Source organism: Ambystoma mexicanum, chromosome 6p (genome assembly GCF_040938575.1).
Source record: "Ambystoma mexicanum isolate Mex_15411 chromosome 6p, UKY_AmexF1_1, whole genome shotgun sequence".
Taxonomy (NCBI): domain Eukaryota; kingdom Metazoa; phylum Chordata; class Amphibia; order Caudata; family Ambystomatidae; genus Ambystoma; species Ambystoma mexicanum.
In genome coordinates, this window is record NC_090935.1 from 20,778,324 (window position 1) to 21,931,756 (window position 1,153,433).

The window sequence follows — 1,153,433 nt, forward strand, 5'->3', positions numbered from 1 at the left end:
CATCACCTCCTGTTTTATCGATAAGCTGAGTAACGCGGAACCTCAGCAACTCCAATGGGATAAAACAGATCAAGCCTGTTTTAACACTTTAAAGTTAATCCTTCATAGTGTTCCTGTATGGAAAGTCCCCAATGATATCAAAGAATTTGTTCTTCAAACAGACGCTACAACGGTTGGACTAGGAGCCATGTTATCCCAGGAGTACAAGGGAATAAAGCACCCAGTATTATGTATCAGTTGAAAGCTCTTTCCCAGAGAAAAGAATGATGCAACAATTGAGCTGGAGGCTCTAGCTATAAAGTGGGCTAGCTGAGATATTATTTAACTGGTAAAAGGTTTTTGCTACACAACCATTAACCCCTTACATGGTGAGTCTCCATAAACTTTCTACAAACAGGTCTATCCCTCTTTTGTTGTTTTCGGGGGGGTCTGTGGTGAACAAGGATACATTATATCAAACAACCACCACCACCACGCACACTACCGCCTCCTGCTCCCTTTACTGATTTCAAATTACCATCTTGCAAGCAACATCGCAGTCAGTTTCTTTAACCACTGCACACTGAACTTCAACATTGTATGAAAATATACATTTATTTTCTCTCCTTTTTATGAATAAATCGTTTTTAAACTCTTAATAAAATAACTTACAGTACATATAATGTGCATGTGAAAACCCTGCTGTCAAAAGGCGTCATAGAAATAGTCACAGAAAACCGGGTAAACAAGGCTATCTATTCAATGTACTTCCTTGTGCCAAAAGACTTAAATGCGCTTAGTACTAGATTGCGCCGAGCGAACACATGTCAAAACACAAATATGTTGCATGACAAACCTACAGAAGGTAATTCCGCTCTTAAAACAGGGGGATTTCATGGCAACATTGGATATGAAAGATGCATGCTTTCATATTTCAACGTTCCCAGCGCACAGAAAGTATCTGCGCTTCCAGATAGCCGGAAAACACTAATTCAAATGCTCCCCTTCGGAAAAAAACTCAGTACCAAGAGTGTTCATAAAGATACTAGCAGTGTTCGTTTGTTTGTTTATTCATTTATAATGCGCACCAGACCCGAGGGTATCAGGGCGCAACAGTACAGAATATGCAAAGCTTAAGTTACAGGGTTACACAGTAAGATATGACAAGGTGTATAAACATTGCAGTGGTAGGTCAGATAAATAGATACAAATAGGAGAGCATACATGATAAACAGTGGCTGGTGGCTGCATGTGTAATTACAAACAAGGTGCCTCCGGGAGAGTTATGTACGCTTATGTGGAACTAAGTATCTAAAGACTTCAGCCAGTTTATATGATTAGATCTAAATTTGCGGTAGGGCTGCTCTTCTGTTATAAAATGTAGCAAGGAGTTCCAGAGTTGTGCCGCTCTGACTGGGAAGCTGCCGCCCCCAGCCTTAGACAGCTTAAATCTCGGTATGATGAGGCTATTGGTGTTAATTGATCTCGACGGCCTGGAGGAGATTCTCCTCTGGAATTTGTCCGTGTGATAACTAGGGCCTGCATTATTCAAAGTTTTGTGCGTAAGGGATGCTACTTTTAAGTGAATTATGTTTTGGGTAGAGAGACAATTATTTTGGCGCCTTATCAAGGATATGTGGGATCTTTTAGACACGCCGAGAGCAGCTCTCAAGGCATTGTTTTGAAGGTTTGAATCCTATGGATAGTAGATTTGTTAGCACCGATGTATAACCAGGGTATATACCGTGTAACCATGAGCCCATTGGGCACCCGCCTGTAAATCTAGTCTACTTATCATCTGTAACAGCGCCTCGATGCCTTATGGGCTGCAAGCACGCTTGATAAATGCAAATAAATAAATAAATAAGGCATTACAATAGTCAAGCCTGGATAGAATAAGGGTTCTAGAGAAAGGGTTTGCCTGTTCTGATGAGCTTACAGGTGTAGGTTGCCATCAATTACGGATGAGGAGTAGTCTTGGCCTAATTCCTTTAGATTAGTGTGGGCACCTAGGATGATGAGCTCAGTTTTATCATCATTCAGGCATAGACCGTGGGTTGCCATCCGTGCCTGGATGATGAGATACACTCTATTCACCAGAGCCAAATCCTTGTGATAATCCCCTGAAAGTGGGAGGATAATCTGAGTATCATCTGTATAATTAGCGTAGGTGAAACCCAGAAGGTCCAGATCATCAAAAAGGGGCTTAGTAAATATATTGTATAGGGTGGGGCCGACATAAGAACCCTGTGGTACGCCGCAGATAATAGGGATCGGGTCTGCCGCTGCTGATGGGGAGAACCCCCTCATGGTCCTGTCGCTTAACAAAGACTCAATCCATGTTATAGCCTCTTTGGAGAAGTGGGCGGCTGTGTCTAGGTGACTGCATAGGACCTTGTTGTTTACAAGGTCGAATGCAGCCGAGAGGTCAAGCAGTAAGAGGAGGGCTGATTTCCCTTTATCTCGTAGCACATCAATTTGTGCCTTCAGATCAATAAGGGCAGTCTCAGTACCGTGTTAATATCGGAATCCTGATTGTCGCGCACCTAAGAGCTTATGTAGTTCTAAGAATTTTTGAATTTAATTGTAGGCGATCTTGTCCAAAACGTTTAATAGTAATGGCACTGTCATAATAGGACGATAGTTTGTGGGTATGACTGGATCTAGGGTTTGCTTTTTAGCAGAGGCAGCACCAAGGATTGTTTAAGGTTGGTAGGGACATATCCCGATGCAAATGAAGCGTTGATGAGTTTGGAGACAAACGGGAAAGAATTCTTGCATCATTTATGAGCTGGGCTGGGCAGAGATCGCCCTGGCAATTGGATGGCTTGAGTGAGAGGATAACATTCTCTACCTCAAGACTGGAGGTTTTGGTGAACTTGAAGCAGGCTATAGGGTAATGTTCCTTCAAGGGATGGGCGGGAGCATTGTTGTTGGGGCGAAGTATATTGAGTGTTGCTTTTTTTGGGCTATTTTATTTTGCAGGGTATTTACTTTGTTGTAGAGTGCTTGTTGTATGTCTGAACACCATTTTTTATCTTTGGTGCAGGTGTCAGGAATGGGGATAGGGTACAAGAAATCCTTGAGGATAGGAAACAATTCCCTCATGCTGGAATTAGCATTGGATATGCGCTTATTGTATGAGTTGCGCTTGCCCAGGTAGATTTCCTTTTTTGTAGTGAGATGAGATTTCCATTAATTGAGTTCTGCTGTCTTCTGAAGGGTGTAACCTCCACGAAGTTTTGCAACTCCTTTTCAGTAGTGGTAGATCGTTTAATTGTGGGGTGAACCACTTATTTAGGTGGGATTGGGATTTGCTCGGTCTGAGTTTCATTGGGGCAATGTTGTTGAGAGTAGTTAACATAATGTTATTGTACTCCTCAACAAGCGTTTCTGGGTCTAAATGATCGGCCAACTGGTTGAGGTTAGGTAGGATGGCAGGGATCACTTTGACCACTGTGATACTCTTTTTAATCCTAGTTAAGCATGGCAGGGCAGTCATGGGGACTGGGGGTAGTGGTCTGGTGGTGGCAAGTTCAAAGGACAAGAGGAAATGGTCTGTCCATAGTTGTGGGGAAATATTTGTGATGTTGGCGGTACAATTATAGTCAGCCACCCAATCAAGGATTCTCCCTTTGGTATGTGTAGGCATAGTGATTTTTTAAGTGATGCCAAGTTCGGCAAGGGTACTGGCGATGGAAGTGGCATATTTGTCTAGACTCACGCAGGGGTCTGCAACCTGTGGCTCTCCAGATGTTTCGGACTACAACTCCCATGATCTCCTGACATTGACTATGCTGTACAGGCCGGATGGGAATGGTAGTCCAAACACATCTGGGAGCCAAAGGTTGCAGACCCCACTCTAGAGGATCATTAAAACCTAGGTTGAAGTCCCCTAATAGAAGTAGTTGAGAAGTGATTTTAAGATTATTGGAAAGTAAGGTGTTGATATCCTCCTCAAATGTTCCAATAGGGCCAGGAGGTCTGTAGATAAGGTGGATTGTGAGGGTCTGGGAGTTGAGTAGCAGAGGTTTAGCAGTGAGCACTTCACATGAGTCGGTAACTAGGGAAGGTGTAATTCTCATAGCTAGGCTGCATTTTGCGATGATGGCAATGCCACCCCCTCGCTTCTTGTCTCGGTCCTGTCTCAATGTGGTATAGCCATCAGGGATTGCTAATTAGAGTAAGAGTCCTGCTGCTTCATACAGCCAGGACTCTGTAATAGCAAGAAAGATAATAGCACAGCGAGTAGAGCGCTCGCTTTTGTATCCGTGCAGAGCCTGCTGACACAGGTTCGAATCCCGGCAGGGCCAAACCTCAGCCTTTCATTCTTCAGAGGTCGATAAATGAGCACCACATACTGTGGGTAATAATAAGCAGCACTCAGAGACCTGAGGGTTTGTAGCGCTATATAAATGCTAAATTATTATTATTATTTATTATAAAGTCCAAGTTGTCTGCCAATATCAGGTCGGAGATGTCAGTGGCATGAGCAGTCAGGGATCTGACATTTATTAGCGCTCCTTTGAGCGGGAGGGCCGCTACTGTGGCCGGAGTGTCAATACGTTTCATTTTGGTAGTTAATGGTCGAGACTTTATAGTATTGTGGTTAGTGATAATGTCCTTCTGGATATTAGTTTTTTTGTAGGCTGTGGGTAGTGATCCTGTAAGGGGTTTGTAAAGTCTATCTAGTCTTGATCGGAGTCTAGAGTTTCTAGAGGCTATGTTGCAAGGATTACTTTGAGGCAGTCTCGGTAAACTCAGTGCATGGTGATCCATAGTAAATGGATTGTCTAGGCGTCTATTACCCAAGTTTAGTAGGGCGCACTCCTTAGCTGTTAGGTGGCTAGCATGAAGCGATAGGCTGTAGACTATAATGCGCATGATGTAATATAACTTTGGTTGTTCCTTACTCTAAATAAGGGGCACCTTGTGGATTGAGGCAGGTAGACAGAATAGGCTGGTCTTGTTGAATAGTCTAGGTATGGCGTGCGGTGGCCGCTACCGCTGGGGAAATTCTTAAAACGGATGATAGTTCCACTTTTGTCTAGTGTCTAGTGGTAGAGACACGCGCTTTTCGCAGAGAGTCAATCCCAGTGTACCCTTATATAGACTACTGACTGATAACAGGAGAGACTCTTCAAATATGTAATTACAATAGCCGAAGAACAATCAATCTACTGTTCCAATTGGGATTCTCTATCAATGAGAACAAATCAAGTCTTGTCCGCAGTCAAGTAAAAATTCCTGGGAGCGATCATAAAGACTCAAGAGGAGTTAGTTTTCTCTTCAAACGAGAGAGTACAAAACATTTTGGTTCAAGTACCTCACTATCTACTAGCTCAAGCAATACTAACAACCGACGCCTTACTTTCAGGGTGGTGAGCCCATTACCTTCATCACACAGCCTGTGGACACAAACTACAGCCCAAAACCACATAAACCTTCTAGAACTCCTAGCAGTACTCAAGGCTTTGCAGGCTTTACAATAGCATCTAGTAGGTCAAACAGTGCAAGTCCTCACAGACAGCACCACTGCCCTGTTTTATCTAAACAAACAGGGAAGTACACACTCTCCAAGTCTGTTTAGGCTATCCCAAATAATGTTGAAGTGGGCCCTCAAGCGGAAGATGTTCCTAGAGTCTCAACACATTCCAGGGGAACTCAATTTATTTATTTTATTTATTTTGCATTTGTTAAGCGCGCTTGCAGCCCGTAAGGCATCGAGGCGCTGTTACAGAGGATACGCAAATTTAGGATTACAGACAGGTGCCAGGAGGGCTCTTAGTTACAGATTGGTAGGCATATATGCAGTGGACGATACAGGTTCAGGTTAAACAAAGAGTCTGGTTTTGATAGCCTTACGGAAGGCTAGGTGGGATTGAATGAGTCTTAGGTGAGGTGGCAGAGCGTTCCAGTGCGTGGCTGCTAGGGTGGGGAAGCTGGAGCCACCAGCGCGCACTTTCCGAGTAGTAGGCGTGACAATTGTGTTGGCATAAGGGGACCTGAGAGGTCTTGTGGCGGTGTGCCTAGTAATTCTGTTGGTCAAGTAAGGAGGGGCAAGTTCGTGAAGGCATTTGTGTGTGAGAGCAAGAGTTTTAAAAACAATTCTCTCTTTGACAGGGAGCCAGTGTGCTTGCCTTCTGATTTCGGAGATATGGTTTCTTCTAGAGGTACTGGTAGCTGCCCTTAGCGCATTGTTCTGGGCTAGCTGCAATTTGGCCAGGTTTTTGCTGGATGTCCCCACGAGAAGGGCATTACAGTAGTCAAGTCTTGACCCGATAATTGCCCTGGCAATCGTGAGGCAATTTTGACGGGCCAAGAAGGGCCTGGCTGCATTGAGGACTTTGGAGTAGTAGGCTGAGGATGCAGCGATAGCATTGACCTGTTTATCCATGGACAGGTCAGAGTCAAGGTAGACTCCGAGTGTCTTAACATGGTTCGAGACCTTGATTTGAATGTTATCAATGGAGAAGGAGGAGTACTGATCTCCGAGGTTACCCAGAGTGAAGGGTGACCCAATGAGGAGGAGTTTGGTCTTTTCGCTGTTGAGGCACAGCCAATTCTCCGCCATCCAGGATTGGATGGTAGTGTAGATAGAGGTGAGGGTGTTGGAATCTGCTAGGTAGTCGCCCGTGAGTGGGATCAGTACCTGCGTATCGTCAGCATAGTTGGTATAAGAAATACCAAGGGCATCCAAGATGCTAAACAGGGGCCTTGTAAAGGCCCTAGCAGACACTCTGAGCAGAAATCCTCTACTGCTCGAGGAATACGAGTGGCAAATCCACAAAGACATTGTTAACAAAGTCTTATCCCTGTGGGGGCATCCAACAAACAAATGCACGATGCTCAGACTTCGCATCCAGGTTTCCCCAACCAGGATCCAAGGGAACGCCCTGTGGATGAGTTGGTCAGGGAAATTTGCTTACGCTTTTCCACCAACACCGCTCCTCAGCAGGATAGTGCACAAGATGCACAGGAACATCCTAATCGCTCCAATGTGGGAACAACAACCAGGAAATGTGCAAACTGATCAAACTTTCGTGCCCCTTCAACATCCTGTCCCAGCACGAGGGTGCAACACACCATCCACACCGTCAGTCTATGAACTTGGCAGTTTGGCCCCTGAAGGTATGGCGTATGGGCACTTAAACCTTCCTCAAAGGAGTATGGATATCCTCAAGGAAGCACAGAAACCCACTACCAGACACGGTTACTTTAACAAGTGGAAAAGGTTTGTAGTCTGGTGCAGATCACAAAGCTTAAATCCAATTGAATGTTCACCATCCAACATTCTACACTACATGCTTTATCTACTAGACTCTGGTTTAGTATTTCATTCCATCAAAGCTCACCTAGCAGCCCTGTCCATTTACACTACTTCTCAAAACATGGTGTCTTGCCGGAAGGTACCTATTATCAAAGAATTCATGTAGGGAGTAAAGAGACTATACCCTCCCATTCAAAACCCTCCACCAGGTTGGGACCTTAAAGTTGTACTCACAAAGCTCATGGGTCCACCTTTGAGCCTAGGCACAAGGCCAGCCTGAAACATTTCACTTACAAGACTGCCTTTCTAGTATCTATCACCTCTATAAGACGAATCAGTGAACTAAAGGCACTCTCAGTACAAGACCCTTTAATTGCCATCCACAAGAACAAGGTGGTTCTTGGAACACTCCCTAGATTCTCACTTGAATTCCATGTAAACCAGTACATTGAACTACCTACTCTTCTCCAAAGACCATCTAAATCAGCTGAAGGAAGCTCCATACCTTAGATGTAACGAGGTTGGTCTTTTACTAGATAAATATAACTAAACCCCTAAGGAAAACAGCCTAACTCTTTGCTTCCAAAGCACCTGGTAGGGAAGGAGATCACATTTCAAAGCACGCTATCTCCAGATGGATAGTCAAGTACATAAAGCTTTGCTACGCACTAGCAAAGAAGACTCTACTTTTTACACCGAGAGCTCACTCTACCAGAGGTACAGGAGCTACTTCAGCATGTATTGCAAATTTTTCCTTAGATGCAATTTGCAAAGCCGCTACATGGAGCTCTACACATACATTTACTCAGCATTAATGCATTGAGAAACACTCGAAAGCATACTCACAAGTGGGACAAGCCGTGCTAAAACATCTATTTGATGCTGTACCTTCTCACAACCCACCTCCTCCTCCAGGGACTGCTCGCTAATCTATGCAAAGCATTTGATCTAAGCAGATCCACATGCTGCAGAAGGCATACATTACTCAACGTAATCGTATTTCTGATGCTTGTATCTGCTTAGATTCACATGCGCCCACACTACCTCCCCCTCCTGGAGTCGAAGATGCATAGATGATTTTACTGTATCTACTTCTCAGCTTTCTTACCACTGTACTCAAGCAATACTTCATGTAACCACGTGTCAGAAACAGAACAATCTGAGGGATTTTGACACGTGAAGGAACATGGTAACAGTAGACGTCACACTAGGGATAGTATTACTAACACGCCCAGTTGACATCCCTTTTCGAGTTTCGAAAAAACAAATCATTTAATACTCCACTACCACTAGATGTCGGCCTATGAGTAGCATGTGACTCTAAGCAGATAGAAGCATCAGAAATACGATAACAGTGAGTAATGTATGCCACATACTTATAAATTCATACAAGGAACACAAGTCCTTAGTGATTCATATTGATCTGATTCCTGCTGTTGCATCATTTATCAGATTTATACACTCGTGCTCATGACGTGCGTACAGTTTTGGTAGCCTTTGCTTTCCTTTTTCAAACGACTCATGTCACAGCATCACCTACGGAAAAGATTTTTCCTGCATACATGGAGAGTGAGAGCAAGTACATTGAGTGTATTCAAAAAACGGGTCCTAGCTTCCCTGTGCCGTGTGTCCTTCGAGTATAAATTGCTCAACATTTGGAGGTTTTCATTCATAGCCTGGCCATGCCTACATGCTGTTCCATACTTATGTTTTCTTCCAAAATAGAAAATATTTACATTTCAAAAATATTGAGGCATTTTTTCCTCATACAGTGATTTAGTATTTTCCTCAGTGGTCAAGAATTGATAACAAAATCAATTGTCAATTGATAACAGGTTCCAAAATTGACTCAACCATTTTGGAACCTGCAATAGAAGCACTTGAAACACAGTTACTAGAAGATTTGGTAATGCAAGATGTCAAGAACAAGTTAGATAAGATGAATGAGTTTCAACAGTGCAGCCTGGACAAAAAGATTTTGAAATTGAAGAAAGGGGTAGAAACATACAAAACCAGAACCGATCCCTATTTAGGGACAGATTTCTATCAGGAACAAAACAAAAGTTACGGGCAAAGATTTCAACAAAGGAATAATGGGCAAAGGGAAAAAGTATGTCAGATTTTCCGACACCTCCAATACCACAAGCAGTGGTGAGTCAGATACCAACAGAGAAGAGCTTCCCTCAGTGTGAGGCATCCAGAATCCACCAAGCCAACAGTATTTCCGCGGGCGCAGGGGGAGGCGATGCAGGATCAGGAGGAGCGATCCGCAAGGCGAATGTTGAGTCTGCACAAGCCAATAGAGCAACAGACCATTACCGAACTGGTAGCTTATCGGTGCAAGAGGTCAAAGTACTTAAAGGCCTATGTTTTGTACCCAAGGCAACAGCAGCTCATTTCCAAACGGAAATGGATTTGCAATGCTTTTTTAGAGTACTAGAACTGAAGTACTTCTTTAGAGACAAAGGAGATGAGAGAGCTGAAGGCAATGAGGATAACACCAGAAGGCTCAACACCCTCCCCCCCAGTCTACCTTCATATGTCCCATTACTGAGAAGTTAAAACCACACTAGAGACAACCTTACAGCACAGGAGAGGCAAGCAATCAGGACCTTAGACAATCACTGCGAGTTATTGATAAAACCAGCAGCTAAGGGGATAGGTATAGTGTTAGGGGGGGAAGAGAAGAAAACAAGAAGTGATGAAACTACTGGGCAACCGAGATCATTACAAACCTCTAGATGTAGATCCCATCACCATATTCCAGGACGAAATCTCGAGCTTAGCCCAGCATGCTAGTGGAGAACAGTGGATAGAAGAGGACGAGAAAGGGCGTCTCAATAAGACACACCCTACCACAGCAGCCTATTACATTCTGCCAAAAATGCATAAAGACAGCACCCACACTACGGGTAGACCGACTCTATCTGCAATAGGCTCCATAGTGGAACCTTTGTCTAAATATGCAGAGTTTGTTTTGAGGCCTTTTGCAGCCAATATGAAATCCTACATACGGGACACGACAGAGATAATGAACAGCTTGCTGAATGTCTATATAGAACAGCAAGTCATTTTGATAAGCCTGGATGTAGAGGCGCTTTATACAAATATCCCACAACTCGTATTGAAGTGATGAGGTTATACTTTATTTTTATTTATTAATTACATTTGTAGAGTGCACGAAAACCCAAAGGTGGCAAGGCGGTGTGAACTTAGAGGCATGGTAACAGACACGTAAATGTCAGGTATGCACAGGAGTTTCAAATCAGATCAGTTCAGTTAAACATTTTTTTAGTCTTTTTCTGAAGATAGTGTCTTTTTTTGAAGACACCAGAATGTGTCTCACTCGCTAATTCCCGGGGATCTGTCATCCATGTGGCCAGGACAAGGCCATCTCTTTTGGATCCAGTTCCTGGGGGTGGACCAGTGTGGGAAGATCACCTGGGTGAGGGGTCTTCGGGGAGTGGGACACCGGAAGGCAAGACGTGGTATCTGTTACAGTTATTCGTCCTGCTCCCCCCGATACTTGTGCTCATCTAGCTTCCTCACACCGTCTCAGGCATTCCAGGCACTCGGCACTCAGACACAAATAATACGCAAGCCAGAAGTTTGGGTGTAAAAGCACTGTAATGTTAACACACACACACCAGGCTCTGGAGGGCGGCATCGACTATGACCCCTCCCAGGCCTGGCTCATCCTTAAGTACAAATCGCAAGAACAGAGAGAGAGAAACAGATTTCGTAACATCAGATTGTCTCTGCAAGGCAGGCTCTTATCGACCTTGGGACTTCAGCCAGCAGCTTGAGCTTCAGCACTGTGTACTTCTCAGAATGGAGGGCTGTTGATGCCCATCTACGAGGTCGAGCTGGCAGACATTCCACAGCTAGCTCGGCTGGTTATGCTCTGGTGGTTCTCTGCAACATCTGCTTTCATGGCTGTTAGATGTTTAGGCCAGTCTTTATGCCAATCATTACACCAGTCTTCCTGCTTCAGATGTGCTGCATCTCAAACCAAAAGAAAGTGCAGAATCAGAAATGTGCCAGGTAACGGTATCCACTTCCCTGTAGCACCTTTCCCTCATCCTACCAGGTAGGATATTTAGGAACTCAACCACCCCCTTCCCAACACAAACACTTTCTCACAGACAGCTTGCTATGAGAAAAAACTGACTAACACCCGAGCTGTATACCTGACATGTCCCAATACAATGGTCAGACAGGGTCAGGCAATTACTGACCATCACACACACACACACACACACACACACACACACACATGGATAAAAACGAAGGACGAAAGCACACTCGCAAGGCAAAGCATATGAGGAAGCAGCACTTCCAAGATGGCATTTTAACATGAGGAGAAAGATGGCAAAACAGAAGGGGATCGTAAGGAGGGAAGTACCCTTGACCTTTTCGACATGGAACTGTTGCTTTCATGAATCCTCAAGAATAGAAAGCGTAATACCAGGAAACCAGGCTGAAGAATCCTGATTTGTGTGTCGGAGGAACCCGGGGTCCTCCCGTTTCGATATCAAGGGCGGGGAGAATCGCTTGCTGCCATGGTACTGTCTTTGGCTCCTACAACAAAGCAGCACCAGTGAGATCAACACCGCCGGTGAGTTAGGGCGACTGATACCAAATTGGTCTGTGTTGAAGCCAAGGTTGCAAGCAGCAACATTGTATGGTGCGCGCTGAAGCAAACAGTGTATGAAATGCATGTGATAACCAACACGAGTAAAAATTGAACAACAGATGAGTGATTGAACTTTTAAACCATAATACGATACCCTTAACAGAGTTGTCCTGCGTGGCGTGCGTTCTCATTCGAAAGTCTCTGTAAGGTATCCAACTGAGAGTTGAGAAAGGTGAAAGAGTGCCAAAGACTTGGACATTGAAGCGGTTCCTGCGACGGGTCAAGCAAAATCCCGTGCACAATCGAAAGTCTTTGCTGTTGATACTGCCAAACAAGTTAGTCCGAGCCCCAAAGAGGGGGATCAATTCAAAGCTTTTGGAATAAAGCAAGTTTATGTTAAAGTGAATTAAATTGGTCCGAGCCCGGCGGAGGGAAACTGATTGAACATTGTGTTAAAACGGATTTGAGCCCGGCTGAAGGGGATACGGGGTGAATCGTGAATCACCCGTGAAATTGGACCCATATAAATCCTGCAAAGTTGTATTAAAGGGTATCTGTGCCCAGCTGAGAGGGATCATGAATAGTGAATCACCTGAGAAATTCCGAGAGGAAAAGAACTTGTTTGTTTGCCGCATCAGGCCCTCTCTGCAGGAAAAGACTTTGAAAGCCAAAGAGACTTGGGCACAAAAGCCCATGATGCGAATGTTTGAACTGCACTCTCGTGCTAGAGAAGCCAGAGACTTTGCTAAGCTTGAGTGTACCGCCTTATCCCGTGCTGAAAACAGGGGGAATGGAGGCCAATGGCCTGAAAGTCCTGACATATAATTTCTTGAACACTTCTATCTTTTACATTACATCGTTTCCCACACTATCTGTATTTAGAGGTAAGGATTGGCAATATGTTTATTAGTATAAGCCCTTTTATTTTGACAAGACGCCACTAGGAATGTGTTATTTTTTGATGGTCGTAGTAGCTTGCTCCCATCTGTAGACTAACATTTTTTCAAATCCTTTTAACAAACAAACAAATAAACACCCGTCAACTGTGGTCACTTGTGTCTGTTTCACTGTTGAGACCATGCCTTCCTTACAATAGTCAGAGAGTTCTCCATTTGGAGGTGGGGTGGGAGGGTGTTCCAATGTGCAGTGGCTTGGGTGGGGAAGCTAGATCTTCGTGCTCTGGTTCTTCTGAACTTGGGTGTGTGCAGGAGGTTGGCATAGGCAGTTCCGGTGGGTCTGGAGGAGGTTGGTTTGGTGATGCGCTCTGAGAGATATTGGGGAACAGTGTTATTGACGCAATGATGGGTCAAGGTAAGAATTTGGAAGGAGTTTCAGTCCTTCACTGGCAGCCAATGGGCGTCTCTCCTGGCTTGAGAGATGGGGTCTGGTTTTTTTGGGCCCAGGGCAGCGTGGAATGTGCTGTTTGGAACAGTTTGTAGTTTATGCAGGTTACCTTTGGCTGTGCCAGTGAGAATAAGTAATCCAACTTGGAGCTGATGGTGGCTCGGACGATGTTGATGCATTGTCGGTGGAGAGGTATGGGCAGCAGCCGTTGATGAGTTTGGCAGCATATGCTGATGAGGAGGCGATGGAGTTCACATGTTTGGTCAGTGAGAGAGTAGAGTCCAGTTTGACGCCCATGGTTTCGAGCACCGTGGAGAAATTAATGGTGTTATTATCAATGGTGAATTGGGAGTATTCTGGGCTGAATTTGGCGAGGTGGGTTGTTTTTACCCACAAGGGGGAGCTTGTTTTGAAGTCATTCAGATAAAGTCCATGGGTTGCCATGCAGGATTGGACAGATTCATAGATGCAGTTGACTTTGGCAGTGTCTTGGTGGTGGATGACAAAGAAAGGGATAAAAATCTGGGTGTCGTCAGCGTAGTTAGTATATTTGATTTGGTGAGAGTCGAGGAGGTCAAAGAGGGGCTTGGTAAAGACATTGTGGAGGTTGGGGGAGATGCATGAACTTTGGGGGACCCCGCAGGTGATGGCGGTGGAGGAGTGGTTGCTGGCGAAGACATGTGAGGTGTGGTCAGACAAAAAGATAAGATCCACTGGCAGGCTTCGAGGGAGAATAAGGCAGCTGTGGAGAGGTGGTTGCAGAGTATGGTATGGTCAACCAAGTCACAAAGGCCACCGCTGGGTCTAGTAGCATGAGGAGAGACAGGTTTCCAGAGTAGCAGGCATCATATAGTTGATTTTTCAGGTCCAAGAGGGCGGACTCAGTACCGTGACCTGGACAGAAGCGGGATTGGCGGGGACTGAGGAGGTGGTGTTTTTCTAGGTGATCTTGCACCTGGATATAGGCAGCGCAGTCTATTATTTTTAACAGGAATGGGACAGAAGTGACAGGCCTGTAGTTAGCAGGGATGTGAGGCTTCAGGGAGGGTTTCTTCAGGAGGGGGGTGATCCAGGTTTCTTTGATGGAGGATGGGATGGAGCATGAGTCGAATGATGCATTGACAATGGCAGTGATGAGAGGATCAGGGACTCTGAGGGGAGCTGGGCAGATGTCTGCTTTGCATATGCAGGGCTTGAGGCTGTTGAGGAGCAATGGAACCTCTTGGGTGGTGGCGTGGCTGAATTTGAAGGGGGGGGGTGCTGCATAGGTGTATAGGTGGGGGAAGTGGGGTGCTGATGGAGGCGCGTTCCGGTTTGAAGGAGGGAGATTTTGTCAGAGAGAGCATTCTGCATGCTATTGCACCAGGCATCATCTTTGGATATAGAGGAGGGGGGAGGTGCAGGAGACTCCAGCTCTCAGAGGATTCTGAAGAATTCATGAGAGTCCGATTTTTAGCAATTCAGGAGTATCAGGCGGATGCTTTGGCGAGGTGGATGGCATTCTTTTATTTTTTTAAACTATTAATTTTCAACACATAAACAAACATCAACAACAAACATTACACAACAACTGGCACTTCGTGTTGGGATCCGCACTCTATCATCTGTCTCCTGAGCGCGCTGGCTTGGCCCTCTCCTTGTTTGTACATAATGTTCAGGGTTGTATTGTCCCCAGCTCCCGCATCAGACTCCTTGCGGCCTGGACACAGCCCCTACCTGGTTCTCTCATTCTCATTGTCGCTGGGAGTTCAATCTTCTTCCGGCCCCCTAGGGCCCGTCGTGTCTTGCCCATCTGTGCTGTCAAATAGGTCCTGTATGAGGGAGTTCCATGCAAGTAGTTTGGCCCCACTCTCCCCCTCACCCCTCTGCATCGCTCTGGTCCACACTGATATTTCCGCTATTGTCCATTTCTTCAGGTCTGCCCACCACATTTCTACTGATGACCCTGTGCTCAATTTCCATGCCATCGCTATGCAGCGCTTCGCCAGAATACACATTAGGTCTTCCATTTTCGCTATAAGCATTCTTTTTTTGCCGCCCCTCTCGAAGAGCCTCAGGAAATAAGATTCCGGCGACCACGCTTGCATTTGGATCCCTCCTGCTGCCACCCTTGTTTTTACTGTGTACCAAATGTTAAGTATCACTGGGCAGGACAAGAACATATGTATCATATCCACCTTTTCTGTTGCACAGCGTGGGCAGCTTCGGGTTTGTTTGTGTCCCATGTGTGACATTCTCTTGGGTGTGAGGTATGCCCTGTGTATGAGGTACAGCTGCAATTGCTTGAATCTCGCATTTGTGGAGACTTTTTTGGCACACTGAAGTATAAGTGAAGGTCCTGTGGAGTTCCTCTTCCCATTTGGCTCTTGTTTTGCAGCACCCTGTCATTGCTGCTACTCAGGAGCTGTTCATAGAGTCTGGATATCGTCTGTCCTCCCTCCGACACATCGTACCACGCATCCAGTACTCCCTCGCTGTCTCCCTCTCCTGGCAATGTCTTCCACCTCTTCTTGATCAGCTGTACCATACTATTGTACAATTGGAATGGTCTGCTGTGTATGCCCTGTTCATCCGTTAAGGTCTGAAAATCCACCCATTGTCCATCTTTCCATAGGTCTCCTGTTTGTGCCACTCCCTTGTCTTCTCACTGCGTGCAGTAAGTGGTCAATGATGCCGTGTGGCCGTTGACTAGTCCTGCGATGGGGATTTGTCTAGAGAAGGGGTCTTGTATCCCTTGCATATTCCACTCTCTCCTCCACAGAGTCAAGCCCAGTTGAACTGGTTCCATGTGATTTCATCACAGGATGTTTTTTCGCTGGGTTTTTTACTGTGGATTTTTTTACGAAAAAACTCATAGAATTTTCTTTTTTTCATTTGTGGAGGTGTTGCTCCACCCCCAAACCACCCCATTGCCTTTAATTTTTTATTTATTCCTGAATACCAACACCCAATTTATATTTTTTTGTAACCCCCCAATAAAATTCGATTCGTTTTTTCTGCAAAACATTCACGGTGAAAAAACCCATGAAAAAACATCCTGCGATGAAAGGACGTTGTATCGTTGAACTATAGTAGGGAGTGGTTTGGCAGGAGCTTTGTCCATCCATGGAATTTCCCTCAGGTAGAAGTGTCGTATTGCTGGCGGGAAGAGCAGTGGGTCTATGGATGTGTCATCCCCCAGCCATTTTACAACGAATTGGAGCTGTCCTGCCTTTTTCCACACTCACCTAATCTTTAACTCTTTTTATGGGTGTCGTTTTTAAGACTCTCATTAGTGAATTTTTAAAGTTAACATCTTTAACAACTTATTGGCAGTAAGTGCCTGTTGTTGCTGGGTTGCCCTAGGGGCTCCCCATTTAACTTTCTTGTGCTAACCTTGAGTGAACTACAGTTCCCAAGGGTAGAAAAGATCTTTGCATCCCTTTTACATTTTGTTAGATAAAACCAGCACACCCCACATTATGTGGAGTGCTGGGGAGATAGTTTTAATCTCCTTTTACATTAAAACTGTAACAATTCTGTTACAGGGACAAACTTACATTCAATGGCTTGTGGCAGTGATACTGTGTATTAATTTGGAGCACCTTTACCACGGGCTGTGATCACAGCTGCAGAAAAGGCACCTAAGGGTGCATATTTTACCAAAATGGCCCCCGTCTTCTTTTTCCCCCATTTTAGTGTATCTTGTTGTTTATTGTTCCTTCCCCTGACATCCAGGGTGGGAAATTCCTTTGTGTGATTTTTATCTTCGGTGGGAGTCCCCTGGACTCCAGTCTGTCTGTGAGGGCAGGAAGCGAGGGAGGAGTCCAAAACTCCACAGCCCTTTGTCTTACGCCGTGCCTGAATGGGGACAAATCCCAGTGGGGGGGGGGGCTTGCTGTCCTGATTGGACAACCAGACCGCCCTTTCTTGTAAAATGCAGGGAGAGAATGCAGAGGTTGTGCTGTAATTCCTGATATGATTGAGAAAGAAGTTACAATACATAAACAGATGTTCCAGTGTCTCACTCTCAGAAATATTTAAGCAAAATCTACAGCCCTCCCACTTCGCCAAATCCCTATAGCCAGACCAGTTCCTGATCCGGGCGCCCGTGTGGATAAGATCCAAACGGAATCGCATGTAGGACCGTCTTGCAACTTTGTCAGGGAAGCATAGTACATAAGGCAGCCGAGGTGTAACTGCGTGCCTGAATGTGGCATAGGTCGTAAAAGAAGAGTAGCCTCCGGTCTGATCCGAGTTACATGCCCAGGAGGTTTTGAAGAAGCGGCTTTTAACTTTAGTTGGAATATTAATCAAATCCTCCTGCGACATATTCAATGATGTTAAGGTGGCATTTATGAGATCTTTCACTTCAGAAATCGACAAGGGACATTTATGGGCAAGCATTGCCTGAAAGTCCTCATAAAGGGGATTTGGAGGAGGAGAGATCATTTTAGAAAAGGCATTTACCATCCGCCAGAGATATTTGTCAGCTGAAGGATATAAACCTAATTCTTGTAAAATAATGGCATTAGGCAAGTATCCTGGTAGCCCTAGAATTTTCTTCCAAAGTTTGCCTTGTAAAAGGTTTAAGAAAGGCCCCAACTTCAGAAGGCACATGTCCACTGCGTAAAGGAGGATGGGCTCTACTTTCATGTCGTAGTATTGTATGAGAGGCAGGAGGGAATATCTACAGTATTTTTTGAAGATAATTCTCATTTGGGCCAACAGTGGGTTTGCAGGCTTCACTTTCCCTTATGAAAGACAAGATGGCTAGACTGGAAGGCTTTATTTTAGCAGAAGAACAGTCGAGACCCTTCTATCTGGCCCAATTTGAAAAAATGCTGATGAATGCTTCATCTATTCTACCGCAGTCTCCGATTACTAACTTGACCTGCTCACAAGGCTTTCAAACTGACCCTGGGTTTCGCTCTATAGATCCTCCTCAGAGATCTTACTCCCAGGTAGTGCAAGGGGATAAGTGGGTCAATTTGGAGCATGGCAATTCGGAGGCTATTGATCTGGTGGAGGTCCTCAAACTCCAGCACAATCGTCTTCTACAGGTGGAGCACCTCTTATATAAGCTTGCTGTTACCCAGCATCATTTGGATCCGACAGATTGCTCAGGAGAGGGAACTGAAGTTGTTGAGGGGATTGTCGTCCCTTCGGACAGCCCCTTTCCTTTGACTGATATCATTGATGCCCAGTCTAGTCCACCATCGTTGGTTGCTGTTTTGCCCTCGGACCCTGAGGAAGGTCCTGTAGTGCATGAAGGAAGGCACTTTGTCTCTCGTAAAGGAAGGAAGTCCTTCTTAAGAGCTCAAAAACGTCTAAATCAGACAAAGGCTAGCCAGAAGAAAGTCACCTTCAAAGCACCAATAGCTAAATGTGCGCAGTTACCTTCTGAGCCTAACTTAAATCTCATTAGCGGTGCCAGCCATGACGATCTTGGATTGGACTTATGTGACCTCGATGAGGAAAGCAGGAAACACCTACAGATTGCAGCCTTGAAAAGCGGTAACTTCCAGCCTGCCCGCCGTGTCCCTCTAAGGACCCCCACGGTCAAGCTGCAATCTCAGCTCCATTGCTTCTTCCCTAATATCGAATCCAAAAAGTGTGTACTCGGCTGCCAGCCGACGCAACAGTGGCAGCTGTTGTGAGCCCACGAAGCGTTTCATTACCTATGGAAGTGTCTTCTGGTGGTCTGGTAGTAGATTCTGTTCCTCCGGCATCTGTCGTTGGGGTAGCTGAAGACCGGGTGATCCCTGCTTTCCAACCAGAAGTTGCACTGGCTTCCTTGCCCCCGGTGCGGTCTCCCTGTGTGGAGGATGGGCCCTCCCTCCAAACATCCTCTGGAGTGCTCACTCCTGATGCTTTGTCCTTTTCGCAAACGCCCAAGGACATGAAACTAATTCTTGGTTGGACTAGCAATCCGGAGATAAACGGTCCAGTTCGAATAAATAGGTCATTCTTGATGAATTCCTTTTTTCAGATCCCTGCCTTAAGGAATCTTTCATCTAAGGACCTCAACTGGGTCAAACTAGCGGCTCACAACAACCACAGAGTGCTCTGCAGAGTACAATCGCAGATTATATCCAAAAGGCTATTGGAATTAGCTGATGACTTTCACTCTATTGGTCTTATACCCAGCTTGTTTCTGGACATGGAAAGTGCATGGGCCTTTCTTGACTGGGTTCCTCCCCCCCACGCCAGTATGCTCGGTAGGTCCAGCCACGGATTCCTCTGACTCCCATGTTAACCAACTATCTATCCAACTGGCCTCGCTTACGCAAGCACTCAGTGGTCTATCCTGGCTGGAACCCCTGTTAAAAGTGGCCGTCGCCATCAAAGGGCCTACTCCTGGCTCATAATTGGCCAGTCTGACCGTCGCCTCTTGGAACTGCTGTGGCTTAGGCAACCTCGCAGTATGGCATAAACGGGTTGAGCCTGACAAGAAACCAGACATCTTATTCCTTCAGGAAACGATGGCTTTAAGTGATATTACACTAGACGGATATTCCTGCTTTTCTGTTCCGGCTCGTCGTATCCTTGCAGGCCGCCCTTCTGGGGGTATCGCTGTCCTTATTAGTAGTGGCCTAAAAGCAGTGGCTTCAACATTGGACACTTCGGACTCACGCATATTGGTGGAGTTGTCGCATGAACATTCCAAGGTCCCGTCTTTGCTCCTATTGTCCATGTATTGGAATCCTAAGGCAGTTTCCCTGAACTTGATCTTAGAGGACTTGGATCGGATTTTGGGTCATGCTTCCGTTTCTTGTCCTAATCACGAAATTGTGATTGGAGGCGACCTGAATTCATATCTGCAACTTTGCAATGTTTTACGCCCCTCCTCTTTCTCCTCTTTATATGCACAACAAGCCTACCATAGAGGGCAGCAACTGGTAAGCTTCTTTGAAACATGGGGCATCTACCCAATCCAATTGGCGCCTCACTCCATCCATACCTCTTGGTGTCGTGGCACAGCTTCATCCCTTATCGATTACCTACTCGCATCTAGAGTGTGTTCCGGTTTGCTTGACCCAATCTTAATTTTAGATTTGCGTCTGAGCGACCACCACATGCTGTTCTCACGTCTTCATATGGGGTGTGATGCTTATATAGTCTCGGCACCAGCTCGTCTGACTGAATGTGACAGGAATACTATCTCTGTCAAATAGCATCCTTCAGTTTGTAGGAAACTGGTGTTCCGGGTGAATAGGGATCTCCTAGTGTGTCAGGATGATTCTCTCTCGCTGTGTAATGTGGAAAAAATCAACGAAATAAACATTAAAATGATTCACACGCATCTGTTATCCTTAGTGAAGGACTCCCTGGGTAAGGGTAACCCCTTGGATGTCCATCTAAATTTGAACCAGACAGCGATTTTAAAAAAGCAAAAAAATTGCGATCTCCACATCTTAAGAAATAAGTCTACCAGTTTGCTTAAGTACCATCGAGAAAAAAACTATATTGCTGCCCGCTTCAAGCAGCAACTAAAGTCTCTTCGCCAGGCTGCCTATACCTTAGCCAATCAACATATGATCGGCTTGCTGTGTAAAAAAATAACTCACGGTTATGTGCCATTGTAAGAAATCCGTCTGGTAAGGCAGACACTCGTTCGGTGGCTATCATTTTGGGCCCAGAATGGGAGAAGTTTTTTTGTCAAAAATATGCCTTGCCAGCCATCCATTCTAAATCAGAAAGTACCAACATGCAGTTGTCCTTTCCAAGGGTTTGTCCATGGGAATTAAAATACATCATATGGGCAATCTCCCAACTGAAATTTTCAAAAGCAGCCGGTCCTGACGGGTTGCCCCCCTGTGTCTTTATGGACGACCCCCATTTTTGGGCCAGGTACCTTCTTCCACGCTACCAGATGATCTATCAAACTGGCAGTATTCCGAAATCATGGTTAATGGCTATAATAATCCCTATACACAAAAAGGGCGCCCTAAGTAATCTGCTAAACTTTAGGCCAATCGCCCTCATAGACACAGCTGCGAAAATCTTTGCACGACTGATCCTGTCTGAGATGGAAGCTCATATAAGTGCTCTAAATATTCTTTCAAAAGCCCAGGTCGGTTTTCGGAGGGCAAGCTTCGATTCTAGCCCATCTCCTTCGGACTGCACACTCTAAGTTTAATGGCACCATATATATGGCAGCATTGGATCTTTCAGATGCATTTGACAATGTACTTCGCACTCGTCTTTGGCAGAAGATGTTGTCATATGGCATCCCTTCCACCTTGGTAGCTTTAATTGCTGCATTACACCTAAGCACTTCTTACCGGGTCCGTATCAACGCTGAAGGGCTGCTAACAGATAACATCTCCACGTGTATAGGAGTTAAACAGGGCTGCAATTTGGCCGCGGTATTGTTCAACCTTTACCTCGCTGATATCGACAAAATCTGGCAGGGCTCAAATTCTTTTCCGGCTACATTGGGTACCATGCGGCTCCACTGGTTGGCATTTGCGGATGACGTCATCCTATTCCATAGAGTGCCATTTGGACTCCAAAATAAATTAAACTTATTTGATGAATATTTTATGCTGAACAACATGACCATCAATTCAGCCAAATCACACGTAATGGTCTTTACAGCCAAAAAAACTACCCAGATTTAACTTTGCCATTAATGCCCAACCTATTTTGAGGAAAGAAGAGATTATCTACCTGGGCTATCACCTATCGAATGGGACGTCTATTGGCACTTGGCGCACAGTGTTGAATGCGAAGTTTAACCCACTGTTGGCCCAAATGAGAATTATCTTCCTAAAATACTGCAGATATTCCCTCCTGCCTCTCATACAATACTACGACATGAAAGTAGAGCCCATCCTCCTTTACGCAGTGGACATGTGCCTTCTGAAGTTGGGGCCTTTTTTAAACCTTTTACAAGGCAAACTTTGGAAGAAAATTCTAGGGCTACCAGGATACTTGCCTAATGCCATTATTTTACAAGAATTAGGTTTATATCCTTCAGCGGACAAATATCTCTGGCGGATGGTAAATGCCTTTTCTAAAATGATCTCTCCTCCTCCAAATCCCCTTTATGAGGACTTTCAGGCAATGCTTGCCCATAAATGTCCCTTGTCGATTTCTGAAGTGGAAGATCTCATAAATGCCACCTTAACATCATTGAATATGTCGCAGGAGGATTTGATTAATGCTCCAACTAAAGTTAAAAGCCGCTTCTTCAAAACCTCCTGGGCATGTAACTCGGATCAGACCGGAGGCTACTCTTCTTTTACGACCTATGCCACATTCAGGCACGCAGTTACACCTCGGCTGCCTTATGTACTATGCTTCCCTGACAAAGTTGCAAGACGGTCCTACATGCGATTCCGTTTGGATCTTATCCACACGGGCGCCCGGATCAGGAACTGGTCTGGCTATAGGGATTTGGCGAAGTGGGAGGGCTGTAGATTTTGCTTAAATATTTCTGAGGGTGAGACACTGAAACATCTGTTTATGTATTGTAACTTCTTTCTCAATCATAGGCGACGTTGCTTGGATGCATTTTTGACCTCTTATTCTTCGCTTGAATGTCACCTAGTTTGGCTTAGATGCATGCAGGGAAATACCAACTCCATCATTTTAGCAACTGTTAGACTTGTTGTAATGATTGAGGAGCAGTTGCTGCCACTCAACAGGGCCATCTTGAGTGGGCAGTTTTTGGTTTCTTCTCTTTCTAAAGAACTTGTCATGGTGTAACAATGTTATCATTTGTTTGTTTCTGATTGCTCGTCTTTCTGTATTTTGCTTTTCACAGGTTTTCTAGGTTTTTGTGATTTCTTATATGATTTTGTGTTGATTGATTTTATTAGGCATATTTTCTGTACATATTTTTGTGGGACTATAGGAAGTGGTGGAGGGTTGTTCTGTCATATGTTTTTTTGTATGGATCGGTAATATGTTTAAGTGTTTTATTATGTCCTATCTGTCCAAGTAATGTCTAGCTTTGATGAATTTTTATATGAATTTTTATATGATATGTATAATTTGTAAAGGTGTAAATTAATTTTTGCTACCAACACAAATAAAAAATAATTTAAAAAAATAAATAAATAATACTGCGAAGCTGAAGACATGTCGACCACTGGAACCGAAACAAAGAGGATGATGAAGGAAAAGCGGCACAGACGATTTCCAGCACCTGGAGAGCCTGCTGTGTAAGCCAAGCCTGCTGCAGCCCTTCCTTCCAATCGACCTGGGGTCTCCGAAAACGACGACCCCGACCCAGAGCCTGGTGAGACCCACTAGACTCAAGAAGACCTGTATTTAAGCCATCCCACTCGTTGCTGCAACCTTGCGTTGTTGCAATACCCCAATACCCTGGGACCTCGAGCCATTGTGCAGTGCACAGTCTTCCAATTCCGAATCTCGCGGAAACTTCGTGGGCATCCTGGTGGATCTCCAAAGACATGAATCGAGTCCAAAAAGTCCCCTCACCAGAGTGCTGGACCTTTAAAACAACGAGAATTCAACCACGATTTTCGGTCTTCTTCTGTGCTCCTTGAAAAGGTGCCAAATACGCAGAACCGCATTCAGCCGTGAGGGGAACCTTTCCTAGAGCCTTATTCATCGATCCCTGCTGCAAAGTCCCTTCTGAGGTCTTGTTTTCAATCTCCACGACAAGGAATCCATTGACCGGGTATTTGGCTGCAGACCCTGAAGTTCTCCTGCTGTAAAATCTTCTTCAATGCTGAGATACTGTGTTGGCTTGGGTATGTACTTACCTTAAGCCTGTTAGGATTTCTGTGTAGCTGTGGCTTTTTTCTGTGATGGGGAGGCCTCTCATCCAGTGCACCCAGTCCCAATGCTAGAATCCTGCTGGGGTTTCTTCTGTGAAGCCCCTGGACCCTCTCCTAACACTAGAAGTAAAGTAATCACCTGCTTGCCCAGTTTTCCTAAGGAACTCTGACTTTTCTTCTAAAGAACGTATTGTGACACTGCCTGTTGGTCACTAGTCCTGGTGACCCCCCTTCTGCCATTGAGAACACTCATGCTCCAAGAATAAGGGAAAGACTTTCAAGGGATTGGGACTTCTGCCTAGAAAAGAAAATAAGTGTTTAAAAGTGACTTACTTGTAAAGAGTTGGTGGGTAACTGTAATTCTAAGAGTGAACAGTTACAAATGTTCTTACTGATCTTGAATGTGTGATGCACTATTCTTAAAAGTATGGTTAACCTATTTTCTTCCTTAGCAACTGTTTAGTCAGTCTAATAGATGTGAAGGTATTTTACTCTCCTGTGATTAGGTTGTGTCTCTTCCCAAAAGTAAAGTGTTGGTATCACAAGATTAGTCCCTTGAGGATGATTGTATGAGTGTCCCCCAACTGGGTCTTGCTTCCCCCCTGACTTGCTGCTAGCCTGTCCTTAATAAGTCTGTATTAGGTTGTTGCCTACCTAGAATAACTGAGTCATTCAGTAAAGTTTGACATTGGGTTTTAGTTTCCCCTTCCTTGTGAGGTTAACAAAGTATGTGGGTTTTACTTACCTTGTGTTAGCTGTGTGCCATCCAAAATAAGTTGCAAGAGTTACTGCTTACCTCAATCTGGGGTTCCCTGATTTCAAAAGCATCTGTAATTGTATATTACATCCTTAGGTTTTACTCACCTGGTATAACTGTGTGTTATGACAAAAGTAGTTATAGGTTTTTTTAAGTGTTCCACTATATTATCCAGTTGACTGATTAAGTGATTTGGACTGAGAATAATTATACAACTGGAAGGGTCTACTGCCCTTACATTACCAAATGTAATTGTGAAAAAGTAACCATTGGTTTTTACTCCCCAAGAATAGGCTTGACCTATACTGAATGTGTATGAAAATGTTTTGACTCCCCTAGAACTACTGTTAGGTATTTCAAATAAGGTCTATATTTGGGTCTGTGTACTTTCAAGTATAGTTTGTGTTTTAATGCTGTGATTTCATATAATGTTTTAGTGCTTACATACCCTTAGAATTGTCTGGGCATACTTGTATTTAAATAAATCCTTTATTTTTACATACATAGTGTTTCTTTGGATCATTTGTATGACAATTTCACTTGTACTGATTCTACAGCCCCCTCTCCCTCCTAAGATAAGCCTGGCTGCTCTGTCTACGCTCCCATGAACCTAGGTGGTACAGCCTTATACTAAGAGTGGAGTCTTGTACTGCCACAGGTGAATGGTTCCTAACAGCGGGAGCTCCTAGATTCTGCTCACGCTCGCATGACCGCCTAACCACGCCCCGTGGATGGCATTCTTATAAGCTTTGGAGGCAAATCTGGTCTTGTTCTCGATGGAGAGGCATGCAAGCCATGCACGTCCACTGGTCCGCTTTTTGGTGTGGAGCTCAGTGGTGCAGCAAGTGTTGGAAGGAGAGGAGGGTTTGGGGGAGCATTTCTTTAAGGGTGCGAGGGTGTCCACAGCCATGGTGCGGATGGCATTGTATAGGGTGTAAAGTTTTGCGACATTGTTGCTGCTGGTGGTGGTGGGGTGGGGGTTGAGGAGGGGTAGGATGTGGTCACTGGTCAGGTTGCAGGTGCAGCAGGAGTAAGTGGGTGGGCTGGAGAGGAGTGTGCAGGGGGCAGGTTGGCTGGTGGGGATGGAGAAGAGGATGGGTTGGTGGTCTGACCGGGCACATGGGGTTTTAGCGATGAGGGCATGGCAGTTATGGTTGAGCAACCAATCCAGGGTGCGGCCTAGGTGGTCTGTGGGGTCTCGAATCCTTTGAGAGAAGTTGAGGGTGTCCAAAGTGGAGGAGAGGGATGTGGCCTCTGTCAGATGGTCCCCCTGACCCAGGCTGAAGCCCCCTAGGGTATGGTACTTAGTATGGGGTTTAGGGTTGTGCAGGAGGCGGTGGGAGAGGTCATTCTCCAAGGTCGAACTTGGGCCTGGTGGGCGGTAGATCAGATGGATGTTGATAGTGATGGAGGCGGACATGGAGACCTTGACAGGTAATGATTGGCAGTTTGGGAGGGGTGGTGTGGCGGTGTCCCAGATGTGGAGAGTGTCTTTGAAGTTGAGTGCAACTCTGCCACCCTTTTTGGCGACACAGTCATTGTGATGAATGGCAAAGCCAGGGGGGATGGCGATGGAAAGGCAGGGGCCTGCGGCTTCATGGAGCCAGGTTTCTGTGATGGCCAGGAGGTCGCGGTTGTGTGAAATAAGGAGGTCATGGATGTCAATGGCATGTGCGATGGCAGAGCGTGCGTTGATGAGAGCACAGGAGATTGGGTGGTTGTTGGGGGGGTGGAGGGCTGGGTGGGTGGTGAGGAGTGGTGTTGGGGGCTAGTGGGGGGGGTCGTGCACGTGGGTGATCCACAATAATGGCATAGGTGGCAAGGGAATCGTACAAAAATGTCGCTCTCATTTGTGCGCCCCCGCAGTTACTGCGACTTTGGTGGCGCACAAAATGAGGGTGACATTTACTGTGCCCAAGCAGAGCGTGGGTTGCGGGGGTGTCCCCCGCTTACTATTTTGGTAAGCGGGGGACACGAAAGAAAAAGAAAAAAAAGGAAAGCACCGTGTGGCGTCAGCTCTAACCCACGTTAGGGGGAGGAGCTGATGCCGCAGGGATAGCAGGGTGCAGGTGGCACACACAGAAGTGTGCCGCTGTGAAAGGTAAGTTGGGGGTGGGCGGTAGGAAGGGAAAAGCAGGCCAGGGAAACGGGCACAGTGATCTATATGATCACTGCGCCACGCCATAACTGGCATCGACATTTCGGCCGTCGCAGTTATGGGCGGCGCAGTGATCACATAGATCCGTGGCAACGGGGCCAGTGGGGAGTCGTGTATAAAGGCGGGCGATGTTGGTGTAGGTGGCTGGGGGTCAGTAGGGATTTGTACGCATAGGCAGGCGTTACACAATGCTGGTTTAGATTGCTGGGGGCCAGTGGCAAGTCCTGTGCATCAGCGGGCATTGGGTGATGCTGGCATAGGTGGCTGGGGGCCGGAGGGGAGCAATGCACATAGGCCAGCTTTAAAGGGTGCCGGCGTGAATGGGGGCGGGGAACAGTTTGGCAATGGAGTGGGTGCAAGGGGAGTAGAGGGGTGGTAGGAAGAGGGCGGGAGGTGGATGAGGAAGAGTAGCAAGCCAGCACATATGGGGTTGCTTTGGGCGGATAGGCAGGTGCGAGCGCCAGGTCTGACCCAAGGGCCTGCAGTGGTTAGGGTGGATAAGGCAGGCATTGTAGCTGGCTTGAGGGAGGCCGTTGTAGTCGTGAGGATAGGAGTGTGCTGTGCACCTTTGGCGCCAAACATCTGCGGTGCACAACACTGTGCCTTGGGCCTGCGCAGGCTTTGCTGCAGAGGGTTCGGTAGGCTGGGTTTAAAGGCAGGAGGCGTTGAGCATAGGGTGCATGTTGTAGTCGTAGCAGACGTCATTCGTGCAGCGTAACCTGTGGACTGCAGCGCACAACACTGCACTGTTGGCGTGCGTGGGCTTTGCCGCAGAGGGTTTGGTAGGCCAGTTCTAAGGGTAACGGGCATTGAGAGTAGAGTGTGTGTGGCATAGTCGTAGCAGACGTTGATGGGGCAGCGTAACCTGCAGCGCAAAAAAGGGATCCAAAAATTGGATAGCGTAAGGAAGGGCCTAAATACAAGCATTGAATGGGGTCTGCTCTTCTGAGGGAGACAGGCCACACGCAGTGGGTTCTCTGACCATGAGCTAAAAGGGAAGTATCTAACTGTGAAGGCCCGTGTGGAAGACTTGAGGAGTCCTATTGATTACAATAGGGGCCTAGTGCCATCGCCCCCTCCCTTTTTATGCCAGGGAAAAACAGGGAGAGCAAAAGGGCCATAATCGAGGGGATGTTGTAAGCATCATCAGAACATAGATGAATGGATGGCATTAATTAGATCAGTAGCCACAAGAGCCTGGTTGCCTAGTACTGTTGCTAGGCAGCATCTGCAAACAGGAAGCCGCAGCAAGGATGCTGATCGGGAGATGAAGGAAGGCAGCCTCACGGAGGAAGATCCGCACCACAGGTGAGTAACACACAGCTGTGGTACAATTATGGTGTGTAGCATACTGAGAGCGCAATAAACCTTATGCAAGTAAGGCTGAAATTGAGGTTACTACCCAAGATGGATACGCATTAAATAGCTAATACATAGAGATAGACAACGTATTCAGCGTGCATGTAGATTCCAAAATGATTGAGTCTTGTAATCAATTCTTGACCAGTGAGGAAATACGGAATCACTCACTGTATGAGGTCAAAATGCCTCAATATTTTATAAATCAAAGTATTTACCAGTTTGGAAAAAAACTTAAGTATGGAACGGCATGTAGGCATGGTCAGGCTCCAAATATTGAGCAATGTATACTCGAAGGACACACGGCACAGGGAAGCTAGGACTTGTTTTTTGATCACACTCAATGTACTTGCTCTCGCTCTCCATGTATGGAGAAAAAGAAGGACGACATGGAACTTGCATAAAATTCTTTTCCGCAGGTGATGCTGTGACATCAGTGGTTTGAAAAGGAAAGAAAATGCTGCCAAAACTGTACGCATGACATGAGCCCGAAAGGTTGGTGTTGAGTTATGCATGTGATAAATGATGCAACAGTAGGAATCACAGACCAATATAAACCACTAGGGATTTGGGTTCCTTGAATTAATGTTTAGGTATTTATATATATTTTTTCACAGACTGCAAAAGGGAAACAAAACATGGAGCAACAAAGAAAGGGCTGGGCACCCCCCCACATGAAGAAAAATAAGGTTAGTAGAAAGCTTGCGAATAACAATAAGGCCAAAACAAAGAGACTGTAGTTGGATCTCCTTCTGATGTTTTCTCTTTGATCATTGTTTTTATAGATTTGACAAAGCCAGCCAGGGGTTTTGAGGGATTGGATCTCGGAACACACACAATCAACTTTTGTCCTGACGAAGGCCTAGAAATGAATAAACATGGGAATGCTGTGGCTGAGCGCATCTCTGTAAAGAAGGGCCGAAACGCTTTGTTGTTGACATTGTTTTTATTATATCCCCGTTTTGTTATACCAATGGAATGTCTAGAGACATTTAGCAACAATCTCGATGGAAATGATAGAGCTATGAGGTTCTCTCAAAAGGCAGAGACAAGTGAGGAGTGTATTTGAAAATATGGATTGGGCTAGGTAAACAAGTGTATCTCACGGTAGCCACGAAGGTCTGAAAATCATTTTTGAGAGCTATATTGCATTCCCTGTAAGAACATGTGTGAACATGAACTAAATGACTCAGTTGTTCTGTATTCAGCATATAAAGGTACTATAAAACCCTATTTGCACATTTTTACACTTTATAATATTACATGTACTGAAAGTTATTTTCTTAAGAGAGTTTGCATAAATCCCAGAAAAAGAATAACATTTGTATTTTTATATTTTCATAAAAAGTTGGAATTCTGTGTGCGTGCAGTGATTCAAGAAACTGACTGCTATGTTGTTCGCAAGATGGTCATTTGAAATCAGTAAAGGAGGCAGGAGTGGGTAGCGTGTGGTGGTGGTGGATGTTGTTGTTTGAGCCTCCGAAAAGACAAACCCCCGGATTATGTGCTGGTTTCTCGATTTCCAACCATACTGCTTTCATGTAGAACACCGGAAATTTAAAGAGCAGGGCAATGTAGACTTTTTGTCATGTTTTCCACTTGGAGATGAGAAAACCAGCAGCATAAGGGGAAAGGCATGTGATGAATCGGAGGGTGCTGCCCCTTCTTCTCAAGGGGGAGACCTTTCCCATAAGGCCAGGGCGGTGCGTCCAGAGTATCGTAGTCCCCCTGGGGGTGGTGTACCGAGGGAGGCAAGCCCCCTATGGAATTGGAGAGAACAATTCTCAGGGAATGCAGTATTCCCCCGCCCTTAATACATCGCAATTCCTTATCAAGTACCCAATCCTCCTCCGCCCCCTATAGGTATAGGTAATATGCTCTGTTGCAGGTTTAGTCATCTTATAATATACTTGACAAAGTTAAAACACAAATAATACTAAGCATCTTACATCCGAGTTGAAAACGATGTGATGAGTCCTGCAGAATCATCATTAATTCCCCAGTGGTGGTCTACCCTTCCCCAAGGCCAGCGAAAGGCAGCCGCTACCTGATCCTGACCATGAGGGTGATGTAAGAATGGATCATGGAGGAGATGAATACCGGGGTGAGGTGGTGGCTCCAACAGGAAAAACCTGGTATGCTCCCCTTTTGATGAGGAGGAAACCTTAAGTTCACAATCTTTAATGGCATATTGTTGTGAAACATCTGATGTGAACAGTAATTGTAATGTTATTGCAACTGTTCAACGATGTGATGTTAGATTCATTGAAAACTCTTTGGACTCAAAGTCCCAGAAATCCTCGAGTACTGTGACGAGGAAGAAGAACAAGGAGTTCATGTGGAGGAAATGTGATCTTGAGAACACTGTGCAGTCTAGTTGTCAGAAATCTAATCAGATGCGCAGGACTTTTACAATCCCAATTCTCCTGCTGACTGAATGTGGATGGAGAGAGAAGGCAGGTTGTAGAATTTGCGCAACGGGAAGCCTGACCGGTGGCAGAGGAAATCCTACGAAGGACTGTGGGAAGAGAAGCTCACCAGAAGTCAGCTGGCGGCATTCAGGACTGGAGGAGAGGAACTCTGGGCGTGAGAGAACAGAAGGTCTGCAGCAGAGCCGTGTATGGAGCAGCGGTCCTGCAAAGCTGCGCTGGTCTTGGCAGCGAAGACTGGAAGAGCCAACAATGAGACCTAGCAGGACTCCCCAATAAAGGGAGCTATCCACTCCCGAACACTTCTTACCACTGCACGAAGAACCAGTGAGTCAGCCTTATAGAGAAGGGGGACGCGGGACATACAGATATGCTTGAAAGCATAAACGTACTTTTGAATATTGACCTAATAAAACTATATGGAAAAGGTGAATGTGATGTAATTCTCCTGACATGAGATGTCAGTTGGGGGAACCTGGGACCAGCATTGCCTAAGTCAAAAGACATTGCCAAAAGAACAACAGGGACAAATATGGTGCAATCCTCCTGACCTAAGAGGTCAGTTGGAACAAGCTTTGCCAAGAGAGATTGAAAGAGACGTTGAAAACCAAAGCTTGAACAAGTCCTCAGATATTGGATGTCAGTTTGGAGGAAATTGGTACAAGTAACAGTTGAAGTCAACAAAAGCGTGCTAGTGAAGAATCACAGTTGTGTGATACTGAAAGAGAAAGTGAATATGCAGAGAAGCCTGATAAGGATATCAGGAAATGAAAACTTTTTGGACAAAGATACCTGGCACAAGAGTACACCAGGGGATCTAAATGAGCCAAAAGGGGCATATTCCCGGCAGGAGATTAAACCAGGATATCAAGAGTCTTCAGGTGATGAGTTTCCTGGCAGGACAGTGTACCAGAAAACTCACTTTGAATTGGTATGTTGAAAAGAGACTGTGTCATATTACCTTTTTTTGTTTTGTCAACCAGAAATGTTGAAAAGACTTGCCTTTTTCATACTTGTGAAAAAGACTTTTTTTTTACCATCCTGAAAAGTAGTAAAGACTTTCCTTTAACTTATTCAAACCAACACTGTGGAAAAGATACTTTGTTTCGCCATTCTGAACGATTAGGAAGAACTTTCTCTTTTCCAAATCAGTCTCACGGAACTAACATTTCTTTAGTCATCCTGAGGAGAGTATTAGGTAAAAGGGACATCTGTAATGCCCTTAAGACACTGGTTTCGACAAAGAACATTCTGAATAGTTTACCTGAAATAATCCAGAGGAAGGGAGCCAACCTTTGATTATAAGAATTGTAAGTGGATGTTAGTCAGTTTGGTCTGGGGCGGTGCTACTACACAAGTGAATGTTCCTCATACAAGGTTAATGTTAAAGGATATTTGTACCGCACACTATCACCACCAGAGTGGTCCCATGGTGCTCTGGCACCTCTGAAAGAAAAGAAAAAAGAGGGAAGGGGGGAGGTGAGTTAGTGGGGATACGCTGGAGAAGTGCAAGAGAGCAGTGATGTGCTGTTGGCAGTCACAGCCCGATGTGTCCATTGGCTGGGCTTGGGGTGTTTAACAGTCGATAGTTGTTGTGTGCTGTTGTGCGAATCTATGTGTGGATTGTTTTGTTGTTGCAGTGTAATGAATTTTGTGCTGTAGGCTTGTGGTTGTGTTTGGTTAGAGTTTGAGAGGTGTATGCAGAGGGGTGAAATGGTTAGTGGATTGGTTAGTTGGTATTGCTGTTCAGAAGAGAGGCGCTGAATTTCCGTATTCTCTCTGGGTGGGGTGCGGGAGCATATCTGCGCCACCGTCCCGATCCAGGCCGTCCGACACCCACAGGCCCCCCCACACATGGCATACACTCACAACCACAACCATAGCCATAGCCATAGCCAAGTTCGTCTTTGGCCACCCATGTGACAGAGCAGCAGGATTCCGTGCGTCCCTTCAAACCCGCCCCAGAGCGCACTCCCTAACCAGATGGCGCGGGGCACCGACCATCCCAGGCCACTCCATTCATATGTGGCGGGAGGCCGGCTTTCATCATCCTATTAAGCTGTTTATGCACGCTATCGCCTTCAGCCTTGTTGGGCATCATCAGTGAGGTGGAGTTGTGCCTCTCCGACAATAGTGAGCAAGGGGTACACGTCTGGATTCCCCTGGTAACTTAGGGTGAGACCAAAAGTTACTTAATATGCAAAATAAAGGGGGTTCTGGGAGTCTCTCTACCAGCACGAACACAACCCATTGACCTGTTCTTGTGTGGATGGCCCCTGGGAGAGTCTCAACCAAGTCTTTAGCTCACTGTCCCTTTCATAGAGAAGAAATATCCCAGCATATCGTTCTTTGTCCTGCCCAGGGGCAGTCCAGCACCGAAATGCTAGGCAATTCTCCTCTGAACAAGAGTACCAACAGCAGTTGAGTGAACGGCTGAGTGTCTTCGATTTTGTAGATTATTTGAGTGTGGTCTGCGTAGTTGTAGCATGTAATGTTGTATTTTTTGAAGATTCTTATTACTGGAGTCTGGTAGATGTTGAAGTACAGTGGTGACAGTGAGGACCCTTGTGGTACTCCACAGCCATTAGCATGTGGGGTGGATTTGAAGGGTTTTATCCACACGGTTTCTGTTCTGTTTGCTAGGAATGATTTAATCCAGAGAAGTTCCATGTCCATTATGCCTATGTCTTCTAGTCTTTTGGTTAGGGTGTCATGGCTAACTGTGTCAAAGGCTGCAGAGAGGTCAAGCAGAATCAGGGCTGAGGTTGTGTCAGAGTCCGCATTCGGTTTTAGGTCATCCCAGATGGATAGAAGTGCTATTTCTGTTCCTCTTGCCGGTCTGAAACCGACTTGTGCTTGGTCTAGCAGGGGGTGTTTTTTTACCTGTTCTTGGGTTAATTTGTATGCATAGGTTTCGAGGAGTTTTGCTGGGTACGGGAATGTTTGAAATTGGTCTGTAGTTGGAGAGGTCTTCTACGTCGCCACTTGTGTTTTTGGGAAGCAGTTTGATATATGCTGAATTGAAGGCTCTTGGTACAGTTCCTTTTGCTAGTGAGAGATTTAGGAGTGCTATGTAATATTCTGATGGAGTTCCTTGTGCGTGGATTGATTTGTAGATGTCAGGGGGGCAGGGATCCATGGGTTATCCTGCTTTCTTGCTGTGTTTTACCAACAAGACAAATGCCTCTGCTGATATTTCAGGAAAGTTTTGGAGTTTGTGCTGTGGCTCTGTGTTAGGTCCGGATGGTTGAATGTTGTGGTTGGTTGGCCTGTTTTGTATGATTTGTCGATGTCGTTGATTTTGTTCTTGAAGTGGTCTGCCAGGTCGTTGCAAAGTTTCTCTGAGGGGGTTGGGGTGTTGTCGCAGCCTGGCGGGTTTCTCATTTCTTTGCTGATATTGAACATTTCTTTTTGTGTGTTGGTGGCATTGGTGATTCTGTCATCATAATGCCTTCTCTTCGCCTTTTGTATTTCCTTCTTGTATGCGCGGATTTGTTTCAGGAACAGTATTTCTTTCCTGGGTTGTATTCTTTCCTCCATTCCAGCTCCATCTTCTTGTTGTCTTTTTTCATGGTGCCTAGTAGTGGGGTGAAGCATTTTGCCATAGCTTTTTTTTGATGGGGTAAATGGTTCTGCCGGAGCAATCTTGTCAATTGTGCCAGCAATCCATTTGTGTAGTAGCTCCGCTTTCCCGTCTAGGTCAGCCAGCTCTAGTTCTATAGTTGAGGGTTTGGTCATCTCCAGTTGTTCGAATAGGTTGCTTTCTTTGACACTTTTCCAGTTTCTTTTTTGTGATGGTTGTGAGTTTGGGGGCTTGGGTGCAGATTTGAATTGGTAGTCTGATCACGAATGGGATGATGAGATGGTCGCTCCATAGTATTTGTATCGGTGGTGCAGTGGTGGTAGGTTTTTCGTTGCCGAAGATGGCGTAATTTCATGGTTGTGAGTTGTCCAATCAGTGAGTTTTGGGATTTAGAGTGACTTTCTTCAAACCAGATGTTGAAGTCCCCCAGGATGATTAGATGTTCGTGCTTGATGGCTATGTTGGTGATGGCTTCTACGAAGTTATCGACAAAGGTTGCATCGTATGTCGGTGGTCTGTACACCAGGATGAATGTGATGTTGGCTTTTGGGTTTGCTGATAGGTGTATGACCATGGTTTCACAGTTGCTGACGTTGAGAGGTTTGTCTGTTTTTATTTTCAGGTGTCCTTTGAATGCTATTGCGATGCCTCCTCCTCTTTTATTTTTTCTGTTTACTTGAAGGCATTTGAAGTTGGTTGGGAGGCAGCTTTCGAGTGTGGCCATGTCATCTAGCCATGTTTCTGTGGTGAATAGGATTTCAATGCCGTGTCATTGAGTAGGTCAAAGATCTCTGTTGAGTGTTTTGACATGGATCTTGCGTTTATTAGATTGCAGTGGAGTTTGGAGGTCTAGTTTGATTTGGGCCTTATTGTTGGAGTCATCCTCTGAGCGTTGTCGAGGTTTCCTTTCTGGTCGATCTCTAGTTGAGGTGTTGGTACTGGTGCGTCTGTGTCGTCGAAAAGTTCTTCTAGCTTCTGTCTTGGGTTTTTGTTTTCATTAGGTTCTTCTTCCAAGAAGTGTGGGTGTCGAGTGGAGGTTCCTCTTGTTTTGGTAATGTAAGGTGTTATTGCGTCGATTATGTTTTTGTTGTTTCTAGTGTTGTCCGTCCTCCTTCTGCATGGTTGTGTTTGGTTGTCTGCTGTTGCTGATTCTAGCGTTGGGTAGGTTCGTTCTGGTAACCGGTTGTTTGCGAGGTATGGAGTTAAGTAGAGGGATTTGTCTCTTCTCTCAGCGTTGGTTAGGTTTTCGTTCCTGTCTGTGGGAGTGTGTTCTGTGTTTGTGAGTCTTACTTGCTGTTGGGGTGCGTTTGTTCTTTCTTTCCTTTCCCTCGGTAAAGTTCGTTAACGCTGCATTTTTTTTAGTTTGAGATTTGTTTTGGTTTTTATTTAGTTTGTTGATGACGAGTTGATTTTTTTCTTTGGTTTATTTGGTCTGGCTCTCTTGTGGTGTAGTACTTGGTGTAGAGAATTGTCCGCTATAAATTTGGGTTCTGTCTGTAGTTGTTGTCAGCTGGTGTTGCTGACTTGTTCAGTCGCTGTCTTGAGTGAGGTTGGGGAGGTATTTAGGGTTGTATCACTGGGTGTTATCAGTGGCTGTCCTTGATATCCGTCTCCCTTGATGAGGTTCACTACTGTGAGCTAGCTATGTGGCTAGCTTCCCGGTGCCTCAAGTGAGCCTAGCGCTGCAGAGGATAGCTATTAGCTGCAGAGTTTTCCTAATGGGCGTAACTAAGAATCACTTTCATTTTATGAGGTGTGAGCCCCTAATCATAGTATCACTCCACAGTAATCAGCCAGTGATTTCAGTCTCACTCTATAGTAATGCTCTCTAACTAAGGTGTGAGTTGGTAAATCACATATGAGTGTCCTGTAGAGTATGAGAGAGGCCTGCAATCAACAATGCAATTTGAAGTATGGCACCACAAGATTTGAGTGTCCAGTATAGTTGGAGAGAGGCTTATGCCTACAGATCAAATGGGTGCAGTGCTAAACACAGTTAGGTTTGAGACACGGGTGACAAAAGAATTACAATATTAATACACAGAAAGATTTGAGAGTTCTGTATAGTGTGAGAGAGATCTACATCTAACAGGTCAAATGTGTGTTTTACTAAACACAGTTATGTTAGAGGCACAGGTGACCAAAAGATTACAATACTCAACACAGCAAGACTAGAGAGTTCTGTATAGTGGGAGAGGGCCTACTCCTAACCGGTCAAATTGGTTGTTGTACCCAGCACAGCTATGCTTGAGACACGGGTGACCGAAAGAATACAATACACAACACAGCGAGACTAGGGAGTCCTGTATAGTGGAAGAGAGGCCTACGCTTAACAGGTCAAATTGGTTGTTGTACTAAACACAGCTATGCTAGAGACATGGGTGACCAGAAGATTACAGTACTAAACACAGCAGGATTTGAGACAAAGGTGACCAAGAGATTAAAATAAATGAACACAGCAAGATTTGAGAGTCCTGTATAGTGGGAGAGAGGCCTACACCTAACAGATAAAATTGGTTGTTGTACTAAACACAGCTACGTTTGGGACACAGGTGACCAAAAGATTACAGTACTAAACAAAGCACGATTTGAGAGTCCTGTATAGTGGGAGAGAGGCCTACGCATAACAGGTCAAATGGGTGTTGTACTAAACGCGGTTTTGTTTAATAGTGTGGTGTTGAGGATGGCAGTAGAGGTGTTAATTATTATTAAGGTGTTTTGGATAGGTTTGATAATTGTTCTAGGCTTCCGGGGTAGAGTAATTGCTCTACTCCTCACCTAGACCTACCTTACTGGTCCTGGTTGTTGCTGGTTGACGGCTGGTTACTGGCTTCCCCTGCGGACACCTGCTGACACTCTCTAGAGCCGCCTCTGTAGGAGCTGCCCTTTGACTTGGGGCCCATAGCTGCAGGGGCTGCACGGGCAGAGGGCTGCCCTGGAATGGTCACTTATGACCAGGTGGATTGGCCTATCAGGTGAGGTTGGAGCGTTCGGGAGGCGGGGAGAGAAAGCAAAGTAAGCAGAGCACACAGGGCTGCAGGCAAGGCCCGAGGGCTGCCTGGGGGCTCATAAAATGCTAAATCCGTGGCCCAGGAGGGTCCAGATCACGCACAGCTCACCTTCGGGGCTGAGATCTTAAGATGGCACTCAGGGGCTGTTCAGACAACACGGCAGCAGCAGGTGCAACAGTTGGCCTATCAGGGGAGATGGGAGGGCTCAGGAGGTGGGAAGAGGAAGGGGCTGGAAGCGGAGCACACAGGGCTGCAGGCAAAGCATGGGGCCTTAAGGGGGGGCAAAGATTACAAAAACCAAGGCCCAGGAGGATCTCTGCAACACCAAGCTCACCTGAGGCACTGGGAAATCAAGGAAGTACCTGGACACTCCAGGGGGAAAAACTCCCAAATAATGTATTACTCTAATTCTTAATTTCAATTGTAATCTTAGAAGAACACACATTCAAAAAATGATTTATTTGCAAAATGAAAGTTTTATATAATTCACAAATTATTGTTCAAAATAAAATTCCAAAACTCATATGGTACATAACAAGGATTAGTTCTGCTCAATCCTCTGTTCTTTCAGAGTCATGTACAATTCATTTCCTATTTCAAATCAGTTTAAGTACAAATAGTTTCATAAATGACAGAATGAAGTTGTCCACCATTTTCTAGGAGATATTGTGTTGTGAAATGTCATTTCTGTGGTCACTAAACGTTTCGGGAATATGCATCTCCCTTCATCCCGGGAGGATAGCTCAGCGCCAACGTGCTCGCCTTGGAAACAAGACGACACGAAGCAACACAGGTTTGATCCCCGGGTCTGTGCTTAGAAACCTCCGGGTATTAAGAGCATTATAAATAAGCAAGTACGTGAAATATTCCTGTAACAGCGCCTCGATGCTCCCAGGCTGTGTGAGTGCTTTAAAAATGCAAAATAAAAAATCTGGTGGAAAACTCTGTCTTCCTACAATAAAATAATACCATTTCAATTATCTAAATAACTCAGGAGTCTAATATATACTTAAAAGTGTCATATAGTAATCTACTAACCTTTTTGAGGGATCTTGACTTCTTGAGGAACTCTCAACTAATGCTACTTTTAATGAATTTCCACTATGGAGCTAATATTAAAAATTATAATCAATAATGATGCAGGAGCTTACGTAGTTGATACTCAACACCATGTGCGACACCTCTAGATTAAAGACCATAGGTGTTCATTCAGAGAAAGTGGTATACCCACCGTTTCATCTTCACCATACACAAATGGTAGGTATAGGCCTGCCAATATAAATACCGCTGGTGATGTAACTTCAATTGACTACATGTCAGATGAACAATGTGTCAAAACGGACAGTCATGAAATGAAAAATGACTCATTTACTGATATGCCATAACAGTTCTCTCCAATTCTTTTTGTAATAAAGTTTATTTTTTATAATAGGGGTCCTAAATAGAGGCAAAAAAGGTGTGTTATGAACAAGTCACTTTGCACTCAGTGAACCACTTACTAAAAATGCCCAGGAAATTTGTGTGGATCTTACCTTGTTATTTTGATATGAAAGCCAGGAACGGGATGGACAGCAGCTCGCGAGCGGCCTCGCGTCTCGATCCCGGCCCTCATATTGTAAATAAAATCACGTTTGCCTACCAGCGCGCACGTACGCACTCCGTGCTGTGGCCATCACATGATTCAGTCATATTCGTTGTTCTGATATCCATGACAATGTGTCGGACATCTTGGAATATTTAGTAATGTACAATATAGTTTACTGATCCTGTCTCTCTCAGAGTACGCTTATTTGTGTCACGTTATCTAGACTATGTTAACCATTATTGTGTACTGGCGTTTTAAACCATATAAACTGGATGTGTCTTATAATATTTAATATATATTATTGTTCCCCCAAATAATGTTGGTTTTATTTAGTGCATAAAACAATGCGCTCATTATGATTAATAAATGGTCTCACATAACAAATCTATGGAGCGCTATTCCAAGGAATGTAAACAATTTACATATGTAACTAAAGTAACACATTTTTATCTTACCCAAGCGTTTAACGCATGGCTACACTGTATGATTGTATTACCTCATCTGAGTTACTTTCTATAGTGGCAATGCTTCACTACATACCGGATACATGCAGTTTTGGCAAAACAAATGTGATAGGTTCACAGGGAAGGTAGAAGTGTGAACTAACATCAATTCTCCCAATCCCCAGTCTCTCCTGGGAAGTGTTGCACCCCATATACCACTGCACAATGATAGAACTAATAGACGTGCCATTTCTTGTTTCTCAAGCAAGGTGGCAGGCTTCATTTAAACATTTGGTTGTGCATATTATCAACATTTGTGATTTCTACCAGAGAATGTGCAAATCAGCTGTAGTGAGGTAGAAGTTCTTATTCTACATACAAAATAATGCCTTATGGAAGGATTCTCTCATACCAATGACACCAATGGGTAATGTAAAACTATGTGTATCACAGTATTTCTATATAAATTCAATTATACTCATCATAGTTCACATATTACATGATTCAGCAATTTGGCAAGTCAATAATGCATCATGGTACCTCAATGTCAAATTTGTGAATTGCATGAGGGATGTTGACATTAGTATCCACATTTGACATATATAAACACATACAGGATGGAAAATAGAATTTCACATGTGTTTACAACATAGGAAAAATATGCTGCAATAAACCAATTCTATATATTCTCAGGATTCGAATTCACTCTCTAGAAGGATATTGTAAACTACAGATAACAGGTTAAATTAAATTCTGTATTCATGCTCCATAGTGTTAAACATTGAAGGCACTCAATCCACACAATCTCTTTCTGTAGCAGAATTCTAAGCACGCCCACCCCCGACCCCACGTCTTGGTAGTTTGACCTGTTCAAATATTACTACTTGCATTTGTGCAAAGGTATGATGTAACTTGATGAAATGTTGCGCTAATGAAGATATTTCTGATCTTGTTCCAATTTCGGACATGTGTTCTGTCCAACGTACCTTGGACTTACGTGTGGTGATTCCTATGTAGAAAATGCCACAAGGGCATTTTATGCCATAGACAAAGTTGGCAGAATCACAAGTCATGGAATAATTAATAGAAATGTTGTGACTTGTATATGAATGATTGATTGCATTTCCTTTGATAACATTATGGCAGTGTTGACAATTGTTTCATAGAGTCAGCCTTTGTAACCGACTTCCTTGTTCTTCAGGGCGTGAATATCAGCTTGGATCAAAAAGCATCATGTATTGAATGACTTTAATGATATGCAAACGTTGGTAAGGTATAGAACAATCCAGAGGTAGTGGGATCTAATTGTAATAGCTTCCAGTGACATTTCCGGATGATTTTGAAGGTGAATAAGTGGTTACTGTGAGAATCCGGAGGGTGATTTCACGTCTACTGCCTTGGGATCTTCTGCACAGGGGGTAGAGAAGCGATGGAGGCTCACCTGGGTGGAGGGTCTTTGAGGATTGGGAGTGAGATGTACTCAGGCAAGAAGCAGTATTTCCCCTTTCCCTTCCAAGAAGAACTCACTTTTCCAAGGCTGCTAATGGGATATTGCTGTCAATGTCGCATTGATCTAGAAAGGTTTATGAGATACATCAGTCCAGATGTACCAGAAGGAATGCGAAAAAGGGTGAAATATGAAAAGGGTGAAATATGGTACCCCCTATTCCTATTGATGATACACCTAACCCTCCCCCAACCTCTACGGGTTATTAAAAGCCTGTGCCCCTCATTTTCCCACATGTGACATTTCACAGTACTGGGACGAGGGAGACGACTAGGAGTTACACACACCAACATGCAGCTACACCACTTTGGTAATGAGACTAGAAAGAGGGCCTCAGAGGAGTACCATTACAAAGACCAGGCATGTCTTTACTAATAAGCCTAACTATAGTCAGACAATTATAAGGAAGGACTCACACCTGCAACCCTTTTACACAACACAGGTGTATAAAAGAGGTGTGGACAGGAAGGTGAGCAGTGGGAGGCGAGGTGCTAGGCTGAGGCGAGATGCTAGGGGTGCCGTGTTGAGCCGTTCCGCAGCCTGAGAAGGACACAGGGGACTGAAGCAGCTGAGGGTCCAGGCATGTGTGACGTGGGAGCAGGAGCCCTGTGGGGCAGAGGTGAGGCATAGGAAGGAGACCAGATGAGTGGTCGTCCTTCATGCCATCAAAGGGATTGCTCATTCTCCTGTGGCACCGCAAGAGCACAAGAGAGACATTGAAATACAGCCGTACAGGTTAGTGTACCTTCACTCTATGACCTCATGTACTAAACATAAGTGTATTGACAGAATAGAACACGTCACTAAGTAAATTCATATTAATCTTTTATACCGACAGGTGTATACAGTACGTAGAACATAGTTTGAACATTTAGCTTCAACTGCCCTGAAGATGGACACAGAGTCCGAAACGCGGTGGCCATAGTTTACAATTGGAGCTCAATTGGCCATTGTTAATCATATTTAACCTGTACCTAGTGTTTATTTGCTACGAGACACTGCATTTGGTTTTATTGTCAACCTAGAGTTGGAATATCAGTGAATGTAACTGTGATTTTGATATGTGCTAAATTACTGTACATCACCTTATGATTTGTGGAATTATCTTTGTATTTTGGACATTGTAAACTACACTCTTTTTATGTTTTGACCATTAGGTCATATACTTTGATAATTGTTGGTAGATTTAATACCCCAATAACAACATTAAATTCAACTTGTGTGAAGTTCTACCAATTTATCTTCCTACTACTTTTTGCTACTTTTAATATTACATTTATTTAATTCTGGGTGTAGACATGTTTTACATTATAAAAATTCATCACAGGACTAAGGTCCGACAGGAGTGCAATCTGGGTTCCCTGTTGGAAACAACAGGCTTTCTTTTGTTTTATTGTTACCTTGATGATCTCTGATGGCCTAGAGATCATACCCGGCTGCACCAGAAGTTCTACTTATATGAGTTGGTTACATGTAGGGACTTTGTTATGAACAAGGCTTAGTATTAGAACCCCAGTGAAGCATCATACAACACGAGTTGTGCCCCTCCATCATTTCATTTGTTTCTTACACATGGTGGCAGAGCCACATGGCAACTAAGGAGAAGCCAGGGGAGTCTAAGAGCACAACCAAAGCCAGGGGCCAATAAAAGGAATCCAGTAAAGGTGACTTAGTGCACAGGAGCAAGTACCAAGGAACCTGTGTGAGACATTGAAGTCTTGGAGAAGGGAATCCTGAGACTTGGTGGTCTATACGTCTTGTCTTGGGAGAGGAGTCTCAATACCTCCCCTTTGTTTGGATTGTGTTGTTTGAAATTTGGGGAAGGGAACCCCCCGGATTGGTTCTGAACTATATTGCCTTAAACTGGAAAAAGGTCATCTTTAAGACTATTTTTCCAGGAACATTCTTATGCTTTGGGGAAGGCGAGCTGAGAGAAAGCTGTGAGTTGGGAAAAGCTCAGAACTTTGAGTTAAACACTGTTTCTTTTGACTTTGACAAACCTATACATTTGTTTGTTTTAGTTGTGAGGGCAAGAATAGGTTTAGGACACACAAACTAAAAGTTGAACTCTGACTCAGACTTTCATTAGTTTCACTCAGGTAGATAAATCCCACGTTAGCATAGTGCAAGCTAGGCATTCAACCATCCTGAAGTTAATAAATATCTTTTGTTTGAACTTTAAGTCTGTTGTCTGTGTCGTGCTTCATGATGCCTTCACATTACATAAAGCAAGTCTGATTCTGGTTCTTTAACTTTTGGTGTTAAAGTAGATTGTCTTGGTATTCCTACAGCCTTCCTTGTTGCATGTTCGATGGTTTCATGAGAGTAACCCCTCTTCAAGAATATTTGTCTTAGTTCACATGATTTTTGGGTGTATTGTGTTTCGGATATGATCCGTCTGTACCTCAAAAATTGGCTGAACGGAATGCTTTCAATGGTGTTTTTTGGGTGGAAGCTAGAAGATAGTAAGACACTGCTCTTATCTGTCGGTTTGGTATAGGCGGTTGTGTTCAAGGTTCCACCACTGACATAGATCTCAACATCAAGGAATTCTAAGGAAGATTTGCTATGTTTTGTGATGAATTTAATTCTAGGGTTGATGTTAATATATTCCAAGAGACAGAGAAATTGCTCAGATATTCTGGTCCATATCCTGTTGATATCGATGAATAGATAAAAGCATTTCAAATGTGTGGTCCAACGTGTACAATTAAAGATATACTCTTCCTCCAAGTAAGCCATATAGGTTTAGCATAGCTGGGAGCTATTGCGGTTCCCATTGATGTCTGGCTATCTGGATGTAGTAACTATCTTCAAACAGGAAGAAATTATTGCAGAGAACAATTTGAAGTAAACAACGAAAAGATCTGGTCTACTCTGCATTTGGTTGATGACAAAAGTAACCATTCAGTAGCTTAATTTCCTGCTTGATGCATGATGATGGTGTACAAGCTGGTTACATCAAGTATAAAAGGGAGGTCTTTCTCGCTATCAAAATTTTGCGATTCAAAGTTCAACAGGAAGTCGTTGGTATCTGTGAGGTAAGTTCTTGTGGATTGTACCAATGGTTGAATGATTGTGCCTATGTATTTGGCTAAAGGTTCCAGAAGGCCGTTTGTTGCTACAATAATGGGGAACCTGGTGGATTTTCCAAATTTGTAAGTATTTTAGGTAATATGTACATGATGGTCATTGTTGGCTGAGTATTAGTGAGGTATGGTTTAGTAGGACAGGAGATAAACTCACTCATCTCTGCTTCCTCAAGGATAGTTTTGATAATATTCCAGACTTGGTCAGTGGGGTCACTGTAGACTTCCATGTATGTTTCCACACCTGAAAGATGTAGTTTATTCTTCTGACGGTATTTGACAGTGTCCATAATTACAAGCACGCCTCCCTTATCAGCTGGTTTTAATATATCTGGATTTCTCCATAACTTCTTTAGTACTTGCAGCGCTGCCCCTGTCTTTTTTCGGATGACATTTTCTTGAAATAACTTAAAACAGGTTTCTGAAATGCTTCAAGAGTAGGGTTCTGGATTGGAGGCATGAAGCTGCTTTTCGGACGTAGTTCTAAACATTTCGGTTCGTCTTCTTCTTCCGATAAGTCCAATGTTTCAAAAAATAGATTCAACTTTATCTTTCTGACGAATCAAAAAAAATAAAAAATGTCTTTATGAGGTGAACTACTGAAGTGTGGTACAAATAAAATTCCTTTCTGTAAGGTCTTATGTTCAAACTCAGACAGATAGTATGAAGAAATATTTACCACTAGGTCTTCCTTTGTGGGAATGTCCCTTTTCTGGGTTCATTTTTTCATTTTGCTTCTTCTTGTTGGGTAGCGATGTCTAAAAAAAGGAACTCCTGATGTGGTTGACCCTGTTCTTGCTGTCTTGCCAATTGAGGTTACCTCCACGACCACAAACGTGCTCTCAGCAATTGTTGATGGTAATAACCCCTCTTGTTCCGCAAGGGAAACGTCTGAAGATGATGTGCCTGATTGAGGTTTAGGTGGCAGTCTGTTTGTATTCCTTGGAGTGTATCGGTTGTCTCTCTGATGGTAGTATTGTTTGCAAGAGCAGACAATATCAAGTTTATAATCCAATGTGTCTCTGCAAAACATTCAATTTCCCTCTTATAGGTATCAAGTTTAGAGTTAATGTCTTTTAATGTTGATGCAATTTGTTTTTTGGTAAGAAATTATGTTAGTTTGGATTTTGCGAGTTCTATATCCGCTTTGATTACATTAAGGGATTTCGCTAGTTCTTCTATTGATGGGATTAAATCTGGAGAACATTTATTGACGATTTGCCTCCATCTCTTCTCGAACTCTGGATTTTCTCTACATAAAGTTGTTTCTAGATCAACTCTAGGTCTTCTCAGGATGCGTTGTGCTCTTTAGTAAGTTGGTGTAGCTCTTCACTAGTAGTTTTAATTACATTCAAAATTTGCACAGCATCTTCTTCTGAGAATGCTAAGGTTGCTGCTCTATTGGTTATTATAACTATAATTGTTCTTTAATAACACGCTTAACACCAGTGCAAACCAGTTTCTAGGCACGGTTGTTGATAATTCTAGTTAATGAGTAAATGTGTGTGCTGTCTGTGAGAAACCACAAGGTGTCTCACCCGCTATTCCCCAGGGGTCTCTCTCTCAGGTGGCCAGGGCACGGCCATCGCCTTTGATTCCAGACATTGGGAGAGGACTAGTGCAGGAGGATCACCTGGGTGAGGCGTCTTCAGGGAGTGGGACACCGGATGGCTAGACGTGGTATACCTCCCCTTGTAAACTCTTTACCCCCATCCTAACAGGTAAGATATGTGGGAACGTTACCCCCCCTTTCCCTTCACAAACACTTCCACACTGACAGCTCGCTCTGGGAGAAAACAGACTCACACCCGAGCAGTGTACATGTCATGTCCTGCTACTATGATCAGGCGAAGCCAGGCAATTGCTGACAATCACTCACACCTGACTTCCATTAAACTTCCCAAAAGGATAAAAGGCGGAACACGAGAGCACACACTGAGCGAGGCAAAGCCCACGAAGGAACAGCAGTTTCAAGTCGGCAGCTGAACGAGGGGAGAAAGACAGCAAACCGAGAAGGGTTCACAAGGAGGGAATTACCCTTGACCTTTCTGGCAAGAAGTTGTTACTTTCAAGAAACCTTCGAGTCGGAAAGCGTAAGGCCAGGAAACTAGACTGAAGAATCCTCCATTGTATGTAGGAGATACCAGAGGGCCTCCCGTGTAACCGACCAAGGCAGGGAGGAGCAGCAGCCTCTATGGTATAGTCCTTGGCTTCAAGAACAAAGAAGCGCCAGAGAGGATCCACACAGCCGGTGAGTTGGGGAGACTGATGCAATGCCAGTCTGTGTCGAAGTCAAGGTTGCAAGCAGCAACAATGCATAGCGAGCGCTGGAAAGAACATTGTTAAACATATGTGATCAACGGCTGATGAATGTTTGAACTTGAGAAGGAAACATGCAATACCGTTTACAGAGTAGTCCGGCAACGTGAATGTGCTAAATCAAAGGTCTCTTTAAGGTACTCTGCCAAGAAGTGGTAGAAATTAAAGTACAAGATTTATCAGAACATTGTGTAAAGTGAATCGTAGTGGTCCTGCGACGGTTTATGCAAAACCAATTGCACATTCAAAAGTCTTCGATTTTGATATCAAGAGGAAACCGTAGAAAGTGAGATTACATGTTCCGAGCCCGAACGAGGGAGGCCAGATATGAATAATGTGTAAAAGGGATCCGAGCCCGAATGAGGGGGATTCATGATCCAAGCCCAAACAAGGGAGATCCATGGTTGAGCCTGAACGAGGGAGACCAAGTGTAAACATTGTGGTAAAAAGAGGATCCAAGCATGAAGGAGACCCATGAACAATGGAAGTGAGAACTTGTGTAGTGAAGATCCTGATAAGAATGGAACTTTGATATTTATTTGTTTGTTACGACAGGCCCTCTGCAGTAAGAGACTTATTGGAAAAGAGGCTTTGGCAGAAGGTACTGATATCCATGCTTTGAACTGTATCCTCATGGCAGAGAAGCCAGAGTGTGCGCAAAGCTCGACCGTGCTTGCCCCGTGCCGAAAACGCGGGGAAGGGAAGCCAACTGCTCAACCGCCCCGACATACTATTTCTTGAACACTTTTCTTTTTGCATACACAATTTTCCCACACCCTGTTTTATTTAGAAGGATTGGCAATAGGTTTATTAGTATAGGCCCTTTTATTTTGACAGAGACTTGGCTAGGACTGCGTTATTATTATTTGATGGTCGTAGCTTGCGCCCATCCTTAGATTTAGGTTAGATAGGCGTTCAACCAACCCATTGAAGTACAATAAACACCCTTAAAAAGTGATCACTTGTGTCTGTCTTCACTGTTTGATACCATGCCTTCCTTACATGTCCCTTTGTCTAGCCAAAAGCGATAACATTACACTTGTGATGAGGAATGCACTAATTATTGATCAAGTTAAATGTCTCAATTGTATGAATGATAAATTTCAGGTGTTCCAGGTAAATATCCCAGGCTAAAGGGATATGGATAATAACGTGCTAGTGAAAGTTCCTCAAACAAATCAAGGAAATACCTGGGCACTCATGGGAAAAACTTCCAAATAATGTATTACTCAAATTATTAATTTCAATAGTAATCTTAGAACACGCATTCAAAAAATGATAAAGTGAGATAACACAGATGACATGACTGAAGGATTCGAAGAATTAAAAACTGCAGTTTGTACGGCCCGTGTTAGGAATACCAGACTACCATGAAGAGTTTTACTTCTTATTATTATACTAGCCGGTAAGATAGCTCAGCAGGTTGAGCGCTCGCTACTGCGATCTGAGCGTGATCTGCAGGTCGCAGGTTCAAATCCCAGCAAGGCCAACTCAGCCTTTCATCCTTCCGAGGTCGATAAATGAGTACCAATTTCAGTTGGGAGATTTTGTATGTAAATATGTGCTCTGTAAAGCGCTTTGGATTAAGGCGCTATATAAATAACACATCATTATTATTCTCTCATTCAATTGGAGAGGTGATAACAGCAGTACTTACACAAAAGATGCCATTGGGACTTGGACACAAACCATTAGCCTATTATAGCGGGATTTTAAACCCAGCAAGGAAAGGACATTACCCTTGCGAACAAGCTCTATCAGCTGCTGCTTCCGCGATTGAAATAGCTACCAGTATTACAATGGGATGCTCATTATTTGTCGAGCACTCCCTATTTGCCATTTTGTAGAAACCCAAAAGTACATTGAGTACACAAAGAGCGTCTGGATACAAAGTGATTATTTCAAATCCAACAATCAAAATGGTGGAGAATGGTGAATCCAGGGACAATTATAGCAGAACCAGTAGAAAAGGATGGCTATGTACAGCACTGCACAACATATACTAAATTTTATAATATTCCCCATGTTAGACTGGTGAAAAGCATACTGGGACAGCAGTAGTGAAATTAAAAAAGAATGGTGAATTTGAAGCAGTGAGGAGTTCGAGACTGCCTTCACATTGTTCAGCGCAGGCTGCAGAATTAGTGTTGCTCATCGCCGTGCTTCAAAGATTTGAAGATGAGGAAGTGAATGTATTCTGACTCCACCTACGTGACAACTGTACACGCAGGGTTATCGTGTTGGAAAAGGAGGTGCTTCCTCCACGCAGAGAGCACTCAAGTGCAACATGCATCCCTATTGGACAAGCTCATTAAAGTACGAAAGCTCCCATTGGCTATCGCTGTGGAGTGCCTAGCCATTCCAAAGGGGCAGACTTAATTTATCACGGTAACGAAGCCGCAGATGTAGAGGCCAGAAGAGCAGCCTATGTATTTTATATTTCTAATATCGAACTAGAAGATTTTAAGCAAGGAAGCAAGGATCAGAGCGATGCATGCTGATGTTATCCATTGTACATCTAATTGAGTTACAAGGTCGAGCTCCCCAGGAAGAGCAGGAGCTATGAAGGAAAAAGGGGTGTGCTTTATCCCCCACTGAGGCCTTATGGAGACAGGACAGCACTGGAAAGCCAGTTATGCCTCTAGCATTATTGAAGGTGGCGGTGGAGCAGCTTCACTACTCTGCGTACACCACCAGAGAGCCTTGTTCCAATGATTGCAGAAGATTGGTTAACACCAAATTTATTAGAACATGTGGCAACCTTTACTGTACATTGCATTGTGTGCCAGAATTTTACAGCAGGGCACACCTTGCGAACAGTGAGTGGAGCAATCCCTAGACCCAATGACCAGTTTCAGCATCTACATATAGATTACGTGGATATGTTACAAGTATGTAATGGTTATAGTTACATGCTTGTAGTAGTATTTCCCTTTCCTAGATCGATCGAAGCAGGTCCATGCACGCACATGATGCCATATGTGCTACTAAATTCCTGGTATGTGCACGCACCTGATGCCATATGCGCTACTAAATTCCTGGTGTGTGCGAAGTCTTGCGGTCTAATAATGGCCCACAAATTTGTAAATGAGTTGTTTTAACAGATAGTCCTCCTATTAGGCATAGAACCCAAGTTTTCGTCTGTGTATCACACAGATCACCAAAATCACCTGAGAGATGCCACCCGCCAGCATCTGTTCACCAGCGAGAGAACCTTGATGGAAAGCAGCGCCTATAAAAAGCAGCAGGATGGATTGATATGTACCACCAGCAGAAGGTTTACTTACCTCCAGGCAGGACACGAGTATCAAAATAAGAACATTCTTCAAAGCAAAATGATTACGCCTGTAGAGAAGCCATGGAGTGGTTTCATTGTACAGCGCGTGCCCCCATTTACAAAAGCTGGCAGACAAGTTTGGAGAAAAGGGGTGGGGCTTATTGGCCGGGGAACACCAATATAAGAAGGATGGGGAGGATACGACCGGGGTCAGGAAACGGGAAGGTATGGTTTGTTCAGGTGAGATCAAAGGAGGAGGTGGCAGACCAAGAGACCAGAAGGAGGAAGACAGTTGAAAGGAGTGTAGAAGATGGGAGGTATTGGGCAGTGAGGGGAAGTGGCACTGTGTTGTGATTCTGCTTGCAAGGTGTGCACATGAGAGGGATAGTGGGAGAGGAGAGTGAATTTGGAGTTACGAGGGAGCCAAAGGAGGGTGACTGAGGAGAAAAGGGTTGGGTAGTATTGGTGTAGGGAGAGGAGAGTAGTAACAGTGGTGGTGAGTAGCAGTGTGGAGAGTATTAGTATTGTACTATAGATGGGAAGGTTGTAGGAGGGAGTAGAAGGAAGTAACATTGGAGATAGCTTTGAGCGAGAGTTACATCAGAGGGATAGAAGTAATAGGGAGAGAGGGAAGAAGGCAGATGGAGTCAGAGGGAGGAGAGTAGGAAGAGGACAGGAGAGGAACAGAAATACTTAGGGAGAGGAATAGGGGAGACAATAGGGGGTTACCCACAGTAGGAACTAACACCAGGGGATCCAGGGACATTTGAATTAGGGTGGACCTAGATATAAGAGAGAGAATGTGCGACCACTGGAGGGAAGGTTGATAGAGGAAGAAAGAGAGAAGGTGAGGACAAGGGAGAGATTCCTTAAGCAAATTTCTAAGAAATCAATAAAAACCCTTTAACTGTCTTTGGGTGTTAGTGTATTATTGGCTTAGTTCCACCTGTTGTTGGGAGAGGTCCTAATTGCTATGACGGCTAAACTCGATCCACTAGCATGCCCTCTTTGGGCCTATAAGCCCATTTATGGATCCCAGATCTTACACAGGCACTGCCATGCCATGTCTGGCTCTATGGACTTATGCATGGAGTCCAGTCTTTAAACAGGGCACGGCCATGCACAGGTCATTAGAAACCCTTTGCATGAATGGGAAAGGCTCTCTGTTAATCAACCACAGAAATATGCAGCTCAGTTCTCTGAAATGCACAAACTGGAGAGCATCAGAGCTAGACCCACAGGTGGCAGATCTACAAGTGTCAAATGCCTCCCAAGAGTAAACAATCACTGTACGCTGCGGGAACTAGTGGATCAGATGTGGGAGGTGGTGGGGGGGTCTATTCAAACCATTTCCACACAGACATGCCATCTGTGCGTGAATCTGTGCAGGCTCATAATGACCACTTGCATTGCATTTTGACACATGGAATATCCCAGAACTACCTTTCTCTGGCCCTAGGAACTCAAGGATTCTGCTATAAACGCCCACTACTACGTATGATCAACATTGTGGATCATGGCATTCTATTGACCGTCTGGAGCAAGTGGGTGTCACAGGGCCCCTTCTGGCATGGTTTGGGTCATTTCTTGAGGGACGGACTCAGACCATTTCCTTTCAGGCCTGCCAATCCCTGGTTTCCGGTCTAACCTGTGGGGTTCCTCAAGGTTCAGCCTTGTACCCTCTTCTTTTTAATTTGTATGTGCGCCTTATGCCGATTGCTGAGTCAGGACTTTTTTACACCTATGCTGATGACACATAGCTAGTGTTTCGGCTGGACTCCCCACAAACTCAACCCTTTGGCAAACTTTGTGACTTCCCGGATAATATAGGCAAGTGGATGTCTGCCAATTGGTTAAAGCTGAATGGAAATAAAACTGAGGTCCTGGTGTTTGGTCCACAAATGGCTGGCAGTCTCTGGAATTCTCAATTGTGGCCTGACTCGCTTGGGCCCTGCCCAGTAGTTTGTACGTCTGTGAAAAGCCCTGGTGTCAGGCTCCTTCACAATGGTTCGAGAAGCACAAAGTTTGACAGTCTGCAACGCAGGGTTTGGGAAACTTAAAATCTTGAGGAAGATACTCCCCCCTGCTACCTTCAGGCAGCCGTACTATGATGGTCACATCTACTATAATGGGGGGCACTGGACTTCTGCAACGGGATATATTTAGGGCAACCTAAATCTCAGATACAACATATGCAGGTACTCCAGAACTCAGCAGCAAGATTGACGCTTATCGTGCCTGGACTGTCTCCCTCGGCAGCCCTTCTGCATCGCCTTCACAGGCTCCCGGTGGTGGCACAGATTGAGTTTAAGGTACACTGCGTCACTCACAGGGCTTTAAACAATACTGGCCCAGAGTATTTGAAAAGCAAGATTGAGCAGTACTACCCCACTACACAACTGAGTTCGGACTCGCAATTTCTTCTGAAAATACTGAGGCATCAGCGTGCACGGTTGGGAGGTCACTCCTCAGTTATGGCTCCTACATTACGGAACTCGCTTTCACTGTCACTGAAAATCATGGAGGAGTACCATCCCTTCCACAGGGCACTTAGAACTCATCTGTTTGAACTAGGCTACGTGCAAATTAATTTTAAGAGTTTTTTTCTCTGTACTGCCAATACCAGTGCCTAAACCCATTTGGACCTTAGTGTGCACTTTATACGTTTTAAAATAAATAAATATTTGTAAAATGATTACTATTGGAGCTCTATTTTCCATTAAACAAAGACTATACATGGCACACACCATGGAATTGACTACATATTAATCCTGTATTGCCCAACTCACTGATAGGCATTTTATCAGCATCCAAATGAAATAAAAGTGGAGTTCACCCTGCCGATGATCAATCCTGCTTGTTACACACAGTTCCCGGCAGTGGGCGCTGAACCTTATTTTGCTGGTCTCATCAAGAGGCCCAAGGAAATATGGGGACTCAAAAATACATGAACACACACATAATGACAAACTTGCATGGAGCGTTCTCCATACGTAGGCATTACAGGGCATAAAGGCTTACCAGGATATTTACTTTTCATCCAATTAAATGGAAATAAATAAAATGGCACCAACACCTCTTCCTTCAATGGTAGGGTTCTGGCAACAGTCTCTTGAGCAATGAGATCAATTGAAATAAGTATTTTTCTTAACCGTAGCTCAGGTTTTCCTGAAGAATTCTGCCCATCCCCTTTTTAAAAGGTGTTACTTTTGTTAAGACATACGGTAGTGCGGAGATGAGCAGCCACCTTGAAAGTGCATTTTGTGACCAGTTCATGGTCCAAATCTTATAAAAGTATTTGACAGGTTGTGGGTGTTTGTCGCGCCTCACTTTTAGTAGTGCCTTTTGTCTTGTGTACAGTTCGTTGATGGACATGCAGGTTTGATGAGCAGCTGAAACTCTTGTGACATTCAGAACAAGTGTAAGGCCTCTCTCCAGTGTGTGTTCTCACATGTTGAACAAGATTTGAATTAGAAAAGAAGCGTTTGCCACATTCTGTACATTCATATAGTCTCTCCCCAGTGTGTATTCTTTGATGTGTCATCATGCGGGAGGAGTAATTGAAACTCTTCCCACACTCACTACATATATATGGTTTGGAGCCTTTGTGAGTTTGTTGGTGATTGAGGAGGATTGATGACTGTGCAAAACTCATTCCACATTCATGACAGCTGAAGGGTTTCACGCCTGTATGTGTTCGCTGGTGTATTTTCATGCTAGAAGACTGATTGAAGCTCATTTCACATTCCCCACATTTATATGGTTTTTCTCCAGTGTGTATAAGTTGGTGTTTGTATATGGTTGATAAATCAGTAAAACATTTACCACATTCAGCACACGTGTATGGTTTCTCTCCAGTATGCTTCCGCATGTGACGTTTTAAATGTTGTGTGGAATTAAATCTCTTACCACATACACTGCACACAAAAGGTTTTTCACCTGTGTGTGTTCGCTGATGTGAACGCAGATTTGAGGAGCAGGTGAAACATTTGTCACATTCTGTGCATGTGTATGGTTTCTCGCCAGTGTGAGTTCGGTGATGCTTAGTCAGGGTTCCTTGGTCAGCGAATCTCTTTCCACATTCATCACATACATACGGTTTCTCACCTGTGTGTATGCGCTGATGTATTTTCAGGTAGTCTGACTCACGGAAGCTCTTCCCACATTCACTACATATAAATGGTTTGACACCTGTGTGTATGCGCTTATGTTTGATCATGTTGGCCGACTGGTTAAAACTCATTCCACATTCATCACAAACATACACTCTCTCATTGGTGTGTATTACTTTATGCCGGGTAAGAGGTGTCAAGGTTCTGAAGGTTTTCCCACAATCACTACAAGTATGCAGTTTCTTCTTTTGGTTATATGCACTGTCCTTTTCAAAGCTCTTCCCATATTCAGTAAAGTTGTAGGTTTCCTCCTCAGTGTGCATTTTTAGTTGTGTCATGGAGTTGACCGGGTTATTGCTCTCGCTTTCATGTTCAGTGTTTTTTTCTAGGTTTTTGTGTGTGGCAGCCTCCTTTTGTTTGCATTGGGTCTTATTCATCCTTGTGCAGGTTCTTCCTTTCCTTTTACCCTGGGCAATCCTTTTTCTGACCTCCTTTGACGCTGGCTTCGTTGGCTTTAATTGGTCTGTACATTTATTACGTTTCTGTTTCTTGAATTTGTTCACCGATCCACTTCGTAATGGAATAAGAAGATAACTTGATTTTTCTGGTGAAAACATCACTTTGTTCCTGCAAGAAGTAATAAAGCACAATATCAGGCAATATATGGCGGCATACAGTTGCGCAAAGATAAGCAAATAGTAAACACATTTTGTTAGAATGAGATGTGGTCTTGCAAGGCCTGTCTGAAAAACAATCTCTCTTGGCTGGAGATGTACATGAAAGAAAGGGACTTGGATACATGACATCTTTAATTGAGCCCAGGATTCTAAGCGCACAATGACACAACTATTGGTTATTAATGAAGAAATGTCATTCACTAAAACTTGGCTAGCATTGTGGTCCACAAACATTTTTGCAAACCTTAAACTGCCTGGATTCTGTACGTTTGGGATAACAAACTAAAGAGGAACATGTTTTTTACAGCTTACTACTCCAAATTTAGAGTGTCATTTTGTTGTACTTTAAACATTTCTTGAAGCATAAAATGTAGCATTTGAATTGACCAAAAGCAATACATTAGCTTCAAGAAGCATTACATATCTGGACAAATCTGCCTCTAAACAACCCAGATAAATATCACAATTCAAACATGGAGTTGCCACAAAAATCTAAAAGAAAAAATCTCAAAAGGAAACAGGACTGTAAAATAATCACACCCCAAATAAAAACATTTAAAGAAAATACATGCACCTTGTACATTTTTTGTCTTTCGAAGTGCAGCTTTCAATGTGCCAGAAATGGGTTCACCTGCAAGTAACAGCAAGAAATCGTTATTCTTAGGAGGATCTCCTGACACTTGATGCAGCAAGAAGAGGGCCGCATCCTTTGGGCTGCGGCAGCATGGCTGGCAAGAAACAGTACACTTGCACATCGCATCAACAGTTGCCTCAGATTTAGTTTTTATTATCTAAAGTCACAGTCACCACTCCTCCAACCGAGCATTTATGCTTCAATATTTTTAAAGTACACCAAGGGTAGTAGTGGAAGGATTTTGTATTGCTCTTTCAGCTAAAATAAGATTCATTCTTTGTAAGGTGCTTTCTCAAGACTAGCGATTCAGGTATAGAACGATTATTCCATTCCAAAATCACAACGATCTACAAAACTGAAATGAAATTTATCCTGTTCTCCCTGCATGGAAGTTAGTCTGCTACTGACCTGACGGGACTTTGAGAATATTGAGGCGTGAATGCTCATTTGAGGGACTAGGGACTACGCAAGTTCAATGATCTTAAAACCAAACAATGAATCTGTAGTATCACAATGCCCTACAAGATGGGCAAGAGTGCCACTTAACTTTGCACATTTCCAAAACTTGTACAACTGAGCAGGCCAAAATGTTTCAATATGGTGGGGCACGAGTAAATATCCAAAAGACCTGTTTGCTGAATGCAATGGTCTGACTTATTAATATGCGATGTTGGCATGTCAGACAGACAGGGCAAACAGTTTTTGATTTGCGATATCAACCCCAATTCAGTCCTCTGTGCATACTTGGCTGCTAGGACACGCCCTTCTACACGAGACCACAAGCAACCCAGTCATGTTTCAGTCTTATTGGGCATCATCAGTGAGGTGTTCATCTGTTCCCTTTCTCTACACCCTCCTTCTTCTCCCTAACTCTGTTCAGTTTTGCTGACTGGTTGCCTGGTTCACCTCCAGACCTTACAGGTCCAAGGCCTCCCCCCCAGTCTTTTGTACTTGCCTCTGGGCCGCTGCACTATGTTCAGCACTACTGCACTTACAGCGGGCAACCTCTCTGCACTTAACCCAGGGCCCTGCTGGCCTGGAGGCGTTTGTCCCCCCATCTCCTTACCTTGCACCTCTGCATGTGTGCATGCACAACCTAAATGTGCTAGGACTAGTAAGGTTGTCTGCCCTGTCCTCTCCCCTACCTTTTCCTGTCCCCTCTCCCTAGCTGTGTCAAAACTAACACTTCATGCACTTGCACTAGGAGAATTGGCGTTATGCCTAGTATGCTAGTTTATTCTGTTTGACCATTCAATAACTTCAAAGCCTAGGAATGACTACTGTTATGTGATCAGTATTTCTAATGCACACGGTCGCCCAAGGGCCTCATGGCGCGAGGATAGCACAGGGAAGGACTAATGAGTAACAGCAGTCTAAAAGAGACCAGTTTTCAGAAGACAACGAAACTGAAGGTGATTCTCAATGCATCTAAGGGCAACAGGCAATTCATTCCATAATTTAGCTGCTGAAACAGAGAAAGCCTGGCCACCCATCCTAGAAAAGTGGAACTTCGGGACCGTCGCCAGAAGAGCATTACTAGAGAGAAGAATGCAGCCCGGGACATAGGGTAAACAATGTTCACAGAGGTAGTCAGCCCCCTGCCCTTAGACTGCTCTGTGTACCAGACAGAGGGCTTTAAAATCAATCCACTTAATCACAGGGAGCCAATGAAGAGCGCAGAGTACTGGAGTAATATGGGCACGGTAGGGGGTAGATGTAGCCACCCTAGCTGTAAGATTCAGAAGGAGCTGCAGCCTATGAACCAGTTCCATAGTTTGAGCCAGAAACAAGGCCTTACAATAGTCAATACAACCAAGTACAGAAGAAGCTACCACCAGGGGACGCAGGTGGCCAGGGAGAAAAAGGTAAGATCCCTCGAAGTACCCGTAGAGAAAATGCCCTGTTTTGCAAACAGCACTAACTTGAGCCGACATGGACAGTGAAGCAGACGGATATACGCCAAGATCTTTCTTCAAGGACATAGGGGTCAGGGGTCAGGGGTAGGAAGAACACCCAAAACAGTGGGCCATAGAGAGGCAGACCAAAGAGCAGTGTCAGTTGAAGACCCCACCACCAGGACCTCCATCTTGTCCCCGTTGGGCTTCAGGCAGTTTCTGCCCATCCACTCCCCCACGGCGCCAGGCAGTCACACAACCTTCCCGAGACCTCAGAAAGGTCCAGATCTAAACAGACTAAAATCTGGGTGTCGTCAGCATAGGAATAGCACCAGAGACCATGGGAATGGATGACGCCCATCAGTGGCTGGACATAGATGTTAACACCGGGGACAAAGGGGAGCCTTGAGGAACACCACAGAAAAGTGCATGAGAAGAGGAATTAAATGGGAGGAAGTGATACTGTATTCACTTGTTCCCTTCCTGCCATGAAGCGCTTTGAAGCACTCCACTTGTGTAGAAGCGCTGTAAAAATAAACAGTTACAATTACCCTAGGTGAAGAAAGTTCAGCAGCCACAGCTGGGCCTACGCATCCGACTTCGAGTGAATTAGGCAACGCATAAGTGTTATGGATGGCAGGAAGGTTTTCAATCAAGCAATGCTATTGCTCTGGGCAACTGAAAGTCCTACTCCACAATACTAGCAGCAGAGAGGTCCATCAGTGATAGGAAAATAATAGAGTCCCAGATTCCAACCAGCTGTCCCATCGTAACAGCTACCTGTGAATGACTATCAGACCATTGGGGGAGAACAGACAGTGTGGACCAGTAAAGAGGTTTATAGGGGCCCCATAGAATGGGCTTCATTGCCATTCTTTTTTTATTTGTATTTTTGGTTTATTACAACCTTTATTCATACATCATAATACAATCCATCCATTAATACCAAGAAAGAGAAAAGAAGAGGAAAAATATCAGCTTTTTTATACAAAATCTATTTAGTGCTAAGATCGGTCATTTCCATCTAAAAACAACAATGGCGTTACATCAACAGCCAACAATTTAAAAGAAAATAGTGCAAAGTGCTCTTTCTTCATCAACACTTAATCTATGACTTAACTAACAGTTAACCGCTCTTCTGCTAACAGTTCACAGCAGACTTTGATAAAGTGCACTAGTGCCAGAATCACTTTAACATAAGACAACAAAAAACATCAGCATTTACGACTCTGAGCTCACGCATGAAGGGCCTGAAAAAGTGGCTGCTATGACCAAGTTGAAGACCCTCTGCATAGTCCACAAGGCTTTCCGGCAGCTGGGGTCCACACTGTCCACACTGCTCTCTTCCTAAATACTCTCCTTCTAGAGCTCTCTGCTCGGTCGCCAACTCTTTGCGGGTGAACCATTTTTCCAAGCAGATATTTGGGGGTTGATCTTTATCTTCTGCAGGTGCCTCCCTTTGGGACAGCCTCCCTGCCTCTCTCCATCTTCAGCCGGAGCTCCTTAAGTTCTGGAAACTCCACAAGACCTTCCTCCTCTCCTTCTTTCTCTCCCTCTCACCTGCTGACCCCCCTCTCTCTCTTTCTCTCCTGCCTCACTCATCCATCTCTTCCCCAACTCTGTTCAGCTTGCTGTCTGGTGACCTGGCTCACCTGCAGAGCCTCACATGTCCCAGGCTCCCCCGCCCGTCTTTGCACTTTCCGCGGGCCTCTGCACTATGCTCGGCTCTACTGCACTTTCAGCATAAGTTCCACGAGAGGGGCAACCTCTACGCACTTAACCCAGCGCCCTGCTGGACTGGGTGCACACGTTCCCCTCCCTTGCACTTACGTTTGTACCTGAATTTACTAGGCCTAGTAAGTTCCCCCTTTCTCCCCCCCCTCCCTAATCCAGTTGCACTTCATGCACTTCTTGCACTAGGAGAAGTGCCATCATTCTTTTTTTGTTAGATCATTCGGAAACCTCAAGGACTAAGAACGACTACTGTATTCCCTCGCTCCTGTCCCGCTTTGAAGCACTTCACTTGTGTATAAGTGCTGTACCAATAAACAATTACAAAGTGATAACAATTCCTGCACTACATTGCATTCTTTAAAAAAAAAAACAAGATTTTGGTGTTTCTAATTGTCCAGTTTCTTCACATCGTTACACGACCGGAATGCTCTCTTCGCTTTTTCTATTCCCCTCCTAGGATCCCAGACGTCTAAAGTGCACAATTGGTACAGTCTAAACCTCAAAGACTGAACGACCTATGGGGTCAGGGAAACATTCCACATACCTAGGTAGAGTGGTGCAGATCCTAATGGTTTTCACATATACACCTAAGAGACCATATTTGACCACTTTGACGACTTGAATCACCCAATCATATTCTGTTAGTGACTGCTTTATTTTTATGGGGTTCTGCACCAATACCGCCGACTCGGTACCTGTTTCTCCAAGTTACTCCTTACACCTTGTAGAATGTATTTAGCGCTATTGAGGAGCCAGCGGCCCAAACATCTTTCAGCGTCCCCAAATGCTAGATTGAAAGGATTGCAAACCAAATTCTAGTCTTATTGCGAACACGGGGAGACTTTGATGGGTGATTGAAGGTTTTTTTCCATAGGAGGCCTTCGAGCAAGGTTAAGTCCCTCTCTGGCAATTGTTCACATATTTCTAACCTGTAAGTAATGGAGGGAAGGACTTTCTGTACATAAAAGTCACAAAGAGGAACGAAGAGAATCTGCAGAACTTTCCTTGTATTTTTTTCATTTTGAGCCAACAGCGGTGTGCGTTTCAGTTTGAGCACATTCTTTATATATATGGAATTCTTTCCGCAAGAAATATTATAGCCCAAATACATTTCACTACAAATCTACACATTTTGAGGCTGGACAAACCAAGCATGCTTTTCCATTTTCCTAGTGGAATTAAAAGACAAAAAGACAGTTTTCACCACATTTGTTATTGGCAAAGTAATTTTACGCACAGACAAGCTAACTTTGTAAGCCTATCTTTCTGGAGTCCAGTAGGAGAACGTCACCAGCAAAGGCCATGTACTGCATATAGACCTGGCCAATTTACAGAGGGAAAGCAGACACCTTCCTTAGTTCCTCTTCCAAGTCACTCAAGTACAGGTTAAAGACAGAGGGCCAGCACACACCCCTGTCTGAGACATGTAGTTGATTGTCGGGGTGGCCAACGAGGGTCCCCTTTATTGCGAGGGATTCATGTTGCGCACAGCATATTGATGATGGAGGGTATGACAGCAAAACTGGGACAGTGTCCCAAATGCATGTGAATCACGTAGGAAGATCCAATAGTAAATTTGCAAATGCAACACGAACACTAACACTAAGGAGGGTCCCCTTTATCGCATGAGATCATGTTGCGCACACCATATTGATGATGGAGGGGATGACAGTAGCTGCGATGGCTCTGGTGGAGTGGGCTCTCGGATGCCCCAGCAGCGGGCTGCTAGCCAGTCGATGACCGTGCATGATGCAGCCGGAGAGCCACCTGGAGTTGGAAGCCTTCAACAAGGCCTTTCCCGGTCTTACAGGTTCAAAGTTGACGAACAACTGAGAGGTCTTCCGAAAATCCATCTTACGTGCCACGTAGAATTTCAAGGCACGAGTAACGTCCATCGAATGCAAGGACCTCTCCGCCGGCGATGGACTCGGAAAGAAGACCGGTAACACCAAAGGTTCGTTGAGGTGAAATTCCTACTGTACTTTTACATAAAGGTGGGATGTGTACGCAGTACCACCCTTGAAGCGTGGAAAGACAAATAAGGCTGCTTGCAAGATGGGGCCTAATCTCCCTGACCTGCCTGGCCGAGGTCATAGCCACGAGGAAAGGAGTCTTCTACGAGAGAAACTTGAGCGAAGCCTGATGCATAGCTTTGAAGGGCGCTCCCATGAGCTTAGTTAGCACTACATTGAGCTCCCAAGCTGGGGCAGGAGCCTTCACCGGCGGGAAAGTCCTGAAGAGCCCCTTGAGTAACTCCTTGACAAGCCTGTGAGACCACAGTGAAGGTCTGCCCGGGGACCTGGTGTACCTAGATATGGCAGCAAGATGTACCTTGATAGAGGCATGAGCCAGTCCTGCTTTGGCACCACACGGAGAAGCATTTTCATTTATGTCCGTTGTTGACGAGGCTCTGGCCCTGGCCAGGATGTCCTTACATTCTGCGGGTAAAGCATAACCTCCAAACTCTGGGCTGCAGGAGCCATGCCCTCGGGTTCAGAGACTCAGGGTTGTGATGTAGAATTCCCCGAGAAGGTCCGAGAACAGTATCAGTATACTGGATGGGACCACTGACAGACGTAGTATATCTCGATACCAGATTTGCCTCGGCCACAAGTATCATCCTGCAGTGGCATGGAGTGTGCTGAACAGACGCAAGAAGAGTGGAAACGGGGGAAGTGTACAAGAACTGTCCCTCCCACAGGAACAGGAACGCGTTCCCCAAGCTCCTTGGTTGAGGGAACCTGCTGGCGAACCTCTGGCTCTGGGTGTTCATCATCGTTGAGAAGAACAAGTTACTTTCTTACCTGGTAACGTTCTTTCGATGGGATGTTCCGACGACGTATTCCACATCTATGACAGGTAATACCACAGCTGTGCCGCTTCGGAAAAAAAATTTGGCATCTGCGTCCTGAGTCGATGACGTTGATATGCTGTCCTCGAGGGCCTCCGTCGAGCCGACGTCACCGGATGTTATAAGTACGACACACGACACCCGTAGCCTCAGCTGTAGTTTTTCCCAGAACGTGTGGCACCAATCTTCTGCCAAAATTACTACAGAAAGCCTTGCGGAAACGTAAGCTGCAATCGCATAAGAAATTCTGTAGAGGACAAAGCTGGGAGGGTACGATGTGGAATACGTCGTCGGAACATCCCATCGAAAGAATGTTACCAGGTAAGAACGTAACTTGTTCGTCGAGGGGATTTGTTCCTCCGACGTATTCCACATCTATGACAGACTCCCAAAGCAGTACCAACATATGGAGGTGGGAACATAATTTAGAAATTTTGAATGCCCAATCAAATTGCAGAATAGAGGACCGCCTTACCAAAAGCTAAGTCTTGCCCATGGATAGAATCCAGGGAGTAATGTTTTACGAAAGTATGGACAGAGGCCCATGTGGCTGCTTCACAAATATTACAAATGGGAACACCCCTCTGCAGAGCAGTAGAGGCAGCCACACCCCTAGTAGAATGGGCTCTCAAGACTACCGGAGGGTGCTTACCCACCAGACGGTAGCATTCCGAGATGGTCAAGATAATCCATCTGGACAAGGTCTGCTTAGTAACAGCTTGACCCAAACGCCTTCCAGCGTATCCTACAAAGAGCTGATCGTCCACTCTGACCCGGGACATGCGTGAGATGTAGAAGCTTAACGTTCTCCTAGGATCCAACTTATGGAGCCTCTCCTCTTCCTTACCAGGTTGCGGAGGAGGATAGAACGCCGGAAGAATGACCTTCTGGCTTAAATGAAATTCCGACACAAACTTCAGAAGAAAAGAAGGACAAACCCTAAGGACAACCCTCTCCTTATGGAACACCGTGAAGGGCGGCTTGTCGGATAGTGCCTGCAACTCACTCACTCTGTGAGTGGAAGTAACCGCAACTAAAAATACAGTTTTAAAGGTCAACAGTCTCAAAGGACAAGAATGTAAAGGCTCAAACGGAGCTCCCATTACGAATTTTAGAACAGGTTCAAATCCCAACCGGGCACCTGGAAAGCTGACGGTGGGAACACATTAGTGAGCCCTTTCAGAAACTGAGAAATCAAAGGAATCTTAAAATAAGAACACTCCTCAGACGAGCGCTTAAATATGGACAGCGCCGCCAGGTAACCTTAATGTTACCCACTTGCAGGCCCTTGTGGGCTAATGAAAGCAAAAAAGACTACCACAGGAATGGCACATGAAAAAGGATCCACATTCTTAACCCTGCACCAGTAGCAGAACTTTCTCCAACGGCAACGGTACAGGGACTTTGTTGCGGGCCTTCTGGCCAAAAGCAACACCTCCATCACATCTTCAGGAAGGTCCCAATCCTTATACCTCAACCTTTCAGAAGCCAAGCATGAAGGTTGAGGGACTTGACCTCTGGATGGAGAACCTGACACCCCCTCCCGTGCGAGCAGACCGTCTCGGTAGGGAAGACGGCGTGGAGGGCAGATGGACATGTCGAGAAGGTCCGGGTACCACGTTCTCCTGGCCCATGCCAGAGCAATGAGGATCATTCGGGAACCGAAACGCCGTAACCTCCGCAGCACTTGCGGAATGACGGGGACTGGAGGAAACGCGTACAGCACTAGGAAGGACCACTCCACTACGAACGCGTCCCCTAAGGCTCCTCTTGGAGGAAATTCCCACAAGCAGAATCTTTCGCACTTCCGGTTGGCACTGGCGGCCAAGAGATCTACTTGTGGGGTCCCCCAAAGGACAAAGATCTCCAGGAGAATCTCCTGAGCCAGCTCCCACTCGCGAGAGACCGTGCTCTGCCTGCTCAGAGCATCCGCCGCCACCTTTTCATCTCCGGCCAGAAAAAGTGCCGAGATCAAAATTTCCTGCTGGGTGGCCCAGAACCAGAGCTGCAACGCCTCCCTGCACAGAGGGAGACCCTGTTCCCCCCCCCCCCTTTTTATTGCTGTAGTGCATGGCCAATGTATTGTCTGTCAGAATCAGGACATTCTTTCCACGAACAGCCGGCAGAAAAGCCTTCAGGGCTAGCCTGACAGCCCTCAGCTCCAACAGATTGATATGGAGTCTCGACTTCGACTGAGACCAACGACCACGTGCTGTCAACTCGTTGGCATGAGCTCCCCATCTCGTGAGGGATGCGTCCGTCACGATCGTCACCTCCGGCCAGGGTAGCCAAAATGGAGCCCCCTTCATCAAATTGCCTTCGACAGCCCACCACAGACAGATTGCCTTCGACAGCCCACCATAGAAGATCTTGGGTGACCAAGGGCGGCACCTGAACCGGATTTGACATCCTGCCGGAGGCCTGCGACCACTGCATCTTAAGAGCCCACTGCAAAGATCTCATCCACAGCCTGGCCTCTGGCACCAAAAGAATGCAGGATGCCACGAGGCCGAGCAACCTCAAGAACTTGAACGCCGGGAAACTCTGGGCACGTTTAAACTTGTCCATCTGCAGAATGTGATGAGCCCTCACCTGGGGAGGCTAACACTGCCCCAGAGATGTATCCAGCACTGCTCTGATGTACTGGAGCCGCTGGGTAGGTGTCAAGTGGGACTTCTTTACGATGAGGGAGAAGCCCAGCTTGGGAAGGGAGTGACAGGTGACTGACAGATGATCCAGGACTTGCTTGGAAGAGCGCACCCTGATCAACCAATCATCCAGGTAGGGGTAGACGTGAATCCCGCCTTTCCTGAGATACACTGCCACCACCACCATGAGCTTGGTGAAGACCCTAGGGGCAGAGGTCAATGCGAACGGCAGGAACCGAAACTGAAAATGCGAGTCGTCAACCGCGAACCTCAGGTACTTCTTGTGCTTGGGATGAATTGGCACATGAAAGTAAGCATCCTTGAGGTTGAGAGACACCAACCAGTCCTGAAGTTGAAGGGCCTGGAGGACTTGAGAGTAACCATCTTGAACTTGTCCTTCCTGAGGAGCTTGTTCAAACCATGCAAGTCCATGATGGGTCTCAATCCTCCGTCTTTCTTCGAAATCAAAAAATAAGAGGAATACCATCCCTTGTTCCTCTCCGCAACAGGCACCATTTCTATGGTGCCTTTGGGATTTGATTTCCTGCGCAAGGAGCGGATCCGGACACTTCAAAGAGAGATTCTCTGGTGGATTGTCTTGAGGCCTCTGCCGGAAAGGAAGACAGTAGCCGTGGGCTTTGATCTCCAGAACTCACACATCTGAAGTAATGGCACACCATTCTACAAGATGCTGCGCCAGCCTTCCCCCAACCGGCGAACCATGAGACATAGCCTCATGACTGAGCTGAAGCGGCTGCAGCAGTGCCTGAGGGCAAAGAGGCAACTGCCCGAGCGGCCTTGGCACCTCGAGTACCTTGTTTTCCACCTCTGGTACTCCTACGGTGGCCTCTTTTGGCTTGCAGCTCCCCTCGATCCACCAAAGGAAGAGTAGTATCGAAAGGAATCTCCCCTCCATTGCTGTCCCCTAGGACAAAAAGGCAGAGGTTGGCGAACTGCAGCACTCAACGACTTTGCTGCAGCTTTGGAGGTCTGCAACCTCTCAAGACTCTCGTCAGCCTTACTGCCAAAAAGATGTCCACCATCACAGGGCATGTTGAGAAGCCGGGCTTGTATGTCAGGAGCAAACCCCGACGTCCGCAACCACGCAAATCTGTGCATCACAGTGCTCAACGCCATGGACCGGCTGACACAGTCTGCCATGTCCAGACCTGACTGAACGGATTCACACATGGCATCCTTGCCATCCTGAACGAGGGCAAGAAAACCATCCCGTTCCTCCCCTTCGGAATATGTTCATCCACCAAAGACACACAATTCCACAGAGTTGCAAGTGAAACGTGCTAAGGCACACACAGCGTTAGCTGCCTGTAAAGCCATACTCCCTGAAGAAAAAGTTTTCTTCGCCCAGCCATAAAAATGTTTGTCGTCTCTATCAGGAGGGATGGTAGGGTACGACGCCTGCTTTGCTGGGGCCGTAGCCGCCTGCACCACCAAACTCTCTGGAGTGGGGTGCATAGTCAAGTAGCAGGGGTCGCTGCTGGATGGTATTTTTTCGGCAACGACTTGTTCACTGGCGGGAGACTCTCCGGAGCAGTCCAAGCCACCGCCACCCTTCTCTGTAGAGCCATATGAAATGGCAGCACCGGGTCAGTGGGTGGACCTTGGTCAAGGATTTCTGTCAGGTCATCCTGCAGAAAATCCAATGGTGGCGCAGACCACCCCAAATACTCCGTCACCCTCGACATGAGAGGCCGGTATGAAGACTCAGCGGGCATGCCAGGCTCAGGCCTACTGAACTCAACCTCCGGAGAGGTGTCCAAACCATTGGCGTCGTGCAAAGACTGACGCAGGTCTTCCAACTGGCTATGACCAGGCAAGAGTTCGTCGGGAACCTCATCATGAACCAAACCTTCATCAGACCCTTCATCCACCTCAAAGATGTAATCCAGAGGCTGGAATAAATCCCTGGATGAGGGCACAGAAAAAGGATCAAATACAGGCCTCACTGACTTCCTCAGGGCCTTCCTCAGAGTTTCCACCGATGCACGGCATACCTCCGGGAAAGCCTCCACAAAAGGCGTTGAGGACATCGACGGAATGGACGTCGGACAAGGCGCCGACGGCTTCGACACAGGCCTGGTGGCCGGAGCCCCGAGTGTGTCCTTCGACGGCCTTGGCTTCTTTGGAGGCAGAGCCTCAAGAGAGTCCTTCGACAGACATGGCGCCAATGGCGTCAACGTCTTCTTAGACCTCACAGGCTCTGACAGTCTCAATAGCGTCGAGGACCGGGACCTGGAGCGGGCATGGCTGGAGCGATCTACCTTGTCCGATCGGGACCTCGATGGCTCCCGATCGCGGTGACCTCCCGAGCCCGAAGGTGTGCGAGCAGTGGCCCTAGCGCGTTTCTTGCCGGCTTCTCTCGAAGGCGCAGACGGATCGGAGCCCTGCGATTCGACAATCACCATAATTTCCTTACAAAATGCATCCCATTCCGCAGGAGAGGAATGCTTAGTAGGACAAGCTACCCGTCGTCTGGCGGAGTCCTCGGACGAGGACGGGGAAGGCGAATGGTGCCGGCGCTTCCGCAAGTGCATAGAAGAACCAGAGGAATGGCGGGAACCACTCTGGGACCGAGACCCCCCTGGATTTACGCCGACACGGAGAGTCGCCCCTCGAATCGTCGGTCGAAAGCCCAGCGGATTTCGTCTTTCAGGGTTTGGAAACCCTACCTACAGATAGCTTCTTCTTCTGCTCCCGCAAGGCCTTCGACGTCAAAGACTGGCAATCGTCACAGTCATCGGTGGCGTGGTCCTCACCGAGACACCAGAGGCAGAAGTCGTGCGGGTCCGTAAGCGACATCTTGGAACCGCAGTCCCGACACTTCTTGAAACCCGACCGCGGGGTAGAAGAAGACGAAGACATGATATCTTCACAAACAACCAGGTTCGAAGAACCGATAGAAATCAAAAGAACTGAGGCACGCCGAGATCTCCGAAGCAAACACGTTTGCAGAAACGAAGGCCCTCGAGGACAGCGTATCGACGTCATCGACGCAGAATCTTTTTTCAGAAGCAGCACTGCTGTGGTGATTACCTGTCATAGATGTGGAATACGTCGGAGGAACAAATCCCCTCGAAGAGATCGATCTGGGGCTAGCCCCACCTGCTGAATAAAAAATTCACATGGTCCTGCCGAAGTTCCTACTCATGGCAAGAATGCAGCTCCCTGCTGAGCGAGTCTGCAATGGTGCCCTTGACTCCCAGTAAATGAAACGGGACGAGGAACATGCCTTGACGAACGGCCCAGCACCACAGGTCCTTGGCCTTCTTGCAAAGCGTGGTCACTCTTCGGAGATTCCATAATCTGCAAGGTTTCTACTACACACAACAGGGTTTGGGAAACAAAGTAATCTATTGTAGAGGAGCTCATACCCTGCCTCTATTTGCTCTTAGGTGGGATATCCCTTTCAAGTTTCCATTAACATTGTGTAGATTTCAGAACTTCAGAAACCTAGTCCAGGCAAGACCCCTCATGACCCCTTTGTTATTCATATTTTCAGTTCCAAAACTCTCCATCTCTATCCTTTGAGTGTCTGGACATCTACAGTTTAGGTCACCGCAAATAATAATCCAAAGAAAGCAGTGTCGGAGCACCAACTTTAAATTTCGAAGTGGCTGATGCTAAATATGTAAGTGACGGAACACTGTCTTTGACGACAAAGAAGCTGCTATATAATGCCAGTCCTCAATTCTTGAGTCATCTCCCACTGAACCTTTCTTGACCATATTGTCTTGTGGCATTTTACTGCTACATACACCCTACTTAAATTTCATTGCACTCTGTCGACACCACCGCTGCAAGACCTCTCTCTTTCTGAAATGGTAAGGGACTAAGTCCACATCCTCATTATTAGATTGTAAATTATTTTTGAGTTCACATGTATTGCCACCTTGTCTAGGTGTTCATTCCTTATAAATTCCACTGGCCTCACATCACCTCACTTGACTGCCAAACTCATTCCAAACAGTCTAATTAGGTGGATTGATTTAAAATCATCTCACATTGGGCTCGGAAAATGTGTTCTATCACAATGAGTAGATTGTCCAGACATGCTACAGTTTGGGAAAGGAGTTGGAAGGACCCGGACTTTGAATTATGGTTGTTCACCCCCATGGTCAGCTCTCGATGGATGTCACCATGCTCTTCTGTAGAACATCTGTGGCTGTTTTACAGAACATGCTCCAAGCTCACTGACATCCTCTTTGTTGTTTCTTTACCCGACCTATGGACCCTTCTCCTTACTCCTCCTCACCCATTAATGGTGGCACACATTGGGAGGTTCTCTTAGCCTCCTTCCATTCCTACTGAGCCATCATTAATGTCTATCTCAATGGTAGCATCCTGGTACAAGGGCCTCAGTCCAACTTCCTAGCCTCCCTCGCCTCATCAACTTTCTTCCTTCCGCCACCCCGGCTAGCTCTGTGCTGGCCCCTCGGCCTCCGTCTACCACCCTCGCTCCCTTGCCACCCCCATCCCTCTGTTACTCTTGCTCCCTTGCCACCCCCTCCCTCCACTATTCTGGCTCTGTTGCCTTCCCCCTCCTCTACTCTGCCTCCCTTGCCACCAACCTCCTTTGCTCCCTTGCCACGCGCTCCCTCCACTACTCTGGCTCCCTTGCCAGCCTTGTCTCTCTTGGCTCCCTCATCTACCTCATCCTCTACCTCTCTGCCTCCCTCGGCCACCACCTCACTAGCCCCTCTGCCATCCACGTCTTCCTTGGCTCCTCTGCCGCCTCCTCTCTCTACTTCCCAGGCTCCTCTGCCTCTTTGTGTGGGGACCCTTGTCCCCTGTACCCCGGAGGTCTTTCAAAAGTGGGAACCTGCTCCACACTGCTACTGTAAACGGTTGCTCTGCTGTCAAACACTCCTCTGACATCTACCACCTCCTTGAACTGCTGGATCCAGATGTTCTCGCTCTTACCGAGACAGGGTTTAAGGCTAGCGTTGTCACTAGATTTGACACACTTCTCCCTGTGGGCTACAAAATCCTTTCAGAGTCCAAGCTCGGAAGCAGAGTGGCCCTGATATTTCCTGAGTGGATTCAGGTCTCCATCATTCCCACTGAAGCCTAACTCCTCCTTAGAATGTCTGGTCTGCAGGCTCTCTCTTTCTCCTGGCTCCTCTCTGACCCTGGTCACCTTCTACAGACTATCTGGCCAAATCACCCTCTTCCTCTCTGAATGGGCTGACCTCACTTCATCCGTCCTCTCCCCTACCTCCCAGCTTCTCCTCCTATGGTATCTTAACATCCCCCTGGACTCTCAAGACTCCTCAGGGCTTTTCTGCAACCTCTGCGACTCCCTCACCTTTTCAAATGTACCCTCAGGTTCCACTCAGCTGGACACACCCTGGATGCTCTCATCTCCTCTGACATCCCTCCATCTAACCCCCTCACTACTCCTCTCTCTTGGACTAAACACTTTCTTCTCACTTGAAGCTTCCTGTTCCGCTGGCAATGGCCACCCAGCACTGCCACCCTCCTTCACAGTCATCAGACCCATGAACAGAGTGTCAGTGGCAGCCTTTGCCTCCACCTACTCCTGCGGCTGACTCCCATCCTGACACAGCCCTTTCCAACTTTCACCTTTCAATCTCTAACACTCTTGACATCCTTGCCCCTGTCATCCGCCTGAAGCCTGTCAAAGTGCAATTCTTGGTACAACTCTGACCTGGCCACCCTAAAACGCAAGTGCGGAGCAGCAGAATGGAAATGGGGAGCTTCAGGTTCACCCTCTGACAAACTGGCTTGTTGGCTACTTCAAAGGCAATATAGACTCTCCAACCTCTCTTTAAAAAAGAAATAATAGTCTATATTCAAGCCTGCATCTAACAACACGGCCAAAGGTTTTTAAATCTGCAAGGAGCTGACCAATCCTACTGCAATATCTTCCTCTACCACACCCACCAGGCCCTCTGTTCGGCTCGACTTCTCATTTCACCACTAAAACTCAGGACATCCTGTTCTCACTCAACTGCTCCCCCTTCCCTCTACCTCTCTCAGGCCCTCCTTGGCCGCCCTTCTCCCCTTCTCCTTTCCTCCCTCTCTCTCTCCTGCCACATCTGCTGAGGTTTCCAGACGAGTCTGGTCTTTGAAAGTCTCATCCAAACAGGTATCTCCCTATCCCTCCAGAACCCTTAAGGACAACATCGACTCTCTCGCTCCGCCTTGGCTGATCTCTGCAACCGCTCCTTTGCCACTGGAGCTTTCTCCTCTCCTCAAGTACTCCCTTGTGAATTTTCTGCTCAAAAATCCTTCTGCCGACCCCTCCAACCTGACAAAATAGCACCCAATTTCTATTACTCCTTTCCTAGGCAAACTCTTGGAGAAATTGGCTATCTCCCAGCTAGCACTCCACGCTGAATCAGTTGGTTGTCTCCAAGACCGTCAGTCTGGCTTCAGAGCAGCCAGAGGCACGGAAACTGCTCTCCTGAATACCCGTGAAGATTTGCACTCCAACCTTCACTCTAACTCGCCCCTCTGTCCTCATCATCCTTCGACATCTCTTCTGCTTTTGACACAATGAACCACAACATCCTGATCAACCGTCTCCGAGATACCCTGGGCATCACGGATCAGACTATGGCATGGCTATCCTCTTTCCTCTTGGACCAACCTTCCCAGGTTGAACGTGGGTCCTTCCTCTCCTCCATCGCGCTCTCAACACGTGGTGTTCCCCAGGGCTCTATCCTCTGGTCCTGAAATGTTCAATGTCTATCTGGCCTCCTTGGCCTGCCTGATCTCTACCTTTTCCTCTAACTTTTAGTGTTATGTAGATGACACGCAGCTCTCTTTCAGGCTACCCACTGCCTCCTCTTCCTCCTCGTTCATCCCTGACTGTCTTTATGCTATTCAGGCATGGTGCGCCTCTAATGATCTCTGCCTTAATGCCAGTAAGACGCAGATCATTCTCATTGGGACCACTGCTTATGCTTTTCCCCTTTCACTCTGGCCGGCCTCCCTTGGCCCTGTGAAGTCACCCTTGCACTTAACCAAGGGCACTGTTCCAAAGGGAGCACTTCTCCCCCTTCCTCTCCGCTGAACTTCTTGTCTGCGTACTTGCACGATCTAAATGATACTAGGCATAGTAAGATCGTTTATCTTGTTCTCCTGTTTTCCCCTCACTGCCTGGTTGTTCCTTGAAACACTTGTGTATAGGTGCATTACAAATAACCTATCAAAACAATCAACATCTCAATTCTTTCTTCTGTGAACTTCCTAAATTTATTGGAGAGGCATGCAGATTTTGCTCTGCAAGATCAGAGAGGTCGACTTCGCTCTCACGTTGATCCAAGTCACACTGATCCAATGGACATGACTGACTTATTGGGAGATGGTATAAGCGTCACACTGTAATCCCGTATTGGCTACGGCAGGATAGATTCTGTTTGCCTGTTGTTGGCAGACTTCTCCATGGCCTTCATGGGTTTCTTAGCACCTGTTTTTCTTTTTACTCTTTGGTAATTCTTTCACCTTTCTCTTGGTGGACGCCATTGCCTTCCCTGGAATCAACATTTTTTCATTGGCCACAATGGCCACATTTCTAAGAAATGTACGTGAACTTCTGTGAGTTTTGGATTTAAGGCAATTTTTTACTTAGGCTATCCGTCAGCCTCTTTTTGTTCCCTTTCCATTTCCCCCTTACACAAGGAGGCAGTTATACCCCTTCTGAAGCGGATTGTAGTTTTTCCACAAGGATAGAGAGGTCCTCTCTATTTCCGGCACAGGGACTAGTCACCCCTTTCAACTGGATGGAGATCACCCCCCTTATGTGATCCACTCTCCGTTGCAACCATCTTCCTTTCTTCAACTACTAAGGACACAGCAGGAATTCGGCTGATTGGCCAGGATATTTTTTGACGCAGTGAGCCTCAATTTCTCCAAGAAAGATGTTCTGTTTTTTTAAGATCATCTTTTACAGTATCATATAACATAACCAATGATTGTAAAACCAGGAGTAACGCAGCTGTAGAGTTGAGCACAACCGGCGAATATAGAAGACACTAATTTAGCTCATGACTCTGGTTGCAGATTTGTTGAGAGGAATGGAGCAGGGCATCTTCTCCAGCTGACATCGCAATCGGCAGAATTGTATTATTCGTGGAAGAAGCAGAGGTAAAGTGCGGTGCGTTCGACAAGGATCTCTCTTTTCTACCATCTACCGCTGTTTGTAAACTGTTACAGAGGTTAAGGAAGGAATCCTCTATTTTTTATAGGGGTCCCTCGTCCTGTGAACAGTCTGCGTACCCAGACTCTAATCATAGCACTGGATAGCGCGACCGTCGGCTCCTCATTCATTTGTACTGGTGGAAGTACTGCAAAGAAGTGCGTACTTTTCAATTGTTTCAGTAGTACATAGAGGAAGAGGCGCTGTAGAGTCACTGTTTGAAGATTGCACCTCAGGGTATTTCACTCGACTGTGTCATAGTTGTGCATTTTGAGTGACACTTGGCCATCACAGGGCGCAGGGGCATTCTGAGATTGTAACAAGGCTTCATTTAGAGTCGACATTTAAACAACACTGTCGGGCACCAGGTCGAAAAACTGCTGGTTTCACAACCCCCAGCCCCCTCACCCATCTGCAATAAGTGCACTTCACCCGCACTTGCATCCGTGCGGTAGTCCGGTCTATGAGAGGAAGGTGTGTCGCTTCAATCGTCATCCTCCAGGGCACCAAAACATTCTACAGATGTTCCGTGCAACAACTGCATTTCACCTGCACTTACCTCCGCGTGGCACGCTGAGCTATGAAAGGAAGGTTTGCCACTTCGAACGCCATCCTCCAGGGCACTGAAACGCTACACAGAAGTTCTGTGCAACGATTGCCCTTCACCCGCACTTGCCACAGCGCATTGGCCATTCTTGTAGATCTAGCACAGGCCAACTAACACCTCCTTTCCAGGCCTTGGTGTCTGTTGGAATGGTGAAATCATGGATCGTTATCTATGTAGATTGTTTTCATTCCTCCCATGACCCAATTCACAGTCTGATCATTAGTAGGCAGAAACAGGCAGCTGCCCCTTACAGTCAAAACCATTACTGTGGCTCTTTTCAGATGGCAAACACCCTTCGCCACTGTAGTTTGCAGATGTACATAGGGCGGGGGAGGGGGAGTGCAGATGGGAGGGTAGAGGTTTCTCACCATTCCAGAAGTACTATTTAAGCATCGTTTCTGTATTTGCAGGACAACCGACGTGTACTGCAATTTGTGAAGCTTTTCAGAGAATACAGCAATTTTGGTAATTTGTTTGGCTTGATCACACTGATTTTAATACAGTTTAAGGTTCAACTCTTCCCAGCATGCATTGTCCTCTGTGAAATGAGAATGCTTTTGAGGTGCAAGTACCTCATATTTGGCAGAAGGTATTCAGTGTGCGAGTTAGAATTTGCAAACATTTTGTAGACCCTTCCTTGAACAGAGTAATTGAAGCTACACAAGTTCATAAGGTAGGCTTTCACTGAGTTAATATTTAGCATGCAGTCCGTGTCGGTGCGGGCAGACTTGCTAGGGTTCAGAATCAGCAAGAGCATGTCGACAGCATATATCCAAGTGTACCCAAATATAGAAGGGTGTTCTTGAAGCGTCTGCTCCATGATCTATTCTGAAGTGCTCAGAATGCGAGCCATTGATCATGGTCCATGCTGATGACCCTTCATGCTGTGCCCGGCACCAAATCCCTTCATATTGAAGCACCATAAGGTGAACAATGTCCATTCCTGATGAGCATCCAAGCTTCGGAGCACTGTTGGCACTGACCCATGATCAGCTCGCCGAATGACTTCTCAAGTTGTCAATTATAGTCAGAAATGTAGAAACATTTCACCAAACCAGTCTGTTCCTTTTTGCTGGTGACTGATCAGTTTCTTTATCTGAATGATCCATATTTTGGTTAGCAGCTTTGGTGTGACATTTAGCAGTGAGGCACACAAGATCCGTCACAACCTTCAGAATGCGCCCCTTCCTCACGGGTCTGTGTAATGATGAAATGCTTCATCACACCGCCTCATTGTAGGTCAGAGCAGAGTCTTGAATGCCATATAGAATTCAGAAAGCACACCATCATGTCTCGCTGCCTCTTCCCACTGCAGCACTCCAATTGCCATCCTGGGACCCCACTATCCACGGTTTCCACCTTTTCCCTCAACAGCTTTGCAATTGGCAGATTTCTGAGAAAGATACTGATGGAGCCAGGCATACGCACCTTCCCACAGTAAAGTTTACCAAAGAAACTCATGAATTCAGAATGAGGGCTGTGATGAAAACTTGGCCTGGGACCCTTCTCATGTGGCCAGGGAAAGGCAGACACTCCCTGATCCTGTCCCTGGGGGTGTTGTTCTGCAGGAGGATCAGATGGGGCAGTCAGAAGGAATGGGAAAACCCCTTTAATAACTTTCCCCGAGACCCCCCCATCTTAATGGCCTACTGTAAGATTGAAACTATAAGAAAGAGGTTATTTGAACATTGTGGACTTCCGTTCCCACAATGCACAAAGTACAGGGACGAGGGATTTGGAGGCACTAGACTTCAAGGTGCAGTCTAATGATTCTAATGACCCACATCTGAGAGGGTCTGGTGAGTATAAAGCGCCCCCTCAGGTGCAGGCAAAGAGAAGAAGCAGAAGGTGGAGTAATGGTTGAGACTTCAGGTTGCAGCAGCACCAGAAGTTGAAGGAAATCAGAGACGCCGGAGCCACCACTATTTGTGAAGTGGATACCGGCTTCCTGAGGGTCTCTGCCCTTAATGACTATATTCAAAGGCTGCACGGCGGGAAGCGTTGTTCCAGAGAACCTTCGCCTTGGTAACTTGTTATGTAGAGTTTGTGCAGCGGGAAGCATTAATCAAAGAAGCTTGCCCCACCGTAACCTGTACTCTGCTGGCAGAATAAGAAGCGTGAGAACAAGAGTGTGATTGTAATTACAAAGGTCGAAGTAATTGCCTAAACCTAAAGAGGGCAATATTAAAGAAAGGTAACAAGATCTACCGTTGTCAAAGTCAGCAACCAAACAAGCATGGTCTAATACAAAGAAAGGCAAGCGTGAAGAAAAGCCCTTATCAGCAGTTGGTTGATGTAAGACTGGGAAAACAAGAGTGGCAGAAGAGCGGCCCTCCCGACAGGCTGTGTCGCCCGGTTAGTGTTGGGATCTAGGCTGGTAGTGTCTCCTTGTCATAAGCACCGGTTTAGGTGCAGACAGCATCAGCTCACAGCATGCCCTGGCTTGAAAAGTACTGTTAATAGGCGTATTTCTCACCCATGGCAGATTGACCTTGGCTGCGTCACTGCTCGCTGTTGTGGTGGCTGCTGATGGGTAACTTAAACTCTCCTTGGCACGGTTGGGTTATTTTAGTTTCCTCTTTCAGGTCCTGGCCATAGAGGAAGGGAAATATAGAGCATTACTTAAACCTGTGATTGCATTCGCAAATCTCGCAAACTCACAATATTTCCTTCCCTCTGATGTGGATGAAGAGCATGGTTTGTTTACTGTATTATTTGAAGCAAGTCTGTTTGGTGGTGTGAATTTGCCTCAGCACGCACCGCCACCTCCCGTCCCCCTCCACGCATCTAGGCTTTTGATTTACCAGCTACGTGAAAACATGACTAAAAACCTTACAACATACACAAATCATATCAGCCACTGGAGAAGACATGTGCTGCATTAGTGAGGAGGTGGAAAGTGTGTACATAGTTTAGACTAACGATATAATGATATTAATGACCATAAAAGGATGACCTAACATGTGGCGAGAAGAGCGTGCTGATGCAACACAAACAAGCAGTGACAAAGCCAATAGATCTGTAGAGCTGTAGGGGAGTTTGCAGAAGGAGAAGGGCAATGGCACTCCAGAGCTTGGCTGACAGAGGTGGATGGGGAACTGGAAATTGAATAGTTACATTTTGGGTCTATCGCACTTTATCCAACTGGGAGTGATCAAATAAGCACCACTGAGAGGGAGATGCCATGAAATGCAAGTACCTCTTGAAGATCAGTAAAGGGAGGGGGAGGGAAGTCAGTCACAGGTCAGGTGTGCCAGACTCACCGCTTCATGCCACAGAAAGAAAGAAAGAAAGGAGTTCAGCTGGAATGTGAGATATTAAAACCTGAGATTTGATAGCTCACTGGCACATGTAAAGGGTACTAGGACTGATGGAAAGTCAGCTGCAGCCTAGGTGTACCTGGCACCGCCTTTCATCCATGATTGGGTGTGGGTGACCTCAGAAGTGGGTGCCAGGCAGTGTAATACTTCCATTATTGGGATTTACTGCCATTGGCATGGTCTCCAAATGCCAAGGCTACTAGATTCTACCTTCCAGGATTGTAAAGGACATAAAATGAGCGGGTTTGGTAGAAATTTGATAAAATATGGGTTCCTCAGAACATTTCTAAAATACCATTAGGGCTAAAGAGCGTACCCAAATCTTTTTTTTTTTTTATTTGTTTTGGCTTAAGCCTTTACAAAAGAGGATGGTAATATAAAACATTTGCGTTAGGTAAAAAAGAGATAAAAGTTTGTGTTAAGGTTTCTTACTATCCACCAACCCTGCCAAGTTTTTTCTGGTCCTATAAATTACCTACTTAGGTACCTCTATCCTTTGGATCGTTGTGTTAGATTGTCAACCCACTTTTTATTAGCACCTGGATTGCTGCAAACGTAAGTGCAGCATTTTTCCCTGAGATTATTCTGTCCCAGAGGAAGTCTGTGACTATGTCTTCCTCCCTCCGTACCAGATCTCTGAAGAATCTTAATCGCTGAAGCCAGGTGCCTTCGCAATCCATTAGGATATGTTTTAGCGTTTGTTTGGCAGGGTTTACGCAAATTAAGCATAATTTTATTGCCTTGTGCCCTTGGTTACGTCTTGCCAGAACCGCCCCACAGTGGACGAGATTCAGTCTCATTCTGAGGAAGTCTGAGCGCAGTTTTCTGTTTGGAGATTTCAGTAGGTAACATGAGAGTGATCCAAGTTTCTTTTCTCCCTTCAAAAATATATTTTGGGTTGGGTCCTCTCGTATTTTCTCCACTGTTTCAATCCAGTCCCGTTCTTCTAGTCTACATTTAACTTTATGAGGGTTTAGAGCCAAGGTCTCTTCGTTCAGATCCAGTTTTTTTAGTATTTCCAAAGTTTTCCGTTCCAACGAGATGAGGATAGCGGATTTTTTCAATGATGCTTCATGCTTGAGGTCGCCATACAACGTCGAATCCTTGCTAAGTATTATTTCCCTATACAATGAAATGAGCTTCCAATCAGCCATACAATTTAAAGATTTTAGGCCTAGTTCAAATCTTAGGCTTTTTAGAGTGGCGCAATTTGGAAGACCCAAAACTCTTTTCCAGAGGCGGCCTTCATGGTTGTCCCAGTTTATGGACCAGAGATCCGGTTTTGCTTCTAGACCGTATAGGACGACTGGAACCACATTGGCGAAGTAAAACTTTACCAGAGGCAAAATAGAGAACTTGCAGAATTTATAATTTAGCTTGATCATCTGTGATGTAAATTGTGTTATTTTAACTGCCACTTCATTTTCTACTTTATATGTCGCTGGATGTGCATAGATGTTATAACCCAGATATTTTATGGTTTCTACTGTTTTGATCCGTTCTCCTCCCATGGACCAATTTATGCTTTTTACTTTTGACAATGGATGTTTAAAAATCAAGATGTTTGATTTAGATGGGTTTACTGTTAACTTGTTTAATCCTACGTATTCGTTCAGTTTGTCCAAAAGGTGTTGTAACCCAATTGGTGTTCTGTCGAGGAGAACTATGTCATCCGCGTATGCCAACCAGCAGATTTTCCTCCCGTTTAGTATTGGGCTTATCAGAGCAGCTGTTTCTAGAAAATGGCGCATGTCTGCCAGAAACAAGTTGAAAAACAGAGGTGCCCCCAGACACCCTTGTCGTACACCTCTGTTAACTTCCACTAGTCTGGACAGGTGCCCCATTGCGTCGAGCCGTATTCTTAGGTTGGTGTTTTTATGAAGTTCCACCAAAATTGACAGAAGAGATTCTGGAATTCCCCAGTTCCGGAGTTTATCCCACAGTAGGGTTCGTTCCACCTGATCAAAAGCTTTGGACAGATCTATCCAGGCTCCGTACAGCATTTGTTTTTTCCCCCCCTCTCTCTTGCTCATTCAAGATGTTGAGAATCAGGCCGTTAATAGATGTTGAATGGCCTTTGCGAAAACCTGTTTGGAAACGTGATAGAATGTTAAAATCTTCGACCCATTCCGAGACATGAGTTAGTAGTAGTCTCATGAAGACTTTGCTTTCGATGTCCAATAATGCTATCGGTCTATAGTTCGTTGGTTTGCGACGATCCCCGGATTTGAAAAAAGGAATTATGAGGGCCGTTTTCCAAGATACAGGAAAGGTTCGTTGCTTTAATATTTCTTTAAAGAGAGCGGATAATAGCTTTGACCACAATATTGGTTCGCTTTTCAGTGCCTGATAGGTCAGGCCGTTTAAACCCGAGGCTTTTGATGATGAGGAATTGCTATAATTTCCTGTATATCTTCTTCGCAGAAGTTAAGATGCCAAGTGATATCTGATTTGGATCTAAATTCGCGTGTTTCGTCGCTCTTAAATGTCTCTGTCAGGTAGCTCACCCAGCCATCTTCTGACACTAGGTTACATAATGAATGTGCATGCTCCCCTTCAAACTGGTTCATTACTTCCCAGAAGTTCTTGCTGTTTTTTGCTCTAAGTGTTTGGAGTATATGCTCACCATCATTTTGCATGCGAATTGCGTTATGCGAAATCAACCATGATTTGTAATTCTTCTCTCAGTTATCGTCTCCTCCACTGAAAGTCCTGCCTTTTTTATATCTCGTAACGCTTTCCTGTGCTCTCTTTTTCTTCTCTGTGTAGATTCATCAAAGGAGTGCAGATGTTTCTGTTTGACTTCTCCCGCTAGGTATTTAGGTGCTAAAGTTGCCCATAGGAAGTTGGTAAAACGGTGTGGATCGCATTGTGGTTTCCATATGTGATCGGGGATCGTTTTAAGTTTTCCATTTAGGTTAGTCCCCCCATCTTTGTATTTTACAACTCTAAGTTTACCTTTCTTCCCCTCTAGTATCTGTAATTCTCGTTCAGCTTCTGTGGTCATAAAGTTTTCGAGTGACAGCTCCAGTCTGCTGTGATCACTTCCAGACTCCTGTATCGTTTTGAATGTATAGGGCAAAGCGAGCAGAGTTTTTGAAACAAAGATATAGTCTAAGGCTGAGGAAGATTTACCTCTTCTCCAGGTTATGTATGGCTCCTTTACACCCTCCTGTGAGCCCACTATCATGTGAAGGTCCCATTGCTCCATAAAATCCTGCCATTGTTTTCCCAGATTACTTTTCCTCTGGGTTGCTCGATCGCAATTTCCTTTTGGGGGATAAAGGCAGTTCGTGTTGAAATCTCCAGCTACCACAATATTACTAGTGACAAGGGTTGTTTTTAGTAGTTCGAATAGAAATGCTAAATTCTCTAAAAAGCAGTCTAGTTTCGATGTTGCTGGATTCCAGTAAATATTTACAAAGACCCAAGTTGTAATGGCTCCTTGTGTAGATACTTCAGCTCTGCATGCCTGAATACCCTGGGGATTTTTCCATATCTCCTTTACATTTTTAAAGACTTGGTTTTTTAATGCTATTAATAAGCCTCCTGAGGGCCGGCCCAGTGGTTTTTGTGTGGCTGACAGACAATGGACCATGTACCCTTCGATGTATAACGGATTGACCAACCAAGTTTCTTGTAAGAGAATTGCGTCCCCTTGATTGAATAGGTATGACTTTGCTTCTTTGCCTCTAATGACACTAGAGCCTCTTGTGTTCCAGCTAAAGATATTAACATGGTTCTTTCTAAAGTTGTTGTGAACCCAGACCCAGCTTCTTCAGAACTTCTGACAGTATGTCTGGTAAGAGCAAAAGGGTGTTTTCTTTTGTTTTGAGGTCTTTTTCTAAGCTTCCTTGCTCTGTGCTGGTTGTCTCATTTTGATATATTGTTTCTTTGTATGGGCGTGGGGGAATGCAGTGTTTGGCCATGATGTTATTTCTCTTCTTACAGTATGAGACTTCCAGTCCATAGGATTCTAACTCTATTGAGTTTCGCAAGATGTCATTTTTTGCGGTCTCTGAGGTCATGATGAGTTCAACCAAAAATGGATCGCATGACAATGGGAATTTCACGCTTTCAATGTCATTAGATGTTATAGAGTGGAGATCTCCTATTTTTTGTAATAATTTCAAAATCACTCCCCGGTTCAAGGATTTGTAGTGGCCATAGTTTGAACGCAGTCGCAGCCAAATCCTTCCATCTCCATTTCCCATTGCTGTGTGTTCGGATGGTTTGTTGCATGTATCGGAGGGTGGGTGGGTGGGTGCCTTCAGCATTCCCCTCGTAATGCCTCTCAGTATCAAGTTTGACGAATTTCCCTTCACCGTTTTTGGCTTGGTTAGCATTTATTTCAGGTATATTTCCCCCTAGCCTGTTTGCTGAAGCAGTTGCATCTGAAGGGGTTATACTTAAGTCCTTGAAAGCCAACGGCTTCTTTGTTAGAAAGATGGGGGCAATTTTCCTGTTTTCCTGTTGATTTATGGCAGAGCCACTCCCACACGATCTTTTTGCTACCTGCTGCCCTATTTTTTGTGTGAAAATTGGAGCCCATTTGACTGCTTTAGCTATATTTCCTTTTTGAGGTTGAGCAGCAAGTTTTTTTTTACTTGGTGTCTCCTCCGGAGTTACCTCTTTTTCCCGGTCCTTTTCAATCTCTATGCTTTTCTTTTTCGGATGGTTTTTTTTTTTGTCCTGTCAGCTCCTCTGTTTGTAAGCCAATACTTGCTTTTGTTATTGGAACTGTATCGTCCAATTGTTTGTCTTTGATAAGTTTGGTTTTTTTAGGGATGTCGATTTTGGCTTTCTGGTTTCCCTTTCCTGTATTGAGTTTATTTTTTTTTGTGCCAATAGGAGGAGTTTTAGAGTCGCCCACAGTGGTGTCTTGCTCCTCACTAGACATATCGGAATATATTTTTCCCTGGATCTCATCTTTTTCTTTTGCAGTTTTGCTTTGTTTCAGCCCTTTGTGACGTTTACTTTTATTTTTTGACTGTGAGGATTTGGAGCCCTTTCTCTTTGGTGGGCGGTTTCTCCTTTTTCTTCTACCTCTCGAAGTTTGTTCCCCTTGTTCTTGCCATTCCTGAGTTTTTTCTGCCCGTCTGGTTTTTTGATTACCAGAATTGATTTCTTCTGTATTTTTTCCAATATCTGCCTCTTCTTCTAAAACTGTGGCTAGCCTTAAGAACTCTTCCAATATTGAGTCTGATAGTGGGGTATCCTCCAATGAGTAGTCCTGAATTTCTTCCACAATTTCTTCTCTTTGAGCTGGGGGCAGTTGTCTTTTCAATATTGAGGAAATTTCTTTCAAAAGTGTGTTATTTTGGATTTCAGTTTGGTTTTTTTCTTTCAGCGATTGCTGGATGGAGGAGATGTCGAGTCCTTGTTTTGCAATCTCAGTGTTCAATGCCTGAATTGGGGTGCTCAGTTTTGTGTTCATGGCATTTGCTAGGCCCACTAGGGTAGAGTCACATAGAGAAATTTCTTTAGTCATCTCTAGAAGTGTTCCATTTTGCGATTGGACCTCTCCTTTTAGCATCTCAAAGACTGAGACCAATGAGTTAAGAACAAAGTTTAGTGCTTTTAATGTTTCTGGATTTGGATTTGTTGTTGCTCCTTCTTCATCTTTTCTTTCTAGGTCCCTTTGTTCCCGCATTTGCTGTGCAACAGTCGATGAGGATTGTATGGTTTGTAATATTGGGGTGAATGCGCTATCTTCCATAGGTGAGGTGCAGCATTCTTCTTCCGGATGCACTGCCACAGTATGTATTTCTGTGCTAGAAGCTGGGGCTTGAGAGTGTCTTGGTTCTTCCCAAAGAATAAGGGATTCTCCTTCAATGTCACTGTGGCTTTTATGTCGCTTATTGCCGAAATGATTTTCTATTTTACTTTGTATTTTCCTTGTTGAGATAGTGTATTCCAACCCTTTTTTCCAGTTGTTTATTATGGCAATATTTGGATTTTTCTCTATCCGACTTGGTGTTGGGGTACTATGTTGTCCGTCAGCATGTACCAAAACTTGGATTACTTGTTCCTTCGACTGATTGACATTCTCCTGGACCAGTTGGACAGTTGGTATGACCGCTTCGCAGCTTTGGTTTAAATATGAACCGTTCCCTGCCCCTTCCATATCTTTGGTGCTGCGAAGTTTCATCAAGTTGTAGTATAGTTGACACTCTATGAGGTGTTTACTGGTTATTGATAATAAGTGGTAGACGGTATGTCTTACAGCATTTAATATGTCAGGGGTAGATGGTCAGCTTGCGTCACAAATGCTTACTACCAAGGTGGAGAAATAAATAAAAAAATAAAAAACCGAAGATTACAAGACGACTTTTGTCGTACCTTAGTTGGACAGAACAGCGCGATCAAAGGATGTAGATTCCCGCAGTCTCACGCTGTCTGAGCAATTGATGTTTACGATGTAGGCCTTACCTCAGGTTCGCCTCGACTATCATTGGTGACTGTTGTTCTTGTACTGAACTCGTAGAGTTGTTTGCGCCAACTGCGCTCAACAGCCGCACAACAGTCTCTGGGCTTTACTCCAGCCGGGCTTAACGCCACAAGGGTGGTTGCCTTGGTCCTTTGTAGGCGGCCGCGCTCACGTGATCCAGTCACGTGTTGCTCCTGCCTCCTGCCCCGCCTCCTCCAGGAAGCACGCTGGTGCGAGGGACGAGCGGCAACAAAGCGGCAACAAGCAGTGCTGGTTTAAATGCACCACAAAATGCAGCTCTCTTCCCGGGTGGGTTTCGCTGTATAGTCACGAGGTTATCAGTGAGCGGGCGGCTGCCTTGGTCCTTTGTAGGCGGCCGCGCTCACGTGATCCAGTCACGTGTTGCTCCTGCCTCCTGCCCCGCCTCCTCCAGGAAGCACGCTGGTGCGAGGGACGAGCGGCAACAAAGCGGCAACAAGCAGTGCTGGTTTAAATGCACCACAAAATGCAGCTCTCTTCCCGGGTGGGTTTCGCTGTATAGTCACAAGGTTATCAGTGAGCGGGCGGCTGCCTTGGTCCTTTGTAGGCGGCCGCGCTCACGTGATCCAGTCACGTGTTGCTCCTGCCTCCTGCCCCGCCTCCTCCAGGAAGCACGCTGGTGCGAGGGACGAGCGGCAACAAAGCGGCAACAAGCAGTGCTGGTTTAAATGCACCACAAAATGCAGCTCTCTTCCCGGGTGGGTTTCGCTGTATAGTCACAAGGTTATCAGTGAGCGGGCGGCAGCCTTGGTCCTTTGTAGGCGGCCGCGCTCACGTGATCCAGTCACGTGTTGCTCCTGCCTCCTGCCCCGCCTCCTCCAGGAAGCACGCTGGTGCGAGGGACGAGCGGCAACAAAGCGGCAACAAGCAGTGCTGGTTTAAATGCACCACAAAATGCAGCTCTCTTCCCGGGTGGGTTTCGCTGTATAGTCACAAGGTTATCAGCATTTGGTTCTTCTAAGTGTTATAGAATAAACTAGCATAAAGTACCCATAGACAGACCCTTAATAATCCCACTTTCTTTCATTTTGGATTCATTTTCCCAATAGATATTTGCTTTTTGGAGGCATCTGGAAAGAGAAAAGCATATGAATTACACTAAATTAAAATGTGTGTGGTGCTTTACAAATATCTTGGAAATTGTGCATCCTAGGGCCTTGAGATGTGGTTTTTGAGGCCTTTGAGTTGTGTTCCTTGTGTTAAGACACTTAAAACGAACTTTATACAGTTCTTCGACAACCACATTGATGTTTTCGCCAATTTCAGGCACCCGTCTCATCTGTGAAGGGGCTGAAATCTGGGGAAAGCGGTGGGTTGTCCACATGTCATGTAGTCAGTAATGTCCAGAGAGTCCGAACAGGTAACTATGCAAAATGTGGTGCAGATTGGTGGAACGGTGTGGAATTTCATAAGGAACAAACTAACAGATTTTACGTGATGAATCGTACAGATCCCTTACTAAACCCCTGCCTAAAGTCTCCTCCCAGGTGGCCCGTAAAAAGGCAGACGCCTCCTGATTCTGACCTTGGGGGTGGTGAGGAGATCTCATGGGATGAGACATTATTTGTCCTTTGGAAGTGAGACCATTTTAAAAGTTACCCGAAGACGTAATGGCCTCTTGTCATTATGAATCACTTGTGTATAGGCGCGTTATAAATGCCATATCATATGATGCATCTAAACCACATATCAGATTTGTGGCTCTGAATGCAAATACTGTTAAACCTGAACAGGCCTTAATAACAGAAAGACCCTGCACAGTGTTTCAGGATAAAAATCCTCCCTACTCCCAAAGGCATAATGGAAAGGAATGTGGAAAAGGTGCCTTAAATAAACTATCTTCCTCTGTAACAATGAATGCTAATGGTTTATCCTTAAATAATTCTAAGGGAAATAAATCTACCCTTAGAACTAAGAAAGAGCTGATTTTGCTGTTGGGGCCTACAAGTCCCATAATCCCAGATGTACTGGGACGAGGAAGAGGGCTGAAGAGTCAGGATGTTGTAGTAGTCAGGCAATTAAGCCTAATAGCCACCACTTGAGGGAACCTTAGAGGCATAAAAAGCCCCCTCAGGTGTAGGCAATTATAAGGAGCTGGAACTGTGAATGGAGTGCGTGCAGTAGTAGAAGAAGCAGAAGGAAGAAGGCACAGTGTTGGCAATCCAGGCTGAAGTGGGAGAACAAAAGGGACGAAGGATTCTACTGCAGCAGATTTCCCCTGCTTATCCTGTGAGGGTTTTGTTGCCCCAAACTCTGGTGTGCAGTGGCTGCACAGCAGAAGGCGTGCAGAAATTATGCCTTTCCCCATGTGAGCCTAATTGCAGAGATTGCGCAGCAAGAAGCGTGTCAGAGACCGTCGTGAGCAGCTGTTGTGAAGCCCTGTGTCTCAGGAGCGAGAGGGGCTCCTTAGTCGAGTGGCGGACCTGAGACAACTTCAGCGAGGAAGGGTGTGGGTCCCAAGTGAAGCCCGAAGTCGCAGTGAACCCCGAAGTCGCAGAAGTGGTGTAATAAGTGCAGAAAGGAAAACAGAACCCGCTGAGTCAAATCTAGCATTCTGATTCCTTGCGCAAACACTTCCGGAAAGAGTATCCAGCTTAAAATGCAATTGCATAAGATTAGAAAGCGAGGAAAACTTATTTGTTCATTCTATAACAATGGGTCACTTGAAAAGTATCATTGGCGTGTGATCAGCGTGTGATCGAGTAATTCTATTTCACTCGCATGAAGAGCAAACGCTACGGAAAAGCAATTGTTAAATCTTTAAACCTTGTGAAACTATGAAGAGTGGTCGCGTTGCCATAGAGAAATACTTATCTGACCGACCTCGAACTCGCACCTCCTAAAGATCCCCAACTTCAATCACCACTCGGTGGGAGGTAAGAGTTTCCCCAGTTGTGGCCGCTAAACTCTGGAACAACCTCCCTCCCAGTCTAAAAGAAGAACAGGCCTACTGGACTTTCCGCAGAAACCTAAATACCTGGCTGTTCAACTAACTGTTCTCCATCCAAGACTCTTCACACTCCCTTCTTCACAAAATTCTCCAATGTAACTAGTGCCTAGATACCTAAGGGTTTTGTGCGCTGTAATAAATGAAAAAATAAATACAAATTTAAGTTTCTCAAAGGAAGAGTGACCTCTGAATTATTATTCATGCAGAATACAATTGCATCTAAAGAAATGTCAAGTATTTAAAACATTGTATTTGAAGTTGGAGAGTGTAAGCATTGCCCAAGCCAAGAGTATTCCCCTTTTGAGACTGAAAGCAGCCTTTCCCAAAGCCCGAAAGCAGTTTAAATACTGTGAGCCTAATTGAACGTTAACATTGCCCAAGATACAAGTGTGCAAGCATTACCTGAAGCCAAGAGAGTGGCACAGAGGATTCTGGGTAATTATCCTGGCTAGCAGCAAAGGGAGAAAGGCAAGGTTGGGGAAGGGAAACTCGCTACTTATACATATTCTTTGAAGTTAATACAGCTTACATTGCCGGAGATTGTAGATGGAGAAGAGAAGTGTGGTCCAAAGGCAATTATAGGTTGTTGGTTGCAGAAATACAAGAGGGGCAAAGAGGCTAGCCGTTTGAAAAGGCATATTCCCAGGAAAAGTGCCTTGCCTATTTGAAGGTGTTGAAGTCCCTGAAAGTGAATCTTGTCAGAACCAAAACCTGTTTGAAGTTACAAAGTACCGGAGCTGTAGTACGGTCACAAAGTACTGAAGCTGTCTTTGGTTGTCAGTAGATGCAAGACTTCAGAAGCTCAAGTGAAATGGAAAACTATGAGGCAAAGGGACATGTCCTCATAGTGAACTCTTGTAGAGGTTGAAGTTATTGAAGAGGAAATAGAAGTGCTGTGAAGTCATCCAGACAAAGATACCTACTGCGACTCCTAATCTTACCAAGAACTGTATTTCGATAACATGTTCAGAAATGTTATTTCTTTTTAACTATGGCAAGTCTTTTGGATAACTGGAAGTGGTGGAAAAACATTGTGGCTGAGAATAACATTGGTGCTGTTTTAAGGAAGTGGCAAGTCCTTATTTCACCAAGTAGAAAAGATTTGCTATTGTTGGAACTTTGGTTAACAAAAGTTTACCTTAATATTGAAACATCAAGAACTGATCTAAGACTTTACTACCTACATGGATTTCCTCGTTTCTTTTTTTTGAAGATTGTAACTGAAGATACCTTGAATCTTGGGGAAGGGAGTTCACCTAGGTTACTAGGAGGTTATCAATAGACTGAGTATCAGTGTTGATGTTATTTGAATTGCCATACATTTTCTTTGTGTATTTGATGTTTAAGTGTGAGGGCCAGACATCCTGTGTTAGAGAGCTTCCCTTTAGTTTTAGGCAGGGAAATCCTTGTCAGGGTATGGATAATTAGGCAGTTTGATAATAAAATGGCATATTTTGATCAATCATCCAAGAGTTGTCCGCCTCGCATTATTGACTCCTCACAATATACACACAACTGAGGTGGGGCAACAAAAAACGAGACACCACACTTTAGAGGGCACGTAGGTTGATTGTTTCATCGTCTGCTTGTTTTCCGGACAATAGGTTCCTTCTACATTATTTGCACCATTTTTGTTTGCGTTTTCTATGGTTGTCCTCCAGTTTCTGAGCTACGTTCAAGCTCTTTAAAGGGGAAGTGACTTCAGAAGAGAAGAGGAGAGGAAGTGCAGTCTGCACAACGATTATATCAGCAACCGAACTAAGTACTTTACACCCATTACAAGGTACCTGCCTACCATTACTGCCGCAATGAAATGTAGTAATAGTATTACTATCAGCAGTAGTAGCACTTCCACCAGTATTGGTAATACTACTAGTAGCATTTCTTTACCAGTCGTAATCACAGTAATAGTGGTAGTGTTTCTTCTGATGTGGTTATTAGTACTAGCTACTAGCAGTAAATGTAGCAGTGATAGCAGTACTACTACCAATAACACCATGTAATAGTACCAACAGTAGTATTAATATTAATGAGAAAATCAGACGTAGCACTACTACGACCATTAGTACTAGTATACTTTTACTACTACTGGCAGCCGTTTTTAGTAGTGGTACTGCTTGTACCACTACTGGTAGTACACCTTCACTGCAACAGGAGTACTGCTTTGCTATACTGGTAGTAGTAGTAGAGGTAATACAGTCAGTATTGTTAGTTAATTATCATAATAGTATAACTGCTACTGGTAGTTGTGTTACTACTAATACTGTTATTGGTTTCTACTACTGATAGTTATTCTTTAAAGACATACTAATACTGGTATTAACAGTTATATTACTGCTAAGGGTAGTAAAGGTACAAAAGCTGGTAATAGCAGTAGTGTCGTTACTAATGGTAGCACTTGTACTTCAGGTACTGCTACTAATGGTGGGACAAGCTTTGCTGCTTTGTTGCTATACTGGATCTGCAACTTTCACTCCCTCTCCCCTGACGTCACTTTCTCTTAAAGGGCTTGAATGCAGCTCACAAAATGGATGCTAATCACGGCAAGAAAAATGCATATAACGATGTGGAAAAGAAAAAAGAAAAACTTTATTTCTCCAAAAAATATATATAAGATCACACACGAACATTCAGGAACAACAGATTTCATGATATAAACTGCGTGTCCCCGTTAAGAAAGGTCTGGTTGAAGTGTAACTTGCCAGGTGGGCCACCCTCAGCCTTTCATCATTCTGAGAGTGATGCAAGAGGTGCAACTAGGTGGTAACATTGTAATGGGGCAATACAACAGACAAGTACTTTCGAAAGGCTTTCAAGACTTGGGTAATCAGTCATACGGCAGGTGTGCCCGACACAGCCCTTGATCCTTCAGAGAGCATGAAGAGGAGTATTACTGAGGTGGATGGTACGGAAGTTATGTTACGTTACATGGCATGTGTACAGCGCCTACAGCCATTAGTATGGACTTGAAAAGCTGAGTGGGAGATTGCATGATGGTTTGGCACCTCAGAGGTCAGTAGAGCTGGGAAAGAGTCGTTACATATTAGACATGTCTGCATTTATCCTTCCTTACTCAAAGGTGCAATATTGAGTTGCATATGTGAATGTGAAAGGCTATGTCTGCCTGGTCTGATGTGCCTGGCTCCGCCGTTTATCTTTCTCAAAGGCATCATGAAGTACGACACAGACAACTGACTTAAAATTCAAATAAAAGATGTTTATTAACTTAAATGTCAGGATGGTTGAAGGCCTAACTTGCCCTTTGCTGGTGGGATTTCCCTAACTGAACGAAACTAAGGAAAGTCGGAGTCAAAGAGTTCAACTTAAAGGTCTGTCCGTGTCCGATCCTATGCTTGCCCTCACAACTAATGCTAAACAGTGTGTAAGGATGTCAAAGTCAACACAAATAATGTTCAACAAAAAGTTTTTTATTTTTTTTTTTTACACATTTTTATTTATTCAACAGACAGACAAATACAGACACCATGCCATTCCAGTGATACAGGCATATATCAATACAGGCGTTCGCCGGGGGTTGGGGAGGATGGGGTCTACATTCTTCCCCAACCGCCGCTTTCCGGCAGGGCGGCCACCTCCCATAGCATTCCTGCCCACCAGTCAGCATGTTCCCCCCATTGCGTTAGTTCCTCCCAAAACCTGCATCACCCTCCCCCCGGGAACATACAGCCTCTGTCTCATCTTCTCCCGGAATGAACATGCTCTGTACCAAAGTGTTCCAGGCTTCGATTCTCTCATTCCCTTCTGCCGCACTGTATAGCATCCAGCTGACTCCGCTAGTGACCAACGCCTTGGATCCGCCCACCAGGCTTCTAGTTTAGGGCCTTAAGTCGATTTCCACGCCATGGCAATTCTGCATTTAGCTAATACATAAACCAGATCTTTCATTTTGGTCAACTGAGCCTTGTGTCTCCCACCCCTAGGGAACAATCGCAATAGACAGTACTCTGGGGGCCACATCTGCATCTGGATGCCACCCCATGCCACCCTCCCCGCTACATCTCCCCAAAATGTCTGTATTACTGGGCACACCAAAAACATGTGCATCAGGTCTGCTCTCTACTGTGTGCATCTTGGACCGGCCTGGTCACCCCGTTTCACCACGAGAGACACCATGTGTGGAGTCATATACGCTCTGTGAGTGACATAAAACTGAGTGAGTTTGAACCTAGCATTCTGTGATACTCGTTCGTTATAGATCAATGCCCTGTCCCATTCTGCATCTGTAAATACTCTCCCTATGTCCGTCTCCCACTTGCTGCGCACCTTCAGCTCTGATGCTCCCAACCCGTCCAGGAGCAAATTATATAATCTAGAGACCATATGTCCTCCTCCTGACATGTCGTCCATAGTATCTAATTTCTCATTGGTCCCCACTTCACTCCGAAGGCCGAGCCCTCTCGTCCCAATTCTCTTGACCCTGCCTAAGTATAGCATACCATATTCGCTAACCAGGGCCAGGAAAGCTATTCTCTTAATAGGCCCCCAATCGCGGCTATTCCCTTGTCCTCCCAGTGTCTTCTATATTGCACCAGTGCCCCTCGTAGTTCACTAATGATCCCCATCAGGGGGACGTGCACCGAGCACGGATCTGAGTCACCTAAAGGTTTCCAGCTTCTCTGCCATATACCTTTGCCCAGCTGCAACAGCAGGGAGGGTCTCCCTAGAGCAGGGGTGCACAACTGATTATGACAGAGGGCCGTACGTACCTTACATGATGGCTATAGTGGGCCGAAAAGTAAATGTGGGTGGGGCGGTAGGGACAGCGGGGCGTGGCAGGAGGCTTTTTCAACCCCCAATTTTTATTAAACTCATGGACAAAGAATACGTTTTTGAGGTGTAACGATTTTTATTTGTATTTCAAACTTACATTTTGTACTACACATTTTCCATTGTCATCATTTATTTCTATTTAGTTATTGTATATTGTCTGTTTAAATAAATTATATATATTTTATTGACCCTTGATTGGACATTCCGTTATTTTGAACTGCTACAGTTTGCTGTTTGGGTTGCCCAAGAGGAGTATGGCCTTCGTTGAGTCAGGTTTCCTAAAAAAGCAAAGGATGTACATCTCCTAACTGTGCCGGTTTTAGCTTTATTATTGGGTTCACTCTTGGAGTGCAACACTATGCCCCATGGCCCCCACCCCCAACCAAACACTATGCCCCATGGCCCCCATACCCTAACAAAACACTATGCCCCATGGCCCCCACCCCTCAAGCAAACACTATGCCCCATGCCACCAAGCATGCACCATGCATACATACTCATACAGACCCCCACCCCTGCATACAGAACAACAAGCATACACCATGTACCCATACAGCCCCGAACCCCCCGCACCCCAACTCAGCACACAAACTTACAAGCATACACCAATACACCATGCACCCATACAGACCCGAACCCCCACCCCCAAAAGCACGCACAAACTTACAAGCATACACCATGCACCCATACAGATCCGAACCCCCCAACTCAGCACACAAACTCACAAGCACACACCAATACACCATGCACCCATACAGACCCGAACCCCCCAACTGAGCACACAAACTCACAAGCATACACCAATACACCCATACAGACCCGAACCCCCCGCACCCCAACTCAGCACACAAACTTACAAGCATACACCAATACACCATGCACCCATACAGACCCGAACCCCCCAACTGAGCACACAAACTCACAAGCATACACCAATACACCATGCACCCATACACACCCGAACCCCCCACCGCCCAACTGAGCACACAAACTCACAAGCATAGACCATGCACCCATAGACCCGAAACCCCCACCCCCAACTCAGCACACAAACTCACAAGCATTCACTGTTACAGACTCCCACCTCCCCAACTCACCATACAAACTCACAAGCATACACCATGCACCCATACAGACCCGAACCCCCCACCCCCAACTCATCAAACAAACTCACAAGCATGCACCCATACAGACCCAGACCCCCCAACCCCCGCATCTCAACATACATTGCACTTGCACACAAACACATTCAGGCAGACCCGACACCACTCCCCCCCCAGCATCTCACCATACACTGCACTTGCACACAAACATATTCAGGCAGACCCGACACACACACCCCACACCCGCATCTCAACATACAAGCAGGTCAAAGACCCGACACACAAACAAACATCCGCCACGCCCCAAAAAATCTGTACTTACCAGACGTGCAGGAAGGCAGGCTAGCTGGAACGTTGGCGAGGTCTGGTACTACGGCTGAGATGGCAAGGCTGAAAAGCCTTCCGGCATCAATCCTTTTGACCACGCCAGCCGTAGTGCTGGCACTCCATTGGTGCAGCACACGCGCACTACGTGGCTCGTAGGAGCTACATGGTGTGTGTGCCCTGAGCCAATGAGGGCCAGTGTTTTGTACGGCCCGGAAGACAACAAAGACTTTTCCTAATGGAGGGCGGCCGATGCGGCTTGCGGGCCGCCCTCGATTAGGAAAGTCTTTGTTGCTGGCGGGCCCGCGAGTTGTGCACCCATGCCCTAGAGCAACCTCCTTTACCCACAATGCTTCCCCTCAAAAAATATTGCTTCAGCAACGGTTGTAATAGCAAAGTGTCCTGTGAAGATTCATCTCCCAGCCAGCGCACCAAATGTTGCAACTGCCCCGCCAGATAGCACTCGAATTGAGGCACTTTCATCCCGCCCGCAGCATAGTCTCTCTGTAGGGTGCTCAGAGTAATTCTGTCTCTCCCCGTGTTCAGCCTCCGAAAAGAAAATTGCGGGTATGTAATAAGGGACTTTGGTGAAATAATACAGGAGGCGGAGAGTACGATCATCTTCAGGAGTGCCGCTCTTCCCGGTACTCCCAGGGTCAGCCTCTTCAAGAACTTCATGGATCCGACCACGTTATCCATGGCCTTTTGCGTATTATTCTTGTGTGAGGCCACTGGGTCATACCACACGTTAATGCCTAGACAACACAAGTTATTTGGCTCCCACCAAAGTCCCAATCGGGGCAGATGCTGTTTGCAGAGGTCTCTGAGCCCTGCAAGCGGGAACAGGCAGGACGTCTCCCGGTTCACCCTGACCCCGATAGCTCAGCAAACTGGTCAATGACATCCAACAAATGCGGTAAATTGACATCTGGCCTGTTTATGTACAGCAGCATGTCATCTGCGTGCAGGGAAATTAGGTGCACCACTCACCCTCACTTTATCCCGCCTCCTCATACTCCTTCCTGAGGAAGACAGCCAGTAGCTCCAATGCTAGAATATATAGCATCAGCGATAGTGGACAACCCTGCTTGGTGCCCTTCTGCGCCTCCCACACCTCAGAGATCTGTCTGCCCATCTTCACACGGACTTGGGCGTCATATAGATTAGCTTTCCTCATATCAAGAAAACTTTGCCAATTCAAAAGTGCATCAGGGACACAAACATCCAGGCCCAGCAGACCGAGTCAAAGGCCTTGACTGCATCTAATGAGGTCAGATGATCAGGACTGCCAATGACGTGGTATAGTTTCCGCAAAGTCCATGTGGTGTTCCGCCCTGGGACATACCCAGTGTAGCCGGTGTGTACTAGGTCCCCTATTACTCTCCGCAGTCTGTTTGCTAACACAGCTGTCAGGATTTTGCAATCTTCATATACCATTGAAAGGGGCCTGTACGATGCGCAGTACTGCAGTGGTTTACCCGGTTTAAGGATTGGTAGGATAGTGGCTTTCCTCAGGCTGCTGGGAAGTACTCCCAGCTCGTATGCTTCTGTGTAGACATGCAGCAATCTAAGCGCTAGTATTGCTGCATATGTTTTGTAAAACTCCCCTGGGAATCCATCCGGTCCCGGGGTCTTAGAAGTCGGCAGCTCTCTCATCACTACACTTATTTCCTCTAGCGTCAGGGTGGCGTCTAGCACGTCCACCTGGTCTTCTCCAAGCTTCTGTAGGTCTATTTTCCCTAAAACCTTCTCTAAGTCTATCCCTCTCTGCTGTCTCGTTCGTGTATAGGGTCTTGTAGATTTGAGTAAACACTTGATTATCCCTTCATGCGTACTGACTAACTTCCTGTGTGCATCAGTGACAGCGTTAATCCCCTCTCTGGGCTGTTCCCACCTGCATAGCCACGCTAGCAGTCGCCCAGGTTTGTCCCCCTCTTCAGTTTTTCAGTGTATTTCGTAAAATCCAAGCGTGCCAGGCTTTCCCATTGCCCCACACATTTTTGCCTCAATTCCATCACCCACCCCGGCTCATCAGGCGGTCCTCCCTCAGCTTTTTCCGTGCAGGCTACCTCATTCTCAATGTCTCCCAGGGTTTTTAGTATTTCTACCCTTAGGCGTCCCATTTTTCCTATCGCCTTTCCCCTTGTGACCACCTTAAAGGCATCCCATACGTTACTGATCTTTGGTACGCTGTCTGTGTTGATACTGAAGTACTCCTCTATCTGGGCCCTCAGGTAGTCATTGAACAACTCATCTTGCAGAGCTTTCACCCTCAGGCACCAGGTGGGTATCTGGGGTCTCGGGGCCACGCTGTGCCATGGTGCTATCAGTGGGGCATGGTCAGATAGTGTTCTGACCTCATTTTATGTGCACAAAGTCACCTAGCCTTTCCTCTCCTCTTCTGTGAACATATTATCTATCTGCGTGTGCACCACATGAGGAGCCTGTTTCCTATATTTAGTGTCTGATCTGTCTAATACAGAGTTAAGGGTACAATTGAAATCTCCTCCCCACACCCATGTCGCCTCTCTATACATGGTCAACCTTGGGTATAGTGACCTGAAAAATTCTGTGGCATCGTGATTTGGCGCGTAGGTGTTTGCAACACAAATTTCCCTGCTTTCCCACAGTCCATGCACAACCACCATCCTCCCCTCATCGTCCTTTTTGGACTTCAGCGGTTGGAAATGGGCTATCCAAGCAATCCAGATGAGGTCTCCCCTTGCATATACAGAGAAAGGCGAGCTGTATAGCCTGCCCACACACTTCGTAGCCAGCGTGATTATGTTCACTCCCCCTAGGCCCTGCCATAGCTGAGCACATTCGGGCCATTTGATTCCCATCGCCATGACAATCTGCCAAATGGTTCCAGCCTCCCTTGGCAATTCCAATCGCAGTAACCTCTCACTGTTATGTATTCCTCTCTTACCACCCAATGTTGATGGTTCCACTTGTCTGATAACAATCAGAACTTCTTGCGCTCCTGCCCCAGCCCCTTGTATTCCCGTCCCTCCCTTCTAATCACCCGTCCGACCGCCCCTCCCATCCTCCAAAACCCAACAACTGTGAAAATAACCCACTAACTACCCACCAAACAACAGTCTAGTAGTAGATCGCCTATTCGGGCCCTGCCGCCCCCAACCCCCTTCAGGTGACATGCAGCATCTCAACACCTTAAAACTGGCATCTTAAAGTACAACTAGGGTTCGTGACAGTTACTTATGCAGTGGCTTTCTGGGTGCAGGTACTGGTCCGGTGGCCCAGTTCTGCATGCTCCCGTATTCTCTTCCCATATTTTACTAGCCTTTGCAGCAGGACTGTGGGTTGAGCAAAAAGGAAAAACAAAAGGCTGCTCCCCTGCCACCACACTAGGATGCGTTGGTGTCCCTGCTCGGGAGCTGCGGTATCCCTTGCACGTCCATCCAGGAGTGCACTTCCACAGTGTTTTCAAAAAAATGTGACCTTCCGTTATGCAAAACGTTCAATTTGGCAGGGTAAATTAACATGTAGCCCATGTTTGCTCGTGTTAAGCCCTCCTTGGTCGGCCCAAGCATTGCTCTGCGCTGTTGGACTAGCCCCGTGTAGTCTGGAGAGATCACCAGCTTTGAAGATTCCCTGGTTATAGTACCTCCTTCTCTGGAGAAGGCTAACATTCTTTCCCTGTCCTTGTAGTTCATGATCTTAGCTATGATTGGCCTCAGAGGGGCACCCGGTGGAGGGTTCCTCGTAAGAGATCTATGTGCTCTCTCAACAGTGAACCCCTGCGTCAGTGTGCCCGGGCCCACTTCTTGCAGGAGCATGGTCTCAACGTAAGCCGTGAGTCCTAGTATTCTGAGGTTGTTCCTGTGTGCTCTCCCCTCTGCGTCTTCTGCTCAGTGTCCTAGGATATTCACTCGTTCAAGTATGCCCACTACTTGGATTTGAGTGCTGGTGATGTTGGTCGTGTTGTCCTGCACTCTGAGTTCTGCAGTGCCCAAGCAGTCGGCCAGTGCACGCACATCCTGGCGTAGGTTTCATTTTATTTATTTATTGATTTATAGCGCCCCAAAGCCTTCACGCATCAGGGCACGTACAGCCAGACAAAGACAACAAAAAGGAGAATGGGACAGCAGGACCATCTTCTCAGTTAGCTAATCAGTTATCTGAATAATAGTGTTTTAAGTTTCTTTCTAAAAACAAGGTAGTTTGATTCCAATCGTAAGAAGGCAGCTAACCCCTTCCATAGTTGAGCTGCTTTTGCGACAAAGGAGTGTCCAAGCCCGTTTGTTCTTTTGGCACTGATGTGTCCAATCAAGCCTTACGCTTCAGATCTCAGATTCGGCCCGGTTTGTATGGGGTTATTTGATCTTTCAGGTAAGCAGGGGTCTCTCCATACAAGCAGCGGTACACGATAGTCAGCGATTTGAAAGAGACACGCTCCTCAAGGGCTAGTCAATGAAGTGACTTTCGATCTTCTGTGATGTGCTCCCTTTCTTGTTTTCCGTCTGATAATAATAATTTTGCATTTATATAGCGCTACGAACCCTCAGGCATCCGAGCGCTGCTTATTACCCATGGTGTGTGGTGCTCATTTATCCACCTTGGAAGGATCAAAGGCTGAGTTTGGCCCTGCCGGGATTCAAACCTGCGTCAGCAGGCTCTGCACAGATGTCAAAGCGAGCGCCCTACTCGCTGTGCTATCGGATCGGCATGTCTGGATAGTTCTCACTGCGTTGGTTCTGTATGGCCTGGCATTACCTGATGCAGCCCTTATTGGCTCCCACCAGCAAGGCACTGCCATAGTCCAGTCGTGAAAGGATTGTGGCCCTTGTGATGATGGAGCAGTCTTTTCACTCAGGAATGGTCTTATAGACTTGTGTACTCTCTGATAGTATTGGCAATTTTTCTTCAGGTAGGCCATAAGTGCTTCAGCTCCTAGAGACGACTCTAAATATACACCTAGGGATGAGCCAAAGATCATAAGCTCGGTCTTACTTCCATTCAGGCATAGGCAGTTTGTCTTCATCCAGGCCTCAATGATGTTATAGATATGAGCAATCCTGGCATTGTGTGTATGATAGCACCCACTCAATTCTATCACTAATTGGGTGTCGTTGGAAAAATTGGTGAAATACATCCCTAGGTGGGTGAGATGGGTACAGAGCCACCATAAGTATAGATTGAATAATAAAGGGGACAGACTTGCCCCTTGGGGTACTCCGCACTTGGAGAAAGGCACTGATGACTGCCCGCCCCAAAAGATTTTGGAGCTCCGGCTCTTAAGGAAGAAGGTCACCTAATGGATGGCATCATACAAACAGCACCCTGATGATTATAAGGCCTCTTTTAATGATCTAACAAATCAAAGGCTGAAGGTAGGTCCAAGAGTATTACCATGCCGGCTTTTCCACTGTCCATGATGTTAAGCTTTTTGGACTGGAGATCCAGCAAGGCAGTTTCGGTACAGTGTGCTCCTCTAAATCCTGATTGCGGTTTGTGGAGAAGATTGTTTTCATCCACAAAAGCTTGAAGTTGCGTAGTTGCTGCCTTATCGAGAACTTTCAATAAGAAATTGCTATTTGTTATCGGGCGGAGGATGGCCAGATCTTTCTGGTCAAGTCCTTTTTTTTTTTTAAAGCAAACAGGAGTGTGCTGTGCTTCAGTCCCGCCTTGTCGCGTGCTAGAAAATGTGGAGAAGGGAGACCCCAGGTAAACTATCCTGACATCATTTGTGAACACTTTTTTTTTTTTCTGGTGAACATTATCCCACACGATTTTGTAATTTAGCGGTAAGCATTGGCAATCTTTTTATTTAGTATAGGACCTTTTTAGGACTGCCTTATTATTTGTTGGTCGTAGCTTGCTCCCATCTTAGGCGTTTTCCTCACCCATTTGTACTGGTTAATAAACACCTTTGAACTGTGATCATTTAAGTCCGTTTTTACTGTTGCCACCATGAGTTCTTTACAGCAGGAAGTCAGACACTGGAACTTGGGAGTCCAAAGCATGAGGCCATTCGGGACGGTGAAGTCGTGATTGAAGACCAAGAGTGCCGATCCCAGCTGTCAAACTAAGCACCCACTGCACCCAGACCACGGGACTGCAAATCCTACTCGGCATCTACCCTTGCAATACCTTTTCGCTGTGGAACCTAGGTGTATAGGAGCCCTGTATTGGGTTCCTGTGGACACTTGCAATCGGTAGCTGCCTTTATTCTCTGCAGAAAGTCATCAAGCACCATCTTAGGAATTAACAATATCTAACCGTGCTGGTCTACTGCACTGAGCCCCATTACATTTTATTAGAGAACTTTGATACCTCTTCTAAACTACCACTAAGCACCTGAAACTGGCTACTTATCTAAACCCACAATCAACAACAGTTCCTAAAATAATCTTGGGCTGAGTTTGTTCTTCTAAGTGTTGCTGTGACTTTCCATTTAAGAAGGCTGTATTTTCTGACATCTCTTGCCCCACTTTTGACTGTGTAACAGTACTGCTCGATACCTTTTTTTCCTCTCAAGGGTGGTGTGTCCCCCATGCTGTGATGTGTTTATGTTCATTGTTTACCTACTATGTGGCAGCCTTAGCTTACTGCACATGGGTTGTTTCACAGAGGTATATTTTTGACACTTACACATGTGATAATCTATTGTTTGACAATAGCTTGTGTGGGTCAACTGTATTTCACACCAAGCTACTGATCTACTTCGTCAAAGCCTTGCTGCTCGGTCACAATACTAGAACGTTTGGAAATCTCGCGTGGCAGAGACCAATAGAACTCAGCACGAGACGGACGTGCCACTGCTGCTAGATTCAAACAAGTGAAAGAAAAACGGTACTTACACAACAGCAGGAGCCGACGGCTCTATACGGCAGCAGGAGCCGACGGCTCTATACTGCAGCAGGAGCCGACGGCTCTATACGGCAGCAGGAGCCGACGGCTCCATACTGCAGCAGGAGCCGATGGCTCTATACTGCAGCAGGAGCCGACCGATCCATACTGCAGCAGGAGCCGACCGATCCATACTGCAGCAGGAGCCGACAGATATATACTGCAGCAGGAGATGGGGCGCGCAACCACCTCCACGGGTGTTCGCATTGTTCCTGGTAGTCGTGGAGATCCGGGCAGGGCCTGAGGTTTCTGTGAGGTCCCCGCTTTGGGTGTAAAAAAAAAAAAAGCGTTTAATAATACGTACATTTTGACACTCCCACACATTTGCATGCTGGGGGCCGTGGGCAGGTGCAACAATCGGTGGGTCTTGCCGTGCAGGAGGGTGCTTGCACACCTCAGGGCTGCCTGACTGGGTCAGCTGGTCACATGGTAGCCCAGGTGCAAAGAGGGCAGCCATGGTCTGCCCTAATTTAAAATGGTTGCATCTGGTTGTCCTTGCTGCCCTACTTTATAGGGATCTGCTTCAGTTCATTTGGCTTTTGAGTTGTGCTGGTGCTTTGCTCTTGGTGTTCTGCTGCTGGTTTTGTTTGTCTCTGCTTCTGCCTTTGAGGACATTTCTGCTGGTGGTTACTGACTGTTTCTACCTGTTGCGTCTTCCCTGGCTCTTGGAAACAGGCGGTGTAAACTGAAGCACGTGGAGGGTAATACAGCAAGTTCTCGGTCTTCCTCTACAGACTCTAACCAGTGTACCTCCTCCAAGTGTATGAGGGCTCATGTGCTGTCGGATAGGTTGTTCCACATTTGAAGGAAGTCTGAGTGATCCAGGTCTCTGATGCGGTTGTCTGCTTTCTCTTTTGATGGGGAGTCCTCTTCATCTTCCTCTGCGGTGCAGGCTAATGCAGATGATCCTAAGGGGACGTATCTAGATACGGAGGTGCAGGTGGCAGAATAAATGGGGTTTCATCAACCACACTCATGCTTAATGTGTCTTCGGGATGCAGGCCTCCTCCAAGTCAGTTTAACCAATCAGGGCGGGACTGACGCTGCTTCCTGAGATGCTCAAGGACTATCTGGAGCCTGAAAAGGTGGCAATTCCTTGCTTTATGGCCAAGCTTTATCCCTTACAGGGAGAGGAGGGTGCGCTTACGCAGGGGCTTCAGGTGGATACTATTCTGTCCAGCCTGGTAGGTCTCTCATCAGTGAACGGAGGACAGCACAGGGGCAACGTGCTAGTCTCGGAAGCAAGACCACGCAGAGCAGCAGAGGTTTGAATCCCGGAACCGAACTCTGGTATTAAGCGCATTATAGAAATAAAATTAAATATATCAATGGCGGTTGAGGAGGCGGACGTCTGGCATACTGTCGATAAAAGGGTGAATTTGGCCCTGACATACGTCCTTCTGGGCTGCCACATACACCTCTTACACGGCTGAGACTGGTGTGGGTGGTTTTCGTAACTTGGCTCCATTTGTGGTGGAGGGGGAGCGGACAGTGCTCCTCTGTTACAGGCTATGCAGTTGCAGGTGGAGCTGGAGCTCCACCTACTGGATTTGGCATATGATGGGGCGGTGACCGGGGAGCTGCATTCTCGGGCCTCCATCACTTGCAACTCCAGAACTAGCATTCTGTTGGGCATCAAAAGGCGGTGGTCTTGATGATTCCATTTGAGGGCAAGATGTTGTTTGGCGATTCTCTGGTGGACAGGGTGCATGACAGATTCAAAGTGGATAAGAACACTGACAAGCTTCATCGATGCTCTGAGGTGAAGACTAAGGTGGGGGCTTCTGGTCAATGCAAGATGTTTCTGAGTCATTCTGTGTTCAGGGGAGTTTTAGGAAGCCTCCCGGTGGAAGCGGGACAAAAGGGCTGCAGAAGTCAGGCAAACCCTTTGTTCCAGTGACGTCACAGAAGTCCTGATGCCAAATGTGTTGGGGCCTATCTCTGTTGGTTCTGGGCAGCTTGGAAGGCCGTATCTGCTGAGCTGTTGGTGACCAGGACCGTTTGATAGGAATACAAAATTGAATTTATCTCACCTCTGACATGCTCGGGAGCATTGCCAACTCCATTTCCCAGGAGGACAGAAAGCATTCTGCCCATGACCCAGAGTGTCTTGGAACTATTGGAGAAGGACGTGATCCAGGAGGTACCCAGGAGTGAGAGGGCTATGGGGTTTGTGATGAATATATAGTGTTCATCCCTTCTCCCCAGGGAGGAGCCACCCCCCTGTGAGGCTAGGTAGGTGAGCTCCCTCAGCAAGTCACTCCCTAGGAGTCTGGCCAAGTGGGATCTCAATGGGAGTGACTCCACTCTAGGGGACAATGACTCCCATTCCCACAAGGAAATCCCTACACAAGCAAAACTGTCTGCAGAAGGGATTATCTTTAAATACCCAGAACATGGTTTCCCTTCTATTAGCTTCTGGGAATGCTGGACAGAGTACATTTGCAGAAAAGCGCAACATTGCTTGGAACCCAAAACAACCTGTAAAAAGGACGAGCAAATCATGGAGGCGGAGAGAGAAGCATATGCAGGGGAAGCTCTCTGATGCATGCGCACAGGAGAGAGGCGGGGCAGGGTTGAGCCACGGAGCCAGCAACAATCTGAGCGAAGGAGCACGCTAAAGCGAGACACTGGAGGCCCGGAGTGACATACAGCGGAGGAACTATTGTGAGGGGTCCAGGAGACTGTTCCGAAGGTGGCATGACCACAAGAGGATTGTGGTGGGTCAGGAACCCAGCAAAACATAAGAGGTGATGTCTGGAAGGTTGCTCTGGGCAACCCACCAGACCATTGTTCTTCGCCTGCCAAGCCATTACAAAAGGGAAAAGACCATTTACAAATCAGGCTTAGACCCACCACAAAAGGGGCAGTCCAGCCCGAGCAGCTTGATCACATCCCTTCTGCACGAAACCACACGCATCCCCAAACATGTTTTGGCCTTGTTGGGCCTCGTCAGTGAGGAGTAGCTTGGGTTTCTAGGCCCAGTAGGCACAGGACCCATGTCTGGGCATACCCGTCCCACTCATGGTGACTACAGCCAAACAAAAAAGGTGATGGCTGGAAGGTTTAGAATGAATCTTATCCTCTGGCATTGCTCAGGTGCCCACCTAACAACACCGAGACCCTTACCAACTGGTGGAACGAATCCTCCCATCGGCAAAAGTTTGCCAACTGCCGTGAGTTACCAGAACAAGCAGGAAGAGAAATGAAGAGCAGACAAAGCAGATATGTCCCATCACCAAGCTTGTGGAATCAACCCACAGTAACCCAATATCCCAGGGTGATTCTAATAAGGGGATATGCCACGGAGACTACATGAATGTTACCGAAGAGATAGCATTATTGAGGCTGAAAACCTAAGAGAACAGGAAGACCCGTATTGGAAGAAAGTAAGAGAGTTACATAACATAACTTGATGATTACTGACATTCTTGGATGAAAGGCTATGATAAAGACACTGAATGCAGCCCAAACAGCTGTGATAAAAGTCAAAGACAACCAAAATCAGAAGAAAGACCCCTCAGGAGGCGGGTTATTAAACACAGGAAAAGGGTATAAGATACCACAACAGAGAGGAAGAGACAACACCTGAAGTAAAAAGGTTCAGGTTGCTAAGAAAGAAAGAGCCACAGTCTTGAAGAGTACATAAGAAAGTCTCGGGAGCTGTTGGATTAGGCAGCCCATTGCCTTGGCCTATTCTGGGGCGCAGGTCTCTTTGCCAGCTTTTGTTCAGGGTTGCTCTAAAAGAGGCACAGCGGTATCTTGGGCAGAGGGAAGGGGAGTGCCGAATCAGGAGATCTGCAGGGCGGCTACCTGGGCTGACACCAATACGTTTATAAGACGCTATCGTCTCAATTTGCTAATGCAAGGGTCTTCCTCCTTTGGGGAGGGGGTTTTGAGTGCTGGGACTATGATTCAAGGGTGATTTGTTATGGTGTTCAGAAATAAAGTTGGTAATGGGGCGATGCAACTGCACAATGGTTGGTCTATGTTTTTGTGTTCATGGATTAATATTTCACTGCCGTCTTTGAAGTACTTGGACGAGGAATAGGGACATGGAGGTAATGACCCGGTTACTTACCAGTAAACTTCATTACTTCCTCATCACAGTACTTACGATTCTTCTCGCCTGCCTTGGTGCGGCATGAAAAACTAATGTGTTGTGGGGGAGGAAGGAGTATTGTATTCTCTGGAGAGATGAGGCAGGTATGAGAGCGAGTTAAAAGATGGAATGGATTCCTGAGATGGAGGCCGAGAACCTTGCAAGAACTGTGATATGGAAGAGTAGGACTAGGAGTGATGAAGATTATGGATAAGTAACCTGGCGATGAAGAAAAACAATATTCTATTCTGCCATACCCAAAGTGCCTCCCAGCCAAGTTTCCCAGTTCCATGCAACACCACGAGCCAGTCCTGGTTTTTGAGTCAAAAAATTTAATTTTTCTTATTGCAAGGGAAGGCCTAGAAGCCCAAGCATGCAGTGCAGGGAAAAAAAAACAGTCTTGCTCAAAGATTCCACATGGAACAGGGAAACTGGGCGGCTATGAAAGTGAAGGGCCAGTTTTTGGTGTCAAAGTGGAACTGTTTGATGAGTTGCACAAAAGAAACACATTGATATTTGCGAGTGTGGACCACTTTTCCCTGGGTACCTATGCCAGGTTTATGCTCCAGTCCTAACCTGGCTCTTTTATTTCGTGCAGCCAGAGCAGTCCAACCCTTTGCAGCAGGAGTGGTCCCTACAGGACAGCAGAAGCAATGCAGTCATGCCACACTGTAGGCACTCCCCTGTGCAGCAGAAGCTGTGCGTCGTGCCACACTGTAGTGCAACCACTCTCCTGTGCAGCAGAAGCTGTGCAGTCATGCCACACTGTAGTGCAACCACTCCCCTGTGCAGCAGAAGCTGTGCAGTCATGCCAAACTGTAGTGCAACCGCTCCCCTGTGCAGCAGAAGCAGTGCAGTCACGGCATACTGTAGGCACTCCCCTGTGCAGCAGAAGCTGTGCAGTCATGCCACACTGTAGTGCAACCACTCCCCTGTGTAGCAGAAGCTGTGCAGTCATGCCACACTGTAGTGCAACCGCTCCCCTGTGCAGCAGAATCAGTGCAGTCATGCCATACTGTAGTGCAAGCACTCCCCTGTGCAGCAGAAGCAGTCTAGTCATGCCACACTGTGGTGCAAGCACTCCCCTGTGCAGCAGAAGCAGTCTAGTCATGCCACACTGTAGTGCAAGCACTCCCCTGTGCAGCAGGTGCAGTGTCCACCCACCCCTTTGCACCAGGAGTGGTCACTCCTTACCTTTAGTGAAGCAGGCAGGGGCTGTGCTTTCAGTGCAACCTGGTCCAGGCAGTTATCTCACCCGCATGAACAAAATCCGGTTTTCTCACCCGGTCTGGCAACTCAACCGGCTGTTCAATCCTCAAATAATCATTCAGGGCAGAGGAAACGCGGACGCATTGAGAGCAACCATGTCAGTGCGGGACAGGAGCTGAGAGAGAGAACTCCGGCGGCCATGTCAGTGCGGGACAGGAGCTGAGAGAGAGAACTCCGGCGGCCATGTCAGTGCGGGACAGGAGCTGAGAGAGAGAACTCCGGCGGCCATGTCAGTGCGGGACAGGAGCTGAGAGAGCGAGAACTCCGGCGGCCATGTCAGTGCGGGACAGGAGCTGAGAGAGAGAACTCCGGCGGCCATGTCAGTGCGGGACAGGAGCTGAGAGAGAGAACTCCAGCGGCCATGTCAGTGCGGGTCCGGGTGCGACTCCAGCTGCCATGTCAGGGAGGGCAATGGAAGAGTAGAAGCTGGCTTACAGCAGCCATATTGTGAGCTACAGAGATGGCGTGGGGTCAGTGCCCGTACAAGAGGCAGCAGCACAGCGGAGATGGTGCGGTGCAAGGATGGGAGATAGAGTGGATGGCGTGAGTCTCCAGTCAGCCCCACTTCATAGCGTGGGGACATCTTACGGTTGATTACCGTTCCAATATGGCCGCTTAGTTGGATACGGTAGACGCTGGGGACCACCTTTGTAACATGGGCGCATGACGCCATCTTTGTAAGGGAAACACCCTCCAAAAATAAAAGAGCCGACGAGGCTGCCATCTTTGGCTCAAAGCACAGGAAGTGCTGGTCCAGTGGTCCTCGGTCAGTGGCGGCCTCGGGGTTCACAGCGTCTCGAGCCAGGGCACAGGAGGCTCTGGAATATCCGGCGGAAATGCAACAAACCCCGCCCCCATTTCCGGTGGCTGTCACTGGATACTTTGAATACAAAAGCATACTTACATGCATGCCAATATTTTGCTACAGCTGGGAGGGAGATTTTGTGACAGAAATCGGGGGAAGGGAATTTTCCCATTGGATTGATTTGAGGTTACAAATATTTTAGGGGGGAGAAAGTAAAAAATGAGCAACATTTTTGATGAAAAAATCAGGAGTCTCCCTCCTAAATCGGGAGGGTTGGCATGTATGTACTTCACAACAACAAACTGTATAGGAGGTTTTATTAACATTCCAAAATGGTTTCGCTCAACACTTCACAATTAGGGAGACCAGATCATTTAAGGGCGCAGAATTGCACGACTACTGCCCCCAAAATACAGGGTTCAAGATTGCCTGTTATTTATATCAATGTACACATTTTACAATCTGATGATCTAAGCAAATAATGTTATAAATAACAAATCACTCACCACCCCCAACAGAAACACAAAAAAAGACATTTGCTTAATTTTGCAGTGCTGGAGATTAGAACCCCCCCCCCCCCAAGCCCTGCCGATGACCAGCAAGTGTCACATTGCACTTTGCTATTATTGAATAGACAGCTTGCCACAAAGCCCCATTACAGGCAGCGTCCAGGGGGGATAGCTCAGCGGCAAGGTACTCGCCTTGGAAGCAACACAGGCTCGATCCCGGGTCTGCGCTTAGAAACCGCTGGGTATTCAAGCGCGTTATAAATACGCAACTAAGACAAACACTATTGTAACAGAGCCTAGATGCGCCCGGCTGTGTGAGCGCTTTAAAATTGCACCAAAAAAATAATAATTATGTACAAGCTTCAATTGAATGAAACAAAAGAAATCCAGCCCACACAAAATGGCACAGCACTGTCCTATTTGGTAGGCACTGGATTGCTTTCGTTTTCTTCAATAGACTGCTTGCTACATAAAGCCTGTAACAGACTTTCAAGCAATCCATTGAATGAGACAACCAAAGTCCAGCATCTACCAAATAGTACAGTGAATGTGACACTGAATTCTCACAGGCAGAGCTTGAGTTCACATCCCGGCAGTGTAGCGGGAAATACAAAAACACAAATTGCTGGTGGGAGTAGAGGGAGCCCCGGCTCATCAGACGTTTGGGAAACTGCTGGGGCTCAGTCGCGGCTAGTCCCGGCCCACTTAAAGCCTGGGATCACCCTATTTAGAAGAGGTAGAGCACGAGAACCAGCCAGCAGTGAGGCAGTGATGTCAGTCGTGTCCATTTTTCCCCACCCAAAACTTTTTTTGTAACATCAGTGGCAGATGGCATTTTAACTCAAACACTGCTCAAAACTGTAGGACCTTTACGTATGCAGGACACTGACCTGTTAAGAGTGTAAAAAGAGATTCAGACCTCCTAATTTGCATATGTATTCACACCAACAAAAGTGACTTCACATAAAAGGGCACTGCAAGGAGTGTCATCAGTCTTTGCTATTCGAGGGCATCATGGGACAGTAACAAAATGTTCACGCACTCTTCAATCGCAAACTCAGATTATTCTAATCTGCGGCTTAACATTTTCATGCAATATTCATTCCCAAATATATCAAAAATTCTAATTAGCCTTGTCAACTAGTCTAATATTCTTCTATTATCTGAGAAGAAACCCATCAACATCACTTTTCAGATCGCTGGAGCGGGGAATAATAGTTTACCTCTATGTCTTTAATAGAATCTTTCCTAAACATGTGGAAAAGTTGTCTTCTATGGCGCGTTCGGAGGCATGTATTATGCTTGTTCAAAGCCTACTAACAATAAAGCTACTTGGCCATCTGTTCAATCCTCTGCCTTCACAATATCCTGTAATTTGGCACCTGCTGGAAAGACCTTTGAGTCCACTGATCCTCTTGCCGAATGATCTCAGAAAACCCCAGCTTGCTCCATGTGACCCATCTCGCTGAGGTGGCACAGGAGACTGCTTGTAGGCGGTTTGGTAAGATCTATCAATATCTAAGTTTCTTTGTTTGGACTAAGATGTGTTGTCATTTTATAAATTGTGAGAAATCGCACAACAAAGTTTAGTAACTGTTCTGTATGTTTTTCCCCTCTGTAGATAACCAAGTCGCTATCTCTACCACATCTGCAGTAACAGGATTGCTGTCCCTTCCCACCAAATAGCTACACCAGCAGGTCCAAGCTGCTTTATATATAGCTCTCAACTCACACGCTTTTGGCGGTTGTCACCCGCCTTGTAAAGGGCTGACTCACCCGCCAGGCCTCCTGCACGGCCATACATTCCAATGGGCGCCTCAGCCGCCGAAAACAAAATCGGGTGATTTCACCCGTCTTTGCAACACAAATGGTTCAGAGCTATGCTTTACATGACTTTGCTGTGGCTGGAGGTCTTGAGCTATGGGTGAAACTCCTGGCTTCCTCCAAAAGTCCAGGCTTTCTCAAACGATTCCAGAAATCATCTATGTTACTAGTGTGGAGTGGACCCATTCGGTACCAACAGGTGAAAATTCCCTGCTAGGTCCTGGGTATGTGCTGTATCTGTGGGAGAAGTACCTGCAGTCTCGTATCAAACTCTAAGTGACTTGGGAACCAACCTTCAGAATACCAAAAGTGATTTAATATCACCATTCTGGCCCTCTGCTTCCTGTTGTATGTACAGTAGCATATGTATGATTATTTCAAACTGGGGGAAGGCGTATTCCATCTCTAGTCCCTACTGCTGGTAGAATGCATCCATGGCCGACGCCATTGGATCGGCCTGCAGCTGAAACATCTCTACAGCTGATGGTTGAGCCTTGAGGCAAATAGATCTATGCAAAAGGGCCATCTCCCAGGTTCCTAAAATTGCAGTCTGCCACTGTGTTTAAAAGACCTAGCAACTGGCGTCACTGAGATGCTCTTTCCAGACAGTAGTGCCAGAAATCATTTGCCAACTCTGCAAGGAACCAGGATGTCATGCGTCTGAGGTGACCAACATACTTCACTGCTGAGGCATTGTCCATTCGGAGCAGGACACAGCCCTTCGCTACTTGCAGAGTCAATGTTCTCATAGCAAACACACCTGCTATTAGTTCCAGGCAATGCATGCAATACCTGTGCTCCCCTGCCGGCCACCATCGGCCGGCTGTCGGAGTCCTGCAACAGGACACCTGTCAGACTCCGGTTCCACCTCCCCTTGCTCCTCACCTGATTCTTCGGAGGTTTGTTCCTTGAGATAACACTTGGTCTTTGGAAGCTTCTTTTTCTTGATGGAAGTCGTGTCCTTAGGAGTCCGGACCTTCTTCTCGTGTAGATAAGGTCTAGCCCCTCCAGAGGCCACCTTGACAGTGGTGGGAACCTGTCTTGGAGGCTCCCAGGGGGGGGCAGCCTCACATCAAGGGAAAAAGCCAAAAGGCAGAAAAAACTCTGTGGATCTTGATTGAAGGAGATGGTGTGGTCTGTCTTTAGGAACCAAGGGTGAGTGAAGGAAACACCTCTTAACAGCTGAGTTGCCGGAAGATGACACGAAGGTGGCTGATGGGGCTGAATTGTGGTCTTCAAACGGAATACCTGAAGCAGATTCCTCTACATAGGCAAAGGAACAGGGAGTAGCAAGAAAACTCTCTCCCGCAAGTAAATATTAGGATTTGATGAGAAACTACAAAAGAATAGAAGCGACAAGAGGAATACTGCATAGGGTCAAAACAAAATAAGGAGGACTAGTAAACAGAGGAAAAGAATTAAATAGATGGCTGCATCCAGGTGGAAGAGAGGAAAGGCAAGACACCACGGTGCAGACAATCAGACAATAGAGCGGTGAAAGAAAGAGCTGCGCCCTGTCAGAAGACCGCAGGCGGGGAGCCGACAACAGCGGAGGACGCCGAGGCAGATAAGGCGAGAAAGAACAGCCGTGCACAGTCAGAAGGGCTGCAGGCGGAGTGTAAGGAACGGCAAAGAAGCCGAAGCGGTAAGGTACACGGTAGAGCCGCGTACAGACAGAAGGGCTGCAGGCGGGGAGCAGAGACAGCAAGACGCCGAAGCAGGTAAGATAAAATAATAGAGCTGCGTTCAGTCGGGGAACCGCAGGCGGAGAGTTAGGGAGCGGCGGAGAAGCTGAAAAAAGAAGGTAAACCGAGCGGGCCGAAGGGAGACGGAGTCAAATAAGTACGAAAAGGCAAGAACAAGGGAAGCACAGAAAGGAAAGTAGAAGGCAAAACAAACGGCTACAAAGAGCCTGAGGAAAAAAGGCTAGCACTGAGAGTAAACAGAGCGTTAGCGTGACAAAACACAGATACAACGCACCGAACCAGGGGGCGGAGTCAGAACTTATAGAAGACTCTGCTATGCTGGGTGAGGACTAGAGCGTAGCATGCAGCTCGCTAGTACCTCCAGTGACTCCATAACTTCCACCCTCGGTTCCTGACAGTATACCCCCCTCTCCTCGGGGGTCCCTCCGGTTTGCCCAGGTGCAACTGATGAATTCTTTTTACCAGATGGGGGGCATGGATGTGGCCTTTCTGTTCCCAAGATCTCTCTTCAATTGGATAGCCTTTCCAATGAATCAGGTATTGCAATCTGCCCTTGCGGTACCTGGAATCGACTAGACGAGCCACCTCATATTCGTCCGGAACCTCTTCCACTTGAGTAAGCCCTCTACAAACTGGTCTTTGGAATGGATGATCTTCCTTATGCTCCTTGAGTAAGGAGACGTGGAAGACAGGATGTACTCTTTTGAGAGAGCTAGGGAGTTTTAGCTTTTACGCCACTGGGTTGACTTGTTGAACAATGGTAAAGGGCCCAATAAAACGTGGGGAGAACTTCACAGTATGGACCCATTTCTGGAGAAATCTGGTGGACAACCAAACTAGTTGTCCTGTTTTCCAATCTGGGTTGGAACGTCTGCTTCTATCAGCCCATCTCTTTTGCGAATGTTGGCTAGCCAAGAGTGCCTTTTTCGCTAGATCCTGATCTTCGTGCAGGTCTCTTAATGTCCCATCCAATGCAGGAATCTTGGTAGTAGGTGGAGAAAGATGGGGTAGGTGTTGCTGATGAAATCCGTAGGTACAAAGGAAAGGACTCATCTGAATCGAGGTGTGTAGAGCATTGTTATAGGCAAACTCAGCTTGCGGGAGGAATTGATACCACTCTTTCTGCTGGGGACTACAAAAACACCTTAAATATGTTTCCAGGCTGGCGTTAAGTCTTTCTGTCTGGCTGTTACTTTGAGGATGATATCCGGATGAAAGGGCTCTTTGGATACCCGAAATGCAGCAGAGGGTAGCCCAGAGTCTGGAAGTGAATTGGGATCCTCGAACTGAAACAATGGTTCTGGGCAATCCATGCAGGGGGACAATGTCTCTAAGAAAGGCAACTGCGGTATCATAGGCTGACGGAACTTGTTTGAAGGCTGTGAAATGTGCCAGTTTGCTGTATGAATCAATCGTCACCATGATTACTGTCATGCCATAAGACTGAGGCAGATCCACTATAAAATCCATGGATATGTGTTCCCAGGGGCGCACCGGTAAAGAAGGTTGCTGCAGCAGTCCGAAAGGCTTACCAATCTGATACTTGTTAGAGGCACAAACAGAACAAGTAGACACGTACTGGTATACATCGTCTCTGAGGGTTGGCCACCAGAAGCCCCTACTTAGCAGTTCATATGTCTTTCTAATACCTGGATGGCCAGTCAAGGGTGTGTCATGGCACCAGGAAAGAACCTTGCTTTGGAGTTTCTTGGTAGGGATGAATAAAGCCTTCTTGTGGTAGTACAACCCATTGTTTCCTTGGACGATAGTAGAAGGAAGCTCAGTGCAGGTCTGATACTGGGGTATCAACTCCTTGAGAAAGGAGGTAGTGGTAGCCAGAATCTTGAGTCCAGGAAACATCAAGTCTTGTCCTTGAGAGAACCCAGATCCTTCTCCAAGACTTTGTGATAAAAGCATCAGCTTTCTTGTTTTCTGTACCCGGAATGTAAGTAATTACAAAGTCATATTGCAAGAAAAAATAAGCCCATCTGGTGTGTCGCGCGTTAGAGCATTCCATTTGTTGTAACACTCTAAGGTTACGATGATCCGTGCGGATAATAAAGCAGTGTACGGCACCTTGTAAGAGGAGGCGCCATTCTTGGCAAGCCAACTTGATTGCCAACAGCTCTCTTTCTAGTACTGAGTAGTTCCGTTCACTGCAGGTCAATGATTTGGAGAAATAGGCCACTGGATGTTCATAGCCATCGTCAGAACATTGTAGTAGAATTGCCCCTACGGCTCCGACTGAAGCATCGGTTTCTAGGATGAACTGTTTTGACTGATCAGGTTGGGCTAATATGGGTGCTGTGGAGAACCTTTTCTTGAGAAAAAGGAAAGCCTCCCTGGGTTCTTGGTCGAAGGTGAACTTGACACCCTTCTTGAGTAGTGAAAAGTTGGATAATCCGAGGAAGCTCTGTAGTTCCTTGATGTTTGTCGGTTCCCTCCATTCCATAATAGCCTTGACCTTATTGGGATCCATCTTGATACCTTCCTGGGAAAGGATGAATCCTAGATATGACAACTCGAATTGGCATTTTTCTGGTTTGACTAACAGCTGATGGGACTGTAGTCGTTGCAACACTCTCTTTACCTGTTGCCGGTGTTCGGTTAATTCTTTAGAAAATATTAGGATGTCTAGGTAGACCACCACTGACAAGAATAACATGTCTGCAAATACCTTGTCCATGTATCTTTGAAAAATTGCTGGAGCGTTTACAAGGCCAAACGGCATTACTTTATATTCAAACAGCTCAAAGGGGGTCCGAAACGCCGTCTTCCAATCATCTCTGTGTCTTATTCTCAGGAGGTGTTATGCACCTCTCAGGTCGAGTTTGGTGAAGTACTTTGCCCCTTGCACTGCCTCCAGTATGTTTCGTATCAAGGGCATAGGGTATCGATCTCGGATGGTTACCTTGTTGAGACCTCTGTAGTCTATGCATGTGCGTAACTCAGCGGAATCCTTCTTTGGTATAAAGAATAACGAGGCTCCACAAGATGATTTAGACTCTTGTATTAGTCCGTTTTGGAGATTGGCATCAAGTTAGTCTCGGAGGGCACCTCTTTCTGGAAGAGACAAAGGGTACATCCGACCAAAAGGCACCGTAGACTTTGGCAACAGGTCTATACAACAGTCTTCTGCCCGGTGTGGAGGTAGCTGTCTGGGTATGGTATCCAGGAACACCTCTGAATATTCCTGATACTGGGTTGGGACGGAGGACACGATTAAAGGGCTGATGACCTTGGTTCCTTCTTTGGCTGCTTCCTTAGGGGCAGAAGGATTCATGCAATTTGCCTTACAGAACAGTGAGTTAAAGCTAACCCTATTTGCAGTCCAATCTATATGAGGGTTATGCTTCCTTAACCACGGAATTCCTAATACCAAAGGAAAATGAGCTGCTCTGATCTGGTCGAAGACCAGAAATTCTTGTTGGTGGCCCAGTTCCATTCGCAGAGGAATTGTCTCACTCACGATAGGTCCTGAGGACAAGGGTTTCCCATCCATGCCCTCTAATGGAATGGGCCTTGACTTGGGTCTTGTGAGAACAAGGTTCTCCTTGGCCCAGTTGAGGTCCATTAAGTTTCCAGCTGCTCCGCAATCCAACATCGCCAACACTTCAATGGGATCGGGGTCAGACAACCATAGGAAGACTTTAAACACCATTAAACTGTTTTCTTCTGTGTCCTCTATTGTTCGTGCATTGTAGCAAGGGTGATTGATAGATCCCCCGACACTTCCCTTGCCGCAGTTCGGGAGTTGGAGTTTTCCTTCCACCTAGGAGGAACCTCTGGACAATTCCGTAATAGATGTTTCAAAGACCCGCAGTACATGCACAAACCGGCTTCCTTGCAGCGTCTTTTCTCTTCAGGAGTAAAAGGACCACGAGTGGCTCCTATCTGCATGGGCTCATCTGTTAAGGGGAGCGTCTGCTGAGCAGGAGTCTGGGAGGGTAGACCAGTAGCCTGCAGGGTTCCGCAAACCAGCCTTCTTTCCCGATGACGCTCCTGTAACCGAAACTCAATCTGGAGGGCTAGAGTCATCAAACTTTGAAATGAAGTAGGACAAGCCACTCGAGCAAGCTCGTCCTTAATTTCATCTTGAAGCCCTCATCTGAATATCGTCTGCTGTGCCGAGTCCGGCCAATCCGCCTTGGCAGCAAGCCTCAGGAATCGGGAAATATATGTTTGGACATCCATGTTTCCCTGACGAACATCCAAGATTGCTTCCAAGGAAGAGTACAAAACTTCAGGTCTGTCAAACCTATCCTTAAATGCTGCTACAAATTGGTCATAGTTATTCAAGGAGGGATCCTCGCTTGAGACTAACAGTGTAGCCCATGATAAGGCATTCCCTGTGAGATTGGCAATGATGAAACCAACTCTTGATCGATCCGTTCCATAAGCAAGTGGCCGGAAAGCGAAGTAGACTTTGCAGGCGTCCAAAAAATTCTTAAGTCCTCCGGGATGACCATCATATTTGCCAAAAGAGAGTGGCATGGTTGGTAAATCATCATGATCATCTCGGTGTAGTACCACCTGCTGTCGAAGAGCGATGTTTTCCGTTCTCAAGGCTTGGACTTCTGCAATAAGATTCTGCATTGCCACGACTAGTTCTTGGTACTGCTCCAAGGACGCCATGGGTATAGTAGGGCGTTGTATTCTGTCAGACTCCATTTCCACCTCCCCTTGCTCCTCACCTGATTCTTCAGAGGTTTGTTCCTTGAGATAACACTTGGTCTTTGAAAGCTTCTTTTTCTTGATGGAAGTCGTGTCCTTAGGAGTCTGGACCTTCTTCTCGTGTAGATAAGGTCTAGCCCCTCCAGAGGCCACCTTGACAGTGGTGGGAACCTGTCTTGGAGGCTCCCAGGGGGGCCAGCCTCACATCCAGGGAAAAAGCCAAAAGGCAGAAAAAACCCTGTGGATCTTGATTGAAGGAGATGGTGTGGTCTGTCCTTAGGAACCAAGGGTGAGTGAAGGAAACACCTCTTAACAGCGGAGTTGCCGGAAGAGGACACTGAAGGTGGCTGATGGGGCTGAATTGTGGTCTTCAAACGGAATATCTGAAGCAGACTCCTCTACACAGGCAAAGGAACAGGGAGTAGCAAGAAAACTTTCTCTCCCGCAAGTAAATATCAGGATATGATGAGAAACTACAAAAGAATAGAAGCAACAAGAGGAATACTGCATAGGGTCAAAAGAAAATAGGGAGGACTAGTAAACAGAGGAAAAGAATTAAATAGATGGCTGCATCCGGGTGGAAGAGAGGAAAGGCAAGACACTGCGGTGCAGAAAATCAGACAATAGAGCGGTGAAAGAAAGAGCCGCGCCCTGTCGGAAGACTGCAGGCGGGGAGCCGACAACAGCGGAGGACGCTGAGGCAGATAAGGCGAGAAAGAACAGCCGCACACAGTCAGAAGGGCTGCAGGCGGAGTGTAAGGAACAGCAAAGAAGCCAAAGCGTTAAGGTACAGGGAAGAACCGCGTACAGACAGAAGGGCTGCAGGCGGGGAGCAGAGATGGCAAGACGCCGAAGCCGGTAAGATAAAAGAATAGAGCCGCGTACAGTCGGGGAACTGCAGGCGGGGAGTTAGGGAGCGGTGGAGAAGCCAAAAAAAGAAGGTAAACAGAGCGGGCCGAAGGGAGACAGAGTCAAATAAGTACGAAAAGGCAACAACAAGAGCAAGGGAAGCACAGAAAGGAAAGTAGAAGGCAAAACAAACGGCTACAAAGAGCCTGAGGAAAAAAGGCTAGCACAGAGTAAACAGAGCGTTAGCGTGACAAAACACAGATACAACGCACCGAACCAGGGGGCGGAGTCAGAACTTATAGAAGACTCTGCCATGTTGGGTGAGGACTAGAGCGTAGCATGCAGCTCGCTAGTACCTCCAGCGACTCCATAACTTCCACCCTCGGTTCCTGACAACACCTAACACTGTCTGCTTATATTGCTACATTGAAGGATGCCAAAAATCACACTCCCATTCCATGTCTTCGCGTGATCCAAACACCAACGTATGTCTGTCCTGGCATTGCTGGAGATACGAGTGATAGGCATAGGTGTTCACTTTTATTCAGCCTCAGGAGAGCAAGGGATATTGTTTGGATAGAGGAAACTGACAAACCTATCCTGGCTAAGTCCGAGAGATGTATTCGCCGAGATACCCAGCAATTCCACTTGTGGCTTGGCTTTAGTTCCGGCTTTTCCTCCCAAGTTACCAGGAAGCACATGCTTTGCCTGTACTTGCTTGGATAGCAGGTCTTCGTCCTGCAACATGACAAACATGTCATTCCTATTCCCTGTTTGCGGAGCATGTTCACCACTGGCATCAGAAGCTTTGTGAAGCACCAGGGCACAGAGGATACCCGAATGGGAGATTCATGAATTCCCAAGTCTGTGTCGCCCAGATGAACCTCAGAAAGCGTCTATGGCGGGGATGTATGAAGACTGCCAGATAGGCATCCCTGAGACCTAACAGTGCCAGCCAGTCGCCTGGTTTCAGCAAATCCCGGGGGAGGTGAATATCCTCCATTTGAAATGCCTGTACATGAGAAACCTGTTGATGCTTTAAAGTTTATTACCGGCCCCACCTTGTCTTCCCTCCTTACCAGAAATCCACTGCTGAGAAAACAGTCTTGTTGCAAGCAGCCACTATGGCGTTCTTTCTGGCTATCTGGTTGATCCACTTGTTAATCATTCAGGTATCGTTCGCATCAAATCTGATCGGGAAGGCCGTTGAAGCTGTATGAGCGGTGAAAGAAATTCCAGGTGAAAAATGTGAAGTTTGTAAAAACTCGTACCAATAATCAAATCACAAAACAAACCTGCCTCCTACTTTGAACACATCCACTTTGCTCACCTGTGGTGGCCGGCTGTTTCTTTGGTCCTCCACTACATCTGCTTCCTTTGCAGTCTCTTCTGCAGGATAGGTGAAAAGGGTTTTATCAGGGGCCTGCATGACTGCTGAAGATTATGCGCCCTTTGTGGAACCTTTGCTGTGTCACATGGCTGGACAAGATGCCCTTTGCTTACCTTAATACTGGCTCTTGTGCAGCACTGTAGAGGCCCCGAAGAAACTGGCCATTTCCTTTATGTAGGAGTACCCAAAGAACAGGTCCTTCACCTTCTCGCTTGCTTCAGATGTAGCTAGCTTTGGTCCATCTTCAAAAGCACACTCCAGCATCTCTCTGCGGAGCTGGCGCCATTCGCATTTCCCAGCCGACAAATGGATCTTAAGGTCCAACTCATCAATAAATCTGGATCGAGCAGTGTTCAATTTTTGCCGCTTGGCCCAACTCCAGGATACTGACCAGAGGCCCGTTCCTGTCCAGTAACTTGTTCAGACCCCTCCCTCAGGATGGAGCAATGCCCTGGTTTAGGGTGCTTGCCTTACTTCATTAGAAAGTTTATTTCTTATTTTGTTGGATCCAGTATGGGTTTTGCCACTATTTATTTATTCAGATATCGACGGGGGCATTATAATCATAATAGTTTTTTGATAACGTGCTTAATACCAATGAGTGGTATCTAAGCACGGGGCCAGGATTCAAACCTGTGTTGCAATGCGTTGTCTTGCTTCCAAGACATACGCGTCACCCCTTTGATACCCCCCCAACCATTCCACTTACTATTTGTTCCTGCTTTCTTTGTCCAGACGGGTTCCCAGATGTTTCCGAGATGCAGTTTACTCCTACCATGCCAATCTGGGGTGGGCAAGGGCATCAGAGTACCCGCCTACTGCTGTTATTTATGTAGTATAATACAGTCAAAGAAGACTTATTTTTACAGATAATCAAACCAATTAACCAACAAATTGAAAATATAATAATAAGATAGTCTAAAAATAGTTAATCCAATAATTGCTTGATAAAATAGGAACATTTGGTCAGATGATACATCATGCTTATATTATTAATGACTTTCAAAGGTTTGTGATCCGTCCGGATCACAAATTCCACACCCCAGACAACATTTTTAAATCTCTCTACCGCCCAATAACATGCGAGGGCTTCCTTTTCAAGAACTAAATAACGTACTTCTGCACCTTTCAGACCATGTGACGCATGTGCTATTATAACTTCCGATCCATCATCTTGTTTCTGTGCCAGAACAGCTCCCAAGCCGCCCTCACTAGCATCCACCGTAATGATAGTCAATTTTCTTGTATCAAAACATCCCAAAGGTTTAGCCATATCTATTTCCTCTTTGATTCTAGAAAACTCTACATCACATTCACGACTCCATATAAAATCCACACCTTTCCTTAATATTTTCCTCATCTCCAGAACTTTAGTTGCATAGTTCTCTACAAATTTTTGATAAAACTCTGTTATACCTAAAAATGAACGAAGTTCACTTTTGGTCGTGGGGTTCTCAATTTCCTTTATGGAGTTAATAATGCTTTCCTTGGGTTTCACCCCCTCAGATGACACCTCGTGACCCAGGTAGTCCACCTTAGATACAGCAAATTTACACTTCTCTTCCCTTAGAGTAATGCCTCTCTCTTCAAAGATTTTCAACACAGCATTTAAACTCCTGTCATGCTCATCCAACGTCTCTCCACATATTAACAAATCGTCTTGGAAGCAAAACACTCCCTTTACACATCCAAGCAGCCAATCCATAATCTTTTGAAATACCGATGAGGCTGACGCCAAACCGAAAGGCATTCATCTGAATTGAAACACGCCCTCATGAGTTATGAAAGCCGTAACCTTTCTACATTCTTCCGTCAGCTCTACCTGGTGATATGCAGACGCCATATCAAGCTTTGAAAATATCTTCCCTTGGCCCACCATAGTTAACATCTCACCCATGTTTGGCATCACACACTTGTTGAGCTCGCGCATGTCTATGCACAACCTCAGATCACCAGAACCCTTTTTTACTACCACGACTGGTGACACCCACTCGACACCTCCTGCTCTCTCAATCACACCCATTTGTAGTAATTTCTTTAGTTCATTTTTCACACCTTCTCTTAAAGAGAAAGGTAGAGACCTGAGTTTCGCAACAACTGGCAAACTACCCCTTTTTAGAACAATCTGGTGTTGAAATCCTTTCACTTTCCCCAAACTTTTCTCAAAGACTCCATTATGCTCTGTCACATACTTGCTTGAATTAGTGCACGGCAACGACACCTGGAGCACTTGCTCAAGATGATTAGGATCTAATCGGATGGGCAGACTCTTCTGTTCTCTCCACCCCAGCAATGATTGCCCTTTCTTAGTGACATATACTTTACCTTTACACCTCCTTCCTTTGAACTCAAATTCACTTCACACATACCCCAGTGTCAGGATCCGTAAGTCAAGGAGGCAAATGCGCGATCTTTCTTTCCCGACTCGCTTGGTTTCTTCACGTGTGGTTCCTTCACTTTTGTCACGAAGACGTTATTTCAGAACACGGAAGTTTGCTCAGCCACTTCGTTCCGTGTGCTTTAGGAAGCATTGGTCTTTGCCATGGAAACGCTCTCACTCTGCGTACTTGAAGTCACGTGTCTTCACGCATGGTTAGAATATCACGTGACTTTTGGTTTTCGTCTTATGTCCCGCCTTCCCCGATACTCGCTGCTTCTGAAATTGTCATTTCTCTTGCCGCTAAGTTTCTAACCTTGCTTCTGCTGAGTTTAGTGTATTGTGACCCGGACTGCCTACTGGATTCCTGTTGTTTTGTCCCTCTTGTCAGTGCCTCGACCCTCGGAACTGCTTATTGGAACTGTTACGGATTACGGACGTCTGCTCGGATTTGACCCGCTTGGTTTTTGACTATTGGAACTGCTCTTGGAGTTTTCTTCTCATCTACGTCCTTCGTTCTACTGCTACTGGAACTTTTCTACGGACCTCCTTGTTTTCACTGGGAACTGGAAAAGTAACTAGGCGTCCGCGTGCCGTCGGTGGGTAGGTGGATCACTCATTGCTTGCGGACTTCCTACTCTTCATTGAACTCTTCCATTCTGGACTTCCTTGGAAACTATCATCCGGTAAGACTGTTCCTTTAATTCTTCTATCCTGCTTTTGCTCCTTGTGAAGTTCCTGGTTAGTTACGGATTATTTCTTTGTTCTCCTCAGAATTCTGACGTCATATTCCCATTGTAAATTGCCAGTCAGTCAACTAAATCTATTCTCAGGTACTTGCAGTCTGGTTGGTTGGTTGAGCATAGCTATTGTATTTGTCTTGTGTCACTAATGCATTGTTCCTTTGCAGGTTGACTGGTTCCTGTGACGTCCTCTCATCTCAAAACCATCTTTTGGTTAATTGACTGGTCAGAGAGTTTTTTATTCCTCTCTGTTTGGTACATTGACAAAATGAATTCGTCTTCTACACGACGAGTTCAAAATCTTGAAGTCAGGATTCTGGTTACTTGGTCTAGGAAATTCTCCTGACTTAACACCCAGCAATTCAATCCTGTCCTGATTGTACCCTCCAGGATTGATATCTGGCTCTGTTAATCGACTTACCACCCCACTCATCTCCTTCTCAAACACACTTCTGGACACTAACGTAATCTTTGAGCCAGAATCCGCCATCATGGAAACTTTATGACCATTCACATTCACAACCACATATGGTCGCTCACAGTCGTCTCCATTTTCACCATCCATCACAACATTTATGGTATTAACGATGACATTCTGCATTGGAAGTATTGCTTCCTCTTCTGACGATCTTCCATCCTCTTCTTCATTGACGTAAAGGACCTTCCTTTGACTGGACTGTCCAAATTGGTAGTTCTTACAGCAGTTGGCAAAATGACCTTTCCTTTTGCACTTTACACATGTCGCTTTGTGACCTCGACACACGATGGACGAAGCAAAATGCGTGCTACTCGCACATCAAAAACACAGTCTGCCCTCTCTTCTTTCTGTTCTCTGCACTGGTTCCTGGTTTTTCTTCTCTTCCCCGACACCTCTATTCGACTGCTTGGTTTTCCCCCCTTCTTTTGCTTTTGTTATCTGCCACAGTTAATACTTCACTCTTGACTTCCTTTAGATCAGGGGTGCACAACTGATTTTGACAGAGGGCCGAAAGTACCCTACATGATGGCTATAGTGGGCTGAAAAGTAAATGTGGGTGGGGTGGTTGGCGTGGCGTGGCAGGAGGCTTTTTCAACCCCTAATATTTATTAAACACTATGCCCCATGGCTCCCACCCCTCATGCAAACACTATGCCCCAAGGCCCCCACCCCTCAAGCAAACACTATGCCCCATGGCCCCCACTTCCCAACCAAACACTATGCCCCATGGCCCCCACCCCTCATGCAAACACTATGCCCCAAGACACCCCCCCTCAAGCAAACACTTTGCCTCATGACACCCCCCCTCAAGCAAACACTATGCCCAATGACACCCACCCCTCATGCAAACACTATGCCCCATGGCCCCCACTCCCCAACCAAACACTATGCCCCATGGCCCCCACCCCTCATGCAAACATTAGGCCCCAAGACACCCACCCCTCATGCAAACACTATGTCCCATGGCCCCCACTCCCCAGCCAAACACTATGCCCCATGACACCCACCCCTCATGCAAACACTATGCCCCAAGACACCCACCCCTCAAGCAAACACTATACCCCATAGCCCGACTCCCCGACCAAACACTATGCCCCAAGACACCCACCCCTCATGCAAACACTATGCCCCAAGACACCCACCCCTCATGCAAACACTATTCCCCAAGACACCCACCCCTCAAGCAAACACTATGCCCCATAGCCCCACTCCCCGACCAAACAATATGCCCCATGACACCCACCCCTCATGCAAACACTATGCCCCAAGACACCCACCCCTCATGCAAACACAATGCCCCATGACACCCTCATGCAAACACTATGCCCCAAGACACCCACCCCTCATGCAAACACTATGCCCCAAGACACCCACCCCTCAAGCCAACACTATGCCCCATGCCACCAAGCATGCGCCATGCATACATACTCATACAGACCCCAACGCCCCCACCCCTGCATACAAACTAACAAGCATACACCATGCACCCATACAGACCCAAACCCCCCACCCCCAACTCAGCACACAAACCCACAAGCATACACCATGCACCCATACAGACCCGAACCCCCCACCCCCAACTCAGCACACAAACCCACAAGCATGCACCCATACAGACCTGACCCCCCACCCCCAACTCAGCATACAAACTCACAAGCATACACCATGCACCCATACAGACCCCACCCCCAACTCACCATACAAACTCACAAGTATACACCATGCACCCATACAGACCCAAACCCCCCCACCCCCAACTCAGCACACAAACCCACAAGCATACACCATGCACCCATACAGACCCGAACCCCCACTCCCAACTCAGCACACAAACCCACAAGCATACACCATTCACCCATACAGACCCAAACCCCCCACCCCAGTACACAAACTCAAAAGCATACACCATGCACCCATACAGACCCCACCCCTAACTCAGCATACAAACTCACAAGTATACACCATGCACCCATACAGGCCCGAACCCCCCACCCCCAACTCAGCACACAAACCCACAAGCATACACCATGCACCCATACAGACCCGAGCCCCCCCACCACCCCACGCCCAACTCAGCACACAAACTCACAAGCATACTGCATGCACCCATACAGACCCCACCCCAACTCACCATACAAACTCACATGCATACACCATGCATCCATACAGACCTGAACCCCCCACCCCCCAACTCACCAAACAAACTTACAAGCATGCACGCATACAGACCCGGACCCCCGACCCCCACATCTCAACATACACTGAACGTGCACACAACAACAAAAAACATTCAGGCAGACCCGACCCCTCCAACCTCCCCCCCCAGCATCTCAACATACACTTCACTTGCACACAAACACATTCAGGCAGACCCGACACACACCCCACCCCTGCATCTCAACACACACTGCACTTGCACACCAACACATTCAAGCAGACCCGCCACACACCCCACCCCCGCATCTCAACATACACTGAACTTGAACACAAACACATTCAGGCAGACCCGACCCCCACAACCCCCTCCGCATCTCAACACACAATCCACTTGCACACAAACACATTCAGGCAGACCCGACACACACCCCACCCCCGCATCTCAACATACACTGAACTTGCACACAAACACATTCAGGCAGACCCGACCCCCACACCCCCTCCGCATCTCAACACACACTGCACTTGCACACAAACACATTTAAGCAGACCCGACACACACCCCGCCCCCGCATCTCAACATACACTGAACCTGCACACAAACACATTCAGGCAGACCCCTCTCCCCCCTCCGCATCTCAACACACAATCCACTTGCACACAAACACATTCAGGCAGACCCGACACACTCCCCACCCCCGCATCTCAACATACACTGAACTTGCACACAAACACATTCAGGCAGACCTGACCCCCACACCCCCTCCGCATCTCAACACACACTGCACTTGCACACAAACACATTCAAGCAGACCCGACACACACCCCACCCCCACATCTCAACATTCACTGCAGACATACAAATACAAACACACCCATACACACCCAACACACACCCCCACCTCTGCATCTCAACATACATACAAAAACAAAAAACACAGTCAGGACGGACCCGAGACAGACACACACACAAACATACAGCCCCCCCCCCCCCATGTACTTACCCAGACGTGCTGGAACGCTGGCGAGGCTTCTGGCACTACGGCTGGCGTGGCAAGCAAGGCTGAAATGCCTTCCGGCATCAAGCCTTACTGGCCACGCCAGCCGTAGTGCTAGCACTCCATTGGTGCAGCACACACGCACTACGTGGCTCATAGGAGCTGCGTTGTTCGTGTGCACTGAACCAATGAGGGCCAGTGTTTTGTCCGGCCCGAAAGACAACAAAGACTTTCCTAATGGAGGGCGGCCGATGCTGCTTGCGGGCCGCCCTCCATTAGGAAAGTCTTTGTGCCTCGCGGGCCGGACAAAACGGTATGGCGGGCCGCAACTGGCCCGCGGGCCGTATGTTGTGCACCCATGCTTTATATCATTTGTTTCGTTCTTTGACAACTTCGCGACACATGTTAATGAGTGTTCCACGCGTTTTGCAAGATCTAAGACTTCATCTAGATTGGGGTCTTCCCTTAGCCACAATTCTTCACGTATCTTATTTGATCTACAGGGAGTCATGAACTGGTCACGGATATGTTCATCGAATGTTCCTTGAAACTTGCAAGTTCATGCTAAATGTTGCAGCGCCGTTACATATTCTTCAACCGACTCACCCTGAGCTTGCATTCTCATGTGGAAATTATATCGTTCCAATATCGTGCTGGTTTCGGTTGAAATGCTTGTCCAGCTTGATCAGAGCTACATCAAATTCACTTACAGCATCACCATCACTGCCATCTCCCATTGGCTGGGGAAGTGTCTCATATATTCTCTGGCCTTCGTACCCCAGGAAATGTAGTAGCAAAGCCAACTTCCTTTCACCCGAGTATGATGTTGCCCCAGCTGCCTTCATATAATGTAAAAATCCTTTACGCCATTGAGCCCACCGTATTTTGGCTGGACCTGGCACTGGCATGAATATTGGAGGACCTGCTATTCCAGGTAGACCCGCCATGCTCCTGGGTTGGAATACTGCTTTCACAAACAGGATTTGCTACTGCTTTCACAATCCTTGTACAATTGCCGGGTGGAATACCAGGTTTTCACTCCTTTTATTTCCTGTGCTAGACACAGTCTTTGCAAAATTCCTTCCGAAAACAATGCCTCTCTCAAAGCTAGTGTTAGTGGTGGAGTGAGGCTGCCTGCACTGGATGCAAAGTAATGCTCCTTTTTGCCAAACTGGTGGTTTGCAAGTTCACCAATCACTGCCCTTGCATGAAACCTCTTATATGCTTCTTCTCCCCTTTCCCCGCGCTCCCAGTTTAAATATTTTTCTTCAATCCATCCAGGCTTGCCATCTGCAAGAGAATTCCTGGTCATTTGCTTGCTCAGCTTCACACGAACTAGCCGGATGCAATACAGAACGGCTGTAATGCAGTGCGCTTTTGGTTGCACTATGTTACAATGCGCTTCATTTACCGGTAGTACGGTAATCTTCCTCCTTGCTTTGCGCACTGGCTCCTCCTCTTTCCGGAACACCGATAGGCTTTAGGTGCTTGATAGAGGACGAATCGGAAAGCTGGGGTAGCTAATGGCGCAGGTGCCCAAACTAGACTTTCCTTAAGACTTCACACAACAGCGCCATATCATGTGCTCTATTTACAGTCAGACAACCAAACGCGGCAAGCTTTTCCGAGGCTGTGGAGTTCGTGGAGCGTCGCAGCGCACACTTACTTGGCATATGAAACAACCGTCCTTGCAACGCCTGGGGTTGACGGAGCGGCCAATCAATCAATAATCTTTGATGTCCTGGGTGTTAGTCTTAGCAATGCACAGTGGTGGCGCAAGTTATGGTTGCTTAGCTTAGCATAACTGGCAAATTTCAGGGGTTTTTCGGTTTTACTTGGAACCATAACGTCCCTTTAACAAAGTTTTTTTGATGAATTTCATAGGTTTTTAGTAGCTCAATTTAACCATAACGTCCCTTTAACAACATTTATTTTACTGAATTTCATAGGTTTTTAGTAGCACAACTTAACCATAACGTCCCTTTAACAAAGTTATTTTTACTGAATACACATATACATAGTGTGAATTTGATAGATGTTTACTAGGATTCCCTTACTTTATATACATGTAACATAGAACATACTGAATGATTCATATGTCCGCGGACTGTGTGCATGTCCGCAAACAACTTCAACACTACCCAAAAACTCAGGGGGTATCTAAAATTGTTCTATCATGTCATATAAACACTGCACAAGTTAAAAAAAAACAGCACATAAACACATTATATGTAATAATAAATACAACACATCAACCATCCATTTAAATACCATATGTAGTAAAATGGAATATACCAAGACAAAAAAGATATGGCTCCAACATAATTTCCTCACAGAAACTGCACAGCTAGGAGCAACAGTAGACCCACACAACAGTAAGAATACAACTCACCACAAACTAGTAAGTAAACTTCATTTCTCTTATATATTTCTAAACTTTTTGTATTGGGTACACTAAAATTAATATATTTGTGTTTTTTACACAGAAATGTGCAGTACTTTGGAATGGCTTGAGGAACATTTTCCACGTGAGGAAATGTCTGAAGACAGTGATACTAATGGTAGACACTTCTCTATATAAGTAAATTAATAATCATTACTTTATGTATACTTAACATATATATGTATATATTTTTTTTTATTTAATTGTATAACACATTTTTTTAACAGACCATACAAAAATTTAAAATAATCCACCAAAAGAAAATGGACATGCTCATGGAAAATTTCAATCTTTTGAAACATTTTGTGGAGGACCACATAAAAGAAAAAATGTAAATACCATTGTCCCAAATGTACCTGTTCCCCCTCTCCATGTCCCAGTCAACTATCTCCAAACCTCAACACCTAGAAAAACTTTTTGATGAGACTTCCATCCCTTCAACCTCTCCCATCCATCCTCTCCAAACGCCTAATTCCCCTGTATTTGTACCAATCACCAACTTCAACCACGGTTCTTTTACTTGGATGATTTTCATGACATTTTTTCACACATTTGTCCTTGCAAGCATCCATCCTTTCTTGCCGCAACATCCACCACCACATCAGTCTCTCTTACTTTGCCCAGCCAGGCTGGCAACACCAAAGTGTTCGCCCTTTTACCTCTCATAAGTTCAAAAGAGCTCACACCTGTTTCAAGACTCGGGCCATCCGCAATGCATACAACCTTTCTCTCACAGCCATTTTCCTGTCTAAACCACATGCATTCGCTCCTCGTATAGCTTCCATGATACATCGATTAACCCTTTCGACCATACCATTTCCTTGGGGATAATATAAAGGAGTTCTTTTGTGCTAAATTCCACACTTATCAAGGTAATCATGGAACAATTTTCCGGTAAACTGCAGACCATTATCTGTGAGAATACTTCTGGGTAGACCTTCCCTCTCAAACACACATTCCAGAAATTCTATAATACGCTGACATGTCACTTCTCTCATGATCTTGAACTCAGTCCACCTCGAGAAAGTGTCAACCAGGACAAGGATAAACCTTCCTCGACCCGCACCCATGTCAACCCGTTCTAAAACATCCATCGCTAAATTCTGCCACACTCCCTCAGGTGCAATTGACTTTTCCATGGGCTGGGACACCGGCAACAAATTCTTCCCCGATTTCACACGATCGATACATGCACCAACTACTCTTTCAATTTCACAATCGATCCCTGGCCACCAGTAATCTGCCTTTTTCACTTCTTTAGTCTTACACACACCTATATGTCCTTGATGAGCAGATCTTATCAACCTTTCCCTCAAACATCCGTTCTACCCTTTCCACATCACTCTCGGTGCCATTCCCTCATTGGATACAGCTAAGCAGTCACACAGCCATCCACCAATCACATCCAAGACCTCTACATCTAACTCCATCATCAGAGCTCCGCACTTCAAATGTACTGTTGATCACTCGGAGTACAAGTCTCATATCATTGGAAAGCACCTACTACAAAAACTACTCTACAAGTCTGCAAGATTTCTACTTACAGCTGCGTGCATATCCACATGCATGAATACAAACTACAGGTATGCATATTTTATTCAGAGTACATGTACAACTCTTAGGAATCGATATAAACAGAGTAATGCCACTAAACCTGCATAACCTATACATACATGCCAACCCTCCCGATTTAGGTGCGAGACTCCCAATTTTTCATTGAAAAATCGCACTATTTTCTACTGTATCCCGCCTAAATTAATGCTAATCCCAATGCAATCCTATGGGAAAAATAAATGTTCCCAATTGCTGTGGTGAAATCTCCCTCTCAGGCGCTCCTGATTGTTGGCATGTCTACCTATAAAATGAACTTATTTACATTTTTCCCATCTACTATAATCAACTGTCACTTCCAAACCTGTCTGCTATCTACAACACAGCTTCAAAAAACCAAGTGAATTTCATACACTTAAAATTCTACTCATTTGTTGAACTAACATATTGTAAATACAATATAAAGGCTGTACATAGTCAAATGAAATGCATGCATACACTATGTTCAGATATCAAACAAGAATACTACCACAAAAACATAAAAATCAACGTCTAAATTCACATCAGTGCTATAAACACACAAAATTACTCACTTCTTTCTTTTACAATTGCAGTGAAGACCACTATCCTGAAAATAAGCAGCATCTGAACTACAAACAACATATCCGAAGAAACCTGCTCATTCCACAAACAAAGAGTAAGTATAATACTACCTTAATATTCTTACTGTTCCTCAAACACACTGTGTGTTTCATTCATGAAATTTGCGCACCAAATAAAACGCAGATTTCTGAACCATTCTGCCCACAAATCCCCATTTATTAAACAGGGATTAGCAGGCAGAATGGCACACACAACCCTGTTTTTTTGGAACACAAATAACATACCCAACCCCTAGAATGTTAGTATTACAAAACAAATAACTGTTTTAATTGTATACCATTAGGTTTACTATTAATGCTTTTCCTCACCACTAGCTCACTTTCTACTCTCATCTGAACCGCAGTTTAGTAACACACAAATAGAAGAATAGCCTTCCCAACTAATTGTGTAGGTAACTGGAGGGACAGCTCAAGGAAAGGTGGGAGGACTTAAGAGCTAATAGTACTTGAAACGAAAGAGGGGGCGTCCTACCACTTATTTTTGGTTACTTTACATATATATTTCTGTAAAGGCTGAACTATTCAACATGCTTAGTATGACAGAAGCTATTTTATTGAGCTAGCTTTCATACAAAAAGGCGAGCAATCAAGCCCTAGAAGGTTACACTGTAGCTTTTTTATTTAGCCAGTGTTAGTAGGTACAAATAAGTTTTTTCATTAGGTTAACATGCCAAATTTTTGTTTTTTATGTACATGTGAATTAAAGAACATTCATTTTGCTCAGCAAATACATCAAAGAGAAATAGCAAATGCATAGGAAAAATTAACAAAACATATAAAGACATAAACAGGCTTAGTGATTTTCAAACCCATGTGAACGTTGTTGTTTGACCTCAGTGTGCAGTGTGCAATGTGTACAAAAAACATAGTCTAATTAAAGTGCAAGGAGTCAAAACCATGATGACTAGGTCCCTTTGTCTTTGAGTCAACATCAATATACCCAATGTCAGAAAGAAATGTTTTTTTGATTCATGGTTTTGACTCCTTGTTTTCCAGTACAGAAACTTTGCCTCCTCTATCAAAATGTAAAACGAAACAGAAAATGATTAACAAGAATTCGGGCTATCACTACTGCTAAAACTGGTCCTATAAATTTTGATATACTAGCAAGTAACCATACCAAAAAAAGTATTTTGGCAAAAATGTTCCGCCACAGAGTCCTTCAAAATGTTATAAAAACAGGAGACAAATCATGCACAACCCTTCAAACCTACCGTAGAAAATTAATCTTAGAAGCTTTGATAGATAGTGCAATCCTTCTCAAAAGAAAGTTATTCATTTTAGTATTAAACAGAATGAAAGGACTAACAAAACTAACTACTAAATTACAAAATAAACTTCTCAATAAACGGAATGTCAACAAAAATAACTTCTTAAACATCTGTGGAGGTGAATGGAGTCACACAACGAGCACAGAACCATATTTTATTGAAGAAACATACAAACAAAACCAAACAAACACAATTGCCATACATAGCAGTAGACGAGCTTATGAAAAAATGAATAATACCATAATGGAACAAGAAATACTGCTTACAAAAATATCCCCAGAAAACTCAGCATTACCTCTCCATTCGACTGTACCAGAACGTCCAGTATACAAATGGCCATGCACGTCAATGTGTAACATTCCCAAAAAATCTTTCAAATCTTTACGCCACTTCCTCAATCAGTATGTGAAAGGCAAAGACAACATCAAAATGAAAGTGCTGCACAATATGGATACCTGTCCAGTGCGAAATACACAGGACTACAAGGACATTCATTAGCCTGCATTTCAGGACCTATTTGCAAAAGCACCTTCCATCATATCAAAATGATATCAATACATCATTCAACTATAAGAAATCTAGTCTATAAACTGTTCTATGCTAAAAGTCCTGTTTTAGCACTAACCAATTTAAATAACAATCTTCTACATGGTACAACCAAAGAATTACTCGAAGAAATCGACCATATCCAGAGAAAATATTTTGGAAGTGAAAGCCACTTACAAAATGCAATAGCTTTACAACAGACTAGCAACAATTGTACACATGGCAACCATTTACTACACACATACAAAAAAGAAATACTAAGTACATCCGCTGAAGCACCAAACCATGTGTGTGTGTGTTGCCGCAGAATGTTTTATAAAAGTAACACAAAATCTCTAGACGTAACATACAAAATAGAAGACAATGAAGATTCCAAATTGTTTGAATTAGCTCTCTACCTTATAGCGGAAAACAAATACGAAATAACTGATCCCTTAATACTTTGCAGTTACTGCACTGCAAAACTTGACAACAACCAAACTCCTTCACGTGCTATTACAAATAACTTGGAATTATTCCAACTACCAAAACCCCTGCAACAACTTAATTTATATGAGAGCATCATAATTCAAACAGTGCACCCATTTCAAGCAATAATACGCCTTCAACCAAAAACAGCAAAATTACCTACCTCTGAATTGGTGAAAGGCATTTGTGGCAAAGTAGTTTATTTACCATTAGATCTGAAAGAAAATGTGCACACTCTGGGAGTGCAAGGTCCAATAGAGCAATCTTTATTTGTCTTGGTAAATGCTGTACCTACAAAAGACCAAAAGAATTAGCAACAACTCATAGACTTACATAAAGTTAGACAAGGCTTGCAATATCTAAAAGAAAATAATGAATGCTACAAAGAAATAAATATTGAAGAAAACTTAAGGGAAAGAACTGAAATAATTGGACTTGGCGTCGTGTCACCATGGGAACTAAATAAATAGTCCCAAAATGGCGGCCGGCTGCTGTGTACGAAGCCAACGCGAGTGATTCCAGTTCTGCTTAGAAGGTGAGTGGTGTTCGCTGCCCTCGCGCAGCGCTGTCTCGTTTTACTTTGGCCTTTCAGCCCAGTTAATTTCTCGCCGTGAACTTTAGAAATGTCTGATATAAGACCACAACACGAGCGAATATAGAGAGATGGTTTCTAACCAAACAAATCACTATGTTGTCGCACATTTTATTTTTATAACACATTTTATTAGATTTATATCATGCAACCATTGGGCCTTCTGGGGCCAACATTTAAACAACATTAATGATAATAATAGAAATAAAAATAACGTTGGATGGGAAAAACACTCATATGGAACACATGCTATATGCTATTATGTAGCATTCAGTACATAGTGTAATATTGTTTGGTACGAAAGTAGATTTTCCGCAGCATTGTCCACAACCCTTAGTCTATTATGTTATGATATTAGAAGTTCAGTAGTTCATATCGGGTCTTCCCAGCGTTGCCACACTCTATCTGCTTTTTCAGGGCAACCTCTGGCTCTGTACACCCTCCTTTCTATTGCGATGCCGATTTCTACATCTGTAATCCACTGATTCACCTGCGGCGTTTCCGCTGCCCACCATATACATGCTATGTTTCTTTTGATGATCGCTCTTGTGGTCATGAGGCAGGGCTTTTCGTATTTTGAGAGATCTATCCCACTGGCCACTCCCAGTAGCAACAGTTTGGGATCTCTGGGGATCGTCTGGTTGAGGACTCTTGATAACACGTCGCAGCATTGCTGCCAGTAATGATTGATTACCGGGCATTCCCACAGTATATGAAAGAAGGTTCCTTCCTCTTCCCGGCAGCGCAGGCAGTTGGATTCAGCTATTTTGCCCCATTGATACAGGGGTACCCTCGGGTAATAGATCCTGTGCAGTATCTTCAGTTGTACTAGGCGTAGTCTGGCCGATATGGTAACTTCACGGGGGTACATCAGGATTTGGACCCAGTCTTCCGACATAATTTCTCCCACTTCAGCCTCCCATTTCGACTTTAATCGTTCCAGTTCTGTTGTGGCAAAGGAGGTGATAACACTGTACATCACAGTGGTGACCTTGGCTGGAATATGGTCCACCACTATGTTCCGTTCCAGTGGAGTAGTCTCTGCCATGTCGGAGAGAGAAGGGAGGTGCTGTTACAGGGCGTGTCGGAGCTGCGTGTAGTGATATCTCTCGGTTTCCGGGAGGTCAAAGGTCGAAATCAGTTCATCAAAAGGTCTAATAGACCCTTCTGTTATAATGTCTTTCACTTTTTCTATGGCGTGTCTCATCCACACCGGCCATTTCAGCAGTTTGATTACCTCGGGGAGGTTCCTGTTGTTCCACAGTGGTTGTAATGGAGTGATTTTGTCTCCCCAGCCTACAAAGGTGTGTGACTCTGCCCAGATACGTGGCGTGTGCGAGGTGATATCACGTGGAGATGCCCTAGGTGTCGCAGCATATAATTCCATGGGGGGTGACGCTCTCACATGTGGTAGTGTGGGATCGGCGTGTAGAGTGTCATTTATCACCGCCATCTGACTGGCCCAGTAGTATGTCTGTAGCCTCGGTAGACCGATACCTCCTTCCCATATTGACCTTTGTAGAGTTTGAAGCGCTATCCTCGGGTGTCCGCCACCCCACAGGAGTTGCCTAAGTACACGCTCTATCTCTTGGAACGTCTTGGTTGGTATATGCTGCAGGGCATTCTGTAGAACATACAGGTAGTGGGGAAGTGCTAATATTTTGAACAATGCAGCTCGTCCTAAGAGGGTCAGGGGTAGAGACTTCCAATATTGCACATCTCTTGTAAATCTTTCCGTAATGGGTTGCAGGTTGTTGGGTGTATAGTCGTTGAGATTTCTTGTGATCTGGACGCCCAGGTATCGAAATTGTTCATGCGCGATGTCATACGGGCAGGGTTCAGGGGGCTCGTTTCCCAGTTGGTTCAGTGCAAATAGTGTGGTTTTGGATCAGTTCACTTTCAAACCACTAAAGTTGCCGTATTCTTGCAATTGCTGTGTTACCACTGGGCAAGTTGTTTTAGGTTCTTGATGTTGTCGCACATTTGAAGCGTTTGTTAATACATAATAACTTATGCATCTAATATGAGGTTATTCAAATAGATAGCTTCTATTACATTAGAAGATGCTCACTCACAGCATTTGAAGCCTAATCAATGTTCTGCCCCTATAAAATATAATTTTCATAATAAAAATATATGGTGCATGATTTGGAATTAAAAATGCAATTTGTTTTGACAATAGATTATATATAAATGGGATTTGGCCCAACATATTCCTATCGCAAGAGGAGATACTCACCCCCGGTGTAGGTAAATTAGCTTATTCAGAAACATTTGGTCTAATTACAAAATCAAGCCTGAGAAAAACCGTGACTAACTGATTACCCATCTCTTGTCTCTGTATGTGTGTTTGTCTTTCCCCATCCCTTTTTTCTCTCTTTGCCCCATTAACATCATATATGTATGACCCGTTTGCGATTTTTTTTTTGTTGTAAGGATGGCAATTATTTCTCTATTTTTTGTTGATTTTTGATGTTTCTCTTGATTTGTGATGGTGATTTGTTGTTTTTAACTGGATGTTGCAACACATGATACTGTCCAATTGTTTTGTTGGTCTGGCATCACAAATACTTGACTCTTTTATTTAATATTGCGTATTTCCCTTCATAAATGTCTGCCATTACTAGTATGACCGCACTAGCCCTGATTTGAGAAAGGCCACATGGGGCCGAAACACGTGTTATCACCATAAGGGCGAATGTTAAATATTGGATGTTCCTAAATTGGAAAATTAAAATAAAATTCAACACCTTTCACAATCTTAAAGGGTGCATTGTCCTGGATTTTTTCTTATGTCTTTGACATACTTGTATCTGAAATAATTCAAGTCGAGTCACCAGAAACTGGTCAATTTGAACTTCTAGATCCTGCTACAGTATCCAATATTTTAGACCATTATACAATTCATCCATTACACTCTAATGACACCATAGATGATGCACTAGAAACGTACCAAATGCGACAAACCAAAGGATCACCAATCAGCATATGGGATAAAAGTATAGAAGCACATGCTTTTCCTCTACTATTTCCTACTGGCAAAGTAGGAAGGTACGATGATAGACCCACTCAGATAACAGCATCAGAATACCGCTTGTTACGAATGTATTCTGAAGATCCAAATTTTGTCTAAATCTGGGAATACATATTCCACCTACTCTTTGAAAGTGAACTAGCAACTCTATGTTACGGAGTTGCACACATATTAAAATCACGAACCCACTTTCAAAATATGTCAGCTATGCAATTAATACAAAAAGTGCAAGAAAAAGATGAAGTTTTACAATCAAGCATTACAAATCTATTAGGAAACATGAGTGGTACGAAAGAGTACTGGTTCCGACGTCACGGAGATGTACATTGTATGAAAAGAAACCTCGGCCCACCTACTTGGTTTGTTACATTAAGTTGTGCAGAATATGCATGGGAAGATTTACATGATTTCCTACGCATATCAACCCAAAACAAAACAAGCATAGATATACTAACACCTGGACAACTTTGCTCTCTAGATCCTGTTAACGTTTCAAGATATTTCCATCATCGTTTCATTGCTTTGCTACACTTTATTTGTAATAAAACTGTTCCTCCCCTTGGAGAAGTGCAACACTTCTTTTGGAGAAAAGAATACCAAGCCAGAGGAGCACCACATATCCACATGCTTTTATGTATTAAGATGCTCCTACCTAAATTTGGTCATGACAGTGACGCCACTGTTTTACAGTTTATCGAAAAATATGCACTTGTGAAATTCCATTGGAAGCCACAAATAGTGAACTTCATGCACAAATTTTACAATTTCAAAGACACAAATGTGGCAAATATTGTTGTCGCAAATACAAAAACAAAGGGAAATATAACACCAAATGCCGCTTTGGTTTCCCTAGACCAGTTACAGAAACAGGTGAAGTGAACAACCTCATGTCTTCAGTTAGACATAGTGTTAAAGATAAATCACCTAAGAACATGTATTACATAAAAAGAACAGAAGAAGCAAAATAGATCAATGATTACAATGCAATCATTGCCCTCTTATGGAATGCAAACATAGATGTGCAGTACATTGCAGACAATTCCACTGCAGTTGCACGATATGTTACAGCCTACTTAAACACAGAAAAAGCAGAACTTCAAGACCTCTGGAATGACCTATCATCGGACAAAACACTATCTCAGAAATTGTACAGCTTAGGTATAAAAATGCTCTCTCATAGAGAATGTGGCTCCTATGAATGAAGCTGCAGATCGTTTAACCGGTACTGTTTTGTATGGAAAATCTGAAAATATAGTATGGCTAAGTCTTGGTCCTGCTAAATCTAGAAAAAGAGTTCTCAAATCATACGACGACATAGAAACAATAGCCAAAAATGATCCCAACAGCCTAGACATTTTGAAAAAAATTTACTAGACACATACTACCCAAACAAGACTAGCACTTTGGAAACCATGTGTCTATACCACATAGCCCAAAACTTCACATACAAAAATAATATAAAACCTGATGAAAAAAAGGTAGATATAGAGTGACAGATTGTGAAGGCAGCTTAGTTAAACTTACAAAAAGAAGGTTAATTAATCATATCAAATTATCATTAAAATCTCCTCAATATAAAGAACTATATTACATGTCCCTGCTACAACTTTTTAAACCATGGAGAAAAGAAGAAGAGATACTATAAAAATATGATTCCTATGATGACGCTTTCAAAGCAAATTAAAGCACTATCACCAATAGAAACTTTTACGCAGTACAAAACAATGTTGCACAATGAACAGCAACACGAAGAACGACGCCAGGCCCAACTAGATAAGGACACTCCCAACAGTAGTCAACCTTCTGTAACAGGAAGTCAAGAACCACTGGGACAGCTACTAATAGCAAATGAGGCAGAATTAGCTATGACAGAAGTAGAGAACACCATGTGTCACTATGAAGAAGATACAGAAGACTTAACTGTACTACAATCAAAACTGAACAACGAGCAGCGTACCATTTTTCAAGAAGTAACAAAAGAAATTGCACATGGTGTACAACATAAAAATAAAGAATGTGCCTGCCAAAATTCCAAACCTATACTACTACACATCAGTGGTGAAGCTGGTTCAGGCAAAACATTCTTAATCAAAATCATCAGCAAGTTCCTTCAACAATTGACAAACAACAAACTGTCAGCTGTTATAACTGCCCCCACTGGTGTAGCTGCCCACAACACAGGTGGTGTCACTTTACACTGATTACTACTCCTTCCAGTAGAACACCAAAACAAATTAGAATATTACACACTTTCTACAGATGCTGCAATGGAACTACGCAGAGTGTTAAAACAAATTAAAATGATACTAATAGATGAAGTGAGCATGGTCTCCAACCTAATGCTGGCTTTGATTCACCTCAGATTGCAAGAAGTACTTAAAACAAACTACAAAGAGCTCTTTGGAGGAAACCACATTATTGTTTTCGGAGATCTTCTTCAATTGACACCAGTGAAAGGTGAACCTATTTTTAAAACCTTAGGACACAAACTCTGCCGTAAAACTATTGGCAGCATAGGAAATGTCAACCTTTGGCAACCTTTACAATACAGAGAATTAACAGAAAACATGCGCCAATCTGCACACCTCACTTACGCCAACATTTTAAAAAGTATTAGAGTTGGTACTATCTCAAGAAGCACAAGCAATATTAAAAACCCAGCACATCCATGCACTTTATGGGCATAACCCATGTGCTACTGATGTTATGGAACAATTAGCCCACAAAAATGTCAATTGTATGTCCTTACTGCCAACTCTTGCAAGCTGTTCTAAATTCAATGAAACAATGTTGAAAAAAGAAATGCAACCAATAATTTTTGCTCTACAGACAAACTGGATGTACATGGTATGACACTACCCATGTGTCAACAAGCCACAACAAGACTAAATACCTTAGAAAATTCTATCTCCAACACAGCTGGTTTGGAGAAAATATTAGAATTATCCTTAAACTGTAGAGTAATGCTTAAACGTAACCTTGACGTGGAGCAATGACTAGTTAATGGAGCACTGGGTACAGTTGTTGGCTTTCAAACATACCCATGTGACAACAACATTCAGTTTGTCAATATTCTGTTTGACAAACTTACAGAAGTAAAAAGGATAGGGCGCTCAAAAGCTCGATTCCTTCTCTTCAAAGACATGTATGTACGCAGAGAACAATCTTCTCTAACTCTAGCATACGCAGTCACCATTAACAAATCACAAGGTCTTACCCTAGACAAAGCATTGACAGATATTGGGAACACAATCTTTAAAGAAGGCATGAGCTACGTAGCACTATCACGCTTATGTAGACCTGACGGTCTATTTCTAATCAACTTTGATGCAAGTAAAGTAAAAACTGATATTCCTTGCATTTTAGAATACAATAGACTACATTCACTATACACCCCCAATCTAAAAACATATTCTCTTCCACAAAAAGGAAAACGTTGTAAAAGAAAACTAATTCAAACAGAAATGCAACAGAATCTCACTGCAAATCCTCCAAAGAGAGTAAAAGAAGCTAATACCTCATCAATTACCACAACCAAAGAAGAACCTATTACTCAAAGTAACTCAGGTAATTGTTCAAAGAAGCAACACACACTCCGAAAAAATGACTTGGACGCAGAACTATCCGGTCCATTTAAATTTTCAAATATAACTGGTGTAAGTTGCTACGCAAATGTAGCAATGAATATTCTATTTCAATTGCCACCAATTGTTGACAACATTTACTTACACAGTACAGACCAATTGTGTTTGCAAATGTTAGTCCTTCATAGAAACGCAACAAACAATCCTGACAACACATATAGTGTTCATGAAATAAGACAAGAATTGGACTACTGTGCTGAAATGGTGAAATTCACTATAAACTCACAAGAAGATCCTCAAGAATTTCTAATGTACTTACTACAAGTACTGGAAAACAAAAACATACCTATAAATGAAATCTTCCAGATTTCATACATGTGGAAACATACATGCACTCTCTGCAACAATGTGGCACAGGAACAAATCCCTAATGAGCGCTTCGTGTATGTATCCATACCTAATTGTGAATCCGTTCCATTTCAGCAACTTGTACAAAATGCAAACCATGGTAGATTATGTTCTACCTGCAATTCAGATAATCGCTCCACCTTACTAATACAAACACATAGTAAATACGTAATACTAATGCTTCTACATTACAATGCAGATGGTACCAAAAACAACTGCAAGCTGACTGGATTCACACATGGTCAAGTATCACTTGGTAAGAAAACCTTCACAACAATAGATATAATCTACCACGCAGGAGCCACAACCAATGCAGGTCACTTCACTGCATATATAAAAAAGAAATGTGGATGGTTCGAATGTAATGATAGTACCATTACTCTAAAGCAGAGATTACCAGCAAATCTTACAAACGCTTATTTAATCTTCTTAAAACCAAAATGTAATAACTAATCTGTATTTAAACATTAACAAAACTTCAATTAAAAAAAATATAAACTGTTACAATACACCAACAGGTATCTAACTGCTTCAAAAATCTGCAACAAGCCAACAGATAGAACATGAGCCAGAAACAAGTGAACACTGAAAAACAAACAAATCGACTGTAGCATAACAAAAAAAGTTTTTTTTTAATCCGACATGGATTTTTTTCCCCACAGACCCAATGATTTGAAAAACAAACACAGAAACTGAGCAAATTGCACAGTACACTGGTTTGTAAACTACTAAATATGAGGGTCGTAAAAAAGCTGAAATGTCTATTATACAATGTAATAAGTCTTTATAAAATACATACACTAACATGCTCTTTTCTTATATCACAGAAATTGAAAAAGAATATGTGCTCCATTTACCCAACTCATGAAAAAATATATCCAATCTCAAAAAATCAAACAGTAAGTATATTCTAATAGAACGCATAAATACTGCTGCATAACAGAACCATTGAAGCAAACATCTAACCATACACCACAATACAAAATGTTTACTTCCATGGATATGCTATAATGCAGTGCTTGTTACCAAACTCTACAATCTTAATGACAAACTATACCAATCAAACAGTACACAAACTGTAGATTTGTAAATATTTGATAGATATTCGATTATATGGGTGTGATCTATGGGTGCAATATGCTGCGATGGTTGTGGCCAGGGCCTAGAGTCTTGGGTGTATGGCCTACGGCCTGCGGCCATGCACCAAAGACTCTAGGCCCTGGCCACAACCACCGCAGCATATCATACCAATAGAATCAAACATTTTAACTGTGCCAGATGAGCAATTTTTATGTCCGCGGACGCCGCGCGTATCCTTAGAACGGTTCCAACTTGCCTGTGGACAGCACAGATAGGAATACTGTCCTTAGGACACCCCTCATTTTGACTCATTACGGACATCCCAGACAGCACGGGCATGGCGAATACATCAGGAGCACCTGCCACCTAACAAATACAGTATTTGACCCATCTCTTACTCCCCAAACCTCCTCAAGCACTCTTGCACACCAAAACACTTCCCAAAACTGCATTTCGCCTCTGTTCGCCGCCACGCTGTCGGCAGATCCAAGATGGCGGGCGCATCGGAACAATCTGACGCACTTCACGCTCTTCACCATCCAATCAGCGAACACGTCACATGTCCACAGACATGACACGAGCCGATTAGCCAATCGGTGTCCTGTCCGCGGAGCAGACATAGATAACACACATTTTTTGTGACCTACTTTTTCATCGTTTTAAAAAAAAAAAAACTACTGGATGGACTTTCACCAAATTTACAAAAGCAGGCTTTCGGGACCAAGCCGCTGCTCCTGCCACAAATTTGGTGAAAATATGTCCAGCGGTTTGGGCTGTAGGCGTGCTCAAAGTTTTTTTCCCATTCAGTCTATGGGAAAAAAGACATTTTGGGACCCCCCCCCCTTATAACTCTGCCCCCCCGGACCAAACCTCACCAAACATTGTAAAAAAATCCAGAGTGGGCCATATACTTTTTTTGCAAAGTTTGGTGAGGGGAGAGCGAAGTTATAAGCCACCCAAAAAGTGCTCTTCCTATGGGATTAGCAACTTAACCATAACTACACAGCCACTGGCGTGGCTGTGTAATATATATATGATACATTACTCACCGTAACCGTATTTCTGATGCTTGTATCTGCTTAGATTCAAATGCTATGTATAGGCCGACAGGAGAGGCGTGGCAAGCAGCCATGGAGTTAGGCTGCTTGGGAGAGGAACTCCTGCCGGATCTGACGATATCCGATGAAAAAGGCATTGCTGCTGCGTTGCCGTGAGCTGGCACAAGGGGGAATCTGGTTAGAATATTGGGACAACAGTTTGCTGCCCGGCGAATTAACTTAGAGTGGACATTGTTTGAACGGCGCGCTCCAAAGAATGCCATCCCAGGAAACAAAGGCGGCAAGATGGCGTGCACCGTAATGGGGAGACCGGCTGGGGCAGCGGCAGTCATTTGATGAAGAAAACTGTTTTATTAAATCCTGCCAAGCCCCAAACACTCCGTAGAGCAGCGGGTTGCGGCTTAAACACGGCTGCACTGTATATGTTGGCGTCGGCAACGGAGGAATAGCAGGGACCGAGCGCCAGCAGTTAAATGGTCTGGCATTGCACCGGACTTGGAGGAGTGCTGCGGTAGCACAGCAGGATTAGTAGCTTGAGTCCGGAGCATCAACGGCACTGGGGATGACGGCCAGAGTACTAGGACAGCGAAGCAAGCTCAAGAGAGAGATCCTTGCTGAGCATAAGAAGTGTGCTCCCGACGGAAGGACTGGCGGGAGGCACACCACATTGGATGTTGATCCGGCTGGCCAGTAACATACCCCCATAGCCTCGCGGGATACCACGAACCTCGCAGAGTGAGGGAAGTGAAGGGCACACGTCGGCTGGGACGTAGAGACACAGAGGTGTGGGGAGTTACATGAGGCAGGTCTGTCCTCCCCCGCCCTTGGCTGGGAGAGCGGCGATTCTCGTGGAAATATCAGCGGGAGACATATTTCTACAGTGTTGGAGGCCACGAGGCTTTTGATTGCCGGCGGAGCCACAAAAGTGGAAACGGGACACTAATGTTTGCAAGACACAGATCTGGTGACCCTAACATTGAGCTCCAGTCAGGGTCTGAGAGCCTGTGCAGCTGGCTGGCCCGAGGCTCACATGGTGTGCCCCACACAACAGCGGGTTGAGGCACGCACAGTGTAACATGTAATGGCAGGAAGAAGAACAGAGTGACCACAGCCTGTCAGCAGGACACCCTCCATAAAGTAGGCATTGCTACTTGTTGCCACCAGGAAACGTGCCAATAATTTCACGCTGGCCTAGCGCCCTGGCAAAGTGGGTCACAGGTGACCATCTAGAGAGCATTAAAGTAAAGGAAGCAGAAGCAACCGTGTCTGTGCATGACCGGTTTGGACTCCCCCCGGCCCACTTGCACAGCCGCTTCCCCTTGAGCACAGGGGTGAGATCAATATAACTGCCAATTGGAAAACAGAGGGACTATAACGTTGAGCTCCAACAGGCTGGATGACGTCTAAGCCTGCCAAAGAGAATAGCTACCAAAAGATAATGGATAACTACGCGGTACTCCCGCCCCACAAGCCTAAAGACAAGATAGCCACAAAAGACGAAGGTGGAAGGGAAGCGGACAAGCCAGACAACCAGACCCTACTGACGATAGCGGAGCTAAGAACAACTTTAAGCGCTAAGATCAATGAAGTAATTGTAGATGTTGGGCTGCTGAGACAAGATGTGCGTAAACTGTCAGAAAGGACAGAACTGGAATCTCAGCAGAAGGACACCAAGGCGACAGCATAGGAAAACAGCACCCAGGTCCACATACTACCAACAGAAAGTCAGTCTCCAGGAAAGTAGAGCAGAAGAATCGGATGGGAGGGCATGGAGGAACAATGTGCACATGGTTGGCCTTCCAGAAGGGGAAGAGGGCGCTGACCCCACGATCTACAATGAACATTTTATTTTGCATTGGGCCCGGGAACCTCTGTGAAGGATTTGCGACAGAAAGGGCGCACAGGCCACTCATCAGAAAACTGCCACCAGGCGCTCCACCGTGCACGACGATTGCGAAAGTATTAAACTACAGAGTGAAAATCCTATCCTACTCTAGGCAAGGCGGTACATTGCAGAGGGCTTCCGCAAAACTGCCCGTTTTACCCGGATTAAACCTTCCTAGTCCAGAAGAGTAGGGCACAGTTCACCACTACTAAAGCTAGGCTTTGCGATACTGGCCTCAAATTGATATTGCATTACTGCAAGAGACATCTCGCACCTAATTGCTCTGAGTGAGTCTGGGTATGCTTCAATTCAATGTGGATCAATGTAGTACAGCCAGCACGAGTGAATTGCCTTCTCACAAATTTCCCAAAAGTACATACATAAAATAAGGCTCTCAAGTGTGTGTGACCGGGAAGGAGAAATAGGAAAATGCTCCAGCGCCAAAGGACAGCACGGGCAGCGTAGCGGGTCTCTCAAGGAGAAATAGCGTACCGAGAAAGAAAGCACAAGAGGAAGAGAACCGTCAAAGCGGAACAAAAAGGGAGGAGGACGGCGTCTCTGGGGAAAAGAATGCTGGGCAGCAGACAAGAATAACAAGGATACAAAGTAGCAAAAGATGCAGACCGCAAGCGTTTAACCTGAAGGTATGGGTTGCAACTCTCCGACCGGGGGGGTTTGGGAGCCGGCTTGTAGTGGCGGCGGCCATGTTGAATACATAAACCAGACCGCTAGAAGGAGGAGCGGTGCAAAACATAGCGGAACAATCAATGGAGACGCGAACGTCTCCACATGCTCCATTTGCGGTGCATGACAACACAAAGGTGTAAGCCTAGGACCTGCACCCAAAGGCAAAAGGGTCTGGGACCGTGATGAAAGAAAGGTTCTGGGACACTGAAGCAAATGAGAGAGAGTTGTATACTTGGCAGGAGAGTGAACCAAGTGGATATAATGCAACTGCGAGTCGGGCTCTCACCCATATGTGAACCCAAAGTGTAAAGCCAAGAGGGGGTCTGGGACCCTGAAAGAAGAAAATAGACATTGCAAGAGAAAACACTTGCTTGGCAGGGAAGTAAACCAACCTGTGTGAAGTATTGCGAGTCTGGGACCCGCATCCACGGGAGAGAAGGAGAAGTCTAGGGAAAAGGAGCACAACCGTAGCCCTTGGAGTTGTGTATTTACTTGAACATTATTTTGCATCCCTTTATTGCCAGAGAGACTGGGAACATTTCTGGTGTTTGAAAGCACCACAAATACTTTTTACTTTCGGAGAAGAACATCCTTGCACAGTTATCTGAGATTATTAGTGTTAGTACAGAAGCAGGTTTTTGAACACAACAGTGACGTACTCTCTATTTTCAGACATCCTCACAATTTCACTACTTTCCTTTGAGTTTGGGAATCTCCTCTTAGTTTTAGGGATAGAGAGACATTTTCTCAACCTTTTCTTATTTAATAAAACTTTATATTCAGAAACATGCCACTGTTGTGTCTGATCCTTACTTCTGCACCCTTACACATTCAATTAGGGCCTTTGCCAAAACAAAGCTTGGTAATGTCTAAGTTAGAAAGTGGCTACTTACCCCGTTGCACAGTTCAAAGAAATAAAGGCACCAAATGTGTCTTCCACCTTCCCCTTTCAGGTGGCGTAACAGTCTTTGGTTAGTTTCTCTCTCCCTGGGTTACCAGCTACTTTGTCTTAATCTGGGGTCGTCATTCATTCGTGGGAATCCCCTGGTTTGTAGGTCCCCACCAGGTACTCTCTTTGGGCCCCCAAACAGGGAATCTTGGGGTGCTTTCTCTACTTGGCTACCTCCTCGTTTTTTATCCCTCCCTGGGGGTCACCGATCTCTGGTTTCTCTTAGCCTACCTTGGAGGCTAGTTGCTTTAACGCCACCCTGGGGTTGGGTGTTTCTCTCCCGACCTTAGGTTTGGATTCTTGTTACCCCGCCTTGGGGTTTGGTTTCTGTCAACCCGTCCCGAGGTCTGGCTTCTCTTACCCTTCCTTGAGGTCTGGCCATCTCAACCCAAGTTGGGGTTTGGTTTCTGTCAACCCTGCTAGAAGTGTGGTTGCTCTTACCTAGTCTTCGGGTCTGGATTGGCTTTTCTGCCCTTCTCTCGGCTCCCTGGAGCGACCGCATACCTATCTCGGTGCTGTACGCCTTCAGGCAGATGTTCATGTAGGCTAATGTAGTACCTCCCTTCCCACTTGCTCTAGGTGTTTAGTGTATTCTGGACATCCCTTCCCAGCATCTTCCTGCGGGCTTCAGGGTCCGGTCCAGTCCCCATTGTACTGCTCATTCCCCTGTCAGGCATTCTCCAATACTGGAGATTCACATGGGCTGGACTACTCTGGAACTGGTGCCAGCAGGATTGTGGAGCATGTTAGGCAGAAACCTGTGCAGTTCCCTTTGGGACCACTGCAAAAGATTTAGGACTACAGGTGTTAGCAGTAAACCCACTTTGTAGCAGTCTGTACCACCCAGAATTACCTGGTAGCTGTGGCTGAGCAGTCAGACTTCCCTTAAGAAGAGTTAGGCAGTATGCAAAGTATACACAATAGGCACTCAGATACAACACCACAAGCAAAAACTGACCAGAGCTTTGGTATTAAAGTATATAATTATTTATTTAAAAACACACTGTTTGAAACACTCCAGCACTCTTATTGTAAAATATACTAAACACAGTTACTATTGTAATATATACAGCCCTTATTCCTTATCAGATAAGTCACAGTAAAACACCACTTATTTTCATACAGAGGTGAGCGCTTAACTAGATGGCACTCCAATAAGTTTGTGAGAAAGGGAGGGAAAAAGACAGAATAGGGAAAGGTACACCACTCTAAGATTCAGGAACACTGTTAGCAAGGCAGAAGAGCAAAAGTCACTGGTGAGTCAAAGTCCATAGGCTGGGCCCACTCTTAGAGAGAGGAGAGCACAAATGCGCCCAAGATCACACAGTTACACTAGGCTTAGAAAGTCTTGCAGAGAGTTCGAAAAGAGTTTAGAGAGGCTCAGAAAAGTTTAGCCAGGGTGTCCCAGGCTAACCCAGGTTCGAAAGCCGGGGGCTAAATCTACCCCGTACAGTCAGTGGCAAGGGAAGCCAGGCGGGACACGGTACCTTAAGTGGGAAGGATCCTCCAGCAGTGGCAGTTTTTCCTGGCAGCGGGTGCAAGTCTCGTCGTTGTCCGGGGGAAGAGAAGATCTCGACTTGGAGGAAAGATGAAGGTCGTTGCACTACCAGGGAAGAAACCAGACGTGGAGTTTTCCAGTTAAAGGTATTACCCTTTATTTCACGGTCGTGGTAAAACGTGGTATTCCGTTTGCCGGGGTGCTTGGCACAGGCAAGGCGGCCACGAGATGCGTCGGGAAGGCGAAAAGACGGTGAAACTGGTTAGCCCCACCAGTCAAAGGAAGAAGACTCTCCGGCGGGAGATCTCCTCTGTCGTTGGGAAAAGTGGTGAGACGGTCCAGCAGGGCTCCACCGGTGGTGTCGTCATGGCAGGTCGACTCAGCTTCTCCCTCATCGGATTCTTAGGTCCTGTGGCGACTTCTGAAGTTCCAGTCCCCAAAGCCCTGCTTTTATGCAGAAAACCCCCATTCATTCAGCCTAGCTGTCACTCAAACATACTAAGTGGCCGGCTCACCACTTGGGCCAATCAGGACGGAGTGCGACTTGAGTTGCCTAGGCAACTCAGTCCAGGGTGCCTAAATCCCCCTCCACCCCTCCTAAGTACCCCAGACAGAGTGGCACCACTTTGGAGGGCTTCTGTGGAGAAGCCCGCCAAAAAGTGGATCAAAGGGCTCGACTTGGGTTGGAGTCACAGAAGAGAACACAAACGCCATTTTCGAACCGAGTTTTTGCAAAAAATACCAACTGGAGAATTAATAATAATTAAATAAACCGGCGGTATGTTCAAGGCGATCGTAATTAAATAAATAAAGATAGTAGCCTCGAACAATGGGAAAATCCCATAGAGAAATATTCGCGGTTGAATATAAAAAGTAGTATCCACTGCCACCAGCCAAAACTCAATCAGGGGGGGACGGAGACGTGCCCCCTCGACTAACAGACCCCGGGGAAATCGAATTGCCCCAGCCAGTACGTCCACAATATGATGGCTTGTACTGGTTCTGTTCAGAATTCAAGACTAGTAAAGTCAATGGTGACTTTACATGCCCTGGGAGACAGTAGTCAGTCCCAGGGTATGGAGTCTGTACTGGGTGGGTTACTATGGCACCCCTGTGTTACTGCATTGAGGGTGCTGTGTAACACACATCACAAAAACACATGAAGCCCTATGGAGTAAAAGACCCCATGGCCCATTAAACACATCTAGAGTCAAAGAAACACACTCAAATCATGCCCAAGAGTGAGGGTAAAAGAGTCTCACTCTTGGCAGGAGAAAAAAAATAAACCCCAAAAATCCAGCAAAGCTGCTGAGGGACTCACTAGGTTAGGAAATTCAGCCTAAACAGAGAATTCTCCCTAACAGAGCATTCTGCGGGTTTGGCCATGGGTTGATCTCCCATGCATGTGCTTTCTTCCCTTTGCCAAATCTACTAGGAGGAGGTCTGGCCTCTTCTGCAGCTCTGCAAGCTTCTCTTCTCCCCATGTTCAAAGCTGATTGGGTCTTGTTCAGCGTTGAGGAAGGTGCCAGAAACCATACAAGCCATTGATGTAGGAAGTTGCGAGTTATTGTGCAAGTTAACTCCCATACAAGCACAAAACTATTAGATTCCCGAGACAAGGGAGGGTGGCACATTTACCTGTTTAGGGATTGGACTGCCCTGCCCTCTAGGGGGTGTTACGCCTAGTGAGTTCACCTCCCTAGTCCCCAAGGGGTAGCTCCCCCTTGTGGAGACGGGATTCATTCCCTGGATTCGTCACAATGCACAGAACTGCTTTAAGGATGAATACGGATCTGGATTTAACATATGTAGGGTGTTTCGAGGCCTTATACAAAGAATATTTTAGTGCTTCTGTCTAAGTGCATTTATTGTAGTTTTTGTGTGCGACTCATTGCTCCAGGTACACCACCATATCTCCTGAAGTCTTGCCTTACTGTTCTGCTGCACTTTCCTGGTAGAGTCTGGCTAGATGTAAGCATCAATAACCGTGTTCATCAACTAGGGTGGCCTCTAAGAATCTGCCCACAGGACTGGTTCTGAAAATCCACATGAACACCAACCCCTTCTGAGGGAGAATACAGAAGCCACCCAAGGTCTCCGAGACAGCAAGGATCTCGTATGCAAAAGCAGCGGGTGCCCGCAGGGCATCATGGGGTCATGTCACAGAGTCAGGAAAACCTACTATAATCAGAGTGAGAACATCAACAGCACTGAAGGAGGATGGCCATGAACAGGAGCGAGGGCGAGGTGTGACCAGTGAAAGTGCAAGAGAAACACAAGGCTAGTGAATGCTGAGGGGGAGCTCTATGAGGCAGAGCAGCTGCCAAGACCTGGGTCAGAAAGGGGCTCCTTAGCTCGTAACGTGGGACAGGACTGAGGGCCAGGATTAGACCAGAGCAAAGGGCCATCAAAAGGGGCATCAAGTACAAAAAAGCAAGCTGAACCAGATCCGATGCCTGACCCCTCAACCAACCTACGGGTCCTGGGTGGATGGCCGTGGTGGCCACAGATGAGAAACCTGATGATCACTGCCGCCTCCAAGAACGAACGAGAGCCAAAACAAAACCGCGAAGGACACTATAAACCTGACTGTTTTGAACTGCTGAATGGTGAACTTGAAAGCAGGAAAGGAAGAGGTCAAGAACCTTCTAAACAGAGTCGGGGCGGAGGTGGGAGTGTGCAGAACTAGCTTGGGTCCAAGATGGGAGATTTCTTCTTGGGCTCCATATCGTAGCTCCTTTCCATGGTTCCTCGTTTCTGCAGGCACTTCCTTTAAGCTCTCCAAGACGGGGTAACATATGGGTAATCTTTAGAAGGGATGATTTGGCAAGGTGCTCTTGAGATGGATACAGTTAGGTTTAGAAGAGGTTTGTATGTTCCTGTTTGCTGATGCTTTATTGTATGGTGTATTATGTCATTGCATTATGATGCCAGTACATTCTTATTTCCGTATCTTGTTTTTACCTGACTCATGGTCCAGAATTCACAGGGGTTCTGAGAGTCAGTTTGAGTTGGCTTTACTAAAGAAGCAGTGCCTGCTGCTTGTTGTTATTATACTTAATAAAATATAGTCTTCACTTCATTCCTCGCCTCTGCATCAATCTAACCCTGGAGATGAGGATTCTTCTCAGGCGTGCAGCGCACCGAAGGTCCACTATCCCATTTTGCATGCGGCGGCCATCTGAGCAGGAAGAGCGAGCGTACAACAGAAGGAGGAGCAGAGAGAAGAAGGGCCCCAAGCAGCAGGGCCTGCGACCCCGCCCGACGCGCGTCCCAGGTTAGGTGGTGTGCGTGGGAGGACAGCGGGCGGGGTACGCAGGAGCCATTTAGGAGAAAGGCCCGTCCACGCTACAGGTATCACAATGCACTGTGAGGCACGCCTCCTAGAGTGAAGGGGGCATGGCCTCCCTTCGTTCAGCATCGGAGGCTGACATGCCTGGCAACCCTATACACAAGAAAGGCTCCTGTTTACAATGAAAGGAAGCAGTGTATGATATCATAAAGGCAATGCTGCGTTGAAGAAGCTGCAGTATCCATACCCCCTGCTTCCATGATTATTGCCAGGAAACATTACCATTCTACAGATTCAGCCCTGCATCAAAGGGGCTGCTGAACACTCTAAGCCTGTTTTTTTGTGACGCTTCATCTGTTCATAAAAACAAAGTATCAGTGATCAACTGTCAGGTCTGCATGTATGTGAGAAGTAAGATAGGTTGTATGTCTGGGTTAGGTAAAAACATTGATTAATTGTGAGAAGGGAATTCACAATTGGTTGTTGTACTTAACCTCCCTTTTACAGAGTGATAATTCCCCAAGTCGTCATGGAGGAAGTGAAGCTGCTCACTGATTGGTGGAGTGAAGGGCCTCAGGGCAGTACTAACATTCTAAACTGCCTTTCACTGTTCATTCCCTAGCAGGAAGGTCCTGCTTTTGTTAAGTTCCTGGTTTTAGGCCCAACTTGAAGTTTTTATGAGAAGATTTGGCAGAGAGATTCTTGAAATCTGCTTTCCAATTGATCAAGGACTACGTGGAACAGGCAATGCTGTTAATCTGGTGGGAGCGCAGCGTTTGTTTCAAGTGGAAAGAGCATTACCTTTCCATCAAGTTTCTTATCTTCATTAGGTATCTAGTGAGTTAGGTATTTAGGTTGCTGCAGAGAGTTTACTTCTTAAAGACATTGTCAAGTGTTAGTTTGCTGGAAATCAACTCTACTTACTAAGAAAGACATTCTGTAAAATACATGTTGAATGAATACGGAACCTGACAAGTGAGCTGCATGCAAATAATCGTTGCAAGTAGAAGTCATGCTGGCTTAAAGCAGTGTGGAAATGTGTGGTTAAAAAACTGAATGAAAGAAGACATTCTTACCTGCATGTTTTTTTTTTAAAAGAAAGAAAGGCAGTGCAAGAGCAACAGGGTTAATTGATACTTTAATAATTCTGCTGCAATACTTTCAAAGGGAAGTGAAAGACGCTATGTCCAGGGTTGATTCCAGGTGTTGATCTGTTAATTCATGAGTTGAGAACTGGTTTTTAGTGGCTGAGCTTTCACTTACAAGCAAGACAGGAACATGATGGAGTTGGAATGTCATGTAGTCACCTTTTGAGAGGATAAGGTGTTTTTTCTGCAATTTGGAACTTAACTTCCCTTCAAAAGAATCCAAGTCTAATTGCAGGATACACTAAGAACTCATCAGAATAACACAAGTTACTTACAATTGCAAATAACATCCTCCAAGTTGTTAATGGAGGGTTAACAGGTACTGATCCTATGAAGTAGTTTTGGATAAAAGATTTTGAAGGTTATGCTGTTTTCTGATTAACCTTTTTCCTTCCCTTCTGCAGATCCGCAGCCATTCAGAAGTTGGAGTCTGGTTTTTGATTTTCTCCACATCCCCTTTCCCTTGGGAGTGTTAGTTCTTCAGCTGGTAATTTACACAGTTGTTGATCAAACAGTGGGATCTGTGGGGTTCAGCAGCTCCCGCGGACAAGAAAAGTCAGGACCAGCTAGATGAAAGGCCATTTTTGATCCGCCTGAGCTGTTGAACCTCGCAGATATTAAGATGGAGCATTTAGAAGGGCTGATTCATGAGTTGAGGGAAGAACGTAGGATTGCCCATCAGGAAAATTCAAAATTAAGTAAGAAGGTGGAGGAGCTATGGGAGAAGATGTCACAGATGCAGGAGATTCTGGGGCTCAACATTCAGCTGAGACTGGAGATATTGTAAGGGAGATGCAGCCCTCTGTTTTAGCAGGGTCTCTGGGATTACAGCAGTATTCGATAGAGTCAGGAGATACTGCAAGGGAGGATCAACCCCCAGTTTTGATTAGAGAAGAACCGGAGATTAGGAGGGGAGCTACTGGAGGGCAGGTTTTTAATCAGGTCCCTATTCCATTGGCACCTCCCGGACACTTTAGCAGAGAATCTAAGAAATTTCAAGTTTTTCTAACCCAATGCGAACTGCATTTTCTTTGCAGGCCTGAGAGTTTTCAATCAGAAGTAGCCAAAGTGGCTTTTGTATCGTCTTACTTAACGGGGGAAGCAGCTGCCTGGTCCATTTTGTTTGTATCCCAGGAGAATCCCATTTTAAGAAAATGTAATCTATTCAAAGAGGAATTCAGGAAAATGTTTGGAAGGAGACTGATATCCCAGGAGGTGGATGGTGAGTTACTAGAACTCAAGCAAGGAAGAAAGGAGTCGGTGAGTTATGTTACACAGTTCAGAGCTTTGGTTCTAGAAACAGGATGGCCGGAGGAAAAGAGAGCTTCCTTGTTTTATCGAAGGGCTAAAAGATGAACTGAAAGATGCCTGGTCTGCTGTGGTAGACCGACCCACTTCCTGTGATGCCTTAATAGATTTGGTTATGCAGATAAATTATCGGTTGGGGGAAAGAAGGAATGAGCGCAGCAAGGTAGGTGGGGAGGTTAAGAATTGTCAACGTTTTGATAAACCTCACATGAGGGAGTGAGTAAGGAAGAGAGAATTTGGCGGGCAGGCCAGATAGGTAGAGAGCGAGGGCAGTTATCTAAAGAAGAAAAGGACAGGAGAAAAGCTAATAATCTATGTTTATATTGTGGCAGGAGTGGTCATTTCTTGGGGAATTGTCCTTACACGCCCAAAAGAGGTCAACCCGGCAACAATCGTTTTCAACATGTGGCTAACACTCTTCAGGCTGCAGTCTTGCATATTACGATTAATGTATCTTTACACTTGAATGGAGAATTAAAAGGATCAGGACCTGCTATGATTGATTCAGGAGCTACTGGGAATGTTATTGATTGGGGGTTAGCGAAGTCATTGGGAATTCCTTTGGTTGAGAAACAAGTTGTGGAACAGGTGAGGGCAGTTGATGGTTCCCAGTTGAATTCCGGTCCTATCACTCACGAGACAGTCCCTCTATTTATGTCTTTGATAAGGAACCATGGAGCGGTTATTGTTTTTGAACTCATTGATGCTCCTCAATTAAGAATCATTTTAGGAATGCCTTGGTTAATTTATCATAATCCTACAATTGATTGGAGTAGAAGAATTTTGGACTTTCAATCTGACTTCTGTAAAGAACATTGTTTTGGTTTTGTTCAAGAAAACGAAGATGAAAATGATGATGGGGAACGAGTGGTAGCCTTGGCCGTAGGGATTTTGGAAGACATTCCATAGGAGCAATTATGGGTGTATTACCTGAGTGTTATGAGGAGTATGTCAAGGTCTTTGATGAAGTTGAAGCAGGAGAGTTGCCTCCTCATAGGTCTTTTGACTGTAAAATAGATTTGGAGGATGGAACAATTTTACCCAGTAGCAGAATGTATGCCTTGACTGAGAAGGAAAATGAGTACTTGAAGGAGTATATTGATGAAAATCTGAAGAAAGGATTTATCAGGCATTCTCAGTCTCCAGCAGCCTCGCTACTTTTTTTCGTTCCGAAGTAGTAAGGGAAATTGAGGGCTTGTATAGACTATCGTTCTTTGAACAAGATTGCAGTTAAGAATCGTTATCCCCTACCTCTGATTCCAGAAATGTTGGACCGCATCCAAGGGTCTTCCATTTTCACCAAATTAGATTTAAGGGGGGCTTACCATTTAGTCAGGGAAGGGAGGGGGACGAATGGAAAACAGCTTTTAAAACCCGCTTTGGATTATTCGAATATCAGGTAATGCCATTTGGTTTATGCAATGCCCCGGCCGCTTTCCAATTTTTTTTATCAATTACTTACTCAGGGAATTCTTGGACATTTTTGTCATCGTATATATAGATGACATTTTGATCTTCTCTAGTGACCCGGAGCAACATCGGCATCATGTTAGTCAAGTTTTAAAGAAGCTGTTGGACAACAATCTTTTTGCAAGTTTGGAGAAAAGTCAGTTCCATACTGAAGTGGTGGAATTCTTGGAGTTTGTGATTTCCCCTCAGGGATTAGAGTTAGAGATGGACAACAAGAAAGTTCAGGCAGTAAAGGATTGGCCAAGTCCCACTAGAGTTAAAGACATTCAGAGTTTTTTGGGTTTTGCCAATTTCTGTAGGAGATTCATTAAAGACTTTTCCTTGATAATTCCACCAATCACTAAACTTTTAAAGAAAGGAGTGAAGTTTCTCTGGAGCGAGGAAGCTGAAGAAGCCTTTAATACTCTGAAAGAAAGATGCATCTCCGGTCTGATCTTGTTGCATCCTAATCCTGCTCAACCATTGTTTGTTTAAGCCGATGCCTCCAACTTGGCGATGGGAGCCATTTTGTCCCACAGACATGGTGCAATGGGTCAATTGCATCCAGTCACATACTTCTCAAGAAAATGTTCAATTGCTGAGAGTAACTATACTATCATGGACAAAGAATTACTGACCATTAAGGCGGCATTTGAAAAATGGCGGCATTATTTGATGGGTTCTCTGAATACTGTTACTGTGTTGACAGATCATCGGAATCTGCTTTTTCTTACGTCAGCCAGAACTCTGTCCCCCAGGCAATTGCGATGGTCGTTATTCTTTGCAGACTTTGATTTTGTGGTGATCTATAGACCAGGAAAGTTGAACGGGAAAGCTGATGCACTTTCAAGGCAATTTCCAGGAAGTGAGGAGTCAGAAATAAGCCCTGAACCAGTAATTCCAGAGAAGCATTTTATTTCAGCAAACTACTTTGAGGATGAAGATCTCCTAAAGCAAATTAAAAAGAGTTTGTCTTTAAATCAGATGGAGAATTGGGCATGCTTGGATCCTAGTAGATCTGTTTCTAAGGGATTACCATATTTTGGCTCAAAATTGTTTCTTCCAGATAGTAGACTTCAAAAGAAGATTTTGAAGGAGTGTCATGATTCAGCTTTGGCAGGCCATCCTGGGTATAGGAAAACGTTGGAACTGATTCAACGACTTTTTTGGTGGGATAGTATGAAAGATACTTTGGAGTACGTAAATACATGGGAGATCTGTGCCAAAACAAAGAGTACTGCTGGGAAGCCTGTTGGTCTTCTTGAACCTCTACCAATGCCTCCTCGGCCATGTCATACAATTTCACTAGATTTTATTGTTGATCTGCCAAAGGATCAAGGTTGTTCAACAATTATTGTTGTGCTAGACTGTTTTTCTAAAGAGAGTCATTTTATACCCATGAAGGGGGAGGTGACAGCTTCTAATTTGGCTCAAAGCTTTATTCGAGAGATTGTATGATTACAGGGGTTACCCCAGTCAAATGATATCTGACAGAAGGTCACAATTCTAAGTTCTGGAGGGAATTTTGTAAGAGTCTAGGTATGGAAGTTAAATTGACTACAGCTTATCATCTGGAAGCTAATGGGCAGGTGGAAAGAATAAACCAGGAATTGGAAAAATATTTGCGATGCTTTGTGAATGAGGAATCAGATTGGATTACATTATTGTGTACAGCGGAATTTGCATACAATAACTCAAAAAAAGATTGGACCTCTAGGTCTCCATTTCTTTGTGGCAGGGGGTTTCATCCATGGTTCATTGGGCAGATGAAGGATGATGAAGGTACGAGCCTGCTGTGAGTGAAAGACTAGAATCTTTTAAAACGGGGTGGGTCAAGGCTATGGAAATGCTACAGAAGAGTAAGGGAGCTTACAAGAAATCTGCCGACAGAAAAATAAGTGTGTGTCCTAGTTATGTGGAGGGAGATTTGGTGTGGCTTTCTACTAGGAATCTCAGAGTGAAAGAAAGAAATACATTTTGTCCTAAATTTGTTGGGCCTTTCGAGATCAAGAGGGTGATTGGACCAGTTTCAGTTAGACTGAAATTACCCCTAGGTTTGAAGGTACATCCTGTTTTTCACGTTAGTCTTTTGAAACCAGTGGTCAAGGGAACGAGGTTGGGTGTCATTCCCCAGTCTATAATTTTGGAGAACAATTCAGAAGAATTTGAAGTAAGGAGGATCTTGGATTCGAGAAAAGTTAGGGGGAAATTGCAGTATCTCATTGATTGGGAGGGCTATGGACCAGAGGAAAGAACCTGGGAGTTTGAATCTGACATACATGCTAAAAAGCAGTTGGAAAAATTTCACAGAAAGTTTCCTAATAAACCAGGCCCTGAGGTCAGGGCTTGAAGAGGGGGTATTGTCAGGTCTGAATGTATGTGAGAAGTAAGATAGGTTGTATGTCTGGGTTAGGTAAAAACATGAATTCATAATTGGTGGTTGTACTTAACCTCCCTTTTACAGAGTGAGAATTCCCCAAGTCATTGAAGGCAAGCGTCCCCAACCAGCACGATCCTCCCCGCAATGAGAGACAATGAAGGACTCTCCCAAGTCGGGAATAAAGCCAAGACAGAGTGCGGGTGAACTTAAATTGGAGTTTATCAATCAGAATAGGGCATGCAAAGAACTCTGCAAACTCCGAGAGCGCTCTGTCTGACAATAGCAAAGACAGGCGTATATATTTACAAAACACGTCATCAGAACCTACATACTATAAGGGGCACAAGTTCAATGGGATTGGGTGGTGATGACTAGCTTTAGGCGCTGCTGCGATGTGGTTGGCCTTGGCTGGAGGACATCACTGGTCAGCCTCGTGGGTTGGGCTGGGCCTGGCGGGTCGGCTGAGTTCATCCGGGCGGTGTTGTTGTGCCATCGTGGCCAGTGTCAGAGATGAATGTCTTTTCCTGACTTGTTTGCCCTAGGCCATGCACACCGCAGTCATTCAGTCATTACAATATTATCTTCTTTAGTAAATCTTCCAATAGGTTATTCTACAGGTTAATGCAACACAGGAGGAATGCACCTTGTGAGGGGTCTGATGGTCATTCGTCAGGGCATGGTTACCAGTGTCCTGTTGACCAGAGCCATAGGTTGAGGGGCTAAGCTTCAGGGCATGGGACGGGCGGTACATGCCTCCCTGTCTTGTTAGATGTTGTTATGATTGTGCCGCTGTGTGTTGCCACAGTATTGGGTGTCCTGATTGCACAGGGCCATAATTCTAAGATGATCCGGTGGGTTGTGGGGTTTACGGGGGGCGCCTTTGGATTTGTGTGTTCAAGCAGAGGTTTACTGCTGTGCTGTAAATAATGCAGGTGGCGGGCCGTGCCCTTGGGTGCTGCAGAGGGGACTACAAATCTTTGAAGCGGCTCCAGTCTGGTTGGGGGAGGTGGAGCAGCGAGGCGCGGGCCTCTGTTCTCTTGTTTGGCAGTCTTTGCAGGGTGGGAGGGGGAATGGCCTTGCACATATTCACAAAAGGTATCTTCCTCGTGTGTTGCCGACTTTAGGAAAAAACATCACAAACATTTGACCACTCTATAATACTTATTTGAATCACTCGGAAACGTACATTTCAATTTTACTAAATGTGTCTCAAATATAGCCAGTCTGAGCACCTTATTCGTACACTATGTTTTACCAATCACAGCATTTAGTCATATGCATATTCATTTTGCAGTAAGTGAGGTAGTAGCGAGGTTGGTGGAGCACATAGAAAATGGCTCGCCACCGTACGTGGCGGTAGTAGCACATAAGGGGTTTAGACATATACGCATGACAAGTGTATTTGCGCGCGTCCTTCACATGAGCCCTCTGTATGATTACATTCGCCTTCCCTTGTACTATAGCAGCATTAGTTCGGTTGATTGTGCAGGTCCACGGGGTGTAAACTTCTCATAAATGTACATAATGAACAGTCCCCTGGAAGGCTTCTTAATTGTTAGCACCCAACTGCAGTGGTGGGGGTTCTTTATTGCTATCATCAGGTGAGCATGCATTCTACCATGTTTATATATTTTACAGGCATCCTTAATAGAAGAAGCTTTGTGGGGAAATACACACTTTACAAATAGTCCTGGCATTAATATTTTGGAATTTTCTGCTTTCATCCGATGACCATGTTACAGTTCTCACCATCACCCAGGCCTTGCTGACCGGGTCATGCTGGGGGCAATGATGCACTGCGGAAGGTGAGATGTTACAATGTTAATATCATACGCTAGCTCATGTCCGTCTTGTTCGTGGGAACGGACTCACAGCGGATCTGCCAGGGTGCTGCGGCAGCAGGGATAACTGAAACTCTCCGAGGGTGGGGGCCGCGCTACAGTGCGCTAAGCTCACACCATCTTTATTAGACAAAATGGTTTCTGAGGCCTAGCTAAATCCAATACGTGTGGGCAATGTCTTCAGCAGGTGAGCCATCCACCACCTGGGCCCTGGTGGTATGGAGGGGACGCCCGATGAGCCATGGCCCTCACCTGGGGTGGGGATGGAGGCAAGGGGGGGGGTCTTTTGGACCACTCCTCCCCTACATTTCCCCCCTTTCGTTACTTAAGTAACGAATACTTTAAGTCTTCCAGTCTCCTACATTCTGCTTCGTCCATCACTGCCTCATCCCATGCTGGTGTGCCTTTTATGGGCATCCATGCTCTGCACACCCCCCTTAAGCTCTCCCCTCTTCTGGCATACTCATCTGGGGTACAAGTCAGGTATATACATCCGCCATCTCCCGCCAAATCTACCCACACCTCCTGGTACCATTCTAGTACACGGGGCTCTCTAATGGTGGTGTGCCACGCCTTATCTATGATATCCTTGTCGTGATAGATAGGCACTAGCTGATATCGTGGTGTGTCATCTACTCCTGTTTGTACATGCACTTCCTGCATGTTTTGTATGGTACCACGGGTGTTGCCCATTGTCACCATCATCATTGCACCATTTGGCACTGCGTTAGCACAACATCGAAGACCCACCTGGCACAGGCAAAAAATTAGAAGGAGGTATACCACAGCTGGCATCAAAAATTTCACAGTTGTTCCAAGCCATGAGGGGACCCAGGAGAAGATGTTATCGAACCACGTGCTTTCTTCTGCTCCACCTTCCATTTTCATTTTTTCTCCTAGGTTGTGGACTGCTTCGATCACATGGGACAGGGAGCCGTTTTCTGCGTCTTCAGAAGGTACGAAAGTGCAGCAGGCACTTCCAATTTTTCGGCAAACACCTCCATCCATTGCCGTCAACAGGTCCAGGACATACCTGTTTTGCATGGTCATCAGCCGCAAAGCTCTTCGTTCCACTTTGATTACGTTGAACCCTTCTTCAGTGTCATTTGCCAGCTGAATCAGTTCCCAGCGTGTTATCTGGAGCCATTTTGCGTTTGCTTTGGCTTGGACACTTGAGATGAGTGAGGCAAAGAATGTTTCTGCGGAGCTAAATAGTCGATATCTGTCTGGGATCTGAGCCAACAGATCCAATGATGCCTTTGATATGTAGTTTGATGCTCGTCTGTTACGGATCAACACCTTTTCCTTGCTCCCGGAAGACAGGACATACATTTGTGACTCCGCAGTTGGTTGGGCCGCACTCTGTTGTATGCGTTCCTGTGTCCTTTTACTTCCATCGATGTGGCTTTCTGGTATTACCATCAGGGCTGAGTGCAGAGTGGCCATTGAGCAGCTGCCACTCCATGACGGGGGGAGGTGCAGGTATGCCTGGTTACCGCATACCCAGTACGTGTCCATCAGGGCCGCTGTCCCTTTTTTCAGATCTGGGATGGTGAGGGTCTTGCTACAGTTCTTGTTTGTCCCCATGGAGGTTTTCCCCTCTCCTTTAAAACATAGTTCATAGTCTATTTCGTTCTGTAGTTTGAAGGGTTTTTCAATGGCGGTTACCCAAGTTAATTTTGAAATGTGTTCCTTCCATACTGGTGTGCATGTTTCTTCTATCCATTGCAATTTCTCTGGTGCCACACCTCTCAGTGCTTCAGCTTTACACATTACTTCTTCATCCTTCCACTTGTTGTCCGAAAAAAGTGTCCCTTGTATTACAAAAAAGGGTTCCTCCAGACATACCACCCCTGCCGTCCTTGGATAGCAAGTTTTCTCGTCTGTAGCATTCTAAAAGTAACTTTGTGTGCCTGGAAGGTGTTCTTAATCCTGCATAAAGTGAGATGAAGGAGACATTGGGCGTCTATAATTGGCAACTCTTTGGGTAGCAATACTTTGGGTGTACCTGAAGCATGAGGAATGAGGGAGCAGACATAACAGCTTTCATTTGTTGTTTGTTTAGCTGTCGCACTCAAATCCGCATACCATTTATTTGTCTGGTGGGGGTGTCGTGGGTCTTCCATTTTATCCAGTCCTAACCCATAGTACTCATCATACTTCCTCCTCCCTGTTTCCCTTTTTCGTCTGTTATTCTTGTTCCTCATGTACTTCCCAGCCTCCTGGGCGAGGGAAAAAACAGACCCCCCTTTCTCATTCCCGCCCCCCTTGGCCCATGCATCATATAATATTTTGTGTGTTGCTAGCATCTTTTCCTTTTCGTCCTTGACGTTATCTTGCAGGTAGTTTAATATGGGGGCAGGTTGGCTGGTGGGGGCGTTATACAACCACAATATGGCAGACGGGTTTCGGTCATTTAAACTGCGAGCATTGTACTTAGACATCTTTGGCGGGGACACTGTGCTATTTTGCATTCCACCCTGTAGCCCTTTTTTTCCTGATATGACAGCATTGGATGGTGTGGTATGATAACCCCATACAAGTTTAGTTCCGTCCCATACCAAAAAATCACCTTCCCTAGTATTGACACTTGCAGTTGTATTGGTCCCAGTAGTGCTGTTAATCCCAGTGCTGTTAATCCCTCCTTCCTCGTTCATCTCGATAGAGATGAACGCTACAAACCAATATGTAACCAGGCCAAACATTATTATAAAAAACAACATAATGCACACAGATAATCCACATTCGTACGAATATCTGCATCTCTCATTTAATAACTCTCTCACTCTACTACGTCTATCCGTTGCAGGCTGCCCGTTAGATGCCATGGTAGCTCCTGTTTGAGATATAAAAGTGCATTAAGTGCATGCATGTAAACATTTTGTTGGCACTATCAGTGCCAATATATATTTGACAGGGAACGGAAGCGGGTAGGGTTTGTAGGGACCGGGATGCACAGACAAGGGTGTAAACACTTCACAATTTGATCACTTCATTAATTACATATAAGTCCATAAGACAAAAAAGGAAAAAAAAACTTTTTTTTTTTTTTTAGTAACATCTTAAAAATGCAAGTATACTTATCAGCCATTTTCCCATTCAGGTGCGTTACTGCCACACACACACAAGTTCATATTCAGCCATTCTGCTCAGTTGCATTGTTTGCTGTTGTCTGTGCCTTCTCATCTACCTCCTCCTGCACATTACTATATGCTTTTCGTACATCTGTCAAGTGTACCCAATATTTCAGGCCTTTTACTTTTACTGCCGTGGGCGTGCAGAACACTACCTCGTAGGGGCCATGAAACCGTGGTGCATTCCATCGACGCACAAAACTCCTAACATAAATTAATTCGCCCGGCATCAGTTGTAGCTGTTGCTCAGGCTCCGTGACAGACCCTGTTATGTTTCCCTCCTCTCTAGTGAAGGGTGGAGAGAGCTGCTTTGATATTGCGCGCGCTGCCCTTGTTAATTTCTTCAAATAGTCTGTGAACTCTTCTCCCAATATCGCGGCACTTCTGTGCGCATCTGAGTGTTCGCGCAGTGGGGAGTGTGCTGTGTACATTCGTCTCCCAGTCAGGATCTCGTGCGGGGACAAATGGTGGTCCTTTGCTTGGCTGATTTCTCAGCTCAAATAGCGCAAGGGGCAGACAGTAAATCCAGTTCTTTTTCAATGAAAAGCATAGTTTTGATAACCTTCCTTTTAACAGTCTGTTCATCTTTTCCACTACGCCATTACTTTGAGGATGATAAATCGAACACAATTTATGTTTTATTCCCAATAATGTAGTAACTTCATTGAAAAGCTCATTTAGAAAGTGAGTGCCGTTATCCGAGCGAATCACGTCACAAATTCCCCAGCGCGGGAACACTTCCCTCACTTGGAATTTTGCAGCGCTTTTGGCATCAGGTTGTGCACATGGGCCTGCTTCTACCCACCTTGAGAATGGGCATACAACCACGATCATGTAACGTGCCCCATTACACCTTTCTCCCATGTCTGCGTAGTCAATATGTAGCTCTCTGAATGGGCCAATGGGTTTTGGAATTGTTCCCCGGAGTGTACGTAATGTCATTCCTGAATTGTATATCTGACATGTTGTGCATTCCAGCGTCAATCGAGATACGTGCTCCTGGAGACAGGGCACAAACCATTCTTCCTGTATTTCTGCTGCGATGTGCTGTTTGGTATTGTGTGCAGGGAAGTGTAGTTGTTGAAACGCAATTTCCAATAACTTAATTGGCATTACCACTTTCGCTGAGTTGTTTTGTCGCCACAGTAAGTCTGTCGCCGATTTGCTGCACCCTCGTTTTGTCCACATCAATTTTTCGTCTGCACTAGCTTCTTCCTGTAATTCTAGTATTTGTGATATAGGCATCATGTCGTAGCCTTCTGGGTGCTCTTCGTTTGTCCTGTGCTGCAGCATGTACTCGCCTGCTTCATATTTCTGAAAATAGGAAGCTTCCTTGGCGGCAGCGTCCGCTGCTGCATTTCCCAAAGACACAACATCTGTGTTGGATGTATGTGCTTGGCACTTCACTATTGCTACCGCTGTGGGGTCTTGTAGGGCCTCAATTAACTCTTTCAGCAATTCTGCATGCTGTACTGGTGTTCCGTCTGCCTGTCGAAATCCCCTCCGCCCCCATCTTGCTAGACCTCCATGCACTGTCGTCATGTAAGCTGAGTCTGTATATATTGTCACTGCGCAACCCTTTGCTGCATGTAGTGCTTCTATGAGCGCAATCAGTTCTGCTGCTTGTGCGGAGTAATGTGATGGGAGGCGATACTGTACTAGTGTTTCATACTCACCGTCTTCTAGCCTCACCACTGCCATACCAACATGTTTCTCTCCCGTGTCCACGTCAATCGATGCAGACCCATCCACAAAGTACACTTCCCCCTCGGTCAGTGCGTTCTCACACACCACTGTGTCCTCCCCTCTTTCTCCTGTGTAAGTTGCACAATCGTGGTCCTGCATGTCCTCTAGTGTGCACGCTTCTGTAATGAATGTTGCGGGGTTCACTGTCTTGCATCTCACCACATGGATATTGGCGCTAGACAATATGATCTCATAGGCTGTTGCCCGCTGTGTTGTCAGTGTGCTTTTTGACCTCTCAAGTATTGCAAATAATGAATGTTCCACAAACAATGTCACAGGGCATCCCATTACTATTGTGGCACTTTTCTCAATCGCGAACGCGGCTGCAGCGAGTGATTGCTCGCACGTGAAATGGCCTTGCATCACGGCATCTAAAGTACCACTATAGTAAGCCAAAGGCTTGTGTCCTAGGGACGTCTTTTGTGTCAATACAGCTGTCATGAGTGTTCCCTTGCAGTGTGAGAACAGGTAAAACTCGCGTCCATAATCAAGATTTGCTAGTACTGGAGCGCTTGAAATTAACTCTTTTAATGATTTAAATGACGCACTCATTTCTTCTGACCATTCTATTTTTTTATTTTCCTGTTGTGCTTCCTTGAGTGCTTGTAGTAGGGGTCTCGTGTATGCTGCATAATCTAATATCCATGCTCGGCAATAGTTGCACATTCCCAAGAACTTCTGCATGTCTTTCACTGTTGTGGGTTCTCCTACTGATCTTATTGCTTCTACCCTGTCGGGGATTATTCTTTTTCCATCTTTTGATATTAGCTGTCCCAAGTATAAGACCTCTGTCAGGCAGTACTGTAGCTTTTCCTTGTCTACCTTGTACCCCTTATTGGCCAATAGAGTCAGGAGTGTAGTTGAATCCTTTCTGCATGTTTCTTCGTCTTGTGCACACACTAGTAAATCGTCTACGTACTGAATGATCGTACTCTCAACTGATAGGTTTCCCAAGTCTTCATGCAATATGCGGTTGAATATGCTTGGGCTCTCACAGTATCCCTGCGGTAATCTGCAGTGTTCATATCTCTTTCCCCCTAGTGTGAATGCTGTCAGGTATCTACTCTCTTCAGCCAGGGGGATTGAGAAAAACGCATTTTTCAAGTCCACTACTGTGAAATGTGATGCCGTTTTTGGGATACTGCATAATATTGATGCAGGGTTCGGGACCAGAGGGAACTCTTTCTGAATTACATCATTTAGGGGGCGTAAATCCTGTATCATCCTCCAAGACCCTCCCTTTGCTTTTTTGATTGGATAAATACATGTGTTACACGGGGAGTTTGAAGGCACTATTATCCCTTGTGCTAGTAGTGCCTGTATTGTCTCTTTTATCCCTTCTTCAGCTTCACGGGATAATGGATACTGTTTCACTCGGGGTAGAATTGCTCCTTGCTTTAGTTTTATTGTCACAGGTTGTACTCCATGCAACAGCCCTACATCATGGGGGCCTGTCGTCCACAAACTATTTGGTACGAGCCTCATGTCGTCATCGAAGAATGACGGCGGTGCTCCTACCACTGCCATCAGCTGAACTGGGATTTCCCTTGCTTGAATCAGAATATCACAGGGCATCGCTATTTCCATTACAATTTCACCATCCCCCTCTGCATCTGAGAAGAGAGTCTCTTAGGGCGATGTTGGCATTCGTGCACAGTACTGTACGCCACTCACATCCTTCCATATCTATTCCAATCACAGCAATCCTTTTCGCTGATACCTGTACAGCGTGCAAGTCTAATGATACCACTGATCCTGGTGCTGTGTCGGGGCACACTATGGGGCGAAAGAGGAACTCTGCTGGAATCCTCCAGTCCATTTTCCTTAGCTCTGGAATTATGAGGGCCAATGTCTTTAGCCCTTCAACAAACATCTCCTCGTTTTCCGGCAACCCTCGTACTTCTTCTCGTACTTCTTGTGTGGTCGTGTGGGCTTGTACTACCAACATTGCACGCAATGGGCATATTCCGGGTGTTGAACACACTATACCTCTCTCAGTGAATGATATGGTCATGTTGAGTTTACTCAGGAGATCCCTCCCTAATAAATTTATTGGTGAGTGTTCATAATACAGCAAAGGTGTCTTTACTGTTTTACCCCCCACCGTCACGTCCACTGCTTCTGTGTAAGGAACTTCAATTACAGCCCCAGAGAACCCCTGCGTCTCTAACCTCCTGTTAGATAACGGGAACCGGCCCTCCCTAATACATGATTTCTCCGCTCCCGAATCCACCATGAATATGAACTGTCTCCTATCTGCGCCCCTACCAATGGTTCCTCTGCTGCATCGTAGGTGGTAGATAGAACTGGACACGCAAGTGTTCTCTGTGGGCTGTCCTATGCGGGGTGTCTATCGCCCCCCTTGATTGAAGACACTCCCAGAAACCACTGATACGCCGCTATAGGGTGCTGGTGCGGGGGCCCCGTTTGCTGTTGTCGAAAAGGGTTGCCTGGTGTGTACTGCATATTGTCATTGTTTTGTGGGTGGTTCTGTGTTCTATACTGATGTCCCTGTTGTTGCTCATTATTTCCTTGACCTGGGTTTCTCGGTTGTTGTTGTCCCATTGGAAGACCATATGGGCTCCCCGGGTGGGGATGGCCATACTGTTCTACCTCTTGGAACCCGTTGTTGGGTCTGGCTCTGCACTCCCTAGAGTAATGCCCCCATCTTCTGCAGTTCCAGCAACTCCCTTGTGCACCTCTAGGACCCTGCCATCCATTTCCTCCCATTCCCCCGTACCCCGGTCCACCTCTTCGGCCCCTGTACCCACCTCGTCCTCCTCGAGGGGCCCACTCCTGCCACTGCGACCCTCCGCCTGACTCCTGCTCGTTCCACTGCCGCTGTCCTGCTCCGGCCCAACTAGTTGCCATCCTTCCTTGTATTGCTATCAGCCCCTCCTCCTCCTCATCTCCCTCCCTGCTGTGTGGGAGCGCGGCTACAGCCGCTGCGACCTTCACCAACTTTGTCTGCACTAGTTTTGCTTCGTCTGCCAATCTCTTCTGCGCCACCTCCTTCTCCCTTTCTTTTATTCGCTTACAGTGGTGCACTATTATGCTCTGAATCTCAGGCCATCCCTTCGCTTCAATACCTGCTATCTTGTCGAGCGCCTTTTGCACCTCTTTTGGGAGACCTCTTTTTATAATAAAGTAAAATAAAGATGTCGATTGATACCAGGGCGTACCCGCTTCTGCTCTCCACATCTCTTGGACTCGAAAAATGTAATCCATAGCATCTTCCCAGTCATTCATTGTACACTGCATTACTGACTGTAAGTCTGGTGTATCTGGAAAAGTTTCCCGTAAAGCATACCACACCCTTGCGCGTACTGTGTTAAAGGAAGCCCCATCATGGCGGTCGCAGCCTAATGTTACTCCTGGGAAACCAGCCTTGACCCATACCCTGTCGGCCTGATCGCCCACTGCTGATACAAGCAAACTTTTCACATCGCCTATTGCTAGGGGTACCCCAGCGGTGTGTTTCTCAAAGGCGTATATCCACTTACTTGCCCCTCCCGATAACGGGGGCAATAACTTTAACAAATTGGCCTTATCCATCTGAGCCCATGGGATATAATTCGGCCTCCCTCCTCCCCTATGTATCAATGGGAGCTGTAGCCTTCCTTTTGTTGTTCTATCTGCACCCGTTTTGGCTGCTGATGTTCCCAGTGACGCCATTTTCCCCACCCTATTTCTCAATCGTCCCGTCCACTCATCGTCCAGTCTTTCCATTGAACATGCACCATCTAACCTCTCGCTTTCCCCTCCTATTGCCATACTCAACCTGTCACTTTCCTCCAGATCGCCCCTTATTTCACATAGTAGTTCCTCTCTGTCCCCTATAGGCCTTTCCTTCATTATCAATACATCCCTCTTGTGTCCCTACTTCTATTATTCGTGTCGGTTCTTCCTCAATTCTGAACAGTATTTCACCTTTTTTCCACCCATCTTCAAGTGTTCTATTCTCACTTGGTGCTCTAGACGTGCGCCCTGATAATTCTGCATTAAGTGCTGTTCGTTCACATATGTCTTTTATCCTTGAGAGCTCATCTTTCGCTATTGAGAGTCTTGATTCTAAATCATCTGTTAGTTTTTCTATGTCCACCCTCTGTGTACTTGCCTGGGCTCGCTCCCTCGTACTTTCATACGGCGGGGGTGCCGTTGGCCGGTGGGGTGTAGTAGTTGTTGGGGGAGGCACATAAGTGGGGTCGCTGTACCCTTCTGCGGGCACAGGCTTGTTTCGTATCGGGTACAAGCTTATTACCTCTATAGGTGGCTCTACATTTGGTGATTCCTTAACCTCTTTCTGTATCATCAGTGGATTGTCAGTGGTGGATGGTAGGTCAGTATTTAATGCTGGTGCTTTAGGCGGGGGTGTCTCTTTAAACAACCTCCAGAGATCTAATATTTCCCTCCTATTGTGCAACTGTTTCCCCTTGTATTTCAAACAAATGCATGTGGCCACCATATCCAGAACAATTTTGTCAAATGACCCCCCCTCGGGCCATATCTGGGGTAACCCCTCTCCCTTCAGCTCCGTTATCCATTGGTCATGATATTTCTTAATTCGCTCCGCATACCCTGGTAGGTTCTTACAAATATGTGATAAGGGTGTTTCTGCCCCCATCTTTGTACCCTCCTAGTACTTGTGTGTCTCTGTGTGTCCGCAATTATACTGTAGATGTAATACCACTATGATTTTTCGTCTTCTATTTCACATTCAATAATGGGCTCCTTTATGCTCTTCCTTGCCTGCATAATACAAAACTGGCTGTACACAGTCTCTATTCTATTCTCTTTGGGGGGCACATACAAGAGCAAACCATCAGTGATTTCGACAACATTAACCCGGGAATCAAAAAGGTACACACTCACTTCACCTTGTCATTTTTGTCTTTCAGAAGCTTTAACCGGCCACACTTACCATGACCATTCAATTACTATACATTTATAGTCATTTTTACACACCCACGGCACCAAATTATCTTCTGACGCATACGAGGTGCACACAGCTCTCTGTAAGACTCTATTCACAATTCAATCTGCCCTCCCTTTCCTCCCTAGCCGGCTGTCCCTGTCCGTCTTATTCCGATATATATATATATATATATATATATATATATATATTTATTATTCTGATCTTCCCTCTTCTAGTAGGACTCTCTCTCTCTTACTTTCTCCCCAACGTTTGGTGCCGATCTTACTTTTATATATATTTATTATTATTTTTTTTTCTTTTTTCTTCCCCCCAACCCTAAAGAAAAGAATAGAAAGAATAGCAGTCACTAATATATTCTCCGTGTCCCCCTTTGCCAGACACTTTTATCTTATTATCCACTTCTTCATATATTCCCAGTACTAGTCAAGATAGCACTATGCGGCGCCGCCTTCCACCCCCTTTCGGAGCTAGGTTCCCGTCACTTTTATCTCTTATTCACCTCTTACTCCTAATGGCCATATGCAAAGAAAAAGCAAGGAAAGTTTAAGATGACCCTTAGTAGATCTGCGTACCCCCTTCTCTACCCCTCTTCGTTCTCTGTCCTAGATTTCTTCTTCCATTCCCTTTACGATCGCTCGCACTCAATACTCACGTACCCGTCTTGAACCGATAGTCTCCGAAACTGGGTCCGTCCAGGCAGTGCTGCCGTCAGCTCAACAGTCAGCCCCGGCTCCGGCGAGCGGTACTCAAAGGGGATTTTTCAACCGGGATCCCGTACCCTCTCTATTGAGTGCGCACTTCTTAGTGTACCGGTCGCCGTTGGCGGGCAGCCTCCCGGAGCCGGCGCACCGTGCGTATCCCTTTTCGACCGGAGATTCTCGTGCCAAAAGGGGACGGTAATGATAGGTCGGGAAAAAATAATAATAGTAATCACGCTTTCGGGGTCACCACTGAAGGCAAGCGTCCCCAACCAGCACGATCCTCCCCGCAATGAGAGACAATGAAGGACTCTCCCAAGTCGGGAATAAAGCCAAGACAGAGTGCGGGTGAGCTTAAATGGGAGTTTATCAATCAGAATAGGGCATGCAAAGAACTCTGCAAACTCCGAGAGCGCTCTGTCTGACAATAGCAAAGACAGGCGTATATATTTACAAAACACGTCATCAGAACCTACATACTATAAGGGGCACAAGTTCAATGGGATTGGGTGGTGATGACTAGCTATAGGCGCTGCTGCGATGTGGTTGGCCTTGGCTGGAGGACGTCACTGGTCAGCCTCGTGGGTTGGGCTGGGCCTGGCGGGTCGGCTGAGTTCATCCGGGCGGTGTTGTTGTGCCATCGTGGCCAGTGTCAGAGATGAATGTCTTTTCCTGACTTGTTTGCCCTAGGGAAAAAAGTGAAAAACAGATAGACTACCCCTCTCTTTTAGTCTTGTATGGAACTTCCGTGGGAGTTAAAGGCAGCCTAACTATATCATTGGTTAGGCAAACGCCGGCGGAGAGAAATTATACTGATCACTCTAAGTTGTAACAAAAGTTCTATCTCTTTAATAGTTCTAAAACATCTTTAAAAAGCATTTTTAAATTGATGCTCAATCATATCATTCATTCTACATACATTTCATCTTAACAGGGGAGTTCTAGAGTCAATATACATCTTTGTAGGCATAATATTTCAGTTTGAATATGCATTTGTGACATGGGAAAAAAACATTTGATTTTCCTTAAACCGTCGACATATGTTTCGGCCCGTTATGATATACCACGTTTGTCAGCAGTGGGCAACTTTCGCCCCAGATCTGGCCAACCTATACATGGACGACCTGGAACAACACTCCATTTTTGATCTAGCAAATCCTTTTTCAAAATCAATCATAACATGGTTACGATATATAGATGATGTCTACATGATATGGAGAGATACCCCAGACAATTTGGCACTATTTCACCAATGGTTGAACACTCAAAACCCCAACATACAGTTCACAATTCACACAGATTTACACACCATTCCATTTTTGGATCTTCAAATACAAAAAACAAATACAGGAGACATAGCAACTAGTCTCTATAGAAAACCGACAGATAAAAATACTTTGCTTGACTACCACAGCTTCCACCCATTGGCATTGAAAGAAGGCTTACCATACGGGCAATTTCTACGTGTACGCAGGAACTGCACACAAGTAGAGATGTATAAACAACATGGAAAATCATTAAAAAGAAGGCTACAAAACAGAGGTTACCCCAAAAAAACTGTTCAACAGGCATACAAAAGAGCATTACACATAAACAGAACCACATGCCTAGAACCCATTCAACGCAACAAAGAAGACAAAATCACATGCGTAAGTACATACAGTCCTATAAGTAACCATCTCAGGAAAATCATTAAAAGACACTGGAATATGATCAAAACGGAAGATTTCAATCCCTCAATGCCCCGTTTTGCATTCAAAAGGCAACGTAATATAAAAGACTTTATAGTCCACACATACCCGAGACCCCCAAAGGCAATCACCACTCAAACCCAACTGTGGGGCTTACCACCGGTGATAGGTCATCATCGTTGCGGCAATTGTTCAGTATGTGCACAGACTACAACAATGAAAAGCATTCAACTATGTCACATGACCATACTTTTGAAGACCTTTACTAACTGCCTCACTAAATGGGCGGTATATGCCATTAAATGCCCATGTGATCTAGTTTACATAGGCAAAACTAAGCGACAGGTACGCCAAAGAATCTGCGAACACAAATCCTGTATTCGAAATAAAATAGACAACAAACCCTTGGTGGCCCATTATGTTCGCCAACAGCATAAATATACAGAATTACTCTGGTGTGTTATTCAAGTGATCCAACCATCCCCTAGGGGCGGTAACATGGATCTCAACCTGTCCAGATGTGAGCAAAAATGGATCTACAATCTTGACACTGTGAAACATGGCCTTAATATCGCCATAGAATGGAACACACTTCTTTAAAGATGAGCATAGAAATGTTGTTCTCGAGAACTAACGATGACAGAAACAGCACCCTGTACCATTACCGCATCGTATCAACAATGCCGAAGGGTCGATAACTAATAGTAATAGGTCAACAGCACCGTTTGAAAAGCACAATCCATGCTCTCTAACGGTGCCAATATATATAAAAAATAACATCTGACTAATTAGCCCGTGAAGCGGATGACTAATTATAAAACACATACAGTGATAGCCATAAATGGGTTCGCCTAACCCATTCGAGTGTACATATTGAAATCAGGCAAATCCAAGTAAAGCTCGGTTCGCATAACACATAAAAATACATTATAAGAACAAAATTAAAGTCATACTTCGGTTTCACAATATCAGTTCTAACTCCCTTGAGGCTTGGAATAATATACTGGCGACCATGTGTTTAAAGCATATAGATTGAAATCAGGCAAATTCAAGCGAAGCCCATTCCGTATAACAAACAGAAATGCAGCACGAAAATAAATAATTAATCGATTTAGGTCATATTATTGTTTTAAACTACCAGTCCCATCATCCTTCAGGCTTGTGATAAACTGGCGATCACGTGCTGGCAATTCTGAACCATGTGACCTTATTGAAATAAGACTCAGTTTCACTTTAAGCCGTGTTGCCCATGCCTGAGACCAGTCAGCTTTCCAGCGCACGCCTCTTTGTGGACTAAAAAGGTAAAATATGCTCTCGAACTAAGTGACCTCAATATGAAAAAGTTACTAGCTTAATTTCCTGCCTTTTTGCACTTGCACCAAAGAAGACACTCTGCGAGTGTCAACAGTCAAAAGCTAATCACTGGTTTAAAATCACCCGGCAAAAGGGTTTTCTTTTATAGACTGCATTTAACAGCATGGCGGCTAGCGCGACAACGGATTAGTTGTAATGAAACATGATAAGATTGTAAACAGCCCTTGGGTACATTTAACACCAACGGCACAAAAACAGACGGGCCGTGGCTCTGTCACAATGAGTTTTAAAACAACAATAGAGAAACGTGTTAAAATAACGTGCCCCAGAGCTCATTTTGAGCTTAGTTTACAAGCATGTTTTTTTCTAGCTTTTCATACATACAAGTGCTCATTACATTTCGTTTCCATTACCATAGGAAACAATTCCACTCACGGCCTCTCAGTCCATCCTAAATCACCAGAAGGCACCTGGCAACATTCAACTAAGGCATCAACGACCATTTATGTACAAACAGCTGAAGCCAAACTGTAAGTCGTCATTTCTCCTCATATCATCTAAGAGGCTAGCGACCAACTGAGGTAGACTCAAACAGTGGTCAAGTATTAAACATAGGTGCCATTTCTAAACAGTTGTTTTAAAATTAATTATAGGCACCAAGACCGCAGAGCGCAATCCGAGTCACCTGTGCGACAAGTTTTGAGTACAATAAGCTCAGACAGCGAGACAAACCGCAGACTTTCAGTCACACAAATACAAGATGTGGACATGTAAGTGAGTTCAATTTTATTTGGTATTTTTGAAAAATGTGTAAAGAAAAGTTAAATTATAGGGTTTCCCATTAAGTGAAAACCTTAGACTAAGGCAGTTGCACAGTTAGTGGCACCGTTAGTCAGAGTATTCTCAATAGTCTAAATTGCATAATATGGACTTAGTGGGGTGAAGGCAGGTTCAGTATATCACAAAACTAGCCATCGCTCTTAAACTGAATCAAAGTGGAGATATACAATTTGTCTGTCGTTTTTAACAAAAACAAATGTTCTATAGTAGGGTTTAACATAAGATTAATATACGCACACTGAAGTATGAAAAACATTTTTTTGCAGATATATGTATGTACTAAAAGGGGATCGAGATTGATCGACTACAAAGCAATTGGTGTCCTGAAGATGGCCTTATATTTATTCTGGTGACCACTGCTGACAAACGTGGTATATCATAACGGGCCGAAACATATGTCGACGGTTTAAGGAAAATCAAATGTTTTTTTCCCATGTCACAAATGCATATTCAAACTGAAATATTATGCCTACAAAGATGTATATTGACTCTAGAACTCCCCTGTTAAGATGAAATGTATGTAGAATGAATGATATGATTGAGCATCAATTTAAAAATGCTTTTTAAAGATGTTTTAGAACTATTAAAGAGATAGAACTTTTGTTACAACTTAGAGTGATCAGTATAATTTCTCTCCGCCGGCGTTTGCCTAACCAATGATATAGTTAGGCTGCCTTTAACTCCCACGTAAGTTCCATACAAGACTAAAAGAGAGGGGTAGTCTATCTGTTTTTCACTTTTTTCCCTTATAGATTGTCCCTTCCTCCAGATTAGACCCCCCGTTAACAAAAAATAGGGATTACCCATACACTCAAAACCTTGTTTGCCCTAGGCCATGCACACCGCAGTCATTCAGTCATTACAATATTATCTTCTTTAGTAAATCTTCCAATAGGTTATTCTACAGGTTAATGCAACACAGGAGGAATGCACCTTGTGAGGGGTCTGATGGTCATTCGTCAGGGCATGGTTACCAGTGTCCTGTTGACCGGAGCCATAGGTTGAGGGGCTAAGCTTCAGGGCATGGGACGGGCGGTACATGCCTCCCTGTCTTGTTAGATGTTGTTATGATTGTGCCGCTGTGTGTTGCCACAGTATTGGGTGTCCTGATTGCACAGGGCCATAATTCTAAGATGATCCGGTGGGTTGTGGGGTTTACGGGGGGCGCCTTTGGATTTGTGTGTTCAGGCAGAGGTTTACTGCTGTGCTGTAAATAATGCAGGTGGCGGGCCGTGGCCTTGGGTGCTGCAGAGGGGACTACAAATCTTTGAAGCGGCTCCAGTCTGGTTGGGGGAGGTGGAGCAGCGCGGCGCGGGCCTCTGTTCTCTTGTTTGGCAGTCTTTGCAGAGTGGGAGGGGGAATGGCCTTGCACATATTCACAAAAGGTATCTTCCTCGTGTGTTGCCGACTTTAGGAAAAAACATCACAAACATTTGAACACTCTATAATACTTATTTGAATCACTCGGAAACGTACATTTCAATTTTACTAAATGTGTCTCAAATATAGCCAGTCTGAGCACCTTATTCGTACACTATGTTTTACCAATCACAGCATTTAGTTATATGCATATTCATTTTGCAGTAAGTGAGGTAGTAGCGAGGTTGGTGGAGCACATAGAAAATGGCTCGCCACCGTACGTGGCGGTAGTAGCACATAAGGGGTTTAGACATATACGCATGACAAGTGTATTTGCGCGCGTCCTTCACATGAGCCCTCTGTATGATTACATTCGCCTTCCCTTGTACTCTAGCAGCATTAGTTCGGTTGATTGTGCGGGTCCACGGGGTGTAGACTTCACATAAATGTACATAATGAACAGTCCCCTGGAAGGCTTCTTAATTGTTAGCACCCAACTGCAGTGGTGGGGGTTCTTTATTGCTATCATCAGGTGAGCATGCATTCTACCATGTTTATATATTTTACAGGCATCCTTAATAGAAGAAGCTTTGTGGGGAAATACACACTTTACAAATAGTCCTGGCATTAATATTTGGGAATTTTCTGCTTTCATCCGATGACCATGTTACAGTTCTCGCCATCACCCAGGCCTTGCTGACCGGGCCATGCTGGGGGCAATGATGCACTGCGGAAGGTGAGATGTTACAATGTTAATATCATACGCTAGCTCATGTCCGTCTTGTTCGTGGGAACGGACTCACAGCGGATCTGCCAGGGTGCTGCGGCAGCAGGGATAACTGAAACTCTCCGAGGGTGGGGGCCGCGCTACAGTGCGCTAAGCTCACACCATCTTTATTAGACAAAATGGTTTCTGAGGCCTAGCTAAATCCAATACGTGTGGGCAATGTCTTCAGCAGGTGAGCCATCCACCACCTGGGCCCTGGTGGTATGGAGGGGACGCCCGATGAGCCATGGCCCTCACCTGGGGTGGAGATGTAGGCAAGGGGGGGTCTTTTGGACCACTCCTCCCCTACATCATCATGGAGGAAGTGAAGCTGCTCACTGATTGGTGGAGTGAAGGGCCTCAGGGCAGCATTAACATTCTAAACTGCCTTTCATTGTTCATTCCCTAGCAGGAAGGTTCTGCTTTTGTTAAGTTCCTGGATTTAGGCCCAATTTGAAATTTTTGTGAGAAGATTTGGCAGGGAGATCCTTGAAATATGCTTTCCAGTTGATCAAGGACTACGTGGGACAAGCAATGCTGTTAATCTGGTGGGATTGCAGCGTTTGTTTCAAGTGGAAAGAGCATTACCTTTCCATCAAGTTAATTATCTTCATTAGGTATCTAATGAGTTAGGTATTTAGGTTGCTGCAGCAAGTTTACTTCTTAAAGACATTGTCAATTGTTAGTTTGCTGGAAATCAACTCTACTTACTAAGAAAGACATTCTGTAAAATACATGTTGAATGAATACTGAACCCGACATGTGAGCTGCATGCAAAGAATCCTTGCAAGTAGAAGTCATGCTGGTTTACAGCAGTGTGGAAATGTGTGGTTAAAACACTGTGAATGAAAGAAGACATTCTTACCTGCATGTTTTTTTTTAAAAGAAAGACAGACATTGCAAGAGCAACAGGGTTCATTGATACTTTAAGAACTCTGCTGCAATACTTTCAAAGGGAAGTGAAAGACGCTATGTCCAGGGTTGATTCCAGGTGTTGATCTGTTTATTCATGAGTTGAGATCTGGGTTTTGCTGGCTGTGCTTTCACTTACACGCAAGACAGGAACATGATGGAGTTGGAATGTCATGTAGTCACCTTTTGAGAGGATAAGGTGTTTTTCTGCAATTTGGAACTCTGCTGCAATACTTTCAAAGGGAAGTGAAAGATGCTTTATCCATGGTTGATTCCAGGTGTTCAACTGTTTATTCATGAGTTGAGATCTGGATTTTGCTGGCTGTCCTTCTTCAGATTCGCAGCCATTCAGAAGTTGGAGTTTGTTGTTTTTTATTTTCTCCACATCCCCTTTCCCTTGGGAGTGTTAGTTCTTCAGCTGGTAATTTACACAGTTGTTGATCAAAAAGTCTTGAGGAATCTGTGGGGTACAGCAGCTCCCGTGGACAAGAAAAGTCAGGACCGGACATCAACACACCCTGTAGCTAGTGAGACAGAGGTGATGGCTGCAGCCATACTGCCACCTGCGCCTTTCTTGGCAGAGACTGGGCATCCTCCCATTAGATGGGACGATTGGAAGGGCATATTTGAAAACTATGTTGTTGCCATTGGGGGAAAGCCCTATTGCTACACAATCTACGACCAGAAGGGTGCAGTGTATTTGATGGTCTTGCAAGAAGTCATGGAGAGATTGCAGGGGAAGATGATGAGTACACAGTGGCTGTCATGCAGATAGAAAAACATTTTGAGCCAAAGAACAACGTCACATTCGAATGCCACAAGTTTTTCCAACGTGTTCAGGAGGCATCATAGTCAGTTGAGTCATATATTGCATCCCTCAGAACATTGAGCCACACCTCTAACTTTGTGACTTTGACTGATTCCCTGATAAGAGACCAGTTAGTGAGGTGCACCAACAGTTTGAGGGTGCAAGAAGTTATTGGCTAAAGATGTTACACTGGAGCAGGTGATTGAACTCGCTCGCAGCATTGAACAGACCACACAGTACATAAAAGTGATGAAAGTCGACAAACAAGTGTCACGGGGCGTGTGTGCAGTAGGACCAAGGAAGAAGTTGACTGCATCGAGTGCCAGAAAAGAAGGGTGGAACCAAAAATGTACCAAGTGTGGTAACACTAGGCATGGGCCCAACTTTCCCACAAGTCCGGCCAGGTTTGCAGATTGCTTTAAATGCAAACGCAAAGGCCACTTTGCCAATGTGTGTAGGGACTTCTCCATTAATATGTTGTAGCAGAGGGAACAGAGTGGCGATGTGATGAACCGGTCAAGCACAAGTACACTGAATGTGGCACCCATCCAGGAAGCAACACAGAGACATGACTTTCAGATATCTGCTGTGTCAGGAGAACAGAGTCGACCAGTCGATGAGTTCACAGTTGATGGGTGTTTATTTGAAGATGAAGGTCGACTCAGCATTGCCATGGAACATTATTTCTGAAGATACCTTGAACAGTTTGGGCAAGGAAGTGAGTGCACTGAATTCAGCCAAAGTACAGCTGTGTGGTTATGGTGAATCTGCCATTGAATTGGTAGGATAATTCCAAGGTCTAGTATCATACAAAGACAGGAGGTGCACAGCGGACATTCTTGTAGCAAGAAAAGGTGCCTCGCTGCTTGGCTGGGATGAGCAGAGAAAATTGGGAGTGCGGATTCAAGCAAGTGCTTTAGATCCAGTGACCATAACAGAAATGGATGACAGATGGACAAGAGAGTTTGCTGAAGTCTTTACAGATAAACTGGGAAAGTTGAAGGACTTTGATCATGAAATTAAGTTAAAGACTAATTCCCAACCTGTAGTACATAAAGTGAGGCCTGTTCCCCTAAACATGAGGCAGCAGCTTCGTGAAGAATTGAGTGACTTGGTTCAGAAAGGGGTAATTGAAAGCATTGGTGGTACAGAATGGCTTTCTCATTGTTCTTGTGACCAAGAGCAATGGGAAACTGAGACTTTGTGTGGATCTCAGGGGATTGAACAAGAACATTCTTATAGACAGACACCCGCTTCCCATCATAGCAGAGAGATTGGCCACTCTGGGAGAGCCCAAATGGTTTTCTGTGATTGACTTATCTGCTGCGTACCACCAAGTACCTCTGTCAAAGAAATGTCAGCACCTAACAACGTTTATCACACCTGAAGGGACCTTTAATTCCTTTTGGTTTGGCTTAGGCCACTTCGGTTTTTCAAAAAGTGATGGAAGAAGTTCTGAAGGGCACAGAATGTGTGGCAGTGTTTCGGGATGATATTTTGGTATATGCTGACAGTGAGAAAGAACATAACAGAGTGCTGAGATGTGTGTTAGTAAGATTGAGAGAAGTAAGGCTCACAGTACAAAGGAGTAAATGTAAGATTGGAGTCAGAGAAGTTGAGTATGTAGGACATTGGGCCTCATTACGAGTCCGGCGGTAAAACCGCCTGGTTACCGCCGGACTGGTATTACCATTCCGCCTCCGTGATTCCCGGAATTACCGGGGCATTACAACCCCGGTTTCCCGGGAATCACGGAGGCGGAATGGTGTTAATCCCCATTCCCATTGAGTCCTATCAGACTCAATGGGAAGGGGGATCATGGAAACACCGGCAGCATCTCGTAATGCTGCTCGTGTTTCCTCGGCTGCCTCCAGGTGGGCGGTGTTAAATCCGCCAGGTCAAACCTGCTGGGAACATCACCTCCCGCCTGCAGGAGTCGGGATCAGGCGGTCCGGAAAAAACGGTGGCGGCGGGTTTACCGCCACCGTTATTTCCGGACTGCCTGATTTGTAATGAGGCCCAAAATATCCAGTCATGGTGTATCACTCAAAAGCAATTTGGTGGAGAGCATTTGTAAAACCCCAGCACCAGTTGACAAAGATCAATTAAGGTCCTTTATGGGATTAGCAGAATTTTATCACCAATGTGTGAACAAGTTTGCTTCCATTCCAGCTCCATTGAGAAATCTGATTAAGAAAGGGATCAATTTTAAATGCTCTGAGGATTGTCGAATAGCTTTTACAACTATAAAAGAGGACATTGGAAGGGCTCCATCTTTGGATGGGTTTGTATCAGAGAGGAGGACCACACTGTCAGTGGATGCAAGTCTTTTAGGTTTGGATCAATTTGATTCAGGAAAGATGGAGCGCGTCATAGCGTGGGGCAAAAAAAAACCTATTCTGTAACAGAGAGAGACGCGCTAGTGGTGTTTTGTACAATACTCCATTTTAAATTCTTTCTGTGGGGCCAAGAATTTCAAGTAAAAACAGACCATAAACCTCTGGTCCAATTTATGAGTAGTTCAGACTGGGCTAAGGGTTTGCCCAGGATTGCTGGGTGGATGTGGGTTTACTGGGTTACAACTTCAGAATAAGCTATAGTCCTGGTAGGGAAAACTTGGTTCCTGACTGCCTATCTAGACTTCCGGTGGAGGATGAGGGCGTGATTGATCTAACGAGAGAACGGGATATGGTCATAGCTGAGGTTGCATGTGATGCAGTAAACAAAAGTGAGTGGCTGGAGGCAGACAGAGAGTAATTGTAACCAAAGTTAAGGAGTGGACAACTGAGGGGTGGCCCAGCAAAGAAAACCTGGAAAGGAGTTATGATAGATACTATGAGGTGAAACTAGAATTAAGTCTATCTGAGGATGGCTGTAGACTTAGGAGAGGATCAAAGGTTGTACCTCCTTTTGGCATTAGGGCCCGATTGGTCAACCTAGCCCACCAAGGTCATTTGGGTATGGGAGGTACCAAGAGACTTTTAAGACAGTAATTCGGGTGGCCTGGCATGGATAGCGAAGTTGAAAAAAAGAATCCGGTCATGTAAGGAGTGCGAAAAAAGTGATAAAGGGAGAACTGTGAGAGAGGTACCTCTTCCTCCAGTGCAAGTACCCAGTGAACCCTGGGAAAAAGTGGTTGTTGAATTGGTGGGTCCGCTACAAGGGCTTGGGGATGGATATACCAAATGGTTGGAGTGGAGAGCACTAAGGGAGGCCACCACCACTCCACCACTGAAATGATTTCATTTTTTGAAGACATATTTTTCAGGGAAGGATTCCCTACAGAAATAATTACTGACAACGGAGTACAATTTTGCTCTGACAGGATGAAAGAACTTTTAGGGAGGTTTGGTCTTAAACATCTCCGCACGGTACTGTATCTCCCCAGGGCCAATGGATTGGTTGAGAGAGCCAACAGATTCATCAAAGGGGGGGATATAGCTAGCGTTCAGTTCAGGGTTGGAGTGGATGAAGGTTCTCAAGGAAATGCTGTGGAGCTACTGCACAATTCCTCACTCTAGCACAAAAAGTTCTCCCTTTGTGTCGTTAAAGTGTCGACAACCTGCCACAAAACTGTGCCCAGGATGGTTGGAGATGGCAGGCTGTATTGTGGTGGATCGGCAGGAAGTTATGAGGTTGATATTGGAGGCACAAAATGAGTACAAAGGTTTGATGATATCTCATGAGGAAGGTGGAGTATGAGGTGGTGATTTGGTTTTGATAAAAAATCCTTGTGTTGGATCCAAATGTGTGAAGAGTAAATACTTAGGGCCCAAAAGGATTGCAGCAGTGCGTGACAATGTTGTGATATTGGAAGGTGGTGAGTGTTGGTCTAAGGCACGGTTGGTCAAAAGTTCTTCTATTGTCAGTGATGGAGATGTTATGGATAGTGGTGAAGGCAGCAAAGGTGATGAGGTTATGAGAGAAAGTGTGAATGGAAATGATAACGAGACACATTTTAATGAATGGGGGCAAAGCTGGTCATCCCACAGTCATAGGAACGCCTAAAAGGAAAGAGCGAGGAAAATGCCAATCCTATTTAGAGATTTTTGTTGTGAGTGATATACTAAATCAAATGTTAATGGTAAGGAGGGAGATGTGTTAGGTTTGGAAGTGGTTTGTATGTTTCTGTTTGCTGAGCTTTATTGTATGATGTATTAAGTCATCGCATTATGCCGCCAGCACATTCTTATTTGCATATCTTGTTTTTACCTGACTGATGTTGCAGAATTCACAGGGGTTCTGAGAGTCATTTGAAGTTGGCTTTACTAAAGAAGCAGTGCCTGCTGCTTGTTATTATACTTAATAACATATAGTCTTCACTTCATTCCTCACCTCTGCATCAATCTAACAGATACCTGGAGTGTTACCAGCCCCCATTCTTGCACGGCCAACCCTATTGAGTGGAGCTATTGAAACAGTTCTGCTTTGTGAGGTTTGGCAGTGGGAGATCCAGGAAAATCAATGGAGGCTGGGAGGGAACTAGCTCTTCTAGCAAGTACTTTGAAGCATCTTAGCAACGTTGAAGAAACTCAAATGAGCACCGGGGGGCTGGGACACAGTAATTCCGTAAAGCATGCCCGCTTTCCATTCTCTAGTCTCAGAGCAGGCACTGTCCTAGGGTTTGCCTAGTGCCTACCCCAGCTCCACTCCTGTTACCTCTCCTTTTATCCAAGACCAGGTTTGCCACCAATATTCCCACTCTGAGGTTCGGATACTTTCGATTTACAGATAGGCAGCCATCTTGTAGAGGAAAAATTGCTTCAAAAATGGCTGTTAGAAGGAGGAAGCAAAGAAAGGAAGACTTATTTTCTGCCAGAATCGCAATTGCATAAGAAGGAGCCATCAGGTGTTTCTCCTGATTGAGGCAGTGGCAGGGGAAGACCAAATGATGGTGGGCGAGATGGAGAGCCCTTCGGAAATCATTCAGAGCAGAAGTGAAACTAGAAGGGTTCGCTTAAAAGAGAGGGCGGGTGGTGCACTCAGGAGAACCCAGGATGACTGTGATTGGCTACATGAAGCAAGACCTGGGCTTTATAATGGAGTGGGTTCCATCAACCTGGGAGTTAGTTTGACTGAGATGGTTTGGCTTTAGATGCAATGTAACTCAATGTTTGAGCTTGCGTGAGGGTAAAGGGGGTCCGCTATAAAATAAAAGGGACTTTCTAGAATTGTGATCTTTATAGTTGCATTTTCTTAACTAGGCTTCACTGTTGGCTACCTGCTTCCCGTTACCTCCTTTGTGCTTCCCTGAACTTTCAAAACGTTGGGATGGTCATAGAGAGTAGCTTTGGTCTGCTGGCTACTTTTCATGTCTGTGTTGCTTGACTGCTTCAAACTCAGCATCAATCTTTGGCTAGTCAATAAATAACATGTTTTATAAGCACCTTAAAGATTTGGTTTCACTTTGTCTGCTCTCGCAAGTGGAGCTTTAGTCCATCGGGAACCCTGTGTGTGATATGAAGTAAGTTACTGTATAGCTGGAAGGTTGTCTGCTTACCTCTGGACTGTCACCTGAGGTTGTTTAAGGAGGGCCTTTCCTACCAGGACCATCTCCTTTCAATGGCATTATGCCAAAAGCAAACAGAAGCTAAATGGATTACAACAGGCATGTACTTAGGGTTTAAGCCATCAGAATAATATCACTGATCTTTTGCTGGTGTGAGAAGAGAACCAGGTGCGAGAAACACTAAACATGACCAAGCCATACAGACCGCTTGGAGTTTTTCTGTGGTGATCATATCGAAGGCAGCAGCGATGAAAGAGAAATTGCAGGCAGAGGCTGTGGTAATTTGAGACATGGGATACATCCATTTGGGTGGTGTGGTTCCTGGCAAAATTGGACTGAAGACCCTAATGACTGCTGTGCAAGGCAAGAGGGCATTAATGACTTCTATGTAAGGCAAGAGGGCCCTAATGACTGCTAGGCAAGGCAAGAGGGACCTAATGACCGCTATGCAAGGCAAGAGGGCCCTAATGACCGCGGTGCAAGGCAAGAGGGCCCTAATGACCGCGGTGCAAGGCAAGAGGGCCCCAATGACCGTGGTGCAAGGCAAGAGGGCCCCAATGAGTGCTGTGCAAGGCAAGAAGGCCCCAATGAGTGCTGTGCAAGGCAAGAGGGCCCTAATGAACGCTCTGCAAGGCAAGAGGGCCCTAATGACCGTGGTACAAGGCAAAAGGGCCCCAATGACTGCTGTGCAAGGCAAGAGGGCCCTAATGAACGCTATGCAAGGCAAGAGGGCCCTTATGACCGTGGTACAAGGCAAGAGGGCCCTAATGACTGCTGTGCAGGGCAAGAGGGCCCTAATGACCGCTATGCAAGGCAAGAGGGCCCTAATGACTGCTATGCAAGGCAAGAGGACCCTAATGACTTCTATGCAAGGCAAGAGGGACCCAATGACGGCTATGCAAGCATAGTGTTTACGTCTCAATGCATTATCTAAATCCGCCCACAGGTAGGAATTTTTTGGTTTTTGGTTTTGGAAAGTGCTTCCATAGCAACTGTTAATGTAGCTGGCAGGAGCCTCTCAATAGGAAGGGGCTGTACTTGGAACAGTGTCAAGGAGCAAAGGGGCCGATAATATATCTCTGACATTACTAGACATCCCTCTGCATAACACACACATTCACACATCAGGGGCCAGTAGTCAACAACACAAATATTCACCTCTAAGAACTAAACAGACATGTGTGAAAGACATTGGTTTTAATTTATCATTAAATAGAATCAGAGAGATTTCAAAAGATTGATTCTTTCTTGAGATTTCCTATTAAAGAGCATTTTATAAAACACACAATAAATATGTACAATAGTAGGAGCACTACTACACTTTACCTCCCAGGATATTCAAAATAAAAAACTATTCTCATTAAAATCAGACGCCATAACACATGTAAATGCAGTATCTGTGAAAAGTGGGAACATGACTCTCCTATCCGAGCAGCAGAAAGGAGTGAATATCATTGAGAACCAGATGTTGCCTCCACCCCCTTCACTGCCAGTCTCATGCATGTAGCCAGGTCCTTACACGGGGCACTGCCATACACAGGTCATTAGAAGTGGTTGGTGAAACGCACGAGCATAAATGGCACAGACGCTCGGTTAACCAGCCACAGAGGAATACAGCTCAACTCTCTGCAATACACAAACTGAAGAGCCTCAGATTTAGACCCCACACATAGTTGGTAGGCAGATCTACAAATGTCATATGCTTCCCATGAGTAAACACTCAAGCGTACACTGCAGGAACTACTAGAGCAGATGCCTTTTTGGAGGTGGGAGAGTTGTCTTCTTAAACTATTTCCACAGGCATGTCATCTGTGCTTGTTTCTGGCAGATTCATAATGACCACTTTCATTGCATTTTAACATTTGGGGTAGCTCCCAACCAGGTTTCCCTGGCCACTGGAGTTCAAGGGTTTGAGAAGTCTCAAAACTATGTATGATATTGGTAGATTGATTACTATTTTCCATGTAATATGGGCCATTGACATGGCAGACACCACACAACCAACTCGGTCTTGCCATTAAAATATCCGGTATTATCCAATTCACTGGTACTCCTTTTATTAACCTCCAAATGATAAAAGCAAAGGTCACCAGGGTGACATTAAAACCTGCAAGTTTACATGGATCCTGGCAGGGGGCACTTAACCCTATTTGTGCAGATCTAATCTAGATGCCCAATGTAAGTTAGGGACTCAAAAATAAGGAAACACAGAAAGAATGACACACTTGCAAGTTTTCGCAGCAACGAGGCCTAGGGTTTCCCCAATACGCATAGGCATGATCAGGAATACATGCTTACCGGCATATTTACAAGTGTTTTCATCAGAGTAAATGGAAAGAAAGAAAATGGCGTCAACACCTCTTCCTCCAATGGTAGGGTTCCGGAGTTAGTCCCGTGTGCAAAGAGTTCAATTGAATTTAGTACTTTTCTTAACCATTTCTCCAGATTTTCTGAAGAATTCTGCCCATGGTGTATGTTAAACGTGTTATTTCTGTTAAGACATACACCAGTGTGGTAGTGCAGAGATTAGAGATGAGCAGCCACTTATTCAGTGCATCATGTGACCAGCACAAGTTCATGGTCCAATCCTTATAAATTTATTTTAGCTCATAGAGCTCCCTCTCACAAGGTTTCAGGGTGAGGGTGTTGCTCTCTCCTCACTTTCACTACTGCTTTCACTCTTGTGTACTCTTCGTTGATGGGTGTACAGGTTTGAGGAGCAGCTGAAACTCTTGTCACATTCGGAACAAGTGTAAGGCTTCTCCCCGGTGTGTGTTCTCACATGTTTGACAAGACTAGAATCACAACTGAAGCCTTTACCACATTCTGTGCATTCGTATGGTTTCTCCCCAGTGTGTATTCTTTGATGTATCATCATGCGCGAGGAGTAATTGAAACTCTTCCCACACTCACTACATTTGTATGGTTTGGAGCCTTTGTGAGTTTGTTGGTGATTGAGGAGGACAGAAGACTGTGTAAAATGTAACCCACATTCATGACAGCTGAACGGTTTCACGCCTGTGTGTGTTCGCTGGTGAGTTACCAGGTTGGAAGACTGATTGAAGCTCATTCCACATTCCTCACATTTGTATGGTTTTTCTCCAGTGTGTATTCGTTGGTGTTTGTACATGGTTGAGGAGTCAGTGAAACTTTTCCCACATTCAGCACATGTAAATGGTCTCTCTCCGGTATGCTTCCGCATGTGACATTTTAAATGATGCGGGGCATTAAATCTTTTACCACATTCATTACACACATAAGGTTTTTCACCTGTGTGTGTTCGTTGATGTGTGCGCAGATTTGTGGAGATGGTGAAACTTTTTCCACATTCTGTGCATGTATATGGTTTCTCACCAGTGTGAGTTCGCTGGTGTTTAGTCAGGGTTCCTGGGTCAGTGAATCTCTTCCCACATTCATCACATGCATACAGTTTCTCTCCTGTGTGTATGCGCTGATGCATTTTCAGGTAGGACGACTCACGGAAGTTCTTCCCACATTCACTACATGTAAACGGTTTAGCACCTATGTGTATGCGCTTGTGTTTGACCATATTGGCCGACTGGTTAAAACTCATTCCACATTCATCACAAACATACACTTTCTTCCCAGTGTGTACTCCTTTGTGCCGGGTAAGCAGCTGCAATGTGCTAAAGCTTTTCCCACAATCACAACACGTATGCAGTTCCTCCTCTAGGTTACTTGCAGTGTCCTTTCGAAAGCTCTTTCCATATTCAGTAAAGGTATAGGTTGTCTCCCCTGTTTGTATTTTCAGTTGTGCCATGGAGTGGTCGCCTCTTTCATGTTGAGTGGGTTCTTCTAGGCTTTTGTGACTGCCAGCCTCCTTTTGCTTGCCTTGCATCCTATTCTTCCTCATGCAGGTTCTTCCTTGCCCTTTAGCCTTAGCAATCTTCTTTCTGACTTCCCTTGAGACTGGCTTTGTTGGGTGTAATTTGTCAGTACATTCGTACATTTTTAGTTTCTTGAATTTGTTCACAGGTCCACTTCCTATTGGAAAAAGAGCAAGAATATTTGATTTGGCAAAAAACATGATTCAGCTAATTTAATAGGTAATAAACTACAGTATCAGAAATATGCTGTGATAAAGCTGTACATAAAAAAGAGCAAATAGTTAACAAGTTAGAATCTTTAAAGGCCGTCCTGAAATATATTCTCTCTTGGCTGGACATGTGTGTGTGAAAGCAAGGGGCTTGAATAAATGGCTCCTTCTGAATCACAAATGCCCAACTCTTACTCATCAGTTAAGAATGTGATATGTTACATCAATATGGCCAACAAACAATTTCTGAAAAAATAACAGACTAAATTCTGTCGTTTAGGGAAAACTAAATTAACTATTTGGTAACCTGTTCTTTCCTTGTTATTATTTCACGGTTAAGTTTTCATTGAATTGCAATACCCATATAAAAGCCTGGAAATTATGTCCTTATAATACACGGCCACCTACACGGCCGCCTGCAATATCCGTATAAAAACCTTGCAATAATGTCCTTATTACAGTCTATTTGCGACATTGCAACTAAATAGCTCCCCTCATTTTCGAACCTTTGGCTACAGAAAACGTTACAACATATAACAAATCAAACATGGATTATCAAAGAAATCTGAAGAATAAATCTCAAAAAGAAACAGATGAATGGAAAACATTCACGCCCCCTCCAAACATTTGAAGAAATTACATGTCACATATAAAGTTCATTGTAGAAGAACCAAGTCTCTGAACGGGTAAATCAACCTCTCCTTAGTAGTTAAATTGGACATTTCTTTGATCCAATACTCCACTCTCAGTACCACTCATTTCCAGGTGTACTTTTATGGTTCATAGACTGGCATCTTTGGGCAGGTCCTTTTCCAGGGCATTGTAAGAAAGGACCAGCAATATGCTCACGTATAAGTAGCAGCAAGAAATCACAGTTATTCTTTGGAGGATCTTTCACTACCAGAAGTAGTTTGTAAACGAACAAGACCGTGGTATGAATTAGCTCTAAGCGGGCCACTATTGTTTGAATTGTGATGGCATGGTGATCGCTAGAATGCCATGCATCGTGACGGGATGGTGAGTGCTAGAATGCCCTGTGAGGCCAGGGAGATGAAACCGCTCCGCAATACCCTCACTAGAGGTGGAGGTAAGTGGGACCTACCTGGGAGTGACTCCCCCTCAACGGACAGACTCCCATTCCCAGGAGAAACTCCTACCAGCTGGACGTACCATGGCCTACATGGGATGTTTTAAAACACAAGAAAATATTAACTGTCAAGACAGACGAAGAAACGTCTGAGGGATATCAGTATCTTGTGAGAAAAAGTTGTTTCCCTTTAAATCCAGACATCCACCTTATGGGAAGGAGTATGTTAAAATGTGTGCCTCCAAACAGGGAAGAGAGAGAAGCCAGGAAAAAGAGAGAGGATCGGAGATGCAGACTGTGGGAAGTCCTAAGTTGCTCAACATCGGACAAGAACCAAAATCAGGACACCCACAAGTTTTAAATTCGCTTATGGCTGCTACACGGGACGCCAAAGTTACGGCAGTCCTGAGACGCGAGAAGTCGACAGGGTGGAGACTCAAGCCCGAGCAGAGGGGGTGATGAGACCATAGCGATGCATTTGTGTTGGGCCAACAGTCAAAAGAACGTCGCTGAGACCGCCAACAACAGGAGATCATAAGGTATTTGTGAGTGCAGACGAGCAAAGGGACACCGAGAGAAGAAGGGAGAAACTTACGACGGGAATGCTGAGGAGAAAATGGCGTCCACGATACAGATAGCGAATGAGTGACTCAGACCAAAACCCTCCAACAACGTTCCCCTTCAAGAAAGAAGGTAACCGGGAGAATGGGAGGTGCAGGGAGATTTCAGAAGATCAGTATAACGTACAACTAACTCGTCACAGTAGAAGATATGAAACAGAGTTAGCTTTGAAGGCAAACCTATACAAAGATTGTGAATCAAGAGAAAATCATTACAATGCAAAGTTTATTCAAACAAACGAGCACCTTAGTTATTAATATAAGCAGGGACCACCTTGAGTTAAAGGGAAAGACAGGCCTTCTAGCGTTACTTTCATAAACAGGAGTATATCATGTCCTCGCTCATAGGCACAGTACGTGCTTTTTGTCATTACCAAATAAGAGTGGTTCTACGCAATATTCGTACAAAAAATATAATGTTTACATGAAGAAAAGGCAAAGATAAAACAATGCGCTAACAGGCCAATAAAACTCCATACGACAGAGAGAAAAGGGCGCAACAAGTAACACTTTGAAGCAGTTCCGAGAGTTCCATTGTAGATAGGTCCTCATGAGCCAGGCGAGAGGGAGAAGCAGGCCAAGTATGAAGATGAAATGAAGAACATACCCACCAGCAGTGCCGGAGGATCAGGTAAACAATACCCTGGGGTAAAGTAAGCAGTTCTGTAGGATGCGGCTCTTGGTTTCCAGGTGCGACTGCACATTGTTCATCTACCATCGAGGACTCCAATGATGGCGCACCTATGTATATGGGATCCCCAGGACATTGGGAAGAACAGTTATTCAAGATGTGAAGATTCACAGGTCAGGGGTCAGAGTCAGAGGAGAAGACAGGAGAGGTAGCTGTAGTTCGCTTGTTGGTGATACAGGGCTTACAGGTCCTCCTCGAGCACATGGTCCAGCTTCTGAAGATGCGTTTGACTTGGCAAATACACATAGAAGAGCAGATGATGAAGAAAAGCTGGAAACAAGAAACCGGAGAAGGACCAGCCATGGAAGAAGTATCGGGAAGAATAATCTGGCGGTGCCGTCACAGGACTGGAGGTAGCATGGCCTCGGGAGCTTCTCAGGTGAGGGAAGACTGAACCAGAGAACTTGCCCGGGGTTCTATGGTGAAGATTCTTAGGACAGTTCAGCTCAGAGTCTTCAGGGTCCTGGCAGGGATGGGGCACTGGTTTCAGGCCGACTAGAGCCCCCAGGTCCCGGAGGAGACATACTGAGTGGCCAAAGATGGCCACTTCCTCGCATTCAAAGGTCATGGGAAAGTGCTGGGACCTCTCAAGTGTTGTAACGTCCTACCTGCATTTCCAGCTTCCAGGGACATCGTCCAACTGACGCCCAGTGTTTGCGCCAGCCCACCCATGTTGTGCACTCCCTTGATGGCCACTAGAGTGGTGGGGGCTTGGTTTTTTTAATGTCCTCTATTGTGTTCGTTCTCTCTCTCTCTCTCTCTCTCTATATGTATATGTATATGTATATGTATATGGGATACATTACTCACCGTAATCGTATTTCTGATGCTTGTATCTGCTTAGATTCACATGCTGTGCATAGGCCGACATCTAGCGGAAGCTGCGGAGTATTACAGTTTGTTTTTCGAAACTCGAAAATGGGCGTCGACACAGGCGTGCCAGTAATACTATCCCTAGTGTGACGTCCACTGTACCCAACATCCCTCACGCGTCTAGGATCCTCAGATTGTATTTTTTCTGACATGAGGAAGCATGAGGAGTAGCGCGAGTACAGATAATCCAAGCAGATAGACAGAAAGGTAAGACTACAAGCAATCATGCGCCTTCTCTCGGAGGGGAGGAAGGGTGGGTCGCATGTGAATCTAAGCAGATACAAGCATCAGAAATACGATTACGGTGAGTAATGTATCCCTTCTGAGGCTTGTGGAATCTGCTTAGATCACATGCTGTGCATAGATTAGCGAGCAGTACCAGAAGAAGGAGGTGGGATGTGAGAAGGGTCATGAGCAAACAGGTGTCTTAGAACCGCTTGTCCCACTTGTGTATCTGTCTTGGAATGAGTGTCAATGCAGTAATGCTGAGTAAAAGTGTGAATAGAGCTCCAAGTAGCTGCTTTGCAAATGGTGTCGAGGGGAACATTTGCAATGAAAGCCAGAGTGGCCCCAATGCCTCTAGTAGAATGGGCCCTTGGCGTAAAAGGCAGAGTTTTTTCAGAAAGAGAGTAACACAGCTGTATACAGTTGATAATCCACTTCGAGATCGCGCCTTTAGAGACGCGATCCCCCTCTCTGCCTGTAGCTACGGAGACAAACAGTTGATCTGTTTTCCTTAGCGGTCTGGTTTTATTGACATAGTATAGGACCGCCCTACGCACATCAAGGGTGTGTAGTTTCACCTCAGCTGAGCTTTGCGGGTTCTGGAAGAAAGCCGGAAGCTCGATGGACTGGTTTACATGGAACTTAGATATAAATTTAGGTGAGAACCTAGGGTGTGTGCGTAAAACCAGTTTGTCTTTGTGGATAGTAAAGAAAGGATCCTGCACCGACAGAGCCTGAATTTCACTGACCCTTCTTATAGAGGTAATGGCTACTAAGAAGGCCGTTTTATAAGTCAGGTGTTTAAGACTACTTTTATGCATGGGTTCGAAAGGGGGGCCCATGAGCTTAGCTAGCACCACATTGAGGTCCCATCCTGGCGGTGGGTTCGAAATAGGAGGGTGAAGTCTCTTTACTCCTTCCATGAAGGCTTTAACTACTGGTACTTTCCACCACGATACTTTGTTATGGGATGTGGTGTAAGCCGAGAGGGCTGCCAGGTGTACCTTCAGAGAGTTAAATACCAAACCTGCGTCCAGCAGGTGGAGCATGTATGTTACAACGTTGGAAGGAGTGCAATTAACTGGGTTGATTTGTTTATTCTGGCACCAAATAACAAATCTCTTCCACTTGTCAAAGTAACAGTGCCTTGTGTTTGGTTTCCTGGATTCTTTTAGGATGTCCATACACCTCTGTGGTAATTTGAGATGCCCAAACTCTATGACCTCAGGAGCCATGCTGCCAGGTTCATTGAGTTGGGTTCCTGGTGCACTGTTTGACCTTGCTGCTGGGACAGTAGGTTGTACCAGGCTGGGAGTTTGATGGGTTTGCACACTGCCATCCTGCGTAGGTGTGGAAACCATGGTTGTCTCGCCCACATGGGAGCAACTAGGATGAGCGTCATCGATTCCTTGTTCATCTTGTACACCACCTTCCTGATGAGAGGAGTTGGTGGAAAAGCGTACGCAAACATCCCTGACCAGTTCATCCACAGGGCGTTCCCTTGGGAGTCTGGCTGGGGGAACCTGGATGCAAATCTTGGGCATTGTTTGTTTTCGCTTGTGGCGAATAGGTCTATAGTGGGGAAACCCCACTGAGAGAAGAGATCTTCTACGATATCTCTGTGAAGGACCCATTAGTGTTCTTCTGGGAGGGAGTCTCTGCTTAGGGCATCCGCTAGGGAATTGAGCTCCCCTGGAACATGTTGTGATGACAGGAAGATGTTCCGTTTGAGTGCCCATATCCAGATTTTCTGGGCAAGCTTGGACAGATTTGGCGAACGAGTCCCTCCTTGTTTGTTCAGATAGAACATGGCTGTCGTGCTGTCCGTCTGGATCTGCACCGACAAGTTTAGCAGATGGGGCTCGAACGCCCGTAGCGCTCGGAATACTGCCAGAAGCTCTAGCAGGTTGATGTGGTTCTTGGCTACTGAGTGAGACCAGAGACCCTGAGCTGTGTGGTGGAGATGGTGAGCTCCCCACCCAGTCAGGCATGCATCTGTAGTCACCACTGCCTGTACTTCGGGATCGTAAAAGGGTTTTCCCTTTGCGAGATTCTCTCTTGTCCACCAGTGTAAGCTCTGTACGAGTGTTGGCGAAACGACCACTAGATCGTCCCACTGACCACTTGCCTGAGACCACTGTTTCGCCAACCATTCCTGCATGGGACGCATGCGCAGACGCGCGTGGGGGACCAGGTAAATGCATGACGCCATCATGCCCAGTAACCGCATTGCTTTGCGTACCGTTATTTGTTGACCTGACTGATAATGTGGGATTTGCAGTAGTATATTCTGAATTCTCTCTTCCGAAGGGAAGGTCAACCCTTTCTGAGTATCTAGGATTGCTCCTAGGAACTGTTTTGAGGTGCTTGGCACCAGACTTGACTTCTTCTCGTTGATAGAGAAGCCTAATTCGTGGAGGAGGTCGATAGTCCTCTGAATGTTTGACCTGCAAATTCCTGGGGTTTCCCCCGTTATGAGCCAGTCGCCCAGATAAGGGTACACTGGGATTGCCTCCCTGCGTAGGTGTGCAGCTGCCACCGCCAGTACCTTGGTGAATACCCTTGGTGCTGAAGCTATCCCGAAGGGCAGTACCTTGAATTGGTAGTGGCGGCTGTCCACCTTGAAGCGCAAGTATTTTCTGTGCGCTGGGAGCATGGAAATATGAAAATAAGCATCTTTCATATCCAAGGTTGCCATGTAATCCCCCTTTTTTAGGAGGGGGATTACCTCTTGTAGCGTGGTCATACGGAATTTTTGGGGCTTGACATACTTGTTGGCAGGCCGTAAGTCCAATACTGGGCGCATTGTTAAATCTTTTTTTGGCACAAGGAAGTAAGTTGAATAGATACCCTTGTTTACCTGGTGTCCTGGGACGAGTTCTATCGCGTCCTTTTCTAGCAGAATGGCGATCTCCTCGAGAAGGATCTTCTGATGTTCTAAGGAGTGTATTCTTTGTCGTGGAGGGTGGTTCCGGGGACGCTGCAGTAATTCTATACAATATCCTGTGGACACTGTTGACAGCACCCATCTGTCTGAGGTGATCCCTTCCCAAGCCTGGGTGAAGTTGGAAATGCGTCCCCCTACTGGGGTTGCGTGAGAAGGGACCCTGAACTGAGCGTCACTGCTTTGGTGGAGGCGTGCCACCTCCCTTGTTGGGACTGCCTCTGCCTCTTCCACGACCTCTCTTGTTACCCCTGCCGTAACTCTGGGTAGACTGCTGGTTGTTGTTCCATTGTGTACCCTGTCCTTGGGCATAGTTGCCTCTTTGTGAATTTTGGCCGCGTGGGTGACGAAAATTACTGTTCCCCCTCTGGTTAGGGGGTTTGTTGGTAAGCTGGCCAAGGGATTTGAGTCTTGTATTCGTCCTTGGCATTTTTAAGTGCGTCTTCGACCGCTTTCCCAAACAATAGATCGGGTTCCACCGGCTTGTCTATTAATGAAGCCTGGGTTTCTGTTTTGAACCCCGACTGCCGTAACCACGCATGTCTCTTGATAACAGTACCTTCTGCTATCAATCTTCCTGCGTTGTCCGCGGCGTCGAAAGTTGCTTTTAATATGCAACCAGACACGGCTCTCCCTTCTGCCGAGATCCGAGCCAAGTGGCCCTTTAACGGTTCAGGAGCAGAGGCTATGAGCGCCGCGACCTCTTCCCATTGATGGCAGTTGTAACTTGCCAACAGGGTGGTGGAATTTGCAATCCTTGCTTGGTAGGCGGACGTTGAGGCTACCTTCCTGCCAAACCCGTACAGTTTTTTGCTCTCCTTGTCGGGAGGAGCTTCTGACGACGATAAGGGTGTCCCAGCCCTCTTCCGAGTGTTGGTAACCACTAGGGAGTCTGGTTTAAGATGTCCTCTTATATAAAGAGGGTCAGACTGGGCTGCCCTAAAAAGTTTTTCAACTCTGGGGTTGACGGCTCTGGTGAGGTTAGGATTCACCAGGGATGGGTCTATTCTACGTTGGATGGATTTAAGGATAGGGATGGTCTGAGCGACCGGCCTCCTCTCTCCCACCAACTCTTCTGCGAAGTCCCTTTCCTCCTGTACACCGTGGGTGTCGATGTGAAAGTGTTCTGCTGCGCGAGCGAGAACTTCATTAAGGAGGGGCTGGTTATCAACTGGCGAGTCGGTAACTGGGGCTTCGCTCTCTACCGGGGAATCTACTCTGTAAATTTCCTGCTCATCTTCTATCTCCTCCAGGTCCTCATCATCCGCATAGTATTCAGTCCCGGTTTGTTCCTCCATGATTTCAAACTCCTGGTCCCTTTCAGGGAAAGGCTGTCCTTGGTATCTAGGGTGTGGAGTAGAGTATGGAGTAGAATAATGCTGCACCTCTAAGGGTTCAGGTCTTTCGAACCGGGCCTTTTTACTTAGGGGGATAGGATCAGAGGAGCCTGAGGGTGTGGCCCCTTGAGGGTCATACGAAAGGAAATGTTCTGGGTTTTTGTCATAAAAATCAGCTAAGGAAGACATCCTTGACATGACCCTGTCTATGTCTTCACTGGACCATTCTTTGGAACAGGGTATGACTTTAGTAGGCAACTTAGAGGACTTAACAAGGGTACCCTTGCTGGATGTTGATGTCCCAGTAGATTTGTGTTTGTCTGTCTGCCTAGGAGTGGAAGGCTGTGCTTTCCGCTGTTTTCCCCCCTCCCCGTGCGTGGAAAAATGTTTTCCCTGCCCCTTGGAGGCCCCAGAGACTTTCGACGCCTGGCGTCGAGAGAGGTATCTGTGTGTTTCGAGCGTGGGGCCTCGCTGTTGTTAACTGCGGCCTCGGTCTCCTGGAGCGCGGCCTGGGGGTGGAAGTCGTCTTCCGACGATCGAACTTCCGTTAATCTAGGGAGCGAGGCACTCTTGGCAAGAGTGGATGATTGCCTTGCGTCATGAGGCGATCTCGATCGAGAGCGCCCAGAGGACACTGAGTCGGACCGTTCTATCTGTGCCTCTTTCCGAGAAGTCGACGTCGTCGAGGTTCGGTTGGACTTAGTGTGCTTTGTGTGTGTAGGGTGTGTAGAGCTTGCGTCGCCGGGGGTCTTCCCCATAGCCGCCCTGCCGGACAACCTTCCGAGGTCGGGGACCTGCGCTTGGCAGTCTTTCGACGCCGTAATGCCCTCGCCGTCCGAAAGTACGGCGTCGCTGCCATCGCTGAAGGTGCCCTCCGCTGCCATGGCCGCCTGCCTGGCGTGGTGGGCCCAACGCTTTGTCGAACGGTCCTTAAGTGTCTTAGGCTTAAACCTACTACACGCTCTGCAGTTCGCTTCGGGGTGGTCCCTCGGCAAGCAGAGATTGCACGTGGCATGCCTGTCGACCCAAGGGTATTTGCGGTTGCACTTGGGGCAGAATTGGAAAGGGGTACCCTCCATACGCACCTTGAGGCAGCGGGCTGGTAAGTGAAGGAATATATAAGGTGTACCTATATACCAAGAGTGAAGAGTATGTACCACCCCCCACTCTCCCTACTTGCAGGGCCGAGGCCAGCGGCCTACTAGGCCCGGGCTGAGGCCAGCGGCCTTCCGAGGCCCAGATCCGTCGTGCAGCAGCCGACGGTCAATGTCTTCTCCAGCCGTCGTCGAGTGTCGAGGGTCGACGTTGGGGTGGGGAAGGATGTAAATAAATAATTTTAACTTCAATTATTAGCAAAAATATGGCTAAGGCCAAGGGACTCCGCAAGATGCTTCCGACCAGTATGGCGGAAAAAAACAATCTGAGGATCCTAGACGCGTGAGGGATCTTGGGTACAGTGGACGTCACACTAGGGATAGTATTACTGGCACGCCTGTGTCGACGCCCATTTTCGAGTTTCGAAAAACAAACTGTAATACTCCGCAGCTTCCACTAGATGTCGGCCTATGCACAGCATGTGATCTAAGCAGATTCCACAAGCCTCAGAAATATATATATATATATCAGTTGTTCAATCATGCCGTTCAAAGCTGCCAGCCCCACACTCGCTCCAAGACCTCCACCTTTGCATCAGGACTACCTGTACCCTATCTCAGGTAAGAGGCGTTCCAGCTCCTCATTCACTCATTCCAGAACGCCTGGCTGCGTTTCTCTGGTGCCCATTGGTTGCAGTAACTTCCCACACATACTCGCCTCACACCCACCCTGCGTCCCCAATTATGCAGGGCATTCCATGTGCTTGCCATTGTCCTGCGACTCCTCCAACAGCCCACTCCCGCCTTCATCACCTTCCTGCCTGTCCTGCAGTGGAATAGTGCTCTGGCAGTCTTCAGCACACATCCCTCTACAACCTCCTTGAGTCTGGCCTCCGCTAACGGCCCATGTCCGAAAGCTAAACACCTCTTTGTAGGGAAATCACTGTCCGGTCATTGTGTTCGCAGGGCAATGCGGACACGCTCAATGTTTGCAATATGCTTTTGGCCCCACCGATGAAACCACTACCAAGTAAAACCTTTGTCCTAGGCGCTGCAGCGCTGTGCAATGCTCATCAACCTAATGTACATTATATGCCTTTTGCTTCTTCTCATGGAACGAAATCACCTGCATTGAACGATTATGCAATAGGCACTGCAGTACTCAGTAACGCGGATTATAATATATTTCATGTGCCTCTTGCTTCCTCTCGCGGCCCGAAATCACACGCTTGTAATGCCACTGTAATATGCGCTGCAGTGCTCTGCAAGTCTGACCATTCTAATGTATACAATGTGCTCAGTGTTTTCCCTCAGGGCCTGGAACCACGTGTAAGCAATGCTCTCGCAAGAGGCGCTGCGAAGCACAGTGATTATATCCCCATATATTCTGCTCCTCCTGCCTCCTTCAACAGCCCCCTCCAACCGTCATGTCCTTTTTTGCATGCACTAGAATGGATTGGCACCCCTTCACAGTCCGCAGTCCCACATGTGCCAGTCAGCTGCCAGCTAGCCCCCCCTAGATCCTCTCACCCCTGTCCCAAGGTCACACCTGGGCTCTTTGCTCACTGAAGTACGTCGTGGCATACCCTATGCCATACCGCCTACACCAGCAGCTATTCCATCCCTAATGCAATGCCCACTACCTCCGGCTGCATTAGCACCAACCAACCGGGGCGCCACACTACCCAGTGCCACATGCCACCAGGGCACTGCCTACCACATACACTCCATTGCTCGAGTCATACAGTACCCTCAAACCTCCTCTTGCGACTTCACCAGCATTCACACGGTACCATTCCTGGATGTACCCAGACTATACAGACTCTGCGCCAGAATGCTCACCATCACTACCGCCACCCGCCACCCCACCCATGGAACCCCTAGATAAAGGGCCAACCCTCCCCCTCTACTGCTCCCCGGCAAGACTCAGCGCATCGCAGTACCTACTAGTAAGGCAATAACTCAGAAAATGTGCACTAATCAATGTGAGATCTCTAGGCGCATCCTTGAGCTACACCTCAATGTCCTAGCCACCACGGAGTCTTGGCTCCATGATGCTTCCGGCCCCCTGAGTTCCAAAGCCATCCCACCTCACTATGCGATGTACAGATCAGACCAGCAAGATGGGATAGGAGAGGGCATAGCCCTCATAGCCAAATCCTCTTTATAAATCAGGACCAACCCACTACTATCCACCTCAGAGTAGGAAATGCTACTCCTGAAGTTGACCACTGACAATCAAACCACATTTTATTGGCTCTTGATCTACATGCAACGAAATGGGCCCAGCCTCTCTGATCTCAACATCTTGGTCCAGATCACACCAATCATGAAACCACTCACCAAATGCATCATCGTAGGAGACCACAACCTTGGATATGATGATACTACTGACCTCAAAGTAACCGCGCATGCAGCTGCTCTCAGCAGCAGTAGCTTCACCCACCTCTTAACGGCCCCTACCCATTCCAAAGGATATATCCTGGATTGGATACTCAGGGACAACGCAAACATCAACATATCGTCCATTAATCTGCTGTGCTCCGACCACTTCTTCATCCTATTCAATCTATCCCTGTCGAAGCTCCACAAAATCCTTCCTATTCCACTCAGTACAAATCAAGTCTGCGACACACTCAATCTGAAGAATGAAGACCTAAAACCTTCTCTCCTCACCTCACTCAGCACCAATGCCCCATCCCAACAAACACTTCGCTCACGACCTGGCCAATCAGTATCACGTCTGCCTACTCCAGGCACTCGACCGGCATGCTCGATCAAATCTAAAATTCCTAAACCTTACAAAGCCAACAATTCCTGGTTCTCCGAGGAATTGGTCCTCCTACGCAGGTAAAAAAAGAGCTTAAGAACACCAATGCAAAAAAACACCCCTCCCTATGGAACTGCCATACTCTTGCCACTGCGTACTTTAACTATAAAAAAGCGGTCTTCACCTGTAAATCTAATAGTTACAACGATAGAATCGCTAGTGCCGGCTCCAACACTAAGGAATTATTGTAATTCTCAGAGAGCGGGGAAAGTCCCATCCCGCCTATCGCTGGAATGCATACAGATAAAGTCTGGTGTACCACGATACAAGACACCCCAACTAATAAAACTGAGTCACTACTAACTAAAATCAGAGCCAAAACGGCTCTACTCAGCAACAAAGTACCTTTGCTTGACCCACATGCCCCCCCCTCTATTGGGGACCTCACCACCAATACCTCCCTTTTTACTTTTAGCAAAGTCACCCAGGAGGAAGTAGCAGCCTCTATCAGGATGCTCAAACCCTCTAATTGCAAAAGCGACTCTTGCCCAGCCCACAAAGTGAAGTTCTGTACACCTACACTCACTCCCATCATCACTGAGTTTACTAACGCCTCTTTCCCTGCCTGGGTCAGACTGTTAAAAATAAAAACAACTCCCTGGACCCCTTAATCCCCACCAACTACTGCCCCATTACCACAGTCTCGTTCTTATTAAACATTCTGGACCGCCTAGTCTATACTGAAGTCCAGCAGTTCTTGGAGAGTTGCCATCTTTTCGGCAAAAGGCAATCTGGATTTTGACCCCAAGCACAGTACAGAAACAGACTTACTGGACTTAACAATACAAATGCACTCCATCCGCGATTCTGGTAAACTAGCTATGCTCCTCTTGCTTGATCTCGCTGCGGCTTTCGACCTGGTCGATCATAACTTCCTGTGCCAACACCTCAGCCATCAATTACATTTCTCCCCGGAAGCTACCCTGTGGATCAAATCCTTTCTTAGTGGTCGTACCACACATGTGTTCATAGGGGAATCTGCAGCTGATGCTATCCCTGGCCCGCTCGGCGTGCGATCATGTGTCTCGGCCACCATCTACAACACCTACACTAACCCCCTTTTTGATCTCCTCAATGCTAGAGGGATGATTTACACCAACGTTACTGATGATACACTAATTCGTATCCCTCTCACGGGTGATCATAACGCAACACTATCAAAATAAATGCAGTTTACAGTACCATTCAGAACTGGATGGCCATGCATAATTTGTGCCTCAATGATTAAAATAACAAGCTATTTATCATTGCCCCCCCTGCCCGCCACACCGTCTTAGACACCTGGACGCTACCTTCTCCTGTTTTTGTATTGACGGCACGTCCAACCCTGTTCTGAAATAAATTAAAACATTGGGTACAACTGGAAGCTGACCTATCCATATCCAGACACATTAATGCCCAGGCATCATCCACCGTCTCATAAGCCAGACTTATCTCGCTGAGTAGACAGTTCCTCTCACTGAGTAACTGTCTCACTCTCGCACAGGCGCTGATCCTCTCAAAATTCGAGTATTACAACATACTACTCGTGGGTACCTCGTCCGCAACATGTCCAAACTATAACTAATCAAAATAAGGCACTAACTGCTGCCCTCTGCCTCAAACGCTCTGACCACATCTTAGCCCACAGACGTGAATCCCACTAGCGCCCCATCAAAGCCTGAGCGGAATTCAAAGCCTTGTCCATCGCCCACCACTGCATCTACAATGACGCCCCCTGTACCTCAACAATTGCAACACCCACATTTCCCATGTGTGTGCACTTAGATCTAGCTCTAGTATCTCGCTGCGTACCCCGCAGTACAATAGCAAAAGAGCAGGTGGAGTCCACTTCTGCATCACGGCACCCGCACTCGAACTCACTGCCTGCCCTCATCAGAAACAAACAATCATTCCCCACCTTCAAAAAACGAGTTAAGACCTGGTTGTTAGACAAATATGAGTAACTGCTGTCTTCGGTCTTGTACCCAGGCGACCATGATGTACTTTGTTCTTCTTACCTTTGTATTGTACCAACACTGTGAAACCTTAGAGTCTGGGCGTTTCAAAAATGAAAAAAATAAATCAATCCACCAGAGCTGACGGACAGCAGGGAGAGCTGCAGGAGCAGAGCTGTGCTGTGACCTGTGCTGGCACCGGTCAGAACACCAAGAGGAAGCACGCTGTGGGAAGCAGTGTGGAGGCGAATCCAGGCAGCTGAAAGAATCCAGAAGGCAGACAGCCTGCTGCCCCAGAACGCAAGCCAGCAGCAACCAGGCACAATAGAGACAAAGAGAAGTTGCAGCGGCTAACGGGACACATGCTGAGCCAGCAAACTGAAAGGAATTGAAACAGAGAAACCAGAGAGATACTTAAAGTACCCAGTAAGCCCAGGGAAGACGGACGGGTTATTGGGTTGCCTGAAATTGTGTGCAGTTTCATGAAAGCAACACGATAGAAGCAAAGTGAAGCCTGTGAAGAAATTAATACATTTGTGAACCATGCTATAAATGGGTCGCTGAACCCGTACTGCAGGAGAGAAAGCAGAGTGAATGTGGATGGTCTTGGAAAATGGGTGGGGACCCAATATGTACAAGTCCTGGCAGGAGAGTATACCAGGCAAAGCCAAGTGTTTGAAAGAAACCGCAAAGTCAACTGTGTGTAATAATAATAATATTAAAAGTTACATTAAGAGAAGAACCTCAAGAAGGATCTATGCCCTTGAGGGTTTGAATTATTGTAAATGTTGAAAAGAGCCTGGCAGAGCACTATACAACGTGACTTGTGAGCCATTTTGACTAAGTGTTCCCTAGACCTTATCTTATTAACCATCCAGGAATTATCAAAAAATTTGATCGCTCTTAACACAAATCCAGGATATTGAGAAGGAGCTTGTAGGCTCATTGGGGAGAGAGGAGTATGATATTATTCTAACGGACATAAATACGAAACTTGAAGATTACAAGACTGAGTTAGAGCAGAAGAAAGTGAAGAAGTTTAAACGGGATACATACGACTACATCAACGAAGAAGTATACACATGGATGGAGAAATATGGTCCAGTAGCACCTAAAAAACTTTACAAATATCCATCAGTCAACACATCCAGCTCCGACTCAGAAGCACAAAGGGAGCCTGACGTCCCGAGAGAACAAGCATCGAATGATCCTAATCAAACGACCAGCCCTTCTACACAAACACCCACAACCTCGCCTTTTTTAGGAGCTTGTTCAAAAGAACCCGCAGGCGGAGGAGGAAATCCCAGAAACAAGCCACAAACAAGAATACAGTTGAGGAAAACCAAGTCATCAACATATTCCGCAAAGTATTGAGTAAAACAGAAGAGAACACACTACAAAAGGGGTTGAGTTTCGTACCAACACACAGCACGACACTGTTCAACACCAAGATTGAACTATATAAGTTTATAAGAAAACTCAAACTGAAGGTATTCTTTGAGGAGCTAGAACCACACGAGAGGTCTTTGGATGCTCCCAACTTTCAAGAATTTAGAGCTAAGGGTGGTTCTATACCACCAATCTCAGTACCATCGATTGATATTTTCCAAAAACTTGCTACCCGAGATCCTGAGCATATCAGCTACAAAATTCCACCGCATAAGAACATGAAACCCCATGAGATGAAAACCATTAGAGACCTGTATTGTGATAAGGACATAATAGTAGTAATTATGAATACCACTGATTATGACAACGAATGCATTAGACAACTACAAGATCAAACCGTCTATGCACCCTTCGATCATGACCCCACTGTGTCCATCAAACTGAATCTTGAAACATTACTTGACAAGGCCATGGAATTAGACTGGATAAATGAACACACCCGTACATTTTTGAACAATCCTCACCCAAGGATTCCTAATTTCTATACATTACCTAAAATCCATAAAGACCTTGCCAAACCTCCAGGAAGACCTATTGTTGCAGGCATGAATAGCATCAATCAACCACTGGGAGTGTATATTGATTTCTTTCTTCAACCACTCATACAGAAACCTTCTACATACATTAGAGATACCACACATTTTCTACAGAAACTGAACTCCACAACTTTCGAACAGGACCATCTGATGTTTACAATTGACATGAAGAGTTTATATACGTCCATACCTCATGATCTTGGTATAGAATCTGTTGAATGGCTATTACTAAGAGCACCAGAAGTTTGGGCACAAAAAGAATTCATATTGACTCTCCTTCAATTTATTTCAGAAAATTCATATTTCCAATATCGCAATAGGTTCTTTCTACAAATTTCCGGCATATCGATGGGTGCCACCATGGCGCCATCATATGCGAACTGCTTCATGCATAAGTTCAAAATGGATCACATACTCAATAACCGAGAATGGAGCAAAAGTATACACCTGTGGTCACGTTTTATGGATGACATTTTTGGAATATGGATAGGCACTGAAGAAATATTCAATGACTTTTTCATATATCTTAATAACATTGACCAGCGCATTCAGTTCACCAGAGAGATTTCTAGAGACAGGATCACATTCCTTGATGTCCAAATAATGAAAAAGGACAGCAGTTACAGCACTACTCTGTTTCGTAAAACCACTGATCGGAACAATTTACTGCACTGTTTAAGCTTCCACCAACCCAGTTTACTTAGGAATCTACCGTAACTATTGCGAGTCAAAGAAATCGTCAGTGACCCAGAAGACTGCTTAGCACAACAAATTAAAATGAGAGACAAACTTGTAGCACACGGATACAAAATGGAAGAACTTGATTCGGCATTCCAGAGAGTTAATTCCCTCGACCGTGACACTCTGTTGAGGAGCACCACTAAACCTAATGAGAACTCAAAACCACGGTATATGTTTCAAGGTTCTCCATCGAGAGGAACCAGATTAAGAATTCCATCAAAAAACATTGGAATATTTTTAAAAACGACATTAGAGAGCAGAATCTTTTTGATCAACTTCCGGTATTTGCCTACCAAAGAAGCAAAAATCTACGAGATGAACTGGTCCGCACAAGGCCCCCCATGAAGGAACCCATTACTCAACACACTGGGACATAACCCCTGCTTACACTGTCCTAATTGCAATTTGGTAATCAAAGGCAATATGATATACCATCGCAGAACAGGCAACAAGATTATCCTTAAAACTTTTGGTACCTGTGACAGTGTGAACATTATATATGATATTAAATGTCCCTGTGGGAAATATTATGTTGGACAATCCACGAGAGCGGCCAAAGTACATTGGAACGAGCATCGTTCCTGCATTCGTAACTCCAACCCTAATTCAGCTGTGGCTCGTCACTGGAGTGATAAATGCCACAAACTCAAATCAGGTTCCTTATCCTGGAAGCACCGAATAAAACCAATCCCCATGAAGATTTGGGCCAGCGGCTCAATCAAAGGGAAACCTTTTGGATAGACAAACTTGGGAGCCTTTATCCAAATGGCTTAAACGAAGAAATTAACTATCATTGTTACATTTGATCTGGTGCATTCCTTGTTCAATTCAAAGCAATGTTGTAATGCTGTTGATTTTATATTTTGTGCATTCACCCTCAAGTGTCTCTGAGTACTAGTACCGAGATCCTATGGACATTTGATGTACCCTTAAGTGTGGAGTATATTTATGCTGTTCACTATAACTCACGAATATGTGGACACTGAATTAGAGTTTATGAATGTTTATTCATTTGCACCTATGCACCGGTGTCGCTTTTCCCGAACTTTATTCGGGACCCAAGGTAACACCACGTGGTGCTACCACATGCGACTAGTGTGCAATAACATTTTTTGAATACTTACAATAATTTGATGACAAACCGGTTTTGGTTGTGCCCAGTTAATTTTGAGACATATATGGTTTTGTTTTATGTGCATAATAATCCCTTCTCATCCACTGACTTTTTGGATATTTTGTTCTGTGCACTTTATTTTTGTTTTAACTTTTTTCATCCAACATTTCCTTTCTGTCATCCTTTTCATCATTTTGTGCATTGGCTAATTGTGTTTCTCTCAATGGCCTTTTACTTCCACAGTATTTCTTCTATGTCCTATTCTATTGTTCGTTTTTTGTATTTTTATTCTACCCTTTCTATAATTCCTCATTTACACCTACAATTGTCTTATTAGACCTGTTAAGGCCCCATCGTTTCCCCTGCATAGAGTATTCACGGCTGATCCGCATTGCGCCTTTTCCTAAAACGCGTTGCGGTCACGTGTCTTTATCGGTTGTTGTTACCGTGGTAATGCTGGTACCTGGCGAAGCGAGGCGGCATCTTCTTACCGCTGCAGCTTCAGCTTCAGTGCAGTTCCAGTTCTGCATACGCAGGTGAGCTTCTAGCCTCACGTAACTTTTACAGTAAAGGATCACTTTTCTGGTCCTTTAACCTACATGTTGTTGCACCCACAGATTCATCTGCTGATCAGGTCCAGTTCCTGATCCTTTGTCCTTTGCGATCGTGTTGGAAGACAACACAGCTCACATTGCACCATTATTGGCTACGACCGTCCCGTGAGGTAACTTTCCATGTTCCCCCACCTTATTCTGACATTTGACTATCCACTTACACATTATTCATTTCTCCTTTTTTCCCCTTTTTTCCTCTTTTCTACATGACTTGAATTCTTCTACGCACTGGTATGTGACCCTTTTTTGTTGTCGTGATTACGCTTGGTTGTAGAATATTTTGCTTTCAATATATGATGTGTTTTAACATTGCAATATTTACTATTTGATATTATGCCTTACTTACGTTTGACGTTGTTGTTGTGTTCATACTGTGCAACTCAGACTTTCCCTGACGAAGGAGTTTAATGCTCCGAAATGCATTGGCACATTAAGTCTACCATAATTATGGGATATGTTAGCCGCGTCTTCACTAAGACTGTATTAGTGACCACCTTTTGAAATGTTCTTTTTGATAAACAAATATCACTTTGACTTCGACTAGTGATTTATTCAGATTGAAGTGTGATTTATCCTCCCCACGCAGTGAACATTTACTAATTGATATATTTCTTTTGGAATCACACCACCCTTGTTGGGTATATACGGAGAGCGGCTGTGTGACTAGGTTTGTTATCTAGTCTTTTGCACTACCCACACCAAAATTGTAACACAGTGGAAAGAGAATCTCAAGGAGGATACATGCCCTTAGGATGATGAACTGTCTTGAATGTGAAGAGAAACATGGGGAAGGAAGCCATTTACCCAAGAACTGTGAACACACCAGGAGGAAGGAGCTATCCTCTTGGGGTTACAAGAAAATTGGTTATTCTTTGTTTGAACTTTTTGTATTGGTAAAAAGGAATCTCGGGAGTGGAGCCATTCCCTGGAACTGTGAATATTGTCCACTTGGAACCTTTGTATTGGATTTGAACATTTGTGCACTTTGAAAACCAAAGACACTATCCTTTGCAACTTAAGTTAGTTTAAAAGTGTGAAGAGCAGGATAGGATTTCGGCCACAGGATATATTTTTGTTTTGGACATCTTAACAAAGGACAGACCACTTAGCTTTTGGTTGAGGTAGGGAGATACCTTCTAGATTAGGGTTAGCGAGGCATTTTCCAACCCCCTTCTGATTTAATAAAAGTGTGTAACCAAAAACCGCGAGCCCGCTGTGTCCGTGTCTCATTCCTGGCTCCTCACACCATCCGTGTCTTGAAAGACATCCCGTTATTCTCTTCCCCTCTTCTGCCCTTATGTACCGTGCCTGTGTGGGTGTTGTGGCAAGCCAGAAGAACAACGCAGACCAGGGGACATGTTGTTAAAGAGTTTTAACTTAAAAGAAAATGACTTTCTATCCCCATTGCTAACAAACTATACTAAGGTGCCCGTCAATAATGAAAATAAGAAAATAGTCCTCTATCCAAGCCTATCCTCTAAACTGGTTATATGGGTGTAGAAGTATGAGATGGACCAAGAGGTAGCATAGTGTTGGTTATAAACGTTTATTTTGATATACCACAAAGAAACCTATCTATCCGTAACTCTATGAGGGGATTTCCTGCCTCAACCGAAAACTAAGGAAGTGTCAGAATCTCTGACAATATTCACTGTCCTTGTCCAAAACCCTACTTCTATTCCTTGCACTTAAACCCAAGAATACTAAATAAAGTCAAGTCTTCCACCAGGAGAAGGACTCCCATCTCCTGGTATTCAGTGTAGGGAAAAGTCCAGGAGAATGTATAACTTGTAAAGTTATTAACTCCTGCCAGCTCAGCAATTCAGTTGGCCTCTGTTCCCAGGCTCATACAGTGTCACAACTCTTTCTATGAGTTTCAGTGACACCCCTGTGGTCACTGAATTAGAGAAAGATTTCCTTATGCTGTACTGCACTTTTCTTTGGATTCCCGGCCCTTATCCAGCATCCAGTGGTCTTCCTGTGGCCACTGGGTTGAGGGCGTTCACCTCTGTGGCTTCTTTCAACTATTTTAGGGTCCCAGCCTCTTCTCTGGTGGTCAATGTTTTTCTCTCGCCACTAAGACAAGGACGTACTCGTTGGATGCAGTCTCTATTTGGCGTGGGGTCCCCGGCCCTTCTCTGGTGGTCAGTGGTTTCTCTATATCCACTGAAAAGAGGAAATGCTTCTCAATGCACTCTCTATCTGTTATAGGGTCCCCGACCCTTCTCTGGTGGTCAGTGGTTTCTCCATATCCACTGAAAAGAGGAAATACTCCTTGGATGCACTCTATTCATTATAGGGGCTGCAACCCTTCTTGTCCCACTTTCAGGCGCTGCCACGTTGATGGCTGGAAGCTGAGACCCCTAGATTCTTCCCTTGTGCCCACCGGTCCGCCAGTGCCTCCCGTTACCTGCTGGGAGCTGTTGGCATGGTGCCGGTTCTTCCAGGGACCGACGTCAGTCTTTTCCTGGTTTCCTGCCATCTTCAGTGGTTTTGCAGCATTTCCACATCTGTCGGCACCCTTTAGTCTCAGCGTCATCGTGGGACCACATGGTCCACTCCCTGTGGGAGGTCATGCCACTGCCTCGCCTTCATCCACCGGTTCTTGGATTCGCTGCCGTCGGGGCCCCCTGGAGGCTCTCTCTGGTTCCCCCTTGCATCCTCCAGTCTCTGATCTTCTGGACTCCTGCGTTTGGTAGCTTCCTCGCCTCTCGCTATTGTGGAGCTGGCTTGACGCAGCTGGCCTGGACAGTTTGTATAGTCCTTTGTCTCTCTTTATTCTTTGTTGCCAGCTCCTCCCTGGTGGAAATTATTTTTTTCCTTTTCACATTTGCATATTTATGCCTCCTCTGGGTCACCTCATACTAGTACTTGCCCGACTAGTACTTTTCACATCTTCTGTGATCTTCCTCGTCCTAGTCTTTTCTAGGTGGGCTCTACTGAAGGTATTACAATATTACATATGTTTATCCTCAAGAAAAAAGTTTGTGAGGGAAGCAGGGGGTCAGAGAATAGATTGGGGTGTGATGGCAACTGAGGGTGGTCTTACTTATCCCCATGTGGGGAGTTCCTCCCCAGGGGGCCTATTGGGAAGCGGCATCACCTCTCTAGCCTCATGGGAAGAGGCTCTCTCCTGGGGTTAAGTGACGACACCTAGTGAATCGTCACATGGCCCTACCACAGAGTTATTCACCACAATCTCTCTTGGGGCTTCCAGGAAATACCTCCTGGTTCCCGATACAATGGTTAACCGTAGAAACAATTCTCCCTGGTTTAACAGTTGAAAGTCTGTCAAAAGTTCCTCAAGTTAACAAAATAAAGTTTCAAGTTCCTGAAAAGACCAAATGTCCAAGTTGCCTTAGGTGGAGGGATATTTCCCTTATCCCGCTCCACCGCTTGGGTTGGTTTCTCCCTGTTGGTTCAGGTCTTGAGTGCCTTTGTGCTCCCCTCGAATCTGTTCTACACATGATTCATTGGGATCCTCTCGTTGCCTTGGATGTCCTCTGTCCCAATGTCTCACTTACTTCCCCGAAGTATAGGTAACCCCTCTTTGCATATTCCTCTAGGTTCGTGGGAGTTTGTGTGTCGTTTGGCAGATTACAACATTTGGGATTCTTCGGCTCCCGTAACCCTTAATTTTACTTGTTTCCTTCTCCATCTCTGGGCCTTTATGCCCCTGTTATAGGGTTAGGGTAATCCTTCCTTCTCCCCCTTTCACTCTCTGTTCTCCCCCCCTCCACTATGAGCAACCCAGGTACCTTCTATGTCACAGGGTTTGCTCGAGTGAGGGGTCTGTTCAGTAGTGGTGGTGGTGGTGGTGGTGTTATTCTCCACAGCTTGGTGGTCTTCCTGTCTGGACATGATAGAGATTTGTGTTCCGCTCGATTCAGTCTTATCCTGCTCCTCAGCTCTTGCATTGCGAGCAGAGGATTACTTCCTCCCTAGAGTTGTTTTGGTGCATTTTCCCAGGCACATGACCACCACGTCCTCCGTGTGGTGCGCCTCCAGGCAAGCACAGCTTTGCTTTGCCTTTGTGGGCTCAGTGCTGGGTCGGCAGCGTCCCTTGTGCGCTCCGTGTCACAGCCAGCTCCGCTGTGAAAAGCAACTCTGCCCCTCAACGACATGCTTACATTGGAGGCTCGCCTCTGTGCATTGCTTCTTCTCCTCCATTTAAGGGTGACCCCGTCTTTATTCCCGCTCCTTAACCAATAAGGGGATGTGCTGTCAAGCCCCGAGAGTGGCCAGCATCGTCTCAAGTCAAATATCCAAAAGGAACATTCAGTATTATTTTGAGTGCCACAGTAGAATGTAACAACAGTTTTCTGATTTCCCATATCTGCAGATAAGGCCTTCGGTATAGGGAGTTTCCCATGGGAATGGGATTTCTTGTCCCTTTGGGGGAGTCACTCCCAGTGAGGTCCGGCTTTCCTAAGCCCCTCACTTGGGTTTTGCTGAGAGGGCTCACCTCCCTAGACTCAAAGGGGTGTATCCTGCTCCAGGGAAGAAGGGACAAACCCTCCAGATTTGTCACAGTGTGATGACTTGCCATAGAAGAGTTGCGCCATCTTCATCCAGTCTTGTCTTGCAACGACTGGTGGTTTTCCAACTTCAATGAACTGTGGAGTTAGCTTCTCTCAACATTCACAGCAGGGCACAGTTCAATGTTTCTTTCCTTTGCCCACAGTTCTGTCCTTCATTCAAGGCTTTGTGGTAACAAATGCCTTTCTCTTTTTTGCAGGACTCGGGTCGGAGCTTCCCGGATCCCTATAGCCTGAACCCAGGAGTTCAGGTACGCAGGCCTAATTATTGCGCACAATGACCTTTAGCCAAGCAGACTAACACGTCATCTACAGACTCCGCCCCCTCACCTCCTTCATACCGGAAAGATAGGAAGACTATGTATGACACCAGATATCATCCCAATACTGCATAGAATATATGAGAGACGATATGCACTCAGACGATCATTTAGAAAAGTACACCCGTACTGAAATAAAAGAGGGAAATCTGCAGACACCACTGAATATCAAAGAGTTAAAATTTAATCTGACAAGTACAAAGTGATGCCATGAAGAGAAGAGCTGACATCCCGAAACGATGCAAGAAAACTGGAAGAATAAAGACGTAATTGAGGATAAGAAGGAAACATGCATGCAAATACGAAGTGCTATATGTAACACAGATAAGTAACCAGCGATGACGCAAATGTATATACGCAGAACCGCACAGTAGGTGAGCCACATAGAAGCTTGATGCAGTAGCAAACATAACATGAGTAAGGTGGCCATGATGGAAAGATCAATGTTGGTTGTTGTGTAATAGTAAGTGAAAGGCTCAGAGGAGAGAGACTAAGGCTGCAGAATCAAACTGAAGATGGGACGCGAGTTCATGTACAAATAAGAATAACTATTGGCAAATAATCAAGGATGCCACAGCAAGAGGCAACTGCGAAATATAAAGGGAGCTACCCAAGGATAAGCAACGTACGCAGGACAGATTTGTCTTAGATTAAGTAAATGAGTGAATATTTGCAAATGCCAATTTGGACAATTAAAGGTGCGGAAAGCCTGTGCAAGGTGGATTGAGCAAGTCTCCAGAGGCCAAGAGGATTAATGGCACCCAGCACAATTAAATCAAATAGCATTAAATAAGAGGCAAGATGGACAAAATTGTCGTCTCCTCACACGTGGTACAAGACCAGGAGACGGGCCGATTCATAAGCTCCAGATGAAGTTAATGTACCCTAACTTCCCTAAAAGTTCTGGAGAAAATAACGGCTAGCAAGGTCAACTACAAAGAAGTAAGCCTTGAGTTAGGGCCCTACTGATGAGAGATGGAAGGCTAATTGACCAGGTGGCCGGTTGTCTGACGATATTCTCTGCACCTGGGTTTCATTTTGCTTATGTGCCGCTAACAAACCGAACGCCCAAGGTTGGGAAAGGATGCCAACCAATCAGAGGGTCCTTGGAATGGCGATTATACATTGTGTCAAAAAAAAAAAATCCAATCTGTTTCTGTTATTCTATTAGTACCTATATCATACGTCATTAGATGGAAGTTCAAGGTGTGCCTAACTGATGAGGGGAAGCCTATTGTGAGACAGGCATGGTATCAAGAGATGACATAGGCACAAGGAATACAGATCGAAAACCCTTATTAAAAATGTCAGGATGGATGTAACGCCTAACTTGCGCTATAGCTACGGTGGGGATTATCCTACCTAACAAAACTAAGGTAAGTCCAAGTTCAAAAGTCCAAAACAAAATACTGTTTGCGTCAAAACCTATGCTTGCCCTCACATCTAATACAGAAATGTGGTGTAGGGTTATTCTAACTTCAATAGTGTTAAAAATAAAGTCTGGAGGAATCTCTGCCTCCCTTCCCCACATTCAGGATACAGTTCCAACAGTTATAGGTTTCATAAAGTTCCTACAAGACTTGGGTTTCTCTTGCCCATGTTTCAAGCACAGTTAGTTTCAGTAAACACAGTCCAAAAGGAGCTCATGGTTCCCTTCCACAAGCTTCACAATGTTTACTGGGCTTCAGGTTTACTTCCCCAAGCTCAAAGCCCTGTGATTTTCACAGTTTAACAAAGTTCCTTTGGCTTCACAAAATTCAACAGCCTTCTCAGGCTTCCCTTGCCCGAGTTAAAATACCCTTCTGGTTTCACCAAGTTCTGGTTGCCTTCCCCATATTCGATCATACACTTCAATTGGCTACTTTTGGTTTATTGAACTTGTCACACAGTTAATTTATTCAATGTGGTCCTCCCTGGTCGTGGCGCAGTTGTCAGATCGCACTGTCCACCTATTTCAGGTTGCACAACCAGTTACCTTGGGCTTTAGCTGTGACTTCTCCTTAAAGTTCATTAAGCCACCATGAGATTCTTGTTCATCATTCACTCTGTAAATGACAGTTTCATCATTGTTTCTTCACTCAGTCTCTGTGGTCCTGCGGGGTCACTCCCCTGCCTGGAAACCTACCCCAGTATACATGTCTTTAAGGTGGTGGTATCTACGGCCTGCCTGGCTCACTCTCCAGCCTGTTGCCCACCCCAATGCTTGCTGGAATTTGGCTCACTCTTCACTGCTTCTCACAGCTCCCCTTTTCTACAGCGCCACTTTGCTCGCACCTCGCTGCTTCACACAGCTCCCCTTTTACAATATTTATTATCAGCTCTTGCTGCTTTCAGTGTTTGCTAATTGTTCAGAGAAATTTCGAAAATGTGCCAGCCTCCTGCAACCCCTCCAACACAAACAAACAAACAAATATGGCTAGTAACTTCACACGCTCATGCACCGGGTTTCTTGTAATGTGATAAACTCACCAGTCGCTTTAGAAGCAGGGTCCCCAACAGCGTGGATAGTACGGGCTTCCTCTTCTTCCTCCAGGGGGTCTCACTTATGCCCCTCAGACATCCCTGTGTCACTGACCCAACACAGGGAAATGAGCATTTGGAAAGTCCATAAAAGGGATAGACTCTCCCGCTTGGCTCCCTTCTCCGCACTCGATTCCACAAAGTCCCAGCTCCCACACCCCCTCTGCTCCAGTTTTCTGACTGCTGAGGTTGCTCCTCCATCTTCAGGATTCCCTGCTTTCTCATGCTTTTGCATGGTTTTGGGCTCCACCTTTTGTACTCCCTGGGAGTAGTAACAGGTTGCAGGTGAGTATGTCTAACTTCAAATGCCTGACCTTACTAGTGGGACATATCCATTAAGTGTATTGGTGTGCCTCTCTAGTCATCTTCTCCGTCCCAGTAGAGTGGTGTTTTACACGGTTTATCCAATTTGATCGAAAAAAACAGTTTGAATGGGAGATTTGATCGAATATGAACATTACGATCATATCACCCATTCAAAAGCATTACAGTGAACAAAGGGAGCAGGGCTGCGGGGTTGTCCCCCGCACCCTTGTTCACTATAATGTCAACAGGGGTTGCAGGGGTGACCCCCGCACCTGACCTCTTAAAGATTAAAAGAAAAAAAAAAAGGAAAGGACCCTGCAGCGCCAGTGCCCAATCACGGAACTGAAAGGGAACAGGCGTTGCAGGGACACAGCAGGGTCAGCGGTACATAGCACAGTATGCTGCTGCTGCTGGGTAAGTATGGCGGTGGGAGGGGAAACAGGTTATCCAAAATGACCCTGGGAGGGAAAACCGAAATTTGTTTGTGAACAAATAAGTTTTGTTTTCTTCTCCCTCGGTAATTTTGGATTCGAAAAACCAAACAACGGTAATCCATTTTACAGATTGAGTGTATTGCTCCTTGTTACCTCTTCCTCGTCTCAGTACTATAGTGGTGTTTTCTAGGGGAAGTGTGCACTACTCCTTGCATCTTCTTCCTCTTTACAGTACGTTGTGGGATGTCAGGGGAAGAGACAGGAAATGAGTGGAAATACCCCATGAAGGCTGAGGGAGGGAGGACAGGGTAGGTCAGTGTTGGAAAAGGTGGGATACCATCTCTTGCCCTCGGGCACCCCACTTCTATTCTTTAAGAACCTTCCACCCAAGTGTTTCTAGATGTAACCCCGGGGTCGGCATCTGGAAGCCTTGCCTTTCTCTTGGCTACCGGAGAGGGGTCCCAAGATGGCTAAATGTCAGAACGCCCTCAGATTTCTCACACTGCCATGTTACTAACACTTATAGGAGTTATAAGTAGATATGTTCCCTTAACCTATTACCCTATTACCCAGCTCGGTTTTATTTGCCGCATAGGATGATGTCAGAGCTGACGCACATCGAGGTATAAAGCCTTTGTGTTTTCAAACTATAGTTGTGAGTGTGTGAATTACGATAGATTTCCCTACTTTATTGAATACCTAATAAAGTATTTGCCATATTCTTTGAGTCGGTCTGGTTATTTGAGCCTGAGATTTATTATTACACTAATTCCATCGACTTTAAAATAGAACGACGGTAAAAAAATTCAATTAACTTTAGGCCCTAGAAAAGCAAGCGATTGGTGCCAATCATAAAAACAGAATCCAATCAAACATAGGTGGATAGTATTCGAGAAAAATAGGATAAAACCACATTTTTAAAGTATCGATAATAAAAAATAGGAGCATACGAGTTGATAAACGAAGTAATAAAATTGATATTGTTGTATAGATTTGGAAATTGTAACAAATTCGGTTTCCATATATGGGCAGTCGATTGATGGTGTTTGCCAAATTGATTGTTAAAATTTGATTAAGTGATAAACAGATTTGAGCCATTAAGTATTGACAGTAAAATACAACTTGTGATTATGGGGGACACTCCCCTTTTACACGCAGGCCGAACACTACCAGGATATACACCTAAAAATCAGACGGGACCATGCTCAGTGGGTAAAAGGCACGACTAATAAAATGCTTATGCTGTGGCCTCAAGAAGGTTCACTATCAAAAACAGTATTGCGACATATTACAACATATTTGCATGCTACATACACGGGGAAGAAGCTATAGGAAAGGTGAACTATTTTAGAGTTATGGAAAATGTATCAGAGTGAGAAATAAGACCCACCGGAAAAGGAGTGGATGCTTAATCAGCAGTAAGAGGAGGCTGTAACGCCCTCAGATCCTCTTTCTCCTCCTGAAGAATATAGCACAACTGAAGACAAACAGGGAATTTACCCTTTGAAGGAATTAAAAGCAGCAATGGGGTATGTTAATCCTATTGTACAATATTGTACTATTGTAACAGCCTCTTTCTAAATCTACCTGCCTCTACTCTCCACCCTCTGCAACTAATCCAGAACAGGACTGCAAGACTTGTCCTTGGCCTCAAGCCCTGGGTTCGTATCTCTCCAGCTCTGAAATCTCTCCACTGGATCCCAGTGGATGCAAGGTTTACATTCAAAACCCTCTGCATTGTCCACAAGGCTTTCTGGGACCTGGGTCCAAAATACCTTCAGCTATCCATCCGCAAATACCTCCCCTCTCGAGCTCTTCGCTCCACTACCTCCAACTCACTCAGGGTCAGTCGTTTGGCTGAGGGTAGATCTCTGTCTTCGGCTGGGGCCTCCCTCTGGAATAGCCTCCCTGCCACTCTAAATCTTGAGGAGAACCATCTCCGGTTCCGGAAGCACCTCAAGACCTTCCTCTTCTTCTGCCTTCGCACCCCCACACCCCTGCTGATCTGTTCTCTCTTGGCACTGTGCACCTGGCCAACCTCTGTCCTTCGGGCCCAGGTACCTGCTCACCCTGCCACCCTCCCGCACTGCCTCCGGGCCACCCCTTGCACTGGGGTCTGTATCTGTACCCATACAGCCCCCCCTTTTTCTTCCTGCACTTATCAGACTTTCCCTGTCTGCTGCCTTAAACCTAGCACTTGCAAATTGCTGGCTGCATTACCACTGTTTGTTGCCTTTATTATTTATTTATTGTTATTTATCTGTTTCTCCTCTGCTTCGCACTTTCCACTTCTCCCTCCTTCCATGCACTTTTCCCCTCCCCCTCTCCCATGCACTTGCACGTTCTCATAGTCACTGGGCCTAGTAAGATCACTGTTTTGTTCTCCCCTGTTCCCCACCCTTGCCTTGTCGCGCTCTGAAACACTTGTGTACGAGCGCGATAGAAATAAAATATTAATCAATCAATCCAATATATGCACCCCCCGCTTTTGATAGGGAGGACAGAATGAGTAAGAATAAAGACTGTAAATATATGTCCACAAGCGACGAACATAAGGTGCGTGATAGGCATATAGAGGAAGAAGCAAAGAGATAAAGAGGAGAGAAAGATAGAGCAAGTGGGATGATGATAGCACAAAACAAGTAGATGGGAGGACAGATATTCCTTCAAATTAGATGGAAAACGCCTTGACTATGATAAAGAGAGAAAAGAAAAAGGAACAAGAAAGGAAGAAAAATGAGACAAGGCAACAAGGAATAGAAGGAAAAAGAGGAAGCAAAAGGATGAATTAAGAAGGCAGGAGGAGCAGAAGAAAGAATAGAAGAAACATGTAGAAATAAACGCACAAAGATGAAAAGATCATAGGTAGCAAAGAAGGCGAGAGGAAGAAGAGAAAAGGGAGATGAGGAGAAGGGAAGAGGAAATGAGGAGTTTATGACAAAGATGACGAAATACATCAAATTACCAATAGATGTATAATACCTATTGATGCACAAGAACGATGGGAAGAAGAGAGGGGATCACAACAGCCCCACTGAGAGCTGCAAGAGAGAGAGTACAGACATGGGCTGATCAACACAGTGCAGAAGGAATAGGAAAAAGGATTGGGGATTGTATGCACCAAAAACGGACAAGCACAGAACGCAGTCCTTAAGCAGACTAGACATTAACGATGAGGAAGTGGATAACGGCCATACCATTTAGGGTATAATGATGTCAAACTAAGAAAAAGGGATGAAAACGAGAGAGCCCAAAGGGAAGGCATAATAGACACAGAAATAGTGAGAGAGGTGAAGTGGTCAGATCTAGTAGATCCTAAAGAAAAGACACCAGAAACAATAACATATTCTGAATGACTACCAGCATGGTCGCATAGTGTAGGGGATGTTCCCACCTTACATAAGCAGACTAAGATCCCTGCCAAGACGAAGACAAACGGGAGAAACTAGCCCCACCTGGAAGACACAAAGTGTAGGTGGGTATAATTTTGAGTCAGCATTTACACAATTCCCATTATTAGAGGAGGGGGGAGGAAGACCACAATATAAACTGTGACCCAAATGGATAAGGACAATTTGAAATGTGAATTGCCTAGTTTGACTGCAGGTGTGGGTAAATGAATTCATGAGAGAATGACAGTGAGGATGACGCGAGCAGTGGGCAACATAAGATGCCTACTAAATCCTCTCTAATCTGTATCTTTCTATCACTAACACTCTGGGTATCCTTGCCCCTGTCATGAGAAATCTGGCTGAAGCCTACATCCAAGTGCAACTCTTGGAATGACTCTGACCTCGCCGTCTTGAAACGCAAGTGCAGGGTGGCTGAGAGGACGTGGAGGGATTCGGGCACATCTCCTCTCCTCTCCTCTCCTCTCCTCTCCTCTCCATCTCCTCTCCCGGCACCAGTTTGGCCAACTCTCCCTCTCCCTCTCCCCCTCCCCCTCCTTTTTCTCTTTCTCTCTGACAACACTTGACAAGGTTTCTAGACTGGTCCGATCTATGAAAGTGTCGTCCGAGCAGGTGCTCCCCTGCCCCTCCAGAACCATCAAGGACCATATTGACACTCTCGCTCCAGCTTTGGCCGATGTTTGTAATCACTCTTTCCCCACTGGAACTTTCTCCTCTCTCCTCAAGCACTCCCTTGTTCAACCCCTACTCAAGAAGCAGTCTGTCGATCCTACCTGTCTGACAAACTATCGCCGATCTCTATCACCCCTTTCCTGGGCAACCTCCTGGAAATGCTGGCCATCTCCCAACTTACTCTCCTCAGTGAATCTGTTGGTTGTCTCCATGACCATCAGTCTGGCTTCAGAGCTGCCAGAGGGATGGAAACTGCTCTGCTGAACACCCATGAAGATCTGGTCACTAACCTTGATTACAGCATTCCTTCTGTTCGCATCCTCCTTGATCTTTCCTCTGCCTTTGACATGGTCAACCACGCCATCCTGATCAATCGACTCCATGAGAACCTGGTTATCACGGATCAGGCCCTAGAGTGGTCGTCCCCCTTCCTCGTGGACCATCCCTCCCAGGTCCAACTTGGTTCCTTTCTCACCACCACCTCTCTCTCCTCCCGTGGCATTGCCCAGGGCTCTATATTTTCACCCTGGTTTTTCAACCTCTACTTGGCCCCTTTGACCCACCTGATCTCTACCTGCTTTCAGTGTTATGCGGATGACACTCTGCTCTCCTTCAGGCTCCCCTCAGCCTCCTCTCCTCTATCGCTTATTCCGGTCTATCTACGATTCAGTATTGGTGCACATCCAATGATCTCTGACTTAATGCCAATAAAACGGATATCCTTCCAATTGAGACTCCTGATCCTGCTTTCCCAATCTCGCTCTGGGCGCCCTCCTTGGGTCCTCTTCCTGCGCCTTCCTGTGAGGCAAAGAAAGTTGGTGACATCTTTTTCTCTCCTCACATCTCGAACGTCGCCAACAAGTCCCAAGACCATTTGCACATCCTCAAAGGTACTCATCCCTTTCCCACCTTCCCCCCGAGATTCTCACCATCTCCAGAGCCCTGGTTCTCACTATGCTGGACTACAGAAACAGCCTCTTTCTCAATCTGCCTTCCACTACTCTCCACCCTCTGCAGCTAATCCAGAACAGGACTGGAAGACTCATCCTTGGCCTTAAGCCCAGGGACCTTTCCAATCCAGCCCTGAAATCTCTCCACTGGCTCCTAATTGCTGCAAGGATTAAGTTCAAGAACCTTTGATTAGTCCACAAGGCTTTCTGTGCCCGGGGCACACCCTTCATCCAATGCTCTCTTCCTAAATACCTTCCTTCTCGAAGCCTTTGCTCAGCTACCTCCATCTCTCCAAGGGTCAGACGCTTCTCCAGGCAGAGAGTGGGGGGGTAGATCTCTCTCCTCCGCAGGTGCCTCCCTGCCCCTCTCAAACTTGAGCCTGACCAACTGAAGTTCCAGAAGCAGCTCAAAACATTCCTCCTCTTCTCTGCTTTCTCTCTCTCCCTCCCTCTCCTGCTGGCCTACCTGACCTACCTGTCTGCCGAAATGACTGGCTGCTTTGCTACCTTCAGAGTCTCACTGGGTACCAGGCTCTCTTGATCAGTCAACCCTGTAATGCTTCTGGGCCTTCCACGCGATTAGGGTCTGTAACTGTAACCTCCACAGTCCCTTGCCTCCTCGCATTTATACAGGGCTGCACAGCCCTATGCTGCACTTACTCAGAGCATTGCTACCTTGTTTTCCCCAGCCCTCTACCTGGCACTTCTCCTCCACCCCTTTCCCCTTGCGCGTCTTGTTTTCGCACTTGTGACATTCAGATCATGCAAGGCATAGTAAGATAGTTTGTCTTGTCTTCCCTCGATCTTACCTACCTTGTCTTGTTGCACCTAAAAACACTTGTGTACAGGCGCATTATAAATGACTCATATTATACTAGCAGCTATTCTAGGGGATAGAGCGGACATTTGGAGACGCACAGGATATGCAAGTGTAACTGCACAAAACACGACATGACGGAGTGCCATTTAATAATTGTAGAGCCGGCATATGGAGAGCATTAGAGTACAGTATCCCGACACATCAGACATGGGTGTGATTATGATAAGGAAAATGAAAGAGGATGAAGATCCTGTTGCTTTTATTCAAGAGCGTTGGAATCTCGAGACGAGAGAACCGTGGGGTAAAACAATAGCGTTATTTTATCAGATGAAAAAACAGGTAGGAATGGAAGCGAAGCCGTGGCCAGAAATCCAGCTCACTATTGTACATCATTGTCGCTTGTTACAGGAGAAAAATAAGAAGAAAGCAAGAGGAAGCAAAATTAGTTCAGAACATTTTTTCAAAATTTGCCATAGAAGGGGCAGTATCGACCAGTGGTAAAGGCGTGGCCACACTTGAAGCACAGTCAGCACAGCAAAGCAACATAGTTGACCCTATGGATCAGACTGGGTATAACCTTTGGTCATGAGGTAGAGGGTGTGGACCTAGAGGACTAGGAGTATTTCAAAACCCTCAAGGTGATGGAGGATTTAATGGCGGACAGCCACAACAATGCTGGAATTGTGGGAGGAAGGGACATATAGCCTGTAAATGTAGAAGTAGAGAAGGTATACAACAAAACTGGTAAGCTTCAAGGGGGGGCTATTCTTCACAGATACACAATCACAAGAATATTGTTCCCAAGCTCTCACATAGTATCAGACACGTGGCGCCAAAAACACAACAAGCACAACAGACTATTCAGCAGATACACTCACCACAAGGGCAGCCACAGCAAGCACCCATGCAGACAACAGGTATAGGCCACAGCAACCACAGTACATCCAGATGCAACAAGCAACGATGCCAAAATGGAAGACAGACACAGGTGCCACACAAGTGTCCATACCCAGGGTAGGGAGTGTGACAGTAGTGGGAGGGAATTCTTTCAGGGGTACAGGGATTAATTTATACCCACAATAGGAAACCCCACGGAGCGACTTGTTATGTTCAGTACTATCTGTGACACCAGACCCACAGGAGGCAACCAAGGGTCAGGGTAACGATAGGAGGTAAGACATTTTCATTCCTTGTAGACACAGGGGCAACTTGTTCCTGTGTTCGGGAGGCAAAGTACCCAATTTCTGGGATTGCCATGAATGCACAGGTATTCTTTGGGGCCACAAGTTTGGTTATCTTCACTCACAAATTAAGACTTTCTATAGATGACCAGGACGTGCTGATGCCATTATTATATTCTCGGCAGACACTAGTTAACATGCCAGGACATGATTTGATGACAAAGTTGAACATGACAAAGGGATAGTGTGTTCCACTCCAGGGATACACTACATGAGTGTAAGAGAATTCATAGTAGCTTTTACAGGCATGATGAGAAGTCCCTCTAGAACCAGAAATATTTCTATATATAGTGAATATTTTGTTGACGTGGCTTCCTGGACTGACGGGGAACATACTGTGAATACCTGATGAGCTTTTGTTTAGACTGGAGCTACCTATGGATGATGAGGAAGGGCAGGTTATTCCTGTAGAGTTGGAAGCAGCAGCGGTAAATAAAGAAAGAGTGGTTGTTCATGGGACAGATGATGAGGGAACAGCATGGAGTACAGTGATCGCTCTTAAGGAAGGATTCACACTGACAAATCTGACAGACAAAAGACTTGTTTGGAGACGAATATTCAGACGATGAATTAGTATTTCATAAGTCTTACGTATTGGATGAAAATTGAGAATAGAGAAATACTACAGAGAATGACATTGGTGAAGAAGAGACCATCATTTCTTCAGGAAGATTTAGGGAAAGTGCAGAACATTTTATGGACCAGTAGCCATTTGACATAGGCCTATTGGGTGAAGTAGGGACAGTTACAATTAAGCTTAAACCAGGTGCAATTTTGCCACAAGTAAAGCAGTATCCCTTGTCTAGAGAGGCAGATAAAGGCATATTTGAGACCATTTCTGCATTGGTAAGGCAGGGAATATTGGTGCCATCAGAATCTCCATGCAACACGGCTGCGCACCCAGTGAAGAAATCAACAGGGGGGTTGTGGAGATGTATTCAGGATCTTTAGCCCTTAAACAATATTGTTCAAGCAGAGTATCCTCTGGCTCCAAATCTAGCTACAATATTATGCAACATCCCAGCTAAAGCCAAATATTTTACAGTAATAGACTTAAAAAAACATCTTTTAAATTCTCCTTCATGAAGACTCACAGGATCCGACTTCCGTTTCATATAGAAATGAGAAACTAAAACATACTCATTTACCTCAGGAATACTGTAAGCCCCCATCAATCTTTAATAGAGTCCTTCAGATGGACTTGGGTAATGTACAGGTTGAGAGCACAATAATTCAGTATTTAGATGATATATTGGTGCACAGTGAGACCGAGAACAGATGCAGAGAAGATTGAGTCTGATTAATGGCAATATTAGAAGGAAAAGGATAGAAGGTAGATAAGGAGAAACTACAATATGGTCATGAAGAGGTCCTGAACATAGGACAGCTCCTCTCTCAAGAGGGGAGAAAAGTGACACCTGAGCGAACAGAAGCGACCATGAAAACTAACACCTGAGACAGTAATGGAAATGCAACCATTTTTAGGCCTATGGAATTATTGAAGGGCCTGGGTTTTTGATTACAGCACATATATTCAAACACTTTTAAAAGAACCTAAGGAAGCAGAGACAAGTAAAAGCAAGATAGTGTGGATAAATGAAATGACTGAGGGATTCAAATTAAAAAGGGCTATTTTCACAGCCTCTGTGTTAGAAACACCAGATTATAACAGAGTTAACTATTTTCACGTTTAAATGGAGAAGTGATGACGGCAGTACTTTCACAGAAGACATTTGGACATGCACACAAACCATTAGCATATTATAGCTGGATTCTAGACACAGTAATGAAAGGGCATTACCCTTGCGAATAAGCGTCAGCTGCTGCCTCTTTCGTGATTGAGAAAACTACAAGGCAGTGACCCAGGCCAAGGTAAGGAGTCTCCCGACCCCCTCCTCCCCAAACCCTGCAATGCAATATTGCATAGGTGCTTAAAAGCACCATAGCGCACTCAGCGCGTGGTCCCTCTCCCCAGCCCACCCGCTTCCTGGTTCCCCTGTGCCCGCCTCCCAACACGCCCACTCCATCCGGATTGGTCCCCATACCCCACTTCAAGGACATCCATAGGGCAGCCCTCTGCCCGGCAGCCCTGCGGCGAAGTACGGCCCCAAGATGTGTCTGCAGGTGTCCGCAGGGGACGCCAAGGAAGCCAGCAGCAAACAGACACCAACAAAAACTGTGAGTGTGACATGGGTGGGGAGAAGAGCGATCACTCTACTCCAGAAAACCCTTGTCACTCTATCTTACCTCCCTTATTAGCATGTCCACACCTAGATAGAACTGTGAATACTAGCATGTCCACACTTAGATAGAATTGTGAATACTAGCCTGCGTCGCATCTAGATGGAATTGTGAATGTTAGCATGTCCACACCTAGATAGAATTGTGAATACTAGCATGTCCACACTTAGATAGAATTGTGAATGTTAGCATGTCCACACTTAGATAGAATTGTGAATGTTAGCATGTCCCCACCTAGATAGAATTGTGAATACTAGCATGACCACACTTAGATAGAATTGTTAGTATGGATCAATCGGAAGCATGGACACTAGCAGCTGCGCTAGTCATGTGGAGGGGGTGAGGAGCATGCAAGGTTATTAAGGGAGCGGGCGGAGGGGACAGCTAAACCCTCAAACGGCCTCGAATCCAAAAACGGGCACGTACCTCCTGAGGCTCAGGGTGTACAAGCATCCCGTCGTGTAAGATTACAGAAGCCCAACCGGTTCACTCCAGGATAGAGATACAAACTAACCAATACCACTAACAATTTCCTTCTCTGCATACACCTCTCAAACTCCAAACCAAACACAACCACAAACCTCTAGCGCAGCAAACCGCACGAACGTCACTACACTGCAACAACAAAACAAAAAACACACAGACTCGCACATCCGCACACGACGACTACCAGCCGCATACACCCCAGGCCCAGCCGACGGAACCACCGGGCTGAGGCTGCCAACAGCACATCACTGCAATCTTGCACTTTTCCAGCCTCCTCCCTCTTTCAGAGCCGCCAGAGCGCCAGGGGACCACTCCGGTGGTGATAGTGCGCGGCCCAAATTACCTTTAACATTAACATTATAATGGGGTGCTCCATAACGTTATTCGTTGAGCATTCCCTTTTTGATATTTTGGAGAAACCCAACAGGACATTGACTACACAGAGAGAGTCTGGATATGAGGTGATTAGATCGAATCCAGTAAACAAAATTGTTAGATGTGGGATAGTGTATCCAGTGACAATTATAATGACAATGATGTGTTATTTATATAGCGCCTTAATCCAAAGCGCTTTACAGAGCACATATTTACATACAATATCACCCAACTGAAATTGGTACTCATTTATCGACCTCGGAAGGATGAAAGGCTGAGTTGGCCTTGCTGGGATTCGAACCTGCAACCTGCAGATCACACTCAGATCACAGCAGCAAACTCTCAACCCACTGAGCTATCCTACCGGCTTATAGCAGAGCCAGTAGAAAAGGAGGACTATGTGCACGACTGTACAACGTACACTGAATTGTATGATATTACCCATGTTAGAGAAAATGCTGTACGAGGGGGAAATTCTCTTTATTGACCAAACGGCTGGTGAAATGCTTAATGGGTGAAATTAAACAAGAATAGTAAATTCAAAGTAGTGACGATTGCAAGGTTGCCTTCACATTATTCAGCACAGGCTGCAGAATTAGTGGTGCTCATTATTTGAAGATGAGGAAGGGACGGTGTATTCAGATTCTGCCTACGTGACAACCATATACTCAGGGTTGTCACGTTAGAAATGAGGGGTTTTCTGCACACAGTCGGCACTCCAGTGCAACATGGTTCTCTATTGGGCAAGCTCATTAAAGTACTGAGTCTCCCATTGGCTATCGCTGTGGTGAAACGTGCTTCCCATACTAAAGGGGCAGACTTAATTTCTCGCAGAAACAAAGCCACAGACGTAGAAGCCAAAAGAGCAGCTTATTTTCCGAATATTTCTGATTTTGAATAAGAAGATGTTAAACAAATACCAGTACACTGTAAGATAGTGCAGGTGGCAATAGTAAAACGGACATAAGTGACCACAGTTCAACCACAAGGGTATGATAAACGGCTATCTAAACCTAAATCTAAAGATGGGAGCAAGCTACAACCATCAAATAATAAAAGAAGGCAGTCCTAGTGGAGTCTTGCCAATATAAAAGGGCCTATACTAACCTATTGCCAATCCTTACTAAATTACAAATAATGTGGGGTGAAGTTCATGAAAAAGAAAGAAGCGTTCACAAAATGATAAGTCAGGATAATTGGGCCATTGGCCTCCCTTCCCCACGTTTTCAGCACAGGGCAAGGCGGTTCACTTGAGCAAAGCGCGCACTTTGGCTTCTGCGGCACGAGGATACAGTTCCAATGTCCAGATGTCCGGGCCTTCTGTGTCCAGGCCTCTTTACTGCTTGCAAGTCTCTTGACTCAAAGGGGCCTGTTGTACAAAACAAATGTTCTTTTCCTTGCACCTGAATCCAGCAGTAGATGTTCACCCTGGATCTCCCTCTTACGGGATCAGATCCCTTTCACAGCAATATCATAGAATTCTATTACTCAGGTGACTCACGGTTCACCCCGGATCCCCTTCAGCCAGGCTCAGATCCTTTTCTCATCACACGATCAAAGACTTTCAAATGTACACAGGGTTTATCTTGACCCGTTGTATGACCACTTCGATCTCAATCTTCCTTTCTTAACACAAAGCATCAGTTGAATACCCAACAGAGGCTTTCAAATGAGCACCCACGTGGAGCTGGAGCACTCTGCATATGGTATCTTTGCTTGACCTTCCAAAATGTGCGTCGCTTATCGTAAACACCTCTCACACAGTTCTCTGTATACAAAGTTGCTGCTTGCAACCTTGATTCGAAACACAAGCTGGTTTGATATCAGTCTCTCTGACTCACCGGCTGTGCTGTCTTTTCTGACGCCGCTTTGTTGTAGGAGCAAAGGACAATCTCTCCTTCCCGCCTGGGTTATCGACGCGGGAGAGCCCCGGGTACCTCTGACACACTGTACAAATTTGATCAGCCTTCGTTCCTGGTCTTCAGTTTCTTACTTTCCAAGGTTCACGAAAGAAACAGTCTTTAGAATTCAAAGGTACTTTCTCTTCTTGCAACCCCCTCTGGTCTTGCCGCCTTTCTCCTTGTATTAAACTGCCATCTTGGAACTGCTGTCTCCTCATGTGTTTTACCTCGCTCACAGTGTGCTTGCGTGCTCCAGCTTTTATCCGTGTGGGGAAGTGTAATGGAAGTCAGGTCTGTGTAATGATCCGTAATTGCCCCTTGCCTGTCCCTGGTGTTGGGACAGGTCAGGTATACGGCTCTGGTGTTAGTCTGTTGTCCCTCGTGTTGGGCTGTCTGTGAGAAAGGGTTAATGCCAGAAAGGGGTGGGGTGTTGATTTCCTAGGTATCCTAGCTGACAGGATTCGGAAAATATAAGGAAGGGGATACAGCTTAGCTTCTCACCCTTTGGTGTCCCACTTCCACTCCCCGAAGACCCCTCATCCAGGTGATGCCCCCTGCACTGGTCTACCCCCAGGAACTGGATCCAAAAGCGATGACCGTGTCCTGGCCACCTGGATGACAGATCCCCGGGGATTAGCGGGTGAGACACCTTCAGCTTTCTCACACCCCGCTTTGAGGGACCTTATGTACTAGAAAAAGTTACTCCCACTGCTGTGAAGCTCGAAGGAAGAAAGGTCTGGCTGCATTTGAATGATGTGAAGCTCTACAAAGGAGAGACCCTGACCCCTCTGACAACCGCTGACAGTGAAGCAAGAGAAGAAGTTCTGCGTATGCTGACTACCAAGGGCAAGGATAAAGAATCAAGGGACTAAATATACTCTGGAATAATTAGACATTTCATAAAGTTTAATAGGGAATGAATGGACTTTCTGTAATTCCAGTGACGTTTTGAGTTGTACTAAAGAAAAGATTATATTTTAAAAATGAAGATACAAACTTGCACAATAACACTTTATGCCGCCGGAAACGTTGCACACATTTCTGCATGATGTTTTTGTTTACATACTCTGAACATATCCAGCTCTATTTCAACAGAACGTGGATGTTGATACATTTTTTGAGAACCCTAAAAATAGTTCTATTATTCTAAGAGTTATTGTAGCCATCATTATACAGTTCCTGTTAAAAAAAAAATACAAGTTTCAAAAGCAATTGAAAGTGATCAAGTGAATTAAAAAGGGAATTCTCCATTACATAAGACCTACATTGCTAGTAAGAAGAACCGCCACTCCAAAAGAGATATTACGGCACTTGAAGACTATGGTATTACTTATTGTCACTACATATAGTGTAATGTGTTGCCTTTATTTCCTTATGCTCATTGCATTTTGTGAGGTATTGTTTTATAATTCAAATGAAGCATCTGACAATGGGACATTCCTTTTTATCCCTAACAAAAGTGCAAGTGATGGTTTCCCTGAAACTTCTAAACAAATTGGCCGATTTAAACGGGATGCAGGGGAGGACAATCAAGATATAAACACAGATCTTGATAATGCGGCCTTTTAAAGAATAACACACACTATCAGCACATGAAGGAAGTACAGAGGAGAACGTCAGATGAAAGCTGCTATGTGTGTTCTCTTAGCACTTATGCCATGAGCACAGCCAGAACATTTATTGCAAGAGAAATGCCTGCACATGATGCAAAGTGCCTCAGCCATCTAGCACCGTGCACAAACAGAGGACAATTAGAAGGAAGATGGGCAACGTTACGATGGCGATCAAAGGGAACATTTCCATATTAAGGTGCCTATGTGATGGGGCAGATTTTATGGCACGGCACACTCCTGCCAGGGACTTCTTCCACTGACCATATGGCGCACAAGAAAAACACCTTTTTACTTTTTATTATTTGAACACTGGATTCTTTTTTGAAGAGGCACCCAACCCGTCTCACACCCACCTTAACAAATACTCTGTGTCGCAGTGAACCATGCCAGTGTGTAATAGAAATATTTATTTATTTATTTTTAAAATTCTAATGAAAATCAGAGCAAAACAAAATTTTAGGGCAGCAATCACCAGTTTGGTGACAATATAAATGCAAAATCTGATAATACTGTTAATTCAACTTTCTAACATCATCTATATAAACCTAAAATGGAAATGGAAACAAAATCACTTTTTTCACAACCAGAGATGCACTTTATTTATTTCATTTATATGCTAGTATTTTTAAAGCACACATCAGCCCTTACGTTATGCACTCCCCTGGCAACACTTCCCTAAACACCTGCTAACTAAATTCTTTGTGGATGGAAAGTAGTGGCAAGAAGTCAGAAAGAATGGGGAAAAAATTCGACCGACCACTCCAGAAACGGAGGTCAAAGAAGAAAATGAAAACCTTAGAAATGAGCAAAATAGCATACTCTGATTGCATGTGTTACTTGTAGATCAGTTTACACTTGTGGCAGGATAGATAGGACGGAAATGTGCGTGGCTGCACAAAAGAGAGAAGGAAGTTTACAGGCTACAGAGCAGAGTACTAAAGCAACATGAACACAGGTGAGCACATCGATTTTGGGAGGAAAACAATGCAACAAAAATCACACGCGGCAGAATTGCAATTACTTATTTCACACAGGCTTTAAATCGGGGAAACGGCTAAGAAAATAGGCCTAGCAAGCAAAATTGGAAATCAGTTTTTGGGATGGGAAACAAAGACACAGAACAGATAGGATACTAAGAGAAGGGATGACTTATCGGATGTTATGGGAAAAGCAAATCAGATTTTTAAAGGAAAGCAAATACACAATCGGTTTGTTGCACAGAGATCAGTTCTACTGAGTCTATATTTTTAAAAAATGCACTTATCATGAAGAGGTTGAGTTAAAATTACAACCAGCTCACCGTGCATCTCTTTATAGGGAAATCGAGTTATTCCAAATGATACTAGGGGCTTACACAGGTAACTTAAGGAAATAACGATATACTAACAGATATGGACATACACCGATTCTAATAGGGAAGAAGGTGAACAGAAGATACTAGCAATTTGGAAAATGACTAGGGTTTTAATGGGATTTGAATAAGGTTCGAACAGGAGGCAAGGTAAAAGAGCGGGATATGCAATTTTTGAGTAATGGGTGATGTGATACTTACAAAGCCAGTAGGGTCTCTAGATGGTGGGAGAGAAAGGAAATTGCACACCCTATGCTTTGATGAGAAATCTAATTTCATATCGCAATTGAAAGCTCCAATGGCTTGTCACTGTGTTGGATAGTCTTATGGGGTGCTGGGGAGAAAAACAGTAGACCCTGGTATCATAGGTCAGTGAAACTATGAAAAGAATGGTGTTCCCATTAACAATGGGAACTCCCATCCCCTGCACACCTCTGGGTATTGGATAACAAGATCCAAACAAGATATACTTTTTAGTTCACTTATTGTTGATTTTTCATATTGCAAAGTAACAATTAAACCACTCTTTTGTACCAATATTACATATGAAAACTTGTAATGATTTGTTTCAATATACATAAAAGTTTCAAAAAGTCTTTATGAAGGCATGATAGTATTTTAGTACCATACACATGATAATAAAGAATGTTCGAGTTCAATTCACTCAAAAAGAATATACAGTAATTCAAGAAAATTCAAGAAAAAAAGGGGGAAAGCCTTCCTAATTCAAAGCTCTACGCGTTTCGAGAGTGTACCTCTCTTCTTCAGGAGCAATAACTTTTCAATATCAACACGATATTTTCATATCCTGTTATTAATTCACAGTCAACAAATAAATTCAAAGTATGTCCATTTCATTTTTCTTCCATTATTCTCTATGTCTTTAGAACTTCAAGCATCCCTTCTTGTTGTGGAATGGTGAAAACGTCATCTAGTGAAGTAGCAATATGATGTGCTGTAAATAACAATAATATGTGTATTAGCTAGTGATTTAAATGGGGAAATAAATAAATATAAACCCGTGTGGGAAACGGTATTCCTACCTGTATTTCTTGTTCATATCCTGTATGTTTCTCAATTCAAAGATGACCACTGTTAATGACTGGCATCTGTGGCTTCTAATCAGCCTTCATTCTGTCACAAATAATAATTTGATAATTTCTATCAGAATGTAATTTGCACATTACGCTTTCATCTAATTCCTTTGCTTGAGTTCAAAACAAATTACCTCAATGTCCTGTTGGTAGTGTTTGTTGTAGTGCTGAGCCCCTCGTGGTCCCGTCCCCAGCTTTTCAAAGGTAACCTACGCGAAAAAAATTATGTCAATATATGTAACTTTTCCCATGTCACTAATAGATATTGTAACCTCTCTCATTTCTTTAATACCTGATTAGTGATGTTCCTTCACTCCAACCCAAGATCTGCAATCTCTGCCCGAGCCGCGCGTGTTTTCGATTCTCTCTCCCTATTTATTGTCATGTGACTTAAGGTCGTATGTCTGTGTAGATCATGTGATCGTATTAGCATTCTGGGAGTCGTAGTGTTAAATACAAAATAATGCGCAAATGCATGCTGGCCGTATATATTTAGATTTAATAGTCACTACCCTGTGAAATCTATTGCTTATCTATGTGTGTCGTTTTACACTGATTACCAGACTATAATAAGGTAAATCTAGCTATTGGTGTATGGACGAGTTCCCACTAGTAAAGGATGGGAAGAAGGAACGTTATCATACACTGCACACTTATTGAAGGAGTAACATGTGCCTAAAGTCATGTGCCAAGTATTCTAAGATATTGACATGGGGTGACAATGAAGCAGTACCAGTGTCTATAATATCAATAAATAATGTGACAACATGCTTCAGGAACAAAGACCCGATTCTAATTGGAGAAAATAAAAGATGTAAGGAGATAATCGAAGCACCAGGAAAGAATGGAGGAACTGCTGTGCTGATGGATCGATATTGGGCCTGTGGATCCAGAGCTTAAATGCAGATGCCCGAGAATTGTGGAGGAATATGTTCTATTGTGATCATACATATTCCTGCATTAGTGATTCCCCAAAGTGACCTTCATATTGACAAATTTCCAAAAATAAATGAGCACCAGAGAAACAAGAGGGCGTTCAACCTCTGTCGACTGAAGAGGGAGAAATATTTCGCATCAAAATCAATAGAATCCAATAACGATATTCCTGATGAGCATAAATTATTCCGCAAGACGGCAATGATAATGAAATCTATTTTTATGCCAGGACTCCAGACCGCAGTGAATGGCAAGTGGCTGCCGATTACCAGATGGGCACTGTTACACATGATCAACACGACCATAAAAGGATTTAACGCAATCAAAGAAGAACTGAGAGCCATCAGACTTAAAGGTATATCCTGGACAGCAATGGAAGGAGGCGTGTGCGCCAAAGTCAGGCCTTCTTGCTCTACATTCACACCTTCCCATGACGGAGAAAATGGAACCTTGACAGAAGCAATAACTATGCTAACAACCCTGCATACGAAGGAAAAAGTTGAGGAGACGGAAGGAGATAACTGATTTTCGTCTTTGTTCTCATGGATTCTAACCTGGTTAGCGAATGCCTATCAATTCCTTTGCGCAATACTAACGTTAGTGCTGCTGGGATTCTGTATCATACGAATAATAATAGGACAGTGCAAGAAGGCAGCCAAGAAAGCAATTGGGAGGAAGATAATGATTGATGTGAATGCAGCAACTGATGAACACACACAGACCGAAAACACCACCCATCAACACCTGAAAGGAAGTCCACTGGGATCCCCAAGAATAAAGTTCGGATACCCAAGGGAGCATAAAAAGTATGTAGGACATTGGGTATATTCTGCCCACCAACTGAAGCATGGATGACCACAAAGAATGCAGGTAACCTGAGGGGGGTGACCATATGGATGCCAAAGAAGCCATTTTATGGAAGAAAAATGAAGAAAATTGAGGAATTGCGGAAGGTCCACAGATCCCTAAAATAGAATGGGTGGTTACAGCCTTTTCTGGCCTTCCGTCTCGTCATGAACTTGATGAGGTGGAGGGGTGGTTTCTGGACCCAGACTCCCTCTTCTGTCCCCCCCTCTGGTCGACTTGTTGACCACATCCTTATATGTCAAGGTGATTGAGGACTCGACCGCAGGAGGTATGTAGAGAAGCAGATGAACACGTCATCTACAGACGCCGCCCCCTCACCTCCATCATACTGGATGAAAGACTGGAAGACTATGTATGACACCAGGTATCATGCCAATACCGAATAGAATACGAGAGACGATGTGCACTCAGGCAACCATTTCAAATGTACCCCCAAACTGAAATAATAGAGCAAAATCTGCAGACACCATTGAATATCGAAGAGTGTTAGAATGAAATCTGACAAGGACAGGGTGATGTCATGAAGACAAGACACAATGACCTCCTGAAACGATTGAAGATACGAAGTAAACATGCATGTGAATATGAAGAAGCCATATGTAATGAGGATAAGTAACCAGTAACGAAGCAAATGCATATATACAGAAATGCACGGTAGATGAGCCACATAGAAGCTTAATGCAGTAGAAAATATAACATGAGTAAAGCGGCCATGATGGAAATATGGACGTCGGTTTCCATGCAATAGTAAGCGAAAGGCTGCAGACTCATGTGCAAATAAAAACTATTGGCAAAGAATCAAGGGTGCCGCAGCGAGGATAAGCAATGTAACGCAGGACATATTTCTCTTAGATTAAGTAAACGAGTGATGTGAGAAACCAGAGGGTATTCTCCCAAGGAGATCCCGGGAATCCCTTATTCAGGTGACCAGGGATGAACTTGCCCTCTCAGATCACAACCCTAAGGGTAGACGAGCAAGGGAGGATCACCTGGGTAGGGGAACCCGGGATTATGCTCAGGGGAATGCCCAAATGGAGATGAGGTATAATACTGAGGAAGAAGGTGAGGGGGACGAAGTCCCTGTCGTTTTTTATTGGTTATTCCACTTCTACATCCCTTCGACCCAAAGAAGTTCCCTTAATAAAATCTAATCACGCCTATACCTCTGGTAATCCAGGAGCCCAAAACCAGTTACACTTGGAGACTACCTATAGAGGCAGCCCCAAATACAGCCTGCACTCCGGTCGCCCATTTTGAAGTACCAGGAGCATTCGCACCGAGATATGCGACGTATGATGAACAAATAAACCAGCAGAGAGCCGCATTAGGTCTCTGCCCAGTGCCTACCAGAAGAACAATACCTATTGAAGTACCAATAACCAGACAACCATGGACAGTAAGGTATCCATGGAGACAACCCTACCAGCAAATGACACGAAATGAAGATTGCTTAAACACTGTCCCAGACGAAACTCAAAAGGCTTTAATTGAAGATGAATGGTGATGACACAAGGGCCCGGACAGACTCACTGATGAAAGAAACGACAACCAAAAGATGACACACAGAGCCGAAACGCCATGAATAAGGAGATCATGAACTTAGAAGGAGAGACGATGTTGAAATATAAAGAAACTTAAACTTTAAAGCAGGATGAAGATATTCAACCAGCTAACGCCTGTACATATGCTTGTAACCACAAGAAGCTAAGAAAACAGTGCAGCTTGCTATGCTTTGTAGAAGAATAGAGTGGCACTCGCCACCTATATATCTACCTCACCGAAGCACACTATATAAGTGCGACTCCACTTTACACAAAAGCATAATTAACTCAGGTTACTAGGGGTCAAACAGGACAGGATTTGTGTTCCAGCTAAAACAAGAAAAGACGGTGGAATCGAAACTCAGCAAGAGCAGCTTGTGCCTGGGACGTCGAGGTCAAACCAAGAGCATAGTAGCTTCGGAGAATCGAAACTTAAGAACAGAGCAGACTGCCCCGGGAAGGTCGAGATAAGGAGGCCCAGGCAGGTGGCAAGCCGAATAAGGAATTAAATGCACAAATAGAAGGAAAACTAAGCAGATTCACGGTGTGCTAACACGTGACCAGCCAAGCGAGAAGAGGCACCTATGCCTGGCTGTCTCCCAAACAGAAGATACCATAACTTTTCCTGACAAGAAGGTACAGTTTCGAGGCTGACCACAGCCAACTAATTGACATATAGCACTAAAGTACTGATTGATGGAAGGGAGGCTGGGTGAATCTTGGGGCATCCTGCACCTTGTTGACCATTCTGCGTGCTGCTAATTAAAGTGGAGATTTATGCATGGGGTTGAACCCAACCCAATCACAATGGACCAAATAATCTAGTGTCCTATAGATAGTAGAACCAATGGGACGTCGTACTTTTAGTGACGTCTACCGTAGTCATTTTTGCAGGAAGGGCTTGAACGCCCACCTGATAATGTTTATCCAATCCTCACACTCTGTTACCATATACAGATATAGCACCTATATTTAAGTTACCTTTTCCAACCAATACAATTGCATGATAACTTTTGAGTGTTACAAGTCAATGATGACGTATTTTGGGTGTTACTGTTACTGTTTGCATGAAGTCGTTGGGAGTTGAAGCGAGACGGGCTCTCGCATCACTGTTGATTTCCATGTTTCCCCGTTTTTGTACTGGTCATTAAACGGACTCCCCTTTGCCAAACCACTGAGTTGTCCTTATTGAGTGGTGTTGGAGTAAGAAATCCTACACCCCATCCACCTCAAGGTGCAGCTATCTCGTCTTAAAGTTCTACAGAGAAAGCTCTGACTCTATGGGCCGGTCAGGGGTCACTCTCTCTCTAGTACACTTGGTAGCAGAGGATGGTTGGTGACCATCGATTATTGATTAAAATAACACACCTATTGACTGTCGACATAAAGTAACTCTAGGTCTTTGGCAATATCAGGAGTCCTTTGCCATTCGGCTGAGTAGACCGTGAAGCTCCCCATAGACAATGGTAGCATAACCCAAGACTGCAATCGGGGCCTGAAGGGACCCGTTTTGCCAACACATCCCTTCCTGTTTCTACGGGCAGCTGATTGGGTGAAAATCTGCAGGCGGCAGTAACGAAGGCGGTGATCCCGAGGGTCGAGAGACGAACGATGCGAACTGTGAGTGAAGCAAAAATTGAGTGCTTTGGCAAACAGTGTACGCCTTAAGAACAAGTAAAGGGAAAAAGTAATGGAGGGAGGATGAAAAACAAAATAGTCAGAAGTAGAGAAGACTGTATATATATGTAATATAATGACTCAAAAATAATTGAATAAATAGAGGCTACCAGGTCGGACACCTGAGAAGTGAGAGGATTCGCCTTATTCCTGTGCTTTAATATAGCGGCCAGAAGAAACGTGTACCCAGAGTCCCACATAATGGGGAACAATTAGACTACGACCACGTTTAAAGACGTTGTGAAAGGGGTTCATTTAGAATCCATGAAGGGGTAATGATTAGAGGCAGAGATATCTGTGTCCAGCTGGTGTCCGTCTTGTCTGTCAAGTGTCTGTCTTACATGTTGTGTGTGACGTCATATGTGAAATTTTTGTTTAAGAGAACTGATAAAACATTTTGCGCGATTCGAATTCGATAGCCGAGACAGAATCGCACATGAATTGATGTTTTTGAACAAATTGGTAGTATAAAAAATGTTTGTGGAAAATGTGGATTGGAGCTTGCGGTGTTTGGTGCTAGCTCATTGTCACAAGGTGTTTAAACCACACGAAAGCATTAACAAGTGTTATATAAGAGGAAAGAGAACAGATTTAAACATGGAAGACATAACTCCATTAGCACACTTATGCAAGCAGTTGCCAAAACAAGCACCCAAGCTACAGAAGTATAGCACCAAGTGGGTTAAAGGTACTGCCCACAAGATGTTTATGCCATGGCCACAAAATGAGTTTATCTAAAGCCGTCTTGCAACATATGACAACATATTTGCATGCCACATATACAGGCAAGAAGCTAGAAAAACACCTTGAACTTTGGAAGATGTATGAACAAGCAAAGGAGACAGAGCCGCCAGCAGATTGGATACTAAATGTATGCACAGAGGGGGTCAGATGCCTACTGCGCCACCTGCCCCGCCTGAAACGAAAACCGAAGAAAGTAAGGACGAGGGATTATACCCGTTAAAGGACCTTAAAGCAGCTACAGGGTACAGCAACCCCGCATATGAGTCACCTACATATAGTAGTGACGAAAATCAAGGGACGGATAAGGACAAGAATCTTACCTCCGTAGTCCCAAGGGAGAAGGGGAGACACGATGACGAAAGAAAGGATCAGGCACAGACAAGTGCATCTCTCGACAAGGAAAGAGAGGGAAAGAAATGGAAAGGGAGTGAAGACAGAACTGATGAGATAGCATTTGCAAAAGACGAATGGATGGGAGGACAAATCTTATTGAAACTCGATGAGAAAGGCAGTGATGATGAGAGACCAAAGGAGAGGTTAGATGAGGCACAGAGAAAGGAGAAAAAGAAGGAGTTAAGAGATGAAAGGATAAGAAGGAAGAAGGAAAGATAGACTAAGGCGAGAACAGCTATATCGCTTAGAGCAAGAAAAACAGCTCGATCGCAACCCGAGAGTAGCCTATGATCAAGACAGACAGAAACAGCAAAGGTTAGAAGAAGAGGAAAGGGTACGCGAAAAAAGGATAAGGAGAAGAAGAGATGAGGAAATTCGAAGGGCAGATGAACAAAGAAATGAAAAGAGAAGGGAAGAAGATAGGGTCAGAGAAGAGGCAAGGAAGCGCAAAGAATTTGATGATGATATCGAACGTAAGTGAAGACAGAGGGCACGCGATCTCGAATAGCTGGAGAGGGAAGTTAAAAAACTCCATCCAGTTGTAGACTGGGAAGACATTGAAGAATTCTTTCCTGCGTATGATTCAGTACCAGGCACGTCTAGGGCAAATATTGAAGATGACTTCGACACCAGAAGCATCGGGGAAACGATCGATGGAGTATATGATGAAATGGGGCTAGAACAAATACCCCAAGGAGAGGGGGAGGACGAGCGCTTGGAAAGCACTCAGCTGTATGACACTGAGGATGTCACCCGAAGTAGTGGGAATAGGAAACAGTCCCTGGACAGATTAGAAATCAGTAGAAACGGTGAAGACACAAGAAGTTGCGTGAATTGGGAACAAACAATGCCCGACTCCGAAGGGGAGGAGCACGAGGCAAACGAGGAAGGGAGATGGCGCAAAAGATGACTCCCAAGGGAAAGAGGGATACGATGGTCAGACACTAGCGAGTCCGCACCGAGGGCATCAGAGTCAGCCGCGCAGTCTGACCGACATGAAGGAGTACCTCATGGTCAGAGGGGGGTGTCGTCACCGCCCTATGTAGACAAACTAAGGACATTGCCAGGTAGACGGCAATGTGGGAATATTACCCCTGCGAAAGACAGGAGAACTATGAGAGAAGAGAAAGAGGGCTGCACACTCCAATTTCTGCTACTAGAAAAAGGGTAGCAATACCACAATATATTCCATGGCCACACATGGATCGGGAAAACTTGAAAAACAAGCTTCCAATGCTGACATCGGGAGCCGGAAAATGGATACACGAGTTAGAAAAAATGACAGGAGGAAACACGCTAGCTATAGGGGACATTAAAGGTCTCCTGATCGCCATACTTGGTGAGAGAGAAGATGATGTGTGGACACTGGCAGGGTACCCTGGTGTAACCATAATTAACACTGCGCATGTCGGAGCGCCATTTAACAATTGCAGAGCAGAAGTATGGAAAGCGCTACAAGTGCTTTACCCAGACACTTCCGATATGGGAGCTATGACTCGAAAAATGAAGGAATCAGAAGATCTGTTAATTTATATCCAGAATTTCCAAGACGCGTGGGTGCTCGAAACGCATGAATCTTGGACGAAATCAATACCTGCCTTTACCATATATTGTGCCAAGGATTGCCAGAACCAGTGCAGAAACAACTCAAGAAATTGGTATGAGTTAAGGCTAAGCCTTGGGCTGAAATACAGTTTACTATCGCACATTACTGTAGACTGTTGCAAGAAAAGAATCGAAAAAAGGAGGCAACTCGAAAGGGCGAGGAAGCGAAGCTGGTGCAAAAGAAATGATCAAAGTATGCTCTTGAAGGAGCCATGCTAACTAACGCAGCTGAACAAAACATGCAGCAGGTGGCTAATCCATAACAGAATAACCAGGGTAATGTAGGGTGTTACCCACGGGGAAGAGGATTTAGAGGAAGAGGATGGCAGAGCAATCAGGGAGGTTTCCAAAGTAATCAAGGAGGCTTTCAAAATGTGCCAAATGGTAACCCGGATATGTCAAATGGACAAATGACCCGACCACCACAAGTATGTAGGCTGTGTGGAATGACAGGGCATTTGGCGCGCACATGCAGAAGTCAAGGCATGATGCAGAATGGCCAAGGAATGGGAGCAGGCACGGCGAATCCACCTGCAGTTTTACAACAGGGTGTTGCACAGAATCACATGGTGCAGCAACAAGCGCCAGAAGTGCCACAAGGAGCGCAACAAGGGGTGCAACCACAAAACATGGGGAATTTTCCACAAGGACAATCCCAACAGTCACCACTGCAACTACCACAGACCCAGATACCTGGAAGGGGAAGAAACACTGGGAATGGGGAAAATCCACAAGTGCACAGTGGGCCAAACTTATATATTAACTAGGACAGCTCACTGGGAACCATGATGTGCTCTATCCTATCAGTGACACCAGACCCTCATAGGGAACCTAGGGTGGATGTTGTTATAGGGGTGTAAAGAATATTCCTTCCTAGTGGACACGGGTGCAACACACTCATGCATACGTGAAGGCAAGTTTTCTTTGTCCAGCGAGGCCATAGATACGCAGAGTTTTACAGGAGCTCACAGTCGAATTCCCTTTACAGACGCACTCCCAGTCTCCATAGGAGAGTGCGAAATTAATTAAGAACAATCAGACAATCAGACACGGAAGAGACAAGGGTGAAAGTGAGTCATCTTTTGGGTAAAAATGATCAAAAGAGAAGTGCCTCAGAGAATGATGTTGGCGCTGAAGCGTCAATAATATTTTGATGAGGATATAGCTAAAGTGCCTGTCTCAGTGTGGACTACAGGACCCTATGATGTAGACCTCTTGAAGGGGGTGGGAGAAGTGGAAATTAAACTAAAACCAGGAGCAATTTTACCAAGAGTCTGACAATATCCCATGTCCAGAGAGGCAGATGAAGAGATTTTTAAGACAATTTCTGCTATGATGGACCAGGGCATCTTAGTGACGTCAGAGTCACCATGTAATACGGCAGTTTATCCTGTCAAGAAATCAAAGGGGGGGTCTTGGCGTTTAATTCAGGATTTAGGAGCAATAAATGATATTGTTGAAGCCGAGTTCCCTTTAATCCCTAACCCAGCTACAATTCTATGTAATATACCCGTCGAGGCAAAATATGTCACAGTGATTGACTTGAAAAATGCCTTTTTCTCAATCCTGTTGCACCGTGACTCACAAGATCTGACGTCATTCACGTTCAGACAAATGCGTCTGAAAAGCACGAGGCTGCCACAAGGGTACTGTGAGTCTCTGTCTATTTTCAACAGAGTCCTGCAGATGGATTTAAGCAATATTGCATCAGAAAGTATCGTCTTGCAGTATGTGGATGACATCCTAATCTGCAGCACCACAGAAGAGCAATGCAGGCACGATTCTGTACAGCTACTGACTATACTGGCTGAGAAAGGTTATAAGGTTGACAAGGAAAAGTTACAATATTGTCAACAGGAAGTGCTGTACATAGGCCAGCTAATCTCACATGAAGGCAAGAAGGTGACCCCAGAAAGGGCTGAAGCCATATTGAACATGGCTAAGCCACACACGATAAAGCAAATGCAGAGCTTTCTAGGCCTGTGCAACTATGTTAGGGCATGGGTTTTTGATTACAGCTCTTATACTAAGCCTTTACTTCAGGCCCTAAAGAAGGCCCAAGTGACAAAGGAAAAGATTGAATGGTCTGAGACGATGGAGAAAGAGTTTACTGAACTCAAGAGAGTGATTTGTACGGCTGCAGTTCTCGGAATTCCCAACTATGCAGAGGAATTTTACCCGTTTTCGCACACAGATGGCAGCGTTATGACGGCAGTACTCGCTCAAAGAACCTCGCTGGGGTACAAGCCCTTAGCATATTACAGTGGGAATCTGGACCCAGTAATGAAAGGTCACTTCCCAAGCGAACAAAGTTTAGCTGCCGCAGCGTTTGCCATAGAGAAAGCGACAACCATTGTAATGGGATGTTCCATGACGTTATACGTCAGGCAGTCATTATTTGCCATTTTAGAGAAACCAAAGGGCACATTGACATCTCAGAGAGCTTCTGCCTATGAAGTGATCATATGAACCCATCGATTAAAATAGTCCAATGTAAGATAGTGAAACAGCTATGTTTGTAGCAGAGCCAGTCACTGAAGGAGAGCCGATACATGAATGCATGAATTATGAAGAATTCTATGATGAAATCCCCAGGGTAAAAGAAAATGCCTTGGCAGGAGGAGAGATCGTCTTTATTGACGGGTCTTCCAGGATCGACCAAAGTGATGGGCAAAGATACACAGTCATCGCTGTGATGAAACACATAGCAAATGGAGAATATCGAGTACTTGTTAGTGCGCGAATACCATCATTTCTCAGCACAGGCTGCAGAATTTTTGCCGTTGATACTCGCCATTGAGAATCACGCAGACCGGGAAGTAACAGTGTATAGTGACTCTGCCTATGCGCGCTGGAAAAGGAGGGGCTACCTCCGAGAGGACGGCACGCCAGTACAACATGCAGCCTTGTTGGACAGGCTGATAAAGGCACTAGAGTTCTCAGTGGGCATATCGGTCGTAAAATGCACCGCCCAAACGAAAGGGACAGATTTTGTCTCAAGCGGAAATGCCGCAGCAGACACAGAAGCCAAGCGCATGGCATCCAAAAGTGAGACGGTTATGGAAGTAGACGTGGCGTGCACCCATGAAAGAATGATGGTTGCACAAACCACACCTGAGCCTATAACGATCTTGGGCAAACGCAACTTATGGAGCTCCAAGGGGAGGCGCCACAAGAAGAGAAAATTTGTGGAAACGTCCAGGGTGTTCTTTAAACCCCTCTGACCGCTTGTGTGACAAGACAGCACTGGTAAACCAGTAATGCCTGTAGCCCTACTAAAAATATCGTTGGAACAGTTGCATTACCCGACGCACATGACAAAGGAGAATCTAGCAGCAATGCCTGTGGAAGACTGGTTCATACCGAATTTAGCTGAGCATGTTGCATTCTTTATGGTGAACTGCATAATCTACCAGCAATTCACTGCTGGGAACAGATTAAAAGTAATGAGGAGTCATCCCAAGGGGAAATGGGCCTTTTCAGCACTTGCATGTCGATTACGTTGACATGATTCAAGTATGCAACAGGTACAGATAATTGTCGTGGTGTGTCCATTCTCTAGATGGATAGAAGCAGGTCCATGTACACACCCAAACTCTACCTGTGGGGCCACATTTCTAGTGAGGTAAGTGTTCCCTAGGTGGGGGTGTGTGAAGTAATGAGATCAGATAATGGGGCTCATTTTGTAAATACAGTTTTTGAACAGATTAGCTTGCTGCTTGGTATAAAGCACAAGTTCTCATTGGCGTATCATCCAGAAGGTAATGGGATCTGTGAGAGGCTCAACGGCTTGTTAAAGGAAAGGATAGCCAAGTTGAAGCTTACTCTAAAGAGGGGATGGTTGCACTGCCTTCCTCTGGCACTGTATGCTCTTCAGAACCAACCTGGCTCCGACCATCATCTTAGGCCACACGAGATAGCCACAGGAAGAAGAATGAGAACTCCCCCCACACCCTGAGATAGAGCTAGATGTGACGCCCAGTCGACAGGAGAGGTTCTAGGATATAAAATGCAAAATTATCTGAACTGCATGACATCTTGCCTTACTGTAATTTCAGACCAGCTGCAGCGACGACGAACAGAGTGCAGGACAGAACACAGAAAGAGACACTACATCAGACACAGCTCAGGGTCTACATGTTCCACTCGTCTTCCCTGGCGACACCGTCTTGGTGAGGAATCACACAAAGGAAAAGTGGGATGAGCCAAGGTTCAACTGACCATTCACAGTTGAAGATGTTACTCCATCCTCTGTCAAGCTGCAAGGAAGAGGAGCTTGGATCTTCGTGGGTGATGTCAAGCCATACATCGGAAGAACACCCCTGCCTACACCCCACCGCGAAGAGACTACAGACAACGGGGAAGAACCACAGCACGTGCAGACAAGATCCATGACGAGAAAGAAGGACGCATGACCAGACAAAGAACCTTTTGCAAGTTGTGGCTTAACTTGGACACTTCCTCTAAGCAAAAAAGAGAATAAGGACATAAAAACGGACACTCTGTGCATCCTATTTGCAGGGCGAAGAAGAAAATTGCGCTTATAAGCCACAACATGTTTTGTTGATTTGAACTTTTGAACTAAGTCACACTTAAGCCTTGATGAGGAAAAGACTGACAAACTTTGATCGAGGATATTTACATTGGAAACAGAAACAGCATCCCGATTCATCCAAAACCGAGATTTTGTTTGGAAGCACTTATGGTGTCCCACAGTAGAGACATCACAAAGGACGTGGTTACATATTTGCACCTAGTGTTAAGATCATACCTGTCACTGGTAGGGAGGCTCACCAGTGTCACAGACTTTCTTCAAGATCCTGACAACGAAAAAAATAATCAGACAACTGCTTACTGTCATTGCAGAAACATTCATCTTACTCCCGGAGTACAGTGAGAAGGAAACAAATACTTCCACCACAGGCGGAAATAGATGAACTCATCAATACACTCTTCATTCGCATAATCGAAGACTGTTCATCTATTGTCGGGAGAACAACTGATACATTGACATTCCTTCGAGATCCAGCAAACACTGAACATTTGAGCCATCTGTTGATCAGTATTTTGGTCGCACTCCACGCAACCGGACAGTGCAGACATCGTTTATGTCAAGGAAAGAACATATGATACTGAATCTCAACAAAGACTGGACAAATGACCCTATCACCAAAAGACAGTAGATTTGCATACCACATCTTCTTTCACATCATTGAGAACTTTCCAGAGCTGGTGGGAGACCAACCAAAGTTGACTTACTTACATTCCTTGGAGATCCAGTAAAGAATGCTCAGCTAAACATGCTCTTGCATGCCATTGTAGCTCAAATTAAAAAAATTCTAATGTCCATCGACTCCTTAAGAGATCCTGAAGAAACTTTCCGCCGAGAAGCAGATCGAGGGAGCAGAGTCAAGAACCTTATTTGTTATATTTGTTGTCATTTATTTCCATATTTCATCATACTGACCAGTGTCCAACATGTCCTCAGGACTGAAGCAGATTCGAGGAGTGGACTAGGATCTCACACACTTTGAACATGCACAGTAAAGGTGATTCATCGAAGTATTATTTTAATCTATTTTTCCCATAGTTTAGCAAAGGAACTGTATCCTGTATTAAGAGACAATCGCACTCACAAGAGGGGGGACACTTGTGAAGTACCTGACACTTTTGACACAAAACTCGAAGAACGATACTGGGTGGGGAACAATAACATTGACATTTGGCGAATGATCGAGATGGGGGCCCAGAACAGTAATCTGGTCCTCCTACAAGCAGAGAGGCACCCCCGCTTCTCTGGAAGTAAATGCTGTTGCCTTACATATCGAACTATAATGTGTTTATGCATTGTATTATCATTATTTTACTGTCATTAACAATTAGAACTGCATTTTTGATGGTGCATGAGGCGTTCCAATTTCAGTGCACCCACCCGATGATGTACGCATGAAACCCACAAAAGCAGCCAGACCGTGTATAGTCATTCCAGTCCCTAGAAAATCTGATGGTAGGGTAAATGAACTTGAAATGAACGTGATTAATAGTGATATACACACATTTAGGGTAACGAATGAGCAGAAAAGCTGAAGACAGTGTCAGCCCAAAAAGAATGAAGAAAAAGCCCTGACAACTACACGCACACTAAATGCACACGAACCAGGCCAAGCGTCAATGACCACAGAACCTCAAACGAAAGCAGAAGAGAAGATGAGCCTGCCTACTGAAAAACCATTCACAGGAAAGAATGAGAAAAAACGAGAAGAATTAAGAGAAAGGCCAACAAAAGCAGTCGTGTCAGAAGCCCTTAAGAAGAAAGAAGCGGCCTCAGAAAAACTCTCCGCAAGGACACAAATGTTAGTAGACCTTCTATTCCTGCACATAGCCAGAGCGAGAAAACGACAAGAGGAACTGAAGAAAAAAACGACAGAGACTGTATTATCCAGCACGCATATTCCAACACAAGGGACAAGTACCATGCCTAAAATACAGCCATATATCGGACCAGTGCTAAGCTGGTTGGCATGAGCAATTGCACACAGCAGAGAAAAGATGCATGAGGACCAGGAAAGAGCTGCCAGACTCTTGTCCAATGAAATGGTGCAGGTGAAGAAGCCTGCACCATGGGCCAGGATACCCGAGAACCCTCCAGCAAGAAAAAGCCATGCAGAGGCATTCAGAGATGTAGTTATAGCAAACTACAGGAAAACATTAGGAATCAAGAGACGCCTGCATGAAGATAATAATGAACTAAACGATTACCTGGACAGCACAGCACATCTAGGGAACAACATTTGGTACCAGCACATGAAAGAAGATGGAAGACGAAATTCAGAAGGAGAGTGCTTCGTTTGTGCACCTCTACCGTACAGCATGGCGAAATCCAAGATCTTTGTGGCTGTAGAAATTGATGTCCCGACAGCACCTTATCCGTCATATGTAGCAATGTGCAACACCAGTGGCCAGTTCATGGGAAGTGATGCCTCATTGATATGGGCAACTGAAACAGATTATCCCGATGAAGATGATTATGTTCAGGACATTAAGACAAGAAACAGAGCTCATACTAGGAATCACGTGTACAGGTACGAGAAACCTGAAGATAAAGGAGCAGGAATAAGATGGGAAGTAAACCCGAGACTGAACGTCCAAGGGAAAACTCCAGAAGAAGCTCAAATTTGGAAAAACAGAGGCCAAATGCAGATTTGGAGAACAGTGCTTTCACCAAACGAATGGGAAGAAGGAGTAGTGATCTGCCGAGCATGGACGGTCCTTGGAGCCTGCAAAGAAGCAATAGAAAACTCACAGAGATTGTGCAAACCTCTATGGCCGAAACTTACAAAATTACTGACATGGGTCGAACACAGAGGAGGACCCTTGCAGATAGTGCCACTAGAAAACCTGAAATTGTGCTTCAGGAACAATGGCACATGGTAGATGGGAGAGAATCAGAACTGCGGACTAATTTTTGAAGCTCCAGGAATGACTCATGGAACTGCAGTAATTATGGATCATTATTGGGCATGTGGATCCAAAGCATACATCAGACTGCCGAAAAACTGGGGAGGCCTATGCAAAATAGTGAATGTCCAAATTCCAGCACTAGTGATCCCGAAAGGTGACCTGAATATTGACAGTTTCCCCAAAAGCAGATGCTCACATGAGGAAGAGAAGATCTGTGGAACTGACAACTCGAGCAAAAAGAGAACATTATTTTTCTGGAAAATCAGAAAAAGCATTTCATGCAATCCCATATGAACATAGGCTGTTCAGCCTCACCTCATCAGTGTTTGCGACAATCCTCATGCCAGGATTCCAAGTTGGGGCAAATACTAAATGGTTACAGATAACCAGATGGGAGCAACTGCAAACCATCAACTTGAAAATAAAAGGATTCAATGCGATCAAGGAAGAGTTAAGAGCCATTCAACTGATGACTCTCCAGAACAGATATGTACTTGACATGATCACAGCTATGGATGGAGGAGTTTGTACAAAAATTGGAGAATCATGTTGCACATTTATACCTTCTCACGACGGAGAAAACGGAACTTTAACAGAGGCCATAGGTATGCTTACAAACCTACAGAACCAGATGATTAATGAAATCGACTAAGTTGATTATGACAGCTGGTTTGGATCACTGTTTTCATGGGTACCGCAATGGATGGCGGATGCATTCAAGTTCCTAGGAGCCCTGCTAGTAATGATAGTGCGTTTTGTGTTATCAAGATAATAATCTCGCAATGCCAGAAAACTGCGAAGAAAGCCATAGGGATGAAAATCATGACTGATGTCAAACCAGGATCGAAGCCCAGAGACCTAACTGATGATGAAATAAGAGACTTTGTGAAGGACAGTGAGCATGCGGCAGAAGGTACTAAGTTTCTGTATCCCAGAAACGCAGAAATTATGAAGGAAAATGGATCTATTGCAGCCCAAATGGACAATGTCAGCTAATGACATGGAATAAAGACGAACATGTAAGGACAGCAGGAAACCTGAAAGGAGCGATAAAAATATGAACTCCAAAGACACACTCCTTCAAACCATCATGTACCAACCCAGAAGATGAAGAAGAAATGGATACAGAAAAACCAAGTAAGATGAATCCAAAAGAGGAAGCGGAAGTGGTCGATAAACCGACCAGAGGGGGGAGTGTAGAGCATTCACACCGAGATGTGTGACGTATGATGAACAAATAAACCAGCAGAGAGCCGCATTAGGGCTCTGTCCAGTGCCTATCAGAAGAACAATACATATTGAAGTACCAACAACCAGACAACCATGGACAATAAGGTATCCATTGAGACAACCCTACCAGCAAATGACACGAAATGAAGATTGCTTAAACACTGTCCCACAAGAAACTCAACAGGCCTTAATTGAAGACGAATGGTGACGACACAAGGGCCCGGACAGACTCACTGATTAAAGAGACAACCAAAAGATGACACACAGAGACGAAACGCCATGAATAAGGATATCATGAATTTAGAAGGAGAGACAATGTTGAAATATAAAGAAACTTAAACTGTATAGCAGGATGAAGATATTCAACCAGCTAACGCCTGTACATATACTTGTAAACGCAAGAAGCTAAGAAAACAGTGCAGATTGCTATGCTTAGTAGAAGAATAGAGCGGTACTACTCGCCACCTATATATCTACCTCACCGAAGCACACTATATAAGTGCGAGTCCACTTTACACAAAAGCAGATTTAACTCAGGTTACAAACAGGACAGGATTCGTGTTCCAGCTAAAACAAGAAAAGACGGCAGAATCCAAACTCAGCAAGACAAGACACAATGACCTCCTGAAACGATTGAAGATACGAAGTAAACATACATTTGAATACGAAGAAGCCATATATAACGAAAATAAGTAGCCAGCAATGAAGCAAATGCATACATGCAGAAATTCACGGTAGATGAGCCACATAGAAGCTTGATGCAGTAGAAAATATAACATGAATAAGGCGGTCATGATGGAAAGATGGACGTCGGTTTCCATGTAATAGTAAGTGAAACGCTGCAGACTCATGTGCAAATAAGAATAACTAATGACAAAGAATCAAGGGTGCTGCAGCGAGAGGCAACTGCGAAGTACAAAGGGAGTTAACAATGATAAGCAACGTACGCAGGACATATTTCTCTTAGATTAAGTAAACGAGTGATCTGAGAAACCAGAGGGTATTCTCCCAAGTAGATCCCGGGAATCCCTTATTCAGGTGACCAGGGATGAACTTGCCCTCTCAGATCCCAACCCTAATGGTAGACGAGCAAGGGAGGATCACCTGGGTAGGGGAACCCGGGATTATGCTCAGGGGAATGCCCAAAGGGAGATGAGATATAATACTGAGGAAGAAGGTGAGGGGGACGAAGTCCCTGATGTTTATTGGTTATTCCACTTCTACCTCCCTTCCACCCAAAGAAGTTCCCTTAATAAAATCTAATCACGCCTATACCTCTGGTAAACCAGTTACACTTGGAGACTACCTCTCCCAGAATCCCTGTTTTCCTATGTCCTACCCAAATACCCCCAGTCATTCTACTTCCCGCCCCTCTGTTTATTATTTTCCACACTCTCAATCTGCTCAGATACAACACTACCATTCCCACAATTCCCCTTGTTCATTTCACGATAATAATCCCAGTCATTCCTGTTTGCTTCACAAACCCTACCAATCACACCCTTCTAAATTTACCATCCCCACTTTTGACACAAACACTTTCTTATCCCATGAAATATAGCAGACTAGCCAGCCCTAGAGGTGTTTACCTGACAAGTGCCCGACACAAGGGTTAGGCAAAGTCAGGCAACTGACCAGAATCACACACACCTGATGGCCCTTTCCTTTCCCCACAGGGATAAAAGATGGAGCACAAGAGCACAATACGAGCAAGGCAGACCGCACAACGTGAGAGCTAACTCAACACTGCAGTTCAATGGAGAAGAAAAACGGCGCATACCGAGAGGGTGATAAAGAGAGAAGCAACCTTTCCCTTTCCGACAAAGGCCTGTAAAACCTCCGCTGAAGGAATGGTAAAACAGCGAACAATAGCCAGCATCTGTTGCAGCAGATGTCAACAGTACACAAGAACCCCCCTCCTCTGATAACCAAGCCGGAGAGAGACGCTTGTCTCTGTGGTATCAAATTTGACTCCAAAGAGACAGAAAGCTAGAGTCCATAAGAAACCAAACTGTGTTGAATGAAAAGTAGCAAGCGGCTAATTGAACTGTGAAAGCATAAACAGCTATTGATGCTAGAAGGGGGAAAACCAGCAACAGAGGAGTCCGGCACCACGTGGGTGCTCACTCAAGAAACTCTTGGGTGATTACCCGATTGCTGCGACTACCATAATCAGAAGGCCTTGGGAAAGGGGAAAAGGTAGTCATACTGGGGTCTTGTAAAATTCTCTGTACAGTCGAAAGTTTTTGGCCGACAGATGATTGTCAAGAAAAGGTAAATGAACACTGCATCATAAGAGTTGAATGAAAAAGACAAGATTGACAAGAGTGAACCTGAAAGAGGGATGCCGATAAAGGGGGTGAAGTCTAAAGTCCCGAAATACAGTGTGTTGACAAGAGTGAACCCGGTCGACGGATGTCCACAGTGAACCGTTTAAAAAGACAATATGTGTAGCCAATATCACCAAGAAACCTGCATTGAAAGCCACAGTGAACCTGATCGAGGGAGGCAAACAGTCGAGTCTGATCTGAACCCGGAAGAGGGGGATCGAAGGGTGTGAAGCCAACACCCACCGACCAGTGAATGCAACAAAGTAAAGTACAAGATGGAAAGCCTTTGACTACATGCCATGCCAGAGTGAACCAAACAAAGAAAAGCTGATATTCAAGAGGGTCTGAGCCCGGAAGAGGAGGAACCCAGGGGTGGAGAACTATCACCCAGGAAAACCCAGAGATGAGCTCTAGAACTTTTTGTCAAACCTTTGTTCCGATACTTTGAACCTTGTGAGGCCCTTGAAAGCAGGAAAACATATCTATCGGAGGTCCTGGTATATTTAAGGAACTTTCCAGGGATCTACACCGGGAAGTGGGGGGATCCAAGGGTGAAGGGCATCACCCAAGGTGCATACAAAAAGGCATCAGCCGACGTGTGTAACAAAAGGAACTTTTGTTTATTATTTTGAAACTATCAGATCCTCAGAGGCAAGAGACTTTTTTTGTAGAAAAGAGACTTAACCACTGAAGGCCCCGATTGCTGAGAGCGGCACAGTTGGCTCGTTTTGGGAAGGCTCGAGCGTGTGCTCTGCTCCAGAATCCTACCTTATCCTGTGCTTAAAACGTGAGGAAGGGAGACGCATACTACCGCATCCTGACTTATTATTTGTGAACACTTCCTTCTTTTTAATTGCTAGGAAGAATCTTCAGTTTAGTGCTCAACTGCTCCCACCTTAGAGACCCCCAGCTCTTTTGCTGAACTTTGGGACGTTTTACTTTTAATTCTATGTGTTTTCTGTGTTTCTTTTGACTTTGGAGTCTGACAAACTCCATAGGCATCATCTTTGCATTGTGACACAGCACCTTCAGTGTAGTGGCATGGGGAAGTCTCCTAGATGTCCCCAATGCTTTAATACCTTCTCTTGGTGAAACTACTGTTTCCCAGAGCAGTGGAGTGAAACTGACTTTACTTATATTTTGTAACTTTCTAGACCCAGCACACACTATCTTACCATAGGGTGCTGGAGGGGTTACCTAGTATCCCCTTTGTCTAGTTTCTCATGTAACATTTTTATGTTACCCTTTCTAACATGGATGGCTGGTGGCAGTGGTTTACTTTTTACTACCATTGAGTGTTTTTACCGCGGGCTGTGTTCGCAGCTGCAGTAAGGCACCCATGAGTGCCCATTTTGTCAAATTGGCCCCGTCTTCTTTTTTTGCCATTTCTTGTTGGAAAGGTCCTTCTTGAGATTTACTCTGCAGGCCAAACCAGGTTTTGTCCCTTTGTTCATTTTGTCCTTGGCGGGATTCACGAGTGAAGCCTGCCTCTGGCTCCAGTATGTCTGGCAGCGGCAGGAAGTGAGGGAGGTGCCCGAAACTCCCTGTTCTTAATCCAATTGGTTACAGGAATACACCGAAAGGTGATTGGCCGGCTCCTGCTGTGTGATTGACAGCTAGGCTGAAATGAATGGGAGACAAGGCGAGGCTTTTTGGCTTGGAAGGCAGAACTTGTGACACCTACTCCAACTTCTGGACCGTTGGTTTGCTCGGTGAAGCCCTGCTGCTGTGCTGAAGCTCCGAATTCGCCTCGACTAGAGAAGCCCTGCAAGGACGACTTCTCCCTTTGAGTTGGTGGGACCAATCAACTCCAAAGTAAGCCCGTCTGGACATCCTTTCAGAGCTGGCTGTACTGCCACTGTGGTGCTGCTGGAAGCGAAATGCCAGGGAGAGGAACACCAGATTGTGGGCGTTGCTTTTAAGTCAGACCCGAGCACTAGGAAGATCCTCCGGACTTCCCTGATGCAGGGCTGACCAAGCCTGAGCCACCTCAACAGAGTGCAGGACCCCAGAAGCAAGGAAAGTCTGAAGTGGTATCCGAGAACCGCAGGGTTACTATTTGCTGTCAGACGCGAGGAGCTGAAACAACCAAGAACTGCTGAATAGAAGTTTGCCCATTGCTGCTGCTGATCTTCCTATTGCAGGGCAGGAGTCCCCAGACGTCCTCCCTCTTGTCCCCACAACTGAGGCTCAGGAACAACATGACCTGCAGAGCTGTACAGGAACAGAAGCCAGCTGGAACCATTTCTTCTAACCAGAGGTACTGTAAAGTCTAGGAGAACTTACCTCTTGTTGTCTAGCCTTGCTTGCTCTCAGTTGAGACCTGTCTTGGTTACCTTGCAGAGTTGCTAAAGCTTTGCCCCGGTAATGCACCCACCATCTGAGTTTATTGCCATCAGTTTTCTGGCACATTGTCTTGGGATACTAATAGTGTTTGCCATTTCTCAATTTCAGGAAAAACTACAAAACAAGATGTCCTACATGTCGCCCTTCTTCCTTTCCATGGTGGACATTTCAGTAAAGGAGATGTGTCGGCGAAGGAAGGAGGAGCGCAAGGTAACTCGGGAGAGGTTGGGGTGGGATGGAAATTGGGATTGGGGAAAGAGAGGATTGGAGTGCAGGGGCGCACTTAGCTGATTCCAGGCGAGGGAAGATGGTGGACTCCCGCTCCGCAGATGATCAGAGTGGGGGCTTTACTGTGTGGTAAAGCCCCCGTTCAGAGCCTCTAGATTGGCTGGGAGGCTGCCACAGCCCCCTCGCGGGATACTAATTTAAATATAATCCTTTTTAACATGTCACAAAGTTGTCCGATGACTTGTGACCGCGCCATCCTCATATTTCAGAAAGTACATGGAACACTTGCGTCATAACACTGGTTTGTGCACAACATGTTCTTGCAAGACATGTTTCCTTGCATTCCATCCCTCTGCTGCCTGACCTGCTTCCTGTTCTCCTTGAATTCCCTCCCTCTGCTGCCTGACCTGCTTCCTGTTCTCCTTGCAATCCATACTCTGCTGCTGGCCTGCTTCCTGTTCTGCCTGCATTCCATCCCTCTGCTGCCTGACCTGCTTCCTGATCTCCTTGCATTCCATCCCTCTGCTGCCTGACCTGCTTCCTGTTCTGCCTGCATTCCATCCATCTGCTGCCTGACCTGCTTCCTGTTCTCCTTGCATTCCATCCCTCTGCTGCCTGACCTGCTTCCTATTCTTCTTGCATTCCATCCCTCTGCTGCCTGACCTGCTTCCTGTTCTCCTTGCATTCCATCCCTCTGCTGCCTGGCCTGCTTCCTGTTCTGCCTGCATTCCATCCCTCTGCTGCCTGGCCTGCTTCCTGTTCTGCCTGCATTCCATCCCTCTGCTGCCTGACCTGCTTCCTATTCTCCTTGCATTCCATCCCTCTGCTGCCTGACCTGCTTCCTATTCTCCTTGCATTCCATCCCTCTGCTGCCTGACCTGCTTCCTATTCTCCTTGCATTCCATCCCTCTGCTGCCTGACCTGCTTCCTGATCTCCTTGCATTCCATCCCTCTGCTGCCTGACCTGCTTCCCGTTTCCTCTGCTGTGCCTTTTGGCTGACATTTGAGCATTCTTGTCTTGTCCTGCCCGGTAAACCTGGCTCCCTGGGTGAGTTCTCTGCTCCTAGTATGCGTGGCCAATCCGGTGGCCTATTGTACCTCCATACTTACCATCTGCTTATCCCAGACAATCTTTGCCTCCCAAACCAGTGCTTGCACTGTCTCTACATCTAGATAATTCTGGGAGGCTCTCACGTGGTGTGGGGAGCTGGCCCTCGACTCTCCCTGAGCCACTTTAGTCCAGGGACAGAAAGGGCATGGCTTCCTGCAACTGCATTAGACCCCAGGAATAGCCCAGCAACGCAGACTCTACCTCGAAAACAATGATCATGACATCAAACAAGATACGAGGCATGCATCACCAGAGTAACTCACTGCTCGACAGCAGTAGCCTACGCACCTCCCATGTTCAGTCACCAGAAGTCCTGTGGAAGCAAGGACCCTGGATACTTCCAGAATCTGCACACCCATTATGTGAACCCCATTTACCACCATCTGGTTAACATTTGCTCGTCAGACGAAACAGTAGATAATCTGGCCGTGGAGATCAGGACGTCCCCTAACTTTAAGCTACTAACAGCACAGAGCCCAGATCCGCTTTCCTTCACATATGATCACTCTATGCCCTGCATTTACCACCCAGGATCGGCACTTTGAACCTTCATCCCACCAGTGACATGGCTGTTGCAACAAACAACATTTTATAAAAATCCTGCAGACAACATCCCTGAAGGAAACTGTGTGAGGTATTCTACCTGTCGTAGCAGCTGCAGATTGCTGAAGTGCAGAAGAAGCTGTCTTCGGTTGTTGGACTTGCAACAATGCTGGATCTGGAAGAAACAGGTTTTAATTTGCTAAAAGGTTTAGACCTCACAACCTTAATTGAAGACAATAAATAGGCATTCATCATGTGGTGCATGCTGGGAAGAAGCCCCTCTTTATCTCAAAGGCTAGACCCATGTATACCATCATGAGATCAGCAAGGCAGTGGAGCATTCAATCTGCATGGACTATACAACTCCAGAAACCCCCATCAAACATCAGCAACGTCCCACGATTACTGTGGATGCCTTGCAGATAGACCTATGAACACTATGCGAAAACAAAAAACTGTTCTGTGAATACACCTACGCCGGTCACGAGATCTGTGACCTTATCTGGTGTGACATAGGCCCATAGACTTTCACCTTTACGCCAAGAAACCTGGAAACCTATGGAGAATCAACATATGACCTATACAAATATACAGATGCCTAACTATTCAGCCTTTTCTTAACCATTAGAATAGAACTTGTCCTGCCAGAAAATGTGCTTTTGTCCATCTCTAGCGGCAGTCCGAGGTCTTGCACGAGCACTACCAGACCCAATACTAGTAGCATGCACACTTGAGTTCAAAACGTTTTTCTTCTCTCGATGTTTAATTTTCCCATCACTGATCATCGATGGTCCATGCTACTTTAAATGATTTGAAACCTATTGGATCAGCCTTTCGAAGTACTTCCAAGATATATAGTTTACTGGCACATGCCAAACAGAGATTGGCATTCTTAAATGACTTATCCTGTCAAAGTGGGCTGATTACTCTACCACGTAGTCACTGTCTCAATTAAAAGCCTTCACTCCACAGTGATCATTTCTCTCTGCAGAGAGCTAAGCATCAGGACAACATATTTTTTCTAAACAAAGTAAACGACAAAATTCACATAAGCACAGTTGGGCTAGTAATTTGCGGAAAACCTTTATTTTACTAAGTGTGCTTCCAAATCAGGTGACTGATAACATAGTCTGCTTTATGATTAGTTCAAGTCTTTCTAGCAATCTAATGTAATGTGGATGGTTTACTATGGTTAGAAAACGTTTATACGCTTAAAACAAAATCCAAGTGTTCATAACTTTTATTGGCTAGAGCCAATTTAATTGAAGAGCAGATTTTTGCAAAAAAGGGGTCAGGAGTTATTGTTCTAGGGTAATCATCTCTCTCAGTTCTTATAAGGATTTGTTATTAGTCCATAGGGCCACTGTGTTTTTGACACGTTCACCCAGTTCTAAAGGAGATTCTCCCGGGTTTAATCTAATGGCCTGTAATTTCTGCCGATAAAAAGTGCAGGTCTGCCCCACTCTTTTTAACAACCTTTCCATTATGGAGAGAAAGGTGGCTCCCTGTGCAAGGTTAAGTAGCTGGTAGGAGGTTTGAAGTACACCTTTCAACAAAGGACCCAAATATAATCTTTTAAGGTTCTCTTCCCATCCCAGTTGTTCGGCCAGGCGTTATATGTTTAGAAACACATTTCCTAGATCTTCGCCTTCAATATATTGTTGAAGCACGCCACGTGGTAGTAAGGGTCTCGCTTGCAATTCAATTAATCTAGTTACATTTTCTTGGAGTCTATTTACGGCCTGAATCTGATGGGATACTAAGTGAGTGATGACATTGGCAAGGTCGGCCATCTCTTCTGGGGGTGTCAGGGTTCCTTCTGTGGTATACAAATCAGAAAAGAAACAACTGTCGACTCCCTCGGATACGGTTTAAAAATCCTCAGAGACTTCTGATTCCGAGTCTGTCGAAGGAGCGGACTATGGTAAATTAACTTCTAACCCTGCGACAGATGATGACTGGGTACCATGAAAAACAAAGGGCTTGGAGGGAGGGGCTTCAGAGCACTAGGTCTGATAAAAGAAAAGACTGGTCGAACATTTAGAATTATTTGGTCCCATGGTTGTAGGTTGTAAAGGGAGAGAGGAAGGGTGTCTAGCAACACTTGAGTTTTAAAGAACAGATCCCGTTGACCAGGTAGAACAAGTAGTTGAGAGGACAACACCTCTTTCAGTGTGGACACGCGGTCAGAGTCTAGGAGATCAATTATACTATTTTCCCCTTCTGGTGGTACCACACTTATTAGCATGGGTTTTAATTTTGATCAGTTGAATCAAATCTCACTCCGACACCAAATGTAAGGAACTCATGGTAGCAACAGTTAAGACAGACAAGTGATCACAGTTCAAGGGCGTTTATTAAACTGCATAATGGGCGAGATAAACACCTAATCTAAACCTAAATCTAAGATGGGAGCACGCTACGACCATGATATGTTATGTTACTTTGCATTTATATAGCACCTTATGTACCATTGGTATGATCTCAAGGCGCTGGTAGGTTGAACGCCCTCAGGAACCATAGTTCAAGTCAGGAGAGGGAGAGAGAGAGAGAGAGAGAGAGAGAGAGAGAGAGAGAGAGAGAGAGAGAGAGAGAGAGAGAGAGAGAGAGAGAGAGAGAGAGAGAGAGAGAGAGAGAGAGAGAGAGGAGAGGGAGAGAAGGAGCGTGTGAGCACCAGATGTGTGTGCAGCTGGTGTGGCAGTCGTATGATAGCTGCTTCTTAGCGGTAGGTGTGGTGGTTGGAAGATCATGAGTATGTGTTCATTCTGGCAGGGTGAAACCGAGACTGATTCTGGCTGCGTTAGGCCTGAGGAGAACGCCTAGGCTGGCAGGAGTATGTGGCAGGTGTTGGTATGGGAACAGCTATACCGAATGTGTCATAGTATCGCTGTATTCTAGTTGAGTAGTGGTGTTTAGGAGAGGGTAAGCGTGGTGATGAGATATGATGGTTTTCAGTAGGTGCAACCGTTGTGACTACTTCATGCATTCCATGCACTCCAACCGTTCCATGCACAATGTCCATTCCATGCCCTCTATCAGTTCCATGCATTCCATCCGTTGCATGTACTCCCTCAGTTCCATCATTCCTTCTAATCTATGCACTTCGTCTAATCCAGGCATTCATCCGTTACACCTACTTCATCTGTTCCAGCTGCCTCAACCCGTTCCAGCCGCCTCAACCCGTTCCAGCCGCCTCAACCCGTTCCACCCAATTCAAGCGCTCCACCCACGTCATCCGCTCCAACCACATCGTCCGCTCCACCCTCTTCGTACGCTCCACACACGTCAGCCACTCCACGCTCTTCGTCCGCGCCACGCTCTTCGTCCGCGCCACACTCGTCAGCCGCGCCACACTCGTCAGCCGCGCCACACTCGTCAGCCGCGCCACACTCGTCAGCCGCGCCACACTCGTCAGCCGCGCCACACTCGTCAGCCGCGCCACACTCGTCAGCCGCGCCACACTCGTCAGCCGCGCCACACTCGTCAGCCGCGCCACACTCTTCATCCGCGCCACACACTTCGTCCGTTCTATCGACGTTATCCGTCGCACGCACTCCATCCGACCGATGCACTCCATGCGTCCTGTGCACTTCATCCGTCCTGTGCATTCCATCCATCCATCTCATGCACTTGATTCATCTTTTCCATTCGTTTTGTTCATTCCTTGCACTCTGTCATTCCATGCCATCAATCAGTTCCATGCACTCTATCTATTCCGCGCACTCTATCCGTATCATGTACTCCATCATTTCCATCCTCTCGTCCGCCTTATTCCTCTCGTCCACTTTGTTCCTCTCGTCCATTTCATTTATTTCATCCATTTCCTTAATTTCATCCACTTCAATGCTTTCATCCAGTTTATTCCTTTCATCCACTTCACTTCTTTCATCTACTGCACTCGTTCTATTCAGTTTATCCATTTTAATTTACATTAGCGATTTTTAATTTTCGATTTCTTGCTCAGATCATGATGCTGGATTGTTATTTATGATATAGCAGCTTTGGGCTAAGGTCATTGATTGCTATTATCCAGTTTGAGTTAAGAGTCGATTTTAGGGGAAGAGCCATGTTTTCAGTAATTTGCGGAAAGACATGAGGTCCTCTGTGAGTCGGATGTGGCGTAGAAGTGCGTTCCACAGAGTGGGGGCAAGGACTGAGAATGACGATCCACCTAACCTGACTGAGTAGGTTTTTGGTATGACTAGGAGGCTGGCAGAGCTTGATATTAGAGTGCGTGGAGGATGGTAGGGTTTTAGTTTGTCTTGAAGATATTGAGGTCCGGTTTTATGCATTGCTCGGTGAGATATTGCATAAGGTTTTGAAGGTCACTCTTTGGGCAACTGGAACCAGTGCAGAATTTTGAGGGCTGGGGAGATGTAATCTCTTGGCCCAAGTGCTAGAAGCAGTTTGGCTGCGGCATTTTGTGCCCTTTGTAGTTTAGTCAGGTGGTACGCGTGGACTCCGAGAGGGGGTTAGCATAGTCCAGTCTTGACATAACAATTGATTGGACTGCGGAGAGTCTGTTGGGAAAGGAGAGGTATGGAAAAATGCACCTAAGAGTTTTAAGGTGGTAGTGGCAGGACTTAGAGACGTTGTTGACTTGGGAGAGAGGGTTAGGTCTGAGTCTAGGGTGCATCCAAGGTTTTTTACTGAGTTAGAGGGCGTCAGTGAGTTGCCCATGGTAGATGGCCAGGGTAGTGGGTATGGAAGAAGTTCGGAGTTTCCACATACCATGATTTCAGTTTTGGAGGCGTTTAGCAATAGGTGGTTTGTGGTCATCCAGTGATCTATGTCGAGGAGGCAGGAAGCGAGGTCGGGTTGGCAGTTGGGTTTTGAATTCAGGAGTTTTAGGATTACTTGTGTGTCATCAGCATAGTTGTAGCACAGGATAATGTGCGAGCGGATTATTGGTGGGAGGGTGGACATATAGAGGGTAAACAGGAGGGCTGATAGGCATGCTCCTTGTGGATATTATATGATATGATATGGCATTTATAACGCGCCTATACATGTTTCAAGGCGCGAAGAGGCAAGGGAGGGGGAATAAAGGGAAGACAGACAATGATCCTACTAGGCCAAGTGTCAATCAGATCTCGCAAGTGCATGGGAAGGGGGGAAAAAGGGAAAAGTGCGAGGAGGAAGGGAGAGGGGAAAGTGCAGTTCACAGGATAGTAGAATAAATGAGATAAATAAAATCAGCCGGCTAGTGGCAAGTGCAAGGTAAAGTACAGACATAAGTGCTGGTAGGGGGACTGTAGGGATACAGAAAACAGTCTCCAGGTGCAGGGGTTGCCAGGAAGGCAGTGCAGGTGGTCAATTGGCTGGGCCTGGGCCTGAGATCAGAAAGGGTGGCCAGGAACCCGTGCAGTTTCTGTCAGGAATTTAGCAGGGGAGAGAAAGCAGAAGCGACGAGGAAGGTTTTGGAGGTGCTTCCGGAACCGGAGATGGTTCTCCTCAAGTTTCAGGGAGGCAGGAACGCTGTTCCAGAGGGAGGCCCCTGCAGAAGAGAGATCTACCACCAACTCGTTGCTTGGAGAAACGACTGACCCTGAGGGAGTTGGTGGCGGACGAGAGACGAGCTCGAGAAGGAAGATATTTAGGAAGAGAGAGTTGAATATATTGCAGTCCCAGGCCCCAGAAGGCCTTGTGGACCATCAAATAATAATAATAAGGCTGTCCTGGTGGCGTCTTGTCAAATAAAAAGGGCCTATACTAAAAAACCTATTGCCAATCCTTACAACTAATTACAAAGTAGAGAGGGATAATATTCACAAGAAAAAAAGAAAGTGCTCGCCAAATGAAAAGTCAGGATGGTAGGACTAATGTCTCCGTTCCCCACGTTTTTAGCACGGGACAAGGTAAGACCTTCGAGCACAGCATACTCTTGGGCCTCGCCAGCAAGAGGTTACAGTTCCTTTCAACGATACCAGGACCTTCTGGGCCAAGTTTCTTTCCTGCAAAGTCTCTTGCCTTAGCAGGCCTGCTGTACGATAAACAAACATAAAGTAGTAGGCGGCAGAGTAGCAGTCTTGGCAGTCCACGCTGCCTATATCCTGTTTCTTGGCTGACAGTCTGTCTACCCTTTCTACAGTGAGCTTGGGGAGGAGCACGAACAAAAACCCCTTCCAGCCACGGAGCGGCCGCGGAGTAGGCAGCAGAGTAGCAGTCTTGGCAGTCCTGGCCGACATGGACGCCATAGACGCTGCATTGCCGACTCCTCAAACAGAAGGACGCTCGCTCAGAAGCTCAAAATCTAAAACTGACGAAATCACTTCAAGACATATGACCACGGCCCTGACGGGGATCTTCCAACAAGGAGCCAACAAAGTGACTGAAGTCCTGAGACCCCCGAGGGTGGAAAATTTATTTACGTCAAATAATCCTCTGAAGAAAAAGACGCAAGAGCCCTTAACGCTCTCTCAACCTGTTCCTAAGCATGGTGTTTACACCGAATATCCACCTGTTACGGTGGAACAAATCTACCATCATGAAGGAAATGAGCAAAGCTCACAAGCGGACTCTGAATTTGTACAAAAAGAACAACAAGCGGAGGAAGACTATGCAAAATCCAGGCGCCCTACCTCTTCTTTCTCCATGCTTGTCTGGCGAGGCTCTGCCGGCGGGAGTTCTTCCCGCGACCGAGGGTTCCACCCTGTCCGCCGGAGGGCGGCAGGTGTCGAGCGTGGGGAGCGGACCGCGAGCGGACGCGGAGGTGGCGGAGCGGCCACCGTCTCCAGGAGAGGGGCGCCGGAGTCAGGGCGCCCTGCGGGATTTGGGGGGGGTGACCCGCAGTCGGGGGAACTGGGGCCCGTCGGAGGAGGGGCCGAGTCTGCCCGGCTTGACTCCTCCCTCTCCCGGCTTGCTGGTGCTGACGCAACGTCCCTAAGAGTTTTGGCTGGTCGACATGGAGAGGAGAGAGCCGGTGGAGATGGGCGTGCCAGGCCCACGAGTTACCTACAACGCCGTCGCCCAGGTGCACGCCCCCCCCCTGGGATGGGGAGCGGACACCCATACGCTACCAGGATCGCAATTTGTGCAGGAATGACACCGCAGCTCAGAATAATGCCTGGAGGGATTCCGGACGATTAAGCAGTTGTTCTGTGGACTCACTATCTTCAAGCCCGAACCCAACCAAGCCTTTGGGAGAGAAGGGCCCCGGTCTAAAAGCATGGAAAAAAGCGCAGCGCCCCATTAAAAGACGACTTGGGGGTAAACCGAAGAAAGGATGTGTGGAGGGGAAAATACAAAATAAATGTCAAAATAAAGGGAGGCGTCAAAAGAATCTTAATGGCCTCACTCCTCGGAAAACAAAGCTACCCACCAAACCACACAAAGGAGAAATGGTGGAGACAAGGAAATCCAACCCCGCTCACACTCTAAATGACTTCTTTGGCAAACAGCTTAAACGCAAGTTCGACAGAATTAACGAAATCACAGACAGCAAAATGTTAGAGATTGTACATATCGTTGAATCTCCAGACATTCAACAAGCTGTGGACCCAGAGACTATTGCCACGCAATTTCCACTTGCTATATCAACTCCTGATCAGACTGGGCCGACAAGCTCCCAATTACTGCCTCATGTAGACTCACAATATTTGCAAACTCCTCTTACCCAAAATGATTCGCTCAATGAAAACGAGATGCTGGAGACGACGGATTCTACAAACAAAACAAAAGAACAATGTATCACAAAAGACTTAGAAACAGAGCGAGAAATAACATCTGTAAGCGCTGACCCTATTACAGACAGAGTGCTGTCAAAAAAATCTACCACCCAATATTTAGATCAAAATGTCTCGGTTAACGCATGCTCAACAGAGGAGAGAGGCGGTCTTAGAGCCAAACTAACTAAGGCACAAATCGAAGGGCCTATTGACTTAGACACATCTCAAGTAGATCTTCAAACAGTCTTTAACACAAAGACACCAACTTGTCAAAGAGAGCAAACATGCCCCTATACACGATCAGCAAGAAAGGACTCATATGTGCAAATGCAAGCTACGTCAAATTGTTCACCAAGGCTGAGCGAAGCCTTCTCTACAATGACCACAAACTCTCCGAAAAAGAAACCGGACATTTTTACAATCATGTCCTCAGTCACGATAGCACTCGCGCCGTTCATGAAACTCTACGAGTCCATAAACGACACTTTGAAGGACCACAGCACGCTAACAGCTATGATGCACACCAAACTTCTATACTTAGAGGGGTACATCACAGCTTTGGAAGCTAATACAGTATTAAAAACTGACTTGGCATCCTGGGGATCAAACACCCACAGTAAACCACCTACGGACATAACATTCCAATCAGTAGCTTGCCAAACATCAAAGGACTATGAAACAGATCCTAAAACTTCGAATCCAGCACATGTAGGCTTGGTTTTGAACACCACTATAGATAGCCAGTCAAGAGAGCATGCCATAAACACTGTATCCGTCAGCTCTTCGAGCAGCAAAAAGAAGATGGGAACTCAGAATAATCGGCTAATACCAAACAACTGTGTCAATAAAGAGATATTGACGGTGTTAACAACGATTCAGGGTACAAATCCTGTCGTACTTGAGACAGAGACTCCAAAAATCAAAGACTTGACAATTTTTGGGCAGTCAAAGAAAACAGTGAAAGATCAAGCGGTAAGGAAAAAGCAACTGGTTTTCTGCTTGCCTTCATTAGAAAATACTCATCGGAATAAGCCACCGCCGCCAACTACGAAAAGTTCTTCATCCAAAGATACAGAAACACGGAAATCTAATCCTCAAAGTTCTTTGAAGCCCTAAATAAGTCACCCTTTTGTAGATTTAACTACTGTAGAAAATCCCCCTGCATCTCCTAAAACAATAGAGGATTTTCAAGAGGACGAAGCTCTAATGAACCTAAGTCAACATTTTGACGACTCACCTAATGATAAAACGGATACAGCTTTCACCTTCTGTAACAACTCAGGTTTGGGGTCGCCAGCTCTGCAAAAAACAAGCTCGGCGGAAGATGAAAATGACGATAAACCTTTCTATACTTTGGAGGATAGACGAAATAAGATCTTAAACAGCAAAGAACAGAGTCCAACTGGGCAACTGTTCAAATTGCAGGAGAACCATCCAAAAGATTCCGAACGGAATGGTGCATCCAGAACGACTTCATCAAAATTTCATAAGTTGGCCGACAGTACTACTTCGAGAGACAACAAAAGTCCCAACCGCTCACGGAAGGAAAGTGATAACTGGTACAGGGAAGAGTATTTAGCTTGCAGAAGTAGGTGGACCAAAACCAACGAAACCCGAAGCAGAGGTAGAGAGGCAGTCCAAAGTAAGACGCTCCCTACATTTAAGCTGGAGCAACTGAGGGATAGTCGTGAATACGTCATTCTAAACAGAAGAACAGTTTTAAAACTCTTCAAATCTGTATCCATGCTCAACTCAATAAGAACAGAAGATTTAATTCGGGTGGAACCATCACACGAAGGTAAACAAGCAACAACTCTGCTTCATGTGACATCTAGGAGAGTGACACAAAAGCTGCGAGAGGCATCAGAAAAATTACTCAAATTAGGCTACGATTTAACAGATCTTACAACTTCCAAACGGAAACTAAGCCATCGATCTTTTTCACCCCCTGAACAGCATCGCTTTGAAAGGACAAAGAGAGATAGAAAACAAAGAACCTCAGTAAGCCCACCGACCATAGCCCCACACAGCGAGAAATATGATACAGTCTTTCCGACATCAGATCAACTGAAGCGGGATGGATGGCCCAAAGAGCCCTTAACAGACATTAAAAGAACATTAGTCAAGGGCCCAGTTCCATTGTCAACTGTTGAACAAGAACAAACACACCGAAACTCGTTAAAACAACTTTGGTCTTGGATTCCAAAGGCACTGTCAACAAACCGGAAATAGCAACCCCAGATACCACAGATATTTAACCAGGCTCTACCGGCAAAAGGAGAAAGAAAATCCATGAGACTAGCCTCATGGAATACCCAAGGTTTTGCCCACCTGATGGTGCCCGGCGAGGTGAATCTGGCAACTTTTGACATTTTGTGTCTCCAGGAAACATGGCTTATTGAGAAACCAACCTTAGATGGTTATGTAGTCGCTCATGCTGCGGCCGGCAAAGGAATTAGAGGACGTCCTTTTTCTGGCTTAATCACGGCAGTCCAGCTGGGAAATGGTATCATTATGAAAGACATCCTCACAGCATCTCTTTTTCTACTAACGGTGTCTGTTACATGGAACCAGCAAAATATGGACACCAGGCAGATCACAGCAGTACCAGTAATTATTATCAACACTTACTGGAATCCGGAGTCAATTTCAAATGCCAGTTTTCTTAAAATGCTCGAGAACGAAATAGACCGACTATACATCGTGCATCAGGCAGCCCACCTAGTAATATGTGGTGACCTAAATGCAATCTGTTCAAAAAAATATTCCTCTACACGGTCCACCTTGGCAGAAGATAGAGGTCGAGACTGGTTTACCCTGATGGATTCAAGAGAACTGGTAAATCTGGACTGTCTATTCGCAAACACAAGTCGGCTGCCAACTTGGGAAGGAAAAAAAATCAGCAGCAACAATTGATTACATCTTTGCCTCACGTACATTAATCCCGACAATGACTTACTTCGAAGTTGTCCATACCGCAGTAAGTGACCATAATCTTCTGGTGGCAACATGGACCGGACATCGCTCATTTCATCTAACCATAGATTCTGCTCTAGAAACGAATAACAGGAGAAACTGCCGGAAGTTAAGTGCCAGTAATATATCCAACCTTGCAACAATCTACTCCCTTTTGGGAGTTTCCAGCCAGACAAGCAATAAGTTAGACTACTGCCCTTTACTTATTCCATACAAAAAGGCGATGGCACGAACCTGGCCAAGCAAGGAAACTGGGTCTCATAAATATGACAAGATTTTGGTAGCCGAAAGAAGAAAAGTGAGATCAGCAAAAAGAGGGCTGGCCCGGGACAACAATTCATCCACTAGAAAAGCTTTTCTGATAGCATCAAGAATTTACAAATCATGGCTAAAAAAGCATCGACTTACCCTCTATCAAAATGATTCTGAAGAGATGTTAAAGCAGATCTGCGGGAAAAATGCCTGTAAATTCTGGTCACTGATTCGGTCAACTGACCGTCATTTAAACAACGTGCTAACTGTCTCTATAGCAGAAGTAGTATGTATAACCCATTACAAGCACGTATTTCAAGGAGTATCTCACGACCCTGCCTCTCATATCCAAGAAAACGAACATGGAGCCCACAGCAAAGAGATACCATGGGTAGAGCTCCATGATAGGCGGGACATTTTGGAGAAAATTCAAAAACTAAAAAACTCCAGAGCGCCGGGACCAGACGGCCTTTCCAATATGGAACTGAAAAAACATCCGGAGGAATGGTCGTCTTTTATCATTTATCAGTTTGGTACTTGAACGATGCGCCGAAACAAAGAGTCTTCCTGTCTCCTGGACGTCCTCAGTAGTTGTCCCGATATATAAAAAAGGCAACAGGGACAACCCCTCAAATTTGCACCCTATCGGTTTACTGGATGTGATTGGCAAAGTTTACGGCTCTCTATTTTAAGGCGATTTCAAAACTGGGCACGAGAATCAGAATGGGATGACCCCTTCCAGTCGGGTTTTAAGAAGAACATGGGCACCACAATAAACATCTTGACTCTCAGTATCCTAAAGGGAAAGGCGATGGCGCAAGGAAATCGACTTTACATGGCTTTTATAGATCTAAGCCAGGCTTTTGACCAAGTCGATAGACCGACCCTGTGGAAAAAACTGTGTGCTTGGAAATGCCCGAAAGAGATCCTGCAACCAATTATTTCATTACACAAAAATACCACGATGCAAGTACGACTTAACAACCAAGGGCTGCTATCGGCAGCGATACCGACAAATCGGGGAGTAAAACAGGGTTGCCCTTTGGCCCCAGCTCTTTTCCTGTCATATATGGGAGACTACAAAGATTCAGAACACGAAGTACGATCCTTTCCTCCACAACTAGGCAAGAGTAAAATTTCTAGACTGCTTTATGCTGACGATGTCATCCTACTGGATCAGACAGCTGTTGGTCTCCAGAGGCAATTGACCAACTTTGTGAAATACATTACCAATAATCATCTGGAGATTAACAAGTCTAAAACTAAAATATTGATTTTAGGAAAAAACAGAAACCTCGGACAAATTCAAATGGTACGTGGAGAGTGTACAGATTGAATAAGTGACCGAATTCAAATATCTAGGAGTTACGTTAGATAATTCAAAACAGGAAAAGGCGATGCAATCATTCTTACGATCAAAAATAAGAAGTCTGGGCGCCCAGGCACAGGCTGTGGACAGAAAATTTGGCCGCTTCTCTCTCGCACCAGTACTAAATTTCTATAAAGCAAAGGTTGTTACCGCCATCTCCTATGGAGCAGAAGCCATGCTATTTCTACCAAATTCGATATGGACGGAACTGGAAAGCTACTTCTGGCGAAAAGTTCTCAACCTTCCAACTTCTACTCCTATCTCGCTTATAAGACGAGAACTAAGTTTGTTGTCATTGAAGGGAGTAATAGAGCAAAACACCCTAATGCTCTACAGAAAGACTCTCTTAGAAGACCGTCCTAAAGTTCTCAATGCCATGTATGAAGAACAAATTGGTGCTCAATGTTCCCACTTAAACCGTTGGACAAAAGCTCAGGAGGAAAAACTGAAAGAGATCCAAAGCTTGCTAAAAGAACTACTAGAGAATCCTGTAAAAACACAAAAAAGATTAAATGAGCAAGACTGAATCCAAACCCTGGACACGGCAGCAGCATATAAATTGCAGGCTCACTTACCTCCACAGGCGTGGAAGCTTAACGAGACGCAGCCTTTCTTGGCAAAGTATCCAAACAAGAAACTTCGAAATCTATTTTTAAGGGCTCGACTGAACTTGCTTCCCACTAATGAAATCTTACGTATTAGAAGCCAGTCGGAATCCAACATTTGCAGATTTTGCAAAAATCAATCCGCGGTGGAGACCGTCCGACACCTTCTATTACTATGCCCAGCTGTTGATCATATCAGAAGACCTTACTTGGAAAAAATCTTCGCCTTGTCGTACATACAAGACAAAGATCTTTGGTGGTCTCGTTTGATAGGAGGAAAGAAAACATCTTGGGTATCGGCCACAGCAAAAATTTTGGACTTTGAACGCCTCCAAACGACAGAGGGACAATAGAGAAACTTTGCCTCCTTTGTTCTTTTGTCGTTCTCAGTTTCTTTTGTAAAAACCTTTGTAGGTTAAAAAAAAAAAATAAATAAAAAAAAAAAATAAAGTCCTTTTGTAATCCCTCATGTTGGGCGAATGCTCTTCACCACTTGAATCCCCCTCAGTTGGGCTCTGATCCTGCTTGTAAAGATAGCCCCTCCACCGCAAATCGGGTTCACTATGACCTTTCACTTAAAATCATAATTCAAAAAGTTTCAATGTCTTTTTCAACAAATAATCATTGTGGGCATCACTCTGCCTGCGGGTTCACACTTGTCACCACAATGTTCATAGGTGTGGTAACAAAATGCGTAATTCACTTCCCTTGGTTTTCCTGCCCCCATTAGGTTTTCCTCTTAGCCCCCGTCCAGTCTTCACACATTCACATTTCAATCAGTGTTCTCCAAAGTGTCAAAGACTTTCCAGTGTACGAGGAGTTTTGCTCGACCCTCATAGGACCACTTTGATACTTCTGTCCAGCCCCTCTTAAAGCTTCTTGGCTTCCGTAGTTTCAAAAAAACAAAAACACAACCGAAAAAAAAGGCTTCAGTTAGAGTCCTTCGAATGAGTGCCTTGCGACGCCTGACCACTCTGCTTCTGAACAGTTTACTGCGGTTTCTTTAAAGTTCATTTACACAAGTTCTTTGTTCAGTCACCGCCGGCAACCTTTGGCCCAGCAGAGTTCAGTTTTACCATCTGTCTTTCACAGGCTGTGCTGAACTGTCAGTTTTCTTGTATTGGGAGTCAAGGACGGCACCACAGTGGCAAGTGCCTCCTCCCACTTTGGCTATCAGCGCAGGGGAACCATGTGTGCGGCTGGCACCTGTCACACCACACGCCAGCTGGACTTCCTAGTCTTATGATTTCCTTTTCGGAGGCTTCACAGGTCTGAGTTGCCTTTCTCCTCCGTTTGAACTGCCGGTCTGGTGTCACTGTTTCCTTGTGCGTTCGGCCTTGCTCAAAGTGTGCTCTCGTGCACCGCCTTTTATCGCTGTGGGAAAGGGAAAGGGAATGGGCGGTCAGGTGTGCATAGTTATGGTCAATTGCCTGACTCTGCCTAACCCTTGTGTTGGGACATGTCAGGTAAACGGCTCTGGCATTAGTCGGTTGTCTTTCACAGTTTAGGAAAGTTTTTGTGTCAGAAAAGGGGGGGGTAGAGCTTCTAAGTATCCTGCGGGGTAGGATGGGGAAAAGGTGTTATAGGGAAGGGGTTACCACATCTCAACCATTAGTGTCCCACTTCCACTCTTGGAGGACCCCCTCCCCCAATCCAGGTGATCCTCCCGCACTGGTCTACCCCCAGGAACTGGATCCAATAGCGATGCCCATGTCCTGACCACCTGGATGACAGATCCCAGGGAATAAGCAGATTAGACCCCTTCAGGTTTCTCAGTGTGTGTGTGTATGCTTTCTTTCATTACTCATTTTATCATGAGACCACTATCTGAGGAAGTCTCTAGGACATAGACAGCTAATGCATATAGCATTTCAGCCTAATATTTTCAGTTAGTGCAATAAAAGGTATACAAACTGAGATTGTTTCTTTTTAAAACTGGACTAGCACAGCATCAAATATTTGATCAGAACTGACTTTGTGATAATGTAAACATTGGACAATAGCATTTACATATCATCTATAAGATGAAGGGCCTCTTAATTGATCAGAGCCTCTGAGTTGCCCAATAGAAGTGTTGTTTTGGGTGTACTTACCCCCTTCCCCTCCCCCAAACATATTTGTTGTAGTTATGAAAGATGACGCTAGTTGCTGGGCTTCAAAACACTCAAGGATAGCCTTAGCGCCCATATTCTGGTATTGTGATTAGGTTATCTGGTTTTGGCCTGAATGAAATGATTGAGATAAATTGATATTAGAAAGGGAAATTGTTCTTTCAGTCGAGTTGTTGGGGCTTGGCTTAAGTGATCCACTTTCGATGTTACCCAGTGGTCATAATTCCTACTACGAGGAGCTGAGGTAGTAAAGAATATGGAGAAGAGACATTTTCAAATATCGGAGCATGGATCACTGTAAGGAGCAACGTACCGCCATTTGAGACATCCAAATTTACAAGGAGGAAATGGGTGTGTGGTATAGTTACTACGGTCTAAGCCTAATCTGCTCCACAAAAGCTCCTAGGTACTCTACTACACGGCGCCTCATCTGCTCCTCCAGAAAATACATGCTCACCCTCCCTCCCTTTGGGTAGATGTCGATCTACAGTACAATCTTCCCTCTTGCGCTGATCTCTATGTAGTTGTGTAGATGCATGTGTTAAAGTAAGACTGAGGCACCAGTAATGAAACAGGTAGAAAACCGCCCATTCTTAAGGTCTAGATATTTTTCTGTGAGATAATACATTGATGGCACTCCTACGTTAGGTTTTTCAATGTATTCTTCTGCGTTGCTCTTACTCTTTGAATATATAACTTGCATTGCTGAAAACATTGAATCAAATAGATACCTAAAGGCAGACAACAATCCTATCGGGAGATAATGTGTAACATATAGTGTGACAGGTCCCAACAGAGATAACAAGGGGGGGCAACCGAAAAAGTCAGTGGCTACAATAAAGGATATGCTCACCCTGCTGTGTGCCTGTGTGCACCTTACAAAGCCCCATCAGCACTCAGGCAGAAGACACCACTTCTACACTTGGCACTGGAGGCCTATTAAAGCTGAGGGTGCATCGACATGGCAACAGGCTACAGCACGGTTTTCCTCCTTGCGCTTGCGAAGCACTGGTAGACTTTGCATCTCTACTACAAAGCATGATATGATTAGTCATTTATAACGCGCCTGTACACAAGTCTTTCTAGGCGCGACAAGAAAAGGTAGGGAGACATAGGGAGGACGAAACAAACTATCTCACTGGGCCTGTGTCATTAAGATCGTGCAAGTGTAGGGGCGGAGCAGAGAAGTGTCAGCGGGAGAGAGAAGGGAAGTGCGGTCAGGGCAGCAATGCTCCGAGTAAGTGCAGCCAGGGGAGCCAGCTATGTGAAGTGCAAGAAGGGGGTAAGTGGGGGGGAGACTGTAGGGTTGCAGATACAGTCCCTAGTGCACGAAGGGCCGAAAGGCAGTGCAGTGCTTGCAGGCCATGGACAAAGTCTGGTGCCCGATGTGTTCAGAGGGTAGCCAGGTGACCAGCTAGCGTGGCAGACATGACTTAAGTTATTACGTGTATCAAGCCCACGTTAAAGGCCTAATTAACTGCAAGTGCCAGTTCAACTTTACTATTGAGGACAAGCATTCTATGACAAGACAGGAGGCACGCATTATGCTTTTCTTTCTTTATTACTGCCACGACAGCTTTTCAACTATAACTTTTGAAAATACAACATTTATTACTTTTTTCATTTGGAACACAAAAATGTGTAAATTTGAATTTCTAAAGTTCTCTAAAACCAGGAAGGTTCTAGAGTCCTGCTGAAACTAACAAACCCATGATCCTGCGGGTCTATGTAGTCCTGACCTCCCCGCCTGCACTCATCAGCCTGCAGGTCCTCCTATAAGAACCCCTCTCTCCAGGTCCTTTCCTCTTTCTTTTTGCTGCCCATGACGAGATAAGTACTTTGTAGTGTTAAACGCCTATGTCGAGCGTAATTGGTTTTTCGTTTTGTCACATACATTATTAGATTAGTGCGCACCTACATTATAAGATTAGTGCACGTGTAAGACATACTTTGTTCCAGTATGCAGATAGTAAGTAGGAGTGTTACCCATAACAGCGTGTGATTGCCGAGCGCATTTCTTCAACGTAGTCGAGGTGAGGAGACTTCGCATTATTGTGAAGTAGGAGGCGGGGCCGTCGCCGTGAGCGAACGCGCTCGCCTCAGGCAGTCGGCCCCGCTCCTTCTCATATTGCGAGGCCGCGCCGGTGAACCCGGCGGGATTCAAGACCCAGGGGAGCGGGAGAGCTTAAGCTTCTCCCAGCATTCCCTGCGCGTGCAACGCTCGCGCGCACAGATTTGACAGTGCGTCCGCGGAGCAAGTTGATTTTACGGCACCTCTAGTGAATTTGAGAAAAAACAAATATATATATATATATGGATTTGAAGGGGATTTACAATTCGTAGGATTCAAGGACTCCTTGAGGTGGAACATAGCCTGCCAAGCTGACAGAACACAAGACAAGGCAGTAGCTAGTCCAATCCCCTTGGCTGACATTACAGATTTGGCACTGCCAACTTTAGATATAGCTCAATGCAACAGCCCTGGTCAGACTCCGTCCACGAGTGGGAAGAGGGACCTTATCAACAGGAGGAAGACCTCTCCCAAAGTTTTAAGCATGTACTGGGAGACTCGCTCACCAAAGCAGTTTCTCAAGGTGTCCAGCCTATCGCACAAAGATTGGAAGTCTTGGAGGCTATTATGGCGGAACAGCAAGCATGCCTTGCCAGAAAAAGAAGAGCAGATAGCCCCGAGAGGGCACGTCAGCCAGACACCCCGCTGGGGTTGATTATGAGGGGCGTAAGGTAGCTCGGAAGAGCAAGAACTCTTTGACCCCCCCAAGCAACTTGGAAAGGGAGGATACTACTCCCCAGGGAACAAGCGACCCTGTCGCCAGGCTAAAAAGAGCCTTCCTGGAAAAGAAAAAAGAATGCCAGGACAGACCCCCGACCCCAGGGGTGAATAATCCAGGGGACAATGATGAAGGCTACATGCCTGATGATGAGGGAGAAGAGGAGATAGACTCCCGTCAACAGATCGATGAGGAGGCCGACCCTCAAGATGGATATAACACTGCTGACATGTTTGACCATCCGGCACCCAAAATCCTCTGAGTGGGTGCCATCCACCAGAGTAGCGACGTACATGGCACAGCACATACGAAAACCGATAGACCGAGAAGTGCGATCTCGGATGAGAGCAGAATGCCCCAGGCCAGACCTAACGGGGAAGCTAGCAGAGACGCCAGATCTAGACCCTAAGATGGTCACATTTGTAACTAAGACCGCACAAGACATTAGAAAAGGAATTGACTGTGCATGGCAAGGGTGCCAGGACAATCTCCTCGATATCGCAGGTCCCTTAGCCAAAATAATGGATCTGGCGGAGAGGGTGAAAGATACAGGTTCCCCAATGGACGTTCCTGCGCTGGCAAACTGGGCCCAAAGAGCGTTTGTCGCCTCGGGAACGCGAATTGTGCGATGTCATCAGAAAGGAGAAGAGGTGTTTTACTTAAAATTGACAACTAAGCGACCTAGCCTCGTACGAAGCGGGGGAGAACGCCAAAGGCCTAATATTTGGCAAAGCATTCGCTAAGGAAATGTCCCAGTTCGTGGGCACTCATTCAGCGCTGGAAAGAGCCTAAAGTTCTATAAAGAAGATTTTTCCAGGGCAAGTTTTTTACGGGACCGGACGACAGAGGGATCGTGCGTCCGGTCGTTTCAATTGCAACCGCAGACCCCAGGGGCCGCGCGCCCAGTACTGGGAAGGGAAACAAGACACCTTCTTCCCGACCAGATCCAGGTTCCCCAGGGACCATAGAGGAAGAGGATCCTACTGCCAACCTAGTTCATCAGGAGGTGAGTGCAGTGTGCATGAGAGTAGGAGGGAGAACCCTTCATTTTCTGGATGCATGGAAAGCGTTGTCGCATGATGCATGGGTGTTGCAAGCAGTAGCAGGGCTTCGGCTAGAATTTGTGGGAACCCCCTTTCAGACTTCAGAGCCACGTCCCATTCACATGGCAAGCGAAGAGTCAATACTTTTGCACAGCAAACTGCTAAAACTGAAAGACAAAAACGCTATAGAGCGAGAGTCGCAGGGAGAACCAGGGTTCCTCAGCAACATGTTCCTAGTACACAGAGGGGACAAGGTACGGCCAGTAAAAAATTTGAAAAATTTGAACGAGTGGCTAGTATAGAACCACTTCAAGATGGAGGGTATCCATTTGCTCCGGGATCTACTTCGTACAGGAGATTGGTTAGAGCGCCTCAATCTCAAGGACGCCTACCTAGCGATTCCGATAGCTCGGGAATATCGGAAGTATCTCCGATTCCGATGGAACGGCGAAACATGGCGCTTCTCATGTCTACCGTTCGGCCTGGCATCGGCTCCCTGGGCATTCACGAAAGTGATGAAACCCATGGCAGTGGCCATAAGAGAGAGAGGTATGCGTATTATAATTTACCTAGAGGATATTCTCGTCCTAGGTGCGGACAGAATGTCTCTCACCAGGAGCGTCCAGTGGATCTTCTTGCTCCTGTCATCACTAGGATTTGTAGTGAACTTAGACAAATCCCAATTGACACCTGTCCAGATCATAGAATTCCTGGGGTTCAACATAAATACTCGCAACGCAATGCTCGAACTTCCACAGCGCAAAGTAAGAGCTATAAAGAAGGAGCTCAAGCTTGTGATAGCGAAGAAAGTGATTTCGCTCAGGAACCGGCCAGAGTAGTGGGTCTGCTTGCAGCCTCTATTCAGGCGATTTTTCTCGGTCCCCTTCACTTTAAAGCCCTTCAGAGGCTAAAAATAAGGCACCTACAAGGAGGACTGGGTTATCATCAATTGGTGACGCTAGATGCCGAAGCCATTACAGAGCTGCACTGGTGGCTCCAGAATATGGAAGCCTGGAATGGCCGGGCTATTTTTGGAGACTCCCCAGACCTCATCAGAGTCAGATGCGAGCAGATCAGACTGGGGAGCCCAATGCGAGAACATGGAGACAGGAGAGAAATGGTCAGAACAGGAACTGCGCCTCCACATAAATTGTCTCGAGTTGTTAGCAGGTTCCTTCGCGGTCCGCACTTTCACAAAGGACAGAGTAAAGTGATGTGTGCTGCTCAAGATGGACAACATCTCGGCAGTACAGTATATCAACAAATTAGGGGGAACAAAGTCCAAACTCCTCGCAGAGTTGGCGAAGGACTTCTGGCATTATTGCCTCCTGAATCAGATATCAGTCTCAGCCGAATACCTACCAGGCGCTCTCAACGAAGTGGCGGACTGGAACTCATGATATCTTGTGGATTCCAGCGACTGGATGCTACATCCTCAAATATTCAAGGAGCTGCAGGATCTCTGGGGTCCCTTTCATATCGATCTATTTGCGTCCAGACTGAATGCACAGATTCCGATTTACTTCAGCTGGAGAATAGACCCGGGTGCAGCTGGCACGGATGCGTTCCTTCAGCCATGGCACGGAGCAATACACTAGGCCTTCCCTCCGTTTCTCATGATCACAAGGGCATTAGCGAAGATCCGCAGAGAACAGGTGCAAGTAGTGATCATACTCCCCATTTGGAGATCGCAGCCCTGGTTTCCAGTAGCGATGGAACTTCTACGGATTTTCCAAGGACAGTTCCTCATCGACCGGACCTTCTGCTCAACCCAGCCGGACAGAGCCACCCGCTAATAACATAGGGCAAGTTGAGGCAGATGGCCTGCAAGGTTTCAGGAGAAAATGGGACTTGCCAGGCATTTTGCAAATCGCTGCAGATTGCATCAGAGACTCCTGGGCGCCTTCCACTGTCAGGAGCTACAATGCCGCTTGGAATAGTTGGACCCAGTGGTGTTCAGAGCAGAGTCTGGATCCCGTTTCTGCCCCTGTAGTGCAGATACTCAATTTCTTAGCGAAAAAATTTCAGGAAGGTAGCGTCTTTAGAACCATAGGAGTATTCAGATCAGCTATTTCAGCAGGACACAACAGAATAGAGAATGCCGCTGTTGGCGAGCACCCCACAGTACTGCAATTATTGAAAGGAATGAAGCTCAAGAGGCCTCCTGAACCAAAATACGCAGTACTGTAGGACGTCAGGGATGTTTTCTCTCTGTTCCTCCCATTGGCCGGAGAACGAGCACCTTTCTCGATCCCAGTTGTCAGGGAAATTGGCCATGCTGTTATGTCCCACGGCGTGCCGTAGTGTTTCCGATGTCAAAGCACTAGAGATAGATAGGAAAAGATTCTACCCAGAGGAAGTGGCCTTTACTATCGCTAAACGAACAAAAACAGATTCTAAAGTGATATCCTATCCTTATTTTGTGGAGAATAAGAAGCTGTGCGTAGCGCAATGCATTAAGGATTATGAAACCGCGACTGCGCATTTAAGAACTAGGGGAGTTACCCAGTTGCTAATAGCGCGTAGGAAGCCTTTCCATGCAGTAGCAACCGCGACAATTGCCAGATGGGTGCAAGAGGTTATGCATTGGGCAGGAATAGACCTAACCCTCTTTGGCGCACATTCTGCTAGGGGTGCGATGCAAGCTCCTAAGGCCTTTCCAGCAGGAGTGTCCCTTCAACATATCATGAAATCAGCAGATTGGTCCTCCGAGTCCACCTTTAAGACATTTTATTTCAAACCAGGGTCAGACATAACTAATAGAGTGGTGGCGAGCTTTGAACAAGCATAATGCGAGCCTCCTGTCTTGTCATAGAATAAAGATTGCCCACGCTTACAGCTCAGGAAGTCTTCATTCTATTAAAGACAAGGAGGCGAGCATTATATCCCACCCAAAGTATAGACGAAAGTTGAATTTATATGTGATGCTTGACATGTTCATCTTTGTCCCCTACCCTCCCTTATGTATTATTATATGTTCCTCGCAGAAGACAACCGGAAGGCGATCTGATCAGAAGCTAATGATTGAGACGAGTGCATCTGTCAGTAGTTCGAGAGGTTCTGAGACAAGTCTGCCCAGTTACAGTTCTGTTGAAAAGACTTTTGTTGATGGACATTAAGGTTGTTCAAGTTCTTTTCTAAGTTGTATGGAAAAAGAAAGAGGAAAGGACCTGGAGAGAGGGGTTCTTATAGGAGGACCTGCAGGCTGATAGATACAGGCGGGGAGGTCAGGACTACATAGACCCGAAGGATCATGGGTTTGTTAGTTTCAGCAGGACTCTAGAACCTTCCTGGTTTTAGAGAACTTTAAAATTCAAATTTACACATTTTTGTGTTCCAAATGGACAGAAAATTGTTATAAATGTTGCATTTTCAAAAGTTATAGTTGAAAAGCTGTTGTGGCAGTAATAAAGAAAAGCATAATGCTCGCCTCCTCGTCTTTAATAGAATGAAGACTTCCTGAGCTGTAAGCGTGGGCAATCTTTATTGTCATTTCATAGCAACTTTCTGAAATTTCATCAGGATATAACAATTTGCAACACTGTTGCCAGAGTTCTATTCTACTACTGATCGATTGTTTTTAAAGGAAGTGCTATAGGGGATTTAGCCTCAATACCACAATACTTCAGGTCAAATCAGAATTATAACCTTGTTACTTGTTAAGTCAGAATCCCTATTTTCCGGGATTCTGGCTCTGCTTTTAGGCGCCCCCAGTTTTCTGCTTTTTCTCTTGAATTTTGAGGATCACGTGCTATTTTTTCTCCTGAAGCCCCAACCCATTATAACCCATTTTCCCTGACTTACGGTATATGGACTAGTCACCCATTAGGTGCCCAGTCAAAGGGCAAAGGCTAGATAATTTTTCCATAGGGTGCATTAGATCAACCTACATTGGTGTAGAGAGTATCTTGGTGGAAGCAGCACTTTAGTTTTGGCTTCACCAGAGGGACCTTTTGGTAGTGTGGCAAGTCGCAAGAAGGAGTCGGACAAAGGGGAGGAATTCTACACAAAGCTCATATTGAACTACCTTTCCTTATACTACACGGGTTTGCTCTACCTAACAGAACTCTAACTAGGGTGCTTGTAGTCAGGGTGGTTTGTCCAAAGAAAGTCTGTCCTCTGTCCAAATAGCTATCCTACTCTGACCCTACTACTAATAACAAAGTATTCAGCAAACAAGAAGGGGGCCAGGAGACTGTCTCCCTTCTCCTGGCCCGGCTGGCTCAGCCTCAGTGACTGATCTTCCTACAGCCTCTTGTAATAGTTCCGAATGGTCCCTCAAATTCCTCAAGGAGGCTTCTTGTGTCTTTCTCAAGTATCCAATTACTACTGGCACTCAGTGTCCAGAACGGTTCTTTAACTGTTGTTCATACATTCTCTCTTCTGGTTTCTTGATTCTGGTTTAGAAAACTGTTCTTCCCACTACTATGACAGAATACCCTAATAAAAGGGAGGCTATTCCCATAGCACTCTTGGCTTTTCTTATGGCTTTCCCAATTACTGTGATGAGGGAGATTGCTCCCGCAATACTCTTGACTTTTCTTAGGAGTTTCACAACCACTCTTGACGGGGGATATTACTCCCATACCACTCTTGGCTTTTCTTATGGCTTTCCCAATTACTGCGAGGAGGGAGATTACTCCTCTAGTACTCTTGACTTTTCTTAGGGTTTCCTCATTCACTGTGACGAGGGAGATTACTTCTGTAGTTCTCGTGGTTTTCCTTATGGCTTTCACAATTACTGTGGTGAAGGAGATTACTCCCGTAACCCTCTTGAGGTTTCTTAAGGTTTTCACATTTCACCAGACCCTTTCCGGGTTTCCTGTCACTGCCGTTACGTCCGATATGGCTGGTGCGCGTCACCAGTTCTTCCTGGGGTCGCGGGCTGACTTCTCTCCAGTAGACGCCTTTAGAGTTTCTCTTCTCAACTACTCGCCTAGTTCTGTGGCTCCGTGGAGCCCTTAGTTTGGTGGATTCGGCACCATTTATGGACAACACGGTCCACCTCCTTGAGGTCATGGCACCGCCAGGATTATCCCAGTCTTCAAGTGAATCTACCCTTCGCCGGCTCTCGGTCAAGCCTTGCATTCTGGCACAGTTTTCTGGGCCGTTGACAGCTGCTTCCCGCTGTTTACTGCCAAGACCTTCCACTTGGCTGTGGGTAACTGCCACGTTCTTGATGAATAATGGGACACCAAAATGCCACCTCACCTGCTGCTTGGGACGTCCTAGTGGCTATCCAGCTGTTCTTCATATGCGGGTATTGTTTCTGCTGGGCTGCCCACCATTCCTGTACACAGAGTCACCGGTCTCCATCTTTGCTGGCTCCCTCATCTTCCTTGCCAAATTCTTCAGTCCAGTCATGGGGGTCCTCTTTGGCTCAAAATTCAATAGCCTGGGCACAGGATCTTATAAATTGCGCCTAGGAAGTAAGTATGCATTTACCCGGGCTGTTTCGCCATGGTACCATGGAAGGCATGGTATCATCAGTAAGAGACACAAGCGACCACAGTTCAAGGGTGTTTATTGAACTTGCACAAGGGTGTGAAATGCCTAATCTAAACCCAAATCTACAGATGGGAGCAAACTACGACCATCAAATAATAAAGCAGTCCTAGTGGAGTCGTGTCAAAATAAAAGGGCCTATACTTAAAAACCTATGCATCTGTCTTACTGTTGATACCATGCTTTCCTTACAAATGTTCATGAAAAAGAAAGAAGTGTTCACAAAATAATATGTCAGGATGCTCGAGCCGTTGGACTCCCTTTCCCACGTTTTCAGGGGCAAGGCAGGTCACTCGAGTAAAGCACACACTCTGGCTTCTGCGGCATGAGGAAACAGTTCCATTTTCGCAGTTCAGGACCTTCTGTGTCCAAGTCTCTTTACTTCTTGCAAGTCTCTTGAAGCAGAGGGCTGGCTGTACCAAAAGCAACACACAAAACATTCTTTTCCTTTTCACCAGTATTCAATTTATGTCTTCATCCTGAATCCCCCTCTTCCGGGCTTAGACCCTTTTCAAAACAAGGTTCAGAGAATTATTTTTCGGGTGACTCACAGTTAGACCCGGGTCACTCTCTGCCGGGCTCAGATCCCTTTCTTTCGTACAATTGGTCTCCCTCAGCCGGGCTCTGACCAATTATGATGTACATTAAACTATGGAAGACTTTCAAATGTGCACAGGGTTTAGCTTGACCCATTGCATGACCACTTCAATCTCAATATTTCTTTCTCTCACACTCAGCATCAGTTGGATACCTAACAGAGACTTTCGATTGAGCACCCACGTGACGCCAGACCACTCAGTGTACGTTATCTTTTCTTGGCCTCCCAAAGTTCAATTATAAAGTTCAACTACTTCCTTTGGCTTCCAATCATATTCGTGTCACTCATCCCAAACTCCCCACATACTGTTCTCTTTATACAATGTTGCCGCTTGCAACCTTGGTTCAAAACACAAGCTGGTTTGGTATCAGTCTCTTCGACTCACCGGCTGCGCTGTCTTTTTCCATGCCGCTTTGTTGTAGGAGCCAAGGACAGTACCACAGCGGCAATCGCTCATCCCCGCCTTGGTTATCGACGAGAGAGAGCCCCGGGTACCTCCGACACACTGTGCAGGTTTGGTCATCATTAGTTCCAGGTCTTCGGTTTCTTACTTTCCAAGGCCCACGAAAGTAGCGGTCTTTACAGGTCAAGGGTGCTTCCCTCCTTGCAACCCTCTCTGGTCCCGCCGTCTTTCTCCTTTTATTAAACTGCCATCTTTGAACCGCTGTTTCCTCGTGTGTTTTGCCTTGATCATAGTGTGCTCCGCTGTTTATCCATGTGGGGAAGTGTGATAAAGACAGGTGTGCGTAATGATCTGTAATTGACTGCCCTTGCCTGACCATGTTATTGGGACATGTCGGGTATACGGCTCTGGTGTTAGTCCGTTGTCACTCAAAGTAAACTGTCCGTCAGATAGTGTTTGTGTTGGGATAGGGGTGGGGGGAGTTCAGTTCCTATATATCCTTCCTGGTAGGATGGGGATTCAGTGTGCTCTAGATCTGGAACTGGAATTTTAGGACTTACCTGTAATTTTACATTTCTTTTTAAAGTTCTGCTCTTTGTTCCTGTGAATGTACTTTCTCCACTGTTAACTAACTTTGGTAGCAGTGTGGTGAGTTTTCCTGGGAGTGCATTGCAGTGGTAGTTGTTGCTAAAATGTATCCAATTTCTTGGGGGGACTTTGGCTATGTCTAAGAATAGTTAACAGCCTAGGCTAGTTCCCTTCTTTTCCTTGAATTGTTTCATGTTGGGTGGCGATGTGATAGTGGCCACATAAAGGCAATTGGGCTGAGGAGAGTCCTTAAAGGCATTCACTGAATTTCAATATAATGGGGATTTCTTTTACTAGGTAAAATGTGCCTTAAGGACTTTTTTATGAGACCTATATGAGTAACATAATAAATGTTGATATTTTTCAGTATATCGGTGTGGAGTATTGTGTAGTGATAAGTGTGTGGACTACTTGCTACTACCCTTGCCTGAGAGCTCAGTCTCCTAACTCTGCCCATGTTTACCTGCCTTGAAGAGTTTTTCCTCCCCATTTAGGTCAGTGGTTGCAGATTCCTCAGATGGCTGTACCAAAACTGCCTGAAAATCAGTTACTGTGGGTGGAAGGGGCTCTCTGGACTATATAGTGCTTAGTCACGTTTGTGTTTTTGACACCGGACAGTATTTTGTGACTTAGATTGTGGTTGCAATGAATACACTAGGTATTGATTATCAGATGTGTATAAAACTGCAAGTGATTTACATGCTGAAGTTGAGTCTGTATATAATTGAACGCTAAATATTCCTATCGGCAAATGATGAATTACAGAAAGCGATTCCTGATATTTCCTTAGCTGAGGCTGGCAGCTCAGATTCATCTATTCAGTCGAGCAACAGAGAAAGTGCAATAACAAGAATACCCTATCCCCCTGCCAGACCTCCTATCCCCCTGCCAGACCCCCTCATCCCCCTGCCAGACCCCCTCATCCCCCTGCCAGACCCCCTCATCCCCCTGCCAGATTCCCCTATCCCCCTGCCAGACCCCCTCATACCCCTGCCAGACCCCCTATCCCCCTGCCAGATCCCCTATCCCCCTGCCAGATCCCCCATCCCCCTGCCCAGACCTCCTAATCCCCCTGCCCAGACCTCCTAATCCCCCTGCCAGAACTCCTAATCCCCCTGCCAGATTCCCCCAACCCCCCATGGCACCTCCTAATCCCCCTGCCAGACCTCCTATCCCCCTGCCAGACCTCCTATCCCCCTGCCAGACCCCCTCATCCCCCTGCCAGACCCCCTATCCCCCTGCCAGATCCCCTATCCCCCTGCCAGATCCCCTATCCCCCTGCCAGATCTCCTAACCCCCCTGCCCAGACCTCCTAATCCCCCTGCCCAGACCTCCTAATCCCCCTGCCCAGACCTCCTAATCCCCCTGCCAGACCTCCTAATCCCCCTGCCAGAACTCCTAATCCCCCTGCCAGATTCCCCCAACCCCCCATGGCACCTCCTAATCCCCCTGCCAGACCTCCTATCCCCCTGCCAGACCTCCTAATCCCCCTGCCAGAACCCCTATCCCCCTGCCAGATCCCCTATCCCCCTGCCCAGACCTCCTAATCCCCCTGCCCAGACCTCCTAATCCCCCTGCCCAGACCTCCTAATCCCCCTGCCAGAACTCTTAATCCCCCTGCCAGAACTCCTAATCCCCCTGCCAGATCCCCCCATCTCCCTGCCAGATCATTGTATTGGGAACCCTAATAAATACATTTTTTAAACAAGTGGCAGTTGAATTCTAAATGCTGAAATCTTTTACCAAACAATCAAGCCAAGGTCATTGTTCGGGCTGAATCCCAATTTCGGGGTTCTTTTGCCTAACCTTCTGAGTCCTATGGACCGCTATGTCCCGGGAGGACAGCTCAGCGGCAGCGTGCGCGTCTTGGAAGCAAGACTACACGAAGCAACAACAGGTTCGATCCCCGGGTCCGCGCTTAAAAACCTCTGGGTGTTTAAGCGCGTTATAAATACGCAACTAAGACAAAAAAACCAAAAAAAAAAACAAACAAACAATCCCTGTAACAGCGCCTCGATGCCTGCGGGCTGTGTGAGCGCTTTATAAATGTTAAATAAATAAAACTGGCTTTTTTGTATTTTGGATTTACATTTTGAAGGACTACTGAAGTCACAAAGGCACTGCATTTCATACAGGTGTGTTACTTTGCCAGGGGAGGGGTACTATTTAAGCACCCCGTTTTGTGCCAGGATAATTCCATCACTCTGAAAGGTTTTTGGGGAGTAAACTGGTATGGCTTTTCGGGTGTACGTTAGTTTTGACACCAGGTTTGTAGCACATTTTAGTGATGTATTTTTCAAAGCCCTACCCTTTGTAATATTTTTTGTTGCCTTTGTTTGTGTGGACCAAGAGACATAGCCAAAGTGATCGTGTTGCTGACATAAGCTCATCCGGAGGCCACAAAGGGACCCTCAGTTTATGCTTAAAACGGTCTACACTGGTTTAAGATCCTCCAGACTTCCCAGTTCATATTCTGTGCATGGGAGGACCTGTGTGCCTGGAGGTTTTGCCAACTGCCCGATTGGCTTGATGCCAAAACCTGAATGATGCATGCCTGTGCTTTGGTGGCCGTGCTTAATTAGTGTGTGGGTGCTAGTCAGGGCTGATCCCCTGGACTTATTTCTGAGCACCAGCATTGTCCCACACTCAGTGCATTTATAATGTGTTGTTTTGACAACTTTACTTTTTTAATGTCCATCAGTCTTAGTCACACAGCAACCAAGAACGGTGAGCCACACTGCTGCACAGGCATCCAGTTTCATGAATAACAATGTGCCGGGAGGGAACAGCCTTGGGTGCCCATGCTGCCCATGCCAGGACATTACACTAGGCAGCATGACAGTACTGTTGCAGCTGGGTTGGCAGCTTGGGTATGTTTTGTGGGAAGCAACAAGGCAGCCATGGCACCAGGTGCAGCTCACTAGTTTAGGCAGCAGCAGGCTACATTTTCAGTATGACGCTGGCATTACTGCACCTCTGCTGGTGGGGGCACTTGCATGGCCTTATTAAGTGGGGTATGCAGCAGACATGAGGTGCAACAAAACACAGGTGTGCGACAGGCTGCCAACTCATTCCGTTTTAAACACACCAAGGCACATACATGGGATTGAAGATGAACCCCCCCCCCCCTCCAGTGCCATTTGCGGGGATAGGGATACCTGGCACAGAGAGGACAACAGGACTGACCAGACAACAGCACTGGCAAAGGGGCACTGCCTAGGAGAAGTGTCCTTGCAGAGTGATGACCTATCGAAGATCTTGCAGAGGTATTTGACAGTCAAGTTAATTAGTTCAGTAATGATTTTGTCTGCATTTGTCATCACTTTGCTATATGAAAAAGCACCTTTGCTTTATTTTCAGTGGATAGTCAAAGGTTCTGCCACCTATAGAATGAGAGGAAGTCGAGGACACGGATGAAGTGTTTATAAAAGCAGTAACACCTTTGGTGCATCTTTTAAGGGTGCCACCACTAGGTTATTCTATTTTGATTGGTCTGCCATGGATGGCACACCTTGCCCCCTCTACCCCTAATTAGCAGAGGAGAATTGGAGCTGAAACCTTAAATACATTGACCCTGGGAAAGGGCCGCAGTGGGTGGCCGAGACATGATGGGAAATATTTGGCCCTGGTACTAGTCTACGGCCCTTTGGTGAACACGTGCCTCCGTGGGAGGAATCTGAAGACTGCTGAGATGGAATGCTGCACAGCATCCTGGTGTGACCATGCTGATGGAGCCATGGGGGCCTTCTCCTCTGAACCCCCGCCTCGCCTTGCTGGTGGAAGCCCATGCTGGATCTGCCATGGCTTCTCCCAGCTTTCCAGACAGGATTGTCTCGCTGTCCTTGCTGGACCTTTACTTGCGTTAGCTCCTGAGCGATCCAGCTAAATCCTCATCACACTGGAGCCCAAAAGTCCATCTTTGCTGTAAATGGCCTGGAACCCAGGTGGCAGCGTGTTACTGCCCCTGAGCTCCATCATGAGATACCTAGGGCCACCTCCGGCTATCGATTCCATCTGGGGCCCATTTTCCTGCTGCCTGGACTGATCCTTGTAGTCCCCTGGGCCTACCCATGACCTTTGGTGGGTGCTCTGAGACCCGCCCCTCCACTGCTGTTGCTGCTCCTGCATTTTCCACATGGTGGGCTGCCATTTTAGCTGTCACATTCACTGAGACCAGCTTGTCTGGGTCCTTGCTGTGTCGTGCATTGGAGTCACAACAACCACAGTTCCCAAATGTTGCTAGCCAGACCTAATCCAGCCAGCCAAACTCATCTGTAGAGCTGCTATTCCTGGGGGCGGTTTTTGCAACAGCCATAACCACACATGCATTTAGTTGCACCATTCTGGGCGCAAAGCTATTTCTCTGACCCCACAACTGTAACCCAAATGCAAAATCATTACGGAGCCTGCCGCCATAGTCGGCCTCCTGGAAGTGAAACCATGGGCTAGATTTCTGATGTGGACTGGTAGAATGTACCTAACGTTTCTCCAAAGCCACAGCAAGCCTATTGGGGTTGCCCTGCTGTCCCACAAGGGAGAAATACTTGGATACTTTTCAAACTGAAAGAGGAGCTTTACCTGGAATGAGACATTCTTCCCTGATCCAGCTGGGGGGCATGAAGCTTCCTGAGCAATTAGTATTCATTTAGGCCATAGCAGTGATTTTAGATTTATATTTGTATAAGAAACCCCTGCAGTTCACTCTTTACACACTGCCTATAATAGTGTTACTTTAGTAAGTTGAGGTTGTGTGGGGTGAACAGACCCATGTCTTTCCTCCCTCCTTTCTAATCCCGGGCAGGGGGTTTCTGCTCTATGTTGGGTTCATGGAGCGAGTTTGGGTCTCTTTTGCAATGTACTTGTTATGACTTCCTTAAGTACTTATCTGTCAGTGTTAAGCAATATCCAATAAAGGGAATATGTAATTTTACAATAGGTTATGTGTGGCGTAACTGTACATGGATACAAGCCCCACCACTAATGGTAGGAGATGGGACTAGCTTGACTGACTCTGCAGATTCACTAAAGAGGGGTATTTCTATTCCCCCTCCCCCACCGGAGGAGTATAGAAAAGCATCCCTAACTGCCATATCTGCGAATGAAACCCATCTATAAGAATCATTCAGGATTCGTTGATTACAAGGAGTTTAGAAACTCTTCATCGTGAACCTTGGACGCCATGGCACAAACATGCAAACAGAATAAGAGAAGTTTGCTTACCAAGCCGGACTAAGTGCACAGTACAGGTAACATTTAATGCAGAATGAATCTGGTCTCTGCTATCTCTTCTCTCCGGCGACCACTCCAACTCTGCGGCATCTGAGGAACATAAAAGAAGAGGATTGTGCATATGAAGGGCTTAGACCAGTAGCTCTCCCGCATCCCTGGAAGGGAACAGCCACCTATGCTACAGGACCCATCATGGCCCTCCATCAGAAACCTGCAGCTTGCCTAGCTGGAAAATCTACCCTTGACAGGCAATGTTGCAAACACTCCTTCACATACCACACATTGAAGACTCGCCCTCAAACATATTCTGCTTTTCAAGTCCCTCAGGCTATTCAGCTTGGAGAACCTGCTCGGCTGTGCCCTCACCAGTCGCAGATTTGGGTCCCTCGTCCATTGCACTTACCAGAGTGGAAAGGAGGCTGCATGAATTCCAACAGAGTTAAATGTTTGAGAACATAATTCCCATTTCCTGCTGGAGAACCTTCCCACAAACGTTCCATGCTGGCTAACATCATAGAAAGTGTATTGTAGAAACCCCTGTGATGAATCCGAGGTGATCATCCCAAAGACCCTGGCCTGAGACCCTATTCATGTGGCCAGGGAAAGGCAGCCGCTACCCGATCCTGACCCAAAGGGTGGTGTTCTGCGGCAGGATCACATGGGAGGGGACTGAGGTCAGGAGAATTGGGATTACTCTTTTACCAACGTCCGAAATTATCCCACAGCCTTAATGGCCTTTTTCTTTTAAAATTGAAGACTTTGATGTTAAAAAGAATAAGAACATTAGGGACTTCAAGTCCCATAATGCTCTTAGTATTGAGATGGGGAAGAGGGGCTCGGAGTTGCAGAACTGTAGTGTGCATTCTAGGGGTTGTACTTTCAAAAATGTAAAGCCCCTTCAGGTGCAGGCCATTATGAAGAAGCAGTGAGAGTAGCAGAAGCAGAAAGAAGAGGACGCCGGAAACACCGCTGTGTTGTCAGAGGGACGCGGGGCTGAGAGAGTCGCAGGATTCAGAAATCCTGAATGCAGAGAACGCGCAGAGGTAAGCTGTGATGGGACTTGCTGTCCCATAGGAGAGAGAACCTCTCCGAGTTCTGCCTCCTACTCCGGTGGGTGGCGTTCACTGGAGTATGCGAGGAGCAAAGAAGGATCTCTTTCCAGGAGCTGCAAAGCAAGTTATAGCAGCAGTGTGCCCAAAAGAAGTGCAAAGAAAGGCCGGTGAGATGACCTTCGCTAGGTTACCCCGGGGCGCTCCGCAATAGACCACTGGCTCAAAGCAACCTTTTCTAATACAGACCTATTGGACTAAAGCATTTTTGGCGTAACTCATTTTGGGAGAGACCGAGTGAAACAATATTATAACCACCCGTGCCAAAGTAAAGAGGGGTCAGTATTAGAACAAAGTGAATGTAATCTACAAGAAGGGACATTACCTAAAAGGGAAGATAACAACCAGCGTTGCCTAAACCAAAGAAAGGCCATTATAAGTCAAAGGGGAAACAGCTTCCCTAAAGAGGGATACCTGAAAAGAAACATTGCCAGCAGCTTATTGGTAGTTTAGAAGGAACCCAGAGGTGGCAGGAGAAAAGCCCTTCTTGCAGAAATCATGATGGGGGAGAGAAATATAACTTGCATTGCGCATGCAGCAAACAAATTTGTGGGAAAACCAGTGTCAATGTGCACTGTACCCTATGGAAGAAGCTGTGAACCCCAGTGGTGTTGTTGAAAGTCAAAAGACTTTTTCAAGAAGCAGTTTTTTAATTAACCTTCCACAATAATGGTTCTAAGTGTAGACATTTTTACACAAACCTCACCACAGAGTACTTGTAGTTTTATCCTGGCTGGTGAGTCTACCAGGAAAGGGACTTTTAGTGGTTAGTCCTGGCAGGTAAGTGGACAGAAAATAATTGAAGTACTGCAATGTGGTAGAAGGTTGTAGTGGAAAGAAAGTGGCAAGTCTAATAATGTGTTATGATGAACTGTGGTAAAAAGATCCTGACAAAACGTTATGGTTTATGAAGAAGAAGTGTGAAAGGTTATTCTTCAAAGAAGAGAAATTATATTGAATACGGATTGGAAGTGTGAAGACATTCGGGTGGTCTGTTAAAAAACTGCCAGTATTCGTGGATACCAGCACTTAACCGGACCGCCCGAGTATGGGTTTAATGGTGGGGCACGTGGGTTACCCTCCAGCTAGAAGCTGGAGGTTAGCCAGGCGCCAAACCGGCAATAAAAGCCGCCATTACCAACGCCGACACTGCCAGTGGAGGTAATGACAACAGATCCACTCAGGAGTCTCATGGGATTCCATGAATGGGGATGAACACGTCCCACCGGCACTCGTACGCCGGCAGCAATTAGGTAAAGGTAAGTACCAAATGCTGGCATCCTGGCAGCTCTACTACCAGGATATGATATGGCATTTATAAAGCGCCTATACACAACTGTTTCAAGGCGTGACGAGGCAATTGAGCAATGGAAGGGGGCAGAGACAGCGATCTTACTAAGCCAAGTGACATTGAGATAGCGCAAGTGCAGGGGAGTGGAAAAGTGCAAGGGGATAGGAGGGGGGTGCTGAACATAGGATCAAACAATAACAAGAAGTGTGGCCAACGTGTGCCAGGTGCAAGGGTAGGTGCAGACAGCAGGTGTCCAAAGAGCAGGTAGGGTGACTGTAGGGTTACAGATACAGACCCAAGTGCAAGGTTTACCAGGAAGCAGTGCGGATGTACAACTGGGTGAGCAGGGCCCTGGGCCCAAGATCAGAGGGTAGCCAGGTGACCAGTGTAGTTTCAGACTGGAAAATCAGCAAGGGAGAGGCAGAGAGAAGGCAGAAGCAAAGAGGAAGGTCTTGAGGTGCTTCCGGAACCGGAGATGGTTCTCCTCAAGTTTCAGAGAGGCAGGGAGGCTGTTCCAGAGGGAGGCCCAAGCCGAAGAGAGAGATCTACCACCAAACCGTTGCTTGGAGAAGTGACTGACCCCGAGGGAGATGGAGGAGCAAAGAGCTTGAGTAGGAAGGTATTTACGAAGAGAGGGAGTTGGAGGTATTTATGCCCCAGACCCCAGAAGGCCTTATGGACAATGCAGAGGGTCTTGAACTTAATCCTCGCAGCCACAGGGAGCCCATGCAGAGATCTCAGTGTTGGAGAGATACGATCACTGGGCTTGAGGCCAAGGACAAGTCTCGCAGTCCTGTTCTGGATGAGTTGCAGAGGGCGGAGAGTAGAAGGAGGCAGATTTAGAAAGAGGCTGTTGCAGTAGTCCACCCTAGAGAGAACCCGAGCTCTGGAGACAGTGAGCTTCTGGGGGGAAAAAGGGGAAAGGAAGAATACCTCTGAGGAGGTGCAGTTGGAAGTTTGACTTCTTAGAGACATCAGAAATGTGAGGAGAAAAGAAGAAGAGTGTGGAGTTGAAGATGACCCAGAGGTTCTTAGCCTCAGAGGTGGGAGCAGGAAGAAGGCCAAGAAAGGCCGGGCAGAGAGTGACAGGAAAAAAAGGGTGCAGGTGTGCCGATGAGAATCTCTGTCTTACTGGCATTCAGGCAGAGATTGTTGGCGGCACATCACTCCTGGATAGCAGACAATCATAGATGAGAGAAGGAGATGAGGTGGCAGAGGGAGCCTGAAAGGAGTGTTATCCGCATAGCACTGAAAGTTGGAGCAGTGATAGCGGCAATGCGGTGGGCAAGAGGTGCCAGGTATTGGTTGAACAGCCAGGGAGAGAGGTTAGACCCCTGGGGAACACACAGGTAGAGCGCGAGGAAGAGGAAAGGAAAGACCCAAGTTGAACCTGGGAGGGCCTGATCAGTGATACCCAGGTTATCACAGAGAGGATTGAGCAGGCTGGCATGCTTGACGGTGTCAAAATCAGAAGAGAGATTGAGTAAGATGAGAACAGAGTCGAGATTAAAATGAAGATGAGAGAGTAGGTCTTCACAGATCTTCAGGAGAGCAGTTTCTGTGCTTCTGGCTGCACTGAAGCCAGACTGATGGTTATGGAGACAACCAACAGATTCAGTATGAAGGTTAAGCTGGGAGATGGGCAGCTTTTCCAGGAGTTTGCCCAGGAAAGGAGTGATGGAGATTGGGCGATAGTTAGCCGGGCAGTAGGGGTCTGCTGAGGGGTTCTTAAGAAGAGGGTGCGCAAGGGAGTGCTTATGGGGTGAAGGGAAGGCTCCAGTGGCGAAGGAGTGGTTGCAGAAGTCAGCCAGGGCAGGAGTGAGTGTGTCAATGTGGTCCTTGATGGTTTTGTGAGATACAGGGAAGAACATGTTTTGACGAGACTTTCATAGATCAGACTTTTCTAGAAACCTTGTTGGGAGAACAGAGGAAAGGCAGAGAAGGAGGGAGGAGAGGTGGCAACAGGGGGGCCGGAAGTAGGGGAGAGAGTGGAGGGAGGGAGCGGGAGGAGAGGACAAGAGAGTGGACAGGATGTCCTGAGTTTTACAGATGAAATGAAGCCACGACCATGCAGAGGGCCTGGGAGGGGACAGGAGAGGTAGAGACTACAGTAGGACTGGCCAGATCATTTGGAAGAGGTGCAGGCCAGTTTGTCAGAGGATGCGCAAGAAGCTAGACATTTCCTCTCAGCCACTCTGCACTTGCGTTTAAGGATGACGAGGTCAGAGTCTTACCAGAGTTGCACTTGGCTTTGGGCTTCAAGCGGATCCTCATGAAAGGGGCACGCACATCAACAGTATCAGAGATAGAAAAGTAAAGCATGGAAAGGGCTGTGTCAGGATGTGAGTCAGCCAGAGGAGGAGGAGGAGGAGGAGGGGGACACTGGCTCTACAGCGCTCCTCTACCCTGCTTCTACTGGTGTGCAGCCTCCTTCCTGGGCGCTCTGGGCTGCGCTTGGACAACAACACCTACTGCCTTCGACTTGCTTCTCCTTTCAACCATTGGTCGTGCTCTCGCTCCACAGTGCTCCACTCTCCTGCTCCTACTGGTATACAGCCTCCTCCTGAGCAGTCCTGACTGCGTTTTTGGACCTGCAGCACCTACTGTCTTTGACCAACCTACAGCGTTCATCCAACAGCTCTTAGTTCCTGCCCCTATGTGTCCCAGACTACTGTGCCTCAGTGCTTCTAGTGCTTTTTGACTTGGCATCCTATCCTACGCCCCACCTCCAAATTCCTCATCCCGGCACTGCAACCTCATCTACCCACATATCTCCAATACTCTCAATACCTTTGAAGTTGCCCTCTGGAACACCATATCAATCTGTAACAAAGCCACTGCTGTTCTTGACCTATTACACCTCAATCTCCAATTTCTCTGTATCACTGAAACTTGCATCCCTCCCCATAACACCTCTGTTCCTGCTTCCCTTACCTCACCTTCATCTTATTTCGTGCACGTAACTCGCCCCTCTGGCCGGGGAGGTGTCTTAGGCCTTCTCTTTCGCCCACACTTTACCTCTTCTCCCTCTCCTACTTCTCTACCCTCTCTTCCTTCCTTTGAATTTATGTATAAAATCTTTAATTCTCCCCATGCTATATCATTCTTCATCATATATCGCCCTCCTGGCCCGCTTGGCACATTCTATGAGGACTTTGACCATCTTCTCAGCCACATCGCACCCAGCCCCACCGCACTAATCGTTATTGGCGATTTCAATCTCCATCTCTCTACTAATCCTTCCTCCCTCTCCTGTCCATCCTCTCTCCTCTCTCCCCTCTCCCCTCCCACTCACCAATCAGGCTCCATCATTGACCTCATCTTTACCTCCTCCTTCGCTGCATCTCCAATCTCTTCTCTACCTAACTTTCTTTCTGACCACTCCTTGCTCTCCTTCTCCCTCACCCCCCCTCCGCCTCCCCTACTCATCCTTTTTCTACCCCCTTCTTCAGGTGCGACCTATGCAACTTCAACCCTTCTCTCTTCCTTTCTTCCTGCTCCTCTTCCCTCCCCTCTCTCTCCCACTTCTCTTCTCTTCCAGCCACTGAGGCCTCACCCACCTTAACTTCCTGCCTCTCCTCTACTCTCGATCATCTTTACTGTCTCTCCTCATTCTGCCTTCTCGCCGACCTGCTCAACCTTGGCTATCAGCTCATCTTTCTTCCATGCGCCTCCTTCTTAGGCGCCTTGAACGTTCCTGGCTCAAACACCCCACCCCCTCCAACCAATCTGCTTACTTCTACTATCACTCCCTCTATGACTCCTGTCTCAACTCTGCTAAGCGCACTTCTTTCTCCCACCTTCTCCACTCTCCGTCCTCTCACCCTCGCCGTATCTTCCAAACCTTAACTCGACTTCTCTCTCCACCTACCCTCGATCATTTCATTGCCTCTCCTCTCTCTGCCTCTGATCTTGCCACCTTCTTTTCCACCAAAGTTCTCAATCTCCGACAAACTATCCTCTCCTCCCCTTCTTATTCTCCTCCTCCCCCTCCCTTTTCCGTGTCCTCATTCACCCCTATCACTCAATCCGAAGTTGCCCTCCTCCTTTCTAAAACCCATCCCACTGCCTCTCCCCCACTGACCCCATTCCTACCCCCTTAATCCCCAAAATCTACTCCCTCTTCATTCCCTATCTCACCTCCCTTTTCAACACCTCTCTTTCCACTTACACCTTCCCCACCGCTTTTTAGCATGCTACTATCATCCCCATTCTCAAAAAACCCACTGCTAATCCCCATCTCGGTTTTAACTATCGCCCCATCTCTCTACTACCTTTTCTTTCTAAACTCCTAGCATGCATGGTCTACTCTCAACTCTCTACCTTCATCTCTAACCATTCTTTCCTCCCCCCTACCCAATCTGGTTTCCGCCCTCTTCACTCTACTGAAACTGCTCTTATCTCTGTTCTCAACTCTCTCCTCTCTGCTCGCTACTCTAGGCACTCCTCTATCCTGGTCCTACTGGACCTCTCTGATGCCTTTGACACTGTCGACCACCCTCTACTCCTTAGCACACTCTCTTCATTTGGCCTAAAAGACTCAGTTCTTAATTTGTTCTCCTCCTATTTCTCTAACCGCACCTTCTCAGTCTCCTGGGGTGGCCGCACCTCCCCACTCACTCAACCACGGTGCTCCCCAAGGTTCTGTCCTTGGCCCCTTTCTCTTTTCGCTGTATACTTCCCTCCTTTCTCCTATAATCTCCTCCGTTGATGTCTCACATCAATTCTATGCTGATACCCAGCTCTTCCTCGCTTTCTCCTCCTTCTCTCCTAACATCCACCATAAACTTTCTTCTTGCCTCTCTGCTATTAAATCTTGGATGTCCTCTCACTTCCTTACTCTTAATGCAGATAAAACTGAACTCCTTTTCTTCCCTGTCAACACTGTTCTTCCTCCCTCCCCTCCTCCTTTCATTCTCTTTCCTCCTTCCCAACTCCCCTTCTCTCCCCATGCCTGCAACCTTGGTCTCCACATTGACCCAAACCTCTCTCTTTCTCATCACATTTCCCTCACTGCCAGATCTTGCCGTTTCCACCTCTACAACATCTGCAAAATTCGTCCTTTCTTAACCTTCCAAGCTACCAAACTCCTCATCTCCTCCCTCCTCTTCTCCAGACTTTTCTACTGCTCTTCTCTTCGGACTCCCCTCCTCTCACCCCCCCCCCCCTCAAATGTGTCTCACTCTGCCATTCGCTCCCTCTGCCTCCTCTCACCTCACAACTCCATCTCCTCTTAACTCACTAGATTGGCTCCCATTTCACTCCCAGCTTAAATTTAATTTCCTCCATCTAGTCTTCAAAGCCCTTTACGGTCTTGCCCCTCCTTACCTATCCTCCCTTCTCACTTTCTATACTCCTTCTCGTTCTCTCCGTTCCGCGGATCACTTCCTTCTCTCTACTCCCCCTCCACCCCCCCCGGGCCCCTTGCCGTTTCCGCTCCTTCCAACTTCTCGCTCCCTTCCATTGGAACCGCCTTCCTCTCCCCGTTCCCTCCATCACCTCCTACCCCTCATTTCGCACGTCTCTAAAATCCTATCTCTTCCACTCACCCCCCCCCCCTCCCCAGCACCCATTGTTTTCTCTCTCACAACTGGACCCACCTCCACCCACTCCTTCTACCCCCCCTCTCTCTCTCTTCTGTCCCTCTCTATTTGTACTTAACCTCATCATTAATGTAATGTGTTCTTTGTACTGTTTTAGATTCATTGTCATGCATTGCTTGTTGTATTCACTTGTTCCTCTTGTAAAGAGCTTTGGATTAAAGCGCTATATAAATTAAAATAAATACAAAGTGGCAGTGAAAGCCTCAACTGACACACGCTTCATGGGTCGGACGACTGAGAAGGTAGGTGGCAATGCTGGAGTTGGCTTGGCCTGAGGAGAAGAGAGGGAGAGATGGGAGGAAAGAAGAAAGTGATCCAGGAGAGAGGAGTGGTGTGAGGGATAGAGATCTGAGGAGCCCAGAACATACAAAGTGTGCCCTGCAGAGTGAGTCGGGCTAGAGGGAGAATAGAAAGAGAGAGAGAGAGTGTTGCAGAGGTTGCGAAAAAGTCCAGAGGATGGACAGGAAGCATCCAGGTGGATGTTAAGGTCTCCAAGAGCGATGAGTTGCGTGGTCGAGGCCAGGAGGGAGGAGGAGAGGTCTGCCCACTCAGAAAGGAAGGAGTTGATCTGGCCAGGTGACAATAGTAGCCACGGTAAGAGTGGCTACGAGAGAGAGGAAGTCTGCAGACTAGGCATTCGAAAGAGTAGGCCTGCGTAGGAATGACAGAGGCAGGAATCCACTCTGGGAAGATCAAGGCTACACCCCCTCCAGAACAGTTGGATCTGGGCACGGAAGGGATCTTGTAGCCATCTGGGAGGAGAGTGTCAAAGCTTGTGCCAGAGCTGGCCGTGAACCATGTCTCGATGAGACCGAGTTCTTCCAGGAGGTGGCAGAATACCACCAGGGTCAGAATGAGGCCCAAAGCCAATCATTTTGAAGACGAATAAATCCTGTATAGCAATAAGACTATCCAAGTACAAAGTGAAAGACTTATGGAATGAGAAAAACTTTGTGCTGTATTTTGAGCAGAGCTTGGCTATTGTAAAGATCTTTCTTGATTTAAACTTTGGTTTGAAATGTCCTGAATAAATGTCCTGAATAAATCCCGGGGAAGGGGATACGACCCTTGTTACGTGGATACATGTTTGTCATCCTCTTTATACCAGGACAGAATGGAAAGGCTGATGCTTTGTCTCGGTGTTTCCCAGGGAGCATAGAGAATGACTTGTGTACTCCAATGCCATTGTTAGCGGAAATTAATTTCATTGTAGGAAAGGTGCAGATGGTTAAAGATTTTCATGAGCAAATTCAGCAACAGATGTCCATTGAACAGCTTTTGGATTGGGAAGCCGAGGATCTGGTGCGATTGATTGAAGAAGGACTACCTTCTGTTGCTGCAAGATTGTTTTTGCCATCTGAGGATTTATGTGAAGAAGCTTTGAAGGCTTGCCATGATTCACCATTAGCTGGACATCCTGGATTTAGGAAGACTCTAGAGATGTTGCGAAGATAATTTCAGTGGAAGGGAATGCGATAAGACACAAAAAACTACGTCAAGACTTGTGAGATTGTATTCAAGCCAAGTCGGATCATCATAAAGCTGCTGGATTACTTGTGCCCCTGCCAGTTACGCCATGCCCTTGGCACACAGTTTCCATGGACGATATTGTGGATCTACCTCCGGACAAGGGATGTTCAACCATCTTAGTAGTGGTGGATGTTTTCTCCAAGGCAGGACATTTCATTCCTATAAAGGGGGCCGCTACCGCTACATCATTAGCACAAGCCTTTTTGCAGAATGCCGTGAAACTTCATGGCCTACCTAGTCAGGTGATGGAACTCAGTTTGTCTCCAAATTCTGACAAGCTTTCTGCAAGGAATTTGAAAATCAATATCAATTTGACTACCAGTTATCCCGAGGGTAATGGTCAAACTGGAACACAGATAACACTATGTACTTTTCTAGTTCCTGAATTACCCTCTCAATCAATCAAGTTTGGCAGGAATTGTTATGATTAGCAGAATTCTGTTACAATAATACTGCAAAGGATTCCACTTCCATGTCACCATTTTTTGTGAATCAGGGGTCTCATATGAGATTTCTGAGAGGGGTGGTTTAGGAAGAGGTGGAGGTTCCAGATGTTGAGAGTAGGCTTAGAGCAATGGGTCAGGATATAGAGAGGGCAGTTAAAGTTTTAAAGAAAAGTAAGTTAAGCTACAAGAAATGTACCGATCGAAAACGCAGACAGGCTTCAGAAGACCATGTGGGGGATCGGGTATGGTGGTCTATAATGAATATAGCATTGAAAGGGAAGAACACGTTTAGTCCCCGTTACATTGGTCCATTTGAGGTAGAACACATTTGCTCACCAGTTTCAGTTAGACAGAAATTGCCTCCAGGGTTAAAGCTGCACCTTACTTTCCACGTAAACCTGTTAAAGATCTATAGAAAAGACACAAGGATACAGGGGAGGGTTCCGGGTTGAGGGCTTTCTGATGATGAAAATGAATATGAGGTTCAAGCCATATTAGATTCTAGAGTGGTCTGTGGGCAACTACAGTATTTGGTGGACTGGAAGGGTTATGGACCAGAGGAAAGATCTTGGGAGGGAGTGGAGAGTGTGCAAACTCCCAGATTGGTTAGACGGTTCCATCGACTAAGACCAGAAAAACCAGGTCCTGGGATACAGGGGGTGGGGTGCGGGTGGGGAACTGTCAGGGTCCCTCACTAGTCACTTCTAAGAACGTCAACCAGGGTGTCACCAGACAAACGCTACTAGATACGCACACAAATCTCAGGCTCAGGACCTCCCATATGCAGGACAACCCTCACCTTATACCCACTGCTGGAGACACGCCCCTAGACACCCCAGGCTAACACACCCCTCATGCTATACAATATTTACCCGACATTCAAGGCTGGAAATACTCCTACAGACATCTCATGCTTGAGAATCTCTCCCATGCTAGAATACCTTCATGAGGCTTGCCCTCCTTGGGAAGCTCCCCAAGACATGTCAATCTAGAGAAAGAACAGCAGATACACAGTCCCAACAACCCTACACATTTCAGGATCTCTAAATATGCAATTGCAGATCCTGGTGGATCAATTATTGGAGACCCTCACCCCCACATACTTTCCAAGGGCAAGGGGGGGGGTCAACCTGGACGTGCAGTTGAAAGTGGCAGGAGAGTTTTTTAAAGCATCCCCTACGCTTACACTGCTAGAGAGCCTTCCTCGGGCTCAGCAGCTGGAGAGCACAGTAGTTCCCTAGGTCTAGAATGATCCTCACTGGAGAGAACATCCCAAAGGCAAGGCCGTACTTGGTGTGGGTCTCTTGTGTTGGTCCTAGTGGGACAGTTGTCTTTGCCAAAGTAGGACACTTTGCCAAGTTACTTCACTGTGCAACTAGTAGCTTTGAGCAGTGTTACTGAACAAATATTCTTTAAAACACATTTTACCCCAAAACTCAACCCTGGATACTACTCAAACAATCTGTCACAAAATGACCAAATCGCCATTTGCGTTTGTGGGCCATTTTATTCTTGGTGCTCGAACAATTCTATGCCCCATTAAAGCCCTGCCCATGGCACTCTGATGGAGCCGCTGGGTCAAGGGCACTCTGGCCGACTACCTTAGTCTGGCCCCTGCTTAACATAAATCACTGGTTCAAGTGACACTGGGGACTCTACAGCCAGTTGGATTCTGTATCATTGCCTCTGGGTGGTGCAGTCGGTGGACCCACGGGGCATCGTCAGCCATCACCAGAGATGATCCCGAATCATGACCTTTCCTTTCTGATATTTCCAGCCACATAGACTCTTTCTTTCCCATAATGCACCTGCAGGATATCTGGAAAACCCGACAGCCTAATCCCGAAACCTTTCTGGACTCGGAATTGCATGCACACTGGTTTCACAGTGAGTGGGATAAAGACATTTCAACGGACTGCAACACTCCCAACACCATGGCAATTACTCCGATTTTGTTTCTGGTCAAAAACTCCATGGCAGGAATTTCTTAACCGCACCCGTTAGCTGCTTTTGTTCAACCCAGTCACAAAGCTGCACCCTGGCTTTCCTCTCTGCCAGCACTCCTTATAAGCTCCCTGTTCCTGTCTTCAACCCTAACCCCTGTGCAGCTGAAACCCATTTGGAATCTCTCTCTGCTTTGCAGACCATTCTGCCTTGTGCTTTGCCTGAAACTGTTACCTGCTCCTATGCTGCCTTGCGCCTAGCCCTTCCCTACTGGGACAGTCCCCCCCAACCCAGCCTTCTGCCAGTGTATTTTCCCCTTTCCTTTGTGCTGTCTTGTGACCATGCAGCCATTAACCCGGGTTTCTAGTGCCGATTTCCTGCAGCTCCTACCCCCTGCTACCTGTACAGTGTCCCTACAGCTTCCAGCCTCTGTTACTTGTGCGGTTTCCATTCTTCTCTGTCCCCCTGCTCTACGTTATCTTGCTTTTTCAGGTCTATTTAGTCACAGTATTTACCGTGCTATGTCAGACTCTTTCCCGTGCTTCTGTTTGTACCTTTTCCCTTAGTTCAGGCCCTGTGGTGCACAGCCTTACCTAGTACATGTGTTCCTTGCTGGCATATCAGGGTGAGGAAAGAGTGAGTGAGAGAGAGCGAGAGTATATGAAAGAGGAAGAGAGCATGCAGAGTTAATGCAAGTTTTCTATTTATACAAAGGCATCGTTTTACAAAGAGCAACGTTCTGTATAGTATCATGTGAAAAAGTGAAACTATTCAAGAGGCTGGTAGTGGAGGCAACATTCCTTATTGATCTGGTCAATACTGCCATAGTGTTCCCTGCTTGGATGTGATGGGGTCAGGCATGCCAGTATGCATGCATTTTTGGAATTCTAACAGGTTGAGTTTTTGAACCTTTTTTAGCTTGTGACTGTAGCACAGTTCCCTTTGCTAACTTAAGGAGTGCCTACAATTGTTGCTGGCTTTTTGGTTTGCTAGACTTGTCAGGGGAACTTCTACTGAAGACGCTCTGCAGCTGTAACTTACTTCTGGTGGGCTGCTAGTAGCCATTTCGTTCCAGGGTGAGTTTTCTCACTCAGGAATATTTTTATGGAGTGCGCTTTCACATAACAGGTGTATTTGTAGAGTTCACGTTCACCCCAGAGGGGCATCTTGGCGCTATTGACAGATAACAGATGTCTATTATTACGTAACTTAATGGTACTTATTTTATCGACCTCAGAGGGATGAAGGGCCGAGGGGACCTACCGGGATTCGAACCTGTGGCCACTGTAGTGGATGCATTAATCTACTGGGCACAGACTCGGCTATGCCTTGGTGGCTGCTACACCACCCTTGCAGCTTTTTTACAGCATTGGTGAGACACTGTTCTGCAACCCTTTCCAGTTTATTTGCAGCACAAGGATTGGTCACTTTTCCATTATCCCTACGTAGGCCCTTTGCAGAGCCCACAAAGGCACTTTTGAGGGACTGGTATCTTGTTAGGGTAAACTATGGAAACACAGGAAACTATGTGTCCCGTTTATCTTTTACATGTTTGTTACTTTTTAACACTGCATACAGCACCTTAGCGTGCAGTGCAATGGGGATACTTTGTATCACCGTAGCTTTTTACACTATTATTTCTAGTGTCCACATTCAGGTTTACCGCATATGGCTACTAAACTTGGCTAGTGTCCTAAAGTGACCACGGCATGAGATGTTCATGTGTTCATTGGACATATTGTAGTTTGGCTTTCTTCCCGCCTTGCCAGGTCAGGAAATCCCTTATAAGGTCCTGCAGTTGCCCGGGAAAGCTGGTGCTTCCGCTGGCTAGTAATGCCTTTGTATGTGCGTGGCCTAGGAAGCGGGGTGGGATTGTCTGGTCCCATTTTACAGCCATGGAGCCACAGAGTCTAGGTGCCCGGTATGAGTGAATCCAATAGCTGGTCCTGATTGGACCACTACTGGCTGTTTGAATGGTGCAGGTCCGTTCATTGGTGGGCTTGGACTTGCTTCCAGGCTGGATTTTGGATAGGAAGAGGACTCCTGCAGCCAATTCTTCAGATCAGCCGACAGAAGATCCAAAGAAGATGCCTGGCATCCCTTCCTGCATCTGGCCCGGTGCAGCCCTGGTGGACTACCTGATCTCCGAAGACCCTGGGTCGTGCTTCAGCCCTTGGACTAGTGGGACTAAGTACTCTCAATGCTTCTCGAGAATCCAGCCGTCCTGAGCCTTCGGAAGTGTCCCTGAACCACCTGGTGTACTGACCAGCTCTCTTGTGGGCTACCTCGCCAGAAGCGTTGCTGTTCTGCGGCTGCACTCAGAACTTTGGTGGTCGCCAGCTTGTGGTACAAGTCGCCTTCCCCGGGAATCGCAGCCTCAAGGGATCCTGTCCTAGAGAAGCTTCTTTAGCTACGACTGGAAGGACGCCTGTCCTTGTCTGAGCGGTGGCCGTCGCTGGAACTCGCCTTCCCCCAGCCCGTGAAGTGTCCTGAAGAGGCCTGCATCAGGGAGTCTTACATTTCTTCAGCCCCAGGGGTTGCATCTGGACCGGACCAGAAGAATCCTTGCACCTGCAGCTCCTGGGCACTTCTCCCTGGAAGCAACGGCAGGAAATCTAACCTGCAGCGACCCCCATTCGTCCCATCAGGTATTCTGGGACAATCAGAGGCAGGGGGGTAAGTAAAGGCAAAGCGTAATCCCCCCCTGTCCTCCATAGGATAATATTGGGAACCAGTCCCCTTGAATCCTAATATTCCATGCCAATGCTTGGTCATCGAACCTCAGTAGTATTTTCTGGACAACAGTTGCTTTTCCTTGAAAGTTCAATGGGCCTGGGCACAAGCCTATTTTGACAGCGCCCTCTCCCCCTTTCATTTATGTGGGCACAAGGTTCACTCATGCAGGCCTGGACCTGTCATTTGATGATAGAACCAGATTCTGGGCATCCTGTCTAAGGTCCCAATGGACGGTTAGAATAAGTAATTGCCCCTTCCCCACCCAGAAAACCTAACCGACATATACTACAAAATTATCGCACCGACTCTAAGACTAAAGCTGCATCAAGGTCATTGTGTCCTATGGGAGAATTGTGGGGAACATTGCAAACCAACCTAAAAGGAATCCAAACTAGGTGACATACCTTCAACACTGCTGAACCCCCCCTCCCATATCCTCCCAAAGGATAGGATATAAACTCGTTCAGCGTAGTACATGTGTGTTGGTGGGCCTTATACGGCCTACAGAAGTTTGCTTAGTCTATGGTTCCCCTCTTCTTTAACTTGTTGTTACAGTATTACTACTTACACTGTGTACATTCTACAGTCTGGCGTGTGTTCCTCATGGAACAGTGACTGTCATTACTTACTGCAGAGGCTGATAAACAGACTTATTCTGTACCCATCTGTGTGGACATTCTATTGCTTGTCAAGCTCTTGCGGTTGCCAATTGCTCTTTAGATCACTGCCTTCTCCCCAATTTCCCAAGTCTTAGCCTAACTGCTCGTCCTCGTTACAAAGATAGAGTAAAGTTAAGACTTTTGTTTCAAACCTTTTTAGAGGTGTACTGAGGTTGGCTTCTCAGAACCCTACACCAGTAGTTCCCCTGGAAAAACCTTTCTAAAGTTATAAAACATTGTTTGTACCTTCGGTAATTAGCAGGCATTTTATATGTCTTTATGTTCATTGCATGGCTGCAGTTCACTCATTTAAAGCCTTGCACTGATGTGTGCCATATTTTCTGGTTTGTTTCTGTTTGGGAATTTTTCTACACCCTTTGGCTTTTTCCTTCTCTTTCCAGGGCCCTTATGTGTCCTTCTGGGTCCTGGCCTTCCACCTCCAATCGCCTGCAGCCTCTGCCCACTCCCAGCACTTGCCGTTGTGGCCACTGACCTGTGATGTCTCGCAGGCCTGCACGTATTGTACTGGCAGCGGACCATTTTACCAAGTGATCTCGGCTAGGCACTTAAGAGTTGCCTGCAACTTACTCGCTAGCACTACCCTCCGTGGATCTCCTAGCACTTACCCCCTCTCTCGTCCCTACTCACTCTCTGCACTTGCACGTTATGAATGTACACAAGGCCTAGTGAGACCGCCTCTGTCTTTCTCTTCATTGCTATTACATTTGCCGTTTGTCCCATGCTCCCTCCCTGTTGACCTATGGGCGCCTAGAAACACAACTCTCTTATACTTCGGATTATAGATATATCATAGAACAGAACTTTACATGGTAAAGAGTATATTATTGACTGAAAGAGCTGTATGAACCTATCGTCATTGCATGCTAGTCTGTTTAGTTGGGCCTTCTACCAGGAGCCACACTGCTCTGAATGGTTACCATTGTGAGGGGTTGGAAAACGTTCATGGAAAACCCTGTTTACTCACACAGGTTGCTGTTCTTGACCCCCTAACCAGAGATGACAGAAAAAACTCCCTAATAAATGTGCAATCAACTCTGATAAAAAACAGTCAGCTGATCTTAAGTAATGCCCACATGCATCCTAGCCACTGAGGATGCCATATTACCAGCTGATGCTTGGGTATCAAAGGCAGACGAGTAGTTTAAGGGTGGCATGCATGCATGCAAGAGAAAGATGAAGAGTGCAGAAGTGGTGAAGGGGGGGGTCAAGTGGGGTTTCTAAAATACCTTTATGCATGTTTACAGACAAGGCATGTGGTCTAGAGGCATATTAACATATTCTATAACGACAAGGTCACAGGTCTAAGGGCATACTGACATTCAATAGTGAAAGGGCCAATAGGTCTATAAACCACACATTAACATGTGCTATAGGCTGGCTGTCTAGGGGTGGATCTACAACAGTGAAAGGGCCAATAGGTCTATAAACATATTAACATGTGCTATAGGGGCGGTCTAGTGGTAGATTTACAACAGTGAAAGGACCAATAGGTCTATACAAATATCATGTGCTATAGAGGCTGTCTAGGGGTAGATTTACAATAGTGAAAAGACCAATAGGTCTATAAACATATTAACATGTGCTATAGGGGCGGTCTAGGGGTAGATTTACAACAGTGAAAGGACCAATAGGTCTATACACATATTAAAATGTGCTATAGGGGCGGTTTAGGGGTAGATCTACAACAGTGAAAGGGCCAATAGATATATAAACATATTAACATGTGCTATAGGCTGGCTGTCTAGGGGTAAATGTACATCTTTAATATGGACATGGCTAGACATATGGACATACTCAAAATGTTATACAGAAACAAGACATATGTCTATAGAACTATTTACATGTCTGATGGCGACATGCCCAGTGGTCCTGGGATATATTTACATGTTCGATAGACACACGGCTGGAGGTCTATGCACAGATTTGTATGTCCCAAGGTGATAAGGCCAGAATTCTATGCAGCTATTCCATGCCCGATGGGGACAAGGCCAGAAGTCTAGGGCTACGTTTACATATTGTGTGGGGACAAGGCCGAAGTCTAGGGATAGGTTTACATGTCCGATGGCAACAAGGCCAGAAGTCTAGGGATAGGTTTACATGTCCGATGGCGACAAGGCCAGAAGTCTAGGGATAGGTTTACATGTCCGATGGCGACAAGGCCAGAAGTCTAGGGATAGGTTTACATGTTCAGTGTCGACAAGGCCAGAAGTCTAGGGGTAGGTTTACATGTTCAGTGGCGACAAGGCAACAGTAGTCTAGGGATAGGTTTACATGTTCAGTGGCGACAAGGCCAGAAGTCTAGGGATAGGTTTGCATCTTCGATGGTAACAAGGCCAGAAGTCTAGGGATAGGTTTACATGTCCGATGGCGACAAGGCCAGAAGTCTAGGGATAGGTTTACATGTTCGGTGGCGACAAGGCCAGAAGTCCAGGGATAGGTTTGCATGTTCGTTGGTAACGAGGCCAGAAGTCTAGGGATAGGTTTACATGTCCGATGGCGACAAGGCCAGAAGTCTAGGCATAGGTTTACATGTCCGATGGCGACAAGGCCAGAAGTCTAGGGATAGGTTTACATGTTGGATGGCGACAAGGCCAGAAGTCTAGGATAGGTTTACATGTTGGATGGCGACAAGGCCAGAAGTCTAGGGATAGGTTTACATGTTCAATGACGACAAGGCCAGAAGTCTAGGGATAGGTTTACATGTTCGATGGCGACAAGGCCAGAAGTCTAGGGATAGGTTTACATGTTCAGTGGCGACAAGGCCAGAAGTCTAGGGATAGGTTTGCATCTTCAATGGTAACAACGCCAGAAGTCTAGGGATAGGTTTGCATTTTCAATGGTAACAAGGCCAGAAGTCTAGGGATAGGTTTACATGTCGGATGGCGACGAGGCTAGAAGTCTAGGGATAGGTTTACATGTTTGATGGCGACAAGGCCAGAAGTCTAGGGATAGGTTTACATGTTTGATGGTGACAAGGCCAGAAGTCTAGGGATAGGTTTACATGTTCAGTGGCGACAAGGCCAGAAGTTTAGGGATAGGTTTACATGTTCAGTGGCGACAAGGCCAGAAGTCTAGGGATAGGTTTGCATCTTCGATGGTAATAAGGCCAGAAGTCTAGGGATAGGTTTGCACCTTCGATGGTAACAAGGCCAGAAGTCTAGGGATAGGGTTACATGTTGGATGGCGGCAAGGCCAGAAGTCTAGGGATAGGTTTGCGTCTTCGATGGTAACAAGGCCAGAAGTCTAGGGGTAGGTTTGCATCTTCGATGGTAACAAGGCCAGAAGTCTAGGGATAAGTTTGCATCTTCGATGGTAACAAGGCCAGAAGTCTAGGGATATGTTTACATGTTCACTGGCGACAAGGCCAGAAGTCTAGGGATAGGTTTGCATCTTCGATGGTAACAAGGCCAGAAGTCTAGGGATAGGTTTACATGTTGGATGGCGACAAGGCCAGAAGTCTAGGGATAGGTTTACATGTTCAGTGGCGACAAGGCCAGAAGTCTAGGGATAGGTTTACATGTTCTGTGGCGACAAGCCAGAAGTCTAGGGATAGGTTTGCATCTTCGATGGTAACAAGGCCAGAAGTCTAGGGATAGGTTTGCATCTTCGATGGTAACAAGGCCAGAAGTCTAGGGATAGGTTTACATGTTCAGTGGTGACAAGGCCAGAAGACTAGGGATAGGTTTACATGTTCAGTGGTGACAAGGCCAGAAGTCTAGGGATAGTTTTACATGTCCGATGGCGACAAGGCCAGAAGTCTAGGGATAGGTTTGCATCTTCGATGGTGACAAGGCCAGAAGTCTAGGGATAGGTTCACATGGTCGATGGTAACAAGGCCAGAATTCTAGGTATAGGTTTACATGTTCAGTGTCGACAAGGCCAGAAGTCTAGGATAGGTTTACATGTTCGATGGTAACAAGGCCAGAAGTCTAGGGAAAGGTTTACATATTGTGTGGGGACAAGGTCAGAAGTCTAGGTGTAGGTTTACATGTTCGGTGGCGACAAGGCCAGACGTCTATGCACCCATTTACATATTTGAATGTGACAAGAGAACAAGTCAGAGGACATTTTTATATATTATATAGCAATGTGGTCATAAGTATATGGTCAAATGAATATGTTATAACGCAACAAGGACGTCTATTGCCATATTTGGATGTTCTATAGTGACAGGCAGTCTAAGGACATACCCACCGATCCTATAGTGAAAAGGCCATAGGTCTAAGGATATATTAACATTTTCGAGAGCAATAAGCTTAGGTATCTAGGGGAATATTTATATTTTCTATAGACAAGGTCAGAGCTCTATGGACCTATTTGATGGCGAGAAGGCCAAGGGTATAGGAAGACATGTATGCATGATATGATTCTGAGGCCTATGGACGTAGCCACGTGTTCTGTAGTGGAAGGTGTGTGTGTTGTTACACAGTGCCATGGATGGAGGTCTAGAATGAGGTTAGGCGATGCCTGGCACCTACCGTCAGCTGTTTCGCTCGCGTCTGCTGCATCATCTGGAGGGATCTTGGTGCTCAGCTGCTCGCTAGATGGTTGCTGGATCTGCAGGGCGGAGGCTGGCCCATGGCCCTTCAGGCTTAGCTTTGATTGGGGTTTTCCTTTCTTTCGCCTCTTTTTTGATGCAGCACCTGTCTTGTGCAACTGTCCCAGTGCATTGATCCGGTCTGCTATTCCTTGCCAGATGGACTGCTTCATCTCTTCCCCAAGTCTTCGCCCTGTAGCACCAAAAGGTTTTCTTGTTTGGTTGGTACATCACACAAGGCATTTGCAATCAATACACTTATATGAAAAGAAATACCCGGGGGTGTTCTTTGGCTTCCATATGGGATGTGAGGTTACTCCAGGGCAAGGATAATCACACACACCATTTTGGGGTACAGGTGGCTAAAATGTTAAGTGTTCATTAGCCCCCCCCCCTCCCCACCTAAAATGTTCCCGAGAGGTGCCTTTTAAAGCTCATTGGGCCAGTCACATTGGTGAAATATGCTAGCAGCAGAGCAGGTGGTGCCAGTCCTCCAGCAACAGGCATGAAAGGCGCCCAAGAGAGGAACTCAAGTTCAGAAACTCATAGTAATGGGCAGCCGGTACATGATGAAACCCTTTGCAGTGTATGATTGCACAGAACAAAAGATTATTCACAACACTACCCTAGGAAAGAGTGCATTTAACGAGCTGACGGTGGAAGTTAAAGTAACACGTATAACAAAATGTAGAGCAGGAAAATAATTGAGAGGTTGTTCAACTATCAAACCTACAAGAAAGTTTGTGAAAAAAATATGACTTTTTAAAGTGCACTGAACAAAATCAACTGGACACAATCATGATTGTCACATGTCACAGGATTTCTTTTTTCCTCCCAAGAATGGGTTTTCAAGGAGATTTTAAAGTAATGCAGGTTATCACACATTGGGCAGGAAAACAAGATGAACACCTCCCCATCTTTCCTTTGCCATGAACTAGTCTATTTCTGCAGTTAAGACAACCCTCGACGCCATTACATTTTGCATTATACCAGAAAAGGGCACACAGAATACCTGGGAGGTTAGAAGTTGGTAAAGCATCCACGAGCCATCCTATATGCATTCCTTGTGAAAGGGTTAGCAAGGCCCATGTTTAATAAGTAGAACCTTTATAAAGCTTAGAAGTGTTTAGAGCTATGGAGCTTTAGGCTTTCACTGCACATACGTTTAACTATTAATAAGGATATTGCATATTTATAAGGCGCAATGGCAATGAATAAGTTATAAAAACTAAAAGCGGCCGGTCATTCTAGGCTTGCGACATTCGGAAAGTGCAAGTGCATTGAAAAAGAACGAGCGGCGGAGGTGTAAGTGCTAACATAGCGCTTAGAAACAGATTGTATATTGAATGCATTAGGTAAAGACAGATTGGATTTATGATTTAGCCGTCATCATTGTACAGTGAAAAGCCTATGGTCGTATTACATTTGATGTATATTTAGACTACCTTTTACAATATTCCCCAGCTCTCAGTGTAAAGCACGAGATCAGTTAGAATAAAAATGTTCAGCAAGTTGGACAGGACATACATAAGAACACTTATAAAAGAGGTGATTTTGCATTACGTGAGGAAAATTAGGAAAGGTTAATAGGCCGGGACAAAGTAACCGACTGAACACTACTCTATCTTAGCCACCTTTATGCAACTTGCTGGGATATCTTTAATAAAGAGATTACAGAAAGTTGTCCATTGCTGACATAAAGGTCCTACTTGAAATGTATATAAACTGAACTGAAGTCTGATTGAGGGCAGGCTCAGAAAACACACAACACTTTAGACTAATGGAAGGAGGGCAGTGAAAACAAACCTGCCAGAGATGAAAGCAGGTGCCTGAATATCGGCCAGCCAGATGATGGCATGCCAGCCACAAGAAAGCTGTTTAGAAGCACCTAAGTGCTGAGTTTATCATTGACCTTTTTCAAACAGATGTAGAAGAGGCATGCATTTTATTTATTATCGTGTAAACTGAATTAGAGCAGCAAATTAAGATGAGGTTCAGCGGTATTCATGCAGGTGTTATGCTGGCACTTGAATTAGAATTGCTTATGCAATATGGCACAACCTATTCTGCACCCTTAGACAAATTATAGGCAACAAGCAAACATGTCTTTAATTGAATTGAAATAATTAGAAGCACAATTGCAACAGTTATTTGAAATTTCTGAAAGCTAATGCATGATGCATTATTTTATTGTGATGTTTGAAGAAACACATGAAAATGTTGTAATAAACATACAAATATACACCAATTTGTTATTCTTACAAGCTTCCAGAAAAGACCAATGGCTGAAGTACGATAAACAGTCTCTTTCTAAACAATAGATGTGCAAATTAAAAAGTATTCATGAACAAAACGTTTTATAACCACTTCCCATTCACAAAGAAGGAAGTGTCTAGATGCAAGGCATACTTGAGAAAGTAAATAGGTAATCACAGAGTAATCACCGACTCAAATGTTCTATTTTCTGACAACTGAATTAGCAACATTTTCCATGCAATCCTCAATGGACCTTTCTGCAAGCAAAGCTCTCAGATGAGTCAGATAGGATGAATAATGGAATAGTAATAAGTATTATTTGGAATGTTCGCTCTGAAGAAGGCTCTTTTTTCGGGGGCAATAGTTTCTGAAGTCACATGGTTGAAGAGGTGGAAAGTTCGGTGCCACACCCCTTCTCATCTACATTCTCCCTCAAATGTCTGCCTCTCTGTTAGTTTCCTTGCTCAGTGAGATAGGCATGCAGTGCTGAGGTGGGGGTGCACCCTGCAGGTAACCAGATCCTATACCAACATCCAAGTTATATAGTTTAATTCAGGGCTGTGTGCAGGTAGCTTCGGAGTTACGTGCCCGAAGGCACACTTTAATAAAATAGAAAATAAAATAAAAAGGTCTTTCAAAAGGCACTCATTTCTGTTATGAATACATTTCAATGCAACATGGACTCTAATAACAGACACGGTGCGATAGTGCTGACCATGCATGATGTGTATGAATCCTGCCACACATTCCAGTGCTTTTTAGGTCATCCTTTTGGTACCCACCTCAATATATCTGTTGGATCGTTCGTTTTATCCCGACCCATTTGGCAAGTAAGGGGAATTTCCCAACATACTTGCCCATGTAACTCATTTCCTGGGACAAGACATGCTATGCCCCCAGGCTGCTAGCGCATGAGGGCCCTCTCCCACAATGTAGCATTTTATCTTGCGCTACTACAGTCCTTGTGGACTGTGAAGACATCATGAAGCAAGATACAGACAACAGATTCTAAGTTCCAACAAAAAGTACTTTATTAATTCAAATGTTAGGGTGGTGTAAGGCCGAACTTGCCTTATACTAATGTGGGATTTCCCAGCCTAAATAAACTAAGGATAGTCTGAGTCAGTTACTTCAACTTAAAAGTCTGTCTGTGTCCAAAACCTATACTTGCCCTCACACCTAAAAGCTAAACAATGTGTAGGGATGTCAGCATCCAAAGTAATGAGCTTCTTCCAGCTTCAGGCTTACTCTTGGCTCCCTTCCCCAAGTTCAAAAACAGTGCCAACAAAAGGGTCTCTGGGTTCCCTTCACTAAGTTCAACACAGTTCGTTTTTAAGGCTTCAAATTCCCAGTCAAATCCACTTGTGTAGTTTGCATTTTCTTTCCATCACTTGTACAACTTTTAGGCCAACCAGCTTTAGCCTCTTGACTCCTCTTGGGTTACTCTAAGGAAGGGATCCACGTCCTAGGCGCAGTTGTCGGACCTCACACTCCACCCATCACAGGTCACGCAACCGATAACCTTTGGTGCTTTACAACAGTTCATACTTTCTCATCGGACTTCCTTGAGGATACATGTTTCCTTTCTGCACCTGTGTTATAAGTGCACTTAGTCTTCTGATGCACTTTGATGTGCTCTTGCCATTATCGACATGTGACTTTCACACACTTCTTTCGCGATATCTCTTCTGATTACCACTTTGCGTTCAAACTATCCAATATGGTTTTGCTTACGGCCCTTTTTACTTTGTTTGCCAGTGCTGTTTCTTTAACTTCATCTCGTTCACAAAGGCACATCACGTTCTGTGAAATTCATGCAATATTCTTATATCTTTTCTTCAATTCAGCATTCAAACTTATTACATGTCATGCTGATCAGCTCGTTTAGTAACCAATAGTACCTCTTTGGTCTTCCAAATCATTCATTATTATTCAACACGCATTTCCTGCTTGGCAAATTGTTCGGTATTCAATAGTTTACATTCCAGGTCTCCAGAGCCGTTTATTGTATATTACTTCTTGTTTGCCATTAACCGACACCCACACCGTGTCCCTGGAGCTGCCCTGGCCTGAGTGAACCTTACATGTCACTCACTGGTGTGCGGCGGCTCCTCTGAGTGCACTGGGTTCCCTTTGCAAGTTCTCGTTCGCCCCTCTTGCATGCCTGAGGAGCTGCATCAAGCAGCGCTTCCTCTCTCTGGTCTCTCCTGCAGCGGTCGGCTGCTTCTCTGGGTTTCCCGCTCCCAAATGGGAACACAGCAATGGGTTTCCCTCGCTCCAGACCCTCTTGCAACCCACAGTTGTCTTCGCGTCTTCCTGGCTTCCCTTCTCTCTGCGTCCTTTTCATCGACCCATATGTTGCCTGCTCCACCTCGGATGGTCCCGCTCTTCAGCCCAGCTGCTTTCCCTCTCTGCTAATGTCACTCTTTTAATACAACTGAAATCATTTAACAGGTTGCAAGTGTGAAGAATTAGTTTCACTTGCCTGGTCATAGTTATTGGGACTTGCCTGACCCTCACAACCTTCCTCAGGCCTCTTCCTCGTCCCAGTACCAGAGTGATGAAATGGGCTGTTAGTGTTCACTACTTTTAATCGCTTGTTCCTCGTCTCAGTACTATCATGGTATAAATGAGGGGACATGAAGAAAGATGGTTTATAGCAGCCTACAAATGCAGGGGGAGGGTGAAGTTGGTTCTCACGAGAAAAGGGGGGGTACCATGTCTCGCCTGCAGATATTCTCTTTGCAATCCCCAATGACCCTCCATCCAGGTGATCCTCCCTCGCATTTCTACCCCCAGGATCAGGATCCAAAAGGATGGCCTTTGCCTGGCCACCCAAGCAGAAGATGCAAGGGTACTAGGTGTGAGGATACCCTTCGGTTTCTCACAGGACATTTATTTTTATATTAAGCTATTTCTCCCTCTGACAATGTGTTCTTGCCAGGCTATGGCACAGTGAACCATGTTTGTTTTATATATTTTACTGGTGCACTACACAATGAAGCATTTTGGCTATTACAATGACCATAATGGCTACCATACTGTCAAAGTCCTGTTTCTGCTAACTAAGACATTTTGGTGGGCCATCTTCCTCCTGTTCAGGGGTAGGAATGGAAACATGTGATCATTTATCTCTGCAAAACCTGTCCAGATATGGGGCATGGCAGGTGTGTGCTTGGAACTGGTCCGACACCCAAATCCACATCTTTAACTTGATCAAAGTCACAGGTGTCTCTGAGCTGGCTATCTGAATGATCGGTGATCTGGGGTCATCTCCAGCTCAGTATTGTGTACATTTCAGGACGGTTTGTAGGCAGTCACTAGCCGTCCACTGGAACAATTATACGAAGCACCAGGAGGACTTTGATGTACCTGGGGTCTCCTGCTGAAACAGGTGAAGCCCTGCCTCTCCCAATAAGGACAAGTCTACCACAGTGTCTCACTTTCTTTGAATCAGCAAGGGCAACTTGTGCTCTGTAGTCCTTTTTTGGCACGCTCTGTAAAAAGGAAGGGATTGTAGCAGTAAAACATTAACTGGAAGATTTGCATACCCCAATACGCCGCAAGCAAACCATATTTAGAGCCTCACCATGATACTAAGGGCATTTTAAGAAATTGCCATGAGTCTGCATGTACGCAATTATTTTGTAGTGCATTTAAGACTTTGCAACATACCCCACCCTAATATCTTCGGGAAGGATTATACAGGTGTTCCGTGAAAATGTGTATGTGTAGCGGGAGATACCATATAATTTGTTAAGGTCTATTGCACAATAGCACCCTGAAGACCTGGAAAGGAGGCGGCAGATTGTGTGACGAGCATTGTAGCTGTTGAATATCTGGTGCCCTAATAATACCAGGCATAGTCCATACCCATTATCAGTTGCACAGTAAGCAAATGATATTGCAATGCTGCTCTCCACTTATAGAGTAATGTTAGCAATGCTAAAGTATGACATTTACCTACTCAAAATCCTTACTGGGCAAATTAACATTTAATTTTATAATGCTTTGTTTCAAAACGGTGGAACAAGGGTTAAACTCAAGACAATGAAATGGTCCATTTTCTTTGATGGAAATGGAATAGAAATTGGAACTCAATCTAGAGATATTTTTATTTAAAAATGCTATTGTCTCTGTAACTGCTTTAAGTATCATTGTGAGATCTTATTCCTTAGATATGTTTTTGACCAACACAAGACCTTGGTTTTCCCATGAATACACATTGTTTTAGATTTCTTTGCAATATCATCAAGTATCAGGGTTCACACAAAATGAATATTCAAGCGCTACTTACTGTGAGAAAATGGAATAAAAAATAATAAGACAGTCCTTGTAAATGTAACGATTCGAAAGAAATTATAATACGTAATAGTCAAGGGACTACCATAACTAGAATCCTCTACACCCAACGTGGAGGTGTATTTACGTAAGGCAACTTATAAATGAGAAGTCCCCCTTAATACGCAATAGATAATGGGACTACTATAACCAGAATCCTCCACACCCAGTGTGGAGTTTCTCTCACGTGGGGCATCTTTCAAATGAGAGGTCCCCGTCTTTTTATAAAACATCAAAATAACAAAATTGTAAACATAATATCACTGCAATTCAGTAAACCAACTAGTTTATTTCTCCCGGAGCAGTGGGGAGAAACATCATATCACACGGAGTCCTTATGACGAAGTGGGTAATCTAAACCAAGCCTCAGAATTACGGGAATAATATGAAATATACAAACAAATGATAGAGGGATTGTTATGAGTGACTTTGGATAATTAAGTAAAGTAGGGAATGCATGAAGGATTAATCATGGACTCAATGATAACATTAATGAATTGGGACTCGGTACAAAAATATTGGATACTATGCAATGACAAGCACAAACTGACAACATTATACCAATTTTTGTGTTTAGGAGGGATTGAGCCCTAAGACTTCGGTTAATTGATCATTTATGAGAGACTTATCCCAGGCGGGGAATTAAAACCGAAATAGAAAGGGTAAGGGCTGGCTCAGCCAACAAGATTTAATATAAATCCTACTTATCCTCCTTTTTCTCTGTAACAGATACAATCTATTCAAATATTTTCATTTTATCTATTTTGATTAGTACACATATGAATGCACGAGGTGAATGGCAAAGGTGTCATTTTGCTTTAACTTTTTTGGGCAATTGCTATAGAGGGTTTTGCGGCACCAATGAGAGTCACCATTTGTACAATGTTCAAAGGAATTGAAGAAAATGTTACTCAACAAATCACTCAAAAACTGTATTTGGTTGTGTGTTACTTTTTACTTATATAAACAGCCCGGATTTGAAAAAGGCGCGAGATACACGCCGAAACACGTGTCATCCAACAAGGGCTAAACGACAAGTCAAATAAATTAAGAAAAACTTTTTCAAGTGAACTGACTTTTGTGACTTCTTACTACATGTTATAATTGGCGCAAAGAGGTGCAGGCACAAACTGTCTTTTTCTCGTAATGTAAATAGACCTGAATATCAAAACTATAATTTAGCTTCATTAGGAGAGAAAACAAATGTCAGGAATCTGGTGTGGATTGTGCCTTATTCATTCTTCAGAAGTTGGGAATGGTCTGTGTGCGCTGCTAAAACTCTGCTGAGCGGCACCCAGAATGTAGCTGGGCAAGTGCATATGCGCACGGCGTAGAGGGACGATTAGTCCAATCCGATGTGGAAGATGAAAACACTTTCTAAACAGCAAACAATGCAGTTTATTTCTCTTTTTTGGGGGGATTTTAATGTCTTTATTTTTGACATTATAAGTTGCAAAGAAACGTTGGTCGTCTATTGTTTATGCAATATTCTTTTTGATGATTGTAAACATTTAAAATCAAATATATTTGGTGTATGGTTGCAAAACACTGACCTGCTAGGACTTAAAACTGCGTGTAACAGTAAGTGAACGTACTGAATGAGCTACATAAAACAGAATCAGAATGATACCCACCCTTCAATAGCCACCTCACTCCATTCACCCTCACTCCATTCACCCTCACACCTCACCCAAACTAACCCCAACACTCATCACTGCTGCACCCCCTCCCATCCAAGTACATCCTGGCACCACACCCACCATTGCCTCACTGCATGCCACACCACCCAAAAAAAGCCTACCACCTCATGCCACCACTTACACCAAACCCCACCTACCTACACCCCCAACCAATACCTACATCACCCTACCCACTCCAATCACACCTACTCTCAGCCAACACCACCATGTAAATCCACCAATCAAGCTACCCCACCACTTCACATCCACACCTCATCCAACTCACTTTTGCATTAGACACTCCATAAGCACACCCAGGCATCCAACCTTACCCCAGGACCCCACCCCACCTCATCCATGACCGCATAGCACTAACCATCATAAGGTCACCCTGCACCCAATCACCCTCCCTAGCTCACCCGTGCCCCACCCAAGCACCCCACCTGCTCGCACTCCAGCACTTCCCACCTGTCCACACTAGCACATTCACCAGCCCACCACTGCCACCCCTCCAATGTGGTGAGACGGGTAGGTAGTTATAGATGTTGAGGTGAGGAGCTATTGGATAGAAAAAGCTAGAATGGTCCGGGTTTGATGGAGGTGGCGCGGAGTGCACAGGGTTAAGCGGGGCCCTCCCCCCTCAGAGGATGACTGGGTAAAACGTGCAATAGTGGTGTCCGTTACTAAAGCATGTGCCGGCAAACAATACGTTGTGGATGTTTCTTTACTTTTAAATGAATTATTGTGCATTGTGACTATCCTTCAGATAGCATCACTTAAGGAGCCCCTTTCCATGAGGCTACGAAGCCAAGGCCCCTAATCAATAGTCCCCCTAAGGGTGCTAGCATGCGCGAGGATCTCGTGGAGAGGGACTCCAACCCCGCAGGCTCACGTTCATGCCAAAACTTCTACACATTAGCTCACATTCGAAACTGTGTGTAATTGTAAAATATCAAACCACCCTGATGTCATAGGTACAGGGACAAAGAAGAGCTTGAAAACGCTCCAATGAAGTGGGAGGAAGGCAAATCGGCTGCTGTCAATTGGAGTTCCTCGTCTTCTGACCCGTCCGGCAAAGGCCTGTGTGGTTCTGGTATGCTGAGAGCTATTGTATGTCCAGAAGGAGAAACCGCTGATCGCGGTAGCCGCGTTGAAGGTTGCAAGGTCGAGCTTGGGCTTCGGGAGACTACACCGAAGCATGTCTCAAAAGTTAAAGGGATGAACAGCGGGACGTCCGAGAAGCGGCTTGCTAGTCGTTTGGGAACCGGCACATTAAACTTGTAGACGGAAATGTGGTGGTGCGACCTGCGTCCTGTAGTGGGTAGACCAACCGGTTCAACAACGGTGCCTAGACTGCCTACTGTAGCCTACAGCAGAGCTGCATAGGCAAGTGTGCGGACAGTACTGTGGTGGCAGCGTGACCTGTCGTGGGTGGACCTAGCAGTCCGACAACTGTGCTGAGACAGCCAGCAAAAATTGTCCACGTAGCATGAAAGAAGGACTTGAAGCAGAGGGAGAGGACCTGCCAGCCCTGGCGAAACTGGTGAAGAGTTCCCTCGGAGAAAGTAATAGGAACAAGTACAAGTGAGGTAGGGGCCAGAAAGATTTGATACCAAGTTGTGAAGAAGCAGAGAAAGTAGTGAATCACTTTGTACCACAATTCCCTGGGCAGTTCCACAAGAGTGTGGTGCTGGAGAGTCGAGAGGAACTCAGGGAGCATCTTCTTCATCCCAGTGGGGGCAAGCAAAAGGGTATAAAGAAGGAGGAGTGTGTTAAACTCTCATTAAAGGAACTGCAAGTCTTGTTGAAAACTATAACTAACATTGGGGAGCCAGCTAGGAGAAGGGAGGCATTCTTCTAGCCCCATGAGGATCCTGTACAAGTATTGCTGAGGAACATTGGGGAGCCAGCTAGGTGAAGGGACGCATTCTTCTAGCCCCACAAGGATCCTGTACAAGTATTGCTGAGGAACATTCGGGAGCCAGCTAGGCGAAGGGAGGCATTCTTCTAGCCCCACGAGGATCCTGTACAAGTATTGCTGAGGAACATTGGGGAGCCAGCTAGTAGAAGGGAGGCATTCTTCTAGCCCCACGAGGATCCTGTACAAGCATTGCTGAGGAACATTGGGGAGCCAGCTAGGTGAAGGGAGGCATTCTTCTAGCCCCATGAGGATCCTGTACAAGTATTGCTGAGGAACATTGAGGAGCCAGCTAGGCAAAGGGAGGCATTCTTCTAGCCCCATGAGGATCCTGTACAATTATTGCTGAGGAACATTGGGGAGCCAGCTAGGCGAAGGGAGGCATTCTTCTAGCCCCACGAGGATCCTGTACGAGTATTGCTGAGGAACATTGGGAAGCCAGCTAGGGTAAGGAAGGCATTCTTCTAGCCCCATGAGGATCCTGTACAAGTATTGCTGAGGAACATTGGGGAGCCAGCTAGGCGAAGGAAGGCATTCTTCTAGCCCCATTAGGATCCTGTACAAGTATTCCTGAGGAACATTGGGGAGCCAGCTAGGAGACTGGAGGCATTCTTCTAGCCCCACAAGGATCTCATAGAACTATGGGTTTGTTATGAAAAGCTTTGAACGTTTTACTTAGTGAAGACTTTGACTCCCTTCTCCTGGATGTAAAGGACTAAATCTCCTGGGTCACGATCAGAACCTGAACTTTTTTATACATTTTTGTAGTGACATGGATCGCGTAGGATCTTTTTGACTGGGACGGCGCCTTTTGATTTGGACTTTCACGGACTCCCTGACAAGCACCCGAGTTTCTTTAGTTTAGGTAGGGAAACCTCATTAGAGTTAAGGACAGATAGGTTTATTTCTTCTTTGAATAAAAGTCTATAGAAATCTCTATGGCACCACTTGGTCAGGCTCTTCATTCCTTGTCGCAACAGGATGCATGGCCAAGCAAGAAATTCTGCATAGTTTACAGCCCCGTCCATTTAATTTAATGGGATAATCTGAAACCATAAGCTCTACATAAACTGTTGCATACATGTGCAACCCAGTAATCCAAGGTCTTTTTTACTATGACCGTTATACATATACTTCTAAGCATTTTAGTACTCAAGTTATAACATGATCTGCAGGGCCCGTGTATCAACTGCATTCATGCCTCTTCGTGAGCAATGCAATAAGAAACTACAAATGACAAAACACCACCACTCTTTTTTCCTTCTCTCAACCACTGGTTGACCGGAACCAGTATCCAGACCATTCAGGTGGGGGCATAATTCACAACAATAGAATACATGGACCTGGACCCTTTGGAAAGCCACTTGAGAGGGAGCCCATCAGTGGGCAGCTCAGAGAGAGCCTCTGGGGGGGGGAGGGCTGCAAATATCATGGGGTGACTGGGGATTAGACCACTGGACTGATGACTGTGGGTTAAGTTCTGACCCTGCTCGGCATCCCAGATGAGCGACCTGGAGGAGGTATAGAACGCAGAACAAGGTGAGGAGAAGTTTCCTATGTGAAGGTCAACTGGCTCAGAGAGCTTACACCTAAAGGCAGATGTGTCAACGTCTGTCCCATTCCGCCCAGGCCAGTCTGCCTTGAACCTTCCACTAGAGGTCCCTATGCGGCTGGTCTACCGTGCATGCTAGAGGGAGAATCTCGGGTGAAGATTAAAGTACGCTCCGGATTGGACCAGGTGTCCCCCATCCCCTCCTACCAATGTATATATGATCAACAAAAATGAGATATTCCCCAAAGGTCTCAGGTGTACGCATGAATATTGGGCATCATTAGTAACAGGCTTTTTGTTTTCTTTTACTTTCTTACAGAGCGCAACTCGCTCGTAAGCCTCAGTGCACACAAAGAAAAAGTAACAGACTATGCAGGCAGGTCAGGACAGAGGAAGGCAGGAAATAGGAGAGGGGCACCTATTAATCCTTGGAATTGAAAAGATGTGTTTAGACTTCCTTTTCAAAATTAGAGAGACACAGTAATTTGCTAATGCTCTGAGGAATAGAATTCCAAAGTGTAGGGGCAAACACGTTGAAGCTTGTGCCTCCAAAGCTTTAACCTATGTTTAGGAATAGCAAGCTTGTTAGTAACGCATAAGCGTAAGTTTCTTGGTTCAGTTGCCCTGTGTATGTGTTTTTTGAGGTATTCAGAGGCCTTTCCTGAAATACACTTGTGAGCTAGAGTGGGAGTTTTGTGTTTGATGCGGGGACAAACCGGTAACCAGTGCAGGGATCTTTACTGCCCCATTCTGAGCAACTTGAATGTTCAAATATTGCCTTTAGATGCATCGATCAGCAGACTATTGCAATAGTCGATGCAAGTGTTCACAAGGGCAGAGGCTACAGATGCGAGGTTGGAGGTAGTGAGATATGGTTCAATTTAACGCAAACAACGCCTCCACCTGAAGTACGTCTTTCAACATGTTGAGCCCAGAATCCAAGAGAACCTCAAATGCGTTGACTTGAGAACAGATTTGTTTGGTACAGTTGGCGATTCTTAAGAGGCTATATCTCATGTCCATCTTTTTTAGCCGTTTGGCTGAGCCAACAAGCATCACCTCGATTTTTTCATTGTTCAAGGGAGTTCTCAACATTCCAATTTTGGATGAGGTCATAGACTGTTCACCTTTGCAGTGTCAAGATCGTAGTTGCCAGAGAGCTCGAACACAAGCAGAGTATCATCAGCGTAGTTTGTGTATTTCACATTTATTCCGTCAATCATATCAAACAGGGGACGGATGTAGAGGTTGAAAAGAGGTGGTGAGAGGCATGCGCCTTGTACTCTCCAATTAACACCCAGAGTCTTCTCTATTAAGGTGACCATGGAAGGGCCATCGCTCTTGGATCCCAACCCTGGGGGTGGACGAGCCAGGAGGATCACCTGGGTGAGGAATTGAGGTTGCCTTTGTGGGAATACACCAGGCGAGACGCAGTATTTCCACAGGGCGCCAGAAGAGGGGGAGGAAGTCCCGGACACCTTCATGGGATACATTGATTCCCGTCACACTAATCCAGGTCTCCTTTTCCCCAATTGCAACCACGTCATCCATGACCAAAGGAGGAAGTAAAGAGTCAATTGCACAAGGAGGGTAAGCAAGAAAAAGCAACTAAAACAAAGACAGAAGTGCGATATTGATATCCATTCATACCAATCTAGATCACAGGAAATGCCATCAAGAGCCATGTTTGTATAATCAACCATCAGGAAAATGGAAGGGGGCCACCATCCCCTTGAGGGAAAACCAGGCTGGAGGAATTTCCTGTGTCTATTGTCAATTCCCTGATAGATGAGCAGGAAATAGATCTATCCCCCATTTCTCTTCCATTACCCCCTGCCCATTTTCAACCAATACTGGGACGAGGAAGAACAACTGGGAACAGTAAAGATTACCCAGAGAAACAACATGGCAAAAGTAAGGGAAGCCTACTTTAGAAAGAACACAAGTTGTCCCACTAATAGAGTCAGGCAGGGTCAGGCATTCAATGATGACCATTCATACCGGACTCCACTTTACTGCTTTTTTTCCACTAAAAAAGGTATGGTTTTTAATCAAGGTGTAGAGCAAGCTGGGGATCCTGTCCAGATCCGAGAAGCTAAAGAGCAGAGAGCAGCAGGAGTGTAAGCCAGGAGAACGGCCCAGTGTTTGTGAGGGGCTGAAGCGTGACTAGGGAACCGCGTCTTCATAGAGCCGGAGTAAGGCAGCCTGTATCCGCTGGTGGCATTCGGCAGAGTGCTCGTTCCCTTGGGATGTGTGTCAGTCCCAACGGTGACTGAGAGGCAGGTGGTGAGACCCTGACCACAAGCCAGTTTATCCGGAGGGACCACTTGTCAACGCAATGTTGCCCGGCGAGTGAGAGAAACTGGGAGCGTGTGTTTGACTGAAGAAGAGCGGGAGTAAGACAGTTTTAAAGCGGTACGAAGTAAAAGTGCGATAAAGTGTACGAAGGACAGAAAAGATTAGCAGAGTTAGAGAAAGAGAGAGCAGAAAGTTGCGCTAATGGCGAGGAAGAGAAAGAAGGAAGTTGCGCTAGCAGCACGGAAGAAACGTAAGTGAAAGAAAGGCATTTGAACAGTGCAAAGAAGGAAAAGTGGAATAAAGACTTTTAAAGAGTGCAGTGTGTGCACGGTAAAGAGGGGACAGTGTGTCAAGTGTGAAGGAAGTACGAGAAAGAAACAGAAAAGTGCAAGGGTGCACATTAAGGGAAAAGAAAATATGTAAGATGTGCAAGAGGCACAATAAGAAAACAAAGGAAGGTGCAAGAGTGCACGGTGGCAAAGAGGAACTGCAAAGTAACAGCAAAGAGAAGGTGCAAATGTGCACAATGAAGAAGCAAAGGAGAACAAGAAGGTGTGCAGGAAGCACCTGAAGGTGAAAGACTTAAAAGGAGGAGCAAGAAATAAAGAGCGGGATTGCAGATCAGAGTGGCCACGCCATGGAGAAGCAAAGAAACAGGTGGTTTCGAAAGTCTCCGATTGTACCCCACGAGTGAAGTGTGTGTGAAATAACTATCTGAAAGGAGAGGTACATCCTGACAAGTAAAAGGCGCCTAAGCTTGAGGAAGGGAATCCTGAGAGGCCTAACAAAGTGGAAGATCTATTATTTCATGATATTGAAGGAACAGCAAGGTGCATCCTGACAAAGCTGAATTTTGTGTTGGAAACTGAAAGGGGCCTGAGCTTGGGGAAGGGAACCCTGAGAGGCCCAACACAGTTAGAGACTTGTTGTTTTGGAGTGTTGAAAGTATTAACGCTTGGGGAAGGGGACCTCGAGAAGTTTCAAAAGGAACGATTATATTTCTTTTATGGTGTTTGGAACTTGAACAAGTTGAAGCTTGAGGAAGGGAGCCCCAAGGAACTAAAGATGCTGAAAGTATTTGAGAATATTGCAAGGGCTCTGTGGAGAAGGTCTTACGAGCAGCCCTTTCTATTGAACTCATTTTTGTGACATTGACCAAACTACACTTGGTGAGAAGACCACCAAAACCAACCTTGGTTTCCTATTTTCTGTTGGACCACTGTTTTCTTCCTCTTGAAAGACTTCCTATCACATTTCTGTAAAGAGTGAGGGCAAGCATAGGTTTAGACACAGACTGACTTATCTTGGACTATCAGACGTTAACGGCCTTTAGAAACATCAGTTAAGGGAACCATCCCTTTAGGGTTAGGGCCAGTTAAGCATTACACCAACCAAGGAACCTCAGTAAATAAAGGTTTTGAAACTCTGAGTCTGTGGCTCTTTTGATACCATGCCTCTCTCACAAACGCCACATACTAATGTCTCAGGCCGTGATCGAAACCCCCCAGTAGCAACTCTCGCTGATCTTTGACTAAGGAAATATGACATCCAGTCCATGGTCTGCTTGGAATAGTTGGTAAGACTGCCTAACCTCTCCAGGAGCAGCGAGTGATCCACCAGATTGAAAGCTGCTGAAAAGTCAAGCAACATCAATAAGGCGACTTTGCCTCTTTCTGCGGTTTCGAAAAAGTTGCCTCTAAGATTTGACATCTCAGTCTCCATCTCATGCATGGCATGAAAGTCAGATTGCTGTTAACCCAGTAAGTTGTCGTTAATGTGCTTTTGAAATTGAAGATATACAGCCCTATCAAGGACCTTTAGTAAGAAGGGCGGTAATTCCCTATGGCCTCAGGGTCAAGTGTAGTCTTCTTAATAGGAGTGATCCAGACCTCCTTGAGACACTGAGGAACCGCAGTGTGTGACAAAGAGGAATCAATGTTCAAGACTAAAGGGGCAAGGCACTGAATGCAGTCTTTAATTATATTGCCGGGGCAGAAGTCACCAGGAAAGGTTTCAAGACTGATATGATGTCAAGGAGAATAGCGTTCGCAATGGGGCTAAGTGAGAAGGTAGGAACCGAGGCAAGGACCTTGAGCACAATCAGGAGTAGACAGGTTATGATCAATAGAGGAAAGTGCATCATTGTTGGCAAGATCTACACACTGAACATTGATAGTGTCCTGGTGAGATTTGATCTTGGTGGGGAAGACATCCTGGATTCTCCGATATCAGTTATCACTAAATTGCAGTGCAGCGTAAGTAGTTGTTTTTCCCTCTAGTTCTTTCTCATCAGATTTTGCCTCTGATATTCTAGAATTAAAACTATCCTTTTTAGCTCACAAGATGGCCTGTTTATAGTCCAGGGTGACAGCTTTATGTTTGACATAAGTGGAGGGGCAGGGATTTTGTTCACCAAGTCCTCGCCTGCATCCTCTTGCTTTTTCTGAAAGAGTTCATCTTTTGAGCATCAGGATTTGTTCCGGGCATCGGTTTTAACAGTCTTACCTACCACAGGGTAAAGTTTATTAATGGCTGTCGCAGTAATATGCATAAAATTGTGGGTAAGTATGTTTAAATCATTAGTTTGGGTAAGATTGGTTAGCATGGCTGTAATAAGTTGTTCAAAAGCCTCAGGAGTAACTCTACGTAGGTTTCTTGAGCTGATTTTATTGTCTTAAGTTACTATTAACCTTTTCGTAAGGATTAGAAAGTAGTAATTGAAAGGTTATTAGATGGTGATCTGACCAGGGACAAAGATATTTCTGGCGTGGATGTTTCCAAATTGCGAAGCAGTATCCAATCAAGCATATGGCAAAGCCAACAGTATGGTCTTGTGTGTAGGTATGAGATAGGCATTTGCTAGGCACCGATTTAATGGTACTGCATGGCCATAAGATTGCAACTGCTGGAAAATGAAGGACTACCTCAGCATACTTGGCAGTACCAGGATCTCTCATTCATATCCACCTCTCTCTCAGCCACGAATACTACTGTCACACCATTGATATCTGATCACAGAATTATTTCCACCACCATCTCCTTCCCACCCTCTGACCTTTCCTCACCACTTGCTTCCCCTATGACTAAAAGGACATTTAAACCATCTGCCATTCCCCCTTTCTCTCCTACCTACAGTTCTCACTCTCCACACCCGATGCCTCTTCCACCAACACTGCCTTCTCCAGCTTCCAATCCCTATATGGTTCATGCTCCACATTTTCCACTGATTACTTTCACCCCTATGTTAGCATCCTCAGCCATGGCTCACCCCATTCATATGCTCTCTCCGCACAGACATATGTCCACTGCTACGCGAATGGAGGCGTACCCACTCACATGAGGACCTGCAACTCTACCCTGAACTCTCTCAAGTACACTCTTAAATGAGCATTGGGAATTCCCAATGCTCATTGACTCACTCCAACCATCCTCGTCGGATACAGGGCACCCTAAACTCACTCCTTCCAAGCCTATGACAATTAACTCCACTCTAGATGAATATTTCGCTGCAAACATTTCAAAAATTAGAGACTCTCTCCGGGCCTTCCTCACACTCCCTCTCCTACATTTTACACGCTGCCTACGCTAACATCATCCTCTGCCCCGATCTCCAACTTAAGTCACACTAATACTGATGAAGTGACATCTCAAGTGAATAAGGCTAACCGTCTTGTGTCGCATCAGACCCTCTTGCTCCTCAGCTAGTCATGCCTATTGCCCCGTTAATGGCCTCTCACCTCACTGACTCTTCAACCTGTCCTTCGACTCTGCTGGTTTTCCCTCTGTTTTCAAATCAGCCAGTCATCCCTCTCCTAAAAAAAAAAGCAAGGATCTGACCCGAACCTACAGGCTAACCTTCACCCTGTGCCTCTCCTTCCGCACTACACAAAGTGCTCGAAGGGGTTGTGTTCAACAGTCTTACCAATTTCTTAGACATCCACAACCTGTGAGATCCCCTAAAAGCAGGTGTCCACTCCTGTCACTCTACAGAAACTGCTTTCATGAATGTCTCCAACTTCATTGCCTCTGCTAAGCACTCCAACCTATCCTCTATCCTAATTCTTCTTGACCGTTCTGCTGCCTTTAACAATGTTGATCACTCTGATCTACTGAATACTAATTTCTTGGGATTTGCGATCAAGCCCTTGTCAGGATTGAATTCTACCGTGCAACTTGCCAATTCTCAGTCTCCTGGAGAAACAGTACCTCTGAACACACTTTTAACTGTTGGTGTTCCACAAGGCTCTGTCTTCGCTCCGCTCCTCTTTACACTCTACACCTCTGCTCTTGGGGCCCTAATCTACTTTGGGTTATCGTCCCAATTCTTCGCAGACACACAACTCATCTCTTTTCCTATACTCGCCATTAAATGTTGGATGGCTTCGCACTTTCTGATGTTAAACTTCACCAACAGCAAGGTGCTCTTCTCTGACAAAAGCTTGTTCTCATCTCTTCCTCTGCCTATCCAGTTCCCACCTGACACTTTCCCACACTCTTCTCCAGCATTATTGAGGACCCTTCTCACACCTTCATTTTAATTGACAAAACTGAAACAGCAGATCACCTCAACCTCCTAAATATTAGGAAAATCAGACACCTCCTTCCTTTGAACACCAACACGCATCTCTTGTCTTCTCTAAACTGGACTACTGTGCCAGCATCCTCTTTGGTCTCCCCAATTACGCTTTCTGTCCTCTCGTCAAGGTCATGCATTTTGCTACCGGGACTCCCACTACTTTGAACCCCTTCACTTTACTTCCTCGTACCGTCACCAGGCTGGATGGGTAACAATGCAAAACCTGGCCAGATTTAAATGTCTTCTCCTGGTTCACAAATCAATCCACGGTAAGGCACCACTGTATCTATCCTCCTCATTCCAACTCTACAAGCCTTCTCGTAATCTCCGCTCTGCCTCCTCGATTACCCTTGTGGCTCCTCGCCCTCCCTGTGCTGCCTCTCACTTCCGCTCCTTCTCTCTTCTTGCTCCTCTTGCATAGAATTCTTTTCCCCTGGACATCTGAGAAACTGTGCACACTGATTTGTTCAAAACCAAACTACACCCTCGCCTTAGAGTTACCCTCTTAACCTACCGCTCATCTGCCTTCTAGCTAAAAAATTTCCCTTGCCTCCAACGGCCCACACTTTCTGTGCCTCAACTCTAGCACTTCACCCATCATGGTCACATCCTGAGGACAGCTGGCCGTACCATCTACCTGCACTTAAAAATGTCCAATCTCAATTGTCCTTCATCTATGTATGTCCACTTATGTACTGTCCCCAGTGATTGTTACATGTACTCCCTTCCACAACCTAGTCAGAATGTTCCTCAAACTCACCCCATTCTAAGAAGCTTGTCAATTCCCGTCAAATGATTTCTTATTTATTGTACGTTCTTTTGTGATCAAAAGAATTATTCATACTGCATATAAATAACTTGCATCCTCAGTTGACAATGTGCTTTCCATTCTCTCTCAGCTCGCACCTACAGGAATCCAGATGTATTCCTGTAAGAGGGAGCGGTCGGCTATTGGAGCCTATTTGAACTCTGATGAATCCAGTGATTAAGCGTCATTTTGACGGGCTGCTTCACCTGTTCCCGCCTCAAACCAAATGGCACCATAACGTGCTGCTTGACACGTTCTGCCATACACCATTCGGGCCCATGGCTACCATTGACCTTAAACTCCTGTACCGGAAGGTGGCCATTTTGGTTGCAAACAACTCGGCAAGGTGGATTGGCGAGCTACAAGCTCTTTACACCGAAGTTCCTTTTATGCGCTGTGACCAATCCTTGGATGTCATCCCTTCTCCTATACCGGGAGACCCTTCTCTTGGGGCCAGAGCGGTACGGCCACAGTCCAATAATACAAAAGAATCCAAGGGAGGGGAGCTATCCTCTGGAACTAAGAACTGTATCCTCGAAGTGACGTATCCTTCCTTTATGAAGACTTTTCCAAAACAAAATCTATACTGCACTACTAGTGACTTAATAGTCAACTTATAAATAGAGTCAAAATTTCAATTTTTTAAAATAAATTTTGCTGTGAAAGTGTTGCTATTTCAGGTGCCCTGGGTGCAGTCCCAGCTACAGGGCCAGAATTCTTGGATTGAATAACTGCATGTTACCCGTGTTGGGTATAGGTTAGCAGATTCATTAGTTGATCATATGGTACTTTATCTGTTGTCTATGGTCAGGTCTCCAATTGATGTGAATTCTGATAGCACAAAGACATCCAGGTGAGTGCTAAGTACATAGACTTATTATTATCCTTTTGTTCACATTTATATACGTTTTGAGAAATATTTAAGGGCAATACCTTACTTTTGAACTCTTTCTATCCCATTAGATTTGTTGGGAAAGATCACACTCTCACCCGAGGATGAGGCTTGGGAGTCCCGAAACACGTAGTGGATATGTGAGCATGCAAAAGAGAGACCATCCTCATCGATGTCGAATTGTTCCATTCAAGAGTGTTATCTGGGCAGAGTAAAGTGCATTGACTAATCGTGTTCTTATTCTTTTTCTTCTGTATGAAGATATTTGGATGAAATGTTTTTATTTTTTACCACAATGAATGAGATTTGATTTGAAATATTAGGTAGCATTCTGAATAATGTTCTGTACATCTTTTTTAACTGCTGTATCATAAGAATTCACTTATTAAATATATGAGAACGAATATAGTGGCATCTATTTTTTCAATTGGAGTGACTGGGCAAACTCATCAAGTGTTCCACTTTTCCAAACCACTCAAGGTTAAAGACACTTCCCTTCTTTGACCTTAGAGTTAGGTTTGTAGTGCGAGGGCCGCAATAGAAAATTGGACATAGGACAGTTTTGTTTTTGACATCCTGAGACAGACAGAGCCTTCGTTTTTGTTTAGGTAAGGAAAGTCCAATTAGAGCAGGGTAGGAGAGACCTTTTCCCAACCCCTTTTATTTTCAATAAAAGTCTTTAACCAAAAACATGGCAAACTTGTGTCTGACTCATTTCTGGCTCCTATGCAATACCACAAGAAAAAATTGTTTGCTTTGTCTGTGCTCGTTTTTGGCAGGACTTCGGTGCAGGGAGGAGATTTAAATCAAGTGGCTGAAGGTTACACTGTGTCATGAGATTTATTTTACACCAGTAGCCATTCAATCTCAGCAGGCTGCTTAGCAATTAAGCTGCCAGGCAAAAGCTTGATACTCGACACAGCGACCTCAAAGACATCACAAGAGAATATTTTGGGCGGGGAGGGATAGGCAGAGGGATAGGCAGTGGGTGGGACTGGCTATAGAGATTATCATGGTCATGGGCAGTCAGTGGGTGGGTACATAACCTAACACTCACAAGCTGTGGGTCCCTCCTCACAGGTCACCACCCTCAAGCTGGAACTCTAATGCAATAGTATTGGCTCATAGGTGGTGCTTAGGTGCCACCTAATAGCCTGATCTTTCAATAAGTCTGGGGAAATGCAAATACAGGCATTCCCTTGCTATGCAATAAAATACTTAAATCATCGCGTGTGTGTGTTATTTTGTTTGAATTTGTGATCTCCATCTTTACGCTATTAAAAGCCATTTTATCTATTAGAGTCTAAGCAGATTCTATTACAGGAGAGGTTGATGCTGACTGACCATGCGCAATTGTATTAGGCAATTGCTCACCGCAAGCCTTATATTTATTGCCACGGTTCCACATAAATGCAGATTGTGCATAGCGGCAAAAGGGGAGCTTCAGAGAGCAACTGCAGGGTTACTCTATTCATTGCATAGAGCAGTAGCTGCCAGTGCAGAGAATGGTTTCCCTCCAATCCTTCTCTTCCCCAGGCATCGTATAGATCCAGCACAGCGACAGATGGAGAGCTTCGGGGCTAGTAGCGTGAGGCACTGCAATGTAGTCAGTGCTCGCAGGATCACATTTATTCATTTATTAAGCATTTGTAAGACGCTTATACATCAAGTAACGCGCGTTTACTTACATAGACCAAGTAGAATCCAGACTCCAGTTATCATTTGGAAAAAAGTCCATGTCGAAAAGCATCCAGTGTGTAAGGAGCGCATGGGCACAATGCGAAGTATTGCACTTCGGGAAGGAGAATCATGGGGACACCTGCACGCAGGTCCGGTGGAAGAGTCCAAGAATAGTCTCCAGCCTTAACCTTTAATGCCCAAGCAGGGGTGTGGTGTCAAGCAGGAAATGTAAGGCGGGCTAATAGTGACAATGTGGGGCCTCAACATAAAAGGGGTGCATTTGCCACTAGGCATTAAAAGGAATTTTAGGGCATGGCCATAGTGAATAAAATATGTGAGTGATGGCGACGAAAGAATAGTGGGGATTTCACGGTTTGCATGGATCACTGTAAAAGGCAAGAACGGGGAGGAAACCTAGTGGGTTGGGTGGAGGAATGGTGAACCCCACTGGATGCCAGGAAGAAAGCCTGAGAACGCCCCTCTGAGGCAGACTCCAGATTGCCCTTTCCGTTGACATTCAAAGTGGTCTCAGGCTGGAGCAGGCAGGACGAATGCATGGAAGAGTTCCTTCTTTAAGTAAGGTTGCTGGCCATGGCATGTTTGGAAGGCACTGTCAATGCAGTGAACAGCGGTCATCATTTGCTCAATTCCAAGTCTCAGGCTGCAGTAGATTTCAGAAGAGAGATTCACAATGACCATTTCACAAAGGAAACATTTGAAAATGGCACATAGCACCAGAGCATCTTGGCTTGCAGACGGGGCATCAGCGGAGGATGATGGGGCATCAGCAGCGATAAGTCAATCCTATTTGCAAAGCACCGTCTAGAGGATCGAAACACATTCAATGTCCGAGCAGTGGGAGTGGATTATCCAAACAGCCCTTGCCAGCGCCCGCTTCAGTTACCCAGGTGTCAACGCTATGCACCCTGGGAAATGGCGAGGGCCTGGACTTCAACAGGATTTTACCTTCTAATGTGTGGTCTGCCAGATACAAGACAGGGACAAGGGGATTACACCCAGCTAGTTTAAAGAGCTCTCTTCAAGTATGGTATTAGGATCTTTTTAGTCCTCAACCCAGAAATGCAAATCTCCTAATATAAGAATTGAGTAAATCAGTAAGACCTCCACTGAGGTCTTGGCACAAAGTCTAATTTGGAAACTTGGGGTCTATACATCACTGCAAAGTTAGGTTTAATTGAACAAAGTCGGCTTTGATCAGAGGATCTCCCAGTGGCTAATAAATGGAGTGTCTAACTTGGAGACGACATAATATTCTTTGTGTATTAGCTTGCGGGTCCCAAATGGGTGGAGGCACTTAGCATTGGGCCATCATCCTAGGCATATGAGATAAAGGCCATGCCAGGTTGGAAAGGGTAACCACATGGAATGTGAGGGATACACAGGAGGGCTTGAAACTCACCTGTGAGGTAGCTGTCAGGCTATCATTGTACCTCGGATACAGTATTTTCCATTGGCGGCTGCTGGCCCGTGTTTCTCAAGGTTATTTATAAAACGTTCTATATTGGGACGCCCAAGTACAATTCAATCATTTACTCGGACAGTTGCTAAGTAATGACAGAAATCTGGCAGGTCTGGCTCGGTAGCAGAGTGGGGGCACAGAATACAGCGTGTAAGGATGTTGGCGGCTCTTCAGGCCTTCTGGGGTGATCCCATGTAGAGTGGGGGTGTTCGAGAAGTTTTGACACAGTCCTCTGGTGAGTGGTGTAGGAAGACCTCACCCTCGTGCATTAGCAGGGTGACCCTCAGGTTAAACCCACAGTCTGGCATGAATCTAGGAGGGGATGCTCTGGTACCAAAGTACAATTACTCTCACACAAAGACACAATAAAATACACCACGCAATGTACTGTAAAAATATGTGTACCATTTATTAAACATTGCATTTGGATTAAAATGACGATCAAATAAAAACTTGTAAACATATACTCAAGTATATATGGGAAAAAAGCAGTTGATGGGTTTAGTTTCTCGCACTCCCTCTATACACACATTATGGAAGACAAATCTCACAGGTAAAGTCTATGCATAAACAGTGAAATGTTAGGAGGGAGAAAAAAAGGTTAAACAGAGGAAAACAGGACTCAGAGGTCCAATCAAATTCAGGTGAAGTGAATCACGTAATAGCCTTGAATACGTCCCAGTTCACCCCCAGAAAGAGACAAACACTATCCACAAGTGGTTATTATAATCAGCATAACTTCTAATCGGAATCAGTGAGCTATGGTGGCAACCCCATGTTCCTACCCCAACCTCTCCACCACCCAGTAGAAGTCACCGGCCAAAGAACCAATTCTAGAAATCCTTCTCCCTCAGCCGGTTCCACTCCTCATTCATTGGATCTTTGCAATTCTCTGGCATTTTTCTTTCCCTCGTACATTTCTGCACTTCAATCAGCCATCAAGAGATACAAAGCGACCGTCGTTCCTCCCTTTCCAGAAACAAATCTAGTGACGTCCTGTTTTCACTTCAATAACTGGCTATTCTCAGACTTTTCCTTTGAGATCCTCTGAGTCCTAAGTGATTCCTTTGACTTGTAGCATTCCCTCAGCTCTTCACACCGTCAGCTTCATGAGTCGATCTTTATCTGTCAGAATTTGGTGCACTCATTTAGGTTACACAAAGATTACCGTCCGTTAAGAGAATGGCAATAATTGTGTACATGTTCGAACTTTAAATCATGCCTTTGGGCAGTTGTGGATGGATCTAAAGTATTCAAAACAATAGTGAAACTGAGATACTATTGGTAAATTGTTCGATGACCCAGTAGTCTGAACAGTTCTGACCTTACTGCTTGGGTCCATTCCGCAGGATGACACATGTGGTCAAGAAACGTGGCCAAAAAAAGAAATATATTAATACTGCTCTTTCTTTGAATTCACAAATCTCCTCTGCGTCCAAGCTACATCAGTTAAGATTGTTGGAAGGGGTGTTTCAATATTTCTACATGAACACGTGGATTATTATGGTTAACGGGTTAATATTGCAACGCTGTTCATCTCTGCATCACTGGCTTGCTGTGATTTCTAGAATATACTTCAAAACTCCTTATCTGGCACAATATACCATCTATGGCTCTAAAACAAACGTTTGTTAAGCCGACAAGCTCCCCGGAACTATTCCTGCTCACAGAATTCGCACCTCTACTGAAATTGCTAAAAAAACACCTACTTCCCGACTTGTGACTGTGGTCATATTTTCTTGCCAAGTTTCTACACTGTGGAATTCTTTACTGTTGTCTCGCAAGACAACTCAAAACCTTATAAAGTTTTGCAAGCCGATAAACATTGGCTCGATTCAACTGAATGCCACTTAATTCCATTTCTACTCTATATCGTCAAAATGCTGCAGGGCAAACATTGCACTCAACGAATATGAAACAAACAGAAATTGACTTGAAGTCCACATGTACTGTAATGCACGGTGGTGGGAGCCTGCAAATCCCTGATGCTGTTACACCTGAAGAACAGCTCCAGCTACAGTTTCTGTGCACTGGACTTGTGGGCAAGTACTCGCTGTGGCAGCAGCTGTTTGAATCTCCGGATGGAGGGACTCAAACTAACCTAAACCTGGGAAGAAGATCTATAGTGATGAGGATACAGGATAGGCTATGCACAGGAGGGACGACATCCTCCAGCAAAACCAGAAGCAGAGAGAGTACACTAGAGAACCCATCCCAGTTACAGGTCAGCCCAGGAGTGTACATCGTGTCCACAAGTACAGTCCCACGACAGAGGCAACTAACTGCAGGGGGTGACCAGGTGCCACTGCACAGAGCAGAGACAGAGGAGAAGCAAGTTACTCTAGGTCCCTGAATGATTTACTACCATGGAATAATAAGTACAGCCAAAGGAAGTGGTCCAACAAAGGGACCGCAAGTCCAGCCAACAGGACAACTGCAGGAAGCAAAGAACAGCCTAGGATAGGGTTGCACCAGCAAAGGAGCCAGGGTCCCCCAGCATAGCTGGATGAAGATCACTAGCAGCAGCCCATCTTCCAGGGGTTTAGGTAAGAGTCTGAGCAATAGCCACGGACATCCTCGTTCATCCAGCGGCTGGCCAAAAGCAAACCACCAATCACAAACCAGGCAGCACACAAATGCTTTTGCAGATAGTCAATCAGGTTGCCCCTAAAAACTGGCAGGCACTCCCAAACAGGATGTAGATTTGGACGTCTGATGGACGCCCACAAACAATGTCCATAAAGGATACCATATGGGTGCATTGGGCTCCTAATGCAGTCAAAGGATTTGCAGATGGTGGCGGCGGCATTCTAAATCACAGCTGCCACCAGCCTATCCCATAGCACACTTCCAAGATGACAGTAATCCTGGGGGGAAAAAAAGCTGCGCTTGAAAAGCGCCTCTCCCCATTAGCCATATGGGCAATTAGTGGTTCACATCCAAAAAGGGTTGCAGCGGCAGAGGGATTTCCGTAACAGTAAAACATCCCTGTAAGCCAGAAAAAGGTTTAGGGGACCACAAGCAAGCCAAAAGAACCCCACTAATATAATTATGCCCCAATGGGAGAAAAACACTATTCTAAAGAACCTTTGCCAAGTGTGACATGCATCATTCTTCTGTGGGTCATTTCATGGATGTAATAACAGCCTAGAGTATACTGGTCATGCTAGTGGCACACAACTGATCAGCTGCTGAAAAAAAGGTTCTTCAGAGCGCCACCTATGGTCCAGGTCCTGGGACAGCAGGGTCAGCGGGTTCCTAGGGGATCACAGATCTGCAACAGTGGCCGCAGGCAAGGCAGAGAACGGCAGTGGGAGTCTTATTGGAGCCACGTAGCACCACGAATACTGATGCCCGTTAGGCCTCCAAAGTAAGATAACGTTAGCAGTGAGCTATGCTCGGTGGATGGGTGATATGAAGGCTATTCATCGATTCTGTGGCTACAATGTCCATCTCTAAAGTTTCAAACATCTTTGTAGTGTCCTCATGTGAAAGTCCTAGTCACAGGTAAAGTCTACCATGTCATGTTAGGTCTCGGCATATGGAGGACCCTGCCTCTGTCTGGGTTCGCGTGCAGTTGCTCCTGTGACTAGGACTTTCACATGTGGACACTACAAAGAACACAACACCCATCCACCGAACATAGCTCACTGCTAACGTCATCTTACTTTGGAGGTCTAACAGGCAGCATCATTTGTGGTGGCATAGAGCACCCAGTTTGCCAAACATGAATACAGTTCAACAATAGGTTTCAGAGTAGGACTGAGGAGGTTCATCTTGTAATGTTGCCTTGATAAAGATGGCAACGGTCGAAACACGTGTTAGCAAAATCCTGCAGAAGGAATACTGTTCTAACATTCTCTGTCAACACACACTCATGATTTGCATTATATGGCACCAATACTGTAGAGGCAACATTGTCTCGTTAATATCAATAAATGTAATAGATGTCATAACACAGATACCAATATTTATTAGCAGAGTCATATTTTTCACAAGTGCACAGATACTGGCACACAATGCTAGTATCCTGTAAATATTCTAGGCAGGGGTTAGTCTAGCAGTGCCACCATCTGCAGAGGTTTCTATTACTTACCAGTTAGGCCATATATTAATTCACAACCCCAGCGCCCATACCCACCTGGTATACCCTGTGACACTTGTTCTAACCATTATATCACCCTACATTGGTTTGAATGGGTAGGCTGGTGGCAGATGGCTTTTAGTTTTGGCTTCTTAAAGAGTGCAAGACATGTTGGCTCACGTGGGTTCTTTGGGCCCAGTGAGGCAGCCTCCATATTGGATTTTATCGGGTTTCACCAGTCTATGTCCCTGGGCTGGGCAGATCACATTGTGGGTGGTCTGGGTAAAGTGGCAGATAGTGGGGCTAACCAAATGGTTTGGCCTTCTGAATATTTTTCCCTTGCCCCTATTGTGATTGTTGAGCTGGCTTTGACCAGCTCTTGTGAATGGCGCTCTTTAAAGTGGAACCTTTGTACCTAAGCTGAGTTCCATTACTGGAATTTTTGGAAGAGCAGATTTACTGACCTGCTGCAAGATTTCCTTCCATTGCTGTAATTTAAGTCCTTGTTTAGTTGCATCCTGCAAACCACATATTGAAAAGAAGACTAGTACTTCCTGGGTTGTTCAGTCTTCCCGGAATTGACCTCACCCCTGTGTTCTGGTGTAGTGGGTTATCATCACTTACTGGGTTGTTCAGTCGTCCTGGAACGGACCTCTCCTGTGTGTTCAGGAAGCTTGGCCATTTTTGCTTACCAGGTTGTTCAGTCTTTTGGGAACGGACCTTATGCCTGAGTTCTGCGGTGGTGGTTTCTTTTTACTTACCGGTTTGTGCAGTCTTTCTGGAAGTGACGTCACCATCGATTTCTGGGGTGGTGGATTATTGTCCGACATACATGCAGACTGCCCACTGACTGTGTCCCTTGGATTTCTATTGCAGCTGGCCAATCACCTGAAACTCTCCTAAAGTAACTTTAGGTTTACTGACCTGCCCATGGACACATGGGCAGGTCAGTAAACCTGCATCCAGTGTGGATCCAGCAAGTTTATGCCAAGGACTGAAAAGATTTCTAATGTTTAATTTATGCTCCCCACTTCTGCAAACGTGAATGTAGGTTTACATTATAGCTATTTCTGGTGAGAGTTTGCCCTGAAGTGCCAGGTCTTAGAATTTCTTGCTAAAAGGTAACTGGTCTTCTGGTGGCCACTGGCTGCACTTTAGCATTGTTTAAAGTCCTCTGGAAGCATTATTGACTGATGTGCACTTCGTTGGTATTGGGCTCCTGCATGGCCACATTAACTGTGTTTTAATGTTGTGTTTCCTTCTCTCTCATTGGTCATCTTTATATGTAAAGTGCCGACCACCAGGTTGTGGATCTACAGTAGAATATAGTGGTGTTTTGTGCCTTTATAACATCTACTGTTTTAATACTCTATGTATTTTTAGAAGTACTTGTTTGTCTATTTTTCAGTATTCCCCTGTGGCACGTTTTCTATGGATAAATGTCAGCCTGCTACACCTTTCTAGAGTTAGGCTTGACGGCTCTGCCACTCAACCATCTTAAGTGATTTGGCTTTCCCCTTTTCCCCACTTCAAGGTTAGTAGTAGTACAGCCCTCACCAGATGCCTGTCCAAAATTCCCTCTTAACGGCAGGAACTGCACCATCACATAATCTAGAACTGTTAAGGTATGGTACTTTTGGAAAGGAGCCCCTGTAACACCCCCCCTTGTGCAAAATCCCCCATACTGCCCTAAATGAAGTAACTCTGCCGATGGTTCTTTAACGCCTGGACCGACAGAGTGCGAGTTCTCTCTGCGAGACACCATGATTCCAAGGATTACCACGAACACACTTGCTGCCCTCCCCTCCCCGCGCATTGTAGCCAGAGCTGAATTCCCTGGAATAGCTCATCTCAGTCAAAAGGAGGACTAGTGTGGGGTGGCATCTTCTGCCTTGTAGAGAGGCTCCATCTGTTCGTACAGATGTTCTGAAGGTGTCCTGCCCACTTCACAGCATAGCCAGATCTGCAGAAACCCTTCATCATATATGCTCTGCCCAGTTGCAGCAGTATTCTGTCTGCCGGTTGTTTTCAGCTGCAGGCATTGAGAGACTGCACCTTCATTGAGATTATCCTCTTTGAAAAGTGTGCACTGGGGGATATAGAAAAACTGAGGTCAGTCAAACAAAGTCAGGAACAATCTGTCCAACATTGAGAGAGACACAATTGAAGAAGTAATGACGGATCAAACAATAGTCTTCAAATCAGCTGATAGAGTAGGAGGCATAGTGGTTTTCCTCAATGGCCAATATAATCGGATGATGATGGACTTGTTGAATGATAAGGGCAGCTACCAGTCCCTGCCTAGTGACCCATCACCGGTAATAAGAGGAAATAGTTTAACTATGCGATTTGGTGTAGACAGAGGCTGGCGTACAAAAGAGGAATTAGAGTACCTGAACCATTCGGAACAAAGAATTCCCTCCTTTTATGCACTCCCAAAAATACACAAGGACTCTACCACACCACCAGGTAGACCTATTTAGTCTGGGTGCGGTTCCATTTTTGAACCACTCTGTAAATGTGTAAACACCTTCTTACAGCCTATCAGCAAAGCCACAGCCACCTACCTTAAAACCACAATGGAAACAATACAAATCTTTGAAGGCCAGGAATTTGACACAGAACAACCCGTTTGGTACTATGGGTATAAAATCCTTGTACACGACTATACCGCAAGACAAAGCTATTGACAAAATACAAAGGTTTTTTGACCCACAGTACGGTACAACAAAGGGTTCCGGCAGAATTCATCATCGAATCTATGAGCATTGCCCTGAGAAAAATCTTCTTCCAGTATTCCAACCAATTCTACCTGAAAATTTGTGGGACGGCGATGGGTGCAGCTTTTGCACCGAGCTTGGCTACACTATTTATGGCTGCCTTTGAAGAAGAGTTCATCCTTACAGATAACCAATATAGACCACAGATCAGCAGTTGGTACAGGCACATAGACAACATTATTTTTATATGGAAAAGGAACCAAGTATCCCTATGTGACTTCTTGGAATGTATCAATGGTTTCCATCCTACAATACAATTTACCATGGAATTTGACAAACAGTGTATACATTTCCTTGACTTAGCCATCAAGTGGAATTGGGTCATCTGACCTGTACACTATACAAGAAAATTACATTGCATTATTTGGAGCTTCCATCCTAGGTCTTTCCGTCAATTCCTACGGTTGAGACGCAACTGTACCTCAACAACTGATTATCAAAATGCCAAGGCGCTGAGCACCAATCTATGAGCAAGGAAGTACCCAAACATACTCCCATGCACTGAAGAGAGCAAGAATTACACCAAGAGATGCTGTACTAGACCTCAAGGAGAAAAATACCACACAGGATAGACTTACCTGTGTCACAACCTACAATATAAATTTATTTCAGATCAAGAACATGTTGAAGTATTAGCCCATGATTACTACCTGTATGCCTAATATACCACTCCCGGTGTTTGCATTCAAGTGATCAAAAAACTTAAATTATACACTTGTCCACTATAGATCCAAACAGACTAGATCCAACACTATGCAATTGGGACTTACGTGCCCTCAAGGGTCATATCCCATGCGGCAGCTGCAGAGTCTGCAATCATACCTCTAAAATGCTTACATTTCAGTTTGAGAATAAAACATGGGAATTGAGATTCAGGTCAACCTGTAAAACGACTAATGTGATATACTGCACAGAATGCCCATGTGGCTTGAGGTATATGTTAGCCCATGTCAGGATCAACGAGCACAGGTCGAGAATCTGGCGCAGAAACCATACAGCGCCACTAGTCTTCCACTTCTTGGAATATCAACATTCACCCGATGATCTCAAATGGTGGATCACTGATGTAGTGCAAAATGTGCTCAACCCACAAAGGAGTTTACTCAATAAAGAGGCACGTTGGATACATCGCCTCAACACAGTGGAAAGGGGACGCAATGGAGAGGAAACACTCTTTGTGAACTAGCAGGCTAACAACTATGTTGCCTTCTCAACACAGTGTCGCCAGCGTGCGCACAGCATATTTGGTATCACACTATTCCAATGCCATCCTAGTAGTATGATTCATCCTATTCCCACCCAGATGCAGCTCGTACTACCTGGTGCACTTTACACCACCGCAGACACCAGCACACATTAGATGGACACCAGTAATTTGCAGTATTTACCCTACAGACACATTGCTGGATACTAACTTACACCATTGATTTTCCAGACAGTGACATTCTGCATTCGCTGGCACCATTTATATTATCACAGCCACCAGCTTGCACAAGATGGGCACTAGCACTCGTTCGCATTACGTATGCAGAGAAATAGCGTGGACACTATCCTGCACGCTCCTCTGCTATGCCCGTGAACATACACAGTCATTTTCAGATTCCAGTACTCCACTGGAGTGCAGTACTTGTCATTGACTGAACACCCCCCAGAGCCCAGCCAAAAACGAACTTCCCAGGGCTAGCTTTCCTCTATTATCGTGTGATTCCTCTCGTGGGACTCTGTCCTTGGTTGCCATAGCAACCCACTTCATCTGTACACAACAGGATGCGGAATGCCAAAGACATACGCATCAGTCATAATCATCGGGTAAACATTCGCGCAGGTATATGCAGGCGCTTCAACTTGGTAACACAACAGCTTCATGTCCAGCCGACCTGAGAATTATTCGTAGTTCAATTTATCTGCTCTTCCAGAACCCGGCAATTCGGAGCATGTAGGCTGGTGCATGATCACAACCTTTCTGCAAGCATTAGCTACCACAAGCCAAGCTACGCCCGGCACAAGGGACTTCTCACCACCCTCCTACTGCAAAAAGCCCTAAGGTATTTCAATAAGATATAAGCTGGCCTAGTTCCCAACCTTAATCCCCCATGATCCACGGAGCTCCCACTCACTATCCTGCCTACTTCCATTATTTTACAGTGTGTAGCAGCCACCCTGCTTCCAAAGTCAGCCCTGAGCATGCCGCTACTTTAGACACCCTTCTGAAGCCTGAGGCACCCTATTGAGGGTTGCTTCCCCACTGGGTAAGCACAGTATCTGTGCTGGCCTCCCTCTGTACCCCCAGGGAATGCAATGTTACTTTGTATATCTTCTTCTCTTTTCTGCAATGTTCTTATGTTGGACTGAATGGGTGAAGGGAACATAAGATCACTATTTTTAAATGTGCACTTTTTCAAACACATGTAATACCTGGGACTGCTGTCTTCCCTATGTGGGTAATACATAAGATACAGGTTCTATTGTAGCCTGAGCCCCTCTTGTGTTTTCCCTTTTTTCTCCTCAGGGGTCACCAATAAAGTTCAGTTTTGGTCCTGAGGAAGGCGGACATATCCATACAAGACTGCTGAAAAATACAACCCCACGTGTTTTTTTTAATTCACGCATCATTTGGGCTGTGCTACTGTCAGATTGACATTAGCGCTCTACGTAGACCCCTGAACTGTTTGATCAAATCTATGTGACAACGTGAGAAGCAAGACTTATTAGTTGTTAAGGTAGAGAGGCAAAACAAACTGTATTGTCTACAGCAATTTTATGCTGTATTAACTGCCTACCCATTTTGGGGGGAATTACATTTACTCACAGGTTTTCCTTCTTTCTGGTTTTCTTTTACTTGTTGTTTCATTAAAATACCAATAGTACCTCTTCCAGGCCTCGCCTGGTACCAATATGAGAAAACTGTGTTTCTTCATTGTACATAAATTGAATAAATGTATGGAAAGTCACATATCTAAAGATAAAGTATGGCGTTTTCTGTTTAAATATATCCAGAATAGTCAAAAGTGCTTCCTGAAAAATGTAGACGAGATACTTGTGAATGAACTTTGTTGACTGCTTGCATTGCGTTCTAAATTTAGTGATACATTTTGCTAAAGTAATACTTTCTGGTTTTCCTGTCAGGACATCTTTGTTGCATTGCCTTCATTGAGATCAGCCTGTAGTGCTTTGTAGGATTACTAGAATTCTAAGCTAAAGTAATACTTTCTGGTTCTCCTGTCAGGACATTTGTTGTATTGCCTTCATTGAGATCAGCCTGTAGTGCTTTGTAGGATTACTAGAATTCTAAGCTAAAGTAATACTTTCTGGTTCTCCTGTCAGGACATTTGTTGTATTGCCTTCATTGAGATCAGCCTGTAGTGCTTTGTAGGATTACTAGAACTCTAAGGCACCTTTCACCCTACATCTTTGGCTAGAACTCATTATTTCCATGTTGGCTCGAGCACTCGGCCTAGAAGAAGGTCAGTGATCTGGTGGATCCAAAGTTGCAGGGTTGTAGATGGTGGAAACCCCCCCTCACCTTCCGTAGTCGCTGGTGGTCATTGCTAGTTGCAGTTGTGAACTGTGCAATGTTAAAGCTCAAGGAGGTGGATACACAGGGCAGAAGGCTAGGATCCTAGCACACAAAAGGGAAAGATACATGGACCTCTACTAACAATGTATGGCAGGGGAGTAAGCCAAGCTCACAGGAAAGACTCGCACACAAATCAAGAGAACTGCAAATTGTTCAATTCATACAGTACTTGGCATATTAGTGAAACAAGTCTGTATGACCCACTACAGCCCGAGAGGCACAACCAGGCTATTCTTTGTGCAGTACCTGGTGAGAGAGAACCAGATGTGCATACCAGGGTCAGGGACCCACTACATCTTGGAAAGTGCATCAAGACTGTTCTTGTTCAATGCAGCATACAAGAGGAAGCCAAAGCTCCCAACGAGGGTCTGGGACCCCAAGGAACTGTATTGTAAGCCTGAGAAAGACTGGGGAAAACGAGACACTTCGCCAACAGCGAAAGAGTGGCAGAAACCACATTGGGAAAGTCTTACCAAGACAAGAACTGCCTTTAGTCGAGGGGACGGAAGTCACTCCTCTGGACCAAGAAGACATGTCATTTGATTTAGTTAGATTAGTGTGCAAGGATCAGACTTAGGATTTTCACACTGGAGATTGGCACCTTTACTTTGGACATTCTGACACTAGTTATTTCCGTTGAGACAGGGAAACTTCTCTTAGAGTTAGGGCGAGATAGGTTGTACTTTTCCTTTTAAGCATTGAATAATCAGTCTTACTTCTGCACACTTACAGCAATCAATCTTTCCACCCGAGTTGCCTTTGAGACTTATTCCATGTATTCAAAGGTCAGAGATCTTTTACAGCTGCTGGCTTCAGGACAACTCCAAGTCAGGACCGTACATGCAATAACATATATATTGCTGCAAGCTGTTGAGGACGTTCCTTTTCTACTTTGCAAACTTTTTGTTAACTGCATTATTAATGCTGTATCATCCCGGTCTATTGACATTTTTGCTTGAACGACATTTTCTACAAGTGCCTACGCGGTCATGTTAGTAGGTCATGTCTTACAACAAGTGGTTGCGTGTTTTGCGAACTTAGACTTCTTTATGAAACCTGTCTGGACTCATCTTCATGTTTTACATTCCATTTCTGAATTGTGCACCCAAGCACCGCATCCACTATCCCTCCCGAGAAACCAGAGATTTCTCTGCTCCATCACCCTCCCATGGCCAGACCTTACACACTCCCTGGAGAAATGAGGAGGGTCTATGCAATTACCAGAACTGTGGATGGCCACTGGAAGTGTCAGAGCTGCTCCTTAGATTGCGGTCTGAGTGTGCCCTAACTGGCCTGTGTTATTCCTAATCTGTAGGCCTGCTCGTTTCCGGATGTTTCGGCAACACTATCCAGAGGGGATCATCCCCTCGAGATGCAGGGACACGCAGTCATCCTGGGCAGCAGATAGACCTGTAGACAGTGGCCTATGAGAAGCATCTCTCCTCCAGTGGATCACCCCCTCAAGAGGCAGGGACACGCAGTCATCCTGGGCAGCAGATAGACCTGTAGACAGTGGCCTATGAGAAGCATCTCTCCTCCAGTGGATCACCCCCTCAAGAGGCAGGGACACAGTCATCCTGGGCAGCAGATGTGGCCTATGAGAAGCATCTCTCCTCCAGTGGTTGCTAGCTCAGTATAGAGTGGATCACCCCCTTCATCCTGGGCAGCAGATAGACCTGTAGACAGTGGCCTATGAGAAGCATCTCTCCTCCAGTGGATCACCCCCTCAAGAGGCAGGGACACACAGTCATCCTGGGCAGCAGATGTAGCCTATGAGAAGCATCTCTCCTCCAGTGGTTGCTAGCTCAGTATAGAGTGGATCACCCCCTTCATCCTGGGCAGCAGATAGACCTGTAGACAATGGCCTATGAGAAGCATCTCTCCTCCAGTGGATCACGCCCTCCAGAGGCAGGGACACGCAGTCATCCTGGGCAGCAGATAGACCTGTAGACAGTGGCCTATGAGAAGCATCTCTCCTCCAGTGGATCACGCCCTCGAGATGCAGGGACACGCAGTCATCCTGGGCAGCAGATAGACCTGTAGACAGTGGTCTATGAGAAGCATCTCTCCTCCCTGTTTTGGCAATTAATCTCACCCTCCCTTCACATCTAGAATCGAGGAGTTAGTAAGTTCCTCGACAACATCCAACAATTAGCTCTACAAGATTGCCAGGCTTGCACCTCCACACTTACACCCTCTGGAATCCTCACACCACAGGCTTGCCATTTCTTCTGAAGCCTTTTTCCTTGAATTGCATGACCCTCCCCACACCCTCAGTAATCTCCCATGTTGTCCCTGGGAAATATGTAGTATTATGCAGCTGTTCGAAGCTCCAATAAGGCAATTCTAGGTGGCAGTCTGGGGTGCCACGAGTAGAGGGCATTATAAAGGGGAGGCGTACAATTGTACTTTTCCTGGAGAAGCAGGCACGCGCTCTTATATTCAGTTCCAGATTTCAGGCACCTCTTCAGCCACTGCATTCCCCATCCTCACCAGGTCATGTGCAGTGACTGCTTATTACCTGCGCAGGTGCAGCCCCTACGAATAGAGGCACCAACCACCAGACATTGTTCTACAGGTACCCCCTAATGGAAAGGTTGGTGCACAACATGATCGCGGGAATTGAAGGTACGGCAAAAACAAAGAACTGGAAGGACCATGAAAAGGTTTCCTTTCTCGGCCTACGTAGCTCGCTGCGGTGGACCACATAGCTCCCTGCATAGTCGCTGAAAGACCCCTGGTGATGACGTTCCAGTCTCTAGACTGTGCACGAGACATCAGGGGCAGTGGAATTTCTCCCTATTTGTAGGTTGAGGTGGAAATAATCTACCTAGGTAGGCTTGCCTCAGCGGCTTCCTTGCTGGGGGCAAGAACTCCATGAGCAACTAAAAGATGCCCATGTGCTTAAGTTCTCAAGATAAAATAATGCCATCAAGACATTCAGCTACGGAATAAGGAGATTCAGGCTCAAATAAATAACATGTGTTTAATGTCGCATTTAATAGCAAACATACAGCAATGCATCAAAACAGGGTAAGGAAGAAAGCATGTAAAAAAAAGATGAATGAAGGAGATATCATATACATTGATTGCTTGCAGTATTCAAACAGCTGGCCCCAAATCCAAGCCATCTCAGGAGTCCATGCCAAAGCCTACTGGGGGCACCACCATTATAGGGACAGTGTGTGGCCAGGTGGAAGCAGATCACTGGATAACAGTCCAGAGACCGATCATCTCTCCAACCTCCTCGATCCAGTCACATCCAATCCTACGTCCTTATGTTCTTATGTGCCTCACTGAATCCAACATTGTAGAGGCAGCTCTTCAAGCCTCCCCACTGCCACAAATGCATCTCAAACCTCTGAAGTGTGAATTGCAGCTACGACACAGGCTAATAAGCTTCAAGGTCAGGAGCCGCTTGAGCACATTGGTCAATATTCTGACCCCCCTTTAAACCAACTGAGGCAACAAATGACTGAATTCCTTGAAGACATCTGGAATGCCCAGTCGTGTCTGCAGCATCAGCATCATATTGAGGGCCTATCAGCCAATCATCAGCAGCGTCATTATCCAGAACTCAAATGAATTCCTCAGATTCTCCAGAACCTTAGTGATGCTGTGTTTAAAGGATCAGCCAGTCTGAGGGGCATACAGTTAATCAAGTAATTAAATGCCCCCAGTAACTGAGAAGCCCTGTGTTCCCGCCACTCTTTAATCTCCACCCCTCCAACCCAACATAAATGATTTCCTGGATTGATTTTGAAACCTGAACAAAGGCCATATCCATTCCTCACCTCCAAAAAGTCTGCAATAATTTATGGCCTGGGGATCGGCAACTAGAGTGACCACGAGTGGAGATGGTGGACTAACTTGCCTTGGGCTGCTTTTAACCATCCAACCTTTTAAAAATGACATTTGCAGTCTTAATAGTAGCGTAAGGCTCTGGCTACAGAACTCTAATCTGATTTATAAACTCTGGGCGAAAACTCAAACTGCAGGATAAAAAACAAACTCTCAAACAACGGAGTCAAATGCGTTTTCGGCATCCAATGGGGCCATAGTATATTCATCAGACTCAGTCCATTTCCCTTATCCCATACAGACCCCTCCTCAAATTAAAGGTTCTGCTACGCGCAGGAACAAAAGGCAGTCCTGGCCACAAGCAGCGGCTTTGCGATTAGGAGATGCAGCATTAGTCAGGCCTACTGCAAAGGCCGACGAATCAAAAGACTAGACAGTAAAAGGTCAATTTGCTAAAAAGGTTGACATGCCTTTTTAAATTGAAAAATGTAATACATTTCAACAGTATTTGTCGGGTTAAAAGACAAACAGGTTTTCACCCCACCCCTCTACTTGCCCCTCCCACCTTTTCCCCCCAATACAATCCTAGATAAATTGCCCGCCAATGCTGAAATACAGACTTGTGCTCAATTCTTCTTGTCTATTCAGATTGCTTTGTTTTTATTAGTTGGGAGAGTGGGGAGGGCGGAGAGGGATTACCCCCACACCCTAATTTCAAGCTCATTCACACCCAACCCACGTCACATCACACTCGGCCGCTTATATAGAGGTCTATATTTTGACTCTTCTATTGTAGGTCTACCTTTTCACTGCATGCTGAATAGCCCTCTTGATTGGCCCTGCTCCCCTCCACTGCCTGGCACACTCAGGCTCATCTCCTGTTTCAGCTTGGAATCGGATCATAAAGACCATCCGACCCAGTGTATCGAAGGGCCTCAGATCTGCCAGTGAAGGCGCCTGAGGGCCCTGGGAGACATCACCTTCTCTCTAGAAGCCATTTTGATTGTGAGCTGTCGTTTCATCATACAGCCCTGTGGTCCTATTCCTGCAGGGCTGTGACTAAACTCGGATCGCGCCTCTGCATTCCTCACACGGCTTGAACACGGGACTCCAATAGCCACCATGGACATTCTAGGCTCATTTCCAAACTCTGGGCTTTGTTCATTTCAGGTGCCTCCGAGACTTGGGGGTCAATGTTCTAAATTCTGGTGCCTGGCAGAGGACATCTACTTTCCGATCCTTTGGTTACATCATTATTAATCCGGTGAAAGTGTGTCTACGTTCATATAAATGGGTAATATTGAATTCAGTGGTTGGACTTCAATACTCTGTTTTGCATTACATATCCACTGCCCGCTGTAGACCAACCTCAAGATTCGTCCTCCCAGGCCTAGACCTCACAGCGTCTCCTAGAGAATTCCACCAACACCCAAACAGGATGCTTATTGGTGACTGAGCTCTGTCTGTAGCTTCAATCAATCAATCAATTTGCACTTGCAGTTCGTGGTGGGAAATATCTTGGTTGCGGTTGGTGTGGCTGGCGGCATGAGGTGCACAGCCTGCCTGCCGAGTGCATATGCTGCGACAATGCTCTATTCCTCCAAATTAACCGCCAGACGCATTCATGGATGAAGTAACCAATCCCAAATCTATGTCGCCAAGTAAGAGACGTGAAAGGGCAGGATGCCCTTTGGATGAAGGCATGGACAACTTTGGTCTGTCCTGCTAGAAATATTGCTTTCACAGTTATTTAATGTGAGGACGACGGACTAGGTGACCCGGAAGGCCACAACAATGAGCTCCCCATCGGAATTCTGAAGACAAAAATCGGATAACGGCGAGAATAAAATGTGGCCCTGAAACGCTGAAGACTGGACACATTACCTTTTATTTTTCTCTCATAAGTTTGGGCTATTAGGTGGCGCTGAAGCGCCATGTACAAGCCAAGAATATTGCATTAGAGTACAGCAAAGGAGAAATTGCATGTGAGGAAAGAAACAAAGCTTGTAGCTGTTTGGTTATTTGCCCACCCACTGACTGCCCATGGCAATGCTAATCCCTATGGCCATTCCCACCCAGGTCCTGCCCACCCAAAACACCCCCTCATGAGAACACTTGAGCTTGCTTTAATCAAACCTTACCATCAACCTATGCACTCTAAGTGCCTGCCAGGGTTTTTTTAAAGTGGTGTTCTAAGAGTTAATGACTTAATTGGCGTTGTAAACGTGCTACTAGTGTAATACAGTCTTGCCTGGTCTGCCTTCAGCCACTCGATTGATGAGCACTATGTATGTCCTTCACTGAAGCCATGTTAAAAATACGCATTGGCAAAGCCAACAGTTTTGGCCAGTGTATAAGTATTAGGCCTTTGCCAGGCACTGCAGTTACATTTTCCTTTTTGCACCTGTTCAAGTGGCATTGATGATGTGGTGATAATTTCATCATGGTCAGAAACTGCCTGCGTGTGGAGAACTGGCAATCTAAGGCTGTTCTCTGCCACCACTGTCCATCCATGTGCCCCCGGAAGATGGACAATAAGGAGGAAGACTTGGGCCCATTCACTTATGCAGTAGCTACCCTAAACCCTCAATCTCAAATGCTCTTGTAGCGGATGCCGCTTGGAGCTAAAATATCAAGCCGTAGCAAGCGTCAGTGCAAGCACTGTGGTGAAAGCACCCTATTGCAGCCCATAACACAGAAGCTTCTGTAGTCTAATGTCCATATTATTCATCACGTGAGCGGGTCTGCAACGCAGCGGGCGATACCAAAGAGGAGACTCCCTAATAGAGCAGAAGATGGAAGCTGGTAAAGAGCGGTCGTAAGAAGGGAAAACAACCCTACCAGTGTGGAAGCCTGAGGCCAATGCATGCCAAAAGGCGAGGCGAGATGTTTGTACACAACTACGACTTTGATGACCATTGCTCTCATCACAGCCATGGTCAGGCCCGCTACAGAGTGTGGCCCTTGCCAGCGCTAGAATTATGTTTGTTAAAACTCGCTATCCAAAAAAGTATGGCCTTTAAATTGATTGACATTTTCACTCTTGTATGGGAGTTATCCTAGAAGCCCCTTCCAAATCCCCGACCCTTCACAAAGGGAATGATTGGAATGGTTTGGTTTAAGGTTGCCATGAATTGTCATGCGCATAGTTAATGTTTGCACTGCCCCCCACAGTTGGTTGGGGGTGGCAGGTCGACTGTCACTTCAGAGTGTGGACTGGACCCTGTGTATCTGTGCACCGCTGACTTCACTGCAGCATCCTCATGTTTAGACTAGAAGCTACATTTGATTGCTTGCACTGCAGTTTGTGAGTTTTAAACCCTCAGGTTTTTCAGTCAAGGCTTTGCAAGCAGGTTAATGGGTATTAATGGGGTATATTTAAGAAACATGTTCATTACAGGCATAATTGTGCTTATGTCGCACATTGGCCTGCTTGACAAATGAGTGCAAGAAGCTGAACATTTAAAATATTTCCCTCGATGTATAGCATGTAGTGAAGGGAGATGGCATGTAGCCAAATGAAAACCAAAACTGAAAAACCTCCACCAGGTTTCTCCAAAAAAAAGAGTTCACCAAACATGATCAGGAAAACAAATGGGAGGCAACAGCAGAAACACTTTCATGGCCAGCCTCTCGTCAAAAAATAAATCTAACACGCTCTGGTAGTTGGTGACCTGCCTGCGAGTGATGGCAATTCCCAACCATACTGGGAAGATGTGGAGCAGACAGAGAAACGGCAACTGATCAGTAGAACAAATTACTTACCCCTGGTAATCCTATTTATACTGGATGTTCCTCCAATCCTGTAGCAGTTTTTCACGTGAAAGGATCAACATTCTTTTCTCTGCATAAGCTGCAAAATGTGCTCCAACGGCAGCAGTACAGAGATTTCGCTGCTAGCCTTCTGGCCGAAAGCAACACCTCCATTACATCTTAGGGAAGGTCCCAATCTTTATATCTTATCCTCTCAGAAACCAGGCATCAAGGTTCAGAGTACTGATTTCTGGATGAAGGAGACCCCCTCCAACCCTTCTTGCGAGCGTAAGTACTCTCTACGGGGAAGACGAATTAGAGAGCAGATGGCCATCTCTAGAGGTTCCGTGTAGCACATCCTCCTGGCCCAATCCGGAGCAATCAGGATCATGGACTTTCCGAATGTCCCCAATCTCCTGATGACCTGAGGAATAACGAGGACTGGTGGAAACACATACAGAAGTGGAAATTCCCAATCCACCACAAACGTGTCCCCTAGAGCTCCTCTCTGAGGGAATTCCCTGGAGCAAAACGGGTTGCACTTTCTGTTGATACCGGTTGCAAAAAGATCCCCCTAAGTGGGTCCCCTACGTGCAAAAATGTCCAGAAAGACTTCCTGAGCTTGTTCCCACTCATGAGAGATAGTGCTCCGCCACCTCAGAGCGCCCGCTGCTATGTTTTCTTCTCTGGGTAGAGGAAATGTCAGCAGAGAGATGCCATCTTTTAATGCCCAAAACCAGAGCTGCATTGCCACTCTGCACAGAGGCAGGGACCCCTACACCCCACCCCCTCTCTTGTTGGCCACTATGTTGTGTCATTATCAGGACATTCTTCCCTCTCACAGATGGCAGGAAAGCCTTCAGCGCTAGTCTGATTGCCCTCAGCTCCAAAAGGTTGATGTGAAGTCTGGACTCCGACGGAGACCAATGATCGCTGATTGACAGGTCGTTCATGTGGGCTCCCCACCCTCTGAGGGAGGCATCTGTCACAATGGTCATCTCTGGCCACGGCTGCACACAAAAGTTCTCCTTTCATCACGTCCTCTCGACAGGCCTACCACAGGAGATCCTGAGCAACCTTGTTCGGGACCTCAAGAAGGTCCGTCATGCTGCTGCAGAACAGAGACCACTGGGATCCGAGTGCTCTTTGGGGGGACCTATTCTCACATAGGCTTCTGGCACCAGGAAAACTCAAACTTTTGGACCATCTGCGAAAGATGTTGAGCCTTCAGCTAGGGGGTGGGGAGTGAGGCTTTTCCAGAGGACGAGTCCAGGACCGCTCCAATAAACTAAAGCTTCTGTGATGGTGTCAAGTGGGACTTCTTGAAATTCAAGGAGAAGTCCAGCCTGTGGACGAAGTGGCAAGTCCAACTGAGTGACTGAGCCTGTTCTGGAGAACAAGCTCTGATCAGACAATCGTCATGGTAGGTGTAGATGTGAATCCCTTCCCTCCTCAGACTCGCTGTCACCACTGCAATGAGCTTGGTGAAAACCCTCGGGCAGACGTGAGCCTGAATGGCAGGACCCGAAACTGATAGTGAGAACCGCCAACTGCGTACCTCAGGTACTTTCTGTGTTTGGGATGTATGGGCACATGAAAGTAAGCATCCTGAAGGTCCGATGACACCAACCAATCCCAGAGCCGAAGGGTCTGAAGGATCTGAGAAAGATTGTGAACTTGTCCTTCCTAAGGAACTTGTTTAAGTGTCTCCAATCCAAGATGGGTCGCAATCCTCCATCCTTCTTGGGGATTAGAAAATAGGGAGAGTAACAATCCAGATTCCTCTCCACCGCAGATACAAACTATTGCACTTTTCTCCTGTAAGAGGACCGGATTCGGATCCCTCCAGGATTGACCTCCCGGAGGACAATCTGGATGTCTTCTAAAAAAGGTGAGGCAGTGCCCAAGCATCAGAGGTTATGCCCGCCAACTCTCCAGATGCTGAGTCGGCCTGCCCCCACCAGTCCTGTGAATAAAGGACTCCGAGGTGTTTTGGAGTTGCTGCTGAAGCTGAGGGCAAAGAAGCAGAGGCTGACAGAGAAGCTTTCCCTCCTCGACCTCTGGAACCAAGGGGTGCTCTTCTTTGACCCTTCTGCACAAACTGGCCTCTTCCCATTGCAATGGAGGAGTAAAAACAAAAGGGGGCGACCCCTCCATCCATGGGAAGACCCCCGGGACTGATTAGGTTGGCAAATCACTGCTCCATCCGACTTCGCTGCAGCCTTGGATGATTGCATTTGAGCCGAAAAGCTGGCAGCCATCAAATTCGTGATTGAACGTTGGGTGTAAACCCTGGCCTCCCGAGGCAAGCAAACCTCCTGGCGACAGTACTCCTGCCATAGCCATGCTAACATAGTCTGCTGAATCCAGGCCAGATTGGAGAGACTGGCACATGGCATCTTTGCCATGTTAAGAAAACCCCACCTCTCCTCCCCCTCAGGGATATGGTCCACAGCCGAAGCTATAACATCCCACAAAGTGTGAGTGTACTTGGCCAGGGCTCAAGTTGCATTCATGGATTAGAGGGCCACGTGCTGCCTGAAGAAAATACCCTTTTTCCTAAGGCATCAAACTTTTTGTTGTCTCTATCCGTGGGGATAGTTGGATAGGCTGCAGCCTTCGAAGTTGATGTTGCTGCCTGTACCACCAGACTCTCAGGAATGGGGTGTCTAGACAAGAAATCAGGGTCTATAAAGGCAACCCTGTATTTTCTAGTCTAATTATTGTTAGACCACTGGTGTAGTATCTGGTTTTAACCAGTTCTCCAGTTCTCTAACACCCTAGTCCTTAACCTTTTAACTGCCATGGGTCCCCCCCCAGTGCCAAGGCCTCTTTTGGTGATTTCGGTATTTCGCCATTCAATGCCTTCTAACGTTTTCTCCTTCATTAACCCCTTAAGTGCCAAGGAAGAGGTATCTCGTCCTTGGCAACAGGGAAGTAATCCCAAGGACGAGCTAACTCGTCCTTGGCACTTAAGGGGTTAAAGCAGCGTTGAATGGTAATACTGGCTCTTTTGGAGGTCCGCTGCCAAGGATGTCAGATAAATGATCCCTTTCCAGCATTGCTACTGGCTTTTCCCATCTCAGATATGCAGTGACCTTTCCCACCACTGCTCTGTATGAGGGGTCAGAATTACCTGAAACATCAGGAGTGGCAAAGTCCGTCTTTGAAGGAGGCTAGTGCCTTGGACACCTCGCCAGAGTGTTTGCATTCTAGATTCCTCTGAAACCAACTCTTCAGGCAAATTTGGAGTACCATATTCATAACCAAAAGGGTAAATTCTGCTCTTCCTCCTCTTCAAAAATGGACTCCATGGTCCTAAAAAATCAAATTAAAAAATAAATTACAAAAAATCACCCTTAGGAAAAGGTTTGGAAGACTTTGATACCTCAACCAAAGGTTTTGAAATCCCGGAACGCGTCAAAGGCGATAAAGGCGTCAAAGGTGTTGACTGCTCAAAAGGCTTCGACAGATATACTGGCTTTGAATGGACATGTACCTGTTCATTTACAGGAGTCGAGGAGGAAGGCTTTGACTTTTGCCTGTGTCGAGACAAAGACTCCAACAAATGTCGAGGAGACTTACTGCCTGGGCTCTTTGGCACACAAGTAGTGGTCTCAGTAGATACCCTGCCGGTCTTACCAGACACAGTGGGTTCTGAAGCTTCCTTGGGGTCTTTCGGAGGGGCATTCTGAGCCATCTTCTGAAAAATCTCCAGCATTTGAAGACATCATTTTTCCCAGTGAACAGAAGATACCGACTTTCTTGGGAAATTAACTTGTCTGTCAAGAGATGAGCCAGACGAAGACGAGCGTAATCTATGGCGTCGTTTATTCACCTTTTTGTGAGAGGAGGAAGGATGACGAGTGACAAGATCTGGTTCTCGAGGGCATTGAGTGTTTGAGCACATTCTTTCCAGGGAAACTTCCCTGGAATTGTCAGACAACCTCCTTTTTGACAGGGTAGTAGAAAGGGATATTTGATTTTGTTTAAACTTTATTTTCATCACAGTTACAACCATAGTACAATTCGTATGACATTTACCTCGTAGTTTGGTGCACAGATACATAGAAACCTACAAATTAATAATTACAATGTTTATAGCATAGGATCTCCTGTGTCCGACTGGGCAGTTCCTTGTATTTCAGCTAAGTATAAGCGGAAGGGGGCCCATATCTCTTTGGGTCGGTTTTCAGGCGATACTAGCGTAACAAATCCTTCTTCACTCATTGATATAGGTCAAGTCTCTTAGCCATGCCCGAGTGGTTGGGGCAGTCCTAACTTTCCAATTTCTTAGTATATTATGCTATGTCACTACACCGGCTAAATTAAATTGTCTTTGCACCTTGATCGGTACCAGCAGAAGGGGATTTCGAAAGCGTCCTACCTGCCATGAGTTTCCCCTTCCTCTCCGTCAAGGCCTTCACTGTCATCTACTGATCGGAACCGCAGTAGTCTACTCTGTGGTCCACACCCAGACACCACAAACGGATCAGATGTGGGTCTGTAATTGAAGTCAGTCTTCGGTGTAGACATATTCGACTCTGAAGAAAATACGCACAAAGAATTTGCTGAGGCAAAGAACCGTCTGAAGAGTGTTGAGCATGCGGAAAAACAGAACTGAGGCAACAGTCACAGCGCAAGCTAGTTATACCAGTGTTGACATCACAGCCGAAGACAGGACGGAGGCCGTTGAGGACCACAACTCCATGATGCACAACATTTTCTGAAGCTGCAAGCAGACTTACGAATATATCAAAGATGAGGAATACGTGGGAGGACACAATCCATTAGAATGCGTCATTCTGCACATAGAGAACTCAAGATGTCCCCACACAACCTCTTGGGTAGACTTGCAGATGCTTGGAGCTCATCAGGTCTTCAAAAACTACTGGTATGTGTCAGAGGTTTGCTAGGAGCAGACTTAACAGGACTGCAATTGGGCAAGTGCCATGACCATTGCACCAACTCATGATACTCTAGAGAAATGAAGCTCTCCCAGTACTCTACCTCCAACATTCCTACATCTGTATCTCCCTTTCATGTCATTCACTTGACTTCCCAGATTATATCTAGATTATCTCCTTGCCTATCCTCCCAGCTTCTTAGCTCTTCTCCCAATTGGATGTTTACACTCTTTGCTACTTTGCAGGTTTTCTGCTCTCCCCCTTCCCATTTCCATGCCTTAGTTCACCAATCGTCCAGTTTCTCTGCTTGACCCACTCCCAATTTCCCTGTCATCCTCTACACCCTTGCTTGCCTTCGCTTGCACCCATTGCTTTAAGCCCCATTTCTGCTGCAATGATGCTCCTTTTCTTTGCCCACCTTCCTATCGCTCCAGGGGGCCAACGGCCAGAGCTACATGGATACAGGGGACTAGGAAGGGGTGTGTGACCCTGTAGTGCGAGTTTCGCATTTGCTTCCCATTTGTTTTTTACTCTCAACATCGTCATCATGTGCTCAGTGAAGACTGGTTTACCAAGAAGCCCAGCTACCTCCCTCCAAGCACCTCTCAGGTGAGAGCAAAAGGGCCAATGCAGTGCCCTACATGACTCAGACTCAGTTCCTCCTGCTTGGATGATTCGAGGAAGGACTTAAAGTGCCATAGATGTGAGTCATTGGCTCCCCTGTCCAAAAGAAGCCTTCAACAAATAGACCCTTCAAAATATTTAGATTTTTTTTGTAGGGTTTGTTTCTAAGGGCTATAAAAAGTGTTGCACAGACTGGAGTCTGCCGATGTTAGGACCAAAACTATACCTTTATTATTTTTGTTCAGCGGCGGCTCCACCCAGGGGGTCTTGGGGTGCCTTACAATGTTCAAAGGTTGGAAAGGTGGCAGGTGAAACATAAGTTATAAAATGTTTTCTGGATAGGCTAGAAAGATTAGGATAAACAAGTGGCAGCAGCGAAGATGGAGGGGTGCGGTTACGTGTGGGGAAACAAGTATGTTTAGAGGCTCTTTCTGAAAGTGGTGATGGAGGGTGCAGTGCAGATGTGAATAGATATGGTGTTACATGCCATGGGTGCCCAGTGGGTAAATGCTTGTTTTTCTGTGCATGTTAGTTTGCAGAATGTGTAGGAGATGCTGGCTTGCTTGTCTGGTGTTTGTATGGGTGATGGGCTTCAGCTTGTCGTGAAGGTAAGATGGGGCTTTGTGGTGAATGGCTTTGAAAACAACACAGAAGAATTTGAAGACTATTCTTTGGGGTATAGGGAGTTAGTGGAGCTGGGTGAGATCTGTGGTGATGCGCGAATGTTTGGGTAGGTGGAGGATGAGTCTGGCTGCTGCACTTTGTATGGCTTGCAGGGGAGCAAGGGAGCTGCTGGGGAGTCCATTGAAGACAGCATCATCGTTGTCCAGCTTGGTGAGAACAAACACTTGGACTGTAGTGTAGTGCTGGGCAGACGTCATAAGGAGGAAGGATGTCTATTTCGAAGGAGGTGTAGTTGTAAAATTGTTTTTTAATGACAGTACCTATTTGGTGTGTGAAGGACAGGTGGTGCGGGGTTGGTGGGGGTGCAGGTCGATGGTGAAGCCAAGGGATTTGACAGGTGTGGAGAGGATGTGTGTGGGTTTTCCGTAGCGAGTTCTTTGATCCAATAGGCGAGTTTGTCGGATCAATGAGGTGGTATTCTATTTTGGATGAGTTAAGCTTGAGGAAGGGGATGGCCAGCTAGGTGGTAATGGTGGAGAGACAGCTTTTGAGGAAGTGGAGTTGGGTGGGGTATGAGACTTAGAAGTGCATGTATGTGTCATCTGGGTATTGGTGGAAATGAATGTTGTCTTTGCCAAGTGAATGGCGAAGGGATTCAACATATAGGTTGAAGAGTGGAGACAGGGAGAAGCCTTGTGGGACCCCGTACTTGACCGTGGTTGGGATAGATCGAAAGGCGGGCATAGAAACAAAGTGTCCCCTCTCAGTAAGGAAGGCAGTGAACCAGTCGAGGACAGTGCCTGCTGGTTTAATCCTGAGCGCTAGGTTGTCGAGAAGTATGGTGTGGTCAAGGGTGTGAAAGGCTGCAGAGAGGTCAAGGAGGAGGAGTAGTGCCGTGTGCCCCATGTCTGCAGTGTGTGGAGGTCCTCGAGCATGAGACGTGTAGCGTTCTCAGTGCTCTGCCCAGGTGGAAAGCCAGGTTGAAAGGGGTTGAGTAGGTAGTTTGTGGTGATATGGTGTCCCACCTGGAGAGTGACATGATTCTGCCATGGTATGGTAGAATAGTAACAGAGTGGTAATTTTCAGTTTCAGGGAGTGGGGGTTGAGAGATTTCTTTTTTTAGGAGGGGCGAGATTTGTCCAATTTTGAGTGCAGAGGAAATAGTACCATGTGAGAGACAGGTGTTGATTATGTTGAGCCAGTGAGGAGCGAGGGTAGTGATGCAATTGGATGTGGCTTGAGGTGGTCATGCATCATCCAAAAGAGTGCAGGCTTGTTTTGGCAGTGAGGGCGATGAAGGTGTCTCTGTCAATGGGGTGGAAGGCGGTCCATGAGTGGAATGTTTGGGAGTGGGGCGTAAGAGCAAAGAGGAGGGCTTGCTTGATGTGTATTTTAGAGTTGAAGTATTGCATGAGGTATTTGTAAATTTGGAATGGACGAGTATATGGGAGGTGTGGATTTTGGTTTGCAGAGGGATTGGACAATAATTTCTGTTTGGCTGTTTGGTATTTTTAGCAGCAACGTTTGAGTGGTATTCTGGTGGCAGGGCATGGGTTATTTTGCCAGGCCCTCAGTGGGCAAGTAGCAGCGAGGAGGGGCTGTATGGAAACAAAGAATGAAAAAATAAAAGAGAATAGAAAGAACTCTTAGCTCCCCCAACCGTTTGCTCTGGATGGGAGGGCGCCCTAAGGAAATCGCTTACATTCCCAAAGTAACCTGAAAGGACTTCAGCAGGGAAGAGACGAACAGGAAGCCTGTCCTCTTGACAGTGAACGCAGCAGCTGCAGGATCACAGGATGCTGGAAAGGAGATGGATGAGCTTTAAGGGGAGCTTCAGGCTGCAGAAATGGCACCCATAAGGGGGGGGTGACGAATCCACCCTACCTTCTGCCCTTAAGTGGGCACCCCGGGGCTGGATGCTCCCAAGTGAGTTTCTCGATAAAGCTGGTCCCAGATCACGTGATCAGATTGTAGATCGATCCTCGTTGGTTCTTGTAGAATCCTACCCTCTGCTGGCAGCTAGAATTAGTGCTTCTGGTGGTGCTGTACACAGTGTTCCTCACCCCTTCGGAGGATGGAAAGACCCTTCAAAGATTTACCAGGTTACTCAACGTAGTGACCACCTTACTCCTAGTCCATAGTCCCCTTACCTCCATACTTATGGGACATCTCTCTGTCCTGTGGGACGGGACCAGAGCACTTTTGTAAAAAGCATCCACATTTTTTTCAAAAATGTGTCCCTCCTCTCTTTCTGCGCGCCATCGCCCATCAGTCCTTTTCTATCGCAGGGTCCAAGACCCATTAGCAATAACAGAGGAACCTTATTAGGATGGGACGGCAGGCGGGCGTATGGAGGAAAGAGGACTATGGACTAGGAGTAAGGTGGTCACTACGGTGAGTAACCTGGTAATACTCCTACGTCCCGTCCCCTTTCCTCCATACTTATGGGAGATTCCCAAGCACTCCTTTCAGGAACTATGGGTGGATGGAAATACCCCTTACTGAAACAGGTTCTTCAGCACAGCCTGGCCGAACTGAGCGTCAGCCCTAGAGCTCATATCAAGGCAGTAATGCTTACAGAAAGCAGATGGGGAGGCCCAGGTAGCCGCTCTAGCGATGTACTCCCAGGGAACATACTTCTGAAAAGCAACCGCAGCTGCCTTGCCTCGCCCCTGATGTGCATGGATACCCTTAGGAGGTTTCAGCTTTTGGACGGTGAAAGATTCCGTGATACAGGCAGCAATCCATCTGGAAATGGATGCCTTAGGCACCGGCCTGCCCTGGGGTTTACCGAAGGTCACAAACAGTTGGTAAGAGCTCCGAAGCTCGGCAGTCCTGTCCAGGTAGAACTTAAGAGCTCTTCGGATATCCAGGCAGTGTAGAACCCTTTCCGCCTCCGAGGCAGGGTTCGGAAAAAAGACCGGGAGGGAAATCGACTGATTCAGATGGAATTCGGTCACTACCTTTGGTAGGAAAGCTGGGTTCGTCCGAAGGACTACCGTGTCCTTGTGAAAAACCAAGAAAGGATGCTCCACCGACAATGCCTGGAGCTCACTCACTCTCCTCGCTGACATAACGGCGACCAGAAAGGACACTTTCCAGGACACGTACTTGAGGTCAACCGTAGCCTTTGGCTCGAAAGGTTTATGGCACAGCGCCGTCAGGACTACGTTTAAGTCCCAGGGCGGGTGCAGACTACAAACCGGAGGGTAGATGCGTGTCAAACCAGCAAAATGTCTCTTCACCACCGGGTTAGTTAACAAATAAGAACACTGGTCTGTAGAGAGGTAGGCGGAAATCGCCGAGAGATAAGTCCTGCAGGACAAGACATGAACCCCTGACTCTGCTAGGGAGGAGACAAAAGACAGCACCGTGTCAATCGTCGCCACCCTCGGTCCACTTCTTTCTTCAAACACCAATGACAGAACCTGAGCCATTTACTCTTGTATTGGGATCTGGTCGAGGGTTTCCTGGCTGCCTGGATAATGTGCATGTTATCTGCAGACAAACCCAAAGGCTCTAGAGCCGTGAACTCAGGCACCATGCCGCCAAGTTGAGCGATTGTGGGGAGGGGTGCCACATCTGCTGTTCCCCTTGGTGAAGAAGATCGGGAGTTACTGGTAACCTGATCGGCGGACACACCGACAGGTGCTGAAGTTCTGAGAACCAAAACATGGCAGGCCACCACAGAGCTATCAGTAGAAGAGAACAGTTGACAGAACTCTTCAACTTCCAAATTGCTCGATGAACCAGAGGAAGAGGCGGGAAGGCGTAAGCTCTCATTTTGTGCCATGGGATCTCAAGTGCGTCACCCAGAGAGGAGGCTCCCAGCCCCCCTCTGGAGGCGTACTGAGGAAGCTTCTTGTTTACCACCGTGGCGAAGAGGTCCACCTCCGGTGTGCCCCAACGCAAGAAAATCCATGATAGGCTCTCCGCCTTCAACTCCCACTCGTAGCTGACCACTGTCCGCCGGCTGAGGGCATCCGCGGCGACATTCAGCTGGACCGGGATGTGCACTGCAAGCAGCCAGACCCCATGAAGCACGGCCCACACCCAAATCTGGATGGACAGATCCACGAGAGTGGGAGAATTCGTTCCCCCTTGCTTGTTTATGTAGTACATTGACACCGCATTGTCCGTTCTTATGCGAACCACCTTGTTGACAATGAGAGGTCTGAACGCCTTGAGCGCCAGAAAAATCGCCAGAAAAATCGCCAGAAGCTCCAATTGATTTATGTGCAGGAGCTTGTCCTGAGGTGACCAGAGGTCCGAGACCTGAAGAAGATCTAACGTCGCACCCCACCCGAAAAGGGAGGAGTCTGTCGTGATCGTCACCATGGGGCTTGGGTCCTGGAACCTGACACCCACTGACAGGTTGCTGAGAGAAGACCACCAGTCCAGGTCCACTCTCATGGAACCCAGAATCATTATCCGTTTGGAATCCGGGTCTACAGCCTGACGCCAGGAACTCCGAAGAGCCATCTGGGTCCGTCTCATTTTGAGACGAGCAAGAGGAAGAGCCAGCACACACAAGGCCATGAGACCCAGAAGCCTCTGGAGCCACCAGGCCGACATGCTCTCTGACTGCGCAAACATCTGATACGTGGTCAACAGATCCGCCATTTTGTCCCGGGTCAGATACACTCGGCAGTCTATCGTGTTCCAACGAAAACCCAGCAAAGTCAGGACCTGTGAGACCGTCATGGAGGATTTCCGCCAGTTCACCGACAGCCCAAGATGGAACAGGAGCTGGAGCAGAGACTGGAGGTTGCCCGCTGCTGCCAACGGGCAAGGGCTGTGAAGGAGCCAGTCGTCCAAATAGGGATACACATGGATACCCTGGAGACGAAGATGGGCCGCGATCACCGACATCTTCGTGAAGACAGGTGGCGCCAAACTGAGGCCAAAAGGAAGCACCCGAAACTGGAAGTGCTCCTCTCCCAGAGAGACACTGAGGTATCTCCTGTGTGGGTTCCAAATCAGGATATGCATGTACACATCCTGAAGATCCACCACGCTGAGCCAATCGCCCGCCTGCAGTGAGGAGCGAATCTGGCCGGGCGTGATCATCTTGAATTTCTCTTGGGGTAGGGAAAGATTGAACTGGGAAAGGTCTAGGATGGTGCGCAGGCCAGCTTGGTTGGGTTTGGGCACAGTAAACAGCCAGGAGTAGAAGCCCTCCCCTCGCTCCCCAAGGGGAACGGGTTCCACAGCTCTGAGGAGCATAAGTTTCTGAACTTCGGCCTTGAGGGAGGGTGAGCCCGACAGCTGAAAAGGAGGGTTGAGGGGTGGAGTAGGGAGTAAAGGAAAGCGGAAACCCGCTCGAGCGACTGACAAGACCCATCTGTCTTCTGTGATGGTCTGCCACGCCTCCCAATGAGACACAAATGCGTCCTCCCACCGGGGTCTCGTGCGAGCGCAGAAAACCCTCATTAGGCAGGTTTATCGGTGGCGGTGCCACCTGAACCTGATGAGGAGGCTGAGGAGCGAGAGAAATACCGCGTATGCTGTTGTCTACGGTGGTTATTCCCCGCAGGAGTATCCACTCTGCGATTTTTGCGGTCGAGGAAGCCCCTAAAACCAGAGGAAGGTCGACCTTGCGACAACGGCCTTTGAGTCTTGAAGGGAGGTTTAACCAGAACAGACAATGATTTGGCCATCTGAGTTCTGTCTTTGGTTTTGGTGAGGTCTACATCAGTAGAAGAGTGAAAAGCTCCTTACCATCAAATGGAAGGTGCAGAACCTTGTCTTGCACCTCCTTCGAGAACTTAGTGGCATGCAGCCATGCTTGCCGCGAGGTATCAAACCCTAACATCAGACCCCGAGCCGAGGTGTCTACGTGATGAGCCGCAGTCTCCAGGAGATCCTGGCCCAAGACTCTGGCATTGGAAAGGCCTTCTCTGAAATCCTCCAGCTTCTCGCCCGGGATGTGCTCCTCAAACTCTGACAGACCTCTCCACATCCGCATGTTAGCTCCCGCCAAAATCAATTCTGCATTGGCCTGCCTGAGCTGCAAGGCCGAATTGGCAAAGATTTTCCTCCCTAGGGAGTCCAGGAGCTTGTCGTCCTTTCCCAAGACCTGAGTCGCCGTTGCGGAGGAGGAAGCTGCAGGTCTGGATTGCAACGTGGCCACAGCCACCACTGTGGAGGAGGGAGGCGGACAAGACGACAAGGCCACTTCTTTCGAGGAATGTAGCCTGAACCTCGCGTCAATCTTTTTATTTACAAAAAGTCCCGAGTGTGGCTTGTCCAAACTCTTCGGACCTCGGCCAGAATGTCCTTCTGCAAGAACAGGCCGGTACGCTCCAAAGGAGACAAGGTGAACGCCCCAGAAAGCACGCCCTCCTGCAGAGCAGGTGCATCGGGCACCGGAACATCTAAGAAGCTCACCATGTCCAGTACCCGGTCATGGAAAGCTCTGGTAGAGCGGGGCAGGTCCTTGTTGTCCTGATCGTCTTGAGGGTCATCTAACAGGTCCGGCTCCTGCTGAGCCGAGTCAGGCACTGCCTTGTCCACAAGGGACAATGGTGGCACAGGCGGAAGCGCAGGGGGAGGCACCACGGCCAAGGGAGGCGCCGGCGGAACCACCGACGGGATGGGTGGAGCCGGAGTCGCGGGTGGACATATCTCCTTGAAAAGCCCCTTGAAATATTCCCTCATGGGGTCGGTGCGCATAAGCGCTTGAAGGCGTCCTCAGGAGATTGTTTCGGAACCTTTGGAGGCCTCTCATGAGGTGGACAAATCCAGGGACGCAACGGGGAAGGGTGCCACACAGGCCCCTCCGCCGACGTATCCACATAAATCAAGGGAGACGCCCCCGCGGGCAACGAAACATTGTGCGGAAGTGGCATCCGGGCGTTCCAATCATAAACCGGCCGGTAAGGATGCACACAAGGGACCTTAGGTTCACCCGAAGGTCCGAACCCTACACCAGGGGCCGATGGCGTAGTTGTAGGGGGTAGTACCTAAAATGGCTGCCGTGGTCGTGGCGGGAATGGGCGCCATTTTGTCCTCATCTGAGGGGAACTGCGGCACGTGAGGAAGTGAGGCAGGGGTCCCCGTCGATGGATCAGGGGTCTTAATTTTAGCCTTAACGTAAGAAACCTCGGCAGAGCCGGTACTACGAGGCCTGGAATGTTTCTGAGACATACCAACCGCCAACTGAGCCTTCGAAGGAAGAGCCTCGGCTCTTGCGGTAAAAGAAGAAACTTTCTTCTTTGCCCCCTCAACAGATCTGGTGTCACCACAAGAGCGGGAACAGTGCGCTGGCACCGACAGGGCCTTGCCTGGCCCCTCAGAACTGTTGGTAGCCTTAGCCTCTGTACGAGGGACCTCGGACCTAGGCCCGGTAGAAGCCTCATCGGCACGGGCCTCGAACATGCGTTCGGTAACCTCAAGCCCAGCCAAGACCTCGGGGCGTACCCGGTTTTGTTTTTGAGGGAAGTCGAAAGAACGGCCTCAGAGCAAGCTCCGGTACCCCACGACTCAGTAGAACTGGGTCTACACACAGCCCCCAAAGGAGGGGCCTCGGAGTGTACTCCGGTGATCACAGGCCCCTTATGGAGACCCTTGGAGAAAACTCTGGTAGAATTATTAGGCCCGACAGGCACCTCAGGGCAAACCCCGGTAACAGAGCGATTAACGCCCCTCCCGGCTCAAGAGGAACCCGGGAAGGTATCCCCCGGCCGGGGTGCTCTGAAAATCAAAGAACTTACCGGGCGTTTTTTCTTCTCGTCAATGAATGCCTGAAAATGCGAAGGAGGAGTCCATCCGAACACCTCCTCCCACCGCTCCAACCAACGTTGAAGAGACCGGACCGAAAGGGAGTCACAGTAAAACAGGAGTCCCAACAGTGTTCCGGACCCAAACACTCTAAACAAAGAGGATGGGGATCCGCCCTCGCGAAGCAACCGTGACACGATGAACAGTCTGGAAAATCTAGTTTAAAAGACATAGACGGACTAGTAAACGAACGCTAGCGAGAGCCAGAGAGGGAAAATGGGAAGTAAATCTTCCGAGGATGCATGTGCGTCCGGCCCCGATCGTGCAGAGAAAAGGACTGATGGGCGATGCGTGGGGCGGAGCCAAGGTGGGCGGGGTTACGGCCGCGTGCTGGGCCCCGCGGAGGAAAGAGGGACACATTTCTGAAAAAAATGTGGATGCTTTTTACAAAAGTGCTCCGGTCCCGTCCCACAGGACGGAGAGATGTCCCATAAGTATGGAGGAAAGGGGACGGGACGTAGGAGTAAGTGGATTTGGGGCCAGAGGTCACATGATCAGCTTGCAGATAGACCCTGGCTGGCTCTTGTAGTTCCCCTATGTTGATCTGCCTTTTTATCTATCTTCCTCTAGCTGACATTTTATGGAGTTTACCTGACAAGCCTTGTTTCTATGTGATCTGCTCGAAAATGTTTCATCACATTTTTTACTGGTAGATTTTGCTACAAATATATGTGGGGGAGACCTCCTACAGATCCCCCTTTAACCTCACTACATTTGTTATTAGCCTAAACCCAACTCCCACATATATTGGGGGCAAATTTGGTTTACAAAACTTTGATGAATTCTACTTCGATGAAATCTCCTGCGGCACAAGCTCCCTATCCCCAAGCCTTTACAGGAATAAAGTAACTTGCATCTGTTCCGTCTACTTGCACAGGCACAGGCCTAAACTGCAGGGGCCTAGAGCACTTTGTAGGTGGCTGCTGGAACCTGGAGGAACCCGATTGAATCTCCATGCAATGTCCCTGGATGTCAATGAATACAAGGCATCATGATGGAAGATTCTAGAACCTCGACTCACACATTCGCCTATCTGACCAGTAAGCTTCATATCCCGTCATGCAGAGACAGGCTGCATTAACAAAGGATGTTTGTAAAATGGACGGGTGAATTGGTGATTGCTAATTATTCAGGCTCCTAGGAAAAGTCCAGAGTAATTTGGTCCTGCTGGCTGTTTTGGTCCCCCACTCCTCTCCTCTTCCTCTCAGAAGCCTACGTGTCTGCTGCTGAACAGGTAAATGGGTGCACTGTTTGCTTCCCATGCAGGGCAATGCAACAGGTCCTATGACTTCCCACTCAGCTATGTGTCTGCATTGATTCCGATATAGCCAGCGAGAAACAGAATTCAGGATGGAGAAGTCACGTCAGCCAGCAAGATAGATCAATGAGTTAAGCACTCGCTTCAGATGTCTGCATTAAACCTGCAGCCCCAGGTTCAAATACCATGGAGGCTGTTTCAGTCATTCAGCCTTCCCAAATCAATAAATGAGGTGGCTAAAAAGAATACACATTATTACAGTGCTTAAAATCGTCCGGAAACCAGCAGGGCGCATTAGATTAAAACAAATGATTATGAAGAAGGGAGAGTCAATCAGCCTTCAGGGCTGAGACTGGCACCTGTGATTCTGTCCAGCGGCTCCAATTCGCTTTTCTTTAATATTCTTGAGGGGGGTACGGTCCAGAGTCTAGTGCACCAGATAACATGATCTTAGGCACTCCTCCCCCCCAAAAGGTCAACTTTACATTGCAATAGGGCTCCCATGATTTTGCCATTGTCAAGCCTCATTTGTAGCGAGGTTTAGTACTATCCCAGGTGAGTGCATTAGCATGGAACGTACCTGGTGTAGAAACCGCTGGTTTCTGGACACTTAGTGATGCAGTCTTGGCTACATGAGACACAACCTTGGTACAGTCTGGTTGTTTCTTTTCTGTTGGCGAGTCAGCGTTACTCAGGTCTGCAGATTTCTTAACAGATTTGGTCCTGTCTGCTTTTTTAAGGGCAGCCGAGGAAGTCTTGTCTACTGGTTTCCTTAGAAGGGAGGCTTCAACTTTCTCTCCGTCCGGTGGTTTCTTGGGAAGTGGGGAGGTAGTCTTGCCTAGGTCTGTCTGTTTCTGAGACGGGAGGAAGCCATCCTTGGCCAGATCTGGTTCCTTCAGAGATGTAGAGGCAGACCTGCCAAGTTCGGGTGGTTTCTTGGGTGGCATTGAGGTAGTTTTGCCTTTGTCTGGGGGTTTCACGAGAGGTGCCGGGGTAGTCTTTCCCTTTGAGGAGGCAGCCTTGGAGTACTTTGCTTTTTTCCGTACTGTTTGGAGGGCTTCTTCGACTTTGTCTAGTTCTTTCTGGAAGTCTGGTCGTTTCTTAACCAGTCCGGTAACAGACTTGCACACTGCCAATAGGTGCTTGTGAGGCGGGGAGGCAGCCCTACTGTGGTCTGAAGATGAGGAAGTGGGCATGACCCCATTTGCTTTTTTAAAGACAAACGAGGCTGCAGTCGCGTCAGTGCCCGGCGTTACCTTGTCGAGCACAGAGGCAGTCTCGCACTTATCTGATGTTCTTTGCTCCGGTGTGGAGGCCATTTTGTCCAGGGCTGCTTGTTTCTTGAAGAACGCTGCTGCATCCTTGGGTAGGTGTGCTGCTTTCTTGAGAGATTGGGAGGCAGCCACAGTGGATTTTGCTTCATTTCGGACCTTTATAGATGCAAGCTTAGCTTTATCAGTTGGAAAAATAGCCTTTATCTTGTCTGATGAATTTTGGTCCGTTTGTGAGGCTGCTTTTGGTGTGGATTTCTGCTTTGGGTGGACACTAGTCTTGCCCTTGTCTGGGGCACGTTTGTCCTCCTTTGGTTCTTTCTGCTCTAGATGGGAACCAGTCTTAGCCTGGTCTTGTGGTTTCGGCTCTGGTGGGGGAGTGTCTATGTTCTTCTTTGGTGGCTTCTGCTGTGGGCGGGAGCCAGACTTGGCCCGGTCTGGCGGTTTCTGATCTGGTGCAGGGGCAAGTTTGTCCTGCTTAGGTTCCTTCTGCTCTGGGTCAGAGCGAGTCTTAGGCTGGATTGGTGGTTCCTGCTCTGGTTGGGAAGTTGCTTTTATCTTGTCTGGTGATTTCTGATATGATAAGGAGTCTACTATTGCTTTCTTTTTTGTTTTTTGCTTTGCTTTCAAGGCAGACTTGTCATGATGAGCTTTTTTGTGGAGGACTGGGGAGGGGACAGCAACTTTTTTATGAACTGGTGCAGAGAGAGCCTTGCCCAAAGCCCTTCGTTTCTTCACAGTCTGCTGTGATGGCAGCAATGATGAATCTAGAAAACAATATTTTCAGTAGTTAATAAAAGTACCAAAACTGTGGTCATTAGCACATTCTTGGACTTTCTTATATTGGTGTTGGTTTATCCCCCTCACATACCCACACACATTCCACCTGGAGGCACAACCATATATTCACCGTCCCCCCCCTACACAAACCAGCATGGTTAAATTGTTTGTATGCACGTTATGAATACATACATTAATAAAAAGGACACATTTGCCATAACTTGCTTTCAATTACAGATAACGCACATCTGCACTCAGGTGTGTAACAGAGCTCCCACAAGCCCAGACGGTAAAACAATGAGCTGCTTAGCAACCAGGCCTTTTTGCTCTTACTTAGAAACTCCACATGGTGACTTCCAAAAACAAAGAGCAACTGACAAAATCTAAGATTGCCTTCCCGATTTATATCACATGACCATCCCGTCTTGTGATAGAAAGCAGAGCATGGAGGGAAAAGGAGAAGAGACAAAAATTAAAGCGCCAGTGGAATGTGAAAGCAGTGAATGGAATTTCCCTACCAATCACGACTCAAGAGGGGGGAGCATAAGAAGAGCAGGATTGCAAGAGCAGTCCCTGGCCACAGGCCACATGGGGAGGCTGATGCTGGAAGAACCAGTCAAGAGCTCTGCACAGCACATAGAACCAGAGGGGATGTGAAGTTTCATTAAGCTCCCACTGACTGAGAAAGGTGTGGAGAAATTTGAAACCGCATGAAGCTGAGGAAGGCAGAACTGTGAAAGACTTGGAAAGACCATTTGAACCCAACTAAGGACTGGCCACCTTGAGAACGGAGGAAGGAGGTGGAACATCTAAGAATGAGACCAAACCACTCAAAGTCTGCATAATCACAGCAGAGTGAGGTGAAATCCAACTGATGTGCACAGTATACACGACAAATAACCTCACATATGCAGACAATATAAAGAACACATTGAGACAAAATAACTATGTCCTCGCTTTATTAATAGCACTAAGACTTTGCCAAATGTGCCATGCCCCAGCACAGAGTCTTGCTGCATCTCAAACCTCTTCCACAGAATCATCCAAATGAAGAAGAGCACCTTTGGTCACACAAAGGTTTGCACACAATTAAGGAACCACAACGCAGTAGGTCAATCGAGAATCAGATGGACTGGCTCAGGGAAGAGGGTACTTAACCATCTCGGGATTCCAAACCCTCTGCGTCCCCAGTGACAGGAGCCGATTCGTCCAGAATGATGCGGCTCACTCCCTGCGCATAAAATGGGCGTGTTCTCCATCAGCTGCTGAGTTTATGAAGATTCCAGCATTACCTTGAGCCAACATTAGGGAAGTAATGTTTGTGTGTTTTGCATGCGGATTAACGACAACACCACCAGTCATCTCCACTCCCATATAGGCAGACAGGATATTCTTCATAGGGAGTTCTAGATAGGAATGGGAGTGTGTGTCCCTTAGAGGGGAGTCCCTCTCAGTGAGGACCCGCTTTCCCAAACCCCCTAGGGCAGAGCAGGCTCACCTCCCTAGCCTCAAAGGGGATGGCTCCCCCAGGAAGAAGGGACGAATGTCCCAGATGTGTCACATTACACAGCTGCCCAAATTGAAGGTGTCCGATGGTTACACCCTGATGCCTCTTTAAAGGGTCTCCTTTGTCTTGGAGACCCTCCGGGAACCGTTTTCAGAGCCCCGAGGAAGCCCACAGCAGCAGGCATCCAGTTGGTATTCAGGGCGTAGGGTCCATTCCCTGCTGTATGACAGAGGTGTCACAGCTAATGGTGTTTTGGGACAAATAAGGTCAGTGTAGCTGTGTAAGCAATGGAATGAAGGGAAGAAGCAATACACGATTGCCCAGAGGCCTCTTTCACTACTTAATGGTTACCTTAAGCTTTTCTGCATCACAGTCCTGCCTTTATAAAGGCATGCCACACAACAATGCACCAGAAAAGCGCTTGATTGGCCCCAGAACATCACATGCCAGTTAATTGATATGTAATTTGTGATATTTATAGGAATATGTTGTAGATTACCATGTTTTTCTAATGCTGCTGTTGCCTTACGATTGATGTCGAGTAAAGGCTAATGAACGAACCAGCAAGTAATGTAAACAAACATGCTGAAATACAATGAACAGAGCGAGGCTGACAACTAGTGCCCGCTATTCTCCCCTCACATCACATGAAGAGCGTACAGGGTTCAATATGCACGGGCAGCCTTCCTCTCATGAGAATTTGAATTTCTGTAATTTACTTATAAATATTTGACTACATCTACCATATGCAAAGTGATGGGAGCATAACAGCCAGGACTGGCTGAACAGCTGAACCTTGTCAAGGAACAGGAGATTTCTATAAACTCCCCTACGACTTCAAAAGGGCCTGCAATCAAGTTACTTATTTGTAGTCATTCTTTGACACTTGCACCCTAAGTGTTACCCGGGATACAAAGCAACAAATCTGCAGAGAAACAGAACCATCTTTTTTACTGTGCCGCACAAGCAAGTGTCGCTAAAAAGGAATAGGCCTCTCTGAATAGCAAATTATTTGTAGTCAGTGCGGATATTGTGTTTGCGAACTCCACAGCAGAGCCCAGCACAGTCAGGAGGGTAAGCCGGTTACATACATTGTGCATTGTTAATACAAATAACAGCCACCTCTTTCTCAGCAGTGCTCTGCACGTCGATAGAACTCCCCCAGCAATAGTCCTTATAAAATGCAGCCCAGGTAATACCACAGGAGTGTCAGGGCAAAAGGCCGTCCAACAACACACATCAAGAATTGTTTAGAGGCAACAGCCCACTAGTCATCATCTTTGTTGTTTGTAACACCTCCCGTGCACAGAAGATGGTCTAGCTTGGTCTGTGAAAGTGAACCAATAGCAGGAAGAGAGGAAGCATAAAGAGGGCAACAGGAAGCAGGAAGATGTAAGTTGTTCAGTTGAGGTCAGAGGAGGGGGAGGAGGAGGAGGTGGCAGACCAAGAGACCAGCAGATGGCCAGGAGGAGAAGTATGGAGGTGAATTTTCAGAGCAGGCCAGTAGTCGTTTGGTGAGTGCAAGGGCTATTGCATTTTGCGTTAAGTTGATGTATACTGTGCACTGCTGCCATTAACATGTTCTCCAGGTGCTCGCGTGGACCTGTTGATGCGCGAAGAACCTAACAACATACAAAGAAAGGCGTCCTGACAGGCATAAGCCTTAGCGGTCAAACGGTATTCATATTAGTTGTAGGTTGTCTCCACAGTGTACTGGACACAAGGTAAGGGAACCACGCACAGGGTGTGTGACTCACATCTAGTGAGATGTCCTAATAAGAACTCCCTATTCAATCAAGAGCTCATAAGCATGTGTTTACTAATAACACATCTCTCTATGTCCTCATTTAAGTCCCTAAAAATATAAGGACACAAACACACTTAACTAAATTGAATTATTTCAAATTAACTTATTTATTCATAATGAAAAAAGCTTGTAGAATTAAAAAAGCAATGTATCAATATATCAAACAGAAAACAAAATAAAGAAGACATAATATATACAGTCTTAAAGATGCGCGAAGAACCAACAGTTGGAGGAAAGACTTTCCGGTAATGTTCCTTTTATGGATTCTTCTCCCGCAGATTCCTCATCAGATAGCTATCTCCTCCAGTGTCAGCTGCTCGGAAATCTTTTTTCGACAGAGGGCGTAGTGCATCTCCACTCCGGCTTCAGCTGGCGTGATGCTCGTCGACTCAAGATGCAACGTTGGCCATTGTACATAAACTACGTGACTACGCCCCCCGTGCCGTGGGTGCTGCAGAGGAAAAATCCAGAGATTCAGCTGAAAATCACAAGTAACAGAACCGTAAAGAAGCGGCGATAGCAGCATAAGCCAGGAAAACCCTCAAAGATAAGGCTAAAATTAATTGTTCATCGCCTCATCTCCGAAGAGTAAGCTAGCCACAACAGGGCTGCATACACTGTCATAGTGGGGCCGGATAAGAGGGTGATGAGAAATCTGCGGGAGAAGAATCAATAGAAAGAACATTACCGGTAAGTAATCTCTCCTTCAATGGATTGCTTTCTCCTGCAGATCCCTCACAAGACCCCCAAAGTTGGTCCTTAAATCATAACGGTTTGTAGGACCGCCCAACCAACATGGGCGTCTGCACCACGTACCATATCCGGTCAGTAGAGCTTGGTTAAAGTATGTGAAGATGACCATGTTGCCACTCAGTAGACGTCTCTTACAGCGACGCCCCTTTGTAAGGCAGAAGATGCCACCATGCCCATGGTGGAATGCGCCCTTATGCCCAGAGGCAGTTCCTTCCCCGCTTTCTGGCAACACACTGCAATGCAGAGGGCTATGCCCTGGCAGATAGTCTGTTTGGATACAACCAACCCCTTTCTGGATAGAGAAAATGCTACAAAGAGCTGATCACTTCTTCTGAATTCAGCGGTCATTGCTACATAACAACTTGGGGTCCTTTTTGGGTCCAGCCTGTGCAATCTCTCCCAATCTTTGTAAGGATGAGGAGGAGGGTAAAACACTGGCAATTCTATGCTTTGCGACACATGAAACTCGGCGACTACCTTGGGCAGGAACCCCGGCCACACCTTGAATGACACTTTCTCCTTATAGAATCAGAGGAAAGGTGGCTTACAGGACAGCGCCTGTAGCTCACTAACACTCCTGGCAGATGTGCTTGCCACCAGAAAAGCAGTTTTCAGCATGAGCAACCTGATCGAACATGTGTGCATGGGTTCAAACGGATCCGCCAGCAAGAATGCAGGAACCAAGTTTCAATCCCAGTCCAGAACTACAAACTGAGCGGGCGGGAACCCATTTACAAGGCCTTTCAGGAACTGGGCCAACCAGGATCGTAATTAAAGACCCTTGATCCGGGGGATCTCAAAAACAGACAAAGCCGCCAAGTAACCTTTGACTGTTGCAACCTAAAGGCATGATGAGGCCAGTGATAAAAGGACCTCCATCACTGAGGTGGTGGGGCAGGAGATAGGATTGATCCCACATTCCCTGCACTTCGTCTCAAATCGTCTCCATCTACACATGTACAGATATCTTGTAGATAGTATGCGGGCAGCCAGCAACACCTCAAGCACCTCTTCCGAGATGTCCCAGTCATCATATCTCATCCTCTCAAGAGCCACGCAGGTAGATTGAGGGACTCTGGGTTCGGGTGAAGCACTCGACCTTTCAAATGAGATAGGCAGTCCGGCCGTCAAGGCATCTGGAGAGGTGGGTAGATGTCATCTTTAGAAGCTCCCGATTCCGCATTCCCCACCAGTGTGTCCAGGACCACTCCAATTAACTGGAGCTTCTGAGATGGTGCAGTGTGGGACTTCTGGAAAATTGGGGAGAAGCCCAACCTGTGTAAAAGCGATCAAGTGTCCTCGAGGTGAGTCGATAACTGCTCTGGCAAATTTCCTCGGATCAGCCAGTCATCCAGGAATGGAAATATGTGGATCTCCTGAGGTGCGTCGCCACCACTGCCATCATCTTGACCCTAGGTGCTGAGTTTAGCCCAAAGGGGCGCACCCTGAATTGGTAGTGGGAGCCCCCATTATGATGGATCTCAGGAAACGTCTGTGCCTCGGATGGATGGGAACAGGAAATTATGCGCCCTGCAGATACAGCTGAAGAGCCTGGACAATCTCCCACATCATCACCATTTTGAACTTGTCCAAGGCCCTGAGGGCCAAAATGGGGCAAAGACATACCCCTTTCTTGGGAATCAGGAAATACCGGGAATATCAGCCCGAAACTCTTCTCGGGAGGCACCTCTTCCACAACACTCTTCAACAACAGGGATTGCAGTTCCTCCTGGAGCTCCTGCTCTGGGTGTTGAGGTAGACGGGGTGGCCTTTCTAGAGGTTTTCTTAAAAAAGGGAAATGGAAGCACCATTTGAAGAGCTGCAATGCCCAGGTGTCAGAGGTTATCTTTTGCCTCCGAGACAATTGTCTCCCCAACCGGGGAAACATGGGGGAGAACTCAAAGTGGCTTAGTGGGCGGTGCCACACCTGCCACTGTCTGCTGACACCTAGAGGCACCTCCCCTTCCCCCCATGTTATCCAGAGCACAGGAAACCCCTTCTGTCCTTGCCTGGGTTGTGGAAGCTGTGCCTTTTGTGCCGCCTGTAGCCCTTTCCTCTTGATTAGAGGCTGAAAGCTGGTTTCGATGGTTGTTGCGCAGCCAGGGACATTGACTTGGCAGACAACTTGAGTTTTTACATTTTTCTAAAGACTTATCAGCCCTAGGGCTCAACAGGTGTTGGCCGTGAAACACGAAGTCCAGCAATTTCGCTTGGTCGTTGGCCGAAAATCCAGAACTGTGCAGGTAGGCTTGCCTCCTTAGCACAGTGGCCGACCCCATTGCCCAGCCCACGCAGTCTGCAATGTCCAGGCCCAACGCTGCAATTGCAGTGGTTGGTCGGCCATCTCTTTGCCATTGTCCACCGGTCCTAGGAAACTCATTTGCATATCCCACTCTGGTATCTGCTCTGCCGCCTGCTCAAACAACTACCATAGGCCATGGGAGTACTTTGCCAATACACAAAAGGCATTCACATCCTTGAGGGCCATACTGCTTGAAGAAAACACTTTTTTGCCACGGTTTCGTTTTTCTCCGACTCCCTGTCTGTTAGGAGGGTTTGACGGTGAGGTCATGAAAGGGGCCCCTAGGGGTCCCGCGTGCTATGGAAACAAGGCAATAACCATACACGAAAAGATGCGCCAGACACGAGGTTCAAATTCCCAATGCTAGGGTTTATTGCAAGCAAAAAATAGTATCAATTGGCCAATTCTGATCTCACGCCCCGCGACGTGAGTTTCCTAGACCTCGAGGGACGCAAGGGAGCGAATTACGTACATCAGTTACATATATACAAAATGCATATCATACAATCAGCAAAGTCATGTTCAACACCCCTCTTTATTAAGTTCCTTTGAACTCGGGATGACGATGGACATATCCGACGAGTAGGACGATTATGACATTTTCGATGTCTATTCTAGTAACAATGTGCAATTAGAAAGTGCGGAGGCATTTTTTAGTTGTGGAACAGAACACGGTGGTTCTGTTCTTGGAAGCAAGCTAAACACAGGGGAAGAGCCACATTGCAAGCTTTGCTATCTATGAGGTACTATTCGTGTCCTGGGAGCCGACGCGTTCTAAAGGGTTTTGCGAAGGGGGGCCGTAAGAAGAGCATAATTCAAGCCTTTAGCTGTTTTATTTTAACACATTCTACCATCGTACGAGACTGGCTGGCAGCTGTGAAGTGATTAAATGCCATGCAGCTCTCTGCCAAGGCTACAGAGAGGGAGCGTGGGCATTCCTCTCTGGGCTACTCATGAGGAGTTTCAACAAGCTCTTCAGTCCCACGACCTTGTCCTTTCATATTCAGACAACAATGTTAACAGTTGGGCAGAGTAAGCAGAATCCACAAGAATTGCAAGCTGCAAAGCAGTTTTCAGACAGAAAGCAATGAGCAATGGTTAACAAGCAAAATGGCGATTCTTGCTACGTTTAAAATGGCCGCTCGTTGGTCAAGCATAGCAGTTTATATTTCTATAATTCGGTGCATAAGACGGTTGGTCCAATGCCATCAAGTTACGTCTATCATTCAAATGAAGGGTATTCATTTTTCCAGATTGACAGTCGATGGCCTTGAAATTAAATTGTATTTCTTAACGAGCTCAGGGTTCGCCAGGGGAGTGGAGCTGGGCCTGAGCCATATAGTGGATATGGGGTCAGCTACCTCTGCGTTAAAGGGCAAAGTCCTTTCTGTGGGTGGATCAATATCCAAAAGGTCGGCCAGCTCATACGCCAATAGCGGCTTTGCATGGGGGCCTAGACCCAGAGCCTGCATAACCCTTTTGATCATTCTACAACATTGGGATGTCTATAAAGGTTGACTTGCTGAGAGTCGAGGGAAGTATCGAGACAACTAGCGTTGTGTAACCCTTCTGAAAGGGACAGTAAAGTCACCTGGTCCGCGAGTAAAATCATCCCCACCGGGCACTTTCACGGAGGGCTCGAGGCCAAACAGAACCTGAACCCCCTCGGCATGGAATATCGTGTGCATTGCCTCGAAAAATGAAGAGACTCTGGGATAAACTAGCGTTCCACCCTTGCGCCGAAGTTGACGGCGTTGTGCCCGTTAGACACAATGGTGCCGATGGCAGTGGCTGGGGGCATGGTCGATTCTTCGACCGTCTGAGTCGAGCCCAAAGGCATTGGACCTGACCAAGCTTCTCTGCCCCGGAACCACGATGCGTGCTTAGAGCTGAAAGAGGCTGCTGCGTCGAGGAGGGAAACTGTACCAGCAGTGGCCATTCTAAACATTTGCACCTTGAAGGCCTCCCACTAAGCCCTTGACGCACCCAGCCTCGGATAAGTCTTACCTCACTCTTCCGAGGACTCCGGTCCATGTCTGCATCAGTGACAGCGCTTTTTCTTGTGGCATAAGGAGTAAGAGTGGCTAAGTGAGTGTGAGCTTTTCTTCACCTTCTTTTGGTGCCTGTCCTCCTTCTCAGGAGGGGGTACCCTCCGTGTAACAGCCTGACGATTTGGTGGTCGATCAAGCTGGAGATTTCGACAGAAGCCACCCTAACACAAGCTTCGTCGCCCGTTGCCTCTGTGACTTGTGGCTCATTTTTGGCAGGAACCGCAATCCTCCGTGACATGATCGGCACCAAGGCACCATACAAGGACGCCATGTGGGTCAGTAATTGCCATTTTCGTGTTGCAGTCCTTGCACTTTTTAAACCCTGATGCCTAAGAGCAGACACCGTGATGAAGAGCGTTGACTTGGTAATCGAATTATCGAATATCTTTGAAAAATAGTATTCTCTCCCAAGAGTGTTCCACAGAAAAGTGTGCTTAGCACATGGAAAAAAGGAACTGAGCTACGGTGGGCTTAGTGACGTAGTATATGTATGACCGCTGATGTCATGGCCGGTGTTAACAAGCACCACGCTGGGTCAAGACAGATCCATGATAGAGTGGAGGTGCATTGCACCCTCTATTGAAAGGTTTTAATAGCACAACTTACACTGCAGGGGATATCTGTATGAGTAATCTACAGGAGAAATAAATCAATTGAAACTGGCATCTGAATGTGTGCTTTCTGGGTGTGCTTGGTTTTGTGCACTGGGTATAGTTTCTTGATGTCTTGGTGAAAACACTCGGGCGGAGGTCAGCCCGAATGCCAGAACTCGAAATTGATAATGGAACCCTCAATGGCGAACCTCAGGTACTTCCTGTGCTTGTGATGGATTGGCACATGAAAGTAAGCATCCTGAAGGTCCAGAGATACCATCCAGTCCTGGAGATGGAGAGCTCGAAGGATCTGAGAAAGTGTGACCATCTTGAACTTGTCCTTCCTGAGGAACTTGTTCAAGTATCCCAAGACCAAGATAGGTCTCAGGCCTCCGTGCTTCTTGGGGATTAGGAAATAGGGAGAATACCATCCTTTGTTCCCCTCCATCACAGGTACTGGTTCTATAGCACCTTTCTCTAGCAGGGTCAAACATTCCTGCAACAGGAATTGATCTGGAACATTTAGGGAATGGCTTCCCAGTGATTTATTCTGAGGTCTCTGTATGAAGGGGAGGCAGTAACCCTGTGCTACTGTTTCCAGGGCCCATTCATCCAAAGTAATACCTCGCCATTCTTTCAGATGGTGTGACAGTCTGCCTCCCACCAAGACCTCAGAGAGGTTTTGAGGTGGCTGAAGCAGCGGCTGATAGTAAAGACGCTGCTGATTGGGTGGGCTTTGCACCTCTCCCTCGTCCACCCTGAGGGAATCTTCTTTTGACACCTTTGACCAGCCGGTCCTCTCGCTCTGCAAACTAAGTAGTAGCGAAAGGACCTACCCCTCCAAGATTAACCGCTGGGGTGAAAAGGCTGAGGCTTCCTGATGGCGGCATCTAGGGGCTTGGCTGCCGCCTTCAAGGTCTGCAGTTTCTCAAGGCTTTCGTCAGCCTTATTACCAAATAAGTGCGAGCCATTAAAGAGCTTGTTGAGGAGTCTAGATTGTACATCAGGTGCAAACCCCGACTTCCTCAACCACGCAAACCTGCGTATGATAGTGCTACCGCCATGGCCCTGCTGATGTTGTAAGCAGTGTTCAGACCCGATTGCAGAGACTGACACATGGCCTCCTTATCATCCCTTATCAGGTTCAAGAAGCTGTCTCTTTCCTCATCTTCAGGGATGTGATCAGCCGCCATCGCTATGCAGTCCAACAGAGTGAATGTGAATTTTACAAGAGCACATGTAGAGTTTTCAGACTTTAAAGCCATGCTGCTATCAGAAAGGACTTTCTTTGTTCATGAGTGAGCGCATTTTACATCCCTATCAAAGGGTATATGTTGGATGCGCAGCTTGCTTAGAGGCGGATGTAATTGCTTGCACTACTAGGTCTGTATTTTATTGTGAGCTTTTTATTTACTGCAGGCCCCCGGTTTGCCACAACCCTTTTTTGGAGCGTCACATGAAATTGTAGTTTAGGGTCATACTGAGGACCTTTGTCTAATAAGTCTGTAAGGTCGTATTACAGCATCCTAGGAACTCTACAACTCTGGACATTAGGCTTCTGTATGATACATCTGCATGATCAGCTGGGTCCGGTTTCCCAAAATCTAGCTCTGGAGAAGAGTCTACCCCACCAGCGGTCTGTAGGGTGTCATGTAGCTCCCTAACCCTCGTCTCTTCTGAAATGAAGCATTCAGGGACATTAGTATCTTTATGAATATCAGGGGTATCCAATTGAAGACCACACAGAGGGGTTTCATCTGAAGGTGCATAGCCCTCATATATTCAGGATCTGAAACTCGTTAGGTAGAGGACTAAAACCCTTTTCTTTTTCCTGACTTTTTTGAGGCAAAGCATCAATCAATGCACAGCTGTAACAAGGGGGTTGTCCTCCCCTCTATAAATCTAGGAGGTGTACAGGGAGAATTCAGTGTACACTGGTTATTTAGACCCTAATGGAAACACATATCATTCTGGGCAACCATTAAGAAAAGCAACATGCTTGCTGATGCTAAACACATGGCTCAAAAATATATGTAAAATGAATTTTAATTTATCATTTAACTTTCTATTATGAGCTTTTTTTTTTATTAAACTTTATATTGCAAACAATTCCAGTTGTTTCTTTTCATAACAATCCATGATGTCCATTCATGAAAAAACATACATAGTTGAAAATTCACTATATAAAGGAAACTACTCAGTGACATGAGATGTAGGTTCATCATTTTTGCATATGACCAACAACTTGAAAATCAAAATGTCCTATGTCATTGAGAATGGAGAACACACTGTGAGAATGTAAGATGGGGAGACGGTTGAATCTATGTCTCCTGTGCCCGGCTAAAGTCTGACCTTATATTCAGTCTACGTCTGGATATGATGTTAGGGGTTTAAGGGGCAGCACAACAAAAAAGGCCCATAGAAAGTCTGGGTGGGTGTGCTGCTGACGTTTCGGCAGGATAGGTTGATAACCTTCTTCTTGGGCCGAAAAAAGTCAGGAGACTCACTGGTCGTGCTTCCAGTAAGCGCAGATGGATGCAGTATCTTTCCAAAATGGGGCAGGTGAGGAAGCAGGTTGGAGCTGCGTGGGTATAAGGGCTGGCCTGGTTGGTGGGAGGCGACCCTCGTGTGTGGCTGGTACGGAATCCCTGATGCGATGGACAGGGTCTGAGGAGGGTCCACGGGAAGTGGCACCTCAGTGAAACTGTCTAAGGTTGGAGGAGCACGTGGTGCGTGAGCATGGGGAGCCCAAACGGGGGATAACCAAGAGAAAAATCTTCGAGGCTGGGGAGCTCATGGGTAAGATTTGTCTCGTGAGCCCTGGTGCGGTTGCCGGCAGGCAGCAACTAATGCACAGTCAGCGCTGATTTGTTTTACATCGGCGTCGAAGTCTGTGGCGTCGATGGTATTGACGTTTTGTCCGTGGACTTGTGCTTCGAGGGACTCAAACCTCGACTCAATGGTTTGTTGAACGATTTCTTGTCTCGTCAAGTACTCGAAGACTCTCGAGAAGTCGTAGGTTTATAACCCGGGCTCGAGGGAGCGCAGGTTTTTGCCTTGGCCTCATCCTTGTCATCGACTGTAGCATGGCCACTTTTTCTTATGTTTCGAGGAGGACGAGGCCTGTTCCTCGAAGATTTTACACATTATCTTTCTAAAGAGTTCCCACTCATCAGGATTTAGTCGGCAGACTACGCTCCTTTCATCTGAGGAAGAAAAAGGAGAGGGTGATATATGCCTTCTCTTCGATTTTTGTGATGCCGAAGAGGAGTGTGTGCTCCTCGAGTGGGATTGTTTTTTCAACCTTTTTTTTATGAGGAGATGAATCTTTTGACTCGTGGGATAGTCCCAAATTTCAAAGGAGTGGACGGGGATTTGGGGGCAATCCTACCCACTGAGTCTAGCTTTTTGATCTTTCATCGACTGACAGTCTGCGGTTTTGTGCTCAACGCCCAGGCACCAGATACATATTTTATGCAGGTCCGTTATGGACATTTTGGCGCCGCAATCTAGGCACTTTTTGAAGCACGTCTTCGGAGTAGTAGGAGTCGAAGGCGAGGCCATCTCAAAACATTTTCATGGAAAACTTAAGCGCGCCGTAATTCTCAAAGCAATCACATTCGTGGAAAAACAGAACAGAAGCCAACGGGCGCTGCGCGTGGTACATGTACTCGACGATGACGTCAACCCGAGACGGAAGCCCAATCGAGGGACATCGGGTCGACCGCCTAAACGCAGAGCCCCCTCTGCTGAGAAGACATTTTTTTCCGTACAGCTGAAGCTGGAGACGAAGAGATCATAGGATGAGGAATCCGTGGAAGGACACAATCCATTCGAAAAGGAAAATGCTTAGGGGGTTTTAGGTGGACTCTGGTTATTGTGCCGCATTACTATGGTTTCTTTTTGTGGGCATTCATCTTGTGTTTCCTTTATTCTGGGTTACAATTTCAATGTGGATGAGGTTTGGGAACTATATGCAGTTGGAATGGGTTGGAGAGGTCTGCTCATGAAGGTGGTTGCATAGTTGTTGGTCTGTTTTTATCTCGGCGAGTTGAATAACCAGGCTTTTGAGAAGGTCAGTGTGGTTAGGAGAGAAAGTGTAAGAAGTTGATGCAAAGTTTATGTGTGAGTAGAAGGAGGGTGTAAGCAGGCGTTGGAGTGTACTGTGGAGGATGGAGTAGCAGTGTAGTGTTGTGGAGAAGGTAGAAACAACAAAGGGTGGAGGCAAGGCTAAGAGTGAGCAAGAGACATCAGAGGAAAAGAGGAGGAAAACGCAGGAAGTAAGAGTGAAGGAGGCGTGAAAGAAAGGAGACTACAATGGGCAGAGAGTCTGGGAGCCACAACTCTTTGGTAAAAAGGAACAAACTTACCAACTGCAGGAGTGATGCTCTGAACGGGGAGGGGGTTTCCTTGATCACCACAAAGTAATTTGAATTAGGCTGAAGAATGCTAACAGTGCTTCACTTTTAAAAGAAACAGATAATAATTACCAGGTTACTCATCGTAGTGACCACCTTACTCCTAGTTCATAGTCTCCTTTCCTCCATACTTATGGACATCTCTCCGTCCTGTGGGACGGGACCGGAGCACTTTGTAAAAAGCATCCAACATTTTTCCAAAAATGTGTCCTTCCTCTCTTTCCTGCTTGGGGCCCGGCGCACGGCCGTAACTCCGCCCACCTTGGCTCAGCCCCGCGCATCGCCCAACAGTCCTTTTCTATCACTAGGTCAGAGACCTATTAGCAATAACAGAGGAACCTTACTAGAGGGGACGGAGGGCGGACGAATGGAGGAAAGGGGACTAGGGCTAGGAGTAAGGTGGTCACTACGGTGAGTAACCTGGTAATACTCCTACGTCACGTCCCCTTTCCTCCATACTTATGGGAGATTCCCAAGCACTCCTAACAGGAACTACGGGTGGATGGAAATACTCCTTACTGAAAAAGGTTCTTCAGCACAGCCTGACCAAACAGAGAATCAGCTTTTGAGCTCATGTCAAGACAATAATGCTTACAAAAAGCAGACGGGGAGGCCCAAGTAGCTGCCCTAGCGATGGACTCCCAGGGGACATATTTCTGAAAAGCAACCGCGGCTGCCTTGCCCCGCACCAGGTGTGCGTGAATACCCTTAGAAGGTTTCATCCTTGGACGGTGAAAGCCTCCGTAATGAAGGCGGCGATCCACCGAGAAATAGTCGCCTTAGACGCCCGCTTACCCTGAGGGTTACCAAAAGTCACAAACAGTTGAGAAGAACTCCTAAGCTCGGAAGTTCTGTCCAGATAGAATTTAAGAGCCCTTCTGACAGCGAGTCAATGCAGAATCCTTTCTGCCTCTGAGCTAGGGTTCGGATAAAAGACCGGCAGGGAGATCGACCGATTCAGATGAAATTTAGTTGCCATCTTCGGCAGGAAAGCAGGATTCGTCCGTAGGACTCCCTTATCTATGTGAAAGACCAAAAAGGGATGCTCCACCGACAAGGCCTGGAGCTCTCTCGCCTGCCTCGCTGACGTAATGGCGACCAAAAAGGACACTTTCCAGGATAGGTACTTGAGGTCAACCGTGGCCATTGGTTCACAAAGGCTAATGGCAGAACGCCGTCAGGACTACATTTAGATCCCACGGCGAGTGCGGACTACAAATTGGAGGGTAAAGGCATGTGAAGCCTGCAAAATGCCTCTTAACCACTGGATTACACAGCAAGTAAGAACATTGGTCCGTAGAAAGATAAGCAGAGACCGCTGAAAGGTAAATTCTGCATTACAGAACGTGAACACCCGACTCTGCTAGGAAGGATACGAAGGACAGCACCGGGTCAATCGTAGCCCCCCCTTGGGTCTAACTGTTTTTCCAAACACCAATGACAGAACCTGAGCCATTTCCTTCTGTATTGGGATCTAGTCGAGGGTTTCCTGGCTGCCTGGATAATACGCATGTTATCCGCAGACAAGTTAAGATGTTCTAAAGACTTGAACTTAGGCACCATGCCGCCAAGCTGAGCGATTGTGGGGAGAGGTGCCACATCCGCGGTTCCCCCTGGTGAAGAAGATCGAGGGTCACTGGTAACCTGATCGGCGGATACACTGACAGGTGCTATGAGTAGCTCACAGAGTTCTTCAACTTCCAAATTGCTCGATGGACCAGAGGCAGAGGCGGGAAGGCGTAAGCTCTCTTGTCGTGCCATGGAATCTCGAGAGCATCCCCCAGAGAGGAGGCTCCCAGCCCTCCTCTGGATGCATACTGAGCAAGCTTCTTGTTTGCCACCACAGCGAAGCGGTCCACCTCCGGGTGTGCCCCAACGCGAGAAAATCTATGAGAGGACCTCTGCCTTCTACTCCCACTCGTAGCTGGCCACTGTCCTCCGGCTGATGGCATCCGCTATGACATTCAGCTGGCCCGGGATGTGCACTGCAAGCAGCCAAACACCATGAAGCACAGCCCACTCTCAAATCTGGATGGACAGGTCCACGACGGGGGGGGGGGGGGACGACTTGGTTCCCCCTTGCTTGTTGATGTTATACATCGACACCACATTGTCCGTGCGTATGAGGACCACCTTGTTGGCTACGATCGGTCTGAACGCCCTGAGCGCTAGGAAGATCGCCAGAAGCTCTAAATGATTTATGTGGAGGAGCTTGTCCTGAGGCAACCAGAGATCCGAGACCTGAAGGGGATCTAACGTCGCACCCCACCCCAGGAGGGAGGAGTCTGTCGTGATCTTCACCGTTGGGGCTGGGTCCTGAAACCCTGCACCCACCGACAGGTTGCTGAGAGATGACCACCATTCCAGGTCCACTCTCATGGAAGCCGGAATCATTATCAGCTTGGAATCCGGGTCTACAGCCTGACGCCAAGAACTCCGAAGCCATCTGGGTCCGCCTCATCTTGAGACGAGCAAGAGGAAGAGCCAACACGCACAAGGCCATGAGGCCATGAGGCCCAGAAGCCTCTGGAACCACCAGGCCGACATGCTCTCCGACTGCGCAAACATCTGACAAGTGGCTAACAAATCCGCCATCCGGTCCCCGGTCAGGTACACTCTGCAGTCGATCGTGTTCCAGCGAAAACCCAGGAAAATCAAGTCCTGCGAGACCGTCATGGAAGATTTCCGCCAGTTCACCGACAGCCCAAGATGTAACAGGAGCTGAAGGAGAGACTGAAGATTGCTCGCTGCTTTCAGCGGACAAGGGCTGCGTAAGAGCTAATCGTCCAAATACGGATACACATGGATACCCTGCAGACGAAGATAGGCCGCAATCACCGACATCATCTTCGTAAAGAGACACGCCGCAGAGCTGAGGCCAAAAGGAAGCACTCCTCTCCCAAAGAGAAACAGAGATATCTCCTGTGTGGATTCCAAATCAGAATATGCATGTACGCATCTTGATGATCCACCACACTGAGCCAATCACCCATCTGCAAGGAGGACCTTATCTGGTTGGGCGTGATTATCTTGAATTTCTCTTGGGGTAGGAAAAGATTGAACTGGGAAAGGTCTAGGATGGTGCGCAGGCCAGCCTGGTTGGGTTTGGGCACCGTAAACAGCCGGGAGAAGAAGCCCTCCCCTCGTTCCCCGAGAGGAACGGGTTCCACAGCTCTGAGGTACAGCAGTTTCTGAACCTCGGCTTTGAGGGAGGGCGAGCCCGATAGTGGAAAGGGGTGGTTGAAGGGTGGGGTACGGGGTAGAGGTAAGCAGAAGCCCGCCCGAGCGACTGACAAGACCTATCTGTCTTCGGTGAAGGTCTGCCACGCCTCCCAATGAGACGCAATGCGTCCTCCCACCGGGGTCTCGTGCGAGCGCGGAGAACCCTCATTTTTAGTTTTTTCTGTGGTGTTGCCACCTGAACCTGAGGAGGAGGTTGTGGAGCGGGAGAAAAACCGAATCCTTTGTTGCCTATGGCGGTTATTCCCCAAAGGGGTATCCACTCTGCGATATTTCCAGTCGAGGAAGCCTCTAAAGCCAGGGGAGGGTTGGCTTTGCGACAACAGTCTCTGGGTTTTGAAAGGGGTCTTAACAAGGACCGACAAGGATTTAGCTGTCTGAGTGCTATCCTTCGTCTTGGTGAGCTCTAGATCTGTTGTAGAATGAAAGAGCCTCTTACCATCGAATGGAAGGTCCAAAACCTTGTCCTGCACTTCTTTAGAGAATTTAGTGGCATGCAGCCACACCTGCCGTGAGGTATCAACCCCCAGCATAAGGCCCCGAGCCGAGGTGTCTACGTGATGAGCCGCAGCCTCCAGGAGATCCTGGGCCAAGACTCTGGCGTCGGATAATCCCCCCCTTAAAGTCTTCCAGCTTCTCGACCAGGATGAATTCCTCAAACTCCGACTGGAAAAGGTCTAGGATGGTACGCAGGCCTGCCTAGTTGTGTTTGGACACATTAAATTAAACCAAACAGTAATATAAATCATTTTTCAAAAAATATAGAATGTCTCCGTATTTATGGTTCTGTGGGGCTGCAAAGCACGCAGACAAAATGCAAAGATGGAGTGTAAATTTCAAGTCCTGTGAGAATGCCTTACACTGAATGTATCTAACTAGGAATGTGTGCTCGTTCAAAGTGAAGGTCAGCTGCTTTGATTTTTTCTCGGGTGCCAGAATGGCCCACGACTCAGTATAAGGTTCTATTGTATTTTGACCTCGACAGGCCGGGACCACGTAAGAAACGATAATGAATATAATTTCAGAAACGAAAGCCATTTCATGTTCGTTCATTAGAAGAAATAACGTCGGCATAGAAGGAGTGGCATTTCGGGGCTGCCCTACGCACAGACACAATGGAAAATGCAAATATAATGTAAGTAACTCTTTAGATGAGTTTATACCGCAATTTAATTACTATACAGTAGCTTTAAAGACGGGTTAAGTTGTACTTGTTCGTTCTATGTGGCATATTGTTTTGTACCGCGCACTATCTTGGGGAGAACCGTCTACTTTTACGGAAGCACCTCAAAACCTTTGCTTCTGCTTTCTCTCTCCCTCTCCCCTGCTACAACTGGTCCACTGTCTGCGATCTCGGTCCTGGGCCCTTCCACTCTCCACCTGCACTCCCTGTCAACCCCTGCACTGAGGGACTGTCTCAGTATCCTACAGCCCCCCCTTGACGTTTAAAACCCAGTTGCACTGTCCTAGTTATGAAATAATTTCCCGAGTACCAGACACCGGCGGATGGCTTTTATAACCGCCAGTTGCTTCTCCGCGTGAACAACGTTACCACCCTGACCATTTTATGGGACGATCGCCAAGTACAAGTATGCCCTTACGCGGTACTAACGGCTAGATGCAACATACAGACCGTTGTGGTGGCCTAGTGCCTCGTTGTTGGAACAGCCATGCGATTATCAGTGCGACCGAAGAGCTTATTTTATCGTAAACCAACACCCTGTTTACTGCACACGAACATCGCTTGCCTCAAGACGAACTATTTTGGATCGAGAGCAAATAAAAATGAAAATCGCTGAATATTCTCTAAACATTTGATGTCCAATAAATGTACTTTGCCAAATGTACAATCTTGCAGTTTGCTTTTAAACCACAGTTTCATATTCCGAATTGTGGCGCTGTATTGTGAGATGATCTAAGACCCTGTGTACAGCAAAGGAACCTCGCGTGCCTCAAAACGAACTTTTTGGAACGTGAGCAAATAAAAAAGAAAATATTCTCTAAACATTTGATGTCAAATAAATGTACTTTACCAAATTTACAATCTTGCGGTTTGATTTAAAAGTACAGTTTCATATTGCGAATTGTGGCGCGCTGTGTTGTGTGAGCTGATCTGTGTTGATTTCCGGGTTCTGTGTGGAGTCGCGTAGAAGACGCCTGGGCGCGTTTGCCTACGCAGCACAGTCACGTCACGGATAGAGGCGGGGAATATGAATGTTTTGATAAAGTCTGTTTCAGGGGCGGGGGATTTGATTTAGTGCCGCAAAAGCAGGTGAGCCAGGGCGATGCGGCAAGTGATAGGATTATCAGAAAATGGCGGCTGATTTCGAGTGCGTTAATGGACGAAAAGTCGGGTAAGGTCCATAGGAAAGTTTTCTACGATCGACCGAGTTATGCTTAAAAACACATGGCCGAACCGTAGGGACAATAAAAAAAAAGTCCCGGAACTCTCCTTTAAGATCTTGATGGTCGTGCAGATTAATAATGCCTCTGTCCCCAAGTACAACACAGACAATTGGTATAGAATGCCTGTGCAGTCTTTGAGGCCACAGGTTTTTGTTTGTGAGCCGTCAGGTCTGGAACCGGGAACTGCCAGAAGGACCCCTTGAGCGCTGTAAGGCAATGAGTGGTTATCAGATAATGTGCGATTGTTACAAGGTATACCCAGCAAGGAGATAAAGCACCTCTTACCTAGAAATATGGGAGGTGACACCCTGATGAAGAGGCAGTGAAACCCGGGACAGAGGGCTTGGTGAGCTTCTCGGTGTGGAATGTGAGTGGTATCCAAACCCTGGATGGCGGCACACACGTGGCTTGTGGTAATGAAGGTCAGGCAAACGCCTAGCAGGAGGCCAATGGCCAAAATCACTGAATACAAAAACGAAATCCGTAAGACAGTCCAATTCCAAAAAACCAAGGTCGAGTAACAAATGCCAGGGGTTGACAGAACAATCCAGTAAACAGAGTCCGAGGTCTAGTAACGTGTAAGAAGCAAGAAGTAGACAAAGCAATCCGGTAGACAAGGCAATCCAGTAGACAATATCCGAGGTCGTAGTAACGAGATTCAAGCATGCGAACAAGCGCCGTAAAGTCCTGAAGGTAAACAGCTGTGAAGCAACGCTATCAGGACGCCTTTTAAGCCAATAGGGAAGGTCACCTGATGCTGGAATGGTCATATGATGTGCGTCAGGTGATGCAGTCACGTGAGGTGTTGTCATCACATGACGTTTGGCCCGATCACGTGACGTGTAGATCTTCGTTGACAATATGGAACATTGCGGGCCAGCAGATGTTTCCATTGTAGACGCCAGCGATGCGAAGGCCGGTAAACACCTGATCCAAAAGACCATGTTCTGGCATAACGGGTGAGAGGCCGCAACCTCCGTATGCCAGAATGTGTGCGTGGGATACCCTTGTTTTGAAGTGTAGAGGGGTTAGTACGTGTGCCTGTGGGTTGTCTGGCAGGAACAGGGCGTGTCGTGGGAAACGTAACACCCGCTAACACCAGTTCGGCATTGGCCTGCCTGAGCTGCAAGGCTGAGTTGGCAAAGATTTTTCTCCCAAGGGAGTCAAGGAGCTTGTCCTCCTTTCCCAGAACCTGAGTAGCCGTCGTGGAAGAGGATGCTGCAGGCCTGGACTGCAAAGTGGCCGCAGCCACCTCTCTGGAGGAGGGGGGCGGACAAGATGACAGGGCCACCTCTTCCGAAGAAAGCAGCCTGTATCTCGCGTCAATGTTCTTATTGATGAAAAGTCCAGAGTGTGGCTTTTCCCAGACCCTGCGGACCTCGGCCAAAACGTCCTTCTGCAAGAACAGGTGGTACGCTCCAAAGGAGACAGGGTGAACGCCCCTGAAAGCACGCCCTCCTGCGGAGCGGGTGCCTTGGGCACCGGAACATCTAAGAAGCACATCATGTCCAGTACCCGGTCATGAAAAGCCCTAATAGAGCGGGGCAGGTCCTCGTTGTCCTGATCGCCTTGCGCCTCATCCGACAGGTCAGGATCCTGCTGAGCCGTGTCAGGCGCTGCCTTGTCCACGGGGGACAATCGGGGCAAAGGCGGAAGAGTCGGGGATGGCACCGTAGGCAAGGGATGCGCGGAGGAACGGGTGGAGCGGAGGCGTGGGCGGACATATCGCCATAAAAAGCCATTTGAAATACTCCCTCATGGGGTCGGTACGCATGAGCGTTTGAAATTTACCGAAAAAGGCGTCCTCCGGGGACTGCTTTGGAACCTGAGGAGGCCTTGCATGAGGACGACAATTCCAGGGACGTAACGGGGAAGGGTGCCACACCGGAACCTCCGCCGACGTATCCACATAAATCAAAGGTGCCGACCCCGCAGGCAACAAAACATTGTGCGGAGGGGGCATCCGGGCGTTCCAATCGTAAACTGGCCGATAAGGATGCGCACAAGGAACTATATGTTCACTCAAGGAATCAAACCCTACACCTGAGGCCGATGGTGTAGCTATATGGGTAGCACCCAAAATGGCCGCCGCGGTCGTGGTGGGAACGGGTGCCATTTTGTCATCGCCTGAGGGGAACTGCGGCACGTGAGGAAGTGAGGCAGGGGTCCCTGTCGATGGATCAGGGGTCTTAACTTTAGCCTCAACATAAGGAACCTCGGCAGAGCCGGTACTATGAGGCCTGGAATGTTTGCGCGACATACCAACCGCCGAATTAGCATTCACAGGAAGGACCTTGGCACTGCCGGTAAAAGAAGAACTTTCCGTCTTTGCCCCCTCACCAGATCTGGTGTTGCCGGAAGAGCGGGAACAGTGAGAAACAGCCTTCACCGATAAGGCATTGTCAGGCCTCTCAGAAATGTTGGTAACTTTAGCCTCTGCAAGAGGGACCTAGGACCCACGTCCGGTAACAGCCTTATCCGCGTGGACCTTGAATATCCGTTCGGTGACACCAAGCCCCACCAAGGTCTCGGGGCGCACTCCGGTCTTATTTTTGAGGGAGGCCGATAGAGAGGCCTCAGAGCGAGCGCCGGTATCCCACGACTCAGTAGAACTGGGTCTACAAACATCCCCCACAGGAGGGGCCTCGGAGAGTGCTCCGGTATCCACAGGCCCCTTACGGAGACCCTCGGAGAAAACTTTGGTACAATTATTAGGCCCAACGGGCACCTTAGGGCGATCCCCAGTGACAGAGCAAGCAATGCTCCTCCCGGCCCGAGAGGAACCTGGAAAGGTATCCCCTGGCCGGGGTGCTCTGAAAAGTAAAGAACTTACCGGGCGTTTTTTCTTTTCGTTGATGAACGCCTGAAAATGTGCAGGAGGAGTTCGTCGGAACATCTCCTCCCACCGCTCCAACCGACGTTGAAGTGCCCGGACCGAGAGGGAGTCGCAGTAAAAACAGGAGTCCCAACGGTGATCCGAACCCAAACACTCTAAACAAAGAGGATGGGGATCCGCCCTAGCGAAGCGACAGTGACACAATGAACAATCTGGAAAGTCTAGTTTGAACGACATAGACAGACTAGTACACGATTGCTAGCGAGAGCCAGAGAGGAAAAAAGGGAAGAAAATCTTCTGAGGATGCAAGTGCGTCCAGTCCCAAAAGAGCAGAGAAAAGGACTGATGGGCGATGCGTGGGGCGAAGCCAAGGTGGGCAGTGTTATGGCCGCGCGCAGGAAAGAGAGGAAGGACACATTTTTTGAAAATTTTTGGATGCTTTTTACAAAGTGCTCCGGTCCCATCCCACAGGACGGAGAGATGTCCATAAGTATGGAGGAAAGGGGACGGGACGTAGAATTAAGATGTGTCACAGGTAAGTATAACAAGGTTTAGCATTAGGCTGAGGCACAATAAACAGGCCACAAAGCATGCTTAGAAGCCGCAGCGGCTGATAGCACATTGCGAATCCCAGGTTCGCATGGTAGGAAGTAAACGTTTGTTACTTTCGAGGTCATAAACCAGAGCTCACAGGACCGGCCGAAAGGTAATGAATGCACAACCATTTTATAATTCGCCATATTTTGTTTACAAAGCCTGATGTACTGGCGGTTTCAGAAAGCCCATGTCAGTTTCAAATTGCCCCTGAATACATTTCTGCCTGGGAAGAAGGTCGAAGAGTTCTTAATGTATTACAATTACACAGTAAATTGTTCTTGGTTCAAGGCTCTGACAGTGTCATGGTAGAAAGCTTTTTCTTGAGAACAAAGATGAGATGACCGGGACAGATCAATAAAGTTCTGTTGGTCATCTCAAATGTTTCAATGAATTGGCAATATGATGTGGTAATTGGGGATTGATTTGTGATGTCACACGGGAGAACCAAGGGTGTTGTGGTAAAGTCTGCGAGATTCAATCATAAGAAAGTAATGTATGCCCCTCTACAAGGGTTTGATATGTAATCACAATCAGCTACTCGTAGGGGAGACTTTTTATGTTGCAAAGTGATTAGTGTGAATTAGCTTAGGGGCTTATAAAAGCTTTTGATTTAGTGTAGTTTGACAGCACCTTTTCATCCAGTTCTGTTCCGCGTTCTGCTTGAATATTGGTGTCCCAGCAGCGTCTGGAGCCCTGAATAAAACAGCGTTGCTTCTTGCCTGGCATACATGCCTTTTTGACTACTTTTGTAATTTTTACTGGTGATTTTCGAGGAGACTCCTGGAACATTTTCAGAGGCCCCAGAGAGATGCATCAGCTTTCCCGACCAGGCATGGGGATTCCATCCGTACTCCCGGAGGAATGTGGGATAGCGCTTGCAGAGGAGTCCCAGGGGATCAAATATAGAGGGCGCCGGCGGACGCATAGTTCCCAAAGGCCCACCTGGTCAGGGCGCTGCCTTCACTACGATGGGGTGCTGGCCTTTAAAGGGAGGCCGAGAAGAGTGGAGAATCTCCTAAAAGGATAAGTGAGTGTGCCCGCGCATGAACACGCGGGTAGCAGTTGGGATTATTTGTATGGTGCATTGTAAGCAACTCATGGTGGCAACAAGACAGACACGTGATTACAGGTCAAGGGTATTTATTGAACAATGAATGTTTTATGAAGGTGGGAAAAACGCTTAATCTAAACCTAAATCTAAGATGGGAGCAAGCGTCAACCATCAAATAAAAAATAAAGAAGTCCTTGGGGCGTTGTGTCAAATAAAAGGGCCTATACTAAAACCTATTGCCAAACCACAGCTAATACAAAAAGGGTGTGGGATAGTTCAAGAAAAGAAAGAAGTGTTCTCAAATAATATGTCCGGATGCGATAGCCTGGATCTCCCTCCCCAACGTTTTGTGCTCGGGGTAAGGTGTGATCTTGGAGCACAGTACAGTCTCTGGCTTTTCCAGCATGAGACAACAGTTCTAATGGCAGACTCGGGATCGTCGATGGCCAAGTCTCGTTTCCTTCAAAGTCTCTTGCCTTTGAGGACCTGACGTATTCAACTAACGAACAAAAAAACAAAAATAAAAAACAAAAACAAAGACAAAATAAATACAACAAACCCCAAAAAGAGAAACACAAAAAAAGAGAACAATTGTAAAGTTGATTAATTAGCTATAACAATAAAAAAATGTAACAATTAAACTGTCCCTTTTACTTGGGCTTTGGGTGACTACTTTCACCACCGGGTTTCCCCTCTTCTGGGTGCAAATCCCTTGTAAGTTCCTTAATGATATCAAGACCCAGGATAGCTATGTCCTCTTGCTTCCGAGGGCCTCTCTGGTTCCAAAATTAAGTTCAAACAAAAGAGTTCCTTCAACAATCTTAATGACCTTTTTAACAGTTCAACATGGACATCCCTACGCCGGGTTCACTCTCGTCAACACAGTTACTTGGGACTTTAGACTGCCCCCTTCTCAACAACATCCCTCGGTCAGGTTAACTCTTACCAACTTCACCTTCACCAATGGCTACGGGATTCACTTCCCTTGCTTTCTTTATAGTTCGTAGATCAAAGGCTTTTGACTGTACAGGTATTTTGCTTAACCTCCTGTATGACCACTTTGACCTAACTTGGTGGATCTCCTACAGCCTTCTGGTTTCTGTAGTTTCATTCACACAGGGATCGATCAGAGTATCCAGAGTAAGCAAACATGTTGTGCTGATTCCCTCTGCAGCTAGTCTCCACTCAATACTTTTACAGTTCTTTTTAATTTAATTCACTTTGCGACTTTCATCCACCACAACCCAGCTCTCATCAGCTCTCCCTTCGACTCACCAGCTGTGATGAACCGCTTTGCTTTCTCCGTAACTGGAGTCAAGGCCGGTACCATGGTAGCAGGAGTTTCCCTCACACCCGCTTATCAGCGTAGGCTTGCCCCATGTACCGTTGACATCTGCTGCAAGACACTTGTGCTATTGATCGTAGTCTTATGCTCTCTTCCACAAAGATACTGCGGGTCTGGGACAAAAAGGGCAAGGTCACTTCTATCCTCACCACCCTCTTGATTCCTGCTGCCTTTCTCCTTCGCTTGAACTGCCGTGCCTGCTTATCCGTCTCATTGTGGTCTGCCGTGCTCATACTGTGCTCTTCTGCTCCACCTTTTATCCCAGTGGGGAAGGGAAAGGGCCATCAGGTGTGTGCGTTTCTGATCAATTGCCTGACTTTGCCTGACCGTTGTATTGGGACATGACAGGTAAACAGACTTTGGTGCTAGTCCGTTCTCTGGTGTGTCGTTAGAAAGTGTTGATGTCGGAAAAGGGGGTGGGGGAGGGCAGTGGTTTTGAATGTCCTACGTGGCAGGATGGGGAAAAGGTGTTGAAAGAAGGGGGATACCGCGTCTCACCTGTCAGTGTCCCACTTCCTGAGGACCCTTCATCCAGGTGATCCTCCCTCACTGGTCCACCCCCAGTAACTGGATCCAATAGCGATGGCCGTGTCCTGGCCACCTGGATGACAGATCCTGGAGACTAGGAAGACACCTTCAGGTTTCTCACAGTATAAGACACACCCTCAAGAGGTGGAGGGCGATTGGCCATAGTAGTCTCAGATTTTAGGTTCACATATCCAATCGGGAATACGTGGGCCTAGGCGCTTCTGCATTGGAGCAGAGAGTTGCATAGTAAGTGGCAGACTTTGTGAGACAAGAGTTGAGCATAGTGCAGGCAATTGGTATAGTTGCGTCATTTATTATATTCTTTTTGGGTTAAAGAGTTTGAACAGAGAAGAAAAAAGGGGAGAAGCATATGTGCTAGTGTTTTGTGAGTAGTAGTGGTTTATTGTGATGGAGAGGAAGTTATTGTAGTTTTTGTTCATTGTGGCTGTGATTACGGAAGGGCCAGAGTGAAAATAACATGTAAATATTAAAAGAGCTGTGTAGCGCGTGCAGGGGATGTGGTCAAACAAAGGGAGGAGCAACCGCACTTTCAGTGAATTAACATAGGGCATTGCTGTTAAGGTGGTGGGCCTGTGGAGAGGGACATTTGTGTACTAATTAATAAGAACTAACAAGACAGGCCTGTGGAGACGGCCATTGTGTGTAAGAGTGGAACGAGAGGTGTGAAAGGGCGGGGCCTGTGCAGAGGGCCAGTGTGAATGAAATAGTGTGAGTGAGTTAAGAAGTAGAAGACTGAGTGAGTGGAAGTGAGTGAATAAAATAGTTTAATGTTTAAATAAACAGGGGAAGAAGGAAAGGTGGAGTAAAGAGTACTCTAACAATCAGGAAAAGGGTGCATTAATGTCGTCCAACACGATGGACGCACCCCCTTGATCATATGTTCAAGGTTCAAGAAATGATCACAATATTGCAATAAAATAATGAAGTACCACTTTGTGGGCAAATAACATAGTAGGAAGTGTTATCAGGAATGGCCAGGAAAAGGCACATTCGATAAAAGCATTGACAGAAAGTACTCGTACCTGTCGTCTACGTATAAAGGAGACAACCTCAAAAAGAGGCAGGGCATCCTATGGCCCTGGAAACTGCACGAAGAAAAGAAAAAAGACGGAGAAGGGGAGGAGGAGAAAGGGAGTGCGCTGAGCGTTCCCTCCCCCCCCTTATGCAATGTACCCACTTTTAAAAACAGCTGCAGGATATACAAACCCGAAGCAAGTAAGATGTGCAAAGCTAATTGTTAGTAAGGATGAGAAGGGGCGAGAGAAATATTTAGTGGACATTAAAAAGAGCACACAACAGTAACTTGACTCGGTGTTCAGTGAAGCAGAAAAATCAATGGAAAGGGAGATGGAGAAAAAGGAAAGAAAAGACAGCTGACTAGTGGGGATGGACAGAAAGGTGCATAACATTTAAAATTGATAACTGGGGACAGGACTTGGATGACGGCAAACTAGTTATGACAGAGGGTGATCACACAGCATCAGATTTGGAGGACAGTAGCGACAGTGACAAGGGGGTGACGAATTTGACACATGAGATCTAACAAATATGAGGAGGAGAAGGAGAAGAAACGAAAGGGAAGAAGCGGAAAGAGAGGAATCATTTGGGACTGGAGAAATAGGCTTTGGAGAAGGAAGACTAGAACAGCAGTAGCTAAAAACCCCCAGCGAGGGAATAAACCCAGAGCACGAACAGAGATCCCCCTTTTGCAGAAAGCAAAAGGTGAGGTGCTCTACGTACCTTGACAGACAATGTATAGGGATAATTTGCTCTACAGTCTACCCTCACTAATGGCGGGAGCGAGTAAGTGGATTTATGTTTTTGAGAAGCAGACGGCAGGGATTGCGCTGCCCATTGGAGACATTTGGGGTATATTGGCGGCATTGGTGGGGGAACAAAGTGACAAAATTTGGCAGCGAGCGGGATATGTAGGGGTAAAATTAAGCTCTAACATAAATGACGGAGCACATCTTCGTGAGGTGGCTCCCAGCAGATAGATGTGCAGGTTTCCCTAGAAAAAATAGTGGGGATTGAAGCAAAAGGATGGCCTGAGATACAGGCAACAATTGTGCACTATTTTAAAAGGAAGCAGGAGAAAGAAAGAAATAGACAACGCGGTAAAAGCAGAAAATAAATGAGTACAGAACAAACTGGCTAAAATAAGCATGGAAGGAGCAGTGCTCACAGGACCATTCGCCACCCCCCCAACCCCGCTCAACATTGGGGGCTCTCAGTAGCAGTGGTAACAGCAGGGAGGAAACACGCAAGCACCATACAATCAGCAGTGGGGGACGGTGCAGATGCAACAACAACCAACATTTACAAAATCCAGGGTTTTCGTATGCAGGCAAGTAAACAATTACACAATTACACGCGACAGTACCAAACGGAGAGAGGATATTATACAAGACGAACGGGAGCCGAGTACAGGGGTATGGGGCCACGATTTTGAGGACAGTGTTTTGTCTGCAGCAAATTTGGTCACTTTGTCCGAACATGCCCACTAATAGCACAAACAGGAGGGAGTGCAGCAACAGCAGGCATATATACAGACGCAGACACCTCAACAGATGCAAGTGATACCACAGCAGCAACTGCAATTGCTGCCCACACAGACACAGGGTATACCAGCCCAGGGACAAGTACAAGTGCAAGGTGGGGAAATGGCAGGAACGCAAGGTATAGCGAGGTACACGCTACGCTCGGGCCTTTAACTACAACCCCAGGGGCATTACCTGTGGCGGTATTGGCCCGCCGACTTGGGGCTTATTGCCTCAATATGAAATGGTCAAGAATTTGCATTTAGCGCAATGTTCGACTTGCTGTACATTCTGTACTAGCGTCTGGTTCCCCAGAGGTAGCTCCTGCTTAAATGGTTATGCCAGATACCCAGAAGTGTCTTTTTGCCCCTGGTCAACAAACTTCAATTTCGATCCCTGTTATTATATTCAAAAGACAAACGGATCAATATTCTAGGAAGAGGCTTGCTCAGAAAACTGAACGCCACAATTTCATTTTCAGAGAAAGTGATGGTGTACAGCACACCTGGGATTTACCAGACAGGCATACTAGTCACACAGCACGATGAGAGGGACATTCACACACAGAGGTGTTTTTGTATGGGGTGAAAGTGCTGCTGGGATGGATACCAGGAATTGAAGAAAAGGTGTTTCGATTGTCCAATGAATTGTTGTTCAGACCACAGTGCCCCTCCACGGTTACTTCATGCACACACACACACACACACACACACACACACACACACACACACACTGCTATACTTGGAGGGAGTAGTGGTGAGGAAAGACAGTCATATTAGTTGCCACTGATGACAATATGGAGTGGAGATCAATATTATGTACTGATCCCACACTTAGAGTAACAGAAACAGAGTTATTCTCTACCAAAGACGATGAGGAGGGCGAGGTAGTGTTCGAACTAAGCATACCAACTAAGCATACCTCAGAGGACACAATGATTGAAGAAAGAAATAAAATACTTGCAGGAGGATTTGGAGAAGGTTCCAAAGAACCTATGGACAAAAGGACATCATGATCTAGGAATACTAAAAAAGGGGTGGGGGCAGTACACATCAAATTAAAAGGAGCAGCCCTCTTACCGCAGGTGAAGCAATACCCCCTCTCCCAGATGAGGGCATTTATGAGACATTACATGCCCTATGGCAGCAAGGTATAATACAGGAATCCTTATGAATCTGATCAAAAAATCAAAGGGAGGGGCGTGCCATTTCATACAGGATTTACGGGCCCTTAACAATATCATTGAGGCGGAACACCCATTAGTTCGAAACCCTGTGACCATTTGTTGCAGCGTTCCAGCAGAAGGATACTATTTCACAGTGGTAGATTTGAAGAATGCCCTTTTCTCCACTGTCCTACAACCCGACTCCAGGTATCTCACTGTGTTTAGGTATTGCGTGACAAGATTCGAACATACAAGAATGCCTCAAGGGTCCTGTGAGGGACCTGGCATATTCAACAGAGTAGTACAAATGGATTTGAGCAACAAGTTGCGAGCACTGTGATACAATACGTGGATGACATTTTAGTGTGTAGCACATGTCAGAAGAGGAATACAGAAGTGACACTACAGACATTCCTAGCTGACAAAGGTTACAAAGTGGACAAAGAGAAATTGCAGTATTGTCAAAAAGAAGTAGTTTACTTGGGCCAAATTTTGTCAGCAGATTGGAGAAAACAGTGAAAGAAATGCAACAGTTTCTAGGGTTGTGTAATTATTGGGAATGGGTTTTCGATTACTCCACTTACACCAGTCCAATACTGCTAGGAATAAAAGAAGCTCAGAAAAACATAAAATGGACTGCTGAAATGGGTGAACATTTTGATGAGCTCAAACACGAGTTAGCACGTGCACCAGTACTGGCTACCCCAAATTACAAAAGGAAGTTTAACTTCTTTTCCCATTCAGACGGTAAGGTAATGACCGCTGTACTGACACAAAAGAATCGACACAGACACAAATCACTGGCCTATTACAGTGGATGTCTAGAGCCAGTAAAGCAGGGACACTTCCATGTGGGCAAGCATTTGCAATTGAGAAAGCTGTCACAAATAAATAATAATATCACAGTCCTAGTGGTGTCTGGTGAAAATAAAATTGTAAAGGCGACACATGCCCGGCCACAATCATCAAGGACTGTGCCAATACCCTAGGCTCCATTCCAGAGAGCCTTCGTCAATGCCTCCTTCGCCACAGGGAAGGTTCCCTCCTGCCTCAAGAAAGCTTGGGTCTGCCCTCTCTTAAAAAAGAACACTCTGGACCCTACATCTCCAAACAACTACAGGCCCATTACTACCGTCCCATTTTTACTGAAAATATTGGACAAAGCAGCTTACCTTCAGGTGCATCGAGGAGAACAAACTCCTAGGGCTGTGCCAATCGGGTTTCCGTCCTGGGCATGGGACAGAAACCGCCCTACTGGACCTTAAAGACCAGATGGACGATGCAGAGATCTAGGTAAGCCTGCCCTACTCCTACTACTCGACGTCTCGGCTGCATTTGACCTTGTGGACCATAAAGTCCTATGCCACCACCTCACTTCTACGGCCAAATTCTCCCCTAACGCGACTGCCTGGATCACCTCCTTTTTACAAGAAAGGACCATGCAAGTATTCTCTGACCTAGCCTTTGCACGCAGTATTGAAGTAATCACTGTCTTTATAACTATGCATTTAACAACAAACAGAAGATGTTGTCCCGTTACAAGTTATAAATACTTCATGCCTTTACTTTCATCTCTAGTCGTTTCCTCCATCCACCATGAGGATTAGTCATGTCTATAGTCGTTGCCACCATGAATGATGTGATGCTCTCTACAGTAACTGGGGAGTCCCACAAATTACAATTGGTTGTCTAATTGCATAACTTAACAATAAAGTCTGAAAATCACGGGTTCTCATAGTGATACCCCATACATTCTCTTTACAGATGATGAATCATATTGCTGGTCAGTATTGACTAGGAAGGACCCCCGCTAGGACTTCACTTATTGGAGGCCGTTTGTCATTGAAACTTATCAATGTATTTTGGATAGAATGCACACATTTTTTCTGCTCTGTCTCCTTGTAAAAATGCATTTTTCTATTGTGTTTTAAAATGCCAGTCTCTAATACAACTGGGATATTTGCAGACATACCCCAGATGAATTTCTGCATAACATCCATCACACATTTCGGAAAGAAACATGTTGGGATGAGTTTGAATGAGAATGAGATTGTCTGAGTGATGAACAGTATGAATGAAGTGCTTGGATGTGAGGGATGCTCTATGTAAATTGCACAGCACACGACACTTTAAACCAGTAGGCATCTACACATAGTTTAGTAAGTTGACCACGTACTGCCTACTCTTGTCTGCTCTCTCCGTTTGTACGGTGCATTTAGCAAGTAATATTTGGTGACGTGCATCTTGTACCCCTAAGAGATTGGTGATTGTTTTATTGTCTTTGGTGTAACCTTTTTAATCTTGTTTTGATACAAATAAAATTGATATATTTTTGTACAGAATAGTCTTGCGAGTGTATTTAGAGACTACAGGTTTGATCACTCAACCAGCAATCCTAGTTCATTAGAACAAATTGAGAACTCTACCCCATAGCGCTCTGTTGTTGTATGTTCAAGGCTTCGCCTAGTTTGAGAATTTGCTAGAAGTGGGACTACAATTTCCTGGAACCTCCCTTTTCGTGTTTGTTTTCTAGCCTCCACCTCACCAACCATCATGCTATGAGGGGTGCCTCAAGGATCCTGCCTCTCGCCCACACTCTAGAACATTTTCACACGCCCCCTCTTCCTCATCCTCATCCTCGACGCCCTGGGTATCGCCTACACCAACTACGCAGACAATACTCAAATCCTCCTCACAGGCAACTATGACACAGACTCTAAAACCCTTAACAACATCTACAACACCATCCAGATCTGGATGGTGGCCAACGGAATGTGCGGGAAATCAGACAAGACTGAACTTCGCTTGGTAGATCCACCAACACACTCAAGAATCTTGACACTCAATTCAGCCACTTCACCATTGACTCCATCAGAATCCCAGTATCGGAATCAGTAGTCTACCTGGACTCCAACCTATCCATGACTGACTAGGCCAGTTAATGCAATCGCCTCCTCTGCAGCGTACCATGCCAAGCTCATGAATGCAGCTAGACCATACCTCTCCAAGGAAAACTGCACCAACATAGCAAGAGCCATCACCGGCTCAAGTCTATACTATTGCAATGTGCTCTTCTTAGGGACCTCTGCTAAAACCTTGAAAAATTGTAAGTCATCCAGAACAGTGCACTATGTGCAGCTATAGGCATCCCCAAAAGGTAATATTGAAAACCTTGGCAGTGACCCACAAGTGCATCCACCTCACCGCTCCTGCCTACCTATCACAAAGGATTCACTTCTTTACCTCTGTAAGACCGACTAGAACGCCATACTCAAACATGCTCACTGTGTCTTTGGTAAAAAGAGTTAGAGCAGGTGGGGCTAGCTTGCCGTATCTAGCATCCCTGCAATGGAATGCCCTACCACCACCACTACGAGCTGAAGAATCGCACATGGCATTCTGTAAAGCTATGAAAACCACGCTCTTCGCCTGACCACCCCATCAGCCAGGTCCCTGCAGACACTTCTGACCGCATCTGATCTAGTAGATATTTGGAGAACACTTCACCCACACTCCAGACAATACTCACATACCTCTAATCTGCACAATGTCCAATCCAGGATTGATATTATTTTGTGGGTAACGAACTGCTGGACGAACTAATGATGGCGGAATACAAAGTACCGTTTTACCGGATCATGCCCCCTTGTTACTGAAATGGCAGTATGCATCCCAGAGGCCCCTGATCCCAACGTGGAAAATGAGGAACGAAGCCCTACAAGACATTCCTTTCTGAGATCATATTAAAGATAGTATTACAGAATATTTTCTACAAAACAATGGCAGCATTTCCAGTGCGGGCACGCTTTGGGAAGCCCTAAAGGTGGTTATTAGAGGCACAGCAATTGCCAAATCAGGTAGCATTCAAGCCACAATTTCTAGAGAACTTACATCCGCGGAAGAGGCACTGCAAAAACAGACACATTCCCACTCGGACCAAGAAGACAAAAACAATGTAAATGGCTCTGCGTCAACAATGCCTAGGCCTATGGGATAGATTGGGCAAATATAATTACAACAAATACACAGAGCGACAATACGCGGAGGGGGACAAACCAGGCAGGCTGCTAGCCTGGCTATATAAGAGGGAAGAACAACGTTCACCCATCTACTCAATACATACACAACAGGGCACCACATGCAATACCCAAGAGGGCATCAATCCAGTATTTCAAAGTTTCGACTGCATCCTATATCAAGAAAAGCCCATAACCAACCATTCAGAAATGGTAGAAGTGTTAAGCGAGATACACCTCCCTAGACTAGATGACGCAGCAATAAGCGACCTAGATTCCCCCATCACGGCAGAAGAACTAAGATACTCAATAAGATCACTACCTACAGGAAAAACCCTGGGTTTGTATGGCCCGACTAGTGAGTTTTATAAAGAATTTGCTACAGCACTAGCCCCACATCTTCTTAACACATTGAATGAAGCATATGACTCTGGCCTCCAACCACTCAGCTTACGGGAATCAATAATTGTACCCATTTTGAAACCCAACAAACCACCACAGGAATGTGGCTCCTATAGACCCCTGTCTATGCTTAACCAGGGCAGCAAAATATTTACAGCAACACTAGCTAATAGATTGAAAAAAGTCATACACACACACACACACACTTGTGCATCCCAACCAAATAGGTTATGTGCCGGGCAGGAACATGCCCTGGAACTTATTTACATCATATTATGTATAGTACCACTTCCTGTGATGCACTGTGTGCTATTGCAGAACTGGACACTGTAAAAGCATTCAATTCCATTCAATGGGGTTGGCTATATGCCACATTATGCAGGTTTAGTTTGGGCCAAAACTACCCAAGATGGGTGAAGCTAATATGCACTGATCCCTTAGCAAGAGTCACGACAGGTAATTACTTCTCAAAACCCTGGGTGCTATAAAAGGGCACTAGACAAGGCTGCCCGTTATCCCCGCTGCTGTACATTTTGGCTATGGAGCCGGTGGCAACATACTTAAAGATGGAATACATAGAAGCAGGCATACTAGTTCAGGGGACGCATCATCTGATATCCATGTATGCTGATGACACGCTTATATATGTGCAAAATCAAGAAGACAACTTAGAACGTAGAATACTTGAAGCCCTTGGGAATTTCTCCCAGCTTTCAGGCATCACAATTAGTTTGGAAAATTCATCCCTGTTCCCATTAGCGGGACAAGCTACAACGCAACAAAGCAAACGCCCAGTACTCGCCCTACAATGGACCACTCCTACGTTCCGATACCTAGGAATCAATATATACCAAGATCCCGTTCAGGAACATAACATGCAAAAAGCCTTAGACGGTATACGGAACTCAATGAAGTCCTGGACCAAATTACCACTTTCATTAATGGGAAGAGCAGTGTTGCTAAAAATGGTTGCCCTCCTGAGGCTTCTACATTATTTTGCAAACATATCATACAACATACTTAAAGTCTTCTTCAGGACTAATGACTCCTTATGTACCGTCCTGGTTTCTGTACAGGATAACTTTGCCAGGTTGGTGGATGCGGGAGGTGTCGGAGCCCTGATATTATTAGATCTTTCAGCAGCCTGCGATACGGTTGACCATACTACCCTGCTATCCTGCCTGGCTCAAGCTGACATATCTGGTCAAGTCCTAGCCTGGTTCTCAATCTCTTGTGCTTTCTCCCTTTCTTTCTAAATCTTCCTACCTCACTTGTGGTGCTCCTCAGGGATCCGCTTTGTCACCCATTCTCGTTAACATATACATCTGGGCCTTAGTGTCCCTTAACCGCTCCTTTGCCGGCAGGTGCTATTCGTACGCCAACGACACCCAGATCCTGATCCGGTTAGACCTTGATCGGACTGAGGTGTTGTCCCTTCATAGGTGCCTGCCGGCCTTGGGGGAATGGATGGGCCTTAGCTGGCTAAAGTTGAATGGGGACAAAACAGGAGGTGCTGGTGGAGGGTTCTTCTCCTGACCCTTCACTCTACATTTCAACTTTCTGGCCCTCTTCCCTGGATTCTCTTCCCGTACCTGCCCTGAATGTAAAGAATCTGCAAGTTATTATGACAGCCACTCTTTCAATGGAAGCCCAGATATCATCTGTCTGTCAGACCAGGTTTTTTCACTTGAAATTCCTCCGAAAAGTTCATCTTGTACCACCCTCCCTTCGGCCACTTGTTGTGGCCGCAATGGTAGGCAGTCGACTGTATTACTGCAACTCTTTTTATCTTGCACAGCCAAAGGGGCTGATCCGTCGACTACAGCGCCTCCAGAACTTTGCAGCTTGGGTAGTGACTGGATCCCCGTATGGTGCACATATTTCTCAAGTCCCGTCTCCATTGGCTACCAGTGTCCCAACATATTGAATTTAGGGCACTTTGTATCTTGCATCGTGCGCTTCATGGTCAAGGAGCGGAATATTTACGTGTTAAATTTTCTCTCTACGGGGGCTTGGCTAACTAGCCATGGACTAGGATGTGTTTCCGTGCAAAGCTCCTGATGATCCGACTCTTATCTGAGCATTTATGCTACAAATACGCTTTTTGAGGCTTGCAACGGAAGGAAAGGTGGTCGGAATACATGTGTAACAGGAATCCTGGAGGGCAAGTCAGCTGTGTCTGCGGATCGGCAGATAACTGACTTTCTTTGTGGCGGCCGTGTTGAAACGTTGTTGCCAAAATGGCAGACAACAAAGGGAGCGACATCACAGCCTTGCGGATGCCGGATTGCAGCTGAAATACACGAACGGCGGGTGAGGCGGCCGCCTGCATCACCGAAGGGCAAGCTCCGCCGTGGGTTGCATTAATGAGGTGGTGTCCCGGGCCCGTACACATGTAGCAGCTTGCGAGTGCGAGTGCTACAGTCTGAAGAAGTGTCGTGGGCTGAGGCGGCTCTCCGCGAACTGGGGAGACTGAGTGCGGAGACACCGTCTACATGTGATAGAGCCGAGCATCGCTCTGCACTGCGGTACGAATAAACATAACAGAGGAACGAATTAACCGAGACACCGTGACTACCGGGCAAACCGTGCGCGCCATAGTGCGCGATAAGCATCAAAGGCGGCCTATCATCACTCGCATACACAGGGACACTTAGCACGGAACGTATGAACGAAAGGGGTGGATTGTAAGGCATGCAACATAATTAAAAGACCACGCTCGGAACCTTTTCTGCCGCGGAAGTTGTGCCAACGAGAACTATGTGGGGAAAGTAATACGTGGGAGGCTTCAATCCACCTGAATAACAGCTTCATGTGCTATAGTGAATGGAAGAAAGAAGATAGAGACCCCAACGACTGAAAGAACTGGAGGAGCCTCAACGACAGCACTGAACCGGAGCCAGACACGTGTGAAGGGTGGCACTATGTCGGTGAAAGGACTAAGAGCCAAGACCAAACAACCCACAATGGAGGTCTTTGCGAAAACGCAGAAAACCCCTACAACATTGGCGCAGAGCACGGACGTGACTCCTGCTGGGGAGCTCCCAGAAGGAGACAAGCATCAGATCCTGGATGCCATAGCAGAGTTGAGTACTAAATGGGACTCGGCAATGGCGGATCTACGAACACCCCTAGAGAACAAAATTGATGCGGTAGGAAGTGAACTTACCTTGTTACGACAGGATGTTAGGGCGCTGGCAGAAAGAACGAGCGGTCTGGAAAGCGCAGTTAAGACCAATACAGATGTCAGCACGAATAATGGACATCATGTCCTAAAACAGCACGTTGCCAATCTCGAAAATTGGGTGGATGAAGCGGAAGGAAGGGCGAGAAGAAATAATACACGGGTGGTCGGCCTGCCGGAAGGGGAAGAGGGCCAGGACCCCACAAACTACGTAGAAAACATGATCCCCCAGGAGATTGGAGCAGACAAGCTTTCGCAAGGGTTCACGGTGGAGTGGGCGATCGCGCCTTAATGAGGAAACCACGACCTGGGGCCCCGCCGAGACCGATCATCGCAAGGATCTTGAACTACAGAGACAGAGAGAAGATCCTGGAATATTTTCTTAAAGGCGGAACGATAGAAAGAGCATCCACCAACATCACGGCATACCCGGATTATACGATGCTGGTGCAGAGGCAGAGATACAGCTACGTAGCCGTCAAGAGGAGGCTACGTGCAGCAGGCATCAAGTACATGCATCTGTACCCGGCGACGTTGAAGGTGTTACCTAAGAGCAGAGCATTTCTTTTTTACACTCTGGAGGAGGTGGTGACATGGCTGGACCTACAGGGTTGCCCGGAACAAGAAGCAGACCGCGACCGGCAGGCACATGACAACTGAAGATCTTGTGCCACAGACATTGAGGGGGTAAGTGGGAGGGTGATCCTGGTTATACTGGGAAAGTGAAACCGGTTGAACATTGGATAGTATTCGGGCCTGGTGCTAGACATGGACTGGAACAAGTGGGTATAACGTAACTGGTAGCTGCATGGTATTAACGTAAAGCGTAGTAAATCTGAAATAGGAGCGACAGGATGGAAGCAACCCACCCCGAAAACTAATAGTAAAGTGGCCATTAGGGCGGCTTCACCCTACTGAGCCCTGAGCATAGGCTTGTGCTAGACAGGGCTAGATGTGGGGATGCCTGAGATCCAGGAATGGAGCTGGGCAACAGTTGGGGAGGGTGTTGCTGGGGAAGGGACGGGTGGAGGGAGGAGAGGGAGGCGGGGAGTTGGGTGTGTACATAGTTATGTTTGTGGTGTACATAGTTTTGGGGAGTTTTAGTTTGTGTATGAGCCTACATGGAAATGTCGAACAAATCAATGGCATCGGGTAATCTCAGAATTGTGACCTGGAATGTGCGGGGCCTTAATAGCTATCTAAAACGTAACAAGGTGATGTTGTAACTAAAGGAGGATGCAGATTTACATAGTTCTGCTACAGGAAACCCACCTCACCAAGGAGAAGTTGGAGGTGATTAGGCGAAAATGGAGGGGTAATGTCATAGGGGCCACATACTCGGCATATGCAAGAGGGGTGATTACATGGGTGGCACTGCATGTGCCATTTCAGCTGCTTAGCTCAACAATAGACCCAGAAGGCAGAATGGTGGTGGTGGCAGGACTCCTGGAGAACAGAGAAGTGAATATCATAAATTTGTATGCCCCTAACCATGATACAACGGCATGTATTAGGTCTTTATATAGTAAAATTAGCCCCCTGGTGGGTGGCGCGATGGTGTGGGGAGGCGACTAATTGCACTCTGAACCCCAGGTTAGATAGGTCAGATGACAAAACAGAAAAGCCGGCGCCAGCAGCTAAAGCGCTGAGGACACTGTTGATGGACCTCGGCCTAGAGGATGTGTTAAGAAGGCTACACCCAATGGATAGGCAATACTCGCATTATGCAGCGCCACATGACCTGCACACAAGGCTGGATTACGTGTTTGCATCTGTCGGGATAGTGGGAGAAATGGTTGGGGCAGGAATACAAGGCCCGGGTACTCTCCGACCATTCGCCTTTGGTCATAGAGTGGCGACATCAACCCCCCCAGAGCGCGGATCCCGACGTGAAGGCTCAGAACTGAGGCTCTACAGGATGCAGGCTTTCGAGAGGATTTGAGGGAGGCCATCGAGGAATACTTTGAAATTAATACGGGCAGTGTGCGTTCTGTGGGGACAGTTTGGGAGGCATTTAAGGTAGTGGTGCGGGGAGTAGCTATATCTAAATCCAAAGGGCTCCAAGGGGGTATCGAGCGGGAACTGCAAGGGACGGAGAGAGAGCTAGAGGGCTTGATACAAAATGAGGAGACCACCCGTGTGAACAGCGTTAAAATAAAGGACTTACAGCTAGCTTGTAGTGAACTTTGGGACAGATTATGTAAACTAAACTATAAGAAATACATAGAGAGGCTGCATGCAGGGGGGGGATAAGCCGGGGAGGTTATTGGCCTGGTTATACAAGAATGAGACCCCCCGCTCTGTGATCAGAGAGGTCAGGGACGCAGAAGGTCAAATCCATAATACCCAGGAGCGGGTAAATGATGAGTTCCTCAAGTATTACAGACGATTATACGAGGACACAGGAGGGGATATGAGCCAAGAAATTTTGAATGCGTTAGAGAATATAGGACTGCCCACCTTGGATGATCTAGAACGAGCAGACCTAGACGCCCCCATCACCGTGGACAAACTGGAGGCGGTGATCCAACACCTGCCTACATGTAAAGCTCCCGGGTCGGATGGGTTGCCCAGCGAGTTTTATAAAACATAAGCAGGAGCTACTCCAGCCGCTGCTTGCCATGTTTAATGAAGCCTATGAGCGGGGGGAACTGCCGGCGTCCCTCCGTGAGGCGGTGATCATCCCGCTCCTAAAACCAGGCAAACCAGATGCGGAATGCGGATCCTATAGGCCCTTGTCTATGCTCAATCAGGATAGCAAGATACTCACGGCCGTGCTGGCTAATAGGTTAAAGAGGGTAATTGGCAAGCTGATAGACCCAGACCAAACGGGTTATGTCCCCGGTAGAAACATCACAGACAACCACAGGAGGCTACACCATATCATTGATCAAACTGAGGGAGACTGGGGCGAGCTGGCTATCGTGTCGCTGGACAAGGTCAAAGCTTTTCATTCAGTGCGGTGGCCGTGGTTGAAAGAGACTCTGAAGGGATACGGGATGGGACCAGGATATATTAGATGGGTCCAGATGCTATATAGTACCCCGATGGCGAGAGTTAAAACCGGAACCACAATATCAGATAAATGGCAACTTAGCAGGGGGACCAGACAGGGATGCCCCTGGTCACCCACGTTATACATCTTGGCATTAGAGCCGCTGGCAATATGCCTGCAGCAACAATACGGGGAAGTGGGGATCCGCACGACAGGAGGCACACACCGGATATCATTGTATGCAGATGATGTGCTCCTCTACTTGCGTTACCCGGAGGAGAACCTGCAATGTGTTGGAGGTGATGGATCGTTACGCCACCCTCTCGGGCATATCGGTGAACCCCGGGAAGTCTAGTTTGTTCCCCCTGGGAAGGTACAAGAGTAGCCCACTAGAGAGGCTGCCCGTCTTGCAGATACCCTGGCAGACCGTGACATTTAGGTATCTGGGAGTAAATGTTTACCACAAAATAGAGACAGAGCACAAACATAACACAGAGAAGGCGATGCAGGGAGTTAAGAAAAGCATGGTGTTCTGGTCTAAATAACCCCTAGCCATGATGGGGAGAGCAGCTCTACTCAAAATGGTGGTTTTGCCCAGACTCTTGCACTTTTTTGTGAATGTCCCGTACTTGATCCCTAAACGCTTTTTTGTTAGACTTCATGGCATGTGCAGGGGCTTCATATGGGGCAACTCCAGGAATAGGGAGGCCCTGTGGAAACTACAGAACACATGTGATAAGGGGGGCATAAACCTACCGAATTTTGAGCTGTATTACCTGGCGGGACAGCTGTTATATGTGTCTAGGTGGTTGTCTGCGGAAGACTCGGCGGAAGTTAGGCTTTTGCAAGGTGAATTAGCTCCTTACTTTTTGAGGGAGACAGTGTGGCTGCATAAAACTAAAATAGCGAGGATGGGGAGATTATTGAAGCTGGGTTGGGAAGTCTTGCGCAGGACATGGAAAACGGTGGGTGACCCAGATCTGCTTTCTCAGCAAGTCCCGCTGGCGGTGCTATGCGGGGACGACTCCCAATTGTTTGAAGCGATCCGTAGATACTGGGAACCAGTGGGATTGGCCACCCTTGGAGACATATGGCAGGAGGGGGAGGCATTGGGATTCCAGAGGCTGCAGGAGGAGACAGGGGTGCATAGAGGCCAATTCATTACTTATACCAGGCTCATGAAACGGGTGAGAGAGGTGGCCTGAGACTGTGCTGGAGGAAGAACCCGATGCCTCCCTAGAAACGATGTATGATGTCTCGGAGGGTGGGCATGAGATATCCAGGAAATACAAGCTCCTGAGGGCGAAGGCAGGGAAGGAGCTGCTCCAATTGAGGCATGACTGGGAGGAGGAGGTGGGAGAACCCATGACGGAGGGACAGTGGGATAGAGCCCAAAGGTACCATGAAAAGGTGTCCCGGAATGCGAAACTCCAGCAAATTCAGTTGTATGTCACCCATAGTGCTTATCTCACTCCCAGTAGAATAGCTAGGTTTGGAGGCTCGGCTGTACAAAAATGCCCCAGGTGCGGGAAGGAGGAGGCAGGACTATTGCACATGTTCTGGGCTTGCCCTGAGGTGTATAGATTCTGGGAGGAAATAAAGACGAAAATGGCTGGTGGGGGAGTGGTACTGGATGTAGGGTCTGCTTGGGCTTGCATGCTTGGGAACTTACCCAGGCCACGTCATTCAAAGCATATTAGTAAGATGAAGGACCTGGCCTATATTTTGGCCAAACGCAGAATCACAATGTGTTGGAAAGCGGGCCACAGACCCAGAGTGGAGATATGGTGGGCGGACCTCTTGAGATGGGCGGAAGCAGAAACCGCAGTATGGTTTGAAGCTGTCACCAAGGTGGGAGAGGAGGAAGTGGGCCCCCTGATAGCCTGGAGGCAACTGGTGACCTCGATGGCAAACCCCCACCAGGTCAATCATGATACAGAAGACTCAGATCAGTCAACAAGCACAGAGATTCCTGAAAATACTCATGTAGACGATGTGGCCGCGATGGCTCGAGTTTGTGGGGAGGGAGGGGGGAGGACGGAAAACGACACTGTATAACGTGATGTTTTGATACTGATCATGTATGTCCCAAAAAGTTATTATGTTTGGTGCGCTTGTTGTAAAACTAATAAAAATTGTTTTAAAAAAAAATAAAAAATAAATATTCTCTCTACCTCCCTAAACGCTCTTTGAGATCGGAGTAAGCTGGTCTGCTCTGTGTACTATCATTTCGCCGGTCCCGATTGGGTGGACGTGCCTTTTCTGTCGCAGCAACTCAGCTGTGGACCAAGCTGCCAGTCGAAATGAAAAAGATCCATAACCATCTGGCCTTTTTTAATCACGGTGGATTATGGCTGATGGCTGAGTGTCAGGGCTCTCCTTTTTCTCTCTAGCGCCATTATGCCTCCAGGCGACCGTGCACTTTACAAGAAGCCTTAACATATGTAGGGAATTCTTCCGGAGAAATGTCAGATGCGGATTAGCCTTAGCCTCATTGCAAAGACCATAGGAAGAGGGGGGCATTAGAGTAAATAAAAATAAATTATAAAAAAGAAAAAATAAATAAAATAAATAAGAGTGCCTTGCTTTGAACGGCACTATATGGCAGGACAGCTACAGTACACAGTGGGCTGGATGGCGGATTAACCTAATTCAGAGACTACGCTACGCCAGTCTGCGGAACGACACCTCTTCCTGAAAGAATTGTTATGGTGAAAAAGACTGCATACCTGGCAACACCCATACTTGGTATCACTGGGAACACAATTATGGGAAATGCATTAGCATTCATAAAACTAAAGGACCCACTATCTACACAGATCCCCTTGGCCTTACTGATCCCAGCAGCAGCCCAGGTACAGCTGGCAATTCGGACATATTGGGAACCAAAAGGCATTGCCACAATAGGAGAATTGCTCCAAGACACCACCTTCATACCCTTTCAAGAATTAGCGGATAAAACGGGCGTCCATCAAGGACTAGAGATTGTATGCAGATGGCTGATGTATAAGAAGATGATGGAGACTCTATAGTCGGCATCCTAAACAACATAGCCGAAAACGCACAAACAATTTCAGGGTTTTATGGATTCCTTCTACAGACGTGACCATAAAGATCAAAAGGAAATTGTCGATCTGGTGGAACCACTCCAAGACACGCACTGAACAGAGATAACACGATACCATAAAAAATTGTTTAACACGAGACTACAATTGATACAACTGTTTGCAACGCATAGAGCATATTGGACTCTTCTTAGAATATCCAGATTACCGGGAGCAACCCAACAATACTGCCCTAGATGTGCAACCACGGAGGCAGGCATGCTAAATATGTTTTGGTCACATACCATACAGAAGTACTAGGAAGGGGTGGCAGATAAAATGAATAAATGGAGGCCTCAACATGTACCCACTGTCGCCCTCAGCCTGCATGCTCGGTCGTTTCTCGGCCCTAAACATACACGCTACATGTCCAAGATGAAAGACTCAGCGTTTATATGAGCTAAGCGCAGGATAGTGATGACATGGTAGTCCTCGAAAGGCCCCAATATAGAAGACTGGTGGTGGGATCTCAAAAAAGGGGCACTTGCCGAAAAAGCTGTTCGGCGGAGTGCAGCACACATTATGCCTCTCTGACACGAGCAGAGATAACTGCATGGAATACACTGACACAGGCTCTGTTTGCACCAACCATATCAGTAACAGAGACCGGGTACAAACCCCCATAGACACTACTAACAGCTCAATCCTTGTAAACTATTAAGGGCATAGACTGGACACTGACACCATAGTCAACAAGGGGGAGGGAGTTGGGGGGGGGAGGGGGGGCATTTGGGGACTAAGAAAAGGAAGACTGCAATTTCATAAAAGTCAAAATGTAACATTGCACATTATACTGTTATTATACATGTGGAAAAAAACGAATAAAACCTGTTAAAAAAAATAAGCTTTTGCAAGTTCTGCCCGACCGGCTTTATCGTTGGTTACGTGCATCGAGTAACAATCAAGCCCCACTATCTAGTATTGGATCTCTGGAAACCTTTTTTTTTTTTTTAAATTTGTTTTTATTATTTTAAACAAACCAAACATTACAACTTTGAGGACGTTCATAATCAATAACAAACCGACACATTATACATTTCCCGTCCACCCCCCCCTCCCTCCCCACAAACTCGAGCCGTAACATCAGTGTCATCTTCAGAAGCGTTTTTGCGGAGCTCAGTGCCTATTGACTCATCCGAGTCTTCTGTTTCATGACTGACCGGGTGGGGTGTAGCCAATGAGGTCACCAATTGCCTCCAAGCCATCAGGGGGCCCGCTTCCTCTTCTCCTCCCCTGGTGGCAGCCTCAAACCAAACCACAGATTCAGCTTCCGCCCATCTCAGAAGGTCCGCCCACCATGTCTCCACTCTAGGCCTATGGGCTGCCTTCCAACACATTGCAATCCTGCGCTTGGCCAGGACATATGCCAGGTTCTTCATTTTGTTGATATGCTTTAAATTACGTGGCCTGGGGAAATTCCAGAGCATGCATGCCCCAGCAGACCCCACGTCCAGCACCACACCCCCACTGGCCATTTTCATCTTTATTTCTTCCCAGAATCTATGCACCTCTGGGCAAGCCCAGAACATGTGCAGCAACCCTGCCTCCTCCTCTCCACACCTGGGGCATTTCTGTATGGCTGAGCCTCCAAATCTGGCTATCCTTCCAGGGGTCAAATAGGCTCTGTGGGCGACATGTAGCTGAATCTGCTGGAGTCTCGCATTCCGAGACACCTTTTTGTGGTACCGCTGTACTCTGCCCCATTGTCCATCAGTCATGGGCTCTCCGATCTCCCCCTCCCAATCATGCCTTAGCTGGAATAGCTCCCTCTCAGCCTTTGCTCTCAAGAGCTCATATATCCTAGATATTTCTTGTCCTCCCTCTGAGATATCATACATCATTTCCAGGGTGGCATCAGGTTCTTCCGCCAGCGCCGTCTCAGACCACCTCCCCCTTACCCGTTTCAAGAGCCTGATGTATGTTATATATTGGCCGCTATGCACCCGTCTCCTCATGCAACCTCTGAAATTCCAGTACCTCCCCTTCCTGCAATATGTCTCCGAGGGTGGCTAGACCCACCGGTTCCCAGTATCTGCGAACTGCTTCAAACAATTGGGGGTCATCACCACACAGGGCCACCAGCGGGACCTGCAGAGAGAGAGGGTCTGGGTCGCCCACCGTTTTCCATGCTCTGCGCCCAACTTCCCAGCCCAACTCCAATAGTCTCCCCCTCCCCCCCCACCATCTTAGTTCTATGCATCCACACTGTCTCTCTAAGAAAATATGGGACTGAGTCGCCCCGCAAAAGCCTGGCTTCCGCCGAGTCCTCAGCAGACAGCCACCTGGCCACATACAACAGCTGTCCCGCCAGATAATACAATTCAAAGTTTGGCAGGTTTATGCCCCCCTTATCGCAACTGTTCTGCAGCTTCCACAGGGCCACCCTATTCCTAGAGTTGCCCCATATAAAGCCCCTGCACATACCATGGAGTCTCACGAAGAAGTGTCTGGGGATCAAGTATGGGACATTCACAAAAAAGTGCAGGAGTCTAGGCAGGACAACCATTTTAAGCAGTGCTGCTCTCCCCATCATGGCCAGGGGTAACCTAGACCAGAACACCATGCTATTCTTAATACCCTCAATCGCTTTCATTGTATTATTTCTGTGCTCCATCTCTATCTTATGATAAATATTCACACCCAGGTACTTAAATGTCACGGTCTGCCAGGGTATCCGCAGGAAAGGTAGCCCCGCCGATGGGATGCTCCTATACCTTCCCAAGGGGAACAAGCTGGACTTCCCGGGGTTCACCGATATGCCAAAGACGGTGGCTTAACGATCCATCACCTTCAGCACGTACTGCAGGTTTTCTTCCGGGTAACGCAGGTAGAGAACCATATCGTCTGCATACAACGATATCAGGTGTGTGCCCCCCGCTGTGCGGATCCCAACCTCCTTGTATTGTTGCCGCAGGCATATTGCTAGTGGTTCTAATGCCAAGATGTATAACATGGGTGGCCAGGGGCAACCCTCTCTGGTCCCCCTGCTGAGTTGCCATTTGTCTGAAATTGTGGGGCCCGTTTTAACTCTCGCAGTCGGGGAACTGTATAGCAACTGGACCCATCTGGTATATACAGGTTCCATCCCGTACCCTTTCAGGGTCGCCTTTAACCACGGCCACCTCACTGAGTCAAAGGCTTTCACCGCATCTAGTGACACGATGGCCATCTCACCCGAGTCTTCCTTAGTATGATTAATAATATGGTGCAGCCTCCTGTGGTTATCTGTGATGTTTCTACATGGCCAGTCTGGTCTGGGTGTATCAGCTTGCCGATAACCCTCTTTAGTCTGTTGGCTAGCACTGCTGTGAGTATTTTGCTATCCTGGTTAAGCATGGACAGGGGCCTATAGGACCTGCATTCCGTGTCCGGCTTACCTGGTTTCAGGAGCGGGACGATCACCGCCTCGCGGAGTGACTCCGGCAGTTTCCCCTGCTCATATGCTTCATTAAACATAGCCAGCAGCGGCTGGAGTAGCTCCTGCTTGTATGCTTTGTAAAATTCACTGGGTAGCCCATCCGACCCGGGCGCTTTACATGTGGGGAGGTGTTGGATCACCGCCTCCAGTTCGTCTACGGTAATGGGGGCGTCCAGATCTGCGCGTTCTAGGTCATCTAAGGTGGGCAGCCCCACCTCCTCTATTGTTTCCAGTATTTCCTGGCTCATGTCCTCTCCTGTATCCTCATATAAACGTCTGTAGTACTTGAGGAACTCCCCATTTACCCCCTCCTGGGTGTTATAGGTTCGACCTACCGCATCCCTAACCTCTCTGAACACTAAACGGGGAGTTTCCTTTTTATATAGCCAGGCCAGTAGCCTACCTGGCTTATCCCCCCTGCATGCAATCTCTCTGTATATTTCCTGTAGTTTAGTTTGCATAATCTATCCCAGAGTTCCATGCAAGCTAATTGTAAGTCTTTTATTTTAGCGCTGTTCTCGCGGTCGGTCCCCACACTACGAGTAAGGCCCTCCAGCTCTCTTTCTGTTTCCAGCAGTTCCCGTTCAATACCCCCTTGGAGCCCTTTGGATCTCGATATGGCTACCCCATCACCACCACCTTGAATGCCTCCCATAGTGTTCCCACCGAACGTACACTGCCCGTATTAATTTCAAAATATTCCTTGATAGCCTCCCTCAGGTCCTCTCGAAATTCTGCATCCTGTAGAGCCTCAGTTCTGAGCCTCCATGTCAGGATACGTGCCCTGGGGGGTTGATGCTGCCACTCTACCATTAAAGGCGAGTGGTCGGATAGTACCCTGGCCTTGTATTCGGCCCCTACCATTTCACCTGCTATCTCCGCCGCAGCAAACACATAATCCAACCTTGTGTGCAGGTCATGTGGCGCTGCGTAGTGCGAATACTGCCTATCCGTTGGGTGTAACCTTCTCCACACATCCTCCAGACCGAGGTCTATCAGTAGGGTCCGCAAAGCTTTAGCTGCTGGCGCTGGCTTCCCAGATTTGTCATCTGACCTATTAATCCTGGGGTTCAGGGTGCAATTGAAATCCCCCCCCCCACACCATCGCACCACCCGCCAGGGGGCTAATTGTACTGTATAGGGACCTAAAATACGCTGCTGTATCATGGTTAGGGGCATACAAATTTACAATGTTCACCTCCCTGTTTTCCAGGAGCCCCACCACCACCACCATCCTGCCCGCTGGGTCTATTGTCGAGCTAAGCAACCGAAACGGCACATGCGGTGCCACCCAGGTGATCACCCCCCTTGCAAATGCAGAGTATGTGGCACCTATGACATTCCCTTTCCATTTCCTTCTAACCACCTCCAGCTTCTCCTTGGTGAGGTGGGTCTCCTGTAGCAAGGCTATGTCGATGCGCATCCTCTTTAAATGCATCATCACTTTGTTGCGTTTCAGGTAGCTATTGAGGCCCCGCACATTCCAGGTCACCACTCTAAGATTACCCAACGCCATCTACTCTATGTACTCCCCCTCCGCCTTCCCCTCCCCTCCTATCTTCCCTGATGACTCTTGGCCCTCCCACCCTCAACAACCCCCCCTTCCCCAAAACTCCCCCCTTTCCCTTTCCCAAACTCTACCCCACTGCACACAACCCTTCCCCTCCCTCCACCCTTCCCAGCCCCAACAAGTGCCCACCTCCATCCCTGGATTTCAGGCACACCTGCGTCTGATCCTATCTCGTAACCGAAGACTAGGACACCGCGGGGCATCACCGATCTAACAGTGACCTAACTAAATATACCACTAAGGGGTTTTAGGGATTGTCTCCCGGAGCTCCCATTCAACTCATTAGGATAGTTGCATCCAACGGATCTTGCCAGCACATATTTGCCGCAACCCACTCCCGCATTCTTATTTAACACTATATTCAAGTCCCAATGTCTTCGTCCGATCAGGATTATACCATCTAACGGATCTTGCCATCATATATTACTGCGACACAGTCCCCAACAGCTGTATATAATGCCAAATTCTATTCCCAATGTCTTGTGTTATGACACCAGGGATGACCCCGCTGCGCGCTACTTATCTGCTGCTGCTCCCGTCTGGATTTCCGATTCCTGAGGGCGACCCTGCATGTCTAGGCAGTCCATAGCGTCCTCCGGCGTCTCGAAGAACAGAGTTTTATTCTTATAGAACACTTTCAGTTTGGCCGGGTAGAGCAACATATATCGGTAGCCGGCTTCTCTCAACTTCCTTTTCACCGCCCCGAAGTTCATCCTGCTATGCTGTACGTGCAAAGTATAGTCCGGGTACACAGTAATTTTCGCCGGCCCCCTTTCTATCGTCCCTCCCTTCCGGAAGAATTCGAGTATCCTCTCCCGGTAGTTCAAGATCTTAGCGATCAGCAGCCGCGGGGGGGCCCCCGGGGGCGGTCTCCTTGTCAAGGCCCTGTGCGCCCTTTCGACTGCAAACCCCTGGGTCAGTGCTCCGCCAGTTATTTCCTGCAAGAGCATGGATTCCACATATTCTGTTGGGTTAGGCCCCTCCATTCCTTCTGGCAGACCAACAATGCGAATATTATTGCGTCTAGCGCACCCTTCCGCCTCCTCCGCCCTGTTTTCCAAGTTGCCCACACGCTGCACGAGGGCATGGAGCTCCGATCCGTGGGCGGCGCATGCTGCCGTATTCGGGGCCATCTCCTTTTCCTGGTTTCCGGTGCGCTCCGCCAGTGTACGCACATCTTGTCTCAACAGATTGACTTCCTCCTGGACCGCTCCGATCTTTAGGTCCAGACCCACTTTCAGTTCATCCATTGCCAAGCCCAGTTTAGTCTCCCAGGCGACTTTCAAGTCTGCAATCGCTGCCAGCACTGCCTGGATCGTGCCCGGGGTCTCCGCTACTACAGCGGTAGTGTCTTTGCCCTTGCCCCCTTCCGCGCCCGGGGGCGACTTGGCATAAGCCTCCAACGTGGGCTGTTTGGTCTTGGGTCTGACAATTCTGTTAGACATCCTGCTAAACTGTTCAAGTGTGTGCCAGCAGCGCCTCCCCTCGTGCGAAAGTCCAAGTGCCGCCAGGCCACTCTATGCGAATCGGCGGCCGTTTCAACGGTGTACGGGTGTGTCTTTAGTGCTCTCCCCGCACCTGGAATGGGCTGCGTCCTCCCACGTATCTGTGCTCTCACAGTGTCGCTCCACCGGCCCTCTCTGCTTCTGGCCTGCTGGGTCCGATGTCCGTCGGAGTGTACACCGAATGGCAGGGCGAGGGTTCACCTGCGGGGGCCCCCGCATCCGTATCCCTGTGGTGTACCCGCTTACTTCTCAGCACCTCCGTCTGACTGATGCCGGCTTTGTGCGCCGCTCCTTCGGTGCTTGATCAGAATGCCCGCAGCCTGTGCCGGCCACAATGTATCCCGTACCCGATGCCCAGGGGATCCCGACGTATTGCTGCAGTAGCAGCCTCCACACTCAGGCGCTCCGTATGCCACAGCTCCTCTCTGCAGACATTGCGTTGGCATGGGTGAGCTTACATCATGAAAGTTTCTGTCACGTTCACCGCGGCCCCCAGCCTCAGCGCGAATTGCGGCTCTGTGACTCTATAGAGACAGGGCTGCAGGCACACAATGCGGCTTCACTCCAAACCGCACTTCGTAGTCACTGCTCCTCTCACGATCCGTACACAATCCGGGGCAATAAGTCATCACACCGGTGCTGTCTACGGCGGTGTTCCGTGGGTGGTCCGCAGTAAAGCGCTCGCTGTTTCCTTGGTCAGCTGTGCGTCTCTTGCTGTCCTCCTTTGTTCCCACAGCGGCTTCTTGATTTGAGGATTTCCGAATTTCGAATCCCCAGAAGTTGCTCGCAGCGTGTTAGATTTTCACGGGCGCTTCGCCGCTGTGTTCCACATCTGTTCATGTGTCCGTGGGTGCGGATTGAAGCTTCCTGGTTTTTTCCAAGTACTGTATTTTGCCAGGATTATGCTCGGATCAGCAGGAGCCCACGGGAACCGCTGCTTCCTACGTGGCCATGTAGCCACGCCCCCGGATCTCTGGAAACCTTATTGCCGAGTGTATCAATAGTGTTTTATGGGATTATGATGCTTCCTCTAATACAACTTTCCCTCATGGTTTGGATTCTAGAATTGGGGCCTCCAAAAGTGAACAAAGAAAGACACTGAAGGCTCTGGGTAAGAAAGATCTTCATAGAAAGGATAAAGCACCACAGAAATATGATGAAATCCTTAAAGCAGGATATTTACAATCAAGAAGTGCTGAGGTTTTTGATAAAATCGGACACTAGGCAATTTTTGGGGTGTATTTATAACGGGACCGGACCTCGGAGCTCTGCCATGGGTGACCGTATATCTGGAATAACTTGGGTAGGCTCCTTCAGCAAGAAATGTAATCTTTTCGGAAGACTTTATGTAGTGCAAAGATCCAACAGAAGGTCCCATAGAGGTAGGATCCTTCCCATGGGATCTGGAGGATATTATAAGGGCCACAGGTAAACTGAAATCTTCCAGAGCACCAAGGCCTGACAGACTTTCCACTCGTATGCCCAGAAATCCTGTTGCTCTACTTGAGGAGCCATATCATACCACCCTTGCTAGACTATTATACCCATTTATAAAAAAAAGGTGACTCATCTGATCCCATTAACTACAGGCTGATTGCCTTGACCGATGCAATAAGTACGATCTTGGCACTCCTTCTATTAAGAGATCCGAATACCATCTTGAATTAGCTTTCCATCCAGTCACCCCTTCAGGTGGGCTTCAGGAAAAACATGGGAACCCCCTCAATGCAACAATCTTGGCTCGTCTGCTACAGAATGTGAAACATGGTCAGCCAGGTGACATATATACATGGCCTTGACAGATATGTCTGAAGCTGTGGTATAAACTACTGCAGTACAAAGTCCAGTTAAAACTGGTTCAACTGATAGCACTCCTTCACAAGAACTAATCTCCGAGGATTCAGCTGAATCAAAAAGGGTCCCGGTCTAGATCCATTCCGGCTAATTTGGGTTATAATTTAACCGATACTGCCGCTATAGAAATGTGGCATTCTATATTGAAAGAGAAGCTTCCTCCCCTTTCATCACACATTAAGTGCTTGCACTGGAAATTATGCATATTTTCTATCGTCCCTATTCTCGAATCTTAATGTATGGATTGGACATGTCTCTCTTGGATCTTGGCCCATATCTTAACTCATTACAAGGCTTACCTAAGCCAGGTAAAGTTCCCAATGTTTTGGTCTTGGGGGATCAGGACACAGAGGGAACTAAATCAGAAGGAAAAATGTCTAAGGTGAGTCTGATTACCCCTCTTTCCATTGCCCAACAGTACGAGTGAAGAAGAATTTACAAACTAAACAAATACAGTTTGATGTTATGGCTACAATACATCATGGAACCCAACACAGAAAAAAGCTGGTCAGAAAACTAAATTTATTACATATTGTATATGACTAAAAGGCACAAAGTGCCACAAACACAAAGAAATTACATTATTACAAAAACGGTTTAAAAACCTTGTTTTTATCAAAAAGGAAGGTATATTATACATGGTACACACATAGTGAAGGGGTGTAGGCAAAACAAGATACACACATTCGTAACCACTTTGTTTGCATCAAAATACCACAAACAATTTGTATGGGTATCTCAGATAAATGTCAACATGTTTCGGCCTTTTTATATGTTTTAGACACTATCCCTAGTGTCTTTCGTTCTTTCTTTTGGGCCATCTTCAGGACACAATTTCTTCCAAAAAGGTCAGAATTGACTCTATACCCCATATTGTATTCAACGTGGTTATTTCTACAAAAACATATAAAACATATACAACGTGTGAGACCAGTCATTCTAATTGTTATGGGTTCAAAACATTTGTGCATCTATCACAATGGATATTGTATGGGTACTGGAGCACTGGGAAGGTGTCAGAGGCGACTTCTTGAAATTGAGGGAGAAGCCCAGCCTGTGGAGGGAGCGCAGTTGAGACCGAGGTGATCCAACGCTTGCTCGGGAGTAGGCACACGGATCAGAAAGTCGGTCAGGTAGGGGTAGACATAAATCCCTCCCCCCCTCTCCTGAGACACGCTACCACCACCACCATTAGCTTTGTGAAGATCCTCAGGGCGGAGGTCAATCCTAATGGCCCGAACCTGAAAGAGTCGCCAGCCGCAAACCTCAGGTACTTTCTGTGCTTGGGATGAATCGGCACATGAAAATAAGCATCCTGTCGGTCCAGAGACACCAACCAATCCTGAAGTTGAAGGGCCTGGAGGACTTGAGAAAGAGTGACCATCTTGAACGTGTCCTTCCTGAGATGTTAGTTCAAGCAACGCAAGTCCAGGATGGGTCACAATCCCCAGTCTTTCTTTGGAATCATAAAATAATTTGAATACCATCCCTTGTTCCTTTCCGCTACAGGCACCAGTTCTATAGCGCCTTTCTCTAGCAGGGTCAAGATTTCCTGAACAAGGAGCGGATCTGGAAGCTTCAAAGAGAAAGACCCCGGTGGATTGTCGCAAGGCCGCTTTAGGAAGGGAAGGCAGTAGCCGTGGGTTATGGTATCTAGAACCCACGCATCCGAAGTAATAGCTCGCCATTCTTCGAGATGCTGAGACAGTCTGCCCCCAAGCGGCGAACCATGGGACATGGCCTCATGACTGTTTTGGAGCGGCTGCGGCAGCGCCTGAAGGCAAAGAGGCAACTGCCTGCGCAGCTTTGGCACCTCTATTTACCCCATTGTTCGAGGCTACCAACTTTAATTATTTAATTCTCATAGCCTCGAACATACTGCCGGTTTATTTAATTAATATTAATTCACCGGTTGGTATTTTTCGCCAGGACTGGATTCTAAAATGGCGTTTGTGTTCTCTTCTGTGACTCCAACCCGAGTCGAGCCCTTTGTTCCACTTTTTGGCGGGCTTCTCCACAGAAGCCTCCAAAAGTGGTGCCACTCTGTCTGGGTAACACAGGAGGGGGGTGGGGTGTTGGAGGGGGTTTAGGCACCCTGGACTTTGTTACCCTGGTAACTCAAGTCGCACTCTTGTGTGATTGGCCCAAGTGGTAGCATGTTTGATTGACAGCTAGGCTGAGTGAATGGGGGTATGCTGCATAAAAGCAGGGCTTTGGGGACTGGAACTTCAGAAGTCGCCACAGGACCTGAAAATCCGACGAGGGAGAAGCTGAGCCGACCTACCGCGACGACACCACCGGTGGAGCCCTGCGGAACCGACTCACCACTTCCCGACGATAGAGAAGATCTCCCGGCTGGAGAGGCTTCTTCCCCTGACTGGTGGGCACAACCAATTTACCTTCTTCTCTTCGCACCCCAGACCGGCTTGTGGTCGAATTGCCCGTGCCAAACACCCCAGCAACCGGATAGCCACTTACCACTGGACCGCGAATTACAGGACCGCTCCTTTTACCTGAGAAACTCCGCGGCTGGTTTCTTCCCTGGCAGTGCAACGGACTCCTGTCTTCCTCCCCGACTAGATCTTCTCTTCCCCCGGACGAAGCACCGACTTGCATCCGCTGCCAAGAAGAACTGCCCCGCTGGAGTATTCTCACCACTTTAAGGTACCGTGTACGCCAGGCCTCTCTTTCTAAAGATTGCTACAAGGTAATAATAATCCCTTAACCTTCTGGACTGGGCTGGCCGCTTTGACCCTCTAACTGGTCCCTTTCTTTGGTCCAACTCCTTTTTGAACCGTTACAAGACTTCTGTGCACTGCAACCGTGTGACCTTGGACACATTTCGTTTTGATCCTCTTAAAGCGGATCCGGCCTACTGACTCTAAACTCACGGTGTTACTTTGCCTTGCTCTCTTGTTGTGTTTGTGAAAAAGTGTTGGGATCTGTTTCAAATTATTCTCTGCTTTTCTCTCCCTTTTTTTAAAACAAATTATTAGAGTGCCATCTACGTTAAGCGCTCACCGCTGTCTGAAAATAAGTGGGGCTTTACTTAAGACTTGTCTAATATTCTTTTAAGGGAGTGTATATCTTTCAGTGACCGTGTTTTTGAATTGCTTACTATTAGTGCCTGTGTGTTTTTCTAGATTTAGTTTTAAATAAATAATTATCTCTCTTTTACACCAAGCTCTGGTCAGTGTTTACTTATTCTATTGTGTTCTTTTGACCTATTGTGAATACTCTGTATACTGCCTAACTCTTCTTGAGGGAAGTCTGACTGCTCAGCCACAGCTACCAAGTGAATCAGTGTGGTACAGACTGCTACCAAGTGGGTTTACTGCCAAACGCCTATAGTCCTAAATCTTTTGCAGTGGTCCCAGAGGGAACTGCACAGGTTTCTGCCTATCAACCACCAAGGGTACTTTTAGGCTGACCCCTTTGACTGGCGGCTCCTCTCGTTCTACCAAAGGAGGAGTAGAAACGAAAAGAAGCCTCCCTCCACTGCTGTCCCCTAGGACGAAAAGGCAGAGGTTGACGCACAGCTGACCTTAAAGATTTTGCAACAGCTTTGGAGGTCTGCAACCTCTCAAGCCTCTAGTCAGCCTAGCTGCCAAACAAATGCGTGCCATTAAAGGGCATGTTCAAAAGACAGGCTTGCACACCCGGAGCAAAACCAAAATTTGCATGCAACGGTGCTCGCAGCCATAGGCCGGCTAACACTATCTGCCGTGTCCAAACCGACGGAAGGGATTCACACATGGCATCCTTGCCATCTTGCAAGAGAGCAAGGAACCCATCCCTCGCTTCTCCCTTAGGAATATGCTCAGCCGCAGGAGAAACAGTTCCACAGAGTGTGTGAAAATCTTGCCAAGGCACAAGAGGAGTTGGCCGATTTCAGCGCCATGCTCCCTACAGAAAACACCTTGCATGCCCAACCGTCGAAGTGGTTGTCGTCCCCGTCAGGAGGAATAGTAGGGTACGCTGCCTGCCTCGAGGTGGCCGTAGCCGCCTGAAACACCAAACTTTCGGGAGTGGGGTGAGTGGATAGGTAGCTGGGGTCGCTAACGGAAGGGCAGTATTTTTTTGGTTAACCATTTGTTAACAGCCGGAAGATATTCCGGTGACTGCCAAGCAGCCGCCAACCTTTTCTGTAAGGTTAGATGAAAAGGTAACACCGGGTCAGAGGACGGACCTTGATCTAAAATGTTTGTTAGATCATCTTGCACAAAAGCTTCAGAAAGACTGGACCAGCCAGATACTCTGGACCCTAGGCATGAGTCTCCTGTAAGAAGACTAAGCATGAGCCCCAGGCTCTGGCCTGCTAAAGTCCACTTCCGGAGAAGTGTCCATGCCACTAGCGTCATGAAGAGTTTGCCTCAACTCTTCCAGTTGGCTATTCCCTGAAAAGACAGGAGCCCCATCAGGTTCAACAGGGTCAAGATCAAAATCTGACCTCTCCTCCTCATAGATGTCATCCAGAGGGAGGTAAAAGTCCTGTCTCGGAACAGCCGAGGGTCTGGAGTCCATAACAGGCCTGACTGACTTGGAAGTAGCCTTCCTTGGAGAAACCCCAGTACCAGGGATCTCTGATGGCAAATTCCGGCCAAAAAGCCCCGAAGGCGTCGAGAGCATCGATGGCTTTGGCGCCGACAAGGGCACTGACAGCTGATACGAAGGAAAAGTTTCGACGTCCGTATCCGACGTAGCCCTTAGCAGGTTTCTGCGGTCTCGCTGGGAACGAGGACGGAGACCTGGAAGCACGTCTCTTGCGACTATCCTGAGTCTTGCCGAATGGGACCTCGAAGGTTCCCTATGAGGATCGTACCGATGACCCGAGCCCGAAGGCGTGAGAGCCACGGATCGAGACCGTTCCTTACCGGCTTCGTCAGAAGGCACGGACAGAACTGTGCCTTGCGATTGGAAAATCGCCAACATCTGCTCCCTAAAGGCAGCCCATTCCTCCGGAGTCGAGGACTTAGTTGGACAAGCCACTTTCCTCGTGTCGCCATCCTCCGAGGAGGACGGGGAAGGCGACCGGCGACAGCGCTTCCTAGAATGCTGAGACGAGGAGGACAAATGGCAGGAACCACTCCGGGACCGAGACCCCCGGGACTCCTTCCAACGTGAAGTCACCCCTCGAATCGCCGGTGGACATACCCTTGGACTGACGAGACTTACTGGGTTTCGAACCCCTACCTACCTGAAGCTTCCCCTTACGCTGCTGCAAGGCCTTAGCAGGCATTTGGAACAGTTGTCGGTGTCGTGACTCTCACGCAAGCACCACAAACAAATGCGATGCGGGTCGGTGATCAACATTTTAGACTTGCAGTCCTGGCAAGTCTTGAAGCCAGACCGCGGAGTCGGAGTGGTCGAAGAGGAAGACATATTCATGAAGAATACATGTGGCGTGCCAAGTTCTCGAAGCAAACACGTTTGCGGAAAAAACTGAACGGAGGCTACGGGCACCGTGCGTCCTATTTATAACATCTGGTGACCTCACCCTCGACAGAGGCCTTCGAGGGACATCAACCAGACGCCATAAACGCAGGACGCCCTCTGCCGAAAAAGTTTCCGAAGTACACAGCTGTGTACATTACATTTCAAAAATGTAGAATACGTTGGAGGACACAATCCATTTGAATTAATTGTACGAAGACATTGTGGTAATTTACCAACTCGAAGATCACAAAAATGTCATATCGAACTTATGTTTCACTTCTGAATGTACAATCGACTATATTTTATGCGATGAAGACGACCTCTTTAAACTGGGTTATTGCTGTAGCGACACTTCAATGAGTACTATCAAATACTACATCGAACCAAAAATCCCCTCAGTGTCCAATACAGAAGTTATACAACCGAACATAACAACTACCCCGGTTACCTTAAATGAAAAGGCACCGTTTTGCACAACAGCTATGGAATTAATTAAAACTAGCCGTGCCAAATCTCCCCAGGTTGACACCGATGGCTATTGGCAATGGCTACCAAAAGCCTTTAAATCGCACTTTGTGAACAATAGTCGGTAACTACAACATTGTTTGCTGTTGGAACACCACAGGATACTCCCACTACACTGATGAAGACGGCTTATTAGCAAACTTTGATCTCTTCAGCATTGTAGCTCTTCAAGAGATATGGCTAACGAGCGATTGTGATTTCGATGATCGCAGTACCCACCAAATTTTGGCCACTAAGAGCCCTAAAGGAGGGCTCTTGATTTCAGTTAAACATCCTTGGATCATTGAAAATGTGTTACATTCTACCTTAATGGTACAAGCAGTTAGCATTAAATGCAAGATGATTGACCATAAGGAGATTGTCTTGATCAATATATATGATCCTCCAAATCTTGCCGCACACTCAAATACTACAACCGTAAATAATAAAAAAATTATTTATATTTGGTTATCAAACCTTTACAAAAGAAAAATCAATATTGACATTACAAAATTCACTTATAATTACAAAGTTAATTTGTTCTTACTACAATTGTACTAAAAAAAAATAATCTATCTACTCCATACAACAACATAAAATAAAACCCAAATCATTGTTTCCCATTGTATCACTAAGTAAACATTTTCATAATCACTTTCAGAAAATTCTTTCATCCAATATAAACATTAAAACATAATCAATACATACCAGAATTGATCTTTGTATAGTATAAAACAACAGTCTCTACGTGGTTTTCAATACGAATTCTTCAACTCCCTCAAACACCCTTATCTAATCAAAAATGGATCAGACTTCCATCTTATCTTATTTGAACTTACCCCTGCGGCGGAATCAATTAACAGTAATTCTTTTGTGACAGGGCCTCTTCAATAACATTTAATAATTTAGCCAGTCGGATCAGTACCTTTTGGTGGCTACCCCACATACAACTTTCCCATAAACTTTCTCTAGTCAACCATGATGCCGAAGATATATAGGCTCCATAAATCCTACATCTAGCCAGCTCCTAAAACTCACAATATACGACCAGGTGCTCAAGGGTTTATAGTACCGTAATTTGGGCACAAAAGTGACATCTTCAGGTGTGGTATTCGCCACACCTTGCTTTCAATATTGCAGTGTTTCATTGGTCAGCAATTGATTCAACTTATACCGCAAGTAATTACATGGGAAAATCTCTAGATACCGGGCCCTTTCACCCCATTTTCTACTGAAATTTGCATATTTGTAATATGATTTACTACTGCCGATTTTATCTGACATCAAACACCAATAATAGGTCTGACATTTTCTTTTACAAGAAGGGAGTCCAATAATAAGATCTTACTTGTCTATAAATGTCTCCTCTAGAATCACTTCCATTTTGTTTTAAATTTCGAAATTGATGGCACCCGTAGTCAAATTACAGCAAAATAGTCATACAAGGATTGTTCCGGAGGAGCAAGCATTTTAGCGTAATTATTGAGCATGCGCCAATGCCATTTTACAGACGGGCAATATCCCAAGCTCAAACATAAAAAGGAATTTGGTAATGAAAGTGCAATACCCAATACCTGCTTCCACTGTCTACCTAGCATCATGTCAAGGAATCCCACCATATCAAAGGTGCAGATATCCAGTGGATAGAGCACTATAGGTTCTACTTTTAGGAGATAATATTGTATGCAGAGCAAGAGAGAAACCGACAGTGCTTGTTGAAGATGATCTTCATCTGAGAGGTGAGCGGCTTCAGTTAGCAAATCCTTCACACAGCACTATAGAATATGTCCTCGATAGGCAATAGCCCAACTATCGAATCGATGGAGTCAGGGGTATACATACTCCATTCAAAGACCAATTGAATCTAGCAATTTTCCTCTTACCATCCGCAAATGAAATAATTAATGATTTGGTTGGATTAATTTGGAAGATTATGCTTTGATGCAAAATTTAAATCTATTTCTAATTTAGTTTAGAGGCCAAATGGGGTACCGTCCAAAAACAGAAGGTCATCGGCAAAACCTATCCAATGTAAGACCAACCGACCCAATTTGACAGGATATATAACATTCTTGCTCCAGCTCGCATCAAAATCTATCAAATACAGATTGAACAGGACTGCAGCCAAAGTGTAGCCCTGTTTAAATCCAATCTCAGTTACAGTAGGGTTGGTTACGGCCCCCTCTTTGGTCAACCTTATTTGATAGTTGGTATTTTGATGCAGGAGTGCAATAATGGCAACCAAATCTAATGAAAACCCTAACTTAATCATTTTCTCCAACATCACATTTCTAATCACAGTATCAAATTCCGCTGTGAGAGCGAGGGCTGCCATATAGACGGGGCCCCGTTCTGGAGTGTTTGGTAAGTTTGTATAAATGAGCCATAATAGATGGATTTAAAGCACATCCCATATGCTTTCTAAAGCCTATTTGAAAGCGAGGCAACAGTTTTAGACGAGTGATTTGGGCCTGAATTAAATCTAAAACCAAAAAAGTAAATGTTTTAGCCGCAGCATCGATTAAGGCGATGGGCCTATAGTTATTAGGATCATCAGGTCTTCCTTTCTTATAAATGGGCACAATAATTGCAGAGCACCAAGATGGCGGAATTTCTCTTGACAGATAGATAGCATCGAATTTGATTTTTAAAATGTGGGCCCTTAAACTGGGATCTGCTTTAATTAGACATGGTGGGATGCCATCGGGCCCTGGTGCCCTAGAGGGCTTGATCTTAGAAATGGCGGAGAATATTTCAAGAACAAGGTCACAAATTTTCTATTTGGGATGGATACAAAACCAATGGGCAAGGAAAATGCCACCCATGAGGGGACAGAAATGGGAGCTTCTACGGGCAGAGTTGCCACCGGTTATCGCTCTAAACGCTGACCACACTTGTCTGGTATTATTCATTACGAGATGATGGAGCCTTCACTGTATTCCGATACAGCTGCGAGATATTGTGCTTAAGGTATTTCTAGTAGGTCCACTCGTGATTGGCTAGACGTTAAGTGTCTAAGTTGCCTTTGGGTTTCCTTGCAAAGATTCAGAATGGTTTCATTGAAACAATGGAGATGCCTGGAACCTTCAGGCTGCTTTTGTGCCATCCATTTCAAATGCTCCTGGAGGCGTCCACTGTTTAGACCTTCAACTATAACGCATACAGAGCCTAAATACATCGGTCCATAACAAATAAATGGGTCCTCTCTAATTCTTTGTATTAGCAGTAAACACGTTTTATGGTCCCATCTGAGAGAAATCCATGGGCGATCAATTTTCGTAAGTACCAGAGCAGGGAGAACTTCATATCTACATATCGATATATGCAATTTTATTCTAAGGGTCAAATGATCGCTCATGTGAGGATTACTAATAGACAATTGTTCTACAGAATGGATCATACTAGTAGATATAAATAAGTAATCGATCATTGAGCGAGCAGTCCCTCTACACCAAGTGTACTCATAACCATCCCGAGGAGGCGGGATAAGTTGTAAATCCCAGGACAAAGTACTCAACCCACTTAGTTCCATCAAATACCGAATTGCTTGCCTGGCCTTGCTGAGAGATCGTACTTTCGTGTCGCGGATTAAAGCAGATGGAATTAAAATCTTCTACAATGACCCTTAGGCATGGATTTCTGATAACTGCTTCTTCCAAGAACTGATTCAGCAGATTGCAAATGTCTGACATAGGACAAGTCAATCGATGCCAATATAGGCATACCAGCAGAATGCCTTCCTTAATGTCCCCAGGAAAATACAATTCCACCATTAGGAGAGAGTCATGCGCTAACACCAATTTGGAATCAATCCTACATGATTTATCAATCAATATAGCAAGGCCTCGTGAGGGGTGCCCCAGGGACCCCCGTTTTGCAACCTGACAGTAGTTATCATATCCATCTAAAGTGAACTGAGTTAAATGCATTGTCTCCCGAATCAGAATAAGTCTGGGGCGTGTCACTACGTCGAGGTGTGAGGCCCATGACAAAAAATGTCTAAGCCCACACAAGTTCCACGACATACAAGTCACCCCGACCAGATCATTCTAATTATTAGGATTCTGGATATGGGCCTGATGAGGGGCGGGGGGGGGGGGAATATATCCCGCCATCCCTGGCAATGCAGTGGCAAAACTCATAAATTGCCTAAGCACCTCGTCACTAAGCTGTGGATACATATGCCCACTAGATGATCCAATGTTGGCTTATAGGGGGCGTCTCAACAAATACTGTTGCTTCAGAGGAAAATATCAAGGGAATGAGTCCAATCAGCTCAAAATCCTCTTTTTGTTCCCAAATCAATTTCATGATGATATAAGAGTGGTATCCACAAATCATCCGATGTGAATTGAGGGAAGATAACCGGACCCAATCTATATCATACGTTCCAATTGTTCTCAAATAAGGAATGGCTTAAAAAGACCTAAGCATAGCGGAGCGATTAAGACTGGCTTTTCCATTAGGTACGGTCTTCGATTCCCACCCCATGATATATGGTATTTCAGGATTGAGGACTCCACGCTCCTCAATAGGATCAACCTCTTTTTGTCCCTCTTGCGAGTTGCCTTTAAGGGTACCCATTAGGCGATTAGGGCATACTTTTAAGTTTCCATCACACTCAGCTCCATCCTCATGCGTCCCTGAATACCTCCCCCCCCTTTCGAGGAACTGGGGTGGTCGCATTCTCAGGGTGTATACTCTCGACCCTAAGTTCACCTAATTTGGAGGTCAATTCCAGTCTTTTCTCTTTGGGTGCATGCATCCCACAAATACCAGGTTTCCCCAGTTGATTTTTCACACCTTGCGTCATTTGAGCAGGAGGAATTACTCCACCCATACCTTTGATTCTATTCGACACTTTATTGGTTACAAGAGCGGGGTAACATTTTAGTAGATCAGACTCATCCATTGTCGCCCCTACACAGTTATTACCAATGGATTCCTGTGGGCATACTTTTATCAGTATTTTTTTTTATTTGATTTTTTCCTTTTCAGAGGTTTGTCTGGTGAAGCCAGATTTGGGTGATCAGTATTTAGTAGGGCTTTAGACTATGAGTTACGCCGTTGTAAATCAATGGCAACGTCTTCATTAGATAGATTACATATATCCTTGATATGTGATGCATGATGTCATTTTTTTATTTTTTTTATTCATTCTTGGTTTTTTTAACGTTTGAATTCAGGGACTTATTTTCACGTGCCCTTCGTTTTTGTGCCCTTACTGTCATTTTCTTTTGTTTACGGGACAACACGACTACAGGACGCGCTGGGCTTGCCATATCCACTGGCACCACAGAAGCCTGTCCAGGATTACCATAAAGGTCATCTTCCAAATTGGTTAAGGCAGAGGGACTATCAATCGGTTCACAATAAGGAACCACCTCAGCGTTCACCAGACCCTCGTTACTTCAGTGGTCCTGGCTGCCATGCTTGCCTTGTGGAATTTCAACGATATACTGGGCAATTTTCTGAATCGCCAATGCATTGGAGGTAACAACTTGTGCAAGTTCCCTCACCGTCGTTGTTCGGCTGGATTCCACTTGAGTCATATTCCAACAGCCAGCTCGGCAAATGACTTAATGGGATTACCTAGCATTCTATGGTCAGCAGGTGTTTGGACGGCTCTATCAACTGTGACCAGCGTTGATTGATTTCTGGCGACCGTTAGAGCGGCAACCGTGTCATAGGCAAATAAGAGCCCTCCTATGCGATTTAATTTACATACTGTTTCTACAAGAGAACCTTTCACAACTCCAATTTCACAGTGTGTTTGTTCATGTCCTCGGTCCAACAGATTTAAAAAGTTGTGTCAACACTGGAAAATCAGTGCCAAATTCAGAACTAGTTTGCAAGTGCTGTCTGCCTATGTCACGGGTTTCCGGAGCGTTTGCCTCTATATGCGGAATGGAAATACCCAAGTCGGGATTTGAAAGCGTTAAAGCTGCCATTGGCTTTATGTTGCCCTGTCTATCGGTCTGGTGGCTGGATTTCGGATTACAGAATTCCCCCATAGAGTAATCCACTTTATGGCCCCCCCTCCCACCCCACGGATATCCCCCTCGGCCAAAGTATCGGACCCTTCTGGCAACTTGCTAAATATCTGTACGTTCTCAATGCCACAGCCACTTTGATGCACTGGGGTAGAAGGGGCCAGGGAAAATCTCATACGCCTTCCCAACTCCGTCTCAATAGCTGGCAGAAACATGGAGACATCAGAAAGTTTATTAAGAAACATCGCAATTCCCATTTTCATTAGAATGTCTGCACGTTCAGTCATTACAGCATTAGATAACTCAGAGTTTATTACCTCATTGCCTACTGATTGATCAAATGTATTAATCTCTTTGAATTTAAATATAACTGGGGACAAACCCATACAGGCTCCCTTCCCCATCTAGTTCACTTGAGCGACGGGGTTGCCAAGAGTTTCCGTACAGGCAGAAGTATTGGCGTTCTGGGAGCAGAATGAGGGTTGTTTCTCCTCACATATGGAGGATCCCACTTCGCTACTCTCTTCAAGCCCATTTTGGGACGCCGGAAACGCGATTTCAGCTTCAATAGTCCCCATCTGCGAACCCAGACGCAGTCCTACTGACGGCACAAAGTTTCCGTCCACTTGAGCCTGTTTACCCATTTTCCAAACCTCTGATGGGACACCAACTGCTCTGTGGTCAATACCTGCCCTACAATAATGGGAGGGCAAGGCACAAATAAAGACGCACTCGACACCATCATCAAATTAAAGATAACGATTATTGGCAGTGGAAATGTACAGTGCAAGGCTGAATATGACCAATCTGTACAATGCTCCAATCACAATGTGAACGCAATTATGCAACAAAAAGAACAACCCACGTTTATAGGTAGTTCAGTAAATAAAATACAACCGTAAATAAAATACGTCAATCAATTCCAAATGAGTAACTAATATTAGTGATGGGTGATTTCAAATGGTAAAATTGGCAGCAATATAGATACATCCTTGATTTCACAGATTACCCTGGCGAGCAGCCTGCCTGGGTGGTCACTCTCACCATATTTGCTCGCCTGATTAGGACAGTTCCCTGTCCGCATGCTTCCAGAAGAGATCCCGTTCCGTTTTTATCTACCTAAAATTTAGTTACCCGGGTTTGTCTCTAGTGTCTGCTCTAACCTACACAGTTGGGTCTCACTACGTTGTATGTCCCTGCATATGCATGTAATTATCCCAGTCTCAGACGCCAGGGTTGCCGCATGGATATATGCCTTAAAGGCTTCCCAGAGAGTTGCCTGTGTGTCCACTGTGATCCTGTTTAGCACAAAGTACTCATCTATACACTTTGTCATTTCAGTCTTGAAAATAGGATCCAATAGGGATTGCGGCTTAAGCTTCCACCCTCTACTCACAAAAGGTGCATCGCTCAATGAAAGCCGTATTGTTACAGGGGAGTGATCCAGTATGTTCTAGACAGTATTTCGGCTCCGTTCAAGCAATCGACCAGTATGTTAGAAATATGCCACATGTCTATTCGGGAATGTGAGTCGTGGACCGTTGAGTAGTACGAGTACTGCCGTAACCTTGGATTCAAATCCCTACAAGCATCTACCAGGCCCATTTCTTTAAGGTCTTCGTGCAGTACCTGAGCTGCTTTGGTCGGTGGCCGGGATCGAGAGCCAGATCTATCAAGGCTGTGGTCCATTATGGTATTAAAATCAACCCTCGCCCCCCAAGGGGTTTTGGGCGAGCAAGTCAAGTATATCTATATAAAAATCTGGATCGTCAATGTTGGGGCAGAGGTGTAGACAGGGTAGAGCCTGAGCGGGCAAGGCCCACCCAAAATGTGTAAATGCCCACACAGAGCAGCTGTGTGGGCATTTACAAACGTTAATGTCAGTGCTCTGGGCCCAACAGCATTAGATTCAGGCCCCTCTTGCAAGACAATCCTGGCTACACCTCTGTGTTGGGGCCGTATGTGTTTAGTAATATAACCTCCTGCCTCGTATCTTCATGTGCATCAAGATAGATCGTCCCGCCGGGTCCAGTTGGGCGCTTATGTGAGTGTAGTGAATGGACTTATGAATGAGGGTCGAATATGTGGTGTAGTAATGTTGCGGGCCCCAGGTCTTAGCAAATGCCTTGCAGCACTGTCAATGCATGCGTCTCCGCACTGTCAATGCATGCATCTCCAGTAGGAACAGGATCTGTGCTTCATGCCGTTCTAAATATAATTGTAGGCGCTTCCTCTTGATCAGGTTACCCAACCCCTGCACATTCCAGCTCACGAGGTGTATCGGATCAACTCCCATCTGGACTACTCTTAGTGCGACTATTGACTGCTGCTGTGCTATTCAATGAATAAGTACATCTTCCATATGTGTATTGTGGTTGCTATTGTTACATAAGAACATGTCAAACACACATTTAGCATAACTTTATCCCAACGCCCCTCTCCCTCCCCGATCCCTCCCCCAATCAGAGGGACGATTGCCCCATTGTGAACGTCCTGACAAAATTTGCAACACTGCATGAGGGGGCTGCGTGCCAACTGCTTCTGCTGCGGCGCAGCTGCCTTCGTTGCTTGTATTATCAAAAATTCTACTTCCAGTTATCTGGTAGCCTGGGTCGCAGTCGAACTTAGGGGCATGTTGAGTAGGCGGAATATTGTCACCCAGTACACAGCCAAATGGTTCCAGTATTTCAACTAGGGTTTGCTGGTAAGATTCACAGAGGTCACAGTGACCCCTGTCGATCATCCAGGGAAGTGCTCATCTACGAATCGCATGACCTACTCCGGTAAGGTGAAACAATACACCTTGCTATTGTGCACAATGCGTAGCTTGGCGGGATAGAGCATGGCATATTTCATGTTGTGCTCGTGCAGCCTCTTCTTGGTCACTGAGAATGATTTACGTTCTTGTTGCACTGATAAGTCCATATACAGGTGGACTCTGCTGGAGCCCAGTAGCAGCTCGCCCTTAGACCTTGCAGCGTGAAGCAAAGCATCTCTGTCGCAGTAAATTAGCACCCGGGCAATTATTGGGCATGGAGGGGTACTGGGCTTGGGCTTCGGGGCCAGTGTGCAGTGTGCCCGTTCAATGGCAAAATGTGGCAACACTTTTGGGTTATCTAGTAGCGTCATCAATGTTTGCTCCACATATTCTTCAATCGGTCTCTCTATAGTAGACTTGTCCGTGCCCTCTGCTCCCTCGATCACCTTGGGTGTAGTATTGGCACATGTTGATGGAACAGTGCTTCTTTCAGGCCCCCTCGGCATTGCGTTGTATTGCTGGCAACTATGTTGAGTGTCGATAAAGTCCCAATATAGGATTTGTGTGGCCAGGGTGTTGTATCCAGCCCAGTGATAGTAGCCAGAAATTTAGTGCGGGGAGCTTGCTTGTAGTAGCATTCAGCTGTGCTGCCGAGTTACGTGGTCACTCCATGCCTTATCGCCAGAGAGATGTCTATTGCAGAATAGTGAGGCGTGCTACCGCACACATGTCGTAGAACCTTCCACTTCCGTTATTCAAGGAGTTGGGGTCCTTCTGGTTGGTGACAGGCTCGATTAGCCAAAATGTTGTTGCCACGACCAATTGGGATCCGAACCATGCCACCTAGTATTGAGGATCTGTCAGGCCAAGTGTATCTGGGCCAGGGACGTGGCCGCCAGGGCACCCAGCGGAGGCCCGCCATAGCACCAGGGTGGCAGCTGTGGGCCCTCTGCATCGTCCCGTTTCAGCAAGGTTGAAACGGTGTACGTGTCGCACCACGGATCGATCCAGCAAGGTTTCAGTCCTGTAGGGGTGGAAGGGGTGGGCGCTTGGGGAGTCGTTTCCCACAGGGTCAGATTTCTGGCTACTGTCACAGACCCGTGCTGAGCTACCACAGTATTAAAATCGTCCACCCGGGTGGCACAGGTGCTTTGTGTATGTACTAGGGCATGTGGGCTTCCCTGCCACCAGTTACTACCAGTAGGACTGTTTAGTAGTGTAGCCCCCGTTGCCAAAGTCAATTTGCATATTGTCTCCAAGCCTTGGCGTAGGCACTATCAGGATAAATCAGTTCTATGGTTGAAGAATGCCCGTAGACAGGTCTCCAAGTGTATTACAGTCACACGGCACCAGCAGGATCCCACCAGACCATTGTTTTAGCTGGGGAGAGGTGTGCAGCACACAGATCATCTATAGGGAATCCTGGACAAAGGTTCAAAACTACATCCGGACATCCAGTGGTGGACCGATTGTAATCCAGGCCAGGGCACCCACTGCACGGAGTGCGCCCCCTCTATGGGCAAGGGGCACCAGTCTTGTTTCCAGCCAGCCAATGTTCCTCACTAGGCCGTCGGGGAAGCGAAGCAACCGAGTCTGGTGACCCTCCCATCACCGCGCAAGCAGTCAAACGGGGCGGGGGGCCTTGTCGAAGAAATGCTCTTAATGAGGGGCACATCAACGCAGCAGGTTTTGTCCGTTTGTACCAGATGAAAGGCTAGGAATAGGGACCCCACTCCTCCCGGGCAGCACAACCCTTGCGGGAACGGCACGCATCGCCAAAGGCAGGAGCACATCAAGTTCCCAGAGAATAGACTTGCAGTGTCCAAGAGTGTTCCCCTTACAAAAAGCTTTAATGCCACTGATGTGAAGCAATCTAAATGCAGAGCGTTATAATCTACTGCGCACCAGGGGCCTCCAATGACCCAGGGAACCTCAGCGCCAAGGTATGTAGTTAGCCTGCGGGTTACAAGCACTTCGCTGCATTTTTCACAACGCCAGGTAGCATGGAACTCACCACAGGGGATAGTTTGAAGTCGCTGAGCATTAACCTCTGGAGCCTTCACTATGAAATGCCCAAGGAGCTCCAACTGCTCATCGTGTTGCTGTCTGCAGCGCCGGCGCCCGTCCATATCACCACGGAGCAGCGGGCCAGAGGCAAAGAAGTACATTGCTGCAGCAACAGGCCAGAGCCAACGACCACAGATGAAGGGCCTCCTGCGCCCATGGGCAACCGCAGCCTTGTTCGCCGGCCGAGGACGCAGCCAGGCTGCTGCATTAGTCAGTCCCCGGCAGCGGGCGCTGTATGGGGGAGCCTTCTCCGGGGCCTCAGCAGTGTCGCCCCAATGAATAGAGCCACAGGGTATTTCACCGGAGCCTCACACGGGATCTGTAGTGTCTCTGCAGTGTTCAGGTCGCTGCAGGCGGCCACAATATATTAGGCGCGAAAAGTGCCAGCAGCAGGCCTGTAGTCGCAGGGGGCCGCCGCAGCCTCAGGAGTGACTCGTGTGTGGCAGTTTTTTCCGCCAGCATTGGAATTCTGTATGGATGTTTTTACTGCCCGGAATAGGCGTGTAGGAGCCAGGCTGTCGCACTAAGCACCGGGGCTTCTCTTCTAAGCCGCCATTTTCGTTGTGCGCAATAGCGCCCCCCACCTGAACAGTTTTTCAATTGACCTCTTGACTTGTACTAAAAATGGAGAGTATACGTGATTGTAACGCCCTTATAATGTGCACTCCCAAATATTCAGATGGTGGTTCTTCCATTGCTTGCAATCAACGGCACACTTCAACACATGTTTGTAACTTGAAGCTCTAATAGATCGTTCCTATTATGGGACACTGGATAACCAGGTTGGTAAATTCCTTGCTCACCCACTTAATATCCAGGTACGTAAACACGGCTGCTTTACAAGCAGCACTTATAGGGGTGATTCCCCTCATAGACCCATTCATTTTGAAGCCCAAGACTATGCTGAACCTGTCAAAGCATATCAAGCGAGAGCAAAGGAGCTTTTATAAAAAAACGAGGGTGGGTGGCGCTGGTGGGTGCGTTTGATTGTGAACACAATTACATGAAACGCTTCTTACGTCATACAGTGCGATTGTCCGTTGGACCACTTTGGCTGTACTCCCTTTAAACAACAGTCCAGAAGGTGATGATCTTACAATAATCTTACCATTAGTGAAAAAAGACAGTGTTGAGCCTTCAGCTTGGATCCCATCACCATCCTCTACACTCAGCCCCACCCCCATCCTAGTTTCATGGTGCCCAACATCCTAATTTGGGAGATATGATGGTGTTAAATCCTTCGCTTGAGACGGAATTGGTGGTCGGGAGATGGACTCGGCAATTGAGCAGAAGGACACAGTCTCTTCCCTCCCGCCCAATCAACCCTCTCCCTGGGGACTTCACCTGAAGATCCCCTATACCCGAAGAAAGGAAGGTGCATCGCTATAGACCTCCCATAGGGCATGAATTGGCAACATTGAGCGCTCTGTTGCAGGATCTTGGATGGGCTGCCCATGCCGAGCTTTGTGTTCTGCTCGGTTTGGATCAGATATGAGGTGCTCAGATTTGTTTTCTAGCTGTTGGAATCGAAATAATATTATACCTCCTATTGCATTATTTGAATGTGTGTTGGCCTACGCCAAGTTGTCTAAAACATTGTGTAAGTAGATTCCGCGGCAAGGTCTTGACCTTAATGAAAACTGTGTAAATCGCCATCTTAGATTTAGCTGCCATTTTAGGTTCTCTTGTAAATGTGGAAGTCACCCTGAACACCAGAATGAAGGCCGAATGACATTCCGAGTGAGATTCAGGCCGTTGTGACCGCCGCACACATGAATAAATAATATGCCTGCAGGCCACTTGTTGGGGTCGCGAACTGAGACCTTGTCCTATCCCTGACCTATGTGTAAATGAACAACTATCAGCTGAACTGATCAAAATGCATACATTATCGGATTGACCTGGCAAGGAACCCTAGGCCTGGTCCTAAGAATGGTTAACCCGCGAGGGGGTTGGCCAGAGCTGGATAAAAAGTATAAAAGCACTAGTATCCCAATGTACGGTCTCTCTCACTAACGCAGTGAACTCTCGTTGAAGTTTGTTCTGTTACTCTGAGAGCCGAATAGCTATCCGTTTGTCAATTGACTTTTTGGTAACTGTTGTAGCTTTTAAATAAAGCACTTTTAATGTTCTTTGTAACCTGTGTTGGTGCGTTTCCTTTGGGCTTCCCGGCCTCATATCAATTTCTTTGTTTTCACATAGCAAGTAAAAAATGACTAGTCACACATTATTAACAAATGTAATTAGCATAAACTCTTACCAGGCCGCACTATTACCAGCCGTGCCACAGCGCTTCCGACACAGAATCGAGGGTGCACCCTGCTGGGGTGTCGGAGCTGCACGCACTCCATGCTTCTCTTGCTTGGTACCCTATGCAGGAAGCTGCTGTGCACCTGCATCAGAAAACCAGGGATGAGAAAATGTTATTTTCCATTGGAAATATCTAACCATTCTTTGTTCAGCTCAAAAAGATATTGTATAGGTTTCCAACCCTAAAGGGAGGTATGGTAAGCACTAAATACAACCTCTCGCTGGTACTAAAAGCGGAATTGAAAGCAACACACTAAGACTCTTTCTAAAGTGACCTATGTGGTGGGGCAGATTTTTCATATGTTCATGTTAAACCAACTTGTGTAGGATACAACAACCTGATTTGAAAGAAAACCTCTAAATTCACACACAAAATGATTTTTCTTATTTCCTGAGGTATTGCTCATAAAGTGCAGTGTAAGACTACCTTTTAACTTGGAGCGTTCTAAAGTGCAATTGCAATGTAGACAGATATGCAAACAGCAATATAAGCTGACATGCATAACAATGGACAATAACAGCGAGTAAACACAATGCAAGGTAGGACAATCGTAATGCATATAACCTAGCACCATAATTCAATAAACAACATCAACACATGTGCAAAGGTTACAACTCATCGGTTCACGAGAAAAGAGTACAATTTATCGAATTTCATATGGTAGCCCCAATTAATATACAAATAACGGGACTATTATCAACAATTAGTGTGCAAATAAATGCCCAACTTGTGTACCAGTGGGTGTAGGAGCTTACGCTGCAGGTCTTAGGAGCCCAGGGTTGCAGGAGGTTGATGGATGTAGCATTGGAGGAGTTAGGCAAATTACTTCGGTCTTTAACAAATCAAGTATCAGTCACTGGAGGGCCCCTAGTGTAGATGGAAAGAGAAAGGTGGATATCCTTTCTGGGATATCACATGGAAAAGAGGAAAAACAGAAAACGATCTCTGACATCTGTAAAGGTGGTCCCTTGGCAAGAGAATCGGTATTAAGAGCGAAGTACAAAGAACAGAGCCTTGGGGGCTGCAACTCAGTGGGCATAGTGCCACAAGCACTTGCGTGGTCCGACTGGTCGGAGGTAATCCAGGTGAGGGCTGAAGTAGAGTGTGAGAAGGAGAGTCGGCTGACCAAAATGATCAAAGGCTTCTTGTGGTCCAGGAGGATGGGAATAGAGGCTAGTTTAGAGTGTTGTGCAGTGGTAAGTAAGTTGGAGATGTCAGCCAATGCCAGTTCGGCAGCTTGATTGGTGCAAAAAAACAGGTTTTGGGTGGGAGAGGGGCTTGGAAGTATTTATTGTCCTCCAGGTGAGCAATGATTTGGAATTTGAGTGGTGCAGGATGAGAGAAGACAGATCAGAAGTTGGTCAGCAGAGGAGGATTCAGAATGCCAACACAGCAGCTGTTTTGTAACAGGTGGGAAGTGTACAGGGGATGAGGAAGAGACTGAAGAAAGTAAAGAGATACTTACAGGTAATGGCTACAAGATATTTCATTGTCTGCAGTGCACGTAATTGCATGGAGGAACAAAGGACGGGTGACAATGCATAGAGGTGGTGGTGGACGCTGGAGAAAGGAAGTAAAAGTGGGAAGTAGGAGGAGGGAGAGGGAAGGGAAAGGCCATATCTTGGATACTGTAGATGGGGATTAGAGGAGTATTTGTATTTTGTATTTGTATTTTATTTATTTATATAGCGCAACGAGGCCCAAGGGCAACCGGGCGCATATCTTGGCACAGTGTGTAAATTTACAGTACAAGTTACATCATGGCATAGAAACAGTATAATGTACAAGATTATTTACAGTCACAGAGTATAAGTTGTTAATGCAAAGTGCACATTGCAATATTAACAGGTAGCGAGGAGATTTACAAGCAGAGGTAGAATATGAGCCTGCAATACATTGGTCGTTGAGACAACATTAGAGACTAACCATAATTTGGTTCTTTGTTTGAAAATGGTAGGGGAGTGTATGGATCTAATAGTTGCAGGAATGGAGTTCCAGAGTTTGGAGGCAAGGTCCGGGAAGCTGATTCCCCCAGCTTTCTGCAGTTTGTATCTGGGGATGGTCAGAGCGTGTGCTTGAGCCGATCTGAGTAGACGGGTAGGTGTGTAGTGCGAGAAGCGCAATGCGAGGTAGGTAGGGGCCTGGTTGTTCAGGCATTTGTGTGTGAGCGTGAGCGATTTCAGCGCAATTCTTTGTGTCACTGATAGCCAGTGTAAACTTCTCCTAGTCTCAGAGATGTGAGCGGATCTGGAGATGTTGAGGGCAGCTCTGATTGCATTATTCTGTGTAACCTGAAGCTTGTTCAGGTTATGTTGGCTGGTCCCAAGATATAGGGCATTACAATAATCTAGTTTGGACATAATCAGTGTCCTGGCTAGGATCGTACTGTTCTGTGTGGTGAGGAAGGGGCGACAAGCTGTGAAAAGCTTACATGTGTAGGCAGAAGCTGAGACAACTGAATTGGTTTGTCTGTTGAGGGATAGGGTGGAGTCAAGGTAAATTCCTAACGTTTTGGTGTCAGATGAGACTTTGATAGTGTTACCATCGATAATTAACTTCTTGAAAGTGGGGTCAAGTCTGTTCAGTCGTTGTTGGGATCCCAGGATGAGGAGCTCCGTCTTATCGTCGTTAAGACAAAGCTCATGCTGGGCCATCCAAGCTTGGATGACTTGATAAATGTCATTCAAGGCTTTTGTATCCGCTAAGTAGTCTCCTGTGATTGGGATGAGTATCTGGGTGTCATCGGCGTAGTTGGTGTAGGTGACACCCAGATAATCAAGGACATCAAACAGTGGTTTAGTGAAGACATTATATAAAGTAGGTGAGGTGCATGAGCCCTGGGGTACCCCGCAAGGGACCGAGGTAGGTTCTGCAACAGCTGTGGGTGAGAATACCCTCATTTGCCTGTTGTCCAAGAAGGAGATGATCCATTTGGTAGCTTTGGTGGAAAAGTGGACGGCAGACTTCAAGTGGCGACAGAGGATTTCATGGTTGACCAGGTCAAAAGCTGCCGAAAGGTCTAGGAGTAATAGTAGGGCTAATTTGCCATAATCTTTTAGGTCCTCAATTTGGGTTTTTAAATCTAGTAGTGCTGTTTCAGTCCCATGTTTGGGACGGAAACCAGATTGTCTTGTGCCAAGCAAGTTGTTGTTGTCTAAATATTTTTGAATTTGTAAGTATGCGGCCCTGTCCAGAATTTTCAACAAGAAGAGGACCGTGGTGATCGGTCTGTAATTGGTGGGGATACTAGGGTCCAGTGTAGGTTTTTTCAGCAGAGGGATGACCCAGGCGTCTTTAAGATTATCGGGAACAATGCCCGAGTGGAATGAGGAATTGATAAATTCAGTGATGAAAGGTGCGAGATCATGTGCAGATTCCTTGATGATAGGTGCGGGACAAGAGTCACCTTGACAATTGGAAGGTTTCATTTTGCTGATGATGCTTTCCACCTCGTTGATGGTGAGAGGGGTGAAGCTAAAAGGGGTGTGTGTGAATGGGGGGGTTTCTAGGTTTAGTGGAAGGCGAGTTGCTATTTTGTAGACAGTTTTGTTTAATAGTAATTTTGGCCTGTAATGTGAATATTTTATTAAGGAGGGCTTTTTGAATGTTTTCGCACCAGGTGCTTTCCTTATTGCAGTTATCCGGGGTGGAGGAAGGGTTGTCTAATTCCTTAAGAATTTTGAAACTCCTTGGTGTTGGATTCCGCCTGAGAGATGCGTTGATTGTAGGTCTCTTTTTTGGCTAGTAGGATTGCTTCCTTGTAATTAAGGGTTGCTAAAAAGAGGTTGTCTTTGTTTGTCTCGCTAGGTAGGCTTTTCCAAAGTGCTTCAGCGCTCCGCTTTGCTTTGCGAAGTGTTCTAAGGTAAGGCGTGAACCAAGAGTTGAGATGTGCACGCTGTTTTGGTTTCCTAGTTTTGAAGGGTGCTATAGTGTTGATAGCTTTGAGCATGGTTTGATTGAAGATGTCCACCATGACCGTTGTGTCGTCTGATGAAAGGGCAGGATTATTGAGAGTGGGCAGGATCAAGGGTATAAGTATGGCCTTGGTGATATCCTTTTTGTTTCTGGTAGGAATGGATGGCGCAATGATGGGTTTGATGTGGGAATCTATGGTAGGTATATCAAAAATGATTATGTGATGATGGTCGGACCAGGCGCACGGGTCATTGGAGATGATGTGCGTGTTACAGTTTAAGTCAGCAATCCAATCGAGCGTCCTCCCTTTGGAATGGGTAGGTTTGAGGATGCGATGAGAGAAACCTAGATTTGAGATATTGCTGGCGATCTCACTAGCATGAGAATCATTAGGATCTAGTAATCCGAGGTTGAGGTCACCCAGGAGTAGAACTTGGGAGTTAGGTTTGGTATTGTCTGAGTATGAGGCTAATGCAGCATGGCCTGGAAAGTAGAGGAAAAGATGTTGTGGGTGAGAGTGGAAGTTTCAAACGAGTTTTGTAAGGATCGTCTCGGGAGGATAGCTCAGAGGCCATGCGCTCGCCTTGTAAGCAAGACAACGCAGAGGAATACAAGTTCGATCCCCGGGTCCGCGCTTCGAAACCTCTGGGTATTAAGTGTGTTATAAATAACCAATTACAAAATAGCACGGAGGCATTATAATAATTCACAGAGTAAACATTATATAAAAAACTAAATCACAATAAGTCAAACGGAAGCTCGAATAATACAAAACACTAGTAAAGACTGGAATAAGCACAAAGTAAAAACGTGCCCCAAGCAATTCCAACACAATAGGTCATCACATCTCTGATTATTCAATCCACCCAAGGAACTTGTTTTCTGGAGCCTGCCCTGCTCGTGCTAGGCCGCCCATGGGTATTAGATGATTCTTATGATGTCCACATTTGACCTTGACATGGCCTTGTCAAAGGCGATTGGGAGCCCCGATTCACAGGAGGTTGAAGGGCAAAGGAGGCATGCAGAGCCAGCCCCAACTAGGCTGAACGGGCTCCTATTCCTGTTTCCGCCTGTGGTGTCAACATGTATCATTAGACTGCAGTTATCCCCAGCCAGGCCTCATGTCTCAAATGCTGACCTAGCGTCCAGAACCAGCCCGGTGCAGAAAGACAACCGCGAACGCCGACCAAGAAAACCAACTTCAGCGCCCCACACGCAGAGCGGAAGAAAGTGAGACCTGAAAGGTCTGGTACTGGCTGAAAGGAGGTCGAGTAGTAGGAGGGAGTAGCAGCAATATTTAGGTGGGAGTAGTAGTAAGTAGTGGGAGGAGTGAGGAGGATGGTGTAGTAGTGTGGAGGAGGGGAATAGGAGTGGTGTGGAGAAGGAAGGAATAGTAGTAGTGTGGAGGAGGGAGTAGTAACAAAAGGTGGATGCGAGAACTAGACCGCGACAGACATCAGAGGGGAGACCTAGGCCAGAGACGGTGAGGGAGAAGGAAGAGTTGAGACTGAATGTCACAAACACCTGAATCAGAAACAGCGTAATTGCAAGGCACCCTCCCACTTAGAGCCTTACCTTTGGATAGAGTGTGGACAGCTAGAAGTACCTAAGGGAGTTTATATAGGCAGCATTCAGGTAAACATCTCGAGAGCAAGCTGCATTTTTTACCGTATGAGTCAACGGAAGTAAGACTTATCTGTGGCCGGGCAGAGCGGTCTTTCTAAATCGAGCTGTCATCCCTTCCAACACACACAAGTGCATGCTTGGGCTGACAGGCACAGCGAGACCCAGAGGAGGAGCCGCAGGAGCGTCAGGTTCTGTGTGTGTGCATGGGTGAGAGAAAATAAATGTTTGAGAAGGGGAAGGGTGGGGGGAAATGAACGTGTATGTGCGTTCGTGTGTGTATGTGGTGGGGGAGCCAGGTAGCAAGTAGGAAAGGGGGGCTCAGGGGGATGAGGGCTGCACAAAATCGACTGAAATAAAATGGGTCTTCATGTGAAGTCTTCAAAAACCAGAAAAATGACATAGAACCGAGTCAACAACCAGTAGCTAACCAGGGGTTATGGATGCCTGGGTAAGGGAGGACGGTCTAAATTCAGAGCTCTGGATCTGGATCCATTTAAAGAGCAGTTTACCAAATATTCCTCCAGGAGCATGAAATGGGGATATGGGATTTTCATTTCCTGGGGGTCGCTTACTTGCTCCTTTCTTATTGAAATCACTGGAATGATCAGTGCTTATTTCCAGGACCAGGGCTTCTTTTGGTCATGGAAAAACAAGAATTACCCTCACTAGAGCCCAGAGTTCCTCAATGTGACTGAACAGGTTGGCTGGGCTTAAGAGAGAGCAGAGAGGGAGTTTATATTCATGGTGAGGTGCACAGGGGAGATGGGTGCAACACATTCATGTCTTTCCATTGCTGCAATTTTCGCCACGGCTGTTTTTACTGTGGTGTTTTTTGGTAATGTTTTTAAAATAATGGGTGGGCCTCCTAACCCCCTCCCCAATTATAGCCCATTCCCACCACCACACCTACACACTATACATTTATAGAAAAAATTAAAAAAATTAAAATAAAAGAAGAGTCACCGAAACGTCTGGGGTGAAAATGCTATGGTGAAAACAGCTGCAGCTAAAATTGCAGTGAGGAAAACACGGTAACCGTCTTGCACCAGTGGCACTGGTAGCTTTCGGGATGCCTTGACCCGGTGAGTCGTGAAACGGGCAAGGAGTAAAAAACTCAAGTAGGGCAGTGATGCTGAAAGTGAGTGCTGGGAGCAGACTGGAAGTTAAGGAAACTTGACTGAAAGAAGAGACATTGTTTACAGCGACCTCAAGGCTGGAAATCTGGCATTTAGATAGTGATGCGTTGTAAGCACGGGAGGAAGGAATTAGAGCATGCGGAAGCATGGAGACACTAATGTGCAGGAATGAGCTGTAAGAACCCCAGGGAGAAGATGAAACTACAAGAGAGTTTCCATTCACTGGAGTGGCGCCCAGTCTTTCGAGGACAAATTGACGGACAAGATTTTAACGTGAAAGCAGCTGGTTGGTTTATGAAGGTGTGGGTCGATTGTTTTTTTAATAATCAAGATGGACAAGAACCTTGTTTACCAGAAGAGGTTCTTGTTTGCCCCAAAGCATCACTAAGCTACACTTAGTGTAAGGAATGGGGGTGGATAATATTAATGTCAGCCCTCTCAGTCTCCAGCATCAGCGTCCTCCACCCCGAAATGTTTAAACAATGAACCCTACCTTCTGCCTAAGTAGGGGCCACAAACGTTTGCCAATGAGGTCTCAGGGAATTATTGACTTCAGAATGACATCACGCCAGCATGTGCAACCAACACATTTAAACAATACAACGTTTTTAATGAAAATCTGGGACACTGCCTTGACTCCTCGCCTTTGATGTATCCTAGAGCATGAATAGCCAGTCAGAGACTCACGTGGGACCATGAATCGCCAGGTGCCTCTGCCAATTAATCTTTAAGGTCTTTGGACGGATCGTTCACATCGTGAGACAAGGTTCAGAATTCACCATTGAAGGAGGCTAAGACCCTCTCTAGGGATAACCCTCACCTCCATCTTCGCGGCAGAATTGAATTTGAAAACAGCAAATCCCACCTATATTGCCATTGTTAAGATAGCCAGATTATATGAGGATGAGATGGGACAGCTGGCTTAATTTACTATTTTTGCAAGGTGGCAAAGTTGTTTCATTAGAATGTCTCTTAGCATAGCCCAGGGGTCTTTCTTGGTCTCCCAATTCCATGCAGTCGCCCCAGGATTAAGGAAGATGATGCTTTTCATGTACTTCTTGATCTGAACTCCCAAATCCTTTTTTGATGGGTTTGATGCATATGTTCTCTGTGTGCAAATGTTTTTCACGATGTCCACATCCACACCATCTAACTGCATCATACATAGCGTCACAATGTGAGGGCCCTGTTGGAACCTGATCCTGTAGTTCCATCTTCTCATTTTCTCAGGGATCAATTCTACTGCCCAGGAAGTCGGACTCTGTGGCCTGTGTCAGATCAGAGTTCCTCAAACCTCTTCCTAATTCCCTGTTCTGCATTGAAAGCAAGAGCATACACATCTCTCTGGTAGGCCAGAAGACCATAATAGTCATCAGAGCAGGCAGGCTTCTTAAGGGTAAAGAGAAACCCAGAAGAAACAAACAGCAGCGATGTCAGTTCAGGCAATTAAAGTGAGAAAAGCAGCATTATATTCAGAGGCGTTGCTAGGGGGGGGCTAAGGGGGCTATAGCCCCTGGTCTTTTGGTTGTAGCCCCTGATAGAATCTCAGGAGCTACAGCCAAAAGACTAGCTAGCCCCCAGTCCCGACACTTCCGACATCAGCGTAGCCCCGGGTCTTTTCCAGACCTAGCAACACCCCTGATTATATTATTACAAAAATGAATGAACATAAAATCACTGATACCTCCTATAAATACACTCATTGTCCAGAAAGCTCAAATGTCATAAGAGAAGAGGAGGGCAGGGCCTGAGAAAATATCAGGGTTCAGGCAAGTACCTATTGCACTCACTTTAGTACCAATACACCTAACACAGTTAGGGTGCCAACAAAGGTAACTATATCTTACAGCCCAAATACGCAGCAGGACAGGCAAACAGCAGAAACCTCCACAGATAAGATCCAGCCGAAGGGTTGAGTGCCAGTATGCCAGGGAGAGCTGGCTAGCTGGTATACAAGCTGACAGGTGCGTAATATGATTCTGGTGGGGGGTGGACAGAGAACCAGCACTGCACCCAGAGCCAGGTGCCCAGGAGAGGGTGACCAACCACATTTGTGTGTCTAATGAGCCAGAGTAGAGTCCTCGGAGTGCTGGCTGTGGAGGAAATGGCCCAGTAACAGGGTGCACAAGGGAGTATGACTTGAACCCCAGTTGCAGGCAGGACACACATAAGCTGTTCCCGGTGATAATGACACTTGTGGAGATATGACTCACGATGCAGCAGAAGCACTCAGGCACACCCCGAAAGCAGGTCAGGGCAGCTAAGGAGAGAATAAAGGGTCAGGCCTTCCAGCAGTAAGACAATCCCACAACTAGCCAATGGCTGGAGGCGAACCAAACCATCCCACGAAGAACTGAGGCAGAAAAGCAGGCAGCAAATCCCAGGCCAGGGAACTCCCGCACTTAGGCACCAGAGCAAAAGGAGACAAAGGCGAGGAGCGATCCAGCATGGGCAGTCCGACCATCCAACCAGAAAGGTATGGATTGCACCCAGCATGAATGGCAGAGATAAAGAGCACAACGGGCCACAGGCACAGCCAATAGACCACACCAGGGCCCTTAGCAGCGGCCTTCAAGTGAGTGTAGGAAGAGGCACAGCCAATAGACCACACCAGGGCCCTTAGCAGCAGCCTTCAAGTGAGTGTAGGAACAGGCAAATCCAATATGACCACACCAGGGTCCTTAGCAGCAGCCTTCAAGTGAGTGTAGGAACAGGCACAGCCAATAGACCACACCAGGGCCCTTAGCAGCGGCCTTCAAGTGAGTGTAGGAACAGGCACAGCCAATAGACCACACCAGGGCCCTTAGCAGCGGCCTTCAAGTGAGTGTAGGAACAGGCACAGCCAATAGACCACACCAGGGCCCTTAGCAGCGGCCTTCAAGTGAGTGTAGGAATAGGCAAAGCCAATAGACCACACCAGGGCCCTTAGCAGCGGCCTTCAAGTCAGTGTAGGAACAGGCACAGCCAATAGACCACACCAGGGCCCTTAGCAGCAGCCTTCAAGTGAGTTTAGGAACAGGTCTGAGGAGGAATGATTAGGTTCCCACTAATAAGCACATTCACACAGGGCTGTGGCAAGTCCAGCAATGCACACTCATGCAGCACACTCAGGCAGCACACTAATGTTTGGAGGGGAGCTGGCCAGCGCCAACCAGACAAAGGCGCCCCCACACACGCTGTTGATTGGAATGTCAGTTTACGCTGCCTGGAAACCAAACCGAGATTACGTTTGTTGACTCAGGATGAGCCTACATGAGGAAAACAACCATTTTGGCCATGCCTTATGATCTATTCGGAGAAGGAATGGGCACAAAACAAAATGGACAGGGGTAGGACTTTAATAAAAACAAGTATTAATGCCAACAGTTCAGGTTTATGTGTAGGCTTTGGAAAGGCACTGCCGTAGTGGTATTAACTGGCCATTGATGGAAGCAGGTGCAAAATGGTGCGATTACCTGGGCATCTAATAACAGTGCTTAGCAAATGCCTAATACTTATACAGAAGCCAAAACTGTTGGCACAGGACTTCAGTGAAGGACACGCATAGGGCTTATAAATGCAGTGGCTGAAGGCAGACCTGGTAATAAATGGTTACTACACCAGTAGTGCATTTACAACTAAAACTAAGTCAAACTCTCAGAAGACTGCTTTGAAAAAAAACTGGAAGGCACTTTGAGTACACAGTTTGATGGTAAAGCGAGCTGAAAGAGATCCCATGAGGCAGTGTTTTGAGCAGGGCGGGGAGGAACTGGGTGGGAATGGCCATAGGGATTAGCATGGCTATGGGCAGTCAATAGGTGGGTTAATAACCAAACACCTACAAACTGTGTGTCTCTCCTCATATGCCATTTCACCCTATCTGTACTATAATGTAATAGTTTTGGCTTATAGGTGTCAAAGGCAACACTATTGTGGGAACTATACAAGTACAGCTACCACAAACTTACTTCCCAACCCACTGCCATGATGATAGAATCACCATGGGGCCAGAACGGGGTTCCTCTCCCACTAGGTATGAGGGCTAGCAATACAGCACATCAGAACAAAAGTAGCTGCAGTGGCAGGGGAGCTTCTGTAGTACGGAACTTTGTCAAGAATAGTATCTGTAATACAATTAAAACTAAAATATTGGAAATTCACTGCCAGGAACTCCATGCAGAGACAAGACATCCTAACACAATCATCAGAAATTGGTCAGATTCACAAAAAATCTAAGAGGGAGCAACAGGCCATTAAACGCATTCTCAATAAAGGATATGAAAAAAAGACAATATGATGTGTTTTCTAAACTAAGTATGCAAAATGGATAGAGATCAATTACTTTTTTTGTGTTTTTGGTTTGCTTTAAATCGTATGAAAATATTTAAATTAAAACAGTTTTTGTAAAAAATGTAGCTACAAGAAGCAAAATGATACATAATCTTAATAAGATGGAATATGATATGATATGGCATTTGTAACGCGCCTATACACAAGTGCTTCAAGGCGCGACGAGGCAAGGAGGAGGAACATAGGGAAGACAGACAACGATCCTACTAGGCCAGGTGTCATTCAGATCGCGCAAGTGCAAGGGTAGAGTGGAAGGGAAAAGTGCAAGGGGGGGAAAGGTAGAGGGAAAAGTGCAGTAGAGGGAATAATACAAAGTCAAAATATTAAATAAAACCATCAGTTGCATAAACACTACCAAGTTCAAGATTAATTCATTAAAACCACTGAGTACGTGAAACAGCCCCAATAAGTCACCAATGAAAAAATGTTAATATCTCACTCCAACTGAGATCCTTGGTTATTAGTTATATTAGGGCAGCCAAAACTAAAGACAGCCATTTACCTGCACACATTCAAGGCCATAAATTAATTCTAGACAACTCAATATCCTCGATAAAAAAAATGTTTAAACTCAAGGCTTCAAAGTTTCTACTCTGGAGAGCAGGGCAATCTACTACATGTGTTAACGTTTCCCTTGCAACTGTGTTCAGACAGAACCAACCGTTCACCTCAGGTGGGAAAGAGGTTCAGTCTGAATCGCAAAAAAAGATTTCTCCATTTAGAACTTATTAGAATTATAACAAGGGATTTTTTTCAAATATGCCTGCACCATATTGTATGGCTTCTCCTCTCTGCAATAATAAAGAAAAGGTGATATTTACACCAATCATGGTGATGGCGTATTCTTTAAATGGCTAGAAGATTTTCTACTAGAGTTAGTGTTCTAGTATTAATAGAGGCTAATGCTTTGCATTTTAGATACCCTCAGCCAACAATAAATTCAAGTCTGAAAACAAAGAGGAATTCTGTATAACATTAAAGATTTCCATTCAACAGTTGTGGCCAAAGACAACAGGCCCAGCTCATACCATAGGACCGAAATAGGCTGAGAATTGAGCAAGAGAGAAGTCGCCTCCAATTTGGAGCATAACGATAGTCTTGGTTAGCTAAAAGTTCAGATAGATATGTTAGATTAGGAACGACCTTATTTGTGTAATAGGTTAGGGCAGTAGTAAGCGAAAGCGTCAAATCATAAATCCATTTTCCTCATCAGTGCTGCAAACATAATAGATTTTTGCCGGAATCTTGATGACGTATAATTCGGAAAAGGTTTTTTGAACAACATTTATTTATTTTTGGATTTATAGTGTGCACTACAGCCCACAGGCATCGAGGCGCTATAAAGGATACCTAAGAAGGCTTGCTTGAGGGTTACAATAAGCGGCCCAAGGATAGCGCTTAGATACTGTTTGTTAGGTTACTATTGTTTACTCAGTTTTTGTTACATAGTACTGTGGACAGCATAGAAAAGTGTGACCTATTCATGCAAAGTGTGGTCTGATCTATGCTGGGAGGTTGTTCCACATGGTTGCAGCCATTGTTGGGAAGCTCGCGCCTCCCGCACGCACTCTGCGCGTGTGAGGAACCGTGATACGGTTGACATAGACGGACCTAGAAGGTCTGGATGCTGTTTGTTTGGTGATCCTCTGTGCTAGGTACCTAGGTGCCAGACCGTGAAGACATTTATGTGTTAGGGCAAGTGTTTTAAAGACAACCCTTACCTTGATGGAAGACAGTGTACCTGCCTCCTGACACCAGAAATGTGCTCCCTGCGTGAGATGCCTGCTGCATGCCCTTAAGGCATTATTTTGGGAAATCTGGAATTTTACCAGGTTTTTTTGCGAAGTTCCGACAAAGAGGGCATTGCAATAGTCCAGTCTGGAGCCGATGATGGCTCTAGCTATGGTGATGCAGTAAACATGAAACCTAAATACACATGCTGGTCACCAACTTCCAGTTTTGAACTGGCTACTCAGAAAATAAAATGTCTGCTTTCTGGAAACAGAGTTCAAAATAAGATTTTATCCTCATCACAATTGATTTTTAAGTCATTGACAGACATGTAAGCATCAGGTGAGCTGAGAATAGGTTGAACGCATATGAGAGCTCCATCTAGGATAAGGTCATCTGTGCAAGCCAAATAGTGAATTGTCATCTGTCCTTAATTAGGAAGGAATGCCTTTGTTTCCCCAAAAGCCTTCCACAGTTCAGACAGGTACAAATTTAAAAGTATTGGTGCCAACATGTAGCCTTGACTCAGGCCTCAAAATGTTTTTATAGGCTCACACATCTTTCCTGAACCATCCAATATAACTCTAATCTGTGCGTCGACGTCCAAGGATTCTAAGACAGGCATGGTATCAAGAGAGACGACACAGACAACAGATATGCAGCTCTAAGCAAACCTGTATTAATGATCAGGATGGTGTAGCGCCTAACTTTCCCTATACTATAGTGTGATTTTCCCTACCTAAAGAAACTAAGGAAAGTTGGTGTCTTCAAGTTCAAAATAAACGTCTATCTGTGTCAAAACCTATGCTTGTCCTCACAACTATAACAAAACATGGTGTGGGAATACTCTCGACAAAATAGAAGTGTAGTGAAAAGTAAAGGTTAAGCTACTTTCAGCTGGAGTTCTTCTTATGTGCCCCATCTTAAGTTCAATAAAGTTCCAATAGAGGTTCACTTAAATAGTGTTTGGTCAAGTTCTGAAATTACCTTCTCTGAGTTCAAATGTCAGATTGGCCGATTGAGGAAAAGAGGTGGTATACGTTGAGAGAGGCAATCCAAAGACCTAGGGAACACGCTTTGAAAGAAGCCATCCATATTGATGATCCAGAACATATGGGGGTGGTGGCATTATCGGTTTCAGCCCAAAATACAATCATTCAAACTGCTCTACCGGCTTATAAAAAATCAGGTCATCATGACATTGCTGGTGGGGATGACAGGTAAATTAACGGATGAAGTGGTAGATGTTATTCGACAGTTAGAGATTTGGAATGGAGACCTGAGAAATGTATTTTTGTATAAAATGTGAGGGCTTGAAGGGAAAGAACGGTACAAACAAGTGAACTTGCAAGATGTAACCAAGCACAATGGGGATACTTCCGCGCCACCTGAAGAGGAGACAGATGAGGGATCCATGGGAATGCCTTTACCAGATCACCCGACTTATGCTGATCTGCGGAAAGTGTGGAGTGCGATGTTGGAAACAGAGTACAAATACACAGAAACTACATATAGGATTGTGGTCAAACTGGTAGCGCCTGCCGGGATTAAGGTAGACAAATGGCTTCATGTGAATGTGAAACTTTTTTGGCAATCAGGGAATGCGCAAGATGTTCGAGCTTTGTTAGATACCGGGGCGGAGGCCTCATTGATTCCTGGTAATCCTTTGAGATTTCATTGTAGACATTTTAAGATTACTAAAAAAGGAAAAAATATGAAGTGTTAATTGTTCCCATACGCAAATATATTATTGGCTTTGATATATTGGAAGGATTGACTTTAGGACTAGGAGGTAAGACTTATCAGTTTGGGGTGAGTGCATTAACATGTACCCCCCAGTCATTGTGGGAAAATTGAAAATGCCCTTTAGCCAGGAAACGTGTGTCGAAGCAATGTCGCATTCCAGGGGGGCATAGGAAATCCCAGACACAATGTAGGGATATGTTGAAGCGGGCATGTTACGTCCTGCGACTACAACTTGGAACAATCCGGTCTGGCTGGTTACAGAATGACTGTGGATTATCGCGAGTTGGATAAGTACACTCCTCTGTTAATACCTGCAGTCCAAGATGCCGTTACTCCAAAAGAGAATGTACACACATTTGAAGGGACCTGGTATGCGGCGATAGATTTGGCAAATTCATGTTTTACTGTGCCGATTGCAGAAGAATGTTAAGAGCAGTTTGCAGCTTCGTGGAATGGACGGCAGTATACGTTTCAACGTTTGCCTATGGGATACATGCACAGTCCGACTATTTGTCACTGGCTGGTGGCAGAGCATTTAGATAAGATACTGTGTAAACCTGATGTACAGATTATGCACTATATTGATGATATTTTGATTCAAGGAAAGGATGAGCAAAGTGTGCGGACGCACCTAGAGGTTATCATTCAAGGGCTGAGACAGGAAGGATGGGAAATTAATGAGTCTAAAATTCAGGGTCCATCGGAGACCATTATTTTTCTGGCAATTCAGTGGCATAATGGGCATCAGAGAGACGGTGCGAAGGCTAAACAAAAGATTCTTGAGTTTACTACACCTGTGCATAAGAAACAAGCTCAGTAGTTCATTGGGTTATTTGAGTTTTGGAGACGGCATATACTGCATTTAGGACAGAATTTGGTTTCAGTTTACAAAGTGACACGAAAGAAATGTGACTTCGATGGGGTGATGAGCAAGAGAAAGCTTTTCAGCTAGTGAAAGATACCATTCAGAGAGTGCTCGACTTATGGCCAGTGAGGACAGGGAAGGTTGAATTAAATGGGTCTGTACATGAGAATTAAACCAATTGGAGTTTGTGGCAAAAACAGGACAGGAAATGTGTGCCTTTAGGATTTTGGAGTTGAAAGCTACCTGAAGCTGGTGATAGATACACTCCGTCTGAAAAGCAATTATTGGCATGCTATGTAGGGACTGAGCGATACTGGCAGGCATTGTCATATAACCCTAAAACAAAGAGAATTCTGACATCAGGAAGGGCAAAAAAGCAGTCAGTTTGCAGAAGCGCCTGGTCAGTGTCATGTGTATACAGACGTATGGTCTGTGGCCAATGGGCCAGCTGTCCGGCTGCCGACATGAAAGACAAATGGGTGCAAGATTCATACAAAAGAACTGTGGTAAGATAATGCAGACATCTTGGTGCACAGTGAAGTGACCGTGTATCATGGAGACGCGCATTGTGCGACAGACTCATTGGACCATTGGTTCAATGCTGTCGCAGATGAACATGCCAAGATCTCACCTATGGACGCAAGGGCTGAGGAAGATGATCTGGAAGGGCTTGCAAAATGGGCACACCAGAAGAGTGGGCATCTTGGAGAAAAAGCTACTATCACGTGGGCAGACGCACAAGGGATTAGTGTTCCTTTGGAGATAGTGAAAACTGTGATTTTGCAGTGTCCGATGTGTCAGCATCAGAAACATAGATAATATAATCGATGTGAGTATTAGGGAGAGGGTGATTTCGGATCAGGCTCCTGTGGATTTGCGAGTGGTTGTGGATAGGGAGGTGCCTACTTTTGTGAGGTGGCGTCTTAGAGTGGGGGTTTTGGATGAGGAAGGGGCTAGGGAGGGCATTCAAACTTCCATGGAGAGATATTTTGCAGAAAATGAAGGATCTGCAGAGTTCAAAATGGTGTGGGATGGTTTTAAGGCCGTGATGAGGGGGGAACTTATAAGTAAAACTGCTTATTTGAAAAATAAATATTTGGGGGAATTTAAATGAATGGAGGATAGGCTGTCGTGTTTGCAACAAAAATATACTCGGTCAGGTAGGGTCAAGGATAGGTTGGAAATGTCGCAAGCCCAAAAATTATTGGCGAATAAGACAGATTTGATGGCGGGGAGGGATCTTTTTTTACGAAACAAATATTTTGGGAAAAAGGAGATAAGAGTGGGAAGCTGCTTGCTAGTAGACTGAATGGAATGACGGAGAAATAGCTTGTTCGAAGTATTATAAATGAACATGGGGATATGGTAATGAGGAATGTTGATAAATGTGCGAGTTTCAAAAGATTCTTTGAGGAATTATATACTGAGGTGTTTCCTTCTGAGAGGGAATTGAATGATTTTTTACAGCCATAGACATCCCTAGGTTGACATCGGAGGAAAGAGATAAATTGGATATGGAGGTTGATGCAGATGAGGTTTTATTGGCAATTGAGCAGCTTGGGACTGGTAAATCTCCAAGAACGGGTGGCATACCTGTGGAGTTTTATAGGAAATTTAAGACTTACTTGGCACCCATTTTGTGTAAATTGTTCAATGTGCTTGTGCAAGAAGGGGATTTATGTCAAACAATGAGGGAGGCGATGATTACCCTAATACCAAAGGAGGGCAGGGATCTTAACTGTTGTAGCAATTATAGGCCCATCTCATTGCTAAATGTAGATGTGAAAATACTAGCGAACATTATGGCGAATCGGTTGGAATCATGTATGGGGAAGCTGGTTCATGAATCGCAGGTGGGATCTATGAAAAACAGATTTGGGTATGACAATATTAGAACTATAGTTGATATACTAAGTTTGCAACAAAATGAGTTGTCAAACGTGGCCCTTGTCTTTATGGATGCGGAAAAAGCGTTTGATAGGGTGAGTTGGAAGTGCTTGAGATTTACGATGAAGAAAATGGGGTTTGGGAACAGGTTTTTGAGGGTGATCAGTTGTTTACAGGGAGGAGCGAAAGCAAGGATTTGGTTGAATAATGTGTTGTCTGTGGCTTTTGAACTTACTCGGGGGACAAGGCAGGGCTGTCCTTTGTCACCCTTTCTATTCAATATCGCGTTGGAACCTTTATTAGCTTGCATACGTGGGGAGCTGAATGTCAAGGGTTTGAAGTTTTGGCATAAGGAAATTAAAGTTCTGTCGTATGCAGACGATATGGTGGTTGTTCTTACAAATCCAGAGGGGGGTAGTGCTGACCTGAAGAATATTTTTGATAGGGTGGGAACTCTCTCGGGACATAAGATTAATTGGGATAAGACTGAAGTATTTCCGCTTGCTAGGACCTGCTTAAGGGTTTCTTTTCGGATTGGAATTGTAGGTGGACTGAGTCACATGTGAAGTATTTGGGGGTTTGACTAGGGATGTTAGAGGTCAATGTGAGGAAGATAGTGGCTACATTAGGAAAGGATACTAGGAAATGGGAGCGCTTGCCTATGGGGGTTTGGGCAAAAGTTAATGCTATCAAAATGACTCTTACCAAAAGTGCTTTATGTTAAGCACTCCTTGCCTTTGAAGTTTTCGAAAAAAATGTTGATCAGTATTGATCGTGTTTTTCAAAAATTCTTATGGGGGGGGGGGGAGTAATAGGCTGAAAATTCCGAAATTCATTTTGATGCGCAGTACTAAAAACGCGGGGGTTTTGGGTATCCGGATTTGTAGCAATATTATAGAGGATTTATTTTGAAGAGGATATCATACTATTTGGCGATGAGGAATGAATCAGAGCCCTTATGGATGTTGATTGAAAGGAATAAAATGTTTGGATTTCAATTGAATGCGATCGCTTCGTTGGGGAGGCTACCTGGGAGTGGTAGTAAGTTGCCAGCTATCGTTGCGGCTAAAGATGTGCTTGTTTGGTGGTTGAGACTTTTTAATGGGAACTTGCATTTTAATTATGGGGCTTCAATTTGGCTTAACCCGGGTTTGCAGATTGCCAATAAGCTCATATATTGGAGGAGTTGGGTTTTAAAGGGGGTTTTGTGCATTGGGGATGCAATACGAGATTGTCGTATTGATTAACATTTGAGGAGTTGCAGGAGACATTTCACCTGGCTAAGATGGAAAAGAGTAGATTTGTAATGTTGCAAGCACTTTTGCATGAGAGGTTATGTATGTTAGCGAGTCCGTTGGAGAAGGGACCTGTTAAGCTCACCTGGCTCCCACAGGGGCGTCGGTCGGACCCGGACTGCTGCGGCCTCCACCCACGTGATGCGTAGTGCAGCGATGACTGACTGGATCTGCCCTCCTAATCTTGTCTGCTTGGCTTGTAGAAATATTCTCCTACAAGTGGAGAGATGGGTTTAGCCACTTGTGGATTCACGTGATAGCACCCCAACTGTCCTCCCCACTAATCAACTCTGAAGTGCCCTCTCAGCAATCTCACCTTATATTCTTGAAGGATGAGTCCTCCATCCTGCGAAGAACGCAGGGGCACGTTGAAGACCAGTTACTTCACTGGCTTGAAGATATTGGAAGAGTTGTAGACAAATCCTGACTCCAAAAGATCCTGGCGAAGAGCCGTGAGTATATAGTTCGTAAGAGTTCAAAATGTCTAGAATTCACTCCTGTCCAATTCCTCTTTTATCTTGCAGCTTTGACCCAATAAGAAGATTGACAGCTGAAAGCGCTCCGGTAAAAGTCTGTGTTACCCAACACTGTCCGGTGAATAATGCCAAGGGTTAAACTTGCTGCTTTCTCCTTATCTTACAGGTGCAGCATAAGATGTGGCGTGCCGATGAATTATACCTCCGGCGGTAAAATCAGGTAAGCATTTAGCGGCTAAAGAGATTGTCTCCGTCTGTTCCCTCTGCTCACCTTGTTGTTTCTTGTCCCCCTTAGGTGCCGGGATTCGCCGATGTAAAGATAGAGAGAGCGCCGGATTGAAGAGCTGCTGCGTGGAACGGTGAGTTTGGTGCGGCGCTGCTCTGGCGATGCGACGCGTTTAAAACAAAGTCTTTCCTCTGGTTTGAAGATGCGATGAATCCGGAATCAGGTAAGAAATCAGGTAATACTCTTGTTCTAATCTTTGCTTCTTTCCTTCTTTCTAGGTGCTCCAGGTTCGAGGCGGGCGTTGCAGAACGCTGGATGCTGCTGCTGGCACAGTGAGCGTTACGCTGCTGGATGCAGAATAATGCGAAGCATGTGCTGCTCTTCGGGCATGGTTTAAATAGCCTCCAAAGTAGTTCCAGGTAGGTATTCCACCCGGAGTAACAAAATAGTCCCTAAGGTAAAGTAGTCCCTTCCAGGCCTCTCACGGGCTTGGATCTTCTTGCAGCATGGTCTGCATCAGGTAAGTGTGCACTATGAGGCTGGCGCCTATGGCGCCAGGACAGATGTCCCATATGAGCCTGGTGCCATAGGCGCCAGGACTGAACCCAGACAGCCCCTAGCAGGGGTTGCTGGGTTTTCTCAAGGCGACATGATGCCTGCTCCCGGGGCTGATGGACGTGGTCTGGATGCCTGGCGGTATGCATCATGACAGGACCGTTGGGTTACAAGGTTTCAGTCATCGCCGCGAATGGTGAGCACATACACCAATTTGATGCTGGTGAATTCTGTGTGATCATGGGAAGAGAGTATTAGAGAAGTGGATAGAGGATCTGGGGTGCGAGATTACAGAGCAAGAGTGGGAAAATATGTGGTGGGTAGGGTATGGGAGCAAATTGGATCTCAAGTTGCGGCTTATTCACCAGAAAATATTAGGACGCTTGTATTGGACGCCGGTGTGTATGTGTAAATTAGGTTTGCTTGATAGTGATTTATGTTGGGGATGTAATAGAGAGAAGGGGACACTCATTCACATGTTGTGGTACTGTTCTCGTGTGCTGGACTTCTGAACGGAGGTATTGGACAGACTAGATGCGATTCTGTCCATGAGTTTTCCTAGGACGCCAGTACAGGTATTGCTGTTGTCTAGTAGTGGAAGGTGTGCGATTGCTCGGCAATGTGGCCAGTGGATTGGTAAAGTGCTTATGGTTGCAGTAAAACATGTGTTGATGGTATGGAAGTCAAGGAAGAAGCCTCGGGTTGCAAATTGGATTAATGATGTATTGATGTTATCAGGGCTTGAGAAGGTGATGTTCCAAAGGCAGGACAGGGGAGATAAATATCTAGCTCTCTGGACACCATTCCATGATTTTTATGGTGAATGAGGGCTTGAGGGTTGTCTGTAATTGCTCTACTTGTTGGATTGGTCATGAGGATTGTGATATTGTGGTGTTGTTCTGGGATCTTTATGTCTGTTTGTTTCTGTGTTCCGTTTGTCCTGTCTGTAGGAGTGTTTTTGTCTCTGTGTGTTAGGGGTGTTTTGTGTGCAGAGGATTTCTGTTTAGGTTACTATGCATAGGGGGGAGGAATTTGTATCGCCTGGGAGTGTTATTGATGTTTTTGATGTATTTTATTGGCAGCGACATGTTTCCCTATGCACTCTTGAGCATTGGAAAGCACGTCTTGTTAAATTACTCATAACTCTTTATCTTTATTGTATGTGAAATCATTAAATAAAAATGTAAAAAAAGAACATTTTAAAAAAGAAACATAGATCTACTCCATGTGTAACTCAGGGCACACTGAAATGAGGTAAATTACCAGGGCAAATATGGCAGATCGATTATATTGGTCCCATGCCAATTAGCAAAGGATGTCAGTACTATTGTGGACACACATTCAGGATACTTGATGGTGTTACCATGCAAAAGAGCTACGCAATTGAATACCATTAAATTGTTAGGTCAAGTGGCAGTGTACTATGGAGTACCTATACAGGTTCAAAGCGACAATGGATTGCATTTTAAAGGTAAATTGATTCAAGAGTATTGTGAAGAGAAGCGCAGTGAGTGGATATTTCATGTCCCTTATCATTCCAAGGCTTTGGGATTGATTGAGAGAATTAATGGATTGTTGAAAGAACAATTGCGAAAAACTGGAGACAGCAATTTGAAAGGGTGGCATGAACGCATTTTTGATGCAGTACATACTTTCATGTTTATGGAGTATGAATACAGGGCCATTAAAGAGCCAATCATATTCGAACTGATGGTCCAAGTGTGTATTATTGCCTTCCTGAGTCCAAGAACTTTCATTCCGTATAATAAGTTGAGTACTTCTGAAGGTTTTACAAGTGTCTGGAAAGCAGTACACCAGCTTATTGTCTCCAGTGTCCATATCATGGGTGCACCAATCTGCGAGACCAGGAGTCAGAAAACAGACCGGCAGACTGTCCCAGTAACCAGCAAAAGTCTCATTTGCTGTTCAGACAGGTCGGTTGCAAGGTGGACACCTTCAACTGACCCATCTGTGGCTTCAGTGTGCAAGATGTCTGGGAGGGGAGCAGTCTCCTCCTCAGTCTCTCTGTCAGTCACTAATAGAATGACCAAGTCATCCCGGCTATAATTGGGTTTTAGCCGGTTAACGTGAAAGACCCTGCACATCTGTTTAGGTCCTTTCACGTCAATTAGATAATTCACATCACTGACCTTTTCCAGCACACAGTAAGGCCAGTACAATTGTCCTGACGGGGAATGGGTTTGACAGGCTCCATAAGCCACAGCCACTGGCCTGGAGAGTAGACGGTCACTGTGGCCTTTCGGTCGTGCCAGTGGTTCATCAGCAACTATTTCGGGATCAGGAAGATCATTACCAAACAGGCATGGGACAGGGATGGAGTCTTTCACCGCTACACAGCGCTGGGTCGTTTCACTTCGCCAGCTGAACTCTACTATCGAAAAGGGGCACTTACTCTTACCATCAAATCCACTTTGGCACAAATCGGGCACAGCAATATACTCGCCTGGCTGTACCCACTGCCGGGTGACAGTGGTGACGCTAGCTGCTGTGTCTAAGACCGCAGGTGTTTTGTATCCATTGATGTACACGTGCTCTAGATAGTATGGAATATTATTGGGAACTTGGGTCTCTTCTGGCGATCTGGTACCGTTCCCACTCAGTATAACCGATCCACATTTTGCCACACTCTGACCTAGTGGGAAATCCTCCTCGGAGAGGCCTACACTAATGATGGCCTCTTCCACGAGTCCAACATTAACTATGACTTGCTTGGGTAAGCCCTTGCAAGCAGGATCCCCTTTCCTATTGCCCAGCTCCTTACACACAAAACAACCTATGTGCTTTTCTTTTCAGTGTGCACGGCTAAACTAGAGTTTGAGGGTTTTGCTTCGTTCTTTTGGGGACCTGATTTTGAAGAGGATTGAGTCGGACCTTTGTCCTTCCCATCCTGGTTTACTTTATTGTCAGCCGATTTTTCTTCCGGGTTGGGTGGGCTCACCTGAGCCTTTTTCTGGACTTCAGTACTCACAAACCTGTCTGCAGCCTTTGCAAGCTCCCTATGATCTGCGATAGTCTAGTCCACAAGATACTGATGTAGGTCAACCTCACAATTTCTCAACACATGCTCACACGCAATCAAATTGTACATCCCTTTGATACCAGTCACCAGCCCGCTCACATATTTGAACGATAAGTGTGTGAACGCTTCAAATGTCTGCCCACTTTTCTTTTCAAGCTCTCTGAAGCTCTTGAGATACTGTTCTGGGGTTTTACAGAACTTCCTGAGGAGGGCTGCCTTAATGCCCTCAAACGGGCGTTTCCTCAGGAGTTAACTGAAAAATTGCATCAGTCCCTGGTGTCGGTAAGCGACTCATCAGGGATACACCCCACAGGACCTCACCCGCCCCCTGCAGCTGGAATGCCAGCTTGAGTGCTTCAAACCAGTCAAAAATACCCTTCCCACTTCATAAGCTTGTACTTAATCTTTGGGGATGTGCCGTCGGGAGTTATCCCAGGCACTCTGGTCTGGGACCCTAATGCCGTTCTCTCTAGAGGCGGACCTGTTGGCTTCTTTCTGCTCTTCAAGCGCCAGCTTGCGCAGCTCTATGGTGACCTTATTTAATTTTATTTATGTATTTATAAAGCACCGAAAGTCCGTAGTTATCGGGCGCTGGGACAAAAAACACAGAAAACAATCCTTAAAACACAGTACAATGAGGTCAGAGGTTTAGCAAGGGATGAGAATCGGGGTCAGGTTGTGAAATAGAATCATTCACCTGAAAAGGTGAGAATTTTCTGAAAGGTTTTCAGATTGCTGTCTTCTGTCAGTGATGTGGGCAGAATTCCATGATTTGACTGCTTTGACGCTAAAAGTATTTCCAAAGCCCTTTTCCCGTTTGTATCTGGGGAATCTGATCAACCTTTTCCCTGCCGATCGCATATCCCTGCTCGCTTCGTATTGTGGAATACAGTTTTTTCGATATCGTGGGGCAGTGCATGGTCTTAAAGAGAATTCTGTTGTGCACAACCAGCCAGTGTATGTTTTTTCTGTGCTGTGTAACGTGTTCATGTTTCTGAAGTTTATTCACAATGCGCATTGCATTGTTTTGTGTCACCTGGCATTTGTTTAAATTAGTTTCCGAACCTCCCACCAGTAGGCAGTTATCCAACTTAGATAGTATAGTTACACGGGCAATAGTTGCTGTATTCTTCTGTGACACACAGGGTTGAATGTTTCTCGTGGAGGGCATAGTTGCAGCTTCTTAGATTTGATTAACATTGGCATTGGATGCTAATGATGCCTCCAGGTAAATTCAGAAACATTTTTCTTTCTCCTAGACAGGAATTCTTGTTGTACCGATTTGGAATTTGGAGTAGGCCGTGTTTAGCTTGGGAGCCAAAAATGTCCCGCTGTTTCCGTTCCTTTAGCGCTAGTCTCTCCTCGAGCAGGAGCCTTCTAGCCGCTACCTCATTAAGAGCCTGAACAATTACTGGGCCACTTAGAGTTCTAGCACACTACAAAATACAACCCACCCTGTAAAGGAACACAGAGGACAGACAGTTTCACGAAGGAAAGGGAAGCATTCTGGATACTCACAGGTGGTTAGTTGGTAAAGTATTTTAGTTTTACGGTTCAAGATTATTTTGTTTCAGCACCAAGGGGGCAAAGGGTTGTAACTGTCTTTAGGGACCTTCGGAGGACCAGGGGGGCAGAACCACAATGTATGTGGTGCTAAAGAGGATCTTGGTGCTCAACAGCGTTGAAGTGGTTCTGGGGCGCTTCGCAGCCCTTGAGATAGAGTTAGTGGCGGGAGACAGCTGCGTGTACCAGCCGTCAGGTAGTTCGGCAAGCGAGGGTGGACGGACGTCTGCAGGCTGTCCAGCATGTCGGCTCAGGGCCAAGAATTGTCATCTCTGTGCTGGTTGGCGGATCTGGAATGATGGTTGAGACGTCTCATATGGCTCTGGTGACTGCGGCGTGACAAGTCAGCGGTGCAGCCGGAAGCGGTTCGAGGACTCGGCTGTCTCAAAAATGTCTTTAAAAGATGGACGGATGATGCTTGCGTGGCACTCCACCTAGCTTCTTCGCAGAGCTCATGTCGTTACAAGGCAGACGGCCCAAAGCTCAGGAGAGCGATTGCAGGCAACAGCCTTGCCCTTAGTCCAGATACTCTTCAGCACTCCCCACCTAGGAGGCTTGCTGGCAGAACCTAGCAGGGCACGCTGTGTGCTGGCTGGGTACCCGTTCTGGAGCTGCTAGACAGGTGCTCTGAGTCTGATATCTTCCTGTGTTACCTGGGAGATGTTTAGGCGAGGGACCTTGCTTCCCTCTTGGAACTCTTGGCCTTCCTTCATTGGCGGAAAATGCAAGGCAGACTGTTCCTTCAGCTCGGGGCCAAATGAGTCCTCCTCCTTACTCCTTTCAAAGTCTTCAGATGATCTGCTAAGTGAGGGGTTCCGCCCTATTTTAAAGACAAATGGGCACCAGTGATTGGTGCACGCCAAGCCCACCTTAATAAACCAATCCAGGGTCCCCACCAACAATCTTCTGTTATGCATGAGGCCGGGACCAGAGAGCTCTGCAACAGGACAGACAAGGGGGTGACAACATATATCTAAGTCCACCCATCTCCCTGTCTGTCGTATATCAAAGTGTCTCTCTGGTTAACTGAGCCCCCTGTGACTCTTGATTAAAGCGCAGGGTTCCCTTGAAGTTTGTGCTGGGAGTAGACTTTCTGTCTCCCCCAAACCACATACTTCTCCCCGCTGAAAGGGGTCAGCTATGCAGGGGTTTTCCTATGGTAAATAGTAGACCCAGACATGCATTTCACTGCCTTTCATACAGAGGGGTGGGAACTAGCTTCAAGTTGACACATTGCATACCAAAGGGGTATTAGCTCCGCCTTTCCTGTTGTCTATTCTGGCAACCAAGCCCATGCTCTAGGCTTGGTACAACGATTTTGTTCGTATGCACTGCCACAAGCCGGAGTCCACTAAATGCGTTCTACTTAACATCAGCTCTTCATATACCAACAACCCCAGCAACGGGCTGACTGTTGTACGCCCCGTCAGGCGGTGTTTGCAGGAAAGCACGAGTTGTGGCTTTCTTGGGATTCTTCGTCTCATCACGTGCAAGGCTCGTCTCATTATTCTTTGTATTTATAAGACTATTTTCCTTTTACGCACCACAGGGGATGCAATTGCGAATGGTCTAGACCCAACTGCGTCAGGCTCCTCAGAATGATTAATCAGAATTTTATTATGCAGGGACCTTAGAAATGTACGTGAACCTTCACTCTTCATTGTAGGCACTTTTAACGCTGTTAGATTTCTTCTCTCTTGACAGGGGCACCTTTTTTTCCCTTTTGCCTTTATTTACCTCTACCTGAGCGGGTTCACTATTTTAGTTTAGTTCATTTCATTTATTTGTATAGTGCGCCTAGCCCAGAGACACTGACAAAGTTTAGAGCTGCAATGGTGTTCGTGTCATGATTTGACAGGTGGAGCATAGGGTCCGGCTCATGTACGCGATCACTATCATGAAAAATGTCCTCACCTCTAGATGTTGGAAGTTCAGTCAATGGGAGGACCGAAACAAGCAGGGCTATTTAGGATACAAATGGGTGTATAAATACATGATTGTGTTATTATTGTGTGAATGTCAGCTCAGCTGAGTCTTGTAAGCAGTCTTTCCACCGTGTCTACGAGTTTTCGCATTTCATTCCTTCAAGAGCAGCATTCACTACATGGTGCATTGCGGAGTGCTCCGACTGTGTTGCCTGGTTCTTCCGGGTGTCAGAACGCCCATTTCAAAGAAGTAAGCGCTGTGACGACCTCGTGCGAGGCAGGACTGGTGAGTGTATCGAATTAATCCGCAGGAGCAGTCAATCTCGGCTTCTTCATCAAACTACGATGGTAAAGAATCGGACGGTTGATATTGCCAATATAGACTTCCCCCAGACTCCAAGAAGGTATGTGCCTAACACCCTGCCCTCAGCTCAATCTGATCACTATCATCCGGGGGTCTCTGATGAGATACAATTTCCTTTCTGCAAGGAGGGGGCGGTGGGCTCTGACCCCATTAGAACTCCTCTACCTTCTGAGAAATTAATGGGAAATTATTTATTCAAAAGGTGGCCCTGATTTTCTTCCCCTGGGGGGGGACCAAGGGTCCGCAGGAAACGGCACCAGGGCTCGCCCCCATTTTCATACCGCATTCTCAAAGTAACATTAAAAGGCCTCTAGTACCCAAACCAACCATGATTGGAAGAAAAGGTGTTGTTACAAAGCGCAACGACCTTCAACAAGCTGATTCAGCGTGTAAGAAAATAATTACGCTGGTGAGGAACTGCACGCAGGTCAACAGGGCCGGAGAACTTTCAGATTCCGATCTATAGGCCGGAGCCAGCATGGAACCAGAAACGGATGGCAAAGGGAGGAGGCCAATCCCCAACCACTCTCCAAAAGATGGCATCTCAAATAAAGAAGCCGCCACAAAAAAGGTTCAGCGTAAAGATGGGAACATGAGAGATGCAAATTCATCCCTTATTAGCAATAGTGGGGATAAGGGACAAGTGCGAAAAGCGAGTAAGGAAAAGGGGAAACACCCCATCATACTATCACCTGGCCAAATGGACTCGTACCCTCTCTGCGTAGCTCAGCCTATCTTCCAAACCGGTCTGGGACAACTCTGGCGAGATAAGCTAGGTGACAGGAGAAGTGGTGGACAAAATGACACAAAGTGAGTCTACGCAGGACACGAAATTTTCAGTATTTGCACCTTGGAGAAAGGGTTTGAAACAGTACGACTGCCAGAGCGGGAGTTCCATAAACCCACCTCAGTCGTTGGAACTGGCCACTGAACTGCGAAACATTTCTCCCAAAAAGGGACCTGAAAAAACTAATCAGAAAAAAGTAAGTCCCAATAGACGTGACAGGGCTGGCCTGAATTCCGATATTCAAACAAATATATTTTTTAATTTTATTGTTGGTTTTAATCAAAATAATTGATTTTTACAACTTGGTCATCCAGGTCAAGTCTATATAAATATAAATAGTTTCACCGTCAGCTGCAGTGATCTTTGGCTGGCCGACTCGTACGTGATATTTCAGGCCACCTGAAATGCAATGTAACCCTATTTCGGAGGAAGTTTGGGTCCAGCACTATGGACAATTATTTAGTGCACCAGGTGCTGTGAAACGGGTCGGTCTTCATGGAACCTGCAAGTCGAAAGAGATGAGCTACTGACACATAAAAAATGCAAGTTATTTGCGAGCATCTGGACCCGACTGCCTGACTAACTATATGCTAAAAGCAAATCCGGATCTTTGGTTCTGTTGCATCCTTTTTAAATGCATATTGAAGGACGCGAAAATCCCACCTACTTGGAAATATGCCATTGTGGTTCCAATATTTAAGAAAGGAGACCGCCTCGACCCCTTCCAACTTCCGGCCAATTGCCCTGCTGGATTTGCTAGGGAAATTCATTGCTTCGATGCTGCTGTAAAGATTAACAGGCTTTCGACAGTGTGGATCGGAACCGCCTTTGGCAAAAAATAAGAACCTGGAAATGCCCATAAGATCTTTTGTGGCTGATAATATCCTCACATGAAGATACAAGGGTCCAAGTAAGACTAAATAATGCAGGGCATTATCTTCAAAGATTCCGACAAGCAAAGGCCTGAAGCAAGGCTGTCCTTTGGCACCGACTCTTTTTGGACTTTTTATCTCAGATATGAAAGAGTCCTTAAATATCGCAACAACCTGCCCTCCAAGGATCAATGGAGTATCGTTGGGCTGGATGGTCTATGCAGATGCTCTAGTGATTCTAGACCAAACGCCAAAAGGCCGTCAAAGAAGCTTGGAATATCTACAAACGTTCATCAAACATCAAAATGGCCTAGAAATAAATATCGAGAAATCAGAACTTGTAGTGCTACAGAACCTTGGAGGAAAGAAAAGGAAAGATTTCGGCTGGAGTTTGAGAAGAGAGTCCATGAGAATCGTGACCGCTACAAAATATCTCGGAATGTTTATTAATGCAAATACCGATGATAAACCATGGACACTGGAATTCAGAAGGAAGACAAAGAATCTGAGGGCACAGGCTCAAACGATCCATAGGAGATCCATAGGAGATCTGGAACGTTTTCACTACTCTCCATTATTCGATTTTATCAGCAGAAGGTGATACCAGAGCTGACCTATGGGGCTGAAAGTGCCCTTACTATTTCATGGGAAATTCTTGAAGGTCTCTATTGGAAATAGATCCTGGGTTTATTAGTTACCCATGGCAGCAAAAAGATGGGAGTTGGGCCTCCTTTCAATGTACGCTAGGATAAGGTGGAATTCGCTCTTCCTCTATCAGAAAATAATTATGGAAGATCACCCGCCCCAATATGAAATCTTCAAGGAAAAATCCGGGTTTTCACAAGATGAGGTTCTGAGTGCCTCGTTTGCAAACTGTAAACAAATATTGAATGATATGGATTCCAGTGAATGGTTGTTTAAGATAAACCTGGGCAAGACGAAACAAAAAAAAAAACTTGTGCAGACTGGAACCAAACCGGGAAGAATGGTAGCTTCAAAATTGGGAAGCATGACGAAAAACAATGATAGGTGGAATCCTAAAATATCAAAGTTTCATATCGAATACACCAGAATGTATTTCTTAGGTTTAGACTTAATATCTTGCACACTAAATCAGTCCTCTTCGCTAGAAGCCAAAAAGGAAACACTGATCCGTTTTGTAGATATTGCAAGAAGAAAAAGGAAAGCCTGCAACATCTATTATTGCAATGTACAAATGTTAAGGCCACAAAGCTCAAGTCACCTGGGAAGCACAATTGAAAATTCGCCATTTCTTTTATACAGATGATTGGTGGGAAAAATGTTATGGTGGAAATTATTTCAAGTTAATCTTTGCATTGACAACATTGTTTAAAGACATTTTGCCTCACTAGTGGTTTTATTCAGATATTTAAAGGGGGAACGACAGATAATTCTGGAAATAGAAGTTGGAGGTTCAAATCAGATGGTCCGGAATTGGACCTGTGGTCTGGAGGTCATAAATCTACTCGGATCTCTCTGTATGAACTGGCTGCAAGAAAGCTCCTCTGTTTTGTACCGCGAGAATTTTTTTATTTTGATCTTTTGTTTGATTTTTTTATTTTTACTCCACCTATTTTCTTTTTTTTCTTTATTCTCTTGTTCCCTTTTTTAATGGTTTTCCTGTTTGCAAAGGGTGTAAATTATGTAGAGGTTTGTAATATACACAAAATAAAAAAAATATTTTTATGTGTTACATTGTATGTTTTGTTTAATGTGATCATGGACCAAATATTGATTTGCACACTATACATCCTACACAGTTGTATAACTTTATAATGAATTAATAAAAAGACTCATATTTTTGTACTAAATATCGCGTTGGGTCATTTTTTCAGGACTCAATGTTTTTGAATGTATAGAAAACACACAGTGATTATTTAAAAGAAGGTTGTTTCTTCCCTTTGCATTGTACAAAACTGATGTAGTACCTAGACAGTTTGAAAGGAGCTCACCCTAAAACATTACCTATAGTATGAACCAAATGTTCATTCAAGATGATCTCTTGGCAGGAGAGGGACTGTATTAGTGGGGGCAGAAGAGGCTCTATGACTTGAGCCATCATGCAACAATAAAACTTTTTACTTATTTTATACACCATTTATAGTTACAATAATACAAAATTACCACAATTTCAAACAATGAAGCAAGATAAAAGTACAGATATCATATCATCAACTGAAGTTACTCCACAGAACACTGTGGAGCCATAATAAATTCACAAAACTAGTAACAGGATGAAAAATAAAAGCACACACAAACAACTGCGCAAAACACACAACCAAAAATGGAGCATTCCAACCGCCATGTAAAAACTACCCATAGAAATCATACGAGGGTGACCAGCCCTCATCATACATATCTGCGTAAAAATAAATGGTACGGATAATACAACTAAATCATTAACAGACTCATCTATCCGAGGCTTTTCCTGGTTTTTAATATCTGCTTTTGAGCAACCTCCAGCGCCCTTATTAACCACATATTCAAGGAACAAGTTACTTCTTTTCTACAGCCACTCAACCACAACAATGTGTTCTTTGGACCAATGTTTATTTTTTCTCCAAGCGCAGAAATGTTTGGTTTTCGTGCACACAATATTTTCCATGTGCGCAACTGACTACCAAGCTAAGCCACTTTGTGTGAGCATGTGCATTTAGTGAACCATCATCTCTGAAGAGAGTTTGGAGGGGGAATTTCCCTTTCTCGACCACTGACTTCTTTGCAAATTAGTGTAAAAGGTGCATCTCACAGCACTTTTTCTAAAGATATAGGATAATAAAACAAATATTTTATATGTGGTTATGCAGAGTGCTCTGCAACCAGTCCAAGACTTCAAGATGTGCCACATTACCCATCAAAAGTCCTCCTGCGCAGAGAATAATAATATGTATATGCACACAAACAGTGTGTGCTCAGTTTAAAACAGGTTTAGTTGTAGTTATTCATTTGACAACAATGCTCAGAGACCATGCAGAAAGTGGTTGATGCCCCTGGAAAAAACACTAAAGTTTATTTCTAAAATCAAATATCAATTGCTGATGCGGTTGGCAAACAATTCAGACAGGATTAAATATTTGCAGGTGGAATAAATGCAACTGAATGAGGCAGAAAACATGCCAATAAGAATTCATGTGCCACTTTCATGAAGGAATGCAAGAGCCAGTAGGACATGTCGCTCCGATGATCATCATGTGCCACTTTCATGAAGGAATGCAAGAGCCAGTAGGACATGTCGCGCTGATGATCATCATGTGCCACTGTCATGAAGGAATGCAAGAGCCAGTAGGACATGTCGCTCCGATGATCATCATGTGCCACTTTCATGAAGTAATGCAAGAGCCAGTAGGACATGTCGCTCTGATGATCATCATGTGCCACTTTCATGAAGGAATGCAAGAGCCAGTAGGACATGTCGCTCATGATGAGATGGCATCAGAATCACTGATGCTCATCATGTGCCACTTTCATGAAGGAATGCAAGAGCCAGTAGGACATGTCGCTCTGATGATCATCATGTGCCACTTTCATGAAGGAATGCAAGAGCCAGTAGGACATGTCGCTCTGATGATCATCATGTGCCACTTTCATGAAGGAATGCAAGAGCCAGTAGGACATGGCGCTCTGATGATCATCATGTGCCACTTTCATGAAGGAATGCAAGAGCCAGGACATGTCGCTCCGATGATCATCATGTGCCACTTTCATGAAGGAATGCAAGAGCCAGTAGGACATGTCGCTCTGATGATCATCATGTGCCACTTTCATGAAGGAATGCAAGAGCCAGTAGGACATGTCGCTCCGATGATCATCATGTGCCACTTTCATCAAGGAATGCAAGAGCCAGTAGGACATGTCGCTCATGATGAGATGGCATCAGAATCACTGATGCTCATCATGTGCCACTTTCATCAAGGAATGCAAGAGCCAGTAGGACATGTCGCTCATGATGAGATGGCATCAGAATCACTGATGCTCGTCATGTGCCACTTTCATGAAGGAATGCAAGAGCCAGTAGGACATGTCGCTCTGATGATCATCATGTGCCACTTTCATGAAGGAATGCAAGAGCCAGTAGGACATGTCGCTCATGATGAGATGGCATCAGAATCACTGATGCTCATCATGTGCCTCTTTCATGAAGGAATGCAAGAGCCAGTAGGACATGTCGCTCCGATGATCATCATGTGCCAATTTCATGAAGTAATGAAAGAGCCAGTAGGACATGTCGCTCATGATGAGATGGCATCAGAATCACTGATGCTCATCATGTGCCACTTTCATCAAGGAATGCAAGAGCCAGTAGGACATGTCGCTCATGATGAGATGGCATCAGAATCACTGATGCTCATCATGTGCCACTTTCATCAAGGAATGCAAGAGCCAGTAGGACATGTCGCTCATGATGAGATGGCATCAGAATCACTGATGCTCATCATGTGCCACTTTCATCAAGGAATGCAAGAGCCAGTAGGACATGTCGCTCATGATGAGATGGCATCAGAATCACTGATGCTCATCATGTGCCACTTTCATCAAGGAATGCAAGAGCCAGTAGGACATGTCGCTCTGATGATCATCATGTGCCACTTTCATGAAGGAATGCAAGAGCCAGTAGGACATGTCGCTCTGATGATCATCATGTGCCACTTTCATGAAGGAATGCAAGAGCCAGTAGGACATGTCGCTCCGATGATCATCATGTGCCACTGTCATGAAGGAATGCAAGAGCCAGTAGGACATGTCGCTCCGATGCTCATCATGTGCCACTTTCATGAAGGAATGCAAGAGCCAGTAGGACATGTCGCTCCGATGATCATCATGTGCCACTTTCATCAAGGAATGCAAGAGCCAGTAGGACATGTCGCTCCGATGATCATCATGCGCCAATTTCATGAAGGAATGCAAGAGCCAGTAGGACATGTCGCTCCGATGATCATCATGTGCCACTGTCATGAAGGAATGCAAGAGCCAGTAGGACATGTCGCTCCGATGCTCATCATGTGCCACTTTCATGAAGGAATGCAAGAGCCAGTAGGACATGTCGCTCCGATGATCATCATGTGCCACTTTCATGAAGGAATGCAAGAGCCAGTAGGACATGTCGCTCCGATGATCATCATGTGCCACTGTCATGAAGGAATGCAAGAGCCAGTAGGACATGTCGCTCCGATGATCATCATGTGCCACTTTCATCAAGGAATGCAAGAGCCAGTAGGACATGTCGCTCCGATGATCATCATGCGCCAATTTCATGAAGGAATGCAAGGGCCAGTAGGACATGTCGCTCATGATGAGATGGCATCAGAATCACTGATGCTCATCATGTGCCACTTTCATGAAGGAATGCAAGAGCCAGTAGGACATGTCGCTCCGATGATCATCATGTGCCAATTTCATGAAGGAATGCAAGAGCCAGTAGGACATGTCGCTCATGATGAGATGGCATCAGAATCACTGATGCTCATCATGTGCCACTTTCATGAAGGAATGCAAGAGCCAGTAGGACATGTCGCTCCGATGCTCATCATGTGCCACTTTCATGAAGGAATGCAAGAGCCAGTAGGACATGTCGCTCATGATGAGATGGCATCAGAATCACTGATGCTCATCATGTGCCACTTTCATGAAGGAATGCAAGAGCCAGTAGGACATGTCGCTCCGATGCTCATCATGTGCCACTGTCATGAAGGAATGCAAGAGCCAGTAGGACATGTCGCTCCGATGATCATCATGTGCCACTGTCATGAAGGAATGCAAGAGCCAGTAGGACATGTCGCTCATGATGAGATGGCATCAGAATCACTGATGCTCATCATGTGCCACTTTCATGAAGTAATGCAAGAGTCAGTAGGACATGTCGCTCTGATGATCATCATGTGCCACTGTCATGAAGGAATGCAAGACCCAGTAGGACATGTCGCTCATGATGAGATGGCATCAGAATCACTGATGCTCATCATGTGCCACTTTCATGAAGGAATGCAAGAGCCAGTAGGACATGTCGCTCATGATGAGATGGCATCAGAATCACTGATGCTCATCATGTGCCACTTTCATGAAGTAATGCAAGAGCCAGTAGGACATGTCGCTCCGATGATCATCATGTGCCACTTTCATGACGTAATGCAAGAGCCAGTAGGACATGTCGCTCCGATGATCATCATGTGCCACTTTCATGAAGGAATGCAAGAGCCAGTAGGACATGTCGCTCATGAGATGGCATCAGAATCACTGATGCTCATCATGTGCCTCTTTCATGAAGGAATGCAAGAGCCAGTAGGACATGTCGCTCCGATGCTCATCATGTGCCACTTTCATGAAGGAATGCAAGAGCCAGTAGGACATGTCGCTCCGATGATCATCATGTGCCACTTTCATGAAGGAATGCAAGAGCCAGTAGGACATGTCGCTCATGATGAGATGGCATCAGAATCACTGATGCTCATCATGTGCCACTTTCATCAAGGAATGCAAGAGCCAGTAGGACATGTCGCTCCGATGATCATCATGTGCCACTTTCATGAAGTAATGCAAGAGCCAGGACATGTCGCTCCGATGATCATCATGTGCCACTGTCATGAAGGAATGCAAGAGCCAGTAGGACATGTCGCTCTGATGATCATCATGTGCCACTGTCATGAAGGAATGCAAGAGCCAGTAGGACATGTCGCTCATGATGAGATGGCATCAGAATCACTGATGCTCATCATGTGCCACTGTCATGAAGGAATGCAAGAGCCAGTAGGACATGTCGCTCCGATGCTCATCATGTGCCACTTTGATGAAGGAATGCAAGAGCCAGTAGGACATGTCGCTCCGATGATCATCATGTGCCACTTTCATGAAGGAATGCAAGAGCCAGTAGGACATGTCGCTCATGATGAGATGGCATCAGAATCACTGATGCTCATCATGTGCCACTTTCATGAAGGAATGCAAGAGCCAGTAGGACATGTCGCTCTGATGATCATCATGTGCCACTTTCATGAAGTAATGCAAGAGCCAGGACATGTCGCTCCGATGATCATCATGTGCCACTTTCATGAAGGAATGCAAGAGCCAGTAGGACATGTCGCTCATGATGAGATGGCATCAGAATCACTGATGCTCATCATGTGCCACTTTTATGAAGTAATGCAAGAGCCAGTAGGACATGTCGCTCCGATGCTCATCATGTGCCACTTTCATGAAGGAATGCAAGAGCCAGTAGGACATGTCGCTCCGATGCTCATCATGTGCCACTTTTATGAAGGAATGCAAGAGCCAGTAGGACATGTCGCTCTGATGATCATCATGTGCCACTTTCATGAAGGAATGCAAGAGCCAGTAGGACATGTCGCTCCGATGATCATCATGTGCCACTTTCATGAAGGAATGCAAGAGCCAGTAGGACATGTCGCTCTGATGATCATCATGTGCCACTGTCATGAAGGAATGCAAGAGCCAGTAGGACATGTCGCTCATGATGAGATGGCATCAGAATCACTGATGCTCATCATGTGCCACTTTCATGAAGGAATGCAAGAGCCAGTAGGACATGTCGCTCCGATGATCATCATGTGCCACTTTCATGAAGGAATGCAAGAGCCAGTAGGACATGTCGCTCATGATGAGATGGCATCAGAATCACTGATGATCATCATGTGCCACTGTCATGAAGGAATGCAAGAGCCAGTAGGACATGTCGCTCATGATGAGATGGCATCAGAATCACTGATGCTCATCATGTGCCACTTTCATGAAGTAATGCAAGAGCCAGTAGGACATGTCGCTCCGATGCTCATCATGTGCCACTTTCATGAAGGAATGCAAGAGCCAGTAGGACATGTCGCTCCGATGATCATCATGTGCCACTTTCATGAAGGAATGCAAGAGCCAGTAGGACATGTCGCTCCGATGATCATCATGCGCCAATTTCATGAAGGAATGCAAGGGCCAGTAGGACATGTCGCCCATGATGAGATGGCATCAGAATCACTGATGCTCATCATGTGCCACTTTCATGAAGGAATGCAAGGGCCAGTAGGACATGTCGCTCATGATGAGATGGCATCAGAATCACTGATGCTCATCATGTGCCACTTTCATGAAGGAATGCAAGAGCCAGTAGGACATGTCGCTCATGATGAGATGACATCAGAATCACTGATGCTCATCATGTGCCACTTTCATGAAGGAATGCAAGAGCCAGTAGGACATGTCGCTCCGATGCTCATCATGTGCCACTTTCATGAAGGAATGCAAGAGCCAGTAGGACATGTCGCTCCGATGATCATCATGTGCCACTTTCATGAAGTAATGCAAGAGCCGGTAGGACATGTCGCTCTGATGACCATCATGTGCAACTTTCATGAAGGAATGCAAGAGCCGGGAGGACATGTCGCTCATGATGAGATGGCATCAGAATCACTGATGCTCATCATGTGCCACTTTCATGAAGGAATGCAAGAGCCAGTAGGACATGTCGCTCCGATGCTCATCATGTGCCACTTTCATGAAGGAATGCAAGAGCCAGTAGGACATGTCGCTCCGATGATCATCATGTGCCACTTTCATGAAGGAATGCAAGGGCCAGTAGGACATGTCGCTCATGATGAGATGGCATCAGAATCACTGATGATCATCATTCTTGGGCCTCTGCTTACTACCCACATTACATTGCCCTGTGAACGGAGCTTTGACAACAATTACTCGAAATCAGCTGTATAGCCAAAAGGCAAATGCACCACCCAGGTTTACTCCTTTAAAAACATGAAAAGGTGCCCAACAAAAATGGGAAACAATGAGCTCTGCTTCTACCCACAAAAGGTCCACTGATATTTTGGAATCAGGTGACCAGCAGAGCAGTCGCACAGGAAAGATCTCCAATATTACTGCCCAATCTCAAGTCGAATTGTAAGGGGAATCAGAGCTAATAATGTTTACTCCCTGAAAAATCATTTGATTTCAAGTAGAGAGTAACATCTTAGCAGTGCCCTTATGGTAAACCCAACGTAGGAAGTGAAATGAAAGGACACACAATGCAGCCTACAGTTTTGCCCACCCTTCCTCGGCACAGCATAGACAAAATTCAACAAGAGCCTTCTTGAGGTTGCTTATGGAGACCAGTTGAAGAAAATCAGACATTTGCTTTTTAAGTTAGTAGCAGTAATGCTCAGAGGTACAACAGATTGAGTGCCTGCTTCTTTAACGAGGGACCTCGCTTCTGCAATTCTCTGTTACCAGTTAAACAAGATGCACAGGGATGCTGGAGGCTAGAACATTAGAACACATATTGAAAAGCCCTCAACAGCTGAGCAGGGCAAGGAAAAGCGGGGACAGTTTTCTGTTACTGTAGTTTTCTCTCCTTTATCAAACAAATAAACACATTTACTTAACTGTAGAGTACTGCAAAAATGCTTGACTTTGTTTTTGAAAGTTGCTCATTTAATTTCTTCACTCTCAAGGAGTGGACTCCTGTGTGAGCCTCCAATACTAGTCAACAGGTTGCTATAAAAAGTGACGGATTATAGCAGTAAAATATTAACTGGAAGATTTGCATACCACAATACACTGCAATCAAACCATATTTAAAGCCTGACCATGATACTAAGGGCAGTTTAAGAAATGTCCATGAACCTGCATGTACGCAATTATTTTGCAGTGCATTTAAGTCTTTGCAACATACCTCACCCTAATATTTTTGGGAAGGATTATACAAGTGCACAGTGAAAACGTTTGTGTGTAGCGGGAGATATCATATAAATTGTTACGGTCTATGCACAATGGCACTCTGAAAACCTGGAAAGGAGGCGGCAGATTGTGTGAAGAGCATTGTAGCTGTCTGAATATCTGGTGCCCTAATACCATATATGAATAATACCAGGCATAGTCCTTACCCATTATCAGTTGCACAGTAAGCAAATGATATTGCAATGCTGCTCTCCATTGATAGGGTAATGTTAGCAATGCTAAAGTATGACATGTACCTACTCAAAATCCTTACTGGGCAAATGCAAAATTGAATTGTATAATGCTTTGTTTCAAGGGTACTGCTTGTGTGACATATGTACAGCGAATAGGAAGCATGAGATGAGGTTTCCATTTCAAGTACTCTGCTTAGTTACAGTCAGTATCCGATATCTGAGCGGACAGTTGGGTTGCAGAGTGTGAGAGAAGATTTTGCTTAGGCAACATGAGTAACAGACATTCTGGTGCTTGAATGTTATTCATATTAAAGCAAACGTAAAACAAGCATATGTAGGTACAAGTCTAGAAACCTTGGCAGAGCCAAGGTAGGCACAGTCAAGGGTCTATCTAAATGTGCTATGGTGCTGAAGTTAGAATCACAATGCATACGAGAGGTAGAGCCAAGTATAGGAGTCATGGATGGGGAGGGAAGCTTATTTGGGTAATGTGTGCAGGTATAGCTTAGTTAGATATTCTGTTCATGGAGGAACATTTTCATATTCGTTTTCAAACTCTCAAGGTTGTCTTCTGTTTTCAGAGTGTTTAGGATTTTATGATCTCCCTTGCATAGTAGGGTAATGTAAATAGGCTAGACCAGAATATCAAAACTAGTTCATATAATTTAGCTTGATTAGGAGAGAAAACAAATGTCAGGCAACTGCTGTGGATTGTGCCTTATTCATTCTTGAGAAGTTGGGAATTGTCTGTGTGCGTTTCTAAAACTCTGCTGAGCGACACCCAGAATGAAGCTGGGCAAGCACACATGCGCACGTCTTAGAGGGAACATTGCTTTGGACATCTTGAAAGACCTGTTCTCTAAAAGGCTCTCATCTGTCTAGTAGTGGTGGGAAACGGGATACAATGGAGGACTTCAACTTTATCAGTCTGTGGTTGAACCGTACCATTGCCGACTTGGTACCCTAAGTATTTGGTCAGGAAGGCAGCCACTGTGGTCTTTTTAGGATGGACATGTAGACCTGCAGATTGTAGTGTGGCCGAGACCAACTCCAGATGACAAAGATGCTCATTCCATGAGATGCTGTGCACAACTATATCGTCCAAATATGCAGCTGCGTAGGAGCTATGTCCACATAAAAGGTTTGTCCATCAGTCTCTTAAATGTTGATGGCTGCTCCGTGCAAGCCACAGGGTAATACAGTAAATTGGTAAAAGCCTGCTAGTGGTGGCAAAGACGTTTTTCTCTTGGTCTTCCTTCCTTAATGGCATCTGCCAATACCCTTTGTTCAGGTCAATGGTTGTGAGAAACCAGGCTCGACCCAATCGTTCTAAGAGATCATCGATATGTTGCATCAAAGCGAGATATGCTAGTCAGACATCCGAAATCCATGCAAAAGTGTATAGAGCCGTCAAGTTTAGAAACAGTAACTATGGTGGAAAAACAGTTACTGGTGGATGGCTCCATTACCCCCAATTTTAACAAGGATGGCACCTCGTCCTCCGCAGCCTGCATCTGTGCCTCAGGGATACGGTACGACCGCTGTTGAATGACCTGATTGCATATGGTCTGTATCACATGATGTGCTTCGATTGTTCACCCAGGTATTGACGAGAAACCTTCGTTATACTTGGACAACAATTGATGTAAGTCATCCTGTTTCCTATCCGCCAGTAGGGGGTTTATCTGCAATTCTTCGACACCTTCAGAGATTAAACAGGGGCTGCACCTTGGCCTGGTCTGTGGGAGAAATCATGAATTGGTTCCCTTTTGTATTTTCAGCCAGTACCAAGAGGGGAGGCAGGGGGCAGGGAGCTGTTCCTTCAATTTTTCGCAGGGTTTAAAACATACTACCCTAGGATATGTGCACACTCTGTCATAGTTATCTTTTGGGCTGGCTGGTCTTCTCATTCTTCATTGAGTAGGTTGGGCAGAGACCAGGGTCGTCTCCCAAACACAAGTTTGAATGGGGAGAACCGTGTGGATGATTGAGGGGTATTCCATGAGGTTATTAGGATCAAGGGTACTACTCTGTCCCAATCTCAGCAGGAATCATTCGGTTTTTTTCGCAACATTTGTTTGATGGTCTGGTTAGATCTCTCCACAAGTCTATCTGTTTGCGGGTGATAAACGACGGTCTTTCAGTGTGAGATTTCATGAGATTTCATCGAGTATTCCTGGTCAATAAAATCTCTGTGGAACTTTTGAGACAGTCTTTTCGGTTCCTTGCTGTCCTTCTCCTATTCGATTGTGAGCAGCCTCTACTACTGTAGGCTCTATACTTCAGGGGTACAAAGGGTTGTTTCATCGGTTCCTTGTTGTCTTGTATTACCCCCATAAAAAGGTAATTTTCTTTCCAAATGTGTGCTCCCTGGTCTCGTGGCCAGCGAGCACTGATGGCTTCCCGAGCATGTCTCAATGTTGAATCTTGTTTTGAGCTATTCAAAAAGGTATCTCCTAAGCTGTCGATCCTCGAGTCTACGGCCGCAGTACACATGGTTTTGCAGTTACATTGAGTTTTGCAGTTACATTGATGCTTCTGCCTTTTTTTGCCGTTTCTGGTTTTCCCCTTATTTGACCATCTGGCGGTTTATATCCTCTTGGGAAAACAGAGGCCTGTTTTCCCAATCTTCTTCCATCTCTTCAATGATTTCCTGAAAGCCCGGGGCCTCTGACCAGAGTACCAGGGGTTCTGGAAGAGAGGGTAGAACAGCGGCTTTTATACGCATATTTCTCCTTTACTTTTACGTGAACCCTCTTAAGGGATACGGTTTAATATCGCTGTGAATACATCTTATACGCACCGCCTGTTCCTCTGTGTTCGTTGATCCGACCAGCTTGCTGCTTATGGCAGTTTGTAGACTTCTGGAATCTATCATGGCGCAGAAAGGCAGTCCGTTCACTTTTGCTTCACAGACGTCTGGATATTTTTCTTCCCTGGCCCTCGCCATACACTCGGCACGTTTGTCTAGAGGGGCATCATAAAAGCCTATGTCCATGGGTTCCGGTTTCATCGTCTTCTTACAATTCTGAGCTATGTGTCCCCATTTTCCACATTCATAGCCCTGGGGTGACCATGGAGTGGGTGATGGAAATATTCAAGACGGTGCCGTCACATTCTCTGTGGGCTTCAATTTCCATGCCTCCCCTTTGGGTCTGTGGGCCTAGGACCCGGTAGGACAGCTTGGCACAGATCTGGAGTTATGGAGGCGACTGGAGCTTAAATCCTATTGGTGGTCATGAGCATTGTTCTCCCCATGCCTGCCTTTTAATACGCTGAAGCAATGTTAACAGCCTCCATTGAGCTGGGTTGGTGCTGCTGCTTAACCCTGCGCTGTATGCCTCCAGAATGATCCTATCAGCAATGTCTGCTTTGGATGAAGTGGCAGTTTGTAACCAACATTCTGCTGTATCCTTTACTCTTTAAAAGTGTTGCCCAAGAGTTGCCGAGACTCAGCCAGGCCTCTCTGAACTCGATTAGATATGTCTCTACATCGTGACCCATGCGCTCCAACACCACTTTCTTTATATCGTTATATGGAGGAGCCCTGTTAAGGTTCGCAGGTTGATATGTATTCTGCATTTCTCTAGTCATAGGAGGGCGATATATATTTCCCCCATGTTTCTGCTGGCCACGCAGCATTGCAAACATCACTTTCAAAATTCACAAAAAAATGCGAGGTGTCTTCCCTTACAACATACTTCTGGAACACGGTTGCAGGATCATGCAGGGTCCGTTGGGCTTGTTGTACTTAGATGGCCCGTTGAAATGCCTGGCGGTCCGCTTCAGCCTGTTGGCGCTGCATATGCAAGCAAGGCTAATATGTCCTATGTAAAGCGCTTTAGATTAAAGCGCTACATAAAAAACACGTTATATTATTGTTGAAGCTGCTGTTGGCCTTCTGTCAAAGCCTTCAGTAGGTTTTCCATGGTGTTAGTTGTTTATCGCATGCGTAGGCATCATGAGTCAGACACAGACAACAGGTTCAAAAGTTGTATTTAACTTAAAAGGCCGGGTGGATGAATGCCTAACTTGTCCTATGCTAAGGTAGAATTTCACTACCTAAAGAAAACTAAGGATAGTCTAAGTCAGGAAATCCAAAGGATAGCTCAACGGCAACGTGCTTGCCCTGGAAGCAAGACGACACGAAGCAACACAGGTTCGCTCCCCGGGTCCGCGCTTAGAAACCTCTTGGTATTTAAGCGCGTTATAAATACGCAACTAAGACAACAAAAAAAAATCAAAACCTATACTTGCCCTCACAAATAACTGCATACAATGTGTAGGGATGTCAGCATCAAGAAAAGGAATAGCGTTCAAAGTAAAGTTCAGAGCTTCTTCTAGCTCTTTGGCTTGTAATCAGCTCCCATTCCCAAAGTTCAAAGTAGTTCCCTTCGGCAAGAGTTCAAATCTTAAATATCACAACAAGGTCTTTGCACAACAGAAGCTTCTTTATAGGTGTTTTCAGTGGATTTTCCATTCAGGGACGCGCAGTTGTTGGACCACACGGTCCACCCACTACAGGTCACGCAACTGGTGCCCTTCCTTGACTGCTTCTCTGTGGACATAAATCCACTGTTTCTCCCGAGTAGGGAGGTTTGGCTCAGTCACATGTGTCGCACTCTCCAGACACTGTATTGTGGCTTAACCACCTTGCACTTGTTACGCCTCCTGATCTTTCCTTGGCTCTTACAAATGCTGGCTTCCTTATAGTGCACAGTTCTTTGCACTTTCTTGGCTGTCACCAGTGTTGGATTTCTTATATCCTGCAAAGAACTCATCGTGCTCTCTTGGCTTTGCTAGCACTTGCTTCAATTAATGCAGTTCATCATTTCAATGTAGTTCACAACTTTCCTTTTCATGGGTTCCTGTTTCTCAGTGCGGTCGCTCGCATCTTCTCACAGCTATCTACTTGTGGCATGCGCGCACCCAGCAGTACCTCCACAGCAAAACAAGATACATACAACCACTTCCCTCGGTCCTGCCTGGCTCTGCTTTCCACTGCATGCACTCTGCACTGCTTCACGGGTCTCCACCACCCCCTCCTGCCACGCCGCCACACCAGAGTTCTCCCTGCACACAGCTGAGCATGCTCCTGCAGCTGAGAACATTTGTTCAGGGCTTCCAGCTTTTAAAGCTCCTGCCTCCATGTCCATTACAAAAAGGACTGGACAGCTCACCAGCAAAGCGGTGACCCTGCTTTGCTCTTGAAGTCCTCCTGCTCGTCCCAGTACTTGGTTGGGGTTGATAATTGTTTGCTTTCACAAAATGAGGTGGTGTTGGTCTAGTTCTCCTCTTCTTCGTCTCAGTAACACATTGATGCAATTTAGGGAATACTTTAGGACAATCACAGGGAAAGGGCTGACAAATGCCTATGAACGCTTGAGGGATGGAGGGTTTGTGGTGAAAGGGATATGGGGGATACCATGTCTCACCTAAGGACATCCTCTTCCCACTTCACAAGTGTCCTCCACCCAGGTGATCCTCCCTCGCACATCCACCCCCATAGTCAGCATACAAAAGCAATGGCCTTTCCCTGGCCACCTGAGAAGCGGATACCGGAGGAAAAGAAGTGAGGACGCCCTCAGGTTCCTCACACCCACCGCTGCCACCACTTGTGAGATTGTGGTTTCACAAATACTCGAGTCAGCCAAATAGGTAGAAGAATGGCCTTTATTTCTTGTTCTTTTCAAAAACTACAATTAACTTATTTGCTGTATTTTTTTTAGGTTGAACTTCTCCTCAACCATTCTTCCTCAAATTCCTTTGTTACTTCTTAATTTGGCTAGGTGAAATGTTGCTCTTCCCACACCACCTCTTCCGTCAAAGGCTGGGAAAGGAATGAATGCATCCACAATTACTTGCTGCTACTTTAAAACCCCTACCCTGCCCTGACTGGAATATAACCCAGGAAGTTCCCATCCTCCTCCCCATGTAGAAAAGGAGCAGTTCCTTATCCTCTCCTCTCTTTACAAGCTGGCTGTCTAGTTTCGTTGTATGGCTTGTCCTGGCAAGTACCTCTTTCTCTATATTCTCCTTACTACGTTGCATGTTATTGAGGTAGCTCGTGCAATCCTTATCCCGTTTCATGAGGACTTGGTATACCTTTAAGTAGGGTTGGGCCAGCCCAATGTGGTGTCCCTGCTGCAGAGCTCCGCAGTGTTTGCCCCTTAACATGTGCTTTGCTATCGTGGACTCCATGGAAGCCTTCCGAGGATCTCTGAGCCGCTACTGCAGCATTACCGGTGGCGTGAGCCTCCCTGAGCTCTGTCCCCCGCTACCTCTGCTGTTGCTGCGATGATGTCGGCATCCCCTCTGATGGCCGTCATGGGGAAAGCCATGAAGGATGCCGCCCTGTCCCCTCTGCTGGCCGCCATGGGGAAAGCCGTGGAGGATGCTGCTCTGACTGCTCTAGCCCAGTCAGCTGCGGGAGCGGGAGACGGCTCATTGTTGACCTGTCATGTTTATGTCAAAGATATTCATTAAATGAAAATGAGTTGGGAAAATGCCTCTCTGACCCTATGCTAAAGTGGGGTGTCCCTGCCTAAAAACCAAAGCTAAGGAGTCTCGTCTGCATCAGTACGTGAATAACTGAAAAGCCATACTTGTGTCCAAAACATCCTACCCTGACCCTCACACTGCAAACAAAAACAATAAAAAAGTGCAAGGAATTATCTTCAACTTGATACTGGCAAAAAGTGTATCTGAAGGGGCTGTAACTGTAACCCTACAGCCTCTTGTCTCCTTGCACTGCCCAGACCGGCGCTGCCCTGATTGCACTTACTCAAAGCACTGCTGCCCTGTTTTCCTCTCCCTTCTCCTCCCCCCTCCCAGTCCCCTTGTACTCTGCATTTGCCTTCTTGTACGATCTGAATGACACAAGGCATAGTAAGATTGATTGTCTTGTCCTCCCTCTGTCTTCCCTCCCCTGTCTTGTCACGCCTAGAAACACTTGTGTAGAGGTGCGTTATAAATGACATATATCCATATCAATAGGAAGCCCTTTAACTAAGATGCAGTGATCACGCTGCATCTCTTAGTAAAAGGTACCTGGCTCTTTACTGAAGTGTAAGGCCCGAGTAGGGAGGGCTGGCCTTAGCTGTGGCAGTGCCTGGGTCCAAGAAACAAAATGTGCCCCTCCCACCCTCTCAGATAAAATGGGGTAAGGGTCCAAATTTGGGGTTACTCTGCTAAATAGAGTGTTGCTGTCAAAGCAGCATGGGGTGCAGCATCAACACCCTATTTATGTTATGAACTTCCCACTCCCGTGCTGGAGCTGGGGAGTTAATCAGTTAAATAGAGCATCACTGCTAAAGAAAAATGGGGCAGCAGTAGTGCCATATTGAAATGAAAAGTGCCCCACTCCCGTGCTGGAGCATCAGTTATCAGCAGCACGAGAGAGGGGTGCATTTCAATTAGGGCTGTAACGGTATAACGGTATACCGTCAAAGATACCGTGAACCAATCAATTGAACAATAATAACCGTCACACTGTGTATACCGTTATACCGTTATACCGTTTATACCGTTAAGTGTGCTTTTCAATCTGATTTGGAAAGGTTGCAGTAAGCAAGTGCTGCGCAGTCTTGGTCTTGCACTGTTGATGTGCCATCTGCCAAGTAGTTTCAGTTGGAGCAGTTTTTAATGCCATTCCATAAACCACACGTGCCTGACACAAAATCAATATGTTAGCAATAGGAAGAATAAATACAGTACCAAGAAGGAAAAGGGTTTACCTTGGTTTGGCGGCTTTGGGGTTTATATATTTATAATGGATAATATTTGCTAAACATATGACAATGGGGGATTTCCCTGGTTCCATCAGTAAATTTACATATATCACCCTGCGTAATTCACTCATCTCTGTGGGTATTCCCTGCTGCCATACCAAAGGGTAACATGTCCGTGATTACTGAACACCTTTTGGCCCACAAGTAAACTAAAAGCTATAACGTAAAGAGAGCGTGTGTGTGTATGCGCACAAGCGTATACTACCATCAGCCTCCATTGATCTGTGGCGTGCAGGTCATAAATCTCTCCTCTTATCTCTCCTCACTTTCTATAATCCCTCACGCTCCCTTATCTCTCCTCTCGCCTCTCTTTCTATAATCCCTCACGCTCCCTCCGTTCAGCCGACCACTTCCTTCTCACCATTCCCCCTCCCCCATGTGCCTCCTCCCGTTTCTGCTCCTTTCAGCTCCTAGCCCCCCCTCCACTGGAAATCCTTACCTCTCTGAATCCGCTCTGTACCTACCCTTTCCTCCTTTCGCACTTCCCTGAAATCTCTCCTTCTCCATTCCCAGCCTTGAAACCTTCCCCACCTCTAATCCTCTCACCTTCCCTCGAATCTTCCCTATGATCCTCTCCTCCCTCCCCACTTATCCTCCCTCACTTCACCCTTATATCCCTTCCGTTTCTCCTCTCCTCCTTCCCTTCCTCTCCCCTCGCAGATTAATTGCTCTATTTACTGTTTTTATTGGTTCGATTAATTGTAAATTGCTTCTTCTGTTATAATATTCTATGGATTCCATTTTTATAATGTAAAGCGCTTTTGATGAAAGTGCTATATAAACATAATAAATACAAATAAAGATGGCAACATGTTCATCTTCACCAGTAGCCAGTGGGGAAAAGTATGTTGAAAAGCACAATTCGGGCCCTGGGTGCCTGGTTTTGTTTGTGATGATAAATCTGACAATTTATGACCTTTTAGAAAATAGTTGTTAAGATTGGTTAACTCCACCTGCTATACCGCGATAACCATGATATACCGCCATTTGGCAAGAAGGTTATCGTACTGTCAGAAAACTAATACCGTGACACCCCTAATTTCAATAGGGTGCCTTCACCCACCACACCGGGAGCCCTTGAAAGATTCCCTGGATGAGGCACCCCGGGCAACCAGCCATGCCTGAGAAGGCCCGGCGAGCAGGCGCTTTAGCCTCTACTCAGCCTTGTGCTGCTGTAGGTCAGAGGTCCATTTGCCACACATTGGCAATCAGGGATTGGTTGCTGTGGCAGTTAGACTAAATTGTATACATGCCCCATATCTTGATTTTTTATTTGCATGCTGGGACTTGCAGGCATGTGTGCATAACCAGAAAAGAAAAAAACTGCAAGTCCCAGCATGCTTAGAAAAAAACAAAACTAGTACCAGCTAGGCATTGGCAGTAATGGCTGCATGGTCCATGTATGGTGCCCTTGCTCTTGCTTACCTACTTCTTGGCTCGTCTTCGTGTGTCGGGGGTGCACAGAGTCCACATCCAGGAGTTGTTTACCTCCTGCAGCTGCAGGCCGCAGAGAGCGCGCGCAAAAATAAAAAAAAGCATAAAAAAGCATCGGTGCCTCGCAGCAGCACGCTCACATTCTGCAACTTTGTATCATTCGCGAGCTGTTCCCATTAGAGGAAGGCACCTAGCGACGCGTGCTGCACGCACCGTAGGCTCTCCACCGCCGACACATCGCCGTGCAGCCAACGTCCTGCGTTACTCCCTCGTGACCATGCGCGCACGGGAGGGAGGGAGGCTAGCATCCACCTGAGGCCGCGAGCCCGGGCGTTGACGTACGCATGCGCACAGAGCCCGGGGATGCATGGCAACACTGAGCGGACGCGGCACGCCCCAGTAGCCCAAGCAAGCCTCGAGTCACGCACAAGGGCGGTTACATGGCTCCTGAAAGCAGACCGTGAAAACGTTGCCACGTTTCTATCCCTCCCACGTTATTTCATAAATGGACCTAATTTCAGGAGAAATTGGGTGGTTACTTTCAGAATATGGTAATCTTGGACGTGTTGTTCACTGGTGCCATATTTAGAATCAGGGCTATGCGCAGAGCGCGCGAGATCACCACACAGGTGTCCCTCGAGCACCTTCTCAAGCGAGTGTTGACACTTGAACCATGCGCAAAGCCATGCAGCTGGGTGCATCATTTCAACCAGCGCGTGGACACACGTCACGTGACGTTTAGCCTGACTCTGACACGGTATCTGAAGGATGGAGGCGTGACCCAACCCCAGACATGCGCGGTTCAGCACTAGAAGTCTCAATTCACGTGACGCTGGATGTCGTGACGTTCCGCCTGACTCTGACATGGTATCTGAAGGATGGAGGCGTGACCCAACCCGAGACATGCGCGGTTCAGCACTAGAAGTCTCCATTCGCGTGACGCTGGATGTCGTGACGTTTCGCCTGACTCTGACATGGTATCTGAAGGGTGGAGGCGTGACCCAACCCCAGACATGCGCGGTTCAGCCTTAGAAGCCTCCATGGCTCTATCGGCGGTGCCGGCCGGAGCCGGGATGTCGGCGCAGGGGGATTGCGAATTCCTGGTGCGGAGGGCGCGGGAGCTGGTGAAAGATGACGTCTGGGCGGCCAAGGCCTGGCTCATCACCGCCCGCAGCCTCTACCCGGCTGACTTCAACATCCAGGTGTGTACAGCAGGGGAGGAACAGCGCATGCGCAGTTGGGTCAGAAGTGTAGCACACGCACTAGTTCCCTTAAAAAGAAGCCTCAGAACTATTGCAAGCGCTGCAGACAGACAGCCTGTGCACACAAGGACGCCGATGGGTTACTAAAACGAGCAACCAGCCTACGTTTATTCTGAATCTCTTGAATCTTAAAAAATAAAGCCTTCACAATAAAACTCAACGCATCTCTGGGTTTCTTCATGCGCCTGCAGGTCCAAGATTTGAGTGATCGCCTTGGAGGCAGGTGTATGTGTAGAATCTATGAGTTATGAAGCAGTAACATGACACAAACACCTTTTCAATAAAGCTAGTAACCCAAAAAAGAACAGTGCTCATGCTTGGCCCTCTTTACTCCTTCATTATGCCCCATTTCATCTTTGCTGGTCGTGTGCCAGCCACTCTCCCCTCATTCTGCATCCTAGGAAAGAGGGTGGCGCATGATGATTGGGATGTGTGTCTTTACTTCTGCATTCACTTCCCACATTGACCTCTTCATACCTTTTCTACTTCTGTCTTTCACTTCCCCCTTCTTTTCTCACCCATATTCGTATAGCTCTCAACCATTTGTGTCGCAAAGGCAGGTGAAAACACCTGATTTTATTTTTGGCGGGTGAGAGGCCCATTGAAACGAATGGGTGTGCAGGATGCTTTGCGGGTGAGTCCGCTGTTTGCAAGGTGGGTGACACTTGGCAAAAGCGGGTGAGTTGAGAGGTATGTATTTGGAAAGCTCTGAAAACGTATCGGTTTTAATCTTCTCCTCTGTTTCCTATAGAGGTTTCTTCTCTCCCTGGTTGCTTAGCACCTGGATGCCTTCGGGCCTTAGGTTAACGCTTTATAAATACTGACACCAATGACTGTTATTATACAACTGGGTTTGAAATTGAGGGGAGCAGGAGCTATTTTGTTCCTGCTTCTAGCATAGTAGAGCTTGGGTAGCTTGTAACCAAGAGCTACCAGGAGCTACTTTTGGCTCCTAGGGCCAACTGGTGCCTTCTAATCATGTAAATGTGACATTAACTTTAAGTATTCGAGAATGTTAATAAAGAATTAGAACTATCGAATACACCATGATTCATACAAAATGGACAAAAAGTTAAAGGAGCATTTCTGGTAGCTTCTGGCTCCCCTGTGGTAGCTCCTGCCTACAGGGTGATGCCGACACCCAGGAGCTGGTTTTAGCTCCTGCTCATCGAATTTCCATTTCAAATTATTACAACGAAAACAAACGGGGATCAGTACACAGAAGTGGAGTCCAGGTACATTTCGGAGAGCTCTTCTTCGCAGGCTGTTGTGTTTTTACACTGTGTCTTCCCTTAACCTGTGTGTGTGCATTGAGTGTTAATCTGAATGTGGAATGTTCTGATGCAAGGTTTCTGGAGATTCCACCTGAGTCAGTTGAGAACTGGAGCTTGAGAGAGTGGGGGACCGTTGGATGTCTCCCTACTTAAGAACTTAACTCATATGTAATGTACCTGTTTCCTGATGCACTTACCTGCTGTCCGTGAACCCAGTCAAGTTCTGACTGTCACATGAGTCTCGGAGTGATCCGCCACACACCAAAGGCACATCTCAACATTGGCGACAAGGATTTTTGGATCTCGAAAGAAGAAGCAGACAACAAAATAAGTATTTGGAGAGACAAGGCAAAGCAGTTGACTGTTTTAAAGTGTGACATCCGCTGAAAGAAACGGAAAGGGGCATCCACAGGTCCCCCCCCCCCGGCCCTAGGGTGACCGCGTACCTTGCCCTGTGCTAACTTTGAGCATGGTCTTAGTAAAGAGATTTGGGGGCAGCGCACCTTTTTAAAGGAACTGTCGCAGGCAACTGAGAAAATGTCTCTCCCATAGTGGGCCATAACGAGCTCTGAAAAGTAAAGTTTGGGGACTGTGGCACATCGAAGGATGAACGCTTTGGCAGTGCAGATTATAGCGACAGCACATATATATTTGGGGCCGGGGTAACATGTGGTCAGTGGCGTGCTGTCCAGCGCGTAACACAAAGAGACAGTCTGAGCCGTGGAAAACCTTATTAATATTTGTTTGTTTATTTAGAATAGCGCGCAAAACCCAGAGGTAACAGGGCGCAACAAAGAACTGGAAAATAAGATTACATAAAACTTGGTTGCAGGATAAGGCACATGGGAATTTAAGGCATAACATTGCATTACGTTGAGGCTGGAGGGTATATCTATATATATATATATATTTGCAAACAGGGTAAAAGAATTTCCAATTCTCCCAGGGAGGGATGGCACTCGCGGCAATACAAAGAACGCTAGTGACAGTCACTTCCTCAAATCAAAACCAATGCAGTGTAGAGTTGAATTCATTATCCAGTTTTATTGGGCATCTGCCAGATTTAAAAGCGCACGGTACAACGCGTTTCGCTGCCGACTCGCAGCTTGTTCACGTACAAGTGAAACCCACAACCATCTGTGTTAATATAGGTTTAGAAACAATCAACCAGTCTCTATGGTTCTTAGTGTTATTTGTCCTTTGTCACTTTCTAGTACTGGCTATATGTATAGCTTTATATATACACAGTTAATTATATTGCAGTGAGGACATATTTATATATATATAATTTCCAAACGAAAATTATGCCCCTAGACAGGGCAAATCCAGCGGGTTGCACTCCCAAGAGCAGCTGAGAGAAGGAAGTCCGTCCCAGCAAGGAAAAAGGCTTGACAGCAAAACCAGGCAGCACAAAGTATTCTTTTATTAGTAAAAGTGCATGAAAAAGGGGGAAAAGCCCGAATAACAAATGACGCGTTTCGCGGTGCTCCAACCGCTTGTTCACATAGGTAGGGGATGACACAGAAAAAGGACTCCTTAAAAAAGCTAAACGAACTCTATGGTAGCAGTGCATAGAATGTCCCTAAACACAATTCAGTACCATGTAATAGACACTTGGCGGCCATGTCGTAGCATTAAAAAGCACCACATTATTGCCTGTACCATATAAATAAAGTACATTCCATAGTCAACAAACCATTAAATAATTGCTTAGTAATTGAACATACTTCAACAAGTGCCCTAGAAATCAAAAATGCAGGAACTGAAGAGGAGACGGCGAACGATGCGAGGAAATGTAAAAGGGAGAAAAGAATACAGTGAATTCGCCGCTCTGTGAGAAAAGACACAATATGTCAGATGTCTCAGAACACCAAAGATATAACAAGATAAAAATATGGTGTTAGTCACAACTAATATCTGTGAGTGGCAACAGAAAAATAAAAATAAATGTAAAAAACTCCCACTATTGGTGCAATGCACTGGAGGCAAACAGAGTATAACATGCCTCTAAACGATGCAAAATATTAATAAGTAAGAAGTCTAGTCCGTAAATGCCTTCCATGTAAGTAAACATTGCATCTACACAAAAAAGTCTGCGCCCACGTCGTTATACAACCATCTCCTCAGTTCAGTCCCTCAATCTGAATATCATACGTGCCATTTACTGACTAACGTGTAGGCATGCTCCATAATTATCCCAAGTCTCAAGAATGCATAAAAACATGGTCTACATCATGCCAATACAAAAATGCAAATGGGACATATCAAGCATGATAATATAGTGTGTAAGCAGTGTAAAGTGCAAAAGTGCTTAGCAGCAAAATAAGGGAGTGAGGGAATGGAGGGAAGGGGCTGAAGGTTGGAATCTCTACAGTAGTAATAATATGCACAGCGCTCTACGTCCATGGATGCACTGATGTATTCCTTGATATGCTGGTAATGAACATCATAAAACCATACAATGAACTACCAGAGAAGAATAAAAGGATCACGGAATATTAAAATGACAGGGTATCTAAAACATTCAAAAATACTCTTCTCTCTGTAAAAGGATACGTGACAGAAAAACCGTGCAAACATGGACAACTGTAGAATAATCAACACATTCATCCACCATAAAGTGCAAAGTGCATACAACCATAAAAAAGCCCAATATTTACGGCTAACTAACTTACTAGTAAACCCTCTACTGCAAAAAAATAATAATACACATGGGCTAGAGCGTCCCAATAAAAATATTAGGCAGGGTGGACCCACAAAGGAATATACCATGACTGGGTAATCCCTACGAAATAAACATCTGCATCTAAAACGATGTAAAATATCCTTCAATATGGAAAGAAGGAAAAAAAGGGGGGGAGCGAGACAAAATAAAGGGCAGAGGAAGAAAGCATAAGGAATCCAAAAGACATTCTGTGTAAAAATATTCATCGCAATGATCAATATTAAAAACAAACCCTACTACTGGTCAAGTTAAAAACAATGTTGTACAAGATACACAGCACAGTATCATGAAAAAACAACCTGAAAGAAACGTCAGAGCAAAAGTCAATGAACATGGTAGCTAGAATCAGGAGAGAATACTCTAGGACAAGAATGGACGTTTAAGGGGTCATACAAAAAATTTAAAGGTACCTGTAACATCAAAGTAATTCATCAAAGATAAAAACCAAGTGTATACTATTAAGTGGCTAAAAACGTGTATAACTCCTCGTCAAGATTATGACCGCTAGATTTCTTGGTCTCAACGTCCAAAATGGACTTCGTCTCCAATTGCCTCAACAGTAACTCCCGATTGCCGCCTCTGGGTGATTTTGGCACGGTCCGAATACCAAAGAAGGAGAAACCCTCCAATCTGCTGTCATGTTGTGACTGTAAGTGCAGAGCCATCAGATATATCGGATATATATATGCAGTTGATTACATTGCAGTGGGTCAGTTAGGAATGTAGGTAAGTATGGTCAGGTTGGCGTGGTTCAGTCGGGGGAATCATTGGATCGTAGCCAGGAGAGGGTGTTTGGCCTGAAGCTATAGTAGGATTGGTCTATTCTGATGTTGAGCGGGAGAGTGTTCCAATGTTGTGCAGCCATGACTGGGAAGCTGCTGCTGCTGGGTACCTGGAGACAGTGAGAGGTGATCATTCTGGTGGGGCGGGTAGAATTGAACTATTCTGGCTGCGAGGTAGGGGGTTGCTGCATTGTTTAAGCATTTGAAAGTGAATGATGTTGTTTTGAGTGAGATGCGGTCATAGATTTTGAGCCATTTGTGTTCTATCTTTTATTGGGGATGTGTTCCTTGGAGGGTAGGATAAGGGCTGTTCTAAGTGTGTTGTATGCAGTGTTTGAAGTTTGTCGGTTATGCATTTGTTGGCTCCTAGGTACATAGCATTACAATAGTCAAGTCTGGATAATATTAAGGCATTGGCGATGATGATGCAGCTAGCTTGGGAGAGGAAGGCTCTACTTGCCCTCATTAGCTTGAATGTGTAGGAGGTAGAGGAAGCTAGTGAGTTTACTTGTTTTTTCAGTGATAATGCTGAGTCAAGGTGAAAGCCTAGAGTTTTTACTGTTTTGGCGACTGTGATGGGGTTGCCATCGATATTGAATGCCTCATATTTGGGACTGAGTTTTTTTAGATTGGTGTTAGAGCCGAGGAGCAGGATTTCGGTTTTGTCACCATTCAGGCATAGACCATGTGTGGCCATCCATGCCTGAATGATGAGGTATATTTTGTTTACCAAGGCCGTATCTGAGTCAAAGTTGCCTGAAAGGGGTATGAGAATCTGGGTGTCATCTGCATAGTTGGTATATGTGACACCCAGTCTGTCCAATTTGTCAAATCGGGGCTTGGTAAAGATGTTGTAGAGGGTGGGGGAGACGCAGGAGCCCTGGGGTACACCGGAGGTTATTTTGATAGGGTCTGCCGAGACTAGTGACGAGAAGACTCTCATGTTTTGATTGTCCAAGAAAGATTGGATCCAGGTTATGGCATCATTTGAAAAGTGAGCAGCCGAGGCCAAGTGCTCGCACAGGACTGTGTGATCTACAAGGTCGAAGGCCGCTGATAGGTCGAGGAGGAGTAACATGGCGATGTCTTCTTTGTCATTGAACTCGTTAATTTGGGTTTTCAGATCGATTAAGGCTGTCTCAGTGCCATGCTACTGTCTGAATCCAGATTGTTGGGTGCCTAGTAGTTTGTGAGTTTCTAGATATTGCTGGATTTGTGGGTATGCTACTCTGTCTATGATTTTTTAATAGGAAGGGTACCGTGGTGATAGGCCTGTAATTGGTGGGGATCACAGAGTGTAGAGTTTGCTTCTTGAGGAGAGGCAGACCCCAAGATTCTTTGAGATTACTTGGTATGGTGTTGGAGGAGAAGGATGCGTTGACCAGTTTCGTTATAAAGGGAGCTAAGTCCCTGGCAGCATCCTTGATTATCTGGGGTGGACAGTTGTCCCCTTTGCAGTTGGATGGATGGTTAAAGTGAGGCGATTACTTTTTCTGTTTCTGGGATGGAGATTTTAGTGAATCTGAAAGGGTTTGGGACAGCACGGTTGGTTGTTTTGGGATGGTGGTTGCTAAGAGGTGATTCATTGGTAGTTAGGGAGTCCTTTTTCTGTTTCTGGGATGGAGATTTTAGTGAATCTGAAAGGGTTTGGGACAGCAGGGTTGGTTGTTTTGGGATGGTGGTTGCTAGGAGGTGATTCATTGGTGGTTAGGGAGTCCTTTTTCTGTTTCTGGGATGGAGATTTTAGTGAATCTGAAAGGGTTTGGGACAGCAGGGTTGGTTGTTTTGGGATGGTGGTTGCTAAGAGGTGATTCATTGGTGGTTAGGGAGTCCTTTTTCTGTTTCTGGGATGGAGATTTTAGTGAATCTGAAAGGGTTTGGAACAGCAGGGTTGATTATTTTGGGATGCTGGTTGCTAGGAGGCGATTCATTGGTGGTTAGGGAGTCCTCTTTCTGGGACGGAGATTTTAGTGAATCTGAAAGGGTTTGGGACAGCAGGGTTGGTTGTTTTGGGATGGTGGTTGCTAGGAGGCGATTCATTGGTGGTTAGGGACTCCTTTTTCTGTTTCTGGGATGGAGATTTTAGTGAATCTGAAAGGGTTTGGGACAGCAGGGTTGGTTGTTTTGGGATGGTGGTTGCTAGGAGGCGATTCATTGGTGGTTAGGGAGTCCTTTTTCTGTTTCTGGGATGGAGATTTTAGTGAATCTGAAAGGGTTTGGGACAGCAGGGTTGGTTGTTTTGGGATGGTGGTTGCTAGGAGGTGATTCATTGGTGGTTAGGAAGTCCTTTTTCTGTTTCTGGGATGGAGATTTTAGTGAATCTGAAAGGGTTTGGGACAGCAGGGTTGGTTGTTTTGGGATGGTGGTTGCTAGGAGGTGATTCATTGGTGGTTAGGGAGTCCTTTTTCTGTTTCTGGGATGGAGATTTTAGTGAATCTGAAAGGGTTTGGGACAGCAGGGTTGGTTGTTTTGGGATGGTGGTTGCTAGGAGGTGATTCATTGGTGGTTAGGGAGTCCTTTTTCTGTTTCTGGGATGGAGATTTTAGTGAATCTGAAAGGGTTTGGGACAGCAGGGTTGGTTGTTTTGGGATGGTGGTTGCTAGGAGGTGATTCATTGGTGATTAGGGAGTCCTTTTTCTGTGCGATTTAGATTGGAGAGTTTTGATTTTATTGGTTAGAGCGTTTTGGACGCTGGTATACCATTGTTTGTCTTTCGTTATGTTCTCTGGTGGGGGTATCAGGGATTCTAGTTCATTTAGTATAGTAAATAGTTCCCTGCTGTTGGAGCTGGATTTTTTGATTCTTTCATTGAATAGGTTCTTTTTGTGAGCAAGATTTATTTTTTGTAATTGCTAGCAAAAAGTTTGAGCTGTAGTTTATTTTCTTCTGTGGGGTTATTGCGCCATTGGGTTTCTAGTTTCCTTTTGTGCAGTCTTAGTTATTTCAGGTGGAGGGTGAACCAGGTGTTCAGGTGTGCTTGTTGTTTGCTTTTTTTGTGTTTTTAGTGGGGCAATGATGCCTAGTCCTTTTTTCATGCCCTTGTTGTAACTTTCTACTAGGCATTCTGTATTTAGGTTGCCGGGAAGAGCATTGAGGGTTGGCAGTATAAGTGGTAGGAGGTTTTCAGGAGTTATATATTATTTTTTTCTCTAGTGGGTAGTGGGGGTGCCATGATCTTTTCTTTGTTGAGAGATAGTGTGAAGTCAATGAGGTAGTGGTCTGTCCAGTGCTGAGGAGTGGTTAAGGTGCGGCAGTTGGAAATGGGTATTTTGGCTGTGAGGAGCTTGCATGATTGAGAGGTGATTGAGTGAATGGTCTTATCTGGAGATTGGTTTTTGCTATAATGGCCAGACCGCCTCCTCTATTGTTGGGTCTGTCCATTCTGATTATTTGGTAGTTTTCAGGGATGGCAATTGAGAGTGCTGGGCCTGCTGCTTCGTGTAACCAAGATTCGGTGATAGCTGGTAGGTCGAGGTTGTTAGTGGATAAGGTGTCTGCTATTTCTGTGGCGTGGGCTACTAAGGATCTAGCGTTGATCAAGGCTCCGGATAGGATGGTTGTTTTGGGTGAGTCCTGGATAGTGATAGGTTTGGGTTGGATGGAGTTGTTACAGAGTGCGGTTGGGTTGGGACCTACTTTAGGATGTCGTTTGGAAGATCTCAATGTCTTTAAAGATGATAAAAGTTGTCGGCAGCCTTACCGCAGTGCGGGCACTGGAGTGGGGGAATGTGCGTTTTGAGGCTGGCAATGCTGTTATTTCAAGATATCACGGCTGGCGTGGACAGGATGACGGTTGGAGCTGGGAGCTCTGTTCATGGCGTGGCCTCACACTGCAATGGTGACGTCACTCAACCTGCGTAGGGAGATGGCGGAAGAGTGATCAAATGTTCCAAAGCAGTTGGAACAACCTGACGAGCAGGAACTGCCGAGTGTTTTCACAACGTAAGAGCAAAGAACCTTGGAGTGTTCTCCAGACGTCAGGACATGGAGTGTATCCGGTGTGAGCACGTTCACATTGATGGAGTGATCAGCGTTTTGGGACTTTACTCTACATCGTATCATCTGTTGGTGCTGTTGACTGCGGCGCGGCCTAAGCTTCTTTAATGCTGTTGGAAGTTTTTTTCCGGTAACACGAGTGGTGCATCTATTGGGTTGGCATCATTGAGGTTGTCATGTTCCGAGTCGGTAGACGTCTCTGGAACCGCTGGCGATTAAGCTACCATGGTAGTACTGTTTAGTTCTCAGAATCACGCCTAACGGTCTAGTTGTTCTGACGTTGTCCACCGGCAGGGTTATCTTCCCTCCCCTTCCGGCGGACAGTGCGTTGCAACCCTTGGCTGGCATTTTGTCCTTTCCGGGAGGCATCGCTTAGTTTCCTCTGCTTCCGTACACACGGTAATCTTTGATTCTCTTTCCTTCCCCCGCTTCGGCTGCCCTTCTCTTTCTATCTGTTCGCTTTCTTTTCTGTTTACCTTTTCCTCTCTTGTCTTCCGGTTTCTCTTTCCGGACCCTCCGGTCCTTATCCCGCTTTCGTTTATGCTTCCCTCCTTGTTGTTCCTCCTTCCGGCTTCGCTTACTCCTGTTTCTCTTCTCATTACTCCACCTTTGGCTTCTTCCGTTCCCCTTCCCATTTTTCCACCTTTAGCTCTTCGATTTCGGCGGCTCCAGATTTCCTGTCCTTTCCGTTCGTTTGGTTCCGATCGATCTGCATTCTACCAAGGGTTTTTTGTGCCAACAGGCTTTTTCCACTTTTTACCGGCTGTTCCGGAAGGGGGCCCCTGGGTTGTTGGTTCCAACTCCCACGGTGGCTTCATTCCGTGACGGGCCACACCTGCAAATAAAAAAAAAAAGGAGCATATGGGAAGGAAGATTACAGAAGCTACAGCAGAGCACTCGGAGTCAGATGAGGAGGAGGGTGATTCTGCTCAAACCATCAATAAGGCCGACAGCGCTGACAGAGGTACTGTTGAAGTTATGTTCACGTTAAAGTGTCGGAGGTCATTTGGAGAGTGATGGGGTTGGTTCCGGCACCAACTATGAACGTGTTACTGCAACGTTCATTATTCTGTGTTGGAGCGGTGCTGCAATGATCGAAACAAGTTATGTAGTTATTGTCATGAGAGGTACGACATTTTCGAGAGCTATATGCAGAATGTCATTGTGTATTGTGTTGTGGGAGCTGTTTGGTCCCAGAGTGCGGGACATTGTTGAGAGTCTCTGATAGTGTGGATGATGACTACACTGTGTATATATGATGTGGCCTCGTGGAGTTTATGGAATTTTGCACTGTTTAGTGAACAGAATGTTTTTTCCCAAAGATTAAATCATCCATGAGGGACTTTGCAACTTAAAAATGTTGGCAACCGCAACTCTTGTTTGAAAAAATTGGATGCTCAAATTGCCTCGGTGGGGTGATGAGATTGTGGTTTGAAAGTGGCTGTGTCCAAGTGATTGGGAGTCCCGGCGTGATGGTATGCATTTCTGAGAAAAATGAGTAAAATGTGAAGTTTAGAAATTTTGCACCGTTTTTGCTAACAAATTGTTACCTCCACAGGAAAACACTACAAAGGACTTTGTAACCTTAATGTATTGAACTCAATGGAAGTGTATCACCCTTTTGCCAAATTTTTTATGCTCAAATTGCCTAGTGTTGAGTTTGCTGTGTGTTTGTGGGTATGTGCAAGCTTTGTGGGGGTTGAAGATTCCTGACATGGTGCGTCAAATTTTGTGGCGGATGTAGATTCTCTGCATTGTGTGCCACATTTTGTGGGGGGCGTGGTATTCTGGCTTTAGGCCGCTAGTGGGGTTAGGAACCTTGAATGGTGTTTTTGCACATTTCGTCGATGGTGGACGGAGGAGGATGGTGTGTATGTGTGGTGCTTGAGTGGTTTTGGTTGTCGTTGGATAGTGGGCTGGTTCCCTTGTGTTGAGTTCTATAGTAGGCCAGCTATAGAATAGTTCAGGTAGGCAAGGCACTCTTCTGTTTAATGGCTTTCTCAAAAAGGGCAGCGCCTTTGCCTCTTCCGTCTGTCTAACTACCACAAGAACATTCTGATTCTGCCTGTAAGACTCAATTCTTTCTGGCTGCAGCAGTCTTTAGCATCACAGGTTGTTTTTTACGTCAAAATATTCTTCACAAGCAATCAGCCCCCCTTCCGCAGCTACACTCACACCGTTCTACCAGTTCAGCCCAGCAATTATACAGAAGCTTTGACGCCACTCTCTGAGCTCTCTGAACTTCAGGTAACAATGGCATACTTGTATTTTAGGCGACTTGAGTTTGAACAACTTCTCAGGACGATTGGATGACTCTTAGCAAGACTGGTTTCACTATGAAGAGGTGATGCTTGGGCAATATTTGTTCTTCTCTTCAATACTTTTGACTCTTTACTTCTTAAAGTGTAAAACCTTTAGGTACTCTCACTTCCTCTCCCGAGGGATCTTCTGTTCAGGTGCCAAGGGAAGGGCCATTGCTTTTGGATCCCAACCTTGGGGGTGGACAAGTGAGGGAGGATCACATTGGCAGGAGGTCCTTGGGGACAAGAAGAGTGCAAGAAGGCGAGACATGGTACCCCCCATTTCCTAACTGTGATTAATCTTACCTTCCCTCAGCCTTTATTTATTTGCATTTGTAAAGCGCACAACTGCCCTTGGGCATCGTGGCGCTGTTGAGAAGGCTTACTTGGTTACATAAGAGCTTGTAAAAAACAGACTTTGTGACAATAAGTGCAGACAATAGTTATACAGTTTGTCCGTACCATCTGTGGGGGCTGAGGGGTGGAAACAGTAGCATATAATGCCTACGGACAATGTAGGTGGCACAGACAAGCTGCAGAGCCCATCTAAAAAGGCAGCATAATGCATTGCAGAGTCATTTAAGGTTTGTTGTACAGACATGAAGCACAACCCCAGTCTAGGAGGGTGGCAATATTATATCATGTACTGTCATTATAGGTTGGGTGGCAGAGACATGATACACAAACCCCATCTTAAAAGGGTGGAAACATAATACAATGCAGAGTCATTATAGGTTGGGTGGCAGAGACATTATACACAACCCCCATCTTAAAACGGTGGAAACGTAATGCAATGCAGAGTCATTATAGGTTGGGTGGCAGAGACATTATACACAACCCCCATCTTAAAAGGGTGGAAACATAATACAATGCAAAGTCATTATAGGTTGGGTGGCAGAGACATTATACACAACCCCCATCTTAAAAGGGTGGAAACATAATACAATGCAGAGTCATTATAGGTTGGGTGGCAGATACATGATGATGATAGTCCTTTGTTGACTATTGCTACTCATCTTACTTCTTCCCCTAAAGTCAGACTAAGTACTGAGAAGCAGAAACTAACCCCACGAGTAATGAAGATTACCTACAGGAGAAGCCCCTATATTACTGAGACCAAGAAGAGGGAGCATGAAGGCTATAGAGCTGAAGGTCAGGCATGTACTAATGGACTAATTGTGGTCATGCAATTGAGCCTGGGACTTTACACCTGTAGCATTTTAAAGACTCCCAGGTATATAAAAGGTGGAGTCCACGAACAGCACAAAGAAGCCTGGGAAGAGCGAGAAGCCTATGGGGAAGAGGAGCAGGAAGGCCAGTACAGCCCACGAGAAACCCAAAGAAGAACGGAACGCTGAGACGCTGGAGCAGGGCACAGCAAAGCAGAGTGTCATTGCGTGGTGAGGGTGTGAAAGCTCACTACAAATCTACCATGGTCTAGCCTCGCGTGGGCGACCATGTCAAACCTTAGACAAATCTGCTAGGGGGGTGTGGATCACTATGTCCCCCCTGATCTTGTATCTCAGGGCCTTTGTGCACTGTGTTACTGCTAGATTACTCCTATTTTACTCCTATGGACACATTAACATAAAACACAAAGAAAACACATGAATCGATTCAACAACAGAAACACTTTTATTCATACATAGCAATGCATAATGCAAACACTACTATAATGCAAATCTCGAATTTGCACCTTTTATGCTTTTGGTGTAAATCTACCATGCAATGCAATAACTGTAAGCCTTGCAGTCTTCTAATGCCAGCAGTCTAATAGCCACTCCATTCCACACCATTCCTCTCCATTCCACACCATACTTCACACTCTCTCTCTAAGACAAACCCTGTCTGATTACACCATCTATCATGTCAGCCAAAGCTTTGTGTGAGTGTCTGTTCTAATTCTCCATGCAAGTGTCTTATTCAGATTGATACGCCCCTTTTTGTCTGTGTTGCTCTGTCTCTCCTCTCCCTCTAACTCTGAAACCAGCCAGTCAGTCGGGGCCAGGCCTCTCTCTGCCAGATCCCTGCCAGATCGATCTCTGCTCTCAACAGAATGCTTCCCAAAGCTTCCGAACTCCCAAAGCCATTGGATTCTGCTGCACCAAAAACACTTCTCCCTCAATGGCAACTTCCTTTCATTCGCCTCTCGATCTCATGCCAACCAAACGTCTCTCTCCTTGTCCTCTCCATCTACATCTAAAAACTCCAATCTCTATGGTTACACTCGTCTCTCTAAGCTCAAATGCCTCTCTTTCTGTCTGTCAGCATTTCTAAATGGGAGCAGTGCCTAAATGTCTGTGATGCATGCCTTGTACTTTTCAATCACTACGTGTTCTGGTCATCATGACATTTCCTACATATCTATACCATGGCCTTCTTCTGTCTGCGGTACCATCCTACCATCTCCTCATTTCTCCATTCAAATCCCTCTCTCCTTCTGCATGTCTCTCCCTGCAGAGCTCTCCCTCTCCATAGTGCTGCCTGCCCCCACCTTCTCTCCATCTGCGAAGCACCAGCCAGGGGCTGATAAGACCTCCTTCTCTGTGTCTCTACTAAGGCAAAGGCGACCTCTTATCAACCAAACTGTTTACGCATACTTTGTACACTGTACCTCTAACATCTTCCCGCACTCCGCAGCGCTTCTGTGTCTCATTCAGAATGGCTTAGGAGCCAGCTACATGCATTCTCTATAGTGCTTAGCACATTCACTCACTCAAACCAAGCGCTATCTATAATGCCTCAATGCATATGCTAAGTGCACACTCATACGTGTCTCTACAATTCATACATAATACATAACAACATATCTCTACATGTGTCTACAAATATAACCTGTCTCTACATGGCACTTCAAATATAACAGGCCTCATTCTATAGCGAATACAAATGGCTACATATATGTGGATAATCTAATGATGTCACTACTTCATGTCACTACTAATCATCAGTACTAATCAGAATGAATGATGGATAACTGGATCCCTAAATGGGTAATGATTCTCTAACAATGGCTAATGATTATGTAATGATAACAAACCAGGCTTCTCCATACTATCAGGTTTCACAAGGGAGCCATGTAGCTAAACCAGCAATCAATCCTAAATGATGGTTATAAAGTGCTTGGGTACGGGCAACTGGTTGCACAATCTGTAGTGGGTGGTAAGGGAGCTGTGTCTTCAAGGAGTAGGGTAGCACGAGAGAAAGAGGCCATGGAAGTAGGCAGTCCCTTTGCTGTGGCCAAGAGGTGCTTGTTCCCTGACTGGAGGCAGCAGTCTAGGGATGTCTGCAGACAGCGAGATCCTGACTATGTGAACTTAGAAGCTAAGAAAGAACTGTTACATGACCGGTGAGTGTCAATGAACGAGAGAAACCCGGCAGTGTGCGTTTGAAAGTTAGTGAAGCAAAATTGTATCAGGAGTGCTCGCATGCAGGCAGCACTTCTCAAAAGCCTCTGAATGATGGAATACATGAATGCAAAGCCAAAGCAGCCGAGGTGAGCATTGAAGTGTGGGCAAAATACTGGATTGAACAATGTGAGCTAGTGAAAGTATGGGAGAGACGTTTTTGCATGTGAGCAGCCGAAGGGGCAATGAAGTGTGAGCAAAATGCTGAATTGAAAGTTTAAACTGCGTTTGAATCTTCTGAGTGTGGCTAATCCAGCAATCCTAAATTATGGGGATGAAGTGCTTGGGTAAGGGCAACTGGTTGTGCAACCTGTAGTGGGTGGACGGTGCAATCTGTGTGTTAGGCAGAATGCTGTGAAGTTCTCTTGGGGAGCACTACAGAAGATTAAGACTACATGTATATGCAAGAAATCCCCTTTGGTATCAGTCCGTACCACAAAGATTTAGTTGGTAGCTGTGACTGAGCAGTCAGACGTATCTCAAGAGGGAGATGAGCAGTATTCAGGGTTTACACAATAGGACTACAGTACTATGGAACAAGGAAACACTGACAAAAGCGTTGTATCAAAAATAATATATATATTTATTTTACACTCTGATGTTCACACACATCACTCTTATTAAAGCAAGTTAAATCAGTCATGAAAAGTATACACAACTCACTATTTAAATTGTAGATAAGTTTGAGCAAGAGTAAAAACTGAGCAAAACGGCACCGTGAAAACCAAGCAGAAATGGCACTCTACAATTTCTCAAAAGGGAGGGAAAGGACAAGTTACACAGGGTTAGACTCTTTAACACACCAGCAACGCTTCCCAAGTAGATTGTGAACAAGTTAGGCAAGGCAGTACTTTTTAGCATATGCAATACTGAGGTGAAAATCGAGAAAAATGGCACTTCATAAGTTTGAAAAGGTTAAGGAAAAAGGTTGTTATAAGAGTTAGGTGCACCAACACATTTCTAGGTGAGAAGCAATCTAGAGAAGGCAGTTGTAACAGATTTAGCCAGAGTCAATAGGCCTGTGCCAGAGTCAATGGTACAAGGCAAGATGGCCAGGATTAAATTGTTCTAGTAGCTGCACTGCCGTCAAGTCTTTGTTTAACGATTGGAAAAGGTGGTTGCAGAAGGTAGAAAGATAATGTTAGATGATAGGGGCGGCCAACCCAGTAGGTAAGTAAAGGATTTAAACACCTTTATCAATACCCATCGAAACGGGAGGCCTGGCAGAGCAATGTACATTTAAAGTGGAAGAGGCTCCTGCGGTGGCGGTAGTTCCTAGCAGTTCCTGCAGTTCGGGAGATCCAGCAGAGGAAGAGAGGCTCTCGTCGTGGAGGAAGGTTCGAGTTACTGCACAGCACAGTGATGAAACCAGCAATAAAAGGTACGCTCCTTCAAATTACGTTCGTGGTGGAGGGGTGCCTGGCTATCCGGTCTCCAAGTGCAGGGCACTGGCGATTCGACCAAGGCAGGTCCTGGAAGGCGATTGGCGAACTGGTTGGCCCCACCAGCTCAAGGGAAGCAGACTGTTGCAGAGGAAGATCTCTCTTCGTTGGAGAAAAGTGGTGAGGATCTGCAGCAGGGCTTCACCGGTGGTTCAGTCGTTGCAGACGTCTTCAGCTTCTCTCCTCTTTGGTTTCTTAGTTCCAGTGGCGACGTCTTGTCCTCCAGTCCTCTGGCCCCTGCATTTATGCAGCAAGACCCCCATTCATACAGCCTAGCTGTCACTCACACATTGGGGTGGCTCTCCTGGCGGGACAACCCCCCCCCCAGCCTATCACGGCAGAGTGCGACTTGGGTTGCGTAGGCAACCCTGTCCAGGGTGCCTATTACCCCTCCCACACATCCTGTCTACCCCAGACTCGGTGGCGGCGAAAGGAGGGCTTCTGTGCAGAAGCCCACCAAAAAGACGAACAAAGGATCCCTGACCTGGGTTAGGATTTCAGAGAAAGACACGAGAAAGAATTATTATTAAAGTTCTGGCAATAAAAACCTACCGGAGTAAAGTTGATATTACAATAAACCGGCGGTATGTCAGAGGCTGTCAGTAAAAGTGGTAGCCTCGAACAATGGGAAAATCCGATAGGGAAATATTTGCGGTCGAATATTTACGGTAGTAACCACTGCCACCAGCCCGAAACTTTTGAGAGAGGGACTGTACGGTACCTCCTCAAAAATGAACATTAGGGAAAAACTATTAACCCTTTCCAGTACTTCCATAGTAAGATGGGTTGTACTCGTTTAGTTACTATTGACTAGTAAAGTCAATGGGGACTTTACATGCCCTGGGAGAGACAGTAGTCAGTCCCAGGGTATGGAGTCAATGTTTGGGGGTCGCTCCGACACCCCTGTGGTACGGCACAGAGGGTGCTGTGTACCGGACACGTGTTAAAAAGATAATTCCTATGAGGGTGAGAAAAACCCCATTGACCATAAGCACATAAGATAGCCTAAAACACACACTAGCAATCTGTCTAAGAGTGGGAAAAAAGGGAATCAAACTTAGGAGGAGGAAAGAAATAAACCCCTCAAATCCAGCAAAGCTGCTGGTGGACTCTATAGGTAAGGGAAATTAGCCTTTACAGAGAATTCTCCCTAACACTGTGCCCTGCGCCTAGACCAGGGGGCCCCAACAAATTAAAAGGAACTCATCAAGCAACCTAGAAATCGGAAGGAGCTGAATATTGGTTTTGAATCCATGCAACAAGCTTTGGGAAAGAGAAACCTAAGCTCCTATTGAACACTGTGAGATTGCTGGTGAAGGAAGACTATAAGCTTGGGGAAGGAATACTTAAGCTTCTTCATAACATTATCTTTTGGAACTTTGTTTTGGTGAGCCTGTGCCTGCAGCTTGGGGGGGTGGGTTAGGGGAGAGCCACAAGCTCCTTTTGAGAACATTGTTTTTGGAACTGTATCCTGAACTTGGGGAAGGGAGCCAGAGATTGCTTCAGACTTTAATTTGGACACTATTTTGAGTTGGAATGTCCTTGCACTACATTTAAGTATTATAAGTGAAGGCAAGAATAGGTGTTGACACAGACAGACTTTTGTTTTGGACTTCTAGATATAGACAATCCTTAGTTTTGTTAGGTAGGGCAATCCCCACCATAGTTATAGGGCACGTTAGGCGTTCCACCCATCCTGACATTTTTAATAAATGTTTTCAAAAACCGTTACATATGTTGTGTGTGTCCTCTCTTGATACCATGCCTGTTTCACAAAAGCTAGAAAGAATGTCACTTCAGGATACAGTATAGAGTTCAGACTTTCAAATGAAAACACATTAGGCACACACAGCCTCTAAAGTAGTTTTCAAGGTTTTAAAGTTGACTAAATAATTGTATTCCAGTGTAACGGTAAGGATGAAGTTCTGACCTACTTTTAGGAATGATTATTAGGCACGCGCGACCTTCTTTTCATATGGGCTTCACTCTTTGTAACTTGTAATTCGTATAATGCCAAAGTTAGGTATTCAGTAATGTTCTAGGAAACTTTCCCTCCTCCTAATGAGGACACACAACCATTCGGTTACACAGCAATTGTCCACAATGGGTTTTCAGTGACTTTAGCTTCTCAAGCAAGTTCACGGTATATGCAAGTGCTACAATTTTATTGTTAGCTAGACTTCGAGTATAACGAACATCTTTCACTCGCATTTAACAATACTCAAGTCACTTAGGAGCTGGCTACAGTTACCGGCAAGATCGGCGCACTATATTGGAACGCAGTGCTTCACTCACCGGTTTCATAGACACTGCTTTTGCGGGTTGCACTGCTTTCCCAATTTCCTCTACCACTTATACTGCTTCTGGCTCTCTGAGGACCCACACCCTTCTTCAGCACAGGTGTCTTTGGTCCGGCCCCTTAATTTGGGAGTTCTTTTCCTAAGACTTTAGTAAACTATCCCAGTGGTTTGTAGATCACCCAACTCTTAGTATCAGTCTGTACTACTTAGAGACCTTGGTAGAGTGGCAGAGCAGTCTGGCTTATCTTAAGAGGAAGATGTGAGCTGTAGGCAAGTACCAAGAACCCAACTACTAAAGCACATCAAAGAAACACTTAAACTTAACATATATGAAAATATTTATTTGTTATATACACAAGAGTCACTGTAATTCACTAAATATGAAAAAGCAACATACATAGACTTAATTGACAATACTTTGAAGAGAACATGTCTTACGCTGTAATTGTTTAACACTTGCAAATGTATCTATTTCATCTAGACTGGTAGAAAGTAATACAGTAATGTATTTAGTTAGCATACACATATAAGATAGTGTTTTTTAAGAAGGAAAATGGATGGTTAGAGTTATAATGGCAGAGCTTCAAGTTATAGAGGCAGTTCTCAACATAGGGCATGGGTGCACACCATACGGCCCGCGGGCCAGTTGCGGCCTGCCATGCCGTTTTGTCCGACCCGCCAGCAACAAACACTTTCCTAATAGAGGGCGGCCCGCAAGTGTCATCGGCCGCCCTCCATTAGGAAAAGTCTTTGTTGTCTTCTGGCCGGACAAAACGCTGGCCCTCATTGGCCCAGGGCACATGAACCACGGAGCTCCTACGAGCCACGTAGGGTGTGTGTGCTGCACCAATGGAGGGCCAGCCCTGCGGCTGGCGTGGCCAGTAAGGCTTGATGCCGGAAGGCATTTCAGCCTTGCCACGCCAGCTGTAGTACCGGACCTCGCCAGCGTTCCAGCCAGCCTGCCTTCCAGCACGCCGTCCGGTAAGTACAGATTTCTTTGGGGAGGAGGGATGTTTGTGTGTGTGTGTGTTGGATCTTTGTGCAGCTTGTATGTTGAGATGCGGGTGTGGGGTGTGTATCGGGTCTGCCTGAATGTGTTTGTGTGCAAGTGCAGTGTGTGTTGAGATGCGGGGGTGGGGTGTGTGTCGGGTCTGCCTGAATGTATTTGTGTACAAGTGCAGTGTATGTTCAGATGCTGGAGGGTATGGGGGTGTCGGATCTGACTGAATGTTTGTTGTTGTTGTGTGCACGTTCAGTGTATGTTGAGATGCGGGGTTGGGGGGGTTCGGGTCTGTGTGGGTGCATAGTGTATTGGTGTATGCTTGTGAATTTGTGTGCTGAGTTTGGGGGTGGGAGTTAGGGTCTGTATGGGTGCATAGTGTATTGGTGTATGCTTGTGAGTTTGTGTGTTGAGTTGGGGGGTGGGAGTTAGGGTCTGTATGGGTGCATAGTGTATTGTTGTATGCTTGTGAGTTTGTGTGCTGAGTTGGGGGTGGGGGTTCGGGTCTGTATGGGTGCATGGTGTATACTTGTTAGTTTGTATGCAGGGGTGGGGGGGTTGGGGTCTGTATGAGTATGTATGCATGGTGCATGCTTGGTGGCATGGGGCATAGTGTTTGGTTGAGGGGTGGGTCCATGGGGCTTAGTGTTTGGTTGAGGGGTGGGTGTCATGGGGCATAGTGTTTGGTTGGGGGTGGGGGCCGTGGGGCAAAGTGTTTGCTTGAGGGGTGGGTGTCTTGGGTCATAGTGTTTTCTTGAGGGGTGGGAGCCATGGGGCATAGTGTTTGGTTGAGGGGTGGGGGCCACGGGGCATAGTGTTTGGTTGAGGGGTGGGTGTCATAGGGCATAGTGTTTGGTTGAGGGGTGGGAGCCATGGGGCATAGTGTTTGGTTGGGGGGTGCGGACCATGGGGCATAGTGTCGCACTCCAAGAGTGAACCCAAAAATAAAGCTAGAACAGGCACAGTTAGGAGATGTACATCCTTTACTTTTTGTGGAAACCTGACTCAACGAAGGCCATTCTCCTATTGGGCAATCCAAACAGCAAAGTAAAGCATTCCAAAATAATGGAATGTCCAATCAAGTGTCAAGAAAATATATATATATTAATTAAACAGATGATATGCAATAACTAAATAGAAATAAATGATAACAATTGAAAATGTGTAGTACAAAATGTAAGTTTGAAATACAAATAAAAATCATTACACCTCAAAAACGTATTCTTTTTCCATGTGTTTAATAAAAATTGGGGGTTGAAAAAGCCTCCTGCCACGCCCCCCGCGCCTACTGCCCCACCCACATTTACTTTTCGGCCCACTATAGCCATCATGTAAGGTACTTTTGGCCCTCTGTCAAAATCAGTTGTGCACTCCTGACATAGGGTCTTGAATTGAACTTTAAGACCGTCTATCTAAAAGGCAGTTCGTAGAGGCTTAAAGTCTGGTAAAGTTGTAGAAATCATTAGGATATTTTGAAGCCTCTAAAAGGAAGATAGAAGAATGTTTTAACCAACGTTGGAGACCCTGTTAACGGACTCGCTAAGGTACACAAGCAGCAGCGTGGGTCAGAGGTAAGAGTGGGTTGCCCTGGACACCTCTACGTGGACTCCAACGCTCTGGAATGACTTTCTGGAATCGGGTAAGCAATACCTTTTTCCCCAAGTGTTTCTGCTGGATGCTCGGCAATGTTGCAGCTCTGGATCCGATTTGCGGATTCCTTTGTCTGATGACGAAAGGCAGGACAATGGACGGGATCTCTCAGCAGCCGTATCGAGGGAAGACCTGTGGCACGGCTTTCGGCAAATTCTATGGTCACTGTGGTTTTGCCACCTTTTCTTCAGCACCAACAAAGTTCGGCGGGTCAATCGGTCGGGGTGAATTGGATTGAATTGGATTGAGTCTCTAGAGTGTCCTGGAAGGCTCAGCAAATACTTGGACGGATTCAGCCTTTCAACGACGATGCACTTGAAATGGGCAGCAGGTGTCCGGGTATTGGGTTTCTGCAGCTCTGGAAACATGCAGGACCTTGGGAGATGTCTCAAATCAAAGTTTGTTGTGGGACTGGTTGTTCCCACCAGTCAAAGGGAAGGAGTCATCCTCTTCTGGGTTCATGTGTCGCATAGAAAACAGGGCCAGGACAGAAGTGGCCGCTTCACAGCGTTGCAAAGGGTCTGCAGGCGTCTCTGGTCGTCCTCTTTGGTTACTTCAGTTTCCAGTAGTCAACTTGCTTTACTCCAGAAGCCTCACCTTTTAATACAGTTCCAACACACGCTCCTCTACACTCTGTCTCAGCATTTTACAGAAGGGGGCGTATGGCTGTCCAATCAGGACAGCCAGACCCCCAGTGGGAGCTGGTTCTATTCAGGCACTCTGGCAGACAAAGGAAAGGGAGGCGGAAAACTCCTCCCCCACTTCTGCCTGCCCAGACACTCTGGAGCCTAGGCAGGGACACCCAAGGGTTCTGCCGCCACTGGCAAAACACACACACAGACCCAGCCCTCCAGAGAAGTTGTGTATTGTGCCTTTTTACACATGTAATTATGGCCAATACGGATGATTTCATTTTCTACTGAAAAAAACATACTTTCCACCACTAGATGGCACTGTAGTGTTTCCTTTGTCATCAGCAGCATAACAAGCAAGCAACACAGGAAAGCATGCACCCTTTTAAAATGTGTTCATACCCATAACGCCTAAAGCTTGATATGCTAAAAAGTAAAGTTTGCTTTGATGTCCTTAGTTGAATGTTCTTTAACCATGCATAACCATGCTGGAGGTTTGTGATGAATCTCCAAACCCAAGTGATTTTATGGCACAACTTATTTTTTTGTGTGTTTTTAAAGCGCTGAAAATAAAGGGGGTAAATCAGGAGGTTTTGCCTGTTGCATCTTATCGTTTTCCATTCCGGATGTGGAAAATAAAGGTACATTATTATTTTGGCACAAAATGCTGCTATAAGGATTTACATGTTGTCATGATGCTTTACTATGCAATTTTTTCATTTTGGAAGTAAACTCTATATGACAGTATTATTGTAGGTCTTGACACCCAAAACTTACATTTTTGTTCCAAGTCAAACGTGGAAAAAGGTGGCCGTGCCCAAATTGAAAGAGCAGGTTAAAATCCCAGCTTTGCTGTTTAGCGTAAGTGTGTGATGCTGGGCAAATAATGTAATCTCACAAAATTGGAGTGCTTATAAATGATTAAGTTTACACCCTTAAAATAGGACCGTTTTAATAAGTGTAGGGACACATGGGTGTATCCTGATGCTCCTCTGCTAGTGGCTCCAATACTGCTGCATAGACTTGCATTATTGCTGCACTGGCCCTCCCCCATTCTTGTAACACTGGATTTGACAGTCTCACCAGCCAGTCAGTGCACCAGAGATGCTAGTATAGCGTACTGTGGTAGAACCAACATTAAATGTGCCCCCCTGTTGCTCCCAGCCACTGAAGCTGCTTGGGCCGTCCCGAATACTGCCCCACACTTTGCAATGTCCTGTTATGCTATTATATTGAGTCTTTCATTGTACACTGCCATTTTCATACTTTCTAGGACCTTCAGGTTCTGCAAGAAGTGGGTGTTTCAGACTCAAAGGAGAGAGCAGTTAACTCATTGTAACATTGAAGCTGCACTAGAATAGTCTTATTACTATGAGTAATGAAGTTAGATGCCCTACACCAGTAAGTTTGTCATTCCCCACAGTCTATGAAGTTAGTGCCTCTCCCAACATTTGAAGGGTTATCCTCTGCCTAAAGTTTAGCCTAAGTGCACCCCTGGATGTGCGCACTTGCATTTTGATAGGCAGAGAGGTGAGGGAAGCCTTTCCCCGTAACTGGCAGTGTTAAAGTTTTACTGTGTTTGTTCAGAAAAATGTACTTGAACAAACGCAGTAAAACTTTAAAAGGTTACACTTTCAAGAAAGTCTTCCATCACCTCATATTGCGCTTTAAAATATACTATTTGATAGTTGGTCCCCACACCAGACCATGGGGGGAGGTGGGTAGAACAGTGGGGGCAGAGCCTCCAAGTTTGTTTCTGAAGAGGTTCCATAGTACCTACTTAGTAAAGATGTGTCATTTGCACGTGCCATGGAACAGAAGTGCAATTAACATGCAGAGCCGAGATGTGCCGTTAGCATGTGCAGAGACAGGATGTGGAGTTTGCACATACTAACTGCACATCCCGTCACTGCACAGGATGTGCAGTTAGTAAGTGCAGGGATGGGATGTGCAGTTAGCATGTGCAGAGAGGGTATGTCCCATTAGCATGTGCAAAGAGAAGGCGTGCCGTCAGCATGCACATCTCCTCTGTGCACATGCGTGCAGTTAGCACGCATGTTCAGAGAGCTGTCCCAGTAGTATGTGCGCAGAGAAGATGCACCATTAGCAGACGAGAAGAGATGTGCCAATAGCATTCCCAGAGAAGTGATTTTAGGTCACTATGGGTAGAGATATGTCCTGTAAACGTGTATATCAGGCTTGCTAAAGAGAACGTGTCCTATCAATACGTGAAAACCATGTATGCCATTAGAATATGCATAGAGATGCACTGTTAGCATGTGCATGGTGTAAAAGTGCAATTTGCACATGCAAATTACACAAATTTGCTCTTCAAATGCTAATAGCACATCTCTGAAAACGCTGAAAGGAGATGTGCCTTTACCACGTGCACAGAGTGCGTAGCGTACTCGTTAGTATGTTTCAAGAGGAGATGCGTATCTAGCATTTCCAGGGAGGATATATGCCATTATCAAGTGGAGTGATGTGCTGTTACTATGTGCTCAGACGGGATGTGCCATTTGCATGTGGAGTGAAGGGCACTGCACAAGCCAGACAACTTTGATCTACAACACTTTTGGCCTACGGGTCTGATTTTACGTATGTGTTGGATACGTTTACTCTCTTCCAGAGGAGAAAACTAATTTTTACTCTCTTGAAATTGCATTTACTCTCTAATTTGAAAAATCATGAGTAAAATACTCCCACCTCAAAATCTTATCTGGAGCACTGCACAGACCTCCCCCTCCCAGAATGGTAGTAGAAGGCCTAACAAAGAACAACCACGTTAGTAATGGCGAAAAAAGAGGGAAGCCCCCAAGTTATTACTTGGGTGCTCCTATTGTGTACTACAGAGGCTATGGACATAGCCTGCGGTATACAAATTACACAATAGTTGGTAGAACATGTCCACTGCCACCAGCCATAACTAGAAGGTTGTCTGTGTGACTAAAAAGTCACAGGAGCAGAGAGAAGGGGGATACTAGTTATCCCTTTAGCACTCAACAGAAGGTGGGGCATGCCGATCTCTCAGACTATAAAGTATTTGGGGGGGATACTAAGCATCTTTCTATCCTGGAGGACTGTGTGCTGCATTAGTAACATACAGATGCCTTAAAGAGGTATGGAGCATAAGAGGCCCCATAATACAGGTAAGATACAAAAAATTGAGTTCCCAAATACAGAGCCCATAAGAAGGAATTAGTGGAAAAAGGCTCCACTCATTCAGGATTAAAGAAAAAGGTCCAGGAGTCCAGCAAAACGTGCTGGGGGTCTCGCTAGGAGTGGGGATGAAGCATAAAAATGATAAATCACCCTAATCCCGGTTTGCCTTCTGCTTCTGGCCTTCGTCTCCTGCACGTTCACAGCTCTGCAATCATGGCAATCAGGCTCACATGGGGAAAACCTAGACTCCTACATGTCTTCAGTTGCGCAGCCTCTGCACTTAAGATTTTGGGAGAACAGAACTCTCTCAGAACTTGCAGGTGAAAACTGCTGTCTCCACGTTCCTGCGTCCCTTCTGTTCTTCCACTTTCCTTTTTTAAATTTATTTTGGATTTGTGAAGCACACTAACAGCCCAAGGGCATCGAGTTGCTGTTGCAAGACATCGTCTTGGTTACATTCTTTTGATTTGCCAGCCTCGTGCTTCTCCTCTGCTACAGCCAGCCTTCCAGCTCCTTCCACTCCTGCTTTCCTGCTGGGGCTTGTTATGCCTCACAGGTTCAATGATTGTCTTCAGGTATGGGGAATTAGCCTTAATTGCCTGACTGCTGCATCTTTAGCCCTCTTCCTCGTCTCAGTACCCCAGTCATCAACAGTGTGGAATTGCAGGGATCCTTCCGCATTAGACAACCCCCAGGGCTGGGATCAGGAAGCGTCTGCCTTTCCCTGGCCACATGAGGAGGGTCCCAGACAAGGTTTCTGGGGAGAATCATGTCTGATTCTTCACAGAACCCTCTGTATTCTCTCAGATTTCCGTCTTCAGCGTAACAGGATAGCCTTCCTTGCCCTGCTTCAGGCTTCTTCTACACTGCTTTTACCGTAACCAGCGAGAACCAATCCCCAGCTGAAACAACTTGCAACTGAACTGGCTTTCCTTTTATTCAGTCCTTTCATCCTTGAGCCGACTACTGATCGGCTGAACTGTCCGGCTTCATCATTGGTGGAAGAAGTGCTTCCATAATTTCCTCCCACGGTAGGTCATCCCCTATTGGCCAGTTCGAATAGCAGTTGGATCAATTCGGAGTTCCAATGAACTCTCCAGGATTACAGTGGGACAAAAGGGAGCAGAATCACTGTATAGAATATATTGCAGCGGGACAGTATTGCAGTGGGACACAAGGGAGAAAAAGCACTGTATAGCATATATCACAGCAGGACTGATTGCATTGGGATACAAGGGAGCAAAAGTACTGTATAGCATATATTGCAGTGGGACCGGATTGCAGTGGAACGCAAGGGAGCAGAATGACTGTATATTACAGCAGGACATGATTACAGTGAGACACAAGGGAGCATCACTGTATAGCATATATTGCAGCAGGACAGGATTACAGTGGGACCAAGGGAGCAAAATTAATTTTCAATTATCAATAAAACAACTCACTCTATAATTCAGATGTGTCATCGCAGGTTAGAATATACTCTGATGTATTCACTTTATGAAACAAGTGTTTGCATCATTAAATACAACTCCGTTCAAAATATGTTTTACCCCCTTGATTCGAGATGACAAAACATTAACAAATCCTTTTATGCTCTTGGAATTTCCCTTTTATGCATCTCTCACTCCGCGGGGAAACCTTCCTCCCCACATTGGAAGGAACCATGTAAGCCACAGCGGCACTGCAAACCTACCACAGGAATCAAAACGATAGCACATTCAGAATATTTCTAAGTTGTCGCCAACATAGACGCGTGCCAATCAATTTATGAAGCATCACTGTAAATTCAAGAAAAGCCGAAGTCCTTGTGCTAGTGTTCAGTACGTCCTTGGTCTGTTACAGCCTGCTGTAAGAGATAACTATGTATTCTCTTTGTACGGGCCTACCCAGGACTGGTCGAGTGACCAGGACTCAGATGAGGATACAGAAAAAGGAACCCCTTTAGAAGAAACAAATACAAATCAAGAAGTGGCGTAGGCTCGGATGGGGGGGAGGGAGAGGGGCAGGCAGCAGACACGGAAATATAAATGTACATTTTGAAATATAACGATATGTACTGCAAGTCTGTTGTATATTGTTTTGGTTGTGATACAATCAATAAAAATTGTTAAAAAAAAAACTATGTTCTCTTTTTCAGTATGAGATGTACACAATCGAGAAGAATGCTGAGCGGACCGCATCCGCTGGTAGACTTCTGTATGACATGTAAGTACACGTTTCTTAATTGGGGTTCTGCATGACTTCATTGTCCGAAATAAATAAGTTTCAGTAAGCTGTTTGCATAGATTTACTGCTAATTGTATCACATTCTGCAGGTCAAATCTAAAGGAAAGTCAGGTGCTCACTGCATTTAATTTAATTTAATTTTAAGCTTTCCTCGGAAATACTCAGACTCCATCAAAGAAGCGGCCCTTCCTGTGATTCAGAAACAGTGTAAAGGAATCTATGTAGCGTGATATGATGATATGATGTGGCATATATAACACGCATGGATTTTCTATGCATTCCCTATGGCCCCACCCAGTGTCAGGGTTGTCTTGAAATAACGTACCCTCCCGAACCTCCTCCTCCCCATGAACTTCATCGGAGTTGTCCTTCGGTTCCGTGGGTTTCTTCTTTCTTGCGTCGGGGTCTTTCTTTTCCTTGGGTTTCTTGTCCTTTCTATCATGTAAGTAAGGCATGGCTCCCTCAGAGGCCACCGTGACCGGTATAGTAGCAAGTCCTGGGGAACTCCAAGGAGCCAGACCCCTTACCAGGGAAAAAGCCGAAATGGCACTGAAAATCCCCGGTGGAAGTAGTGCCGGTATGCAGAGTCCAGGAGTGTGGAAAGAAGACTGAATTATAGGTGGTCTGCAATAGTTCACAAATCCAACAACCGGACTGGGACCAATGAGCTGGATATGGGTGGCGGTAGATGCAGCTCCTCGGGCGAGACAAGGTCCAATCTGAGACGGTGAGATCTCAGACCATCTTGTGGAAACGGCAGAGCCGTATGGAAGGGGTAAGAAAGACGACCAAGTGGCTGTAAGAAACTTGTTTAGCAAAACGATCAGAAGGCGTCCGGATACCGAGAAGGAGTCGCGCTGTAATAAGGAAGGTCCCGAAGCAACGAAGGAAGAATAGTCGGTAAACACAGGAATCGCAGGGTGAGTTGCTAGAGCGCAGAAGAATAGCGGACAGGTAAGCAAATGCAGGATGGCAGAGAGCCGAACGAAAGACGGACTGAGAAAAGCTCTGTTTTGTAAGTGAGATTACGTTAGAAAGAAAGACAGAGAAAGTGAGGTACCGAAGTATGCGACAGACGGGGAAAGAAAAATGGGGTGTAACGTAGCGCATACATATACTCACAAATACAACAGAGGTAGAGTCAAAGAAAGCAAACGAAGGATTGAATCTCCAGCAGGTAGAGAGGAACTAGGGAGAACTGTGAAGAACACAGCAGCGGAATGTCACGGAAATGACGATACAATGCGCTGTTCCGGGAAAAACAGGGCGTTGATATGCACAGGGCGGCCATGATGAATGAGGACTAGACCAATAACATCGAAACTAACGGCTTGTGCTCAATGCTTCCACTTCTGACAGTTTCCAAGGGCGAAGCCTGACACCCAGACCCTCCGATGTGTCCTATGATCATTGCAGCTAGAACCCACAGAATTTCAAGAGACTTCTCAGTGTGGAGCAGACCTAATGGTCCAGGCACATAATTGCATACCCAGCCTTCATCTTTTTAAGAAAACATTATCTTTTGTTTGAAAAGCCAAGAGCAACTGTCCGGTTCCTGAGATCTTTTCATTGAGTCCATTTGTTTCAAGCCAAGTGCAATTCCTCAAATGATATGAGAACGGAATCACGTGACACATTTGCCTGCTCCGTAGAGTGTATTGGGAGGCCCTCGTCCATGTCCAGGTCACCAGAGGTTCCAGAGGCGCCTCAATATTTGCTTTACCCGCAGAATGTATTGGGAGGCCCTCGTCCATGTCCAGGTCACCAGAGGGTCCAGATGTGCCTCAAAATCTACTTTACCCGCAGAATGTATTGGGAGGCCCTTGCCAATGTCCAGGTCACCAGAGGGTCCAGATGTGCCTCAATATTTGCTTTACCCGCAGAATGTATTGGGAGGCCCTCCTCCAGGTCACCAGAGGGTCCAGGGGCGCCTGGACATTTGCCTTACCTGGCAGAGTGTATTGGGAGGCCCTGGTCCATGTGCAGGTCACCAGAGGGTCCAGAGGTGCCTCGATATTGGCTTGTCCTGCAGAATGTATTGGGAGGCCCTCGTCCATGTCCAGGTCACCAGAGGCTCCAGAGGCGTCTCGATATTTGCTTTATCCGCAGAATGTATTGGGAGGCCTCGTCCAAGTCACCAGAGGGTCCATAGGCACCTGGACATTTGCCTTACCTTCAGAATGATTTGGGAGGCCCTGGTCCATGTGCAGGTCACCAGAGGGTCCAGAGGTGCCTCGATATTGGCTTGTCCTGCAGAATGTATTGGGAGGCCCTCATCCAAGGCCAGGTCACCAGATGGTCCAGAGGCACCTCAATATTTGATTTACCCGCAGAATGTATTGGGAGGCCCTCTCCATGTCCAGGTCACCAGAGGATCCAGAGGCATCTCGATATTTGCTTTATCCGCAGAATGTATTGGGAGGCCCTCGTCCATGTGCAGGTCACCAGAGGCGTCTAGATATTTGCTTTATCCACAGAATGTATTGGGAGGCACTCCTCCATGTCCAGGTCACCAGAGGGTCCATGGGCGCCTCAACATTTGCCTAATGTATTGGGAGACCCTCGTCCATGTGCAGGTCACCAGAGGGTCCAGAGGTGCCTCAACATTTGCCTAATGTATTGGGAGGCCCTCGTCCATGTGCAGGTCACCAGAGGGTCCAGAGGTGCCTCAACATTTGCCTAATGTATTGGGAGGCCCTCGTCCATGTGCAGGTCACCAGAGGGTCCAGAGGTGCCTCAACATTTGCCTAATGTATTGGGAGGTCCTCGTCCATGTGCAGGTCACCAGAGGGTCCAGAGGTGCCTCAACATTTGCCTAATGTATTGAGAGACCCTCGTCCATGTGCAGGTCACCAGAGGGTCCAGAGGTGCCTCAACATTTGCCTAATGTATTGGGCGGCCCTCGTCCATGTGCAGGTCACCAGAGGGTCCAGAGGTGCCTCAACATTTGCCTAATGTATTGGGAGGCCCTCGTCCATGTGCAGGTCACCAGAGGGTCCAGAGGTGCCTCAATATTTGAAAGGACTGCTTTATGCAGTCAATGGTGCATAAACTAGAACGGTTCTCTAAGGAGAACATCATGTTTGTTTGTTTATTTTATTTATATAACGCTCCAGACCCAGAGGTAGAAGGGCGCTTAAGGAAGCGGTTACAAAGTGGCATATATACATTTCCATAATCCAACCAAATGGGATATGTGCAGTTTCAGGTACATCCATTTATACAAATTACAAACATGATTAAGCAGTATGTCGTATGCTTGGATCATTAGCGGAAAGGAGTGGGTGTTATATTTTAGTCAGTAGCCAGTCAATAACATGTTTACGAAAAATCTGAAATGACTCGATGGTTTTTATGTTGAGTGGTAGAGTGTTCCAGAGTTGGGGGGCAAGTACTGCGAAGCTAGTGCCACCTGCTCTTTTTAAGGAGATTCTAGGTACTGTTAAGCATAATGTGTTGGTGGATCTGGTGGTTCTATTGGCGGGTTTCATGGTGAATCTATTGGTGGGATATGGTGGGGCTAGGTGGTTTAAAGCCTTGTAGGTAAGGCAGAGGGGTTTCAAGTCAATTATTTGTTTTATGGACAGCCACTTGCATGACATTCTGATGGTGGTAATGTGCTCTCGCTTGGGGATGTTAAGAGCTGCTCGTAGTGCATTATTTTGGAGCACTTGAAGTTTGGAGCTTATGGTTTGGTTGGCACCTAGGTACATGCTGTTGCAGTAGTCCAGCTTTGACTGTATGAGGGCCCTAGCAAGAGTAAGGCAACTATTAGGGGATAGGAAGGGTCTGCTGGCCCTGATCAGCTTGCCAGTGTAGGCAGTGGCTGAGGCAGTCATATTGATTTGTTTGGTGAGATTGGTGTTGGCATCAAGGTAAAAGCATGGGGTTTTTACACTTTTAACAATGGGGATAGTATTGCCATCGATGATTATGTTGTTGTAGCTCAACTTGGAACTAGGAGAGCCGACAAGGAGAAGTGACGTCCACAATGTAGTTGCCTGAGATGGTAAGGAGTATCTGGGTGTTGTCTGCATAGTTGGTGTAGGTGACACCCAGACGGTCCAATTTGTCGAATAGGGGTTTTGTAAATATATTGTAGAGCTTGGGAGAGAGGCAGGAGCCTTGTGGGACTCCACATGTGTTGGGGATGGGGTCTGCTGCCGCTGTGGTGGAGAAGACCCATATAGTTCTGTTTGCCAAAAAGGATTGTATCCATGTGGAGGCTGACGGGGAGAAGTGAGCTGCGGTGGATAAGTGGCTGCAAAGGATTTCATGATAAACTAGATCGAACGCCGCTGAGAGGTGTAGGAGGAGTAGGATGGCGGCATTACCTTTGTCCTTGATTTCATCAATCTGACTTTTGAGGTCAACCAGGGCAGTTTCTGTACCGTGTTGTGGTCTAAAGCCAGATTGACGTATACCAAGCAGTTGGTTAGATTCCAGGTGTTCTTGAATCTGGAGGTAAGCCACTCTGTCCAGTATTAGCAGGAATGGTACAGTAGTGATGGGCCTGTAGTTGGTGGGTATGGCTGGGTCAAATGATTGTTTTTTTAAGAGTGGGAGAACCACTAATTAGGAGACTTTTAATCTTGCGTGAGAATTTTCCTTACTCAACACAAACCCTCAAAAGAACTGCAGGTGAAAATTGAATGTTTGTTTCTAGCAGACACATTGGGGGGGAATGAGAGGGGAAGCTAAGGGGTACAACATTTTATTCCCATGTCCGCAGATTGGCATCGAGGATAGACTATATATGGGTGTCACGCCCCTTGTTGGGGAGGGTGAAGGAGGTGGAAGTGGGAGCTATCACCATATCTGACCACGCCTCCATCACTCTGTCATTTACAATATCAAAACTACTAAAGGGGCTCTGGAAGTGGAGTTATCCGACACACATATTTAAGGATGAAATCCTGAGTAAGGAACCAATGGAGGAGATAGACCAATACTTCCAAATAAATGAGACCCAGGAAATAAACCCCCGATTTATTTGGGATGCATTTAAAGCCATTATCATAGGGAGTATAATAGTGATAAAAGCTAGACGAGAAAGAGAGATTAGGTAGACAGAAGAGTAACTGAAAGATAAATTGAAGGCACTTGCCTTCAAAATGGTGACCAAACACTCAGGGGAAGTAAGGAATGAGTTTAGGGCGGTCGGAGGCCAGCTTGAAACACAGGTCCCTTAGGCACCTAAAACAGAAATACTATATTAAAGAAAATAAAGCGGACAGATTATTGGCAAGAATGCTCTGAAAGGAAGAAAAGGAGAGAATCATCCTAAAAATCAGGACGGCAGAGGGGGAAGAACGAACAGACCTTAGGGCTATCAAGAGGGAATTTACGCAGTTTTATGGGAAAGTATAAATCAGACGTTCCAAAAGAGGGAGTCAGGTGGAGTATTTGGAAAATTGTAGATTGCGGAAGATAACGCCCAAGAAGGGGAAGATTTAGAGAAGGATATAACCAGGGAAGAAGTGTGCAAAGCAATCAACGCTCCCCTCCCCTCAATAAAGCCCCGGGCCCAACGGCTTCACGTCAGAATTTTATAAATTTTACAAGGAGATCCTGGCCCCTTGGCTAGCCTCTTTGTTTAATAGATTTCGAGTGGGGGGGAATACACCCTCAATGGACGAAGCAAAAGTGATACTGTTTTCTAAGCCGGGGAAGGATGACACATTATGCGGCTCATATAGGCCAATTGCGCTTATTAACTTAGACACCGAAATATATACAAAGATCCTGGCAAACCGATTAGATCCCCTCCTCTCCGGGCTGATAGATCCCGATCAGTCAGGCTTTATACGCGGCAGACGAACCCATGATAACACTAGAAGAATCGCCCATATCTTAGAGAAGGTCAACAATACACGTACTGATGTTCTAGTGGTCGGGTTGGTCACAGAAAAAACATTTGACAGGGTGGACTGGAGGTTTCTTTTTCTCACCATGTGTAAAATGGGGTTTGGAGAAGCTTTTATGTCAAAGATTGCAGCCAATTACCAAAACCCATCTCTGTGTTTACTTCTAAACGGGGAGCTCTCGGACCAGGTAGCGGTATCAAGCGGTACGAAACAGGACTGCTCCCTATCTCCGCTATTATATGCGATACACCTAGAACCTCTCCGGAGCAAGATTAGAGACACCCAAGAAATAGACTGGGTACCATTCGGAAGTAGTGTGCATAAAGTTGCTGCATTTGCGCATGGTATGCTGCTAAGTCTAACCAACCCAGATCAATCCCTAAAGGCAGTGGACAGCGTCCTCGCCCATTTATGGGAGATAGCGTGGCTGAAAATAAAAAAGGGCAAGCCGCAGGTACGGAGTATACAGCTGTCACCAGAAAGGGAAGGAAAGATAAGACCTGGATCGCCCTACTTGTGGGCCTCTAATAAGCTAAAATATCTAGTAATATACATTACAAAAACTATAGACCTACTATTTGAGGCTAGCTTGCCTCCTCTATTGGAAACTATTAATTTTATGCTACTCTGGTGGAATCCCTTAGCTATATCATGGCTGTGCAGGATAAATGGCATAAAAATGGCGGTGTTGCCGAAATTGTTCTACACATTCATGGCAATCCCGGCAAGGGTCCACATGTCCTTCTTCAGGGCTCTATGCAAACATATGCAGACGTTTGTCTGGGAGCGGAAGAAACCGAGAGTTGCATGTAAGTTGATGCGGCAGCCTAGGAACCAGGTGGGGGGATGGGTGACCCAGTCCCTATTGCGTACTATTGCGTAGCCCAAATTGGAGTGATAAGGGACTGGACAAATGAAGACAGGGGGAAAATGTGGAGAGATATGAACAGAGCGGTGGTGGGAGCGGATCTAGAGAAGGTTCTATAGCTACCCCAAGAGGACAGACCTCGCAGCATGTACTGTAGTGATATTGAAGCCCTTGTGGGGCACACGTGGGATGAACTAGTAAAGCGCTCCAAGATAACCACGTTCCCCTCACCACTCGCCCCGATTTTTAGGAACCCACAATTCACACCAGGGTGGGACAGGAAGGACTTTGACAAATGGCAGGATGTGGGTTGTCGAAAGCTAAGGGACTTGTATGAAGGAGACGGGAACAAATCGTTCTCCCAATGCAAAAGTGACTTTGGGCTAGATGAAGGGGAAAGATTCCAGTATGCCCAATTGAGACACCGAGCCCTAAACCCTAAGATAAGGGAGGCGGCGACAAGAGAACTAACCCCATTTGTGACCACCAACTCGGGGGATAAACATCTGGTGGGGGACCTCTATAGATTAAGGAAGGGGAGGAGCCCGGGTGAGAAGGCTTTTGCATAACTGGGAGAAGGAAACCAAGCGAGCGATAGACATGGACCAGGGAAGAGCCTATGGGTGAGTATTCCCAGACTGGCACGCTTGTTACCAATCCAAAAATATACCGGACATCCTCCAGACGCTACTGGAGGGGACGCGGGGAGGAAGGAACATGGGGGCACATTTGGTGGCAATTTCCAGTAATGGAACTGTTCTGGGAAACGATCCAAGAAGCAATAAAAGTCATACTGGGGATGGAGAAGACACCGAACCAGGGGTTGTTTATATGGGGCCTTGATGGAGAGCTAGAAAAGGTGACCACAAAGGTGCTGCAAAAAACGTATGTGATCCTGGGGATGGCCGGGGCCCTGTTAGTAGCCCGCAAATGGAAAGCAAAAGAGGTGCCCTCAGAGCACGAATGGGTGAGCAAAATATGGAGCCTGGTAGCCATGGAAAAAGCAACACATGGGATTGGGGGAGAGCTTCAGAAATTCCTTAGGGACTTGGAGCTGGTGTTGCAATTCCTAATGAAAGACTACAGGAAAGCATGGTGTCCAAGGAGGATGCAACTCTTGGGCCTGGTCTGATGACCACCCCACACAAGAGCCAGGGAGGCGCCTCCAAGTTCACTCGGGGGAATGATGGGGAAAGGAAGGTTGGCACGATGCACAGGCCAAGGAGGAATGGATCACTCTGGACCTGGGTAGGAGGGGGAGGGAGGAGTTGGCGGGATTAGGGGGGACGATTATAGTTATATATTATTTTTAAAAATGCCAATAAAAAAGAATATGAAAAAAACGGACTGTTAAATAAATAATTATTTTACTAGAAAGCCTTGCGCAGAAGTTTTATTTGGATACTTGTATGTGTGAATTTCAATGCTACGGCTCTACAGCTCACATTTACCCCTCTTGAGATGTGTCTGGCTGATCAGTCACTCTACCAACTTGTGTAATACAGACCTATACCAAAGGTTGGGTTGCTTAATACCAAGAGGGCAAGACTGGTGTAGTCTCCCACATGGTTACTGCATACAAGCTTGCCCAACAGTTCCTCAGGTTTAAATGACCTGCACAGCTGATTGTTAGGACGACTGCCTTTCCACATTAACTTGATGTTACCTTCATTCTACATTGACTCCTTACTCCACTTCCTCGTCTCAAGGCTTTATGGGCGTTGGAGTCCAAAGGAGATTTTAAACCTTTTAAAGTTACATCTTTATTTAAATTAAATAACCCTCATGAACAGGAGATGATAAATGTGTTTTATGGGTGTTATGTATATACGAAGAGTGAATGGTATTCTGTCTAGGTGGATGTTTGATAAGCAGGGGTTTCAGCATTTTACAACTGGAGGGTTTTGAATAATGACAACATGCCATTGCCATCAGGAATGCTGGATTCATAGGGTCTTCTTCACATGAAAGGGAAGAAAACCACGTTTCTCCTAATGGAGTCACCAAGTCGCCCCGCCAGCCATCTCCTACCATGTGATCCACCCTGATAATACTACCCCCAGGGTCAGGATCAGGTAACGGCTGACTACCCCTGGCCGCATGTGAGGAGATATTTGGCTGTAGATTCGTGCTGACTCTGCAGGCTTTATCGCACGCCCCTCTCCCCATGTCGGTGATTGATACTGTAGCTATGCTATCGTGGCATATGCTGAAAATATCTTTTAGTAAACAATACTCATATTCTAGCTGTCTTAATGGCACAAAATATTTATGTATATATAAAACGGTGATGTTATTAATGTTCTTATATAAAGCATGTGTGAAGAGATGCCTTCAGTTAAAGGTGTGTGGCATGTGGGACTTAGCATTATGGTGCACGTACATTGTTTGTGGGGGAGAGGTTTGATCGCACTGCTGTACAGTGTCCAGGAACAGACATTACAATACTGCTGGAGTACAGTAGCTCCCTATTTGTTAAGACATTAGACTTTCCACAAGCCCTAATCTTTGCAGCACAGTATGCATGGTTTAGAGAGCTAGAGTGGGACAGGCTGTGGTGATGTCTGTGTGCACTGACGCTTATACAGTACTCTTCATAAGCTTGGATGCCATTTTCCTCCCCACCACCTTGGATTCAAGTCTCTGGTTAGCAAGTGGGGGTTGCACTTTCTAACTGGCAAAATATGTTTCAAGATGTATTTCTTCTTTAAGGGCACCAAATAATTTCCTGTACATGACTCTTGATTTCATTTTTGCTAAAATTGTGTTGCAGGTTCGTAAATTTCCCAGACCAACCTGTTGTGTGGCGTGAGATCAGTGTTATTACTTCGGCTCTTCGGAATGACTCACAGGATAAACAAACCCTTTTTCTTCGTGGTAAGGATAAAGCACAGCAGCGGTGGGGGATGGATGTTTCTAAGAACATTTTTGTTCAAGTTATTGTACTAGTTGAGCGATTCACAGAACGTTTTGGATGTACTCTCACTAGTAAAATGCCCCCTGGAAGGTGTGCTTGATTTCTAATATTGTTTGTCTTTCCACATAGTTTTGTGACTAACTTGTTAAATTCTCTGGAATTAAATTTTCCAGTATTTCAATGCAGTGTCATCATGTTTTAGAAAATAATTTTTGATGTATGTCACAGATGGCATAGCAATCACTCCATGTCAGAGATGATTCAGCCTTGTGGCCCCTAGTGCTATCCCGCATTCTCGTCCTATGACCCTCACCCTAACCTGGTGTCCCTGGCCCTGGGTCAATAGATACCAAATGTTGACCCCTGCTGTCTAGGTTCTGCCTTGCTCTGATGGCGAGTACCTTTAGGCCCCTCAATGACTTCCTAACTGTCCTTACTCCATCCAGTGATTTGGATATAGCCTGGTTTGGTTCAGGATGCCCTGACCCGTCCACTCTGAACTCACTCCTTCTGATCTTGCCACCACCCTTTGATGTTACTTCTCCAATTCAACACTAATACCCCTGCTCCATGTGACATTTCTCCTCCTCCACATTGCTACTCTCTATCTACACACTACTGCTCTCTTTCATACCACTACTCCCCTCCTTCCCACCATTAGCCTGCCCCACCACACTACTACTCCACTTTCCAAATTATGCTAGCTCCACCGTCATCGGTGCTCTCTCATTGCTCCCTTTCAACGACTCTGCTTCTTGACATTGTTTGTGCGATCTGCATCGCTCTGGGTTTGCCATCATCTGTGCTCACTTCCATCTTGCCAGCTCCACCGTCATCGCTGCTCTCTCATTGCTCCCTTTCAACGACTGCTCCTTGACATCGTTTCCGCGATATGCCTTGCTCTGGGATTTGCCATCTTTGCTCGCTGTCATCTTGCCAGCACACCATCGTCTGTGAGAAAGACATAGTACCATGAGTCCGACCACAACACAAGGATGCAAGTTCAAAAACCTTTATTGAAATTCTTGGGGTTTGGAAAACTCCTACTTTGGCCTATAACTAGGATGGAGTTCGTCTCAACCATAAAATAATAAAGCACGCAGTCCTATGAGTCTTTGTCAAATCAAAATGGCTTATACTAAGAAAAACCTAATGCCTGCCATACCTCTCATACAATAACGGTGTAAAAAGGAAAGAGTGAGTCAAAACTAAAGTCATGATAGCAATAGTATTGGTTAGCAACTCCCTTCCCCTAGAGTAAATCCTGGGGCATGGAGACTTGCTGTAAGGTGGATTGGCTGATACGTTCCCCAGCTGGGCACACTTCACAGCGGCTAGGGCATAGTTCAAACAGTTCCAAAACCCAGGAATAACTTTCTGGGGAATGTTCATAGGCTTTTTACAACAGAGTCCGCTTACCTTGTGGCAATCCTGTCCCCAACCTTCTTGGCTAGCGTAGAACTTTTACCTCAAAGATTCCCGATGCTGCATAGATTCACATTTCCAAATGCATGATCACTCCGATTCCTTGGATAAAGTTTCTATGTATGTTTTTTGACACTGTGTATTTGTTTTACTTGCTCTGTTTCATTTTCTCTCTTCACCTCAACGTTTGGGATCACGGCTGACTTCATCCAGCCTTCCACTCGATCTTGTTACTTCACAAGACTTCATTTCCCAACTCCCCTTCTCTGGGAGTTTCCCTTCGCATTTCGCAGAGACTTTCGATAAGGCAATGTCTCTCCTGCCGAACCACTCTGTTACTTTGCAACAATCAAACCATTGACACTTTATCTTCTTGCATCTGTCTTTAGACGCGCAACTTTATTTGTCGGTCCCATCGTGAGAATGTTACAAACCGTGTTCTCCCTCCTTTGCATTTGAGAACTCACCGATTGTCTTTGCTTAGTTGTTTAATTAGGCCAGGGCCTCCAGCGCCGGCCTTGCTCCTCCACAACTCCTTCATTCACCCAGGAGGGGATTTTACTTTGTCTAGGCCGGGGTCTCCAGAGACAGCCTTGCTCCTCCCCAACTCTGTTGTTCACCCGGGAGGAAAACGGGTAGCCTTCTGATCCTGCCTCTCTCGCAGACAACAGCCTTGTGGCGGGAGAACAAGCACAGTTCAATTTTGTGGTGGGAGGGGGGCTAAAAGGCTTTCTGGGAGCCCTGGACCCTACCATCTACAACGCTCTCTTCCTAAATACTTCCTAAATTCTAGAGTCCTCTGCTTGGCCTCCTCCAACTCTCTGCTGGTGAGCTGCCTTTCCAAACAAAGATTTAGGGGTAGATCCTTATCCTCTGCAGGTGCCTCCCTCTGGGACAGCCTCCCTGCCTCTCCCCATCTTGAGGCAGACCTCCTTAAGTTCCGGAAACTCCTCAAAACCTTCCTCTTCTCTTCCTCTCTCCCCCGCTAACCTGCTTTCTCTTCTCTCCTGCCTCCCTCCTCCTTTCTCTTCCCCAACTTGCTCAGTTTGCTGTCTGGTCGCCTGGTGCACCTCCAGAGCCTCACAGGTCCCATGATCCCCCACCAGTCCTGCACTTACCTCCGGGCCTCTGCACTCTGCTTAGCACTACTGCACTCAGAATATGTTCCATGAGAGGGGCAACATCTCTGTACTTAACCCAGGCCCCTGCTGGACTGGGTGCACTTGTCCCTCCTCCCCACCCTTGCACTTCTGTCTGCGCACTTGGACAACCTTGAATGTACGCTTTCATGTGATGATATCCCTGTCGCCATACAAAAATCGCGCCTTTTTTTGCTGCAATATTACCATATGGAACCTGCGGGGGACACCCCCACAACCCCACATTTTGAAAGGGACCCCGATCCAATTTACCCCATATACTGTCCCCATAATATACCCCATATATTGTCCCCATAAATAATGTCGCCTATGCCGTTTCCCAGCATGTATGGCGACATTATTTATGGGGATAATATTACCTGATACCGACTGTACTAGGCCTAGCAAGTTTGTCTGTCCTGTCCTCCCTCTGCTCCCCTCCCTAGCTTGGTTGTGCCTGAAATACTTGTACATAGGCGCATTAGTGATGACCAGCCACCAATCAATCTGAATGTAGCCAGGCCTAGTAGGGTAGTGTATTGTTCTGTATGTTGTCCCCCACCCTCCCACCACTCTTTGACATGCAAATGCATGTCGTTTGGCATAGTACGGTAGTTTGCTTGTATACTCTTTTACTTCTCCCATTTCCCCCTCCTCCCCACCCCCGTTTGTCTCATTCCTTCCTGTCATGCACTAGCACTAGTAGAAATGCCTCTGGCATTGTATGCTAGTTATTTTTGTTAGATCATTCGGAAACTTAAGAATGAGGACTGTATTCCCTTGTTCCTTTTCCACCTTGAAGCGCTTTTGAAGAACTTCACCTGTGTATAAGCGCTTCACAAATAAACAATTACAAGTCTCCACACTTCGCCTCCACCTTATCAGGTCTTGCCGGAAGCTCTTCCTCTGCTCCCCACCAGCCTCTCCACCAGTCAGTCCTGCAATCCTGGGCTCAAAAGGGTCTGGGCCCCTGATCTCTGGCTCCCCTCCGTGTCACGCCTTCTTCTCCTGGCGTTCAGACTGTCAGATTTTAGGGATCCCCCTGGCAGCCTCCCTCCCTGTATCTGTGCTGTGTCTTGTTCACCGTTCTCCCTGAGTGCTTGGAATTTAGGTTGGGATCCTCTGCTGGACTCATCCTTGCAGCCTCCCTGTATCTGTGCTGTGTCTTGTTCACCGTTCTCCCTGAGTGCTTGGAATTTAGGTCGGGATCCTCTGCTGGACTCATCCTTGCAGCCTCCCTGTATCTGTGCTGTGTCTTGTTCGCCGTTCTCCCTGAGTGCATAGAATTTAGGTTGGGATCCTCTGCTGGACTCATCCTTGCAACCTCCCTGTATCTGTGCTGTGTCTTGTTCACCGTTCTCCCTGAGTGCTTGGAATTTAGGTTGGGATCCTCTGCTGGACTCATCCTTGCAGCCTCCCTGTATCTGTGCTGTGTCTTGTTCGCCGTTCTCCCTGAGTGCATAGAATTTAGGTTGGGATCCTCTGCTGGACTCATCCTTGCAGCCTCCCTGTATCTGTGCTGTGTCTTGTTCACCGTTCTCCCTGAGTGCTTGGAATTTAGGTCGGGATCCTCTGCTGGTCTCAGCCTTGCAGTCTCCCTGTAACTGTGCTATGTCTTGTTCACCGTCCTCCCGGCGTCGGGATCCCCTGCTGGACTCACCCTTGCAGCCTCCCTGTATCCGTGCCATGTTTTGTTCTCCCTGAGTCGGGATCCTCTGCTGGACTCAGCCTTGCAGCCTCCCTGTATCTGTGTGATGTCTTGTTTGCCGCTCAGCCCTGAGTGCTTGGAATTTAGGTTGGAATCCCCTGCTGGTCTCACCCTTGCAGCCTCCATGTATCTGTGCTATGTCTTGTTCGCTGTTCTCGCTGAGTGCTTGGAATTTGGGTTGGGATCCTCTGCCGGACTCACCCTTGCAGCCTCCCTGTATCTGTGTGATCTCTTGTTCGCCGCTCTACCTGAGTGCTTGGAATGTGGGTCGGGATCCTCTGCTGGACTCAGCCTTGCAGCCTCCATGTATCTGTGCTATGTCTTGTTCGCCGTTCTCCTTGAGTCGGGATCCTCTGCTGGTCTCAGCCTTGCAGCCTCCCTCCTGGCTTCCCAAGAGCAACTGCCTTCCCTTCTCTTGGAGGCTCCTTTTAAGCACCTGTGGGATGTTAATGTGCTGCAGGTGTGGGGTCAGGGTTTGGCCTGCCGGACCCGGCCTGTCCTCATTAACCGTACAACCTGTTGCCAGAAAGGGAGAGTCTGTCTTCTATGCTTTAGTGTGCTTTTCGCTGGTAATCTTCACCCCTGCAAGTTGCCTCTTCTTCGTAGTAGTATTGTTCATAATTGGGGAGTGCAACATGGAATGGCTCTGTTCATATATTCTAAAGGTGGAGTAGGTGTGATGTTTTTTATAGAGGATTAAGAGATTGTGGGAGTTGTCGTTTTTCTCAGGGATGAGGGACAACTATATATGTTTTTGTCAGGGTGAAGGGAGCAGACGTATCGTTGTGGCTGAATGGGCTTTTGGCAATACTATCCTATAATGACTGAGGGGATGTTGGGTAGGAATGTATTGGAATGGGGGGTTACCATGTCTAACCCAAAGGCGTTCCTCCCACAGTCTCCATGGGTCCCCTTCCCAGGTGATCCTCCCTCGCTTGTCCGCCCCAAGGGTTGGGATCCAAGAGCGATGGCCCGCCCCTGGCCACCTGAGTCGGGGATCGCCAGGAATAGCATGGGAGAAAGGCATCAGCTTTCTCGCAGCTCTCATTGCTCCCTTTCAACGACACTGCTCCTTGACATTGTTTGTGCGATTATGCCTCGCTCTGGGGTTTGCCATCATCTGTGCTCACTGCCATCTTGCCCGCTCCAGCTCCACTGTCATCTGTGCTCTCTGATTATTCCCTTTCAGCGACCCTGCTTGGTGACATTGTTTGCACAGTTTGTTGTCCTACCTGCTTTGTCATGCTCTGTGCTGTCTTTCGTACTCTGTGTGATCCAGGGTTCTCAGAGCTATTCACCATCATCTTCGATCCGAATCTAATTTACATTCATGTTGCCTTCTCTTTTGCAGGCCTTTTTGAGACCCTTCCAGGTAGAATACAGTGTGAGATGCTCCTAAAGGCCACAGAACAGTGCTTCAATACACTGGAACGAGCAGAGATGCTTTTACTGCTCCTGAGACGATTTCCTGAGACTGTTGTGCAGCATGGTGTAAGTGGATACTGCGACTCTGTAAGGAAGAAAGTCCACGTTTGACTCCTGTTTTAGTGCCCTCCACCTTTTGCTTGTTCTAATGGTGTTGTGACTTTTATCCCCAGTGAAACCTAGCCAGGTCTCATTGGGGACGCGATTCTTCTAGGCATGCAGCCTTTTGGGCCCCTGTGGACTCAAAAAGTTGAGGCGTGTAAAGACAGTTTTTCGGAAGTCCAACTAAGGGCTTAGTAAAACTATACTTCGAATGGATTGTGTCCTCCCACGTATTCCTCATCTTGGATATATCCTTACCTTATGCTTTGCTGCTTCGGAAAAAATATTCTCTCCACCAGAGGGTGCTTTGCTCGAGGCTGCGGCGTCGGTGTCGGCGGTATCCCTCGAGCGTCGACGTCATCCGCAGTATAAATGGCTCGAGCTGCGCCCATTGGCCTCAGTTCCGTTTTTCCGATAGCTTTCGCTTCTCATCAAGAAAACGGCGCTTCAGTTCACGAAAATCTCTTCGTCATCCAACCCTTACACGCCTAAAACTAGCTTAAAAAAATGTCTGAAATGCGGGAAGAAGATGTTGTTAACAGATCCCCATCGAAATTGGCTCTGGTGCCTCGGTCCCGACCACCGGATAGACTAGTACGGTTCCTGTCAGGCGATGAACAATATGATTTTCAAATCCATGTCCTCCATTTATGAGGAAAGACCCTCGGAGGAGTATGTTTCACCGGCTGGTGTAACGTTTGGAAGAAGGGAAGTTCCTGAGGAGTTGGTTGACCCTCAATCAAGGATGGTAGACTTGTATGAGTGTTTACAGTCAGCAAGTGGACTGGACACATCTCCAGAATATGAATTTGAAAAGCCTGACCCTGCTGATCATGCAGATGCAGGGTACAGAAGATTAATGAGCAGAGTGACAGAATTTATGGGATGGAACACAAATTCCCCCTCTTATCAAGAGGATGATATGACAGACATCCTTTCGGGGGGACCTCAAAAGGACCCCATACTACCTTTTCACGTAGCTTTACAAAGGAAAGTGGCCACTGCATGGGAAAACCCTGAGTCAGCTCCAGCAGTAAATAAAAATTCACATCTTAATACAGGCCTTGTTTTTCAGACCCGGAATATTTAAGGAAACATCCATCACCTGAAAGTCTAGTGGTTCAGGCGGCCACGTCAACTAGGAATGCAGCATATACCCTACAATTCCCCCAGACAGGGATGATAAATAAATTGACGCATTGTCCCATAAGATTTTTTTCTTCGGGTAGCATGGCATTGAAATCTACAAATGTAACTTGCACCCTTGCAAGATTTACATACACCCTGTGGGACTGTATGACAGCGGCAGCTGAGCGTATCCCTGATGGTGAGGAACGGGAAGGTTTCCTAGCCCTAGTAAGGGATGGGAAGGAGGCTATGGAGGAATGCCTCCAATCAGGTCTGGACACTGCTGACCGTATCAGTAGGTCCATGGTGTCTAGTACTGTGCTACGCAGATTTGCGTGGCTGAGAAAGTCAGGTTTTGCACCGGATGTGCAAGCCAGACTTCTCAATATGCCATTGGACAGCTTGATGTTGTTCGGCAGCAAGACGGATGAGAAGCTGCAGACCTCTAAAGCGGCAGCAAAGTCGCGTAGTGCCGCAATACGACAACCTCAACAACGTCCCTACACAGGCTAATTTTCCTGGAGGGGTCGTTCCTTTCGTTTTTATTCCTCATTTGGAAAAGGAAGGGGACAGGCCAGTCAAAGAGGACAAAGGAAATTTCCTCGGGGGTGAGGAAAAGGTACTAGATCTGCCCCAGCAGCGGCAACTGCCCATCAGCCGCAGCTGCCACAAAGCCACTCTGAGGGTTTGACCCACAAAACCCTGGTGGGAGGCAGGATCTCTCAGCATCTGGAAGAATGGCGGGGCATTACTTCAGATGCTTGGGCACTGGAAACAGTATCCCAAGGTTAACTGCCTTCCCTTTCAGAGGAAACCTCAGAATCAGCCTGCGGGATACAACTCTGCCAAAATTCCAGACCCGCTCCTGTAGTAGGGAATCTTAACCCTGCTAGAGAAAGGTGCAATAGAACATGTACCTGTAGCACAGAGGAACAAGGGTTGGTATTCCCCTTACTTTCGAATCCCAAAAGAGGACGGAGGATTGAGACCCATCTTGGATTTAAGAAACTTAAAGTTTCTCAGGAAGGACAAGTTCAAGATGCTTACCCTTTCTCAGATCCTTCAGGCTCTCCAACTCCAAGATTGGTTGGTATCATTGGATCTTCAGGACGCTTACTTTCATGTGCCAATCCATCGCAAGCACAGAAAGTACCTGAGGTTCGCGATTCTCACTATCAGTTTCGCGTTCTGCCATTCGAGTTGACCTCCGCCCCAAGAATTTTCACCAAGCTGATGGCGGTAGTGGCAGCGATTCTCAGGAGAGGGGGAATTCACCTTTACCCTTTTCTGGATGATTGGCTAATCAGGGCACGTTCTCCCAAACAACCCCAGGAACATCTAAGCAAGACCTGCCACTTTCTACCCAGACTGGGCTTCTCTCTGAATTTCAAGAAGTCAAATATGATACCATCACAGAAACCCCAATTTATCGGAGCAGTCCTGGACAATTCCTCGGGCAAAGCCTCGCCTCCTGAAGTGAGAACTCACCACATTCTGCAGATGGTAACAAAGTTCCAGAATGCCCAGCATCTGCCGACCTTTGATTTTCTAAGGTTGCTCAGTTTTATGGCATCCTGCATTATTCTGGTGCCAGAGGCCAGATTGAGGATGAGATCCCTACAGTGGGCCTTCAGGACTCAATGGTCCCAATTTTCAGGGGAAATGCCAGATCATTTGCAAGTCCCGACCAGAGATGGTGGGCTTGCAACAAACATAGCCTCAAGGGAGAATCTTTTTTGGCAACCATGGCCGGAGATAATGATAGTGACAGACGCCTCACTCACAGGGTGGGGAGCCCACACCAACGATTTGATTATCAGCGGTCGTTGGTCTCCAGAGGAGTCCAAACTACACATCAACCTACTTGAGTTGAGGGCAATCAGACTGCCTCTGAAGGCCTTTCTGCCCTCAGTACGGGGAAAGAATGTCCTAATAATGACGGACAACACGTTGGCCATGGACTACCTCAACAAAAGAGGAGATGTAGGATCACTACCACTGTGCAGAGAGGCAATTCGGCTCTGGTTCTGGGCAATACAGGAAGGAATCTCTCTGATGGCAATTCATCTAGCCGCAGAGCGGAACACCGTGGCGGACACCCTGGGCAGGCAGTCCACAGTCTCCCACGAGTAGGAGCTAGCTCAGGAAGTCTTTCAAGAGATCTTCACCCTTTGGGGAACCCCCTCAAGTTGATCTGTTCGCAACCAGGATCAACCGAAAGTGCGATCGGTACTGCTCAAGGGAATTTCCCCCAAGAGGAGCTCTAGGAGACGCGTTTGCGTTGGACTGGGAGTTTCCACTCCTGTATGCGTTTCCTCCAGTCCCCTTGATTCCTCAAGTAATCAGGAGGTAAAGAAAGTTCAGGAAAACCATGATCCTTATTGCCCTGGATTGTTCCAGGAGAACGTGGTACTCGGACCTTCTGGACATGTCCATCTGCCCTCCAATATGTCTTCCACAAAGAGAGGACCTACTCTCGCGAGAGGAAGGTCGGGTTCTGCATCCAGAGGTCAAGAGACTCAACCTTCATGCATGGCTTCTGAGAGGCTGAGATACAAGGATTGGGACCTTCCGGATGACGTAATAGAGATTTTGCTTTCGGACAGAAGTCTAACAACTAAATCTTTGTACCGGTGTCGTTGGAACAAGTTCAGTAACTGGTGCAGGGATAAGAATGTGGACCATTTTCAATGTAATATTCCTACAATATTATCTTTACTTTTACATTTGGCCAATTTGGGGCTCCAAGTTGGCACGATAAAAGGTTATTTGGCCGCGCTCTTCAGAGGAGAAATCATATTTCAATATACCCTTAGTTATACAATTCTTAACAGGATTTACTAATGTGTTTCCTCCAATACCCTTTCAAGTACCTGTGTGGGATTTAAATTTAGTGTTGAAATTCCTCACCTGTATTCCATTTGAGCCCATGCATTTTTGCTTGCTAAGACTTCTTACTCTAAAAACAATACCGCTAGTGGCAATTACTTCAGCCCGCCTCCTCACGCAAGTAAGGAGGAAGAACGATTATACAGATTGGACCCAAAGAGGGCTCTTAGTTTTTAGATATCGTAATTGGCTAAAATTCGTCAGTGTGACTAGCTTTTTGTGGGATATACTGGCCGTAAATTAGGGCTAGCAGTGACAAAACCAACATTTTTTAGCTATAACTGAATGTTATAGATTGGCTGGGAAAGCTCCTTCAGGTGGGCTGAGAGCTCATTCAACCAGGGGCATGGTGACTTCAACAACTAAGAGAGGTGTCCCGGTACAAGATATTTGCGCAGCAGCCACCTGGTCATCCGTGCACACATTTGGAAACCACTACTCCCTAGATTCGACTTCTTCACAGGGAGGTCTCTTTGTAAAATCAGTACTTTGTACTGTACATGATTAATATTTCTGGTACTCCCTCCCCCAGTTCAGACGGCTTTGGGAGCCTATTTAAGATGAGGAATACGTGAGAGGACACAATCCATTATAAAAAACTAGTTACTTACCAACTGTAACGTTTTTTCGACTGGATGTTCCTCCCACGTATTCCTCTTCGACCCTCCCGGCCTACCCCACAGTACAGTTTGTATTTTTAAGTTCCTTTTTAGAGCTTTTGGTCAAAGGGACACGTCTTATCTACTAATTATTGACTACAATATACAAAAAACAGAACTGAGGCCAATGGGCGCGGGCCGAGCCATTTATACAGCAGATGACGTCGATGTTCGACGGATACCTCCGAGGGTCACCGGCTACGCAGCCTCGAGCAGAGTGCCCACTGGTAGAGAGAAACATTTTTTCCGAAGCAACAAAGCTACAGATAAGGATATATCTAAAATGAGGAATACGTGGGAGGAACATCCAGTCGAACGTAACAATGGGTAAGTGACTGGTTCATCTGAGACAGTACAAGGCTCCACTCTTAAGTATAAGGCTGTACCACTTAAATATGCGGTAGCGTAAACCGAGCAGCTAGACTTACCTTAGGAGGGAAAGAGGGCTGTAGGAAGGTAAAATGAATTTATAGTATACCAAGGGTTCAACAGAAACACTTTGAACCAGAAGTATTACAAAAAAAAGATTTATTATAAATACAGTAGGTAAGTACTTTGTCATAGTTGATAGTGCGCGGTACAAATATCCTTTAACAATAACATTAACATTAACATAGTCGTAAGAACAACACAATGCTTGAAGGTACACAGACCAAGCATAAACCTTCTTCAGAATACCTAACAGTGTTTCTAGGGAAGTCCGACCTTATCAAACCCTTTAGTATAGGCCACACCTATTCATGGGCAGTAAAACCATAACTTACTTTTAGATTACTTTGCAGTAGGTCAAAGGTAGTAGACCCTGCAGTCATGGAGTTGCACTCAGTTAAGGAATCGCATAGTAAATCAAGCTGCAAGTATACTTTTCTGAATAGTGGAACACTCATTCAAGGAACAGTAGAAACCTATAACCACATTCAGGATTACACACAGTTATACTAGGTGAGTAAGACGGGTAAGTGTAATATACAATTATAGTAGCTTTTCAGCTCGGTGGAACACAGACTAAGGTAAGCAATAACTTTCTACACAAATTTAGGATTGCACCAGGCAGACCAAGGTCAGCTATACCTACAGGACACTTTTTAAGAATGGCGCACAGCTATTCTAGGCAGTTAAAAAAAAAAAAACGAAGGCAGACTTATTCTAGACAGGCGAACAGCAAGTCGGGGGAAGCCAGACCCAGTTGGGGCACTCATACATTTATATCCTAACGGGTATAGTAAAGTGAAGCCAACAGCATTACTTTTGGGAAAGAGGCACAACCAATTCACAGGTGTGTAGAATAACCTTATATATACTTTTCAGAATGGCAAAACGCATTAAAAGTAAGTAAGATTTGCGCTGTGCCCTTTGGTCGCGAATAGACCTCACCTGATTTGTGTTGTGCCTTACGTTCGCTAATAGACCTCACTTGATTTGTGTTGTGCCTTACCTGTAGTTACTACTGCACCCTTGCTAACAACCTATGAACCTCACTGCCCCCATCATCAGAGCCAAGCCACCTACAATGGCCACATTTAGAGGCGCCACTCTTAACTATGGCTACCCTCCTCCCGTTGCTCCGCGCCCACACAACCACACCACTTTACCCAGACCTACTATCTCCAATAGAATGGATAAACAGATTTGCCCGCCCACCTTCACCATGCATACCCTGTCCCACACCCCTTAGGAATACAAGACTAGGTTCCCGCCTTGTTGTACCCACTACCACATGCCTGAACGCAGCCCCACTGACCATGACTAGAAACGATAGACTCAGCTATCCTACTAATCTTGTCACAAAGCTCACTAGAATACTCACCAATCAGACTACGAACCCCAAGCAGCCTACCTCACTCTCACCTAGTCACAACCCTACTATACCGCACTCGCCACCTCACTCGAAAACTAACCCTCCACAGACCTCTATCAAGGGAGCCCTCATCAACGCTCGCTCATTGGTTGCCCACGCTACTGATATTGCCGACATTATTTCCACTAACCACCTAGACTTTATCGCCATCACGGAGACGTGGCTCCATCCAGCAGCCGGTCCCACAATAGCTCTAGCCACTCCAGACAACTACAACATCATCCGAGCTGACAGGAAAGATGGAATAGGCGGAGGTATAGCAATTATTGAAAAATCCACCCTAAACATCAGAGAAGTAACCAGCACAACCCTACCTTCTGCCGAACTTCTATCCGTCAAACTCCCATTATCTGACACACAAACCATCCTGCTCCATATTATATACAGACCCCCAGGAACCCTGTCCACCTTTGAAGAGGATATCTCTCTCCTACTCACCACCAATTTGAAACCGAAATCCCAAATCATCATTCTGGGAGATTTCAACTTGGGACTCAATGACCCCAATGACAACCAAGCCACTTCCCTTAATGACACGATTACTCATCTAGGCTTCACCCAACACATTAATCAACCTACACATACAAAAGGAAGATCCTTGGATTGGCTGGCAGATGCCAATTGCAACCTCTCACTGACTGACATCACTCCCTGTGCTTGGACTGACCATCATCTTATTACCTTCTCTTTACCTAGATCCTTACCATCTACCACACGACCTACAAAGTTACCTCAAATAATTTCCAGAAACAACCGCAACATCACTATAGAGAACCTCAAACCTTTTCTCGCGCCTATCAGTAAAGCTAATGTACCCTCGCAAAAAAACAACCCAGCAGCCATAGTAGACCTATATAACAATACTTTAGAACTAGCCCTCAACCAGATAGCTCCTCTCAAACAACGAAAAGCCAAACCTATTGTCCACTCCAACAAATGGTTCTCAGCAGAATTAAAAGCTCTCCGTAATATTAAAAGAACTGCAGAAACTAGCTGGAGAAAAGCCCCTTCTCTCTCCACTAAAGACAAATTTGCTTCAGCTGCCTCCACCTACAAAACCGCCATCTTAAATGCTAAGAAAGAGACCTACAACCTGAGAATACAAAATGCCAAATCTGGCACCAAAGAACTCTTCGCTATACTAAGAGAACTTGAATCACCACTGCCCCCTACAGAGGACTGCATCAAAGACAAGGCTTGGTGTAACAATATCCAGCTCGCCCTCGCTAACAAAATTGCCCTCCTACAAACCAAGATAGAAGCAAAAAAAGCTAGCATTGCCTTCAAGCAGAACCCCAGCAGCAAAACTAACTACACTACCCCTATCTGCCCATCTTTCCACTTCTCACCAGTCACAGAAGAGGAAGTAATCAAGATAATCGCCAGCCTCAAACCATCCAACTGCAAAGGTGACATTTGCCCAGCATCCGTCATCAAAGATGGTGCTAATGAATTAGCCCCTCTCATCACCATGACGCCAAAGACAAGGGCAAACTGGCCATCTTGCTCTTGTTGGATCTCTCTGCTGCCTTTGATCTGGTTGACCACCAGATCCTCACTCAACACCTCTCCTCGGCTGCTGCATTCTCTCAGAATGCCACTAAGTGGATCCAGTCATTCCTGTCTGACAGGACGACTAGAGTCTTCGCCCCCACGGCGGCTGCGGACCCTATCCCAATCACATGTGGAGTGCCGCAAGGCTCCTGCATTTCTCCCACACTTTACAACATCTTCACGAAGCTCCTATTTGACCGTCTTGACGATCTGGGTGTCAGCTACACTAATTATGCAGATGACACCCAGGTCCTCATCACGCTCACTGGCAGCTATGAAGAAGATGCTGCAAAGCTTAATGATATCTATTTAGAAATCCAAGCCTGGATGGCCACACACAGTCTTTGCCTTAACAACGATAAGACAGAATTGCTTATCGTAGGCTCCCAGGCTCGCCTGAACAAACTGGACCAAAGGTACCAATCCTTTACCATTGATGGCAACATCATAAAAGTCTCCAAAGAGGTTAAAACATTAGGTGTATACCTCGATTCTACCCTATCATTAAAGAAACAAATAAACTCTACCATCTCAGCTACCTCATACACCAATAAATTGATCAATGCCTGTAGGCCTTTCCTCTCCACCTCTAGCTGCCTCACCCTATCTAGAGCGCTGATATTGTCTAAATTAGTCTATTGCAACACACTCTACTTAGGCACTACCACTAAAAATTTGAACAGACTTCAGATCCTGCAAAATAATGCACTAAGATGTGCCCTCAACCTCCCGCGCAAGGCGCACATATCCACGGTTAGAAAAGAAGTCCACTGGCTCCCGATCCGTGACAGAATTAAGCTAAGAACACTGGTCATCACCCACAAGTGCCTATCACATACTGCCCCACGATACCTTTCTGACAAATTCGCTAGACACTGCCCCACTAGACCCACCAGAACACCTTACCTACACCAACTAAAGATCCCTAATTATAACCTAAAAACAGCAGGGGGCTCCAGTTTTCCAGTGCTTGCAGCACAATGTTGGAACACCCTCCCCACTACAATTAGATCTGAAGCCGCATTCTGGCCATTCAGAGCCATGGTAAAATCATGGCTACTAGCCTAAACAGCCAGACTCTCACCGACATGACTAGCTAGCCGCTGCTCTCTACCTGTAGTAATGTTTACTCCACCTACAGCCTATTCAGGACCAACCTGTAACCCGGTCCACTTTAGCCACTGTAACTTTTTTTCTTTTTTGCATATTCTCTGTACATACTTTTCTTGGTATATTCTACTCTTGTATGTAAACATTCAGAGCCTGGACTAATGTACGTTCTGTCTGTTGTACTATGATGCTCGTGTAACGATATGTAACTCTGCTGTACACATGATTATGCGCCCAGTTACCTGAGGGTTCGGATGCGCTTTATAAATAAACAAACTAAATTAAACTAAACTAAGAACTTTTGTAACTGCTGTGAAAAACCTCAAGGTTTTTCCTTTTCCACTCCCAGGGGATCATCTAAACAGGTTGCCTGGCGAGGGCCATCGCCTTTGGATCCCGACCCTGGGCGCGGACAAGCGAGGGAGGATCACCTGCGGGAGGGTCCCTTGGGATTGGTAAGGGATTACCTGGGGGTGAGACATGGTATCCCACTTTTTCCATTACCCTCTGCCCGACATTCCTTCTGCCTGCATGGGCTACTGTCCCATCCAGTTCCCCCATCCCCATTTCCAACATGTGCTGAGAGGAGCAAGAAGCAAATGAGAGCAGTGCAGATTACTCATAGGAGTAACGGAAGGGGAAACCTATCATAGAACCAACTACCATTTCTATGAACGTCCCTCTAATAAGGCCCAGGCATTTAGCTACACTGTCAAACACCTTAATCTAATTGAGAACTGAACCAAGTACAAAAGGTGGAGCCCAAACTCATGAAGGGCGAATGAGCAGGAGTGTGAGGACGAGAAGCCAGGAAGGCAAAGGTGAGCCAAGGACAACGAACCATATGGCAGACAGCTGAGCAGGGGCTAGTGAGAGACCAGCTTATGAGAGCGGGATGCCGAGACGCTGACAGGCTGCAGAATGAAGCAGGAGAAAGCGTGGTGAGGGAGCCATATCTCCAAGAAGCCAAAAGGGTTTCTCAAAGGAAGCTGCAAAGCTGGTCAATCACTTCGAAATCATGTGCCAATCGATAGCGCGTTTCCCTGGGACAGCAAGGCAGCTCAGGAAGGTCTGAGGGGCAGGTGGGAGAGACCCTAACCTCGGATAAAATAACTGTGAAGGTTGGGCCGAGGAAATTATAACCGGGGAGTTCAAAGTAATGAGAGAGCCCGGTTCGGTGAAGAAGCAAATGGTTACTAAGTTGCAAGCAGCAGTATAGGTAAGAAGTGAGACACGTTGAAAGCTTTGATTGTTTGAACTGTGATGAAACAAAGTAATAGAGTTGTCCTGTGGAATCGTGCATGTTGGGGACAGTTCTCAGAAATGTGCTAATTCCTCTCTACTTTAGAGACCCCCTAACTCTTTTGCTGGACTCTAGAACATTTTCATTTTTACCTGGAGAGAGTGAGACCCCTTTTTCCCTACTCTCTCATGTATTTTAATGTCATTGTAATTTTGTTTCTTTTGGCATGTGGAGTCTGACAAACTCCATAGGCATCTTTTTGCATCGTCACCCAGCACCTTCAGTGCAGTGGCAAATGGAAGTCTTTCAGATTTCCCAAAGGTTTAAAAACCTTTCTCTTGGACAAATACTGTTTCAAAGAGCAGTGAAGTGAAATTGGCTTTACTCACATTGTAACTCTCTAGACCCAGCACACACTATCCTATCATAGAGTGCTGGAGGGGATACTTAGTAGTCCCTTGACTAGCTTCTCATGTAACATTTTTTATGTGACCCTTTGCACAACTAATGGCTAGTGGCTGTGGTTACTTGCTGAGAGCAGAACTGTTCGCAAGACGGTCGAGAGCACTGCTGATCCCTGAGCCGCGTGTCCCCAGCTCCAGAGCTGGGGGGACACAGAAGTCTCCAATACACCGCAGGCAGCAGCAGGAAGGTGCGGAAAAGGCAGGCGCTGCTCGCCGGAGCTCCCGACGTGCGAGAGAGGGGATGGAGAGGAACACGGAAGCACCTGGAGGAGCGGCGTCCACCGGTTAGTGACCGAGATGGAACACTCATGCCGGGGCGCTACATGGGGCTTGGTGTGGGCCAAGAAAGATGCTGATCGAGTGATACCCTGTAATGAATGGGTCTGGAGACTGAATGGACAATATTGAAAATCGAACAAGCTGCAAAGTGCTTAATGTGTTATCGAATACCGAACTAATGAAAAGCTATGCAAAATATATGAAAATACTACACAAGTAGAAAGTGATGTGCATTTATGAACGAAGTAAAAACCAGTTAAAAGCATTTAGGCGCAATGTGAAAGTACAAGCCAAGTGAAAGCCCGTTATATGAGTGAAAAAAGTGAAAGGCAAATGATGAGCACTATTAGTGTGAAAGCAGGGTGGTGACATGGAATGAAAAACCACAAAGTGAGTTGTGTGAACGTCACATAGGAGACACAGAAGTACAAATGGACTAATGACACAGGTGCAGAGGTGAAGCCTGTGTTGGCAAGAAAGTCCAGTGAGAATTAATGAACGTGAACGGAGGATAGTCCAGGGGCAACACACTGGTCTTGGAAGCAAGACTACGCAGAGCAACAGAGGTTCGAATCCTGGATCCGTGCTTAAAAACCGAACTCCGATACGGTATTGGGCACGTTATAGAAAATCAATTAAAATACAAAATAAAATGAAAGTACCAAGGGTTATCAGTTGCATGACCTATGATGTTTGGACCGACAAATGCGCCTAGACCGAGTAACCCTTACTTGGCGTGAACCAAGGAAAGTCAAGAGACTGAAGCTGTTTTGCCTAACAAGTGTTAAAGTGACAAAAGAGAAAAGCAAACAAAGTAAATGTTAGGTAAGATTTTCACAGAACTGGTAAATCTTCCTGACCTGGGTCAACCCCAGAACATTTTAACTGCCATGGGTTCCCCTCCACCCCCAAAGTGCCACCCCCCCCCCCAGTGCCAAGGCCTTTTTTGGTGATTTCGGTATTTCACCATTCAGAGCCTTCTAACATTTTCTCCTTCATTAAAGTCCCAAGGACGAGCTATCTCCTCCTTGGCACTGGGGAGGTAATCCCAAGGACGAGATACCTCGTCCTTGGCACTTAAGGGGTTAAGGTCCCTTTTTCTAACGCGGCCCAGCTACCGACGCTCGACTCGGGTTTCGTAACCCTCGCGCAAGCTGTAACAGTCTCAGGTTTATTGTTTACAACAGCGCGTGTGCACTGTAACTTTCAAACAACTGTACAATTGTAAATGAACTCTTTTTGCGCTATTCTTTTAACGGGCATTCAAACAATTATGTTGGTCGACTTTGCTGACCTTTAGCAACTATTTACAACTCTGAGCATTTTCATGCAATTCCTTGATAGCTAATTAAGCAAGCTTCTGATCTTTACACAGTCTTCACAGAAGTCACTTATCTGAATTTCTCTTTGGCACTTTCTTGAAGCGTTTCTTCATTTGGATGTGATTTTTCTTTGCTTTAGTTTCTTTCTAGACTGGAACTCCTGTAATCACTCTCAATAGGATCTTGAATGAAAGGCAGTTTATAACCTCTCCAGAGGTTCCAAACTGCATCACAATGGTCTTTAGCCAATTAGTACCCGGCGAGAAACTATCAGAATGCAACAAGCATTCTGATTGGCTCTCGCCGGGTCCTTACCCGGCCGAGAATCCTTCGATTCTCGGCCGGGATTCCAGCCGCCTTGTCCTCGGAGGGGGCGTGGCACCCATCAGCCAATGAGGAGGCTCGAAGCGGGGCCATCCGTGCTCCGAGCCTCCCCGTGGCTGAGAGGCTACCTTCATCCCTGCCGGGGACTCGGGATGAAGCTTTTTCTTTTTTTTTTTTTCCCTTCCTTCCTCCCTCCCTCCCTCCCCCCTCCCCCACTTAACTTTTTGCTCCTGCGTTCCCGCTGGGTAACGATAGCAGGCTCCAGCAGCGTGGAGACTCGGAGCGGGCCATCCCCGCTCCGCACCTCCACACAGCTGGAGGCTTCCACCGTCCCCCAGCGGGGACGCAGGTACTTTTTTATTTATTTTTTTTTTCCCCTTCCGCCCTCCCAACCCCACTTACCTTCTGCTTCTTTTTTTCTTTTATTTTCGGGAGCGGATGCGCTGGGAACACTTGTGTTCCCAGCGCGTCCGCTCCCGATGGCCACCATGGAAAGGGAAAACAGACTCCGTTTTCCCTTTCCATGGCGGCGGCCATTTTCTTGGTCTTTTTTTTTTTTCTGTTCTGAAACACTGTAGTGTTTCGGGCCAGAAAAAAATGCTTTTAGTGCCCCGCTCACGCACATAATGCGGGCCGGGGTACTAATAGCAATATGACCCTCGCGGCGGGGGCATTGCCGACTCAGGTACAACTCGGGTATAACTATGGGCCCCGGGGCATTACCTGAGTCGGCAATGCCCCTGCTGCTCGGGTCATATTGCTTAATTAATGTTGAGCAGAAGCTCACCATCTTGAACTGCGACAAAGGCAGCTGGCTAACATTATGATCAAATACAATGAACGCACCCTAAAACACAACCCAAAACTACACTACTAATGCCAATGGGACTCGGGGAACTGACACATACTTTGGTATGAAATCAATAGGTAGTGGGAGAGGGGAAACTGGAGTGGGGGCAATACTTGGCTTCTCCTCCTCACTCCCACCTCTGGGCGATTCATCGACCACTCTCACTTCATCCTTTGCATCCACTTTTACTTTATCCTTTGCATCCAGACATCCTGGTCTGAAGAAATGCTTCTTTTGGGGTCCATATCTCTATGACTCTCTTCATGCATCTTGCTGTTTTCACATGCTCATCTTTGTTTCACGTCATCAATTGGCTTTGTCACCCCCGCAACCCCTGGACCCATTATACCATTTAAGGGGAGTAAGGGACACCCCTACAATCCCCGCTCCCCTTAAATGGTATAATGGGGCACACCTCTACCGGGTCAAACCACAGCATTTTTACAGCGATTTTTAATTTTTTTTTAAATTTTTTTTTTTTTTTTTTTTTTTTTTTTTTTACCACAACATTTTTGCTGATATTTTATTACCTGACCCGATACCCTTATTTCTTCATCTGTCAAGTCTTTGGGCTTGCATCCTGCCTCAACATCGATCATGATTTTCATCCCTATGGCTTTCTTGGCTGTCTTCTTGCATTTTGAGATTATCTTGATCACACAAAATCCTAGTAATATCATCACTAACAGGGCTCCAGGAAATTTGAAAGCATCCGCCATCCATTGAACATGAGAACAGTGTTCCAAACCAACTGTCCTCGCCAATGTCTTCATCTATCATCTGATTCTGAAGTTTTGTCAGCATGCCTATAGCATTTGTCAAGGTTCCATTCTCATCATCATGAGAAAGTATAAATGTGCAACATGATTCTCCAATTTTTGCACAACCACCTCCATCCATAGCTATGATCATGTCTAGGCTAGGATATATCTGTTCTGAAGTGTCATTAGTCTTATTTCTCTCAATTCTTCTCTGATTGCATTGAATCCTTTTATGGTCGTGTCGATCGTCTGCAGTAACTGCCATCCGGTTATCTGCAACCATTTAGTATATGCTCAAACCTGAATCCTTGGCATGAAGATCAAGGTGAACACTGAAGACGTCTGACTGAACTGTCTATGCTCATATGGGATAGCATCGAAAGCTTCTATTGATTTTGCAGAGAAGTAATTCTCCCTCTCCGTTCTCTCCACAATCTCCAAAGATCTCTTCTTTTCTCAGGTGAGTATCTGCTTTTGGGAAGTTGTCAATGCTCAAATTACTTTTTGGAATCCCCAACGCTGGAACATGGACATTCACCAATGTGCATATGCCTCCCCAATTCTTAGGTAATCTCATGTATGCCTTGGATCCACAAGCCCAATAGTGATCCATGATGGTTGCCAGACATTTGGTCGAAAAAAATTGGTCGACCAGACAAATGGTCGAACCAATTTGGTCGAAAACCAAATGGTCGAATTTTTTATTTTTTTTATTTTAACCTTTTTTTTTTTTGGGGGGGTCCCCCCCAACCCCCTTTTTTTCTCTAAACACCCCTTTTTTAACTAAACGAAAACCCGAAAAATAAATATATAAATAAAAAAAAAATTCGACCATTTGGTTTTCGACCAAATTGCAGTCGACCAGTTTTTTTTCGACGAGTTGACTGGACACCATCCATGATCACTGCAGTACCATGCATCATTCCTGGAGCATAAAAGATTTGGCCACAATTTTGATTCTCTCCCATTTTTCTCGTGCCATTGTTTCTAAAGCATCATTTTGAGCTCCCCAATGCTACTATCTGCAAGGCTCCTCCTCTGTCTTCGACCCATGTCAGCAATTTAGCAATCTTCTCCCGCAGTGGCTTGCATAGTACTTGAACATTCCAGACAGTTGATTCGGGGCGATCATACACCATCCAAGCTCTGCAGATAACTACGCCTTCTTCCCATTCATTTGGTATTGGCACTGATCCCCAAATCTGCATCTGGCCTCTGTACTCCAATGCTGAATGCTTTCTTCAGATTTTCCTGTAACATCAAGCTTCTTGTACACTTCCCATCTCATTCCTGCTCCTTTCACTCCTGGTTTCTTGTATCTGATCACATGATTCTCTGTGTGTTCTGTCTCTCGTCTTTGAATTTTGCATATAACCGTCTTCCTCTGGATCTGTCCATTCAGTAGCCCATTTGATGTATGCATCTCGACCCATAAACTGACCTCTAATCTTGCACATTGCCACATGTGACTAACAGTGTGCTGTCTGGACATCTATTTCAATAGCTATGAAGAGTTTTGACTTTCCCATGCTGTAAGGCAGAAGTGCACATACAAAGCATTCCTCATCTGAAGTTTTCCTTCCAACTTCTTTCATGTGTTGGGTGCTGTCCAGGTAATCATTTAGTTCAAAGTCATCTTCTCGTGTGCCTCTTCTGGCTCTTACTCTGTGACATGCTTGTGGAAGCTCGTTAAAGTGCTTCTGTATAGCTTCTTCCTGCTGGAGGATTCTTAGGCACATCCATCAATGGGTGGGATGCACTAGCTGGTACCCCTTGTGTATCTGAAAGTTCATCTTTCCTCATTTGGTCAGCAGCCCAATTAGGCATGAACATGTCTTAAAATTTCTTCATGTGTCCTTCTTTTGGGCATTGTTTTGGGATCCCTTGTCACTAGACCAAGTGTACTTGTACTCATTATTTGCGTAGGTGCAACTTTTGTCAACCTCTTGTCTTGTTTGCTTTGCCGACCCTGTCTCCGGCATTACACACACATCACTTGTTTTAGCAAATGCGTTTATCATTGCTTACCACATCCATTTCAAGCTCAGTCACTCTATCATTCTTTCTTGGAACAGGAATAACTATATAGGGGCTGGGCAATCTTGTAGGTATTATCGGGGTAATTCATAGAATTCAGCGCACAAGTGGCGCACGCGGCTTGCGCACAGTGTGCGCGTACGAATCTGTGCGCCAGCCGCGTGAGCTAAAATCCATTTCCGCGCACAGCGTATTCATGGATTTTAGCTACCAAAACCAGCCGTGGCGCAGCGACCCTGCAGCAGCCCCAGTTACGCCCCCAAGAACGCCCCTCGCGCAAGGAAAAGCCATCAAAATCCTCAATCCAGCGGAAAGGGCTGCGCTAACCCTGTACCAGTATACAGGGCTGCCACACAGCAAGCGGGGAATGTGTATTACTGGGGTTCGCGGGAAGTTTCATACGCGATCGGAGCGTGGTATATGTGTTTCGGCTGTGGGCGGGAAGTTTCACAAGCAATCGGCGTGGGGTACGTGCAATTCTGGGGTGCGCGGGAATTTCACATGCGATAGGCCAAGTGCGAGTGGGGTGCGTGTATTCCTGGGGTGCACAGGAGGTTTCACATGCGATCGGAGCGGGGTACGTGTAATTCGTGGGTGCACGGGAAGTTTCACACGCGATTGTCCCTGTGCGAGTGGGGTACGTGTATTCCTGGGGTGTGCAGGAGGTTTCACACGCAATCGGAGCGGGGTACGTGCAAATCGGGGGTACGCGGGAAGTTTCACACGCAATTGGCCCTGTGCGAGTGGGGTACGTGTATTACTGGGGTTTGCGGGAAGTTTCACACGCGATTGGCCCTGTGCGAGTGGGGTACGTGTATTCCTGGGGTGCGCGGGAATTTTCACACGCGATTTTGCTGTCAGAGCGGGGTACGTGAATTTCGGGGGTGCGCGGGGACTCCTACCCGTGAATTGGCAGTGTGGGTCCTCCCAGGTGTTCCCTCTACACCCTCCATGGCCCCTGCAAGCAGCCCACACCACAGGGGACTACCCTGCACCCCTGGTCATGTCCCGCAGGCAGCCCATCCACCATGGGCATGCCCCCCAGCCAAGCCACATGTCACCTTGCACTACTGATCACCAACTCATGTCCCCTTGCACCCCCACCTCCCAGCAGTGAGGGGCACCTGCCAGCAGGCCCCCACTCATGTCCCACTGCACCCCCACCCCCTAGCAGTAGGGGAACCTGCCAGCAGGCCCCCACTCATGTCCCCCAGCACCCTCACCCCTCAGCAGTCAGGGGCACCTGCCAGCAGGCCCCCACACATGTCCCCCAGCACCCCCAGCAGTCAGGGGAACCTGCCATCAGGCCCCCACTCATGTCCCCCAGCACCCTCACCCCTCAGCAGTCAGGGGCACCTGCCAGCAGGACCCCACTCATGTCCCACAGATGTCCCTCAGTACCCCCACCCCCCTGGCAGTGAGGGTCACCTGCCAGCAGGCCCCCACTCATGTCCCACTCATGTTCCACTGAACCCCCACCCCCCAGCACAGCAGTCAGGGGCACCTGCCAGCAGGCCCCCATTCATGTCTCACACATGTCCCCCAGCACCCCCACCCCCCAGCAGTCAGGGGCACCTGCCAGCAGGCCCCCACTCATGTCCCACACATGTCCCCCAGCACCCCCACCCTCCAGCAGTCAGGGTCACCTGCCAGCAGGCACCCACTCATGTCCCACACATGTCACCCAACACCCCCACCCCCCAGCAGTCAAGGGCACCTGCCAGCAGGCCCCCACACATGTCCCCCAGCACCCCCATCTACCAGCAGTCAGGGGCACCTGCCAGCAGGCCCCCACTCATGTCCCCCAGCACCCCCACCCCCCAGCAGTCAAGGGCACCTGCCAGCAGGCCCCCACTCATGTCCCCCAGCACCCCCATCTGTCGGGGGCACCTGCCATCAGGACCCCACTCATGTCCCACAGATGTCCCTCAGTACCCCCACCCCCTGGCAGTAAGGGTCACCTGCCAGCAGGCCTCCACTCATGTCCCACACATGTCCCCCAGCACCCCCACCCCCAGCAGTGAGCGTCACCTGCCAACAGGCCCCCACTCATGTCCCCCAGGACCCCCACCCCCTAGCAGTCGGGGTCACCTGCCAGCAGGCCCCCACTCATGTCCCCCAGCACCCCCACCCCCCACCAGTCAGGGGCACCTACCTGCAGGCCCCCACTCATGTCCCACACATGTCATCCAGCACCCCCACCCCCAGCAGTGAGGGCCACCTGCCAGCAGGCCCCCACTCATGTCCCACACATATCCCCCAGCACCCCCACCCCCCAGCAGTCAGGGGCACCTGCCAGCAGGCCCCCATTCATGTCCCACACATGTCCCCCAGCACCCCCACCCCCCAGCAGTCAGGGGCACCTGCTAGCAGGCCCCCACTCATGTCCCACACATGTCCCCAGCACCACTGCCCCCCATTGGTGAGGGTCACCTGCCAGCAGGCCCCCACTCATGTCCCATACATGTCCCCCAGGACCCCCACCCCCCAGCAGTCAGGGTCACCTGCCAGCAGGCACCCACTCATGTCCCACACATGTCATCCAACACCCCCACCCCCCAGCAGTCAAGGGCACCTGCCAGCAGGCCCCCACACATGTCCCCCAGCACCCCCATCCACCAGCAGTCAGGGGCACTTGCCAGCAGGCCCCCACTCATGTCCCCCAGCACCCCCACCCCCCAGCAGTCAAGGGCACCTGCCAGCAGGCCCCCACTCATGTCCCCCAGCACCCCCATCCATCAGGGGCACCTGCCATCAGGACCCCACTCATGTCCCACAGATGTCCCTCAGTACCCCCACCCCCTGGCAGTAAGGGTCACCTGCCAGCAGGCCCCCACTCATGTCCCACACATGCCCCCCAGCACCCCCACCCCCAGCAGTGAGCATCACCTGCCAACAGGCCCCCACTCATGTCCCCCAGGACCCCCACCCCCTAGCAGTCGGGGTCACCTGCCAGCAGGCCCCCACTCATGTCCCCCAAAACCCCCACCCCCCAGCAGTCAGGGGCACCTACCTGCAGGCCCCCACTCATGTCCCACACATGTCATCCAGCAGCCCCACCCCCAGCAGTCAGGGGCACCTGCCAGCAGGCCCCCACTCATGTCCCACACATATCCCCCAGCACCCCCACCCCCCAGCAGTGCGGGTCACCTGCCAGCAGGCTCCCACTCATGCCCCACACATGTCCCCCAGCACCCCCACCACCCCAGCAGTCAGGGGCACCTGCCAGCAGGCCCTCACTCATGTCCCCCAGCACCCCCACCCCCCAGCAGTCAGGGGCACCTGTCAGCAGACACCCACACATGTCCCCCAGCACCCCCACCCTCCATCAGTCAGGGGCACCAGCCAGCAGGCCCCACACATGTCCCCCAGCACCCCCATCCCCCAGCAGTCAGGGGCACCTGCCAGCAGGCCCCCACACATGTCCCCCAGCACCCCCACCCCCATCAGTCAGGGGAACCTGCCAGCAGGCCCCCACTCATGTCCCCCTGCCCCCACGTCATGACGATCCTCAATCATGGGCCTAATGGCCAGCCACATCACACCCCATGCCACCCAGCCCAAAGACCCAACCAAGTATTGCATCCACCCACATAGAAATGCCCATTACATGATACAACCCGAATGGCAAGAATGTAAATTAACACATGTTCGTCACACACACACACAATGGGTGCAAGTGAATGTGAAAACCCACATCATGGCATGCATGAAATCAATGAGAGAATACCACACACCGAAGTATGAAACAAAAATGTATTGAATCCAAAATGAATGTAATGAAAAGAAAACACACAATAATGTGAAGAAGAAATAAAACGCAGCATGTCCAGAAAATAATCAAAAATATGAAATCAGAATCCAAAGAAATCCAAATGAAAATGTGTCCAAAGTCTCAGTCCAACAAAGCAAATCCAAGGGAAAAAAATAAGTGAAATCCATTGCTCCATGGTGAAATGAAAAAAAAAAAAAAAATCCACTGTTCAACTATTTACAAATCACCAATCCAGGGTCCATGAAACCTACAAAAAACACTACCTAATAAAGAACAAAAACGTGGTGCATTGTCCAATCGCCCCAAAATAAACAAAAACAGAAAGGAAACCTAACACTATCTAACTATTTACAATGGCAGCGGGCTAGTCCGACGGCTCACTTATTGATGTCCAGGGCCAGGGCATCATCGAACTCCCGCTCAATGTCCTGGAGGCGGTCCTCTTCCATGGCCCCGAGGGTTCGCAGGGACGACGACATGTTCACCTCCAACTCCCTGCGAATTGCCTCGAGGCACTCGGCCCGCCTCGGGGCCCTGCGCATGGAGTTCTCCTCCCTGACCATTGTGAGCCGTGCCTCTTCCCCCCGCTGCCGCTCCGCATCTATGGCGTGGCCCAACCGCTGCCACACGGAAGACACTTGAAATCCGGGGTCCTCCTGCCCTATGGCCGATGCCTGCCCCTCCGATGTTGAAGGCCCTGAGCCATCATAGCTCCCACCATGTTGCTGCTGCTGTGCCTGTGCCTGCGCCCTGGCTCTTGCTGCCTGCATGTCCTCCTCCGGCTGGGGTGCAGTTGTCCTGGTGGCCACCCCTGCTGGACGTCCGACTCCTGACTGTGGCAGGGATGTGTCCTCCACCAGCCTGGCCGCTGGGTCAGGGGCAGCTCCACAGGGTACCCAGGTGACATATGGGTGGGAAGATGGCATGGAGGACGACTGGTGCGTAGGGGGTTCAGATGAGGAGGGGGTCGCAAGAAGGTCCAGCACACAGAGGAATCCAGCACCGGTGACCCGTCCCAGTAGTTCAAAGAGGCATGAAAGACGACATGCAGTCTCTCCACGAAAAGGCTGCACGTCACCTCGCATGCCCCGTAGACGCAACACTATCCCACTCAGGACAGGCTCAATACGGTCCCGGATAGCCACGTCTGCAGGGAGAGGAAGGCCAGTTGTCGTGCACTCGCCTCACCCCCTCCCTGAAAACGGGTCTGGACGTAGGCATCCCTGCTGGTGCCAGATGATGCAGTGACAGGATCAGGGACAGGATTACACACAGGCACCTCCGCGGAGGCCTGTGCTGCCTCCTGTCCCTGCCCCTGCACTGCACCACTAGCACCAGTGGAATCCCCACCCCAGACCCCGTGTGTCCCCCTTCCGCGGCCTCCTCCTCCAGCAAACCCCCCACCAACCTGGATGACTCCGTGCCATCTTCCTCCGTTGGACCCTGTGGGGTCTCAGCTGCCCCTTCTGCTGCTGAGGAGTCCACCTCTGCCTCTTGGACATACCCTCGGCAGCTGCGGCCTGGGATGCGGCACCAGACTCCTCACTCCCCGACGAGATGACAATCTGGGAGGGGAGCCGGCCTTGCGTCTCCGGCTGGTGGTGCGATCCCTGCCGCTGTTCTCCACAGCAACCTCTCTGCCCTCTTCATCAGTTGACGCTGCAGACAGGGAGAGATAAAACAGACATCAGGGCACTGTACAATGGACTGATACACACATGACAGTTGCACATGAGTGGCAGTGTCAAACTTCAGACATGGCATCACACTCCACGACACACGTCATTTCAACTCACACACATGAGCATTTCCACAGCAATATTGCACCAGGCAGCAACATCCATACACATACAACAGCATGAACAGCCGAAGGTGAACCTGACATCACATGAAACACAGGGAGTGCACTAGACACGCACACACGGCACCACACTTACATGCATGTCTACATCTCCTCCAACTGTCGCAGTGATGCGATCGCCATACATGTCACATCTGGAATTCAGCCTTTTACATATTAGTGTCACGTGCATCCATGTTGCATCACAGTTGCACACTTGTCAAATACACACACATGCACATGTACACAGTGCCGATACATGCAGCAAGAACCACCATCCATGTGTGACACCACAACCATGCCCACGTACATACACAGAAATTCAAACATGTGTGCTACCACACCTGTATTTGCACAGCATGCTTACCTACACATACACCATCGATGTGTCTCACACCTAAGAGGACTCGCATGTGGCTGCCTCACGCCCCTGTTCATGCACATCCCTACATGGCCCTACGAAAACACATGTGCCACCTGCACACTACTGGCACACCACCACACGCACAGTGTCCAATCAGTATGCATGTACACTTACCGCTCGACTCCAGACGGGTCTGACTCTCAAGGACCTGGACGTGTAGTCCTGGGCATATGTGTTCCAGGACCCTCATCTGGTGGTCGGACTGGTGGCCCCGGCGCCCCTTGGCATCCGCTGCCTTCAAGAGGCGCCGGGCCTTGTTGAGGGTCCTGGACCTGAAGTCCTCCCAGCGCTTAGTCGCGGACTGCCACCCCCTCCACGTTGATGGCAGTCACGATGTCCATCCAGATCCTGGTCCATCCTTCATTGTCGACGCACAAACTTCCAAAGAGGGCATCATACTGCCCCAGGACTTGCTCCACCAGGACACCAACTTCCCTGGCACTGAAACTGGAGGCCCTCTGCCTCTCTGGCTGGGGGTTGCCAGCGGTGCCAGATGGTGTTGTGCCTGACTTGGCAACCCCAGAGGCAGGAGTGAGTGGGCAACTGGGTCCTGGGACTGGGCTGTGGAGCGATGGTATCCCGGTCGGGAGTCTTCTGTTCCAGTAGGGGTGGTCACAGCACAGCAACTACCCCCCTGGCTGATGTGCAGGCAGCAAATAGCAGGGCACGTGGGCAGCAGGCAGTCAGGCAGTAGCAGATGGCAGGTGGGAGCGTACTCGGGGTTCTGGGGGGGGGGCAGTAATTCGGCCTTCTGGGCAGGCGCATGGTCTTAAGTGTGTTGTTGCGTGGCCAGCTTGATACTGAGTGATTTGGCATGTGAAAATCTTGCACGTCGGCGTGTAATTCGAGGAAAGACCCTTCGCGTGTAAGCGCCTCAGCACACGTATGCGGTTTCATTGGACCAAAGGCCCTTAGCGCTTTAGCACTTCTGTGACGTGACTCACGCAGGCGTTTCCCTTGTGACGTGGCAGCGCGCGTGGAAAAACTGCACGTCCGCATGTGAATGCGTGTAATCCGAGGAAAGGGCCTACGCGCGTAAGTGACGTGATGCGCGCTGGCTTTTCCATCAACACGGGTGCATGTTCATCGTGCACGTCAGCATGACTGCGTGGCCTGTGACACCCCCCCCCCACTATAGCACTTGTCCGCTGAAATGATCCAGTGGCCAAGAAGTGCAGTACATTGAGGACCTTCTCCAGGGGGCTGAGTGCTTGTGAGCACAGGGAGGGCAATGTGAGGTCATCCTCCCACCCACTCACTCACCAGGTCGAGTATTATGTGAGGTGGAAACCTGTACCTCCCATACACCTGGTCATCAGGCATCCCAAAAAGGCTGGTTCTGGGTGTAAAAATTCTGGGCCTGACTATCCTCCTCCTCCTCCTGCGGTATCCCACTACCACTGCTGCTAGGAATGGTATATTCATCTTGGCGTCTGAGCTTGTTTGTTGTTTGCGCGCACGTTTATGCTGCGCGGGTCCATGTACGCCTGCTTCCTGCTGTTTCCGGATTAGCGCGTCTTTTTTGGCGCACGCATTAGCCCCGTTCGATTCCATGAATACGTGTTGTAGACGTGCGTGTGGGCGTTCCGCGCTTTTGCCTCCTGTATTTCCCCGGTGATGCCCACATTTTCACGCGTTGTTCCCCATTCCGCGTGTTACGCCCCCTGTTCCACCTACTTTTGTTGTGTGCGCTGCGCTATGTGCGCTTTCGCTGTGCGCTTAGTGCACGCTGTTTGGAGACGTGTGCGCCACGCAGAATTTTGGCGCACATCCAGGGATTTACACGCACACGACTTCCATGAATCGCTGTGCGCGGGTTTCGCTGTGATTTTCGCACTTGCACTGCGATTCGCATGCTTTTGCCGAAAATGTCAGCGCACATTAATTCCATGAATCGGCCTGTAAATGTATCCACTTTACTATCAGGCGAGTGCATTGGAGTCTGGGCCCCGTGTGCACCAATGAAAAAAGCAGTTCTAACCGTCAATGACAACAATATAGATTATGCAACTATAGGTGATGCTGCAGCGCTTGATTCTGGGACAATATGGACGCCTCTCTTCATGCAGAAGCACAATGCTGCTACTCTGGTTTCCCATCTCGATCATCTATGGAAGTAAAACCTTTTTATTAACTCGGCATGTTCACTTGCTTCTGGATACTGTAGTCTTGACTCACTGAACAGTAGTTCTGGACCACTTGTCCTTGGGCTGGATAATAAAAGACTGTCTCTTATATCTGGAACCAGTTTTGCTTTACAGAGTAAATGTTCCAAGTGTAGCAATGAACTCAGCAAGTCTATACAACATATTCCTTGTAGACCAGCGCCCAATCAATGCCACGAATCTGTTTCACCGCCGATGACATGTTGCTTCCCTGTCAGCATGAACAAAGTGTACTTCTTGTCAACGCTTTCACGATCTGTCCCTCGAAGGAAAGTTTCTACACCCTTCTGAGATTTCGCTCTGAATAAAGTGCTACTTGAATGATTATTCCGTTCCGGATCACGTTCAAATCCAACATGTTAGCTGGATCACGAAGAAATGTTAACACGTCAGTGCGTCTCCCAACAAGATCTGGAAAGTCTTCAGTTAAGCGAAAGAGCACCACACTGACCAGTCTGTGAGCTGCTTCTTGTGATAGGGACATTTGTCTTGTCCTCATTGTACTCCGGTAATAACAAGAATTGTTCTGTGATAACTGTGAGCAAGTTCAATATTGTTTTTTCGTTGTCAGGATAAATTCTGTTATGATGCTACCCACCAACGAAGGATGCAACCTCAGTACTAGTTCAAAGTAGGTAAGTATATTTCTGGTGAGGTCACTATTGTGTGACGCCATGAGTATGTCCAAACCAAGACTCTGTATTGAATGAATCTGGGTACTGTATTCTCTTCCAATTCGTATATCCTCGATCAAAGTCTGGCATAACTTTCTTATCAAGGCTTTAAGTATGCCTCAGTCCAAAGTCAACAAGCTTACTGTGGCTCTATGAATGCAAATCTCTTCTTTTACCCTGCAGTTAGGATGCACAGAGTGTTCGAATTGTGTCCTTTTTCCCTTTTGCTCAAAGGGAATGTCCAAAACTGAACCACACACTCAAAAGTTCCTTGCTCTTTCCACTTGACTGGTTATGCATCCTTCTTCCTCGTCATAGATCTCGTCTGCACATGCTGTGGTTCTTCCCCGTCGTCTGTAGTCTCTTCGTAATAGGTGCGGCCAGAGGGGTCTCTCCGGTAAACAGCTTTGTGTCGCTGAGAACTAGCCAGACTTGCCTACCCTGCACTTTGACAGCAGATGGCGTGATATCTTAGACTATAAAAAGTCCATTAAACTTTGGTTCATCCCACTTTTTCCTCATGTGATTTTGGACTAGGATCCGATCCCCAGGATACAATTGGGGTACACGTAGCTCTGGAAACTTGTCTGTTGGAGCATCTCCTTCTGTGTTCTGTACTGCCCTGCACCCTCGTCGCTGCAGCTGTCCTGAAATTACAGAAAAACTAGATGTCGTGCAGTTCAGGTACTTTTGCAATTCCAACCCTAACACTTCTGCACTTGGCTGAGCATCACATCTAGCTCTAGTTGGAGGCACTAAAGGTGTTCTCATTCTTCTACCCGTCACAATCTCTTGCAGCGTAATATCGTGGTCAGAACCAGGATGGTTCCTGAGTGCATATAATGCCAATGGAAGGCAATGCAGTCACCCTTTTTTCAGAGTAAGCTTCAACATGGCTATCCTTTCCTTGAACAAGCCGTTGAGCTTCTCGCATTTACCATTTCCTTGCAGATGATACACCAAAGAAAACGTATGCTTTATACCAAGCAATAAGCTGATATGTTCAAATACTGTGTTAACAAAATGAGGACCATTTTCTGACCTCATTACTTCACAAACTCCCCATCTAGGAAACCCTTCCCTCACCAGAAATTTGGCCGCACAGTTAGTCTGGGTGTGTACATTGACCTGCTTCTATCCATCTAGAGAATGGACACACCACAACAATTAAATACCTGCACCCATTAGATACTTGTATCATATCGACATTGTCAATATGTGTCATGACCGCTGCCTCCAAAGAGTCAGATCCAGCCCAACATCCTTGGAAGCAGGGTCACAACTTCCATTCCAGGCACCAGTCGGTCCCCACAGGGGCTTTTTGGACCTTGTCCTGGCGCCAGTGGCTCCAGGCTCATAAGGGAACCCAGTCCCGGCACAGGAAGCGCCGGGCTCATATTGAGAGGAATGGTTCTTGGGTGGACCTACCTGCTGCAGACCATGCTGCTCACTTACCTGTAGGATGATATCCTCATCCATTCCTGGCTGGAACTACTTTACCTTCTGGGTGTGGCCAGCACCACTCCCTGGGACTGGATACTGGAACTGTTCTGGAAGCTGGAACTTCTTTCTTGCCTGGGCGAGGCTGTGGAAGGAGACACCTAAGCACTCCAGTGGCCTATTTAAACCACACCCGATCAGTGCAACGTGCTTCGCGTTATTCTGCTCTAGCAGCAGGACGCTCACCGTGTCAGCTCCAGAGAATCTTCAGCTTCTGCATCTGTGAACAAGAAATCTTCAGTCTTACCTCCCGGAAAACCAGTCTTCAGTCTTCAGCAGCGTCTGAAAGAGAACAAGGACACCAGGTTAGGACAAGGCAAAACCAGCGCTGCACTTGCCTCGTCCATCGGTGCATTCCGAGGCCGCGTACCGCACTCTTCATACTCCGGCAACCCTGCGGAAACAAAGAACATTGGTTAGTGAACCTCCGTGATAATTTTGCTTACCTGTGCCACGTACGCCTCGATCTCCGCCAAGCGCTGTTTAACTGCACCTGCAAAAACAAGAAGGACATCATTAGGGGCACTGTACGCCATCACTACTCGCGTACCTTCTAGCTGTAATCTGCTTGCCCATACTCCGGCACGTACCTCGGCGTCCATCTCCAACGCCGGCTGCTACGGCTACATGAAAAAGGGAAAAGAGACATTAAGAAGTGCATTTAACTTCGAATAACATTCTTTTGCTTACGTGCCTTCACAAGCTCCGGCATTCTTCTCGCTTACCTTATCTGCATACCGGACCTGCAAAGGCAAGAGACATTTAAGTGGACATATAAATAAAACTCCATATTCAAGCAATTACAGTTTGTGCGGCTAACGACGGCCTTGCTTCCCGACTTCATCCTCTGCAATCAAGAGGCTGGGCTATTAACCAGTGAAGCAACTGGCATTAGCGCCCCCGCACAGACGCAGGATGGAGAGCTCCACTTTCACCTATCTAAGGTGAGCACATTCAGCCTACGAATAACGTGGGGAGTCCAGAAAGGGGAAAGTCAGATTGGCCAATCAGACATACATTAACCCCTTGTTCTCCTACTTGCAGACACCTCACCCTCCAGGTCAAAATTACGGTGAGGAGAGGGCCCATCCAGGGTGTTACCAGAGGCCTGCGCGTGACCCTAGAAGACACTGAAATCTCCCAGCCCGGACCTGCGCCTCCGAGGGATTCAGGTGAGCGTTACAGAACGCGAAGCCTACCGCACATTTCCCACCCAGGCGCAATGGGAACCTCGGACACAGATCAATTGGCCCAATTGCTTGGGGCACTGAGAGCTGAAGTACAGGCATCCCGCCAAGAGACAAATGCTTTACGAAGGGAGTTGATCGTTTCCAAAGAGCGAACTGATGATCTGGCCAGACAGTTGTTACAAACACAAGCGGGACAGGCGCCTCTGCCTGCCTCGGGAGGGAGCTACACTCCTACAACCTCAAATAATCCGGTGCAAATTAATCTGCCAGGGAATGTGCCTTTGGCCCCGCCCGAACGTTTTTCAGGTGATCCAAAACGGTTTGCAGTATTCATCAATCAATGCCGCTTGCACTTTCTGTGTAGACCCGCCGCATTCCCAACTGACCAAACCAAAGTAGCGTTCGTACTTTCCTATCTTAGCGGTAGTGCTGCAGATTGGTCCATTCCTCTTGTGACACAGGATGATCCGATCCTCCATAACTTTCAAGATTTCCAGACCAGTATGGAAAAGTTGTTCGCAAGACACTCACAGGGGCAGGCCTTGGACAATGAACTCCTATCACTAAGACAAGGGAATCAGGATCTCCTGGCATACATAGCATCTTTTAACAGACTGGTGGTTGAGACTAGGTGGCCTGAGGATAAGAGAATCACGCTTTTCTACAGAGGGCTGCGTGGAGAACTTAAAGATGTCTTAGCACAGGTGGTGAATCCTCCGCAAGATTGTTCCGATTATATCGACCTAGTAGTCCAATTAGATCACCGGCTACAGAACAGGAAGACCGATCGTTCCAGATTTGAAACACAAATATTTTCAAGACCTCAGAGCTCCGCTAAAGGAAAAGATTCCGTGGAGCCCATGCAGATAGGGTTTGTTAAAGGACCATTAACCCAAAAGGAACGGGAAAGGAGAAGACAATTACAGCTGTGCCTCTACTGTGGGAATTCCGGACATTTCCTTCGTGATTGTTCAGTGAAACCGGTCAAGAAGGCTGTAGGAGCTTCCGATAAGAATGCTGGAAAACTAGAATCGGGAAACGACCTCGCCCGACGAGTGTAGAGGTCCGCTTGCCGAGCGTTAAAACCAGTTCCTTGACCTCGCATTTGGTAATGCCTATGGTCCTCATAAGTCCAGATTGACCAGATCGCATGCATGCTATTAAAGCATACATTGATAGCGGAGCGATCGGTAACTATGTAGATCAAGATATGGCAACCAGGATGAATCTTCCTCTATGTTCTAAGATGGTTAAAGACGTAATCACTACAGTGGATGGTACAGAAATAGCTTCCGGACCGGTTTCTCACACCACCATGGAAGTGACGTTGCTATGCCAAGATGGACATCGGGAGAAGATCGTGTTTGATGTAATCAAGGCTCCGCAGTTTCAAGTAATCCTGGGAATTCCTTGGTTGGAAAAGCACAATCCTCAGATAGACTGGCGAGCCAAGCTAATCCGGTTTCCAGAATGCGCCCCAACTTGCTATCCTCGACCCGATATCAGGCTAGCAGCCATCGCTTCCGAGAGCCCCCAATTGCCTCCAGAATACCAAGAGTTCCGCGACGTCTTCCAGAAAGATCAGGCCAACACCTTGCCCCCGCATCGGTCATACGATTGCCAGATCGACCTAATACCTGGATCTACTCCTCCGTGCAGTAGAATATATGCTCACACTGAGCCAGAAAATCTCCATCTCAGGCAATACTTGGACCAGTATCTGGCTAACGGATTCATTTGTCCCTCGAAATCTCCAGTTTCTTCAGCTTTGTTCTTCGTTCCGAAAAAAGAAGGTGATCTGAGAACGTGTATCGACTATCGCGCCCTGAACCAGATTACAGTCAAAAACAGATATCCTTTGCCTCTGATTCCCGAATTATTGGACCAAGTTAAAGGTGCCTGCATATACACCAAGCTAGATCTCAGAGGAGCTTACCACTTGGTACGCATTTAGAAGGGTGACGAATGGAAGACGGCCTTTCGCACTAAATACGGATTGTTTGAGTATCAAGTAATGCCCTTTGGACTCCGGCCGCCTTCCAGTTCTTTATGAATGACGTTTTCCGAGAACTTATTGATGTATGCGTAATTGTTTATATCGATGACATCCTGGTATACTCATCCTTAGAAGCTGATCACCGAAGACATGTCACAGCGGTTCTACAGAGACTTCGCCAACACCGTTTGTTTGCTAAATTGGAAAAGTGTACTTTTCATGTAAAGGAAGTCGAATTCTTGGGGTTCATCTTGTCACCCAATGGAGTTCACATGGACTCAAGAAAGGTGGACGCTATCACCAAATGGCCATCCCCAACTTCTGTGAAAGGAGTACAGAGCATGTTGGGCTTTGCTAATTTTTACCGGAGATTCATTCCAGAATTCTCTCGAGTAGTTCAACCCATCACGGCCCTTCTGAAAAAGAATACAAAATTTGAGTGGACTCCAGAGGCTGAACAAGCCTTCCAAGAATTGAAAGCCAAATTTATCTCCGCTCCAGTCTTAAAGCCTGCGCGTGACCCTAGAAGACACTGAAATCTCCCAGCCCGGACCTGCGCCTCCGAGGGATTCAGGTGAGCGTTACAATATGCAAGTACTGCAAAGGACCATAAGGTCTTGGAATGACTCCCCTGGTTACACGTAGTGTATGCCCCGCCGTGAATATCTGAAAGACTATACAATTTATCTTGAAAAATGCAATCTGCTCCTCCAGGTTTGATACAAACCAGTCTTCAGCAATTGTTGCTGCTAGGTTCTCTCTTGTTACATGCGCTGGATAGTGGAACTGTTCCAGTGCTATTTTCAATAAGGCTATAGGCATCCACAGTTTACCAGTGCTGTCTTGTCGCCATAGAGCCTCAGAGGGGTTTAAAGAACACCCTCTTCGCTTCCAGAGATTCTTTTCTTCCTGCTGCGCCTACCCTTGGAACTCCATTAACTGCATGTTGGACAAATTACTGTAGCCTTCTGGCTCGTTTCTTAAAACGACCATTTTCTCATGCACATAAGGCATTTCCACATCCATCATTATTTCATCTTCAGTTGCCACACGCTTGGCTTCTGCGTCTGCTGCTTGATTTCCGTGTGAGATAAAATCTGTCCCTTTTGTGTGAGCTGCGCATTTCACTACTGCTATGCCCACTGGAAGTTGTAGTGCTTTAATGAGCCTGTCCAATAAGGCGGTGTGTTGCACTGGCATGCCGTCTGCTCAGAGATAGCCCCTCCTTTTCCAGCGCGCTAAGCCTGCATGCATTGTCGATGTCACTTATGTGGAGTCACTGTACACTGTTACTTCCTGGTGTTCGTGCCTCTCTATTGCGAGTATAAATGCTATTAACTCTGCACCCTGTGCTGAATAATAAGATTGTAATCGCGCAATGATAAGCACTCAGAATTCCCCATCTGCTGTGTGCTTTACCACAGCGGCGCCTGTATATCTTTGTCCATCCTTTTGATCGATTCTTGAGGATCCGTCAATGAAGACAGTCTCTCCCTCAGCAAGTGCATTTTCTTTTATTCTAGGGATTTCATCATAGAACTCTTCATAGTTTGCACAATCATGTATTTGCTCTGATTCAGTAACTGGCTCGGCTATAAACATAGCTGGGTTCACAATTCTGCATCAAACTATTTTGATAGCTGGATTAGATATAACTACCTCATAGGCAGAAGCTCTTTGTGAAGTCAATGTGCCCTTTGGTTTTTCTAAGATGGCAAATAATGCGTGCTCAACAAATAACGTCCTGGAACACCCCATTACAATAGTTGTAGCCTTTTCGATGGCGAATGCGGCAGCAGCCAAACGTTGTTCGCACGGGAAATGACCGCTCATTACTCAGTCTAAAATCCCACTGTAGTATGACAGGGGCTTGTACCCCAGCATGCTTTTCTGTGTCAATACTGCTGTCTCCATCTGTGTGTGAAAATAAGTAGAATTCCTCTTCATAATAGGGAATCCCTGAAACTGGAGTCGTGCAAATGGCCTTTTTCAATTCATCAAACCCTTCTTCCATTGCCTCAGTCCACACAATTTTTTCTTGGGTTGCCTGTGCTTTCTTTAAGGCTTGTAATAAAGGCCTGGTGTAAGAACTGTAGTCAAATATGCATGTCCTGATGTAATTAGGAAACTTTGCATTTGCTTTATTGTGTGTGGCTTAGCTGTTTTCCGAATGGCCTCAGCCATTTCAGGAGTAACCTTTTTTCCCTCATGTGAAATCAATTGACCTGTGCACAACACCTCTTGTTGACAATATTGTAACTTTTCCTTGTGAACTTCATATCCTTTCTCAGCAAGTATAGTCATTAGCTGAATCGAATCGCGTCTGCACTCTTCCTCTGTGATGCTGCAAACTAAAATGTCATCCGCATATTGCAGAACAATGCTGCCTAGTGCAATATTGCTCAAGTCCATCCAAACGACTCTATTGAAAATCTAAGGGGATTCACAATACCCCTGAGGCAGCCTTGTGCTTTTCAGACGAAATTGTCTGAAAGTAAAAGATCACAAATCTTGCGAGTCTTTGTCCAATGCGATTGAGAAAAAGGCATTTTTCAAGTCAATCACGATGAAATACCGTGCATCAACAGGTATATTACATAGAATTGTAGAGGGGTTCGGGACTAGAGGGAACTCGGCCTCTACTATCTGGTTTATCGGGCAAAGATCTTGTATTAAATGTCAAGACCCTCCCTTTCCTTTTTTCACTGGTTAAATCAAAGTATTGCATGACAACTCTGACGTCATTAAGATGCCTTGATCGATCATGGTGGAAATTGTCTTAAAAATCGCCCTCATCTGCCTCCCTAGACATAGGATACTGTCGTGCTTTTGGTAAAATTGCTTGTGGTTTCAATTTAATCTTCAATTCTCCAACTCCGTTCAGTAGGCCTACGTCATAAGGACCTGTAGTTCATACTGAAACAGGCACCTTTGCCATGTCTTCATCAAAAAATTCAGGACGTTTCGTGCCAGCATCATTCTCTGAGGCACCTCTCTTTTGATCACTCTCCCCAATAAGTAATGTTTATCTCAACTGTTATCTCATTCTCGCTTAGCTGATCTTCAAACAGATCGTCGTCAGTCAATCTGTACCCTTCCCCAATGGCGATTACTGCACACCATTGTCTGCCTTCATCATCGCATCCATCAAGTAAAACCATTTCTCCTCGTACTATGGCTGCTTGTATCACTAAGGGAAATACTCATCCATTTTTCTCATGCATAGGTATTCTGGCACTGAACAAAAATTCATCAGGATTCCTCATTGTCTTGTCTGCTAGGCCTAGCAGCCATGACATTAATATGCACACTCCATATGCAAATATTTCAGGCTCCAGTGGGATAGCTCTCATAGTCATTCGTCCTGTGTATGCTCTAATCATTTGGCACACGTTTAAATAATGCATTCCTGGAGTTGAACAAACTATACCTTCCTCAGTGAACGAGATTGTCATCAAATCTCGTCCCAATATATTGACAGGTGTTTGCCTTGAATAAAGCAGTGGTGCCTTCATGTCACATTCCCCTATAGAAACTGGAAGTTCTTTGGTAAAAGGAACACAACTTGTAGCTCCTGTAAAACCTTGGGTATTCATGGCATCGCCGGATAGAGAAAACTTGCCTTCACGTATACAGAAGCGTGTCGCACCCGTGTCCACTAAGAATGAATATTCCTTGCCCCATATATTGACATCCACCCTTGGTTCCTCATGAGGGTCTGGTGTCACTGATAGAATGGAACACATCGGGCCTCCCAGTGAGCTGTCCTAGTCCATGTATAATCTCGTCCAACTGTTTGTGAGTGGATTTCCTCCATCAACAGTGACATTTCCTGCTCTGGAATTCGATGCTTACCCTGTACTCATGGTTTGCTGAAGTTGCATCGGGGACTGCTGCGATTGTCCCTGCAGAGGATTGGTTTCTATTTGCTGCAGCTACATGCTTTGCTGCACTCTCAGCACTTGCTGCTGCACAGTTTGATTATGCGCAAATCCATCTCCACCCTGCTGTGTGTACGCAGGTGGGTTTGCCATCACCCCTCTCGAGAATTAGTCATTCTGCACCGTCCCTTGACTTCTACACATGCGCGCAAATGTCCTGTCATCCCACACGTCCAAAACATTGGTGGTGGTCTGTTCATTTGCCCATTTTGCACACCCTGATTTCCACCATGCATATACTGTAATCCACCTTGGTTACTCTGAAAGTTTCTCTGATTATTCTGCCAATTTCCTTGGTTACTATTCCATCCCCTTCCTCGGGAACCTCTTCCTCTTTGAGCAAACCCATTATTACTTTGATCAAACTGCCTTTGATTGTTCACCTGCTGTGCATTGGATCCGTCTGCACTAATTAACATTGCCCCTCAATGGCGTATTTTGACATTTTTTTCTGCACTAATTTAGCCTCTTCGCCTTTCCTTGCATTGTCTTTTTTGCTATTTTTTTTCTTTTTATCCCCCTGCAGTAGCCTGCAATAATGTGCAATGGTCAGTTGTATTTCCGACCCTGGCTTGGCTTCTACACCCACTAATTTCTTGAGCTGCTTTTGTACTTGTTCTGGCAGTCCTTGACATAATATATGATATAACACCGGTATAGATTTCCCCCAAGATTCCCTCGTTTGAAGCACCCAGGCGTCTTGAAAAGACTGAATGTAAAGCAAAGGATCTTCTCCCTCCTTCACCTTTCGCGTCATTATAGCTCCGATATCAGACGTATCTGGATACAGTACTCGAAGCGCTTTCCATACCATGGTTTTGCAATTGGTAAACAGTGCTCCGTTGTGCGCAGTGTTTTACTGTAGTTACACCAGGGTACCCAGCACATGTCCAAACGTCATTAGCTCTCTCAACAAGGATGGGAGTCAAGAGACACTTGATATCCCCTATAGCTAATGTATTTCCTGCTGTCATTTTTTCTAACTAGTGTATCCATTTCCCAGCCCCACATGTCAAAATCATGAGTTTGTTCTTTAGGTTCTTCATGTCCATCTGTGGCCATGGTATATACTGTGGCCTTGTTCCTCCTTTTTCTAGCAAGGGGAGCTGTGACGCACTGAACTCGTTCTGCTCTCTCATCATTTGTCTGTCTATCGCAGGGGTGCTATTTCCACATCGCCGTCTACCTGGCAATGCTCTTAACCTGCTTACATAAGGCGGGGGAGACACTTCCCTTCTGACTGTGTGGTTGCCCCTTGTGCTGGTCTGACTGTGTTAGTGGCTCCGGTGCTTTAGATGCGGACATGGTTAAATCCGACCATATTATTTCCTTGTCCATAGAGAGACGTCTCTCGGGACCTTGTGCTTCGTCTCTCTCTTCGCTTTCAAAGGCGTCCCTTTCTTCGTCTGACACTGCCTGTGCCCAACTTGCGCAACTTCTTTGTCCTCATTCCTGTCCAGAATCAGTCTATCTAGAGACAGCTCTCTATGTCTCGTGCTACATGAAGCGTCCTCAGTGTCATACAGCTGAGTGCTTTCAAGGCGCTCATTTTTTCCCTTCCCCTGAGCTTCCTTTTGTGATATCACTTCATTGTATACCTTATCAATTGTTTCCCCCAATGCTTCTTGTGTCAAAATCGTATTCTAGATTTGCTGTAGATTTTTTCTAGACGGGCCTGGTAATGAATCGTATTCAGGAAAAAAATCCTCTATGTCCGCCCAGTCTACTGTTGGATCAGGCTTTCTAACTTCCCTTTCCAGATATTCGAGATCACGTGCTCTCTGTCTTCGCTTGCATTCTACGTTTTCATCAAAATCTCTGCGCTTTCTCTCTTCCTCTCTAACACTGTCTTCCTCTCGTTTCTTCGTTCATTTGCCCTTTGTATTTCCTCATCTTTTTATTCTCTTCTCGTATCTTTTTCTCTTTCTTTTTTGTTCTACCCTTTCGCAATCGTCAGCTGTTCTCTGCTTATTGTTGCATTTCCTTTTGCTCTTCTGCCTTTTCCTGTTTCTTAGCCTGCTCATCCTGACTGCTCTCGTTTCTGTCTGTCCTTTTTTCTTGCCCCTTCATCTCTTAATCGTCCTTCTCTTTCCTTATCCCTTCTATCTTGTTCGTCTCGTTCTCCCCTTTGTCATGTCCTGAATGTCTTTACCATCGAGTTTCTATAAAATCTGACCATCCATTCGTTCTGTGAGAGTGCCATCTCATCATTTCTATCTTCGTCTCCGTTCCATCTCTTTACCTCTCTTCCTGTACCTAGAGATGTACTTGCTTTTGCTTGATCACTTTTCTCCTTTTCGCATCTCTCCTTGTCCCTTGGGACTTTGGAGGTAATATTCCTTTCAATATCCCTCTCCGGGCTTTCGTGACTACTTTGTGTAGGTGACTCATATGACGGGTTGCTACATCCCGCTGCTGCTTTAAGTTCCCTCAACGGGTACAATCCTTCGTCTTTGCTAGCTTTGTCTCTTGTTTCAGACAGGGCGGGTGGCGCAGAAGGCTCTTCGCAACCCTCTTTACATATATTCAGTATCCAATCTAAAAGCGGCTCCTACTCCCTTTCTACCTGGTACATTTTCCAAAGTTCTAAATTAGCTAGCCGCCTGTCTAACTTCTTGCCTGTGTATGCAGCATGCAGATATATCGTCATGTGCTGCAGGACCGTTTTAGATAGCGATCCGCCCTGGGGCCCTGGCATAAACATTATGTCCGCAGTCCCTTTAACCCTTTCCGTACTATACTGCTTAAGCTTAGGTGCCTGTTTCGGCAGCTGTTTGCAAAGGTGCATTAACGGAGTGACGTCTTCCATATTTAATTTGTCTACCTTTATCTTACGCAACACTAGTTTATTCTCTTAATCACAGTTTGTTAAATCGTGTCTCATGAATAACACAATATGAGCGAGCGCCAATAGTTGCAAGCTCCAAACCCGTTATCCCAACAATATTTTTTACTTTAATCTTGCTAAAAAAACAACCATCAAATCATATCATACTACAATTTATTTCTTTAATCGCAAAATTTTATACCTTTTCTATCACGTACAACTTTTTCCGACTGACGTCCTAACTTCATTTACTCACATAAAACGAACAGACAGACTTGGCCGGCCACTTAAATTCTTACGCAGTCTGCTCTCTGACTCATCTTGCCCCTAAAATCTGCTCCAACATGGAACTCAAGCGTATCTCTTTCTGGATCGCCTTTAATCGGTCCCGTCTCCTACGTCATCCTCCTTATGGGACTTTAGATAAGGGCTTCTGCTAGCGTTCTTTAAAACCTTGGAACTGGGCATATACTCTGATTGCGGCCACCCCTACAATACAGTCAATATCTTTCCCCTTATATATTACTCTCTTACTATTGCGTTATATTTTTTGTCCCTCCTCCCTCCATTACCTTCCCTTACTTGTTTATGTATGCATACTTTGCCAAGGCATTCAGTCTTTTTTACTCCCCGTTCGCATGTTTTTCATCTCCGGATCCTCAGGATCGCTGCCTCTGTTACTGCCTCTCCCTACCGCTGTTCGATCCACTACTCGTAGATGTGGGAGGGGATTTTGGGGGAAAGCAAGGGACCCGTCACACCTAACCTGCAGGGTTTTCTTACTTATTGTAACCACTATCTACAGGGAGCTTCTTGTTCTGTCAGCCGGATGGCAATGGTCGCGTGATATTGCTGAGGACCTAAAGTTACTTATGTCGACGGCCGATGGGTATCTTATCTAACCATCTAATCTCTGCTACCAAGTGAACTGGATGTCTTCCAAACAGCCCTTGAAGATGAGTAGCATTACCCTTGAGATGGATGGGGATGCAGATTCATACTCGTGCATCAATAATTAAGAAAACTCATAGTTTGGCAAAGTGAGTCCGTTTAATGACAAGTTTATAAACGGGGAGTACAACGAACATCAGCAATCGCTCGATCTTCTGACTCTCTCGACTTTAGAAAAAACCTAACTTTTATAGCAAAAACTTATCATTGACGTGTGACCTACGCATGCAGTAACATCATCCTACGTGACAAACTTAAAAACCTAACAGGAGGTGCGATTGGTTCTTGGAAGGTAACTTAACATAGGTACTATATCTGTATATGGTAACGGGTAGAGGGAATTGGACACTCAGTTTCAGGTGGGGCAACTAAGCCCTCCCTTCAAAATGGCCACTATGAACGTCACAAAAAGTACAACGTCCCATTGCCTCTACTCACTATAGGACCCTTGATTACACGGTCCACTATAATTGGTTGGCATCAGGTTGGTAGTGTGGTTGAGCAGCCAGGCTTATCTCAAGAGGGGTCAATGTGATCAGGGTAGTTACACAAAGATCCACAGTGACAAGTATCCAAATAAACACTACTCTCTAGGTTTCTTGATTAAACAATTATTATTTTTTTTTATTTAGCAGTCAGTTTGAATAAGCCTTCTTCAGAAAGGAGCAATATAATAGCAACACAAAAATAAACTTCAAAATACACTCTGTTTCTCTAAATCAGTAAATACCCATTTGGGATGGCACACAGACACTTCTACACCCTCAGGTGACTTAAATAGCTAGGACACTGTGGACATTAATGTATTACTGTTGCATTTGGAGCAGTACTGTTAAGAGTGTCAAAGAAAAGGTTATCAGAATAAAATAAGAGATCACACAAATATTCTGAAGCAGGTAAGTACTTTTTTCAACCCACTGCACAGTAATTAGCCCTTTCCTGGAAGGAAGGCATAACACACAATCTGAGAGGAAAAGAGCCATTCAGGGAGCCAGGGTAGGCCAATGTTAATTGGGCAAAAGTCTAGGTGAGCTGGAGCACTTCTTGCAGGTAAGTAAAAGTCTTGCTCTTGCACAGTGTTTTAGAAGTCTTTGCAGAAAAAGAGGAATCAATGTAGGGCTACAATCTATTTAGACTTATGAGTAGTAGAAGATGCAAGCAACTTTATAACAAGTGGTAAATTCTCCTAGACTGTACAGTACTGGTTTCCTGGGCCTCAGTCGTGGGGTCAGGAGGGAGGACTTCTGGGGACTCCTGCACTGCAACGGGACGGTCAACGACTCCAACCGGCAATCTTCAAACAAGTGGCACTTCGGTGTTTCAGCTCCTCGCGTCTACCGCAAATAGCACCACCGCAGTTTCTGGCTGTTGCGATGGACTTTCCTTGCATCTGGGGTCCCGCACTCTGTTGAGGTGGCTCAGGCTCAGTCAGTCCTGCTTCCTGGGAGTCCGGAGGATCTTCCTGGAGCTCTTGGCCAGCTTCAAAGTGATGCACGCCGAATCTGGTGTTCCTCTCCCTGGCACTTCGGTTCCTGCAGCAGCAAGGAAAGGCAGTACAGCCAGCTCTGAGAGGATGGCCAGACAAGTTCACTTTGGAGTTTATTGGTCCCACCAACTCAAGGGGAGAAGTCGTCCTTGCAGGGCTTCTCTAGTCGAGCTGAATTCCGTGCTTCAGCACAGCAGCAGGCCTTGACTGGGCAAACCAACAGTCCAGGAGTTGCAGCAGGCGTCCCTTCCAAGTTCTTCTTCATATTCCTTCATGCAGTGGTCGACTTTGCCTTCCAAGCCAAAAAGCCTTGCCTTTTATGCAGGTTTCTCCCATTCATTCCAGCCTAACTGCCAGTCAAACAGCAGGGTGGCTGTCCTTGCCAGACAGCCAGCTGGCCAATCACCTTTGGGTGCGTTCCTGTAACCAAGGGGATTAAGCATAGGGAATTTTGGGCACCTCCCTCACTTACTGCCCCTGCCAGACACTCCGGAGCCGGAGGCGGGCTTCACTCGTGAATCCCGCCAAAGACCAATCGAACAAAGGGACGAAATCTGGTTTGGGGTGTAGAGTGAATCGCAAGAAGTACCTTCCCACAAAGAAATGGTGAAAAAAGAAGACCAGGGCCATTTTGACAAAAATAGCACCCAGGCATGCTTTACTGCAGCTGCAAACGCAGGCCGCGGTAAAGCCGCACCACAGTAATAAAAAGTAAACCACTGCCACCAGCCATTAATCGCAGGTAGGGTAACATAAATCGTTGCATGAGAAGTTGGACAAAGGGGATGATAAGTTACCCCTCCTGCACCTTATTGTAAAATAGTGTGTGCTGGGTCTAGAAAGTTACAATGGTAAAGTAAAGTCAATTTCACTTTACCTTCCTTGGAAACAGTAGTTATCCAAGAGAAAGGTAGTTCAACCTTTGGGGAAATCTGAAAGACTTCCCTGTAGCACTACACTGAATGTGCTGTGTGCTACTATGTGAAAATATGCCTATGGAGTTTGTCAGACTCCAAAAACCTAAAGAAACAGAGTTAAAATCACATTACAATACATGAGAGAGGGGGGAAAAAGGGTCTCACTCTCTCCAGGTAAAAATGAAAAAGTCCTAGAGTCCAGCAAAAGAGCTGGGGGTCTCTAACGTAGAGAGGAATTAGCACTTTAGGGAGAATTCTCCCTAACAGGAAGGCACGGGCTCATTCCACACACCCGGCACTCACATATAACACAAATACTATTGCACAATACCTCTGTTAATAGAACAAAGCTACCTTTTAATGACAACAAATGGAACTGGAGCTTCTCACATAATTCTCTATCTCCTTAAATATAGCCCCCCTTATTTTGTTTATAGTATACCTCTGCTGCGCCCATCCTCACGGTTTTCAGACATGGGTGACTAGCAGGGGCTTGACCACCCTCGTATAACTTCAAATAGCTGAAATGCACACATGCATATTGGCACCTCCCACTTTTCCCAAATTTGGACTCGGGTCCCTCCAAGCGTGAAAAGCAACAGCGCATTGGGACCATAATTATGGTGAAAGGCGGCATACAAATAACAAATATTAAGGAATGAATGATGCAGGCTTCTGTTTCTTCATGTTGGATCATGGTAAACCAGTGGAAAGAGCTCTTCTAAAATTGCGTTTTTTGTTGGGTTTTTCATATTTTAGGCCCTTTCTAAAATTTTCACCGGTGTTCCCTTTGAACATAGGTCAATCTTGGGGAGACTTTGCTGGAAGCTGAAAGTATCGAGGAGCAGGAGTCACCGGTGAACTGTTTTAGAAAGTTATTTGGTAAGAAAAAAAATGTGACCTTCAAATGACATAATTTGTGCACTCGAAAATAATGAGATATATGCAGGTAGTTCTGAAGAGATCTGTTCTCCAAACTGCTCAATGTTGTGCAATTTTACATGCGCAGTGCTCTGCTTGGGCTCTTTTAGGGTAGACGGATATACAGCCAAAATGACCACTGCTTGGATCTCTTTGCAGTCATTGTGATAAAGACCAGGCACAGTGTTGGGAAAGGTATTCTCTTGTGCTGCTTTCTTCCCATAGACTTCAATGGGATATCTTTTTGCTATTGTCTGGATCCTGACCTGACTTTATGGAGGTAAGTAAAGCCCTCTGCTGTGCTTACCCTGATTTTGCTCACTTTTGTCTATGGAGAGACTAATGTTGTGTTATTGACACTTAACGCGCACATTCACCAAAAGGCATCTTGGTGCGAGAATGAACAAGGTAATATGAGCAAAAAGCTAAAACAGTCCGATTTTGAGAGAGAGCGTCTGAATTGAAGATGGTTAACAGTACTTCTGACTGCAGGGGGCAGTTCATTCCATGGAATACAGGCTGCTAAGGCGAATGCACGCCCACCTAGTTTTGCACCTAGTCTTGCACGACGATGTTTAGGAATCGCTAATAAAAGAGCAAGGCTTATGCTCTCTCAGGAGCATAATGTACACATTTCTCCAGAAGATAATCTGTGCCTTGATGATAATAGGTGTGAACTATACAAAGCAATTTAAACTTGATACCTTCCGCTACAGGATGCCAGTGTAGAGCCCTAATCACAGGGCTGATGTGGGCACCATATGGAGTAGCCGTAGCAGACTGAGCGACCATTTTCTGCTGGCGCTAGAACCGATTAACCTCTGTGGTTGGGCCAGGTAGAGCGCATTACAATAGTCGATCTGACTATTGATAAAAGAGGCAACAACCAAAGGGCGGAGATGGACCGAAAGAAAAGGCAGTATCTTGCGAAGGGTTCGCAAGATAAAGTGGCTGGTTTTACATACCGCTACGATCTGCGAGGCCATGGAGAGAGAAGCTGAAAAGATAATAAACAGATTTTTAACTTCCTTCACTGGATGAGGAAAATCACCAAGTGAAAGAGGGCAGAAAGATGGAGAAAACGAAATCGAGTCGGAGGTTGAACCCACCACCATGATCTCAGTCTTATCCTCATTAAGTTTGAGCCATTTGAGGTCCATGCATCTTTTCACGGCTCACAGGTGATCGCACAGAGCAGAGGACTTTCAGCCTGGTCAAGATCTAAACACACCAGGATCTGGCTGTCGTCAGCATGTGCATAGCACCGGAAGCCCAGAGAGTGGATGAGATCCAACAGTGCCCGCATGTAGATGTTGCAAAGAATTGGGAATAAGGCAGAGCCTTGAGGAACACCACCGGACAGTGAATGGATAGGGGACAGAAAAGGAGAAAGCAAGAGAGATTGACACCTATCCTCCAATAAAGAAGGGAACCAGGACAAAGCAGGACCATCAAGGCCAGCTGTCACCATTCGAGATAGAAGGGTGGCTTGGTCGACAGTATCAAATGCCGCAGAGAGAGAGAGAGTAGATTCATTGCACCCACACCACCCTTATTTGCCAGTAGGATCGTCCAGAACCAACACCAGAACACTTTGTCCCACGCACTGGTTGTAAACCAGATTGGAAAGGATCAAATAAAGAAGAGGGGAGGCCACCAGGGGTCACAGGCGACATGGCTGCGTAGGCGCATCACTCCAGCTCCTGCTCTGGTGCCTTAAGGAGATATTGTGGAGCAGGAGCACCCAAACCCCCCAAAAGGAGGGCCCCGGAGCATCAGTGATGGCCGGGCACTGGTGCTGCTAAGGAAGCATAGCGAGATCCCTGTGCAGCGAGGGTCAGCCTGTGACCGAGCCCAACCAGGCAGTGGCTGGTGGCAGCAGGGCAGGTAAAGAAGCCCGGCTGTTGGAGGTGGCAGCAGGCCAGTAGGGGGCTGGGGTTTATAGTGAAAAGGTCGAATTTGAAAAGGTCGAATGACAAAATCTCGAACAAAAAATCTCAAGAAAAAGTCGAATTTTTTTTTAATACGTTTTTTATCGTTTTTTATTCGAAATGGGGGGTTCCCCCCCAACCCCTCCTTTTTTTTTTTTTTTTTTTTTTACCCTTTATTTTTTACCCTTTATTTTTTTATCCCCAGACCCCAAAATAAATATATAATTTTTTAAAAAAAGGAATTCGACTTTTTTTTTTTCGACCTTATTTTTTTCGAGATTTTTGTCTTTCAACCTTTTGTATTTGAGATTTTGACTGACCCCCAGGGGCTGGATAGCCCGTAAAATGGGAGGCCCCCCCCCCCTCGAGGAACAAACCACCGGACTGAGCCCTCGAGCTGCGATCCGGGCTGGCATCCCCGGTAGGGAAGTGGGAAGCCGCAATCATGATACTGCGGCAGGCGGCGAAATCCGGCAGCAGAGCGGCTTACATCCCAGGAGCCCCGGGGGGTGCCAGATACAGCGTGAAGTCGGCCCAGGTACCGGGAGGGCTGGGCCCGTGAAGTGGAAGGGGCTCCCTGGGCCAATCGGATAAGGAGCCTGCTGCACAACAGCCACTATGGAGTCACAACCGTAAGGGGGCCCTGGGTAAATGCTCCTGGTGGGAGCAGCAGGCACGGGCCTATGCGGGAGGAGAGGCTGCGCAAGCCCACCCAGCCCAAGCAGTGAAGGAGACGGGGGCTGCAGGAGTACAGACAGCGGGTTCAGAGGAGTTGTGAAGCTGCTGGGGACTTGGAGTGAAGAAACTGTCCCCAGGGGGCTGTGAGACACGGGCCAGGCCACGGGTCAGAGGCAAGAGCAGCGCCTCCTCGAACCTACGCCCCCATCAAGTGTAAACTCACCTGTCCGGCTCTCCCCTTCAGAGCCGGCCGGGAGGCTTGTGGAAGGCCTGCTGTGAAGGCAGCTCCAGGCGCCTGCGGGAGGGGGCAGTACTGGGCAGCGACCACTCTCCAGATGGACTGACGGAGAGGGTTTGGTAGTACAGGGTGCGAACCACCTGGAGCGGCAGTCACGTGGTAGCGGTTGTTAGGTCAAGATTTGGGTTAACACACTGTACTACAACAACCTTAGCCTCCTGGCAATAGGACCCAACCTTTGGCATAAGTCTGAACTACACAGGTTGATAGCGAGGTAGAGCAGCCAGGCTTATCTCAAAAGGGGTCAATGTGAGCAGTAGATCAGTTACACAATGGTTCACAATGATAAGTATTCAAACAAACACTTAAACTCAAGGTTTCTAGATAAAACAATTAATTATTTACCGGTCATTTCAAATGAGCCTTCCTAGAAGGGAGCAATATAATATCAATACACAAATACCTACAGAAAATACACACATTTAGCTTCTAGATCAGCAAGCACCCATTTGGGATGCCACACAGACAATTCCTACACTCTCAGGTGACATAATTATTTGGGACACTGTGGACATTGATATGTTACTGTTTGGCATTTAGAAAATTAGGGAGATGTGTCAAAGTAAAGGTTATTAGAACATACAAGAGATCACAATTATTTGTAAGCGGGCAATGTCTTTTCAACCCTCCCCAAAGCCAATTTCATTGGAAATAGGTTAGGCCAAAGTCAATAGGCAAAAGTCTATGTAGCTGAAGCGCTTCTTGCAGGTAAGTGGAAAAGTCTTTGCACAATGTTTTAGAAGTCTTTGGTGAAAACAGAGAATCCATGTAGGGCCACAAGCTGTTAGGCTTGTGAAGACTAGAAACGAATCTGCAACAAGAGGCAAGTTCTCTTAGACTTTACATTACCTTTTGGTTAGAAGAAAAACAGCAGATGACTTCTGTTCCGGTGCAGCTCTGCAGATCCTGGTGTTCCTGGGCCTCAGTCGTGGGGACCAGAGGGAGGACTTCTGGGGACTCATGCACTGCACTGGGACGGTTAGCTACAGCAAACGGCTATCTTCAAACAAGTGGCAATTCAGTGTTTCGGCTCCTCGCATCTACCGCACAAAGCAAAACTGCAGTTTTTGCCTGTCGAGAGGAACCTTCCTTGCTTCTAGGGTCCCTCACTCTGTTGAGAGGGCTCAGGCTCGGTCAGTCCTGCTTCCTGTGAGTCCGGAGGATCTTCCTGACGCTCTTGGCCAACTTAAAAGCAACGCACACAATCTGGTGTTCCTCTCCCTGGTTATTCGGTTCCAGTAGCAACTCTGTGGAATTTCAACCAGCTCTGAGACGGATGTCCAGGTGGCTTACTTTGGAGTTGATTGGTCCCACCAACTCAAAGGGAGAAGTCGTCCTTGCAGGGGCTTCTCTGTCGATGCAAATTTGGAGCTTCAGCACAGCAGCAGGGCTTCACCAGGCAAACCCAACAGTCCAGGAGTTGCAGCAGGCGTCTTCTTCCAGCTCTTCTTCGATTCCTTTGTCCAGTGGTCGACTCTGCCTTCCAAGCCAAAAAGCCTCGCCTTTTATGGAGGTTTCTCCCATTAATTCCAGCCTAGCTGTCCTCACAGGACAGCCAGCCCGCCAATCACCAATGTGTGCATTCCTGTCTCCTAGGAGACTGAGCACAGGGAGTTTCGGGCACCTCCCTCATTTCCTGCCCACACGACACCTTGGAGCGAGGGGCGGGTGTCGCTCGTGAAGCCCGCCAAAGACAAAACCAACAAAGGGACCAAACCTGGTTTGGCACGCAGAATAAAACTCAAGAAGGACCTAAAACAAGAAATGGTGAAAAAAGACGACAGGGCCATTTTGATACGAATGGCATCCAAGGGTGCTTTACTGCGCCTGCGAACGCAGCCCGCTATAACGGTACACCACGGTAGTAAAAAGTAACCACTGCCACCAGCCATTAATTGTGTAATGGGTAACTTATAAAAAATGTTAAATGAGAAGTTAGACAAAGGGGCTACTAAGTATCCCCTCCAGCACTCTATGGTAAGATAGTGATGCTGGGTCTAGAGAGTTACAATGTAAATAAAGTCAATTTCACTTTACAGCTCTGGGAAACAGTAGTTAATCCAAGAGACCAGGTATTTAAACCTTTGGGAGGAAATCTTAAAGACTTCCCTGTAGCACTGCACTGAATGTGCTGTGTTCTACAATGGAAAACGATGCCTATGGAGTTTGTCAGACTACATCAACCAAAAGAAACACACAGAGAAAATCACATTAAAATACATGAGAGAGTGGCAAAAAGGGTCTTGCTCTCTCCAGGTAAAAATGTCCTAGAGTCCAGCCAAAGAGCTGGGGGTCTCTAAGGTAGAGAGGAATTAGCAAATTTCTGAGAATTCTCCCTAACGGCAGTCATCAGGGGAGCCTTGGCGGAGTGTAGCTGTGAGGTCCTCTGGTCAGAGGCGCAGTGCCCCAATGTATAGGAGGCACAGAGTGCTTATTGCACTGAACGGATAAACAGGTTTTGTGATTTCTGAAGCGGAAACAGCCTGATAAAGTGACTTTGAAACGTGAGAAAGCTTGGCTGCCCTTCTTGATAGGGTGGAGGCACCGAGACCTGCGGAGGAAAAAGATGGTGTGCGCTGAGACCCAGGGCCCTGGAACGGCTGGAGCAAGCAAAACTGGATGAGCTGGAGAAGTGCACTAGAGTAATATCGCTATCGGGACAAGAGGGAACCGGCGATGGCAAAGGCCAAAAGCGAGGGAGTATCTCACACCTGCTCAGCAGAGATGGGCACAATCAAGACTGATATTCAGGCCATCCTGGAGTAGATGAGGAATGCAGATGGACATAGGGGCAAAGGTGGCACATCTTTCGGCGAAGGACGAGAGTAGAGGGTGTGGAAACCAATCAAACATTGCAGGGGATTTTGGGGGCTCAGACGGAGGCCCGCTACTTGGAGATCGAAAGAAGGGAAGAGTAACTGCACCTAAAGGTGGATGATATCGAGAACCGGGAGAGGAGGAGCAATCTCTGCTTCATCGAGCTCCGGGAGACGGAAGGGGAAACCCCCAGAGACTTGGAGCAGAAGATCCAAGAAATAATTGGAATGGTCCTGGTTACCAAAGATGGTGAACGGGTGACCATGTACAGAGTGCACCATGCTGGAGAAGGGAGCCGGAGGCCGCAATCAGTCCTGGCGCGGATGCACTTCTACAGTGACAAGATGAGAATCCTCGAGAAGGCAAGGCATCTGGGCGACATGGAATACAGAGACTCTAAGGTAGCCATTTTTCAAGACTTCCCAGCTCAAACGCTACTGAGGCGTAAAGCGCAGACCCAACACTAGGTGGCTCCAGGAGAAAGGGGTTAAGTATAGGTGGGGTTAACCGTTCACACTGGTGTTTGAATGGGAGGGGAAGAGATACCATCTAGTCAATGCTAAGGAATGCATGGTATCAAACAGTAAGACAGACACAAGTGATCACAGTTCAAGGGTGTTTATCGAACTTCAATTGGGTTTTAAAAAACGCCTATCTAATCCTAAATTTAAAGATGGGAGCAAGCTACGACCATAAAATAACGCAGTCCTAGTGGTATCTGGTCAAAATAAAAGGGCCTATACTAATAAACCTATTGCCAATCCTTACTTCTAAATACAAATATTGGGGGGAAACCATGTTTATGCAAAAGAAAGTGTTCAAGAAATGTGGCTTCCCTTCCCCACGTTTTCAGTATGGGACAACGCAGCACACTTAGACTTAGCACAGTCTCTGGCTTCTCTAGCACGTGGATGCAGTTCAGAAATTGAACATCAGGGCCTTCTCTGCCAAAGTCTTTGTCATTCAAAGTCTCTTATTTCAGAGGGCCTGATGAAACACGACAAACATCAAAGTTCCTTTATTCTTAGGATTTCATATATACAAATTCTTGGGTGATTTTCTGTTCACCCCCGGTCCCTTTCTGCCTGGGTCAGACCTACTTGAACACAAAACCTTCAATTGGGCTCCCTCGACCGGGCTTGGACCAAATTCATGTACCTTCCCAAACTTTCTCTTTCATCAAAATCAAAAACTTTAAACTGTGCGCAGGATTTTACTTGACCCGTTGCAGGACCACTTCGATTTTCTTTCATTCATTCTCTTTCAATTGGTCTCCCTACACCGGGCCCGGGCAAAATGTATCTACTGTTATTACTTCTCAGCTGGATACTTACGGAGACCTTCGATTGAGCACCTTTGCGGTGCTGGACCAATCCATCAAAGGTATTGTAGCTTGCTTTGAAGTTAAATCACTCATCAGCAGTTTAACTTAACTCGCGTCTCTTATCATACACGTTTTAACAATGGGCATTCCAGCGCTCGCCATACAATGTTGCTGCTTGCAATCTTGGCTTCAACACAGACCGGTCTTGTATCTGTCTCCCCAACTCACTGGCTGTGTTGACTTCACTGATGCTGCTTTGTTCCTGGAGCCAAGGACATTACCACAACGGCTGGTGATTCTCTCTGCCTTGATTACTGACGCAGGAGGTCCCCGGTAATCTCTGACACACAATGCAGGATTACTCTTTCTATTCTCGAGGTCTCTGGAAAGTAATGGTTCCTTGTCGAAGAGGTCAAGGGAATTTCCCTCCTCGCGATCCTCTTAGATTTTGCTGTCTTTCCCCTCTTGCTCAGCTGCCGTCTCGAAACTGCTGTTTCCTCGTGTGCTTTGCCTCGCTCAGAGTGTGCTCTCGTGCTCTGCCTTTTATCCGTGTGGGGAAGTGTGATGGAAGTCAGGTGTTAGTGAATATCAGAAGCTTAACACCCCGTTGCCCTGTAGAGGTGACACGTGAAGGCGGGCAGTGGGCTAATCAAGCGCCAAGGTTGTCTTTGATGGGTTCTGATTTTGCCCTCAATGCCTCTCCCACTGCCCCTCTATGGCTGAAGGGAGGGGGGAGTGAGGAGGGAGCATTGGTTTCTGGAGAGGCCCTTTATTTTTATTTTTTTATGTTGCTCTCTGCTGCGTTAAAAGGGGGTGTGTCATGGGAAAAGTGGGAATATGTCAAGGGGCTAAATATTTCGGGTGCAGGAGGATTCCTTTTGTTACCTGGGAATACAGGTGATGCACCAATATGGGGATCTCTCCCATAGGAATTGCCACTCATGAAACCTGCCAAAGACAAAACTAACAAAGGGCCCAAACCTGGTTTGGCGCGCAGCATAAACAACAAGAAATGGCAAAAAAAGAAGACTGGGGCAATTTTGGCAAAAATGGCACCCAAGGGTGCTTTACTGCAGCTGTGAACGCAGCCCGCGGTAAAGACACACCACAGTAGTAAAAAGTAACCACTGGCACCCGCCATTATTTGTGTAAAGGGTAACATAAAAAATGTTACATGAGAAGCTAGACACAGGGGTTACTAATTATCCCCTCCATCCTTGATAGTGTGTGCTGGGTCTAGAGAGTTACAATTGTAAGTAAAGTCAATTCTCCCTGTGCCTCTACTGCCTGCATTCGGACTAGACGTACGTGAAGGATGACTCTGCGTTTTGCCAGGAGATGGTGCCCCGCATGATGAACTATCGTCACAGACATCTCACCGAGTGGTTACAGGCCAAGGCCCCTGCTACGGGTGAGTCCCGGCAGCATGCCTGCCCTAGCCACAAGACGAAAGCTGAGCGGTCTTCTAAGACCTTTGAGGGTGCTCCTTCCACAGGGGCCCAACATAAGACTAAGCACCGCGAGTCCACTGTCACCGGTAGCACCGTTGCAACGGGCTAGCCGGCTGCCAGGGCGAGTACAGCGTCACCAGCACCTTTGACCACGAGCCAGCACTCTGGTTCTTCGAAGAAGAGGAAGTCGGTCCACCCGGGCAAGCTCTTGGAAAAGACTCGGACAGACCCTACCGAGAAGGCCAAGGGTGAGCTGGGCTCGGACCCGTCACCTAAGGTGAAGGCCTCCGGCTCGAACAAGGTCGTGAAGGCCCAAATTCATCCGACAAAGGCCCATCCTTCCATTGAAGGTGTGGTGTTGTCCCTCAGAGGCCGCAGATGCAGGTTCACAGGGTACGGCCTCTAAGGCCAGGCCAGGAGGGCATAATCTTTCCAGCCCATCGAGAAAACGCCTGAGAAGGTGATGCCCGTCATCCCACTAAAACTGTCTCTGGTGGTCACGGAGAAAGGGGGGGCACAGTGGTCCTTCAGGGCACGAACATATCCTCTGAGGAGGAGCTCTCTTCAGACCATCATGGAAGAAAGGTTCATAGCGATCCAATCCTACGGACAGGATCCTGACGAGGGAGACGTCGAGAGCGGCAACATGATCGACAAGGAGCAGCAGGGCGTAGAGGATTTGGGAGACCCCAAGCTGCGAACGCCTTTGCCTCCTCCACTTCTCCCACATCAACCACCTCGACCCCCTGCGGATATCTCGGTGGACATTCTCACAGCATTGCATACCTTGTGCTCGGAGATCCGGACGAGGATGCCTCTTGCGCCTGCTGCACCTGTACCGTCGGGGAACCTTCAGCCAAAAAGCGGAGAGTTCACCCTCCTCCACTCCACTCCACTCCCGAGGGATGATACAGACACGGCAACGACAGGCAAGGGCACGGATGACGACAGCGGTCTGGGGGACCTCCCGTCTCTACCGCCCAGAGCTTTGCCGCCTGATGAGATCGGCTCGTTCCACGCCATGATCACCAGGGCTTCAGAGCTGTTTCAACTGGTGTTAGGATCCCATGGCACATTTACAGATGTTCAAAGAGACATTACACTAGAAAACAAACTTTCATTAAGGAGAGTTTAGTAAACATTTATTTTTTAGCCTTCATCATCACATATTTTTGTAAGAGAATTGGTTGAGTGATGTTTGGGTTTTGGTTCAGATTTAAACATGTCAATATTTATATGTTTCCTTAATTATAAATATATAGAAGGTGCCTATTTCCCCAAGCCAAGATGGAGGTTCAGTTCAGCAACAGTGATTGGAGGAGAAGAATTGTGAGGTAGTTTGTGTTACCACCTCACTTATCTGTCGGAGGGGGCGCGCCTATGGGTCCCGACGCGCCCCATCCTGGCGCTGTTATCCCCGATACCGGCTGGGGGGACCGCGGTCATCCGCGGCACTCGGCGCTTCCGGGGTTTCTGTGTCCCGGGGTCTGCGCATGCGCGGAAGACCGCGTCTCGGTCTTTGCGCATGCGCAGTCCTCGAGACGCTTGGGAAGCCACAAGCTTGCTTCCCAAGCCTCGTTTCGGGCCCGGCAGCGCTCGGGGATAGCACGGCTTGCGTTCCAAGCCTCCTGAGTGCTGCCGGCCCTATTTAAGGAGCGAGATCCCGAGACTCGCCGCGTCTCAACGCGGTTTGTCTTTCGGATCGTGTTTTCGCTCCTGTAGCCTCCTGCTACTCCAGTTTCCTGTTGATCCCTGCTCCAGCCTTGCTCTTCAGCCTACCCTACAGCCTTACCTGCTCCAGCCTAGCCCTCAGCCTTGCCTGCTTCTGCCTGCCCTACAGCCTTGCCTGCTTCTGCCTGCCCTACAGCCTTGCCTGCTTCTGCCTGCCCTACAGCCTTGCCTGCTTCAGCCTGCCCTACAGCCTTGCCTGCTTCAGCCTACCCTCAGCCTTGCCTGCTTCTGCCTGCCCTACAGCCTTGCCTACTTCTGCCTGCCCTACAGCCTTGCCTGCTTCAGCCTTCCCTACAGCCTGGCCTGCTCCAGCCTAGCCCTCAGCCTTGCCTGCTTCAGCTTGCCCTTCAGCCTTGCCTGTTTCTGATAGTCCTTCATCCTTACCACCTACAGCCTTGCTCCACGGCTTTATCTTCCACGACCTACCTGCCTCTCTCTTCCTGCATTCCAGCTGCTTCCAGTTCCGAACTCTCTACTCTGCTCTACTATTGGGTTCCCAGTTGTTTTCCCTGGAATCTGGCCTTATATATTTTGCGAACAGTTACTTCACTCATCAGCCTACCTTTGTGTTCCTCTCTGAAGAATACCACAGCATACAGTTCGCAACACAATCTTGCAGACTGCTCCGGCGCCACAAGAATCAGGAAGGAGCACACTTGTGGCGTTGGGAGCTGGTCCACCCCTAACCCTGTTGACTTCAGGGAAAGGGCTGCACCGGTTTCTCGCGTTACATCATCTACCGAAACCTGTCGGACAGCCTGGCGACCACACCACGAACAACTACCGGAAGCCCAGGTACTCTGCGTCCTAGAGACGCCATCTTTAACAGTTTGGAACATTGGCCAGAATTCTAAACTGCCTTTCATTCCAGTTTCCATAGAGGAAGGTTGCAGTTTTTATAGTTCTCATGATATTTAGTATAAGTAATTATAGTAATCCTTTTTGAGAAGAATATCTAGTGAGAATAATTACTACAGAAAAATCCTTTAAGAAGATGTCATTATTGCAATTCAAGAACAACTTACAGATGAAGCAAGCTAAGTTTTTTTAAGTGAAATGTTCATACCTTTGGCTTAACTCAAGGAGAAGTTTATTTTCTAAGAACTAAGAAACTGTACTTATCTGCATTTTTTAAATGAACCATCACTTGTACTCTACTGCACGTGTAACTTATGAAAGAAAACAAATGTACGTTTATTTTTTCTCTCGCAGCTGCGTGTGCGAAAAATTATAGTAGTGTTTGTTTTGTATCATGTATTTAAGATAGGATTATTTAGAGCGCAATATTTAGTATTTTATTAGTTTAACTTTTGGATATCATACGCGTGTAATTCTAACTTCTATTGTGCAGTATTTATTAGATTGCACGCGTGTCTCTTTCATATTTGTTTAACGTTTGAGTTCAGTTCGAGTAAAGGACCCGCTTGCGTAAGTTGCGTACGTCCCGATTTTAGTGTTCTTCACTTCCTGATTTGGCATACTATCGTTTTCTAGTGGCGTCGTGTCGGAGTTCCGGCATTTTATGTGTATTCGTTTCCTAGTGTGGAGCGGCTGAGCGTCGTAACGTGTAGCCTGTTACTTCGTGTCTCAGTTTTCAACTCCGTTCTGATTGCGCGTAACGTTGTGTTCTTCAGATCAGCTGTTATTTTGTTTGCAGTGCGTCGAGTCATCAAATTCCTTCGGAGCATCAGAAGTCTACAGAATTGAACTAAATAAATATGCAGATACATTTTTTCCTTCAAAGGAGTACAAATATGTAAGAAAGCTGAAAGTAATTCTTTCAGAAGAGCTTTTACATTTTAGTGACTTATGAACTTTTATTTGAACAAATATTCTTCCATATTTTGTTTTATCTGCAAAGAAAAGTGAAAAGACTACAATTGACTAAATAAAATCTTCATCAGAAGATTATTAGAACTTAAATCTTCAAGCAAGTCAATTCTGATTTACAGCAACATTTAAGCCAAGGGAAAACCAAAGTTTTCAAGAATATAACAATATTGAATTACACTTTATAGATATTTATTTGAAGAAAATACGAAGAGTATCTAAAAACTATTAATGCCTATCAGCAATCAAGCATAGGCAGCAGGTCCAAGATCATAGTTTATAATCATATAAATAGAAGTAGTCTACATACAGAATAGAATAATGTTAATCTGTGTATTCTTGTGCTTAAATTTCACAGACACATCATACTGATGAAACTTCATCAATCCAGTGCCAGAGAGTAAATCATCTACTGAGTCTAATTATTCTGGGAGCCTGTGTCGTGTCTTGAGAACCAGTGAAGATCTGCAGTTATTTTCTCCTCCATTCCCCTTTCCTCTTGGGTTTGCCAGTTTGGTAGTTTTATTTTTAAGACTATTGAGCAGGCACATCAAGGGGGTCTGGTGGGTCAGCATCACTCCTGCAAGAAGATTCAAGACTGGACCTGACAACTGGTCCCTGAGGAGAAGAAGAGGGTTTCCGGTACCAATGCCGTGAGGCTAAGAGGAAGACCGTACTTTCCATTCCGCTCCTGGACGATATTTGGGACGAGAGGTTGTCCCTAATGAAGAACCCGTCCTCAAACCCAGCGAAGAGGGGCTGCTACGAGAAGAAATACAGGGTGCCGGGCGCTGCACCCAAGTGCTTAAGATCCCAACCTTCCCCGGACTTGATGGTCTCGGCGGCGGCTAGGAAGAAATCTTCTGGATCATCCTCATCAGTGACCTCTTCACCCCTGGACAGCGAGAGGAAGAAGCTGGATGCCATGGGACGAGTCATCACGTCGCCAGCGACAACCATCAAAGCGTCCAACGCCCTCGCCATTGTGTTGCGTTACGACAGAGAGCTCTGGTTCAAGATCGCTCCCCTCCTGAACTTCCTTCCAGACGCCAAGAGGGCGGAAGCGTTGGAGATTCTACAGGAGGGCGAAGTGGCATCGCACCATTCCATTAATGTGGCCACAGACATTGACGACACAGGGTTCTGCCAAATGGGCAACAGCGTTTGCCTTCGTCTGCGGGGATGGTTAAGGGCCACACATTTTCGCCAGGATATTCAGTCGAGGTTATTGGGAAGACTGTGGAAGTGTCTCTCCAGGCCATCAAGGCGGACACTGAGATGGCTCGTTCCTTGAGCACGCTTCAACAATGACGGCCGTCCTTTCGTACTTCTGGCGGAAAATCTGAAGGCTTTTCCAAAGGCTTCGGTAGAGGTACTTCGTCCCACCGTCAAGCGTCCGACTCTTAGGCCCAGGAGGCCAACAACTGGTGCAAAAAAATCTGGAGGAGGTTGCTGTCATCCCCAAGGTGACACCTCCATTGCGAAGCAGGATTGAACTGGCCGTGGCGTTGGGCCTCCATCCTCGCACTGTGGTGTGAGGCCGGCTGGCGAACTTCGTCAGCGTGTGGAATACCATCTCCACTCACCGTTGGGTGCTGGACGGTCTCGTCCAGGGACACACCCTAGAATTCCAACAAAAGTGTCCGCGTGTACCTCCACTGGCCAGGCATGAAAAACGCGTCCCTCGGCTGCTGCTGCTACTGCTGGAGGTGTGGGCCATGCTCAGAAAGGGTGCGATAGAGCTCGTTCCAAAGAGGCTCCGGGGCTCCGTAGTGTACTCCTGTTACTTGGACGCCCATCCTAGACCTCCGCCGTCTGCACAAGTACATCAAATCTCAAAAGTTTAGGATGGTCATGCTTCAGCACGTGCTAGGACAACTTTCTCATCCGAGCGAAATCGAGGGACATCACCGCCGAGCACACAGCGAGGACCGTCCAACTCCTGACGGATTTGGGGTTCTCAGTGAACTATGCGTAGTCCTGTTTGATGCTATCGCAGGACGTGCTGTTTCTGGGGTCCTGATTCAACAATGTCGTGCCTGGCATCTCCGCCGAGACATATACGAGGTTGCTGTAAAACACAGGCTTCGAATGGATTATGTCCTCCAACATATTCCTCATCTTTGACATGCAGCGTCCAGCATTCGGCTGCTTTATTCGGTAGCTGGCGCCCTGCGTCGATGGCGTCGAGTCAATGTCCCTCGAAGGCCTCCGTCGAGGGTGACGTCATCGGATGTTATAAGTAGCATGCACGGCACCCGTTGGCCCCAGTTCTGTTTTTCCGCAAACGTGTTTGCTTCGAAACTCGCCGTGCCTCGTACAGTTCAATTGCGCAGTTACCTTCGAAAAATGTCTTTTGTCTTCAACACTGACAAACCCTTGTTCCGGATTCAAAAAATGCAAGGAGTGCGGCTCCCAAGATGTCTATCAAGGCTGCATCGTCTCTCTGTGGTGCCTAGGCGAGGGCCACAACACAGATTCCTGTTCCAAGTGCCAAGCTATGACAGGGAAGGCCTTGCGGGAACAAAAGGGGAAGTTGCAGGTAGGAAAAGTATCAAAACCCCATAAGGCCCGACCTGATTGTTCTTCGACAGCCGAGTCAAGCGGAGACTCTATTCAGTGTAAAAAGCGCTCAAGGTCCAGAAGGGGCTCTCGCCATTTTTTGTCCTCGATAAAGCGATCAAAGAGGAGGCACCATCGTTATCCTCGTCTGGCAGCATCCCAGAGAAGGTGAAATGCCCCTCCAAAAAGTCAACGCCTGAGATGTGGGAAGCATTCCATGTAGAAATGCTAAACATTTTTGAAAAGCAGGGTAAGACTCCGCACCTTCTGTGGAAGCCGGCAACAAGCAGTCTCGGTCTGAAATTCAGGCGCCCTCAAGCCCGGGTAGACGGCGTAATTTGCATAGAGAGCGCTCAAGACCTCCATTGGACAAGAATAATTCGAGACACGGCAAGCGTTCCGACGCCTTTGAAGCCAGCAAAACCCTTGAGGCCCTCAGAACCCAAAACGTCAAAGGAGCCTGCCGATTCATCGACTTCATCTAGGCTCTCGTTGACGCCGAAACCGTTACACCAACGTCGGTTCAGCCCCCAGGGCCGGGGGAGCCTTTTAAGTAGGCTAAGGTCAAAGCAACATCAATGCCTTCAAGGCCAGTGAGTAATCCTGAAAAAATCTTTACTCCTCTGCCAAAGAAGGATTTTTTTTAAGTCCCTCTCCTTCATTTCTGAGGAGGAGGAACAATCTGATGTGGGCGATGTCCCTTTTGGGCTTCAGTATGGAACTCCCAATGTCCCTGAAAGCCTGATATCAGAGGAGAGCAAGATGCAAGATCTCGGTCACATTGCATAATGCCAGCAGCATTGACACCGCTCCTGAATTGGAGTTCGGCAGGCCAGGGGAGAACGCTGACTCCTCATACTGGCAACTGATGTGCAGAGTAGTGGAGTACCTGGGCTTGGGCTAGACCCCCGGTACAGTTTGATCAGGATGATCTGACCGACATTTTAGACCAAGGTCCTCATACAGATCCTATATTACCCTTCCAAGTGGCTCTGAAAAAAAGGGTGGCCAAGAATTGGGAGACCCCGGAAGCCAATCTGGCAGTGGACAAGTCGCTTACAAGAAAATACAGCCCTTCCAATAGCGACCCAGGCTACCTGTGCAAACACCCCCACTCCAGAGAGTCTGGTGGTCCAGGCAGCCATGACTACCTCGAACAAGCCAGCGTACCCTATATACCTCCTGAAAGGAACGACAAGCGCGTGGATGGATGGGCACAGAGGTATTTTCAGCTGGAGTATGGCACTGAAGTCGGGTAACGCCACATGTGCCTTAGCAAATTTTTCGTACACTCGTGGGATTGCATATACATGGCGGCGGAGCATATTCCAGAAGGGGATGAAAGGGACAGCTTTCTGGCTATTAAGGACAGCAAGGAAGCCATGTGCGAGTCCCTTCAGTCTGGATTGGACACTGTGAATAGCATCAGCGGGTCCATGGCCACAAGCCCTGTAATGCACAGATTTGCGTGGTTGCAGAAGTCAGGTTTTGCCCCGGATGTGCAGGCTTGTCTTCTCAACATGCTGTTTGACGGGTCTCACCTTTTTGGGAGCAAGGCTGACGAGAGCTTTGAGATGTTGCCCACCTCGAAGGCGGCTGTCAAATCTTTAGGGGCCACTGTTAGGCAACCTCAGCCTGTTAGCCTTGGAGGGGGTAATCTTTTCGCTATTACTCCTCCTTTGAAAAAGCGAGATGAATGGCCAGTTAAAGAGGCCAATGGAAGTTCCCTCGTGGTGGATGAGGTAAAGGTGCTAAGCAAACTCCAGCTGCAGCCACCTTGCTGTCGGCGTCTGCAGCAACCGCTTCCAAACCGCTTTGAGAGCTTGCGTCACGTGTCATCGGTGAGAGGCAGACTATCGCAGCATCTCGAAGAATGGCAAGCCATTAATTCAGATGCGTGGGCTGTGGAGATAATAGCCCACGGTTACTGCCTATCATTCATAACGCAGCCTCACACCAATCCACCGGGGAAACACTCTTTGAGGATTCCAGATCCACTCCTTGTGCAGTAAATATTAACACTGCTGGAGAAAGGCGCTATAGAACCAGTGCCTGTAGCGGAGAGAAGCAAGGGTTGGTATTCCCCATTCCCCCAAGAAAGACAGAGGACTGAGACCCATCTTGGACTTGAGATACTTGAAAAAGTTCCTCAGGAAGGACACATTCAAGATGGTCACCCTTTCTCAGATCCTTCAGGCCCTCCAATAATAGGATTGGTTGGTATCATTGACCTTCAGGATGCTTATTTTCATATGCCAAACCATCTTAAGCACAGGAAATACCTGAGGTTCGACGTTGGCAGCTCACACTATCAGTTTTGAGTCCTGCCATTCGGGTTGACCTCCACCCGGAGGGTCTTCACCAACCTGATGGTGGTGGTGATGGTGGTGGCAGCGCATCTCAGGAGAGGGGGGATTCACATCTACCTCTTCATGGACGATTGGCTGATCGGAGCACATTCTCCCGAAAAAGTCTTGGATCACCTCAGTGACCTGCCACTCCCTACACATGCTGGGCTTCTCCCTCAATTTCAAAAGTTTCACATGACACCTTGCCAGCAGCTCCAGTACATCGGGGCTGTTTTAGACACGTCCTTGGGAAAGTGCTCGCCACCCAAGGTGAGGGCTCAAGATATTCTCCAGATGGTAACAAAGTTGCAGAATGCCCACTGTCTCCCAGCCTTTGAATTCCTGAGGTTGCTCAGCCTCATGGCATCCTGCATTTACCTAGTGCCAGAGGCTCGTCTACGAATGAGATCCCTACAGTGGGCTCTCTGAGCACAATGGTCCCAGTTCTCGGGACGGATGTCTGATCTAGTTCAGGTCCCGATCAAAGTTGCGCAGGATCTTCTAAGTTGGGCCTGCGAGGAATACATCCTGAAAGGGGAACATTTTTGGCAACTATGGCCGGAGACGACTGTAGTTACGGACGCCTTACTCATGGGGTGGGGAGCCCACACCAGTGATCTGACGGCCAGCGGTCGTTGGTCTCCATTGGAGTCCAAACTACATAACAAACTTTTGGAACTGTGGGCAATCAGACTAGCGCTGAAGGCCTTCCTGCCCTCTGTCAGGGGAAAGAATGTTCTGATAATGACGGACAATACAGTGGCCTTGCATTACCTCAACAAAAGAGGAGGTGTAAGTTCACTGCAACTGTGCAGAGAGGCAATGCAGCTCTGGTTTTGGGCAATTCGAGAAGGAATCTCCCTGTCAGCAGTTCACTTGGCTGGGGAGGAGAACACAGGGCCGACGCTCTGAGCAGGCAGAACACCGTCTCCCACGAGTGGGAACTAGCTGAGGAAGTCATTCAAAAGATCTTTGCCATTTGGGGAACCCCTCAAGTGGATCTGTTTGCGACTGGTGTCAACCAGAAGTGCGAGCTGTACTGCTCCAAGGGTAGCTCTACGAGACGCGTTTGTGGTGGATTGGGAATTCCCACTGCTGTACACATTTCCTCCAATACCCGTCATTCCTCAAGTAATCAAGAGGTTGAGGCAGTTTGGGGGCCACATGATCCTAATTGCCCCGGTTTGGGCCAGGAGGACATGGTACCCGGACCTTCTGGATATGTCCATCTGTCCTCTATAAGTCTTCCACAAACAGAGGACCTTCTCTCGCAAAGGGAGGGTTGGGATCTCCATCCAGAGGTCAAGCCTCCCAACCTTCAGGCATGGTTTCTGAAAGGTTGAGATACAAGGATTGGGACCTCCCGGATGACATGTTGCTTTCGGCAAGAAGGCCAGCAACAAAATCTCTGTACCGTTGCTGTTGAAATAGATTTTGCGACTGGTGCAGGGAAAAGAATATTGATTTTTTTCTGTTTTCGACTCCGGATGTGCTGTCCTTTCTGCTTTTCATTAGCACACAGAGGTCTTCGCATTGGGACCATTAAGGGTTATCTAGCAGCGCTCATTGGAAGAATGTTCCTACTTTAAAATTCTGTTGGTGACTCTATTTCTGAAAGGGCTCACAAATGTGTTCCCACCTTTTGCTTTTCAGGTTCCAGTGTGGGACCTTAACCTGGTTCTAAATTTCTTAATGGTGCACCATTTGAACCATTGCACACATGTCCATTGAGGTTGTTAATCTTTAAGACTATACTGTTGGTTGCTCTAACATCTGCACGTAGAGTGAGCGAGTTGCAGGCACTCTCTTCAAAGCCACCGTTTACCGTATTCCACAAGGACAGGGTTGTGTTGAGGGTTAAACCCTCCTTCCTGCCTGAGACAGTATCAGACTTCCATTTAAATCAGAAAATAGTTCTGCCAGCATTTTAATCCTCCGCCGCATCCTAGTAAAGAGGAAGAAAGACTCCATAGATTGGACCCTAGAAGACCTCTAAGCTTTTATGTGTCTAGGATGTCCAAGTTGAGAGTGGACGACTAGCTCTTTATAGGATGTACTGGACAGAAATTAGGACAAGCAGTTTCAAAACAGACTTTGTCTAGGTCGATCATCCTTACGATTTCAGAATGTTAGACTGGCGGGCAAGGACCCCCCAGAGGGTTTGCAGGCACACTCCACCTGGGACATGGCTTTTTCCACAGCCTTGCAAAGGGGAGCCCCCATTCAAAACATCTGTGATGCTGCAACGTGGTCATCGTTACACACGTTTACCAAGCATTATTGCTTGGATACGTCCCACGTTAAGGACGTCGCTTTTGTGAAGGCAATACTTTGTTCTGCCCTGTGAAAATTCTCAAATATAAATTCTCCACCCTCCACCAGTCTTGGACACTGCTTTGGGAGTCTGTCAAAGATGAGGAATACATTGGAGGACACAATCTATTCGAAGAACAAGTTACTTACCAACTGGTAATGTTCTTTAGACTGGATGTTCCTCCAACGTATTCCTCGTCGCCCTCCCATCCTACTCCTCTGTCGAATTTACCATGCAATTGCAGCTTTCTTTCCAACAAGGGTGAGTACTGCTTGCTTGTACTAATGGGCAATTTCGATACACGAGGAGGGAAAAACAGAACTGCGGCCGACGGACGCTGTGCGTGCTACTTGTAACATCCAATGACGTCTCCCTCAAAGGAGGACTTCGAGGGACAACGACTCGACGCAGGGCGCCCTCTGCCGAATTTATTTCTGAAGCTGCCGAATGCTGGACACTACATGTCAAAGATGAGGAATACGTTGGTAAGTAACTTGTTCTTCTTTTTGGGTGCTTTCAGTCGCTATTCCATACAGGTGTACTCTTGGTCTAGGTGCAGTTGTCTTAACTGACTGGCCACCCATTACAGGTCACGCAACCAATACCCCGTCTTGGCTGCTTTGCCATCAACACTATGCCACTGATTTAACTTGACAGTGATGATTGATTTATTCAGTGGTGTCCCACTCTCCTGACACTGTACTGTGGCTTATTTGGCAACTGTACATTTGTTAGACTTGCTTGCATTCTCCTGGCTTTTGTCAATGCGTGTTTCCTTATGACTGTTAGGGAGAATTTTGATTTCTGTGCTAATTTCCTTCCACCTTAGAGACCCCAGCACTTTTGCTGGGCTTTTTAATTTAACTCCCGAGTGAGTATTACCTTTTTATCACTGTGTATCGTGTGTTTTTCCCTGATTAGGATTTTGTTTTAACTGTTATTGAGTCTGACAAACTCCATAGGCATCTGCTTTTTGTATAGTGACGCACAGCACCCTCAGTGCAGTGTCACTGAGAGATCCCTTGGATTTAAATACCTTTCTAGGATGAACTACTGTTCCCAAGAATAGTAAGTTGAAATTGATCTTCCTTACCCTTTCTCTTTGTAGGTCCAGCACACACCATCTTATGTGGAGTGATGGGGGGCTACTTAAAAAGCCCCTTATCCCTTATCCTACTTTTTTTTATTATTATTGTTTTACTGGTTAAATAATAAGAAATGTAAACCTTTAACATAATATGAGTCCTCTTGGACGGAACAAAATATAAGTCTGAGTCCTCCTTCTGCTTTGAGCCTGGTAGCCCAATCCTTCATGTTGTAGTTTAGGAAATGGGGACAGCAAGGGTGGGGGGGGGTGGGCAGAGGGAAAGGAGAGGGGAAATGGCAGTCAGGATCGAGCCCTGCCAGATAATCCAAGCAGGCCGTTTATCCTGTTCATCACTTTCTTAAGTTCTTTAGCCTGTTTGCTAGTTGTTCGTCACCAGGATTTGATCTATTAAATTGAGGGCATCGAGTGTTCTTCCGAGCTTTTCCACTGTTATCAACCTTTCCCAATATTCCTCCTTCGTACTTTAATTAATTAGTGAGACATCATTTCCCAGGCGCTTTCTTTTTTGAGCTGCTAGATTTGGACAGGACAGTGCCAAATGCCTAGTTGTTTCCAAAATATTGGCATTTCCACAATATCGACATCCTGTATCCTACTTTCTCATGTAACATTTTTTGTTACCTTTCCTACCTTAAATGGCTGGTGGCAGTGGTTTACTTTTTACTACCAGTGTGTTTTTGTAACGCAGGCCAAACCCTTAGCTGCAGTACAGGACTCATGTCTGACCATTTCGTCAAAATAGCCTCTTTTCTTTTTTCGCCATTTTCTGTTTGTGAGGTCTTCATTGGGTTTTACTCTGTGCGTTGAAAAATGTTTGAGCCGTTTGTGTGTTATACCTTTGGCGGGCTTCATCCCTGAAGCCCGTCCCTGCCTCCTGTGTGTCTGGAAGGTTATGATGTGAGGGAGGGTCCCGAAACTCCCCTGTCCTTTGTCTCCTATGAGTGCCTGAACGAAACAAGTCCTGTTTGATTGACAGCCTAGGCTGTGGATGAATGGGAAAACTTGCTTAAAAGGCAAGGGTTTTCGGACTAGAGGCAGGGTCGACCACTGGAAGAAACATCCGAAGAAGAAACCATGAACAAAGTCAGCTGCATCCTCCTGGACCTTCACTTTGGCCGGTGAAGCCCTGCTGCTGTGCTCAAGCCTCTTTTCACCTCCACAGAGAAGCTCCTCAGGAATGACTTCTCCCATTGGGTTAGTGAGACCCCGAGACGAACTCCACTTGGCGCCATCCCCGACTTGCTGTGCCTCTCTGTTGCTGCAGAAGCCCAATCCCAGGGGTCGAGTGTCCATAGCCAAGTGCAAGGTCTGCCGTGGAAGGAATCCGGCCAAAAGCTCCAGGAGCCTTCCCAGGACACCCCAGAAGCAGGAAATCCTGACCCAGAGTCCCCTCTTCAGAGGAAAGTCCAACCAGAGATATTCGTTATACACCAGTGCTGTTTGCCAGGTGCTAAAACCGCTAAGAGCTGCTGAATCGAAGAGAGCCCATAGCTGCCGAAGTCCTTCCCGACATCCTCCCTCTTGTCCCCGCGATTGAAGCTCAGGAATATGGCTGTAGCAAGACTGAATCCAGCTGGAAAAACTTTTCATCAAACCAGAGGTAATTTTTGGGGATTGGGGTACTTATATTGCTTTGTCGTGTTTTTTCCCTTGAGAAATGCACTGGCTTACCTTTACTGAGTGGATTTTCAACTCCACTTGAACAGACTTAACTGCTTGTGTTCCTCAGTGATTTTCTTGAACTATCTGAATTTGTGAAAGATTTTTATCCATGAAGTGCATCAGAACTTTCGACTGTGTTCAATTGACTTTGGCTGTCTCTGGCTCCCTAAAGACACCCTTCTATATTGACTTTGGCATTGCTTGTCCCTTCAGAGGTTGTAAATTGGCGAACACTTTTCACTGCTGGGAAAGGCTTACCTAGATTTCATTAGAGGATACAAACTGTCTTCTTGTTATGAGAAAGTATGTTGTAACCTTTCTATTACCTTAACTCTTCCTTCCTGAAACCCAGTCTAAAAAGTATATTGGTGTTATACATAAATGCAATACTATCCCTGTTATTGAAGTCACTTCAGGGTGTAGGAGAAATGTATTCGCATGACCAAAGCGTATTCACCAACTTTATTGACTTTGTAAAGTGATTCCAAAGTTGCTTGACTGTTAAAAACAATTGCCTTTTTGAAAGAATGCTTACCTAAAACATGTGTATATAAATATATATTTATAGCTAAATCCTTGCGTGTAAGTGTTACTTGGCTACTTGTATTTACGGATTTGAATTGGACAACTTTGCAGCTCACATTTGCCCCTCTTGAAAACCCCTCTTGAGATGGGTCTGGCTGCTCAGTCACACTTCCACCTTGTGTAGTACAGACCTACACCAATTCTTACCTAACATCTAACAGAGGTTTTGATAATGGGGTGGTCACCTGAGACATTAGAATTTGTATTTCTTGTTATATATTTGTTTAATATTTCAACACGTGTCCTCTCCCCTCCACCACCAAACAATTCTTGTTTGGAGTTAAAATGTTTGAAACAGAAATTACTGTCTTTTTTTAAATAAAATAAATTTTGATTTTGATACCTGCCACCTTGAAACTTGAGGAGAAGCATCTCCGGTTCCGGAAGCACCTCAAGACCTTCCTCTTCGCTTCTGCTTTTGCCCCTCTTCTCCCCTGCTGATCTGTTTGGTCTCTCAGCACTGTGCACCTGGCCACCCTCGATCCTTCGGGCCCTGGTACCTGCTCACCCTGCCACCATCCTGCACTGCCTCTGGGCCACCCCTTGCACTGGTGTCTGTATCTGTACCCATACAGTCCCTCCATCCACTTTCTTCTGCACTTATCAGATATACCCTATCTGACTAACGCAGCACTTGCCACTTGTTGGCGGCACTACCACTATGTATCGCCTTTATTTATTTTACTTATTATTTACTCTTTTCTCTACTTTTGTTCTGCACTTTCCACTTCTCCCCGCTTCCATGCACTTTCCCCCTCTTCCCTTTCCCATGCACTTGCGCGTTCTCAATGTCACTGGGCCTAGTAAGATAGTTATTTTTGTTTTTTTGCTCTCCCCTGCTCCCCTCCCTTGGCCTGGTCGCGCTCTGAAACACTTGTGTACGAGCGCAATATAAAAAAAATATTTCATTTCATACATTTTGCCATAATACAATAAGCCACAGGCTTCTGCTTTTAAGGTAGCTGGCAACCGTAAGAAGGGCAAGGCTCGCTCACAGACGCAGGGAGTAACTTCTGTTCAGCCTTGCTCTACTGAATGTGAGGCAAATCCCATTAAAGAGCTCACTGCATACCTTGAACCTAAAATGGCAGAAGTGATTGATGAGGGTGTTAGGGAGAATTCTCAGAAATGTGCTTATTCCTCTCTACTTTAGAGACCCCAAGCTCTTTTGCTGGACTCTAGGACTTTTTCATTTTTACCTTGAGAGAGTCAGACACCTTTTCCCACTCTCTCGTGTATTTTAATGTGATTTTTACTCTGTTTCTTTTGGTTTTTGGATTCTGACGAACTCCATAGGCATATTTTTACATTCTAGCACACAGCACCTTCAGTGTAGTGCTACAAGGAAATCTTTCAGATTTCCCCAAAGGTTTAAATACCTTTCTCTTGGATATATAGTGTTTCCAAGAGCAGTAAAGTGAAATTGACTTTACTTTACAATTGTAACTTTTTAGACCCAGCACACACTGTCTTACAGTAGGGTGCTGGGGGGGTTAGCTAGTATCCCCTTTGTCTAACTTCTCATGTAACATTTTTATTACCCTTTCCTCTGGCGCCATTGGTTTACTTGTTCCTACCGTGGTGTGTCTTTAACGCGCGCTGCGTTCGCAGTTGCAGTAAAGCATGCCTGGGTTCCAGTTTTGTCAAAATGGCTCTGTCTTCTTTTTTTGCCATTTCTCTGTAGAATGGTCCTTTTTGAGATTTTCTCTGCGCGCCAAACCAGGTTTGGTCCCTTTGTTTGTTTTGTCTTTCGCGGACCTCACGAGTGACACCCGCCACTGGCTCTAGAGTGTCTGGTGGGGGCAGGAAGTGAGGGAGGTGCCCGAAACTCCATGTGCTTAGTTTCCTAGGAGACAGGAATGCACTCCTAGGTGATTGGCCGGCTGCCTGTCCGGCAAGCACAGACACCCTGCTTGGGTGATTGACAGCCAGGCTGAAATGAATGGGGGAATCCTGCATAAAAGGGGAGGCTTTTTGGCTTGGAAGGCAGAGTCGACCATTGGACGAAGGAATCCGAAGAGGACGCCTACTGCAACTCCGGGACCGTTGGTTAGCCCAGTGAAGCCCTGCTGCAGTGCTGAAAACTCCAAATTCGTATCGACAGAGAAGCCCCTGCAAGGATGACTTCTCCCTTTGAGTTGGTGGGACCAATCAACTCCAAAGTAAGCCACCTGGACATCCTTCTCGAAGCTGGTTGCACTTCCACTGCAGTTGCAGCTGGAACCGAAGAGCCAGGGAGAGGAACACCAGTTTGTGTGTGTTGCTTTTAAGCTGGCTAAGAGCTCCAGGAAGATCCTCAGGACTCCCAGGAAGCAGGACTGACCGAGCCTGAGCCACCTCAACAGAGTGCTGGACCCCCGATGCAAGGAAAGCCCATCTCGACAGCCGGGAACCGCAGTGGTGCTGTTTGTGGTAGACGCGAGGAGCTGAAACACTGAAGTGCCACTTGTTTGAAGATAGCCGGTTGCTGTCAGTAACCGTCCCATTGCAGTGCAGGAGTCCCCAAAAGTCCTCCCTCTTGTCCCCATGACTGAGGCCCAGGAACACCTGGATCGGCAGAGCTGCATAGGAACAGAAGTCATCTGCTGTTTTTCTTCTAACCAAAGGTACTGTAGAGTCTAAGAGAACTTACCTCTTGTTATAGGTGTGTTCTGCTTGCCACAAGTCTACCAGCTTGTGGATCTACATTCTTCTTTTTCACCAAAGACTTCTAAAACATTGTGCAAAAACATGGGGAGTTGCTAGGTCTGGAAAAGACCCGGGGCTATCTGATGTCGGAACTGTTGGGACTGGGGCTAGCTTGTCTTTTGGCTGTAGCTCTTGAGATTCTATCCGGGGCTACAACCAAAATATCAGGGGCTATAGCCCCCTTAGCCACCCCCTAGCAACGCCCCTGGCAAGAACGTTTCTTACCTGCAAGAAGTGCTTCAGCTACAGTGACTTTTGCCCATTGACTTTGGCTTAGCCTGTTTTCACTGAAAGACTCTTCTCTCCTCTGACATTGGGGAGTGTTGAAAAGTATCTGCCTGCTTAATAATATTTGTGATCCATGGTTTGTTCTAATAACCTTTTCTTTGACACTCATCTCAGTGCTATTCTAAATGCTAAAACAGTAATATCCACAGTGTCCTAGCTATTGAAGACACCTGAGGGTGTAGGAAGTGTGTGTGTGTGTCATCCCGATTGGGTGTTTTCTGATTTAGGAACTAAGAGTGTGTATTTTGAAGGTATTAGTGTGTTGGTATTATATTGGTCCCTTCTAAAGAAGGCTTATTCAAATGACTGGTAAATAAATAACTGTTTTATCAAGAAACCTCGAGTATAAGTGCTTGGATACTTGTCACTGTGAATCCTTGTGTAACCATCCTACTGCTCACATTGACCCCTCTTCAGATCAGCCTGGCTGCTCAGCCACACTACCAACCTGTGCAGTTCAGACTTATACCAAAGGTTGGGTCATATTGCCATGAGGCTTAGGTTGTTGTAGTGCACCCAAAGGGTACTACCCCAAATCTTGACCTAACAGGGACCAAGCCGCCGCTCCTGCTGTACATTTGGTGAAAGCCAGCGGTTTGGGCTGTAGCTGTGAGCAAATGCATCTATGGAAAAAACTGAAAGTTTGGGACCCCACCCTACAACTTTGCACCCCCACTCCCCCTTGATGAAACCTCACCAAACTTGCCAGAAAAATTCAGACGGGCCATATACATTTTGTAAAGTTTGGTAAGGAGTCGTCCAGGGCAAGCAAAGTTATAAGTCAGCCAAAATGTGCTCTTCCAATGGGTTGAACAACTTTCCCATAGATTTTGTGGTTTGGTGAAGCTTTGTTACTTATAATCTGCACCATATTTTACCTGGCTACATAACGTTTGGACACCCCTCCCCTTTCTCCGGATTTCAGCACCTGCACACGTGAGACAGTTGTCTTGAATCAGCGAAACATCAATGTGGTCATAGAACGAACAGTCCCGAAACGAGGAACAAAACTCTAGGTTCAGGCCCTAGGATCCGATTCAATTACTGAGCTGATGCAGCCGTACACTATGCAACAGAATTCCTCAGCTCACTAGACTCCCCCACCCCCCGGAATGCCACCACATCACCTTCGACTGAGTTGGGTCAACCATCACAATCTCGCCCCACCTAGGCTGTGTAATGGCACAAGGCTATGCGTTAATAAATTGCTGACCAATGTAATTGAAGCAACAGCGTCCACTGGGAAAGGAAACAAAAAATGTATAAAGGAGCCTTACAAGGTTCATGTACTTTAGTAATATTGAACTGTAGGTCCATAGTTGCTGGCCCTGTCAGCATCCTGTCCCTGCTGCTCAGAAATCTCCATGTTGTTCTCACGTACAGTCATACGTTTCGGAGTGAGTTTTAAAGAAGAACAATACATTGTAGTGTATAGTATTTATGAGAAAACATTTTTCAAATGAGAAATAATCAAAAATTCTAGTACATTTTTCTTTTCACGTTTCTTATGGAGCCCTTCCGAAAAGCGTAATGTTTCTTGTGGTATTTCTACCAAATGGTACCTATAAGACAATAAAATCCCGGGCAACGCCGGGTATATCAGTATTTCATATTTTATTTATTAACTATTTATTTAATTTGTATTGTTTATTTTTAACACGCTTAATACCAGCATTGTCATTTCTAAGCGTGGGATCGGGATTCGAACCTCTGTGGCGCTGCATTGTCTTGCTTGCAAGACAAACGTGTTGCCCCTGGGCTATCCTTCCTCACCAAATGAATTGTTTTGGATTTTGATATGAATTGCCATATATTTCCTTATTGCTTTATTTGTTGTAAATGTGTGAGGATAAATATATCCTTTTGTTAGAGTGTTTCCTATAGTTTCTTTTAGGCAGGGAAATCCTCGTCAGGGTAGGGATAGTGAGGCGTTTAGTTGAAAACTCTTTACGAAGTTGTCGGCATCCCATTTCTGACCTCTCACAGTGGTCAATATCCAAAATAAATAAAAATATAATGGCTTACTGGTACGTGAGAGGTGGCTCTTCGGGGGGAGGGGGGAAGGGAGGTGGGAGGCACTCTCTCGGTGGTTAAAATTCTAGAAGACAAAGTGAATGTTCTGTGACTTGTGGGATGCATTGCTGTCCTGATAGTACAGGGCCCACCACTACCTGATATAAAGTGAATGTTCAGTGACTTGTGGGATGCATTGCTGTCCTGATAGTACAGAGCCCACCACTACCTGATATGAAGTGAATGTTCTCATTGCTGTCCTGATAGTACAGGGCCCACCACTACCTGATATAAAGTGAATGTTCAGTGACTTGTGGGATGCATTGCTGTCCTGATAGTACAGGGCCCACCACTACCTGATATAAAGTGAATGTTCTGTGACTTGCGGGATGCATTGCTGTCTTGATGGTACAGGGCCCACCACTACCTGATTCCATCTCGTAAATGATAGACGGTTTCTCTTGTTTGACCTCTGTCGTCCCATCTACCTTTGTTATTTAGTTGTGTCCTGAGGATGTGTGCTTTCAGCACCAGTGCATTTATCATAATCTGTACAACCGGCTATCATCATTTTTTAGCATTTGGTATGTACTTTGTCTGATGTCCTAAGTAACATTATTTTCTTGTGATTTTTCTTTTCTTTTTTAGTGTGTGATGTTCTACCTTTGATAATTAATAACCCTGATGTTCGGCTGCTGCCCAGCTTGTTGTACAAGTATCTGAACAAAGCAGCAGAATTTTATATGAATTATGCAACCAGATCGCCTCAGCTTGAAAGCCAACATCAAGGTAAGAGTGTTCTCAGTAAAGTATTGACATTAATCTCTGTCACTGTGAGGTGGTAGAGTGAGGCTCTCGCGGCCTGCCCGAACTGCTGTCCCATTTGTCATCTTCATTGAGTTTCCTTGCTTTCAGCTTGCATTATGGTGGCTCTGTGTCTGGCCTACAGATGTATTTCCGTCACCTTACATGGGGTTCCATGATTTAAGCTGGCGTTAGGGAGGCTCTCTGCCTAGACTGCTACCCTGTTTCCGTCAACTTGAGCGTGATCCCATGATTTCCCTGCGTGCCAAGCAGGAGGCTCCCTGCTTGTAGTAGTGCCCTCTTTCTGTCCTCTTCAGTGGGTTTCCATGGTTTTGGTTTGCATTACGGAGCCTCCCTGTCTGGACTCTGTGAGGAATCTGAGGGTTTCCTCACCACTTTCCATGGCAATGCCTCTACCCAGGTGGCCCGGGAAAAGGCTGAAGCTACCGGATCCTGACTCTGGAGGTAGATATTGTGAGGGAGGACTACATGGGGGTAGGTAACTTGGGGAGAGGAGGTAAGGTACCCTTAGGTGAGACGCAGTATCCCCCTTTTCCCTTTCAAATGAACCTTACCTTTCCCAAGACTTTTTAGACTATTGTCGTTCCCGTCCCCATGTTCTCAGTGAGTCATCTACTAACACCCACCAGTTAACTACTGAGACGAGGAAGAGGCAAACGAGATCAATGCATCCTTTTCCCATTGGCTCACGCAATCACCTAGACCAGTTTGGTACTGGGACGAGAAGGAGGCAAGCAAGAGCAATGCAGAACTCTCAAACAGGTAGTGAGCGGTCTAGTCTTTTTTTGGACTAATCTTTCTAGTGGGAGATTTAAAACAGACATGAACGGAGTAGATGGCGTCAGCTGGGGAACAGGGTCCACGGACTGCTGGAGGAGCGCGGACCCTTACTAGAAGGCAGCCTGGGAGAAGAAGCACTCAAGACCACCAGACAGATGCAGAGCATAGGCAGCGGGAAGCAGGGCTGAGGGAAGCTGGAAGTCTGTGGCAGAATGCAGAGAGGAAGCAGTCGTGACCAGCTCGAGCTTCGAGACGCATCAGTGGCATACACAAAGAGAGCTGCTGTGGAGGAAAAGTGAGGCGCTGCATGGAGGGATCGTGGCGGTCATAAGCCTTGCTTCATTACCGTACGCAACAGTTGAGTCAGTCTATACAAGGGGGACACCGGGCACGGCAGACAGGCCCTCAAAGGCGTGAGGACATTTGTTTTTGAATACCGATATGAATGAAAGTCAGTACTTCTGAATACTGATTTGGACAAAAGAAATTCTGTTTGGAATACCGAATTAAAGAGAAGGTATTAAAAAGCAATTGTGAAACCATTTAAAGAACCCATAGGAAATGGAAAGGGGTCTTTTCAGAAAACTACATTTTCTAAGTCTTTGAAGGAACTTCATGCGTTGAGAGAATGAGCATTGGCATAAACCATATGATTGCATGAAAGCAGTAACAGATGAAAGGTGCCAAAGCAGTGGTACTGTGTGTGTATACAAGGAACTGATGAGAAGTGTCAAGTAATGTGTATCAATTGCGTGACCTGTAATGGGTGGACCGAGGACACATAACTATTGAAAAGCCACTTAAATAACGACAGAGAAACCTGTGGTTGAATATAAAGGAAGTTTTGCTTTGTGGACGGAAGATTGACTGGACGATCCGTGTCCTTTTTTGGTGCTGCTGAAAAGGCACCAACACTGCAGAGTGAACCAAGAAGTTGCTGAATGTCGTGTTACAGGTCCTCCTTCGAGACTGCTGCTTGAAGACACTGTCCATTGTCCTGCCTTTTCGTCAACAGACCAAGGAATCCAGAGGTCGGGTCCAGAGCTGCTACATTGCAGAGGAGCCAACACCGACACTTTCTTCAAACTCAAGGTACTGTAGGGAAACAGTTATTGCTTACCTGATTCCGAGAAGTTGCTCCAGAGTGTTGGAGTGCACGTAGAGGTGTCCAGGGCAACCCACTCTTACGTCTTTCCCAAACTGCTGATTGTGGCCCCTTTTTGAGTCTGTTTTTCGGTCTCCTTTGTTAGTTGCTAACTTGCTGCTTCAGTAACTTTAGACACTGGAAGAAATCTGCAGGAACTCTTCATTATTCGCTGTTTGTCAGGACTTTGAGCCTCTCCGAACTGCCTTTAGCTGGATTTGCGTTTTTGGACTTAAAGACTTGCCAGGTGAGGAAAGAACCTTGAACTAAGCGCATGTTGCACTAACCACTTATTTTCCTCCCTTTAAGTTCTACTGTTAACGTCTGAAGTATTTAAAGTGATTCTGGTGTAAATATATAACTTTTATATAAATATACGTTTAAATGCTTCTTTGTTGTGCCTGTCTAACTAAGATTCAGAGTACTTACCTACAGCTCACATCTTCCTCTTCCTGCAACCTTGGGTCTAGCACAGTTTGGTATCACTATCCGTCTCCTCTGACTCACCAGCTGTGCTGAATTGTTGCAGTTTCTTGTCTCGGGAGTCAAGGACATCACCACAGTGGCAAGCGCTTCTCCCCACTTTGACTATCAGCGTGGGAGGGCTTTGTGTGCCGTTGACACCTGTCACACCATACGCCAGCTGGACTTCTCAGGCTTATGATTTCCCATTTGGAGGCTTTGCGGGTCTGAGCTGGAAAGGGCAAGGGAAAAACTTCCCCCTCCTCATGTTCCAGGTCTCTCTGCCTTCCACCTCCATTTGAATTGCTGGTCCGGAACAGCTGCTTCCTCGTGCGTTCGGCCTTGCTCGAAGTGTGCTTTCGTGCAGCCTTTAATCCCTTTAGGGAAGGGAAAGGGCGTCCTGTGTGCATAATTATTATTAATTGCCTGACTCTGCCTGACCCTTGTGTTGGGACATGCCAGGTAAAGGGCCCTGATGTTGGTCCGTTGTCTGTCTCTGTGTAGGAAAGTGTTCGTGTTGGAAAAGGGGGTGTGAGGGTAGAACTTCTGAGCATCCTATGGGGTAAGATGGGAGGGAAGGTGTTATAACAAAGATGGTACCGCATCTCACCCGTCGGTGTCCCACTTCCACTCCACGAGGACCCTTCATCCAGGTGATCCTCTCGGACTGTTCCACCCCCAGGAACTGAATCCAATAGCGATGGCCGTGTCTTGGTCACGTGGATGACAGTTCCCTGGGGACTAGTCAGGGAGAGACACCTCAAGGTTTCTCACATAACCTTCCTCCATGCAATGTAGCCACATTTGCTTCACAGGGGAACCGGGAAAGAAATCTACATTTTCCTGGTCATTTCCTTTTCGGTGTTCCACAGTGAAACAATAGGGTTGTAGGTCTGGAAACCATTGCATGTCCCGAGCATTGGAGTCTTTGTGTTGGTTAATCTAAACTAGGGGTGAGTGATCTGTAACGAGTGTGAACTTTTATCCTAATAGGTAGTATCTACGGTGGGTTATGGCCCACTTGATGGCCAGGGTCTATAGTTCCAATGCAGAGTAATTTTTTTCACATGGGAACAGCTTGCGACTAGCAAATAATAAGGGGTGTTCCAACCCGTCGCAAACCTGGGACGGGACTGCTCCTAACCCTGTAAGGGAAGCATCTGTCTTTAATACAAACTCTTTAGAGAAGTCGACTACCTTCAGGATTGGGTTCTGACACAGAGTCTGTTTCAAAGTGTTATAACCTATATCATCTTTGTCATTCCAATGAAGTTTCTGGGGCTTGGCATTCTTGAGTTTATCGGACAGCCGGGCTGTTTTGTCCGAAAAAGTTGGGGAAAAACCTACAGTAATATCCTATTATCACGGGAAAAGTTCTAAGATCTCTTTTGGTCCTGTGGGTTGGTGTATCCAAGATGGCTTTTACCTTCTCATGCTGAGGCTCTACATTCCCATTCCCTACAAAGAAGCCAAGGTAGGTTATGGCTGACTGGGCCAATCTGCACTTAGCTGGGTTAGCAGTTAGCCCACCCCTCTGCTGACTTTCATAAAGATGGAAGAGATGGCCCTCCCAAGTCTTACTATAAATGACAATATCATCAATATAAGCTCCATAGAAATCGGAAAAGAGTTGTAATATTTGAGCCATGAGGCGTTGGAACGTCACTGGTGCGCCATGTAAGCTAAAAGGAAGGACTTTGAATTGGAGCAGGCCTAGCGTGTTGAAAAACGCGGTCTTTTCTTTATCTGGCCCATACACGGGAACTTGCCAGTACCCTTGGTTAAATCTAGGGTAGATAGAAAGGTGGCTGCTCCGAGTTTATCAATTAGGTCATCGATGCATGGCATGGGATAGGCATTGAAGTCAGAAATGGCATTAACTTGACGTAAATCTATGCATAATTGTCATGCATGCTGGACGTGGTCCTACCTCCTACACTCGTAGAACAGCTATACCGTTCTATTCCAAATGGCGGTTGTTCGATACGTTGCCGAGAAAACGACGTTTGCACTTTTCACGTCGCTAACTTCACGTGTATTCTGCTTCGTCACGTGAACTACGGCATTACGTATATAAGCAGCGTGGAAACTTCACTCGCTGCTTCTGATCGAATCATTTGGCGTTGTGTAGCTGAACCTCCGATCTGCATCCTTGCAGGTTACTACAGCTACTTTTTGGGCCTTCTATAGCGTGTTTTCCGCCACACGCTGATTCCTGGAGCTGTTTGGTTGCGTGCAAATCCACACGCGCACGTTGTCTTCAAACGCGGCTGGCCTGGACTGCGTGAATCCTGCTCGCGTGTCAATCCACACGCGCACGTTGTCTTCAAACGCGGCTGTCCTGGGCTACGTGAATCCTGTTCGCGTGTAAATCCACACGCATACTTTGTCTTCAAGCGCTGCTGGCCTGGACTGCGTGAATCCTGCTCGCGTGTAAAATCCACACGCGCACGTTGTCTTCAAACGCGGCTGTCCTGGGCTGCGTGAATCCTGTTCGCGTGTAAATCCACACGCATACTTTGTCTTCAAGCGCTGCTGGCCTGGACTGCGTGAATCCTGCTCGTGTGTAAAATCCACACGCACACACTATTTTCTTCGCGGCTGTACAGAACCGCGTGTACTTTGTTTATACCATAAAAAGGGCGCTATTTCCAACTCCTGCACCTGTGATATTAACAGGGGGATTGATTCATTTCTATACTTTACTCTACGTGGGAAGGAAGCTTTTCAAGGATTATTGGAAGGTGACAGTGAACAGTACTTTGGACGCTATCCTGTGGTGCATCAACCCGGTATCTAGCGTGAGCCTCGTTCCGTTCGGGATAAGTCTCCCTTACTAATCTTCCCTTCCTTGTTGTTTGTTCTACCTTGGATTTCCTCAAGAGACTCTGCTGGATTCTTCTGCCCTAGACTTAAGGTCAGTGTGTGCATTCATGTCATTTTCTGTTCCATCATACTCAGGTTGGGGCAGTTATTTATGATACTTTATTTTGTTCTAGGCTGACTTCCTATACCTTACCCACGCCCTTTCCAGTGATCCATCGCTCTGCCTGTTTTACCAGTCAGAGAGTTGTATCATTTGGAAGGTCTTAACTTGACTTCACAACTATCAAATCGTGTCAACAGGGATCCGGAAGACCCTACCACCTGTATCCTTTTGAGTACTGTATCCTTTTCAGTTAATACTTTGGTGCTCTCTGACAATAATCTCCAGGAAAGGTCAGGTTTAGTGACCAATACGATTGGAGAAAACCATGGACTAGAAGACGGCTTGATAATACTGGCTTTCAACATTTTGTTGACTTCTGTCACTATCTGTTTATGGGCTTCTAGGAGTCTATACAGTGTTAAATGGACCACCTTACCCGTAGGTGTTCTGATATAGTGGTATGTGCCTTTTACTCTTCCTGTTTTTTCTGAGAATACATCAGGAAATGAGATAACTACATATTTTTGATCTTCTTGTTAGATAGATGGCGCTGGAGGAATTAAATCAAAGTTATCTATCTCTTCAGGAACAAGACTGACTAGTACTTTGGCATGGGTGGCTGACGGGTTCTCTTTCAAGAGATTTATGTGATACAAATGGACCTTCTGTATTCTGTCCGGTTGGGCTACTTTATAAGTACAGGTTCCTGTTTGTTCTATCTCGTAAGGCCCGTGCCACTTGGAAACAAGTTTGTTTTCTGGGTTTTCTATGGAGAATGATCTTACGCTCACCTTTTTGTTGTAAGTGGATTTTTGTTGTCTCTGGACCTTTTCCATATGAGTGGAAACTAGATCTCAAAACAGTTTCATATGTTCTCGCATTCTGGTGGAGGTTTGTGAGATGGGAGTTCTTCCCAGATTTCCCATGGCATATCCAGGACATCTCTAGGCTCCTTACCGTAGAGTAGTTCAAAAGGAGAGGACCCTGTGGAGGCCTGACGGGTTTTCCTTACTGCAAATGGTGCTCACAGGATCATTCGTTCCCAGTCTTTCCTGTCCTCATGTACCAATTTTTGTAAAATTAGCTTCAGAGTTTTATTGAATCTTGCTACCAACCAATAGTTTTTGGGATGGTACACAGAAATTTGCAAGGTGGTAATGTCGAAAAGCTCTTTGACTTCTGCCATGAGCTTACTATTAACATTCAAACCCTGGTCTGCTAGTATTTGTTAGGGAGAATTCTCATTTCTGTGCTAATTCCCTTCAACCTTAGAGACCCCCAGCTTTGTTTCCTGGACTTAAGGACTTTTTTAATTTTAACCCTGGAGAGAGTGAGCCCTTTTTCTCACTCTCACATGGTTTGACTTGATTTGGATTATGTGTTTCTTTTGTTTTTGGGGTCTGTCAAACTCCATGGGCATCTATGGAATATGGACGGTGGTTTATGACGGGCAGGTACCTGGATTTGGTGTATGCCTGAGCATTTCTGTCTTTCCTCAGGCTTCCTTTACTACCTATACAAATGCAAAAGCATTTCCTGGCTTGGTGCCGGAATTACGAGTAAGCTGCTTAAGGTGTGTTTTCTTATAAGTACACATCTACAGCTCTGTATTTGGGGCTGGGTAGTTTCTTTTCTTTCCTGTTTTCTCTGTGTTTTTATAAACCATGCCGGTCACCAGGCTATAGTCCGGGGTAGAGACAGGAACAGGCACAAATAAGTGGAATGTTTTGCCCATTGGAGGGGACATACGCTCAAAACAGGGACAGGGTCCTGCTAGCCCCCTGCCCATGGTATTGGGCAAAGTGGTGTTACCGATGCAATTAACAGTACGGACAACCCGTAGGAGTAACAACTGGTTGTCTGACATTTTAGCAATGAGTGCTAAGCGCAGATTGAAGCTGCATTAGGAACAGCTTACTTGCTCTGAACTCCTAAATAACAGTAAAGACTTCCAGAATGAGTCCATCTCGGAAGAACATGTCGTGGCCCCCCGAATATTAACGCCTAGGCTTATACAGCCCTCGACAGCCAAGACCCCGGAGCCCTGGCGTACTCTACAAGAACAGTGGATGCGGAAGCTTGGGGCCTGCTCGAATATTTTGGATTTTCAGAGATGGGTGGCATTGGTGGGTTCAAATGATTTCTTTATAAAATTGCCTGACCCGGGGAAGCCCAACATGGAAATAACTAATAAGGAAAACTCCACACAAACTCCTCCCTCTTCCAAGAATCACCAGCAAAAGGGCTGTCAAACAGACCTTGTCGCGTCCAGTCACATAGGTATGCCTCTGCAGGTGAAGACTTTTCCCACAGCAATTGGCCAAGGGGAATATATATCACGAGCGGTCCCTATGCCAACGAATAAACCCGTTCTGGCAGTCGCTTCCCCATTTGACAAGGACCTTCGACTAAGGAAAGCTAAAATGGCCAGTATTCCAGATCCCATTTTAAGGAATTTTATTAAGGATCCACGAAACGTGATTATCACTAATGTTCATAAGCGCCATCGGCACGAATCTAGGGAAGCCCTGAAATCTTGGCATGGGCTCATTCCAAACTGGGGACTCGCTGTGTAAGGACGCAAGACCTAAAAGTGCTGCGCAGAACTCAAATCACCAACTGGTGTTCCAGTGAAAACACTGACTGCATCATTTTGGGATGTGGGTTTAGCCTTTTACCGACATACCTAAATAGAATTTCTTTTTCACAGCAAGTCTGCTTATCCACAGCCCTGAGAATTGTACCGAATTGAACTAGCTGGTTATTTGTACTGTCTTTTTAGTTGGACTATATCCCCATGGACATACTATTCTTTATTTATCCTCCCCAGTTAGGTTGGTGTTAGTATTCACTGTAATGTAGTTTTTTGTTTCATGTTTTGGTTGTTTGTCTTTTACCTTGTTTTTGGTGCCTTGTTAGATGTATGTTTTGTTATGCGCCTTGATGCCCGAGGGCTTTGGCGCTATATAAATATACAAATAAAATAAATCTACATTTTGTATGGCGACACACAGCCCCTTCAGTGCAGTGTCACAGAGAAATCCTTTAGATTTCTCATAAGGTTTAAATAACTTCTCCTGTGGGAACTACTGTTCCCAAGAATAGTAAAGTGAAATTGACTTTACTTACCTTTTCTCTTTGTGGGTCCAGCACACACCATCTTATGTGGAGTGCTGGGGGGGTTGTTAGGCAAAGTTTGTACGCAGTACCCTCTGGGAACACTACACACAACTATGACTATAGGTGTAAGCAAACCAACCTTTGGTATAAGTCTGTACTACACAGTTTTGGTAGTGTGTTGAGCAGCCAGGCTTATCTCAAGAGGGGAATGTGAGCAGTAATGATGCTACACGGAGGTCTACAATCACAGGTGTTCAAATAAACTCTTACACTCAAGGTTTCTTGGTTAAACAATTATTCATTTATTTAACAGTTATAAAACATTGCACTAGAAGGAGGCAATCATATAGTAAAACATAAATATACTTCAGTACTGTACACTCTAAGTTTCTGAATCAGAAAAGACCCTTTTTGGGATGGCCCACAGATGCAACCTACACCCACAGGTGACTTTAGTAACAAGGGTGCTGGGGGCATTAATATCTTACTGTTGGCATTCAGAATACTTTTCAAGAGGAGTAAAAGGCAAAGGTTATCAGAACGTAAAAGACTACAATTTTTCTTTGACAGTGCAAATACTTTGAGTTCACCAGAAGAGTCAATTCAATTCAATAGGCCAGGCCAAAGTCAGTGGCCTAAAGTCTTGGCTAGGATAAAGTGGTTCTGGTAAGTAAACGGAAGTTCTTAGAAGTAGTTTGTAAAAAGAAGAATCCTTTGTGGGGTCACAAGCTGATTAGGCCTGTGAGTTGCAAACGGTTCAAGCACTTTCACTGTGAGAGGTAAGTTCTCGGTCTTGTTTTACAGAACCTTACAATGAAGCAAAAGATGCAGCTGATGACTTCTGTTCCTGGCAGTTCCTGCGCATCTCGCTGTTCCTGGGCCCCTGTCGTGGGGACACGAGGGCGGACGTCGGGGGGACTGTGACAATGTAGATAACTGTGTGTATGGACAGACATTATGTCTATGTTACAAATAAAGGAAGTCCTGCATGTATGGACTTTCCTCTAATGGTTAATTCTTCTCTTGGTTACCTAGGGATCAAGCGTCGTGGAGACCGATCCGGAAAACGACTGTTATACTTGGGCTTATTGAAGCACGGTTGGTAAGCCCAGAAAAGCTGACTGATCGAGTGAGTTGCACCGTTGTGCCAATAGAAACAGTTTTACTAAAATGCTTAAGGTGATCAATGTCACCTGTTGTTGTGGAAGACAGATTGCGCCGTTGCGCTCGTGAAGGGAATGTAACAAAGGTAGCTGAGGCGATCGTTATCGCCAGGCGAAACTGAGTGAGGGAGACCGACGCTTCGCCATAGAGAGAGACGAAGCCTTGAAAAAGGTAACGCCCACCGGCGCCAGACGGACTACGGAGGCTGAAGTGCCGTTGCGCTTCGGGAGAAACGAGCACCGGGAGACAGCTGCCCAACCCTGAAGCCAGCAGAGACTGTAAGTGCGTATTCAGACGCTTATATAAATCAAGCTGGGCGAAACCAGGGAAATAAGAAATAGGAGGGCAAGAGCAGAACTGGAGCTATGAAACCAGTGTTATATGTGAACAAAGTTCATACGAAGTGAAGGGGAGGAGCTGAACTGAAGGAGCGCTGAGACGAACTCCTCAGATTGTGCGGCAGTGTTGCTGCAGGCTCATGAGAGGGAAATCAGAGGTTGCAAGTTATTAAAGAATACGAAGAGGGGCTACTTTGAGGAAAAATGTGAAAAGACACGAGGCCAACTAACTGTAAGCACGCACTGCCGAGTCAGAGCCTTAAGCAACAACAACAACGAAGACAAACAATGAAATGAATCTCTAGTCTGCAACTTATCGGATTTCCTCTAGAAGATCCTGTTACACAATTAAAAGACGCTTACGTCGAGGAAGCCTTAGAAAGGCAAGAGGAGGAAAAAAAGATTGAACATCCTAAAAGCAAGGAAGGCGAAAAGGAGAATAGAGACAGAAAATGGAGGAAGAGCTTCCAGGAGAAGCATACCAAGAGACAAACAAACACTGAAAACAACACAGAACTTACCTGAACATTCCCCGAATACAGTTTGTAGCTGCAGTAAGATGAAGTTGCACCACGAAGACGTATCCTTTGCCTAAAGAATATACAAACAGAGAAATATTCATTAATAAAGAATTGGGTTCTCTTGTTAATCCAAACAAACTACTCATTTGGCTCAGAGTCTCATTTATGCATTACCAGTCTAACCTGTGAACCTTACAATGAAGAAAAAGATGCAGCTGATGACCTCTGTTCCTGGCAGTTCCTGCACATCTCGCTGTTCCTGGGCCCCAGTCGTGGGGACAAGAGGGAGGACGTCGGGGGACTCCTGCATTGCACTGGGACGGTCAAAAGCTTGCAACTGGAAAACCTCAAATTCAGTGGCTGTTTAGCGTTTCAGCTACCGCACTGGTAGCAACACTGGTCCTGGCTGTCAAGGTGGACTGTCCTTGCTTCAGAGGTCTCACACTCTGCTGAGTGGGGTCAGGCGGTTCCATGTGTTAATTCCGCCGCAAATATATCGCCATATTTTTGCAGCAAAATTCACACATTTTTTAATGTGCGGGGGACACCCCCGCAACCTCTGCTCCCACATAATATCCCCCCAAAAATATTGCCTATGGCGAACCAAACGGCCATATCTACGGCAATCTTTTTGTTGGGGATATTATGTAGTCATACCGGTCAAGCTTGGTCGGTCAGACGTCGTGGGAGTCCGGAGGATCTCCCAAACGCTTTAGGCCAGCTTAAAAGTAACACACACAAACTGGTGTCCCACTCCCTGGTTCTACGGTTTCCTGCACCAACTCTGAGGAAATTCAATCAGCTCCGAGATGAGTGTCCAGGTGGCTTACTTTGGAGTTGATTGGTCCCACCAACTCAAAGGGAGAAGTCGTCCTTGCAGGCAATTCTCTGTCGACGAGAATTGGCGTTTTGGCACTGCACCGGGCAAACCAACGGTCCAGGAGTTGCAGCAGGTGTCCTCTTCAAGCTCTTCTTCATTTCCTTCGTCCAGTGGTCGACTCTGCCTTCCAAGCAAAAGACTCGCCTTTTATTCAGTTCTCTCCCATTCGTTCGAGCCTAGCTGCCACTCGCCCAGCAGGATGGCTGTCCTTTCCGAACAGTCAGCCAGCCAATCATCACAGAGTGCATTTGGGTCTCCTAGGAGACTAAGCACATGGAGTTTCGGGCACCTCCCACACTTCCTGCCTACCTCAGACACTCTGGAGCCAGAGGCGGGTTTCACTTGAGAAGCCCGCCAAAGACGAAATTAACAGAGAGACCAGACCTGGTTTGGCGTGCAGAGAACAACTCGAGAAGGACCTTTCTACAAAGAAATGGTGAAAAAAGAAGACCGGGACCCGTTTTAACAAAGGAGGCTTCGGCGCCATCTTGAAAAACATGGCTCCCACGATTTAATGTTACCGGAGCTACGAAAAGTTTGCGGTCAGGAAAAATCATGGTAGTTCGTTGTTAAACCACTGCCACCAGCCATTCTGAGAGGAAATGGCAACATTTGAATGCTACATGAGTATCTAGACACATGGGATACTAAGTAACCCCTCCAGCACTATTTAAAAAGACTAGTAAAGTCAATTTCACTTTACTTACTCTGGGAAACAGTAGTTTATCCCAGAGAAGGTATTTAAACCTTGGGGAAAGCCTGAAAGGCTTCCCTGTGTCACTGCACTGAGGGTGCTGTGTGACACAAATGAAAAGGATGATGCCTATGGAGTTGGTTAGACTCCATAACCAAAGGGGAAACCGAGGTAAAACACATACCAAAATACATGAGAGTGGGAAAAAGGGTCACACTCTCTCCAGGTAAAAAAATCAAGTACTCACAATCCAGCAAAGTTGCTGGGGGTCTCTAAGGTGAAGGGAATTGGCACATTCATGCGAATTCTCCCTAACATTCTCCAAAGCACCTCACTTTGTACACTGACAGGTATTCTTACAGTCATAATGTTGTACTGGATGAGAGCTGCTGGTATTGGAAACATCTGGATGTGGTCTTCAGCCAGTAGTTGAAAGTTTCCACTTGCCATATGTACTTCTCTCTCAGGGATTAAGGCTAAGGAGGCAGTGTGGACCACTGAAGGGTTACCCTTGCATTTGGGATCCCCTTTCACATGGTCAGTTGACCCACAAGCATAGCATTTTCCAAATGTTTTGACAAATGGGGGGTTGTGCTGACCTCCCTCTTGTTTAGCACCAGAGGTTTCACTAGACTGACCTGGTTTCCCATGTGACTTACCCTTCTTATGTTTGTGGCCCTCTTTTGGATTGGAGGATTTAGAATTCTCTTTGTCATCTTTCTTGTGCTGCTTCCCCTCATGCTTTTTATGAGTGGCCCCAGAATCCTTGTGAGTAGCCCTGTTGGCAACAGTCAAGTCAACAGCTTTTGCTAGCTTCTTGGGACCAATCCATTCCGAGTCAGCCAAGTTCTGTCTCAGCTCAGGAGAGCAGGCATCAAAAATAGATTCTACCAAAAATAGATTTCTCATTCCTTCAAAAGTGTTAACTCTGTAACCCTTAACCCAACCATCTACGTTTTTCAAACATTCACACATTCAGGTAGCCCATGGGGTACCATCAGTCTTTTTGAGGGTCCTAAACCACTTAAGGTACTGGGAAGGAGTTTGCCCAAATCTAGCTATCAAAGCTAGCTTCACATTTTCATACAATCTTTCAAGTTCCCCCACCTCCATTAAAGCATCAGTTGCAACCTGGGGGAGCCTAGACAAAAGCCAAGGAATGAACTGATTCCCTGTGAAACCTTGAATCCCATAGTTACACACACCCAATCCAAGATATCAAGTTTCACCTCATACATACTCACAGCTTCCTTAGGCATGCAATGTCTCTTCGGACTGGAAGACCTAGAAGACTCTGGGATCGAAACATTTTTAAGAGACAATTTCTTCATTTCAAGAGCATGTTGCATTTCCATTTCCCTTATTTTGATTTATTGATGTTTGTTTTCAGCTTGCATTTTTAGTCTTTTGAATTCTAACTCAAGTCTCATTTTTTCAAGAGAGACAAACTCTGGTCTTAGTACTGGACCTGGTAGGGTCCATGGGGATAAGAATTGAGGCATAAGGTCCTGTTGAGGTAAAGAGGGGCTCTCTATCTGAGACTCCTCTAACTCTTTTGACTCTGCAATACTATTAGAGTTAGACTCACAATATCATCCTTCTCAACATTTTCCACATTTTCTGGGATATTAGGTATGACAACCCTACTATCCAGACTTTGATGATTCAACAATCTTTCAATTAGTTAATTTTTCTTTCCTTTAACGGGGAGATTTCTGACCTTAAACATTTCTTTCAGTTGCTCTACTGTTAGAATGATCAGGGCTTCTTCCCTGAAGTTATCCATATCTGGCATGTTACAATTGCTTTTCTAGTGCTTAGCCCTGTGAAGGTTTTTAGTTGAACAAAGGTAAAGCAAAACTCTCAATGTAACAACTCTACAAATGATCCTCACCGCCTGCCACCAGTGTTAGGCAAAGTTTGTACGAAGCACCTTTTGGGACCACTACACACAACTCTGACACAGGTATAGGCAAACCAATCTTTGGTATAAGTCTGTACTACACAGTTTTGGTAGCGTGTTGAGCAGCCAGGCTTATCTCAAGGGGGGAAATGTGAGCAGTAGTGATGTTACACAGAGGTTCACAATTACAAATATTAAAATAAACTCTTAAACTCAAGAGGACAGCCACCCTGCTGTGTGATTGACAGCTAGGCTGGAATTAATGTGAGAAACCTGGTTTATGGTCATAATACCGAATTTACAAATCTCAAAAAAATAAATCTCGAAAAAAAAGGCCAAAAAAAAAAAAGGTCGAATTTTTTTTATGACGTTTTTTATTCAAAATGGGGGGGGTTCTCCCCCCAACCCCCCCCTTTTTTTAACCATTTTTTTTTTAATCCCGGACCCCAACATAAATATATAATTAAAAAAACAAAATCGCCTTTTTTTTTCGACCTTATTGTTGTTCGAGATAATTTTTTCGAGATTTTGACTGACCACCGAGAAACCTACATTAAAGGCTAGGCTTTTTGGCTTGGAATGCAGAGTCGACAACTGGACGAAGGAATCCGAATAGAATAACTTGGAAGAGACGCCTCCTGCAACTCCTGGACCATTTGTTTGCCCGTTGAAGCCCAGCTGTTGTGCTGAAGCTCCGAATTCGCCTCGACTAGAGAAGCCCTGCAAGGACAGCTCCTCCCCTTGGGTTGGTGGGACCAATCAACACCAAAGTGAACTCGCCTGGACATCCTCTCGGAGCTGGCTGTACTTCTTCTGCTGATGCTGCTGGAACCTAAGTGCCAGGGAGAGGATCGCCAGTGTTAGGCAAGATTGTGTGCAGTCCCCTTTGGGAGACTACAGCAACCTTGACCTCCTGGCAATAGGAACCCAACCTTTGGTATAAGTCTGTACTACACATTTTAGTAGTGTGTCTGAGCAGCCAGGATTATCTGGGGCCAAAGTGAGCAGTAGTGTTCTTACACAGAGGTGTACAGTGACAAGTATTCAAATAAACTCTTACACTTAAGGTTTCTGGCCAAATTAAACAATTAATTTATTTAACATTCAGTTCAATAAGGCTTCTTTAGAAGGGAGCAATATATACCTGGAGAGAGTCCTCGTTGTGGGAATCTGGTCAGGTATAAATACCTTTACCAATTTTCCCAAAGACCATACACTATTAATGCACTATTAATGCCCTATTGTAAAATTGAAACTGTAGAAGGAAAAACTATTTGTTACATTAGAGACTTCAAGTCCCATAATGCCCAAAGGACTGGGACAAGGAAGAGGGAGCTGGAGTCACTTGACTGCAAGGTGCAGTCTAGTGATTGTAATGACCCACACCTGAGAACGATTAGTAAACATAAGACACCCTCATGTGCAGGCCACAGGAAGTAGCAGCAGGAGAAGCAGAAGGTACAGTAATAGTCGACTCTCCACGTTGCGGTGGCAGTAGAAATTGCTGGAAGTCTGAGATGCTGGGGCCACCTCTATATGTGAAGCAGATGCCAGCTTAGTGAGGGTCTCTGTTCTTTGAGACCTTGAATGCAGAGGTTGCGCAGCAGGATTCGTTGTTTCCCAGAGCTTTCCCAGTGAGGACTTTGGATGCAGAGTTTGCACGGCGGGAATCATTTATTTGAACAGTTTTCCCCATGAAAGGTGAGCTCTGGTGGCAGGCGAGCACCGGAGTGTTTGGGGAGCGAGGAACACTCATTTCCTGACCGGCGTGGGCCGTGGGTACCAGAAGGCAGTATCTTACCTTGTAACAGGAACCAGAGGAAGCAGAAGACAGAAAGGCAGTGGAACGAGCAGACGCAGATTGTTAGGATAGTTTTTCTGAAGTCCAACTAAGGGCTTAGTAAAACCATTCAACTGAGGTAGTAAAAGACTCCAATCTTCGTATAAGGCTGTACCACCTGAGTATATGGTAGTGCAGACAGAGCAGCCAGGCGTATCTTAGGAGGGAGAGAGGGCTGTACAATCAGTAGAAATGAAATTGTCATACAAATGGTCCAAACAAACACTGAAACACTATGTATTGTAAAAATCAATGATTCATTTAAATACAGGTAGGCCCAGATAAATCTAGGGGTAAGTAAGTGCTATCACACAGTATATGTTATCACAATTATCAAAACACAACACTATGCTTGAAGGTGCACAGACCAAAGCATAGACCTTATTTGTAACAGCTAACAGTAGTTCTAGGGAAGTCAAAACCTTTTCATACACATTCAGTATAGGTCACACCTATTCTTGGGGAGTAAAAACCAATGGTTACTTTCAGATTACATTCAGTAATGCAAGGGCAGTAGACCCTACCAGTTGTACAGTAACTCTCAGAACAAATCACATAATCAGTCAACTGGTCAATATACTTTTTGTGAACCGTGGATCACTTTGTCCATGTACAGTAAACACCTATAACTACTTGGGTGACAACACACAGTTATACTAGGTGAGTAAAACCTAAGGATGTAATTTTCAATTACAGGTGCTTTTGGGATCAGTGAAACACAGATGGAGATAAGCAGTTTCTCCAGCATGGGGTCTGGCATGGATTCACATGCTCATGAATATTCCCCGTCGTCAGGCTGGGAATCCTTGGTAAAGAAAAAATCAGTATCGGTTTTGTTTCTGATCTGTCTTTCTTAGTAGTAACCAGTCACTGGTCTCTGGGTCATACTGCCCCCAGCCAATGGCCGCCCTCTCCCTAAGCCCCGCCCTCAGCAGCCCTCCTCAGATTTTTACCGCACGCTCAAGTGTTGCGAGTCCTCATGCTACAGCTCTCGAGCTTTTACTGTGTTTTGCGCTTTTTCAAAGAGATTTTTCTCATTTTTTGGTTTAATCGAGCCTCCAGCTCCACCGTTTTTACTTCCGATCAACGGGGGCCTATTTCGGATTTATCTATGCCCCTCAAGGGTGAAGTTTTCATCGAGTTACGGTTCTTGGAGGATTCCAGACGTTTCTGAGGCCTACCCCGTGGACGAGAAGAACATGGCCCAGGAGAAGGAAAGCTCAACCCCCGGCAAGCTGTTCAGGATCTGCCCGGGATGCAACCTACAAAATGTGTTCAAGGAGGACGAGCATTCGAAATGCCTTTACTGCCTCCACGAGGACAAAACGCACGTGGAGAAGGACTGTGAGTTTTGCTTTAACATGTCGGATCGGACGATGAGGGATCGCCGGACCCGTCTCTGAAACTGGCTGGAAGGCAAGAGCCCAGCAGGTGAGAAGGAGAAGAAGAAGTCCGAGCAGTCTTCTAAGTCCTGTGAGGGCGTACCGGCGACGGGGGCCCAACAGAAGGCAAAGCACCGCGAGTCCGCGGGCACCGTGAGTGCCGAACGGTCGGGCTCCTTGGCTGCCAGGCAGGGCGCACCTTCACCGACGCCATCAACTTCGAGCCAACGCTCTGGCTCAGGGAAGAGAAAATCCGAGAACCCAGCTAAGCTTCTGGAGAGGCCCCAGTCGATCTCGGAGGAACCGGCCGAGGGGGAGCGAGGCGGTGACCCTCCCCCTAAGGTGAAGGTGTCAAGCGCGCCCAAGGTGGTGAAGGTCTTGATTCACCCGGCTAAGGCCTCTATCGAGGGAGTCGCTGCTGCCCTGGCGAAGCCTGTGCAGGCTATCCCAGTGGAGGCGACCTCGGGGCCCATCCGCGGAGGGAATCCTCTTTTAAGCCCATCGAGAAGACCCCCGTGAAGACCCCAGTGGAAAAAGAGGGGGGGGCGGTGGCCATCGCAGACACAGACACAACCTCATAGGAGGAACTGGCCGAGAATTTGGAAGAGGCCCAGCCCCACGGGAGGAATCCCGAGGAGGCGGACGACGAGAGCGAGGGTGGCAACGATGACGAGGTTCCCGTGGAGGAACAACCGGCACGCCCGTCGCAACCCGAGCCTCAGGACAACTCGGCGGCCATTTTGATGGCAATCCAAGCCTTATGCACGGAGATGAGGACGAGACTGCCCCCTACCCCCGACGGACGACCCAGCTGTACCGGGTCCGTTGGGAAGCCCTCCGAACAAGAGGAGGAGAATTCATCCAGTGCCCCTTCAGCCCTCACGGCCTTCTCAGCCTTTGTCGCCTTCCCCGATCCCGAGGGACGACACGGGAACGGACACGGCCACGGCAGGGACGGATGACGACGGCGGTGATGACGGGACTGGCCTCCTGTCTGATTCCTCGGGCATCCCCGCCCGACGAGATTGGCTCCTTCCACGCCATGATTGCCAGGGCATCCGAGCCTTTTCAGCTCTGCCCTGAGGAGAAGGAAGGCTTCCTCTACCAACGGCGCGAGGCCAAGAGGAAGACGGTCCTCGCGGTGCCGTTGCTGGATGACATCTGGGACGAGGGGCTTGCCCGCCTCAAGACCGCGCCCACGACACCTGCCAAGAGGGTCCGGTACGAGAAGAACCGGGTCCCCGACGCCGCCCCGTTGTGCCTTAGGGCTCAGCCGACCCTGGATTCGGTCGTCCCAGCAGCGGCCAAGAATAAAGCGGGGGGGTTTATCGGTTTCATCCTCAACTTCCCCACCGGACGGCGAGGGAAAGAAGCTGGATGCCGTGGGACGACGAGTCATCTCGTCGGCGGCAACGACGACTGTTAGGCAGAAACCTGTGCAGTTCCCTCTGGGACCACTGCAAAAGATTTAAGACCACAGGTGTTTGGCAGTAAACCCACTTGATAGCAGTCTGTACCACACAGATTCACTTGGTAGCTGTGGCTGAGCAGTCAGAATTCCCTCAAGAAGAGTTGGGCAGTATACAGAGTATTCACAATAGGTCAAGAGAACACAGTAGAACAAGTAAACGCTGACCAGGGCTTGGTGTAAAAGATATAATTATTTATTTAAAACCACATCTAGAAAAACACACAGGCACTAATAGTAAGCAATTCAAAAACACGGTCACTAAAAGATATACACTCCCTTAAAAGAATATTAGACAAGTCTTAAGTAAAGCCCCACTTATTTTCACACAGCGGTGAGCGCTTAACGTAGATGGCACTCTAATAATTTGTTTTAAAAAGGGAGAGAAAAGCAGAGAATAAATTGAAACGGATCCCAACACTTTTACAAGAGCATAACAAGAGAGGAAGGCAAAGTAAAACCGTGAATTCAGAGTCGGTAGGCCGGATCCGCTTTAAGAGGATCGAAACGAAATGTGTCCAAGGTCACACGGTTGCAGTGCACAAAAGTCTTGTAAAGGTTTAAAAAGGATTTGGACCAAAGAAAGGGACCAGTTAGAGGGTCAAGGCGGCCAGCCCAGTTCAGAAGGTTAAGGGGTTATTATTACCTTGTAGCAATCTTTAGAAAGGGAGGCCTGGCGGACACAGTACTTTAAGTGGTGGGAATGCTCCAGCGGGGGCAGTTGTTCCTGGCAGCGGATGCAAGTCGGTGCTTCGTCCGGGGGAAGAGAGGATCTCGTTGTGGAGGAAGACAGGAGTCCGTTGCACTGCCAGGGAAGAAACCAGCCGCAGAGTTTCTCAGTTACAAGGAGCGGTCCGTTGATTTGCGGTTCAGGGGTGAGTGGCTATCGGCTGCCGGGGTGCTTGGCACGGGCAGTTCGACCACAAACCGGTCTGGGGTGCGAAGAAAGAAGGTAAAACTGGTTGTGCCCACCAGTCAGGGGAAGAAGCCTCTCCAGCCGGGAGATCTTCTCTCGTAGGGAAGTGGTGAGTCGGTTCCGCAGGGCTCCACCGGTGGTGGTGTCGTGGTAGGTCGGCTCAGCTTCTCCCTCGTCGGATTCTCAGGTCCTGTGGCGACTTCTGAAGTTCCAGTCCCCAAAGCCCTGCTTTTATGCAGCACACCCCCATTCACTCAGCCTAGCTGTCAATCAAACATGCTAAGTGGTGAGCCGGCCGGCTCACCACTTGGGCCAATCACACAAGAGTGCGACTTGAGTTACCAAGGTAACTCAGTCCATGGTGCCTAATCCCCCTCCCACACCCCCTGTGGTACCCAGACAGAGTGGCACCACTTTAGGAGGCTTCTGTGGAGAAGCCCGCCAAAAAGTGGAACAAAGGGCTCAACTTGGGTTGGAGTCACAGAAGAGAACACAAACGCCATTTTAGAATCGAGTTCTGGCAAAGGTTATTTAGAATATATACAGAAAGGATGACACGTATTTTTAGACAGTGCAGATACTTTGAGTTCACCAGAAGAGTCCATGAAATTCAATAGGATAGGCCAAAGTCAATGGGCTAAAAGCCTTGGATAGGATAAAACGGTTCTGGTTTTCAAACGTTAAAGTTAAACGTCCTTTTATCTTGGGTGAATGGCTATGGTTTCCAGGGCCCCAACTACGTAATATCGTCAAAACTCACCCCATTATTGGTACAATATGGGCAATATGGAAGCCAGGCAAGAAAATGGTGGGAGTTACGACCTGGCCCTCTCCACTGGGACACCTTTGGTCACCAGGGATCCGAGATACAATCCCGGACCCAGGGAGCTTTGAGACCTGGTACGATGCGGGATTAGAAAGGGCAGGCCAACTCTGGAGAAATGGCTCCTTGATCACTATTCAGGAGCTTCAGGAGGCACTCGGTATATGCCCGCTTTCGGTCTTCCTATGCCTGAAACTCAAGGGGGTGATGACAAGGGCGATGTGGAAAGACCAGTTACAAAGGGACCTCACCCCGTTTGGAAGAATTCTTAACACATGCACAAGCTCTAGAGGTTTAATAAGTGCAATGTACTTGGCATTGATTGAAGTCGATATTACACCATCCCTCACACTCAAGGACAGATGGGAAGCGGATATGGGTAGACAGATCTCACAAAAACTATGGCTACAAATATGTAGACGGAACAGCGAAATCATCTATATCTTGCCAATACAAACTACACGCCGTCAAGTTGATGTATAGATGGCAGTATGGCCCAATCCGGCTTGCCAAAATGTACCAAGGGGTAAGCCCATACTGCTGGAGGGGTTGCGGGAAGCGGGCCGACTATTGGCATATGTGGTAGGGATGTGCAGTGGCCCAAGCCTACTGGTCAGAGGTTCTCAGTTGGATCAGGGAATTAGATGATGATGAAAGGGAGAAACAACCACTGTTGATTCTTTTTGACCTGGTTGTGATGGACGACATGACCATGAAAGCACCCAAAATGATACAAGGTCTGTTGATGGCCGCAAGAGCCTGTCTCACCATGGTATGGAAGAGAGCCACACTCCATAGCAAAACTGAATGGCTGGGTGTTGCCCTGACTATATATAGAATGGACAGCCTGACTGCAGCCCTACATGGACATCGCACCAAAGTTGAGAACGCATGGTCTGAATTTCATGCTAAATATGTTACATGAAAAGAATGTGTGCAAAGCGTTAATACATTCAGAGACAATCTACTCAACGGTCGACGTCTGCTACGCCACATTCATAGGTTATATTGTGCTTGTGCACCCCATGTCATGGATATAAGAATGGTTCAGATGTAACAATTGGTCTCTTCTAGCTCCCCAGACGGCACTATGTGACAAGGGGGGAGGAGGGCGGGGTGAAGGCAATTGGTTTTGATGAAGCTATTGGAAACTTATGTGATCTCCAAAGAGTTTATATGCTTTACACATGATTGTTCTTTTTGTGAAAACTCTTTTATCTGACTTGTTGGTGGAAAATGCCTGTATATGATTCTGCCTTTGCAAAATTAATAAAACTGAAAATTAACTCCTTTTCGTGGAGGTCGCCCTGGGGTCAGTAGCTTATGAGTGCCTGAGAGGCAGAAAGAGGAGCCTGGAGGCAGAGAACTAAAGGCTGAGAGATCTGCTCTGCAGGGACGCCGAAAGAAGCAACCAGCGAGCTTCTATGTGATTGGAAACCCGGTATGCGTGTGTTTGAAGTAACGCAGAGGATTACTTTGTAGCCGAGTGGTCGCGTGGATATAAAGACACACTGTCAAAAGTCTCTGAGAGCTGGGCATGTTACAAAAGCACTTTATAAAGACTTATAACAATGGAATGAAACAAATGAAACATTTTTCAATCGTTACAAAAGTCTCTGAGTTGCAGGGCACATTACAAAGGCAACAGAACCCGCTTACCATTGTTATGCAAGTCATTTAGTGTTTGGCATGTTATTTAACGCATTCTACAACGATATTCAACATTGAGATACATTAAATGAAGATCATAAATTGAACAAGTGTTAAGTGTTGTGTCAAGCTCAAAAGTGAATGCAACTGTAAATGCAAGTCACATTATATATGCTGAATGTACAAGTAAATAAAGCATTGAACCCAAGAAATCATTCCTAATTGAACTTTAAAGTGAATAGAACTCCAGCAATACAGGTGGGCCAAATATACATTACACTCCAGAGTGAATGGAACTTTGGAGGTGAATGGAACTGCAAGTGAATAAACTGCAACTTTCAGTCTAGTCTTTCTTGTACAAAGATGAACCATATCCGTAGGGTGCAGGTGTGGCGCAGACCTTTTAGAGGGCTGGAAAATATCCTTACACATTGAGAGTCAATCTTGGGGAAGGGAATTTTGAGGTTTAATTTGTTTATTAACTGGAGTCTCAAGATGTTATGTGTTCCAAGATTCCCTCACAGTACCTATTGCCTTTACACTGGGAGCATTAACCCCACTATGAGAGATTGCCTTTACACTGGGAGCATTAACCCCAGCATGAGAGATTGCCTTTACACTGGGAGCATAAACCCCACTATGAGTGATTGGCTTTACACTGGGAGCATAAACCCCAGTATGAGTGATTGCCTTTACACTGGGAGCATTAACCCCACTATGAGAGATCGCCTTTACACTGGGAGCATTAACCCCACTATCAGAGATTGGCTTTACACTGGGAGCATTAACCCCACTATCAGAGATTGCCTTTACACTGGGAGCATTAACCCCACTATCAGAGATTGCCTTTACACTGGGAGCATTAACCCCAGTATGAGAGATTGCCTTTAGACTGGGAGCATTAACCCCAGTATGAGAGATTGCCTTTACACTGGGAGCATTAACCCCACTATGAGAGATTGACTTTACACTGGGAGCATTAACCCCACTATGAGAGATTGCCTTTACACTGGGAGCATTAACCCCAGTATGAGAGATTGCCTTTACACTGGGAGCATTAACCCCACTATCAGAGATTGCCTTTACACTGGGAGCATTAACCCCACTATGAGAGATTGCCTTTACACTGGGAGCATTAACCCCAGCATGAGAGATTGCCTTTACACTGGGAGCATAAACCCCACTATGAGTGATTGGCTTTACACTGGGAACATAAACCCCAGTATGAGTGATTGCCTTTACACTGGGAGCATTAACCCCACTATGAGAGATCGCCTTTACACTGGGAGCATTAACCCCACTATCAGAGATTGGCTTTACACTGGGAGCATTAACCCCACTATCAGAGATTGCCTTTACACTGGGAGCATTAACCCCAGTATGAGAGATTGCCTTTACACTGGGAGCATTAACCCCAGTATGAGAGATTGCCTTTACACTGGGAGCATTAACCCCAGTATGAGAGATTGCCTTTACACTGGGAGCATTAACCCCACTATGAGAGATTGACTTTAGACTGGGAGCATTAACCCCACTATGAGAGATTGCCTTTACACTGGGAGCATTAACCCCAGTATGAGAGATTGCCTTTACACTGGGAGCATTAACCCCACTATCAGAGATTGCCTTTACACTGGGAGCATTAACCCCACTATGAGAGATTGCCTTTACACTGGGAGCATTAACCCCACTATGAGAGATTGCCTTTACACTGGGAGCATTAACCCCAGTATGAGAGATTGCCTTTACACTGGGAGCATTAACCCCACTATGAGAGATTGCCTTTACACTGGGAGCATTAACCCCACTATGAGAGATTGCCTTTACACTGGGAGCATTAACCCCACTATCAGAGATCGGCTTTACACTGGGAGCATTAACCCCACTATCGGAGATTGCCTTTACACTGGGAGCATTAACCCCACTATGAGAGGTCGGCTTTACACTGGGAGCATTAACCCCAGTATGAGAGATTGCCTTTACACTGGGAGCATTAACCCCAGTATGAGAGAGTGCCTTTACACTGGGAGCATTAACCCCAGTATGAGAGATTGCCTTTACACTGGGAGCATTAACCCCAGTATGAGAGATTGCCTTTACACTGGGAGCATTAACCCCAGTATGAGAGATTGCCTATACACTGGGAGCATTAACCCCGCTATGAGAGATTGCCTTTACACTGGGAGCATTAACCCCAGTATGAGAGAGTGCCTTTACACTGGGAGCATTAACCCCAGTATGAGAGATTGCCTATACACTGGGAGCATTAACCCCACTATGAGAGATTGCCTTTCCACTGGGAGCATTAACCCCGCTATGAGAGAAGTAGGTCCTATTAAGATGACCATTGACTTTGGGACATTCAAATCCAACTTGGTCAACGCTCCCAGTGACTCTTAACTTGGCAGGGTCTATGCCTACTTACTTTCCTTTTAATCTGCTTTACCTTTTTCCTACACAATGAGGTAGGAATATTTTCTCTTAATTGTATAAACATTGCTTTTTTGAGTAGAATGAGTGTTTACTATACCTTTTGGACCCCCCTGCTCCTCTCCTGACAGTGCCGCCTTGGCTGCTGTGCTACGTTTCACACTAGGAGGGCAGACCAGGGTGTTTCTTATCCCTGCAGCCGAAGTATTCTGATGTGGGTTCTTTTCCTTTGTCTCCATTCTCTAATTGTTGTATCAGGGTGATGCATTTTTCCCAGAATATCATTGTCCTCCTCTGGTAAGTGAGCTGGGATGGCAGCCAGGCTCTGGAAAAACCATCACAGGGTCAGCATAGAGCACAAGATTCCTCTACAACAGGTTAGAGACATGTTGTCAGTTCCTGGGTGAAGCAATCAGAAATGTCAGTTGCTTATGAGCAGAGGATGGAATGGATGGAAACATTTACTTTACCGTATTGGTCTTTCATTCCAGGCACTCAGGACGTTCCAGATCTCCTGTCTCCCACCAAACGCTGCTCTCAGAAATACGTCATTGACGGTCTGACTGAGAAGTCCTCACAGATCCTGGATCCATGGGATCGGCTTTTCAAGATCTTGATGGTGGTCGGGGTGAGGTGTGAGTGGCAGATTGACAAAAATAGCAGGTGAGCAACTGTCCTGCACCATAGGATCACAGGCGGGCAGGGCAGCATGTGGACTCGGGCAGAAACCCACAGTCCTGGTGGGAGTGTACATTCCAGGATCACATTGGCATCTATAGGTGCTCAGCATGGGATGGCTGGATTTACACTCCACAAGCACTTAAGATGTCCTGGGTATGTGGACAAAGTGATGATGCCCTGCTGGAAATCCTATGGGGATCACAGGGAGTTTTGTGGAAAGATTCAGATCTTGGTAAAGAAATAAATGATTTAGACATTCTACAGATCCTCCATACATGCCTGTGAGCAACTAGTTCATTGGTATCCTTGCTATGGGCTGCTGCAATTGTGCTCTCAGTGGATGCAGTGTATTAAAGATTTGGGAGATGGTAGTGGCTGATGTCACACACGTTTTACAAGCCCAATGCTGTGCAGGATATTCTCCCTTGTAGAGAACACAGGCCCTCGATGTGGCTGATCGGTTCTCTGTGAAAATACCTCATTTTAAAAGTCTCAAGGCAAAAAGATGATTTACAATGAGACCTTTAAAATGCGTTAAAAAAATATATATATCTGTTTGGGGGGTTTCAACCTCCAAGCTCCCCATTGTTCCTCCCCGCCTCCCAACCCCTAGAGTCTCCTGTGGGATTTCAGACCCAGCCCCCATGCTCCACCCCCACCCAAACCAAAACACATGCATACACACAGTACACACACCAACATACTTATAAAAAGGATGAGGGGAAACCGCACAAGAAAGATGACCAAGAGAATTCTAAAACCTCCCATCCAAAAGAGGGCCACAAACATAAGAAGGGTAACCCCCATGGGAAACCAGGTCAATCTAGTGAAACCTCTAGTGCCAAACCAGAGGGAGGTCAGCAGAAGCCCCCATTTGGCAAAGCATTTGGAAAATGTTATGCTTGTGGGTCTACTGACCATGTGAAAGGGGATCCTAGATGCAAGGGTAAACCTTCAGGGGCCCACACTGACACCTTAGCCTTCATCCCAAAGGGAGAAGTACATATGGCAAGTGGAAACCTTCAACTATTGGCTGAAGACCCCATTGGAGTCACTGCCAGTGTTTCTGTAGTGTCCCTGGGTCTGTGGGAACAGCAGAATATAGATGTGTATAACTCTATACCAGATAACACAAAAGAATACTACAAGGAGAGTGTACTTGTAAATAGTCAGGAAACCCCTGCCACTAGAGACACTGGGGCCGGCATCACAGTGGTGGATGACATTTTTTTTCAAACCCGAGGATGTTGCTAAAACACCCAAAGGCCCCACTAAGCTTGCTGGAGGCCCTGTCCAGATGGTTCCAATACTACCAGCTCGCCTCCAGTGCAACAATTTGACTGTAAGAATTCCTGTCGGTGTACAAAGTGATGTGCCTGGGAGAGTCCTGCTGGGGAATGACTTTAAAACTCTTGGAGTTGTATAGAGCACCCACAGTCCTCCCAGTAAAAGGAAGCGGGAGCAGACTAGGAAGGCCAGAGAGCTCACTTTGAATGACTCTCAGTGGGTTGTTACAGAAGAACCTATAACACCCAGTCCACAGGAAAAGCCAACTTCTATTTCCAAGAAGAAAGAGACAAAGGGGAAACCCAAGGTCTCAGGAAACCAGAAAGATAGCACCCCTGTGCATCAAACCAGGACATCCCCGAGAGGACAGTCCAAAGTCATACCTGTGACGACTCCACCAGCCGAGGCTGAGTGTGAGATCCGACCAGGAGAGGTTGAGTCAGCTACTGAGGACTCGGAGCTGGAAGAAGACCTTCCCCCTGTTGGAGATCTGGATCCTAAAGACCATCCTGAGCTGCAGTCTTTACTGGCAGACGGTGGCCCCTGTAGGCAGACTTCAGCAGAGGTCAAAGAGAGTGTCCTACTCTGGAAGGACTTCGCCAACAGGCAGCTTCCCAGCTGGAAGGGCAAGAGCCAGGGAAGCACAGGTTATACTAGGAGGATGGGCTCCTCTACAGTGAACCTACAGAGTCTCCCCCAGGAGACTACAGATGACTTGTAGTACCCCTCGAGGTGAGTCACCAGTTTCTACAGTTAGCCCATGATGTTCATTTGGCTGGTCACGTAAGTATTTAGAAGACCAAGGAAAGGATTTCTCTTTATTTCTTCTGGCCTAAGTTGGGGTCTGATGCAGATACATTCTTTAGGAGCTGTCACACTTGCCAAACCTCTGGCAAGAGTGGAACCAAGAATGTGGCACCTTTTGGCGCCCCTCCCAGTGGGGGGAAGTTCCTTTTGAGAGGGTAGGAATTCACATTGTTGGTTCCTTAGACCCTTCAACATCTTCAGGCAACCGATTTATATTGGTTATGGTAGACCATGCTACCAGGTATCCTGAAGCCATACCTATGAGGACCTTTACTGCCCCAACTTCTGTTCCGGTGCTATTCCTGGGCCTCAGTCGTGGGGACAAGAGGGAGGATGTCGGGGGACTCCTGCAATGCACTGGGACTGTCGAAAAACCACAACCGACAAACTTTACTTTCAGTGGCTGTTTCGCGTTTTAGCTACTGTAACGGCAACAATGCGGTTCCTGGCTGTCAAGGTGGACTGTCCTTGCTTCTGAGGTCCCGCACATGCTTGGTCAGCGCTGCTTTGTGGGAGTCCAGAGGATCTCCCAAAAGCTTTAGGCCAGTTTAAAAGCAATGCACACAAACTGGTGTTCCTCTCCCTGGTTATTCGGTTCTAGCAGCAACTCTGTGTAATTTCAACCAGCTCTGAGATGGATGGCCAGGTGGCTTACTTTGGAGTGGATTGGTCCCACCAACTCAAATGGCGAAGTCGTCCTTGAAGGGGCTTCTCTGACGATGCACATTTGGAGCTTCAGCACAGCAGCAGGGCTTCACCGGGCAAACCAACGGTCCAGGAGTTGCATCAGGCGTCTTTTTCAGGTTCTTCTTCGGATTCCTCCATCCAGTGGTCGACTCTGCCTTCCAAGCCAAAAAGCCTCACCTTTTATGCAGCTTTCTCCCATTCATTCCAGCCTGGCTGTCAATACCCCAGCAGGGTTGCTGTCCTTGCCGGACAGCTAGCCGGCCAATCACCAAGGAGTGCATTCCTGTCTCCTAGGAGACTAAGCACAGGGAGCTTCGGGTACCTTCCTCACTTCCTGCCCCCACTTATTGCCCCCACCGGCACCTTGGAGCCAGGGGCGGTTTTCACTAGTGGAGCCCGCCAAAGACAAAACGAAGAAAGGGACCAAACCTGGTTTGGCGCAGAGTAAATCTCAAGAAGGTCCAAAACATCAAGAAATGGCAAAAAAAGAAGACTGGGCCATTTTGACAAAAATGGCACCCCAGGGTGCTTTACTGCAGCTGCGAACGCAGCCCACGGTAAAGGCACACCACGGTAGTAAAAAGTAACTCTGCCACCAGCCATTAATTGTGTAAAGGGTAACTTAAAAAATGTTACATGAGAAGTTAGACAATAGGGCTACTAAGTATCTCCTCCAGCACTCTATTGTAAGATTGTGTGTGCTGGGTCTAGAGTTATAATTGTAAAGTCAATGTCACTTTACTGCCCTGGGAAACAGGAGTTATCCCAGAGAACAGTATTTAAACCCTTTGAGGGGGGGGGGAGTCTGAAAGTAGCACTACACTGAAGGGGATGTGTGCTACCATGTAAAAAGATGCCTATGGCGTTTGTCAGACCCCACAACCCAAAAGAAACACATAGAGAAAATCAATCACATTAAAATACATGACCGAGTGGGGAAAAAAGGGTCTCTCTCTCTAGGTAAAAATGAAAAAGTCGTAGAGTCCAGCAAAAGAGCTGGGGGTCTCTAAGGTGGATAGGAATTAGCACATTTCTGAAAATTCTCCCTAACATACCCGAAAGAGGGCTGGTAGACCTTAGCCTCTTTTGAAGCTCCCCCAGACAAGGAGAGCAAGAAGCTCTACACCATGGGTAGGAAAGTGGCAACTTCTGCAGCTTTCCAAAATAGAATCGCCAGCAATTCCACACTATTGTCGAGCTTTGACTGCAATAAATGGGACGAAGTTACGGCCCTCGTTGACTCTGCTCCATAACCTCTGAAGACTAAACTTGCCGTCTGCTTAAAAACAACCTTGATGCTGCAGACAATTGCAGAAGGCACTATTCGAGGGGATTGTGTCCTCCGACGTATTCCACATCTCCGACAGGTAATGACCATAGCTGTGCTGCTTTGGAAAATTTCAGTAGAGGGCGTCCTGCGTCGATGACGTTGATACTTCCCTCGAGGGCCTCGGTCGATGTCACCGGATGTTATATAAAGGACGCACGGCGCCCGTAGCCTCAGTTCTGTTTTTTCCGCAAACGTGTTTTCTTCGGAATCTCGGCACGCTCGATTCTTCTCTTTGAAAGCGATGTCTTCGTCTTCTTCTACCCCGATGTCGGGCTTTAAGAAATGTCGGGACTGCGGGTCGAAAATGTCCATCACGGACCTGCACAACATCTGCCTCTGGTGCCTTGGCGAAAGCCACGCCACCGATGAATGCGATGATTGCCAGTCCCTGACTTCTAAGGCCTTGCGGGAGCGTATGAAGAAATTAAAGGTAGGTAGGGTGTCTAAGCCCCATAAATCAAAGTCTGCTGGGCTTTCGACCGATGACTCGAGGGGCGACTCTCCGCGTGGGCGAAAGTCTAGGGGGGTCTCAGTCTCGGAGTGGTTCCTGCCATTCCTCTGCCTCTTCGAGGCCTTCTAGGAAGCGCCGTCACAGTGCTTTGATGGTTGGGCGAAGAAGATTTTTTCATCTGGGTGTATGGCTTTGAAGGCAGCCAACTCCGTTTGTGCCTTGGCGAGATTCATTCACACTTTGTGGAACTGTGCATCTTTGGCGGCAGAGCATATTCCCGAAGGGGAAGAACGGGATGGTTTTCTAGCCCTCGTGCAAGACGGCAAGGATGCCATGTGTGAATCCGTTCAGTCGGTTTGGGACACGGCAGACTGTGTCAGCCGGTTCATGGCTGCGAGCACTGTGATACTCAGGTTTGCGTGGTTGCAGAAGTCGGGGTTTGCTCCTGATGTGCAATCCCGGCTTCTCAACATGCCCTTTGATGGTGTTCATCTGTTTGGCAGCAAGGCTGACGAGAGCCTTGAGAGGTTGCAGACCTCCAAAGCTGCAGCGAAGTCTTTGAGCGCTGCAGTACGACAACCTCTGCCTTTTCGTCCTAGGGGACAGCAATGGAGGGGAGTGTTCCTTTCGGTACTACTCTACCTTTGGTATATCGATAGGAGCTGCCAGTCAAAGTGGCCACCGTAGGAGTACCAGAGGTGGAAAGCAAGGTACTCGAGGTGCCAAAGCCGCTCGGGCAGTTGCCTCTTTGCCCTCAGGCACTGCCGGAGACTCGTCCGCACAGTCATGAGGCCATGTCCCATGGTTCGTCGGTTGGGGGCAGACTTGCGCAGCATCTTGGAGAATGGCGAGCCATTACTTCAGATGTGTGGGTTCTGGAGATCATAGCCCACGGCTACTGTCTTCCCTTCCGGCAGAGGCTTCACGACAATCCACCGGGGAAGCTCTTTCATGTGCCGATTCATTCCAAGCACAGGAAGTACCTGAGGTTCACGGTTGGAGACTCGCATTTTAAGTTTTGGGTCCTGCCATTCGGATTGACCTCCGCCCCGAGGGTCTTCACCAAGCTGCCAGAGGCAAGTCTGCGGATGACATCTCTGCAGTGGGCTCTCAGGATGCAGTGGACACAGTTCTCCGGCAGGATGTCGGATCACGTTCATATTCCACCCTCGGTCGCCCAGGATTTTCTGTGGTAGGCCGTGGAAGTCAATCTGATGAAGGGTGCTCCATTTTGGTAACCATGATGGCAAGGTGACGATCGTGACGGACGCATCCCTCACGGTTGGGGAGCTCATGCCAACGAGTTGACAGTCAGCGGACGTTGGTCTCTGTCTGAGTCCAGACTCCACATCAATTTGTTAGAGCTGCGGGGTGTCAGGCTAGCCCTGAAGGCTTTTCTGCCGTCTGTGAGGGGGAAGAATGTCCTGATTCTGACGGACAATACAGTGGCCATGCACTACCTCAACAAAAAAGGGGGGGCAGGGTCACTCCATTTGTGTAGGGAGGCGATGCAGCTCTGGTTCTGGGCCATTCAGTAGGAAATTTCGATCTCGGCAGTTCATCTGGCCGGAGACGAAAACGCGGCGGCGGACGCTCTGAGCAGGCAGAGCACGGTCTCTCACGAGTGGATGCTGGCTCAGGAAGTTCTTTTGGCGATCTGTGCCCTTTGGGGAACCCCACAAGTGGATCTCGCGAGAGATTCTGCTTGCGGGAATTTCCTCCAAGAGGAAATGTTTGTAGTGGAGTGGTCCTTCCCACTGCTGTATGCGTTTCCTCCAGTCCCCGTCATTCCTCAAGTATTGCAGAGGTTACGGAGGTTCGGTTCCCTAATGATCCTTCTAGCCATGTCCATCTGCCCTCCACGCCGTCTTCCCTACCGAGACAATCTGCTTTCACGGGATGGGGGTCGGGTTCTCCATCCAGAGGTCAAGTGTCTCAGCCTTCATGCTTGGTATCTGAAAGGTTGAGGTATAAGTATTGGGATCTCCCCGAGGGCGTGATGGAGGTGTTGCTTTCGGCCAGAAGGCCCGCAACAAAATCCCTGTACCATTGCCGTTGGAGAAATTCTGTGACTGGTGCAGGGTCCAGAATGTGGATCCTTTCCAATATTCCATTCCTTTGGTTTTGTCTTTTTTGCTTTCTTTAGCCCACAAGGGTCTGCAAGTGGGTACCATTAAGGGTTACCTGGTGGCGCTGTACATAGTTAAGCGCTCGTCTGAGGAGTGTTCTTATTTTAAGATTCCTTTGATTTCCCAGTTTCTAAAAGGGCTAACTAATGTGTTTCCACCGTCACCTTTCCAGGTGCTGGGATGGAATTTGAATTTGGTTTTAAAGTTCCTAATGGGAGCTCCGTTTGAGGCATTACTTTCTTGTCCGTTGCGGCTGTTGTCCTTTTAAAACTGTATTTTTAGTTGCGGTTACTTCCGCACGCAGAGTGAGTGAGTTGCAGGCACTTTCCGCCAAGCCACCCTTTACTGTGTTCCATAAGGACAGGGTTGTCCTGCGGTACGGCCTTCTTTTCTTCCACAGGTTGTGTCGGAATTCCATTTCAGCCAGAAGGTGATTCTTCCGGCGTTTTATCCTCCTCCACATGCTGGTAAGGAAGAGGAGTGGCTCCATAGGTTGGATCCTAGGAGAGCTTTGAGTTTCTATCTCTCACGGCTGTCCCGGGTCAGAGTGGACGATCAGCTCTTTGTTGGTTATGCTGGAAGGCGCTTGAGTCAGGCTGTTTCCAAGCAGACCTTGTCCAGATGGATCATTTTGACGATCTCTGAGTGTTACCGTTTTGCGGGAAAGGACCCTCCAGTAGGCTTGCAGGCTCACTCTACTAGGGGTGTGGCTGCCTCCACTGCTCAACAGAGGGGCGTTCCTATTCGCAATATTTGTGGAGCAGCCACATGGGCCTCTGTCCATACTTTTGTGAGACACTATTCCTTGGACTCCATCCATGGGCAGGATTTGGCCTTTGGTAAGGCAGTCCTCTATTCAGCCATTTGATTGGGCATTCTAATATTCTAAATTGTAAATTGTTTTCCCACCTCCATACGTTGGTACTGCTTTGGGAGTCTGTCAGAGATGTGGAATACGTCAGAGGACACAATCCCCTCGAAATACAAGTTACTTACTTTATCTGGTAACGTTCTTTCGATGAGATGTCCCTCCGACGTATTCCACATCGAAGCCTGCCCCTCTACAGAATTTCTTATGCGATTGCAGCTTACGTTTCTGCAAGGCTTTCTGCAGTCATACTGGCAGGAGATTGGTGCCACACGTTCTGGGAAAAAACTACAACTGAGGCTACGGGTGCCGTGCGTCCTATATATAACAACCGGTGACGTCGACGGAGGCCCTCGAGGGAACGTATCGACGCAGGACGCCCTCTGTCGAAATTTTCCGAAGCAGCACAGCTGTGGTCATTACCTGTCACAGATGTGGAATACTTCAGAGGAACATCCCATCGAAAGAACGTTACCAGATAAAGTAACTAACTTGTTCTTCTAAAGTGCCATGCCTGGCTTCGCCAGTCTGGTTTTAAGCTGGAAACACAGGCAACTTTGCTCAATATGCCAGTGGAACCAAATGTTTTATTCGGCAAAGCAGTGGAGGATGCTCTTAAATCATCCAAATAGGAGTATGACACACTTAGTCCCTTGGCCAACTTACAAATAAACAGACTGGGCAAAGAGGGGGAAACAATTTTCGCCGTTTTCGCGGCCAAATCCCCAAAGAGGCTCTGGATATGGACAAAACAAAAATTCATCGTGGAATAACAACCAGGGTCAAGCGTCCCAGGGTTATCCTAGAGGCTAGCGCAGAGGCCGCGGCCGGGGAGACCCTCCACTTCCAAGGGTGGAGGAACGCCTCCCAAACAATGACATCCCTCTACAGGTCCACTTCCATGCCTCCCCTGTTGGGGGACGGATTTCAAACTTCACCCACGCATGTGAGGTTATTACCACGGACAAGTGGGTGTTATCGACCGCACCATCAAACCTCCTCCGTGCCAAAGGAAGACCTCAAGAGAAGAACAACTTATCTTGATAGAAGAAATCAACGCGCTCCTCCTCAAGGACGCCGTCGAGATTGTGCCGTCCAACGAGGTAAACAAGAGTATTTATTCAACATACCTTCCTTGTGGCATAAAAAGAAATAACCATGCGCACAGTGTTAGACTTGCGCCCTGCGAACACTTATCTAAAGCCACCTCAGCCTCCGCTGAACCCATCCAAATAACAGAGAGTCCCACAGGGATCCTGTGTCTCACCCACTATGTATAACATCTTCACTAAGCCACTGTTCGACAAGTTGGACAGACTGGGCATCACCTACACTAACTATGCAGATGACACCCAGATCCTCATACCCCTTTCGGACAACTTGGAAGCGGACTCGGCCTTGGTGAACAAGATATACATCCTCATTCAGGCATGGATGGCGTCCCACAGCCTCTGTCTGAATGATGATAAAACTTGGATACTGATCCTCGGCTCTGACACCAATCTAAAAAAACGTATCCCAAAATGCACATCCTTCAACATTGATAATATTATTATCAAGGTGATGCCTGTATTCCTCTCTCTCACCCTCAAGAAGCAAGTCAACTCCCTTGCCTCCACAACAGCCTATACCTGCAAACTTATCCGAGCCTCCAAACCATTCCTATCCAGCGCCAACTGCATCACCCTGGCCAATGCTCTCATTATGTCCAGATTAGACTATTGCAACACCCTGTACTCAGGAGCAAACAAGTATGTCACAGACAAACTTCAAAGTTTGCAAAACAATGCCTTGAGAGCAGCGTTGAATATCCCCTACAGAGAGCACATCACTAAATTCAGGAAAGAGACTCATTGGTTAAAAATAAAGGACAGAATCCTCCTTAAAACAGTCTCTCTCACCTCCAAATGTCTAAACAACCTAGCACCTCCATACCTGTCGGAAGAAATCTCCAGAAGCCTCCCGACCCACGAGATCTGCCAATACATATATGCTTGAGATTCCTAGATTTAAACGGTCCACGGCTGGAGGAACTAGCTTCCCAGTTAAAACTGCGCATGCATGGAACATGCTCCAACTTGACCTCAGACGACCACAACCGTACGCCAAATGTAGACATAATGCACTCAAATGGCTTTGCATCAACGACTCATAACCGCTTCTACCCTTCCCATTGTCCCTTGACCTACCTGACATAACCAAGGCAACCACTGCACTTAACACAACTACTGCAACCACTGCACCTGACTACGCATTCCTTGTAGGCCTGCCTTCAAATTATACGTAATGTTAAGTACTGTATTGTCATGTACATATGTATATCTATACCCTCTATGCTCCCTGACATGTAAAAAAAGTTTGCACTGTATTGTATGTATGTATGCATACGCATGTTCCTGCCTGTGACAGGCATTGTACTGCTGCGCCCAGCTACCTCAGGGTTTGGTGCGCATTATCAAATCAATAAACATAAACAACATAAACAAGAGGTAATTCCCTTGTTAAAACGGGTGGATTACATGGCAACATTGGATATCAAAGATGCTTATTTTCATATTTCAATGCTCCCAGCGCACAGAAGACTCTTGCAGTTCAAAGTAGCAGACCAGCACTACCAATTCAAGGTGCTACCTTTTGGAATAGCCTCAGCTCCAAGGGTATTCACCAAGGTACTGACGTAGTGGCAGCGCACCTGCGCAGTGAAACAATCCCAGTCTACCCCTACCTGGACGACTGGCTGATCACAGGAGAAACTCCCCATCTTTGCAGACAAAACACGCAAAGAACTATAAATCCTCTCTTCCAATTGGGCTTCCCGATAAACGAGAAAAAGTCAAATGTTGTTCCAAACACATCAAAACAGTTCCTAGGAGCTGTATTAGATACAAGAACAGGCTTAGCCGTTTCCGTCCATGGAAAGAGTGCAGAACATGCTTCGGCAAATATCCCAGTATCAAGCCAGTCTCCAGATAAGCGTACGGAAGGCAATGCAGTTACTAGGCATGATGGCATCGTGCATTTATCTAGTCCCACGCGCACGTCTGCGCATGCGACCAATGCAGGAGTGGTTGGCGAAACAATGGTCTCAGGCAAGTGGTCAGTGGGACGATCTAGTGGTCGTTTTGCCAACACTAGTACAAAGCCTACGCTGGTGGTCAAGAAAAATTTGTTAAAGGGAAAACCCTTCCACGACCCGGAAGCGCAAGCGATTGTCACAACAGACGCATCACTCTCTGGGTGTGGGGGCTCATTACCTTCACCACAGAGCACACGGTCTGTGGACACAGGTCACGGCACAGAACCAGATCAACCTGCTGGAACAAATAGCAGTACTTGAGGCACTTAAGGCATTCGAAGTGCAACTGATGAACCAGTCGGTTCAGATTCTAATAGACGGCACAACTGCCATGTTCTATATCAACAAACAGGTGGGCAGACACTCTCCAAGTCTGTCCAGGTTGGCGCAGAAAATATGGAAATGGGCACTCAGACGGGGGATGTCCCTATCCTCCCACCACGTTTCAGGGGTACTCAATACTCTAGCAGATTCTCTGAGCAGAGATCCCCTACCAGAGGAACCCGAGTGGCAACTATACTCGGGCATCGTAGATCACATCTTCTCTCAATGGGGTTAGCCCACACTAGACTTGTTCACTACAAAAGAAAACAAGCAATGCCCAGACTTCGCGTCCAGGTTCCCCCAGCAAGACTCCAAGTCGAAATGCTCTATGGATGAACTGGTCAGGGAAATTTGCTTAAGCTTCCCCCTTAGCCCCCACTCCATTAATGAGCAGGATAGTGAACAAGATGCAGAGAGAACATATGACGCTCATCCTGGTTGCTCCTATGTGGGCGAGACAACCATGGTATCCACATCTGCGCAGACTTGCGATGTGCGATCCCATCAAGCTCCCGTACCTAACCAACCTGTTAACCCAGCACGGGGGAACAACGGTGCACCCACAGCCACACACTAAGAATTTGGCAGCATGGCTCCTGAAGTCATAGATTTCGGACACCTTAATCTACCACAGCGGTGTATGGATATCCTCAAGGAGGCATGAAAACCAAACACAAGGCACTGCTAATTCGATAAGTGGAGAAGATCTGTAATTTGGGGACAGTCATGACAAATAAACCCCGTAGAATGTACTCCTTCACACATTCTAAATTTCAATGCTCCACTTGCTAGATTCAGGGTTAGTATTCAACTCTATAAAGGTCCACCTGGCAGCTTTATCAGCCTATACCACCCCTCAAAGCAAAGTCTTGTGGTGGAAAGTGCCGGTCATTAAGGCGTTCAAGGAGGGAGTAAAGAGATTCCACCCTCCAATTTCAAATCCCCTGCCAGGATGGGATCTCAATGCAGTACTTGTAAAGGTCATGGGACCCCCTTTTGCGCCTATGGATCAGTCGACTCTTAAACACCTGACTTACCAAACTGCCTTCTTAGTGGCTATTACTTCCATAAAAAGAGTTAGTGAATTACAAGCATTGTCAGTGCATGGCCCTTTCTTTATTATCCATAAAGGTAAATTGTTTTTTTACATACTCATCCCAGGTTCTCCCCTAAATTAATTTCTAAATTCCATGTAAACCAATCCATTGAGCTTCCGGCTTTCTTTCAAACTCCAACTAGCTTAGCTGAGGTTAAACTCCACACACTAGAGCAGTCCTCTACTAAGTAGACAAGACCAGGCCGCTTAGAAAGACAGATCAACTGTTTGTCTCCATAGCAACAGGTAGAGAAGGAGACCGAATCTCCAGATGGATAGTCAGATGTATACAATTATGCTATTCATTATCAAATAAAACACTGCCTTTCACACCGAGAGCTCACTCCGCAGAGCATGGAGGAAGATTGTAAAGAGCAGGTGCACAGTGAGGTATTGCTTGTCGAGAGAAAATGGTACTTGGGTGTGAGAGTGCCCGCATGGTACAGTGGGTGAGGGATTGAGATTAAGTGGAAGCATAGGGGAATAAGTAACACTGAGTGAAAGATCGATCAGTGAATGAGAGACTGAAAGGCAGGTGTCAGAGCGTTGGAGTGGAGTGTAGGAAGTTTGGATAAGGGAGAGTTTTGGGGTGAGAGTTTTGGAACGGGGAGAGGAGAGGGGAAGAGTAGTAGCAGAGAGCGAAGGTGAGTAAGAGTAGAAGAAAGAATATCGGAGAGGCAGCGAGAGGAAGAGAGGAGAGAGTACAACAAATGGAGAGGGCGGATAGAACATCAGGATGATGGCTACAAGAGCGTGCAAGAAATGACCGAATGAGACCTGAATATTGGAAATCACCTCTTCTTGATAAGACTCTTATTGCTGTAAAAGGTTGGTATCCACCAATATTGATCCAAGAGGAAGTGAGATAGACATGTCTTTTGCCTTTAGGCTATCTCGATCAGCCAGCCAGCTACCAGATAGTAGGGGTTACTGATCACTAGTGACCATCTTGGGGGCATAGGAACACCTGGGGCTAGGGAGGTTACGCCCATGGGAGACGAGGCAACTTATGAGATTTCTGGGGTACACAAACCACTAGAAAGCTATGGTTGCCATGTTTTGAGAAAAACTATGTTCCTCAGCTTGACATGGGCATGTCCCCAACGATGGAAATGACATGTCTCCGAGAGCAGGGGATGGCATCTCTCCAAGGGAGGGGGGGTGGCCAATCCCCCAGACCAGTGGTGGGTATTTCTCCAAGGGAAGGGAATTGAATGTTTTCAAGAAATTTGCCGTCTTAAACTTGGGATACATTGGGGCACATAGGCCTAAAGAGGCAGGCATTGATTGGCACAGGACTAACAGAACACACAAGTGTCCGACATGTAGATAAAAAAAAGATGCATTAACTGTGATTAACACCAACCGGTTCTAAAGAGGCAGAGCTAGAACGTGCAAATATTTCTATTTAAAGGCGCACGGTGGGATCTACTAAGTTTGTCTCACTGGACTAACTAGGACAATAAGTGTCTTTCTAGGATTCTCTGATCTATCCAATCTCCGGGATTAGTGCCCAACATGCTTCTTGGTTCAAACCCGGTCAAATTGACATATCGGCCAAGTCACCTATTGTCAGTCTCAATCCTAGGGATACAGCACTCTGATTGGCTCTTGACAAGCCCGTGCAAGCAGGTATTTCTTCTCCCTTGTTTAGGATTTGTCTGGTCTAGATATTATCAGCATTTAGCTGCATGTCCCCCTCCGTGGCTAGTATAACTCCCTTTAACACAATCCTACGAGCAAGTAGTTGTAACATCTAATTGTGCAGTTTCCGCTACAGGTAACCATAACAAAGCAACCATGAGCATATGTAGAATGTGCAACATGGAACCTGAAGGGAAAATGCTTGGGAAGAATGTTTAGTGATCATTACAGTTTGTGTTGCTGACAGAGCCTGTGGGCTCACCTGTATACTTCATAAAAGTACCTCCTGCTATATGGTGTATTGGTACATCATTTCAGCAGTCTTTTCCAAATGCTTGTGACTTTTGTCAGCCTGTGATATTGTCACCCTCAAGTCAGGGGTCGTCCTCCTCAAACACTTGAAGGCTGGATGCTCTCAACCTACTGTACAATATACCCGCTAGCCCATGTGTTAGTTTCTTCATGTCTTGTTTCCACACCCTGATCAGATCCTCCTGTAGCCCCTGACACAAAAGGCTTAAAGGTCTGGTCTGACCTCTCATACGAGCGATTTGCGGGGATCACATCTATTCCTCACTCCTTTACTTTAGCTTGTGGACCTTCTATCTTCGGTCTGACTCCTGGCAGTCTGTGCCCCGGTGTGTGACCTTTGCTGGTTACGCGGCGGCGCTTGAGTGCTCAAAATGCTAGTCTGATGCCATTTTGAAGTCAAGCTCCATGGCCAGGCAGTGCTGAGCAGTGTTGCGGCAATGGCTCGGGGCTAGTTTGCAATGCCTCCGGAAGCCAGTCAATAGGTTTGTTTTCCTGCACAGGGAAAAGATGTGCTCTCGAATGGCAGTCTGGCAATTTTGCGTGTCCTAACTGCAAGCCTGCTTGAGAGGGCACGCTGTGTTCGCACACTTGAGATCTGGAGGTGGCAGTAGACGCAGCAGTTCTCCAACCGGTCTCTTTACCAGAGAAACTGTATGTGTAGCAAAGAACTGAAGTGGAAGCTGACAGAAGTGTGGAAAGGGGTGCCCTTCCTTGGGTGACATTTGGCTATGCAGACATCTTTGCCCATTGTATCCTCTTGGGAACGCAACACAAGAGGGAGAATGAAGTGTAGTTAAGGAGCGTGGAATACCCAATGTACTACATCCAGGTGGCACATTGCTTGGCCCACGAGCACCCCTGTTCCCCATAGGCCCAATAATTCTAATAGGAGTGTTGTCCAATGAGTTTGCCGCAGAAAATTTGTACTGGTGACTGTCCACCCCACCCAAACGGTTGCCGACAAACTGAGTAGAGGATGGGGATGCTGAATTCAAACTTGGGTTTCTATAAAGATGGGACAGCTACAGTTTGGGTAGAAATAGTCATTTTCAACAAGGTACACAACCCATCCCCTGTCCTGGCTATCATTCACACCCACTCTGAGCAAAGATGCCGCCCCACCATGACAGTTATCCATCAAACACTTCCTGTGGCGATCAGTGACTTGCAGAACACAAAGAAATAACATGTACTATTCTTCTCTTTCCGCAGAAGCTTTGGGGATGTTTTTCACCGAATGAAAGACCTTTGCAGATACATCGGTAACTTTGACAGTGAAGCGCATGCCAAATATAAGAATCAGGTGGTGTACTGCACCCTCCTAGTCTTCTTCAAGAACGCCTTCCAGTACGTCAGCAGCATCCAGCCGTCTCTCTTCCACGGTGTGTTGAGGTCCATTGTCGGGGAATGCTTGTGGTTGGTCATTGTTTTCAGGCAGTGTGTTTGAGGAAGAATGTGGTTGTTCAGCTTGAATACAGTGCGCGGGCTCACAACCTCATGTCCGATTCTGTCAGTACATAGAGGGCCTTCCAAGTGTGAACTGTTACTGAAAAATGGATCCCTATCTTATCTGACCAAAGGTGGAGGCACTTCCTAAGGGACCCTTCACCTTCCCCACAGATTCCAAATGATGTTAGGTTAGTGCCAATAGCAGACACCCTGGTCTGTTTGTTCTCTCACTTGCTCCTTTTCTCTCCTCTTTCTCATCTCTGTTTCTCCCTCCCTCTCTCTCATCCCCAATTCCCTCTCCCTCTCATCTTGCCCCATTCCCTCTGATTGTCTTCAGACTCTCTATTCCTTTTCTGTCCCGATGTTCCAACTCTCTGATCTACTCCCCTCTCCATCCTCGCCTCCACACTACACGTTCTGCTTTCCAATAAGTGAAATATTTATTACGTGCAAAAACGTATCACTGGCGAGCAGTATCAAGGTGCTATAGCAAAAACAATTGACCTAACACAAAGCAATTACATGACAATGCAAATGATATCATATTTTATTTGTATCACGTTCATACACAAGTGTTTCAGAGCGCAACGAGGCAAGGGAGGTGAACAAGGGGGACAAAACAACGATCTTACTAAGCCCAGTGACACTGAGAACGCGCAATTGCACGGGAGAGGGAAGGTGGAAACTGCAAGGGAGAGGGGAGAAGTGGAAAGTGCTGAGCAAGGGATAAAAACAACTAATGGTAGTGCAGCCAGCAAGGTGGCAAGTGCAAGGTTTAAAGTGCAAACAAGGGGTGACTGATAAGGGCAAGTAAGGGGACTGTAGGGTTGCAGATACAGACCCAAGTGCAAGGGTTGCCAGGAGGCAGTGCGGGTGTGTAGCAGGGTGGACAGGGATCCAGAGGATCACCAGGTGCACAGTGCCAAAGCAGACAGATCAGCAGGGGAGTGGAAGTGTCAGACCTCCGGACTGAAGACTCCAAAGATCCTGACCTCCCCTCTTCAACCTCCTCCTCACCTGACAACCAGGAATCAGAAGTAGCCTCTACATACGGTCTCCTGGAGAGATAGTCCTTCTTCTTTCTTTTTTTTTTTTTGTGGACAGTGTCACGTTCCCGAAGAGAAGCCACAACAACTTCACCAGTGGCCCCTTCCCCGGTAAGGGACTAATGGAGGGGGGAAACCCGTGAGGCATAAAAAAACCCAGTCGGAGGTGGAAGGTGGGCTCTGCAGGCTCCAACAAGATCTGGATCAAGATAGAGGAACTTTCCAGAGCAGCGGAGCAGGACTGGAACAGGAGCGGCGAGACGAGGCACACCAAGGAAGACCGCGGGAAGGAAAACCCAAGGAAACAAGGTAAGTGAGAGGCGGAACGGGAGAGAAAGAGCTGTGAAACAGAGACGTGCTGCTGTGGGACCGCAAGAGAAGGAAAGGCTGCGGCGAGGCCGCAAAGGAAAGAGAGGCAACGGTGAGGCGCAAGGGAGAGAGAGAGCCAGTAGGAAAGCCCAAAATGGGAAGGAAAGGGGAAAACTAAGCGCAGCTGTCAGGATTCCATGGTACATTTCTAGAGTTTCAAGGGTTCATAACCTTAAAAGACATACCATTACAATTCCAAGGTAAATTATATAGACTTACACATTTACATTACTTAATTAAGAATTCATCATTCGCATCAGAAAACCTTTGAATGTAGGTTACTTAGAGGTGTGATGTTTGGGTTATGTTTGGATTGACAATTGAACTAGTATAAATATTCCTTAATGTACATTCAGGAATCACTTGACTCCCCAAAGCAAGATGGAGAGTTTTTTCTGTAGCACTGATTGGTTTAAATAGTTATGAGGTCATTTGGAATGTTGCTCCGAGTTTCCAACTGCCTTTCATTTTAGCTGTCTTTGTGGCAGGTCGCAGTCTACTTAGCTCTAGAGTATATTTTAAAAATATTTATAGTTAGCTGATACTAGATGAGTTTTAAAAGGATTTCCAAAAGTTTCAGAAGAAAAGTCATTGATTTCAAGACTTTACAAGGAGCAGAGAAAGCAGTGAAGATACAGATGAAGCAAACCAAGTGATTCACTCTTTTAAGACTTATGGAATCGAGTGAAGTTTTTATTTGCCTTATTTTTGAAGAAAGACATTGTTTTTTAAGAAATACTGAAAAGACTGAATTTTTCATTATCAGAATTGAATTCGTTTATTATCTGATATCTGTTTATTGCGTGTATATATTTTTGTGTTTTTTAAGTTTTCACTTGCGCGAAGTATCTACTAACACACGCGCGGTTATTTAAAAAGAAAATATATTTTTCTTTACTAGTACAGTTATTTTCGGGCTATACTGGTATTTAAGCTATTACTAGTTCCGTGCGCGAGCGTATCTTAATCTCTCTTTTGCCGTTATTGGTAAGGTTAGAGTAAGGAACCTTACGTTCATTACGCGCGGTCGCTTACACGTCTTTTCTTTCGGAAGCTGTGCACGATTAGTTTATTTACAAGCAAGTGCCGGATGATGCACGGTTCATCGATCAAGAAAATAAAGCAACGGTGAAAGCGCGGTTCACTGTAAACAAGCAAGAATCGGATAAAAGCGCGGTAGGTCATTTTTCTACGCCGGTAAGAAGCGCGGTTCGTGTGACTAGAAGAGGAGCATCAAGTTCAAGTACAGATTTATACAGTACAACAGTTTTCATATTGAGTGCAAACAAGTCTACAGATTTTCAGCAGAGTTGTTTTTTAAAAAAAAAGTGCATAGACTTTTCAGCTTGAAGCATTATACATTATTTTTAGTCAAAGACAATTCAGTTAAGGATTTCAGCGGACTTTTTAGAAGTCATTCAAGTTCTACAAAAGTATCAGCTCAACATCATCTGTAAAGAAAGCCTATCAGCATAAAAGCATAGGCAACAGGTATTTAGGAAAAAAAGAAAGTAAATTATAGTAAAAGAAAAAGTAAACCTATTTATCAGATATAAATCAACATATGTTATTGTTTTTCCTAGATTTCACAGACACTGAGGCGAGCAATCCACAATCCAGTACCAGAGGGCATCAGTGCAGTTCTGTGAAGATCTGTCTTTGTTTTGTTCTCCAATTCCCCTTTCCCCTTGGGTTTGCCAGCTTGGTAGTTTTATCTGCTGAGAGACTGTTAGGCGGGCAAACTTGGGGGGGGTTTGGTGGGCCAGCATCACTCCTGCAGGAAGATTCAAGATTGGACCTGACAGCAGCGAACCAAAGAGGCAACAGGCTCCGAAAAAGAATCCCGGAACTGAAGCGGTTGCAACGCACAGCGCGCAGGCATGGCGTGGCCTATAAGCCTCGCTGAACACAGCGAGAAAACAACTAGACCGCTGCAGTACGCACTGAAGATACGTAGCAGCACCCATAATGGCCGCCTCGTAACCAAACTCGGGGCAGCAGGCGCCACGAAGTGAGGCGTGTGACAGGAAGAGCGAAGACAGAAGCAAAGAGGAAGGTCTTGAGCTGCTTCCGGAACCCAAGATGGTTCTCCTCAAGTTTCGGAGTGGCAGGGAGGCTGTTCCTGGGGGAGGCCCCAGCCGAGGAAAGAGCTCTACCCCCAACTCGTTGCTTGGAGAAACGACTGACCCTGAGGTAGTTGGAGGTGGAGGAGCAAAGAGCTCGAGTGGGAAGGTATTTACGAATGGAGAGTTGAAGGTATTTTTGACCCAGGCCCCAGAAAAACTTCTGGACAATGCAAAGGGTCTCAAACTTAATCCTTGCAGCTACTGGGAGCCAGTGGAGAGATTGCAGGGCCGTAGAGATACAATCCCAGGGTTTGAGGCCAAGGACCAGTCTCAGTCCTGTTCTGGATGAGTTGCAGAGGGCGGAGAGTAGAAGCAGGAAGACTTAGAAAGAGGCTGTTGCAATAGTCCAGCCTAGAGAGAACCAGAGCTCTAGAGACAGTGAGCTTCTGGGGAAGGAGAGGAAAGGACGAATACCTCTGAGGAGGTGCAGTTGGTAGTTTGACTTCTTGGAGACATCGGAGATGTGAGGAGAAAAGTAGAGTGCGGATTCGAAGATGACCCAGAGTTTTTTTTAACCGCAATGGTGGGAGCAGGAAGAGGGACAAGGGAGGCCGGCCAGAGAGTGACAGGAAAGGAGAGTGCAGGTGTGCCAATGAGGAGAATCTGTCTTCCTGGCATTAAGGCAGAGATCAGTTGGTGGCACACCACTCCTGGATAGCAGACAGTCATAATGAAAGAAGGAGAGGAGGTGGCAGAGGGAATCCTGAAAACGAGTGTCATCTGCATAGCACTGAAAGTTGGAGCAGAGCACGGCAATGCAGTGGGGAAGGGGTGCCAGGTATTGGTTGAAAAGCCAAGGAGAGAGGTTATTACAGTACAACACAGACTCAAACCTCAAGTACATAGAATCGATGCTGTACCAATGCAACCTCTAATGGATTCCTTACTACCATGGATTCCTCATCTATGATATCCACAGCTGTTCTCTAGAAACCTTTCCACCACCAGGGGGCGCTTCATGTCGGTTTTGTCCGACGTCTCCACATGCCCCGTGCCGGATACATCGGTGCAGTATAAGTAGCAGCACTGCACCCCATGACCCCGGTCCCTTTTTTCCATGCACTCTGTTTGCGTATCGAGAATGTGCTTATTCCGCTTCGATTCGCCATGCCAACTCCGTCAGAGGCCTCCGGTTTCAAGCCATGCGTGGTATGTCTCTGATTCGCACAAGCAAAAATAGTCCAGTGATCAATACATTTAAAGCAGGAAAAAGAAAACGTTGAGTGGCCCTACTATTTAAAAAAATGAAACCTTTGTCTTGGCACTCATTCCAACAGGTACTCCTGGTCACCTGGGGATGTCACAATAGCATTTACACCTCTGCTGCTCATACTAAGAAGCAGGAGCCCCAAGGGGGTAGTCACAGGAAGGCTCACCGCCCTATAATCCAGAACGATAGCGAGGACCACCAAAGGTATTAGCAAAGGGGTATCGTACCCCCACTGCTTAAGCTAATATGTAGGGCCACAAAGGGGGTAGTCATGTGGGGCCTCACAACCCCACCACGCATAATTCTACCAGGGACAAACACAGGGAGAAGGAATTTTCCACTATAGCCCTAAGAAGGTCTTGTTCCCATCAACCCAACGTACTTGGAGAGCCATTGCAACTCCGTAACCAGACCCAAACATCTAGCATAGGAAAGGAAGCCTTTCCCTCTTTAAGGCAGCAACGTTGGAACATTTCAAAGTCCAGGAAGAGCCAGGAGGTTCCTTTTTTCCATGGAATGGATAGTGGAAAGATCATGTCACCCTGTGACTCATGCTTTTGCAGGCCGGAGAAGCCCTGCGGGTACAAATGTGCACTTCAACAGAGAGAAGTGATTCATGTGGAATGCACAAGCAAGGATAAAAAAAGCCCTGCTCTTTTAGCATCACAGTAATGAATTAAAAACGTGCAAATTATCCTGTGACAAAGGACGTTTATATGGAACAGACCGTTTCCTATGCTTACCAAAGGATTTTTAAACTCTAAATGCACGCAATCGGAGAACAAAGAGAGCCATACAAAGCAGGAAAGTACAGCATCGATTGCAGGGTGGAGATTACGTTCATGTCTATGGGCCGTCTAGAATCCAAGATGGTGGCAGGTATTTATACAACTTCAAGCCATCCCCCTATCCAAACCACATGACCACCAACCCGTGGACCAATCACAAAACAGCACAGCCCTCAGTTCTGAGATTTCCACCACCCAAGGGGAGGAGAAGATCTAAGCCAGTTCAGTCTAGAAGTGTTGGGAGTTGGAGTAGGTGTGGAGCAAGAGAGGGGAGGGGGGATTATCAGAGGAAGGAGAGTTGGGGAGAGGTGTAAGACTATCAGAGGAAGAGAGTTGGGGGGCAAGGGAGTTGGGGGGGGGGGGGGGGGGGAGTGCTGTCATCAGGGGGAAGAGTTGTTTTGAGTGGAGGAGGCCGACCATCAGAGAAAGGTGGAGAATTGTGGGTGTGTTGGAGGAAGAAGTGTCAACAGGGGCTGATAATTGGATGTTGGAGGGAAAAGCTTACATCAAGGATGATATTTGAGGAGGTTGGAGCATTGATAACGAGAAAAGCAACAGACCAGGAAGAACCAGAGTGGAAGATATAACTGCTATACCTGAGGGGGCGACAAAATAACAAGTCTGCCACCTCTTGGCTCTCCTGATGTTTTAGACTGCAACTCCCATGACCCCCTTACATTGACTGTACTGGATAGGACTAATGGAGTTGCAGTCCAAAACATCTGGAGAGCCAAGGTTTTCAGACCCCTGCACTAGAGCGAAAGATCAGTGAAGTTCTGGGCGGTGGAAAGAGACAGTGCAATCTCACTGGGGGTCAAGGAATGTGCCATGGGAGGGAACAGAGATAGGATGTCCTGAGTACCAGAGCCCTAGAGCAGGGAACTGACCAGCAGATGAGGAGCTCGCAGAGCCGGACTCTGAGGGCCAGAGTTACTGAATCTGTGCCCAAGAGATATTACCCAAACATCTTCCTTAGGCTGTTCCCAGCCTGAGGGCATATTGGCAACAGAGGTCCTGTTAATCGTGCGCAACCAAACAGGTTTGGGAACCTCACACAACTGCAAACCTAAGACCAGGGTCATCAATTAGGCCTTTCAGTGGGGAAAGACTGATGCCTGCCCCTGGGACACAGACTCTGCGCTGTATTGTGACATTGCCTGAGAGAGAGAGAGAAGCTGCAGAAGAAAGATGGTTTCCTTTCCTTTTTCCATAACCTCTCTCCCCCCAGCCCCCTGCTTGAGAAACAGAGGACTTCCATGATCGAGGGTGTGATGCATGACCAGTCCCAAGTTTATTGATACCCCTCTGAGGTTGAGTTATCCCCTCACTCACCTTGCCTCAGTCCTGTAATTGACCTGTGCTTAGGATCCCCTTTTAACATTCTAAGATGAAGGACTTGCCTTGCCACTAGGATTCAATTCTCGCTTTAGGAATGGGGAAAGGTCTGCTCCAAGGCACTTTATTACTGTTGTGTTTTTGTAATATACTCACACACTGTATGTTGGACCCTGTAAGTCATTTGTGAACTTCTGTTGCTTTATGTGCAAGTTTCCGTTTTTCAGTATACCTGTACAGGGCATTCTTTTTTGTAATCTATTGGGGCTTCTTTGCAGGGACCAATGCTCCGAACCAGGTGCCGCTGATTCTGCTGGAAGATGCTTCAAATGCCTTTACAGATGTAGAGATCGAAACCGGAAAGCACATACACAAAAAGCGCAAACTCCCAGAGGGCAGAGACAAGACTATGGTTTGCCACTTTTCATAGTTTTTACAATCGATGCAGGTTTCTTTGCATTTTGCTGCCTGGGGTGAACAATATAAGTAGTGTTTGTAAACCCTGTGACATTAACATGTGTGCTTAGTTATTCATTTTGTAGTTTTAGGTCACCAGGTCACAGCCCTATGCAGCTAGAAGATTCCCATGTATGTTTCTTGGGAGGACTCTTTCCTGAGGCTGCGGGAATATAAAAGGCCCACGGGGGAGATCCTCAGACAGTTGTGACCATCTGACTGCGCATGGAAATGCATGCAGGGATATTCTCATGCCCCCTCTTAATGGTGTATACTCTACACCTCACACAGTTACTAAGTTAGTGGAGTACCTTGCAGTAACTGGGGTTTTCTTGTATCAAATCAAACCCTGAGTTCTAACCATAATAATGCATGGTTCATGTAAAGAAATGCCACATACGCCGCAACATTTTCAATATGTAATTTGTAATGCTTTTACACTCTAAATAGCATAAAGGAAATATGGACAGAGGTTATGGTATGTTCAATAACAAATTTGAACCAAAAGATTCTTCTTGAACACAAACAAAATTGTAAACCTATGAAAAGAGAAAATTACATCATTTTCCAATCATGTTATTCCATATGATTGAGTAAAGAAACAGTAGTGAGGAGCGTAATGAAAGTAGAAGTGTAGGTGAACCGAAACCCAGTGCTCGAGGAGGGGAAGAGGAGGAAAATATCCTCTAATAAAGCCAGGAAAGGATACAGATAATGGAGATAAGCTTTGAGCTACAGCACTGGATACCAAAGACGGTGTCCAGTCAACTGGTCGACAACAAACTGGTCGACTGCAATTTGGTCGACACCATTTGGTCGAATGCCAAATGGTCGAATTTTTTTTTATATATATATATGTGTTTTGTGGGTTTTCGTGTGGGGAAAAAAAATAAAAAAGAAAAAAAGGGGATTGGGGGGGACCCCCCCCCAAAAAACCCAAAAAATGGGTAAAAAAAAAAAAAAAAAAATTCGACCATTTGGCATTCGACCAAATGGTGTCGACCAAATTGTCTGTCGACCAAATGTTTTCGACCATTTGACTGGTAACCACCAAAGACTTGATGGGTTTGATTACTTTTTTGGAATCATTAGATCTTGCTACAAGTTGATATATAGAACTGTTTCTATAAAATTGTTTAGGTTTTGTTAATTTTTCGTTTTAATCTCAAAACTTATCTCCATTATCTGTATCCTTTCCTGGCTTTATTAGAGGATATGTTCCTCCTCTTCCCCTCCTCGAGCACTGGGTTTCGGTTCAGCTACACTTCTACCCTCATTACGCTCCTCACTACTGTTTCTTTACTCAATCATATGGAATAACATGATTGGAAAATGATGTAATTTTCTCTTTTCATAGGTTTACAATTTTGTTTGTGTTCAAGAAGAATCTTTTGGTTCAAATTTGTTATTGAACATACCATAACTTCTGTCCATATTTCCGTTATGCTATTTAGAGTGTAAAAGCATTACAAATTCCATATTGAAAATGTTGCGGCGTATGTGGCATTTCTTTACATGAACCATGCATTAATATGGTTAGAACTCAGGGTTTGATTTGATATAAGAAAACCCCAGTTACTGCAAGGTACTCCACTAACTTAGTAACTGTGTATACACATGTGTATATATGTAGAGTATACTCTTTTTTGCAGCAATGTATCTTTCAGTATTTCAGGTGCCCAGCTGCCTCTAACCTTTTCTCCCAAAGGGCATGCCAACTCCCTTTTATGTTATAGCCCTCTTAATGGTAACATTCAGGGATTTGATTACTTTTAGGATCTTAGTCATGACTCAGCACCAAGGCATTTGTTCCGTTTAGGAGGGTTTTGAAGATGGTATTTGCTAGGGAAGAATTCTGTGTTTGGGGGGGTTCTGTTGACCCCTCGCTAAATGGTTAATTTCTTCCCTTCTTTTTATTTATCTCTGACCCTTTTGCGGTCAGAGTGATTCTGTTCAAACACCTCTGCCACTGCAAACCTATTTTAGCATGTGGTCCTATGGTCGCCCAAATATCTTCTAGTGCAGCTTTTCAGCACCCCATTGTTTGCCCTACGGTTTTCCTATCACCCAACAGTAGTTTTAGAGAGTAGGTTGGTAGCAGCTGTAGTGTAGTTTTGACTTCACCGTGGGTACATTGAGGAGCTAATGTACTTTTTTAATTCCTTTGCCATTTTGCTTTTGGGCCATCACTATGTTTGTGGAATGATCACTAGGCAGGCCTAAAATGGCCATTGTACTCACATGGACACATTCTGAGCCCAGCCATGCATGCTCCATAGTGGTTTTGGGTGGTTTAGACCAGTCCCTAGTCCACACCAGTCCTTTATACATCCAGTATGGCTGGACAGAAAGTTGGGCGGTTTTTGGAGGAATCCTGATTGGCCTTCTGCCAAAACCTTTCTTAGATGCCCTGATGTGTGATTGGGGGGCTGTTTTAGGCCGGGCCATTCAGTGTATCGTTTTATTGAGGGGGTCCCTGAACCTACCCGAGTTCTGTTTGAATTTTGTTAGTTCTTTTGAAAGATGATTATTCCTCTGTTGGGCTGCCTGTCGGTTTGGTGGGCAAGTACTTGGCAGAAAACGTCTTGTACTCACTGGGTGGCTTTGCTGTTCCAGAGCAGTACCTTTAGGGACCATCACCATTTGGGCCCGAGGGTGGTGGGTTATTCGAGAGACTTCCCATCAGGGGTTTGCCGGCTCCGTTGTTGAAGGTTTCTGCTAGTCTCCGTCTACCGCGTCTTGCCATAGGCCTTTATTGGCCTGAATCCTGCTTTGTCTTTCTTCCAACTAGGGCTACTGGGTCTCGAACCTGTCACTGAAGCTCTACAAGAGAGTCTCTTGCCCAGTCAGCAAGGCTCCTTCTGTCTAATGGACTTAAATACACAACCTCTCTGTTCCAGCATTCTCCAGTGTGCTGCCTTCCCATGTGCACTGCATGTGGATTGGACACCCAGACCCACACATGGGAACCTCCGTTTACTTCCCTGATATGCAGGGACTCTTCCCTTCACAGGAAGAGTCTCCTAAAGCCACCCGCTCTTCACCAGTGAACTGCCCCTTCTTGAATGGTCTCCATCCCAAACTGTTTCGACCACTGTTTCAACCCTTGTGCTAGTTGCTCCCACTCCCGGCATTGAAGCGGAAGTGGTTCCGCAGCCGACCAATGTTTTACCCCCTGTAGTGTCATCAGGCACAGTGCTAGGGGGCCTGTGATTGCAACTGTGCATTCCGGACCATCACAGTACATTGCTGCTCAGAGCATAAGGCTGGGAAAGCCAATTGCACAATGGACTTTGGTATGGGAAAGTGGGATGTGGCTTGTAGAACTGCAGCGTGGTGTGCAAAGCTATCTAGAGTCTAAGGAAGACATGGGAAACTAACCCACCCCATGCATCAGCAGTGGATGGAGTGTGTCCTTCACATCACGTTTTATGAGCTGTCTTTTATCAGAACTACTGAGCGCCTCTCATCGCCTTCTTATTTAATGATTGAGAGCTCAAGGTATTTCACAGGGCAACATCCAGTAGTCAAAGCTAGACATACATCTAGTCTGTTTCACGTTTTATTCTGAGAAGGAAAGCGATGGCCTTGTGGAATGAAGGAGTCTTGAATGCTTCTCTTTTGACAGAGCTCGGATGATGAAGAAGCTTCTGGTAAAGGACGAAGTAGACATGTTATAATAAATAAAGCAGAATTTCCCAACTCTGCGGAATTGCTGGAAAGTTTTAAAATGGCTAAAGAAAGCTGGGAGCTGCTGCACTCGGTGGAACCTCTTGAGAAAGGTAAATATTGTATTCACACTGCAACAGGCAATCGCTCGTAGCCCTCGTCACACTATTTGTGGTGTTGCTGTTGTACTAGTGGCTATTCGGATGTTTGACCTGCTAGATCTGCTAACTCTGTGTGTTTTCTTCCTCTTGATTATGTATCGCTCTTGAGATGTTCAATTATTTCATTGGTCGGTCTACAAAAAATATCGAGGCACTTGGGTAATCCTGACTAGAGCGGCCCGCCCAATCCCGTTTAGACATGGTATGATCACGCACATCCAAGGCCCTACAAACCCTAAAGTGACTCCTAGTCCAGGAGCACATCGCATATAAAACATTGTGCCTCACTCTCCACGTGTTTTCACATGGGCCCTGAGTACCTACCAAGCAGGCTTAAACAGCACTTTCCTTGGAGAACCCGATTGTCCGCCACAACCATCCAGCAGGTCGTACACACCAACCATCTCAAGGCCTGCAAGCCTGGCTCAAGATGCCCTTAGAACCTAAACTGGAGCCAAACCACTTAAAATTCATGAAGGCTTTAAGAATACTGCTCTCCGGTAAGACCTTGCGTACATGATGACCCCTCGTGTCAGTAATTCTCCTCTCTCCCCCGCTGCTGGACCAAGAACTCCTCTTTGATACAGGTTATGCCCAGGTATTCAAAACTGTAAAGTCACAAACTTGTTTTTCATAAGAACCCTATGTCATGCTATTTGCTTACACCCAAACCCGACCCATTTTTCCTCTTATTGTTCTTCATGCCCTGTGTTAGGCAAGAATTGAAGTAGTAACCCAGCGGGAGACTACACAACACTTGACCTCTTGGTATTAGGTAAACCACCGTTTGGTATAGGCCTGTAATACACGAGTTGTTAGTGTGACTGAGCAGCCAGGCTTATCTCGAGGGGTAAATGTGAGCTGTAGCAATGAAATTCACAAATACACGTAGCCAAGTAACACTTATACTCAAGGTTTGTAGTTTTTCAATAAACATTTAAAAAGGGCAATGTATGTAACAATCAAATATACTTTAAAATTATTTTCCAGAATCGACACAAGGCTAGTAGATACTCTTTAGAGATGCTTTTTACACACTTCCTACACCACGAGGTGACTTCACTAACTAGGACAGTAATGCATTTATATATCACTAGTACACTTTGTAGATTCTGGGGGTTGCAGAAAGGAAAGGTTAAGGGAAGGAAAAAGGTTAAACAGGTTCTCTGAGCATGTGAGCACTTAAATCTTCCAAAGAAGTCTAGACAAAAACCATTCCAAGCAATAATACATTAAAACCCAAGTTATCCTCTCTGAGGGACAGTAAATATCAAAGTCAAGTGGACTAGAATAGTCTACAGGGAGTCGGGACAGCCAAAGTCAATTGGAGCACAGTCTATGGAGCTGAGGCACTTCTTGGATAACAATCTTGCACATAGTTGGAGAGTTTGTTGACGAGAAATCACTGTAGGGTCACAAGCTTCTTAAACTTGTGAAGGGTAGAGCTGAAATCAACTCTAGCAAAGTAGCTACTGCAAGTCTCATCTGAGAAGAGTAAAGCTGAAGAGACTGAGGTAAGTACCCCAAGTCGGAACAGTACCTTTGGTTAGAAGAAGAGTGCTCCAGCTGGCTTCTGTTTGGTTGCAGAGATGCAGATCCTGGGTTCCTGGGCCTCAGTCGTGGGGACAAGAGGGAGGACGTCTGGAGGACTCCTGCGGAAGCAATTCAGAGGTCGGAGGCAGCTACAGGCTCTTTTCAGATCAGCAGCACTTCGCAGTTTCAGCACTCGGTAAACAGCACCACTGCGCATCTTGGACACTGGTTGGGCTTCCTCCACTTCTGGAGTTCTGCACTCTGGTGAGGGGATTCGAGCTCCAGTCATCCTGCTTCTGGAGGGTCCTGGGGAGACTCCTGGAGCTTCTGGCCGGCTAGCAGACGTTGCCCTCAACTACGGATTTCTCGACTGCTGCCACTCGGTTCCTGCAGCAGCAAAGAAGTACAGCCAGTCGGGGAAGGTGGTCCAGTGGGGTTCGTCTCGGGGTTATTTGGGCCCACTAACCCAAGGGAAGAAGTCGTCCCTTCCAGAACGTTCTTGTCGATTAGAAAAATGAGTTTCAGCACAACAGTAGGGTTCCACCGGGCAAGTCAAAGGTCCAAAAGGATGCAACAAGCTTCATTCACGGTTTCTTCGTCGGGTTGTTCTTCCCAGTGGTTGATTCTGTCTTCAGTCTCAAAGCCCTCGCCTTTTAAGAAAGTTTCTCCCATTCATGCACAGCCTGGCTGTCACGCAGGGCCAACCAGCCAGCCAATGGCTGGGTGCATTTAGACATTCCTAAAGACAAAGGACAGGGGAGTTTCAAAAACCTCCCTCACTTCCTGCCCTTCCGGACACAGTGTGGCCAGAGGCATGCTTTCAGTACTGAAGCCCGCCAAAGGCAAGACAAACAAAGGACTCAAACCTGGTTTGGCGCGCAGAGTAAAACCCAAGAAAGACTTCACAACCAGAAAATGGCAAAAAAGACGACCATTTAAAGTAGTGAGGGTAACATAAAAAATGTTATGAGTAGCTATGAAAAGGGGCTACTAAGTAACCCTCCATCACTCTCCTTAAGATTGGATGTGCTGGACCTACGAAGAGAAAAGGTAAGTAAAGTCATTTTCACTTTACTAATCTTGCGAACAGTAGTTCACACAAGAAAAGGTGTTTAAACCTTATGAAAAATCTTTGGGACTCCTCTGTGACACTGCACTGAAGGTGCTGTGTGTACCATACAAAATGTAGATGCCTATGGAGTTTATCAGACTCCAAAAACAAAGGAAACACAGAGTCCAAATCAGATCAAAAATACATGAAAGAGTGAGAAAAAGGTCTCACTCACTCCAGGGTAAAAATGTAAAAGTCCTGAAGTCCAGTAAAAGAGCTGAGGGTCTCTAAGGCTGAAGGGAATTAGCACAGAAATAAACACCCTGCTCCATCTTGTAGATATGTAGTGCTTTCCAGAAGCCCACATAAGTACATTTTGAAAGGATTATAAGATTATGATGCTCCTTAGTTTAGGGATGGTATTTATTTGCACATGCTGTTCATGGTGATGATGGGACCAGGCTTTTTAAATAATGGCGTATGTGACGAATCCCAAGGTATTGTCACTGCTTCCATGCGGGAAGCCCCTTCCCATGAGGCCAGCGAGGTCAGGCCACTAACCAATAGTTCACCTGGGGATGGTACTCAGCGGGTGGATCTCATTGGGAGGGAAACCCTCCATGGGACCAGTGACAATCCCCTCTGGAGACCGCCGCATTCCCCTCAATTTCTGTCCCCTCCTTCGTTTCACCCCACTTATTACCCTGTGGTCCTCCACACCTAGAACTACGTAGAGTTGATGAAAACAAGTTGCAAGAGAATACGGAGACAAAGAAAGAAGAGTACTACTGAACTCTATGGTGATCATTAGCCTGAATACACAGTGGAGTTTCTGGAGACTACCTATTGGCTACCCAAAGTACACATAAGAAGACAGACTAGGCCATTGCTCGAGCCCTACCTGCATGAACCGAGAGCGAAGTTTGAGTGCCACAGACGAAGAGACACGGGTACAAGCTGTAGACCGGGACGACTGTGGGACAGAGCTACCGTCTGTAAGGATGCTGCCAAGAATTGGCAAACCACAAGAAGACGAAGAGAAACCAAGTAAGCAAAAGACTTTGGACGCCTCCTAGAGGGAAGCTGCGCAGTCTGGCTCGCTGAAGTCGAAGCAGTGATGCGGACGACAACGGGAGTTGAGAGAGGAGGATCTGAAGGTCACCCAGAACGTCGGGGTAGACAGAGCAGGACGCCATGCAGCAGGATCCGAGATACCAGGTAGGGCTGCTGCCTGGGTCCATGAGGGGCTGGCGACCGAACAAGTGGAGCCCAATGGAGTTCGGTGACCTGATACAAACCTGAAGCTGATAATATATGGGTCAAGGACCCTAAGAGAAATATAAGGATACAGACACGGACACAGACATATGCCGCAGCAATGGACACTTGGCAGGAGAGTAAAGAAAGTGTCCTGGAAGGCCAATGCAAAGTGGTCTTGAACCAAAGCGAGCCAACGAGGCAAAGCCCAAATAAACAGGTTGAGGACCCAAATGAAATAGAAGGGAAAGCCAACATAAGATGGTATGGGACCGTGAGAATATCAAAAAGGGAGAGAATTAAGGCTATGCTTGGCAGGAGCCAATATCCTGAGAGGCAGAAAGAGTTAACGAACGAACTGTGAAAGCTGAAACAAACGTAATAATATATCCTATGTGGAACAGTTCCTGGCAGGTTTGTTCAATTGGACATTAAGTGAAGTAGCACGGGACCCACAAAAGCAAAGCACGTGGGTCAGGAACCCATTCAAGAGCAAATAAACACAGTCAAGGGGCTGAGGCCCAGAGCAAGTCGAGGGGGTAGAGAGAATATAAAGGGGTCTGGGAACCGCAAAGAAGAGAAAGGAGTTGGAAACAAGTCGAGAAGATCCCGGGACAGCCCAGAGGGATGTGGGACACATCTGAAAGAGAAGTGCAAGAAACTGAAACAAGGGGTCAAGGACCCATTGCCAAAGGAAGAGACATTTTCTGCAATTCTGTGTTCTATGGTCAAGTCTGGTAGGATAGTGCGGCAAACTTGGCGCTACAGTTTTGAGTTGGAGGAAGAAGCAAGATGAAGAGACTTTCCCCCCTGACATGAGGAAAATGTTTTATGATAAAAAGGTCTACAGTTAATTCTGGCAGGAGAGTGAACCAGACTTAACACTACCTTTGGGGATTGAAGACAAGAACAAGGGGAAGAGACTTCCCCCTTGGAACCACCCACCAGAGAAGCCTCCTTCTGTATCAAGAAGATGCCCAGTTTTTCCTTAGTTTAGTGTAAAGTATGGAAATAGGTTTGGACACAGGACGGTGGGTATTTTACTTTCCAAGACATCCTTAAAGAGTCCTTGGTGTTTTTTCTGAGATAAGGCAACCCCTCCTAGCATTAGGGCAATTAGGGCAAGATAGGTTTTTCCTTTTCTTTCCTTTTATTATAAAAGTCTTTGCCCACAAGCATGCCGCCACTGTCACTTGTGCTTTGCATCCTTACACACAGTAGATTTATTTTTCTGTTGGTGTAAAGTAATCACAGTCCTTTTGCACAAAAGCATGTCCCAGTGTCTCCTTGTTCTTCCTGCTCTTTCATGTGTCTCCTGCATTGAGCAGTGCCTGGGTAGAAAGCCCACCATCTCTTCCATGCCAGGCTTCTATTGCCTCTGTGGTTATTTAGGTGGTGTTGTGGGCCACTCTACTGCTCTGGCGCTGGGTCACGGTAGGGTATGGGCTTACGCCAGAGAAGTGCAGCTGATGCTTGTGCGCTTTGTCTAGGCGCTTGAAGGAAGTTGATGAATCCCAAAAGCATAAGGACACTTGCATAGCCCTACCCCACCTCCAGGGATTCGTATGGCTATATAAAAAGGCAGGTGATGGTCTTGCCCTTGAGGGTAGTGATGGAAAATGAGAGCAGAAGAATCGGTGCCCTGTGTAAGGCTCAGACAGCACAGCCCAAGCAAGTGTTCAGAGCAGACCAAGTCTGGTGGATGTTCTCTGAAGATGACACATCAGGGATCAAGAGTCTGGTGTTTGGGATCTTCTCCCTGGCCTGAGTGAAGTGGAAAGGCCAAGTCTGGTGGATGTTCTCTGAAGATCCCACACCAGGGATCAGGAGTCTAGTGTTTGGGATCTGCTCCCTGGCCTGAGTGAAGTAGAAAGGCCAGGTCTGGTGGGTGTTCTCGGAAGATCCCACACCAGGGATCAGGAGTCTAGTGTTTGGGATCTTCTCCCTGGCCTGAGTGAAGTAGAAAGGCCAGGTCTGGTGGGTGTTCTCTGAAGATCCCACACTAGGGATCAGGAGTCTAGTGTTTGGGATCTGCTCCCTGGCCTGAGTGAAGTAGAAAGGCCAGGTCTGGTGGATGTTCTCAGAAGATCCCACACCAGGGATCAGGAGTCTAGTGTTTGGGATCTTCTCCCTGGCCTGAGTGAAGTAGAAAGGCCAGGTCTGGTGGGTGTTCTCTGAAGATCCCACACTAGGGATCAGGAGTGTAGTATTTGGGATCTTCTCCCTGGCCTGAGTGAAGTAGAAAGGCCAGGTCTGGTGGGTGTTCTCTGAAGATCCCACACTAGGGATCAGGAGTCTAGTGTTTGGGATCTTCTCCCTGGTCTGAGTGAAGTAGAAAGGCCCGGATTTGCAGTCCATCACAGTGTTGGCAGCTACTGGGAAGATTTGTGGAAGAGGATAAGCATGCTGGTTCCGTCCTCTGAGCCGCACTTTACAGTCCCTTTTACTCTCTCTGCCAGGAGCAGCTACTCTCGCCGCTCTTTACTGCAGGGTGGAGAGCCAGTTTGCCAGATCAGACTGTTGCTGACTCCCCTGATTCTGATGGCCAGAACCCCAGCCCAAGTTAGGTTAAAGCTTCTGCCACAGATTCCAGTCCGTCTCCTCTGCCCGTGCTTCGGATCCCTGTGGTAGGGGCACTGTCCTAGTGTGGGCATCTGGTAGACATGGTGACCATAGGCAGAACTAGATCACATGTGGTGGGAGTAGGCCTTGGAAAAGGACTTCCCAATCTCACCTAGCACTGCCAATGTTCATCTGGCATGGCAGATATCTGAGTGCTGGAGATGTCCCATTAAGAGCACATGCTGCAGTCTACGGTGTTCATGCCCCAGCCACTGTAAGTGCTCTTTAACCATGAGGCATCCTGGTCCAGGATACTGGCCGTGCTCAGAACTGCCTCCATTCCCCTGTACCCCACACTGCTGCACATGATCCATCTCAGAACTGCCTCCATTTCCCTGTACTCCACACTGCTGCACAGGCTCCATCTCAGAACTGCCTCATTTCCCTGTACTCCACACTGCTGCACAGGCTCCATCTCAGATCTGCCTCCATTCCCCTGTACTCCACACTGCTGTACGGGCTAGATCTCAGAACGGCCTCCATTCCTCTGTACTCCCCACCGCTGCACAGGCTCCATCTCAGAACTGCCTCCATTCCCCTGTACTCCACACTGCTGCACAGGCTCCATCTCAGAACTGCCTCCATTCCCCTGCACTCCACACTGCAGCACAGGCTCCACCTCAGAACTTCCTCCATTCCCCTGTACTCCACGCTGCTGCACAGGCTCCCTCATAGAACTGCCTCCATTCCCATTCCCCTGTACTCCACCCTGCTGCACAGGCTAAAGCTCAGAACTGCCTCCATTCCCCTGTACTACACAATGCTGCACAGGCTCCATCTCAGAACTGCCTCCATTCCCCTGTACTCCACACTGCTGCACAGGCTACATCTCAGAACTACCTCCATTCCCCTGTACTCCACACTGCTGCACAGGCTTGAGCTCAGAACTGCCTCCATTCACCTGTACTACACAATGCTGCACAGGCTCCATCTCAGAACTGCCTCCATTCCCCTGTACTCCACACTGCTGCACAGGCTACATCTCAGAACTGTCTCCATTCTCCAGCATTGGATCTTTCATGGATTCACATGCTTAGAATATTCCCCGTCGTCAGGCTGGGAATCCCCGGTACATTATATAGACCCTTTCCCGTAGGAAAACTTTTTCGACGCTTATGCGTCCTATCCGCCTCGTTTTGTATCATGCGTGCCCGCGGCGTCCGGACGCCATGATATAAATACAGGACCCTCCCCCGCGCTCCCTCAGATTTCAACCGTCTTTCAAAGTAGTGGGATCCTCGTGGTTACTACTAGTAGAAATTAGGTTGTTTTTTCTTTCGCTTCGGTGACATTATATTCTGGAAAAATATGTCCGGAAAAGCGTTATTTCGCCCTTGTGCGACATGTGGACTCAAAAAAGTCTATGAAGGTGATGCCCACATGGATTGTATCTACTGTCTCCACCCGCACCACACGGCGGATACATGTGAGATATGCCAGGGTTTCTCCCAAAAAACCCTTAAAGACAGAAAAAGAAGGTTGGTCGACTGGCTTAACGATGGAGCGGGTGCCTATCCGGCATCAGAAGTTGGCTCAACGGCCTCCAGGAGCAAGTCGGAACCTCCCTCGAAGAAGGTACGGCCGGTCGACAACCTCCCTGATGACAAGCATACGGGGAAGCATGCTGGGTCTTCCTCATCACACAAAAAGTCCTCCTCCTCCTCATTATCTAAGACGGTGAGGCAAGCGACGTCAAAATCCTCCTCAGGGGACCGTCGTAGGTCTTCCGTGAGTCGGGATTCTTCAGCCGGGAAATCGGCATCGAAATCGGCTTCCAAGTCTAAAGTCTCGGCGCTGGCTACTTGCTCGTCGACACCGGTGTCGTTGACGATGCCTATTACTGTTCAGGCTGCAGCGGTGGGGATTCCTTCGTCGACGGCGACTCAGTCTATGGCTTGGCAACCAGAGGTCTACGACCCGGTCCCCCCTGAAGTCTTACTGCAGCCGGACACGGCCTTGTCGGCGCTGTCGGCGGAAGGGGAATGTGGCATGGTTTTACAGCCGTCGGATTTGGGCTTACAGCCTTCCACTTCGACGACGACGGCGAGTGGGGGTATGGTCCCTCTATCCTCGACGTTGCTGACCCCCCAGACGGTCTTGTCTCTGGATGTGCTTAATACGCTGCAGAAGCTCCTACAGCGTCTGGATACGCAGATCCCTCAACCTGGGACCTCATCGTCGCTATTTCCTGTACCTTCCGTCGACGAACAAGCTCAAACAGCCCGCTCGACGACCAAAAGCCCATCGGCCTCACAGGTGGCGAAGGATCGTCCTCGAGCGCAGGAGGAGGGTGAGCTATCAGAGTCTGATTCTATCCAGGGTGACTCAGGGTCAGAAATTTCCCTGTCACCGTCGAGAGACCCAACATGGAATTCGGATGTGGAGGTAGAGTCTACGAGGAGCCAGGCACAACCGTCTCCTCCGGATGATGTGGGAGCCTTCCACGCCATGATGGGAAAGGCGTGTTCCGAGTTCGGCTTGATTCCTGAGGAACAAAAGAAAGACTGTTTTCTCTTTGATCATATGGGTCAAAGGAGGAAATCGGTTTTTGCCATCCCAATTCTGGACCACGTGTGGCAAGAAGGCCTCAAGACGATGCGCCATCCGTTCTCGGAGCCGGCTATCAAGGGGCGTATTGAGAAAAAGTTTAAAGCTCCAGAGTCCACTCCAAAATGTCTAACGGCACAACCTCTGTCAGACTCCGTGGTGTCGGCGGCTAGGAAGGCCAGAGTACAGCAAAAATGTTCGACCCCACCAGAAAGCGAGGCCAGGAGGCAGGACGCCTTTGGAAAAAAGGTGCTCTCAGTTGGCGCGACGACGGTAAGGGCAGCCAATTCTTTGGCTATCGTATCAAGATACGATAGAGAAATGTGGCACAAACTAGCCCCTGTCCTAGAACATCTGCCAGAAGAACACCGAAAAGCAGCCATGTTACTTGTACGAGATGGCGAAGAGGCTTCGAACCACGCAATTAATATTGCAGTTGACCTAGCAGAGTCTGGTTTCAAACAGATCAATCATGGCATAGTACTTCGTCGACAAGCGTGGCTCAAATGTACTACTTTCCGTCCCGAAGTCCAATACAAAGTCCTTGACATGCCATGTGAAGGAGAACATCTGTTCGGAGAAAAGGTAGATGAAGCCTTGAAGGGGATGAAGGAAGACACGGATACTGCTAGGTCTCTGGGAGCCCTCCAGACAGGTAGAAATTTTCGCTCCTTTCGCCCATTCAGGGGTGCTTCTGGAAACTCCCGCTTTGGAGCCTCTAGGGACTGTGGATTTAACAGGTCCTCATACTCTTCACAAGGTTTCAGACGTGCATCCCAGTCGGCACGAAGAGGTAGAGATTATCAAGCCTCCAGAAGACGTGGCTCGGGTTCCTCTTCGACGAAGGGCAAGCAAACCGGCAACCAATGACGGCCTTCGGAACGTCCTGGGGGGCCGAGTCTCTCATCATATCGACCAATGGAAATGCATCACCACAGATCGATGGGTTCTGGACACGATTCGCATGGGTCATGCGCTACAATTCAAAGACAAGCCTCCACGTCTTCCGCCGGTGTTTTCGGCCCAGCCCCACCTTCGGGTCCTACGACGAGGTGGAGCTTATGCTAAAAAATGGAGCGGTAGAAAAGGTTCCTGTGGCACAGGAAGGAAACAGAGTTTATTCCCGGTTCTTTGTTGTCAAGAAGCCAAATGGAAAATGGAGGCCCATTCTCGACCTGAGGGTACTCAACAAATGGCTAAAGAGCTTAAAATTCAAAATGCTAAAGCTCCAGGAGGTTATCAGGTCGGTGCAACCCAAGGATTATCTGTCGTCGCTGGACCTTCAAGACGCCTATTTTCACATCCCAATACGTCCACGACACAGGAGATATTTAAGGTTCGTCGTCGGACGAAAGCATTTCCAGTTCAAGGTCCTCCCGTTCGGTCTCAAGTCCTCCCCCAGGACGTTCACCAAGTGTCTGGCCCCTATAGCGGCCCATTTAAGAAAGGAAGGTCACCACGTCTATCCCTATCTAGACGACTGGCTGGTCAGAGGTTCGTCCACGGAACAAACACGAAACAGTCTGGGGGCCACGTTGTCCCTCTTACAGAAACTGGGCTTCTCGATAAACTTCAGCAAATCATCCTTAGAGCCTTCGAGGACTTTGGTTTTTCTAGGAGCGGAGTTTCATACGCAAACAAACCTTGTAAGACCATCCAGCGAGAGAGTACAGAAATTACAAAGCAAGGCGTCGGAATGGCAATGCGGTACCAGGGTATCGGTGCGCAAATACATGTCCCTACTAGGGACTATGTCATCCTGCATTCCGTTGATAAACAACTGCCGTCTGTTTATGAGGCCTTGCCAGGAATTTCTAGCGGACCGTTGGGCGCAGAGTCAAGGTCGCTGGTCCGACAGACTGGTCGTCGACGAGCAACTAGTACAAGCACTCTGCTGGTGGAAAGCGTCTTCTCATCTAACGAAAGGAATGCCTCTGGTGGAACCGGAGTTCCAGAAGACGGTGGTGACGGATGCATCGTTGAGCGGATGGGGAGCTCATCTGGATACGTTGCAGGTACAAGGCCGGTGGTCGTTACAAGAGTCCACCCTGCATATCAACCTGCTGGAACTGAGAGCAGTGCGATGGGCTCTAAAATCATTCCTTCCTCAGTTGAGGAACTCGGTGGTGCGTGTCATGACGGACAACACAACTACAATGTTTTACTTGAGGAAGCAAGGAGGGACACGGTCCAGGTCCCTGTCGACGGAGGCACAAAAAATCTGGCATTGGGCACTGCAACACAACATGCAAATCTTGGCGTTCCACCTGCCAGGCGTGAGAAATGTGGAGGCCGATGCCCTCAGCAGAGAACTGAACGATGTTCACGAATGGGTGCTGAACGACCAGCAAATACAACACGTATTCAAGAAGTGGGGACATCCCTCCATCGATCTGTTCGCGACGAGGGACAACAGGAAATGCCTGCAGTATGCAAGCAGATGGCCTCAGCAGGGCTCTCTGGGGGATGCGTTCTCCTTTCCATGGACGAACAAATTCCTGTACGCATTCCCTCCATTTCCCCTTATCCGGAGGACGTTGCAATGGATCCTCAAGTACCCATGTCGGGTGATTCTGGTGGCCCCGTACTGGGCCAGACAAGTGTGGTTTTCAGACCTACTGCACCTAGCGGCGGCGGAACCGATGAGGTTAAAGAGGACCCCCAACCTTCTGTCTCGACAGGAGGGGGTTGTTTGGCATCACGACCCGGACAGCCTCAAATTGACGGCCTGGCTCCTGACTTTGCTGAATTTGGTCAGCTAACGATTCCGGAGGAATGTCGGCGTATTCTGCAAGCGGCAAGAGCACCTTCCACAAACACCTCATACTCGTACAAATGGAGGAGGTTCTGTCAGTGGTGCTCGGATCAACCAGGTTTGGTTCCGCAGTCGATCAAGCCGGAACAGCTCCTTCCATACTTGCTGTTCTTAGCTCAAAAGGGCCTATCGGTATCGTCGATAAAAGTACACCTGGCCGCCATTTCCAGGTTTACACGTCAATGACATTCCACACCATTATTCATCGACCGCCTGATTAAGCACTTCCTTAAGGGCCTATTTCGGAGTTTTCCTCCAGAGAAGAAATTTCCTCCGGCGTGGAGCCTCAATCTGGTGTTAGCGTCTCTTATGAAACCTCCTTTTGAACCAATGTCATCATCGTCTCTAAAGTTTTTGTCGTGGAAGTTGGCCTTCCTGGTCGCCATCACTTCAGCCCGACGTATTTCAGAAATCCAAGCTCTAATGGTAGACCCACCGTACTTGCGTTTTTTCAAGAACAAGGTGGTCCTAGCCACTAACCCACAGTTCATACCGAAAGCTCCGTCAGTGTTCCATAAACACTCCTCTATTGTCTTACCTACGTTTTTTCCAGAACCATGCTCGGGAGCGGAGCGTACGTTACACACACTGGACGTAAAAAGGGCTCTCAAGTTCTATCTTCATCGCACGCAACCTTTCAGAGAAACGAGGCAGTTGTTCGTAGCCTATGGGTTGGGTGCTAAAGGCAAAGCCATTTCAAAGCAAGGACTGTCAAGATGGGTGTCATCTACCATTTCGTACTGCCATTCCAAGGCAGGGAAGCCTCTTCTACGACGGCCAAGAGCTCATTCAACTAGAGCGGCGGCATCGTCGACGGCGCTGTGGTCTGGAGTCCCGCTGGGGGACATCTGCATGGCGGCTACCTGGGCGGCTACACACACTTTTACCCGCCATTACTGCCTGTCGCAACAACATGCCGAAGATACCCGGATGGGACAGGCGGTGCTTCGACACCTATTCCAATAAGGTAAGCCCCGGCTGAGGGGTTAGATCCTGTTGCAATTGTGTTTCAATATTGTCCGCTTTTCTATGCTAATGATGTGTACACGACCATAGGGAACGGGCATTGTGAGAAGTATGCGGGTTTGCATGCACGCCTCCTCTTTTAGGGATGGTACTGCTATGTAATCTATTCTAAGCATGTGAATCCATGAAAGATCCAATGCTGGAGAAGGGAATAGTTTCTTACCTGTAACTCCATTTCTCCAGCATTGGTATCTTTCATGGATTCACATGCGCCCTCCTGCCTCCCCTGGACATGCAAACCGGTTCCCCCACTACTTTGGGGGCCGAAATCTGAGGGAGCGCGGGGGAGGGTCCTGTATTTATATCATGGCGTCCTGACGCCGCGGGCACGCATGATACAAAACGAGGCGGATAGGACGCATAAGCGTCGAAAAAGTTTTCCTACGGGAAAGGGTCTATATAATGTACCGGGGATTCCCAGCCTGACGACGGGGAATATTCTAAGCATGTGAATCCATGAAAGATACCAATGCTGGAGAAATGGAGTTACAGGTAAGAAACTATTCCCTTCCCCTGTACTCCACACTACTGCACAGGCTACATCTCAGAACGGCCTCCATTCCTCTGTACTCCCCACCGCTGCACAGGCTCCATCTCAGAACTGCCTGCATTCCCCAGTACTTCACACTGCTGCACAGGCTCCATCTCAGAATTGCCTCCATTCCCCTGCACTCCACACTGCAGCACAGGCTCCACCTCAGAACTTCCTCCATTCCCCTGTACTCCACATTGCTTGACAGGCTGCATCTCAGCAATACCTCCATTCCCCTGTACTCCACGCTGCTGCACAGGCTCCCTCACAGAACTGCCTCCATTCCCCTGTACTCCACACTGCTGCACAGGCTCCCTCTCAGAACTGCCTCCATTCCCCTGTATTCCACACTGCTGCACATGCTCCATCTCAGAACTGCCCCCCATTCCCTTGTACTCCACACTGCTGCACAGGCTCCATCCCAGCACTGCCTCCATTCCCATGTACTGAACACTGCTGCACATGCTCCATCTCAGAAATGCCTCCGTTCCCCTATACTCCACACTGTTGTACAGGCTCCATCTCAGAACTGCCTCCATTCCCCTGTACTCCACACTGCTGCACAGGCTCCATCTCAGAACTGCCTACATTCGCCTGTACTCCACACTGCTGCACAGGCTCCATCTCAGAACTGCTTCCATTCCCCTGTACTCCGCACTGCTGCACAGGCTCCATCTCAGAACTGCCTCCATTTGCCTGTATTCCACACTGCTGCACAGACTCCATCTCAGCACTGCCTCCTACTCCTTTACTCCACACTGCTGCACAGGCTCCATCTCATAATGGCCTCCATTCCCCTGTACTTCACGCTTTTTCACGGGCACCTTTTCAGAGCTGCCTCCATTCCCCAGTTCTCCATGCTGCTGCACAGGCTAAATCTCAGAACTGCTTCCATTCCCCTGTACTCCACACTGCTGTACAGGCAAAATCTCAGAACTGCCTCCATTCCCCTGCACTCAACACTGCTGCACAGGCTAAAGCTCAGAACTGCCTCCACCCCCCCTGCACTCAACAATGCTGCACAGGCTAAAGCTCAGAACTGCCTCCATTCCCCTGTATTCCACACTGCTGCAAAGGCTAAAGCTCAGAACTGACTCCATTCCCATGTACTCCACACTGCTGCACAGGCTAACCTCAGAACTGCCTTCATTCCCCTGTAGTCCATACTGCTGCACAGGCTAAGGCTCAGAACAGCCTCCATTCCCCTGTAGTCCACACTGCTTCACATTTTGCATCTCAGAACGGCCTCCATTTCCCTGTACTCCACACTGCTGCACAGGCTCCATCTCAGAACTGCCTGCATTCGCCTGCAACTCCACACTGCTGCACAGGCTCCACCTCAGAACTGCCTCTGTTCTCCTGTACTCCACACTGCTGCAAAGGCTCCATCTCAGCACTGCCATCTACCCCTGTACTCGACACTGCTGCACAGGCTCCATCTCAGAACTGCTTCCATTCCCCTGTACTCTACACTGCTGCACAGGCTCCGTCTCATAATGGCCTCCATTCCCCTGTACTTCACGCTGCTGCACAGGCACCATTTCAGAACTGCCTCCATTACCCTGTACTCCACACTACTGCACAGGCTCCATCTCAGAGCTGCCTCCATTCCACTGTACTCCATGCTGCTGCACAGGCTAAATCTCAGAACTGCCTCCATTCCCTTCCCCTGTACTCCACACTGCTGCACAGGCTCCATCTCAGAACTGCCTTCATTCCCCTGTACTCCATGCTGCTGCACAGGCTAAATCTCAGAACTGCCTCCATTCCCCTGTACTCCACACTGCTGCACAGGCTAAAGCTCAGAACTGCCTCCATTACCCTGTACTCCACACTGCTGCACAGGCTCCATCTCAGAACTGCCTCCCATTCCCCTGTACTCCACACTGCTGCACAGGCTAAAGCTCAGAACTGCCTCCATTCCCCTGTACTCCACCCTGCTGCACAGGCTAAAGCTCAGAACTGCCTCCATTCCCCTGTACTCCACACTGCTGCACAGGCTGCATCTCAGCACTGTCCCCATTCCCCTGTACACCACACTGCTGCACAGGCTCCATCTCATAATGGTCTCCATTCCCCTGTACTTCACGCTGCTGCACATGCACCATTTCAGAACTGCCTCCATTACCCTGTACTCCACACTACTGCACAGGCTCCATCTCAGAGCTGCCTCCATTCCACTGTACTCCATGCTGCTGCACAGGCTAAATCTCAGAACTGCCTCCATTCCCCTGTACTCCACACTGCTGCACAGGCTCCATCTCAGAACTGCCTTCATTCCCCTGTACTCCATGCTGCTGCACAGGCTAAATCTCAGAACTGCCTCCATTCCCCTGCACTCCACACTGCTGCACAGGCTCCATCTCAGAACTGCCTCCCATTCCCCTGTACTCCACACTGCTGCACAGGCTAAAGCTCAGAACTGCCTCCATTCCCCTGTACTCCACCCTGCTGCACAGGCTCAAGCTCAGAACTGCCTCCATTCCCCTGTACTCCACACTGCTGCACAGGCTGCATCTCAGCACTGTCCCCATTCCCCTGTACACCACACTGCTGCACAGGCTAAAGCTCAGAACTGCCTCCATTCCCCTGTACTCCACACTGCTGCACAGGCTTCATCTCAGAGCTGCCTCCATTTTCCTGTACTCCACACTGCTGCACAGGCTTCATCTCAGGGCTGCCTCCATTCCCCTGTAATCCACACTGCTTCACAGGCTGCATCTCAGCACTGCCTCCATTCCCCTGTAATCCACACTGCTGCTCAGGCGGCTAAAGCTCAGAACTGCCTCCATTTTCCTGTACTCCACACTGCTGCACAGGCTTCATCTCAGAGCTGCCGCCATTCCCCTGTACTCCACACTGCTGCACAGGCTGCATCTCAGCACTGCCTCCATTCCCCTGTACTCCACACTGCTGCACAGGCTAAAGCTCAGAACTGCCTCCATTCCCCTGTACTCCACACTGCTGCACAGGCTGCATCTCAGCACTGCCTCCATTCCCCTGTACTCCACACTGCTGCACAGGCTCCATCTCTTGTGCACGTTCCTTTGGAGACTGTGGTAGCCTCATGATCCCAATTCTAAGTGAGTGAAGCTGAGCTCCGCTAGAGATACGGAGGTAGTCTGCTGGCCACTATTGTTGGGTTGTCTTCAGGTGTGGATCAGGAGAGGCTCTTTTGATTATTTCCCCTCCTTGCCTCTGGTTGTCCCACCTGTGAGGCATAACCGATGGCTACCTGTAGCTTTTGACACTTTCACGTTCAGAGCCAAATACATTACCCTGATGTCTAGGAATGCAATCAGGAATTAGAATGCTTGTGTTAGATAAGACATGGATTTAGAGAGATGAGTGGGCACTTCAAAGCACAGTGTGAAGCATTACAAAGCCTTTTACTCTTTTCATGAGCACATACACCTTGTCTAATGATTTATGCGACAGTGCAATGTACTATCAAAGCTTGTGTATCACAAAGTGTGTGCTGTTAACTGATCTGTGAAGTGCTTGTTATCACATTGGTATGAAAAGGAGGATTTGAACATGCCATGCACATAATGGGGGGGTTTGTAGAGCGCACTTTCACCCCCACAGGGGTATATTGGATTTATAGACAGATAACCAGTTTGTCCAACAGAATGGTACTCATTTTATCATCCTCAGAAGGATGAAGGGCTGAGTGGGCCTGCTGGGATTTGAACCTGTGACCACGAGGTCAAACACAGATCCCTGTAGCAAATGCATCAGTTCACTGCACCACAGACATGGCCACTGTACATTTACACATAATAGTTGCCACATGGATTTTTTTCAGTGATTTGGCTGGTCCACCTATATACCGGTCAACCTGGCCCATAGTCCCTCTGGGTCCTAGGATGTCCCTTCCTTTAACATAGATCTTGGATCTGCATTAAGGGACAGTGGGTGCTTCTTCTCCACCCTCCCCCCCCCACCCTCCAGAAAGGCTACCTCTAACATTGTGGTTTCGTGAGTGGAATTTGCCACTGCTGGATGGTAGCAAAGACCAGACCTGCCATGTCATGCTTGTGCCCAGTATCTGCTGTGAGGCTGGAATTCAGAATCCTCCCAGCAGGTATGACTATCCATCAAGGGGACGGACGATCATGGGTTCACCAAAGGCATCCTTGCCTGTTCAAAGGGAGGTGGCTCTGGTACACTTCCCAGGACTTTACAATGGAGTAGTGCCACTCTGAGAACTTCAACGTTTGAATTTACAGCCTGAGCTCTCATAGTCTAACCTCAATACATACATGGTGACGCAGATTCCACACTCTACCGCATATCTGCTCCTGCCCACAATCTCTATCCTATAGAAATCCTTTATGCTGTGCAAGGTGGGACGGAAGGCAGTCTCTGCACACTGCACACACACTGTAGCTAAAGAATGAAAGCGGTCCAGGAGAGGCTGCAGCCCCTCTAATACTGAAATCCAGTGACAGGATCTAGTGTGGCTTAGATCAACGTTACTCACTCTTGCACACCACCTTCCTGCCACGGAGTGCAACCAATACAGCTTCATTTTCACACTAGGTGGTGAGGCATTCATTGGGGATGTCCCTGTAGCTGTGCATTGAACCATGCAATAAACCGTGGTTGAGCTGTGTCTGCTGCTGTGTGCAGGACTGTGCCACAAATGGTTTGTAAGTTGCCCATCAGCCTATATGTTGAGCGTTGATTGATTTGGGCATACAGCTGTGCACTGAGCAGCACTCGGGTCTGTGCCTTGACCTGTGTGAACGCATGCCTCAAGCCATGAGCAGTGAAGGATGGGCCTGTGTGACTGCACGCCTCAAGCCATGAGCAGTGATTGATGGGCCTGTGTGAATGCACACCTCAAGCCATGAGCAGTGATTGATGGGCCTGTGTGACTGCACGCCTCAAGCCATGAGCAGTGATGGATGGGCCTGTGTGAATGCACACCTCACGCCATGAGCAGTGATGGATGGACCTGTGTGTATCTGCCCCATTCCTTGCTGATGTTTGCTGATATTGATCTATGCTCCAGGTGTGTACAAAAATCAGAGCTGTGGATTATAATTGCCTAGTGTTGTCCTGGTGCTGCCTTCCCATTAGAACACATTGGGTTATAGGAAACCATAATCAGTGGTTGCAATTGTGAGATCTGTGTTCGTAATCTAGCCTAACACTAATGATAAACCTCCCTTGCGATTGTTCAGAGTTTACAAGAATTCGCTCATCGTGGAAGACCGACAGCTGGGTGTGGACAAGGATTTTCCTCACAGATATGATCATTTATCAGGTATGTTGCATGCTTCTGATTGGGGTTTCAATAACATTACACTGGCAGCACTGGCACGTGGAACATCTGTTACTCTCCCAGTAAAGGTATAGCAGCCCTGCTGAGAAGCTGCTGGAGAACCACTGTAAGGCATGTGTCCTCATTCTAAGATGGAGCCATGGAAAATACTTCCTTAGGTGAATATTCCGGCATCAAAACCTAGCTGTTTCATTATTAAACCACCTTTTAATGCAGCATAAAAGTGAAAACTCTTCTCCTAGTGCAAGCATTATGGAAAGAAAGCAAGCTCTTTCAACACATCTCTCACTGGTATAGATTGTGCAGCATGCAAAGAAAGCAAGCTCTTTCAACACATCTCTCACTGGTATAGATTGTGCAGCATGCAAAGGAAGCAAGCTCTTTCAACACATCTCTCACTGGTATAGATTGTGCAGCATGCAAAGAAAGCAAGCTCTTTCAACACATCTCTCACTGGTATAGATTGTGCAGCATGGAAAGAAAGCAAGCTCTTTCAACACATCTCTCACTGGTATAGATTGTGCAGCATGCAAAGAAAGCAAGTTCTTTCAACACATCTCTCACTGGTATAGATTGTGCAGCATGCAAAGGAAGCAAGCTCTTTCAACACATCTCTCACTGGTATAGATTGTGCAGCATGCAAAGAAAGCAAGCTCTTTCAACACATCTCTCACTGGTATAGATTGTGCAGCATGGAAAGGAAGCAAGCTCTTTCAACACATCTCTCACTGGTATAGATTGTGCAGCATGCAAAGAAAGCAAGCTCTTTCAACACATCTCTCACTGGTATAGATTGTGCAGCATGCAAAGGAAGCAAGCTCTTTCAACACATCTCTCACTGGTATAGATTGTGCAGCATGCAAAGAAAGCAAGCTCTTTCAACACATCTCTCACTGATATAGATTGTGCAGCATGGAAAGGAAGCAAGCTCTTTCAACACATCTCTCACTGATCTAGATTGTGCAGCATGCAAAGAAAGCAAGCTCTTTCAACACATCTCTCACTGGTATAGATTGTGCAGCATGGAAAGGAAGCAAGCTCTTTCAACACATCTCTCACTGGTATAGATTGTGCAGCATGCAAAGAAAGCAAGCTCTTTCAACACCTCTCTCACTGGTATAGATTGTGCAGCATGGAAAGAAAGCAAGCTCTTTCAACACATCTCTCACTGATCTAGATTGTGCAGCATGCAAAGAAAGCAAGCTCTTTCAACACATCTCTCACTGGTATAGATTGGGCAGCATGGAAAGAAAGCAAGCTCTTTCAACACGTCTCTCTCACTGATCTAGATTGTGCAGCATGCAAAGAAAGCAAGCTCTTTCAACACATCTCACTGGTATAGATTGGGCAGCATGCAAAGAAAGCAAGCTCTTTCAACACATCTCTCACTGGTATAGATTGTGCAGCATGCAAAGAAAGCAAGCTCTTTCAACACATCTCTCACTGGTATAGATTGGGCAGCATGGAAAGAAAGCAAGCTCTTTCAACACATCTCTCACTGGTATAGATTGTGCAGCATGGAAAGAAAGCAAGCTCTTTCAACACATCTCTCACTGGTATAGATTGGGCAGCATGCAAAGAAAGCAAGCTCTTTCAACACATCTCTCACGGGTATAGATTGTGCAGCATGGAAAGGAAGCAAGCTCTTTCAACACATCTCTCACTGGTATAGATTGTGCAGCATGGAAAGAAAGCAAGCTCTATCAACACATCTCTCACTGCTATAGATTGTTCCATTCATAGAATAGGAATACAACACAAGCCGCAGGGAAATTAAAAATCCCTGTTAAAGCAGCAATCGGCAAATTTCTCACCATCTTAAGCAGGTTCATTGCCTTACAGAATTGGCTACTGCTGTATCAGAGCTTTCAGTTTGATATACTGCTTATGCATGATGGAGGAGCTGACTGACACCAGGCCCCTCTCCTATGTGCATCTTCGTTAGCTCTGGCAACAGGAAACATCGCTCCAGCCAGACCTAAAATGGCCTAAAAACAAAAAAGCATCAAAATGCTACTTTATTATAGTCACTGCAACTGCCGGGGTAATGCTCTGCATGTAAATCTTAGCAGATAGCAGCTACACAACTAATGTTACAGCTAAGAAACCCCCGCCCTTATTTGCATTTACCATCCAGACTCTTTAGATTTAATGCAAAGCCCACCAAGCCAAGTGAATTGGATTTCATCAGTTGTTGTCTGTCCTTTTTCTTTTTTTATGTTTGCGAAAATGAATGTAGAACTATTAACCATAATGTTTTGACCTTTTCTGAGCAATCTTTTCACGTATATTTTCAGGGCCAGTATAAGAAAGCGATAGCCAGCCTCCACATATTAACAGCTCTTCAGGGTGCACAAGTTCCCCAAATCCTGGGACAGTCAACGTTGGAGCATCACAGGGCGCTCATACAGCTGGCAACGTGCCACTTTGCTCTCGGGGAATATAGGGTAAGTGTACGTGCCAATTACTTGACGTAAAAGAGTCGTAAGCATGAACCCTGCTTCCAAATGCGTACAAATGTTGATTATCAATGTCTGCAACACATTGTGCTGTATAGTGCGCCTTATAAATATTCAAAAAATCAAAATAGCTAGGTTTTGTGGTCTACAGCAGACTTGTCCAGAAGGTGTAGGACTATATAGTCCTGAAATGAGCTCGGCCGTCGCCCTTTAACCAGTTTAGGCCTTCATCGAGAAAGGCTAGCTGGAGCCCATTACTAATATTCTAGCATTATCCATGGAGACGTTATTTGATGATCTCCCGTCAGTTCTCTCTGGATATCTTTTTTTTTTTTTAAATTTTTTAAAAATTATATTTTGTTCAAAAGAAGAAGAAAATTAGAACCTTTACAATTATTAATCATAATACACATTAAACATTCACAGAAGTGGAGAAAATAAACCAAATAAAAAAATGAAGAAGAAGTCAATAACCATTTAGATACAATGACTTCAATAAAATAAGTCAATTCTCCCCACTTCTTAAAACCCTCCTTTGGACAATTTCACCTTTCTCCTCTATTCAAGGGTTGCTTTCCAATCAACACAAAAATACATTTGTCCTTCCCATTTACCCAATGCGCATCGGCGCGATTTGTAGTAATGATGGATGTCCGCTCTCACAGGTAAGTTCTTATACCTTTATTACCAGTTGATATGCATGCTCTGTTCGGGAAACACTGGCGTCCCATCCAGCCCGTATGAATTCTTCTCATTCTCTCCAACGGCTCCTGCAGAACCCTCATACAACACTCGCACTCTCAACAGCTGTGGAATGTTGAAAGTACACATCACAACACTTCTCCCCCCGTAAGAACCGAAAAACTCCTGCCCCCGTTAGGCAATTATAGGAAACTCATCAGTAACAACACAGACAAGGCAAAATGGAACACCTACACCCAATATGCAAACCACTTCATAACCACCGCACCTGCCCACAACGTATGGCCACCACACCATCAACAGGTACGCCAAAACACCTTACAAGCACCTAACCAATGCCCTAAAGAGCTACTCCTCACAAGGCAAACCCAAACGGACTCAAATCAATATCCCCAACACAGACTCAAATCAATACCAAACAAGAACCTGCATGTAAATCAACGGAAACTGTCCCAATTGAGGCCCAATAACAGATACAAAGGAATATCTACTCCACTCCATACCAATACCCACTAACAAACACAAACCAACAAGGCACCTACCCACGAGAACGAAAAATTAAAAAACGAACATCCACCGTCCTGAGCTGCCCCTATGACTGGGCCTGCCACGTCCACTAACCAGTCAAATGACAATTTACCTAACTTCCTGAACCTTCAGTGCACTAACATCCTTATGCTCCGAGCTGCCCCCCCGAACCTCGATCCTGCCACGTTCAAGCACAAACCAACCCTGACCAGGCCAACAACAAATACAGCAACCCGATATGATACCCAGTTCAACCAACCCGTAACACTAAAAAGGTAAAAAGACCCCAACATAAAACAACCGACCCTTTACGCTGAAGACACAACCACAATGTGACCCCTAGTCACAGCCACCCTAACCACACATGACCCCTAGTCACTACCACCACCCCACGTGTGACCCCACGTCACTGCCACCGCACCACATGTGACCCCAAGTCACTGCCTCCACAACACACTTTACCCCTAGTAACAGCCACCACAACTACGTGTGACCCCTGGTCACTACCACCGCAACTACACGGGACCCCTAGTCACAGCCACACAACTACACGTGACCCCTGGTCACAGCCACCACACCACATGTGACCCCTGGTCACAGCCACCACTACACGTGACCCCTGGTCACAGCCACACCACATGTGACCCCTGGTCACAACCACTACTTCATAGCCCAACCCCTTAAAGATCTCAAAAGGACCCGGGCGGAACCCTAGTGCACCTCCTGGGAACACGCTACAAATCACTAACTCAAAAGTGCTTAACCAACCAAGAGGTAAAACACACAATATACAATAGTGCCCTCACATACGCTCACCTACAGTCACTCACACATACCCATCATAAAATTGGTTAAGGCACACAGCAAATTTCAAACAGGACTACACCACACCGACGAACAAGTATACAATCCTGGAAGATGAGAACACCCCTCATCCATCATGTCAGCTTCGCGAAGGGCAATATTAATACTCACTTCAGGGAAGCAAGAAACGAGGGTCACACCCACCCTCAAGCCCATCCCAAAAGGGCACTGTCCAAAACCCTCTAGACCAAACATAGAAGGTTACTGAGAGTCCACACCATCCCCAAGTCTGTCCCACAAATGGGCACTAAAGTGATTACACATATTTCCCCAATACCTGCAAGAAAATCAGTCAAAATAACAATTTTGCTTTCCACATAACCTGCAAGGAAAATACATATTCAATTAATAACATGCTATTAGAGAATAACGTTGCAACGTTCAGCAAATTGTTATACAGCACGAAACACACACACAGGCCACAACATAAACATTCACTTCCACTCATACCAACCAGGCCCAACACCATGTACACTGAGGCCACAAATAATACAAACCACAAACATACTGGCCTCGCCCGACGCAACATGAAATTAGTCCTCGGACAGGGCGAGGTTGTTCATCCTGATATAAAAACTACAAAGTTCAGGATCAAACTCCTTAAGGGCGCCAAACAGACCAACACAACGTTGGCATAGCGTCCTGTCCCAAATGATTTCTTCCAGGCAGACTGCACATGAAGCCAGACGTGGCCTCTTAGCCTGGATCTGCAAGCCCTGCAAGTTGCTCTCCTGCTTTTTCCTCTTGGAAAGTTTGTTACCATCAGGTACACAAAAACATACCCCACACTGACTCCCTGAAGATTGTGCAGTACTTAAAAGTTCTCCTGCAACAGGACCCAACATTAATGACTTTACGTCATCGTCCGAGCCACCCATTCTTGGTGCATCCGCAAAGCAATCGGCAATGGAACCAAACGTAGATGTATTAGATTCGACTTTGTGTCACGTTCCATTGTTTTGCGTCTTACGCAGCACGCCACGCTGCGTTCACTCCCAGACCCCTGTATCCCCCCCCCCCAACGGTAGCAGACATCAGTGCATTCGTCGGCCCCGAGGGAGCAACATATGGATCAGAGGGGACTCCAAGCACAAGTTCCGCCCACAGATGCCACAGTTCCATGCAAACAGCGCAACAAACACAGCAACCACCCACACTCCTTCAGGGCACGACCTGCTCCAGTTCCTCAGACGGAAAAAAAGTCCACCTGCAGGTCACCTCTGACACCGGCACCAGGCCAAATCCGGCCCGCTACGGTGCCGCACAGCTCCTCCCACCAGACAGAGTCTTCGGAAAGCCACACCTGGTACGCTTCTGATGCCATCCCCTGGCTTAATCGGGCCCGCTGCGGCATACTCTGGCTTGCCACCAATAACACTGCCCATTATACAGGCCTCCAGTGCGCCTCACGAGGCAAAGTCCTAATTCCGACACCTCACTCCAACTTGTGACACTGGCCCCAGACAGCAACCAGTCCGCTTCAGTGCCACTCAACATGCTATACGCCACTGGCCCAGCAACACCGGGGACCGCTCCGGTGTCGACGCCAGTGCTAACCAGCCTCAGCACCTGCTGGTGGCCTGACCCTGCCGGATGGGACGATAAACTGGAAGGCATGGTCTCCACGCGTTCTGCCGCCCCTTCCACGGCGGTAATCCCACCTTCGTCGCCAGTGTAGTAATGAAGGATGTCCGCTCTCACAGGTAAGGTCTTTTCTGATGTTTGTTAATCTGCTTAGAATCACATGCTGTGCATAGGTCCGACATCCAGTGGTCACTGCGGAGTATTGCATTTTGTTTTTCGTAGTCGAAAAGGGGACGTCGACAAGGCGTGTCTGTAACACTATCCCTATAGTGACGTGCGTTGTACCCACAATCCCTCACGCGTCGAGGTCCCTCAGATTGTTTTTTTCCGCCCAGCTTCTGGTCGCCTTACGCGGAGCTCCTAGAGAGACATTGCTAATACTTACTACGGACCTCGGTCCTTAATTATACTTATTATATTGTTAAAGATCCCTCCCCTCGACGTTAGCTGTGAAGCTGTTTCTCCGCCGAGCAAGTTTTCGACGGAGGGGAAGAGGCGGAGGAGATCCTTCGGCGCTGCCGAACACGTGGCCTGGCCTCGACGGCCAACATACAGTAGGGAGAGTGGGGGTTCGATCTTTTATCTTCTCTTTGAGAATGTCTTTCTTTCTCCCCTATCTTTCCCTTGGGGTTGTTATCACCAGTTATTATTGCCTCAGCTATGGAGAGGACACCTTTTAAGTTTTGCCCACGCTATAGGGGCAAATACACTTGGAAGGATAAACACAAGCTCTGTTGCTTGCCCCTCGATCATAAAGAGGACAGCTGCGCGGCCTGCAAGCTCTTGAAACCAAGAACTCTCAAAGAACGAAAGGTTAAGAGGTGGGCGGAATACGCTATGTCGAAGTCAGTTTCCACACCCGCCGCCGCTGTTACAGAAAGTGACGAGGAGGGTGATAACTCGACGTCCGTCACGGAAGTCATTAACCCCCAGAAGGAGCGCTCGCGCTCCTCGACGTCCGTCCCCGGCCCCGACGGGCTCGGCTCATGCCCTGCTTATGGGGATGAACACCCCGGCGACAAGGACGCACATAGACCCCATAAGACTAAACACACAACCCACGGCTCTTCTTCATCGAGGACGAAGGATCCATCAGCGCCGAAGGGGACGCAGGGCACTCCGGCGTCTACCTCAGACCGTAAAGGTCTCAAGCCCCACCCGCAAACGCAGCAGCGACCAGCGATTGGGCTTTCATCAAACACGGGCGCTACCTCAAAATCATCCGACGTAACGCTCCATAGAGCGGCCGTCGAGGAACAACGCGCAACGCAGGCAACGTCGACACCAGAGCCCTCGACTGACAAACTCGTTGTCGAGAGCCTGGCGAGAATTGTTTCCGAAGACAAACGTACGCGGACGACGAAACAAATGTCGAATACCGCGCCGAAAAAGCACAAAAGTAGCCAGGAACAGCCCCTTTCATCTAAGGGCACTTCTGAACTACCGGAGGGCTTTTCAGAGGGAGACGGAAACCTCTCCTCGACGTTGTGGGAGCGTTCTAAGCGTTTTGAAGGTGAAAACACTGATTTCCCCCCTCTAGACTATTCAGGGGTACCCCATGAGACCCTTGAAAGACTCCATTCTTGTATGGAGAAAATGGAAAGGTTTCTGGGAAGCCAAGACCCACCCACTCACAAAAGACAAAGAGAATGGCCCCAGGATGACCCTAGGGTCAAGATTCCTAGGCTGTTTCCCCCTTCCACAGACGTATATGACCTCACTGAAGAGGAGCAATACCTACAGGAAGATGAGGAGTGTTTGGGTGGAGAGGAAGAACATGAGGAAGAGAGGTTCGAAGAAGATCTTTACACTACTGGAGGAGCTTTTGAGGAAGATACAGCTACCTCGCAGCCCTGGCAATCCCCATCAGTGCAGCCTTGGCAATCCCCATCAGTGCACTCAGACCCTGATGTCTTTCACCCTTCTCCTCTCAAGGATTCACATATTGGGAACTCCTCTCCCATAGATGACCAACCTTCACTCAATGCACTATTGCGCAAGGCAGCAGTGCATTTTGAGATAGACACAGGGGAAACTCTTCCTGACATAGACATTGTAGAAAAAGTTATTAAAGAAAAAGCCCCTGTTAGCCAGTCTATTCCGCTCCTGGCTTCTATAAAGAGAAGAATATCTCCTTCCCTTTCCAATCCTGCCTTAGTAAGAGGGGTCAACCCTCGAATAGAAAAGCTCTTCAGCCCTTCATCCTCTGACCCTTTTCCGGACTCCCTTGTAGTTACTAATACAAGAAAAAGAGCGGGGTACCACTATCCACTAGTGAAGCACCACCTGACAAAGAGGGCAAGAAGCTCTATGCACTTGGAAAGAGAATCACGACCTCCGCCGCCTTCTCAACTAGGATTGCAAATAACAATTCCCTACTAGCTAGCTACGCGGATGCACAGTGGAGCAAGCTGCGCAGCGAAGCAGAGGACGCACCAGAACCCCTGTGTTCGCGCCTGTTAGCTATAATATCAGAGGGAACTCTTGTAAACAAGGGCATCGTAAAAAACTCCTTAGATGCCGCTGAGACGGCTGGCCGTTCCCTGGTTCAGGGAATACTTCTCAAACGCCATGTCTGGCTACGCAATTCAGGATTTAAGCCGGAAACCCAAGCCTCCCTGATAAATAAGCCCATAGAACAAACACATCTGTTTGGGAAAGCAGTTGATGAGGCCCTAGAACATGCGAAGAAAGAGTTTGACACCATCAAGACTCTTGACCAAATTTCTAGGCCCCCTAACAGACGCGGCTATGGCAATAGACGCTCCTTTCGTGGCCAACGCCAGCAGCAGAACCAACAACAATTTTACTCTGCTACCAACTGGCCCTCTAACCAGGGTAACAACACCCAGTTCAGTTAAAGAGGCCAACGGCGTGGCAGAGGAAGAGGTCGCGGCTCCAGCCCCAAAGGTTCCACGCCCAATACCAACAAATGACCCGAAGATTCGGGTCCCCTCCCATGCATCACCGGTCGGGGGCCGGCTAACATCGTTCCTATCAGCATGGGAGGGAATATCGTCAGACCGCTGGGTATTATCCACCATAGCCCACGGATACTGCATCGAATTCAACGGTTCCCCGAAGTACAGACGCCCCACGGAACCAACGCATAACACCGGAACACCTCACCATTCTTCTTCAAGAAGTAGAAGAGCTACTGAAAAAAGAAGCTATAGAGGCTGTCCCCCTATCTCAGGTAACACAAGGTATTTATTCAGTGTACTTCCTTGTACCCAAAAAGGACCTAACCATGCGCCCTGTATTAGATCTGCGCCCAGCGAACAACTTTGTCAAACCCCAAAAGTTTTGTATGGTGACCTTGCAGGAAGTAATCCCACTGTTATCACAAGGGGATTACATGACAACGCTAGACATGAAAGATGCATACTTTCATATTTTAATGTTGCCAGCCCACAGAAAATACCTCAGGTTCAAGATAGGGAACAAACACTACCAGTTCAGAGTACTACCCTTCGGGATAGCTTCTGCACCAAGGGTATTCACAAAAGTACTGGCAGTAGCAGCGGCCCACCTGCGCAGGTTATCCATCCCCGTATACCCTTACCTCGACGACTGGCTCATAACAGGGGATTCTTACGAAACATGCTTCTCCAATACCCAAAAGACCGTAGACCTTTTGTACCAACTGGGCTTCTCCATCAACGAAAAGAAGTCCAGCTTAGACCCCAGCCAAGTCGAACAATTTTTAGGGGCTCTAATTCGAACAAAGGACGGCCTCGTCTTCCCCTCCAACGAGAGGGTCGAAAACATGCTGTTTCAGATCCCCCATTATGTAGCAGGTCGAGAGGTGACGGTACGCAAAGCAATGCGCTTGCTAGGGATGATGGCGTCATGTATTTATTTGGTACCTCACGCGCGCCTGCGCATGCGCCCAATGCAAGAGTGGCTCAACAGCCAGTGGTGTCAGGCCAGCAGACAATGGGACGATCTAGTGGTGGTCTCGCAGGCCTTAGTTCTCTCGCTGCGGTGGTGGACAAAAGAAAACCTGTTATTAGGGAAAACTTTTGCCACACCCGCAGTGGAAGCCACTCTAACCACAGACGCATCCCTCACAGGATGGGGGGCTCACCTATCCCATCAAACTGCTCATGGAGCGTGGACTCCGAGCTTAGCATCCAAGCATATAAACCTGCTGGAACTTCTCGCGGTGTTCAAAGCACTGAAAGCCTTTCAAGAACACCTACAAGGAAAGACAGTGATGGTCCTCACAGACAGCACCACAGCCATGTACTATCTCAACAAGCAAGGGGGCACTCACTCTCCAGGACTGTCCAAGCTGTCCCAAAATATATGGAAGTGAGCTCTCAAACACAACATGTTCCTACTATCACAACATGTACCAGGGGAACTCAATCTGCTAGCAGACAAACTCAGCAGAGACTTCCCCCTGCCCGTAGAGTACGAATGGCAATTGCACGAAGACATCGTCTTTGTCATGATCTCTGCTTCCAAAAGATCAGGACTTGCCCGACTCCCTTGGAAGCAGACCCATAACCCCGGTTCCGAGTGCCAGCCAGTCCCAATTGGGACCTTTTGGATCCTGTCCTGGCGCCAGTGGCACCAGGCCCATAAAGATGCCCAGTCCCAGCGCTGGAAGCGCCGAGCTCATAATGCTTGGGTGGACTTACCTGCAGCAGACCATGCTGCTTACTTATCTGCCAGTTGAACCCCTGATCCTCTTCTGTTTGGGACTACTTTTCCTGTTGGGTGGGGCAGGAGCCACTCCCTAGGTTCAGAACACTGGAACTCTTCTGGAAAGCAGGAACTCTTTTCTTACCTAGGCGTGGCTGTGGAAGCACTACAGGAGGCTATTTAAACCACACCCGATGGATGAATCTTGCTTTGCGTTATTCTGCATTCTCTGCAGCAGAACGCTCATCGTGTCTTCTGCTTCTGATCCTTGGCCTAAGGGAACAAAGGCTTACCATCCTGGAATCCAGTCTTCAGCAGCACCTGTAAAGACAAAGAAAGAACAGGTTAGCACTACGGTCTTCAGTGGCAGCGCATTTCTTACCTGGTCCATCGGCTGTCACCAACGCCTCGCGCTGCATTCCGGCATCTGAAAGACAAAAGCTTAACAGCTCTTCGCATGCTCCGGAGGCCTTCAGCGCTGCATCCCGCATCTGAAAGACAAAAGAAGGTGCGTTTAAAGACATTGGGCAACTTTATTACTCACGTGCCATTACTCCTTCCCACGCCGAATCCAGTGGGTATTCCAGCACCCTTCAGCTTCTCTAAAGCTCCAAACTTGTACCTGCAAGATAAAAGGGACAGTTAGTGCGCATCGTGAAGCAGGCTACAAGCGCTTACTTACGTGCTTCCAGGCGCTTCTATTCCTCACACGGGTTCGATCCTCAACTCTCATCAGCCCGCCATCCGCCATCGCCGGAACCCTGCAAAACAAGAGATATCATTACAAAAGACTTTTAAGACATTTGAAGTGCCCAGAACTTACCGTTCGTGCAGTTAACGACGACAGCAGTCCTCTGAGGTCAAGAGGCCTGCACCCTTATCCAGTGAAGAAACTGGTTACGGCAACCTGCCCCGAGGCAGATGGAGAGCTCGGCGTTCACTTACCTAAGGTGAGGGTGTTAACCTTTGGGGTTCTACAGGAGAAGAGAAAGGGAAGAGGAGAGAGGCACCCAATAACCCCAGTTCATTAATCCCATATTTTCTATCTGCAGACATCTTACTCTTCGAGTCAGACATACAGTGCACAGAGGTCCAGCCCAAAGAGCCAACCGTGTGTTACACATCACCTTTGAAGATACAGCATTCACCCAGTCAAGACCGGCGCCTCTGCGGGAATCAGGTGAGCGTTACAGAACGCAAAGCCTATCGCAAAACTCCCACCCAGGCGCTATGGAAACCTCGGATACCGACCAGCTAGCCCAGTTACTTGGGGAACTAAGAGCAGAAGTGCATGCAGCCCGTCAGGAAACAATTGCTCTAAGAAGGGAACTGATTATTTCCAAGGAGCGAACAGACGATCTCGCTAGACAATTGCTACAGTCACAAGCCGGACAAACTTCGTTACCCGCATCAGGGGCAAATCTTCCTTCAACATCCTCTACGAACCCAGTGCAGATCAACCTACCTGGGAATGTACCTCTGGCTCCGCCCGAACGATTTTCTGGTGACCCAAAGAGGTTTGCAGTATTTATTAATCAGTGCCGGTTGCACTTCTTATGCCGGCCAGCAGCCTTTCCAACTGATCAAGCTAAGGTAGCTTTCGTACTTTCATACCTTAGTGGCAATGCGGCAGACTGGTCGATCCCTCTAGTTAATCAAGATGATCTGGTTCTCCATGATTTTCAAGCTTTTCAGCTCAGTATGGAAAAACTGTTTGCAAGACATTCACAGGGGCAGGCCTTGGACAATGAGCTCCTTTCATTGCGACAGGGTAATCAAGACCTTTTGGCTTATATTGCGTCTTTCAACAGACTGATAGTGGAAACTCGATGGCCTGAGGACAAAAGGATTACGCTGTTTTATAGAGGTCTACATGGAGAGCTCAAAGATGTGTTAGCCGAAGTAGTGAATCCCCCGCAAGACTGTTCGGACTATATTGACTTAGTCGTTCAAATTGACCACAGACTGCAGAACAGGAAGGCCGATCGTTCCAAGTTTGATGCTCGAGTATTTTCCAAACCACCAACTCCTACCAAAGAAGTAGACTCCGGGGAACCCATGCAAATAGGGGGCCTGAAAGGACCACTAACACAAAAGGAGCGGGAAAGGAGAAAACAGCTGCAATTATGCCTCTATTGCGGAAACTCGGGGCACTTTCTTCGAGAATGTCCGGTGAAACCAGCCAAGAAGGCGGTAGGAGCTGCAGTTACCAGGGTCACAAACTCTGAGCAGGGAAACGACCTCGCCCGACAAGAATAGAGGTCCTCTTGCCGAGCGTTAAAAACAGTTCCGTGACCTTGCATTTCGTGATACCTATGGTCCTCATTAGCCCTGAACATCCGGATCGATTACATGCGATTGAAGCTTACGTCGACAGCGGTGCCATCGGCAATTATGTGGATCATGAAATGGTTTTGAGGATGAATCTGACTTTGTCCAAAGGCTGTAAAGGACGTCATTACTACGGTGGATGGTACGGAGATAGCCTCCGGACCAGTAACGCATACCACCCAAGAAGTGACGCTAGTAAGTCAAGATGGACACCATGAGAAGATCGTGTTCGATGTGATCAAGGCCCCTCAGTTCCAGATTATTCTAGGAATTCCTTGGTTAGAGAAGCACAATCCTCAGATCGATTGGCGAGCAAGAACGGTTCAGTTTCCAGAATGTGTCTCTACTTGTCACCCTCGACCTGGTGTTGCACTGGCAGCAATTTCCTCTGAGGCTCCCCAGTTACCTCCTGAATACCTAGAATTCCAAGATGTTTTCCGGAAGGATCAGGCTAACTCTCTACCTCCTCATAGGTCTTATGACTGCCAGATAGACCTGATACCTGGATCTACTCCTCCTTGTAATAGAATTTATGCCCTCACCGAGCCTGAGAATCTTCACCTCCGACAATACCTGGATCAATACCTAGCGAATGGGTTTATTCGTCCTTCCAAGTCCCCTGCTTCCTCAGCTTTGTTCTTCGTTCCAAAAAAAGAAGGGGACCTTAGAACTTGTATAGATTATCGCGCCCTGAACCAGATCACCGTTAAGAATAGATATCCGTTACCTTTGATCCCTGAACTCCTGGACCAAGCCAGAAAAGCATGCATATATACAAAGCTGGATCTTAGAGGAGCCTACCACTTGGTACGAGTAAAAGAGGGCGATGAATGGAAGACGGCCTTCCGCACCAAGTATGGGCTATTTGAATATCAGGTCATGCCCTTCGGACTTTGCAATGCCCCGGCCGCCTTTCAATATTTTATGAACGATGTCCTCAGAGAGCTCATAGATGTGTGTGTTGTTGTTTATATTGACGACATCCTCGTTTATTCTTCATCGGAAACTGAACATCGGAAACACGTGAAAATGGTCCTCGAGAGATTGCGTCAACACAAATTTTTCGCTAAGTTGGAAAAATGTGTTTTCAACGTGACTGAAGTTGAATTCTTGGGATTCATATTATCACCTAGTGGAGTGCGTATGGATTCAAAGAAGGTCGATGCAATTCTCAAATGGCCATCGCCATCCTCCGTAAAAGGTGTTCAAAGCATGTTAGGCTTCGCTAACTTTTACCGCAGGTTTATCACCGAATTCTCTCAGAATAGTCCAGCCCATCACCGCCTTGTTAAAGAAAAACAAACGTTTTGAATGGTCTACCGAGGCGGAACAAGCTTTCCAGAATTTGAAGACTAGATTTATCTCTGCACCGATCTTAAAACATCCTCGCCCAGAACTCCCCTACATCGTTGAAACTGATGCTTCGAGCCTTGCCATGGGGGCAGTTCTATCACAAAAGGACCCAGTAACCAATCAGTTGCATCCCGTGGCATTTTGGTCCCGCAAATTCTCGCCTCCTGAAATCAATTACACTATTACTGATAAGGAACTTCTAGCTATCAAGTCCGCCTTTAAGGCTTGGCGGCATTATCTTCTGGGGGCCCGACACACCGTTGCTGTGATTACAGATCACCGAAACCTGCAATATTTGAAAACCGCAAAAGCTCAATCCTCTAGGCAACTCCGTTGGGCACTATTCTTTGCCGAGTTTGACTTCATAATTACCTATCGACCTGGTACAAAAAACGGTAAAGCTGATGCCCTTTCTCGGATGGGAGTGGAAGAACACTTGATCAATCCTAAACCTGTACCTATCATTCCCGAACAAAGAATTCTAGGTGTAATCGCCACACAATCCATAGAGGAAGTTAAGGATAAAGCCAGGCTACTGGTAACTCCAGCAGACATACAGAATTGGCATCTGCAGGGAAAGGACTTTACGGTGAAGGACAACCTATTATATTTCCAAGAACGGTTATACCTGCCCAGCACAGATTTACAGAAAACGGTAATCTCTTGTTATCACGATTCTTTAATGGAAGGACATCCCGGTATGACCAAGACCTCGGAAAAGATCAAGCGCTACTTCTGGTGGCCGTCTTGGAAAAAAGATATTAGAGACTTTATAATGTCCTGTGGAGTATGCGCCCAAAACAAGAGTCAAAAGGAAAAACCAGCCGGCCTCTTACGCCCTATTGACATCCCGCCTCGCCCTTGGCATACGCTTTCTATGGACTTCATCACCGATCTACCTCCATGCTCCGGATACAATACGATCCTAGTAATCGTGGACCTATTCTCCAAGATTACGCATTTCATTCCACTCAAAGGCTTACCAACAGCAGCAACTCTGGCCCGAGAATTTCTCGAAAACATCGTCCGACTGCACGGTTTTCCTTCAGTTCTAATTTCGGATCGAGGTAGTCAAGTTGCTGTCGGTCGGCTCAAATTGATGTGAGACTTTCGACCAGCCACCACCCTCAAACCGACGGACAAACCGAGAGGACCAATCAAACTCTGGAACAGTATTTGCGCTGCATGCTACAACAAACTGAAAAAACTTGGAAAGGTATCCTTTGGATAGCCGAATATGCCTACAATAACTCTGTCCACTCGGGAACTGGGAAGACCCCGTTTTTTCTTTTATACGGTAGTCACCCTCGAACCTCGGAGTTGGATCCACTCCAAGATCTTGGAACACCAGCAGTAGACCACCTGCATTCTACAATCACCCAAGCCTTTAAGGAAGCCGTTTCTCACCTTCAAAGGGCTAAAGAACAATACAAGAAAGGAGCAGAACAACATCGGAAGGAAGCCCCCCAATATCAAGTAGGAGATCAAGTCTGGTTATCCACCAAATATCTACCTCTAAAAGGACCACGCACATTCAACCCAAGATACCTTGGTCCCTATTCCATCACTACCATAGTAAATCCAGTAGCGGTCAAGTTGGACTTGCCCCCTCACATGAAGATACATCCGGTCTTCCACGTCTCTCTATTAAAACCCGTGCAACCTTAAACCCGACTAACTACATCTCCAAAACCTATTCTAGTTGATGGAGAACTCGAGTTTGAAGTCAAAAGCATCCTGGATTCCAAGATCTCCAAATCTAAACTATTTTACCTGATTGACTGGAAAGGCTACGGTCCCCAAGAAAGATCCTGGGAACCTGCAGAATATGTCCACGCGCCTCGTCTAATCAAAAGATTTCATCGAACATTTCCTAACAAGCCAAATCCCCCGGAGAAGCCCGGTTTGGGAGGGGCCTTGAGGGGGGGTGCTGTCATGATTTCTGCTTCCAAAAGATCAGGACTTGCCCGACTCCCTTGGAAGCAGACCCATAACCCCGGTTCCGAGTGCCAGCCAGTCCCAATTGGGACCTTTTGGACCCTGTCCTGGCGCCAGTGGCACCAGGCTCATAAAGATGCCCAGTCCTAGCGCTGGAAGCGCCGGGCTCATAATGCTTGGGTGGACTTACCTGCAGCAGGCCATGCTGCTTACTTACCTGCCAGTTGAACCCCTGATCCTCTTCTGTTTGGGACTACGTTTCCTGTTGGGTGGGGCAGGAGCCACTCCCTAGGTTCAAAACACTGGAACTCTTCTGGAAAGCAGGAACTCTTTTCTTACCTAGGCGTGGCTGTGGAAGGAGACACCTAAGCACTACAGGAGGCTATTTAAACCACACCCGATGGATGAATCTTGCTTTGCGTTATTCTGCATTCTCTGCAGCTTCTGATCCTGGGCCCAAGGGAACAAAGGCTTACCATCCTGGAATCCAGTCTTCAGCAGCACCTGTAAAGACAAAGAAAGAACAGGTTAGCACTACGGTCTTCAGTGGCAGCGCATCTCTTACCTGGTCCATCGGCTGTCACCAACGCCTCGCGCTGCATTCCGGCATCTGAAAGACAAAGGCTTACCTACTCTTCGCATGCTCCGGAGGTCTTCACACTGCATTCCGGCATCTGAAAGACAAAAGCTTACCAGCTCTTCGCACGCTCCGGAGGCCTTTGGCGCTGCATCCCGCATCTGAAAGACAAAAGAAGGTGCGTTTAAAGACATTGGGCAACTTTATTACTCACGTGCCATTACTCCATCCCACGCCAAATCCAGTGGGTATTCCAGCACCCTTCAGCTTCTCTAAAGCTCTGAACTTGTACCTGCAAGATAAAAGGGACAGTTAGTGCGCATCGTGAAGCAGGCTACAAGCGCTTACTTACGTGCTTCCAGGCGCTTCTATTCCTCACGCGGGTTCGATCCTCAACTCTCATCAGCCCGCCATCCGCCATTGCCGGAACCCAGCAAAACAAGAGATATCATTACAAAAGACTTTTAAGACATTTGAAGTGCCCAGAACTTACCGTTCGTGTAGTTAACGACGGACAGCAGTCCTCTGAGGTCAAGAGGCATGCACCCTTATCCAGTGAAGAAACTGGTTACGGCACCCTGCCCCGAGGCAGATGGAGAGCTCGGCGTTCACTTACCTAAGGTGAGGGTGTTAACCTTTGGGGTTCTACAGGAGAAGAGAAAGGGAAGAGGAGAGAGGCACCCAATAACCCCAGTTCATTAATCCCATATTTTCTATCTGCAGACATCTAACTCTTCGAGTCAGACATACAGTGCACAGAGGTCCAGCCCAAAGAGCCAACCGTGTGTTACACATCACCTTTGAAGATACGGCATTCACCCAGTCAAGACCGGCGCCTCTGCGGGAATCAGGTGAGCGTTACAGTCTTAGACGTCTTCACGCAATGGGGATCCCCGGAAATAGACCTGTTCGCAACTATGGAAAACTCACAATGCCAAAGTTACGCCTCCAGGTACCCCCAGAACCAGTCTAAGGGGAACGGTCTGTCGATTCAATGGTCAGGGAAATTTGTTTACGCCTTTCCCCCGACTCCCCTTCTCAACAAGGTGGTGCACAAGATGCACCAGGAGCAGGTTACCATGATACTAGTGGCCCCAATGTGGGCACGACAGCCATGGTTCGCTCACTTGATGGAGATGTCCCTATCTCCCCCAGTGAAACTTCCCTGCCCGTACAACATGCTGTCACAGGACAAGGGCAGGACACTGCATCCATGCCCTCAGACCATGAACTTAGCAGCCTGGCTCCTGAGATCGTAGAATTTGGACATTTACAACTCCCGCAGAGATGTATGGACATCCTCAGGGAAGCCAGAAAACCTAATACCCGCCACTGCTATTCTAGCAAGTGGAGAAGATTTGTCATCTGGTGCAGAGGAAAGAGCATCAACCCAGTTGACTGCTCTCCCACTAACATTGTTCTATACTTGACCCATTTACTGGATTCAGGTCTAGTGTTCAATTCCATTAAAGTCCACCTAGCGGCACTTTCTGCATACACCACTTCCCAACTTAAAGTGTCGTGGTGGAAGATACCAGTTATCAAGGCCTTCATGGAGGGGGTAAAGAGAATACACCCCCTGATAGCTAACCCAGCTCCCGGATGGGACTTGAACTTGGTACTTTCTAAACTCATGGGCACTCCTTTCGAACCCATGCACAAGGCAACTCTTAAATACCTCACTCTTAAGACTGCTTTCCTAATAGCTATCACCTCCATTAGGAGAGTAAGTGAACCACAGGCTCTTTCTGTACTAGACCCCTTCGTAACAGTTCACAAGGAGAAAGTGGTTCTACGCACACACCCAAGGTTTGCACCAAAATTCATATCGAAATTTCATGTAAACCAGTCAATAGAACTACCAACGTTCTTTCAAAACCCTTCCAGCTTGGGAGAAAAAAGTCTGCATACACTGGATGTACGCAGAGCTGTCATGTTCTACATGGAAAGAACCAGACCACTGAGAAAGACTAATCAGTTCTTTGTCTCTGTGGCAGCAGGAAGAGAAGGAGATGCAGTTTCAAAGTCCACTATATCTAGATGGATTGTTCAATGCATCACTCTCTGTTACACTCTTGCTAAGAGAGAACTGCCCTTCAAGCCAAGATCACATTCCACTCGAGGCACGGGGGCTTCCATAGCATTCATTGCAAATGTTCCCCTTGAGTCCATCTGCAAAGCGGCTACCTGGAGTTCTGTGCACACCTTTACAAAACACTACTGTCTAGATGCACACTCTAGATCTGACTCCCAGGTGGGACAAGCAGTATTAAGACATCTTTTCTCTACTGTTCCTTCTCATAACCCACCGCCAACTCGGGGTACTGCTCGCTAGTCTATGCACAGCATGTGATTCTAAGCAGATTAACAAACATCAGAAGACAATGCATTACTTACCGTAAAAGCATTTCTGATGGTTGTATCTGCTTAGATTCACATGCGCCCACCCTTCCTCCCCGCTCGGATGGAAGGAACATAGACATCCTTTTCTATATTTCTCTCTTTTCTGTACTCACTCACGTCTAGAAGGCTCCCTCAGGGCAGAAAAATACAAACAGAGGGACCTCGACGCGTGAGGGATTGTGGGTACAACACACGTCACTATAGGGATAGTGTTACAGACACGCCTTGTCGACGTCCCCTTTTCGACTACGAAAAACAAAATGCAATACTCCGCAGTGACCACTGGATGTCGGACCTATGCACAGCATGTGAATCTAAGCAGATACAACCATCAGAAATGCTTTTACGGTAAGTAATGCATTTACCAGTTGATATGCATGCTCTGTGCGGGAAACACAGGCGTCCCATCCAGCCTGTATGAATCCTTCTCATTCTCTCCACCAATGGGTCCTGCAGAATCCTCATACGACACTCGCACTCTCAACATTCCACAGCTCTTGCAAGTACACATCACAACACTATTCACATGATCTATTTTTCCTTAGTATGAATCACATTACCTCTCTTACCCTATCCAGAGCATTTCTCATCTGAGCTAATTTAACAGATTCAATTTTCCCAATAAATCGACAACTGTTGCGGTGAGCTGAATTTCATGGCCTGCGATCATTCTTTCCCAAAGATGTTCTGAAGTTAGACCCTCCTCCTTATGCGTGAATAATCTTAATTTCGCTAACCTCAGGAACCAGGTCCCTTCACACTCCATTAGGATGTGTCGGAGTGATTGGAGTCTTTGGTTGGAACATATTTTGCATAGTTTGATTGCAGATTCTTCTTGGCTTCTTATTACCAATACCTCCCCGGTGGGGACCAAATTCAATCTCACCCGCAAGAAGTTGAATCTTATTCTGGGGTTAGGATATTTCACTAGGTAACAGGGAAGGTGGCCTACATTTTTTTCCGCAGTCATGAACACATTGCGTGACTTGGAGCTTCTCATCAAGGAAATAGTTTTAATCCAGTCAAACTGCTCCAGATCACGTTTTACCTTAAGAGGGTTGGTAGTCAGAGTTTCAAGGTCAACATCTACTCTGTCTAATATGTTTTTTGCTTTTAGATCCAGCCCTCTCAAGATCCTAGACTTTGAGTCTTTCAGGTGGACTCTAACATCTTCATACAGTGAGCCCAGTTTAGGGGACGATATCTTTCTATATTGTGCGATTAGTTTCCATTCTGCGCGGCATTCTAAAGCGATAAGGCCCAATTCAAACTGCAAGTCCCAGCCTGGTGTGCTCATGGGAAGATTAAGGGAACCCTTCCAGACTCTACCTTCTATTCTGGCCCAGTTTGTATTCCAGAGTGAGGGTTTAGCTTCTAGGCCATATAGAATAACCGGTATTATTTAGGCTACATAGTATTTAACCATTGGCAGGATAGAGAATTTGCAGTATTTAGTTTTAGATTTTTTTCATATGGGGGATCGGTGAGGATATCATGGTCTTGTATTCTCGTGCTGGCCTAGATCTTATAGCCAAGATAGATTAGCTCTTCCACACGTGGTATAGTCTGCCCATTCAACGACCAGTTTTCAAAGCTAATTTTCTTTCGTGGATGTTTATCTCTGTATAGCTACCAAGTTTGGCCAGCAATCTTTGAAGGCCTATAGCTGTTCTGTCCAATAGGACTATGTCGTCTGCATAAGCCAGCCAAAGGATCTTACTCCCAATAAGGATTTGGCTGGCCAGTGCCAGTGCGGACGGTTCTAGATTTTGCCCCATATCGAACAGGAATAGGTTGAAAAACAAAGGAGCTCCCAGACACCCCTGCCTTACCCCTCTCTCTACCTTCACTTCATCTGACAGGTGACCCTTGTCACCCAGCCTTATCCTTACTGTTGTATCCCTATGCAACTCTATTGGCATAGCCAGCAGGGATTCTGGGACTCCCTTTTGTTTAAGTTTTGCCCACAGCAGACCTCTGCTGATCTGGTCAAAGGCCTTTGAGAGGTCTATCCATGCCCCATAGAGGGGTAGCTCTCCTTTCTCAGCAGTAGTCTCACTTACTAAGCTCAGAATTAACCCATTTAGGGACGTGGAGGGACCCTTTCTGAACCCTGTTTGAAAACGAGACAGAGCACCCACACTGTCCACCCAATTTGTGAACTCCTTGACTATCAGCCTCATAAAGATCTTGCTTTCAATATCCAAAAGCGTGATCGGACGGTAACTTGCGGGGTCAGTCCTATCCCCACCCTTAAAGAGTGGAATAATAATTTAATTCTCATAAGAAAATGGCAGTCTCATTGACAGGGACCTGTCAATGAAACACATGGAACAGAACAAATTTAGACTCTGCCATTTTCTTATGAGAATTAAACTTACAGTGGCCCTTTACTAAGCCACAAAATCATGTATGTTGGCTTACAATTAGGTCACTTTCCACTATTGGCAGTCTATGTGTCTAGTTTCCCCCAGTATTTTTCTTTTGTTCAAACAAATTGATAATTGAATTTTTGTTTTTTCTATTATAGCTCGTTTTTCACTAACTTTTGTCAAACCATAAATTTATATGTTTTCGTATCCATTTGTTTTTGTATTATGTCTTTTACTGTTTACAAACTATTCATGCATAATTTTTCTTTTTGAAATAAACACAAAAGAATCTTTTTTCAAACTTGAGACTGCCCTGATTGTTTTCAGAGAACCCTTAAATGAGTGATACCATAGTGGTACGCTTTGAAAAATAATTTGTGAATTGAATTTATTGCAAATTTTATTTACAGCAGTACGGATTTTCTTGTTATAATACGATTTCCAGTCCCTTTCCCTACTGCTTTTGGGACATTTCCCCCGCTCTTTTGTGCCCTTTGATTATCGACAAAAAGGACTTGTGCCTGATAGTCCTCCTGGACTTCTTGACTGTGTTCCACACTGTCGAGCATTACTCACTACTCATCCTCCTTGCACACAGGGCAGGCTTCTGGCAGACACCAGACTGTCCAGATGTATCCCCCCAGACTGAATGCCGCCCGTCATCGGTGGACTCTGTCTTTGCCTCTCTCTTCCCAGTCATCTTTACTTTCTATTTGGAGCGGATGGGCTCTCCTAACTGACCTCAAACTAGCGATACACCAGTATACAGATGATACACAGATGGGCAATGGCCCCCAAGATATCGCTCACCTTTGACTGTGCCTTGCAATAGTTCAAATGTGGACAATAAGTTAAGCCTCACCAAGACCGCTTTTGTACTCCTGGGCCACTCCTTCAAAAGAGGCCTCCACTCAAAGGTGGCTGGACGAAATGTGCTTGGGCGAGTTCAATCTCACCTCACTAGCCAATACCTAGGATTCATTGTAGATAGCAATCTATCCTCCTACAACGCATTGCAGAAAAAGGCTGAAACAGCTTGGTACCAGATCTCTCGACTCTGCAAGATAAAGCCCTTCCTCACGCCCCAGGACTTCTGAATGGTGGTGTAGGCCTTCGTCTTCTCACACATCGACGGCAATGCCTTCCTTGCAGGGCCAGCGACTGCTTATCTGCCCCCCTCAAAGCAGCACACCCTGCTGCGGTTCACCTCTTTACCTTCTTGCTTTTATAGAAATAACGTTCACTGAAGAATAACCATACAGAAGAAAGGGCTTGTCACAGATGACTCCAAAGTCGAGAGTTTTTATTAGAAACAAAATAAGATGTTCATACTCATTGCTTTTATTGGGCAAACCAGTGGGTGGCCTTTCTAAATCCTTTAGGGGTTTCCCCATCCTCACAATCTGCAGACTAGATTGGGGGATATTGTTTTTGTCAATATTGTGCTTTAACAGGTACCCAGCTCTCTTCTCTACTCTCTCTCCATGCACACGCCCTTGTTTCTTTCCTAGATGTTCCTGTTCCTATTCTCCACTTTGCTCTACTCTGGCCCTTGTACCTCTCCCTTTCTCTCTACTCTTTTTCCTGTCTCTACCTTGTCTCATTGTCTATGCCTTCGATGTTCACACTCGCACATCTTCACACTCTCCTCGCCCCTATCACGCTCCCTTTCACGCAGCCCAACAAACACTCGGTCTCAGTCTCACACTCACTATCTACTATTACTCTCTTCACATCACCACCATTCCTCCTTCACTCTGAACACATCACCTGTAATAATCTCTGCCACAATTCCCTCAACGCTCCGCTCCACTGTCCTCTCGGTCCATCTCCTCTCCTCCTGACCTCACCCACACACCCCTCACTCTGATTTTATTGGGCTGGCCTTTTCTGCTCCTCCTTTCCGGTCTCCCTCCCCTTATATTGGCCGGACGCCTCACCTGCCCCTTCGGGCTAATCTATGGTTGATGATTTTCCCTGGGGAGAGCTTTCCTAATTCACATCTTGATAAGTCCTACCTGCCCCACCTATTTTTCGTCACACAAGATCTTAATTTCATTTTCCGGACTTATGATAATGATGTTCTCGCTCTACTAGGCGTTCTTGAAACGGTGCAGGTGATTCGGCTTGCATGCTGCTCTTTGAATGCATGTGCTTCGGAGACTTCATGCAGACCGCTGGCTTCTTTGCGCAGGTCGCTGTGTTCGCTGGTGGCGGCTGGGCATGCTGGTGGTGCTATTTCAGTAATGAGGCAAAAGGAATAGGTGTGGAATGATTGACAGTGGCACCTTATTTATTCTGCACGGCACATACTTGTGGGTTAGGGGGATAGAGACTTGGGATTCTCTCATCCCACCTGTGGGGCAGGACGTGCTCTGGTAAAGACGCTTGTAGCCCGCCTGCCCTAAGGTGGGAGGGGTCCATGATAACCCTGACGTGGTCAAGGCCCTGAGCCTGTCACAGTTGGTAAACAAATTATTTGCCTGAAAAACAGAGGGGGGCCTGGGAAACTCTCTACCAGCACGAACACAGCCCATTGACTTGTTCTTGGGTGAATGGCCCCTGGGAGAGTCTCAACCAAGTCTTTAGCTCACTGTTCTTTTCACAGAGAAGAAATGTCCCCACATATCAGTCTTTGTCCTTGTAAAGCAACTGCGGGGGTGGTCTGTACTTCCGCTCTCTATAATGGTAGAGGAGAGGCACAGAGGACCCCTGCCAAGATTCTCTATTATTGGTGCGTGGTCGAGAAATCAAGGCCTAGCTTCTCGGGAGGTGATGCAGGCTGGTTCCTAAGTACAGTGTTGTCCCCAAGCACCAACAAAGGAATGTCCACACACTGTATCTGTTCAAACACAGTCTTTATATCATTAATATTCAAGGTCATGTACACTATCACAATAACTCGCTTTGTACTCCGAAATCAACAATGGTAAATATATACAGTTCTAAAGTGGTACCACTAACGTCATCAGATCTCATTAAATACATACGGTCAGAATGACACACAGATCAAATAAAGAGGAAACCAGCAGTCGAGAGAGGAAGGAAAGCAAGATGGCTGAACAATTGGCAGAATACTGGTCCCGCTACCTAGACACAGTTCTGTGTGGAGATCCCCCCCCACCTGGGCAACCTGTAGAAAAAAGATACAAGCCCAGTCCATATATTGTTCACACTAGACTTTCCAATAGTCCTGCAATCCCAAAGTACCTGGCGTTGTAGCGTTCCTCGTCGGGGAATCGACGGCCCTACTTGAGTGTCCTCCCTTTCAGGCAGGAGTCACGGGTCGTCGAACGCCTGACAGAGAACAGATCGAGCTACGATGGTGAAGTGGCTGCTTCGTTCCTAGCGGTGCTAATTGCCTGGGAAGCGTAAACATCCTGCAAGGAAGAGGCGTGCGGGGCACCTCTTCAGAGTTTGAAGAACTGTGGCCCAGCAAGGGCGTTGAGTCGTCGACGTCTCTGCGGTCTTTGGGTGGCAGGAAACCCACCGGTGGATGCTCCTCGGCACGTCGACGGTCAGGCCTTCTCCGGCAGGATACAGCGGCGACGATGCGGACGAGAGCGTCCTTGGATCAAATGAAGTTCTTAGGCAAACGGGAGCACGGCGGCTCCAGTCGGCGACGGCGGTCGTCGACAGTGGCGGACAACAGTCCGGGCGCTTCTCCTTGGAGTTCCGCAGCAGTCCCCGTATCGGGTCGGCAGCCTGTCGAAGGTCTGTCTACCAGGGAGCTTTGGCAAAGATCAGCTGGGGCACGATGGTCCCTCGTAGCTTGGGAAGAGGGCACCTTACCAGTCCTCTCTGGGTCAGTACTTGAGGCACAGCAGCTTTCAGATTGCGAAGGAGAGCAACAGCCATTCTTCTCATCCAGCAGGGCTTCAAGGTCAAGCTTCAGTTACTCGTCGTAGTGGACTTCAGCTTCTGAACATGATTACTAGCAGTGAGAGGTCCCCAGATATACTGTTGATCTCCCATTCATTCCGCTGGGTCACACTCAAGCATCCAATCATGACTAAGGGCATTCATCCAGGCAGGCAGCCAATCAGACACACGGTGCATTCAGGCCATTCACTTTTCTCCAGATACTCACAACAAGTTATGTGTATCGGGACAAGTACCGAGCCATTCGACACTCCATACTGCATTCATACCGGTTTCAGGCAGGGCTGTCTCAGGCATTGTGTCAACCACCAGATACTAGACACCCACAACATAGAATGCGTATTCGTCACACACTCCATTCACCCAGGTCCCACCCACAGGCGTACCCACAACATACGGTTGTTGAGAAGGCTCCAGCCAGTCTGGTCTGCACTTCCCCACACTACCATATATGGAACTTCCACCCACCAGCCAGTCAGGGGGAAGGGAAAGAGGCAGGGCTTCCCGGGACTTCGGGAAGATCAAGGTAACAGATGATGGAAGGCAAGAGTCCATGGGGGCCATGTTGTCTCCATTAGGAATCTACCAATTCCAATGACAGGGCCTGGGCATCCCAAAATGGAGGACGCTCAGGGCACCAAGCATTTCAGCACAGAGCTGCCACCAGCCCGTACCCTGCTCTGTGGGTCACACACAGGTGCCCAAAAACATACACTAGGGGCACAGGGTTGTACCCCCACCCATGGGTGCCATAAGGGTATCCCATTGGTCTGTTCACCAAACCAAAAGAGAGCGCTGCACCGCCAGGAGTCCCACATGAACTCCTGCGTGGAAAACACACCAGAACACACGATAAAAAGCAGTAAAGGACAAGGATACGGAGGCTCTGTCCATCTGATGCATTTTCAGCATCACAGTCCTGCCCAGGGGCAGTCCAGCTCCGAAATGCTAGGCAATTCTCCTCTGAAAAAGAGTACCACAGCAACCCCATACACATGTTTCATGCCTAGTTGGGCATCATCAGTGAGGTGAACCTGTGCCCCTCTAAGAGCAGTGAGCAAGGGGTCCACGTCTGGATTCACCTGGTAACTTAGGATGTGACCCAAAGTTACTTGGTATGCAAAACAGAGGGGGATCTGGGGTAATTATTTGTCTGCACTATTTCTGGCCCATTACATAAAGTAAATTGTGTTTGTGTTGCTTTGATTAAAGCGGAAAATTATTTCTTTTTTTTCCTGTTTTCCCTCAGCTGACGTGTGAGAAGGTTCTTGAGCTTATGTGCTACATGTTGCCGCCCACACAAGATGGAGTCAAAACAAAGCCAGAATCCACTAAAAGCAAATCTAAATCACGCAAAGGTAAGAATTTTAGAAGAACTTCATGCAGCTGTGTTCTTTACCTGGAACACAAACGTACCCGGCCCCGGTTCAGTTAATGTGTTGTGCATTGTAATTATTACACTGTGGCAATTCTCTGCTTTCATCTTGCACCCTCATGCTCGACTGTATGGCTGACAGCTTGGCTTCCCCGGTAGCAGCTATCAGGTGGAACTCTCACTTGCCTGTTAGCTGTACTGCATTTGAACTACCGCGTTGGGAAAGGGTGGTTGTTTGCAACCACTCAGATTTGTCAAAACACTAGACTGCTCACTTTGGTTCACCAGAGTGATCTTCCTTTCAGCAGCTCCCTCCTCTTCATCTCAGCATTTTCTCTTTTACTCAATTGTAAATTCTGAAAGGTTTTGTCATGCGCCTTCCTGGGATGTTGCAAGATGTTATTACGGGATGCCATGAAGGTGTGAGGGATTGAGGGAATGTCATTGGACTTCCTGGGATGTTGCAAGAGGTTATGACGGTATGCCATGAATGCGTGAGGGGATGTCATTGTCCTTCCTGGGATGTTGCAAGATGTTATTACAGGATGCCATGAAGGCGTGAGGGATTGAGGGAATGTCATTGGCCTTCCTGGGATGTTGCAAGATGTTATTACAGGAAGCCATGAAGGCGTGAGGGATTGAGGGATTGAGGGAGTGTCATTGGCAAGATGTTATTCCAGTATGCCATGAAGGCGTGAGGGATTGAGGGAGTGTCATTGGCCTTCCTGGGATGTTGCAAGATGTTATTACAGGATGCCATGAAGGCGTGAGGGATTGAGGGAGTGTCATTGACCTTCCTGGGATGGTGCAAAATGTTATTACAGGATGCCATGAAGGCGTGAGGGATTGAGGGAGTGTCATTGGCCTCCCTGGGATGTTGCAAGATGTTATTACAGTATTCCATGAAGGCGTGAGGGATTGAGGAATGTCAATGGCCTTCCTTGGATGGTGCAAGATGTTATCACAGGATGTCATGAAGGCGTGAGGGGTTGAGGGAATGTCATTGGCCTTCCTGGGATGGAGCAAGATGTTATTACAGGAAGCCATGAAGGCGTGAGGGATTGTGAGGGAGTGTCATTGGCAAGGTGTTATTACAGTATGCCATGAAGGCGTGAGGGATTGAGGGAGTGTCATTGTCCTTCCTGGGATGTTGCAAGATGTTATTAAAGTATGCCATGAAGGTGTGAAGGAATGTCATTGGCCTTCCTGGGATGTTGCAAGATGTTGTTACAGGATGCCATGAAGGCATGAGGGAATGTCATTGGCCTTCCTGGGATGTTGCAAGATGTTATTACGGGATGCCATGAAGGCGTGAGGGGTTGAGGGAGTGTTATTGGCCTTCCTGGGATGTTGCAAGATGTTATTACAGTATGCCATGAAGGCGTGAGGGATTGAGGGAATGTCATTGGCCTTCCTGGGATGTGGCAAGATGTTATTACAGTATGCCATGAGGGATTGAGGGAATGTCATTGGCCTTCCCGGGATGTTGCAAGATGTTATTACAGGATGCGATGAAGGCGCGAGGGATTGAGGGAATGTCATTGGCCTTCCTGGGATGTTGCAAGATGTTATTACAGTATGCCAAGAAGGCGTGAGGGATTGAGGGAATGTCATTGGCCTTCCTGGGATGTTGCAAGATGTTATGACGGTATGCCATGAAGGCGTGAGGGGATGTCATTGTCCTTCCTGGGATGTTGCAAGATGTTATTACAGGATGCCATGAAGGCGTGAGGGATTGAGGGAGTGTCATTGGCAAGATGGTATTCCAGTATGCCATGAAGGCGTGAGGGATTGAGGGAGTGTCATTGGCCTTCCTGGGATGTTGCAAGATGTTATTACAGGATGCCATGAAAGCGTGAGGGATTGAGGGAGTGTCATTGACCTTCCTGGGATGGTGCAAAATGTTATTACAGGATGCCATGAAGGCGTGAGGGATTGAGGGAGTGTCATTGGCCTCCCTGGGATGTTGCAAGATGTTATTACAGTATTCCATGAAGGCGTGAGGGATTGAGGAATGTCATTGGCCTTCCTTGGATGGTGCAAGATGTTATAACAGGATGTCATGAAGGCGTGAGGGAATGTCATTGGCCTTCCTGGGATGTTGCAAGATGTTATTACAGGATGCGATTAAGGCGTGAGGGATTGAGGGAATGTCATTGGCCTTCCTGGGATGTTGCAAGATGTTATTACAGGATGCGATGAAGGCGCGAGGGATTGAGGGAATGTCATTGGCCTTCCTGGGATGTTGCAAGATGTTATAACAGTATGCCAAGAAGGCGTGAGGGATTGAAGGAATGTCATTGGCCTTCCTGGGATGTTGCAAGATGTTATTACAGGATGCCATGAAGGCGTGAGGGATTGAGGGAATGTCATTGGCCTTCCTGGGATGTTGCAAGATGTTATTGCAGGATGCCATGAAGGCGTGAGGGATTGAGAGAATGTCATTGGCCTTCCTGGGATGTTGCAAGATGTTATTACAGGATGCCATGAAGGCGTGAGGGAATGTCATTGGCCTTCCTGGGATGTTGCAAGATGTTATTACAGGATGCCATGAAGGCGTGACGGAATGTCATTGGCCTTCCTGGGATGAGGGATTGAGGGAATGTCATTGGCCTTCCTGGGATGAGGGATTGAGGGAATGTCATTGGCCTTCCTGGGATGGTGCAAGATGTTATTACAGGATGCCATGAAGGCGTGAGGGATTGAGGGAGTGTCATTGTCCTTCCTGGGATGTTGCAAGATGTTATTACAGTATGCCATGAAGGCGTGAGGGATTGAGGGAGTGTCATTGGCTTCCTGGGATGTTTCAATTACAGTATGCCATGAAGGCGTGAGGGATTGAGGGAATGTCATTGGCCTTCCTGGGATGTTGCAAGATGTTATTACAGGATGCCATGAAGGCGTGAGGGATTGAGGGAATGTCATTGGCCTTCCTGGGATGGTGTAAGATGTTATTACAGGATGTCATGAAGGCGTGAGGGGTTGAGGGAATGTCATTGGCCTTCCTGGGATGGTGCAAGATGTTATTACAGGATGCCATGAAGGCGTGGGGGATTGAGGAATGTCATTGGCCTTCCTGGGATGGTGCAAGATGTTATTACAGTATGCCATGAAGGCGTGAGGGGTTGAGCGAGTGTCATTGGCCTTCCTGGGATGAGGGATTGAGGGAATGTCATTGGCCTTCCTGGGATGGTGCAAGATGTTATTACAGGATGCCATGAAGGCGTGAGGGATTGAGGGAGTGTCATTGGCCTTCCTGGGATGTTGCAAGATGTTATTACAGTATGCCATGAAGGCGTGAGGGATTGAGGGAATGTCATTGGCCTTCCTGGGATGTGGCAAGATGTTATTACAGTATGCCATGAGGGATTGAGGGAATGTCATTGGCCTTCCTGGGATGTTGCAAGATGTTATTACAGGATGCCAAGAAGGCGTGAGGGATTGAGGCAATGTCATTGGCCTTCCTGGGATGTTGCAAGATGTTATTACAGGATGCCATGAAGGCGTGAGGGATTGAGGGAATGTCATTGGCCTTCCTGGGATGTTGCAAGATGTTATTGCAGGATGCCATGAAGGCGTGAGGGATTGAGGGAATGTCATTGGCCTTCCTGGGATGTTGCAAGATGTTATTACAGGATGCCATGAAGGCGTGAGGGAATGTCATTGGCCTTCCTGGGATGAGGGATTGAGGGAATGTCATTGGCCTTCCTGGGATGAGGGATTGAGGGAGTGTCATTGGCCTTCCTGGGATGTTGCAATTACAGTATGCCATGAAGGCGTGAGGGAATGTCATTGGCCTTCCTGGGATGTTGCAAGATGTTATTACAGGATACCATGAAGGCGTGAGGGGTTGACGGAATGTCATTGGCCTTCCTGGGATGGTGCAAGATGTTATTACAGGATGCCATGAAAGCGTGAGGGATTGAGGGAATGTCATTGGCCTTCCTGGGATGTTGCAAGATGTTATTACAGGATGCCATGAAGGCGTGAGGGATTGAGGGAGTGTCATTGGCCTTCCTGGGATGTTGCAAGATGTTATTACAGTATGCCATGAAGGCGTGAGGGATTGAGGGAATGTCATTGGCCTTCCCGGAATGTTGCAAGATGTTAATACAGGATGCGATTAAGGCGTGAGGGATTGAGGGAATGTCATTGGCCTTCCTGGGATGTTGCAAGATGTTATTACAGGATGCCAAGAAGGCGTGAGGGATTGAGAGAATGTCATTGGCCTTCCTGGGATGTTGCAAGATGTTGTTACAGGATGTCATGAAGGCGTGAGGGATTGAGGGAATGTCTTTGGCTTTCCTGGGATGTTGCAAGATGTTATTACAGGATGCCATGAAGGTGTGAGGGATTGAGGGATTGAGGGAGTGTCATTGGCCTTCCTGGGATGTGGCAAGATGTTATTACAGTATGCCATGAAGGCGTGAGGGATTGAGGGAATGTCATTGGCCTTCCTGGGATGTTGCAAGATGTTATTACAGGATGCCATGAAGGCTTGAGGGATTGAGGAATGTCATTGGCCTTGCTGGGATGTTGCAAGATGTTATTACAGGATGCCATGAAGGCGCGAGGGATTGAGGAATGTCATTGGCCTTGCTGGGATGTTGCAAGATGTTATTACAGGATGCCATGAAGGCGTGAGGGATTGAGGAATGTCATTGGCCTTCCTGGGATGTTGCAAGATGTTATTACAGGATGCCATGAAGGCGTGAGGGATTGAGGAATGTCATTGGCCTTCCTGGGATGTTGCAAGATGTTGTTACAGTATGCCATGAAGGCGTGAGGGATTGAGGGAGTGTCATTGGCCTTCCTGGGATGTTGCAAGATGTTGTTATTACAGTATGCCATGAAGGCGTGAGGGATTGAGAGAGTGTCATTGGCCTTCCTGGAATGTTGCAAGATGTTATTAAAGTATGCCATGAAGGCGTGAGGGGTTGAGGGAGTGTCATTGGCCTTCCTGGGATGTTGCAAGATGTTGTTACAGTATGCCATGAAGGCGTGAGGGATTGAGGGAGTGTCATTGGCCTTCCTGGGATGTTGCAAGATGTTGTTACAGGATGCCATGAAGGCGTGAGGGAATGTCATTGGCCTTCCTGGGATGTTGCAGGATGTTATTACAGGATGCCATGAAGGCGTGAGGGATTGAGGGAATGTCATTGGCCTTCCTGGGATGTTGCAATTACAGTATGCCATGAAGGCGTGAGGGGTTGAGGGAGTGTCATTGGCCTTCCTGGGATGAGGGATTGAGGGAATGTCATTGGCCTTCCTGGGATGGTGCAAGATGTTATTAAAGGATGCCATGAAGGCGTGAGGGATTGAGGGAGTGTCATTGGCCTTCCTGGGATGTTGCAAGATTTTATTACAGGATGCCATGAAGGCATGAGGGAATGTCATTGGCCTTCCTGGGATGTTGCAAGATGTTATTACGGGATGCCATGAAGGCGTGAGGGGTTGAGGGAGTGTTATTGGCCTTCCTGAGATGTTGCAAGATGTTATTACATGATGCCATGAAGGCGTGAGGGATGGAGGAATGTCATTGGCCTTCCCGGGATGTTGCAAGATGTTATTACAGGATGCCATGAAGGCGTGAGGGATTGAGGGAATGTCATTGGCCTTCCTGGGATGTTGCAAGATGTTATTACAGGATGCCAAGAAGGCGTGAGGGATTGAGGGAATGTCATTGGCCTTTCTGGGATGTTGCAAGATGTTATTACAGGATGCCATGAAGGCGTGAGGGATTGAGGGAGTGTCATTGGCTTTCCTGGGATGTTGCAAGATGTGTTTTACAGGATGCCAAGAAGGCGTGAGGGATTGAGGGAATGTCATTGGCCTTCCTGGGATGTTGCAAGACTTATTACAGTATGCCATGAGGGATTGACGGAATGTCATTGGCCTTCCTGGGATGTTGCAAGATGTTATTACAGGGTGCCAAGAAGGCGTGAGGGATTGAGGGGATGTCATTGGCCTACCTGGGATGTTGCAATATGTTATTACAGGATGCCATGAAGGCGTGAGGGATTGAGGAATGTCATTGGCCTTCCTGGGATGTTGCAAGATGTTATTACAGTATGCCATGAAGGCGTGAGGGATTGAGGAATGTCATTGGCCTTCCTGGGATGTTGCAAGACTTATTACAGTATGCCATGAGGGATTGACGGAATGTCATTGGCCTTCCTGGGATGTTGCAAGATGTTATTACAGTATGCCATGAAGGCGTGAGGGATTGAGGAATGTCATTGGCCTTCCTGGGATGTTGCAAGATGTTATTACAGTATGCCATGAAGGCGTGAGGGGTTGAGCGAGTGTCATTGGCCTTCCTGGGATGAGGGATTGAGGGAATGTCATTGGCCTTCCTGGGATGGTGCAAGATGTTATTACAGGATGCCATGAAGGCGTGAGGGATTGAGGGAGTGTCATTGGCCTTCCTGGGATGTTGCAAGATGTTATTACAGGATGCCATGAAGGCATGAGGGAATGTCATTGGCCTTCCTGGGATGTTGCAAGATGTTATTACGGGATGCCATGAAGGCGTGAGGGGTTGAGGGAGTGTTATTGGCCTTCCCGGGATGTTGCAAGATGTTATTACAGGATGCCATGAAGGCGTGAGGGATTGAGGGAATGTCATTGGCCTTCCTGGGATGTTGCAAGATGTTATTGCAGGATGCCATGAAGGCCTGAGGGATTGAGGGAATGTCATTGGCCTTCCTGGGATGTTGCAAGATGTTATTACAGGATGCCATGAAGGCGTGAGGGATTGAGGGAATGTCATTGGCCTTCCTGGGATGTTGCAAGATGTTATTACAGGATGCCATGAAGGCGTGAGGGAATGTCATTGGCCTTCCTGGGATGAGGGATTGAGGGAATGTCATTGGCCTTCCTGGGATAAGGGATTGAGGGAATGTCATTGGCCTTCCTGGGATGGTGCAAGATGTTATTACAGGATGCCATGAAGGCTTGAGGGATTGTCATTGTCCTTCCTGGGATGTTGCAAGATGTTATTACAGTATGCCATGAAGGCGTGAGGGAGTGTCATTGGCCTTCCTGGGATGTTGCAATTACAGTATGTCATGAAGGCGTGAGGGAATGTCATTGGCCTTCCTGGGATGGTGCAAGATGTTATTACAGGATACCATGAAGGCGTGAGGGGTTGACGGAATGTCATTGGCCTTCCTGGGATGGTGCAAGATGTTATTACAGGATGCCATGAAGGCGTGAGGGATTGAGGGAGTGTGATTGGCCTTCCTGGGATGTTGCAAGATGTTATTACAGGATGCCATGAAGGTGTGAGGGATTGAGGGAGTGTCATTGGCCTTCCTGGGATGTGGCAAGATGTTATTACAGTATGCCATGAAGGCGTGAGGGATTGAGGGAATGTCATTGGCCTTCCTGGGATGTTGCAAGATGTTATTACGGTATGCCAAGAAGGCGTGAGGGATTGAGGGACTGTCATTGGCCTTCCTGTTATGTTGCAAGATGTTATTACAGGATGCCATGAAGGCGTGAGGGATTGAGGGAATGTCATTGGCCTTCCTGGGATGTTGCAAGATGTTATTACAGGATGCCATGAAGGCGTGAGGGATTGAGGGAATGTCATTCGCCTTCCTGGGATGTTGAAATTACAGTATGCCATGAAGGCGTGAGGGATTGAGAGAGTGTCATTGGCCTTCCTGGAATGTTGCAAGATGTTATTAAAGTATGCCATGAAGGCGTGAGGGGTTGAGGGAGTGTCATTGGCCTTCCTGGGATGAGGGATTGAGGGAATGTCATTGGCCTTCCTGGGATGGTGCAAGATGTTATTAAAGGATGCCATGAAGGCGTGAGGGATTGAGGGAGTGTCATTGGCCTTCCTGGGATGTTGCAAGATTTTATTACAGGATGCCATGAAGGCATGAGGGAATGTCATTGGCCTTCCTGGGATGTTGCAAGATGTTATTACGGGATGCCATGAAGGCGTGAGGGGTTGAGGGAGTGTTATTGGCCTTCCTGAGATGTTGCAAGATGTTATTACAGGATGCCATGAAGGCGTGAGGGATTGAGGAATGTCATTGGCCTTGCTGGGATGTTGCAAGATCTCATTACAGGATGCCATGAAGGCGTGAGGGATTGAGGGGGATGTCATTGGCCTACTTGGGATGTTGCAATATGTTATTACAGGATGCCATTAAGGCGTGAGGGATTGAGGAATGTCATTGGCCTTGCTGGAATGTTGCAAGATGTCATTACAGGATGCCATGAAGACGTGAGGGATTGAGGGAATGTCATTGGCCCTCCTGGGATGTTGCAAGATGTTATTACAGGATGCCATGAAAGCGTGAGGGATTGAGGGAGTGTCATTGGCCTTCCTGGGATGTTGCAAGATGTGTTTTACAGGATGCCAAGAAGGCGTGAGGGATTGAGGGAATGTCATTGGCCTTCCTGGGATGTTGCAAGACTTATTACAGTATGCCATGAGGGATTGACGGAATGTCATTGGCCTTCCTGGAATGTTGCAAGATGTTATTACAGGATGCCATGAAGGCGTGAGGGATTGAGGGAATGTCATTGGCCTTCCTGGGATGTTGCAAGATGTTATTACAGGATGCCAAGAAGGCGTGAGGGATTGAGGGAATGTCATTGGCCTTCCTGGGATGTTGCAAGACTTATTACAGTATGCCATGAGGGATTGACGGAATGTCATTGGCCTTCCTGGGATGTTGCAAGATGTTATTACAGTATGCCATGAAGGCGTGAGGGATTGAGGAATGTCATTGGCCTTCCTGGGATGTTGCAAGATGTTGTTACAGTATGCCATGAAGGCGTGAGGGGTTGAGGGAGTGTTATTGGCCTTCCTGAGATGTTGCAAGATGTTATTACAGTATGCCATGAAGGCGTGAGGGATTGAGGGAGTGTCATTGGCCTTCCTGGGATGTTGCAAGATGTTGTTACAGTATGCCATGAAGGCGTGAGGGATTGAGGGAGTGTCATTGGCCTTCCTGGGATGTTGCAAGATGTTATTACAGTATGCCATGAAGGCGTGAGGGATTGAGAGAGTGTCATTGGCCTTCCTGGGATGTTGCAAGATGTTATTACAGTATGCCATGAAGGCGTGAGGGATTGAGAGAGTGTCATTGGCCTTCCTGGGATGTTGCAAGATGTTATTACAGTATGCCATGAAGGCGTGAGTGGTTGAGGAATGTCAGTGGCCTTCCTGGGATGTTGCAAGATGTTATTACAGTATGCCATGAAGGCGTGAGGGGTTGAGGAATGTCAGTGGCCTTCCTGGGATGTTGCAAGATGTTGTTACAGGATGCCATGAAGGCGTGAGGGATTGAGGAATGTCATTGGCCTTCCTGGGATGTTGCAAGATGTTATTACAGTATGCCATGAAGGCGTGAGGGATTGAGAGAGTGTCATTGGCCTTCCTGGGATGTTGCAAGATGTTATTACAGTATGCCATGAAGGCGTGAGGGGTTGAGCGAGTGTCATTGGCCTTCCTGGGATGAGGGATTGAGGGAATGTCATTGGCCTTCCTGGGATGGTGCAAGATGTTATTACAGGATGCGATGAAGGCATGAGGGATTGAGGGAGTGTCATTGGCCTTCCTGGGATGTTGCAAGATTTTATTACAGGATGCCATGAAGGCATGAGGGAAAGTCATTGGCCTTCCTGGGATGTTGCAAGATGTTGTTACAGGATGCCATGAAGGCGTGAGGGATTGAGGGAATGTCATTGGCCTTCCTGGGATGTTGAAAGATGTTATTACAGTATGCCATAAAGGCGTGAGGGATTGAGGGAATGTCATTGGTTTTCCTGGGATGTGGCAAGATGTTATTACAGTATGCCATGAGGGATTGAGGGAATGTCATTGGCCTTCCCGGGATGTTGCAAGATGTTATTACAGGATGCCAAGAAGGCGTGAGGGATTGAGGGAATGTCATTGGCCTTCCTGGGATGTTGCAAGATGTTATTGCAGGATGCCATGAAGGCGTGAGGGATTGAGGGAATGTCATTGGCCTTCCTGGGATGTTGCAAGATGTTATTACAGGATGCCATGAAGGCGTGAGGGAATGTCATTGGCCTTCCTGGGATGTTGCAAGATGTTGTTACAGGATGCCATGAAGGCATGAGGGAATGTCATTGGCCTTCCTGGGATGTTGCAAGATGTTATTACGGGATGCCATGAAGGCGTGAGGGGTTGAGGGAGTGTCATTGGCAAGGTGTTATTACAGTATGCCATGAAGGCGTGAGGGATTGAGGGAGTGTCATTGTCCTTCCTGGGATGTTGCAAGATGTTATTAAAGTATGCCATGAAGGCGTGAAGGAATGTCATTGGCCTTCCTGGGATGTTGCAAGATGTTGTTACAGGATGCCATGAAGGCATGAGGGAATGTCATTGGCCTTCCTGGGATGTTGCAAGATGTTATTACGGGATGCCATGAAGGCGTGAGGGGTTGAGGGAGTGTTATTGGCCTTCCTGAGATGTTGCAAGATGTTGTTACAGGATGCCATGAAGGCGTGAGGGATTGAGGGAATGTCATTGGCCTTCCTGGGATGTTGAAAGATGTTATTACAGTATGCCATGAAGGCGTGAGGGATTGAGGGAATGTCATTGGCCTTCCTGGGATGTGGCAAGATGTTATTACAGTATGCCATGAGGGATTGAGGGAATGTCATTGGCCTTCCCGGGATGTTGCAAGATGTTATTACAGGATGCGATGAAGGCGCGAGGGATTGAGGGAATGTCATTGGCCTTCCTGGGATGTTGCAAGATGTTATTACAGTATGCCAAGAAGGCGTGAGGGATTGAGGGAATGTCATTGGCCTTCCTGGGATGTTGCAAGATGTTATGACGGTATGCCATGAAGGCGTGAGGGGATGTCATTGTCCTTCCTGGGATGTTGCAAGATGTTATTACAGGATGCCATGAAGGCTTGAGGGATTGAGGGAATGTCATTGGCCTTCCTGGGATGTTGCAAGATGTTATTACAGGAAGCCATGAAGGCGTGAGGGATTGAGGGAGTGTCATTGGCAAGATGGTATTCCAGTATGCCATGAAGGTGTGAGGGATTGAGGGAGTGTCATTGGCCTTCCTGGGATGTTGCAAGATGTTATTACAGGATGCCATGAAAGCGTGAGGGATTGAGGGAGTGTCATTGACCTTCCTGGGATGGTGCAAAATGTTATTACAGGATGCCATGAAGGCGTGAGGGATTGAGGGAGTGTCATTGGCCTCCCTGGGATGTTGCAAGATGTTATTACAGTATTCCATGAAGGCGTGAGGGATTGAGGAATGTCATTGGCCTTCCTTGGATGGTGCAAGATGTTATAACAGGATGTCATGAAGGCGTGAGGGAATGTCATTGGCCTTCCTGGGATGTTGCAAGATGTTATTACAGGATGCGATTAAGGCGTGAGGGATTGAGGGAATGTCATTGGCCTTCCTGGGATGTTGCAAGATGTTATTACAGGATGCGATGAAGGCGCGAGGGATTGAGGGAATGTCATTGGCCTTCCTGGGATGTTGCAAGATGTTATAACAGTATGCCAAGAAGGCGTGAGGGATTGAGGGAATGTCATTGGCCTTCCTGGGATGTTGCAAGATGTTATTACAGGATGCCATGAAGGCGTGAGGGATTGAGGGAATGTCATTGGCCTTCCTGGGATGTTGCAAGATGTTATTGCAGGATGCCATGAAGGCGTGAGGGATTGAGAGAATGTCATTGGCCTTCCTGGGATGTTGCAAGATGTTATTACAGGATGCCATGAAGGCGTGAGGGAATGTCATTGGCCTTCCTGGGATGTTGCAAGATGTTATTACAGGATGCCATGAAGGCGTGACGGAATGTCATTGGCCTTCCTGGGATGAGGGATTGAGGGAATGTCATTGGCCTTCCTGGGATGAGGGATTGAGGGAATGTCATTGGCCTTCCTGGGATGGTGCAAGATGTTATTACAGGATGCCATGAAGGCGTGAGGGATTGAGGGAGTGTCATTGTCCTTCCTGGGATGTTGCAAGATCTCATTACAGGATGCCATGAAGGCGTGAGGGATTGAGGGGGATGTCATTGGCCTACTTGGGATGTTGCAATATGTTATTACAGGATGCCATTAAGGCGTGAGGGATTGAGGAATGTCATTGGCCTTGCTGGAATGTTGCAAGATGTCATTACAGGATGCCATGAAGACGTGAGGGATTGAGGGAATGTCATTGGCCCTCCTGGGATGTTGCAAGATGTTATTACAGGATGCCATGAAAGCGTGAGGGATTGAGGGAGTGTCATTGGCCTTCCTGGGATGTTGCAAGATGTGTTTTACAGGATGCCAAGAAGGCGTGAGGGATTGAGGGAATGTCATTGGCCTTCCTGGGATGTTGCAAGATGTTATTACAGGAAGCCATGAAGGCGTGAGGGATTGAGGGAGTGTCATTGGCAAGATGGTATTCCAGTATGCCATGAAGGCGTGAGGGATTGAGGGAGTGTCATTGGCCTTCCTGGGATGTTGCAAGATGTTATTACAGGATGCCATGAAAGCGTGAGGGATTGAGGGAGTGTCATTGACCTTCCTGGGATGGTGCAAAATGTTATTACAGGATGCCATGAAGGCGTGAGGGATTGAGGGAGTGTCATTGGCCTCCCTGGGATGTTGCAAGATGTTATTACAGTATTCCATGAAGGCGTGAGGGATTGAGGAATGTCATTGGCCTTCCTTGGATGGTGCAAGATGTTATAACAGGATGTCATGAAGGCGTGAGGGAATGTCATTGGCCTTCCTGGGATGTTGCAAGATGTTATTACAGGATGCGATTAAGGCGTGAGGGATTGAGGGAATGTCATTGGCCTTCCTGGGATGTTGCAAGATGTTATTACAGTATGCCAAGAAGGCGTGAGGGATTGAGGGAATGTCATTGGCCTTCCTGGGATGTTGCAAGATGTTATTACAGGATGCCATGAAGGCGTGAGGGATTGAGGGAATGTCATTGGCCTTCCTGGGATGTTGCAAGATGTTATTGCAGGATGCCATGAAGGCGTGAGGGATTGAGAGAATGTCATTGGCCTTCCTGGGATGTTGCAAGATGTTATTACAGGATGCCATGAAGGCGTGAGGGAATGTCATTGGCCTTCCTGGGATGTTGCAAGATGTTATTACAGGATGCCATGAAGGCGTGACGGAATGTCATTGGCCTTCCTGGGATGAGGGATTGAGGGAATGTCATTGGCCTTCCTGGGATGAGGGATTGAGGGAATGTCATTGGCCTTCCTGGGATGGTGCAAGATGTTATTACAGGATGCCATGAAGGCGTGAGGGATTGAGGGAGTGTCATTGTCCTTCCTGGGATGTTGCAAGATGTTATTACAGTATGCCATGAAGGCGTGAGGGATTGAGGGAGTGTCATTGACTTCCTGGGATGTTTCAATTACAGTATGCCATGAAGGCGTGAGGGATTGAGGGAATGTCATTGGCCTTCCTGGGATGTTGCAAGATGTTATTACAGGATGCCATGAAGGCGTGAGGGATTGAGGGAATGTCATTGGCCTTCCTGGGATGGTGTAAAATGTTATTACAGGATGTCATGAAGGCGTGAGGGGTTGAGGGAATGTCATTGGCCTTCCTGGGATGGTGCAAGATGTTATTACAGGATGCCATGAAGGCGTGGGGGATTGAGGAATGTCATTGGCCTTCCTGGGATGGTGCAAGATGTTATTACAGTATGCCATGAAGGCGTGAGGGGTTGAGCGAGTGTCATTGGCCTTCCTGGGATGAGGGATTGAGGGAATGTCATTGGCCTTCCTGGGATGGTGCAAGATGTTATTACAGGATGCCATGAAGGCGTGAGGGATTGAGGGAGTGTCATTGGCCTTCCTGGGATGTTGCAAGATGTTATTACAGTATGCCATGAAGGCGTGAGGGATTGAGGGAATGTCATTGGCCTTCCTGGGATGTGGCAAGATGTTATTACAGTATGCCATGAGGGATTGAGGGAATGTCATTGGCCTTCCTGGGATGTTGCAAGATGTTATTACAGGATGCCAAGAAGGCGTGAGGGATTGAGGTAATGTCATTGGCCTTCCTGGGATGTTGCAAGATGTTATTACAGGATGCCATGAAGGCGTGAGGGATTGAGGGAATGTCATTGGCCTTCCTGGGATGTTGCAAGATGTTATTGCAGGATGCCATGAAGGCGTGAGGGATTGAGGGAATGTCATTGGCCTTCCTGGGATGTTGCAAGATGTTATTACAGGATGCCATGAAGGCGTGAGGGATTGAGGTAATGTCATTGGCCTTCCTGGGATGTTGCAAGATGTTATTACAGGATGCCATGAAGGCGTGAGGGAATGTCATTGGCCTTCCTGGGATGAGGGATTGAGGGAATGTCATTGGCCTTCCTGGGATGAGGGATTGAGGGAGTGTCATTGGCCTTCCTGGGATGTTGCAATTACAGTATGCCATGAAGGCGTGAGGGAATGTCATTGGCCTTCCTGGGATGTTGCAAGATGTTATTACAGGATACCATGAAGGCGTGAGGGGTTGACGGAATGTCATTGGCCTTCCTGGGATGGTGCAAGATGTTATTACAGGATGCCATGAAAGCGTGAGGGATTGAGGGAATGTCATTGGCCTTCCTGGGATGTTGCAAGATGTTATTACAGGATGCCATGAAGGCGTGAGGGATTGAGGGAGTGTCATTGGCCTTCCTGGGATGTTGCAAGATGTTATTACAGTATGCCATGAAGGCGTGAGGGATTGAGGGAATGTCATTGGCCTTCCCGGAATGTTGCAAGATGTTAATACAGGATGCGATTAAGGCGTGAGGGATTGAGGGAATGTCATTGGCCTTCCTGGGATGTTGCAAGATGTTATTACAGGATGCCAAGAAGGCGTGAGGGATTGAGAGAATGTCATTGGCCTTCCTGGGATGTTGCAAGATGTTGTTACAGGATGTCATGAAGGCGTGAGGGATTGAGGGAATGTCTTTGGCTTTCCTGGGATGTTGCAAGATGTTATTACAGGATGCCATGAAGGTGTGAGGGATTGAGGGATTGAGGGAGTGTCATTGGCCTTCCTGGGATGTGGCAAGATGTTATTACAGTATGCCATGAAGGCGTGAGGGATTGAGGGAATGTCATTGGCCTTCCTGGGATGTTGCAAGATGTTATTACAGGATGCCATGAAGGCGTGAGGGATTGAGGAATGTCATTGGCCTTGCTGGGATGTTGCAAGATGTTATTACAGGATGCCATGAAGGCGCGAGGGATTGAGGGAGTGTCATTGGCCTTCCTGGGATGTTGCAAGATGTTATTACAGTATGCCATGAAGGCGTGAGGGATTGAGGAATGTCATTGGCCTTCCTGGGATGTTGCAAGATGTTATTACAGGATGCCATGAAGGCGTGAGGGATTGAGGAATGTCATTGGCCTTCCTGGGATGTTGCAAGATGTTGTTACAGTATGCCATGAAGGCGTGAGGGATTGAGGGAGTGTCATTGGCCTTCCTGGGATGTTGCAAGATGTTGTTATTACAGTATGCCATGAAGGCGTGAGGGATTGAGAGAGTGTCATTGGCCTTCCTGGAATGTTGCAAGATGTTATTAAAGTATGCCATGAAGGCGTGAGGGGTTGAGGGAGTGTCATTGGCCTTCCTGGGATGTTGCAAGATGTTGTTACAGTATGCCATGAAGGCGTGAGGGATTGAGGGAGTGTCATTGGCCTTCCTGGGATGTTGCAAGATGTTGTTACAGGATGCCATGAAGGCGTGAGGGAATGTCATTGGCCTTCCTGGGATGTTGCAGGATGTTATTACAGGATGCCATGAAGGCGTGAGGGATTGAGGGAATGTCATTGGCCTTCCTGGGATGTTGCAATTACAGTATGCCATGAAGGCGTGAGGGGTTGAGGGAGTGTCATTGGCCTTCCTGGGATGAGGGATTGAGGGAATGTCATTGGCCTTCCTGGGATGGTGCAAGATGTTATTAAAGGATGCCATGAAGGCGTGAGGGATTGAGGGAGTGTCATTGGCCTTCCTGGGATGTTGCAAGATTTTATTACAGGATGCCATGAAGGCATGAGGGAATGTCATTGGCCTTCCTGGGATGTTGCAAGATGTTATTACGGGATGCCATGAAGGCGTGAGGGGTTGAGGGAGTGTTATTGGCCTTCCTGAGATGTTGCAAGATGTTATTACAGGATGCCATGAAGGCGTGAGGGATTGAGGAATGTCATTGGCCTTCCCGGGATGTTGCAAGATGTTATTACAGGATGCCATGAAGGCGTGAGGGATTGAGGGAATGTCATTGGCCTTCCTGGGATGTTGCAAGATGTTATTACAGGATGCCAAGAAGGCGTGAGGGATTGAGGGAATGTCATTGGCCTTTCTGGGATGTTGCAAGATGTTATTACAGGATGCCATGAAGGCGTGAGGGATTGAGGGAGTGTCATTGGCTTTCCTGGGATGTTGCAAGATGTGTTTTACAGGATGCCAAGAAGGCGTGAGGGATTGAGGGAATGTCATTGGCCTTCCTGGGATGTTGCAAGACTTATTACAGTATGCCATGAGGGATTGACGGAATGTCATTGGCCTTCCTGGGATGTTGCAAGATGTTATTACAGGGTGCCAAGAAGGCGTGAGGGATTGAGGGGATGTCATTGGCCTACCTGGGATGTTGCAATATGTTATTACAGGATGCCATGAAGGCGTGAGGGATTGAGGAATGTCATTGGCCTTCCTGGGATGTTGCAAGATGTTATTACAGTATGCCATGAAGGCGTGAGGGATTGAGGAATGTCATTGGCCTTCCTGGGATGTTGCAAGACTTATTACAGTATGCCATGAGGGATTGACGGAATGTCATTAGCCTTCCTGGGATGTTGCAAGATGTTATTACAGTATGCCATGAAGGCGTGAGGGATTGAGGAATGTCATTGGCCTTCCTGGGATGTTGCAAGATGTTATTACAGTATGCCATGAAGGCGTGAGGGATTGAGGAATGTCATTGGCCTTCCTGGGATGTTGCAAGATGTTATTACAGTATGCCATGAAGGCGTGAGGGGTTGAGCGAGTGTCATTGGCCTTCCTGGGATGAGGGATTGAGGGAATGTCATTGGCCTTCCTGGGATGGTGCAAGATGTTATTACAGGATGCCATGAAGGCGTGAGGGATTGAGGGAGTGTCATTGGCCTTCCTGGGATGTTGCAAGATGTTATTACAGGATGCCATGAAGGCATGAGGGAATGTCATTGGCCTTCCTGGGATGTTGCAAGATGTTATTACGGGATGCCATGAAGGCGTGAGGGGTTGAGGGAGTGTTATTGGCCTTCCCGGGATGTTGCAAGATGTTATTACAGGATGCCATGAAGGCGTGAGGGATTGAGGGAATGTCATTGGCCTTCCTGGGATGTTGCAAGATGTTATTGCAGGATGCCATGAAGGCCTGAGGGATTGAGGGAATGTCATTGGCCTTCCTGGGATGTTGCAAGATGTTATTACAGGATGCCATGAAGGCGTGAGGGATTGAGGAAATGTCATTGGCCTTCCTGGGATGTTGCAAGATGTTATTACAGGATGCCATGAAGGCGTGAGGGAATGTCATTGGCCTTCCTGGGATGAGGGATTGAGGGAATGTCATTGGCCTTCCTGGGATAAGGGATTGAGGGAATGTCATTGGCCTTCCTGGGATGGTGCAAGATGTTATTACAGGATGCCATGAAGGCGTGAGGGATTGAGGGATTGTCATTGTCCTTCCTGGGATGTTGCAAGATGTTATTACAGTATGCCATGAAGGCGTGAGGGAGTGTCATTGGCCTTCCTGGGATGTTGCAATTACAGTATGCCATGAAGGCGTGAGGGAATGTCATTGGCCTTCCTGGGATGGTGCAAGATGTTATTACAGGATACCATGAAGGCGTGAGGGGTTGACGGAATGTCATTGGCCTTCCTGGGATGGTGCAAGATGTTATTACAGGATGCCATGAAGGCGTGAGGGATTGAGGGAGTGTGATTGGCCTTCCTGGGATGTTGCAAGATGTTATTACAGGATGCCATGAAGGTGTGAGGGATTGAGGGAGTGTCATTGGCCTTCCTGGGATGTGGCAAGATGTTATTACAGTATGCCATGAAGGCGTGAGGGATTGAGGGAATGTCATTGGCCTTCCTGGGATGTTGCAAGATGTTATTACGGTATGCCAAGAAGGCGTGAGGGATTGAGGGACTGTCATTGGCCTTCCTGTTATGTTGCAAGATGTTATTACAGGATGCCATGAAGGCGTGAGGGATTGAGGGAATGTCATTGGCCTTCCTGGGATGTTGCAAGATGTTATTACAGGATGCCATGAAGGCGTGAGGGATTGAGGGAATGTCATTCGCCTTCCTGGGATGTTGAAATTACAGTATGCCATGAAGGCGTGAGGGATTGAGAGAGTTTCATTGGCCTTCCTGGAATGTTGCAAGATGTTATTAAAGTATGCCATGAAGGCGTGAGGGGTTGAGGGAGTGTCATTGGCCTTCCTGGGATGAGGGATTGAGGGAATGTCATTGGCCTTCCTGGGATGGTGCAAGATGTTATTAAAGGATGCCATGAAGGCGTGAGGGATTGAGGGAGTGTCATTGGCCTTCCTGGGATGTTGCAAGATTTTATTACAGGATGCCATGAAGGCATGAGGGAATGTCATTGGCCTTCCTGGGATGTTGCAAGATGTTATTACGGGATGCCATGAAGGCGTGAGGGGTTGAGGGAGTGTTATTGGCCTTCCTGAGATGTTGCAAGATGTTATTACAGGATGCCATGAAGGCGTGAGGGATTGAGGAATGTCATTGGCCTTGCTGGGATGTTGCAAGATCTCATTACAGGATGCCATGAAGGCGTGAGGGATTGAGGGGGATGTCATTGGCCTACTTGGGATGTTGCAATATGTTATTACAGGATGCCATTAAGGCGTGAGGGATTGAGGAATGTCATTGGCCTTGCTGGAATGTTGCAAGATGTCATTACAGGATGCCATGAAGACGTGAGGGATTGAGGGAATGTCATTGGCCCTCCTGGGATGTTGCAAGATGTTATTACAGGATGCCATGAAGGCGTGAGGGATTGAGGGAGTGTCATTGGCCTTCCTGGGATGTTGCAAGATGTGTTTTACAGGATGCCAAGAAGGCGTGAGGGATTGAGGGAATGTCATTGGCCTTCCTGGGATGTTGCAAGACTTATTACAGTATGCCATGAGGGATTGACGGAATGTCATTGGCCTTCCTGGAATGTTGCAAGATGTTATTACAGGATGCCATGAAGGCGTGAGGGATTGAGGGAATGTCATTGGCCTTCCTGGGATGTTGCAAGATGTTATTACAGGATGCCAAGAAGGCGTGAGGGATTGAGGGAATGTCATTGGCCTTCCTGGGATGTTGCAAGACTTATTACAGTATGCCATGAGGGATTGACGGAATGTCATTGGCCTTCCTGGGATGTTGCAAGATGTTATTACAGTATGCCATGAAGGCGTGAGGGATTGAGGAATGTCATTGGCCTTCCTGGGATGTTGCAAGATGTTGTTACAGTATGCCATGAAGGCGTGAGGGGTTGAGGGAGTGTTATTGGCCTTCCTGAGATGTTGCAAGATGTTATTACAGTATGCCATGAAGGCGTGAGGGATTGAGGGAGTGTCATTGGCCTTCCTGGGATGTTGCAAGATGTTGTTACAGTATGCCATGAAGGCGTGAGGGATTGAGGGAGTGTCATTGGCCTTCCTGGGATGTTGCAAGATGTTATTACAGTATGCCATGAAGGCGTGAGGGATTGAGAGAGTGTCATTGGCCTTCCTGGGATGTTGCAAGATGTTATTACAGTATGCCATGAAGGCGTGAGGGATTGAGAGAGTGTCATTGGCCTTCCTGGGATGTTGCAAGATGTTATTACAGTATGCCATGAAGGCGTGAGTGGTTGAGGAATGTCAGTGGCCTTCCTGGGATGTTGCAAGATGTTATTACAGTATGCCATGAAGGCGTGAGGGGTTGAGGAATGTCAGTGGCCTTCCTGGGATGTTGCAAGATGTTGTTACAGGATGCCATGAAGGCGTGAGGGATTGAGGAATGTCATTGGCCTTCCTGGGATGTTGCAAGATGTTATTACAGTATGCCATGAAGGCGTGAGGGATTGAGAGAGTGTCATTGGCCTTCCTGGGATGTTGCAAGATGTTATTACAGTATGCCATGAAGGCGTGAGGGGTTGAGCGAGTGTCATTGGCCTTCCTGGGATGAGGGATTGAGGGAATGTCATTGGCCTTCCTGGGATGGTGCAAGATGTTATTACAGGATGCGATGAAGGCATGAGGGATTGAGGGAGTGTCATTGGCCTTCCTGGGATGTTGCAAGATTTTATTACAGGATGCCATGAAGGCATGAGGGAAAGTCATTGGCCTTCCTGGGATGTTGCAAGATGTTATTACGGGATGCCATGAAGGCGTGAGGGGTTGAGGGAGTGTTATTGGCCTTCCTGAGATGTTGCAAGATGTTGTTACAGGATGCCATGAAGGCGTGAGGGATTGAGGGAATGTCATTGGCCTTCCTGGGATGTTGAAAGATGTTATTACAGTATGCCATAAAGGCGTGAGGGATTGAGGGAATGTCATTGGTTTTCCTGGGATGTGGCAAGATGTTATTACAGTATGCCATGAGGGATTGAGGGAATGTCATTGGCCTTCCCGGGATGTTGCAAGATGTTATTACAGGATGCCAAGAAGGCGTGAGGGATTGAGGGAATGTCATTGGCCTTCCTGGGATGTTGCAAGATGTTATTGCAGGATGCCATGAAGGCGTGAGGGATTGAGGGAATGTCATTGGCCTTCCTGGGATGTTGCAAGATGTTATTACAGGATGCCATGAAGGCGTGAGGGAATGTCATTGGCCTTCCTGGGATGTTGCAAGATGTTATTACAGGATGCCATGAAGGCGTGAGGGAATGTCATTGGCCTTCCTGGGATGTTGCAAGATGTTATTACAGGATGCCATGAAGGCGTGAGGGATTGAGGGAATGTCATTGGCCTTCCTGGGATGTTGCAATTACAGTATGCCATGAAGGCGCAAGGGATGGAGGGAATGTCATTGGCCTTCCTGGGATGTTGCAAGATGTTATTACAGGATTCCATGAAGGCGTGAGGGATTGAGGGAATGTCATTGGCCTTCCTGGGATGTTGCAAGATGTTATTACAGGATGCCAAGAAGGCGTGAGGGATTGAGGGAATGTCATTGGCCTTCCTGGGATGTTGCAAGATGTTATTACAGGATGCCATGAAGGCTTGAGGGATTGAGGGAATGTCTTTGGCCTTCCTGAGATGTTGCAAGATGTTATTACAGGATTCCATGAAGGCGTGAGGGATTGAGGGAATGTCATTGGCCTTCCTGGGATGTTGCAAGATGTTATTACAGGATGCCATGAAGGCGTGAGGGATTGAGGGAATGTCATTGAAAGGAAAGGGAAGATACCATGTCTCATCTGATAATGTCTTTCCAACCCCCTGACGGTGCCCTCCCCTTATGTGGTCCTCCCTCAAATAAGTACCACCGTGGTCAGGATCAGGTAGCTTCTGCCTTTCCCTGGCCACATGGGGAGAGGCTGTCACCAAGAAAGGAATGATGACACCATCAGATGCATCACAGGTCCCACTCTGATGCTTGGGACACAGGTCTTATCTTTCTTTCCGGGGCAAAGAGTTGTCCATTTTATTATTCCCTTTATTAAGGTATCTGTGTCTTTCTGTTTTTTATTCAGAACACTTCAGTTCATTAATGTTGACGTTAAGCTTTTCTCTTTCTCCTTCACCTCCTTTTTTGGGATTATTATTCCTTTTCTTATATTTGCACAGTCCGGTTTTAACAAGGATATCATATTTCCATTCTCCTCCCCTTCAGGGATCCATATTCTCTTTCTCAGACTCACAGTTCCAGATCGATAGATTGATCTTCAGGTTTTTTTAATTAGCACAGAGACAAGTTATTTGTGTTGTATAATACTCTTCCGTAAGCTTACTGTGTCTTCCCTGTCCCCAGTGACATTCGGTCTCCCCAGGAAACGTCCTCGTGGATATTACGGGTCTGGCGACGGTCTTGTTTCTCCACTGCACTGTTGAGCCGACTTTCATACATACACTCAACACGCCTCCTCTCAGATATTCGGCATCTCCGTTTGCTGCAGCTTCCCAGTGATGGTACTGGCGTAGTTGTGCGCGGCTGCTGCCTACTACAATTCTCTCGTGGTGACGCCCCTACCAATTCCCAAGCCCCATTGGCTGGACCCTTCTCAGATTTCCAATTACACCGGCTTCTCTGTTGTTAGGCAAGATTGTATGCAGTACCCTGTGGGAGACTACACCAACCTTGTCCTCCTGGCAGTAGGTAACCCAGCCTTTGGTACAAGTCCGTACTACACAGGTTGGTAGTGTAGCTGACCAGCCAGGCTTATCCCAAGAGGGGCCAATGTGAGCTGTAGGGTTGTAGAACAGAGTTTCACAGTGGCAAGTATTCAAATAAACTCTTAGTCAAGATTTGTTGATTAAACAATTATTAATTTAACAGTCAGTTTGAATAAGCCTTCTTCAGAAGGGAGCAAATATTTAGCATAAAAATATATACTTCAGTAAAACACACACTGTTTCAATAAATCAGTAGATACCCATTTGGGATGGCACACAGACATTTCCTACACCCTGAGGTGACTTAAATAACTGGGGTACTGTGGACATTGATATATAACTGGTACATTTAGAGCAATACTGAGGTTGGAGCAAAAGGAAAAGACGAGGGAATAAAACAATGGTTGAAAAATATTCTGAAGCAGGTAAGTACTTTTGAACCCCCAATGCGAAGTAAATTAACCCTTTCCCAGATACACAAGTTATAGAATGTGAGACTTTTGTGAGGGATAGTTAAAGCACAAAGTCAGAGGTAAGAAGAGTCTTTCAGGGAGCAAGGACAGCCAATGTTAGTTGAGCAAAGTCTAGGGAGCTAAAATACTTCGTGAGGGTACGTAAACAGTCTTGCACAATGTTTTAGATGTCTTTGTAGAAAATTAAATCACTGTAGGGCCACAAGCTGGAAGGCTTGTGAGGGGCAAAACTGCAAGCAACTCTGCAAAAGCAACCAAGGGAAGTATCAACTGAGGCTACACAACAAGAGGTAAGCAACCCCTTACAATACCTTAGGTCTGAAAAAATTGGTTCCAGCTGGCTTCTGTTCCAGTTGTAGGTCTGCAGAGCCTGTGTTGCTGGGCCTCAGTTGTGGTGACTGCATTAAGAGGTCTATAGTCCACACAGAATCCCAACTGCTGGGATCCTGCTTTGGTATTAGCACAACTGGACTAGCCCATGGACTTGTAGATGGCTCTGGTACCCCAAGATCAAGCATCTTCTTGACTTCTTCCTTTATGTGGGTCCTTACATGGTCTGTCATTCTGTAATCCCTTTTGACAAGGAGACAATCGCCATTGAGTATATCATGCTGGCTCCAAGTGGTCAAGCCTAGTGTCAATGAAAACAGAGAGGCAAATTGATTCAACAGGACTTTGCACTCCTCCTGTTCCGGACCTCGCACTCACCACGTGCATCAACAATCCAGATCAGCTGTGCCTGCAAAGCCTCTGGACCTCACGCTCACTGTGTGCATTGTCATCCCTCATCAGCTGTGCCAGAAAAGGCTTTCCTGGTCTCGCGCTCTTGGTGCACATCAACAACCAGATCAGCTGTACCTGCAAAAGCTTTCCTGGCCTCGCACTCTAAGCAAGCATTCTTATCAGCTGTGCCAGCAAAGCCTTCCTGATCTTGGCGTCCCGCAGCGCGCGTTCCATTTTGAATCTTTGCTCAGCTGAACCAAAGTCCATGATTACTTTCCTGCAATTGTGCCACTCACTACAAGGTAAGCCTTGTGGCAGCATTCCCTATCGGAGACCTCTTTTCTCGTTTTTCCATGTGTGCTGTTTGACTGGACAGAATTTGCGGAACAGAAGAAAAAGAAATAAGGATTTTGCTTTTCTTTTTGCATATTTGAAACGTAGTCGCTTGCTTTAAGAAAAGCATGTGTGTTTGTTGCACATGTTTTTCGCCCATGAAGCACTGCGTATGTGCCTGATCAGCTTCTCCTTGTTCCTTTGTCCATCACTGCAGCTGCAGCTGCAGTCAAATCTGGGCAGACTTCTCCTCCTCCCTCCTGGCCTTCTCCCTCCGGGCCTCCACCACTCAACTCCTCATCCTTGGTGACCTCAACACCCATCTTGATTCCCCCTTTTCCTCATCTGCGCTCTTTCGCGACCTCTGCAATTCACTCTGCCTCTCTATCCTCCCCTCCGGCCCGACTCACTCTGCTGGTCACACACTTGATGTCTTGATCTCCTCTGGCCTCCCCCTCTCTATTCCCCTCACCACTCATGTACCCTGGAGTGATCACTGCTTCCTCTCCTCTCATCTTTCCATCTCCTACCCGCAAGCCAAGCCTACCCCAAGATTGCCACCCACCTTCTCGGACATCCGGCCCATGAAGCACGCGTCAGTCGAGGCTTTCGCTGCCACTTTCTCCCCTCCACCCCAGGCTGACTCGCACCCTGACACAGCCCTGTCCCTGCTCTACCCCTCTAGTTCTGCTACTCTTGATGCTCTTGCCCCCGTCATGAGGATTTGTTTGAAGTACAAAGCCAAGTGCAATTCTTGGTATGAGTCTGACCTAGGTACACTTAAACATAAGTGTAGAGTGGCTGAGAGGAAATGTAGGGCTTCTTGCTCGTCCTCTGACAGATACCGACTCTGTCCGCACCAAGAAGAGAGTCCACTTTCAAGTCCGTGTCTCTGCGGCATCTAACAACTCGGTCGAACTCTTTAAAATCTGTAAGGAGCTGGCCAACCATGCTGCAGTCCCCACCCCTCCTCTCGCGTCACAGGCTCTTTGCAATGCCCTTGCGCTCACTTTATCTTTAAAACCCAGGTCATCTTGTCCACCCTCTCCTCTGCTCCCCCTCCTATCTCCTCTCTTTCTCTGCTTGCTGAGCTTCCTTCAGGTACCCCCCCCCCTCTTTCTCCTCCTTTCTCCCCTGGTGAGGTCGCTAGACAAGTCTGATCTATGAAAGCCTCGTCAAAAAAGTAGGTCTGTAGATCCTGTTTTCCTGGGCCTCGGTGATGGGGACAAGAGGGAGGACGTCTGGGGACTCCTGCACTACAAATTGAAGGTCGGCGGCATGAAATTGGAAAACTTCATATCAGCAGTACTTCAGGGTTTCAGCTTCTTGCGCCTCGCAAATAGCACCACTGCGGTTCTTGGATACCACTATGGACTTTTCTTGCATCTGGGGTCCAACACTCTTTTGAGGTGGCTCAAGCTTGGTCAGTCCTACTTCCTGCAAGTCCGGAGGATCTTCCTGAAGCTCGGGGTCTGACTTAAAGACACTGACTCGATTCTGGTGTCCCTCTCCCTGGCACTCGGTTCCTGCAGCAGCAATGGAAGTACAGCCAGTTCCGAGAGGATGTCCAGATGAGCTTGTATTGGGGTCGCTTGGTCCCACCACCGCAAGGGGAGAAGTTGTCCTTTGGAGGGCTTCTCTAGTCGAGGCGAATTCAGAGCTTCAGCACTGCAGCAGGGCTTCACCGGGCAAACCAATGGTCCAGGAGTTGCATTAGGCATCTCTTCCAAGTTCTTCTTCGGATTCCTTTGTCTAGTGGTCGAGCCAAGCCAAATGACCACGCCTTTTATGCAGGAGTTTCCCATTCATTCCAGCTTAGCTGTCAATCACACAGCAGTGTGGCTGTCCTCCAAGGACAGCCAACTGGCCAATCACCTTTAGGTGCATTCCTGTAACTAAGGGGATTAAGCACAGGGAGTTTCAGGCACCTCCCTCACTTCCTGCACCTGCCAGACACAGTGGAGCCAGAGGGGATTAAGCACAGGGAGTTTCAGGCACCTCCCTCACTTGGAGACACAGTGGAGCCAGAGGCGGGCTTCACGAGTGAATCCTACCAAAGACAAAATGAACAAAGGGACCAGACCTGGTTTGGCGTGCAGAGCAAATCTCAAGACGGACCTTTCCAACAAGAAATGGCAGAAAAAGACGACCAGGGCCATTTTGACAAAATGGGCACTCATGGGTGCGTTACTGCAGCTACGATTGCAGCCCGCGGTAAAGACACCCAATGGTAGTAAAAAGTAAACCACTGCCACCAGCCATTAATAGTAGAAAGGCTAACATAAAAATGTTACATGAGAAACTAGACAATGGGGATTTTAAGTAACCCCTCCAGCACCCTGTTGTAAGATGGTGTGTGCTCGGTCTAGAAAGTTACAAAAATAAGTAAAGTCAATTTCACTTTACTGCTCTTGGAAACAGTAGTTTATCCAAGAGAAGGTATTTAAACCTTTGGGAAATCTAAAATACTTCCCTGTGCCACTGCACTGTAGGTGCTGTGTGCCACGATGTAAAAAGATGCCTATTGAGTTTGTCAGACTCCAAAACCAAAAGAAATTACAGAAAATACATGAGAGAGTGGGAAAAAGGTCTCACTCTCTCCAGGATAACAATTAAAAGTCCTAAATCCAGCAAAAGAGCTGGGGGTCTCTAAGGTAGAAGGGAATTAGCACGTCTGAGAATTCTCCCTAACATCTGTGTGATCTCTGCTGTTTCCCAGCACATTTGTATTTCGTGGGCTCCGTGTCCTCCTGCGGCTCTGCCTCTTCCCAGGTTCACGTTATCAGGGCCTCCCCTGTTTGTAGACGCCTTGCTTCCTCGCTTCTCGTCTCTATTTCCTTCCTTGTTCTTCTTTCAATCCACTCGTTTCGGTGAAATGGTCACTTGTTCTTAAGAGACACGTTCTCTTTCTTCTGAATAATAGCATTTGTTATCTTCTTCAGCACAGTCCTGATAGTTTACAGGGTTTGACAGACCCATGTACCATCCTGTTAAAGGTGAACAGAGTTCTTCACAGGAACGGTAGTCCTTGTCCCCTAAGCGGGGTCTCTCCCGGTGAGGTCCCACTTGCCTCTACATGTAGGGAGGGTTTTACGTACTGGGCTCACCTCCCTAGCCTCATGCGGGGAGTGAGGGGAGGCTCCACCTTGGAGAGAGAGGACGAATTCCCTCGATTCGGTACAATTCTTTAAACTGGCTGCTGGAGGGGTGTGTTAGGGAGAATTTTCAGTCTGTGCTAATTTCCTCCCACCTTAGAGACCATCAGTACTTTTGCTGAACCTAGGACTTTTTTATTTTAACCCTGGAGTGAGTCAGACCTTTTTTCTCACCCTCATGTATTTTTCCATGATTTGGATTTTGTGTTTTCACTGTTTTTTGAGTCTGACAAACTCCATAGGCATCTCCTGTTTGTATAGTGACACAGCACCCTCAGTGCAGCGTCACTGAGAAGGCCTTTGGATTTCTCTTAAGGTTTAAATAACTTCTCCTGTGGGAACTACTGTTCCCAAGAATAGTAAGGTGAAATTGACTTTACTTACCTTTTCTCTTTGTGGGTCCAGCACACCCCATCTTATGTGGAGTGCTCGGGGGTTACCTAGTAGCCCCTTATCCTACTTTCTCATGTAACATTTTTTGTTACCCTCACTACTTTAAATGGCTGGTGGCAGTGGTTTTCTTTTTACTACCAGTATACATTTTTACCGCAGGCTAAACCCTCAGCTGGAGTACAGCACCCATGGGTGACCATTATGTCAAAATGGCCCCTTCTTTTTTTGCAATTTTCTGTTTGTGAGGTCTTTCTTGGCTTTTACTCTGTGTGTTGAGACAGGTTTAAGCCATTTGTGTGTTTTTGCCTTTGCTGGCTTTAGCCCTGAAACCTGCCCCTGGCTCCAGTGTGTCTGGAAGGACAGGAAGTGAGTGAGGGTCCCAAAACTCCTCTGTCCTTTGTCTCTAGGTGTGCCTGATCGAAACCAGTCTTGATTGGCCGGCTGGCTGTACGGGAAGGACAGCCACCCTGCTGTGTGATTGACAGCCCAGGGCTTTGAATGAATGAGAACAAGCTTAAAAGGCGAGGTTCTTTGGATCACAGGCAGAGTCGACCACAGGAAGAAACATCTGAAGAAGAAATAGTGAAGAGAAGCCTGCTGCAACCTACTGGGCCTTGAATTGCCTGGTGAAGTCCTGCTGCTGTGCGGTCCTCCTTTTTTCATATCGACAAACAAGCTCCAGATGGAACAACTTCTCCCCTTGGGCTGGTAGGACCAACTAGCCCATGCCGAACTCCAATTTGGTGCAATCCCTGACTTGCTGTGCCTCTGCAGTCTTGCAGAATCCCAATGTCAGGGTTCGAGTGTTGATAACCAAGTGAACCGTCGTCTGTGGAACAAATCTGGCCAAAAGCTCAAGGTGCCTCCTAAGGACACTCCAGAAGCAGGAAAGGAAAGTCCAACCGGAGGTATTCATTCTGCATCAGTGCTGTTTGCGAGGTCCTGAAACGGTGAAGAGCCGCTAAATCGAAGAGAGCCCAGAGCTGCCGAAGTCCTTCCCGAGTACTGCCGGAGGAGCCTGCCAGACGTCCTCCCTCTTGTCCCCACGACTGACGCGCAGGAACAAGGGTCCGCTTGGCTGTAGCAAGACAGAATCCAGCTGGGCCACTCTCCTTCAAACCAGAGGTACTTTTCGGGCTTGGTGTACTTACTTTCTTGCCTTAAGTCATGCTTTCTCACTTGAGAATTGCACTTGCGTAACTTTGTTTTATTTTTAACCTTTATTTTTTATTTTCAACAAGAAAGAAACATATCCAGTACAAAGCAAATGCTACTAGGTCAGCAGGCTATCATCCAGATTTTAACATAAACCTGAATCAAAGAATACAGTAAGCAGTAACCTTGAAATACATATTAACCCCAACACATTTAATAACATAGACATGAGCGGTAGCCTGACATTCCCAAACATAACAGACAACACAAAACAAGAGAACACAACAACACCATCACTCCACCCCAAGAACGTATCTGTTAGACGTGATGCAAACCCATTCTATTACACCTTTCTGATCAAGGTGGTTTATCCATAAAGATCATTGAAATTCCCCCATTGTTCATAATAACGTGCTTCTTTGCGTTGCTTATAAAACATAGTCTTCTCATATTTAGATAGAACTTGCACATCCAAAATCCAATCCTCTACTGTTGGTTTCTTTCTGGTCTTCCAGACCTTTAATATCTGCTCAGTAGCTACTAACAGAAATTCGGCAATCCAACACGATGTTACCTAATCATATTTGTAACCATTCCTTGGTAATTGCAGAATGATTGTTGACAGATTCCTTGGGTAGGTGATGGCCCAAACCTGGTCAATCCTATCAATAACATCTCTCCAGAAATGTGTCACTCTTTCACAACTCCACAACATATGAAGCAAACTACCCCTCTCTTTCCCACAACCCCAACAACTGTCACCATCCACCATTCCTAAAGCGTACATACGGGCCTGGGTCCAAGTGTAACGTAGTTGTAAATCCGCTTTAGCTTTAACCGAAACTCTCCAGACCCTTTCCCATTCATATTGTGTCAGTTCTCTACCCAGCTCATCCGTCCATGACAACCTCAATTCTTCCCATGAGTTCAACCACTGTACATCTGTTTGCATAACTTTCAAAATATTTGACACCTTTTGTGATTCACAGGCCAATATTTTGAGGACTTGAGGATCCCGTGAGAGTAATGCATCCATCGTCAGACTCCTTTCAGATATAAAATCCACCAATTCATTGTACCTTCGTAACTCTCTATTTTGCAGTCCAAATTTCTCCACTAGTCCCTCAAATGAAACCACCCTTTCATTGCTCCAAACATAACTAACCTTTAGAATACCTCTACTCACCCTTTCATTGCTCCAAACATCACTAAGCTATAGAATATCTCTACTCACCCTTTCATTGCTCCAAACATCACTAAGCTATAGAATACCTCTACTCACCCTTTCATTGCTCCAAACATCACTAACCTTTAGAATACCTCTACTCACCCTTTCATTGCTCCAAACATCACTAAGCTATAGAATACCTCTACTCACCCTTTCATTGCTCCAAACATCACTAACCTATAGAATACCTCTACTCACCCTTTCATTGCTCCAAACATCACTAACCTTTAAAATACCTCTCCTCACCCTTCCATTGCTCCAAACATCACTAACCTATAGAATACCTCTACTCTCCCCTTCATTGCTCCAAACATCACTAACCTATAGAATACCTCTACTCACCCTTTCATTGCTCCAAACATCACTAACCTTTAGAATACCTCTACTCACCCAACTTCTCCAATTCAACGTTCTATTATTAATCTTTAGACAAGGATTATGCCAAAGTAAGGCCTCCTCATAAACAAATAATCCTTGCCCGCTGCCCACTATCGGTCACGCCAATGCGTCTTTTGTAGCCAAAACTGTTTTTAAACTCTGCACCTTCCCAGGTAATGTTCCAAATGAATACAGACAGTGATCTCATGTGGCGAAAACGTATGCATTTCAATCTGAACCTAGTAGTATTGTTCAAGCTGAAACCAAACATCAGGACATCAAACTCAGGGAACTAGAAATCCAACATGCTCTTGAAATGAAGAAACTATCTATTGAAAACATTTCTATCCCAGAGTCCTCCTAGGTCTTCCATTCCAAAGAGGCCTCGCCTGCCCAAAGAAGCAGTGAGTATGTATGATGTGGAACTTGATATTTTGGATTTGTTGGGTGCTTTTGAATATAATCATGGTATTCAGGATCTCACAGGGAATCAGTTGATTCCTTGGCTTTTGTCCCCCAGGTTGCAACTGATGCTGTAATGGAGGTGGGGAAACTTGAAAGATTGGAGTATGAGAATGTGAAGCTAGCTTTGATAGCTAGATTTGGGAAAACTCCTTCCCAGTACCTTAAGAGGTTTAGGACCCTCAAAAGACTGATGGTACCCCTTGGGCTACCTTGGTGTGTGAATGTTTGAAACACTTAGATGGTTGTGTAAAGGGTTACAGAGTAAACTTCTTTGAAGGAATGAGAAATATATTTTTGTTGGAATCCATTTTTGATGCCTGCTCTCCTGAGCTGAGACAGCACTTGGCTGACTCTAAAGAGATTGATCCCAAGAAGTTAGCAAAGGCTGCTGACTTGTGGGTAGCCAACAGGGCCACTCAAAAGGATTCTTGGGCCACTCACAAAAAGGACGAGGGGAAGAAGCACAAGAAAAATGACAAATATAATTCTAAAACCTCCTGCCCAAAAGAGGGCCACAAACATAGAAGGGTAAGCCATTTGAGAAACCAGGTCCGTCAAGTGAAACCTCTGGTGCTAAACCAGAGGGAGGTCAGCAGAAGCCCCCATTTGTCAAGACATTTGGAAAATATTATCCTTGTAGGTCAACTGACCATGTGAAAGGGGATCCTAGATGCAAGGGTAAACCTTGAAGGCAAGCGTCCCCAGATAGCACGATCCTCCCCGCAATGAGAGACAATAATGGACTCTCCCCTGGATGGGAATAAGGCCAGGACAAAGTGCGGGTGAGCTTAAATGGGAGTTTATCAATCAAAATAGGGCATGCAAAGAACTCTGCAAACTCCGAGAGCGCTCTGTCTGACAATAGCAAAGACAGGCGTATATATTTACAAAAAACGTCATAAGAACCTACATGCTATAGGGGGCACAAGTTCGTGGGGATTGGGTGGCGACGACTAGCAATAGGTGCTGCTGCGATGTGGATTGCCGCGGCTGGAGGACGTCACTGGTTACCCTCGTGGGTTGGGCTGGGCCTGGCAGGTCAGCTGGGCTCATCCGGACGGTGTTGTTGTGCCAACCGTGATCAGTGTCGGAGATGAATGTCTTTCCTGACTTCCTGCCATATGCAATATTATCTTCCCTGGTAAATCTTCCAATAGGTTATTCTACAGGTTAACGCAACACAAGAGGAATGCACCTGGAGTGGGGTCTGTTGGCGATTCGTCAATACATGGTTACCGCCATCCTATTGACCGGGTATCCGAGATCGTGAGGTTAGGTCTCGGGGCATGGGACAGGCGGTCTGTGTCGTCATGTCTTGTTAGAAGTCATTATGGATGTGTTCTTGTAATGTTGCCATAATATTGGGTGTCCTAATTTTACAGGGGCCATTACCCTAGGGTGAGCCGGCGGGTCGTGGAGTCTAAGAAAGGGCGCCTTTGGATCTGTGTTTTAAGGCCGGGGTTTACTGCTGGGTTGTAAATAAGTCAGGTGGCAGGCCGTGGCCTTGGGTGCTGCGGGGGAATGCGAATGCTTGAAGCGGCTCCAGCCGAATTGGGGGAGGTGGAGCAGCGCGGCACAGGCCTCTGTTTTTTCGTCTGGCAGGCTTCACTGGGAGGACGGGGGAATGGCCTTGCATGTGCTCACAAAGGTATTTTCCTTGTGTGTTGCAGACTTTAGGTGGAAGAGACATAAACATTCATATAATATACAGTACTCATTAAGTCTTTCCAAAGCTCGCGTGTTTGACATTGCTAGTGCCATCCATATGGCCAATTTGAACACATTACTTGGTCACTACGTTTTTAACAATTACAACATTTTGTTATTTGTTTATACATGCGCGGTAAGTGAGGTAGTAGTAAGGTTGGTGGAGCACGCAGGAACAACCCGCCACTGCGACTGGCGGCAGTGGCACATAGTGGGCTCGGACACACATATGGTGCATTTTCGTGCACCCCTTACATGTGCCCTCAGTATGGTTGCATTTGTCTTCCTTTGCACTCTAGCAGCGTTAGTTCAGTTTTAGCGCGGGACCGTGGGGTGCAGTCTTTTCGATAACACACATAACATGAAAAACCACCGGGGCGCTTTTACCATTTGCGCATAGCTACAGGGATGTGGGTGCTTCATCCCTAATGTCATATGAGCACCCATCCTGCCATTTTCATATGTTTTACAGGTTTTTTAGTCAGAGAGGTTGTAGAGAGAACGCTTTCATCACAGGTGGTTTGCTCATTAGTATTTGGGGACTTTTGCTTTTGTCAGGGGACCATTGTACAGTTCTTTTCCACCCAGGCCCTGCTGGCCGGGTCATGCTGGAAACAGCGATACACTGCGGAAGGTGAAATGTTACAGTGTTGGTATCTGACACTAGCTCATGTCCGTCTGTTTGTGGGAACGGGCTCTTAGCGGATCTGCCAGGGAGCTGTGGCCAAGGGATGAGTAATACTCTCCAAGGGTGGGGGCCATGCGGCGGTGCGCAGGGCTCAAGCCATTTTTATTATACAAAATGGTTTCCAGGGCCTAGCTAAATTGAACAGGTTTGGTCAATGTCTTCAGCCAGTGCCCCACCCACCACCTGGGCCCTGGTGGCAGGAAGGACACCCGGTGAGCCATGAACCTCACCGGGGGAGAAGAGGCATGGGAGGGGGGTCTCCTGGACCAGTCCTCCCATACAACCTTCAGGGGTCCACACTGCCTTCATCCCTGAAGGAGAAGTACATATGGCAGGTGAAATCTTTCATCTACTGGCTGAAGACCCCATTGGATTCTCTGCCAGTGTGTCTTTAGTATCCCTGGGTCTATGGGAAGCGCAGAATTTAGATGTGTATAACTCTATTCCACATAATACCAATGAATATTTGTCATGAATGTCAGGCTTATCACTCAATTCGTCGGAACCCGAACTGTCTTTATCCAGAACCCACTCCTCCTCACCTGATCTTCTGTGGATACCTCGTGTCTTCGCCCCCTTCTCCTTGATGACTTCTGTTTAGAGAAGAGAAATGGTCTTCTGCGGTTAGAAGCCACCCTGTCCCCCTGATGGAACAGGGAAGCAAGGGACTCCTTTCCCGAAGAAGCCGCAAGAGAGGAAAAAAGCATATGCTTAAAAAACCTCTCCTAAGTGTTGGCGTCTTGTAGCGGTGTAGAGGATTACCAGACAAGGGTCTATTCCAGGTAAGTGGTTGATTCCGGAGGTGTAGTTGTTCCAGGTAGTAGAAGAAACCCGTGACCGCAAGGATCACGTGCGAGTGGAGCTGATAGCGGTGGTAGCAAGAACACCGCAAGAAGGGAATGTCGGAAAAAGGACGGCACACCGGATTAGAGGTTGAACGACAAGAGTCGCCTGAAAAGACAAACGGAAGGAAAAGAAAAATAGAAAAGAAGGAGGAAACGAGGTAAGAAACAGCAGACCCGAGGGAGGTCGGAGTACAGGTAAGCGAGTGAAAGGGGGGAGGGGCCAAGAAGCCGAAAGTGAGGGCAGAGAGTGGAAGGAGGAAGCGGAGTCAAAGGAGGAAAGCAAGGTAGGCAAAGAAGATACGGTACGCTACAGAAACGCGGACTTGAAATGGAAGGGACAGGAAGGCACAAGGGAAAGTAAGGGTACCGGGCTGTGACCAGAAAGGCAGTACAAAGAAGGAAAGCAGGGAGCAAGCACGAAACGATGCGAAGTTGCAGCGCGCCGAACTGAACAAGGGGGTGTGGTTAAATAGCAAAACCAGGAAGAGGTCAGGAAAGAGACTAGAGCGTAACAGGAAGTAGGAGAAAGCGTGGAACAATCAATGGTGGCGAAGTTGCCATTGGCTACCTAGACGCCAAGGGAACCTTCTTGCGAACGCCATGACAATATTACAGACACTGGGGCCAGCATTACAGTGGTGGATGAAACGTTTTTCAAACATGAGGATGTTGCTAAGGCACCCAAAGGCCCCACTAAGCTTGCTGGAGGCCCTATCCAGATAGTTCCAATACTGCCAGCTCTCATCAAATGCAACAATGACTGTGAGAATACCTCACAGTGTACAAAATGAGGTGCCTGGGAGAGTCCTGCTGGGGAATGACTTAAATGCTTTTGGGGTTGTATCAAGCACCCCCAGGCCTCCCAGTAAACGAAGCAGGAGCAGACTAGGAAGCCCGAGAGCTCACTTTGAATAACTCCCAACAGAGATCCCTCTTACTCCCAGTCCACAGGAAGAACAACCTTCTGATTCCAGGAAGAAAGTGTAACGCTCACCTGATTCTCGCAGAGGCGCCGGTCTTGACCGGGCGACTACCGTATCTTCAAAGGTGATGTGTAGCACCCGGTTGGCTCTTTGGGCTGGACCTCTGTGCACTGTATGCCTGACTTCAAGAGTAAGATGTCTGCAGATAGAAAATATGGGATTAATGAACTGGGGTTACTGGGGTGTCCCTATCTCTTTCCTTTTTTGCTCTCCTGTAGACCCCCAAAGGTTAACGCTCTCACCTTAGGTAAGTGAATGCCGAGCTCTCCATCTGCCTCGGGGCAGGGTGCTGTAACCAGTTTCTTCACTGGATAGGTAGCGCAGGCCTCTTGACTTCAGAGGACTGCTGTCCGTCGTTTACTGCACGAACGGTAAGTTTCGAGTAATTCTATTGTCTTTAAAGTCTTTAGTAATGATGTCTCGTGTTTTGCAGGGTTCCGGCGATGGCGGATGACGGGCTGAAGTGAGTTGAAGATGGAGTCCGTGTGATGAATAGAAGCGCCTGGAAGCACGTAAGTAAGCGCTTGTTGCCTGCTTCACGATGCGCTCTAACTGTCTTTTTATTTTGCAGGTACGAGTTCGGAGCGGCTGCAGGGTGCCGGAATACCCACTGGGTTAGATGTGGAAAGGAGTAATGGCACGTGAGTATTAAAGTTCCCCAATGTCTTTAAACGCACCTTGTTTTGTCTTTCAGATGCAGGATGCAGCGCCGAAGGCCTCCGGAGCGTGCGAAGAGTTGGTAAGCTTTTGTCTTTCAGATGCCGTAATGCAGTGTGAAGACCTCCGGAGCGCACGAAGAGTAGGTAAGCCTTTGTCTTTCAGATGCCGGAATGCTAACCTGTTCTTTCTTGTCTTTATAGGTGTTGCTGAAGACTGGATTCAGGATGGGTAAGCCTTTTTCCTTAGGCCCAGGATCCGATGCAGAAGACACGATGAGCGTTCTGCTGCAGAGGATGCAGAATAACGCAAAGCAAGATTCATCCACCGGGTGTGGTTTAAATAGCCTCCTGTAGTGCTTAGGTGTCTCCTTCCACAGCCACGCCTAGGTAAGAAAAGAGTTCCTGCTTTCCAGAAGAGTTCCAGTGTTCTGAATCTAGGGATTGGCTCCTGCCCCACCCAACAGGAAAAGTAGTTCCAAACAGAAGAGGATCAGAGGCTCAACTGGCAGGCAAGTAAGCAGCATGGTCTGCTGCAGGTAAGTCCACCCAAGCATTATGAGCCCGGCGCTTCCAGCGCTGGGACTGGGCATATTTATGAGCCTGGTGCCACTGGCGCCAGGACTGGGTCCAAAAGGTCCCAATTGGGACTGGTTGGCACTCGGAACCTGGGTTATGGATCTGCTTCCAAGGGAGTTGGGGAAACCCTGACCTTTTGGAAGCAGAGATCATGACAGAAAGAGACAAAGGGGAAACCCAGGTTTCAGGACAGAAGAAAAGCAGCACTTTTGTGCACAAAACCAGGACATCCCGAGATGACAGTCCCAAGTCACACCTGTGACTCCTACACCAACTGCGGCTGAGTGTGAGGTACAACCAGAGGATGGTGAATCAGCTACTGATGACTCAGAGCTGGAAGAAGCCGTTCCCCCTGTTGGAGATCTGAATCCTAAGGACCATCCTGAGCTGCAGACTTTGCTTGCAGAAGATGGCCCCTGTAGGGCAGACTTGAGCAGAGGTCAAAGAGAGCGTCCTACTCTTGAAGGACTCCACCAACAGGCAGCTTCCCAGCTGGAAGGGCAAGAGCCAGGGAAGCACAGGCTGTACTGGGAGGATGGCCTCCTTTACAGTGTGCCTATAGTCTACCCCAGGGGACTACAGAAGACGTGTAGTGCCTAAGGAAGTTAGACACCAGTTTCTACAGAAAGCCCATGAGAATTCTGTTAGGGTGTGCAGTGTTTCCAATGTTTACCTGTTAAACCATGAGTGTATAATATTTCCTTCACTATGTCTATTGTCACTTAGATACTATAGAACATAGAACTGCATCTTATGTAGCAGGGTTCCAAGGAGAGCCAGTGAAGAAGCAGGGCCTTAGTGGGAAGATTGTACTCCTCCTGCTGGGGGTCGTCTTATGTCATCAACTTGCAAATAAAAGGTTCTTTACCTTTAAACTACTGGTTATGTGAAAGCCTCCCTTTGTACATAACATTTGGCGACGAGGACCCGGAGGACGACCCCCAGCGCCTTTTCTACAGATCCAGTGTGATGGCTGTGGAGCGGAGCCAGCCTGACTTGCCTGAGGGAGGGCCTTTTTCAGTGGATTATTGACGGCCTGACATCCAGTGTGTGGCATCCACCGGAGGGACATTGCTAGCGCCAGAGGAAAACCCCTGGAGGCTCCGTGGTCTGTGGGAGCTGGAATTGGACCCCTGCAATTTTGTTGAACTTGTGGAGACCGGGCTGGCAAAGACACGGCTTTGGCACTTTTATAATTGGATTTTGGGTTGTGTGTTTTCCGAGCGGCCATTGGACACCCTGGCTCCACACTGAGCAAGGTTGAGAAAGGAGTCGCCGCCGATGACCCTGGTGAGGCGCTCCAGGGTGAGTACATAACCAAGCAGCTATCTTTTAATTAGTGTCGCCTACCTGTTTGGGTGGGAGCTCTATTGGTTACACCAGAATTGCAAGCTTGTTATTCTATTCTGCAACTTTGAGACATGGCAAATGTGCCTGCTCCTGTGTTTTTTCTGGCAGTGCCAGGTGAACCAAGGGTTGGATGGGAAGACTGGAAGGAAGGATTCAGCAAATATGCCTTAGCAGTGTTTGGTGCCAACTACTCCAATGAGCGCAAGGAGGCATTGCTATTTCACTGTTTGGGAACTGCAGGCCAAGAGGTCTTAAAGAGATTGCCGGAGCCTTCTGACATTTTGGATGCTGGTCCATATGAAAGGACATTAGCCAAACTGGACAGGCATTTTAGAGTGGAGGAGAACATTATATTGGAAAGATATAAATTTGCCACGAGAGAGCAGAAGAATGGGGACAGTATCGAGGATTTTGTCACGGCTTTAAGGGGCTTAGCAGTGAAATGCAAATTCACTCACTGTCAGGATGAGCTCTTGAGAGACCAGCTAATGATTAAATGTTCCAATGACAGTATTAGGAAAGAACTATAGAAAGAGAGGAACCCCACTTTGGATCGAGCAATTGAGATAGCGAAAATGGTGGAACACACAGATAAGTGCATTGAAGTTCTTCAATCGGATACTGTGAACAATGGTAAACCCAAGTTGGATGAGAGTCAGGGTTCAGTGCTGAAGGTGTCAAAGGTTGTTCAGAGGCAGAGTACGTGGAATCCAAGACGCGCCTCGCAGAATGCTAAAAGGAGCGAAGAGAACAGACCGGCAACTGGCAGAGGATGGCGTCAATGGGTTCCTGCAAAAGATAGCAGAGGGATTCCCAAAGACATGAATTCTTTCAAGATGGTTAGGGATTCAGGACAATCCAGAGGTTTTCCAGGGAGAAGATGCTTTAGATGTGGAAGCTTGTCGCATATAGCCTCGGATAAGGATTGCTTTGCTATTCATATCATATGCAATGAGTGTGGTGTGAGAGGGCACATTGCCCGATGTTGTAGAAATTTTAATGCTGGGTCAAATCAAGTGCATGAAATAAGTGCAAGTTATGAAGATGAGTCATATTGTGAGGATGGCGCAGAGAAGTGGTATTTACAGTGAATGCCGTCAATGGCAGAGTGAAAATGCAGAAACCTTATGCTGAGGTTGTAATTCGAGGTGTACCCGTACGCATGCTAATGGATAGTGGTGCTGACTACACCTTGATAAGTGTGGAAGTGTGGAGGAACAAATTCGATAGTTGTACTCTGTGGGAAAATACTGTTAAAGCAAATGCTTATGGAGATGTTCCCATAGATATTATAGGTTGCTTTGATGCTGAATTACAGTTTAAGGACAGGAAGGCCAAAGGTTGTGTGTATGTTACCAACAGAGGGGGTGAATTGTTGTCATGGAGTTATCAAGCTGAATTGAAGATAAGGCTTGAGGCAAGTCATCCCGAGCCGGTAATGTCTGTTGCGGGAGGAGAGCCCACAGAGATACAAACCACGTTATCTGGGAAATTGGGGTGTCTTAAGGGCTTTGTACATGTAATTCGCCTAAAGAAAGGAGCTGTCCCTAAGATTGCAAAACTGCAAACTATTCCTCTTGCTCTTAGAGGAGATGTAGAGGAAGAACTCAAGTGAATGGAAAGAGATGGTGTCATTGAAAAGATAGAAGCATCTGAATGGGTCAGTCCTATAGTTGTAGTCAGAAAAGGCAATGGGTCTTTGAGGCTCTGTATAGATCTTAGACATCTAAACAGCATAGTTGTGGCAGACAGGTTTCCTCTTCCCCGAATAGATGATTTGATGGTGGGAGTAGCTGGGTCAAAAGTGTTCTCCATACTAGATCTTAAATCGGCCTACCATCAGGTTGAATTGCACCCTAATTCCAGGGATCTCACCGCCTTCATCACCCCGATTGGATTGTTCAGGTGTGTTTGCATGCCATTTGGTTTGGTCTCAGCCGCAAGTGTGTTTCAGAGTATTATGCATAAATTACTTGGGGGTGAAAAAGGGGTGATGTGTTATCAGGATGATGTTCTTGTATGTGGGAGCGATGAGAAGGAGCATGATGTTCGTTTGAAAAGAGTTTTGGATATTTTGAAGGAGGCAGGCCTCACCGTTGCCTTGGAAAAATGTACTTTTAAAGCCAACAAAGTGGTGTACCTGGGTCATGAGATCACTGGGGAAGGGGTTAGACCCAAGGAGGAGGCTATTGAGGCCATAAAAAGAATGGAGGAGCCTAAGTCTAAAGGGGACATACTATCATTTTTGGGACTGGTGGAGTTTTACGGCAAATTTGTCAAGGGGTTAGCAGAAATGTCGAGGAATATGAGATTTCTCACTCGCAAGGGAGTCGTTTTTAAATGGTGTGACCGGTGCAAGAAAGAATTTTTGATGATAAAAGAGGCTATTGTCAATGCTCCCATTTTGAAAATATTTGAGGAAAGTAAACCCACATTGCTTTTTGTTGATGCCAGTGATTATGGTGTTTGGGCTGTTCTGATGCAGGAGGATCAGACAGGTTTACAGACTGTGGCTTTTGCGTCCAGGTCTTTGAAGGGCCCAGAATCTAGATATTCAGTTATTGAGAAGGAGGCTCTAGCATGCGTTTGGGGTGTCGAGAAATTTAAAAGATTCTTGTGGGGGAGGAGTTTCACCATTTGTACTGACCATAAACCCTTGGTTGGAATTTTTACGAAAGGTGGTTTGGAGGGAGTGTCAAGACGCATTATGAAATGGGTCACGGCATTGCAAGGGTTACAGTATACCATGCTCCACGTAAAGGGGGAGGTTAATGTGGTTGCAGACGCCTTATCTAGATCTGTCCAGAGGGAAATTTCTGACGATAGTGACTTTACAAGTTCAGAGGAGAGTGCAGAAATATTCCAGGTGCATGAAACATTAAAGAAAAGTGAGTGGGATATGTCTTGCACGGAGGATGTTGTATATCAAGGAGTACTTACTCTGGTTGCAGAAGGTAAAATTAAGAGCCACAGGGGCGAGATGAATGGTTTTGCCAAAGTGAGGGAGGAGCTATGGATTCAGGATGGTTATTTATACAAGGGTCACCAGATGGTTGTGCCAGTCGGTATGAGGAAGTCTGTCTTGGAGTTGGCCCATGTTGGGCATTTAGGTCTGGCCAGGACGAAGGGACTTGTGAGGTCTGAATTTTGGTGGCCTGGTATCGACAAGGACATAGAGGAACAAGTCAAAGACTGTGTGGAATGTATTGAGGGAAACAAAGGCTTGAAAGTGCAAAAAGTTCCCATGGTAGTGAGGGAGTCCCCGCGTGTCCCTTGGGACGAAATTGCGTTGGATCTCCTCGGTCCATTTAATATTGGTGGTGGCAGAGATAGCTACCTATTAGTAGTCATGGATTTATTATCAAAATGGCCGGAGGTATGTGTACTCAAGGACATATCCAGTAGTAGTATAATCAGATTTTTGGAACAACTGTTTTGGAGAGAAGGGTTTCCAAGAAAGTGTTTGTCTGACAATGGGACCCAACTTGTTTCCAGAGAGTTTAAATAATTCTTAGAGAATCATGGGATTGAGCAGGTGAATACTTCTTTATATCATCCCCAGAGTAATGGGTGTGTGGAACGATTTAATAGGACTCTGATGGAGGCTATTAGGATAGCGGTGGCTACTGGAGGAGATTGGGTGAGAACAGTGATGGAACGCACGTTCCAGTATAGGCTAACTACCCATAGTGTCACAGGCGTGAGTCCATTTGAGATCTTGAGAGGAAGAAAACCAAATACTCATTTATGTCCAGGTTGGATGGGCAAATCAAAAATGGTGGATGTGGATCTAGTGAGTGTAAAAAGGAGAATTTTTGAATCTGGAGTTAGATCCAAGGAGAGGTATGATCAGAAGAATTGTTGTAGGGAACTCAAGGTCAAAGAGGGTGATTGGATTAAAGTCAAGCTCCCCACCAAAGTTCGTAAAGGAGCCTCGTTGTTTTCTGAACCCAAGCAAGTTGTGAAAGACTTGGGTTCGTCAGTGTTGGTCAAAGGAGGAGCTATTTGGAGTAAGGAAAGGGTGGCTTTTCCGTTTCAATGTTAATTTGTCTTCAGTTAGTTGGAGACAGGGACTTTCTTGTGACTCTACCTAATCAACCACTACGATGTCATATATCTATGCTCTTGATTTGTGCCAGGACTTGCAGAGCATCCAATGTTTTACCTGTTAAACCACGAGTGTATAATATTTATTTTACAGGTTTCAATTTCAGTTGTTCAATATGTGTTTTACAGGTTTCAATTTTAGTGGGTCCTCACCCACACAGTTACTTGTTATGTTTAGGGAGGAGAGGTGTTAGGATGTGCAGTGTTTCCAATGTTTACCTGTTAAACCATGAGTGTATAATATTTCCTTCACTATGTCTATTGTCACTTAGATACTATAGAACATAGAACTGCATCTTATGTAGCAGGGTTCCAAGGAGAGCCAGTGAAGAAGCAGGGCCTTAGTGGGAAGATTGTACTCCTCCTGCTGGGGGTCGTCTTATGTCATCAACTTGCAAATAAAAGGTTCTTTACCTTTAAACTACTGGTTATGTGAAAGCCTCCCTTTGTACATAACAAATTCTTTGGCTGGTCACTTAAGCTTTAAGAAGACCAAGGAAAGGATTTCTTTATATTTCTACTGGCCACCCAAGATGGTACTGAAAAAGCTGTCACACTTGTCACACTTGTCAGACTTCTGGCAAGAGTGGAACCAATAATGTGCCCCTCCCAGTAGTGGTAGTGGGAGTCCCTTTTGAGAGGGTCGGGATTGACATTGTTGGTCCCTTAGACCCTCCCACATCTTCAGGCAACCGATTTTATATTGGTTGTGGTGGACCATGCCACCAGGTATCCTGAAGCCATACCTGTGAGAACTGTTACTGCTCAGGCAGTGGCTAAGGCCCTCCTCGGTATTTTTCCTAATGAGGTATTTCCAGACAGGGGGACCAATTTTATGTCACACTACATGCAGGCCATGTGGAAAAACTAAGGAGTAACCTACAAGTTCTCAACAGCCTACCATCCCCAAACCAATGGGCTGGTGGAGAGGTTTAATATAACTATGAAGAGCATGATGGGTGCCTTAGAAGAACCCCTTAGAAGAAAGTGGGACCTTCTACTGCCATGTCTTCTCTTTGCTTATAGAGAAGACCCTTGTGAAGGGGTTGGCTTCAGCCCCTTTGAGCTTCTCTATGGTCATCAGGTTAGAGGTCCATTGGCCCTAATCAAGGAAGGGTTGGAGAGTGCTCCCTCCCTCAAACCGGTAAAAGTCACTGACTATGTGTTAGGTCTCCGAAAGAGAATGACGCACATGATGACAGAAGCTTCTGATAACTTGAAAGTAGGTCAGGCTCTGGTGAAGCATTGGCATGACCAGAAGGCCAACATGGTTGAATTTATTCAAGAACATCTAGTTCTAGTTATGGTTTCTACAGGGCAGAGGGTCTTACAGGACAAATGGATTGGACCCTTCAAGGCTGTGGACAAACTTGGAAGGTCAATTATTTGGTGGACTTGGGCAATCCCAGGGAAGCCCCCACGGTCTTTCACGCCAACCGCCTAAAGGCCTATGTCTCTAGACTAGAACTGGGAGCTTTGCTGCTAGCCTCGGATCAGGAGTTGGAGGAGGAGAGTGGGCCTCTACCTGACCTCCTCAGGGGACAACCTTTAGATGGAAAGATAGAAGGACTTAATCTCTCTTCTGATCTGACTCTGGAACAACAGGAGAAGTGCAACATTCTGTTGAATCAGTTTCCCCCTCTGTTTTCTCTATCACCAGGCTTGACCCCTTGGGGCCAGCATGATATACTCACTGGTGACTGTCTCCTGTCAAAAGCAGGGATTACAGAATGTCAGACCATGTAAGATCCCACATAAAAGAAGCGGTCAACAAGATGCTTAATCTTGGAGTAATAGAGCCATCTACAAGTCCATGGTCCAGTCCAGTTGTACTAGTGCCAAAGGCAGGATCCAAGGAATAGAGATTCTGTTGGCGCTATAGAGCCCTTAATTGTCATGACCCTTGCCCCTGGCCCTCACTAGCAAGTCAGCCTTCCAGTTAGGGCCAGGTCAAACACGTTAAAACCTCATCCAAGACTTTCTTGGACGCCAGGCTCATAACCATCATGAAGACCAACACTAGAATGGGACTATTTACTTGGGACTATTTAACTTGGGGAGGGGGGGGTATTTCGGCCAACATGGAGGCACACACATAGCTCAGTTACAAGGAACTGAGCTTATGCGGTCTAGTCTTTTGGGTGTGGTTGGCCTGGGACTACTTTACCTGGACTACTTTGGGTGTGGCAGGCCTGGGACTATTTTGCCTGGACTACTTTACCTGAGACTATTTAAACCACACCCAAACAGCAGAACATGCTTTGCGTTATTCTGCTGTGGGCAGCGTAACGCTCACTGTGTCCAGTTATTTGATGCCAGCTTACCTGAAACCAAGGACCTGCAGAGAGAGAAAGAACACTACGAAACTTACCTGGAATGCAGATGAAGGGGGAAATCCTAAATTGTTAAAATGGTCTATCAGCCTACAAAGGTTTGATTTTACCATAGAACACAGGTCAGGGTGTAATCACTAAAATGCTGATGGTCTCTCCAGAAAGTATGACCGACTGGAGTAAAGAGATTCATCCAGGGGCGGATTAAATCCTCCTGTCCCTTAGTCTGGGGGGGGAGAGTGTTAGGGAGTTTGTTTGTTTATTTTATTTCTATAGCGCTCCGGACCCGGGAGTAAAAGGGCCCTCAGTACAAATTACAACGCAAAATACATGGTAAAAAACAGTAATGGTAAAGCAGCAGGTATATACAATAAAAGGGCGATGAGTACAAATTACAAGGCACGATACATGGTAAAAAAACAGTAATGGTAAGGCAGCAGGTATATACAGAATACACAGGCAACGGAGGTGATAAAAACCAACAAAGGCAAAACGAAACATGTGCAATATGTACAGTATTCTCAGAAATGTGCTAATTCTTCTCTAGCGTAGAGACACCCCTCGCCCCCCAGCTCTTTTGCTGGACTCTAGAGCTTTTTCATTTTTACCTGGAGAGAGTGAGACTCTTTGTCCCACTCTCTCGTATTTTGATGTGTGTTTTACTCTTGTTTTCTTTGATTGTGGAGTTTTAGACAACTCCAAAGGCATCATCTCTTCATGTGTGTCACACAGCACCCTCAGTGCAGTGACACAGGGAAGCCTTACAGGCTCTCCCAGGGTTTAAATACCATCTCTGGGATAAACTACTGTTTCCCAGAGAATGTAAAGTTAAATTGACTTTACTATTCTTTTTAAATTCCTAGACCCAGCACCCCCTGTCTTACTACAGAGTGCTGGAGCGGTTACCTAGTATCCCCTATGTCTAGAAACTCATGTAGCAGTCAAATGCTACCCTTTCCTCTTAGAATGGCTGGTGGCAGTGGTTTTACAACGAACTACCATGATTTTTCCCCGACTGTGAACTAGTCGTAGCACGGTAGCTTAAAATCGCGGGAGCCATGTTTTTCAAGATGCCGTCTGAGCCCCCTTTGTTTAAACAGGTCCCGGTCTTCTTTTCTCGCCATTTCTTTATGGAAGGGTCCTTCTAGTGTTTGTCTTTGCGCGCTAAACCAGGTTTGGTCCCTTTGTTCTATCGTCTTTGACAGGCTTCAGGACTGAAGACCGCCTCTGGCTCTTGAGTGTCTGGCTTGGGAAGGAAGTGAGGGAGGTGCCCGAAACTCCCTGTGCTTAGTCTCCTAAGAGACCCAAATGCATTCAAGCGTGATTGGGTGGCTGACTGTCCGGCAAGGACAGCCACCCTGCTGGGTAAGTGGCAGCTAGGGTGGAATGAATGGGAGGAAACTGGATAAAAGGCAAGTCTCTATGGTTGGAAGGCAGAGTCGACCACTGGAACGAAAGAACAGTAGACAATCTGGAAGAGGACGGCTGCTGCAACTCCTGGGTCGTTGGTTTTGCCCGGTGAGTCCTGCTGCAAGTCCGAATCGCCAAGTTCTCATAGACAGAAAAGCCCCTTCAAGGACGACTTCTTCCTTTGAGTTCGTAGGACCAATCAACTCGTAAGCCACCTGGACACCCTCTCAAAGCTGGTTGTATTTTCCACAGAGTGCTGTAGGAAACCGAATACCCAGGGAGAAGGATACCAGCTTGTGTGCTTGAAAACTGGTACCAGGGTTTGAATTTTTGCCAGATTGGGGATCAGTCCCCGTGCAGTGTAGGAGTCCCCCGACGTCCTCCCTCTTGTCCCCACGACTGAGGCTCAGGAACAGCAAGATCTGCAGGAACTGTCAGGAACGAACATCTTCAGCTGCATCTTTTCTTCGTTGTAAGGTACTGTGAAAACCTGATCGAAATAATGTATCTTCCACGACAAAAGTGCATACAACTTTTGCAACTTTCAGGCCCGATCAGCTTGTAACCCCACAAATAATTCTTTTGATTGCAAACTACTTCGGAGAACTTTAACAGAGACTTTAACGTTTGAAAACCAGAACCGCTTTTACCTATGCAAGACTTTTAGCCCATTGACTTTGGCCTAACCTATTGAATGGAATTGACTCTTCTGGTGAACACAAAGTATCTGCTCTGTTCTAAAGTATTGTGAGCCCTTTCATGTTCTAACTTTATTTCTTTTTACTACTCTTGCAAAGTATTCTAAATGCCATTTTGCTCCAACTTCAAAGTAGTGCAAATGTCTACGAACCTTATTGAGTACAGTACTGTAGTGTATGTGGATATGATCTTTACCTCCTTTTAGTGAATGTTTTATGAATTCTGGTGAATAAATGTACAGTTGTTTTAACTAAGAAACCTTCAGTAAGAGTCTATTTGAACACTTGTGATTGTAGACCTCTGTGTAACATCATTTACTGCTCACATTCCCGCTTTATATAAGCCTGGCTGCTCAGCTCGCTACCAAAAACTGCATGGTACAGACTTATACCAAAGTTTGGTTTTGCTTACACCTTTGGACATAGTTGTTTGTAGTAGTCCCAGAGGGAACTGCATACAAACTTTGCCTAACAGTCCTCCCTCATGTAGCCACCCCCAGGGTCAGGTAGTGGCTGCTGTCCCCCGACCACATCAGGAGAGGCTTCCCTTGGGGAAAGAAGTGATGACATCATTGGATTCATCCCAATACATTGTTGACAGCTTTCCTCAAAGCCCAGCTGGTCGGTCCAAGAAGAATACTGATTTGGGCAGGGAAATTGTTATTAGGCTTACTTTGGATTGCCAGTTAGTGGTGGTCGACAAAGCCATGCTAAACTTTCAGAAGGGAATGTGATGAACAAGAATGCAGCCTAACACACTGTCACAGATGGGACTGAAAAGACTCTTAAGTCTTGGAGATGGTTCAAAGGTTTTTATTTCTTTAAGATTTCTAGAGCTATACTCCTCTCTTGCCTTCCAACATCCCCCCCTCCCTAACCCAGACATCCGGTGCCCCTGGATAGTGATACCAATTACTGACCCCTACTGCCTAAAATCTGCATTCTCCCTATATGCAGTCTCGCTCCCTTTTTCTCATTACGACTTATTTACTAGATTTTGAAAGTGGCGCCGATGTGGATGTAGGTCAGGTTCCTCATTCTGGCTGAACCGTTCCGGTCGTTCGCTTCTTCTTTTCGTGGCTCTGCAATGCTCTTCCTGGTACGGTCTCGTTGAAGTTTGAGGACCACCCAGTCCGCCCTTCCTGGGTTGCGCCACCACCTCCAGGATCTTCCCAGACACACAGGTCGGCTCCCTGCCTTCTCCATGCCTCCTTCGTCAGCTTTCCGGCATCTTCTTTGCTCAGGAGGTGTTAGCATCTCCTGGCTTCTTCCTCAGCCCTGGTTTGAACTTCCCGGACTCCGGAGACCAACTTCACTGGTCCTTCTCTTCAGGTCCCAGCTCATCTAGCCTGCAGGAGTAAATGATGAACCCCTTAGGCTCGCTCTCTCTACAATCTTTAGTTTACAATTGCAGAGCTGACTTGGAGAATTCTCAGAAATATGCTATCTCCTCTCTACCTTAGAGACCCCAGCACATTTGATGGACTCTGGGACTTTTTCATTTTAACATAGAGAGAGTGAGACCTTTTTCCCACTGTCTCATGTATTTTTCTGTCATTTGAAGTATTTATTTTGGTTTTTGGAGTCTGACAAACTCAATAGGCATCTTTTTGCATTGTGACACACAGCACCTTCAGTGCAGTGGCACAGGGAAGTATTTCAGATTTCCCACAGGTTTAAATATCTTCACTTGGACAACTACTGTTTCCCAGAGCAGTGAAGTGAAATTGACTTTATTTACATTGTAACTCTCTAGACCCAGCATCACTATCTTACAATAGACTTCTGGAGGGGATACTTAGTAGCCCCTTTGTCTAACTTCTCAAGTAAACATTTTTATGTTACCCTTTACACAATTCATGACTGGTGGCAGTGGTTACTTTTTACTACCATGGTGTGTCTTTACCCCGGGCTGCGTTCTCAGCTGTAGTAAAGCACCCTTGGGTGCCATTTTTGTCAAAATGGACCCGGTCTTCTTTTTTCGCCATTTCTTGTTGTTTAGGTCCTTCATGAGATTTACTCTGTGCGCCAATCCCAGTTTGGTCCCTTTGTTAGTTGTGGCTTTGGCGGGCTTCACGAGTGAAACCTGCCTCTGGCTCCAGTATGTCTGGTGGGGGCAGGAAGTGAGGGAGGTGCCCGAAACTCCCTGTGCTTGGCCTCCTAGAAGACAGGAATGCACTCTTTGGTGATTGGCCAGCTAGCTGTCCGGCAAGGACAGCCACCCTGATGGGTGACTGACAGCTAGGCTGGAATGAATGGGAGCAAGCTGCGTGAAAGGCGATGCTTTTTGGCTTGGAAGGCAGAGTCGACCACTGGACGAAGGAATCCTAAGAAGAACTTGAAGGGGACACCTGCTGCAACTCTTGGACTGTTGGTTTGCCCGGTGAAACCCTGCTGCTGTCTAGAAACTCCACTTTCGTATCATCAGAGAAGCCGTGAGACGACGACTACTCCCCATGAGCTAGTGGGACCAATCAACTCCAAAGTAAGACACCTGGACCTCCTTCTCAGAGCTAGTTGAATTTCCATTGCAGTCACTGCAGGAACCGAATAGCCAGGGATAGGAAAACCAGTTTGTGTGCGTTGCTTTGAAGTTGGCCAAGAGCTCCAGGATGATCCTCCAGGCTCCCAGGAAGCAGAACCGACCAAGCCTGAGCCCCCTCAACAGAATGCGGGACCCCAGAAGCAAGGAAAGCCTGTCTCAACAGCCAAGAACCGCAGTGTTGGTGTTTGCGGTAGACACGAGGAGCTGAAACACTGAAGTGCCACTTGTTTGAAGATTGCCGGTTGGAGTCAGTGACCGTCCCGTTGTAGTGCAGGAGTCCCCAGAAGTCCTCCCTCTTGTCCCCACGACTGAGGCCCAGGAACAACAGGATCTGCAGAGCTGCACAGGAACAGAAGTCATCTGCTGCATTTTTATTCCACGTAAAGATACTGTAAAGTCTGAGAGAACTTACCTCTCAGTTTAGATTTGCTTGTAACGTTCTACTTCACATGTCTCCTGTCTTGTGGCCCTACATTTGATTCATCTTTTTCACCAAAGACTCTTAAAAACATTGTGCAAAGACTTTCACTCACCTGCAATAAGTGATTCAGCCACATAGACTTTTGCCCATTGACATTGGCTTAGCCCGGTTCCCTGAATGACTTTTCTCTCCTCTGTTATTGTATTGCACCTGTCCTTCCCGAAGGGGTTAACTTACTCTGCAATGGGGGGGTTCAAAAGTATTTGCCTGCTTAAGGAATATTTGTGGTCTCTTGTTTGTTCTAATAACCCTTTCTTTTGATACTCTTAAAGCCTAATCTGAATGCAACAGTAATATATTAATGTCCACAGTGTCCTAGATATTTAAGTCACCTGCGGTTGTTTGAGGTGTCTCTGTGCCATCCCCAATGGGTCTTTACTGATTCTGAGAAACCTAACAGTGTGCATTTCTGAAGTGTATTTCAGTGTTGTTTTTATATTGCTCCCTTCTGAACAAGGCTTGTTTAAATGACTGGTAAATAAATTAATTGTTTTATCAAGAAACCTTGAGGATCAGTGTTTAGTTGAATACTTGTCACTCTGAATCTCTGTGTAACTCTACTACTGCTCACATTGACCCCTCTTGAGATAAGCCTGGCTGTTAGGCCACACTGCCAACCTGTGTAGTTCAGACTTATACCAAAGGTTGGGTCCCTATTGCCAGGAGGCTGAGGTTATTGTAGTGCACCCTAAGAGTACTACCTCAAATCTTTACCTAACACTGACCGACCCGGGGGTAAAGGGGAAGTTGATAAAATAAAAAACCAGTCAGGTTGCTGCTTATTGCTCTCTACATTCCAGGACGTTAGCTGATGACCTTAAAATTAAGCACATTCATGGATTAAAAATATGTTTGACCCTAACCACTAGAAACTATTAGGGTACAACAAAGTATTACACAGATTTACCTGACTGCCTTTGCTAAGAGCTGAGAGGCTGCATAGGAAATAACTCTGCTTCTAATTCTCCAAGATTAGTCTCACTTTCTCTTGAGTCCTTTCTTTCTTGGAATTCTGCTCTATCAGAGTAAAATGAAACTTTTCTTCAGTAGTACTTGTGCTTGTCAGTTCTGTGTAACTGTACTTCTCAACTTCTCTTTCAGATGTATTTATAACATCTATTGTAGCTTTTTCCCAAAAACCTTTTTCACAGAAGTACTTGCAAGTTCTATATTTCCTGGTAAACTATATACAATTAATCTTGCCTTCATCACTGGCGCGCCGCCCTCCACAAAGAGAGATTCACATTTAATGCGTTTTCGACGCTTTAATGCGTTTTCGACGCAAACACAATTTGCTTCATGTCGCACTGATTTTGAGGAATAATAACTTTTTTTATGCTATTGTCCTTGTAATTCCCTGAAGCACAAGGGAAAACAGAGCCTCCGCTTCTTGGATTTCTATGATCTGCGATGTTAGCACTGGCAATGAGGTCCTTTTCTCTAGCACATGCCGCTTGCTGGGCCCCACAGTGCATCGATTACTGTTATTCATGCCTATTGCGCGCTGCGCGCCTGAGACAAGTTAGTTATTATTAGTAGCGGGTTGCAAACCCCAGATCACTTGAACGTTCCTTTTCATTCAAATTGCTAGAACACCACAAATTCTTTGATCAGGAGATTAAGCTTCAAAATAACCTTTTAAAAAGTAACACAGTTAAGGAATAAACTTCTTTTGTTTCACTAACTCACCAGTTCTTAACTTAGTTCATTGCACTTATCTCAATACGCTATCAGCTGCTGTTGACTTTTTTCCGTATGCTGCTCCCTCCCCTTAATTTTGAAATTAACTTATCTTAATAGTTACCTCAGGAGCACGGTTAGCTGTGACCTTCCTCTGTCAAAGTTGGAATGAAAGGCTGTTTAAAATCCTTTGCAAGATTCCAAACTACCTCACTGCCAGTTCACAGCCACATCAGCCTTTCCTCCAGCCAGACCCTAACCAACATCCTCTTTGCCATTCCCTCTCCAGACCTATGGACCCCTCATATGGTCTCTCCAATCTCTTCCTCTGCCATTAATGGTGGCGCTCGGTGGGAGGCCCTTTTGGCCTCCTTCCACTCCTCCAAGACCATCATTAATATCTATCTGCATGGCACTGTCTTGGTCCAGGGCCCCAAGTCCAATCTCCTCCTTTTCGATAGGCGTCTCCCGCATCTTATCAAATTCTTTCTCCTGCTGCTCCTACCAGCACTTCTTTGGCTCCTCTGCCACCTCCTTCTTCCACTGCCTCTGGCACCTTCCTCCTCCTCTCTGGCTTCTATGCCACCTCCTGCTATCACCTCTGCCCACTCTCGGGCCCCTCTACCACTTCTGCTGGGTATATCTCAAGCCTGTACCCCCTGCCCCCCCTTCAGGAGTCTTTCAAATATGGTAACCTGATCCACGTTGCTACTCTCAACTCTTGCTCTGCGGTCAAACACTGTTAGGCAAGATTTGTATGCAGTTCCCTCTGGGACCACTACACACAATTCTGTCTACAGGTGGAAGCACAAAACCAACCCTTGGTATATGTCTGCACCACACACTTTTGGTAGCGAGCTGAGCAGCCAGGCTCATCTTAAGAGAGCTGTGAGCAGTAAAAGATGTTACACAGTTGTCTGTAATTACAATCACTCAAATAGGCTCTCACACAAGGTTTCTTGGTAAAACACTTCTTAATTTATTTGACAGTCAGTTCCAAAACATTCACTAAGAAGAAGCAATAAATATCACAGCCACATATACTACAGTACTGTACTCAATAATGTTCTGAGGCATTTACACTACCATGAAATAGGAGCAAAATGGCATTCAGGTTATTTAAATAGAGCAGTAAAAAGGCAAAGGTTATGAAAGAGATAAGCAGAAAGGATCACAAATGTTCTTAGATAGTTCAGAATCTTTAAGTTTACCAGAAGGGTCAATGCAATGCAATAGGATAGGCCAAAGTTAATGGGCTGAAAGTATTGTATAGGATACAATGGTTCTGGTTTCCAAACGTTAAAGTCTCTGTAAAAGTTCTCAGAAGTAGTTTGCAGACAAAAGAATCATATGAGGGGTCACAAGCTGATCAGGCCTGAAAGTTGCAAAAGTTGTACAAACATTTGTCGTGGGAGATAAATTATCTCGATCGGGTTTGCACAGTACCTTTTGAATGAAGAAAAGCTGCAGCTGAGGCTGGTGATCCTGGCAGTTCCTGCAGATCTCGCTGTTCCTGAGCTTCAGTCGTGGGGACAAGAGGGAGGATGTCGGGAGGCTCCTGCACTGCACATGTCCGGATCCACAAGCTTGGCAAAACGTTGGTTTATGGTGAAAGTGCCTTAAAGTCCACGAGCTGGTGTCCTTCTCACTGGCTATCCGGTTGTCTACAGCACTCTGAAGAAAATTCGACCAGTATGGAGATGGTGTCCAGGTAGATTACAAGTTGGTTGTTCCCACCAGCTCAAGGGAAGAAGAAGTCCTTGAAGTGGCTTCTCTGTCGATGGAGTTTCAGGCGATTTGGACCTGCAGCAGGGCTTCACCGGGAAAACCAACGGTCCAGGAGTTGCAGCAGTCGTCTTCTGTATAGCTTGTCTTCGGTTCTTTCGTTCCATTGGTCGACTCTGCCTTCCAAGTCCCCGAGACCTGTCTTTTATCCAGTTTCCTCCCATTCATTCCAGCCTAGCTGCCACTCACCCAGCAGGGTGGCTGTCCTTGCCGGTCAGTCAGCCATCAATCACACCAGAGTGCATTCGGGTCTCCTAGGAGACTAAGCACAGGGAGTTTCGGGAACCTCCCTCACTTACTGCCCACCCCACACACTCAAGCGCCAGAGACGGTCTTCAGTACTGAAGCCCACCAAAGGGACCAAACCTGGTTTGGTTCGCAGAGACGGACACTAGAAGGACCTTTCCAAAAAGAAATGGTGAAAAAAGAAGGCCAGGACCTGTTTTTACAGAGGGGGCTCAGACGCCATTTTGAAAAACATGGCTTTGGTGGATTTTAGCTACCGGCGCTAACGAATAGTTCGCGGTCGGGAAAATCATGGGAATGCCACTGCCACCAGCCATTCTGAGAGGAAAGGATAGATTTTGAGGGCTACATGAGTTTTCTAAACCTAGGGAATACTAGGTATTCCCTCCAGCACTCTGCTGTAAGGCAGGGTGTGCTGGGTCTAGCAATTTATAAAGACGAGTAAAGTCAATTTAACTTTACATTCTCTGGGGAACCGTAGTTCATCCAAAAGAAGGTTTTTAAACCTTGGGAGAGTCTCTAACGCTTCCCTGTGTCACTGCACTGAGGTTGCTGTGTGACACTTCAGAAAAGATGATGCATGTGAAGTTGTCTAAAACTCCACAATCAAAAGAAACAAACATAGAAAACACATTGAAATGAAAAAAGTTCAAAGCCCCAAAGTTTAGCAAAAGAGCTGGAGGGCTCTAAGGTAGAAGGAATTGGCACATTTATGAGACTTCTCCCTAACAAACACTCATCTGACATCTGCCACCTCTTCGAAGAACTTTACCTGAATGTCCTCACTCTCACCGAGACATGGTTCACAACCAGCTCTGTCACTGGTTTTGACACTCTCCTCCCTGATGGCTACAAGATCATCTTCGAGCCCAGAACCAACCAACCTGGAGGTGGAGTAGCTCTGATGTTTCCAGCGTGGGTCCCTGCTTCTGTCATTCTTACGCAGGCCTACTCTTCCTTTGAATGTCTGGTCTGTAGGCTCTCTATCTCTCCTGGCCTCTCTCTGACTGTGGCCACCATCTACAGGCCACCTGGCCAGCTTGCCCTTTTGCTCACAGAATGGGCAGACCTTTCCTCTTCTCGCCTTGCCTCTACCTCTCAACTTCTCCTCCTCTGAGACCTCATCATCCACCTGGATGCTTCTAATCCCTCCTCTGGGCTCTTCCACAACCTCTGCAACACTCTCTCTCCATTCTACACTCTGGTCCGACGACGCACCTTGGATGTTCTCATCTCCTCAGACATCCCCCTCTCTAACCCTCTCACCACTCCTCTCTCTTGGACTGAACACTTTCTGCTTTCCTCTCACCTGAAACTCTGTCCCTCAGGCAAAGCTCGACCCAGCACTGCCACCTACCTTTTGCGGTCATTCAATCCTGAAGCGTGTGTCAGTGGATGCCTTTCCCTCTATTCTCTCTGCTCCTCCTACTCCTGCGACTGACTCACCCTCTGACACAGCCCTCATCTCATCTTTCTAGCTCCAACACTCTGGACATCCTTGCCCCTGTCATGAGAATCCGTCTGTAGCCTACCACCAAGTGCAACTCTTGGTATGACGCCGACCTCGCCACCCTGAAATGCAAGTGCAGGGTGGCTGAGAGGAAGTGGAGGGCTTCATGCGCATCCTCTGACTAACTGGCCTGCCACCTGCTCCAAAGGCAATACAGACTCTGTTCTGTCCAAGAAGAGAGTCCACATCCAGGCCCGTGTCTCTTTGCAGCCTCTAACAACACAGCCAAACTCTTTCAAATCTACAAGGAGCTGGCCAACCCTTCTGTAGTCTCCACCTCTCATGTTCCCTCCCAGACCCTGGCTTCTCACTTCACCACTAAAACTCAGGATATCCTGTCCTCTTCTCCCTCTACCTCCTCCCCCCCCCCCGCGCCCCGGTCCCCTCTGACCGCCTCTCCATCTCCTCCTCCATTCTCCTATTTCTCTCTGACAACACCGAGCAATGTTTCTGGACGAGTCCGATCTAGGAACGTGTCATCCAAACAGGTGCTCCCTTGCTCTTCAGTTTCATCAAGGACCACATTGGCACCCTCGCTCCAACCTTGGCCAATTTCTGCAATCACTCTTTTGCCACTGGATCTTTCCACCTCTCTCCTCAAGCACTCCCTTGTGTACCCTCTCCTTAAAAAGTCTTCTGCCGATCCTACCTGTCCGGGCGATAATTTTTTGATCTCCATCACTCATTTCCTGGGCAAACCCCTGGAAAAGCTGGCCATCTCCCAGCTTACTCTCCACACTATTGGTCGTCTCCATGACCATCAGTCTGGCTTCAGAGCAGCCAGAGGCGCGGAAACAGCTCTCCTGAACACCCGTAAAAATCTGCTCTCTAATCTTGACTCCAGCCTTCCTTATGTCCTCATCTTCCTTGACCTTTTCTCTACTTTTAACACAGTCAGTCACGGCATCCTGATCAATCAACTCTGTGAGAACCTGGGCAGCACATGATCTCCTCCTTCCTGACCGACCCGCCCAGGTCCAACTTGGGTCCTTTCGCTCCACCACCTCTCTCTCCACATGTGGTGTTCCCCAGGGCTCTATCCTCTCAGCCTGGCTCTTCAATGTCTATTTGGCCCCTTTGGCCCACCTGATCTCTACCTTCTCCTTTAACTTTCAGTTTTAACGAGGATGACACTGTGCTCTCTTTTAGGTTTCCCTCAGCCGCCTCATCTCCCTTGCTCATTCCTGACTGTCTATCCAAATTGGCGCGCCTCCAACGATCTCTGCTGTAATGCCAGTAGTATTGAGATCCTTCTCATTGGGACCCCTGCTCCCGCTTTCCCCTTTCTCATTCTGGCCATCCGCTATGGGCCCTCTTCCTTCGCCTTCCTGTGAGGCAAAAACCCTTGGTGTCATCTTCGACTCCACTCTCTCCATCTCTCCTCACATCACGGACCTTGCCAAGACGGCCCACTACCAGAGGTATTTTTCCTTTTCTCACTTTCCCCCAGAAGCACACTGTCTTCAGAGCTCTGGTTCTCTCTAGGCTGGACTACTACAACAGCTTCTTTCTAAATCTTCCTGCCACTACTCTTCGACCTTTTCAACTTATCCACAACAGGACTGCGAGGCTTGTCCTTGGCCTCAAGCCCACGGATCGTATCTCTCCAGCTCTGAAATCTCTTCACAGGCTCCCTGTGGCTGCAAGGTTCAAGTTCAAGTCCCTCTGCATCGTCCACAAGGCTTTCTGGGGCGAGGGCCACACTACATCCAACTCTCTCTTCCAGAATACCTTCCGTCTCGAGCCCTTTGCACGGCCACCTCCAACTCTGAGAGTCATATGCTTCTCCAGGCAGAGTGTGGGAGGGAGGGGTATAGCTCTCTCCCCTGTCGGTGCCTCCCTCTGGAATGGCACCCCTGCCCCTCTCAAACTTGAGCCGGACCACCTGACATTCGGAAGCAGCCCAAGACCTTCCTTTTCTCTTCTGCTTTCTCTCTCCCTCCCCTGCTGACCTACCGGTCTGCTGGCTGACTGGTTGCTTGGCTACCCTCAGTCTCACTGGGTACCAGGCTCCTCCATGACCAGTCTCCCCTTGACTGCCTCCGGGCCCACCATGCGCGTAGGGGATGTAATTGTAACCCCTACAGTCCCATGCCTCCTTGCACTTACCCAGAGCCGCGCTGCCCTGGCAGCACTTACCTCTCCCTTCCCCCTGCACTTTGGGTTGGCGCACTTGCACTATCTGAATGACACAAGACCTAGAAAGATAGTTTTACTTGTCCTCCCTCTGTCATTCCTCCCTGGTCTTGTTGCGCCTAGAAACACTTGTGTACAAACGCGTTATAAATGACATATCATATCAGTCAACAGTCTCTGGCAACCCCACCATCTTGGATAGGGACGCCTGTACTTGTAAGTGGGTAGTGTTAAGGCTGAAAATAAAATAAGACCACACACTCAACAAGTGACTTTGGCTTCAGCTCCCCTCCAGTGCACCACACAAATCTTATATACCCAGACCTTAATGTTAACCAGTGGGAACCTGGCATTTTATTGGACAACACTGGATCTTGCCTAGCATAGACGCACAGTGCTTTTTTTTTTATTTTGCTTGAAGTCTTGTGGCTCCTTGGTCTATCTTCTTCGTCCCAGTGTGAATGGCTGCCACCTACTGAGTACAGTTCTCACATTCTTCTTCACAGTACAACTGGCCTGATGAGTTGAATTCTTGGGGATATTGCAGGAACAAATAGTAACTGGTTTGGGGTGACGAGTGGTCATGAGATATTGTTGTCGACTCATAAAGGGGTCTAGGGAGTTCCTTGACTGAACTGGAGTCCTTGTCCCCAAGAGTGGATTCTCTCCCTGTTAGGTCCCGCTTTCCGCCACCCCTAGGGGGAGTATCACGTAGTGGGCTCCCCTCCCTAGTCTCACAGAGAAGGGCTCCCCTATGGCGAGAAGTGACAAGATCCCATGAATCGTCACAGCGCCCAGCTGTACCAAATTGTTTTTGTGGGATTCAGGTGCATTCTAATGGCAGAGGTGATGTGCAAAACCTTTATTGTTCTTACCTGTCTGCCTCTCCTTCAACTTCGCAGTAATGGTGAAGAGCGATAACGAGACCCCCAGCAGATTTATTTATTTATTTATTTATTCGCATTTGTTAAGCGCACATCAGACCGAAGGCATCGTGGCGCTGGTTACAGTGTTTCTTATACTTGGTTACATACAGTTGTGCCCTTGGTTACATTGGGCAATGGTTATGGTTAAGGTACATGTAAATAGAGACAAACAGAAAAGAGAGTGGGCACCACCATGTATTCAAAAATGTTCAGAATATTCAAGTAAAAATCAAATATTTCAAAAAAGAATATACATCCAATTGAAAAGGAGCTGGCTGTGACAAGTCTGGAGACACCCGGACTTATAATTGCAACACACGCTGGAGACCAAGTAATAATACTGGGTCACACAACCGCTCTCATATGGGGCCCAAGATGGGCACGTATTTATATCTGATTCACGACAATATGTTCAAGTATCCATAATATACCATACTTCTTAGAGAAAGGAAGATGAGTCTTTCTGATTCATATCAAAAATGATTTATCCATAATAGTTCAAACAAAAAGCTATCACTAATAATCCTTAGTGAGGAAGCAGTTGCCACAATCCACATGTATTAGACTAAAAAAGCCAATGCATTTCGGAAATTATTTCCTTCATCAGGGCGAGTCTAATTATATAAGTCCAGCAAGCAAGTATATAACATAACAAATGCAAGTATGTGACATAAATTCATATAATGGTGACAATTCAAACGAAACATACATTGAAAAAAATGAAAGGAAACATACCAATCAGTAGATGTTACATCATGGGAAAATATCAATAGCAAAAAAGAAAAAAGAAAAAGAAAGATGCCGTAAGTGGTTTATAAGGTAAATAAATGAAACCAAAGAATATTAGGTGTGGATTTACCTCATTGGTGTGGTCAGTGGTGAAAAACAGAACGTCCTGCGTTCATGCCCACTCAGCAGTGGGTTGTAAATGACAATATGCACAAAGGCATGGAGAAAATCCACTCGTGCTTACAAGGAAACCAATCTGTGGATCATAAAAGATCCAATTAGATACTGTGTTTTACACTCATACTTGGTCAAAGAGAAGGATTGTAATCGGATTCTTACCTTGTAATACACAGAGAGAAACGATCCTCCACTGTGCAGCTGCAGGGCAGTGACTCAGACTGCAGTGTGAAGCCGTTGTCTAGGCAACGGTTCTTTTGTTTAGCATGTGACCACCTCGTTTCTGTGAGATGCAGGTGGTCACAATTAATGATGTAAAATCGGCCAGGGCCCACAAAAATGACAAACCAAATATTTATGGGGCATCATCAATAGGTGCCCATAATTGTGATGATAAAATCCGAAAAAAATTAAACATTAGAATAATGAAGATAGAAAAAATACTGTCACAGGTCCTGTGGCTGTCTGGTCACAATACTGCTGTAAAGTCGGCCAGGGCCCCCAAAAATAAAAAATGAGGTATTTATAGGGCATCACAAATGGGTGCCCATAATTGTAATAACAAATTCCCAAATTAAAAAAATTTAAGAAAAAACAAAGTAGTAGTGATAGATTTATGCAGGTGGTCACAAATAATGATGTAAAATAGGCCAGGGCCCACAGAGATGTCAAACCAAGTATTTATGGGGCATCATCAATAGGTGCCCATAATTGTGATGATAAAATCGTTTTTACTCCAAAAAATTTTTCACTCAAAGATTTACTACACCAATGTGTCATTTGAAGACATAGAAGGCCTTTCATCTAAATGTGCAGAGACCTTAGGGTTCTCTTCAGAGGAAGCAACCGCGATCCTCGAACTTATTAGTGAGACGACAATAGGTGCACATGGGACAACACCAAAAGTTCCAGCAAAGCGGATAAAACAACTAGAGTATCTGGTACGCAAAGAAATAAATAGAAAGCTTCATGCAATCACTCTGGGACGCTATTTTAAAAACCAGCGAATTCCAAGGGGACTCCGAGTACAATTACGCCCGACCCTTTGTAAAGAAAGCAAGGAATTTGTTCGCAAGTGGGAGGCTATCCTAAACAAATGTTCATTAGACCTGATCCTACTTACCATCCAGGAACTCGCAAAAAACTTGGTTACTTTGGGTACAAGATAAGGCTAGAGATAAGGCAGCTTTGTCCTTGAGGTCGTTGAGTCCTAAGTTTAAGTCTCCTAAGAGGAGTGATTTCGTGGATTTTTTAATGTTATTTCCTACTAGGTGGTTAATTTGGCCTTGGAAGTTGGTGGCAGGGCCAGGTGGACGGTAAATAGTATGAATATTGATCGTGCAGTTCGGCGAGGGTGCTAGTTTGATCGATAGGATGTCAACATTTCCCTCTTCTTGGTGTGGTGTGGTTCTAATGGGTAGAGTTTCTTTGTGTATAAGGGCAACCCCCCCTCCTGTTTTGGTCAATCTGTCTTGTCTGATGATGGCATACCCTGGAGGTAGGGCTAGAGCGATGGCAGGGCCAGACGCTTGGTGAAGCCATGTCTCAGTAATGGCTAGTATGTCTAGGTCATTAGTGGTTAGTAGATCATGTACTTCTATGGCGTGGGCGTTGAGGGATCTTACGTTGAGGAGAGCGCACTTGTATTGAGTATGGCTGGCGTTCTGAGGTCCTGGGGTGAGAGGATTTGGTGTAGCGGCAGTGTTAATTGGGGTGCAGGGATTGCTGCTGGGTGTATAGACAGTAGACTTCCTATTGTGGTATGAGGTATTCTTCCTATGATAGTAGGGTGTGTTGACTTTCGTGGTACGTGAGCTAAGTCTGTAGTTTCTGAGTGTTGTGTGTGCCGTGTTGGCCTGGTGTTGGATGGGTGCTGTGCGGGCTCTGAGTCTGACTAATCTAATGTTCGAGTCAGGTGTTAGTGCCGTGAGATGTAGTGGCGGCGTGCGTGTACTGAAGCGGTCCATTATAGTTGAGGGTCTCTGTGAGTGTAGGTCGTGCGGGTGAAGCTCTCTGTTACTGCTGAGTAATGTGATCATGAGGGTTAGTAGCGCACATATTAGGCAGGTGTGGAGGAGCGGGGGGGACATACTGAGCAAGTGTTTGTTGCGCGGGGGAAGACTATCGCAATGCTGGCAGGCTAACACAATGCTGGCAAGATATCATAAGTGCTGGCAGGCTAACACAATGCTGTCTAGGGAGATGCTATGCAGCACCTAATCTGGGTACTCCTCTGGGCAGGAATATTGTGATGTGCCCTTTAACAGCCCACAAAATCTGGTCACTTTGTGCCCCATAGGAGTCATGTTCTCTGTGCGAGCAACCTCAGACAGTTAGCTCTGTGGGCTTCACTGCTTGGTGGCAGTCTATGGTGTATATGCAGAACCTCAGTGGGACAAAGACGGCTGTACGTACCCAGTGGGTGTCGCTCTTGGGAACCTTTGTTCAAAACACAGTACCATGTCTGTGCTCTGTTCCCACATAAGAATTTGTGGGATATGATTTTGCCTTTGTCATGGGCACTCCCTGCCTTAGATAGCAAGGGCTGCTAATACTATATTTTGCTGGATGTCTGGAGTCTTGCTGGAGCCCACACCTGAATGAAGACAAGCCCACAAATCCTTGTATTTGGTAGCCCTCCAGTGAAAGGATGCGCCCTTCCACTTAGAAGTTGTTCTTTCAATTACAGATGTTAATTGAAGAGTTTGCATCCATGCTTTGTCAAACATTGGCTGTTGAACTTGTGGCGGATGCCTGCGTGTCTCCTATTGTATAAATATAGCTGTAATTGAACAGCTTAATAATTCAAGGCAAGCTATTAGCCTGGAACCTGTGTTCATCCATGCTAATTGAATATGACCAGTTTCATCAAACACAGAGATGTATATCCACAATAGGGAATTCAGACCTTTTGAGATTGCCATGTCTTACTTGCAGAGGTAAAAAAATTCGGGCTCCTGGTATGGAACCTATTCTTCGCAGGCACTTCATCGAGTGGAAGTGGCAGTGCCTCTAGTTTAACTGGATTAACAGGACAGCCACCACAACCTTTTTTTCCCAGGGGCGGACAAAGAGGACGACCGAAGAGACGCCCGGCCCAGTCAAGGCAGCGCATGAGAACGCGCCAATGGTATCAGAACCAAGGGCAGAATCAGGGATACCAGTCTTCATCTTATCCTCCCGGATCATGACCCCATCAGAATTGCGGCTCCTAGGTAAGGGCCTATCTTTTGTCTCCGCCCAAAGGGCACAACCTTTTGAAATTGAACTTGAATTACGGAAATTCTTCAGGAATATTCATTTAAAACATTTCTTTGAAATTTATATACCATCCAATACGGAAGCTACAGTAGACCCACGCCGAAACACAGAGAACATTACGGGTCTGAAAGAACACTCTAAATTCTATCCCCCACCGGGCTCCACCCCAGGTGAGATAATTACTTTTGAAAAAATTGTCATCAAGACCGTAATGGCTGGTTTCAAAAAAGAAATATTTTACCAGAACAATCTAGATAGAGAAGAACGGATTGCCATGAAAAGCCTGGAAACTGACAGATCAATAACTATTAAGCCCGCAGACAAGGGAGGCGGCATAGTCATCTGGGACACATCTGATTACAATACCGAATGCCTACGGTTACTAGGCGACCATGACGCTTATTTACCTTTGGCCCACAATCCCACAAAGGACCTCCAAGATGAGATCACAAGCCTCACAAAACATGCTCTCACGCAAGGCTGGATATGCGAAGACGAAAAGAGGTTCCTCAACAAAACCAGTCCGCGTATCCCAGCTTTTTACATTCTTCCCAAGATGCATAAGAATTCCAAACAACCACCTGGAAGACCGATTGTTTCAGCCTGTGAATCCCTCTTGGAACTGTTGTCCTTATACACAGATTTCTTTCTGAAACCATTTGTAATCAAGATGCCGTCCTACCTTAAGGACACTACTACCACAATCAATTTACTTGATGACATTGTCCTCACCACAGATACCCTTTTGGTCACAATGGACGTTGAGGCCCTTTACGCATCCATACCCCAACAAGAAGGCCTTGAAACGATACGTGATTTTTTGAACACGAGCGGACCAAGAATCTCCACCCACTAATTTAATTCTCAAGTGCATTAGACTTGCAATGTCAGAAAACTTCTTTATGTTTCAAGACCAGATCTACAAACAGGTGAAGGGCGTGAGTATGGGCGCTACTTTTGCCCCCGATATTGCCAATCTCTATATGGCCCGGTATGAAGCCAACTATGTCTTACCACCAGAAAATCCTTTCCAGGATCACATCGTACTATGGAAAAGGTACATTGACGATGTAATTATCATCTGGCAAGGGACACCTGCTGAACTACAAGATTTTCATACATGGATCAATTTGAGAAATACCCACATCAACTTCACGATGCAGTGGGACCACCATCACATAGACTTCCTTGATCTTCACATCTATAAAACGGGAGACCGACTAAAAACTGAGGTCTTTCGCAAGCCAACAGACCGCAATACTTTATTGCACTTTACCAGCTACCCTCCAATGGGCCTCAAGTATAACTTACCCTATGGACAGTTCCTACGTATTCGTAGAAATTGTTCAGAGTTGGAAAAGTTTCATTTACATGCAGAAGGATTAACCCAACGACTCATTGAAAGAGGCTATTCAAAAGAAGCCATCAAGCAAGCGAAAAAAAGAGCAAGATACGCTCCCAGAGAGATCGTTTTGAGCACAAAACCAAAAAAAGACCTGGGTAGACTTGTGTGTGTCACCACTTTAGGACCCTTGAGTCCACTGATCCAGAAAACGATTAAAAAGAATTGGCACTTGGTAACCCATCCCGGCACATTGCAGCATGTACCATGTTTCGCATTTAAGAAAAACAGGAGTATAAAAGATGCTCTCATCCATACTTTCATAGAGCCACCCTCCCAACCACAGCGCACACTCTGGGATCTACCACCTGTCTCTGGACACCATAAGTGCGGCCAGTGTGTCGCCTGCCCTCTGACCCTACAAAAGAAATCATTCGAACACGATAAGGTGCAATGGACTATGAATGATTTCACCAATTGTAACACCAAGGGTGTTATATACATCATACAGTGTCCATGCAATCTTCTATACGTGGGGAAAACAGTATGTGCAATTAAAATGCGCATTTCCGAGCATCGTTCCTGCATCAGGGACAAAATACCAGACAAGCCCCTAGTAGAACATTTTACTAGGAAAAATCACAAAGACACAGATTTAAGGTGGTTTGTTCTTCAGAAAGTGAACCCGACAAGGAGGGGTGGGGATTTGAATAAAACATTGACTCAGTTAGAGCAACGGTGGGTGCACAGACTTAACACCGTAAATTCTGGCTTAAACATTTCAGTGGATTGGAAGTCTTTTCTTTAAACCATCTTTGACACACTTGAATGTCCATTGTAACACTGTTCTCAAAAATGTTGTGTTTTGGTTTCTTGAACATTCATTTGTTTAGATATTTTTACATCTAGACCAAATTATGTGCCCGGTATGCCTACTAGAATGCTTTTCCAAAAAATGCCACTGTTTTTTCGTTTTTCTATACATCGATTTCCATCCAGTCCAATTCTTATGTCTGTGTGCGCATTTAGTGAGCATTTTGTTGCGGCTCTCTTTTGCCATCTATTTAGGATAGCGGTACAATTTATATGTTCTTTTGCCCACGGCTGGTATTTAATCAGTACACTCTGTGGCTCTCTATGACTATGCAATTATGTACCTGCATTATGTGCCATGTATTTATTATTGCTTTACTATTACCTATGCATTCCAATAGTTGTACATATTAATGCATTTTGCGGCTTTCTATGACTATGCAATTATGTACCTGCATTATGTGCCATGTATTTATTATTGCTTTACTATTTGCCTATGCATTCCAAGAGCTGTACATATTGGGCCCATTTTCTAATCATGCGCCGACTTTTCAACGAATTTGTTAACATCCCCATGAGGTCATCTTACACTCTGTTGATGCGTGATTTTTTTGTATGAGTCACAAGATGGTTACCATGACAACCAGTTGGCTAATTTTAGCTCCTAAATTAATTTTTAAGACAGATGTGTATCCCGTGTGCCCTCTAAATTGATTTATTATCACTATGCTCCACCAGTTCGAGCGCTATACATTTTTTCTCTGGCTGCTCGATTTCAGCCTGATCCTAACATGGCTGCCATATAAAACACTCATGCAGCCTTGGCAACAGCTTTTTCCCACGCTGTGCAGTGTGCTCCTTCAGTCACTCGAAGATGCCCCGCTCTCTGCACGCAACCTTTTGACAGCCTACCTGGCCCACCGCCAAAGGTAAATTCGCCAGCATGGGCACTTTTAGTTCCACATGAGCAGTCGTTACATTCAGAAACTTAAATGTGACTTTCTGTTTACTTGCAGCCATACCGTTGATGGCTGACCGCTGTACAACACATTGGACCTTTTCACCTGTAGTTATTCGGTGAAAGGTAAGACGTGTTTTATGCTTTGTGTACATTTATATTTATTATGTACATAACGGTTGGGGTTCAGACTCACCCCCCCCCTTTTTTCTGTTTAACACAACAGGAGTACCTAGAGACCAGCCCAGTGTGGCGTATGGATCTCTAATACAGTGCCTATCAATTGCTACATAGGTAAACTGTGTGTTTTCTATTTTGTGACTACACATTTTTGATTCAGTCAATTTAAATTAGTTCTGCGGCTCATACACCCACCTGATTGTGATCTCCCTTCCCCACAGCTGAGACGTCCCGTGTACAGAACCTTGTCCTGATGATGGCCGTCCCAAAGATGAGGCTCATTTAGCCCAATTCTAAACGGCCGAAACACCTGGTGTAGACATACTACTCCCCGAATTCACAGCACAGTGAATGCTGTTCACACATGAAAAATCGTATCTGTTAGTTGTTTTACGTTGTCTTTAGAATTCCGCTTTGAATTGTTTCACAATTGAACTGTGTCTGTTTTGACAAACCTCCAGAGGTTGGGTTTGTTGCACACACACCATTTTCAACTTTGTCCCGAGCATTGGTGGTAAATGGTGTTTTAAAGCATTTACGTTTATCTTCTGTTATGGTCCAACAAACCATTGATGATGTCTATTCTCTCTCTGTAAATTGTGTTGTGTTTTTGCCTCATGCAATTACAACATAAAAAGTCCTCTAGAGATCTTTCTCTATGATAACAATTTTGAAGAATCATTTTTTCAAACCAATTGTGGGAGCCCTTCGTGTATGAGTACCCTTGAACCTATTCATTGGTGTATTTTGTTTCTTACTTGCAGAGGTGACACACACGAATATTTTTGGAAACTTTTAGTTGCATTTGACGGTGGGAAGTAAACCTATCTTAGGTATCCCATTGCTCCATGTTTAATGCCAAAATGGGTGGCTGCTAAACATATGTTATCAGCTATTCATGTTTTATTATGAAATCTGTTAGGGAGAATTCTCAGAAATGTGCTAATTCCTCTCTACCTTAGAGACCCCCAGCACTTTTGCTGGACTCTAGGACTTTTTAAATGTTAACCTGGAGAGAGTGAGACCTTTTTCCCACTCTCTCATGTATTCTTCTGATTGTTAACTCTGTGTTTCCATATGGTTTTGGAGTCTGTTAAACTCCATAGGCATCTTTTTGCATTGTGTCACACAGCACCTTCAGTGTAGTGCTACAGGGAAGTCTTTCAGATTTCCCAAGGTTTAAATACCTTTCTCTTGGATTAACTACTGTTTCCAAGAACATTTTCTCACTGTCATTGGCTTAGCCTAGTTCCATGAAAAGCCACGAAGAGCCCTTATCTCCTCTGTAGTTGTGTTACACCCATCCTTCCAGGAAGGGGTTAATCTAGTCTGCATTTGGGGGTTCGAAAGTAGCTGCCTTGTTTGCTAAGTGCATTTGAGATCTCTTGTTTATTATGTTGAATTTTTCTTTTGTACATTCTCTCTGCCTACTCTAGATGAAACAATAATATATTAATGTCAACAGTATCCTAGTTATTTACGTCACCGGAGGATGTAGGAAGTGCCTGTATGCCGTCCCCAATGGAACTGACTGAATCTAAGGAAACCTAAGAGTGTGGATTTTTTAAGTGTATTTAAGTGTTGCTTTTATATTGCTCCCTTCTGAAGAAGGCTTATTGAAATGAGTGGTAAATAAATTAATAATTGTTTTATCAAGAAACCTTGAGTATCAGAGTGTATTTGAATACTTCTCACTGTAAATCTCTGTGTAACTACATTACTGCTCACATTGACCCCTCTTGAGATGAGCCTGGCTGCTCAGCCACGCTACCAACCTGTGTAGTTCAGACTTATACCAAAGGTTGGGTCATATTTCCAGGGGGGCTGAGATTGTTGTAGTGCACCCTAAGGGTACTACCACAAATCTCAACCTAACAAAGTCAATAACCCAGGATTCAAAAACACATAGCAAGTCTATTCGTTAAACACTGTTATTTGTAAGAGTTTTATTATACACTGTAAGTTATGAAAACTGTATTTACATTCTCTCGCAGAACACATCTTTGAAAGGTATAACAATTAACTCATTTGTAGTAATCGATGTTAATGTGAATTTTGAAAATCTGACAACATAAAAGAAAACAGCGTTTGGTCATAGAACTTGCTTTCTATGAAACCTCATTTTCTGCAATCATAATGAGCTGAATTTCTAATGGGTGATGTCCTCCCACGGATTCTTCATCTTCAGGTATATGTCCTCGCCGCAGCTGGCCGGGAAAACCTTTGTACTCCAGCCGGTGGTTTCATGCCTGTCGACCTCATCCACAGGCCCATTTCTCGACTTCGAAGTGATGGCGCCATAAGTACAAAAGGAGGCACAAGGCCCCTTCCTCTAATGAATTGTGTCCTCCCATGGATTCTTCATCTTCAGATAGACTCCCAAAGCGATATGGAATAAAGCACAGAGGTGCTTAATCTGATCACTCTGAAAGACCGTCCTTCCATATCTTGAGAGTTCATGGAGTCTAGACAGTGTGCTTACCAAAAGTGTGGACAGAGGCCCACATGGCTGCCTGGCTTATATCCTGGACAGGGACACCTCTCAGAAGAGCTGATGTGGTAGACATTCCTCTTGTAGAGTGTGCTTGCAACCTTGAAGGGACATTTTATGATCCGACTTGTAGTACTCAGAAATGCAAAGAATGAGCCATTTAGAAATTGTTTAGCTAACTTCTGACCCACCTTGGGGCCTGCATAGACGATAAATAACTGATCGTCATTCCTAGTGGTGCACAAGCCGAGGACTCTCTTGCTAATAATGGGAACTTTATATTGTTTTGCTGTTCTATTTTTAACGTTCATATTTCATCTCTACAAAAGAAATACATAAAAATGCTAAACAAGATAGTGAGACCATTCTTAATGTTTTTTTCTTTTTTTGAGTATACACAACATTATATTACCAATGCAAATACTTTTTGGTTTAGTGATCAAATGGAAACCCTACACAATATTGCTGTTCAATAATAGGCATGTCAGGTGCTTAGGGGTAGTGGCTTCTCTTGCACTAAGCAAGGAGATCCAACTCTCTCCAGAGCAATGCATCAGGTACAGCACTTTTTTTTCTGCCGCAGAATCTGGACATTTAGACCATCTTTGGGGTGGAGGATAAGCGCTGGATTACAGGGTATGATGCATATCATGACATAAGCGGAAGCTATGACTTCATCTTGCTAAGACCGATTTGATGCAGCAAATCTCTGCCAGTGTCTACAGACATCGGTCTTCTCGAGCAACCAGAGCGAACAGCAGAACCAGTGTTCACTGTCTTGATCCGCAGGCACAGTCCGATCGCAAGCCTCCATGGTTCCCTATCCTAGAGAAAACCTTGGTGCTCGTCAATTAGCAGATCTGACACCAAGAGAGGAGCAACAGACAACTGGAGTAACAGGTACCAGAAGGAGCCCCAGATCTTTCACTTTAGAAGTAAGAACTGCTCTGAAAAGCCCAGGTCTGAAAACTACCATGTAACCATAAATTAGTCTGCATCCAAAATCTTCAGAATGCTCTGCAACCTTCCTTTCAAGGGCTTTAGGTCGTCCAATGTAGGTCTGGGTTGCCTCTGCAGCGGTCTCCATTCTCGCCAGCCTGAAGGTTGTTTCTACTGCATCTCCCCCGGACTCTGACAACTCTTATTTACCTTTTACCAAGAACAGAAAGTTTGCCTACTGACTGCCTCATTCGATCCTTTGGACAATCTTTCTCAAACCTTTCTTAGCTGTCTAAAACATTTACAAGTGTTGCATACCTGTGTACGTGCATTACATAATTGAGTAGAAAGCTGTTTGGGGTTTCCAGAAACAGTTTACTTTACCTTATACTTCCTTTCTATCTTGAAAGTTCTTTTTCGGCGGCACAACTTTACATGAAATAGAATATTTTCTGTAATATATTCTGTGCGCCCCCGAGAGAGAGAGAGACAGAGAGAGAGAGAGACAGAGAGAGAGAGAGAGACCTCGAGAGACCTCTCCCCTCCCCTCTTAAGAGTTAAGTCTGGACCGCTCATTCACACCACCATTGTGTTTGTCAGGATTTAATGGGTAACACTATCCAACACTACAGGTTGCTCTTTGCAACACTTTACCAGAGGACTTGCAAAACATCCCAACAGCATGTGCACAACAGTTTACTTAACGTCACAGTGTTAAACCTCCTTGTGTGGACATTCTTTTCTGTATTGTTACGCTGCACCTTGAAACCAATCTTTTCCCCCTTTCTAGTTGGCCACTGGTCCGCCATCCCGGCTGCTAGGTTAACTATGTAGCTGTGGGTCAGTGCCAGTCACCTTCTAAACCAAGTTGCTGAGAGCAACTGACCTATCCAGCTGTATTTCGTCTTTGATTTCTATTGTGGAGCCTTTGTACCTATACATAATTAACTATAGTGCTTCATTTTAGGGTCTGATCTTAAGCTGTTGCCGTGTACAAACAAGGCCGTCATGCCCTACTGCCTGCAGATAATGTTGTCGTGTTTTAAGGTGAGTATGATGCTTTTTGAGAGCAGAGATTACCTGAAGGGAATGACCACCTAGCACTGCATGTGATGTGTATACAGATGTAACTCTTTTGGCACGTTGCCTCTTTTGCATGTATCAAATCCATTCCGTTTGTACATATAGGGTTTTCTATAACGTGGAGCTAAATGCGGAGGGATGGAGCACTGCAAAAGCAGGATTAGGGATACGTTGTGGATCTGACAAGCCTGTAGTGATGAGCAGGGTCCTACGATAGGGGCCTGCAACCTGTGGCACTCGGGATGTTTTGGACTATGAGTTCCCATGATCCCTTACCGTTGACTCTGCTGGCTCGGGCTGATGGGAATTCTCCATAATATCTCCCGAGCCAAAGGTTGCAGACCCTGCAGTAGGAGATTTCTACCAGGACGCCACAATCCTCCGCTTGGGAGATGCTCTTTGAAGAGCAGAGACTTCATTGGATGACGGAGATTGCATTCCTGAGAAGTCGTGCCGCCTTGTAGCTCCCTCTTGACATTCCTTTGTCTCCGTCAGACAGTGTCATGGCTTCTTGTGCTGCATTGGCCACTGTACTGCAATAAGTGCCCGATTTGAACTGACTCAGGTAGTCTGAGAGGGAGAACAAACAATCAACAATTAATTTGGAACTGAGTGGAAAGCTCAATTCCGACATGGGGCCATCTTGCACGTAGCAAGTTTAAATACTGCAGCTGGGCCAACTTACCCACTCATCCTTCTGAGGTTGATAAATTGGCTACTGTTAAAATGGGTACTAGTTAGTACAACGCTTAGAAACAGGAGGAATACAACACAAGGTGCTATATAAAACAATGATGTTACTGTTATATAAATTGTGCTCGGGTGCAGTGCCTCTGTGCGTTACAGATATGTTTGGATACATGTTAGTGTTTGTGATCTGCTTTCAACATTTCTCCTCTGCCAATGACCCTTGCACTGTCCTTGATTTGATTCTGCTGTTACTTGCTTAGCAAGGGCTAAATACCCTCCTGTTGCTAGCCTTTGAAATGTGCTTTTGTTCAGCAGTTCTCTACATTCGAATGTATCACATTTTGCCACACTTAAAAGGCCTTACACCAACTTTCTATCAGTACAGTAAATACATTAACATTTGTCGGCAAATGTTAAGATGGATTTTGGACACATTCTGTAGAGTTCACCCTCTTTTGATGAACAGAGACCAGCACTAATGTCTGGCCAAGCTCTGTCATGGCAGTGTGACCGAACAGCAAGGCGTGAGAGTGGTGAAGGGTTCAGTTAAGCACACACAGAGCACTCTTACTAAGGCAAGTTGGGTAGAATGTATGTTTAGGCCTTCCAGACTCTTATCAATGGAAAACCGAGGTAAGTAACCCACTAAAACATTCTGTGCTATTACATACACATTAGCTTTGGTGTCCTCTCCTTAGAGTAATAACACAGTTACTCAGATATTTCAAAGTACTGTGAGTGCAGTACAGCAAGTGAATAGAACCATGTAAGTAATCAAGACTTTGATAACTAATAGGTTTAGAATAAAAGGAGTAACAAAACACCTGTCAGGGCCTTGATGTTACTCACCGCCTGTAGGACTGGTCGGGGCGTTGAGAGGAAAGAACACCAAATGGACCGGAACCTTCTGTCACTGCTGAGTATAGTCCGGAAAAGGACCCCTCAGACAGGACTGCCTCTCTTGAGGCGGCTCTTTAAGATAATGGACCCCCTTGACTGTGTAATAGAACAGGCAGGTTGGTGTATTACCCAAAAGAGCGGGGAGAAACCACACCGCCACACCAAGCTGCAAAAAACACAAGGTACAGGTTAGAGGCAATAAATCAGAACATAAAAGGGATTGATGGAAATCTAGGATGTGAGCGAGTACCTGAAAAGAGTTTGGCAGCTATTAGTTTAGTAGGAATTCTAAAGGAAAGAAGGAAAAGAAAAGGCTCAAAGTTGGAAGTTCTAGTTAGTTGGGTAATATTGATAGAAAGGTAAGGAGAAGGTCTTACCCCCTGAATGAATGAAAGGAGGTCCAAAGAGAACACAACGGAGGTATAAAATAATAAACCGGGAAGGTTAATAGAGGGTAGCTTCTCGAACGGCACGAGGGTTGCAACTAGATTCGGGATGGTGCAAGGAATCAGCAGAGCGTCCAGCTTGCACAATGAGGTATCCACAAAGTCTATTCACAGAAGACTGCAGTATGTTAAGAAGACAAGTCACAATGGCTGAAATATCTTACCGTAATTAGTAAGAAGCGTAGGGGGGGGGGGTGACTTGGCGGCCATGCGAGCGTGAGCTAGTCTTGGAGAGCTCCCACTCGATCCGGAGACAGATCCTGAAAAAGGCCATAAACAGAAGGGAAACGATTGGGGAAAAGTTGAGGAAGGCATCGGAAAGCCCAGAGAACACGCAGAAGAAAGTTTGAGGAAAATCGGTGACTGAGAAGGCTGAAACCGAGAGCGCGAGATACGCGGTACCTCCACGCAAAATGGCGGGCGCGTCTCGCTGAAAAGGCCGCTCACCACGGAGAAGAAGGCGGGTGCAGGAGGAAGGAAGACAGGACCCGGGGGCGCCGCCGGCGGACAACCAGCCCAGTGAAGACCACCGAGCCGCCCGGGAGAAGGAAGAAGACCGAGATACGCGCCGCAGCGCTGTGCCGAGATAGACGGAGGAGGCGCAAACGCCCACAGACCGTAGCACAGGCCGCGGCAGAGCGGGAAGAGACCAGGCGGGCAGCGGCAGCGTTGGAGGCCTGGAGGGTGCGCCCCCCCTGACAGTCAGCAAGGGGGCTGGAGGTGAGGATGCCGGGGGCTCCAACCGGGCACCCCTTGGAGGACTGGCCCCCCCGACAGTAGGCACGGGTGGCAGAGCCCGAGCAGAGGCTGGTAGTCGGGGCACCGGGAGCCACAGCCGGAGAAAAGAAGAGAGACCCAGAGGACGAAGGGGGTGAACGCAGCGTCCGGCCCCGACCTGGGGAACCGTTGGACACTCCCTTGAAGAGGTGCCTGGGCTCACAGCGGACGCAACGGATGGTGATACGTCCGTGACAGGCCCCCGCGGGAGGCCAGTTTCCGCCAACACACACACTGGGACGGCGACGGACAGCAGGGCCACACCAGAGAGGTTGGTCGAACGCCGGACCCCGGGCACGCCCTGGGGATCATAGGACATACGTGGGAGGACACAGCCCACTCAAACAGTCTTGACAGAGACCCTGGAAGTGCCACGAACCACACAACTGGCGGCCCTACTCCCACACACACCTGCACGGAAGAAATGGCCAGGGGCACACCACCCCAGGGAAGACGGGGTGAGACTATCCGCACAAGAGGAAGACCACAGTAAAGACCCCGGCCCAACGCAACAACGATAGGCTACCACTACGAAACTGCAGGAGCAGGATCCGTATACTGGCATACAGCAACCGGAACCAACATGCCAGATAAACTAAGAGGCGGCAAGGGGAGGCAGACGGTCATGGAGTCATTTGCCCGCAAGAATGAAGATCAGCAGCCCGGGGCGGCTGAAACGGACACGGCAACGTCACAAGTGGCGCACAGAGAGATCAAACAGGTGGAAGGAAGTATCCTGGAGGCCATAGAAGCACTGAAGACTTCGATAGAAGGCAAGCTGGATGCAGTAATTGTAGACGTGGGGCTGCTTCGGCAAGACACGAGAAACCTGGCGGAGAGAGTGACAACGGTAGAACAACAGGTACAGAGTAATACAGCGGATATGACCACCTCCCAATCGCAAATGTCAGAGGCACTGGAACGCATCAGTACGCTAGAACGCAGAGCCGAAGACGCGGAAAGCAGGGCTAGACGCAACAATGTACGCATAGTGGGGCTGCCGGAGGGGGAGGAAGGCAGAGATCCCACGAACTACATCGAGAACTTACTGATCCAAGCGGTGGGAGCCGCCACCCTGTCCCAGGGTTTCGTTCTGGAAAGGGCACATAGAGCATTAACTAAGAAACCACGCCCGGGTGCACCACCGAGGCCTATGATCGCAAAGATCATGAACTTTAAAGACAGGGAAAAAATCCTGGCGTTCTCGAGAGATGGTGGAGTCATAACCCGGAATGGAGCCAGGATAACCATCTACCCAGACTACACGGCGCTCGTGCAAAGGCAGAGAGCTCAGTTCTGGCCGACCAAAGACCGCCTTCGGGCTGCGGGCGTGAAGTTCATGCTACTATACCCGGCTAAGCTCAAGGTACTACATAACGGAAGGACACAGATCTTTGAGACCACAGCGGACGCCCAACTGTGGATGGACCAACAAGGGTTCCCGCAGCCGGAAGGGGGGAACAGACGGAACAGAGAGGTGCCCCGACGTGGCAGAGAAGGAGATTGAAGACGGAACGCGAGACCCAGGCGCCCGGCAAACTGGGCGAGACAAAATTAGAGGAACACTGCAGCGAGCCGCAGGTTGCTACACCACCTCACTGCAACTAATTTAAAGACAAAACGGGAAGAAGACACAGGGATACTCCCTGTGGAAGAGTGAAAGAGCAGGATAACCAACAGCTCACGAGTTCAAGGCCTAAACCAAAGAATTATACTGGGAGTACACGACTTCTGGAACTGGACCGCCAAGACCCACAGTAGGAACCCCAAGCAGAGACAATGTTTATAGTGCCAGTTCTAAGGCACTACGCCGCGACAAGTGCGCCTGAGGGGAAGAAGGCGGCACCTGGAGAGCGGTGGGGCCCGAGCAGGGGGAGGGAGGCTGGGCGTTTGTTGTTGTTGTTTCTAGTTACAGTTGTTAGGAGGCTAAGTTTGCAGGGTGAAGGCATGAGGAAAAAAGGACATGGCAGACAAAGAAACCACGGCGAAGGCACGGAAGGTGGACACGCGGGGCAGACCCAGGGCCCCAGGGGTCAGCGAAGCGCACTGAGGGGGGGAAACACCAATGAAAAACCGAATCCGAGAACCGCAAAAACAGCTAAACCCCGGGGAAACGCAGGGGAAGGAGGACGTGTGAACGACACAAAGTATCACAGGAGAGACGCGGGACGAGGACCTCCGGAAGAGGCACGCCAAGAGGACATGAAAGTATACGGGCCCATGGGACGGAGGGGGCCACTAACGCCTGCCCCACAAGAACCGAGATGACCTAAACATCCTCACATGGAATGTTAGAGGGCTAAATGCATACGTCAAGAGGCTGAGGGTCTACACCTGGTTAAATAAAACGAGAGCCCACTTTGCAATGCTGCAAGAGACGCACCTGACGGTCGGAAAACAAACCAAGGTGGCCAAGAAATGGGGAGGTCAGATGTACAGCTCAACGTACTCTAACTACGCAAGGGGAGTGATAACTTGGATCGCTCCGAGCATCCCATTCCAGCTCATCAACCAGGAAAAGGACACTGAGGGTAGGGTCCTGATTGTCCACGGAATGCTGGAAAACCGGGAGGTGTGCCTGGTGAACACCTATGCCCCCAATCATGACGCAACAGCCTTCTTTGAGTCACTCATGCCCCGGCTGGCCCCGTACAGGAATGCTACGATCATCTGGCCTGGAGACCACAATTGCATATCCACAAGCATAGACGACCAGCGCCACCACCACAGAGGTTACGGAAAATACTGGATCAGCTGGAACTGGAAGACATCTGGAGGAAGGTACATGAGGGGGAAAGGGGATACACATATTACAGTGCTCCGCATGGGACATTCACGCGGATTGATTACCTTTTCACGGGAAGGGAAAACTAGGCGAATTCACTGGGGCACATATACATGCACGAACCCTGTCTGATCACGCCCCCCTGAGAGTCACATGGGCATATACACACAGGGGGGCCCCCACGCCCACTTGGAAACTAAGGGCAGAAGCACTGCTGGACGGGGAATTCCAGGAACATATCCAAAGCACGATAGAAGACTACTTTGAGTATAACTCGGGTAGCGTGGACAGCACGGTGACGATCTGGGAGGTCCTTAAGGTGGTGGTCAGAGGTGCGGCAATGGGGAAGACGGGAGGACTCAGGAGGGAAACCCTAACACAACTGGATGTGTTAGAAAGGAAGATTGAGAGGGCTGAGAAACGGGCGGGGGAGAACGGAGAAGAGCAGGACGATCTTACCACCCTGCGGCAACAGTGCATGGTGACTTGGGAAAGACTAGGGCGCCTAGATTATGGGAAGTATATACAGAGGCTGCACGCAGAGGGGGATAAGCCCGGCAGGCTCCTGGCCTGGCTAACCAAACAGGAGGCCAAACGGGAACAAATTAATGCAATCCAGAATAGTCAAGGGGAGGTGGTAAGGTCCCAGGAGGGTATAAACGAGGTGTTCTCGCAATTTTACGAGAAGCTGTACACAAAGGTCCAAGAGTGGGAGGAGGGGGATCTGGAGGATGCCTTCGCGGAAATCAGGCTCCCGCAACTCACCGAGGAGCAGGCCCAAATGCTGGATGCTCCCCTCACAGTGGAGGAACTGGCGGAAGTAATCACTCAACTGCCGACAGGGAAGACCCCGGGGCTGGATGGGCTACCGGGGGAATTCTATAAGAAGTACAGAGACAGTTTAGCCCCTAGATTGCTGGAAACATTGGAGGAGGCATATGAGACGGGGAGGCTCCCGAATAGCATGTCGGAATCCATTATAGTGCCAATACTTAAACCAGGGAAACCACCCCTCGAGTGCGGGTCTTATAGACCAATTTCCCTGATAAACCAGGACTCCAAGATCCTGACAGCGGCATTAGCTAACCGGCTCAAGAGAGTGATACCCACCCTGATCCACACTGACCAGACAGGGTATTTACCTGAACGGAACACGACATGGAATCTCCGGAGACTCCATTACGTCATTGATAGGACTAACCAAGTAGAGGGGGAGTGCGCAGTAGCTTCACTAGATGCGATAAAAGCGTTTGATTCGGTGAGCTGGGACTGGCTTTTGGGAGCACTCGCCCAATTTTGGATAGGGCAGGGGTTCCTTCGATGGATAAAGTTGCTCTACAAAGACCCGAGAGCAAGGGTCAAGACGGGTAGGCTTGTCTCCGGGGAATGGAGCATAGGGCGAGGTACGAAACAAGGGTGCCCGCTGTCACCAATGTTATATATTCTAGCTTTGGAGCCATTCGCGGTTTTCCTAAGAATGGATTATATGGATACGGGCATAGCGATTGACGGGGTGACACACCAGATATCGATCTACGCAGACGACATACTGCTCTACGTCCAGAACCCACGCACCCATCTGCGAGATTTACTCGAGGCACTAGGGGCATTCGGTAGACTATCGGGAATCACTGTTAACAGGGAGAAATCCTCATTGTTCCCCCTGGCGGGCCTGCGAAAAGTGCCACCAGATCAACTGCCGCACCTGGGCCTCACATGGACCACGACCACCTTTAGATACCTGGGGGTGGACATTTACCATGATACCACGGACACACACATAGCCAACACGCAGGCGCCCTGAACAATATTGAGCACGCCATGCAGTTCTGGAAGACCCTACCGCTTGGGATGATAGGTCGAGCGGCCTTACTGAAGATGATGGTCCTGCCCCGGCTCCTATATTATTTTACCAATATCCCTTACAACATCCCGGGAGCTTTCTTTAAACGCTTGCACACCTTGGTGAGGACCTTCCTGTGGGGAGGGGGGAGAAACAGGGTAGCACTGACTACACTACAGAGGAGCCACGAGTGGGGGGGCATCAAACTCCCAGACTTTTTGCATTACTTCCTAGCGGCACAACTCCAATTTGTGATGAGATGGCTGGGGGAGGATATTTCGATTGACGCAATTCTTCTCCGACCAGCACTCAGGCAATATTACCTGAGGGAACTCTTGTGGATGCCAGCTGCCCAGGCTAGGGCTCTTCCTAACATGGCCCAGCTGGGCCGAACGCTATGGGAAAGAGCCTGGAAGACGCAAGGCATGCAGGACCCCTGCTCGAGACAGATCCCCTTGGCGGGTCTGGTAGATACCCGCATAACAAGCCTGGCCACGTACAGGGCACAATGGGAGGACAAGGGGGTAGCCCAAATAGGGGACCTGTGGCAAGAAGGACAGTGGGTCGGATTCCAGTCCCTGGTGGAGGCGCAGGAGGTGCACAAGGGCCAGTTCATCCTGTATAACAGCTTAGTACAAGCAATAAAGAAGAGGTGGGAAACCATGCCAGAGGCGGAGGCAGAGGATACTGGGGGTGCGCTGGATACCTGGTATGACATTTCTGAAGGAGGACACACTGTGTCCAGGCTCTACGAGCAACTACTGGGTTCCACTAATAGGAAGATACTGAATGTGCGGGCAAAGTGGGAAGAGGAGCTCCAGCAGCCCTTCCAGGATGGAGAATGGAATAGAACCCTCCAATACACGAAAAACGTTTCTAGGAATGCCAGGTTCAGACAGCTGCAAATCTACATAGTCCATAGAGCATACCTAACTCCCAAAAGAATGACGAAGATGAGAAAAGGACAAACTCCCAGCTGCCCACGCTGTTGGGAAGAACAAGCAGACATGGTGCACATGTTCTGGTCGTGCCCCAAAATAACAGAGTTCTGGAATATGGTGAAGGATAAAGCGAGGACGGCATGAATCCATATGCAAGCCTGGTCACCTAGGTCTTATATACTGGGCCTGTTCCCGAGGGGGGACAGGCAGATGGCACACATGGCAAAAATGAAAGACCTGATGACAATACTGTCGAAGCGCCGCATAGCAATGGCATGGAACACGAGTGAAGGACCCTCGGCAGAGGGCTGGTGGGCAAATCTACAAAAATGGGCGATGGCTGAAACGACTGTCTGGACGAGAGCCACACAGAGGGGAGAAGGCAATAGCGGAGCCAGAATTCTGGCGTTGAACACCCTGGTGCAGGACCTGTTCGGAGACGGGGTGGAAAACAACAGGAGTGACTCGGACGCCTCGGAAGGAGGACAGGCTGGCCCGCCTATGCCCGGGGGCGGAACATAGACCAGAGGGAACACAGTGAGTGGGGAGGAGGCGGCCTGGCCGGGGCCGGAGCAAACAATGGACAATATAGACACAACTCCAAGGTGCCAACACATGTGTTCACGGACAAGGAGAGGCCAATCCCAGGGGAGAGAGGGGGGTGGCCGGGACGATGGTTCCTCTGTTATGAACTTAATAACCTTTGGCGAGTGGCCCATGGCGATAATGGACCACGGACATAAGCAATTGCTTTCAAGGGGAGGAGGGGAAGGGGGGGAGTTGGGAATGCACTTTACCTCTTGTTGTAAAACCAATAAAAAGAAGTTAAAAAAAAAAAAAATTAGTAAGAAGCGTAATCAGTAAACAAAGGAAGCGGTAGTCCGGCTAATGCTTGAAATGTAAACAGAAGAACCGGATCAACAAGTGTAAAGTAATACACAACCAGCGGGAAGGAGAGACGTAGTCAAATAAGGGCCAGACAATAGGCAGGTCAGAAAGCGTTCCGAGGTCGGGCTTCAGGTAGTCTTGCAAGGAGGAGAAAAAACTGACCGTAAAGGATAACACAAAGGCAGGTCCGGAGGCGTTCCGAAGTCGAGTCAACAACTGGCAATTCCAAAGGCAGGCAAGGGGTGCACGAGATGCAAGTCCGATAACCAGTCCGGGGTCAGGCACAGGATTCATCCAAGAGAGTACACACGAATGATGGCGAGATTAGCAACGCTAATTAGATGAGCCGTGTCTTGCGCAACGTGTGTTTTTATTTGGCCGAAGGAGCGTCAGAGTCAGCTGATTATGAGACGCCGCTTACTCCTGTGGCGTGGTTTCCCTGACAACCGCCAGCGTCTCCAGAACGGGGAAGCAAGAAAGGACACCTGACCTCTTAGAAGTCGGGAACGCTGTGAACCGAGCAAAGCTGCTCGGTGCCCATGTGTAACACTTGAGGGCAGGGACGTGCCCCCAAAACCCAGGGTAAAATATTGAACGAGGCCATAGTGTGAGGAGTACTGCAGTCAAGAAAGCATAGGCAATAACTACAGACAGGCAACAAAGGCAGTGAACAGAAAGGGGCAGGGAGTTCCCTCTGTAGTGTCTGAATCAGAGAAGAAACAACTCTCGACTCCTTCGGATAGGGTTTAAAAATCTTTGGAGTGCTCAGATTCTTAGTCTGTCAAAGGAGTAGATTGGGATTCATTGATTTGTAACCCTGATGGTCCTGCCGCCGATGAAGACTGAACACCATGGGGGAAAAAAAGGGCTCAGAGGGAGGAGGATTCAGTGCACTTGGTCTAATGAAAGAAAAGACTGGCTGAATCTTTTGAATTATTTGGTACCAGGGTTATAGGTTATAGTGCAATAGAGGAAAGGTATCTAGTAGAACTTGAGTCTTAAAGAATAGGTCCTGTTAACTAGATGGAATAAGTAGTTGAGAGGATAATATCTCTTTCAACGTGGATACGCGGTCAGAGTCTAAGAGATAAACTATCCTTTTTTCCCCTTCGGGTGGTTCTACAATTATTAGCAATTTGCATCAGTTGAATCATATCCCACACCTGATACCATATGTAAGGAACTCATGGTGGCAGCAGTAAAGACAGACACAAGTGATCACAGTTCAAGGGCGCTTATTAAACTGTATGCAGGTTGGAAAAACACCTGATCTAAACCTAAATCTAAGATGGTGGCAAGCGTCGACCATCAAATGAAAATAAGGCAGTCCTAGTGGCGTTGTGTCAAATGTCTATACTACGAAACCTATTGCCAAACCTTACAACTAATACAAAAAGGGTGTGGGATAGTTTTCAAGAAATAAAGTGTTCTCAAATAATATATCAGGATATGGTAGCCTTGGTCTTCGTTCCCCATGTTTTGAGCACGGGGTAAGGTGGAATCTTGGAGCACAGCACAGTATCAAGCTCTCCCAGCACGAGGCAACAGTTCTGTTTGCAGCTGTCAGGGCTGTCGATGGCCAAGTCTCGTTTCTCTAGAAAGTCTCTTGCCTTCGAGGGCCTGACATATGGAAATAACAAAAACAAATAAGTTCAATTCCAAATGCATATTGGGTAATACTTTCACACCTGGGTCCCTCTCTTCGGGGCATTGACCCCGGTGCCTCGTTTTGTTGGATGATAGTTTTTTCACCCCCTGGATCTTTCTCTTCCGGGATCTCCAAAACAGTTCCTATCAGTATCAGGGCCTTCAGTGGTTGTGTCTCCCGAGTCTGAGGGCCCGATAGGTTTACAAAAACAACAAACACAAAGTTCTGTTCTATGTGTTTCTTGGGTGTTGGCTTCACCCCTGGGTCCCCCTCTTCAGGGCGCAGGCCCCTCTTTGCTTTCAGCCTCCCTCCGCCGTGTTCACTATGGCTTTTCTCAGGTGATGGATTCACCCTTGGGTCCCCCTCTTCAGGGCGCAGGCCCCTCTTTGCTTTCAGCCTCCCTCCGCCGTGTTCACTATGGCTTTTCTCAGGTGATGGATTCACCCTTGGGTCCCCCCTCTTACGGGCGCAGGCCCCTCTTTGCTTTCAGCCTCCCTTCGCAGTAGTAAGATCAGGGAAAGGAGAGAAAGGGTAGGAGCAGGGGGAGAGTTTGAGTAGAATAGAGAGAGTAGTACGATCAGGGAAAGTAGAGAAGGGGCAGTAGCAGGGGGAGAGTTTGAGTAGAATAGAGGGAGTAGTAAGATCAGGGAAAGGAGAGGAAGGGGCAGGAGCAGGGGGAGAGTTAGAATAGAATTGAGGGGGTAGTAAGATCAAACAAAAGTGAGAAAGGCAGCTAAGAGAGTGTCTGACGTTGGCACATATCAAAACCACATCATTCTTTTTTAAAACATCTGGGGAGCGAGCAGTCCATTAGGGACTCCATAGAAGAACCCACAAGAGAGTCGGAGGGTTAATGCTTTGGCCTTTAGACCCCCAGCAATAGCTAGTCTTCGATAGTATGTGTTACCGATTGCTTCTTTCAATAAGCCTGATCTTGGGGTGGAGCCGGCCCATTGGAGGTTGCGAGAGAGGCCCATTAGTGAACTCTCTCCACTACCTAGCCAGAGTAAAGAGGCAATACCTTTCTCTATTTGTCAAGTAAAGACCCTTGAACCCTCTTTCAGAGTCTGGGAGTTTGTACTGCCATCCGGAACAGGTATTTGCTCATACAATATAGTGGGGTGCCACATGTTGCACCTCTTCTTCACACTTCACAGACCTGGCTTTTGATGCTGTGCTTTAGGAGGATGTCCTGGCGATGTATAGTGTTCTTTGATTTGCTGACTGCTAATCTGTGCCCTTTCACCCCAGCTCAGAGCGTTCACGGATAACCGGGATGACATGGCCTTGGGACACGTGGTGGTTCTTCTGCAGCACGAGTGGCCCAGAGGGGAGGCCATGTTCCTGAAAGCAATTGCCAAAATCTGTCGCCAAGGAAACTTCCAATATGAAAACTTTTTCAACTATGTGACCAGTATCCTTTTAGTTTTGTGTTGTAGCCCCTGGTGCAAAAGGTAGGATAATGTATGTATATATAAGGGAGTTCTCTAAACCTGCAGGCTATCGGGCAAGCTACTGTACATGTGTGTGGGTGATGGGGTCAGGTTCACCCGGGGGTTGAGAGTCGCGTTGCAGGACCATATATGGAAGTATAAAGCGGGATTGATATAGTGCAGATCTATCTGGTTAGCAATGGAGCAGTGTATAAAAGGAGAGAATACAGAGAAAGGAAGACTGGGAGAAGATGGGAGGTTAGTAAAAGAGAGGAAAGAGGTGGGTTGGGGGGTGATAGGGTTAGTGGTGGAAGAGGTTCTCGTTGAACAGCAGGGTCATCCATTCTTTCCTGGGGTGCCACTCCAGTGATTGTTGATGAGTTGTTCCATAGTCCAGCAGCATAGAATGAGACAGCCTATTTCTGGGATACCTCCTTTTTTTTTTTATTTTTTTTTTTTAATCAGTTCCTAGTTTCCAGCCTTACAATGTTGTGGGTTCTGGCCTGGCACTGACTGCCTGACTTCTTACGTTTCTCTGAGGGGTGGGCCGCTATGCATTGGCAGCTGGTGTAGATCCTTGAATAAAGGGGTGATCTGGCCCAATATCCTTGTCACTGCGATGAGGCAGGCTGCAGCATCATGGATGGATTTCAGGGGAGCCAGTGAGACGGTTGGGTTGCCTTGAATAAGCCATTGTTCTTATGCAGGTAGGGGAGAAGTGAATCAGTTTGATGAACCATTACAGCAAAAAGGAATAAAGACAGTTCAACAAATGAGTTCCAGACGACCTTCCCAGATATCCGTAGTAAAATAAAGTGGGCCAGAGAAAAACAGTGAAATAGAGAAAGGTTGGGGACTGGTGGAAGAAAAATGGGGGTGAGGAGAACGTAAAGCAGGAGAGTGTTTGTTTGTGGGTAAGGGTGGACAATGTGTGAGTTTGGAGTGTCTAACCCTCCCAAAACCCCAAACACAGAATCCCGGAAAATGTTAAGGCACCATAAAAGCAGGGGTGAGTATTTCCTTTTTGTCATTGCACCGTGAGTTTGCATAGGAGTGTGCAGCCAAGCTGCCTCTTGGCGGTATGCATCTCGGATAGATATGAGCTTTAGAATGCTCAAATGAGTCATATTGATTTTGGGGAATTTTTATCCTCTCCATCTCTTAGGTCTGGTTATCGCAGAGCAGCTTAAAAAAAAGAATTTAACAGGTAGGGATAGGGGTAAACAAAACTAGAAAGTGGAGAAAAATTGTACTCCAGCTCTCTTGAAAGTAAAAAATGAATACAAGACTGAAAGAAATTTGCAATGAAAAGACCACGGATGAAGTCGTGAATCTGTTTTTGATAAATCTTTCTAAATTATATCCCACATACTAGTAATTTAATCCAAGTTTGTGCATGTATGTATGTACACTTGCAAGCATGTGTAACTAAGTCATGTATACATTTAAAGAGGCTTGCCTTTGGCTCATTGTTCTTTTAGCTTGTGGAGACACTTGAATATCACATGTATCGGATGGGGCCTGTGGTATTGTTCTTGAAGGCCTGCAAGATCGGGAAGAGTTTTCACCTCGGGAAGCTTGTGAGTACATCTCCTGATGTTCGACATCTGTATATATCCGGGCAAGGGTGGGTGGGGGTTTGACACATGTAGAGTTCCCTTTCTCAGAGGCAGCTGTAATGATCTGCAGCAGTCTTTGTTGGGCCATTTGTGTTGGAAACTACTCCATGCCACAGAGTTTGCATTAGTACCTTCATACAGTGCTAGTTTCTTCTTTGCGTCCATTTGTTTTATCTCTGATTTTTCTCTTAAGGGTGAGGAAAAGTATAATAACTTGTGTCAAGTTCGGGGTGCTGTGGCAAGTTGTAGAGCTCCATCGACCCCATATTTGCTCATTTGTCTTCACTTCTTTCAATGATTTCTTTGAGTTCTGTAGTAACTTCCATGATCATTCTGGATTCCTCTCCAGTAGATCTGCGGTAGACCGGGTCAGCTTCCCAGGACTTGTTTAAGCTCGTCATAGCGTGGGGTCAGACGTTCCAATGGATAACTCCCCACATATGTCCCCTCTTTTGAAATCAATCCAGGCACAGTCAGAATCCATGCATCTCTAACCTGTGGGAAGTGGTGCTGCTGCAGCTCCACAGGAGGCTCTGTCATGGCTTCATTATAGTTGTTGGCACCAGATGTGAAGCAGCTGGTTTATGTGGGACCTCGCGTATGTACCCCCATGCTTCAGCTTCTTTTTCTCCATGCACTAGGGATGCTGTTGAATGATCTTACTGCGTGATCAGAATGTTACTTATTTTGAATGGATAGCGCCCTAACACAGAAGCGCCATCTTAGATACTTCATGGGCAACGAAGGCTGGTACCGGAAAATCTTTAACAGCAGGGGGTAAGGTATGCCTCGCCATCAACCTTCTTCTAATGGGCCACTCCTTGGCTCCAGAAGTGACTCTGTCCAGCCCAAATATAGGGCACACCATGCCCTGTGACCTCAGTTAGTATTTTCTACATGCTCACACGCTGTACCCCCTCAGGACCTTCTCTCTGTCATTTAGGGTAGAACTGTGAAATCTAGTTCATTGAAGGCCTCCAGTTTCAAGCGATGTAGAGACTACACCTCTATAAGTGACGTCGATAAGTGACCCCTGATTGTCTCTATCTGGTGTTTTGGAGTCAACCACGATGTCTCGGAGTATGGATCCTATCAAGCTATGAACCCCAAAGTGATACGTGAGCGACTGACGAAGGTGCTGTTTGGTCTCCCACCCGGCATCCTGGGCGAATCTTTGCAGAAAATAAACTCCTGCAGTCGTCCTTCTTAGGAGGCAGGGTGTCGGAACAGACCACACCCATGAATGAGCCCTTGTTACAGAGGTTACATTCAATGAGTGAATCTCGGCTCTCCTTCATTGTTGCAAAAAAGCACTGATCCCACTAGGATGAGGTTGTTGGCAATTATTTTTTTTAAATGTCCCATGGTCTCCTCTTTGCCTAGGAATGGAGGCGCAAAGCCAGAACATTCTTTCAACGTCGATGGGCTTGCCTTCAACTGGAAAATAAAAGTTTGTTCATAACACTGGGGATGGCTGGGTTCCCATGAGAAGGGACAACTATATGCTGGAATGCTTCCGAAAAAAAAAATGTCTTGGAGCGCTGTGGCTCAAAAGTCGAGCGCAAAGGCATCCGAGGCTGCAAGCCAGGGCAGAATGTCTCCCCCTTTCAAGGGAATTGGGCTTTTTGCACATCTGGATGATGCAGCATACAATCAATGACAAAGATAATCCTGTGCCTTTTGGACTCGAGCCATCGTGGGTGCTGCGTGATCAGTCCCTGACGAATTGATTACTATTGAACCTGGTGCCCACCTGGACACCCGTGTGTTAGGGAAAATTCTCATTTCTGTGCTAATTCCATTCAACCTTAGTGTTAGGGGGAATCCTCAGAAAGGTGCTAATTCATCTCTACCTTAGAGACCCTCAGCTCTTTTGCTGGACTCTAGGATCTTTTCATTTTTACCTGGAGAGAGTGTGACCTTTTCCCACTCTCTCATGTATTTTAGTGTGATTTTAATTCTGTTTCTCTTTTGGTTGATGGAGTCTGACAAACTCCATAGGCATCATTTTGCATTGTGTCACACTGCAGTGGCACAGGGAAGTCTTCCAGATTTCCCAAGGTTTAAATACCTTTCTCTTGGATTAACTACTGTTTCCCAGAACAGTAGAGTGAAATTGACTTTACTTACAATTGTAACTCTCTAGACCCAGCACACACTATCTTACCATAGAGTGCTGGAGGGGATACTTAGTAGTCCCTTTGTCTAGCTTCTCATGTAAATATTTTTGTTACCGTTTACACAATTAATGGCTGGTGGCAGTGGTTACTTTTTACTACCGTCATTTTTTTTTTTTTACCACAAAGCACCCATGGGTGCCAATTTGGTCAAAATGGCTAGGTCTTCTTTTTTCGCCATTTCTTGTTCTTTAGGTCCTTCTTGAGATTTACTCTGCGCGCCAAACCAGGTTTGGTCCCTTTGTTCGTTTTGTCTTTGGCGGGCTTCACGAGTGAAGCCTGCTTCTGGCTCCAGAAAGTCTGGTGGGGGCAGGAAGTGAGGGAGGTGCCTGAAAATCCCTGTGCTTGGTCTCCTAGGAGACAGGAATGCACTCCTAGGTGATTGGTCAGCTGGCTGTCGAACAAGGACAGCCACCCTGCTGGGTGATTGACAGCCAGGCTAGAATGAATGGGAGAAACCTGTATAAAAGGCGAGGCTTTTTGGCTTGGAAGGCAGAGTCGACCACTGGACGATGAAATCCGAAGAAGAACTTGAAGAGGACGCCTGCTGCAACTCCTGGACGGTTGGTTTGCCCGGTGAAACCCTGCTGCTGTGCTGAAGCTCCAAATTCATATCAACAGAAAAGCCCCTTGGAAGGACGACTTTTCCCTTTCAGTTGGTGGGACCAATCAACTCCAAAGCAAGCCACCTGGACATCCTTCTCAGAGCTGGTTGAAATTCCACAGAGATGCTGCTGGAACCGAATAGCCAGGGAGAGGAACATCAGTTTGTGTGCGTTGCCTTTAAGTTGGCCAAGAGCTCCAGGAAGATCCTCCGGACTGCCAGGAAGCAGGACTGACCGTGCCTGAGCCCTCAACAGAGTGCAGGACCCCAAATGCAAGGAAGGCCCACCTTGACAGCCAAGAACCGCAGTATTGCTGAATGCGGTAGATGCGAGAACCTGAAACACTGAAGTGCCACTTGTTTGAAGTTTTCCGGTTACCATCAGTGACCGTTCCGTTGTAGTGCAGGAGTCCCCAGAAGTCTCTCTCTTGTCGCCATGACTGAGACCCAGGAACACGAGGATCTGCCGAGCTGCACAGGAACAGAAGTCATCTGCTGCATTTTTCTTCAACCTAAAGGTACTGTAAAGTCTGAAAGAACTTCCTCTCTGTGTAGATATGGTTCTACTTCACAAGTCTCCCGGCTTGTGGCCCTACATTTGATTCATCCTTTTCACTAAAGACTTCTAAAAAGATTGTGCAAAGACTTTTACTCACCTGCAAGAAGTGCTTCAGCTACATAGACTTTTGCTCATTGGCATTGCCTTAGCCTGGTCTCTTGAATGACTCTTCTCTCCTCTTGTTATACATTGGGGGGTCCAAAGGTATTTGCCTGCTTAAGAAAATTTGTGATTTTTTTGCTTGTTCTAATAACTCTTTCTTTTGACACCCTCAAAGCCTACTCTGAATGTACCCGTAAAATAGTAATGTCCACAGTGTCCTAGATATTTAAGTCACCTGAGTGTATGAAGGGTCTGTGTGCCATCACCAATGGGTCTTTACTGATTCTGAGAAACGTAAGAGTGTGTATTTCTTAGGTGTGTTTTTATATTGCTCCCTTCTGAAGAAGGCCTATTGAAATGACTGGTAATATAATTATTAATTGTTTTATCAAGACACCTTGAGTATCAGTGTTTGTTTGAATACTTGTCACTGTGAATTTCTGCGTAACTACCCTACTGCTCACATTGACCCATCTTGAGATAAGCCTGGCTGCTAGGTCACATTACCAACATGTGTAGTTCAGACTTATACCAAAGGTCGGATCCTATTACCAGGAGCCTGAGGTTGTTGTAGTGCACCCTAAGGGTACTACCCCAACTCTTTACCTAACAGGGATAGTAACCCCAAAGAACGGAGTGAGCTATTGGGTTAGGGTGAACCCAAAGGAGGCACACCGGCACAGCAGGCAGAGTGAAAAGCAGATATTATGGGAGCACAGACACACAACAGGCAGAGTGAAAAGCAGATATTATGGGAGCAAAGACGCATAACAGGCAGAGTGAAAAGCAGATATTATGGGAGCATAGAGGCACAACAGGCAGAGTGAAAAGCGGATATTATGGGAGCACAGAGGCACCCAGAAGTGGGGAGAGGTCGACCAAGTTGGTGGGAAGAGAGCAGAAAAATATCCCTCCATCTAAAGAAGTTTGAACATTTTGTTTTTCCAGGAACTTGAGACTTTTTGTTAGAAGTTTGGGAAACTTTTAATAGACTGACAAGAATTGTTTATTTTGAGCAGAACTGTTATTTGCTTCCAACCATTTGATCCAGACCCAGGAGGGATTCCTGGGACAGGCAGAGAAACCTGTGTGAAGAACCAAGAGTGCACTCCGACTATTTTTTTTGTGTTTTGAGTAGAGCCAGTTTAGTGGATAGGTTTTGACTATTCTTTGGTTTTTTTCGTCTGTAGACGAGCACCTTATTTTCGTTAGGAAGGGATCTCCCTTTTAGTAGAAGGGTCCGTGGGTCTTTTTTTGTTTATTTTAAATGTAAATAAAACTATGTTCAAACATGACCTTTGGTGCAAGTCCTTCTTCTAGCTTGCCACAGCAGGTAAAACGTTAAAATACTATAATACTATATACACAAAGTAATTGGCTGCAAGGAGGGACAACACAACATTTTATACTCCATAGTGTTATAATCAAGAAAAGAGATGATCGATTTCTTCTAAGTAAAGTCTGGCGAGAAAGTAGTTGCACAATAATAAAAGGGAGTGCTTTATAGATAGGCGACAGTCGCCTATAACTAATGCAGTCCTCCCTTAACCAGGAAAGTAAGTTGCAGTGTCTAAAAGCAGCCCAGTCCCACAGGGAAGCGCCTGGGAAGGGTTTCCAGAAATCTTAAGCCTCCTGCACAAGACCTGTCCAAAGCCTATGGGTACACAGTTTTAAAGATAGATGCACACCTTAGAACAAACGGGTTTGGAAAAAGAAAAGGGTACTCTCCCAAATCCTATACTGAAAAATCAGTTGCCCAAGGAGAAAATGTCATCGGACATTTAAGGGTAGTGTATAGGTAGGGGACATGCAATCCCTATAGGGTGAGGGAGACGCCAAGAGTAGTATATACAAGTCCCCGTACTCTGATTCTGATTTCTGGAAATAGCCATGCAGGTATCTTCCACTGCACTTCATGTGGGGGTGGTCCGGCGGAGCTTGCGGGTTTGATTGATCGGCTGGCTTAGACCAGCCCCTATGCGGGGTGCAATTAGGGGAGACCCTGTTCCTGACAAAACGTTTTTCAAAGGCATGTTATTTACTTACTGTAAGGGTGCAGCAGTACAACTCTTAACACAGTAGGGGCATGGTGGTTGGTAAAGATTTGTATTTATGAATGAAAATGAAAAGAAATATCCTATCTTGCCCTACCTCTACGAGGGGTTTCCCGGCCTCCACTAAAAATACTGCGAAACCTGCCAGGATGTCCAAAAGTCCACAGTCCTATGACACAATCCCATTTCTATCCCTGTTAGGTAATAATTGCTGCAGTCACACTTTGTGACACTACACAACACTTATCTGCTTGGAATCAGGTAACCCACCTTTGGGTACAGGTCTGTACTACACAAGTTGGTAGGGTGATGGAGCAGCCAGGCCTATCTGAAGAGGGGTACATGTGAGCTGTAGAGCTGTACAAATGAAATCCGTAAATACAAGTAGCTAAGTAACACTTACACTCAAGGTTTCAGTTATAGTTATTTATTTAACATAAAGTTTTAAATGAGCATTCTTTAAAAAGGCAGTTTATGTAACCATGTAAATATACATTAAAATTACTTTTCAGAATCAAAACAAGCTAGTGAATAATCTTTTGATATGCTTCATACACAATTCCTGCACCATGAGATGTTTCAAAGACAGTAATGGAATTTATATATCACTAGTTATACTCAGATTCTGAGGTTGGAGAAAGGAAAGGTCAGAGAAGGGAAAATGTTAGACAGTTTCTCAGTATATGTGAGGACAACTAAATCTTCCAATGACATCTAGATAAGCCTTTCCCAGCAGTAACAGTATATAACAAGCTACCACCTATGTGGGACAAACAGTATCAATGGACTGGAAGAGTCTTCAGGGATCCAGGACAGCCAAAGTCAATTGGAGCACAGTCTACGGAGGTGAGACACTTCTTAAATCAAGTCTTGCACAAAGTTAGAGAGTTTGTAGAAAAATCACTTGCAGGGTCACAAGCTTAAGCCTGTGAGACGAGAGTTGAAAGGTAAGCCACTGCAAATCCCAACTGAGAAGAGCAGCACAGCTAAAAGTCAATAAGGTAAGTCCCCCCAAGCCTAAACAGTACCTCTGGTTAGAAGAGGAGTGGTTGATTCTGCGTCCACTCCCAAAACCCTCGCCTTTTGACAGGTCCCTTCCATTCATGCACAGCCTAGGCTGTCCTGTCCTGAAAGGACAGCCACTCAGCTCATCGGGACTAGTTGCATTCAGGCTTTCCTAGAGACAAAGGACAGTGTTTCGTCCTTCCAGACACACTGGAGCCAAGGGGCGGGCTCCAGGGTTGAAGCCCGCCAAAGGCAAGACACACAAAGGGCTCAAACCTGTCTCTACGTACAGAGCAAAACCCAAGATATCCCTCACAAATGGAAAATGGCGGAAAAAGAAGACGGGTCATTTTGACAAAATGATCCCCACCTTGGGTGCTGTCCTGCAGCTGAGGATTCAGCCTGCGGACGAAGAGCACAATGATGGGAAAAGTTAAACCACCGTCACCAGCCATTTAAAGTAGTGAGGGTAACGTACACATGTTATATGAGAATGTAGGATAAGGAGCTACCACGTAACCCCCCAGCACTGCACAGTGTGTGCTGGACCTATAAAGAGAAAATCTAAGTGAAGTCAATTTCACGTTACTATTCTTGGGAACGGTAGTTCAGACCAGAAAAGGTATTTAAACCAACCTCATGAGAAATCTATAGGGATTTCTCTGTGACACTGCACTGAAGGTGCTGTGTGTCGTCTTACAAAAAGTATGTGCCTATGGAGTTTGTCAGACTCCAAAAACCGTGAAAAAACACAAAATCCAAATCGGGTAAAAACACATAAGAGAGTGAGAAAAAGGTCCCACTCAAGGGTTACAAATTAAAAAGTCCTAAATCCAGCAAAGGAGCTCAGGGTCTCTAAGGTTGATGGGAATTAGCACAGACATGTGTATTCTCCCTAACAGTCCCTTACACTTCAAATTAGACTGAAGAAAGGTGTGTCTCCTTGGTCTAGAGCATGGGTGCATGCCAGTTGCGGCCCGCCATGCCATTTTGTCCGGCCCGCGAGGCACAAACTTTCCTAATGGAGTACGGCCTGAAAGCAGCATCGGCCGCCCTCCATTAGGAAAGTCTTTGTTGTCTTCCGGGCCGGACAAAACACTGGCCCTCATTGGCTTAGCACACACGCACCACGCAGCTCCTACGAGCCACGTAGTGCGTGTGTGCTGCACCAATGGAGGGCCAGCACTACGGCATTTCAGCTTTGCTTGCCACACCAGCCGTAGTACCGCTCCACTTACCTCAACAGCATTCCAGCTAGCCTGCCTTCCAGCACGTCCGGTAAGTGGTCTGTTTGTTTGTGTGTCGGGTCTGTTATGTTGTATGTTTGTGCTATGGTTGGGGGGGGTGTCGGGTGTGCATGAATGTTTGTTTTTGTATGTTTATGTTGTGTATGTTGAGATGCGGGGGTGGGGGGGTGTCGTGTGTGCATGAATGTTTGTTTCTGTATGTTTGTGTTGTGGATCTTGAGATGCGGGGCTGGGGGGCGTGTCGGGTCTGTATGGGTGTTTGTATTTGTATGTCTGTGATGTGCATGTTGAGATGGGGGATGGGAGTTGTATCGGGTCTGTATGGGTGTTTGTATTTGTATGTCTGTGATGTGCATGTTGAGATGGGGGTGGGAGGTGTATCGGGTCTGTATGGGTGTTTGTATTTGCATGTCTGCGCAGTGTATGTTGAGATGCTTGTGAGTTTGTGTGCTGAGTTGGAGGATGGGGGTTCGTGTTGGTATGGGTGCATAGTGTATTGGTGTATGCTTGTGATTTTGTGTGCTGAGTTGCAGGATGGGGGGTTTGGGTCGGTATGGGTGCATAGTGTATTGGTATATGCTTGTGAGTTTATGTGCTGAGTTGCAGGATGGGGGGTTTGGGTCGGTATGGGTGCATAGTGTATTGGTGTATGCTTGTGAGTTTGTGTGCTGAGTTGGGGCATGGGGGTTCGGGTCTGTATGGGTGCATGGGGTGGGGGCCATGGGGCATAGTGTTTGGTTGGAGTGGGGGCCATGGGGCATAGTGTTTGGTTGGCGTGTGGAGTCATGGGGCATAGTGTTTGTTTGAGGGGTGGTGGCCATGGGGCATAGTTTAGTTGGGTGATGGGGGCCATGGGGCATAGTGTTTGGTTGGGGGTGGGAGCCATGGGGCATAGTGTTTGCTTGAGGGCCAAGGGGCATAGTGTTTGGTTGGGGTGTGGGGACCATGGGGCATAGTGTTTGGTTGAGGTGTGGGGGCCATGGGGCATAGTGTTTGGTGGAGGAGTGGGGGCCATGAGGCATAGTGTTTGGTTGAGGGGTGGGGGCCATGGGGCATAGTGTTTGGTTGAGGGGTGGGGGCCATGGGGCATAGTGTTTGGTTGAGGGGTGGTGGCCATGGGGCATAGTGTTTGGTTGGTGGGTGGGTGCCATGGGGCATAGTGTTTGGTTGGGGGTGGGGGACCTGGGGCATAGTGTTTACTTGAGGGGTGGGTGCTATGGGGCATAGTGTTTGGTTGGGGTGGAGGACATGGGGCATAGTGTTTGCATATTGTCAGACCCCAAGCGAGAACCCAATAATAAAGCTAAAACGGGCACAGTTAGGAGATGTACATCCTTTGCTTTTTGTGGAAACCTGACTCGACAAAGGCCATCCTCCTCTTGGGCAACCCAAACAGCAAAGTATAGCAGTCCAAAATAACGGAATGTCCAATCAAGGGTCAATAAAATATATATAATTAAACAGACAATATGCAATAACTAAATAGAAATAAATGATAACAATGGAAAATGGAAAATGTGTAGTACAAAATGTAAGTTTGAAATACAAATAAAAATCGTTACACCTCAAAAAACAATTCTTTTTCCATGTGTTTAATAAAAATTGGGGGTTGAAAAAGACTCCTGTCATGCCATGCCCCGCCGCGCCTACCGCCCCGCCCACATTCACTTTTCGGCCCAATATAGCCATCATTTAAGGTACTTTCGGCCCTCTGTCAAAATCAGTTGTGCACTCCTGGTCTAGAGGAATGGCTCAGTTCCTCTGGATAGTAAAATAAAGTTCCCCAACGTGAGACGGGAAGTTTCCTTACCGCCCGGTTGCAAGTGCCTTTAAAAAATAAAGTATAAAGTTCTGAATTGGAAGGTTCTTTGAAGTTACAGTTGAGTCTCAACTGGCGGAGGAATGTCTCCCTTCCCTTCCCTTCCCTGGACTTCTTTCTGGTGCAACAGCAAGTGGGAATATCTGCCTTCCCGAGACCTTGCTCAGTGTAGACATCTTATGAAGTTGCATTTGGAATATTGGTGTGGTTTTCTGTCCCACAACTCTGTTCTTTGATTGCACGAGTCACGAGACAGAGAGAACCGATATGAGATGAAAGCTGCATCGAACTCTGAGCAGGCCTGCATGAAATAAAACTTTATACTTACCCATCGCCTCCATTGGCTCTTTTACATTGGTGACGAGGATGGGATATGTGTAGAGATACGCAGGCCTGCTGCTGAGGAAGCATCGTGTGGAGCCACCCTTCTGGTCCCTGCTAGCTGCTGCCGAGGAAGAAAGTGCTGTGTGGATTTTGTCACCGTTCGCTGCTTCGGCTGCCGTGAAGGGCTTTCACTACTACAGCTACAAGGTAAACGGGCCGCATAAAGCAAACTGTGGCCACAGCTGTCTGCAGCGAAGGATCGCACAGGAACAGCACACCGGCTGCCGTTGTCACTGCGCCCAGCTGATCTCCGGAACCACAACTAAATAAAAGGTGAGGAGACTGGGGGAGGATGCTGTGAGCTTCTACAAGATCGTAGCCTTCCATGGACATCCTCTCAGTGAGCTGCAAGACGTTGTGGGAGGGGCTAAGAGGATTCAGGAAGTCGCTGAACGATTGGAGCCGAAATTGACCAATTGTTGAAGGACATGCCTGCAAGTGAAGTAAAACAGCAAAAGAGGCATGTAAACTTGCAGTAGCAATTGGAAAGCATTCTCAGGAAAATAACCTACTGGTGGAGGAAATACCAGAGACGGTTATATTAAGTCAACATGTGTCACAAGACTAAATTACAAGGACTGGCGCCGGAGGGTAAACCATTGACTGAAGCAAAGTAAAGGCAAAACAAAGAGGGAGTAAAGTGCCAGCAGGCTTGTGCTACTCTCCCACTCAGACTACCAACTATAATTAGACCGGAATCTACGCATAGAGAATTAGATCCTACTAGGACACTATAACTATGGCAGCAGCAAGCATGGCACCACCCACCTTTCTCATCATAGGCCGGTACACCTGCTATCAGGTGGGATTGATGAAAAAAGCTGTTTGACATATACCTGATCACCATAGGGGGAGAGAAATTTGCCTCTGCCAGAAAAGAAGCAATTTTACTGCACAATTTAGGAGCTGAAGGCCGCAGTGTGTATATGATGGGCTGCCAGAACCACCACAAGAAGGTCAAGGTGACACTGATCAGTATAGCACGGTAGAGAGAAAGCTGTCGATTCACTTTGAGCCTGAAAAGAACACCACATTTGAGAGGCACAAGTTCTTCCAGAGAGTGCAGGAACCACAAGAACGATTGGAGAATTTCATTGCTGCTCTAAGGACGCTGAGCCACACTTGCAATTTTGGACAACTCACTGACTCACTCATACGTGATCCATTGGTTCACTGCACCAGGAGAATCAACAGGAGAGATTGCTATCTAAGGACCTTCCATTGGAATTGGCTGTGGAGGCTGCTAGAATCATGGAACAGACATGCAAATACATGTCAACTATGATGGGAGACAAGCAAGGGGGTGAAGTCGGGGCAGTCAGAGGCATGAGAAAACCTGGCACCATTAGAGAGGTCAAGTGTTTTAAGTGTGGTAGCAATCAGCACATTTCTTCAAGTATGTTTTGCCCGGCTAGAAATGTTAATTGTTTGAAATGCAAAAGGAGAGGGCATTTTGCAGGGGTTTGCAAGGAGTCGGGGCAAGTTAATAATGTAGAAGCAGGAATTCCTGAGCAGGAGGAGAGCTCTGTAGTTCCACAGAATCACCAAGGAAAGGATGTTTTGGAAGTAGCTGAAATGTCTTCTAAAGGGAACGGTCCAACAGATGTCTTTCTGAAGGAAGGAAGAGTAGTCGCGGTGAAGGTTGACAGCTGTTCACCTTGGACACTTATCTCAAAGGAAGACATTTGAAGGGTGTGTGCAAGGAAAGGTGGAACAATTGAGTGAACACATGATTGAAACGTATGCCTATGGCAATGTGAAAATCAAAAGTTTTAGGAAAGTTTCAAGCATGTATAAAATATAAAGGCTGCATCTACGAGGCGAATGTTTATGTAACTCAGGAAGGGTATTCTCCCTTAGGTTGGACAAAACAGCAGAAGTTAGGCATAAGGATACAAGAAAGTGCGGAATACCCCATCACGGTTGCAGAGGTAAAGGACAAGTGGGAACAGGAGTGTCCAAAAGTATTCACAGAAGAACTAGGGATGCTGAAGGGGTTCGAGCGTGAGATCATACTCAGGAGTCTAGCCATTCCCAAGGTGCATAAGGTTAGACCAGTACCATAGAACTTGAGCGATAAAGTGAAACAGGAGATCGAGGAACTGTTGCAAAGGGGAGTTATTGAAAGGATAGAAGGTTCTGAATGGTTGTCTCCGGTGGTGGTAGCAGCTAAGTCTAATGGAGAGATAAGATTATGTGTGGACCTGAGAGATTTGAATAGGAACATTTTTGTTGACAGACATCCGCTTCCCATCATTGGAGAAAAAATTGACGACTTTTAATGGTGCAAAACTTTTCTCGGTGATAGATTTATCTCAAGCCTACCACCCAGTACCTTTGACAGAGGCATGTCAAAACCTAACTGCATTTGTGACCATTTTGGGAACTTTCAAGTATTGCAAGATGCCGTTCGAACTGGCGTCATCGGCAGCTGTTTTCCAAAGAGTGATGGAAACTATAATTGAGGGGGTGCAAAACATTGTGATTTTCCAGGATGACATGTTGGTTTATGCTAATTCAGAAAGAGAGCATGATGAGATTCTTAAGCAAGTATTTGGCAGACTGAGTGAAGATGGATTAACGGTGCGGAGGAGCAAGTGCAAAATTAAAGTTGAGAGTGTAGAATATTTGGGGCATGTGGTAGACAGGGAAGGGGCGAGGCCAAAGGAAAGTCTGGTAGAGGCTATCAAAAGTGCACCGTGGCCAACAGATAAGGATCAGGTGAGGTAATTCCTTGGTTTGGCGGAGTACTATCATAAGTTCGTAAAGGACTTTGCGGTGATCTCCACGCCTCTGAGGAGTTTACTCCGGAAAGGTGTTAAGTTCATGTGGAGTGCGGGGTTTGAAGAGGCATTTGGAAGAATTCAAGAAGGTATAATCAGTGTACCCTCAATTGGAAAGTTTATTCCAACTGATAGATGTATTTTGGCAGTAGATATCAGTATAATAGGGTTGGGTGCAACATTGATACAATATGACAAGAATAACTCGGAGAGAGTAATAGCTTTTGCTTCGCGTCCCTTGAAGGGTGTGGAAGGAAATTGCTCAATCATTGAGCGAGAAACTTTGGCAATGTTTTGGGCAATTGATCATTTTAAATATTTCTTGTGGGGGAGGAAATTTGTCTTGAGGTCAGATCATAAACCGATGGTACAACTTTTTGAGAGTGCCAGGTGGGCATTGGGATCTCCACGGATGAGCAGATGGGGTTTAGGATTACAGATGTACAATTTTGAAGTGAGTTACTTACTAGGAAAAAAAATGTGGTGGCAGACTGCTTATCTAGATTACCTGTGAAAAAGGTGGAAGGGTCAGGGACAGATGAGATGGAAGAATGTGTTGTGGCTGCGGTGGAGTGTGCAGTGGGACGTGAAACATGGCTGCCGGAAGACCAAAAAGACGGGGATTTGAAGTTGACAAAGCAGTGGACAGTGGAAGGTTGGCTGGAGAAGATGATGTTGGATGAAAGATTTGAGGTGTGGTGGGAAGTCAAGGAGGGGCTATGTTTGATTGATGGAAGGTTGAGGAGGGGACAGTTTTGTGTGCCGCCAGAAAGTATCAGAGTCACATTGGTGGAGTTGGCGCATCAAGGGCATCCTGGCAATGAAAAGGAAATTGAGACAAAATTATTGGTTGCCAGGAATAGATAAGATGGCTGAAAGATGTGTAAAGAGTTGTATGTCATGTCAGTCAAGCGACAAATGCTTTGTGGTACTTGAGACCCCAATGATTCCTAATACTGATCCAGATCAACCGTGGGTAAAATTGGCAGTGGATCTTATGGGCCCCATTGCAGGATTAGGTGATGGGTTCAAATATTTGTTTGTTCTGGTAGATTTCCATTCCAAGTGGGTGGGGTTGGAAGCAGTTAGAGAAGTGACTGCCAAAGATCTGATTTTATTTTTGGAAAGAGTTTTTTGGAAGAAAGGAGTTCCCACTGAGTTGGTATCTGATAATGGAGTGCAATTTGTGTCAGAGGTGATGAGGACATTTTTGGTTGGCTATGGCATTGTGCATACCAGGATGGCATTATATCATCCTACGGCAAACAGCTTGGTAGAAAGGGTAAACCGGTATTTGAAAGGGGGAATCCAAATGGCAATGCGCAGGGGACAACCATGGAGAGAAGTTTTAAACCATGTAACTTGGAGTTATGTGACTACACCACACTCCATTACAGGGGTTTCTCCTTTTGTTTCTCTCAAAGGGAGGGAACCTGGGACACAACTTTGCCCAGGGTGAGAATTCTAATGGATTGTGTGCTCCCACGTATTCCTCATCTTAGATATATTGTCTAACAGCTTTGCGCTTTGCTGCTTCAGAAAAAAGAATTTGGCAAGTAGCGCTTTGGCAAGTAGCTGTAAGTAGCTACTGTTTGCTGTGGAAGACTCTGCTGGCGTTACTTGGAAATTGCAAAATCCAGGAAAACCAATTTAAACTGCTGTGACACGAAATTTCGAGTGGCTCCTCCCCCTTCTCTGCCTGCACTACATTACCCAGAGTTCTCGCGACATTGGTGCGCGCGCGCTTTGGCAAGTAGCTGTAACTAGCTGCTGTTTGCTGTGGAAGACTCTGCTGGCGTTACTTGGAAACTGCAAAATCCAGGAAAAACAATTTAAACTGCTGTGGTACGAACGTCCTCTTTAACATTCAGAGACTAATAAGACTAGACTGGGGAGACACTAATGCTGATGCACATTTTATGTGTTTATTTCTGATTTAAACACGAAATTTCGAGTCGCTCCTCCCCCTTCTCTGCCTGCACTACATTACCCAGAGTGCTCGCACCATTGGCGCGCGCACTTTGGCAAGTAGCTATAAGTAGCTGCTGTTTGCTGTTCGCTGGCTCGCGCAGAGAGCGGCATTCTAAATCCATCTTCCTATCTTTCATCTTGGCACTTTTTCGAACATACTCGCATATTTCTTCGTATTGAAAGTAAGCATTTACGTTATTTCCCTTAGAGTGTACTCAACCTGATTAGTTGGCATCCTTTAAATTGACCTTCGATGCTGCTTTGCCCCTCGGCTAACCACAAGCATTCGTAGCCACATCTGTGTGTTATTTCACACTGAAAGTGAATATTATTGCTTCGCTTATTGCCTGTTCAATACTCTTAATTGTTTTTTGACACTGTGCTAACGCGCTCACAATCATAAGCGTAGATATCGGAGGTTGATTGACTAATTACCATCACTCTAAGAGATTAAGTTGTTATAACTGTATAGCGACTGGACTGCGCAGTCGTAAAATGGATATAACACTTCCACCACTCACAAGCACGAGCATTGATTCACTGCTCTGTGCAGGAAAATCCTGCTATGTCGAGCCGACTGCACCCTCTCCACCTTTACTAGACTTAGCGACCCCTGCTATTTACCAACCCTCTACGCGCAGTGCTCAAATACACACAGAACCTGGCCTAAAAATTGATTTTGAAAACGAAGGTAAAACTAAGGAGAGAACTTGAAACTCCTTTAAGGATAGTATGAATAAAATGGCTGATCTTGATGCTAAGGTCAGAAAATCACTTGGGATGTTTACTCCATTAGTTCCACGCTCCCCGGAATAGAGACAGTTTCCTACCAAGCAATTATTTAAGACTCCGGTGGAGTCTAAGCATATAGATGCGGGCATTGATATAAACAGGTAATCTCTTCCCACAAATCTCGAGCTCTCCCAGGAGTCTTGCCATCCCCAAAAGAACCACTTTGACTTCGAAGACTCTGTGCACTCCTCTCACCAGGATACCATGGGAGGGAGAGCACCACACACTTTCCCAGTCATAATTAAAATACTTGATCTTTTGGATAAGGGACACGATCTCTCTCACTTGAAATTACGAGAAATAAAATCAACGATGAGACAGATGTGTTCTAAAATGGATAGGATTGAAGGTTTCATACTGGGATGGGAAATTATGATGATGAACAAACAAGAACTTGAAAAAAGCAAAACTACACTAATATTCCTTCTAGTGAGCATAAGGCATCCCAACGTGATTTCCTACCAGGAGAACCTGCTACAATCATCCCATCCACAGCTCCATCTACCTCAATCCCCCTTCCCAAGAAATTGAATTCTTGTGAATGCTTGGTTAAGGTGGAGTTGGAAAAGTTGAAAATGGTCATAGATGAACTAAAAGTGGCCTGTAATATAACCATCTCGACGTCTCAAATCATCGACAACCTTCCAGACAGCCCCTCTATTCTATTAAAAGTTATTGAAGATCAGAAAAGAGAGGAGCAGACCCCATGTGAAACTGAAGGAAAAATGGCTTTCTCTCGACGTGCCAAAAAAATTCATTTGCGTGCTGTAAAACGCTATGCAAAAAGGCGAAAGGAGGCCCTTCAGAATAAAAACAAAGCCCAACCTGAAAATAATACCCCAAGTGACACAGATATTACTGCGGCAGGCATTTCTGCTAATGACATCGAAGCCATAGCGATTGAGGATGACCCTATTGATGTGGAACAGCTCTGTAAAGAGAGCTAGGATATGTTACTTCCACCGAAGTGTACTCCGGTTGTACCGCCTGCTAATAATAAATCAATTTCCACTAAAAAGCACTCAAGTATAGGAAAAATTTCATTAGAACAACCTACTCCTAAACATACCCACAAACTGTGTCTTGGAATTAAACAACCCAAAACTGTCTTGAGCGAACTACCGCTAAAACCAATAAAATCAAACTTAAGTGCATGCTTTCCGGTAAGTGGAAGAAGTTCCCTTCCTGATTGCCGCCTTTTTTCACCACTTAGCAAGCCCCGCCCACCTGGTGCCTTCTTCCTTGCCGCCCTTTTTCAGCACTTGGCTAGCCCCTCTCACCTGGTGCCTTCCTGCTTGCCGCCTTTTTTCACCACTTAGCAAGCCCCGCCTACCTGGTGCCTTCCTGCTTGCCGCCCTTTTCTACCACTTAGCATGCCCCGCCCATCTGGTGCCTTCCTCCTTGCTGCCCTTTTTCAGCACTTAGCAAGCCGCTCTCACCTGGTGCCTTCCTGCTTGCCGCCCTTTTTCACCCCTTAGCAAGCCCCGCCCACCTGGTGCCTTCCTGCTTGCCGCCTTTTTTCACCACTTAGCAAGCCCCGCCCACTTGGTGCCTTCCTCCTTGCTGCCCTTTTTCAGCACTTAGCAAACCCCTCTCACCTGGTGCCTTCCTGCTTGCTGCCTTTTTTCACCACTTAGCAAGCCCCGCCTACCTGGTGCCTTCCTGCTTGCCGCCCTTTTTCAGCACTTAGCAAGCCCCTCTCACCTGGTGCCTTCCTGCTTGCCGCCTTTTTTCAGAACTTAACAAGCCCCGCCCACCTGGTTCCTTCCTCCTTGCTGCCCTTTTTCAGCACTTAGCAAGCACCGCCTACCTGGTGCCTTTCTGCTTGCCGCCCTTTTTCAGCACTTAGCAAGCCCCTCTCACCTGGTGCCTTCCTGCTTGCCGCCTTTTTTCACCACTTAGCAAGCCCCGTCTACCTGGTGCCTTCCTGCTTGCCGCCCTTTTTCACCACTTAGCAAGCCCCTCTCTCCTGGTGCCTTCCTGCTTGCCGCCTTTTTTCACCACTTAGCAAGCCCCGCCTACCTGGTGCCTTCCTGCTTGCCGCCCTTTTTCAGCACTTAGCAAGCCCCTCTCACCTGGTGCCTTTTTGCTTGCCGCACTTTTTCACCACTTAGCAAGCCCCGCCCACCTGGTGCCTTCCTGCTTGCCGCCCTTTTTCAGCACTTAGCAAGCCCCTCTCACCTGGTGCCTTCCTGCTTGCCGCCTTTTTTCACCACTTAGCAAGCCCCACCCACCTGGTGCCTTCCTGCTTGCCGCTCTTTTCCCTACTTACGGAGCCCTCAGCCTCTTTTCCTTTGCAGCTGGGGAGGATGCGTAAGTGGCTCTAGGTCACCTGGCCTAAGCACCACCCACTTTCTAGCCCTGCCTCTTCCTTCCTGCTCTTAACTCTTAGATCAAGGGCATCTCTCGCCAGGCGTCTAAAAGGAAGGGCAATTCCTGTTTGGACCTGTTCGGACCAGGAGGATCCAGGGCCCGAACCCCTGCTAAGTCAGCAAGTAAGCATACACCAACATGTGTTTACACCCTCTGTCTCCACAGGTCATCCCCACCTTATCTGGTCCCCCCATGTTGTTCCCTTGTGCCCCCCCCCCCACTTCCCACACACAGGAGTCTGTCCTGCTACATTCTGGTTTCACCATCACCATTTTGTGGCCAATGCTGGATTTTACTTTTATGGACTTCATTGATTCACAGGGCGTCACCCTTTCTCAACTCTCATGCTGGACTTCCTTTGAATCTTGTACTCATGGTGACCCTTAATCATGCTGTTCCCATCTTCATCTTGTATCCAGGCTTGCAACATTGTGTTACTACTGACTTCTGCAATTGTATTCGATCTCCCCTCTTGCTTCTCCACTCTTTTTGACTGCTTACCATCTGTTCGCTCCTCCTCTTCCTTTCTCCCTTTTCCTATCTCCTCCCCTTACTTTCTTCTCTGCACTTACCCTATCAGAATTGTCCCTGGACCTAGTATGATAGCAACCTCATCTGTCCCTCCCCTCTCCCCTTGCTGTCCCCCCCCCCCTCTCTCCAGCACTATCTGAAACATTGTCAGGCCTAGTATGATAGTTGCTTGTTTTGTTCCTCCCCTCCCTTTCTGCACCCCGCTCCCTCACCTTTTGTTTTTCTCCGGCTCTACCAGAAATGTCGTTGGGCCTAGTACGGTAGTCGCCTGTTTGTTTCCATTTCCTTCCCACTCTCCCCCTCCCTTCCTTATCTTTGTCTTAGCCCTTGCACTATCTGAAATGTCGTCAGGCCGAGTACGATAGTTAATTTCACATCCTTACTGTTCATGGCCTGTAAGAATGTCATTGTATTTTCCCTTGTTCCCTCCCTTGCCTTGAAGCGCTTTGAAACACTTTGTGTATAGGCGCTATATAAATAAACAATCATATCATATAATGGAGAATGAGGAAATCACTGAGGCGATTGCTAAGTTTATAACACCTAAAACTCCTCTGCAAACATTACCAGTTATCTCCCCAGTTACCTCTTCATATTCTGCGTTACAAACAAATAATCCTTTGTCCCTATAAGAGGAACTCTTGATGGCACTGAGTAGAGTCATTCGGGATGGTGAAACGGCTACTGGCATGACTAGTCAACCTCTTCCTTTGAAAATGTCTACTCACCCAATCCCTGTAGCTGTTAATTCCATGATTCATAAAAACAATACTCAACCTAAGGATGCGCCTCATAGGGAAGGAGAATTCGCCCAATCTCGACATCCAACAGCTCAATCTCGTGAGGAGGTGCATCATATTATAGGCTTAGAGCCGCTCTTTCTAGACCCACGTCTACCCCCTCTAAATCGTTGTAATTTGCTGCCACGATTCTCTCATATTCTTCAATTAAGAAACTTTAAATCTGAAGATATGCTTAGGGTCTCGTTGGCAAAGACAAATAACAATCGTGTAATTTGTTACCCTCTGAACACATACGCAAATTTATTTGGTCATGCAGAGCAGAAATTAAAAATCACTGCCTTATGCTCTCTACCTTCTCGAACAAACTTAGTGCCCAAGAGTACCTCGCCTATATTCCCCTGGAGACTAGGAAAAACACAGAACCCAATAATGCGCTGAATGCAGCCCAGGCTGCTAAAAACTTTCCCACTGATAATCTCCTGACTCATTTAGGCAAAAATAAACACATTCCATGGCTTGAACCCATGTTAAAGTCCCTCTTAGCCACGCAAGTAAACACCAATCAACAATAGCTTCCGAAAACAGGTATTTTAAAAATACTATCGTGGAACTCATGGGGCTTTCAACATTTTTTTGCTTGTTTTAGCACCTTGTCTGCTGCAGAGTATCCCACTATAATCCTCCTCCAAGAAACAAAGAAAGTAGACCCTTTTCTTATAGAGGGCTTCACCACACACTGCTCTTTAGCAAAACGTTCAACATTCGGACATCCGTCTGGAGGATTAGCAATCATAATAAATAATGCATGTGGAATTGATTCGAAATTAGTATGGGAAACTTCGAACATCTTAGCGATTTTCTTTAACACTTTCTAAAAAGGAATGCAAATCGATCTTAGCTATGAGCCTATACTGGAATCCTGCAAACACTACGCAGGAAACCATGCTGAATGAGCTAGATTTATGTTTCAAGACAGCAATTAAAAAATTAGGTCGACTGTGAGATTCTCCTAGCGGGGGACTTTAACTCAGACTGTCGCATCGACCTGAAAGAAAAATGTAAAAAAGCTAAACACGTAATGAGAAAGAGGGGTTCCCTTTGGAACTCATATTTCAAAGATTGGGACATTGATATAATACATGGCTCTGAGAATATTGCGCGTCCAACCTGGAGTAGAGGAGACATCTCCTCTATGATTGATTTTATATTCCTGTCCGATCATATTATGCAGCTAGCATCCCCCTTGGATACCAGTCCAATTCTGTTCGGCGACCATGCTCAGCTATCATTCTCACTTAAGTTGGATTGTACACTCTTACCGTTGGATCTATCTATAACTCACTTGGAGATGGAGCGCCCCCTGATATCCCTCAGATGGAATTCAAACTCATGCCACCGATTTTCTGCATATGTGTCGAAACATATAGAACACACTATAAAAGATCGGACCATATTGACTGCTAATATGGAGATAATCTGCGCTGAGATAGTACACTCTGCACTTCAACATTTCTATATTGAGAGCAAGCCCAAATCCTACATCCATCCCTTTGATCCGATGATTAAATCTCTAAAACGTGATAAAAACAAAAAACTGAGAACCTTAAGGAAAAGGGGTATTTGCTCAATTAACTATCAAAAATTGCAAAAAACAAATTATAGGACAATATAAAAATAATCTTAGATATCTGAGAATCCTGAGCTACAATAGAGTGAACTGTAACTTAATAAAAAGCTATATGTAGACATGACATGAGACAAATCTGGCAAACTATAAAAAGCAAAGACAATGTTATGATATCTCCTATGATGAATTGTATCTCCGAAGAAATTTGGTGTAATTTCATCACACGTAAATTTGAACTGCCAGATACATTTAGGGCCTATCCAAATACATTGCTCTATTACGAAGACCTTACTCAATATCAATGGTCTAACGCTGATATAACCTGGGCAATAACCCAATTATCCTACACAAAATCTGCTGGACCAGATGGATTACCACCATGTGTCTACAAGACTGATGTTAACCTATGGACGTCAATTTTAAAAAATGAGTTTAATAATATCACTACTAGTGGACAGATATTGCAATCATGGACCACTTCAATTATTATTCTAATATTCAAAAAAGGCGACCCCTCACTCACAGAGATCTATCGTCCCATATCGCTCATCAACACCGAAGCTAAGATCTTTGCCAAATTACTCCTATGTGAATTAGAAAAATAAATTAAGAATTTAGATCTATACTCTAAATCTCAAACAGGCTTTCACAAAGATATGAGTACCATTTTAAATGCCACAATAATGGCTCACATAAAAGCAGGCAAAAAAATGTAAGAACTCTTATCCGGTATACATGGCCATGATTGACAAGTCCGCAGCCTTTGATAGTATAGTACGGAATCTGCTGTCGTAAAAAAATGATAAAAATGGGTATCTCTCTTGGTCTAATTTATTGCTTTATAAAACTCCATAAAGATACATTGTATAGGATTCGTATATCCGCAGAAGGGAGAACTGCTCCGATAAAAACCTCGTTAGGTTTGAAACAAGGCTGTAATCTGGCTACCTGTTTCTTCAATCTGTACATTGCAGATATGGATGCATCCTCGTCTGAAAGAAGTCCCTTCTCGGTAAAATGAGGCACATTACGTCTGCAATGGCTCGCCTTTGCAGACGATATAATTATTTTTGATCCAACCCCAATAGGTTTACAGAATAAACTCCATCTCTTTGAGATTTTTGCACGGGAGTATAACCTCTCTCCTAACCCAGCCAAAACAGCGATCATGAAATTTGGCACAAATACAAAGCCAAAAATAAAAAATGTCAGATGGTACTTGCACCAGACTCCGCTACCATTACTGTATGATACCATATATCTGGGTTACAATATAAATGAGGCGAACTCATTGGAGTATTGGGAAACTTTACTAAAACTCAAAAGCCGCCCCCTGCTTTCGCAGTTGAAGGTAATTTATGCAAAGTACTGTAAACATTCCCTAATACCGATAATAGACTTCTGGACCTTGAAAATAGAAAGTGTTCTTCTGTATACACTGGATAATTGTTTGATGGTGATGGATAAGTGTTTAGACAGCCTTCAAGGATCTTTGCTAAAAAAGGCATTGAAACTTCCACTAAGTCTTCCTAACTGCGTTCTAAGACATGAATTAGGTCTTGTAGCATTGTCATCAAGAAGGAAATGGCCTCAACTATGCAACTATTCTAAAATGTGGTTTTCACAACCAAATTCTTTATACTATGATTATAAAACAAACATTCAATTTTCGAATACGCCATCGATTAATGCCTTTCATAGTCAAATGCAACTTTGTCTTGATGAACTAAATATAACAACTGAAGATTTATCGTGTAGACCAGCATATCTTAAGAGGAAACTGTTTGAAATGGACTGGTGTAAAACGATCGCAGTGGTGGAAAAGTATAAAATGTATTTGGAGTATTGTAAATATGCGAGGAAACGGACTCCCAGATACGCCTACATTGAGACTTTCCCTTGCCAACACTATAGAAACAAGTATATGTGGTTTAAACTAAACTTGCTCCATACAAGAGAAAGGACAACGTATTGGAATAAGCAAAGTGAACAGGAAGTGATTGAAAAATGTCGTTTATTCCCATCTGTAGAACAATGTGAAACGTTAAAACACTTGATTTTATACTGTCCCTATTTTACCAGTAGGAGATCCAATTTACTAGCAAAATTCTGTAATATAAATTTCGAGCAATGTGAAGAAACACTCTGGGCAAGAATGATGACTGGGGAACATAAACCACTAATATACGCCCTTGTCCAACTATGTGATTATATTGAGAGTGAAATAAGCCCTTAAAAGACCAAATGATTTTATCTTATTTTTATAAATGGACTTTAGGATTTTAATTCATTGTTTTAATTCAATGTTTAAACTACTCACTGCTTGTGGTACCTGAGCCAGAATCAGATCTAAGTACGTTTGTCTGTATTTTAAAAATCCAAAAGAGGAATATATGAATTAATGGAATTAAATATTTTATTCTTTTATCTATATGATGTGTATTTGTAAGAATTGGTTTTCTCTGTTGTAAAGGTTCAAGTTCTCTTGAACCACATCCAATTAATAAAAAAAAAAGAATTTGCCAGAGGGCGCTGTGCTGGAGGCCGCGGAGTCGAAATCCCTTGTGGGCTGCCATCGATCGCCACCGTCATCTGCAGTATAAAGGGCTTGAGCTGCACCCGTTGGTCTCAGTCCCGTTTTTCCGAGCTACTGCTTCGTGTCACAAAACAGCGCTTCCATTTTTTTCTTCAAAATTTCTTTGTCATCGACTCCATCCACACCCAAGACGGGTTTCCAAAAATGTCTGAAGTGTGGCAGAAACATGTCGATTACCAACCCCCATAGTAACTGCCTTTGGTGTCTGAGCCCGGACCATCGGGTCTAGGAATGTGGCTCCTGTCAGGCGATGTCCAATAAGGCTCTTAAGGAATGGAAAGGTAAGCTGGCGGTGGGGGAGGAATCTTATAAGTCTTCAAAAAGACAAAGAGATTCGGGAGGGTCGCATGGAAAGTCTCGACATGAGTCGAGGAGATCGAGGTCCAAGTCGATCGAGGAAATCCTCCTCCTCTTCATCCTAAAAATCAAAGAAGCGATAACATAGATCTTTGTCTTTCCCTTCCTCCTCGTCTGACAGAAAGGTCATATCCTACCCTTCCAAGCACGATTCTCCTGAAAAATGGGAGGCCTTCAGGGCTTCGATGCTTAAGATTTTCGAGAATGCGGCCCAGACCCCCTCGAAAAAGCTGCGTGAAGATCATGCCCCTGCACACTCCAAGAGTGACAATGGGAGATCTAAAACCTGGCACGAGAGATCCAACAAAAAGTCGAGGGTGTCTTCGAGAGAGAGCTCTCTGACACCTCATGAAAAAAGAATGAAGCCACTGGTGCACAAATCGGAGGTGAAGGCTGTCAAAATGGCACCTACATCGAAGTCGACATCGAAGATCGACTCGACGCAGCCTTTAATAAGTGTCGAAGCTGGCGTCGATGCATTCCACGGCGGCCTCGATGCCTCCCTCGACAACGTCAAAGCCTCCTTCGAAGCCGTCGAAGCCAGCGTCAATATCTTCGACACCTTTGTCGAGGCATTCTCTGATTCTGATGCCAAAATTAACACCTTTGTCTAAACTGAGAGCAATGCCAGTCGTTGCACCTCATAAAATGAACCATCATCAACCCAGGCAAGAATTTTTTTAATCCATGTCCTCTAACTTCGAGGAGCAATCCTCTGAAGAGGATATTACTTCAGCTGGGGTTAGATTTGGAACTAAAGAGGTTTGTGAGGAGTTGATAGACCCAAACTGATCTTTGATTGCCTACAGTCAGCCAGTAGCCTTGATACTTCCCCTGAAGTAGAGTTTGAGAAGTCAGACCCTGCTGATCATGCAGACTCTGTGTATAGAAATCTAATGGGAAGGGTCTTTGATTTCATTGGATGGAAAACAGCTTTCCCTGAATTTGAGCAAGATGACTTAACAGACACCTTAGTGATGGACCTCAAAGGGACCCTGTCCTTCCTTTCCATAGGGCATTGCATAAAAGGGTGACGGCAACTTGGGATACCCCCGTTTATAGGAAAATACAGGCCATCCTCATCAGATCCTGAGTACCTGTCAAAGCATCCCTAATCTGAAAGTTTGGTGGTACAGGCCTCAACCTCCACTAGACAGTCTGCTTACCCTTCAATACCACCTGACAGGGATGACAAAAAAATTGATGATTGGGCCCGGAAGATCTTCTCTTCAAGCAGCATGGCCCTTAAATCTACTAATGTAACTTGCACTCTGGCAAGATTTACATACACCCTGTGGGACTGTATGACTTCAGCGGCTGAACACATCCAGGAGGGTGAAGAACGGGATGGTTTCCTAGCAATAGTGAGAGATGGAAAGGAGGGTATGGAGGAATGCCTCCAGTCAGGATTGGACAATGCTGATAGTGTAAGCAGGTCCATGGCATCTAGCACGGTCCTATGCAGATTTGCATGGCTGAGGAAGTCTGGTTTTGACGGCTTGAGGCTGTTCGACAGCAAGGTGGATGAGAGCTTGGAGAAGCCGCAGACCTCAAAAGCGGCAGCTAAATCACTCAGCGCCGCTATAAGGCAGCCTCAGCAACACTCCTACGCAGGGTCATCTTCCTGGAGGAGCCGTCCCTTTCGTTTCTACTTCTTTTGGAAGAGGGAAGGGACAGGCCAGTCAAAGAGATCAACAGAGGAGACCCTCTCGTGGTGGAAGAGGGAAAGGTGCTAGATCAGCCCCAGCAGCAGCTACTATCTCCTCAACCATTGCTGCAGCCGCTGCAAAGCCACTCTGAGGTCTTCACCCACAAGACTCCGGTGGGAGGCAGGATCACTCGGTATCTGAACGAATGGCGGGGCATTTCGTCAGATGCCTGGGCGCTAGTGATAGTGACCCATGGTTACTGCCTTCCTTTTCGACAAAGACCTCAAGATCATTCACCCGGAGCCAATTCTGTCAAGATTCCAGACCTGCTCCTTGTGCAGAAGATTTTAGTCCTGCTAGAGAAAGGTGCCATAGAAAATGTACCTGTAGCGGAGAGGAACAAGGGTTGGTATTCCGCTTACTTTCTCATCCCAAAGAAGGACGGAGGATTGAGACCCATCTTGGACTTAAGAAATTTGAACCAATTCCTCAGTAAGGACAAGTCCAAGACGCTAACCCTTTCTCCGATCCTTCAAGCTTTTCAACTTCAGGACTGGTTGGTTTTATTGGACCTTCAGGATGCTTACTTTCATGTGCTGATCCATCTCAAGCACAAAATGTACTTGAGATTTGCAGTTGGTGGTTCTCACTATCAGTTTCGCGTTCTGCCATTCGGGCTGACCTCCGCCCAGGGGTTTTGACCAAGCTGATGGCTGTGGTGGAAACAAGTCTCGGGAGGGGGGGAATTCATGTCTACCCCTACCTGTACGATTGGTCAGTCGGGGCGAGTTCAGCCGAACGAGCCCAGGAACATCTGACCAGGACCTGCCACTTCTTGCACAAGCTGGGCTTCTCCCTCAATTACAAGAAGTCCCAAATGATTCCACGCCAAAGACTCCAGTTCATCTGAGCAGTCCTGGATACTTCCTCTGGAAAAGCCTCGCCTCCCGAGGAGAGAGCTCGCCACATTCTGCAGATGGTAGCAAAGTTTCAGAAACGCCCAACATCTGCCGGCCTTCGATTTTCTGAGGTTGCTCGCCTCATGGCGTCCTGTATTTTTCTGGTGCCAGACGCCAGATTGAGAATGAGAACCCTTCAATGGGCCCTCAGGACTCAATGGTCCCAGTTTTCGGGGGATGTGTCAGATCTTTTGCAGGTCCCAGCCAGAGTGGTTTATGATCTACTATCGTGGGCTTGCAAGGACAATATCCTCAAAGGAGAGAATTTTTGGCAACCATGGCCGCAGATAACAGTAGTGACGGACGCCTCACTCCCAGGGTGGGGAGCCCACACCAACGATCTGTCAATCAGCAGTGGTTGTTCTCCATCGGAGTCCAAACTACACATCAACCAGTTGGAGATCAGACTAGCGCTGAAAGCTTTTCTGCCCTCTGTACGGGGGAAGAATGGCCTAATAATGACGGACAATACAGTGGCCATGTATTACCTCAACAAAAGAGGAGGAGTAGGGTCACTTTCACTGTGCAGAGAGGCAATGCAGCTCTAGTTCTGGGCAATACAAGGCGAGTCACTCTATCGGCAGTACACCTAGCCGGAGAGAAAAACACGGCGGCGGACGCTCTGAGCAGGCAGAGCACAGTCTCCCACAAGTGGGAACTAGCTCAGGAAGTCCTTCAAGAGATCTTCGCCCTTTGGGGAACCCCTCAAGTGGATCTGTTCACGACCAGTATTGCTCAAGGGAATTTCTTCCAAAAGGAGCTCTAGGAGACGTGTTTGTGGTGTATTGGGAGTTTCCACTTCTGTAAGCGTTTCCTCCAGTCCCTGTGATTCCTCATGTAATCAGGAGGTTGAGAAAGTTCAGGAAAACCATGATCCTAATTGCCCCGGAAGTTCAGTAACTGGTGCAAGGATAAGAATGTGGACCCTTTTCAATGTGATGCTCCTGTGGTGCTTTCCTTTCTGTTACATCTGGCCAATTTGGGGCTCCAAGTTGGCATTATAAAAGGATATTTGGCAGCGCTATCTATTATCAAGTGCTCCTCTGAAGAAGTTTCTTATTTTAAAATGCCCCTAGTTACCCAGTTTCTAAAAGGGCTAATGAATGTGTTCCCTCCAACACCTTTTTCAGGTGCCCATCTGGGATTTAAATTTAGTTTAACATTTCTCATGTGTACTCCCCTTGAGCCTTTACATTCTTCCCCGCTAAGGCTCCTAACTTTGAAAACAATTTTGCTAGTGGCTACAATATCAGCCCGCAGGGTGAGTGAGTCACAGGTGCTCTCTTGTATGCCGCCTCACACCATTTTCCACAAAGATAAGGTCATTCTAATGGTCAAATCATCCTTCTTGCCTAAAATAGTCTCAGATTTCCACCTGTTACAGAAAATGACCTTACCTTCTTTTTACCCTCCTCCGCATGCAAGTAAAGAGGAGGAAAGATTCCACAGACTGGACCCAAAAAGGGCTCTCAGTTTCTATATCTCTAGATGAGAAATTCAGACAAAGTGACCAACTGTTTGTTGGATATACTGGACACAAATTGAGCCTTGGAGTATCTAAACAAACTCTATCCAGATGGATAATTCTGGCAATATTGGAGTGTTACAAATTGGCTGGGAAGGAGACTCCAGATGGGCTAAGAGCTCATTCTACCAGTGGCATGGCAACTTCTACGGCTCTTCAGAGGGGTGTTCTGGTGCAGCGGCCACCTGGTCGTCAATGCACACTTTTATAAAACATTGCTGTTTGGACTCTACATCTTATCAGGGAGGCCTTTTTGCAAAAGCCATCCTTCATTCAGTCCATAATTGAATACTCTGGTACTCCCTCCTCCAAATTCCAACTGCTTTGGGAGCCTATCTAAGAAGAGGAATACGTAGGAGGACACAATCCATTCGGAGAACAAGTTACTTACCAACTGTAACGTTCTTTCGACTGGATGTTCCTCCCATATATTCCTCGACCCTCCAAACCCACCCCTCCGTACAGTGTACGCCAATTGCACTCAAACTTCCTTAAGAGCCTTACATCTTCCAATGGATGATACAACTGAAGCGACCACTAACATCGAAAAAACTGAACTGAGACCAACGGGCGTGGCTCGAGCCCATTATACTGCAGATGACGTCGGCGATCGACGGCAGTGTAACGCTCACCTGATTCCCGTAGAGGCGCCGGTCTTGACTGGGCGTATACCGTATCTTCAAAGGTGATGTGTAACACACGGCTGGCTCTTTGGGCTGGACCTCTGTGCACTGTATGTCTGACTCGAAGGGTAAGATGTCTGCAGATAGAAAATATGGGATTAATGAACTGGGTTATTGAATGTCTCTCTCTTCTTCCCTTTCTCTTCTCCTGTAGAACCTCGAAGGTTAACGCTCTCACCTTAGGTAAGTGAACGCCGTGCTCTCCATCTGCCTCGGGGCAGGGTGCTGTAACCAGTTTCTTCACTGGATAAGGGGAGCAGGCCTCTTGACTTCAGAGGACTGCTGTCCGTCGTTTACTGCACGAACGGTAAGCTTCGAGTAATTCTAATAACTTTAAAGTCTTTAGTAATGATGTTTCTTGTTTTGCAGGGTTCCGGCGATGGTAGATGACAGGCTGAAGTGAGTTGAAGATGGAGCCCGTGTGATGAATAGAAGCGCCTGGAAGCACGTAAGTAAGCGCTTGTTGCCTGCTTCACGATGCGCTCTAACTGTCTTTTTATTTTGCAGGTATAAGTTCGGAGCGGCTGCAGGGTGCCGGAATACCCACTGGGTTAGATGTGGAAAGGAGTAATGGCACTCGAGTATTAAAGTTCCCCAATGTCTTTAAACGCACCTTGTTTTGTCTTTCAGATGCGGGATGCAGCGCCGAAGGCCTCCGGAGCGTGCGAAGAGTTGGTAAACTTTTGTCTTTCAGATGCCGGAATGCAGTGTGAAGACCTCCGGAGCGCACGAAGAGTAGGTAAGCCTTTGTCCTTCAGATGTCGGAATGCAGCGCGAGGCGTTGGTGACAGCCGATGGACCAGGTAAGTGAAGAGCTGTCACTGAAGACCGTAATGCTAACCTGTTCTTTCTTGTCTTTATAGGTGTTGCTGAAGACTGGATTCAGGATGGTAAGCCTTTTTCCTTAGGCCCAGGATCAGATGCAGAAGACACGATGAGCGTTCTGCTGCAGAGGATGCAGAATAACGCAAAGCAAGATTCATCCATTGGGTGTGGTTTAAATAGCCTTCTGTAGTGCTTAGGTGTCTCCTTCCACAGCCACGCCTAGGTAAGAAAAGAGTTCCTGCTTTGCAGAAGAGTTCCAGTGTTCTGAATCTAGGGAGTGGCTCCTGCCCCACCCAACAGGAAAAGTAGTTCCAAACAGAAGAGGATCAGAGGCTCAACTGGCAGGCAAGTAAGCAGCATGGTCTGCTGCAGGTAAGTCCACCCAAGCATTATGAGCCCGGCGCTTCCAGCGCTGGGATTGGGCATATTTATGAGCCTGGTGCCACTGGTGCCAGGACTGGGTCCAAAAGGTCCCAATTGGGACTGGTTGGCACTCGGAACCTGGGTTATGGATCTGCTTCCAAGGGAGTTGGGAAAACCCTGACCTTTTGGAAGCAGAGATCATGACAGGCAGCCCTGGAGGGACTTCCACTCCGCAGCCTCGAGCACAGCACCCTCTGGTGAATCTTTTTTGCCAAAGCAGCAAAGCGCAAAGTTGCCAGACAATATATCTAAGATGAGGAATCGTGGGAGGAAAATCCAGTCGAAAGAACGTTACAGTTGGTAAGCGACTTGTTCTTCGAATGGATTGTGTCCTCCCACGTATTGCTCATCTTAGATATATCCTTAACTTTAGGTTTTGCCTCGGAATTTTTTTTCTCTTTTTCCAGCAGAGGGCGCTCCACTCGAGGTTGCGGCGTCGATGTCCCTCAGCGGCATCTGTCGAGTATCGATGTCATCCCTCGTATAAGAGCCTCGAGCGCACTCGTTGGCCTCAGTTCCGTTTTTCCGTTAGCTTCGCTTCAGATCGAGTAAAATGGCGCTTCAGTATTTCGTGACAAAAAGCGATGTCGTCTTTGAACCCTTCCACGCCAAAGAGAGGCTTTAAAAAATGCCTAAAATGTGGAAAGAAAATGTCTTTGACGGATCCACATAAGAACTGTCTATGGTGCCTCGGCCCCGACCACAGAACGGAAGACTGTGGTTTGTGCCAGTAAATGATCCACAAAGCCCTAAAAGAGCGTAGAGGTAAAGTGTCGATGGGGGAGAGTTTATCAAAGCCTACTTTAAAAAAGAAAGACTCAGACGAGTCTTCGAAATCTCATCGTAAAAGACATTCAAGAAGTAGATCGAGGAAATCTTCTTCTTCGTCTTTAAGAAGGCGAAGAAAATACAGCATTGATCTCCTTTAATCCTCTTCGACATCTTCGGAAGAGGTTATAACATGCCCAGCCAAACATGACTCTCCTAGAAAATGGGAAGCCTTTCGAGTATCCATGTTAAATAATGTTGAGAACGTGGCCCAGACCCCCTCAAAAATAGCTAAAGAACACCATGCTCCTGCTCACGAAAAAGGTGACAGAGGAAGGTCCAAAACAAGAAAGGCTCATAAAAAGACGTCAAGAACGTCATCGAGAGATTCTTCTCGATCACCTCGCAAGACAGATCCTTTGGTGCATAAATCGAAGGCAGTGGGAAACAAAATGGCGTTGAAAGATCATACGCCATCGAAGTCGACATCGACACCGTCGAAGACTTCGATGCTCCTCGAGTCGACAACTCACTCGAAGGAAGCTACGTCAAGCTTGCGCTCGAAGACCACGAAGGTCCTTTGACGATTGCCACGGCTTCCTCGACGATTACGTTGAGATCGTCGAAAGTTCCTTGGACAATACCAAAGGAAGTGATTGAGACTACGGCGCCATCAACGCTTTCATCGACGCCCAAACCTCTATTGAAAGAAAGACCTGTAATGCCTGAAAAAGTTTTTCAACCTGAGAGTCGACATCAGTTTTTCAGGACCATGTCATCCATATATGAGGGAGACCTCTGCTGGTGTTAGATATGGTACAAGATCTGTCCCAGAGGAATTAATTGATCCTCAATCAAGAATTAAAGATTTGCAAGAATGTTTGCAAACAGCAAGTGGCCTGGATACTTCTCCAGAGTATGAATTTGACAAACCGGACCCATCAGAACAAGTGGATAAGAGTTATAAAAGACTAATGGGCAGAGTTATTGAATTTATGGGGTGGGGTAGGAGTTCACCAGTCAATCATGATGATGACATGACAGATATATTATCTGGAACACCCCAACAAGACCCCATTTTACCCTTTCACATTGCATTACAAAGAAGGGTTAGTTCTGCATGGGAACATCCTGAAGCCATAGGGGCTGTGAATAGAAAGTTTATGACAAAGTATAGACCTTGTACATCTGATCCGGAATACCTCAGTAAACATCCATCTCCGGAAAGCTTAGTAGTACATTCAGCTCTTTCCACAAAAAATGCTGCATACCCTACAATCCCTCCAGATAGGGACGATAAGAAAGTGGATGCATGGTCCAGGAAAATCTTTACATCGGGTAGTATGGCTTTGAAGTCTACTAATGTAACCTGTACTTTAGCAAGTTTCTCTTATACCCTGTGGGACTGTACGTCAGCGGCAGCTGAACACATCCCAGAAGGCGAAGAACGTGATGGCTTTCTAGCTATTATAAGGGTTGGAGGCTTCGGGAGAATGCCTTCAATCAGGACTGGACACAGCTGACAGTATCAGCAGGTCCATGGCGACTAACACAGTGCTACGCAGATTTGCGTGGCTAAGAAAATCTGGGTTTGCTCCTGATGTGCAATCTAGACTTCTTAATATGCCCTTTGATGGCTCGAGGTTGTTCGGTAGCAAGGCAGATGAAAGTTTGGAGAAGCTACAGACCTCCAAAGGGGCGGCAAAATCTCGAAGTGCCGCTATAAGACAACCTCAGCAACGCCCCTACACAGGTTCATCTTCCTGGAGGGGTCGTCCTTTTCGCTATTATTCCTCAATTGGAAAAGGAAGAGGGCAGGTCAATCAAAGAGGTCAAAGAAAATGTCCTCGGGGAAGAGGAAAAGGTACTAGATCAGCCCCAGCAATGGCATCTGTACCATCAGCCACTGCTGCAGCTGCCGCAAAACCACTCTGACCCACAAGACCCCGGTGGGAGGGAGGATCTCACAGCATCTGAAAGAATGGCGGGGCATTACTTCAGATGCTTGGGCACTGGAAACAGTATCCCAAGGTTATTGCCTTCCTTTTCTAAAGAAACCTCAGAATCATCCTCCGGAATACAACTCTGCCAAGCATCCGGATCTGCTCCTGTTTCAGGAAGTTTTAACCCTGCTACAGAAAGGTGCAGTAGAACATGTACCTGTAGCAGAGAGGAACAAGGGTTGGTATTCCCCATACTTCCTTATTCCAAAGAAAGACAGAGGACTGAGACCCATCTTGGATTTGAGAAACTTGAACAAGTTCCTAAGGAAGGACAAATTCAAGATGGTCACACTTTCTCAGATCTTTCAGGCTCTCCAACTAGAGGACTTGTTGGTATCATTGGACCTTCAGTATGCTTACTTTAATATGCCAATCCATCTCAAGCACAGAAAGTACCTGAAGTTCGCGATTGGCAATTCTCACTATCCGTTTCGAGTTCTGCCATTCGGGTTGACCTCGCCCCAAGAGTTTTCACCAAGTTGATGGCAGTGGTGACAGCGAGTCTCAGAAGAGGGGGGATTCATGTCTACCCCTATCTGGACGATTGGATGATCAGAGCACGTTCTCCAGAACAAGCCCTGGATAAGTGTAATTTCCCTACAATTTTATCTTTTCTGTTACATTTGGCCAATCTGGGGCTTCAGGTTGGGACAATAAAGGTATATTTAGCAGGTGCCAAAACTTGTCACTTCCTTCACAAACTAGGTTTGTCTCTGAATTTAAGAAAATCAAACATGATACCATCACAGAAGCTCCAATTTATAGGAGCAGTCCTGGATACTTGTTCGGGCAAAGCCTCACCTCCCGAAGAGAGAGCTCACCACATTCTGCAGATGGTGACAAAGTTTCAGAATGCCCAGCATCTTACGGCCTTCGATTTTCTCAGGTTGCTCGGTCTGATGGCATCCTGCATTTTCCTGGTGCCAGATTGAGAATGAGATCTCTTCAATGGGCTCTCAGAACTCAATGGTCCCAGTTCTCAGGGGAAATGTCAGATCTACTGAAGGTCCCAGCCCAAGTAGCACAGGATCTACAATGGTGGGCTTGCAGACATCATATCCTCAGAGGAGAATCTCTTTGGCAACCATGGCCTGAGATAACAGTAGTGACGAACGCCTCACTCACAGGGTGGGGAGCCCACATCAATGACCTGACAATCAGCGGACGTTGGCCTCCATCGGAGTCCAAACTACATATCAATCTTCTGGAGTTGAGGGCAATCAGACTAGCGCTGAAGGCCTTTCTGCCCTCTGTACGGGGGAAAGAACGTTCTGATAATGACGGACAATACATTGGCCATGTAATACCTCAACAAGAGAGGAGGAGTAGGGTCACTACCGTTGTGCAGAGAGGCGATGCAACTCTGGTTCTGGGCAATACGAGAAGGGACCTCTCTATCGGCAATTCATCTAGCCGGAGAGCGAAACACAGCGGACGCTCTGAGCAGGCAGAGCACAGTCTCTCACGAGTGGGAGATAGCTCAGGAAGTCATTCAAGAGATCTTTGCCCTTTGGGGAACCCCTCAAGTAGATCTGTTCGCGACCGGGGTCAAACGGAAGTGCGAACTGTACTGCTGAAGGGAATTTCCCCCGAGAGGAGCTCTGGGGGACGCGTTCGTGGTGGAATGGGAGTTCCAACTACTGTACGCGTTTCCTCCAATCCCTGTGATTCCTCAAGTAATCAGGAGGTTGAGAAAGTTCGGGAAAACCATGATCCTAATTGCTCCAGATTGGGCCAGGAGAACGTGGTACCCGGACCTTCTCGAAATATCCATCTGCCCTCCAATACCTCTTCCAAGAAGAGAGGATCTTCTCTCACGACAGGAAGGTCATGTTCTCCATCCGGAGGTCAACACACTCAACCTTCACGCATGGCTTCTGAAAGGCTGAGATACAAGGATTGGGACCTTCTGGATGACGTGATGGAGATTTTGCTTTCGGCTAGAAGGCCAGCAACTAAGTCTCTGTATCAGTGTCATTGGAACAAGTTCAGTAGCTGGTGCAGAGAAAAGAATGTGGACCCTTTTCAGTGTAATATCCCCACAATTTTATCTTTTCTGTTACATTTGGCCAATCTGGAGCTTTAGGTTGGGACAATAAAGGTATATTTAGCAGCGCTATCCGTCTTTAAGCGCTCTTCTGAAGAAGAATCTTACTTTAAAATACCCTTGATAATTCAATTCCTAAAAGGATTAAATAATGTCTTTCCCCCAGTACCTTTCCAGGTTCCGGTGTGGGATCTAAATCTAGTTTTAAAATTTCTCACATGTATTCCATTTGAGCCTTTACATTCTTGCCCACTAGGGCGCCTTACGTTAAAAACAATACTTCTTGTAGCATTGACATCAGCCCGCAGGGTGAGTTGCAGGCGCTTTCGAGCGGACCTCCTCACACCATCTTTTATAAGGACATAGTTCTTAGGGTTAAACCTTCTTTTCTGCCAAAAATTGTTTCGGATTTTCATCTGTCACAAAAGATAACTTTGCCTACGTTTTATCCTCCCCTTCATACAAGCAAGGAAGAGGAAAGACTTCATAGACTAGATCCCAGGAGAGATCTTAGTTTTTACATCTCTAGATTTGCAAAGATTCGCTAATGTGATCAACTTTTCGTGGGATACACTGGACGTAAACTGGGCCTTCCGGTAACAAAACAAACTTTATCCAGATGGATAATCTTAGCCATAAAAGAATGTTATAGATTGGCAGGAAAAGAACCACCTGGTGGACTAAGAGCTCATTTGAGCAGGGGCATGGCAACTTCTACAGCATTAAAAAGGGGTGTCCCTGTGCAAGATATTTGTGCAGCAGCCACATGGTCATCTATGCACACCTTTATAAAACATTATGCATTGGACTCGACTTCTTCTCAAGGAGGTCTGTTTGCAAATTCTGTACTACATTCTGTACATGATTAAAAAAGACAAAACTGCTTTGGGAGTCTATCTAAGATGAGGAATACGTGGGAGGACACATTCCATTCGAAGAACAAGTTTCTTTACTAACTGTAACGTTCTTTCGATTGGATGTTCCTCCCACGTATTCCTCATCGACCCTCCCATCCTAACCCCACAGTACAGTTTACATGTATTACACTCTAAAATCTTTTAGGGCTTGGGTTAAAAGAGGCATACCTTAAACGAAGTAAGATCCATGGACTATATTATATGAAAAAACAGAACTGAGGCCAACGGGCATGCTCGAGGCTCTTATACGAGGGATGACGTCGATACTCGACGGATGCCGCCGAGGAACATCGATGCTGCGACCTCAAGTGGAGCGCCCTCTGCTGGAGAAAGAAAAAACATTTTCCGAGGCGAAACCTAAAGGTAAGGATGTATCTAAGATGAGGAATACGTGGGAGGAACATCCAATCGAAACTTTCTGGAGAGACAATCAGCGTTTTGGTGATTACACCCTGACCTGTGTTCTATGGTAAAATCCACCCTTGGAGACTGATTGAACATCTCAACTATTTTGGCTTCTCCCCCTTCTTCTGCATTAACCATCTGAAGGGTTTGTAGTCTGTCTGAATAATGAAAGTAGAACCATACAACTATAACCTAAACGTCTTCAGAGACCACACAATGGCAACACATTCACGTTCTATGGTTGCCCACCTTGTCTCACAGTCCTTCAGTTTCCTGCTGATGAAGCAGATAGGGTGTCCCTGCCTTCTCATCCAGTTGGCTCCAACCTGCATCTATCCCTGTATTAGAGGCATCTCTGTCTGTACAATGAAGGATTGGTTAAAATCAGGAGCTTTCAAGACTTGTGCTTGACAAAGGGCTTTCTTCAGTCCTTCAAAGGCCTTAGTGCACTCCTCATTCCACCTGACGTTCTTATGGGAATTCGGGTGAGGAGATTACATTTAAGGGAGAAGCTATGGTCCCATAGTTCTCTTTGAAGTTCCTGTAATACCCAGTGAGACCTAGGAAGGATTTCACTTGAGTCAGAGTAGTAGGGATGGCCCAGTCTTGTACAGCTTGTACTTTGCTAGGCAATGGTCTAATTTCACCTCTTCCTACCTCATGCCCAAGGTAGACCACTTTACTCTGACCAATTTTGCATTTACTAGCCTTTATGAGCCTGTTCCAGAGCCTATCCTAGGTGGTGAAGATGCTCTTCCCAAGTGGGGCTGAACACTGCAATGTCATCCAAGTATGCCATGCAGAAGTCCTCTAACCCATTCGGAACTTGATTCACCATCTCTGAAATGTAGAAGGTACATTCTTAAGTCCAAAAGGCATAACCCTGAACTGGTATAAGCCTCCCGGGGTGGAGAATGCAGTTTTCCCCTTGGCATTGTCTGTCAGAGCTATTTGACAAACGCCTCAGGTCAAATGTACTGAGGGACTTGTCTGAGCCAAGTTTGTCCACCAGCTCATCAGTCCTGGGTAAAGGATGGGCATCAGTTGTGGTGACTGCATTAAGAGCTCTATAGTCCATGCAGAAGCTCAACTCTTTGGTTCCTGCCTTTGGCACTAGTACAACTGGACTAGCCCATGGGCTTGTAGATGGCTCAATAACCCCAAGGTCAAGCATCATCTTGACCTCCTCCTTTATGTGAGTTCTGAAATGATCTGACATTCTGTAACCACTGCTTTTGACAGGGAGACAGTCACCAGTGAGAATATCATGCTGGCCCCAAGGGGTCAAGCCTGGTGTCGGTGAAAACAGGGCGGCAAGCTGATTCAACAGAGCCTTGCGCTCCTCATGTTGAATAGTCCAATCTGAAGAGTCTCAGTTCTTCATCTGTCTCATCTGAAGGCTATCCCCTTGGGTCAGGGTGAGGCTCACTCTCCTCCTCCTCTTGATCAGATGCTAAGAGCAAAGCTCCTAGTTCTGGTCTGGAAATATAAGCCTTCAGGCGGTTAGTGTGATAGACCCTAAGGAGCCTCCATGGGGTTGCCCAAGTGCACTAAATAGTTGACCTCTCCAAGCTTGCCTACAATCTTGAAGGGTTCAGTCCATGTGTCCTGATCTCTAGCAGGACCCAAGGCACTCTTCTACGCAAACACTGGGGACTCTTTAGCAACACTGGTAAGCAATAGACGGCAAGGGTTGCAGGCTGGCGTGGTTGCCTATTTGCAGACATCAATAGCCCCTGCCAAGATAGCCGCCAAGTTAGGACTCATCTCAGGAACCAAGGTGGACCCCAAGCAGCTCACACTGCCAGTACCCTTGGTGGTCTAGTGGAAAGGTGCAGCCCAGGGCTATAAAAACCCCGCCCTGGGCCACACCCGTTGCTTAGTGTTTTTCCCCAGCAAGTTGCAAGTGGTGCAATGCTTGCCGTAAAGCCAGCTCCACGTGCCAGAGAACTCCTTTCGGCTCCGATCAGCTTACCGGATTCCAGATCCCTCGGCAGCTGAGTTCAAAGTGGGCGGGAGCAGTGCTCCTATACTTTTTATTTTTAAGTTTCACTGTTCCTATACTTTTATTTTAAAAAGAAACCGTTCTGCAATGGTTTAGTTTAAAAATAAGATTAGGAAGAAGTTGAAGCTTGTACTTCAGTGCACTGACCATTCCCTTAAATAGCAGGTGTTTGTTTGGGAGTTTGGATTGTGTGTGGGACAGGGCACAGCGATGGGGTGTGTGGAGAACGGGGCATGCCAGCAGGCAACATAGTTCCACTACTTCTTTTTGTACACTTTGACCACTGCTCGGCAGCCTGCTTGTTCTCCCGGAACTCCAGTGGCTGTAACATTCACCCAGAGCAGCTTTTTCTCGAGCCTCTGCAGCGTTGCGTGACGGCTCTTATGCTCACCTGAATTTGCATCTGAGGCGAACGCTCACTTGAATCCATTGTAGCGTCTCTCTGCATCTGAAAGGAAAGACAGAACAGTAAGTCCCGAGAACTTGGCATCCTACGCCCCTCAACTCCCCTGAAAACTCTGCTTACCTGAGACTGGCATCTGCAATCTCACAGCTGTCGCAAAGCCCAGCAGCGCCACATCTGAAAAGGAAGAGACAACCAAGAGGGATACGAATTCAGCAATTGCAACACACACGTTGCCTGCCATCAGCACCATTCAAAAGACATTGGAGGACATTTAAAAGACATTGAAGTCATTCCTGCAGAAATTAAGACTTGCCTCCAGGGAGCATTTTGATGTGCCGCAGCAGGACTGGGCCACTGTTCTCCAGTGACGAAACTGTGCCGGTTGTTATCCTGACCCCTTGCGAGTCTATCTACAGTACAAAGGTGAGCCCTGGTTCCTCCCTCAGTCAGTCAACCTAAAGCGTAGTGAAAGGGAGGTGGGGGGAAAAGGTGTACGTGAGCAGGTAATGACGCACTTGGCTTGTTTGCCCCTAGGCTCATCTAGAAGTTTCATCATTCTACCTAACTGCATTGGGGAATTTATCCAAACCACTCCCAACTGCATGGTATGTTGGACAGTAGCCTTGTAACTCCACCATGTTGGCCTTCAGGTTTTGCCAATGCTTGACCAGAGCCTGGCCTGCTTTCAGGTTTTCTGAAGCTTCTGTCCTCATCGGTGAGACCAGCACATAGTCAGTGACTCTCACTGGCTGTAGAGAAGGAGCACTCTCCAACCCTTCCTTGATCAGGGCCAAAGGGCCTCTGACTGGATGACCATAAAGAAGTTCAAAGGGGCTGAAACCAACCCCTGCTTGAAGGACTTCTCTATAAGCAAAGAGAAGGCATGGTAGTAGAAGGTCCTGCTTTCTTCTAAGGGGTTCCTCTAAAGCACCTATCGTGCTCTTCATAGTATGGTTAAACCTCTCCACCACTCATTGGTTTGGGGATGGTAGGCTGTTGAGAAGTTGTAAGTCGCTCTGTTTTTTCCACATGGTCTGCATGAAGAGGGACATAAAGTTTGATCCCCTGTCAGAGATGACCTCCTTAGGAAAACCTACCCTGGTAAAAATACCAAGGACGGCCTTAGCTACTGCCTGACCAGTAACAGTTCTCATAGGTATGGCCTCAGGATACCTGGTAGCATGGTCTACCACAACCAATATAGGTTGCCTGAGGAAGTTGGAGGGTCTTGGGGTGCCAACAATGTCAATCGCCACCCTCTCAAAAGGGACTCCCGCTACAGGGAAGGGCATGAAAGGTGCCACATTCTTGGGTTCACTCTTGCCAGAAGTCTGACAAAGTTTGGCAGCTCCTACAGAATGTATGTACATCAGCCCCCATCTTGGGCCAGTAGAAGTACATAGATAGTCTCTCTTTGGTCCTCTTGAAATTCATGTGACCAGCCAGAGGGATCTCATGTGCCAACTGTAGGAGCTTTTGTCTCACCTCCTGGGGCACTACCAGTCTCCTGTAGTCCCCTGGGGTAGATTCAGTAGGTTGACTGTAGAGCAGGCCATCCTTCCAGTAAAACCTATGCTTCCCTTGCTCTTGCCCTTCCAGCTGGGAAGCTGTCTGCTGACTTAAACCTTCTATAGAGGGACACTCTTTGTCCTCTGCTGAAGTCAGCCCTAGAGGTTTCACCTTTTGCAATTAAGACATGGCAGACCTGGTTTGCTTCCCATCCAGGTACTGCGACACAGAAGAGCGATTGTGCTTCTTTTCCTACAACTAGTTCACTACCATTCCAGGTATTCTTTTAACTGAATTTGCTCAAGGCAGTCTCTCTGTATGGGCCAGGTTTCTTCTCAGGTTTCCCGTGTTTTTCCAATCTTCCCCAACAACCCGGGTACCTTCGGGTTCAATGCTGGGTCGCCTCTGTATGGATGGAGCATTCCGTTAAGGTTTCCATGTTCTCTCTTTCACCGACTCTACGCTCACTGTGACAGACACATTGCCTTACGGCTGTAGAGAAGGAAAATGGAGAATAGAACACTGTTATAATAGTAATTACACAATACCAAAGGTAACGGCCATTGTGACCTTAAACATCAAGGATATCCTATTTCCAAAATCAAAACATGCCCGAACCACAGCCAATGAAGGGCCTAGATGAGGGAAACATTCCTAAAACATTGGCCTACGTTGCAGTGTGGGAGCATGTTCTGTCTTTATGACACGCACTAGGTATTATTAATGTGTTATATCTGCCTAGAGTACTCAATGAACTAATATATATGTAATCTGAATAAGCTGTACATTTTTCAGTATACCAGTATGGTGTATTGTCTATGGATTAATTGTACCTTTATGTTATTCTATTTCCACTCCACTCTGTTAAGCCTGACGGCTCTGCCACTCAACCTACCTTTAGAGAGTTGTGGCTTTACCTTTGGGATGAGTGTACTTACCCGACCTTAAGGTCAGAGGCTGTGCCGCCCTCACCAGAGGATTGTACAACAACCGCCTTGACAATGGGTACCTATAAACTCCTATGGGGGTATGAGTTTCTTCTACAACTAAAAAGTATGTTATGTCGGAACTCTATAAACAATGTAGCAGGATAGGTTAAGCTATATTGCAGTCTTGGGCTATACATCTAATCATGTTTGGCTCCTGCTGGATCTTCAATCTATGCACTTTCTCAGGGATATGGAGCCCAGCTCACTTCTTTGCTTAGAATACTGTCTCTAAGAGATTTCACCCACCTTCCTTTGCCTAAAACTGTTTCAGGGACATAGCACCCAGTGTTTAGAAGAAAGACCCTTTTTGCCACTTTTGTGAGCCCCAGGAACATTTAGCTGTGTTATTTGTGATACCTTGATCTTTTAACCCAGGGTGTCTTATCCAGGTCTCACTAGAGGCACAACACTTTATGGCTTCCCTGGGAGGCCTTCTAGCTTCCTATGTGGGTGGGCCTCGTTGGGTCCCTTTAGTCGCCCCTGAGTAAATCAGCTCACCCAATGTGCCCTGGTTATTGTCATGGCATCACCATGTATGGTCATTTTACCACAGCGAGAGACCTTCTTACCATCTGAAAGAGCCCAAAAATAGCATGGACGTGATTCTTATCACCTCTATCTCAGGATCGTTTCCTTCACCTGAGGGGCTGTGGTAGGAATAGAGATAGAGATAAAAGCCATATACCTGTTGCTGTGCATCAGTAAAGAGAGTAGTCAATCAAGCCCCTGCAGTGGGTGGCTGCTGCTTGTCTGCACAGGATTGGTTCACTAATGTCACCTACATCTTTATTGAAAGTCCACTGCTCACACCTTCCAGTAACCCTTTGTGTGTGTATTAAAGACATGCACCATCTATAACATGTCAATACACAGAACTTCAATTTTCATATTCAAAATGCTACTGACAATTTTCTCAGTAATGAACACTCAATGAATGCTTCTTACAATTTCATGTATGATGTAAATCTTTTAATTATAAGTAAATAATAAAGAATCATTGCTGCCATTATAGTCACTTCACACAACACAATTAAAATACAAAAAGTCGTTGGTCAATAAGCAGCAATATTTGTCATTGCCTCTGTCTACTCAAGACTCGGTTTAATCAACCTTTTAGATATCATAGCCACCTGAAAAACAACTACCTGCCTCACTAGGTCTTGCTAGGCAACCTCACAAATCTTGCTAGGCATTCTTCAAAGAATCACTTGCCCCTTGAGTACCTCAACACCCTTCTCAATGTGATATAAACGATGGGTTAAGAACCTCTCATACTCACTATCTATAGAAGATAGGGAGATGAGAGCTGTAGAAGACCGGATGCCTGGAGATGTTTGCACAATCCAGGAAAAATGTCAAAAACCACCTATGAAATCACCATGGTCTTTTTTCTTTTTTTTTAAATCAAAAAAGCTGTTAAATAGGAAAAAAATGCTTCAACGTTTCAAGAGTTGTTAGTCCAATTTGTGGTGCGCACCTACATGGAGTAGGGCATCCTGGCGCTAATGAGGTTTGAACTGAGGAAATGAAAGACCTACAAAAGGACACAGCCAGGACTTTAAACTGTAAATGGGTAAGTCTTCTGGGCCCGCCTGAAGGAAAAATGGTCAACCGATTGGCTGGCTGACTGTCTGGCAAAAGTGGCAGCTAGGCTGGAATGAATGGTAGGAAACTGGTTAAAAGGCACGTCTCAAGGCTTGGAAGGCAGAGTCAACAACTGGAACGAAAGAACCCAGGACAAGCTGAAGGAAGATGACTGCTACAACTCCTGGACCGTTGGTTTGCCTGTCAAGCCCTGCTGCAGGTCACTGAGTAAATCAGCTCACCCAATGTGCCCTGGTTATTGTCATGGCATGTCCTTTCGACAGAGAAGCCCTTTCAAGGACGTCGTCTTCTTTTGAGTTGGTGGGACCAATCAACTCGTAAGCCACCTGGATACCGTTCTCAAGGTTGGTTAGGATTAACCAGGGAGAAGGACAGTAGCTTGTGGGCTTTAAGGAACAGCTACCCGAAATCGATGTTTTGCCAGCCTGTGGACCCGTGCAGTGCAGGAGTCCCGCAACGTCCTCCCTCTTGTCCCGACGACTGAGGCTCAGGAACAATGAGATCTGCAGAAACTGCCAGGAGCAACCGTCTTGTGCTGCAGCTTTTCTTCATTCAAAAGGTACTGTGCAAACCCGATCGAGATAATTTATCTCACACGACAAAAGTTCGTACAACTTTTGCAACTCTCAGGCCTGATCAGCTTGTGACCCCTCATATGATTCTTTTGTTCACAAACTACTGCAGAGATCTTTTACAGAGACTTTAACGTTTGAAAACCAGAACCGTTTTAGCCTATCCAAGACTTTTAGCCCATTGACTTTGACCTATCCTATGGAATTGCATTGACTCTTCTGGTGAACTCAAAGTATCTGCACTGTCTAAGAATACTTGTGATCCTTTCTGTATATATTCTAAATAACATTTGCCTTTTTACTCCTCTATTTTAAGTAACCTGAATGCCATTTTGCTCCTACTTCAAAGTAGTGTAAATGCTCTAAACCTTATTGAGTACAGTACTGTAGTATATTTAAGTGTGATATCAATTGCCTCCTTCTAGTGAATGTTTTGGAACTGACTGTAAAATAAATTAAGAAGTGTTTTACCAAGAAACCTTGAGTTAGAGTCTATCTGAGTGATTGTAATTGTGGACCTCTGTGTAACATCATTTACTGCTCACATCCCTGTTTCAGCACGCTACCAAAAGTGTGTGGTACAGACTTATACTAAGGGTTGATTTTTGCTTACACCTGTAGACAGAATTCTGTGTAGTGGTCCCAGAGGGAACTGCATATAAATCTTGCCTAACAGGGCACAGTGATTCGCACAGACGGGGAGGAGCGCGAAGGACGAGGGGGGACGTAGTGACTAAATTTGGCCTGGAGATATTCAAGCCCTTTCCCATAAAAAGCGTGATGGACCATACATAAGGTCTTGAATTTAACTTATTTGGTCACTAGTAACCAATGCAGAGTGTTATGAATTGGTGAGGTGGACCAACCCCGGGAAGCCCCAACAGACAGTCTGGCAGCAGAGATTTGAATGACTTGCAGCCGCTGGAGCAGAAAAGCCGGTTGAGCAAGAAATAGCACGTTGTAGTAGTCCGATGAACCGGAGGTTAAGGGGAATCCAACCAGGGGGTGAATAGGAGGGGGAAGATAGGATAGGACCTTATGAAGAATGCACAGCTTAAAATGAACTGACTGACAGACTACGCTGATCTGGTCATGCATGGACAGCGAGGTGGAGAGCTTCACACCCAGGTTCTTAACAACTGGGGAAGGCGAGGGCAGAGGGCCAAGTTAAGTTGGCCCAAAGGCCGCAGACCACCCAGAGTATGCAGGGGTGAAGCCAATTATAAGCACCTCTGTTCCTTCTACATTAAGGCAGAGCCAAGTGGCTAACAGAGAAAGATTGAGCTGTACCAAAACCTAGGTATCATTAGCATAAGAAAGACACCGGAAACCGAAAAAGTGGATCAGTTTAACCAGAGGCTTAATATACAGGTTGAAGAGAAGAGGGGAAAGAACAGAGCCTTGGGGAACACCACAGGTGACTGGCTTAGCCGCCAAAGTATAGGGGGAGAGAGAGAGATAGAGACTGGGAGCGACCAGACAGCAATGACTCAAACCAGTCCAAGACCCAACCGAGATGCCAGCTAATTACAACCTCTCCATAAGGATGCCATGGTCCACAGTGTCAAAAGCGGCAGAGGGGTCAAGCAGGATTAGGGCCCCAATACCACCCTGACCAACAATATGGGCTAAGTCATCAGCTACAGACAACAGAGCTGATTTGGTTCGCTGGCCGGGCCAGAACCGGATTAATAAAGGGTCAAGGCAACCAGAGTCCTCCAAAAAAGAGCAAAGAAGAGGGGTGACCAAAGCTTCAAGAAACTTCATTGGCAACAAGAGAAGAGAAATAGGCCGAAAATTGGAAGGAGTGGAAGAGTCCAGATTAGGTTTTTTTAAAAGAGAAATAATGAAAGCATGTTTGAGTATAACTGGAATGTGCGCCTTAGAGAAAGATAGATTAACAGCAGAAGTGAACAAGTGCAAATTGCTAGGGTATCTTTAAGGATGCTGAGCGGAATGGAATCAGCGGGAGATGCCAATTTCATACTACGAGCGGCTGAAGTATCATCGGACTCGAAGAAAATCAGGAAGGTGGACCAGGCAGGATCAAGCCCAGAACGTCAGCAGGAGAAGACTGGCCAGCAGTGCTGGACATTTTCTGTCTGATAATTTTATCATCAAAAAATGTGGACAGGGAGTTAGTCTTTGTGAGAAAAAAATCACCAGATTAGTTGAGGGTGGGGGGATTAACCAACGTAACTAATTCTTGCGGCGAGCTAACGGCAACTTCCACACGGGCAGTAAAATACGAGCGCTTGGCTTGTACAATGGCAAGTTGGTATGTGGCAGTAGCTTTTCAAAAAGCTAAATGAGCCAAAGGGCAATAGGCAATGCACAACTTGCACTCTGCCCACGGGCGAGACAAAGCTTGCTGAGGTCAGCAGAAAATCAAGGCTCAGAGGGGCGGCCACAGGGCCTAGAAGCTTTAAGTGGTGCTAAAGAATTGGCAGTGGCCGTCAAAACAGACGAAGGTGTGAGAAAATCACAGGGAGCACCCAGGGGTAAAGATGTGTGATGGCTGAGGAGATATCAGAGTGCTTAATCTTACCCCAGTACCGCGATGGAGATGGGGTAAAACAGGAGGCCGGGGAGTGGCAGAGATGTTGACAGAAAAAAGGAATGACCACATGGTGAGACCAGACTGGCATGTGGTCAAAGAGCGTGACCAGGAGGGGCAAAGCAAAGGTAAGATTGAGGGTATTGCCCAAACAATGCGTAGGGCACGCCACTAGCTGGGGCAGACCAAGATCCACATAGGCAGAAATAAGCCGGTCTGCCTGAGCATCACTAGAGTAATTAGGATGAAAATTAAAATCCCGAGGACTATCGGAGACCCATACCAGAGTCTGAGGTCAGCCACCGTCTCTTATATGGCCAGGCAGAAACCCGGGTCCAGGCCAGGCAGCGGATAGACAAATACAAAATGGAGAATGTCAATTGGGAGCAACCATGGAGCCATCATCATCAAATTAAGAATAAGACCTGTACATAGGTGGTGAGCTGATTTGCCTTGGGTGGAAAGGTAAAAATATTCTCCATACAGATCAGGTAAAATAAATGGTTCCTCTCAAAAGCAAGTCCTATGGGGGCTCAAATGCCCAAAATGCCAAAAATCCAATTTAGTGGCTTTAAAATAGAGCAAGGAAAAAAGGAGGGACTTCGACCACTCCCTACTTCATAAAGGACAATGCCTCAGTGCTTCTCCCTCTGGCAACTTCTGTCTGGCCCTGCCTTGCAAAGCCAGCCCTTTTATACTTTTCTGAGCATTGGCCTTTTCCCCCCTTTGTTAGCATAATATCTTAAAAGAAGCAAAAATCTGTTTAGACATTTGTCCCGACAACGCTGTTCAGTTTACCAGCTCAGTATCAGTGTTAAACATCTTTTCCATTTTGAATGGATTGTGTCCTCCCATGTATTCCTCATCTTTTGATATCTTTCCAACTTCAGCTGCTTCGTAATAAATGTTCTCGACAGAGGGTGCCGTGTGCTGTCTGGTTGAGTCGATATCCATTGAGCGCCTCCGTTCAACTGTCGACATCATTAGTATAAGTAGTGCATGCAGTGCCTGTTGGCTTCAGTTCCGTTTTTCCGAGCTTTCGCTTCGAAGAATTACATGCACTTTGGTTCTTCTCTGAACTTCATTACAAATGTTCTAATCGACAGTGTCTTCTCCGTCGGCTCCATCAATGTCCAAGACAGGCTTCAAGAAGTGCCAAGATTATGTCTATCACCGACACCCAATGTGTATGCCTGCGGTGACTGAGGACTGAACATCGTACGTCCGAGTGTAGCTCATGTTAGGTGATGACTGACAAGGCTCTAAGGCAGCTTAAAGGTAAATTGGTGGTGGGTAGACTCCCTTTTGAAGTCTCCTTTGAAGACTTTGAAAAAAAAGGAAGTCCGAAGAGTCGAGAGATTCTCCTCAATGAGAAGGCAAAGAAACAATGATACAGGTCACCTTCGACTTCTAGTGATTGCTCCTCCAAGGTAATCAAATTTCCAACCAAATCCAACTCCCCAGCCAAATGGGACACATTTCGTAAAGAAATGATAAAAAATCTTCGAGAAGGCTGCCATGACCCCCTCGAAAGAAAAGGAGGAAGTCCATGCCCCTATCGCTCTGCATGAAGACAACAAAGGGAAGTCAAAGGCAAAAACCCAGGAACCTTTGAGTCCGATACATAAACCGGATTTATATGAGAACTATCTAAATCTCGATCCAACGAGAAATCGTTGAGGGCTTCGAAAAGCCAAGAGTCTAGTCCTTCTAAGGTTCCTTCGAAGAGGAAGACGAAGTCGGCAACTCCGGCAACAATATCAATCTTGTCGACACCAGTGTCGAAGTCGACTTCGACACAGTCGAAGTTTAAAACACTGCTAACTTCGAAGTCGCTGTCGATGATTACTTCGAAGTTGTCGCAACCCCCAATAACACAGAATAGGATTTTCAAACCCTTACCCAGAAAGGGTTTCCTTAAATCTTTAACTTCAATTTATGAAGCCCATGAGCCTTCAGATAACGCACCACCTTTTGGCTTAAAATTTGGTAACCGAAATGTGCCAGATTAAATAATTTCTGAAGAGTCTAGAATGAAAGACTTGTATGAAAATGTGCAGACAGCCAGTGGAATAGCTACTTAAGCAGAATTAGGTTTTGGGAAGCCAGACCCTACTGACCACGCTGACGCCTCATATAGACTACTTATGAGCAAGGTGGTTGAATTTTTGGGTTGGAGTAGGCCTGCATCACCTTTTGAGCAGGATGAATTGACTGATATATCGGATCAGGGTCCCCAGAAAGATCCAATATTAACGTTTCATATTGGCCTCCAAAAAAGGGTTACATCTAATTGGGAAACACCAGAAACTACTACAGCAGTAAACAAAAACTTCTCAAATAAATATAGGCTACCCAGCAGTGACCCAGAATATTTGACAAAACATCCAACACTGGAAAGTTTAGTGGTTCAAGCAACCACGTCCACAGAGCAATTTGCATACCCAACAATCCCTCTTGGTAGGGCTGGCAAGCAAGTGGGTACTTGGGAATGAAAGATATTTACGGCTGGAAGTATGGCCTTGAAATCAGCTAATGCAACTTGTGCCTTGTCAAAATTTATGTTTACCCTATGGGATTGCTCATCTATGGCGGCTGACCTTATCCCAGAAGGAGAACAAAGAGACGGCTTTCTGGCTATCGTAAAGGATGGTAAGGAGGCAATGTGTGAATGCCTTCAGTTAGGTCTGGATACTGCAGATAGTGTTAGCAGATCCATGACAACTAGTACCATGCTACGCTGGTTTGCGTGGTTGAGGAAGTCCAGATTTGCACTGGATGTAAATCTAGACTCCTTAATATGCCTTTAAACGACTGAAGGCTGTTTGGCAGCAAGGCTGATGAAAGTCTGGAAAAGCTGCAGACCTCGAAAGCGGCGGCCAGATCTCTCAGTGCCGCTATTAGACAGCCTCAACTTTCTTACCACGGTTCATCATCTTGGAGGGGTAAGTCCTTTTCGATTCCACTACTCAGTTGGAAGAGGGAGAGGACAGGCCAGTCATTGAGGCCAAAGAAGATTCATTTTGTTGAAGGAACCTTTGTTTTTGTAATTTGAAAACGTCGGGTCCTCGAAGGCAAGAGACTTTCAAGTGAAACGAGACTTGGCCATCAATGGCCCTGATGACAGCAAGTGGAACTGTCGTTTCATGCTGGGTAAGCTAGACAGTGTACTGTGCTCCAAGATCCCACTTTACCCTGTGTGCAAAACATAGGGAAGGGAGATCCAAGCTACCACATCCTGACATATTATTTGTGAACACTTCTTTCTTTTCATGAAAACCATCCCACACCCTTTTTGTATTAGTTGTAAGGTTTGGCAATAGGTTTCTTAGTATAGGCCCTTTTTATTTTGACACAATGCCACTAGGACTACCTTATTTTCATTTGATGGTCGACGCTTGCTCCCATCTTAGATTTAGGTTTAGATTAGGCATTTTTTCCCTGCATGTAGTATAATAAACACCCTTGAACTGTGATCACTTTGTCTGTCTTTACTGTTGCCACCATGAGTTCCTTACAGAGGTATAAGCTAACCAGTAATTCTTTCTCATCCCGGGCTCAGCCGTTTATAACTTGGTTGAGAGCGTAACATCTTGGAGGGACTATGGGGTTCAGCAGCTCCTGAGGATATCTTGTGAAACAGACCTGACAATGGTGAAACCAAGGGATTTGACGGGTGTAGAGAGGGACGCGTGGATTGTCTGTGGCAAATTATTTGATCGAGGGGTTGAGTTCGGGTTTGTGTCTAGGGTGGGCAGACAGGGAGGTATTTTGGTTTGAAAGGGTTGAGCTTGAGGAAGTAGTTGGCCATCCAGGAGGCGATAGTTGAGAGACGGCTTTTGAGGTTATGGAGTGGTATGGAGTTATGAGGGCAATGTGATTTGGAAGTATTATTGCATGTCCTATGTGTATTGGTGGAAATGGACATTCTGTTTAAGGGTCTGTCCAAGTGATTCAACATGTAGTTTGGAGAGGAGTGGAGATAGGGAGGAGCCTTTCGGGGTGCTGCATTTGACTGGATTGGGACAGATCGAAAAGGGGGCTTGAAGACGAAGTATGTCTTGTCAGTAGGGAAGGCGGTGAACCAGTTTTGAACTGTGTCTGTTTCATCCTGTGGGCTACGATGTTGAGTACAATCTTGTGGTCGATGGTGTTGAAGGCTGTATATAGGTGTACGAGTAGTGCTGTGTGTCATTTGTCAGTGATGTTGTGGAGGTCATTGAGGATGTGAAGCGTAGCAGTCTGAGTGCTTTTTACAGGCCGAAAAGTCAGATTGGAAGGGGGTAGGTTGTTTGTGGTGGTGTTATTGCAGTTGGGTAGTGACAAAGCATTCCATGATTCTGGTGAGGTATGTCAGGATAGTGATGGGGTGGGAGGGGGTAATTTTCGGGGAGCTTGAGGTCGAGAGATTTTGAGCAGGGGTACGATTTGTCAAGTTTTGCGTGCAGAGGGGATAGGGCCATGTGAGTGACAGGATGTTGAGCCAGTGGGGTGCCAGGGTAGTGATGCAATTGTATGCAGTTTAAATCGGCATGCATCATGAGCCAAGTTAGCACTCTGGTTGGGTGCCTCAACTAATCAGATTGCTCAGAAGGCAGGCTATGCAGGCCCACCCTCTGCTTCTTGCTCACTTCCTGAACCACCTCCTTCCTCATCTGTTCCTCACCTAATTTTGCCCACATTTCTCTCTTACTCTGCAGCAGCCACCTCGCCCTCCGCTATGCCAGCCACGCCGATTATACTTCCCATTCACTGTTGCCATCGAAAATTGAAAAGGTGTTCATGCTGGTGCCCCGATGACTATTATCATGGCAGCCATCTTAATAGTACGCATGTGTGTCTGTGTACACTGGAGATGCACACTGTGGAGAACAAGTATTACAAGTAAGTAGTGTACGACATTATAGTAATATGTCTCTTATGTATTGTGCAGGTCCTGTCTCCATCTGGGAACGTCTCATTGTTCCACTGTTTCCAGTCTGTTCCTTAACCACTGCTCTAGATATCGACATGTTGGAGGAATTTGCCTACTTAAGAACCCAAGAAGGAGGCAAGATCCATCTTGAACTGCTGCCGAATCAGGGGATCTTGATCAAGTGAGTTTATAGAATATGTGCCGCAAAGGCATGCATGTTTATTAGAATATTGGACCACAAGAGAACCTGTATGTTTAAAAAGACTCCACTAGTGAGGGGTACCCCAAATGAAAGTACATATATTGATGCTGGAAGTACCACAAATTGAGGATGAAATACCCATTGTTAATAGCACGTGGTGAATTGGTTTCTATTAAGTTCTTTTTGATATCCTGGAAAAAGATAAGGAAGATTCTCACCATACACCCTTTTTTAAGATCAGGCTCAGAACCAGTGTCGCAGGTGGCCTCAATAATCCACAAACCAATGGAGTAGATGTATGTTGCTGTTTTGACACCTTAGACAAATTGTAGGGGAAGGCTGGGACGGTTGAACCTAAGGGAGTCCCTGCAGCTCCCTCACCTGCCACGTGGGCCTCTGCCACCCTATCCCTCACCTCTCTCTATCCCCTCTATCTGTCTCCTCCCTCCATGATCTTCTTTGTCCCCTTGTCCCCTTCTCCCTCGACCTGGACCCCTTACCTTCTCATCTCACCTGTCTCTTCCCCATCTCCTCCTGTCCCTCTTTTCCACCAACCTTGCACTACCATTCCCTCTCTTCCTACTGTCACTACCTGCATCCCTCTCAACTCTCTTTAGCAATACTAGATAGTTTGAAGTTACTCACGTAGCTTCTGACAATATGAAGTTTGCCTTTGTTTGAAGAAATAGGTATGTCTCCCTCAAGTCTCTAAAGAGGCCAATGATTGGACTCACAGAGACCGGAGGGTGGCAACCACGGGAAACCCTCGGGGGCTGGGGGGGCAACAGCAACAAAGAAGAGGAGCTGAAATCCTTCCGTGAGAAATGAGCAGCTGCAGCGACAGCAAGAAGGTGAAGTAGAAACAATCCTTCTGTAATGATTTCCACAAAGAATCAAGCGGAAAAGTAGAAAGAGCAAGACAGGAGTGGAACGGAAACGGAGTACCGAGGAGGAAAGAAGCAGGGAGAGCTACGGGAAGCGCTAAGGAAAGAAAGGATGAAAGGATGAAATAACTGAGAAGGCTAGGTAAGAAGAGATGGAAAATTCAGGAGCATGGTAGCAAACAAGTAGCGACGCACCTACCCGAAGTTCAGAAGGAACTAAGTAGATTCGGTTAGGTGGCAGTCGCCATCTTGAAAAGAAGTAGACTGCTGCGCTTGAGTTGGAAGAACGGAACAAAAAAAGCACCATCTTGGTTTCTTCTGATTGTAAGTGGGGTGATCCTTGTGGTTCTGACACTCTTTCCCTCATTGACCCTCTCTGCTCCTGTCTTTTGATCTTACACACGCCTTGCACCTGTCCCAGCCCACTGCCTTCCCACTTCTTCTCTCTGTCCACCCACTACTACTCCTGCCACCACCTTTCACTCACTCGCCCTACTCTCCTGCTACTCACTCCCGCTGTGATTTTCCGCACCCTTTCTTAGTCCCACTACACTTCTCCACCTCCCTTTCTCTCTATCTTCTCCTGTCTCGTTCTCACTCAATCACCCCCCCAACCACCACATTACACTCAACTGGTACCTTTCTCTTTGTCACACAATAACTTACCTGCACCCTGAGTACGGCCAGTCTCCTCTGGATTCCACTCCACTGTCCACCCTCTGCCTGGTCTCTTGGTCCACCAGCGGTCCACCTGATCTCATTTCAACACCTTTCAATCTGTTTTGAATGGGCTTTTATAGCCAAGTCATCCCTCTTCTAACACTCCTTCCAGCTCCCATTGGCTATCACAACAGTTATTTCCAAGAACTCTGTGATCTTGATAAGTTCAATTTCACTAACCTGGATCAGATGGAGCAGACTGAAGCTATTGGGTGAACCCCCTAAAGTCCTTGCTGAAGTACAGCACCGGAAAACCCAGGGACCAAAGGGAAACCCTCTCCTCTAGGGAAGTAAACCCAGGACTGCTGTACTCTTCTGTTCAGTTGCACTGACAGACGTGACTCGGACTACCGGAAGGAGGTTCTTTCAATGGCGTCTCTCTGTATTTGTATTTGTATTTTGTATTTTATTTATTTATATAGCGCACAAGGCCCGAGGGCAACCTGGCGCATATCTTAAGGCACATGGTTACATGTTTAGCGTGGGTATAGTTACAGACATATTGACATAAATGGTAGGAAAAAAACATATTAGATTCACAAGGTGGTAAAGTGCAGGGCGGAACAGTAGTGGCTAGAAGGTTTAGGAATTGTGTGTTAATGTGGGAACATGAATGTTTGGTATGAGAGAATGGGTACCATGGGTAATCTTGCAAGCTCCTATGATGCTGGGTCAGATTCGAGAGGTGCGAGGCTGGAGATCTGGGATGAGGGATACAGTGAGTAAGAAGGAAAGTGAACACAAAGACTTTTACCCTCATTCTGGTAAACAAAGGTTCATCCGATTGATCCCACTTGTCCCTCTGCGGGACGTGGCTTTGAGCGTCGTCGTTCCTACGGCTGTGTCCTAAATCGGGCCAGGTTTCCAGCAGGCTGAAAGAGAAAATGTAATTAATACTGTACCGTTGCCATTCAACAGAATCGGAAAACCAGCGCTCTGCTGATTGCCTTCAGGACATGCAGAGGAGATGCGCCTGAAGGGGCTTCGATCTATTAAAAGGAAATGCAATCATAAATCCGCGAAGAGATATGCTTCTGCGTAGGTTTGTTTAATCAAGGTCGCACCATTGCTAAGCAACAAGGCAGCGTTCCAGGAAGTATGAGCTGCGAGAGCGAATCCGTGAGGACTGTGGAGCAGGCGAATGCCGGCGTTCTACAAAGGTTAGATCAGGCATAGAGAATGGAAGAAAGGCAACATGGTGAGCATACCTGAGAAACAAACTTCTAATTGGAGTAGTGCCGCGAAGATAGCGCGGATCTGGAGCCTCAGAACTGCTTCCCTGCAGCAAAGTTGGCAGAGCCAATCTCGGAGGGAAGGCAAAGACTGCACATACGGGCGCCCTCTTGGAGGAAATGCAGAGTGCCACACCAATCCGTCTCCAGAACGACCAGCGAAACCTACCAGTGGCCCCCCTGGTCACATTCTATCCCTCTGAAGGTTGGGGCTTTCTCTGGGAGGCTATTAGCCCCACCCTGCCCTTGTGGGGTGGCTGCCATGTGCTCAGGCTAATCGTTTTCCTCATGACTTTCTTCCTGTGCCGTCAGCCGTTGTGGAAGGGACAGTGGTACCACTAGTCATACACAATGCACACTCAGGACTGCCCCGCCCCAACTCCCTCACTCCACCTCTGGGGTAGGACCAGCTCTGGTAGAAACTCTGGTAGGCCGCCTACCCTAGGTCAAGTGCAGTCCTTGTCCCCATGACAAGGTAATGACCCTATTCCCGTCACAGACAATTGACTAAATGACTTCCCCCTTGGTAATGTTTTATACAATGGGTATGATCTAATGAATGGGCACCTTTTAGCTCCATACCGTACATGTTGCTAGTAATCAGAGTATCAAATCTTCTAGCGTAGGAGATGGGAGGGTGTTAGGCAGAAACCTGTGCAGTTCCCTTGGGAACCACTGCAAAATGTTTAAGACCACAGGAGTAAGCAGTAAACCCAATTGGTAGCAGTCGGCACCACCCAGATTTACCTGGTAGCTGTGGCTGAGCAGTCAGACTTCTCTCAAGAAGAGTTAGGCAGTATATAGAGTATAAACAATAGGGCCAAAAATACAGTAGTACAAGCAAACACTGACCAGAGCTTTGGTATTAAAAGTATATAATTATTTATTTAAAACACACTTATGAAAATACACTAGCACTAATATATCAAGCAAGTTCAAACACAGTCACTATAAGTATATACACCTCCCTAGTTAATTATTCGACAAGTCTAGGTTAAGACACCACTTATTAGCAAAACAGAGGTGAGCGCGTAACCTTAGATGGCACTTCAATAATTTGTTAAAAAGGGAGAGAAAAGGCAGAGCATGGAAATAACACAGTACCAACACTTTTAAGAACCCCCAGCAAGGCATGAAAGGCAGGGTCTACTGTAGAGCCAAAGTTCATAGGCCAGGCCCACTCTTAGAGAAAGCAAGGCTGAATGTGCCCAAGATCACACAGTGGAAATGCACTCGACGTCTTTGCTGAAAATGTCACAAGAGGTTGGATCAGTTCAGAAAGATAAAGTTAGAAGGCTTGGAGGCCAACCCAGTTGGAAAGTCAAGGATTTACGGGACACCTTGGACAGTCTGTTGCTAGGGAGGCCAGGCGGGACACAGTACCTTAAATGGTGAGAACGTTCCAGCGGGGGCAGTTGTTCCTGGTAGCGGGTGCAAGTCGTGGCTTCGACCAGAGGAAGAGATGATCTCGACGAGGAAGAAAGCTGGAAGTCGTTGCACTGCCAGGGATGAAACCAGCCGCAGAGTTCCCGATTAAAAGGGAATTTTATTCACGGTCAGTGGTGAAGCGTGGCTATCCGGCCGCCAGGGTACTTGGCACGGGCGATTCGACCACGAGACGTCCTGGAAGGTGAAAAAGGCAAACTGGTTGGTCCCACCAGCTCAAAGGGAAGAGGACTCTCCTGGAAGATCTCCTCTGTCATCAGGGAAGTGGTGAGTTCTTTACAGCAGGGCTCCACCGGTGGTGTCGTCGTTGTAGATGGCTCAGCTTCTCCCCTCTTCGGATTCTTTAGGTCCTGTGGGGACTTCTGAAGTTCCAGGTCCCAAAGCCCTGCTTTTATGCATAAAAACCCCCATTCAACAGCCTAGCTGTCACTTAAACATGCTAAGTGGTGAGCCGGGCGGCTCAACACTGGGCCAATCACACAGGAGTGCGACTTGAGTTGCCAAGGCAACTCAGTCCAGGGTGCCTAATCCCCCTCCCACACATCCTGTAGACCCCAGACGGAGTGGCACCAGTTGGAGGGCTTCTGTGCAGAAGCCTGCCAAAAAGTGGAACAAAGGGCTCAACTTGGGTTAGAGTTTCAGAGGCGAACACAAAATGCCATTTTAAAACAGAGTCCTGGCAAAAAGACCCAACCGGGGAATTAATATTAAATAAATAACCCAGCGGTATCTTTAACATTGCACCAAAAAGTGGTGCGTTTAAAATCAATGGGAAAATCCCATAGGAAATATTACGGTGGAATATTTTGCGTGGTATCCACTTCCACCAGCCAGAAACTTGACAAGGGGGGACTGGACAGTGCCCCCCTTGAAAAACAGACCCAGGGGCAATCGAATTACCCCTACCAGTAGTTCCACAATATGATGGTTTGTACTGGTTCTGTTCACAATTTGGGACTAGTAAAGCCAATGGTGACTTTACATGCCCTGGGAGACAGTAGTCAGTCCCAGGGTATGGAGGCTATGACACCCCCGTGTTACTGCACTGAGGGTGCTGTGTAACACACATACCAAAAACACATGAAGCCCTATGGAGTAAAAGACCCCATAGCCCATAAAACATATTCACAGTCAAAGGACATACTCAAATCATGCCCAAGAGTGGGACAAAGAGTCTCACTCTTAGCAGGAGAAAAAAATGAAACCCCAAAAAATCCAGCAAAGCTGCTGGGGGACTCACTAGGTTTGGGAAATTAGCCTTAACAGAGAATTCTCCCTAACAGAGGGTCCATGTGAAAGATCGTAGACATCAGAAAGAACATGAATAATGGTAAGTAATTGTTCTTCCATTTAGTACCTTCCTCCCACAGATTATGCATGTTTTAAAACATGTTAAAAGCAATACGATGCCCTGGACTGAGGTCAATTCATTGCAAAGACCTGATCTCAAAAGCTGTGGCTAATTGATATTGATATTTTATTTCTATCGCGCTCGTACACAAGTGTTTCAAAGAGCGGCAAGGGAGGGGAACAGGGGAGAACAAAACAGCGATCTTACTAGGCCCAGTGACATTGAGAACGCGCAAGTGCATGGGAGAGGGGGAGGGGAAAAGTACATGGAAGTGGGGAGAAGTGGAAAGTGCGAAGAAGTGCAGGAAGAAAAAGGGGGGGGCTGTATGGGTACAGATATAGACCCCAGAGCAAGGGTGAGCAGGTATGTATGTATGTATGTATGTATGTATTTAGTTTTTATATAGCGCCGATAGCCCAAGGGCATCAGGGCGCTTGTACAAAGAACACTGAGACTGCGAGACAAACAAAACGGAAAACCCGTTTGAGACGGACAAATGGTACAGCTAGCTATTGAGTGGCGAGGTCTCAGAGTGAGGTCCTGCGCCCACGATCCTATCTGAAGAGGTGTGTTTTTAGCCTCTTCCTAAAAACTGAGTGATTGACTTCAGACCTAGGTGATTCCGGGACGCTGTTCCACAGTTTAGGAGCCAGCACAAGAAAGGATCTACCCAGCCCTGTTTTTAGCTTAAACTTGGGCACGTGCAGAAGGCATTTTCCACCCGAGCGTAGGTTTCTGGTGGGGTTGTAGGGCCTTAAGTGTGTTTTCAAATAGGGAGGCGCTGTGCCATAAAGGCATTTGTGGACCAGGCAGAGCGCTTTAAACTTAATGCGCTCCTCTACTCTGAGCCAGTGCAGAGCTAGCCTCTCTTCGGTAACATGGTCTTTCCTTTTCAGATTTTTTACTATTCTGACCGCGTTGTTCTGGATAACCTGACAACTGGATAGATCCATGGAAGCGGCCCCCAACAACAGGGCGTTCCCATAGTCGAGCCGTGAGAGAATGATGGCTCTTGCTATCGTAGCCCTGTTTACTTCGTTAAGCAGTGGTTTAATTGCTTTCATAAGCCTAAGATAGTATGCTGTGTTTTTTTGGAGGAAGTTAGTTTGGGCGTGAGAGTCGACAACTGAATCGACCATCATGCCCAGGGTCTTCACCTTGGGAACCACCTGGATAATGGCATTTTTAATTTGAAAAGAGTTATATTCTGCCCCCAGTTTTTCCAACCGACGACTGGAGCCGAACAACATTAATTCAGTTTTGGAGTCGTTCAGGCACATCCAGTTTGCCTGCATCCAGTCATCAATTAGCTTATAAACCTTGGTGAGCACTTCGCTATCTGTGGCGTGATTCCTGCCCCCCAACTCCAATATGAGTTGGGTGTCGTCTGCGTAGTTAGTAAATGACACTCCGGCTTTCACCAGGAGGGTGCACAGAGTGCGCATATATATGTTGAAAAGCATTGGGGATAAGCTAGCACCCTGGGGCACTCCGAATATGATGTCGCATGAATCGGAGAAGCTGTTACCCCAGTGTACTCTCGCTTGGCGGTTGGAAAGAAAGGATAGTAGCCAATCAATAGCTCCCTCCGAGCAGCCAACGCTCTCCCTAAGCACCTTGATAAGAAGGCTGTGATCCACTAGATCAAATGCTGCGCTGAGATCTAAAAGCATCAGCATCCCCAATTTGTTGTCGTCCAGCATCGTCAACATCTGATTCTGCAAGTCCAGCATAGCTGTTTCAGTACTGTGGGAAGCTCTAAAGCCGGATTGTTGTTGGTGCAGAATCTCCTGATCTTCGACGAAATGTTGGAGTTGCTGTGTGGCTACCTTGTCCAGCAGTTTGAGAACAAAATTCGAATTAGTTATGGGGCGAAGATTTGCGGGATCCTTGGGATCTAGTCCCGCTTTTTTAACGAGAGGAGTGATGGTGACTCTCTTCAGATCTGTAGGCACCAAACCCTCATGAAATGACGCATTCACAATTTTCCGGAGGATGGGAGCAAATATATCCTTATGTTGAAGAATAATGCCAGGGGGCAGGACATTTTCCGCACAGGTAGTGGGTTTCATGTTATTCATCACCTCTAGCATATCTGCTTCTGAGATGGGGTCAAATTTAAAGAGTTGTTCCCTGACAGGTACATTCCCTTCGGTGGGGCGGATCTCCTGGTTAGGGGTAGATCTGGCCTTTATAATGTTTTGCCTCGCCTTTTCCGTTTTGGCTTGGAATGCATTAAGCACCATATTGCAGTCCTCCTTGGATGGAGTAAATGGGGGAGTAAGAGAAACAGGTTTTTCTATGCTTTTCAAAACATTGAAAAGTTTACTTGTATTGTTATCAGCATGCTCAATTTCGGTATTAAAGAAATTAGCCTTGACTGACTACCTGGGCCCGGAGGACAGAGGGTGGCCAGGTGCACTTGTGCCAAGAGAGAACAGATCAGCAGGGGAGAGGTAGAGCGAAGGCAGAAGAAAAGAGGAAGGTCTTGAGGTGCTTCCAGAACCGGAAATGGTTCTCCTCAAGTTTTAGAGTGGCAGTGAGGCTGTTCCAGAGGGAGGTCCCAGATGAAGACAGAGATCTCCCCCCAGCTCGTTTCTTTGAAAAACAACTGACCCAGAGGGAGTTTGAGGTATAGGAGCGAAGAGCTCGAGAGGAGAGGTATTTGCAGAGGGATAGCTGAAGGTATTTTGAACCCAGGCCCCAGAAAGGCTTGTGGACAATGCAGAGGGTTTTGAATTTAATCCTTGCATCCACTGGGAGCCAATGGAGAGATTTCAGAGCTGGAGAGATACGATCCCAGGCCTTGAGGCCAAGGACAAGTCTCGCAGTCCTGTTCTGGATTAGTTGCAGAGGGCGGAGAGTAGAGGCAGGTAGATTTAGAAAGAGGCTGTTACAATAGTCCAACCTGGAGAGAACCAGAGATTGGGATACCATGAGCTTCTGGGGGAACGAGAGGAAAGGCAGAGTACCTCTGAGGAGGTGCAGTAAGAAGTGTGACTTTTTAGAGACCTCAGAGATGTGGGCAGAGAAGGAAAGGGTGGAGTCAAACATGACCCTGAGGTTCTTAGCCTCGCAGGTGGGGGTGGGAGGAGGGCAAAGGGAAGCCGGCCAGAGAGTGGGGGGAAAGGATGGTGAAGCTTTGCCGATAAGGAGGATCTCCGTCTTGCTGGCATTCATACAAAGATCATTGTCAGGACACCAATCTTGAATGGCAGTTAGGAAATCAGAGATGAGAGAGGGAGAAGAGGTGGCCGAGGGCAGTCTGAAAATGAGTTGTGTCGTCAGCGTAGCACTGGAAATTTGAGCAGAAAATGGCAGTGCAATGGGCGAGAGTTGGCAGGTATTGGTTGAAAAGCCAGGGCGAGAGGTTAGACCCCTGGGGAACACCACCGGTAGAGAGGAAGATGGATGATAGGAAGGACCCAAGTTGGACCTGGGAGGGTTGATCAGAGAGGAAAGAGGTCAGCCAGGGCAGAGCCTGATCAGTGATACCCAGGTTTTCACAGAGACGGTTGAGCAGGATGGTATGGTTGACTTTATCGAAGGCAAAAGAGAGATCAAGGAGGATGAGGACACAGGGAATGTTAGAGTCAAGGTTGGAGAGCAGATTTTCACGGATGTTCAGGAGAGCAGTTTCCGTGCTTCTGGCAGCTCTGAAGCCAGACTGGTGGTCATGGAGACAGCCAACAGCATTGGAATGAAGGTTAAGCTGAGAGATGGCCAACTTTTCCAGGTGTTTGCCCAGAAAGGGAGTATTGGAAATTGGGCGATAGTTAACTGGACAAGGAGGATCAGCTTGGGTTTCATGAAAAGATGATGCACAAGGGAGTGCTTCAGAGGGGAGGGGTAGGATCCTGAAGAAAAGGAGTGGTTGCACAAATCAGCAAGGGCCGGAGCGAGGGTGTCAATGTGGTCCTTGATGGTTTTAGAGGAACAGGGAGGAACCTGTTTTGACAAGGCTTTCATAGATCGCACTTGTCTAGCGACCTCGTCGGGAGAAAAGAGGAAAGGACAAGAAGGATGGTGGGGGGATGGCTACAGGAGGGTCAGCAAGCACAGATGGAGAGGGGAGGGTAGGGGTGGGATGAAGTGGGTGGACAGGATGTCCTGGGTTTTTTAAATGAAGTGAGAGGCAGGGGCATTGCAAAGAGCCTGGGAGGCAACAGGTTCGGCCGAGTTGTTAGATGCCGCAGAGACACAAGCTTGAATGTGGCCTCTCTTCTTGGTGAGGACAGAGTCGGTATTGCCTTTGTAGCAGGCGACAGGCCAGTTTGTCAGAGGATGAACAAGAAGCCCTCAATTTCCTCTCAGCCCCCCTACACTTATGTTTAAGTGTAGCTAGGTCAGAGTCATACCAGGAATTGCACTTGGCTTTGGACTTCAAACTGATCCTCATGACAGGGGCAAGAGCATCAAGAGTATCAGAAATTGAAGAATAGGGTTGGCCGCCAGGGGGCGCACGGATGAAGATCTTCCCCGTGTGAGCTCCGTCTCACGGTCCCCCAAAAGTGCTCTGAGCCCCCACTTTTGGCCCCCCCCACCTGCTAAACAACGACGGCCCAAGCTTGCTGACCCTGGCCCCCACCCAGTTGGCGAAACTCTGGTGAAAATTGGAGCGTTTTCGGTGGAGAAAAGAGCTGCGGCCCGAACTTCCCTCCAGGGCCTCCTGCGCGGCACCCTTGCAGCAACCCACAGCCGCCAGAGACCAGTGACGCCGCCGAGCTCTGTTCCGGCTCCCCGCCCTGGCTTTCTCAACGACGTTTCGCCTGGAGTCTCTCGGGGAGTGGGAGAGCCCTCGACGTGTGGCGAGTGCTCCCGCCACCCACCCTACGGCAGACCCGTAGTCTCGGATGCGGCCCAACTTTCACGAAGACCCACGCTGGTGAGTCACACATGCTCCTAATACGCTGAGCCTAAACGCAGCTCGACCCGCGCAGGGCCCCCATTGCTTCCTCTCTGCCCCGGCTAACTGTGCAACGCGGATAGCACGGACCCGACTTCCAACTGCCTCCCGCTTATCCTGTGGGTGTTGGCCCGGACAGTCTTCCCATCGCCTCCCCACCTCATCTGAAGGCCCCGGTGGGCCAACGCTACCGCGAACCCGCGATCAGCGGAACATTCCCCCCCGCCACGTTGGGACCAGCATGACACTTCTCAACCAGGCCGCATTTGGGCACTTTTGGTCCACCACTAAGCACCACTGAGCCTCACAGCCCATAGAACTTCACCATTTCAAATGGGAGAGTAGGGCCCCTGATTCCAGGGCGTGTGCCTCCTCCCATCCCAATACCCCGGACCCAGGGGACACCAGTGACCTTACTCTGCGGCCCAAGCCTGGAAGGCCATAACGCGCCAGCCCTAACGAGCGCTCCCCTCATGGAACACGGAACCCCACGTTGCTGATTCCACCATATGCGGCGGGGATCCTCCTAACCATCCGGAGTCCTGGTTTCCCCCGTATCAAGACCCCAAAGGGTCAAGAAAATACTGAGCGCCTTAATAGCACGCACAGTCACGAGGAGATGACCAAAATCCACTGAAGAGCTATTAAACATCCAGTAATTAATTGCAACCACTGGAAAGAGACCCTGCCCGAACTACAAGGCGCGAAAACATTAGCTCCGCAGAGGGTAAGGCCCCCTGAAACACCTTGCTCCGGCAGAGGTGTAAGGGAAGGAAGAGAAGAGAACAGGGGCGTGTGCCTCCTCTGTGGTAGTGAGTACTCCGGCAACTCCATGAACCAACGTGTAGGAAGCAGGTCTACAGACGCATGAACGCCCGACAGAGACTTGCTGCCTACGCTTACATTGGGTCCAGAATGGCTGCATCTTTCACTATGGATAAAGAAACTGCCGCTACGAAGGGAGACATAGCAGACTTATTAGCGGAAATAAGAAGCATGGGAGCCAACATTGGAGGGAAAATCGACAAGCTCACACAGCTCCTTGACAGCATAGAAGACAGGGTCGAAGGAGTTGAAAATAATCAGGCCTCAATCGATATCCACGAAACACAGCTAGACAATAGAATAACAGAACTGGAACGAAGGGAACAGGAATTTAAACTCAAGATGGATGACATGGAAAATCGCAAAAGGAGGAACAACCTGCGCTTCTTTGGGATTCCAGAGAAAGAAGGGGAAACGGAGGAGGACTTGAAATCAACTCTCCACGACATCATTAAGCTCATCGTCGCAGACGACAACATTGATGAACCTAAAACGGAGCGCATTCACAGAGCCGGAGGCCCGCCTGGAGGCCCGCGATCGGTGTTGGCAAGGTTTCACCGTTACCAGGACAGGATGAGAGTGTTGGAGAAAGCGAGGAGTGGAGGTGCTATCACCCTTTGTGGGGCCCAAATAACTATTTTCCAGGACCTCTCATCTCTGACCCTGGCTCTACGGAAAATGTGCAAACCACTTACTATTTGGCTTGAGTCGTGACACAGGCTACAGGTGGGGATACCCCTTCTCCCTCTCCTTTGAGCATGAAGGCACGCGAATTAGACTAAACTCTGAACAAGATATCAAAGCATGCATCTCCGAACTACTGGGCCCGCAGGAACACGAAGAAGATCGCAACCAACTACCTAGAAGCCAAGGGGAATGGCACGTGCAGGGCCCGAAACGGAGGAAGGTGAAGGGCTCGAGGAAGTACCGTAGAAGAAATGGCTCTCCAGAGGGAGGCAGCTGACACCGAACAAGTGTAACACACTTAAATTGACTTAGCCTTTAACATGAAGAATTTGAAGTTATGTGCTCTGAAAATGGTTTTGAATCTTCCACCTATATGACACTCAACAGATTATTGTCGGGGGTGGGTTATAGGGGGCTCATTGGACATTAGTGATGTTTATTAGGTACAGGGACCGTGAGGTAATGGTCTCCTCTAGTGGTGATTTCGGACCAGTGCTTTTAACTGGGATCGATCGAATGCCACCGAACTCAGGGAGCGGAGGGGGGTGGTGGGTGGTGAACCGGGAAGAGAATGTGGGTTGAATCGAGGGAACATTTGAACGTTTTAAAAGGGGAAATGCTGGTATGGTTGTCTAAACTCCAAGGGTCGAAGTTACAGCGATCATCAGGTCCACACGAGCATTTAAAATGTTGCTATACTGGCCGCTGAACCATGCAACAGGGGCACCATGAGGGTGGGAACGCTCAACGTCAAAGGTCTTAATTCACCTACTAAAAGATCACTCCTTGCTAGAGAATTTCGAAGGTCAAATATGGATATACTCTTTTTGCAAGAGACCAAGTATATGAGGGGAGAAGAAAGGGCAATCCTGAGAAAAAGAACTGGGTTGGAATTCTGGGGCTCTGGACCCCTGAAGAAAGGGGGAGTGGGAATACTCATCAGAAAAGGGCTAGATTTCAGGGCCTCGAAAATTTGGTCTGATGCAGAGGGTCGGGCTCTCCTGGTGTCGGGGACCATTGGAAGGCTGTCCATTACGATCGCCACGATTTACTCCCCTAATGTGGGACAACTCCGATTCCTATCCAAGACAATCCCCAAAATAATGCTAGAGGCAACAGGTCACGTCATCCTTGGCGGTGACTTTAACATATGGGCAGACCCGGATCTCGACTGGCACCCCGGTAACCCAGAAAGACGGGATGCAGGTGGAGGAGATCACACTCAATTTAAAACGATGATGGACTTGTATGGCTTGATTGATGGGTGGCGCTGCATGCACCCTATGGAGAAAGAGTACACCTTTTTTTCGGCCCCACACAATAGGTTTACTCGCATAGATTACCTTTACTCCTCCAGTGACTTATTTGACATGGCCACACACTCACAAATCGCGACCATCTCATGGTCCGATCACGATATGGTATCCGTTGATTTAGTATGGGATTCCTTGCCCGTTAGATGCGGACAATGGAGATGTAACGAGACGTTATGGAAGGATCCTGTTTTCAAGTTAAAGATGGAAACTGAAATTGAAGAATATTTCCGAATGAATGATACTGGGGAAGTCTCGAAACAAGGGGTTTGGGAAGCTGGTAAGGCAACATGGAGGGGAATCCTCATGCGGGAGGGAGCTAACAAAAAAAGAGAGAGGGCCCTAATTGAAAATAGAATCCGTAGAGAAATTACCCAACTGGAAAGTGATGCGAAGAAAGGGGACACTGTTGATCCTGACAAAGTTCTAGAAGCAAGGAAAAAAAGGGAAGAGTTACGCCTCCTGGAACATGAGCAAATAGCCCGCAAGCTTCTCCTCTTGAAACAGAAATTTTATGAGAAAGGGGACAAAGCTGACGCGCTATTGGCGGCCAGACTCCGTGCCCAAAGGGCAGAACGCGGGGTTCAAGAGATACTCGAAGGAGAATCGGGTGTGGGAACTCCCCACCCCACCATTCCGGAATACTTTGCAGATTTCTATGAGACCCTGTACACCCCTGAAGACGATCCACACACTCCCAGCATTCGATCCTACTTAGATGACGTTGCTATGCCCAAATTGACACAAACTGAATCAGATACGCTTGATGCCCCTATAACGGGAGAGGAGACCCAAGAGGCTATTAAGAGACTTACATTAGGCAAATCCCCGGTGGAGGACGGGTATACCGCAGGTTTTTACAAAACATTCGCCCCGCAACTCACACCTTTCCTTGTTGGTTTATTCAATCGAATTCTAGAAACAGGAAATCCTCCAGACTCATTTGTCAAAGCACTCATAGCAGTTATCCCGAAAGAGGGGAAGGATCCCACGAAGTGTGGATCATATCGTCCCATCTCCTTACTAAATATAGATGCCAAAATATACTCCAGGGTTCTTGCAGCTAGGATTGAATCCCTCATGCCCTGCCTTATCCATCCCGACCAGGTGGGCTTTATAATTGGCCGCCAAGGTGCAGATACCATGCGCAAGACATTACATTTGGTGCACTCCTCCCACAACCTAAATACCAACCCAGCATTGCTTTCCATTGATGCTGAAAAAGCGTTTGACAGGGTGGACTGGGATTTCTTAATGGAGGTCCTTCAAAAAATCGGACTAGGCCCAAACCTTAGAAGGGGAATTAAAGCGATATACTCGTCTCCCATTGCCTCGGTATTCGTTAACGGGGAGTACTCCAGGTGGTTTTCAACTGAAGCGAGGCACTAGACAGGGATGTCCCCTCTCAGCTATCTTGTTCGCCCTATCACTTGAGCCGCTTGCACATAAGATCAGGGGAGATTAAACCATAGAGGGGATCCATCTAGGACACACTGAATATAAACTCGTCCCGTATGCTGATGATATTCTTTTTACATGTGGTTAATCCCGAGAAATCGGTCCCCCGAGCCATCCTCCTCCTGGAGGAATACGGTCGCCTCTCGGGCTTCAAGATCAATCGTGCCAAATCCATGCTCTTTGCCCTTCAGGGAGATGCTGAGGCGAATACTATGAAATACTCCTCCTTGGGCCTGTTGATCGAACATGACAAGATGCAATGCCTCGGGGTACACACAACGAAACAATTAGACTCCCTGTACGAAGCAAATTTCCCACAACTTCTTACCAAGCTCTGCGCAGATCTGGCCAGGTGGGATAAACTGACGATCTCATGGCTTGGCCGCCTCAATGCCGTCAAAATGACCTCCCTCCCGAGGTTTCTTTATCCCTTCCAAATGCTTCCAATTAAAATACCGGAACAATACTTTAATGAGGTGAAGAGGGAAATTCTAAAATTCCTGTGGAAGGGGAAAAGGGCCAGGATAGCCTACTCTATGTTGACGCTGCCCAAAGACAAAGGCGGGGTGGGACTCCCTGATCTCTGGAAATACTATGCCGCTGCCCAACTGCGTGTGTTTGTCCCCCACATATGCAATCACAAAGAACCACAATGGGTAGTGATGGATAACTATTATTTGACCCCAGCAACACTTGGGGAATGGTTATGGGCTCCACGAAACCGGGTATTGAGGAGAACGAGAAACCACCCGCTCTTTGTTGCTATATGGGATATATGGCGAGAGGGTTCGGAGATGACGGGAATCACGACATGGCCATCCCCATTCAGTCATCTATGGTCCCCGGGCATTAATAACTATATCCCCAATGTCGAGAGGTTCCAGACATGGTTTGAAGCGGGACTAGAAAGAGTGGGCCAGCTCCTCCGCAGTGACTCATTTATCACCCTCCCAGAGTTAACAGCAGCCCTAAATATTGGAGTCCTCTCCACCTTCCATTATTTACAAATTAAAGGGGTATTGATCAAATCTGAGTGGAAAGAAAAATTAAGTAGAGACCTCACCCCTTTCGAAAAAATGCTAGACTCCAAGACGGATAGGAAGAGCCTGATTTCCATCATATACACCTTACTCCTGGGCGGAGGTGGTAAATCCTCACTTACACTCATACGGCGATGAGAGACTGATATGGGGATCGATATAGATGATGACGAATGGGACAAAATGTGTACCATGGCGGCGCGTACTTCCATATCATGTCAATATAAACTCCACTCCATAAAACTTTTACATCGCTGGCAATATGACCCGTATAGATTATCCAAGATGTACCAATCTTCCTCCACCTCCTGCTGGCGTGAATGTGGGCATATTGCAGACTACTGGCACATGTGGTGGGGGTGCCCCAAGATCAAGATCTTTTGGGATGAGGTCCTGGGATGGATCAGGCACACTGATGGGATTCACAGAACAGCAGATCCGCACCTAGTCTTGTCCAGCCTCGAAAAAACTGAAGACGAATGGACAAAGGTTCGGGGCCTAACCCCCCATTTATTGCTCGCGGCGCAAGCTTTACTTGCTACTAAATGGAAATCGCCCACGACCCCGTCCAAACAAGAGTGGATCAATGTGGTGTTGAACATATGCACCATGGAAAAAATCACTGCATCCCTCCACGGTAGAGCGACACAATCAGAGCTCCTATGGTCGGACTTTCTGAGAGCGCACACGTCTAATGAATACCCAACTTCAGATGTTGACAACCCCCCATAATGAATGTAATAAATCATGTTTCTTGAGAAGAGTGTACTGACTTCCGCCTCTCTGAGCTATACCCCCCCTCATCATTACATAAACACCGCCCAAAGGTCACAGGCGCTCCGCCCACATGACGAACCCCTAAATACGCTACACACAACAAAAACTTCACCCTTGCTGACGACCGCAGCACCATAATACCTTATTCCCTAAACGACTTGACTCTCTTTCTCGGGGCGGCGGAGGGGGGATGGGAAAAATTGTTAACGTGAAAAATTGTTAACGTTTGTAAAGATTGTTCAATATTCTGATTTTATTTATGCTTTTTTCTTTCTATTATTACTTCCTTTATGTGCACACTCTCGGTTGTACTAATCGTTTATTGATGACGTGGAACAGAACAATGATAAATCCTCTCTATACTCATGGATGTAACTGTTCCTCTGTGTTGCCTTAATGAAGATAAATGTTAACTTTGAAAATTTAATAAAATTAAATTTAAAAAAAAAGAAATTGAAGAATAGAGCAGAGACAGGGCTGTGTCAGGATGTGAGACGGCCAGAGGTGGAGGGGGGCGGGGGTGGAGAAAGTGGCGGCAAAAGCCTCAACTGACACCCGCTTCATGTGCCGGATGTCCGAGAAGGTAGGTGGCAGTGTTCGGGTATGCTTGGCTTGGGGGGGGGAGAGGGAGAGCTGAGAGGAGAGGAGGGAGTGATCGCTCCAGGAGAGAGGAGTGGTCAGAGGGATGGAGTGTCTTCCCCTGGCAATACATTTAGACTGTAATGTAGTACATTGATCGCATGTTGTCAGGAGTATAAATAATGAACACATTATTTTCAGGCAGTCACTGGTAACCCCTAAGTACATACGTGACAGCGGACACAAGCCACCTACCTTATTCAGCCACCAACTGAAAGTCTCTGTGCTGAACATGCACACAGCATTCTATCGCTCGCACATTGGGTCCAGCAGGAAAGGCAACGGTGACGCCACATGGTATTGGCAAAAAGATGGAGAGGACTCAGTGACATTCTATCATACTTCACTACAGTTTGCTGCTCAGACCCTGGTGGAATGGCCTCTGATACCTTTGGAGACCTTTTCATGCGCCATCTCTTTTAGGACAGTTTTTCTGAAGGCCAACTAAGGGCTTAGTAAAACCATTCAACTGAGGCAGTACAAGACTCCACTCTTAGTATAAGGCTGTACCACCTGAGTACATTGTAGCGTAGACCGAACAGCCAGGCTTATCTTAGGAGGGAGAGAGGGCAGTAGAATCAGTACAAGTGAAATTGTCATACAAATGATCCAAAGAAACACTGGAACACTATGTATTGTAAAAATAGAGGATTTATTTAAATACAAGTAGGCCTAGATAAATCTAGGTGTATGTAAGCACTAAAACATTATATGAAATCCCAGTAAAAACACAACACTATACTTGAAAGTACACAGACCCAAGTATAGACCTTACTTGAAGTACCTAACAGTAGTTCTAGGGAATTCAAAACATTTTCATACACATTCAGTATAGGTCAAGCCTATTCTTGGGAAGTAAAAACCAATGGTTAATTTTTACAATTGCATTCAGTAATGCAAGGGCATTAGACCCTTCCAGTTGTATAATGATTCTCAGTACAAATCACTTAAATCAGTCAACCGGACAATATACTTTTGGTGACTAGTGGAACACTTATTCTAGGTGCAGTAAAAACCTATAACTACTTTTGTCATAACACATAGTTATACTAGGTGAGTAAATCCTAAGGATGTAATATACAATTACAGGTGCTTTTGAAATCAGGGAACCCCAGATTGAGGTAAGTAGTTAACTCTGGGGTTCCCTGATTTCAAAAGCACCTGTAGTTGTATATTACGTCCTTAGGTTTTTAGTTCCTAAGGACAGGCTAGCAGCAAGTCAGGGGGGAAGCAAGACCCAGTTGGGGGACACTCATATAATCATCCTCAAGGGACTAATCTGGTGATACCAACACTTTACTTTTGATAAGAGGCACAACCTAATCACAGGAGAGTAAAATACATTCACATCTACTTTCTATTAGACTGGCAGAACAGTTGCTAATTGTCAGAAAGCACCAAAGTATTAACTGAAAAGGATACGGTACTTAAAAGGATACAGGTGGTAGGGTCTTCCGGATCCCTGTTCACGCGTTTTGATAGTTGTGAAGTCAAGTTAAGACCTTCCAAATGATACAACTCTCTGACCGGTAAAACAGGCAGAGCGATGGATCATTGGAAAGGGCGTGGGTAAGGTATAAGAAGTCAGCCTAGAACAAAAATAAAGTATCATGAATAACTACCCCAACCTGGGTATGATGGAATAGGAAATGTCATGAATGCACACACTGACCTTGAGTCTAGGGCAGATGAATCCAGCAGAGTCTCTTGCGGAATCCAAGGTAGAACAAACGACAAGGAAGGGAAGATTAGTAAGGGAGACTTATCCCGAACGGAACGAGGCTCACGCTAGATACGGGTTGATGCACCACAGGATAGCGTCCAAAGTACTGTTCATTGTCACCTTCCAATTATCCTTGAAAAGTTTCCTTCCCACGTAGTGTAAAGTATAGAAATGAATCAATCCCCCTGTTAATAACATTTGGTGCAGGAGTTGAAAATAGCGCTCCTTTTAAGGTATAAACAAAGTACACGCGGTTCTGGACAACCGCGAAGAAAAGGGCGTGTGCGTGTGGATTTACACGCGATCAGGATTCAGGCAGTCCAGGCCAGCAGCGCTTGAAGATAGTGTGCGCGTGTGGATTTACACGCGAGAAGGATTCACGCAGTCCAGGCCAGCCGTACTTGAAGATAACGTGCGCGTGTGGATTTACATGCGAACAGGATTCACGCAGTCCAGGCCAGCAGCGCTTGAAGATAGCGTGCGCGTGTGGATTTACACGCGAGCAGGATTCACGCAGTCCAGGCCAGCAGCGCTCGAAGATAGCGTGCGCGTGTGGATTTACACGCGAACAGGATTCACGCAGCCCAGGCCAGCCGCGTTTGAAGATAGCGTGCGCGTGTGGATTTACACGCGAGCAGGATTCACGCAGCCCAGGCCAGCCGCGTTTGAAGATAGCGTGCGCGTGTGGAATTACACGCGAACAGGATTCACGCAGCCCAGGCCGGCCGCGTTTGAAGACAACGTGTGGATTTACACGCAACCAAACAGCTCCAGGAATCAGCGTGTGGCGGAAAACACGCTATAGAAGGCCAAAAAGGTAGCTGTAGTATCCTGCAAGGATGCAGACCGGAGGTTCAGCTACACAACGCCAAATGATTCGATCAGAAGCAGCGAGTGAAGTTTCCACGCTGCTTAAATACGTAATGCCGTAGTTCACGTGACGAAGCAGAATACACGTGAGTTAGCGACGTGAAAAGTGCAAACGTCGTTTTCCCGGCAACGTGTCGAACAACCGCCATTTGGAATAGAACGGTCTAGCCGTTCTACGAGCGTAGGAGGTAGGACCACGTCCAGCATGCATGACACTAATGAAGAAAATATATTAACCATACTTTTAAGAATAGTGCATCGCACATTCAAGATCAGCAAGAACTTTTTTAACTGTTCACTCTTAGAATTACAGTTACCAACCAACGCTTTACAAGTAAGTTACTTTTAAACTCTTATTTTCTTTTCTAGGCAGAAGTCCCAATCCCTTGACAGTCTTTCCCTTATTCTTGGAGCATGAGTGTTCAGTGGCAGAAAGAGGGCCACTAGGACTAGTGACCAACGGGCAGTGTCAGAATAGGTTCTTTAGTAGCAAAAGTCAGAGTTCCTTGGGAAAACTGGGCAAACAAGTGAGTACTTTGCTTTAGATTTAGAAGAGGGTCCAGGGGCTTCGCAGAAGACACCTTAGCAGGATTCTAGCAGTGGGACTGGGTGCACTGGATCAGAGGCCTTCCCATCACAGAAAACACCACACAGCTACACAGAAATCCTAACAGGTTTAAGGTAAGTACATACCCAAGCCAATACAGTACCTCAGCATTGAAGAAGATTTTGCAGCAGGAGAACTTCAGGGTCTGCAGCCAAATAACCGGTCAGTGGATTCCTTGTTGTGGAGACTGAAAACAAGATCTCGGGTTTCTCTCGCGGCTGAATGCGGTTCTGCAGATTTGGTGCTTTTTCAAGGAGCACAGAAGAAGACAGAAAATCGCGGTTGAACTCTCATTGTTACAAAGGTCCAGCACTCTGGTGAGGTGACTTTTCGGACTTGATTAGTGTCTCTGGAGATCCACCAGGATGCCCGCGTAGTTTCAGCGAGATTCGAACTTCGGAGGACCATGCACCGCACAATGGCTCAAGGTCCCAGGGTATTGGGGCATTGCAACAACGCAAGGTCGCAGCAACGCGTGGGATGGCTTAAAATGCAAGTCTTCTGGAGTCTCACAAGGCTCTGGGTCGGGATGGTCGTTTTCAGAGTCCCCAGGTCGATTGGAAGGAAGGGCTGCAGCAGACTCAGGTTACACAGCAGGCTCTCCGGTTGCTGGAAATCATCTCAGCGCTTTTCCTTCATCATCCTCTTCATTTCGGTTCCAGTGGTCGACATGTCTTCAGCTTCCAGGTTCGCAGTATTTATCAGGAATTACAGCACAACCTCTGCATTCTCTCCCCGCATTTTACAAGAAGGTGTGGTCTGGTTGTCAAATCAGTACAGCCAGCCCCCCACTGGGATTTGTCCCCATTCAAGCAAGGCTGGGGAGTTTTAGACTCCTCCCTCACTTCCTGCTCTCACGGACACACTGGAGCCTCAGCGGGGAGTCCAGGGGACTCCCGCCGAAGACAAAAATCACGCAAAGGAATTTCCCACCCTGGATGTCAGGGGTAGGAACAAGAAACGACAAGAAACACTAAAATGGCGAAAAAAGAAGACATGGGCCATTTTGGCAAAATGAGCAGACTTGGGTGCCTTTTACTGCAGCTTGATCACAGCCCGCGGTAAAGGTGCACCAAATTAATACGAGGTATCACTTCCACCAGCCATTGAAGGTAAACTTGTCACTGCAACAGAATTGTTAGTTTTAGTGTGAAAGGGGATACATTGTATCTCCCCAGCACTCCACATAAGGGGGGGTGTGCTGGCTTCACAGAATAAAATGTAAAAGGGATCCAAAGATCCGGTCTACCCTTGCGCACTGTAGTTCTCTCAATGTTAGAAAAAGAAAGTTAAAGGGGGAGCCCCCAGGGCAAACCAGCAACAACAGGCACTTATTGCCAAAAAGTTGATAACTTTAAAAAGACACTATGGAGAGTCTTTAAAAATTAACCCATAAAAAGAGTTAAAGATTATGCGAGTGTGGACCACTCACTGAGGTATTATGGAAAATATCCCATTAGTAAAGCAAAAGGTTCTGGGGTTGAACCAGGAAAGGAAGATTTACCAGTTCTGTGCAAATCTTACCCAACACTCTCAATACCGTTCTTGATGCTACCGCTCCCTCCATCCTCCACACTACTACTCCCTACGCCAATCTACTACCACTACATCCTACTTCTGCCGCCTTCATACTACTATTACCAGTTCTTCCCCACTTCTCTCCAGTCGCACTTCTTTCACTCTCACAAGCACTTCATATTCACTGCCTCCAATAATCCTACTCCCTGGTCTCGCATGCACACTAACAACGCGGCGCCCTTTGCACGCCCCCACCAATATGTCGCCATGCTCTTGTCCTCTGTCACGCCCCCACCAATATGTCGCCATGCTCTTGTCCTCTGTCACGCCCCCACCAATATGTCGCCATGCTCTTGTCCTCTGTCACGCCCCCACCAATATGTCGCCATGCTCTTGTCCTCTGTCACGCCCCCACCAATATGTCACCATGCTCTTGTCCTCTGTCACGCCCCCACCAATATGTCACCATGCTCTTGTCCTCTGTCACGCCCCCACCAATATGTCACCATGCTCTTGTCCTCTGTCACGCCCCCACCAATATGTCACCATGCTCTTGTCCTCTGTCACGCCCCCACCAATATGTCACCATGCTCTTGTCCTCTGTCCTTCTGACGCTTATTTCTTGGTCTGCCATCTCCTCCTCCTCCTCTGACCTCACACGAACAACGCACACGTGAATGTTTTCTGGGGTCCACTTTATCCCTGTCTTCTGATTGGTTTTCTGGCAGTGGGCAATTTGGCACGGTCTTCCCTGCCCGGGGGAGTATCTTGCATACAGAGAAACTTTCAAATAGCAGATTAAGTCTGTCCCCTTTTCTTTAAGTTCGGGTTTCATGAGGCAACAATGGCAGCCCATGTTGCACAGTGCTCCAGTTCATGTTGTATTCCCCCCTTTACTTCGCCACACACACTCTTTGTCACACATGAACTTTGTCATGCCTTTACTTCGTCTGCATCTACACATTGTGAAGATGGTAATGGATGTGGTTAAGGAATAGTGTAATGTTAGGTTTGGGGTAAAGAGGTAACGAGGGAAGAATATGGAGTAGGAAAGAAGGGGGGTGCAGGAGATCTCCCCCTTGCAATGACAAAGTAAATGTCTGATGAAGTCAATGCAGACAAAGTAAAGACATACATCTGTTCATGTTAGGGGCCTTGGCGTGAATTTCTCGAAGGTGTCTGTGGTTGTATCTGCGGTGTCAGTCACTCACAACCGAACTCTGCCAGTAACCCTGTTCACTCCCCTGTGGTTTGGGGTCCAGTGATTCCTGCGCTCACCATCATGTGAAGCTGGGAAAGAGTCAGAGATGGGAAGGCCCTGCCGCATTTAAGACGGTGAGTAGCCTATCATCACAGGTGCTGCTAGATCCTGAGAGGCTGCTGCTGCTGCTGCAGTTCTCTTACACCTGCCACTTTGTGCAAGTTACTACAACATCCTACACTTGCTCCAGCCCTCAGCAGTCTAAAGACCATCCCACAGGAGAGACCAACGTGTCGCACAGGAATGCCAGTGAGGGCACCCAGATGTTAGTGCAATTGTTTGTCCACTTGTAGTCATTGCTGTTATCACCTGTGATCCGTATACACTTTCTTATATTGACCCCTGTTCCTGGCAGGGTTTTTAGAGACATCTCTTTTATTATGGACTCTTTAGAATATGATGATCTCAGGAGGTGGAGCTTAGGCTCTGTTGCTTTACTGGTCTTGCCAGAAAATACCAAAATGATATATCTAGCGCTATGTTCATGTAGTGTCCCTGTCCGCCGTGGCGAATCATCGAAAGCATGTCAACAGATGGGAAGAAGAGTTACAGGTGAGTAACTGATTTCATCCTGCAGCACAGTAGAATGTTTGCTTCAACAATCCAGTTGGGTGTCACAGCAGCCTTTTAAGAGTCGCCTTGCATATAAGGGCCTTGCTTAACCAGAGGCTGTAGTCTGCCTTGTGACCTCCAATCGCCAGGACTTTGACGCCAGCCCATCCGCTGTTCTTGGCTATGCAAGAGCAGCCCCCCCTTTGCTAGTGAGAAGGTGTCTGGGCAGACAGTATTTTAAAGGATGTTTTGTTGATGGTGTCACCCCATTTTCCAATGAATGGAAATGTCCCTTAGCTCTTTCGTGGTCTTGTGGCCTCATGCGGCTTCTGAAAGCGTGGGCTGTGTCCTTCCTCTGTTGATTTCCTGCTGAACTTGCTCTGAGTGTTGTATTGCTGTACAGGGCAGTCGTGCGGGTGTTTGAATGCTGCCGTTTGCTGTTTTTAAGGACTGCTAGCCCTGCCATGAGCTTACTGCCGCAGGACTTCATGCCTGTGCTACAGCCCAGCATACAGACTCCTGACAGGTACCTGCCACGCCAGCCTGCTCATGGTGTGCTGTGTTTGTCAACATGTTTCTGTCACCACCACCACCCATGGTCTTATTCACTTACTTCACTCATGCTTTTTTGTGCATTTTTTGTAACTGCTTTTTTGGTAACTCATCCGATTGTGATCTTGCAACATGCATTATTTTCCCATTATCTTCCAGTGTTGTGTTCAATTTGTAATGACTGTATGGTTCATTAACATATGCAGATTTGACTTCCAGAGCTTGGCTATTGATGAAGTACAAGGCCTTAGCTCTGTGGCTTCAAGAGCAAACCTTGATCCCTGGAGCCACCCATCAGATGTGGAAGCAAAATGATGGCTAATCATAATCCTTCTTCCATTGCAGAAAGGAACCTCTGAGCCTTTTTACACTTGTGGTCTTCCAGGAAAGGATGCAACAGTGCCTTGTGGGCAATGGCAGCTTGTCGAAGCTTTATCCGCTGCTGCCGAAATACGAAACCAAGCACAAGAAGTGTTCTTGGGTAACTCGCCATCAGAAGGAAGAAGTGCAAGGCATTGCGTACAGTTCTAGCCTCAGTGGACTGCCACATCATGGTTCCACATGGCTCAGCTAATTTAGTGTCTAGGCTGTAAAATGTTGGAACAGTTGAGCCTATGCTAGACTCTGCGAAGGAGTACCTATATCTATGTCCTTTTTATTAAATGCAGACCAGCTGCCACTGGACAGTTTGAACTCCGAAATGTTTCTGTGATGGTGCGCAAAGAGCCACCATAGTTATTACGTTTTGGCCTAATAAGCTTGAAGGTATTTCATGCTCTACATGACCAGGGACAGCCTGCCTTAGCCTTTTTATAATATGATCGTAGTGGATCCCAATGTTCCTCAAGTCTCAGCTCCCCTCGCTTACGTTCCATGAATAGCTCACCCTTTTGTGGGAGGAGACCGTTTATATGGCATAGAATCCTCCTAGAAAATCCCATGTCAGCAGGCAGGGCAGGAAGTGGTGAATGCTGCCAGGTAGATGATCATCCACTCCAGAGGTGGCCCTCTACTTTGAGACATTTCTGAAAGCTGAACATGCTTTCAATGAGCAGGATTTATTGACGACTTCAATACAGAGTTGTAGAAACCAGAAGAAAACGCCCTCTCAAAAGATCCTAACGGGCTTTACAAAACCCACCAGACTGAGATCACAAATAGAAAACTGACCTTGAGACCATTGTAAATTCTGCCAGTCATCTGCTGCTCCCACAGGGTCCACTTTCACTGCGCATCTTAGTTTAACATCTTGGACTGCTAGGGGAAGGCTTCCTTAACCATTTGTGGTGTGCTGCAATGTACTCCATCGAAAAGAACTTGTCAGTTTAATAGCCAAAGGTTTTACTGTAATGGAGCGCTCTTGTAAGAGATTTATTTGGGATATACAAGCCCCTTCCGTGTCACAAAGGTTCCTTTCTGGGCAACATTTGTGATTCCTCGACACTAATGCAAGATTCTTCTAACTTCTAGAAACCTCAACTAGAATCTTTCACTACTTAAATCGCTCATGCCCCACTCACCCCAACTATAACCTTCACGCACACAGACCCATCAGAGTTTAAGAGTAAGCTGGACTCTGCTGCGGTGCCCTAGAGCCAAAGAGCACAAAACGAACCCGAGAAGGACAATACTAGGATATTGCATCCCAGCTCTGGGTGTAACCCTGAGGGCCACAAATGGTATAACCCCCAGAAATCGGGGGTTAAGAGTAAGCTGGACTCTGCAGGGTGCCCTAGAGCCAAAGAGCACAAAACGAACCCGAGAAGGACAACACTAGGATATTGCATCCCAGCTCTGGGTGTAACCCTGAGGGCCACAAATGGTATAACCCCCAGAAATCAGGGGTTAAGAGTAAGCTGGACTCTGCAGGGTGCCCTAGAGCCAAAGAGCACAAAACGAACCCGAGAAGGACAACACTAGGATATTGCATCCCAGCTCTGGGTGTAACCCTGAGGGCACAAATGGTATAACCCCCAGAAATCAGGGGTTAAGAGTAAGCTGGACTCTGCTGGGGTGCCCTAGAGCCAAAGAGCACAAAACGAACCCGAGAAGGACAATACTAGGATATTGCATCCCAGCTCTGGGTGTAACCCTGGGGCCACAAATGGTATAACCCCCAGAAATCAGGGGTTAAGAGTAAGCTGGACTCTCTAGAGCCAAAGAGCACAAAACAAACCCGAGAAGGACAATACTAGGATATCTCATCCCAGCTCTGGGTGTAACCCTGAGGGCCACAAATAGTATAACCCCCAGAAATCGGGGGTTAAGAGTAAGCTGGACTCTGCAGGGTGCCCTAGAGCCAAAGAGCACAAAACGAACCCGAGAAGGACAACACTAGGATATTGCATCCCAGCTCTGGGTGTAACCCTGGGGCCACAAATGGTAGAACCCCCCCCAGAAATCAGGGGATAAAAGTAAGCTGGACTCTGCAGGGTGCCCTAGATCCAAAGAGCACAAAACAAACCTGAGAAGGCCAACACTAGGATATTGCATCCCAACTCGGTGTAACCCTGAGGGCCACAAATGGTAGAACCCCCCAGAAATCAGGGGTTAAGAGTAAGCTGTACTCTGTGGAGGTCTGAGGGGGCCTCGAGCCAAAGAGCACAAAAGGAACCCGAGAAGGACAACCAACACTAGGATATCACATCCCAGCTCTGGGTACAATCAAGAGGGCCACAAATGGTAGACCCCTCCAGAAATCAGGGCTCAAGAGTAAGCTGGACTCTGCTAGTACGCCCTTGAGATAATGGGCAGATAAATAACACTTAAACTAAGATTTTACATAACAGCCCTGGCTGCAACTTTATGGGTCACAAATGGTAGAACCCCCAGAAATCAGGGGTTTAAGAGTAAGCTGGACTCTGTGGGGGTGCCCTTGAGACAAAGAGCATAGAAGCAACATTAGAAGGCCAAAGCTAGGATATTACATCACAGCTCTGGCTGCTACGTCAAGGATAAGTGGTGAAATGAGGGCTGGCTCTAAAGCTGAAAATAGTGATGGTTACAAATGTCTACAAATTTCCCGAGGCTGAGAAACCATAACAAATGAACAGATTCTCAATGAGGAAGGTTTGTTTTTAGTGGTGGTTTGGAAAACAGTGGTATATTTTTGTTAGCATGTTGTTTAGTGGTTAACACCCCGCAGAGTTAGTTAAAATAATAACTCCTTCATGTTGTCCTCCTTGCTGGACCGGTTATGAGTAGTGAGGAAGAATCCAAACTACTCCACAGTATTCTTGCTACTAAAAGTACCTCTCTGGCATTCCCTACTTCCCGGCTGTGTCTGGTGTTTTGTCCGCCCCATATCCTTTTCTGCCAAATCTCGCCTGATCTGGGATCCATAAAACCAGGAGCATTTTCTGGATGGAGAATGGCCTAAGAGTTACATGGACCACTGATGGTGAGGATTAATATATTCCTCTTCTTTCAATATAATATGCGCACCTTTACTTCAAGTAAATGAGGAATTCACTCTCCATCTTATTATAAATGTGGGCCAGAAATAAACCACTCAAAGTAAAAATGCAAAAACCAACTAACGGATAAGCTCAGGGTGATAGTTTGGAAAATAGAGTAGAGCGAGACATGATGACACATGGGCACAGACCGTCTATTCGTGCTTTTGTGCTGTTGCTGCTTACAGCGTGCATGGCTAATACATGAAACTACATAACTAGAAAATAAATTCTTCTACTAAGAGGAATCAATGCTTTTATCACAGTCCAGCTTTTGATGATTGAAATGACGCTTTTCTATTTCCAAAATGGCAAAAGTATATTTGGGGTTTTGTGATGGCGGAACAGCCAGCACGTTAAAACTTCCCATGGTGGTTGGTGATAAGACGCAAGCAGTTCTAAAACTGCTGTGTATGTATGAAGATAGCTTGCAATCATCACGAGTTATAAAGTTCTGGGTGGAGCCTTGTTGTTTTAATGCCTTGTGTACATTACGCCTATCTGAAGCTGCTTGTATCAATGCAGGGGGTGGGGGGCAGTAGCGCAGCAGGAGGCTGCAGAAAGGTCTTGAGTGTATCTTCAGGGACACGCTCTTCTGGGATTCTTATCTTCTTCTCATTGCTGTTTCCCCCTCTTTACCTCAGGCATCACACAGTGACACGTGGGATCACCAAGGGGGTGAAGGAAGACTTCCGCCTGGCCATGGAGCGGCAGGTCTCGCGCTGCGGAGAGAGCCTCATGGCCGTGCTGCACCGCTTCTGTCTCAATGAGAAGATCCTGCTGCTCCAGACCTTGGCCTGATCCTGAAGGAGCAGAATAGTGTCATTTTAGGATTCCCAGTGTAAATATATGGACGTCTGTCTGTTTTGTAAAATTGTTTCACATTAATTGTAACTGACCTGTCCGGTTAATATTTTCAATAAAAAAGAAAAAGCACACACATCCAGTGGTGTTAAAAATTATTCATTTTTACTTCATGTTTTGGTCATTCTGCTTCTATACTAATTGCACGAGGGATTTCATCCTAAAAGGACGATGCACTGAACCTTTACTAAGAATAAGATTTCCATTATAGCAGGTGACTTCAACCAGCACTCACTGCCAGCACTGACTCTTGTATTTCATTGACTTCATGAAGAGTTTCACGAGAGCTTCATGGAATGAGGCGGATAATGGAAAGAATCAGCAGCATGCGTGTGTGTCCCCTCAGGACGTTAAATGGGGGATCCTCAAGTCCAACTCTCCTCACCAAGCCCCACAAACACCCCAGTCAGAAAAGCAGAGAAGCCCCCCCTTTGTGTGCCACCGGGAGATTTTATCTAGGTGGAGATGCAGTGTTCCGCAAATCAGAGCCCCGGTGTGATTTGGCAGTGACCAAGAAGACGTAATACAGCAGTATGACCGCACTTCTTTTAAGCAGGAAAGCTGCACCAGGCAACCTAAAGGCTGATGATCAGAGGCAGGGATCAAGTGGTGAGCTATAACCTGCAAACAAACTGTGGTGTGCAGGCCAGGTGCACATAGCACATAAGGTGATGGCCCACACATGAGAATGATCATTTTGGAAAGAGAAACGCATGTAGGCGAGGGGGCAACCCGTGCACCAACCAATCATGAATCCCAGAGTTGAGGTTCCAGCCTATCCCAAACTCGGCCTTATTGAAACAGTATAAAAGGAGGCACAAGGAGCCCGTAGTGAAGGCATTAGGACAGTGTTCTGGAAATCTCACCTTTACAGAGACGGGGATTGGAAAGCAAGAGAGAGCACTTCCTGCCTTCCCTCCATGCAATTCATAAATTTCCCTTCGTATACTCGCACTTCCCCTCCTTGGGATGCAAAGATTTTCCTCAGTACACTCACACCTCCCCTCCTTGGGATGCAAAGGTTTCCCTCGGTACACTCACACCTCCCCACCTTGGGATGCATAGGTTTCCCTCAGTACACTCACACCTCCCCTCCTTAGGATGCAAAGGTTTCCCTCAGTACACTCACCCTTCCCCACCTTGGGATGCATAGGTTTCCCTCCGTACACTCACCCTTCCCCACCTTGGGATGCATAGGTTTCCCTCCGTACAGTCACACCTCACCTCTTTGGGATGCATAGGTTTCCCTCCGTACACTCACCCTTCCCCACCTTGGGATGCATAGGTTTCCCTCCGTACACTCACCCTTCCCCACCTTGGGATGCATAGGCTTCCCTCCGTACACTCACACCTCACCTCTTTGGGATGCATAGGTTTCCCTCCGTACACTCACCCTTCCCCACCTTGGGATGCATAGGTTTCCCTCCGTACACTCACACTTCCCCTCCTTGGGATGCAAAGGTTTCCCTCCATACACTCCTACCCCCTCCCCTCCTTAGGATGCAAAGGTTTCCCTCAGTACACTCCTACCCCCCCTCCCCCTTAGGATGCAAAGGTTTCCCGCAGTACACTCCTACCCCCCCCCCCCCTTGGGATGCAAAGGTTTCCCTCAGTACACTCACACCTCCCCTCCTTGGGATGCAAACGTTTCCCTCTGTACACTCGCCCTTCCCCACCTTGGGATGGATAGGTTTCCCTCCATACACTCCTACCCCCCTCCCCTCCTTAGGATGCAAAGGTTTCCCTCAGTACACTCCTACCCCCCCCCTCCCCCTTAGGATGCAAAGGTTTCCCTCAGTACACTCCTACCCCCTCCCCCTTGGGATGCAAAGGTTTCCCTCAGTACACTCCTACCCCCTCCCCCTTGGGATGCAAAGGTTTCCCTCCGTACATTCCTACCCCCCTCCCCTCATTAGGATGCAAAGGTTTCCCTGAGTACACTCCTACCCCCTCTCCCCCTTAGGATGCAAAGGTTTCCCTCAGTACACTCCTACCCCCCCTCCCCTCCTTGGGATGCAAAGGTTTCCCTCAGTACACTCCTACCCCCCTCCCCTCCTTAGGATGCAAAGGTTTCCCTCAGTACACTCCTACCCCCTCTCCCCCTTAGGATGCAAAGGTTTCCCTCAGTACACTCCTACCCCCCCCCCTTTGGGATGCAAAGGTTTCCCTCGGTACACTCACCCTTCCCCACCTTGGGATGCATAGGTTTCCCTCCGTACACTCCTACCCCCCTCCCCTCCTTAGGATGCAAAGGTTTCCCTCAGTACACTCCTACCCCCCCCTTAGAATGCAAAGGTTTCCCTCAGTACACTCCTACCCCCCCCCTCCCCCTTGGGATGCAAAGGTTTCCCTCTGTACACTCAAACCTTCCCTCCTTGGGATGCAAAGGTTTCAATCAGTACACTCACACCTCCCCTCCTTGGGACGTAACGATTTGCCTCAGTACACTCACACCCCCCCCCCTCCTTGGGACGCAACATTTTTTCAGTACACCCAACACCTCCCCTCCTTGGGATGCAAAGATTTCCCTCAGTGCACTCGCACCTCCCCTCCTTGTGATGCAAAGGTTTCCCTCAGTACACTCACACCTCCCCTCCTTGGGATGTAAATATTTCCCTCGGTACACTCACACCTCCCCACCTCCTTGGGATGCAAAGTTTTCTTTCAGTACACTCACACCTCCCCTCCTTGGGATGCAAAGGTTTCCCTCGGTACACTCACACCTCCCCTCCTTGGGATGCAAAGGTTTCCCTCAGTACACTCACACTTCCCCTCCTTAGGATGCAAAGGTTTCTCTTAGTACACTCACACTTCCTCCCTCCTTGAATGTTTTCTTTCAGTACACTCACACCTCCCCTCCTTGGATGCAAAGGTTTCTTTCAGTACACTCACACCTCCCCTCCTTGGGATGCAAAGGTTTCCCTCGGTACACTCACACCTCCCCTCCTTGGGATGCAAAGGTTTCCCTCAGTACACTCACACTTCCCCTCCTTAGGATGCAAAGGTTTCTCTTAGTACACTCACACTTCCCCCCTCCTTGAATGTTTTCTTTCAGTACACTCACACCTCCCCTCCTTGGATGCAAAGGTTTACCTCCATACACTCGCATCTCCTCCTTGGGATGCAATGGTCTACCTCAGTACACTAATACTTCTCCTCCTTGGGATGCAAAGTTTTCTTTCAGTACATTCTCGCCTCCCCTTCCCCCACCTCGGGATGCAAGGTTTTCCCTCAGTACACTCACACCGCCCCTCCTTGGGATGCAAATGCTTCCCTCAGTACACTCACACCTCTCCTCCTTGGGATGCAAAGTGTTCCCATCAGTACACGCACCCCCCTCCCCCTTGGGATGCAACGTTTTCTTTCAGTACACTCACACCCCCCCCCCCCTTGGGATGCAAATGTTTCCCTCGGTACACTCACACCTCCCCTCCTTGGGATGCAAAGTTTTCTTTTAGTACACTCACACTTCCCCACCTTGGGATGCAAAGGTTTCCCTCGGTACACTCACACTTCCCCTCCTTGGGATGCAAAGGTTTCCCTCGGTACACTCACACTTCCTCTCCTTGGGATGCAAAGGTTTCCCTCGGTACACTCACACCTCCCCACCTTGGGATGCAAAGGTTTCCCTCAGTACACTCACACTTCCCCCACCTTGGGATGCATAGGTTTCCCTCCGTACACTCACACCTTACCTCCTTGGGATGCAAAGTTTTCTTTCAGTACACTCCTACCTCCCCTCCTTGGGATGCAAAGGTTTCCCTCATTACACTCACACCTCCCCTCCTTGGCATGCAAAGGTTTTTCTCAGTACACTCACACCTCCCCTCCTTGGCATGCAAAGGTTTTTCTCAGTACACTCACACCGCTTACCCTTGGGATGCAAAGTTTTCTTTCAGTACATTCACAGCTCCCCTCCATCCCCCCTTAGTATGCAAAAGTGTCCCCCTGTGTACTCCCCCCTCCCCCTCATGCCCCCTCCAGTGAGATGCACAAGGTTTCCGCTTAGTACACTTAAACCTCCCCTCCTTGGGATACAAAGGTGTCCATCCATTAACTCGACCCCCCTCAGTGAGATGGGCAGTGTTTGCCTTAGTACTCTCACACCTTCTCTTGGTAAGAGGCATACGCTTGCACTTAACCCCTCATTGAGTTGCAAAGGTTTCCCTCAATAAGCTCGCCCCCTCCCCTCCGTGAGATGCATCGGTTTCCTGCACTACGCTCCCCCACCACGCAGTGACATGCAAAGGTTTTATCTTGATTTCCTATGATTCAGGCGTGACCACAAGTCCTTTGCCTCCACCCCTTGCGAGGCTGTGACATGTAACTCCTGGTCATCCGTCATTCATGTCTGAAAACACTGTAGGCCGACTCCAGGGCGCTTAAGGACAGTCGGGCTAGGCTCAGGTGTTATCAAACATGATTAAACATATACAGTCAGGGAATGAAGGTTCTTGACTGACTCAGCAATAATATTTTCACTCGTTGCATTTAAATATGCACTGACAAAGTTTATCATTGTAAAGCGTTTAATATGATCCCATACATTTGACGGGTTCTTATCCTTCCTAAACAAGCAAGTGTAAAGGCAGATCTAACATGACATATCATCAAACCTATTAACACGATTATCATGTAAGCAAAGTGCATGTTGAGTATTCAAATAATGAAACAAGTGTTGTTTAGTTCAAGAACACTTGAAACACATTACTGCTGCTAAGCTACAATACACTACACGCCTCTAGTCTAATGTACAAGGGGAATCGACTTGTACTCGCATTGAGAGAAGAACTAGCCTCAAAGTAAATGGTTCCTTCTGAAGTTGGCAGGTTCTGTTTCGTTGGACCTGCCTGTCTCTCTTCTGCTCCTGTCGCCAGCCCCTCTGGTATCAAAGCTTAATGTGAGGTATTCAGATTAATTCCAATTCCTACTACTGCCCATAGCCTCGAGGTAAGAAGGCGGGCCCATTAGAAATGAACATTCAGCACAAATTGGCCCCTGACTTTCTGATCCAACAAGACCTGGAATGTGTGATCTTAAGCTTATGGCTGCTTGTGTAGATTGTCCAAAGTTTGAATTAGTGATCCTTGAGGTAGACCAATAGATGAATTCCTCTGTCTCCCACAATGATTTGCAGGTGAAGGTCATCCAATACGTACGTATGACGTGCGCTCTAACTCAGCCCTTGAGGTATAATGCAGTATATTTTTAGCTCATTGGAGCCTGATTGCGATTCCAATACTGACGGATTTAACAATATTTCAGTGTTTTCTTTATTCACCAATCTTCTCTTGATGTGTGTCAGGAAACAAAGTGGTGATAGAAACAGGATTTGCATTCCAGATTTCTGCAAGGGCATTCTGCCATGTATTCCTGGAACCAGAGGTATTCATCACCTGTCTTGAAATTGTCGGCTTCTTGAAGGCCAGGGCTAGAGAGGAAGCCAGAGTCATCTCGTGTCTGGCTTGAATCAGGCTTTGTGACTGGGGCCCCATCTGTTCCACTTTGTGCTGCATTGGTCTCACGGGAGGCATCGGGACATAATCGTCGTTTTCGTCCTCCTGTACCTTTGCCCTTCCCAGACACAATCCCATGACGAGATTTGGCGGCTGGAGGTATTTCAATAAACTTGCAGTTGCACACTCGAGGGAAGAACCTCTGGATCCCACACACGTCTCTGTTTGGACAGAGTTTTGGAGAGTCGATCTTGCCACAATGCGACTCTCTTGAGCTAGACTCTGACCCCCAAGTTCCTAGCGAGACAGAAACTGCTTGGAACACACCATACATCTGGCAATGGCTGACAGGCGGCTTGTTCCCGATTAATGAAAAAAAAAAAAAAAGGTTTTTGAAATTGCACTCATTGCTGGTACCCCAGGCATCTGCATAGTTTAGCTCTGAAATGAAAATGGATTGCTTCAAGGCGCTGCATGTCATAAACATTCATGATTCAGTGTCTAAAGCAACACAGGAGAGAAAGTCTAACTATTGGTAACAGTAACAGCAAACCAGTTGGTGTATATGTCAGCATTGAGTGCATCCATGCCCTTTCGCAGTGACCGCAGAGAAAACAGCATTTATTCCAGTTAACAATGAGCTGTCGATTAAAGAGTGCAGGCCCTCTTCCATTGTATCTTCAGAGGCTAGGAGAGATGCAATCTGACTGATGTGGAGCTTGCTTCGAGAGAATTCTTCACTGCTGCACGCTCTTAGATGTATTTTATGTAGACGTGCCAAATATAAGCTCTATTATTGAAACTGAAAGGGCCTTAAATTGAGGCTTGGTCAGGGTAGGAATCTGAATTGTAATGGCCTGGGTGGATTCAAAATAAACCCACTACATTTAAAGTGTGTACTTAAGTGATGAGAGTTGGTACCCGATTTCAACATGACAACATGATGCATTGAAATGTGCAAGATATTAGCCATTTGATAAGCTAAGTACTTGACTGTGGAAAAATGCAATTGTTGGAACATGGAGCATGCATTCAGTACTATTCTCACAGGAATGTACTTGTTTTGTGCAGCATGCGTACAGACGATGCTAATGGAACCTTGGTATTCACATAATGAGTGCACTGTTATTTCAGGACTTGAAGGTGAAACACATGCATGTGAATTAGGCACTACATAGTCTTCCCTAATCCACGTGTTATTAATGAAGTACACATTACCCCAGGAATGCAGTTCCTGGCAAACCCTTGGAAGGTGTACTTTGAAGGGGTATATATAAAACGCCATGCGCAATCCAATTAGTCAACCCCGGTACCCAGACAGATGATACCACAAACAGTCTTTTAAGTACACTAAGCAACAAGAAGGTAGAGCCTGACATTGCCTGGCGTATTGCAACCCTGGACAAGTTAGATGCATTTATTTATTCTGGACATGAAATCGCATTCCAATCTGGGACTCCTCTGCTTAAGAGTGTCCTCAAAGTTTGTTATAACAGAAGGACTTACTGCTGCTTCTTGGTTGCTTCTGATAGGTCATTCTGAACTAATCCTACTACATCTGTAATGATATCCATTAGCGCATAGAAGCCCTGTTCTAGCGGTTGATCATTACAATCTGATGCATGGAATCCTTGTCGCACTGCCTCACTTTCAGTCTGCAGGATTTGCTTTATTGCTTGTAACCAAGTGTACGTTTGACCTGTTCTAGACTCATCCCCCTCCTCACAAGGTATTCTACGGTCAGAGGCGGTGCAGGTAGCTGATCTCCTGACACGCCCACTCTGTGCGCCTCAGAACAGCAGCTGTCTGCATGATAGCTGTCCAATTCTATTATTTTTATTTTATAACGTTATCTAGGAATGGTTTCACCTCATTCCGATGAGATTGTGAAAGCATTCCTTGGTACAGCTTACCCATTGATGTAGCTTGTTTCAGGGAAGTGTTATGAGAATTTCAAGCACGACATGATCCCACGCTAGTTCCTGCGTTTTTTATTGCATTAATTTGCTTGAACAGCCTGCAATACAGGATGCCCTGATGAATAGTAATATGCTTGGTGCCATTGCGTGCCTTTTCTTCTCTATATGACACCCTCCAGAGCTCACCTTCTTCCCTCTTCGACTCCGGGGAGATGCTCAAGTTATTCTTTTTTTAATTTTATACAGTTGTACAACAACTTTTAAAATAATCCATTTCTACATTGTAAAAAAGATAATAAATAATGTTCACTTGTTTAAACAATACATCAAAAATTGAAACTATTGTTTTCCAAAACAATGAAAAAGTGCTCTGGAGTTGCGTATAATTCAAAAAGTACATCAAATATGGGAATCTACATGCCATGTCTAGCGTATGAACACCTTTGATTCATCATTTATGCTGACACCATTGTTTCCTGCCATATTTGTTCAGTCATGTTTGAAAAGTATTCTCTGTCAAAAACAACTGAATCTGCAACATACATGTGCTGTGCATTACCTGGCTCTGGTGGGAATTAATACTGATTTTCAAACTTGTAATCCCTTGCTTGGTATGGCTTCGGTGAAATATATGGGAACTGTGCTTGGAAGTCTGGACTGTCCGTTTGGAAAGTCACTGCACGGTGTTCCTAGAAAGTATATTTGTGCCACAGGATCGGTTCACTTCAACAAACAAAAAGGCAGAGTAATATCTCCCATAACACACATGGGACCCCATCTCATGGAGATCTTCAACATCATCAAAAGCATCAAACAAAGCATTTTGTGCAAATGTCTGGAGCCTAGTTCTTAACAGTTGTCAATATGTTCTTGACACAGGATTACTGAGTTCAAAAAGTCTGGATTCATCAATCACAAAAATTCGGTGAACTTGCAGCTGCTTGGCTGGGCCAAAGAAAGTTTTAAACGATGGCATCGATACATGACCCATGGTTAGAAGAAACATTTGTATTGCAGCTGGAGTTCCTGGCTTCTGAAGCTCTCGTCTTTAACGTGTGTGAAGAACCTAAAGGCTTTAGAACTAGTTCTTTGTTTACATGTGGAGTGGAAACATTGCTCATAAAATGCAGAGACAGCAGTGAGACACAACGATAATAAAATGAAGTACACTACCAGCATGATGTAATATCTTTTTGGAAGGTCGATCCTAAAAATATCTTTCATCCCTTTAAAAACAAAGAGGGCCATTTGTTTCCAAATGGGGAGAGCTGCACCACTTCCCTGACTCGTGGTGGAGTTGTAGTCAAGTGTGGCATATTCTTCATAATCTTGGATGCCAATAAACATAATTTGTCTAATCTCCGCATCCTCTTCTTCAGGCTCCTCAACTGGAAGAGGATGATTGCACGGAAACCTTGTAGTAACCATCTAGAGCGTGTTTCAGGTGATCCACAAACTTGTCGGGTGCCTCTCTTGGTGGCATTGTGGGCAGGACAGCGGTTCTGGAACCTTTCAATCTGAGCACTTGCACTGTCGGTCTGTAGGAAGGGCCAAACGGCGTCTTGTCATGGATCATCTCCAGGACCCAGTCTCCAGCCTTAGGGGGGCCTCAGGACTGGCCTCAGCAGCTTCCACCTGGAAAGATTCCCTCAGCAGCGTTGTTGCCAGCAGCTGTTCTTGTCTAGAGAGAGGGCTGGGGAGAGTGTGTGCTCAGGCATAAATATTTTTCTTCCAAACAAGAGTACAAATGGAGTCTTATTGCTGCATAAAGACTGGCGTGGTAACTTGTTTAAACCTATGATAACTAGAGGCACATGGTCTACCCAGTTAACTCCCATTGAAAGGATGCATTTCATCAGGCACAACTTTATGGGGTGATTTGCCCTTTCTATTACCCTATTCGTCTCAGGACGAAACAGATTAGAAAAGTGCAGCTCTGATCCCTAAGCCTCTAATGCCTTTCTCGGGGCCCGCCCTGTGAAAGCTGAACCATTATCAGCATGGAATGCTTGATTTGCTGTCATGGCTGCTACACCCCAGAGTGCCTATATGACTGATTTGCAGTCTGCTCTCTTCTGAGGTATCATTCAGGTGAATCTTGTGCATGAATCCACTATTACTAGAATATATTTGTACTCATTTCTTTTTTTAAATTCATTTGAGTTAATTGAATTAACAATTTTTTCAAAAGAAACATTTAGCATCGCTACGTCCACTTCATCCAGTCCAAAAGGAAAAGAAAAGACAGGAGAAAAGGAAGGAATGAGAAGAATTCATTCAAAGGGACGTCTTTCTTCAAGGTCTCCTGGACGTCTAGGTGTTAGACAAGTTTGAAATGATAGACTTCATCATGGAGACGGAGGCGATGGTCGTTTTGGTTTGCTCGCCACATATAAGTGTCCTCCAACAATCCTCTGTATCCATTGTTGTGCGGTTGTTCAATATTGGAGTCAAGTGTAACTCTCTCGTAGACTCCCATCTCTTGCAGGTCATCAACAATTGCTTAATCGACTCTGTCTTTTCAGTTGGTACACAGGACCGACAGGTCTTAGAGGTAGATCTTCCTTGGATGTAGTTGATTTCGTTAGTCTTTAACAGATTTAATCTCATTCTAAGGAAGGTGTCTCTAAATGACCTATCCGGAAATCTCTTCAGGTAGCCTCTCCGATGGTTCAGTTTTATTGGGATTGCAGGCAGGTTCACTGCTAGACTACTTTGACTTGCTTTCTCAGTTGTTTTGATCCAGTCAGGTTTGAAGAGCTTTTTCCTGATTCTCGGAGGGTTTGTGACCAGCTCCCTTTCTGAGCAGTCAACTTCTTCTAATGTTTTTTGGCGGCTGCTAACCCACGTTCAGGACCCTGTTTGAGGTTTTAGAGATTTCGTTGTGGATCACTTCAAATATTGATGCGCAGAAAGGAGGCAATGTTTTTCGGTCTATGTTTAGTGCCTTCCATTCCACTATCGCTTCCAGTGAAGTTAGAGCTAGCTTATTTCTAATTCTAATGGTTCCAGCTGAGTTTGGTAAGTTTAGGGCGGATCGCCCGAACTTGCCTTCTAATGTTGACCATATTTCTGTCGGCATGTGGATTAAGCCTTCGGCTCCATATGTTATGCTCGGGACCACATTATTCCTGTAGAAATTAACTAGGCTGATGATGGAGAATCTTCAAAATCTTTTGTCCATCAACCGACCCTGTGTTATCAAGACTATGATCTTGTTCTTAACTGTAGGACTGTTGTCGAAGGTATCTGATGGAATCCACTTCCTCGATCTTTCTGTCGCCCAAAAACCAGCTTGGTTTGCTCTTTCTCTGTTCAGCTTTTTGGAGGCAAATGATTTTGGTTTTGCTTTTGTTTATCTCCAAGTTGTTTTCGAGCAAATGGCGGTAGAGGCTGTCTAGTTGCCTTTGAAGGCCTACTACGGTTTGATCGATCATGATCAAATCGTCTGCGTAGAGGAGTCTTGTTAATTTAGTTTTTCCCAGCTTAGGCGTAAATGACCGAATTGATGGTTCAAAGTCGGGAAGATCAGCAATGTAAAAGTTGTAGATGGCAGGGGCAAGAGGGCAACCCTGCTTGACCCCTCTCCAAGTTGGAATTGGCATATGTAAAAGACCTCCTCTGTTTAGACAAACTCTGATCGAGGTGTAGAGTGTAGTTGCATTAATGGATCCAGGATTTCTTGTGGGCACATTTGCTTCTGAAGTTTTTGCCAGAGTCGTTGTCTGTTTACCCTGTCAAAAGCTTGAGTTAAATCTACGGAAATTATATATATTTCTAGAGTTCGCCTGGTGGCTCTGTGCTTTTAAGATATTTAATAGCACAATGTTTGCTGATGTACCAATATTCCGTATGAAGCCCGTTTGAAAGGGATCAAACCAGCCGTTGTTGGTAATTCAGCTGGTTAGTTTGGCGAGTGGGAAGGATCCAAAAATGTCACCTATGACGTCCAGTAACGCAATTGGGCGATCATTTTGGGATTCGTCTTTTTTCCCCTTTTTAAAGATGGGCATGATCGTGGCTGTCTTCCACGAACAGGGTATTTGTTGTGTTCTACAAATTTTGTCAAAGACGACTTTTATAAAGATCGCCCAGTCTTCCGGATTTTCTTTTAGCATTGCGTTACTTAGGCCGTCAGGCCCTGGTGCTCTAATGTAGTGAACCTTTTGATTTTCAATTGTATTTCTTCTAGGCTTATGCCCAGGTCTCAGTGTTCGGAGCTAGACATTGTCACAGGATTTAGAGATGTTCCTATGTCTTTAAATAGTGTCAGGAAGTGTTGTTCCCACTGTGACTCGCTAACATAGTTCTGTTGGGTGTCGTGGGTGGTTGATTGATCTTCTTTTATTAGCTGCCAAAAGTTTCTTTGCCAAAGCTTTGAGCATATTCTCTGCGTCGTTCTGAAGGGCTGTTCTCTTGCGTCCTGCTACCCAGTTTTTATATTCTCGGGTAGCATTCTTAGCTTCGGTTTTTAGTTTGAGTTAGACCGGGATGCAGCTTTTTTAAGACGTCTGATGATTTTACGTTTTTCTACTAACATCTTGTAGCAATGCCACGACACTTGATCTATGGTTTTCCCATTAGATTTTTGGGATTTTAAGTGATCTAGTAAGGCCACGAAGTCCACCTGGTTTTTACCTTTTTGTCACGTTCCCTCTACTTGGTGGCATAGCATATTTCCCTGTTATTGTTTTTATGTCATTGGGTTTCATCCAAAGTCGGTTGCCGCCGTTATTTACCACAACTTCTGCTCCCATCATTGGCCTTCGGGTTTCTAGTCCCCTTGTAAAAGTCAGGAGTCTTAAGTTGTGATCACTGTTTTTGCTTTGGATAATCTCGTGCTTTGTGATATAATGGGCCAATTCCATAGAGACAAACACATGGTCAATGTCGGCTGCTTGGTCTCCTCAGCGCCAAGTTGGGATTGCAGGTTTTGTCACTGGGCAATTCTGCTCTGTAGAGACCAAACTCCTTGGTCTCATAGCTGTTGACCACAGTTCCCATCTTTGTTCTTGAGGTGGATTTGATTTGTGTTCAGTTGTAGAGAAGTTGGGGAGACCGCAGGCAGCGTTTGAATCTCCAGATATAAAAAATAATGGGATGTCGTATAGCCATGTAAATTGTTGAGGTTATCAGTTCCATGAAGTCCCTATTAGAGGTCAGCTCAGGGTTCCAATAACAATTGAAGATAATCCGGATCTTGCTTTTCTCGGTCTTTAGAGGTTCCATCGTTATCGAGTCAACTCTGATTACCAGAAGCAAGAGGTCACAGATCAGCACTTCCTGAACAGATAGGCCTGATCCAGACTTTATTGCTGTTAGGTGCCCAGAAGTGGGTCGACCCTTGGGTCCTTTCTTAGCTGGTGCCAATCTTATGTCATAGCCATCCATTAAAGGGGGGATGAGCAGCCATGTTTCTTGGAAACAAAGGATGTCAAACTCTCCAAGGTTTTGGTCGCTGGGTGCTGTCAGGTTTTTAAATCCTCATGTGTTCCAAGAGCCTGTTTTTAGCTCTTTACAGTTCGTCTGGTTTGTGGTTGTGAGCTTGTTTTCCTGATAGCAGACGTTCTCGAGTTGCTATTCAGTCGGGTTCCTTGAGTGGACTTTTGATGTCCACCTCCATGAATTTTCAGATGTTTTTTCTTTTCTGGTTTTTTGCTCATCCGTGTTGATCAGTTTTTCTTCACCCGGTTTGGCTGGGTTAAACGTGATCTTTATATTTGGCCTGCGTGTCTCACTCTGTTGACTTGTGTTAGAGTTAACCTCTGGTTGTGGGTTTTCCGTGTCTTCAGTTAAGGCTATCGTGTGAGCAGTAGCCAAGTTCGAGCTTTGTTTGTAAAAGACTTCTCTCATTGAGTCTTTTTTTTCCATGGTCGGTTGTTTAACCCAGCTTGTTTTAGGGTCCGATGCTTGCGGACCGTAGTTGGAGTTGACAGTGTGAGCTTTGTCTTTTTTCATTGATGCATAGGAGTCGCCTCTCCGAGGTGACTTAGGCGGGTTATCGTATTGTCGATATACTCTCAATTCAAAACCCAGCTTTCGAAGGTGGTCCGTTGCTTCAAGGAGTGTGTCTGTCACTGATGGTAATTTGATGTGAAGGTAGATAGAGTCTGTGACATGTTTTTCTCCAAACTCCACAATTTTAATATTGTTTGTGGATCTCAATCTCAAATTCGGTACACAGAACAGCTGCAAGATGGCTTTACAGTTCAGGATCAAGTCGTTTTTCCCCAAGATTCTGGTCAGCTTAACGGATCTCGTTCTTCGTGATGGTTCCGCGGTGTGCCCTACTTTCTTATAGGTGTTTTCCTTAGGTTCCAGTGGACGTTCCTTTCTTCCTTCTTTAGTGGTTGACTTGTCCAGTCCTTTACTTGGGTCAGGATGTTGCCTGGAAGGCGCCACTTTATCATGCCCATTTAACCTCCGATCCTCAGTGCTTAACGGAGACTTCTCTGCACTGTTTGTCACGGTTTTAACCCAGAAAACCTCTGTTTTGGCCACTTTTTTTTTTTTTAAAATATGTTTATTTCAAACCAAGACAGGACAATTTACAAACAGCATTGCACGATGACTTTACTCATTTTTGACAATTCCCTTTAGCTCATACTCTTCCCCCCTGCCCCTCTGGTCCCCAGACTCCCTCCCCCAGTTCCTCCGCTCTGTGGCCTTGTCCGCTGCCCTCGGGCTTCAGGTGGTCCCTTGATCCTTCAGGGCCCATCGAGTGTTGAGCGGTTTAAATGTTAAGGCGGGGAATCGCTGGTCATAGTCTAGTACTGGGGCCCAGACATACTGGAAGAGGTGCAGGACTCCCACCCTCGCCGCGGTCACTTTTTCCGCGATCAGGATATCCCATAATTTTCCCCACCAGTGGGCCATACAGGGGCCGTCCGGGGACTTCTAGAAGCGGGCTAGCACAGTTTTGCCTGCCAGGAGGCATTGCGTCAATAATTTTGCTCTGTATCCGGAGCGGGGGTAGACCCCGGGGGTCGGGACCCCCAGTAGGACGGTTTCGGGTTCCAGTGGGAGTGCCATCCCGGTAATTTGTTCGATTGTTGCCAGGCACCGTTCCCAGAATTGCCGGATCTTTGGGCAGGCCCACCACATGTGAAAGAAGGAGCCAGGATGGGGGCATCCTCTCCAGCAGGAATAGTCCACACGTGGGTTCATGTGGTGTAGCCTAAGAGGGGGGTAGTACCATCGCAACATGAGCTTGTATGCGCATTCTTTGTTGGTGACACAGATGGATGAGGAGTGGGTTCGTGTCCAGATGTCCACCCAGGTCTGCTCGTCAATCGGGTGACCCAGGTCGGCCTCCCATTGGGCCATGCATCGAGTTCTTGCACTTAGTAAGTCACCCAGGAAGCGTCTGTACAGGGTCGAGATCCTGCCTCGAGATGGTAGGTCCTTAAGCGTTAGTTCAAGGGGAGTAAGGGGGCGAGTGGCCGCCTGGAGGGTTTGGGGATGAGAGCACCAGTGACAGAGCTGGCAATATGTAAACCTGTCTCTTTCCTGAAGTTGGAACACCTCCTTACATTGTTCGAAGGTGCGGGGTGTGTTCCCGGAGTATAGCTGTTCCAGGGTCTCGAGGCCTCAGTCTATCCAGTTCTGGAAGTTACGGGGGCTCGTCCCAGGTGAGAAGTTTGGATTATGAAAGATTGGAGAGAGAGGGCTTTGTCCTCTTGGGATTCCCTTTTGTTTCAGAGCCCAGTCCCAGGAGATTAGCTTGTGTTTGGTTGTTAGCAAGAGTCTCTTCCAGTGCTCTCTCAGGGAGGGCTGGATATGCGGGAGGAATAGCAGGGGGGGCGGTAGTTGAGCTTGCTCCAGTTCCACCCATCTGTGGCGGTCTGTGATTATCTGCCAAGCGTGGATGTGTGCTAGCTGTGCTGCCGCTCTATAGGCCCGAAGATCGGGGACCCCTAACTCCCCCAGTCTAGAGCTGCCAACCAGAGTTTTATGGGGGATTCTGGCTTTCTTGTCCCTCCATATGAACTTCAGCATTTTCCTCTGCAGGTCCCGAAGAGCTGGATGTTGGGATGGCTACTGCGAGGGAGGAGCAAGCGTAGAGGAATCTCGGAAGCAAGTTCATTTTGGCGGCCGTGATCCGTCCCATTAGTGAGATTTCCTGAGTGGACCAGCGCTTCAGATCCCCTTCCAGTTCTCAAAATAATCTGGGGAAGTTTGCCTGGTATGTGTCCTTTGGGTTTGCCGTAATGTGAACTCCCAGGTAGGGGATGGACTGTCTCTTCCATGTGATTTGGCACAGCCTGGTCAGCGCCTCTCGTTCCTCCCGGTGGAAGCCGATGCCCACTGATTTGGAGAAGTTGACGTCGAAGCCGGTGACCTTCCCGTAGTTAGTTATTTCCACCAGGGCATGCTTTGCTGAGGTGCTGGGCTCTGAGAGCGTCAGTAAGACGTCGTTGGCGTATAACGCAATTTTGTGTTGGGATGGACCAACCTGGGGACCCTTGATGACCTTGTTCAGTCTGATTCTTTGGGCAAAAGATTCCATTGTTAGCGCGAAGAGAAGAGGTGATAGCGGGCAGCCCTGTCTCGTCCCACAGGTCATGGGGATCGGGGTTGATGGGGAGCCATTGATCCACAGGAGGGTTTTAGGGGATTTGTAGTTGGCCAGTATCATCGACTGGAAAGCTGGACCAAAGCCAAAGGCCTCCAGGGTAAGCTTCATGAATGACGAGTCTACCCTGTCGAATGCTTTGGTGGCATCTAGGGCCATCGGTGCAAGGCCCTGGGAGTTTCGGTGGGCGATGTCTACCAGGTTCAGGGTTCTCTGGATATTGTCTCCTGCCGCTCTGTTCAGAATGAAGCCCGTTTGATCGGGGTGAATTATGGCCGGAAGGATGTGCGACAGCCGGTTGGCCAGGATCTTGGAATAAAGGTTAGCGTCTATGTCCAACAGGGCAATTGGCCTGTACGAAGCTGGGTCTCTCGGGTCTTTCCCTGGCTTGGGGAGGAGGATTGTAGTGGACTCCTGCATTGAACGGGTCACCAAGCCTGTTTCTTTGAATGAGTTGAAGAGTGACACCAGAGAGGGAATCAGTTGGGGTTTGAATATTTTGTAGAATCTCGAGGAGAACCCGTCTGGTGTTTTGAGAGATTTGATGGCTTCGTCGACCTCCTCGTCCGTGATTGGTGCCTTTATGCTCTCTCTCGTTGGGTCGGGCAGGCGTGGCAGGGCTGTCCCCCGTAGGTATTCCTCCTGTTTGGACCGGTCCCGTGGAGGTGCAGTCATTACTTGGGTTAGGTGGTCGACTGCCAGTTGTTGTTTCTCTGGCTCAGTGTAATGCATCACCCCTTGTGGGTCGCGGAGCCCCGTGATGGTATTGGTGCGCCTTGTTTTGGCCAGTTTGGCTACCAATAGCTTGTTAGCTTTGTTGTTCTTAGCATAATAGAATTGCCTAGTCTTGGCCATTAGTTGCGCGGTATGTTCGGCGTAGTGGGCCTCTAGTTTCTTTATGGCTGTGCGGAAGGCTCCTGGAGTCCTGGGGGACCACCCTTTTTTCTTTTGAGCGTCCTCTGCTGTTTGCAGTTCCTCCTCCAGGGCTTGCCGGGTTTGTTGCCGGTTCCGGTGGAATGCCACCCCTTGTGCTATCAAGGTGTCAGGAACTGCCAGTGGAAACTATGGGACGGCTGGAGGCATTGACTTATGCATGTTAACCTTCTAGTCCTCATTAGACATGGCGTCCTGTCCTATAAGTTCCGGCTCCTCCCACCCAGCCGATGCATTTTATCTGTTTTCTTCCGGTTACTACGCTCGTTACTCCTGTTGCATTTAGCTTGTATTTTCCTTCTTCCGTCTTGGTGTGTATATAGCACCCTTTTCTTGCATTCCTAGTTTTTCCTGTTGTCCGTGACTACCCTCGTGTCGTGTGTACATTAGCCTATCTTTTCCTCCTTTTGGGTTATATTCCTTTACAACGTCTGTCCGTGTTTGCCCCGCTGCCTGCGTCCGCCTCGGATGTTTTGTTTATTTAACTTTCCTTTGCAGCGCTTGCCGTTCGGGCATCGCTGCTTTCATCCGCTTCGGGCGTGAGCAGCGTTTACGATCCTTTTCTTCCCTTTGCTTTCCCTTTCACGGCGCCTGCCCACTCTTGCTACGCTGTCCTGATACTCTGTAGACATAACTGAAATTCTCTGCCACACGAGATTTATCTGCATAATTCTGACTTACCTTTTAGCTCTGACCTTGCTCTCTTCTGGGGTGTACTCGCCTTCTTTTCTATTATTAATTTTTCTAACGTGACTGTTCTGTGATAGTTCTTCTGTCTGCTCCTTGTTGCTTCCCTTACCGGATTTTCCAGTCTTTCTTCCTTGATATCTTCCTCCTGTACTTCCTTTGTGACACATCTTTTACCGGATCTTCGGTGTCAATATTTAGTTCGGTCATTCAGTTCGGATTGCATTTGTGCTGGACTTTGGTCTTTGGATATTGCACCATCATTGGAATCTACCATCTTAACCAGGGTTTTTTCTGCCTTCCGGCTTTTTCCCTGGGAGCGATGCTGGCCCCCTGGTGTTCCCCCAGGGTAGAGTCTCACTGGTTTATAGTCATAATGTCGAAAAAAAAATGTCGACAGACAAAAATTTCGAAAAAAAATGTCGAAAATAATAATGTCGACATCCTATACTTATAATGTAAAAAGTCATTTTTTCGAAAAAAAAATGTCGACATTTTTTTTTTTACATTATGACTATAAACCCTTAAAACTATCAACACCTCACCCAACACCCCCCTGCCACCCCCCCCCCACACCCCCCAACCACCCTTTCACCCCTCATACTCAACACATACCAATTATTTATTTATTTATTTATTCAATAAATAAATAACCTAAAAAAGGATCATTTACTATGGGGGGGGTCCCCCCCCAACCCCCCCTCACCCAACACCCCCCCCCAACCACCCTTTCACCCCTCATACTCAACACATACCAATTATTTATTTATTTATTCAATAAATAAATAACCTAAAAAAGGATCATTTACTATGGGGGGGGGGGGCCCAACCCCCCCCCTCACCCAACACCCCCCTGCCACCCCCCCCACACCCCCCCAACCACCCTTTCACCCCTCATACTCAACACATAACAATTATATATTTATTTATTTAGTCAATAATTAAATAAATAAAAATAGTATTTACTATGGGGGGGGTCCCCCCCCAACCGCCCCTCACCCAACACCCCCCTGCCACCCCCCCCACACCCCCCCAACCACCCCTCATACTCAACACATCATATATATATATATATTTATTTATTTATTCATACAATAAATTAAATTTCGAAAAAATATCGAAAAATGTCGACATTTTTGTTTGTCGACATTATTGTTTTTCGACATTAATTTGTCGACATTTTGACTGTCGACATTATTGATGTCGACATTATGACTGCACACCGAGTCTCACTTCTGCCAAGGTGGCCTCCAGAGGAGCCAGACCTTATTTACACGAGAAAAAGGGACAGAAACTCAAGGTTCAGGCTCCCCAGAAGAAGCAGGAGGATCGGAAAAGGACTGAAACGGTTCTTAAGGACCTCACTTCTGAAGAATCAAGTGAGGAGAAGGGGGAGGCATACACTGAGCCTGACACAAGGCTCCCCTGATCACTGCTTTCTTTGCGTCCCTGTTGTTTGCGGGGGAAGTAACTATAACCGGGTTCTCCTCGAGGAAGTTTTTAATAGTGGTTGCGATCTTGTCAATAATCAGCCTGTCATTGAGGATCGGGTCGTAGAGCGACCATCTGCGTGGGGAGTTGGCTCCGGGGTCCTGGATTCAGAGTTCCATGATTATAGGTGCATGGTCATAGGATTATTGGCCCGATGGATACCGCGTTGGCGTAGGCGAGGGTCTGGGGCAAAGTTAGAAGGAGGTCAGTTCTCGAGAAAGTCCCATGAACATAGGAGAAGGAGTAATCCCTCTCGGTGGGGTGGAGCACCTGCCATGAGTCTACTACTTCCAAGGTTCTGAATAGGCGTAAGAGGCTAAGGGCTTGCGTGAAATCTCCCGGAGTGGGGGGTTAGGATTTATCTTTGGTGGGGTCCGGCACTCCGTTGAAGTCCCCCCCCCTATTACTGTCTGGTCTTCTATGAAGCCCGAGAGGGAGGCGCCCAGTGAGTCATACAAGCTTGCTTGTCCCGGATTGGGGGCATGCACTGAGACAAAGGTGTAGAGATCTCCCAGTAAGAGGCATTTAACTGCCACGAAGCGGCCCTCTGGGCACGATATTGAGTCCAGGATCTGGGGATTTAGGTCTTTCCTAAAAAGGATCGCTGTGCCCCCCTTCTTAGATCCTCCTGAGGCGAGGAACTGACGTGGATATAGGCGGGATCGCAGGCACCCAAAGTCTGCTGGAAGGAGATGAGTTTCTTGGAGCATCGCCACCCCGGCTTCTTCGTCTTGTTGTTTCTGTAGGATCGACTTGCGAATAGAGGGGGAATCCATCCATTAACATTTAGCGAGAGGCACTGTAATGTCTGGTGCTCACGAGCTAGAGATCCAGCTGTCTCATGGTCCGGGTGGGGGGTTGGAAGAGAGCCAGTTAGTCGCTGTCATGGGTGAGGGCTAAATGCATGTTGTCCTGCTCTTAGGGTTTTAACACAGGCCCCCAATGGGGGGGCCAACTCTTTAACTGGCGGGGTGGTCGGCATTGTGAGTGCGGCCGAGCCCCTGGTCAACTGGGCCAATTGAGTCAATAGAATAACCTAGCTTTCCAAGAACATAGAGGTGGAACGTACCTTGGAATGGGCATGGGCCGTGGGTGAAGCCAGCCGTAGTGGGTAGTAATAATTGTCAGCTGTGTCGGAAATGGTGAAACGCTGTAGAAGAGGGCTGGGCACCTAGTCCGAAAGTGCAGCGATGGTTCATGTAGTGTGGCCTGATTATTGTTTACCTCCTCTTGTTGTTTCGAGATGCTTTCGACCATGAGGACCGTCTAGGTTGCGGGGAAGGGGCGGTCTCCAAGTTCCATGTCGCCACCGAGTTCGCTGAGGTGGCCTCTCAGATGGGTGCATGATCTTGCTGGCATCTTCCAGGTGGCTAATTCTCCGCAGTGTACCGTTGTATGAAAATTGCAGAGCAGTTGTGAAAAGCTATCTGTACCGGACCTGACGTTCTTGGAGGAAGAAGGCTAAGGTTCGGAGTGCCTTTCTCCTCTGGAGAGTTAAAAGCGAGAGATCTTGGTAAATCTGGAGAGGTGAACCCTGAAAGGTGAGCTCATCTCGTGAGCGGCTGATGGCAGAAATGGCCTCTTTTGTGGAAAAGAAATGGACCCTGTTGATGACATCTGGAGGGAGGTCCGAGTCGACCCCCAGACGCGGGCGCAGTCTGTGGGTGCGGTCTAGCAGTAATTGGGGTTTGTCCAGTTGCAGGAGAAGGGCTTGGAAAAAGTCCCCCACATATTCCGGCAGATTTTTGTCCGGGACCGAGGATGGGATATCCCGGATCCGAAGGTTGTTGCCGCGGGCCCTATTTTCTAAGTCTTCTTGCTTGAACTCCAGGATTTCGCACTTGTCTTGGAGAGCTCTAACTGATTGTTGAATGTCTCCCAGCGTAGTTGCCTGATCCTGGCAGCGGTCCTCAATCTCCCCCAGCCTCTGCTCCACCTCAGTCACCCTGTGATCGGTTTGCTGTAGTTTGGTGGTGAGTTCTGTCATGCAGGACCTAAATTCGGCCTTAATATCTGCCATGAACGCTAATAAGTCACCCCTGATGGCTGGGGGATCACCCTCCTCCTGGGGGTCCTGTAGGGTAGGCCTGGCAAGGTGGGTTTTTTCCCCTCTGTCCGGGGCTGTAAGTATGGTGGCTATATCTGCGTTTTTGCTAGCTTTCGTTTGTTTGGACATAGTGCTGGTTCATGGGGGAGAAGATATGTCAGAGAGGCAGATTTGCGTTTTGCTTCAGGAGCGCCGATTTAGACTGGGGTGTGTTGGTCCTGGAGTCCGTTGGCGTGAGGCTCCCAAGCGTAGTGGAAGGAATCTGAGTGGGGAGGTGGGCCAGGGCACCCGAGGAAGTGGGAAGCCGAAGAGTGTGCCGATTTAGGAGAGGTGCGGGCTCAGTGCCTCCTCCCTGGAGGGGAGGGCAGGGGACCGAGGCGTAGAAGCCGGTTTTGGTGCACAGCCCACCTGCACCGAAGATTGTGTGTTCTACCACCAGCCTGGAGAGCCTGCAGAGATAGAGCAGCTGGCTGGCTGGTCTGCTTGCTTTTGTTGTGTGGTGGCTGTGGGACCCTGCAATTGTGGAGGTGCTGGTTGGGGGGCCGTGGTTCCAGAAGTAGGTGTGGCAGGGCCCTCACCGCCTGCCAGAGGGAAACTGCCACTGATTATAGTGAGCGAGGCATGGGGCCACCAATTTTGCTGAGGGAGGAGGAGAGGTGGATCCTCCGCTTCTTTGAGTGGGGGAGAGGAGCTGGATGGAGGTGTGGGCCGGGGCGCCCCAAGAATTGGGGGGTGCAGGCTTTGTTTGAATTGCGCTGTCTGGCGTGGATCGGCGAGGAAGAGGGTCTGTGGAAAGTACCGGGGCCGCTGGGGGGGGGGGGGAGAATGGAGGTTGGCATTTTCCTTGCGTCTCCCTCGGCGCGTGTTACACGATCTCCCCTGGTGGGGGCCCGGGTCAGGTGTGATTCGGCCCCCACCCCACACTCCGCAGCAGCCCCTACCTGTGCATGCGCCTACCGCGCCGCCTCCCTTGCCACGGAGCCACGAGCCGGCCCAGAGTGCGCTGTTGGGGGTTCCCCATGCCTTGAGGGGCACCGTGGGCTCCGCTGAGTGCTACCGCGGAGGTCGCCTTCTGTGATGGTGTTGCGCGGGGGTGATACAAGGGCACCTCCCCCTCGGTTCAGGGATGTAGCTGCATGTCACCGGAGGTCCCAGGTCCACGTCTGCAGTAGTTGGGCGGTTGTCTGTGGGGCTTCAGAGTGTGGTGGCCGCCATGGGGATCGTCATCTCTCTTGTGGTCCACTTCTGATGCAATCTTTTTTGTTTTTCGGACAAAGTCATGAATGAGGGAGAAGGTGAAGTGAATGTGTGTTTTGTGTGGGTGTCACATCGCTCAACTGGTTCTCTATTAACGGTGTTACTAGTAGTTTCTGCCCCCAGATTTGGTTTCATTGATGTTGCAGGTTCTGGTATTTCAGACTCTTGAGTTTTCAAATGAATATTCTGAAAGGTCCGACAAGTTGACTGAGCATTCCTGGTTGGGGCTTGCTACTACTACTCTCATTCTGTGGTTTGTTAACTTCAGTACCTCTGTTCCAACTTCAGTATCTTTAGGTGTGTCCAGGCGCACCTTAACTGGAAGGTGTCGCGTTTCATCTCTTCCTGATGGCTCACTGTCGTCTGGTGTGGGCGGAGATACTGTTACTTTACCACAGTTTGAGTCCATATTTCGGTCTCCCCGGATGTTTTCCAGGATAAAGTATTCCTTTATGCTTTTGTCTCGGTTTAGTCCCAAAGGATTCCGTTGTACTCCTGTTTGTAAAGTTAGGGAGGCATTTTTTTAAAAATGTTTTTGCTGTTTCCTTTGTTTTCGAGGTTGGGAGGTTCAGTTGTTGGTCGTTTACATTTGTTGGGTCTATCTGATTGTCTTTCTCATAGATCGTTTTTTCCTTGGGACCCTTAAAGTGAGGGTTGCAGGTTGGAACATGGAGGCTGCAGCACAAGAAGCCTGGGAAGTCTGGATGAGAGCGGCATGCTGAGACGCTGACCCTGTGTGGCTGGAGGGTTGCATCGTGGCAATGAGGCCGTGTCTCCATGGAGCCGGAGTGATTCGAGTTGCAAATTATTGGCCGTGTCCAGGCCAGTGCTCGTTCCCCTGCGACGTTTGCTTGTCCCAGGGGTTTCTGAGGGGCAGGTGGTGAGACCCTGACCTTGGCCCACAGATCCCAAAAAGCTGCCTGCCAGCGCTGCGCTATCTAGGTGAATTTCTTAGCAGGAGAGAGAGCGAAAACCAGTGGCTTGCATGTGGCTGGAGTGGGAGCAAAGATTTGAAAGTAGAAGGCGCCATTGAAAAAGCAAAACTAGGTGTGCGGGTGTTGGGGAGAATTCTCATTCTATGGCTAATTTCCCTTACCTATAGAGTCCCCCAGCAGCTTTGCCTGATTTGAAGGGTTTGTTTTTTTCTCCTGCTAAGAGTGAGACTCTTTTTCCCACTCTTAGGCATTTTTGCTATGTGTGTTCTAGGCTATTTTTGTGTTTAATTTCTATGGGGTTTTCTCTCACCTCCATAGGAAACATCTTTATTCACCTGTGTTACACAGGACCCTCTGTGCAGTGACACAGGGGTGTCGTAGTGACCCCCAAACATAGACTCCATACCCTGGGACTGACTACTGTCTCCCAGGGCATGTAAAGTCCCAATTGACTTTACTAGTCGATTTATATGAACTAAACTAGTACAAAACATCTTACATTGGAGGTACTGGAAAGGGTTAATAGTTTTTCCCTTATGTTCATTTTTGAGAGGGTACCGTACAGTCCCTCTCTCAAAAGTTTCTGGCTGGTGACAGTGGTTACTACCGTAAATATTTGGCCGCAAATATTTTCCTATGGGATTTTCCCATTGTTCGAGGCTACCACATTTTCTGACAGCCTCTAACATACCGCTGGTGTATTCTTATATTAACTTTACTCTGGTAGGTTTTATTTGCCAGAACTTTAATATAACTTCTTTCTCGTGTCTTTCTCTAAACTCCTAACCCAGTTCGGGGATCCTTTGTTCGTCCTTTTGGCGGGATTCACATGCTCATGAATATTCCCCGTCGTCGGGCTGGGAATCCTCGGTAAAGAAAAAATAAGTTTTGTTTCTGAACTGTCTTTCTAGTAGTAACCAATCACTGGTCTCTGGGTCATACTGCCCCCAGCCAATGACTGCCCTCTACCTAAGCCCCTCCTCTGGCAGCCATCTTCAGATTTTTACCGCACGTTCAAGTGTTGGGAATCCTTGTGCTATAGCTCTCGAGCTTTTACTGCGTTTTGTGATTTTTTTCAAAGAGTTTAATCTCATTATTTCGGTCAATCGAGCCTCAAGCTCCACCGTTTCTACTTCTGATCAACAGGGACCCGTCTCGGAATTTTCTACGCCCCTCAAGGGCAAAGTTATCAACGAGTTTCACTTCTTAGAGGATTCCGGAAGATCTTTGAGGCCTACCCCGCATGGACGTGGCCCAGGACAAAAGAAACACGACGGCCGGATCCAAGCTGTTCAGGAACTGCCCTGGATGCGGACTACAGAACGTCTTCAAGGAGGGCGAGCATTCCCGATGCCTCTACTGCCTTCACGAAGACAAAACGCACGTGGAGAAGGACTGTGCATTTTGCAAGAACATGTCGGAACGGACTATGAAGGATCGGCGTATCCGCCTCACCAACTGGCTGGAAGGAAAGAGCCCAGCAGGTGAGAAGAAGAAGTCCGAGCGGTCTTCTAAGACCTTAGAGGGCGCTCCGGCGACGGGGGCCCAACAAAAGGCAAAGCACTGCGAGTCCGCGGGCACAGGCTCCTCGGCTGCCAGGCAGGGCGCACTTTCACCGACGCCATCAACCACGAGCCAACGCTCTGGCTCGGGGAAGAGAAAATCAGAGAACCCGGGTAAGCTTCGGGAGAAGCCCCGGTCGATCCCGACAGACAGCCGAGGGGAAGCGAGGCGGTGACCTTTCCCCCAAGGTGAAGGCCTCAGGCGCGCCTAAAGTCGTGAAGGCCTCTATCGAGGGAGTCATGGTGGCCCTTGCGAAGCCTGTGGAGGCTACACCAGTGGAGGCAACCTCAGGGCCTAGAGTTTCCCTGCCACCGCGGAGGGAATCCTCTTTTCAGCCCATCGATAAGACCCCTGTGAAAACCCCAGTGGAAAAAGAAGGGGGGGCCCGGTGGCTATCACAGACACAGATACAGCCTCTGAGGAGGAGCTGGCTGGAGTCGCGAAGATCCTGAACAAGAAGTTCGAGGAGGTCCGGTCCCACGGGAGGGATCCCAACGAGGCGGACGAAGAAGGCGACGGTGGCGCTGACTAGGAGCCAGTGGAGGCGGAGGATTCCACTCCCCAACCGTCACAGCCGGTGCCTGGGCCACAAGATAACTCGGGGGGGGGCTATCTTGATGGCGATCCAGGCCTTGTGTACGGAGATAAGGACACGGTTGCCCTTACCACCAACGGACGATCCAGCAGAGCCTGGACCATCGGGAAGCCCTCCAAGCAAGCAGAGGAGAATTCACCCCCTCCCCCTCCATTCCAGCCTTCACAGCCTTCGCAACCTTCATCTCCTTCCCTGGATCCGAGGGATGACACGGGAACGGAGACGGCCACGACGGGGACGGATGATGACGGTGGTGACGACGGGATGGGCCTTCCATCACCACCTCCTCGGGCCTCCCCGCCCGACGAAATTGGCTCCTTCCACGCCATGATTGCCAGAGCATCCGAGCTCTTCCAGCTCTGTCCCGAGGAACAGAAGAAAGAAGGTTTCCTCTATCAACGGCGTGAGGCCAAGAGGAAGGCGGTCCTCTCGGTCCCGTTACTGGACGACATCTAGGATGAGGGGCTGTCGCTCTTGAAGAACCTGTCCACGACTCCTGCCAAGAGAGACAGGTACGAGATGAAGTACCGGGTCCCAGATTCCACCCCCATGTGCCTTAGGGTGCAGCCGACCCCGGACTCGGTCGTCTCCACAGGGGCCAAGAAGAAAGCGGCGGGGGCGACGACTTCAACTTCTACCTCCCCGCTGGACAGTGAGGGGAAGAAACTGGATGCCATGGGATGGCGGGTTATCTCGTCAGTGGCGGCGACGACAATTAAAGCGGCCAACGCCCTCGCGATTGTGGCACGCTACGGCAGGGAGCTGTGATGTAAGATTGCTCCCCTGCTGGACTTCCTCCCGGACGACAAGAGGGCTGAGGTCCTGGAGATCCTGCAGGAAGGTGATGTGGCATCGGACCACGCCATAACGGTGTCCACGGACATTGCTGACACCGGTTTTCGCCAGATGGGCAACGGCGTTTGTCTGCACCGGCGTTGTTGGCTCAAGGCAACCGATTTCAGCCAGGACGTGCAGACCAGAGTTCTGGACATGCCTTTCGACGGGAACAACCTGTTTGGCAAGATAGTGGACGAGTCGCTGCAGGCCATCTAGGCCGACATGGAAACGGTTCGGGCCTTAGGTGTCCTGCAACAGCGACAGCTGCCGCCCTCATCGCAGGAGGCCTATAGATGACGCGGCAAATCAGGAGGATCTCGTAGTCCCCAAGGAGGCCAAGGCGGCAAAGCCGTTGCCAAGCAGGACTGAACCCTGAGCATCCTGGTGGGAGGCCGGCTGACGAAGTTCGTCAGCGTTTGGGAGTCCATCTCCACCGACCGATGGGTGCTGGATGCCCTGGCCTGCGGGCACACTCTCGACTTTCTAAAGAAGTGCCCCCGCATTCCACCCGTGGCCAGGAAGAAAAACCACGTCCCTCAACTGCTGCTGGAAGTAAGGGCGATGCTGAAGAAAGGAGCCATCGAGCTCGTCCCAAAGAGGCTCTGGGGCTCCTGAGTGTACTCACGATACTTCCTTGTAAGAAAGAAGACCGGCGGCTGGCGACGCATCCTGGACCTTCGTCTAAACAAGTACATCAAGTCCAAGAAGTTCCGAATGGTCACCCTGCAGCACGTGCTGGGACAGCTGGAGGAAGGCGATTTCCTATCTTCGCTGGACTTTGAGGATACCTACTTTCACATCCCCATTCTAAAAGGACATCGAAAGTTCCTAAGATTCGTAGTCCAAGGACGACACTATCAGTTCAAGGCCCTTCCCTTCGGATTGAAGTCGGCGCCCAGGGTATTCACCAAGTGCCTAACACCAGTAGCGGTGCGGCTGCACCTGCAGGAGATTCACGTCTACCCCTACCTAGACCACTGGCTCATCCGAGCAAAGACATGAGAACTCACCGTCGTGCACACAGCGAAGACCGTCCAACTGCTTACGGATATGGGATTCTCGATCAACTTCGCGAAATCCCACTTGTTGCCGTTGCAAGTCGCCCTGTTCCTGGGAGCCAGGCCCGACACAGTGGCACGATTGGCTTCTCCGTCGGAGGAAAGGACAAAGGCCATCCTGGGCAAGGTGCAATGGCTGTCGACCATGGACGTGGCCAGGGTGAGGTCCATAAAGTCCCTGCTCGGCATGATGTCCACGTGCATCTACCTCGTGTGCCTGTGCAGGCTGCGGATGCGTCCACTGCAAGAGTTCCTCGACGCCTGTTGGATGCAGGCAGCGGGCAGCTTCGAAGACAAGATCTCGCTCAACGAGAGCTTCCGCCAAGCGATCCGGTGGTGGGGCAACGGTGCGCATCTGGCAGCGGTATGGACTTCCAGACCCCGGTGCATCAGGAGACGGTGACAACAGACGCCTCCCTGGAGGGATGGGGAGCGCACACCGGAGATCTCCACGCAAGAGGCCTTTGGCTCCCGGAGGAGAGATCACTACACATCAATGTCCTGGAGCTCCGAGCCGTGTTCTGGGCCCTCAGGTCGTTCCTCCCATCCCTCAAGTGCAAGGTGGTAAGGATTTTCACCGACAACACTACCACAATGTTCTACATCCGGAAGCAGGGAGGCACCAGATCCCCAGCCCTATCCAAGGAAGCCCAGGATCTGTGGCACTGGGCCATCACCCAAGGGATGTTTCTGGTACCCTTCCATCTGGCAGGAATAAAGAACAACATTGCCAGCTCACTCAGCAGGGAGCTGCGCTCGTGCCACGAGTGGGAACTGCATCAGGATCAAGTGGATCTACTCTTCCAACGATGGGGCAATCCCCAGACCGAACTATTCGCGACGGCGACGAACACCAAGTGCCGGAGGTTCACCAGCAGGTTTCCCCAGCCGGGGAGCATGGGCGATGCCTTCTCATTCCCCTCGGACAGCCTGTTCCTGTATGCGTTCCCACCGTTGCCGTTGCTGCTGCGACTCATCAACCAACTCAGACGGTCCCGGTGCAGGATGATCCTCGTTGCACCAGCGTGGCCGAGACAGATCTGGTTCCCGGACCTTCTGGACATGTCAGCATCCCCCCCCAGTCAAACTGCCGACGGACGTGGATCTCCTCGCCAGAGAAGGAGGCGCCATCCTCCACCACGACCCGGGGGCGCTGAACTTGCAGGCCTGGCTCCTGCAGCGTTAGAGTTTGGAGGATACGATATCCCGGCGGACTACAAGGAGGTGCTTGCAAAGGCTAGGGCGTACTCAACTCTCAAGTGCTATGGACACAAATGGAAGAGGTTTTCTGTCTGGTGCTGGGCACAGAAGATTAACCCTCTGCGGATTACGGCCCCTCAAGTGATCCTGTACTTGCTATCGCTGGCCAAGGCAGGGCTGGCCCATGCCTCCATCAAGATCCATCTGGCGGCTATCTCCCGCTACACCAGAACTCCGGGGCGCTCATCGCTGTGGTCCCATCACCTGGTGAAGGAGTTCATGAAGGGACTGTTCCGATCGTTCCTGCCGGTGAAGGCTCCGGCCCGGGGGTGGGAGCTCAGCGTGGTGCTGACCAGGCTCATGGGGCCGCCATTCGAGCCTCTGCATTCTGCACCGTTGAAGTTCCTGTCCTGGAAAACAGCTTTTCTTGTGACCATCACCTCTGCACGACGAGTGTGAGAGATCCAGGCCCTCCCCTGCAAGCCTCCAGACCTGACTTTCCACGAGACGAGGGTGGTGCTGAGGACGCACCCCTCCTTCATGCTCAAGGTGTCGTCAGCCTTCCATCTCAACGAGCCCTTGGTGTTACCTGTTTTCTTCCCATCGCCTTTGTCGCCTGCCGAGAGGACTTTGCCCTCGCTGGATGTAGCTAGAGCGCTGAAGTTCTACGTGGACTACATGAAGAGTTTTCGGAAGACATCACAGCTGTTTGTGAACTTTGGACCTGTGAACCAAGGGATGGCTCTCCAGCTGCATCATGCACTGTCACCGGTTGGCAAACCGACCGTTGCCCAGCCGTCCGAGAGCCCATTCGACCAGAGCGATCGCTGCTACCACGGCGTTCCTATATGGTGTGCCCCTGCTGGACATCTGCAGTGCTGCTACGTGGAGGTCGACGCACACCTTCACGAGATTCTACTGCGTCGACCAGGATTCCAAGGAGGAGTCTGTTCGCCTGAAAGTGGGCCTGGTGAGGAGGTAAGAGATGCTTAATGTTAAGTTGATGGAATGCTTAATGTCGAGCCTTGCCACCTCCCGTGGTTGTGCATGTGTGTACTGCTATGTATTCTTGTATTCATGAGCATGTGAATCCATGCCAGACCCCATGCTGGAGAAGGAACAAGTTACTTACCTGTAACTGTTGTTACAGGTAAGTAACTCCCTAAGTACATGCAAATCCTACCCCTCTGTGGCTCTTCTCTTGGTCCTACAGCCACTTTAAATGTTACCAAATCCGAAGATGGCTGCCAGAGGAGGGGCTTAGGTAGAAGGCAGTCATTGGCTGGGGGCAGTATGACCCAGAGACCAGTGATTGGTTACTACTAGAAAGGCAGTTCAGAATCGAAACTGAAACTGATTTTTTCTTTACCGAGGATTCCCAGCCTGACGACGGGGAATATTCATGAGCATGTGAATCCATGCCAGACACATGCTGGAGAACAACAGTTACAGGTAAGTAACTTGTTCCATATTGAGAGAATGAAAGGGCCTATAACAAGCCATTTTAATTTCTACCATAACGATTAGTCTAAGTGTGATTTTGTGCCTATCTGAGTCCACTAACTTGTTTTGCCGTGGGCCGGGGAATCGTAAGTATAAGGGTTTTCCTCACGTGGCCAGGTAAAAGCAAAGCAGACAACTTTCACTTTCTCATGTTGAGGCTGTACGTTCCCATTGCCTACAAAGAAGCTGAGGTATTTCACGGCTGCTTGGGCTAGTCTGCATTTGGATGGATTAGCGGTAAGGCCGGCCTCTCTGAGGACTTTCATAATAGTTTATTTATTGTTAATTATGATTATATCTCAAAGAGCTTTAACATAATACATTTACAATCGAATTCATAAAACAGATAACAAATTGCAAATAAACAGATAAAACAGATGGTATTCATACAGTGCAAAGTGTTACTTACATTGTTACATAGATGAGTGTTTTCCTCAAATTTAAAATATAATTGCTCGAATTTACATAAAAGTTCTTAAAATGTGTTTGAAATGTTAGTCTCATCAATACATTACACAAAGTGACATTAATAAAACAGCTTTCATAACATTCATATAGCAATTTCATATCATGATTTCATGGAAACATCATAACATCCATAAGGTTAGCACTAGCTTTCCAAATCTATTAGTAGGCGGATATATTGTGGGGCTGTAACTACACAAATCAGGAAGTTACAATATCTCAAACTTGATTTACTCACAGAATGGTACATTAAGCTCTGTATTGCATAGTTCCAATCTCATAATCGGTAATCATTGAGTCAAGGACATTTTCCGGAGTCATTAAACATTATTAGATGTTGTTTTTGATACAACTCGAGACCCTACCTTACCATGTTTTAGGAGTGCTTTCCAATTGTTAAAAAGTGCACAATGCATGGTTTTATGGCCTGAGTTCAAGCAGTAATGCCAAAATGACTCTGATGTAATACTGTTGGGGTCGGAGACGAATGTTCCCAGCCTATTTACATATAGAGGGCCGTGTTCCCTGCACTCCGTTAGAACATGCTGGGCGTCTCCAAGTAGTTCCCAAGCCCAGAAGATCGGCAGAGCCTCGCCTCCTGCCCCGGCCCAAGTACCCACAGTACCGGCAGCTTACCAATTCGCAGGAGAAGCAACAATTTACATAATTCGGGGAAAGGGCATAACAACAAGTTTCCCTAGAGTGCTTTATAGCTAAGCACCAGTTGTTCCATTAGGCTGTGATAGATCTTTAGAGTAGCTAAGTGTACCAATCCCATTGCTCAATTTTGCAGGCTGCTTTCCTAGTCAAAACATGCAAACTTCCCTCCATCGCAGGCTTCCAGCCCACATTAGCCCAGTAGGTTCAACAACTGACAAATCGGGAGCTTACAGGACTTTAGATCTTTATTGGGACACGAGGCCCACGCTCCAGCATTTTTGTCAAGAATCTTCAGAACTGAATGTCTGACAATCAGCACAAACAGCCCTTAAAGATGACTAGCATTACCCTTGAGATAGATGGGGGTGCAGATTCATACTCATACATCAATAATTAAGACAACTCAATAGTTTGGCAAAGTGAGTCCGTTTTAATGACAAGCTTATAAAAATAGGGAGTACAACGAACATCAGCAGTCGCTCGATCTTCTCACTCTCAAGACCTTTGGAGAAAATACATCTTTATAGCAAAAAATAGTCATCAATGACATATAACCTGCACATTCTCTATCGTCATCCTAAGTACCAAACTTAAAAACCTAACAGACGGTTTAACTGACTCTTGGAAGGTGACTTAATATAGGGACTATATCAGTATATGGTAACGGGGAGAGGAGATTGGACAACTAAGCCCTCCCTTCAAAATGACCACTATGAACGTCACAGGTTCCCAAGGGCTGGGGTGGGGATTGCCACGGGGAGGGAGGCGCAGGCATAAAGGAACCTCGGAAGGAGGTTCATCTTGCACGCTGTGATGCGCCCTAGTAGCGAGATCTCTTGTGATGTCCAGCGTTTCAGGTCCCCTTCCAATTCCCCGAATAGCCGGGGGAAGTTTGCCTTGTAAGTGTCTTTCGGGTCTGATGGGATATAGACCCGTAGATAAGGGATCGCCCTTCTTTCCCATGTGCTTGGGCATATTGCATAGTGAAGTTCACTGAGAAGCCGGAGACCTCTCCATAGTTAGTTATTTCTTCCAGTACGTGTCGCAGGGATGAGCTGGCTTCCGAAAGCATGAGCAAGACACCATCAGCGTACAGAGCTATTTTATGTTGCAGAGAGCCGACCCTCGGGCCTTTGACCAGACTATTCAGCCTGATTCTTTGGGAAAAGGACTCCATGGTCAGGGCAAAAAGCAGTGGGGACAATGGGCAGCCCTGCCTAGTCCCGCAGGTCAGGGGGATCGGGGCTGAGGTTTCCATTGATTCAAGAAATGTCTTCGGGCCTGCATAATTAGCTAGTACCATTGATTGAAATATTGAGCCAAAGCCGAAGTCCCCCAAGGTGTTTTTCATAAATGTCCAGTCCACCCTGTCGAAGGCCTTGGTCGCATCCAGAGCCATTAGAACCAGTTTCTGGGAGTTTCGGGTGGCAAGGTCCACCAGGATAAGAGTTCTCCGAATATTATCCCCCGCTGCCCGGTGTAGGATGAAACCAGCCTGGTCTGGCTGGATGATCTCAGGTAGGATGGGACCCAGGCAGTTCGCCAGGATTTTAGAGTAAAGGTTTGCATCAATGTTCAGTAGTGCAATTGGCCTGTATGAGGCCAAGTCCCTTGGATCTTTCCCCGGTTTAGGTAGGAGGATGGTGGTCGATTCCTGCATCAAGGGCGTCACAGATCCAGTATCTCTGAAGAAGTTGAAGAGCGTGGCCAGAGGGGGAACCAGTTGGGGCCTGAATAGTTTATAGAACCTAGCCAAGAAACCATCTGGGCCCGGGGCTCGTGATTTGAGAGTCTTGATGGCCTCCCCAACGCAGCTTGATCTAGGTATTCCATTTGTTGTAGTTGGATTCGTGGGGTGGCTGTCATGATCTTGGTGAGGTAGTCCACCGCCATTTGTTGCTTTTTGGCCTCCGAGAAATGGATGACTCCGTTGTGGTCACGTAGGCCGGCGATAGTGTTCGTTCGCCTTAGTTTGGCTAATTTGGCCACCAGGAATTTTTTGCCTTGTTATTTGACGGGTAATATGATTGTTTGGCCCTAGCCATGAGAAGGGCAGTCTGTTCCGCGTAATGGGCTTCTAATTTCTTTCTGGCGATCCGCAAGGCTTTCTGTGCTCTAGGGGACCAGTCCTTCCTTTTGTGGACTTGTTCTGCGGCCCTTAGATCTTCTTCCAGGGCTATCCGTGTTTGTCGCCTATTCCGGTGGTAGGCCGCACCTTGGGCGATCAGGGTGCCTCTGATCACCGCTTTCATGGCATCCCAAGTGTTCGCTACCGAGGTGTCAGAGGCAGGGTTCTCTTCAAAGAAAGTCTTGATGGATTTTGCAATCTTGTCTCTCGTTGCCATCTCATTGAGGATCGGGTCATATAACGTCCATCTGCGTGGGCAGTCAGCTTTTGGGTTCTGGACCCGGATTTCCAAGATTACTGGGGCATGGTCTGATAGGGCCTTTGTCCCGATGGTTACCTCCTTGACAAACGCTAGAGTCTGAGGGGAAGTTAGGAGGAGGTCAATCCTTGAGAAGGATCGGTGGACGCCTGAATAAAAGGAGAAGTCCCTTTCGGTGGGGTGAAGTACCCGCCAGGCGTCAACCACCTCCTAATGACCGAAACATCTTGAGGAGGCTCAGTGCCTGAGAAAAGTCGCTCGGGGTCTGGGAGTGCGATCTATCCTTTGTGGGGTCCGGAACGCTGTTAAAGTCTCCTCCAATTATCGTTTGGCCTTCTATGAAGGGTGAGAGGGAGGACCCCAGTGAGTCATAGAAGTGTGATTGCCCAGCGTTGGGGGCGTACACCTAAATAAAAGTATATAGGTCTCCCAGCAAAAGACATTTGACTGCTATATAGCGGCCCTCCGAACAAGTTTTTGTCTCCATAATCTGCGGGTTCAGGTCCTTCCGAAAAAGGATTGCAGTGCCCCCTTTTTTAGTTCCTCTGGAGGCGAAGAATTGGAGGGGGTAGCCACGGGAGCAGAGCCGAGCAACGTCTGACGGCAGCAGGTGTGTCTCCTGGAGCATGGCTACCGCTGCCTCTTCATCCTGAAGTTTTCGTAGGATTGACTTTCTTTTAGCAGGAGAGTTCAACCCATTGACATTTAAGGAGAGAAGATTCAGTATTTGGTGGTCTGCCAGCGGGTCAGGCGCTGTGAATCGAGCAGGGGGAGAGTGGGGTAAGCCGAGCGGGGATGGGTCAACTGCCATTCCTAATGCGAGTCAGAAGTGTGTCATCCTGCACTTGGGGTTTTAACATGCGCCCCCAACTGGGGGGCGTAATCATAACTAGAGGGTGGGCCGACATTGTGTGTGTGGGTGCACCCTCGGCCAACTGGGCCAATAAAGGAAACAAGGTTGGTTTCCAAGGATTCAGTGTTGGTCCTATCCTCGGAGTGGGTATGAGCCGTGGTTGTGGCCCGCTGCCACCGTCGAAGAGCTCTATTTATTCGAAGTGAGCTGGTGGTTCCAAAGTGGGTGTAGGTAATCAAGTTGTGGGCAATGTAGCTTAGCTCTCTGAAGGGAGCTCCATCCCCAGTTATCTTCTCCTGTTGTTTCGCTGGATCTTTGACCAAGAAGATCGCCTGGGCTTTGGGGAGGGGGGAGGTTCAGCGTCCCCAGGTTTTTCACGATTCGGTGAGGGGGTATCCCTAGGTGAGGTTGGGTGCATGATTCTATTTGCGTCTTCCAAATGGCTGATGCGTCGAACAGAGCCTTGGTAAGAGAACTGTAGCGCCTTTCGGAATAACCATCTGTACCGTATCTTTTGGTCTTGGAGAAAGAGTGCTAAGGGGCGGAGCGCCCTCCGTTTCTGTAGAGTGAGCAATGAAAGGTCTTGGTAGATCTGTAGGGAGGTGCCTTGGAACGAGAGGTCATCTCCCGTACGGCTAATCGCTGAAATAGCCTCCCTAGTTGTGAAGAAGTGAACCCTCGTGATCACATCTGGGGGAGGGTCGGAGTCTACTCCCCGACGTGGGCGCAGTTGGTGGGTTCGATCTAATAGCAGTTGGGATTTGTCTAAATCCGGGAGCAGGGCTTGAAAGAAATCCCCCATGTATTCCGCTAGCTTGTTGTCGGGGACCGAGGATGGGACCCCTCGGATTCGAAGATTATTGCGACGCGCCCTGTTTTCGAGGTCCTCTTGTTTGAACTCTAGGATCTCATATTTGCCCTGCAGAACATTGATGGATTGCTGGATTTCTCAGAGGGAGGCATTGTGGGCTTGTGAGCGGTCCTCGATCTCCCCCAGCCTCTGCTCAACCTCTTTTACCCTCTGGTCAGTCTGCTCTACTTTGGATGTGAGTTTGGCTAGGCAGGAGCGAAATTCAGACTTGATGTCCGCCATGAAGGCCACCAGGTCCCCTCTGGTAGCCAGGGCGTCTTTTTCCTCTGTCTGTTTTTGTGGGGTCAGTTTGAGAGGGTCCTGTTTCTTACATTTGCCGCTCCTGCGAACATGGTGGGAATGTCTGTGGCTTTACCGCCCTTTGTTTGCCTGGACATGGTAGCTATATAGGAGGGATTGCGTCGAGACAGGCAGCCTGGGGGGGCCCAAAAGCATGAAGGAGGCCTTGTCGGGGAACCCTCTTGGCGGGCCTCTCCGGAGATCAAGTCCTGCGAATGCTTGTGGGTTGACTGATTGAGTGACTGCGTATGTCCAGTCGTGGTTGCCGTGAGGAGCCCGAGGTTCGTAGCTTCGTTACAGGTTGAGTCAGTGAGCTGGTCAAGAGCGTGGCCCGGGGCGCCCCAGGAAGGTTTGGGGGCGGGGGTAGGAGTTTGTATCAGGTTAGGGCTTAGCCGAGGGCGCACCAGCGTGCTGTGCGCTAGAGCAAGCCGGGCTGGCGCCGATGTGCTCCGTGCCTTAGAAGGAGGGGAGGAGCCCCCATTCGGGGGCGTTGTAGTCCTTGGTGAGCTGCTCCGGGGCCCGCTCTGTTAAGCGCCGGCGCCTCTCATCGGCGGGGGAGCACCTCAAAAGCCGGCCACCCTCGTCGGAACTCCGGGTGTGGGAGGGCTCTCGAAGGCTATGCAGCGGTAGATGTGGCTCTCTCTCGCGGGCGGCTCAGCCTTCTCCTGGTCCTAGGCAGGTTGCTGGCAACGGATCCGCGGCTGCTCGCGTTCTCGGGAGTCAGTGTATCCAACCTCTCGGCTCTCCGGCAGCTCCTCCCAGCTTGAGCTGTTCTCTACGCTGAGCTCCGCGGGCGTCCGCCATCTTGGATTTCACGGCCAGCATCGGGTGCAGGGTTTGAGAGTCGAATTCAGGCATAACGCGCGCGCGTTATTCAGTCAGCTTGGGCCATGTTGTGCCCAAGTGGTTCCGATCACCCTAGATGGCATTGGCGGTCTCGGAGCTAGAGTGAAACCGCATAATATTCGCGGCGGCGGCGGGTCATCCACAGGAGGTTTTAATGGAGCAACCGCATCAGTGGCGCTCCAAGCCACGCCCCCCTCTGTCTCGATTCTTGATTTTTTGCTGAGGCACACTCCATTGAGGCCTTTTAACCTTGTTAATTTTCTGCTTAAATGCGTAGTGGAAACATACATTCACACCTAAAGTGCTCTTTGAGGTATATATTTGTACATATTGGTGCTTGCCGCAATCTATTCACTATTAAGCATAAGCTAGCTTCACAATTTCTTTGCTGCTTGCGGTTACTTGCTTCTGTACACGTTTAAAGTAACTGAATATCTTCATAATGTCTGTGGCATAAGCTTCTTCATCTTGATCCCAAGATGTCACTTATCCATTGTATCTTCTTAGTATTTCGTCTCTTGTCAGCATTCTCTGGTCATCATATCTTCTATCTGGGTGTCAGTTCGATTTCCTGGAACATCAAAGATTCAGCAACAATTTTGATTCTCTCCCATTTTTCTTGTACCATTATTTCTGAAACAGAATTTAGAACTCTCCAGTGGAACTATCTGCAATGGTCCTCCTCGGTCTTCGACCCATGTCAATAGTTTAGCAAGCTTTGCCCATAATGGCTTGCATCCATTTTGTACTATGTCAACAGTTGATTCAACTCGACCAATTATCACCCATGCTCTGCAAATCACCACTCCTTCTTCCCAACCGTCTGCAGAAAGCACTGATCCCCAGATCTGCATCTTCGAAACTCTTCAGGTTTCCCTGTGACATTGAGCTTCTTGTTAACTTCCCATCTGATTTCTGCTCCTTTCACTCCTGGTTTCTCGTATATGATCACATGATTCTTTGTGTGTTCTCTGTCTCTCGTTTTTTAATCTTGCACATAATCATTTTCAACTGGAATTGTCCATTCAGTAGCCCATTTGAGATAGGTGCCTTGACCCATAAACTGACTTCTGGTCTTGCACATTGCAATTTGTGACAGACATTGTGCTGTCTGGACCTCTATTTCAATTGCTATGAAGATATTCGACTTGCCCATACTGTATGGCAAGAGTGCACATACAAAGCATTCCTCATCTGAAGGTCGTCTTCCAACTTCTTTCATATGTTGGTACCAAATGTTGTTTCCCAAGTGTGCTGTGCTGTCCAAGTAATCATTTAGCTCAAAGTCATCTTCTCTTGTACTTCTTCTGGCTCTTGCTCTTTTGAGATGAGCTCCCACTAGTATATCACAAAGTACTTCCATGTAACCTTTTCTTGCTGGTGGATCCCTAGGCACATCTATCATCGGGCGGAATGCACTTGTGGCTTCCTCTTGAGTTCTGGAAGGTTCATCTTTTCTCATTTGTCTCTCCACTCCTTTAGGCATGTAGCCTCTCATCACTATTTGCTCAAACAACCCCCCCCTCTCCTGGAAGTTGACTCTGGGACCGTTGCATTAGTCCATGTGTACTAGTACTCATTATTTGTGTAGGTGCAACTGTTATCAACTTCTTATCTTGTTTACTCTGCCGACCCTGTCTCCGGCGTTTTGACACATTTGCTAAAACAAGTGATGTGTGTGTATCATTGCTTACCACATCCATTTCAAGCTCAGTCACTCTGTCATTCTTTTTTGGAACAGGAATGACTATATAGGGTCTGAGATGTCTTGTAGGTACTATACGTACATTCTCTGGTGGGTGCACAGGAGTCTGAGCACTTTGTGCACCTATGAAGAAAGCTGTCCTGACCGTCAGTGACAACAATATGATTATGAATACTATGCATGCATAAATGATGCACTTATTTGGCAATTTGCAACACCTGTTCCTTGTGCAATATGGAGCATTATGTTGCTTCTCTGAATTCCCATGTTGATCATCTAAGGAAGCAAAAACATTTCTCAAATACAGCATTATCATCATTACTTTCTCCTGGGCACTGCAGCCTCTGCTTGCTGACCAATAATTCTGGATTTTGATGATAAAAGGTTGTCTCTTGTATCTGGAACCAGTTCCTTTTCTACAAACGAATGTTCCAAACGAAGCGATAAACTCAGCAATTCTAGATTTCTTGTACTATGTAAATTAGTTCCCAGTCAATGCCTCGAATTTGCTTCACACTTTCTCGATCTGTCCTTCGAAGGAAAAGTTTCTACACTTTTCTGTGATTTGGCTCAAAATATAGTACGACCTGGATTATAATACCATTTAGAATCATACTTAAGTTTGCAGTGTTAGCTGGATCATGGATAAATGTCAGTACATCAGTATCAGTGCGTCTCCCAACAAGATCTGCAAAGTCTTCAATTTAAGCGAAAAAACACTGCATTGACCAGTCTATGATTTTCTTGTGATAGGGACATTTGTCTTGTCCTCGCTGTACTCTGGTAGTAATAGAAACTGTTCTGTGATCACTGTGAGTAGATTCAATATTATCTTTTCATTATCAGGATCTTGCAAGGTGAGGTCACTATTGTGTGGCACCATGAGTAAGTCCAAATAAAAACTCTGTATCGAATGAATCTGGATACTGTATTCTCTTCCAATTTACATATCCTCGATCAAAGTCTGGCATATCCTTTCTATCAAGGCTTTAAGTGTGCCTTAATCCAAAGTTAATCAGCTTTCTGTGGCTCTTATGAATGCAAATCTTCTTTAGTCTGCAACTAGGATGCACAGAGAGTTCGAAATGTGTCCTTTTACCTTATATTTTTGCTCAAAGGAAATGTCCAGAATTAAGCCACAATTGCTCTTTCCACTTTGCTATTTATGTGTCCTCCTTCCTCGTCATAGATCTCCACAACAAACGGGCCGTGGAACCTTGGCTCGTCCCATCTTTTCCTTGTGTGATTGCAGACTAAGACGGTGTCACTAGGGTATAGTTGAGGTGCACATAATTCCTCAAGCTTGCCTGTTGGAGCATCTCCTTCTGTGTTCTGTACTGCCCAGCAACCGCGTCTCTGCAACTGTCCTGAAATTACAGAAGAACTAGATGTTAAACAGTTCAGGTAGTTTCACAATTCCAACCCTAGCACTTATGCGCTTGGCTGAGCATCACACCTAGCTCTAGTCGGAGGCGTTAATGGCATTCTCATCCTTCTGCCCGTCACAATCTCGTGCGGTGTAAGATGATGGTCAGAACCTGGCTGGTTTCTGAGGGCATACAATGCCAGTGGAAGGCAGTGCACCCATCCTTTTTTCAGAGTAAGCTTCAACTTGGCTATCCTTTCTTTTAACAAGCCGTTGAGCTTCTCGCATATTCCATTCCCTTGCAGATGATATGCGAAGAAAACTTGTGCTTTATACCAAGCAACAAGCTAATCTGTTCAAATACTGTGTTCACAAAGTGAGGACCGTTGTCTGATCTCATTACCTCACAAACTCCCCATCTAGGAAACACTTCCCTTACCAAGAATCTGCCCGCACAGGTAGAGTCTGAATGTGTAAATGGGCCTGCCTCTATCCACCTAGAGAATGGACACACCACAACAATTAAATACCTGTACCCGTTACATACTTGTATCATGTCGACATAGTCGATATGCAAGTGCTGAAAAGGACCATTAGGTCTTGGGATGACTCCCCTGATTACCCGTAGTGTATGCCCAGCCGTACATTTCTGACAGACTATGAAATTTATCATAGAAAATGCAACATGCTCTGCTAGGTTTGGTACAAACCAGTCTTCGTCAATTGTTGCTGCTATATTCTCTCTCGTCACATGTGCTCGATAGTGTAACTGTTCTAGTGCTATTTTCAATAAGGCTATTGGCATCACTGGTTTACCAGTGTTGTCTTGTCGCCACAGAGCCTTGGAGGGGTTTAAAGAACACCCTCTTCGCTTCCAGAGATTCTTCTCTTCCTTCGGTGCCTCCCCTTGGAGCTCCATTAACTGTGTATTAGACATATTGCTGTAGCCTTCCGGCTCATCTCTTAAAACAACCATTTTCTCATTTACATCAGGCATTTCCACATCCATCTTCAGTTGCCACACGTTTGGCTTCAGCGTCTGCTGCTTGGTTTCCACGTGAGATAAAATCTGTCCCTTTCGTGTGAGATGCGCATTTCATGACGGCTATGCTCACTGGGAGTTGTAGTGCCTTAATGAGCCTATCCAATAAGTCGGCGTGCCATCCGCTCGGAGATAGCCCCTCCTTTTCCAGCACGCTACGCCTGCATGTACTGTTGACGTCACATAGTCGGAGTCACTTTACACTGTTACTTCCTGGTGTGCGTGCCTCTCTATTGCGAGTATCGATGCTATTAACTCTGCCGCTTGTGCTGAATAGTGAGATGGTAATCGTGCACTAATAAGCACCCGGAATTCCCCATTTGCCACATGTTTTACCACAGCAGTGCCTGTATATCTTTGCCCATCATTTTGATCGATCCTAGAACTGGTTGTGACTGGCTCGGCTATAAACATAGCTGGGTTTACAATTTTACATCAAACTATTTTAATAGCTGGATTCGATATGACTACTTCATAGGCAGAAGCTCTCTGTGAAGTCAATGTGCCTTTTGTTTTCTCTAAAATGGCAAAGAATGCGTGCTCAACAAATAACTTCATTGGTTATCCCATTACAATGGTTGTAGCCTTCTCTATGGCGAACGCGGCAGCAGCTAAACTTTGTTCGCATGGGAAATGACCTCTCATTACTGGGTCTAAGATCCCACTGTAATATGCCAGGGGCTTGTACCCCAATGTGGTTTTCTGTGTCAGTACTGCTGTCATAACAGTGCCATCCGTGTGTGAGAATAAGTAAAATACTTCAGAATAATTGGGAATCCCTAAAACTGGAGCTGTGCAAATGGCTTTTTTCAATTCATCAAACCCTTCCTCCATTGCCTCAGTCCACACAATTTTTTCTTGTGTTGCCTGTGCTTTCTTTAAAGCTTGTAATAAAGGCCTGGTGTAAGAGCTATAGTCAAAGACCCATGCCCTGACATAATTACATAATCCTAGAAAACTTTGCATTTGCTTTACCGTGTGCGGCTTGGCTGTTTTCAAAATGACCTCAGCTCTTTCAGGATTGACCTTCTTTCTCTCATGTGAAATCAATTGACCTATATACAGCACTTCTTGTTGACAATATTGTAACTTTTCCTTGTCAACCTTATATCCCTTCTCTGCAAGTATAGTCATCAGCTGAATCGAATCGCATCTGCACTCTTCCTCTGTGATGCTGCAAACTAAAATGTCATCTACATATTGCAAAACAATGCTTCCTAATGCAATGTTGCTCAAATCCATCTGCAGGACTCTATTGAAAACTGAAGGGGACTCCCAGTACCCCAGCACAGCCTTGTGCTTTTCAGACTAACTTGTCTGAACATGAAAGATGTCAAATCTTGCGAGTCTTTATGCAATGGGATTGAGAAAAATGCGTTTTTCAAGTCAATCACTGTGAAATAACCTGCATCAACAGGTATATTACATAGAATCGTAGAGGGGTTCAGGACTAAAGGGAACTCGGCCTCTACTATCTGGTTTATCGGTTGTAAATCTTGTATTAAACGCCAAGACCCTCCCTTTGATTTTTTAATCGGATAAACCGAAGTATTGCATGACGAATCTGACATCACTAAATGCCTTGTTCCGTCAAGGCGAAAATTGTCTTGAAATTCACTTCATCTGCATCCCTGGACATGGGATATTGTCGTGCTCTTGATAGAATTGCTCCTGGTTTCAATTTAATCTTCACTTCTCCAACCCCCTTTAGTAAGCCTACGTCATAGGGGCCTGTAGTCCATAATGAGACAGGCACTTTTGTCAAAATATTCAGGACGTTTTCGTGCCAGCATCATTCTCTGAGGCACCTCCCTTTTGATCATTTTTACCCAATAAGTAATGCTTATCTCAAACACTACCTCATCGTCTGATGGGTCATCCTTAATAGGTCTTCATCAGTGACATCAGTCAACCTGTAACCTTCCTCAATGGCGATTACCGCTACCGCACACCATGTTCTGCCATTATCATCAAACCCTATAAGCATAACAAATTTTCCTCGCACTACAGCTGCTTCTAACTCTAAGGGAAAAATACATCACTTTTCCTCATCCATGGGGATCGTTGGCCTAAAGAGAAATTCATCAGGAATTCTCATTGAGGTCACAGAATATGCAAGGTGGAAATCAGAATATGCATAATGGGCAAATGATCAGACCGCCTCCCACTTGCTGGACGTGTGGCATGACGGGACATCTACCTCGAAAGCCTCTTCCTCTTGGATTAAATCCATTATTACCTTGATCGAACTGCCTTTGCTCATTCATCTGCTGTGCATTAGATGCATCTGCACTAGTTAACATTCCCCATTCAATGGCGTACTTCGAAAACAAATTCTGCACTAATTTTGCTTCCTCGCCTTCCCTTACATCGTCTTTCTTGCGATTTTTCTCTTGCAACAGCCTGCAAAAATGCGCGATGGTCAGTTGTATTTCCGACCATGGCTTGGCTTCTATACCAACTAACTTCTTGAGCTGCTTCTGCACTTGTTGTGACAGCCCTTCGCATAGTAAATGATAGAACACAGGTATAGATTTCCCCCAAGATTCACAAGTTTCCAGTATCCGCGCGTCTTGAAAAGTCTGAATGTAAACAAACGGATCATCTCCTTCTTTTGTCTTACGTGTCATTATAGCTCCCATATAGGAAGTATCCGGGTACAGCATTCTAAGCGCTTTCCATACCACGGTTCTGCAATTATTAAACGGCGCTCCGTCTCATTCTCATCTATCATCATTTTTCTATCTACTGCAGGGCTGATATTCCTGAATTGCTGTCTACCTGGCAATGACCTCAGCCTGCTCACATACCCCCCTCTGACCGTGAGGTTGCCCCTTTTGTCAGTCTGACTGTGTTACTGGATCCGGTGCTTTAGATGTGGACGCGGTTACGTCCGACCATCTTATTCCTTTATCCGCAGAGAAACGTCTCTCGTGACCTTGTACATCGCCTCTCTCTTCTCTTTCAAAGGTTTGCCTTTCTTCGTCTGATAATGCCTGTGCCCAACTCGTGCAACTTCTCTCATCTTCATTTCGGATCAAAGTCAACCTATCTAGAGACAACTCTCTAGTCTCGTGCGGGATGAAGCGTCCTTAGTATCATATAGCTGAGTGCTTTCAAGGCGCTCATTTTTTCCCTTCCCTTCAGGTACTTTTCTAATCCCATCTCATCATATATTCTGTCGATTGTTTCTCCAACACTTCTTGTGTCAAAATCATCTTCTAGTTCTGCTCTAGGCGTACCTGGTAGTGAACGGTATTCAGGAAAGAATTCCTCTATATCTTCCCATTCGACTAATGGATCGGGCTTTCTAACTCCCCTTTCCAAATACTTGAGATCATATACTCTCTGTCTTCGCTTGTGTTATATGTCTTCATCAAATTCTCTGCGCTTTCTTGCTTCCTCTCTAACCCCATCTTCCTCTTGTCTTCTCACATCTCTTTGTTCATTTGCCCTTCGTATTTCCTCATCTGTCTTTTTATTCTCTTCTCCCATATCTTTTACTCTTTTCTTCCATTCTTTTCTGCTCTACCCTTTCGTGATCGTCAGCCGTTCTTTGCTTATTGTCGTGTTTCCTTAGTTCTTCTGCCTTTTCTTGTTTCTTATCTTGCTCGTCTTGATACGGAGGCTCTCTTCTGTCTATCCTGTCTTCTCACACCTAAATCTCTTTGTCTTCTCTTTCCTTATCCTTCCTGTCTTGTTCGTCTCGTTCTCCCCTTTGTCGTATGTCCTCAATGCCTTTAACATCGAGTTTGAATAAAATCTGACCTCCTATCCATTCATTCTATGTTAGTACCATCTCATCAGTTCTATCTTCCTCTCCTTTCAATCTCTTTATCTCTCTTCATGTACCTAGAGATGTTCTTGCTTGTGCTTGATCACTTTTCTCTTTTTCGTGTCTCTCCCTGTCCCTCAGGACTTTGGAGGTAATAAGCCTTTTGCTGTCCTTCTGATTTTCATCACTACTTTGCGTAGGTGACTCATATGACGGGTTACTATATCCTGCTGCTGCTTTAAGTTCCCTTAACGGGTACAATCCTTTGTTTTTGCTGTCTTCGTCTCTTGTTTCAGACGGGGCGGGTGGCGCAGAAGGCTCTTCACCCCCCTCTTTGCATATATTCAGTATCCAATCTAAAGGCGGCTCCTCTTCCCTTTATTCCTGGTAAATTTTCCAAAGCTCTAAACTAGCTAGGCGCTTGTGTAACTTTTTGCTGGTGTATGCGGCATGCAAATATGACGTCATGTGCAGCAGGACCGTATTAGATAGCGATCCACCTTGGGGCCATGGCATAAACATTTTGTCTGCGGTCCCTTATTCCGCACTGTACTGCTTAAGCTTAAGTGTGTGTTTCGGCAACTGTTTGCATGGTGCACTAATGGTGTAACGGCTTCCATGCTTAATTAGTCTACCCCTTATTCGTACAATACTTGCTTATTTTTCACTTCACAGTTTATTAAATCACATCTCAAAATAACACAATATGAGCGAGCGCCCATCGTCGCTAGCTCCAATCCCATTATTCCAACAATATTTTTTACTTTAATCTTGCTAAAAAACAACCATCAAATCATGTTATGCAACAGTCTCTTTCTCTATTCACACAATTTCATACCTTTTTGTCACATAATTTTTTTTTCGACTAAGACGTCACAATTTTACTCAACCACATAAAACGAACAGACAAACTTGGGCCGTCCACATATATCTCTTATGCCGTCTGCTCTCTCAGACAAACCTTACCCTAATGTCTGCTCCGACATGGAACTTAAGCCTATCTCTTTCGGATCGTCTTTAATCGATCTGGTCTCCTAGGTCGTCCTATTAACAGGACTTTAGATAAGGGCTTCTGCTAGCGCTCTTTAAAGCCTAGGAACTGGGCATATACTCTTATTGCGGCCACACTCACGATAACTCTTTATATTGCTTGGCCACACACAAGTCAATATATCTCCCCTTATATATTATATTCTTACTCTGACGTCATATATTTGTCCCACCTCCCGCCGTTACCTTCCCTTTGCTTGCTTTATGCATGCGCGCTTTGCGAAGCTCTTCAGTCTTTTTCACTCACCGTTCGCATGATTTTGGTCTTTGACTCCTCTGGATCAGCGCCTTCTTATCGCCTTTCCGGGCCTTCTTTCCGATCCGCTGCTCGTAGATGTGGGAGGGGTCTTTGGGGTAAAGCAAGGGACGCGTCAAACCTATCCTGTAGGATTTTTACGAACTTTAAACTAACCACGATCTACAGGGAGCTTCTCGTTCTGTCAGCCGGATGGCAAAGGTTGCGTGATATTTCCGAGGACCCAAAGGTACTTATGTAGACGTCCGATGGTTATCTCATCTAACCATCTTATCTCTACTACCAAGTGAACTGAATGTCTGCCAATCTGCACAAACAGCCCTTAAAGATGAGTAGCATTACCCTTGAGATAGATGGGGGTGCAGATTCATACTCATGCATCAATAATTAAGAAAACTCAATAGTTTTGCAAAGTGAGTCATTTTTGATGACAAGCTTATAAAACGGGGAGTACAACGAACAACAGCAGCCACTCGATCTTCTCACTCAAGACTGTTAAGATGGATTTCTGAACTCTGGCCTGGTGGGCAGAGGTTCAGAAGGCCAGCCTAGTTTCTTGGAACAGGGTAACCTCTGGACAAGCCAGACCAATCAAGGTAGCGATCGCGGCGGTCAAGACTAGGTCTCAAGAGGGGTGAGGGTGACTGAAAGCCCGCAATGAGCTCACAAAGCAAGGACACTTACAAATTACTCCAAGCAGGTGTTATATTAAAAATATAGACAAATTTATCATAAGGCCTTTGTAATATTGACCATAGTAAAGAATCACGATAAAACTCAAGTAAACCAATACATCACAATCAAATACAGTATATATACAATTACCGAAGGGTCTAAAGAGTTAGAAGCACGAAATATACAGACCACCTAGATGGGGAGGAAAACAGGCAGTGCAAGTAATCGTTTAGACCCAGTTCGCCTTCAGAGGCCACCTAACTAGAAGGAAGTCCGAGCCCTACGAAGAGTGGAGCCTTGTGCTCAAAAGTACCTGCACACGCTAGTGCCGATGGGCCAAGGGGAGTCTCTTCAAGGAAGTCAGGCAGTTCAGAGTGGTGAACAAAGGAGGACGAACAGATCTCCGCTACTCAAGCGCGGCCTCCACTTGCGGGCAGAAGCAGAGCGCGAGTGCGAAAAAGGTGTGCTGTTTAACACAGCGAGGAAAAGCTACGGGCTACTGCAGGAGGGCGACCAGTTCCTAGCGTTGCTACTCACCGGTCCCCGATGCAGGCAGACCCAGGCTTCTCTGCGTCAGTTTCAGTGCTGGCAGGTTCAGATGCGAGCGGGGGATGTCTCGGCGTCGTGTAGATTCCGCGGCAGCAGACGTTAGAGTTGAGGATGTCCCAAACGCAGTGAACCCGCACAGATTGTTACCACAGCAGGGCAACGGAGCGGCCGTGTGTATTTGTCCAATGTACACTTCTCACTTCAGACCTGGGAATGCCAAGTGTACGAATCGTGTGAGAGTGCTAAGGACTCGGAATACAACACAACCTGACGGCGGTAACAGAGCAAGCTCCTGTGTAGGCTGGTCAGTCCACTGGATGCCCCAGAGACGCTTCCGAAGGCTTACGTGCAGGAGATGATGTAGATGCCGAGAATAGTTGTTCCCACTATTCCAAAGGGTCGAAGTACCAGTACAGGCCTTCTCGTTCGATCAGAGGCAGAATGGTTTCACAGAGCGACAGCAGTGCAGAGGAGCAGTCCTTCAGCGTTTCACCAGCGATTCCTCGGTTCAGCCTCGTAGTTGCAGGATACTTGGCTCCTGTATCCCTTGTTCGTGAGAACTCAGGAGATCAACATGGTAGTGGTGTTTCCAGGTTACCAGACATTTGGTCGAAAAAAATTGGTCGACCAGACAAATGGTCGAACCAATTTGGTCGAAAACCAAATGGTCGAATTTTCTTTTTTTTCTTTTTTTAACCCTTTTTTTGTTTTTTTTTGGGGGGGGTCCCCCCACCAACCCCCTTTTTTTCTCTAAAAACCCCTTTTTTTACAAAACGAAAACCCGAAAAATAAATATATAAATAAAAAAAAAAATTCGACCATTTGGTTTTCGACCAAATTGCGTCGACCAAATTGCAGTCGACCAGTTTTTTTTCGACCAGATGACTGGACACCGTGTTTCCAGCCTCCTCTTATCCAGAGTTCCCTTCGCGCCAAAACGGAGAGGACCCAATGGTAGATCTGCTCACAAAACACTCACACCATACGTGGACCTATCACGGACCACGGTGGTCCCAGGCATTCACGACACACTAGACTCTCTGGCACCCAGGATGTGTATTGGAACCAGACATCCCAGCCCACATCCTGGAGGCACACACAAGGCCTGTAGAAGCCCGCGAAAGCATCTGTGTTTCGAGGGAAAGTACATGCCCAAATAAGGAAGACCCCGGGTCGGCTCGACCTGGGGAAGGTGAAGGGGGCAAGACGGTCAGCGGGTAGGACAAAGAGCCTCGTGGTCTGGCCATTTTGGAAGCCAGGCCACCGTTTTGGGCTAAGTGCGAGAAACGCGCTTAAACAGCCAAAAGGAGCCCAAAACACAAAGAAACGATTGCTGCCACCAGTCCCGTCCGTGATTCACTTTCACCGTTCGTTAACAATCCAAAGAGAGTGTCTAGGGCCTGTAGAGTGACTAGAGACCCAAGAGAGCAGTAACTTAGCTTACAGTGCCCTCTTGTGTCATGTTGCGCGAAAGCTGCAACATGATAAAAGAACTACGGAAAACAACGTTTCCCGGTACTGACTGTCTTAAGGGCATGTCAGTTTCCCCTTAAGAATGGAGCGAAAGCCCAGAGGAGTGCGGCAGAAGGCTGCGCTTCTCTGGCAAAATCTAGATCATGATGAAAAACAACAGCAAAAAGTTTAGGGGTTGCCACATGGAAGGAAAATTACCGATAATTAAGAAATCTTTCCTAACAAAGAATTTTAGAAAAAAAACACCTTTATAGCAAAAAATTGTCATCCGTGACATATAACCTGCGCATGCTCTATCGTCGTCCTACGTAGCAAACTTTAAAACCTAACAGACGGTTTAATTGGCTCTTGGAAGGTAACTTAATATAGGGACTATATCTGTATATTGTAACGGGGAGAGGAGATTGGACAACTAACATCAGGTGGGGGTAACTAAGCCCTCCCTTCAAAATTGCCGCTATGAACATCACTAAAAGTACAACATTCCATTGGCTCTTCAACTACAGGACCCCTGATTATGCAGGTCCACTATGATTGGATTGGCATCGACCCCATTCATACTCTTCCACCTACGCCTAGCAGCAAGCAGAAAGAACAGCCAGGTGCAGATGAGCTTGTCTGTGCACCCGCTTCCCACCAATTATGCTACAATCAATCATCACCTCAGTGGCCATGTGTCAATTAGTTCTTTAAAGATTGGCCCCGAGTCTGTACTTTGCTCATAGAACTTTTAAGGAGTATGGGCATGGCAGGCTCCCATGCATAGGTGTGAGGTTTTCCTCCTACCAGCCTGCTTCCATCACGTGACTGGACACCATGAAATCTAGCTTTCTCTGGGTTTTTTCGTGTATTTGATTTAATTCTACCAGTCCTCTGATGTCGGTTGTTTATCCTGACCTTTCTGAACAGGATCCTCTGTTCTTTTCTCCTTAATTATATCCAATGTCAGCTCATACCAGTCTGATAAGACATTGGCTTCTTGGCACGGCCATCCTCAGCTGGACTTCATTCTGTCTCGATTCTTGATTTGTTTGCTGCGACACACTCCATTGAGGCCTTTTAACCTTGTTCCTTTTCTTCTTAAATGCATAGTGGAAACATACATTCACACCTAAAGTGCTCTTTGAGGTATATATTTGTACATATTGGCACTTGCCGTAATCTATTCACTATTAAGCATAAGCTTGCTTCACGATTTTTTTGTTGCTTGCGGTTACTTGCTTCTGTACACGTTTAAGCTAACTGAATATCTTCATGTCTGTGCCATAAACTTCTTCATCTTGATCCCAAGATGTCACTTATCCATGGTATCTTCTTAGTATTTTGTCTCTTGTCAGCATTCTCTGGTCATCATATCTTCTATCTGGGCATCAGTTCGATTTCTTATAACGTCACCATTCATCTTCCTTCATTATCTTCTTTGTTTCTTCAGGTATTTCATTAAAACGATCATCATCTTGTCTCAAATGTAGATACGGTTTCCTTAATGAATATCTTACTGTCCAGGTTTTATATCCTAATTGGTACTGGGCAGAGCCCAAATGCTGCTCTCTGCCGATTCAACTGTTCCTCATATGTCACATAGTTTGGTATGAAATCAATAGGCAACGGTAGAGGGGCAACTGGAGTAACTGTAGTGGGGGCGGTACTTGACTCCTCCTCTTCACTTCCCTCCAATGGTTTCAACAATGTTAGATCCTTCATGCTAAGTGCCTCCAGGCCGTAGATCAGAGAGGTACTAAAGCATTGTTTATAAAATGTCAGGATACCTTTAAGGTTAAACCCGGAAGTAGATCGTACACATCTGGATATCATATTTAGTTTAGAGATAGCCTTGCACTTTCTTACCTCCCTCAACTCTGCATAATCAGACTTCGTGGTGAATTCCACTCCCAGGTACTTATAGAAATGACTCGCTCTATGACTTTTCACCGATGACAAAGGTGGGAATCGTCACAAGTTTGTATGAGAAGTGCATTAGCTTGGTCTTTTCAAAATTCAGTTTGACGTCATGCTCTGCAGCATATTTTAGCAGTACACCCATAGCTCTTTTTACCCCTGTGATGGTATGGTCAAAGATGATGAGGTCATCAGTGTAAGATAAACAGAAGACGCTGACCCCCATGATCTTTGGCGGGCAGGTGTATGCAGCGTGCAATGCCTTAGGGAGCGCTGAAAGATATACTTTAAAAAGGACAGAGGCAAGGGAGCAGCCCTATTTTTCTCCACGATTAATGCTTATTGGTGCCGAGATTAGACCTTGTTATTTAATCTAATCTGGACCGAAGTGTTTTCATGTGTTAGGGAGAATTCTCACACAAGTGCTTCATTCCCTCTACCTTGGAGCCCTCCAGCTCTTTTGCTATATTTTTGGGCTTTGAACTTTTCATTTTCAATGTGTTTTACTTTGGTGTTCTATGGTTATGGAGTTTTAAAACAACTCCAGTGGCTTCATCTTTTTCTGTGTGTCACACAGCACCTTCAGTGCAGTGGCACAGGGGTGTCTTTCCGACTCCCCAAGGTTTAAATACCTTCTCTGGGACGGACTACCATCTCCCAGAGTATGTAAAGTTAAATTGGCTTTACTAGTCTTTTTAAATTTACTGACCCAGCACACACTATCTTCCTATAGAGTGCTGGAGGGGTTGCTTAGCTTCCCCTGAGTCAAAACACTCATGTAACAGTCAAATGTTACCTTTCCCTACTTTAAATGGCTGGTGGCAGTGGTTTAGATCAACTACCGTGATTTTTCGCGACTACTAACAACGGTAGCTAAAAATCTGGTCAGCCATGTTTTTCAATATGGCGCCCAAGACCTATCTGTAAAAACAGACTCCGGTCATCTTTTTTCGCCATTTCTGTGTTTCTCTCTGCGTGCCAAACCAGGTTTGGTCCCTTTGTACGTTGGCCTTTGGCGGGCTACAGTGCTGAAGCCCTCCTCTGTCGTCTGAGTGTCTGGGGTGGCCAGGATGTGAGGGAGGTGCCCGGAACTCCCTGTACTTAGTCTCCTAGGAGACCTGAATGCACTCTAGTGTGATTGGCTGGCTGTCCGGCAAGGACAGCCACCCTGCTGTGTGAGTGACAGCCAGGCTGGAATGAATGGGGGAAAACTGTTTAAAAGCAGGTCTCTGGGACTTGGAAAGCAGAGTCGATCACTGGAACGAAAGAACCAAAGACGAGCTGAAGGAAGAGGACTGCTGCAACTCCTGGACGACCGGTGAAGCCCTGCTGCAGGTCCGAATTGCCTGAAACTCCAATCGACAGAGAAGCCCTTCAAGGTTAACTTCTTCCCTTGAGTTTGGTGGGAACACCAACTCGTAAGCCACCTGGACACCGTCCCCAACTGGTCGAATTTTCATCAGAGTGCTGTTGAAAACCGGATAGCTAGTGGGAAGGAAACAGGCTTGTGGACTTTAAGACGCTCACACCTTAAACCGACGTCTTGCTACAGGTTTTAGCCTTATCCCTGGGCAGTGCAGGAACCTCCCAACGGCCTCCTTCTTGTCCCCACGACAGAAGCTCAGGAACAGCGAGATCTGCTCGAACTGCCAGGAACAGCTGCCTCAGCTACAGCTTTCTTCATTGACAAGGAACTGGGCAAACGCGGTCCGGGACTATTTTCGGCCATCTAGAAAGTGCGTGAAACTTTCCTCAACTTCAAAGGCTTGTCCTTCCCTAAACATTCGTCAAACTTTTCGCCTAGCCAAATTCTTCTAGACTCTGTGGCAAAAATGTAACCGTTATCTACCAGAACTGTGCTATCCCATACAAAGACTCTGATCCATTGACTTTGGCCCAGGCCTATGAGAAGAATTGCTGGTTGTATTTAACTGAAACCCTTTGCCCTGCCTGTGAATGTATTTGGGCTGTCTATTCTTATAACCTTCTCTTTTTATCCCTTTAAGAAGTATTTGAAGTGCCATTTTGCGCCCACTTCATTTTGGAGCTAAACTTGTTCAATTACTTACCGGCTGGATTTTTGTGGTGTATTAGTGTGTGATATTGAGCTGCTTATGCTAGTATAATGTTTTCTAACTGACTGAGTAAATAAATGTATATTCTTTTACCAAGAAACCTTGAGTAAGTGTTTGTTTGAATCCCTGTATTAGTTGGTCCTTTGTGTAACTTGTTCTACTGCTCACTTAAACTCTTGAGATAAGTCTGGCTGCTCAGCCATCGCTACCACTTTACTGTGTAGTACAGGCTTGTACCAAAGGTGAAATTGTGCTTACACTTGTAGTCCTAATTGCCTCTAGTGTTCCCAAAGGGTTCTGCAGGTGATTCTGCCTAACATCATGGAGGCCCATAATGGCCCATAGAGGTTGTTTGGGCAGCCCAAACGCTTCATATTTGCCCAAAGTGTCCCCCTATTGACCGTATCAAATAGAGCATTGAAATCAATCATTACCACATATAGGCCAGGATGATCTTTAGTTTTAGTTGCTGTGATCTCGGAGTCAAGCGTCCATAGACATTGGGCAGTCCCTGAACCAGAGCGAAAACCCATTTGGAAGTGACTGACTAAGCAAATTGATTCCACCCAGGTTGCCAGTCTTTCCAGCAATAAAGACGCAAAGATTTTACCCGTTACGTCTAACATTGCTAGTAGCCTGAAGTCCTCAGGGGAAGTTCTGGGTCCTTTCTTATGAATAGGGACCAAAATAGACCTCCGCCATGATATGGGTATCTGACCTTCCTGGCTCACTTTATTAAATAAGTGGTATAGTATGTCTCCCCAGTAAACCATTAGGGAGTCCATTAGGGCCAGGGACTCTGGAGTCTTTCAGGGAAGAGATTTATCGCCCGATTTCATCATGGAGGAAGTTCATTGAAAAAGTCTCTCCCTCGGGACTGTGGGATCATGTTTTTCTTGATATAATTTGTCCATTCATTTTCACCAATTGCACAAATCTCTTGGGAGGGGATGTCGGAGTTAAACCCCCTAAGTAGTTTCCAGAAGTTACAGGAGTCTGCATTGTGTATTGCCACTGTGCAGTTCTGCCTGAAGCCAGCCAATCCTTCACCGACCTTCGGTATCTATTCGTGGCTTTCTTTAGTGCCACCAACACTGCCGTCCAATCACAATGCATTTTACTAATCTTATTTAACTCACGTTTGGGAGTTTGTTTGATGTTTTTATCGTCCTATCAAATTGGTATTTCTTGTTGTTACAAATCATTGATGGGTTACTTTTATATACCGCTAAAGGCAGAATGGTTGCTTTGATCTTTGCTTCGATTCTGTCCACCGTTTAATCAGCAACAGCATGGAGCCAATCTTCATTCTGGGAAGAAAAGAATCTTCTTGCACTCTCAATGCTCCGGTCTGTCCAGCGGATTCTACATCCTGTGGGATTTCTTTCTGTTTCCCCAACTGGCCCTTGGCATAGGTCAGTGTTACTCCAACTATGTGTAGGAAGAGCATTGTGTGATCACTTTGTTTGTGTGAGAAATATCCATCTTTCAGATGTAGGGTATTGCTGGCAGATTACAAAACACGTAATCCAGAGTGGATGACTTTGTCCCAACTCTCCAGGTACTGTTTCCTGGGATATCAACCTTAACTCTTCCATTCATGAGGAAACCATCCCAATCATGCAAGGAGTCGGCCCAGGAGTTTCCTTTACGATTACCTTTCGCTACCAAATTAATAACTGACTTACGTTCAAGAAAACCGGTTTCATTTATTGCATGGAGGCAGTTATGTGCATTAAAATCCCCTCCTATATACATTTGTGCCAAAACGTCCGATTTTTGGATAAAGGTGCCATAAGAAAGGGGATACCGTGTCTCATCCTTTGGTGTCCCACTTCCACCCCTCAAAGACCCCCCCCCATCCAGGTGATCCTCCCGCACTGGTCCACCCCAAGGGACTGGATCCAATAGCGATGGCTGTGTCCTGGCCACCTGGGCGACAGATCCCCGGGGACTAGATGCACCTTCAGATGCACCTTCAGGTTTCTCACACCGCCTATCCTCAGGTTACACCACAGCACAGGCAGAGGGCCCTAGACATGTTTCTTCCCTCTGCTGCACAATGCCCTTAGCAAGCTGCGACAGCTGCAAGCCGGCTATACCCCATTTAGACCAGAGCACAGGCCCAGGGCCCTAGCCATGTTTCTTCCATCTGGCTGCACACTGCCCTTAGCAAGCTGTGACAGCTGCAAGCCGCCTAAGCTCAGGTTACACCACAGCACAGGCACAGGGTCCTAGCCATGTTCCTTCCAATTTGCTGCAAACCGCCCTTAGCAAGCTGTGACAGCTGCAAGCTGCCTATCCTCAAGATACACCACAGCACAGGCACAGGGCACTAGCCATGTTTCTTCTTTCTGACTGCACACCGCCCTTAGAAAGCTGTGACAGCTGCAAGGTGCCTATCCTCAAGTTACAGCACAGCACAGGCACATAGCCCTAGCCATGTTTCTTCCATCTGGCTGCACACTGCCCTTAGGAAGTTGTGACAGCTGCAATCCCCCTATACCCAGGTTACAGCACAGGGCCCTAGACATATTTCTTCCCTCTGGAGGCATGCTGCCCTTAGAAAGCTTTGATGGCTACACACCGCCTATCCCCAGGTTACAACACAGCACAGGACCCTAGCCATGTTTCTTCCCTCTGGCTGCACACTGCCCTTAGGAAGCTGTGACAGCTGCAATCCGCCTATCCCCAGGTTACCCCACAGCACAGGCAAAGGGCCCTAGCCATGTTTCTTCCCTCTGGCTGCACACACCCCTTAGCAAGCTGTGACGGCTGCAAGCCGCCTATCCCCAGGTTACACCACATCACAGGCACATGGCCCTATCCATGTTGCTTCTCTCTGGCTCCACACCACCCTCAGCAAGCTGTGACAGCTGCAAGCCACGTATCCACGAGTTACACCACAGCACAGGACCCTAGCCAGGTTTCTTCCCTCTGGCTGCATGCTCCCCTCAGCAAGCTATGACAGCTGCAAGCCACGTATCCACGAGTTACACCACAGCACAGGCATAAGGCCCTACCCATGTTTCTTCTGTCTGTCTGCGCACCTCCCTTAGCAAGGTGCAACAGCTGCAAGCCGCCTATCCACAGGTTACAGCACAAGGCCCTAGTCATGTTTCTTCCCTCTGGCTGCACACTGCCCTTAAGAAGCTGTGACAGCTGCAAGCTGTCTATGCCCAGGTTACACCACAGCATAGGACCCTAGCCAGGTTTCTTCCCTCTGGCTGCATGCTCCCCTCAGCAAGCTATGACAGCTGCAAGCCACGTATCCACGAGTTACACCACAGCACAGGCATAAGGCCCTACCCATGTTTCTTCTGTCTGTCTGCGCACCTCCCTTAGCAAGGTGCAACAGCTGCAAGCCGCCTATCCACAGGTTACAGCACAAGGCCCTAGTCATGTTTCTTCCCTCTGGCTGCACACTGCCCTTAAGAAGCTGTGACAGCTGCAAGCTGCTTATCCCCAAGTTACACCACAGCACAGGACCCTAGCCATGTTTATTCCCTCTGGCTGCACACTGCCCTTAGGAAGCTGTGACAGCTGAAAGCCGCCTATCCCCAGGTTACCCCATAGCACAGGCAAAGGGCCCTAGCCATGTTTCTTCCCTCTGGCTGCACACACCCCTTAGCAAGCCGTGACAGTTGCAAGCCTCCTATCCTCAGGTTACACCACAGCACAGGCACAGGGCCCTAGCCATGTTTCTTCCCTCTGGCTGCACACCACTGTTAGCAAGCTGTGGCGGCTGCAAGCCATCTATCCCCAGGTTACACCACATCACAGGCACAGGGCCCTAGCCATGTTTCTTCCCTCTGGCTGCACACCACCCTCAGCAAGCTGTGACAGCTGCAAGCCACATATCCACAAGTTACACCACATCACAGGCACAGGGCCCTATCCATGTTTCTTCCCTCTGTCTGTACACCACCCTCATCAAGCTGTGACAGCTGCAAGCCACATATCCACAAGTTACACCACATCACAGGCACAGGCCCTAGACATGTTTCTTCCCTCTGGCTGCACACCACCCTTAGCAAGCAGTGACAGCTGCAAGCCGCCTATCCCCAGGTTACACCCCAAAACAGGGACCTGCCCATGTTTCTTCCCTCTGGCTGCACACCACCCTTAGCATGCTGTGACAGCTGCAAGTCGCCAATCCCCGGGTTATATCACAGCACAGGAATGCACAGGGCCTTAGCCATGTTTCTTCCCTCTGCCTGCACACCGCCCTTAGCAAGCTGCGACAGCTGCAAGGGGCTTATCCCCAGGGTATACCAAAGCACTGGCACAGGGCCCTAGCCTGATTTATTCCCTCTGCCTGCACACCGCCCTTAGCAAGCTGTGACAGCTGCAAGCTGCCAATCCCCATTTTACACCACACCAAAGGCATGCACAGGGCCCTAGCCATGTTTCTTCCCTCTGGCTGCACGCTGCCCTTAGCAAGCTGTTACAGATGGATTTCAATTTATAGCTGGCTGTATGTACAGTTGTTAGACACTCCATCTATAACGTCCTCAGCATCAATAATGGCAGACATTATGGGAACACAGGGCGCTTCTGCTGCCATGAACTTAGGCCTGTCCATAGTATCAATAATTATCAAATGGTTGAGAGCATAATTCTACCCTTATTGAAAGGAGACTCTGCAAGGTTAGATGTTCATAGGAAATTGTCCCACTTAAATGAGCAAGAAGAAATTGAGCAATTTGGGGACCTAGTGACATCCACTTATCAATCACTAGGCAGAGATCGCCTAGGCAGGAGAACTGCAGATGCACAGAAGAAGGCTAACAAGGATAGTAAGCCAGACAAAGGCACACCAGCAAGGGAGATCCTCGAGACAGAGGGGATCTTTTCAAGGTAAAAGAGGAGCTATAACACAGACATCAGCATCGCGCGACAAAGGAAGAAAAATACCCAGAACATTAACCAAAGAGTGAGAAAGCTACAAGAGGAAGGGACACACCTCAGTGGCAACACACTCATATGGACAGGCGACCTTGGTGTAAACCTAGAGGGCATCCCCATTTTAGACGAGCACACTATGATTTCAGAGATAGAAAACAAATGAGAAGTCTGCAGAAATATGGTACTGATGCGCGCTCATCTCATTCCCCACAGGCGAAGACGCCAGATAGTTTTAAAACTGGGGGGAAAGACGTGAAAGTTGAAAGAAAGCACGCAGCGATCCTTCCCGTTCAGCAACACGCAGAGTCCACACACTAATCCAATCATTCGCAAGACTAAGCAACACAGAGGCATGTTACCATACCCAAGACTGAGCAACACACTGACTGGTGTAAGGGATCGAGAGTAAGACTCAGACACAGCGGCATGTTACCATACCCAAGACTGAGCAACACACTGACTGGTGTAAGGGATCGAGAGTAAGACTCAGACACAGCGGCATGTTACCATACCCAAGACTGAGCAACACACTGACTGGTGTAAGGGATCAAGAGTAAGACTCAGACACAGGGGCATGTTACCATACCCAAGACTAAGCAACACACTGACTGGTGTAAGGGATCAAGAGTAAGGCTCAGACACAGCGGCATGTTACCATACCCAAGACTAAGCAACACACTGACTGGTGTAAGGGATCAAGAGTAAGACTCAGACACAGGGGCATGTTACCATACCCAAGACTAAGCAACACACTGACTGGTGTAAGGGATCAAGAGTAAGACTCAGACACAGGGGCATGTTACCATACTCAAGACTAAGAAACACACTGACTGGTGTAAGGGATCAAGAGTAAGGCTCAGACACAGCGGCATGTTACCATACCCAAGACTAAGCAACACACTGACTGGTGTAAGGGATCAAGAGTAAGACTCAGACACAGGGGCATGTTACCATACCCAAGACTAAGCAACACACTGACTGGTGTAAGGGATCAAGAGTAAGACTCAGACACAGCGGCATGTTACCATACCCAAGACTAAGCAACACACTGACTGGTGTAAGGGATCAAGGGTAAGACTCAGACACAGCGGCATGTTACCATGCCCAAGACTAAGCAACACATTGACTGGTGTAAGGGATCAAGAGTAAGAGTCAGACACCGCGGCATGTTACCATACCCAAGACTAAGCAAAACACTGACTGGTGTAAGGGATCAAGAGTAAGACTCAGACACAGCGGCATGTTACCATACCCAAGACTAAGCAACACATTGACTGGTGTAAGGGATCAAGAGTAAGACTCAGACACAGGGGCATGTTAAGTGTTGGGTATATATTTTTGTCAAAATAATAGAATAGTCCCGGAAGGATAGCTCAGCGGCAAAGTAACACAGGTTCGATCCCCAGGTCCACGCTTAGAAACCTCTGGGTATTTAAGCGCGTTATAAATACGCAACTAAGACAAAAAAATAACAATTACCCAACTAAAAAACAAATAATTCCTGTAACAGCGCCTCGAAGCTCGCGGGCTGTGTGAGCGCTTTCAAAATGCAAAATAAATAAATAGGAGGGGTTGGGAAATTCCTTAACTCTGAGGGGTGTCCCTGCCTCAATAAACTAAGGAATGTCAGGGTGTTAAACAAATAAAGCTTACCCAGTCGTGTGTCCAACCCCTAAACTGACCCTTACACGCAAAACTAAATACAAAGTGATAAGTGGGCTTTCTCTGAGTTATAAACGTACAGCTTATTCTTGAGGTTCCAAACATACAGTTCTAAGGTGAACAAAAGAAAAGGAATAATGTTCTCCCTTCTCCTAGGTTTCTTCTAGTGGCTTTAAATATTGCTTTTGTCACAGTTCCAGTTGTCCAAGGGGGATGAGGGGGATCATCCCTGCTCTCCACAATACACCACAGTTCTTCTGAATCCAAAAAGGGGTTCTGGCTCCTGATCTTTCATTAGTTATTCTTTCCCTGGTATACTCTCCTGCCAGGGTATTCTAGTATATCCTTACAGAGAGTTATGGGTCTTCCCTTTGATCGCTGTTCCATACTTTCAAGGTGGGATTTCTTAACCCCTTTGTTTCCTCTAACTTCTATCTTCAACTTCTCCTTCCACCCCAGGTTTACTCTCCTGCTCCTGCTCCTGGGTGTTAACTTTCTTATTTGGGTGTGAGCCCCAGACTCATTGTTTGCCTCAATCACTATCCTGCCAGGGCTTCTTCGCTTTCTCTTCACTCTCTCTTGTGTCCACGAAACAATACTTTTCCAGTATTGGGTCACTGACCCTTGTGTCACAAGCTGTGTATCAATTTTACTGTCTTTACTCGAGTTTTCAACAATGTTCGGTTCTGTTTTACTTCTACTGCCTTCACGTAGGGTTTTCCCAATGTACCTATCAATGTTGTTGCCTTCACTTACGCTTTTCACAATCCTTGTATCTGTATCAATTATATTGCCTTCCCTTAAGCTTTTTGCAATGTGTGTCTCAATTCTTTTGCCCTCACTTAGGCATTTTGCAATGTTTGTATCTGTATCCATAATAACGCCTTCTCTTAAGCTTTTCACAATGTTCGTCACTACATTAATTACGTTATCTTCTCTGTTTGGGCTCTCTCGCATTGGGGCCAGCACACAGTATTCACCCTGAAGCACCCCAGTAACCCATGTGCTTTCCTTGGGCTTACCAGTGTTTCTCAGCATCATCTTTGTTTGTCGCGCTTCTCTGTCCTCTCTGCATCTCACCAGCTAACCGGCAATGCCTTTCATGAGACGCTTTGTTCACGCTTGGTCTCACTCTGTTTCTGACAGCTCCGGCTGACCGTGTCAGGGACATGACAAACTTCTACCGGCTTCTCTTCGCTGGCCACTGACTGTCCACTTCTGAGCTGCGTTTCCCATTGCGCTCGTCTACGGTGTCCCAAACAGCATCAGAACAAGTCGGATGCAGTGGCATGCTCCATCTCTCTCTCGCTGGTTGCTCTGCTGTGAGCATTTTAAATATCCCGGTTTACTTAGTAGTTTACAATTACTAGAAAGCAGCGTTGGTTTGCTGTGTTTGGTTATCCTCGTTACGCCATCTCTCTTCCTTGTCGCAGTAATAGAAAGTGGCTGAGGGCAGAGGTGCTCAATGTTGTTGGTCAGAAAATCCTGGGAATTCAGAATCTACATTACGATAAGCCATACAGGAGTGTGGTATAAGTCCTTGGGTGTTACTATGATTTACCACTGAAGGGTTATTTAAACCTAATATTCTCTTGCGTCCCTGGAGTTTGTTTAGTTTAGTTTGTTTATTTGTATAGCGCAGCCAAGCCCTGGGGTAACTGGGTGCATTAGACCTAAAGAACAACATAGGTTGCAGAGGTACAGTGCAGATGACAATAATAAATACAATAATTATATGAGGACCAGGTTATAGGATGGTCCAATTCAAAGGATAGCGCTGGATGGACCAAGTTACAGAGTGGTCCGAGTCTATGGATAGCACAGTTACGATATGAGAGCTTGTAACAAATTATTGCTGAGTTGCGAGCAAAGCCTACACCTTCGCTCTGAACGACCAGAACGAGGAGTCCGATCTGATTTCTGATTTCCGAAGGGAGTGCGTTCCAGTGTTTCGCAGCTAGCACAGGGAAGCTTGCTCCCCCTGCTGTTTTCAGGTTGAATTTATGGATGTTTAGTTGGTGCAGATATGGGGATCTTGTCGGTCTGGATGTGCGATGTCTGGTAAATGTGTCTGGTAAGTAACGTGGGGCTTTCGGGATAGGCATTTATGTGTAATGACGAGAGAGCGTAATTTGATCATGTCACGAATAGGGAGCCAGTGAGCATCCTTTCTGAAGGTGGAGATGTGTGCCTTACGGGGAAAATTGAGGGCACATCTGAGGGCGTTATTCTGGAGAACCTGCAGTCTATTCAGATTGTGATTAGAGGAACCAAGAGTGTGTTGCAATAATCCAATCTGGACAAAACCAGCACTCTAGCCAGTGTAAGTCATCTGTTGGTGGATAAAAATGGTTTACAGGCGTTGATAAGTTTATTAGTGTAGGCAGTGGATGAGATAGTGGCATTTATTTGTTTTTTAAGCGAGAGTGTGGAGTCGAGATACACACTCATCGTTTTGACTTCTTTTGAGACTTTTATAACATTTCCAACTATGGTGAAAGGCTGGTACCGGGGGTTGAGTTTGTTGAGACGGGCCTGGGAACCCACAATCAGCAGTTCTGTCTTGTCGTCATTTAAACACAGGCTATGGGTCGCCATCCATGCTTGGATTTCAAGGTAGATTTAATTGAGTTTTGCAACATCTTTCTCATAGCATCCGGTGAGAGTGATGACGACCTGGGTGTCGTCCATGTAGTTTGTGTAAGTGACACCCAGGTCGTCAAGGCGGTCAAAGAGGATCTTGGTAAAGATGTTGTAAAGCATGGGGGAAATACAAGACCCTTGGGGGACTCCACATTGGTTTGGGACGGGGTCGGCCGCGGCAGAGGGGGCGAAGACCCTCGTTCTGTCGGACAGGAAGGATCGAATCCATTTGGTGGCATTATGAGAGAATGAGTCAGCCGAGAAGAGGTGTTTGGTCAGAATTTGATGCTCGACCAGGTCGAATGCTGCAGACAGATCCAACAAGAGCAAGATGGCCAGTTTGCCCTCGTCTTTGGCTTCATCCATTTGGATTTTTAGGTCCAGGAGAGCTGTTTCAATCCTGTGCCTGGGTCTAAAGCTGGATTGTCGCAGACGTAGGAGGTTATTGTCTTGCAAATGTTGCTGTATTTGGAGGTATGCCACTCTGTCTAGTATTTTCAGGAGAAAAGGGACAGTCGTGATGTGTCTGTAGTTGGTCGGTATATTGGGGTATAGGTTAGGTTTTTTGAGAAGAGATAGGACCCATGCTTCTTTAAGGTTGTTGGGGGCAGACGAGTTCTCAAATGACGAGTTGATCAGGGTGGTGATGAAAGGAGCTAGATCTTTAGCCCCATCCTTGATGACTGAAGCAGGGCACAGGTCACCTTGGCAGTTAGAAGGTTTTAGGCTGGCAATTATGTGTATTACTTCGTCCTCAGTGACTGGGGAGAAGTGGAAGGGGGGCAGTCTGGTTTGGTGGGGTTAGGTTCTGTGCTAGAGTGATCGATGGGGGTGAGGTTAGCTTTTTTAGATTCTATCTTGGCTTGTAGGAGGGCTATTTTATGTGATAGAGCTTGTTGGATGTTTTCATACCAGGCTTTGTTCTTGATGCAACCATCAGTGGGGGGCACAACGGCGATTCCAATTCTCTTAGGAAGGAGAATAACTCTTTAGTGCCAGATTTGGCATTGTGAATTCTTGTGTTGAAGACCTCTTTATTTAGAATTGGTAATGGCAGTTTTATAGGTGGCTGCTGTAGTAGAGAACCTTTCTTTAGTGGAGAGCGAGGGAGCTTTTCTCCAGCTGGCTTCAGGCGTTCTTTTAATGATCCGAACCATTTGTTCAGATGAGCAGAAGGTTTGGCCTTTCTAGATTTAAGTGGTGCTATTTGGTTTAGAGCGTGTTCAAATGTATCATTATAGAGTTCGACTAGCGAGGTTGGGTTAGAGTTGGTGATGGAGTCAGTGTTGGTGATCGGAAGTAGTAGGGGTCCTAAATTCTCTATGGTAATATTACGTTTGTTCCTAGACATAATTTGTGGTGCAGTGGATGTAGGTGCACTTTTGAGAGCATCTTTAGGTATGGTGAAGGTGATGAAATGGTGGTCTGTCCAAGCGCATGGTATGATGTCAGTCAGGGAAGTGTCACAGTTGGAATCGGCCAACCAGTCCACGGTTCTACCTTTGGAGTGTGTGGGCTTATTGATACGTTGTGTAAGACCTAATTGATGGGAAGGCAAACCTATGGATAATTTCGGGCGCTGGGAGGATTCAATGATCCATGAATATAGCTGATTTGCTAGAGATTTAGGTTCATCATCAGGTCCGAGGAGTCTTACTCCGCCGGGTAACCGAATTGTCTCGGCGCTGACACGCCGACACGGTACCAGAATTGGCTATCCAGCCCCAGTGGCACCCTGACTTGGGAGGACCACCTATCAGCTCTATCCAGAGCCTTATCTCTACTCCATTCGCCCTGAAAAAGACTTGGGTCGAAACGCGCGTCGGCTGTGTGCACTTACCTATGTTGAACAAAACTGGCAATTTCTGTCCAACTTAATGTTTTGAAATTGTGCTGGTATTGTTTTTTTTTTTACAACAATAATAAAACAATAAATGACTAAGACAACTTACACTCCTCCGACCTGATGATGAACCTAAATCTCTAGCAAATCGGCTATATTCATGGATCATTGAATCCTCCCAGCACCCGAAATTATCCATTGGTTTGCCTTCCCATCAATTAATTCAGCCTTTGGGAACCCCGGAGTTGGTCCCCAGACAAACCAGGAGTAAGGCTGCGGGCCAACATACAATTACCTCATAAACAAGGTGCGCGGTAGACTGGGAGTCCCGACCTAGATAACGCCACTTAGCTGTAACCTTTGTGTAAGACCTAGTTGAGTGATAGTGTCATTAAGCAAGGAGGCGTTCGCATCATTTGGGTCATGAAGACCTAAGGTAAGGTTGCCCATTAGAATAATTTGTGAGCCTGGTTTAGAATTGGATGTCAGAAGATGGGAGATGTCTCTGTTATGTGGTCCTCCTGCAGATCCCCAGGGTCAGTGTCAGGTGCCTTCAGCCTTTCCCTGGCCACGCAGGCGAAGCTTCCCTCCAGAGAATCAGTGACGATGTTGCCAGATTCACTACACTGCATAGTAGTCCTTTTAGCTTCTGGGTCTGATATTTCTATATAAGGCACTGTTGGAACATACAAAGGCACATAGAAATGCACAAATAAATGCACCCACTGGGAAGACATGAGCAAATAACGAAGTGTATTTTGTAACCATTCAGCTGGAAGGTGAACATCCCAAAGAGATTGAAGCACCGTTCTGGCCACAATTACATATCCAATATGAAGTACTTTTAGCATTTCAAGATTGGCCACCATTGTATGTGAGACAAGCACCAAGAGGTGAAGAAGTAGTGATGCCTGCCCTTACAAAACAAGTGAGTGGGGACCTGGTACAGACATATGCACAAGAATGGGCAGCATTGGGAGCAGTGCAACTGTATAAAAACATGTAGGACATGGTCTGGAAAGTCCAGCGCATGTAATCCCATCGTTAATGCCAACTGTACCGCAGAGACAGTACCCCATTAAGCCAAAGTCAATGTCACACATTGTTCCGAGAGTTTATAGTTGCCTCTAGGTCCATTTCATTGAAACACATCTTTCATAGGATGGGTTTGGATGGTGTCCAGGGCCTCCCTATCATCCCAATAGATATTCTTTATATGGGACGCCCAAGACTCCTCTGCGACACCTATAATCGCTTTTGTAGCGGAGCCAGCCACCGCAAAACAAATTATATGCCAGAGCTTCTTTGTATCATTTGTTAGAATCAATCTGTTTATATAATTCCAGCTGGCACTGGCAGAGCTCCATCGGTGGTTGGCCAGCCATGATTTGAAACGCTTTGTGATGAGTTGACTTTCCACATTCCTCTCTGTCCAATCTAGGCCTGCTTGCTTATGGATCAGTCTCAGTTCCCTTTTTCGCACCCTTTTCTTATTTGCAATCTCAATGTCAAAGAGCCCCACCCGGGTGTTCTTAGGATTAAATTTTAAGAGATGATATCTGGGGGTGTTGTGACCAAAACAATCTCACCAGGCCATCCAACTGCCAGTCGTTGATAGCCTACATCTGGGCTTGAGGTTTGTCTAAATTTGCAAGCTTGTTGTTGAATTTCTTAATGTTGGAGGTCGTCCAACGGAGGTGATTGCCCTGCAAATTGACCTCTGGATTTGGCCCAAGTATGTCCTTTCTCGTAATACCAACTGGAAACGACATAGAGAGGATAGCACAATCACTTAAATGGGTTGATCATACTTCTCCCACCGTATTGCAATGCAGCATAGCATCATTTATGAAGATGAAGTCAATCCTACTTGAGTGCATACCATTGGGCCACGTAGGTCTGAGCCCTCCATCCTGTGGTAACAATGCATGCACGTCAAATTCTAAAAACATTTCACACCAATCACTTTTCCACCTTGAAGGTTTGGGGTCTCTCTCTGCCCCTTCCTTGGCCAGGCAGTCTATATTAAAATCGCTACCTACAATGATGTTACTCTTGGGGTTCTGGACAGACTATTCTCTCACACAATCCTTGATCGATTTCATTGATTTCAAGGTACAGCTGCCATCTGGGGGATCATACAGTGTGATTAAGAGAGATGGACGTGTGTCAAACAGAGTATACAACATCACCCCAAAAAGGAGTTTCGGTTGGGACCATCTACCCACCAAATGTTTTAATCCATACTCAGCATTTGCCCCCATGCAAAGTCCACCCTTCGGACGACCCGAAATGGGGATCTCAGAAAGGCTAAACAGTAGAGTATAACCATCCAAAGCAAACCTGCTTGTCAGCCAAGTCTCCTCCAACTTAAATATATTAGCTTTCTTTAACCTAGCAATTCCCTCCAGGTTGACCAGGAAGGGACGGTGTCCACGTGTGTTCCAGATCATCATGTTTGGTACACCGGATAAGAGAGGTGTTAGGCAGAATCCTGGGCAGTGCCCTTAGGGACCACTACACAAGATTAGGACTACAAGTGGGAGTACAATTTCACCTTTGGTACAAGCCTGTACTACACAGAAAAAGTGGCAGCAGTGGCTGAGGTGCCAGACTTATCTCAAGAGCAAATGAGCAGTAATAGACATTACACAAAGGACTACAATTACTGTGACTCAAGCAAACACTGACTCAAGGTTTCTGGTTAAAAAGTATAAGTACATTTATTTTTAAACCATCTGTTCATAAAACACTTCACTTCTATTAAATTAAAACCACACTTCAAATACACTACACAAAACCAATTCCCTTTGTGCAGTTCAACTCAAGGTAAGTACATAGGAACTTGACAGACCGGTGTTGTGAAACAGAGTGTTACCAGGGGTTAATACGCAATCACTTTTTGACAGTAATGACAATTCGGTCTTACTAAAGAAAAGCGTACCCGCGAGAAGAAATGTTACTGTAGTCAAACACACTTAGCACATGGGTTAATACAAGAGAATTGGGGATAAAAATCATAGGAAATACTTTTGTCAAGGCAGATAGAATCAGAGGACACTTTCTAAAACGTAGCTAAAAGTCAATAGGCCTGTGCCAGTGTCAATGTAACAGGTGTTACAATTCAAGATTGCCAGGAGTACTTAGATATTGTCAAAAGGGAAGCAAAAGTTATAAGAGGGAAGGAAGATAAGGACAAGCCTTTGGTGAGGAGAAAAGGGTTCACCCTAGTGCCTCAAAATCGGACACAGTACCTTATTTGTTTGAAGAAAGCAGGTGCCACGGCAGTTGTTCCTGGTAGTTCCTGCAGACTCACGGTGCCTGAAGCTTCAGTTGTGGGGACAAGGAGTACGTCTGGAGCGATCTGCACTACCCAGGGATGAGGCCGGCACAGAGAAACAGCGGTGAATAAAAGGTGCGCTCCTTTAAAACAGGAGAGGCTCTTCAGATGGCTATCCGGACCACTACAGCTGTGTGCAGCGATTTCGACCAGGAAGAGGATCCTCTGACTGTGGAAGGCGAGCTGGTTGATCCCAACAGGCTCAAGGGAAGAAGACTCCGGACTGGATCTTCTGTTGTCGTTGAAGAGTAGATAGCACAGGACTGCAGCAGGGCCTCACCGGGACTCGGGAGTGCAGCAGCCGTCTTCTTCTCCGCTTCTCTTTGGTTCCTTGCAGATCCAGTGGCGACTCTGACTTCTAGCCCAAGAGTCCTGCCTTTTATGCCAAAATCCCCCATTCACACAGCCTGGCTATCAATCACCCAGCAGGGGGGTTGTCCAGCCTGGACAAGCACCTCAGCCAATGAACACAAAGTGTGACTTTGGTCTCCAAGGAGACCCTGTGAAGGGGGTGACTACACCCCTCCCTCACATTCAGCCCACCTAGCCACCCAGGTGCCAAAAGGAGGGCTTCTCTAGAGAAGCCCGCCAAACGACGGTAAACAAAGAAGGCAAACCTGGTTTGCCATGCAAAGTAAAACACAAGAAAGATTTTAACAAGAAGAAATGGCGACGAAACCCAACCGGAGCCAAATTAAAACCAATATGGTCAAGCGGGTTTCATGTTCGAGGCTACTATGTTAGCCTAAAACATTACCACGTTATGTAATATAACCGCGGTAGAAATGTTAGGGTAGATACCACTGCCACCAGCCAAGTCTTAATGTTAAGGGAGCGAAACAAGGCTCCAGGAGGCACAGATAAAAAGGGATAGGAATTAACCCTTTCCAATACTCCATGTAAGATGGGGTGTACTGGATCTGTGGTAAATATGACTATATAAAGTTAATGACAGTAGTCAGCCCCAGAAAAATTGAGTCATTGGGAAGTCTAAAAGACAACCCTGTCTCACTGCACTGAGGGTGCTGTGTAACACACACAAAATGTGGTGTGGCTCCAGAGCCGAAGATCACACAAACAGTCGAAATACACATGGCAAACACATGTAAGAGTGGGAAAAAAAGGTTCACACTCTTACCAAGTGAAAAAATAAACCCCAGAAATCCAGCAGAGCTGCTGAGGGACTCACTAGGTAAGGGAAATTAACCATAGAATGAGAATTCTCCCTAACAAGAGGCTTAAGTCATTGCAAATTAGAGGGTATATTTAACCAAGTGCCCAACACACGTCCCTCTTGCCTGGGCTGGTCCTTTTTAGGGTTGTAGAGCTGGGAACCACGCAGGTGACTCCTCAGCCTTAGCTCATATACGCTAGCCATCTATTTATGTGTTTGGAATATCGCCACATCAAAGCCCAACCCAGCAAAACCATTAGCATGTTTGCAGATCATTTCAGCGGTCTATGGCAGGGACATGGTTAACAACACCCAGTTAGTAGCACTGCCTATCCGTGGTAGTTCCAAAGATGATAGCGAAGGAATGAGGCCAAACAGCTGGAAGAGCCATGTCCGATTGAGGAAAGGGCTCGAGTCCGAGGGATGGTTCTCCACTATCTTCACGAACTGTGAACCCAACGCATGGCTACCAGACTCTCTGACTTGCCCTGATGATTCTTTTTGTTGTTGCAGTTGTTCCACGTATTGCACCCCGGGAGGTTGGCTGCTGTTATCACAATTTATGGGGTGAGCCATAGGGGTGGCCGGCAGATGGAGGTTGTGTTGTCGAGTCTGGACTGTCTGTTCAGTGATTGTCAAAGGCATTCTTTCTTGCTGCCGGTCTCCACCAGATGGATACCTCTGCCCAACATGGCTTGTAAATGTTCGGTGCACTCCTTTACGCATATCCAAGCCTCTACCACCACTATCCGGTTGGTTGGATGCCTCTACCACCACTATCCGGTTGGTTGGATGTCGCTGCCGTCGCGGAGGGTATAGTGATGTGCTGGGTTTTAGCAACATTTCCAGTATTGGCAGTTTTATAGGTGGCTGCTGCGGTGGAGAACCTTTCTTTACCTTAGTGCTAGAATGATGTTCTTTGTGACGCAATCTCGGCGCAGAACCGCCCTCCTTACTCTTCCCTTTATATACTGTGGCCCAACCATCTAGGGGACAACGTAACCGTAACCGTACCTGCCTTGGAGAGCCTTCCCCCGTTTCCCTTCTAATGGTATATATAAAATCCTGAGACTGAAGGGGGGGTTTGACTTGTTTGTGAGTTCGGCGGAGGGTGAGTACTGGCCTGCTGCAGACCCACACATGACAGGTGGTAGAAGTGTGATTGTTGTGGTCATTGATATAGATCATATCTGGTGGGCGGTTTAGCAGACATTTCAGCGCAGAGTGCCTCAAGGGCATGGTCCTCCGAATGAGCCACAATATTCAGTGTGCCCTTTCCTCTTCCTGCCTCTTGTGATAACCTGCTAGATTTGGCCCCACAAGGGATTTTGGATGTCGCTCTCCATTGTCTACCCACTTCAATATACAGAGAACTTTTTTTTTGTTGCAAATGTTCCCCCGCAATGATCCTCTGCATGATCATTTCAAGCAGGGAAGTGGTGTTTGATTGTCTGCCAGCTTAGTAACTAATATCGGAAGAGCTTCCAAATTGGCTTCAATGGAGTGGATAGCCTCTAAGGGACCACCTTCATCCTCGCCAAAATCCAGGTCATCACTGGATGTTGTGTCTGTTTCTAATTCAGTATCTTCTTCATCAACGCTGTTAAGTGTATGTTGGGTTATGTTCTATAATCTTATAAAGCGCACATATGCCCGAAGGCATCTTGTCACTGAGCAGAGGGAGGCGGAGCCAAACATACCTGAAATGAAGAGACCAGAATAGAAGAGTCTTCAGGGCCCGCCAGAAGGCCAAGCGATTGAAAGTAGCACGCAGTGACCAATGCAGTTGATTCCATGCTATTGCAGCTGCCACAGAGAAGGCCCGACCACCGGTCCTGGCCCGTCTAACATGGGGGACTGATAGTAGTAAGGCAGCTTGAGAGCAAAGAGGATGAGCAGGGATGTAGCGAACACATTTTACCTGCAGATATTCAACTCCTAGCTTATAGAAGGTTTCATGCATCAGGCACATAGATTTAAACGAAATCCATTTTTCGATCGGAAGCCAGTGCAGTTGTTTCAGAAGCGGTGCCATGTGAGAGCATGCCAGGGGACGCACGACTACTCTGGCTGCTGCATTCTAGAGCATTTGAATATCAGATAGCGTGGTTGGCCGAAGTACAGCGAGTTCCAATAATCAGCCGTACTAAGAACCAGTGCTGCTACAACAGGAGCATGAAAGTGATCAGGAAAAAAGGGGAGAACCTTCCGCAAGGTGCGCAGTTTAAAATGACCAGCTTTGCAAACAGCACCAACCTGCTCCGTCATTGCAAGTGAAGATGAAAACTTAACCCCCAGATTTCTCACTGCCGGAGACAGAGAGGGGAAGAGTTCAGTAAGTGAGAGACTAGTCGTTCCCACCACATGGACCTCTGTTTTGCTGCCATTGAGTTTGAGTGAGTTGTTTGCCATCCCAGGACCCAGATCCTCTAGACAGTTCCTCAGCCGGACCACGGTTTCCAGGCAAGAAAGGTCCTGGCGTACCAGGATCTGCGTATCGTCCGCATAGGAATAGCAACGAAAGCCATGCGACATAAGAAGGAGAAGGGGGCGAATGTAAATGTTAAAAAGAATTGGTGACAACGCAGATCCTTGTGGAACTCCGCCGAACAAAGAAATGGATTTGGAGCAAAAAGGTGGTAGAAAAACTGACTGGGACCGGTCAGCCAAAAAGGCTGCGAACCAGTTCAGTACCTGGTCACCAGAAGAAGCAAATGTATCTACGTCTGCAGTACCGGATAAGTTGGTGTCTTGAATTTGAGATTGGGCTGGAACTTCTGAGGGCAGGGATTTCCTTCTAATATTTTCGCAGAGGTTGAGCAGAGATCCATTATTATCTGAGGGTCCCTGCAGTGTACCAACCGGTGTGGAAGAAGGAATCAGAATTTCTTTGCACAGTGGGGGGGAGCCAGTGGTTTGTTGAAATAGCCTTTGATATTAGTTTGTTTGCCCTGCCCCATTGCATCCTTTTTACCCTTCTTGGCACATGGAGCGTGCTTGGGGGGGCTTGGAGGGCTGTGCCCCCATTTCTCTCTGAGCGTCGAAGTACTTTGTATGCTATATCTGGTTTTCTTTGAACCCATGTGGATATTAATGAGGGAACAAGTCTTAGGGAACAGCAGTACATGTAAACATGAATTAGGATGTACCCCACACTGTTGAAATGCAGTCTTTCCGGTCCTTCGATCGGAACAAAAGCCGCACACTCCCCACCTCAAGCTCGGGCAGAAATGGGGACTGGGTAGCAAGTCTGTCAATCAGAACCTCTCAGTGCAACACTTACTTGGGGAGGGGCCTCGTGCCACAGCTCCCACGGCTTCACCTTCCGCTCCGATGATATAATGAACCTGCACAGTGACAGCGATGGCCACACAACTGTAGTATTGGAATACAGTAATACTTCTCCAAAAGACAAGCACTGGTAGGCATAAAAGCCAGCAAATAAGGTTTTAAGGCACACCAGTCGAAACAGGCAGAGTGCCGAAGAACCTTGCATACACTGTGACAACCACCAGCTCGCAATAGTGCTCACAATTGTACTTTTGGGCAAACTCTATATGAAACTCTATATGAAATCCTCAGCGTTAACAGGATGCTTTTAAGCAAGCGACTAAGCAGCACTAGCAGTGACAATTTAGCTCTAGGGCTCTCCCGTGATCTCCAAAGTGGGAGGATGGAACTGCCTCGGGTGCAGCTCCAGCAATGGCTGCCCCCTCCCATGTGTACCTTACCACTTACCGTTGCCTGTGGCCCACATTACCACACACCACCCAGCTTGGCTTGGCAGCTCTGGCAGTAGCTCAGGCAGTGCTCTCCAGACCTCAACACTCGCGACCCCTCTCTCTACAGATCGCAAGCTAGAGGAAAGTACCACAAAACGTCAATGAATGTGTCAAGCCGTACCTACTCCAGGAAGCCGTTTCCGACACAGTATTCACTGACTAAAATGAATCTTAATCATGAATACTACGTGTGGGGCATCCTCCTCTTACTGTGTGCTGTTTCTGACAGTCTCGGTGCGCGCAGCTCAGAGAAACATGTCTGCACTGCTCCTTCAAGGCCTGCAAATTCATCCATGCAGATAAGAATCAAAATAGGTGTTCTGGTTTCCATCAAGTCACTTGCCCTTTGCATTGCACTCTTTTCTCAACTGGTGTGTAAATGGTACGCATAGAAAGATAAAAGGTGTCGTAATTACAAGATTTGAATGCCTAAAAAGGCCCAGTACAACACTTATGTGGAGGCCTGGGGATGATGCCTTCTCCTGCACTGTACCGCCTACTTGCCATACACACGCAGTCCCATCTGACCCTCCTTTCTACACTGGGTACTGTGCTGATCCAGACAAAGAAGTAGAACTACTTAGTGACATGTTTAAAAAGAGTTTTATTTCAATTAAAATAAAACTCCTAACTTGCCCTTTTGCTATGAGGGACGGTCCCTCCATGACAAAAGTAAAACTAAGGGTGCACGTCAAGTCCAAACAAAGTCTTCTGTCTGAATCCCAAGTACCTAACTGGCCCTACCACTCTAGAAGAATATGGAACTAAAGGAAAAGGGAGGTTTGTAAAATAGCCTCAATATGGGCTTTTGCCACACTCACTTGTATTTGATTTGTTCTCAATCTCAAAGTTCTTGCAGATTGTCTTTGCAGCTTTAGTTTTAAATCCTTTTGGAAAATTGAGAAGTATTTGCTACTCCTGGAAACCCGCAGTCATATGCCTCGTTCACCTCCACATATCACAGCGTCTCTTTCCCCATCCTTACATCCTATGGCGGGAAAGGTGCTTGTCGGCAGGAGCTCAGGCCTTGGGCTCCTCTCTTCTTTCGGGTCTTGCCGTTGGTTGCTGGGTGCCAGGCCCACCGCTGCTCTTCAGTGGTCACACCACCCATGAGGATGGTTGGCTTTCCGACCTCTCCAACCCCTTGACCAGAGCCGCTTGCTTGGTTAAGGTACTCGCCTTCCTACCTCCAGCTAGCAGGGTTCTTGCTCGGCACGACACAGATGACTCCGCCCCTCTAGGACATTGGTGCTCTAGAGGCTTGTTTATGCATAGTACTTGCTCTACTCCCAGCGCGGGAGGTCCTTCTCCATTACAATTAGTTTTCCTCTCATATGCATCTTTAGAATCAATTAAATGCTCTCTGTCTTCCTTGATCACGGCCCTCTGGCGAGGTTCACCATTACCTGAAGCTAATATAGTCCAGGAGGAAGTATAACGGGGAATACAGCTGTTTTTCTGACCACGATATATGCAGAAAGGGTGCTTTGAACAGAGAGTTCCATGCTGGAATGAAAGTCCTTATCCCCAAGAGGGGAGTCACTCCCAGTGAGGTCCCACTTGCTCAGACCCCTACGGAGGGTCTTTGCTCAGACCCCTAGGGAGGGTCTTGTGTAGCAGGTTCTCCTGCCTAGCCTCAAAGGGGGTGGCTCCCCTCTGGTCAGAAGGGACAACATTTCCAGATTCCTCACAGTCCCAAAGTTGTTTTCCTCCCACCACTCTACTATCCCTCAGATATCACACTCTGTCTTCCCACAACCCCCCATTGATGTTACTTCTCAATTCCTCCACTCATTACTGTTACTACCTCTGAGGATAGCCTGTCCTCTTCTACCTCCCTCCACTGTTACCTCCTTGCCTCTAGAATTCCTCCTCTCCATTCATACCAACACTCCTTATCTCACTACCCCCTCACTACTGCCACCTCTCTACTACCTCTCACTGCTATTGCCCAGAGGTTTCTAAGCGTGGACCCGGGGATCGAAGCTGTGGTGCTCTGTGTCATCTTGCTTCCAAGGTGAGCACGTTGCCCCTGAGCTATCCTCCCGAGACAATCCCTTCTCCTACTATTACTCCCAACACTACTACTATCTCCCCTATTCCTACTCTACTCTTACTAGCTCACTGCTTACTCACGTCCAATCGCTCTACAGACCCCTCTCTCCAGTAACCTCCACACTCCTGTCACACTTTCCTCCTCTGGTCTCTCGGATGCCCTCCTCCACCTTCTGTCCTTGTCCAACTAACCCACACTCTCACACACCTTCTTCAATAACCCACTGTCTCCTAGGATTGGTTATTTAGCCTGACTTACCTGGCTTCCAGTGGGTGTGACAGGGGAGGGTACAAGGAAGCTTCATAAGGGCTTGTAAGCCCTGCCCCCTTCTTATGTGTTTCCAGCCGCGTTTCGCACACAGAAAATGCTATAACTTGCAGGGGCCTAGTTTCCTCTAATATTGTGGCCTTCTTGGAGGCCCCTCCTTAATACTTCAATCCCTGGTGAGCTAGTGAGGGAAATTGTATGGCTAATGCCTTGAGAGGCTTTTGTTTCGAAAAGCTCCCTGGTGGTATAGTGGTTAATGTTCTGAAGTATGGGCTCAAGCATACTTTGCTGGAGCTCTGCTTCATTCCAGGCAGATGGCTGGTCTCACTGCGGCAGTCTTCTGGAAGCTGGCCCGCCTCCTCCTTCTTCCGGGCTGATGTTGCCCTCTCCAGTGGGGAGGCACAGGTGCCATCCCGCTGGCTGTTGCTGCTATGCCGGGCCAGCTCATCCTGCCCGGCATTCCTGCAGTCCTGTTGCAGTGTTGTGGCTTGACCAGTGGCCGTTCCCGCTCTGCTCTCTCCACGGCGCTGGAGCTGCGACATCTCCAGGTAAGGCGGGGGCGAGAAGCAGGTTGTCCACACATACTCCTGCACAGTTGGGGGTGTCGGGATTCAGGCTCCCACCCCCGACAGAGCCTGCATGCAGGCCCTGTCACAGGACCATGGGCGCGCGAACAGTCCCCTTCCTTCTCTATCCTGAGCTGAATTACCGTTGGACATAACTCTCTTCCGATTCCATCTAGTTCTTTTATCCAAGCAAGTACTTTGTTTCAAAAGGTCTGGGCCAGGGGACAACTGCACCACACGTGGCAATAAGAGCCCGCTTGGCCACAGCCTCTCCTGTAGTATGGGCTTATGTTGTGGTACATTTTTTCAAGCTTTAGAGGGGAAACTGCCCTCTATTCAGTAATTTGTAATACTGCGTTGTTATTGATGACTAGCAGGATCCCTTACTAAGATCGACACTGCTCTTCTATATGTCATTTTCCTATGGCTGCAGGGAGGGTTGGGTATGTATGTTTAGTCTTGACAGTAAGGCATTATATATAGTATATATATTAAGCCCTTTGAACTGGTATTAGACACATTTAAACAAACAGTAAAAGGACTGTGGAGAGGTCTTCTACCCATTTTGTGTCTGTCATTACGCCCTTCAATTGAAGATACATAAATGCTGATATCAATTTCATTCCTAGCACTACTTCTGATCTTTCTTTTGCCTAAAAATGTACTCTTATCCCATAACTGTCCCACTTGGTTCAATCCTACTTTGTAAAGGGGCTGGGATCTGAGCAGTTCGTGAATTGTATCCCTGATAGGGGGGGGCCCATATGCAGTTAGAGGTGACGGCCATGCGGAAACTCCTATTGTGTTTTCTTTCTCAAAGATTTCCCAAAAGACTTGTCGGTAGTTTCACGCTCTTCTTGGGAGCCACTCTCCCAAAGATGCTAGTACTGTGTTTATCTGATGGGTTGTTACTTAGGTGATCAACCATCACTCTTAGTTGCAATGCCCTATAATATTCTTCTAGATTTGGTAAACTCACTCCTCTGGCTTCCGTCTGGTGAGTGAGGGACATGTAGTAAATTCTCATTTTTGTTTGTTCCAGAGAAAGTCGGGAAGAGAACCTGTTACTTCTGTAAAAGAAAAGCTGGTGGTACTTGTATGAACAACATTTGGAAGCAAAATGGGTATCTTGGTAGATATTACAAGCGTGGAACAAGTGGCTGGGTCCTCCCTAGTTCTCTTCCATAGTTCGGAGAAATTAGCAACGTATATATCTCCATGGGATTCAGTGATTTGGACTGCCGAGGTATTTAATCAACAAACTTTCCCTGCAAATGCGTGATACCGCTAGGCTTTCTTCAATTCTTGAGCATTGTTTTAGTGGTGACCGATCCATCTAAATTAATAACCCCAGACAGGTTCCCGAATTCAGAAAGGAATCTAAGTAGTTTGGGCATAGAGTTCACAGGATTGGTGAGATATGTTAAAACTTTGTCTGCGAAAATAGCTAGTTTACTCACAGCTGCCCACCTTATCCCTTCAATAGCTTCCTCCTGGTGTCCAGTCATAATTTCGAAAACAAAATTTCGAAAGTCAAAAAAGTCGAATCAAAAATGTCGAAAAAAAAAATGTCGAATTGTTTTTTTTTTCAATATTTTTTTTTGGGCTCTAGTTTCTGTGAAAAAAAAGGTAAAAATAAAAAAAAAGGGGGGTTGGGGGGAACCCCCCCATTTCGAAAAAAAACCGTCATTAAAAAAAAATTCGACATTTTTTTTTTCGACGTTTTTTTTTCGACTTTTTGACTTTCGAATATTTTGTATTCGAAATTATGTCTATGAACCCTTCCTCCTCTCATATAGCCAACACCAAGGTAGGTCTCAATTGAGATAGTAAACAGGAGGGGCTCACTTGTGACTCTTTCCAGGGGGAACTCTATCGATGGTACCCCATTTACCACTGACATGGCTTTTGGACTCATGCATAGTGCCTTCACCCACCAAACCTGGCCTATCCCAACCATTGCCAATACTGCACTGCCGGTCCTATGCTTACTCGGCTTCTAGTGAAATTAAGACTGATACAATACTATTTTCTCCTGCTGTTGCTTTTAGGTCTATGGATTTCCGTATATTATCTGACCCTGACACTCTCAGATAAAGCCCAGTTGGTCACTATTTACTAGGTCGAGCAAGAATATGCTCAATCGTTTGGCTAGGATGCTGGAGTAGATCTTAACATCAATGTTCGGCTGTGATATTGGCCTATAAGAGCTGCATAGGGTTTTTCTCCTCCGTTCTTTAGCCATAAGTATTATTCTCATGTATAAGAATGATTCAGGGGCGGGGGCTCCCTGTAAAATCGAGTTGTATAGCTTGCACAAAAAGGGCACTACGATATCACTGTGTGTTTTATAGAAAGATGGGATAAACCCATCAAATCCTGGGGCTGAGTCCACTTTCTGTTTGACAGAGAAGAAGTTTTAATGGCAAAAAACAATCAGAGCATCTAGCGTTTCTTTCCCTCTCTTCTACTGATAGTCTCTTTTGCCCCCTAAGAAGACCTCCCATCTCCTTTGGGGGGGGGGGGGTCTTCCCTTCTTTTGAGTATAGAGCTTTGTAATATTGGGTAAAACATTACATTATTTCTCCTAAGTGATTTTGGAGGTCTCTGATGTAATTTTTTACTTTGAGGACTGCCCGTTTCGCTCTTTGGGTTCTCAGCCAGGCAGCGAGAAACGGGTGCCCCCTCTTACAGAAAATGCCTGTTTTAGGTGCCTCAACTGTCTAAAGACCTTTGCCTTCCACAATCCTTTAACTATCCATAAAATCTTGCAGGTTCCAACTTCCCCCCACCCCATTTAACTGTTCTTCTGGGTCTTGAATGGTTATCATGCGTTTTACTTCCCTCAGCAGCCCCTTTCATTTACTCCTTCCCCCTTCTGCTATCAACTGACCTATAAATGTGACCTTAGTGGCTTCCCATACTACATGTAGGGTGTCTTCTTCTAAGTCATTATTAGAAAAGAAGGACTAATCCCTGTGTGTATCCTCCCTCTAAAAATCACATCTCTGAAGAGTGTATCATTGCAAATGCACAAACTATTTCCTGATGCTTGGATCCAGTCTAGTGTGGCTCGTGACATGTCTTGGCCACTTGGATGAATGCATCTCTAATTGGGTGCTCCAGGCCTGCCTCTATCAGGATCTGGTCTATACGGGTATAGGTTTGATGATGCTGGGAGAAGAAGTTATATTGACCTATTTCCTGGTGCACCTCTCTCCATGTACCAACCAAAAATAATTCTGCATATTATAAGCTAACCTAGCTTTTTTTGTTTCTTTCTTTAGCTCTCTCGACATGGAAGAGCTAGTGCTTCTGAGCATCTTAAAGATGTTAAAGATGGGTATTGTGAGAAACCTGAAGGTGTCACACTTACTAGTCCCCAGGGATCTCTTATCCAGGTGGCCAGGACATGGGCATCATTATTGGATCCAGTTCCTGGGGGTGGACGAGTGCGGGAGGATCACCTGGATGGGGGTCCTCAGGGAGTGGAAGTGGGACGCTGATGGGTGAGACGCGGTATCTGCCTTCTTATAACACTTTTTCCCCATCCTACCCCATAAAATACTATAACACTCTACCCCACAACCCCTTTTCCGACACAAACACTTTCGCACACCACGAAAGATGACGGACAAACACCACAGCCATTTACCTGACATGTCCCACTGGGATAAAAGGTGGAGCACAATACAAGCAAGGAAGACCGCACAACGAGAGAGCTAACTCACCATGACAGTTCAAGAGGAGAAAGACTGCACGAACCGAGAAGGTGGCCCTCTGCCTGCCCCCACCTGTGCGGCTAACAACCTTGGGGTCATCTTCGACTCCACACTTTCCTTCTCTGCCCACATCTCTGATGTCTCTAAAAAGTCAAACTTCCAACTGTACCTCCTCAGAGGTATTCTGCCTTTCCTCTCCTTCCCCAGAAGCTCACTGTATCTCGAGCTCTGGTTCTCTCTAGGCTTGATTATTGCGACAGCCTCTTTCTAAAGTTACCTGCTTCTACTCTCCGCCATTTGCAACTCATCCAGAACATGACTGCAAGACTTGTCCTGGGCATCCAGCCCTGGGATCGTATCTCTCCAGCCCTGAAATCTCTTCATTGGCTCCCAGTGGCTGCAAGGATTAAATTCAAAACCCTTTGCATTGTCCACAAGGCTTTCTCCTCCTTTCCCCTGTTGATCTGTTGTGCTTAGGCATCGTGCACCTGGTTACCCTCTGATTTTGGGCCCAGGAACTTGCCCACCCTCCCACGCACCTGCACTGCCTCATGGCAACCCTTGTATTTTGTGTCTGTATCTGTAACCCTACCATCCCCCCTTTCCCTTGCACTTATCAGACACCTGTGGTCTGTACCTTTCACCTAGCACTTGCCACTTGCTGGCTGCACTACCATATGTTTTTTTCATTCATATGCTCAGCACTTTCCACTTCCTCCCTCCCCTCTCCGCCCTGCACTTTCCCCTTTCCCTCTCCCCTGCACTTCCACGTTCTCAATGTCACTGGGCCTAGTAAGATTGTTGCTTTTGTTCTCCCTCGTCGCGCTCTGAAACACATGTGTATGAGTGCGATGCAAATAAACGATCACAAGGAGAGAAGCAACCTTGCCCTTTCTGACAAAGGCCACCGAAACCTCTGCGGAAGGAATCAAACAATAGCCAGCGTGTGTTGCAGCAGATGTCAACGGTACACGGGGCCCTCCACTGCTTATAACCAAGCCGGAGAGAGACGCTTGCCACCGTGGTAGCGGCCTTAACTCCAGAGACAAGAAAGGCCAAGCGGTTAATCGCAGCTGGTGAGTCGAGGGGAGGGTTGATAAGAAACCGAACTGTGTTGAACGAAAGTAGCAAGCAGCTAATTGAAGAAAGTACAAAGAAGATTGTGTCTGTCTTTACTGATGCCACCATGAGTTCCTTACAGTATACCCTCCCTCCCATAATACATGTTCCTCCCTCGGGCAACCCGGCTATTGCTTTTGTCAGCCAATGTGCCTCTTTCTTTATTGTACATTCAAAATGTCACCCTTCTCTCTGCCTATGGATTCCAGAGATGAGGTGCGTTCTTCGAACCTAGAGATGCCCCAAATGATCAAAGCCGCATGGAGGGGCCCCAATCTCCCCTAGTTTGTTCTCACTAGCATTTGCCATAATCTCTGCTTGGTTACCCTTGTCCAAGCTTCTAGATTATGTTTTCGGGTCTCTAAGCGGAAAATATAGTCTATTGAAGAACAATCTCTGCATGGTAAAGACATTCTACTCATTTTTCGTTTCCATTTTCTAACTTCCTCTCTACCCCCTCTGTTCCTAACATCAGTCTGTCACCCAGAGCTCCCCCATTTACAGTTCACAGAAGGTTGCCTGAAGTTTCAAGTGTTCCTTGGAGTATTATTGATCGCCAGTCCTATCTTACCCATGATTCTCCTGATGGAGGCTCTGCTTTTGCGGTGATGGGAGCGTTTAATTTCTTGAATGTACAGGCTCCAAGTCATTTTCCTGTCTGCTGTTGCGCCCTATGGGCTGGGCTCCGATAGGTGTTCACTTTGGGGGTGTCCAATGCTCTGTTAAGTGTCTTAGTGCCCCCTTTGTTTCATCTAGCAAGGTGATCCTGTATTCTTCTGACTTGTGTTCTAAAATCACCAAAAATGGCAAATCCATATGTACGTCACATTTTTCTTTTCTCAACCATGTGCTTCGGGGTTTGCATCGTTTTCGTCTAAATTACGGTTAAATGCAGACATGTCCTGAAATATGCAAATGTTGGCATCTCCAATATCAGTGTCCCCCTTTACTCTTGCATTTGCTAGAATTTCTGCCTTCTCTGTAAAAATAGTGACATTTTGGGTTCACCTAGGGGACCATGAACTCTGTGAATCCTGCCTAACAAAACTTCTTTCCCTCTGTTTTCTAGAAAACGTATCCAGTCCTCCACCGTCTCAAACTTTCTCTTTGACCCTGCAGATGTTGCATCACTGTTATTGCTTTTCCAAACAGTTCTGTCATCCAGGATTCTGGGCCTCCAACATTACAGTGACAATAAGCCACCAAGACACTATAATAAAAAATGAATCAAGTGTGTTACTGATGTGAAGTAACACTACAGAGTCAAAAAGTAACAAAGAGAAAACAAATTCCTTCTCGTCAAGAATAGAAACGCAAGGAACTATCTAAAAATTGTGTGTACAAGATTAAAACAGATTTAATCACAATATTTGTTTGTATGACGTCATACGAGGCGCAATATCTGATGATTTAAATAGTTACATTTCTGGGAGTTCTGCAGAAAGCTGGCTATTTTTTAATGTCTCTAATTTATCTTCGACTCTGTCAGTCCTTGCGTTCCAGCTTAGAAGACTGCATAGATTTAATTTCCTCTCGCAATAGCTCAATATCAGATTTAGCTCAGGTTCTTCCACTTCTCTTTGTTGTGGGGGTCGGTGTGATCCCCCAAGAAGCCATTTCCATCTGGGGAGCACTCTGGAATTGGTTCAGGGAAGTTACTGCTGTTTTTGTAGTCATTAATGTTTAAGCTTGCCTCTGGGAGCCTTGAGATCTCACTGCCGTATATTGCTAAGTATCCTTGATCGTCTCCATTATTATCTTTGGAATTTCTTGTTTTTTATTTTGCACAACCGCACTCCTGGCGGATCACTATGGCGCAGCTCAAGATGCAGCCTCAATTGTTGGCTGGTGTGATGAATTGAGGGAATTAATCCCTTCTCCCCAGGGGGTAACCCCCCCTGTGAGGCTAGAGAGGTTGAGGCAAGTGGGACCTCACCAGGAGAACCCCCCCCCCCAGCCCCCGCCACATTTGGGAACAAGGATTCTCATTCATGTGAAGACCTGCTTTCATCAGTAAGCCTAATGGCATACGTGGGACTATCAAACCTTGTCACACAAAGACTGCGCTGAATATGATGCTGAAGGACGTTATTAAAAATTAATATAATGGCACTGAGGTAATGAATACATAGTCTGGAATTGAATGACATACTTTGATATGTAGGTATAATAGAGTTTACATGTATTTTAAAAGACCTGAAAAGAATGGATAACCGTTACTTTTTATCTGAAGATATCCCATTGTGTAATACATTTGCCAGACAGAGTTCCAGCTATCACGAACCAGGTCCCAGGTGAACTAACGTCCTTTAACATAATCAGCCAGAGAAGATACAATAGTGACTCTACTGACCAATCAGGAAAAATGGTAAACTGGATCAGGAAAGGTCGCCAGGCCACCTGTGCAGCAGGAGGACAGAGATTGGGTAACAAGGCGAAAACACTTGCCCATTCCCACCTTTCTCCACAAGCATGTGGCCTGATGAAACCAGATACAGGGAAAGAAGGATCCCCAGGATGTCACGAGGGCACAAAGCTAGGAAGGCGTCATGAGGGTGCAAAACTAGGGACAGGTCACGAGTCCTGAAACCAAAATCTGGTTTCTAAATTGAGGGGAGCTGGGTGCTATTTAGCTCCTGCTTGTAGCCTAGAAGAGACTGGTTAGCCTGACATCAACAGCTTCCAGGCACTACTTTTGGGTTCCCAGGTCATCTGATGCCAAAAACACAACTATGTGAATATAACAGTGTGTGTTTAGGACAATGTATAAATATACTGTCAACCATGCCATCCTGCTCAATCGTCTCCGTGATAACATGGGTATGACCAATCAGGCCCTGGATTGGCTGACTTCTTTCTTTTCCGATAGGCCCTCCCAGGTCCAACTTGGGTCCTTCCTCTCCTCCATCTCCACTTGTGGTGTTCCGCAGGGGTCTAACCTCTCTCCCTGGCTGTTCAACCAATACCTGGCGCTTCTTGCCCACTGCATTGCCACTCTCTTCCCCAACTTTCAGTGCTATGACTAATCAGCTATCAACTAATTTTCAGGCTCCCTTCACGCCACTTCTTCTCCTTCGCGCATCTTTGACTGTCTGCTATCCAGGAGTGGTGTGCCACCAATGATCTCTGCCTTAATGCCAGAAAGACGAAGATTCTCCTCATAAATATCTTCCTTCTCAAGCTCTTTGCTCATCCACCTCCAACTCCCTCCGGGTCAGTCGCTTCTCCAAGCAACGAGTTGGTGGTAGATCTCTTTCTTCGGCTGGGGCCTCTCTGAAACGTGAGGAGAACCATCTCTGGTTCAGGAAGCACCTCAAAACCTTCCTATTTGCTTCTGTTTTCTCTCTTCCTCTCCTCTGCTGATCTCCTGGTTGAAACTGTAACTGCACTGGTTACCTGGCTATCGTCTGACCTCCGCCTAGGTCCCCTCCCCACCAGTTGCACTACTGCACTGCCACCCTGGTAACCCTTGCACTCTGGGGCTGTTCCTGTATCCCTACAGCCCCCTACCAGCACTTGACACCTGATGTCTGCACTTACCCTTGCCCCTGCCACTAACTGGCTGCACCTCTTATTTATTACTCCTATTTATTTGTTCTATTTATTACCTTTATCCTATGTGCACTCCCCTGCCCCTCGCACTTTTCCTCTCCCCCACCTCCCCTGCACTTCCGCGATCTCAATGTCACCTGGCCTAGTAAGATCATTGTCTCTGTCTTCGCTCTGTTCCCCTTCCTTGCCTCGTCGTGCCTTGAAACACTTGTCTATAAGCACATTATAAATGCCATATCATATCATCAGGGGCGCCGAGTACGCAGGTACTCTGGGGCCCCGGCTCCCGCCGCCAGAATTAGGTCGGGCTGAGCCCCTCCTGGCCCTTTGTTCCATACTGTCCACGTGTGCAGAGTGCATCCCTTGCTGTCCCTCGCGGCTGGGCTTCCGAGAGGGGAACTTGCATGTATGCTGGAAGCCGCAGGACATCCCGGTCCCTTGTTTTACATCTGCCTGGTGACTGCCGGCAACAGGACCATCTCTGGCGCCCACGGCTTGTCTCCAGCTCAGTTTGTGACTCTTGGTGGCCGCATCATGTGTCCCCAAACAATTGTTTCGAATGTCAATAGTTCCGATATAAAAGTGTTGAAATCAAAAGTTTCGAATTTATTTTTTATAATATTAAAGGGTTTATTTTAATTTAATATAGTTAAATAAGTGTTAAAAAAAACACGGGTTGGGGGAACCACCAATAAAAATAACTAAAAAAAGAAATACAAATTGTGAAACTTTTTTTTTCGACACTTTTGTGTCAGAACTTTTGGCATTAAACTTTCGGTGTCGAAACTATCACTAGTGCCAGCATCCCTGCTGCAATCTGCTGGTCAGGTAGGCACCCTACCTTAAATCCTGCCCCCAACATCTTAATATGCCCCAACAAGGAGACTGCCGTATCTGTGCTGCATAATTTGTGGCATTTCAGGTTAATATCCTGCTTGGCTTCGATTTGAGTCCAAAAGCCCTATTTTCGCTTCATCTACCAGCTACCATTGGAATACTCGAGGTGTGCCAGTTCCAAGATGGCCGCCGGCACCTTCCCTGCCTCCCCGGCGTCCACCTGACCGAAGCGCATGTATCCATTGCCCAGCCTCTGATTCATTAGGCCAATCACGCGCCGGCAGGTGAACGCTGATCCTCTCCACAAGGATCTCACCCTGTCTGGAGCCTGTCCGGAGGCGTCCGAGGCCCGGGTCACGGACCCTGTCCTTCCTGGTACCCCCTGGGTAAGCCTCCTCTAAAGCTGTTACATGCGACATTCTGCGAACGTTCGCATTGGTGATCTACAACTGTATAAATGTTTATTGACATTGACTTTGAACTTTTGCAACGATCCCGCTGCGTTCCGCCTGATGTACTACTGAGCCCACTACTGTTTGCCTATGGTAATTATGTATCTGTTTTAGCATACCTGGGCTTGCAGGTCGTTACTTCATCCTGCCTCCAGATGGCATTAAACTTGATTGGACATCTAGCGCATTCAATATTACGTGACCAGTACTCGGCTACTATATTTACACTGACAGTAACAACGTCTATAATGCTTTTGTGGTCACTGCACTTGTCACAGGCCTCAGACCTCCTGGCCCCTGCCTATTATCCTCAGTCACTGTCGCTCACAGTTAGCCTACCATAGTATCCTAATGAACTGTCCTCCCTAGTACTAAGAGTATATGCTGATGCTGCCCTGACAGTATTCGGCTTGTTTAAAGCATTCTGCACTCTATGCATACTCTGACCCAGACTCTCCCAACAAAATCGAACCTGCCTATCATGATCTGTGCTAGAGATTTGTGTACTTTGCCTTAGTCATACCCAGCCAAAGTTGAACCTGCCTATTGTGATCTGTGCTAGAGATTTGTGTACTATACTGTGCCTTAGTCATACCCAGCCAAAGTTGAACCTGCATATTGTGATCTGTGCTAGAGATGTGTGTACTTTGCATACTGTGCTTGTAACATCTCGATCCCGCTCCCGCAATGCTTGTTCTGATTTCGCAGGCGGAGCACACTTTCGTTTCTTCAGCGCTGGAGGTTGCCGTGGAGACGCGGGGGATGCTTCGCGTGGCTCCGTACCATGTCACATGTCAAACCAGGTGATTGCGGCAGGTCAGGGTCCGCCCACGGCAAAACAGTTATAACGCTCCTCGCGGGTGAAGACGCTGCTTCTAATTGGCGTTTTCTTACCTACCTTATCGGATTACTCGTGTATTTTGTATCGAACCTCGGAATTCCTTCTGACAATTCTACTCATCTTTTCCTCTAATCTGGCGAACCGGAACCGGTCTCCTTACTGGATTTTTTCTTACTCCTGCAGCAACCCACGGATCCTATCTCCACTGTTCTGGGGATCCATCCGCTGCAATCTCCTGTGGTGTGTCCACATAACAGCATACTTCAATACCAATTGTGCTGGCTGGAGTCCTAACAGACGGGGATAGCCATCGCTCCCTGCTGCTGAACGCTCTAACGCCCAGGTGAGCCTTGACCACTCCTGTTTCTCTTACCCTATTTTATTGTCTCATATCTAAAGGATATCAGGACAGTGTTATTTGTGTTAATCACCTCCTGGATCTCCCACCTTTGCTCAAGAGGACCTTGACATTCATAGGGACTATTTCATTTGTGGAACTGCTTGTCTGTTCACCTCTCTGGAAACCTAGTGCACATTGGACGCTATCCTGCTTGGTGCACCACCCCGGCTCTAGTTGCGTGCCGTTGCCGTCCGGGGTACTTCCCTGTACTAACGATCCTGTTGGTTATTTTCTCCTATCGTTATTTCCTCTTCCTGGTACCATTCCTGCCTTCCCTTGGGTAAGAAACATTTAGGTGTCCAATTTCCTCTGCATTTACTTTAGGGAGGCCTCGGCAACCATATTTCTTTTGTTCTACTTTCCCTTAGCTGGTGGTTATTCTGAGAAACATTCCTTTAATCTTCCATCCCTGGGCACTACAGGTAGATAACATCTAGAACAGGGTTTTTGTTACTTTTCTTTTTGTTGGATCATCTAACGTGTTCCTTTCTTTCCTTACAGCCTTGTCATAGTGGTGTGGCTATCTCCGCTCTTTTGAGCAATCCATCACTCTGTCTGTTACATCAGCAGAGGGTTATATTGCCTAAAAGAGATCCTCAAGTGGAGGAGGCTCAGTTCTGAGTGTATCCTTGATTGGAAACACACAGCTTGAGCCGAACTATTATCTGGAGCAGCTCCCTTTTGTCTGCGGATTCAAGGTCGAGCAACGCCCCGGCCTGTTCAGCTATTGGTGAGTTACAGTGCTTTAGGCACCCCCAGCAAAATCGAAACAGTCTACTGTGACCCACCTCTCACTGCTAATATGCCAGGCCATTGCACCCTATATACCTTCATGATACTTATCACCTATCAACTGTTCACCAGTCTAGCGGCCCACCCCAACGCTACCCTTCCAGTTGCGATGAAATCACCTCTTCCTACCTCCCCTAGCATGGCACCCAAGCCCACTAGTCCTGACGTTCCTAACTTCCAGCACCCAGGCAAACATATCTCGATCCCTTGTACCACGCATACCAGAAACCTTAAACTACGTAGTAGACTCCCCAAAATCTACGAACCTCTCACAAGATCTCTACCACCTTCCAATAAGAAAACTAACTACTACCATATCTCAACACTTACTATTGTCAAACTGCCAATCTCCCCAGCCACGGATAGTACACCCGAGATTCAGACTCCCACTCTAATTACCAAGGCATTGGCCCCCATTAGCCCTGCCCCTGGCCTTACACAACCAAAGAAGATAATCAACCCCTCAAGGGAGCACTCCTCAACGCAAGATCTCTGGTGGCTCACGCCATCGACATAGCTGACTTAATTATAGGAGATAGTCTAGACTTCCTAGCCATAACTGAATCTTGGCTACATAGTGCCGCACTCGCACTAGCCATCCCAGAAGGATATACCATCCTCAAACAAGACAGAGAAGGATCCCGAGGTGGTGGAATAGCTATCATATCCAGAGAGAGTCTATCCATGAGAATAGTAGCCCCTCATGACCTGCAATCCTGTGAATCTCTCTTCATCAAGCTACCACTAAAGAATTCCCAATCACTCACCATGCACGTAGTTTACAGACCCCCGCGGCCTATTGGCTCCTTTGAAGAGGACCTACACAATTTAATTGCCAATAATCTCAAACCCACCTCCCAGGTACTGTTGCTTGTTGATTTTAACTTAGGCCTAAACAATCCTTTGGACAAACAGGCCCTGCAAATAATAAACTCCCTCAATGCATTAGGATTAACACAAAAGGTAAACGCTCCCACCCGTACCAAGGGCAGAGCCCTGGATTGAGTAGCCGATCACAATTGTATAGCTACTATTACTTCCATCTCTCCCCTATCCTGGACTGACCACTATCTCGTGTGCCTGACACTCTCTACTACCAAGAGACTCACAGCTCCCCAAGTAGCACCACCATGCCTAACTAGGTTAAAAAAGAATATAACCGTGGATAGTGTAATCCCTAGTTTCCTACCCACCTTAAATTCTCTGCCAGATAGCCTGGACCCAAGCACTCTGGCGCAAGAGTATAATACGATCATGCTCGACACTCTAGACAAAGTCGCCCCTCTCAAATTGAGAGCGAGTAAAGCCAAAGTACACCTTATTAAGTGGTTCACTCCACAATTAAAGGACCTGCGACTACTAAAAAGAAAATGCGAAACCGACTGGCGCCTCTGACCCTCCCACGAGAACAAAAAGAAGCTAGCGTCCACTGCATCACAGTACAAAAAAGAAATTTGCCAGGAAAAAAGAAATTCCTAAAATGAACGTATAGCTAATTCCAACTCTAGCATGAAAGAATTATTCACAATTCTAAAAGAACTAGAGTCCCCTACCTCTCCACCAGATATCTGCATTAAAGATAAGAACTGGTGCTCAGAGATACAACAAGCACTAACCAACAAAATCAATACCCTCCAAATTAAAATAAAAAACAAGAAAGACTCTCTGAAACTCTCTCAACAAACTCGCCACTGCTTACCAAATCCAAATATTTCCGATTCAACTACTACATTCTGCTTCACTAAAACAACTATCCTCGAAGTGGAAAAAACTATCCTCTCCCTCAAACCATCTAATTGTAAAGGAGACATATGCCCAGCGCATATCATAAAAGAGGCTGCTAGAGACCTCTCCCCTTTCATCTCCAAATTAATCAATGCCTCCTTTGCCGATGGCACCGTCCCAGCTAACCTCAAACAATCATGGGTGCTCCCACTTCTCAAGAAGCAAACTTTAGACCCACTCATCACTACCAATTACCGCCCTATCACAACGGTACCATTCTTACTCAAAATTCTAGCTAAAATTGCATACGTGCATATCCAAAAACATCTCAAACAGCACAAACTCCTTGGGGTCCGACAGTCTGGATTCCGACCTCTTCACGGGACGGAGACTGCCTTGATAGATCTGAAGACACAGCTCGATGAGATGAGAGATCATGGGAAAACAGCATTATTATTGCTACTTGATCTCTCAGCTGCATTCGACCTGGTCGATCATAGGGTCCTTTGTAGGCACCTTGTCACAGCAGCCCATTTCTCCATAGACGCTGTTAAATTGATAGAATCATTCTTGAGCGACAGAACCAGCAGACTATTCTCACCTTCTGCAGCTGCGGATCCCACCCCTATCACGTGCGGGGTCCCACAGGGTTCCTGCGTGTCCCCCACTCTGTACAATATATTCACTAAGCCACTGTTCGATGATCTGGACCTTCTGGGTGTCACCTACACTAATTATGCAGATGACACTCAGATTCTCCTCCCTCTTTCTGGGGATCATGGCAAGGACTTGGCGTTGGTGAATAGAATCTATCGCATCATTCAGGCATGGATGGCCACTCACGGCCTATGCCTGAATGAGGACAAGACAGAGCTGATAATCCTCAGCTCCCCTTCCAACATCTCCAAATTAGGTCATGAATATGCCTCCTTCATCATTGGCGGCAACAAGACCATTGTTTCCAAAGAGGTAAAAACTCTGGGGTTCTACCTCGATGCAACGATGTCCTTCAATAAACAAACTAACTCCCTGGCCTCTACCACAGCCTAGAAATGTAAGCTGATTAGAGCAGCTAGGCCCTTCCTTTCTAATGACAGCTGCCTGATACTGGCCAGAGCATTAATTCTATCAAGGCTAGATTATTGTAACGCCCTCCACAGTAGTGCTAATAAAACCATTATTCAAAATCTCCAAATCTTTCAGAACAATGTCATCAGAGCAGCACTAGGTATCAACAAAAGAGCGCACTCTGCAATCAGACGCCATCACAAATGGCTATCTACCCACAACAAAATACAAATAAAAATGGCCTCCCTGACATATAAAGCACTACACAATACTGCACCGAGCTACCTAATCGACAGAATTTCCAGAAGAACCTCCATTAGACCCTCTAGAACTGTCAACACTAATCGTCTGGTAGTAACCAAATTCAAATCCTCCAAGATTGGCGGCAACACCTTCTCTGTGAAGGCTGCTAAACTCTGGAATTCCCTGCCTCATCAACTGAGAGCTGACCTGCCCTACTCTTTCTTCAGAAAGAACCTTATCACTCACCTCAATCTGACTGAGAACAAGTCTCCTTGAAACTTTGGCATGTCAATACGACCTGCTGATCAATTGTAAATTCTGTACATCCCTATAGTCTAAAATGTATATAACTTCGCCTCTCCTTGCAACATGTTCTGTATCTTGTTCTCCATGTGTAATGCGACTATTCGTATATGGCCTGTACATTATGTAACCTTGTAAGCTTTGCATATCCTTTTGCATCCTTATACTCCTGCGTCTGGTGCACCTTATAAATGCAATAAACAAACAAACAAACAAACTCTAAACCGGAAGAATTCCCTCGTCCTCTTAAGGTTCTAGTGGGTAAATGTACTCATGGCCCAGAAGGACAGGCAGAACATGTCCTAATTTTGAGGTACTAGTAGAAGGTGGATTCTTACCTTAATAGCTTGTGTCCAGGGTGAAGATGGATCCTTTTTTGTTGCACTTCTCTGCAGAACAGACATTACTAAGATCAAGTGAGTGCGTGGTGCAAATTGCACCCAGGGTGCAAGAGACATTTGCACCTGTATTAGTCCAGTCATCACAATAGACAGATTGCATCTGTTTTGAGTGACCCTTTTTGAAACATTCTATTCCAGGCAGCACCTTTGCACCCCTAAGCTTGATGGAAGGGGTCCACAGGCATCGTTTACAGGCTGGTGCAGATCAGCAAACAGGACTCCTAGCAACACGTTATCTGTCCGCTGCCTTTGGAAGATGAGGTGATGGTTTTAAATTCATTGGTGGGCAGTGGAGTCGCCCTTGACCTCCGACCCCTTGCAAATTCAAGCCCAGGTGGGTATCGGCCAAATCCAGGTAAGGTGGCAGGCCCTGCTGGTGGCATACAGCTGTACACATCTACCACACCTGGATCGTGAGGCGGGGGTGGGTAGGTGGCAGCAAAGGGCTCCAAGGGTTGCTCCAGGGCACCAGTAGTCCTCCATGGAACTCCAGCTGTGGCTTCTGGTCCATGAAGATGAAAGGCCGGGTAAGTCTGCAGCACCTGGCATTGTTTTTTGGAAAATGTCAAAAAATGCAATCGTCTGCCTGTTTGCGTGAGAAGGCTCCAGTTATTGGTACCCATCTTAGTCATTGAGGGGCATTCTGTATGGGAGAGTTTGGAAATGTCTGTCCTCCGCCCCTCCCCCACACCCCCCTCCCACTGTATTTACCTCATGAGATTCTAGTGTCCGAGCACATATTCTATCCGACTCTTTATAAGGTTCTCTAATTCACACGGTGGGACTGGGTGCTATTGGCACAACATTTATTTGACAGCCCGGCAGCACTTGGCGTCCATGTGTTTTTGCAGTTTTGCATGAAATGGTTTACTTTTAAATAGTAGTAATCAATAGGGCTCCTGGCTAAACCCTGATCTACTCGGGTAGGTTAACAATCAAAAATAGCAACAAATGATCAGGGTGACCAAATGTGATGCTGGAAATGCATCGGAGGGACAGGGCCTCCGTATCCTTGTCCTTTACTGCTTTTTATCATGTGTTCTGTCGTGTTTTCCTAACAGGAGTTCATGTGGCACTCCTGGCGATGGAGCTCTCTCTCTTTTGGTATGGTGAGCAGACCCGTGGGATACCCTTATGGCACCCATGGGTAGGGGTACATCCCTGTGCCCCTAGTGTATGTTTATGGGCACCTGTGTGTGACCCACAGAGCAGGGTACGGGCTGGTGGCAGCTCTGTGCTGAAATGACTGGTGCTCTGAGCGTCCTCAATTTTGGGATGCCCAGGCCCTGTCATTGGAATCGGTAGATTCCTGATGGAGACAAAATGGCCGCCATGGCCTCTTGCCTTCCATCACCTGTTACCTTAATCTTCCCGAAGTCCCGGGAAGCCCTGCCTCTGTCCCTTCCCCTGACTGGCTGTTGGGTGGAAGTTCCGTATATGGTAGTGTGGGGAAGTGTCGACCAGACTGGCTGGAGCCTTCTTAACGACCGTATGTTGTAGGTACGCCTGTGGGTAGGACCTGGGTGAATAGAGTGTGTGACGAATATGCATTCTATGTTGTGGCTGTCTAGTATCTGGTGGTTGACACAATGGTTGAGACAGCCCTGCCCGAAACCGGTATTAATGCAGCTTGGAGTGTTGAATGGCTCAGTACTTGTCCCAATACACATAACTTGTTGTGAGTGTCTGGAGAGAAGTGAATGGCCTGAATGGCTGCCTGCCTGCATGAATGACCTTAGTTGTGATTCGATGCTTGAGTGTGACCCAGCGGAATGAATGGGAGATCAACAGTATATCTGGGGACCTCTCACTGCTAGGAATTGTGTTCGGAAGCTGAAGTCCACTACGACGAGTAACTGGAGTAAATGAAGCTTGACCTTGAAGCCCTGCTGGACAAGAAGAATTGCTGTTGCTCTCCTTCGCAATCTGAAAGCTGCTGTGCCTCAAGGACTGACCCAGAGAGGACCTGGTAAGGCGCCCTCTTCCCAAGCTACGAGGGACCATTGTGCACAGCTGATCTTTGCCTAAGCTCCCTGGTAGACAGTACTTCGACAGGCTGCCGACCCGATATGGGGATTCCTGTGGAACTACAAGGAGAAGCGCCCCGACTGTTGTCCACCGCTGTCGACAACCGCTGTCGCCGACCGGAGCCGCTGTGCTCCTGTTTGCCTAAGAACTTCATTGATCCAAGGACGCTCTCGTTGGCATCGTCGCTGCTGTATCCTGCTGGAGAAGGTCTGACCATCGACGCGTCGAGGAGCATCCACCGGTGGGTTTCACGCCACCCAAAGACCACAGAGACGCCGACGACTCGACACCCTTGCTGGCCCACAGTTCTTCAACTCTTTGCGGTCCAGGACTATCGACACCGAGGTGCCCCGCATGCTTCTTCCTTGCAGGATGTTTACGCTTCCCTGTCAACGAGCACCGCTAGGAACGACGCGGCCACTTCACTGTTGTAGCTCTACCTGTTCTCCGTCGGACGTTTGACGACCCGTGACTCCTGCCTGAAAGGGAGGACGCTCAAGAAGGGCTGTCGATTCCCCCGACACAGAACGCTACAATGCCAAGGTACTTTGGGGTTGAAGAACTATTGGAAAGTCTAGTGTGAACAATATATGGACTGGGCTTGTATCTTTCTTCTACAGTTTGCTCAGGTGGGGGGGATCTCCACACAGAACTGTGTTTAGCGGTAGTTATCAGTATTCTGCCAATTGCTCAACCATCTTGATTTCCTTCCTCTCTCTACTGCTGGTTTCCTCTTTGTTTTGATCTGTGTGTCATCCTGAACGTATGCCCTTTAATGAGATCTTATAATGTTAGTGGTACCACTTTAGAACTGTACATATTTGCCATTGTTGATTTCTGAGTACAAAGTGAGTTATTGTGATAGTGTACATCACTTTGAATATTAATAATATAAAGACTGTGTTTTCACTAATACAGTGTGTGGACATTCCTTTGTGGTTGCTTGGGGACTACACTGTACTTAAGAGCCAGCTCGCATCACCTCCCGAGAAGCTGGGCCTTGATTGCTCGTCCATTGCTACCACAATAGAGAATCTTGGCAGGGGTCTCTGTGCCTCCCCTCTACCATATAGACAGCGGAAGTACAGACCTCCCCTGCGGTCTTTACACCAAACGAAAAACAAACACTTCAATATTCATTCAAATCATATAATGAATGCCATTCTTTTGAGGTTGGTTAAATTAATTTTAGTTTGAACCAATTGCTTCAATGCATACGTTCCTGACAGGATGCGATCCTAACAGGACATGCAGTGGTGACAATACAGTATCCAAACGTTGATTCACTAACATTTTTGTCCAGGCATTTTGGCCTGGACATACATTAAGAAAAACAATAGGGTCCCAAGTGACATTTCGGGATCAGGTGATCTGGTTTCACAGAAACAAAATAAGTGTACGACAAATTACAACATTTACAGTGTAGACATGCGACACTGGGGAGGATGTCGATACAAACGTGTTTTGGCGAATTGAGAGCTGATCGATTGTGCTGAGACTGGATGGCCTTCATCGGGACGAAAATGGGGGTTCGGTAATTAAGTCCTGTTTCTCTCGTGTTTTCACAGTGTCGGACGGAGCAGAGCAGCCTTAGCTTCACTCAGGGGAGGGCAAAAGACATAGCTGAGCAGTCTTGGCTTCACTCAGTGGCAAGCAATCTTGCTTTGCATCTATCTCTCAATTTCCAAAAATCGTTTTGGTTTGGGTGTATTTGTACATCTTTGCACCCCTCTTATCAAGAGGGGTGCACAGATGTAGAGATTATGAGATGAGAGGCACAAGGAGAGTTTCAATTGGTGAGAACAAATGATGACCTAGAATGACCTTCAGTGTGTCCAACTGGTCATCTATTAAACCCTGAGGAGACACAGATCGACCACCAGCATGTAGTGAGATGGGTCTGCTGTGCCTGAGACCATTCAATCATTAACAGATGTGTGAGGGAGAGGGGGCTTAAGGGGGACCCTGTGAGGGGACATTAATTTAGAAGGTGAGTACCCGAGCCTGTAAAATGATTACTCACGCTGAGATTCAAATAGTCAATCCTAAAGTTTCTGCAATGGTTAAACCCTGAGGGCAGTGCGGCTATGAAAAACAATCTTAGATGATTCCTTTACTTGTAAGGATGGGTAGGCCTCTGACTGGGAACCTGAGTTTGAACATGAGGCTGGATAGACTGAAATGATGAATCGGTGGGGCTGAGATTCTCTTTCGTAATATTACCATTTGAGGTTATACACATTGGTGCCTGGAATATGAAATTAAATATTACCCTTGAAATTAGGAAGGCCAATGACAATCTGAAATGATGCATCACCCAGAAGTTAAAAAGGGATGAGCATGAGACCCTGGGATTGAAGATTAATCATATAGCCCTTCCTCTAACAGAGGGTAGGAAGTGAATTAAGTAGCCCTTACATTAAAATCAAAGGAGATTTTGAGGTTTGGCTCCTAGGGGCAGAACTAGCCAAAACATCGAGCGACAGAGACAGTATAAGGAGGGCTTGTCCTTTGCAGAGACCTTCACACTCACAAGTGGCACATTCTCTGTGTTATCACAATTGTCACTTCTTCCTGCAAGAACCAAATGAGGTGGTTTATACCATCTATTTAAACATATTGACTTACAATAACACCTTTAGTATATGCACGACATGCTAGCCAATGTTGCCACTGTTCTGAGACCCCCCCAACGCACCAAGTTGGCGACTACGTGCAAATGTGGTCATATAACTGCCACTTCCTATATTTGGGCATTCCCCGGAAAATTCATAAATTGTCTCTCCTGCATATCATACATGAGTACAAATCTATAGAAGATTTAAAGCATAAGGGGCCACAAATAATGAGTGTTATGTTTACATTTGATGTCAAGGTTAGATTTGCGGAACACTATGCACTAGCACCTCGTTTCCCAGTGGCATCTCCGGGTGAATGCGGGACACACTGCAGCTCCTGCTTATGCACAATCCACGCGAGTCCCAAGTCCCTCCGGGAGCACTTCTAGAAGCCAATTGCAGATCGTACTACGAAGGTCCAGAAAGAGTCCAAAAACGCTGATACCAAAAGGGGACGAAGTAGGATGGCCAACTGTCCTGGATTTTGCGGGATTGTCCAGCAATTGGGGACTCTGTCCCGCAGTTTGCAGAGTAGCTATGCAGGATGCAGGTTGTCCCGACTTGCATCAGGACAACCTGCCTCCAGCACAGCCACTCTGCAAACTGAAGTGGCCACTTACACAGCATGGCGCTGCCGCCTGCTACTTTCTTTTTCCAGGGGGCTCTGCAGCCCTGGCTCCTTTTGAGCCTACAGGTGGAGCTGGACACCTGGCTTCATTCAAATGCAAATGCTTTGTTCCTGGGGTCTTGATGGTCATGTTTGCAATTAAAAAACCATTTGCATTTCAATTAAGCCCGGAATGAAAAGCCATTAAATAAAATGCATACTTGCCAACCCTACCGATTTAGGCGGTAGGATACCGCTTTTTAAGCAGTCCTACCGCCTACCGATTTTTTGACATCAAATACCGATTTTTTTTTGTAAAAAAAAAAAAAAAAAAAAAAAAAATTTTTTTTTTTTTACATTTTTTTTTTTGCCCATACCAGCTCGGGGAGTCTTTCAAGGGCTCCCCCGAGCTGGCGTACCGGGAGAATGCCAGGCATGCAGGCTTTTAATGTCAAAGGCACCCACGGCGGTGGGCTAAAAGCGCCCTTCCGCCGCGGGTGCCTTTGGCAAAAGGCGCCATTAGCCCCCCACCACGCCAACTCGGGGAGTCTTTCAAGGACTTCCCCGAGCTGGCGTAGCGGGAGAAGGCGCGGCATGCAGGCTTTTAATGTCAAAGGCACCCACGGCGGTGGGCTAAAAGCGCCCTTCCGCCGCGGGTGCCTTTGGCAAAAGGCGCCATTAGCCCCCCACCACGCCAACTCGGGGAATCTTTCAAGGACTTCCCCGAGCTGGTGTAGCGGGAGAAGGCGCGGCATGCAGGCTGTTAATGTCAAAGGCACCCACGGCGGTGGGCTAAAAGCGCCCTTCCCCCGCGGGTGCCTTTGGCAAAAGGCGCCATTAGCCCCCCACCACGCCAGCTCGGGGAGTCTTTCAAGGACTTCCCCCGAGCTGGCGTAGTGGGAGAAGGCGCAGCATGCAGGCTTTTAATGTCAAAGGCACCCACGGCGGTGGGCTAAAAGCGCCCCTCCACCGCGGGTGCCTTTTGGTCAAAGGCGCCATTAGCCCCCCACCACGCCAGCTCGGGGGAGTCTTTCAAGGACTTCCCCGAGCTGCCGTAGCGGGAGAAGGCGCAGCATGCAGGCCTTTGATGTAAAAGGCGTCCACTGCGGTGGGCTAAAGGCGCCCCTCCGCCGCGAGTGCCTTTCACAAAAGGCGCCATTAGCCCCCCCACCACGTCAACTCTGGTGAGTCTTTCAAGGGCTCCCCCGAGCTGGCGTGATGGCAGAAGGCGTGGCAGGCGCCTCATTGTCATTGAATGCACCCGCGGCGGCGGGCTCATTCAATGACAATGGGCTGCTGACGCGCCCTATTCCTATCATTACCTCCTCGACTGACTATTTTTGAAACTTTAAGATTCCTACAGATTTTTGGTCACAGAATGTTGGCATGTATGAAAATGTACATAAAAAAGGGGCAGGTCAAACGTGAATGACTTGTCACGTCATGGCCGCCTTGTGGGCAAGTCAAAGAGTTGGCCACCCGAGGACGAAGAGGCCGGGACCTTATGGTTCTGGGTAACAGAAGTCTAAAGGCAAGGAAAGCAAATGTGCGGAGCAAGGGGTTGCGCGCGCAGGTGCAAAGCGGAAGAGAAGCAGCTAAAGGCCAGGCACGCGCTGGGGCTCATCCTGGCGAGTCGCGTGACCGGCGCCCTAGTCACGTGGCCGGCGCCCTAGTCACGTGGCCGGAAGCGTTGCCGCAGCACGTCAATAAGGTGCCAGGGGAGACGCCAACATCAGGGCACCATCTCGCCGAGCACGAGCGGGACAGGTGCGTGGCACGGGCTCAGGCCGTAGAGGAGAATGCGGGCGGATGAGACACGCAGTCTTTAGGCATAGAAGAGCATCCTTCGGACAGAGCCTTGTGGTGCTATGGCGGCGTCCTAGTCACGTGACCCGCGCCCTAGTCACGTGGCCGGAAGCATTGGTGCAGCACCTCGGATGGCGCAAAGGGTGCCAGGGGAGGCACCAGGGCACCGTCTCGCAGAGCATGAGCAGGACAGGTGCGTCACACGGGCTAGACTATGGAGAGGAAAGCGGGCGGATGAGACGTGCCGTCTGTAGGGACGGAAGAGTCATCACATGGACAGTCTTGTGGCGCTATAGCGGCGTCCTAGTCACGTGACCGGCGTTATAGTCACGTGGCCGGAAGCATTGCTGCCGCCACCCATCAGATGGTGCAGGAGGCGCCAGGGCACCGTCTCGCAGAGCATGAGCAGGACAGGTGCGTCACACGGGCTCAGGGCTAGACCATGGAGAGGAATGCGGGCGCATGAGACGTGCCGTCTTTAGGAGTGGACAGAGCCCGGTGGTGCTGTACACCCACCACAGCGTTTGCTCACACAGCAGTGACTGGCTTCCCGTGCTGCAGTGCTAGTGCTTTCCTCCTGCATGCGCTCCGAGGCTTTCCTCCCCTGCATGCGCTTCGAGGCTTTCCTCCCCTGCATGCGCTTCGAGGCTTTCCTCCCCTGCATGCGCTTCGAGGCTTTCCTCCTCCATGCGCGTCGATGCTTTCCTCCTGCATGCGCTCTGAGGCTTTCCCCCTGCATGCGCTTCGAGGCTTTCCTCCTGCATGCGCTTCGAGGCTTTCCTCCTGCATGCGCTTCGAGGCTTTCCTCCCCTGCATGCGCTCTGAGGCTTTCCTCCCCTGCATGCGCTCTGAGGCTTTCCTCCTGCATGCGCTCTGAGGCTTTCCTCCTGCATGCGCTCTGAGGCTTTCCTCCCGCATGCGCTCTGAGGCTTTCCTCCCCTGCATGCGCTTCGAGGCTTTCCTCCCCTGCATGCGCTTCGAGGCTTTCCTCCCCTGCATGCGCTTCGAGGCTTTCCTCCCCTGCATGCGCTTCGAGGCTTTCCTCCCCTGCATGCGCTTCGAGGCTTTCCTCCCCTGCATGCGCATCGAGGCTTTCCTCCTCCATGCGCTTCGAGGCTTTCCTCCTCCATGCACGTCGATGCTTTCCTCCTCCATGCACGTCGATGCTTTCCTCCTGCATGCGCTCTGAGGCTTTCCTCCTGCATGCGCTCTGAGGCTTTCCTCCTGCATGCGCTCTGAGGCTTTCCCCCTGCATGCGCTTCGAGGCTTTCCTCCTGCATGCGCTTCGAGGCTTTCCTCCTGCATGCGCTTCGATGCTTTCCTCCTGCATGCGCTTCGAGGCTTTCCTCCCCTGCATGCGCTTCGAGGCTTTCCTCCCCTGCATGCGCTTCGAGGCTTTCCTCCCCTGCATGCGCTTCGAGGCTTTCCTCCCCTGCATGCGCTTCGAGGCTTTCCTCCCCTGCATGCGCATCGAGGCTTTCCTCCTCCATGCGCTTCGAGGCTTTCCTCCTCCATGCGCTTCGAGGCTTTCCTCCTCCATGCGCTTCGAGGCTTTCCTCCTCCATGCACGTCGAGGCTTTCCTCCTCCATGCACGTCGATGCTTTCCTCCTGCATGCGCTCTGAGGCTTTCCTCCTGCATGCGCTCTGAGGCTTTCCCCCTGCATGCGCTTCGAGGCTTTCCTCCTGCATGCGCTTCGAGGCTTTCCTCCTGCATGCGCTTCGATGCTTTCCTCCTGCATGCGCTCTGAGGCTTTCCTCCCCTGCATGCGCTTCGAGGCTTTCCTCCCCTGCATGCGCTCTGAGGCTTTCCTCCCCTGCATGCGCTTCGAGGCTTTCCTCCCCTGCATGCGCTTCGAGGCTTTCCTCCCCTGCATGCGCTTCGAGGCTTTCCTCCCCTGCATGCGCTTCGAGGCTTTCCTCCTGCATGCGCTTTGAGGCTTTCCTCCTGCATGCGCTTTGAGGCTTTCCTCCTGCATGCGCTCTGAGGCTTTCCTCCTGCATGCTCTTCGAGGCTTTCCTCCTGCATGCTCTTCGAGGCTTTCCTCCTGCATGAGCATTCAGGATTTCCTCCTGCATGCGCTTCGAGGCTTTCCTCCTGTATGCGCCTCGAGTATTTTCTGTTGGTCTCTCATGCGCACACTGATCTCTCTCGCTCCCTCTCTCTCTCTCTCTCTGCTTTCTTCACAGACGCTGGACCCATGAACACGCCTGGGGCTGAGAAACGCCATGAGCCGGGCCTATCCCTGGTGATAGACCTCACGGAGGACGGGCCTTGTGACAGCGAGCAGGCCCCCAGAAGCGAGGAGAGTTCCTACATATGCAGCATGTGTGGGAAGAGCGTGCCCACATATCGGAGATTTATCCAACACGAGCACCACCACAGCGCACACGATGGCCTGTACAGCTGCCCCCTGTGCAAGCGCTGGTTCAACAACCTCTATAACTTCCGCAAGCACGAGCGCTCGCACACGGACGAGGAGCGTGAGAAGCCTTACAGGTGTCTGGAGTGTGGGAGGACGTTCAGCCAGAGCTCCAGCCTCTCCCGGCACAAGAAGATACACGCTGCCCAGAGACCGCTTCAGCCCACTTAGTGTGACTGTGGCCTGGCTCCGGAAAAGCAGGACACAGTAGTGCTGGCTGCCTACCGGATAGGGTGTACATACTCTGCTACCAGGGTGTGTTACAGACTGCTGAATGGCCTACTCTTGCACTGACTATAGACTGCTGCTCTCACAACGTTCTGTGACTGGGCAACACGGTACTGGTAGACCTCGGCTGCAAAATTCTGTTCTATTGGTCCCTAGCTACAGAAAGTAGGGGTGTAACGAATAGTATAAGTATTCGACCGCAGCCGGATACGAAGCCAAATCGTTCCTTTTTCAATCAATAAAGTTATGTGGACAAAGAAAACACTTTATAAATTAAAACACCCACTTTAAAATATGTAGATCCATTTTTATTGCATTTCTTTTCTTTGTTGTCGAAGTAAAATGTTTGTACAAACCCTGAAAGCAATACATTATCAGAAAATAAACTGCTCAATAATGGCACGGTTTGTATTTTTGTGCATTCACAGGTGTCGCCTTTTGGGCAGTACCCAAGTAAGACTCGCCCAAAAGTATTAGTATACAGTTACTGTGAGGGAAGACTGGCATATGCCTACTTCTCCTTTCAAATGTTCCTTTTTGGTCTACCCCTCTTTATAGCAGTTTGGCTGCAACAAAACACAAAAGGAGGGATTACATCAATTAGCACCTTGCTGACTGCTGAAGTTCTACTGGATACAAACCTTTGATAGTATTATTTTTTCTTGGCCAGGCGATGTTTATAATGTTTTGGGGCATGATAAAAGACAATAGCCAAAGATGTATAGGGAATGCTGAGTCCTCCATGGTTCCCATCTGTCCCTACATCGTGCTGATTTTTTTTGACTGAGTCTGATACAGGAATTTCGATGGTGTAAATAGTGAAGTGGCTAAATTGTGATTCGAGGTTTTTTAATGTGTCGGGGGAACCTACCAGGAGGAGTTCTGTCTTGTCAGAGTTGAGGCACAGTCCGTTTGCTGCCGTCCAGGCCTGGATGGTGTCGTAAATGTCGTTAAGCATAGCAGAGTCCTTGTCATAGTTGCCTGTGAGGGTGAGGAGGATCTGGTGCCCTGCTCCTGCCCTGATTCTCTACCCTGTACCCACCATGCCCTGCACCTGCCCTAATTCCCTTCCCTGTGCCCACCATGCCCTGCTCTGGCCCCGATTCACTTCCCTGTGCCCACCATGCCCTGCTCTGGCCCAGATTCCCTTTTCTGTGACCAGCTCCTGCCCTGATTCCCTTCCCTGTACCCACCATGCCCTGCTCCTGCCCCGATTACCATCCATGTGCCCACCATGCCCTGCTCCTGTCCTGATTCACTTCCCTGTGCCCACCACACCCTGCACTAGCCCCAATTCCCTTCCATATGCCCACCACACCCTGCACCGACCTCTGTTCTCTTCCCTGTGCACACCATGCCCTGCGTTTGGCCTGATTCCCTTCCCTTTGCCCACCATGCCCTGCGCTTGCCCCGATTACCATCCCTGTGCCCACCATGCCCTGCTCCTGTCCTGATTCACTTCCCTGTGCCCACCACACCCTGCACTAGCCCCAATTCCCTTCCATGTGCCTACCACACCCTGCACCAGCCTCTGTTCCCTTCCCTGTGCACACCATGCCCTGCGTTTGGCCTGATTCCCTTCCCTGTACCCACCACGCCCTGCTCCTGCCCCGATTACCATCCCTGTGCCCACCATGCCCTGCTCCTGTCCTGATTCACTTCCCTGTGCCCACCATACCCTGCACTAGCCCCAATTCCCTTCCATGTGCCCACCACACCCTGCACCGGCCTCTGTTCCCTTCCCTGTGCACACCATACACTGCGTTTGGCCTGATTCCCTTCCCTTTGCCCACCATGCCCTGATTCCCTTCCCTGTGCCCACTATGCCCTGCTCCTGTCCTGATTCCCTTCCCTATGCCCACCATGCCCTGCTCTGGCCCGATTCCTTTCCCTGTGCCCTCCATGCCTTGCTCCTTCCCCGATTCACTTCCCTGCATCCGCCATGCTCTGCTCTGGCCCTGATTCCCTTCCATGTGCCCACCATGCCCTGCTCTGGTCTTGATTCCCTTCCATGTGCCCACTATGCCCTGCCCCGATTCCCTTCCCTGTGCCCACCATGCCCTGCTCCGGCCCTGATTCCCTTCCCTGTGACCACACATCCTGCACCAGCCCCAATTCCCTTCCCTGTGCCGTCCATGCCCTGATTCCCTTCCATGTGCCCACCATGCCTTGCTCCTGCCGTGATTCCCTTCCCTGTGCCCACCATGCCCTGTCTGGCCCTGATTCACCTCCCAGCGCCCGCCATGCTCCTGCCCTGATTCCATACCCTGTACCCAACATGCCCTGCCCTGATTCCCTTCCCTGTGCCCACCATGCCCTGCTCCTGCCCTGATTCCCTTCCCTGTGCCCACCATGCCCGGCTCCTGCCCAGAGTCCCTTACCTGTGCCCACCAGGCCCTGCTCCTGTCCTGATTCCCTTCCCTGTACCCACTGTGAAAAACCAGAGGGTCTTTCACTGCCTAAACCCTGGGGATCCTTTACTCAGGTGGCCAGGGCACAGCCATCGCCTTTGGATCCAAACCCTGGGGGTGGACATGTGCGGGAGGATCATCTGGGTGAGTAGTCCTCTGGGAGTGGGAGAGGAACGCCTGATGGCGAGACATGGTATCCCCCTTTCCAAATACCCCATCCTATTTTATTTTACAGGATATTCCAACTTCCCAGGCCCCCCGAGGAAGAGGAGGTCTGATGCTAAAAGGAGTACCACCCATGCAATACATTGGACATGTCCCACTAATAAAATTAGGCAGGGTCAGGCACTTGATCTTAATTACATATACATGGTACCTATTAGCTCTCCCCACATGGTTAAAATGTGGAACACTGAGACACACTCTGAGCAAGGTGATGCACGAGAAGCAGCAGTTCTTCCAGGGCGACGGCAAACCAGGTGGAGTACAGCGACAGGCCGAGGGATGGAATCGAGGTAGAGAGAAACCTTGGACACCCTGGCGAGAGATCGTTACCTCCGAAGGGCCTTGAAAGTTGCGCAAGGAAGCCCCGCAAGAGAGAAGAGACAAACCTCCATTGTGTTTTAAGGCTACCAGCCACCCTCCGGCGTGAACGGCAGAGTTGGGGGGTGCAGCAGCAGTTGTGGTATCAGCCTTGACGTCAGGATCAAAGCCACGAAAGAAGAAAATTAATTAACACAGCCGGTGAGTTAATGAAAGCAATGAAAGTCCGGTCTGTGTTAAATTAAACTTGACAGCAACAGTATCGGACGAATGAAGGTTGCATGTGTGCCGATAAGACGCGTGAGAAAGCAATGCATTTCATAGAACTGTAAATTAAAAATGCAAAGTAACAGAGTGGTCCGGCGAAAGAAGATTGCCCAATCAAAAGTCTCTGTGAAATGTGTGATGCCGTAGAAGCAGCGGGTATGATATTATGTGGCATTTATAACGTGCCTGTACACAAGTGTTTCTAGGCGTGACAAGACAAGGAGGGGGGAACAAAGGGAAGACAAAATAACGATCTTACTAGGCTTTGTTTCAGTCAGATCGCGCAAGTGCAGGGAAGAGGAAAGGTGCCAGTGGGGAGGGGAAGGGGGAAGTACAGTTAACTCACAAGTGCAGCCAAAGGGTGGCTTATAAGTGCAGAGAGAAGGGACTGTAGGGTTGCAGATACAGCCCCTTAAGCGTTGGGGATCCTGGAGACCGTGTGAGGGGAAACTGGACATGCAGGAGCTTGGGCCTGAGTTCAGAGAGTTACCCGTGCGCGGTGCAGTCAGGTGCATTAGCAGGGGAGAGGAAGAGAGAAAGCAGAAGCGAAAAAGAAGGTCTTGAGTTGCTACCGGAACCTTAGGCGGTTCTGCTCAGGTTTGAGAGAGGCAGGGAGGCTGTTCCAGAGGGAGGCCTCAGCCGAGGAGATAGATCTGCCCCCAAATCTCTGCTTGGAGAAGCGTCTGACCCTCAGAGAGTTGGAGGTGGATGAGCAGAGAGCTCGAGAAGGAAGCTGTTTTGCAAGAGAAAGTTGGAGGTAGAGCAGTCCCAGAAAGACTTGTGGACGATGCAGAGGGTCTTGAACTGGATCAATACAGCCACAGGGAGCAAGTGACGAGATTTCAGAGCTGGAGAGATACAATCCCTGGGTTTGAGGCCAAGGACAAGTCACGCAGTCCTGTTCTGGATACGTTGTAAAGGTCGAAGAGTAGAGGCAGGAAGATTTAGAGAAAGAGACTGAGATACAAGATTTGAACTGTTGTTAGGTTTGATCCTGGCTGAGGGAAACCTGGATGTGAGAGCTGTCTTTGAACTGTTGAGTATTATAATGGCTCACTGTCTAGCAAGGAGGCTGAACATTCCGTTTCTAAATCAAATAAACTGAATAAAACTCGGAGATGTCAGAAAAGAAAAAAATCCCATGATCTAGTCTTTTTGCTGAATAACTTTCACTGTAGATTTGTGTTACCATATTTGTCAAGCACATGGGTTGTTTGGGTGAGAAATACTTTATGGAGAAGGGACAAAGAAGGCAATTCTCCCCCTGCATATTGCAGGTTAAAAGTGATAATTGCTCAGTAAAAGCGCATGGAACCCTGATGGTACCCTCTTTTGTTCCTAGGGTTGTTCAGCAATGGTCCTTCTTTGAGCTTATTGATAGAAAAGACCTGGCTGATAGTTTACCATCAATTACACAGACTACTTTTCTTAATGATATAGTTCCACCAAAAGTCATTAAAGACCTGGGAGTAGTGGCTTTGGCATCTATATACAAAACACAGTGAGCGTCTTTTTACAAGAAGGCATATTTCCTTCTATGCTAAATACTGGTACCTCTTCTAAAACATTTATTCTAGAGGTATCAATCTTAGGCCAGTTACCTCTCTGCCTTTCTTTTGGAAGGTAATTGAGACTATCAATCAGGCTTCCGTCCCGGATGCAGCATTGACATAGCAACCCTCCAGGTGGTGGATGATGGTGCCGCCTGCTTGGCTGTGTTATTGGACCTCTCAGTGGCTATTGATATTATAGGCCATGAGGCACATGAGGGACCTATTATCAAGCACATGAGGAGGGTGGGGGCTGGGAGGGGGGGCCTTAAGTGATTTACATCTCAAGTCCATTCATCCAGGGGGAATCCTCAAGGCCCCCCCTCTCCGGAATTCCTCAGGGGTCAATATTATCTCCTATCATATTTAATATGCATATGGACCTTTGGGAGGTCTACTGACACAGTGGAAGTTTTCATACACCAATATGGTGATAATGCACAACTCTGTCTGAAAATATCATCCTCTACAGGAATCGTCTTGTCTGCACGAGGCCTGGATGGCCTCTGCCTCTCTAAAATTCAAAGCAACCAATAGCACCAAGAAGAACATTTCACACAAACAATGGGACCGAGAAACCTTTTCTGGTTAAAACATATTGTTTTCAATTTTATTATAATGTATATAGAAAAAAAACTGTACAAGCCTTTATCAAAAACACACTCAATAGTCATAAAAAACATCAAAATAAAGTGCTCAGGAGGTTAGTACAGTGCTGTGTGCTGAAGTATAAAGTCAATTAACACTCTTCAAATATCATTATCAAATTCTTTAACTTGGTTAAACATAAATGTTAGAAGAAATAGACTGGTCTTCATTTGTATTTCCATCAATCACCCCAGTGCATTCTCATTTCTCACTACAAATGTCACTGGAGGTGAAACTAAAGGTGACATTCTTCCATTAATGTATAGCATCAGCTCCAGACTCGGTCACCAGTATGAACATCTAATCACTGGCCTTTCCAAACATAAATATTGTCAGACCTGCAAGGTTATCTTTCTGATCATAAACCTTGTTGTTAAAGAAGTATTTCAATCTAATATTCCTGGAAAAACGACGTAACTCAATCTCTGTACATCATCTCTAATTCGCATCAGAGCTTTGAGCAGGGCCGACTCACTGCAAACCCCCAAAAATGACACTTGGTACAGTCAGCAGTCAAGTATCGGGGATTTCTAGTGTGGAATGGGCTTGTCCAGCCCCAAAATGAGAAGGTGAAAGCTGTTCCAGAAACCCCAGTGTCCAAAACTAAGAAGGATTTAAGAGCATTCTTAGGGTTAGTAGGGTATTACAGAGGATTCCTCCCTAGTTATTCTTCTATCACTTCCTGCCTCACAGATAAGCTCAAGAACACTGAACCCAAAAGATAAAGTGGAGTATTGAAGATCAAAATTGTTTTGATAAACTCAAGGGCATTTTGTGCAGCGAACCTGTGTTAAAAATAGCCGATTTTAACAAAGAGTTTATTTTACAAACAGACGCTTCACATGTTGGGTTGGGGGCTGTTCTTTCCCAAGATCACGATGACATCGAACATCCAATTATTTATATCAGCCAGAAGCTATATCCCAGGGAAAAGAACTATGCCACAATGGAGCTTGAGGCATTAGCTATAAAGTGGGCCGTCACCTATTTAAAATACTACCTCATGGGTAGGAAATTTAGATTGGCCACTGATCATTCTCCATTGACACGGATGAGCCGTCGTAAAGACACCAATGCACAAGTCATGCGCTGGTTCCTGGACATGCATCCCTATTGGACGAACACCAAAAAGGAAGAGAAAAGGGAATGTAGACTTCCTTTCCTGTTTCCCAATAGATGCTGAGAGAACCAGTAGCATTAGGGGAAGGGGAAGTGATGAAACTACACTCCTTTCCTGGTGGTAGCCTATCCCCATGTGGCCAAGAGACGGCAGCCGCTACCTGACCCTGGATACAGCTATATGACGGAGGATCACACGGGGGAGGCGACCATCAAAGGGATAAGAGGGCCTCATCAGATGAAGACACATACCCCTCTTTCCTTTTTAGGAATGTTTCCCCCATAACTCAAGCTTTTGTAGTGGGGCAATTGTGAGGAATCTTCTGCATTCCTCAGAAGAAATGGAATTATAAAAAAAGAAATGACATATTTGAAACTGAACTTTAAATTCTCCTGGAAATGCAGCAGGCACAAAGAATATTTTGTTTCGCTACACAAGTAGGGACAGAGGAGGCATTAGCTTGCACAATTAGTGTGTTTTTAAATAGCATAGACTAGGTGACATGGAGGAGTGTATCCAAGATAGGGGTTTACTACACAAGTAGGGCAGAATGGCTGTAGGTAGGATCAGGTTGCAGCTACCTATAGGTAGAGGTATCATGTGCTAGGCATGCACCAGGACTCAGTAGATAGCAAAATAAATGCAAAACAAATGTGTCCTACAGAGGAAAATAACGTGACAAGCAGCTGCCATTTTAAATTGCACCAGCACAGCAGAAATCACCTATAAGTGTAATCAATTCACTAACATTCACCGAATGTCCTGGCTCCAATCTTGGATAGGGCGTCTAACCTAGGCGTCTTTAGCACAACTGAGAAGTAATTTTCTGTTTTTTCAGTACTTCATTATTGACAAGATCAAGCTGCGAAGAGTCTTCTTTTGAACCATGATCGGAATCCTCCATCACGAACCTGAGTGGAGACTCGCATACACTGTGTCAAACAAGTAACACACGCTAAGCACCCCCGCCCTGGGGGTCTGGCTTAACAATGAATAGCATTAGTTGCTCACCGAATATTTTAGATTACATACATTCAAACGACGATATAGCCCCTGATACACTCTCCCCTGTTCTATTGTTTCTGCAGAGTTACACAGGATCTCTCATTCATTGCTTCATCACCAAATTTTGTAGTCCATCCTGATGAAAGCCACTCAACTCAAAGCAGACTAGATCTGCTGCAATTTGGCCGAAACACAACTGTGTCGACATCTCCCTCCACAGTGTTTAATGCCAACACTGCTACTATTTCGAGTTGCTTAGATCAACCCATGTTAAATTAGACTGCATAGTTCCATAAGGATTTATGGGACTTCTTTTGTTTCATTGTCTTGAACAAATATGTATTGACAGCAATGTTTTCCTAGGTTTTGTACCAAGTGTACGTTCGCCTTACTATGTATATATTAATATCCATCCTGTATGATGTTGATTTGTCATCATATCATGTATTGAATCACTAAAATCCATGTGTGAAACTTTGAGAGTGATATTCATTAGAAGATTCTCTGAATTACGTGGGCTTTTTTGTCTTGTTTGTACGTCCTGATCAATTGTACAACATACACAGATTATGATGAGATACCCCGCGCCAAGGAGGTGGCCTTAGAGACAGGAGTAAAAGTGTTTGTTGATGGCAGTTCACCAATAGACACATATTCAGGGACAAGAATGGCGGAAGCTGCAGTAGTAAGAGCAAAAGAAAACAGAGTTTGAGACTGTTGAAAGCATAAGACTACCTGCACATTTTTCAGCACAAGCAGCAGAATTATTGGCAATGATTATGGCACTAAAGTGACATGAAGATGAGGAAGTTACGTTGTACTCTGACTACGCCTATGTGATTTCCACAGTGCATTCTGGACTGTCACGTGGGGAAGGAGAGGTTTCCTGCATGTTGACGGTACACCCGTGCAGCATGCTGCACTGTTAGAAAAACTGATTTTTGCATTATTCAAACCATAAGAGGTCGCCGTGGTAAGATGCTTAGCACATACCAGAGGCTCAGATTTAATTTCCAGCAGAAACGCAGCAGCAGATACCGAGGCCAAATGAGCAGCGTATTTGCCAGACACAGTGGAGGTACCAAAGTCCATGCAATCACATGCAAAAATGATGGCAGTGACTGAAAGTTACAATGTACTACCAATAGCACAGTTAATAGAGATACAAGGGCGGGCATTACCAGAAGAGCAGAAGTTGTGGAAAAAAAGAGGCTGTTCATTATGCCCCACAGATCTTCTGTGGCAACAGGGAAACACAGGAAAGCCTGTAATGCCACTAGAATTACCCACAGTAGCATTAGAACAGTTACACTACCCAGCACATATTTCCAAAGAGTGTATTGCAGTGCAGATTACCAATGAGTGGTTCATGCCCAACCTGCACAAACACGTGACAAACCTTATCACCAATTGTGCAACTTCTCAGAAATATACAGCAGTCCAAACACTTAGGACCCTGAGAGAAACAATACCCCGTCCAACTGGCCCATTTGGACACCTGCATGTGGATTATATTGATATGGCCCGAACGTGCAGAGGAAACAAATATGTAATTGTGGTTTTGTGCCCCTTCTTCAGATGGAAAGAAGCAGGAACATGCTCCCACCCAGATGCCGTGTCAGCAGCAAAATTCCTTGCATGCAAAGTATTCCCCCCGATGGGGAGAATTTGAGGTGTGAGATCCAATAATGGACATCATTTCGCAAATGAGCTCTTTGCCTAAATAACATCCCTATAAGGCATTAGGCATAAACTCTGTTCAGCCTACCACCCACAAGCGAATGGCATTGCGGAGCACCTCAATGGCCTCCTGAAAGACTGCATAGCAAGATTGCGTGACACACTGCATAAGGACTGGATGTATTGCCTTCTGCTGGCTTTCTTTGCCCTACGCAATCAGCCAGGCTCCGACCATCACCTGACTCCTCATGAGTTGGTGACAGGTTGTAGGATGCATGTGCCCATTACCCCACCCACGTGCGTGCAAATAGATGCCCAAAACACTGCAACTGTATTAGGAAATGAGTTACATGACTATTTGATATCCGTGACTAATTCTCGCGCTTTCATTTCTTGACCGGTAAAGGAAAGGCAGGGCGGTATCGCAAAAGGCACGGAAGAAGAGACAGAATTGAACACTGCCACAGTTATTCCACCTCTCCAACTGTTCCCTGGGGACTTTGTGCTGTGCCACAACCATGTGCGAAAGTGGCACCACCCAAGGTTAACGGGTCCCCATATTGTGACTTATTGTACCCCTTCATCAGTAAAATTGCAGGACAAGAAGGTGTGGGTCCACCTTACCGATATAAAGCCATACAAGAGTGCTGCCTCCCTACCCAACTACCAGGATCCCGAGGGAGAAAAGAATGAAACCAGACCCAGGACAAGAGCTCAAGTGCATGCTGGGAAAGAAGATAAAAGGAATAAGGAATTTGAGAATAAAGAAAATATAAATCACATTGCACCACTTGAGGGACACTGATGCTGAACTATCACTGGAACAGTAAGAAAGGAGTTGATGCTGAGGACCTTTTGAATACATCACCAGCCACAGAACATACATCTATAACAGACTATGTTTTTGACTTTCTGTCTTTACATTTTTATTGGACTATTTCTGTCTTCCACATTTTTATATTTTTATGTTTTTTATCAACATTATTTTTATATTTTTCAATGGACCACATAATAGTGGAAGTGGTTTGAAAATCATCAATCAAATCTTTTATTATTGTCATTATATGTGGTTGTAAAGTGTTTTTGAAAAAAAATATGCAGCTTGCCTCACTCACCATTGAAAAATAATAACCTACAATTGCCCGGTACTAAGTAAACTGTACGAATGTTTTCATATCCTTATATCTTCATAATACCGCGCAGGACATATCTACACACGACAGACATTATGGCTATTGCGGTCCTTCTGTTTTCCTTTCTCTTTTGTTGTTTTTATTTCTTATTTTAGCTGACACTGCATTTAACTGATTATGATAAGATAAATGTGGCCCCGTGGCATAATGGTAGTGAAGAAGTTAAAAAACAAGTAGATTTCCAGTTAGAACAGGAAATGGTATTCCGCCAAGTTGTGGAGACATTAAGGGCAAGGAGAAGTATTGCAGATGATGAAAATTATATGAGAAGGTATTTTGATAATTCCATAAATATGAGTGAAACTCGTGGTATAGGTCAATGGAGAAGATGGGAAGAGAGAGATCAAGGGAAAGCTGTTTTGTTTGCTCACTTATCCCCTATGCCGTGACAGCCTCTCGAGTATTTATACCTCAAGAAGTACCTGAGTACAGAGCACACTGCTTGGTACATCTCGCAGTATGCCAGACCAGAGGACAGTTTTGGCGACAATCGGCCATTATGAAGTATCTCACAGGATCAGAATTCCCATACATAGACAACTATGTAAAAGAGGCACACATTATGGAGAGTATAAGAATGAAAAGTAAGGTGCTCAAGTACATACTACCAGGTCCAAAAAGAGGAGATGTTGAAGTAGTGGATCACCAAATATTAAGGTGTACAGATGCCCAGTTTAATTTGATACCTCATTGTGCTGATGGACCACAATTGCAAAAAAAAAGGCAAAGTATATTCCTCAGGAGGATGGGTTGATGGAATAATGGGATGCAAAGCAGAGGCAATATGGACTACACCAATAGAAGTGATAGAAAATGCAGACAGAGTGTGATGTTAGGAATGGAAAGAAACTGCAAAATGTTTAACATGGGTGGAAGATTAAGCAGGACCACTATCCATAACCAAACTACAAGCACCAACATTATGCTTTAGAAATAATGGTTCAGTAAAGCTTGGTGACAATGAAGGGTGCAAATGCATAATGGATTTACCAGGTATGAAAGTTGCCAGAGCTGTACTAATGGACTATTACTGGGCCTGCGGAAAAAGGATTTACATGCAGCTTCCACCCAACTGGGATGGCATGTGTACAATAGTGCTACTAAATGCACCGGCACTGGTAATACCACACAGTGAGGTTGACACTGGGACTTTTCCTTCAATGGCACACAACAGGAAGAAAAGATCCCTAGGCCTAAAATGCTAAATAATTACTAACTATTTTTTCCAAGGAAGCCAATGTTGCATTCGATGAAATCCCAGATAATCATAAGATGTTGGCAAAACAACAACATTCTTAATGCCACAATATAAGGCTTTAATGCCATCAAGGAGGAGTTAAGAGCGGTCAGATTGATGACCCTACAGAACAGGTATGTTCTGGACCTCCTCACAGCCATGAAGGGAGGAGTGTGCGCAAAGGTAGGGCCAAGTTGCTTATGTACCCGCACATGATGAGGCAAATGCAACCTTGAGAGCGGCCATATACTCCCTGAAGGAGCTGCATGATAAAATGGAGAAGGATGTGGATGACATTGAGGACGATAGCTGGTTCAGTTATCTATTCTCATGGATGTCTACCTAGCTGGCAGATGCATTCAAATTTCTGTTGGCAATTTTGGTACTGGTCCTAATGGCTTTTTGCATCTTGAGTATAGCAATAAGCCAATGTAAAAAGACTGGCAAGAAGGCACTCCAAATGACATTAATGATTCATGTGGCTGACACCGTACATCAGTACACTCAAACTGATGATGAAGTTTACTGTTCCATTGTTACTCACCGAAACGAATGCTCAGACGATGCAGAAGTTACAGCAAACTCTAGGTCAGGATGTGCTTGATTGAAGAGCCTGGGTTATACCTTAACCCAGGCCGCCTCACCTGAGGGAAACTCTTTTTTGTGATACACCCCTCTACGGTAGATAGAGTAAACCATCAGAGGGACAGATAACACAAAAGAGCGGGGAGAACACACCGCCAATAAGCCAGGCTGCAAAGAAGAACGAAAAATGATTAGCTCACACTGTAAGGTCAGGTAACTATATCCCAGTGCAAGACTCACTAAATACCAAAGGGGTTTTCACCTTCCTATGCTCTGAATACTGGGCTGCATTGAGGTAGCAAGTAAAAAGAAACAGCTCCCCTCCAGGACCTAAAATGAGAGTGGGAAAATATAATTCCTGATAAGGAGACACAACTATATGTTAGAGGTAGATGCTGCTTCCTTACCAGTTGTTGTCAACCAGGATGATGACGTGAAGACCAGGTGCAAAACAACGACTAGGACCAAATAACAAACGGGGATGTTTTGTTATGTAATGTTATGCTAGCAGGATTTGTAAAGCGCACGCACGCCCGGGGCCATCATGGTGCTATGCAGAACCAAGAGAATAGAATACAAGCAGAGGAGGAGAGCTTTAGAATAGCAAGGTTTTTAACGTCCGTCAGAAGAGAAGGTGGTAAACAATCTTTCAAAGGTCTAGGGATGGTTAGTATAGGGAACTAATACCCGAGCAGCATGAGGGCCACACTAGAGCTGGGTTGGTACACAGTGGATGCCTGCAGAGCATTCTGGATGTGCACAGAATTTGAAGTAATGTCTTCCAAAGAGTGATTAATGGTAAAGCAAATGACGGACTGTGATCTGCAGAATGAAGGGCTGGACGCTTGTAGAATGTTCAGATAACTTGTTGCAGGAAGTGTGAATAGGCGTAGGATGAATGCTGGCACACCAAAGGAAAGCGAGCCGAAGGAGGAGGCTCTGGAAACGTCCTATTTAGTTGGTAAGATACGGCACGTATGTGCGTTGTCACAAGGTTTGGGCAAGGCACTACGGCAGGGTGTAACTAGAGCCAAGTACAGAACGTACCTCCAATGCTGGTCAGGAAGGAAGGTTACCAGGGATACCCCATTCGCAACGGGGATAAAGTGGAGCGTTCCACGAGAAATGTCCGTAGCCAGAAGTCAAGCAGACAAAAGGTCTGTGAGTCGGCTACAGGATAGAAGAGCGGGATGTACAAACCAAAGAAGGCCAGAATCAAGAACAGTCCGTTGATCACACCGTGTAAGGAAAACGGTAACAAAGGATTTGGCTATTCACTTACAATCGGAAGCAGCGAGCTTCTGAATCATTACGCTTTTGAAGCGTAGGCAGAGCTGAAGGCAGCTGACCCTGCGCCTGCTACGGTGTTACTGCTGTTACCGAAGCAACAGGCCTTGCACGTGTTGAAGCAGCTGCTTCTCGTTTCCAGGGTAGCAGCTTCCAGCGCTGGAAGAAAGGCGAGGCGGTAAGCCGCCTCCTGAACTTAACGTTTCTCGTTTTACCCCGCTTATGAAGGCGGTCAATGGGAGATGTAACAGTATCCACCACCAAAGGCAGGTGCACCCCCCTGGGAGGCATGGAACTTGCGTAACAGCGCTGGGGCATGGATGTTCTTGAGTTGTTCCCAAGTCCTATCTTCAGGGCTGTAACCCTTCCAGTCCACCAAGTAGAACGGCCGACCTCGTCAAGAACAAAGGTCCAGAATAGCAGCAACTTCGTATTCTTCCTGGCCATCCACAATAACAGGGACAGGCCTGTTAGGAAAGATTTCGTAATTGTAGGTAATTTTCCTTCCATGTGGCAACCCCCAAACGTTTTGCTGTTGTTTTACACCCTGATTTAGACTTTGCCAGAGAAGCGCAGCCTTCTGCCGCACTCCTCTGGGCTTTTCGCTCACTTCTGTCCAGGAAACGTCGTTTTCGGTAGTTCTTTTTCTCATGTTGCAGCTTTCACGCAACATGACACGAGAGGGCACTGTAAGCTAAGTTACTGCTCTCTTGGGTCTCTAGTCATTCTACAGGCCCTAGAAACTCTCATTGGATTGCTAACGAACAGTGCAAGTGAATCACGGACGGGACTGGTGGCAGCGATCGTTTCTTCTCGCGTTTAGCCAAAAAGGGTGGCCTGGCTTCCAAAATGGCCAGAACATGAGGTTCTTTGTCCTGCCCGCTGACCGTCTTGCCCCCTTCACCTTCCCCAGGTCGAGCCGACCCGGGGCCTTCCTTATTTGGGCATGTACTTTCCCGCGAAACACAGATGCTTTCGCGGGCTTCTACAGGCTGGTGGGAGCCTCCAGGATGTGGGCTGGGACCTCTATTCCCAATACACATCCTGGGTGCCAGAGAGTCTAGTGTGTTTTGAATGCCTGGGACCACTGTGGTCCGTGATAGGTCCACGTCTGGTGTGTGTGTTTTAAGAGCAGATATCCTATAGGGTCCCCTTCGTTTTGGCGCGAAGGGAACTCTGGATAAGAGGAGGCTGAAAACCCCACTACCAGGTCGATCTCCTGAGTTCTCACAAAGGAAGGATAAGGAGCCAAGTATCCTGCAACTAAGAGGCTGAGTCAAGGAATCACTGGTGATCCGCTGAAGGTTTGCTCCTCTGCGCTGCTGTCGTCCGGTGAGACCACTCTGCCTCTGATCGTACGAGAAGGCCTGTACTGGCGCTTCGACCCTTTAGAATAGTGGGAACAACTATGCTCGGCATTTTCATCAGCTCCTACACGTAAGCCTTCGGAAGCGTCCCTGGGCCATCCAGCGGACTGACCAGCCTACCCAGGAGTCCTGCTCTGTCACCACTGTCGGGCTGCTGCTGAATTCCATGTCCTCGACACTCTCACACGATTCGTACACTTGGCGTTCCCAGGTCTCAAGTGAGAAGTGTACATTGGGACTGGAATACCTGCGGCTGCCGAGTTGCCCTGCTGTGGTAACAATCTGTGCGTGTTCGCTGCGTTTGGGACATCCCAACTCTAACTTCTGCTGCCGCGGAATCTACACGGCGCTGAGACGTCCCCTGATCGCATCTGAGCCTGCCAGCACTGAAACTGACGCGGAGAAGCCTGGGTCTGCCTGCATCGGGGACCGGTGAGTAGCAATACCAAGAACCGGTCGCCCTCCCGCAGGAGCCTGTAGCTTCTCCTCGCTGTGTTAAACAGCATACCTTTTTCGCACTCGCGCCCTGCTTCTGCCCACAAGTGAAGGCCGCGCTTGAGTAGCGGAGATCAGTTCGCCCTCGTTTGTTCGCCTCTCTGAACTGCCTGATTGCCCTCGAGAGACTCTCCTTGGCCCGTTGGCACCCGCGTGTGCAGGTACTTTTGAGCACAAGGCTCCACTCTTCGTAGGGCTCGGACTTCCTTCTAGTTAGGTGGCCTCTGATGACGAACTGGGTCTAACGATTACTTGCACTGCCTGTTTTCCTCCCCATCTAGGTGGTCTGCATATTTTGTGCTTCTAACTCTTTAGACTCCTCGGTCTTGTATATATATTGTATTGATTGTGATGTGTTGGTTTACTTGAGTTTTACCGGGATTCTTTACTATGGTCGATGTTACAAAGGCCTTGTAATAAATGTGTCTATATTTTTAATATAACACCTGCCTGGAGTAATTTGTAAGTGTCCGTGTTGTGTGTGCTCATTGCGGCAGGTGAACGGTGAGCATCAGCAAACCGTTTGGCTTTGTCTTGTGCATGACGTAAGTGAGCATGGACATCATCATGGATCCGGTCTAGATCTCGAACACAGGCGTGAGCGGGCGGGTTGTCAACAGGCAATGTGGGAACAAGTGGTAAGGAATGCTGATGCTGTTCGTATAAGGCGAAGAATGGGGAAATCCCCGTAGCGGAGTGAATCGAGTGTGTTGCAAAACCGACAGCCAAATGTCCTGGAATTGTAGACACAAACACCTGAGGTATTGCTCCATGGTGGCATTGGCTCTTTCTGTTTGGCCATCTGTCTGTGGATGATGGGCAGTGGAATACCTGTCATCGATGGACAGAGATGCAGTTAAAGCTTTCCAGAAATGCAAAGTGAACTGAGTACCTCGATCTGTGATGATGATAGAGGGCAGACCGAAGTAACGGAATACATTCTTAAAGAACAGTGTGGCTAAGGCTGGCACTGAGGGTATGATATGATATGATATTTTATTTGTATCGCGCTCATTCACAGGTGATTCAGAGCACGACTAGGCAAGGGAGGGGAACAGGGGAGACGACACAACACAACAATGATCTTACTAGGCCCAGTGACATTGAGAACACGCAAGTGCATGGGAAAGGGAAAAGGGGAACAAGTGCATGGAAGGGGGAGAGTGGAAAGTGCGGAGCAGATAGATAATAATAAATAAAATAAAAAGAAAATGGAGACAATAAACAGTGGTAGTGCAGCCAGCAAGTGGCAAGTGCTATGTTTAAGGCAGCAGGCTGGGTAAGTCTGATAAGTGCAGAAAAAGAAGAAAACGGGGGGGCTGCATGGGTACAGATACAGTCCCCAGTGCAAGGGGTCGCCAGGAGGCAGTGCAGGAGGGTGGCAGGGTAGGGTGAGCAGGGACCCAGGGAACAGAGGGTGGCCAGGTGCAGAGTGCCAAGAGAGAGCAGATCAGCAGGGGAGAGGGGGAGCGAAGGCAGAAGCAAAGAGGAAGGTCTTGAGGTGCTTACAGAACTGGAGATGGTTCTCCTCAAGTTTTAGACTGGCAGGGAGGCTGTTCCAGAGGGAGGTCCCATCCGAAGATAGAGATCTACCCCCAGCTCGTTTCTTTGAAAAACGATTGACCCGGAGGGAGTTAGAGGTAGAGGAGCGAAGAGCTCGAGAGGGGAGGTATTTGCGAGGGATAGCTGAAGGTATTTTGCACCCAGGCCCCAGAAAGCCTTGTGGACAATGCAGAGGGTTTCGAATTTAATCCTTGCATCCACTGGGAGCCAATGGAGAGATTTCAGAGCTGGAGAGATACGATCCCAGGGCTTGAGGTCAAGGACAACTCTTGCAGTCCAGTTCTGGATAAGTTGCAGAGGGTGGAGAGTAGAGGCAGGTAGCTTTAGAAAGAGGCTGTTACAACAGTCCAACCTAGGGAGAACCAGAGCTTGGGAGACAGTGAGCTTCTGAGGGAAGGAGAGGAAAGGCAGAGTACCTCTAAGGAGGTTCAGTACGAAGTTTGACTTCCTACTGAAGTATCCCAGTGCAAAGAACAAACAAAGCCATCTTGGTGTAATAGTCAATCACCACGCAGATAGTGTCAAAACACCAAACCGTAGATAACTCCACAACAAAATCCATGGGGAGCATGTACTATGGTTTATGCGGTACAGGCAGAGGTTGCAAATGTCCAACGGGTCTTGTTCAAGGTGTCTTACATTGGGCACAGACAGAACATGAATGTAGATGGTCGACTACATCACGAGCCATAGACAGCCACCAACACCAGCATTGTAAAAGTTCCAAGGTCTTTTTTTGGCCAGGGTGCGCCGCAATGAGTGAGTCATGTGACCATTGCAGGGCGTGAATCCTGGCTTCCCTGGGAGGTATAAATAGTCTCCCCTGGATGTATGGAAGACCCCGATCAATGTCAAAGTTAAGTTGTAGGATGTCTTCCTGGTGATTTGATGCCCATTCCATGATGAGCACCCTCAGAGAAGGCTGCGGGGTACATCTATAGGCCACCCAACTAGGAAGAAATCGGATGACATCGCTGTTGTTTGCCCGAGGACCAGAATGGACCCAGGAAAGAGAGTATGCACAGGCATGCAGGCGAGCGGGGCGGTAACTGATCAAAAAATCAAACTGAGAGAAAGAAAGGTGACAATGTACCTGTTGTGCTGTGAGGCATTTCATGGATTGGAACGCCAATAGACTGCGATGATCTGAATAAATGGTAACACAATGATGGGCCCCTAGAAGATGATGCCTCCACTCTGTAAAGGTGTCCTTTATGGCTAAAATTTTCATTCAGTGACCGTGTAATTCTGCTCATAATGTGCAAGCTTCCTGGGGTAAAATGCCACAGGATGGATTTCCCCGGAGTCTGGACATTGTTGTGATAGAATAGCTCCCCCTGCTAGGCTGGATGCATCTGCCTCCACAACAAATGGCAGTTCAGGGTTTGTATGTTGTAAGACAGGTGCCGTGGAGAAAGCGGTCTTCAGAATTTCAAAAGCAATCTGTGCTTCCGAGTTCCAAACAAATGGTTTATTTGCGCTAGTTAGAACAGTAAGAAGAGCTGCTATGCGGGAGAAGGAATGTATGAAGCACCAATAGAAATTTGCGAATCCCAGAAATGACTGAAGTGCTTTAATTTTACTGGGCCCGTGTCACAGGTTTCCCCCCTTCTCACCTGTCTGAGTTGTTTGCTCGTGATCTTCGAAGATGTCTTCTTTCGCACTGTTCAGGTTTTATATAACCCTGTGCGTGGTTCCTCGGGTTCCAGCGTGCGGTTCGTGACCCGACTCCAGGAAGCGTTCAGATGTCCGGGAAGAAGTCCAGGAATTGGCGAGGAACTCCAGGAACTCCAGCAACACACGTCTGACTACTGCAAGCGGTAGCGTTGAGATGCGCAGGGCTGCGGGGGCGTGTCTGTTTTGTAGAACGTACAGCGTACAACGTAGAGACTGGCAAACAGCGTTCCGCATTCAGCGGCCATGTTGGGAGTACTGCTGAGTTCAGTCCCCTATGGGTCAGGGACCACGAAGTCCAGAAGGGACGTGTATGGTGGTTCATGAAAGCATCCCTCCTCCGAAAACCAGTTCCTCCGGGTTTGCCCGGGTGTATAAGGTGGTACCTTCGGAGCAGTCTGGGGGCATTTATGTTTGAGACTGGTTCCCAGGTGCGTTCACTGGGAGGGTACCCTTTCCACTCGACCAGATACTGTAGCTGACCACGTCTGTACCTGGAGTCACATATTCTGGAAACCTTGTATTCTAACTGATCATTGACAATCACAGGGGTAGATCTTGGAGCAGTTTGAGAGGACTGGACGTACACTTTCAACAGAGAAGTGTGAAAAACTGGGTGGATCCTCTTCCAAGATTCTGGTAGATTGAGTCGGAAGGGCACTGGTTTAATGATTTCCTTTATGGAGAAAGGCCCATAGTACCGGGGGGACAATTTATTTGGTCGTAAGTGTCGAGGCAGAAGTTTCGAGGATAGCCAGACCTTATCACCTATTGAGTATGAAGGCCCTGGTCTTCATTTGGAGTCAGCATGGTGTTTGATGTTTCTTCGGGCCTCTTCAAGGTGTTCTTTTACTTCTTTATGTACGTTTATGAGGGTTTCAATCCAGGAGTCAACTGTAGGAACTGGGGTAGGATGTGGGAGTATAGATGGTAGAACCGAAGGGTGGAATCCTTGGCTACAGAAGAAGGTGCTGGTTTTGACAGCTGAGTGATCCGAATTGTTGTAGGCGAATTCAGCCACAGGTATTAAGAGTGACCAATCGTCCTGGACCTTGGTGGCGAAACAGCGAAGATATTGTTCCAGAGTTTGGTTCACGCGTTCAGTAGCTCCATTGGTCTGTGGATGATAACCTGAGGATAGGGCACGTTGGATTCCTAGTATACGACATAATTGTTTCCAGAATTGAGATATATACTGGGATCCTCTGCCCGATATGATCTTGGAGCGTAGTCCATGAAGTCGGAATATGTGTTCCAGGAAGATTCCGGCAAGTTCAGAGGAAGATGGTAGTTTATACAAAGGTGTAATATGAGCCATGTCAGTGAATACATCAATGGTAACCATGATAGTTGTGTATCCCCTGGAAGGTGGTAGTTCCACAATAAAGTCTGTATCGATGAATTCCCAAGGTCTTGTTGGCAGCGCTGGTTGGAGTAGGAGACCTGCCGGTTTCTTGTTGTCATGCTTGTTTTGAATGCAGACTGCACATGTTTGGATATAAGGCTGGACATCATCCTTCATCTTCGGCCACCAAAACGGTCTTTGTATTAGACGGAGGGTGTTGGTGATGCCACGGTGTCCTGAATGAAGGGTATCATGACATAGGCTTGTGATCTTTTGTTGTAGCCTCTGAGTGGGAATGACCAGGCAATTGTCCTTGAATAAATATCCGCCCTTCGTCTTGAGGTTCCATTGATTTTTCCCATTAAACTCCTTCCAGATTTCAGAGGACTGAGTTTGAATCCGAATGTCTTCTAGGAGACTGATTGCTTGGGCAACAAATATTGTGTGGGGGAACATCTTTGGGAAGGATCGATCTTCAAGAATTTCGTAGTCAGGACGTCGGGATAAGGCGTCGGCTATTATATTGTGTGTTCCCGGAATATGATGGATTTGAAACTGGTACTGGGCAAAGAAGAAGGCCCAACGGGCTTGACGACTGTTCCTACATTCCAGGGATTGCAGGACTTGAAGATTCCGATGGTCCGTACGGACCTGAACAGGATGTTTCGCTCCCAGGAGTAGATGACGCCACTCTGTGAAGGCTTGACGGATGGCTAGTAGTTCTTTTTCCAACACAGAATAGTGGGTTTCGCTAGGAGTCAAGGTGAGAGAAAGGTAGGCGATGGGGTGTTCTAGCTTGTCATCAAACTCCTGTTTGAGGACTGCCCCGATGGCATAGTTAGAGGCATCAGTTTCCACTAGGAAGGGTCGATCAATGTCAGGTTGGGCCAAGATGGGGCTTGGCTAAACTCTGACTTTAACCGTTGAAACGCCTCATCTTGGAGTGCTGTCCAGTGAAAAGGTGTATCTTTCTTCAACAATGTAATGATCGGACGTACAATCTCCGAAAAAGAAGGTATGAATTTACGGTAGAAGTTAGCAAGCCCCAGGAAGGATTGAATTTGTTTCACAGTAGTTGGAACAGGCCAGGATAGAATGGAGTTTACTTTCGAGTGATCCATTCCAATCCCCTCTGGGCTAAGGACGAATCCGAGATAGTGGACAGTAGACACATGGAAAGGCATTTCTCGGGCTTAGCCAGGAGCTTATGTTCACGTAGATGTTGTAAAACTGCCTTAACATGTTCTTCATGCTTCAGATGGTCCTTGGAGTATATCAGTATGTCGTCCAGGTATACAATGACGAAGAGGAACAGCATATCGGAGAACACCTGGTCCATAAAACGTTGGAAGACCGCTGGGGCATTGGCAAGTCCGAATGGACCAAAGGGTGTTCTAAAGGCTGTTTTCCATTCGTCGCCTTCCTTTATACGGATCAGATGGTAGGCACCTCTGAGGTCTAATTTCGTGAACACTACAGCTCCTCTTACCGCTTCGAGGATTTCCGAGATTAGGGGCAATGGGTAGCGGTCCTTGAGGGTGCATTGATTAAGACCACAATAATCTAGGCAAGGCCTAAGCTCCTTGGTATCTTTCTTGGGAACAAAAAACAACAAAGCTCCCGCCGGGATTTGGATGGTCGTATAGTGCCATTTTCCAAGTTGGTATCCAGGTATTCTCGGAGGGCTCTTTTCTCAGGTTCTGATAGAATGAACATCATTCCAAAAGGAATCACTGCTGAGGGTTCAGTATCAATAGCGCAGTCTTCAGGTCTGTGAGGGGGAAGGGCTTGGACTATGGCGGTCGAAAACACATCAGTGTAAGCCTGATAGGCCCTGGGAACCTGGATGATATTCGAGACAGTGAATGGACTTTGCTGGTTCGTTTGCGTATCTTCAGAGGATCTTGACGAGGAATTTAGGGATAAACAGTGGGACATACAATGTTCTGAACCAAGAAACAAGGATCCTGCTGCCCAGTTGATGTAGGGGTTCTGCTTCTGTAACCAGGGCATACCCAGTACCATTGGGTAATGGGCAGATCTTAAGTTGTCGAATTTGATCCTCTCTTGATGGTGGTTTACAGAAAGCAGGATCTCTTTGGTTTGAAGGGTTATGGGTCCTGAAGAGAGAGGTCTTCCATCGATAGCCTCTACAGGTTGCATGATGTCTCGTGTTTCATATGGAATGTTATGGGTAGTGACCCAATCATGATCTATGAAGATCCCCATGGCCCCACAATCCACTAATGCCAGAATGGAATAAGATTCTTTCTTGGAAGGCGATAGAAAGGCCTGCAGAATCATAAGGTTGTTTTGTCCAGGAGAGTTCAGGGAAGGAATAGATGTGGAGCAAACATCTCTCTCCCGAAGCTGTGCTCCATCTAGGATCGGGAGCTGGCGTTTCCCGATCGCCGTGGAGGGGCAATAGGACACTCTCTCACAAGATGTTTATCAGAGGCACAATACATGCACAGACCAGTGTGAATCCGTCACATCCTTTCTTGCGGAATTATGGGTCCGCGGAAGGCCCCTAGTTGCATGGGTTCTGGGTCCGTGGTCGGGGAAGAAGCAGGCTCAGGTCTAGGGGAAGGTTCTGTAGGGGCCTTTTGGTAGGGTATTTTAGTCTTCTTCTTTTCCGCCTTTCTTTCCTGGATACAAAAGTCTATCTGTAAGGAAAGATCCATGAGAGCCTGGAAGGAACTTGGGCGAGCTACCCTGGCTAGCTTGTCTTTTATCTCTTCATTCAAACCTCTTCGAAAGAGAGTGAAACAGGCCACAGAGGGCCAGTCCGCTTCCTTGGCAAGTTGTTTAAAGCGTGTCACATAGGTAAGCAGATCCTGGGATCCTTGTTGGAAGTCCCAAAAATGTTCTTGGGCACTGTAAACCTGTTCCGGGCAATCAAACATGGACTTTAGCGTCTGCACGAAACCATCATAGTCATCCAGGAGGCATCGCCCGAATTATCTAAAGGAGTCGCCCAAGTTAAGGCATTCCCGGAGAGATGCGAAATCATAAATCCCACCTTTGCCCTAGGGGTAGAGAAATAGTAGGGCTTAAAGGTGAAGTGCACTAAACATGAATCGAGGAAGCCACGAAGGGTCTTTGAAGAGCCATCATATTTATCCACTACTCCGCCCAACAACACACTTTCCTTGGTTGCGGAGTCACGTGACAGGACCAGTTGTTTCAATGCCGCATTTTCTGCTTTAAGATTTTGAACTTCTGTTGTTAACTCGTACATGCCACGCATGAGGTCTTGAACTGCAGCCCCCATTTCCGTAACTGTATCAATTTGTTGGCGTCTCAATCTGTCATAGGTTTCCCCCTTCTCACCTGTCTGAGTTGTTAACCTGAGTTAAACGAATGCGATAGAAATCCATGATATCAAGGTGAGGAAAAAGGGCAAGGATGAAAGAAGTGGAGATTCAGGGGACCAGGAACCAGGAATCAGAAGTACTAGCTAAACGAACTCCGGCAACACACGTCTGACTACTGCAAGTGGTAGCGTTGAGACGCACAGTGCCGCGGGGGCATGTCTGCTTTGTAGAACATACAGCGTACAAGGCGGAGACTGGCAAACAGCGTTCCGCGTTCAGCGGCCATGTTGAGAGTACTGCTGAGTTCAGTCCCCTATGGGTCAGGGACCACGAAATCCAGAAGGGACGTGTACGGTGGTTCATGACAGCCCGGGCCAAGCCAAGACCACTTTCACCTTGGAACGACTCATGCGAATACCCCGAGCCGTTACATTGTACCCCAGGAATTCGACTTCATTGGAAGAAAAAACACCCTTCTCTGCCTTCACATAAATATTATGGTCCCGCAGGCGTTGGAGCACAGTGCAAACATGAGCAGTTCACAGGAGGAAGAGAAAATCAATATATCATCGAGGTACACGACCACGTATTGATCAATGATATCATGGAATATGTCATTCATGAACGCCTGGAAAGTAACCGGAGCATTGCGTAAACCAAACGGCATGATTAGGTATTGAAACAATCCGTTCCTGGTTTTGAAGGCAGTCTTCTATTCATTGCCCTCTCTCATTTGAACCAAACTGTAGGCACCCGAAGGTCCCACTTGATATAGATGATGAAAGAGCCAAGCTGATCGAATAAAACTGATATTAGAGGCAAAGGGTACTGGTTTTTAACAGTTATGGTGTTCAATGCTCAGTAATCGATGCAGGGTCTAAGGTTGCCCCCCTTCTTAGGAAAAAGAGGGGGGCTGCTGGTGACCTGGATGGGCGTATAAACCCCATGGCAAGGGCTTTATCATTGTATTCTTTGAGAACCCTGTCTTCCTTCAAGGTAAGAGAGTAGATAGACCCTGCCCGTTGGTATCGTGGACCTTGGTACCAGGTCAATCGGGCAAAAAAAAAGGCAAAGTAGATTCCTCAGGAGGATGGGTTGATGGAATAATGGGATGCAAAGCACAATATGGACTGTACCAATAGCAGTGATAGAAAATGCAGACAGAGTGTGCTGTGAGGAATGGAAAGAAACTGCAAAATGTTTAACATGGGTGGAAGATTAAGCAGGACCACTATCCATAACCAAACTACAAGCACCAACATTATGCTTTAGAAATAATGGTTCAGTAAAGCTTGGTGACAATGAAGGGTGCAAATGCATTATGGATTTACCAGGTATGAAAGTTGGCAGAGCTGTACTGATGGACTATTACTGGACCTTGGTACCAGGTCAATCGGGCAATCATAGGGGCGATGCGGAGGTAGGGTTTCAGCTTTACCCTTATCGAACACATTGAGAAAATCCTGATACTCTGCGGGTATGTTGGAGACAGGCATGGTGGTAACTGAGCCAATTAGCGACAAAGAGTTAATCATGTCGCGATAAGGTATTCTTTGCGTAACCCCATGTGTCTGGAAGCATTTATCATATCACACTGAGGAAGGGAACTGAACCTGTCTGGCAGCCCAATCTATCGCTGGGTTATCATATTGTAGCCAAGGAAAACTTAAGATGACCTTAAACTGCGGGGCTGTGATGAGATCGAATGAAATGAGTTCCATATGTCCACCTTCAGTATTCATATGGATCTGAGCGGTCTGCTGGGCTACCAGCCCTGAGACCAGCGCAGTACCGTCCACAGCCTTCACCGCTTCCGGCTTGGATTCCAGGAGAGTCGGTATACCGGAGGGTCAGAGCATATTGAAGGTCCATATAGTTTCCTGTGTCTCCTGAGTCTATGTCTGCCAAAGCAGTGAAATAAGTTGTGGTGGAGGATATTGACAAAAACCACAATAAGGGTAAAAGGAGCTGAGGAAGCAGATCTTTCAAAGTCCATGGTTGACTTCCCCGGGATAGGGACTCCGTCTATCGCCGAGTTTTTGCATTTACCGCCTTCCGCACAGGTTTCTTGGGACATTCTGGGAGGAGATGTTCTGAAGAGCCACAGTACATGGAGAGATTATTTGAACGATGATGTTCTTACTGTGCTGGCGTCAGAGGTCCACGAACAGCACTGACTTGCATGGGTTCCGAGGCAGGAGCTATAGAGACGGGTAAATCGTGAGCCATAGTGACTGGCAAACTCGCCTTCTTCTCCCCTTTGTGCTCAGCACGACGAGCGTCAATTTGTAGGACCAAGACGAGTAGTTCTGTGAATGAGGTAGGAACCACAGGTATGGTGGATAAGGTGTCTTTAAGGTCTTCGGAGAGACCGTTATAGGAGACAGCAGCCTTCTTTTCCTCAGATCAGTCGGTTTCTGCCACCAACTGGTTAAACCTTCCAAGGTAGGCCAATAATGGGGTGTTCCCTTGACAAAGATAAAAAAACTCAAGATCAGTGGCTTGGGACTTATACTGCATGTCAAAAACCCTGTTCATGGCTGTAATCAGGGTGTCACAGTCGTATAACATATGGCTGTTGTTCTCGAGGAGAGGGTTTGCCCAAGCTGCTGCAATGCCCACCATATAGGACAAGACAAAGGCGGCTTTAGTCATGGAATTAGGAAATGAATAGGGGCGACATAGGAAATGTAGTTTGCATGGATTAATGAATGTGCAGTATTGCTTTGGATCTCCCATAAACCTTTCTGGGGCGGCTAAAGGAAATTGTGTGGACATCAAAACCAGAGCTGGCTGTTGTGTGGGTAACGGGAACCCACACCCCGGATGCTGAAGCCCCGACCAAATCTCCTGAATGGGAGCGGGAATGAGCATGGTCTTGTAGGGCATCAATTCTATGACGTAAGGCGTCATGGGCAGCAGACATATCAGAGCGGAGGTCTTCGACCATCTGCATCAACGTGGCTAACGTGTCAGATTTTTCCATGGCTTTTGATTCTGTTACTCACCGAACCGAATGCTCCAGCGATGCTGAAGTAACAGGCAACTCTGGGTCAGGATGTGCTTGATTGAAGAGCCTGGGTTATACCTTAACCTAGGCCTCCCCACCTGAGGGAAACTCTTTTTTGTGATACACCCCTGTGCGGTAGATAGAGTAACCCGTCAGAGGGACAGATAACACAAAAGAGCGGGGAGAACACTCCGCCAATAAGCCTGGCTACAAAGAAGAACGAACAATGATTAGCTCACACTGTAAGGTCAGGTAATTATATCCCAGTACAAGACTCACTTAACACCAAAGGGGTTTTCACCTCCCTATGCTCTGAATATTGGGCTGCATTGTGGTAGCAAGCAAAAAGAAACGGCTCCCCTCCAGGACCTAAAGTGAGAGTGCGACAATATAATACCTGATAAGGAGACACAACTCTATGTAAGAGGTAGATGGTGCTTCCTTACCAGTTGTTGTCAACCGGGATGATGTGAAGACAAGGTGCAAAACAATGACTAGGATAAAATGACAAACAGGGATGGTTAATATAGGGAACTAATATCGGTGCGGCACAAGGGCCTCACTCGAGCCGGGTTGGTGCACAGTGGATGCCTGCAGAGCGTTCTGGATGTGCAAAGGACTTGAAGCAATGTCTTCCAAAGAGTGGTTAATGGTAAAGCAAATGATGGACTGTGGTCTGCAGAATGAAGTGCAGGACACTTGCAGAATGTTCAGATAACCTGTTGCAGGATGTGTGAATAAGCAGAGGATGAATGCTGGCACACCGAAGGAAAGTGAGCCGAAAGAGAAGGCTCTGGAAACTTCCTATGTAGTTGGTAAGATACGGCATGTATGTGCATTGTCACAAGGTTTGGGCAAGGCACTACTGCAGGTTGTAAATGGAGCCAAGTTCAGAACGTACCTCCAATGCTGGTCTGGAAGGAAGGTTAGAAGGGGTAGCCCAGCCGCAACCAGAGACAAAGCGGAGCGTTCCACGAGAAATGTCCGTAGCCAGAAGTCAAGTAGACAAAAGGTCCGTGAGTTGGCTACAGGATAGAAAAGCGGGTTGTACGAACCAAAGAAGGCCAGAAGCAAGAACAGTCCTTTGATCACACCGCGTAAGGAAAACGGTAACAAAGGCTTTGGATATTCGCTTACAATCAGAAGCAGCGAGCTTCTGAATTATTGTGCCTTTGAAGCTTATGCGGAGTCGACGGCAGCAGTCAGCTGACCCTGCGCCTGCCATGGTGTTACTGGCGTTGCCAAGGCAACAGGCTTCGCACGTGTTGAAGCAGCTGCTGCCCGCTTCCAGCGCTGGAAGAAAGGAGAGGCGGTAAGCCGCCTCCTGAACGTAACGTTCCTCGTTTTAGCCGGCTTAGGAAGGCGGTCAAGGGGAGATATAACATCCATGTACCCATTGGGGCAGCCAGCTAGACAACCTGGAGCATTGTTTACATGTCCAAAAGATACCCATAACTACAATGAGTGCCAGATGAAATGTGACTGCAGTGGTGAGTGATTGCCTATGACATGCAGTCCAGCAGAATACGTAGCACAAGGAGGTAACTTGAGGGAGGTCACGAGAGTGTCGCTGCCCAAGGATGGCTATAATATGAGTCAAAATGAAGGCGTGGTCAATGACTCAACCAGAGGGGGGAATGTAGTGGGGCAATTGTTGACTAGAGAGCATGTGCCCCCCTGCCTTCCTTAGAAGAAACAGAATTATAAAATCAGGAAGGACACATTTGAAACTGCACTTTAAATTCTCCTGGAAATTCAGCTGGCACAAAAAATAGTTAGTTTCACTACACAAGTATAGGATGGATAAGGCATTAGCTTGCACAATTAGTGCGTTGTTAAATAGCATAGACTAGGTGATAGGGAGGTGTGTACCCAAGATAGGGGCTTACTACACAAGTAGGGCAGAATGACTGTAGGTAGGATCGGGTTGCAGCTACCTATAGGTAGAGGTATCATGTGCTAGGCATGCACCAGGACTCAGTAGATAGCAAAATAAATGCAGAGAAAATGTGTCCTACAGAGGAAAATAACGTGACAAGCAGCTGCCCATTTTAAATTGCACCAGCACAGCAGAAAATTTAGCTCATCAGCTTTAAGAAAAAGTCCCAGTTAAGCATGCTTGAACAAATAAATGTAATTCAGGGAGATCCTGTGGCAGCTGGACATAGCTTCTACCAAAGAATGTGAAAACCCAAGGCTACGTAGGGGAGGGTTACATGGCAGAACAAGACACCATTGTGTGCATCCAGATGTCAAGGTAAATTAGGTTACGATAACACGGCAAACCGCGTAACCTATTTAATTCATCCGGTCCTGAGCAGGAGCTCTGACCGCTCTTTCCCGCTGCAGGAGCAGCCTCCTCATCACCTTCACCCCTCCGGGAGTTAAGGTAAGCTTTGGGGAATTTCTGAAGCCCAAGCTGAACCCCGCCGATGAATCAGCGTCCCGCGACACAGATAGCTTTATTTTTTCTAAGCTGATGCTGCTAAAAGCATATGGTGTAATCAGCCGACGAATCGCCCATTTTCTACAATTGCTGGAAAAATCTCGTGGCATCCGCCATTGTGCAACATGATGGCCGCGACACCCTCCAAGATGGCTGCCCATGCCTCCGGCACCCTCCCCAGCCACTGCTGATAACCTGAAGCCCTCCGATTGGTCGGCAGCCCTGTGATCTGGCCAATCCCCTTCGCCGACAGGCGAACGCCGGCCCACGAACAAAGGCACTCGAAGTAAGGCACCTGACTGAGCTAACCGAGCATGCCGCGCTGCAGGCTGCCCTAGGTCCTTGCTCTCCGTTCGTGCCTCTGCTGGATCTCCTCTCCCAGGACTATGAACAACACGATGAGCCTCCCAACTAACCCCTTCCACCTCCGCACCCCCCTCCAACCTCTAGTGATCTACCGTATCACACACCTTGTTTAGATGATCTTCATTGAGAACATTTGACCCTGTATACTGGCCCCCTAAACATCGTTCTGCTTGTTTAGCCTCATGAACACTGTATTACTGCGATCCTGCTACCATTACCTGAAACAACTTCCATCTCGAGTGATATACTTGTCTTGCAAATTTTGACATTACTGCCTTCCTGGCACGCAGGTGCATATTCATATCTTGCCTATTGTTGATGGTGATGTTGTGCGATCTAGCCACTGCTACCTTTTCTGCACACAGGTGCATAGTCACATTCTACCTACTGTGATGTTGTGTGATTCAGCCACTGCTGCCTTTTGCACACAGGTGCATAATCACAGCTTGCCTATTGTGATGTTCCGAGTCCTAGCCACTGCTGCCTTTCTGCACACAGGTGCATAGTCTCACTCTGCCCTTTGTGAGGTAGCCATTTCACAAGAGAGACCCTCAGGTACACTATAGATAGCTAACGCCTGTCCCCCCTCCTATCCAAACTAAGTCAAACCATGCAAGGCTGCTTACTATTCATGATGTTTCCCTTCTGTGCCATCCCTATTGACACACCTTGCACAGGTGCCCACTTCCTTTTCCACGATAATGGCCTATCCAGAGCAGCCTGCCCCGTCATCATCCCATCCCATGCCCTACACCCTTCCTGCCCCGCACTACACCATTCCACAATCTGCACCCCTCGATCAATATTCTAATAGATCACAAAAGCATCCAAAAGTCACGAAGTGACAACACACTCCACTTAGTACCAATAACAACCACCCCAGTCCTCAGTGCACTTAGACGCACTAGACTCAGATCATGGACCCTCACAACCCCCTGCATCACAACCAGAGGACCATTCAAAGTTAATCAATCCAATGATATCCCTATTGTAGGCACATTAAGAACCCTAAGACTCAGATCTAGAACCTCCAACCCTCCTCGAACTATCACTTTCACCAATCATGCTAACACAGAAGGCATTCCCCTATTAAGAACCCAAGATAAACACTCCAAAAGTCCCATCATAATCAAACAACAATCTAACGCTATAGAGACTACCAACATTCACCCGCCCACACCAGCCCAAGAGCCACCCCCAGCCACACACCTCAAAGCAGCCCTCATCAACGCGCGCTCCATACCTGCTCATGCCACTGAAATTCATGACCTCATTATTGAGCAAGAACTTGACCTACTCATAGTGACAGGAACCTGGCTCCACCAAGCGTACAGCCCCTCGCTCTCCATTGCCATTCCCCCAGACTATACTATTCTCAGAACAGACAGAACAAAATCAGTAGGTGGAGGAGTAGCCATTATCTCTAAAGCCCACCTCAAATTAAGAACCAGCCCTATTGAGAGCCCAGGCGGCTATGAAGTCCTGCTAGCTAAACTAGCTACGGACCACAAAACCACAATAAACTTAATAACCATCTATAGAGCACCTAACACTTTATCTCAACCAGAATTAGACATACCACTATTGTTAACGCCACTTATAAAACCAAACACAAAATGCTTAGTCCTAGGGGACCTGAATCTAGGATTTAACGACCCCCAAGACCACAAAGCAGATGCACTACACAGTGCACTTAAAGAAAAGGCTTTCACACAACTCGTGAACACCCCTACCCATATAAAAGGAAGGTCTATAGATTGGATACTATATTTTAACACTATAGTATCCATAGACTCCATCTCCCCGGTACCATGGTCAGACCATCACTGCATAAACTTCACTATCCTGTGCAAAAATCCAGATTTACCCAAAACGGTTGTCGAAGAATCATATGTAACAAGAAACATCCGTAAACTCACAGCAGAAAACATCAACCCACTATTAGCCAAAGCCCTCAATAAAAAAATCATTAACGCCAAAGAACCTTGTGCCCTGGCAGACCTTTACCACAACTCTCTTACTAGTACAATTGACGCCCTAGCACCTTGCGTTAACAAAACCAAACGTAAAGACAAAAAGTCCTCCTTCTGGTTCAACGAGGAACTAGTCTCTCTTAGACGAATCAAAAGATCGCTTGAACACCACTTAAAGAAAAACCAGACCCCAGAAGCTCTGGAAGAATTTAACTCTGCAAACAAAATCTATAAATCAGCCATCATCGCCCATAAAGCAGATGCCTTTAACACAAGAATTAGTAATGCGTCCTCCGATAGCAAAGAGTTATTCACCATACTCAAGGAGTTGGAGAATCTGATCCCCATAATTAACCCAGTCAAACCAAGTAAAGAATGGTGCACCACCATCCAAGATGCCTTGGACACTAAGATTAAACTATTTCAAAACAAAATTATCTCTAAAAGAAACCTCCTGTCCGACAAACACTCCACGGCCAACCAGATCTCCACTACCTTAGAAAACACCGCCCCTCTCTTCAACTTCACACCAGTCTCTAATGATACAGTACTCAAGACTATAGTCAAACTTAAAGCGTCCAACTGCAAAGGAGATAACTTCCCGGCACACCTAATTAAACTCTGCGCCCCCACCCTCACGCCCATAATCACTAACTTTGTAAATGCCTCCTTCTCCACCAACCAGGTCCCAGACAGCATTAAAGCGGCCTGGGTCACCCCCCTACTAAAAAAGCCCACGCTAGACCCACTAGTGCCTACTAACTACCGGCCCATAACAACTGTCCCATTTTTACTTAAAATCATTGATAAAATAGCTTATAACCAATTACAAACCCACCTAGAACAAAATAACCTGCTAGGAGCCAGACAATCAGGCTTTAGGCCTAATCATAGCACTGAGACAGCCCTCTTGGATCTTAAAATCCAATTAGACTCTATCAGAGATTCAGGCAAACTAGCTACACTACTGCTACTGGACCTATCAGCAGCATTCGACCTAGTAGATCATGACAAACTATGCAACACTCTAAAAAAAGATTTCAATCTTTCCAACAACGCCACATACTGGATCAAATCCTTTCTCACCGACCGTACTTCCAGAGTTGCCATTGGGAATTTTGCAGCGGACCCCATATTAGTGCCCATAGGTGTCCCCCAGGGATCCTGCCTATCCCCCACCCTCTATAATGCATACACCAAACTCTTATTCTCAGCCCTAGACGATATGGGTGTCATTTACACCAACTTCGCAGATGACACCCAGATCCTCATCCCTATCTCAGGCGACTACACCCAAGACACTCTCACCATTAATAAAGTTTATTCCATAATCCAAAACTGGATGGCCCTGAACAGTCTTTGCTTAAATGATGAGAAAACGGAGGTCCTCATTGTGGGCTCCCAAAAAAGAATAAGCACCCTCCATCCGGACTACTCTCACATTAACATCGACGGTACCCGGATCCCAGTACTTAAACAAGTCAAAACGTTAGGTGTCTACATCGATGCCAACCTCTTCATGCATAAACAAATAGCAGCCCTCTCTTCGTCCACAGCTTACACAGCAAAACTTATTGCTCTCAGTCGCCAATTTCTCACCCCTGTAAATTGCATCACCCTGGCTAGAGCCTTGATCCTAACAAAACTAGATTACTGTAACATCCTCTTCCTAGGAACTTCCAAAACCAACATAAACAAAATCCAACTACTGCAGAATAAAGCCCTTAGAGCGGCTTTAGGGATAAAGAAATCAGAACATATATCCAACACTAGAATAGAAAATCACTGGCTGCCTATTGAAGCAAGGATCATATTCAAAACCCTTAGCATCGTCTACAAATGTACCACCAACAAAGCGCCCAGCTATCTCAACAACTCCATCAAAAATAAAATGGCATGCAGGTCGCTGAGATCTAATAATCTGGCCCTCTTAGAAGTTCCTCCATACAAATATAGCAGAGCAGGAGGAAGTAGTTTCAAAGTTCTAGCCCCTTCGCACTGGAACGCCCTACCTCTGAGCATCAAAAATGAGGAATCATTACGAAAATTCAAAAAAGCTCTGAAAACCTGGTTATTCAATAAATATTAACCGCCCAAGCCCTACCCTCCCATGACCAACTACACTGCTCAGGGCAACCGCAGTGCTGCAAACAGGTCCGGAACATAAGGGTAAGGACTATCTCACCAATTGGAATCTGATATATGACCACATATTCTCTTGTAATGTTTGTATAAAAAATGTATTATTGCTTTGTAACTGTAACATTGTTTAATAATTGACTACCTTCTGTATCTTTCGCCGTGATACCCCAGGGTCTGGGCGAGTAACAAATGTAATAAAATAAAAAGCATTTCAAGGCTATGGGACATACTGAACATCGCAGGAAGTTCATAAGTAGTTGGCAGATTAATGCATCTGCGATCGGCTAGGCGTGAAAGAGAAAACTATGCGACTAATTGCCGCAATTAAATCTTAACAGGGTGGAAGTATCATGACTCACAAAACTGTTATTCATAACTGTGTTAAGAACAGGATGGCGCGGTCACTGTTGTGAGAAATCCAGGCTAAAATCCTTTCTCGGCCCAAGAGCAACGTGTGTCGCCAAGGGGACATCAAAATCGCAGAAAGTACCTGTAACATGGGGAGTCCCTCAGGGATCACGTTTATCTCCCATGCTATTTAATATTTATATTAAGTGCTTGTGCAATCTCCTTAAATCATTTGGTGTAAAATTCGCCAATTATGCCGACGATACCCAGATAGTTTTTAAACTATCTGGGTTCTATGAGGAGGATTCTGCTAACATAAACAAGACTTTTAGGGCAATCCAAAGATGGATGGCCCTAAATTCCTTAGCCCTCAATGACAAAAAAACCGAGCTGCTCATTGTTAGTACTTCTCATAGATTGAAGAATTTAGATGCAAGATACAAGGCTTTTGTCATAAATGGAAACTCCATTCCAGTATCGGAATCTGTAAAAACACTAGGAGTATTCTTTGATGCTCGTCTTTCATTTCAAAAACATGTATCATATCTTAAATCATCATGTTGATGCCTTACACATCTCTTATGGCAAATATTTTCCTGTATCTGTCAGAATCCAACAGGGCCGTGATCGCGGCAGCAATAGCCAATACTAAATCAGACTATTGCAATAGTCTCCTCATAGGCACATCCAAGGATAATTTTGGGAGACTTCAGGTTATAAAGAATGGCGCAGTTCGAGCTGTTTATGGACTCAGCAGACAACCTCATATTACTGAATACCAAAGGAAATTGCACTGGCTCTCTAGAGCAACAAACACATTTTAAAGTCTCAGTTCTTGTATTTAAATGTCTTACAGGGGTCGCGCCTGAATATCTTACATTGAGAATTAAAAAAATAATGCAAAGTGGACCCTGCGCTCTAATGACCAGAGGTTGCTAACCCAACCACCTATAATCTGGAAGAAACTGTGAAGATCAAGCTTTAATGCATGGGCTCCATATATTTGGAATCTAATCCTGCTGCAAATAAGCCAAAGTGCAACTCGTCAACAGTTTAGGAAACGGCTCAAAGCATTTTTTTTTTAGGCCTAACTAAACAACAAATGTTTCTCTGATACTCCCTAATGACACTATGATTTAGTACACACAGTTTTTATGTACAAGCGGTGGCCCTTTTTTGTTCTCTGTTTGTTACTGTCTTTGGGTTTGCGTTGCGCGATAGAAGAACCTGTTTAGTTAGTTAGTTAGTTAAGTCCTTGAGACTCTGCAATGTCATGGCAGAAGTTAACATGGGCTGTTTGATTTAATTAAGAACAAGGCAATACGCTTGTCCTCTCTCTCTCCTCCATCTACATAAAACATGTCATCATGCAACCAGTTCATAGAGAGTGTGAACGCCTGTTAACCGATGATGACAAGTCTTTATTTCACTGCAGAAGTAAGTTAGAGCCTACCAATAATATTCAAGTATGATGAGTAGCACATTTATATGGGATGGTTTATGGGTGAGATCTTAGATAAGGATTGTCCAATCACTATTTGCAAACATACAGAATGATATGTGTAGCTTAGTAGAGGAGTCAATGACCAGGAGTAATAGGTTTTCATAACAGATTGAACAGATGGATTGAACCAAGTGGATGGAACAGATGGAATGGATGGAAGAAGCAGAATGGATGGAACAGGCAGAGTAGATGGAACAAGCAGAGTGGATGGAACAGGCAGAGTGGATGGAACAGGCGGAGTGAATGGAACAGGCGGAGTTGATGGAACGGATGGTGTGGATGGAACAGATGGAGTCGAGGGAATGGATGGAGTGACAGAACAGATGGAGTGGACGGAACATATGGAGTGGAAGGAAAAAAATGGAGTGGCTGGAACAGATGTAGTGGACAGAACAGATGGAGTGGATGGAACAGATAGAGTGGACGGAACAGATGGAATGGATGAAACAGATGGAATGGAGGGAACAGATGGAGTGGATGGAACAGATGGAATGGATGGAACAGATTGATTGGATGGAACAGATGGACTGGGTGGAACAGATGGAGTAGATGGAGTGGACAGATGGAATGGACGGAAGAGATGGAGTGGACAGAATGGATGGAGTGGACAGAACAGATGGAATGGATGGAACGGATGGGTCGATGGAACAGATGGAGTGGACGGAACGGATGGAGTGGACGGAACAGATAGAGTGGACGGAACAGATGGAATGGATGAAACAGATGGAATGGAGGGAACAGATGGAGTGGATGGAACAGATGGAATGGATGGAACAGATTGATTGGATGGAACAGATGGACTGGGTGGAACAGATGGAGTAGATGGAGTGGACAGATGGAATGGACGGAAGAGATGGAGTGGACAGAATGGATGGAGTGGACAGAACGGATGGAGTGGATGTAACAGATCGAGTGGATGGAACTGATAACCACCATATTACACTACCACGCCTACTCTCTCCTATACACCAACACGCAACTAGAACACAGCGATACTATGACACATTCGGTATAGCTGTTCTCATACTAACACCTGCCACATACTCCTCATCATCCTAATTAAACATCAGCTAAGCACACCTCTAGCTTAAGCGTCTCCTCAGGCCTAACACAGCCACAAATCAGTCTGGCCGTCATCTCTCCAGAATGAACACATATACCTGACCTCACAACCGCTACACCTACCGCTAAGAAGCAGCTATCATACAACTACCACACCAGCTGCACACATATCCGGTACACACACACGGTACACACACACACCTTATTACTCTTTCTCACCCTACTGACTTGAACTACGGTTCCTGAGGGCGTTCAACCTACAAGCGCTTTGCGATCATACCAATGATACATAAGGCGCTATATAAATGGCAAGTACCATAACATAACTTAACATAACATAACTGTGACATCATATTGCCTATAAAACCTGCTGTTCATGTTAATATGTGGAAAAATTCTTGAGTGAGAGCTTGGCTTTTAATCTTGCTTCTTCCCCAGTCTATATTGCAATAAAGCTGTGTTACCTTGCATTTGGCATACCACAGTCACTCTGTGTTGTCTCTTATTTGGCAAATACCAGTTAGAGGGCTATTTGACTTTTGACCTCTGGTTATCACTTTTACGGATAATTGTAAGAGATCATTCCCACTACCCACAAAAACTACTAATAACTTCTTCCAGTATCATGTGAGAAGAAAACCAAGATCTGCCCAAGATTTTCAAGCATACGGGAATACTGATACAAGGAGGCTGAATAGAGCAATGAGGATCCATGAAGCTGAGAAATGCAGGACACGATCTAGTGGTTACGAGCGCATGACATGTGCCGGGACATTTAAAAGGCAGAACCTGAATGGAGGAAGAGAGAACTACCTGGGGAAGCTGTGTCTTTGCCGCATCGACAGAGGGACTACCGAACCGGTTAAGAGAAGTTCATGGAGCCAGCCGGCTCAAAAGGCAGGCAGAAAGAGCAAGGCTGCAGGGGACGGTTTACCAAACTGGGACAGCACCAGAAGAAGAAGAGTCTGGTTGGCGGCTGCGGGAACCAAAGAGCAGCACTGATGTCGCCGGTTCACAAAGAAGAAGTCAGCAACCAAGCGAGAGCTGCGAAAGACATTGAAGTCTCAACACTGGTGGGAACTGAAAAATGCCACAGAAATCCAGTGAGTCCTAAGGTGGGAGATTGGGACACCGGGGCTCTTCGGCAACACTACCAAAGAACGTTAAAGGACAGTGAAATGAATGAAAGAGAATATGAGATTGAATATTACCGGAAGAGAACTAACATAGATGAATGTAACAAAGCCAGGTTTCAAGTGTGTAAAGGAAATCACATAAAAGCCCTGGCATAAGAGTATACCAGGCAAAGCCAAGTTTGCAAATGTGTCAAGTGAATCACATTAAAAGCCCTGGCAGGAGAGTATACCAGGCCATGTCAAGTTTGCAAGTGTGTAAAGTGAACCATATTGAAAGCTCTGGTAGGAGAGTATACCATGCCATAGTCAAGTTTGCAAGTGTGTAAAACAAATAATGTAAAGAAGTCCTGGTAAAGGAATACATCAGGCAAAAGTCAAGACTGTGAGCAAAGTTAAATTGAAGTAGAAAAGAGCCTAGCAGGGGAGTCCACCATGTGTCCTACGAAGTTGTGACTCCCATCTAAGTTGTCTTGAATACAATGTGTTTTATTTTGTGTGTTGACAAGAGAACTCTAAGGAGGGGTTCTGCCCTTAGGAGTCTTGAAGTCCCTCAACGAGAAACCTTGGCAAGGAAGCCATATATGGTTCTTTTAAACTTGTACATTTGTGCACCTTTCAAGACCAGACACATTACCCTAAGCACCTTTGTTACTTTTAGAATGTGAGGGCAAGGATAGGATTTCGGACACAGGACAGTTTGCTTTGGACATCTTGACATTGGACAAACCCTTCGTTTTGGTTGAGGTTGGGGAAATGCCTCTTAGAGTAGGGATTGTAAGGCATTCTCCACCCCTTTTTATTTAAATAAAAGTTTATAACCACAACCATTTATCCTCTGTGTCTGCGTCTCATTCCTGACTAAGAGTCAATTTTCCCAAAGTCTGGGTAGGACACGACGAACATGGGACCGATGTAAGTGTACGCTGGAGGAGTAGGTCAGAATATCATCTACACAGACAATTACAAACTGAAAAAGCATGTCTGAGAAAACCCGATCCATGAAGACGGCTGGGGCATTCATGTGACCAAAAGGCATTACTTGGTACTCAAAATGCCCGAAAAAGGTGCTATAAAGGCTGTCTTCCATTCGTCATCTTGATGAATGCAAATTAGGTGATATGCTCCCCTAAGATACAGTTTGGAAAAAACCTGAGCTCTTCGTAAGACTTCAAGAATATCTGAAATTAGGGGCAACGGGTATTTGTCTTTAGGGTAACTTGATTTAGTCCGCGAAAATCCAGGCATGGATGGAGTTCAGTGATTTCCTTTTTAGGTACGAAAAATAGCAAAGCCCCGGCAGGGAATTTAGATTTCCTGATAAAGCTGTTCCTTAGATTGCTTTCCAAGTACTCCTTGTGGGCTTTCTTTCTCGGGTGCTAAAAGGATAAACATCCATCCGAAAGGTTTGATTATATTCGGAATAGTGTCTTTTCCACAATCGTCAAGACGATGGGGAGGTCGATTCCTGTCTTGAGATTCAGCAAAGGCATCCTGGAAATTCTTATATTCTGAAGAAATTTGTTGGACGTGAGCCACCAAGACTGGAGCATCTGGTGGGGTTGTTTGCAAAGCACTGCACAGACTCTTCAAAATGTTCCTGAGTGCAATGCTGTACTCAAAACTTAGAGCCAAGAAATAAGATTCCTGCCGTCCAGTTGATGAAAGGGTTATGCCGTTGAAGCCATGGAATCCCCCAGGACTACAGAAAAATGAGATGCTTTAAGTTGAAACGGAGTACCTCAGTATGTTGTGCCACTGAGTATTTTCAACAATTGGACGAGAAGACAAAGGACTTCCGTCAATACCTTCCACGGACTGGAATGTATTTTTTCGTAGTTTGGCAATATGATGGGCTTGTGCCCAGGAGATGTCCATAAACATTCCCACAGCACACCAATCAACCAGGGCTAAAGTAGGTATGGGTTAATGTGTACTAATGAAGACTTAGTGACTGCTGGGACCTCTGAGCTGACTTCATACTCCCGATTCCAAGCGCCATCTAAGAACGGGAGGCAGCGTTTCCCGAATGGCTAGGTGGTGCTATGAGACAATCCTTTACCAAATGGGCATGGGAGGCGCAATACATACAAAGCCCCTGAGACATCCTTCGAGCAAGGGCAAGGGGCCACAAGCAGCTCCAAGCTACATTGGTTCGGGATCCGTCGAAGTATTAGAACTTGTGGCTAAGGGAGGAACTGCTTCTCTGGATGAAAAAGAACGCGCCTTTCGCTTCTCCAGATGTCTTTCTTGTAATCAATAGTCAACTTGGAGTGTTAAGGCAGCATGGGTGTTAAAAGTATCAGGTCTTGGAACATTAGCTAGTTCATCCTTGAGATCCTTCTTTTATCCCCTCCTATACAGGGTAAAACAGGCATTGTTCACCCATACGTTTTCTTTGGCTAACAGTTTGAATTCAGCCGTGTAGGTCATCAAGTCTTGTGAGCCCTGTTGACAATCAAGGATACTCTCTTGAGGCCAAAAAACATATATGGACGGTCAAACATGGCTCTAAAGGCTTTCAGAAAAGCCACATAATTATCCAAAATAGGGTCATTAGCAGTTACCAATGGCCTAGCTCGGGACAGGGCATTGCCAGTAAGATGGGAAACCACAAATCTAACTTTGGCTCTGACAGATGTATATAACAAGGGCTTAAATGTGAAATGAATTGTACAAGAATCGAGAAGCCGACGGGATGTCTCCGGGGTTCCATCATATTTCTCCAATACCATTCCTAGAGTGGGATTCTCTTGTGATAAGGCATCTTGAGCCAAAACCATTTGTTCTAGGCTGCATTCTCTGCCATAAGGGTTCTACCTCAGCTGAGAGGTCCTGCATAGCCCGAATGATATCTTGAATGTGGTCCATTTCTACAAGATTCTCTTTTTGCTGGCATAGGCGCAGACTGGAATCTTGTAGAAAAGGATGACTTTCTCCAGACGCCTTCATGCCCGCAGGTGAAGACACCACCTGGGTTAGACCTGGAGTAAGACTCAAGGAAGGAAAAAAACTACAGGCATTAAAGGTATGCAGTGATAAAATTGCGGCAAAAATGTCGCCTGAACAAAATATTGCCGCAAAAATGCTGTGGTTTGAACCGTTAAAGGTATACCCCATTACACCATTTAAGGGGAGCAGGAGTTGCAGGGGTGTCCTTTGCTCCCCTTAAATGGTATAATGGGTGTTTGGGTTGCAGGGGTGTCCCCCACATCCTTTACATGGATTGGGGTGGCAAAACCACAGCCTTTTTGCCGCAATATTTTGTGTTCACAGCCATTTTTGCCACGGTTTTAACACATGGAACCGCGATAAGGTGCTAGGAGCCAAATGATTGGAAGTGGAGAATCCTGGGACCAGCCTGAAGGAACTACACATTGGAGGAGGACTTAAACACAGGAAGGCAGAGCACGGGAACAGAATTGGAGGAAGAGGTCAGCCTTTTTGCCAAAATTTGTGTTCACAGCCATTTTTGCCACGGTTTTAACACATGGAACCGCGTTAAGGTGCTAGGAGCCAAATGATTGGAAGTGGAGAATCCTGGGACCAGCCTGAAGGAACTACACATTGGAGGAGGACTAAAACACAGGAAGGCAGAGCACGGGAACAGAATTGGAGGAAGAGGTCAGGCACAAGGGGAACAAGAACCGGAAGACAAGACACAGGATGCAGAGAGGAAGGAACAAGAAAGAACAGAGAACGGAGTGCTAAGCTAAGGAAGAGAAACCTTACCATTGAGACTTGCCTCTTTCCTCCCAACTGAGCAATATATTGTCACTGGAGGGTTTCCGGTGTTGGGGAGAGCAGCGATTGGGAAGTGTAGTGCACGGCCAGAGAAATGGTGCCACCATGTTTGGAAGGGCAGTACACGCAAAGGGATTACATCGGTGGCTATCCATGTAGGAAGCCTCCATCGGGTCCAGATCAACCAGTGTCAGGAGTTCGTGACAGGCTGTGCAGTGAGTGCAGGTGGCCCCATGCGGAGGACAGGTACACCTAGAATAAATGGAAGTGGGGCCAAGCCCCATGAAGAAAGGAGAGATGGGGACAGGTCCCCACCCAGCCAAGACAGACAACCACCAGGGACAGATACACATAAGGTACTTTAAAGGAGGTGACTGACTGCAGCAGTCACCCCATTGTGACCTAGTGTTTTATGTATTATATATGTCATGTGTCAATATATATTTGTATGTAAAGTTATATATAATTACTATTATGTAGGGTAATTGTTAAGTCGGGGGAAGTGTACCATTTAAGGCAAGTATTAGGGGTATGTTAACTAGATTTAAAACTTAAATAGGGGTAGGATATTCATTATTTACAGGAACATTAAGTAGAGAATGGAGTAGAGGGGAGGTACCTTGGCGTGAGGTAGCGGGACAGTGTGGCGGTCTGCCGGAGGCTGACTACAGAGATGGGACCACCAACAGAGACCATTCTCTGGCCTCACACTCCATGTGGGTGGTACCTGAGTTTAGGTAGGGGGTATGTTGCCTCAGACTCACCCTATGGGTGCCCCAGACCCTCCACGTAACGGTGAGCTGATGTAGCAGGTGCCCTGTCAGTTGGTGCTCACGCCAGTGGAATCCTAGGGACAATAAAAGGTCAAAAAAGGTTTTATGGATAAGTGTGTTTAATAATTAAAGAGGGGTTCCCTGATTGGGATCCCTATAAAATGTACTCTGGTGTCTATGTACCTTAGTGACCTAAGAACTCAGGGTGTAGCCCATCTCCTGTTAACAGCGATTTTAATTTGGCAGGTGCAGCTCCCCTCCCTCCCAAGCGGCCTTTGTGGACCCTGCTCTGGGTGTTATCATATCGTGCCTCCTTTATTGTATATATTGGCCTAAGCCCAGTCGCTCTGCGAAGAAAACCGTGTTGCAAAGTTCTGATCTTAGATCGACTTCGCCGCCATTTTAGGTCTATCCGCCATTTTGATTCCCATTTCCAATGTAGTTCTGTGTTCTAAAATGGTGGACAGTGTTTCCCGCTTGTAACTGAGCCATCCTGAACCTTGTACTGAAATTAATGTTCAAACTGTTCGTTAGCCGAATGTTTGGGTTGAGTAAAGAGACCTTGTCCCATGCCTGACTTGTAGACAGAGGATTGTCTGCACCAATAAGTGGGATCCGCGGACATTGTAACTTATTTGTATGTAAACTGAGGATGATCCATGTGCATATTGTTAGTCAAGCCAGAAGTGAACTTGGCACAAACTCTAGACCATGGATTATTAACTTGCAGAGGGGCTGGACATCATTATTGGAAATGTATAAAATGTACAACTGTTTAGACGTCCAGTATCTCTCACTTCTCACACCGAAAGGGCTGGAATTCGCTGTGATGTATTGAGAGCCAGATAGCTTTCTGATTTTGTTTTCTTTGTAACTGTACAGTATTAGAATAAAGATCTGTGAATCTTTATAAGCCCGTGTTTAGTGTATTTCCTTTTGGGGTACTCAGCCTCGATATTTCCTTTTGCTTTTACAGATGGTGCCCGAATAGGGACTCTCAAGATTGATGCCATCTCGTTGAAGGTTGACGTGGCTATCGGACCGGGATCCGACGGTGAGAAAGGGGTCCCCTTTCTTGGATGAGACGCGATACCTCAACAGTACTGCACGACCCAATCCCTGGACGGTGAGCATGCGGTCCGAGACGGCATCTTGACGAGGGTCCATATATCGAGGCGGGCAGATTTGCCGAAATCACCAACCATGTGGGTCCTTTGAGTTCTTTGATATCTGATCGGACCTCCTTAGAATTTGATCAGGTGAGTCGTGACCCGATTCTTAAGTATCCTGATAATTTGTTTTGGCGTATTGCACTCGCGAGTACAATTATTGACCAGGTAACACCAGTATTTTGATATGCCTGGGAAATTGTCTGCCTGCTTCAGGGCGTTATTCCGCAGTAACAGACAATCCTTGGAATTTGGCCGACCGGCGCCAATGGAGGGGTCTCTGGCATGTACTATGTACTGTAAGCACAGCATAGGTAGTATAGTGTTTAATGATATTTGGCACAGACAAACTAGACATGCTTCCGAACTTCAGTGGCCAATCAATGGTCGTTTTGAAATCCCTTGCATAGAATACTTAGAATCCATATTATTAAAGAAAAAGGCTAGACCTGCAGCATTTGATGTATTACAGAATTGGAAGAAAGAAGCTATGCAGCAACTTAAAAGTAGGGAAAAACATGCGCGCCGTGATATGACGAATGCCGAAAAAGCGTTGTTATATGATAAAAATAGACAGTCTGAATCAGTTAGGAATATGGATAGGGCTTTTTCACTTGGTATCCAGAAAATGTATCCTTGTAAAGATTTTCATGTATCTGATGAGCTGATTGACACACTTCTAAATGAACGAAGGCCTGGTGCCACTGCGCCACCTCCGTATGTTCCTCTTCCTCCGGCTGTTGTTCCTCCTCTTGTCGTTGCTCCTCCACCTTCTCCTCCACCTTTGCCTGCTGTTACGGGTTTGGTGGGTTTGCCTACTGCACCAGTAATAGCACCTTTGTTACCGAAAGTACAAGGTTTGCCTACTCTTCCTCTTCCAAGTGGTTCCATACCGCTTGTAGTTGATCGGGGAGCGGGATCGAGGGTTGTAACTCATAATACTGTGTCTCCAGAGAGAAAGCATGAATTGACTGCATGGGCTAGACACTGCATGGAGAGGGGTGAACAAGTTGATGTTTTTGCCACACTCTCTAACTTAGACAATTTTCCTGAGAAAAAAAGTTTTTATTGAAGGATTGGGAGTTCATTTACGTATAATGTGGAACAGATTAAATGATATAGATGTCCCACAAGGGTTGAGGGATCTGAATATTTTAGCGTATTCAAGAGATACTGCGGAGAAAGCACATGAGCACATCGGGAAGGTTTTTGACTATAGTAGGGAGTTGGAAAGGTTGCGGAATGAAGATGTAGATGGTGATAGTTTGGACGCTATGTTAATACAGAAACGGTTCTTTCCTTGTCGTAATCGATGAATGAGGAAACACGAATTTGTACAAAAGATGCTATTAGGTGGATTTCAGACATGTCGATATCTCCCGTAGAAGTATATGACACGTATAGTCAGTATACGCCAGAAATGCAGAGGAAAGTGATACAGGTAATGGTAGAGTACCTGCAGGATGTATGTATAAAAAGAAAGATTTGTTGTCCCGCAGAAATATTGAATATTTATAAGAGAGCTTTTTCGTTTGACATTTCTTCAGCTGATTTAGCACTCGATTTAGCTCTGTTGCTCAGTAAGTTCAGAGTTGCCTACTTCTGAGTTTCCTGTGAGAGAGGTTCCTTCGACATTTGTCCCAAAAGTTGAGATTCTAGCTGATGCTGCAGCAGGTACACCTGCTCGAGATATTCCTGCACATTATGTGTCGCAGTTTGTTCACGTCCCGTTCTCGAGACAGGAAGTGAACACCATTAAACAATCTATTCCCGACATTAGGACAGGGTTCTACAAAGAGATAGAGTCTGTCTTGCAATCATCAGTATTTACCTTGAGCGATATTGATTTGTTATTTCCTGTACTCCTACCTGTTGATTTGTGGAAACAGATTAGGACTGTAGACGATGTACCAGGGTTAGGAGATACATAGGTGTGAGAAGGGGCCCGGAGTGGAGGGGGTGCCGGGAGGGGTAGCGGGACTCCGCGGGATCGCGGCATGGGACCGCGATCCAGAGAACGCAGCCCCGTCCCGCCCGCTATCCCCGGGACTCTACGGGATCGCGGCAACGAGCCGCGACATGAAAGGAGCGGCCCCCTCCCGTCCAGCCTTACCTGAACCCGCCAAGGGTAACGCCGCCGCGGCCTGCAGCCCGGGAGACGGGTTGGTGACGGCGAACCCGCGGGAGGTACAGGCGGTCGCGGGGAGCCGGCCCACACGGCCCGCCGAGCGTCTCTCCCCACCAGGAAGGGAGAGAAGGGAGAGACGGCTTGCTCGGCGGGGCGGGCCGCTCTGGGGCGGCCACGGAGACAGACACACATGGCGAGAGGGAGAGACTTCAAAGGGGGGGAGGGACTTGCAGGATGGAATGGCCTGGGAGCGGGACTCTTCGGGCAGGCAGCAGAAGCAGCCACTCTGGGAAACCACGGCAGCCTTTAAAGGAGGCGGGACATGGCAATACCAGCCAATGAGAAGTCTGATTGACAGGGAAGCTTTCCATTGGGGGGGAAGCAAGTCACTCACATCCTATAAAAGCCCGGGAACTAATCCAGCGTTTGTTGTTGATTTTCCTAGTCATACGAAGAGGACGAGGAGAGAAGGAACAACTGGTGGGCCTATCCGGACAACAAGGAGACTTAGGAGGGCTTAATCCTATACCTGGAAGACTGCCTAAGAGTGGAGTAACTCTCAAGGAGTTCATGGACTATATTTTCATTAGTTTAAAATCACATGAATAAAAGTATAATTTCAGCAACCCAACCCTGGTCCGGGTCTTGATTTCTACATTGGCGACGAAGGTGGGATCAGCGACAACGCGATGGATAACCTAATTAAAACCCTGACGGATGGCCAACAGCAGCTGCAGCAATTAATACAGCTACAAACACAACAGGCAGAGGCTGATCGCCAGGCGTTCCAGCAAGCCATCCAGTTACAGGGCGCCCTACAGACCACGGCCCAGGACAAACAGCATGAGAACATTATCAGGCTCACAGATGCAGTAACCAGCACGAGGAACCAACCCATGGTACCGTCCACCCTGCTCCAGAAATATAAGGAGGGAGAGGATCCAGCCTTTTTCTTCACAAGTTTTGAGAGGATTGCAAGAAATGCGCAATGGCCGCCTGAACGCTGGGGACAGTATGTGGCTCCCTTGTTATCTGGGGTAATGCAGGGTGCATATCAGGCTGTGAACCCCAATGGTATCACTCCATATGGGGAAATTAAAGCAGCTGTACTGGACCGTCTAGGCCTGGATGAGGAGGCCTATCGCCTTCAGCTAAGGGACACCAAGTTGAAAAACGGGGAGAGTCCCAGGCAGTTATATTACCGCATTAAAGACCTGACGGAGAAGTGGATGCAATCCCCTACCCCAGCCAACCAACCCCTCCTAGATAAAATAATCCTGGAACAGTTCGTAGAAGCCTTGCCAAGCCCAATGCAAAGATGGGTTAGGCAACACCACAGGCCTACATTGGCGGAAGCCGTGGACATTGCATCGGCTTATCAAAAGGCCGGGTACAGTCGCTTCCCCTCAACAAGTATACCAGGAAGGATGACGTCGCCGAACTTTGAACATCAGATACAAAAAGGCCCAAAAGTGGCACATACCAGATGGAGGCAACCGGAGGAGGTCTTCAGGAAACTAGAAGAAGGGAAGACTGGATATGAGGAGAGACAGCCACCCATAATCCCGGGAGTTCGACAACCCCAGTGCTTTGAGTGTGGTGAATGGGGTCACATTGCCCGGTTTTGCCCCAGAAGGAAGACCACAGAACCTATGGAAATCGGCTACATGAAGCCACACCCGGAAGTACGTAACCCTGGTCCATACATCGTGGATATAAGAGTGGATGGACGACCGACCCGGGCGCTGCTGGATAGCGGAAGTCGACAAACAGCCATATCTCCCACCGTGAGTAATAACCCTAATTTACCTAACCTTTCTGTACCGATAAAGTGTATACATGGGGACATTAAAACATACCCGATGAGAGAGGTACAGATAGAGGTAAACCATGAAACCACACAATTAAAGGCTGCCGTCCTTCCTACTCTACCCACCCCAGTGGTCCTGGGAACTGACCTACCCCACTTTAGTAAAGCACTGGATGAAGAAAGAGCAAAGAGCAACAGAACCTCGAACATAGGTGACTCTAGAAACCCCCCCGGACATAAAAGACGGAACAGGCTAGAGTGGTGCCAAGCCAGTTACATGACCCGACCCATTAACTGGCAACCCGAGGATCATGAGGACTCCCTGAGGGGGGAAAACCCTAACTGATCCCACCCTTCGGGTAGCCTGTGAGAGAGCGGCCAATGAGAATGATCCAGACGTAACAAAAGGACCTGGCTTCCTGTTCCGTCTTGGACTATTGTACAGAAAATATAAGGCGGACGATGGGACTGTAAAGGAACAATTGATATTACCAAAACCCCATAGAATGGTCATAATGCAACTGGCACACAACCACCCCTGCGGCGGACATATGGCCTCCCTGAAAACGCAGCAGAACATACTGAGACGGTTCTACTGGCCAGGCATATACGGTGAAGTATCCCAGTTCTGTAAGGCGTGTCCCACTTGCCAGCTAACAAGTGGCGTCTTACCAGCAAAAGCCCCTTTGCAGAAAATGCCCCTCATTAACGTTCCTTTCCAGCGGATAGGCATGGACATCGTTGGCCCTATAGAACCCGCATCCCGTGGATACAAGTATCTACTAGTCATCGTTGACTATGCTACGCGGTATCCAGAGGCTTTTCCCTTGAAGGGAACATCAGCCCGACAACTATGCGACCAGCTCATTCCCTTCTTCGCAAGAGTAGGCTTACCCTCGGAAGTTATCACAGACCAAGGGACCAATTTTATGTCCACCTTACTTCGGCAGGTATGCGAAAGACTGCAGATACATCAGTTACGCACCTCGGTATACCATCCCCAGACCGATGGCCTTGTCGAAAGGTATAACAAAACGATCAAGAAAATGATACGGAGAGTGACCGGGTCCGTCGGGAAGAACTGGGACCGTATATTACCCTTGGTCTTGATGGTATTACGCGACACCCCACAGTCGTCTACCGGTTTTTCTCCATTCGAGCTCCTTTTCGGAAGACAACCCTGAACCATCTTGGACCTTGTAAAAGAAGAATGGGAGACTTCGGATGAGATTTCTTTAACAGAGTACACCGAAGAGTTGAAGGAACATTTGACAGCACTCCGCTCGATGGCCGAGACGAATCTGGGACACGCACAGACAAACCAGGAGAAAAACTATAACAAAGGAAGTCGGATGAGAACTTTCCGAATAGGAGACCAAGTACTAATCCTACTACCCACCAGTACTAACAAGCTATTGGCCAGATGGAGAGGTCCTTATGAGGTTAAGGAGGTACTTAGCCCTGTGACGTATCGGATCCACCAACCCGATCGTGCCACACCAGACAAGGTATACCATGTGAACCTGCTAAAAGCATGGAACGCGCCTGTATTGGTAGCCACAATGGATGCTGGTGAGGATACCTCAGAACAAAACGTGAATCATGAACAGGGCAAGCTAGAAGACGTGCAATGGGGAACCATCTTGACTCCTTCCATGAGGTCAGAACTTTTGACCAGGCTGTCTCCCTTTGGAGAAGCGTTCTCGGCCTTACCAGGGAGGACCTATTTAATCGAACACGAGATCAAAACCGATCCCGGACAGATTGTTAGACTAAGACCCTATCGTATTCCAGAAGCACGAAGGATGGTTATCCGAAACGAAGTAGAAGAGATGCTCCGTATGGACATAATTGAACCCTCAACCAGCCCGTGGTCATCCCCGATAGTGTTGGTACCAAAGCCCGATGGTAGTGTTAGATTTTGTATGGACTACCGACAATTAAATACGATCTCCAATTATGAAGCCTATCCTATGCCACGAATGGACGAGCTGTTGGAAAGGCTAGGATCCGCCAACTTCCTAAGCACGCTTGACCTAACTAAGGGTTATTGGCAGATTCCCTTGAAATCCACGGACCGGGAAAAGACTGCCTTTACCACTCCCCAAGGTCTATACCAATTCAAGGTTTTGCCATTCGGGCTACACGGTGCACCAGCCACATTCCAGAGACTGATGGATGTCATACTACGTCCCCATGAGAGTTATGCTGCGGCTTACTTAGACGACATTGTCGTGTATAGCACGACCTGGACAGAACATGTACGCCACTTGGAACAGGTGGTGTCTGAGTTGTTTAAGGCAGGCCTACACATTAATCCGAAGAAAACAGTGATAGGGGCACACAAGACGAAATATCTGGGACACTTAGTAGGCGGAGGCACGATACGACCGCAATTCTCGAAAATCCAGGCCATCCACGAGATACCTACTCCATCCACGAAGAAACAGATCCGTGCCTTTTTGGGTTTCATAGGCTACTACCGTAGATTTATCCCAGATTTCTCCTCGGTGGCAGCTCCACTAACTGACGCTTTAAGGAACAAAGGGTCTCCCGATTTGACCAAAAACACCGCTGCTTTGGAAGCCATCGATGTCCTGAAGCAGAGGATCACCTCAAATCCAATACTCCGGTGCCCCGACTTCCATAGACAATTTTTCCTTCAGACGGACGCGTCAAATCAGGGGCTGGGAGCAGTTCTTTCACAGGAACAAGGGGGCGAACTTCAGCCCATCTGTTTCGTGAGCAGGAAGCTCGTACCTCACGAGGAGGCCTATTCCACTATTGAGAAGGAGTGTTTGGCCATCAAATGTGCGGTAGAGACCCTCAGGTATTATCTCTTGGGTCGCTGCTTTACGTTGTATACTGACCATGCCCCCTTACAGTGGCTCGCAAGGCATAAAGATACCAACCAGCGGGTACTCAGATGGTTCCTGTCTCTTCAACCGTTCGATTTCATTACCTTACACAGACCTGCGGGTTTCCAGCTGGTGGCCGACTATCTGTCCCGGAATCCTCCCTTGCCCGATCGGCCAGGGTTTGTGATGGGGAGATGTGAGAAGGGGCCCGGAGTGGAGGGGGTGCCGGGAGGGGTAGCGGGACTCCGCGGGATCGCGGCATGGGGCCGCGATCCAGAGAACGCAGCCCCGTCCCGCCCGCTATCCCCGGGACTCTACGGGATCGCGGCAATGAGCCGCGACATGAAAGGAGCGGCCCCCTCCCGTCCAGCCTTACCTGAACCCGCCAAGGGTAACGCCGCCGCGGCCTGCAGCCCGGGAGACGGGTTGGTGACGGCGAACCCGCGGGAGGTACAGGCGGTCGCAGGGAGCCGGCCCACACGGCCCGCCGAGCGTCTCTCCCCACCAGGAAGGGAGAGAAGGGAGAGACGGCTTGCTCGGCGGGGCGGGCCGCTCTGGGGCGGCCACGGAGACAGACACACATGGCGAGAGGGAGAGACTTCAAAGGGGGGGAGGGACTTGCAGGATGGAATGGCCTGGGAGCGGGACTCTTCGGGCAGGCAGCAGAAGCAGCCACTCTGGGAAACCACGGCAGCCTTTAAAGGAGGCGGGACATGGCAATACCAGCCAATGAGAAGTCTGATTGACAGGGAAGCTTTCCATTGGGGGGGAAGCAAGTCACTCACATCCTATAAAAGCCCGGGAACTAATCCAGCGTTTGTTGTTGATTTTCCTAGTCATACGAAGAGGACGAGGAGAGAAGGAACAACTGGTGGGCCTATCCGGACAACAAGGAGACTTAGGAGGGCTTAATCCTATACCTGGAAGACTGCCTAAGAGTGGAGTAACTCTCAAGGAGTTCATGGACTATATTTTCATTAGTTTAAAATCACATGAATAAAAGTATAATTTCAGCAACCCAACCCTGGTCCGGGTCTTGATTTCTACAATAGGATAATATGGTTAGACTAGATAGTGAAAGGCCAGCTGGCGAGAGATCGCCACAGGTAATACTGACTCTGCCTGATAGAATAGTTACGAAATTGAAGGCTATATTTCCTGAAAGAAGGATTATTTGGGACAAGCTTATTGCTTCTGTCCAAGGGAAGTCTGAGGGTGCTACCGAATTCTTTAATCGGTTCGAACAGGTGTTTTCAGATTTCAGTGGACAAGATTTGAGCACAGAGTCTGGAAAACGACTATTTGTGGACAAATTTGTGGGTGGATTGCTGCCTGACATCCAGTCACAAATTATGTCCTCAGAGAGAGCTTAGCAAGCTAAGTCTCAGTCAGAAGTATTGCATATGGCTCAGTACTATGAGAATCGTGTCAATAACGAAAAAGAAAGAATTGAAAAAAGAAAGGGAGACTTGAAAACAAAAGTTCTCTTACAGCAAAATGTTAGAGGCCCCAGAGGGGGTAATTCACAATTTAGGGGTCAGTTGCTCCACAAGGAAATGCGCCATTGGGTCCTGTAAACATAAACCAGTGTGCTTATTGCAGACAGGAGGGTCAATGCCCGATCCTCCAGCAGAGGTCGAATAATGCATTTGGTAACATGGGTAGACGATCCAGAGGCCGCCCTGGTACAGGGGGTCCTGGTAAAAGTCAGTTTTTGCAAGATTTGCAGCAACCCTTTTCACAGGATAATCAGGCACCGAGTGTGGATAATAGAAACATTTTTGATCATCCTTCTGCTGCTTACCTCTCTGAAGAACTTCCTTTTGACGACATTCTGTTTCGCTAGGATTGCCCGAAGCAGGGTTTGGAACCAACGCCTATTCCCGTTAATCAGAAAGGTCCCTACGTTGAGATGATAGTGAGAAATAGGAAACATCTATTTTGATAGATAGAGGGGCACAGAAGTGTTCCATTGACCATTCACGGGTTCCAAACATTCCACTGTCAGGGCAAACCAATGTTTCTGTAGAGTTTTCTGGCACACCAGTAGTCTGTACGGTTTCTTCACCAGTACCGATTACTTTGGGTCCATTTATGGACCACTGTCCATTTCTTTTGACTACGAATTGCGGAGAGAACTTGTTGGGGTTGAATCTGTTGAAGGAATTAAATGCAGTAATTCATTGTTCTTCTGATGGAGTGCGTTTGACGATTTCACCACAGCAACTTTCTGTCTCTCAGTTCTTGACCAGACCTTTGCCGCCGGAATTCAGTGATGTTCCGGAGTGTTTGTGGGCAATTGATGATAATGATGTCAGTGTTTTGCAAATTGAGCCTGTTAAGATTATTTTGAAACATGGAGTAAAGTTGCCACGTATTCCCCAGTATAAGATCTCGGTTGATGGTGAGCAAGCTTTGAAATGCATAGTCTCCGATTTTGTGCATCGTCGGGTAATTGAAGAAATTGCAGGTAGTTTGTGCAATAGTCCGATTTTGCCTGTGTACCAGGTGATAATGCAATTCCTTTTCATTTCATTATTGATTTACGTGCCATCAATAAGATTGTTGCTCCACAATTTCCCATTGTGCCTGATGTGATGACAATATTAACTATGATTCCGGCTTCAGCTACTCACTTTAGTGTTGTGGATCTTAAGAACGCTTTCTTTAGTATTCCTATACACAAAGACAGTAGATACTTGTTCACGTTCACCTTAGGGGGACGCTCATTTACCTTCACCCGTGCGCCGCAAGGTTACACAGAGAGTCCTAGCATCTACAGTAGGGCTTTGAAAGAGCAGCTTGATACACTCAAGTTGCCCACCACTTGTACACTGCTCCAGTATGTAGACAATCTACTCTTAGCTGCTGATTCAGAGAGCACCTGTAAGGAGGGCACTGTGTTGTTGCTTATTCATCTAGCACAACATGGACACAAAGCTTCACTTAAAATGTTTCAGTAGTGTCGACAGGAGGTCGCCTATTTAGGCTATCTCCTGTCAAAGGAGGGAAGAAGGTTGGTGGCGGCGCTGTTGCGCTCGGCGAAGATGGCCGCCTTCTGATCAGCTCCGAGCCGCGAGGCGCTCCTTCTGCTGAAATCCTCCTGTTTGCCTCGGCGTTTTCAACAACCAACCGACGGAGGGGAAAGCTGGTGTGTCTGGGCTTCTGCTGGCCTCGTCCCGTCCCCCGGACCTCTTTTACCGCGGAGCTGCGGGCCTCCGCGGGTGAGGCGGGAGCGAGTGCTTCCTCCGACCCCCTTCGGGGTTCTGGAGGATCGCGGCCGTGTCCCGCGGCTTGCGGCCTTCCGTGGGGGGAGGAGCGTCCTTCCCGCCCTGCGCGACCGCTCTCTACTGCCTCACGGGAGAGTGGCTGACCGGCGCTGCGGCCTGTCCCCTGGACCTTCACAGGATTCGAGAGCGTTTCGCTCCGCTGCCCCATCCTAGGCGGCGTGCCGACTTGGACCGAGCCTCCATTCCTGGCTCCGGGCGGTGAGTTGGGTCCCTGGTCTACGCGGCATACACCCTACTGACAGGCGGCCTTGGACGGCGTGGGGTCGTCCCTGACACACGCTGGGCCCGGCAGTGTCACATTATCTACGCTGGATTCCCTCTCATGATTTCGGGCGCTACACCTAGCCCTGTCTGGTGGCAGTAACTACATTCCTCCTGTATCCTGAGGTAGTGCCCGGCTGCTCCGGAGCCCACCCCCCGGCGGATCTCCTCTCCGGCCGCGCCGCTCCCCGGGCCCATCAACCTGCTTCATAGACTGGCCGGGGAACGGCATGAGGCATCTGTTCCTCCCTACTTACCTACTGTTGGTCATTTTACTGTACCGAGGTACGCTCTGACCCCTGAATCTCCCATACGGATGCACCATTGATCCGGGACATACTCGCCTTATTAGTCTACCAGAGGGCTGACCACCTTGCAGCCTCACACAGTGGTATACCCCGGTCCCACCTCATCGCAATGGCTACCAGAGGCTTCTCCTGTTTCTCTTATTAGTCACTGTCTCCTTGGCCCTGGCCTCTTCAAGTTCTCGGAGGTCTACTTGTGGTTCACTGGCTACTACACATATTAGCTGACCTGGGCGACCCTCCTGGCCCAGACCCGGCAGCCCAGCATAGATTGGTCCCCCCCATCTGGATTTGAAACACCGCATCTTGTGTTACTAGCCGGCTGCGGCCCCACACATACCTGGTGCTCTCCCTTGGCGTCCCTCTCGCCCCCCCTGTCCGGCCCACCGGTTTTGAGTTCACCTTCTGCCGGCATCATGTCAACGCGGACGGGAAAGAAACAATCCTCCATCAATATGTTTACGAAGCCTCCGGGGGGATCTGGTGCGGAGACACCTGCACAGGAACCATCCACTTCACATGAACTGGAACCATCCGAATCTCAGAAAATGATGGGATACATCCGTGAGGGGTTCACCACAATCCATAGCAAACTAGACGACATGAATGGTACGATATCCTCTATTAAGGCACACATGGAGAGGACTGATGGTCGTGTGACTGAGATTGAATCACGGGTGAGCACCGCTGAGGATGGTCTGGGCTCCCTTCGGGCGGAGGTCTCCACACTATCCGCCCGCGTGGCGGAGGTGGAAAAGAAGAATGAGGATCTTGAGTCTCGCTCGAGACGCAACAACCTCCGCATAATCGGGGTGCCGGAGGATGGCATACAAGAACCCATGGAGGACTACGTGGAGAGCATGCTACTCCGACTCCTTGATTCCCCAAAACTCTCCTCACAATTTGCAATCGAGAGAGCCCACCGTGCACTTACAGCGAAGCCCAGGCCTGGCGCTCCTCCTCGCCCGATTATAGCCAGGGTCCTAAATTTTCGCGACCGAGATGCCCTTCTCAGGGCGGCGAGAGTCAAGGGAGAACTTTTATTGGGCGCAGCCAGAATCCACCTATACCCGGACTTCTCGATGGCGGTCCAGCGTGAGCGTAAGTCCTTCCTGGCGGTGAAGAGAAGACTGCGCGAGCTCCAGGTCAAATACGCTATGCTATATCCCGCCAAACTCCGAATCGAACATGCAAACCGAGTATACTTCTTCACGCTACCGGAGGAGGCCTCTAAGTTTATAGATGAACACTTTCCCGGCTGAACTGTACTCGCAACAATCTCTGCCATTGCTTTATGTCTTGTTACATTGGACCACACGCTGTATCTTTGGCCTAACACAACATGCTCTTATTGTGGAGGCGACACCATTGAGCCCTAACCCAGAACTCAGTTGGACTTGTAGCATTCCGTCATTCCCAGTTGCGGCATTTACGAAGGCTCTTGGGCCGAGGGGTTGCCACCCATCTCGTCCTGTTTACATTGTGATTGAGAATGTTTATGTCTTTGTTTTCTCTCTATGCGATGCATCTGTTGGTGTTGGGTTATGATGCAGTGGGTTCTGGCTGCTGAACGGCTGACGGCACTGACTTCTCTCCGTCGGTGCATCCCAGCTATTCACCACATAAATCCTTTGCCCGTTCGATTGTCCGGGAACTCTGTGGTAATCCCTCGTTCCTAATGTTGGGACTGAACACATACACCATCCCGATCAAGCTGTTCGGATGGTTACTCCATATAATCTCGTTACATTGGTTCATTATAGATGGTCGTGCCTTCCCTCCCCCCCCCCGCGGGTCCATCCCCGTATGAGACTTGCTATCATTGCCAGGCATTAAGTTTATCCTAAAATTGCCTCAAGGTACGGAGCATCGCCGCCAGGCCGACTTACAGGCCCCCCAGGCGTTGATGCCATTGTTTTGGATTTGGTTGGTTGTATATGGGGTGTTCATCCCTCTGATTGGGGGAGGGATGTGGGAGGGGGTGGGGGGTAGGGGAGTTTACGTTAAAAAAGGCTTGGTAATTGCAGAGAAGGTAGAGTTCAGAGCACCAGGGTCTCAATGTCATCACAGATCTGACTACAATAGGGACCGTTTATGGGGGGCACTGTTCCATCCACCTGTATTCCTCTATGTCTACTTTGGGAGTGTCGAGTGAGGAAACCCTGACATTCCTGAGTTGGAACGTGCGGGGGCTGGGGAACTACAAGAAAATGAGACTACTACAGCTTCAGGCTGAACGGCATGGGACTAAGATCCTGTTTCTCCAGGAGACACATGCGGTCACTGAGTATTGTGAGACGTTTGCTAAAGCATGGGGACCACAGAGATACTATACTTCCTATTCTACACAAATCCGGGGGGTTATGACCCTTATTCACAAGAGTATCAGATTCAACCCCATAGCCACGACAATAGACCCTCTGGGCAGATACGTCTTACTTCATGGCACTTTACAGAATAGGGAAGTGGTCCTACTAAATATCTACGGTCCCAACATCGACGATCCTGAATTTTTTACACATCTCACGTCTCTCCTAGATGGCTTCCCGTTGGTACCGATTCTCTGGGGAGGCGATTTTAACACGATATTTGATGTGGATCTCGATAGATCTGGCTCTCGTCCCCGTCAACTCACTAGGGCCGCATATACTACACTCTCTTCACTTCCTCGCCTGGCCCTGTTTGATGCATGGAGGCTTCTTTACCCCGACTCCCGCGCCTACTCCTTCTATTCCTCGGTGCATGATTCCTTCTCCCGGATTGATAGATGGCTAGTGTCTGATATACTCATAAGGAGCGTCTCAAGCTTGACGATCCTCCCCAGGACTCTTTCCGAACACTCACCAGTGACTATTACCCTATCCTGGGGCTCGGATCACGACCGTACTAGACACTGGAGGATGAAACCACTTTCCCTCCTCGACCCGGTCTTCAGTTCGGAGTTGGAGTCGGCGATTGAGGAGTTCTTTGAGACCAATACCGGCTCTGTCTCATCACAAGCCACCCTCTGGGAATCTTTTAAAGCCTACATCAGAGGCATCGCCCTCTCTAAGGAAAATGGCATCCTTAGAACCATCCGTAGAGAGATCGCCGAGAGCGAGGCCACACTGTCCGAGTTGGAGGCCCAATATGCACTAAATCAAACTCCTGAGACCCTTGCGTTGATCGGCACGGAGCTAGATACCTTCCGCGCACTTGCGGACCGTGAGCAGAGATTTCTCGATAACCCTGGGCTAGCGAGGAAATATGGTGAGGGTGAACGCCCATCTCGTCTCCTGGCTAGGCTTCTCCGCCGTGAGTTTGGTGCCCCACCCATTCCTGGCATCGAGAGACCTGATGGTTCCCTAGCCACTTCCCCTGGCGATATCAATTCTGAATTCCTCTCCTTCTATCAATCCCTGTATGCTAACGCGGATAATGCCACTATAGCAGAAATCGACATCTTTCTTGACAAGCTTCCCCTATCGGTTCTTTCCTCCGATACCATCGGAGCCCTTGAGAGCCCATTCACTTCCTTGGAACTCTCGGAGGCCATAGACTCCCGCTCATCAGGCAAATCCCCGGGATCTGACGGTATACCTGTTGAGTTCTATAAGCGGTTCAAGTCTCTTCTACTCCCTCGTCTGGTCGCGCTTTGGGAGGAATCGGTGGAGGCGGGTCAGCTCCCTCCCACGCTCCGCGAAGCCACCATAACCGTCCTGTTAAAACCTGGTAAATCCCCCACTCAATGCGGCTCTTACCGCCCACTCTCGCTAATCAATTGCGACGTCAAGATTTATGCAAAGTTACTTGCTTTACGTCTGGCCCCCTTCATGCCACATATCATTCATCCAGACCAGGCGGGGTTTATTCCGGGACGCTCTACCTCCCTGAATCTGAGGCGCCTTTTCAATATTATAAGCAGGGTGAGCCCGGACGTCCACGCAGTGGCCGCCACGCTCGATATGCAAAAAGCTTTTGATTCCGTTTCATGGAGGTATCTCTGGCGGGTACTCAACAAATGCAAATTCGGCCCCACGTTTCTTTCCTGGGTCAGGCTGCTATATTCAAACCCCGTTGCCAGAGTCCGTACCGAGGACCGGTGCTCCTCCCTCTTCCAAATAGCTAGGGGTACTAGACAAGGTTGTCCCTTCTCCCCATTGATCTTTGCTGTGGCAATGGAGCCGTTCGCGGATATGTTTCGCCAATTTCATTCCCATAGAGGCCTACGCACCACCGGTTTCTCTGATATAGTCTCCCTATATGCTGTCGATGCTCTACTCTTCATTCGCTCCCCTGAAATCAACCTTGCCCCAATACTGGAGGATGTTGTTCTTTTTGGCCGTATTTCTGGCCTGACGGTAAACTGCGCTAAATCAACTCTTTTCCCGCTCACCCCCAGCACACTCCCCCCTCCCGATATCCTGGGATTCACTTGGGCCCAATCTGAGTTTTCCTATTTAGGTATAGTGGTGTCGCGTCACATTGATCGGGTTTTCGAGAAGAATTATCAAGTATACCTCACAAATCTTATGCTAAAAATTCAGGGTTGGGACAAACTTCCGATTTCACTGGCAGGTAGGGTGGGAATACTGAAGATGGTGGTACTCCCCCAGCTATTGTATAGATTCGCTAATATCCCGCAATGGCCGGGAGTCGAGTTTTTTCAGACACTGACACGAACCCTCAATACTTTCCTCTGGCACTCTGGTGCAGTCCGCCTTAAGTTCAAGACCCTTGCTTGGGTGGCTTCGGTGCACCTGACTTCCTCAAGTACTGGCTGGCAGCTCAACTTCAACACATTGCACATTGGTTCAATATATCTGACCCCCCTCCCCATGTCAGACTAGAAAAGTTATCGGTTGGTGACCGCGATATCAGATCCCTGGTGATCGCACCCATGCCAATAGAATCGGGCTCACTAGACCCGTTGAGGTGCACATCCCTGGCTTTATCCAAAACGTGGCAATTATTGGGCACCACCCATCCCTTCCATGGTAACTTCCCGATCTGGAACTTTCTCCCGGGGATCCCACAGGTCCCCCCATCGGTTGTTCGCACATGGGCTGAGGCGGGATTTGAATTGCTCCGAGACATATTTGAAGGTGGTAATTTCATAGAATGGCCTGACCTCCCACCGTCCCTCAGACAGAGACCCTCTGTGTGGCTTCAATATTCATCCCTCCGTAGAGTCCTCAAACATAAGTACACATGCTTCCCAGCATTGCCACCTGATGAGCTGGCGATCACTGAACTGACCTCACCTTTCCCTATGAGGGGAAAAACTTCCAGACTATATACCCTGGTACAATCCAGATCGCCCCCTTCATTCTCTAAATTAAAGCTCGCTTGGGAGTCTGATCTCGGATTGGAAATGACCGAAGACCGTTGGTCCCATATGTGCTCACGTATCCAGAGGGTCTCCTTCAACTCCCGATTCAAGCTAATTCAATTTAAGCTACTCCACAGATACCACTACACCCCAACCAGACTACACCGTATCTCTAATAGTTCCTCCCCTACATGCCCTAGATGTGGCCATGATGAAGCCGACTATATCCACATGATCTGGTCATGCCCCCGCCTCACCCAATTCTGGGACGCAGTTTACTCCACTATCTAGTCTATTCTTGATCACCCTATCTCCCCAACCCCAATGAAATGCTTATTCCACGACTTTCCCGAGCTCCACCGAGATTCTAGGAGACTGGCTGGCCTCTGTATGCTTCTGGCTGTGCGGGCTATACTACTCTGTTGGCTTAGGCCTACCACCCCGACTCACGCACAGTGGCTCAGAGCAGTCACTTGGGCTTCCGATACGGAGGAATCATGGGCGGTACAACAGCCCGCCTGCTCTAGACCCAGAGACATCTGGTTGAAGTTCCGTTCATTTATGTCCCCCCCCCGACACCGACTCAGGTCCTACATCCCCAGCCACCTCTTCTCGTTAATCCCCAGTTGTCTCTTGAATGGCCCTCCACCGGGTCTTGTACTGTCCTGCTTTGTGTCCTCACTTGTTCGCGAGGCGAGTCCCTCGACTTATTGTATGAGTCTGTGATGTTTTAAGTTGTTTTGATTTTATATGCTCTGATGTTGCTCACCTGTATCTGTGCTACCAAGCTGAATAAAAATAAAAGTTTTAAAAAAAAGGAGGGAAGAAGGTTGACGCCTGAGCGGATACAAAATATTTCTAGCATGTCTGTCCCAAATACACAGAAGGATGTCAAAGCCTTGATAGGAATGGCTTCTTACTGTAGGCAGTGGATCCCCAATTTTTCGTTAACGATTAAACCAATGTTGGCTTTGACGAAGAAGGGCATTTCTTCGACATTGCTGTGGAACTTGGAACACCAGCAAGCATTTGATCTGCTCAAGACTTCACTGTGTTTGGCACCAGTTTTGGGCAAACCAAATTATGAAAAGGCCTTTGTGTTGTATGTGCATGAGCGTGATGGATGTGCTTTGGCTGTATTAACGCAGGAACATGGAGGGAAGAATAGGCCGTGCGGGTACTTTTCTTCCGCCCTTGATCCTGTTGCATGCTCTTTGCCAAGATGTTTGAGAGCTGTCGCTGCTGCTGCTGCATCCGTGAAACAGAGTGAGGGAATGGTCCTAGGCCATGCTTTAAACCTGATGGTACCTCACTCTGTAGATGTTCTATTAAACAGAATACAAATGCAACACCTCACCTACGCATGATTAACGAGATACGAATTGATCTTGTTTGCACCGCACATCAAAATTCAGAGGTGTTGTGTTGTCAATTCGGCTGAACTTTTACCTTTCCCGCAAGGGATGAAGAGTCACATTACTGCCTTTACACCACAGAGCAAGAGACGAAAGGCAGAATCAATCTAAAAGATACTTCTTTGAACAATCCACAAGGGGAGCAGTTTTGTGATGGCTCCTGTTTCAAACTCCCGGATGGTACATCCACGGCTGCTTATGCAATCACCACATTGAGCATGGTCATGGTGACCAAAAGAATCACGCATAACTCTGCGCAGGCCGCAGAGATTATAGCATTGACCTGAGCTCGTGAACTTTCCGAAGGGCTTACAGTAAATATATATACTGACATTCAGTATGCTTTTGGGGTGGTTCACAACTTCGGCAGACTTTGGGCAGAACGAGGCTTCTTGACCTCACATGGCACTAAAATCCAGTATGGCTCCTTGATAGTACGGTTACTCTCAGCGCTTGCACTCCCCACTCAGTTAGCCATTATGAAATGCGCAGCACATCAGAAGATCATAGATAATGTGGGAAAAGGGAATGCTTTCGCTGATCAGATAGCCAAACAGACTGCCACTGATCTCTCTTCAGAAATGTATACTCCAAGGGAAGCCATAAATGTTTGTACTTTGGATGAGTGTATTGAATCTGTGAAAAACATTCAAGCTGATGCCACTTTAGAGGAATGTAAGAAATGGGCTGAGGGTTTGGCAAAATTGGATGATGACGGGTGTTGGGTGGATAAGGTGGAAGGGAAATGGTTACTGCCAAATGCGTACATTACGATGATGGTCGCTATGGCTCATGGTCCCACACATATCTGTGCACGAAAAGTTACCAAAATGTTGCAAAATGTTTGGGTGAATGATGAGATCTCCAAAGTAACCGAGCGCTTTGTCCAATGTTTTTGATCTGTTTGCAGCATAATGTGCGAAAGGGCACATCGACTCCTAGGGGTAGTTTTGGTCCACTTTCTGTCCCCTTCGAGGTGATACATTTTGACTTTATTGAAATGGAGCGTTGCAACAACTACAAATATGTACTAGTGGTTATCTGCGCTTTTAGTAAATGGGTTGAAGCCTTTCCTGTCAAAGATGCCACAGCCATGACAACGGCGAAGACCATGCTGAAGGAATATTTTCCTAGGTTTGGTTTGCCAAGAGGCATCTGGTCGGACAATGGTCCACATTTTATCGCTGCTGTAATTTTGCAGATATGCGCCGGATTACAGATCGATAAACAGTTCCATTTAGCTAGGCACGCTTAGAGTGCTGGGTTAGTAGAAAGACACAACGGCATCATCAAGAACAAGCTTGCTAAAAAGTGTGCCGGCAAAAATTGAAATGGCCGGACGCCTTACCGATCGTGTTATTGTCTATGAGAACGACCCCTCAAACTAAGACTGGGGTCTCTCCATTTGAGGTGGTCATGGGTAGGTCAGCTAAAATTTGCAACCTGCCTAAACCCCATTTGCTACGTGACATTGAACATGTACTTCTTTCTGATTATTGTGGACAGTTAACTAAAAATCTGTATTTGATTTACCAACAGGTGCGAGAAGCTCTTCCTGTTAGGTATGAGGGCCCAGGCCACAACATACGGCCAGGGAGCTGGGTCTTGATTAAAGCATTTGAAAGATCATCTTGCCTCGCACCTAGTTGGCGGGGCCCACACCAAGTTCTCCTGGTCACACAGACCACTGTGCGAGTGGAGGGCCGGAAGCATTGGATCCATGCGTCCCACATCAAGAGGATTCCCTTCCCTTTGCCACACGATACAGAAGACACAGAAACCCTTACCAGTACCGTAACCAACAATCACGAAGCATCGAACAGCATCGAGAGTGTGTCGGAGACTCTCCCTGAGCCCGTGGGGCCTGGGGAAACAGACGCTTTATCTCCACACTCTCCAACAGATCCTTTTTCATCAGTGTCAAATTCTGTGTTAAATCCTGCTTTGAATTCACTGCTTCCATCAGGAAGTAATGACACATTGTTTGCAGATCACTCAGTACCAGGGATCACAAGGTACGATCTGAGTCCGAGGAGTTAGACTTACTGCACGGTTCGGCAATGCCATCAAGGAAAAATCATCAAGGGGCTTGTCTTTTTGCCCGATCTTTTGTACGTAAGGGAATTCTGTTGGCTAGGGTTTGGGAAAGGACTAAGAAAACGCTTGATCTGGAGATCGTCAGAAAATTAACTTTGGTGTATTCGTTTGAAGAAACAATGCCTGCAACCGCTCCCACTCGTACGGAACAGATAAGAGACTGTGTGACCGATCGTAATAATGAACAATCGAATGCGTGGGCCCCGAAAACGTATTGTTGTCTTGTGATTATGTTAACTGGTTTCACAATAGTCATTGCCTTAGGATTTTGGTATTTGGAAGAAGTACATTGAAATTCTGTTACCCACTGAAAATGCACCTACTGTCTCTACACCTTTTGTGCATCTGCACACTCTATCTCCTAGAGACTCTCAGCACAGACAGAGTTACCATAACAATACTCTATTACTCATCATGAATGCCACACATGCCATTTTTAATAAGTCCAATTGTTGGGTCTGCTCGCATTTACCACAACGCAGGGATAAGGGGGCTGGGTTGGTATATTCATCCTTTACATTTGACCACTGCATGCTATGCTTCTCTAAGGGCACTATTCTTTGGCCGATGGAACGATAGCATCTCGGGGAACTTTGATGGAACTAACTTGAACAATTTTGAAAAACGTGTTCTAACGCCCCTGGGATGCTCACTCTTTGCAAATAGGAGCAAGCCTAATGTTGCTTCTATTAGGCATTCTGATAGACCGTCCTGTTCTTTTCAATCTTTGATCTCTTTTAAGATGGCTCCTATTGGCAATAGGGATGCCACGCCACCTTCTTATACTGTTAACCACAGCCCCGATTCAGTTTCTTTCTGCATACAGAGGAATGGTACTCAGTCAATGGGTGATTTCAAGGGTTGCGCCAACGTTGCAGACTTGACTAGTGAGGACAGACCTTTGTATGTAGGCGAACCTGCCTACTTTGTTTGCGGTAATGTAGCTATCCCATGGTTACCTAGAGATTGGCAGGGAACCTGTTATCTAGGGATTCTGTTACCTGGGGTATTCATTGCTAGCACTGTGGAAATTTCAAAGGCTCGTCCAAGACGGGACGAGAATGGCGATACTTAAGCACACGTTCAGGGCGATGTAGCAAAATCCTTCGTACCATTTTGGGGGCAAATATTGAACTCTGAGGATATCAGAAGACTAGCGAGAGTACTGGAGAGGACCATCAATCGAACCACTGACATACTCTATAACATGACTTTAGAACAAAAAGCAATAAGGTTAGTGGCACTTCAGAACCGGATGGCATTAGACGTCATCCTGGCTGAGCATGGTGGGGTATGTAAATTAGTGGGGTCCGCTTGTTGTGTTTTCGTGCCAGATTCCTCCCCAACTACCTTCAGGGCAATACAAAATCTGCACGTCCTTAGTTCTGAAGTGCACGTTCCCGAAGAAAACTGGGATCTTAGTGCTTGGTTCTGGGACTTCTTCCGATCTTGGGGATGGAAGCTACTTTCGGTCTTGCTGATCATTTTAGGTATTCTGTTGTTTTTCTGTTGTTGTCTACAATGTCTTCCTGGTATGTGTTAGATGTTAGTAGGATGTTGTGCACAAGTGATGGATACATTAGGACACAAGGTATACACCCCTGAGAAAATGTCTAATTAAATTTGTGCTGAAGGAAATATCAGTATCTGACCTCATGGCAATCGATATCTCCGATAGTGATTCAGGATGTATGGACATTGAGACGTGGAGTTACTCGTAAAGTGACTAGAAGTAGTTTAGCTTAGGCCAAAAGGAGGGTTTGTTAAACGGGATATCATATCGTGCCTTCTTTATTGTATATATTGGCCTAAGCCCAGTTGCTCTGCGAAGAAAATCGCGTTGCAAAGTTCTGATCATAGATCGACTTCGCCGCCATTTTAGGTGTATCCGCCTGTCATGCTTCCCCAATGGAAATTGTGGCATTCATGGAGACGCCATTGAATGGGTCGTTACGTTCTTGCAACGTTCCGCAGTGCGCGGTCTAGTGCTTTTTCAAGATGGCCGCCCACTCCTTATACTGGAGACGGTGCTGGCGTTCTTCGCGTTGCACCTTCGGTTCTTTCTCCGTGCTGCCAACGCTAGTGTATTTTCATTCTGTGAGCTAACGCTCCGCGTTATTTGCTTCTGACTTTCTCTCCCGCGACCGTCCCTTCGGTTGCTGCTCTGTCTTCTTTACTTTCAACTACCTTGTTCTTACCTGTTTTTCTCCTGTTCCGCTCTCCTTCGTCCGTACACCCCGTGTATCGGAACTTCCTCTTCAGCTCCAGCTTCCTCGCTTCTTACCTTCTTGCCTCCCCTGACTATTCCGTTGGTTATATCCCCCGGCTGCTACCTCGTTGTCGGCAAAGGAGTGCGTCTGATTCCTCGAGGCTTCTCGTCCGGAACCCAGGCACTACACAAAGAGGGAAGTAGGTCTCCTTCCAAATCCCGCAATCCAGCAATCCCGCAAACCAGCAAGCCAGCAATCCCGCAAACCAGCAAGCCGGCAATCCAGAAATCCAGCAATTCAGCACAGGGTTTTTGCCGGGAGGCTTTTTTCCCTGTTGGAGGACGGTCTCCCTGCGGAGCCTCGCTCTCTGGGGGATTCTCTCCCCAACAGCGTGGCTTCCAGTGGAGACCGACCTTATTTACACGAGAAAAAGAAAACTAAAGAGCCTAAGGAAACACGCAGGAGAAGAAGGGCTACTCTACAGGAAGACGCCCACGAAGGCAAAGGTGAGGAGGAAGGGAGGAAGGATTTGGGTAGTTTTGACACCGCCATTTTGATTTCCATTTCCAATGTAGTTCTGTATTCTAAAATGGTGGACAGTGTTTCCCGCTTGTAACTGAGCCATCCTGAACCTTGTACTGAAGTTAATGTTCAAACTGTTTGTTGGCCAAATGTTTGGGTTGAGTAAAGAGACCTTGTCCCATGCCTGACTTGTAGACAGAGGATTGTCTGCACCAATAAGTGTGATCCGCGGACATACATCGACCACAATGTTGAACAAATACTGAACCTGGACACTGGCTTAACTGCATTGTAAAGGACATGTGTTAAGGCTTATTGTTAAATCCAAGAATACACTGTTGCCGTTTTAACTTATTTGTATGTAAACTGAGGATGATCCATGTGCATATTGTCGGTCAAGCCAGAAGTGAACTCGGCACAAACTCTAGACCATGGATTATTAACTTGCAGAGAAGCTGGACATCATTATTGGAAATGTATAAAATGTACAACTGTTTAGATGTCCAGTACCTCTCACTTCTCACACCGAAAGGGCTGGTATTCGCTGTGATGTACTGAGGGCCAGATAGCTATCTGATTTTGTTTTCTTTGTAACTGTACAGTATTAGAATAAAGATCTGTGAATCTTTATAAGCCTGTGTTTGGTGTATTCCCTTTTGGGATACTCAGCCTCAATATTTCCTTTTGCTTTTACATGGGGAAGGGAAGAGTATACGTTTGCGCAGTGCGGGAAAACATAGAGCTGTCATGTTTCATGTGGCCATGTGTGAAAAGGCCATCCAGTCCTGTTTTTTTCCTTTTTGATTTTGGGACTTGTCATTTTTTCTTTCCCATAAAATACAAATCCCAGAATACCATGCAAAAACAGGACTAGATGGTATTCTCATGGATAAACATGGGAAACTTGAGAGCTCTGGTTTTGATCCTCTTTTTTGCAGTGTTCGTCTGATGAAGAGAGAATGGCATTACAGTTTGGCGTGTTGGTGAATGACAGCCAAAGGATTCCCATTAATTTTGTTGATAGGATGGCATGGTTTTCTGGTTTAAGGGGCTGCCAAGATTTTCTGGATTGTTCTTACTCAACGCTATAGAAGAGAATGGGGGACTGTTATGCGACCGTGAGCTTGGGCCGCGGCGGCACAGCGCATAAAGTATGACAGATGCAGTTCTGTTACTTCACAGGCCCTGCTTCGGTCTGCTGGAAAAAAGCACGAAGTTGGCCTCTTTATTTACTTATCCGCGTGATGCCGTCACACGTCATCACGCAGTTCATGGTTCATGTGATACCACACTCCTCCCCATTTTTATAACAGCAAAACATTGGCTTGCATAACATGTCATAAACAACTGCAAGGCACATTTTTAAAGAACACATAACAGAAGACTGCAACATATCGAGGAACTCACGGTTACCCCTGGTTGGGGTAATTAGCCAGGCTTTATGTCCCATGAGTGTCTGCCTTTCAGGTGCTCAGGTCATAGTCCTTCAGTCGCACTGGGGGCCCTCTCAGCCGCTGGGCGGGGTATCTTCTTCCGGTCTCACTGGCTGTGGCCAGTTCTGGGTGGTGTCCGCCTTCTGGGTTATTGGCTCTGTTGGCCTCCCTGGATAAGGATCCCTTTGGTTGTTGTTTTCCGTGTCACTTGCTTCAGAGGGTTGGGAGTTATTGTCCATCCTCTGCCCGTACAAGTCGGCTTGCAGCCGGGGTGGGCCTGAGAGCCTTCTAAAGAAACTGGAGTTCTGTGTTACTAGCCCATGATCATCTTCTGCTGTCACTTGCGATCCTTACACCCTTACACCCTCACTACTTTTAGAGGTGAGGGATCATGTGAGAGAGACAATTTTCCTTCTGGCTGGAAAGCTCTCACCAGGACTGTGTCGCCTACCGCTATGTCATGTTCTTCGTAGACCTCATCTGATGTTCTCCTTTTTGATCTCGACTTCCCTCTGGGCACACACGTTTTCATTATCTATTGTTCCTGGAGTTCTCCCCTCCAATTCGGGTAGAAACGTGCAAGGACGCCTCTGAAATAGGGCTTGTGCCGGAGCCATTCCTTTGGAGCAGTGTGGGGTAGTTCGATACTCAGGTTTCTCACATGTCCCTTGTCCGTATGCTATGCAGAAGCATTTGTTGAGTGTGGGCATAAAGCGCTCTGCCTCACTGTTTGCACATGGGCATACGGGTGTGATTTTTCAGTGGTCAATTCTCTGTTTTGCTAGGAATTGTTCTAGGCCCGCACTTTGGAAAGGGGGATCCATTGTCCGGGCATATTGATTTTGGGAAGCCGTGGGTAGTGTGAGGAACTCATGGTGACAACAAGTAAGACAGACACAAGTGATCACAGTTCAAGGGTGTTTATTGAACAATGAATTGCTGTATGCAGGTTGGAAAAACACCTAATCTAAACCTAAATCTAGATGGGAGCAAGCGTCAACCATCAAATGAAAAATAGGGCAGTGTTGTGTCAAATCAAAAGGGCCTATACTAAGAAACCTATTGACAAACCTCGCAACTAAGACGTGTTCTCAAATAATATGTCAGGATGCTATAGCTAGGGTCTTCCTTCCCAACATTTTGATCATGGGGTAAGGTTGGAGCTTGGAGCACAGAGGTCTCCAGCTTTACCAGCACAAGACGACAGTTCTAATGGCAGCTCACAGGACCTTCGATGGCCAAGTCTTGTTTCCTTTGAAAGTCTCTTCCCTTCGAGGGCCTGACGTGTTCATATACCAAAATGAACATTCCATTTACAAATAAGAAGTTTGTTTCGCATGTTCGCTGGGCGAGAGCCTCATCCCTGGGTCCCCCTCTTCTGGGTGTTGACCCTTCTCAATTGTTTTATCACAGTTCCAAACACACTGGGCCTTATTACGAGTCCGGCGGTAGCCGTGCTGGAAAAACCGGCAGGCCGCCGCCGGACCCAAAATACCATTCAGCCTCCGTGATTGCCGGAGTCACCGGGGCATTACAAGCCCGGTGCCCTGGTAATTCCGGAGGCGGAATTCCGTAAATCCCCATTCCCATGGTGTCCAAAAGGACTCCATGGGGATGGGGATAATGGAAACACTGGTTCCGTCTATGACGGAGCCGGTGTTTCCATTTCCGCCTGCAGGCAGGTGGCGTTACTCCCACCAGGTCTGACCTGGCGAGAGTGACACCTCCCGCCCTCAGAACTCGGAATCAGCCGGTCTGGAAATAACGGTGACGGCGGATTTACCGCCACCATTGTTTCCGTGCTGGCAGGGTCAAAATGAGGCCCATTGTCTCTTGGGACTTTAGACTTTGCCCCTCTTTGGATTTGTTTCCCTTGTTTTTTCTCACTGCAGGATTCACTTCCCTTTCTTTCCTTTATCAGAGTGTAGATCAAAGTCTTTCGATTGTATAGGGATTTTGCTCGACCTAACGTATGACCACATTGACCTCCTTCGGCGACTCTCCTACGGCCTTCTGGTACCCGCGGTTTCGCTCAGATGGGGATTGACCAGAGCCTTTTGAATTAGCACCCACGCAGTGCCGGTTTTTCCTCTGCTGCTGGCCTCCCCTTAACACTTTTTACAGTTCTTTACACCGTTCATCAAACTTGGTTCAAACTTGCCACTTAGCGCTTCTCAATCAACACAGCCCAGTTCTTATCGATTCTCCCCTCGACTCACCGGCTGTGATGAACTGCTTAGCTCTTGGCCTTCCTGGAGTCAAGGCCGGTACCACAGTGAGGGAGCTTCACTCGCTCCTGCTTATCGGCATAGGCTTGCCCCGTGTACCGTTGACATCGGCTGCAAGACACTTGTGCTATTGTTTGCAGTCTTAGGCTCTCTTCCACAAAGGTTCTGCGGGCCTGGGATGAAAAGGGCAAGGTTGCTTCTATCCTCGCCATCCTCTCGATTCCTGCTGCCTACATAAGAGGATGGGGAAAAGGTGTAAAAGGAAGGGGGATACCGCGTCTCACCCATCGGTGTCCCACTCCCCATGCACCCCCCACCTAGGTGACGCTCCCTCACTGGTCCAGCTCCAGGAACTGGATCCAATAGCGATGACCGTGTCCTGGCCACCTGGGTGACAGCTCCCCGCGGACTAGTTAGGGAGATACCTTCAGGTTTCTCACAGTTGCAAACAACTTCTCCAACACTGGTATTACTTCTTGTAGAGCGAGGGACGGGACAAACTCAACTTCAGGATACCGGGAACATTTGTCTATCATGATGCAAGTCTCTTTGTGTTCAGCCAAAGTCCATGTGAACAGATTCCCACAGTTCTAGGCTTCAAGGCATGCACTGGATGGAGGGTTTCTAATATGTGGAGCAGCAGCTTGGCAGCACTTGCAGGAGTGGATGAAATCCCCTACTTTCAATTCAAGCTGCGGGAACCAGACTTTGATCCTAAGGCAGCTTTTCGTTTTGGCAGAGCCTTGATGACCGTAATGGGCGAGGGCGATCACCCTGTAGTTTAGTTCAGTAAGGATGACTATGTGGGGCCCTCTCAGGAGGAGGCCATCATCCATAAACGTTAGTTCACTTCGCACTCTCCATAGTTGCTCTAGGGTGTTTTCTGCTTCCTGTGTCCTTGAGCCTAGGTCTTCAAGAGCAGAGTTCCACTGTCCTGACTCCATGGCGTCGCGCAGGATTTGGAAACACCCATCGTTTAATGATGCTGCCTTGAGTTTGGCGGCGTCCATTGAGTTGGGAATTGAGCTTTCTATGACAAGCCGTAGGTGTTCTTCTGCTGCAGCGACCTCCTCAGGGGGGTTTGCATTTGTCTTCTTGGAGTGGCGGGATAGGTAATCTGCTACGTTATTTAGTCCAGGTATGTTTTTGAGGTCGAAATTATACTCTATGCACAGGTTTGGCTGACTCGCCCATCATAATGGGTAGAATAGGTTTGTAATCTGTGACCACTTTCACATGTTTCCCATAGATATATGCATTGAAATGCCAGCATCTGTCACACTCTGCCTCTTGTCTCACCTGTTTGTCCTTTGAAGTCTTCTTTCTTAGAGGTCTTTCTTTATTTCTGGACATTCGGGACTTGTACAGGTATGGATGGGTATCCTCTGCCTCCAGTGTGTAGGCCGGACACCAGCCTCGGAGAGATGGTAAGCGTTCAATATTCCAGGAAGATCAGGTACGTAATGGTCTAAAGTCTGGGATGGGTCTAGGAACCAGGGAGGAGTCGAGGTACTCGCACAGTGCAGAAGGCAGAATGCGGGCACGGAAGGAACAGGACCGAAGGCCTGGGAAGGAAGAGGAACGAGCGTACCCTCAAGCAGGAGCGCGAGGAGCAGCACAATAAGAAACCAGGAAGGATATTTGGGAACCGTTAACCAGAAGGGGAGTAGCACGCGAGTAGAGGAAAGTTAGGTACGCACTTGCCGGATACTCAGAAAAGTAGCATTGAGACGCGCAGAGCCGCGGGGGAATGCCTGTGTTCTAGGAAGTGGCAGGTCTTGCAGAAACACTAGACAGCAGCTTCCCAATGGTGTCGGCCATGTTGGTAGAATAGCAAGTATGACGTTGCGGTGCTTGATGGACTATGAAGTCCAGAAAGGGCGGAAATGGCGAATCATGACAGCATGCCTCCTCTTAAACCTCGATCCACCGGGTTTACCTGGATGAGTTAGATGGAATCTCCGTACCAAACGGGGGGCATTCATGTTGGACACTGGTTCCCATGTTCGTTCGCTGGGGGGATAACCTTTCCATTCCGCCAAGTATTGTAGCCAACCTCTCCTATATCTGGAATTTCATATCCTGGAGACCTCAAATTTGATCTGATCATTAACGAGCACAAGGGTAGGTCGATGAGCTGTCCTGGTGGATTGAGAATAGGGTTTGAGGAAGGAAGTGTGAAAAACAGAATGTATCTTCTGTTAGGAAAGATTTCATAATTATAGGTAATTTTCCTTCCATGTGCTAAACTTTTTGCTGTTGTTTTACACACTGATCTAGACTTTGCCAGAGAAGCGCAGCCTTCTGACGCACTCCCCTGGGCTTTTCACTCACTTCTGCCGGGAAACGTCGTTTTCCGTAGTTCTTTTTCTCATGTTGCAGCTTTCGCGCAACATAACACAAGAGGGCACTGTAAGCTAAGTTACTGCTCTCTTGGGTCTCTAGTCACTCTACAGGCCCTAGAAACTCTCAATGGATTGCTAACGAACGGTGCAAGTGTATCACGGACGGGACTGGTGGCAGCGATCGTTTCTTTGTGTTTTGAGCTCCTTTTGGCTGTTTAAGTGCGTTTCTCGCACTTAGCCCAAAACGGTGGCCTGGCTTCCAAAATGGCCAGACCACGAGGTTCTTTGTCCTGCCCGCTGACTGTCTTGCCTCCTTCACCTTCCCCAGGTCGAGCCGACCCGGGGCCTTCCTTATTTGGGCATGTACTTTCCCGCGAAACACAGATGCTTTCGCGGGCTTCTACAGGCTGGTGTGAGCCTCCAGGATGTGGGCTGGGATGTCTGTTCCCAATACACATCCTGGGTGCCAGAGAGTCTAGTGTGTCTTGAATGCCTGGGACTACTGTGGTCCGTGATAGGTCCACATCTTGTGTGTGTGTTTTAAGAGCAGATCTCCTATAGGGTCCTCTTCGTTTGGCGCGAAGGAAACTCTGGATAAGAGGAGGCTGAAAACCCCACTACCAGGTCGATCTCCTGAGTTCTCACAAACAAAGGATAAGGAGCCAAGTATCCTGCAACTAAGAGGATGAACCGAGGAATCGCTGGTGACCCGCTGAAGGACTGCTCCTCTGCACTGCTGTCGTCCTGTGAGACCACTCTGCCTCTGATCGAACGAGAAGGCCGGTACTGGCGCTTCAACCCTTTGGAATAGTGGGAACAACTATTCTCGGCATCTTCATCATCTCCTGCACGTAAGCCTTCGGAAGCGTCCCTGGGCCATCCAGTGGACTGACCAGCCTACACAGGAGTCTTGCTCTGTCACCGCCGTCAGGCTGCTGCTGTATTCCGAGTCCCCGCCACTCTCACACGATTTGTACACTTGGCATTTCGAGGTCTGAAGTGAGAAGTGTACATTGGGCTGAAATACACATGGCCGCCGCGTTGCCCTGCTGTGGTAACAATCTGAGCGGGTTCGCTGCGTTTGGGACATCCTCAACTGTAGCTTCTGCTGCCGCGGTATCTACAAGACGCCGAGACGTCCCCTGCTCGTATCTGAACCTGCCAGCACTGAAACTGACGCAGAGAAGCCTGGGTCTGCCTGCATCGGGGACCGGTGAGTAGCAACGCTAGGAACCGGTCGCCCTCCTGCAGTAGCCTGTAACTTTTCCTCGCTGTGTTAAACAGCACACCTTTTTCGCACTCGCGGCCTGCTTCTGCCCACAAGTGGAGGTTGCGCTTGAGTAGCGGAAATCTGTTCGCCCTCGTTTGTTCACCTCTCTGAACTGCCTGATTTCCCTGAAGAGACTCTCCTTGGCCCGTTGGCACCGCATGTGCAGGTACTTTTGAGCACAAGGCTCCACTCTTCATAGGGCTCGGACTTCCTTCTAGTTAGGTGGCCTCTGATGGCGAACTGGGTCTAATGATTATTTGCACTGCCTGTTTTCCTCCCCATCTAGGTGGTCTACATATTTCGTGCTTCTAACTCTTTAGACCCTTTGGTCTTGTATATATATTATATTGAGTGTGATGTGTTGGTTTACTTGAGTTTTACCGTGATTCTTTACTATGGTCAATGTTACAGAGGCCTTGTAATAAATGTGTTTATATTTTTAATATAACACCTGCTTGGAGTAATTTGTAAGTGTCCTTGTTGTGTGTGCTCATTGCGGGCTTTCAGTCACCCTCACCCCTCTTGAGACTTAGGGCCTCATTACACGGAAGGCGGTAAACCAAGGTGCTAATAGCACCTTGGTTGCCGCCGGTACCATACCGGTACCACCATGGGGAAAAGGGGAATTACCACCCCATTCCAAGGTTGGCGGGGCGGTAATTCCCCCTTTCTCCATGGCCCTTCCCCATTCCCATTTTTGCCCCATAGGGCTCAATGGGAATGGGGAAGGTGGTAATTACGGTACCGCAAATTGCAGTACCGTAATTACCTACAAGGTCCCTTTGGTCTACACCAGCCGTTAAGGTCGGGTCCCGCAAAGGGACCTCGTAGTAAGGCGGTAAGGGTAAACGGTCACTGGTACCCTTACCGGTGACCATTAACCCTTACCGCCTTCCGTGTAATGAGGCCCTTAGTCTTGACTGCCGCCATCTCTACCCTGATTGGTCTGGCTTGTCCAGAGGTTACCCTGTTCCAAGAAACTAGGCTGGCCTTCTGAACCTCTGCCCCTCCCGGACAGCGTTCAGAAATCCGTCTTAACAAATTGGTGGCAGCGGTGGAATAGGACTGAGGGTACCCAGTGTTGCGCACGAGTGTAATCATTTCGAGTTTTTCTTACCAGGACACATAGTGAATTGTCGTAGTATAACTCTTTAAAGGCCATAGTCCTATCAAACAGTATGGAAACAAGTACCTTGTTAACTTTAAATGCTTCTAAATCCGAAACACTGAAAAAGATGTGTGCTGAGAGAGGGGTCTCCTCTCAAGGCACTAAAATGGAAATGATCCAAAGAATCATGGCGTGGCAAGAAGCGCAGCTTAATGCTATCACTTCTGAGGACAGTGCGGAAGGAGGTGGGGTTGCTCTCACTGGCAGAACTGACGGTTCTGCCGCCGCACTGGTCTCCAGCGACCATGAAGACAGGGAGGATGACATGTCTAATGTTTCCTCTGCCAGTGTCGATGGGGAGGCCATGCTTGAATTCAAGAAGCAAGAACTACTGTTTAGGCAGAAGGAGCTTGATGTCAATATGGCCAAACTAAAAATCGAACAGGCAGAAAAACAGAAAGACAGGGATCACCAGTTGGAACTGGCCAAGCTTCAGGTTGCAAATGGATCCAAGGGTCCTGAACATGGGTCTGGGGCCTCCTCTCATCCAAGGTTTCCAAAAGATCTGCTCAGTGTGTATGAGGAAAAGAATGACATTATGGAGTGGCTGAATACATTTGAGTATGCATGTGAAGTTCAACAAGTTGACAATGCTGATAAGATTGCCTGGTTACTCAGCAGACTGACCCATTCTGGCTGTAGTGCCATTATGGAAATGTCAAAGGCTGAGCGAGCTGATTTCGCAATGTTAAAGCAAACTCTCATTTTAAAGTTTGGGAAGACTCCGGCCCAATATTTGAAACGATTCCGAGAGTAGAAGAAAAAAGAAGGTGGTACTTGGGTATCTTATGTAACCGAATCCTTAAAAAACTTGACTGGCTGGGTCGAAGGTTATAAGGTTTCTATCTTTGAAGGTACGATATGTCTTGTCATGCTGGAACATATTTTTGCATCTACTTCCCCTGAGCTTAAGCAGCATTTGGCAGATTCGAAGGAGATAGATCCTAAGAAGCTAGCTATTGCAGCAGATTTATGGGTGTCACATCGAGTGTCCCATAAGGACAAGACTCATCCTGGTAAGCAGGAGGAAGGGAAAAAGTGCAAAGATAAGGAGGGTGGGGAATCTGCTAAATCTTCTTCCCATAAGGGCCACAAAAAGAAAAACAAGGGTAAGACACAAGAGAACTCACAGGGTAGTGGAGGTCAGCCTCCAAAACCGAACTCTGGTTATAATAAGGCTCCCTATGTAAGCAGGCCCAATGGCTCTTGTTTTGCTTGTGGAGCAACTGACCACATGAAGAGGGATCCCCGGTGTAAGGTTAAACCTTTGGGGGTGCACTCTGCTAATCTGGCCTTCTCCTCCTACGAGGAAGAAGAGATTACAGGAGCATCCTTCTCCTCAGACTCATTTCCCAGCGGAATAGAGGCTGAGGTAGTTTTAGTGTCCCTGGGTTCCTGGGAGCCTAAAGTTGCAGAGGCTTATGCTAGGATTCCAGATAACACCAAGCACTACTTTAAAGACAGTGTGCTGATCAAGGGAGTTGATACTCCAGCTCTTAGGGATAGTGGGTGCAGTCGAACTGTAGTAGATTCTACCTTGGTAGACTCAGAGGAAGTTGCCAGAGCTACTCTGATGCCCACTAAGTTGGCTGACCGCCCACCTCGCATGTTTCCAGTAATACCTGTAAATCTTACTATCAATGGTACAGCAGTCAGGATTCCAGTGAGCATTCAGAGGAACGTCCCAGGAAAGGTCTTGTTGGGCAACGATCTCAGAGCTTTAGGGCTCGTAGGAGACACTGCTGACAGACCCTGCACAAGGTCTCAGACAAGGGCAGCATTGGCCAAGACCAATGCGCTGCCCCAGCCAAAAGGGGAAACCCAAGGCTAAAGGAGTAAGAAAACCAAAACAAGGGAAATAAAATATTCCACCGAACTCACCTACCACTGCGGTGGAGGAAGTTGGTCACTCGCCCGGACCTGATGAGGAGGTGGCGATGCCTGAAGTACTTGACCCTAATGACCATCCTGAACTAAACGACTTGCTAGTAGAAGGTGGTCCTGACCGGGAAGAATTCAGTAAAGGCCAACGTGATTGCCCATCTCTAGGAGGCCTAAGGATACAGGCCTGCTCCCAGCTTGAGGGTGAACCTCCTGGGAAGCATCATATTTATTGGGAAGGTAGACTCCTGTATAGTGAGCCCACAGAGTCTACAGAAGAAGACCATAGGAGGTTGGTGGTTCCCCTTGCTGTAAGACCCATCCTCCTGCAGCTGGCGCATGAAGTGCCCCTTGCTGGTCACCTTGGTATTAAGAGGACCAAGCAAAGGTTATCCATGCACTTCTACTGGCCCAAGATGGGGGTGCAAGTAGAAAGTCACTGCAGGAGTTGTGCCTCCTGCCAGTTATCTGGTAAGAGTGGCTCAACAATCCAAGGTCCATTGGCACCACTCCCTGTTGTGGGTATACCATTCGAAAGGGTAGGGATTGACATAGTTGGTCCCCTTGACCCGCAAACATCCTCAGGCAATGGGTTTATCCTAGTACTAGTCGACTATGCTACCAGATATCCTGAGGCCAGCCCATTGAAAACTGTAACTGCCAAGTAAGTTGCAAAAGCGTTACTTGGCATCTTTACTAGGGTTGGCTTCCCTAAAGAAGTTGTGTCTGACAAAGGCAGCAACTTTATGTCAAAGTATATGCAGGCTATGTGGAAAGAATGTGGGGTCACATACAAGTTCTCTTCTGCATATCACCCCCAGACCAATGGCCTGGTGGAACGGTTCAACAGAACGTTAAAGAGCATGATTGGGGCTCTGGAAGAATCTCAGAGAAGAAAATCGGATCTTCTTTTACCATGCTTACTGTTTGCCTACCGAGAGGTACCACAGGAGGGTGTTGGCTTCAGCCCCTTCGAACTTCTGTTTGGTCATCCTGTACGAGACCCTTAGCCATAGTCAAGGAGGGATGGGAGATGCCCACTCCCCCTATTACTACCAACGTAGTAGATTATGTGCTAGGGCTCAGAAAACGGATGGTACTTCTGATGGGTCTGGCTAGTGATAAGTTGAAGGCAGGACAAGCGCTGGTGAAACATTGGTATGACCAAAAGCTTCCCTCATCAACTTTACACCTGGTCAGCAAGTCCTGATCATGAATCCCATAAGGCCTAGAGCTTTACAGGATAAGTGGTCCGGCCCTTACACTGTGGTGGAGCCCCTGGGTGAGGTTAACTATTTAGTGGACCTTGGAATGCCCGGACAGGCTCCAAAAGTGTTCCATGTGAATAGGCTGAAGGCTTTCATCCCAAGAGTTAAAATATCAGCGCTGTTATTGGCTTCAGATATGGAGTAAGAGGAGTCTGAACCTCTCCCTGACCTGTTCCAAAGCGGTCCTTCAGATAGCTCCTTTGAGGGTGTACGAGTGGCCCCTCACCTGACTTCTGATCAGCAAGCAGAGGTGAAAAGTTTGCTTAGGCAGTTTTCCCCCATTTTCACAGTCGCCTGGTTTGACACCTTGGTGCAAATATAACATAGACACAGGAGACAGTGTACCTACCAAAGGTAGGGGATACAGGATGTCAGACAAAGTACGGTCTTACATCAAGACCGAGGTCAACAAAATGTCAGACCTTGGGGTGATTGAACCGTCTAGTAGTCCTTGGTCCAGCCCTGTGGTTTTGGTTCCAAAAGCAGGCACTTCTGAATTGAGGTTCTGCGTGGATTACAGGGCTCTGAATGCTGTCACCAAGACAGATGCACACCCCTTGCCTCGAACAGATGAGTTGGTAGACACCTTGGGTGCCTCCAAGTACCTCAGCACGTTTGACCTCACTGCGGGCTATTGGCAAATAGCCTTAGCAGAACATTCCAAGGAGAAGACAGCGTTTTCCACTCCAGAAGGTCTTTACCAGTTCAGGGTAATGCTGTTCGGTTTGAAGAATGCACCTGCCACGTTCCAGCAGCTTGTGAATCATGTGTTGAATGGGTTGGATGAATTCTGCCTTGCATATCTGGATGATATAGCAGTTTTCAGCGCCACCTGGGAAGACCATGTGAAACACCTCGGGATTGTGTTACAGGCTCTTCAGAAAGCCCACTTGACCATAAAGGCCAGCAAATGCCAGATTGGACAAGGATCCGTGGTTTACCTTGGACATGAAGTAGGTGGAGGGAGGATACAGCCTCTACCCAGTAAAGTACAAGCAGTACAAGACTGGCCTAACCCCCACTACACAGGCCCAAGTGAGAGCCTTCTTAGGACTCACGGGGTATTATCGCAATTTCATGGCAGACTGTGGTACCATAGCTGCCCCTCTGACTGCCCTCACCACTCGGAAGAAACCCAAGAAGGTAAATTGGACCGACGAGTGTGAGAAGGCCTTCAACGGCTTAAAAGACTCCTTGTGCCAGGCCCCTGTCCTCAGGGCCCCTGATTATCAAAGACCTTATATTGTGCAGACAGACGCCTCTGACACTGGGATAGGAGCTGTACTATCGCAAGTAGATGAGAAGGGTAAGGAACACCCTATTGGTTTCATTAGTCGCCAGCTTAAGGACAGAGAGCTCAGATAGTCCACAGTGGAGAAAGAATGTTTCTCTGTTGTGTGGGCCCTACGGAAGCTGAGGCCCTACCTCTATGGGACCCACTTCACTGTGCAAACTGACCATAAGCCCTGATGAACATGAAGGGAGAGAATCCAAAGTTGCTTAGGTGGTCCATAAGTCTCCAAGGCTTTGACTTCACTATTGAGCATAGGCCAGGTGTCCAACATAGCAATGCTGATGGGTTGTCCATAATGTTTAACCGACCTGAACAAGAGACTCATCCAGGGGTGGATTAGTTCCCCCTGTCCATAGTCTGGGAGGGGCGAGTGTTAGGAAAGATTACATAATTATAGGTAATTGTCCTTCCATGTGGCAACCCCTAAACTTTTTACTGTTGTTTTACACCCTGATCTAGACTTTGCCAGAGAAGCGCAGCCTTCTGCTGCACTCCCCTGGGCTTTTCGCTCACTTCTGCCGGGAAACGTCGTTTTCCGTAGTTCTTTTTCTCATGTTGCAGCTTTCGCGCAACATGACACAAGAGGGCACTGTAAGCTAAGTTACTGCTCTCTTGGATCTCTAGTCACTCTACAGGCCCTAGAAACTCTCAATGGATTGCTAACGAACGGTGCAAGTGTATCACAGATGGGATTGGCGGCAGCAATCGTTTCTTTGTGTTTTGAGCTCCTTTTGGCTGTTTAAGCACGTTTCTCGCGCTTGGCCCAAAACGGTGGCCTGGCTTCCAAAATGGCCAGACCACAAGGTTCTTTGTCCTGCCCGCTGACCGTCTTGCCCCCTTCACCTTCCCCAGGTCGAGCCAACCCCGGGCCTTCCTTATTTGGGCATGTACTTTCCCGTGAAACACAGATGCTTTCGCGGGCTTCTACAGGCTGGTGTGAGCCTCCAGGGTGTGGGCTGGGATGTCTGTTCCCAATACACATCCTGGGTGCCAGAGAGTCTAGTGTGTCTTGAATGCCTGGGACTACTGTGGTCCGTGATAGGTCCACGTCTGGTGTGTGTGTTTTAAGAGCAGATCTCCTATAGGTTCCTCTTCATTTTGGCGCGAAGGAAACTCTGGATAAGAGGAGGCTGAAACCCCACTACCAGGTCGATCTCCTGAGCTCTCACGAACAAAGGATAAGGAGCCAAGTATTCTGCAACTAAGAGGCTGAACAGAGGAATCGCTGGTGACCCGCTGAAGGACTGCTCCTCTGCACTGCTGTCGTCCTGTGAGACCACTCTGCCTCTGATCGAATGAGAAGGCCTGCACTGGCGCTTCAACCCTTTGGAATAGTGGGAACAACTATTCTCTGCATCTTCATCATCTCCTGCACGTAAGCCTTCGGAAGCGTCCCTGGGCCATCCAGTGGACTGACCAGCCTACACAGGAGTCTTGCTCTGTCACCGCCGTCAGGCTGCTGCTGTATTCCGAGTCCCGGCCACTCTCACATGATTCGTACACTTGGCATTCCCAGGTCTGAAGTGAGAAGTGTACATTGGGCTGAAATACACACAGCCGCCGCGTTGCCCTGCTGTGGTAACAATCTGTGCGGGTTCGCTGCGTTTGGGACATCCTCAACTCTAGCTTCTGCTGCCACGGAATCTACACGACGCCGAGACATCCCCTGCTCGTATCTGAACCTGCCAGCACTGAAACTGACGCGGAGAAGCCTGGGTCTGCCTGCATCGGGGACCGGTGAGTAGCAACGCTAGGAACCGGTCGCCCTCCTGCAGTAGCCTGTAGCTTTTCCTTGTTGTGTTAAACAGCACACCTTTTTCGCACTCGCACCCTGCTTCTGCCCGCAAGTGGAGGCTGCGCTTGAGTAGTGGAGATCTGTTCGCCCTCGTTTGTTCACCTCTCTGAACTGCCTGATTTCCCTGAAGAGACTCTCCTTGGCTCGTTGGCACCCGTGTGTGCAGGTACTTTTGATCACAAGGCTCCACTCTTTGTAGGGCTCGGACTTCCTTCTAGTTAGGTGGCCTCTGATGGCGAACTGGGTCTAATGATTATTTGCACTGCCTGTTTTCCTCCCCATCTAGGTGGTCTACGTATTTCGTGCTTCTAACTCTTTAGATCCTTTGGTCTTGTATATATATTGTATTGAGTGTGATATTTTGGTTTACTTGAGTTTTACCGTGATTCTTTACTATGGTCAATGTGAAGAGGGAAAATCGAGATCAAACTCCTGCCCCCTCACCCCAGGCAGATGAAGAGACAGAGCAGCAGGAAAAGTAAGGCGCGCACTCATCATTTGCACCAGAATCCAGCGCACCCATGGGTGACAAATATGCTGAAAGACACTCATTTCACCAACATTGCAACTTCCATGCTACATTAGAATCAATGCAGCAATAACATAATCTACAAAACACAAGAATCCCTGTTTAAAGGCTTGCAAATGCCTATATGAATTAACCTGATCTAATTGCACAGTGTAAAGCCATGTTTCAGGAAAATTACAGCCAAGTGCATTTTGTCTCACTGAACACCAGCCACAGCAATGCTCCTCGCAAACCCATGAGCAGCCAAGGTCGCGCAGTCAGATAAGATTCCTTCCCTTGAACGACAGTAAACCCTGGCAGACAAACATTTTTAATTCTCCACAAATGCGAGTAAGCCACTGCAGAGCACCCAGAGCCCAGTGTGTTTTTCTTTTTTCTTTCTTTCTGGGAACAAAAGACATTTTTCGCAAGACTCGCACACCATTTGAAACATAATTGTAACAAGAATGGCTCAGCCCTAGCCAATGAACACTGGGAGCTCAGGGCCAAAAAGCATGTTTCAGCTAAAAAGTGATGGGAACAGATTCATACTGCAACAATTTTAGAGTTAGGTAATGGGGGATGGCGCAGCTAAACTAACCCACTGACACAAAAGCTTAATGTCCAATTATCAGGCTCCCTATAATGGCTACATAGGTAACCTATTACTTAGCAGCCAATAGCAGGATGAGATAGGTTTCTGGGAGCTGGTCCAATTCTGTGAGGTCAGCCTTCGGTGTTACAAAGCTGGCTTGCAAGCCAGCCCCGGGGAGACGGAGCCGGGACTTTCACTGTGCGCGAAGCTCTCTGTGTGTTTTTTTCTTTCCTTGCTGCCCAGAAATAAACGCAATTTGGAACATGTGGCTGCCTGCTGGGGTCTCTGTTGCATTTCTGTGGACCAAATGGGAGGTGTTGGGGTCTCCCATAGCTGCTGGCCCCCACAGCCCTGGTGGGGGTCCAGCTTCTCCCCAACAAGTTGGTGCCCTCTGTGAGGCTCATTGCTCATTGTAAGAGATGAGTGAATGGGCAGCCTGCACAAGCCTGCATTGAACTGCACTCCCTGCCGCCGACTCAAGGAAGCTGTGGGATCCTCGCCTGTAGCTGAAGACCACTGGAAAACGCGTAACCGGCTAAAGGCATCGGGGCCATTTGGAAATACCCCGCATGAGGGCAGGTGGGAGCCCTGCAGAAGAAGGGGTCCGGTGTAGCGCCTTGATGGGGGGTCCGGTAGCAAAGCAAGTGCCAGTGCAGCATAGGAAGTGTAAGTACAAGTTAAAGCAACCAGCAACATGGGCTTTGAGGGGAGGGTGTGTGGGGTAACAATGCGCAAATGTTTCAAGTATTATGATGTATTGTTGATCAGTATGTTGCAGATATTTTAAGTTGTTTTGTTTGGGTATGAACTGGGGGGAGGTATTGTAAATTGGGTGGTGGGTCATTGCATACTTGCCAACCCTACCGATTTAGGCGGTAGGATACCGCTTTTTAAGCAATCCTACCGCCTACCGATTTTTTGACACCAAATACCGATTTTGTTTTGTAAAAAAAAAAAAGAAAAAAAAAAGAAAAAAAAAAGTACTTTTTTTTAACATTTTTTTTTTTGCCCACGCCAGCTCGGGGGAGTCTTTCAAGGGCTTGCCTAGCAGTGGAAGGCATGGCATGCAGGCTTTTAATGTCAAAGGCACACACGGCGGTGGGCTAAAAGTGCCCCTGCGCCGCGGGTGCCTTTTGACAAAAGGCGCCATTAGCCCCCCACCACGCCAGCTCGGGGGAGTCTATCAAGGGCTTCCCCGAGCTGGCGTAGCGGTAGAAGGCCCAGCATGCAGGCCTGTGATGTAAAAGGCACCCACGGCGGTGGGCTAAGGGCGCCCCCCCGCCGCGGGTGCCTTTCACAAAAGGCGCCATTAGCCCCCCACCACGTCAACTCGGGCGAGTCTTTCAAGGGCTCCCCCGAGCTGGCGTGATGGCAAAAGGCATGGCAGGTGCCTCATTGTCATTGAATGCACCCGCGGCGGCGGGCTCATTCAATGACAATAGGCTGCTGACGCGCCCTATTCCTATCATTACCTCCTCGCCTGACTATTTTTGAAACTTTAAGGTTCCTACAGATTTTTGGTCACAGAATGTTGGCATGTATGTGATTGTACATTTTCGCAAAAATTTAGTGTATTGGTGGTGATCGGCACGTGAATTGTAGTTGGGACTGGAGCGGTTGCAGTGGTCCCTTCTTGTCTTTATGAGGCTATTGGGTGGGGTAGTGACTCCCCACGTATAGGACGGAGTGCCGCGCTGGTTGGCCTGGATGGCGATTACATGTACGGGGCGTGGATTTTCTATTAATTGATGTTATAGATCAATGAGTAGATGAGGCTCCCTGCTGATTGAGCGTTGTAGTTCAGTGAGTGGATGATGTTTTCCTGCAGGAGATAGCTAGATTGTTCCCGAGTGCGGAAGATAATTGGCTGGTTAAGCTCCCCTGGTGAGGGGCGTATCACACACGAGGCGACGCAGCGTGCGCAGTCAGATTATAAGAGTTTATTGTGGTTTACCTTGCTCCAGTAGAAGCGGGAAGACAGCTGTGGGGATTGTGGGGTTTTATTTTGGGATATTTGTGGGGTTGGAAGAAATTAGTTATTGTTCTGTGTGTACACATCTGTCTGTTCATTTGTACTGTGTTTTTAGTTTGGTGACGTCACCTTTAGATTGATGCATAGGATACTGATTCTTGATGGTGAGGAGATGGTGGTGTGGTTTTGGAAAAGAAGAAGAGGTGACACAGAGGCGGTGTGTGGAAGACACATGCGCAATATTGTGGGGTTGTGCCGGAGAAGGCAATGGTTTGGTGAAGATGGGCTGCACGTGGAGTGCACTGGCTAAGGTGCGAAGCCAAGAAGGCTCACAGAAATTGAAAACATTTTCAATTATCTTCTAACTTTTGCTCCCTGAACAGCGGACTATCGAAATTTTCAACTTGAGGTGAGGTAAAAGGTATCACACAATAGAGAAATGACTCCCCTTCACCTATTGTGTAGCACACAGCTTCCATGCAAAAATAAGTTAGTAAAACATAGTGTGCAAATATTCAAGAGTAAAGAAGGCAAATAAATAAGACCATGGCTGCCATAGGCGGCTTCTCCAGAAGCGTGCAGCAATCGCTTATGACACACATGCATAGCACTTACACAGGAAAGACGCTGGGAAAAAGCACCTGGCTACAGTTGAACTGTGTGCACGAAGGAAAGGGAAGTGACGAGGCGTCAGCAGATGCTGAACCAGCACGAGCAGAGGGAAGAGGGGACTCACCCTTCGGCACCTCCGGGAGTGTAATATTTGATGACACAGATGGTAAGCAAGGAATGAATTGCATGAGAGAACTGAAAACAGCCGAAGGACATTTAAACACCACACACACACAATCACAATACACTAAAGAGAACAACCAAGAAGGTGCAGAACAACCCACTAGCAGCACAGGAACGAGTAAGGGAGGGCTGCAGTGCATGAAAGCAGATTTGAAGGCACAGGTACAGAGGAATTCAATTTAAAGGGAAGATAACGGGGGAGGTGCAAGGAGTAACAATAGCAATAGAGAGTGGGGAGAAGGAGCACAAAAAGCTTGACTGGGCAGTGCAAATGGAGGGAGAAGAGCGAAGGGAGAGGGACCAGGAAATGAAAGTGTAGTGTGAGGAGAGAGGGGAAGAGAGCGGGGGAATGGAAAGGGAATGGAGGAGGAAGGATGAGAGGGAGCTTATGGGAAAAGAGCGTGGAGAAGGGACAGATGGCAAGGGGATGGGTACAAAAGCAGGAGGATGAACGGGCAATAAAAGTGGCCAGTGAGTGGGTTGCACTGGAATGGGAAAGGAAGAGATGGGAGGAGGAGAGAAGGACTGAATAAGACATCACAGCCAAACATGATAGAGGATCAGTAGGGGGTGGTGCAGCATGCATGGGGTTATGGAAGGGAGGCAGGAAGTATAGCGCGCTAGAAATTGACTATGTGTATTGTAGATTGTGGCAAGAGAAGACAGTTAAACAAAACGGCAGAGGGAGAGAAAGGAAGATGAGGCCAAGTCGGCAGAAAATAAATTATTAAAGCATGTAATGGAAAGGCCAGTTAAAACCAGCCCCAACTCACACACACAAGCATCACAATAGCAGTATCAACAACCACCACAATATGCACCGCCCATGTGGGGAGGATACATGGGGCAGGACGGGATCATTTCTGCAGACCCCACAAGCACCAACGCAGGTACTGTCACCACTACATGTACAGACACAACAAATGACAGCACCACTACCCCAGGACGTACAGGCATCACAACCCAGGGGCGCTGCACAGCAGTAAGCACCCATACAGAACACTGACACAATAGCAACAGTACCGGTTACATGACTGGGAGGGGTCTTCCTGATGGGGAACAAACCTTTCAAAGGACATAGATTGACATTATACCCTTAATAGGACAGCCCGAGACAAACGTGATTTGTCTCACTCTGCCACACACGCTCATGCTCCACCTCCCCGACAAAGCGGGCGAGACGCACTCCGACACACACACTCACGCACACTCAAACCTGGAGATGACAATTGCATAGGGGTGGTGATAGGTAACAAAAAACGTTCTTTTCTGGGTGACAGTGGGGTGACTAGGCCATGCATTAGGAAAGGGACATTTGTGACATCATGAGCAGAGTGGATATGACCACATTATTAACAGACAAAGCCATTATTTGTTAAACACCAGGCATACACATGTCGAAAGTAAGGAAGATTGTTTAGGCATAGTGGGGGGCACAGTACAGAGGGGGGTGCATAAAGACAGCGCATCACAAGAAAGTACATTTAGCTACATTCTGAACACACATCTTTCAGTGAGGAGACTGGGCCCATACATACACAAATAACACAGAGCAATTGAATGTGAAACACAAGGTAGAGAAAGGTGCACTTATGGGGGGAGGCATGCATCTTATTGACAGTTCACTACGGGGGGAGAGAAGTGTGGGTAAAGGGTGGATGATCCATGTTCACAACAGACACCATTTGGCGACAAAATAACACAGTGCAAATGGTAATGCCACTAACGCTTTTGAAAACAGCACTGGCACAAATGCATTAGCCAACACACATAGCGAAAGAGGTCATTGCTGCACGAATTGGAGACTAATGTTGGTACTAAAATGTGGGAGTAGATCACGGGGGGAGAAATATATTGTTTAACTGCAACAGTAATGAAAGTAGTGAAGTAATAAAATACTAGACTTAGATGAGTAATTAACAGAGTAGGTATGGTTTCACAAATGGGCATGGGGTGGGATACAGAGCATGGGAGTACATTGTGATGGTTAGGATTGATAGAGAACAAAAACAAAAAGAAAAAGAGATAAAAAGAGGGGGGGTGGGTAGCGAATAATTGGTAGCAAATTTCATTAGTACCAGCTTAAAGTGCCTGCAGTTCACTGCGGGGCACATGCTGAGAAGTTGTGAGAGGAGCCATAGAAAGAAGATTTAAAAACCCTGCGATTATCTCATCTAAGGAACATGATCCTCTTAATTTAGACACACAGCCACCCTATATGACAGATTTACCACCCTGATGTTTCCGTTTAGCTTGTCAGTGCCTAATGCCCCCGGGACAAAGGCGCTCAATATAAATAGCTTAAAGTAAAGTACAATAAATACAAGACTCAAAGGCCCATTTGTACACTAGCACCTAAATTATGGATATATGATCCAAGTGTGTCATGAGCATATTCACCTAAATTAAGTGCAGATGATCCAGATGTGTTAAGGATACAGCTACAGGATAGTGGTTGTCTACCCATTTTCCAGGTAAATTTCGAACTATGTAACAATTTACGGTCAGACTGCCATTGAACACCCACCAGGTGGTGACAGGATGGTGCATAAATGTACCATTGGCTCCTCCCACTAGGACACTGAATAGTGCAAGAGTAGTGCAGAGAGGTTAGGTCAAGAAATTGAAGAATATGTAGATTCTCAGGTCTCAAGCGCTTCTTTTTCATTTCTCGCCAGATACAAAGGACCCAGGGCAGGCCTGAAGACAACGGACAACCAACACCCAATGGCTAGGGACTAGAGTGGGACATTTTGCCCTCCTGATAGACTTTGTTAGATGTGTAAGGCATCAAGCCCTACAAAGCGGTGGCCATCCTGGCAACGAGGGAGCAACGATCAACAGGGCCAACGTAGCAGCAACGGTAACCAACGACAGCAGCAACACCCAGTCAGCAAGCCCCTTAAAGACAAAACTGAACAATTACCCATTGCCCACCCCGTGGTCACAAGATCACAGACTAAAACAAACACTGCCCCAACAAGCCCTGCCCCACCAAGCCCTGCACTACCTGAATAAAGAACGTTGTAAAAATATGTGAAAAATTACACCACACTGTGTAGACAGGTGCGTGTGCTCTTTTCTTTTTGTCTCGCACATGCAGATTGTTGCGTATATATGCTGTTCGAATTGTGTAGGAAATTTCTTTAATGTTATCTCCCATTAGTCACCCTGAGGCCTACTCATTTGCCCATTCTGAAGTTTTTTCCACTCAATTTGCCCACTGTGTCAGAAAACTCAGACCCCTTAGGGCATGATTGCCTGAAGTATATTTCCTTGCTTCCATTGAATACAAAGCGCAAACTTTTCCCCACCTTGAATACAGTGCATATACTGTCCGACCAACATTGAGAAACCCTCAACAAGAAGTGTCCGGGGGGAGGTTTCATTTTTGCCCTTAGTGATTGTTTAGTTCGCGGAGCTTGAGGTTACTAACAAGTACTAACGTATTAACGCCTTTCTTGCGATTTTCAGGCGGGCAACTTTATCATCTCATCAGCTGCAAGGACCCAGCAGCATAAGTGGTTATGGGCAAGCAAATACAGTCTTTTATTCTTATGATGGGACTATTAATGATGAACTAAATAATGGGGGGTGGTCATTTGAAAATGATATGTAATAGTGAGCATTACCGCTGTATCCCCTACTAACATTCCCTAACCTAAGCAGGAAGACTTACGGCGTCAGTGGGAGAGGAAAAGCTGCTGTAAAAATAAGGAGAGGTGAGGGCACACACAAAGGGAGTAAAACATACACATAACACACATAACAGAAGTAACCAACAACGTGCACACATGTACTAAATTGGTAGGGACACCACTGGGAGAGCTGTCCTGACTACTATTTAATAACACATGCCTTGAGAGAATTGATTACAACAGAAACTACTACAGCAGAGCACGACGCCCAAGTATTTCAAAGTGTTCCAAACGTGAAGAGGATTGCAAGGGAAGACAGCAACATTGAGATTGATGAAAGAAAAAAAAAAGGGGGCAATCCCCTATGGAAGATGATTACATAAAGACACTACCCATGACGAACAACTATTGGCAGCGTATTGAAGAACAAGTGTATGTAGCAAGTGGCCAGAGAGAGAAGAGAAAAAAATAAAACGGGCAAATGCACCAGTGAGCATGAGAGCAGGAACATCAGTGCTTATGGACTACTATTGAGCATATGCCTCTAAAGCTCAAGAGAAAATACCACCGAATTGGGGAGGTGACTGTTCGTTGGTGCGCATCAGCATGCCCTTATTGGTGATGCCCAAGGAAGATGTGAAGAATGACACATTCCCCAAGTTGGAAAACAACGGAAGAGGAGAAACAGACAGAGGAGTGAAAAGTGGGGGGAATTACTTCTCGAGCGAGACAGAAGGAACATTGGATGAAGCGATTGAAGGTGATAAGGGAAGCACTATTACCGAGCACAGCATCATTATGCAAGATCAAGATACATTGCAAGATGCGACAGAACAGCAGAAGAAGAGATCGGAATGCAAATAAGAGACATGGTGAAAGGAAGAGCCGGACTAAGGGAGAAGATCGCGGTGTGCGACTTGGTTCCAGCAGTAATAAAGGTGGACACTCCCTGTGATCCGAGGAAGTACGAAGGGAAGGGAGCGTGGTGGAACGCAGAGGAGAACACTGCTACATGTACTGTTCATCAACAACAATGTGAACAATTATGGACGCTTCAAAGATTTGCAGACCGGAAGGAGGTGAATGTTGCTTGGTGGTGTGGTCGACAAGTCGACCAGACGGGGGACTGAAGAGGGAAAATCGAGATCAAACTCCTGCCCCCTCACCCCAGGCAGATGAAGAGACAGAGCAGCAGGAAAAGTAAGGCGCGCACTCATCATTTGCACCAGAATCCAGCGCACCCATGGGTGACAAATATGCTGAAAGACACTCATTTCACCAACATTGCAACTTCCATGCTACATCAGAATCAATGCAGCAATAACATAATCTACAAAACATAAGAATCCCTGTTTAAAGACTTGCAAATGCATATATGAATTAACCTGATCTAATTGCACAGTGTAAAGCCATGTTTCAGGAAAATTACAGCCAAGTGCATTTTGTCTCACTGAACACCAGCCACAGCAATGCTCCTCGCAAACCCAGGAGCAGCCAAGGTCGCGCAGTCAGATAAGATTCCTTCCCTTGAACGACAGTAAACCCTGGCAGACAAACATTTTTTAATTCTCCACAAATGCGAGTAAGCCACGGCAGAGCACCCAGAGCCCAGTGTGTTTTTTTTTTTTCTTTCTTTCTGGGCACAAAAGACATTTTTTGCAAAACTCGCACACCATTTGAAACATAATTGTAACAAGAATGGCTCAGCCCTAGCCAATGAACACTGGGAGCTCAGGGCCGAAAAGCTTGTTTCAGCTAAAAAGTGATGGGAACAGATTCATACTGCAACAATTTTAGAGTTAGGTAATGGGGGATGGCGCAGCTAAACCAACCCACTGACGCAAAAGCTTAATGTCCAATTATCAGGCTCCCTATAATGGCTACATAGGTAACCTATTACTTAGCAGCCAATAGCAGGATGAGATAGGTTTCTGGGAGCTGGTCCAATTCTGTGAGGTCAGCCTTCGGTGTTACAAAGCTGGCTTGCAAGCCAGCCCCGGGGAGACGGAGCCGGGACTTTCACTGTGCGCGAAGCTCTCTGTGTGTTTTTTTTTTCTTTCCTTGCTGCCCAGAAATAAACGCAGTTTGGAACATGTGGCTGCCTGCTGGTGTCTCTGTTGCATTTCTGTGGGCCAAATGGGAGGTGTTGGGGTCTCCCATAGCTGCTGGCCCCACAGCCCTGGTGGGGGTCCAGCTTCTCCCCAACAAATGTTACAGAGGCCTTGTAATAAATGTGTCTATATTTTTAATATAACACCTGCTTGGAGTAATTTGTAAGTGTCCTTGTTGTGTGTGCTCATTGCGGGCTTTCAGTCACCCTCACCCCTCTTGAGACTTAGTCTTGACCGCCGCCATCGCTACCCTGATTGGTCTGACTTGTCCAGAGGTTACCCTGTTCCAAGAAACTAGGCTGGACTTCTGAACCTCTGCCCCTCCCGGACAGAGTTTAGAAATCCGTCTTAACATCTTCTTACAGGATTCCGGTAATTGAAGTCGATATGCCACAGGGTTAATGATTTCCTTGAACGAAAAAAGCCTGTAAAATCGATTTATTGGGTCGCAGGTGTCGAGGCAAGAGTCTAGAGGAAACCCAGACCTTGTCGCCAATGGCATACATGGGACCGGGTCTCCTCCTGGTATCAGCGTGTCTTTTAACATCCATCCTGGCTTTTTCCAAATGACTCTTAACGTCCTTATGTACAGTGACTAGATGTTCAATCCAGGAATCAACCGAAGGAACCGGGGTGGAGTGAGGTAGGAGAGTTGGCAGGACAGATGGATGGAACCCTTGACTACAAAAGTAAGGGCTTGTCTTGATAGCAGAGTGGTCAGAATTGTATGCAAACTCAGCGACTGGGATTAGAACTGACCAATCATCTTGGAACTTGGCAGCAAAGCATCGTAAATATTGTTCTAGGGTCTGATTTACTCGTTCGGTTATCCCGTTGGACTGAGGATGATATCCTTAAGATAAGGCACATTGAATACCTAACATTTGGCACAGGTACTTCCAGAATCGGGAAATGTATTGAGGCCCACGGTCTGAAATGATCTTGGAAGGGAGACCATGCAGCCTAAAGATGTGGTTCAAAAATATCCCTGCCATTTGTTGTGCTGAAGGTAGCTTGTACAAGGCAGTCAGTCTTTCACTCATCGCCTTCCTTTATGCGGATCAGATGGTAAGCGCCCATAAGTCGAGTTCGGTAAAGATTGCAGCACCACGTACTGCTTCCAATATGTCTGAAATGAGTGGTAAAGGATAGCGGTCCTTGAGGGTGCATTGGTTAAGGTAGTCCAGGCATGGTCGGAGTTCCTTGGTGTCCTTTTTGGGCACAAAGAACAAAGAGGCCCCAGCAGGAGACTTAGAAGGACAAATGGTTCCATTGGCGAGATTGGTGTCCAGGTATTCACGTAGTGCTCTTTTCTCAGGCTCTGAAAGTATAAACATCCTTCCAAATGGTATAACTGCAGAGACTTCAGTATCAATAGCACAGTCTTCTGGTCGGTGGGGAGGTAGTGACTGAACAATGGCTGTCGAGAATACATCTGAAAATTGTTGATATATCTCAGGTACTTGGGTAACGTTGGAAACACAAATAGGGGTTCGTTCTGGGATCCGGGATTCCATGGATATAGTTTGCATCAAATTCCGGGATAGACAATGAGACAGACAAAATTCGGAACCTAGAAACAAGGATCCGGCGGCCCAGTTGATGTATGGGTTGGGTTTTTGAAGCCAGGGCATGCCCAGAACCATTGGGTAATGAGCTGCCCTTATTATATCAAAACGTAGCATCTCCTGGTGAGAGCAATAGTTCTGTGGTTTTCTGGGTTATGGGTCCAGAAGACAGTGGTTTCCCATCTATCCCTTCAACTGCTTGGATTGTTTCTTTGGATTCTCGAGTAATATTGTGCTTTAAGGCCCATTCGTGGTCCAAGAATATTCCCATAGCACCACAATCCACTAGGGCCAGGATGGAATGAGTCTCCTTATTGGTGGAAGACAAGGATGCCTGTAGTACCACCAAGGTGTTTTGATGAAGACAGTTCAACGAAGGAGAAGAAGCAGAGCAAGTACCTTTCTCCCGAAGCTGGGCTCCGTTCAAGATCAGGAGCTGGCGTTTCCCGAACGCCGAGGCAGGGCTATTGGACAGTTTCTTACGAGATGTTTATCAGAAGCCCAATACATACAGAGTCCAGTGTTGATCCTGCACAAGGAGCCAAGTTGCATAGGTTCAGGATCAAGGGAGTGAGGAGTGGTTGTTTCTTTAGGGCTAGGATAATCCACAGGAACCTTTGGTGGGACTGTTCGTGTCTTTCTTTTCTCTGCCTTTCTCTCTTGAATACGGAAGTCGATTTGTAGAGACAAATCTATCAAAGCCTGGAAGGAACCTGGATGAGCCACTCTAGCCAATTCATCCTTGATTTCTTCATTTAATCCTCGATGAAACAAGGTAACGCATTGTCACACCGCGCGCTCGCGGGCGCCACTTACTTGTCCTGGGGTCCCTGGTCCACGGCCGCAGCGGTCTCCTCCTTCATGGAGACTTTACCCGCGGTGGCGTCTCTCCTCACGCCGACCCGCGGTTCGGATGGGCGCCGTGGACGCCGCCATCTTGCGAGGATCTGCGCATGCGCGGATCGTCAGTGTTTAGACGTCCCGCGCATGCGCAGTGTCGGAACATGCGTTCCAAGCCTCGCTTTGACCCTGAGCCATAAAAGGGCACCGCATACACAGGGACGACGCGTCTCAACGCGGTTGTTACTGTGTATGCGCTGCTGGAGTCCTGGTTCTTGTTGTCCAGTTCCTCAGTTTCCTGCTCTATCCTTTTCTGCCCAATCCTGCCTCATTTCCTTATTCCGGTCTAGCTTCCTGGTCCTCCTACTCTTTCTGCTCCTTCATTCCAATACCTTGTCCTTCCCTGGTTTTTGGTAGAGTAGGTTATCTCTGGGTCCCTAGTAGTAGTGGGGATATTCCTGTCAGTTCTGCCCTCTTCAGGTTACCTCCCTTTGCCTGTCTTGTGTCCTGCCGGTACCTGTGCCTTGCTGCCTGCTGGGAGTTCCTGAGTTCTATCCTGTTATCTTCGGTGATTTCATCAAGCCTTCTCAGCCAGTGGAAACACTGTCCCGACGTCACGCAAATTCTGAGAAGTGCCACCCGTGGCGTTGGGAGTTGGTTCAGTGCCGTCCTGTGTTAACTCACCAGGAGGGGATTGGACTAATTTCTCGCGTTACCCATTCATCGGCCATCATACATCGACATACTGGCAACCTCAACTCCACGGTCTACAGGAAGCAGAGGTAACTCACGATCTCGTGAAGATTCGTTTAACACGCATGCCTCCTGGGTCCAATCTGCATCCTTAGCCAGTTGCTTAAAGCGCGTTACATAAGACAACATGTCTTGGTTTCCTTGTTGGAACTCCAGCAGCTTCTCCTGAGCACTATACACTTGTTCAGGGTGGTCAAACATGGTTTTGAAGGCCTCCACAAATCCGTCATAGTTGTCCAGGAGCGGGTCACCCATATTCACCAAGGGAGTTGCCCAGGCTAAAGCATTTCCAGAAAGATGTGAGATTATAAATCCCACTTTGGCCCTGGGTGTGGAAAAATAGTAGGGTTGAAATGTGAAATGCACCAGACAAGAATCGAGGAAGGAACGTAGTGCCTTAGAGGAACCGTCGCATTTGTCCACTATGCCCCCTACGAAGGCACTTTCCTGGATTGCTGAGTCTCTGGATAACACGAGTTGTTTTAGTGCTGCATTTTTTCGGCTTTGAGGTTTGGAACTTCAGTTGTTAAATTTGCATTCCTCTCATGAGGTCCTGGACAGCAGCCTCCATACTGAATTCTATATCAAGTCTTTGGCGTCTCAAACTGTCACACTCTGCCTCTTGTCTCACCTGTTTGTCATTTGAAGTCTTCTTTCTCTGAGGTCTTTCTTTGTTTCTGGACGTTCGGGACTTGTACAGGTACAGACGGGTATCCTTTGCCTCCACTGTGTAGACCGGACACCAGCCTCGGAGAGATGGTAAGCATTCAATATTCCAGGAAGATCAGGTGAGTAATGGTCTAAAGTCCGGGATGGGTCTAGGAACCAGGGAGGAGTTGAGGTACTCGCACAGTGCAGAAGGCAGAATGCGGGCATGGAAGGAACAGGATCGAAGGCCTGGGAAGGAAGAGGAACGAGCGGACCCTCAGGAGGGAGCGCGAGGAGCAGCACAATTAGAAACCAGGAAGGATATTTGGGAACCGTTAACTAGAAGGGGGGTAGCACGGGAGCAGAGGAAAGTTAGATACGCACTTGTCAGATACTCGGAAAGGTAGCGCTGAGGCGCGCAGAGCCGCGGGAGCATGCCTGTTTTCTAGGAAGTGGCAGTTCTTGCGGAAACACTAGGCAGCGGCTTTTCAATGTTCTCGGCCATGTTCGTAGAATAGCAGGTATACCGTTGCAGTGCTTGATGGACCATGAAGTCCAGAAAGGGCGGAAATGGTGAATCGTGACAGCATCCCCACGAGCTAGAGCTTCATGCTCAATCTGGGAATACCTCTGCTTGGTTGGAGAGTGCCCAGCTGGCATAGGCCACAGTGCATGGTGAGCCGTCCTTATTAGTCTGGGTGAGGATGGCCCCATGTCCAAACGGGCTCACATCAGCAATGACTTCTGTGTCTTTTTGGGGATCGAAGAAAAAGAGGATACTTTCTTCTGACAGTGCCTTCTTGATGTTCTCAAATTGGCACAGGACACTTAGGGGGTGCACAGACACGAGGAGCTGCTGCCCCTTTTTGGGCACTGGGATTGCCCGCACTAGTGTAACAGGTACTGCCCTTGCGTGGGTTTGCGCCCACGTGTGGTGTACCTGGTGAGAGGTGGCGCACGAGAACTCTCTAGAGAGAGCTGCGTCAACTCCTGGGTGTGTGTCCCCCTTCTTTTCCGTGGGGTGGGTGGTTGTGTGACAACTTGGCCGTACAAAAATTCTGGCAACTGTCAGTAATAACTGGTGTGTTGCTTGGTGTGGCACAGTACTTCTTATTGGCATGTACAGAGCACGTGGAAGTCCTGTCGCGGGCTGAGGGACAGTACGCTGTGTGGAACGGTAGCCCAGACGCTTCTAATCTGCAGGTGCGCGTCCTGAGCTTCCCTCGTCGCCAGGGTTATGCATAGCTCTCAACCTTTTTTGTCAGCAAGGCGGGTGAAAACACCCGATTTTCTTTTTGGCGGGTGAGAGGCCCATAGAAGTGAATGGGCGTATGAGGGACTTGGCAGGTGATTCCACTGCTTTCAAGGCGGGTGACACCCGCCAAAAGCGGGTGAGTTGAGAGCTATGGGTTATGGGGCCGTAAGCCTGGGCGGCAGGGTGTCCAGTCAACTCGTCGAAAAAAAACTGGTCGACTGCAATTTGGTCGACGCAATTTGGTCGAAAACCATTTCGTCGAAATTTTTTTTTTATTTATATATTTATTTTTTGGGTTTTCATTTAGTTAAAAAAGGGGTTTTTAGAGAAAAAAAGGGGGTTGGGGGGGACCCCCCCCAAAAAAAAAAAAAAAAAAGGGTTAAAATAGAAAAAAAAAATTTTCGACGAAATGGTTTTCGACCAATTTGCTTCGACCATTTGTCTGGTCGGCCAATTTTTTTCGACGAATTGACTGGCAACCCCTGGGCAGCCGTGGCGCAGGGCCACCGAAGGCGCGGCGCAGCGCCGCGCATAAAGTATGATATACGCAGTTCTGTTACTTCACGAGACCCACTTCGGTCGACCGGAAAAGGCGCAAAGCCGTCCTCTTTCTTTACTTATCGGTGTGATGACGTCACACGCAGTTCACGTGATAACACAGGGTCTAGCTCAAGGTGTTGTATGCTCTAGGACGTTGGCTTTTGAAGAGCCAGACATTCATGTTATTTAAAACTTTTCTGTGTTGATGAAAATGTGTATTTCTGGTTCACTCTTGGGACATAAGCCGAAACTATTGCATTGGAGCACAGATACGGAGGATTGACATATGAGGAGGGACACAGAGTCTGCAGGTGCTGCTTGGTTATATGTCGCCCCATTGCCTGCCCAAGCTAATCCCTAGGGCTATTCCCACCCATGACATGCCCACCCAACACACCTTCTGGTGGGAGGTCTTTGAGCTCGCTTTCAAGCTTTACCACCAGGCTTTGCTTAAGTGCCTGCCACTGTTTGTTAAAGCAGTCTTCTGAGAGTAAATAGCTTATTGGAGTTCCGGCCGGAGAATACATGCTGCAGGTCTCAGTGGACCCTCTGCATGGATTAGTAGGTTAACACGCCATAAAAGTAGTGAAACGGGGGTTGGAGGCTATGGGGAGGTGGTGCGGCTCTCAGAGGACTGCGCGGAACCCCTCACTGTGCAGCAACGGCAGCAGTGCCCTTCCGGACGGCGATAAGTGTAGCACTAGCGTTGTGCTTTCCCATAACCAACATGGCCGCTCAATGGCTTCACGTCGTAGACTAGCTCGGCTCTGCGGCCTTTGAGCATGCGCTCTTAAGTACCTCGCCGCCTATATTCACCTCCATTGGCTGCTCGTACCGGAAGTGGTTACCTGGCCTGATAGCTGGAGGGGGAGGAACAAAGCCAGGATTCAAGGAACACAGAGGATAAATCAAAACACCGGGTTGCTGGGAAGCTGTGTGCTTGCGACTGCCTGCAGTCGCCCTAACCCACCCCAGAACTGCCTGCAGTCACCCACCCCAGCACTGCCTGCAGTCACCCACCCCAGAACTGCCTGCAGTCGCCCTAACCCTCCCCAGAACTGCCTGCAGTCACCCACCCCAGAACTGCCTGCAGTCGCCCTAACCCACCCCAGAACTGCCTGCAGTCGCCCACCCCAGAACTGCCTGCAGTCGCCCACCCCAGAACTGCCTGCAGTCACCCTAACCCAGCACTGCGTGCAGTCGCCCTAACCCACCCCAGAACTGCCTGCAGTCGCCCTAACCCACCCCAGAACTGCCTGCAGTCACCCTAACCCACCCCAGAACTGCCTGCAGTCACCCTAACCCACCCCAGAACTGCCTGCAGTCGCCCTAACCCACCCCAGAACTGCCTGCAGTCGCCCTAACCCACCCCAGAACTGCCTGCAGTCGCCCTAACCCACCCCAGAACTGCCTGCAGTCGCCCTAACCCTCCCCAGAACTGCCTGCAGTCACCCACCCCAGAACTGCCTGCAGTCGCCCTAACCCACCCCAGAACTGCCTGCAGTCGCCCACCCCAGAACTGCCTGCAGTCGCCCACCCCAGAACTGCCTGCAGTCACCCTAACCCAGCACTGCGTGCAGTCGCCCTAACCCACCCCAGAACTGCCTGCAGTCGCCCTAACCCACCCCAGAACTGCCTGCAGTCGCCCTAACCCACCCCAGAACTGCCTGCAGTCGCCCTAACCCACCCCAGAACTGCCTGCAGTCGCCCTAACCCACCCCAGAACTGCCTGCAGTCGCCCTAACCCACCCCAGAACTGCCTGCAGTCGCCCTAACCCACCCCAGAACTGCCTGCAGTCGCCCTAACCCACCCCAGAACTGCCTGCAGTCGCCCTAACCCACCCCAGCACTGCCTGCAGTCGCCCTAACCCACCCCAGAACTGCCTGCAGTCGCCCTAACCCACCCCAGAACTGCCTGCAGGTGAGCCTAGCACTGCCTGCAATCACTCGCCCCAGAACTGCCTGCAGTCGCCCTAACCCACCCCAGAACTGCTTGCAGTCACCCTAACCCACCCCAGAACTGCTTGCAGTCACCCTAACCCACCCCAGAACTGCCTGCAGTCGCCCTAACCCTACCCAGAACTGCCTGCAGTCACCCACCCCAGAACTGCCTGCAGTCACCCTAACCCAGCACTGCGTGCAGTCGCCCTAACCCACCCCAGCACTGCGTGCAGTCGCCCTAACCCACCCCAGAACTGCCTGCAGTCACCCACCCCAGAACTGCCTGCAGTCACCCTAACCCAGCACTGCCTGCAGTCACCCTAACCCACCCCATAACTGCCTGCAGTCACCCTAACCCACCCCAGAACTGCCTGCAGTCGCCCACACCCACCCCAGAACTGCCTGCAGTCGCCCACACCCACCCCAGAACTGCCTGCAGTCGCCCTAACCCACCCCAGAACTGCCTGCAGTCGCCCTAACCCACCCCAGAACTGCCTGCAGTCGCCCTAACCCACCCCAGAACTGCCTGCAGTCGCCCTAACCCACCCCAGAACTGCCTGCAGTCGCCCTAACCCACCCCAGAACTGCCTGCAGTCGCCCTAACCCACCCCAGAACTGCCTGCAGTCGCCCTAACCCACCCCAGAACTGCCTGCAGTCGCCTTAACCCACCCCAGAACTGCCTGCAGTCGCCTTAACCCACCCCAGCACTGCCTGCAGTCGCCTTAACCCACCCCAGAACTGCCTGCAGGTGAGCCTAGCACTGCCTGCAATCACCCACCCCAGAACTGCCTGCAGTCGCCCTAACCCACCCCAGAACTGCTTGCAGTCACCCTAACCCACCCCAGAACTGCCTGCAGTCGCCCTAACCCACCCCAGAACTGCCTGCAGTCACCCACCCCAGAACTGCCTGCAGTCACCCACCCCAGAACTGCCTGCAGTCGCCCTAACCCACCCCAGAACTGCCTGCAGTCGCCCTAACCCACCCCAGAACTGCCTGCAGTCACCCTAACCCACCCCAGAACTGCCTGCAGTCACCCTAACCCACCCCAGCACTGCCTGCAGTCGCCATAACCCACCCCAGAACTGCCTGCAGTCACCCACCCCAGCACTACCTGCAGGTGTGAGCCTCAGTAATAACCCACCCCTAGCACTGCATATTCATTAGTTCCTGTGTGTTCAGCAACCCTAGCTCTCAACCCAGCAGGCTGTGTCTGTAACACACCCCTGAGCTGTGATCCTGTGACCATGCCACTGCACTGAGGGACACCTGGGTTGGATCTTTGACAATCCCAGCCTCCAGGTGTCTGCGGTCAGCCCAGAGTTACCTACCAGTCATCCGGCCTAGCATTGTGCTACAGCTGTTTCTGTCTCAGATGTAACCGTTCCACCTGCCTGACCCAGCCCCAAGGTGCATGCCTTTAACACGTCCGCACTGCATCTGCATGACAACTGGCACCCTGCACTGAAAGACAGCAATGCGCTTGTAACTAGCCCGCCCACTTTATCCGAAAAAACAGCTCGCCTGTCTGTGGATGCTGGCCTCTGAAAATTACATTGGAAACAAGAGAACAGCAAAGAATCCAGGTAAGAGACCCTCTGTCCCTGGGTTTATGCTTCTGGTGAAACAGGGTGGCAGTTTGTGTAATATCAGTCTCTTTGCAAGATGCATAGGTGTGAATCTGGGAGAGACGTTGCATTTCTGTGATTTACTGTATGGATACACAACTCTCAGTAGCATACTGATCTTGGGGCCTGAGCGTAGAGGACATATTGGCTCTGCACAGGATTCAAACTGAAGGGGAAACGGGATATTCTGTGCTAGTCTCTGGGATTTTTAAGCCCTTCCAAGTGCCATTGGGATGGTCCTTTGCACCCCCAGGGCAGAACATCCTGCTTTTTTTTTACACTTTGTAATCATCAATGCCCTGCCAATGGGAAGAACATTAATTAATGGCTGCAGTGGTTACTGTGATCAGTGTAAGGGTGGCTTTCTCAAAAGCCACAGCTCTGGTTAGTGTTATTTGATATTTCTATAGAGCCTTCTGCCATAGTTATTGCTTTGAAGCGCTGTTGGGTGGAAGGCCCTTCAGAAGACCACAGTGTGTGCAAGCATGGAAATGAGAAGAGCATTACATTGCATGTGAATAGTAAATAGAATCGGGTGACTATTGAACTACTAGCAAAGATGACTAGAGTACAACATTATACAAATCATGCCGAGCGGCATTGTGGTGCTCTGGCACAGAGATGGCTGCTATGGCAGTGACTTTGTGACAGCTGGACCGAATTGCTCATGGGACTCCTCAGCTGTATTCTATGCATAACAGTGCAGGAGGAGTCTATCAACCCCTAAGGCAACTGTCTACAGTTGAGGGCTCTGCAATACTTTACATGCAGAAGACATGCACACTAAATAACATGCAGTAAAGGCAAAACAACCTGCACGCCCTGCACTGCCACCAGCGGTCTGGCATGCTGGTCCCATTTCACTAGCTCACACTGTACCTCCCGATCCCTCACTCTCTCTCTTACATAGACACATTGAATCCCATTTAATGCTAATTGATTTATGTGCCAATGTTGTGCTCATTAAGCACGACAAGAAGCCATTCCTTTCTCAAACAGTAAAAGCAATCAGGTGGGCCTATGACAAAGGCTCTTCTGGGGTGTTTGAGTCTTGAGCTCAGGAAGACCTATAGGATGGTTTATAGGGATTTCAATTTGTCCAATATCAAGAGTGAAATAATCTCCATTCCTGGCCTGCAGTCTAGCATTGAAATATAACGCGCACAGGATCGCAAAATGACAGGCTTTACAGGACGTTTCTTTCAGAGCTAGGTTCCTGCACGTTTTCACGCAGCACAGCAACAGAGAGTGGAGTAATGATGTTAGGTGAGATAAGTGGGCAGTAGGTTGCATTACTAGATTTAGAATTATTATCGTATTTATTGAGGGCAAACCTAGCTCCGAGAAGCAACGGAGCGCTTTACAGAGGTATACAACAGTAGAGTTGAGCTCATATTACTTTGCATGTAGATTATAATTGTAGGCAGAAGTAAAATACATTTGCCAATCAATAGGGCTCATGCTATGGAACCAGGTACACATGTCTCATGTCTGTATATCTACAAAGACTTGTATGTGTACATTAGAACTCTGGAAGGCTATGCAGTGATAACACGAGTGCCATTTAGTCGGGTATTAGTAACATTAGCCATTTACAATACAGTGAAGCTATTGGCACTCACTGTGACGGTATCAAGTAATAATATCTCCACCAATAATATCCCCATATATATGGTCGTGGGGCAAGCCCATAGGCAATATTATTAATGGAGATAATTTATGGGGTTATTAGGACTGGGGGCTGCAGGGGTGTCCCCCGTTCCATGGCTTAATATGGGTGCAAAAATATGGCAATATTTTTATAAATGGCGATATTTTTGCAGGGATATTTGATATTATTTTTGTTTTATATTTTATTTGTAACGCGCTCGTACACGAGTGTTTCAGAGCGCGACAAGGCAGGGAGGGGAAACAGGGGAGAACAGAACAGCGATCTTACTAGGCCCAGTGACATTGAGAACGTGCAAGTGCATGGGAAAGGGGGAAAAAGTGCACGGAAGGGGGAGAGTGGAAAGTGCAGAGCAGAGGGGAGACGGATAAATAATAAAAACAAATATAATGGAGAAATAAATAGGGGTAGTGCAGCCAACACTTGGCAAGTGCTGTGCTTACGCCAGCAGAACTGGTTAAGTCTGATAAGTGCATGAAAGAAGAAAAAGGGGGATTTGGGGACTATATGGGTACAGATATAGTCCCCAGTGCAAATGGTGGCCAGGAGGCAGTGCAGAAAGGGTGGCAAGGTGAGCAGGTACCTGGGCCCAGGGGACAGAGGGTGGCCAGGTGCACAGTGCCAGGATTGAGCAGATCAGCAAGGGAGAGGAGGAGCAAAGGCAGAAGCAAAGAGGAAAGTCTTGAGGTGCTTCCGTAACCGGAGTTGGTTCTCTTCAAGTTTTAGAGTGGCCGGGAGGTTGTTCCAGAGGGAGGCCCCCGCGGAAAACAGAGATCTTCCCCCAGCTCGTTCCTTTGCAAAACGACCGACTGCTCCTCTACCGCTAACTCCCTCAGGATCAGAGAGCTCGAGAGGGGAGGTATTTGCGGAGGTATAGCTGAAGGTATTTTGGACCCAAACTACGCATAGGGTTGTGAACAATGCATAGGGTTTTAAATGTAATCCTTGCATCCACTGGGAGCCAATGGAGAGATTTCAGAGCTGGAGAGATACGATCCCAGGGCTTGAGGCCGAGGACAAGTCTTGCAGTCCTGTTCTGGATTAGTTGCAGAGGGCGGAGAGTAGAGGCAGGAAGATTTAGAAAGGCTGTTACAATAGTCTAGCTTGGAGAGAACCAGAGCTTGGGAGACAGTGAGCTTCTCGGGGAAGGAGAGGAAAGGAAGAGTACCTCTGAGGAGGTGCAGAAGGAAGTTTGACTTTTTAGAGACCTCAGAGATGTGGGTGGAGAAGGATAGTGTGGAGTCAAAGATGACCCCGAGGTTCTTAGCCTCACAGGTGGGGATAGGAGGAGGGCCAAGCGAGGCTGGCCAGAGAGAGATCGGAAAGGATGGGGAAGGTGTTTCCCGATGAGGGGGATCTCTGTCTTGCTGGCATTCAGACAAAGGTCATTGGCGGCACACCAAACTTCAGTGGCAGTTAGGCAGTCGGAGATGAGAGACGGAGAGGAGGTGGCCGAGGGCAGCCTGTAAATGAGTTGGGTGTCGTCAGCGTAGCACTGGAAATTTGACCATAGTGTGGCAATGCAGTGGGCGAGAGTTGCCAGGTATTGGTTGAAAAGCCAGGGCGAGAGATTAGACCACTGGGGAACACCACAGGTAGAGAGGAAGACTGAGTATAGGAAGGACCCAAGTTGGACCTGGGAGGGTCGATCGGAGAGGAAAGAGGTCAGCCAGGTCAGAGCCTGATCAGTGATACCCAGGTTCTCACGGAGACGGTTGAGCAGGATGGTATGGTTGACTGTGTCAAAGGCAGAAGAGAGATCGAGTAGGATGAGAACAGAGGGAATAGAGTCCAGGTTGGAGAGCAGATCTTCACGGATGTTCAGGAGAGCAGTTTCCGTGCTCTGAAACTAGACTGGTGGTCATGGAGACAACCAACAGAGTCAGTATGAAGATTAAGCTGCGAGATGGCCAGCTTCTCAAGGAGTTTGCCAAGGAAGGGAGTAATGGAGATTGGGCGATAGTTAGATGGACAGGAAGGATCAGCAGTGGGTTTCTTGAGGAGAGGATGCACAAGGGAGTGTTTCAGAGGGGAGGGGAAAGATCCTGAGGAAAAGGAATGGTTACAGAAATTGGCAAGGGCTGGGGCGAGGGTGTCAATGTGGTCCTTGATGGTTTGAGGAGCAGGAATGTACCTGTTTTGACGATGGAACACATGGATTCACTGTGACGCAGTGAAGTTAACTCTTTGCACCAGGTAGACTTTTTACAGCACGGCGCCCTACACCGGTAATCCTTTACCCTTTGACTCTGATGGCTAGGTCTATTGGGAGTTGTGGTGCAAACCATCTGGAGAGCGAATTGTTGCCCGAGTTGTAGACTCGGCATAGGAACAGACGCTGTTGCTCCAAATTTGATTCTTCATTACCTTCGTAGGCCTGACCTCCTACTTTTTGCATAGACTGAAGCAGTGTCGGGGACCAGTCAAAGTGTGTGTGTGTGTGTGTGTGTATATATATATATATATATATATATATATATAATTTCTGAGAATGTGTGTGGTAGGGATATAACGGTATACCGTGAACCACTTAATTGAACAATAATAAGCGTCACATTGTTTATACCGTTCATACCGTTAAGTGTGATTTTCAATCTGATTTGAAAAGGCTGCAGTAAGAAAGTGCTCCGCAGTCTTGGTCTTGCACTGTAGGATGTGCCGTCTGCCAAGTAGTTTCAGTTAGAGCAGTTTTTAATGCCATTCCATAAACCACACGTGCCTGACACAAAATCAATATGTTAGCAATAGGAAGAATAGATACAGTGCCAAGAAGGAAAAGGGTTTACTTTGGGGTGGCGGCTTTTGGGTTTATATATTTATAATGGATAATGTTCTCTAAACATATGGCAATGGGGGATTTCCCTGGTTCGATCATTGAATTTACATATAATAAGTCACACTGCGAAATTCACTCATCTGTCGTTATTCCCTGCTGCCGTACCAAAACTAAAGGCTGTAACGTGTTGTGTGCACGTGTGAGTGCGCGTGTGTGTGTGTACAAGCTTATACTACCATCATCCTCCATTGATCTGTGGCATGCAGGTTATCAAGATGGCAACATGTTCATTTTCACCAGTAGCCAGTGGGGGAGCAAAACGCCTAAATGACCACAAGAAAAGCTATTCAGTTTGCTTTGCCAGTTGCAGCAGCCCCCCCTCTCCACACGTGTGTTTGTGTTTGGTGGAAAGTATGTTGAAATGCGCAATACTGGCCCTGGGTGCCTGGTTTTGTTTGTGATGATAAATCTGTCAATTTATGACCTTTTTAGAAAATATTTGTTAAGATTAGTTAACTCCACCTGCTATACCGCGATAACCATGATATACCGTCATTTGGCAAGAAGGTTATTGTACCGTCAGAAAACTAATACCATGACACCCCTAGTGTGTGGCGGGGTAGGCGCAATTTGAACAAGTTGTGGGCACAGTGAGACACATGGCAAAACTGGGGTTGCAGGGCCATGCATTGAGACAAAAAATTAGTCATGAGCACCCCCCCCCCCCCTATGAGAACGAACACAGCAAAAATGGCCTGTTCTATAGGAAGGTACCCACTCTAGAGACCGCACTCACATTTTAGCTCATTGTACCTTTCACAGATGGGAAATAGCCATTTGCATATCAGTCTTTGTCCCACCCACATGGGCAGTCCATCACCAAAATGCTATGGCAGTACCCTTCTGAACAAGAGTACCATCAGCAACCCCATACACGTGTTTCAGGCTTGTTGGGCATCATCAGTGAAGTGGAGCTGTGCCTATCTGAGCACAGTGAGCAAGAAGGCCACGTCTGGATGACCCTAGGACACTTAGGGTGACTAAACCTAAGGCCCTTGGAAAAAATCAATACATTAGTCCTGGGCGCCCCTCTATGAGAACGATCACAGCAAAAATAGCCTGTTCTATGGTATGGTACCCACTCTAGAGTCACTTTTCTTAGAGAGGCACAGCTCCATCTCACTGATGAGGTCCGTCTAGGTCGAAACACGTGTCTGGGGTTGCTGTTGGTACTCTGGTTCAGAGAAGAATTGCCTAGCATTTCAGTGCTGGACTGCCTCTGGACAGTTCAAAGACTGATATGCAGAGATATTTCTCCTCTGTGAAAGGTACAGTGTGCTAAAGACTTGGTAGAGTCTCTCCCAGATCCATCCACCCAAGAACGGGTGAACGGGCTGTGTTCGTGCTGGTAGAGAAACTCTCAGACCCCCCCCCCCTTTTTTTTGCATGCATTGAGACATTCTGCATGATTTGCTTTGGGCACTAGCAGCATAAAGTGGGGGCATCACAAGGATATGTTGAGGAGACAACCGCATGATTTCATTTGTATTTTTATTTGTATAGCGCATATCTTAACAGAATGTTACAACAATGACATATAAACATAGTAATCATAACAATTGTGACAGAGTTCCAGTTGACGTTACATTTGTCAAGGCATCGGCAAAAGCAGTAATGTGCAGGAGCAATGCAGTACAGGCTCACAGCAGGCACGCACACGCTCAAGAGGATAGTTGTTAGTGTGAGGTAGCTAACCAAAGCTTGGCTTTGTGTTTGAATAGGTTGAATGAAGGTAGATTTCTGATGGTGAGTGGTAGGGTGTTCCAAAGCTTGGCTGCTAGGATTGGGAAACTAGCGCCGCCAGCTGTTTGGAGCTTGTATCTGGGGATCACAAGACCTTGAATTTGTGCGGATCTGAGTACTCGCGATGGTATGTGCTAAGTGAAACGAGAGGCTAGATATTTAGGGGCCTAATTGTTTACACATTTGTAAGTGAGGGCCAATGCTTTCAGAGAAATCCTTTGGGTGACTGAGAGCCAGTTGAGGTTCTTCCTAGTTTCTGAGATGTGGGCAGATCTAGGGATGTTTAGTGCAGCTCTAATGGCATTATTTTGGGAAGTCTGAAGTTTGTTGAGGTTGCCCTGGTTAGTGCCTTGATACATTGCATTGCAGTAGTCCAATTTGGACATAACCAGGGTCCTGGCCAAAGTGATGCAGTTCTGGGTGGTGAGGAATGGGCGACAAGCTGTGATCAACTTGCAAGTGTAGGCCGATGCGGCAACCACTGCATTAGTTTGTCGAGTGAGGGTGAGTGAGGAGTCGCGGTAAATTCCTAAGGTTTTGGTATCTTTGGAGACTTTAATGGGATTACCGTCAATATTGAAGGAGCTGAACGATGGGCACAGTTTGCTTAGTCTCTGTTGCGTACCCAAGATGAGAAGCTCTGTCTTGTCATCGTTGAGGCAAAGCTCATGCTGAGCCGTCCAAGCTTGGATGACAAGGTAGATGTCGTTCAGGGCTTTGGAGTCAGCAATGTAGTCACCAGTGATGGGAATGAGTATCTGGGTGTCATCAGCATAATTAGTGTAGGTGACACCCAGATAATCAAGCACATCAAACAGTGGTTTGGTGAATACATTGTAGAGAGTAGGGGAAACACAGGACCCTTGAGGGACTCCGCAGGGGACAGGTGTAGGATCAGCAGATGAGGTAGGTGAGAATACTCTCGTGTGCCTGTTGTCAAGGAATGACCTAATCCAGTTAGTGGCATTATCTGAGAAGTGGGCAGTGGATTTCAGGTGCTGACATAGAATTTGGTGATTGACCAAATCAAAGGCCGCAGATAAGTCCAGTAGGAGTAAAAGGGCCAGTTTGCTGTTGTCTTTTAGGTCCTCGATTTGAGTTTTGAGGTCCAAGAGAGCTGTTTCTGTCCCGTGCTTGGGTCTGCAGCCATATTGTCTTGTGCCAAGGAGGTTATTTGTTTCCAAGTAGTTTTGTATCTGTAGATGTGCTGCTCTGTGTAGTATTTTTAGGAAGAAAGGTACAGTAGTGATAGGTCTGTAGTTGGTTGGTGTTTCGGGGTCAAAAGTCGTTTTTTTTAGGAGCGGGGTAGCCCATGCGTCCTTTAGGTTGTTGGGTACCATTCCAGTTAGGAATGAAGAGTTAATGAAGGTGGTTATAAAGGGAGCGAGGTCATGTGCCGCTTCCTTAATGATAGGTGCCGGGCAGGAGTCACCTTGGCAGTTAGGTTTTAAGTTCCGGATGATGTTTTCAACCTCTGGGATGGTGAGTGGGGTGAAGCTGAAAGGGGTGTGAGGGAAAGAGGCCGTGTAGTCATAAAGGGTTTGGTTTGGGGGGAGATGTGGTTTGTTTGGCATTAATTTTCGATTGCAGGGTGGTTATTTTGTTGAGGAGTGCGTTTTGGATGTTGTTGCACCACGTACTGTCTTTACAACAGGAATCGGGAGCAGGGGAAGGTGATTCTAGTTCTCTAAGGATTTTAAATAACTCCATAGTGTTGGATTCCGCTTGGGGGAAATAAGCTGGTTATAGGTCTCCTTTTTGGCTTGTAAGATCGCTTCCTTGTAATTGTGGGAAGTGATGATAAGGCGATCTTTGTTAGTCACAGGGATGGCTTCTCCAGAGTGATTCAGCCTTAAGCTTTTCTTTGCGTAGAGCTCTTAACTGTGGGGTGAACCAAGAGTTCATGTGGGCTTGTTGTTTGACTTTCCGTAGTTTGAACGGTGCTATAGTATCAATAGCTTTAAGCAGAGTTTGATTGAAAGTATCTACTAAGACGGTGGGGTCGTTGTGTAGAGATGCGCAGTTGTTCAAGATAGGAAGGATGAGGGGGAGTAGTTTATCCCTGGTGATGTCTTTTTTGTTCCTTGTCGGAATGGCTGGAGCAATGGTAGGCGAGGTGTGGGGGTTGGTGGCTGGTAAGTGGAAGATGATGATGTGGTGGTCAGACCAAGCACAGGCATGGTTAGAGCTGATAATAGTGTTGGAGTTAAGATCAATGATCCAGTCAAGCGTTCTGCCCTTAGTATGGGTAGGTTCGCCAGTACATTGCTGGAAGCCCAGATTAGCTAAGGTGATAGCGACCTCAGTGGCCAAGTGATCCTTAGGGTCAGATAGACCAAGGTTAAGGTCTCCTAGTAGCAGTACCTGAGAGTTAGGCTTCGTATTATCAATCAAGATGGCCGTAATCTCATCAGTGAAGGAGCCTAGCGGTCCTGGAGGTCTATAGATGAGGTGAAGAGTTGCAGTATTAGTTGGAGAGAGGGTGAGTTTCACGGATAGTGATTCTGCAGAGCTGAGCTTGATGTTAGGGATAGTTCTTAATGTAATATTATCGGTTGTATACGAATTGTTTGTATTACAACTGTTCGAATGACAATTGACCTTTTCACAATTGACGAAATTGTGAAGGTCAATTGTAACATATGTGGGGGGAAACCCCCTGCAACCCCAAAACTATATATATATATATATATATATGTGTCAATTGTGACCCTTTAAATTCGGTCAATTGTTCATTCAAACAATTTGGCTAATACCATATTATCTCTATGTATGAACGCGACTCCACCTCTGTTTATAGAGTATCCAGTCAGGATGGCGAGGGCAAGAAGTGGGCCAGAAGCTGCATGTAGCCAAGTTTCAGTAATGGCAATGAAATCAAGGTTTTGGACGGTAATGAGGTCAGAGGTGTCCAGAGCGTGGGCCGTGAGGGATCTGGCGTTAATGAGGGCACCCTTGAGTTCTTTGGTGGAGTTGGAGCTATCGGGTGGTGGTGTCTTCTGTGTAGTGGAGTGAGTGATGGTAGTGTGGATACGCTGAGTGCATGGGGCACGGGGCAGTCTAGATCTAAGTCTGAGATTCCTAACTTGAAGAGTGCATGGTTGATTAGGTGTAGGTTTAGTGGCGAAGTGTTTGAGCCATAAGGCTGTGTCATTGAGGTATGGGTTGCTATGGAGCATGGTGGGATGAAGTATAGTAGAGTAGTGATTGATTCTAACAGCGCTTATAGTAGGGGTGCAAAGGGAGGTCACAGTAAGGAACCCTACGATGATAACGTAGATAAGGTGGCTGACGACTGGCAGTAGCCGCATGTTGTGATCCAAGTGTCCTAACCGACTGTAAGGTGTAGTACGGATGTACTTAGAAGTAAGCAGTGAGGTCTTATGCTGGTTGGGAGTCAGATTAGCCAGGAGTCAGCTGTTCTGGTGTGACACGCTAGGTAGGTACATGTGCAGGGCAATCAGTGACTCAAAGGCAACTACTCAACTATGGCAGAGTGGGTAAGTACATGTGCATGGCAATCAATGACTCAGGCAGTAGTTCAGATAAGGGCGACTGTGTAAGTAGATGACATGAGGTCACCTAGATTAGTGGGAGCAGGAAAGGCACTAATAAAAAATGCATAGCATTGCAATGAGCAGCCAGTGACTGTACTTACGTAGTTTGCGGTCCAGTATTATGTCGATCATCCACGTCTATTGCATAGAAATGTTCCTCTAGTATGAAGGAATGTCAACGTAGCGTTCCTGATAGGTTTCAGGTGGCTGATCAGAGTGCACCAGGTGCGAACATGGGGAAAACAGGGCAGTAGGCCTTATAAAGGCCTTGGAGGAGGCCGCCAGCTATTCCGCCTGCCGGCGGAAGTGTGTATTTAAATAGGGATACACACACGCGTTGCTTAGCAACGAGGCAGATGCCTAGCCTCGTTTTCAGGCCGCATCGCGCCCAACATTTTGGATTTTTGAAATGTCGGCGCGTGCGTGCCCTGTCGCAGATTCTGGCCTGGCGATAGGTTAGGCTGCTCAAAAAAAGGGGGCACAGGTAAAGGCTCAAACAGGGCCCGGGGCCCTTTTCAATAGATTTCCTGGTGATCGATCGTTGCTGCAGACACACTTGTTCTTCCAGGCTCCAGTCGAGGTCCTCAGGCTTCGCTTGGGAGACTGGTCGGCTGAGGGGGCTGTGGGGGCTCCTGCCCTCTCCACAATGGAGGCGATGTGCTTCCACAATGGAGGCACAGTGGAGGCGATTTTTCTGAATGAATGCGAACTAAAAGAATTCTTCTTGAGATAGCAGTAACAATTTGTGTTCCCAACACATCACCCTACAACAGTAGGGCACAGTAGTATGAAAGGCGCTGCACAACTGGGCATATTTTTTATTTGGACAAACATTGTTTGATTTGGGCACTAATCACAAGGAGGGAGTAGCTCTAGGTATATATTGTTGAGATAGACCATATGATTTGCCCCGGGCACCGCTAGCAAGACTCTGGCCAGCATAGGCATATAATCTTAAAACAAGGCTCGGATTTTCTTTGGGCACTAGCAGCATCGACATGTGTTTAATATTGTCAATGATGGCATGTTGCGTAACCAGCTTCATGAAAATGTGTTATACAAGGGATACACTGGTATATACTGGTGAGGAGCATGAACTGGGACAAATGTTGTCATCTCTCATGATCTGCTTTGTGTACAATGAGTATGAATGGGGGTTCCGCTTGTGTTATGGGTTGGGTCCAGGGTCCAATGGCTCAACACAAAAGGGCTAAACTGAAAGTAGCGTAAAATAATAGTGCGCCTAAAAACAAATAACATGAATGATTATTTCCACAGTGGAGACCCCCGGGTCACTCTTTCACTTTTAGTCAAGATCGCACATTGTGCGTTTCATGGGGAAAGCCACTCGCCTTTCCCTACTATAGTCCCCTAAACACTGGTGCATCGATGCCATACAAATGTCCAATACACATGCAATCCCTCATGTCTGTCCTGTTCCTATGCAGGCTGCATTGCATAGCCCAGGGCAAGTACACACACAGGAATCGTTCACAAATGTCGACCTGGGAACTGCGACGACCGAAAATGCCGATTTAATTTGTTTCTTTTTAACCCCTCCCTTACACCATATGTATGTATGTATGTATGTATGTATATATATGTGGGGGGGGGGTTTAGGGTACGATATTAATATGGGGGGGCTTCGGTGGGCCTCCCCCCCGCATATATATAAGTTGGCATTTTCGGCCGTCGCAGTGATCATATAGATCCCACACACGTGTCTACCCCTGGGATTGTCATGCCTGCGGGTCCTTCACCTGCTGGCGGGAACAGTGGACACCGTCAGTGAAGCCAAACTGAGCTCTAGTTAAGAAAGGCAGCAGGGTGATCCGTATTCTATCTATTGAGCGGGGCAACATGGAGCCTTTTGGAATTATGAGGTTCGCGATAATGAAGGACACCATTATAAATGTGTTTGTATATGCGCCTTTATGCTAAATTAGCACTGCGTTTGGAGCCTCTCTCCAATCAGGTGGCCTGCAAAGTGCCCATGAATCCACAGTCCCCGCCATCGTTCCACCATGGCCATCCGCTGACTCTCTCCCTGCTGGCATTGAGCACTGTGTGCCACGTTTCCTCTCTCCTGCTCCGACCACCCCACTCTACACCCATACCCCATTTACCTGCCATCAGACGCCTCAATCCCTGGCCCCACATGCTTCCATCCCTATCTGCTCCCGGACATAGGGGTGACAGCATAGATATGATGTGTTGAGAGGTCTCATGGTCTGCGTTTTGCAACACTAGGATGCAAATGCTTTTACAGTGGCAGTGCTGGCATACATTGCTGCCTGAGACCAGCTCAATGTGATGCTGGAAATGCATCGGAGGGACAGGGCCTCCATATCCTTGTCCTTTACTGCTTTTATCGTGTGTTCTGTTGTGTTTTCCGTGCAGGAGTTCATGTGGGACTCCTGGCGGTGCAGCTCGCTCTTTTGGTTTGGTGAACAGACCCATGGGATACGCTTATGGCACCCATGGGTAGGGGTGCAAACCTGTGGCCCTAGTGTATGTTTTTGGGCACCTGTGTGTGACCCACAGAGCAGGGTACGGGCTGGTGGCAGCTCCGTGCTGAAATGACTGGTGCCCTGAGCGTCCTCCATTGTGTGATGCCCAGGCCCTGTCATTGGAATCGGTAGATTCCTGATGGAGACAAAATGGTCCCCATGGCCTCTCGCCTTCCATCGCCTGTTTCCTTGATCTTCCCGAAGTCCCGGGAAGCCCTGCCTCTGTCCCTTCCCCCTGACTGGCTGTTGGGTGGAATTTCCATATATGGTAGTGTGGGTTCGTGCCGACCAGACTGGCTGGAGCCTTCTCAACGACCGTATGTTGTAGGTACACCTGTGGGTGGGACCTGGGTGAATGGAGTGTGTGACGAATATACATTCTATGTTGTGGCTGTCTAGTATCTGGTGGTTGACACAATGGTTGAGACAGCCCTGCCCGAAACCGGTACGAATGCAGCTTGGAGTGTTGAATGTCTCGGTACTCGTCCCAATACACAACTTGTTGTGAGTGTCTGGAGCGGAGTGAATGGCCTGAATGCACCGTGTGCCTGATTGGCTGCCTGCCTGCATGAATGACCGTAGTCTAGTCGTGATTGGATGCTTGAGTGTGACCCAGCGGAATGAATGGGAGATCAACAGTATATCTGGGGACCTCTCACTGCTAGGAATCGTGTTCAGAAGCTGAAGTCCACTACGACGAGTAACTGGAGTAACTGAAGTTTGACCTTGAAGCCCTGCTGGACGAGAAGAATTGCTGGTGCTCTCCTTCGTAATCTGAAAGCTGTTGTGCCTCAAGGACTGACCCAGAGAGGACCTGGTAAGGCGCCCTCTTCCCGAGCTACGAGGGACCATCGTGCACAGCTGATCTTTGCCTAAGTTCCCTGGTAGACAGACCTTCGACAGGCTGCCGACCCGATACAGGGATTGCTGCGGAACTCCAAGGAGAAGCACCCGGACTGTTGTTCGCCACTGTTGCCGACCGCTGTCGCCGACTGGAGCCGCCGTGCTCCTGTTGCCTAAGAACTTCATTGATCCAAGGACGCTCTCGTCCTCATCATCGCCGCTGTATCCTGCTGGAGAAGGCCTGACCGTCGCCGCGCCGAGGAGCATCCACCGGTGGGTTTCCTGTCACCCAAAGACCACAGAGACGCCGACGACTTGACGCCCTTGCTGGGCCACAGTTCTTCAACTCTTTGCGGTCCAGAACTATTGCAGGACGTTTATACTTCCCTGTCAACGAGCACCACTAGGAATGACGCGGCCACTTCACCGTCGTAGCTCGCCCTGTTCTCCGTCGGACGTTCGACGACCCGTGACTCCTGCCTGAAAGGGAGGACACTCGAGAAGGGCAGTCGATTCCCCGACGCGGAACGCCACAACACCAAGGTTCTTTGGGGTTGCAGAACTATTGGAAAGTCTAGTGTGAACAATATATGGACTGGGCTTATATCTTTCTTCTACAGGTTGCCCAGGTTGGGGGGGGGGGGGATCTCCACACAGAACTGTGTTTAACGGTAGTTACCAGTATTCTGCCTATTGCTCAACCATCTTGCTTTCCTCCCTCTCTCTACTGCTGGTTTCCTCTTTATTTTGATCTGTGTGTCATTCTGACCGTATGCACTTTAATGAGATCTGATAACGTTAGTGGTACCACTTTAGAACTGTACATATTTGCCATTGTTGATTTCTGAGTACAAAGTGCGTTATCGTGATATTGTATATAACCTTGAATATTAATTATATAAAGACTGTGTTTTAACCGATACAGTGTGTGGACATTCCTTTGTGGGTGCTTGGGGACTACACTGTACATAAGAACCAGCTCGCATCACCTCCTGAGAAGCTAGGCCTTGATTGCTCGACCACGTTTACCAATAATAGAGAATCTTAGCAGGGGTCCTCTGTGCCTCTCCTCTACCATATAGAGAGCGGAAGTACAGACCCCACCCCCCCTCCGGTCTTTACACTCAATCCCTGGCCCCACATGCTTCCATCCCTATCTGCTCCCGGACATAGGGGTGACAGCATAGATATGATGTGGTGAGAGGTCTCACGGTCTGCGTTTGGCAACACTAGGATGCACATGCTTTTACAGTGGCAATGCTGGAATACATTGCTGCCTGAGACCAGCCTCAGGACTTTTCATAAGCCCAAGAAGATGGCTGCTTAGGCCTCTTACCTTCTTTGGCCACTCATTGGGAGAACCAGATTTCCCCTGACTTCTCTAAGAATAACCAGGAGTTTTTCCTTTGTTCTCTCCCCCTACCCCCATGCCTGTCATGCTGTATGTATACTCTCCTGGCGAGGCTTGTTTGTGAGTGGTTGTGGACAGAAAGAAGTGCAGGTACTGACACTTGCCTGTGCTGTGTCGCAAGGTGTGCACGGCTTCACATAGACGCATGTGCTGCACAGGCTTCACAGCGCTGTGCAGTTTCCATCGGTGCAGACGCGGGTCATTCCATGGTTTCGCCTCTCCACTTCATCAAGGCTCTCCCACTCTTCATATTCTTCTCTTCTCAGCGCTGTATCTATCACACGTTCTCTTTCCCTCTGGCAGCCCCTCTTTCTCCCTCTGTCTCCACCCATCGCTCTTTCTTCCATGCCATTTTCTCATTGGTTATTTGTCATCTTTCCTTAGAACGCTCTCAGGCACTTGTTCACCAACACAGTCTATTCTCGCCCTCTGTGGGCATCACTCTCTACTTCCTGCCTCTGTTAGATTCCCTTCCACACTCTGTTTTCCACTTTCATCTCTTTCCCCCTAATTTCCCGCTTATTATCTTGCACTCGCTTTCTCCTTTCACTGCCCTGCTCTCTTACACACTATCCTCCTCTCTCATGCTCCATCTCCACTACCCTCTTCCTACCTCCCTCCCGCTCCAACTCTCCTTGCTAGTAGACACATTTCCTCTGCTGCCTGTCTGTAGCCCCCACTTACACACCGTGCACACTGCCACTGCTCTATGTATGCCTCTTCTAGTTGCACCCCCTTCTTTCTTCTCCTGTGTCTTTTAGCACCCCCTCTTTGTTTGTGCGCCCATCTTCTGTCACTTTCTTTTGATCTCGTTGGCTATCTTTGTCAGTTTCTCTCACTCTCTGCGTTGCTCTCTGCCACACTCTCTTTTAAGCACTGACTAATGGTGTGCCCCGCTGTTTGCTCTCTCACTCTTTGGGTTTCTCGTATTCCCCACCCCTCTTGTCTGTAGCTTGGTCACTGGGTCTCCTTTCCAGACCCCCTGTTTGTCTGTCTGTCTGTCTCCCTCTGTTTTCTTTTCATTGAAGCACATTAGACAGCGAGGTGTGTAGGTCGCACACATGCTCCCCTTAAGATTGCCTTCTTCCCAAAGTGCTCCACAAGGCGCCAATGCTTTTATCTTAATTGCTCACTGGTGCTGGTCCACTCCTTCCAAGGCGACGAAAGCCCCGCGTGTGCTGTGTGCTGCAGGCATGCTGGGCCAGGTGAGCACACACAGCACAGGCAAGTAAATGCTCGGCAGAGGAAGACTCCAGTGCAGTGAAAACAATGACATCGAAGGCTGGTGAAGAGGCGTGGCGGGAAGCAGTGCAGCCAAGGATGTGGGAGCAGAGTTCATTTCAAACAGGGGCACGTAGTGGAGTCCTGGGCGCGCAGTGGAGTACTGGTACTTTCTTTGAGCTTAGAGAAGTGAGAGTCAACTAGTACCTGTACATATACAGTGTTTCTGTTTGCGTTTCCATGTGGAGCTCTAGTTTGCATGCATGTGTGTGAAGTATTTATTCCACAGTTAGCTGCACCATAGTGGCAGTACCTGGCTATTCAAGCATTGTAGAATACACATACAATTCATGCAGCACCAGCACCAGGGAGCGATTCTATTTAACCAAGACAAGCATTCCCTGGCTATTCCTATGCAACAGTCTTAGAACTACAGTCCCCAGACGCCTTAGAGATCAGTGCTGCTTCCACTTTCCCAGGACCAGACAGGGAGGAGGCCAAATACCCTCTGGCGTGCTGCTCCAGGTGCTGCTAATGAGACTGCTTCAGCACATGGTGGGTCAGTATTAAGCAGCTGCCTTCAGGAGCACACGCCTCTTGCATTGGGCTCGCTTCCAGCCTTTTGTTGCTTTGATCCTTGGATTTCTGCCATGTCCTGTTGTTTTAAGGACCTACTCCTGAACCCCGTGCTCCCTGCCTTGCAGCCCTGCTACTCTGCCTTCACTCCCTGCACCTCTGTACTTACTACTCCGCTCCCCTGCAGCCCCGCTCCCCTGCTTGCAATCCTCTGTTGCCTGTGTACAGCCCCATGCTCTCTAACACTAATCATCTTGCCCGCGTTACCCGTCTTTAACTTCCTTGAGTCTTCAGTCCTGCCCTTGTTATCCTACTTCAGAGCTACGGTTTCCTTGTTATCAGTCTTCAATCCTACTCTTGTTATTCCAGTCCAGAGTTACAGTTCCTTGTTACCAGTCTGCAGTTTCCAGTCTCCTCACCCCTGCACTTAGATTCTAGTTTTCTTGCTTTTCTTCTTTGTTCCGGTTCTCTGTCCTGAACCTTGCTCACTTTGACTTCCCCTTTCCTCCTGGATATTTCTGTTACTGTTCTTGTCCTCACTTGTGCCTTGTGTAATTCCTTTGATCAGAGTTTGGCTGCTGGGGTTCCAGCAGGCAATCTCTGCCCCTTTCCTTTGTCGCGTTTCAGTATTGTACCTTGTGTCATTGTTAACGGCGTGTGGTTCCTGTTTCAGTTCCTGCTGCACCAATACAGGCTCAGTCTTGTGTGTACTGTTTCCTTGTTCGTGCCTTAGGATCCAGACACCCACTCTTGCGGCTCCTTTCCATGAGCATTCAGAGTGGGGCCCTGTAATATTAACCAGCTCAGAAGGCTGCAGTTTCCCTGGTTCTGTGGGAAACTCTTCCCCCATTCTCCGTACAGCCCAAGAGTGAACCTAATGTGTTTGTGTAACTTGTACTCCCTGCCCTTTTCTGTTAACTGCCTTTGTTGCCTATCCTTTCCTGTCTGCAGGACTCCTTGCAATCCTGCTTATTGTGTACTCTTCTCCCTTCGGCTTTGTGGGCATGTGTCTACCCGCAAACCCCTTTGACTGCATGAACATATTGCTGACATAACAGACTTTCCCAAAACACCACAACAAATTCTTCTTGGAACCGCCAGGTAGTACCGCTGTCATGACTTGTCTGTTGCTCACATGCTATCTATGTTGCCTTTGGGCAATTAATTCTATGGCACTAGTGCTGGATGACCCCACCTCGCAGTTATTGGTGGTGGTTCTGTCCCTTGCGCCTTGCTTGTGGTATCATTCATCTCCTGCTCAGGATGGGCCCCTCACTGGTACCTGGGTATTTCCAGGCTTTCGCCTTCGCCCTGGCTGTATCCTTCTCGGACCGCTGTGAAATGACTTCAGTTTCTGATGACGCGAGTCATTCCTTCACTACCTGTGATCATGGTTCACCTTGTAACGGCAACTAGTAGCCATGGCTTTGTTTCAAAAAGCAGTCTCTGCTTATTTCACTTTTGATTCCTCATCAGGACCCTCTCGACTATGCGATTTGGTCTTTACCAAGCTCCCTCGCCTTGCTTTCTTTTCCCGATAGTCCTCTCCCCCCTCCTCCTTGTTGTTGCTTGAGCAATGACAGTCAGGGCGGGACACTGGGCCTCATTTCGAGTTCGCCCGTAACCCTGCCGGACTCATAACATTTTACCGCCGCCTGACTTCATGGTACTACCGGGACATTACAAGTCCGGCGGCCCGGGAAGTCGGGCACCGGTAAAATGTTAGTCCCCATTCACATAGAGTCCCATAGGAGTCTATGGTAGTGGGGACTCTGAAGCAGCGGCACCGTTGCTAGCAGTGCCGGTGCTTCCGTGAAGAGTCTGCCTACCATGGCCACTGTACCCGCCAGGTTCAGACCTGTCGGGCGCAGCTGCCCCGACAGGCAAACTCGTAGTTTGCTGGTCCGGAGACAAGGGTGCATGTGAGCTTACCGGCACCCTTGTTTCTGGACCGGCAAACTTGTAATTGGGCCCCTTGTCTCATTCCCATGTTTACCAGAACCTCTGCCGGTAACATCCTCTTCAATGAGTAGGCAGCCATATGATATTATCGGAGAAAAGGGTGGGGGGCATATGCAATATCCTCTCCTCTTTCATTGGCTAATTTTCTATGTGAAAAGGTTTGCTTAATGCCCTTTTAAACCTTTCCACATCACCATTCGCTCATGGCCAGTGCGGGGTAACGTGATCGTGTTGTACCTCTAGCCTCTGGAAGAACTCTTGCATGGCCTTCCCTTGGAATAGAGGCCCATTATCAGACTTTGCCATCATCGGAAGGCTTCGAGTTTCCTCTAGTGATAGGATCACTGATTGTGCTGCCAACTCTGGGTACCTCGAGTATTCCTCTAGCGCCACTAGAAAGTGTAGGTCCGATGATAAGCCCCCGTTTGACTCTGATTGGAAACCACACCTTCTCACACAGACAAGCCTTTGTCATTGCAGGTCTCTAATATACCCATGTTGATGCCTCTCACGGTTGAGTTGTGTAGGATCAGTCCTTCTGGGGATACTAACAGTTCGTTTCGTACCTTCCCGAGTCATTGAACAGTTGCTGGATGCTTTGGTGATCTTGGAAGTCCACCCACCTTCCTGGCTTTGGTGTGTCTTTGACCAGCTGTGGATCTTCGTCACCATGAGTGGCTTGGGGACATCTCTTGGATTGTTGTGGAAATGAAGGAAAACAAGTTTTATTACATGCATGTACGGCCGTGAGCGTTAGACAGCGCCTTGAAACTGAACTAACCACTCGCTCACCACACCCAGTAAAGTTACAGCTTATATACACGGAAACTGCAGATTTTACATATCCGATACACAATTGTCCCACGCTTCCCATTGGTCAACCCATATAAAAAGACCCTAGACATTACATATATATCGCTGCTTCATTGGCTTCATTGGCTACTTCCTAATAAAAAACACACCCATTAAAATGGCTTAATTATGTCATCAGCATGAGGTACTTTGCCGTGATCGGTCCAGGCGAATCAGGTCGCTAGTTCATTATTTATTTAATTGTTCGAGGCAACTCAGACCGCGTTTGATGTGCACCTCCCTGAGACATTCCCTTAGAAACATAATAGCTCCTTCATGAGACCAGACACACTTGGCAACCAGAGATGGTCTCTTTGACCTTGCAAATTCGTTTGTTAGCAACTCCTCCTGCGACTCCCATCCTGAAAGATATCGCTGTCCTGGTATGCCTCCCTCCCTATGAGCGTGGGAAACCAGATGGCAAATAAAAAAAAAACACCGCCCTACTCCACTTGGTGGAACTCCTTTTAGCTTATTTATTTGCTAAAAACAGCGCAAGTTCAGATGGGATGGCCACGGCTCCTGGGGGGCAGTATAGTCTCACTTGGTGGCCACGACTCCTGGGGGGCAGTATAGTCTCACTTGGTGGCCACTGCTCCTGGGGGGCAGTATAGTCTCACTTGGTGGCCACTGCTCCTGGGGGGCAGTATAGTCTCACTTGGTGGCCACGGCTCCTGGGGGGCAGTATAATCTCACTTGGTGGCCACGACTCCTGGGGGGGCAGTATAGTCTTACTTGGTGGCCACGACTCCTGGGGGGGCAGTATAGTCTCACTTGGTGGCCACGACTCCTGGGGGGGCAGTATAGTCTCACTTGGTGGCCACGACTCCTGGGGGGGCAGTATAGTCTTACTTGGTGGCCACGACTCCTGGGGGGGCAGTATAGTCTTACTTGGTGGCCACGACTCCTGGGGGGGCAGTATAGTCTTACTTGGTGGCCACGACTCCTGGGGGGGGGCAGTATAGTCTCACTTGGTGGCCACGACTCCTGGGGGGGGCAGTATAGTCTCACTTGGTGGCCACGACTCCTGGGGGGGGCAGTATAGTCTCACTTGGTGGCCACGACTCCTGGGGGGGGCAGTATAGTCTCACTTGGTGGCCACGACTCCTGGGGGGCAGTATAGTCTCACTTGGTGGCCACGACTCCTGGGGGGCAGTATAGTCTCACTTGGTGGCCACTGCTCCTTGCGGGTAGTACAGTCTCACTTGGTGGCCACGGCTCCTTGGGGGCAGTAAAGTCTCACTTGGTGGCCAGGGCTCAGGGGGGGATAATATAGTCTCAATTGGTGGCCATGGCTCATTGGGGGCAGTATAGTCTCACTTGGTGGCCGCGGCTCCTTGGGGGCAGTGCAGTCTTTATTTGCTAAAAACAGCGCACGGCCTGAAGTTCAGATGGGATGGCCACGGCTCCTGGGGGGCAGTATAGTCTCACTTGGTGGCCACGACTCCTGGGGGGCAGTATAGTCTCACTTGGTGGCCACTGCTCCTGGGGGGCAGTATAGTCTCACTTGGTGGCCACGGCTCCTGGGGGGGCAGTATAGTCTTACTTGGTGGCCACGACTCCTGGGGGGGCAGTATAGTCTTACTTGGTGGCCACGACTCCTGGGGGGGCAGTATAGTCTCACTTGGTGGCCACGACTCCTGGGGGGGCAGTATAGTCTCACTTGGTGGCCACGACTCCTGGGGGGGGCAGTATAGTCTCACTTGGTGGCCACGACTCCTGGGGGGGCAGTATAGTCTCACTTGGTGGCCACGACTCCTGGGGGGCAGTATAGTCTCACTTGGTGGCCACGACTCCTGGGGGGCAGTATAGTCTCACTTGGTGGCCACTGCTCATTGCGGGTAGTATAGTCTCAATAGGTGGCCATGGCTCATGGGGGGCAGTACAGTCTCACTTGGTGGCCATGACTCATTGGGGGCAGTATAGTCTCACTTGGTGGCCACGGCTCCTTGGGGGCAGTAAAGTCTCACTTGGTGGCCAGGGCTCAGGGGGGGGATAATATAGTCTCAATTGGTGGCCATGGCTCATTGGGGGCAGTATAGTCTCACTTGGTGGCCGCGGCTCAGGGGGGGATAATATAGTCTCAATTGGTGGCCACGGCTCATGGGAGGCAGTATAGTCTCACTTGGTGGCCACTGCTCATTGGGGGCAGTATAGTTTCACTTGGTGGCCACAGCTCAGGGGGGACAGTATAGACTCACTTGGTGGCCACGGCTCATGGGGGGGCAGTACAGTCTCACTTGGTGGCCACAGCTCCTTGGGGCAGTAAAGTCTCACTTGGTGGCCACGGCTCAGGGGTGCGGGGACAGTATAGACTCACTTGGTGGCCACGGCTCAGGGGGGGCAGTACAGTCTCACTTGGTGGCCATGGCTCATGTGGGATAGTATAGTCTCACTTGGTGGCCACCGCTCCTTGGGGGTAGTATAGTCTCACTTTGTGGCTACGGCTCATTGGGGGGCAGTATAGTCTCACTTGGCGGCCATGGCTCATGTTCAGGCAGTATAGGTTCTCTTGGTGGCCATGGCTCCTTGGGGGCAGTACAGTCTCACTTGGTGGCCATGGCTCATTTGGGCAGTACAGTCTCACTTGGTGGCCAGGGCTCCTTGGGGGCAGTATAGTCTCACTTGGTGGCCATGGCTCATGGGGGGGCACTACAGGGTTTGCTACCTTAGCATTGCCGGGCTACCGCACCCTGTTCTCACTGGATTCGCCCCAAATCTGTAATCTGCGCTCCATTTCTTCCCTACCTCCCATGATTTGTTTAGTGCAGAAGAGATTAAAGCGCAGCCGTAAAGATTGCGTACGCCAGTATTGGCCTGGAAACCTTTCTAGGTAATGTGGAAAGCCTAATATCAAACAATATTCCAATAAATAGGCGATACCCACAGACCTCCTCTATGGTGTTTATCCAATCCTACTCCCACAATTTTATTTTCCACCTTGACTGGCACCATCTGTAATGGTTAATGCTTAAACCATATAGTGTCATGTAGTCATGGCACTTTGACATCCACTTCTCCAGAGCCGTGTGTCCATTAGTTGCCTTAAGTGCCACCAGATAGATGGCTCTTCTGCATAAACCATCTTTACCATCATCCTCAGATTCTTCCCTATCACTCCCGCTGCCATAGAGTGTAGACCATCCCTCGCATTTTATCACTTGGGCTGGAACTGACTGTGGGAGCTTTAACGCTCTCCTTCAGAAGACGCCCTCAAGCTACATCCAGTTGGCTTCTAAATAAAAAAAAAAACAGGGTTTCAGCTCCATATGTAATAATGGGGACTACCTTCTTGTTGTAGTATTCAATTACCGGGACCAGTGGAAAAACTCTCTATTTATTTGGGCTGCTTGTGCTGCGAGTGCAATCGTTTTAGATTTTTTTATAATTTAAAGGATTAATTTCACTCTTTGCTTCATACAAGTAAAAGTCCAAATAAATAAAATGATCAACTCTTTCCAGTGGCTTATTACCGGAATGCCAATTAAAGTTAGCGTACGGCTTTTCCCTCCCTGGTCTAAACGAGAAGATCTTTGTTTTGGTTACATTGATATTTAAATCATTTGCCCTTGTGTACATTTCCAGGCATACCAATTGGTGCTGCAGTCCTATGGGGGGTATGATCCATCAGGGCCATATCGTCCACGTACAACAGATAGTTCACTACAGGACCGCCAACATCGGCAGGAAACGGGGCTTGACAAAGGCAATGGCACTATTAGACACCAATAAATTAAACAAAAGGGGCTCCAAAAGGCAGCCTTGTTTCAGTCTCTGCTCGCTGTTAATGGGGACAGAGAGACGATCCTGCCTGTTCAGCATCATTCGAACACAGGTATTTGTCTGCAGCGCAGTGAGCATCTCTAGCAAAGGTGCTGGACGATCCCATGATCGCAACTTGGCCCACAACTACTTGCTGCGATTTATACTATCGAAGGCCATGGAGAAGTCAATAAATGCAATGTAGAACACCTTTGACTACGGCCTCCTTTTTAGAACAAATCCATTGGTGGTTGTCCTCACTCCCTTACGGAAGCCAGTCTGATAGACGTCCAATCTCTGAGTCCCTCTAGCCCATTCCTGTAAGTCACGCAATAACAGAGCAGCGAGCACCTTTGAGGGGACGTCTAACCAGTGCTATCGTCCTAAAATTTACTGTCTCATCTCGAGGCCCTTTTTTATAAATCGGGCTATGATCGAGCACGAACAGGAATCTGGAATTTCTTTTAGTGTAATCACTAAAAGATAGCCAACAAAGTATTAGCACAAAAGTTAATATTTCCCTTAAGGACCACCGTTGCCAGGCTGTCTGGGCACAGGGCCCTTATCAGCCAGAGCATCCAGATATCTTTCCCAAATCCAAGGCCTATCGGTATCCTGAATAGCAGGGGCTAAATTGTGCGATTATATGCTTGTAAAATAGCGTATCCATTCTCAGACATGGGATTTATCTGGTCACTTATTGGGTGACTCCGGTCTGATTTAATTATGGACCAAATCTCTCGAGACGTCATTTTGTCACCGGATATTCAGCATATTTGAGCATCAGTTAAGAGTTGTTGATGTTTACGTTTTTGAAACCGTTTTTTAGATGATGCTTTTGAATACTGTCTTCTGGCCGAGCTTGTTTCAGCGCCCTACAGAGATCTCTTTTTTATGTGTTGCTCTTCAGGATCTTAACCATGTATATGCCGTATCCTCAGTTTCCTGGATTTCAGCATTACCATGTGTGCCTCTTCTAGGAGTTTCTGATAAGAATAGTATTTCACTCGTTCGCATAATGTTTCTTCCGGGAACAAGGCTGACAGAGTATTAATAAACAATTGTATGTTATACCAGTTCCATGCAAGCCTGTTGCCACCTAGGTTTACGTCCAACACATTACAATAGGATTTACACTCCTGTATCTGCAATTTCGGGCGCAATTTGACCTGCTTAAGTGAGGGGGGTCACTAGCTTCTGTATGGTCAATCTTCATGTGTTTGCAGTCCTCTGATGCAAAGCAATAATCTAATGTATTTACTTGGGAGCCTCTAACCTAAGTGCCATGTGATATTTCATCGCCTATTGACATTTTCATTCAGAATGCACAACCCCCCCCCCCCCCCCCCCCCCCCCCGCCTCCCCTATCTTCTTCAACTGCTTTTCTATCGACTATCCTATCCCTCTCACGGAGTCTGGTAGGAAGAAGCTCAAAAGGGATATCCTGGTTTCCAACCCAGGCCTCCCTATCGCTGATACCTACACTAGTGATTCCTCCAGACAGACCCTTACCGACATCCTCTTTGTCGTTCCCTCTCCTGGCCAATGGACCCTCCATATGGTCTGTTCTCTCACCTTTTATATCTTCTCCCATTCACGGTGGCACTCGGTGGGAGGCCCTCCTGGTCCCCTTCTACTCCTCCAAGACCATCATTAAAATCTACTTAAATGGTTTCAATTTAGTCCAGCGCCCTCAGGCCAATCTTCTTCTTTTCGAAAGACGCTTCCTGCGTCTTATCAACCTATTTTCTTCACCTGCTATTCCTATCTACCCTCCTCTGCCCCCTCTCTCCTCTTCCTCTCTGGGACCCCTGCTGCTTCTCTGGCCACCCTGCCTTCTCCTCCCTCCGTCATCTCGCTGGCACTCTCTTCTTCCCTCTGACTACCCTACCAGCCCCTCCTTCCTCCTCTGCCCATTCTCTGGCATCCCTTACAATTCCGCAAGACATACCTCATGCCTGTAACCCTCCACGGTAGTCTTGCAAAGCTGACACACTGTTCCACACTGCTACTCTTATGTCGCGGTTCGCCCATGGCTTCTATGGACACGCTGGCGCCGCCATTAATGTGCCAGCACGCAGTCTTCTGCGTGTATTCACCGGTCTAGACTATTTTCAAGATGGTCACCGCCTCTATGTATATTCCCATCTCAGGTCGATCGGAGTGTTGCAACTGTTGTTTTCATGCCGGTACGCTCGCTCAGTGATTGCCCTTCCTGGTTACCTTTGTTGCTTCCTGCTAGACCTCCTATTCGGACTGCTTCGGTTCGATTACTTATCTGCTCCTGCTCTTTGCTCACTGTGTCGGCGACTGTATTCCTTCTCCCCACAGCGTCTTTTCCACTCTGCGCTGCATACTTCCCCAGTCCCAGCAACGAGAGGCGAGACCAGTTATTAATGTTTCGCTGTCATCCGATGCCGGAGTGTCAACTCTAAAACTGGCTCCTCCTTTGGATTGTAAAATTCCACAGCCATACGGCAGCCATCAGGGTGTCAACTTTAAAGCCTGATCCTTCATAGATTGCCAATTCCACGCAGCTAGACAGCAGGCATCACGATGAAACACCACAGGTATTTTTTTTAGCCCAAGGGCTTTTTTTCCCTGTTTTTGGGTCAGCTCCTTGGAGTCAACCTGTGCCCAAGGTGTTCCTCACCTGGACAATGTGGCCTCCGGGGGAGCTTGCTCTTACCTCCATGACCGAAGAAGAAAGAAGAAAAAGAAGGCTTTGGGCAGCAAGACAAGACAGAAGAAAAATTCTTCAGCCTCGGAAAGTCTTACTTCAAACTCACATGAGGAGGAAATCGAGGAGGGGGCACCAGTTTATGACATCTTAACTCTCGCTCCGCCGTCAAACACTCCTCGGACATCTGCCGTCTTCTGGAAGAGCATGATTTGGATGTACTCGTCTATCTGGCCAATCCTGCTGCAGTCTCTACCTCTCCTGTCCCCTCCCATGCCCTCTGCACGGCTTTGGCTAGTCATTGTATCTCTAAAACCCAGGACATCCTGTCCACCCGCTCTTCCTCTCCTCATTCTTCTTCTACTTTTCCCTGTACCTCTGGCTATTCCGCGGCCACCTCTCCTCCCTTCTCTTCCTTTCCTTTGTTCACCCCTAACGAGGTCTTTTGACAAGTCCGATCTATGAAAGCCTCGTCAAAACAGGTTCTCCACAGTTCATCCAAAACCATCAAGGACCACATTGACACCATCGCTCCAGCATTGGCCGACTTTTGCAACCACTCTTTCGCCACTGGAACCTTCCCTTCCCCCCTGAAGCACTCTCTTATGCACCCTCTTCTTATGAAACCCTCAGCCGACCCCCTCCTGTCTTACACTTCACACTGAATCTGTTGGTTGTCTTCATGACCATCAGTCTGGCTTCAGAACGGCCAGAAGCACGGAAACTGCTCTGAACATCCGTGAAGATCGGCTCTCAATCCTTGATACTAACTACCCTTCTGTCCTCATCCTACTCAACCTCTCTTCTGCTTTTGATACGGTCAACCATGCTATCCTGCTCAACCTGCTCCATGATAACCTGGGTATCACTGATCAGGCCTTGGCCTGGCTGACCTCCTTTCTCTCTGACCGACCCTCCCAGGTCCAACTTCGGTCCTTCCTCTCCTCTATCTGTGGTGTTCCTCAGGGGTCTAATATTTCTCCCTAGCTGTTCAACCAATACCTGCCACCTATCACCCACCGCATAGCTGCTCTCTGCCCCAACTTTCAGTGCTATGCAGATGACACTCAGCTCGCTTTCAGGCTCCCCTCAGCCGACTCTTCTCCCTCTCTCATCCCGGATGGTCTGTTCGCAATCCAGGAGTGGTGTGCCGCCAATGATCTCTGCCTTAATGCCAGTAAGACAGAGATCCTCCTCATCGGCTCACCAGCACCTTCCTTTCCTGTCACTCTCTGGCCGCCCAATCTGGGCTCTCTTCCTGCTCCCACCTGTGAGGCGAAGAACCTCGGGGTCATCTTTGACTCCACACTCTCCTCACATCTCTGACGTCTCTAAGAAGTCAAACTACCAGCTGCACCTCCTTAGAGTTATTCTTCCTTTCCTCACTTCCCCCAGAAGCTCGCTGTCTCCAGAGCTCTGGTTCGCTCTAGGCTGGACTACTGCGACAGCCTCTTTCTAAATCTAGTTGCCTCTACTATACGTCCTCTATAACTCATCCTGAACAGGACGGCGAGACTTGTCCTTGGCCTCAAGCCCAGGAATCTTATTTCTCCAGCTCTGAAATCTCTCCAGTGGCTGCAAGGATCAAGTTAAAGAACCTCTGCATTGTCCACAAGGCTTTCCGGGGCCTGGGACCGCAATACCTCCAACTCTCGCTACGGAAATATCTTCCTACTCGAGCCGTTCGCTCCTCCACCTCCAACTCCTTGAGGGCCAGCCGCTTCTCCAAGCAACGAGTTGGGGGCAGATCTCTTTCTTCGGCTGGTTCCTCACTCTGGAACAGCCTCCCTGCCTCTCTGAAACTTGAGCAGAACCATCTCCGGTTCTAGAAGCACCTCAAGACCTTCCTCTTTGCTTCTGCCTTCACTCTTCCTCTCCTGATCTCCTGTCTGATGCATGCACTGGTCAACTGGCTACCCTCTGAGCTCAGGCCCAGGTCTCTGCCCGTTCAGCTGCATACCCGCACTGCCTCCTGGCACCCCCTGCACCTGTGGTCTGTATCTGTGACCCTACAGTCCCCTTTTCTGCACTTCTAACACCCACATTTGCCACCTGTTAGCTGCACTACCTGTTGTGTTGATTCCATGTCCTGCACTTGTCCAGCCTCCCAACCCCCCCCGCTCCTCTGTACCTGCGTGATCTCAATGTCTAAGATCGTTGTTTTTGTTCTCCCTTTGTTCCCCCTCCCTCTCCCTTGCCTTTTCGCACCTTGAAACACTTGTGTATAGGCGTTTTATTAATGCCTTATCATATCTTACTGAGACTTGGTTTACGGCCAGCTCTGACACTCTCCTTGCTGACTGTTACAAGATCCTCTCCGAACCCAGAACCAACCGGTCTGGTGGGGGCGTAGCCCTGATCTTTCCGGAGTGGATCCCTGCTTCTATCATTCCTACGCAGGCCTACTCTTCATTTGAATGCCTTGTCTGCAGTCTCTCTCTCGTCCTGTCCTGTCCCCTCTCTCACTGTGGCCACCAACTACAGGCCACCTGGCTAGGTTGCACTCTTCCTCTCAGAGTGGGCTGACTTCGCCTCCTTCCTCTTTGCCTCTCAACTTCTCCTCCTTGGGAGACCTCGGCATCCATCTGGACGCTTACTCCTCTTCGAGGCTCTTTCTCAACCTCTGTGACTCTTTCCCTTTCCATTTTACCCTCTGGCCCGACTCACTCTATAGGGCACACTCTGGATGTTCTGATCTCTTCAGACCTCCCCCTCTCCAGCTCCCTCACTACTCCTCACTCTTGGACTGACCACTTCCTTCTCTCCTCTCACCTGTCGTTTTCTGACCCCAGCACTGCCACCCACCTTCTGTCATCCGGCCCATGAAGCGCATGTCAGTGGAGGCTTTCACTGCTACTTTCTCTCCTCCTACATCTTTGGCTGATTCACACACTGACACAGCCCTCTGTAACCTTAATTGCTCTATCTCTAACACTCTTGATATCATTGTCCCTGTTATGAGGGTCAGTTTGAAGCCTGCATCCAAGTGCAACTCTTGGTATGATTGTGACCTCGCCAATCTTAATCGCAAGTGTAGGATGGCTGAGAGGAAGTGGAGGGCCATCAGGTGCATCCTCTGACAAACTGGCCTGCTGCCTGCTCTAAAGGCAATACAGACCCTCTGTCTTGTCTAAGAAAAAAAGTCTACGTTCCAAGCCTGTGTCTCTGCGGCCTCTAACAACTCAACCGAACCTTTCAAAATCTGCAGGAGCTGGCCAATCCTGCTGCAGTCTCTACCTCCCCTGTTCCGTCCCAGGCCTTCTGCACAGCTTTGGCATCTCATTTCACTACTAAAATTCAGGACATTCTGTCCTTTCTTTCCTCCTCATTCCTGGCCCTTCTCCGGTTGTTTCTCCTCTGCCTTTCTCTTCCTTCACCCTGTTCACCCCCGACTAGGTTTCTAGTCCAATCTATGACAGTCTTGTCAAACCAGGTGCAACCCTGTTCCTCCAGAACCATTAAGGACTACATCGAAACCCTTGCCCCAGCCTTGGCCGATTTCTGCAATTACTCCTTTGCCACTGGTGCCTTCCTGCCTCCCCTCAAGCACTCCCTTTTGCACACTCTTCCTAAGAAGCCATCTTCCGATCCTTCCTCCCCGGCAAACTATCACTCCATCTTCATCACTCCTTTCCTGGGCAAACTCTTGGAAAAGCTGGCCATCTTCCAGCTTAATCTACATACTGAATCTGTTGGTTGTCTCCATGATCATCAGTCTGGCTTCAGAGCAGCCAGAAGCACAGAAACTGCTCTCCTGAACACCTGCGAAGACCTGCTCTCTGCCCTTGACTCTAATCTTCCTTCCGAACTCATCCTCCTTGATCTATACTCTGCCTTTGACATGGTCAACCACGCCATCCTGCTCAACTGTCTGCGTGACAATCTGGGTATCTCTGGACAGGAATTAACCTGAGATGGGGGGGCATGGAATGAGTTAACAGGGTACTGCCCTAACTCACTCTAGATACTGTATAACACAAAAATGGGGCAGAACACATCTGTAGTGTGATTTGGTTATAGCCTAATGTGTTCGATTTCTGAAAAAACAAGAGAAAAAACAGACTGTTTTCGGAAAAAACTACTGTGGTTGAGGGAAAGGTTAATTCTAAAGGAACAGGGCTGTGAAGAAAGCACAGAAAGGATAGAGTGGAATTCTAGCTATCCCTTCCTCCTATCCACACCTTAGCCTAGGTACCGCTAATATACGCCTATTAAACCGGGGATAGGATAAGAAGGTAAACTACTTTCTTCTATCAGTTGTAAAACATCCAGCCTTGTATTTTGTGTCTTTGTAAACACAGTGCACCTGGTTTACAGGCAATTCACTAGGCCATTAAAATGGTGAATACCCTAGTGGACGGCTGTACCCAAGAACAGTGAGGCACTGCTTTTTATTGTCTGGCTATTTGTCTCTTCAATACATACACATAGTGGAAGAGAGTGGCTGATGGGCATTAATAGTACAAGGCTGGATGTTTTACAACTGATAGAAGAAAGTAGTTTACCTTCTTATCCTATCCCCTGTTTAATAGGTGTATATTAGCGGTACCTAGGCTAAGGTGTGGATAGGAGGAAGGGATAGCTAGAATTCCACTCTATCCTTTCTGTCTGTCCTTCCTTCACAGCCCTCTTCATTTAGAATTAACCTTGCCCTCAACCACAGTAGTTTTTTCCGAAAACAGTCTGTTTTTTCTCCCGTATCTCTGGACAGGCCCTGGCCTGGTTGACCTCCTTTCTCACTGATCGACCCTCCCAGGTCCAACTTGGGTCTTTCCTCTCATCTATCTTTCTCTCTCTACTTGTGGTGTTCCCCAGGGTTCTAACCTATCTCCCTGGCTTTTAATCACTACCTGGCACCTCTGACCCACCGCATCTCAACCTTTTGCTCCAACTTTCAGTGTTATGCGGATGACGCCCAGCTCTCGTTCAGGCTCCCCACAGCCTTTTCTGCTCCTTCTCTCATACCAAACCGTCTGTCCGCAATTCACGAATGGTGTGCCTCCAACAGTCTCTGCCTTAATGCCAGTAAGACTGAGAGCCTCGTCATTGGGACACCTGCTCGCGCCTTCCCTCGCTCTGTCTGGCCGCCCACTCTGTGCCCTCTACCCCTCCATCCTGTGAGGCTAAGAACCTTGGGGGCATCTTCGACTCTACCCTCTAATTCACTCCTCACATCTCTAAGAAGTCTCACTGTCAGGTGCACCCCCTCAGAGGTATTTTGCCTTTTCTCACTTTCCCTCAGAAGCCTACTGTCTCCAGTGCCCCGGTCCTCTCTAGGCTGGACTACTGCAACAGCCTCTTTCTAAATCTTCCTACCTCTACTCTGCACCCTCTTCAACTAATCCAGAACAGGACTGCAAGACTTGTCCTAGGCCTCAAGCCCAGGGATTGTATCTCCTCAAGCCTGATAACTCACCACTGGCTCCCCGTGGTTGGGAGGATCAATTTCAAGACCCTCTGCATCGCCCACAAGGCTTTCTGGGGCAGGGGACCACGCTACATAAAACTCTCTCTTCCTAGGCATCTTCCTTCTTAAGCCCTTCGCTCATCCACCGCCAAATCTCTGAGGGTCAGACGCTTCTCCAGGCAGTGAGTGTGAGGTGGGTCTCTGTCCTTGGCTAGGGCCTCCCACTGGAACTCTCTCAAACTTGAGTAGGACCATCTCGGGTTCTGGAAGCAGTTGAAGACCTTCCTTTTTGCTTCGCTTTCTCTCTTCCACTTGGGGATCTTCGTAGGATTCCAGTATAGATTAATGAGCAAAGTGCGCTGTATGAGAGGATATAAGGGTGCCATTTTAACTTTATCGCCTGAACAAATGCATAAAGCTGACCAAATAGTGCTGCTTGAACACGCTAATTATTTTTTATCCTTACGAGAGAACCTGATGCAGGACGCCCTGCATCGCCTTTGTGTGCCGGGGACAAAAATAAGGTAAAACCATCTACAATCAGAGCAGTTGGAAGCCATATCTCCTGGAGACAGATGACATTCACAGCCAGCTGATTGACACTCCCTTCTCGGAAATGATGTACAAAACATCTAGTGTTCCAGGAAATGAACTGAATCTCTTTAGTAGATTTAGCTCTTAGATTGTACTATGCCTCGTATCCAAGGCTAATGCCAGCCAGATCCAATTGTCATTATCTTCCATTCTCTTACCCCCACAGCAAAGTTAGTTATCTGCCTCTTCGTATTCTCCCCTCTAAAACATTTAATCTGTAAAGACGGGATGCTGTCAAAGCGAGAGTTCAGAAGATTTTGGGGAGGTGGCACTTTAGGGGATGTACTTATAATATGTCTAGGGAAAAATATGGAAATGTCAAAGCCCAAAGATCTAATGCAGTCAGCTATACCAGGGACTTGATCTTTAACAAGACTTGAATTAAAGTGTAATATAACCTTGTCAAGCTGATAATCATTCCAAAATTCAACACAATCGATATCCCTAAACTCAAGTTGTGCTAGAGATGGCACACTCTTTAAGAGGCGAAACATGTTTGTTCTATTCAGGGTGATGGGCTCTTAGTGCAATGGTAACGTCTCTAGAATTAGTCGATTAGAAAAAGAGGGGGCAGTGCATTTAACACTATTCTCCACTGAGAGTGCAGGCACTTGCTTTAGGCTAGCCAAACGCCTTCATTCTTCAAGAGTAACAATTGGCATCTTCGATGGCTCCCTGTTGTGGGTGGGGTGATGAGCACCCGCTCAAAATTGATATGACAAAGCTCTATCTACCCTCCGTTTCCATATCTTCCAAGTTTAAGGCAACCTATGTCTGCGTCACCCCACCTACGGGGTTCGTTGGGTCAGTTTGAATGTCTCCTTAAACCAGTTTGAGGTGAGGTTGTTCCACTTTTACAATTGAATATTGGATACGTAGTACGAGTGGCCAATAAACACATAGCCACGCTCTGGAAGCAGATAAGCCTTGCAGCTAACCACGAAGGCAGTCCTGAAGAAGTCGGCACTAACTACACATGCCACCGAAACCCAGTTGACACATAGGTGGAGATGGTAGGAAGGTTCCTACTGCATACCACGTTAAAGCTATAGGGAGACCACAAAACCTTTGTGTCCATCCCCCTGGCTTAGTCTTCATAGCACAATATTTTAGTTCTCAAGTCAGTTAACTTTCTAATTGGGGTATATTCACCCTCAGTAGTGGCCAATAAAGCAAATGTTGCCTTAAAACTGTCAGGGAATTGACTTTACCCCGCATTTTGACATTCATAAGTAGCAAGACCTTCTCTTTGCACTGATCACCCTGTCCATACCACGATCACTTACAAACAGTATGGCGCCTGGGCTGTCAGTCAATCAGGCACTATCAAATGAGGGAACAAATAGTGGAAATATTAGTAATTTGCCGCCTTCTTATTCTATCCACTATTAGACCGGCTGGAACCCAAGACAGGCAGGAACAGAAAGAACCTTCTCTGATCTTCTTTTGTCTCGTTGTTCCTCTGCTCCATGTCAGGCCCAGGCAACCAGTCTAAATCTGTTTGACAATTTAGGAAGGCAGAATTGCTTTCTAGAAAAACGTGACTGGATGGAATCAGCAACTTCTTTTCCTTTTAGCTCCTGTGATATCATAGATCGCAAGATCTCTCACGAGCATTATAAATGCTGGGCTGAGCAAATCATGTTTTGGTTTTCCTGCCCCTTTTTCTTTTCATGTTACTAAATGATGCTTGGGCATAACCTAAATTAATCCTTGCTAAGCAACCCACACCCCTCGTGTTTATTCAGTCGCTATACAAGGACCAACTACCGACATCCCAGTGATAACCGGGGGTGGGGAGGACTGTACAGAAGGCACCCTATCTGCAGTGAATTGGCCATGACCCAATAAGTGACAAAGGAACTACTTAGATCCTCGAGTCATGTTCATTTTTTTTTTTTACTACTTCTTTGTTGTTTGATTTTTCTTGTCCCCACATTAGTATTACTGCCCCCCTTTTTAGAGTTTCTATTGTGAAAAATCATAAACCCGACTATTTGGACGCCCTCCTCTTCCTGAGGAACTACTAAAATACTTTGGTCGTACCTCTGCCATTAAGATCTCAGCCACCTGAATGACACTCAGGCTTGGCAGAGACAGGAGCAAAATGCCCTCCTGTCGTGCCTCGACCGGGCTCCCATCCTCTGGCGGGAGTGGAGGATAATAACATTGTTCCATGACGATCACCTCTTCCTCGATACACAGGGAAATGTCCATGACGTTGGGAGCATTAGTCTGTATAGCAATATCCTTTCCAACATAGCCATATTTGCAATCCTCTTTAAAACCCACTGTAAAACCATCAGTGCCTATAGTGCAAGTGCAGTTGTGGCAGGAAAAGCTGCCGCACTGTATCCAGAGCCGGGTGTCTGTTCACTGTTTCTGCTGGAGGCATGACTCACCTTTAAAAGCTGATACTCATGGAGCACCCAGAGTGTAAGTGCAGTTGTGGCAGGAGAAGCTGCAGCACTGTATCCAGAGCCCAGAGTCTGTAACTGTTTCTGTTGGAGGCATGACTCACCTTTAAAAGCTGATACTCGGATACTCTCAGAGTGCAAGGGCATTTGTGGCAGGAAAAGCTGCCGCACTGTATCCAGAGCCGGTTGTCTGCTCACTGTTTCTGCTGGAGGCATTACTCACCTTAAAAGCTGATACTCGGATACTCGCAGAGTGCTCAGAGTGCAAGGGCATTTGTGGAAGTTGAGTTGTGAGCTGAGTGGTGATTAGCCATTTAATTGTCTATAATTTTTACCATGCTGGCAACTCGCAAAGTGTGTCAATTGAGAAGCGCACGCAGTGCCAGGAAGAGCCTTGTAGCAGACACAAGTAGGAATATGCAGCACATTGCATGCTATCACCTCTGCTTAAGGTATCGGGAGCGTTGAGGGAAATCCTGCACAGAACACTTTACGATCAGAGCTGAGTAAAATAACAGCACTTCTAAAGCCAGCTGCTTTAGCCACACCAACAAATCTGGCTGCAGGGACATCAGTCAGGGTGTAATTGGAAGAGTAATTTGCACCAATACCTGAAGACTCATCGATGTTGGCACCAGTTGATAGCAACTCGCTGCTAAATATGTGCTTACAGCGTAATTCACTAGGTGATTTTCTTCAAGTAATCAACCCAAAAAACCAATGATGCCCTCAGTGTGGGTAACATAATGGGTATTGCAGCAATTAGTGGGATAAATCCCCGGATTAAGAACGCATAGCGGAAAGCATATATGCGTCTTCACCTGCATTTGACCTCTCCTACAGCTCCTCAGAGTCGACAGAGAATGATCAACCTGATTCGGAAGTATTAATGATCTTGAAAGCGCTATTTAGACTCTGCCTGCAATACTTAAAACAAAAACCAACAGGTATAAAATAAATGGGCCTTATTAGCTGGTTAATGTAGTTCTGTGTGCTCATACCGAAGATCACAGCCTGACAACCAATCGACAGACATTCATTTGGGATCAATCCCAAGTAGAATCAGACGAGCAGAGCAATGAGCCCGCTGAAATGATGATTGCCCCCCAACACTCCTGACTGATTCTCCAGGCAATACCGGGGATTGTCTAACTATTGGTGACTATGAACTCGACAATGGGGAAGTAGGAGACACTATATGACTGGCTAAAGAACATAGTCCAAACCACTAGGTTTAATTAAATCGCAGGCACTCGAACAAAAAAAAAAACATGACGAAAGAAGCGTAAAGTGGTAATCTGAAAAGGAAAAAGCTTGCGTAACTGCAGTGACCATTTTGAATTCAGACCCGCTGCAGATTTCTGAAAGCCTTTGTAGTAGTCTTCCCCTCTGTTGCTCTTGAGTCTCAGTAAGCCAACATTCTTTACTTCCTGTGGGGTACACTGACCCTCATTTGCTGGCACCACCACCTTTTGCCTTCTTGGCAGTGTGGTTTTCCAAATGATGCGGTGGTAGTACCAGGGTGAAGGTGTGGGGTTCATGACCCAGATGTCTCCCATTCTTATTTTTATGTATTTTCTGCATAATTACTTTTGTGGGCACCCCTTATTGTGTTTGGCACAGTGTTAGTTACATTTTAGGATCAGGCTTAATTAAACCGTGTCTGCTGGCTAAACATTTGCCATCTTAACTTCTGTTGAGTATGGCCTGCCAGCTAGTCTCTTTTCTTTAGCCCAGTTCCACTGTGAGCACAGTGATTTGTGTTTTCATAAATTGTTTTACATCTTTGTCAAATTCTGCATTGTTAGTAGGGGGCGCATCATGAAACTGAAATGTTCAATTATCAGTTTGTTGTGTTATTACTAGTGCTAAGTTAAAGCCAGTTTCTCTTTGTTTAATTGCGTGATTAATTTAATGCAGTTTTTAATTTGCGGTAATTCATGTTTGTTGTGTCTAGCAGAGAAGGACTCATGAGCAAGCGCAGCAGCCAGAAGCATCCGGGAAGAGGTGCCCAAAAGATGATCACCCTCACAGGAGAGTGTCCAGATGGCAGGAAGGAAATCTCCCCCCCGCCATCTCCACACGAGGCAGCCCGGCTCGACGAGGCCTCCTACATCTGCAGCCAGTGTGGGCAAACCGTGCACAGTTACACCAAATTTACAAAGCACCAAGAGATGCACAAGTCAGAGGAACCATGCCAGTGTTCGGAGTGCGGGATGCGATTCCTCAACAAGACCGAGCTCAGCCTGCATGAGAGACTGCATGCATCGCGTTCAGCGTATAAATGTACCAAGTGTGTGAAAAGATTCATTTACAAGAGCCATCTGATCGAGCACCAGCAGAACCACCCAAACGCCAAGCCCGTGCTGCTCGGGAACAAGGCTCCAGAGATGTGCAGGTTTCAGTGGCCATTAAAGGAGAAGCGAGAGATCATGTACTGCTATTATTATGCCACAGCATTGCTGCCTGAAGGCTACATGCAGCTGCTCAGGTCTAAACTGGAACAGAGAGGCGTCTTCCCCTTGGCAAAGCTTCGCTGTACTTCCGATGCCAAGCTGCGGGGTGTCATTCACCAAGTCAAGGGCAAACAGTACATTACTGATGCCAACTTGGAGCTGCTGAAAAAGGCTGTCGATGAAGAGCTAGCTGGAGGGTCTAGACCAATCTGAGCTTGCTAGGCTGTGGCGGCATGGGAAATGGCCGGAAGTAGTGGGAGCAGTCCGGCTCTTTCCATCCTCCACTCAAAGGGATCTGAGCAAGATGTTGAAAGCTATTCAGAAAGATGGAGCTTTGTCTCCGGTTCGGCAGCATCCGCTGTGTCTTATCCCTGGAGCTTGCCATGACCGGCAGCCAAAATCGTGTGCCTGCCGGCAAAGGTTTGTGCACCGTTTCCCCTCTTTGGAAAGGCATGTCGCCCCTGTTCCACAGAAGCTCGATTCACCACTTCAAAAATCCTGATACCCCTCCAACAGAGGCAATGGGGTGATGGGATGGTCTCCTTGGCTGGAAACTGCAGGCTTTTTTGGATTACCAGTGGTGATGGGCTATATACCAAAGTAGCTGATTGTGAACACTTTCCTTATCTCATCCCAATGGAAGGGCACTGTACCTGTCCGAGATCTTATTTGGGTGCACAAGTGGCCGGCACCGCCCATGTACACCTCGCCCCACCTGGCCCAGAGGTCTAGGACTCAACCTTTCTCCTCTAGTTCTCTGCTGCAAAGCTCTTCTCTTGTTGGTGATGTAGCGAGGACCAGGTTTATGTCAGTCTTGCATTTCACGTCTGTGTTTAAAGGTGTTAATAGTCCTGTTAAAGGTTTGTTACAAAGGTTTTAATATGGTGTTCTAAGAAAGTGTTCAGTCTATTGTAGCATTTGATGCCCGTTACTGGTTAAAAGGGGAAGAAAAACAGGGTAAAGTGAAAGAGCGTTCAGTAGCAGACCTCAGTCTGAAGAAGGGATGGGTGTGGGCCATACAGCAAATGGACCCCACCACGTCCTGTTTTAGTTCAGTCTACAGCACACACTTTGTGTTCCACAAGTCACACATTGAAGGAGTAAGTATAGAAGATTGTAACACTGACTGGGGAAAGGCAGTGCATTGCTGGGGAAAGCCCCATTCATGGTGTAATGTCTAGGTGTGTTATCGCATCCCTTGCTAGTGCTCGACACAGTCTACTATGAAATAATTCTGCGCCCAGAGGCAGCGTACCATATTTAGAAACGAAGGATGCTGGGCAATTACCATTGTGTTTGCAGTTGCAGTAACCACAGAGCGCTCACTTTATGGACAAATAAATGACTTATTGATGACTTATTGATGTACATGTTTCAGCTTTGCATTTCTGAGATCTTCAGTTCACCTGGTTCTGAATTCAAAATGTGATTATTTATTTCATTTATTTTTTTTTCCCTTCCATATCCTGTGCGCCATGGAGTGACCCGCATGAAGGTGCCTCGAGTAGGTGCGGTTTTGGAAGGATATAATTAATCAATTGATTTGGCAGGAATATGCAAGGCCAGTATGGGCAATTGACCAGCAGCATCCATGATCTGTCACACCGTTGTCTACTGAGAGCTTTGTGCAACACTGCTCTTCTTTAGGATATAGCATCACAGATAGACCTCAGATCACCCTCATCTCCCAGGCCTCAGAATATGGAGAGAAGAATGACCACACAGACCTGGTTGATGCTGGAAATGCCTTATGGAAGGACAGAGCCTCCTAGTCCTTGCCCTACCACTTCTCTGTGTGTGGGTTCTCTGTTTTCATCCACTGAGGTCCAGCCTGGATCTCTAGCAGTGCAGCTCTTCATGTTTTCCTTTTGGCAAACAACACGCATGGGATACCCTTATGCCACCCATGGGTGGGGGTATACCCTTGTACCTCTTATGTGTGTTTTCTGGCATCTGTGTGTTGCCCACAGAGCAGGGTACGGGCTAGTGGCAGTGACATGCTGACTTGGCAGTGGCTCCGAGTGTCCTCCATTTTTGGGACACCCAGGCCCTGCCATAGGAATCAGTGTATTTCTGACAGAAAGCAAGATGGCCCCTTTGGTTTCTATTTCTTTTTACCTTGTGTCCCCAAAGTCCTGGGGAGCCCTCCCTCTGCTCCTTCCTCCTGACTGGCTGTTGGGTGGAAATGCCATATATGGCTCTGGGGCTGCCTCCTGTCAGACGGACTGGAGCCTTCCCAGGAGCTGTGTGTTGAGGGCATACCCTAGGTGTGAGACCGGTATGAATGGAGTCTGAAGTGAACTCACATTCTGTGTTGTTGGTGTCTGTTTTCTGTGTGTGACACAATGACTGAGACAGCCCTGACTGAAACTGACATGAATGCAGTGCAGTGTGCTGTAAGGCTGGGTACTTACCCCAATCCACATTTGCTATGGTTGTCTGAGTTGAGTGAATGGCCTGATTGCCTGTGAGCTTGATTGGCTGCCTGCCTGCATGACAGCCCTTCTGCATAATTGGTTGTCTGAGCCTGGCTCAGCCTGAGTGAATGGGAACCAATGTGTATAAAAAGGGCCCTCTCACTCATCAATTTGTTCAGAAGCTGAAGCAAGAAGAAGCTGTTCCTTGAATTCCAGCTGGAGGAGAAGTCTGCTGCTGCATTTTCTTAGTGCAATCCAAAAGCTGCCGTGTTCTTCCAAGGACTGATCCAGAGAGGACCTGCAAAGGAGAACTCTCTCGAGTTACAAGGGACAATCATGCAACCTGCTACTGTGGAAGCCAGTCCTGTGTGCTTGCCGTCTGGAGAAGGGGTCTTTGTGAGTTCTGAAGAGGAGTGCCTGGATATCTCAAGTTGAAGAAGTCCATTGGTGTCACCCAGGGTCTGGAGGTGCATTTTGTGATCGCAGGAAGCCGTTGCTGTCTACCGCACAGAAGAGGGGGTACCCTGTCATAGTGCTACTGGACACCCCAAGCTGCGAAAGTTCCAAACTGCCTAAGAACATTTCAACAGACATCCTTGTCATCATCACTGACCACTTTTTCCTGCCGGAGAGAGTCCATAGTTGCTGTGTGCAGAGGAAGGTCTGCCGGTGGGTTCCCTGCCACCAGAAGCTAACGAAGAGGGTCCAGAATTGGAGGGCATCCGAGGTTCACTCCAGTGGTCAAGCCGAGGTCGCCAGAAACTGTACAGAGATGTGTGCTGCGGCTGCAGCACTGAAGAACCGAACGTCGGATGAATGTTAAAGATGAACTCTCTAGGGTACCCCAGTCTCCCAACCTGAAGGAGATGATTGCCTTGACCTTACAGATTGATTATCGACTACGCAAACGTAGTCCCGAAAGAGAAGGGGGAGACTACAGAGAGCTCTGGATGTACCTCGTACCACTCCTCGAAGCACTGCAGAAGAGGAGCTGGCCGATGCAAATTGGCGTGTCTCGGGGTCCTCTTACCCCAGAGGAAAGGAACCGCCACAGAACTTGGTGCCTTTGCATGTATTGCTGCTCAAATAAACATCTAGTCAGAGAATGTACAGTAGGGCCTCCTAGGCCAGCTGGTAACGCAAGACCCCGTCCGTAGAGGGAATGACGGACATGGGGGAATTCCTATGTTCCCAGACACCTATTCCTTAGGATTCTCTCATGGTGGTGATTAAGGTAGAGATACATCTCCCTGACCACATACTCCATGATGTACCAGCTCTCATTGATTGCGCAGCTACTCTCGGAAGTAGTGTATCTGGACGACATATTGATTTTTTTCCAAAGACCTACAGGAACATCACCTTCACGTCTCTGAAGTATTGTCCAGATTAGCGAAAAATCACCTATATGCCAGGTTTAAGATTGAGAAAGTCAATTCCATCAACCTGAAATAAGTTATCTTGGGTTTATTCTTTCTCGTATAGGAGCCTCCATGGATCCTGTGAAGGTACACACAATAAAACAATGGAAGGAACCCTCTTCCGTTAAGGATATACAACTATTTCTTGGATTTACGCATTTTTACAGGAAACGTATCCCTAATTTTTCTATGCAGATCCTACCCTTAACAGCACTCTTAAAGAAAGGGGTACATTTCCTTTGGAACAGATCTGCCAGTGTGGCTTTTCAGGAGTTAACTGAGATTACCTGATCAAAACATGGGCTTTGCTTTGGAAACAGATGCCTCTAACTTTGCCATTGGAGCAGTCCTCAAACAACAGTTTGAAGAAGATTGTGAACATCCCATCGCTTACATGTTTCTGACATCATCGAGCGAAATTCTGCTGTATTAGAAAAGGAGCTCATAGCCATGAAGAGGGCATGCCAGGAATGGCAAAATCTTTTACTCGGATCCAAATATCCAGTTACCATTAGAACAGATCACCGCAATTTAAAGATTTTTCAACAGCATGAATGTCAAATCACTCGCCAGGCACGCTGGGCATATTTCTTCTCTCAGTATAATCTCCTGCCCACATTTCTACCAGGGAATGAAAATCAGATGGTGGATGCCCTCTCCTATAAACCTTGGAAATGAGAAGACAAACTCTCAAGAAAGACTGCTCCCCAAGGCTTCCTTTCTGTACTTTGTATCTACTTTTCTTCAGCGAGTGCAAGAATCCTCTAGAACCCATGGTGGCACCTTTCAAGACACCATGAAAAAAACACAATTTACTGAAAGAAAGGGAGCTTCTGTTTTATGGAGATCTACTCTTCATACCCACCCCCACATTGCAACAGGAAGTAATGTATATGTGTCATGACACGAAGACGACATGTCATAGAGGTATAAAGGTCACACTGCAAACCATATCTGGCCACCTTTGAGGCCAAACACAGCAAAGGATGTCCAGGACTATGTTACAGCCTGTCTTACTTATCAGCAAAGTAAAAACTCACAAAGACTCCCTCTGGGCAAATTAACGCAACCTTTACTACCATCTCAACCTTGGCAGCACATAAGTACCAATTTCATCTGTGAACTTCCCCTCTCTTATGATCAAACCACAATAATGGTGACGGTGGATTCCCTAACTAAACATTTTGTTGCCCTGCCTCAAGATCCATCTGCCCAACTCGTGGCATGGATATTTATACAGACCATTTTTCGGCTTCACAATCTACCAACTACTATTCTCTCAGATCGTGGACCTCAACATACTGCAAGATTCGGGGCGCCTTATGCAAGTTACTGGGAATAAATCAAGCCCTGCCTTCTGATTACCACCCACAATCCAACAAACAAACCGAAAGGCTCAATCTCTCGAACAATACCTACGTTGTTTTGCCTCAGGCTTACAATACAAATGGACAGATTTGCTTCCTCATGCAGAATTTGCATATAATTCAGACCATTCAGCTATTAAAGTAAGCATGTTTTTCTGCTCTTGCGGGTTTCATCCCACCTGCCTTCCTTCCATTTGCACCACAACTGCTCCAGTTCCTTCGGTAGAAGGACTTGTGGAGAAGAGTGAAACTGGTCAAGCATTGGCCTTAAAGGTCCTGGAAGAATACTGGGTGAGAATACTGGGTGATCAGCAAGAGGAATGCTGACAAGAAACGTCTACAAGCACCATCATTGAACGTCAGTGACTTGTTCTGGTTACCCTCTCGCTATTGTGAGAAACCTGAAGGTGTCTCACCCGCTAGTCCCCGGGGATCTGTCATCCAGGTGGCTAGGACACGGCCATCGCTATTGGATCCACTTCCTGGGGGTGGACCAGTGTGGGAGGATTACCTGGATGAAGGGTCCTCGGGGAGTGGAAGTGGGATGCCGACGGGTGAGGCACGGTACCCTCTTCTCTATAGCACCTTTCCCCGTCCTGCCCCATATAATATTCAGAGGTTCTACCCGCACCCCTTTTCCAACACGAACACTTTCCTAAACTGTGACAGACAACTGACTAATATCAGAGCCATTTACCTGACATGTCCCAATACATGGGTAAGGCAGAGACAGGCAACTGAAAATAACTACACACCTGACGGCACTTTCTCTTCCCCACAGGGATAAAAGGCAGAGTACGAAAGCACACTTCGAACAAGGCCAAAAGCACGATGAAGCAGCTATTCCAGACTGGCAGTTCGAATGGAGGAGAAAGGCAGAGAGACCTGGAAGGAGGACAAGGAGGGAATTGCCCTTGCCCTTTTCAACTCAGACCCGTGAAGCCTCTGAAAGGGAAATCATAAAACCGGAAGTCCGGCTGGCGTGTGGAGTGACAGGTGTCAACGGCACACAGGGCCCTCCCGTGCTGATAGCCAAAGCAGGGAGAAGCTCTTGGTGCCGTCCTTGCCTCCTGAGACAAGAAACTCCAATAGTTCAGCACAGCCAGTGAGTCTGAGAAGACAGATAGTAAACTCAACTGTGCTGGACCCAGGGAGTCAGCATCTATCACAGCATACCCAGATTATACCTTTTTGGTGCAGAAACAGAGGATGAGCTACGGAGCTGTTAAAAGGAGGTTACGCGCAGCCAATCTCAAATATATGTTGCTGTATGAACATATATACGAAGATGAAGGTCCTGCATAAAGATTGTGTGGTCTTCTTTGAGACCCCGGAAAATGTGAACGCGTGGATGGACTTGCAAAACATGCTGATGGAGAAAGAAGACCAGAAGGGAGAAGAAAGTGATAAGTGAGGCTGCAATTTGACTTTTAATGTACTCTTGTGGGACTTGGGGGCTACTGCATAATGATCCGATAGAGACTCTTCAGCTGGAAAAATATGTTTTTATTATTATTGTTAAGTGCAGGAAACACAGAGGCAGCTTAGCCATAAGCGGTGCTAGGAATCGCACTATTGACCCACTTTGAATAGTTTAGTTAGGATACTAGCAGGGCAGTATCCTCCCGCGGCATTCCGAGTACCGGCAACAAGCCAGAGAAAGTAGCGAGATGCAGAGATGCCTGAGATTCAATATTGGAGCTGGGCAAATGTTGGGAACGGTTGGGGAGTGTTGAGGAAGGGGAGTTGGGGTATTTAAAGGGAAGTTGGCCTATGGTGATGCACGGGGAAATAAGAGTGGAAATGTGAGTAGAGAGACGGGATGGAGAGGGACTGGAGAATATGGGGGAACTTAACATAGCAACCTGGAACGTGAGCGGCTTGAACAGTTATATTAAAAGGAACCGGGTGATGGCATATTTGAGACGGCAGAAAATAGATATAGAGCTTTTGCAAGAAACCCACTTGACTAAGGAGAAACAAGACATGATAGCACGGAAAAGGAGCAGGGCTACTCTGGGCGCCACATACTCGGCAAATGCTAGAGGGGTGCTGATTTGGGTAGCAGCATCGGTCCCATTCAAACTCCTCCAGACATATGTAGACCGAGATGGCAGGATGGTTATTAAACAGGGGATTGGTCGAAAGTAGAGCAATATATTAATATGTAGGCCCTAAACCAAGATACTGCAGCTTACTTTAGATCTTTGCATCCTAAAATTAGCCCATATAGGGATGGGGCAATGGTATGGGGTGGAGATTGTTATTGTACTTTGGACCCGACGATAGATCAGATAGCAAGTTTGCTTATCCAACCCCGTCGGCCAAAGCTTTGAACACACTGTTACATACAAATAAGTTAGCTGATGTATAGAGGAGAATGTATCCACAAGACCGAGTATACTTGCACTATACCGTCCCGAAGAACCTATATACAAGGTTAGATTATGTTTTTGTGGGAGAGGAAATGTTGGGCGAGTTTACACAGGCCGAGTATAAAGCTAGGGTTCTGTTGGACCACGCCCGCTGATTGTTACATGGTAGGTTCTTCCTCCCTGGGCTAGGGTTCCTACTTGGAGACTGAGGGTTGAAGCACTGAAAGACACAGGATTCCGATCTCAGATTTGGAGGGTTCTTTGCTTTGGTCAATGCCCGGAATTCCCACCCCTTCCTCCTCCTCACCTGTTTCTGGTCCTTCTGAGGAGCTCTCTGTAGATATCGTCCTTCTATCCCTCCAGGCGCCTTCTAGCCTTTTTTTGCAGAGCTTAGGACGGACTCTTCTGGAGGCCACCTTGCCAGTTAGCAATCTGCTTGGCAGACCCACAGGGAGTCCGCCCCCAATGCCAGGGAAAAAGCCTAGCTGAAAAAAACCCTGGTAGGATGTTTCTCTGTAGCACCGTAGAACGCAAGCGGGAGCAGACTACAATACCCAGAAGTCTCTTCCGGTGACTCGGACTGTGCAGGATCCAGGAATCCGAATAGGATGATTGAAGCAAAAAGTATACTCCGGAGGGGAAGCAGCAACAGAAGAGGAACGGCGCCAAAGCAGGTAAGAAAACAGAACGGAGGCAAAGCAATGCAGAAGAGGAGGTACGAGGACGGAAGGCAGGCAGTCCAAGGAGACGGCAGCAGGCGGGAGGCACGAAGAAAAGAAAGCTGGAAGCAAAACGAGAGAAGGGAGGAGGAATAACAGCCGCGGGATACTCGCAAGGAAGGCACGTAGGAAAGTAACACAGCGTTTACACCCAAAGCGGAAGCAAGGGTTGCAACGCATCGGCGTTACTGACGGACATGTACATAAGCGTCGATCCCCTGGGGGCGTGGTAAGCAATCCAAACACTAGACCGCTGCAGACAGTTCCCATTAGCGCTTCTTCCATAGCGTCCACTTCTTCCAAGACTGACGCGCCATGACAGTATGACCTCTTCTCCACTGGCCCCCTCCGGGTTTCCCTGTATGATTTCTATGAAAAGGGCGTAGAAGTCTGGGTGCACTGAGATTTCTTGCCGGTTCCCAAGACCTCTCAGTCCAAGGGTATCCTTTCCATAGTATGAGATATTGGAGAACACTGTGTCTGTATCGAGAGTCCAGGATGCGAGAGACTTCATATTCAGGGATCTCTTCTAGGCTTCGTATGTTTTTCTTGAGCTGCCTCTTATAAGGATCATCCTTGTATTCCTTGAGAAGGAACACATGGAATACAGGATGGATCTTTCTTAAGGAGTTGGGTAACTTAAGTCGGAAAGCTACTGGATTGATTTGTTGTTCTATGACATCCGAGAACACTTCAGAGAACTAGGTGAGAGAATAGTTCGAGAACAACACTGGCAGCGTAGACTCGGCTGGTACGCAGTGGGAAGCCTTTAAAGTGGTGATTGGAGGGACAGCCATAGCCAAATCAAAGGGGATGCAAGAGATTATAACACGGGATCTACAAAAGACGGAGAGGAAGTTAGAAACTATAACGCGTGCAGGAAACTATAACGCGTGCAGGAAATCCTTAGAAGAAGCTAAGGAAGTGTCTCGACCTACAGCTGGAGTATACAGGATATTGGGAGAGGTTAGGCAAACTAAGTTACAAGAAATACATTGAGAGACAGCACGCTGAAGGGGACAAGCTGGGCAGATTTTTAGCATGGCTGTATAAGAGTGAGACCACATGGCAGACTATTAGAGCTGTGAAAGGGAAAAACAGAAAGTCATGGGAGACCCAAGAGGGGGGTTAACAAATGTTTTTTTTAACGAATATTATAAGCAACACTATAATGAATCTGTGGGTGTAGAGGAGGCTAATATACAAGAAGCAATGACTGAGATTATTCTTCCCAAGCTAAATAAAGAGGAAAGTGACAGCTTAGAAGTGTGATAAAAGAACTACCAACCAGTAAAGTCCCAGGAGCGGATGGTCTCCCCAGGGAGTTTTATAAAGGATATATGGCCAAAGTGCTGCCTCCATTATGAGCAATGCTAAACGAGGCATTAGATACAGGTAAATTGCCTGGGTCCCTGAGAGAGTCGATAATTATCCCACTCCTCAAACCAAATAAGCCGGATACGTAATGTGGATCATACAGGCACTTTTCGTTGCTGAACCAGGACGGAAAGATTCTTACTGCAGTCATGGCAAAGAGGCTTAAACCGGTCATAGGTAAACTTATAAACTCTGATCAGACAGGATACGTACCACACAGAAATATTGCAAATAACTTGCAGAGATTACACTGTATAATAGATTATACCCAGAAGGGTACACAGGAGGTGGCAGTTGTGTCACTGGATGCAGTGAAGGCATTTGACTCGGTCAGCTGGCTGTGGCTGCTGGCGGTCCTGAAAGAATTTGGTATGGGACCCACATACATTGAATGGTGTACAATGAGCCGATAGCAAGAGTCAAGACGGGCTCTACGATCTCTGAGTAATGGCAGCTTAGTAAAGGCACGAGACAGGGCTGCCCATGGTCCCCGATGCACTTCATTTTAGCACTAGAACCACTGGCGGTTTATTTACGGAAGGAATAGGGTGAAGTGGGTATAAGCACCTTGGGAGGGAGGCATCTGATATCGCTGTATGCAGATGATATGCTCCTATACCTACAGTACCCAGAGGAGAATCTACAATATGTCCTAGACGTAATGGAGCGATATGCAGCACTGTCAGGCATAACCATTAAACCCCAAAAGTCTAGTCTGTACCCCGTAGGAGTGTATGTCGGGAAACCGGTACATAAGCTGCCGATTAAGTGGGAAGTGGAGACGTTCAGATACTTGGGGGTAGATGTGTACCACGACCCTCGGTTAGAACATATACATAACACGGTGAAGGCGGTGAATAAGATTGAGAACTGTATGACATTCTGGTCTATACTACCATTAGCTATGATAGGGCGGGCAGCTTTACTGAAGATGGTTGTGCTGCCGAGACTCCTACATTACTTTGCAAATGTCCCGTTTGCGATACCTAAGACATTCTTTAGGAAATTGCATGGTATATGCAGGAGCTTCATATGGCACAATTCTAGGTGCAGAGAAGCACTGAGAAAACTCCTGAATCCGTATGAGCAAGGAGGTATAAAGTTGCCCAACTTTGAGGTATAATTTATGGCTAGTCAGATGCAATTCGTGACTAAATGGCTGTCAGACGGAATGCACGACAGATCCAGCTATATGTTACCCACAGAGCATACCTGACCCCTGACAAAATAGCCAAGTTCAGTCGAGCAAACGTACAGACATGCCCGAAGTTCGGGGTGGTATATGCAGATCTGGTACATATGTTGTGGGCATGCGCAGAGATTGGTAGATTTTGGAGGGAAGTAGCCCAAACAACGGCAAAAGCGGAGATTACCCTGGATGTGGGAATCTCCAAAGGCTTGTTTATTAGGAGGTTTCCCGAGACCTAAACAAGCTAAACATGTGAGCACACTCAAGGACTTATACATAATAGCAAAACGCAGAATAGCGATGGGATGGAAGGCACAAGCAAGGCCGGCAGTGCAAGTATGGTAGAGGGGCCTGCTGAAATGGGCCAATGTGGAGTCTGTGGTTTGGCAAGAAGTGAGAGGTAGAAGCCCAGAACAGGAGGAGGGAGGATTGGAGGCATGGAAGCAATTAGTAGCAGATCTGGCCGACTTGGAACAGGGTGCTCAAGAGTTGTAATAGACCATTAGTCGAATTACACTGTAGGGGGAAGAGTTGTTGATTGGAGAAGAGAGGCATGGGTAGATGGGTGCGATGTGGGCTGGAAGGGAGGAGGGAGTTTGCGGGGGGAGAAAACTGTTATAAAATTGAATGTTTAATGTCGGTACTGACCCACGTTTGTAAATTGGAATGTTTGTGTGTATAAAACCAATACAAATTGTTTTTAAGAAAAAAAGAAAGTACCAAAAAGGTAAATGCCACAGAGCGCTTGACAAGGTCTTATCCACCTGACCCGAATGGCATGAGTGCAAAATATAGGGATGGTGCCGGCAGTCCAACCCTTATAGGCAACAGTTTCACAGAAAAAGAGCCACTTAGCAGATGAACAAAGAAAGTCCAATTTCTTGCCAAGTTCAATCCAAGTGTCTTAAAAAGAAACAAAAAGCAATCCAGAATGTGGAAACGGGAATCCGTAGAGTAGACGGGTGAAGAGTCCATTGAAAACGATGTAGAACAATCACAGCCAAAGGGAATGAAGAGTACGCAGTCCAGGAGGAAAAGCCGAGTTCACAGGAAGCCAGGTAAGCAGTCCGTAAATCAGGGAAGCCAAGCGCCAAAACAGACAGGGATTAAGCAAAATCAATTCCAGTGGGACGGTAGCCAAGAAGGTCTGAAAACCGGGATGGGACACGAGGAAACAAGATGCAAGGCCAGGTAGTAACGGACACCCCTCCTAACACGAGTATCTAGGATGGCTTGTATCTCGTATTTGTCCTCACCATGTACTTTGATAGGAGCGGGCTTAGTAGGGAGGGCAACATGAAAAACAGCATGAACATGCCAATTCGAAGGAACCATAAGGTGAAACACAACAGGGTTGATATATTTGTCGATAAGATAAGCACCAACATACCATGGGATAAGCTTGCATTTCCCTGAGATGTGCAGATATTTGGTGGACAACCAGACCTTATCCCCGTGTTGGTAAGCTTGGGCAGGACATCAATGCTTTTTGGCCTGCCGTTTGATGTTGTCTTGGGCCTTCTGTAGATGCAATGCCACAGCCAAACGAATGCTCGAATTTGAGTAGACCTCTGCATTGGCGGCCGGTACGTCCACTGGACTGGGCAGGATATGTGGATTCTGATCATACAGGGCATAAAACTGAGAACACTGAGGAGTGATGAGCGTTGTTGTAGGTGTACTCGGCTGCCCCCAACATAGTAAGCCAGTCTGATTAGTATTGCAAACGTAAACAATGTAGATATTGTTCCATGGTTGGTCCTGTCGGTCTGACCATCACTCTGAGGGTGGTAAAACGAGGAAAAACGTGCATCAACACCCAAGGACCTGGTCAGAGCATCCAAAAACGAGACGTAAACTGTGATCCACGGTCTGTGACAAGAATGGAAGGCAAGCCAAAGAACCAAACAATATGGGCAAAAACAGGGTAGCTTATCCAGAAGCCGAGGGTAAACCCCGACCAGGGATGAAGTGTGCCATCTTTGTGAAACCGTCGACAACCACTAGAATGGTGGCCATCCTTTGTGCCAGTGGCATTTCCACTATAAAGTCCACGGAAACCATGAACCCTGTCTTATGTGGTATTGGCTTCGCTTGTACCAAGCCTACTTGTTTACCAGTGACTGTTTTATACTCCATACACACAGCGCATCTCAATATGTAATCGGCGACATCCCTTCTTATGTGGGGCCACCAACACCACCTTTCTAGCAGTTCTAAGGTTTTTTGTCGACCTGGATGAGCGACTAGTTTAGTGTCATGGGACTGTGAGAAACCTGAAGGTGTCTTACCCGCTAGTCTGCAGGGATCTGTCATCCAGGTGGCCAGGACACGGCTATCGCTTTTGGATCCATTTCCTAGGGATGGACCAGTGCGGGAGGATCACCTGGATCTGGGGTATTCGGGGAGTGGAAGTGGGACACCGACGGCAAGACGCAGCATCCCCTTCCCTATACAAACTTTACCCCATCCTACCAGGTAGTATACTTAGGGATTCGACCCCCACCCCCTTTTTCCAACACATTTTCTCACGGACAACTCACTGTGAGCGAAAACGGACTAACACCCGAGCCATATACCTGACATATACCTGACATGTCCCAACACGATGGTCAGGCAGGATCAGTCAATTACTGATCATTAGACACACCTGACTTCTATTACGCATGCCCACACGGATGAAAGGCGGAGCACGCAAGCACACTCTGAACGAGGCAAAGCACACGAGGAAGCAGTAGTTCCAAGATGGCAATTTCATACAAGGCGAAAGACGGCGAGACCGAAAAGGAATACAAAGGATGGGCCCTTGACCTTTAAACCAAAAGACTGTGACTTTTATGAGCCTTTGAGAATATAAAATGTAATACCTGGAATCTTTATTTTTTATCATTTTCATAATGAATACAGTTAAATCAACATTTCTTGATATCCCTCCACCCACCAGAATTATGCACCATTCCCTTTTAGTCGCGAATCATCTCACATTTTCAAGAAATGTCCAGAATCCTTATTTTATGTGGGCACCATTGTACCATATAATCACTCTGGAGGTAGTTCAGTACCATTCCCCAATCCTGCTTAAAAGAGTCTCTGTCTTCCTGCATGTTGTAGGTTATCCCTTCCATTGACACGAAGCTCCAAACCTTCTGCAACCATACCTGATTTGTCAAACTCTGTCTGTTTCCAATGTTGAGCAATTGTGAGCCATGCAGCTATTATTACCTCTGCTCCCAGACCCACAATTTCACTGGCCTGAACGTTAGCATGTCTGTTTTTTTATCTAGCCACAAGAATTCCAATAGGGGTGCCCATCCAGTGCCCTATCCTGCCTTGCCCATATTTCTGTCGATCATCTGCAAACCATTCTCTCACCACCCGTATTTGAGCTGCTTCAAAATACCTATAGAAATGTGGGAGTGCCAGCCCCCCTCAATTTCTTTGCGCCATCAATGTGGGCTTGTTTTGCCATATGTATGCTGACACAATTTTTGTGAGGGATCGGATGTCTTTGGAATCCGAATTGGGAGTGCCTGAAAATAATATAAAAGCTTGGGCAGTATTACCATCTTTATCACCGTTAATCGCGCCAGCCAAGATGTTGCTAGGGGGTACCATTTCTGCAGATCAGTTTTAATCTGAAGAAGTTGGGGATAATTTGCCAATATAGTTGCCCCAATGTTGTGGTCAGGATTACTCCCAAATATGTAATCCCCTTATCCGCGATCCTCAGTTGCGCCTGAGAGCCCAGTCTGGTTATTGATTCCGGGTACATTGATAAATTCAACATTTCTGATTGCTGCCTATTTATTTTTAATCCCGAGACTATCCCACAATCCTCCAGCTCTTTAATGCTAGGATAGAATTCCCCGGATCCGTCGGCGCGATTACCATGTCGTCTGCAAATGCTATGGTTTTATGCTCACCCCCGCTATTTCAATCTTATTAGATATGTCCCCCGAATTCTGGACAATAATGGTTCTAAATAAATAGCATTCAATAAGGGAGACAACGGGCAGCCCTGTTTCGTACCACATATAATTTCTATACTACCCGACACCACCCCATTTACTGCCACTCGCATTGTTGGAGAGCTATAGTTGGCTTTCATCATCTGGAGAAACCCTTTGCCAAACCCTATCTTTTCCATTGTGTGAAATAAAAAGGACCATTTGACTCTGCATCTTGGTTTTCTTTATTAAATGGCATATTCTGCGTGTGTTATCATGCGTTTGCATCTCTGGGATGTACCCCGATTGGTCTTGGTTTATAAGTTTTGGGATTCATTGGGTTATTCTGCCTGGCAGGATCTTAGTGTATAGTTTAGCGTCCAGATTTAACAGCACTATAGGTCTGTATGATCCTGGATTGTAGGATCTTGTTGAGAAAGAGCTAGCACCTTCCTGCACCCCCAAGCACTTTAGAATTATGGAAGACTTCTTTTGACTGCTTCTAGGCACTACAAGGCATCAGTGGGCACGGGGGCACTGGGAAAGCTCTCTTATGTAAATATAATCACACACACAGACATGGATGGGCACTAAAAGAAGCCAGTTAATATTTAAATATAAGGTGCAAATAACTCTTAGCTGAATACATTTGTAAATGTCAAATTTTATGCAGTTCTAAAAATCTCAATGCACGATTGAAGCAGGCTCTCTGCCGGGAAGAATGCAGCCTGTGCTAAAAATGGATTGCAGGCCTCATGCGGCATCACTAAGGCTGGCAGAGCAGCATGAAGAAACTCATCAGCGATCTGCTGTTTATGGAATACTACCAATTTTGCCTCATTCATGGATTGTGTGATTGTGCCTTTCATTCTAAATGTAGTAAAGAGTTTCTTAAGTCGTGGAGCTAAAATATCAAGATATATTTTGTAAAAGCTTGCTGGGTAGCCGTCCGGACCCGACACTTTAACTTTCGGAAGTGTACTATTCGCCTTCTTCACCTCTTACTCTTGTATCTCCCTCTCTACAATCTCTTTTTCCTCCTCCAAACTCTGAGGAAGCTTAACTTTTGCTAAGTAGATTACCCGTTTATCCGGCCGGGATTCTCCGTCGTATACGATTGATAGTACCCCTGAAATATATCAGCTATCGCTTTGTTCGCTGTCTCTAAATCCCCATTTGAGTTCTGAAGTTTTATTACCCTTTGGGCTCGAGTTTTTCCTTTCAATTGTCTAGCTAGCAGCCTATCTGCTTTATTTGCCTTCAGATAATATCTTTATTTCGTATAGAGTAAGACCATCTTCGCTTGTTTTGTACGGAGAGCATCTAGTTTGCCTTGAACATGTCTCAGAGCCCTCTGCATCTTCCTGTTTGGGCCTTTTATCAGCTCGCCTTGTATCTCTTTCAGTTTTGCTTCCATTTCCCCTTCCAGCTGCCGCCTTTGTTTGTCCCGTGTCGCGTTGATAGATATTAGTTGGGCCCTCAAGACTACTTTAAAGGCAAAATACTCCAATCTTGACAGCTTCTCCCTCAGAAACCCCTCCTGACCTGTGTTGGGAGCATACACTGTGGCAACTGTGTATGTGTATGATTCAATTGCTACATTCAAAGATATGGACCTGCCTTCTGGATCAGCATGGAAGTTCAAGACCTATATCCCCAGTATATCTTGTAGTACAATGAGCACCCACGTTGTCTTATCGAAGGCATTCGCCTGATAGATCTGAGAGAACCCCTTGATCCTCAACTTCCCCTTTTTGCCCTCTGTATGTGGGTTTCTTGGAACGTAATAATATCCAATTTTTCCACCCGCTAAACCCTTCCAACTTTGGCCTCTTAATGGGGGTATTCATACCCCTCACATTATATGATAATACCTTCAGATCCCTCATTGTATCTCCTATTCTTTGACTCACCTGTGCCACACAAACATCCGTACGGTGTCATTCCCCTCTGGTATAGTTTCCCCCCAAACTTCCCCCACCAATTAACACTGTAAACCCCTTCTTTCCCCTTCCTCCCCAACTTCCCACCCACTTCTCCCAACCCCTTCCCTGAGGAGGGCTCAGGTTCCTAGGATCGCTTGGACGTATTGCCCGCCACGCCTGGCCCTCACTTCTTCCCAGAGTCATATCGTGGGGAATACTAAACCTCACTTGGATTCCCTGTCTTCCGTCACCAAATCCTAGCCCCTTGGCTGCTTGCCTTCAAATGTGTATGCTTCCCTCCTTGAAACAATAAATTGTTCTCCCCTCTCAAATGTCATCATTATTCCATGGTAGAACCCCCCCATTGCTTAACAAAACCTGGGCGTTTGTTTGGGGTTTGCTTACCTTCTCATTTAGTATCCCCACCCTTGCCTTTCTTTGTTATATTCTTCTACTCTCCTGGGCCTATGAGCAAAGTTTCTCTCCTTTGTAGGCTTCCCCGGCCTTCTGTAGATTCCTCTGATAGGTCCTGTATCCGTACTCCCTCGTTGCAAGATGTGATCCTATGTTGATGCCCTTCCCATGAGAATAGGAGGCCGAAAGGAAAGTTCCATTTGTACTGAATATGTTTCTGTGCCAAGATTCTCACCACTCGGGCCATCTCCCTCCTTTATAATGTGGATTGGGCGAGATCTAGGTATTGTTGTACCTCTAGTCCATTGATGTTAGTTGGACCCGCTGCTTCTCGCTGCTCTTTCTGGTTGTAGGATGCCATCGCTGCTTATACATTTCTTGGGCGTGAGCCTGATTCCAACCTTCGTGGGCCCACTCGATGCACCCAATCTATTGGGATAGGTTCCTCCGCGGTACTTGTCAATATGTCTGTGAACAGTTGTTGCACAGTATTCTTCAAATCCTTATCTGTAATTGACCCAGATAGGTTCTTAATCCTTATGTTGGATCGCCGAGAGCGGTTTTCCAAGTCCTCGCATTGGGTTTCCAGATGTTAGGGCCCAAGGACTAAGTCCATTAGTGGTGGCTTGACACGTCGTGATGCAATTGAGTCTTTCTGACAATATACCCCTCAAGAGTACGAAAGGACAGATTGAGGTGAGTATTGCCCGAAAATATTTGGTACACCCTGGTTCCCAGACAGCTGGCTGCAAGAGAAAGTAACCAAGTATTAAAATATGACTCAAGACAATGAAATAACTAGGCAAGATTATGAGCAGATACTCGCAAGCAAGAATGGTGACTGGGACTGATAAGTTCCAAGCTAGATTGGCGAGTATCCTGAAACAAGAGAGGTAGCTATTACCATTAGTAAAAGATAGTAAGAAAAGGAAGAACCAGGCAGTAGTGTGCTTACCAATGATTGGTCTGGAGGAGTTGTGAAGAGGGGATTGCTGTAGTCCTGGGAAAGCAAAGTCTTGTTTCCTATTCCCGCCGGCACGAGGATGCCTAAACAAGTCTTTGATCCTTGCGCCATTGCGCTAATGTCCTTTAAGTTTAAGTCTTTGGACCGGAAAAAGAAGGAAGATGATCCAGTAACGTTCCGGTTTGGTAGCAGGCAGGTAAGACTTGAGAGGATGAGGCGAATGCAGTCCAATAAGCGTTCCGGTTTGGCAGCAGGCAGGTAAGACGTGAAGGGATGAGGCGAATGCAGTCTGATAAACATTCCGGTTTGGCAGCAGGCAGGTGAGACCTGAGAGGATGAGGCAAATGCAGTCCAATAAACGTTCCGGAGTCTACAACAGATACCAAATAAGCAAGGACAAGGGACGAGGCAAAGAAAGTCAAGAAACACACCAGGGGATCGAAGAGCAGGATAACAAGGTAACAATATACGACGCTTAGAAATTACAAATTCAGAAGCAGCGCCGTGCAGCGGGGGCGGGGTTAATATACAGATCAGCTGACCGCACGCACAACGCACCGCCGTAGACTTGAACGCCTATGTGTATGTAATGGGCACCAGCGTTTCCAGGGCAACACATAGCGTTCTCAGAAGGAACGCGTACTCCTTCTCCTGGACGAACAGGGGTTCTAAGGGTTTAATGTGAATCCTGAATTCATGCGTATACTGTTGAACCTACTGGGGAATCGGGAATGTTTCCTCCTGTGTGTACCAGGTCTATGACAAGAAAAAGAGGAATCAAACAGAACCCTGACACCAGATTATATGTCAGGCGAGAGAGACGATCAAGTGCTTCATTGCTCTTCTGCGTGTCGTCCTGGATGCTCTTTCCATTGTATCTGTTCTTTCTTCAAGTTTTGCCACATCTATTTTCAGGTCCTGAACCGACTGTTTCATTTCCGTTTTCAAAACCTCAAACTGGGATTGAAAAGATGTCATGAATTGTCCTTGGAATTCCTTAAACCAACTCTATAGGTCTTCTTTTCTCATTTCCGATGTCCCCTCCTCTCTGTTCCCCTGTTGTGGCACATCATGCTTTTATGCTCCCCACGATGCCTGGGGGGGGGGGGGGGATGTTCCCAATTCCCACATGCTTTTTATGCTTGCTTCCTGGTGCACCTGGGGGGATTTGCATCCGACCAACTCTTCTTTGCTCTTGTTCTTGGACATAACTTTGCTCGCCCTGTTTTGCTGATATGGACTACTCCGTGCCGTGCAGATTCTTAGGAAATCCCAGGGTCCTTTTATAGCAGTACCTTATATTATGTCCCTATGTCATTGAGTGGCGCTCACCCCCCTTTTTGGATCTCTTTTTGTCTCTCTTGCTTCCCTTCTATGCAGGTCCCCCCAAAGCCTGAGCCGTCGCTCCTTGTCTTTCACTGGATAGTCTGTGCTTTCTCCCCCTTCTTGGGTCACTTTTTATCACCCTGTGCCCCTTCTATGCATGGGTTCCCCATGTTACATGCAGTGCTTTGCTGGGAGGTCGGCACTTTCCTCTGCAGTTTGATCTGGGGAAGCTGCAGTTCTCTCATTTCTCCTTCCCCTACCACTGCAGCCAAATCTCGCGCAATGTATTCCCTCTCTGGTCCGCCTCCCCCGGGCTGTGCGCTTCTCCTGGCTCACAGGCAATTATCTCCAGTCCTCAGCTGCCACCTCACGCCGGTACCGCTTCTATGGCGGGTGAATTTTAGGGCCTTCCTTGACCTGTGCCCTGGTGGTGGGGTGAAGGGGCTCGTGGCTGTGATCGCTCTTCTCGTGATTGCTATTAACCCCTTCTCCCCTGCTCCGGGCCTCAATCTTGCAGACCCTCCGGTTCAGGTTTCCAGCATTCCCCTCTCGTCCGGGTCCATATGTTGCCATGCCGATTCCTTTCACACTTGCTTCTCCCCTCCTGGGGTTCCGATGCTTATGTTTGGGGTATTTCAGTACCACTTGTCATGCTGCTTCATTGCTAACTGCTCCTGCTGCCTAAAGGGGGACTGAGATGCTCTCACACACGTCTTCCTTGTACTGCTGCCATCTTGGAATCCCATCTATAGACTTAGTTGAAATACCCCCTCCTGAGTGTTATATAAGATTGGCCCCAAAATCTGGCCTGGCCTTGAAAATTCAGTCTAGATGTTCTGGCAGTCGTCATAGATCCCGAATTCCGGCGAGACATTAAGGTTCTCTTACATAACCATGGTGAAATACCATTTGAAGTACATCGTGGAGACAACGTTACACAGGGATTTCTTGAAAAAACTATATTTCCTCGTTTTAAAGAGAGTGAGCAGGAGACGCGGAGACCTTAGGCTTTGGGGAAGCTGATGAAGCTTCTAAGAATGAAGAAAAAAGGAAAGCAGTGTTTGCCCTCGCTGAGATTTCTTACAAGCAATTCCCGAAGGGCAGGGGATAGAAAAAGTAAGTCCTTTTTTCTTCCTAAAGCAAGGATTACTGTATAGAAAGGAAACGTCTACAGAAGACCTAAGCAAAACTCAGTTGGTAATCTCCAACACCCACCGAAAGATCGTACTAGAGATTGCCCATTCTCATCTGACAGAGGGACACTTAGGACAATCCAAGACCGAGGCACATATCAGTGTGAAGTTCTACTGGCCAGGTACCCATGCTAATATAAAAACCTTTATTCAGACATGTGAGATATGTCAAAGAACCAGTACTCACATTCCATTGCCGGCCCCTCTGAATTCTTTACCAATAATAGAAATCCCTTCCTCTAAGATCAGGGATGGATATCAATGGAACTTTGGAAACCTCTAAGTTGGGTAACAAATATGTACTCGTAATTGTCGGTTATGCGACCAGATACCAGAGGCATTTCCTATGCGGAACAACACCACCCAGAAGATTTTAAAACACCTTTTACCATACTTCTCTAGTGTTGGTTTTTCTAAGGAAATCCTGATGGGTCAAGGATGCAATTTCATGAGCAAGCTTGTGGGTGAAGTAAAGGAGCTACTGCATATTACCACCTTTAAAAGCTTCCGTCTACCACCCCAAACCGATGGAATGGGAGAAAGATTCAATAAAACTCTTTAAATGATCCTGAGGAAATTTGTAGACAAGGATGGGAAGGACTGGGACTGTATGATCCCCTGGACATGATTTGCAGTGAGAAAAACCTTTCATTCATCCACAGGATTCTCTCCTTTTGAACTACTCTATGGTAGGGAACCTAGAGATGTCCTAGATATGCTCACGGAAACCTGGGAAGAAAGAGAAGAGGCATGCATTTCCCTTTTGCAAACTGCTACTCCATTGTGAGAGGATATGAGACTTGTTTGAGATCTAGTGTATATTCCTATGGAAAAAGCACAAACATAACAAAAGTCAATTTAAGACAAAAAAGTTTAACATCATTTTCCGTAGGACAAAAAGTATTGGTCCTCTTACGTATTTCAGAAAACAAACTTGTTTCTAAGTGGCAGGGGGCCAGATGAAATATTGGAATGCATAGGAAACTGTACTTATAAGGTAGCCCAACCTGACAGGAAACAAAAGACCCATCTATACCATGTAAACCTCTTAAAAGAGTGGAAGGAAAATCCTTTAGCCGCCAATGCCACAGTATTATCTTGCTTGGTCAAAGAGGAAATGGCTAACTTTGAATTAATTCCCCAAGAGCTATCTAATCAGCAACAAGAAGATTTAAAGGATCTAGTTTTAGCATTTCCCAATGTATTCTCGTAGAAATCAGGAAGAGTGAAAGGCACCTAGAAGCCTGTAAGCAGATAGTGGTTGAGGAAGTAAACAAAATGTTAATATTGAATATCATCGAACCCTCTTCAAGCCCTTGTTCCTCCCCTGTAGTATTGGTCACAAGACCAGGCCATTCCTGGAGGTTTTGCATAGATTTCCACCAAGTTAAAATGCCATCTCAGATTTCTATGCTTATCCAATGCCACGCCTTAATTGATAAACTCGGGAATGCCACCTTTCTATCCAGCCTAGACCTAACCAAGGGGTACTGGTGGTCCCAGTACATGGACCTGATAAGGAGAAGACAGCCTTTTCAACACCCCTGGGACTGTTTCAGTTCAATGTCCCCCCCTTTTGACTTACATGGTGCTCCGGCCACTTTCCAACGACTCATGGATAAATTATTATAGCCCTACTCTGATTTCTGTGGAGCTTATATTGATGATATAGTCATTTATATTTAAACCTAGGAAGGCCACCTTTTCCATCTTTTTACTATTATGAGAGCCCTGAGGGAAGCCGGCCTAACTGCCAATCCATCCAAATGCAGGCTGGCCCAATCAGCCGTGAAATACCTCGGCTTCTTTGTTAGGAATGGTAGTGTCTAACATCAACGTGAAAAAGTAAAGGCCATCCAAGATATCCCTGCAACTAAAACTAAGAGAGACCATAGAGCATTCTTAGGTCTAATTGGTTATTACCGTAGGTTTATCCCTAATTTCTCGGACAGAACAGCCAAACGGACCGACAAATTAAAGAATGCTGAACCCCAGAAAATTAATTGGATTGACGAGGATGATGATACAAAAACCTAAAAACTGTGTCAGAACCCCATCCTGAAGGTAGTAGATTTCTCGAAAGCGTTTGTATTACAAACAGCTGCCTCCCTTATAGCGTTAGGAGCAGACTTGTCACAAATTTGCGATGGATTGGAACACCCAATCTTATTTACTATTTGCAAACTCTTCCCACGTGAAAATAATTACTCTGTGTTAGAATTAGAGGCCTTTGCCATCAAGTGGGCCATTACCCATCTTAGATATTACCTCCAAAAAAGAAAGTTAACACTCGTCACAGATCATTCTCCCTTTGATTGGATTAGCCAACGAAAGATTCTAACCCTCGAGTCATGCAATGGTTGTTGGACCTGCAAACCTACTGTTTCACTGTGCAGCACCGAAAAGCCAAAGATCAAGGGAACGTAGATTTCCTTTCTCGGTTTTCTTGTGGAACAGGTGCGATTACATCGCATAGGAGAAGGGTATGTGAGAAACCTGAAGCTGTCTCACCCGCTAGTCCCTGAGGAGCTGTCATCCAGGTGGCCAGGACACGGCCATTGCTTTTGAATCCATTTCCTGGGGGTGGACCAGTGCAGGAGGATCACCTGGATGGGGGTCTACAGGGAATGTAAGTGGGTCACCGGACAGTGAGACGCAATATCCCCTTCCGTATAACACCTTTAACCCATCCTACCAGGTAGGATACTTAGGGAGTCAAAATCCCCATCCCCCTGCCTTTTCCGACACAAAACACTTTCTCATGGACAACTCACTATGAGGGAAAACGGACTAACACCCGAGCCGTATACCTGACATGTCCCAACACGATGGTCAGGCAGTTACTGATCATTACACACACTTGACTTCTATCACACTTCCCCACACGGATAAAGCGGTTGCCGCCATGGGACTGTCCTTGGCTCCTACAACAAAGAAAAGCCAGTGAAGGCAACACAGCCGGTGAGTTGGGGAGACTGATACCAACCCGGGCTGTCTGGAGCCCATGGTATGAAGGAATTTGAAGAGGACAGTGCATGAAGTGTATCTAGCAAGTAATGCAAATATAATTAATGCACTAAATGAGTGACTGAACTTTGAAGCGAAGATAGATACCGTAACGAGAGTGGTCCGGCACCACGTGCATGCTCATTCGAATGTCTCTGTTAGGTACCCAAACCCAAAGGGACAAATGTAAAGATAAGGAATTGTAAAATCGAAGTGGTCCTGCAACGGGTCAAGCTAAACCCTGTGCACAAAGTCTCCAATACTTGATTGAAATTGGTCTGGGCCCAGCTGAGGAAGACCAATTGTGCTTAAAAGGGGTTCTGAGCCTGGCTGAGGGGGATCCAGAGTGAACCATGAGTCACCCCAATGAATATACTACGAACATTGTGCTAAAGTGATCTGAGCCCAACTGAGGGGGGTCAAAAAGGAATGAACATTGAACTAAAAAGATTTGAGTCAGACTGAGGGGGATCCGGGTGAATAGTGAATCACTTATAGTGAATACTTGTAGAAATCTGAAGAGGAAAAGAACTCATCGTTTTTGTTTTATTGCATCAGGCCCTCTGAATGAGGAGACTTTGAGGAGTAAAGAGACTTGCATACAGAAGGTCCCAATGTTATGATTGAACTGTATCCACATGCTAAAGAAGATTGTGCTACACTTGAGTGAACCGCCTTGTCCCATGCTAAAAACCGGGGGAAGGGAGACTAAAGGCCTAAACATCCTGACATATCATTTTGAACACTTCTTTCTTTTTGGTACATTACCCCCCACCCCCGCTGCGCTGTTTGTATTTAGAGGTAAGGATTGGCAATAGGTTTTTTAGTATAGGCCCTTTTATTTTGACAAGACACCACTAGGACTGTGTTATATTTGATGGTCGTAGCTTGCACCCATCTGTACATTTAGGTTTAGATACGCCTTTATCATACCCTTGTTGAAGTTCAATAAACACCATTGAACTGTGGTCACTTGTGTCTGTCTTACTGTTGATACCATGCCTTCCTTACAGTACCTCTTGAGCGCAGAGAGGCATGTGTTTACGTTGGGAATATATAGATGTTCATGTACATAGGGCAAACCATTGACAAGGTGTGCGTTTTGAGAAAAGTCATCGGAAGGATGCTCTTTTACTTAATGTCAGATATTGTCCAACAAAGAGGGAGAGACTGAACAAATACAGATCACGGTACCCATAGGTAGTACCAGGGTTTCATTGTGGGTTGTTTCCAGGTCCCTCCCTATCCTGGATAAGGTATTGGCTTTGCCGTACAGACGATCAGGACGGTAAGTCACAACAAAATTAAACCTGGCAGAAAACAAATGCCAACGTATTTGGCGTGCATTTAGCATGTGATAGGGCCTGCAGGTTACGGTGATCAGTGTACACGGTTATTGGGTGTTTAGCACCCAATAGATGTTGTCGCCACGCCTTAAAAGTGGCTCTGATCACCAGTAGCTCTCTCTCCATGATTGTGTTATTCCTTTCACATGTTGACAGAGTCCTGGAAAAATAGGCCACCGGATGCAGGTGATGTGTGGTGGGGGTATTTCTGTGAAACGATGGCACCGATTGCTACGGCTGAAGCATCGACTTCCACTATGTATGCCAGGGAAGGATCTGGGTGTTGCAGGACCGGGGCTGATGTGAAAGCGTCCTTTAGGGACTGGAATGCTGCTTGTGCCTCCGTATTCCAAACAAACTGGACGGAGGGTCTGGTGAGGCGAGTCAGCAGAACCACCATTCCAGAGAACGAGGTAATGAACCCCCTATACAATTTGGCAAAGCCAAAAAACGATTCTAATGCTTTCACTCTAGTGGGCGCCTGCCAATCAAGCATGGCTCAGACTATAGCATCACTCATCTGAACCCCCTGTGAGGACAGCACAAATCCCAGGAACTTGACAGAAGAGGCATGTGTCACGTGCCTGATCCACCATTAGGATGTTCGCTCTGTTTTTTCCTCACTTCCTGGTTTCTCGGTCTAGTCTTCCTGTTCAAGGTGTTGTTCCTTTCCTTTGCCTATTTAGCCACGTCCCCCTGTTACTGCGTTGCAATCCTTTCGCTTTGCTTCGGGTTTACACGCTAGCGCTTTTTTCGCCTGTTCAGCCCTTTTTGGCCTTTTGGCCTCTCTTCCTTGCTCGCTGCCTTAGTGTTCTGATCTTGATGGTCGTGCCGATTATTGAATACCTCCGTCCCCAAGTACCACACAGACAGTATTACCAAATACTGTATGTGCAATCTTTGAGGCCACAGGTGTTGTGAGCCGTCAACTGGAACCAGGAAACGCCGGAAGAACCCCTTTGACCGCTGTAAGGCAATAGACGGTTATCACACTAATGCAATATGGACACAGTAATAAGGAATTGATTGAAGCAAGGCTTACCTAGGTGAACTGTGGGCCAGGTTGTAATGCAATAGGGGCAATCAGCGGAGACAGTGGGTCGGGTTTCAGAGAGGCTAGGCTGGCAATTCTACACCTGGGCAGGTTGACAACAAGAGTCCAAAAGAGGAGTTCAAAAACACGTAATGGGGTCGAAACCAGTTCAAAGCACAAGATCCAAGCAAGGGATAGTTCGTTTGAGCAATCCGTGAAGAAGGTGCAGGGTTGAATACCTTTAGAACCAAGCAAGAAAAGTTCCAAGGCAAAGGTAACAGAAGAAGCCAGGAAGACGTAGAGTATCCAAAAAACAGTCCATGGTCGTAGAGCCAATGAATCCTTGATGAAAGCAATAACGCCAAACAGTCCTTACGAGAAGCAGCTGAGAAGCGCTGCCAACATGGTTTCCGGCGCTTTTGAATGTTAGTTGTAGTCACATGATGCAAAAACGCGGCAGCGTGGAAAATCACGTGATGACAAAGGATAAATGTGATTGACAGCCTTCATCTCACTTGACGCGTGAATGGCCGTGTTCCTCGGCGGTGCTGTAAGGTATACGAGATTTTCCACGGGAGTTGCCAGGACGATGAAGGTCGGAAAACACCTGGAAAACCAGTCATCCTTCTCCAGTGTTGAACAGAAGGTCGTTTCCTTGTGCCCCGATGTGCAGTGAGAAATGTGCCAGGTAAATGTGGGTTGCCCATTGGGTTGCCTAGTGGGTTGCCTAGTAATGGGCACACTGGGAGACGTGACAGAGCCCTCCCCCAAGGGCCCACGACCCCGTGGGCAGGAAGGATGATCCCGATGGAAATGAGCTACCAGTCTAGGGGCGTTAACATCCCTGGAAAAAACCCAAGAGCGCTCCTCAGGACCGTAACCCAACCAATCCACAAGGTATTGCAGTCGACCCTGTCTAAGACGAGAGCCCAAAATGGCACTGACCTCAAAGACATCTGGAGAGGAGACTGAAACAGGGGCAGGAGGAGAGATGATACGTGTGGGAGGAATGCAAAGCTTGAGCAGGGAGACATGGAATACTGGGTGTATACGCCATGTTGATGGAATATAAAGACGTAGCGCCACAGGGTTTAGGACCTTGAGAATCTTGTACGGGCCAACAAATCGAGGCAGCAACTTCCGGCAACCAGGGATGTGCAGGTGGCGGGTCGACAACCAGACACGGTCACCCACACGGTAATCAGGGGCTGCCGCCCGTTTCCGGTCTGCCTTTGCCTTCATAGACACTTGGGCCTCACATAAATGGAGAAGAGTCTGGTTATGAACCGAAACCAGATCGCGGGCGCAAGCCGTAGCTGCAGGAGCAGTGCAGGAGTCGCAAATCAGGGAAAGGTAGGGTTCGGGGATGCTGGCCGTATAAAGCATAGAAAGGAGAAAAGGTAGTGGAGGAATGCTGAGAGTTATTGTATGCAAACTCAGCGAGGTGGAGAAGATTAAACCAGGTATCTTGGAACTGAAGAGTCAGGCAGCGTAAGTATTGTTCTAAGGTCTGGTTCACTCTCTCCGTCTGCCCATCGCTCTCCGGGTGGTAAGCGGAGGAGTAGCGGGCGTCAATACCAAGGAGCATATTGAGGGCTTGCCAGAAACGTGAGGTGAACTGTGAGCCACGATCCGAAACCAGGACCTGTGGCAAACCAAAAAGACAAAACACTGATTTGAAGAATAATTGGGCCAATGTAGGGGCAGAGGGTATCCCTGTACAAGGAATAAAATGGGCCATTTTGGTGTATTAGTCAACGACTACCGAGATTGTGTCATAGCCCTGTCTGTGAGGTAGATCTGTGACTAGATCCATAGAAACAGTGTGCCAGGGTCTGGGGGGGTAGAGGCAAAGATTGGAGCAGACCTAGTGGTCGACCACGGCGTGTTTTGCACTGAGCACTTATGGAGCAGGAGTTCACATAGGCCTCCACATCGTGCCGCATCGATGGCCACCAGCAACAGCGCTTTAGTAGTTCCAGGGTACGTAACTGTCCAGGGTGACCATTGATGGCGGCATCGTGGGACCAAGCAAGCGCCTGATTGCGTACATCACTTGTGGGGAGAAAGAGTTTCCCGTGAATAAATGGTAACCCTTCCTGAAGTACCAAGTCCCAATCTGTCAGCTCATTTGGATGTTGTAAAACCCATTGCCTAATGGTGGATAGCATGGGTAGGGATGGTGTGCATAAACAGACTACATGACCCTTCCCTAATAGTGTTTCAGGATACAAAGACAGGGATTCCCCCCCAGGAGAACGAGAAAGAGCATCCGCCTTGCCGTGGGTAGTCCCCGGCCTATGTTTCACTACAAAATCATATGCAGCGAAGAAGAGATGCCAGCGTACCTGTCTGCTATTTACACATTTAAGGGAAGCCAGGTCTTGGAGGTTTTTGTGATCAGTGTACACTATGGTCTGATGTTTTGCCCCTATAAGGTGATGTCGCCATGTTTGCAAAGCGTTCTTAATGGCCAACAATTCTTTTTCAGTAACCGTGTAGTGATATTCGGAGGACGTAAACTTCCTTGAGTGATAGGCTATGGGATGCAGCTGCCCCGTGGCTGAACAAGGTTGAGAGAGCACTGCACCTAATGCAAAGGAGGAAGCGTCGGCCTCCAGGACAAATGGAAGATCCGAATCTGGGTGTTGAAGCACCGGGGCGGAAGTGAACCTGGACTTCAGGGCCTCAAAGGCCTTTTGATGCTCCGGTGTCCAACAGAACAGGGCAAGGGGGCTGGTTAAGGCGGTTAGCGGTGATACAATGGAGGAAAACCCAGCGATAAAGCGCCGATAAAAATTGGCAAAACCAAGAAAAGATTGTAACTGTTTCAGGTTGGTCGGGGCAGGCCAGTCTATGATAGCACGGACTTTCGAGTTGTTCATGGATAGGCCACCAGGAGTTATGTGAAAACCCTTGTTGAAGTTCAATAAACACCATTGAACTGTGGTCACTTGTGTCTGTCTTACTGTTGATACCATGCCTTCCTTACAGTACCTCTTGAGCGCAGAGAGGCATGTGTTTACGTTGGGAATATATAGATGTTCATGTACATAGGACAAACCATTGACAAGGTGTGCGTTTTGAGAAAAGTCATCGGAAGGATGCTCTTTTACTTAATGTCAGATATTGTCCAACAAAGAGGGAGAGACTGAACAAATACAGATCACGGTACCCATAGGTAGTACCAGGGTTTCATTGTGGGTTGTTTCCAGGTCCCTCCCTATCCTGGATAAGGTATTGGCTTTGCCGTACAGACCTCCTTAGTGTGGAATTCACATTTCTCGGGTTTAGCGAATAAGGCATGATTTTTGAGGCGTGTTAATACTTCTTTAACATGGACGATATGTTCCTCCAAGGATGAGGAAAACACCAGTATGTCGTCCAAGTAAGCCACTACGTATATGTCAAGAATATCACTGAACACCTTGTTGACAAATCGTTGAAACGTAGCTGGGGCGTTACATAAACCGAAAGACATCACAGTGTATTCAAACAAGCCCTGTCTGGAGCAGAATGCTGTTTTCCACTCGTCTCCCTGACGCATACGGACAAGGTTGTAAGCACCTCGGAGATCCAGTTTAGTAAAGATGGTTGCGCGTGTCAGTTTATCTAGTAGTGGGGAGATCAATGGAATGGGGTACCTGTTCTTTATGGTAATAGCGTTCAGTTTTCTGTACTCCACACAAGGACGTAAGTCCCCTTCTTTTTTCGGTACGAAAAGATGGGACTAGCAGCCGGAGAGCAGGAGGGTCGTATGTGGCCTAATCGTAAGGCTTGTTGGATGTACTCCTTTAGGGCCTGTTCCTCTGACTGAGATAGAGAATATATCCTGCCCCTTGGAATCACTGCATCAGGGACTAAATCAATGGGACAATCATAGGGTCTGTGTGGCGGTGACCCTTCTGCCGTGGCCTTGTCAAACACAGTCAAGAATTCATGATAAACCGTGGGGATACCAGCCAATACAGCCCCTACAGTATGTGTTGAGGGTACACTTTGCATTGTCTCCTCTAGACGGGAAGAGGCCATTGCCCCAAGAATACTGGCAGGGGAGGAGAGCATCTGAGATTCTATCAGGCAGAAGTTTTGACAAATATCAGATTCAAAGGTGACTTGACCCGTACCCCAATTGATTAGTGGGTTGTGTTGTCTCAACCAGGGAATGCCCAGAATGACACCGAATTGCGGGGTGGTGATAAGATCGAATGACATAGTTTCCTTATGGGTGTCTTCGATTATCAGTTTTATAGGAGCCGTTTTATACATGATAGGACCGGAAGCAAGGGAGGTACCATCAACTGCTTGCACTGGTTCTGGGTGTTCCTTCTTAATCAAGTGTAAATTGAGTTTGTGGGCCAATGCTATATCGATGAAACAGCCAGTGGCCCCAGAATCGATCACTATATGTACCTGATGTGTAAGCTCCCTAGTAGGCTTCAATGAAGCTTGTACCACGATAGGTCTGATGGGACCGAAAATGGGTTCAGTGGGGGACATGGAGGTGCTCGCCCGTACCCCCGCTCTTAGGGGCGAGCCTTCTGAAAAACCCTGATTCTTATTTCTTGGGCGTCGTGGACATTCTTTTACATAATGTCCGTTGATGCCACAGTAAAAACAAGAATTATCCGTTCTTCTGCGTTCCCGTTCAGCCTGAGTAATGGGACTCCTAATCCCACCGACTTGCATGGGTTCAGGGGCCGACAAAGTCGAGGATGTTTGACTTGAAAAACCAACCTCTGCCTTACGCTCAGATCGACATGCATCAACTTGCAGGGTTAGGTCTACCAACTCGGAAAAAACAGAGGGAAGGGCCGGGATCACTGATAGGGCGTCTTTCATAGTATTACATAGCCCTTTGTAGTACACAATAGCTTTCTTTTCCTCCGGCCATGAGGTCTCTGCAGCAAGTTGGTTAAAACGTGTTATATATTCAATAAGTGTTTGTCTGCCTTGTGAGAGCTCTAGTAGTTCCAAGTCTCGGGATTGTGCTTTATACCTGGTATCGAATACCTTAGCCATTTCAGTCACTAGAAGATTGAAATCATATAATGCTGGATGGTTATTTTCCAGTAACGGGTTCGCCCAGGTAGCTGCCACGCCAGATAAATGAGAAAGAAGGAAGGCTGCCTTGGTGACGGAATCTGGAAAAGCTTGTGGTCCACATAAAAAATGTAGTTTACACTGGTTCAAGAATCTGCAGTATTTCCTTGGATCACCTTGGAATCGTTCTGGGGCAGCAAGGGGAAAGGAAGTAGGAAGTAGTACAGGAGTGGGAGTTGTGGGCGGAGCGGGTGAAGACTGGGCTTGAGGGGCGTCTTCAATCTTGGCATCAGCCGGTAGAGGATGGCGTGTGCTTTGCAAGGTATCGAGACGGTGGTGGATTGCCGTTGTTGCGGTGACCATATCGGTCCTAAGGGCCGCAACTGCCTGCATTAAAGCGGTCACGGGGTCCCCAGCGGAGGGATCCATAATCAGGACGACCAAAAATGGCTTCTCAGTCTGTTCTGATTTTGATGGTCGTACCGATTATTGAATACCTCCGTCCCCAAGTACCACACAGACAGAATGACCAAATACTGTATGTGCAATCTTTGAAGCCACAGGTGTTGTGAGCCATCAACTGGAACCAGGAAACGCCGGAAGAACCCCTTTGACCGCTGTAAGGCAATAGACGGTTATCACACTAATGCAATATGGACACAGTAATAAGGAATTGATTGAAGCAAGGCTTACCTAGGTGAACTGTGGGCCAGGTTGTAATGCAATAGGGGCAATCAGCGGAGACAGTGGGTCGGGTTTCAGAGAGGCTAGGCTGGCAATTCCACACCTGGGCAGGTTGACAACAAGAGTCCAAAAGAGGAGTTCAAAAAAACGTAATGGGGTCGAAACCAGTTCAAAGCACAAGATCCAAGCAAGGGATAGTTCGTTTGAGCAATCCGTGAAGAAGGTGCAGGGTCGAATACCTTTAGAACCAAGCAAGAAAAGTTCCAGGGCAAAGGTAACAGATGAAGCCAGGAAGAAGTAGAGTATCCAAAAAACAGTCCGTGGTCGTAGAGCCAATGAATCCTTGATGAAAGCAATAACGCCAAACAGTCCTTACGAGAAGCAGCTGAGAAGCGCTGCCAACATGGTTTCTGGCGCTTTTGAATGTTAGTTGTAGTCACATGATGCAAAAACGCGGCAGCGTGGAAAATCACGTGATGACAAAGGATAAACGTGATTGACGGCCGTTCATCTCACTTGACGCGTGACTCGCCGTGTTCCTCGGCGGTGCTGTAAGGTATACGAGATTTTCCACGGGAGTTGCCAGGACAATGAAGGTCGGAAAACACCTGGAAAACCAGTCATCCTTCTCCAGTGTTGAACAGAAGGTCGTTTCCTTGTGCCCTGATGTGCAGTGAGAAATGTGCCAGGTAAATGTGGGCTGATCGTGGGTTGCCTAGTGGGTTGCCTATTGGGTGGCCTAGTAATGGGCACACTGGGAGACGTGACACTTAGCGGCCCTTGCCTACGTTTCCTCCTCGCTTCCTCCGCTTTCCGGTCTCGTCCCGTTCTGTTTTCTTTTTTGCCTGCCTCCTTCAGCATGCGCCCCTCCTGTGCCCTTCTCTCTCTCCGTGCCCTCCTTTCGGCTATGCTTTCTTTTCTCGTCTTTCATCTCTCCTGCTCTCTGCCTTTCTTCAGGCTGCACCCTTCTTCCCCGGTTACCGGAGACCTTGGATCCTGCCATTCTACGTCTGCCTTTGCTTGGCTTGTCTCCTCTGGCGGCATATCGTCCTTCTGGCGATCTCTTCCGCCATTCACTGCAGACCCAGTGACTGTTTTCAAGATACTTTACCTGGACTCTTTCATCTACTCACCATCTACCTTGACATCTGACCGGAAGTCTTCTGTGCCATACCACCTGCCCTGGGATCCTCTTTGTGCCACCCAAGCCATCGGCCATGTGATCTCCACCTGCTCCCTCGACCAGCCACACCTACTCCTGCTCACTTCATTCACATGGTGCCCTGACCTCACTTGCCCTGCAAATCGCGGTAAACTAGGGTTTTCTCTCCCCTCGCAGGATTTTCAAACTTAGGTGGCCTCTCCACTGGGTACCTGTTATGCTTTACTGTGTTCACTGTGTCCTGAATTTGTGGTAAACTACGGATTTTTCTCTCCCCTCGCAGGATTTTCAAACTTAGGTGGCCTCTCCACTGGGTACCTGTTATGCTTTACTGTGTTCACTGTGTCCTGAATTTGTGGTAAACTAGGGCTTGTCGCTCTCTTCCTGTCTGCTTGCGCTTGTCCTGTCCCCCCCCCCCCCCTCCTATCCCATGGTGCTCTCTATCTCCTATTTTTTCTAACTGCTTCTCCGTTGACTATCCTGCTCTCCTCACTAAATCTGGTAGGAAAAAGTTTAAAAAGGACATCCTGGTCCCCAACCCAGGCCTCCCTATCGCTGACACCTATACCAGTGCCTCATCTAAGGAAACTCTCACTGACATCCTCTTTTTCGTGCCTTCACCTGACCTATGGACCCTTCATATAGTCTCTGTGCTCAAAAATTATCCATTCAGAATGTCCTTCTTGAGTGCTCATCAGAATGTGTTTGGTCTGTTCTGTGAACTTGCGTCAAGGCCAGGAACTCCAGGTCCGATGCCTGTGCTTTATACCGGGCATCGAACACCTGATTCATACCTCCCAAAAGGGCATCAAAATCGTACAGTGCAGGATCATTTGCTTCCAGGAGAGGATTAGCCCGAGCAGTGGCTCTACCCCCCAAATATGACAGTACAAACACTGCCTTAGTGGTGGAGTTAGGAAAAGAGAGAGGGTGACAAAGGAAATGCAAACTACACTGGTTAATGAGAGTCCTGTAGGTTTTTGGATTGCCCGTTAATCGTTCTGGTGGGGCCAATGGGAACGGCTGAGGCAAAAATATTGAGGGACTCCTGGGTTTGGGGAAGAGGAGCTGGAGGGGCTGCTACAGCAACCCCATCCCTGAATTTCTCATCTGAGGGCAAAGGGTGTACTCTGCTCTGCATTACGTCCATGTGTAGGTGCAATGATGCATGGGTGGCTGCCATGTCTGCGCGGAGTGCACAGAAGGCCTGTATTACAGGAGCCATGGTGTCTGCTCCTGGATCCATCAGAGTATGGCAATATAGGGCTCCTTAATCTTTAAGGATTTAGTTTGACTCGGATAACCTCAGTCACTTATGGCGACTGGGGTCTCTGTTCACATGGATACTTTCCTCCTAGGAGCGCAGCCTGCAAAGAATAACCAAGTACCTGTCAGGCTAGGGGCGATGCACATACTTGACAGGCTCCTGCCCGGAAATCCAGAAATTCAAGAAGTACCAAGACGGTAAAGACCAGGGAGAGCTTGACAAGGTCTTATCCAGAATAGAGGACACATGACCCGCACAGCATGAGGGCGCAATTTAGGGATGGTGCAGGCAGTCCAACTCTTATAGGTAACATTTCCACAGAAAAAGAGCCACTGAGCAGATGAAACAAAATTAAGAAAAAACAGAAAGCCCAAGTTTGTACCAAGTTCAATCCAAGTGTCTTAAAAAGAAACAAAAAGCAATCCAGGACGTGGAAACAGGAATCCGTAGAGTAGACGGGTGAAGAGTCCATTGAAAACGATGTAGAGCAATCACAGCCAAAGGGAAAGAAGAGTACGCAGTCCAGGAGGTAAAGCTGTGTTCACAGGAAGCCAGGTAAGCAGTCCGTAAGCCAGGGAAGCCAAGTGCCAAAACAGACAGCGAGCCAAGGAGGTCTGAATACCGGGATGGGACACGAGGAAACAAGAAGCAAGATCATGTGCCTGCCGAGCATAACGCAACGGTTAAGGAGTGCTGACCGGCAAGTACCGAGCATTTAAATACAAGCACTGATGCGACTTGCAGCTTCTGGGTCGCATCGGCGGGCAAGACGGGTGACGAGTCACGTCTGCAAAGTCCCAGGTTTTCAGGGATGTGTAGTCCATGGTGACCACCATGATGAACGCTGCTGTAATCGCCACGTCAGCTGCCACTGCTGCGATTGCCTGAAATGGCGGGCACAGAGGTGTTGTCGCAAGCAAGTGGATCATGATATTACTTCACCAGTGACAGTGAGACTACGAGAAATGGCGGCATTGTGCAACGTTGCGAACAATGTAGAGAACATGATATGTGATATGCGAACTGTGCTTGTGAACAGTAAAAATACCCAAGTATGACAAATGGAAGGTATTCGTCCCTTCTGCCCAAGGGGGAGCCAGCCCTTTTGAGGCTAGGGAGGTGAGACTGCTCTGCAAGACCCTCTCTAGGGGTCTGGGCAAGTGGGACCTGACTGAGAGTGACTTCCCCCTTAGGGGACAAGTACTCTCATTCCCACGAAGAACTCGCTGGACCACCCACTGTATCTGCATATATGGGACAGCCTTCCATAAAGAACATCTCTTTAAGAAGAGATCTGTATATAACTGGGATGAGTGGATCACAAGAGGAAAGAGAGTATGGTGCGCAGGGGAAGCCCCCTAACACAATTACGCCTTTGAGAGGCTAACCACGAGGAAGCTGCATAACCCATGTCAGTTTGAAAAGCAAAGAATTCCACCTCAAGATGCCAGTGGCCCGGCGAAGCAGACAACGGGGAAGCCGTTGTGAGGGCGGGAAGAGAAAATCTGTCTAACGTGGTGCCATGACCACGACCATCCTGTGGTGGGCCTGACACCCATCTAACAACACTGGGACCATTAATACAGGGAGCGCTGACAGTTCCCACCCGCCAATGTTCCTCGACCACAGCAGCTGACAGAGACGCTTGGATGGAACATTGGAGAAACACAAGACAGAGAAGAGAGTACGCGAAGCAGGTTACCAGAGCGAGTGACGAGCCCCCGATATAACCCTGGAAAAAAAAAATGTACAGGAGTGACCGGGAGAGGCAGGAGGCCGCTGGGGCAAAGTAGTGTAAAACAAGGAATGTGTGAAAGCCCTAAGGGTGACATTTGAACAGTAAACTCGAATAAATCAATATGTGACGATCAAATAAAGCACTTGACAAACTGAGTGGGAAATAGAGAAAAGGTGGAAACAAATACCTAGGGGGAACAACCACAGGAGATGTGACAAATCCTTGGATGTTGTCCTTTCTCCCATAGAGGGGGACCCTTCCCATGGGGATAGGGTGGTGCGGCCACAGTGCAATCATTCCGATTGGGGTGGTGCACCGTAAGAAAATCACATGGGGGGGGCACCCTTGTGGGACGACCCTTATTGGAGTAGGGATGACAACCCAGGCAGAAGGTGGTATCCAACAAATACCCTTTTCCTAACTCCCTAATCCCTAATGCCCTATTGCCCTAAAACAGCAAGGTGCGATACTCATCGAGCACAAGGTCAGACCAGTGGCTGCCACAGCCAGGACTGTGTTACTGGAGCAACTGCAGAATATGATGAAAGAAGACACCATAGAAGCAGTGGAATATTCGGAACGGCAAAGGCCAGTGGTTCTCATAAAGGCAACCCCGCTAAAGACCCTAATGATATTATAGATTCGTGCAACTTCAATCAGAAAGTTCTTACCAATAGCTGCCCTCTTTTGAGTATAAACAAATTCATCCTGATGATGAAGGAAACAAAGTACTTTTCTAAATGAGACGTGAGAGATGCTTACCATCAGATTAGTCTCCCCAAGGATTCTAGACCACTCACCTCGTTCATCACTCCATTTGCTACATACCAATACACCCGAATGCCATGGGCTATTCTCAGCTGTTTCTATATTCCAAAGAGTGCTGGATTCATTAGTAAGCAAAATTGGAAATGTATCTTACTTTCAAGATGACATTCTTGTCTATGCAGAAGATGAGAAGACACACAACAAAGTACTCAGAGAAGTCCTAGGGAAGTTGAAGGAGTGAAATTGAGATATGGAAAATGCAAAATCAAGGCACAAGAAGTCGAGTATGTAGTATACATCATATCATCTGAGGGCATGAAGCCCAAAACAGACCTTCTACAAGTAATAGTTAATGCCTTACCTCTAAACAACGAGGTTGAGTTTTGTTCCGTTTAGGCCTACAGACTACTATACAAAGGTTGTGCTGCAGTTTTCAGAGATCAAGGCAGGATTGTGAGAACTGTTAATAAGAGGGGTACACTATTCGTGGATGGCTGTGCAAGGGAAGGCATTTGAAGCTGTCAAAATGAGGATCGTGGAAGCGCTGTGTCTAAGACCATTTATCCCACACTGGGAAGCATATATCCGTACCGATGCCAGTGCGCATGGCATTGGAGCCACGCTAATGCAGAAAAGAGGTGATGTTGAACACATAGTTGCATTTGCATCCAAGGCACAGTTGGATATGGAAAATAAATATTGTGCTGTTGAGAAAGAAATGCTATGCTGCACATGAGCAGAAGACTACCTTTGGAAATATGTGTGGGGAGCAAATTCTAGTGATGGAACATAAACCATTAATACACATGAGCCACGAAAACCGATGTGCCAAGATAATCAGTGAAAGTACAAGAGTAAACGTATGACATAATCCATGTTCCTGGATGAAGAAACTCTCAGCGAGACAGCTTGTCTAGATTATCAGATATAAAAAGAAGAAATCAAATATTTAGACGCAATGAATGTGTAGTAGGATCAGTATGAGAATTAGGAAGTGCGGAATTCCTCGAGATGAGTGAACTACATTGGAGACTGGAAACGGATGCAAGCAAAATTCATGTCGGACATCACAACAAATATTGTGATTGTAACCCTAAAGTTGCTGTTCCAAAGGGAGGGTCTGCCTAGAGAACTAATGACAGTCAATGGGGTCCAGTGGATAGCCATAGAAATATCAAACAAGTAAAAGCAGCATTATATCATCCACAAGCAAATAGGCTAGTTGAGAGAACTAACAGGTTCATAAAGGAAGCCATTTTGCTTGCCACTGTCATAAGTCTCTCCCCTTCTCACCTGTTTTTGTTGTGTCCTTGCGACCTTCTGGGATTTCTTCTTTTTCACGGTCCGGGATTTGTATAGACCCGAATGCTGATCCTCGGCGTCCAGCGTGAGGCTAGCGGGTCTGTTCCCAGGAGCGTTCAGAAGTACAGGGTAATTACCAGGATGTAATTAAGGTACGCTCGGAGGCACGGAAGTCCATGACTCCAGCACGGAAAGGGTTCCAGGAAGTTAGGAGAGGAATTTGGGGACAGGACGGGGATTCAAGGAACTGGGAACAAGGATTCAAGCGAGAGCCTTGATCGAACTCCGGCTAAACATGTTCGACTACAGGTAGCAGTAGCGTTGAGATGCGCAGAGCCGCAGGGGCGTGTCTCTTTTGTAAGGCGAGCAGCGTGGAACGCATAGACTGATCAGGAGCGTTCCGTTCCGGGCGGCCATGTTGGAAGGATCACTGCATTCAATCCCCTGCGAGTCAGGGACCAGGAGGTCCAGAAAGGATGCAGATGATGGTTCATGACAGTATGCCTCCTCTGAAAACCAGCTCCTCCGGGTTTTCAGATGAAATCGTCCAACCAGCCTGGGAGCATTCATGTTTGACACTGGTTCCCTGGTTCCCAGGTACGCTCACTGGAAGGGTAACCTTTCCACTCAACCAGATATTGTAGTTGACCACGTCGATATCTTGAGTCACAAATCCTGGAAACCTCGTATTCCAGTTGATCATTTACAATAACGGGTAGATCTAGGAGCTATTCGGGATGACTGAATGTATGGTTTTAACAGAGAAGTGTGTAATACTGGATGGATTATTTTCCAGGATTCGGGTAACCGAAGCCGAAAGGCCACTGGGTTGATGATTTCTTGTATAGAAAAGGGACTGTAATACCTGGGAGCCAGTTTATTAGGGCGCAGATGTCGAGGAAGGAGCTTTGAGGATAACCAAACCTTATCTCCTACTGAGTAGGAAGGTCCAGGTCTTCTTTTGGAGTCAGCATAACGTTTGACATCTTTTCGGGCCTTTCTAGGTATTCCTTAACCTCCTTGTGTACTGTGATGAGGTTTCCGATCCAGGAGTCTACTGCAGGCACTGGGGTAGGGTGTGGGAGTACGGAGGGTAGGACAGATGGATGGAATCCTTGACTACAGAAGAAGGGACTGGTCTTGATAGCTGAATGATCTGAATTGTTATAAGCGAATTCGGCCATAGGTATTAGGAGTGACCAATCATCCTGAACTTTGGTGGCGAAGCAACGAAGGTATTGTTCGAGAGTCTGGGTCACACGTTCAGTGGCCCCATTGGTTTGTGTGTGGTAGCCAGAAGATAAGGCACGTTGGATTCCCAGAATACGACATACTTGCTTCCAGAACTGAGATATGTACTGGGGTCCTCAGTCTGAAATGAGCTTGGAAGGCAGCCCAAGAAGTCAGAATATGTGTTCCAGGAAGATTCCGGCAAGGTCAGATGAGGACAGCAGTTTGGATAAGGGTGTAAAATGAGCCATATGAGTAAACAAATCAATAATGACCATGATTGTCGTGTAGCCTCTAGAGGGTGGTAATTCCACGATAAAATCAGTGGCGATGATTTCCCAGGGTCTTGTTGGTATTGCTGGTTGGAGTATGAGTCCTGCCGGCTTCTTATCATGTTTGTTCTGATTGCAAACTGTGCATGTTTGGACATGGATCCTAATGTCATCCTTCATCTTCGGCCACCAAAACTGTCTTTGTACTAGATGGAGAGTGTTGGTAATCCCACGATGTCCATAATGTAAGGTATCATGACATAGACTTGTGATCCTTTGTCTCAGTCCAGGAGTGGGAATGACTAAGCGATTGTCCTTGAATAGATACCCGTCCTTTGCTGTGAGATTCCATCTATTATTTCTCATGTGCTCCTTCCAGATGTCCGAAATTCGAGTTTGGCTCTGGATATTCTCCAGGAGAGTGAGTGCTTGGTCAACAAAGATTGTGTGGGGAAACATCTTTGGAAAGGTCCGATCCTCAGGGTTTTCGTAGTCTGGACGTCTGGATAAGGCATCGGCAATTATGTTATGTGTTCCGGGAACGTGATGGATTTGGAACTGGTATTGAGCAAAAAAGAAAGCCCAACGGGCCTGATGACTGTTTCTGTATTCCAGGGATTGTAGGACTTGAAGATTTCGATGATCCGTGCGGACCTGCTCTGGGTGTTTGGCTCCCAGGAGGAGATGGCGCCAATCAGTAAAGGCTTGACAAATGGCAAGCAATTCCTTTTCCAGAACGGAGTAATGGGTTTCACTGGGAGTTAGAGTGCGAGAAAGATAGGCGATGGGGTGTTCTAACTTGTCGTCCAATTCTTGTTTTAGGACAGCCCCAATGGCATAGTTGGAAGCATCAGTTTCAACAAGAAAGGGTCGATCTATGTCAGGTTGGGCTAGGATGGGGGCTTGTGTGAACTCCGACTTCAGACGGTGAAAGGCCGCGTCTTGGGTTGAGGTCCACAAGAAGGGAGTGTCTTTCTTTAATAATGAGATGATAGGGTGTACAATCTCAGAAAAGGTTGGTAAGAATTTCCGATAAAAATGTGTAAGTCCTAGGAAGGATTGTATCTGTTTCATGGTGGTTGGAGTAGGCCCGGACAAAATGGAGTCTACCTTTGAGGAATCCATACCAATTCCTTTAGGGCTAAGGACAAATCCGAGATAGTGAACAGTTGAAACGTGAAAAAGACACTTCTCAGGCTTGGCCAGGAGCTTATGTTCTCGTAGACGTTGCAAGACTGCCTTCACATGCTCTTCATGTCTTCGATGGTCCTTTGAATATATCAGTATATCGTCTAGATATACTATAACGAAGATGAACAATATATCGGAGAACATTCGATCCATGAAACGTTGGAAAACTGCTGGGGCATTAGCAAGTCTGAAGGGCATGACCAGGTATTCAAAATGGCCGAAGGGGGTTCTAAAGGCTGTTTTCCATTTGTCGCCCTCCTTTATACGAATGAGATGGTAGGCACCCCTTAGGTCTAATTTTGTAAAGATTACTGCACCTCTGACTGCTTCTAGGATATCCGAGATGAGGGGCAGGGGATAACGGTTCTTGAGAGTGCACTGATTTAGACCACGGTAGTCCAAACATGGTCTGAGCTCCTTGGTATCTTTCTTGGGAACAAAGAACAATGAAGCACCCGCTGGAGATTTGGATGGTGGTATGGTGCCATTTTCCAAGTTAGTATCCAGGTATTCTCGGAGAGCCCTCTTTTCAGGTTCAGATAATATAAACATTCTCCCCGAAAGGAATCACTGCTGAGGGTTCGGTATCAATGGCATAATCCTCTGGCCTGTGATGAGGGAGAGCTTGAACTATAGCGGTCGAAAAGACATCAGAAAAGGCTTGGTAGGCCCTGGGAATTTGGATGATGTTAGAAACGGTGGCTGGATTTTGTTGGCTCTCTAGGAAGTCTTCAGAAGGCTTCGGTAAGGTATCCAGGGATAAGCAGTGAGCCATACAATGTTCAGATCCAAGGAACAGGGAGCCTGCTGCCCAATTGATGTAGGGATTGTGCCTTTGTAGCCAGGGCATTCCAGGAACCATCGGACATTGGGCCGATTTAATGATGTCAAATTTGATCCTTTCTTGATGGTGATTTATAGAGAGTAGAATCTCTTTAGTCTGAAGGGTTATGGGTCCTGAAGAAAGAGGTCTCCCATCAATTGCCTCTACTGGTTGCATTGTTACTGGGCTTTCATGTGGGATGTTGTGAGCAGTGACCCAATCTTGATCTAGGAATACGCCCATAGCTCCACAGTCTACTAATGCCAGGATGGGGTAGGATTCTTTCTTGGAAGGTGATAGAAAGGCCTAATGAACCACAAGATTATTTTGTCCAGGAGAGTTCAAGGATGGAATTGATGTGGAGCAAACATCTCTCTCCCGACACTGTGCTCCATCTAGGATCGGGAGCTGGCGTTTCCCGAACGCTGTGTAGGAGCAATAGGACATTCTCTCACAAGATGTTTATCGGAGGCGCAATACATGCACAGACCAGTGTGGATCCGTCGCATCCTTTTTGAGGGGTAATGGGTCCACGGAAGGCTCCTAGTTGCATAGGTTCTGGGTCCGGGGTAGAAGGACCAATAGGCTCTGATCTAAGTGCATGTTCTGTGATGGTCTTTTGGAAACTTACTTTAGACTTCTTTTTCTCTGCTCTTCTTTCTTGGATTTGGAAATCTATTTGTAAGGAATGGTCCATAAGAGCCTGGAAGGAGCTTGGGTGGGCAACCCTTGCTAACTCATCTTTTATTTCTTCGTTCAGCCCCCTTCGGAAGAGAGTAAAGCTAGCTTCTGGAGACCAATCTGCTTCCTTCATGAGTTGTTTGAAACGAGTAACATAGGTGAGCATATCCTGGGACCCTTGTTGAAACTCGAGCAGTCTCTCTTGAGCACTGTACACCTGTTCTGGGCGATCAAACATTTCCTTAAGGGCTCTCACAAAGCCATCATAGTCATCCAGGAGGGCGTCGCCTGAATTAACTAGGGGGGTTGCCCAAGTCAGTGCATTTCCAGTGAGGTGTGAGATCATAAAGCCCACCTTTGCCCTAGGAGTGGAGAAATAGTAGGGCTTGAAGGTGAAGTGAACTAAAAACACGAATCAAGGAAGGCGCGGAGAGTCTTGGAGGAACTGTCATACTTGTCCACTATTCCACCCAATATCACACTTACTTTGGTTGCGGAATCACATGATAGAACTAGCTGCTTTAATGCAGCGTTCTCTGCCTTGAGGTTCTGTACCTCCGTAGTTAATTCCTGCATGCCTTGCATGAGGTCTTGAACGGCGGCTTCCATCTCTGTGTCTGTATCGTTTTAAAGGCGTCGCAATCTGTCACAAGTCTCCCCCCTTCTTACCTGTTTTTGTTGTGTACTTGCGACCTTCTGGGATTTCTTCTTTTTCACGGTCCAGGATTTGTATAGACCCGAACGCTGATCCTCTGCGTCCAGTGTGAGGCTAGCGGGTCTGTTTCCAGGAGCGTTCAGAAGTACAGGGTAATTACCAGGATGTAATTAAGGTACGCTCGGAGGCACGGAAGTCCGTGACTCGAGCACGGAAGAGGTTCCAGGATGTTAGGAGAGGAATTTGGGGACAGGATGGGGATTCAAGGAACTGGGAACAAGGATTCAAGCGAGAGCCCCGATCGAACTCCGGCTAAACACGTCCGAATACAGGTAGCGGTAGCGTTGAGACGCGCAGAGCCGCGGGGCGTGTCTCTTTTGTAAGGCGAGCAGCGTGGAATGCATAGACTGACCAGGAGCGTTCCGGGCGGCCATGTTGGAAGGATCACTGCATTCAATCCCCTGCGAGTCAGGGCCAGGAGGTCCAGAAAGGACGCAGGCGACGGTTCATGACAGCCACGGCTTCAGGCATGAATTCATATGACACAGTAATGGAAGCAATAGCAGCCCACAGTCTGTCTCTGAATGCCGCTACTGTGAAATCACCAAGCCACATTGTAAGCGGGAACAGAGCTGCTTCCACGCTAGTGCCCTGTGGTGCTCCAGTATAAAAATAGATAAACCACTAGAAATAGAAGACATCATATGGAGGATGAAGAAAAGCAAGGACTGAAAGAAGATGACGGTTGCAGGGCTATACACAGGACCAAAGAAAAAGTGAGAGATACTATAATAGTAAGACTGCCATATTAAGAAAGAATAACAGGATCCCAATTCAGTTATCCCGTTAAGGTGTTATATTTACCATGTTAGTTTACTTCAGGCATCTTGTGTTTGTTAGCAAAGGTGGGAAGCAGGGTATATTATTGAATAGCGGTTGTGGTTCCAGTTGGAATGGGTGCATGTGAGATGGGTCAGTTGTTATGTTTGGAATACAGGGTGAGTCAGTTGGAGAGAAGAGGGGATTCAGCAGGAGGTACCTGGGGGCCTCCTAACCATGTTTCTGTAACTACGAAGAACAACAAATAAAGTGCTAACTCCTGTGCAAAGTGAGGCTTTGTCTCTGTTATGTCAGAAGGTACTACAAGAAGACATAAATCACTTGTGCTTCCAGGATGGAAAGCGGTGGAACATAGAGAGAGTGTCAATGTCCGCAAAAAGAAACACAAGACAGACACGTTGAAGAGAATCCAGAAAAGTGGTCAGCACACAAGGATCAGAACAAGCGCAGTGTAGAAGATCATGGCCGTGTCCCAAGTGGGAGTGACATGACGAGGAAACCAAGTGTCCATATGGACCTGTGGAGAGAGCAATGGGAATCTGAGAGCGATCAAGATACAGAAGGTCAAAGCGAGTTCACACTGAGATCAGAAGCAACCGGTAGCTCACATTCATGTAGAACTAAGAAGCCTTCCAGGTGTGCTGATTCCATAATGGAGGGCTCCTGACAGCTCTTCCCAAGAAAAGGAGGGTGTGAGAGGGCAGCCTCGTAAGATCTCATACCTTAACAAGATCTCATGATGGCAGTGTTCGACACTGAGCGTGTTGCTTACTACAGACACACACCATAGAAGAGAGCCTGCATACAATGCTCATATAAAACGCAGTGACAACTGAAAAGAGAGTCCAGGTCTTTCACTGGCGTGTAAGGCCACGCTTGTACTAGAGCAAGGCTCCAGACCTGCAAACCATGCTCGCAAACTTACCAGGTTCAACATTAGAAGCAGCTGCAAATAACACTCTACACCAGTGGTATTCCAACCTTTTCAAGCCCAGTCTCCCTAGCCCTGGTGCAAAAATATTGTTTCTGGTGCCCCCTACCTAGGGGCTGGCCCTCCTAGAGGGCCCACCGGATGTACTGGGGGGAGAACGCTCTTTCAAATATAAGCAGATTGTCTACTGCTTATATTTCCTATTAAAATGTAATACTTTATTATATTAAAAACAGTCATCTGAATCCCTTTTTAAAGAGTATCGGCCCCCCTGGATATCCAGACCTCGGGTTTGAAGGCCTCTGCTCTACGTCATACATTCTAACAATGCATTCTAATGTGAAAATGACATTCGCGCGCTTTTGGTGACACAGTATCCCTCCCACGTGCTGCAAAATGTTGGCATGTATGCTCTGTCTACACTTCTACACACCGGATATGGACGTAATGTGCTCGACTCAAATGTATCTTTCTTGAGTTAGAAAGGTTTTATTCTCATTTTAGAAGAGATAGCAGTGAACATTACACAACAATGCCACACACAGGGGGAGAGGATACATTAAAGATAAGCATTACTGTAGGGATGGGCCTATAACAGACGTATGGGACTAGGCTGCAGGAGGTATACAAGGGGTGCCCCCGTATCATGAAATCGAACAGTAAGTATCAGAGAGAGAGTATCGGAAAGGGGGGGGAACTCTTTTACATAGTATAGGTTAAGCAAACCATCCATTTGTTTAATACAGAAGAGGAAGACATATGGACTCATTTCAAATATACTTGGTTAGTGCAGTTATGTGCACACCGTGTAAACATGGTAAAGTGACCCCCTCATCCTGCAATGCCACTAATGATAGAGAGCCACGAGGAAGCAAAAGGGCAGGGAATTAGAAGAAACGGAGAGAATCCTGGAAGGAGAAGGAAGTGGCAACCTGTTCAGGGTCACCTGCAGCAAGGCCCTGCTAGTGTGACTTGGAGGCACATCTGCACGCAGGGTGTGCATTACATCCACAGAATGGCTACGTTGCGACAGCTTTTAATGTAGACATAAAAAACCATGGATCTAATGCAACTAGTTTGGCAGCGAATGCGGGAGGGGAATACAGAAGCCCAGCCAGGAATGGGTTAAATGTTAGCTGATGATCTTGGAGACCTTGGGTGTGCGCCCCTTTAAGGGTTTGCATGATCGAGGCACGGGACCCAGTAAGCATCACTGGTCTCCGTGTCGTTTGTCCCATCGTAACGCTGGTGACGAGGCGGTTGCCATTGTGGAGCTCTCCGCGTGGCCTGCACCCTCATCCCGGTGCGCTGGGACCATGGTAGGTCTCCCGCTCCTCTCGTGGCTGCGGCCCGGGATGCTGCGGGGTCAAGGGCTTCCGGGGGGACGGAGCCAGGCCCTGTTTCACTCCCACAGACAGTCCTCACAGGGATTCCCGACAGGAGATGGGTTTCCTCCCAGACACGGCACCACCTGCTATTTGGTACACCATTGTTGACACCTCTATAAGGGTTGCATCTTTGGTAAGGAGTGTGTGGGCGCCCTCACTGTGCAGGTGCCACTCCCGAGAGGAGAAGAGAGTGTGCAGGTGCCGCTCCCGAGAGGAGAAGAGAGAGGGCCAACAGGGCTGCAGCTCCCTACTGGAGTGCGTGTGCGCCCTCAGTGTGCAGGTGCCGCTCCCGAGAGGAGAAGAGAGAGGGCCAACAGGGCAGCAGCTCCCTACTGGAGTGCGTGTGCGCCCTCAGTGTGCAGGTGCCGCTCCCGAGAGGAGAAGAGAGAGGGCCAACAGGGCTGCAGCTCCCTACTGGAGTGCGTGTGCGCCCTCAGTGTGCAGGTGCCGCTCCCGAGAAGAGAAGAGAGAGGGCCAACAGGGCTGCAGCTCCCTACTGGAGTGCTTGTGCGCCCTCAGTGTGCAGATGCCGCTCCCGAGAGGAGAGGAGAAGAGAGAGGGCCAACAGGGCTGCAGCTCCCTACTGGAGTGCTTGTGCGCCCTCAGTGTGCAGATGCCGCTCCCGAGAGGAGAGGAGAAGAGAGAGGGCCAACAGGGCTGCATCTCCCTACTGGAGGGCTTGTGCGCCCTCAGTGTGCAGATGCCGCTCCCGAGAGGAGAGGAGAAGAGAGAGGGCCAACAGGGCTGCATCTCCCTACTGGAGGGCTTGTGCGCCCTCAGTGTGCAGGTGCCGCTCCCGAGAGGAGAAGAGAGAGGGCCAACAGGGCTGCAGCTCCCTACTGGAGTGCGTGTGCGCCCTCAGTGTGCAGGTGCCGCTCCCGAGAGGAGAAGAGAGAGGGCCAACAGGGCTGCAGCTCCCTACTGGAGTGCGTGTGCGCCCTCAGTGTGCAGGTGCCACTCCCGAGAGGAGAAGAGAGAGGGCCAACAGGGCTGCAGCTCCCTACTGGAGTGCGTGTGCGCCCTCAGTGTGCAGGTGCCGCTCCCGAGAGGAGGAGAGAGAGGGCCAACAGGGCTGCATCTCCCTACTGGAGTGCTTGTGCGCCCTCAGTGTGAGGTGCCGCTCCCGAGAGGAGAAGAGAGGGGGCCAACAGGGCAGCAGCTCCCTACTGGAGTGCTTGTGCGCCCTCAGTGTGCAGGTGCCGCTCCCGAGAGGAGAAGAGAGAGGGCCAACAGGGCAGCAGCTCCCTACTGGAGTGCTTGTGCGCCCTCAGTGTGCAGGTGCCGCTCCCGAGAGGAGGAGAGAGAGGGCCAACAGGGCTGCATCTCCCTACTGGAGTGCTTGTGCGCCCTCAGTGTGCAGGTGCCGCTCCCGAGAAGAGAGGAGAAGAGAGATGGCCAACAGGGCTGCAGCTCCCTACTGGAGTGCTTGTGCGCCCTCAGTGTGAGGTGCCGCTCCCGAGAGGAGAAGAGAGAGGGCCAACAGGGCTGCAGCTCCCTACTGGAGTGCTTGTGCGCCCTCAGTGTGAGGTGCCGCTCCCGAGAGGAGAAGAGAGAGGGCCAACAGGGCTGCAGCTCCCTACTGGAGTGCTTGTGCGCCCTCAGTGTGCAGGTGCCGCTCCCGAGAGGAGAAGAGAGAGGGCCAACAGGGCTGCAGCTCCCTACTGGAGTGCGTGTGCGCCCTCAGTGTGCAGGTGCCGCTCCCGAGAGGAAAAGAGAGAGGGCCAACAGGGCTGCATCTCCCTACTGGAGGGCTTGTGCGCCCTCAGTGTGAGGTGCCGCTCCCGAGAGGAGAAGAGAGAGGGCCAACAGGGCTGCAGCTCCCTACTGGAGTGCGTGTGCGCCCTCAGTGTGCAGGTGCCGCTCCCGAGAGGAGAAGAGAGAGGGCCAACAGGGCTGCAGCTCCCTACTGGTGTGCTTGTGCGCCCTCAGTGTGAGGTGCCGCTCCCGAGAGGAGAAGAGAGAGGGCCAACAGGGCTGCAGCTCCCTACTGGAGTGCGTGTGCGCCCTCAGTGTGAGGTGCCACTACCGAGAGGAGAAGAGAGAGGGCCAACAGGGCTGCATCTCCCTACTGGAGTGCTTGTGCGCCCTCAGTGTGAGGAGGAGAAGAGAGAGGGCCAACAGGGCTGCATCTCCCTACTGGAGTGCTTGTGTGCCCTCAGTGTGCAGGTGCCGCCCCCGAGAAGAGAGGAGAAGAGAGAGGGCCAACAGGGCTGCATCTCCCTACTGGAGGGCTTGTGCGCCCTCAGTGTGCAGGTGCCGCTCCCGAGAGGAGAAGAGAGAGGGCCAACAGGGCTGCAACTCCCTACTGGAGTGCGTGTGCGCCCTCAGTGTGCGCCCTCAGTGTGCAGGTGCCGCTCCCGAGAGGAGAATAGAGAGGGCCAACAGGGCTGCAGCTCCATACTGGAGTGCTTGTGCGCCCTCAGTGTGCAGGTGCCGCTCCCGAGAGGAGAAGAGAGAGGGCCAACAGGGCTGCAGCTCCCTACTGGAGTGCTTGTGCGCCCTCAGTGTGCAGGTGCCGCTCCCGAGAGGAGAAGAGAGGGGGCCAACAGGGCAGCAGCTCCCTACTGGAGTGCTTGTGCGCCCTCAGTGTGCAGATGCCGCTCCCGAGAGGAGAGGAGAAGAGAGAGGGCCAACAGGGCTGCATCTCCCTACTGGAGTGCTTGTGCGCCCTCAGTGTGAGGTGCCACTACCGAGAGGAGAAGAGAGAGGGCCAACAGGGCTGCATCTCCCTACTGGAGGGCTTGTGCGCCCTCAGTGTGCAGGTGCCGCTCCCGAGAGGAGAAGAGAGAGGGCCAACAGGGCCGCAGCTCCCTACTGGAGTGCTTGTGCGCCCTCAGTGTGCAGGTGCCGCTCCCGAGAGGAGAAGAGAGAGGGCCAACAGGGCTGCAGCTCCCTACTGGACTGCGTGTGCGCCCTCAGTGTGCAGGTGCCGCTCCCGAGAGGAGAATAGAGAGGGCCAACAGGGCTGCAACTCCATACTGGAGTGCTTGTGCGCCCTCAGTGTGCAAGTGCCCTCCCGAGAAGAGAGAGGGCCAACAGGGCTGCAGCTCCCTACTGGTGTGCTTGTGCGCCCTCAGTGTGCAGGTGCCACTCCCAAGAACAGAGGAAAAGAGAGAGGGCCAACAGGGCTGCATCTCCCTATTGGAGTGCTTGTGTGCCCTCAGTGTGCAGGTGCCGCTCCCGAGAGGAGAAGAGAGAGGGCCAACAGGGCTGCAGCTCCCTACTGGAGTGCTTGTGCGTCCTCAGTGTGCAGGTGCCGCTCCCGTGAGGAGAAGAGAGAGGGCCAACAGGGCTGCAGCTCCCTACTGGAGTGCTTGTGCGTCCTCAGTGTGCAGGTGCCGCTCCCGAGAGGAGAGGAGAAGAGAGAGGGCCAACAGGGCTGCAGCTCCCTACTGGAGTGCGTGTGCGCCCTCAGTGTGCAGGTGCCGCTCCCGAGAAGAGAGGAGAAGAGAGAGGGCCAACAGGGCTGCAGCTCCCTACTGGAGTGCGTGTGCGCCCTCAGTGTGCAGGTGCCGCTCCCGAGAGGAGAAGAGAGAGGGCCAACAGGGCTGCATCTCCCTACTGGAGTGCGTGTGTGCCCTCAGTGTGCAGGTGCCGCTCCCGAGAGGAGAAGAGAGAGGGCCAACAGGGCTGCATCTCCCTACTGGAGTGCTTGTGCGCCCTCAGTGTGCAGGTGCCGCTCCTGAGAGAAGGAGAGAGAGCCAAACGGGCTGCAGCTCCCTACTGGAGTGCTTGTGCGACCTCAGTGTGCAGGTGCTGCTCCCGAGAGGAGAAGAAAGGGGGCCAACAGGGCTGCAGCTCCCTACTGGTGTGCTTGTGCGCCCTCAGTGTGCAGGTGCCACTCCCAAGAACAGAGGAAAAGAGAGAGGGCAACAGGGCTGCATTCTCCCTACTGGAGTGCTTGTGCGCCCTCAGTGTGCAGGTGCCGCTCCCGAGAAGAGAGGAGAAGAGAGAGGGCCAACAGGGCTGCAGCTCCCTACTGGAGTGCGTGTGCGCCCTCAGTGTGCAGGTGCCGCTCCCGAGAAGAGAGGAGAAGAGAGAGGGCCAACAGGGCTGCAGCTCCCTACTGGAGTGCGTGTGCGCCCTCAGTGTGCAGGTGCCGCTCCCGAGAGGAGAAGAGAGAGGGCCAACAGGGCTGCATCTCCCTACTGGAGTGCGTGTGCGCCCTCAGTGTGCAGGTGCCGCTCCCGAGAGGAGAAGAGAGAGGGCCAACAGGGCTGCATCTCCCTACTGGAGTGCTTGTGCGCCCTCAGTGTGCAGGTGCCACTCCGGAGAGGAAAAGAGAGAGGGCCAACAGGGCTGCATCTCCCTACTGGAGTGCTTGTGCGCCCTCAGTGTGCAGGTGCCGCTCCCGAGAAGAGAGGAGAAGAGAGAGGGCCAACAGGTCTGAATCTCCCTACTGGAGTGCTTGTGCGCCCTCAGTGTGAGGTGCCACTCCCGAGAGGAGAAGAGAGGGGGCCAACAGGGCAGCAGCTCCCTACTGGAGTGCTTGTGCGCCCTCAGTGTGCAGGTGCCGCTCCCGAGAGGAGAAGAGAGAGGGCCAACAGGGCAGCAGCTCCCTACTGGAGTGCTTGTGCGCCCTCAGTGTGCAGGTGCCGCTCCCGAGAGGAGAAGAGAGAGGGCCAACAGGGCTGCATCTCCCTACTGGAGTGCGTGTGCGCCCTCAGTGTGCAGGTGCCGCTCCCGAGAGGAGAAGAGAGAGGGCCAACAGGGCAGCAGCTCCCTACTGGAGTGCGTGTGCGCCCTCAGTGTGCAGGTGCCGCTCCCGAGAGGAGAAGAGAGAGGGCCAACAGGGCTGCATCTCCCTACTGGAGTGCGTGTGCGCCCTCAGTGTGCAGGTGCCGCTCCCGAGAGGAGAAGAGAGAGGGCCAACAGGGCTGCATCTCCCTACTGGAGTGCTTGTGCGCCCTCAGTGTGAGGTGCCGCTCCCGAGAGGAGAAGAGAGAGGGCCAACAGGGCTGCATCTCCCTACTGGAGTGCTTGTGCGCCCTCAGTGTGCAGGTGCTGCTCCCGAGAGGAGAAGAGAGAGGGCCAACAGGGCTGCATCTCCCTACTGGAGTGCTTGTGCGTCCTCAGTGTGCAGGTGCCGCTCCCGTGAGGAGAAGAGAGAGGGCCAACAGGGCTGCATCTCCCTACTGGAGTGCGTGTGCGCCCTCAGTGTGCAGGTGCCGCTCCCGAGAGGAGAAGAGAGAGGGCCAACAGGGCTGCATCTCCCTACTGGAGTGCGTGTGCGCCCTCAGTGTGCAGGTGCCGCTCCCGAGAGGAGAAGAGAGAGGGCCAACAGGGCTGCATCTCCCTACTGGAGTGCTTGTGCGTCCTCAGTGTGCAGGTGCCGCTCCCGTGAGGAGAAGAGAGAGGGCCAACAGGGCTGCATCTCCCTACTGGAGTGCGTGTGCGCCCTCAGTGTGCAGGTGCCGCTCCCGAGAGGAGAAGAGAGAGGGCCAACAGGGCTGCATCTCCCTACTGGAGTGCGTGTGCGCCCTCAGTGTGCAGGTGCCGCTCCCGAGAGGAGAAGAGAGAGGGCCAACAGGGCTGCATCTCCCTACTGGAGTGCTTGTGCGCCCTCAGTGTGCAGGTGCCGCTCCCGTGAGGAGAAGAGAGAGGGCCAACAGGGCTGCAGCTCCCTACTGGAGTGCTTGTGCGCCCTTAGTGTGAGGTGCCACTCCGGAGAGGAGAAGAGAGAGGGCCAACAGGGCTGCATCTCCCTACTGGAGTGCGTGTGCGCCCTCAGTGTGCAGGTGCCGCTCCCGAGAAGAGAGAGGGCCAACAGGGCTGCATCTCCCTACTGGAGTGCTTGTGCGCCCACAGTGTGCAGGTGGCGCTCCCGAGAGGAGAAGAGAGAGGGCCAACAGGGCGGCATCTCCCTACTGGAGTGCTTGTGCGCCCTCAGTGTGCAGGTGCCGCTCCCGAGAGGAGAAGAGAGAGGGCCAACAGGGCAGCAGCTCCCTACTGGAGTGCGTGTGCGCCCTCAGTGTGCAGGTGCCGCTCCCGAGAGGAGAAGAGAGAGGGCCAACAGGGCTGCATCTCCCTACTGGAGTGCTTGTGCGCCCACAGTGTGCAGGTGGCGCTCCCGAGAGGAGAAGAGAGAGGGCCAACAGGGCGGCATCTCCCTACTGGAGTGCTTGTGCGCCCACAGTGTGCAGGTGGCGCTCCCGAGACGTACCCCTTCCTGAGCGAAAGCCTACTTGAAAGGGACACAGCAGGCGCAATGAGGCCATTGATGCTCTTAGTTCCCTCAACAGTAAGGTCGCAAAAATGTTGCTTGATAAATCTAAAAGAGTAATTGGCCTATAGTTTTTAGGGTCAGCTTTGTCGCCTTGTTTGTGGATAGGAATAATGAGAGACCGTCTCCACGTCCCTGGAACCCTGCATGTAGCAGAAGGTGGTTGAATAGTTCCCTCAGGGGCCGAAGCCAGGCACCCATATTGCTTTTGATTAATACTGGGGGGATGTTATCTGGGCCCGGCGCCTTCGAGGACTTTGCTCTGCCAATAGCCCAAGCAATGTCTTCTTCCTCCCAGGTGTAGCCGGTGATGTCGCCTCTTGGTCCAATGACTGTGGAAGGTATGACTTTGTGTTTAGCTAAGGAGTATTTATCCTGCAGGTAGCTAGCACATACCTGCGACGTTATAGTGCTTATCATAGCATCCTCCAACCCTTTAGTTTTACCTCCCGTAATTGACCAGAATTTGGAAAAATCACCATCAATGAGGGTTCTGATAACCTCTTGCTTCATTCTCATATGCGATTCCCTTTTGGTTGATTTCAAGGTGTCTTTAAATGCAGCCACAATCCGATTCTTAGCAATTTTGTATTCAGCCACACCCTTGATGTTCAGTGACAAAGCCTTGAGTGCCTTCTTCTTAATCAATTTTGCCTCTCTCAGCCTTGGGTCAAAAGTATTCTGATGGGTTTCCCCCCCATGTAATGTGCCCTTGTTTGAGAGGCTTTTCATTCACAACTGCAAAGTCTGATTGCAGTTTTCTGCATTCAGGTTTCCCCCCAAATTACCCATCTGCAGCATCACTTGTTCCCACCCCTTCATGAAGGTCCTACATGTCTTGGCATTCCATTTCACCGTTAGGCCCCCTAATAGGTGTAATAAAGGCAGCAACGTAATCTATCTGTTGCATAGTCATTCGGAGGGCCGTGTAATTAAATATCGAGGAATGGTCACTGCCGAGGGAATCGCCTTCAACCAATCAGGGAGGAACCATAGAAGTGGTCATTCCAGGATCTATTCAGGCCCCTACACAACGTGTAGAAACCATTTGTAACCTGCACCTCCTCGGGGAATGCATACCTGCATATCCCAACTAGTGAGACACTGGTCATAACAAAAACCATGGTGCACACTGATCGAACCAACCACATCACAAAAGGAGCGTCCTCTCAATCCCTGCGTATCCACACTGATCGAACCAACCACATCACAAAAGGAGCGCCCTCTCAATCCCTGCGTATCCACGCTGATCGAACCAACCACATCACAAAAGGAGCGCCCTCTCAATCCCTGCGTATCCACGCTGATCGAACCAACCACATCACAAAAGGAGCGCCCTCTCAATCCCTGCATATCCACACTGATCGAACCAACCACATCACAAAAGCAGCGCCCTCTCAATCCCTGCATACCCACACTGATCGAACCAACCACATCACAAAAGGAGCGCCCTCTCAATCCCTGCATATCCACGCTGATCGAACCAACCACATCACAAAAGGAGCGCCCTCTCAATCCCTGCGTATCCACGCTGATCGAACCAACCACATCACAAAAGGAGCGCCCTCTCAATCCCTGCATATCCACGCTGATCGAACCAACCACATCACAAAAGGAGCGCCCTCTCAATCCCTGCGTATCCACGCTGATCGAACCAACCACATCACAAAAGGAGCGCCCTCTCAATCCCTGCGTATCCACGCTGATCGAACCAACCACATCGCAAAAGGAGCGCCCTCTCAATCCCTGCGTATCCACGCTGATCGAACCAACCACATCGCAAAAGGAGCGCCCTCTCAATCCCTGCGTATCCACGCTGATCGAACCAACCACATCGCAAAAGGAGCGCCCTCTCAATCCCTGCGTATCCACGCTGATCGAACCAACCACATCACAAAAGGAGCGCCCTCTCAATCCCTGCGTATCCACGCTGATCGAACCAACCACATCACAAAAGGAGCGCCCTCTCAATCCCTGCGTATCCACGCTGATCGAACCAACCACATCACAAAAGGAGCGCCCTCTCAATCCCTGCGTATCCACGCTGATCGAACCAACCACATCACAAAAGGAGCGCCCTCTCAATCCCTGCGTATCCACGCTGATCGAACCAACCACATCGCAAAAGGAGCGCCCTCTCAATCCCTGCGTATCCACGCTGATCGAACCAACCACATCGCAAAAGGAGCGCCCTCTCAATCCCTGCGTATCCACGCTGATCGAACCAACCACATCGCAAAAGGAGCGCCCTCTCAATCCCTGCGTATCCACGCTGATCGAACCAACCACATCACAAAAGGAGCGCCCTCTCAATCCCTGCGTATCCACGCTGATCGAACCAACCACATCACAAAAGGAGCGCCCTCTCAATCCCTGCGTATCCACGCTGATCGAACCAACCACATCACAAAAGGAGCGCCCTCTCAATCCCTGCGTATCCACGCTGATCGAACCAACCACATCACAAAAGGAGCGCCCTCTCAATCCCTGCATATCCACACTGATCGAACCAACCACATCACAAAAGGAGCGCCCTCTCAATCCCTGCGTATCCTATCCACACATGCTGCATTTAGATCTCCCGCCATGACATGAACAAGGCATTCAGCTCAAGGTGGAAATCTGCCAGTGTTGTGTTTGCATGACTCCAGTACACGTTTAGAAAGAGTACATTTTCTTTCAGGCATGGAAAGTATATGTTAATAGCCATCATATCCTGAGATTCTACCCCCACCTCGGAATGACTGCAGTGGAAGTGAAAATCCACTGCGATGGCAAGCCCCCCTTTTGGCCGACCTTTGGTGCCTTTAGTAGCACCCTTGCAGTAAGTGTGGCAACCCTCCGATTCACAAGCATCTAGGGACATGGTTTCTTGCAGCAGAATCACGCCTGCTGATTTTAAACTCTCAACGTGACCTTTGGAACCCACACACATTCCATGAAGCCATGCACAACACACGTTCCCTAAAGACTGGTCTAGTTGGATTTAGATTTCTTGAACATCTCTATTGCCGCCTGTAACCATGACCAGTCCTCCAACCATGACCAGCTCTAGTGGTCATGTGGCTGTCTTTGGTACAAAGAGTGGACCCCTCTGTGAGTATGGCACATGATGGTGGGGTCAGAAAGGACGCAGACGATTCTTGATTTTGTAGCTCCACCAAGTTATAGCCCAAAGATTTAAGGGTTTGCCCGTTTTTCCACACAGTTTGTGCTATCAAATTGATAGCGAAATAGCACACTGAGCTCTCTGCCCCTTTTTTTGGGAAGGCTCCCCTTTGGATGTCATCCGATAGCAGCGCACGTAAGGCAGGAATTGCTTGAAACCCCTTTATAATTTGACCCCTATTCGTGTGCGATTGACCGCATTTATCCGGGTTTATTGACCAACCCATAATTGTGCATTGAAACATGTCACAGGTCAATTGTGATGTGACCACTTGTGGGTGTTCGTTTTAATTGTTTCCTGCGAGGTTTTGAGTGTGATCACTCCGAGACGACGGTTGTACCCACACATTTTCCACGGCTACCGACTGTATCACCTGAGTGCTTCTCTGATCTACCTCGTTCATAGTAGGAGGTTCTATTAGAGCGGTTGTGGGGGACACAGCCTCAGCGTTGTTTGTGGTGGGGATCTCAAGAAAAGTGGTTATTTTTGATTGCTTCTTATTTTTTTAGTTGTTTTCTTGGACCCCCTATGCTTTGGTGCGTGCGGATGTAATGTCGGCTGTCCAGATGTCTATATTATATAGGGCGTGTGTGGCCCTCTTTTTTGATATCGGGGGGGCCTGTGTCATGAGGGTACAGAACAATGTTTATAACACTAGGACATAGGCTACCCCACCTGTCTGGCACTTGCCGGTAGTGTTCTGTCGCACATATAGATCGATCATAACATTTGATCTATGCTTAAATTAGAGAGCACCGACAATTGTATTTAAACATTTGACACATTTTATTATCTAATAAATCGTTAAAAACAGGGCCTATTCAGGCCGTTGTACATTAGCCATTTTCAATCCCATGTGTTATGGGTGTTTGTACAAATGAAATCATATTAAGCATTCATATGAAAAAACAATTTGCAATAAAGTCTTTTGTACTGTGGGGTTAGTACAGGTAGTGACTTAGAATGTGGTTATTATAAGCAAGACATCTGTCTAGTCGACACTTGTGGTGTTTCTCGCACAAACTGAATGATTTGAGGTTCTAATGCCGTCATCAGGACTGTGAAAGTGGACTGAGTGGTGTCACTTGTGTTCCCCGTGGGTGGAACATCTGAGCCAATGATTTCCGTGTCACAGGTACTGAGAAGAGGTGCAGCGTTCTTCTCTTAAGGTGCCTTCTGTGCGCCTTAGATTTATTGCTCCTAAGTGGATAGGGTCTTGTAATGAACATCTAGCTGGTTCCCAACCTCCGTCATGGGGTTGAGCCTTGAGGTCGATCTGAACCAGCTAGATATTCATCACATGTTTGAGTCCCGTTTTTGAGAGATGTTTTTTGGCGTGAAATAGATATAATTTGGTAGACTTTTCGAAATCAGGCGGGGCTCACAGTTTTTGTTTGGTCAAGAACTGAGCTATGCCGGTGACTCCGCGTGTAAGTTAGAGCGAGGCCATCTGTCGCTACTTCTGAGCTAGATCCCCAATCCCTCTTGTGGCCTGTGCGATTGGTCTGTTGCATAGTTGCGGAGTGATCCAATGCGCTAATGTTTTTACAATTCAAAGTAGTGCGTCTCGCCAGTCCTTGCCATTCCTTGCTTACAGTGTCAGTGACCTCCGGGGGTGGGCTCATATTGCCACATTCCACCTCTGTGGCCATGGCCGCCAGAGAGTGTTGGGCAAAAGTAACATGCGTTTTTATCAGAAGCAGCCTTCACTTTCCCATGCTTGTTTTGCGAGCTGTAGGAAATGTTTTCCAACGTTGTCCTTTGGATGGAGTTGTTTCCGAATGCCTCTGAGTAGAAGAGGTGCGTCTGTTTGTTAGACCCACACTCGTTATGCTCACTTGCTTTTATTGGGTCCTGCCCCTCCAGGGCTCCGCCACAAGTTTCATCTGCAGTAACTGCTTCCGAATTCAGGGTCCTGTTTATGTGGTTGTCAGCGTCCTTTGAGGTACAAGCCTCTTAACTCCCTCGCCTCAGGGGCTTTTGAAGCCAGTCGTCCTTTACAGTGATCATCGGCTTTACACTCTGTAATTTAGATATCGGAGCTGATGGGTCAGTTATGGAGAATACAAGGGTACTGTCTATGGAGCCAACTCAGAGAGGTAAATAGGGGTTTGTAAAGGGAGCTCTCAGCGGCCCTCAATAGTCCGAAACCTCTTGGAGGCCTTTTAATGGAGAATCTGAGCACTCACTCCTTTGTATCATGTGCCACCCTGAGTAGCACAAGTAACAGCAGAGCTATTGCTCACTCAGGTAAATCTGTTTGTATGCCACAACAAGAAAGCAGGTAATAGATCAATTAAACGAGCGAAAGAGAGAGCAATGTAGCGAATACTTTTAGGCTTGCTTGGAGCCCCACTGGCAACCCAGTCACCCACAGAGGTCACAATACAAGTGACATTAATAGAGAGAAAAAAAATGTTGACTGTTGAGAGAAAAAAAAATGTGCCTGTCTGCTCTCCACTCTCTTCTGAGAAATGCTTACTTACAGCACCTGGTTACCGATTGTCGGCTGCTTGCCGGGACCACCACCATGGACACCACCGCTTACCACTTCCTGCTTGCGGTTTACTTGCAGTCTGCAGTCTCCAATCTCCCACGAGCAGCGATCAGCTTCAATAGCATTGAGCAGTAACAATGAGTTAGAGGAAAGAACCTCTCTGCATAGAACGTTGAGCCTCAAGCCGCACCATCACCATCTGGAATCACTGAAAAGAAACAACGGCCGCTTCCGACACTCTGAAGTGCATCATTAGCCTGACTTAATCCTGACAAGTCCCATTACGCGTTTACGGCACACAGGGGGCTTTACAGGTACAAACGCCTAAACCTTCGGATATCTTCAGCCACAGAGGTTTTTCAAAATACCATCCGGGGGTCTCTGGCTGGTTTGAAAGGTGCCATAAACATAAGCAACGATATCATGGTGCTTGTCAAGTCAGAGCAAGAGCACTTGGAAAGGCTGAGAAACGTTCTGAAACGCATCCAACGGCTGGGACTCACTCTTGTAGGGGAGGCATGGTACCACAAGTATGACACTGACACAAAAGTTACAATTTGTAAAACCTTTATTAACTTTGTGAGGTATTGAAAAACTCCTACTTTGCCCTATAACTAGGATGGGGGTCGTCTCGACCATCAAATAATAAAGAAAACAGTCTTAGTCGTGTCTGTCAAATCAAAATGGCCTATGCTAACAAAACCTAATGCCTGCCCTATCTCTCGTATAAAGAAAATGTGTAAAGGAGGTATGTAAAATTAAAATCGGTGTTCGCCAAAGAATAAATGTGTCTGGATCAGCTCTCCTCCCCACGTTTGGACAGCATGGAATAAGGCAGTCTCCATAGGCAGGATGATGCACTCTGGCGCGGGCTTTAACACTTTAACAGTTTGGAACGTGGATCGCGGCCCGTCTGGCCTTCTACGTTAGAGGCTCTTGTTCCCATCTTTTCCAAATAACGAAACAAAAAGGTACTGGTCCCCATCTGTCGGGCTCAGACCTCTTAAAAATAAATTCAGCATTGGCCCCCCTCTGCCAGGCTCAGACCTTTCATTGTTCAATAACATTTGCTGGGGCACCCTTCCCCAAGCTTTTTACACTTTGGGTCTCCCTCAGTCGGGCCCAGACCACTTTTCGGATGTCGAGGACTTTCGCATGTATGGGCTTCCTTTACAGACTACCGCAGGACCACTTAGACTCAGAATTCAATGTTCAGCTTTTCCTCTTCCCTACTCCCAGGGTTAACTTTGTTTACTTTCACTTTTACAATTAATTCTCTTTTATCGCCTCAGACAATGCACCTTTCACAGAGACTTTCGAGTGGGCTACTCCTTTTTGCCAGACAATTCTGTTGCTCAGTATTGCTGATTCCACAGCTGTCTTTATCTTAAACTTTATTCACAGGTCTGCATTTCCTCGCGTCTCATCCACATGCGTACAGCCTTCACTTGCAATGTATTGTTGCAAACCTCAATCTATCTTAGCATGCACCGTTCTCTCAGGCCGCTTGCCAACTCACTGGCTTTGTGCGGTTCTTTCTTGCTTTTTTGATTTTCAATTCACAAGTCAAGTTTAGTACCGCAGTACTGTTCACCCGGGAAGGTCGCTGGTGTCCTTGAAACACAATGCAGTCTTCGATATTGGGATCTGGCCTTCTCCACGTGTCTTTCGCAGCTTTGTGGAGGCAATTACCTCCTGTAGGGACCTCTTGGTGTTTTCAACCCGCTGCTCCAGTCCCTTGGTCAGTCGCTCTGCTCCGGTAGGTTTGCCCTCGCCCTGGAAGTTCTGCTCGTACTTGTGTTCCACCTTGCTCAGAGAGTATCTCTAGGTTCCGCCTTTTATCCGTTTGAGGAGAGCAAATTGGAATCGGGGATATGTACTTGAAGTCAAGTGCCTGACTTTGCCTGACCCAATTAGCGGGACATGTCCAGTACGATGTATAAGAGTTTGTTTTTGTTGCTCTCAGTCGCCCTGTTCATTGGCCTAGTGCTTGTGCAGAAAGGGGGGGGGGAGTTGGGACAACAGATCCTAAATAATAGGAGGTGTTGGATGGGGGGAATACCACGTCTCACCATCAGCTTCCTCACCCCCACTCCCCGAAGACGCCTCACCTAGGTGATCCTCCTGCACTGGTCCACCTCCAGTGTCTGGATCCAAAAGCGACAGCTGTGTCCTGGCCACCTGAGAGAGATCCCCGGGGACTAGCGGGTGAGACGCCCTCTGGTTTCTCACACTCTGCACAAGGACAAGTGTGATTTTCTGCAAAAGCAAATTTAGTTCTTTGGATTCTTGTTCCCGGAAGGGGGGGATTTTCTCCCGGTCTGGCAAAAGTGAATGACATAAGAGAGGCGGGTGCCCCCGTGAATGTCTCTGAGGTATGCACATTTCTAGGGGTGGTTACGTACTGATGCCGGTTTATATAGAACCTAGGCACCCTGTCCGAACCCCTCCACAGTCTTACTAAAAAGACTGCAAATGGAAATGGACCCTGCTGGAGGAGAGTGCTTTTGAAGAGATCAACTGACAGCTGATGACACTATGGTGTTTTCCAACCCCGAGAAGGCGTCCGAGATGAGCATGGATGGCAGCCCGTTTGGCCTGGGGGAGGTGTTCATGCAGCCTGATTAAAGTGGATCCGATCACCTTGTGGTCTTTGCAAGTAGAGGCCACAAGCCCCTGATTGCGATCGTGACAGGGTCTTCCTCTAAGCCGCCAGCTCGTATAGAAAAGTGGCTACTTGCCCTGCAAGAGTATGACATTGAGCTGATATTCCGCCCAGGGTACACCAATGCGGCAGATTACCTGTCCCGAGACCCCATAAAGAATGAAGAGGATCAGAAGGAAAGGGAAACTGAAATACATTGTGGAAGAAATGTTTAGACAAGGGCTCCTTAAGGGATGGTTGGCACCCCTTATTCACCTGCATAAACACTCAACCCTCAGAATTAGGTTGAATTGTGAAGGTCTGTTGTCCACAAAGTTTGAGAGGAATAGTGGCTTACGCCAAGGTTGCATATTGGCGCCATATCTATTTAATGCGTGTATGGCGGACTTGGGGAGTACCTTAAGTCCTCTTCTTTCCTGGTCCCGAAGGTTTTGGGTACTAAAATGCATTGGGTTACATACTCAGATGATATTATGCTGCTAGACTGTACAAAGGTGGGTATTCAGAGAATGTTGAACAGTCTTAAGGCGTAGTGTACAACAGATGACCTAATTATAAACACCCAGAAAACCCATTTAATAACCCTAACAGCAGGGAAGCCCATAAAGAGACAATCATTATGGTTATGGGGCGAAAAGGATACGGAGGTGAATAGCTTGAGGTATCTGGCCTAAGATATTTTAAGCACTCCAAGTAAAAGAGGAATATTGGAGGCTTTTTATGCAAAGGCATTCATGGCGGCGGACCAAATGAGACATTTTAATATTTAAGTTTGGCACATTTTCCATTATCCCTCTTTTAAAATTTTACACTTCTAAGATAGTTCCCATGCTGATTTATGGGGCAGAAATCCACTTTTGTTTGTTGCAGGAAAATGTTTGCCATCTAGAAGGTTTTTTATGGAAGAACGTCCTCTGGCTCCCTAAAGCTATTGCGATTAGTGTTATTAGGTTTGAGTTCGGTCTTTTATCATTAGAGACCCATATTATATGGTAGGAGAATCCTATGTTACAAATTTAAAACCCCACGTTCGAATATGATGCTTGCGGATTTCAGAGAGAAAGATGGGTTATCAACAAATTGCTTTATTACCAGCGCAGCAAAAAAGTTAGAGGAGTGGGGGTTAGAATGAGACTTACTGAATACACCTCCTCGAAGTTACAAGCAAAAAATATGGCGAGCTGATTGGTGCCGTCGGTGATGATAAATTCCATAACCTCAGCCTGACCTATAAAAAGCTAGGGCTGTGTTCTCAATATCTTTGTGACTACCCGTCATGGAAAGTAGGATATTTGCTATTCAGATTCAGGCTTGACATCCTTCCTACAGGGGCTAATAGTGCAAAACGGAAAAGAGAAGAGTGCCTGTCGATATATGTAGATTTTGCGCCGAGAGTAGAGAGGCCTTGGAACATTTATTTTTACACTGTGAGGCCTTAAAGCTGCAACGTTTAAGATGTTTTAAAAAATTGATTAATATTTATGGCAACCATACTGGGATGATATGGAATTAGTGCTGGTCGAAATTGCCGTACTACTTGAGTATACCCCTGTTCCAATTCCAAAATCTGATTAAATTAGAATAATGGAAATAGAAAAGGCATGGGAATGTAAATACCCTCATATAATCGATTCAGTTGTTTTTTACCTGAAGGTGCACGTGGTAGAGGGTTTTATTTTAATGTTAACCTCTTTTTCATCCTTGTTTTTAAAGACTGAGTAATTTTAGGATGTTAATTGTAAAAAATGTGGTTGTTCTGTATGGTTTTAAGACTAATATTTTTGTATCAAATGTTTTTTCCTTAATGTATTGATGTGCTATGTTTTATGAAGATTGTTGTATTTGTGTAAGGTTTTAACAAGTTTTAACATTATATGCGCAATAAAGAATAAAAACATTTTTAAAAAAAGGGCAACAAAAGGATATTTGCACACTTTGGTGGAATCCATGGCCCCTGTCTACATGTTAACTGACGACATCAGGAGGGCATCGGCCGAAGACAAGTGCTTTCGGATACTCCACTCTGCGAGATCCCGTGGAGAGTGGCGCAGGGTCCTTGAGAAACTGAAGTAAGGAAGGCTCTGAAGCAGATGTGGCGAGTACAGTCGGAGCTCACGTTTATGGAAGACGGAGTCGTCCTGAGGGGCTTGAAGATGCCGAAGGTGTTGGAACTGGCACACAAGGGTCATCAAGGGGTTGTCAAGACCAAGGCACAACTCTGGTTAAGGTATGGTTTCCAGGCATGGAAGAACGATTGGATAACTTTGTCCGCAGCTGTGCGTGGTGCCAAGCGGCATTGCCCCACCAACGAGAGCCATAAGTCAATGGACAGAAGCAGTGTGCCGTGGGAAACCGTACACATGGGGCCTCAATATGAGTTTGGCGGTAACCTGCTGGTGCTTCCGGTGGGTTGCCGCCAAACTCGTGACACTGTTTCCACCACCTGATATCCCGTTGCCACTGGGACATTACAAGTTCCGGCGGCCCGGGATCTCAGGCGGCGGAAAGTGTAAGTCCCCATTCCCATGGAGTCCCCCATTGCTAATAGTGCCGGTGCTTCCATGACAACTCCCTCCTACCGTTGCCGTTGTGTCCGGAAGATCAGATCTGCCAGGTGCAACGGCCCCGGGAGGCAGAGTTGGAGTGCGGCGGTCCGGAAAGGATGCCAGTATGGTGCGCCGCTACTCTTACTTACGGACCGCCACACATGGAATGAGGCCCATGGACTTTGGGTCCACCTGCTGAGACATCCGTTTTCTGGTCCTGGTAGACCAGTGGTCGAGATGCCCAGAGGTCGAGTCCGCCTCTCTCGAAGATGTGATGCCGGCACTGGAGAAAATATTTGTCCCTCATGGCCTTCTGGTGGAGCTTTGTTCGGACAATGGAGCCCTGTTCCAAAGTAGAGGGTTTGCGGAATACCTGTGCACCTCGGAATAGCACATCAGAAGATCACACCTTTATGGCCCAGGGCCAATGGGGAGGCAGAGAGGCTAATGCGGACACTGAATAAAGTGTTCAGGATTGCACATGGGCAGGTGGAGTGCGAGCGGTGAGCTTTTTACCAGTTTTTAACTGACTACCGCAACCCCTCACTGTTCCACCGGGGAACCCCCGCAGAGGCACTATTCCAGTGGTGCCTGAGAGGGCTGCTACCGGATCACTCACCTCGAACTCCTGGCATCATAAATGATGAAGCTGTGCTGGTAGAAAGGAGGAGAGCTAATGAAAGGGAGAACAACCGGAGGAGCCAGCGACACCAGCACCTGGAGATAGGGGATAGTGTGTTGGTGCGAATGAGACACACAAGAGGAAAGCTGTCCCTTCCACATGAGCCCACCCCACTTAGAGTAATGGATAAGAAGGAATAAATGGTTACAGCATCTGATGGCCACACCCCACCACGGTGAGCAGGAATTCATGTTTCTTCCGAAAGTTGTGGCAGTCCCTGAAATCAAGCCCCGAAAGGGAGAGGGGGCCGAGTCCCTGCCTCGATGGCCTGGTCTGGACAGTGAAGGGTCCAGCTGAAAATGACTGTCGCCCAGCGGTGATGAAGATGGAGAGGTGCAATCTTGTGCGAGAGTGCTGCAGACAGCCCAGCTACCTGCGCAAATTTGAAGTAGAATTCCCATGTCTGCAAAGTGCACAGTATTGATACACATGCTATGTTGAGCAAGTTTGTTGTGTTATGTTATCATGTTATCCTCCCCATTGTGGTTCACGCCCAGTGCAAGTTGTAGCTCTCAACCTTTCATGGCCCTTGGGTGGGTGAAAATACCTGATTTTGTATTTGGCGGGTGAAAGCCCATTGATTCCTGTGTGCGTGTAGGGAGCTTGGCGGGTGAGACAGCTGCCTAAGTGGCGGGTGACATCCGCCAAAAGCGTGTGAGTTGAGAGGTATGGGTTGTGTAGTATATTACCATTCTGATAGAAGCTGCCTGATCTCTGTGGGACATGCCTGATCACATCATGGTATGTAGAATCAGAACACTAAGAACTCAGGTCTCAACAGAGTTCTAGAAGAGAGGACTGCAATTGAACCATAACTGTCCAGCTCTCTTTGCTACAAGCAGTCTCCCTCCTCTTTCTTTCCTTGTAACTAATTTGCATTATTATATACTACCCATTAAATATACTTACTGTTACAACTGTCTCCTGCCGTCCCATATATTATCCCTGTTACGGTCTACTTCATTGGCGACGAGGATGGGATCCAATTGAACTATTGCCTCATCAATGTGTACGGAGCCGCTCCGCTCATGCCCGGGCGTAGTAGCGGCCCCGTCTTCTAGTTCCTGGAGGTAACGCTTCCCATTTCGTCTCAAATATTTCACGCTAGTGCCGCGTTTCATTCACTCCTTGGAGGCATGTGTGAAATTCGATTGATGTTGCTGGGCCGTGCTACACATCACTAAGCCGTCTCAACCTTTCCTTTCGGCTTCTTCCGTTTACACTTCGCATCGGATTTCGCGCATGCGTTGAATGCGCTGAAGAAGGAAGGCACCTTTAAAGGCACAGTACGCTGTTTTTCTCCAACACAAGCCTGCGTTTTATACGCACATTGAAAGTGCTGAATAGACAGCACATCATCGAAGGCAGAATTTCCTGTTTTGTTTCCATCGCAATTTCATGGAATACTTTATGTTAACCACTATACAAGTTGAATACTCACCTTCTGATTTATATTAAGGATCCATTTCTCTACTGATAAAAGGTATTTAACAAAATTGCTCAATCAAAATTAAATACACACATACTTGTAAGGATTCTGCAGGAAAGCGCTGTGCACTTCACACTTCCTGGACATTACTGTGCCTACACACAGTATTCAGGCAGAACTTGAACTTGCGCAGTTTTGCACTTAACAGGGCCTTAACTGAATCATACATACACTATCTTGTTCTAATAAACATAAATTGTCATGGCATTTAGCAGTGTGCCTCCACCTGCTTTCTTTATGCCTAGCACTGATGAACCTGCTTTGCCTTGGAAGAGGTGGATAAAGTTCTTTGAACATTATGCAGGAGTGATTTGTGGTCCCAATTGTAGTGCAGAGAAGAGGAAGTCATTACTCTTGCACTGTTTAGGTCCTGTTGGACAAGAAAAATATGAAACACTTCCAGAATTACCAGAAGAGGAGTGTGTGGACCTAAATAAATACCAGCGAGCTGTAAAAAAAATTGACAAACACTTTGAAAAGAAGGTGAGCATAATTTTGGAACGTTACAAGTTTGGCAAACGCACACAGGAGGAGGGAGAAAGCGTGGAAAAGTTTGTCACTGCATTAAGAAAATTAGCAAAGTCATGCAATTTCAATGAGCAACTGGATGAGAGACTCAGAGACCAATTTATGTTAGAGTGTCGCAGTAGCAAAGTGAGGGAAAGATTGTGGTCGGAAAGTGATCCTTCCCTTGACACTGTTCTCCGAGTGGCAAAAGAAGTAGAACACACGGAAGAGTGTGTTAAAGAATTGGAGAATAAGATGAAACAAGTAAAAATAGGAAGCAGCAATAGTAGAATGCATGATACACCTGATGAGGAGTCGATTTCCATGATCAATGATAATACCATTAAGAGGAGATCTGTCACCAAACAATACAATTTGTTGAGAACGGACAAAAGATCAAGCAAATATGGTCAAAAAAGTTTATCATACGAAGTTTCTAAGAAAAACAGTCCAGAGAATCAATTAAGGAAATTGGGAAAAAAGCGCCAAGGAAGGTGTTACAGATGCGGCAACGTGAATCATTGGGCTGATGACCCAGATTGTCCAGCATTGAAGATCATTTGCAACAAGTGCAAAGGGAAAGGTCACTTCTCTAAATGTTGCAGGTCACGTGATAATGCCATGAACTGGATAGGAGACAATTCCGATAGTGATCGCAGTGAGAAGGAAATTCAAGAGGATTGCGTATGTACCATAACTGATGATGATGATGAAGAGGTGTTGGAAAGTCCCAGGGCTATGGTGTCCATTGATGGCAATGAAGTATGTATGATGATTGATACTGGTGCAAAATATACTCTCCTACCAAGACAATTTTGGAACAAGAATAAACATGAGTATTTACATGAGACGGATATCAATCCAAGAGCCTATGGAGGTGTGAAGATTAATGTCATCGGTTGGCATTGGGGAAAGTTGAAATTTAAGAACAGAACTGCCAAAGGCAAGATATACATCACTGGTGAAGGGAAAACTGCTCTACTCAGCTGGACTCACCAGAGCAAATTACGAGTGAAAGTGGATTCCACCAGTGAGGAATCAGTTTTGTCTATAAGTAGTGGCAATTCTGAATTGATTAATGGCAGTGATGTTATACGTAAAGCTGGTTTGCTAAAGGTTTCCCGAGATAAGATAGGATGTCTTCAAGGTTATACCCATCAGATATTACTCAAACCAGACCAAAAACCTTTAGCCCAAAGATTAAGAAGCATTCCTTTAGCTGTACGAGAAGAAGTCAGTAAGGAAATAAGGAAAATGGAAGAAGATGGAATCATAGAAAGTATTGATGCCAGCGAATGGGTCTCTCCACTTATTGTTATAAGGAAAAAATCAGGAAAACTTAGAATTTGTGTTGATTTACGCGAGTTGAACAAATGTGTCATACCTGATCGCCATCCTTTACCAAATATACAAGAAATTGTTTCTACTATTGGACCCTCTAAAATATTTTCAACGTTAGACCTATCATCTGCTTACCATCAGATTAAACTTCACAGAAGTTCAAGGAAACTGACTGCTTTCATAACTCCCGATGGTTTGTATCAATTTAAAAGAATGCCTTTTGGATTAGTGTCGGCAGCATCAGTCTTCCAGAAGGTTATGTATAGTATGTTCAAGAATACTGAAGGAGTGATTTGTTTTCAAGACGATATATTAATTCATGCCGTCACTCAAGAACTACATGACAAGAGGTTATTACATGTATGTCAAAAATTATGTGATGCAGGCATGACTTTAAGCAAGGACAAATGTAAGATAAATTGCACGGAAATCGAATATTTGGGACATAAAATTACAGCAGAAGGAATTTTTCCAAAACCACAATTGGTCAATACCATTGTGAGAATGCCGAGTCCGAGTAACAAAGATGAGATTCGTACATTTATTGGTATGGCTGAATATTACTCAAAATTTGTCAAGGATTTTGCCATCCACACCGTCCCATTACGAGAGGCGCTTAAGAGAAAATTGTTTGAATGGAACGTGGAATGTGAAAATGAATTCAATTTTATAAAAAATGCGATAAATTCTGCTCCTGCATTAAAGAATTTTTGTACTAATGACAAGATTATCATCACTACAGATGCCAGTAACATAGGCTTGGGAGCTGTGTTTTCTCAAGAGAAGGATGGTCAGGAAGCAATAATTGCTTTTGCATCAAGATTGCTTAAGGGAGCAGAGATTTCATATGCCACGATAGAGAAGGAAGCTTTAGCTATTAAGTGGGCAGCTGACAAGTTTAGAAGCTTTATATGGGGAAACCAAGTTGAGTTTCGAACCGATCATAAGCCCTTAACTCAAGTGTTCATGTCAAAGGGTCTTAATAAAGTATCCAACAGGATGAGAAGATGGGTCATGATGTTGCAAGAGTTCAACTACACTGTGATATATGTTCCAGGAATTAAGAATGTGTCTGCTGATTGCTTATCTTGCTTAACTAACATTTCCGAGATTGTCGATGAAGATGAAGACATGGAAGTTGTCTTTTGTGTGGAAACTTCTTCCATTTCTAAGGATGTTTGGGATCACGCTGAATCAAATGATAATAACATCAAGAAATTGAAAGAATTAATTCAAAGCCATGATTTTATGAAGAAATCAAAATTTGAAGAGGCCGACTTGAGTGCTTTTTGGCCTGTTGCAGATGAACTGCATGTTCACGGTAATTTTGTAATGAGAGGAGATAAAGTCATTCCTCCGACGGATCTGCGTTTGAAGATTATAGAACTGGGACATGAGGGTCATCAAGGAGTGATAAAGACCAAACAAAGAGTTAGGAATGACTATTGGTGGCCTGGTTGCGACCTGCAGATTGAGCGATATATTAGGGAATGTATCCTTTGTTGCGATGATGAAAAAAAGTGTGTGGGTTCCAGACAACCAATGGTTATTACTGACATTCCCAATAGTGTTTGGAGGGATATAAGCATGGATATTTTAGGTCCCATATGTTGCAAAGGTGTACAAAAATATTGTTTGGAAGTCATAGATCTCCTCACCAGGTGGGTAGAGATTTTAATTGCCTCTAGTATCACGGGTAAAACTGTAGTTGAATTTTTATCAAATATATGTGAGATGGAAGGATATCCGGGAAGTATTCTTTCCGATAACGGTACTCAATTTAAGTCTAAAGAAGTGGCAGACTTCTGTAAAAAATTTGCTATTGAGCACAAGACCAGCTCAATTTACCATCCCCAAACTAATGGATTAGTAGAACGTTTTAATAAAATCTTGAAAGAAACCATCAGAATGGCTTGGGCTAATGGGATGGATTGGGAGGATGCTGTC

The 1,153,433-nt window shown here is 46.9% G+C and overlaps 3 protein-coding genes and 3 long non-coding RNA genes across 12 annotated transcripts; 3 read left to right on the forward strand and 3 right to left on the reverse strand.

Moving 5' to 3' along the window:
• Positions 1–37,702: 37,702 nt before the first annotated feature.
• LOC138511153 (zinc finger protein 135-like) lies at positions 37,703–104,166 on the reverse strand. Of its 2 annotated transcripts, XM_069626657.1 has the most exons (4): positions 103,952–104,166; positions 75,302–75,413; positions 54,846–54,902; positions 37,703–54,221 (listed from the first exon to the last, which is right to left on the reverse strand). In XM_069626657.1, exon 4 carries the CDS (start codon positions 54,209–54,211, stop codon positions 52,769–52,771), a length of 1,443 nt encoding a protein of 480 aa, XP_069482758.1. In that variant the 5' UTR covers positions 54,212–54,221; positions 54,846–54,902; positions 75,302–75,413; positions 103,952–104,166; the 3' UTR covers positions 37,703–52,768. The 2 variants fall into 2 exon arrangements, with proteins under 2 accessions (XP_069482758.1, XP_069482757.1); XM_069626656.1 differs by lacking the exon at positions 75,302–75,413.
• A 76,395-nt stretch (positions 104,167–180,561) lies between these two features.
• Positions 180,562–476,571, reverse strand: LOC138511150 (zinc finger protein with KRAB and SCAN domains 7-like). Of its 4 annotated transcripts, none has more exons than XM_069626649.1 (7): positions 476,309–476,570; positions 428,775–428,907; positions 357,078–358,535; positions 299,769–300,020; positions 279,943–280,041; positions 248,917–248,991; positions 180,562–183,388 (listed from the first exon to the last, which is right to left on the reverse strand). In XM_069626649.1, exons 1-7 carry the CDS (start codon positions 476,426–476,428, stop codon positions 182,016–182,018), a joined length of 3,510 nt encoding a protein of 1,169 aa, XP_069482750.1. In that variant the 5' UTR covers positions 476,429–476,570; the 3' UTR covers positions 180,562–182,015. The 4 variants fall into 4 exon arrangements, with proteins under 4 accessions (XP_069482750.1, XP_069482752.1, XP_069482751.1 ...); XM_069626651.1 differs by having other exon boundaries at positions 476,305–476,441; XM_069626650.1 differs by lacking the exon at positions 248,917–248,991 and having other exon boundaries at positions 476,309–476,571.
• Positions 476,572–477,275: 704 nt separating this feature from the next.
• On the forward strand, positions 477,276–849,632 carry INTS10 (integrator complex subunit 10). Of its 3 annotated transcripts, XM_069626653.1 has the most exons (18): positions 477,276–477,515; positions 504,383–504,450; positions 513,980–514,083; positions 519,747–519,886; positions 560,887–560,968; positions 589,284–589,424; positions 614,396–614,567; positions 629,809–629,978; positions 637,198–637,331; positions 641,004–641,157; positions 659,781–659,863; positions 662,179–662,328; positions 686,777–686,885; positions 756,101–756,180; positions 768,386–768,548; positions 820,760–820,853; positions 845,132–845,209; positions 849,335–849,632. In XM_069626653.1, the coding sequence occupies exons 1-18, from the start codon at positions 477,288–477,290 to the stop codon at positions 849,489–849,491; spliced, it is 2,307 nt and encodes a 768-aa protein (XP_069482754.1). In that variant the 5' UTR covers positions 477,276–477,287; the 3' UTR covers positions 849,492–849,632. The 3 variants fall into 3 exon arrangements, with proteins under 3 accessions (XP_069482754.1, XP_069482755.1, XP_069482756.1); XM_069626654.1 differs by lacking the exon at positions 845,132–845,209 and having other exon boundaries at positions 477,278–477,515; XM_069626655.1 differs by lacking the exons at positions 477,276–477,515; positions 504,383–504,450; positions 513,980–514,083; positions 560,887–560,968 and having other exon boundaries at positions 519,757–519,886.
• Positions 744,284–745,454, reverse strand: LOC138510861 (uncharacterized). The gene is made up of 3 exons (XR_011280433.1): positions 745,312–745,454; positions 745,103–745,228; positions 744,284–744,857 (listed from the first exon to the last, which is right to left on the reverse strand). It is a non-coding gene; the product is annotated as an uncharacterized lncRNA (long non-coding RNA).
• Positions 849,633–946,790: 97,158 nt separating the features above from the next.
• LOC138511154 (uncharacterized) lies at positions 946,791–949,642 on the forward strand. The gene is made up of 2 exons (XR_011280577.1): positions 946,791–947,005; positions 948,780–949,642. It is a non-coding gene; the product is annotated as an uncharacterized lncRNA (long non-coding RNA).
• Positions 949,643–1,046,914: 97,272 nt separating this feature from the next.
• LOC138511155 (uncharacterized) lies at positions 1,046,915–1,085,729 on the forward strand. The gene is made up of 2 exons (XR_011280578.1): positions 1,046,915–1,047,835; positions 1,083,878–1,085,729. It is a non-coding gene; the product is annotated as an uncharacterized lncRNA (long non-coding RNA).
• The last annotated feature ends 67,704 nt before the right edge of the window (positions 1,085,730–1,153,433 follow it).

Bases quoted from the DNA above. Each gene is read 5' to 3' on its own strand.
- INTS10 (XM_069626653.1), top strand. From the start codon at position 477,288: ATGGTATCTGAAGGGTGGAGGCGTGACCCAACCCCAGACATGCGCGGT. The intron at 504,451-513,979 runs GTAAGTACACGT...ATTGTGTTGCAG, and splicing joins GGTAGACTTCTGTATGACAT to GTTCGTAAATTTCCCAGACC. The intron at 614,568-629,808 runs GTGAGCAACTGT...CTCTTTCCGCAG, and splicing joins CAGATTGACAAAAATAGCAG to AAGCTTTGGGGATGTTTTTC.
- LOC138511150 (XM_069626649.1), bottom strand. From the start codon at position 476,428: ATGCTTTTTTATGCTTTTTTTTATTTTTGCGCGCGCTCTCTGCGGCCT. The intron at 280,042-299,768 runs GTAGGTGCCAGG...TATGTTCCTCAG, and splicing joins CGCGAGCGAAACAGCTGACG to ATGCCGCAGAGTTGGAGTGG. The intron at 183,389-248,916 runs GTAGAATACCTC...TTTTTCCAATAG, and splicing joins ATCTGCAGCTGCTACGACAG to GAAGTGGACCTGTGAACAAA.
- LOC138511153 (XM_069626656.1), bottom strand. From the start codon at position 54,211: ATGTTTTCACCAGAAAAATCAAGTTATCTTCTTATTCCATTACGAAGT.